We start from the raw sequence: 1072019 nt of genomic DNA, 5'->3' as shown, positions 1-1072019 counted from the left end.
GCACAAACTCCCAGTCCAGGCCCGAGTCACTCAGCACCGGCTTGATGTACTCGAGGTAGTAGTCCTGGGCGCTGCGCAGGGTGTCGCCCGGCGGCGCAGCCAAGAACACAGTCAGCCGGCGCGGGAGCTCGTTGCCGTTGGTGAGCGGCTGGCGGCCCAGCTCCGACACCACCTGGTGCCACTTGGCTGTGGCGCGCTTCTTCTCGCGCTTGTCGTAGATTATGGCTGAGGCAAAGGCGGTCGATAGCGTGAGGAAGATGATCCAGTTGCGCGACGGCAGCTTCGAAGGCAGGTTTGGGAATCCGAGCATCCGCAGCGCCGGGTTGCCGGCGGTGGGCTTTTTGTATGTGGCCACGGGCTCAGCGACCTACAGAACACTTGCCTTTAGCATGTGCATGGGCTTGGGGACTCGTTGGAGGGGGCAGACATCTCTGACTTACCGGCTTCGAAGCCTGTGCAGCCTGCGCGGACTGCTTGTCTGCCATGGTCAACGCAACGCGGGGTTACAGACAGCAGGGATTAAAAAAAGACACAAATGCCAAAGATTAATCGCAATAGACCAGTGTTTACTCGGCCTGAACACGTCCTCAATATTCAATCTCGCAGCCTCCTGGACGGCCGACAGAGGCCCCTCCATCAAGGGCCGCCGCCCACACAGTAGAAGGAGAAAAAAATGTGCGAGGCTAGGGTGGGTCAGCGGTCATGGCTCCACTTTTGACGACCATCCATTCCGTCCATTTCAGTGGCCGTAGAGAACGCAGCCTCGTCTTGACTTGCGTGGAATTTGGTGGACCAGAGAGTCTTTGTGATAGTTATGAGACATGCTATGGTTGGGATTGTCTTGTAGCTATTTGAAATTTAAGAGTATATGTTGGTCTGGCACTCTTCTTGTACAATAAAAAAGGATATCGGTTGGCAACCCTAAAACAACACATGGGCCGATAGTTGAAAACCACAATTTCTGCATCAATGTACTATCACCACTTTAACACTAAGCGATAAAAAAGACAGGACACGCGTCGTTTTAGGTATAATTAATAGTAGCCCTGGGGCAGAGTATGTATAAGAGCCGAGAAGAACAACAGGAGCAGAAACACTCATCCTCGGCGAAAAGTGAAAAATTGAAAAACGAACAAGATTCCGCACCAGTAAGACATAAGGCTTTCAAAACGGACAGGAAAGGGGGCAATGAAAAAATATATACGAAGAATAAAGATGCAGAAACCGAAACAGTAATCAGGTGAACTTTTCAGAATATTGAGACACAGTCCTGTTGGGCACGAGTCGCCAGAGTTGATTCAGCTGCTGTCTTTTCCAGGCCAGCGTACAAAACGAAAACACGGTGTGGAAATATTGTGTAAAGTCCAATGCTCATTTGAGCCAGACAGCCAACTTTGCCAGGTAACGAGCAAGCACAAGAACATAAAAAGGACTCCCTAAAAAACCATTGGCTTCAGGGAAACGAAGTGGAAGAAAGAAGGCTGAGACTCAGATAACGAACGTGTCGATTCACAAAACAAAGTGTCGTTGGTTTGGACATGGTCCACCAATAAGAAAAAAAAAGAAGGATAAAAAACAAAAAAAAACTCCTAAATCATTGTACTCCTCCAAAAAAAAACCCCAAAGATAAGCGTCATGCCACTGCGTAAAAAATAACAAAGAAAAAAAGGGCCTCGTCTGATGACCAGCTTGTCGCTGAACTCTCAGCTGCAGCTCCTTGTTCAAGGCGCTGGGGATGATAAAAGACGAAACAAGAAAATAAAAAGTGTGAAAAGGAGTAAAAAAAAACGGTATCCGCAGTCTATCGGGACGCCGAAGTCCAGTAAATCATGAAACCAATAAAACCCGAAAAGAAAATAACGCCGAAACAGTGCTGACAAAAAAGTAAACAAAAAAACTTGTGTTGGCATACAGAAAAAATGTGTGAAAATCCAGGAAGCAAAAACAAAGTGATCGTAGCAGAGTAGGTGATGCGTTTTGAGAAATGACCCGGACTGAAATGAAATATCGGGCAGGAAGAGAACAAAGGAAAAGAACTAGGCGCAGGAAAACAAAGACTGAATAAAGAAAAGACCTCCATGGTGAAAGAAGAAAAAGGAGAAGAGCCGCACAAACGTTACGTCGAGATTCCAAGGGTATCATGGGATGCGGTGCTCGAGCCGTTGATGCCAGTGAAGAGAGGATAGAGAAAAATGAGACAAAAGATATCCTGAGGGAAGAGAAAAAGGCTTTGGCAAGCGTGACGACGTCAAGGAGAAAAGACAGATGAATATGTAGGGACAAAGAAGAAAAAAAGAAAAATCGGAAAGCTTTTGTATCATCTAGCCAACTACAGCCTGGCTGTAGCTGTGAAGACCGGTTGTGTAGGCCTTATCCGCAATATGGCAGCCAGCACAGCAGGTGCAGTTACCCGACGACGGCTCCCAAGGGCTGTAAGGATAATGGCCATTGTAGCTACCCGACCGGCTGGAATAGCTGCCACTGGAAGGCTGGCTGGAGTGCTGGTAACTTCCATTGTACAGCTGCTGACCAAACCAATCATTGTAACGCGAGTTGACAGCACACGACGAGACGAGGTGCTCAGGAGTGGCATAGCCCGAGTCTGGCGGCGTGATGGGAGCATTGTTGTTGTGGTAGTTGGCGCTGCTCCAGTCGTAGTGGATGGCATCGGATTTAGTGCTGTAACGGCCAATGTCCAAGGAGCTGCGGCCGCCAGAGTAGGCAGAGAGGGGCGAAGCAACACCGCGGGCATGGGACGGGAAAGCAGTCTGGATAGCAGGGAGATCGGAAAGTTTACGAGCCATGGCAATGGCACGCTCAGCAGCACGAGCTTCTTCTTCAGCAGACTTACGGCTCGCCAACCAGGCCCGCCAATCTGACAGCCATGCCTGGTAGTCCTTAGTCTTGTCAAGGTTCACATACAGCTGCCAGTTGCAGGCTGCGAGCCACTCGTACTCCAGGGTGTTGAGTTCAGAGACGGGAATCGAAGTAACCTCGGACCACGACCGGTTCTGAAAAGTGTTGTCGTCGAGGAACTTGCTCGCAAGCAGCAAAGCGACAGTGAGATACCGCCAGACCTCCCCTTCGCTGGCCTTGTAAGGGCCATGAACCTGAGGGTTGGCCTTGATGGTGTTGATCCGCTTTGCGAGGTAGTTCATACCAAGCAAGATGGTAGTGCTGGGGAGTCGGGTGGCAGTTAGAATCTGCGTGACGAACTTTCGAAAACGGTCCGAGACTACCGATTCAGGCATAACCACTCTGACGGCCATTTCGGCGACGTAGTCGGTCATGTGTTCGACTTGGTAGTCGAGGACAGCGCAGACACCTCCGGGCATATTGGCGACTGTGTTTTTATGTTCGAAAGTCAAGCAGAAAATTGGGATACCGCTTTCTAGGATGTGCGGCGTTTTGAGCGGTTCGAACAAGTCAAATATTCAAGACTTGGGTACAGGTGATTTTGATATCAAGTAATCAAGGCAGGTTGTTGACCAAAGCGGGATCGTGTGAGCAAGGCAGAACACCCCAAGCTCGACGTAGGGAAGTAGAGGGGAGTTAACGGGGATGTTTCCACGTTAGTTCTCGAATCTAGCCATGAACGTCCGGTTTTGTCGAGGTTTGAATGGACTTGTATAAAGTCTTCTCACGGAGAAGTGTTGGTGGGCAGAACGGTTCCGAAATGCGTTGTCGATGAGCCGGTGAACAGGTAGCAAGTGGAATAGTGTCGAATTTCAGAGAATTCAAGTAGACAAGCTGAAAATAGAATACTTAAATCCTACCTGAGCGACAAACGTTAGCCTCGTACTCTTGTTGCAGAAAGGGTAGTGGTGTTGATATCTTGGGGCATTTGCATGGCCCAACGCGATGTTTCAACTGCCATCAGCAGGCAGGCGGCTGGTTTCCAGACATACCTAAAGGTGAATCGATTCGTGGGGAAAAGACGATTCACAAGAAAAAAAAATACAAGTCGTTGGCGTTCGTGGCGGCAATAGAACACAACAAAGATGAAGCAGGAAACACGAGTCGGTGCCAGATGTCGTAGCCACAATTATGAATCAGGTGCGAGATGGGCCAACAATAAGAACTTTCAATGGGGATCTTCAATCAAAAGTCGTGTACTTTCGATGAAGCACGGGACTTGTTCGCGGGTCACTGGGCGCAGCAGATTCACAATCGAGGCTGTAGAATCCAAATATCAAGCTGGCCAGGAATGAAAACAGAGGCACGTAAAGGAAGGTAGAGTACAAAACAAAGACAACAAAACGAAACAAGCGAAGGGCAGTAATGAAAAAAAGCGAGGAAAAGAAGAAGGAAAAAACGAAGAAAAAGACACCCGTAAGGCCAAGATATGCACACACAAAACCTGTGGAAAAACCGTCAACGCAACAAGTGGAGGTCGATGGTTTTGAAGAGTATTGTCGAGGAAAAGTGGTACTTTGGTTGCGATGTTGGTTGTTTTATCGGAGGAGGGGGGAGTTTGGGGACGAGAAGTGCGAACTGAAAAGAAAGAAACAGAGAAGGGAAGAGGGAGCAAGATCAAGAAGACCAAGAACTCATGAAGACACAGGCTTACGGGCAAACGAAGAATAATAAACTAAAGTGTGTGTGTGTGTGGAAGTATCTGAAGTATCTGATGTATCCAAGTACAGGTACAAAATGTACAAGAATACAAGCAAGTGCCTGGGTTCCTACCTGCGCTTGACGTAGTACTTTGTACCCTGGCGTATGGTTGGCTAGTTGGTCTCTGTTTTTTTTTTTTTTACAGCCCGTTGACTGCTTTGTTTTACTCCGGGTTTGATTCTGAGTGGGCAGGATAGGAGAAGGCAGCTGCCCTAATCAGGGGTGCCGAAGAGAAACAGTGACGACAAAGAGTCGGCGGGTCGCTGCCAAAAGTCGGGGAAAAGATTTTACTGTAGGAGAAAAAAAGCGGCAATAAATTACAGAAATAATTGACAAGTCTCATCAACACAACAATGCGAGTGCGTGAGATCTGCTACCCGAGCAGAACTGGAGACTAGAAAAGTGGGTCTCCAGACAAAAACGAAATGAGGGCAGAGTGTGGGGGGTCCATGTCTGAGCTTGTATGCCTGCACAAGTACTTGTACAGCGGAGTTTGTATAATTGAACACACATAAGGATGTTCTGGTACTTGTGCAAGCACAGGTAGAAAAGCGGGTACAAGGTCTAGGAGGCGTGGCTTTATCGCCAGCGCACCACTTGTCCTTGTCGAGAGGGCAACGCCGGCCCCGGAAGGGGCGGTGGATATGTTCCTATGAGGAGTCTCCCATCAGGTGCAGTTTCTGAAATGGGTTGGCTTGGCTTCCCTAGTGCCATCCAGGTGAAGCGAGCAAAAAAAAAATCAAGGCCAGACCAGGCCAGTCCAAAACCAACTTGCGACTACGGTACAAGAAAGGGCAAGTCTCCACTAGACTCTGGCGGATGCTGTGGCTGCCCGGGCTGGTGATGCGGCGGTTTGCTCTTTCTTACATACATAGGCATGCGCACACGCATACAGCGCAAGTTGAGTAACGAGACCATGGGAGGGCAGGATTTTCACATCAGCAGATGGACGCTGGCTGACCTGACTAAGCTCTAAGGCCCTAAGACCCGTCAATATAGCGTAGCGCAAATGCGGGTTCGGGAGTGCTATTTGTGTGTGTAGAAAAAGTACATGTACAAAGACGATTTCAAGTAGGCAGTTAGTTATGTGTGTACATACTAGGTTGTACATACGCGACTACGGCTCCGACACGGCAACTGCACAGCCAAGACAGCCCCACGCTGCGTTTCACAGCCAGCGACAAAGAAAACCTCGTAACTACGGGAAGACAAACCCAGTAGTTACTGTGCTATAGCACGATAGCACAGGACAAGGACCCGTGCCTGGACTCGTGCCCAGCAGATGTCGTTGCGCGTTTTATGGCTGTGGCCAGACGAGACAGCCCAGGAGAACAGAAAACAGAAAACAAAAAAAAAAAAAAAAAAAAAAAAAAACATCGTCACATGCCTGCATGTATGGTATGGTGGGTGAGCCTATGGTTGATTTGATTATTTCAGGTGTCCCGTCCCTGGAAGACACGACACGGGTATAGTGCTTGAGCTTGACGACCTAGTGCACGACGAAAAAAAGATGGCCGGGCTCTTTCCTGTTGTCGGGTCGCTTTGTCCACCACGCTGCCAATGTAACCATGCCTTAGTCCAGTCCAAACCAAATATGTAACTGCAACTACTCTGGTCTGCTCTGCTGCTCTCTATTTCTACTTTTGTTCTTGTCGTCTGTCTGGTTGTTCTAGCGCCCATAAAAAAGGAGCAAAGGAGATCCCTGGCGCCAGCTGCACCTCACTTCGTCATGTCGGCCAGTTGAGTCGAGTCCAGTCGAGTCCAGTCGAGTCCAGTCGAGTCCAGTCGTGTTGGGTGCAGTGCGGTGCAAAACATGCAGGAGGATGGGGATCCAACCCAGCCGAAAAGAAAAGAAAAAAAAACTCCGAGCAGCACCGTGGGATTACACTCGTCTTCTACACGACGTCTATGTGTCCGTCAATTCTGGGACTTCGGCGCCTCTCGATCAACAGTTCAGCTAGCCTGACGCCTTCGAGCCATCTTCATTTGTGGTGTCAGCTTGCTTCAGAGGCCTTGGGCTTGTCTTCTCGGAAAATCAAGCTTGCACATAACTAGCACAAACAAGTGCCTTTCTTTGCCTTGACACAGACTCTCAGGCTCACAGACTCTCAGACTCACAGACTTGGCCCAAAATAGCCCCCCTCCCTGCCCAAGTAAAATGAGGCCTGAGGCCCCAAACAATGCATATGCAAGTTCCGCAGTCTGCTAATCACCAAGGGCGCCTTCCCCCTCTCCCCTTCACAATTTCATGCGGCACACATGTCCAGGTACCTAGAACTGTGCATTCATTGTACGAGGCTAGTGTGCCGCTACAGGGCCTAGACCCATCAGCTACAGGGCCTGGCAGCCTTTTTCACAGCGCTATTTACACTTGTACAGGTACTTGTATCCACTGCGCATTCGGCATGCACTCACAAAGAGGACATCTGATGCCCTCGAAATTGGGACCCACCTGAAGCCCCAGTAGGACTGGATTGAAGAGGGGAGGGCTCAACCAGCAGCTTTTTTTTCAAGGCCTAGCCATCATCTTTCCCAATACGGAAACGTTCAGACGTAAAATATAATATAACATGCATCGCTGTTCCCCGATGAGGAAGACTCAAGACGTCAAAGAACACGGCAACAAGATAAAATAAACCCTGCAGCAGCTTTGTGCGCAAGCGTGGAATAAAGTCAGACGGTTGGTTCAGATTCTTCACCTTTCTGGCCACCGAGATTGTTTTGAGTTAGCGCACTAACAGCTTCACCCATTTGCTAGGCGGTGCTAGTATTAGTGCAGAATCCGTTCTGCCGCTGCTGTGAAGCCCGTCATTCGACACGAAAGTCTCAGTACAGTCGGGAGCCATGCTTTTTCTCAACGGGAAGAAATTCCTTTCATTTCAATCAGGTGTCAAAATAGAAATAGTGCCCGACGGCCAAATTATGCATGTATGTATGTAGATGGATCGTAGAGGCGTTCACTCAACTTTATCCAACGGCCATCCGTCCGTCGTCTTGATCCCCTGCCCCAGGAATTGAAGGCCGGCATGGTTGGCCTGGCTGGTTTTTCCACTCAATTCCATCATGTCAGATAGGCGGTACTTCCAAAAAAAAAAAAAAAAAAAGCCTTGTCCATGTCACGACACCATCGACACTCGTGTCCAAATCCACAGGCAGCCATCGCCGTCCATCTACCTGATGGGCAAACTCGCTCGCCCGCACCTGCAAGCTTTTGCCGCCGAGTATAGTTGCAGGTTTCCCACGGCGAGTAAACATGGACATGGCCAAAGATGTCCTTAGCTTAATAACAGCTGTGTTATGTCTATGTGTATCCAGCAGTATAACCAGTCGTTATACGCAAGTGCTTTTTTCTACTTGTACACGTGGAACAACAGAACTGCGTTCCCCTCGCCCTGTATGTGCCTTGAGCCATTTAGGCGTCTGAGTGCCTCTTGGGCTATTTTCGAAGTGAGGAGAGAGGGGTTATTAGACTCGGGGAAAAAACCTACCACAAGCACAAGCACAAGCACAAAGCCAGCCGTTTTACCGGCTTCAAGTCTCATCAAATCAAGCCAAGTCAATCCATATCTCACATCCATGTGTCGTGTTGCATTTGTACTCTATACCTACCCGCCCGCCAATCATGGCCTACATCTTGTTTCTTTGTTAGTCGACCACAGGGTGTGACCTTGAAAAGAGCCAGGATTCTGTCTTCTGTCTCGTCCTCTTCATTTCTGTGCTTCGCCCACCCGAGAAAAAAAATCAAGCGAATGCCCAACGACTCACTGACTGACTGACAACCTCCCTTGGACTGTCGTATTCTACAAGTCCTTGGTTGATATTAACCCTAATACGGCTTGTTTGCATACTTTCGCGTTCCAGGCATTCGCCTTCACACCAGTTGACCAGTTTTGATCTTCAGGGTATGTACAACCAAGTACACTCTGGTACTCGACAGCCAAATTTCACATGCTTGTCCAAGGCTTCCTATAAATCGCCGGTCTTAGCCCTCCTTTCAAGTCAGGAGGCAATGTAAATAAAGGCGGTCATTGGAACATGTGGTGTCTGCCACCATCGTGTCTGTGTTTAGTCCGTCTCCCTGTAATCCTTGGCCTTGAAGACTTGTCTCCCAACTGTGAGCTAAATTTCGAGCCCTGGAAAAACAACTATAGGGTTAGGTATCATAGAAAGAACCCTTGTGGAAGCCATCTCCATCTGGTGGTACAAGGGTCAATATTCAAACAAGGCCCAGGAAACTCAACGGCCAGTCGAGAGAGAACCTCCCCTCAGTAGTGAGACAACCTTTGATGAGGGGGGAAAGAAGGGAGAAAATAGAGTAAGCTGCAAAGCCTAGAGACACAACATGTGTTCAATTTGTACAATTAAATTACCATTGACAGCCCCCATGCCAGTGGCTTTTGCGCTCAAATGTTGCTGAATGAGGCTCTGTTCTTGACGGGAGCTTGCTCAGGGAGCTGGGGATGACCATACATACATTCGTTAGTTACATGGTCATGAGCCATAGATTCAAGACAATCGACAAGCAGGAGCAAGAGCCTGCCCTGTGAGCTGGAATGGAAGCCCCCCTTTAGCCCGCATCGTCTTATTCTAGCTCTCCTTGAAACTCCCTTTTTTCTTGCACTTTTTTTCTGTGCCCGAGATTCACTGTATCTTGGAGGTCCTATGTTGACTATCAAACTGGCTATATGCAGCTCCCCTGCAAGCAAGAAGCAAGCCCACACCTGGAGGCAAGGGCATGACGGTCTGCATCATAGAAAGCGACCAGCTCAGTCTAGAAGGCGATTCCCCACGTTCAAAGGGATCGAGAACCCCTCACTAACAGGTTCTACACAAGTATAACTATCGCTGACATAACCGCTTCAAGGTGGTGTGAAACTAAATCACCAAACTAGAAGACGAGCAAGTCTGGAAACAATAGAGGGGGCTGGAAGACCTTCCTTCTACTAGCGTAGGACTACGGGTATAGTAAAACGCAGTTGACTATCTGTTGTCGTGATGCTCAATCTCTACAGACTCGCAACGCAACCCCCCACCATTTGATCAAAAACAAACCGAGTCTTTGCGGAGCACATGCCATTTTCTTTTGCGCGCATATATGTCACGATGTAGTATAGCATATACACGCTGAAAGAAGCCAAGCTGCCGCTGATGTCGGCGGGGTTCTCTGGTGTTCTCTTTACGATTATGCACCTTGCCCATGTGTATGTATGTACATACGTACGTACATACATATCATCCTAACTACACCGTACTACACTACATGCCTAGTACCGCCGACCCTGGCCACTAATGACCCACCTACTGCCATACTCCGTGCGCTTCTTGACAACTTATCTCTCATCACCCATCTCGTGATCCACGTGGTACTCAGTTTCCCGCTTGCTATTTGCCAGCCCACTGTTTCTACCCCTCCTCCCCCTCTTCATCTCCCCATGGTACATACAGGCTTAAACAGCTTTTCTGTTTTGTAGTTGCATTGACAACAACTGGGTTGTGTATTTGCTGTTAACTACATACAACATAACATATACACAGACTAAGTTTCACTTCCTTCGAGACCCTGCTGTGGCCGACGTCCTCTTGCGCCTGGTCCTCTTTTTTTTCTTCCTTTTCTGCTTCTTCATGCTCTCCGCATCTGCCACCGCTCTGGTCTTGTAGATTCTGTGTTGTAGTATTTCCGAGAGGCGATTAATAGCTGAACTTATGTACAGAGAAGGCAACGAATGGTAAGCATATTGAGTTTGTACATTGGCAAAGAATTTCACAGCAAACATGAATGACGTCACTGATATGGCCGCAAGACATTGCCATCGGCAGCTGCGGAGAGCCTGTGCCAGCTGGCATCATGGATCCACTTGAAGTACAATGCCATTGTAGCCGTGTATACCTGCATATTTTTTTTCAATTTAACTAGTAATACAAAAAGGGAAATTTGAAGGATGTCTTCTTCCCCCACTCTACAAACATGAAGAGTCATACCTGCAGCCACCACACACCGACGAGAAAAAAATGAAGTTTTTCTTCTTTTCTTTTCTGTCGTGGATCTAACTCGGCTGGATGTGCATTTCAATAACGGCCTCTTTGATAGTCGTAGCAGCTACCACATGGAGTAACTACATGTAGTTAACTAGCTAGTTACTTGTACTTGCACTTGTCCCTATTCAATCCTCCCTGGGTCTGTTCTTTCAAGAGCCACACTGGCCAGAATGGGACCCCTACTGCAGGTGTTTCTAGCTTTTTTTTCTTCTCAAGAGGAAGAAAGCTCCATGAATTGCTGAAGGTACGCTAGTTTGTGTTTGTGACAAAAAGAAATTGCCTGAGAAGAGGGAAGAAAAAAGCCTTGATATTAACGTCATCCTGTCTAAGTCGAGAGGGGGGAGGGCATGGACTGTGGGCCAAGTCAACCAAGCACCAGGCGAATAAATAGACACATAGACTTTGCTCTATGGGCGGATATAGGGTGACAATATAGAGATTAAATTTGACATTATTCAAAATGGGGTGAGTTAGTGCCCATGACCAGCCTAATTTTCAGTAGTCGGAGAGTGGTCGTTGAAAGAGGGCCTCGGTATAGGGTTTACAAGGCCATTCTAGTGCCCTAACCCTCGTTTTTTTTCTTCGCTCTTTGGCTTTGCCCTGGTTGTAATTTTTGGTCCCTCGTAATTTTCAGAGGCCTCGGCTTGCTAGCACCTCTTCCTTCCCGTATTGAGGACTCTTTCTATAATTTCCAGCAGGCACATCGACTGCAACGCTACCAGAAGTCTCCTATCACAGGCCTGTATTAAGCCCAAGAATCAAAAGAGTCAGTATATGTGGTTTGGGATGCAGGGGTGAGGGCATGCTCTTGTTTCTTTCTCTTCTCGCCCTTGAAGCCTTGGCTTGGTTGTCTCACGATGGTGGGCTTAGTTATACTTGCTTCAAGATGCCCTAGTTACGAGGTTTTGAGTTTTGTTGGGAGATGCACATGTCCACTTTCCCGGTACGGAGTCCAAGTACAGATACAGGTACCGACATTTTTTTCTTCTTCTAGGAGATTCGATAGGCCTGGAGCAAAAGGAAGCAGCTGCGTTTGCTCTTGCACAGGTTAGAGACAGGCGGTGAGGTTTTGGTTTGGGATGCACATGGTAATTACTAGCAGTGGGTTATTACCTGGTACAGGTACAGGTACACAGGTACTTGTATAGTGTAATCCAGAATAAGGGTGGGTCTGGCAACAAGGAAGAGGGAGGGAGAAAAAAAGAGAGGAAAAAAACAGAAAAGATTCCACATAATCCATCCCAAGAACCCCTCTCTCTTGTACCCGCCAACATCCATGCTAACCATCCATCTCCTCTGCATGTCTTGAGATGTATGAAATACCACGAGTACGTATAGTTAGTTGCTTGTACTCCGCACTCTTCTTCTTGTACCAATGACTAACAACCACCGGCTCGCAGAATCATCTTGACACCTGAGGAACCCATTTTGTTGGAGACTTGGATAGGTAGATGGGGGGATGGAATGGAATGATATCGAAGCGAACAGCAGGAAGAATCGAGACCCCGGCGCTAGATTGAGCTTGTGATCCAGTCCAGCGATGCTTTCACAAAACATCAGCTCTCTTGGATGGCTGTTCGTTTCGCTTCGTGTGAAGTGTGGTTGTCTATTTTTGGCGCTACTAGTCCCGCCTCACCCTTACCTCACTTCACGTCTGCTCGCCAAACGGCCGAGTGGAGGGGCCAACATCTGGTGACGAGGCTGGCACGGGTGAAAGAAGGAAAAGAAAACTCGTTCCAGCGAGAGGAGAACTGCCTTGATACAAGGGAGCCCTGGGATAGGTGCCAGCCAGCGTCTCCTTCAGACCGAAAAAGGGGGGCGCGTGGGCTTGGAAACGAATGCACCATCCCTTGTGTCAAGGTTTTACTTGATGGTGCATATTCTCTTTTCGTTGTCCAGTCTAGAACCACTGGTGGACACTACGACAAGTCCGATGGGATCCCGGTATTGAAAAAAAAAAAAAAAAAAACACGATGGCCCCGAGGCTGTACTGTGTGGCCCTAGCTGGCAATACATATGATAGCCAGGAGTACACGTTCTAGCAGCCATGACAGCCATCTAGAAGGTCTTCCTCTGGAAGGTCTTTGCTTTTGCTTCTAACACTACATTAGCCCTTGGGCAGAAATAGCAAAGCCCGTGTGGACTAGAGGCATCCTTTGCAAAGCTGCCAGAGGAGCCTTCCTACAGCGTCCAAGAGCAGCACAGAACATACGATCTTCAGCAGGGTCGTGCTCTGGTGGGCCCTTCTCTACATGGGAACATAAAGACTTTGGTTACAAGGAAAGCAGGGTCTGTGATCTGTGGCATATCATGTCTGTATGTATGTATGTATGTATGTACATACATATACATACATACTGGTACAAGGCGAAGGCGCTATGCTATGATCAGGTTATGCTTTGCCTGTGTGGTGGTGTTTGCTGGGCCGGTGTATTACCGCCTACCGGCAAAGATACAAACATTGCCTGGTTGTGGCTGACTGTGTGCTTGTACATCTATAGCTACAGCTACCGCTACAGCTACGCCAGTACTGATACCTCCAGGTGTGGCGAAACATGAAATCCCGAAATTAATGCCCCAAGCAAATCTCCATGCTGGTGGTTATGGGGCTTTTCCATCTCATATTGACGGCAAATAGAACATGCGCCCGGGCCACTCACCGGCCACGGCCCCATCATCACGGGCATCCTGCTGGCTTGCCCGGCTTCTTCGTCTGGCTTCTGGTTGTTTTCCTTTTCCTCGTTTGTGTTTCTTCCTTCACCTGAAGAGCGCAGCCCTCTCTCTGGGGTCATGCATGTAAAATTATGTACCAGACATTTGTGCTTGTATACACAAGTATTGCGCCTCGTCTGATGCACAGAAATACCATCAGAAGATGGAAGCGGGAAAACACACAAATGATGAGGAACAAACAGTGGCCGGCGGCCAAAGCTTGCCACGCCCACGCGCTAAAACGAGCGTGAAGGTGTGGAAGCCCGGAGCAGAAAGCTTGTGGTCCATTTTTTTTCTTTTTTCTTTTCTTATCAGCGCATGTTGGATGCGGCGGAAAAGCCAAAACCTGCCTCTTGCCCTGCATCCACCATCAGTTTCCGAACTTACTGCTGGCTCACCTGACTGCTCAAGCAACATGTCATTATGGCCGCAATCAACCATCGTGTGTCGTGTGGATATTGTGGCCGGGGGTTCTATAAAACACCATCTTTACGGCCCCATTAATTATATACAGGGCTCTTCCTATTGGTGCACCCTTCGGCCGCTGCTGACTGCTGGTGATTGGCTGGCCGGGAAGGCTGATGACCTTGAGAGGAAGCTACCTGCACTTATCGTGAACATGCCGCTATTTCTACAATTTCACCCCTGCCTCCCCTCTCCCTGGTGCTTCCTTCCTGTTCCCCTCTGAAATCCACTTGTCCCAAGGTAGAAGCTTCTCCTTCCTTGCATTCGTGCCCAGCGTCCATTCCGTCCAGGTCTCCAGCGCGTAGTCATCACTCGTACGAAAAGAGCAGGAAAAAAAAAAGTGAGGCCGAGGCCGAAAGGTTGACATGACCCGCTTTTTGCGTGTGCCTTGATTGGTTGGATTCAGCTAGCTATACTTTACAGTTGTGAACATTGAGGGCATCCAAGCCGGCCCGGAATTCTCACCTGTGGCCTCCTCATCTTGGCCTCCCCCCCTTGTCGCCTGGCCTCTCTGTTCCCTGCTCGGGACTCTCTTTGCCAGGGCCCATGTACAACGTCGCGGACCCACGGGATTTCCAACAAACAAGCCCACCCACATGTCGGCTTGCTCACTCTTACTCGCCCACTCACTCACGCCTATTCACTCATCCGCAGACCACACACACTCTCTGTTTGTGCAATGAGATCATGGCTTCCAGACTGCGTCGTTGACAGGAAGATCTGCGTTGCTCCAAGCGCATGCAACATGCAACGTAGAAAGCAATAACACGTTGCTTCATAAGGGCACGTTTGCCTCGTTGTCGTCACCAAGAGGCGAATCTGGCTGCTGGAGATGGGCTAGGAAAAGTAGAGACAAGCTCAGCAGAGCACAGGGCACACAACTCAGCGCCATTCTCAGCAAAGCACAGCAAAGCACAGGCTCCAGTTGGTTGAGTTTGAGTGTCAATGTAGTATGCAGTCAGTATGTAGTAGTCGAAGGCTCAGCCAACACATGCGGACCAGAACGGCGCAACCGATCTCATTTCCATCTAGCATCCTGTACTCCAACCAAAGACATGTGTAGAACCAGATCCAAAAAAGATCAAAGACATGAGAAAAAAAAACAGAAAACGCCACCAAGATTATCCCCTCCGAGAAAACAAAAAAACAAAAAAACAAAAAAACAAAGGACAAACAAAAAAACCCAACAGCAACAGTGCGCAACACAACATAGCTCAGGTCATCGAGTAAGGCACGATTGCCTTGTCAATGACGGGCTGGCGGCGGCTCATGCCCTCCGCCTCGGTCGACCACTTGTCAACCCACGCCTTCTCCGTCTTCTTTGCCCTGTCAAACGCCTCGCGGCACTCGGGCGGCAGCAGGTCCTGGATCTCCTGGGACACGGCGCCGAGGCCGCCAAACTGCGCGAGGAGGTCCTTGTTGTTGTTGTTGTTGTTGGGCGCCGCCGCGACTGCAGGCGTCAACGACACCGTCGGCGCAATGCCAGCGGGCGGCGTTTCGCAGACGAGATCAGCCACGTAAAAGTTGCGTGCGATGCGGCGCGAGAGGGGCGGGAAGAGGGCGCTGGTGGCGTCAAAGTCGTCACCGATGGGAATGAGCTCTGCGCGGGCGCGTGTGGGCTGGAAGGTCGATGGATAGTGCATGGTGTTGGTGTGGATGTCGTAGACGCCGTGTCTCTGGTGCTGGCGCATGGCGTTGAGGTTGGAGTTGTACATGCTGTAGACAAGGTTATTCGTTGTTTGCATATGAAAGCCAGATGGGCTACCCTTGCCGGGGGGCCATGGGGGGGGGGGGGGGGATTTCACTCCTTACCTTGCCTGTAGAGCATGCTCATACATCCAGTTGCCATCGTTGACGTTGGCACGGCGCTTCTTGGTGTGATGAGGGACCTTTTCGTGTGGTGGAGGAGCACCACCCGGCATATTCTGGTGGTACACAGAGCTGGCGCCGTGCCACGCGACATACTGGTTCTTGTTGTAGGAGTCCCCTGAGGCATGGGCGTCAGAGCCGTCGGCCAGCTCTCCCTCGGTGACGCCCTCGGCGCGAGCCTGGGCCACCTCATAATCGTCCGTGATGCGGCGGCCACCGACAATAATGCGGGCGCCAAACTCGCGGAAAACCGAGCGGGCCGTGACGATGCCGATGGCGCGGCCCTTGTACGAGTGGGGGATGATTTCGCGCTCAATCATGTCCTTCTTCTCCTCGTCGCCGACGATAATTTTGAACAGCCGGAGGTGCTTGGTGAAGAAGAGGTAGCTGTCACGGAAGCCGACGCAGCGCGCCGGCTCCGTCGACAACATGTACAGCCGGTCGCCGCGGCCCACCACCGTGAACGTCCGGCAGCGGTAGTCGCGGCCGCCCTGCAGACGGCCCATCTTGTCGACCTTTGTCTCGCCCTCGGAATCCTCGGGCAGGTCGCACTCGTCGTTGATGATGTCAACCACCGTGCCCTCCTTGTCAATCGTCTGCACCAGCTTGCTCGGCGTCGCCACGCCCTTGCGCCCACCGCGGCCCCTCCATCCGCCGCGGCCTCTGCGCGGGCGGTTCTCCTCGCCGGGCTGGACGATGACGCCGAGATCCCAGTCCGGGGGCTTGATCTTTGGCGGGCGGCCGAGGCGCTTTCGGCGGATGACGGGCTGCTGTGGTGAAGACGACTGCTTGGTGCCGTCGGGGTCGTCCTTGTCGTCGTTCATGGCATCGGCAGGCTCACCGGCTTCCTCGTCGTCGCCGTCCTCTTCGCCGTCTTCTTCGCCGGACTCGTCCTCGGGCTGGTCGTCGTCGTTGTCGGCGTTGTCGACGTTTTCCTCGTCGTCCTCATCGTCGTCTCGCCCGGTCTCGGCCTCTGCTTCCGATGATGAGACAGGTGCATCTCGTGCGTGTTCGTAATCGCCAGCAGCCTCGAAGCCGTGGGGCGTGGTTCCTGTGGCATCACATAGACTGGTCAGTATGAGATCGGAGATGATTGTACCTACTAGCAGCATCTGCGCATAGTGATTCGATCCCCGAGAATATAGAGACATCGGCTTATCACGCCTACAAAAAAGCTTCCCACTCACCAAGTGCAGCGTTAGCGCGGCGAGCGGCTGCGCGCCCAGATCGACGGCCCATTGTGTTTTGTGTTGATAGGCTCTCTCTCGCTTCTTCCAAAGTGTGGGAGAAAAAGGAACGGCGCAATGTAGCCGTTATTTTCTGGGCAGAATTAATCAAATATCGCCGCAGAGTTTGGCGGAAATGGAGGCTCTGAGCAACACTAAATTGCTTCGTGGGTTTGCGACGCGTTGCCAAGTTTGCGCTTGAATTTTGGGAGCTCGATCGGGCTACGGATTAAGGAGGAGCTCAAAGTGTGGCGTTATTGTGGCGTTATCCAACGCTTTTTGTGTAACACCAAGAAAACAAACACAGATTACCATATGTCATGAGGAGAGGGCAAAAAAAACAAGCATAGTTGTACGTTCAATAAATTTTGCAAGTGATAATGAAAGATGGTACTACCGGGGTCGAAAGAGCTCGTCATTGAAATTCCGGCATCTCGTGGAAGTGCCTCTACCTCGACTCTAGCCACACATAAAAGCCCGGGCAATAGGCCTCGATACTCTCAGGTATACAACATCCTTTTCTGCTCGTAGCCCCAAGATCCAAGATCCAACATATACCGTAGAATAGTGTCATATTTCATAGTATGAGCATGTATTTTAATTGTGCTCCCAAGCGGCACACGTGATTGAAGCAAAGACAAAGAAATGTATAAGATGGGTAACGCCGTAAACGCCTTGAATCTGTCCGATGGCTCGCAGACTCAAATAAAGAACAAAACTATGTGAAGATGGAAGCAAAGACGATGACATCGTAACGTAGCTATGGCCAATCAAGATAGCAAGCACACTTCTTGGGGCCCCCAAAAAAGAGATATCGCGTGATTCGTAGCTTAGACTAGGAGAACAGCGTTGACACAGCCGTCGTTGGATGGGTTGTTGGTGATCTGGGCGTAGCGACTCCACACAACCTTTCCGCCAGCAGTGGTCATACCGAGGTCGGACACGTCGATCTCGATAATAGTACCCTTGGTGAGGATACCAAGCTGGGTGTAGGTAGGCGAGTTGGGGTTCTTCTTGACCGAGACGATGGGCATCTGCACCGTGACATTCAGGCCGGGGTGGGTGACGTGGGCCTTCTTGTAACGCAGACCCATGGGGCGAATGAAGCTAGAAGAAGAAATGGATAGTTAGCAACGGGATAAGATAGCTGGGCCAAGTAAACCCATGCGACAAGGGAGTCACCAGTCCGGCTCAACATACCGCTCAAACTTGGGGTTGCGACGAGTGAACTCGGAACCGACAAACGTGGGCTGCGTAATCATACGCTTCCAGGCCTTTTTCTTGGTCTTGGCGCCAGTCTTGACAACCTTGAACATCTCAGCCTCGGAAATACCGCGGACCTTGGGCAGCGGGACGGCGAACTTGGCGGCCTTTTCGGCTCTGCGGTTCTTGATGGACGACGAGAGGGCCTTGGCGGCACCCGGGTTGTTGCGGTCCAGCAGGTAGGCGGGCACGGGGGCCGAGGGGTCCTTTTCGTCGGCCGTCTTGACGTTGCGCTCCTCGTGCTGGCGAATCTTCTTGTTCATCTGGATCTTTTCCTTGTGGCGCGCCTGCGCGTGCAGCTTGGCCCGCAGACCACGCAGGTTCTGCGCGTCCTTGGACGCCTTGTGGCCGGCACGGGCTTCACGCTTGCGCGCGCGCTCCTCGTGATCGAGACGGCGGCCATGCAGCTTGCGCCATCTCTCCATGTACTCGTTCTGAGGCTGTATGGTGAAGTAAGACCGGTTAGCAGGCGGGACTTTTCCACGGGTCAGCAAATTGTGGCGGGGCAGCCGGAGCATACCATGTCTGTGAATTAGTTGATCCGAACGTCGAATCGGCAGATGATTGATAAAAACAAAAGGTGCGGCTCTGTGCCTGGTGTAGGTCTGTTTGGTATTGCGGACAGCTATCGTGTTAACAGACTTCCACGATGCCACCAAAAGATTTTGGGTAACCAGGCGCCCAAAAAGTGGCAGAAAAAAAAACTTAAAGGCGGTGAGCAGTTGTAGAGTGGGGCAGTCTTGCGATGCTGGTGCCAGGAGCAAACCAACCGCTTAATTGAGTTTGGTTTACCGATTCTCGGCAAAACTATTTTGCCGGCTGGTGCCAAATTTGTACGCCCATCAATTGGCTTGACTGTCACCACCGGCACAGCTTTTTGGGGCGTTGAGCCGAGACAGTCGACCTTTTGCTGTTGCTAATTCGCCTGTGAGATTTGAACAAGCACAAAGAGCCTGCAGAAAGTACGACTCGCCCATCTGCCTCACACCCACTGCGTGCGAAGGCCTGTACATTTCTCCCCAAGCTCACGCCACATCCCCGCGCCATCACCCACCACCCGGCCAACAACCTCCCGCCATGAGTCGGACTCTGTTGCGCTCCATTGCCGAGCTTCGGATGGTAGCTGCGCCCCGCGCCAGCCTTGCCCGCGCCGCCGCTGTCCGGCCGCTTGCTGCCGTCCGCCACTTCAACTCCACGACGCCCATCATCGAGTCGACGCCGACAACCGCCGGCACCAGCTCCACCACCACTACCGCCGCCAAGTCCGTTTCCGAGTCTGTGCGGACGCTGCTGCCCGTGCTGGCAGCGCAGCCGGGCCACTATGTCACGATACACATCCACGGCTGGCCGTTCCTTGTGACCAAGGGCGACTCCGTGCGGCTGCCGTTCCGCATTCCCGGCAGCACGCCCGGCGACGAACTCAAGCTCAACTGCGCCAGCGTGCTGGGTAGCCGTGACCTGACGCTCAAGGGCTCGCCGTACATTGACGAAAGACTGTTTGAGTGCCGGGCAGTCGTCCTCGGCGAGGACGCGGAGCCAATGCGTGTTAAGCTCAAGACGAAGCGGAGAAACAGAAAGACAAAGCATGCCAAGAGCAAGCACCGATACACTGTGCTGCGGATATCAGATCTCAAGATCAACGACGTGCCTGTGTGAGCAATCGAAGCTGACGGACAGCGGATGGACCTACACACCTTGGAGATATAGAAAGGCAAAGGAAAGTCTTTTGCTAGAACGAAGTCTTGTTGGGAATCATGGGTGGAAGGGAATGCAACCCGGATGTGACGAACCACGACCCTTCACAATACTAGACTATGGATGGGATGCGAATCAGAATAACAGCTTGTCCCACCAACCATGTAACAATATACTGTACAACACCAATATCTTCCACGCTCGATATTTCTGTGTGCATTTCCCGTAGGCAATAGTAGTTGGCGAACATGTTATTTGTAAGAGCAACCATCACAACCTACAGTCTTGCTTTCACGTGTTTCTTTCTAGGTTGGTATTCAAACATTGAAGGATATGATGATAAGAAACATGAGTTTATAGACTCTTTATACATTGAATGAGAAAGCAACGAGGGAAACCCAAAAGTCTTGGAAGAAACACAGAAAGCTGGAAAAACAACGCCAAAACAATCAAAGGGCTTTAATAAAATAACAGACAAGAAGCGGAAAAGAAAAACACCACATTGGAATACATAAAGGGTGGCTGGGTGACATCTTCTTTAGTTGCTTGCTTTTTTGCAGCAGCAGCAGCTAGGATGGATGTGACTTTGCGGACGATAAAACTCACAATCATTATAAAAGGGGGGACGGGGGATATGCACGACACAAGCCAAGAGCGATCATAAACTGGGGCGGCAACGGTCTCACCCAGAGCTCCGTTCCTGGTGCTCTTGCTGCTGCGCCTTGGACATGGCCTTTTTGACACTGGCCCAATACGCTGCCGGCCAGACAGACATCATCTCGGCGTCCGTGGGAAGGCGTTCCTTGCAGCGCGTGACGACGCTGTGGATGATGCGACCCAGCATCTCTTCGCTAAGCGGTAGCAGCTTGTCCGACATCTCGGCGGGGTACATGAACGGGTCGGACGGGTCGAGCAGCTCGGCGCACGTAGGCCGCATGTGCACGTCGCGCTGCAGACACCGGCGCATAGTGCGGACCAGCGAGGGCGGGACCAAGACGTCGCCCATGCCGTGGCTGGGGAAGTCGATCACGTGGTCCCAGTTGATGATGGCTTGGCACCGGGCCATCTGGTTGGCGATGTGGCCAAAGGGCGGGTAGCCGTAGACGAGCTGGTAGAGAATGCAGCCCAGCGACCAGACGTCGCTGGGCTTGCCGAGCTTCATGAGCTTTGGCCGACCAGGGACTCTAGACCCGCGGGGGGCATTGAAGTCCATCAGGGACTCAGGCGACATGTAATTCGGCGTGCCAATTTGTGCCTCGCGGTGGACGTTGACCGTCTCGTCGGTCTGGATGGCATTGGCGATGCCAAAGTCAATGAGTTTCAAGCGGCCTTGCACCAGGACAAAGTTGGCGGGCTTCAGGTCAGAGTGCACAATGTCGAACTCATGAACAGACTGGACACATTCTAGCATCTCCTTCCAGTAGAAACGGACAAAGACTGGATCAAACTTTGAAGAATCAAGGCTCTGCCGTGACTTGAGGAGGACGTTCATGTCAAGTTCGCCCATTTCCATAACCTGTAGCAAGTCGTGTTAGTAAAAACTTGAAGCTCAAAGACGCGCATGTTCGAGGGGTCTTACCAATGTGAGTACTTGCTTCTCGGTGTTCATCTCGTAGTCAAGCAAGGTGATCACGCGGTCAACTGAATCAAGTTTCCGCAAGAGATCGATTTCTCCACGGTAGCCCTTGATGGTCATTTCATCGGCATGTTCCAGAGCCACACGCTTCAGCGCCCACATCTTGCCGTTCTCGGCGGTTACGCGGTACACCTTGGCACTTCCACCGCGGCCCAGACAATCCAGTCGAGTGTATACCTTGCCGTTGACTTTGATAACGTTACGGCGTTGCTTCATCTGCGGAGCTGCCGCTGCCGCTGCTGCAGTAGCCGAAGCAGATGACGTGGCAGCGTCGAGGGCGGACATCTTCGGCGGCGGCGGTGGTGCGGGTCTATGCGGTGTGTTGTGTGTGACAATAGCCAGAGGCTTGCGGTCGGGAGAAATCTCGCGGTGGGCTGGCGTCGCAGCCATGTCGGCCATGAGGGGCCGCATTTTTTCCGGGGCCGAGCTCACGGGAGACGGTTTTCGAGTCGAGTGCAGATATGACAGCCGGTCGTTTTCCTGGCCGCCCGCTGGCGTGGGTGCCTCTGGGACCTCGCGGTCTAGCCTTGAGCTTTGTCTGTAATTGTGCGGCACTTCGTTTGGTCTCTCGGGCGACGATGGGCGCACAGGAGTCGGCGCAGCCACTGACCGGCGGTTGTCGCGTGACCGCACGGGTGGGCTTCCAGAGGCATAGTCAACACGCGAGTTTCCGTAGTAGGGAGTGCCGACGTCTTGCATGTTTTCGTCGTGTCCGTGTTGGCCATTGTGTTCCAGAGCCTCAGGAATGCCGACAGGAGGCATGTCGGCGTCAGCCATGGCAGACTCCATCTCCTCTTCGCTCTGGCGCCGACGCCCACGGCGTGCCGGGCCGCTCAAGAAGCTGCCCGGAATTTTTCCCAGGCGCTTTACGCGCATGGAGCTTTGTAGGGCGGCACTTTCTTCGAGTCTGTGGCGCGAGGGGTACCTTGATACGCTGGATTGTTCTATGGGCTGCTGCGTGCGACCGACTGTGGTGGGCGGTTCTTCGTGGTGACTCTCTTGTTGTCTCTGGTCTTCCTCGAGCGACGGGCTGTCTATTTTCGCGCCGAGGGATGACCGCGAAGAGTGGTGGGACTTGCTTACAGACAAGGCGTTTGCAACACGCACGACGCGCGATACCGGAGGTGTGCTCAGCTCTTGGCCGTTGTTCGATCCGTAGTTACTGCTAAAGCTTGAGCCGACAGAAGCACGGCCATTCTTGACGTCGACGGAGCCATCTCTACTGGCTGGTCTGCTCGCCGGTCGTGAACGGCTGGAGGTGGAGTTGGAGCTCACGGCTGAAGGTGTTGTGGACGCTGTAGTAGCTGATGCGGCGGCCGATGCCGTCGTCCGTGATATAGAGTTGCTGCGGCGGTGGTGGCCTATTTGGTTGAGGCTGTTGGGTGTGTTGCTCAGGCGGACCACGCGCTTGCGCGGTGGGCTGGGGTCTGCACGGCGGGTTTTCACGGGGGCCGCTGATACCGGAGCTGCAGATGGCGAGCCCTGACGCTGATCGATAGAGCTACTGCTAGACCGTAAGACGCGACGCTCGTCATGAGAAGACCGCGAGTAAGAAGGCGCCGCTTGTTCCCGGGGCTGGCTGTTCAGTACGCTCCGGCGCCTCGTTATCGGTGGCGACGGCGGCTTGGCTACAGCATCAGGCACGTCGTCGTTCAGCAGGGCCTTTGTCAAAGCGCTGAGCTTCATGGGAACGGGTATTTCGTCGTCTGAGCTGTCATTGTGTGTGGAGTATCGGTGTGAGGTTTGTTTCTCGGGGGCGGCAGCAGCGGCAGCCGACAGGGCAGCGAAGGAACTTGGTTCGCTGCGGTTCATGGCCGAGCGGGAAGGAGGGCGACGGAGGGCTTGCCGTTGCGATGTTCTTCTAGTCAAAGGCTGGCGAGAAGCCGTCAAAGGCGTGGGGGATTCCGAAGACATGGTTGAGGCTGAGTGTGGCGCAAGTAGCACGACAGGAGGGGATATGTGGTGAGAGAAAGGGCACCAAGAAGGCAGGCCAGCGCGGGGGAGATCTTGGGCGACGATGGGCGAATCAAGGGTTACGCGTGGATGGTTGGGCAGCTCTCAGAGGGCCGGTAGCTGGTATCGGCGGCGGCAAGGTAGGTTTCGGGCGCATAAACTCGCAGGCGCAGACAAAGAAGAAAAGCCGCGGTGAAAAACAAGGACGTGACAATGGCGATCAGGTCGAAAAACAATGGCTCATAATTGGACGGAAGATGAGCAGAGAACAACAGAGGCGTGGTGGTATCGTCGAACAAGCAAAGCAACAGAAAAAGTCAGACACGCCGTGGCAAGCAGCGAAGTCAACAAGCGAGACTCTGGATGGTGAAATGTGGGAGTGGGAAACCAAGCCCAAGGCCGGAGATGTTTGCGGGGAGGAGGCGGTAGACGTTGGACGGTAGGCGGTAGAGGGGAGCCTACTAAGGAGAAGCGCCGGAAGATAAACCTGCTAGTTGATAGTGAATAAGAGGAAGGGGGAAAAAGAGTGCGTAAAAGCTTGCTTAGCGCATTGTTGCTGAAAGATCGCCAAGCGCCTTGACATGAGCTGCTTTGATTTCCCTGGTCGCGAGTATTCTGCATTTCCAGGTTGGCTGGACCAATCACAGCGCGCGCTGTTGCTGTGCCAACCGGACCCGCACTGGCTGGAATGCCTGCAAATGATTGGGTGCGGGTCTGGACCCTGGTGTTATTTATTAGGGTTGAGTGGTATGGCGGCCGTCCAAAATGGACATCTTGGTGATCAATCCGGACGACAGGTATCTTAGGGTTGCTCTGCATCCATCATGCGTGAGCCAGGTACCTGCAGTCGAGACCGCATACCGCTAGACGGAGTTTAGTTACCGAGAGCGGGCTTCCATTACGTCAACTTCTCCTATCCCATTTACACAGTACGCAATAACAAACAAGTAGAAGGAGATTTTGTTCATTGATGAGTTTTACTTTTTGCTTTTCGGAACAATCAACGAAACGCTTAGTCGAACAGACCGAAGCCCATGTCGTCATCGGACTCCTCCTTCTCCTCCTCCTTCTCTTCCGCCTTGGTCTCCTCAGCGGCAGCACCGCCAGCGGCAGCGCCACCGGAAGCGGCAGCAGCACCGCCCGAGGGAACGGAAGCCAGCTTGGCGGAACCCTCAGCGATCAGCTGTGTAGTGAGTGAAGCATGTTAGTATGAGTGTTATGCGACCGTGGTAAAAAAAAAAGACAGATGTGTGTATCGTACCTCAGAGATGGTCTTGCCCTCCAGCTCAGCCAGGAGCTTGTCCAGGCGCTCATCGTCAGACTCGATACCGACGGAGGAGAGGACCTTGACGATGGCCTCCTTGGAGGGAGACTCGTCACCGGCCAGGTTCAGCAGAAGGTAGGCAGCAAGGAACTTCATTTTGAATTACTGTAGAGGGCGGTGGTTAGCATACTGCCAAGGCGTTCTACCTCATGACCATTCAAGTCTGCCAATGTTCCGAGTCGATATTCGTAGGTTGCGATCGCGGGGTTAAAAATTGTTGTCGACACAGGGGTATGCGAAGTCGAGAAAGCGAAAGAGAGCGACTCGAAATCATTGGCGGCTCGATGTGGGAGACGATATCATTACAAGGTTGATGATACTCACTTTTCGTTTAAGACACGAGAGGTCAATCGATTTAACCGCTAAAGTTGAGGCGGAGACTGAATCTTCGGGTCGAAAGTTGTTAAAGGTGGTGACAAAAAGAGAATTGACGGCGGACCACAAAAAAGTTCACGAATTTTTGAGGGGCTCACGTTTGTGTGCCCGATCTAGTCTGTTAGGGCGGGTTTTGTGGGGAGTGTGGCGTTGAACCCCAGGATTAGTCCTAAAGCCTCAAAAGGGTTGCGCCACATAATGACGCCACGACGCCACGGCTTCCTCTAGATGACTAAGATACCCTTTGAAGATGAGGCTGAAAAGAACTTGATAAGATGCGAGATGAGAAGCTTCTGGAGCCGTTGAGGTTTGCTGTGTTTATCGCGCTCTGGTTGTCCTGTCAGGTGCGCATTTGTTCCGACGTGCAAATTTTGCACCGCGTTTATCTTCTCTTTATCCCACTAGCAACCTGTTTCACCTTGCTTCTGCTGGTTTCTCGCGTGTGCCTCTTATCCCAACCTCACAGACTCGCAAGGCAGACATTCCACGACACAACAGGACTCGATATAGTGCTGTACAGGGGCCCAACGGCTTCCTCACCTTGTCGTGTTACTCTAGGTTGGCTCTATCTGCCTTGAGCTTGGTTTCCATCCCACGCGGCGATTCTCTTTTGACGCTCAGCAAAAATGTCATCTGTAAGTGCTTTATCTGTGATACTGTGCCTCCATCGGCAAAGCTGCCTAACTCGCTAGCCCGATCGTGCTTATCTTCTAACCTGCTTACTTGGAAGATTGGTAATCTTCTGGCCCAGATTTCTGGAGGCTCGTCCTCGCAAGCACCTCCCCCTCGCGCTTCAAGTGCTTCACGGCCCGAAAGACGAACAGAGCCTAGCATGCGTCCGACGCCTGTCTCCAGACCCGCTCCTAATCCAACTTCGGGAACTAACGCCTCAAGATCGGTCCCGACCCCATCATCCCGGCCCGTCCAGCGTCCCACGTCTTCCACGCGTTCCCTCCCATCACAACCCCCAACGAGACCCAACCCAGCGACGCGTCCCAGCACGGCCGCAAGTCATGGCATCTCCAAGCCTGGCTACGGCGCCTCACGATCTGGCTCTTCGGCCTTGAAGGCTACTCCTCGACCTGTACAGCCGTCTACTTCTGCGCCTCCCAAAAAGGGCTCCTACGCTGAGATTATGGCGCGTGCCCAACGAGCACAAGAGGTCATGGGCCAGGTTGGAAAGATCCAGCACAAAAAGGTGGAAAAGGGCCTCTCAAAAAAGGAACGTATGGAGCAAATGGACCGGATGAAGGCCGAACAAAAGGCTGCTGTAAACAAGAAACCCGTTTCGACGGCACGGGTCTCCAACGCCCGAGTCGGCGGTGAGCCTGCTCCTGGCGTTCGCAAGAGCGCCATAGCCTCTGGACCCAAGGCCAAAAAGCCCGCCGAACCAGAGAAGAAGATTCGAAAGCCACCACCGAGTACAGGATACACCGGAACCGCTCGGCCGAGTGCCCCTGTCTCCAAGCCCAAGAACCACACACCCGGAGGTGCTCTCCTCAAGACATCCACATACAAACGGTCTCGCTCTGCTTCGCGATACGAACCTGAAGACGAAGAACTGGACGACTTTATTGATGATGACGAAGATGAAGAGGAAGATCCCCGCGGCTACGGCAGACAATATCGGTACGATGATTATGACTCAGATGGCTCGTCCGACATGGAGGCTGGCCTGAACGAAATCGACCATGAAGAGGCCATGGCCGAACGAATTGCCCGCAACGATGATCGGTTGGAGGAAGAGCGTGAGCGTCAGCGCAAGGCCGAGAAGGAGCGGCGTAAGCGGGAGTTGTTGCGGGGCCGGTGACTTCTGCCGTCACCCGGTTCCGTCACCGCATTATTATTATAGCGCACATTCCTTTTTATCTCACATACCCCCCGGAGGCGCACACGGCATATATTAGGAGTTTAGCGGTTATCTTTGGTTTGCCTTGCGGTCATTCAATCCTTGGTTGTTTTTGATATTTAGCTTCAGTCCCTTCTACGTCTCTCACTTTTCTTTTTTCAACTGCTGTCTAGTCTTGATGTTTGCCAGTATGTTATTAGTTAGAATCCTTCAACGCGATGAAGTCTACCTCTCGTGGAATCTCTGCTTGGTCGTATTGTGTTTTGTACCGTGGCCGTGACGTAATCTACCCATGGTCACTGATGGCCCTGGCGCAGGGCAGACAGTCCTTACTTTCTCTTCTAGAATCTTGACCCAGTTATGCCATGCAGGTACATACATACTTGCAATAGTTGTGCAGATTCAGTCACTCTTATTATAGTCTACAGTATAGCCTACAACGCTATCTACGCTTCTCAACAGTCTCAGAAGTCTCTATCGCAGATGAAGTTCCTTTGCAGTTCTTCGTAACGTTCGCCAGCAGGGCATCCAGCATTTCAGGAGACATGCCGCTCAACTGCTTGTGAACATCGACTACACGCTCCGGGTCAACAGATCCAATCAGGGCGATGTTGGTAGCCAGCATCTGCTGGAACGGTAGCGCAACAAATCTGCCCGTCTCGTCAAACCACAGGTTGAACGGCACCTCAAATTCCATGTTGCGCGGGTTGCCCGTCTTGGTGGTCACGACCGCGTTGATCTTGTAGTTGGGCGAGCCTTTGGTGGTGCTTGTCCCAAGAGACAGGCGGGAGCCATCGGGCGCCACGCCTTCGTAGATAATGTTCATCTCGAAAAAGTAGGACCATATCGTCATCAGGCCATTGAGCGCGACATATAGTCCCACGGCGACGGCAGTGTAGGCCTTTGTGGCCTCGAAGCCAAAGTGGTAGTCCCAGGCGAAACAGGCGGCGGCGGTTATGGCGGCAGCGTAGCCGAGACCCAGGCGTACATCAGTCAGATTGTGGGTCTGCTTGAACTTGAGGGAGTTGAGGTAGTTGGGGATCGCATCGTCCGAGGTGTTTTTGAGGTCTGGAGCATAGGGTAGAGCAGAGGTTAGTGGGAGGGTTTGTTTTACCACCAACACATCCATGTTGAGCGCTACATACCTGGAAGACTGTACACCGAGATTCTATCGGACGCCATGGCTGTGAATGAATGAAAGAGGATATGTTCGCTGAGATGGCTACCTCAAGAGAAGAAAGAAAGGGGTTTCAGCGCAAAAGACAGCCTGCTTGTCCGTGTGAAAATGGTGGTGAGGCTCCGGAGGGAACATGCCCTTCGTTCGCGAGATCAGAGCGGAAAGCTGGCTTGTTAGTTGACTTTCTGCTTAGTCATCAACCAAACTCCACCCACGTTTGAGCTTTCCGACACAAGCTCCAGCTTCGACATCGCCACGACTCACCGTGAATATCAGCGTCGCTGCATGTCTTTAGCGACCTTGTTTCACCGGTCTTTTTTTTCTTTAACTAGGGCTGCATCGCCGATTTGCCTATCATGACGTATCCCGTTCCGCAGACGATCCATCGGGATCCCCAGCTTTTGTATGTTTGTGCCAGATGACCCCGTGCAATGCGACAACGAGACCACCTCTGTTAACGACTCCAATCCCAACAGCTACTGGATCTTGGTTCCCATCACCATTGTCATGGTAAGAGAGCAAGCCTCATTGTTTCCGATGCTGCGCAGCTCATTGACTAACAATCCGCTCATTGCTAGGTTCTCACGGGCATTCTCCGCCACTATGCCACCGTCTTTCTCGCCACTCCCCCCAAGAAACTCGAACCTCTTGCGATCCGCGAACAGCGTGGCCTCCAGCAGGGAATTGCAACGCGCACCAACTTCTATGTCCTGTCGAAGAAGTCGTTTGATAGCCGCCGTGATGCGCTGATCTCCGCATTTGAGAGCGGTGCGTTCCTCAAGGATCCCGAAAAGAAGGGCCAGCCGCCGGCAAACCCTCTGACTGATCCGTCGGCTATGGACGGCATGATGGGAATGATGAAGAACAACATGGCTATGATCATTCCCAACACCCTGATCATGAGCTGGATCAATGCCTTCTTCAGCGGCTACGTCATCAGTAGGTGATGCTTCGGGCGGATAGAGAAGCGATGAAGACTTGAGCCGTGCTAACCTGTGGTACCTAGTGAAACTTCCATTTCCCATCACCATCAAGTTCAAGAGCATGCTTCAGGCTGGAGTGGCTACTAAGGACATGGACCCCCGCTGGATGTCTAGTATTTCATGGTACATTTTGTGTATCTTTGGCTTGCAGCCTGTGTTCAACTTCATTTTGGGAAGCAACAATGGTAAGTCTTTTAAAGAGACTACTAGCAAAATTGCGTTACCCGTGATCCTCAAGCTAACCCTATGTAGCTGCCAACCAGATGGCTCAGCAAATGGGCGGTGCACCCCCGCCCATGTTTGGCCCCGGTCAGGAGCCGGACAAGCAGTTCAAGGCCGAGGCGGAGAACTTAGCGGTCGTCGACCACTACTCAGTTTTGGACGGCGTTGAAGAGAGACTGCTGGCAAGTATTTTAGTATAGATACATGTCACATTCACCCGCAGAGACATATAAGCCACAAAACCACGTATTCTGAACGCAACAAAGAGAACCATAAATTATTAAGTACACTTATTGAACGCTGGAAACCCCAAAAAAAGACCGGAACTGAAACACTGTATACCCCCCTTCTTTTTAACGTGTTTGTGTTTCAGTCTCTACGTTCGCATGGCGAAGAAGCATTGGAAGACAGAGATAAAGACAAAGACATAGAACATCTAATCCCACCAGTAGCAGATTCCCAGGCCCTCCTTTGCCATGCTGCCCTTGATTTTGTACGGGGCCTTTCGTAGACTGGGGTCGTCGGCCTGAGACGGGCCGTCAGGCGTCTGGTCGTGCCATTCCTCATCTATGACCTGGAAACGGACCATTTCGTTATTGTCCATGATGAGGTTCTCCACCGAGCCAGAATCGGGATCCTCGTATGACCAGACCCAGTTTTGATTTTGGTGGTCACTATGGGTGTGGCGCTGACGGTTAGTAAGTATACATAGACTCGCATGAGGAATGGGTCAACATACTATTCCACGCCGGCTGGGAGGCTGTCACAGTCGACAAAGATGTCGTCGAAGAAATCAGTTCGCACTGTAGGCAATGTGTTAGTAGACATGGCGATGAAAGCGCAGAGTGGCGGCTTGACGTACGGTAGATTCCCTGTGGCGTAGAGCTTCGTATTCTACCCAGCATAACTTCTCCTCTGAATGGTCTAAAGACAACAACACGGAACTCAACTACAGGCAAGCGTTAGTACCCAAGGCTTTGTTCAACAATCGTCTGGGTTGGTACAATGAATGGCTCACCATTCACGTTGACGAGACCGTCGCCATGGCCAATAAGACCTTCTGAGGCCCAGAGCAAGTCATATAGGCAGATACAAAGACCGATACTTTGAATAACCTAGCCTGAGAGTTAGCATGTGCGTAAATGAAAGAAAATGAAAAGACATACCCTATTGGAATACTTGGCGTTGATGTTGTCTTCTATCGCGTCTCGGCTACGCTTTGAAAAGTCATCTGGCGCAATTTGCACCAGGTCAGCAACTTTGGTCTGATTTTTGAGTGTTAGACGGCGATACCAAGATCTTCTATTCGCAGTGATGACTTGCCAAAATGAACATGATGCCAGGATTTCGAGTACGAGAGGAAGAATCGTGATGTGATGTGCTAGCCAACAATCCGTTACGGCAAATGGGCTCTAGAGGAGAAATAGATGCCAGATGTATATCTAATACGCCTACAGCAGTTCTAAGCCACACTCTATATCGTCATAGCAAAGAAGCACATTTCTCTTTTGCAATCTCGCACCACTGGGCAACTTTCTACTGCGTCGTCTCATTTGTGCCAGGCCAAAACTTGCGATGGAGGTTGTTTCTTCAGGCACGTGACACGTCCGTTTGCTATAAGCGGGCCAGCGCACCAGCCAATGAGCGACGCGCTAGTGGGGCCTCGTCATGGCAGGGACAAGATGACGGGCTTTAATGCTTTTTTTCTTTTTCGTTTTGGTTCTCGCTTCACATCTTGAGGCCCGTTTCGACTTGATCGCCGGATTCCATCACTGTGATTTCAGGTCTTTCTCCCCCCCCTTTTTTCTCTGTATGTTGCCTTTTCTTACTTGAGCGCTGTCCACTACTTGAAGCGCCGCTTTTTATTTCCCCCTTGACTTGGGCCGCTGTCCATTTTTCTGCTTCTTGCTCTGTTCCGTTTTCCCAACCCATCGCCATCACGGCCCATCTTATCGTGCCTCTTGCTCTCTCTCGCGCTTCTCAGCCATTCGCTCTGTTCAGTTTGCTGCCCTCATTTTCACATAGCCGCAAATGTCGTATAACTTCGGTGCTCCTCCACCTCCGCCTCCGACGGCCCAACCCTCGGCACCTTATCGCGTGCCTCCGACTCGCTACGGCTCACATACGCCCAGCCGCGGCGGATCGGGCGCCGGCAGAGGCCGAGGTGGCCAGTACAATCGCCAGCCGCACCATGCCCAAAACTATGCCGATCCCGCTGCGTCATACAGCCGCCAGCCCGCTGCCGCTGCCTACAGCCATGGCCAATACCCTGGCTACTGGCCAGTAGACCAACAGCAGCAGCAGCAGCATCCATCCTCTGTTGTTTACCCTCAGCATCAGCCACCCCCACCCCCCCCTCAGGGCCACAATCTGCCCGCAGCCGCCGGCTCAACATACTACAATTCTTATGGCCAACCGCCATACCCTCCCCAGCCAGTGTATGGGGACCAAAACTACTCTGACCAGCAGTCCTATTCTGCCCACTATGGTGCCCAACCCCCGCCCCATTGGCCTCCATCGGCTCCACACGCTGTTCCGTTCACCAACGGTGGTAGCGGTGGCCGGGGAGGCTACAGTGACCGTGGAGGCCACAACCACAACCACCACGGAAACCGTGGCGCCTCTGACCAGCAGCACACCATTGCTGGTCGCTACGGCCAGCCTTCATTTGACCCTCGTGCCTCAGGGCCTCCTGCCTATCATTATCCACCAGTCCCTCCTGTTTCCTCCGCTCAAGACCATCATTTCAAGCCCAATCACCACCACAACTCACAGGGCTCTCGTGGCCGTAGCCGCGGCGGCAATTTCCGTGACGGAAACTCGTCGCGGGGCCGAGGAAACCACTCTGGCGGCACAGGCCATCACTCAAACAACTCCCATAACCAGAACAATGCGAAATCACATAACCAGCATTCCCACAAGAAACAGGGCACAGAAGACAAGTCTAACGGCAGCCATGCCAACCCCAGCAATAACTCCAACAACAATGCCAACTCCAACAACAATAAGAATAGCTCTTCCCAGAAGCTTGACCTAGTGGCGGCAGGCAAAAAGAAAAAGAGGAAGACGAACACTCTGGGCCTGACTCCCGGTGATGAAAGTGCATCCGACAATGACGAAGGCGAGGAGAAGTATCTGACCAATCTCATGGGGCTTGAGACTATGCAGTAAGTTGAAATTTCTGACGTACTAGGATAAACGACAACAGGTGTCTAATTTCTTTTTCCGTTCTCCCTATATGCAGAATTACCGATATCTCAGCCTACATTGCCGACCGTCGCAAAAACTTCCCCACAAAGGACCGAGTAGAAGCCAAGAAGGCCAGCGAGGAAGCCCATAAAAAGGCCGAGCACGACAAAGAAGAAGCCCTCCGCCTTGAAAAGCAAGCCGATAAGCTTCGCCGCCAGCTTCGAAAGGTGGAGTCTTCTATCAAGCGCAAGCGTGAACAACAGGATGAGGGTGACGAGATGCGCCAGTCCTCGGAAGACGAGTCCGACGAGGACCTTGACGAGGAGGCAGTTAAGAGAAAGCTTGCTGCCGAGGAAAGAAAGGCCGATGTTACCAAGCACTGCAAATACTTTTCGACTGGTGGTAGTTGTGGAAAGAAGGGCAAGTGCCGCTTCGTTCATGACCCTGCTGTCCGTGATGCTGCGCTCAAAGAGAAGCAGGCGAATAACGGACAGATGACAATCCGCCAGCGTCTGATTCTCAACGACAAGGAGCAGGAGGATCTGTCAATTCTCGAGTCTATTGACTACCTGCGCCAAAAGGGCATCATGGCTAAAGCCAGCATCATCCTTACCAAACCCCCTACGCCCTCAGCGTCTCCAGCGCCTGCGGCAACGGCTGACCAGGAAGACGCGGCCTCCCCCAGTGCCGCCGAATCCGCTGCTGAAGCCCAGGCGACTGCCGAGGATGAGGAGGACCTGGAGCTTGAAAGCTCTCTTCCCGCAGTCCCGGTTGCCGCACGGGCCGAAGCCCCAGCGGCGTCGCCCCCCGCTGTTGTTGTCAGCTCCATTACTTCTACCCCTCCTGTATCTTCTTCTCTCCCCCAGAAGCCGCCGCTGTCGTCGGTGCCGGCCGGCAAGCCGCATACGAAGCGCTCAGGCGCATGGACTAGCTACATGAAGTCGGAAGATCTGCCCTAAAGTGCCGACGACCTATTAGCCTTTGCTTTCTTTGTCTCTGCATTCTTTCGTCTTCCTTTGTTTTTTTTGTGCAGCTGTTGGCCGGTATGGCTTTCTTTGCTTTTTCTTGCTTAAATCTCTTTCTCTTTTACTCGGCTCCTCTGTTAATTCCCTCTGGCTCTCTCTCTCTCTCTTCTCCCTGCAATGCTAGCCTGTGCCGTTTTCAGTTTCTGCAGGTCTTGCTTCTTTTCTCTTCCCTGATGCCTTTTGTTTCTCCCCGTTCTCACGAACCCCCTTTAACATAGCCCTTTCGTTTCTCCCCCTTCTGGTCTCTTTTCCTCGTAGTCTTCTTACGTCTCCCTTTTTTTTTTTTTATATTTTGGTTTTGTCTTCTTTGTCTATTTCCGTATGCTCTTCTATTGCTAGTCTTTTGCCTGATATCCTTCCTTTTTTTATCATCTTCTTCTTTTGTGCAACCGATATTTCTACTGGAACTCATCTTCTTTTGCATCTCTCTTTTCTTTCCCCTCTTGTGCGTCTTGACCCTCATTTTTCCTCTTCATCTTCTTTAGCATCCCGCCTACTCTCGATCGAGTGATGACGATGTTTAAACCCTTTCCTTTTATTGTTGAAACCCTTGTGTTACAGCATTAAGATCCGTGATACAACAAATGAACCCAAGTTACCTAGCGGAATACTAACAAACACCGAAAAATGTTCAATGAATTCACTTGATAACGAAATCCAAGGTCTGCGCCGAGCTTTGTGTTGGTCATTTGATGATCTAGGGTTGAAATCTCATAGCTACGTGTGTATATTGTATAAATGGAACAACTATCGTATTTTCTGGTATCGAACTTCTCAGACCCGTTCACCAACCTCCTGCACCTTCTCCGAAAAAATCCAATCTACGCGTCAACCGTAGCCCACGCCATCCGCGCCTTGGTCGCCATCCCACGCACCGCGCGCACTCTGTCGCCTGAAGCTACCGCTAGCGCGCGTTTGACCCGCGGTGCCAGGCCAACCAGGTGGCGGTGGTCGAAGCGCTCGGGCATTTGGCTCAGCAGGGCCAGGGCCGACTTGCGCGCGGCGGCCAGGACGGGGGCGGGGTTGGCTAGCTGGCCAAAGTGCGGGGGCATCCAGGTAGTGTCGAGCAGTAGAGCGCTGCTAGCGCTGGCGCTGGCGCTGTCGAGCACAGATATGTGCAGACACATGTCGATGGCAGTCCGCGCGTGCGGCTCGAGCAGCGTGGGGCTAGAGGCCATGATGGCCTCGAGGATGGCGAGGGCGGGCGTGGCGACGCGTGCGCTCGGCAGCGTGCTGAGGGCCGCAAGGACAGTGCGCAGCAGCGCCGGAGCGTCGTCTTGGTACACGGTAAAGGATAGATGGCGGATAGCTGCGAGCGCGGCGACAGTGGCGTTGGCGGTGGCCAGCTTCGCGGCGGGATCGTCGGTTGGGTTGGGCAGAGCGGTCTGTAGAAGAGGCGCGAGGAGCTCAATGTAGGCGCGCTGAGTCCATGTGGGCTTGGTGAGGCCGTGGAAGGACTTGGATAGGCGCGGCTTGGGTGAAAAGAGGTAGTCGTACCACTGAGCAAAGATGTAGCCTGAGACTGGGTTGGTAGGGAGGGCACGAAGAGAGGCTAGTGTGGTGGACAAAGCCGAGCCGGTGTAGCGGCGCAGAGCACCGGCAAGCAAGCCGTACACGGCATTAGCAGTAACCAAGACATCGTCGGTGGACGTGGCCAGGGCTTGCAGACGAGACTCAAGAAGCGCCAAGAGCTTGGGACTCTTTTCAAAAGCGTGTTTGTTGGCGAGAACTGTGAGCCAGTAGGCACGAGATACCGTGGGCTCTACACCATCACCCGAAAGAAGACACTGCATAATGACTTCCTGCCCAAAACCAGTCGAGAATAGTTCTGAAACGACATTGGGCCTTAGTGCTTGCAGGATGCTGGTGGAAAGCTCAAGACACAAAGGGACAAGATTTCTAGCCGGCGGTAGGTTGTCTAGGCTGTTGTCTTGGAAGAACTCTGCTGGATGAGCACCGCTCATGACCTGTTTGGCGGCGCTGTTGTGGAAGAGAACGAATACATCTTCTTGAAGAGAAAGAAGCTTTTGTTGGGTTTCAGTGAACTGGCCAATGACATGTGTTGAAAGCTGACTGAGGAAAAATACGAATCTGCGGCTGGAATCGGAGTCGTCGTTGAAAGGAGCAGCAAGATTTATTTGAGAGCCAGTAGGGATCAATACCCGACGGAATAGACCATGGACGGCATAAAGACCAACCAGCAGAATATCGATATTGACGGTGTCACTGGGATCCTCTGCAACGTCAATGGAAACATTGCTACCATCCAAAGTTGCTGTAGCTCCAAAGGCAGGAAGACTAGGGAATCTATTGCGGATGTAAGTCACCCAAGAATCTCTTGTCACGTCAGCTGGAAGCCCGAGGACAGTTCCCTGCGGCCATTTCACATGGTAGGCATCACTAAAATTCATAAAAGCGGACTGTAATGCTGTCAAATAAACAGACCATTTTGGGTGAGAAAAGCCATTGCTTTCCTGTGCGGCAGCAATATCGCGGTCCAACGCTGACAGCAAACTTGAGAACAAGAGAATAAAGTTTCTGTAGATGGAACCAGTTTTGGGCAAGTCTGAACAGCCGATGAAGGAAACCCGAGATGTCAGGGTAACAAAGGCATCGGTGTCCGCGCAGTCCTGCCCCGTGGCAAGACTTGAATGGAGCACTTGATCAAACGCAGGTGGTGATGTTGATACTATTCTCTGCAGGGCTTCCACGGCATCCTGGAGCACGTCATTGGCAATACCCGAGGGCTGCACAATCATGGTTGTCAGTTCGGCTGTGATGACCTTACAGCTAGCGTCTGAAAGTAAGAGTGTGTCCTTTTCAGTTGCCGACGGCTGCGAAGCAAGAAGACCAAGTGATTGCACGGCATTCTTGTTGATATCGGACTTTTCAACAAACAGCCTTTTAATAGTTGTTTCGTACAGTGTGGCAAAAGTTGGGTCAACAGCTTTGAAAGCAAGTTGTTCTTCCCCGGATAGGCTTTCAGGTCTTTGGATATACAATAAACGGATAGCTAATACCGAGTTGAGCAGAGTGAGGAGGGCAGAAGTATGCTCAGGGGACTTGCTGTGACGCAAGGTATCTCTGATGTGGTTTACGGTCGGAGCTGCTAACGGAGCAAATGCCGAGAACTTGGCACGCATCAAGGCCACGAGAAGCTTTCCGGCTCCGGCGGCATATGTTGAGCTGCTGAGATCGTCAGTGCACTCTCTTAGCACAGAAAGCACAAATGTCTGCAGGTCATCGTCTTGGAGCTTCTTGGCCAGAGTTGTGAAAAGATCCAAGGTGGCATCGATTGTGTCGTCCACGTCGCCATTCCGAACCTCATACTTGAGCGCACTCCAAATGCGGTCCGCATACGGCATGGTAGTGATTTTGGTGGGTTCATATGTCTTGATTCCAGCTTCCAGAGTACGGATGATGTCAAGCTATGGAGGTAGATGCATGGCAAGGTTAGCATTAAGCTCGTAGTATAGCGAATGTGGGCAGAGGTTGTTTGTTACCTTGACATTTACAGTCACGCCTGTGCCCTGTTCTATTTTGCTCAGAAGAAAGGGGAAGGCGTGTGATGCCATAAGAGGGTTTGCGACAAAGCATTCTCTAAGGGCGTGTTTTAAATCGTCGGCCGTGATGCCAGATGGATGTTGTGATGCCCTCAGCGAAATTGGGAAATAGGCTGAGAATGTGTTGAAGATTTCGTGGCAAAGCTCCTTGGGGGGGTCAAAGTCCTTGAGAAAGACGGCTAGCAGGCCAAACCATTTGAGAATGTTCTTTGGGTCGCGCTCTGAGCCGCACATGGAAATCATTTCTGTGATAAACACCAAATCAGGGCTTTGCTTCGCGCGCAGCTCGGCGGATATCTTTGGGTTGGTTACACAGGTGGTGAACAGGTCGTACACTGCTAGTCTTGTGATGGGGATCTGGTTACGGAAGTCGTCTCCCATGGCACATACTGAGTGAAGCATGTCGGGAGCAGCATCAGCAGGGAAAAACTTCATAGAAGTCAAGGTTGAGAGGGCCTTGGCTGAAGGTAGAATGCCGCTGCGGTGGTCAATAGTGAACATTGAGCTGAAGTAGGCGATGAGGACCTTTACTGGATGGAAGCATTAGTATAACTTGACTTTCGGAGAGAAGAGACGCTGCTTACTCTGGTCTAGTCGTAGAAAGTCGGGTTCGAGGAGATGAAGGGTAGTGGAAAGGAAATCGAGGGCTGCAATGGGTTAGCCGGGGGCGATGATGTCATGTTGCAAGGCAGCCTACCTCTGGCTCTAGCGATGCGGTCGTCAGAGCCGGCCTCGGCATCGTCACCAAGAATCCACGGGCGCACACTTTCAACCCACTTGCGAATAGGATTGGAGGCTCTAGGAGCGTTTTTGATAGCTGCGTAAAGAGTTAGCGATAGGCACGACGCGGGGAGAGGGGTTGGCGGAGCGTGCAGCTTACCCTCGGCAGCCTCAGCAGCAAGAGCATCGCGAATGTGGTGCTCGTCTTCAAGCACGAACTTAAGCGCCAGCTGCTCAAAGTCGGCCATGGTTGGTGGAGTACGGGCCAGCAAGGGCGGAGAAGTAGTCGGGAGGATAGAAGGCCGGATTGCCGGAGCAGAAGACGTCGGACACGCACGCGGCGGGAAGATCGCCACTAGAGCAAGGAGGCGTCTGAAAGCGTAGCAAGTGCAACTGCGACAGTGGCTCGGAGGGCGTCAGGGCCAGTGGTTCTTGAGGGCAGTGGTTTGTGGCCTTTGGCTCTGTGAGCTGCGTTCTGGGTGACAGGCGGCTCTGGCCAGCCCACGCCAGAAGCCAATCACCCGCCTCCACCCCCACTGGCTGCACGCCAATATCATGGAGGGGTCGATGGCAGAATGGGGAGAAGCCGCTTATCGGCGCAGGCGGTGAAGACTTATCGAGCCAATCGAAGCACGGGGGTTTGCGCTTGAGCCGTCGCTAGACCCGTTTGGGCGCAGGAGGATGTCACTTTTGAGATTTTTTTCTTCCAGAGGCAACTAAGAGAATGATGCAAGCTGCAAGCACTAAATTAAAGACGGCCAAGCCAAGTCTCTGGCACCAGCGCGGCTCCGGGCTTCGGCGAGGGACTTAATTTTTTCTCTTTCATGTTCTGGTCGCTTTCTCTTTCTTTTTTTCTTCCCTCTTGATTCCTGGCCCGGCTAGTAGTTTTGTATCATGTAGTTGTCCCTCCCGCTCCACCCCGATCTCTCCTTTGCCTTTGCCCTGGACGCGCTCGTTTTCTTTGTCTACATCTCCCATCGCCCAGACTCTTCCGTAACCGTCCAAAAGCCTCAATCATGGCTGAAGCCGCTCCCGTTGCCTGCAAGACCATTCTGGCCAACACCATCGCCAAGGGCCTTCTTGGCGAGGTGCACCAGACCCTGGAGACTCTGGCCCAGAAGCCCTCGCTGGTCGCCTTCCTGGCCAACAGCGATCCCCATGCCATGCAGTACGCCGAGTGGTCCAAGAAGACCTGCGAAGAAAAGTATGCTTCCTTCCGACTGCCTGTGTGCCTGCTGTGACTATGACGTGACTCTTTACTGACTGTCCCCAGTGGCTTCGACTTTGAGCTGCGCCAGGTTGACAAGGAAGAGCTCGAGGAAAAGATCCTCGAGGCCAACGTCGACGACAAGGTCGACGGCATCATTGTCTACTACCCCATCTTCCCCGGAAACCTCATGCACGACAAGTACATCCAGGAGACCGTTGCGCTGGACAAGGACGTTGAGGGTCTGTGCCACACCCATCTGCACAACATGTACCACAACGTCCGCTTCCTCGATGTGCCCACGAACCTGAAAAAGTCCATTCTGCCGTGCACGCCGCTAGCTGTCGTCAAGATCATGGAGTACCTACAGCTATACAACCCGCTGCTAGCCTACGGTAACCGCTTGTACGGCAAGACCATTACCGTCATCAACCGCTCCGAAGTCAACGGCCGCCCGCTGGCTGCTCTGCTGGCCAACGACGGCGCAACCGTGTACTCTGTCGACCTTACGGGCGTGCAACTGTTCACCCGTGGCCAGGGCATCCGCCATCCGCGCCACCAGGTCCACGACAAGGAGGGCTGGGAGCTGAAGGACGTCCTGCCCCTCAGTGATGTCATCATTGGAGGCGTGCCCGTCGAATCATACAAGATCCCTACCGAGCTGATCCGTGAGGGTGCTGTGTGCATCAACTTTTCGTCATTCCGCAACTTCGACGGCCCGGCCACCAAGGAGCGCGCCTCCATCTACGTGCCTTCGGTCGGCAAAGTCACTATTGCCATGCTGCTTCGCAACCTTGTGGTAAGTTTGGAGACAGAGACACGCAGATCGTGCATGCACTGCCTTGAGCAACCCAACGGCTAACCATGTATATATTGTAGCGCCTGATCACCAACAAGGCCGATGTGAAGAAGGACGTCACGGAAAAGGCCACCGAGGCCAAGACTGCCGCGTAGACTGACGCTTCAGCTCTACACACAGCCGCAGAAAATAGATAGAATGGAGGAGGTGGAGCGACCGTCCGTTAGGGCATTGCTGATGCTGATACATCCATACACAGAACGGGATACAACAGAAAAGTAATGTACGGGACAAGCCTAGAGTTCAAAAGCGGAGACATGCATCTACCGGGAATATATCATAACTACTATAAAATCATGGCAAATATTCACCAACTGGATACTGGCCAACTATATCCACTATGCTGCTGTGTAACACAGAGGCCAACTATATAACCTCCGTGGGGGCTAAGGCACTGACTCATTCGCCAGCCAGCATCCATCTCGATATCCTCACACTCCCACATCGACTTCAGCGAACCAGTTTGGCGTTCATCCCCACAATGCATCGAATCAGATCCCAGTCGCCATTTGCGCCCACCCAGTCCGTCACAACAATGCCCGTGGCTCCGTCGCCCACGCCCAGATTGTGCGGCCCTTTGCCCGAGATGCCGTGACAGCCACACAGATACTCGATGATGGAAGGGTTCAACTTGGCCGCGATGCGTTCCGGCCAGCAGGTTGCATTGAAGAAGTTGCTGGCCGTCAAAAAGTTGACAAAAATATGGTCGCCATTGCCGCTGCGCTCGGCCGCGCGCTCCAGGTGTGCACAGCTCAGCGTCCGCTTCTTCTCGATGTTGGTACTCTCGGTGACCTCGTAAAAATCCTGTATGCGCACCAGCCCGCCAGCCGCCAGCGCATCTTCGCAGTTGTCCGGCCACGGCGCCGCCTGAATGCCACAGCGCCCGTGGTGCTCCTCGTGCGGTCGGAAACGGCTCATCAGGACAATTTTTCCACGGACTTCGCCCAGCGAGGGGATATGCGAACCCGTCCACCAACGCTCGGACTTGCCGGAAATGTACCTGTTGTGGAGGTGTTTGCCCAGGTCGGCGTCAGTACCCTTGCCGGTACCCTCACGCTTGACGCTCATGATGACCGTCTCGCTGGAATTCTCCTCCAGAAAGGTGTAGATCGGCTCAAGCATTTCGTGAAAGTACTTGTTGCCCGTCAAACTAATGGGAAATGCAGAGTGCACCAATGCCATTTCGTCTTTTTCAGCATCAACAGAGACGCGAATGTCCAAAAACCGAACGCCATTGGCCAATTGACTCTGAACGTTGACAGCCTGGCACCGCACGCTGGGAAGAGCCACATAGCAAGTCGGACTGTTGTGTGTTCCCGGAATCGACAAACGCGTCAATGCTATATCGTCGGCTAGTTTCCCCATCCATTGGTTCAACCGAGCCGATGAGAGAATCGTGATCAGCCCAGTTTCGCGCGCAAAGACGGCTGTCATCTCAAGGTCGCCTCCATCAAGGCTTTTGAGCTCAGCACTCTTTTTGCTCGGGCTAGGCACATCAGTCTCGTACTTTCTGCCGTCGTGCTCGAATTTCATGCGAAGAACCTCGTGGTCGGGCTTACTTGGCGCCTCAATATCGGTGTCTCGTGTTTCAAAGCTCGGGATGTCAAAGGAAACGTCCTGGGCATGTTTGGCGTCATTTTTGACAATGAGCTGCGTCCGTGAAAAATCAGTGGCATTCAAGAAGCCCGAGACGGTGCCCAAAACATTCCCCAGCGCGGTTCCTGTGGACTCCTTGGAACCGTCAAACCGCTCAATTTTGACGAGCTTGAGCGGTTTGGGTGTGAAGTTACGGATGACAAGGTTCGTCATGATGTAAGCCGGAATCAGGAGGATGGGCAAGTGACAACGAAGAGAGAACAGGGAAGACAAGTAACTAAGCAGGGGATGGCGAAAGAGTTGGTGGAATCCGCCTTGATCGCAGGCAGTTGATTTCTAGAACAAAGACACATGTACTCCGGACACTGGCGCCATGGGGGGCAGAGCAGGTGAAGCGTCCCTTTTTGTACTCTAACACCCCGTGGCCACAAGGCCTTTTCAGCCAAACAAGCTTCTATGCCCAGGAACGCGAAAGCCGGTGGCTCCCTTGCATTCTATTACCTGATGCGCTAGACAAAGGCATCCGGATTTGCCATCCAACTAGGGTGGCAGTCTTGGCTGCGTAAGACTAAGATCTATTAGGGTCCCATTGAGAAGCAGTCTAGGGTTAGTAGACCTCGGAAGTGTCGATAACTCGCATCGTCATCTCATCTCAAAGAGCACTGAGAAGGAGGGAGTCTGTGATTCAACCACGCGCCCCACTTTTTCTCTCCCACTGGCCACATCGAAACAGGTAGTTTCTCATGTACGTGGTTATGTACATATGTGTGTAGTTAGTCATGTATTTTAGCATGTGCAACATCTGTCGCTTGTAGCTTGATAACTGCCAGCTTGTTCTCGCTGCAGCCACTATATCAGAACAACCACAGACAATAACTCTAGACTTCAGCTTCAGTCTCCTTGTGGCCTAGCTTGCGGCTTCCATATCGCAAGTGTATCCAGACTTTTGCTCGCCGTTGTTTGAGCTTGCTGTGCTCTATTGTTTGGCACCACATTCACTCACAACTTCTTCCGCTCAGGCTCCAGGCTCCCTGTTTGCCCCTCCTCCGCTGCCGCCTCCTCCTGACTACAGATTCTCCTTGATTCGCTTTATCGCCGGCCTGTAGACTTCCCGCTCATCGACCTCACTGCCAATCAAACCGGAATCCCCCGCCCGCCCACCAGATCGTATCGTGAGGTCCTTCTCATCGCGAGTATACAGCGCTATCATGCCGCCCAAAAAAAGAAAGCCCATCAAGAACCCGGCTCGTGGCTTTGCGACAGTCTCTATTGCCTCCAAGCCCCGGACCGATGCCACAACCGACGCCACTGCCGAGGACCCTGAAAACCCCACCAAGCCGGCCGACAACAGCACCTCCGCTGTCGCCAACGCCGCCCCGGGCGCTTCAGGTTCAAATGGGAAACCCGGGGTGGCTCCTGCAGCGGCCTCGGCCACCAGGAGCAATCCCACTGCCCGGAACAGCCCTCCCACCGCCACTGGCTCAGCCGTCGCTGGCGACGCCTCCAAAAGCCAGCCGGCGCCGGAAAGAGAGCTGACGGCTGAGGAGTTCGCAGCTCAGCTGGAAGAGTCTGAGCTGCAACTGTTGGTTGAAGCAAATGTCGACCAGATGCGCCAGACTGTGAAGCGCCAGCGACAACGTCTTTATACCGACCTCCGTGTTATGCGTAGCCAGGCTGATCCCATAAACAGCCAGAAATGGATGCCTCAGGAGATCATTGACAGCGTCATGGACCTGATCCAGGCTGAGAAACGCTTCGGATCGAGCTCCAAAACAACGTCTAGTACGCAGGCTTTGTCCAAGTCCAAGGCCCAACAGGAAGACAGCATGGCTATTCGCCTTTGGACTCTACAACAGACTCTTCTTGAGCTCGGTATTTCAGACGACAGGGTCCAGCAAGCCACCCAAGCTGTTCTGAATATTGGTCCCGACCCCCCCAATGGTTCTACCAAGGACAACGTCTGGGGCCTAGAAGAGGCCCTTGAATGGCTTGCCAGAGAATGCTCAGCAGATGAGCTTCCGTCCTATGACGGAAATGCATTGGAGAAGAAGCCGCTTGGTAGGAACATGAACATGCCCGAGTAGCTTCAGACGAGAACGGACGTCCCGTGTTACTAACTTTTGCTTCTAGAACCGCCCCTCTCAGAACAGGCTACTTCTCGCCAAACTAGCCCTTACACAAAAAAATCTTCAGAGAAAAAACCAGCAGCTCCTGCTGCCAAGAAGAAGAGCATATTCCTGTACGACTTTAGCGATATTGACCCCGACGACTTTCCTACCGAGTTCCTTGATACAAAGACCAAGATTTTCAAAATTCAGCGTTCTATACCTACCCATAAAAAGGCTTCGAAGAACACTGTCTCGCTGTCAGAAGAAGACTCTGCTACTTTGGACAGACTACAGGCAAAGCTGGACCACATTGAAAGCGACGTCTTGTTTGATAAGCATGCCAGAATTTTGGCCGACCGCCAGTGGCAGACTGACAAGGTCGTCTTGGAGAAAGAGATCATGGCAGAAAAGCAAGCCCAATCCAAGGCACGAGCGGAAGCAGCCCGGGCTGGGATGCAAGAAACGGAAACCATGGGTCTAAAACAAGTTACCGAAATGTCTCCCACAAAGGACCCTGAGAGTCTCAATGGAGAGCCCGATAATGATGCCGATGAGTTGGCTAAAGAAGCCGAGAGAATGGCTGCAGAGCTCCTTGCTGAAGCGGAGGATGAGGATGATGATGCCTTGGATTTGGGCGGTTTGTTTGAAAACCTACCCCAGATGGATACCGACGAAGACGGCAAGTCGGCCCTGGTCACCAAAAGCTCAAGTGGCATAACGGTCACGATCCGTGACTTTGGTGAACCCGCGGGTATGAACCCTGCCACAACTCTGAAAACCATGTGTCAGTCTCGTGGCATGGAATCCATCAAGACCACCTGCATCTCAGAAGTGCCCTTTGCTGTGCGTCATCTAGTGGCAATCCAATGGACAAAGCCCCAGGAACTCACTCCTGAAAATGTCATACCCGAAGTCTCCGTATATCACAGCCCTGAGCTTACTGAGTTTTCCATGTCAACTATTGCAGCGCCGAATGCCGCTCAGTCACAAGCATACATTGCTGTAGCAGCACTCTACTATCTCACGTTCAATAATCCAAAGGAACAAAGAGCCTTTTACCACCCGTTGGCGCCTCAGTGGAAGGGCGTCTGGGACGAGTGGAAACTTCAAAAGAAACAGGCCATTGAGTCTGTTGATCGCGAGTGCCTCCGCAAGATCCGTGACCTTGTGAAACAGAAGCACGACCGCGATCTTGAAGATGGAGTCATCCTCCAAAAGGCTTTCCGCGGGAGGGCAGCTGCCAAGAAACAAAGCGACAGTAATAATGCTAGTGCTAGTATGGACAGGAATACGACATCGGCTACCGATTCTGAGGCTATCCGCAAGTTATGGACAGATAAATCATCAACACACAAATTCCGCGCGATGGAGGTAAGTATTTGGCGATCAATAGCCAACGCTGAATAAACAATGGCTCTGAACTTGAAGCTAACCTGCCCGCCAGAAATTCCGCCGTCAACTGCCGATGTGGCAATTCAAGTCGCAGGTGCTTGAAGCAATAGACAAGAACCCCATTATAATTATTTCTGGTGAAACGGGATGGTAAGTTCCCTCGCTCGCTCGACCGACATCTCTATTCTCCCCTTGGTCTTAAACAGTCACTAATACAGCGGATGTACAGCGGCAAGAGTACACAAGTTCCAGCTTTCATTTTAGAACATGAGCTGTCGCAAGGCAGACGGTGCAAGATTTACTGCACTGAACCTCGCCGAATCTCGGCCGTGGCGCTTGCTCGCCGTGTCAGCGAGGAGTTGGGTGAAAACAGAGGCGATATCGGCACCCACAGATCACTTGTCGGCTACTCTATCCGTCTAGAGTCAAACACCACCAAGGAAACAAAGCTGGTCTATGCCACTACCGGTATCGTCATGAGAATGCTCGAAAGTTCCAATGACCTGCAAGAAATCACTCACTTGGTGCTCGACGAAGTTCACGAACGTACCATTGATAGCGACTTCCTCCTCATAGTGCTCAAGCGACTAATGAAGAGGAGATCAGACCTGAAGGTTGTGCTCATGTCTGCCACCATCAAAGCCGACAAGTTTGCGGAATATCTTGGTGGAGCTCCAGTGCTCCAGGTTCCTGGCCGCACGTTCCCAGTTCAGACAAAATTCATTGAAGATGCCATTGAATTGACGGGCTGGACAGCAGATAAACAGGAGCAGCTCGTTGAGATCGATGATGAAATGCCGGAACCTGATACCCAAGGCAATGTTTCCACGAGCGATCAGAGTCGCTATTTGGCCAACTATTCGCCATCCACCAAAAAGACGATAGCTAAACTCGACTACAAAAACATCCAGTACGACCTGATTGTACAGCTTATTGCCACGGTTGGATCTCATGAGAACTACAGGCCCTTTTCCAAGGCCATTCTAGTGTTCCTTCCTGGAATGGCGGAAATTCGGATTCTCAATGACATGCTGCTCGGCAATCCGAACTTCAAGGAATGGCTCATATATCCGCTTCACTCTAGCATTGCCACCGAGGACCAGGAGATGGCCTTTGTTGTGCCTCCCGAGGGCAAGCGCAAGATTGTGCTGGCTACCAATATTGCCGAAACGGGTATTACAATCCCCGACATTACCTGCGTCATAGACACGGGCAAACACAAGGAGATGCGGTTCGTGGAGAAGCGACAAATGTCGAGACTTCTCGACACGTACATTTCCCGGGCCAACGCCAAGCAACGTCGAGGCAGAGCTGGTCGTGTACAGGAAGGTCTTTGCTTCCATATGCTCACGCGGTTCCACTTTGACAACCGGCTCAACGACGATCAGCAGCCTGAGATGCTTCGCCTGTCACTACAGGATCTAGCTATGCGAATCAAGATCTGCAAGCTGGGTGGTATCAATGAGACTCTCAGTGAGGCTATGGACCAGCCCTCGGCCAAGAACATTAAAAAGGCTGTTGACTCGCTGATTGATGTGCGGGCTTTGACTCCAGGAGAGGATCTGACACCTCTGGGTGTGCAGCTAGCCCGGCTTCCGGTCGATGTGTTCTTGGGAAAGCTCCTGTTGTTGGGAACCGTATTTAGATGTCTTGACATGTCTCTTACTGTAGCTGCTGTGCTGTCTGGAAAGTCTCCTTTCCAATCTCCCTTTGGTCAGAGAGCCCAGGCGGACAACGCCCGCATGGCCTTCCGGCGCGGCGATTCGGACTTGCTGACCATCTACAACGCCTACTGCGCCTGGCGCAAGACGTGTCTGGCGACGGGCAAGGACTTCCAGTTCTGCCGCAAAAACTACCTCAATCAACAGGCGCTGTCCAACATTGAGGACCTCAAGGGCCAGCTGATGGTCTCCCTGATTGATGCGGGCGTTCTGGCACTGACAGATATGGAGAGGAAGAGCCTGGACCGTGTGCGCTTCATGTCGAACCGTGGACGGAGAGGCGTGCAGGCTTTCTACGAACTACCGCAGCGGGTCAATAGAAACTCGGATGTCGACGCCATCACATCTAGCGTCATTGCTTGGAGTTTCTACCCCAAGCTGCTGGTGCGCGATCAGCCTGGCTCGAGGAGCATGCGCAATGTCGGCAACAACCAGGCCATTAGCCTGCATCCCACGAGCGTCAACAGGGGCTCGCTGACAGATGCCAAGTGGCTAAGCTATTACCACATTCTCGAGTCCAAGAAGTGAGTTGAACGCGGCCAAATATTCATTGATTCGCTAGGAACGTGCTAACCATCGCTATAGAGTATACCACGCCCACGAAACCACGGCCGTTGATCCGTTTGCAGTTGTCCTCCTCTGCGGCGACGTCCGCTGCGATGTACGTATCCCCCCTGCCCGTCCGCTATCATCTCTCACTAACATCCATCCCCCGGCTTCCCCAGATCTTCAACGGCGTCTTTACGCTCGACGGCAACCGCGGCCGCTTCTCGCTGCAGGATTGGAAGGCCGTGCTAGCCGTCAAGGTGCTGCGCGCGCGGCTGCGCGAGATCCTCACGCGCGCGTTCAAGAACCCTGGCGCGCTGCCCACGCCGCAGCAGCAAAAGTGGCTCGATGTCTGGCAGCGCATTTTCGAGCAGGATTTTGAGGAGCCCAAGACTGGCACTGCCCCGACGCCGGCCGCGCCGTCAACCGCTGCTACTGGCCCGCGGCGCCAGGACGCCCGACGGGCCTAAGATGCCACGGTCGGATGAGGGGGTACGTGGCAGCCAGCCCGCTTGGGAGAAAACCCCTCTTTATCCGGGGGTTTCCCGCGATTTCATGCAAGGTGAATGTGTATTTTTGCGAGCGAGTTTGTTCGGTCTAGATATCTGTATGTACGAAGACAGAAGAACACATGCTTACGTGAGCTTACGTGGAAACATGAAGGAGATGGATATACATGCATGGTGTTACACCAAACGGGGAATGTCTTGATTTAGCAACGAGAACTTGCATGCACGTAGACTCATGAAATTCACCTCCAAGACAAGAAAAAAAAAGGAACAAATGATTAGGATAGGTGTCGTGAGATTAAACACTAAGAGCCACGAGGCACGAAAAAAAAAAAAAGAACAAGAAAATGTAGACGAGCCTGTCTAAGCTAAACAAGAAAAGAAAAAGACGAGTAAAACTAGATGAAGCGTGAGCCAAAAGCGGACATTAAAAAAAACAAAATGAAAAAAAAAAGCAAAAAGATTTTCCCCAAATATCATAGAGAGAAAAAAGAAATAAAAAAGAAAGCTTTTTTTTTTGTTTGTCAAAGAGAGCAAAACCACACGTGCACACGTGCGACTCCCTTAAATCCATCCATGTCTATCCCAACTCCTACTACTTCTTGCCCGCCAGGAACAGTGCCTTGAAGTCGGCATTGCTCTTCATGCCATTTGTCTTGGGCGCCGCCGGATTCGAGGCGTCCGCTGGCGCCGCGGGGCCCGTTGGTGCGACCTGGGGTGCGGCGGCCGCCACCCGTTGAGCGGCCGGGATGACGAGGCCGCCGCGCCTGGGGCCAGCGACCTTGCCCAGCGTGCGCTTTGGCGGGGCAAAGAGCTTGGGAGGCGCCGCGCTCTTGGGCGCCGAAGAGTAAGAGGAAGACGGGGCGGCGGTGGCAGTGGCGGTGGCGGCAGGGGGCTTGCCGTGGCGCAGGTCCTTGAGTGTGCCGGTGCGGAGGGTGCAGCCCTCAAACTCGATGCCGTTGAGCTGCAGCTGGGCCTTGCCGGCAGTTGCGGAGTCGGCGAATTCAATCTTGGCGCTGCCTTGGGCAGGCAGGAGGACAAACTTGATGATCTCGCCAATGGGGGCGACGAGTGCCTTGACGCGGGCGTCATTGACTGTGTCTGGTAGGTCCATCAGGGCGATGCTGCGTGCCTCGATTTCAGCGGCAGAGACGGTGGAAAAGCCTCCTTCGGAAGTCGTGGCCGCTGCGCCATCGCCATCTGCATTAGTCTTGGCACTATTCTTGAAGTTGCGGTGCTGCGAGATTTCCACGCGGATAATACGACTGCGGAACTTGACGTTGTTCAGCTCCGTGGCTGCCTTAACGGCCTGTTCTGCAGTCTCAAACACCACGAATGCGGTCCCAAAGTTGCGGCCATTCATTGCCCGAAGAAGTCGAACGCTTTCGACAGCCCCGTACTTGGAGAATACGGCCTGTAGCTCTTCTTCAGTTGCATCGCTGTCGATGTTTGCAACATGAACCTCGCGACCTTCTGATGTGGCACCTTGGCGCTTGCGCTTGTTCGCAGGGTCAGAGTATTTAACCTCGAGGCGGTACTTGTTCTCCAGCTTCTTGCCGTCCAAGGCCACAGCTTTAGATGACCCTTCCTGCGAACGGAAGGTCACATAACAGAAGCGACGATGTGCGTTATACTTGAGGCTAGGCCAGCGGATACTAAGAATATCGCCAGACTCCTTGAAGAGGTTCCGAATAAACGCATCGTCAGCTGCCGGTGGGTAGTTTGTTACGAAGACAGTCAAATTAAAGCCTGAAGACACAGCGAGCTGGTTTTCTCCAAAGTACTTGCCGTTGCGTAGCATAATGACCGAATTGGCATCGTCGTGTGAATCGAATTCCACCATGGCTGTCGTGGTCTTGTCTGCCTCTGGAACTAAGAGCACATTGTGAATTTGTCCGAACTCGCGCAGGTATTTCTTAATGGCGCCGACCGTCACTCCTTCTGGGAGACCACCAACAATGACAGTGGTGTTTTCACGATCTCTCTTGGGCTTTGCTTCCATGTCATCTGTTGACGGGCTGGTCTCCTCTGTAGATGAACTGGTCTTTGGGCGTTTGCTGGTGTCGGAATTGGTGGCTCTATTGCTGAGTCCATTGGTGTCGTCTTCAACCGCATCGCGCTTGCGCTTGCCAGTAGATGGAGAGGTTTGATTATTATTTTGGTCTTGTGAGGATTGTTGTTGGCCATGCTCTTTTGATATAACCGCAGCCTCAGCTTCAGACTGAGCCCCATCCTGGGCTGCTTGGGCTTGGGCTTGGGCTTGGGCTTGGGCTTGGGCCTGTATAGCTTGGTGATCTTCATAGGCGGCTGCTCTTTCCCTATCACGCCGCTTGGCCACAAACTTGGATGTTCGTCGCACCAGGTCCTGGGCGAAACGGATAGTATCGACGGTTTCATATTCATTGCAATGTTGAAGATAGAACTCTAGCAGTTGCTCAGGCCAGTCCAGTGTTCTTCGTTCAATAGCGCGTTTTAACACGGTCGTTGCGTGGAATGGTACACGCAGTCTTGGCCCTGGGGGGGCAGCGGGTCGGGCAGGGCTTCCAGCGGAGAGCAGTTCATGTCCATAAACCATCATCTCCCATGAAAAGTATTGCTGCCAGAAAATATAGTTGTCGGCATAGAGCGGTTTCCGGGCAAGTGTGTTCCAATATTCGCGAGCATCTTCGATATTGCGTTTCCCTTCCGTTAGATACTCGATAAAAATCCTCTCTACTCTGAACATGGGGTCTCCTTTGTATTCGTCTTTGCCGTACAACTTGCGGCCGTGGATCTTGATGTCTTCCAAGGCTGCCGCAAAACCCATGTCTGCATGGTCAAGGGATTCGCCACCCTCCTCGACAGCCCGACGCTTCAGGAAGCCACACCAGGCAATGTACATGGAAACTAGACTTTCCAGTCCGCCTTCCAGAAGCTCAGACGATGCAGTAGCGGCGTGTTTTATGCGCTCGACATCTTCAAAGGGTGTGCGAGCCTGTTCGGCTGCAAGAATATAGCGGGACCACAAATTTCCAGACCAGGGACAGTGATCGGTAGCACGTTGAAGCACCTGTAGCAGATTTGACAAGTCTTTGGGCTTATCCATGGGCATGTTGCTACATAGGTGTACAATATAGTCCTCCCAAACACCCTCGTCGCGTGTAAACATGCCAGTCAGGGCCCGGGAGAAAAGCCCAGTGCAAACATCATGGAAGAGCTGACAATCGGGTGTGTTTTTTCGCAGGTGGAACGAAGCATTGTTGACTTCCCAGTCAAGGTATTCCAGAAAGACAGACCGCTCGATATCGTGGCGGTTTTCGCGCTGCGCCTTGTCGAGCTTGTATTCGAAATCTTCACGGTTCCCCCGCATGACGGTTTTGGCAGTTTGCGCACTCTCAGTAATCTGCTGCATGGTCGACTCCCAGGCAGCGCGATTGAATTCTGACAAGAATGAAGCAAAGCTAGAAGCGGTCTCGTCCCATTTGATGTGGGGGGTTATCAGACGGTTGCGATACAGGTGGGTAACACGGCGTATGCCTTCGGGCGTTCTCGTTCGGACCAGCTGTTCCATTTCCAGGCCGATCCAGCGATTCCATAAAATGTGACTGTCGCTCAGGCGGTAGCGGATGGCCTCATAGCCCTGCTGCCACAGCTGCAGTGTCGCATCCAGAGTGAACATGTCATGGGCCAACATGAGCTCTTCATTAGGCCAGCACGCAAGCCTCGAACCGGGCCGGCGTGGATCTAAAGCATCGACGTACAGTGAATGAAAGAACTCGCAGTAAGCGCGCCATATCACCAAGCTCCCCGTCTCGGCGTCAATGGCTCTTCGGTAGTGTTCGAGGGTAGCGGCGCAAGATTCTAGGTCTTTGACATTTCGCGATGCTTCCTCGAGATAGGCAAGCCAGTTATCTTGGCCCACGGGAGTAGCCATTGCAGTATGTAGGGCGGGGCGCGGCGGGTGTGGTCAAAGTAGTGGATGCGCAACCTAGTAATAGCCAGCCAAAGCCAAAGCCAACAGATGGCACGAGGCTGGCGAGAGCAGCGTGGGTATACAGCGGGCGTTGGCCGAGTTACGTATTTCCGTCGGTAGGAAATCTGAGTTTATTTCTCGGTAGATGGGAGGTGCACTCAAGGTTGCGCAGGTTGCGATGCGATCCAAGTGAGAGTAGACTGAAGCTGTTTTAGGTCTCGACAGTTGCTCGGAGTGGGAAACAAGACAAGCGTGGGTTAAGGTACCGTCGCATAGACAATGACGTAGCGTAGCACTCGAGGTCTGCTTCTTTCTGGCAGCAGGATGCCCAAGGGAAACGAGAGAAGGGAAATATGATGGACCAATGGTATTCGGAGTTGGGGTATCGCGTGGTCGGTAAGCGCAGCAGTCGTAGCAGCTATTAATCGCGGGGTGTTACAGTAGATGTAGGTGGGCGAAAAAAAAAATGAGGCAAATGGAGAGACAAGAGAAAACAAGAACGCGATTCCAGCGTACTAAGTCGATGTCAACGAGGAAGAGAGCAGGGCCGCTAAAGCTTGGCTCAATGCTGACACCAAAGATAATTTTGCGCCTCAGTCAGTCAGCTCTGCTATGTCGGGTGGCACGAGGAAAACAGGCAAAAGGAGAGAGAAACGAGGCTTTTGCTTGGTCTTGGGAGCAAAAGACAAATAGTCCGTCTGAATTTTCCTGGGCGGCCTGAACAAAATAAACCCACGCAAAAGCAGCGACAGGAAAAAAATGAAGAAGGAAACGTGCAGATCTTCAAGGGACAAAGCCAATCCCCATAGAGACAGAGAGACGCCAGAAAAGGGAAAGGGCGCAACCACGGCAGCTGCTTTTTTTTTTGGTGGGAGGGGCAAAGCAAACCAAACACCGGAGCAAACAGAAGGACAAACAGAAGACCAAACGGCGGCAGGCAGAACAGAACTGGGCCAGGCAGGCCGGAGCTTCTAGTGCGAGTAGTTATTTGCACAAGTATGTATGGATGCCACATTAACTATGGTCTTGTCTTTTATCCACAGCGGGTTTTCCTTTCTGTCATAACTACATCGTCAGTCAACCCTAATTTTGCCATCCTCAACTTTGTGCTTTACTCTCTCCAGCTCACCTCTCTGCCCAGTCTGTTCATCACGTCCCCGATAGTCCCACGGCTCCCACCAACTACACAATTAAGTGGTTCGTTATAGTTGCAACGCAAATAGTTAAGCCATTCTTCAACGTGATGTGAAGTTTGCCGCAAATGGCAGCTTCAATGCATCCATCTCTGCTGAGTCTCCACGGCCAATCACATATCGCTGAGATAAGATAACGCGCACTTTGCTTATGGCCAAACTGCCCATTTTGGCTGGGTGCTTGTTATAGTTGCAGACAGCTTGGGCGAGTATCGACATGACCAGATGGCTATAGGACTACAATTATACGACTACACAGACAGGCAGGCGAACAGGTCGAGTCTGCGAGTCTGCGAGTCTGGGCTGGTCAGCAAACACAAAACCCAGATGCCTGGCGTTCTAGACCAGCGCGGGCCATTTCAGACTAGCCTATGCACCATGATGTATTTACAGAAAGATAACGAGTGCGTTAGCTTGTGCACTCTGGTCAGGCACGATTGAATATGCGTCGTGCTTCCATTGACGATGCTGCTCGGCCACAGTTCTCACCACCACGTATGTCCAGCCTCTATCGCGCGTGGTTCTCTGTCTGAATCCTAATTTTGTTCTGAAACAAGCTAACAGCTCCCTGATCGACGGTTTATAGCGCTGGATGCATATTTACAGACGCTGCAGCAATCCGGCAATCCAGCCAAGCATGGCCCAGCTGGCTTGGTGTCTTCTCCTGCCGGCCCTCCTTTTTGTCGCCTTTGTGTGTATGCACTGTAATTTACTGTAAAACTATTAATGACAACAGCCAATGACGGAGATAATAGTTGCCGGGCCAGCTATACGATGTTATGTTGGTTCTGGAGATGGTTGATGTGGGTTGCATATAACCCTAGCCACAGACACGCCAATTTTCAAGTCTGGAAGCCCAGGATAAAAACAAGCAAGCGGATGTAATGCAGGCTGAGCATAATTACGACTTGCACAGCCAAAATCCCGAAATTTGGTGAAAATTTTCCAGCTTCGGGGGCACCCGCTGTCGCCTGTGTCTCAGGAGCAATCTCCGCACTGTCCAGGCGTGATTTTGCACGTTGGGTAATGCGCCCTGGCCGTCATGTCCAACATTAGGGTTCCGAGGGTTTATTCTGGCCGTCCTAGCTTACATACATATGTACATAAGCGCCCGACCCCAGAAAGAGGCAGCCAAAATTGGATACACGCACGACCCGAGCTTACGAGTTGCGGTCTGTGTCACCATGACAGCGCTCCTACCGCTGGCGGGCCTTTCATCGGTTGTCAAGTTCATGCCATGGCCGAGAGTGCCAGGAACTGGATCAGCAGACGTGAAGAGACATAATTCGAATCCGGGAGAGACGGAAGACCTGTGGACTGGTGGAGCGTACCAAATAGCGTCAAGATCGGGCTCACAAACCACAGCCACAAGCCACAAGCTACCGGCTGAGCAGATGGATGGCCTGTGACAGTTGGTGTATGTTGTGCCTCCTTGGCCTCAAGCTGCGAGTACCGCTGGTTTTGGAGCTGCTGCTGAGTTTGTGACAGGCGGCTAGCGAGGCACATGTGTGAAAACTTGGGGCGGGTGCCATAAAACAAGACAAGGGCAGAGACATGGATAGCCGTCTGGACAGACGTGCACTAATCCCACAGCAGTTAGACCAGGGACCAGGGCCAGCAAGTGGAAGCACGCGGCTTGTGGCTTGTGTACTTTATCACGCATATTACGCTTGAGTGGGAGTTGGTACATGTATACACGCTTTTTCTAGCTCAAACACTGCCAATGCAAAGGGTTCTTTATTTGCCGCCGGCTGTTTCTCCAAAGAACCTTCCAGCCACGATGGCGGCCATCCAACGTAACGACGTAATGGCAGATGCTTATTCTATGTGCCAGCGTTTGAAATGTAATGTAGTTTCTAGGCTTTATCTGCAACGGATGCGAAGCATGCAGCTGGCCCTCCTGACTCCTGCATTTCCGTTACAGAAGACCAACAGCAGATTAAGCGATGGCTCAACTACTCCATTCTGCACTTTGATCTTGAAGCAACTCTCTTGACTATTGCCCTGCTCCCTTTCCACATACGCCAGCTGGCCGGCTCCCTGGAGTCAGTCTCAAGTATTTGTCGTTCAAGTACTACATAGTACCACTATCGCATGTCATTTGACTAGTGGCCAATACATCGGGCGCCGTCCCTGGACATAAAGGGAACCGCCCGAGGGGTAGAGGAATGGACAGGCCACTTTATTTGATTCATGCCAACTGTGTTAGTGACCTGCTGGACGAGTCTGTCAGTGAAGTGTCGCTGGCACTCTAGGCGCGACTCAACTCGACTGGAGCTTCACGATGGGCTCAGGGTGGCTTGTACCTGGAGCATAAGTACCACGTAACTATGTGCAAGAAACAGCGAGTGCGCGTGTATCTATAGACTGGCCTGGGCTGCCACATCGAGGTTGGAGGAGGTTGTGGTGCAACATGGAACGTGGAACATGGAACACTGGCCGCGGCAGCAGAAACGGCAACAGCAGACGGTGCAGTAGAGGCAGTTAGCAGGAAGCTGCTAGCAGTTGCTGTTGCCGCCGCCGCAGAGACGCAGCTGCTGCCAATACTGCAATCATGCAGTAATGCCACAGCAGCAAGCGGGATCTGGAAACTACCTGGCCTGGATGTAACTAGTTAGTTATGCAATGTAATAACTGGTTACTACGCACCCCCTCCCCTCCCCTTCCTTCCCCTCGTTGTTCTCGAATCCTGGCCAAACATTTGGCGGCTTCCCCTTTCCCCGTCCGTCAGTCATGCATTATTTTCTCTTTTATTTTGTTCCTTTCCGCTTCGAACCTTCTTTTTCTGCCTTTTCTTTTTCTTCTTCTTTTCTGATCACGAACGCCTCATTTCGACCTTCACTTGGGCTTCTGCTTCTTGTTCCTCTTTTTTTTTTTTTGTTTTTCTTTTCTTTTCCGACCACCACACGCTCCTTACTTTCTCCACCAGCCTTTCCTTTTACTTGTACCATCATCACAGACTTGCTTCCACCGCGCACCATAGTAAACAATACCATCAACCCGCTCGCTCATTCTCTACACAACACATTTCCAAATCGGGCTGTAACCAAGCAATCGACAACAGAAATCGCTTCTGTGCTCGGATACTAGTATCTCTAGACGGCAGTTTTATTCGCCGCTATAAATTTCCCGTTGCCAGTTGGGCCAGACGTAGAAATCCACCATCGCCACTTTGGGAAATCCATTTGAAACTCGCCATCCACCTGGTTGCTGGGCCGAGATCAAGACCTCAACACCAAAAACCCATTTTGCATCTGGCCTACACAGTCCACAGCTGTTGCTTGTCTCACGTCTACACCTCGCGGGCATTCCATCACCACGGTCCCTTCATTCCCGCCTGTCGCAACCTTCTGTCGAATACCGTGCAAATTGCCTCGCTTGCATTTCTCTTTCGGCTCGCCTAGAAACTTAAAATTCTCTGCCAAAATCAACGGCTCAGAACTGCGTCGCTTTGCATGCCTTGCAGATAGCCCGCCGCACGAGTTTCCACGACTGTCGTTCTGTGGCAGACACAAAAGCAAAGAGATACCTCCACCAGAGGGCCTTTCTCTTTGCCTGCGCACTTGCACAGCTTTCTCTTCAATATTATTCTGGGGACATAATCTTTGGTCATAATGCGCTCTCCTCTTTTGCTCCGCGCCGTGGCGGCTTCGCTAGCTCTCGGCACTGCTTCTGCTCAGTTGAGTTCGCTGCCCGCCTGCCCTCAAACCTGTGTATCAAACATGCTTGCTCAGGCTACCACCTTTGGCTGTACCTCGGCAGCAGACACTGCTTGCATTTGCGCAGCTCCCGCATTTTCCAGTGGTGCCATCGATTGCACAACTAAGTCTTGCGCCGCTGCTGAACTTGCGCAGCTTAACACTTACATCTCGACCATGTGCCCTGCTGCCGGCTCAAGCTCTAGCTCCTCTGCCGATCCCGGTGCCGCCTCTAGTTCTAGCTCCGCTTCTTCTGCGACCCCGGTAGTGAGCTCGACGACTAGCCCGGCTGCCGCTCCCGGAGTCAGCACACCTGCAGCAGCTAATCCCGCTGTCACATCGTCTGTGGCTGGTGTTGTCGTTCCTACAAATGCAGTCCAATCTTCAAGCATCATTGGTATTGGTACTAATTCTACCATGGTTACCTCTGTTATTGCTTCATCGACTTCGTCGTCTGCTGTAAGTCATTCTGCATGCCAAGAACAACATTCCTTCCTCTCTTTTGCTGACATCCTGATTTAGTCGTCTTCTACCTTTGGTGCTGGCATGACCCCGACAACTACGTCCACTTCAGACAACGATTCGGGCGACTCGAAAAAGTCGTCAGGTCTGTCCAATGCTGCTAAGGCCGGCATTGGTATTGGCGTCGGTGCTGTTGCTCTGGCCATGATCGTCATCGCAGGCACCTTCTTCCTCAAAAAGTCCAAGCAACAGGCGGAGTATAGCGACAAGTTCAGCGCGAGCCCCATGGCCGGCACAGGCAGCCAGTTTGGCTATAGCAGCACTCATCAGCGGCTGCCCGACACTCCTGGTGAACTCAAGGCCACACGCTACGAGGATATGATTCCTCGAGCGGCACCATCAAATTAGGTTCAAGGGAGGGACGGACCGACCTCTCCGCCCCCAAAAAGTCAAATCTGACGGAGGGATGCTAGAACAGGGAGGGAAACGCGGAAGCTTGTGCTTGTGATATTCAGGGCATTTCCCTCCCTCATTCCAAGTCTGAAAATATCTTGGTCCCTATGCCTTTGTTCTTTGCCTTGTCACGATGCCACGAAACCAGAGGGAGAAAAACGTTGTCAATTCCACCACACAACGACACCATCATTCATTCAACTTCCTCGTGCCCTTTCGTTTCTTTTGTCCAATATTATCTTTGCTTGCTTTTTTACTTCTTTTTTTTCTTTTTCTTGTCAGAAGTTTGGTCTTGCCTTGTGTCTTCTCTCCTTTGTCGGCGGCGCTTTGTTAAAGTTTTCCTTTTATTTTTCTTCTTTAGCCAGCTTGATATCTCTGTTGCAGGGCTGTTATTTGAGCCGTTTTTCTTCTGAGACGTCATAGTTATTATGTTTCTTTTGTGATTCAATTCGCCTTGTGTATAGTTTAGGATCACGGGTCGTGTTCCTTTCTAATAGATGGCATAACAAAATACACAATGATCACTTGGTGCCATCCCTTATCTACAAGTCTATATAGACCTCGGGATATCACTCACCTCAGTTACACACATGAACAACACATAAACGTCAGAAACTGAAAAAAAAGAAAAGTACACCATTGCGGCGGTTCATAGAATACACGGCTTCGATGCAGCCAAAAAGGTAGTAGTAGCACAGACATAAAAACAAGGACAATCTAGAAGTTGGAAGAAGGAAGCATGCCACACCACAGCCCGCCTACCACAGATAATGCTGGTGTTGGGCTGACACGGGACGATGGGGCAGATGCACCCACGGGCCCTGACGGTCTTTCTTTGCCTTCTTCTCGTCGTGGAGACGGATGCGTGTACGCTCTTCCTTGAGGATGACGGAAATAGCTGTTGGGTATTGATTGTGAGCGATCGTGTTTGGGTAAATGAAAAAAAAAGAATACAGAGAAATACTTACTGGCTTGGTGGGACCGGATGGGCACCCGTCTACCACGGCCCAGATGGATGGTTCTCTTGTACCGCTTGGTACCCTTGTTGACCCAGGCCTGATCAATATAGATGCTTGAAGGGTCCTCGATATTTCTCCATACGCCATTGCGGTCCTGGACATTACGGGGCTCGGCAGCCTCGGCCTCGCCAGTGGCCTTGCCCAGGCCCATACCGTAGACGGCAATGGCACGATCCCGCGCCTCCTCGAGCTGGAGCTTAATCTCTTTACCCATCTTCTTCTTGCTGTAGCGCATCTGCAGAACAGCGTCGTCGAGCGGCTTGCCGGCAATCTGCTGTGCGAGGTACATCATCTTCTTTGAGCTGGTGGGCATCAAGGGGGACTTGAAGGTCATGGTGCGCTCGGTGCGAGCAATGACGTCCTGGGTGGACTCGGCGCCACGGCGCAGGACCATCTTGGCGACGGCAGCGCGCTGCCAGCGCAGGCGGCCGCGCGGATCGGGGTCGCGGCCGGCCACGAGGGCCGACGGGTCGAGCACGCGCTCGGCGCGGTCCTCGCGCTCGACAGCCTGGGCCGTCTTGACTTCGTCTTCAAAGATGCTGCCCTCAACCTTGGGCGCAAAGCTCTGCTGGTACAGCTGTTTACGCGTCGTCGGGTCGTCGAGGTTCTGCGCCGTTGGTGCTGTCACTTTGCGCGAGGCGAATGGGTTCAGCGACTTGAGCGACCAGCTGGACTTGGCGCGGGCGTGCACGAGTGACGCCGGGCCTGGGCGGTACGCCGCGAGCGACGGGGCTGCAGAGGGAGGGTCAGCCACGGGATCTGGAGGGAGAGAAGCCATTGGCCGGTTATGGCAGTGGTGGATTGCATACCAGACAGGGCAAGCCGCCTTGTAGGCGCCGCAAAGCTCATGGTGGCGGTGGCGGAGCACTGGCGGAGGAGCTGGGCAGTTGGAAGCGGAACCGGGAGGGCGACGGAGGTTCCGGGGTTCGGGATAATGTGCCGTCGGCGGTACTTGATGCGTGCAGTCGGCCGTCAAAGCTGGAAATGCCACTTCAAGCCGTCAAACACAAGCCGGTCTCTGCGGGCTCCATAAAAGACTTCTTTGCTTCGGCGGCCTGGGTCACAAGGCTGTGGAACACAGACCAGAGCAAAACCCGTCCCCCCCCCCACCGAGAACAGCATCACGTGACTACGGGAATTTTTCTACAGCGCTGTGATTGGCTGGCGGAAGGCCCATCCGCGAAACATCGAATTATGGCCGATTTCCGCCTGCGAAATCAGATCATCGCCCTCGACTTTGCCATCCTTTGCCGAATTGACTTTCTTCTCGGAACCTCTCCTCTCCTCTGCTTCCGCACGCACAACACCCGCTTACCGACCGATTCTTCATCTTATCCGGCCCCGCCCCATATCTTCACAATGGTTGCTCCTATCACTGGCGTACGACATCTCCGCTCACCCTCGGCTGCTTGACTTTCCGGTTTTCTTTCTTGCGTGCCTCGACTTTTCCTTGTTCGCCTTTTGGGCTGCTTCGCGGTGCTGCTGGCCCTCTGCCTGCAATATTTACGCTGCCTCACGATGCTCGGGCTCGTTCGATTCCTCCGGGCGGCAATGTATCCATTTGCATGATCCCGAATCGGCCCTTGAAGAGCTTGCAGCTTTGCGCAACTAACGCAAACATTGCCAGAGAGCTAACGCACCACTGCTAAACGTCCACTATCAGGGAATTCGGAAAAGCCGCGGGCTTGGCTTGCTTTGTTTCTGGGGGCATTGGGGCCTCTGCTGTGGGTGTGCTCAATCGCTGACCTTTTTTTCTTCTTTGCTTGCAGATGCTCCGCCGTCGTCTGATTCTGGACCTCGGTATCGCCTTTGGTACGTCCATTGTCGATTGGAGAGAACGTAGATGTTCTGTTGCTAACTCAATGTTATAGGTGGCGGCTTCGCTTTGGCCAATGCTTGGTGGTAAGCATTCGTCCTGACTCTCTTCCTCCGACCTCAAACTCCTACTTGACCATGGCCCAGAAACGAGCAACGTGGGCAGCCGTCACACCCCCGATCTCTCTGCTACGCGCTCCCGAGTGTAATACACGTGAATCCCAATCTAACAGCATAACCCAATCGCAGGTACGGCTTCCACATTCCCCGCCGTGAGGCCCGTGACACCTTCTACGCCAAGCTGGAGGCTGAGCGTGAAAGCTCTGCTTAAACTCGGTCATTTGGCCAAGCTCTGCAGACCACTGGTTACAGTGACAAGGAGCGAGAGACTCTCTATCTGTCTCTCTCTCTGAGTTGCGAGTCTCAGGCCATGTGCTGGTTGCGCTTGGCTTATGGACTTTGAATAGAAGAACCTGTGCGGATCATGTGTTTTTTTTGTTGTTATTATCAAGATGATTACTGTGTAAACAGAGACGCAATATTTAAAAGAGCCATTGTTTGAAGACGTCCATGTTGGTATGTATGTCTTTATGAGTAACTGTGAGTATTCGGTAATCTTTGTCTAGCCCGAGCGTGTCTTGAACTTGGCCTGAGTCTCCCATTCCATCTTGTCCATGATTGGCTGGGTAACCTCTGGTGATTCCCAAGCCGTCGTCTCGACCGTAAATGGGCCTTTTTTGTCCTGACATCTACACGACCACGCACATCAGCCGTTTGTTTACAAACACACACAAACATAGCCCAGAGCAGACCAGAACAAAGCCCGCCTCTCCGACTCGCCCAGCCAACAAACTTACTGTCGGAAAAATCGAAACATCATCTGGCAGCGCACCCGGTCCTCCACCACGTCGCAGTTGTACTGCGTCATCGCCTTGAGCGGACACTGCGCCAGCTCGATATTGCGCGCGTCAACTGTCTTGCGGCGCTTGCCCTTGGCGTCGAGTTGCACGGCGTCTTGTAGCTCGCCCAGCACGACCTGCTTTGCCGGGGGAGCCATTGTCAGCGGCAACGAGAGAGAAGATAGCGGCTGGCGGCTGGCGGCTGGCGGGGGGCAGAAAGGGAAAAAAAAAAAAAAGGAAAGAAAGAAAACGGCGGCTACACCTCGGCAGAAAGTTGCTGCGCGCACCAAACGAAGAAGAAGATATTGCGGCTCAATGATTGATCTGGGACTTGCAGCGGATACGGGATCGCAGGTTCTCGCAGAAGTCGTCGAGGTCTCGCTGGATGAGGTGAGCCAAAGTTCGCCAAAGTTGGTATCTTCATAACCCTCGAGTTCCGCAACCCTAACAACATACCACTCTTGATATCAAGGTCCTCGCTGCTCTTCGATCTACAGTTCTCTCAAAAGATGCCACGACTACACAAAAATCATACTTGCCCAAGAAGACTGGAGTCCCAACCCTCGATGCTCTAGCCTTGCGTAACTTCCAAGAGACACAAGCGGCGCAGCTATCTGTGAATGGCCGATCCATGCCCTTCATCCACGCCCTGCTTGACCACCTCGTCTCCCCGCCACAGAACAAGACGGTGACGCTCGTTGACCTAGAATCCCGATTTGACGCCACGCGGCTGACGAGCTCGCGCGCAGACATTGCCCACATCCATGTTTTCCGCATGCCGCCGGGCCCGACTCTGGCCTCGTCGACTGCCGCCTTGATCACAGCGCAGGTGCGCGACGTCGTGGCCAAGGCACAGCAGTGGATGATCTACGGCTCGCACCAGAGCGCCAGCCGTGAGTGGTGGGGCACGATTGTTATTGGTGCGCCGGGAGGACAGGTCTGGACGGGCTGGCGCGGGTGGCTGCGTGTCAGCGCAGAGGAGATCCCTGGCTTTGTCCCGGGAATCAGTGTCCGCGAGGCAATGGTGGAGCGGGGGCGGCGCGAGATGGTCGTTGATGGTGTTCAGTGGGTGGTCAAGTGTCCGTGGGGAAGGTTTGCGTTTCGTGGCCGGTTGATGAAGGATGAGGAGGATGGCCAACATCATCACGACAGCGCAGGTGATGGCACTCTGGATATGTAATGCAAGCTTCTTTAATGGCCATGTATAGCTTGATATTGCAACAACACCACACCAATTAGTGCTACATTAATATTTGGCATGTTCTTTCTTCAACGACTATCAGATCGGCTTGACTTGCATTTCTAATGGGTTGACTTCCGCTAACTGAGTTGTTTATTAGAGTGGTAACCCTTTCCTAATGATACAATGTTTTCTTTGCCAGATAATTCGTTTCAGCTCTTCAGCTAGTTACTCCTAGACAAAACCTGTATCGTTGTCTTGTTCGCTTGCTTGAGTATTCATGGTCGTTAAGAGGAGGCATTCTATGGTCCACGGTGAAGTAATTAGGGGTTTGGCACTAACCCTCATACTCTAACCCTGGGCTGTCTCGGTTGCCCCACCGTCTCCCTTTTTAGGTAGAAAGTAAACAGATCGGGTAGCACATCAGGCGAAGCTTGCAGAAAGCTAAAAAGCTGTCATTCTGGACTTGTCCCGCCCCATCGCCAACGAAGCATTTCGCCCGCACGCCGAGACGAACGAGACGCGTTTTAACGCCTTCGCCGAGTTAATCAAGCGCCACCAGCCTGCCTCCCACGCATTTTTCTTTCTAGCCTCTCCGCGATGGAAAAGCCAGAGAAGCCCGTCAAGACCAAAAAGTCCAAGTCGTCCTCCAAGGACAAAGACAAGGACTCGGATGGCAAGAAGACGCACAAGCTGGCGCTCAAGGGCAGTGCGCGCATGGTGACAGAGTTTGTGAGTTTTGCATGCTCGTTGCTTGTGTGCCGACGAGAGGCTAACAGCTTGCGATAGTTCCAATACTCGATCCACTCGATCCTGTACGTTTCTCATCTGCGGGACAATGCAATGTGTCGCCGTCGCCGAGACTGCCCATGACGTCAAATATGGGCGGCTGCTAAGGCGTGTTACAGCCTTAGTTTTTTTTTTGCATGGATGTTAACCAACTGAGCACTTTCTGCAGCTTCCAACGTGGCGTGTACCCGGCAGAGGACTTCACAGCGTAAGTCGACATGTTCTTGCTCAATGGTATCGCTGTTCATATGTTCTAATACGCATGTAGTGTTAAGAAGTATGGGCTGAATATGCTCGGTAGGCTCTTCCATTTAGTACATGATCCAAGTGCCAGGTGCTAATATTCAACAGTTTCCTCGGACGACCAAGTCAAGGCGTATATCAAGAAGATTATGGGCCAATTGGACAAGTGGATGTTGGGCGGCAAAATCTCCAAGCTCGTGATTGTGATTACAGACAAAGACACGGGTGAGCATGTTGAGCGTTGGCAGTTTGATGTAAGTGACCTTTGCTCTTCGTCTCAAAAATGCCATTGTTGCGCCCCATCACCCCCAGCCAACAATACAATAGCACATTGACCTCTGGCTTACACTATTTCCTAGGTACAAATCTTCAACGCGAAGCCTTCCAAGTCCAAGTCCAAGACGGCCGATGAAAACGCATCCGCGCCCGCCCCAGCCCCATCTGCTCTCGAGCCCGAAAAGACCGAAAAGGAAATCCAAGACGAAATCTCAGCGCTCTTCCGGCAAATCACGGCGTCCGTCACCTTCCTGCCACAGCTGCAGGGCGACTGCACGTTCAACGTGCTCGTGTATGCCGATGCCGACAGCGACGTGCCTGTCGAGTGGGGTGACTCGGACGCCAAGGAAATCGAGAATGCAGAGCGTGTCCAGCTGCGCGGCTTCAGCACGAGCAACCACCGCGTGGATACAATCGTGAGCTACCGCTACACGGGCTGAGGAGCCTGTGATGGCGTGGCGTCCCCAGGAGGAACCAGCAAGGGAGAAGGGGAGATTTTTTAGAGCCTTTTCTTTTTGTCTTGTTTACGTACCATTTGTCTTGCTTAATAATGAATGCGTTGTATGACCATCTCAGCTCGTGAGAGTCTCTCGTGGCTTGCAAATGGAATGATGTCTTTCTTATGGGCTCCAGCAGGTCTTGAACGTCGTCAAACACATGACGTCAGTAGCTTGTGATACAAGTAACTACTTTTATTGTGTGCTTTCCAAATTCATAACTTTGTATATACATATCCCACCAGCCTCGTCCGAGGAACTTGACGTGGAACTTGGGACTTGATACTCGACGTCTCCACAATTCGTCAGCCTTGTACCACATCAACGTCCCCATTCCCATGATAGCTTCACGAGACTCTTCAAAGAAACTTGTTCCTTCTTGGGGTAGTTAGATAGTTAGTTGAAACAAAAAAGGTTTCGTCCTAGTTTATCTATTTTCTTTTCCCGCCCCATTGTTGTCTCTTTCCTCCCACTTTCCTTGAATCCTTCTTTCTTTCTGCGTTGTTTCTTGTTTGCCGGACTCTCTCGGCCTCACTACGGTGGCATTCTAGGGTCCGTCCGTTTAGACCGCCGCCCTATGTTCCGCTGTTTTTCTTTTTTGTTTTATTTTATTGTTTAATCTTCCCCCCCTGGGAAGCTCTTCCCTCCCCCGGGTTTTTTTTTTTGGTTCATTGCTTCGTGCTCCAACGACCTGTTTTTTCTTTTTATTCTAGGAGGATTGCACAAAGGAAGCCACATGAGAAGGACCTCGAGAAGACTTTCTCCCCCGCATATCCTTCCCTACGCATCCTGAAAAAATCAAAGATGTCCAGAGCTTGTTAGCTATAGTTGCCTGTACGATATGCTGTGGATCAGGCGCTATAGAGATGGAAGTCACAAGGCCCAGTCGTTGTTATACATCACGATAATAAAGCAAGACCAGCTGTGTATTCGGATGGCATCCCCGTTGTCTTTGTTTATGTCTATGCTCTTCAACTTGCCTCCATCTTGTCTTCTAGACAGCTTGGCTGCGTTGTGGCATTAGTCGTGTTCCCCTTCTAGACCCTTGTAAAGAAATAGACATAGGCAAACTTGGCCATCTCGTCGACGTCTACAGCCTTGACGACCTTTTCGTCATTGAATAGCACCCAAGTGTCCTGGCCATCAATCTGTTTGCGTACAAAAGCGACGTAATGGCTATGGAGCAAAAGGAAGTGTGTTAGTAACAAGAAGAGAAAGAACAAAAGAAAACAGACAAAGCTTACCCTGTATGAATGCTCGTGCCCTTGTGACAGACCAGCGACTGCAACTGGAACTTGGCTGGCACTTCGGCACTCCCTGCAACAGAAGCGCCCTTGGCCGCCTGCTCACCACCCTGCTGTTGCACGGTCTCCGATCCATCGTCGCCCGGATCATCAGGATGGGAAAAGAGCCAAGTCACTGCACCTTCCATGTCCCCACCCGTCTCGCGCAGGGCCTTCTTGGCCTGGGGGACGGCAAAGCCCATGTCCGTCAACATCTGGATCTTCTCGGGGTCTGCCGTCAAAGACCCAGCAGCACTAGCACTGGAGCCCAGCACCAGTGGACTGTCAATGTCCACATCGTCCATGTGAGCGAATATCCACTCCATGGCAGCATTGGCGTCGTTGTTTCCCGTGGCGTGCAGGCCGCGGTGACAGCGGTTAGGAGGGAAGCCCATGCCTTCCAGCATGGCCATGGCTGTGGCGTCAGGCACAAATGCAGGTGCCTCAGGCTTCGTCTCTTCTGGCAGCTCTTCCTCGTCTGGCTGTAAGCCCTTGGACAAGTATTCATCCATTAGGAAGGGCTCCAGCGGCATGATGACAGGGACATCCACCTTGACAGGCACCCAATTGATGACTGTCATCTTGCTGGCGTTCACAACCAACACTTCGGGAAGTGTCTTGAAGAGCTGGCGCTTGATATAGCCTCTTTTGCTATCGCATGCGGCGCACGTCAGTTCAACCCTTTCTTCGCCTGTGAATCGATCAAGACACTCCTTCAGTGTAACCGTGCGGTAGGTGTCCTTTTCTTCCTCGCTACCCTCGGGGGCGTCAATCTTCTCTTTGGGGACATCAACAAAGATGCTATCCTGTTCAGTGGAACTGTACCGCACCTTCTTGCAGCCGAGGCACTGTAACCTTTGCTCCAGGGCGAAACGAAACTTGAGCGTGGGATCGGGGGTTCCATCGGCTCTGCTGGCGCGTGTAATCAGCGTGAAGAGGTGCTGAAGTAGCTCGAATGCATCCTGCTGACGCATTGTCGAAAACTCTTCATGTCCACGGCCAATGAGATGCTTGAGCATGGCGGGAGCGATGCCACGCTGATGTACAGGCTCGGGATCCTTGCCGGCATCATTGAGCGAAGATGGCGATTGGGATGCGCTGTTGACATCGGGTTTCGAGTAGCGTCCAGAAGCCAAGCCGTCGGCAACCTTTTGGAGCTGAGTCTCTAGATCAGACGCAGGCTCAAACACACTTGGTGGGAGATCATCAGGCTTGTAGTAGCGGTCTTTGAATGCCGGCAAGTCAAAAAGACACTGCAGGATACTAGCAAGGTAGCAGCTATTACCAAGGTTCTTCAGGCCGGTCAACTCCGGGCCAAAAACAGGAAGCAGCTGTTGGCCGTCGCTAGTTGTCATGCTAAAGTCCCATCGCAGGTTCTGCTCAATCTGCATCTCCGTCAGGCTTTTTTCAGTTTTTTGGCGATCTGCAAGGTTGATGCCCCAATGGGCCAGGTGCGAGGCCAGGCTTTTGTCGACGCGCTCCTCGTCGCACTTGTAACAGTAAACGTCGGCATTTCCCTCGGGGGTAATGGAGCCCAGCTTTACAGCAACTCCGTGGCCAAATTCGGTTGCATGAGCAAGGCCATGCGAGTTGCCGTCAACGCCACCAAGCTGCTTACGACCACAGCCAAGATTGCCGCACTGCATACATAGCCAAAGGTTCTCGTGAAGATCACAGGATGTGCAGTGGCCAAGGTCTCCAGACTTGATTTCCTTTGCTGGATCTTGCTGGAGACAGAGAATATGCTCGCACTCGGTCAGCTCTAGCTCCCACGCCTTGACTTCTTCCTGGCGGGAGAAGGTGTTTGCCTTCATCAGGCCGGATATCACGTGCTCGAGCTTTGGGCTGGTCTTGTCGAGATCAATAGCGCACTCTAAGCAGCGGGCAGTCACAATGGTATCATAGCGGTCGGCTTCGGTCTCGGCGGCGATTGCAAGCTTGGACATCTTGAGCGGAGGCTCCTCGCGCTCAACGACTTTGCGCACTCGGCGGATGTTGGCAACCAGCGGGTGGCTTCTCAGCGAGCTGTGAAGGGCGGCATGGCTCCGGCTACCAGTACAGCCACCATTGAAGCACTGAAGACAGACATCCAGGCCCGTGGCATCGTCCTAAAGCGATGGGCGCAAAGTCTGTGATCAGCAGGGTGTCCGGAACCAAGGCCTCGGCTGGGACACTTCACGTACAATATTGTCGAAGCACTGGGTGCAGTCCTCGCGATAGACGGACTGCGATAAACGCGGCGGTTCGAGGGCTGCCGTAGCCGCGGAGATTGTCAAAGCTTGGGTTAGCGGCAAAGCCCGAGGCGGATCGGCGCATCGGATCGGGGGCTGCGTTTCTCTTACCTAACGAGTCGACATGAGGGCACGCCATTTCTTACGAAGCTGAAAAGGGCTATTCTCTGCTTACAAGGTGAAATGAAGCAGCGAGGTTGCTGCTCTATATGCACGAATATGGAGAGAATAGAGAGTCAAACGTAGCGTTTCGTCACGAAGAGTGCAAGGCTGGAAGTCAGCAAAGCTCAGCTATACAGCTGCCTGACTTTGCGTGTAGAAACCCCGCTATAATGGGGTGGTTACAGTGCATGCGTGCGAGCAGACACTACACACTGTATTACATCAAGGCTGCGTTTTGTGACTGGCGTTTCGCTGAACGGAGCAAAAACTGGTCCTTTACAGTGCTATTTGGTTCCGGCGTTTTGGCACTTTAGTCCAGCTACGAATCAATGGACTCTATTCCACGCTCCGCCCCAACTTTTGCTGAGCCTGATGTGTTCCCTACAATTTTGGATCCATGAACAAAAGACCCCGTCATATGCTAATCCTGCCTAGAATATGAAAAAAAGGTATTTCCATCATGAAAGCTGCCAAAACCGACGTTGTAGCTAACCCTGTAAAGACAGTGCTTACACCAACCCTAGGGACTACCTGATTGAACCAATCACAGCCAGAGCAATTCGAGAACTGCCGTGTCGATTTTGCACATAGCTTCATCCCATTTCCCCAGAAAATCAGCATCGGCATAAGCTCAGTCCCGTTTCACTCATCTCCGCAATCTCCAGACTGATTTGTCACAGGCTTTCTCGTTTCTCTGGCTGCTCGCATATTTCTGGCCATCTGGGGCTCGAGTAGCCTCTCTCCGTAATATGCGGGTACCGGTACCGGGCACAAAGTGACCCATGCGCCAAAGCACGTCCTTGGACATCGACGACCGCTTGACTTGAAGTGATGCAAGCTTTCGTTAGGCCCTCAGGTAAGTGGCTAACTGTATACTACATCCAACCAAGTATAGTCGCAAGTACGCTTGTACTCGCATGACTGTCGCTTGGGCGGAAGAGACATGGCAGAAGCTGCACTAAACCTTGCCTGGCCTGTCGGTCTCGCTCGCCCTCTGTCTGGCCATGCTATCCCAAGGTCCATCCCTAGAGGTCCCTTGACAGGTGATCTACAAGTAGCTACATACGCGAAAGAAGCAGGCCAAACTGTCCCGCCAGCCCCCGTTCCACACTCCTCACTCCTCACTACAGACATCCGCGAAACGACATGATACAGCAAAGTGCAAGGTCAAAGCCACGTGAGAACGAGACCTGGATAGTTCAACTGCACTGTGGATCAACCACAGGGGGGAATGGAGCTGGTGAGACCAAAGACCGAAGCACATGACCTTATGAGCAGGCCTCGACCTCTCTTTTCCCACGCCCTTAATGTGGTAGCTGTATCCATCCACCAAGCCCAGAGCTGTGAGTATGTAACACTGCTGGTCTGTCGTTTGACCTATGGCGCGAGGTCTAGCCGTAACAACGAACGACGGACACGTATAAGCAGTCTGACTACGGGCCCCATCAGCCCCCTTACCCCCTCATATCTAGTTAGTTCACCCATTTTGCCAGTGTTGTTGAGCTTCGTTTTCAGGCCCACCAGCTCCAGCTAAATTTTTATCAGCACCATAGTCGTTGCGGCTCTGCATTGGCATATGTTCAGGAAGAAGCACGGAAGAAAACATACTAGGATGTAGGGGGGTGTGCTGTCATGTTTGGGCCATGGCTTCCTATCCCAGAGCGGTCTAGTGGCGAGGGAAATGATTTAAAGTAACGCCGAGCGAGGGAAAAAGGAGAGAAGAGCTGATGAAGGAGAGAAAAGACAGCAGATCGCCCAGAGCCTACGGCCGCACCCAACATCCAAGTCCTATCCTCTCGACACAACACAACTTCTTTGTTGGAGAAGCAGCAACTAGAATCGACCAAGCTAAACCAGCCTGAACTTCGGCGTTATTTATGGTGCTTCTCGCTCTTCTCGGAAAATCCGAGGAGTTGTTTGGTTGAGGCTCTGTGGTGCCTGGTGTATCATGCTGGCTAGCTGCGGCGACTTTTGTGTTGTATCGTGTAGTGGCGCTTGTCCCAGTATGCCGAAGCCGAATGCCATGTTGTCGTGCAATGTGCTAACTAGGGGCTTTCAACGACCTGTCTAACCCTATGTATGTACAAGCACCTATGGACAGACGCGAGAGCGAGTGAGCGGTCCGAGACGTCCACGGTGCACTCCGATCTTTAAGAGACTCAGTGGCTGGTGTGTCACACATGCACGCGTCCGGCCACCTCGAAGTCCGTAGTCCTTTCATCCGCCGTATCGTCCGGCGGCCTGCTGCGTCCCCCGCCTTTCTTCCCCAGACTATTCTATTGGCTATTCACTACCAGCCCCGGAAGCTCGAAGCCTATCTCTCCTTCTTCCCCAGAATCACAGGCCATGGCCACACCGCATCTTGCGGGGGAATCTGACCTTAATTCTCCCGTGCCCAGAAAAGAAAAAAAAGAAGGGCCGGTCGGCCTGCTGGCAGATTCCCTTTCGATATCAACTCCCCGGTCCTAAATCACGCGGATCTCACTTTACATAGAAGGTCACCCCACACTTTGCGTCTCACGAAAGCTGCTAGTCTCGGGCGACCAACCGTCCAGGGAAGCACTAGGCGAGCGTTTTGAAGACGATGTATGCTTTTACAGTTACATGTGTGTATGTACATACACATATCACCGGAATAGTTCATTGAGGGCTTCTGGGGATGTGTCGTCGGCGAGCCGTTGTCATCTCACTGCATGAATCTGGGGCCCCAGAAAAGGGGTGTATGGAACAACAAGACCCAGCTGTCCAGGGGGCGTGCGCAACAGGTAGCCCATGAAGCCCCTAACAAAAAGAAGGCGAAAATGGCGCTCATGACTAGGAGAACAGGGATGTCCGGGCGCGCTGTCTGCCATACTGGCAGCACTTGAAGAGCCGTTAAAATTCTTGGCTTTTTTTTTTAGCTTGGCCATCCTGTTCACTGAAACGAAACGGGTCAAATGAATGTCGGCCATACCTCGGTCTATTAAGAAGCAGGCCAGTCAAGGAAAGGAGGGATCTAGCTCTATATCATCATTGCACTTGAGGCACGTCATACCTCATATGCATACGAGCACACCAATATATGCCATACCGTACACACTAAGATTGTACTACGGTCGAAGTGTCCGTCTGCAACGCCAAAGCAAGCCAAGTGTATTCGTCCGTGGTTCTGGGCCTATTGAGCGCTTGCCAGTTAGTTGGGAGGCAAAACAGACTCACAGAGACAGATGTCCGAGTAACTATGCAGGCAAGGCCAAGACGGACCGACCGACCAACCGTTGGTAAGAACGACCCAGTCTGCCGATGGTCGTAAGCCGCTGGTGTTTCTGGAGACGCGTGACAAGACTGACGGGAGTTGAGACGGTTGGGAAAACTAGCTATGAACACGCTTTGCATGAAAATAAGCAGGTAGAGGAACCCGCAGTGCCCTGGCGGCTTGTGTCGGGGGCTGACCCGTGCACTAGCTACAGGTATTACTTTCATTAACTACACAGTTAGTTGGCTAGTAGTATTTTAGACTTGGTTTCATGCTTGATGTTGGGCTCGCAAAGCGCAACACCGCGGACAAGATCAAGCTTAGCTTTGTATGTAAAAAGATACATGCAAGATGTACGCATGTTCCTTTTTTCCACCTCGAGGCTGCTTTTACCCCAGGCGATCTCTGTGGCTCTCCAAAAAAGAAAGAAAAAAAAAAGAAAAACAACCAAAACAGGACAGGAACAAGGACACGAAAAAAGAACAGGGCCTTTTTTTCTCCAACAGTTTTTTGAGTTTGGCTATACGTCAGCCTCAGTTGTTTCCCCAGATTTTGCTCTCTGTGTCGGCCTTTTTTGGGGAGGGAGAATCGAAGCAAGAGGCAAGAACGCTAGGGGAAACAGGAAAGTAGCTCTCCAACTCTCTGTTACCCCGCACGTCAAGCTTGCTTGAAGTCCGCAAAGATTGGATCCAGAAATCGGACCGCTTAGATGCCGAGTACAACGACAAGACGACAAGAATGACGAATATTGAAATGACAGCATCAGTTTGTGTACGCTTGTGAACTGACTGATGCAAGCTCGAGACCTGGTATTTCCCCCCGCAAAATCCAACAAAGGTAAAAACAAGAAGTTCATGATGGTGCACAGAATTTCCCCAGAGTTCTTTTTCCCCAGATTCGTGTCCGCCCACCTGCTGGCGAATCCTTGCCCTCTCAGCTCGCTCTATAATACTGATGCGTGAAGCCCAGGCCAATCTATTATAGCAGCTAGGACATGAAGCAAGAGGAAATAACTGGCGCAGTGACTGCGAAAGGCATTGCATGGCCTCATCTAGATCGGCACTAGGAACAATGCAAGAAAAGGGAGAAAAAAGACAAGGACTAATTATCTAAATCATTTGTCAAAAGAGTCGCATAGTAAGAACGGAAGCTTTAGTCCAAAACCTCGAGCAAAAAAAAAAAAAAATAATAATAATAATAATGGCCCGTCTCCGTTCCTATCCCCCATGGGGCGGGCACACGACCATCTGGGGAAAGGGAAGAGGCGCTCGCTCGTTCTGTTGGCGGCGGAGTCAGGTCTCAGAGTCTCAAACCCGCTTCTTTTCTTTGCGTTCGCTGCGCGTGTGTGCGTGTAAGAGAAGGCCAGAAGAAGCCGAGAGGACAGGGAGTCCACCCAATTCGGCCCGTTCATGGGGCCAAGAAACGGCAACTAGTTTTTTTGTTCTTTTGTTGTTCCTTGTTGGTTCCTTGTTAGTGGCTCTTTGTTTTTTTTTCTTTTTTGTTTTTGGCTTTGGCTATTTTTTTTCTTACTTTCGTGTTCATCATTTCATGTTGCTGCTTTGCATCGTCTTTTTATTTTTATTTCTTTTTTTTTTACTGATGACGGCGAGCAGGTCAGCTTGACCTCGTATCATGTGGCCTAGAATTTGAAATTGAGGCTCTGTCGAAGAGCAACTATGTACACACTCACACACACACACACACTACAAATATTGCGGCTCTACCAGTGTCCGCCTATATGCGGATGCTTGCGGAATTCAACGAATGCTTGTTGTTATTTTTGACAATGACTAGTTATGTGGACTTGTACGTGTGTAGCACCAAGACCTCATGACCAGGTTCTGGTCCATTGCTTGCACCGACAAATTTGAGTAAAGCTAGCGTAGATCGGTCGGCCCGAATACCACACACACGGTTGAATGAAAGTGACAGACAAGGCGTGCCTCGTTAGTGTTTAAGCTTTCTGGGGGGGAAGAAGAGGGAGGGATCGGGGTCTTGGCTGGCGGGGGGTGAAAAATAAGGAGACAACATGAGAAAAGGGAACAGAATTAGCGATACAAGAGACAAGAGGATCTCGAAGGAAAGGAGGGAAACCACGAGGCGTTTACTTTTCTGTTTGGCTTCGGTGATGCAGGGACCTGGACAACATGTACCACAGAGCACTCACATACAGACCAAGTTTGCCTTGGGCACTTGGGCTTCACATGAAATATCGAGTTTTTGCTATGTGCATATGTGCATAACTATGGTTATATGGCTCACTATGTGGTTCTGCGTCAGTTAGTGGCACATGCATCTCCATACTTGCTGCGAGCCCCGGAGACTCGAGCTTGATGCCGTAAATATGCCTGTACTACAATACAAGTAACCATGTGGCTACATATGTCGCCTGCACAAGGAAATAACCCTTTCGAGTCTGACGTGTTCAGCCACATTCTTCACGCTGTCGCGCGACGCCACAGTCCGCCACACAGCCCGATCGCCCGATTCTAGCGCCGGCCCTACCAGACACCGCCACGAAAGAAGCCAGAACGGCGCCCGCCGTGTCGGGCTGGGACTGCGACTTTGGCCACTGTTTGCTTTTCGTGCTTACAGCAGGGGCTGTCCCAGATCCCAGTGAGCTAGACCCTTTTTTTTACACAATACTCATGTGACTGTTTCTAGACCGCGAGATATATGCACATGCACATGGTACATAACTATATCTCTCTCCATAGGGTCCTCACGAGAATGTAGTAGGAAGAAAAAGGAGGCTAAAGAAACCACACAATTGGCAAAGAGAACAGCAAGTACAGTGGCTTGTTGCCGTCGCCGAATGCGCCCATTCATCGGAGCCCTCTCTGTCTCTCTCTATCTGTCTTTTTCTCTCATGCCAAAGTCACCCTAAAAGGGAAACAAAAAAGGCACAACAGCTGTGCAGCCCAAAACAGATGGAGAAAGAAAAGAAAAGAAAAAAAAAGACTTAGAGAAAACTCCCATGGCATCTGCCAGCCAATCTTGTTCCACGATGCCTGTCCTGCGCTGCATATTGTAGCCCTTTTGGGACGCTGTGATAGGCTCCGGCTCCGGGCCTTGTCCACGTGATCCCGTGACTCTTGCTCTTGTGCGCCACTTTTCTTTTTTGGGAGGGGGCCTGGCTTGAGGCTCAAGATCGGAGGGCAAATCTGGGAAGACACTGAAGGTGAAAGGAAGGGTCTTCTTTTTTCTCACAGTCGCAGCACTGCCCCAACCTTGCAAGTTTTCTCGGCGCAATTGTCCATGACGTATCGAAGGGACTCGAGGCTGCCCAATGGTAGGGAAAGAATGATGTTGTTGCATATCCGCAGAGCCTCCTTTTTTTCTTGTTCAACCATAACCCTGGTGGACCCTAACATTTAACCAGTACAACTACACATGTGGTACCTCAGACGTTGTTCAAATATTGCAATACCGGGTGAGCATAAACACATCGGACATTTTAGACTCCCCCGCATTCTGGGCAGTACAGAGCTTTGCCCTACTGTCCTCACCTCAGCCAGGAGCCGGCAAGTGTGTGCAGACACCCACATGAGAGCAAGGCCCTGCTTCTAGTTGCAGGTTATTGCACGCAAGCCTTGGCTGTCTTGATGTGGTATACCCTGCGGGATGCCGAGTATTCCTCGCGAGTAGATAGGTAAATAGAGAGATCAGATTCATCATCATCGATGTAGCTTACCATTCGGCCCTGCTCCGGGGCCTTCTCCCCACACACACTTCCCCACATGTGTACAGTAACAGTAACATAACGTAGGTGTATACATCTGGACAAGTACCAAACCGCCACAAGATTTGGGATCGTGGGTCTTGGGACTCCAGACTCCAGACTCAGAGCAGAGCCCTAGGCGACCCCAGAACTCCCACTTTGCAGCCGCCCGGGGGAGGGCCTGTCCTCGTTCTCGTTCTCCAGACCCACCTGGCAATTTTCTGGGGATACCGGGGACGTGACCATAGCACCACTGCACTCTTGGGAATCCAGACTAAGAGAATGTCCAGGTAGCGCTAAACTGGCCCCCCAACCCTAGTCAAATTGCCTCTCTTTTCTCCATCTACAAGAGGTTGTTTTCTCCTTTGTTATTTCCCACGCCCCCACACCCCCCTTCCGCTGAAGGGAGGAAACTATTATGGTGTCGTTTGGTAGTTGCTTGCAGATGTCGCTGGACGAGGAGTCAACAGCCCACATCACCCACGCCCTATTTGCCTCCTTTGGCTGGTGCGAGGGGGGCGTGTGCTTGCCCTCATTTCCCCGCAATATTCTCACACCGTCCCCAGAACGCAAGACCAGAGGCTCCATCTTGATGGATGGACCGTGGTGTTATTGCCCTTTTCGGGAGCTCCTAAGGCATGGACGGCATGATGACAGCAAACCTCATGGCAAGAGCAGAAACTATGGAAAGAAGACCTTTGGCAATTTCTATATAAGGATCGACTTCATCCGCTCTTCTCATCCGGTTTTTGTTCTTTCCATCATCATCATCACACTCATCTCATCTCTTCTCCTTTCCTCCTCTTCCAAGACATCTTCTTGTCTCTTCTCTTGTCGTTCCTCGACTTCCCTTTCCATCTGCTCATCGCCTGCCTGCCCGCCTATATTAGCGGCCTCTGTCCACTCCTCCATCTTCTTTACTTTCATCTTCTCTCTCCACCAACACATTCACATTCGCCATGGGTTTCTTGGTGGATCATCCCGCCACGGCTGGTGCCACTTGGCCGTCCATCGCCGTCGGCATGTTTGCGGCTTTCGGTGGTGTCCTTTACGGATACGACACCGGAACCATTTCCGGTATCCTGGCCATGGTAAGCGCTACCTTTCTTCTTCTTCTTCTTCTACTGTCAGGACCAATGGCTAACACACTCCTAGAAATACTGGCTCAAGGAATTCAGCACCGGCCACACCAACTCCGATGGCTCGCCCGCCATCACCTCGGGACAAGAGTCCCTGATCGTGTCTATCCTCTCCGTCGGTACCTTCATCGGTTCTCTTGCCTCGCCCCTTCTGTCCGACCGCATCGGTCGTCGCCTTGGTCTTGTTCTGGTCACCTGGGTCTTCAACCTCGGTGTTGCTATGCAGACAGCTGCCACTAGCCAGGATCTCTTCATCGCTGGTCGCTTCTTTGCTGGTCTCGGTGTCGGTCTGATCTCGGCCATCATCCCGCTGTACCAGTCGGAGACGGCGCCCAAGTGGATTCGTGGTCTCATTGTCGGCTCGTACCAGCTTGCCATCACCATCGGTCTGCTGCTGGCCAACGTTGTCAACAACGCCACCCACAAGAACAACGACACCACCTCCTACCGCGTGCCCATTGCTGTCCAGTTCGCTTGGTCTCTCATCCTGTTCGGCGGCATGCTGTTCCTGCCTGAGACTCCCCGTTTCCTGATCAAGCAGGGCAAGCACGAGGAGGCTGCCAAGTCCCTGTGCCGTCTTCGCCGCCTGGACCCCGACCACGAGGAGATTCAGGCCGAGCTGGCCGAGATTCGCGCCAACCACGAGTACGAGATGTCGCTGACTTCCGAGTCCTCCATGCTCGATGCCTTCAAGCCTCCCATGCTGAGACGTCTGATCACCGGTGTTGGCGTTCAGAGCTTCCAGCAGCTGTCCGGTATCAACTTCATCTTCTACTACGGCACCAAGTTCTTTGAGAACTCCGGCATTGACAACCCCTTCGTCATCTCCATGATCACCACCTCGATCAACGTGGTCTCCACGCTTCCTGGTATCTGGGCTACTGACAAGTACGGTCGTCGCTCGCTGCTTCTCATTGGTGCCGCTGGTATGGCTGTGTCTCAGCTGATTGTCGCGCTGACCGGTACGCTGTCCACCGACCAGACTGCCGATGGTGTCACCATTGTCAAGAACCTGGCCGCGCAGCGTGCTGCCATCTCCTTCATCTGCATCTACATCTTCTTCTTCGCCTCCACCTGGGGTCCCCTGGCCTGGGTTGTCTGCTCTGAGATCTACCCTCTGCGCATCCGTGCCGTTTCCGTCGCCACCACCACCGCTGCCAACTGGCTGGTCAACTGGGCCCTGTCCTACTCAACCCCCTACCTGGTCAACTGGGGTCCCGGCAACGCCAACCTGCAGTCCAAGATCTTTTTCATCTGGTTTGGCGCCTGCTTCCTGGCCGCTGCCTTTGTCTACTTCATGGTCTACGAGACTAAGAACCTGACTCTTGAGGAGGTCGATGAGCTCTACGCCCAGGTGCCCCACGCCTGGAAGTCTGCCGGCTGGAAGCCTACTCTGCGCTTCGCCGACACCAAGATTCCCGACCACGACAAGCCCCAGCACATGGGCGAGCACGTTGAGACGGCTACCAAGATCGAGGTGTAAATCAGTTCTGGAGAAGATGGCCGCGTGAGAGGATTGGTTGTTTGGATCCTTCTTTCTGGTCTCCTGTATTCTTATGGTATGGTAATGATGGCCCAGCCTTGGTCTCTGCCACGACTTTTATTGGCTTGCTAGCCCCTTTTTGTCTTCCCTTATTTTTTGTCTTTCTTCTATTCTTTACCCTCTTTTGATATCTTGGGTTGCTGGAGTTTTGTTTTCTACTGGGTTACGGTTTTTTACTCCGACTAGTTGACTTGAAAATGCATCTGCCTGCCTTGCAGGTTTTAATTCTTAAACTTTGGACTTTATGAGCAAGTGAAAGTGACTGCAGTGTAGTAACATGATGGTGAGCAGTACATAGTTAACTGATATCAGCGTTGCTGATAACAGCCTTAACCGAAACCAATCGCCTTCTGGATCTATCTCTCTTCTCTACTTCCGTCTGTTCTTCCCTGCATGAAGACCGTGGAACCCAAACGCAACCGCAAACTCGCACTCTGCACGCCCCATTTCTTGCATAGTGCGTGCGTCCAGACACAGCAGATAGCTCTTCCGATTGGCTCCGTCTAGTACTACACTTAGTAAAACACCGTCATCCTCATCTACATCTCCACCTCTCGCCCCCGGATTCGGCACAAATATGGGTTCCCCAGGCGTATGTCCCTGCGCACCGCTCCAAATCAACACACTGCCCGAGGCTGTGTCCGTTTTGGCTATACCATCAAACATGGTGCTCAGCCCGCGATTGGCGGCACCGTACACATAGCGGTGCTGCTTGGTGGCATACGCCGGATTGATGGTGGGCAGCTCGCCAACATGTGGTGCGGGGATGTCGACCACCAGCTTTGGCGCTGGCCCGAGACCTCCGTTATTGACCGACCGCGCTGACCTCATATCCAGCCGATAGCGCCGCAGAGCACCCAAGTTGCGATTCTTGGCGGCAAAGTCCTTCCAGAAGCTTTTGCCACTGCCATTCTTGTCAAGCACGACATTGCAGTAGAAAGCAGACAGGATGTCTGTGTTAGGGTACTCGATCATCTCGCAGAAAAGCTGGCCATTGCTGTCCTCAAACGCGTTGGTAGAGTGAAAGAAGAAGCCAGCAGGCGTTTCGAATCGGCCGACTACGCCCTTGCCATGGTGCCGATCAATAACGAACCACTTGCACTTCTGAGACTCGTCAAAGGGCAAAATAGTGTCCAGCACGTTCAGGTTCCACAAGAGTTTCAGCCCATTCCACGCCATGTGACTTGACGGGATACACAACACAAAGTAGCTGGGCGAAATAAAGCAGCTATGCATGTAGGCGGCTGAAATTCCAGGCTCCTGAATCTCGGCAAGCACCTGTGGCTTGTCGTTGCCCTCGCGGAGCTGAAAAATGGTATATTTGGGCGGCCGGCCAAACTTTAGCCCATAGTTGATGTAGTCACCGTTCTCAGGATCCCGTGCCGCGTGAGCACAAGACGAGTGGATTTCAAACTCAGCCCCCAGATCGCCTAGGGTCGTGTACTTGCCGCTGGGCTCGAGTGTCACCGGGTCAACCTGCTGCACAAACGCATTGTCTGTTGCCGCCCATAGGCTCTTGACATTGGCTGTATGCCCGGTGATGCTATCGACCGGCATCTTTTCCGACGCCTGTGGGTAGACACCGACGTCTGGGTTGATAGTGACCTGCAGGTTCCTCGCCGTGCTCTTCTTTCGCGAAAAGCACGACATGACCTTGCCAAACAGGCCCACGCACGGGTCTTGTCTCTGCGCAAAGGAGAAGCCCTGCGTCGCACCCGCGCGCACCTGCGCAACAAAGTCGTCACACTGGCGCCGCGAGGAATACCAAACGCTCGTGCTGCTATCAGAGCTGTCGTCCTCGTCGGCGACAATCTCGAATTTGTGGATTTGGCCAAGACCATCGAACCAGTGCTGGACCTCGTAGGACCGGCCTGTCCCGTCAATGTCAATCGAATACACACCCGGGCCGGTCCTATATAAAGAACCGGCAGCCCAGGCCGGGATAGTGCCAGTGGTCCGCAGTTGTATTGGACCGCGCTCTTCCGTCAAGCCTTGCAACTGGAGACGGCGGTTAACATGAGATCGGGACGAGGGACATTGGGGAGACTCACGCCGGCATCATTGGGCCATTCTTCAAAGTTCCCAGCCTCCCAGTTGCGAACTGCCGCTTGCAAATCTTCATCGAGATTATCCGCCGTGCGCTCAAAGGCAGAGGCTGTCGCGTTGAAAGAGGACATGGTGAGAATTTGAAGTGTGCCCGAGCCCAGAGGTGAAAGAGAAACCGGCAAGTGCTCAAAGCTGAAAGCCAAAGTAGGGATGAAGAAAAGACAAATGGGAAAGAACAAACAAGTCGACGACCGCCTGCCTTTACATATCCTCATCCATCAAAGAAGGCAACTGCTTCGACTTGAAAGGCTTAGTACAGCACAAGTCATCACATCGCTTCGTGTCACATCACATTTCACATGTTGGGGAGTTTGTGCTTGGCGGGTTCCCACATGTGTGACCAATACAAATAGATGCATATGTGAACGCCCGCCATAGACGAATCCAGGCATAAAAAAGCAAAACAGCGCACGAGATGACGAAAAATAGAGCCCAGAAAGGCTGATGATGATGATGAAAGTCTTTATTTACCTGTCTACTCGCGAGGGATTCTCGACATACGACAGGGGACTATTTCTAGTACCAGGAAAAATACATAACAGAAGCAAAAACCAAAATCTAAAACCATGCATACAGAAACCCCACTATCCAAAGTATAATGACAGGAGGTTTCCCACCTGCCCAGCGCAGAGGCTGTCCTTCGTCCGCGTGGCCCCAAACCTAGCCCAGAGTCCTGGCCTCACCGCCGATGTAGTGATAAAAGTTATTGTGCAAAAAGGAAAAGGGGGTTGGCGGCGTGTTCACGCCAGAGGGTTGGCAGCGCGGTTACGCGACAAAAGATTGGGCCCCAGAGGCTAAGCTGCCCCGGGCGGGGTCGGACCAGGCGGTGGAGGGTCGGGCGGAGGGCGAACTGGGGAGTCCCCTTCCTGCGGGTCCGTTCCCGTTACCGCACGGCGGTGTGCGAGAAGCACCGGAGGACTCTTGGCTGCTTTAGATGCCAGCCAGATGGCTCCACTCTTGGTGGCTATGAGCTTCTGGAAGAAGCCCTTAGCCATCCGTTGAGGGTTGCGGGGGCAGGTCCAGATGTGCTCCGGGGTGGTCTCAGCGTCGCAGAGGGGGCAGGTTAGCACCGCGTTCAAGTGATTGAAACGGCGGTGGTAGTCTGCGTAGTCTCCGTGACCAGAAAGTGCTGTCAGGACAGCGCGGGCGAGCTTGCGCTCAGTGTCGTCAAGAAGGTTTTTCCAGGCCTTCTTAGGAGCCTCGAGAGGTCGGCTCAGGTGCGGTCTGTTGGCACAACCTTCATTCGACCACCAGGTGCGATTGATTGATTGATTGATTGATTGATTGATTCTTTATTTACCTGTCTACTCGCGAGGTATTCTCGGCATACGACAGGGGACTACAAGTAGTACCAGAAATTACATACAGAAACAGAAACCTAAAATCCAAACCATGCATACAGAAACCCCCCGCACAAAGTGTAATGACTAAAGTGTGTCCACCCGCCCAGCCCAGAGGCTGTCCTTTGCTTGTGTGGCCCCAAACCTGGCCCAGAATCCTGGCCTCGCCGCTGATGCAGACCAAACATAAAAACAAAAACAAAGGAAACAACAAAGGGAAGTACAAACAAAGAGAGAAACAAGTAGGAAAAAGGAGGTGATGGCAGCGCAAACGCGCTAATGGGGAGACCCCAAGGGTACGCCGTCTCTAGGTGGCAGAGGGGGCGCGGGAGGGGCCGCGTCTTGCGCCTGCGTGTCCGGCCTCATGCGGCGGTGAGCCAGCAGGGCCGTGGGGGCTTTGGCTGCTTTGGCGGCCAGCCAGCAGGCTCCGCGCTTGGTACCGATCAACTTCTGAAAGAAGCTGCTGGACACCCGCTGTGGGTTGTGGTGGCAAACCCAGATGTGCTCCGGGCTCGTGTCGGCTCCGCAGAGGGGACAGGAGAGCACGGCGTCCTCGTGCTCGAAACGGCGGTGATAGGCCGCAAAGTCGCCGTGTCCTGACAAAGCTGTCAGCACCGCGCGGGCGAGGTTGCGATCGGTCTCGTCAAGGAGACTTGTCCAAGCCTTCTTCGGGGCCTACCACCAGGTGCGAAACTCGGTGGTGACGCGGGCGCGGAAAGCCCAGAAAGGCTACTGCGGCTACGAATGGCGACAAGCAAAAAGGGAGGCTGCCCAAGTTGGAAAATCGGCAAAAAAATATGTTTAGTGCTCCGAGTGAGGGTCGAACTCACGACCTTTGGATGGCATTTTACATTGCGGAACTTGTTAATCAGACTCCTCATGAATTATGAGACCACTGCGCTACCACTGCGCCATCGAAGCCTGTGATTGTGGAGGTTTCTGTGTCAGTCCAAGTAACTTTACTGTCGTTATCGATAAGATAAGAGATAAGAGAAAACACTCTATTTTTTTTCTAGTTGGCTAACCATACAATTTTTTTTCCTAGTAGAAGCGCCCTAACTTGCCCTACCCAGACCACTGTCAGTATTACCACAATCCATCCGAAACCGACATTCCGCCGATTGACCATGGCCGCCGAAATTGTGAACACGCCTCCGGCGACCGAATTCGTCGACAAGAAGAAGAAGAAAAAGGATAAGAAGGAGAAGAAGGAAAAGAAAGACAAGAAGTCTGCCGCCCCGGCCGCCGACGATGTTGCCATGACCGACGCCCCCGCTGCCGAACCCGAGAGCAAGGATGAAGAGACGCTGAGCAAGGCCGAGCGCAAGGCCGCCAAGGAGCAACGCAAAAAGGAAAAGGCTGAGCGCAAGGCCGCCAAGGAGGACAAGAAGAAGCGCAAGCGCTCCGAAGGCGAGGAAGAGGCCGCTGTCGAGGAGAAGCCCGAGTCCAAGAAGCAAAAGACGCCCACCGGCCCCCCTCCCTCCACCACCGGCTACACGCAGTCTGCCGAGCTCAGCGCGCTGCCTCAGGCCGACGTCGACGCCTTCTTGTCCAAAAACTTTGTCACCGTCGAGGACCAGGAGTCCAATGCGCCCTTCCGCCCGGTCCTCTCCTTCTCCCATCTGCCCGCGACCGCGCTTCTGGCCAAGAAGCCCTTTTCCAAGTTCCCCAACCCCACGCCCATCCAGTCTGCCTCATGGCCGTACACCCTGTCGGGCCGCGACGTGGTCGGTGTGGCCGAAACCGGCTCCGGCAAGACCATGGCCTTTGCGCTGCCGTGTGTCGAGAAGCTGAGCGCGCCCGCCGCCTCTGGCAAGAAGGGCATTAAGGCCGTTGTGGTGTCGCCGACGCGCGAGCTGGCGATGCAGACAGCCGAGCAGGTGACGGCTCTGGCCGGCCTGGTGGGCCTGCGCTGCGTGTGCGTGTACGGAGGAGCGTCCAAGGACGAGCAGCGCAGCGAGCTACAGCGCGGACGGGGCGCCGACATTATTGTGGCGACGCCGGGCCGTCTCAAGGACTTTATGAGCGACGGCACGGTGGCGCTGGGCGGCGCCGAGTTTGTCGTGCTGGACGAGGCCGATCGGATGCTGGACAAGGGGTTCGAGGAGGACATCAAGATGATTCTGAGCGCGTGCCCGGCGCGCGAAAAGCGCACCACGCTCATGTTCACGGCCACGTGGCCCATCAGTGTGCAGCAGCTGGCAGCCACGATGATGGTCTCGCCCGTCAAGATCACCATCAGCAACAACGGCAAACAGCGCGCCGACGGCGAGCTGCAGGCTAACACGCGCATCACGCAGACCGTCGAGGTGGTGGACCCGCGGGCCAAAGAGCAGCGCCTGCTGCAGCTGCTCAAGTCATACCAGACCAAGAACAGCGCCAAAGACCGCATTCTCGTCTTTTGCCTGTACAAGAAGGAGGCCACGCGCGTCGAGACGTTCCTGAGCCAGCGCGGCATCAAGGTGTGCGGCATCCACGGTGATTTGCGCCAGGACCAGCGCACCAAGTCGCTCGAGGCTTTCAAGTCGGGCTCGACGCCGGTGCTGGTGGCTACTGATGTGGCTGCTCGCGGTCTTGATATCCCTGAGGTCAAGCTGGTGATCAACGTGACAGTAAGAACCACACCGTGGGTATGCTCGAGGAATCCATTGCTAACCGTTTACTTAGTTCCCTCTGACCATCGAAGACTACGTTCACCGTATCGGTCGTACAGGCCGTGCTGGCAAGACGGGTGAGGCGTACACTCTGTTCACCTTGCATGACAAGGCACACTCTGGCTCGTATGTGACTCCCGCTCCCCTACTGGCTTCTCTCCATGCTAACACAATACAACAGGCTCATCAACATCCTCAAGTCCGCCAACCAAAATGTGCCCGAAGACCTGCTCAAGTTCGGCACCACTGTCAAGAAGAAGGTGCACCCCGTGTACGGTGCCTTCTTCCGGGAAGTTGACCCCAGCAAGGTCGCGGCCAAGATTGTGTTTGACGACTAAGCCCTGCGTCTGCATTTATTCCTTGTTCTCATTTTCTCGCATTGCTTTCTCTCTCTAAGGTCTCTTTGGCCTCTCGGGCTGTGCTTCTGCTTCATTGTGTAATGATGGGTTCGTCTGTTTGGTATTGTTTACAGCTTAAAAGTATATGTGACATAGAAGAATGTTCATTGTGCTCTGGTTTCTACTCCTGATTACGCCCTCCCGCTTCGTGATTCTTATTAGACCAGTGCTCTCATCGGTGTTGGTAGGACGTGTAAAGCTGCCGCAGAAAAGGCAGCTCAGAAAGACCACTATAATGTCAAAGATGCGTTAGTACGTGCAGAGACAACTCGGTAGAAAAGATCATACAAAGTGATGTACTTACACAGCCACGACAACCGGCACTGCGGCAACGCCTGTAGCAGCCAGTCTGACAAAGGGGTTTGTCGCGCCGTCGCCGACTAGCATTTGGGCCATCGTCTTAATGGCCTGCGGCGCGGCCACGCAAGCCACTGACGCCAAGACACCCGGCCGCAGTGCAAGAATATCAAAGTCCACGCCCTCGCGCACGAAAAAGCGCGACATGAAGACACAGCTCCACACGATCCGGCACGCCATATTGACAATGTTGGCAAACACCAGACCTGACGCCTGCATATCAGCCACTGCCAAGAAAAAGTAGCCCGCCGCACCAAAAGCGGCCGAGAAGCCGGTCATCCATAGCGACTGTACGTGGACCTCTTGTTCTGTGGCCACGGATGACACAAACGCTTCGGTCAGGCCGTTGAGAGCGAGCAAGGGAATGTAGTAGCAATAGTGCGCCAGCACAGTCCCTGCTCCGTCAGCAGCCCAGCGGGTCCCAGCCAGGATCTGAATGGCGGGGGTTGCAGCAACGGGACCAATAGCAACAACTATTGTTGAGAACAGGATGTATATCTTGATCACAATGCCAAGGTCATGGGCCGCTTTGCGCACAGCTTCTCTGCGAGTTGCCAGGGCGCTGTCCTTGTCTTTGTCGGCCGCTGCTTTGTCCTTCTTCTCCACGGATGCCGTCACGCCGATGCTGTCGGCAGCCAGCAGACGTCCAAAGTAATTGCGACTCATTTCTTCCACGGGTTGAAACACCAGCCGAGCCACAAGCCCGCCATAATTGTTTGCAAGCGCATAGACACCCTGCGCGGTCGGGCTGGCCAGCACCGACACGATGAGCGTATCTCCCTGCGTCAGGAAGTGCTTGACGACGCCCTGCGCCTGCAGACTTGCAGCCAGCCTGACCGTCTGCCGATGGAACAAGCCCGCAACGACGTATCCCTGCTGTCGGTCTCCTGTCTTCGTGTGTCGCGCACGCAAGCCGCCGCGAGGAAGAAGCGAAAAGCCTTCGGCGCGCGCCACCGGCCACACACGCAGCGCATAGACAAGCCACAGCACGATTCCATACGCCAGCTGGCCCACGGCTGAAGGCAGCACGCCGACGTCGACGTGCGCGCGTGCCGCCCAAAACGCCATGCCCAGCGTGCCCGCGCAGCGCGCAATGGCGGCCGCAGACTCGGCAGCCGCGCGCGCACCGAATTCCTGACGCGCAGCGAGCAGCGCAAAAAAAGGCTCAGCGGCAAGCTCGGCTAATGCTGCCACGGCGTAGACGGTCAGTGCTAGCGGTACGAAATCTGCAGTGGTACAAACGCGGCGAAACATGGCGCCGAGGACCAGGGAGACAACAGCGCCAAGGGGCAGAGCAAGGTAGCCTAGATTAATTGCGGTCTGTGAAGTGTTGCGCTGTATCTGGCGTTTTCTCACGGATCCCACGTCCACCTGGCCATCTTTACTGTCGCCCGTGTTGTTTGCGTCTTTGTCTTTGCCCTGAGACGTGGTCTTGACCTTGGCACTGCCCTCGGCTTCGGCTCCATGCTCGGGTTCGGACGCAGAAATAACTGGCTGGCGCTGGATGGCTACCCGCAGGCTCTCGCGCGCAAAGAAAAGCACCGAGAGGTAATAGACCTCGAGCTGGGTGGCAAGCCCAAGCTTCTGGGCCGTTAGAAAGCGCAACAACACCTGGCTAGCCACAAAGGTCAGGCCGCGTGAGAGCAGCTGCTGGAGAACGAGAAAGAGCCCGCCTCGGAAAACGGCCGCGCGCGAGCTCATGATGATGGCCTTGATTAACAACAAGCGAGGAGAGAAGAGAGGACACGGACACGGTTGCTACCACGGCATTGAGGCTTAATCAAGCGGGTTTTGATGCAGCGGTAGTAGATGCCCACGTCGAATTCAGTCCTGGTTCAAATGGTCTGTTGGCGAGTGATTTAATCGGGCAGCGAACGGCTTTTCATGTAAAAAGGATATTCGAGCGTGTTCGCTTTTCTGTAAGAAGAACCAACGACGTGGTTAATTAGCCCTGGACGGTTGGAGGTTTGTCCCACCGTAACCCTAACGCATCATGCCCAGTGTGTGGCGTGGTTATACTCTAACCCAGCTTCTATCAAGTAGTCCATGAGCAGCATCTTTTTCTTTCCACATCAGCAGTTCGTTGTAGGCCGTGATTGAACATGAATAAATTATGACTTTGCTTCTAGATTACTACCAAATACAACCAAACAAAATATATAGTTATATAAACAAAAACCTCCCAGGCTAACCGACATCTCCCCCCTCCCCCTGTTCACCACCCTCTTTATCCTTGATTGGGTGGCATATTCGCCATGTCCTCGTTGAATGGCTGTCCAAATAATGTCCAGTAATTTGTGTCCACGCCTTGAAAGGCCCATCGCCCGGCATCGGCCGTAAGCCCTGGTAAATTCTGCCCTTGGTTTTGGCTATAAGGGGGCATGGACATGGCTGGGCCATCCATTTGTCCACCAACCCCGGGAGCATCAGGGTGTTGCCCAACAGTGTGAGGGTTGTAGTAGTGATGGGGCTGTTGTTGTGTGCAGTGAGAGTGGTGTACCTGTCCCTGCTGAGCCACATACTGACGGTGGGCAATGGATACACCGTCATTGACGTGGTTCTGTGGGGAGCCGTGTTGTGGAATGGCCGTTAGATCGTGCAGTGGCTTTCCCGGGCCCTGTTGCTGTGGTATTTGGACGAAATCGCTATCTGGGAACGTAGAAAAATCCAGATATGTCGTCAAATCTGGATCGAGGGAGAACAGATCGCCCATATCAGACATGCCTTGCACCCCAGAGCTAATTGTAGTTCGAAGGGTTGGTATTGCCATATTTGCAGTTTGCGGTTGAGAGTCAGAGGACACCACCAAAGATGCTGCTGCTGCTGCTGCTTCTGGTGCTGGCGCTGGCGCTGGCACTGGCGTCATTGATGCTCCCGTGGTAGGGTGTGCAGGCTCGGGTCCAGAAGCCGGGACTATCATTGTAGGATTAGCAGAAGTAGCGGGCTGGTTTTGTGCCACGCTTCTTGCTTGTGTGGAAGTAGCATCGACCGACGGGGTTCCTTCATTTTGCTCGCAGGTATCCGCGTCATCTGGTGTTTTACGGGTACGCAGCGTGACGGTGCCCAGATAGGGTACACTGATGTGACATAGGCCAGCGGTTGAGGCCGTTTGCGGATCAATGATTGGCATGAGTTGTTCAATAATAGCCGCTGCCTCGGACGTCAGCTTGTCATTGTTCTTCTCCGCAATATCTTTCAAAATCTTGTGAGTGTTTACGACCAACTCCCAGTCCAGTTTCTTTTGTTCTGCTGGATCAATCACTGTCTTGCTACGGAACTCGCACACGTCCTTATCAGGGAGCGAGTCTAATAGACAGTTTTGATCCAGATATGACAGCAAAAGCGTCATAGAGCCGACTAGCGACGTGTAGTCAATGTGTCTACACATCATACCGCTCATGGCATTGCAGCGCATACTGCAATAGCGAGTAAGAACCTCACGACTCGCGCATAAACAGCGACATCTGCTATAAGCGCGGTGTTCGACCGTAGCACCCTTCATCATATAAGGAAGATGCAAAATAATCATCAAGCCGAAAAAGTGCATCTGTACCATGATCTGCAGGTTTGGCAATAGACTTTGCGCAGTGAAGGAGACTCCACAGAGATTTGGAAGCTTCCACCATTCGGCACCGTTAGCCTGTGCTACTGCAGCGATTTGCTTGTAGATTGACATGGTAACTTCGCGAGCATTATGCGGGCGCAGTGTGTTTCGCTCGCTGATTCGTGCAGACGCAATTGTCAAGGTGCGTTCTAACCTTTCGGTGGGCGACAACTCAGCCAGGACTCCGGGCGAGGCAAACGAAGTGTCCTGTGTGGCAGTAGCAAGTCCGAGAAGCAGGGAAGTGTAGCGATCAAAGAAATTAAGGCGGTACCACAAGTAACCTGGCGATGGCTTCCAAGACGGATCTGTCTCAGTGTCAACCGAGGGTACCATGAAGCGCACGCCTTGACCGAGGCCCATGAGCTGTGCAAAGGTGATTGCGCGCCGACACACAATCCATGCCTTGCGTAAGCTACCCATGTTGGCCAAGTAGAGACATTGCAACAGTAGGCACTCCAGACCCTCGAGGTTGACGAGCAGTTCATCGTCATTAGTTATTAGTGACGAGATTGCAGAATTCCACTCCTCTGTGATGGTCGATAGTGACTTTTTGACAGTCAGATCAGCAGGGTCAATTGCCGAGTCCAAATGCTGCACAATGACGGCTAGTTGCAGGAGCTTCTTGGCCATACAAAGCGGATGTGATGTAGGTGGTGGCACAGTCTTGATGTCTTGTACTGCGGGAATCCGAGCGCCTATAATGGCTTTGATGGGAAACACAGACGACATGAGAAAGTATACGCCGGAGCTGTTGTCAAATATGCGATTAATATCTTCTTGTGGGAGAAACAACGGTAGCAGCTTCATGCGCAGAGCATCCAGCTTTTGCGACCGCGGCATGGATGGAGGTAAGCAGTACAAGGCCGCCTGTGCGGGGTCGGGAAAGTTTGGCGAAGGCAGTGTACATTGCCAGGCGAGCACAGGGTTGTCCTCCTGAGTTTCGTTTTGGCAAAACGGAGGTATCTGAAGAGTTGATGTGGTCACGGCGGCGGGATATTTTACGGATAGAGTCAGTGGTACTGTGCGCTTCAGTGATGTGGGCGAGGTTTGTGTCTTTTGTTGCGCCGACTTTTTGCTGCGCTTCGACATGGTGTGGTTTCCGGAGGGCGGGGCATTCACGGCGTCCCAGAAATTAGAGTCAGTCTCGCCCTTGGCTTGTCCGTCGACTGTTGATGTTTCGTTGTCTTCTAGAATACTAGTCCCATCAACAGAACAAGTCATGGCAACTTCGTCAGCCACTGCAGCGGCACCAGAGAGGGACATGGACGAGTCTTTGAGGAGTGCATTGCCCGGGCTGACGGCGCTGACCACGAGCTTCAAAGCCCGTTCCATTTCGGACAGTCGTTGGTGTACAGTGCGCGAGGTACTGACGGTCGGCTCGGATCGCTCTTCTGCGCAGAGCTCCTCGGGGTATTCTTGGCTGCGACATGTTTCGCCCTTTTCGGTGCATCGGATGCAGATGGCAGAGTTGTCGGTCTTGTACTCGCACTTGATTTTGCGCCGGCGGCCTTGAAGACAAATGATTGTTAGCACGCAATAGGTGAGGTGGCTATCAAGGATGGTGATGGATGATAGGGGTCAAGCTCAAGGCCCACGGTCACACAACGTACACTGCCAGCAGCTCTTGGTTCCCTTGCGCACACGGCGTTTGCCATTCTCGATGGCCTGGAATTTATCAGAGAGCGATACCGGGTTGATAATTGATCCGGTCGCAGTGTTGGTGTCGGAACAAGCCTCCGATGATGGAGGCTGTTTTCTTTTGCGCGCCTGCATGGGGAGAGAGTATTTGTAGGTTGAGTCGGAGGCCAAGATTAGACGGGTGCAGATGGACGTAATTACTTTTGTCCCCACAAAGCCGAATCAGGACGCAAATGCTCCGAAGATCTTTTTTTGTCGAGCCGCGCCACTTTTGATTGCCATCCAAGACTTGGGGGCAGAGAAAGTGAAGGGTGATACAAGGCTGAAGTCGGGTGAATGGGTGGTTGCATAGGCGGAATGGCCGGCAGCAAAAATCGGGACAGCTAGCGTTGTGTTGAGTGGGTGCCAGGGGATGTAAGGCTGATGGCTTTGAGATGGAAATGGACGAGGGCGGAAAAGGGATGGAAATGGGAATAGAAGAAGAGAGACCAGGCGGAGCGGCAGTTGGAGAGGGTTTGTGGCGGTACAAATATACAAGTAGCTACAAGCGAGTGGGAGCTACGCAAGTGGTAGTTACAAGTATAGCAGCAAAGAAATGAGGGGCGGTGGAGCATGTCATAGTTATACGGCGAAAAAACGAGAAAGAACCCAAGACCAAAAACCCGAGAATCGGTGAAACTGCCGTAGTGTACCTGCATGAGTGCCAGAAGTCGTGTAGTCAGTAGTGTCTGTATGTACATATATGTATGTACACGTACATATCTAGCTATAGTTATACAGTTAGTTATACTAGTATTGTTGCTTGTACCTGTACTTATCCCTCTTGTGCCTACACGCATCTTGGAAATCTGCGCGGCAATCGGCTTCCTCAGCCAACGCACGTAACACCGCAATGAGTGAGGCTGACTAAAAGCAACGAACGCTCCACCGGTTTGGTTTGTCCAAGCCTTCATTGAGCGCCATCTGAACAGAAGCCCCCAAAAAAAGCCTAAACAAGACCCGACAAGGATATGGAAGCCCCTGGCCTGGCCTGGTCTAGTTGGGACTTGGGCCCACTCTAGATTTGACGCCACCTATGAGGTTGGCCACGGCCAGTGTGATGCTGTGTATGCTAATACCTATGTGATGTAAATGTGTGACTACATACATACATACATACATACATACGTAGCTACACACAGAGCCCCTCTGTCCAGACGAGTCTCCGATACGAGTCATCCAGCCAATCTGGCTCGGCTACAAGACATATGTATGTATGTACATCCATCCTCAGACCTGCTGCACCCAGCCTCCTTAACACAATCCCAAACTAGCGCTACTACCGCTATCGCAGGGGATAAGGAGAGACCGATTCTCACTAGCCCTTTTAGATTGATCAGTGTTGGGCCAAACAGGCCCGCGAAACACACACTGACGCCCATGCTCCAAGCGTGCTACAACTAATTCGTCCGGCTCTCCAGGATTACACGCCGCCCCTCATTGACTTGCCCACATTTTCTAATTAACCGTTGGCACTCTTTACCGCCAAATGGCAGTATGGGCTGAGACTGCGCTTGTTACAAAGTATCAGGCGTCTAAGTATAGTACGTGGGTTAGCTAGCTAGTTAGCCAGAAGTGCACGTGATATACACGTGTGCATGGATAACCCTTGGTCATCCCAGCAGGGTCTACCAACCCTATCATTCAAAGTTGGCAGTTCTTCGGAGTCAGCAACCCTTAGATAAGGATGAAAGATTAATAATCATGATAAATCCGGACGTCACCACCGAACCGACATCTCGGTCAATCAAACAAGTGGACGAATCCAATCTAACCAGAGCTGAGGATTTTTTGGACTCCCTCTGTTTGCACATCGGAAACGCCCCTTTCGCGGATGTAGAATTTAACTGTCTTCTTCTTCGCTTCTATCAGATCTTTCTTGGCTGCATCCTCATGTGATTATGCCTCGCTAAATGACAACCCTAAACCCAATCCCATAGTGCATCGCATCGACGGCCAAAGTGCGGCCATCCATGCACTTTGGCCTATCTGCATGCATCCCCTCGCTCACCGTCGCTTAGCAGACACCTGGTAGCCGTGTTGACGTGAGGTTTGTTTATTTTCCTTTAGCTGTACTGGGTTGTTTGTTTGTTGAAGCATGCAACCAACCTGATTTCCAGCTGTAACTGGCTAACCACGTCTATTTTCTACCATCAACTGCACAGGCTGATCTGTAAAACAACAAACGAGGTCATAAAGAAACTCATGTCGCTGAATACACGTTGTCGGTGAATCTCAAAGTCTATCCATCCAATTGTATTGCATTTGACAAACGTAAGCTCTCCATTGTTTCTCTCCCTCAGCCTCTTAATGCAGAGGTTTTATATATCTCCATCTGGACTGTGTGCCCTGACACAGCCTTGAGATGGAAGGTGCACGTTGTCGCTCTTGCACAAAGTTTCTTATTGCCTGTAATAGCGATAGCGCAGCTACCCATTTCAATTTCCAGGAATCAAGGGAAGAAGAAAAGGAAAGAAAAAAAAACAACATGAGCAGAATTTTCGCACAAACAAAACGGGCAACTTCTACTTGAGCCCTTCCCTTTTCTTTTTCCCATATCGTCTTTTTCTTCCCTCTCCGTCTCTGTGATTTTGTGAGTTTTCCTCTCTCACATCTTCATCGTCGCTATGGCGTTCTGAAGCGCTGCTGACTTAGTCTTTCTTTGTTCCTCCATTGTCAGTTCTCCATTCTTCCATTCTTTCAACATTCGCCACTTTTTGTTTATTTTCTTTAGCCCGACGCTATCCATCCTCACTCCATTCATTCCTTGCCTCTCGCCTTTGACGATCACGATCACGACCGCACTCAGACCCAGACTCACGCCCACGTTCACGACGATCCATCTCCAGTATCTGTATTCGCTTGCCAGCTACACGCCGCAGTAGATAGATATTGATCCAGACTTCTTGATTCCACCAGTGTACCCCACCTGATATATACGCCCCGCATTATCACATTATCCACTTGACATATATTTCCATGTTGGCGTGAACCATCTCATCTCTGCTCAAAGTCCAACCTCTTCCTCGTCCATCTTTTTTTTCTGGTGTTTTCAAACCCAAACTCTGCCCTCTCCGTTTTCAAGGTCCCCTCGTCAGCCAAGAAACTTCTCCTAAACATCCTCGTTAAACGAGCGGTGGAGAGGGGGAGTAGGCGGCAGAGGTGAGGCGGACTTGACTTCGCTGGTGCCTTGTAACAGAAGGGTTTTTTTTTCTATTAAACAGGCGCCTTATTTGCTGCGCCTACTTCTGTTCTGATACAAGACAGAAAGTCCATTGGTACACAAATACGTCACAGCGCATTTTTGTTCCCGTTGTTTTGCCTCAAATTCTGGACCTGCATCTTGTCTGCACTTGAGTTGCAGCAAATTGCCGACGACGACACTGTCAACTGGTCCCTACATCATCACAAAACTACTTTGTTCATACGGCAAAAAAGCCTTATTATTTCGGTTTCGAGAGGCAAAACGAACAGACCTACGCCTTAGTCCTCCTATTTTCCGCCCAGAGGCCCCGTCATGAATCCCTGCCTGTAGAGGGAGCCCCTTCCTGTTTGCCGACTCACTTTCATTTCATCGGAGATTCATGTTTTCTAGCCCAAGCTCGGGGAAATCATAGTTTGTCTTTCTTTCTTGAAACTTTGCCTACGTTTGTTGCTTCACGTCTTCGACCAACACTGCGCTTGTACTATTGCTTCAACAACTGCTTTGTGCAATACCATATTTCCCTCCCTGTTTCGCATCTCAACTTATCAACACTAAACACGTTCCGAACCACATCAATAGCGCAATCCAAGAGTCTTGCCTGGTTCCACTAACCGCATTCATATCGCCATCTCATTGTTCTTCGTTACTGTTTGAAGAATCTATTACTACTACTACTTGCTTTGTTTATGTTATTCCTATCGCACATCATACGCCATAATGTCTACTCCTAAACGGCCTGTTTCTACCACGCCATCTCGCGCATCCTCCACTGCCTCTCGCACTCGACTACAATCCTCGCCATCGCCAGCGCCCTCTTCCCGTTGCTCTTCGCCCTCTACAGTTTCTTCTGCCCGCACTTCAACTCACACGAATCAGCCTTCATCACTGTCCATCAACTCTAGTGGTGATGTAACAGATGATCCTCCGGTGATTAGATGTTGCTGTGGTCGTATGGAGTGCAAATTCCTTAAAAGCAACTGCGCCATCCTCCAGAATGTGGAAAACGACATGCGCGCTGCCGCAGCACTGGGTCAGGTAAGTTTTGGCGGAATCCCTCAAATAAAAAAAAAGTTGCACATGCCACACAGAGAAGAAGAGAAGAGCATATGTGGACTTTTGAGCGCTACTAGCCCTAGGATGACATAAAGGGAGCGGCCTGCAAAGCGTGGCATGTATAGACCGCTCTTGGCACACAACTTGAAAGTTCGTGGGAAAATACAATGGGGCATATCGGGGCGTCATGCAGCGTTTCTAGAATTAGTATTGTGTCCAAGGTTTGGCGCGGCCTCGCTTGGCCTCTAACCTTCATCTCTCTCCAACTCCTGGGAACTTCTTGGGCTATGGCGCAAACAACTGATACGCACCCCACCACTCATGGACCACTCGTCACTGACATTTTCTCTGCAGGCCCTGCTGCACCGCCATGAAACCTACATGGCCGATGCAGAACGCGATAGACTACAACTGGTAGCCCGTATAGAAGAGTTACAAAACGACAAGATTGAGCTCGAAGCTTACAACGAGAAAACACAAAAGGAAAACAAGGGTCTAATGGGCCAAATCGAGATGCTGAATGCCTCTGTGCAGGATGCAGATATGCGTATAATACAGTTGGAGGCCAGCCTTTTGTCGTCCGAGCAGACTGTGCGTCGACTTGAAAACGCTACAACACGCGCCGCCGATATGGAGCGACAAATTGCGGTCCTTGAGAACGAGCAAGATACGTTGCGGGCTACAGTCAGCAAAACCGAGTCAGAAAGCCGAGACACAATGCAACGCTGGCGCAGGGCTGAGCGTAGTATCATCGTTCTCCAGGAACAAGTAGATCGCATGGAGCAAGAGGGCAGAGAAGAACGAGAGCGCCATGCCGAAATTCTAGATCGCATTGAACGACAGCGCGAGGTCGAGAGAGGGCTCAACACAGCTGCAGGTCGATTAAAAGGTGCCGCTGCCGCGAAGGTCCTCTCCACAACAGCTGAAGATCTTGTCAGTGGGAATCTTGCAAACAGCGTGGTTTCCCACTTTGTCCGTGATCTTCTTGCCGATAATGCCAACCTTCAGCTAGGCATGTCTGAGTTGCGAGAGCTACTAATGAATTCGCACGATGAAATCCAAGCCCTTCGGGAACAACTGATATCGCATCAGCCCTTGATGCAGACTAGCTCCTCATCAGCAACGCCCATTTCTCCAAGTAGTGGACGAAGTCTCCTGTCGCCACTGGACTCTCAAGATTATGGCAGCAATTCATCACAGCAAGTTCACGTGCATCACCACTATCACCTCGCAACATCAAAATCCACAGCGGTGAAACCAAAGAAAAAGCGGAGCAGTTTGGTTCCTGGCTCTTTCAATCCTCCTGCATATGCCACTGTGGGAGGGGTAACCCGCTTGACACTCTCTACACCCGGGCACTCGCCAAGCCCATCTATATCTTACAGTGACGCGCAGACAAACGAGAGCCCCATCAGCTGTATTCCAGACGGAGCTGTGACCGAAGGTCGCAAACGCGACTCTATCAACACCGTTGTGTCTACGCGGCGCAACTCTATTTTCTCCGAGCAACCTTCCATGTATTCTCCCACTTCGATACCATCGTCGCCTACCAGCAGCCGACATATATCGTTGCTTAACACATATCCTGCTGATGACAATGAAGTCATGACACCAAGTGCCCGCCGGCATCGAAAGCGCATATCCGATATATCAGTTCATTTTGCGACAACTCCAAACCCCACAGGCATCCACGCTATCGCTGAAGAGGATGATGATCGAATAAATAGGGGAATACAACGCCGTGCTACTTCACTTTCGGTTGCGGAAGAACTTGCCGGCCTCGATGGTGAGGCTGAGTTCAACTTTTGCGAGGATGAGGATTATGAAGAAGAGGCACAAAATGCCCTCACCCCATTGCGCTCATTGCGTCGTCATGTGTCACACGAGTCCATTATGTCCCTCTCTGGCGGTTTAGACATACACACACTTAAGACCAGACCCAGCCAATTAACTCTCAGACCACTGGGAACTGCATCAGCTGTTGTCACTGATGTGGTGGCTCAGTCAACCATATCCTTCCAATCCAAATCTGATATTCGTAGCAACCTTGCTGAGTTGGCAGGATTTGGAGCGGGTGATGCAGTGATTGTTAAAGTGACGCCCGACGATTCTAGCGATGCTGCCTCTCTCCATTCATCATCTGCATCCCATGCTAGCACGGCAGAAACAAAGGGGCGACTTGGCCCGCGCGGGTGGTCCAAGTGGGTTCCATGGGGGGGTTATACATCAACAACATCGGCGTCGTTATCGAGTACAAGCGCCAGCGCAACAGCCAGTGTGAGCACAAGCTTCAGTTCTACTTTGACCTTGGCGAGCGACTCAGTCACAACACCGAAGCAAGCACCGCCAAAGAACATCAAAGCTGTCGCTGGTGAGGCGCAACTGGGCTCTAGTCTGCCATTTTTTCGCAATTACGGAGTCAACCAGCCTGGAGCAATTCCCGGATATTGGTTGTCAGGTAGAGCTCGGGGAAGTGCAACACGGGCACTGGCAGACAACCTGTCTAACAATGTGTGACGTGAGACTTTTTCGTTTTTCTTTTTTCTCGGTATAGTCATGCACGATTGTCATTTGCGTTCTTATTGTTTTCTTCATTCCGGCCGGGTTTTTGGAAAGACGTTTTTGTCTTGGGCCTGTTCCAGCCATGTCTTGTTCTACTTATCTAGGTAAGATGTTACTTATGAGCGACGCAGCACTCATTGCTCCACGCTTGTCGTAGGGGGCTCTTTTTATGTTTTTTTTTTTTTTTTTTTTTTTTTTTTTTCGATTTCTTGCACAGCATAATATTGTTGACAGTCATTTTTTTGTGACTGTTAGTTCATGTCTCTCTTGTATTTACTGCATTGGCTGTTATCCAAGCCTCTCCCGAACTTTACATTTCCTTTGTTAGGTCTTCCTTTTTCTATACAGTGGTGACTTCTTAGTCAACCCAATAAATTTGATACATTAGTTGAAAAGCCGTGATCTCGTCAGAGCGACATGTATCTTTGAGGAGGCTGCGTGTAGCACAAGTCCTGCTTTGAAACATGTGCGTACTGTAATCCAGCGGTGAGGCCACAGCATTGTCACGGCAAAAAGATCATGCCCGCAAATTATGCATCATGAACAGCCCAAAGGGCCTGGTTGCATAAAACACAAGTGCAGGCTAGGATGAAGAGTTGACGGCAAAAAAGGTTCATTTCATGGTCGTGGTTTTTTTTTGTTTAATTGTTGTTCTTTGCCTGGCAGGGATCGCCGTGCATATGTGATGGTAGTGGTTCTTGGCATGCAGATGCGCTAAGCCTTTTTGAGATGGAGCTGAGGGCTGAGATACAGGGGGGGAGGAGTAGACGGTTCCTTTTGGGGCAGGGTAGAGGATGTCTCGTTTTCCTATGAGCTAAGAACACTGAGGAGGAGGGTGAAAGGAGACATTGGACACTTGGATGGTTCACATGTGGTAAGTGTGTTTTTGCTGGGTTCCTAGGCGAAAGAGGGGCCATCACAGAGTCACTGGCGATATCTGCACAGAATAGCGTGGCACGACTTGCAGTTTAGCGTGGCATGTCGGGGAGGAGGAGAGAGACCCTTACATGAGCAAGGCTCCATGGCTCATGTACGTACACATGTACCTGTAGAACCAGACCCGGACCCAAGCACCATCCAGATCTCCAGGCCCTTTTGCTTCGGCTTCAGTTGCAAGTTGGTTCTGTTTGCCATGATTTGGATGATACGATAAAGACGGTGTGAGGCGAGCCTCTGGTTGGGATTCACCCACAGCTCGGTTTGGCGGCTGGTTGGTGGAGATAGCAGAAAATTCATTTGTGCATTGTGGTGTGAGGTCTTTGGCTAAATCCGGACCGAAGCTGAAGAACCTGTTCATACAGGCGAGATGCTGCCAGTATAGGTCGGCGGTGGAGTTCGTCGACGAGACGACGACGACGAAAGAAAGATACAAGACAGCTCGGGGGCTTATGCCTTGTGCACCAGAACCGTAGTTTTGTGGTATTGGCGGCTTGCCGAGACCGAGCTCTTCAGCACCATCATCGCTTATTGTCAGTCGCAGGCTGGGGTGATGCCCAATTCACATTACTAGATAGTTAGAAGTGGTGCCCCTGTTCTTGTACGCCCCCCTGATCCCTCGATTCCCTGCTGCGCTGTGCTGCTGCCAGCTGACAGACTAAAGCCCGGGCGTATATACCGCTCTCAGAGCATTCCTCCGCTGGCCATCCTTCTGGTCCCCGGCATCTCTTGTAGCACGCGAGAACCTGGGCTCTGGGAGCTGCTGAAAGAGGCCGTTGCGCGTCTATATTACGCGCTCCCTACAAAAAGCCCCTCCCAACATTTGTACGAGTCCAGCTTGTCGGTCTGGTCTAGGGTCTGGGCTGGGGTCAGTCCGTCCGTCCTGTCAGCACAAGATGTAAAGTCAAGGGCTTTTCCTAGCCGGCCCTCCCCCAACTGCATGTCTCTCCCTTTGTCGACAGACTCTTCCTTCAACACGCGCTGCATCATCTCCGATGCCCAGTTCCCTCTTTTCCTTGTTTTCCTGGACCGTTCCATCTGCGCTATTACGCCGCTCTTTGTCTCTCCTGGCTAGTCTCGATTAGCACGTAGAAGAACAACGTACAGAAGCCCGTGATTGGCCGGCTTGCTGGTTTAGCACCGGGCCAGGCTCCAACTTGGCATCCGCGACAGTGGCCTCACCAACACTAGCCAGGCACTTACAGTATACAAATCTGCACTACTTTCCTAGTACACTGTATGTATGTACATAGTTGCAATTACACCCAAGTAGAGTAACAGCCTGTGTAGTGCTTGCCGTCCGTGTACGTGTGTGTGCGCCAAGATCGTCCACCCATCGGCTGCAACTGCTCTGCTTTGGCAGCACCCAACAGGAAACTCTCCCGGAGCTCTTGCCGCTTGTCCCCAGGGAAGAAGAAAAAAGAAAGCCTAAATCTGATTTTTCGCTTCCTTCCGCTTGACATCTATCTACACCCTCTCTCTTCACTAAATATCAGCAAGCTCATTATCCTCGTTCTCCCCTTCCCCTCGCTTTTTTCACTTTTTTTTTTCTTCCTTCTCTCCCATACCCCCCTTGCTGCCCACCAGCAAACTGTCGTTATCTTGTTGCTGTTTGCTCACTTTCCCTTCATCCACTTCCCCCTCCTACATTCCATTCCAGCTTGCCGCTCTTTGGCACATTGTCCAGGCTCGAAAAGCCATACACGCCATTTTATGTTGTGAATATTGTATGTGAAGCGAGCGAGCCCGCGCTTGTCAGTGGCATCTTCTCTCCTCAGCTCTCTTCGATCTTGAATTTCGACTAGCCCAAGCCTTGACCCCTTCAAAATGGATATTGGTAGCCTCACAAGCAACGTGAGTATTTCCCACCTCCCGTCGCCCGGTTGCCTTTGACATCTACCCGAACTCCCCTGCTAATATCACCCATCTCCCACGACCAGTCGTCCGACCCTCGCGTTGGCTCGGCCACCAGCAACTCCACCGGCGGCACCTTGAGTAAGATCAGTGTCACCGACACCTCCAAAAGCTCCGCCTCCGCATCCGCGTTGATTAGCACGCTTGTTCCCGTCATCATTTACTCTGCTCTATGCCTCTCTATATTCTGGCTGCTACGACACAAGTTTCCGCGTGTATACTCACCACGAACCATCCTGACTAGTTTTCTCCCTCAGTACGTCCATTCCCCCCTCCCTCGTGCGAAGCTCCCCTGTTACTAACACATCTACGTCATAGAGAACGAAGTCAACCTTTACCTAACCATATATTTAAATGGGTTGTCGCCTTTGTCAAGGTCGAAGATACTTTTGCCCTTCAACACATCTCCCTTGACGCCTACCTCTTTCTGCGCTTTCTCAAAGTTCTTTCTGGCCTCTGCTTTGTCGGCGTTTGCATTACATGGCCCATTCTGCTTCCCATACATTCCCGGGGTGGTGCCGGCCTGCAAGAGTTGGATAGCTTGACCATTGGAAATGTCACTGAAAAGAAAACTTTCCTAATTCATGCTCTCGTCTGTTGGGTATACTTTTCTATCGTCTTGTACACCATTTATCGCGAGTGTATCTTCTACATCAACCTTCGCAACGCATACATGTTCTCGCCCTATCAAGCGCAGCGCCTGTCGTCCCGGACCGTCCTGTTCACCTCTGTACCGCCACGCTACCGAGACCCTGCTCGACTGCGAAAGTTATTTGGCGACTCAGTTCGAAATGTCTGGATTCCCAAGGATACCTCGGATTTGGAAAAGCTTGTCAAGGAGAGAGAGCAAACTGCCCTACGTTTGGAAAAGGCCGAGATTTCCCTAATCAAGTTGGCCAACCGACTACGCAAGAAGCAAATGGGGCAGGAACAGCCCTCCGAAGTACAGCAACTCGATCCCCAGTTCCAACCAGAATTCCTCTACCATGAAAAGACAAGTACTGAGTCCGAAAAGACTCCAACGGATTGTCCACCGACCCTCTCCGATTCTCAGATACCCAGTAACAAGGATATCTTTGTCGGAAATTCAGCTCCATCACCGGTCAACCCACATTTTGTTGCAGACAAACCTTTACCTACAGCTGACTTTTGCAACTCGAAAGTCGATATACAAGGACAAACCGTAGCTCTTGATTCTCTTGAGCAACACTCTAGCAATGACACAACCATAAACAGCCCAAGCTCAAAAACGACATCTCTGTCTTTCCCGCAGCCTACCGAGAACAACCTACCAATTCCTGTGAACAATCATAACATCATCGACGACGAAAAGATTTTGCACGTATCGACTGACGCCCCTGAGCCTATTTCCAATCTCGCAGAACTCAAGGCTGAGTCCCAAGCCAAGGCCAAGGCCCGCACAGAACCTCCAACCCAAACTCTGGCCCAGGAAAACACACTACTTGATACCCAGAATCCGTCCGCAGTTGATGCCGAAGCTGCCCAACCCCGTATTCCCGACGTCAACGGATCTGTCGCTGCTCAATGGGTTCCTGCTGAGATGCGCCCTGCCCACCGGCCCCTAGCTAACTTTTTCCGCCGTGTTGATACCATCAAGTGGACCAGAAAGCGTATCCGTGTTTTGAACCCCCAGATCCGCAAAATGCGTAAAATGCTGCTCCAAGGCGAAGGAAAACCGCTGGCATCGGCATTTGTTGAATTTAGCAACCAGGCCGATGCTGAGAAGGCCTACCAGACTCTTACTCATCATCTTCCGTCTCACATGTCATCTCGCTACATTGGTGTAACCCCAGATGAAGTTGTTTGGTCGTCTTTGAACCTGACTTGGTTCAGCTTGCTACTCCGCAAATTTGGCGTTTCTGGTTTTACATTTGTTGGAATTATTTTTTGGTCGATTCCTTCTGCCTTCGTTGGTGCCATTTCCAACATCGAAGCACTCGCCAAGTACGTGACCTTTCTCGACTTTGTCCTCAAGTTCCCGGAGTTTCTCAAGGGTATCATCCAGGGTTTCTTGCCTGCTCTTATGTTGTCTCTTCTCATGGCTATTGTGCCATTTTTACTTAGAGGTGCTGCTCGAGTTGCCGGCGTTCCCTCACTTTCCTTGATCGAGCTCTTTGTCCAGGAATCATACTTCCCTTTCCAGGTGGTTCAGGTTTTCCTGATCACAACCATTTCATCTGCCGCCTCTGCTGCACTCATGGAGGTAGTCAAGTCCCCATTCTCAGCCCCCTCTCTATTGTCTGAGAATCTACCCAAAGCTTCGAACTTTTACATATCATATATTCTTGTGCAGTGCCTTGCTGCTGGTGCCGGCGCCATGGTGCATTTAGTTGATCTTTTCAGACATCAGATTCTTGCTCGCAACCTAGACTATCCCCGTTCGGCTTTCCGAGTTTGGCATCGGGTTCGTCCTGTTCATTGGGGCGCTATCTTTCCAGTATTTACCAACATGGGCGTCATTGCCTTTTCGTACTGCTGCATCGCACCCGTTATCATGATATTCGCTTCCTGTGGCATCTTCATCATCTACTTGGTTTACCGCTATAACCTCATGTTCACATACAATTCTAATATCAACTGCCGCGGACTCGTCTACCCGAATGCTCTTTTGCAGCTTCTTACTGGGCTTTACCTTGCTGAAATTTGCATGATTGGTCTTTTGGCACTGAGAGTGGCGTTAATTCCGATGGTTATGATGATCATGTTCCTTATATTTACTAGCATGTGCCACGTTTCGATCTCTGCTGCTATCCGGCCTCTTCTATACAATCTCCCCCAATCTCTGGCGGTCGAAAGTTACGAGCTCTCACACGGTGGAAACTTTGACATTGGTAGCGACGATGTCATTCCTAACGTCGATGGAAGCACAAATACTCGCGATAAAGTGCCTTCGGCTAATGTCGACGACGGTTATGTAGTTCCGACGCACAGCGACCAAGTTGAGCATGAGCAGATAGGATCCCGCGGCATGGAAGGTGCCGATCGTTTCATAAGCAGCATTTTTACTGTCGGAAAGCTCAAGCTTGGCGAAGCTACTAATTCGTTGAAAGAAACTCCACTTGGCCCTGTTGCGAGATACCTCAGCCACTGGATTAGTCCACCTCGCGATATGAAGCCCAATTTTGTCATGCGTTGGCTTCATCCCGAGGTGTTCAACGACTTTGCTGCTATGCAGAAGTTGCTCCCACCAGAGCTGCCCGACCCGACACAAACATACCCACCCGACTACGAGAGCAAGGCTTACTGGCCTCCAGCCATGTCAGCGCCAGCCATGCGTTTGTGGATTCCACGGGACGAGGCGGGCGTGAGCAAGCAGGAAGTGGAGTACACGTCAAAAGTCGTTTCCATCTCGGACGAGGGTGCTGTTCTGCTACCAAACGGGCGGATCCGGGCCGACGTCGAGAAGGCACCCTTTTTCGAGGAGCGCATCGTGTACTGATGGCAAGATGAACGAAGCTCTGTTGGGCAGTTTTTTTTTTGGCTTGTATATTTTTGTTTAACTTTTTTTTTCTTTCGTTTTTGATCTCTTTTGGTTTTCATTTTCTTGACATATTCGGTGACGAATTAATTTTTCTGGGCATCGTCTCGGTTTCTTGGTTACAAAATGGTCTATTTGCATAGGCTGGGCTTGGCGTCTATGGTTCTTTGGGGTGTTTGCTTGGGAAGCGTGGTTGCTTTACGGATTGACTAGTATAAACCGCCAGGAGGCGCATTGTCAGTTGTAGATGGTAAAACGGGTTTAATGGCAAGGGGGTTTTTGGAATATTTGGTTGTTTTTATCGGCTAGTTGCTTGTAGTTAGTTAGTACATGATGGCATGTACACGAACGTCATCTGGAGTTCAAACGCTTTTCCAGCGGGCTGTTTCATCTTGTTTCTCTGATGCCGATTCCTTTCCAGGATTCCAAATGCTTGATGTCCATACATCCGTCTCTCACGAGACATGAAAAAACGTCAGGTTCGACAGGGCAAACGTCCAGGCGGATAGCCCTTTCTTCCGTGTTTTAGAACGGCGAGGGACGATCATGTCAGTTTTGAGACAGGTTCAGAAAGGGGACAAGTGGAAGGAAGCTGTTGTCGGAAGGATAGCTTGGCGTGAAGTGAAAGCTGGAGGTTGTCACAAGATTAGGGAGGGCACAAGGAAATGTATGTGGAAAGAAGGAAAAAGATATGTGTGGAAAGTAGAAAATTAATTTTTGTGGTATCGTGATAATTAATTACTTGTTTCTTTTCAAAACCCCAAAGTGAACCCTTTGCCTCTTCCCAAAAACCCCCGATGAAAAACGAAAACAAATACCAAGCCGCCAGATGGCCAAGTTCATGAAAATGCACGAAAAAAAAGAGAGACGCCCATGAAAAGAAGCAACCCAAGCAAGCCCTTGTCCCAAGAAAAAGAAAATGACAGGGAAAAACGCCTTCCCCGCCCAAGTCCCCCGCCCTTTTGCTGTAGTATGACATCAGCGGTGAAAAAAAAAAGACATTAAAAGACAAGAAAAAAATGGAAGAAAAAAATTAAACTGAGCCGCCGGGTTCGGACTCTCAGCGAATGAGGCTCATGAGCGCCTCGCTCGTCTCCTTCATAGCTCTCTGGAGATCCTCGTGCGTTGGCTTGGACGCCGCCGCCTCCTTTCCAGGGACGTCTGAGCCATCGACGAGCAGGTTTGCCTGGACCGAAAGGCGTTTGAGGAACATGGACTGCACGAGTAGGTTTGAGTTTGCCTCATCGAGGGCCGCCTCAAAGCGGGGGTTGGCCAGGACGTTTTGGCGGTGGCGGTCCGCGCGGGCCTTTTCACACTCGCAGATGTAGCGGTCGCGCAGCTGGCGCTCGAGCGCCCACTTGCGGCAGCGCGCGTCGTACTTGCGGCGGGCAGCGGCAGCGACAGCGGCCTTGTTGCGGTGGCGCAGGGCGGCGGCGTCTTCGTGGCTGAGCACGCTGGGCGTGCGGGCGCCGCTGCCAATGGTGGTGGCGGTGGTGGTGCCCGAGATGACGGAGGCGGCACCCGAGACAACAGACGCGGCGCCGGAGATGGAGGACCAGCGGGAGCGGGAGGCGCCGCCCCGCGAGGGGTAGTAGTCGTGGTCGGACTCGGAGTCAGAGGAGCGTATTGAGAAGGAGGTGATGGACTTGCGCAGGTCTTCAATGGTGCCGGAGAAGCGGGTAGATCGGGGTATTATGGCGTTGGTGTCGGCGGCGGTCTGGGCCGGAGCGGGTTGGCTGGGGAGGACCTGGCTGGCAGTGCTTGCTCGCAGACTCTGGAGGAAGTCAAATGTTTTGGTGCGCTGTGGCAGCGGAAATGCTGAAGTTGTAGACGACGACATGGTGAGAGTAGGTGAATGGGAGAGTGTGAGATGGTGATAGTCGATAAGTCTGACAAGGGCTTCGAGGTGGGCGAAGAAGTAAGTGATGAGGAGTAAAGCAAAAAAAAAAGGGTGGAAAAGGGAATCAGAAGCAGAAGAGAGGCTGCGGGATTGATGCGCGCTGTTGGGCCGGGAGATGGATGCCTTATATATAAAACTGCAGTATAGTGTTGCTTTGGACGAACAAGACCGGCAGCGATAAAGACTGTAGATAAAAATAGCAACACTTGGACAGAAGCAGGACAAGAGAGAACAAAGACACAGAAAGAGAAAAAAAAAACTATTAAAACAAACCAGCGCTATTATGCCCTTGGCTTTGTACTCTGAACACGTGAGAGTGTGTGAGTGTGAGAATCTGCTGCTTCAAAGCCGAACCAATACGCCGCAGGACAAAGAAGCCGAAGATAAATCGTGTGTCTGGGACCAGGTCCCAATCTGGACGTGGGTTAGCATGTGGCCCCGCTTTTCTTCCTCTTTTTTTTTTCTCGCTGTCTTCTTCTTGTCTTGCGAAACAAGGCCGCCTTTGGGCTGTGTGGAGGCGCTCCAGCCAATCAAAGTGTGGCACGATACAGTCCACAGTGGCCCCCCCGCTCTTTTTTTTTTCTTCTTCTTTCGCTGCGGCTTCTCTTGTCTCGTACACGGCAGATCCAGCTTTGACACCGCCCCACACAGCTTATCACATGGCTCAGGACCGACCAATCTAGCATTCTTTGCGACTTGTTCTATTCCCGCTTCCGATCATCCCTGCCACAGGATGCAGGGCTATTTTCGGCTTCGCTGACACTACAAGTCGAGGTCGTATATCCGGACTGCTGTACGCAAGCTCACTTACTCGACTCGCTCGTCTGCTTCAGTCTGTTGCTCTCCCTACCACACGCAACGCCTGGAAGCATACTTGTCTTCTCTGTCTCATAGCGTGTAGGATCTGCCGTGGACCTGCGTTTGCGGCCACGCATGCGAGTGAAGGCGGGCCCCCAGTGGTCCCTACTCGGCCTCTGTTTGATCCCCCTCTGTCTGTTGTTCCGTGCTCTTGTGGCTCCCCTCAAGTTCATGATCAGAGTTCCAAGTTCCCGCGAGGCAGAGTGGGGCGGGCGAGACCGCCATGTACTCAAGAGGCCACCAATATATGGACTTGTAAACCTGTGCGGACCATTTGTGCCCGTGCTGCCGAGTGTATCAAACGGCGTGGCCATGAACAAGCCCCAGGCCGCCTCAAGCTGGCTGTTCCTGTTCCCTGCTGATTCCTGAGTTATAAAGGCCCCCTCAAGCTAGATGCTTCTGGCTAGGACCACCTCAATCCGACCCTGGTTCTCAAACCTGGTACCTGATCTTGTGCGTGTGTGTAAAAGGACATCGTCATCAGCCATGGCCATGGACACTAATGCTACTTGGACAAGTCCCAGTCCGCCTTGCCAATCCGTGCACCGCCAACGACCACTAAAAACACAACATATATATCGTATGTTAAGACGTTAAGGCCCGAGAAGCCTTCAAAGAAGAACAAAAAAGACGCTCTGCGTGTTTCATCGTGTCGCCTTGCTGCCGCCGAATTCCCGCTCTGCTGAACCGGCTTAATCAGACTCGCGCGCATTCTTTGTGTCGCCAAGCTGGCCAATGCCTTGGGCGTTTTTTTTTCGTCTTAATTGGTTTCTTTAGCGGCAGGTTTTCATGCGAGGTTATTCTTAGTCGTGGAGCTAAAGCAATATGTGCCAGCTGGCGTGGCATGAACAGCTGACGACAGCTGCAGATCTCTTCAGGACAACCCCACCATACGACCCCGCGTCAGAGCTTGGATGACACTCAAACCCTAACATAACTTGAAAGCTCTCGCTATTACTTTGCATTCTGGAAACATATAGTTATATAACTAACTACACAATTCATTCGGCAGAATTACTCTCACCTAAGTCAAGCAAAGTTACTTCACACCGACTCCTACATCTGCGTAGCCATAGGCCGCAAATATTCTGCCTGCTACTCCCTCAGTTGCAATTTCTCTCTTCTTTTAGACTGTTGTTGGACTCATCACGCATCATCTTGATCCGTCACACCAACTGACCCACATTTGCGCCAAAATGCTGCAAAACAGAGTCTTCAGTGGCATCGTTTTGCCGAAGTTGACAACCAGTCCATCCATCCAAAGCAACTGCATCAATTTGGATCGCCGCCAGAGTTGCGCCTTCTTCCATTGTGCAGGCCTTTTTTCTCCCCGGGCACCTGTAAAATCCGACATCAAGGTGCTTTGTCGTAGTAATTGCAATTCGGCTGGCTGAAATTCCGGCTTTTGTGTCCACCTTGAGAATACATAGTGACATACGCGGAAGAAGTTTTTTTTCTTTTTGTCTGCCTCTCCTTCGTTCTGTGTCATCCTGTCTTCTGCTCTCAGCCTTCGTCTATCTCGAATTTCCACGCAAGGCTATTCGCCAGAAACCAGGGCAGCCCGGCTCGCAACACCATCGCCGATTTTGCCGTGCTCTTTTTCTTCGCTGCTTGTAGAAGAGAGTTTTGGTGGCTAATTGTCTTGTTGCTTAGCAGACAGCACTGCTCAGATTCTGATGCTTGGAGCTTGTATCTAGACTCTGGCATCTCGCCTCCCATTGCATCTTCGATTTTTCTGTTTTATGAGAGCCTTGTTCTTCTCCCTCTTTATTCTCTTTTCAAGATACCCATAAAGATACTGGCGCCATGGCTGAAGCTTCCTCCTCGCCCGATTTTGATCTGGCGGCGGCCAAGCAGGCCATTTTCTCGTCTTCCACAAACGTCAGAATATCACAGCTCAAGACTATTGACGAACGGCTGGCCAAAAAGAGTGAGTTGTACTGCTTCTAGAATGAACCGCCGATTCTGGTACCGGGAAGCTGACCGTTTTTCTCCCCCCAACAGCCATCAAGCCGGACCTGTTGCCCGGAATCCTCCGCCTCTTTCTCTATACTCTCGCCGCATACACCGATCGCCCGTCCCGACGTGCCGTGCAATCATGTCTTGTGTCGCTCCTTACCAACTCTGATCTTGACGCAATTTCCCCCCTGCTCGAGCCGTTTGTCGCCGCCGTCTACCAGGAATCTCAAAAGGGTGGTTCTGCCTCCGGAACCGTCTTTGTGATTGTTGAATGGACTGCTTTGTTGCAGCAACACTTGGGCCCGACCTCCCACTGGGCCAAGTTCAGCAAGCCCGTGCTACAAACAGCCGCCAATGCCTTTGAAAAGTCCCTGGCGCCTGTGTCCAAGGCGAGCTTGGCCGATTCCGCAACCACTATTACGCGCCGTGGTCTGCGCAAACTCTTCTCCACCAGCCCAGACGTTGAAAAAACTGTTAAAGACACAGTGGCTGTCCTGACGGCCAAGGACACAGCGTCAACTGCCAAATATGCGCCGTTCCTCGGTGTGGTTGCTGGCGTCTCGTCGCGCATCGAAAAGGCAAAGCCTGTACTACAGGCCCTCAAGTCCGAATACTTTACGTTTTATGCCCGTGAGATTGTTGGCTCCAAGACTGCCGTGCCGGCTCATATTGCCGGCTCATGGACCGACTTCTTCTCTGATTTCGCGACTGTCGAAGACTTTACCGCCGAGCTTGTTCCTGCGCTTGAGAAAGGCCTTCTGCGCGCCCCCGAGGTTGTGCTCACCACCATTCTGGTGCCGCTTGTCGGCAGCCTACCCGCATCGTACGACCTGTCACAGGTGCTTGTGGCCAAACTGCTCAAGTCTATTCTGAGCTCTGTTAAATCATCCAATGCCGTGATTCGCCAGGGATCTGTGGTTGCCTTCAAGGCCATTGTTGCCAAGTCGTCTAACAACGATTTGCTCGCCAAGGCCACCGATGAGATTTTGACCCCTCTCAAGACCGGAAAACTACCCTCGGCTGACCACAGAGTCATGCACGCAGATATGCTGGACTCTATTCCCCTGTCTAATGAAATTGCCGACAAGATAAATGTGGCTCTAGCTACCGTCACTGCAAAGGAGGGTAATGAGGCTGCTCTCGCTGCCGAGACTATTGCTCTGGCCAAGGCTAGCTTGGTGTCTCTTAACAACGGCACTGAGCTGCCCAAGCCTGTGCTTGATACCTACGCTAAGGGCCTTGTTGACAAAAAGATCCCCACTCGTCGCCTATGGCTGCTTCGTACTGGATCCTTGATTCTGAAAGCTGCTCGCCAGGAAAGTCCTTCTCCTGCTACCATCAAGTTTGCCGAAACCATTGCGCCCAAGTTGTTTGATGGCCTTGCTGAGGTCAACAACAACTGTATGACTGCTGCGCAATCTGGGGCCATTGTTGGCGCGTACATCACTACTGCTCTTATACCTGCACTGAGCGGCCCCCTTTCAAGCACTTCTATTTCTGCTGCCCTCAACAAGGCCGCTGTCAATAAGAGTGCTTTGAGCATAGGACAAAAGTCATCGTTCCTCTTGAACCCTAGAATCTACGCCAAGTTGACTTCAGCAGATGATTTGGCTTGGTTTTCACACGCTCTGTTTTCTGTGACTGGTACTGCTCTTGAATCCCTTGACAAGCCTGTATCTCTCGCTTGGGCAGAAGCAATTCTGTTCATCACCTGCTCTTCTGCCATTCCCCATCTTGTCGGCCAGAAAGCTCGCAAAGCGCTGTCCCAAAAGTATGCCGAAGCGCCTAGCGCTGTCAGTTCTTTGCTGATTTCTGGCGCGTGGGACTGGCTTAACAAGACCGAGGCGGCTGATAAAGACTCGGCAGTTGTCATTTCCAAGAGTGAGGCAGCTTCTCTCTATCCCGCTATCCGCTCGTTCTGCTTGAGTCCCGATGAGCGTAAGCAGTTTGATGTGGAAATTCCGGTTGATGTTCTGGAAAAGCAGATGTGTAACTTGCTGGTTCTTCTCCGTGACGATTTGATTCCCAGAAGCAGCTGGATTGAACTGACCATCAAGATTGGAATAGACCCTGGCTCTCTGGCTGTGAAGTATGAGGATGATCTTCTTGCTTATATTCTTGAAAAGACCAAACCTGAGGAGAGCCCCAAAGTTAGAACATCCGCCTACAAGGCTACCTCTGAACTGGCCTTTGTTGCCCCTGAAACAATGACTACCCGCGTTGTGCAGCTGATTAAAGATGCTTTGAACCCCGAACAGCTGGAAAACATTGGTCCTATGGAAGCTGCCATTTTCAAGACTCCCGCTGGTACTGCTTTTGTTGATGTTCTGTCGAAAAAGGCTCATGCCGTTCCCAACAAGAACTCCAAGGACTATGAAGTCTTAAAATGGGAGGAGGAGCTCCGTAGCTCTATTGCCAAGAAGAAGGGCACGGAAAAGAAACTGTCCGCTGATGACCAGGCCAAGGTCAATGCCCAACTTAAAAAAGAGGCTGCCATCCGCAAGAACGTCCGGGGAGTTGTTTCTAACATTCACCGTGGCGTTGGTATCGTCAAAGCTCTGGCTACTGGCCCGCCTACCGAGGCTTCTTTGTGGATGCAGGCTGCTGTTGACTGTCTCTTGAAATCTATTGACTCTGGCGCTTGCCTCATCTCTGGCGACGCAGCTCCTCAGGCCTTCATTACCTGCTCGGAGAGATGCACCGCTCGTCTGGGAAACAACCGCCAGTTTGTTGGTATAGCTACACTGCGTGCTCGCGAAGTCACTGATTTGCCCCAGAATATCCAGGAGGAGCCTCTTGGCGAAATGGTTACACGTATTTTGTACAAGCTTCGCTTCGCAGCCGAACAGCGCCCCTTTGACACCGTTTCGCTCATCTACCTGTTGCCCCTGGTTTTCCATGTTCTCCAGACCAGCGGTGTTGGCGACACTGAAGAAGACCGGGATGTGCAAGTTGTCTTGGCTATTGAGATCTTGTCCTTTCACGCTGACATCTGCTCTGATGAAGCTGTTCCCCGTTTGGACATCTTGGACTCGCTCATTGTGGCTATGCAGAAATACAACGCCCACTACAAGATTATCAAGGAGTGCCTTGCTCATGTTAGCCGCTCTGTAGCTCCCAACATGTCTATTGCTGAGATGCAGGCTCTTGCTAAAGGCGCTATCGTTGCCGAGGCCAATGTACGCTCCGCCGTCTTGCAGTCAATCAGCAGCGATGTTGATATGAGTGAGCTTGATTTCTCAAGCGAAATCTGGATTGCTGCTCATGACGACGACAATGAGAACAAGGAACTTGGCTTTGAAATTTGGGTGGAAAGCGGTTTCAAGTTGACTGATGACGTTCCTCAGAAGATGCTTCCCTTCCTGGAAAGCAAGGACTATCAACTGCGTAGTGCCAGTGCCCGGGCTCTTGGCGATGCTATCAAGGCTCACGACTCTGCTCTTGATGCTGTTATTCTCAGCCTCGAGTCCTCGTACATTGAGTTATCCAAGCCTCGCGTCCAACTACTGGATGAGTATGGCATGCCCAAGAAGATGGACCTCTCTGATCCCTGGGAGGCTCGTCAAGGCATAGCCTTGGCCTTCAAGGAGCTTGCGCCGTACTACACAACTGTTCAGCTGGATGCCCTGTTTGATTTCCTTATTGAAAAGGGACCCCTGGGCGATAAGAACGACAATGTTAGAGGCCAGATGCTGGATGCTGCTGTTCATGTGATCGACCTGCGTGGAAAGATTCTGGTCGAGAAGCTGATGAAGTCTTTCGAGAGGACTCTGCAGGGTCCTGACAAGGCCACTGAGACCTCTGATCGTATTAACGAGGCTGTTATCATCATGTACGGTGCTCTTGCGCGTCATCTGGCTGCTAGCGATGCCCGCTTGCCTGTTGTGATTGAGAGACTGATTGCTACCTTAAGCACGCCCTCTGAGACTGTCCAGTACGCTATTGCTGAGTGTCTGCCTCCTCTGGTCCGCTCTTATGGTCCCAAGTCTACCAAGTACATTGACCAGGTGATGGAGTCTTTGATGACTTCCAAGAGCTTTGCTGTTCAGAGAGGTGCAGCATATGGCCTGGCTGGTCTGACCATGGGCCGCGGTATTTGCTCTCTGAGAGAACAACGTATTATGTCTTCTCTCCGCTCTGCTGCCGAAAACAAGAAGGAATCTAACCAGCGAGAGTCTGCATTCTTGTCCTACGAGTTGCTGTCGGTTATCCTGGGCCGCCTGTTCGAGCCTTATGTGATCCAGACTGTGCATCAGCTGCTGGCTGGCTTTGGCGACAGCAACTCCAATGTGCGTGATGCTTGCCTGGAGGCTTCCAAGGCATGCTTCAGACAGCTGAGCTCCTATGGTGTCAAGAAGATTCTCCCTACACTGCTTAATGGTCTTGATGAAGACCAGTGGCGTAGTAAGAAGGGTGCTTGCGAGCTACTTGGTGCCATGGCGTATCTGGATCCCCAGCAGCTGGCCTTCAGCCTGCCTGAGATCATCCCCCCTCTGACGGCTGTGCTCAATGACAGTCACAAGGAGGTCAGAGGGGCTGCTAACAAGAGTTTGAGACGTTTCGGTGATGTCATCAACAACCCTGAAGTCAAGTCTCTGGTAGATATTCTGCTCAAGGCCCTGAGTGATCCTACCAAGTACACCGACGATGCTCTTGACGCACTCATCAAGGTGCAGTTTGTTCACTACCTGGACCCGCCCTCGTTGGCCTTGGTTACCCGTATCCTACAGCGTGGCCTCGGCGACCGTTCCAACACCAAGCGCAAGGCTTCTCAGGTTATTGGTTCCCTGGCCCACCTTACCGAAAAGAAGGACCTCATCAGCCATCTTCCCGTGCTTGTTGCTGGCCTGAAGGTCGCCGTCGTGGACCCTGTACCCACCACAAGAGCCACTGCCTCTCGTGCCCTGGGTTCCCTGATGGAGAAGCTGGGCGAGGATGCTCTACCTGATCTTATCCCCGGTCTCATGCAGACTCTCAAGTCAGATACTGGTGCTGGAGATCGTCTGGGCTCCGCTCAGGCTCTGTCCGAAGTACTGGCTGGTCTGGGTACTTCTCGTCTGGAGGAAACGCTTCCTACCATTCTGCAGAACGTGGAATCATCCAAGGCGTCGGTCAGAGAGGGCTTCATGTCTCTGTTCATCTTCTTGCCCGTGTGCTTCGGAAACAGTTTCTCGGGCTACCTTGGTCGCATCATTCCTCCTATTCTGGCTGGTCTGGCAGACGATATCGAGTCTATCCGTGAGACTGCTCTGCGTGCTGGTCGTCTCTTGGTCAAGAACTTTGCCGTCAAGGCTGTTGATCTACTACTTCCTGAACTAGAGCGTGGTCTGGAGGATGACAGTTACCGCATTCGTCTCAGCTCCGTGGAACTAGTTGGTGATCTGCTGTTCAATCTTACCGGCATCAGTGCCAATGATGAGGATCATGAGGAGGATGAAGATGCTGTCCGTGAAGCTGGTGCTTCGCTTAAGGAGGTCCTGGGTGTTGAGAAACGTGACAAGATTCTGTCTGCCCTTTATATCTGCCGCTGCGATACCTCTGGTGCTGTGCGTGCCGGCGCCGTGGCTGTGTGGAAGGCCCTAGTCCCCAGTCCTCGTATTCTCAAGGAACTGGTACCTACTCTTTCTCAGCTTATTATTCGCCGTTTGGGAAGCTCCAACATGGAGCACAAGGTCATCGCCTCCAATGCTCTGGGCGAGCTTATTCGCAAGGCCGGCGACAATGTCCTTTCGACCCTGCTGCCTACTTTGGAACAGGGTCTCTTGACCTCTAGCGATACGGATGCCCGCCAAGGTATCTGCCTGGCTCTCAAGGAGCTTATTGCGTCGGCTACGCCTGAGGCTTTGGAGGATCATGAGAAGACACTTATCTCTGTTGTTCGTACTGCTATCACCGATTCCAACGCCGAGGTTCGTGAGACTGCTGCCGAGGCCTTTGATGAGCTACAGCAATTGTTTGGCAAGCGTGCCATTGATCAGGTTCTGCCTTACCTACTCAATATCCTGCGCAACCCCGACGATGCAGACAACGCCCTGCAAGCTCTCCTCACTCTGCTCACCGAGAGCACTCGCTCGAATGTCATTTTGCCTAACCTCATTCCTACGCTCACTACTCCACCTATCTCAGCCTTCAACGCTCGTGCATTGGCTGCCCTTTCCAAGGTCGCGGGTGCTGCTATGAACCGCCGTTTGCCCAGCATTATCAACTCGCTGATGGACAACATCATCAACTGCTCCGACCCCAGCCTCAAGGAGGACCTGGACAGCTCGTTCGATATTGTGATCCTATCCATTGACGATGACGATGGTCTCAACACTCTCATGAACGTGCTTCTGCAGCTGCTCAAGCATGACGACCACCACCGTCGTGCTGCCATGGGCTTCCATTTGGCCAAGTTTTTCGCCAACGCTTCTGTTGACTACTCGCGCTACAACCAGGACATCATTCGTACTCTGCTCATCTCCTTTGATGACCGCGACTCTGAAGTTGTCAAAGGCGCGTGGGCTGCTCTTAGTGAATTCACAAAGAAGCTCAAGAAGGACCAGATGGAAGTCCTGGTCAACTCCACCCGCCAGGCTCTCCAGCGTGTCGGTACTGCGGGCGCTCCTCTTCCTGGTTTCGAGCTTCCCAAGGGTATCAGTGCTATCCTGCCCATCTTCTTGCATGGTCTTATGTACGGAAGCACGGAACAGCGTACTCAGTCGGCTCTGGCCATTTCCGACATTGTCGACCGTACTAGTGAGGCTTCACTCAAGCCTTTTGTTACCCAGCTTACGGGTCCTCTGATTCGTGTGGTATCTGAAAAGTCAACCGAGGTCAAGTCTGCTACACTGCTGACTCTGAACACCTTGCTGGAGAAGATGCCTGCTGCTCTGAAGCCTTTCATGCCCCAACTGCAGCGTACATTTGCCAAAGCTTTGGCCGATACTACTAGCGATTCGTTGCGTAACCGTGCTGCCCGAGCTCTGGGAACTCTCATCAAGTACACGCCTAGAATTGACCCCTTGATTGCGGAACTAGTCACTGGTAGCAAAACTACCGATGCCGGTGTCCGCACTGCCATGCTCAAGGCTCTGTATGAGGTTATTAGCAAGGCTGGTAGCAACATGGGTGATGCGGGTCGTACCGCTGTTCTGGGTATGATTGACGGTACCGAGACCGATGAGAGCAACATGGCTATGACAACCACCAATGCCAAGCTGCTAGGTGCTCTTATTAAGAATGTCCCAGAAGATGTTGCTACTACGCTGATCAAGAACCGGGCCATGCCTTCAACCTTTACCTCTTCTTCCATTCTGGCCCTAAACGCTGTTCTAGTCGAGGCTCCTGCTGCTATTCTAGACTCTTCCCTCCGCGAGTCTCTACCAGAGGTTTTAGTCCGCGGTATTAAGAACAAGACTGTAAGATATCCCCATCCCCCTTCTTCTAAGTTGGTTAGTAGCCGCCCGAGTATTTTACTAATAGTTTGAAATAGCCCTTTGTTTCAGAGAACTCTATTCTGGCTACTGCCAAGTTCTTGATGCAGGAGTCCCCCAAGACATTTGAGATTACGAAGCTCCTCTTTGAGACCATCGCCGAAACAATCCAGCCTGACCACCCCGTAGACTCCCGGCGGTTGGGCCTGGTGCTCATCCGAACTCTTGCCCGCACCAATATGGACATGGTCAGACCCCATCTGGCACTCCTGGCCCCGCACATCTTTGCTGGCGTGCGCGATGTTGTCATCCCCGTCAAGCTAGCTGCCGAGCAGGCTTTTGTCAGCATCTTCAGCGTACCCGAGGAAGAAGGCCGTGTCTTTGAAAAGTACATGGCCGGCCCCGGTGCTGAACTGGCGCCCAACACTAAGCGCAGCATGCAGGATTACTTCAAGCGTGTGGCATTGAGACTAGGCGCGCAGGTCAACGAGCGCAGAGAAGCCGAGGGTGGTGTCGGTGGACTAGGCCTGTCGAATGACGAACTCGAGGACGAGAAGGAGCTTCTCGGCGTGGGCAGAAGTGACATGGGTGATGTGTTTGACTAAGTGACCTTGGAGTCTAGTATTGGGAGAGAGAGGTACGGAGCAAATTTCGTCAATTCTACTCAGGGACGACTTCGTCACGCGTCAGTGTGAATCTGATTTCTGTGGTAGACTTTTGGCCTGGGTTGTTGTTTAATCTGTATTTTTCTTTTACATGCTCTCGTTCTTTGGGGTTGTATGTTTGTTTCTTTTAGCATATTTGGTATATCTTTGGAACATAAAAGTTTTTACTGTTTGCACCAACTGATTCAATCATTGTGATTCATTGTGATTCGTTCTCGATATGTAACTACACAATGCTAGTACCAACTACCACTCGTTTTCATCATCATGAATCACGTATCGGTAACTAACTAAAATACAACTCCTTCTCCTATATTCCATTCATGTCCTCACCGAGCCTTACACCGACCCGCCACCCAAGCGAATGGGCTTTAGGGCGTGCTCCACTTCACATCACGTGCTGATTTCACGTTAGCGCACACAAGCGGCACACCAGAAAATGCCCTCTTGGCCATTCCTAAACAAGGCTAGCTCCACTTTTCCCACAACTTCACCCCTCAGAACTACTGCTGAGAAATTCTGGTCCGTCCTGTCATTCTAACGATTTTTCCCTTGATCCAGCACCCCATTCACGACCACCGGACTCAAGATGTGAGTAGCCAGAAAACCCCCGGGTATCTGAGAATTTCCGAATAGTTCGAGAGAGACTCCCAAATACACGTTTCCAACTCGTGGGCCTCGCTGCGCTTCTTTTCTCGTCGTTGATCGATATACACTTGGTTTTTTTTGGTTCTTCCTGGCTGTTCATGATGTGGCGACAAACCCAGCAGGCCGTTTTTGCACGGTCAACCTTCAGTTTTGCGGCACTTCTACGCCTAAAGCCCGATTTTCGACTTCGACTTTACTTCTTTGTCTTCAAATTCGGCGGGATATGAACTTCATCAAAGGCCGCACGATACACACAAACTTGACGCATTATTATGCATGTCCTGTCACTCGGTTTCTAGTCTTGTTTTTTTCGCCACCCTCCAGCCAGCCAGTCACTCAACTTGTATACGATCGATGACGGAAGAAAGCACACAGGCACATGGAATCATCAATTCATAACCAACGGCAAAACTAACCACAACACTTTCTCCTTGTAGGGTTAACCTGACGACTCAGAAGCGCCTTGCTGCGTCTGTCCTCGGCTGCGGCCAGGGCAAGATCTGGCTGGACCCCAACGAGGTCACCGAGATTGCCACTGCCAACTCTCGCCAGACCATCCGCAAGCTGGTCTCCGATGGCCTGATCATCCGCAAGCCCGTTACCATGCACTCGAGATCCCGCGCCCGTGAGCTGAACCTGTCCCGGAGAGACGGTCGCCACCGTGGCTTCGGTAAGCGCAAGGGTACCGCCGATGCCCGTCTGCCCAGGTATGTTATCACCAGAACCAGCACAGCGTAATCCAACATGTTCATTAGGACTAACAACCCTATAGCCAGGTTCAGTGGATGCGCCGCCTGCGTGTCCTGCGCCGTCTTCTGGTCAAGTACCGTGCCTCTGGCAAGATCGACAAGCACCTGTACCACGAGCTGTACCACCTGAGCAAGGGTAACACCTTCAAGCACAAGCGCGCCCTGGTCGAGCACGTACGTACCTCCTCTTTATCCACACTTCCATATCGTCTGCCGTTATGCGAAAGACTTTGGCAAATCTGGTGCCACTCTTTCCATCTCAAAGTACTAGTTCCTAACCCCCACTGCAGATTCACCGTGCCAAGGCCGAGAAGCTCCGTGAGAAGACCCTCAAGGAGGAGATGGATGCCAAGCGTGCCAAGACCAAGGCTGCTCGCGAGCGCAAGCTGGAGAGACAGACGGCGAAGCGGAACGCTCTGCTGGCCGACGAGTAAACAGAGTAAACAGGCAGCAGAACAAAACACACTCAAAAAAAAGGGAATTCATCATCACATAGAAGCTGAAGTGAATACACTTAGTGTGACGAGATCATCAGGAAAAAAACGGGATATACTGGACGCCAATAACCAGGGCGTCGTCAGGGTAGGGAAAGTAAACGAGTCATTCATTGCAAGTCTCTTGTTTTTTTTCAGACATTTTTTTTTCTTTTTTGGCTCAAATCCTGCTGTGGTCTCGTTTTGCGTTGTCTTTCCCTCGTGATGGTGTTGAACCTTGTTTCCTGGCGGTCGTCAAAATTTGTCTTTGGTGTTTGTTGATGCTACTCAACCTTATGTTTGACGTTCTACCATGAATAGTTAACTCGCTATTTGTCGTTGGTTATATGCGAGATACGATAATACACCATGCTGAATGATGATGATGAAGAACATTGAAAAAGTGCGGCTCTGTTCGTGATAAGTGATTGTGAGTAGAGGGTGTCTAGGAATATATGAGAATTCAAGTGTCTGTGCTTAACACGTGGTGCTGTGTTCTAACCCTAATGTACATAAATCAAGTAGTCTAATGTTCATTCCCATTTATTTGTGCTTTTGTTCACTGTCGGGCAAAGGGCATTTACTCATGGAGACCATCAGGTAACGGATTACCGACATCGCATCAAAGTGCTGTACTGACTCTCTGACTGAAAAGGATTACCGGGGCAATGAGATTAAATAAGCCCGCGGAGACTTATATGGATCAGAAAGAAGAAAAAACCCAAGCTCTAATGGAGATTGATATTGGCACAATAGCGGGGTGAAGACCGCGGAAAAGAGACTGGCCTGTGTACTTGGATACTTGCAAATATTCTGGCCAGGCATGTGATAGGATCCGAAATGGAAGTTGTAAGTGGCTTCGAGGGTTCCTTCCTCAAGACAGGCTCATGTAGGTTGATGAGTTGAAGAATGCTACGGTAGTTGATGCTGTGCAAGGCATTTCCAGCATATGTTCAATCCCCAACATGATGTATAGGTAGATGCATTCTCTGGCTCAAAACCCGGGGCCAACTTCAAAGGCTGGTGGCGATAGGTTCAACCCGTGATCCTGCCAGCCGAGAAACGTCCCCACTTCTTTTCCGGCTCACAGGCGCTGGAAAGGAAGGAAGGAAGCTCTGCGTTATCGATACAGTCTCCCAAGATAGCAGCTGCCGCTCAAGCAGTTGCACGTTGCATGCAAGACTACTTGGATCTCCGAGCACTTGCCTTATCCGCTTGGTTTTGTAATTTTTTTCTTCTTCGTGCTCTAGAAAAGCTCTGCTTCCCCTCTTTACCGGCACATTTCTCTTTTTCTTTCTTCCTCGCCGACCACACTCAACTTCTTCCTACCCCTCCTGCAGTCAACGATGGCCATGCGTGGAGCTCGGGGCGTCTGCCGTCTGCTGGCTAGACCAGTTGCGCCGGCGACGGGCATTTCTTCTGCTTCGCGGGCCGGAGCCAGGCCTTTGGCTTTTGGGGCTGTCGGCTCGAGAGGCTATGCCTCGAGTGCGTTTGAGGGACAACAGACGGTGAGCGCGTGTTTTTTTGACGATGATCGCATCTTTCCGTGGCTCCTCGGAAAGCCTGTGGGGTAATACTAACATTGACTCTGGCTGTGATAGCTGCTTGGTGAGACCCTTGCACAGGCTGATCCGCTCGTGTACGAAATCATCGAGAAGGTATGATGCTCCAGATAGAGAGACGTTGTTGCGAGTGACAAAAAACTGACATGTTGGGCAATGAATCTTAGGAGAAAACTCGCCAGAAGAATTTCGTCAACTTGATTCCGTCCGAGAACTTTACCTCACAGGCTGTTCTTGAGGCTCTGGGAAGTCCTATGCAAAGTGCGTTCAACTCGTTTGCGGTGGTTCAATTTATTGCGATGCGGACAGTACTAACCGGTCCCGCCTCTAGACAAATACTCCGAAGGCTATCCCGGAGCTCGTTACTACGGAGGAAATGAATTTATTGACATGTCGGAGCGCCTTTGCCAGCAGCGCGCTCTCGAGACTTTCAAGCTGAAGCCCGATGACTGGGGCGTCAATGTGCAGCGTGAGTTGGCGACTGTTTCCATGAGCCCCGCCTGTGCACAAGTGCTAACATTGTGAACCTTAAAAATAGCTCTCTCCGGAGCCCCTGCCAATCTCTATGTTTACAGCGCGCTGCTCAACACCCACGATCGTCTCATGGGCCTAGACCTCCCCCATGGTGGCCATCTTTCCCATGGATACCAGACCCCCACCAAGAAGATTTCTGCCGTCTCAAAGTACTTTGAAACTTTCCCCTACCGCCTCAACGAGGAGACCGGACAGATCGACTATGACCAGTTGGAGAAGAATGCTATCCTTTACCGCCCCAAGATCATTGTCGCCGGAGCCAGTGCGTATAGTCGACTGATCGACTACAAGCGCATGAGAGAGATTTGTGACAAGGCCGGTGCCTATCTAATGGCCGACATTGCGCACATTTCCGGCATGCTGGCTGCTGGTGTCATGCCCGGCCCGTTTGATGTTGCTGACATTGTCACTACCACCACCCACAAGAGTCTTCGTGGCCCTCGTGGTGCCATGATCTTCTTCCGCAAGGGCGTTCGTCGCGAGAACCCCAAGACCAAGAAGCCCGAGTTTTATGACCTCGAAGGCCCCATTAACTCGTCCGTTTTCCCGGGCCACCAGGGCGGCCCCCACAACCATACCATTACTGCCCTTTCCGTGGCTTTAAAGCAGGCGCAGTCACCAGAGTTCCGTGCTTACCAGTCCCAAGTTTTGGTCAACTCGCAGGCTTTTGCCAAACGCCTGGGCGCATCGCCGGAGCAGGGTGGGCTGGGCTACAAGCTCGTCAGTGACGGCACCGACAACCACCTTGTCCTCGTTGACCTGAAGCCCAACGGAATTGACGGCAGCCGTGTCGAGCGCGTGCTCGAGCTTGTTGGCGTCGCAGCGAACAAGAATACCGTGCCGGGCGACAAGTCGGCCATGGTTCCCGGTGGTCTGCGCATGGGCACGCCAGCCATGACGACCCGCGGCTTCACCGAGGCCGACTTTACGCGCGTCGCGGACATTGTGCACCGCGCCGTTGGCATCGCCACCCGACTGAACAAAGAGGCCCGCAAGGCCGCCACTGACAAGGGCGAGAAGCTGCCGGGCAAGCTGAAGCTGTTCATGGACTATGTTGGCGATGGCAGCGAAGACCCCGAGATTGCTGTTCTACGCAGCGAGGTGGCCAGCTGGGTTGGCACGTACCCTCTGCCTTGGGATGAGGCCAAGTAAAAAACGAAAGAGCGGTTTTGTGTGAGTGTTTACTTTTTTTTTCTTTTTTGGTTTCTACCAGGGCTCTGGCTTTCTTGGTTAAATGTTTGATATTTTCTGGAGTTAACCCCCTTTGCTTCTTGTTTTCATGGCGTATTCAACACCCTCTGCGTTTTCTGGATATTCTTTAACATATTTCTGGTTGGCATTGCACATTAATAAAAAAACAAAACATGATTCCTTGATCAAGAGATGATTGGTTGTGCGCAGGTTAAATAAATGTGATGTTGGGCTCGCTATCCTGAAAAACAAAAACAAAATGCCTACTAAATCATTTCTCGCTTGTGCCTTTGGCCTCAACGTCGCTCTTTGGGAGAGGAGCTTCTGGCTCTGCTGCATCTACTTTGTCGTCTGTACCCTCATCGCCGCCTTTCCCACAACGGCTCTTCTCGTCCCCGCCGCCGTTTCCAGACAACGCCTGGCCCGGCCCTGGATCTAGCTTCATATGCAAGACATCCGAGCCTTGGCCATACACCTCATCCCAGTCAAACCACGGATCCCTATTCTCGCGCCCAAACGCAGCGACCAGCTTCTCTGCGCGCGCGCAGTCACCGACGACCACAGCGGCAGCGGCGCCCCCGTCCGCTGCCGTCTTACACGTCGCTCCCTGGCCCCAAATGCGCGTGTCGTCGGCGCTCAGGAACGTTGCAATCAGGCGGAAGGTGAGCGATATGCGGGCGCCGGCAAAGGCGGCGGCCGGCGCGTCCTTATCGCGCGGCGCGCGCTTGTCGGGCTTGATCCCGTGGAGCCAGCGCTTGTTGGTGTATTGGCCCATGCGCAGGAGCGAGTTGTGGGGGAGCGCGGCGCGCTCGATTTGGCGTGGCGGGCCGGCGTTGGCGTTGGTGCTGGCGTTGGCATCACCACTGGTGCTGGTTGCTTCGATGCGCTTGGTGCGGAAGACCATGGTCCGCTGTGCGCCGAGCGACAGATTGGCAATGTACGACGTACGCGCAATGTCCAGCGTCTTATCGCTGTGCTCCGAAATGTAGTCGTGGCCGGTGCGGTAGTACTGTATCAGCACGTGGTTGACGCGGTGGCCGAGGTGGGCTTCGACGGCGGCCTTGAGCTTGAGCACGGTCGGAGAAAAGGGGCGGAGCGGCGGGGATTCGTCGGCTGGGTGGCGGTATAGGGGCTTGCTGCCGTCGTCGGCAACGGCGCCCTGCACGGCGATTCTGCGCGGCACTTCGCTGCTGCGGTGGGTCATGGCGGCCCATTGGACTTCTTCCTTGAGTGTCTCAAAGGCTTCGTCGGCAAAGGCGGGGTCGAGCACGTTTGGGATGACGGTGGTGTCGCCTTCGCAGAGTCGCAGGAGAGGCTGGTGCGGTGAGGCGGGGGAGATCTTCTTGGGGGGTTTCTTGGGGCTGGGATTGGTCTCGATGGCATTAGCCTCTGGTTTTGTGGTGTCTAGTTTGACAGTATTCAGATCGGGAGCATCTGATCCCACAGCCTCAGGCCGAGTTATTGCCTCCGACTTAGGGGCATTCTCTTCATTATGATTCCTTGTATCGCCTGTTTCTATTGAAGATACCACGGTCGGCACTGGGGTTTCGGGCAATACGGGCTTGTCTTCAGACGGTGATGCGGTTATCTTGAGTGGCTGAGGGCTATCAGATGACGCCTTCTTATCAGGTGGTAATGGAGACTCCTTTGGTGAATTCCCGGGAAGAGGCGAATCAGGGCTATTAGATGCAGTCTGGGGATCTTCAATGGTCGCATCTTCCTTGGCTTTAATGGCAACACCACTCAGCATAGTGGTGAGTTCATCAACGGACGAGTTTTTGCTGGGGTCTGCCTTGGTTGTAGTTTCTAGTGCCGGTGTCTCTGGATTCTTCGAGGTTGGACTTGGTGTCTTCAGGTCCAGAGGTGGGTTTGATGGTTCTGTCTTTTCGGAATCTTCCGGTACGTCTGGTTTTTCGGCGTCCCCAGATGACTTGATCTTTTTCATGGGTTCTGATAGCTCCGTTTTTGCGGGTTCTTCGGATTGCTTTGCCGGCCCAACATCCTCTGGTCTCTTTGCCTTGTCTATATCCTCTAGCAAGGTCTTTACAGCAGGCTCAAGAAGCGCCTGAAATTCAGCGCTTGTTTGAGATACTTGCACCCCGTGTTCAAGCTTGACCTTGAATTCCTCACTATCAGGCGCTCCAGTCGAGGGCTCCAGTGATAGATTCTGGAGCGTCTCGGTAAGATCCATAGTCTTCTCCAGGGAGATTTGTGTCTTGGACTCAGACTTGGTAGAGCTTCTTTTTGGCGGCCTGTCGGTCGACCTTCGTACACGTGGTCGAGGAGAAGATGTTGGTTTGCCTACAGGAGAGCCATACTTGCTAAGGTTGGCGATTGGAAGTGTATCTCTAAAGAGATTCTCAGACTTCATCAGGCGGCAGGCGTAAATCCGATCTAGCTTTTCAAAAGCAAGGCGCAGACGGTCTTCTTCGCGCCAGCCACAGCAGTCCTCGATGATGTTCACTGTGGTTCCGTGAGGCGTTGCATCAACAGCCGTGGCAAAGATTCCAATGTTGGCCAGGGAGCCACACAAATAGAGCTCAAAGGCAATATGTCGTCGCAGCCGCTGAACCAAGCCGGTTTCTCTAAAGGCCGAGTAGTGGCTCTTGGTAATGACAGTGTCTGTTGCCTTGTCCAGCACTTCTTTCAGCACATTTGGCATGTCACAGGCAGATGTGCCGGGAGCAACACATGGTCTCTTGTCAAACTCGTGCGTCAGGAAGGCCTCACGGTCCACGTCCGAGCTCCGGGCGGTTGCTGGCTCAGAGGCTGACGTGATGATGTGCTCGGCTGTAAGCTTCCGGGGCGTCTTGAACTCGGACCGGATCCAGACTACATCGCCGATCAAGCGAAAGCGCGACACCAGGTGGGCTATTTCAGACGACAGCTTGTCACAGTCCTGTACGGCCAGCAAGCCGTCTCTGGACAAGAAGTCATTCTGGGCATCTATCACGAGCAATGTCTTGCGGACCTGGATCCGGGGGAACTGGGAAGGATCGAGGTTTTGTGGCATGGTGCAGGGAGAAGTCACACACAGGACAGACGGACAGCCAGAGACGGAGACAAAGGGTACAAAGGGCACGCACGGCAATCGACAGGCCTGGCCAGGCGGTTAGGATTGATCCAACGGTGATAAGGGGCGGGAGTATCAGAGTGCAGAAGAGAAGAGAGGTGTCAGTGTCCAATGGCCTCAATGCAGACAAAGAAGCAGAGTTCGGCGAGACGCAGACGGCGCGACATTGGGGGTCTTTAATGACACCAATCAACAAGAAGAGGAGGCCAATAATGCAACGGAGGCAGACTGTTGCTGCTTGCAGTGGAAAACAATATGCCCCTGTACTTGTGCATATGTACGTGTAGGGCAGGCAGGGCTCGGCTGTAATATGCGGCATACAGGCGAGAAAAGGCGCAGATGATTGGCTTTGGGCCTTGAGGAAGCCCATGGAACTACGGGGGAATCGTCGGTCAAGATCTGGCTGTAGATGGTTACGGCCGGGTTGATACTTGGGCGTAGATCATGTGAAGAAGTATCTTGTACCGGTTTGGTGCTCAGAGACTTTTGGAGGCGTAGGCACAGTCCAGCACTGACAGCCGCCGCCAGCTGCAATCTGTCATCCCCATACTCTGCAAGCTTAGTCATAAACACGCGAGGCTAAATCCACCACAATATCCACCATACTCCAGCGCATATTGCATCATTAGATGAGGCTGGCTGACACTGCGCCAGACACTCGCGCTTTGCTTATTGTGGCCCATTCTCAGCCGCCATCCGCACCGGCCGCCTGATCGTACACCCTGTTCCGGTCTATTGTACAGCAAGAATGAACTCAATAGACTCGCCCTCATCCGACGGTAGTGATCAATCTGCCCACAGTCCGATCAGCACAGCTATTCACACTCCGGCCCAAGATCGCTCTACGCCCAACCCTGCCGCGCCGACTATCAATATCCATGCTAGGGTATTTACGCCTTCTTCACCTGCGACCTTTGCAAACAAAGGGCTTCAGCGCTCTATTGCGCTTGTGCTTAAGCAAGTCGGCTTCGACAGCGCAACACCACAAGCACTAGATAGCTTTGCGCAACACGTCGAGATCTGTGAGTGAGCTCTTGCATGGATTATTGCGCGCCTAGAGACTTGGGAGGTCTTAATGCTAATACGCCATAGACCTAGAGTCACTCATCAACAATGTCCACAACATCGCGCTCGGCGCGCGTCGCGACAAGCCGACACCAAACGACTTCCAGTTGATGTTGCAGCAGCGCAATCTTCCCATTTGGCTTCTCAACCCTCATCGCAAACACCCCATTCCACAACGCCTACTCGAACTGAAAAAGGAGGCCCCGAGCCAGTCTGCGCACTCAAATCCCGTCACGAAGTCCCTACCCATCTTGCACCCTGATCTCAGTGGAGAAACCCAGCGCGCATCTATGGAATACATCCCTAGCCATTTCCCCGAATTCCCGAGCATTCACACCTTCCGTTACACGCCCAGAATCGAAAAGACAGAGCGCGATTCTCAAAAGATACGCGCTGCCGCCGCACTCGCCGCTAAACAGGGCGAGGATGCCCTGCGTGGACTAGTGCGTGCGGCCAAGGTGCGCAAACAAAAGGAAGTACGGTCTATAGTACAACGAGAGTCACATGGCCGCGAGAGGTATCGCCTATGGGAAGCTGCTATGCAAAAGCTGCTTTCGGACAAGGCTAATCGCCCGGCTGCCGGTGGTCGCACGCGCCTATCAGATCAGGAGATTGCGGATGCCAGCATGATTGTCAATGCCAGCGCGCCGTATCTGCGCCAAGAGCTGCCGCGAACAGGCGCCGGGAAGCGCTCTTTACCTAGACCTACGTTGGAACTTCAAGGGCCATAGAACATTCGCCAAAGGCCGCAACAGAACCAACAAAAGCACTATCCAAGCTACCTGGTACGGCCCAGATGCGACCAGGATGGGATATCAGCGGATGAAAACACTACTTGGGTTTGGAGTTATTTGAATTGGAGTTGGAGGAGTTTAGTATTGTGCATCTTATTAAATATTGATATTCACTTGCATTTCAGAAGACTGTCGTCATGGAATAGGCTCAATATTTGTGGAGACCCGTAGAGCCATGCCATGACGTTTTAACCCTAACCCTAGTTCTCAAGACATGTTCACCGATGCTCACCGAAAGGTGGGGCGAGTCAGGGATTCTACCAATAGCGCCTCACTGACATTGCCCTAATGCCCACAATTTGGCTCCTCTGCGCCCCACATAACGCCTCTCGGCGAAAAATTTGGCCTGCAGGCAGAGTGGGGACACTGCCAGCAAAATTCATTCATATCTAGAGTATTCGCAATTTCGTTCGGCAAATCTTGTTTTTCTTTGTCCATCAACCATCCGCAAAATCGCGAACCGTCGGCAAAATGGGTACGTCTTGTTCGATCATCTCAAGATAAGAAAGAGCTTTCTCAGCCTCTGTGTGCGAGTGGATCAGTTTCCAACGAGCAGTGCTACCGATGCAGTCGATTCTGGTCGCCAGGCCGTTCGCATTCTTGTCTCTTTCAATGTCCTGAAAATGGCTTTGGTCGAGATGAGTGACTGGCTGGCCTGAATTGCATCTCGTGCCTGCTTGGAGGTCTCTTTTCTGCGAACTCATGGTTTCACATCGCAATGTCGCTCGAACGCTATCGAACCACAACACCTTTCGAATCTCCGTCTCGACTGTCCTCTTCCATAGCATGTATGAATCAAAGACCTGGAATACGGCTTTGCCATCATCAGAAGGGACACGTCTTGACTCCGGGATATTGAAATAGTGGGTGTTTGGTCGATGCTAGTACAGCTCTTGCTTTGTGGCCATACTTTGAGCATACCCTGAACACTCTTTGGCTGACGAAAAATCTCTTTTAGCTATCGATCTGAAGCGTCACCACGTCAAGGGCACCCACCGCACCGCCCCCAAGAGCGACAATGTCTACCTGAAGCTGCTCGTCAAGCTTTACCGCTTCCTGGCTCGTGAGTTTTCCCAATCAACCACTACACCTCGACCGTGGAATCGCTGTTAACAAGTCCCAGGCCGCACTGACTCTGCCTTCAACAAGGTCATCCTGCGCCGCCTCTTTATGTCGCGCACCAACCGCCCTCCCGTCTCGCTGTCCCGCGTCGTTGCCAACATCAAGGAGGATGACAAGCGCACCGTTGTCATTGTCGGTACCGTCACTGACGACAACCGTCTGCTGACTGTCCCCAAGGTCACCATTGCTGCTCTGCGCTTCACTGCCACTGCCCGTGCCCGCATTGCTGCCGCCGGCGGTCAGGCCATCACCCTGGACCAGCTTGCCCTGAAGGCCCCTACTGGTAGCAACACCCTGCTGCTCCGTGGCCCCAAGAACGCCCGTGAGGCCTTCAAGCACTTCGGCTTCGGTCCTCACAAGCACAAGAAGCCTTACGTCGAGTCCAAGGGCCGCAAGTTCGAGCGTGCCCGTGGTCGCAGACGGTCGCGTGGTTTCAAGGTGTAAATGTCTTCTTTTTTTGCTTCAAATCAAAAAAGGTATGGCAGACTGCACTTTGGCATCAAAAAAGATTATCAAATCAAAAAAAGCTTTTTCTACACAACTTCTTGCAAGTGGAATGTTTTGCATCCCTGTTCTTCCACACAAAATCGTATGTGCAGGCACTTGGCTGTCTTTGTTCTCTGGTTGTGTCTTTTTCTTCTGGGCTTGGCTTTTGGGTGTTTTCCACTGGGTATTTCTTTCTTTCTTTTCGGAGCATAATGGCGTAAAATCAACAACTAGGCTTTGACGGAACAACAATCTACGAAGAACAAGAATTCACACAACAGCCAATCCCCAACATCAGACCGACTGAGTCTAGTGCATAGCATGTGCGAGCTGGTGAATGGTGGAAGTAGTCCTGGTGAAGGCAGTGGAGAAAAGACTTTTATTATGAGAAGAAGACAAAGACAATTTGAATCGCGTAGTTGAGTATGTCATGATTAGTTTTATGGGGTTGCTGTCTTTTTGATATTCGAGTCTCGCTTTCGACGCAGAGCGACAAAGTAAGCTTCTTTGGATTCCTGTGTAACCCTAATGTTAGCGTACAAGAATGCCAGTGGCAGCCTGGTTACACCGGTGTTTCTAAATCAATTACCTACCTTGCGTGATGAGTCTGGCTTTTCTCGGAAGACTTTGGAAAACATGGTCTTGAGGCGTATTTCAAAAGCCTTGTCTTCCGAGCCTTGATAGAACTTGCACACAAAGTGGCCGCCAGGGCGGAGCGTATCCTGCGCAAAAGCCAGTGCCGCTTCGCAGAGGTCCTGGAGCGTTGACAAAAACGGAAGTTAGAATAGAAGGCCCCTTTTTTTTTTTTTTTTTTTTTTTTTTTTTTTGGTGTGGTGAATGCCACTGAAAGACTCAAGGAGCCTGGATAATACTTGCCATGCTGCCAACGTGGTCGCGGAATGCTACGCCACACGTGTTCATCATCATGTCGCTGACGACGACCTGTTCATGGGTGAAGATGGGTTAGTGTTTAGGAACATTAGGGGTTTGCCTTGAACGATAGGGAAACAGGAGCGACTTACATCAACCACCGCGCGTCTCGGCGCATCCTTTCCCTCGCGCCTCTCCAGCACCGTCGTATTCACTCTGACTCCCTGCTCCTCATCCAGCGCCTCCTCATCTCCCTCGGCCGCCTGGACACTGGACGCGGCCCGCGCTCTCAGGCGCGCCTTGGCCTCGACAACCAGCGCCTTCACACGCTCGCGCACATCGGGCGCCAGGAAGTCGCCCTGCAGGACCACGACGCCCGGCGGCGCCGCAGCCGGCAGCAGATCAATGCCGACGACCAGTCCGCCCGGCGCCGTCTTCTCGGCCGCCACCTGCGCCCAGCTGCCGGGCGCAAAGCCCAGGTCGACCACGGTGTTGGCGCGGCGGAAGAGCCGGTAGCGCTTGTTCATCTGCGTGTGAGGGGGGGCCCCAGGGGGGACAAGGACCCCGGGGAGCAAGTGTTAGTGCGTGGGGCCTGGGGCAGAAACATGCAGACGGCTCGGGGAGAGGGCGCGTGTACCTCGAGAAGCTTAAAGGCTGCGCGGCTCCGCAGCCCTTGGGCTTTGGCTTCGCGTGCGTACGGGTCGGCGACCTGCCGCGTCTTCCAGCGCGATGAGGCGGCGGACGAAGCGTAGCGGAGAGATGCTGCGCCGAGGCCAATTGGTCGAGATATGCATAGAGGGATAAACACAGAGGCCATCATGAAAAGAAAAAAGAAAAACGATCAATGAATGGAAACACAAAGAAAATATACAGAGCTGCTTATTGATGGCTCTGCTTGTCGTCGTGTTTTCCCGTTCGGTGACGTCAAATTTTGCGAAGCTCAGAAACAGTGCCAAGTCCCGTCATCTGCGCACTGTACCATTCTATACACTGTACACAACGTGGATACACTTCACATGATGATGACAACAAGTTTTTAACAAAGTCAACGTGCTCCGTCTATATTCATGATATGCTGTACTAGTATGCAGTGAAACCGTCGAAGACCTAAATCCCCTCACTGGCATGCTGGACATGAACGTGCAACTCTTATATCTATAGCCTCATCGCACTCCCCGACGCAAAGAAAAGAAATCAGTATACACTCGATGAAGTTACATATCATGAAAGAAAAGGAATGCCACATCATTGAAAAATGAAAGACAAAAAAAAACAAAACGCTTCTAAGTGATATCAACCGCCGTAATCATGCAAAAAAAAAGGACAAGAAACAGATTCGCATGTATCATATTCAAGTCACCATATGTTGGAGATGGCTGTGTAACACGGCCGTGTTAGTTTACGCGATGAAACTCGCACCTACGCCGCGCCGGTCTTTTTTCAAAGGCGAAAAGGACGACCCAAAGGCGCCCTTCTTGAGCCCGTTGAGAGCAGACTTGGACAGCACGCGGGCACCCGCTCCGGAAGCGTTGGGTCTGGTTCCCCGCTTAGGGGGAGGGGGCATAGAAATGGTGTCGTCATCGTCGTCATCGAACAGGGTTTTGGGCCCCGCGTCCAGGATCTTGCGTTTCTTCTTAACTTGCTCAGAGTCCCGGGTTGCAGCAGACTTGCCCAGAGTGCCGAGAGCCTTGGGCTTGAGGGTTTTTGTTTTCGCGGGGGGGTTCTTGTTGCCGAGAATAGAGTCTTCGGGCCCTTCACCATCATCTTCTTCGGCAACATCCTCGTCAGGCAGTTCGGGAATTGTCTTGGCTGGTTGTTTTTTGCCAGCCTTGATTGCGGCCCCTGTAGCTGTAGAATCGCTATTCTTCTTTGCCTTGACACGAGGCTTGGACTGCTTGGCTGGTTGTGCTGCAGCCGCCTCCTCCTCTTCTTCCTCCGGAATAGCAACTTCTGAGAGTCTTGACTTGGGCTTCGTCTTAGCCGCTGTAGCCTTGCTGGGCGCGGGCTCGTTAGCTGGGACGACAGGCGACTCTAGCTCAAGAGCCATGGTGGATTCTTCCCCAGGGCCCTTTGTACGATTAAGAAATGGCGTAATAGAGAATGTTGACTTCTGTCCCACTTGGGCTTGAACGGACTTTTTGCTCTTGCCTTCAGCGATCCCAGGAGTAGCAATGGTAATGTCTTCGATCTCTTCAGCAGCACGTTTTTTAGAAGGCTTCCGTCCGCCAGGAGCGATTTTGGAGGACTTTTCAGGGATATCGGCAGCTGCGGCGAAAGCGTGACGAAAATCGCCGGCGTCAAGTCTAGCCTTGGTAGTGCGTAGTTCTTCGCGGACATCTCGCAATATATCTCTCGTGCTCTCAAGGCGCTGCTCTAATGACTCGGAATTGGCGTTTGCATCGGCTAACTCTCTTTCGCCGTCTTTGCGCACCCGCTCCTTTTCCTTGACTGCTGAAGCCAGCTTCTTTTCGAGGTCCTTGATTTTAGTGGCAAGTTCGTCCTTTTCATCGCTGGCATCAGAGTTGCTGGCGATATCCTTCTTGAGCCTTTCCTTCTCCTTCTTTTCAGCTAACAACTTTTTCTCGAGATCCTCGACTCGTAACCGCATCTCGTTGAGTTCTTCTTTGCTGCTGTTGTTTTGCATTACACGCTGCTTCGCTCGCTTCTCGGTTTCGAGCTCAACTTCTAGCGACACAACTTGACGCTCGAGGGCTAACTTTTCAGCAATAGCCTTTTGTTGACCAGCCAGCTGGGTTTGGAGATGCTCGAGCTCGGGTTTGAGGTTGGTAAGCTCACGTGAAAGCGTGAGTTTTTCGGTAAGGATTTTCGCGGAATCGTGGGACGAGGTGTTGAGGGATTCAACTTCGGCCTAGAGGACCACGGGGTTGGCTATTAGCGACAAACAAGGACCATGAAGAGGCCGTCGTATCCTTACGCGCAAGAGAGAAATGTCTCGAGATTGACTTTTGACCTGGCCGTCCAACTTTGAGCATTTCTGCTCGCTGGCCTCCAGCTTGCCCTCCATGTCGAGGCATCTGGCCGTCAGCGCCTCGATCTCCACGTCTTTGGCGCGCAGCGCTTCTTCCATGTCGGACTTGTCACCCTGCGCCAGGACTGATTTCACTCGTAATCGGCGCTCGTCTTCTTGTTTGTGGGCAATCTCAGCGCTATGTGCTTGTGCCTGGGCCTTGAGCTCAAGAGCGTGGATTCGCTGCGATCGCTATATCCGTAGACCGAAGCTGTTAGAAAACCTGGCAGAAACTCGCTGAGTCATCTCGATTGGCGCACTTGCCTTGACAGTCTCAACTGTCGCTGCTGCCGTTTGCGCCTTCCGGCTGCTACGCGTCGCCGTCATGGTGTGGGCGCGTCGGAGGAGGGCAACTGCCTCACTTGGTGACGGGGCTATGCGAAATAAGAGTTTTATAAAGCTAAGGAGGGTGAGTCTGTTTGATGGCAATGAAGCGAGAGTATCAAATCAAAATGCAAGTAAGGAAAATCGGGTAAGAAAAATAAGAGCGAATAAAGCAAAAAAAAAAAGAAAGAAAGATGCAATATGATTAAGCGACGAAATAAAGAATCCAAAGCCTTCACAATGATGCGAAGCAAAGAGAAGTTTAATGTGGAGAACTCTTAGTGAAAGAAATGTTTGTTTTGTCGCAGAACAAAGTAAACACGGCCTCGAGCCACAGCGCAGCCCCATCAGCGAAGGACAGCGCTAATTCTGAGGCACGAGCAGCGCTGTAAAAGCCTCGGAAAGCCACTACAGGGGACTCATCTCAGTGGGTGGCTGCTTGTGATGACTAAGCCACCCCCCGGTCCCCGATCCTTACGCAACTCTTGAATGGGCCACGTTTAGGAGCTTGCGTAGCATCACCAAATTGCTGAATGCGATGAATCCACAAGCACGAAGCTCCCGACGACCACTTCCCAGCTTCACCCAGTTTTCCTCCACCAACGCCTTGCATAGCCGGTCCTCTGCAGCTGCCACTCGAAGTCTTGTCGCCATTTAGCCTCTGCTGTGCAATTGGTCCTTTTGCTTGATATTTCTTGCTCCAACCACATTGCCTTCCCACCCACGTCCAAAAACCCACACGACCAACCACCGCCACGATGCGCTTGCTCACCACTTTCGTCTCGGGCCTGACGCTTGTCGCCGGCGCTTTAGGTGCCAAAGCAAAGGCCAAGTCCGCCGATCCCTTTGCCGCTTTCCACGCTACGTCATTGCAGTCAGCGGCCCCAGTCAAGCTCAACACTGCGCTGTACACCGAAGTCACCGCCAGCCAGCGCGATTACAGCGTCGCTGTGCTGCTGACGGCCATGGACGCGCGTTACCAGTGCCAGCTGTGCAGAGAGTTCCAGCCCGAGTGGGATATTCTGGCCAAATCATGGATCAAGGGCGACTCGGCCGGCGAGTCCAAGATGATTTTTGGTACTCTCGACTTCAACGACGGTCGTGAGATCTTCCAGCAGGTGAGATAATACCGCTCATATGTCAAACATCAAACTGGAAATACATAGCTAATCCCATGTGCCTCTCTTGTAGCTGGGCCTTCAAACGGCCCCCGTCCTACTGCATTTCCCTCCCACCAAGGGTCCCCATGCCAAGCCGTCCCCCGATCCTGTTCGCTACGACTTCGCCAGCGGGTAAGCTCACTCCCCCCACCCACCACGAAACCAGCGCCCGTTCTAACCTCACCTACAGACCCCAGACTGCCGAGGTTGCCCACGCCTGGATTGCCCGCAACCTTCCCGGCCGTCTCCATCCGGCCGTGAAGCGGCCCATCGACTATGTCGCCTGGGCCACCAACGCCGTTATGGTGTCCGGCAGTCTTACGCTTGCTGCTGTCATGTGGCCTTACATCATCCCCATGATCCGCAGCCGCAACCTCTGGGCTGCCGTCAGCCTGATTGCCATCTTGGTCTTCACCAGCGGCCACATGTTCAACCACATCCGCAAGGTGCCCTACGTCGCCATGACCCGCGAAGGCGGCATCTCCTACTTTGCCGGTGGCTTCCAGAACCAGCTAGGTCTGGAAACCCAGGTCATTGCTGCCATCTGTAAGTTATGCTCCTCAAAAATAGTACCATGGCCCTTTGAGTAAACTAACCATTGGCCTCTCTCTTCCCATCCTTAGACGGCATTCTGTCGTTCTGCTCCATCTCTCTAGCCATCAAGGCTCCGCGCATTGCCAGTCCCACAGGCCAGCGCATCTCCGTCGTCATCCTGACTGCCGTTATCCTGGTGGTCTACAGCTTGCTCATGAACATCTTTCGCTACAAGAACGGCGGGTACCCCTTCCGTCTGCCGCCTTTCTTCTAAGCTTGCTGGATGCATTCGGATTGTGCTTGGGAGCACTACCGCTCCATGCATGTAGCTACCACACAACGAATAGTGGGTGTAGACCCGAAAGGTTTTGGCATATACAAGAGTTACAAGGAAAACATGGTGTAACTGTCAAGATTAGATCAGAGGTGAGAAGGCAAATACCTTGGATACAGAACTATTTCATTTGTGTAGTCATGTACATTATCAATAAATACGTCATGTATCGACTTGCACAAATATTTCTTCTCATTTATGACTACTAGTTACTCATTTGGATAGTGAAGGTCTGCAATACCCCAGTAGAGTTCCTTAGGGTTGTATCTTTACCAGCGACCAACCATGCAGACCCCAAGGTCACAATACAAGACCATAGACACCACGAGTGAGAGAAAAAGAAATAAGCAGCATAACATCCGCAAGGTCAAGTGTGTGGGTATCTACCTTTTGCAAGACCCTCTTCATCTTTCCTTTTTTGGTGGGCGTTCCATTCATCGTCACGAAATAATAATAAAACAAAAAAGCGGAATACAGACGCACGCGCGCAGGTGGGGTTTCTGTGTCCGCCATGAAGCTTTGAAAGTTTTTTTGTGTTCCCTTTTTTTTCATCAAGTACTTAAAAAAACATATTTCTTTAAGCCCGCGACATAACACCCCAGACACGGATGATGTTGTCGGTGTAGCCAGCGAACAGGGTCTGGCCGTCAGCACTCCACGCCAGCGAGATGCACTCAGGCTCGCGGCTTCTCTTGCCAACGTTGGTGAACTCGGCCTTGAGCTCGTCAACCTTGGTCTTCTTCTCGAGGTCGAAGATGATGATGGAGGAGGCAGTGGCAGCGCACAGCCAGTAGCGGTTGGGCGAGAAGACCAGGGCGTGGATCTCGTCACCGGCGTTCAGCAGGTACAAGTGCTTGGACTCGTTCAGGTCCCACAGCATGGTGGTACCGTCCTTGCCACCGGAGGCGCACAGGGAACCATCGGGGGAGATGGTGACGGTGTTGATGTAGCCGTTGTGGCCGATGTGGTCGGTCTGCAGCTTGCAAGAAGACAGCTCCCAAACCTGAATCACTGAGTTAGCGGCGAGTTCATCTGGGTGAAATCAAGAATTTCCAACAGAATGAAACGAATGGTTGTTGAATCAGAAAATGGTGTATGTTGTTCTCATGGCCTTTGGGGCTCTGAAGTAGCAAATACGTAAAATAGACATCATGAACAACCAGTTCAATCGTTTCATAGATGTGTGGCAATTCTTTGGATTGAATGTGTAACGTACCTTGACGAGCTTGTCCCAGCCAGCGGAGACGATGACGGGGGTCTGGGGGTTGGGGCTGAAGCGGACGCAAGAAACCCACTCGCTGTGGCCCTTGTCGGTCAGGGTGTACTTGCAGTCACCCAGGGTGTTCCAGAGCTTGACAGTCTTGTCACGGGAACCCGAGACAATCTGGCGGTTGTCGGCAGAGAAAGAGACGGACAGAACATCGTTCTCGTGACCGACGAATGTCCGGGTGGTCTTACCGGTAGCCAGCTCCCACAGGCGCAGGGTCTTGTCCCAAGAAGAAGACAGGGCGTAGGCACCATCAGAGGAGATCACCTAGTCACAGTCAGAATTTTTGCTCTTGCTGCAATCATGTTTATAGTTGCCATGAGACCAGCTACCACTTGGGAGCCTCTCTTCTTCGAGACCTCGTCTGCCCAAATGGGGCCTACTAATTGACCTACCAAGGGTGATAGGTCATAGTGGGCTGTTAGCACAAAAAAAGTGCTGAATGTGTGGGTCCAAAAAGGAAGTGTTGGCAGACGAGGTTGAGAAGGAAGCTGCCAAATATAACCGGGTCGTCATGCTCTAACGGATGGATTATCCTCTGGGGTGGATTTCTCAACATACACAGTCGGAGACGATGTGAGAGTGGCCCTGGAGAGAGCGCTGGGGGCAACCGTACTGGGCCTCATCGCGGGTCAGGTTCCAGATGATCAGGGTCTTGTCGCGGGAGGCAGACAGGAGCATGTTGGGGCTGGAAGAGGGGGCATCATGTTAGTTTTGCAATCTTCCCAATTCGCTTGCGTCGTGGGCCTTGGTTCGGATGCGGGGTCCAGGAAGGGTATGGGTTCGATGTGTGAAAGTGAGATTAATCGTACTTCTCCATGGAGGTAGCCAGGGAGGTGACCCAGCCATTCTGTGAGAAAAAAAAAACATGTCAGTTGGATTGCCCCATGTGGAAATTCAAATCTCGCTCTCCTCCAACCCATCGGCCTCTCGGTCACGCGACAGCTTCTCAGACAGTCCAAGCATAATTTCCCAGGCCATCTGATGCTCTATCGGCAGCCGAGACCGTATATTCCAACGTTTTAACGATTGACGAGATCGCAAGAAAACGATTGTGCGGTTGAGGATTTCGACATTGCGACGGAGGGGAAGGGCGTTAACGTACGTGGCCCTCGAGGGTGCCCTTAAGGATCAGCTGCTCAGCCATTGTCGAGGTTTGGATATGACGACAAAAACGAAAAAAAAAAAAAAGGAGTGGGAAGAGACGAGTCTAGAGGCTTTCTCTTCAGATCAAGAGAAGGGAAATTTGAGGGTAGGAGATAGATTTTGGGATCAATTGGTTTCTCGCCCAGTAGAATTGGCTGGGCCCACTATGCCCTGCAGGGAAGCAAAATTTCGGGATTGGATGAATTTTTGTGTGGGCAAAAATTCACAAGCGTTAGGGCCACACACATGAAAATGTGGAGAAAAACCTGACAGTTGTCGCCAGCTGTGATTTTGAGAGTGTCGTATTTGGTTCTGACGGGACCATTAGGAACGTGCTTGTGTCACCATCCGCTGGTAGAGGGATGAACTCAGCATTATTAATTGTCCCAAAGTGAGACTGATATACACCTTTGGCTTTCTTGAAGTGCAATATTTCCCAACTTATTGGCCGTTGATTTGAGTTGCAGGTTCACGGACTATTTACCGAGGGTTCTGGCGAGATAGACTCAGTAGAAGTACATAATATTGATTATTGTAAATGCCGTCTCCCGAGAGACATGACCCCCGATAGTATAAGTTATGTAGAACAAAGCATAAAGACATGGAATAAAACAGACGGCCTGTCAAAGGGATTCAAAATAAGGATGAGAACAAGATAATAAAAGGACAAAGCAAATGAAAGAAAAAAAAATCGCGCGCAATGATGATATCCTACCCATCCCATCCAGTCTAATGCTTGGAAGAAGAGCACAAGAGTCGAGCAATAAAACAAAGGAAATGAAAGACACAAGGTGAATGTCACATTACAGAAGCCACTGTACTTTGCTCTACAAAGCCTGCTCCTCTTCACCAGGGGACTTGAGGTTTGCAAGGAAGTCGCGCGTCAGCTCAAAGCTGAGCCAGTTTGAGGCCATGCTGGGGGCAACCTTGAGCAGGTTGGGGAGAATTCCCTTGTATAAGCCCTTGATGCCTTCCTGCAGAACAATAACACGGATAGCATCGAATATACCCTTGTACTGGTAGCCCATTCCGGACATGGTGTTGATCTGAAATCGTCGGCGGAGAACATCGAAGGGGTAGGTGCAAGTCTGAGCAACGGCTCCGGAAAAGGCCCCCGCGACGAGCTTGCGAATAGCACTAGGATGTTGCTCACCCTCTGGAGTGAGCTGTGTCCGGGCCCATTCATAGGTCATGAAGTTGAGACCGACCTATAGAGATTGAAACAGAGAAGAAGAGTGGATGTGGTTAGTGGTCTGAGGGTTGAAAGATGGAACTAATACGCCCGTGGCAGACTTACGTAGGGGGCGACACCGGCGACGGTGGGGAGGATACCACGGTACAGAGCGCGGACACCACCCTCGGTGCGATATATCTTGTTCATGACACTCCACATGCCCGGGGGCTGCTCGGGACGAGCGCCGAGCTCTGCAAAGGATGCGGTCTGAATAGACAAGCGCGTTCGCACAATGTCAAGTGGGTATGTGAAGATGACTGACGTCACACCAGCAATACCACCACATGCTAGTCTCATCAAGGGCGACAAGTCTGCGCCGGGGGTCGCTTCGAAGAAGTAGCGCTTGTAAAGATTGTAGCTGCCAAACTGCACGGCAGAGTAGGGCACGATTCGGATGCAGTTTGTGCCGTTGCCGCGCATGAAGCCACGCCAGCCCTCCTCACGCCACATCTTGGCCAGGCCGCCGCCGATGGAGACTTTGTAGGCATCGTGGCCCACGTGCTGCACCTGATAGAGGATCTTGAGGCGTTCGAGTGGAGAGACGACGGTTCGCGAGACGGCGCCAGCAACACCGCCGGCGCAGAACGACGCGACAAACGGCTGCGATAGGAACTCGCGCGTCTTTGCAAAGGTTTGCGTGGAAGACTCGGCTTGTTTCTAGAGAGCGGACGGGGGAAGAAGAGGAGACGGTCAGTTGCCAAGCTTGATAGAGCACATGGTGGCTTTGTATGTGCAGCCAGCGCCAGAAGCACCAACCAGTGCGGTGGCCAGCATGTTGGCAGTTTGAGTGGTCTCAGGGGCAGCCGGGCAAAAGGACAAGGTTCAGCGAGGACTCACCAGTGCCATGTTTGCTGCAACGTGAAGCGAAGGGCGGGTTAGAATAAAGGAACAAGACTGTAATGTAAACACCAGTCCAGTGCAATCGCCAGTGGCCAAGGGAAAACGAGCAACGCAGGTATCGAGTAGTAGTAGCGGTATACAACAAGGAAATCGAAGCTTTCCAAGACCCCAGACAAAGCCGGTAACGAGCTGCAATGTGGGGAGCCAAACCCCGTGGACGTGGGTTCTAGGCTTTATTCGGGACAATTAATCGATGATGCGCGTGCCGGGATCATCTGCATTCAATGCATGGAAGACTTTGGAGATGGATGTGGACGGTCGGTTGGTGTATTAGCCGCGGCAAAAACTCTTGTTGAGCGGACGAAAAAGGAAGAAAGACAGTGAAATGTTGAGAAGCAACGATTGTGGGAGGGCCAGTTCTAAGCCTGGAGAGTAGAAGGCGAAGCCGATGTGAAGTAGTTAGTGAAGCAGAGAAAAAGGAAAAAGCACAGAAGGACAGACACCCAGATTAATATGAAGCCAGCCAGCGACGGAACAGTTTTGTGCTGTACTGTGCCAACTACAGTATCGGCTTAGGCTAGTCTTGGCCTGGAGAGCCGGTCCCACAGGGTCCTACTTTTAGCCTTTAGCACATCCACCGCTAGTTCTAGGCGGCCATTTCTGGCTCTGCGACATGTACCAAGTGACTTACATACAATGGACCAAAGGAACATCTGGCGATCGCAGGGAACACCCAGCGTTATCCCCAACTCAAAAATACAACTATCTCTACATGCGACCCCAAACTATGAGACAGCGACGCCCTGGAAACCTGGAAATGGGGTTCTTGGAAACGAGCGAGTGTTCGGTGACCAGGACTCAGGGCTCCTCTTGTCTCTCAGCGAGGTGAGGCTCGGCCTAGTCCGGTTGCGATCGGATGACCCAAGAACAGTGTGTAGTTAGACCCACACTGTCACAAATTAGCGTGCGACAGGAGGCAAAACACAGTGTGGGCTATGCATGCAGAACATTGAAGGCAAATCTAGATGCAGCGCTGCATCTGATAAACTTTGGGCGAACGAATAAGTAGTTAACCAACTATAGCTAGAACGCGGAATTGTTCAAGACCACATTACACATCACCCCGCGATCTCGCCACGTCATGCTGACTTTTCAGAACGATATGGCGAGCATGATGCCAAGAAAAAAAATAACGAGAACATAGAATCCAGGCGGACTCAAAAGCCCAGAAGCATACAGGGGAAGGAAAACATGCCAACCCTTCAAAACAGGGCCTCAACTCCAAAAGAAACAGACAATCAAGGCGAGCAGAGCAAATAAACGCCTATAGAAAGATGCCAGTGGGAGCCAGATGCTAACAGATCCATCTGCGCTCCCACGGCGGCCACAAGTAGCACTTGGTTCGTCACATTGCTGCAACGGCCCGCTTACTCGGCAACATCCAGGTCATCGTGGGTCGGAGGGGGGCTTTCAACAGTGGCTAGATTGGAGCAGAGAATTGAAGTTAGTACCCAGTAGCATAGCACATCTCCACATAACCCACTACTCGAGTTCAGGGGCTGATTACTTACGCTTGTGGTCTTCGCTAGCAGGCTCACGGCGGTCACGGTCTTCACGATCCTCCTTGGTTTCGCGTTCATCGGACGAGCTAATGTAAAGTTAGTTTTGCGGTTCAAGAACTCTAGTGTGTTGGACTATGCTTACCGCCGATCAGGGCTGCGAGAACGGTCACGGTCGCGACGATCCCGCTCGTCGTAGCGATCGCTTCTGTCGCGGCGATCGTCCTTGCGGGGCGAAAGATCACGGCCGCTGCTACGGCGAGGAGAGGGGGAACGACCACGGCGAGGAGAACGACGGCGGTCGCGGTCGCGGCCAGAATCGAAGCGCCACGACGCCGAAGGAGGCGTACGGGCCCACTAATGGAACAGTTAGTATACATCTAGAATACAAGCCAAGAATGAAATTCATTGCGCTCAACTAACCTCGATTTTGAGAATGTCGTCACGACCGATGCGCTTGTTGTGCATCTCATGGTAGGCGTCGTCGGCATCACGGCGATCCTCGTACTCAACAAATGCAAAACTAAAGCCAGTCTGTTAGAACGACGGTGCCTCTAAGTATAATTCAATGGGTTTGTAACTTACAGTCTGCTGCTGGCAGAGCGAGGAGCGGGAATGTCGCAACGGACCAGGCGACCGTAGCTGTAGGTACTGTTAGCATTGATTCCAACACAGGATGAAACCTATTTTCATAAGCTCTTCAAAGCACGTATACATCGTCCAGCTATGGTGTTTGTTCTCATCCAACACACGTGAAGTTTTCTTTTCCTCTTGCCTGTACATGTATTTCACTCAACCATATGCCTTTGGCAGCTGCGCCCACACAAGACACCGTTCAAATGCAAGCCAATACCTCACTAGATTGCCATAACAACGTCTTGTTGTTCGAGGTGGAACTCAATAGACATGCGACGATGAGGACACCGGACTTCGGGCATACGTTAACGGCTCGGGAAGGTGGCAATAAAACGACGGCGGCGAGCGAATGCAAGGTGATGCGCAAACGAGTAGACGGGACGAGGACAGAGGACGGCGGCGGCGATGAGGACGAAAAATAAACGCGACGGGGGAATGGGAACTGGGAGGTGCGAGGGAATTGGCGACGCGCTGGTCGGGGTGCCAGTCGGTGCTGGGCGGTGAGTGGGTGGGATCGCGCGGTTCGGGTTGAGCATCGGATATCGGGGCTCATCAGCGCGGAGTGCGCTCTCGGTGGGAGGAGGGTAGGAGGGTCGACTTGGAAAGGCGATATCGAAGTCATCTTCACGGGGCTGAAGATGTCGATGTTGCGAGGACGTACCGTTCGAATTCGTAGGCCAGGTCGCGTGCACGGGTGCCGTGACTGAAGCCAGTCACGTAGAGCGTTGTGCTGCCACCACGAGACATGATGATTAAGCCGGTAAAGTCAGATTAAGAAGATAAAGCAAGGAAGAATGCAAAGCGTCCTTGATGATGTCGATTGACAGGAACCAATACAACCAAAGGTTAAACAAGGAAGAAGTTTCCGAGGCGAGGCTGAGGTGACCAGGAGTCAGAAAACAGACGCGAAAGCGGTCGGAAGGAGGAGGGAAGGAATAAGCTGGAGACTCGCGACCCACTGAAATGTGGAGATCTCTCACGTGAGAGAGGCTAGTACAGCTGGTGTCAGCTGCCATGGGCTTGGCACATCAAGCCCAAAAGAAAAGCGGGTTGTTGCGGCTAGCTATAAGTTGATTAAAGGACGTCGGCAGATGACATCATCTACACCAGGGGCGATTACACATGCAATTCGTCTTGCTTATTTACGTCTTTGTTTGCACTCTGTGGTGGTGGCCGTACTTTGAACTTTTCCTTGGAGGCGAGATTGAACGATCGCTGTGATCTTGAACTTACACGAGGTACCATTGTATACTAACCCTAATAGACTAGGACTTCTAGAAAGAACGACAACATTCTGTGAGGACTGTAGCATTCAAGACTGTTGAAACCAGAGCATCCATCTAAATGCACGGGAAGACCGGAATCACCACGCTCAGCATGATGCGAGATACAAAATGATTCACAAGGCCAAGTCGGATGACGTCACACGCAGAAGAACCTTTTCAAACGTCGATAGACGCGGCTTCTCGGGTCGGGCCATACAAAGGCCGATGAAACATGGAGCACGCTTGTCATGAGACTACCGGTCGGGTTGACCTTCATCCCGAGCTGTGAGAAAAGAGTGCTTTATTCAATACCGTGGGGAGAGCCGTCGGGCCGATGGAGTAATCCATAAGAAAAGCACATGGATTTGTCTGCAACAGAGCGACAGGGCCCGAGAGGGCACAAGCGGTTGTGCCGGAGGTTGCACTTTCTTTACCAGCGCTTTTGGCTCCCGTGATTACGCATGGAAATGCGCTGATCACAGGCGAGTGCCACATGCCATGCGATAAGGCGATAGTTAATTATATACAGAGGCCATGGATGTAGGTCTATTCTGCATTAGTTAGCTGCGGAAACCCGGGGATGGTTCCAAGGAGGCGATTGTCGCTTTGGCGCACCTGTGTTTGTTTGTACTTGTGTAATCCTGAGCATCCGTAGTTGCTGCATTTGGCCATGTCTCAGTGTTGGCTGGGTTGCTTATTTATACCGGCGTAAAAGTACTTACACGCACCTTGTGCGATTCTCTTTGCGCTTGATCTGCATCTAGTTATTCCCATCTTTGATATAACGACTTACACTCGCACTTGCCCAAGAGTTTCGACCATCTTCTTTCTGTGTTTACTCTTACCAAGCTGCTCTTTCCTTGCTGGCTTGACTACTTACACCGTTCTTCCTTTGACCTTTGGCTGTCTATATTGCTCCCCCTTTTCCCGTTTCCATTGAATTCCGTACCGTATACTTATCAGCAAACGGGCTGTTATCTCCCATTTATATTGTAGATGCCAGACGCAATGGAGGCAACTGCTACACCCAACACACCGCCCACTACCCCACCACAGAGAAAGTCAAGAAGAGTGTTTGATGATCCATCTCCGCCTCGATCTTTTTCTTCTCAGCAGACTCCGCCCTTCAGTCATGACAGCACCTCCAAAATGACCCAGACAGTTGATTCACTAACGGACAACTCCACACTACGGCTGCGCAAACCGAACACACCCGCCGAATCTCTGATTCTTAGTGACGCGATCGGCGTTTCAGTAACGGACAACACCGGTAACACTAAATCCCTTTCGCACGACGAGAAGCGTCTCCTTCTTCAGTCATCCGAGCTTCGAAACGTCATCGTGAACTCCATCAAACACTGCGATGATTCCAAGAAGGGACGCAAACAGCGTAAATTCCGGGACCTCATCTTCACCCAGCAGTTCAGTGCCTTTGATGGTCAGAACGACTCAGCAGCCAATAGTCCCTTTTTGGGGTTCTTCAACTTATTTTGGATGAGCGTATTCATGTACATGCTCAAGCTCGTCGTGCTCAACATCTCCGTCCATGGTAACCCTCTTGGAACTCATGAAATATTTTCCACCATGGTGTCGCGCGATCTGGCTTATCTTGGCCTAGCAGATGGCGTCATGTGTGCTCTGACGACCGTTTCTTTTGCCATACAAAACCTCATGCTTGCTGGCACATTCAACTGGGATCGGTCGGGTTGGCTGCTCCAACACCTCTGGCAGTTCATTTTTATTGTCAGTGTCATTGGGCTAACGTTGTATCGTGAGTGGCCATGGACACACACTGTCTTCTTCGTGCTACATGGCTTAACTATGATTATGAAACAACATTCTTATAGCTTCTACAATGGCTATCTTTCTACAATCTACCACGAACGGGAATCATTGATGAAGAAACTCAAGGAGCTAGAGGCTATAGTCCCAAGTCATAAAGTCTCATCCACTGCTCCTGCTGCAACAGACATTGACACCACTCATCTCAACGAAACCCCGCGCCCGCCGCCCACCGATAATCTGGATTGGAACACTCGCCGTGAACAAAATCCACACGATCAAGATCTCCAAGCTATTGCTGCTGCTATTGACTCTGGAGAACCGCTAGACTTGGCACAAATTAGCACTTACAAGCGAATTATAGAATGGGAGATTGATTCACTCACCGAGGAACTCAAAGGCCGTGCTACTGTACCGGAAAGAATGTACCCAAACAACTTGACCATCACGAACGCCTTGGAGTGGGTAGTGTTGCCAACTCTTGTATACGAGCTAGAATATCCTCGGTCCAAGAAAATCAACTGGCGCTATGTGGTAGTCAAAGTGACGGCTGTCTTTGGAATCATCTTTGTCATGATACTCATCTCGCAGCATTTTATTTGTAAGTTCCATCGCCTAGGCTTACCCACTCCTTGAAATGGAATAGCTGACAGCCCCTTTATCTTAGATCCTGTCTTCAGCGAAGCTGCTGCCATGAAAGCCGCCAATGTTCCGGTCATAGAGCGCTTTAAGGCCTGGCCAGCGATGCTGGGTGATTTGATGTTTCCATTTGTTATGGAGTACCTGTTGACGTGGTACCTGATTTGGGAGACGATACTGAATGTGCTAGCCGAGCTGACATACTTTGCTGATCGGAGCTTCTACGACGCCTGGTGGAACAGTGTATCGTGGGACCAGTTTGCTCGCGACTGGAACCGCCCTGTACACAACTTTCTACTGCGTCATGTGTACCATTCATCACAGGCCAGTATGAACATTGATCGTTATACGGCTGCCATTATTACATTTTTCCTTTCAGCTTGTGTTCACGAGTTGGTCATGTGGTGTTTGTTCAAAAAACTACGTGGATATTTGCTTATTATGCAAATGTGCCAGATTCCGGTGAGTTTCGAGAGATTTATACTGATGTAGATGCACTATGCTAACCAAGTTGTTCCTAATCATCACAGCTTGTTTCCCTTACCCGTTCGCGTTTTCTCAAGGGCCGCAAGACGCTGGGCAATTTGATCTTTTGGCTGGGGATTTTTACGGGCCCGAGTCTGCTAGGTAGTCTTTACATTATCCTATGAGGGCGAGGTGATATAGTCGGCGACGCAAATTTGTAGGTTTAGAAACCTGTATACCCTATGGAATATTCTTATATGTAATGAAGAACAAGAAGTAAGAAATATTTTGGTAGCCAGAAAAAAGTAAACAGAGACATATTCTTCGTTGAACGAAGAAAAGAAAAACCTAGAGCTCTTAATTGAAGAATTGTGAGAGGAGGTAGAAAAGGAAACCCCTTGGAAAGAAGAAGGGTAAAAAAGAGAAGAAGTTGGGCCGTGAAGTCATTGATCAAAGCAAAAACATTTATCCAAAAAGGGCATTTGTGCGGAAACAAAAATAAAAGCGCACAGCAACCAACGGGCTTCACGGCAGCACACCCTAAGCAATCCAAAGAGAGAGGGAGAGAGATGGAGAGAAACAACAGGCAATGTACTCAATGTACACGCCGATTTACATTTTCTCGTGAGTCGCCATCAAAGAGCCTGCGAGAAGTGTGTACATGTTAGTAAAAATAAAACGGAGACTAGAAAGCATACATCTGGAGAGCAGAGAGAGGGGACAATGAAAAGAAGAAGAAGAAAAAAAAGGGACTTACCAATAAAAGTCGTCACCAGACGACTGCGGACCTGGCAGATATCCTCGGGCACCAACCAAATGGTAGCGCCCATCTTGCGGGCAATAGAAATGCTCAGCTTGGCGTTGAGATAGGCGTCGTCGTCGGTGCGGCCGGGGGTAACGAGGTCGTAGTCGACGTAGCTGCTCTTCATGCCGTTGAGCACGTCGAGCAAGAAGACGCCCGAGCTGAGGGCCGGGTCCTTAAAGGAGCGGATGGACGAGGTCTTGCCGCCCTTGCGGCTCATGTCGTTGGCCCAGCGCACCATTTCGGTGTCGGTGATCTCGCGCTTGCCCAGGCGTCGCGCCAGATCCGACAGGGTCACGGTGATGTTGCGGCGCATTAGCTGCCACACCAGACCGAGCGTCAGCGTGCGTTGGCCGTCGGTGATGTCGGCGCCCTGGATGCCGACGAGCGAGAAGCCGGCTTGCTTGCCGAGCTCGATAGCGTAGTTGGTGTTCTCGACGGCCTTGAAGCGCATCATCTCACCGCCATGGGCGGGGGCCTTGTTAACATGACGCCAGTTGATTTGACCAGGGATGATCTTTTCGTAAGCCTGGAGGAGAATGCTACCGTCGCGCAGGTCATCAAAGAATGACTGCACGGCAGGCTGAACATCCAGAGAGTTGAGCCACAGGGTGAAGACACGGGCTTCACGCTCACCTTCGGCGTCAAAGTCTTCAACTTCCAGCTTCTCCTCTTCAGTAATGGGGTCCAGGCAGGGGTGGGTGTTGAACAGGTTGGCGACGAAGGCCAAATTTAGCTTGGGATTACCGGCAACGAGAGACTTGGGAGTCAGGAACTTGCGGCAGCCCAAGCGATCAGCGTTCTGGAGGACCTGCTCGGCACGCTGCAGAGTGTCGCGGGTCTGGAGAGGACTGCGGTCGCAGCCATAGTCTGCACCAATCTGAGCCAGAAGAACAGTATAGTTCTCACCATCCTTGACATCAGTAGAGAAGTTGGTAACCCTAAGAACAAAATCAGATGTGTTAGCAGAATGTTTAACAGGAAGAATACGGCATTGCAGGAACCTACTTTCTTTGCCAACCAGCAGCCTTGAGCTGGTAGTTGAACCATCTCAGCAGAATCTGCTCGGGAGACAGGCGCAGAAACTGCTCCAGAGTTTCATCATCTTCCAGCAGACGGTACAGTTCAGGGTGCAGCTTGATGTCGATCTTGCCTAGCAGACCACGACGGATGATCTGCCAAATGAGACCCAGAATCAGATGCTCGCGCACCTCCATGATGTCACCACTGCCAATGTTGACAACGGAGCAGCCGATACCCTTGGCAGATTCGATAACAATGTTGTTGTTTTCGGTCATGTGGAAGGCGTTGAGGGTCTTGATCTTTCGGCCGGGAATGTTCAAAACACGCTCATCAATGGTGTCGGGCACGGAGTCGTTGATGAGTTTGGCGAGGACCAAGCCGTCCTTGCACAGGTCAAACATCTCAAAAGTGTCAGTAGGAAAAGGCAACAGATGGCCAATTTCGGCATCACCGGCTAAAACGGCGTTGATGTGGCGAGTGAATTCAGTACGCTCATCTTCGTTGATAGTGTGAGTTGTGTTGGTATTGGAGCCTTGGACGAGAATCTTTCCGCTTCCGCTAGGACGCGACCGGTGGCCGATTTTGCTGCCAGTCAATTGAGCGACGATTCCGGTGGTGATGGGAGACGTGGGAGCTGGGTTGTTGCCAGTGTGCATACGCTTTTGGGCAGGCGAAGACTCGCGCAGTTTGGCGATCAGCTGTTAATGTGAGTTAGTTGGACAATCCACTAGTAAATGCCAATGGCTGTTTCTATGAGCGGGGATATAGAGGCGCGTGGAAAGTTGATCCAGGTGGTGATAGGGGAACAAGAACAAGTGCAAGAAAGGCTACTTACACCAACATAGTCTTCCAGTTCTACTCTCCGCGATGAATCCAAGTCAACCTCCTTCAATGCCTGGCGCACAACATCGTAGGGTTGTCTCTCGCTGTTCTGGGTAGCCTTGATGGCAGTAGATTCGTCAATGTAGCCCTTGTCGTCGACATCAAGCTTACGAAAGGCGTCGCTGAGAGAAAAGATCTCGGGCTGCTGGAATTGGGGGTATTTCCTAAGTAGCGCAGAGAGCTTAGTTAGAATGAGAAAGAGGGGCAATTTTGGGACCAAGTTTGCGATCGCAAGGTAATGAGAGGAGAAGAAAAGAACAAGGAGAAAATATCGGCCTTACTTTTGAAGTCTGATGACGTTCATGGTGGCGGTTGATTTCTAGATGGTTGCAGGACAGGAGAGAGGAGAAGAGAAGAAGAAGGCAAGATGCTGTCACACGGTGGGACAGCAACAAGTAGAAAGACCGGCTTTGATGGAATGGGCGAGTCTGAGTCGGGGTCTTGGTCGGGGCTTGCGAGCGAGCTGAGGGCAAAGGGGAAATAAGGCTAACAAGGGGTAGCTTTGTTCTGCGCAAGGTTTTGGCTGGGCTGTTAGCTGTCGAACTCTATAATCCTCGTGCTTATTGTAGTGTTATTTTCTGGCGGCTACACCCTGGAAGGAAGGCAATGGAAGAGAGAAGAAAGCCACGAGGGGAAGAAAGGCGATGATGATGATGATGATGCTGGAGCCGCACAAAAAGGGGGGACTGAGGAGAATAAAAAGAACACGAGGTTGGCTGTATATTTGGCCACTAGGCGGGCTTCGGTGCCTGCGGAGACAATTCTCCACGACAGCGCCGCACAGCGCCAAAACGAAGCTTCGGCTTATGGGAGCTAGCTAAGCTGTTTCGAGGCTAAGCATGAGTCTGTCTGTACATACCTGTGGAATGTTGTAGGGCGAGAAAAAGATATCGAGGAGGATAGAAGAGAAGGAGTAAGATGCCGCAAAAGTCTTTCGAACGTGCGAGATGAAAGAGAAGAAGAAAAGTTTGCTTAGCTCAGCCGGCAAGTCAAACGAAAAAAAAGCCAGTCTCTTGTTGGTGATGTTGGGAAGGTGCGTGGTGCATTGATGTGCCGAGTTACATAACAGGGAAGTTGCCAATGCAAAAGCAAATACAACGGCGGGGGCGGGGCATTGGGTACATATGTATGTATGTAGTTAGTAGTTACTATTACTTGCGCAGATATAGAGCCCTAGACAACTTGAAGTTGGAGTTTCTCTTTCTCTCTCCTGTCCGTCATCGTATCACTAATCAACCCCTCTCTGTGCTGCCTGGCAGCGCCTTCCTCTTTCATTCGCTACCTACCACAAGTACTTAGCACAGCCTGCCTTACGTATGCACCTCCAAGTCGGGCCAGGCACCAGAATTGGGGCATTTGACCCTAGCAATCCATAAGCCTTTTAGTCTGGCTTAGGGTTCTTTGAGACTGTAGCACCGAGAAAAAAACAAGGAAAAAAAGATCGTCATGGGACTTGGCTAAGACATGTCGTCACTGCATGACGCATTGCAGCCATTCAAAACCCAAGTGGCTCGAGCTTCTGGGCGCTTTTGTCTTGCCTGAGCCTCTGCTTCTTCTTCAGTCTTGATGCCCTGAAATAGGCCTTGCCACTACGCCAATTCCGCACAGCGCCCAGCCCAAGGCCGCTCCGCTCCTCCACAAAAAACAAGTACAGGGGGAAAAGTGGGCATCAAATTCTCATTCGCCGCGATCACAGGTGCCACTTACACACAGCTAAGCCAACATCTAACAAAGCCAACAGTGGTCTATATACACGCTGTTATTGTCTCTCAGTTGTTCCTATAGAACCACCACAAAATGAGCCTGTGCAGAGTTTGCGACAACCCGCTGGTCATCGAGGTTGAAGCCGATGGAGATGACTTCCAGTCCGGCCCGGGCAGCTCGTCCTCATCCGCAGCCGCCGGCCCTGAGGAATCCGTGCCAGATGATCTGACGCTGTCCTGTGGCTGCCATTTCCACTGGTTTGTTATCCCTCCGCTCCTGCCACCCAATTGCATTCCAGACTAACCACTCAAGGGGCACAGGGAGTGTCTCTTTGAAAACGCCTCCACAATCGCGAGCAACGGCGCCCGGTGTCCGGTCTGTAGCACCCCGCTAGCCGACGCTGCACCCGCAGACATGGAGGCATTTATCCAGGCACCACCGCCTATGCTCTCAGTCTACCTCAACGAAGGCGGCCTAGACCCCTCGCTGGCGCTAGGCCCGCTACTAGCCGAAGAGGCCTTCTTCTCGGCACAGCCACTGGCACGCCAAGCCAAGGCCTTCCATCTGATGGCGGCCGAGGGCGACATTGCCGGGCTTCTGGACATGCTGCGCGACATGGCCGAGGAGATGGATCCCGTGCAGATTCGCGAGTTGCTGTGCTACCAGGACCCTTTGAACGGCCGCCGAAGCGCGCTCCATGTCGCTGTTCAGAACAGACAGGAAGATGTCAGCCGGCTACTGCTTTGGGTGGCATCGGCGCTTGGAAACGAATACTTCCCCGAGTTTTCTGTTAGTGTGGCGCGTGAGATGGGCCTGGGCAGACTAGAGGTGTCGACTCGGGAGCAAGACATCCGCTATCTCAGAGATTCCGAGGATAAAACTTCCGAGGATGTGGCTCGGGAAGCCGAGTTTGCTGCGCTGCTACAGCCGGGCACTTTGACACCACCTTGAATATCAAGCTGGTGGTGGATTGGGACTTGAGAACTAAAATAAAAAACATGGCGTTGGTAATGGGGCATTGGGCGCGGATATTCAATACGCACATAGACGGCAACAGAATGTGAAGATAAAAAGACGTGCGGAAATCAATAAGAAAATATATAGAAAGCCAAGGAAATCCAAAATCTAAACAGTGTCAAATCAGTCAACAAAATACTCATGGGGTATGTATGAAGAAAATAGCTAACAACGAGTTCATCCCTCTATCAATCGACAACCAAACAAGAATCATGCAATCTCGACCGTCACATATAGCCACCCGTGAAGATCTTCTTTATCCAATTCACTTGCGCCTCTTGTTAGCTACTTCTTTTCCGCCGACCCGATTTGATAGAAGTTGCGACAGGAAAAAATGGCTGACATCCTCGTCGGCCCAGTAGCTCATGTGTGATGCAATGGCGTTGATTGGGTTGTAGTCTAGCACGCCTTCCTGGATGGTGAAGTCCACACGGCTGTTACGGTTTAAAGCCCGAACCTTTTTCTCCTCGCGGCGGATTTTGTTACTCTGATATTCCATATCATCCCGCCCTTCGGCCATGCCTGATGATATTGATGATGTTGGCGAAGATGTGCCCTTATCGCTGCCAGTACTGCTGAATTTTGACGAGGCGTCCTTGTCTTTGTCTGTGCGATCTTTGCGGGTTTTTTGAAATTTGGAATACAGTGTTTCGAGGTCGTCATCAATCAAGGTTGGCTCATTACCACTCATGCTGGGGCGACCTTGAATGTTGTTGTTCGGATCGGCCAGCTGTCTCTTGCGCGCATTTGTCAGTTCGCCTAGTTTATTTGCAGCATTGACTGCTTTTCCGACCTCCGAGTCATCGTCATCATTACTGCTGGTTCCAGCAGCATTGAAACGCGCAACTTCGTCATTAGTAAGGCCAAGGCTGCGATTGATTAGACTTGTAGTGATTCCAGAGCTGAAACTGGACCACAGCCCGCTGACACTCTGGCCAACCTTTATACCAATACTGCTGAGACCCTGAGGCGCAACACTGCCGAAGATTCCCTTTTTAGTGTAAGGTAAGTTCTGGGGTTTTAATGTCTTCATAGCGGGAGAAATTAAGGGCTCCATCCGATAAGCAATGGGATCTGATGGGTGGATTATGTTGAAGAGTTGTTTGACCTTGGGGGAAGAAATTGAGTGAGGCAAGCCAGTGACTGAAGAAACCCGCTGCTCTTCAAAATCGGGATCTTCAAGATCAATGATGATCGGCCCAGGTGGTGTAGAGCTTTGGCGCGCCGCGATGGTTCTGGTGTTTTGGCTGTTAGCATGAATTGGTGGCTATGTTTTGAGCACAAATGAAATCAGACGAGATAACATACCTTCCTTTAAGCATTTGGAATAAACCAATTGGAGAACCCAAGCAATAAAGATCACTGACATCGAAATCTAAGCTAAGATGTTCGCGGCTGCCAGAGTGTGATTTACTCCGTGATAGTCTGTCACCAGATCGCAGACGGGTGGCCAACTGATTTGACTTGTTTCCCGAAGGAGAATCTTGCTTTTGGCGACACAAGATATCAAACATTATTGCCGAGCCAAGAGAGTGGCCCATGATGTGGACTTTGCCCTTGAAATTTGGATTACGCTGCTTGAATAGTTTCCAGATGTGGTTAGACTCCTGCATTACAATCTTGATGATTTGCTCGCGATACCCGCTTTGATAAAGAAGCACATCAAGAGCAAGATCTGACATGAGAGAGCGGGCGAATGCAACACCTTCTACAGTGATGTCTTCTAGAGAAGGGTCTGGATTATTTGATTAGCCACAAGGAAACTCGGCCATAAAGCAAGCAACGGTTGATTCCACTTACATTCGTCATCTTCGAATTCACCAACATCGCCAATATCTGTCTCATGTTGCTTCCGATCTCGCTTCTTGGGGAAATTTAACAGGTGTCTCCAGCATACTGGCAGAACTTGAACCCGACAGTTCTCTGGGCCCTTGCCCAATTCACCGTTCAAGGCCTTGAGATCAGCCGAGCTGGAGTATACTGACTTGATGGTCTTGCGTAGAAGATTTACATCATGAATAAAGTTGATACTCTCCATGCGTAAGCTCAACATCTGGCCGATCCCATGGGTGACTAGCACAAGGTGCTCAATCTCTCGGCCCTGAAAATTGTCCTCGTCGTTGTAATCATTGCGTATTTCGCTTTCTTGTCGTTTGCGCAATTCCTCGTCCTGTCCAGTTTCAACCAAGGCATCTTTGGCAGACTGGCCTAGGATAGCCACAGAACGTCTCTTGGAGGCCTTGTCAGTTACTGGAGGACCTGGTGTAACAGGTGTTACGGGGATCTTTCCACTCTCTGTGTCTTTTTCCTTTTCCTTGTCTTTATCCTTGTTCTTGCCAGGTTCCTGGTAACCGCGTATGAGCTTGATACCGCTTAGATGACCGCCTCCAGCAAAGGTGCCATAGACAGCAGAAGTTACCCACGAAAACATGCCGTCGGATGACAGCCATGCGGTGCCTTCGTCCTGATAAGTAGCTACATTGTTCATGTAAGTACCAAACAGACGATATGATTGTAGCGTTGAGGGCGATTCGGGAGGTTTAATGGCTCCGATTGCCGGGGCTGTTGTTGTTGCCAGGGTCTGATCGGTGCCTGGGGCCTTTAGACTCTCGGCAGAAGACTTGGGAGTATTTGCCCTGGCCGCTGCTGTGCCTTTTTCAGATTTGGAAGGAGGTGGTGTGTAAAGCCAAGGCTTTACCTTGAGATAGCCTTCTTCCAGTTGAGCCGCTAGGTTCTCTTCGCATGGCACGAGCTTGGAGCCCTCTTGAGTGAACCAGGTGCCGCGACGCACTTCGTATATGGGCCCCTGCCAGTACACTGGCCCCAGTTCACGTTTGGCGATATTAACATCAAACAGATAATCCTCATTCACGGGGACTTTGACGTCAGACTCGGCATCCTGCATAATACCGTAGCCATAATCATCGTCAAGTGAACCATGGGTGCCAGAGCGCGGACGATTTCGAAAACGCTCCTCGCTTTTTTGAAGAAGCTCTTGGTAGGCGGCTTCCAGAGCGCGTGAGTCGGAGTTGGAAAATGAGAGAAACTTTTTGGCTGGTGGAAGCGGCTTCTCCTCGGCGGCCTTTTTACCGGCACTGTTACTGGAAGAAGTAACAGCAGCGGCAGCGGGAAGTTGGGGTTTCCGTTTGGGATTCTTCAGGGTTTGGTTTAGTCAGCAAGAAACAGACGACGGGCAGATGGCGACGTGTAGGTAAGGCGTGGACTTACATCAACAGCATGATACCAGAGGACATTCAGAGGCGGGCAATCTGGTGGGTAAGAGCTGAAGCTGCGGCCATATAGATGGCTCGTACTGTGGTCTGCCTTGCGAGCTGGAGCACTGGTCACGGATTGCGGCGAGCTGGTGTCTCTGACGGGCGTTACAGGTGTGGAAGACCTGCTCGCAGCCCATGGGTTAATAGAGTCGAGATATGAGTGGGCCTTTTCAGGCTTTTTGTCCGACTTTGCGGGAGTGGGAGGCATTGTAGCAAACAAATGGCATCGCGCAAGGCGAGGCCAGCGGTGAAGAAGGACTGGCTGCGCTTGAGGCGTGGGCAGCTGTGGTGGTAAGCGTAACAGTGAGTATTTGCGGCTCCGCGGGTGCAACTGTTTCGCACAGGGCTTGAGCTGCCGGCAAGCTGCCACAAGAATGCCGCTAGAGCTGCAATGGCGGCCAGTGACAGCGCGTGCGGAGAAAGAACAGCCAGACGTAGATTTGGGATGCACTTTTGCTGCTGTGGTGATGAGTCGGTATGAGGGTTGAAGAGGAGAGAAATGGGCAGGAAAAAGAGGAAAGAAGAAAAATGTGAGGGAGAAGAAGACGGCCGAAGAAAAGAGAAGGCAAGGGCGAGAAAGGAAAGAAGACGAACATCAACAAAAGAGCAGTTGCCGAATGTATATTCAAGGCGCTTGAGCCAACTGGCAACCACCTGCGAGCTTTGCAAGTTTATGTGTGCGTGTGTGTGTATTCTGGGAGCAGGAAGTGTACAATAATAGCGTGAGCCAGGCGGACCGGACCAACAACAGGGAAAGAGGTCCAGAAAGGACAGGCAACAAGCAAACAGAGAAAAGACGGACGGGCGAGTGCAACTGCTGTAATGGGCGGCAGCACTTGAATTGAAGGGACACACACGGCCAGAGATTGCGGTGAATCAATTTAGTTTCTTTGCTTGGGGTGTCTCAGACAGCCAAGAATAGGACAATAGGGAACTAGTTATACACCGAAAGAATACTCGTACAGCACAAGTACAGACATTCATAACTGGAGATTCTAACTAGTTGTGAGATATGAATGAGCAGAACAGAGGTCAGAGCACAGATGCTGGACGCGGGGTCTTTATTAGACATGGGTTGCAGAATATGTAACTAAACAGCGGCGGGTTTGATGGGAAGTTGTTGCCATCCATTTGAGCATGTGAAGGTGGCAGATGCTGACTGACGACACAGTGCATGCCAACTTTCTGCGTGCAGTGGCGGCCAGGCGGCGAACACAGTGCGTAGCAGCCAGCGGTTCGGTGGAGGGGGCTCGCCGAGAGGGCTGCTGAGTGAGAGCCACAGCGCTGTCTGCGGAGGACAGCCAGCAGCCAGCACTGTGTGCACACTGTTCAGCCACAGCTCACACGGGTACTGGCGCCCCACTCTAACTGTGGCGTCACAGGAAGCCCCTCCTCCCAGAGCGGCAACTGCAATCCCTGCACGGTCGCTGACGCCAACCCAAGTACAGGGCACGATGGCCGTACTTATGCACCAGGAAAAACAGCGAATTAATTTTTCGTCGATGCGACTTTTGACGTTGGAAGCCACCAGCTGTTTTTTTTTTTGGTTTTTTTTTTGCTCCGACTGGTTCATCGCCGATTTGCCGACCGACTTGATATCGCCTCGCCGTTTTGCTTTTCCGCATCGTCTTTATCGCCCAGCCTGAAAAAATCCGCTGCCCGCCTTTTCCGCCATGCGCATTCTGTAGCAGCGCAACCTCATCGCAATCTGTCGCCGCCCTCCGACCTCCGCCCTCCGCTGCTCCAACTAGCACTCGGCTGATCCCCATTATCTCTTAATCGTATTGCCCAACTACCGCCGTATTTAACCATGGACTACACTACTGGAAGCCCCGTGAAGCAACAGCTTGTGGACAAGCTGCCCAAGCGCTTCAAGGCCATGAAGTTTGGAGTCCAGTACGTCCGAATCTCCCGCCCCGACCGCCATGCTTTATATACTGTGCTAACTGTTTTCCTGCTCTCGCGTAGGTCGCAACAGGACATCTTCAATCAGTCCGTCCTCGAGGTCTCGGATCGCATGCTGTACGACATCGAAAAGAACCGCACGCCCTATCTTCACGGTCCCCTCGATCCCCGGCTCGTATGCCCGCCCACCCCGCGCTCCACGATACTGCTACACTACGGACTGCCCGCTAACCCTGCCATAGGGAACTTCCAGCAAAATGAGCAAATGCTCAACCTGTAATGAGCTTCTTCAAACTTGCATGGGCCACTTTGGCCGCGTGAAGCTACCGCTCCCCTGCTTCCATATCGGCTACCTGGGCTTCATCATCACCATCCTCCAGAACATCTGCAAGGTCTGTGAATTATATACCTTCAGCTTAACCAACTGCAGCATCAGGCTAACTCTTTGGCGTTTTTAGACATGCGCCCATGTCATGCTCACGGAAAAAGAGCGCCAGTCGTTCCTCAAAGACCTCCGTCGCAAAGACCTGGACAACCTGCGCCGAACACAGTATGCGAAGAAAATCAACGAGCAATGTCGCAAGGCCAAGACTTGTCCCAACTGCCAGGCCATCAACGGCACCATTCGCAAGGTCGGCGTCCTGAAGCTGATCCACGACAAGTTCACCGCCTTCAACAAGTCGACCGCTGCGAAAAAGGTCGCTCCCGAGGAGAAAAAGGTCTTTGACCGTTCGTTCGACGAAGCTCGCAAGCAGAATCCCGAGCTGGAAAAGCACCTCAAGAAGGCCATGGAAGACCTGAATCCCCTCCGTGTGCTCAACCTGTTCAAGCTCATCAGCCCGACCGACTGCGAGCTACTTGGCATAAACCCCGTCGAGGGCCGTCCTGAAATGTTCATCTGGCAGTCTGTTCCCGCGCCCCCGGTTTGCATTCGACCCTCTGTTGCACAGGACAATGCCAGCAACGAGGACGACATCACCACCAAGCTGTCCGAGATTGTCTGGATCTCGGGAATGATTCGAAGCGCCTTGCAGCGCGGCACACCCATTTCCACCATTATGGAACAGTGGGAATACCTACAGCTTCAGATCGCCATGTACGTCAACTCTGATGTCCCTGGCCTCCAACAGCCTGGCTTCGGCAAAAGTGTCCGTGGTTTCTGCCAACGTCTTAAGGGTAAGCAGGGTCGCTTCCGTGGTAACCTGTCTGGTAAGCGAGTCGACTTCTCTGGCCGTACCGTTATTTCGCCCGATCCCAACCTGGGCATTGATCAAGTCGCTGTGCCTATTCTGGTAGCAAAGAACCTCACATATCCCGAGACCATCAACAGACAAAACATTGAGAAGCTACGACAGTGTGTGCGAAACGGGCCTCAGGTCCATCCTGGTGCTCAGCAAATTTTGATCAAGGACGAAACGGGCTTCTACAAGCAGAGCTTGAAGTTTGGTGATCGCAACAAGACGGCTGAGCAGCTTCGCTTTGGTGACATTGTCGAGCGTCACTTGGAAGACGGCGACATTGTACTATTCAATCGGCAGCCTTCTCTTCACAAGCTCAGTATCATGAGTCATTTAGCCAAGATCCGGCCCTGGAGAACTTTCCGTCTCAACGAATGTGTGTGCGGTCCCTACAACGCCGATTTCGATGGTGATGAAATGAACCTTCACGTGCCTCAGACCGAGGAAGCCCGTGCCGAGGCTATTACGCTTATGGGTGTCAAGAACAACTTGGCCACGCCCAAGAACGGAGAACCCATCATTGCCGCCACCCAGGATTTCATTACCGCCGCCTATGTATTCAGTAGCAAGGACCGCTTCTATGACCGCCGCTCGTTTACCCAACTCTGCTTGCACATGATTGACAGCCAGACACATCTTGAGCTACCTCCGCCAGCCATTCTCAAGCCCGAAGCACTGTGGACTGGTAAGCAGCTGTTCAACATGTTGATGCGCCCCAATAAACAGAGCAATGTGTTGGTCAACCTCGACGCCAAGTGCAGAGACTACTCGCCGCAGAGCAACAAGGCCCCAGATATGGACCCCAATGATGGCTGGCTAGTTATCCGCAATTCCGAGGTCATGTGTGGTCGCATGGACAAGTCCACGGTTGGTGATGGTAAAAAGGACTCAGTATTCTACGTTATTCTCAGAGATTTTGGTCCGGACGCTGCCGTGATCGCCATGAACAGACTAGCCAAACTGGCAGCTAGAGCTCTTGGCAACCGTGGGTTCTCCATCGGTATTGGCGACGTGTACCCTTCACAGCCCCTTACCCTCCACAAGAACACACTTGTAGACGATGCCTACAAGAAGTGTGACGATCTCATTGAGACTTTCAAGGCTGGAAAGCTGGAAAAGGCTCCTGGCTGCAACTTGGAACAGACGCTCGAGACTCTGATTGGTGGTATTCTCAGTAAGGTTCGTGAGCAAGCCGGTGCATACTGTATCAAGACTCTCAGTCGCAACAACGCTCCTCTTATCATGGCCAAGTCGGGTTCCAAGGGTTCCAACATTAACGTGGCTCAAATGGTGGCTGTTGTCGGTCAGCAAATTATTGCCAACGCCCGTGTGCCTGATGGTTTCCAGGACCGTTCTCTGCCGCATTTCCACAAGAACGCCAGACAGCCCCCGTCCAAGGGTTTCGTGCGTAACAGTTTCTACACTGGCCTAGTGCCTACCGAGTTCATTTTCCACGCCATGGCCGGTCGTGAAGGTCTGGTTGATACCGCCGTCAAAACCGCCGAGACTGGTTACATGTCCCGTCGTCTGATGAAGTCGCTGGAGGACCTGTCGACGCAGTACGACGACACTGTGCGGACATCGGGTGGTGGTATTGTGCAATTCCAGTTTGGTGCTGACAAGCTAGACCCTGTCGACATGGAGGGCTCGGCCGTGCCCGTGAACTTCAAGCGTACCTTTACCCACGCCGAGAGTTTGACGTGGAACAACGACGACCCAATGCTGCTGCCCGACGAAGTGCGACAGATCCGCGACGACATGCTTAACCCAGAACGCAAAAAGTATCCGCGTATTGGTCTGCTGGGCGACAAACTTGGCTATGAGGACCAGAGTGACTACGCCATTGACGAGCACGATGGTGCGCGTAACTTTTTGAAAACCATTGACCAGTACATTGAAGGCCGGGCCAAGAGCATCGAAAAGGTCATGGTTGATGCCGGTCTTGACCCTGCTCTTACGCGCAAGGAGGTTGACCGACTCGGCTCTTCGATTGCCGTGCAGCTGGGCCACGTCAAGTGCGTCAGCAAGATCTCGCGCACCACGCTGACCCGATTCATCCGTCTCTGTCTGGAAAAGTTCAAGAAGGCCCACGTCGAGCCGGGTCACGCCGTCGGTGCTGTTGGTGCGCAGTCGATTGGTGAGCCTGGTACTCAGATGACACTGAAGACTTTCCATTTCGCCGGTGTTGCCGGTATGAGTATCACTCAAGGTGTGCCACGTATCAAGGAAATTATCAACGCGTCTGGCAACATTAGTACACCTGTTATTGCCTGTCCTCTGGAGAACGATCGCCAGATCGAAGTAGCACGTGTGGTCAAGGCGCGTATCGAAAAGACGTTTGTGTCTGACATCATTAGCTACATGGAGGACGAGTGGCGGCCCGAGTGTGCCAAGATTGTGCTGCAAGTCGACATGGACGCCCTAGCCGACATGAACCTAGGCATCAGCACGGGCGACATTGCCAGCGCAATCCTCAAGTACCGCAAGCTGAAGCTAGCCAAGGGCGACATCTACGAGCCGTACCCCGGCCGGCTGGAAATCGCCGTGCGCGTCGACACCGACAAGCCCCGCAAGGTGGCCAAGACCACGCGCGCGCAGCAGATGGACGACCAGGGCGACCTGTACCTGCGCGCCAGCTACCTGCGCCGCACGCTGCCATTTGTGCCGGTCAGCGGGTACCCGGAAGCCGTGCGCGCCATCATTCAGACGAGCGACGACAGCTTGAACAAGGTGATTGTCGAGGGCTACGGCCTGCGCAACTGCATGACGACCGAGGGCGTGATTGGGACGCATGTCACGTCCAACAACATCATGGAGGTAAAGAACGTGCTGGGCATCGAGGCCGCGCGCGCCACCATTGCCAGCGAGATTGGCGAGGTCATGAAGGACATGAACATTGACCCGCGGCACATGGACCTACTCGCCGACGTCATGACGTACAAGGGCGAGGTGCTGGGCATCACGCGCTTCGGCCTGGCCAAGATGCGCGACTCGGTGCTGCAGCTGGCTTCGTTTGAAAAGACGCCCGACCACCTCTTCTCCGCCGCCGCCGGCATGAAGACCGACACCATCGAGGGTGTGTCCGAGTGCATCATCATGGGCCAGACCATGTCCATTGGCACCGGCGCCTTCCAGATGGTGCGCCGCCTCGGCATCGCCAAGTCCGACGTCGTCGCCAAGCCCACGCTCTTTGAGGATATCTGGGCCACGAACGTCAAGGCTAAAAAGGCCCAGAAGAAGAAGCAAAAGGCCTTGCGCCACCAGCACGTGGCCAACGGCGTCAACGGCTTTGCGCATGTGAATGGCCATAGCAACGGTGATGTCGTGATGGTCGGCTAAGAGAAGAAGAAGGAAAAGATGATGAATAGGGAGTGAGTAAAAGGACAGAGGGGGGGGGGGGGGGCACGTTCCAATACCGCATTTTTGCAGCATTTCTTTGTACGATATCAAGCAACTTACCTAACTAGCCACAGTCGTTTTTGTTTACAATTCACGTATACTGATCACCCAACAAGTCTTTCTCTCTGTTTTTTTTTTTTTTTTTGATTTTCAATGACGTTATGCACGTGTATTTTATTTTAGAAAAAGGAAAACGAGATAATAGTTTCCACATTAGAAAAAAAATGAAATGAATGAAACGCAGATAAAAAAAAAAGAGTTCACATGAAAAGAAAAGAAAAAAAGGAGAAGGAGCTCGCTCCGCCCTTTCTTAAAAGAACGTAGAAAGGAAAAAGAAAAAAAAGGTGGGAAGGAGGGGGGGCTTCAAGCAAAAAAACGGGCAACTGCCTGCCACTTTGACTATATGGGTAACCAAAGACAACAATGGTGAAGTGGGGAAAAAGAAAAAGAAGAAGAAAAAAAAAAGGTATAAATAAATTGTGGTAGAGGGGTATCGTTTCATTACCGTTGAAGGGGAAACATTCATTGGAAGTTTGGGGAAGGACGAAAGAAGCAAAAGACGTTACAGATGCGTAATAGACCTTGAAGTTCATGTACGTGGCAAAAGAAAAGGTTCAAAGGCAGAAGAAAGAGGGGGGGGAGAAGGGTATCCAAGAAAAAAGAGTGAACACGAAGGAGAAAAAAGAATAAAGACCAAGTACAAGAAGATAAGAGGCGCCGGTGTGGGGTAGAAGAGTATCGAGACCACCGTCGAGAAAGGCGCAGAGAGTAACCAACAGACCAGACGAAACGAAAGCGGCGGGAGGGGAGCAAACAGCTCGCACCACGGACCGGGCCGGAGTCTCACGTTGGCGTCGGGCGCCCCTCGCGCACTCAGGTCGTAGCCCACTCGGTGCCGCGCTTGACATACTTGTCGAGCAGATGCGATAGGTCCGCCATGACGAAGCGGACAATGTAAAACGCAAAGAACTCGGCGGCGTGGCGCGTGCACAGCTCGAGGCCAACCTGCGTCTTGTCGGCGTGCTTGAGCCCAGGGTCCTCGACCTGGCGGGCAATCTGGTCGACCGTCTGCGCAGCGTCGAACAGGCGCGCCAGCGTCTCCATGTACACGGCGTTGGGCCCGGCGAACTGCACGCTGCGCACGTCACGGCGCGGCGGCTTGGCCATGGGGTTCATGGTCATGGGCAGCGAGTCTGCAGCGGCGGGCGGCGTGTCGCGCTTGGACATGGCGCCGCCGGTGCTGTTGGTGTAGGCGAAGCTGTCGCCACCGCGGCTGGTGCCCGACGACACGCTGCCGCCCGAGGTGTACTGGTTCGTGAGGCCAGCCTGCGAGGTCTTGCTGCGCAGGCGGCGCCAGGAAAAGGAGGAGCCGGCCTTGCCGGACACAGAGGTGGACCGCGGCACGGAGGAGTTGGTCTCGGCTTCGGCGCCGTTGGCGGATTCGCGGAACAGCACGCCGGGCGTCTGCACGCCGACTTCAGTGCCGAGCTTGCGTGCCAGTTGCGGTGTCAGCTGGTCCAGCACAATCTCAAGTGACTGCATCTCTTCCAGGACCAGGTCGGCATCGTTGGTATCCACGCGACCCAGTCTCTCCAGAGCAGCAATTAGTACATCGCAGACGGCAATCTTGTCGTCCAGGTTCTTGAGCTTGACACCCTTGACCCTCCAGGCATCGCGCGGTACAAAAAGCTTGTTGCTGACAAACCCACCACAGGGGTGGCAAAGCGTCTGGTACAGGCAGCGCATCAACCAGAAGGGGCGCAAGAGGAAGTCATTGGGGCAAGGCTCTAGCGGGACGGGAGTCTTGGGATCGATTGCAACGTGGCCCGGGCGTGGTGATATAGGCATACCGCCATTGGCAGTTTGGCTATTGATGTGGTTGAGACCCATGTCGGCAAAGTAAATGCCCTCTGTCGACTCATTCTTCACGTGGTCGTTGAAGGCAGCCGAGAGAGGCGCGGGCACAGTAGGGTAGTGGCCATTTCTTGCGGTATATGAGCTGGCTGGGGTGCCGGGCGAGAGAACGCTCGAGTCATCGATATTAGAGACCGACATATTGCGCGTCCGGGCACTGCGTAGACTCGTGGATGAATAATTCTTGCGGAGGACGCGGCTGGAAATGGGCGACACGGAGCGGCCGTTCTCGGGGATATCATCAAACTCGTTTGTGCCCATGGGAGGCGTGGCGTGCACATTCAAGCTGTTCAAGCTGCTTGGAACTGGGATAGGCGGTGCCAATGTAGGCGGGTGCTTTGGAACAACGTCGGTCGAATCGTCTCCAGTGTCATGGCCTGATTCTTCATCATCGTAGACCTTGACTGGGTTCTGCTGCATGTGATCCTCATCTGTCCCGGTATCTTTGTCCAAGTCGTTGGTAGCTGGTGTTGAAACTTCTGTAATCTGGTTGCTGGAATCCAACTGGCGCTTTGACGCTGTCTCAATGACGAGCTGCTTGGGGTTCTGGCCAGACAAGCGCCGGTTGCGCACACTTAGGGACACGCTGCTCGGTGCGCGGGGCCGTGTTCTGGCAGCAGGAAGGTCAGGTAGGCCCATGTCCGGCGGGGGCGCAACAGGCTCTGCTTGCACAAACTGAGACGGCATATTTGGGCCTTGGCCCGGGCCCGAAGTAGGACTGGAGTCTTGGGATTGTGATTCAGACGGGGAACTTCCCAAGAAGGTTGCTGACGGAGGAGCTGAAGTTCCGGTGCTGAACCAGGTGCGGGCAGTGAAAATGTCGGGTTGGGTTTCACTGTATGAATCCTCATGGCTCTGGTCGCGACTATGAAGACGTTCATGGCCATGGGCTCTTGTTTCAAGGTCTTCAACCTTGTATCCCATGGACATCTCCTCCAACATTTGTTCCTCCTCGTCACTTGAGTTGGCGTCGTCAAAGAAGTCTCCGCCGGGAATCGTAGACGCTTCGGCGGACAGGGTATGGGCATGACCCTGGCTAGGGCGAGACTGGTGATGGGGGTAATGCCGATTGTTGCTATGGAGCTCCTGATATTGGCGTTCTTCTTCTTCCAGCAGCTCGCGCTCCCGGATATGGCGGTCTTGTTCCAATCTCGAGGCCTCCATTTGAGTCTGTCGCACGCGCTCCTTGGCCTGTTCTACCTTGCGCATAGTAAGCGCGAGGCGGTCTTCTTCTTGTGTCATAGAATGCTGCTGGCGGTGGGCAACGGGAGTAAGCGGCTCGTAGGGGTCGTCATAAGCAGCTTCTACGGCAGCGTCGAGGGCGGCGTCAAATTCAAAGTCGGGGTTGCGGGCAGACATGCGCATTTGTAGGCTTTGTCTGCTGGGCTGGTGCAATGACGAGGTGCGTGAATGCAAGGATGATACAGTCGAGTCGCCAGAGCCAGCATGGTCCAGCCATGAGTCTTGGCTCATGGCACGGGCGTGCAGGCTGTTGCCCGAGGGCTGGCGGTCGAGTCTCTGTGACGAGGCATAGTCAGATCTACTGGCGTCATGCAGCTGGCCTTGGTTGTAGCTGTAATCGAAGCTGGGACTCTGGCCCTGGCTGCCTGGTATTCGACTGTAGGGCGACAGCGGGCGGGGCATGTATTGCTCGTCCTCGGGACGCTGCAGATAGCTTTTTTCGGAAGGTCTCCAGTCGTTTGCGCCGCCAGGGGACGTGGAGAAGGCGGAATGCAGTTGGCCGGGGCGATGTGGCCTTTCGGGTATGGGCAGCATCATGGGAGGCTGGCCGGGGGATCTGGACAGGCTGGAACCAAAGTGAGAGGCAGACGACGGTGTGGGAATGGAAGAGGAGGTGGTGTGGGTAATGGTGGTACGGGGTGACATCATTTCGTCGGGGCCGTCACCATCATCGTCAAACTGGAGGGAGGATGTCATGGGCGGCATGGAGTCGATGCTGTCGCGGTCAGGGCGGGCGGGGAGTTCTTTTTCGTCTTCATATTCAAGCTGGCCCATGCCATCCAGCTCCTCGATCCGAGAGGTGTAACGATCGCGCTGGAGGGTGGTTGATTGTTAGTGCATGGTGAAAGGGAGGCGCTAAAATAAAAGCGACTTTTTTTTTAATGGAGAAAAGACTTACGATTTCTTCGAGTCGACGACGCACATCATCGACGCCAACACGCAGAATAACCTGATTGAGCAGCTCGCTAGCCTCAATGTAGGCCCTCCTAGCACCCTCGAAGTTCTGCACGTTGTCCAATTCGACGGCGGTGTTTGCCTTTTGCAGGGCTCGAGACAGCATCTCCTTTTGGGAGAGCTTGCGTGATCGCGAGGATGAGTGCTGGGAGCCATCGGCGGTACTTCGTGAGCGGATCGAAGCGGCGCGGGTGGCTGAAGAAGACGACGGCGGGTAGATGTCGGACGTCGATGAGGCGGGACCGGCGGAATTAGTGTGGGAGGACGCGTGGGCGGGGGGAGTGCCGGCGCTGGCAGAGAGGCCAACGCCGCCGTGGAAGCGGTCGTACGAGGCAGGCATGAGGATGGCGGTGTCGGGCGTGGGCGTCATGCCAGAAGAGTTGGTCTCGTGGGGATCCAGAGGGAGCGAGGGGACAGCGTGGGTGTTGATTCGCAGATTGTTGTGGGTGGGATGGTTGTAGTAGTCGTAGCCATGACCATTGTACATGGCGCCGCGCGGGTGATTAGGGGCGGGGGGCCTGGCGGCGGCGGCGGCGGCGGCGGCGGCAAAAGACGACGGCGGCTGGGTTCCAGAAGACGAGAGAGACGACGACGAAGCCAGCGACGAGAGCGAAAGCGAGGACGACAGCGAGGACGGCAGCGAGGATGACAGCGAGGGGTTTCCAGCGGCGCTGGGGGTGGTGGTGTCTGCGTGGGATGGGGTGTCGGGAAGGGCAGAGTTCAGGGGCCCAAAGGCGGCCAGCGTAAGAATCTGAGGGCCAGCAGCAGAAGCAGAAGCAGAAGAAGCAGAAAACGCAGAAAATGCAGAAGCGGCAGCGTCAAAAGCTTTGATAGGTGCTGGATAAGACAGCGACGACAACGGCAGCGAAGCCGAGGAATGGGCAGCAAAAGGGGATGGTTCCTCCTTCTTTGCAGTTACAGCTGCAGTTGCAGGGTAATTCTCGGATATAGTAGTCGTTTTGGTCCTGGTGGAAGACGGCGAATTTGCGGTCCACGTTGAGGAAGACGACGAAGCCAGCGAGGAAAACGAAGCGGCAGACGATGAGACAAATGCCGGCAAAGGGGGCAATTGTGGCGGCGGGATGCCGATGCTGGGAAGGGCGGCGAGAGGTTTGCTGGCTGGAGAGGCAGCCGTAGGGACAGCCGCAAGCCCAGACGTAGGGGCGCCAGCTGACGATGATGCTGTGGTGCTGGAGGTGCTGGCAGTGCTGATAGCGCTGTAGGTAGTGCCCGTGCTAGTGGACGATGCGCTGCGGAAGCGAGAGCGGCGGGCGATAATGCTGGAGCTGGAGCCTGTGCTTGCAGGGGTCTTGGCTCTAGCAGGGGGTTTTGCAGGGGTCGTCGGCGCTGGGGGCTCTGTGGCCTGGTCTGCCGACCCTTCTGTAGACCCCTCTGTAGGGCCACCTACTACAGTTGCGGCTGAAGAAACCGACCACCGCTGCTGCACACTGGTCAGCACCGACGACACTGGCGCCTGCACCTGGGCAAAAGCAGCAGAAAGCCTGCGGTGCAACGAGCCATGATGCTGGCTGTGCTGCGGTGACCTGACGGCCGGCGCATTATTACTATTATTATTACTGCGAGTATGGGCCGACGTCCACGGCAGCACAGCGGGAGAGGCTAGTGCAGGGGGTGAGGGCAAAGCTGGGGGAGAATGTTTCGGCAGAGGCGGTGGAGGATTGGGCGAGTCTGGGTATAGGGATAGGGTTAGGGCTAGTGGAGGACCCGATGAGGACGACAAAGACGAAGACGAAACCTGCAGACCAAGTGAGGGAGGTGGCGGCGGTGGAGGAAGCAGAGGAGCAGCAGGAAGGGGCGCGCTGGCTGTAACGGAGACTGTAGCAGGCGAACCAGCAGCCATCGCCTTAGCAGCGGCATCAGGGATCACGCCAACAGCGCGTGTAGCACTTGTGCTTGTGCTTGCGCTGGCGGTACCACTTGCATCGGCCGTGGTCGCGGCGATGGTGCTGCTTGAGCCAGAACCAGTCGCGCTTTTCACATTCGCACTCGCACTCGCACTCCTATTCCTCGTCGCACCCGTGCGACCGCTGCCAGCCGACGCAAACGAGAACAGCAGCTTTCGTCCCCCTGCAAGATGTGGTGGTGGCAGCAACGACGATTTACGGACTGGTGGCGGAGAGGACTGCAACTGAGACGGAGAGAAAGCGGTGACGGCGACACTCCCAGTCTCAGCTGGAGATGGAGAAGCAGCGCCTGGTATCGACGTCTTTCTGGGCGCAGGCCCAGTGGGCGTCGACCCCAGGTACTGGTGGTGGTGGTAGTGCTGGTGGTTGTGGTACCCAGGGGTCTTAATATGGGACAGGGGCTGGGATAGGGCCTGAGACTGGGGCTGGGACAGCTGCTGCGAACTCCGACCCTGGCTCTGGTTCGGGATCTGAGGGGCAGCCTGGCCCTGGAGCGATGGCCGACGGGGGGTCTGCAGGCTCTGTTGGTGCTGGTGCTGGTGCTCGTGCTGAGCCAGCGAACCAGCGCCAGAATTTGCCGGGATAAGGAACTGCGACTGCAGATTTGATGACGCCTTGAGCGCTGAAGCAGTCGCTGCAGCAACAGAAGGCGACCGGAACAGCGACGGCGACGAGAGCGGCGAAAGCGATAGCGATGGGGCTGGGGACGGGAACGGAGACTGCGACGGCGTCTGCAGCGGCGACCGCGACGGTGTCCGCGCGAGTCGCTGTGACGACTGTGAGGGCGCTGGCGACGGCGCTGGCGATGGAGATGGCGACCGCAGCGACCCAGATACAGAGGGCGGCCCAGGCGGTGGTAGCGGCAGAGGCGCTGAAGGGGGCGCTGAAAGAGGCGGGCCTAGGGGCGGCTTAGTCCGCAGACCAGTGGGAGGGCCGCCCGTAGCTCTCGAGCCAGGGCTGGGGTTGGGCCTGCGGCCGGTAGCAGGCCTGGCATTCCTGGCCGAACCAGCAGCAGGCCTGGCCCCTGTAGCTGTTGCACCTGGACGTGAGCGTGGGCTTCTACTTGATGTAGCGGTCGCCGCAGTGGGCGTCGTTGCAGTTGCAGTTGCACTACTGGAGCTGGGGCCGCTCCCAGAACCAAAACTAAACTTGTGATCGCCGGTTTCGATTCCCATAGAGTAGATGCTTCTTTCGGGTGCGCAAGAATCCTACGCTTAGCAGAGAGCAGGCGGGTGTGGAGGAAGAAGCCGAAGAGCGCGAGTGGGTGAGACAACGAGACAGACGCAGTTGCGCCTTAACACTGTGGTTGACAGTGAGGGGAGGGAGCACGGCGCGGGAGTGAGGTGAGGGAGAGAGTAATGCGGGAGTCGGTAGTTCCAGGGGGTTTCTAGGGAGTTATGGCATATAGAGCAAGTTGCAATATAGTTAGTTGGTGCAAGCGTGGTATGCTTGTACAAAGCGTATAAGAGGATGCGTGGATCTTGGGGGAGAGAAACAACAAGCAAGGCAGAAGTGAAGCTATCTCGAACAAAGCAATGGTCGCAAGGAAGAAGAACAGGAAAAAAAAGAAGAAGAATAGGGACAGAAGCCACAGCACAAGTTGGCAAGAAAAGACTGCGCCGCCGTTCTTCCACGTCAAAGCAATGTACAAATACACATACAATACATACACAGACAGCCCAGACTCACAGACTTCACACATGGAGACCTGCTCACGGACGCTCACTATTAAATAGCGCTAGACAGTGACCAGAGATGTATACACCACATCTTATCACCCGACCGACTTCCTGTGCAAGTATTAACTACTCTTGCACATCCGTCTCCTGCATCTTGCCGCCCATCTGCTTGTGCCTCTGCCCATGTTTGAGCTGATACAATGGCCACATGCTTGCTTGTACATATCTATGTAACTACATACGTCCACACTTGTCAGCGGCCCGCCTATCCTGCTCTTCAAAAATAGCAACCCGTCCAAACCGGATCAATCAGCCAGCAAACTAGACATATGTACATATGTATGTGCATACACAGCTACGTACCAGCACCCGTGGTTTGACGGTGTTTCAGGAGAAGATCGGTTTTTTTCCTTTTTCGCAAACCAACCAGGGTACGTCTCCTTTCTGGAACCTAGAAACGTGAAACAACGAGGCCATAGAGAAAGGAGAGGGACTTGACTAGACTGTATTTAACGTCGACAAAAAGAGAGAGAGACGGCCGTCCTTACAAGACAAGTAGTGCAAGCACCAATGTAAGTTAGTATTCGTTGAGCCCTGGCTATGCATATAGCCAGAAATCTACCCCATTACATGCATTGCTTACCCATGATATCACCGCCTGCCAACTACCGTACACTTTCCTGGAGAACATGCACGTAGACTCACCCTCTCACATACAAATGTACCACCCGCCCGTCTGTATATACGTCACTACATATTTGTAACACCCTCCATTGTACACACTTGCTGCTGCTGCTTCCCGTTTGATTATTTGTCTAGCTCTCCGAGTCCGTCTGCTGCACAACCAAGAATGCCATTCACTGTCTCTCCACACCGTTTCCGCCCAACTTGCTCTGAATTACACAGTCCCCCCCACTTAATCTACAACAATAGTCAACTAATATCTACCTACGCAAACATACGGTTCGTCCGAGTGTCCTGTCCTACCTTGACATTCGAAAATCGGAGAACAAATATTCCTTGAACTTGAACCTTCTACTGCGTCAGAGCACAAGCATACATAATTCGAGTGCTCCCAGCTTCACAAGGGTTTACCAATCGATCGGGTTAAGTAACCAACTAATCAACCAGACAATCGCTATACACACTTGGCAATATGAGCAACTACATCAAACGGACCATGCTGAGAAATCATTCAATTCATTTGTCATTGTGATAGAGTTCGCCAACTATGCAAAAGAAAACAAAAATACAAACTCCAAAATATTTGTAGTTAGTTATAGAAACAAGAAATGGAAAGAAAATGGAACAAGTGAAACCAGACAAGGGACGAACGAAATCAGCACCCCTTCCCTCGCCCACCCTCATCGCTTACCGCGGGTACCGCGCTTTATAGCCGTGACCTGAAAAGTATCCGTTGTTCATGTACTCCTCTGCCGCCATGTTCATGTTCAAGTTGCCACCCATCGGCATTGAGCCTAGTCCATCAAAGACACCCATAGTCTCTCCGTAGTATCCGCCTGGACCACTGTTGATGTTCATGCCAAGACCCATTCCGGCCATACCACCTCCCGACGCCGCCATGTACTCATCGTCGTGACCATATACAGGGCCCTGTGGTGTCAATGGCGGCTGGCTTGAGCGACCAAACACTCCCTTTGGAGACGCTCCAGGTCCGGGAGGGATTGTTATGCCACGAGAAATGCTTTGCCTGCGAGGAGTTCCCCGCGAATGATCGTAGCGTTCTTCGAAATTACTCGATGACCGCCGATTCGAAGGAACCGTCGGTGTGTACTGGCCAGTCGAATCTCTTGAAGCACATGGCTCACGACCACCGTTAACCCCGGCCCCGACACCACCGCTTGCCTGGGGCGCGGGACCAGAGCTGCCCCACGAAGTACCAGCCGTCAAAGGGGTACGAGGACTGAATCCACTGCTTGAAGCATCATTAGATCCAACCCACGACAAATCGGGACCCTGCGCAAAAACGTCATTGCCCTCGGAATGATCAAGCCAATCGTTGTAGAGTAAGTAGCAGCCATTCTCGCACATGCTGCGCTTGAAAGTTCGCAAGTCATCATCGAGTGAGCGATTTCCGTGGCTATGAAGAAGATGCTTCTTGGCCAGGTATGAATAAATGAGCTCCTCCCCGTGCCGGTTGAACCATTCTTTGAACGCGGTAAGATCGCGCAAAATGATTTCATCAATGTATGGAGATTCAGGCGGCCCGTGGTTAGGGAAGATAACTTTGTAAACTGACATGTACTGTTTATGTTCATTCTGGGCGTTGTTGTCAATGATGTTGGAGATACGCTGTCGTGCTTCACGCTCAAGGCCATTATGGCGGCGCTCAGATCGAGCAAGACATGGAGGATCTTCCTTGGAGTGGTCGTCGCGCTCTCGCTGATTGGGGAATGTTTTCATGCAGCGCGGGCATGAAATGGTGTTTCGATGGCACCATCTAAGATGCTTTCCAACTTCCTTCATGTTATCGAAAACAAAACCTCCACAACCAGCAAACTGTTGAGGATTGTGCTTGGTGAAGGGGCAAGCAAATCCCCGGAGCCCCGAGGGTGTGCTGCGACGGCGTCCAGTTGGGGACTGATTGCCAAAAAAGCCATCCTCAGCCTCATGCTGAATTTCATCAACCCGAGACCCTCCACGAGGCCGGCGAGTCGGAGTTTCGAAGCGGCTATTGAGTGGAGATCTCATAGGCCCATTGTTGTAATGTTGTCGAAAATGGCGAAGAATCGAAGTATTGAGCTTTTCCCGTGTCTTGAGGAAGGGATGGTCCGGCGCTAATGTATCCATATCCTCAGGGAAGTCGGTGCTAGAGTCGCAATCTTGGTTGTCTGCATCTGCATAATCTAGTTCCGTGGCAGTAGGCTTTGGAAGACTGTCATCATACCCATCAGAGGCATCAGGAGTTTCTCCGGGAACTAGGGGAACAGGAGGTAGGTACTGGTTAGAAAGAGGAGGAGGCTTGGAGTGACGATCAGATCCTCTGCGAGCCGAGGATCGGGGAGTAGAAGATTCGTCGTGCATCGAAGGGCGACGTGCATTGCTGTAATTGATTTCAGTGTCACTTTCTTCAGGAATTGCAGAGTTGGACCTTTGCTGCGATGAAGTCCCTGGACGCACTCCGCTATACGAAGGGCGGCGGCGCTTTTCACCATTACCATCTTGTGGATGTGGAACAGGAGGCATGGGAACTTCCATGTTACGACCGCTAGAGCCAGAAATTGTACGTGGCGGATGGTGAGGTCGCCGGGAAGAAAACCCTTCTGAAGATGTAGGCGGGAAGTCAGGGGCAGGAGGAAGACCTGATCTAGATGATGGCTCACGAGAAGAGCGATCGTGGACACTCTGTCGACGGAATTTTGGTTTGGGAGGAGTTGACGAATGTTGTGAGTGCGAGTTGCGATGTCTCGAGCTTCTGCGTGGGGAGGGATATGGTTGAGCATCATGATCGGGATTGGCGTTCTCATCCTCAGAGTCACTTTCCATGGCAGCACCATTACTAGGCGATTGGCTCATGTATGAGTTTCCAGATTCAGTGTGAGGATTCCAGCCACGTTCAAAAGAGCCGGAGGTTGGGCGTCGAGAAAAACTATCAGCCGGAGGCCGCGGAGCACGCGAAAATGAGCCACGATGGTCTGACCCTAGTGAACCTGTGATATCATGTTCAACCCATTCACCATTAGACCGACGAGACCGACGAAGGCGTTGGCTTGTAGGCATTCCCATGGGGACAGCCATGGGATGAGAAAGGGGAGGGTCGATAATGGTAGGTCGTGAAAAGTTCTCAGATGTAGGACGACGAGAAGAAGACTTGCCAATTGATCGACTGGAAGTTCTACGAGAATGACCTTTGTTATGGAACGCAGGCTCGGATTCCGAAGCATATTCATCTATATCGGACTCCGCAGCGTGGCTTACAGGGGGCGAGGGCGCTCGAGGAGGTTTGGCATGGTTTGGCTCCAAGTCTTCATCACACCTCTTCTTTGAAGAACTATTCTTGCGAGCACTTCGATGGCGAGACCCTTTGCTGCTATCTTTGTTTTGGGCGTCTTTCTGCTTAGCAGCAGCAGCAGCCTCTATTGCCGACTCCAATACATTCGGATCAACAGATATAAGTTGTTTGTCATGGTCTTCGGGCTGACTTTCAGTATCTGTTGGTTGGGTATCTTCAGGACTCTCATCCGTTTCACTGACGTCTTCAGCATCGCCATCAGCAACGTCAGCATCATCTGCAGTGCCGTCGTCTTTGGAACCATTAGGGTGATTATCAAAGACTTCATCTTCAGTCTTCTTTTCGTCATCGCCAGCGGTCAAAAGAGGTCTGTTGGTCTCATCTTCACTTGAGTTGCATTTTTCAGCGTCACTGTCAACATTGATCGCAGGATCAATGTTTAGCCGAGATAGGTTAACATTATCCTTGACATAATCAACTCCCTGCTTGTCCTCTTCGTCATCGGAGTGATCAGGGGTATTGCTGTCATCGTCATGATATCTTGATTCATGTCTTCGCCTTTGGTGAGAGCGTCTTTCAGATCTAGAGTGGGGCGAAGTAAAGACGGGGGGTCCTTGGTCTGAGTTTAAGGCGGCAGAATTGGAGACTGATTTTGATGAGCTAGATTTGCGACGCCGACCGCTGGTTTCTGGCTCGGCCTTGGAGCGGCTAGATGATGACTTGGTTCGATGTTTGGTAGAGGAAGCGCTTGGACCAGAGGTAGAGGTGGCAGAAGACGCAAGATTGGATGGTACATTTCGGTGCATAGACTTGGAGCCGGTTCGAATATGAGATGAGGCATGTGAATAGCCAGGATCGGCGGAGAAAGACGGGCTGGCCATTTTGACACGGGAGGTTCCTGAGGTGGTTCGTTTCCGGTGGTGTGAAGAGTATTGATGGTGATGGTTCCAAGCCCGGCCGGGATCGTCATCAGGGTGATCATGGCAGTCGGCATGGCCGTGATCTGAATCAGCACCCGAATCAGTATCCGAGTCAATAGCAGAATCATTGCCATGTTCGATATCTTCTCGAAGTTCATCCATGCGAGGCCGACGAGACCTCATGCTCATGGAGGCTGGAGTCGACTTCCGACTGCTGGTTCGTCTTCGGTGCTGGTGGTCTTCATATTCTTCGGGGTTTTGTGAGCTCATGATGACAAGGGACTCTCATGCAAGGGAAAATGGAACAAACAGTCAACAGAACGCTGATGAAAGAAGAGAGGGGGGGTAAATAGTATCAGATATAACGTCCGAGTAGAGCAGAATAGAAACAGAGGCAGAAAGATTGCAGGATAGGCCAAAAGAAAAAGAGGAGGAAAGAGAAGGCCGTGACTGAAGTATGGTGCGGTAGGTCATCCACAAATAAGTGGGAACACGATGAAGAGAGGAAGGTTGCAAGAGGAGGGGAGAAAGACGGAAGAGAGAAGACAAGCGATAAATGAGTGGGTAATGCAAATCGATGAAGTAGGAGAAGAAGGCGTGTGCAAGACTGGACGCAAATGTAGGTGTGTATTTGGGCTTGGGTTCAGCTTCTAGTGTTGGGTGAAGAGCGACCTGAATGTCGAGAGGCGCTTTGAAAACAGCCCGGGACTAAGCTGGAGAAGCGTATACAAGCTTGCAATGGCCAGGTATAGACAGGCATGCAGGGAATAAGAGCCAGATAAAACGACATGCGGCAGAGAAGAGTGGCGGTTGTGCAATGGACGACAGACGACAGACGACAGACGACAGACGGGAACAGAAGAAGGAAAGAATAACGGATGCAGGAGGGAGGGGATATAACTATGGATAAGGATCAAGATGAGGATGAAGATGAGGATGGAGATGGAGATGGGAGGACGTTGGGCGGATAGGTGGCAGGGAATATGTGGGTAGACATGCACAACGCAAGAGTGACGATTCAGGAAGGATGGGGCGTGAAGGGGGGACTTGATATTGGAGGGTGCAAACGGACACCGGCAAGTACATACATGCGCACTAGAGTATCAGCAGTTACCGGTACCAGTCTACTCTACAACAGCACAAGTACACATGCACTCTTGCGCGTGCATATGTATAGGTAGTTATACATTTTGACTATGAATGTACATATGTATGTACATACGTACATGCGTATGTGCTTGCATGACTGGTAACTGCACCTTCTCTGATCAGATGGCGTGTCCTGATGTTTGTGTGTGTCTGACCATCAATAGCAATAGCTCTGTCACTTTTTTGGCAGCTTCCTTATCTTCACGGGACAGACAAAGCCCGGGCCAAGGAAGGTTACGAATTAGTTGGGTAGCTAGTTTAGTGGCGAATAGGTAACAAAGAATAGAGTTGAAGCAGTGCAAGTACATACATACATACATATGTACAGCCACTCAGGTGGGTGTGGCCGTGGCCTAGCCGAGAAGTGGTTAGAGTGACTGAGTGTGGGTGGGTGGGAAACAGAACAGCAAAGTGGGGGTGCCCAGAATTCTACTTGGATGCACCTCAAGGCTAACGCCGGGTGGGTAAGGGTGGGATGAGCTAGAGGCCCAGGAAGAGGGGGTGTTGATGCAACAACAGTTGGTTATTCTTTGTGTCTGCTTGCTCAGTTGATACTCCCTCCCTTATTTGTGCATTAGTTGGTTACTGGCACTTGCAACTACACTGTTAGTCTCCTGCCACTCCAATCAAGAGACGATCCCGCCTGCACCAAAAAGAACGCAACTACTACTTTAGACCAGGAAATAACCCGTGGTCAAAATAGAGTCACGAAACTACTGAACCACCAAGCCGACAAACGAACGGGGATGAGGGGAAACAACGCAGAACCCGACAAGGATAGAGCCAGGTGCTGGACTTGATTGGCCAATGGCCGAGCTGAAGCTCCTGACAAAGTGGGGGAGGGGGTTGAAATAACCCCAAGTAAGACCAACCTGAGAACATCAGAGATCGTCGACTGGCCATTGACCCTAGACCCTAGAGATGATCACCAACCTCAAAGGCCCAGTGCTGTCTAGTGGTCTCTTTAAGTCCTGACTACACACAGCCAGCTAGCCTTATCTTGTAAGTATAGCTAGCTCTGAATGACCCTAAGTCCATGTCCTGAGCTCTGTCTGTGTCTTGAGTGGTTTAAAGTGCATGGGCATTGTGCTGTTTTATGTGCGCATGCGTATACTTTGTGCCTGTAGATTTTATTTCATATTACAGATCAGACGCCGACCCATTGCTTGTGACGAGTCGTGGTTGGACCTATCTGTTCAAAGTAGTTACTTCTGGGCAAGCTCGGGAAGGTCTAAATGCAGCTAGGCCGTATTCTTTAAGTTGCCCCCATCTGGGTGCACCTTTTCAAATGTGGACCAATAGAGGCAGGTGAAATACTACAGCAACAGATGTTGTTGAATAAAACATACAGGCACATATTCACATATTCACATACACAAGCACAGGCACAGGCACAGACACAGACAGACGCACACGCACAAACATCGCAACATGCACCTGGAAGCCCTGTTTCTGCTTCTGTAACGTAAGGTCTAGTTACCTGCTAAATTGACGCTGCGTATACAAGCTTGCTCCCCACATGTGGGCCTCCACTTTCTTTGTCTGTTGCTAGTTAATTGCTCTATTTCTGGGCCCAAGTCCCCACTTTTCCCGGCCCCATTTCTCTTTCTCGACTCTGCTCCTTCTAGGCCTATGAAGGCTGGTGGTCATATATGTGATTTATTCGTCACTTTCTTTGTGCGTCTGGGCCCTACTAAGCTTTGGGCGGCCTAAAGCCACAGAGCAGACTCCGCAACGGAACTGCCAACGCCACAGCGGGCCTGCTTGATAGCGCCAGATACATTTGTATGTACATACATACACATAGAAGCGCCCTAGCCCAGGGTCCAAAGACGAGTAGAGTCGATTCAGAACATGCTGATGGATGTGCTAAGCCTGCCTGGCATTTGTAGTTTCAAGCCAGACACCAAGACGCAGGTGAAGCGTAGCGACGCATGCCGATTGCAGGCGGAAGCAACTTGCCGCCCGCCGTCCCACAGGGCCCCAGGCGACGGACTCGCGGCCAAAGGCCTAAGACTACTGGCTAGGCCAGACCAGCCATCCCATCCCATCCCATGCCCCATGCCCCATGCCCCATCCCCGTGTCTGCTCCTTCCTTCTCGCTTTGGCACGCACTCTTCTCCCCGCTTCTTGTCGTTGTTTTCTCCGCTCCCCATTTTTCTCCGGGCTAGCCACAATCTTGCACGCTGCACACGTAGAGTCAGAGTATCTGTGTATCTACGTATCTACGAATGTATCTACGTATCTACGGATGTAGCTATGCAACTACTTGCAACGATAGTCAGTTACTACTACATCCGTACGTGTACATTTGTATTACCCCGCCCGCAGTTTGGCCCCGTTGACGCCACATGAAGGTCTGGCCTGACCTGCCAGCCATGGGAACGGGAATGAATTCTACGTCTTGCCTGATTCGCCGGGATCATACTGGGCTTTGTCCCGGCCAAGTCCAAGCACATGGGCGACATGGAGAATGTATGGCTACAAGCACAAAGGCAAAGGCAAATGCACATGCAGGACTTGTATACATAAATACAAGCTTTGATCCGATTGCGGGGTCTTCCTCTCGTCTCCCTGCATCGCAAACAAAAGGGCGCTTCTCATCGACAAGCCCCGGCAGAGTCGAAGGAAGGGCCTGGATGTGTTGTGTGTGTGCACTTCCGAGTCTCTCCCGCGAGCTTCAAGCTAGGAGTGGCTTTTCGCTTGGGTCTCAGGCTATGTATGTATGTACATATGTACAATCGTCCCCTCTCCACATTGCTGACATGAGATTCTCATCGTGCCCAGGTTGTGCTGCGCTTCTCTACGAATGAGGGGTCCTCCCATTGTTCCTGGCAATGGGGAGGCTAAGACTCTTATAATCCGATTATGACGAAATAAGCAAGATGGAGCTAAGAGTGGCATGAAACAATGATAACAGGGCTTCGTTACGACACAGACGTGCTTCTAGACCCCGCCGGTGCTCCTTGTTTTGGCGCCCCGAAACAGTACAATTGGTCTATCTATAACTAGTTAACGGGCTATATGCACATGTATAGTAGCTAACTAACTAGTTATAGTCAACTAGCACAGGTACAGGCTCAGGCTCATGCATCGTCACTTACGCTACATTACACTGGCACTGCTACGATCTAGCCTCAGCCCCAGCTTCAGCCTCAGTGGATGCTGTGCTAGTTCCCTCCTATTCAAGCCTTGTTTTCTGGACTTGAAGCCCCAAATTCCGTGGACTTAATCGAGGCCACTTGGAGCCGCTTGGAAACCAGATCACGTGAGACTCGATGGATGGCTGTGATGTGAAGTACTTGTCTCTCAAAGCCTGTTGTGGGTTATTGGCGGGTCGGGCAGAGTTCAGGATCACATGTGTACATCATTGGATAGCTACATGTACAACACAACTAGTTACTATTCGCAAGCAGAAAGGTCTCCAACTCTTTCTCTCCCATCTGACCCTTACACACATGCCCACCCACCCGTTGCATTTGCTGGCACCCAGCCGAGTCACCACTTCACAACACAGACATTACCGAGCCAACTTTATCGTCACATCCACCATCGACCCGATGTAGCTCTGCCCAAGGTTAGCCACGCGCACTTCTGGTTCACCAATGAGCATACGGGCCCACGGGTTCTCCTAGAGGCCAGACTGCCGCAATGTTAGTCGCACACATACATACGCAGCTCGTTTTTGGATGTCTTATATAGATGCACTCACATCCTCTGTGCTGACCCAAGGTCAAAAGTACATAAGCAACCAGAACAGCTAAACCACCCTGGGCAGTCCAGCTGTGTAACGGCTGTGGAATGACGCCAGTGAGATAGGCCCAAGTCGTTGGCTTGGTCACCAAGAATGGCCGCCAAAGATTACATGGTGATGCTGTCTTTGCCTTTGTCTTCGTTTTCTTCACCTGGGCCTAAACTTGTAGTCTTCTAGACGTTTTCCACGCCATAGCCCTTGTAACCCTAGGGGTGACATGTTAGACAAAGTGACATTGAGTTGAGTGTGCTGGTCGATAAAAGTAAGGCCACTCACCCACTCACTCCCCTTGCTTGGCTGGCTTGCATATAAACCGGGCCTAGGATTTGCCAATAGCGGGAGGCTGCATCAGAAGTCGGAGAGCGTTAAATGGAGTGAAAGTAGATCGCGAGGGAAAAAAAGAAATAAAAACACGAGCAAAGGAGGTCAAGCTATTCCATAGTTGGTTATGTGGGAACATAAATCCGCCGATTTCAGGTATCTAGGACTTGGAAGCTCTGTCATGTCCTGGTCCTTATCACATAGACATATAACACATAATATTAACGCTAACACAGCCCTGCATTTGCGCATTATACAGTCTTGACTTTACTTTCAGTACTCCAACTCAGTTCAGGCCCTGTCGAAGAAACTGGTGATCTTGGCGTGGCCTTTGCTAGCATCGGATTTGCCACGCGATTTCTGCAATGTCCGCTGTTTGGTATTGTGCGTTGAGCTGATGATTTCCCGGTGCTGCTTTTGGCGCGGAGCCCCGAGTATTTGCTTTTTGGAGGACGGAGAGGATGGCCCAGCTGGTTCATTGGGAAACTGGCGTTTATGTGACGCTGTATCGGAAGCCCCGGTGGACTCTTCCACGAGAACCACGTCCTGCAAGGGCTCGGATTTGATCTTTACATGGCCAAACTCATCATCATGTTTCGGCCTCTTTGTTGTTGGTGGTGTTTGTTGTTTAATGTTTTGCCGTTCAAAGAAGTTGGCAATGTTTCTCTTGTTGTCACGACTGTCCACCGGAACCACAAACCTGGGAGAGTCTGTTCCGACCTTGCCAACTTCATGAGTCACAGGATACACCTCAAGATCACCTGCAAATGGCTGCAGAATATCCTGCAGGTCGGGTCCCCATGTTGTCTTAGACGGGTCTAGCCACATGCGTAGCGCATCCGAGCCGGGATCCAATATCACAGGCATACGATCATGCAGGAAACGAAGTTGTGCATTGCTTTCGGTGGTGACGATAGTGTACGTGTACAACGTCTCCTGCCTATAAGCATGTAATGTGCCGTCCTCATATTGTGTACCATCCCATAACCCAGCCATACAGAGCAGCTTGCCATCTGCTCGCTTGACGTAGTGAGGCACTTTCTCTTTTCCTTTGTTCAGCCACTCGAAAAAGCCCTGTGCAATGACGATACAGCGCTTATGTGTCTTCATCGACGTCCACATCCCAGACGATCCTGCCAACGAATCGGACCGGCAGTTGATTGTCCGCATAGTGAACTTGTAGTCGGGAGGCCGCTTCATCCACGATGGGACAAGACCCCATTTCATTGTCTGTAACTTGTGGAGATGACGGGCACCCTTTTTAAGTACAGTGCCGTCGTCGTCATTTGGCGTCTGTAGTTGTGCATTTCTTGCGCTATTAACTCGATACACGAGGCCCCGATTTGAAGGGGCCAGGTTGTAAGTGGTATCCGGCGCATCAGAGCTACCATCTTCGGGTGCTTCATCTACGGGCATGTCTTCATCTTGTAGTTGTTGTCTAACTTGAGACGGGCGCTGTAGTCGGGCGTTAGTAGGCTGGTTACAGACGTGAGGAGATAGAATTAAAAGCTAACCAGTGCTTGCGCGTATCGCCCACACATATTCCTGGGTTCTCAAGGGGGTTATGAATAGCAAGTAATAGACAAGGACACAGACTGTTATGTAGCGGAGATGCGAGACAATCGTGGTGAATATCATCTTGCGTCTTACTAGAGCTTACCGAAAATGACTAAGCAATCGGTGAGCCAGGCAGCGACGCTTTGATTGGCTCATGAGCGGTGAGCCCGGTGAGGACTGGCGTTGCACAACGGAAATTTTGGATTCTCACCAATCCTGGGTCTCATGTTCGGGACTACATTTCACTATTCCTAGGCAACATAGTCTCAACTTCACAGCCCAAACTTCATTTGCGCGCCGGGCTCTGTTGTTAGCCGCCTTTTGTTCTCCTTTCTCTTCTCCACCCAATGCGGCTTAGGGTTAGCTGAAAGCTCAGAGGCTACCTTAGATGCATTGGCGGTTCTCGACCAGCGTGCTAGGCCGACTGCAAGGACGGACCCAGCATGCGATTCCCAGGTCACAAACCGTAGCGGTCGGTGTTGCTGGATATAGCCCTCGATTTGGCTTGAGTCTGCAGTATGGTAGACATGAACAGAGAGTAGCGACTGGCTGGTGGAGATTAGCTGGTCAGAAGTGCTACCATTCTGCCACCGCCACGGCGGCAGTGTCGACCCCATCTTCGCGGACTCCTGCTGCGATTGAGCAGAGAATCTTGGATATTCCAATTGAAAGATATCGGAACTTTTGCATTGTTGCGCACATTGACCACGGGAAAAGCACGCTGAGTGATCGACTGCTAGAATACACAGGCACTATTCTGCCGAATGCCGACAACAAGCAGATTCTGGTAAGTTCATGTAGAGAAACAAGGAATATCTTGGTTTTGGTGTACAGGCGGATAAGGCCCGGTGTATCTAATATTCGGTGCGACTGCAGGACAAACTTGACGTTGAACGAGAGCGTGGTATCACTGTCAAGGCACAAACTTGTACCATGATTTACAACTACAAAGGCTTCGACTATCTACTGCACCTGGTCGATACTCCCGGCCATGTTGACTTCCGCGCCGAAGTGACTCGATCGTATGCATCCTGCGGCGGAGCCTTGCTGCTTGTTGATGCCAGCCAAGGAATCCAAGCCCAGACCGTGTCAAACTTTCACCTGGCGTTTGCTCAAGACTTGGCATTGATTCCTGTGATCAACAAGATTGACATGCCATCGGCAGACTTGCCGCGGGTTTTGGATCAGATTGAGAACACTTTTGAACTGGACCGCGAGAATGCGGTACTGGTGTCTGCCAAAACGGGCAAGAATATTGATGCGGTTCTGCCGCAAGTCATTGAGCAGATCCCCCACCCTGTCGGAGATGGAAACGCGCCGTTAAAAATGCTTCTGGTTGATTCATGGTACGACACGTTCCGCGGCGTCATCTGCCTTGTCCGTATCTTTGATGGCATGGTCAAGGCTGGCGACAAACTGATTTCTATGGGCACAGGCGTCCATTACACTGTGGGAGAGGTTGGCATCCAATACCCCAATCCAGTCCCACAAAGTGTGCTGAGGGCTGGGCAAGTCGGCTATCTTTACTTTAACCCCGGCATGAAACGTATCCAAGATGCTAAACTGGGCGATACATTTACCTTTGCCGGAAAGGAGGACGTGGTTGAGGCATATCCTGGCTTTGAAGAACCAAAGCCCATGGTCTTTGTGGCTGCCTTCCCGGTTGACCAAAGTGACCACCATAAGCTTGCTGATAGCATTGGTCAGCTAGTTCTCAATGACCGTAGCGTGACGCTTCAAAAGGACCATTCCGAGGCCCTAGGTGCCGGCTGGCGTCTCGGTTTCTTGGGCTCTTTGCACTGCTCCGTGTTCCAGGACCGACTCCGACAGGAACATGGCGCCAGCATCATCATCACGGAGCCGACGGTCCCAACCAAGATTGTTTGGCCGGACGGCAAGACGGAGATTATTGAGAACCCAGCCGAGTTTCCCGACAACTCAATGCACCTAAAGATGGGCTCGCTTCAGGAGCCCTATGTCACAACGACCATGACACTGCCAGAGGAGTATCTCGGTCGCGTTATTGAGCTCTGCGAGTCAAACCGCGGCGAGCAAAAGAGCATTGAGTTCTTCCACTCTACCCAAGTCATCCTCAAGTACGACATGCCAGCTCAACAGCTCGTCGACGACTTGTTCGGCAAGCTCAAGAGTGCTACCAAGGGATATGCCACGCTGGACTACGAGGAAGCCGGTTGGAGAGAAAGCAACTTGGTAAAGCTGCAGTTGCTGGTGAACAAAGTGCCTGTTGATGCAGTGTGTCGGATTGTGCATCACTCTCAATGCGAGCGTATCGGGCGACAATGGGTGACCAAGTTCAAGGAACATGTCGACCGACAAATGTTTGGTGAGTGCTGTCACAGCCATTTGCTATAAGCCATATGGCTTCCATGCTGCTTATTTTCCCCATGTTTCCATTACTAACTCGTGAGGGGGGTTTCACAGAGGTCGTCATCCAAGCTGCTGCTGGCAACAGAATCGTCGCGAGAGAAACGCTCAAGCCCTTCCGCAAGGATGTCTTGGCCAAGCTACATGCCAGTGACATCACGCGGCGCAAGAAGCTTCTAGAAAAGCAAAAAGCTGGACGCAAGAGATTGCGTGCAGTAGGAAACGTCGTCATTGACCAATCAGCTTTCCAAAGCTTTCTGTCTAAATAGACGTGGCCATGACAACAAAGGCGCTAGAGAAAAGTTGTTCGATTGGGCATGTGTGAATCCATGTCCGAGATGCGGTAGTTGTAGGTGTACGATAGGTTGTACGATAGTTATCAAGGGAGATTTCCAGCAGTCATCGGTGCTTGGTGTTAATCTACGAGTTATTTATATTCATAGACAATCAGAAGCCAACAATAGCAACATGCCTAAGCCTGTTTATGATTCCTGGGCGCCCTCGACCGGGTCTGGCTTCATTCCCTCTCCCAGCTCCACCTTCTTGTACCATGACCACCCCATTCCGCCCAACTTGGTCTCGTCTCTCAGCCTCAACCCAGTCCCCTCGACTTGGGCCTCGGATGGAGTCTCAGCGTCGTCATCGACGAAATCGAAGATGCGGTAGTCGGCGTTGAAATACCACCACCCGCTAACTGCCTGGCGCAGAAACCCTGCATGCGACACCACGATAACCCACTTTTCCGGGCGCTTTTTGAGGCTCTCGCGCACCCGTGCGCCACGTGCGAGTAGCGCAGATCGGCTCCAGGCGTAGGCCTGGCCGGCAGGGGATGTCTTGTCCGGGTAGACAGGGTCGACTTCTGAGAAGTCAATGGCAGGGAACTCTGCCTTGAGAGTAGACACGTCGGACCCAGTATCACAGGGTTTCGCAGTTGTTTCTGAAGGTTCATTAGCATTTGCCCGCGGTCCTTGTCTGGCGTTTTTCTATCTAGCCTGGCTTGAGTTTGCTGGTGGCTTGGACCAGCCCCAAGACAAAGCTGTCACATGAGGCTCTAGACAAGTAAAATGCCGAGACAATCATACCTTGCCAGTCTGCGATGGCCACAAACGGCACGCCTTTCTGTCTCAGAAAGTCCAGAGCAATCAAAACTGTCTGCATTGTGCGCCTCATGGGACTCACTATCACGGCCACGTCCTTTGGATCGAGGCCGGCAAAGCGCTGCTGCAGGTTTTCATGGAGCATTCTGCACTGTTGCTCGCCCTTTTCAGTGAGCCTGGGATCATGGATATCATGGTTGCGTGCGGTGATGTCAGCTCATAGGAGTATATGGCGGCAGGATCAAGACCGGAACTTATCTGTGGCGTTGTGAGCCGCCTCGGCGTGGCGGATGAGGACAACTGTAGGAGGCATGGTGGGGAAATGTGAGATCTGGCGTGACAGAGGGATGGATTGTAAATGCTAAGAGAGAGAGAAAGAGAACGCCCTCTAGGCTGTGGATATGCCGCTAACAAGGCCTGTAGTCATAGCTCTGGCCGAGTCATGAGAGGCAACCCCAGACCGACCAGGGTTATCGGTGAAAATAAGGCTGGTGTTCGGTGAAGACTAAGTGGTAACTGGTTAAGTGGGTCTTTTGTCCAGAGCTACACTAATGCGACCGGCGATTGTCAGCCTCACAAAAGACATCTAGAGCTTCAGAAAATCGAAAATTAGGCCGTTCTTGACCGAGTCCGTATTAGGAAGGCAAAATGGCAAGCATTGACGAGATCTTCAACGTGAGTTTTGCTCGCAGCCTTGCGACTTCCACTTTAATTTACGCCTTCAACTAACATTTGCACAGGGCGCAAAGTCCTCAGGGAGCAAGCGCAAAAACGAAGCGATCCGCGACCCGAGTAATACCAGGCTCCATCTCGTGGCTGAGCAGTAGACACGCGTACTGACCGGCTTCGATAGACGAAATCTACAAGTCTGCGCGCGGCGGAAACACGACCCCGCGCCACTTCAAGGCGGACGGCGACGGCGATGACGTGAACATGGAGGCCGGGCCGGCCGCCGCGCCACCGGGCAACGATGAGGACGAAGATTTCGGGACATCTCTGCCCGAGGACGACGACGATGGCGGTGACGACGACGAGGGCCGCTTCTTTGGCGGCGGCATCAGCAAGACGGAGCAGGAGGCACTCGACTTTTTGCAGGAAGACGACGGGCTCGAAGAAGTCATTGACGAGCCATGGCTGCGGCGCAAGCTGATTGCGCTGGAGAAAAACATCAACAAGAACGCCGAGCTGCGCGCCAAGTTTGCCGACGAGCCGCAAAAGTTTATTGCGAGCGAGGCCGATCTCGACGCCAGCATCAAGGATCTGCTGATCCTCTCCGAGTACCCGGCGCTGTACAAGGTGCTGGAGAAGATGGGCAGCGTGGCCAGTCTGGTGGGACTGTTGGCGCATGAGAACACTGACATTGCTATCGATGTGCTGCAGCTTCTGGCAGAGCTGACGGACAATGATGTCGATGCCGAGCAAGACCAGTGGCATTCTCTTGTCATGCCGGCCATGGAGGCTGATTTCCTAGACTTGCTAGAGTCGAATCTAGTGCGGTTCAATGATGACAATGACGATGACGAAATGGGCGTCTCCAGCGGTCTCACCATTGTTGAAAATCTCATGGCAAGGCGCGATGATTCTGTCTGTAATCGGATTGGCTCTCATAAGCCATTGATAAAGTACCTCCTCTCTCGCGCATCTCGCGCTGAGCCAACTCAGATTTCAGAGAACAAGCAGTACAGCGCCGAGGTTCTAGCCATCATAGTCCAGAGTTGTACGCAAACCTGTGATATCCTCGTTTCGCTCGATGCCGTCGACGCACTGCTCCAGCTCGTGGCGCCATACCGTCGTAAAGACCCAGCCAAGGGCAGCTCGGAAGAGGAATACATGGGCAACCTGTTTGAGATTCTTGTTGCCTTGGCCGAGTCGATCCAAGGCAAGGCCAAGTTTCTCGAGGCAGAGGGCGTTGAGCTGTGTCTGCTGCTCATCACGGACGCCAAACTGGCCAAGGCGCCTGCGCTGCGCCTGCTCGGCTGCGTCGCTGGCATCCATAGCGATCTCAAGGCAGCAGAAGTAGCCACGCAGGTGTGCATTCGTATAGTCGAGGCGGCCGGGCTCAAACCGCTCTTCTCGACCTTTTACAAGACCAAAGACCGCCGCAAGATCAACAACCTCCTTGCCATCTTCGCCGTCATGCTGCAGCTGCTGCCGCTCGACGAGGCGCCGCGCATCCGCCTGTTGGCCAAGTGGGTTGAGAAGGACTACCAAAAACTGCACAAGGTGATTTCAATGCGGGCCAAGATTGCACGCGCCTTGGAAAATGTCGACAAGGAGCACGGCGTTGTCGACGGCAAGGCAGAGTTTCCTGCCGACGACGACGACGCGCAGAAGATTCAATACCTGTCTGACCAGATCGAAGCAGGCATGGGCTCCTTGGAACATATTGATCTGATCCTTGCCTGGCTGGTCACGGAGGACGCTGGAGTGGCCAGCAAGGTGAAGCAGGAGGTTGGATATGACAGGATTATCGCGACTTTCAATGGCATGATGAAGTCCCCTTTTGAGGAATCTCAAAACGAGGATAAGACGGACATGTTGACAACGCTGATAAGCTTCCTGCAGTAGAGCCCAAGTCCAGGGCGAGGAGACGCGTAGACAGGTGGCGCCAACGCGACTTGCTACACAACACAGTAATATCACGGGTTTAATAGCGATTCACAGACAAGAAGAGGGATGTAATATTTCATGACAATAGACCAAAGACACAAGCCCAAGAAAAACAGAGAGATATAGCGTGGACAAGAAAAAGTACAGAACGACAGGGAAACGCAGGCTCGGCCCTCGGCCCACCGCCGCCGCTTCAAGCAGCGCTGGGAGCCACGGGCTTCACGTCAAAGACGGCGCCCAGCAGGTCGCCGACGACCTTGGTCTGGCCCTGCTTGCCGGCCTCCTTGATCTCGGCAATCTTGGCCTGGGCATCCTTCTGGGCCTCGGCCTCGGCCTCCTTGTTGCCTTCGGAGTGCTCTGCCGTAAAGGCCTGGAACTCGGCATCCTTGCGGGCGCGGTAGCTGTCGATTTCCTTCTTGGCCTCGTCGCGGGCCTGCTTGACGCGCTTGGTGCGGACTGTGTGGCGTAGGCGAGTTAGCAATGGGGAGGGAGGCATGAGACGGTCAGTGGACCATAGGAGGGAGAGAGGTCGTCTCGGGGTGGTCGCTGAGGATCGTCGCTATGAAGTCGTCGAGAACCGGAAATTGCTTACATTCACGAGCTGCACAGAAGCCAAAGTTAGCACGCGCCATTCGCAGCATCAGCCACAGAAAACAAGCACTCACCCTCTTGCACAATCTGAGACGCCTTCTTCTCGGCCTATGGGGAGCGGGTCAGTCCTGCCATGTCACGATGGTCGCCACATCTGGCTGACGAGCCATTGGAGGTCGGGAAGCATACGTCGAGAAGGGTCTGGATACCCGCGGAGCTCTGGGCCGACTAGATTGGCGGGGCGAGAGGAGAAAGAGTTAGCGTATGTGTCTTGGATGTCGCGGAAGACGGCCGGCCGTGAGCGATAATGCCGCGCCCCTCAAAACGTCATTGGAGCTGTGAGCCGGGCCTGGGCTGGCGGAGGCATCGTACCATTTTTCGATGAGATGGAGTAGGCAACTATTTATCGGGGAGGTGGTGGGCGGGGAAGAAGAAAAGAAAACAGAAAAAGAACAATCCGGGGGTTTTAAGACAAAAACACAGAGCACAGATTGCACAGCCTTCTAGGTTCAGTCCAAGTCTGCGCTGGTGGCTCTGGAGATAGCTTCGACTCGCTTTATGCATCTAAGCCGCGCGAGGTTTAGCCCACCCAGCGCCACCTGTGTCTGCTCTGCTAGATGCATAGCCCTGGTGTTTGCATAGCCCCGTAAGACCATGCACGTACAGGGGGTATGCACCAAACAGTGCCCTACTAACAGCAGCCCTGTGATGCGCAGCAAAAAGTTTCCCGTACGATGAAATCGCAGGACCGAGTCTATTCTTTTGCCCTATTACCGTCTTTTTTTTTTTGCTTTACTAACACATCGCTCTCTTCTTTTTTTCCCACCATGTCGCGCGCATCACGTCTTGCCATTGGCTTTTCGTCTGTGTTTGCCACGGCGACCGTGCTGGCGGTGCACTTCCAGCAACAAGCCGAAAAGACTGTGAGTCCCCCCTACCACTTCCCGCCGAAGGGCCGCCGCCCGCCCCGGAGATCTCGGCACCTGCTAACCCGCCGCCGTCCGCAGGCCATGCACCAAGGCGTCGTCAGAGACATGGAACAACAGCGCATCAAGCGCGAGCGCCAGCTGGACTTTGACGCCCAGCGCGCGCTGGAGCAGGAATACAAGAAGCAGCAGTCTGTGCAGGCGGCCGATCTGAGCGACGTACCAAAGAGCTGACGACTCTAGCTTTCTTTTGCCATCTTTTGTTGTTTTCAAACGGCCCGGAGGTATCGGGGCCCTGTATTATCATCACTTTTATCAATCTCATGTACTGTTGCTCATTGCCCATGCACATCTTCTCACATACATCCACAGCGTCAGACGTCCATAAACATGGACAGAGAGTAGAATGAAAAAAAGAAAGACACTCTCTAGCTTCTTCTGGCTATTTTTCAACAATAACTATAACTACCTTGACTTAGAGAGAAAAGCAGACAAGCAGTAAACCCAACAATAAGGGGGAAAAAAAACACAAAACAGCTCATGTGAACCACATCCCTCAAAAAATACCAAAAACACCCACCCTGTCTCCTGTTCTCTCAACGAATCGTTGCGCCAGACCGGTCCGTGAACATTCTCGCCGCAATGTTCATCGATTGCAGCTCCTGGAACAACAGCTTCGCGGCGTAGGGGATGTGGATTTGTGCAATCTTGGTCTTGTTCTTGCATGGCCGGCACTCAAACGACTGCTTGGAAAGGTTGCTTTAGAGAGAAGAAGGTTAATAAATGTCAACAAACAGGCATCACCAAGGACAATAGTGGCACAGAGGGCACCAAGACAAAATAAGAAAAAAGACTTACGCAATCGGTGTCATCAGACCGCAAATCTCGCAAATGTGCACTCGGAACGCATCCGACACCTCAAACAGACGCTCCTTCAAAAAGGCCGCCGCGCCGTGCGCAATCATGCAATCACGCTCCATTTCTCCGAAACGCAGACCACCGTCACGCGCACGACCCTCGACGGGCTGGCGCGTCATAATCTGCACGGGGCCACGCGCACGCGCGTGGATCTTGTCGTCGACCATGTGGCGCAGACGCTGGTAGTACGTGGGGCCAAAGAAGACCTGCGCGCGCAGCTTGCGGCCCGTGTGGCCGTGGTAGAGCGCCTCGAAGCCTCGCGACTGGTAGCCGTGCTGGCGCAGCAGGGCCGACACAGAGTCGACTGTCACATCGGTAAAGGGCGTGGCGTCGCCCTCCATGCCCTTTAGCGTGGCCACCTTACTCAGCAGACACTCAATCAAATGGGCAATGGTCATACGAGACGGAATGGCGTGGGGGTTAATGATGATGTCGGGCGTGATACCCTCGCGCGTGAATGGCATGTCCTCTTGTCGGTAAGTGACACCAATGGTACCCTTTTGACCGTGACGAGACGCAAACTTGTCTCCAATCTGCGGCACCTTGGTCGTACGCACACGTACCTTGACATAGCGCATACCGTCTTGGTTAGTCGTCATCACCACACTATCAATGATACCGTTCTCGGTGGAACGAAGAGGCGTTGAGGCGTCACGCTGCGTGTGTTGCGTTGTGCGCTGGCCGCCCTCTTGGGAATCTTGGCCAAGCGGAGAAGTCTTTCCAATGATGATATCCTCACCAGAAACACGCAGACCAGGGCACACAATGCCGTCGTCGTCGAGCTTGTCGTATGTTCCGTGCTTGAGGCGCAGAGTTTCGTTGCGAAAGGGCTTCTCGAAGCGCTCAACCATGTTGATGCCGACTCGTTTCTCACAGTCCGTGTACGCACGGAAAAACAGACTGCGGAAGAGCCCACGATCAATACTGCTCTGGTTCATAATGACAGAATCTTCTTGGTTGTAACCAGAGTAACAAGCAATGGCGACAATGGCGTTCTGGCCGGCCGGCAGCTCACGAAATTTCAGGAACTCCATGGACTGTGTTGTTGCCAGTGGCTTCTGAGGGTAGTACAGAATGTTGGCCATTGTATCCATGCGGCGAGGATAGTTGGTAAGGAAGAAACCCATGGCTTGTTTACCCATGGCAGACTGGTAGGTGTTACGAGGAGACTGTATTATGTTGTGTTAGTGCTTGTCTTGAGAGTGTTTTGGGGTCTGTCAATCTTGCTGTAGTCTCTTACCTGGTTGTGATCGGGGAAAGGAATAATACTGGCACAAATACCGAGAATCATACTGGGATGAATCTCACAGTGTGTGTACATGTGCGTTGTTGGCTTGATATTAGTCTTGAGACGCTTATTGATGTCATCGTCGCCCATAGGTTCTTCGGGAACTTCAACACCAGACTTTCGCAGGCGGTATGTGTCAAGATCCTCTGGCGTCATGCAAATCATGGTAGTCTCTTCTTCCTCGGCGTCTAGGTACTCAATAACACCCTGGTTGACAAGCCAGTTCCAGCCAAATTCACGGGGTCCTCCCGTCGGGTTCTCCTGTTCCTCGCGGATGCTGTTGACATGTTCCTTGGTAAGCACCAGCTGGCCAGCTTCCAAGTTTCGGCTCGGGTCGGCCTCGCGTTGGACGACGAACACGGGCCGCATGACACGGCCGGCGTCGGAGAAGATCTTGAACTCGCGATCTCTGATGTCACGAACCAGAGAAACCTCGTTGGGCAGATAGGATCGTCTACGAGTCTCTGTCATTTCCGTCACTAGATGCTTGGGATCCTGGTGGACACCAACCCAGACACCATTGACAAACACCTTTGTGGCATTGGGATAGCGCAGAGGCTCGTACTCTTCAATGATTTCCATGCCACGGTTGATCATGAACTCGATGATTGGGTCCGAGGGCGTTCCAACACTGACGAAGCACATGAGAGACAAGTTCTTGACCAGACCGCAAGCCTGTCCCTCAGGTGTCTCGGCAGGACACACCAGACCCCAATGAGTGTTGTGCAGCTGGCGAGGCTTGGCTATCTTACCATCACGACCAATAGGTGTGTTGGTACGACGCAAATGCGAGAGCGTCGATGAGAATGTGTATCTGTTCAACACCTGAGACACACCGGCAGTTGAGCTAGCAGCCTTCTTCTGGTCACCCCAGTTACCCGTTGCAAGTGAGTACTTGAGACCGTTGGACAGAGCACTGGGCTTAATACCATTGACCATTAGGAAGCGCTTGTTTTGCTGGATGCACATGCGCATGTAGCTGGCCAGCTCACTGTTGATACGGCGAATAATGTTGCGGAAAAGCTTAGCCAAAAGAGGACCCGACAGATCGAGACGCTTCTTGCCAAAGTGGTCACGGTCATCGACATCGCGGCGGCCCAATGAGCACTGCAGAAGCTTGTGCACCATGTAGCCCAGAAAGAAGGCCTTTCTGGTTTCACTTCCCTCGGTTTGTGAAATGTGAGGCAGAGTTTCCTTCTGCAGCAGATCCTTGGCAGCACGAATACGCTTATCACGAGTCAGTCCGTAGCTCTGACCACGCTTGCCAATGTAATCCAGAGCAACCTCGCGGTCCTGGATAACAAAGGCCTCCTCAATACACGGCCGCAGCATTTCCAGCATCTGAGTGTCGTTGCGGTCGTAGCAGATGTGGTTGAGGATATCTTCGTCACTGACTACACCAAAAGCACGGAAGACAATGGCCACAGGAACGTCACTCTTGACGTAGGGCAGGGTTGTGCGGATTGTGCTGCCAAAGCTGACAGACTTGCTGGCAGCCGACTTGTTGTAGAGACGCAGGGCAAGCTGCGAAATGAGACGCGAGCCCTTTTCCAGGGCACTGCGCACTTCAGCGGTGTAGCTGTAGGGACTGGGCTGGGCCTTTTTGAAGACCTGTACAATGTTGGCAGCCGAGCGCTCTTGGGCGATGAGCACCTTTTCTGAACCGTTGATGATGAAGTAGCCGCCCTGGTCGTAGGGACACTCGTTGAGTAGAAACAGGCCGTCGTCATTCTCGCGGCGCAGGTGGCAGATGCGCGACTTGATCATGACGGGCATCCGGCCAATGAACACAACATCCTTCATATCGTCAGACTTGCCCTCGGTGATGTTGTCGTCGACCGCCTCGTCCTCCCACTCGATGCGCGTGGGATGCTCGCCTGTGCGCTTCAGATCATCCTGTTGTTCGTCGGTCAGCTCGTTGAGCGGGATGGCCGACTCGACAGCCAGGCGCACTTTGGAGGTGATCTTGAGGTAGAGAGGACTGGCGTAGGTCAGGTTGCGCTCGCGGCACTCGTACGGAAGCAGCGTCGACTCCTTTCCATCCTGCTCGGTGATGGACGGCCGCGACACCATGACCTTGCCAAAGTCAACGTCGTATCTGCGCAGCGCAAAGGCGCGGCCGTCGTGGCTGGGCGGATTTGTCTGGTCAATGGTGATGTGCGAGTACTCGCTGACGAGATCCTGCACCGTGGTAGTGGTGAACTCATCGAACGAATCGACTTGCTGGGAGGCCAAACCCTTGGTCTCGAAGAAGGTGGAGATAACGGTCCAGCAGTCCTCGGGCGTGATGCTCTCGTCGGCATCACCGTAGTCGTCGTAGTCGTAGCCGTCATCGTAGTCCTCCATGGCGGATGTGGCGGCGGGAGTACGAGGGGCGGGAAGTGAGGCTGGAGTCGAGCAGGCGGTCGCAAGGGATGGCGGCCGGGAAGAAGTGAGATGGCAATCGGAGGGGGAATGTGATTATCGGAAAGTGGGAGTCGGCGAGGCAGCGGTGGTCGATGGCAGTTTTAGCGTGGGAGCCAAGGTTGCTGATAAATCCCAAAAAGGCGGCGAGTGTCCAGATCAAGGCGGTGGGCGAGGGACAAATCGGGATTCAATGCGAGAAAAAAAATTAACAACGGCGTAGAAGAAGAGAAAAAAGGCAAACTCCAGGGGGGCCAGACACAGAAATATAGCTGCAGGAAAATGTCAAGCGGCCCTCGAATTGCGAGTTCGTCGAATCGTGATCCTGTCGCTGTGGCTGATGCTTCTCTCGAGTAAGCAAAAAAAGACAAGTCCAAAGTCTAGCCTTGTCTGCTTCGCAGATTTGATTGGTTGCCTTGTGACTATAGCTTGCTAGCCGGGTGGGTCCAGTCGCAATCAAAGTGGCCACCGCGACGTGAATAGATGTGGCTGACGCGATGTGGCGTAACAAGACGGTTCGTTATGTTCTAACCCTAACGACGTTGTGGAACGCCTCGGATATTTACACCTAGAAACATAGATGCTGATCAAACCCCAGAATGGTGTACCAGGATTGGCGGCTGGTTTTTCATGGAAAACGTCCCGCCCTACCATAAGCCAGATCAGCTAAATGCCACGACATGGCGTGTGTTTCGTTTCACAAGAGGATTTAATTTCAACCTACAACTTCACCAACAAAGACAAACTATGCACCGCTTTACATTGCCACAAATATCAATCTATGTAGTTGTATATAGTTTCGCAAACCCTCAAATAGTCTGCATCGCACATCAGTAGTGGCAGATTCCACCCTCACTGGTTGACCATGCGCCGGCGAGTCCGGCAACATCCAAGCCCTTTTCGGGCTCGAGCCCTGTCTCGGTCTCAGTTTTCCCAAGAAAAAAGTCATTCCGGCCCTCTGGCTTACCCTGCCGCTTCATAAACTTGCGAGCCCATGTCTCGGCAGCAACTTCGCCAGTCTCGTCACGTGCCTGCTTCAGGAACGGGATTAGCGCCGTGCCGCCGGTACCGGTGAGTTTCTTCCTAGCTTCGCTTTCATTGGCTGCAGCCATGTTGAGCTTGCGCGATGAAGTGGCAATGTTCACAGCATTACGTTTGGCCTCGGGACTGTGGGCACGGGGCGGGCGGGATTCGCGCGAAGGGATGATAATGTAGCGCGTGACAATGTTGATGTGCTTGTCACGGAAAGCGCTAAGCATGGCTATGCAGGCGTCATATGACAGGCTCAGTTGCGGATACACTGCGGCATTGGCATGGACGTATTCGCGGATATTGGCGACCAGCTCAACATCCTGCAAAAAGCGCGCATGACCTCCGGGCATGTACTGTAGCATCTCCTCCATAAAGGAGTGCTTGGTTGATGTACCTGACGCACTACTATCGGATTTTTGCCCAGTAGGGCGATGTGAAACACCCAGCGCAATGTCGAAAAATTGGATCAGACTACTTTGGGCGTTGGAGCCGCCGGCATACTGGCGATACTCGGTGTAGCCACGAGCATCTTCGTAAAGAACACCGTTAGGCAGACCCGCATCGCCCATGTTGCGAGAGCCCGCCAGAAAAGGTCTGATCTGGTTGTAAAAGACAAAAGGGGCACAGCGCTCGTGCATACGCTCCAGCAAGGTTGTGAGATCTGTCAGGAGCTCGGCAAGACGGCGCAAGCACGAGGCCACGGTATCGGGGTCATTATCGCGAACAGCTTGGATAGCCTTGAGCATCAACCCAATGCTAGGGGCCCCCTTCGACTCGATGGCGACAGAAACAAGATAAAACCATGACTCATCCAGAGAACCCGTGAAGGTGTTGAGAGTCGAAAGATTCTCAAGGTTGTCAATATCCTCGTCGATGAAGAGCGGCTTAAAGTTCCATAGGCAGACAGCAGCATAGGTTGCCACAGGTGGAAGTTCAAGATGCTTGGAAACCTCCAGCAGCGGAGCAGAAATGCAGGGGGGAAGCTTTTCTTCCGGCTGGTCGTCTCCCCAGATGTATGCATGGGCCATGAAGCACAGCATCATATAAGCACGTCGCCACTCGGCTTCATCCTCGAGACCAATGGTAGACAGAACAGGCAGTCTATCAATAACGCCGCGCAGCCGGCGACTCAGAATAAGAGCCTGCAAGTTGGTCATGACAGCCTCCCACTTGTTGTAGTAGGGGTCGGGGAGCCGGGTGAGAGGCAGAACATCAGGCAAGAAGCCGTTTTTGAGCGAGACGCCATAGCGGCGTATGTCCCGAAGGTCGGGAATAGCGGGAAGCATTTTGAAAGGCTTGAAAATGGAGAAAGACACAGATGAATGCTCGCCCCCAGGGCAGTGTGTAAAGGTACAGTAGGACAAGGTAATTTGTAGTAGAAATAGACCTGACGCAAGGAGTATCAACAATGAGTACTTAACGTACCGCGATACTCCTCAGCCGTGCGAGAACACTGCCAGTCGCGCGCATACGAGTTAAAGAGAAAACGTTGGAAAAGAGACGCAAACCTGATAGTCCCGATGGCTAAAAGGCAGCGAAAAGCGGAGGGGAGTGGTGTAAAGTGGAGGGGTGAAAAGAAAGAGAAAAGGGAGCCGGTGGAACAAAGGAAGAGAGAGGGTGGCACAGAGGCTTTATAAAGAAAAGGAATCGAAAGAGAGAATAAGGACCTAGTCCCAAGCTTGTCTTTTCCTTGGTGGCTACAAGAGGCGCCAATAATGAATGGGACGTGGTGGTCTGAGGGTGGACAAAAGGAAGACAAGAAGTGGTTCGGAAGTCTGAAAATTTAGATCCCTGCCAAAAGGGTGCTGGTAGTCAAGATTTGTTTCGACTTGCGGGTCAAAGCTAGCGAGTTGTTTTGGGTGACAGAAAGATAAGAGAGACTGGAAATAGTGGGATATGTGAAGAAGAAGAAGAAGAAGAAAAAGAAAAAGAAAAAGAAAAAAAGAAGCCTTTACTAGAAGGATATCATCAACACTAGGCATGAGGGGCTGCCATCTAAAGGAAAGAGCGCAGTCTCTTTCTAACACGCCCAAACAGGCAAGAGACACCGCTCCTGCCCCTTTCAACGCCCATTGCGAGCTTTTCCAGCTCCTTCCATCTTGGGTAATATCGCTCTTTCTTTGACTGGCTCTCTTGGCTGAGTAATACACTTGCGCGGCCATTAGTTTACGCCCCCGATGTCCCCGATGTCCCCGATGTCCCTGATGCCTCCGTTCATCCATTGACCCGTGACCTTGGCCTCGTCTTCTCCGCACTGCATTCTTTGTCAATTAGTGGGAGCATATGACATGTCTCTTTTGCTCATGCGCCTTGTTGTCATCGTGACCGAATCAGCCCATTTGTACTTTTACTTGTAGATGCTGGGGCAACCTCAACGTCGCTCTGCAGGTTTACCCGGCATTTTCCCTGCGAGCACGGATGTCACCGTGAACCCTTATTGTCAAAGTGGGGGCCGCCAAACTGCCAGCCATGGCCGCTGCGGCGTCTATTTGTAGCTTCACAGCGACAGGGGTGTGGAAAGGTACCTCCGTTTGAGATAACCCTCGTGCCAGGTCCGCCCACTCCTCAGTGCTCATAAGCCTCCAGCCTTGCTTATCGTCAGGGCAAAACAGCGCAGGCAGCATTTGTGACAGAGTCTCTCCCAACCTCGTGGACTGCTATATCCCTGACTTTCCGGTGTCTGTCCTGCGTTCGGGGCTATAGCGACGGCATTTAGCACGCACTATCTGCTCCGCCAACCCTAATTTGCTGCTGATTGCTGGCGCCTGGTGGAGCCCCGCTAAATCCACGCTTGCAGCTTCATTGACATCATCACCGTGGATGCAACATAACATCGGCAATACTCATACCCACCACCACCACAAAGTTCGCCATGCCGGTGCCGCAACGAGTGCTAAATTGGCTGTACAGCATTCTGACTGGAGTAAATACCCCCCGCAAATTCATGCCGTCTACTGCTCTCTAACCACTCGTTGCAGGAGTACCAAGACATTAACCGAAGCTATTATGACATCTCGCAAGTTCTTGCGACCCATCCCAACCTCGCTCTCCAGAATGAGGTTCACAGTAAGCTGCTTTGACAGTCCGATCGGCTAACAGATGACTGACCCGTCCTCCTTTCGTAGCCTTTCCCACCGGTGCCTCGGCCCTGATGCTCAACATATATGGAACCGTCCCGGTCGTGTTCCGTGGCCACACATACTATTTCCCCATATCCATCTGGGTGCCCCACGCCTACCCCCGTGAACCGCCGATAGTATACGTCACTCCGACTTCGAAGATGGTTGTCCGGCCCGGCCAACACGTCGACCCCCAAGGCCAAGTCTACCACCCATATCTTTCGGGATGGACGACATTCTGGGATGTAAGCAGACGGTTGCGCGAACCAAGGCTGCTATATAGCGCATCACTGACTAAAAACAACTACAGAAATCTACTATCGTCGATATGCTGGCTATATTGATAAATGTTTTTGCCAAAGAACCCCCTCTGACCGCCCGTCCTGCAACTGCGCCGGCTCCTCCTCCCGCCGCAACTCCAATCCCACCGCAACATACCACCAGCCACCAACCCCCCGCTACTGCCACTCAATCTCCGCAGCCTCCGCAGCTTCCACAGCCTCCTCAACAGATCCAATCTCCTGCTTCTGTGCACTCACAGTACCAGCAACCTGCTGCGAGACCTCCGATCCAAAACCCAGCCGTAGCTCGTGTTGTCTCGGCATCTGAGCCCCCGCCGCCACCACCCAAGCAGCCCCACGCAGACTCAGGCGCTTCCAGCTATAACTCTACACCGTCTTCTGGCCCCGCTGGTCTTACGGATCCGATCAGCGCGCGTTATGCTTCGCCTGCTCCTCTGCAAACATCACAGTCAGCAGCACAGGGAAATAATGCGACGCCCCCTACTGCAAGACTATCACGATATGATTCTGCGCCGCCCCTACCCCCCCAAGAAGTACATGCCCGAAACATGACACCACAGCAGCAAGGTATCACTCATGTTCCAAGGACTCTAAGCTATGATCCAGCAGCAGCGGCTCCCCAGAATCCCCTCGCTCCTGCCCAGCGGCCTAACTACCCCCTTCAACAACTACCTCATCCAAACTATGACCCTCCACAACCTTTGCAACACCGCGAACCCGTTCCTGCGCAAACGAAGCCTAAGCCACCGATGCCCGACCTCATGGACGAGCCCGTGACTCCCTCCCCACCTCCCCCCACCTCGACCTCCGCCGCTGCCGCACCTCCCATCCCTCCTAACCCGCTCAAGGACCAGATCACAACGGACATTGGTGCCAGCCTGCACGCCAAGCGCCAGGAGGCCATTGAGCGGTACACCAGCAGCATCGCAGGCCTGCACGCCCAGCGCGACGCCATGGCCTCAGCCATGCAGGGCATGCACGCCGAGCTAGGCGACCTCGCGCACTTTCAGCAGACGACTGCCACCAACATGGGCATTCTGACCGACACACTCAAGAGCGCAGACAAGGCCATTGCCGACAGCGCCGCGCTGCCCAACGTCGACATTGACGAGTTGCTCGTCGCCCCCACCGTCGTCGCCAACCAGCTCTATGCCGTCGTCGCCGAGGAGCGCGCGCTCAACGACGCCATCTTTGTCCTGGGCCGCGCGCTCGAGCGCGGTCGCATCTCGCCGGCCGTCTTTGCCAAGACGACCAGAGGCCTGGCACGCGACTTGTTTCTGCGTCGCGCGCTGGTGCGCAAGATTGGAAAGGGCATGGGGCTGGACATGTAATATCAGTTGCCGGTAGTAGTAGTAGTAGCAGTAGAGGCAGAGGTAGTACAGGTAGTACAGGTAGTATGTACCTGTGTTGACTTTGCTAAGACTTTGATTGTGTAACATGACCTGAAATGACGACGAGATGAAGACATGTTTGATGTTCCTGTTTTCTTTTCTTTTTTTTTACGAGAAAAAAAACTTGTTTCAAATTGCCGCCTTTTTGCGTTGAGATGATATCCTGGGAGGCAATATGCCGCCAACAATGCATGTGATGAATTGTGAGTAGTTGTATACATGTGTTCAAGAAAGACCTAAGAAGTTACACATGTATATCTATATTGCTCTCCAAGAAAGACTCTATTGACTTCAGCCTCCATCTCCATTCATCTAGGCTTCAGTTTTCACGTAATGGCATCACCATCCACCGCCAGCCTGAAAGAAACAAAAATGACTATTCACACCCAGATGCAAGCCCTCCTCCAAAGGATACTGTCAACAAACATGTTTTTATTCTGCTACTAGCTACTAGCCTGAGAGCATCAACTATGTGCCCCCAGCCCATTAACACGTCAAACATCAAACCGCCAGATTCCAACCAAATCGCACAAATAGGTACTCCATCTCATGTTCAAATTCAGATCATGTCGGGAAACTCAGCCATGTCGCCCATGTGTTGCCACTTTTCTCTCTCCGACTTTGCCCAGGGCTTAAAAGGTCTAGGGTGCTGCAGCACGCAGCCATCCGCCGACGCCTCGTAGGGTTTCCAGTTATCGGGCCCCTCCTTTTGTGCCTGGAGCCTGAGGGTATCCAGCAGCGACAACTGAGGTGGCGGCTTCCAGTCTTCAGGGACCCACTGAGGAACAGGGTCTGCGACATCGGGCTCGCTGCTCGCAACTTGATCAGAGCCCTTGAAACGTAGCGACTTCCTGAAGCTGGCTCTCTTGCCTGCGTTGCCCGAGTTCCCGCTCGTGGTGTGGCCAAGTCTGAGGCTGAAAAAAGAGTTGCGGCGGCTCGGGCTGCCCTGAGTCCAGGTTTCTTCCGGCGTGTAAGATCTCACCACCTGAGAAGCTGCAGTAGCAGCGCCCATGTTGGCTGAGATCTTGGGGGAACTAGAACCAGCTGCGCGATTCAAGCTGTATGTGGAGCTTCGGGTTTGTTTGGCCCGGGGTGAGAACTAGGACCCCAAACTCAAGCCCCATCCCGAATCCGCTCGCTTCTGGTGGCCTCTTTTCTTGGCCTGCGTAAATTGTGCAGCGTTTAGGGGCGGCTGCGACAGGTACTCAGACTTCATTGGCGATTGTCTATGGCCCATGTTGCGTACAGTAGCTGGGTCAGCGTTTTCTTGGTCCGAGTGGCGAAGTTTGGTGAGGATGCTCTCCGATAAGTTCTTCAAGGTGCGGCGCGGCTTTCTGGAAGACTTAGTATTGCCCTTGCTAGAAGAGATGGGCGCCATGACGAGAGGGCGAGTTTCCGATGTTTGCCGCTGATTGGTAAGTTTGGGCACCTCTTCGCTGTTCCTACGGACATCGTAGATATTCTGTGTGTTTTTAGTCTCGTCTAGGAGAGACGAAATGTCTGCGTAGTTTGTCAGAGAGTTGCGCCTGTAAAGCGTGTTGAATCTCGACAACGCTTGTCCTGAGCTTCTGCGACGCTCAACAGAAGAAGGGGAAGAAAGGCGCAGCTGGCCAGTGATGCCAATTCTGGCAAAATCGTCGTTGGGCTCCCCGACATTCCGGATTGCCGAAACTACAGACGAGTACCACGAATTGGACCGTTGACGACCAGAGTCACTCATCGTGTTTGCGCGCCTGTGACCCTGCTGGCGCGCCACCTCTTTACCACGGCTGGAACTCTCCATGGCGAACGAGGCCGACTCATCCCCGCAGTTTGACTCCGCGCCTGCAGTATCAGACGCGCTAGAGTCAGTCGGCGGGTCGAAGGCGGAGACCCGGGAGAGAGAAGCTGGAGTCATGAAAGGGTACGGAGAGACATTGCGGACTCTCCTGGAGGGTGCGGTTGCACAAGAGCTTTGCCGCATCTGTGCGGCGGTCGCAGAGTCGGGCTCTGCAAACGATACCCCCGTCGAGTAGGACGGAGCAGCCGAGGGGACAGTGGAGCCTTGAGCTGGGCCACCGTAAAAAGGCCCGCATTGGTGATGATTCTGGGTATCAACATCGGGGGTAAAGCCTTCCTGCTTAGGAAGAAGCGACAGAGAGCCAAAATCAGAGGCCGAGCTGCAGCTGTAGCAAGAGAACCTATGGTCGCGTCTGGGGCGCGGACGAGATCGCTGCATGATGGGCGTCTCCGGCTGTTGCTCATAGACGCCATTAGCTGCTCTAAAAGCCCAAGTCTCGGCGCTCACACCAGGACGGGCCACGACAGGATGAGCTTCGTGTGAGTCCGGGACGTTGGCCAAGGCAGACCGCTCATCGGACTCGGGCGAGACGCTGGCCAGGAGGCCAGATTCGGGGTCAAAGAATACTGCCGCCATTGGTAAAGATGTCGATAATGAGATAGAGAATACAACACAGTACTCGAACCACAGCCGCGCTGCGCGCGTCGAGAAGGTGAAGCGAAGGAGAATTGCCTGGCGTTAGAGTCCTGTCCAGGCAGAAGAAGACCAGCAAGGAGCTCGAGGCAGGACCGTTGAGAGACTGAACGGCGCGAGTGACTGGATTTTCGTGCTGTGACAAAGGAAAAAAAAGTATGCGAGAAAGGTGTTGCTAGCAAGGCGGGACAAAATATAGGCTGAAGAAAAAAAAAGAGGCAGAACCTTTAGAGTTTGCCTGAGCAACGGCATCAAAACACACAAACTAGCGATGCTGAAATGGAAGGCACGGCCAGCAACGAGGTTGGTACCACACACACACGGCAGTGGCAATTGCCTTGGTAGGCGACAGACGGGCTGCCTATTTGGGGGAATCCAAAATCAAATATAGAAAATACAAGACTCAAGGTAAAGAATATTAAAAGCAGTGCCTCTACAAACACAAACATTGTACCACCACCTCAGTCAGCAGACTGGTTCTGCCGGGCTTTCCACACGTCCTACGCTCTCTTGCTTAACTAATCAGCCGACTCTCTCTCTCTGGCGGTCTACCGGTGCTTCTCGCTGTGCTGGTCTAGATCCCGCTCCACCAGCACGGCTCCAGCCTCGATATCTGTCTTGGTGGGCGACATTCTGGACGAGGTGTCCCTCCGGCCCACGAGAGTCTTTTGGCCGCTGCTCAAGACGCTGTTGGCGTTGCGAGAGGTTATCAACTGCGACTGGGTCTCCATCGAGCCCAGATTGCGAATGTTGACGTAGTTGCTTCTGCTGTTGTTCGAGATGTTTGCCGACTCAATGTGGCCAAGGCTGCTCACAGTGCTATTGGTGATACGCTGGGCGGCAAGTGAGCCGTAGGCCACAACACAAATGGTCGAAGTCGACATCCACGGGATGACATCTAGATAGTGCGAAATATCCGCCCATGACATGCTTGCAAAGGAAACTAGATCCAAGTAGGGTTAGTTGCCAAGTTGGACGTGGCAAATTTAAGAAAAAAAGGCTTGTCCTTACCGGGAATAATCATCATGATGCCGTTTGTGATCACCAGGGTCTCGATAGGCGTCAGTCTATTGCGCAACGGGAGGAAGCGCCGGTTCTTGACAAGGTGGGTGACCAGCTTCACATTGAAGAGCATAGCAAACCAAAAGATGACTGCAGCATACATGATGTTCGAAGCAAAGCTAAGCCATTGAGCTCGGCGTGAAGCCCCCTCCATGCGCAGTGTCGCGCGCGTATACATGACAGCCACGACAATCTTGAAGCTGAGGAGGGCCATGGTCACGCCGACCGAGATGGCGAGAGCGGTCCATTTGGCCAGCGGAGCCCACATGCGCATGAGCGACCAAGCATGGACCGTCAACATGCACCCGATTAGCGCCAACAAAACCAGCAGCATCACTGTAGAGCTGACTGTCTTGAACAGGTCGGTGTCGTCAACTTGAAGATACTCTCCGCTGGCCATGTCGTACAGCTCAGTCCAGTTGGATGTGTAGTACAAAGCCAACAACAGCACACGAAGCATGTTGCACAGCAGTCCGGCCATTTGCAGCCGCACGCCAATTTTGCGTATGCGCTCAGTTGGGCTGAGAATCAAAAGCGACAGCAAAAGGCCAAAGCAGAGGCCAAACTGGACACCATAGGATATGCACTGGGCGTAGTATCGTTTGATGGCGGTGTTGAGTATGTCGAGTGCCACGGGAAACTGAGTGACTCCGTCTGAGGCCGTCAAATTAAACACTTGTGTATATGGATCAAAGGCGACGCTTCTCAGAGAGGCACTTTCGGCGGACATTATGTGAAGAAAGTGTAGCTTTAGGTCTAGTAGTGGTGTTGGTAGGAATGTCAATCGGGAACAGGTCAAAGAATGGAGATTGTCTCACTCTGTGTGAAAGAAACTGAGGCTCGACTTGAGCTAAAAAGTGGAATAGTTTAAAAGACAGTCTTGGAGGCTTTTGATCAGAAAGAAGATACTGCATGAACACAAAAAGTCGATATGCCAGTGGAGGCAACTCAGCCCATTATATGTCCTTCAGGCTAATGAGATGGAGCGACGGGAAATAAGATTGAGCGTCTTCAAACCTCACAAATCAAACGTAGATGAGAGCACAAGGTAGAATATCGGATGTGATTTGGACTCTATCAAGAGACGTCGTATAGAGCTGGCAGTAAAATGGAAAATGAGAAGAGCACAACGTGATGGTCGTAGAGTTGATATCTCAAGACGATATCCTCAGGGAGGAAAGTCTGGTAGCAGCTGGTATTTGATAGACGACCCCGACCTCTCTACCCCAGAAGCACCACTTGTCCGTGTCGTAGTATACCCAATCAATGGGAAATAGGAACCAGATTGTCTGGATCTCACAGTAAGACTACAGTTTCAGGCTTCGTCCTGAAGAGCTGGGCGCACTGATAGATCGCAATGACGATGTGAGATGCAAGATGTTACCCACAGTATGACGAGCAGGACGGTATTGAAACGGTGAGGATAGTTAAGAGTGTCTCAGCAGCTGAGATGGCCAACGGCAGTCTCAGATGAATAGGAAAGGGTAGAGGGGAAGAAAAAGGCACGGCCGGAGATTAAAAGGCAAGGCCCGTTAGACGACTTGCAAGTGCTGACAAGTCAAACAAAGCAACGGCTTCAAAGACAGACGGGATGCTTGAAAGAAATACTACCGCTTCATGGCCGGGTTGCTCTGTGTGGGTGCATTCGTGTGCTTGGTGCTTGAGGAGGGGAGGGAGCGTGACTTGCAGTCTCAGTTTAGTTTATCTGCGGCCTGGGTTATTTTCTGCTGTGTGGGTGTGCTGTGCTGTCAGATCCCTTGTCGAACCGGCTTTAGCAAGCGGCTGGGCCTGAAAATGACGGCGGCATGTAAGTCTGCGGAAGCACAAGAGTGGAGGTGAGAGGCAACTAGGGCGGCGGAGGATGGATGGGCAGAGGAGAGGCGGGCGAGAAGCCAGGACTAGCAAGCAGCCAACACAGTCAGTGCCACTAAAGGACGCAGGCAAAAGGAAATGCCGGAATATAGCGCGCAGCTCACTGGCGCCAGTTTGCGGGCAGCCGCCCAGCGAGAAGCAAAGCCGCCAGTGCGTCCCGCCTGCAAGCTCGCTTTATTCCGACATTTTTCTTTTTTTCTTGTTTTTTTCCCTGCGTCGTCAACTAATATCAGTCTGCTTTTATATCGCTGGCCGGCCCCTGTCGCTTTTGGCCAGGGTCTTTCCCTTTTGGGCCACCAGACGTCGTTCTCGCTTGCTATTGTTCTGGCGAAAAGTGGGGCCCGCTTAACATTGTTCTCCGATGTGGGGTCGGGGACCTTGACTGCTATTCGCCGATCCGAGCCTGGAGACACGCAAAGCCTCGCGATAAATTCGTAATAATGCTGTCTTGGATGTGCCAGGAGCTCTGTTGTGATCCAGGGATCTACTCCTGTTTCTTGCGCTGCTTGGCATGGCTCGTCTAAAGCTGGCCGCCAGGCCTAGTCTCTTCCTGATATTGCTTGCAGACATGTCCCGGCAGTCGGCCAGCGCTCGTCAAGATGTCTATGAAGACACCGAAGCTCCTGTGCTCTGTCACGTCGCTCCAGACAGCTCGTCGGCCCTCCAGGAGCCTTCTCTGGCTCGGTACTCGCCCACGGACTTGTGCTTCCCGCCGCCCCCTCCCGTGCTGTCCTGCACTGCATCGCTGCTGTGGGTAGTGGCACCATCCTCCCTTTGCTTGGCTCTTTACCCGTGGTTCTCTGCGACCTACTACAACTCTTGCTGCATGACAGGGAAGGCCTAGCATCGCGCACCTCTGGCCACTTCTGCAACCCTTGACTGCCCCCAGGACTGCGGCCGGCTGCAACTTACTGTCCAGCTCTGACTCCAGCCCCAATGGCGTACACCACCTTCACACAACCTCTATCCATGTTTCTTGAAGCTCCTGCATAATCTTTGACCTCCCAGTGTGAGGATTACACACGTGCGGGCAAGATAGCCGCGGGCTATTTGTGCGCTATGCGTTTTTTAGGCCGGAAACACCCTCCTTCGTCCCGGCCTGGCCCCTTGGCCAGACTTAGTTGCGCCCCGCCTTTGTTGTCTTCATATCTGTGCTAGCTTAGCCCTGTAGTTCTGGGCCTGATCTAGGCCGCTTGAAGTCTTGCTGACCGGCCATACCAGGATATAAGCATAAAGATGAACTATGTCTGTGTGCACAGTTGAGCCTATACAGCACTTGTATTCCCATACGTTCGTTAACCAACCATCACACGTATCACACTACGCGGCACAGTCACAGTGCAGCTCACGGTCAAACTGTAGCTCATCTTCATTGAATCTCCACGCTCGGGTGACGCCCAATGATATTCAGTTTAGCTTTCACTTGGTTCCCCTATCACATCAAACCTCACCCACTTCCCGGGTCAGCAATACAGGCCCTGTGTTGCGTAGCTTCGCCATTATCTCCAGGTCCTTGTCTCTGTACCAGTTTCTCTGCGGTCATTTACATGAAGGTACTCCGCAGTGAACACTCGATTCCAAGAACTCGGAGTCACCGACCGTCTTTTCATCCAGAGAGCGGTTGGAACATTGGGATGCGCGTGATTCTGGCTTGTGTCATATTGGCCAAGGCAAATCTAAGGAAGCAAAAATATACACATTGTCGTTTGAACAAGCACCTAAAACATAGAGAAATTCCATTCATCTCCCAAAGCAGAAACACTCAAGCATAGGGTTCACAGTGCCCGTCTCATAATGACAGGAAACCACAAGACCCAAGTTAATAATACAAGCAAATCTTCGTACCGCTGTCCCAACTATGACAGCCTCTAGCCTCTACACCCTTTGCGGTGCGTGTATTCATACACAGCGGGGGATAACCGCACCGCTCGCAACCTAAACTAGCCAGCCGTACGTTCCAGCACACAAGCGCTCAAATGCCGTGATGCTAGCTCTGTCGAAACGGGCTTGACGTTTAGAAACAAAGACTCGTTAAACGTGAACCTGTCGATTACGATTCTTATTCCGCTTTCATCTCGTCTTTCATGTCGTCGATTCTTACTGGCTATACTCCCACAAGTCCATCGGTTAGCTTCGAATCAATCACTCATATCCAAGACCATTAGATGTAGACACAAACCAGCCCACAATACATGAGCTGCCTATGCTAATATAAATGTCCAAGTCTGAAGGACAACTCACCTAGGAACAAACAAGTCACCTAGACCACTCGCGAAGAAAGCAACAGCAACCTAGACATCATCTTGTCAGTACAACCGCATCCAATCTAACATGAGCTACACAGCAGCCTCTTGCGTTATCTCGGTGTATCCAGTAGCACATACACCAAAGACAGTAATGCCGCGCACCACAGACGCGTTCTCAGAGCTCGTGAGAATGTCGTAGGTCGAGCCAAAGAAGCCGCGGGGGGCCACTCTGTAGCCGGGGCCGGTGATACCACGAGGAGCCATTTTTGTAAAAAAAAAAGAGTTTTGTATCGGAAAAGGAGTATCTTGAGGATTCAACGTCGGTTTCGTATTCGTTCGAGTCAATTCGGCACAGGCAGTCGAGATAATTATTCTTCACGAAGCCTTAGCTTGCGCAGCTGAATGACGTTGAAGCCGACTTTTTTTTCATGAAAAATAGTGGGGTTGCGGGTTAAGCATCTAACCCTATTGACTTGACTTGACTACATTTATCGTCCACCAAAATCACTACGATTACACGACGCCGGATTGGTTATCGGACGGAAATTTGTTGCGAGGCGCTCAGGGTTACCCGGTCACGTGGTCTCGGACACATAACCAACATAGGCCAAATGATTGGTGAACCCCTCCCCTCAATGTGACTCATGGAGTGGGTCTAACTGAACCTAGCTCGTACCTATATAAAGGGTACAAGCAGGTACTTAGAAGATGTGGACTTGGAAGTTTTTCTCCTCATCGCGATTTTGCTAGCTTCAGTTTATTTGCTTATAATATATACTTTCATTAACTTCTACAGGTTATGAGCCTGCGTTTTTCCTGAAAACCGCAACGTTTATCTCTCACTTCGTCCAAGCCCTGCCCGACCGGTAATGCCCATCACCAGAGCCGAAGCGCAGAGATTACTTCTTTCACAGCACGCCAACTCCGAAGCAGGCGCTGCTATTTCAAGCTCTCAGGCTCCCCCAGCGGCACCGTCTGACCTTCCATCGTCGTCTTCCGATTCTGAAGACCCCAACGACCAACCGGGCGACGCACACTCCTCAGGAGACAGCCTCGCTGACATCACCATCTGTCAGTCAACCAAGATGGTCCCACAACCTTCCACGGCGGTTCCCGATTCCGCCTCCGCAGACATGGCGGAAACAATCGAACAGTTGAGGCTCCAAGTTGAGCTTCTCACCGCGGCCAAGTATCAAGCTGATCAGGCCAAGGACGCTCTGGATCTAGAGCGTCAAGAACGTAGTGACCGAGCCTCTAAGGTCACTATGGAAATCCTCGAACGCAAGAACTGGTCTTTCTTCATCTCTGGCGAGGCTATTCTCTCTGGCCCCAGAAACTGGTCGAACTGGCACGGTTCTGTTGTTCGGTCTCTTTGGGAGCTCCGCTTGCGCGTTGAGGATGTGCAGCTGGTCCACGAGGAAGTCCACGAGCGACTTTTGATCCTGTTGAGATCCACTGTCTCCCAGGATCTCCTATCCAAACTCGGGGACATTTATGACTTCGCCGAGGCTGTAGAGGTTCTTCGGAACGAGACCGCTGGCAGGATGTCCCAGAGCCAGGAAATCTTCGACGAGAAGTTTCGGAGGTTTCGCTTCCTACCTGGAGAGAACCTACACAAGATGGTTCTCCGGTTCGAGGACCTTGCTGCCGAGGCCACCTCCCTCGGGGTCTCCCTCACGCCACAGAAAAAGCGGTCTGACCTGGTGTCTGTCGTCCTCCAATATTTCCCCGAGCTGGCCAGCTCGCTCTGCGACAGGAGCAACTGGTTTGATGTAATCAGCCACCTAAATTACATGGGAACAATAGCTCACTACGCCAAAGCTCCCATCCCTGTTCAGGCCCCCAGAAAGGCCGCATCCTCCAACACAGCACGCAAAAAGGGAGGATGCTACAATTGCGAAGAGTTTGGTCACCACTCCAACAACTGCACCAAGAAGCGCGACGTTCGCAAGATCGAAGCGCGGATGGAGGCAAAGAGGGCGGCCCATGCAAAACGCAACAGGTCTTCTGGGGACACATCCCTCAACGTCATGGGAGAAGATAACACTATTTGTGAGTATACAAAGGTTGACTCCGTTCAACACCTCCTCACGCAATTCTCCAACCATGTCATTGCCCCATCATGCTCCACCAACAACCCTCCTACCAAGAATCCAGAAACTAACTCATCCAATGACAGATGCTTAGACTGGCTGGCTGACACCGGAGCTTCGACGCATGTTGTGCGGTGTGAGGAGGATTTTGCTTCTGGTAGTGTAGTGGATGTTAATATACGTGTAGCAACCGGCAATGGTTTGGTGACTGCCCACAAGAAAGGCAAAGTTGTGATACTTCTCCAAGAGTCTAACATGACAATCAATCTGGATGACGTTCTTTTAATACCAAGTGCCCCCATCAACATCTTTTCTGTGCCAAGATGGGACGAGCGCAAAGGCATTCTGTGCGGGCGCAAACTTATCATCAACAAAAGAATCGTTGCTACTCTCGACGAGAAATTCAAGTTTCAACCAAGGGTAATTTCAGCTTCTTGGCCGGCATCTAAAAACCCCAACCCTGCCGATATAGTCGTAGCCAATCTCGAGGCTCAAGAACCAGCCGATGCTCTTTACCAAGTTACCACTTACCACCCCGATGTTCCCCAAGATTTGCCGGCTACCCTCACAAAAGGGCAATTGACTCGGGTCATGCATGCTCGCTGCGGACACATAAGCGATGCCTCACTGATAAAGACAATCGCTAATACGCGCGGGTCCCTAATTGATAATCCAAGGTTTTCTGAGTCCTGGGCTTGTCAGGTTTGTTTGAAGGCCAAGTCTATTCGCTTCTCCCCTCAAGATGAACGCCCTCCAGTTTATGCAGTAATGGATTGCATTCACATAGATGTAGCCAACACCGGATGGACTTCAATCAACGACTGCAAGTACTTTGTCGTATTTACTGATGAGTTCACAAAATACAGCAATGCAGTTCCTATCCCGAAGGTCACCAAGAAAGCTGGTGACATCATAATAGAGAAACTGAAGGTGTGGGCCAACCAAACCGGACGCAAACCAGTCAAGCTGATGCTAGACAACGGTACAGATGTCAACATCAACAAGGTCAAAACTTGGGCTTCCCACAATGGAATCGTAGTGATCACTTCACCACCGTACTCCCCAGCGCACAACGGTACCGCCGAACGCACAGTGCAAGAGGTGATCAAGAGAATGCGGGTAGCCATTGCCGACGGCCTTCCACCCGACTGCTGGGACGTAGCTCTACCGTCCATTATCGACAAGATTAACACGGTTGTACCTCAGAACAGCGATACCTCAGCCACACGTAGATGGGACTGTGAAATTGCTCGGCTGGCCAACCGGGAGCCACCACCAGTCCCAAGCATCGGCCATTGGCGTCCACTAGGAACCAGGTGCTTCGTTAAGCTATCAGATGCAGAGGCCGCTAGACTACACATCCCGAAGATCAACCCAGAAGGACTTGAGGCTATTGTCATAGGACACGAAGGTACGCACGTCTATACCGTGTATTTCGAAGCTTGGGGTAAAATACACAAAACGTCCGACATGAGAATGACTGAGAAAATCCCCGAAATCACCGCAAGCCTCGTCTCTCGCCCCATGGGAACACTCCGTCCCACAAAGAAAGAGCTGAGACCCAACCCCTCCCATGCCAGCTCCGGCGGAAAGAACATATTCTCCTCTAGCATGTACGACAAAGACGAAATTGTGGCAGTCATTTCCAACGATCATCCCCATGCCGAGTTCCTATACACCATGGCCACATACTCGGAACCGAATTCCCCCCAACAAGCTATAGGCATGAGCAACAAATGGGCTCTAGCTATAGACAAAGAGATTGAGGCCATGCTTTCATATAACGTATTCGAGTTCGTCGAGAAACCCCACGGGCAGAGACTCATCGGTCTTCGATGGGTCTTCAAGATCAAGACCGACGGCAGATACAAGGCGCGCCTTGTCGCACGAGGTGACATGCAACGAGAAGGAATCGACTATGGTGAAACTTTCGCGTCGACTGCTCATTCTGATTCCTGGAGGATCCTCATAGCGACAGCAACAATGAAAGGACGCGTCCTGAGACAGTTCGACATCACTGCCGCCTACCTCCATGGTATCGTTCAGGAGGACGTCTACCTTTCCGCCCCAAGGGAGCTACGCGACTACTTTGACAGACATCCACAGCTCGCCGAACAATTTGGCTACAAACCAGGCATGGTGATAAAGTTGAATCGCACCTTGTATGGGCTCAAGCAGAGTGGCCACGAGTGGCAAAAGGTCTTAAAAGAGTATCTCATATCTCTCGGTTTTAAGCAAGTCCCATGCGATCCTGCCACCTACAGACACGACGGCATGGACGTGAATGTGTGCACACACATCGATGACTGCCTTTACGACGGACCAGACGAAGCTACCGTTAAGAGGTTCGAGGCGCAACTCTTGGACAGATTTCACGGTCAACTCACCGAGGTACCGAAATGGCTGTTAGGAATCAGGCTAGCTTTCAACCCCAACTCTGTCACACTTGATCAGATCCATCTGATAGACAGTATCCTGGAGGAGGCCGGTATGTCAGCATGCCAACCCATAGATACACCCGCTCCCCTGCCCATGTCCAACCCGTGGCAGCAGAGACCCGATGATCCCCTCGACGTCGCCATGGACAAAGTCTCAGCGAGCAGATATCGGCGCCTGGTAGGGCGCCTGATGTACGTGCGCGTTATGACTAGACCCGACATTGCAGTCGCAGTAGGTCTTCTAGCGTCCGCCTTTAACAAACCTAGACTTTCGCACGGCAAACTCCTAAGCCATCTACTACGATACATGAGCGCTACGAAGACTTTGAGGATCACGTACACAGCCCCAGCAAAGCTTTCAAAAGGTCCCATCAAGGCGTACGTTTACTCAGACGCCACTTGGGTAGATGGACCCGATGCCAAATCTACCTCCGGCTACCTGATTTACCTTGCGGGCGGTCCTGTCCTTTGGGGATCCAAGCGCCAAACTGTGATAGCTAAAAGTACTCACGAAGCCGAGACAGTCGCGATGTCCGACGCCACGTCAGCAGCTTCCTACGTGAAAGCCTTTGCGGCCCATATAGGCCACGATATAGAGCTCGTCGGTCACGCTGACAACAAGGGAGCTCTAATCACAGCAAATCGACCCGACTCCACCTCAAGAGCCTCTAGACACTTCACGGCCGACCATTTCTACGTCCGTGACAAAGTGGCCGACGGAACGATCTCTCTCAAGTATGTGGACACTAAGCACCAGATCGCTGATGCCCTGACCAAGCCGCTGTCTGCCCCCCTAGTCGACAAGTACAACAGCGTGTTGTTCGGCGGAGTCGACCCCGACACCCCACCTCATGAAGCTGTTATCGTGGCAGATGGTTCTACCGTTGGTAGAAGGGGGGGTGTTGCGAGGCGCTCAGGGTTACCCGGTCACGTGGTCTCGGACACATAACCAACATAGGCCAAATGATTGGTGAACCCCTCCCCTCAATGTGACTCATGGAGTGGGTCTAACTGAACCTAGCTCGTACCTATATAAAGGGTACAAGCAGGTACTTAGAAGATGTGGACTTGGAAGTTTTTCTCCTCATCGCGATTTTGCTAGCTTCAGTTTATTTGCTTATAATATATACTTTCATTAACTTCTACAAAATTTAAGGTCCTCCGCTCGAGACGACACGGACCCACAATTCCAAATTTCACGCGTCTTATTTTCTAATCAGATGCCGAAGGCGATAATTCGTCGTCTGTTGAGGTGGAATTGATTAGGGATTATTCCGGCTACCGCTTTGCTTACAAAAATCTGTACAAATGTATTTCGTCAGTCTCCTACTGGTTTTATTACTGCCAGGACTCTTCTTTGCAACGGAACAAAGGAACAGAACAAGCCCAACGAGACAGGAGGCAGATGAAGCGATTTGCTTGCCATGGCAATCTGAAGTTAAAGGTTGACATGGAAAGTCGACTTCTCCATTTTGTGTTAAAACACAAACATCACCCTTCATATGTCAACCTTGATCTATCAGATGAGGCTTTTGCGTTTATTGTAGACCGCATTGCCTCACGCACCCCGGCCGAAATTTATCGCGACTTGCTGGCTCAAAAAGTCTACGGGTTTGAGAATGTCACACAGCCTCAAGTCTACTATTGGTGGAGAAAGGCTAACCAGCAATTGTGGCAGCGAGACCCTGATCAGTTCGTCTCCGCTCGAGTGTTGCTTCAAGAACAGTCAAATGTGAAGGCATCTAAGTTCTAACACGGTAACGTTAGAGGCTTGGCTTTCTATATCAACGATACGGTCCAAAAACTCGTTAATGTCACAGTTGAAGTGGCGATTGATCCAACTTTTGGGACCAATAATGCTGCCATGGACCTATATGCTGTTTTGGCTGAAGTGGACGGTTCTGGCATCCCCTTGGCCTATCTTTTTCTGCAAACCGTATTAGACAAAAAAGATGACAAACAGCGTAAAAAGAAAAAGAATTCTGACCCAGGTGCTACTACCGCGATCTTGCGGCAATTTTTGACTCTTTTGAAAGATCGCAGCCTCCGGCCTTCTTTTTTTGACTGCGATAAAGACCTGGCAGAGCTATCTGCCATCAAGTCAGTCTTCCCAGAGTCAACAATCCAGCTCTGCTACTGGCACGCAAAACGTGCTGTCAAAGTGAAAATGAGTGATAGCACGAAAACCAAAACGCAAAGCAGGTATCGCCCAGAAGAAGCCCAAAAGCTTGTACCGCATCTTGAGATTTGCTGGGGTTCAGCGCCAAATCAACGCCCCGATGGTCCTCATCGATACGAGACTTTTGATTGCAAGAACCGCGTTGAGTTTGCGGAGAAAGACAGGCTTGAAGCTCTCTCCCGTCAGGACAAAGATGGGATCTTGGATCTTTTTTCGCGTCATTTGAACATGCACCCCTTTTGCCAGATGAGAGAGGTACCATTTACAATGCGCAAGCAATCTACCGGAAGTGCATAACAGATGTGTACGAGTGGTGCTTTTCATGAGGCTATTTTCGCCTTTGGGCGTATCTATTTGTGAATTGGTATCGACCTGAACAGTGTGTACTTTGGGCGCGTTCGGCAAACGCAAAAGAGATTCCAGTGTTGAAAACAACGATGATCGTGGAGTCTCATTGGCGACTCATCAAGCATGACTTTCTCCATCGCTTCAACCGGCCGCGAATCGACCTTGTCGTATGGGTTGTCCTTGGTCGCGTAGCTCCACCCGCCGTGAATCGAATGAACGCGATTATGTCACGGAATCATCGCTTCGGAATCGTTCACTGGCGTAAAGGTTCCAAAGCTGAATGGAATAAGCTCTCAACGTCGAACGAGGAGATCGACGTCAATATCCACATGTATCATACAAACCCTGTGGCTTGGACTTGTGGTTGTCCATGTTTTCTTCTGAGCCAGTTCTTGCTCCGCAAGCATATTGTGCGTTGTTTCAAGCCGATTACGGGGAGAGTTTCATTCTTTGACAATGTCAAACGACATCGAGTGGCTCCTTTTTGGACTAACCAACACCTCGTCTTGAAGGAGGGGCTGCAAGGTAAGAACGATAACATCGTCATTACTGTCGATGATATTGTCGAAGATCGTGAGTTTGCCGAAGCGGAGGATTTCGAGGACAGAGAGCAGGACGATGACGATAAACGCCCAAAGAGAAGCCCGGTGGATGTAATGGCGAGATTCGGTCATCTCCTGCAAAGTCAATATGATGCAGGGAATACTCGGCTTGTTGACGGAGTCTCGAGACTCATTGAACCAAACATCGGGCGACTTCTTGATGACATTGAAAGTCTTTTGAATCAACGGCAGATGTCTCGTGCTACAATGCCGACATCCTGTCTCCAAGGACAGTTGACGAACGTTCGGTGGGCAAAGCCAAGTATCGCGAGATGATCGGGAAACTAATGTACCTGGCTGTGGAAACGAGATCAGACATCGCTTGCGCAATCAACAAATTGTCTCAACATCTCCTGGATCCGTGTGAACGTCACCAGCAGGGTCTCCATCATCTGATGAGATATATCCGTTCTAAGAAGCACTATGCGCTCAAATATGGGAATGGGACAGGATTGATGGGACATTCCGATGCAAACTTCGCCCCAAGTGAGGAGAAATACAGGTTTACAATGGGCTACGTATCCACTCTGAATGGTGCACCAATGAGCTGGAAAAGCCAGAAGCAAAAGTCCATGTCGACTTTCACGACGCACTCGGAATATGTTAGTATGTCCGTGGTAGCCAAGCAAGGTATATTCCTGCGTAACATCCTGTGGGAACTCTTTGACTTCCTCCCGTATCCATTCTGGGTCCGGGTATACCCTCACGAGCCCCATGCTATGGTCATATGTGGAGAGAAGATTGAATATTTCTCTTTATAAGGAGTCTGGATTTGATGTGTGGCTGTTTTCCTGTCGGTACACCCTCGAGCCGGGCCAGACGTAGATTCCGCCTCGCCTCAAAGTCGGTCTCTAAAATGTCACAGGTGTCACTTGAAGTTTACATAGACCTTAAATCCCTAATCGCTCAGGAGTTGCAATGGAAGATAGCCTCGTCTAGCTACTCCCGTCTAGGATATTTGGCTGTATTAATGCAACATACCAGCAGGTAGACGTTAAAATCATAACACGCTGTGCTAGATTTGCTTGTAACCTAAAGGGTGACCTAGACTCGAAGGGAGACAGGATCTGGTTGTTCTCGGGCACGATGGGAAAAGTTAGGGCTTGTTTAAGGCCAATTGTTATTGTCTAGAACTAACTTTGGTTGCAAACCAACTACCACCAGTCTATTGGTGATTCATAAGCGGGTGGTCGTCTGGGTTGTGGCAACCGACAACACCGTTCTCCCCAACTTCACCCTTCTTCCCCTAACTTCTCTCAACCTTCTTCCCATTGCCACCTCCCCTTTAAACTGTGGCCTTGGTAATAGTACACTCAACTGTGCAGCCGTCATCGCTGTCGTTGTTTCCATCGTCGCATTCCTCACCATCCTCAACAATGCCATTGCCGCAGACGCTCATGCAGCTCTCAGGGTACAGGTCGCAGACACGCTGGGCATCAACAACCGAAGGGTAGACGGACAACGGGGGGAACACGACTCCATCCTTGGGCTCCAGGGGGTTGCCCTCGACATGAGTAGATCCATAGGCGGCGAGGTCAATGTGCATGACAGAGTTGACATCGTACTCGCCCAGAGTCTCCAGCTTCATGCCATCAAGGTCAAAGGGAACAAAGTTGCAGCCGTAGCCAGTGCATGTGTCGGCGCCACAGTCCGCGGGCTTAGACCACAAGTACTCTTTGGTCACGAGGTTGAACTTGCTGGTAAGCTGGATGCGGTCGCAGAATAGGTTAAGATACTGGTCTCTATCGGGGCGCTGGTGCTCGTGAGCCAGTCCCAGAACTGTTTGTGGAGGTTGTTGTTAGCGCAAGGTTTGGGAGACAAATTGTTAGTTGAAGAGGGGAAGGAGGCTCTTACGATGGCCAATCTGGTGAACATAGTCACGGACAGTGTTGGTTGTGCCCAGAAGTAGATAGTTGGCTTTGGGGTTGGTGGTGCGACCAAGGCTGCTAATGGTTAGGTTTCCCTCGACACCCTGGACAATCACAGGACCTGGGCCATCGCTACCGGTCTGGTAGCCCTGCATAGTGAACTTCAACCAAGGCAGCTTAGCCTTCCAGATACGGGTAGCCTCTTTAAACATGTCACCCCGCAGCAGCTTGCTGGCCTCATCGTACCAGTAGTACTTGATCTCGCCATCATCCCACAGATTATGCGCGTTATTCTGAACAGAGATAGAGCGAGGCTTTTGGCCAGGGCGAACCATGGCGGCATCCATGTCGGCCTTGCTGCCATAAAGCTCATCACCATTGATGACAATACGACCCTCATAGTCAAAGTATGCGACCCGGCGGTAAGCAACAGACGAGGACTTGCCCATGGAAGCCCAGGAGTCAAGAGGGTATCTCATATTCGTAGTCTCTGTATGGTCAAGGTATGCTAGAAGACTGTCGAAACCATATTCGCGGGCCATGACGGCCTCTGAGGTGACAGCAGCAGCGACAAGAGCGTGGATCAACTGCATTTTGATGGTTGAAATAGCAAGATGTAAGTGAGTGTGAGGTACTTTGTATGTTGATTGTAATAGATGCAACTAGCGTAGAAGGGGAAATATGCGAAAGTGGAACAATGAGATAAGTGCAGTAGAGAATGAATGAGAGATGCAGATGTAGATGCTGAAGCGAGTGGTGAATAAAAGAGTCAGATGTGTTGTTGATGAGGAAGATGTTACCAGCTATATATGCAATTATCCCGACTTTCAAAAGACGTCAACAGCTTGGGTTTGGGGTTAGTATTTCGCTATCTTCGGATTCTCTCTCAAGATTCATGGAAGTCTTGGCAGTGAGGAAGTACGACTAACACGACATCGTCCGACCATCAAGTGCCTTGTACGTTCTTATTCCGATCAGATCTGGTTGGCAACTAGCTTATTCCGAGAGAACTCTATTTCCATCTCACCCCAAGGTCTCAATCCACCCCCGCCGTACCATTTGGGTTTCGGTTCGGTGCTCGCCGTTGTGTATATGTGCGAGCATGTGGGTGCAGCTAGCCACAACATAGAAATGATCTATGGCGTAGCGCATCATATGCTATCTGGCATTGCCAGATAACAGCACTGATCACAGCAACAAGTAAAGATCAAGATGGATGGAAGCGACAAGCCCGTAAATGGGACCCGAGAACAAGAGTTGAGTATGCATATGGCCCACAAGCAAGCAGCCATCAATATTAGCTGAGCTTGTGTTTATTTAACGGTAAACACCATTATTAGGTGTATTTGAACATGCCTTTTTTGCGCCAAGTCCCCTGAAAGGCTACGCAGGATTTCATGTGATGAGAACACTACCAGTTATCGACTATCAGACGTTTCTACATTTATTGAGGTTCGCTCTGAAGAAATCGGTTCTTCAAATCACGGCCCCATGAGCCGTTGACACAATGTGTGTGTGTGTGTGTGTGCTTTTGATTTGCCAATCTTCCTTTCTTCCTCAGCACTACATAGGTAAACAAATACTTGAAGGTATCTATCTCTATCTATCTAGACCACATTAAAGTGTTCTACAACATGGAGCGCATAAGCAAGGTCTTTCGAAAAAGAGGCCCGTGTTTGTTTTACGTACTGGCGTAGGTGAATATTCCACAGACGCCCCATCTCTGGTTTGGCTGCTTCGGTAGTCGCGGTTGGCGCGTCACTCCGATTTTTTACACAGCCCGATATTTACATGTGTGACCAACCTTATTTTCTTGGCATCCTCCCACATCCCGTCTTGAGCATACTGGAAGCCCTTCCCTGAATTTCTACAGTCAAAGCGGTTGTAACTAGACTAACCACGATCACTGCCCATACACTTCCAAAGCCAAGACTACATGAAAAAGGATTGTTTTTCATTTGATGCCGAAAATTGACCGGTCACTCATTGATAATTCGCACATCCCCTCTTTTCTCGGACAGTAGACCCTACCGTTAATGGCTATATTGCATGTGTATTCATGGGGGGGTGTTTTGGTCCATGTACATCCTGCAGGCTTGGGAACTCGCTTCTTCAAATCTCGGGAGAAATATTGTCGCGGTTAAAGTCTTTTGTGTAACTCACCTATTAATCCGACTCTCATTTGTATGTGTGTAACCTCACACCACGGACAAACAAAAAGGCCGAACAAATATACAACTCCGAGGATATGCACGTGACCGCCGGCTATATCGCCGGTTCAGCGCTCTGTGGTTTGACTAATGGAGGGCGTAGAATTGAAGCTCTCATCAACCTGTTCACACTAAGGGGAAGTAGACGGAACTCTGTATTTTCCACAGGCCATAATCGTGTGTAGAAGGCGTTGTTTGATCGTGTTCATTTGTGTAGACGCCCAACTGAGTCAATTCAAAACAAAATACGGATGATAATTATGACAACCCCATCAAGCCAAAAGCTCGCCGTAATCGGTTGGAGTTGATAAACTATCTTTGTATTTGTCGGCAAGATACGTCAAAATGTAAATTTCCAATTAGCCTATACCAGGGCCATTGATGCCCAGGAGTACGACCGTACTGAGGATGACAAGACAACCGTCAAAAAGAACCTTTCATAAGGCTGTTTCTTAAACGCGGAGGTTACAAAGCCGCGAAGCCGCGAGGTTATCCAGACCTCCAGACATGCCAAGGTTACTAGGGACGAGCAGTACGGCTAAGGAAGGCCCTGCCCGCGCCTAATTCTGAGCTCTGACACAAAAGAAAAGACAGGGGTGTAACAAATTCGTGCGCCAGGCCTGTCGAGATGGCACTTGTATTCCCCCGGCGGCAAACTCAAGAACCGACATGCATTTATAAGCGCGATCATCGGTGCTAGAAAAATGCCGTCCATCATCGTCGTTGTGGCCGCATAACTTCGTGAACATGCAAGATCACTGACCTGAGAATGAACAAAATGAAAATCACGACCAACCAGAATATTCCCTTGTTTGAGGCTACTATTCCTCTCGTCCATATTTAGCTATGCATGTGTTCTAAGATAATCATTTGTCACCGATGAAGATTAGTAGGCATGTATCAGGAGTGGACATGAGTATTGTATAGCTAGTTAGTTACCGGTTGTTTTTGAAGTTTTCCAAGCGCCAAAGCGATGTTCTTGATTCTAGAGGCCTACACAAGAACTGCGTCTCGTATTTCAGGTCATATATTGTAGAACTGGTAAAGTTATCAATAGTTAGTTAATCTATTAGGTTCTATCTTTTCCTTTCTGTCTTCCTCCTTCTCTCTTCTGTTTAATATCCCCTACCTCGACGGCATCACGCCGCCGAGGACCCACAATAATATGTGACTCAGCGCGACAGGGGTTTTGATGTTCCTTGGTAAGTGGGTCCCGACACACTTTCCTCCTTGCGCCACAGCGCCACACATATACGCCACGCAACATATATAAAACAGCCGCCGAAAAATGACAAAGCGTGTAAACTACTACTGTGCCAAAAAGACGAACGTTCACTTGGACTTGCTTACTTAGTAGGGCTTCTATCTTCCATTATGTACACTGGGCTCTCATGGCCACTGTGATGTAGCGTCATGTGATCTTAGTGATTTTGGTAGACGATAAATACAGTCAAGTCAAGTCAAGCCACTGTGATGTACGCTAACTGGGTAACTTGGCCTCTTTGTAGTGATCCCGACAGCGATAGTTTGCCAAAAACCACGGTCAAATGTTGGAGAACTGACCCTTCTGACATCGTTAGGGTACAAGAATATAGCCAGTGCACGTGATCTAGGAATCCACCGTCACGTCGCACAAATATAGGAGCATGGACTTAAGCGGATAGTTTCTAGAGCATGCAATAACTTTCCTACATTACGCACATCCATCAAAAATACCGAGTCATGGCATCCGCTGGACTAGACACCGTGTCGATCTACTTTGTCTCCGTGATTTCCCTTTGTTCATATTCTTGTTGTAAGCACATAATGTCGGTCATGAGACGCTTCCCACGGGTAGTTACAGGCTTAGACACTCATACAGCGACTTTGAATCTGTGTATTGTACCAGCGAGACCGACGTGCACAGAGTCTGTTCGAATGTTCCCTTGGTTTGTAAAGGATAAGTTGGTGAATGTTGCCAATGTAGCAGTGTCCAAGCCAAGCGGGATGAACTACAAGTGGTGCCCCGAATTATCCTTTTTCCATCCTATTCAGAGGCTGAGTGCCTGCATGTTCCTGTTGATCGGGATTGTCACTTCTGCTGCCTGTGACAGGTCGAAAGCGGCTTCTGGTTGGGATACTGCGGCAAAGTAAACGTCTCATTCCCATTGCGCAACATACTGCTCTGGCGTGGCCAGTCTTGTGCGCTTGACACCTCTCGAGCTTGTCGACGTTGAGGGGTTTTCGAGGTCAATTAGACGCAAGTTGTTGCAGCGCCATCTAGTGAAGTTAACTATTTGATGTAAGACTCACTCATTATTCAAAGAGCATTTCATTCGAATCCTTTTCTCTAGTTACTCTAAGTACAACTGTCATTTTCAGTGCCTCCGCAGGCTTCTAGGCTAACCTTGTTCAAATGATTGGTTGATTCTTTATTAACCTGTCTACTCGCGAGGTATTCTCGGCATAAGACAGCCACCCCGGAATCTCGGCTTGATTGATTGATTGATTGATTCTTTATTTACCTGTCTACTCGCGAGGTATTCTCGGCATACGACAGGGGACTACAAGTAGTACCAGAAATTACATACAGAAACAGAAACCCAAAATCCAAACCATGCATACAGAAACCCCCCGCACAAAGTGTAATGACTAAAGTGTGTCCACCCGCCCAGCCCAGAGGCTGTCCTTTGCTTGTGTGGCCCCAAACCTGGCCCAGAGTCCTGGCCTCGCCGCTGATGCAGGCAAAACATAAAAACAAATACAAAGGAAACAACAAAGGGAAGTACAAATAAAGAGAGAAACAAGTAGGAAAAAGGGAGGTGATGGCAGCGCAAACGCGCTAAGGGGGAGACCCCGAGGGTACGCCGTCTCCAGGTGGCAGAGGGAGCGCGGGAGGGGCCGCGTCTTGCGCCCGCGTGTCCGGCCTCATGCGGCGGTGAGCCAACAGGGCCGTGGGGGCTTTGGCTGCTTTGGCGGCCAGCCAGCAGGCTCCGCGCTTGGTACCGATCAACTTCTGAAAGAAGCTGCTGGACACCCGCTGTGGGTTGTGGTGGCAAACCCAGATGTGCTCCGGGCTCGTGTCGGCTCCGCAGAGGGGACAGGAGAGCACGGCGTCCTCGTGCTCGAAACGGCGGTGATAGGCCGCAAAGTCGCCGTGTCCTGACAAAGCTGTCAGCACCGCGCGGGCGAGGTTGCGATCGGTCTCGTCAAGGAGACTTGTCCAAGCCTTCTTCGGGGCCTGCACCGGGCGGCGCAGGTGAGGTCTGGAGTTGCGACCCTCTGCCTCCCACCAGGCGCGAAATGCGGTAGTGACCCGGGCGCGGAATTCACTGCGTGCCCAGGAGAGTGACATGCCAGTCCTTGTGGTGATTATGTCTGCACCCCACCTGGCTTGTCTGTCGGCGAGCTCGTTGCCCACGACATCGGAGTGGCCTGGAACCCAGATCGCTTCCACCTTAATGGCTCCATCTGGCCACGGTCTTGGCCGCGGATGGTTGGCGTCGGGACGTAACCAGTCCGCGCAAATTGTTTGGGCTCTCCGAAGGTGTTCCTCGGAGGTTCCGGGCTTGACGTCCCGGGACGTGAGTCTACTCACCGCTGCCATGTTGTCTGAACAGATCCAGACTTTGCGGCACCGCGGTTTGTCCCGCAGGTCGACGGCGGTTATGGCCTCGACAATGGCCAGCACTTCGGCGTCGTGCACCTCGGCGCGGAAAGGGACCGGGCGGTTTCCCGAGAGCAGGACCTGTCCCCCCTGGATAATTACCCAGCCGGCGCCAACCCTGTTCGGACTCAGCTTCGAGCCGTCTGTGTATAGCCACAGGTCTGAGGGGGGGAGGAGCGGACCAGAGCGAGGTGTGCTGCAGCGGCAGGCTCTTTGTCACCCCGGATCGGGGCCCGGGTCGAAGGTAGCTTGCCCTTGCACGGCGGCGGGAAGCTCGTGGACAGCTCGTATGGAAGCATACTCCTGAGCTCACCCAGTATGCCCCACATTGGCCTTATGGAGCCGAGGGGGTGGTTTGGCGGGGCCAGCGCGACTCTGAGAGCAGCCGACCCAAGGAGGTTGTCCAGCGCATAGCGCATGGGAGGGAAGCCCGATGCGAGGTTGTATATTGCACAGGGTGTGGTGCAATATAGCGGCAGGGCGGCGCGGAGGCCTCTGCGGACGGTGCGGTCGAGGAGCCTTGAGGCCCCCAGTAACCCGCGGCTCAGCGGAGCGTTGGGCGGGGTTGGGCGCCACCATGTGGCCGCAGCGTAAGACAGCTTGGCAACCACGCATGCGCGGACCGCCGTGAGGGCGCCCTTGATCGGGGCGCCTTTCCAGCACCCGGACAGAATCTGGATGCCGCGAATGGCCGGTGCCGTCCTCTGTGCCACGTCTCGGATGTGTGGCACGAAGGAGAGGTTTCGTGACCAGCGCACGCCAAGCCAGCGCAAGGTCTCGCGAGGGCTAACCGCCTCCAGCGTAGAGCCGTCGGGGAGTCGCAGGCTTGGGTTTTGTCCATGACGCTTGCGCGTCACGTGAAGTAGTTCGGACTTCGTCAGGTCAAGCGCCATGCCGTTGTCCGTGCACCAGCTGTCAACGAGCTCCAGAGAGCGGGAGAGAACCGAGCAGTTGCCTTCGAGGGACGAGTCTGAGTTGACTAGGCAACCGTCGTCAGCGTACCCACGGAGAGTGCAGGGGAGTGGCATCTTGAACAGCGGCGACATGAACAGCATGAACAAGATTGGGGAGATGGGCGAGCCCTGTGGGAGGCTGCCACCTGTTGGCTGGAGAGCGTCAGAGACGCCGTCTAAGGTTAGGGAAGCCCGCCTGCCCGCCAGGAACGAGGACACCCATCGACATGTTCCAGCCGGGCACCCCAGGTCCTCCAGTCGTTTGACCATGCGGTTCGGATGCACGGCGTCGAAGGCCCCCTTGATATCAAAGGTGAGGACCGAAGACTCACCCCTGAGGTCGGCTGTGCGCTCGAGAGAGTGCGCCAGGCGTAGGCACATGTCCTCGGCGCTGCGCCCCGGAACCGCACCGGCGTAGTTGTCTTGGATGTGACCTGCCTCCAGCGCCCAGCACGAGAGACGGCGGGCGACTATCCTTTCCAGGCACTTGGCCAGGGTCGGGAGCAGCGAGATCAGCCGGTAGGCCCGTGGCGACGAGCGATCCTTCTTGTTGGGCTTTGGCAGGGCGATCACCTTGGCCTCTTTGAAGGAGGCAGGGTGGTGGCCCCAGAAGAAGCTTGCGTTGAACAAATGGGTGACCTGCCGCTTGAGGGAGGGCCAGGCCAGTTTCAGGACGTTGTTCGAGAGGCCGTCCGGGCCGGGGGCAGTGTTGCGCGGCCTCCAAAGAGCAGCTTCCACCTCGTCTCTGGTGATTCGGGCGCGTGTCGGCGGGGCTTCCGTCCTGGAGCCCCGGGTCCTCGGTTCCACCTGCAGGGCGGGGGATTCGATGTCCCCTGGCCGGGCGGAAGGCATGTGCACGCTGCGAAGGAGAGCGATCTTTTCCGTGGTGTCTTGTACCGTGGCCTCCGCTCCGTCCGCCGGCGATAGTGCTGGGGAGTGGCGGTGCGGAGCTTTCGTCCTCCATTTCACGATACGGAAGAGGTCTGGGGTATCAGTGACCTTCGCCAGCAGGTCGGCGTAGAAAGCCCGAGCCGCGCTCCTGAGTGCGCGCCTGAGGCGCTTCTTGGCTTCGCGGCGGTCGGTCCTGGCCTCTTGTGCTGCGGCCTGTGTCGTTGCCTTTTCCACCCTGTTCCGCGCTGCGCTTTGCTCCGCACGCGCGACGCTGCACTCCTTGTTCCACCATAGGAAGCTCTTGGCCTTGCCCAGAGACCTGGGCGTTGATGCGACCAGGGCGTCCAGGATCACATCCTGTAGCAGTCTCGCGAAGTCGTCAATGTGCTTTTTTTCCGGGATCTGGCCGTCTGACCTCCGGTACTCTCTCACAAGGTCGTCCAGGCGAGCCGCGCCGGCCTTGCATGCCGCGTCGAACTTCTTTTTGTCGACAACATTTGATTTGATTGTCTTTATTTTACCTGTCTACTCGCGAGGTATTCTCGACATACGACAGGGGACTAAAACTAGTACCAAGAAATACATACAGAAGCTAAAGAACCAAAAACCCAGAATCATGCATACAGAAAATCCCCACAGCACGAAGTATAATGACGGAGGGTCCCCCGACCGCCCAGCGCAATGGCTGTCCTTCGCTTGTAAGGCCCCAAACAAGACCCCAAGCCTCGGCCTTTACCCTGTAGAAGACCAAACCCAAAAGAAAGATAGAACATGACAAAAGAAAAGTAACAAAGGAAAGACAAGAAGTAGAGAGAGAAAGGGAGAACGAGCAAACAGACGAGAGTGGCAGCGCGCGCGCTAAGCCGAGAGGCCCGGGGGAGCCCCCGCACTGGGAGGTGGAGGGGCGGGCGGTGGTAGGCTCGACGGGGAGCGAGCGGGAGGGTCGGCGGCCTGTGGGTGCACCTCAGTCCTCGCACGGCGGTGGGCGAGCAGCACAGTGGGTGCTTTAGCTGCCTTGGCGGCCAGCCAGGTGGCCCCGCGCTTGGTGCCTATCAACTTCTGGAAGAAGCTGCGGGACACCCGCTGTGGGTTCCGGGGGCAGACCCAAACATGTTCTGGGGCGGTCTCCGATCCGCAAAGGGGGCAGGAGAGCACGGCGTCCACATGTTCGAAGCGGCGATGGTAGGCCGCAAAGTCGCCATGGCCGGACAGAGCAGTCAGCACTGCGCGGGCGAGCTTGCGATCGGTCTCGTCAAGGAGACTTGACCAAGCCTTCTTGGGGGGTTCAACTGGGCGGTGCAGATGGGGTCTGATGGCGCGTCCCTCCTCTGCCCACCAGGCGCGGAAAGCAGAGTCGAGACGGGAGCGGAAATAGTGGCGGGCCCAGGAGAGCGACATGCCGTCCAGCCAGGTGTTTGTCCTGGCCCCTAGCTTTGCTTGCCCATCTGCGAGCTCATTGCCCGCGATGTCGGAGTGGCCCGGGACCCAAATAGCCTCTACCTCGGGTGGGCCGTCGGGCCAGGGCCTTGGTCGTGGCCGCTCTGGGTGCGGTCTGATCCAGCTTGCGCAGATCATCTGGGCGCGCCTCAGATACTGCTCGGAGGTGCCCGGCTTGGCGTAGCGAGACGTGAGCCGGTTCACTGCGGCGAGATTGTCGGAGCAGATCCAGACCTTGCGGCACTGTGGCTTCTCCCATGAGTCGACCTCTGCCAGGGCCTTGGCGATGGCCAGCACCTCGGCGTCATGGACTTCGGCGCGGAACGGGGCAGGGCAGTTGCCCGTGGACAGGGTCCTGCCGTCCTGAATGACCACCCAGCCGGCGCCGACCTTGTCATCCCTCAGCTTGGATCCATCCGTATAGATCCAGAGATCTGAGGGGTCCGAGGAGCGGACTAGTAGCTGGTGGGCCGCGGCTGCGGCCTCCTTGTCGCCTTGCAGCGGGGGGCGGGTTGTCGGGAGCACTCCCTTGCACCCAGCAGGGAGGCTCGTGGCGATCCTGTGCGGGAGTAGCCTCTTGAGCGTACCCAGCTTGCCACCATCGGTGTCTCCGAACCCTAAGGGGTGGTTTGCCGGGGCTAGAGATGCCCTGATGCCGGCCGAGGCCAGGAGGTGGTCGAGGACGCAGCTCATGGGGGGGAACCCCGATGCCAGGTTGAAGATCGCACATGGCGTCGTGCAATATAAGGGCAGCGCAGCACGTAGTCCCCTCCTGACCGTGCGGTCCAGGATGTGGGCAGCCCCGAGAAGGCCCCGGGAAGGCTTGGTTGGCGAGGGGCCAGGGCGCCACCACGTGGCCGCCGCGTATGTCAGTTTCATGACCACGCAGGCGCGGACGGCCGTGAGAGCCCCCCTAATCGGCGCGCCCTTCCAACAACCGGACAGGATCTGGATGCCTCGGATCACGGGCGCCGTCCTCTGGGCTACGTCGCGGATGTGCGGCAGGAACGACAGGTTGCGGGACCACAACACGCCCAGCCAGCGCAGAGTCCCGCGAGGGTCCACCGGTTGGAGTGTGGAACCGTCCGGGAGACGCGCGCTCGGGTTTAGGCCGTGGCGCTTGCGCGTCACGTGCAGGAGGTCAGACTTGGCGAGGTCTAGCGCCATGCCGTTCTCTGTGCACCAACTGTTCACCAGTTCCAACGAGCGAGAAAGGGCGGTGCAATTCTCCTCCAAGGACAAGCTAGAGTGGACCAAGCAGCCATCGTCGGCGTATCCGCGGAGAGAGCTGGGGAGATTCATCCTGAACAGCGGAGCCATATACAGCATGAACAGGATGGGGGATATGGGCGAGCCCTGGGGCAGGCTGCCGCCTGTAGGCTGGAGAGGGTCGGCCACGCCGTCGAGAGATAGCGACGCCGTGCGCCCGGACAAGAAGGATGCCACCCAGCGGCAAGTCTCGGCGGGACAACCAAGCTCCACCAATCTCTTCACCATCCGGTTGGGCTGAACCGCATCGAACGCCCCCTTTATGTCAAAGGTGAGCACTGAGGATTCTGACTTGCCGTCGGCGTAGAACTCTAGAGAGTGTGCCAGACGCAGGCACATGTCTTCCGCGCTGCGTCCGGGGACCGCGCCAGCGTAGTTCTCCCCGATGTGACCAGCTTCCAGCGCCCAGTGAGAGAGCCGGCGGGCGATGATCCTCTCTAGGCACTTGGCCAGAGTCGGGAGGAGGGAGATCAGTCGGTAGGCCCGCGGCGAAGAACGGTCCTTCTTATTCGGTTTGGCGAGGGCGATCACCTTGGCTTCTTTGAAAGAGGCGGCGTGGTGGCCCCAGGAAAGGCTCGCGTTGAACAGATGCATGATCTGCCTCTGTAAAACAGGCCACGCGAGTTTCAAGACGTTGTTGGTCAGGCCGTCTGGGCCCGGTGCGGTGTTGCGCGGGCTTCGGAGCGCAGCCTCCAACTCCCCGTTGGTGATGCGGGTCCGTCTTTGCTCATCTAGAGCGATGTGTGGCGGGTCGACGTCGCCTGGGCGGTCGGAAGGCATGTGCACCCTGCGAAGGAGGGCGATCTTCTCCGTGGTGTCCTGCACTGTGGCTTCCGCGCCATCGGACGGGGCCAGGGCAGGGGAGTGCCGGTTCGGCGCTTTCGTCCTCCATTTGACCATCCGGAAGATGTCTCGGGACCGCGCGACGTTGGCGAGGAGGTCGTCGTAGAAGGCCCGGGCTGCACTCCTGAGAGCAGACCTCAGGCGTTTTTTGGCTTCGCGGCGGACGGCCCTAGCCTCCTGTTCCTCCGTGGGCGAGCCGGCGTGCTTCACGCGGGCCCGAGCTGCCCTCTGGTCGGCGCTGGCTTCCCGACATTCGTCGTTCCACCAGGGAAAGCTTTTGGCTTTTCCTTCGGACCTTGGGGTCGAGGCAATTAGCGCGTCCAGAATGACGTTTTGCAGGAGTCGCGCAAACTCGTCTATGTGCCTGTCCTGTGGGACTTGGCTTCCTGCCCTGCGGTAATCCGCGACAAGGGAGTCTAGGCGGGTCGCGCCGGCCTTGCACGCGGTATCGAACCTCTCCTTGTCTAGCTTGTCTATAAGGAACCTGCCGGGTGGAGCCGGGGCCGGCGCGTGGCCGTGCAGAGGAAGGGTCACCAGGAGCGGGAAATGGTCGCTGCCGCAGGTGAGTTCCTCTCGGAGGTCGACGCTCGCGCCCGTGACAAAAAGTGCCGAAGACAGCAATGCGAGGTCGATGACGCTTCCGGACTCGTGGGTTTGCTCACCCTCCGCGTTGCCAAGGAGGAGGGCTCGCTCTTCCATCCAGGCTAGCAGAAGCTCTGCGTCGTTGTCGTCGGTGTCGCTCCGGGGGTCCCAGGCGCTGTGGTGGAGGTTGAAGTCGCCCACTACCACCGACCGCGGCCCTGGCTGCATGCTGGTCAGGAGACGTAGCGCCTCCCCTGTCCTAGCCGAACCTGTCCCGGCATTGTAAAGGTTTACGATGCTGAATGTGCGCCCCCCGATTAGGACCTCCACAATGATGACATCCTGGTGTTCCTCTCTCATGTAGGCCTTTTGGAAGCGAAGCCCGTGTCTTTTTGTCGAAATGTATGTGGCTACTCGGGGTTTCGAGCGCCAGTTACCCTCCGGGACTATTACCTGATAGGAGGGGTGCCTAGGGAACGTTCTGTTCCCCGGGTCTGCGCTTGACGGGGCCTCTTGGAGGCAGACCACATCCACCTGGTCTTCATGCGCCTTATGTAGCAACGACTGTGCACAGGTCCAGGACCTTTGCACATTCGCAGAAATCATTTGCAATACTGTGTCGTTAGGGTGTCCTAACATTTACAGAAGTTCCTCGTCATTGTCGTCTACCTGCATTGAATCCCGTGTTTCAGGGGACTCGCTGGAGGTGGGCAGGGGGTAGGGTTGCAGCTGGGCGGCCTGTGATGGGGCGGTCGGTGGCTGGCTGGGCGCCGAGGAGGCAGGGGAGGGGGAAGCCTGGGAGCTTGAAGGGCTCTTCGTCTGTGACGACGGCCGGGCCGGGGGGGCCGAGGTGACGGCCGTGGAAGGCGCCTGGGAGGGCACTGGGGACGGGGCCTTGTCTCCCTGGGCGGCGGCTGCCGGGGTAGACGACTGCGTCTCGGTATCGGCCGGGCATTTGCGGTCAAAGTGGCGGACCCGGCAGCGTGTGCAGAACGGGAAACGCTCCAGGGTGTTGTCAGGGGAGACCATGTGCAGCTCTCCGAGTGTCGCTACGCGACGGGGAACCGCAGACGGGGCCACAAGGCCTTCGTGGAAGGCGATGTGGGCGCGGAAGGTGGGCACGCCCGCCTTGCCAACGTACTTCGACAGCGTGGCGCTGGCGGAGACGACTCCAAAGGCCTGTTCGATATCCTGACGGACATCGTCTAGGGTGACCCGGTGGAGCATCACGGCGCCAGGGGTCTTGGGGTCCTCGACCGTGATCGAGGTTGGCAGTCCGTGTACGATGTACTTGGACCAAGCGTCCCTCTTGTGGACCTTCTCCGCAGTCAGGTTGGCGCGGATGCGCTCAGCGTGGCTGAGGAATTTGCCGACGTCACGGACGGCTGTCAGGGCAAAGCCCGTCTTGGTGGCGGTGGCGGTGCCTGCGCCCTCGCCGCGGGGGATGCCCGCGTTGGCCTTCGTTACGATGTAAGCCGGCGAGAGCTTCCGGAGGGGGGAATCGGTGGGCACAACCACGAAGAGGCGGTTGTCGGCGGGGGTGGCCTTTTCAGGGACCACGCTGGCTTTGCCCTGTCTGGGCTTGGGGGCTCCGGCCGAGGGAGCCGCGGGCTGGGCAGCCTTGGACGCTTTTTTGCCCTTGCGGGCGACGGTGCTCCAGGATTCCTTATCCAAGGACTCGGTGGGCGCTGCGGGAGCGGCAGCAGGGGGGTCGCGGGCTGATGGTGCCTCTGACGGGGTCGATGGGCGGGCGGGGCGCTCGCGTTGCGGCGCCGGGGAGGGGGTCGTGTCGCGAGGGGCACGGTTGGGGGGAGGCTGGGGCGCGCCTGTCATGGCGTGCTGGAGGGTGTCTAGAAGACCCTGTTGCAGGAAGTCTAGAAGTTTGCGCGTCGACTCGTGCGCGCTGGCCTGCGGGGCCATTGCGGCCAGGCAGTTGTCGGCCATGGCCGAGAAAGTGTTCAACATCCTATCACGGGTTGCTGCTTCCGCGTCCTTCTGGTTGCGGAGGGCGTCAGCTAGAGCCTTTACGGGGCCGACGGGGAGCGAGATGGGGGCGTAGGCGGTCTCTTGGGGGAGGGGCGCGTCTTCGCTCCTGACGCGTTTTGCGCCTGTCGCGACGCGCGCGACGGAAGAGGGGAGCCCCTGAGGGGCCTGGCCGGCGAGGTTCGGCGAGAACGACGCGGAGGAGGGGACAGTGGTGGGCACGGGGGAGGGGTCGCTGGCGGGCGAGGTGGCCTGCGCATACGTCAATGACGGAGGCGCGGACGCGGGCGCGGCGGGCGCGGGCGCGTGGACGGACGCGATCATCTTAGGGATGACAGGACCTGTCGGGGGCGAAAATAAAGTAAAGTAGTTTGCAATAATGGTAGCTGTTAGCTTGGTCAAAATGTCGAAGGTGCCCTCTGAAAATGGATTGATTGTTTTGTCGACAACAAAATTAATCGGTGACCGGCCGCTCAACGCGTGAGCGGTTTTTTTTTCTTTTTTTTTTTTTTTAAAAAAAAGAAAAAAAAAAAAAACAAGTAAAGATGCTTGGGCAAAGCAAAAATTCATGTCGACACCAACGTGATTCGAACACGCGCCCGCGAACGGACTTCCTGAGCTGCGAACTGATGCGATGCTAGATAGCAGGGAAGCGCCTTAACCACTCGGCCATAGTGCCTTGGTCTATTGTTGTTGTTGATGTTGTTGTTGTTGTTCTATTTATACTTTTCCTAAACTATGGCGCTTGGATTTTCCAAATCAAATCAAATCAAAATCAACTTTCGCGAGAACCACCATACTGGTAACAGTCAATCAGCGAAACGACCACAGACTTACAAGAATCAATCGAGAACAATCCCCTTATCCAGAAATGGAGTGCGACGATGCACCAGGAAGCGCCCAGGTGGCGCGACCCGCGAAAGACCAGCCCACGATCAGCGCAACGGACGCGCACACGGAGGTCGACATTGAGATGGTCAACACGAACGACGTCCAGCCAGAAACCGAGACCGACGACGCCCAGCAAGAGACTCCGACCAGCTCGTCAATGGAGCTGATGATTGTCGACAAGCCCGACGAACAAATCGAGAAGAATGAGGGCTCGACACCGTCCAACACCCCCAAGGAGAACGAGAAGCGTGGGGCGGCCACCGAGAAAGACCGCAATCTCGCCATGGCCAGAAAGCACATCGCAGGAGAGATGAAGAAGATAGAACTGCGCGCTGAGGCGTACCTCTGGCTCGCAGAAAAGATCCCCGAAATGTGCAACGAAGCCGTCGCCATGGCTAAAGGCGACGCGAACGTGAGGAAGCTGGCAGGACACGTGTCCCAGGAGTTCAGAGCTATGCTCCAGAAGCTCCAAGGTGGCACTACCCCTGCCCCTTCAGGCAACCCTAAGAACGACAAGCAAGGGTCTGCCAAAGCCCCGAAGCCCACACCGGGTTACACGAACAACAACAACAACAACAGGAGCTACGCAAGCACCGCGGCAGAGGCCGACGGTGGCAAGGGACAAGCAGTCACCCTGAAAAAAAAGACTGCCCCCAAGCCCAAGACAAAGACAACGACAACAGAGGAAGAGAAAAAAGTGCGAGTTTTTGTCCGAGGACCAGCGGCCGCAAATGAAGCGGACGCCAGCAACGAGATCGCCAAGGTCCTTGGCGGCAAGCCCGCCGAGATCCAGATCAAGAAGGTGAACTCGGGCTGGGCGTTCTACACGACCAAGGGTGCGGTGTCAGCCGAGAAGCTGAACTGCGTCAAGGAAGCGTGTGGGGCGAAAGCGTGCGAAATTGACAAAAGATGGACGCATGCACGCATCACTGGCCTATCAGACTTTTATGTCGTAGGCGAGAACGGACCGGTGATTAAGAAGAACGAAGAATGGTTCATCGGACAGATAACGGAGCAAACCGGTGGAGAAGTGAAATCCATCAAGTGGCAATTTGAAACCGAGAAGTACATGGACGCCACACTCCGTATTGCAGTGGACCTACCCGAGGGCCAGACCCTCCCCAACAGTGTGAAATTCGAGGGGAGCTCAAACCCGGCCACGGTCAAGAAGTGCCGGACCCCCTCACTGCCGCTGTGCCGTACCTGCTGGGCGACACACCCGACAGCGGGGTGCAAAGAAAAGCCACGGTGCCGCCTGTGCGGGAGCGCAGACCACAGAGAGGGGCAACACGCTGGATCCCGCGCCGCATGCATCGTGTGCAAGGCTCCGGACCATTCGGCAGGGGACCCCGCTTGCAAGCGAGGCACTCGCCCGAATCGCACGACCCCAAAGCCAACGGAAAACACGCCAGCCAACCCCCAGGACGACAACCAGGCTCGTAAGAGAAAGAGACTTTCCCCGGCGGAGCAGCCGACTCCGCGGCCCGAGGTCATCCGAGAACGCTCCCAGCGAGATGAATGTTAGGACACCTAACAGTATGGAGCGTCAACGTGGGAAGAGGGGGACCTAACCATGAACTGACTCTACGCGAAGCCGTCAGGCAACGGGTAGACGTCGTGTTTGTGCAGGAGCCCTGGATTGGACCGCGTAAGGACAAAACGAAGTTCCACCCAGAATTCACTCTGCATAGCCCGAGAGAAGGATGGTTGGATCGACCACGGAGCATCGCCTACGTGCGGAAAGACATCGAGACACTTGAAACAAATCAGGCCCACCCGGACCTGTGTCCAATCCGCATCAAGACGACAAAGGGCGTGCTTCGGCTTTTGGGAGTGTACAATGCGCCGGAGAGGTGCTTGCGAGCCGGTGAGGGATTGCAAGAACTGATGTGTACAGAAAAAGAACACGCATGGGTTGCATTGGGAGACTTCAACGCCCACCACGGTACATGGGACGCCAACGACAAAGAAAACAACGACGGGATGACCCTGGAAAATTGGCTGACTGACCAAGGGCTGACTGTGCTGAACCAGAGAGACGAACCAACGCACAGAGCCGGGAGGGTGATAGATCTGGTCGTGGTGCCGCACGCGGCGGTAGTGAAATGGGAGACCCGCATGAAAGTTGTTCCCGGAAGCACAAGCGACCACGAGATACTCGAGCTAGAGATAGAAGCGAGAGCGTCTCGAAAACGACCAGAGGCAAGGTGGAGACTAGGGAAGATGGATATAGAACGTTTCGTGGCGGAGTGCGCAAGAGAGAACAGCGGCCTGGAGTGGCTGCTCACCGGTAGCGGAAGCGGAGCAGACAGAGCGGACGATCTTGCCGGGAGACTAGTCGCAGCAGTGGGAAGGGCACTGGATGTGTCGACACCGAAAACACCACCCAACACCGACCTCAAACCATGGTGGAACGAAAATTGCAAACGGTGCAACGCCAGGATGAGGGAGGCACGCGACAAAACTCGAGAAAGACTGGGAGACCTCACATTGCGAGCGGCATACGTCAAGGAGCAAAAGGCAATGCAATGGGCGGTCGTCCAGGCCAAGAGGGCCCTCATGAGTAAGATCATCAACGGATTCAACGAAACGAGAGATGTATTCCGCGCGATCAAATGGGCCAACGACAAGACCGACAGACGTATTCCACTGTTGCAGAGACCAGACGGTACGAAGACGACCTGCACAGCAGAATCCGTGGCTCTCCTTCTGGAAACCCATACTAAGCCACACACAGGCTCAGAATGGCGGTTTCAGGAGCCCAACCCCGACGCAATTGAGTGGCCCCCTCTGTCTTCGGACGAGGTGAAGGCTGCCATCTGGAAACCTGCGAACACTGCGCCGGGAGCGGACCGCATCCCCAACGAGGTATGGAAAAGGGCGTGGAAACCTCTAGGTAATCTGATAACGGGACTATATAACCTATGCCTAGACAGCGGACACCACCCGAGCACATTCAAGAAAGCCGACCTCGTGGCAATACCGAAGCCAGGACGCCCACGCCAAGCACCACGCTCGTATCGCCTAATCTCACTTCTCCCCACTCTGGGCAAAGGCCTCGAGAGAGCAGTGGCTAGGCGGCTCGCGGAAGAGTCGATAGAGAGAGAAACCATCCCGAGAAACTACATCTGCGCCGTGCCAAAAAGGGCCGTTACCGACATGCTCATTGAGCTCCGTGGAAGAATCGAGGACGCCCAGGATTGGAAAAAGGTCACCTCAATTTTCACATTCGACATCAAGGGAGCTTTTGATGCAGTTGACCCAGCGAGAATGGAGCACCGCCTGATTGAGAACCGCTGGCCAACGAAGCTATGCCGATGGGTCAGAAGCTTCATGGAAGATAGGGCTGCAAGCATGCGCACCGAAGGAGGCGTCACCACAACCCTTGTAGGAGGTTCCCTCCCGCAAGGCTCGCCGGTCTCGCCAGTGCTGTACATGCTCTTCATGGCCCCATTGTACAAGAGAAACCCCGCACTTCTCGGATACGCAGACGATGGGTCTCTGGTGGTTAGTGGTCCTGCTTTTAGCAAGAACTGCGAAGTCATCCAAATTCTCATGAGGGAAGTGTTGAGGTGGACGGCCAACAATGGACTGGAGATCGACCCCGGAAAGTCAACACTGCTGCACGTCAAGGGCAGAAGAAAGGTCGCAGGAAATCCGTCCGTCACAGTGGAGGGTCTAGGCACGATTGAACCCACCCCGGCTAATGCCTCGATGCGATGGCTGGGGCTGCATCTAGACGCCAAACTTCTCTTCGACAAGCACATCGCGCACGTGACCGCGGGTATCAACCGAGTGGCGAACGGCCTGAGGTATCTGGCCGGTTGCTATAAGGGAGCAGATACGGAAAGCATGCTCCATGCGGTACGCGCGTGCGCTCTGAGCAAAGCACTCTTTGCGGCCAGCTCTTGGACTGGGACGGAAACGACAAAAACGGCCTCAGACAAGATAAATGTTGCCCTTAGAAAATGCTTACGGGCGGCTCTCCCTATGTATCGCACCACGCCAAGAGAATGCATACACCATGCGGCAAGCTTTCCACCTTTCGAGCTCCTCCTGGAAGATGAAAAGAGACGAGAGGCGGTACGATGGCACAGACTCGACGACAAGCATCTACTTCGAGGGCCGCAGTACAATCCAGTGGTGGTGAGGCTGCGAAAACTGCTACCTGCCGAAATGGAGAAGCACACCAGGCTCAGGCCAAACGCAGCTGGGCCAGACATGCCGTCTCGAACGTGGCTAGACAAGGAAAAAGAGGCAGAGGCACACAGAGCGGAAGTTGAGATGGCCACCCCGGGAACGATCATTGCCTACTCCGACGGATCGAAGCACGAGAATGGAAACGCGGGCGCGGGTTGGGTGATTACGGAAGATGGGGCTACGCTAGAGGAAGGGCACGTAGCTCTGGGAAAATGGATGGAAGTGGCCGACGCTGAGGCGATTGGCGCTCTCGAAGCAGCGAGGCGGGCCACGGCGCGCGAAGGTACCGAGGAAATCTGGCTTTGTCTGGACAACCAAGGAATAGTGAACCGCCTCCGCAACCCATCCACCAGAAACAGCACATCTCAGGACGTTATTGATGAGACAAAGACAACCCTTCGCCGCTGGGCGAGCGAGAGTCCTGGGAGGAGAGTCCATGTGCTGTGGGTCCCAGGCCACATGGGCTTGGAAGGCAACGAACTGGCAGACGCGCAAGCAAAACTGGGGTGCCAACAGACGACAACGGAACCCCGCGTCAGCCTGGCCGGAGCACGGAGATGGAGGCGAGACCGTCTAAGTCTCGAATACGGGGAATGGTGGCAGAAGCAAAAAGGATACCGCCCACTGGGAACTGGTGTCCCCGCCGAACCCCCCTTCCGTGTCTCCCGCTACGACGGCCTCACCAGGATTGAGCTAGGCCACATCCTGGCCGCCAGAACCGGAGATGGTGACTTTGACGAGTACCATGACCGATGGGAACACAACTGTCCACGCGGGTGCCGAGCTTGCAACCAGCCAAAGGAACGAGGACACTGGTGGACATGCAGGGCACTGCCGAGGCCGTGGAGCCAGAGATTTGCTGACAAGCTTCTGAAAACAACAAAAGCAACAAGTCACGTTGCCAGCGTTTTACGCCGCAATCTCAAGTTCCTTGAAGAAAGACAACAGCCCGAGCGCCCCGAGACTACCCAGCCACTACCCACTGCCAGCACCGAGACATGAAGGTGGGATTTTGAAGGAGAGATGAGAGTGGAAGAGAGATGGGAGAGGAAGGTTAGATTGGGAGGAGACGAGGTAGTAGGATCGGAAGGAGATGTCGAGAAGGATTCCATGAGGAGGTTTTGGGGGGTCCTTTTCCCGTCCACCAACTACAGAGGAGGGAAAACTCTCAAAAAAATGCAGCAACGGCCATGCCCGCAAGAGGACAAAACCACGCGTAATCCGCCGGGGACAAACCCCCGTGCCGAGAGCCGGTGGCCTTTTAGACTAGACTACACGCGGTTTGTTGCAAACCAAAAACACCAGGTAACCAACCCTGGAACCCCGCAGGTTCGCCCCCGGGCTGCGCTGGACAGAGAGTCCTCCTGGCTTCAATGCCGGACCCTAAAAAGTCACAGGAGATGCTTGAAGTCTATGCGCACCTGCAATCGCTGACCGCCCGGGAGTAGTTTGGAAGATGACATCATCCGACTGCTTCCGTCCGGAATATGCCGTCGTATTGCTGCGAAATAACAGTAGGTAGACGTAAAAGAATAAAATCAAATCAAATCAAATCAGGATTTTCCAAATCTATAGAACGAGATTGCTTCGTTACAGCCAACAACTTTCGCGAGAACCACCATACTGGTAACAGTCAATCAGCGAAACGACCACAGACTTACAAGAATCAATCGAGAACAATCCACTTATCCAGAAATGGAGTGCGACGATGCACCAGGTCCGATGGCGTTTGGCGTGGTGTGTTTTTTGTACTACTGTTTTGTCTTTGGGTGCTTTCTTTCGTGTATTACTTGTTTTTTTCTTGTTTTCTTGTTTCCCTGTTATGTTTGTCTGCTCTTTTTTTTTTTTTTTTTTTTTTTTTTTTCATTATCACAGTCTTCATGTATCCCCCCTGATGTATCCTGCGCCAGGAGGTGCTTATCACCACAGGGAGATCCCGAGTCAGCGTCTACAGTTTCTTCGGAGCTGGGAGACTACGGTCACCAAGGCAGTCTGATTCGGAGGATCCCGGCAGCCGGTTATGCCGCTGCCAGGTTGCCAGGACCTGCCTGGTCATCTTATGAGTGTTTGACGAACACTCCGATTGATGTAAAATAGATGAAATGAAATGAAAAAAAAAAAAAACGATGCACCAGGAAGCGCCCAGGTGGCGCGACTCGCGAAAGACCAGCCCACGACCAGCGCAACGAACGCGCACACGGAGGTCGACATTGAGATGGTCAACACGAACGACGTCCAGCCAGAAACCGAGACCGACGACGCCCAGCAAGAGACTCCGACCAGCTCGTCAATGGAGCCGATGATTGTCGACAAGCCCGACGAACAAATCGAGAAGAATGAGGGCTCGACACCGTCCAACACCCCTAAGGAGAACGAGAAGCGTGGGGCGGCCACCGAGAAAGACCGCAATCTCGCCATGGCCAGAAAGCACATCGCGGGAGAGATGAAGAAGATAGACCTGCGCGCTGAGGCGTACCTCTGGCTCGCAGAAAAGATCCCCGAAATGTGCAACGAAGCCGTCGCCATGGCTAAAGGCGACGCGAACGTGAGGAAGCTGGCAGGACACGTGTCCCAGGAGTTCAGAGCTATGCTCCAGAAGCTCCAAGGTGGCACTACCCCTGCTCCTTCAGGCAACCCTAAGAACGACAAGCAAGGGTCTGCCAAAGCCCCGAAGCCCACACCGGGTTACACGAACAACAACAACAACAGGAGCTACGCAAGCACCGCGGCAGAGGCCGACGGTGGCAAGGGACAAGCAGTCACCCTGAAAAAAAAGACTGCCCCCAAGCCCAAGACAAAGACACCGACAACAGAGGAAGAGAAGAAAGTGCGAGTTTTTGTCCGAGGACCAGCGGCCGCAAATGAAGCGGACGCCAGCAACGAGATCGCCAAGGTCCTTGGCGGCAAGCCCGCCGAGATCCAGGTCAAGAAGGTGAACTCGGGCTGGGCGTTCTACACGACCAAGGGTGCGGTGTCAGCCGAGAAGCTGAACCGCGTCAAGGAAGCGTGTGGGGCGAAAGCGTGCGAAATTGACAAAAGATGGCCTATCAGACTTCTATGTCGTAGGCGAGAACGGACCGGTGACCAAGAAGAACGAAGAATGGTTCATCGGACAGATAACGGAGCAAACCGGTGGAGAAGTGAAATCCATTAAGTGGCAATTCGAAACCGAGAAGTACATGGACGCCACACTCCGTATTGCAGTGGACCTACCCGAGGGCCAGACCCTCCCCAACAGTGTGAAATTCGAGGGGAGCTCAAACCCGGCCACGGTCAAGAAGTGCCGGACCCCCTCACTGCCGCTGTGCCGTACCTGCTGGGCGACACACCCGACAGCGGGGCGCAAAGAAAAGCCACGGTGCCGCCTGTGCGGGAGCCCAGACCACAGAGAGGGGCAACACGCTGGATCCCGCGCCGCATGCATCGTGTGCAAGGCTCCGGACCATTCAGCAGGGGACCCCGCTTGCAAGCGAGGCACTCGCCCGGATCGCACGACCCCAAAGCCAACGGAAAACACGCCAGCCAACCCCCAGGACAACAACCAGGCTCGCAAGAGAAAGAGACTTTCCCCGGCGGAGCAGCCGACTCCGCGGCCCGAGGTCATCCGAGAACGCTCCCAGCGAGATGAATGTTAGGACACCTAACAGTATGGAGCGTCAACGTGGGAAGAGGGGGGCCTAGCCATGAACTGACTCTACGCGAAACCGTCAGGCAACGGGTAGACGTCGTGTTTGTGCAGGAGACCTGGATTGGACCGCGTAAGGACAAAACGAAGTTCCACCTAGAATTCACTCTGCATAGCCCGAGAGAAGGATAGTTGGATCGACCACGGAGCATCGCCTACGTGCGGAAAGACATAGAGACACTTGAAACAAATCAGGCCCACCCGGACCTGTGTCCAATCCGCATTAAGACGACAAAGGGCGTGCTTCGGCTTTTGGGAGTGTACAATGCGCCGGAGAGGTGCTTGCGAGCCGGTGAGGGATTGCAAGAACTGATGCGTACAGAAAAAGAACACGCATGGGTTGCATTGGGAGACTTCAACGCCCACCACGGTACATGGGACGCCAACGACAAAGAAAACAACGACGGGATGACCCTGGAAAATTGGCTGATTGACCAAGGACTGACTGTGCTGAACCAGAGAGACGAGCCAACGCACAGAGCCGGGAGGGTGATAGATCTGGTCGTGGTGCCGCACGCGGCGGTAGTGAAATGGGAGACCCGCATGAAAGTTGTTCCCGGAAGCACAAGCGACCACGAGATACTCGAGCTAGAGATAGAAGCGAGAGCGTCTCGAAAACGACCAGAGGCAAGGTGGAGACTAGGGAAGATGGATGTGGACCGTTTCGTGGCGGAGTGCGCAAGAGAGAACAGCGGCCTGGAGTGGCTGCTCACCGGTAGCGGAAGCGGAGCAGACAGAGCGGACGACCTTGCCGGGAGACTAGTCGCAGCAGTGGGAAGGGCACTGGATGTGTCGACACCAAAAACACCACCCAACACCGACCTCAAACCATGGTGGAACGAAAATTGCAAACGGTGCAACGCCAGGGTGAGGGAGGCACGCGACAAAATTCGAGAAAGACTGGGAGACCTCACATTGCGAGCGGCATGCGTCAAGGAGCAAAAGGCAATACAATGGGCGGTCGTCCAGGCCAAGAGGGCCCTCATGAGTAAGATCATCAACGGATTCAACGAAACGAGAGATGTATTCCGCGCGATCAAATGGGCCAACAACAAGACCGACAGACGTATTCCACTGTTGCAGAGACCAGACGGTACGAAGACGACCTGCACAGCAGAATCCGTGGCTCTTCTTCTCGAAACCCATACTAAGCCACACACAGGCTCAGAATGGCGGTTTCAGGAGCCCAACCCCGACGCAATTGAGTGGCCCCCTCTGTCTTCGGACGAGGTGAAGGCTGCCATCTGGAAACCTGCGAACACTGCGCCGGGAGCGGACCGCATCCCCAACGAGGTATGGAAAAGGGCGTGGAAACCTCTAGGTAATCTGATAACGGGACTATATAACCTATGCCTAGACAGCGGACACCACCCGAGCACATTCAAGAAAGCCGACCTCGTGGCAATACCGAAGCCAGGACGCCCACGCTAAGCACCACGCTCGTATCGCCTAATCTCATTTCTCCCCACTCTGGGCAAGGGCCTCGAGAGAGCAGTGGCTAGGCGGCTCGTGGAAGAGTTGATATAGAGAGAAACCATCCCGAGAAACTACATTTGCGCCGTGCCAAAAAGGGCCGTTACCGACATGCTCATTGAGCTCCGAGGAAGAATCAAGGACGCTCAGGATCGGAAAAGGTCACCTCAATTTTCGCGTTCGACATCAAGGGAGCTCTGGATGCAGTTGACCCAGCGAGAATGGAACACCGCCTGATTAAGAACCGCTGGCCAACGAAGCTATGCCGATGGGTCAGAAGCTTCATGGAAGATAGGGCCGCAAGCATGCGCACCGAAGGAGGCGTCACCACAACCCTTGTAAGAGGTTCCCTCCCGCAAGGCTCGCCGGTCTCGCCAGTGCTGTACATGCTCTTCATGGCCCCATTGTACAAGAAAAACCCCGCACTTCTCGGATACGCAGACGATGGGTCTCTGGTGGTTAGTGGTCCTGCTTTTAGCAAGAACTGCGAAGTCATCCAAATTCTCATGAGGGAAGTGTTGAGGTGGACGGCCAACAATGGACTGGAAATCGACCCCGGAAAGTCAACACTGCTGCACGTCAAGGGCAGAAGAAAGGTCGCAGGAAATCCGTCCGTCACAGTGGAGGGTCTAGGCACGATTGAACCCACCCCGGCTAATGCCTCGATGCGATGGCTGGGGCTGCATCTAGACGCCAAACTTCTCTTCGACAAGCATATCGCGCACGTGACCGCGGGCATCAACCGAGTGGCGAACGGCCTGAGGTATCTGGCCGGTTGTTATAAGGGAGCAGATACGAAAAGCATGCTCCATGCGGTACGCGCGTGCACTCTGAGCAAGGCACTCTTTGCGGTCAGCTCTTGGACTGGGACAGAAACGACAAAAACGGCCTCAGACAAGATAAATGTTGCCCTTAGAAAATGCTTACGGGCGGCTCTCCCTATGTATCGCACCACGCCAAGAGAATACATACACCATGCGGCAAGCTTCCTACCTTTCGAGCTCCTCCTGGAAGATGAAAAGAGACGAGAGGCGGTACGGTGGCACAGACTCGACGACAAGCATCTACTTCGAGGGCCGCAGTACAATCCAGTGGTGGTGAGGCTACGAAAACTGCTACCTGCCGAAATGGAGAAGCACACCAGGCTCAGGCCAAACGCAGCTGGGCCAGACATGCCGTCTCGAACGTGGCTAGACAAGGAAAAAGAAGCAGAGGCACACAGAGCGGAAGTTGAGATGGCCACCCCGGGAACGATCATTGCCTACTCCGACGGATCGAAGCACGAGAATGGAAACGCGGGCGCGGGTTGGGTGATTACGGAAGATGGGGCTACGCTAGAGGAAGGGCACGTAGCTCCGGGAAAATGGATGGAAGTGGCCGACGCAGAGGCGATTGGCGCTCTCGAAGCAGCGAGGCGGGCCACGGCGCGCGATGGTACCGAGGAAATCTGGCTTTGTCTGGACAACCAAGGAATAATGAACCGCCTCCGCAACCCATCCACCAGAAACAGCACATCTCAGGACGTTATTGATGAGACAAAGACAACCCTTCGCCGCTGGGCGAGCGAGAGTCCTGGGAGGAGAGTCCATGTGCTGTGGGTCCCAGGCCACATGGGCTTGGAAGGCAACGAACTGGCAGACGCGCAAGCAAAACTGGGGTGCCAACAGACGACAACGGAACCCCGCGTCAGCCTGGCCGGAGCACGGAGATGGAGGCGAGACCGTCTAAGTCTCGAATACGGGGAATGGTGGCAGAAGCAAAAAGGATACCGCCCACTGGGAACTGGTGTCCCCGCTGAACCCCCTTCCGTGTCTCCTGCTACGACGGCCTCACCAGGATTGAGCTAGGCCACATCCTGGCGGCCAGAACCGGAGATGGTGACTTTGACGAGTACCATGGCCGATGGGAACACAACTGTCCACGCGGGTGCCGAGCTTGCAACCAGCCAAAGGAACGAGGACACTGGTGGACGTGCAGGGCACTGCCGAGGCCGTGGAGCCAGAGATTTGCTGACAAGCTTCTGAAAACAACAAAAGCAACAAGTCACGTTGCCAGCGTTTTACGCCGCAATCTCAAGTTCCTTGAAGAAAGACAACAGCCCGAGCGCCCCGAGACTACCCAGTCACTACCCACTGCCAGCACCGAGACATGAAGGCGGGATTTTGAAGGAGAGATGAGAGTGGAAGAGAGATGGGAGAGTAAGGTTAGATTGGGAGGAGACGAGGTAGTAGGATCGGAAGGAGATGTCGAGGAGGATTCCATGAGGAGGTTTTGGGGGGTCCTTTTCCCGTCCACCAACTACAGAGGAGGGAAAACTCTCAAAAAAATGCAGCAACGGCCATGCCCGCAAGAGGACAAAACCACGCGTAATCCGCCGGGGACAAACCCCCGTGCCGAGAGCCGGTGGCCTTTTAGACTAGACTACACGCGGTTTGTTGCAAACCAAAAACACCAGGTAACCAACCCTGGAACCCCGCAGGTTCGCCCCCGGGCTGCGCTGGACAGAGAGTCCTCCTGGCTTCAATGCCGGACCCTAAAAAGCCACAGGAGATGCTTGAAGTCTATGCGCACCTGCAATCGCTGACCGCCCGGGAGTAGTTTAGAAGATGACATCATCCGACTGCTTCCGTCCGGAATATGCCGTCGTATTGCTGAGAAATAACAGTAGGTAGACGTAAAAGAATAAAATCAAATCAAATCAAATCAGGCGCTTGGATTTTTGAGTCCGGAGCAGTTGCGCTCTACAGAGACACGGGTCCGAGTTTTCTGGCACCGGTTTACCTTCATCCGCCTCCTGTATCTATTCTGGGTGCCTTGGTCTATTGTGAATCTAGCTTCAAAAAAAAAAAAAAATATATATATATAAGACCAGATTGGTGAATACATGGGATCTGCACCAACCACGTGGCGTTCATGGGAACGACACGACCGGTCTCGTACCCATCCAGACGTCCCCGGCCCGCGGCCACTCCCAGGAAACCACCGCGGAGGAGCCAACCGGGCGCAACACCGGCGATGAAGCCTCAAGAAAGAGAAGAAGGGTCGTCTCCCCCCACGGTATACGAGACAAAGGTGACCATGAAATGGACGTCACAGAGCCACCTGCCAATGACGTTGTTGTTGTTGTTGTTTATTTTTACGCCGTGTGCCAGGGTTCACTGGTCGAATGGGCGTCACAGGCGGCTATTCCACCTGTTAGAAGAGTATAACTATAAAAAGAGCAGGTCTACACCTGAACGAAGAGAAAAAAACAACTGGAACACGGAGGCTCGCAGCCTCCAGAGCGGCCCTAAAGTCACCCTGATGGTCCCAGGAAAAACACAAAACAGAAATTAAAAACGAGACAACAAGAAAAAAAAAGAAAAAAAAAAAAGAAAAAACATTTTCCCCAGATGAACCCTAACCCCCACAAGGAGTTAACCATCCCAACCAATATTCGTTCGACTGAGAAATGTGGCTAGACATAAAGTCGACCATCAAAACCAGCGTGGCATGGGAAAACCCGAGTTGTTGAGCGGGTGAAAACCCATACCAGGTAAGCCTCCGGAGGCTAGGAGCGTATCCTTCCGCTTTTCGAAGTGGCCGCCGCACCGAACCATGGCTGAGGCCCGATGCAGTCCCCGAGTGCCACAGCAGGACAAAGGAAAGACAAAAGAAACAGAAAAGATGAAGGTGGACTGTCTGAACCTTCAAAGGGACAGTCCCGAGTTGCAAAGATGGATCCACGAGCTGTTGTGTGTGACGGCGATGAAGGGCCGGCGATCGCGAGGAGGAGGGTGTCGTGAAAAGGGGGCGAGTCGACGGCGAGGAAATCCCTCAAAGTTGGGAAAAAGCGGACTCGGGCTTCGCAGCTCGTTGTCGTGTTGAAAAAAACAAGAATGGCAGCAGCATCGGGATCGTGCTGCTATCCTCATGAGACCCTCAGCATAGGCTCAAGGGGGGGGGAGGCCGACCTCAAAGGTACCCCCCCGAGGGTTGTAGGAGGGAAGGTGCAGACCCCATGTTTTCTCATTTCATTTCATTTCATTTCATCTATTTTACATCATTCGGAGTGTTCGTCAAACACTCATAAGATGACCAGGCAGGTCCTGGCAACCTGGCAGCGGCATAACCGGCTGCCGGGATCCTCCGATTCGGACTGCCTTGGTGACCGTAGTCTCCCAGCTCCGAAGAAACTGTAGACGCCGACTCGGGATTTCCCTGTGGTGATAAGCACCTCCTGGCTCGGGATACATCAGGGGGGATACATGAAGACAGTGATAATGAAAATGAAAAAGAACAGGGAAAAAAGAATAAAAATAAAAAGAAAAAGGAATCGGAAAACAAACAAGAAAAAGAAGCAAGTAATACACAAACGAAAGCACACCACGCCAAACGCCATCGCAGCTGGTCATTCCTCTCTCACCCTCTTCAACTTCTTGAGGAGCTGCTTGCATCCTTTGACTGTAGGGAGAAGCTTTTTAACGAGTCTCTCCGTCAGCCGTAGCCTCTGTGGGATCGAGTCACACGTCTACGGGTGCCACGGGGTCTTCTCCTGTCCATATCTCGGACAATCGTGAGCGGCCCCGGTGTGCTCGAACCTCTGGTGGTACGTGGCAAAGTCGCCGTGTCCAGAAATTGCTGCCATCAATGTGCCAATATCGAGTCGGTCGTGTTCTCTGTAGTCCTTGAACTTCCAAGGTTCGACGGGCTCTGGCTTGTCTATATGGGAAGGCCCGTTCTGCGCCCCCCACCACGTCTTGAACTCTGTGGCGGCCTGCTCTCGGCACCACCGTTTTGCCCTGGAGAGCGACATCTCGCGTCCGCCGACTTCAGTCCCAGCAACCCCTCTGGCTAACCGGTCGGCTCTTTCATTGCCGGGGATGTTCTTGTGGCCCGGTACCCATCTGACTCTTGCCTTTGGCGCAAAGAGCCCGCCTGTCTCGGCTTCCAGCTTGCCAGGAGTCGTCTTGTCTCGTTGATGGCTGTTTGGGATGTCCCCAGGTCGCCCTCTTCTGCATTCAGACGGTTCACAATGCCCTTGTTGTCAAGACACAGGTAGAGGTCGCCGGTCGTCTCTTGCGGTAGCTCGTGGGCCGTTTGCACGGCGTGTAGGGCTGCGATTGCCTCAGCGTCAGCCACTTCTTGCCAGGTGCCCAATGGTTTGCTACCTTCGGCGCAGGTCGTGTTGTCTACCACAAGGGTCTACCCGGCCCCTGCGCTGCCGTCTTTGATCTTCGCCCCGTCTGAGTAGGCCCACGCTGTATCTGGCCACGCCATGCGCAGGTCCTCTAGATGTCGGGCTACCTCCTTGTCTTTGTCGCCCTTTGCTTCGATGGGGTCGTCTGGTCCCTCCTTTGCAGGTCTCACCCCGCCAGGGCTAGGTATCGTCTTGGGCAGGAGCCTATTTCTGGTACTAGAAATAGTCCCCTGTCGTATGTCGAGAATCCCTCACGTGTAGACAGGATAATAAAGACTTTCAAATCAAATCCCGTTCGCTCTCACTTGGTTAAGCTACAAAGCGCTAGACTAGTACTACGGTGAGTTACCACGTGGGAATCCCCAGTGTTGCGTGTTTTTATATCGTCAGTCTGCTTACTGTGGAGGTTAGTTTTTGCTCTAGCCCAACTTGATGTTTTCTTTATAAAACTTTTCTCGACTCAAATCTTCCACATACGACCATAGCCTGCGGAAAATACGGGGTCCCGTCTGCTCCCCCTTAGTCAAACCACAGAGCGCCGAACCAGTAGTATGGTGGGTGATCACATGCGAATCCTCGGTGTTGTATGTTTTTGCTTTTTTGTCCACTGGATTCTACGGTTACACAAAAATTCTCGCGAACCCGTTGTAGCTGGTCTGGGGTTCCACTTTTTCGGTGGGGGTTTTGCGGACTTTTTTGGCATTCCACATCGGCCGTTAAGCCGAGATTCTGGAGTGGATGTCTTATGCCGAGAATCCCTCGCGAGTAGACAGGTTAATAAAGACTTTCATCATCATCACCGGTGCGGGACGCTTAAATAAAGACTTTCATCACCAGTGCAAAACGGAGCCCCCGCATTGGAGATATCCATGTCCCTGGCTACTTTGAGGATCCTCGCGAGGAGCCAGGGAAAATAAAGACAAACAATAAAAACAACCACTCCCAAGACCTGTTGTATGCCGCGAACTCCTTGCAACTAGACAAGTCAATAAAGAACCTCATCATCACCCTCTTCTTTAAACAAGGTGTTATGGCGAGAATACCTCGCGAGTAGACAGGTAAATAAAGAATCTCCGCATCTACCAGTAAGGCCTACACCCTCATCTTTATTTAGCAATGTTTCAGGGAGTCCAACTGTTCAATCCAGCTAGGCTCTAGTGGCCGTATTACTTGTCCAATTGCCGACATTTAGGCCTCTGGTTTCTCCTGTTTCGAGTCCCTTGTTGAACTGATCGTTACCCGTCGGCAAGCTCCATGAGAGAAAGTGTGCAAGGTCCGCAAAGTGTTAAATATATTCAAGTAGTCCAAGCGATTCACTCCAAGTCCCTCTTGCTGTGTGGCTCTACAGTTCACCAGATCCGAAACCTTTAGCGGAATCTAGTACCCTGCAGCGTTGATGCCAAATAACTGAAGGGAAACGCAGGATACCTCGCTTACAAATGGCTCACCGATGCTCTCACCTCACTTGGGCTTGTCCTTTCAAATAGGGAGATAATCTATAGGTTCATTAACAAATTGTTGGTGCCGTACGACGAGGCCTTTTCCTCCAAGCACCTTCAGATTCGAGGACTTTGTCGCCGCCTCGACCCTATTTTCCCGCACCTATCACGGCCTAGAAGTCTCGGGCTAGAACCACTGTCTCGTCAATCATACAATTCCTTTCCAAGTTGCTTTGCATCCCATTTTGTATTAGGGTTTCTTTACCTTCATGTTGTACCCCTGTTTAGATTTCATGTCCTCGTGTGTGCATAGTCGGTGAATACGCATTGCCTCAACTACAGCAGAAAAACCATATTCAGGCTATGAAGATTTCCATTACGGAACTTCAGGGGACGTTCGGTGGCCTTGTCAACAAAACATGACAGCAGGCGAACTCGTATCAAATCATGAAGTTTTTGAGATGAATGTCTGTGCCAGTGGCGACTCGTAGATAGCCTCGGAAGGTTTCTATTTTTCTAGTTACCAAACTACATACACCGTGCTTTCGGGCATTATATATGCAGCCAATGGTGGCCGCTGCGATTTGCCACGGAGTCACGTTGATCAGAAGGAGAAGTGTATTCTTTCGAGAGAATAGTAGAAGTGAACGGGTAATACGAGCTTGGGAAGATCCTCACCAGAAGGCAAGGTCAAGGAGTAAAAAGGAATACGAGACCAGGGTGGCATAACGTCGCACCATAGCTAACGTAGAGGGAAATAGATTCTCTTGTATCGGCCTCACAGAAGATAACGACGGTCAATTCTGAGTCTTTTAGGCCAGTACTTGCATTCGCATGAACCCAGAAGAAAGAGGCTTAGTTTCAAGCAGAGAACATTATATCTACCCCCAAATGACTTGATATTGCATGGGTCAGTACATATATCAACTCATTGTAATCGTCACAGTCATTTCATCCCACTCAATACACTTCATTGTGTTGAAATGTGGAGGTCAAGTTCAATAGACGGGAAGCCCAAGTATCAATAACTTCTCAGAGTTTTAGTTCTTTACCTTGTCGAATCAAGTGTGCAATCGGCTGCCTTTCAACACACATGTTGCTATCAACTTGAGTAATCATTTCCCAAGGTCACATATTAAGACTGCACCAATATCATGACTGTTAGCACCCACCATCATATTCGCATAAAGGAGGTATGTCATATGCCTGGCACAGCTGGCTATAGTAGCTGTAGACGACAAAGGACTTCTTGACTTGACTTGAATATATCTATCGTCGATACGAGCCCACACTCCACTATGAGCATCAAGAAAACAAACGCAAATGATAATGTCCAAGTATACATGACCCCCCTCACACAGTTTGCCAATATCGTCCTTGCTTTTGACATTGCGTTTACGTCATTTTTGTTTGTGCTATTTAACCCGCAATACGATAACATATTCCGCACGGGTTTTACGTCATGTACCAAGATTCGTTCAACCCAGGAACATGGATATAGCACTGCGCGCTTATGGCTTGACTTGACTTGACTATATTTATCGTCTACTAAAATCACTAAGATCACACAACGCCGGATTGGTTACCGAACGGAAATTTACAGTCCTCCGCTGGACACGCCTGCGCGCTTGAATTTGATTCTATTCTTTTACGTCTACCTACTGTTATTTCACAGCGAATACGACGGATTTGCGCGCTTATGGCGCTCACTCTGAGTGTGATATTGGTGGATAAGCGCAGCTTTTTCAACAAGCTCGCTTAGCTCAGTTGGTTAGAGCGTCGTACTAATATTCTATCACGGAATAAAATGTAATGCGAAGGTCGCCAGTTCGACCCTGGTAGTGAGCAGTCTTCGCTTGACATTTTTACACATTTTTGTCACAAAAAATGTCTTGATTGATTTATGATGATATGTCAAAAAAACGACATCAACAGACGGCCTCTAACTTTTTTTTGATGTTGTCTGATAACAACAAAAAAATGTATGTTCATACAAAAATCATCGGAGCCGGGTTTGCCACCCGGTCACATTATAGTGGGGTCTTGCCGTGGATCGAACACGGGACCTCTCGCAGGCTGAGCTTTAGGGTTAACCCTAAGCGAGAATCATACCACTAGACCACAAGACCGGAGGAGCGGAGCTCTTGATTTGTTGAAAGTTCTCGCGCGGGAAACCAATTATATGAGAGACTCCGACATGCCTCATTTTTTTTTGGCTCACCAGGTAGCTTCTTCATGTTTACGTAGTTAGATATAGTCACATCTTGTCATCTGGATTCAATTTCCACCATCTGTCTAGCACCACAGAGAACCAATACCATGCCTCACATAGAAAAGCCACCCCAAAGCAGCACGGCGGACCAAGACACCTCCATGGACGACAGTCGATTCGACAAGCCCGGAATTTGGACTCCGGCCATTCTCCCCGAGCCAGCCGGTTTAACAGACACCCAGCACACCAGCAACCCGCTGCCCACCGAGTTCCCGGTACTCAAGGGCCTGCCACGCCAGCGGCACCAGCCGCTCCGCGAGGGCTTTCAGCAGGCCAGTTTTGCGCGGCGTTTTGTCGACGCGTGTCTGATGAACATCCAGCAGCGGAATCTGCGCCAGCTGACAGATTTGTTGGGTGGGACGACGGCAGCGGCGGAGGGTGAAAAAGCGGCGTACAAGAGCTTCGCCGAGGTCTGTGAGGATGCAGACCGGATTGTGAATTTCCTGTGGTACACGGGCTCACGTGAGTTGCTCTTGCAGTAAATGCAGTGTAAGAGAGGTCCCTTGGCTGGCAACTAACACACCGTTAAAGCATTCCTTCAAATCCCGTATCTGTTCGATCTAATTGTAGAATTCACTGAACTCGCCGAGACCATGGGCCCCGCGCCCATTCCAACACTCATCGTGCTGCGCAAGTTGGACCACGTGTTTGCCAGTCTCACCTGCCAAAAGAATATTGCCACGGGCGAAGTTGTGGTTGGGACTGACAGTTACTCCATGACTCAAACAGACATTGTCAGGCTGCAGGCCATCATCTCTGAAGTTCGCAGTAAGATGTGGGAAAAGCTGAACAAGGCAGAACCCGCCGAGGGTATCTCCGCTGACGAAGAAGACGATGACGATGACTACGATGACGATGATTTGGAGTGCACCTTTGATGACAAACCCGCAGAAGTGGTAGATGTACCGCTCCCTGGCGTCACGGCTGAACAAACCCAGACAAGTGTAGATGGGTCAGATTGGCGGCCGCCTAAAACAACGACAGAGCTGGAGCTTGCAGTCGCCCAAATCTTTGAGCAGACTCTTGTGGTGGTAAACGAAAAACTAGGAGATGGTATTTAATCTATTCCAATGCCATGTCAACATTGCCTCATGAATTCTAAACGTCCACTTCCTCTACTTTATCCAAACCAATGCGCCTTGCAAACTCCTCTGCCCACTTTCGCGGAAACGTTTGAAACACTTCACGATTCCATTTCTCGCCCATCTCCTGTTGTACGTTCGTCACTGCTCTATCCGTGATTCCACAGGGCACAAAGCGCGCCCAGGGATTCTCTTCCGGCGCACCTGCCACCGGCACGTCCATATTAACCGCAACACCGAGTCCCGAGACGTGTCTACGTAGATGGACACCCATGGCCGCAATCTTGCGCAGCCGGCCGTCACGCGCGTCCGGCGCGATCCACACGCCCGGCTCATCCTCGTCCAGCTCTGTCACAATGCCACACGCAGAGCGCAGCACGGCGTGCGTCGTGTTCTCGAGCAGGCGTGCGTATGCGCGCACGCTGAAGTGCTGGTGCCGCGGCGAGTGCAGGTCAATGGTCGGCCACAGCACGATCTGGCCGGGCCCGTGGTATGTCATCAGGCCGCCGCGCATGGTGGGCTGGATCTGCGGCTGGAGCGCGAGTGTGTTGCCGTCGCTGGAGTGTTGCGCCGGGCTGGCTGGCCAGGCGCACTGCAGGTCGGCCTCGAGCTGTGTGCGCTCCAAGGTAGAAATGGTGGCCTCGTTCATGCGCCGGCCCAACGTGAAGACAGGGGTGGGCGTGAAGGCGAACACGATGGGTTGTGGAGGCGGTGTAGCATTGGGGTTCTTCTTCCAGTCAAGAAAAGCGGTGCGGGCAGACTCCTGAAGTGCACTGAGGTCCGTGTACGAGGGTGGACTTGGCTCCTGGGTCTTGATGTTCAGCAGAAGTCTGCTGGCGCTGCTGCTGCTCAAGGCATTGTTGCCGGAGGGCGCGGATAAGTAATTCCTGTAGAGGAAACACTGCAGCGCGCGCGTCTGCAGACGGTTACAAATGCGCCCCGAACAGCGAGAGGCAGCTGACACCAAGTGTTCCATCGGGTTCGTGACTTGGGGGCAACCGATGGCGAAGATTTCTTTCCTCGCTGGTGCAACGCGGATGAACATTGGTGTGGCTCGGGAAAAGCTCGGCTAATCGGGTTTTAAAAGGGGCGACGTGATGTCATATGAACGGCGCTTCGGCACACGCACTTTGTTGAATTACGGACAGTCAACCCTTACACATTACAACAACCAGGAAAACGACATTCTGATTGCCGTAGTATATTTTTGGGGTCGGTTTGAGGTAGCTTGGTTTGAGGGAGCTTGTAACTGTACCGCCTCACACGTTACAGGTGCAAGCCCATCTATGCGTTGGTTCCTGGACGATTAGGCTCGTATCAAAGGTCCCCCCAAAGGTCCCGAGTGCAAAAAAAAGAAAAAGGAAACTCACATGATACTTAGACAGGCAAAAAACAGACATACATCATATGCTGATCAGAATACCAAAAGCCAAAGCACTGTTACCCTAGTTAAGCTATAATAGAACATGGGGAGAACATTTCGCGGGATCCAACTCCATGATTTGTCTTACACTATGGCTGTACAAGAGGCGGTACATCCGGAGCTTAGATCTAAAAAAAGTAGCCTCCCCCCCAGGCCCCCATGTCCCCTTGTCCCCATGTCAAGATGCAAGTTGGGCTGAAGACGCAAACAAACAGTTGCCCAAAAGGTTCAGACCATGGAAGGGGCAACTTGGCAATACGAAAAGGAAGGTTCCTTTGGAAAGTATGACAGGGCTGGGGGTGGTGGGTTTCTGGTTTTGGTGTGCGATGAAGCGAGAACCGGCAGTCGCAGTAGCTGCAGTTGCGGCATTGGCGGCAAAGGAATCCCGTCGACCTTCTTGTAACTTCCATGCCTCGTATGGCAACGGCAAAAAACCCCAGTTTCAACGTCAAAGAGTATGGAGCTAAGGCTACTGCTACCTTTGTGCGCATGATGCAAATCAACAGGCGGACGAAAGGAGGCAGCTACAAACATCACCACCTTCCGCATGTGTAACTACACACACCCAATCTAATATAAAAGATGGGCTAACCTGCTCTCTTGGGCTTCTTCTGTTTTCCTTTCCTCTCCACCCTCATCCTCCCCTTCACCATCGCTCATCTGTTCTTTCGCTCATCTTCACTATCTTTCATCGTTTACATTCATTTGCATTTTCATCCATCCCATTATATTCCATAAAACCCAATAACAAACAAACATCATTCACCATGCTTCCCACCACCTCTTTCGCTACTCTCCTGGCTGCCACTGGCGCCATGGGTGCTGCTCTCCTCCCTCGTCAGGAGGAGCTCGCCTGTGTCCAGCCTTCTGCCAACTTCGAGAAATGGACCATCACCGACTTCGACTTCCACTGGTCCAAGAAGTACACCAACCCCGCTCACGGCATCATCGACGGTGTTGTCCAGTTCAACCTCACCAACCCTGCCATTGGCAACCCTCTGCAGTGCAAGGGCCACAGCACCGTCTGGCCCAACTTCTTCAGCGGTGACCAGTGGATTGATTGCGAGGGCACCATTGTCAGCAGCGCCAGATTTGCCTTTGACAACACTGCTAGCACCCTCAAGATCAATCAGGCCTGGCTGTGCGACACCTCCAAGTAAGTTGCAAACATGTATTTTTCCCCCTGCAAAGTCACAGCAATACTAACAAGACGCGCCTGTAGCTACAACCACACCGGCTTCGGCGACGCTGTCCTGGCTTGCACCACCTCCGGTATCCAGCAAAACCCCAACTGGGTCGAGGGTTCTACCGAGCTCTTCTCTGAGGAGTACTTCAACTGTGCTCTTTCCACCTTTGACATTCAGTCCAACACCCCCAACGCCTACCCCACTGGTCCTATCCAGGCCTAAGCAACTTGCCTTGCCGACTTCCGCAAAGAGGTGCCTCGTGATCCAGAACCACACCTCTTTTGCCCCTCCATTGCTTTCACCTTTGGTGATTGCCTGTCTTTCTTGTGCTCGCATTTTGTCAGATATTGTTTTTTCCAGGCTTGGGGACCAGGGGTTCCCCTCCAAAGCCACACCAGCTGGTCTTGTCGTACATACATCTTTTTGTAGATAGTAACCGTTCCTTTTTTGATTATACAATTTAAACCGTTCGCATTAACCGCTCCCCTGACTCTATGGTGATCCATGCTCTCTTTTCTAGACACACCCAGCTTCACACATGCAGCAGCGGCTATTCCCAGGCTCGACTAGCTGCTAACCCCAGACTTGAAACGCGCTGAAGTTGGCTTTTTGTTCCAACTCAACTACATACGTGCTAAGCTATATTAGTATCCACATATATTGGGACGTCACGGGCATCATGGCTGTGGCAAATGTACAAAAATACAGACGAGACCATAGACATCTTACACCCGCGGAGTCAAGTCGCTGTCAGTCACTCAGCCTTAATGCCAAGCACCATCAGCCTTATCGTTGCAAGAAAGAAGCACAAGGTTGCACAAAAGCAATGCGTGCATGCATCCAGTCAAAGAAAAAAAGACAGAAAAACAGCACAGAAATCATATTATACGAGAGAGAGGGACAGCTCAAAAAAAAAAAGGAACAGGAGATAACACAGACCACCAAGGTCGCAAAAGAATGGCCGTGTCACCGTATCCCATGGCTGTCCCCTTTTTTTTTTTTTTTTGCCTTCGCATAGGTAGAATAAACATGCACGCACAAGCAGACTACAGTATAAGACTTGGACAGACAGAGTGTGAGAGTGAGAGAGAGAAGATGACCAAGGAGAATGAAAATAAGAAATCAATGTTGAAAGTAGGAGCGAAGAAGCAATTGCATGTGTGCAGAAAAAGGAAGCAAAAAAACAGGAACATCAAGGCGAACGAACAAGCAAAGGAGAAAAAGAAAAAAAAAGAAAGAGAAAGAAAGCAAGGACCTAAGCGTAAAGCAGAGACACAAAATAGCAAAGACAAAAGAAAAAGAAAAAGCGAGGAGTAAAAGAGAGATACACAGCCAGCAAACCCTCCCCAACCAAAAATAAATCCAAAAAAAAAAAAAAGAAAGATAGGAGAGAGAGAGAGAGCGATGATGGGTGTTTGAGGAAATAAGTAAAGACAGGGAAGAAGGCGCATGTACGAGAGCAACGATGGGAGCAGCCTGTTTGAGAGAAAAAAAAAAAGCAAGGCCAGAGAGAGGGGAAAAAACGACAAATGCCGGCGTCATGAGGACTGTACAGCCAGCAAACAAGATAAAAGAAATAAATGGCAACCAGGGAGAAAACAACGAGAACAAAAAAGGGAAACCAACATAGACCGGCAGGCAAAAAGGTGCAAAAAAGAAAATGGCATGGCGGGCCTGCACTCCCTCCCTCCCTCCCCCTTTTGAAGTTACGCCGCAGCATCGTCAGAGAAAAAAAATAACAATGCATCTAAAAAAGATGCAATGACGGCCACATGAAAAAGAAAAAAAAATGAACAAACAAGGTTACCCACTGCCAGAAAACAGTTGAATGCAACAAGCAACAGATCGGAAAAAAAGGAAAAATACAGCCGGACCAGACAGACTCAAAAAGTGTAGCGGAAGAGGGCTTTGGATGACAACGGGGTCTATTCATGCAAACACACATGACTCCCCTAGTCGGTTCCTCGGGCCTTCACAGACATGTGATGCATGAGGCTGGTAAAAATCACTGCGCTTGCCCCTAGTCGGCGCCGATTTCACCACCCTCAATCTGGCTGAAGCCGACCCCAAAGTCAAAGCTGTCGTTGTTGTCGGCGTCTGTTTGGATGAAGGCGTCAAAGTCGAAGCCATCCAGAACATTGTCGCCGTTGAGAGGGTCCGCCAGTTCAAAAGAACCAAAGTTGACCTAGGCGGCGCATGTTAGACACAAATCATACATCTCAAAGACGAAAAAGAACTTACCATGTTGTTGTTGGCGTCAACGTTGAAGTTGGGATCCGCATGCGGCTGGGCGACAGCTCCAGGTGCAGCTGCGGCACCGGCCGCAGCGCCGGCAGGAGGCGCTGCTCCGGGAACTGACGGGGCCTGTGAGTTAGGAATGGTCGTTGGGATACCTCCACCGGGCTGGGGCGCATTGGGCTTAAAGCCGACAGGGTTGGCTGGCGTGATAGGGGTCGCGGGTGTCGGAGCATCGATCTCAGCGCTCTCTGGTACTGGCGTAGCACCCGCAGTGGCACCACCCTTCTTTTGAGCAGCGGCCTGCTTATTCGTGTCAGCATGGGTCTATAAGAATGACAGTTGAATATTATTTGTTTTGTTGCTTTACTTACCTTGGTCTTGGTAGTCTTGGTTTCCTTCTTCTTAGGAGCTGCCTTGACAGGCTGCTGTGGTGTCGGCGGCGCAGGTGTGCCTTGCTGTGGTGAGGATGTGTTGGTACGGGAGTTGACAGCGTTGGGCGCAGAAGGAGGAGGCATGACAGCCCGTTGTTGCGGTGTGCCCTGGACAGGTGCACCTTGGCCTTGGTTACCCTGCGGGCCATTTTGTTGTTGATTTTGTTGCTGTCCGGGCTGCATCATCTGGTTTCCGTTCATGCCGTTCTGCTGCCATTGACCTTGGTTGTTCTGAGCACTAACTTGTTGCTGCTGCTGCTGCTGTTGTTGTCTAGCAACCATCATCTGTTGGGCCGCCATTTGACCGTTGGCAAACTGCGGGTGGGAGCTAGGGGGGCGCATTCCGCCGTTCATTTGGTTGTTGGGAACCATAAAGTTGTGGGCCATAGCACCATTCATCTGATCGCCGCCCATCATGTTCATGGGGTTGGGCGAACCCTGGTTCTGGCCGTCAACGGGGGCAGGTGATGAAATGCCAGCGTTGTTCATGGGGCCTGTCACACGCTTCATGTCACCAGGGTTGGGTGAGGCGCCAGTTTTGTTTTGGGGAGAAGCCTCAGGGAAGGGTTGACCATTGGGACCAGGCCCAGGAGGATTCTGACCATCACCACGGGGAATATTGCTGCCCATGTTGTCCTGCTCTTGTCTTGCAATCAACAGTCGCCTCTTATTTTGCTGTTCAAGCATCATTAGTTGCATTTGGTAGTCCTGTAGAGCATGGTTGCTCTGTCCAGACGACCCATTGGGGGCACCCGCCTGGTTCGGACGCATAGGACCCTGGTTCATCTCACCACCATTGTAGATGTTTCCCATGGGGCCGCCTTCAGGCCCCTGTGTCATCATGGGAGATCCTTGGCCTTGGGGACCACCAGGCATCTGCTTGCCAGGCATTTGTTGGCCGTGGTGTTGCTGCAGAGTAGCAGCATAGGTGGCGATGGACTTGGGCTGGTTGCCATTGTTGAATTGTTGCATCTGCTGGGCGGTCAAGGGGTTAGGGTTGATTCCGCCGCCCAGGAGGAGCTGCTGGTTGGCCTGGCCATTGGCACCACCAGGAGGCTGTTGGCCAGGCATCATGCCGGCGGGACGTCCATTCATCATCATGTTGGCCTGGCTAGGGTTAAATCCACCGTCGACGCGGGCCTTTTTGGATGGCGATGGGACATTTTCAGAGGCTCCGGGGGAAGGGGGGCGATCGCGGTTGGCGTCCATGCCACCCTCACGGGGCATGCCATGTTTCTGCTGCTGGAGCATCATCTGGCCACTGATTGATTGAGGTGGTTAGGAACGGAAGATGCACTTGTCATGAAAGTAGGGGTTACACTCACTTGCTGTTAGCGATGGCGGCACGAGCGAGGGGGGCTCCAGGCTTCATCATGGCCATTCCGTTGTTGGACATCCGCATGAGATTAGAGTAAATCTGGGGACCGCCCCCTTCGCGCACCTGGCGAAGCAGATCGTGCTGAGAGACTTGTCTCATGCGGGGTTGAGCCTTTGCAGCAGGTTTCATGTTAGCGGTTGTTACTTGGTTGTGGTGCAGTGGTGGCGAGACTCACCTGCGTGTGGTTGACGTATTGAGAAACAAAAGGGTTGATGTTCTTTGTGTTTCCTCGAGACGCGCCGTAGATATCCCAGAACACAGCAAACCACTCCAGCAGGAAGGAGGTCTCGGAAGACATGGGTAAGCTAGGGTCGGGTAGATCGCCCCGGGACTTGACGTCCTCCTTGTTGTCGCCGTCAGAGTTGTCTTCATTGTTGTTGCGGTTCTCATCATTGACGGTCTGGACATGATAATCGCTGTTCTTGACGAGCGGAAGAGCACAGTCATGCATTCCAAAGCGAATAAAGTAGTCGTAGATATATGTGTTAAGAATCATGCGGTGCTGGGGGTCGTTAATGAAGGGTCGTGCACCGTGTTGTTGCTGCGGCTGCATCATCGATTGTTGGCCGGCTTGTTGTGGCGGCTGGGGCTGCTGTTGCTGCGGCTGTTGTTGCGGCGGACCCTGGGGTTGCATCTGCGGTTGGCCGGGCTGAGGCTGCTGCATTTGCGGTTGGCCAGGTTGGGGCTGGTGACCCGGCTGTGGTTGTTGGCCCATGACCATGGCGCCGGGGTTCATCATGGGCACAGAAGCACCTACCGGACCAGCCATAGGATTCATGCCGCCAAGATTGACGTTGGCGGAATTCATTGTCGCGTGAGTGGAAGTAGCGATATGGGAGGGAGATTGGGTGGGTGGTGCGATTAAGATATTGATGGAGTCAGGTGATGTTGGAAGATAAAGTCAGAAGCGCGTTAGAAATGCGCGCGCTGGTGTGAAAAAAGGGGGGGAGGAAGAGTGAAAACTGTTTGCGCTCCGTTGGACAAGTCGAGAGGGCAATAGAATAGGGCCCCAAAATAGTGGAGGTCTGGCGACTCTAGGGTTTTTTTTTTTCCTGGCGTCGACACCAAATTCGCAGTAACAGGACAGACTTGCGACTCACGTCGGCAACAAGAACGTGAAACGAACGACGGATACAATACGTAACCGTCGGGATAAGAAAAAAAATATACAGCGCTTTTTTTCGCTTTCGTATCGAGCAAAGGGTCTCGCGGAAAAAAAATTCTAGGCGAAACGACTACGCGCTTTCAACGAGAGTAATGGCAGCAGAGATGGGCACACTCAATCTGCGATGATGCCAGAGACTGTGCAGCACGGGCGTGACAGCTGTTCATCAACAAATCCAAAGGTGGCGGGAAAATGTCGAGGTAATATCAATGGGACACTTGCGGGCGAGTCCAATTCGATGGCGACTCTGTCGGGAGCAGGAACGGGAACAGGCAAAGTCGCAGGCGATCGGGTTCATTCAAGCCAAGCCAGGAGCGCGAGTCGGGGGTGTATGAGGGTGATTTGGCGTTGGCAAAAGAATCAATTAAAAAGGGGGGAGGGTGAACTAGAGCAAGGGAATGCGTAATAAAGTAGAAGCAAGCACGGCAAGGCGCACCAAGGCAGCAAAAGGCAGCGGAAACGAGGCCGAGGTCGATGGGGGTTTTGGGCGACCAAGAGGAAAAGAAGAAGAAGATGATGGAGATGCAGGCGGCCTGGTTGCAAGTATGAAGAGGAAGAGGAAATGGAAGAGGAAGAGGGATTAGTGCTTAGCAGGACAGCTCAGGCTTAGAGCAGGGGTTTTGCTCTAGGCGCAGGCCTTCTCCGCTGGGTGCCGACGTGCTGGACGCTATGGGCTCTGGCAGCTAGAGCACCAGCGCAGCAGATATTGGACAGGGCGTGACGCAATAAAACGAGGAGCCCGGAGATGGTGATCGGGGTTAGAATCGCAGGCGTGTGGCCGTGGGGATGGTGTGGTGTGGTGTGGTGTGGTGCTTCTCGTCGTTGCTGAGAAATAAACGGGACAAGATTCTAGCAACAGAGGCAAAAGTTAGGGAAACGCTTTGGCACACAAGTAGCCACAAGAAAGAAGGAGAAGGAAGGGCGGGCAGGCCCAATGCAGCATTCTGCACAGTAGATATTGCAGACGCCGCACCCGGTGAAAAGACACTGTGCATGCGGGGGGAGCACTGGCAGCAGGGCTGACGCCAGCTGTGGCGCCACGATCTGGCAGCTGGGGCTGTGGCGCCGCTGGGGCAACAGTGGGTCCCACGGCGCAGTGCACTCAGAGATTATGGGTGCCTGAGGCATCAGACTGCCAGTGGGACAGTGACGCGACAGGTCTGGCACTGTGAGCAGCGTGGTAACACAGTGCGCAATTTTAACTGTAGGCCAGTGTCAGTTCAGGTCGCTTTCCTGCTCTGACCTTGTAGTTGGCCTGTCCGCCAAAGGGCCAGAGATCTTTCGGCAGGGGAAGCTGTCGGCGCGTGGTACATGCTACATTACAGTATACCATACTACACTAACTACACTACAACTAACTGCAGCTACAACTACTCTACACCGTACCATACTACACGCACTGCTCCATCTGTACCTGGACCTGTACCTGTACACAATATGCACACTGCCTACAGGAGCTGCCTTCGACGGAAACCGGATATCTGTACACACTTTGACTCCTTTTGTGGGCTTCTTGTTGCTGCTTGGAAACACCAAACCACCAGCCAGTCTGGGTCTGGCGTCCCATGTCGTCGTCCACCGAAAGTATGTCCAGGTATGTATGTATATCCGACGACAGCGATCGGCCTCCTCGTGCACATTCAGGACGCCCTAAATTCCAGCGGTGTTGGTCTCCCTGCAGCCCGTAATTATTCTCGCCTCAGCGCCCATCCCTTGAAGTGTCTGTTTGTGTACTTGTACTTGTACTTCTACTTCTACTTTTACCTGTACAAATGCCACAGGTCCTACACAGCCGGCCATTTGTCAAAATGCCGCCAAAAAAAGCCAGCCAGGCCATGCTAATGTATCCATCCGCATTTTTATCTGCCCTATCTCGACAAGTGCCGAGAATCCTTGCCACAGCCTGCATCAAAGGCGACTGCTAAGAAAAAAAAAAGAAAAAAAAAAGGCCTGAGTTTGTTTTCTGCCTCTGCTCTTTTAGATTAATGCTAAAGATCTCGCCATCATGTTGTCGTTGCACCATCCCCTCAGAGTTTAATGGCTATATTGCCGTGTTTGGGCAATAAGTCCCCGTCGTTATAGTGCTTGTGCCCTGTATAAATTGCACACTGCACTGTTTGTACGCCGTGGAGCGCGCGATCAATACGTCCATATCCTTCTGGCCGATGATTTCGTAGGCTGTTGATACGCGTAGTTACAAACACATACATCATGGTCCATGCAAAGAGATTGTTTGACATCAAAAACAAAAAGCAACCAGAACCAAGTCATGCCATAGCTATTCAGTGCTTGCAATCGCTCTGCTTTGTAAGCTTCTTTCTTACATCTAGTGCTTCAACTCGTTCTACTAGAGCCTATCACATACTGATGGCTTTACTAACACTAACAAGTACAAAAAAAAACAATTAAAAAAAACCACCCCAGTGTTGTCCCTGAACCTAAAATCCAAGCCTGTCAACCCCCAGTGCCAATCATGATTGTGTCACATAAGCCCTAACCCTATACATAACTATCAACCGTTTCTCACGTATTTATCAAATTGGCAGAGAGCCAGGGGTTCATGGTACCGCAACACTACTACACGACATCAAGGTAGTAATTTGGCAAATTCATAAATCAATGAAAGGTTTAACAGCGAAAAAAAAATCATTACTAGGTTTCACATGAGAAAGTTGCGTGTCAATCCGAAATACATGCTGGGATGAGACTTGTGCATATAGGTCGTTAATCACATGTCTTTTGATGAATTCTCATGACAGTGTCATATACTACAAGTAGCGACCGGCCTTGTGCTCCGGTTGGTTTAGTCGTCCTCGGGAGGCAGTTCGTCGTCGATATAGCGGACAAGCGTTATGCGCATTTCTGTAGTGTCGTTGCCTCGAAGAACATCGCTGATGAAATGCGCCTCAACTTGCATCTGCACCATCTCCAGGGCACCGCGCAAAACACCACACAGAATATTTGAGTACCACAGTTCGTTTTGGGCGCGGCCATCGTCTGGTAGCTCAACGAAGTCGGCAAGAGGGTTTTCCTCGAATACGAGCGAGAATTGCTTATTGTCGCTCGTCCAGTTGGTGACAAGGGGAGTAATGTTCAGAAAGATTTTGAACCCGACCTGTGAAGTAGAGCAGACAAGAGAAATCCCCATGGTTAGTAGGAGTTATACGTGACAGACCCAACTTCTAGGCACCTAGGAAAGCAAGCAAAAGTTTGCTGTTGTTAACGCACTCTTGAGATCGCATCGGCAGTTTCTCTAAAGTTTACACAGCGCTTCATGGTATTGGACTTTGCCAAATAGTCCTCGATGATGCGTAGCCCAATGTTGTAGCCCATTTTTTCAAGCTGCTTGTTAACCTCGGCGTATTTCGAGTCATAGTCCTTGCATAGCTGGGCCACGACGGTTCCGTAGGTCAAGGTGACGAGCTCGGCGTTGACTTTGTCGATGCGCGTTCTGTTGGAGCGGGTGTCGCATTAGCACTATATTGGATATTGCGAGCGGGCGCCAAAGAGAAAGGGGTATTATTAGACTGACTTCCAGATTCTGGTAGCACCTCATACGTTAGCGAGTTGCGATTATCATACATCTGGAACGGGAGAAGGGATGGGAAAGACCAACTCCTCGCCAAGGCGCGTTGCCTTGCTGCTACTGGCCATTCTGAACGAGGTTGCGCTGTGAGTGTCGCGAGAATCAAGCGAGTGTTGAGAAATGGAAAGGGTTCCGTGGAGACAGAAGCAGTGAGTTGGAGGTTTGTGAACTGATGGTAATGTCGTTGTGGCTCAAGCACATTGTAGGACAGAGCGAGCTTAGCTATAGTGGATAAGTGGATGCCCCTCGCGGTGGATAAACATCGGCAGATTGGAACCAGGGACCAAGCCAACACTTGTTGACCTTGTTCTTGCAGCCCCACAAAAAAACTTCATGCAGTAGCAAGAGAGCCAAGCCGCGAACGCGATTGAGGACGAGGGCAGAGATCAGCCTCGTGGCATTCAATTCTAGCAAAGCACCCAATACCTTTTCCGCATTTTACTCGTTTATTTTCTCCGATTTTTGCGTTCTTGAAGATTTAATCTTCCCACTACTACAATAAAAATCAAAAGCCCGCATAAAATGGCCTCCGAAAAGCGCCCCGCCTCCGACGACCCGGCGAGTTTCCAGCTCGTCAAGCGCCCTAATCTGGGTGACGCCTCGACGACTGGTGCTCTCGCTCGCTTCAATGCATCAGTGGGCGGTGGCGCCTTGGTGCAAACGGTACGCGAATGATGCGCCGAGTGTGACAGATGACAGCGACAGCGACTACTGAGCCACGTGCTGGATACTAACGGGTCTCTCATCTCTTCTAGGCGCCACGCACAAGCGGACTACAGGCTCCAGTAATGCAGCTCTCGGGCCATACTGGCGAGATATTTGCTGCTTCGTTTGACCCAAATGGAAACTACATTGCATCTGCTGGCATGGATAGAAATATATGTACGGAAATTGACACCCACAACCAATCATAAGCCATAATGGAGACGCTGTTGAAATCTACAATACTAACCTCTTCTTTCTTTTTCCCTTGACAGTCCTATGGCGTACATACGGCGAGTGCGAAAACTATGGAATTCTTACCGGACACAAGGGCGCCATCCTTGATCTGCGCTGGTCCCGCGACTCGCGCGCGCTCTTCTCAGCGTCAGCCGACATGTTCCTTGCTAGCTGGGACCTCGAGAGCGGATCGCGGATACGGCGTTACGTGGGCCACGAGGAGGTGATAAACGCAATGGACATTAGCAAGCGTGGTGACGAGGTGCTGGTGAGTGGCAGTGACGACGGGACTATTGGTATCTGGGACCCGCGTGTAAAGAGTGCCATTGACCACATCGAAACGGACTTTCCTGTGACTGCGGTAGCTATTTCCGAAGCTGGCAACGAAATATACTCGGGCGGCATTGACAACGAAATTCGCGTGTGGGATGTACGCAAAAAGGCCATGCTCTACTCGCTCGTCGGCCACACAGACACCATCACGTCACTGCGCATTTCACCCGACTCGCAGACCATACTGTCCAACTCGATGGACTCGACGGCGCGCACATGGGACATCCGACCGTTTGCACCCACGGAGCGCCACATTCGCACATTCGACGGCGCATCGGCCGGCGTGGAAAAGAACCTGATCCGCGCAAGCTGGAACACAGACGGCAAGCGCATTGCAGCTGGATCGGGTGACGGGTCGGTGCTGGCGTGGTCGACGGATACGGGCAAGATGCTGTACAAGCTTCCCGGCCACAAGGGCACCGTCAACGTGGCCGAGTTTTCGCCGGGAACAGAACCTATTTGTAAGTTTTGCTTTGCTTTCAGTCGATGGTCCGGCATGTATGGCCGTGGGAGCCACACTAGCACATAGTTACTAACGCCAGTTATAGTGCTTTCTGCGTCTACAGACCGCACAATGCTGCTGGGCGAACTTCGGTGATACAGCCAGAATGGTTGATGTTGGGTTATTCCTGTGTTAGGTACACTACACACAATGTACCTGCAAATACACAGAAGAGACGATCTAGAAGGGTTGTACTAGCAGTGCCGAGGTGGCTCAGGTAACGGGACCAGCACTGGTGTGACGACAGCCAAGCTCGAAATAGTGCATCCTGGCCGTAGGGTCCCGGTGGGGGGTTTTTTTTTTCATTTAGGGAGGAGGCGTTTTGCACAAAAGCAGCGATTGTATGCCATAGGAGCAACGCATCATTTTCAGTGCCGCATAGAGGAAGAGACGGAGAGGAAGGACGACAGCGGATATCGTAGACACGCTGCTGTGGTGATGGCATTCACGGGCGTTTAGGTTGAGGCGTTGCTCTATTTTCTTTGATACTTTTCTTTTTCCACCTGGGCTTGGTTCTGCTATGTTTTGGGGGGGGGGGGGGAGGTTTGTGATCCCTAAAAGTCTTCTGGAGACATCATCACGATCACGGGCTTCTTGTGCACGTGGGGGCTCCACTTACGCCATCTTTGGCCAATCAGAGGCAATCACTGCTTCCGCATAAGAACATTTCGTTTCAAGGCACAGCAGCCAGACAACACCGACTGTGAATGCTGACGAGTAAAAGCCAGCAGCAAGCAGCAAGCTGAAGCTCTCCCGATAACCTGCGTTTTGATTAGCTGGTGGTCTGCCAAGCCCCCGGCCTTTCGGATGTTGTTGCAGATGTGAAACCCAAGCCCCTGGGGCTAAAAGGCCGTTGGCCAACCACAGAGCAGCATTGCAACTGGTTGGCAGCGCACGAGCCAATCACAGGCGGCAGAGACTTGACGGCCCTATGCTCACTTAGACCAGCCGACCACGAACAGGGAAATCAATGCAGACAATTATCTGATGTTGGCCCGGCGGGTTCCTGGGGGAAGGGGCCCATGGATCTAGTTTGTTCTATTCTGAACTTGGGCTTCTTTGTGCGTCTTTATTGTGCGTTGTGCTGAGTCTTGTCTCGCTTCCTGTGGCCGATGGATGTTCTCCTTTTTATTCTGTCACTGAGAATCAACGTCACTCACTGTGCGATCTTGGGCTTCTTCACATCGTCTGTTTGGTGCTCTTCTTTTTTTTTTCTTTCTTTCCTTGAGCGACATGAGCTTTGGTCTCCGTCTTCAAGTCTGCATCTCATCTCCCTTTCTTCAGCTTCATTGCAAGCGTCCGCAGACGCCACAAGTGCTCGGTCGCATCTGGACGGGACGTCTTGACTTTCCACCCCCTTCATTTGTACAAATTTAGCACTCTATATTTTATCCTGGTGATATTTGCATCGTTCTTTGATATTCCCCAACCCAACCTTGTCGCTCGCTGTCTGTAGCATCGTTTGCTCTACAGTCATATTGTTTGCTCTCTTGCATCTGTCAGTCTGTCTGGGATCTCAACGCCCGTCTTTTTGCTGTCGTCTCCCCGATCAAGCAGCGTAAAACCTGCTCTCCTGCGCACTCGTTCTCGGCTTCTTCAAGAAGTTCCTCTGAAACATCTATATACAACTCAGCCCGTGTCTTAACCACCGCCACACCTCCATCGTAATATCAGCTTTTTCCTCCCTACACCGACTACTTCTCCGTCGCCTTCTACCCACCATCTCTTCGACTTGTTCTCTAGGCGCTCGCCTGCACGCTGCGACAATATGGCCGGCCCAGTGCCTCGATGGGCGCCATTTGGTTTCAACGGCAGCACATCTTCGCGCCAGCAAGACGCTCCCATCGAAGAAATAGAAGCTGCAGCACCGCCTTCAGTTCCCCAGCCCGAGCTTTTAGCACCACCTCCCACCCATACACCGCACATCCCGCGCATCGTAGAGCCGTCGCCAACTTTGCCTCCAAGCAGACCACTCACATACCAAGAGCTGCCACCACCACCAATGTCCGAGGTTGGACGTGCGCCGCCACCTCGCACGCCCGCTACCCAAGATCAAGATGAGCGAGAGCGCCGCCGGGGGCGACACCACAGAAAGGCAAAGCACGAGAAGCGGAATGCGGAAGGGTCTCCCAAGAAGGTTCTTTTTTGCATACCACTTCCTGTGATCCAGGCGGAAGAGGCACGCAAACACATCTTGCGGTGTGTGGCCTCTGGCATCCTCACTGTGACAGTGATATCTATTTGTGAGATTTGAGTGCTTCGTCGTTGACCCTCCTAGTCCTAATCATATTAACCATTTCTGTCACAGACCTCGCACTCATTCTCGCGGGAAAGTTTCGCCAAAACGAATTTTCAATGCTCCTGGTTCTCCTCATTTTGTCGTCAACCGTCATCTTCTGCCACAGCCTGGTCCGCGCATATGTGTTGACTACGCGCCCTGTGCAACACCCGACCTCGGACCCGTTGTACAATGTCCAGGGCTACGCCATTCCGCGCGAGCCGATTCCTGTGATTTTGGCGCGCGACGAAGAGGCTGCAGGCATAGAAAGCGAAACCACAAAGCTAAGCCCGCCGGCCTACGGGCTATGGCGATCCAGTGTGGTAAGTCGAGGCGCGAAACAATAGGTCCTAGAATGTCAAAACAGCAGGCTAACTTGTCAATCACAGAGAGTCGACCCCGACGGCCTTCACTGGCAGCAGAATCCTAATGCTTCTTCTCAAGAGCCAGAGGTAGCCCGATCTGGACCCCGCCCGCCCTCATATGCGTCCGAAGACGGCGTGTCATCTGTGGTTGACGTAGTCCCCGGGCCGACAGCTTCATCCGATAATGATAGACTGCCACCGCATCCGTCAGAGGTTGGGCGTGTCGACCCTTCGGTGTTGTAGATCAGAACCGGGCGCGGGGAGTTGTATCTTTTTTTCTTTGCGTACATACGTGAGCCTTTTGACTTTGATGCTTGATGGTTTTCATATCTTTCCACTACATACAAAAAAGCACATAACGAACTACCTACATATATTATACAGCCCACATTTTCATCTACAATTACATTATAGTTACGTCATTCAGCAAATCGCGATCTTCTCATCCAACTTGCGGAGCTATCATGGGGATTTATTGTGAAAAACGGGCGTTTTATGTACTTTATTCCAAGTCTCTAATCTCTAGCAACGCATAACTCCCTAGAAAGCTTATGAGAAAGCTTTCCAGACAACTATGCTTCTTTTCTGATAGCTCTCTAATCTAGGGTAGCACAAAGGTACTATTGGGGACACGATGAGGCAAAAGATGGGGTTCTTGGTTTTTTTGGCGGGTCTACCAAAGCTTCCCAATGAGTTGACGGGGAAAGTATTACAAAAACAATGTGGAAGTCAACTGCCGTTTGTGAACCGTAGCATTCGCGACATTGCCTCGATGTTTGCTGTGTTCCACCCTTCGGCAAAAGGTCGCTGTTTTATACTGGCTAGACTCGGAGCAAGCTCCAAAGGCCCCGTCGAGTTTGGCTTGGGACATACAGTACTGCTATAGTTGCGGTGACTCCGTGGTGTTTTCTTGCATCTGAAACTGCAAGTTTCTAGTTTACGTCATGCGGCAGCAGCTCTCTGAAGCTGTGACATCTGCATCTCTGTTTCACGCCCTGCCAAAGGCTGCCCGCCTTTGCATACCTTTGCACAGTTACATAACTAGTTAGTTAGTGATAGTTAACTAGTCACAAGTATAACTAACTAGATGACTAAGAACTAGTTAGTTAGCTGTAAACTCTGTAACTTGCCACTGTCTCAGCTTCCTCTAGAACAGCAACTCAAGCAACCACACGCACACGCAATAACCATCTGACAAGCCTTGGAGCGTTTGGGGTAGCATCACCATAGACAAGCAAGTGCTGACTAGGGTTTGCAGGCCCCACAGCTCTTGCTTCTTTCGTTGTCCTCTCTGCGGCAGGCCCCACCAAAGCTAGGGCCTCTTGCGTGGTAACTGCTTGGTAGCAAAGCCCCACCTGCTCCGAAGAGTGTCAACTTTTAACTGCATACAACACAGCCTGGATCGGCGGTTCAAACCTAGCCGTTACAGTGGGGGCCGTCAGTGTTTGCACGCTGAATTTCACGTCACGGGGGCGTTCTCAGTGCTTGTGACGCCTGCAAATCTCGCCCTTTAGTTAGCTAGTTAGTACTTCTCCTTCCAGGCTCCGTTTTCCCGGTCATCCTTTGACCACTTTTTTGGAGCTCTCGTTATTATACTTGCAGCTTAATAATTTCCACTTGTCACCACGAGTTTGCGTTCTCTGTTTTCTTTTTTCTCGCTCCTACTGACAAGTCCGTCCACAAACCACATCTTCTTCTTTTTTCTTTGTGCCACACAAACGCCCCGTCAATCTTCATCCCAAGTCTAGAGGTTTTGCTTTAGCTGCGCGACCAACTGACAGCACAAAGGCAGCCCCTTGCAGCTATCTTGCCATCGCACATCAAAACCCTGGAGGTGAGTTTTTTTTTATCGTTGGTGTTGCCGCTTTTTCCGTGACGCCGGCGTTGATCCTGGTGTCGCAGCCGTCGGTCGATCTGTGGTGTTTGTTTTTGGTGGGAGCTCCTAAACCGACGTTTGGCAACGCTATTCCTCTCTCTGGTCTTCCGTCCATGTCCCGGACTGTTTGTCGTCTTTGGCCGTCATATTCTACCGCTTGTTGTACAACGCTGCATTTCTGCGACTCGCCACGCCTATTGCTGTCGCCGCTCATGATTTATCAATTTTTCTACGCCCATCTCCTCGAAAACACCTCCATTCAACTCTCGACACCCCTCCGGCTCTCACGATGCGTTAACATTTGCCTTGTTTCATTGGAATTTTCGGCTGGGCTTCGTTTTGCCTGCTGTGAAAATCGGGTGTCATGTCGGCTGATATCGGACATGGTTGTGATTCCTCGGAGTCATCTGAACAGGGGCTCGGAGCCAAGATGATGCACCGCCATGTATGATCCAAAAAGCAACCCAAAATGGAGTCTGATGCCATGTGCCGAGCATGATGCTCGTTCGTCAGGCAAACGCCATACAGCAGAACTACCAAGACAATGACTGATTACCAAAACCACATATCGGCTGTTGTTTCACGCATGCGCCTCTATAAAATAAATCCAATGTTCAAATTACTAACATGCGTGCTGCAGTTGACACTCAAGCTTCTCACATACCCACAATGTCGTCTCTCTCTCGCCGTGCGTGCTACAAGTGCGGCAATGTCGGCCACTATGCTGAGGTTTGCCAGTCTGCCGAGCGCCTTTGCTACAACTGTAAGAATCCACCGTGACCGTTTATGTTTTTGTTGTCATGCCACGGTATGAGCTGACCTTGTGAATAGGCAAGCAGCCCGGTCACGAGTCCAACAGCTGCCCACTGCCTCGCACTACTGATGCCAAGCAGTGCTACCACTGCCAGGGCCTTGGTCATATCCAGGCTGACTGCCCTACTCTGCGCCTGAGTGGTGGTGTCGGCGGCCATCGCTGCTACAACTGCGGCCAGCCCGGCCACATTGCCCGCACCTGCAATGCCCCCCCTAATGGCATGGGCCGTGGAGGTCCCCCGATGCCTCGTGGCCCCTTTGGGTACATGCCCCGCGGTGGCTTCAATGGCGGTCTTCCTCGCCCCTCTACTTGCTACAACTGCGGTGGACCCAACCACTTTGCCCGCGACTGCCACGCTCAGGCCATGAAGTGCTATGCTTGCGGAAAGCTGGGTCACATTTCCCGCGATTGCACTGCTCCTAATGGCGGACCCCTGAGCACTGCTGGTAAGACATGCTACCAGTGTGGTCTAGCCGGCCACATTTCGCGTGATTGCCCCCAGAAGATCCGCCCTCACCAGCTAGATGAGGGAGATATTCCACCTCCATCTGTTATTAGCGTTAGTGTCCCATCTCCTGTTGCTTAAGCGCAGCGGATGTTGCGCTACACTTGGGTGATGTGGTATTGAATCAGACACTGGGCTGGAGCCTTGTCTCTTTGACTGGTCTCCAAGTCGGCCTATAGGTTTTGTGTCTCTCATCATGACATTGATTGCCCAACTTTTCTTCTATTTTTATCCCATTCTTGTCTTTCCTGGACAAATGGGCTTTTTATTTCCGTAAACTGTTTTCTTGTCATATTTTTTTTCTTTCCCTTTACACTTTTCTTTCATATCTTTCCCTGTTCATCTTGGATCATAATTTTTTCTCCGGTATCTTCTTCATATTGTCCCCTTGTGTCTTTGCTCACACGAGCTTGACACTGTTTTTTCGGCGTCAGCGACTCATGTTTCTATTCCCCCTTTGTTTCTTTGAACTTTATTGACCTTCTTCTTTTTGATTTATGAATGGACTGGATACCTGGGCTCGACTTGGCCCGTCCTGCGACTGCTACTATTACTACGACTCTCACGAAAACAGCACGCACAAACGACTTTTACTGAAGCCCGATTGGGAAACAAGGAGAAGGACTGAGGGGTGAGGTGTAGAGAGGAGAAGGAGAGCGAGGGGCTGGTGACATGGTGATTACACCTGGGTGAAAGAGGATAGCTAGCAGAGGAAATAGAGCAGAGAGAGAGAGCGGAAGCTAGAGAGATTAGAAGCAGAGTGTGAGAGGCTAACGGGGAGAAGAGCCAAGATGATTTTGAGATGAGTGGCAAATGCCTTCTTTACTCGCGTTCTTTACCATCTTTGTTCCATGCCACGCGAAGCACGAGAGGCCCGATACAAGAGATGCTTGGCAGTCAGGAACTACGTACAAAACTATTGTGGTTTTTGCTATGCTCATCTTGGCGTCTCACTCCCATGGACCAACTTCACAAAAAGACACAAAAAGACAAGCCGCATTTGATGAGTCAATTGCGGGGTTACTGTTATCAAAAAAAAACATGAAGCAGCAGAAGAAGGTATAGGCGTTGAAGAAGTAATGATGCAGCAGACTGAGACCGAGATTGAAGGCGAGAGAGCGGGATAGGTAAGTCAGGTGTGAAGATGTCACAGCATATGAAGAAGAATCGTGAGGTACAATGCCATGTTGGACTTATTGCCATCCGACTGGCACTCACGAAGTTGACTGAAAGATTTCAAATATGGCCTGAAGACTTAGTCTTCATCTGATAACCATTATTTACCATGACTTCTTGGGTTTTTTATTTTTTTTATTCTTTTACGTTCACTTCTTGGGTTAGGGATCTATTATTCCTCCACCTTCGATGAAGCGAAAAACAAAAAAAAAAAGTCCGACCCCTGATTTGATTTGATTTTATTCTTTTACGTCTACCTACTGTTATTTCGCAGCAATACGACGGTTTTTTTTTTGTTGTTGTTGTTGTTGTTTATTTTTACGCCGTGTGCCAGGGTTCACTGGTCGAATGGGCGTCACAGGCGGCTAGTCCACCTGTTAGAAGAGTATAACTATGAAAAAAGCAGGTCTGCACCTGAACGAAGAGAACAAACAGCTGGAACACCTGAGGCTCGCAGCCTCCAGAGCGACCCTAACGTCACCCCAAAGGTCCCAGTAAAACAAATAACGAAATACAAAGAACTATACAAAGGAAAAAAAGTAGAAAATTGCTCGGTCTTTCTGCCGGCCTATGCTTGGTTGATGAGGCGTTGCCGCCCGGGGCCCCTCTGTGCCAGTTTGTCGACTCTCTCGGCCAACGTCTTTGCCCCTCGTGCCGTCTTCAATAGACGCTCTACCCATGACCTGCTGTATCTTTTCTGTAGGCCTTTGCATGTCTAAACGTGTGGGCCGTCTTTCTCGGCCCCGCATCTCTCGCACCCTAACGGCGTGTCGTGCTCGAAGCGGACGTGGTACTTGTCTAAGTCTCTGTGCCCCGACCTAGCCGCGAGGACTCTGTCGACGCTGACTCGGTTGTGCTTTCCGGCCGTAGCCCTCCGTGCCACCGGTGCTTCCAGATTTCGCCCGGTGCTTTTCCACCATCGATCTGTCGCTGCTTGGAACTCCCGCTTGCGCCATCGTTTCAGTGCAGCCAAAGTCCACAATGGGTTGGGCTGGGCTGTTTCCTCTGTAGTGGCCTCTTTCGCCAGCTGGTCCGCTCGCTCGTTTCCCGGGATGCTTCTGTGGCCCGGAACCCACCTAAATTCCCAGCTTCGGCCTGGGTGTCCGTCTTTCCACTTCCGCATAAGGTCTCTTGTTTCGTCTATAGCTTCCTGCGAGGTGCCCCAAACTGGGAGCCTGGCGTTCAGCCTATCCACCACGCTGCGGTTATCTAGGCAGATGACGATTTTGATGTTCGCTGTGTTTGCAGTGGCATTGACTGCTTCGTCTGCAGCGTGTCTCGCCGCGATCGCCTCCGCATCCGCAACCTCTGCCCCGATCCCCAGATGCAGTTTGCCTGTGGCCAGTTCTTGCCCTTGCTTGATCAAAGCCCATCCTGAGCCGGCGTAACCTTTGGAGTCCTTGGACCCATCTGAGTACGCCCACAGAATTGGTGAGCTTTCGTCTGTGATCTCCTGGGTGTGTCTTTCTGCTTCCTCCAGCTTCGAGCCGTAGGCCGTCCTTGTTTCCTCAGGGGCGGGAGCACCGCCATATCTGGCCCAGCAGTTGAGCTTCGTGTACCTATTCGGTAGTGTGCCCAGTATCCAATCCGTCCATCCGTCGAAGGCGTCAGGGATATGCACTCCGTGCTTGTACTTGGCTCTCCTGATAGCCTCAGCTCTGATAGTGTCGTCAAGGATCACCGTGATCGGCGGGGCCCCGACGGCGTGGTGTACCAGGTCCACTGGCGTTGTCCTGTAGGCGGGCGCGGCTGCTCGGTATGCGGCCCTGGCTACCACGTCCATTTTCCCAGTGATGGTCTTCATGCGCTTGTCATCTGACATGTTTCCTCGAGGGGCTGGCCACCAAGTGGCTGCCGCGTAAGTCAGGTTTGAGATCACGCATGCTCTTGTCGCGTTCACCATCGCCTGGACTTCTGCTCCCTTGTAGCACCCTGCCAAAATCCGCATCGCATTAGCAGCCTTGCGAGCTTTCCTCATCATCACTTCCGTGTGCCCTTTGAACGTGAGTTTTTTGTCGAAGTGTACCCCCAGCCATCGTAGGGCGTCCCCATTCGGCGTGGGTATGACTTGGGATCCGTCTGCCATCTTTGCTGCTGGCCCTTCTGTTCCCTTCTTGTGGAAGTGTATCAGTGCCGTCTTTCCCTGGTCCAGGCTGAGTCCGTTCGCTTGGCACCAATTCTCCACACCCTGTAGATCCCGCTCCAAGGTTCTGGTAGTCTCCTGCAGGTTCCGGCCCGTCGCCAACAGACACCCGTCATCTGCATATCCTCTGAGCATCTGAATGCGGTATAGGGGACACATGAAAAGCATGAAGAGCACCGGTGAGACTGGCGATCCCTGAGGCATAGTCTCTGGGAACATCTCTGCTGGCGACACCTCATCGTCTATCCTCATCCTCGCTGTCCTGTTTTCCAAAAATGATTTGACCCATCCACAGTAAATTGCTGGCCACTTCTGTTCCACAAGCCTTTTCACCATTCTGTTTGGCGTGACCGCATCGAAAGCGCCCTTGACGTCAAACGTGAGCATCGATGCCACCTGTTTCTGTTTCCATGCGTGTCTAACCTCCGTCACCAAGGATAGGGTCAGGTCCGCCGCCGCTCGTTGCAGCACCGCTCCAGCGTAGTAAGGGTGTATCACACCTCTTTCAAGGGCCTCCCTCGCTAGTCTTCTTGCCATCAATCTTTCCAGAGCTTTCCCAAGCGTGGGGAGCAGTGAGATTAGTCTAAACGACCTCGGGTTGTTCTTGTCGGCCTTACCTGGCTTTGGAATTGGCACCAGGCAGGCGGTCTTGAAAGGCTTGGGGTGATGTGTTCTTTCGATGCACAGCCTAAAAAGTCTAGTGATGTGTTCTCCCAGTCCTTCCCATGCCAGCTTTAGAGCCTGGTTAGGAATGTCGTCTAGTCCTGGGACTGTGTTCTTAGGTGCAAACACGGCGCTCTTGACTTCTTCAACCGTGAGATCCAGTGTGAAGGGGTGGCGGTCTTCCGGTATCGTCGGAGGTGCCACGTCCGGCAGTCTGTTTCTCACATGCGCTTCCAGCAATGCGTCGGCCTTTCCCGCAGTCGTCCTGGCCAGCGTCCCCTCAGTTGTGCGGACCGCCGGTAACTCGGTGCGCGTGGTGCTTCCTGTCCAGCCCACGGCTTTGTAGATTTCCTTTGTCTGGGCCATTCCGTTTATCTTGCCGTTGTAGAAGGTTGCCTTTGCTCGTTTAATGGTCGCCAGGTACTCTCCTCGGGCAGCTTGGGTGATCGCAGAAGTGCTCCCCAGGGCTCTTCTGGCTGCCAGTACTTCTTTGTGTCTGTCCTGGCACTCACGGGTCCACCATGGATGGTCTCTTCCTCCGTTCTTCTTAGCCTTTGTCAAAGCTGCCTGGGAGATGCTTGTCAAAATTTCCTCAGTGAGTCTGTCCAAGTCAACGTTTCCTGTTTCTTGGGTCGTCCACCACCGGTCAATTCTTGTGCTCTCGGTCTTTGCTCTGTCGAGTATCGCTTCTGGTCCATCTTGTGCAATTCGCATTCTCGCTCGGTCGTTTTTTGTCATGGGGGCTCTCGTCAGCATCAGTTCCAACAAGGTGTGATCGCTTCCCACATCCACCTCGTCATGTGACCCAAACCATCCCACCTTGCTGTAAAGCTCGCACCCTATCACTGAAAGGTCCAAAACGCCCCCTCTCGCGTGTGTTGGTATCCCGGGGTCATTCAGAACCACCATGGATCCGCTCTCCACCCAGTCTACCAGCTCTTGTGCCTGCGGTTCTCTTCCTTCGGGGGGCGCTTCGCCATCCCAGATTGGATGCCTTAGGTTGAAGTCACCCACTATTATGGCTTTTCGGCTTAGTCTTGTTTCCATCAATTTTTTTGCTGCCTCACCGCAGCGTTTGGATCCTCTCGGGGCATTGTATACATGCGTGATCCGTATCTCTCCTCCTTGCGTCTCCACCACCAGGCTTTGAATGTCCGGGTGTGGAGGTTCCCATTGCAGTCCACGTGCCTTCACATCTTCTCTGCAGAAAATGAGAACGCGTGGCCTTTCTATCCAGTCATCGGTTGGCGCGAATAGCCTGTATCCTGTTATAGACACAGTCTTCGGTCTGTTCTTGTCTCGTACGAAATGGGGCTCCTGTACACATATGACGTGCGGGAGGTATTTGACAGCAGCGCTTGCCAGTGCCGCCTGTGCATTTCGTCCTTTGCCGAGGTTCGCCTGCCATAGGAGAAATTTGTTGGTTTCTCTATTCATGAGTAGTAGGGGCGTCGGTGATTTCCATGTCGTCGGTAGTCTCCGCTTCCTTCTTCTTGTTGGCTGTCGTGTCAGTTCCCGGAGTCGCTTTTTCCTTTCTGACCTCCTTTCCTGTCGCATTTCCAGTCGTCTCCTTCTCGGCGGGCGATGGGCCTGTTTCTGTGCCCCGTATTGTCGAGTCCGCCCCCGCCCCGCTGGCTTGCTTACGCTTCCGACCCTCTCCCTCCGGGTCTTGTGCTTCTAGAGCGATGTTTCCTTGGCCAGCTCTGGCCGCCCAGGGTGCCGTTTCCGTGGGGCATTTGGCAACTGAGTGCCCGGTCTTCTTGCATCTGGTGCAAGTCACTGTCTCTTCCCGACATTCTTTGCTGTCATGTCGGCGTCCACACTTTTCGCAGCGCCACGTTTGCCTAGGTTCACTGTAGAAAGCCTTTGTCTTTTGGCCCATAAAGTTCACCTGTTTGGGGCGGCCCTTCAGCTCCCTAGCCTTGAAGGCTGCTCTAACTGTGGCCTTCAGTCCCTCTCTCAAGAGGCTGCACGCAGCCGGGGCCACGCCGAAAGCCTCCTGCACGTGGTGCTTGGCCTTTGCTTCATCCATGGGTACGAGCACCATCTGTCCCGCGGTGCTCAGCTCGTACTACGAGGTCTGCTGGTCTCTCAGCGCTACCCATACCCATGGGTCGTCGACTTCGGCTTTCACGCCGGCTCCCATGGTCTTGGCCACCGCGGCTAGTTCCTCTGCTGTCAGTTCTGCTCCCTTGTCCGGGAGGATAGCAAAGCCTGTTGCCGTCTTGTTCGCCCGTATAAACTTTCTGCCCTTCGGGGCTGCCTTGTTCACCACGCCCAGCACTGCCATGGGGTGTAGGTCGCGCAGTTGATGCTCCTGGTCCATTCTCAGGAAGACTCTGTAGTCTTGGCGGGCCTCCTGCTTTTTCTTCTCTTGTGTCGCCTTTCTCGACTTCTGCTTTTGGGTCGTCTCCTGTTGTTGCCCGACTGCCTTAGCCGCAGCTCCAGCGTAGCTCATTTGGGAGACAGTGCCTCCGGACGCGTTGGACTTTGTGTCCTTCTCCTTGGTTGGGCCGGGCACAGCCTTGTCCGCAGCCTTGCGGTTCGGCTCTGCTGGCTTGGTCGCGTTGGGACCGCTGGCGCGGAAACTCACGACCCATTCCACCAATTTGGGGACGAATTGTTCGTCCATCTCCTTGGAGAGCTTCTCCAGCTCCTCAGCGTTCTTCTCGAAGAATTCGATAGTTTTCTTGTAGCTATCGATTTTTCTCTCCATGGCTAGGGTTGCCTGCTCCGCGTCCCTAAAAGCGCGTTCAAAACACGCGCCGAGCTTTTCCTTGCCTCCCGTCATCTTCAATGACTGAAGACAGGTCAGGGAATCCGTTTATTGTATTTATTTAATGTAAAAAGTTGTATTTGTCTCTGAAAACACCAAAGGTGCCTCTTGAAAGGCGTTGTTAAAAAGGTTGAGCAATACGACGGAAAAGTCCGACCCCACTTCTGGAGACAAGTTCATAGAGGCAAATAAGGCGGCTCAACCTCGACAAATAGAAGCCTTCATAGCTCAGTTGGCAGAGCGCGACACTAGTAATGTCGAGGTCAGCGGTTCAAATCCGCTTGAAGGCACACTCACTTCATTTCGAGTTGGTCATCTCGGCGATTCGAGATGTTAGTCGTTTTCTTTTTCTTTCCCCAAGATTTGCTGCCGGCGCGGACCAAGCCGGGAGGGTATCAACATTTTCCTCGATTTTCAGAGGGCACCTCTTCTAGAAGTTGATAGGCACCAAGCGCGGGGCCACCTGGCTGGCCGCCAACAACCTTCCCTCCTACAACCCTCGGGGGGGTACCTTTGAGGTCGGCCTCCCCCCCCTCGAGCCTAGGCTGAGGGTCTCACGAGGACAGCAACACGATCCCAATGCTGCTGCCATTCTCGTCTCTTCAACATGACAACGAGCTGCGAAGCCAGAGTCCGCTTTCTCCCAACTTTGAGGGATTTCCTCGCCGTCGACTCGCCCCCTTTTCACGACACCCTCCTCGCGATCGCCGGCCCTTCATCGCCGCCACACACACCAACTCGTGGATCCATCTTTGCAACTCGGGACTGTCCATTTGAAGGTTCAGACAGTCCATCACCTTCTTTTCTGCTTCTTTTGTCTTTCCTTTGTCCTGCTGTGGCACTCGGGGACTGCATCGGGCCTCAGCCATGGTTCGGTGCGGCGGCCACTTCGAAAAGCGGAAGGATACGCTCCTAGCCTCCGGAGGCTCACCTGGTATGGGTTTTCACCCGCTCAACGACTCGGGGTCTCCCATGCCACGCTGGTTTTGATGAAATTTCGTAGAGCGGTCTCAAAAGTTTCATCATTGCGTGACTCGACACGGACCCATGATTCCAAATTTCACGCGTCTTATTTTCTAATCAGGTGCCGAAGGCGATAATTCGTCGTCTGTTGAGGTGGAATTGATTAGGGATTATTCCGGCTACCGCTTTGCTTACAAAAATCTGTACAAATGTATTTCGTCAGTCTCCTACTGGTTTTATTACTGCCAGGACTCTTCTTTGCAACGGAACAAAGGAACAGAACAAGCCCAACGAGACAGGAGGCAGATGAAGCGATTTGCTTGCCATGGCAATCTGAAGTTAAAGGTTGACATGGAAAGTCGACTTCTCCATTTTGTGTTAAAACACAAACATCACCCTTCATATGTCAACCTTGATCTATCAGATGAGGCTTTTGCGTTTATTGTAGACCGCATTGCCTCACGCACCCCGGCCGAAATTTATCGCGACTTGCTGGCTCAAAAAGTCTACGGGTTTGAGAATGTCACACAGCCTCAAGTCTACTATTGGTGGAGAAAGGCTAACCAGCAATTGTGGCAGCGAGACCCTGATCAGTTCGTCTCCGCTCGAGTGTTGCTTCAAGAACAGTCAAATGTGAAGGCATCTAAGTTCTAACACGGTAACGTTAGAGGCTTGGCTTTCTATATCAACGATACGGTCCAAAAACTCGTTAATGTCACAGTTGAAGTGGCGATTGATCCAACTTTTGGGACCAATAATGCTGCCATGGACCTATATGCTGTTTTGGCTGAAGTGGACGGTTCTGGCATCCCCTTGGCCTATCTTTTTCTGCAAACCGTATTAGACAAAAAAGATGACAAACAGCGTAAAAAGAAAAAGAATTCTGACCCAGGTGCTACTACCGCGATCTTGCGGCAATTTTTGACTCTTTTGAAAGATCGCAGCCTCCGGCCTTCTTTTTTTGACTGCGATAAAGACCTGGCAGAGCTATCTGCCATCAAGTCAGTCTTCCCAGAGTCAACAATCCAGCTCTGCTACTGGCACGCAAAACGTGCTGTCAAAGTGAAAATGAGTGATAGCACGAAAACCAAAACGCAAAGCAGGTATCGCCCAGAAGAAGCCCAAAAGCTTGTACCGCATCTTGAGATTTGCTGGGGTTCAGCGCCAAATCAACGCCCCGATGGTCCTCATCGATACGAGACTTTTGATTGCAAGAACCGCGTTGAGTTTGCGGAGAAAGACAGGCTTGAAGCTCTCTCCCGTCAGGACAAAGATGGGATCTTGGATCTTTTTTCGCGTCATTTGAACATGCACCCCTTTTGCCAGATGAGAGAGGTACCATTTACAATGCGCAAGCAATCTACCGGAAGTGCATAACAGATGTGTACGAGTGGTGCTTTTCATGAGGCTGTTTTCGCCTTTGGGCGTATCTATTTGTGAATTGGTATCGACCTGAACAGTGTGTACTTTGGGCGCGTTCGGCAAACGCAAAAGAGATTCCAGTGTTGAAAACAACGATGATCGTGGAGTCTCATTGGCGACTCATCAAGCATGACTTTCTCCATCGCTTCAACCGGCCGCGAATCGACCTTGTCGTATGGGTTCTCCTTGGTCGTGTAGCTCCACCCACCGTGAATCGAATGAACGCGATTATGTCACGGAATCATCGCTTCGGAATCGTTCACTGGCGTAAAGGTTCCAAAGCTGAATGGAATAAGCTCTCAACGTCGAACGAGGAGATCGACGTCAATATCCACATGTATCATACAAACCCTGTGGCTTGGACTTGTGGTTGTCCATGTTTTCTTCTGAGCCAGTTCTTGCTCCGCAAGCATATTGTGCGTTGTTTCAAGCCGATTACGGGGAGAGTTTCATTCTTTGACAATGTCAAACGACATCGAGTGGCTCCTTTTTGGACTAACCAACACCTCGTCTTGAAGGAGGGGCTGCAAGGTAAGAACGATAACATCGTCATTACTGTCGATGATATTGTCGAAGATCGTGAGTTTGCCGAAGCGGAGGATTTCGAGGACAGAGAGCAGGACGATGACGATAAACGCCCAAAGAGAAACCCGGTGGATGTAATGGCGAGATTCGGTCATCTCCTGCAAAGTCAATATGATGCAGGGAATACTCGGCTTGTTGACGGAGTCTCGAGACTCATTGAACCAAATATCGGGCGACTTCTTGATGACATTGAAAGTCTTTTGAATCAACGGCAGATGTCTCGTGCTACAATGCCGACATCCTGTCTCCAAGGACAGTTGACGAACGTTCGGTGGGCAAAGCCAAGTATCGCGAGATGATCGGGAAACTAATGTACCTGGCTGTGGAAACGAGATCAGACATCGCTTGCGCAATCAACAAATTGTCTCAACATCTCCTGGATCCGTGTGAACGTCACCAGCAGGGTCTCCATCATCTGATGAGATATATCCGTTCTAAGAAGCACTATGCGCTCAAATATGGGAATGGGACAGGATTGATGGGACATTCCGATGCAAACTTCGCCCCAAGTGAGGAGAAATACAGGTTTACAATGGGCTACGTATCCACTCTGAATGGTGCACCAATGAGCTGGAAAAGCCAGAAGCAAAAGTCCATGTCGACTTTCACGACGCACTCGGAATATGTTAGTATGTCCGTGGTAGCCAAGCAAGGTATATTCCTGCGTAACATCCTGTGGGAACTCTTTGACTTCCTCCCGTATCCATTCTGGGTCCGGGTATACCCTCACGAGCCCCATGCTATGGTCATATGTGGAGAGAAGATTGAATATTTCTCTTTATAAGGAGTCTGGATTTGATGTGTGGCTGTTTTCCTGTCGGTACACCCTCGAGCCGGGCCAGACGTAGATTCCGCCTCGCCTCAAAGTCGGTCTCTAAAATGTCACAGGTGTCACTTGAAGTTTACATAGACCTTAAATCCCTAATCGCTCAGGAGTTGCAATGGAAGATAGCCTCGTCTAGCTACTCCCGTCTAGGATATTTGGCTGTATTAATGCAACATACCAGCAGGTAGACGTTAAAATCATAACACGCTGTGCTAGATTTGCTTGTAACCTAAAGGGTGACCTAGACTCGAAGGGAGACAGGATCTGGTTGTTCTCGGGCACGATGGGAAAAGTTAGGGCTTGTTTAAGGCCAATTGTTATTGTCTAGAACTAACTTTGGTTGCAAACCAACTACCACCAGTCTATTGGTGATTCATAAGCGGGTGGTCGTCTGGGTTGTGGCAACCGACAACACCGTTCTCCCCAACTTCACCCTTCTTCCCCTAACTTCTCTCAACCTTCTTCCCATTGCCACCTCCCCTTTAAACTGTGGCCTTGGTAATAGTACACTCAACTGTGCAGCCGTCATCGCTGTCGTTGTTTCCATCGTCGCATTCCTCACCATCCTCAACAATGCCATTGCCGCAGACGCTCATGCAGCTCTCAGGGTACAGGTCGCAGACACGCTGGGCATCAACAACCGAAGGGTAGACGGACAACGGGGGGAACACGACTCCATCCTTGGGCTCCAGGGGGTTGCCCTCGACATGAGTAGATCCATAGGCGGCGAGGTCAATGTGCATGACAGAGTTGACATCGTACTCGCCCAGAGTCTCCAGCTTCATGCCATCAAGGTCAAAGGGAACAAAGTTGCAGCCGTAGCCAGTGCATGTGTCGGCGCCACAGTCCGCGGGCTTAGACCACAAGTACTCTTTGGTCACGAGGTTGAACTTGCTGGTAAGCTGGATGCGGTCGCAGAATAGGTTAAGATACTGGTCTCTATCGGGGCGCTGGTGCTCGTGAGCCAGTCCCAGAACTGTTTGTGGAGGTTGTTGTTAGCGCAAGGTTTGGGAGACAAATTGTTAGTTGAAGAGGGGAAGGAGGCTCTTACGATGGCCAATCTGGTGAACATAGTCACGGACAGTGTTGGTTGTGCCCAGAAGTAGATAGTTGGCTTTGGGGTTGGTGGTGCGACCAAGGCTGCTAATGGTTAGGTTTCCCTCGACACCCTGGACAATCACAGGACCTGGGCCATCGCTACCGGTCTGGTAGCCCTGCATAGTGAACTTCAACCAAGGCAGCTTAGCCTTCCAGATACGGGTAGCCTCTTTAAACATGTCACCCCGCAGCAGCTTGCTGGCCTCATCGTACCAGTAGTACTTGATCTCGCCATCATCCCACAGATTATGCGCGTTATTCTGAACAGAGATAGAGCGAGGCTTTTGGCCAGGGCGAACCATGGCGGCATCCATGTCGGCCTTGCTGCCATAAAGCTCATCACCATTGATGACAATACGACCCTCATAGTCAAAGTATGCGACCCGGCGGTAAGCAACAGACGAGGACTTGCCCATGGAAGCCCAGGAGTCAAGAGGGTATCTCATATTCGTAGTCTCTGTATGGTCAAGGTATGCTAGAAGACTGTCGAAACCATATTCGCGGGCCATGACGGCCTCTGAGGTGACAGCAGCAGCGACAAGAGCGTGGATCAACTGCATTTTGATGGTTGAAATAGCAAGATGTAAGTGAGTGTGAGGTACTTTGTATGTTGATTGTAATAGATGCAACTAGCGTAGAAGGGGAAATATGCGAAAGTGGAACAATGAGATAAGTGCAGTAGAGAATGAATGAGAGATGCAGATGTAGATGCTGAAGCGAGTGGTGAATAAAAGAGTCAGATGTGTTGTTGATGAGGAAGATGTTACCAGCTATATATGCAATTATCCCTACTTTCAAAAGACGTCAACAGCTTGGGTTCGGGGTCAGTATTTCGCCATCTTCGGATTCTCTCCCAAGATTCATGGAAGTCTTGGCAGTGAGGAAGTACGACTAACACGACATCGTCCGACCATCAAGTGCCTTGTACGTTCTTATTCCGATCAGATCTGGTTGGCAACTAGCTTATTCCGAGAGAACTCTATTTCCATCTCACCCCAAGGTCTCAATCCACCCCCGCCGTACCATTTGGGTTTCGGTTCGGTGCTCGCCGTTGTGTATATGTGCGAGCATGTGGGTGCAGCTAGCCACAACATAGAAATGATCTATGGCGTAGCGCATCATATGCTATCTGGCATTGCCAGATAACAGCACTGATCACAGCAACAAGTAAAGATCAAGATGGATGGAAGCGACAAGCCCGTAAATGGGACCCGAGAACAAGAGTTGAGTATGCATATGGCCCACAAGCAAGCAGCCATCAATATTAGCTGAGCTTGTGTTTATTTAACGGTAAACACCATTATTAGGTGTATTTGAACATGCCTTTTTTGCGCCAAGTCCCCTGAAAGGCTACGCAGGATTTCATGTGATGAGAACACTACCAGTTATTGACTATCAGACGTTTCTACATTTATTGAGGTTCGCTCTGAAGAAATCGGTTCTTCAAATCACGGCCCCATGAGCCGTTGACACAATGTGTGTGTGTGTGTGTGCTTTTGATTTGCCAATCTTCCTTTCTTCCTCAGCACTACATAGGTAAACAAATACTTGAAGGTATCTATCTCTATCTATCTAGACCACATTAAAGTGTTCTACAACATGGAGCGCATAAGCAAGGTCTTTCGAAAAAGAGGCCCGTGTTTGTTTTACGTACTGGCGTAGGTGAATATTCCACAGACGCCCCATCTCTGGTTTGGCTGCTTCGGTAGTCGCGGTTGGCGCGTCACTCCGATTTTTTACACAGCCCGATATTTACATGTGTGATCAACCTTATTTTCTTGGCATCCTCCCACATCCCGTCTTGAGCATACTGGAAGCCCTTCCCTGAATTTCTACAGTCAAAGCGGTTGTAACTAGACTAACCACGATCACTGCCCATACACTTCCAAAGCCAAGACTACATGAAAAAGGATTGTTTTTCATTTGATGCCGAAAATTGACCGGTCACTCATTGATAATTCGCACATCCCCTCTTTTCTCGGACAGTAGACCCTACCGTTAATGGCTATATTGCATGTGTATTCATGGGGGGGTGTTTTGGTCCATGTACATCCTGCAGGCTTGGGAACTCGCTTCTTCAAATCTCGGGAGAAATATTGTCGCGGTTAAAGTCTTTTGTGTAACTCACCTATTAATCCGACTCTCATTTGTATGTGTGTAACCTCACACCACGGACAAACAAAAAGGCCGAACAAATATACAACTCCGAGGATATGCACGTGACCGCCGGCTATATCGCCGGTTCAGCGCTCTGTGGTTTGACTAATGGAGGGCGTAGAATTGAAGCTCTCATCAACCTGTTCACACTAAGGGGAAGTAGACGGAACTCTGTATTTTCCACAGGCCATAATCGTGTGTAGAAGGCGTTGTTTGATCGTGTTCATTTGTGTAGACGCCCAACTGAGTCAATTCAAAACAAAATACGGATGATAATTATGACAACCCCATCAAGCCAAAAGCTCGCCGTAATCGGTTGGAGTTGATAAACTATCTTTGTATTTGTCGGCAAGATACGTCAAAATGTAAATTTCCAATTAGCCTATACCAGGGCCATTGATGCCCAGGAGTACGACCGTACTGAGGATGACAAGACAACCGTCAAAAAGAACCTTTCATAAGGCTGTTTCTTAAACGCGGAGGTTACAAAGCCGCGAAGCCGCGAGGTTATCCAGACCTCCAGACATGCCAAGGTTACTAGGGACGAGCAGTACGGCTAAGGAAGGCCCTGCCCGCGCCTAATTCTGAGCTCTGACACAAAAGAAAAGACAGGGGTGTAACAAATTCGTGCGCCAGGCCTGTCGAGATGGCACTTGTATTCCCCCGGCGGCAAACTCAAGAACCGACATGCATTTATAAGCGCGATCATCGGTGCTAGAAAAATGCCGTCCATCATCGTCGTTGTGGCCGCATAACTTCGTGAACATGCAAGATCACTGACCTGAGAATGAACAAAATGAAAATCACGACCAACCAGAATATTCCCTTGTTTGAGGCTACTATTCCTCTCGTCCATATTTAGCTATGCATGTGTTCTAAGATAATCATTTGTCACCGATGAAGATTAGTAGGCATGTATCAGGAGTGGACATGAGTATTGTATAGCTAGTTAGTTACCGGTTGTTTTTGAAGTTTTCCAAGCGCCAAAGCGATGTTCTTGATTCTAGAGGCCTACACAAGAACTGCGTCTCGTATTTCAGGTCATATATTGTAGAACTGGTAAAGTTATCAATAGTTAGTTAATCTATTAGGTTCTATCTTTTCCTTTCTGTCTTCCTCCTTCTCTCTTCTGTTTAATATCCCCTACCTCGACGGCATCACGCCGCCGAGGACCCACAATAATATGTTACTCAGCGCGACAGGGGTTTTGATGTTCCTTGGTAAGTGGGTCCCGACACACTTTCCTCCTTGCGCCACAGCGCCACACATATACGCCACGCAACATATATAAAACAGCCGCCGAAAAATGACAAAGCGTGTAAACTACTACTGTGCCAAAAAGACGAACGTTCACTTGGACTTGCTTACTTAGTAGGGCTTCTATCTTCCATTATGTACACTGGGCTCTCATGGCCACTGTGATGTAGCGTCATGTGATCTTAGTGATTTTGGTAGACGATAAATACAGTCAAGTCAAGTCAAGCCACTGTGATGTACGCTAACTGGGTAACTTGGCCTCTTTGTAGTGATCCCGACAGCGATAGTTTGCCAAAAACCACGGTCAAATGTTGGAGAACTGACCCTTCTGACATCGTTAGGGTACAAGAATATAGCCAGTGCACGTGATCTAGGAATCCACCGTCACGTCGCACAAATATAGGAGCATGGACTTAAGCGGATAGTTTCTAGAGCATGCAATAACTTTCCTACATTACGCACATCCATCAAAAATACCGAGTCATGGCATCCGCTGGACTAGACACCGTGTCGATCTACTTTGTCTCCGTGATTTCCCTTTGTTCATATTCTTGTTGTAAGCACATAATGTCGGTCATGAGACGCTTCCCACGGGTAGTTACAGGCTTAGACACTCATACAGCGACTTTGAATCTGTGTATTGTACCAGCGAGACCGACGTGCACAGAGTCTGTTCGAATGTTCCCTTGGTTTGTAAAGGATAAGTTGGTGAATGTTGCCAATGTAGCAGTGTCCAAGCCAAGCGGGATGAACTACAAGTGGTGCCCCGAATTATCCTTTTTCCATCCTATTCAGAGGCTGAGTGCCTGCATGTTCCTGTTGATCGGGATTGTCACTTCTGCTGCCTGTGACAGGTCGAAAGCGGCTTCTGGTTGGGATACTGCGGCAAAGTAAACGTCTCATTCCCATTGCGCAACATACTGCTCTGGCGTGGCCAGTCTTGTGCGCTTGACACCTCTCGAGCTTGTCGACGTTGAGGGGTTTTCGAGGTCAATTAGACGCAAGTTGTTGCAGCGCCATCTAGTGAAGTTAACTATTTGATGTAAGACTCACTCATTATTCAAAGAGCATTTCATTCGAATCCTTTTCTCTAGTTACTCTAAGTACAACTGTCATTTTCAGTGCCTCCGCAGGCTTCTAGGCTAACCTTGTTCAAATGATTGGTTGATTCTTTATTAACCTGTCTACTCGCGAGGTATTCTCGGCATAAGACAGCCACCCCGGAATCTCGGCTTAACGGCCGATGTGGAATGCCAAAAAAGTCCGCAAAACCCTCACCGAAAAAATGGAACCCCAGACCAGCTACAACGGGTTCGCGAGAATTTTTGTGTAACCGTAGAATCCAGTGGACAAAAAAGCAAAAACATACAACACCGAGGATTCGCATGTGATCACCCACCATACTACTGGTTCGGCGCTCTGTGGTTTGACTAAGGGGGAGCAGACGGGACCCCGTATTTTCCGCAGGCTATGGTCGTATGTGGAAGATTTGAGTCGAGAAAAGTTTTATAAAGAAAACATCAAGTTGGGCTAGAGCAAAAACTAACCTCCACAGTAAGCAGACTGACGATATAAAAACACGCAACACTGGGGATTCCCACGTGGTAACTCACCGTAGTACTAGTCTAGCGCTTTGTAGCTTAACCAAGTGAGAGCGAACGGGATTTGATTTGAAAGTCTTTATTATCCTGTCTACACGTGAGGGATTCTCGACATACGACAGGGGACTATTTCTAGTACCAGAAATAGGCTCCTGCCCAAGACGATACCTAGCCCTGGCGGGGTGAGACCTGCAAAGGAGGGACCAGACGACCCCATCGAAGCAAAGGGCGACAAAGACAAGGAGGTAGCCCGACATCTAGAGGACCTGCGCATGGCGTGGCTAGATACAGCGTGGGCCTACTCAGACGGGGCGAAGATCAAAGACGGCAGCGCAGGGGCCGGGTAGACTCTTGTGGTAGACAACACGACCTGCGCCGAAGGTAGCAAACCATTGGGCACCTGGCAAGAAGTGGCTGACGCTGAGGCAATCGCAGCCCTACACGCCGTGCAAACGGCCCACGAGCTACCGCAAGAGACGACCGGCGACCTCTACCTGTGTCTTGGCAACAAGGGCATTGTGAACCGTCTGAATGCAGAAGAGGGCGACCTGGGGACATCCCAAACAGCCATCAACGAGACAAGACGACTCCTGGCAAGCTGGAAGCCGAGACAGGCGGGCTCTTTGCGCCAAAGGCAAGAGTCAGATGGGTACCGGGCCACAAGAACATCCCCGGCAATGAAAGAGCCGACCGGTTAGCCAGAGGGGTTGCTGGGACTGAAGTCGGCGGACGCGAGATGTCGCTCTCCAGGGCAAAACGGTGGTGCCGAGAGCAGGCCGCCACAGAGTTCAAGACGTGGTGGGGGGCGCAGAACGGGCCTTCCCATATAGACAAGCCAGAGCCCGTCGAACCTTGGAAGTTCAAGGACTACAGAGAACACGACCGACTCGATATTGGCACATTGATGGCAGCAATTTCTGGACACGGCGACTTTGCCACGTACCACCAGAGGTTCGAGCACACCGGGGCCGCTCACGATTGTCCGAGATATGGACAGGAGAAGACCCCGTGGCACCCGTAGACGTGTGACTCGATCCCACAGAGGCTACGGCTGACGGAGAGACTCGTTAAAAAGCTTCTCCCTACAGTCAAAGGATGCAAGCAGCTCCTCAAGAAGTTGAAGAGGGTGAGAGAGGAATGACCAGCTGCGATGGCGTTTGGCGTGGTGTGCTTTCGTTTGTGTATTACTTGCTTCTTTTTCTTGTTTGTTTTCCGATTCCTTTTTCTTTTTATTTTTATTCTTTTTTCCCTGTTCTTTTTCATTTTCATTATCACTGTCTTCATGTATCCCCCCTGATGTATCCCGAGCCAGGAGGTGCTTATCACCACAGGGAAATCCCGAGTCGGCGTCTACAGTTTCTTCGGAGCTGGGAGACTACGGTCACCAAGGCAGTCCGAATCGGAGGATCCCGGCAGCCGGTTATGCCGCTGCCAGGTTGCCAGGACCTGCCTGGTCATCTTATGAGTGTTTGACGAACACTCCGAATGATGTAAAATAGATGAAATGAAATGAAATGAAATGAAATGAAATGAAATGAAATGAAAAAACATGGGGTCTGCACCTTCCCTCCTACAACCCTCGGGGGGGTACCTTTGAGGTCGGCCTCCCCCCCCCTTGAGACTATGCTGAGGGTCTCATGAGGATAGCAGCACGATCCCGATGCTGCTGCCATTCTTGTTTTTTTCAACACGACAACGAGCTGTGAAGCCCGAGTCCGCTTTTTCCCAACTTTGAGGGATTTCCTCGCCGTCGACTCGCCCCCTTTTCACGACACCCTCCTCCTCGCGATCGCCGGCCCTTCATCGCCGTCACACACAACAGCTCGTGGATCCATCTTTGCAACTCGGGACTGTCCCTTTGAAGGTTCAGACAGTCCACCTTCATCTTTTCTGTTTCTTTTGTCTTTCCTTTGTCCTGCTGTGGCACTCGGGGACTGCATCGGGCCTCAGCCATGGTTCGGTGCGGCGGCCACTTCGAAAAGCGGAAGGATACGCTCTTAGCCTCTGGGGGCTCACTTGGTATGGTTTTTCACTTGCTCAATGACTCGGGTTTTTCTATGCTACGCTGGTTGTGATGGTTGACTTTGTGTTTCGTCACGTTTCTCGGTCGAACGAATGTTGGTGGGGATGGTCAACTTTTTGTGGGGGTTAGGGTTTATCTGGGGAAATTGTTTTTTTTTTTTTTTGTTACTTATTTCCTTGTCGCATGCAGAATTCCATTTACTGGTTGTCCTACGCTCGCGCGGGGGTCGAAGGGCCCCGATGACCAAGGTCTTCTCATGTTTGGCAGGCCCGATAGGGCCTGTGTCCGCCTCACGGCGGACCGTGTAATGCTTTTCATGTAGCTTAGTCACGTTAAATAAAGTCAAGTCTAATGAGACCTCACCGGTAAATACCGCCGCCATATACGCCGCTTCAATCACTTGAACGCAGTGCTAACCTGCCCCCTCTGCGACGCTGAGACCACCCCGGAGCACATCTGGACCTGCCCCCGCAACCCTCAACGGATGTCTAAGGGCTTCTTCCAAAAGCTCATAGCCACCAAGAGTGGAGCCATCTGGCTGGCATCTAAAGCAGCCAAGAGTCCTCCGGTGCTTCTGGCACACCGCTGTGTGGTAACGGGAACGGACCGGCATGAAGGGGACTCCCCAGTTCGCCCTCCGCCCGACCCTCCACCGCCTGGTCCGACCCTGCCCGGGGCAGCTTAGCCTCTGGGGCCCAATCTTTTTTCGCGCAACCGCGCTGCCAACCCTCTGGCATGAACACGCCGCCAACCACCCCTTCTTTTTTTGCACAAAACTTTTTATCACTACATCGGCGGTGAGGCCAGGACTCTGGGCCAGGTTTGGGGCCACATAAGTGAAGGACAGCCTCTGTGCTGGGCGGGTGGACATCACTTTGGTCATTACACTTTGTGTGTGGGGTTTCTGTATGCATGGTTTGGATTTTGGTTTCTGTTTCTGTATGTAACTTCTGATACTACTTGTAGTTCCCTGTCGTATGCCGAGAATACCTCGTGAGTAGACAGGTAAATAAAGAGAAAATCAATCAATTCCCCCCACCCTAGATTCTTGCACCATGAGTATGATTCAGGCTCGGTCTGTTTCGTAAATCGTGGGAGTTACAGGCTGTTTTAGCCCGGTAGATATTGTCAATAGCATCATCGACGGATGTTTCACGTGAATTTAGGAAAATGTAGGCAGACCTTGTTGTGGGTGGTAGTTGCGTCTGAGTTTACAATTGAAGTAGCCATGCCAGCATCATGGACTGTGCTTAGGCTTTCACGAATTGCACCTCTTGCAATTCTTCTATATTCTCAAGTCAAGACCTACACCATTGAACCCTGCCCTCTCCTCTGTGGAGGGCGAATAAAGAAGTGGATCGTTGCTCCTCGTTGTGTTTTTTGCCAAGATCTATATTCTTTGACTAAAGACTAATCCTCAAGAGTGATGAAAGACGGACTGGGGGCCTTGCAGCTCGGATCACTAAGAGACAGTCTTGCCTTTGTCTACCACCGTAGCCGCCGGTTCGTGATTCGAAAATTCTAATAGAATATATCGCGAGACTAACTCGAAAATAGATGGGCGATGAACAATGGGCTTTTGACACTGGCTTTGAGATGTTGGATTTCCCGTGCACTCTGTATTGAACGTAGCCTAAAACACCATTTTCTCTTAGTTTACCCACTACAATCTGCTGCCTCCCACTTCTCCCAACCCAACGGGCTGTTACAGCCAAAGAAACTGTGGTACTCATTCGGATTCACGTGCCCTGATCTTGCCAGAAGAACTCTGCTAATACTAGCTCAGTTCTCCAGTTCGGCTACAGCCTTCCATGGCATTCATACTTTTAACTTTTGGCCCGTGTTCTCTTACCAATGGTCAGTCAGTCAATGTCTGCCTTGACTTGACTTGACCATTGTTGGCCTCCACACAAGGTTTACTCACTTTGGCTGTTCCCTTCACCATCTGTTCTTACAGTGGTGTCTAACACATACGACCATAGCTTGTAGAAAGCACGGGATCCCGTCCGCTCTCCCTTAGTTAACCTACAAAGCGCCGGATTAGTACTACGGTGGGTGACCACGTGGGAATCCCCGGTGTTGTATGTTTTTTTGGGTCTCTTTACTTCGCTCTTGTTTTGTTTCTGTAGACCCGGATTGCCTGTCAACAAGCTCTTCTTGAACGCGCCATTCTCACTTTTGTTTGCGAGAGAATACCTCGCGAGTAGACAGGTAAAATAAAGACAATCAAACTTTTGTTTGCGAGTAGACAGGTAAATAAGGACTTTCAAATTCAAAATTCTCACTTTTGTTTTCGCCCGCTTATGTCTCAAATCGTGTTACCTCGCGGGTAGACAGGTAAATAAAGAATCAACTAACTAGCCTCAAAGTGTGTCTAGCAAAGCGTCAACCTTCCTTCTTTCCGCCTCTTCAACATCCTGGACGGCATCATCCGGCTTGCCCTCCTCCAACCGAGCCACGCGCCCTCCCACACGTGCCAGCAGCACACGCATGCGCTCCATCTCCTTCTCCATTGCGCCGTTGCGCGCAACTAGATTTTCCTGGACAGCGTTGCGTAGAACCTCGTCCTCCTCCTCCTCCGCATCCTGCTGCTTCCCGCTGCTGTTCTCGCGCACGCGCTTCGTTATCGGCTGTAACGGAACAAGCGACGCGCGGATGCGCCGTAGGCGCTGCACGCGCGCAAGCACGGCGGCGCGCTCATGGTCCAGCTGCGTCAGAGACTCGGTGAGCGCGGCATAGCGCTGAGACTCGGCCGGGTGGGCATGGGATTGGGCGTCCTGTGGCCACGTTGGGGGGAGGTTGGTAATGACAGTGGGTGAGCCTGGGTGTGGGGTGTTAGTACATGTTAACGTGTTTGTGAATAGGGTGTATGTATGGCATAACATGAGATTTAGTAGAGAACAGAGACCCCAAGCACCCAAGAGAACAAAGCTCCAGAGCAGCACCAAGTGCCCGGGTGGACTTACTTATGTCTGCATAACGTCCAATCCCATCGCCCAGTACGCCGTCACCATCGGCGGCGCTCGCGCCACGCTCCGTCGCCTGCCAGTACAAGCGATCAAGCTGCTCCGCGACGTGGCGTGAGGCCTGGGGCGCGTGCACACGGCGCGAGTGCTGGGTGAGCACGTGCGATAGGCGGAAGAGAGCATCGTCGACGGCACGCGCGGGCAGGGCATCGGGCGCGGCGGCTTGCGCATCGAGCCACTCGGTGCTGGGCGTCGGGTCACTGGCAAGCAGGCGCGTTTGTGCGGCAATGAACGATTGCTTGAGCGAGAGGATGGTCGGCGGTGTCATGGCGGGAGGTGTTGCAGCGCAAAGGAGGAAGGTTGATTGGTGTGAGATGGAGGTTGAAAGTGGAGTTGGGGTTAACCAGAGCTCAGGGTTTGGCGGCTAGCACTCGGTCACGTGTTTTAGTTGAAGACTAAGTTGTGGAAATCATCATTTGACATTTTCCGATGCTACTTCTATATGTATGGCCCAACTATTAATTACAAGAGAAGCCCCTTTTTCTTTTTCAAAAGCCCAACAGCCAAAGCATGAATGCCCCATCGCTAAATGCATAAGAAACCTAAAAACAAAACCCAACGCTAATGCCGTTATCAGTGCCCAAGAGAACCCCATCAAGTCTAAGACAGAAGAGCGGCCACCATGGCACCAGCGACCACAGCCGCAGCACCGGTGGCCCGGAGAGAGCCGGTGCCAGAGTTAGGGTGAGTCTTGGTGCCAGTGTTCTTGGCGCCGCCGTTGTTGTTGCTGTTGCTGTTGCTGTTGCTGTCGCGGTCACGGTCGGCAAAGACACCGCCAAAGGGACCGTTGTGGGGGTCGATGCTGTCGGTGATCTTGGCAGCGGCAGCGGCGTAGTTGGAGTAGGTCTTGCTATCGCGGCCGTTGACAACACCAACCATGCCAAAGTTGCACTCTCTACCCTGCAGAGGAGGTCAGTATTGTGGGGTCAGACGGGAGAGAGTTGGAGAGTCGCAGAGTCACGTACCTGAGTGGAATAGAACACCAGAGGGTCGGTGTTGTTGAGTGTAACGCGGAAGGCCTTGTCGGCCAGGCCGCTGCCGACGGGGACATAGCCGGACCAAAAGCCGCCGTGGTTGATGGGCACACAGGGACCGCCGGGAGCATCGAAGTCGCCCATGGCTACACTGTGGTTGGCAGGGCCGAACTGGAACTCGAGGACATCGCCAGAGTCGGCAGTGATCTCACGAGGATCAAAGGTGTTGTTGTCGTTAAGCTTGACCACGATGGTCTTGGCCGAGGTCAGGCCAGAGACGGCGGCGACAGCGAGGATGGAGGTAGAGAAGCGCATTTTGAAAGATTAAAAGTAGAGGTGGAGGAGTGATTAGAAGAGAAGTGGTATTAAAGACGGTAAAAGGGAATAAGAAGATTAAGAAGGAGAAGAGATGCAAAGAAGAAGAAATAGAAGAGAAGAGAAGAGATGCTGAAGATGCTGATGATGCTGAGAGAGGCTGGAAATATTGGACCCCAGAGACACGACCAAGCCTCTCTATTTAAACATCCGCCGACTGACCATGCACAACATGTCTCGTGGCGTTTCTTTTGGCGGAGGTCTATCAGAGACAACGTGATGGCCCGGCTTGCTTGCAGTGTAACCATGATGACGTGCCGCTTCCTTTAGCCCACTGGCAAGGGTCTATTTGGCTTAATGATCCTTTTTGCCAGTGCTGCTATTCTTGACGCAATGGCGCCTTTTGTCAGGCACAAACAAATCTCGCCTAGAAGCGATGGAGGCCATAGGCTCAAAGTGCGAGTCTACAACTTGCTACACTGCAACTCTTCTTGCGCGACTTTCCCTGGGCTGGGGCTCACCTCAGCTCATCTCAGTCAAGGGAGCACCAGCAACCCTCACGGGAGACTAACCTGGGGACATACGAAATAACTCTGAGATCGCCTCGGTCTCTGTCCAAAGGCCTGTTTCGGTCTGTCCTGCCCTGACAGCCTCTTGGCACGGCACATCGTCAAGCTCTCAGCTGTCTTCCCATATAATCCGCCCTGTTATCGCTGGGCCTCTCGTCGGCTGTCATTGCTTGGCTTTTATTGTTTATTTTTTGCCCCGATGCTGCTATTTTCAGGCCCCCCGGCAGGCCCACCCAAAAGCTTGGGCCCCGGCGCTAGATTCTTCGCCTGTGGCCCACTGTAATCTCGCTGTACTTGTGTGCTAAAAACAACCCGTCGGCGCTCCCTGTCACCTGTTGGCCCAGTGGCCCTGCTCTGTATTTGAAAGTGAGTGTGCCCAGATTAGGCTTCTGGGGCTCGTGCGTTAGAGCTCCCTAAAATATCATCACCATCTGCTGTAGGGTTAGGGTTGTGAACGTGAAGCAAAACCCAACGGCACACATAGCTCCAGAGTGCCGGAAGTATGCACCAGATATTGGCCTCTTGCGCGATACTTTTTCCCCGTGGAGGCCAAGGAGTAAGCCCTCTGGTGAAAATCACGCCTCCCCGCCTCCAACCATCCCAGAGGAACCCCGATGTGCCTTTACAGCCCTGTCCACCAAGATGTCTTGTCTACCTTGAATGACCCCTTCAGGAGCGTCGCTGTGGCTTCACTCGATGTGTCGACTACAACCTCATACACGCCCCGTTCAGCTGCAAACTTCCTGCGCTCCTCGCACCAGTAGCTGACGGCATACTTTGTCTGAACCGTCATTTCCACCCGCTTGCTCTCCCCCGCCAATAGATGGACCTTGGCGAAGCTCTTGAGCTCCTTGAGCGGCCGGTTGATCTTTGTGCGCGGCGGCTTGACATATGCCTGGACAATCTCCGATCCCTCCCTGCGGCCCGTGTTAGTCACCGTGACCGCCACTATGACCACGCCGTCTGCCTCGGCAACCGCCAGATCCGACAGCCGAAACGACGTGTAGCTTAGCCCATGGCCAAAGGGGAACAGCACGGCGCGCTCGGCAAACTCGTAGTAGCGGTAGCCAATGTACACGTCCTCGCCGTATAGCGTGCGGCCAGCTTCGGCGCGGATGTTGAGAAAGGCCGGGTTGTCCTGCGCGCGCACGGGCCACGACACGGGCAGCTTGCCCGACGGGTTTGCGTCGCCAAAGAGCACGTCGGCAATGATGTTGCCCGTCTCGTTTCCGCCATACCAGGCCTGGAGGACTGCCTTGACTGAAGATAGCCACGGCATCTCAACCGGCATGCCTGACTGATTGACGACAACAGTGTTGGCGTTGGCTGCGGCTATGGCCGATACGAGATCGTCGAGACGCCCTGGAAGTTTCATGGTCTCCCGATCGCTGCCTTCGGTCTCCCAGTCTGCGTTTAGGCCGAGGCAGATGACGACCTGGTCTGCGGCTTTAGCGGCGTCGGCAGCGTGGATGATTTCCTGGTCGCCGTCGATGACTTTGCAGCCACCGATTCTCAGGGCGCCTCCGTGGAGCAGCACCCTTTCACCCGACAGGGGAGAAGTGGGCGTCGATCCAAACTCGACCTTGATGTTATATGTCTCGCCCGTTTTAAACTTGTAGTATCCCTTCTCTTCGGCCGTTCCATAGCCAAAGTAGTAATCGCTGGGCACCTGTTTCGTGGCGTTGTCGATGACCAGGTCTCCATTGATAAACAACTTGGCCGTGCCGCAGACAATCAGCGACAGCTCAAACATGCAGTCCTCTTCAGCAACCAGGGTGCCTTCAATATCGGCGAACCAGGTTTCGCTCAAGTTTGCATTGTTGTAGTCCACAAGCAGCATGTCGGACTTTTTAAGATAAATCAGGTCCACCAGTTCGCGTGTGCTGGAAGTAGGAGGCTCGTTGTAGACCTTCATAGACATGCCGGCTTTGCCATTAGCTACCGTGGTATATGATAGTAGCGGGAGCAGTAAATGTGAGTACCCCCCCAGCACAAAACCTGGCTTCTGAGCGAGCTTGGATGCAATGCCCTCGTACGGCGTGACAGCGTAGTAGGAGGACAATGCAGCCGAACCGCCGCCGTGATACATGGCCAGCCTCGCATTCGGCCCGACGACCAGTGTCTTCCTGTCTTTACACAGCGGCAGGATTCCGTCTTCATTTTTGAGCAGTACCGTGCCTTCAATGCCAATCTCACGCAGGAGTGCAGCCGTCTCGGGCGTATTGCCCTCGCGCTCGGGCGCGTTCTCGGGTATCCCCGAGGCTGCACAGCGCTTGACGAGCTCCAGAACGGTGCGCGCGCGATCGTCCAGGACAAACTCGGGGACCTTGTTGGTAGCCACGTTGAACTTGAGCGTTTCGCCGCGGAACCGCGGCGGCCCGGGCATCTCAATGTCGAGGCCGGCTAGGGCCGCATCGGTAGTTGAATACGTCCCGTACCAGTCGCTCATGACAAGCCCAGTATAGCCCCATTCCTTGCGCAACAGGGTGTCTAGGAGGTCTGGATTCTCGCTGCAGAACGTGCCGTTGACGCCGTTGTAGCCGGTCATGAAGGCTCCTGGCTCCGCGTCACGCACGAGCATCTGGAATGGCATTGCGTATATCTCGCGCAGCGCTCGCTGCGAGACGATGCTGTTGGCAGCGTTGCGCTTGTGCTCTTGGTCGTTGCAAACAAAGTGCTTCGCGGTAGCTTGGACACCCGTCGACTGGATTCCCTTCACCAGCGCAGCAGCTCCGAGACCAGAAAGAACCGGGTCTTCTGAAAAGGACTCGAACCCACGGCCGCCGAGAGGGGACCGCTGCATGTTGATGGTAGGCCCCAGCACGACGTGGGCGCCCTTGAGCTTAGCCTCCTCGCCCATTTTGCGGCCCGCCCTCTCCAGAAGCTCCGTGTTGAAGGTAGATCCGAGACCAGTCCCGCAGGGGAAACACGCCGCAGGCACACTGTTGAAGAACTTGGTGCCTCGGATGCCATTTGGCCCGTCCGAGAAGCGCAGCGACGGAACGCCATGCTTGGGGAAGCCCTTTGTGTGCCAGATATCAATGCCTAGCCATGCATTAGTTTTTTCTTACTTGACGCTGCCGTGCGAATTGGAATCGGGCTTACCCGCAAGGAGGTCTGCCTTGTCGGCCAGAGTCAGCTTTTCTAGCACGCTGTCGACGTCGATGTCGGCCATGATGTCGGAAACGAGACTGGGAAGAAAAGTTTTCACGGCTATGCAGGGCACCGACTGAATCACAGTCTCAGGCTCGCATGCAAGACAGTAGGAACTGTTCCAAGGAGGGAATATTTGAAAGTTGTCAAGCCTGTAAGCTTATAGTTGACCACAATGTGCAGATGCACCAGTGGAACAAAGAGAGCCGTGGGGGCAATCTAACATCGCATATGCATCTGGAGGCTGGTAAGCAAGTGGATCTCATCGCATATTAGATTGGGTATTATATGTGGCTCCCATGTCTGCATGATGTTGTTATCGGTAGTTTCGGCGCGAGTATGGCCGGCAGCATTGTTTCATTCATATCCGCCATGCACATATAGGATTGATTCAGGGAGAACCCGTTCTTGACAGTGGGAGTGATCCTGCCTACAGTGCGTGGTTGATATTGGGAGCAGCCATGTGCTTACTGAATCACCATTTTGAGTTTTTGGAAACTCATGGCTTCAGACACACTGGCACTTCAAAAGTCAAACAGTTAAATGCAGCAAACAGTTTAGTTGGCTGTAGATATTTGTGAATTTCCCAATACCGCTTTCTTTCTCATCATTCTTTCTCATCGTGATCTTTTTCGTGATATGAAAACCCAGATTGAGCTTTTATGCATAATCTACCGATAATTACCCGGCCCAATAAGATATCATGACTTATAGACCATGTCTTGATAGTCCCCGGCTCGCTATGATTCAATGGGCTCCATGCCTTTCATGGCATCCAGCAAAACCTGAAGACTCCCAACCTCAGTTGGTCCAGTGGCGCCGGAGGGTGGCAGAGCCCAGTCCGGCAGCGGCGTAGTGTAACCCCAAGCGCCACCAGCGTCCTCATATCTCAAGCTATGCAGCCAAACCGACAGCTCCTGGTTGCCGGGGTCCGTAAACAGCTCCGTGCCACACTGGTCGCACACCTCGCCGGACAGTTTTTCCGCACGGCGTTTTTCGTAGTTATCCATCATCTCGTCGTGGTACGCCACGGCATCGGCCGCGTCCTCGCGGCCCATGCGTTGCAGGCGCTCCATGATGTCGTCGTCCGTCTGCCTGCTGCCGTCGGCGTCGCCAGAGCCGAGGTCCAGTCCCCAGACCTTTTGGTTGGCGTAGATGGGGTCGTTTTCAATCGGGTGGCCCTGAAACTGCAGGTGTACGCGAATCTGGTGCGTGCGCCCTGTTACGGGGAGGCAGCGTACAATCGAATAGCCCTGCTTGCGCATCCACGGTAGGTTCTGCACGTCGGGGTCTACGCCTGCATCGCCAGCCACGGGTGCCTTGGCCGTGGTGTTTTCAACCTTGCTCTCGTCAGGGCCGTAGTAGGCCAGGCGTTTGAAAACGGTTCGCGCGACCTTGCCGGTGGCACGCACGCGGTTGAGGCCGAGTTTTGGCGAGATCTGCAGAATGGGCTGGTCGCAGACAACCTCGCCGTCGGGGAATTTGCCAATGACGCGGGCAATGTACTCTTTGCGCACGGTGCGGGCCGAGATCTGCACGCCCAGAGCCTCGGCGGCCTTTTGCGTCTTGGCGAAGAACATGATGCCACTTGTCAGCCGGTCCAGGCGGTGGCACGGGCGCGGAAAGAAGTCTGGGTCGTTGCGGTCTGACTTGAGGATCTCCACAACCGAGTTGTACAGGTAGCGCCCGGCAGGGTGCACGGGCACGCCGGCCGGCTTGACAACCACAAGCATGCTTTCGTCCTCGTGGACTACCTTGATGCGCTCCGCGGTCACGGGCGGCTCATGGCGATGGATTGTGTGCGAGATCAAGTCTCCATTCTGGACAAGGTATGTCGTGGGCACCGGGTTTCCGTTTACTTGCACGAGGCCCTTCTCAATAGCACTCTTGTAGTATGCCGGTGGGCGGTCGCGGAACTCGGAGATGAAGATGTCCAGGAGCTCCCGCTTGCGCCACCGCTGCTTGCAGTATGTGTTGTAGGTGAAGAAGTAAGGCTTGACGCGGCGCAGGCCGTCTTCAAAGAAATACGGCCGTGGCCAGATGTCGTTGGTGCTTGTGATATTGGGGTTCTTGGCCTTTTCGTTCTGCATGTGTTTGTGGCCCTTTTGTTTGCCCCGGGGAGCCTTCACAATGACGCGCTCATTGCCAGTATCAATGGGCTTGGCTTCAACGTTTGTAGAGCCGTTAGAAGCAATTGGCACCGTTGGAGAGGCGTCTTTTTGAGTGGTGTCTGGAGCAGTAGTAGCTGAGGAGACAGAGGCGCCACTTGGTGATGGGTCCAAGGAAATGGGCTCAGACTGGAACTTGGCTCCCTGGATGGCTTCAGCTCTAGGACTATCACCTGCTACACTAGGTTCCACTAGAGTATCAGGTAAAACTATTGATGAGGCCATCATCGATCGTGCCGCTTTTAACTGTGTGGTTTTCGCAAAAACAGTGCGAAAGAGACAGTTTATGAAAGGATAAAGTGACGCCAGGACTGTGACTGAAACGCGTAGTAGACTGATGGAAATGTAGAGGAAAGATTTGGAGAATAGGAGTCTGGAACAAATCTGGAAATATCGGTCACTGGTTCTTGGACACAACTGTTGAGGTTTGACCCCTCCATAAAAATTTCAACGATGACTAGATGAGTGCCAAGGGTTATACTGGGGTTAATGATATTCAATTAGGTTACACAAGACCTTCAGGGATCCTACCAATGCGGCTATTTACATTCACGGAGTTATACGAACGCAAAAACGCGTTCAGGGATAATTCTTGGGGTGAAACAACTTTCTGCCAGTGCAACTATCGAGTCAAATCGACCCTGATGTCTGCTAACAAGTCGGAGCTGAAAAGTCGTAAGCGCGTGGATTATCCGTTTATACGTGATTACAGAACACGATGGTAAGCGGTTACACAGTTAGGAAATCCAATGTATTGTCTAACTCCATCTGTGTTTTGCAGGAATGATAATGATGTGTTCCAACACATGAACAACGCAGTATACGTTTTCCTGTGAGTGCGGGCTCATGCGCAAGCAGAGGAAGCGAAGCAGTTGTCTAACATTGCTCTAGCTACGACTCGGTGCTCTCGACGTATTTGACAGAGAAGTGCAACTTGCAGCTCAGCACGTCTCCGCAGATCGCTGTTGTGGTACACTCACATAGCGACTATTTCGCCCAGATTGCCTTCCCAGCCGTGGCAGAGGTCGGCCTGCGCGCCAACAAGATTGGCCGGTCGAGTGTCGTCTGGGAAATGGGCTTGTTTGAGCGCGGGTTGGAAGAGGTCCGGGCCGTTGGCGAGTTCGTGCAGGTCTGGGTCGACAAGGAGACGAGAAAGCCGCTTAAAGAGGGCTTAACTGGTGATATACGAAAGGCAATTGATGCTTTATATATGGGGCCGAATTTAGAGAAGAAAAAGAGCAAGTTGTAGACATGCTTGCGTTGAATTAATCCATCAGAGGGGCGTTGTTGCAGAGACTCTCAACATATTGAGTACGATACTTCTGAAATAGACTAGCTGTTTTATATCGCGGCTTCCTGAGGTCTGCTGCTAATACCTCCATCTTCTAATCTTTGCATGGCACGTTCTACCTCACGATCCCACTTACTCGAACCAACAATAACCCACTGTAAGCCACCAACTAGATACAGTGCCACACACTGACCAACCCACAGCCCCGCAAGACCCCATCCGTGGAAGGCCAGGAAGATACCCCCCGGAAGGGCCCCACCGTAGTAGCTTATCAGATTGATGGCCGCGCCCACCGACTGCCGGCCATGCCCCTGAGCGCGCCCCCGCACGAGCCGTTCAGCCCATCGGCAACTTGGAATAGTGCCACATACGGCAGCACGTCCGCCACCAAGCGAACCACGCGCTCATTGTCACTGAACGGCCGGCCAAACACGTTTTTGACTACCATCAAAACCGTCAAAATGGCGGCACCAACAAGCACCGACAGCACAGCCCCCGTGTGTGCGGCCCTGGCGGCACCGACGTGATCGCGCGCCCCTAGCAGATTCCCTACGCGCGCTGACACCGCGACCCCCAACCCAAACGGCACCGTGTTGATGACCTGGTCGGCAGTCATGATGATGGACTGCGCGGCCAGCGGGACTGTGCCGAGCCGGCCAGCGGCCAGAGCGACGATTTCAAACGCCCACCACTCGGTGCCCACGTGCATGATGCCCATCAGCGCAAGCCGCGCAAAGGGCCCGGTATGCCGACTGGCGCGGCGCAGGTCGAGCCCGCCCCAGCATTCGGAGCCGCGGACAAAGACGGCGTAGGCGACGAGTAGGAAAAACGAGAGCCAGTAGGATATCCCGATGGCAATCGGCGCGCCGTATAGACCAAGGCCGAGGCGGTGGATGAAGAGATAGCTCAGCAGGGCGTTGAAAGGGGACGTGAAGAGCAACACATATGTGCCGGGGTGGTAGATGGCTATACGAGGCGGTTAGCCGGCACACAACTCACAAACGACAAACCATGACTCACCCTGTGCCTGCAAGTACTTCTTCATGGCCTCAAACCAGATATACCCCAGGCCACCTGGAATCAAGCACCGCAAAAACTTCGCGCTCTGCACGCAAATAAACTCCTCCTGACCCAGCCAGCGGAAAACCGCTTCGCTATGCCACCACAGCGTGGCCACCAGCGCATAGAAGCCGCTGAGCACCAACAGCCCGCGCTGCAGCAACACGCCGAGCCCCGCGCCGTCGGCCGCGCCGGCCGCCGCCGCTGTGAATCCACTGGCCGCCAGCGTGTCGAGCGCCGTCGTGCCGCCCAGCGCCACCAGCCAGGCCGTCGACATGGCAAACATGTAGGAGAAGGCGGCTGTTGCGAGGGCCTCGGCGGACAGGCGGCCGGCGATCAGCACGGAGACTGTCTGCAGCGAGTTTTGCAGCGTGTAGGCCAGGATAATGGGGAGGGCCGCACGGGTTTGCACGGCGGCTTCAGGGAGCCAGAGGGATTGGGTGGAGGGCTGGGCCGTCCGGAGAGAGGGCGAAGGCTGCTTGGCCAGCCTTGATGCGGGGTTTGGGAGAAGAAAGGTGGTTTCGTCAGGGGCGGACGACGAGGGCAAATGGGAGGCCATTTTTGACGGCGGGTGTTGGTCTATAGATTACAGCCAGTCTGTGTTGTTGGCAGGGAGGAATAGAAAAGAGCCAAGCGAGAAAGGGACGAGAATAAGGCTGTAGATATCGACTACTTTCTTTTTCTGAGCACCTATCGCAAGCGGCATCCCATGTGAGCTGAATAAGAATATAACAATACACGCAGGGTCCAAAGCAGACTCTTCAAGGTAAACGAGACAAAAGGGCTGATGCGAGCGAGCGCACAAAGTCTGGGCGTTGTGCACCGGTGTATAGGCCTATGACAGGGGGGATTTATTTCTTTTTATTCATGTGTTTAATATCTCGCACAAAAGATCCAGTCGTTACCAGTGAACGCAAAAAAACAAAAACAAAAGTCAAAATTCCAAGCCGTAATTTGGGTATCCTTTCCATCACAAAGCCCCGTTGTGTGTTCCGTGACCAAGACTAAGAAGTCGAGCATGACAACACTGCAAAACAAAAAAAAGAGAGAAAAGCAAGAGTTTCTAAAAAGAGGAACAGTCATGGGATAAGAATGTAAGTTAGTTACTGGTAGAGTGGTAAGAGTACCACCGGTGGTTATCCTTCACCTCCATTTTACCGCTGGTATTGGGGCTTGCGGTCCATATGAACCATGGGCGGCGCAACATCGTCATCATCGGGGTAGGGCAGCGGGGTGTAGTGGGGCCGCGAGCCTAGGAAAGTGGACTGTGGTCGTACGCTGGGAATCTGCTGATAGTCGAGGAATGGTGTTTTGGGCGGTCTTGGGGGAGGGGCACTGCTAATTGTGGATAGAGGGATAGGGCCTTCGCTTTCATATTCAGAAGTCATGGAGTAGCTATGACTATGGCTGTGTGCATGGCTCTGGTGGCTGCCAGGGCGTTTGGTCGACTCTTCATCAGGGCCGGTGATGGCGATGATGTCAGAGCCATTGTTCGTGCGGTAGTTTTGTGGCGCCAGGGGCAGCGGAACTAAAGATTCTGGATCATCCATGTGGCACATGGATAGCCGCGAAGATGAGATGGGCGACTGGGGTATGGCTAAGCTATGTGAGGAGCTGGGAGAGTATGTCGAGGGGCGAGTAGGATCAACAGAGCTGCGCCGCGAACCCAGCCGAAAGTTCACATTGCTGTCAGCACCGGACTCGAATGACTTTCTGCTCATAGCAGGGCTAGAGTCTGATATGCCCCATGAATTGGGAACATCAGCGGGAAGTTCCATTACATTCGGTGGAGTGTCGTCAATCTGGGTTGCAGCGGTGGGAGGGGGAGTGAGTAGGTCATTGCCAAATGTGCTCGTTGGTCTGGAGAAAGATGGAGGAGCTTCGAGATTTTGTCGATGGCGTTTCACTGCTCTGGCGATTCCAGCAAGCTTGGAGGCCGCGTTGATGAGCATCTTACGCTCAGTCTCATTTGAAAGATAGCGGCGAGTGCTAGTGCTGATGTCGGCTAGGCGATTCCATTCATTCATGCCAAACTCACCAACACCAACCTCGACATTGAAACGATAGTAGTTTTCAATGTTGACGCGGCGGTGGGGGAGATGTTCACGGACCATGCGTTCGTGTATCTTTTCACAGTTTTCAATCTTGGCAATCATCTTGCGGCGCACTTCTGCAAAATCGCCCAGAAATCCATCATACCATTGGTGCTGGTTGGAGTTGCTGCCTCTGGGCCGTTTACCAGTTCCGACGCTGATGAAAATTCCAACGTCTCGGCCAGGCCACTCGTTAACAACGGCCTCATCTAAAGCCTCGATAGACGGGTTGAATATACCGTTCCCGTCATCGTGGAAGTGAGACTGGCCAATCTGGATGGGCTTGAAGGCCATTCCAATAGCACACGTAGCGCGGCCAGCCTCCCAGATTTTGCAGTCGAACTCTGGTGCTGGTTCGCGCCTAGAGTCGTAAGATCTCAGCATGGCTGCTGAATTTCCCCTAGAGGCGCCTTTGTAAACAGCGGTCACGGCACTATATGGCAGAGAGTTAGCATACAGGAGCCAAAATCAACAACATTAATTGGACGGGGCCTACGTTTTTGTTCTGTTTTCACGAGAATCATACAGTCGCGCCGATGCATTTCCATATCGCGACCAGGTAGCGCCGCGGTACGGCATCTGAGGCTGGATATTCTGACTGCGGGCGCTGAAGCTGATAACACTTGCGTTGCTGGAATGGCGACTAGGGCGAAGGGAGTCGGAGGGGGTCAATGGCGGAGCGGGTTCGGAGCCGTCATTTCCTTCCGACATTTTGACAGTGTGAGTCTTGACGGCGCCACGAATGGCTTCCTCGAGTTTGGAGGCTTTGAAAATGGTTGAGCGAAATGGAATTCCGGCAATGGTCTTGTCGGTTTCGAAGACCATGCGGGTCAGATTGGCGTACAGTTCCTTGCATGTTTCGAGATCGAGGCGCAAACGGCCAAGCATCAGGGCGATCAAACCGCCAGTTCCAGTGCCGACGATCAGGTCAAAGTGGTCGGCAGGCTTAGGGATTTCATGTCGCCGGGGAGCGCGGCCATGTGTTTCGACAAAGGTGCGATGCATGAGATCTTGGATGATGATGAGCATGGAGTAGCCTCTTACGCCACCGCCATCTACAAAACGAATACGAGTTGGTTAGTACAGAGACCACAAGCGCGGCAAAAGCAGCGATATCAGAAAGACGGCATGGCATACCCAGTGAAAGAATGCGGAGCGGGGGGCCCTTTGTGGTGTCCCGCCGCCGTACTGAAGACTCCATAGCGGCAGAAGCGTAGAAGAGGTGGTGAGGCAGGAAACGCGGGGCTTATCAAGTGACCAAGTGACGTATGTAGCGAGTTGATCAGAGCCCAAAGTTAATATTGGCGACAGCAAGCTGGGTCGGGGCTTTAGGTTCCAGGCGCAAAGGCTGATTGATGGGCGTTGATCGGTGGATGAAAGAAAAAGAGGAGAAATGGGAAGAAAAGAACAGAGAGTAATACGAGGAGGACAAAAATGCAGAAGAAGCGAAATCTGTGGAATGAATATAAAGAAAGAAAGAGAAGATCAGCCACAGATGGAAGGACCCCGGAACTGCAGCTGCAAACGCCCAAAAGGAAAAGCAGCTGCCTTTTTTAGGACAGGAGCAAAATCCACACCTTCCCTTCCATGTTTTGCAAATAAGCTTTGCCGCAGGCCGTTTTCTTTTCTTGTTTTTTTTTTGTTTTAACTACATGTTTAATCGGTCAAAGACACACGCACGGACGGCCTACGAGATGTAAGAGGGAGAAGGCCAAGAAAGTATTATCACAGCTACATATTATCATTACAAACAACAACAGCTACGAAGGCTTGCTAACTGGAGAAGGGGAGTGCCCCAAGAGAGAGAAGAGAGAGACCTGCAACGCTATGCAGAGAAGCCCATTCCATAGAGAGCCGGCCGGATATTCTGCCCCTCTTGGCTGTCTTCTAGTGCTTCTTCCTGCGTCGCGTCACCACTCATCACAGAGACTCATCAACAAGCTTACTAGTGCTGGGCCGGTCTGGTGGAGGGGGCTTGTGACTTGGGAACTGAAGCAGGACTCAGCACTGCCACCAGGCGGAAGGCGAATGGATGGCATGGCATGGATGAGCAACCTGCCACATGGACAAGCATGTACCTTGGCACCACGATTGGGCGGATCAGTACATCCCTTGTGTTCTGCACCCTTTGTCAGCTTCCGTTTCTCGATGTCGAATCTCGTTTAGTGCTTCGACCACTCAAGGCGTCAACATTAAAGCACCCCGGCGTGTTGTACAAATATAGCGAGGCGTTTCAAGTCGCAGTTTATTCTTTGCAGGGCCCAGCGGGAATATGCCTTGGTGGGATCGACGTTTATCAGATGAGGGGTGGGCTCACGCCTGCGGAGTCGGTCGGTCAGTCGTTGCGTATGATTCTGTGTTAGCTTTAGTTGGCAGCGCAGTGTGGATTCGCATAGCACAGGCTACGCTAACGCGGGCCCCATGGGCCTACGAGCCTATGTCCGGGGCCCTGGGTCTGTTATCCATTTTGCGGGTGGTTCTTGATTTCTGCAGATAGGCACCCAGATTCCCGGCGATTGCTGGATATCATGAGACGCATACAAACAGGCCGCTGTGGCGGGGAGTCTTTTGGGGTAGCGTCTTCCACAGCATCCGGTCACGGAAGAGGGGGAGGGGAAGGGGAACGAGAAGGGAAGTTGGGCTGTTGACAGGAGCTCTCCCAGACGTGCAGACGTGCAGACGTGCAGACGTGCAGACGTGCAGGGCGTGTCTCGTACAGCCTACTCTTCTTACTTGTGTCTCGTACGGGCTAGAGCTGCTGATATAGTTAGTATCCAATGCTCCCCGTTCCCCGGCTAGGCCTGCATATGCACCAGGACCCACCGTCATCGTCATTGACGGGTTTAAGATGGTCAGCCAACAAGCTCGGCTACACGTTCTGAAGCCAAGGAACACTCGATGCAGTTGGGCAGAGGAGCGTGGTGCAGTTCAGAGCCGGAGATGATGTTGGCGGCCAACACTTGTGGCTTGATGAGGGGCCCAGCAAAAGACCAGTGCCCCTCGCTACATAAATATGTACATACAAATGCGTGCAGGCCGTCAGAGAGCAGACCGGGGACGCGGGAGGCCGCAGAGGATGCAGGCAACGCTCTGCGAGAAAGTCTTGCAGAACACGAGCAGCGGAGAAGACGCTTTGGCAGCGGCCCCAGTCTGCTAGCCCTGGCATATGTCTAGATACTTATGGTACTTGTGGCCCAATTCAAGGGCTCTGGTTGGTCAGCCATAGATAGAGTGGATACCGCCCCCGGAGCACGTGCTGCTGTCAGGGTACATCTCTGGTACCTGCGCCGCTGCAGAGCGCCCACAGTTTTCTAGGTAGTGCCATGTACCTGTAAACACCCTAACCCGCCCGCGATTTGGTTGGCTGGCCCTGCCGCAGCCGGACCATCTTTCACCTTTTGGCTGATACCAGTTTCCAGCCTCACGGATCAAATCAAGTCTCAGTGCAGCCCAGAGTGCAGCCTTATCCACCGTCCGCCATTCGTTCTGCGCTGTTTAGTTTCCCTCTTTATTTCCCTCTCATTTCCCGCTCTTTGTTTCCGGCGGTTCGCGGCTCCCCATCGTCGACTTCCTGGAGTCAAACTTTTGTCTTTGTTTTGCTTCGGCTCTTCCTCTGTCGCGTCCGATTTAGATTGTTCTATTTTGTTTTCACACCCCCCGCCTCCCAATTCCTCAGCCTCGTCTCGAGCTAGGCCCGCCATCACCAAAAAAAATCCCAGTTTTGGCTTCACAGGGCCGCCTCGTTTCCGCTTCGGGTTTTCCTCCGGTATTTCGCCTGCTGCGACAACACTAGCAAAACGCAGTTTTTCCCGGCCAGACTCAATACTCAGCTCTCGCTTTTCGTGCTCCCCAATCTGCGACAATCTTATTTTCTGTCGTTGCCGCAAGCTTCCCACAGGCGCTGCCGCCGACTATCACCACAACCACGGCTCGACACTCTCGTCAATTTCTAGACTCTGCGTTTTCTGCCGCGCTCTCTGCTTCTCTTTTCTCTCCGCTAGTCTCTCGTTCTACATGGACCCTCCACAGAAACGCCGGAAGCTTGCGCCTAAGGTCCCGCAGCCGCCTTCCACCAGCCCGGCGCAGGCCAATTCGCATGCTATCGTGAGTAGATTTTGCCTGTATTTGTAGCGGGAGTGCCTCTGTCTCTCGGTCCATGTCTCAGGAGACAAAGGGCCTCGGGTTTAAGGCCCCCGTGGAACTTCCGCGGCTTGGGAACTCGGCTCCGACAATCTGCGCCATCTCGGCGACTTTGAGCAGCCCTCAACGCCCTGGCCGAACTATCGCCACCTCTCCTGCTTGCTTCAAGATCCTCGATCGCTAACTCTGTGCTTCCCGTTTGCCCACTCCCAGCCCGCTGCCGCCGTCGTTGCTGCCGAAACCGGCTCCGTTCCCGCCCGAGTTGAGTTCGAGCGATTTGCCCGCCACCTTCAAGATGCCGCCATGATGATCCAGCGCTCGGCTGAGCGCCCCAACTACACACATGTCAAGGCTCTTCTCGTACGGTGGGAAGATGACGTCTCTGCCGACGACGATCTTGCCGCTGTCGAAAAGGTTCTGCACACTCAGTACGGCTTTGAAACTCAACAATGCCATATCCCAGCCGTCGCCAATGCAAGCGTCAAGCTCGGCATCAGGATAACCCAGTTTCTCGAAAACTCCAACCCGGATAGTCTTCTTGTTTTCTACTACGCCGGCCACGGCTTCATGACCCCCGACAACCAATTGTACTGGGCCTGGTATGTGAAGCGCTCCGCCGGTAAGACTAATTATAACCTCAGCACTTGGCTAACCGCACCAAAGTAACACTCACGACGATGCTGCCAAGCTCAAATGGGACGGTATCCGCTATCTCTTTGAAGATGCCCAGTCTGACGTTCTCTTTCTTCTCGACACATGCGTCACCCCGACTCTGATGCCGCAGCCCGGCAACTTGGGCGTCAAGCAGGTCATCGCTGCCAACGGCGCCGGTCTTCACATCCGCGAACCAGCCACTCGATCCTTCTCGTCATACCTGTGCGAATCCCTCTATGCCTTTGGCGCCACCAAAACTCCCTTTTCGATTCAATCGCTCTTCGAAGACGTCGTCGTCCGCCAAAGAGCAGATCCCGCCTCAGCGACTCCCAACGGCGACATGAGCCTAAGTGCGACAATTCCTGCGACACCGGCGAATCTGCCGCTTTCAACTTGCTTCACTCTCACGCTGGGAAAATGGCCGAGTGTAGTACTGTCGCCAGTTCCCGCGGACGGGATGCCTTCTCCGTACAACCTATCGCAACTAAAAGTGCCAAAGCCCGACGCCAATCAGCCCCGCACAATCCCCCCCAGCTCTGTTGGTTCTTTATCCATAACACCAGAAACCGTCATGGATCTTAAATTTGACGAGCCTCGCGTTCTTGCCTGCACTACGTTTGTGGGGGAAGCAAGCTCTGATATGACCTTTTTCAACACCTGGCTAGAGGAGCGCCCCGAGATCGCCGACATGGTTGCCGTTGAAGCCATGTTCTTTGGTCCGCCAACTATGCTCTTGATTTCCATGGCCATGCCAATCTGGGAGGTTGTTCGCCACGACAAGGTCTGCATATTCCTTGGCTACATTGGCTCTCACAACTTTGTGCATCTATACCAAAATCTAGTTGGCTTCACAGGCTCCCGTCGCATCCATAGCACCGTGTCCAGGGAGGTTGAAGACGGGCGCATTCTGCTGGAGGCTCATGAGGCAGCAAAGCGCAACAGCATTGTGAGCGAAGAAGCAGCTACTCCCGAGACACCATTCCGCAAAGCTACCCTGGCTCGTGAAAATGTTGCTGGCTCAACGGATGACTTGATGCAAGAAGTCCGTTATGCGAGCAAGGATGATGTCGAGGAGTCGGCAGAAATGAAGGAGGCTGCAGAGCAGCTCAAGGCACTCAGCCACACTCGTCACCCGATACCAGATACTACTCTGACTCCACAACAAAGCCGCCGTAGATCAACTTTGCCGGACAGCGCTCCAGAGCGTCATGAAGATGCACTTGAACCTGAGGTTATGCCTGAGGAAGTACCAGAGTCTGCCACACGCCCTAAGCCACAGCGTCGCTCCATTCCCAAAGCGGCACCCCGTAATGATACCCGGTGCACTCTCTGCAACCATTTGCCATTCAAAGACTCTTCTTCGCTACGCAAACACATTGCAGCAGCTCACACACGGCCATTCCCTTGCGCCTTTTCATTTGCTGGTTGCTCAAGCACATTTGGGTCGAAGAATGAGTGGAAGCGACACATTGCTTCTCAACACCTGTGCCTCCAGTACTACCGCTGCTCCGCATGTCCAGCTAGTGCGGCAGAGGGCAAATTTAACGAGTTCAATCGCAAGGATCTGTTCACACAACACCTGCGACGCATGCATGCGCCGTTTGCCATCAAAAAGAATGCTGGCAAGGCGGATTCCCGGCTCCAGTCCGAGTGGGAGGCAACAGTAAAAGAGATGCAACAATCGTGCTTGGTGCAACGGCGACTGCCGCCGCAGCGTTCAGCATGCCCCAAGGCTGATTGCCAGTCAATTTTTGAGGGCTCGACGTCGTGGGACGAGTGGACCGAGCATGTTGGGCGGCACATGGAAAAGAATGAAGCACAGGGAATGGGTATTGACCGGAACCTAGCCAAGTGGGCTCTGGACGAACACATCATTGAGCGCGATGAAAACGGTGACTACAAGTTGGTCCCAGATGTTACATACTCGGGTCGCCACCACGAACATCACCACCAGCCCATCACCCTACCTACAGCGGCAGCGGCAGCAGTTGCTGATGTGATCCCGGCCGTCACTGCAGCCGACGGCGGCGCCGGGCGCGCCAGCATATCAGAGTCACCAACCTCAGCAGCAACAGCAGCAGCGACAGTCGCCGGTTCATCATCAGACCAGAAGCGAAAGCGGTCAGACTGGCGGGGGGAACTGGTGTCACTGGGCGCGATGGAAGTTGATGGAGATGCATAAGGTCACACGCGGACAGATATAGGGCATCGAGCCGGTTTCCTCTCTTTTACTTTTCGTTTCTTCTTCCTCCGTCCCTTTGAGTGTCGAGGGGACGGACGGGGCTGTCCTGAGGACTTTCCAAGAAGTCTTCTGTTGTTCAGCCATGCTTCATACCCATTTTGTTTTCTTTTTTTTCCACTATGCACGTTGTGCAGCACTTTTCTATTCCAATGAGCTGTGTCTTTTTACTACCGCTTGGATGGAAGTTAGCGAGGCGGTCGGGTGTTTGAAGAGGGCAAATGGACTGGTTTCTGTTGGCAATGGGCGATTTTTTTGTGTCTCTTTCTTGAAAATTCTCATGTATATGCATTGTTCTCTTTCTTTTCCCTTTGTCTTTTTCTATGTAAAAGCTTCACAATCAAAGTCAATGCGGTTATTGTCATTGTGGCTAACAGGGGCCAATGCTAGTAAAAGAAAGATAGTAGAATCGTCATTATCTTGACTATTCATAGCTGCCTTTGGCCAGTTTGAGTCCGTCTATTCCAAATCACAAACTACATAACTAACTAGTTAACTAGTCAACTATCATGTTTTTTCTATTGTCCATGTCTGTTTCTGTAACACATGAATTCCTTCCTACGAGCAGCAACCCTATCACAATAAACCCTATCTCTGTGGATTAGCCTATATGTCTACCTATGGGACGCAATTGCCCCGTTCATCTCCGTATCGCAGCTTCCCTCCCCGAAAGACCAGATCTTTCATTCCCAGTGGCTTTTTTTTTTCTTTGTGCCTTGAAAAATTTGTTAGTCTAACTTTTCACTTCCTTTAATGTTTCATTAATGCTCCGCATACGGCTGTGATATTCCCGGAAATGTCCCATTACCAAGCCTTCGAGTTAATCACGTTGTGTATTTTTACACTTTTCGACGCTCACTAACTATTTCTCAGGTCGCTCCCATCCCTACCTTACGCCCAGCTTGCCCATGAGCTCCCCGGTCAAAAAGACAAATACCCCTCCCTTCGCTTTGCTTCTTCGTCGCCCCCTTCAGCTTAGTTATATGTAGCTTGAGCTAGTTATCGCTATCAGCGGAAGATCCATCATCCTACGTCATCGCCCTGTGGCTTTGCCTTTGCAAGGTTTCCGCTGTCTTTTGCCTTCTTCAGCTAGTCTGACTACAAGGACGACAAGCACGGGGCAGGTCTTCTTGGCAGCCAAGCAAGAGTTTGCTTGTCTAATCGTACTTGTGCTTGTCCTTGTGCCTGTGCAGGGAACAGCCGCCGCGATTCTTTGCCTCCCTGAGCTTTCGTCTTCCATCCTCGCCGACAAGTGCCGAGTTGGAGTTGTGTTGTCGCGTGCTGCCACGACGCAACGCGCATCAACCCATCACCTGATTTGCTTTGCCAGAGTCCGCGACGCAACATCAACCAGAAGCTCCGGCGATAGGCCGACATCTCCTGCTTTCCCCTGTTTAGTTCCCCGGAAGCCCGGCTCACGGCGTCCAATCATTGACCATGTCCGTCCGCATAATCCTCGACAATTCACCCGAGTTCTACACGAATCTCGACACCATTAGCGGCCGAGTTCTGCTCACACTTAATCGCACCGATACCATTGGCGCCGTTGTTGTTAAGCTCGAAGGAGAATCTACCACCTCTATTGGCCCTTCCTCTCAACTCTACGATAAATTTGGTCATGTTGAAGGCCGCCGTTCCTCCGGCGCTGGTGTGCCGATTGAGACACACAAGATTTTATACAAGATACAACAAGCCTTTCCGCCTGAAGACCCGGCCACTGGCACCTCGGCCGGAAACGTTATGCTGAACCGCGGCACCCACGAGTTTCCCTTTCAGTTTCGCCTACCCTTCAACAATGCCTGCAGTGACTCGGCCGCCATGGCTTCACTGGGCGGCTTGGTTGGCGTCGGCGGCTTCGGCTCTGGTCTGCGCGTCATGGATGGCAGCAAACAGTTGTTTCTCCGCCATGTACTCAAGACTCTACCGCCGTCGCTAACAGGGCTACCGAGCGCTGCAGAGGTGCGTTACTATGTCAAGGTCACAGTGCAAAGGCCTGGGTTGCTGAAAGAAAACTGGCGGTCACTTATTGGCTTCCGTTTTATGCCCATGGAACAGCCGCGACCGAAACCGGCGTCATCCATGGTGTATGCTCGGCGGCCCTTTGTGTTTGGCCAGCGCCTGAGTAATCTGGGCGACGGAAAAAAGAAAAAGTCTACACCGTCGGGTACTACCACTGGTAGCCCGGATCAAATAGACCCAGGGCTTGATACAACCAATATGCAGCCGCCGACAATCGAAATGTCAGCACTCCTACCACATCCTGCCATACTGACGTGCAACAAACCTGTGCCCTTGCGCATTGTGGCTACGAAAAAACTACCATCCATGGAACCTGTATATTTGGTAACATTTGAGATGGTTTTGCTAGGCGCAACACATATTCGGTGTCATGACTTTTCGATTGCGGACTCTCATCGGTGGATTATTTGCGCTGGTTCAGGACTGTCAATACCCGTCATGACAAATCCAAATGCAGATGTAAATACCGAGTTTACTCTTCCCGATGACCTATGGAAACATGTCCCGTTGCCTAATACTGTGCATCCATCCTTCGTGACGTGCAACCTTTCGCGCACATATGAGTTGGAGATTCGTCTAGGCCTAAGTCGCGATAAACCCGGGGCACCATCGGAGTCCTCGTCAAGTCCATCAAGCACTTTTAGCAACATGTTCAAAGGACAAAGTTCCAGGGATCAGGACCCATCAAGAGTCCCGCTTGACACCATCATCTTGCCGCTACGCTTCACAGCCGTCGATGTGTACTCGGGCATTGCACCTCCGCCGCAGCTACTCAATGAAATCCAACGCCGTCAAAGTCAGATGCACCGACCACCGCGGCATCCCATGTATCCACAGGGCCCTGGAGCGCCGCCTATGAATAACTATGGCGGTATGCCTGGCGGATGGCCGGGTGCAGGCAGAGGCGTGCCGATGTATGCCAACCCCCCTCTACCACCCCGGAGGCCAAACCAACCTGTAGATCCCAGAATTGCAGCAGCAACAGCCGTGGCACCTCATGATCCGCTATACCCGCCACAGATGGGGACGCCAGCAGCTGCGTCGTTTGAGGAGGCCCCGCCGAGCTATGAAGAGGCACTAGCTGATGCAGTAGCGGGCCCATTCGAAAATAGCAACTCACGACCGGCGTATAGTGGGACAACAGATGTAAATGGACCAAGTCAGGTGCCAGAGTCAGGTGAGAGAAGGACAGGGAGTGTTTAGAGTTGAGGAAGAAGAGGAGCAATGGCGGTTGGCTAGCACATTCATGAATTTAGTTGGTGGCGTGTATTGGCCAAGTTCACATCGCTACACATGTATGCATCTATGGTTCTACGTTTGGGATCTTTTCTGTTGGTACAATTACTTATTGCATTAGTTGATTATGATATTGCAGGGAACTACAGTCCCTTAAAATCAAATGCCTTTCATACCCTGGAGTAGGCGTTGTTGTTGCCCTCCACCACTTCGACCTCTTGGACCTCGGGTGTCTTTTCGTCTTCCTTCACATCGACACCATGGAAACTCACGCCCTTGACCCTGTCCCTTTCTGCATCCAGGGCTTCCTGGGCTGCTTGTCTTCCCTTGCGACCAATATTCCACCACGGCTGTTCAAAGGCAACATCAACAGCCTCAAGAGGCAAGCCAGCCAGTTCAGGGACGAAAAAGTACACCCACACGAAGCCAATGAGGGTGATGGTCGAGAAGAAGAACATGGTTCCGTAGTGTGTCATGTCCACAAACATTGAAGGCACCGCCTTGGAATTGCCATATTGGTTGGCAAAGTGGACGGCCATGGCAACACTGCCTCCGACAGCCCGCATGCGGAGCGTGTAGATTTCAGAGTTGATCAGGTACTGGATGCTGTTCCAGCCCAAGGCCCAGCCAAAGCCGCTGACATAGATCATGACAATGGCGGCAATAGCAGCGCGATGCTGTGACGGAGATTGCGGGGCGCCGTCGACGCTTGCGCCCTTATCAACGACCAAGAACAAGGCCATGTAAAGCATGGAGACGAACTGTAGCGAGATTCCGGCGAGCAGCGAGCGGCGGCGGCCGATGAAGTCGATCAGCACAAAGGCGCACAGCATGGCGCTGGCAAACTTGACGACGCCAAAGATGGCAGTGACAAACAGCTTCTCGTTGCTGCCGCCGACGCCCATCATGGCAAAGTACTCGGGCGCGTAGATGGTGATGCTGCTGGCGCCGCTCCACTGGCTGAGGAACTGCACGCCCATGCTGAGCGCGAGGCGCCGCTGGTTTGCCGGCTGCGTGACCAGCTCGCGCAGCAGCACGAGCACCGATGAGCCCGCGCGCGAGTCTGCCTCCTTGGTGATGCCGTCTTCAATGTCGGCTAGCTCGTTGGAAATCGTGGGGTGGTTCGGCGGCAGGCCGCGCAGGCGGCTGAGGCTTGCGCGTGCGGCGGACTGGCGGTTGACTTTGACTAGCCAGCGCGGCGACTCGGTTGCGAAGAATGAGCCAAAGAGAATGATGGAGGCAAACATCAGGTGGATGGAGTTGGGCACTAGCCACTGGGAGTTGGTTGATGGAGAGATGTGCAGCGATGAGCCCCACGAGGCAAAGTAGGCACTAGAGAGAGCAAGGAACAGTCAGTAAGAAAACACATGATGGCGGGTAATAGGGGAACTTACATCATAATGCCCAAGTACACAAACCCGCTGAAGATAGTCACGCACAGCCCGCGGATTGCCGACGGGGCAACCTCAGCTAGATACGTCGGCGCCACAACCGTCGTCTGGCCGACGCCAATGCCGGCGATAAAGCGGCCAGCGAGCACCATGCCCAGGCTGCCGGTCCGCGAGGACGCCAGAAACAGCGAGATGCCCGCCATCCACACGATGCACAGCTGGCGTGTGGCCCACAGCCGGCCGAGGCGGTCGGTCGTGTAAAAAGCCACGATGGCACCGAGGATCGAGCCCAGCTGCAGCATCGATGTGATATTGGAGACGCGGTTGGCGCGCGCCGAGGCGCTGAGCGTCGGCGAGTCCAGGCCGAAGAGGCTTATAAAGGACGGCAGCGTGAGGGTCGTGCCGATCAGGCCCTCGTCGAGGCCGCGCGAGGAGCCCATCAGGCCGAAGCTGTAATCCCGGTGTTTGTCAGTACTGGGTTAGGGTTATTAGACAGGGGCTTGTCAGGAGACAATGGATGTTCTCCAAGGAGGCTTCTCCAAAAATCCTGCCCCGCGGAGTTTTGTTTTCGCGGGTCGTACACGGCAGATGCAAGGACGCCAAAAGATGACCCGAACCGGCGAACAAGCTCAAAAAGAGGGGAGAAAGGAAAAGCCAAGTCGAGCTTTGAAGCTTGGCAGGTCCAATGCAAGGACAATGAGAAAAGAACAAGACTAGACGACGTCGTGTTGACTTACATGAGCAGAGCATAGGCGATGTTCCAGTTCAAGCACGTCTTGAGCGTGGTTAACTGGAGCTGGCCAACGGGCATTTTGGAAGGCTAGAGGAGGACAGACTGGAAGAAGTGGATGAGGAGAGTGGGTGGGATGCCCAGATTCAATACGAAAGACAGCTGGGCAGAGACATTGGGCTTTATACTGGGCGAGCAGAGTGTGAATCAGATTGCCCAAAAGTCCTCGAGGGACTCTGTCCGGACTAGTTAATGATGACATATTGACTACGGCTAAATACCACGTAGTGTCGCCCCCCAGACTTAGTCTGGAGTGCAACGTCAAAGAGAGCTTATCCGCTAGTTGTTTCCCGAGATAAATTCGGGTCCCGGTAACGTCATGACCATTACAACGCCGCACCTTGCAACTTGGAGTTTTCCCTCATCCTTCACAGGCCCTCTTTAGCCAGCATGTCGGCAATGGCCAGATAAAAGGCTATGGCATTAAACCCTTCGGGGATTCCTGCCATGTATCGTGCCGTACGCGTAAACACATTGGTCCAGTTTATCAGGTCGAGATGTGATACGTTGATCAAAGTTCCCTTGTATGAACCCCAACGACTGCTCTCCACACTGACTAACCCATCGTTCGGGCCCTCCTTGCGTCTGACGATCCTATGCGTCAGCCAAAACGGACTTAAGACCGAAGGCTTTGGTGTGGTTGCACCGTACGAGAAGTAGCGCACGCCCTGTACATCTTGCGTGAGGGGATTAAACGTATCGCGCATATACGCCGTCGTCAGCTGCGCAAATGCCTCGGTCCCCAGCCCAACCCGACGCAGCACGCCGTGTAGCCGCGGCAGCGGCAGCAGCGGCGCGGCGTGCACGTAGTCGGCAAAATGGCTGCCGCGGTGCGGCGTGGCAATGGTGACGAGCGCGCGCACGTCGACGCCAGCTGCCGGCCCCGGCCGCAGTGACGAGAGCATACAGCGCGCGTCCAGCCCGCCCATGCTGTGGGCAATGATGCTCACCGGCTCGCGCGGACACAGCGCGGCAATCTGTCGCGCCAGGTGGTTCGCGCGGTGCTGGATGCTGGACGACGGCGGCACAGACGTCGTGACCACGCGCACGTTGCGCGCCGTCAGCGCGTCCACGATCCCGTGCCAGTAGTGGATGGGTGGCAGGAGCCCCGGCCGCAGTCCCAGGTCGTGCCCGAGATCGAGCTGAGCGAAGCCAAAGAGCCCGTGGGCTAGAACAATGGTGTGTTTTGGCGCCGCTGGTGACTGTTAGCGCTGTGTTCACGCGTGTCTGGCTTACGGATAGCTGGCTGTACATGCCGTAGTTGTCCCGCAGGGCGGCAAAGTCGGTGAATATTTCTCGATCAAGCGGTTTCTCGACACGAGACCGGAGCCGTTCGATGCGTCTGGAAGAAGCCCAGCGTTTTTGACTAGCATCATGAGCGGTTTTGGGGCGAACTCCAGAGCTCGTGCATCTTATAGCGGGATTTTTGGCGGCGGAGGTGCTAAGACCACGGGACAATCCAACGACCGACATTGTCTATACTCTGTTCTCGTGAATGGATGCATGTAAACAAGACATGAGGCTCCGGTGAGATGATCGAGGTTACTGAGGGAGAGTGATAGCAACTAGGGTCTGTGGTTAGGGTCAACATTAACCCGTGGTCCAAATCAACCCTGAAGTAGCATCATTTACAACCCACAATGGCTCGGCGAGAGGGTACATCCACCACACTTACCAAGATATAGGTAAAAGTGACCTCAGACCTCTCAATACCCCTCTAAAGCAATAAAGAACAAGCTAAGACCCCTCGCCATGCTTCTGCCCGGAGTTGACGCCTCGTTGGGCGTCCTCACGCAGCGGATCCAAGCGGTGAGGTCGGTAGCCACACGCGTCGAAGACGCGTTGCGCACTTCGCGCCCCGACGCCGAGAACACGGCCGAAACTGAACTTTTCGAATCCTTCTCCGAAGAAGTGATTCGAATCCTGCACTCCAAAGCCATGGAGTACGTCGGGCAATGCGAAACCGCTCTAGCCCCTACAAGCCAAGAAAGCGCCCCGGAATCCGGTCCCGCAGCCCCCGAGAAAGGACGGCCCGCCAAACCCACCAACGGACCCGCAAAGAAGAAACCGAGTGGCCCGCCTGAGAAATCGGCGCCTCCCGCTCAACCTCAACAGAAAGAAAACAAGAAGCGGTCTCCCGAGGGCGAACACCCCGCCGCTCCAAAACCGAAATCGACACCCTCCTATGCCGCGATCCTGGCGGTCCCCGACGACAACAACAGCAAGTCCCTCGACATCCGGGCCACGAAGACCAAGACTAAAGCCAAGGACAAACAAGCCGCTCCCGACACAAGCAAACACCGAATCTTCCTCCGCCTCCCCGCGGACTCCCCGCAAAGGCACGCCGGCGCCGCGGAAACCAAGAAATTTGTCGTCAGACACCTGGGCGTGAATGCTGAAGACCTGAAAACGGTCAAGCAGGTCAACACCGGCTTTGCTCTGTCCTTCGACTCACAGACAACCATGGCTGCTGCCCTTACTAAAATGGACAAAGCCTCCGCGGTCTTCAGTGGCTGCACAGTCGACACAGCCACCAAGTGGCACACTTACGTGATTAATCGCGTACCCAAGAACACACGCAACCTGGTCGGCCAGGTCAGTCTGGTAACCATCCAGCGCATCGAAGAGGAGATCGAGAGCCAGCTCGGTGTGTGCGCCACGCGCGTGGCCTGGTCAAAGCACAACCAGGACTCCTCCCCCACCTCCTCAATTGTCTTCTCGCTCGAGAAGCCCCTCCGAACCTCCCTGAAGCTCTTTGGCTCCAGCGCCCCGGCCATCAAGGCCAGACAACACGAACGCGTCCAGCAGTGCGACGCGTGCTTCGGCTTCCACCGCACTGACGGATGCCCCCGAAAGGAGCTCTGCCCCAGCTGCGGTCAGCGACAACACGTGGGCCCCTGCCCAAGGCCAGTCACATGCGTGAACTGCCACGGCCCCCATCCCTCCAAGGATTTGGACTGCCCGGTCCGACCGTATGTCAGGAACGGGATTGTGCGCCAGCTCCCCGCGGAAGCGATAAAGAAAATCCGCGCTGGCTTCGCCCAAAAGCCTACCCCGAAAGCCCCGGAGACCGGCACCAACGAGAAAAGCCCCTCTCCAACCGAGGAACCCCTCGCCCCAACGACACAGTCGGACGTCATGGAAGTATCTTCCGACTCCGATTCCGAAACCCACTCCTCCCCCGATTCGTCTACATGTTAGGAAACCCTATCAGGACGATCCGAGGACAGGAGACCACTGACTCCCACCCCCCTCACCTTCGTGTTTTTCAAGCGAACGTGGGCAGGGGCAGCCCGGCACACGACCTTGCTCTCCACTTAGCTGAGAAGAACAAGGCGGATGTCGTACTCCTCCAAGAACCATACACCTTCAAAGACAGGCATGGTGCTGTCCGTACCAAATGCCACCCTAATTGGGACACTTTCCTGCCTGTCGCTGACCCTGAAACCCGACCCAGGGCTATAACCTTCATCCGCAAAGAAAAAGGTCTACACCCGATTCAGCTATGCCCGACACGCACCGGCGACTGTGTATGGCTGCAACTGGAAAGGAGCGGAAGAGAAATCCAAATTGTTAATGTATATCGCCACCAAGAGACCCTGGCCGCTGACTTGATCAGATGGCTGGACCCGATCTTTGGGAAATGCCTGATAGCAGGAGACTTCAATCTCCACCACCCCTACTGGGAACCCGGAGTGCCAATTTCGAACGGAGCGAGCGTCTTTGCCGACTGGATCGACGAGGTGGGTCTCTCTCTAACCAGCCCTCCCGGCGTCCCGACACATGCCAGAGGGCACACCCTAGACCTATGTCTCTCCAACATCCCAGATGTTGAGTCCGAAATAGCTAGCACTCTTGACACTACTTCCGATCACTCCACGATCTGGACAAGGATCCCTTTTGGCAAGCCTATCCCACCCGAACCTCTACCCGGTTATACATTAGCCGCCGAGAAGATACCTGAGCTCAGACGTACATTCAGATCGCTCCCTCTACCCCACCTCCCTCACCTCGACTCCCCTCCCACCACGACGTTACTAGACGAGGCCGTAGAGTGCCTGAACCAGTCCATTGAAGCCGCCTTGGCCGCCACTATGGAGAGACGAAAAAGAGCCTCCCGCAGAGGCACCCCCTGGTGGAACGAAGACTGCAAGGATGCCGAGCGAGCTTACAAGGACGCCATCCAAACAACGACCTTTGACATCGACAATCTGATCAAAGCAAAAAAGAACCTACGCAACGCTGTACGCCGCGCTAAGAGATCGTTGAACAAAGAGAGAATCGCAGACGCCTCTACCCCCGACAGCCTGTGGAAAATAGCTAGATGGCGCAAGCCCAACAACCTCTCTGGAAGTCCCCCTTTGCAGGACGGCGACAGAACCGTGGTGACCCCCTTGGAGAAGATGGATCTGCTGGCGAGTCGACTCCTCGATCGAGGTGACCTGACGAGGGACCTAAACCCAGGAGGCTATCACACGGCCCCTGCCCGCAGGATCGACATGGATACCGAATTCAGTCAAGCAGAAGTCCGCCGAGCAGTGATAGGAGCGAAAAACTCAACTCCCGGCCGTGACGGCATATCAGTGGCCATCCTAAAAGCCCTTTGGGGCGAACTCGAGGCCTTCGTGACATCCTTATTCTCCCTGTGCTTCAGATGGGGGCATCACCCTGCTCACTTCAAACACGCCGAAATTGTGGTCATCCCCAAGCCAGACAAAGACCCTTCTCTCCCTGGCTCATGGCGTCCCATCGCCCTACTACCATGCCTCGGCAAAGGCCTCGAGAGGATCATCGCCAGGAAGATTACGTTCCTAGCCCTCGAAAACTCAATCCTCCACCCGCAACAATTTGGCGCCTTGCCGAAAAGAAGCGCATCTGACCTGGTGGCCTGCGTCATCCATGACATCGAAAGAAATTGGGCGGAGAGCAAGGTGAGTACCTTATTGACCATGGACGTTAAAGGTGCTTTCGACGCAGTCCTCCCCGGTCGGCTCCAATGTCGGCTCCGCGAACAAGGCTGGCCCTCATACTTGACAAGCTGGGTGGGTTCCTTTATCTCCGACAGAAAATGCCGGCTACGGATGGGCTCGATCCGATCGACAGGGAAAAACATATCGTGCGGTGTTCCACAAGGCTCTCCGGTATCCCCCATTCTGTTCATGCTGTTCCTTCAGCCTCTGATCAGCACCAAACACCGATTCAGCTACGCAGACGACGTGGCTACTCTCGCCAGCGGCCGGTCGCCCCTGGAGTCTGTAGCCTCGGCTCAGTCTGCTGCTGAGAAAATGCGAAAATGGGCTCATGAGAACGGAGTAGAGTTCGCACCAAACAAGACTGAGGTGCTCCACTTCACACGATCCCGCCTCCACCCCCACCCTCCGGTAACTATTGGTGGAACCACAACTGCCCCGAAGAGCTCTATGAGATGGCTCGGCTTCTGGCTCGACTCTAAGCTGTCGTTCAACAAGCACGTAGAGACATGGTCCACCAAGGGGCGCAAAGCAGCCAACTTTCTGAGATCCATCTCGAACACGCAGAGCGGAGTCCCTCCTGCCATGGCCCGACTTGCGGTCATTGCTTGCGTGATCCCTACCGCAATGTATGGCGCAGAAACGTACTGGCCAGGCCTCCACCGGACGAGCTCCAGAGGCAATCAGGTCTCCACTCGGGCTAAACACCTCGCAAACAGAATAGAGGGCACGCTCCGGGTCGCGATGAGAGCGGTGCTGCCAGTATGGAAGACTACGCCCTCCTCAGCCCTTCATCGTGAGGCCGCAATCGCCCCCGCCTTACTCCTCCTGGAGAACAAACGACAAAGGTTAGCCGCTAGGTGGACAAGCCTGGACCCTGCTCACCCGCTGGTATCTCGAGCCAACGCCAGCCCTGAAACTAGACTCGGCCGAACTCTTTCCCTGATCGAGCACAAACCGCCAAGACCCAAACTGATGCCCCCGCCCAAGACGGCACAACCGACCAAAAAGACCAAGGAAGGCTACGACTTCTCCCCGCTCCGGAAAGCCGCCGACACCCGTGACATCTTGGTGTACTCAGATGGCTCCAAGCTTGAGGATGGCCGCACTGGCTGGGGATTTGTCATCTTCCAAGGTGGCCATCTGCTCGGAAGCGGTCGCGGCTCCCTTGGGACGAACCACGAGGTCTATGACGCTGAGATAGCCGGTGCACTGTTCGGCTTGAGGATGGCCCTCCAGACCCCATGCACCTACTTAGCCGACAACATCCTAGTAGTCCTAGACAACCAGGCCGCTCATGACTGCCTCCTCCCCGGGGCCACACCGACAGACACCAGCCAAGACCGCATCCTTGAGTTCCACTCACTTGCTGGCACTTGGCCCAACCGACACCGCTACCCTCGAGTGCAAGTGGGGCAAGTCCTCCCGTTCTGGGTCCCTGGACACAAGGGCATTCCCGGCAACGAAATGGCTGACACTCTGGCAAAGGAAGGCGCGTCTCTGACTCCACCACCCAACCTCACCCCCTCTATCGCCCACGTTCACCGTGTGGCACGCGAAAGGCTACGCGTTGCGTATGCAGAATGGTGGGCTACCTCAGCCCCCACGTCATACAAGGACCTCGGGCTCACGGCGACACTGAAGGCCCCCTTCGAGCTGACAATCCCTAGAAAGACTCTTGGTTGGCTACTCGCTGCTCGTTCCCACCACGGGGACTTCGAAGAATACCACGAGCGCATGAACCACGCCAACTTTAAAGCCACATGCTCATGCGGGAAACGAAAAGATCCCCTCCACCTCTTCTTCTGTTGGAAAGGCAAACGTCTGTCGAAGGTCTTCACCAGGAGGCCCATGCACTCGACGATCGACGATGCCCTAACCACGAAGCAGGGCGCACGCGACTTCCGCAGGTTTGTTGAAGAAACAAAATTCTTCGTAGATATATGCCCGTAGCCTGTAGCTTGTAGCCATGTTTTGGTGGACGGTAGGAGAGAAAGCTCAGCCAGGATAGCGCTGCTTGAGTCCCCTCCCGCTCCCCAGTTCCGACCGGTTTTTCCCCTTCTTCCGGGGTTCTTGTACCACATAACTTTTCCTTTGTTTTCCGGACCTTCACCTTGGAGGGATTTTCGAGGACCCTAGGGTGCCTCGACGTCTAACGATCCAATAGGGTCGGGTCCACGTGACCCACAGACAGACGTAAAACGCAATAATAATAATAATAATCGGCGAGAGGGTAACATGAGCACCTCTACCATCACCAGACTCACAATGATAGCAAGACAGAATTTAGGTTTTGCATCCAAGACCAAGCAGTCCTAAGTCTCGGCTCATGTATCGCCGTCTTTCTTTCTAACAACACGGGCCAATACACAACGTCGATTTCAATACATTAATTGCATTATTTACACGCAACCACCGTCACGTGCGTGCTGTACGTCACGTTTTGATTGTCCGGCCCGCGCTCACGAGGCAATTGCCACTTGAAAATTTTTATGGGATGAAAGTTCATGTTGTGCAACGATACATGTTACCGGTCTTCATGATTTTACTTTTTTCTCAGAAAAGAGCTGATGGTGGTGTAATACACATGTTTGCGATGAAGGGCTGAAGAAAGGGTTTTGCACCGATGCCACTGAACTGTAACTAGTTATTTGCTTCATTGCTGACGCATTCCAAACATGCTGGCCACAGCCTCATAACAACACAGCCCTTCCGGGTCTTATTTCCAACCACATGTTTCCGCCCCCCTTGATGTGAATGTTGCACAAAACTTGGGCTTGGCCTTATGAAAGCTCGTCGTTGTTTTAGAGCCTCGTGCAATACCCATGTTGCGGGGGAGGAGAGCTCTTCCATATTACAGGCGTGTTATGTGCTACATATGTAATGCCTGCAAGGGCTATATGCACACACTTATACCACATTGGTGAACAACATCCCGTACAAGTTGATTATGCGGTCTTATACCATGTTATACCGTCCCTGGCCGTGGTATAGTTTGCCACATCAAACAATCGGCAAGTCAAAAACAGCTTGGGATTGATCCCTTTCAATACAAGCTGGCCCAGGCTCCCTTTTATAACGAAGGTCGCCTTTGCTGGCATAACTACACGAGTGAGTGACATAAGTGCTGTAGCTACGATGTCGCATCCTTGGGAAATAGCTAGTTGATGTTGTTTGGAGCTTGGAAGCCCGGGTCTCAAAAACCCATTTCAATCTGAAACATCTGGTGAGAGAAAGGAGTGACTGAAGTATGTGTGTACTCGCTAAACAGAATCTGGGACCCTGAGAATAGAAGTGGCCCGTGGAGGATAAGGAAGTAGTTGCTGTGTTTATTTTTGGCCAGGAGCTCGAGGCCATTGCCACTTCTCTTTTCCGGCTTTTCCAGGCTTCTTTCTTTTTTTGTGTTTTTCCTTCTTTTTCATTTGCACTTTTTGCCAAAGTTCACCTTCCTTCCTCTCAGTTGTGCGACGACGATTTTTCTTTTGCTTCGAAGAAATCGCTACGAAATCTGAAGCAACAATAACAACAACAAGAAAACCCGCCATCAAAGAAAAACAAAGATTGAGAAAAAAAAACGACCCAAGAAGTCGGGATATGTAACTGTGCCCGATTTAGCAACTGCCTGCATCAAGCCACCACCAACCAATCATCACAAGATTGGCCAACAAGCGCAAAAGCCCAAAGACCAACGGCAATCACCCAAAGACACAATCGGCAGCTACCAACAACCGGATCTCGGCTGTCGGCGCGTTCAAAGTTCTTGCCTTGATTTGTGTTCCTGTCGTTCAGGTGGAACGACGACGAGACCGAAATCTCAAGACGCCTTCTTTTTTCTTTTTCTTTTTCTTTCTCTCTGGCATTATTTCTGCAGAAGATTGAAGCTGGATTGGCCAGTTTTTCGTTTTTCATCTTGCCAGGTTTCCTGGCTACATGTTCAAAGTCGCCGCAAGCTGTAGAGGATAGATCGGACAGACAGACGGTCTTTCTGCTCCTGATTTTCCATCTCGTGGGGGCTCGATATCTGCCACGCCCTGGTTGGCATTCAATCTCGCCTCCCCTTTCGCTCTGGAATCTCAGGCTAGTTTGAGATCCTAGCTAGCTTCTCTGGTCTTGGTCATCATTGCTTCCAAGTTTTCTAGCCAAAAAAACAAGCAAAAGCCGCAGTGCCTCAGTCACGTCTTTGGCAACTTCAACTGTCACATTGGTCACACTTTTCACCTAAATTGTGTGCTTTACTTTACGGCTTCAAGATTAGTGACTGTTCCAAATACAGAACAAAGAGAAATAAATAGCCAAGGCATTTTTCTCCAATGGCTTCAAAACGCGTGCCCAAGGGCCTCGTGAAAGCCCGCATCAACACTCTCCTCCTCGCATGCCACATTATTCTCATGCTTGCAGAGACTCAGAACGATGTTCTTCGAGCCCTTGTCAAAGCAGACCAGGCCCTGCAAGTCGGCACCATCTTCTCGCTGCCGGGCATGCAAGCAAAGGCTTACCTGTATCGCGGGCACTGCTTCCGGGCGCTTACAATGTGGACCGAGGCTCAGCACTGCTACCGGCGCGCTATCGAGTACTCTGCAGCAGAAGTCGAGGGCTTGGCCCGCAAGTGCCTGTCGAACATGGCGCTGGAGAGGGAGGCTATGGTTCAGCACCAAATACAAAGACGAAACACGTTCAAAGAGGGTCGCCCGGGAGACAACGCGGACGAGAGCTCGAGGGTAGCGGTGTTTGTAGATGAAGAAGAGTATTTGCTACAGCGAGTCCGAGACGTAGGGAGAGCCCCGGTGGCTGATGAGAAACAGACTCGGACGGACGAGAATAGCGAGTATGACACTGAAGAAGACGAGGGCGAAAGGATAAGGCAGCAGCCGCCGTGGAGGGGCCATACGTTGGTTAGAGCATCGGGGCAAATAACTGCAAGATAGGACTTGTTTACCAAAATTTGGATACAGCAGTTCAAAAGTAACGGGTGCTTTTGAGACAGTACAGAAATAGATTTGCTTGTGTTTCACAGCTACAGCGACTTGGACTGCGTTCCTTTCAATAAAATGCATTGACCAGTCAACATGAATGGGGTTTGGGTTTAGAGTCATTGTTCGCCCTTATAAAGCCGGCCAGAATGAACAAAGAGAAGCGGGACTGCTAACGACGGCATCAAAGAAGATGGGCATATGTACGGAGAGGTGATATAAGATGCAGCATGTCTCCCAGGGACACAAAGATATTTCGACGGCTTCTTCATATGAATTACATCGTTTACCCTTCTCTCACATCACCACCTCCAACTTGACCCTTGTGACCAACCATCTGTTCACATCTCCCGCCAGATTTTCCACCGGCTAACCACGTAAGTAGTACTGACCCAGAGTTGAATACGCGCCTCAAGAGGACCGTCCTTCACTAACAGCTAGATAGTTCATCATGGAAACCGCAACCAACTCCGGCATAGCAATTTCCATGCCCTCGTCCATCTCCACCGCCACCCCCGAATCTATTTTCGAAGTTCAGAGCCTGCAGGACGTCATCTCGAGACTCATAGACGACGACATCAAGGACGGAAATGAAAAGGATCTGAAGCTCGATGCTGCAGTGCTCTGGTCGCTGTGTACCATGGCCAGCTTAAACCGCAACGAGATGCAAGAGAAACGTCGTGGATTGATCAAGGCCATTATCAGCCAAGTCAAGCGCTTCACTGCCGTTGCGCGGTACCTGGATCACAACGTCACTCAACGTAAGCTGCGAAAACCGGCGTATGAGCAGCTTCACAAGCAGTACTGCGCTAAGAATAGCGTTAAGTTGCGCAACGAAGCTGTCGCTGAGCTCAAGAGAACCGGCGATCGATACTGCGAGGACCACGACTGCAAGGCGGATGAAACTCTGATTTGGGAGAGAGTCTCCATCAAGACTGCCGAAAGCCGCGCAAAGAATCTTTCTCGATCGGCCACGGAGAGCGCTTTGGAGACGGAGGCTGCGTCGTCTCGGAGCAGCGGCCACATGAGATATCACGGCCTGAAGAAGATTACCGAAGAGACATTTGACTACGACGCTTACGTTGAAAATCTGGATGCCAGTATTGAGAAAAGGCAAAAGGTTAACAATGCCCTGGAAAAGCTGATTGCCTTCCGGAACAACATCTCCATCGCCATTAGGGAGAACCAGAAAGCCGTGGCGTTCAAGGGTGCCGCCGCGTCGAGCTTGAGGACTAGCGTCACACAGATTGGAAGAGACAAAACCGAGTCCCTGAACCTTCTTGACCTCGAAAGACGGTACCAGACTCTGTTGCAGAGCGCACGTAGCCACAACCAAGCCGTGATGCGGGACATCACCGGACTTGCTCGATCCGAGAAGCAGGTCTTGAGCTTCAAGTTGGAGGCGGCGACTAAGCTTCTATATGAGCTAAAAGGAAACTCGCCGCAAGCCAAGGAACGTATTGATGCAGACATCAAAAGACGAACAGAGGAGGCCAAGACAAGAGCAAACTGGCAAGAATGGCCCGTTAGGTTCAAGAAGCTTGCCCAGATGTCGGCAATTACATCTGAAGCGATGCAGAACATCCACAAGACCAAAGATGCTCTGGCCGAAGAGGAGAAGAGCACTCGGGGCCTCGGCACAGAGCAGAAGCTGAGCCGCACCATGAACAAGCTCCTCACGACAAAGAACGAGCTCAAGAATGCTAAGACGCAGATTGCCAACCTAGTCTTGATGACACAGTCGCCCACCAAGGCCATTACTCTGGCCGTCAAGCGGGCCGAAAGAATGTTGAATGTGCAGCACAGCCAGCTTCTCGAGCGCGTTACATACGACTATGAGCGCCGATTCCGCAATGTCAAGACTGTGGCGAACAACCTGCGCGCCGCCCTCGAGACTCAGGTCTCGGCACTGACTCTTCCCGAGGGTATCCCCACTGTCGCGGAGCTTCTAGACCGCCGCGAAGCTACTCGGGCCGAGATACACGCCGAGTTCAAAGATGAAATCACCCGACTGGAAGAAGATGCCGCTATTCGGGAGGCCGAGATTAAGAGCCTGCGGCTTCAAATTGTCGAAGCTAATGCGAGTGGTAGCCCGCCTGATACGGCCGCGGCCGAGTCCAACAGCAAGCCAGGTTCCATCTCGGTGCAAGCTGCCAGGTGGACCAGATCATGCAGTGTTGCCAAATTTCTCCGCTCACAAAACTCACGCCTCACTTATGAAAACAGGCTTCTGCAGCAGCGCGACTCGTGGCTTGCGACGGCCTCCGGCGAGTCTACCGAGGAGCTGGCCGAGAAGCACGAAGAGGAAATCAACAGACTGCGCGAGACGTACCAGGACCGCGAATTCAAGATGCAGAGTTCCATGGAGTTGCTGCAGGGGATTGTGGACACGGTCCAGGACTCTGAAGCACAGAGCCTGGTCAAGAAGCTCAAGAGCATGGCTGACGAAATGTACGATCGCAGCAAGGCGAGTGTGAAGGACCACATGAATGGGAACCGCGAATGGGCAAAGATCATGCTGGCTAAGCAGGAGTTCTTGGATAACCACGAGACGGCGGTCAAGAGTGTGGATGAGTGCATTGCCCACTTGACCACCATGGGCGATGCGTACCGCCAGACCCTGAAGGTGGCCACCGCCACGTTCCCGCCTTTGAGATCATCGGAGATGGACAGCGAGGCAGCCATGTCTCGCAAAGCTGTTGTGGCATTCCTAGAGAAGAGCTATAAAACCTTCATCGAGATGACGAAAGAAGACTTGAACAGGCTGATATCTATCAAGAACTCGATGGACAGGCATCACACTGGTCAAGGCACAAAGTTGACTCGCGTCAACATTTACCAGATGTACCTCGCCACTCGGAACCGCCTTGAAGATGGTAAGTTGGTCCATCTCCGATACAAGTAACCACATTGCTAACATCACAAAACAACGCAGCTAGATGCGAAGCCTTCTACTACAAGGGCCTCGTCAGCAAGGTCCGAGACGCCATAGACCAGCCGCAAGCCCCCGAAATTCTGCAGCAGCAACTCATTGACGTCACCGCAGCCGAATACACCCCCGGAAAACCCCTGTTCAGCACCGACGAGACATCGTCGCAGAATGCTCTCCTCGGAGCCGAGGCCGAGCGAAAGAGCCAGCGCAAGATCCAGCAAAACGCCATGGCGACTTGCAGCCAGGCCTTCACGGCGATGCGGGAAATGAAGGCCAGTTTGGACCAGGCGATCCGCCTGCGCAACCGCGAGCGTCTTGAAAAGGAGAAAATGAAGAGCGCGTTCCACGCCGCCAAGGAGCACGTCGTCAGCCACTGCTTGTCGCTGGAGGCCGACTTCAATGCCCGCGTAATGAGTCTCGAGAGCTTGAGTAAGGCCAAGATTGAGCGCCACATGATGCAAGAAAAGGCGCTGCAGTTGGAGGCAGCGCAGGCGAGGAGTCTAAGCAAGACGATCCAAGCTGACTTGGACAAGGCCAACCTTGAGCTCAAGGCTCTCAAGTCCAGAAAAGACCTGGCAGACGAACAGGGCCCGGCGTACAAGAAAATGATGAAGCTCATCGAGAACCAGGCGGCCAAGTACAAGCAGAGTGTTGGAGATTGCGAGCAAAGAGTAGCAAGGCTCAAGAGCGCACAAGCCCTGCTCACGCAAAAGCTGGCCGACGAGACCAACCGGCTGCTGGATACCGAAGAGCAGCTGCGCGAAGCGACTAACAACAGAGAAAAAGAACGTGCCGATCTTCTGCGCCGGCTACAAGAATCCGTGGCCCAGATGACCAAGATAGAGCTGGAGGCTGCGACAGCTAGAGAAGAGCTTATTCACACCAAGCATCTGATGGCCAGCGCCCAAAACACCGTCAAGGCCCAAGAGTCTGGTCTCAAGGCTCTCAAGAACGACCGGGATTCCATCAAGATCTCCTACAAGAAGGCCGAAGAGCAGCTGCGCGATCGGGAGGAACGTCTGGTGCTGGTGAGCCGGCAGCAGACTTCCGAAGAGGCGCGCTTCACCGCCGCCGTTTCCTCTGTCAACAAGAACATGACTAGAAAGGAACTGATTGCCGTGATGGCGTCCCTGGCAGCGTCAATCCATGACGATACTGTTAAGCGACTGGAGAGCCAGATCCAGGACATAAAAAACACGCTGCAAGGCAAGATTCTCAGGCGCGAAGCCGAAATCAACTCCCTTAGTGAGAAACTGGCGGCCATTCCTTCGGACAAGACTGAGCTGGAGACCCAGTGCACCATGTATCACCACGAGTGCAACACCCTTAGACAGAACCTGACGAGGGTCCAGGGCAAGCTTTCCGAGCAGACCAAGGAGGCGTCTGATTTGGCAAGTGAGGTTGTCAGCTTGAAGGAAAGGATCGATCGCAGCGACGGCCGTATCGCCTACATCATCCCTCCGAATACTCCGGCCGGCGACATCCTGGACAAGGTGACTGCTTCAGAGACTCAGCAGTATTCCAAGGCCATCGCCCGCATACAGACCGAAGTCAAGAGCATGGCAGCCGCTGCCGCCCCGCGGAACGGCATCAAAGCCAAACAGAGCGATGCTATCACACACAACTCTGCCGACGAGCTGTTTGCCCACTTCGCCCAGGATGCCGAGCCCGCCGACGCCAAACTCACCGAAAGAGACGTACAGATGTTCTGGGAGCTGGCACAGTTCCGCGGCATGCGCGCCGATCTCGCAAAGCTGATGGTGTCCCGCCAGGCGCCCGCCTTCGAGGAGCAGATGCAGAATGTACAAGATTTTCTTTCCAAGTCGTGCATCGCGCAGCCGGACTCGCCGCACCGCCACGACGTCCGCGGCAGCCTGTGCGTTCTGCAGGGCTTCAGCGACCTGCACCAGGGCAATCTCTCGCTGGCCATGGAAAACCTGGCAAAGGCTGAGCGCCACGGACCCAGCATGTGGGAGAGCAAGGTGTACGCCAAGCTGACCAGCAAGCTGTGCGCTGACATCGCGGCTGAGCAGCAGCTGAGCGAGCGATACCCCGCCAACCGGATGGACGACGTCCACGCCCGCTGTCTGTGCAAGGTGCAGATCTACCGCTGCCGCGACCATCGGGAGAACCTCGCGTGCGGATGCAAGTTCCGCCACCTCCTGGATCCATGCTTCAAACACGCCGAGAAGTTCGAGCTGCAGGTCAAGCAGGCTGTCGAGCACCAGAGCAATCTGCGCGCGCAGTTCAACCCGGCGCATGACGGGATGATTAGTGCCTCGGTCAATGTTCTCAAGCGCATCAACGGATCGGCATTTAGCAACACGTTACTGGGCGATAGTAGCGAGAAGCAGCCCGTTGGTGATGTGCCATCAGACACGCTCCAATCTGCGCCGAGTGGCTCTCCGACAAACTCAATCATTACCGCCAGACGCGGTTCGGATGTTGGTAGTGATTTCCAATCCAGCCGTGCTTCTATTATATCGGATGGCCGCTCCCGCGCATCAGGCGCCGCTGTAGGCGTGAGTCTGGCCGACGAGCTGCAGGACATTTCTGACTTTGACGAGCAAAATGATTATGAGTCAGAGCTTTGAGGGGGCTGTTGGAATGGCGGGTTTTGCTCTCTTGATAAGAGAAATATGTTTCCTTTGCGGTGTCCGACCATGTGTCGGGGTTAACAGGCGGTTATCACGAGGGCGGGAGAAAACAAAGACTATAGATATTGTAGCTAGGGTTGAGTATTTTTCAATAGTTGTACAGACGCTGGCAATGGAACTCTATCAGTGTTAAAACAAAGGCCCCTAAATAGTATGGCAATACAACTAGTCGCATGAAGATACATGAAGGAAATAAGCGTCAGATAAACAAGTGGGTATGCGTCGTTGAGTCCAAACCCCCACGGATCTCAGATGTGAAAATCAAAATGAAGAAAAAGAAATAAGAAAGAAACAAGAGGGCATATGCCCCCTGAGGAGATCTATTCTCCGTCTAGAACAGACCACCAATCTCGCCCGTCTCGGTGTCGACATCGACGTTGAGGTAGCCCGGGGCCGTCGGCAGACCAGGGATGGTCTGGATGTCGGCAGCCAGAGCATACAGATAACCGGCACCTGCGGCCAGACGTACGTCGCGGATGTGAATGGTGAAGCCAGTCGGAGCACCCTTCAGGTCCTTGTTGTCAGAGAGCGAATACTGGGTCTTGGCGATGCAAATGGGCAAGTTTCCAAAGCCTTGCTTAGTGTATGTTTCAACCTTGGACTGCGCAAGCTCCGACAGCTCAATGTCCTTGGCGCCATACATGTTCTTGGCAATAGTGGCAACGCGGTCTTTGAAAGAAACCGAGGCGTCCAAGCCATACAGAAGCTTAAAGTTTTTGGACTTCTTGCTGGCGGCGACAACGCCCTTGGCCAGGTCAACAGCACCCTTACCTCCTTCAGCCCAGTGGTTGGCAAGAATGGCGTCCTCGGCACCAGCCGCAATAGCTTCTTCACGAACCACTGCAATTTCAGCATCTGTGTCCGTGTTGAACTTGTTGACGGCAACAACAACGGGAACGCCAAACGATCTAGCGTTCTCAATGTGCTTACGCAAGTTGCAGCACCCAGCGCGGAGAATTTCAATGTTTTCCTGCTTGTACACAGGATCCAAAGGAGCACCGGGAGCAATTTCAGGGCCACCACCATGGGTCTTGAGAGCACGCACAGTGGCGACAATGACGATGACATCGGGGATCAGACCAGAAGTGCGGCACTTGATGTTGAAGAAACGTTCACCACCCATGGTGAAATCGAAACCAGCCTCAGTGACAACGAAGCCTGCGGTGTCATCTGACTCCTCTGGCTCGACACCAGCAACCTTGAGAGCCAGCTTGTCGGCAATGATAGAGCTGCAGCCAATAGAAATGTTGGCGAAGGGTCCAGCGTGCACAAAGACGGGAGTTCCCTCAAGAGTCTGCATAAGGGTGGGCTTGATAGCGTCTTTCATCAAAGCAGTCAAAGCACCACCGGCACCAATATCGTCGCAAGTTACAGTCTCACCATTGACCGAGGTAGCAACAACCATGCGACCGAGACGCTCACGCATATCTTCAAGATCTGTGCTCAGTGCGAGAATAGCCATGATTTCGCTAGCTACTGAGATATCGAAACCAGTTTCGCGGACAAAGCCACGCTCAGTAGGGGCAGTTCCAACAGTGACACCGCGAAGGAAACGGTCGTTGACATCAAGCACGCGTCTCCAGGTAATAGTCTCAGGGTCAATGTCAAGGCGAGCAAAGCGTCGAACTTCTTCCTCAGTCAGGGCGTTGGGATCAGTCTTGTTGATACCAAGCTTCTTCAAGCGACGAAGCATGACAGGGGCAAACTGGCGCACGCCATCCTTTTCAGGTACAAGGCGACGGAAGAGAGGTCCATCCTTTTGGGTACGTTCATGGAACATGCGAGTGTCAATGGCAGCGGCCAGCAGGTTATTGGCCGCAGTGACAGCATGGATATCACCAGTCAAATGAAGGTTGAATTCATCCATGGGGATGACTTGACTGTATCCACCACCAGCAGCACCGCCCTTGACACCAAACGTCGGACCCATGCTAGGCTGACGAACATTGGCAAAGGTCAAGTGACCAAGATGAGCACCCAAAGCTTGAGCCAGGCCCATGGTTGTGGTAGATTTGCCCTCGCCCAGAGGAGTAGGGGTGATGCCAGTAACGACAACATAACGGCCATTCTTGCGGTGTTCCAAGCGCTTAAGGAGTTTGAGATCAACCTTGGCCTTGTAAGAGCCATACTGCTCCAGCTCAGAAGAGCTTATACCAACCTCTTTGGCAACAGCGGTAATTTGCTTGGGGTTCTGGGCACGCGAGACATCAATATCGGAGGGAACTGGAGACTGCAGCTTGATAGGCAGTGGGATAGTCTTGCGCTGTTTTTCCCGGGCGGAGGCGCTGACAGCAGCTTCAACAACATTCTGCATGAGCATAGCAACAGTCATGGGGCCCACACCACCGGGGACGGGGGTGATGAAGGAAGCAACAGCCGAGACGGCGTCATAGTCAACATCACCAACCATGCGCTGGCCACTCTTGCGGGTAGCATCGGGGATGAAGTTGGTACCAACATCAATGACAACAGCACCCGGCTTCAGCCAGTCGGCCTGGACAAAGCGAGCCTGGCCAATAGCAGCAATCAAGACGTCGGCATTCTTGACATGTTCAGGCAGGTTTACGGTCTTGGAATGGCAGGTAGTGACCGTGCAGTCGGCGTTTCGCAGGATATGGCTGATGGGACCACCAACAATGTCACTGCGGCCCAGAACAACGGCATTCTTTCCCTTGAGCTCAATGCCAGTAGACTTGAGCAGAGTCATAATGCCCTTGGGGGTGCAAGGGACGAAATCGGGACGGCCTCCACGCTTGGCCAGCTCGCCAATATTACGGGTACCGAAACCATCAACATCTTTATCATCGGCAACAGCAGAAGTGATAACATACTCGTCAAGTGATGCTGGAAGAGGCAACTGGACGAGAACACCATGAACAGAGGAGTCGTCGTTCAAGGCGTGGATTATGTGGAGGAGCTCAGGTTGAGAGACATCCTCGGGAAGCTTAATAAGATCGCACTTAATGCTGGCCTATATAGTGGGTTAGAAACTTGTCTTTCCCGCAATGTGAGAACAGAAAAGGAGATGAATTATGTACCTCAGCGGCAGCTTTCAACTTCATGCGGACATAGGTAGCTATAAGATTAGCAGGGTTAGCAGGTTAGTAACCCTAAGTCACACATGAGGCGGGGCATTCAGCTGAACTTGAGCTTGAATGAGCTTACTAGAGTCAGAGCGATCACCAACTAGAAGAAGAAGAATAAGAAGGTTTATCTTGTTAGCTCATGGTTCACTTTATTTCTCGATTAATGTGACTGACATACCTTGGATAATACTTAATGAAGGCAGGAACCGCGGGTTACTTTGCTGGGCCTTTTGGATTTCGACCACCAGCCCCTCCCTGATCGACTTGGCGATGGCGGTGCCGTCAATCTTGGTAGCCATGATTGCAGAACTCGAGAATAGACGCGAAGACAGAGGAGAGCAAGATGGTGAGAAGCGTTGGTGGTGCTGTTGGTGGGGCCAATGGAAAAGTCTGGCCTGCGGAAGAAGAGAGGAGGGAGAGCAGCACAACGAGGCCGGAAAAGAGAATCGATGAAGAGAAGAGAAAGCGGACTGGAGGGCAGCTGACACTGGAGACCTCAGGCGATGTCGATGCTCAGGGTCCAAACAAGCAGCGGGAGCAAAGGCCGTGGGCGTAGAAGGAGGAGGAGAGTGGCATGGAGAGTCAGAGGGGCCAGAGGGGAAAAGCAAACCCCCGCGCTGCGGGCTGGAACGGAAGGAATGTGGAAAAAAGCCTGCAGATTGGGCTTCGGGTACTGACAGCGCTAAAGTTTGGGGGCCTGTCTCACTGCTGGGGAGCCGACAGGGCCACTGGAGGTGCTGAAGGGCTTGACTGCGGCCCTGGACGGGGGCTTTAGGGCGCTGGCGGCCAGACACTCTCGGGGCCTTTGGTGGGTTTTTATTGGCGGCTAGCGTCTGAGAAAGACCCGCGGGCTCTGTAGCAGCCGCTGTGACAGAGCTGGCAGCAGTGTTGTCCCGTCTGCCTCTGGCCTGATCTCGACAAGGGCCGGCAGACAATGTCCCGGCTGGCTCGAGCAAAGGAGAAGGCCTGGAACTGCTGATTCTGCAATGGCGGCTTATTCCAATTCCAGTACGATCTACTCGGTGTTGGAGACGGACGAGAAGACTTGGGGAAATACAGCCTCTATGATACATGGACAGCTAGCTGGAAACGAAGCGCATAGTGGAAGTGGGTTGGTAGGATAGATGGCGAGTCTGGAAGATGTGTATTGTGTTGTATTGTATGTGCAAGTAGGCGCGTGTGCGACCTTGTGGTACTTGGATAGTTGTTGGCTTGCCTCAGCATCCAGGCATCCCTGTATTTGGATTGTGTTGTGTTGGTGGTTGTATCAAGAAAACGTCGATGCCCCCGGAAGATGGAGCGATTGTGAAGCTGGTCCTAGGGCCATCACACTATCCAAACAACCACAAGTTCTTCCTCTCTGTCCCTCTAAACAATACCTGAAAGCCACATCAGCTGCACCGTCTCAACACAGAACCTCAGAAGCTATGGCTGGAGTCCGTGATGCAAGATCAACATCCCACCTAGAGACCCCAGTCGAACGCCTCTAAAAGTGGGGCCCTGCTGAGGCGTCGCTAGCCAGTGAGGCGTCGTCTGGTTTTTTGGGCCTTGATCGCGGGGCACAAGAAAAAAATCCAGCTTTGCTTGAGCCCCACCAAAAAACGCACAACGCCAATCAAGCATTCCATTCTTCTCCTCTCTCCTCCCATACTGAACTATCACCAGTTTACCCGAGCGGACGAAAGACCTCTGTTTCCTGCCCGTATTTGTCGACACCTCCGATTTTTCTCCCGCCCCCTTTTGCCTCCGCCATATTTAATCCATCAAAATGCGGCCGATTCTTCTCTCGGGCCACGAGCGTGCCCTCACCCAGGTCCGGTGAGTTCCCCCTGCTTTGATCTCGCTCCGTCTTTGTCCCGTTGCACCCTCCACGTGGTGTCTGAGGAGCCGGCCAATTGCCTTCCCTACCCCTATCCACCGGCCCATATGCCGTCATCCTCCGTCACCAGCCTCGGGCCCTAGTGCCGCTGCGCCTTCCTGCCTTTAACTAACACATATCCCCACAGCTACAACCGTGACGGTGATCTCGTCTTCTCGACCTCCAAGGACCAGCAGATCTGCGTCTGGTACTCTCACAATGGCGAGCGCCTCGGTACTTACAACGGCCACGTCGGTGCCATCTGGACCGTCGACGTCGACCCCACCTCGACCATGATCGCCTCTGGCTCTGCCGACAACACCATCCGCCTGTGGAACGTCAAGACCGGCAAGCAGCTCAAGTGCTGGGAGTTCCCCACCGCTGTCAAGCGTGTCGAGTTCAGCGAGGACGGCACCAAGCTTCTGGGTGTTACCGAGAAGCGCATGGGCTACCTGTCCAACATCATCGTCTTCGACATCAACCCTGACCTGGAGGCTGAGCAGACCGATGAGCGCGCTTTAACCATTGTTTGCGACAACAGCAAGGCCACCGTTGCTGGCTGGAGTTACCTCAGCAAATACATCATTGCTGGCCACGAGGACGGCTCCGTATCACAGTACGACGGCAAGACCGGCGAGCTGCTCGAGAACTTCCCCATCCATGAGCTCAACGCCATCATCACTGATCTGCAGTGGTCGCCTGACCGCACCCACTTTGTCACTGCCAGCAAGGACAAGACTGCCAAGGTATGTGTCTAACCTACTTTGCTTGGTTCTTTCGTCAATAGACATGGGACATTCATTTGTATCCCTATGAGAAACGCCGAGGTCACATGTGTCTGATACTAACATTCGGCTTTGCAGCTCATTTCTGCCAAGGACCTGACCGTTCTAAAGACCTATGTCGCCGATACTCCTCTCAACAGTGCTACCCTGACGTACAAGAAGGACTTTGTGATCCTTGGAGGTGGTCAGGCTGCTGCTGATGTCACCACAACTAGCGCCCGTCAGGGTAAGTTTGAGGCCCGTTTCTACCACAAGATTTTCGAAGACGAGATTGGCCGTGTTCGTGGCCACTTTGGTCCCCTGGTAAGTCATTGCTATCCCTGTTAACTCTTCCCTGGATTGACTGGTTCTCAGCTTCGGCTGTTGGAACTAGTCATCCCTTGTACAGCCTTCTCTAATATTTTCTAGAACACCGTTGCTGCCGATCCGACCGGCAAGTCCTATGCTTCTGGTGGTGAGGACGGTTACGTCCGTATCCACCACTTTGATAAGGGGTACTTTGATTTCATGTACGAGGTCGAGCGTGAACGCAAGAACAAGCTCCAGCAGGCGTAAATGCCGTCTCCGTTTGCTTCTATGGTCTTGCATATCACAGACATATCTTGCCCTTTATCTTCTGACTTACGATCTCATGTCACACATAAAAGGAAACATCAAAGAGAGGAAAGAATAAAGGAACACGCCGGCTTTGTCTGACTCTAGGATGGCTTGCCTAACATTACATCATCGGCCGGGAATCCAACGAACACGACAAACACGACTACGAACACACGGCTTGATCCGATCTCAAGGTTAAATTTCAGACTTGGCTTCGAGTTGTGCTACTCGACAAATCATGGTGCTGCTCGCTTTTCCTCGCCCTCGTTGGTCACAGAAAAAGAAAAGTTACTATTTGTCTTGAGGCAGCCCTTCTCTTTTCTTGAGCCCAAGGCCACACCGCCTTTGAGCCATAATCGAAAGAGAAAAAGAGAGCTTTTGTCTCTATATTTACCACCTCTCTTTTTTTTCCTTCTTTTCTCTATTCTTTTTTTTCCCAAATATTCACCTTCATGGAGACAGACAAGTGTCGGACGGGGAATTGAGACAGGTATACCCACAGACTTGATCTTCCCACACCATCGACACGTCTCCCTATCCATGTTGACTCGACTCTACTGTTTGTTTGTCTGTTTCCTTTCTCATTTTGTGGGTTAAATCTGGGCGTTTCTTCATATTTTACTCTTTTCGTATCATGTTCATACCGGCTTGGGGTTCTCTGTTAAAAACTGTTTCTCTTTTGTTGTCTTTCCACGTTCTGTCTCCGCATGTTTGTCTCATGTTGCGCTCTCCCTCTTTAACAAGAATGCTCTTTTGTGGCGAGATGTCTACATATGTATAGTTAGAGAGGAGAAAAGAAGAAGAGGGAGATGTCTCTCGGTGTCTCCTTTTTTGCATTCTTTTTTGACTCTTTTGTGTCTGTATTGGATCAAGTAGGCAAATCACAAGGGGAACAAAAAAGGAAATAAAGTCATCCAACACAAAAAAAGGGACACGTACAGCCAGTAATACACAGGGTCGTCGTATGGCCAACTACTGAGGCCTTCTCCCTTCCAGGCCCTCCCCCCCCCCCCCCGCCCTCCCGGACTAGACCTGAGGTTGTCAGACGGAAGCTTTGTCCGACGTCAAGCCTTGCAAAACAAATCATTATGTCGTACAACCCTAATGCAGCACAGCGTCCGGCCCTCGTTTCCGCGCGCCGATGAGGTCGGAGTTGAGCCTGTGATAAGGGCAGGCCTGGTGTTTTAGTGGAACCTTGTGATTCAGCGTCAACATAACCACAACATTCGAGGCGTGAGGAGAGGGGGCATTGTGACTCGCCTGTTTTTGCCGTGATGACCATGTGGGCGCGGGATTTTGTGCCATACGTCGAGACCTGATTGATTCTGCTTGGCCGGTACTTTTTTAACCATCTTTTCCAAGGCTTGTTTTTTTCGCACGCCTCAACCTCGACGGCCAACTTCGGCTATCGGCTTTGGAACTCGGCTTTGAAAACTAACAGCAGACTTTGTACATCCATGGCCAAAGGAATTGCGTCTCTCACACGATATATAAAGGGTGCTGTGCTCTCTCAAGTACGGTTAGGCGAGATTTCCCCTTCACTTCTTTCATTCCCTTTCTCTCTTGTTCTCCAAGACCTTGTTCATTCTCCTGTCTTTTCCTTGTCTGGCTTCTTCTCACCCTTTCTGATCTCCTCCATGCTACCTGCTACTTCCTCGACCGCTGAGCCGGCGCTCATGCACCGATCTCTGCGCGCGCAGCCTCTCCCGATAGTGTCGGCCGCCAACAACACGCTGTTCCCCGCGGCTCCAGACAGCCGGCCGATCCTCGACTTCTGCGGCGGCGCCGCAGTGACGGTGCTGGGCCACTCCAACGCCGAAGTCATGGGCGCCATCGCCGAGCAGCTGCAGCGCGTGTCCTACGTACACACGGCCGCCTACACGACGGCCAGCGCCGAGGACCTCGCACACGCCGTGTTGGCCCAGGACGCGTCGCAGTCGCTGGGCCGTGTGTACTTTGCTGGCAGCGGCAGCGAGGCCGCCGACGCGGCTTTGAAGCTGGCGCGCCAGTTCTGGGTCGAAAAAGGGCAGATGACACGCACGCGCTTCGTGGCTCGGCGCCAGAGCTATCATGGTAATACGTGGGGCGCCATGGCCGTGTCGATGAACAAGGTGCGCAGGGCGCCGTATGAAGACGTTTTGATGCCGAATGTATCGTTTGTTAGCCCAGCGTATTCGTACCAGTACATGCGTGAGACGGGGTGCACCACAGAGGAAGAGTATTCGCAGTTTCTTGCTGACGAGCTTGACGCGGAACTACTGCGTCTGGGACCCGAGAATGTCATATGCTTCATGTAAGTCTTCTTTTTTGCCCCATCACTTCCCATTCCTTATTTTGGTCCCTGTTGTACTGACAGAACTGCAGAGCCGAGACCATGGTCGGCGCAACATCGGGCTGCGTTACTGCTCCACAGGGGTACTGGCCAAAGATCCGCGATGTCTGCACCAAGCATGATGTGCTCCTTGTTTTGGACGAAGTCATGTGTGGCGCGGGTCGGACCGGCTCGTTCTTTGCCTTTGAACAGGAGGACATCGTGCCTGATATTGTAACCATTGGCAAAGGCCTTGGCGCAGGCTACATTCCGATCTCGGCTGTTCTTCCCAGCAAGCAAATCATCGAAACGCTGCGAAACGGTACGGCCGTCTTCAACCACGGCCACACTTTCCAAGCACACCCGCTGGCCTGCGCAAGCGCCCTCAAGGTTCAGGAGATTATTCGGCGCGATAGCCTGCTCGATCGCTGTGCGCAAATGGGCGAGATCCTGGGCCACCAGGTGCGCGACGCCATGGCCGGCTGCAAGTATGTGGGCGATGTGCGCGGAAGAGGTCTGTTCTGGGCTGTCGAGTTTGTTCAGAACAAGGACACACGCCGTCCTTTTCCCGACCACGTCAACTTTGGCCCTAGAGTGCAGGCTGCAGCGCTCGAAAAGGGAGGAGTGGCGGTATATCCCGGTCACGGTACACGCGATGGCGTGGTGGGAGATCACGTGTTGCTGGCGCCTGCCTTCATCATCACACCCGAGGAGATTGAGACGGCAATTCGAGCGTTGCGAGAGGCCTATGGTTCTGTAGAGGCCGAGGTTGATGGCACTGTCGGTTCACTTTCATGAAAGTTTGCCCCGAGTGTCGTTCAGCGAAGTCGTTGATAAACGCGAGAAAAGCACCTCCGTTGCATTTAGGGTTGCAACAACCCTGTGTCAATAAACTTGCATTGTGTGTAACTGTGTAACCATCCTGATATTAGTTGATCACTCCACATGTCCCCCTGCGTATTGTGCTAGTCGCCCATCAAGAGCCACAACTCGCTCCAATTAGATGTCAAGTCAAGGCCTTGAGCAAAACTTTGGACGTCCGATGGCACAGTTGCATTGGCGCTTGCGGATAGGTCCACCCCAGAGCGGGTCGTCCCGGAAGCAACTGTTGGCTTTTGGTGTGCGGACCCTGGTACATCCACCTGTGCTGGCGCCACGAGTTCCACAGGGACGTCCATTCTGGCTATATTTGGCGTGCGGACACGTTCCTCGGGTGACATGCCTGCAGTATCGTGAATGGATGATTCAAGATCCAAGTAGTCATTGCGTGTTTTGCCGCCCCGGAAACTCTGTCCATCGCGCCGAGCCTGCTCGTACAAGTCCTTGAGGCGGTTGATGCTCGCCCACCAGCCGTTGCCAAGAGGCCACATGCGGCGAAACGCATCAAGGTATACGAGATTCCGCTCCAAGTCCCGCACAGCTGCAGTCACACTGTGGTTGTGATTCATGAGCGGGAAGCACGCCACATATACGTTCATGGTGGCCGCCGAGAAGGCGCAAATCCCAGCAAATGGCGTCATCAGGGCAGTCGGCGCAGGGTGACATGGAGGTACGGGCTGGTGCTGAGAAATACGGGAGCAGGCTGCCAGCGAGAACAGCATCTCGGTAATGTGAGATGATGCTGCAAATAGCTCGGTAGCCTGCTGCGCCCACCAATCTGCGGGCGCTGGGTGTGGAAGAAGTGGTGGGTCTGTCGGGCCGGTCGGTACTGACGACGGGGAGGGCAAAAAGGGAATCCATTCCCGGTGGAGCCAAAGAACGCTGTTGGATCTTATTAGCCCATGGGTGTTAGAAAGTTGGGTTAAAAGGGCGCACACTCACCTTGCATAATATACCAGATTTAGAAACACAAACATCTCTCCAGCTCCAACAGATACGTGTGTCTCCACAGGCGTCTCTGGAAAACACAGTCTTTTCCCATGCCGCCCGCGCCACAGCCTCAGTCGCTCGTGCAGCTGCATCCACGCTGCGCCAGGCTCCCACGGGATTTCGCGGGGGAAGCGTCGCCGGCCGCCTGAGACGACCCAGCGGAGCACGTCGGCCCAGATATCAAAGCCCTCGACGACCAGCCGCTGCGCGTGATTCATGTCTATGACGGCCGGCACGCCCGAGAGGTCGCACATGGTTTCAGCGGGGCTCGGCGGCGCCGCGGCGCTGAGCTCGCCAAAGAGAAAGTCTTGCGCGCTCCAGGGCCAGCTTTGCGTTATAGAGGCTAGAGGCAGCATGGGCGGCTGGGGCTGGATGCAGGTGATCTGGCGGTCGAGCATGAAACACGCCCAGAACGTGCGGTTGAACACGCCGGCTTGGAGTGACGACGACGCCCGAGAGGACGTTAGTTGGCAGCTTAAAAGCTGAACCATTCGAGATGCCATGCCTAGTGCTTTTGTCAGAGTTTCACATCACCCCACAAACGACCAACGGGAGCCTACCTGAATACATCCACGACGCAGACGCCCGTCCAAGTCCCCACTCCCTCACCGCCAGAACCACCAAGATCTGCACCACCACTACATCTGGCGTATGCAGCCTACCTACCGCCACCTGCCGCGCCGTCTCCGCCCACGCCTCCACCTGTCCCGCCGCCAGCCCATCCTCATGCATCAATGGAGCCATCAAGCTCACCAGCGCCGCATACAAAGCGCGCGCCGGCTGTTCTGCCGAGATCACCGGTGCTTCGACACCCTCGGCCTGTGCACAGTCCCGACTTACAGACGGCATGTGCACAAAGGCCAGGTCGGGGAACTTGGCGGCAAAGAGAGCGCTGGCGCGGTGGATCGTCGCTGGCGTCGGCTCTGGAGCCCGGTTCGTGGGCGCGCAGACGGGCGATGTTTGCGCTGTTTCTGCCAGCGTGGGCGCGGGTATGGTGCTCGGCGAGACGCGCCGCCGTGGAGACGTGGCGCCGGCGTCTCCTGCGGGACACTCTTGGGAGCCGAGAGCCGACCAGGCAGAGGCGGAGCTATACCGTGGGCTGTGATGTGCCAATGAGGTCAGTCCGGGGCAACCATGAGGCTTTAAACCTTGGATCAAAGCAGATCCTAGAGCGCATACATACCGCTGTTTCAACACCGGCTCAGTCAGCTCACACGTTGCCTGTTGACCGGTGCGAAAACACTTTTGACACGGGGCTGCTCCGTTGTGGCGGCATTTGATTTTGGAGCGCCTGAGCCAGACGTCATTAGCACGTGTCCTTCTCTCTCAATAATTTCACGGACAAAGATACTCACCGACAGGCAGCACAAGCAATCGTCATGCGCACCATGTTGAATTTACTGAAATTGATCTTGTTTCCAAGCTCGTGAATACGATGTTGTACGCAACACTTCGGCATGTCAAAGCCGATGTACTATGGGTTAGTGACATTTCCTAACCCTAAACTGGTACATTCGGCTTTGGTCGCATTAGATTAGCGTAAGTCGTCGGCAATGACGTCAGTGAAGAAACATACCACCGCGAACCTGAGAAGAGCTGCCATGAGAAATACGAGATTTAAAAGACATAGACAACTAATTAAAAAAAAAAAAAAAGACAGCACGTAAACTCCTCTTTCCCAACACCAGAGCAAAAGCCAAAGGATACAAAGGAAGGCTGCCCAACACAACACAAGGCCCCAGATTTATACCGAAAGGAAACAGAAAAAGAAAGATGGAAAAGAAAAAAACTGAAACCACGAGCAAAAGATCAACTAGAACAGCATGTAGACTAGTCAACGTTGCAGATATTGAAAAAAAAGCTACACAGAGACAGGTGTTATCTCCGTTTCGACTTGCTCTTCGACTTGCTGGCTGAGCCCTGGTTCGAAGATGTTGAAGCGACACTGGACGCGCGCGACGGCGATGTTGACGTGGCTTTGCTGCTGCTGGCTTTTGACTTGACACTGTCTAGTGCCTTGTTCTAGGATGAACTGTTAGCCAAGAGCCTACTTGCTTGCACCACCAAAGCGTTCTGTTCTCTCTCCTGGCCCTTCCGCTGTTATTTCTGCTGGGTGTAGTAAGGCCTGGCTTCTCATCAACGGCTACCACGTACCTTGACTCCGTTGCCTGTTGCAGCAGCAGCGGCGGCGGCAGCGGCTCTGGCCTTTTTCTTTGCCGGTGCGAGTTCTAGTGCACTGTCCTCTTCATTGTCCGAGTCGTCGCGCTTCGTTTTGCCGTTCATGCCGCTTCCATTGCCGTTCAGAGAGATGCTGTTACCGCCAAGGCCCTTGTTGGAACCAGAGTCCTCAAACTCCTTGACCACTGCCGTTAGGAGAGTTGTGCAGCGTCTGCTGAGCTCGACAGACGTGCGGCTTAAGAAGAACCAGTCAAAGCGGAAGAGCGGGCTTTCGCGGATCTCATCGCGCATCAAATCGTACAGGCCCTCGCGGTCAATGCCAAAACGGTCCAGCAGCACTAGTAGAAAGCGGTCCTCTTCCTCCGTGTACACCTTTTTGTTGGTGGTGGAAACAGAGTAGTTGATTTTGAGCTGTTGCAGCGGCACGCGGTACATGGAAAGCTTCTTGCGTAGTAGCTTGCGCTGGTGTTCAATCTTGCGCATGCGCTCCTCGCCATCTTCAATGACCTTCAGGTACTTGTTGTAGTCGGCAATTTCCGCGTAGCGCTGCCAAAAGACCTTTGCATACGCGCGCACTTCGGCTGGAGTCTTGCTATCGACCTCTTGCGCAATACCCTCAATGTTATGACGGCCGTACTTGGCAGATCCGTTGATGAACTGTTGGAAATCGCGGCGGTTCCAGTCAAATCCTTGCTCGACAAGTTCCAACTTTTCCTCAATCTCCTCAGGAGTTAGCGGAGTGGCATTGTCAATTTCCTCTTGTTCAAGTGCCCGCTCCTGTTCACGCTCCTCCAGAGTGCTTGCATCACCGTCTGCTAGGACAACCTTGTAGCCGATTTCCTTGCGGTAATAAGCAGTCTCGCGCTCCTGTAGATCGCGGAGTCTGTGTGGGTAAAACTGGTAGTCGTGAGCAGCAGCTTGTTTGGGTGCCCTGGGTGCCTTGGGCTTGGGCTCCGCTTTGGCAGCAGTGGGATACATGGCCTGCTTGAAGTACTTGTCCATGGAGTAGGACTGCTCCTTGCGTTCACGCTTGGCAGGCTCAATCCAAGTCATGCTGATTTGTTCATTCTTCTTCTTGTTGAAGTTTTCACCGTTCCACTCATAGGCTGACTCAGAAGTAAAGTTCTGAAGGTCATCCAGGCCAAGCTTTTCATACTTTGCACTGAGCTCCTTTGTGCGGGCCTCGCCACGAGACAAAATTTGGTCAATATCACTGTCGTCAATCTTGCCGCCCTTTTCGCCAATCACGCCAGTGCCGGCCTTTGAGTTAAACAAGTCTTGCGCACCGTGTTGGATCATGGACAGAAGTTCGTCCTTGTTGGCCGCGGCCTTGGCGGCAGTCTGGGCGCGACCCTGTTGGATTACAAGCTGGTCAAGACGCAGCTTCTGGGCCGCTCTTTCCAGGACCTTTTCCTCAATAGCCTTATCTGTAACAAATCTGTACACAACGACTTGTTTTGTTTGACCGATACGATGGGCTCTGTCCATGGCCTGAAGATCAGCCTGCGGGTTCCAATCGGAATCGTAAAGTACAACGATATCAGCGGTTGTCAGGTTAATACCGAGACCACCGGCACGGGTGGTGAGTAGGAAAATGAACTTTTCAGAGCCAGGCTTGTTGTATTCGTCAATGGCAGCAATACGATCCTCGTGAGCTGTGCCACCGTCAATGCGGCAGTACTTATAACCGCGGAAAACACAGTAGTCTTCAAGAATGTCCAGCTGACGGCTCATCTGAGAGAAGATGAGCACACGACTATCTTGCTTAGCCATGCGCTCAAGGAGTTTGTCCAAAACGACCATTTTGCCAGCATTGTCGACAAGATGTTCATCTGTTGTGTAGGGTGGGCCGGGCTCGGCACCCTCAAAGAGATAGGGATGATTGCAGCATTTACGTAGCTGCATGACAATGTTAAGCAATCTCGTCTTGGACTCACGCTTTCCACCAGCGCCATTGACAGCATCAATGTCCTTTTCGAGAATTTTTTGATACCATTTGACTTGCATTTCAGACATGCCAATGTAGACGTTGACTTCCTTTTTGGGCAGCAGACTCTTTTCGACATCGGCCTTGACACGACGCAGAAGGAAAGGCTGCAGGACACGATGCAACTGTTTGACAACAGCGTCTTGGTCTCTGTCTTCGCCTTTGAACCATTGATCAAAGGCTTCTGAGTCTCCAAAGACGTCAGGAAGAAGGAAGTTGAGTAGAGCCCAAAGCTCATGGAGGTTGTTCTGGAGAGGAGTACCGGTGATGAGCAGGCGGTTTCTGGAGTTGAATAGACGTACAACCTGGGCGAGCGAGGACTCTTCGTTTTTGATACGGTGGGCCTCGTCGATAATGATGTAGCCCCAGGCAAACTTGCGCAAATGCGACTTCTCACGCAGGACAATTTCGTAACTAGCAATGCAGACATCGAAGTCTTCTGTGGCTAGGCGGTTGTTGATGAGATCTTGGCGCTCCTCTTTTGAACCTTGCAATACCAAAACGTTGACCTCGGGGGTCCAGCGACCGAATTCACGTTTCCAGTTGTCGAGGGTAGACTTGGGAGTTAGAATTAGATGTGGGCCCTTGACACCCGTGATGTGGCGGAGATAACCCAGGAAGGAAATGGTCTGCAGAGTCTTTCCTAGACCCATTTCGTCGGCCAAAATGCCCGAAATACCGTTTTCGTGCAAGGAGACGAGCCAGTTGAGACCAGCAACTTGGTAGTCACGCATGGTGCCATGGATGTACTTGGGCGACTCGCGAAACACAGTCTCGGCGCTGGAGCCGTCTTTTTCGTCCTTGAGCAGCTCGGCATCCTCTTCGGCTTCTGTCCGGCGGCGGCGGTCTGAGCTAGCACCACCCTGGCGGGCGTTGTTCTTTTTCTTTGATTTCGCAGCCTCGTCGTTCTGGCGGTCAATTTCACGCATGATTTCACGGATTTTCGGGTCGGGGTTGGCGTCGATGAAATGGCGGAACAGATCGGTTAGACCAAGTAAGTAGCGGAAACGGCGGATGGTGTCATCGTCCTATAAAAGGGGCAAAGTGAGCGTTAGGTGACATGGCAAGGAATTACGACTGGAACGTTTATACATAGAAAAACATACCTTGGAATCGCCCAGACCGTCGTGCTTTTTCCCAAGAACGGTCTTGCGGAGCTGGGCATTGTCGCCTCTTTTTTTCCGGCCATCTGTGGCCTCAGAGGCGCTCTGCGACTCAGAGTCTGAGTTTCTGGTAGCATCCTATTGACGGCGCATACTGGTTAACGGAGGCTCGAAAAAACGGCTGAGGTGGCCGTGGGGACTGACCATGTCATCGTTGTGATCAGGCGCATCGACCATGGAGGCATCCGAATCGACCTCTTGGGCCCGCGAAGACCGAGGAGCCATTGCGAAAAGCTGAGATTCTTGCGACGTGCAGCCGAGAGCAAATGAGAGCGGCAGGTGATGACTGCGGCGATGAAATGGCCGCAGGCGTGGGTGGCGTCGCTGGTGTAGAAAGTCCTGCCACTTAACGCGACGTCAACTCAACGCGTGGTCAACGGGTCAACGGCAGCTAATGTTGCGGGAGCAAATGGAAATGAAATCCCAAGCCAGAACTCGCAGAAGCAAGAACGTTCTGATGGAGATGGCAGCAGTTCAATCGCGCGCGTGGGCGATGATGATGGAAGCAGGTCGCCGTTCAATTGAGGTTTTGGCGTGTGGGAAAGAAATGCAGAGTGAAACTGGCCCTTGCTAACAAAAGCTTTGTCTGTCTTGGGTTAGTTCGGTCAGAGACTAAAGGCGGTGGCCGCTTTTTTTGGGTGGCTCTGGGTGTGAGCGGCAGTTGCGCCAAAAAGGCAAAAAACCAAGCGTTATTTTGCCAGGCGCGCCCCCTCATTGGCCCTTTGCGTGTCGGCCAGGGGCTACCAGCTGGATAGCATACTTCGACAGCTGGCAGGGCTGAGGGCCTCAAGCCGGCTGCTTACTCATCGGGCTTCAGCATGTTGTGATATCAAGTCCCAGCCACAAAGCCAGCCACGGCTCAGCCACATCACGTGACTACATACCCCGCCTGCTCCTCCTAGCATACATGAACCCGTGCCCTGCTACATAGAACTCTCCCTTGAATATACTGAATTTCCATGCAAAATCTCAACAGGTTATGAGCCCTCGCTTTCACGAATTAAGGCACCCTCCCGTTATCACGATACAGCATCCGCTTGGTGCATACGCGAAAGCATAATTTTTTACCTCGTTTCTCCCTCTCAATCCCCTAAATTTTTTTCAAAATGGTCGATAAGAAGATCGTCAGAGGACTCACCATCGATACCAAAACTGTCGAACTGTCTCGCAATTGGTTGACAAACAAGGAGGTGATTGTTCCGCTCCAGGATGTCGAGACATCTATTACGCATAACAATCTCCCAGCGGTTGGCCAAGTTCCCTTTGTGAAATGGCTGAAGACTCTTCAGGAAATCATCATCATTTCCAACACCGCTGCCCTCTTTGTCGGCGACGACCTAGTCGACGTGACCTCTCACTCCCTGATTGCCAGAAACTGCTGGATGAAAGTTCTCAAGAAGTCCAGCCACAGAGTTACCTTCCGGGATGACATTTCTCTCAAGAAGATGCTCGAGAAGATCTCGGAATCAGCGGCAAAAATCGACAGAGCCACGGCCGCTGTAAAAATTAGAGAACTCGCGTCGTTGCAGATGAGGAACATTCACGAGCTTCCCAAGGTCATCACATTGATAAAGGATCGCGTTGCTATATGCGAGACTTATCTGACGGAACTGGGACTAATGCTGGCTCTGACCCTTCAACCGATACTCTCGCCGATCGATGGCCAACTGGCCGAAAGAGTTGACGAATGTACAACGGTTGATGAACTCCTCGATGTTCTGGACAATCGTGCACACTCACTAGTGGAGTCGACTGAGCCTAGCCTCAGCTGTGCTGGATGTGGGAAAGATGGCCACTCCGTGGAAGAGTGCAGGAGACGCTCCCGGAAGGGGAAAAGAAAGACCAAGGCGAAAGCCGAGGCAAAAGCCGAAGGAACCGTTAGTTCTCTTCGCACAGCGGAGGCCTTCCTCGTAGATAGTGGTGCAGATCACTCCATCCTCCCTGTCAAAGAACATTTTTCCTCGTATGTTCCAATCGCAAGTTACGTTAATGTAGTTGGTGACAAGCATGTGCAAGCCCTAGGCAGAGGTAGCGTCGAATTTCTCGATGATCAAGGAGTCACTGTCAAAATTGAAAACGTGCTCCACATACCTCAACAGGAAGCCATCATATCGGCTGGAGAACTTCTCTCTATGGGATACATGTTTGAAACGCTGGCCGACAAGGTCACACGCCTGAGCAACAACCAAGGCTCAACACTAACACTAAACATACGCAACAAGAGAATCTGGTACGACATACCAACTCCCAAGGTTTCATCCTTGAAGGCCGACCGAGACTGGCACCGCGCTTTTGCGCACATCAACACCCACTACGTGCAGCGCACTCTCGCTCAACACGGCTTGAAGCTTAAAGTCGACCACTCCAAATGTCAGTCGTGCATCAAGGCCAAGATCACACACAGCCCGAAAGCTACAACAGGGCTTCGGCGCGCCACAGAAGCGTTGGAATACCTTCATCTCGACCTGGTCGGTGGTAAAAACGCACTGCCCAAAGCCACATCATCAACAGACTTTCCTCTTGCAGACCAGTTCCTCTTGGTAGTCGACGAGTTCTCTCTATACAGATGGGCATTTCCTGTTCACAGTAAGAAGGATATAGCCATACTGATAGATAACTTTATCGAGCAGCTCAAAACTCAATTTGGACGACATCCCAAAGTCCTTCACTCCGATGATGCGTCTGAGTTCAAAAGCAGCAAATGTCTTGAGTTGGCAGAACGTCGAGGCATGCTGTGGCAACGCAGTGCTGCCTACGCTCACGAACAGAACGGCATCGTTGAAAGAAGCGTGCGAACGGTCTGTGAGGCACTGAGCGCTACCCACGAGTGTGCGAATCTTCCAAGCAAACTGTGGCCTGAAACGCTTCAAGGTGTCCTATATGTCCTCAACAGGACGGCAAACTCGGTGGTACCAACCTCACCATACCAGGTCGTCTACGGCAAACTACCGGATATTGGAAATCTCTATCCTATCGGTTGCCGCGCCGTTTGGCCGATGGAAGGCAAAAAGAACGGCAAGGTCCCGGTCAAAGGAGTCTCAGGTGTCTTACTAGGCTATCATTCCTCAAACTCGTGTTACGTTCTGGAAGATGGACCTGACAAGCGTGTCATTACGCGGCGTGATGTGTCCTGCAACGACAAAGTTTTCCCCTACAAGTCGTCCATTATGGCTTTAAAAGGCCAGCCTGAAATTTCTGTCTCGAAAGCCCTTACGGGCCCCGAAGAGGATAAGTGGCGCGACGCCATGCGCAAGGAAATAAACACCATTGAGTCCTACGGCTCCTGGGAGATTATTCCTGCCCACGCCGCCCCACGTCGACCCATGAACGGAAAATGGGTCCTTCGGAAGAAAGACGACGGAACGCACAAGGCCAGATGGTGCGCATGTGGCTATGATGAACAAATCAACTCGGATATAAGCGCTGATGTGCTTCATGGAGTTTCTCTCCGAATGGTGTTGGCTCTCATAGCATCTCGTGACTTGGTCTGTCACCATATTGACGTCAAATCCGCTTTTCTCAATGCAGAGCTTGAAAAACCGGAATACATTCGACCCCCCGACCACATGGGTTTCCCATCAGACTGTGTGCTTAAACTCAAGAAGGCCATATACGGTCTTCGGTCCGCTCCTAAGCGCTGGCAGCAGACGCTACAACAGCATCTGGGAAGCATTGGTTTCACCCCGCTGAAGAACGATGGAAACATCTTCTTCAATGGTCAAGTATGGATAGCTGTATATGTCGATGACATGCTAGTTCTTTCCAAGGAAACCAGTGACGTTCAAGATGTCATCGTACGTCTCGCCGCAATTGTGGATCTTCGTGACCTCGGCCCAGTTTCCACATTCCTGGGCATAAACATCCGTCACTCATCATCAGCCATCAACATTGACCAAAAATCGAAAATTGACAAACTAGTTGAGCGGATGAATCTATCACAGTGCCGAGGGTCGTCTATACCAATAAGCAACGACAACCTCATTGATCAGGAGAGTGAGCCTCTCTCCCAGAACGATCATGACACTTATAGAAGCATAGTTGGCTCGCTACTACACATTTCCCTTTACACGCGCCCTGATATTGCTTACACGGTGATGCGACTTGCCGCAAGAACGCACAACCCGACAGACGGCTGTCAGCAGGCTCTGAAACATTGTCTGAGATACCTGCACCGGACAGCTGCCCACAGTCTTGCGTTTCCCAAAACGCCAGGCAAAGATATCTTAGCATCTACCGACAGCAGCTGGGGCAACAATACCTCGTCACGAGCGGTGTCTGGGAATATGTTCCTCATAAACGGGGCACCGGTCATGTGGAGAGCGCGCAAGCAAACACTGACTGCACAAAGCACGTGTGAAGCTGAGTACGTCTCAGCGGCTGGACTGGCAACCACAGCTATCTGGCTCAAGCCACTGTTTGAAGAGCTGTTTGGGATTGAGGAATCGGCACCCATAAGGGTTCAGATGGACAACCAAAGTGCACTCGCTGTTGCCAATGGGTCCAAAGTGTCTACCCGGAACCGACACTTCCTCATCAAGCAGACATCACTCAGGGAAGCCATTGAGGCTAAGGTTATAAATGTCATATACACCCCCACAGATCAAATGATTGCTGACGGGCTCACAAAAGCCCTGCCCAAAGCAGCGTTTGACACATTTCTGTGTCGATTAGGCATGGAAAAGGGGGAGTGTTGTGATATCAAGTCCCAGCCACAAAGCCAGCCACGGCTCAGCCACATCACGTGACTACATACCCCGCCTGCTCCTCCTAGCATACATGAACCCGTGCCCTGCTACATAGAACTCTCCCTTGAATATACTGAATTTCCATGCAAAATCTCAACACAGCACAGGCCTACAGCAGCAAAACCTTCGCCGGGACCCGCTGGACCACATCAAAACGGGTCCGTCCAAGACCCAAATCGGCCCTGTCCTTCTAGAAAAACAAGGGGCATTGGCTACTTAGGCTTTTCGCCCCTCTGCCCACTCGAGCCACAGGGCCTATTATTGGGTATTGGGCATTGGGTATTGGGGCCATTAACTATACTTGTGCAACTAACTGCAACAACTGCATATCTCTGCTGACCTGGTGACTCGTCCCCTCTAACGCACCCATCGGCCCCGAATTTTTCCTCCGCCTTCCACCGTCTTCGCCACAACGAACGCTTGTGATTGTCTGGTCCTTGATCGTCGATAAATCCTCGCACCGCGATCTTTTTCTCCTCTTTGTTCTTCTTCTTACTCCCGTACCGCTTTGCTACGTTTCTTTCCAGTCATCAGCCGTGCCCCAAACAACTCAGGTCCGTACCCTCCTCCCCCCCCCTGTGCTTCCTTTTTCCCTCTTGGTGTGTCCCTCGTCAAAAGCCTCCAAAGAGACCTCTGGGGCCATGGTCCAGCCGGCTTCTGCAGCTGAAACGGCCCTGAAAGACACATGCAGGCAGTCAGACAGACAGACAATCCAAGCCGCCGCAGCCTTGAAACCTACTGCCATATGGATTACACAGCACCACTATCAACATCAGAATCACCGACGCACTATCATCGATCGCCATTATCTGCCCACTCGCTAACTATCGCCTCTAACCCGCAGCCTCCAATCTGAGCTCGACTCTACCCGGACCCATCTGCCCGCCGCGCGCTCACTCGTGTCGACATCTGTTTCCCTACATTCTTCACCACTCACGACATTGTTTGCCATCCGGGTCTCTCCGGAAAAAGTCTTCTCATCCGAAAACCTAGCCAAACTATCCGTTGTGCCCTGGTTCGTCCCATCGTGTTGCCTTCGCCACCACTGGCACACAGATACGCGTACCGAATCATCCTTGTTCGCCCACAATGTCCGTCGATTCGCCTGAGCAGCTGCTTGACGCCTTCAAGGCCGCAGCTCTCTCGGTGACAAAGCTCTACAAAACCTCAGCCGCTGCCCAAAGCAAAGCCCGACTCGACGGCTACCAGGATTGCCTAGAGGATCTTCTTGCCTTCCTCGACCGCGAAAACATCGGCCTCGGCGATGGCGAGGGCTGGCGCATTCGTAGCTGGGCTACCGAAAAGCTGAATGGCGATGCCGCCATGAATACAGGAGACAGTGAAGATGAAGAGACAACGGTGCCCGAGCCGTCTCGGAATACTCCTCCTGCTCCTGCTGTCTCTACTCCAACTCTCTCATCAGCCAGCTCCGTCCCGCAATCTGCTACCCGGGCTATCGCTCAACGCTCCGAGACTACCTTCACGACCCCCACTCCCACTGTGCATACTCCGCTATCCGTCCAATCAACCACACAGTCCGAGCCCGCTGCTCAGCAGTCCGCCACGATAGAACAGTCCCACGCCTCGGTAACCGCTTCTCCCTCGACAACAAAACCCTTCTCCCCCTCCATCACGGTTCCCACCGCCGATACCTTTACCTTTCAGTCATCCATGAGCTATCCCAACATCGACCAGTTAGCACTCTCCGACTCCACTGGCTCTCAAACTTCACGCGCGCCGCTGCGCTCTCGCCTTGGTGCCTCGAATGCTGTCCGGAACGCGCAGTCTCGTCCTTTGGGTCGTGGGTCAGGCCAAAAGCGCAAACTTAATATCGCTGAAATATTCGACTTTGGTGATCTCGGCAACGGCAAAGACATGTTTGGCACTGGTCCCAAACGCAACCGACACGCCTGAGCTTTATAAGCCAGACCACGGCACGACTATTTTTCTAGTCAAATATCCATTGCATCAGACTTGGCCGCATGGGCCGTTTCTTTCCCATTCATTCTTTTCCGCTAATTCTCTTTCCTTTCCGCGACTTTGTCTTTTTCTTCATCTTTTATGTTCATTGCATGAGAGAGATTCATGGTATATATTGGGGCATGACGAGGGCGTTCCACAGCCACCGAGTAGGATGGCGTTCCATTTTCTTTCATATCTTTCTTCAAGCTTCAACTGCATTGGCAGCAACATCCTTTTTCCATTCGGTGGCCTTGCGAGGAACGACTGATGAAGACATTTGGCCTGGGTTTTACCATGAACGGACATGGTACCTTTCGTTTTGCTTCTTTTCGCACATTTGTCTGTTGCTTCTATGTTTTTGTTTTGCTTCTTTTGCCTCTTGATCTTTTTTTTGTTGGGTTCGGCTTGGTTTGACCTCTCCACATCCCACTATTTTCTTTCTTAATCATTTACGACCTTGACGAGACAAGTATCTTCACAATATAAATCTGGCTTATGTACACGTTTTCACGTATTCCGAGTTTTTACACGCGGTGAAATCTCAAAGCATGTTCCACGAACAAAATGCCAACTCCACAACGCCTTCGGGTATGTGACATGGAGCTTGACAACTTTAACCCTATTAAAATGAACCCAACATCTACGTTTAAAATACGGTGACTCCGGGCGTCCAAGTCTCTCCTATGCTCTTCATGGTATCTGAGAACTTTTTGCTCGTGATCCGTTTGCCTCCTTGTCCTGCCAAAGGGGAGTGGTCATCTGGCTGGAAGAATGGATTCTGTAGTAACGATATGTAGGCAGCTTGCATGGCCTTGAATACCTGAGCTTGAGGTTAGCTTGGATCAAGTTTTGCAGAAACACTTTGGTGAATTAGTTCAATATAGAGCTCTTTTCACAATGACAACTTACTGGTTTCAGCTCTACATCGCGCAACCCAATAGAAACGGAACTTCGTGCGCGTTCCGAAACCAAAGCAGAGTCAATGCTCCGGCCGCGCATATCGACAATAACAACAAATTTGACACCAGTATTCGTCTCGAAGCCGTAAGCTGCGAGCCGGTCGTCAATGGCATGCAGTAGGCCCAATTCACCGCTTAGGCCAACAGCAGCAGCAGTATTGCTCTTCGTGCGCAGCTCAAAAATGTCCAGCGAGGAGGAAAGCAGTAGACTAAACTGGAGCGGAGTGCGGATGGGCACAAAGCTCGTCGTTGTGGGGTCATAGGATGGAAATATAGTAACGTGTAGCGGGTTGTTCTGCCAGAGGAGCAGAGCATGTAGTTAGTATAGAGAATTTGGATGTCGCGATGAAATAGAAGCTCACATTGCGCCCAATCACACCGAGGCAGGCGATGGACGGGATTGCAGCAGCCATGAGGGGCAGACAAAGGAGACTTCGTGTGGCAAGCTAAATATGAATAAAGCAGAGAGCGCAATAGCCAACAAAGCCGCAAGACAAGATTGTCAAGCAGAACAACCACCCTGAGGCATTCCTCGATTCCCCGTCTATTGCTGTGACGTTATCTGTCGGTTGCTTGTCCAGCATGGGACAAATCTGTGGCGCCCCGATACGTGGCGTAGGGCTCCCCACTCGAGTGTGGCGGATGCTGAGAAGAGAGGGGTGGGATCAGGGGTGGGGCTAACAGGCTGGATGGACTCTGTTGTGCTGTGCAACTCAAATTGGACTTCATCAAATCAAAAGAGGGAAAAGGATTCTTTGTGGGGGGGCAGGGGAGCTGAGAATAGTGGAGCATCAACAACGACGTCTGGGGGGAGAGGGCCTAGATCGCCTGGATTTGCGACTGCAAACGCTGTTTCCAATATTCCAAATGCAGGCGTAGAATTTAATCGAAGAGAGAGTAGCAGAGGTGGACGAAACTGGCCAGCCTGTTTGTTTACTTGGTTGGGTCCAAGGCAGGTTGTTTTGATTTCCAAGCCTGTCATGAACATACATAACGTAGTATTTAGACAGAACGGAAAGCCACATCTGTACTGCCCCAATCCAACTCTCTGGATATTCATTTCATTTTTTTCGCAACTGCCTCTCCTAAGCACACATCTTTCCTCTGAAAACCTTTACATGGACATTTAGAAATTTCCTCCGTTCATTCCGGACTCCAAACCTTTTCAACCTCCAACCAGAAGGCACAACCAAAAAAATCCACTCTTCCGTTTGTTGTCTCTCTCGTTCCTTCTTCTTTCTGCCTGGCTGATCACGAACCTGCAAACTGCCTTTTGGATTGCCTTTGCCTGGAAGCCCTTCCTATAAATTGGTCACGACCTTTTCTTTCTTCTTTCTCTTTCTTTCTTTTATTTCTCCTTCTTCAATATGCCGCTTTCCGACTTCTCCGCAGCCCCTGCCACCCTCCACAATCATCGCCCGTATCCCTCATCACGGCCCTCATCATCTTCGTTTCTTGCTGATGCTTCTGTTGAAATAAGCATTCTATTGGCCAATTCTCAAACTTTGTCATCCCATGACAGCATAGAGTCACTGCAGGACTCAGACACCAGCATTATCAACCGCAAACGCCAGATTACAGGGTTTCAGGGCAGTTTCTCATCCAACGTGGGCACGCGCGAGTGGCCTATACGTGATATTCCCTCCACCATGGAAGCTGGTGGTGTTAAAGCCTTGGTTGCCAAGGCCGAGGCTAACGCGAGAACACGTCCCGAACGCGATTCAAGTGGTGCGCGACAAAACATGGATTTTTCATTAGCCTTGCCCGCCGTCGAACATAGCAGTATAGCTCTGGATGAACACAGATCCTTGGGTGTTGACGATTCCACGATGACAGGATCAGAAAAGGACTCCTCAGAATTTGATGACAAGCATCACGCCACCATTCTGCAGGTTACTCCAGTCGCCTCTCCACGGACACATTCCAACATTGGATCCACGCCCCCCGATCGTGAGTCTAAAGACGTACGTGCATTCTAGAAAAATGTACGATCACGTTTGCGCATTAGTGGTGCTGAGAGCTCTGTAGCTCTATCGATGCAAGTCCCATCTGCAGATAATCAACCTTATATAGACACAGGTCCAGATGTAATGGTACCTTTGGCTATGACTATTGGTTCATCTTTGGGAACTTGTCAATATTCCCCAACCATTACAAAAATATCAATGGAAGATCCACCATCTCTGGCGACTTTGTCGGTAGCTGCAGCGCCAGGCCAAAGTGAAGGTATGACAACTAGCAACTGCGTATCAGAGGACAATGACAATAGAGGTTACACTTCTAAGCCCCTACAACCAACTCATCCCGCTTCAAGTGAGCTACTTCCAGCATTTCAGCCCAGAAACGCGAGCTCATCGCAGCCCAGTGTCCCCGAGCCTGCCCCCGAAGCTTCATCCCAAAAGCCTTTGCTCAATGTACACATACGCTGCACTTCCTTGCAGGATCGTCTCCAGGACTTCCAGGAGTGGCTTGACGTCTATCTTCCGCCAAATGCCTCTGGTGATGCTACTGAGAGTCCTGGTTCTATGGAAATAAAGGCGACTCGCCCTCCTACCAAGCCAGAATTGTCTACATATCCACTTCGTCATGTAAGCGATAGTCAGTGCTTGCACACCGGCAACATCCAGTCTTCGTTCATAGCACAACATCACAACATTAACAGGAGTCCTGGCGCTGTAAGAGATCACTCGTCAAAAGATTCACAAAAGGCTTCAAGGCACCAGCAGTCAACACAATCGTCGCACTTGCCTAGACGCCACACTTTGGATGACGTTGAGACAACTAGCCGCTCCTCTATTCCTATCTTGTCTGTAAAACACCTACGTAGAAAGCTGAATGGCATTCAACAGATCTCTAGTCCATTGTCTCCTCGCAGCCTACACCCACCTGTTCGTCCAATACGCTCAGATGTCCAAGACATCTTCAATTCCGATTGTTCGCCCCCTCTACCACCGAGGCGCGTAGGGGGCCAAGACATGCAAGTGTGCCAACTCGAAATCCGTACTATTCCCAGAGATGACGTCGAGACACCTCCGCCTGCAGCAGCTTACGCCAATCCATACTTTGTACCTCACCAGCCATCTCGTACCTCGTTCCAATGTCAGAGCCGCAGGGTTAGATCAGACTCATCGGCCGTATCCACACTTTCTTCACCGCCTATCCCTCTGAAGTCCAGACGCCGAGCGAGCGGGCGGCCATTAATTTATTGGACGATCTTTGGTCAAGCAATTGACCCTCCTTTACCTTGGGTGCCTGGAGGTTGGATATAGTAAGAAACGGGAATACGCGGGACAATAGGGTTGAGAGTTTATGGTTTCACGAGGGCTTGTGTCTGCTTATGGGCATTTACTGTAGAGACATTACTCGGACACCCTTGAGCATACAAATAACAGCAATAGAAAAATCGATCAAGAATATAAAGCTAGTTGACAAAAATTGTGAAACCGACTCGAATGGAAATACGCAGAATTGACTACCATGATATAAACAACCTTGAGACGCCGCTCCCCCATCCACTTGTAAACAAAGCACAGCTGAGCAATGCATAGTTCTTGCATTAAAATCATGCCATTTCCATTGTGTATCTCGTCACTTCTATCACACATACACCTATCAGACCCAAGAACCGGTTTTCCCAGACTGCCTATTGCGTCGCCACACTACATCGCAGCTTCGGGCGCGGAACCTCCTTTGGACTTGTCCTTGCGCTTGACGAGGTACTTGGAGAGCGTGCGCGACAACGCGCGCTTGCAGCTAGCCTTTTGGCTGCCGATGAAGCTCTCGATGGTGACTTCGATGGCGCGGTCAATGTCGCGTTGAAGGCAGTAATCCGACAGGCGCATGCGGCAAAAGGCCTCTGTGATGCGGAGAATGGCTTCGAGATGACGGACCTGAGCAAGGCGCAGAGCGTTAGCACGACAAATACAGAAGAGGGATAACGGGAGCGGTAGGTGGGAGGAGAGGCCAGGTACGGCTGGGCCGGGGGGTGTAGAAAGACTTACGGTAATTGGGTAGGCGCCGGTAATCATTGACTCTCGACGCATGTCGGCGAACAGACGCGACACCTTGTCGACTTCGAGCTGATACAGCACCGGCCGGACCTTTTTGCGCGCATAGGTAATGTACTTGCGCAGCAGTTCCTGGTCGATGGGGCCGCCCTTCTTTTGGCCCTTGCTCTCCCACGCCCTGAGCTCCTCCTCGGCGGCAATCAGCTCGGCGGAGCGCTCGGGCGGCGGGCCGTCGTGGGCGGTGGCAGCGCCCGAGGCGACGAGCTCGTCGTAGGCGAGCGAGGCGGCACGGCACTTGGCGCGCTCGACCTCGATGGCGTTGCGCAGCAGGTTCGCCGAATCCTTCCAGGTCGGGTGGCTGACTTCGTGCGAGTCGGTGATGAAGGTGGCCAGACGCTCGTCTTCTTCCGGGTCGACGACATCGCGCACGACGCAGAGAATGTCGAAACGCGACAGAATGGGCTCGGTCAGCTCGACGTTGGCGGAGAAGGGGATCGTCGAGTTGTAGCGGCCGCCGATGGGGTTGGCGCCGGCAATGATGCCGCAGCGCGCCTGGAGAGTCGTCACGATACCGGCCTTGGAAATAGAAATAGTCTGCTGTTCCATGGCTTCGTGGATCGACGTCCGGTCCTGGTCGTTCATCTTGTCAAACTCGTCAATTAAGCAGGTGCCCTTGTCGGCAAGCACCAGAGCTCCGCCTTCTAGTGTCCATTCGCTAGTCACGGGATCACGGCGCACACTGGCAGTCAGACCGACGGCACTGGCACCCTGACCGGTAGCAAACACGGCTCTTTGGGCTGTCTTCTCAGCAAACTTGAGCATCTGTGACTTTGCCGTACCGGGGTCACCCAAAAGCAAAACGTTGATGTCGCCTCTGATATGGTGAGATCCCTTGGTAGTTTTGGCCACACCACCAAAGAGTGACAGCGCAACGGCTGTCTTGATATCGCGGTGACCATAGATACTAGGACCAATAGAATCAATAATCCTTTCAACGATATCGGGCTCTTTGCTCATGGCCGTAATTATCTTTTCTTCTTCAGGAGAGATGTTGAAGCCCTGGAGATCGTCGTTCTCTTTGATGACATTGTTGGCCTCGAGAACGGTTGCAAACACGGGAAAACCGTTGCGGTTGTTGAGTTGGGCGTCATAGCTGTTGCGGTAAATACCAACAACCTCGATCTCGTCTCCAGGCTTGCACGTGTCGATCAAGTCCCACAGCAGAATCACCTCTCTGTGTCTGGGCAGACGACCAGCCTCGACCTTGCCAGGCGACTCCTGTAGAGTGATTTTCTGGTAATTACGGTAGATGGTCTGGTCGGTGTTGAGCGTGAATGGTCCACGGGACTGGCAGTTCATGCAGAAAGACACCTTAACTTCAACGTTGGACTCTTGCTGAAAGGGACCCAAAGTCACACCACACTTGCTGCAGTCAAACTTGACGTACTTGAGCTGGGGAAACACGCCAGTGCGGCGAGTCACGACACCACTGACTGAGACGAGGCAGTTAAGATGGCTCTGGCGCAGTTGACGCAGAGTGTAACTGATGGGGAGATCCTTGAAGCGCACATGCACTTCGGGCTGGATATTGGCGTAGTCAGGGAAGTTGTCAATAAACATGTCCATGGCTACCTCATCAAACAGCTTGAGTACTTGTGACGGCGCATTACACAGCATGTAGGCCAGTGAGGCATTGTGTTCTGAAAGCAGTTCATAGGAGACAGTGATCGTCTCTGCGTTGCGTGAGGCCAGCTCAAGCATCATGGTGGCGTGGTGTGAGTTTCCAGAGCTGTCAATTGACTCGGTCATGAAGCGCTTGAACTCATGCTTGATAGTCCGCTGGGCCGAGGGTGTAGCAATCCAATCAGCCAACTCATTGGTTTTCATGTCCGACAGGGCCTGGGAGCTGAGCTGCTCCTCCATAATATCCATGTCCATCTCGTCGGGAGCCTCATCGTACATGTTTCTATGGCGGCGCGGCTGGGCAGTCAGATCGATCTCGTCGTTGTCGAAATCGCTGCCCAGGAAGGCTGACGGCAAGTTGCGGTTCCGAGCGACTTCGCGGTCTCGTCTGTTCATTTCCGATTCGAGAGCTCGTCTGGAGCCGAGATTCATGTCACCATACTCGGTCTCATCCAGGCCAATTCCTTCATACCCGTCATCTGAGTGTTGGCCTCTGTAGTCATCCATGAAGTTCTCGTTAAACAGATCGACTTCACCCTCTGCAAGCTCATCTAAGTCCTCAAGATCGTCTTCGACGTCGAGAATCTGATCGTCCTCGATAATGTCGTCGTCGTCAGCGCCATGGCGCATCATGTCGTTGTGCATTGGCGGCGAGGACGGCAGGGCGGGGCTAGACCCCATCGCCATGTGGTCATCTCTACTGCGGGATCGCTTTCGGCTAGACCGGGACGGGCCCGGAGCTAAGTCGGGGCTGTCACGGGGGACGGGAGGGGAGCTGGGAGAAGAGCAGCAACATAGGGTTAGCAACGGTAGTGAAGCCAGGGGTTGGTAGCAAAGGTTATCCGCACCTCATGGTCACTTGGATCTATGATACAAGGTGAAAGGTGTCCTTGGGCGAGACGGCAGCGGTTTGTGTTGCACAGAGCAGGCAAGCCGGAGCAACCAAAGGCGGCGTCGGATTTTGTTGTGATTGTTGGTGTGGGGAATGAAGCCAAAGAGTGTCTTGGTGCTGGGGCGTTGCAGGCGATTCCTAGTCTGTTCCCCTTGTGTCTTTTGGTGGAGGAGAGATTTGGCCCAGACGTGACAAAACGCGTCGTTGGGCCTTGTAGAACGCGTAAAGTGGTTTTTCTGCTTATCGCAGGTGGGGTGAAAAGCGGTCAGTGTGACGTGCACAGTATAGACTATGCGTTCACACTGTATCTGTGTAAACGCGGTAGCTGCTCACTTCACGTCGCATTAATGGCAAGTCCGTCCAGCTCTTGCTTCACGGCAGGTACACAAGACCGCTGGGAAGTTGCCGTTTGCAATCGCATCTTGGAAAGCTCAATCCTGCATTTCTTTTGCAACCTCACATCCTTTTCCTCTCGTCTTACCTAATCACCACCTTTCAACTACATCCCATCCCATCCCATCATGAGCGCATCTCAGGGCGCGGCTGGCGATACGCCTGTCGCAAAACGCAGCGACAGCATTTCTCAGCAGTCAGACACCTCCCAAACCGCCGCCGAGTACGTTATGCCACCTACGCCGGCGCCCATGGCCGTGTTTACTGCACGATATCTCAGTGTGCGGTCCTGCTAACCATGTGCATTATAGATTTCTTCGGTCACAAATGCAACTTGAGGCTGAGGCTCGTGAAGCCATGCCATATGTAAGCACTGTACATTCGGCGTCTACTTTGTGCTCTAGCTGCTGACCTTTCTCTCTAGAGCATCAATACATGCACATACTCTCAGGGCCCGCTGCGACAAAGCATCTTTTCATGCTTGACCTGCAACCCTCCACCCGCCGACATCTCCATTCCCTACGAGAACGCCGCTGGAATCTGCTATGCTTGCTCAGTTCAGTGCCACGGTGATCACCACTTGGTCGAGATATTCTCGAAGCGCAACTTCACGTGCGACTGTGGCACGGAGCGTATGCCATCAAAGACCCCTTGCGCGCTACGCAAAAACTCGAAAAGCGGCAAGCAAGGCGCCGTTAGTGACAAGCCCGCGAACGGAAACAAGTACAACCACAACTTTAGGAACCGCTTCTGCAGCTGCCAGCAGGAATACGATGCCTTTTCACAAAAGGGAACAATGTTCCAGTGCTTGGGGCTAGGTACTCACTTAGAAGGTGGATGTGGCGAAGATTGGTATCATCCCGGGTGTCTTGTTGGCCTGGAGTCTGATTGGTACGAAAAGGAGCATCTGGCAGCAGATAGCACAAAACAAAAGGCTGATATCTCGGGTCCCCAAGCCGAAACTACTGCTACAACGACTACCCCAACTGTTGATGACGCCCCAGAAGAGCCAGCAACCGCCGCGTCTGATGATGACGAAGAAGCTGTTGAGGATGATGTCCCGCTGCCCGAAGGATTCCCGGAAGAAGACTCGTTTGAGTCTTTCCTTTGCTTCAAGTGCCTGGAAGCACATCCCTGGGCCAAAAGGTATGCCGGTTTACCAGGCTTCCTTCCGGCCGTGTTTGCCAAACCGCAGGAAAAAAAGCCCGCAGATAAAGCCGCTGCAAATACCATTCAGTCAGATGGCACATCTGATGCCGTTGGGTCGGAGTCTAAGAAGCGCAAGGCCACTGAACTTGAGTCTGAATCAACGGAAATAGACCAAGCTAAACACGCGCGCACAGTAAGCGTTGAACCTTGTGCAATCAAGTCCACCGAGGCCGATGTAAAGACAGCAGTCGAGCCCACAATTAAAGAAGATGAAGCTACCGAGCCTGCGTCCTCATGCAAAGTTGCATCCATTAAGCCTCCGACCGAGCCATTGAATCTATTCTGCCGTCCAAACTTTCGAAGCGGCTTGTGCTCTTGCTCTACCTGCCAGCTTACTCTTTCGGCCCATCCCCAGCTACTTGAGGAAGAAGAGACATACGAGCCCTCCATATCCACCAACTCCGAGGCTGGTGGCCAATCAACCGCTGGAAGCGGCAGCATCTATGAGCGTGGCGAAAGCGCCCTCAAGAACATGGACCGTGTGCGCGCCATCGAGGGAGTGATGGCATACAACATGATGAAGGAAAAGCTAAAACCCTTCTTTGAGCAGTTCGCTGGTAGTGGAAAGGCTATCAGTGCGGACGACATCAAAGACTACTTTGCCAAGCTCCGTGGTGATGAGCAAGGTATGAAGGAGGCACAGCAGGCGGCCGAGGATTCGGGTGCCGATATCAATGGACGGAAAGAGCAGGGCGGATGCTGAAGTTGTGAGGGTTGACAGACATTTTGCGGAGTCTGAAAATCCGCAATATCGTATTGTGTGGGCAGATATGAACGGAACGACAGGACAGGACGACCCCGGGCAATATAAACACAGCACATGGCTCCAATAGTAGTAGGAAAACAAAAAAAAAAGCCAACTACCAACCTTTTCTTACTTATAGTAACCAGCCTCTGTCGCTTCTGGATACTGTATTATCACTTGTTGTACAAATCATGTGATATCATAAAACGCTTGAACGCCGAGCACTATAAAGAAAAAGGCAACATGTCTCGCATCTCGGCCGTCTACATGCTAACTTGTATCCGGGTATGATTGCGGAGTCACGATAATCGAAATCAGGGCCCCTGGCCCTTCCAGTTTCCAAAACCCATCATCGGACTTGGAGCCAGAGGCGGTGGCGCCGACATCACATCGTCATCATCAGCATCGTCCCCATTCTCCTGCCGCCCACGCTCCACATCGACGCCGCGAGCACGCAAGTGCTCCTCTTCGCGCTGGCGGTCCTTTTCACGCTCTCTAATCATGGCAGCCTCAAACTCGGCAGCCTCAGCAGCCTTAGCCGCCATCTCGGCCTGGACCAGCTGCAGGCGTAGTTTCTCCCGGGGATCGACGAGGTCGTCGTCGTCGCTCCAGTACGGGTCGTCGTCGGGGATCTGCGGCAGGGCCATGCGCTTCCAGAAGCGCACTTCCTGGCGATGGGCCACGTCGTCGACCGTGTGCTTGTGGCGGGCCTCGTCCTCGGCGAGCAGCTTGCGCAGCTGGCGCATCATGTCGTGTGCGCTGCCGGCGTGCGACTGCATGTCCCAGATTTGCTCGCGCAGGCGGCAGTTTTCTTCGCGCGCTTCTGAGAGCTGGGCGCGGTACGACAGGTGCCATGCGCAGACGTCGGATACATGCTGGGCCTTGTAGCTGTGGAACTGTTGGAGCATTTTGAGAGTCACTTGGCGGAAGTCTTGGAGGAGTCGCATGTTGGAGTCCCGGCCGTTCTTGGCCTTGTCAAGGGCTTCTTCGAGAATAGATATTTGTTCTTCGTAGTTGGCGGACTGCGCTAACGAGAAGAAAGAAGGAAAAGAGTCGAGCGTTAGCATATGCTGGTACATAAAGGTAAAGGCTTCGGCCGGGCTGGCTCACCATTCAATCCATCCGCTGCTGCTGCTATCAAATCTTGAGTGGATATATTCTGGTCGCGCGCTCGTTGCCGGACCTTTCCGATGTTGCTCACAATCTCGTCGGTCTTTTTCCGGTTGTCGGCTAGCTGTTTTGACAGCTCTTCAACCAGACTCCAGATGTAATTCAGTTCAGCCTGGTACCCAGCAGGCATCACTGCGCCGGCCGACGACGCAGGGGCGTTGCCATTAGCGTTATTCATGGCAAAGGTTCGAAGCCGGTTACAAGATATTGTGCAGGAAATATCTACGTGGAGATGCTAGTTTTTGAGATGGCGTATTTGTGATGGGCGGTTATAGGTGTTTTTGCGGGATGAGTTGGTTGACACTTCCGGGATGAAAACCACTTGTTGAAGATATGAGACCGAGTGTGGAGAAAATGTAGCCTCAAGATAAAAGAATATACAGGAAAGATTAAACTTGTCTCTGTCGTGTGCTCTATGCCATAGCTAGTCTAGATACCGGTCTCTTCATCAAATGACGTTGTTGTCAAGTTGGCAGCGGATTGGGCCGGCTAAATATCGGCTGCATCTCGCGTTTCACAAACTGGCTCCCACAGACCCTAATCAACCCGAGAGACAACGACATTCCATCAGGGTGTGTGTTAGTCGAAATATTCGAAAGATATCAAAGGCAGATTTTAGATTTTTACAGAGCAACCACGGTTAATATTCTGGCAAAATCAAAATTTGACGTACATAACAACAGATCAAAGACTTCCTCTAGGTAGTAATAGGCACTTTGTGGGAAACACGTGCCCGTAGGCAGACAAGCCCTACAACCCTGAAGGCAGAGGCTGCCCTCTTCTGTTCTTTTGGCGATATAAAAAGATTCTCGCTCTGCCTTGGAGTCAACGTTTCCTTCTTCTTCTTCTTTTTTTGATTCTCACCCAAAAAAACAGCTGGGTCAGGCATCTCATCGCTTGCGAGGTATTTGATAATAATACTCGGCGAGTGATGGGATGCCTTACAGCTCATTCATTCTTTTACTCTTCCTCTCGACTTCCCAGGTTGTACTTTGTCCTCGGCATTCCCTCTCTGAAGCCATGTCGTGCTTTTTTTAATGACAGCACGGCGTGGTCGAGGTTTGCTCTGCTGGACTTGGCAATCCAGTGCCTTGGCTGTTGTGTCTCCAGTCGGGTGATGGGTGAGATGCAAGGTAAGTTGGCATTCTAATTACAGCTTGGAAAAGAAAATAAAAAGACACTAACATTTTATGCTTGCTGGTCAGGCTTTCAGACGTGGGATATATTCTCACGGCTGTTTGTATGGCAGTCAACCAAAAGGATCAACAAAGGACATATTCTTTGACGATTTCTTCAAAACGACTGTCAAGTTTGCCGCCACATCATGCACCCAGCAGCTCAACAATTCGCTAAACTTCAACCTTTAATGCGAAGGCGGAGGTGCAAACTATGAGCCATCTAGGTGCTAGTACTTGTGAGTACTCTTAACAACTACAACTAGTCCTACGATCTTCCACTGACTTAGAAAATTGACCAGCTCATCGTTTCGGCGCGGAGTAACGTGACTAGATCCATATACAAGGCGGGATATTAGTTGCTAGCCCCAGTATCCACGCTGTCTATGTTCCCTAGTCCGGCACAATGTAGTAGATAGGGCACTGAAGGCAGCAATAGCGCGGTAATAACGGTCAAGGCAGCAAAAGCGACTCTGCCGGGATGCAACATGTACGACCAAAAGACCAGGACACTATGGAATCAAGGCGTCACATGCTCAATAAGTATTCGGTAAAATTAGCGATCACGACATCAATCTTGCTTTTCTACAGCCCAGGAACATCTAGATATTGAGGATGTTTTCTATCTTCATTATCTCCCAAATAGCTCGGGGTGTATTCACTGTCCAAGTCTCCATTATCATTTCAGCAATAGTAATAGTCAGAGTAGGAGCTGGGGCTGAACTTACTTTTGATTTCGGCGCCAGTGGCATCATCAGGACATCCGCCATGCCACTATTTTTCACCGCGTCGCTTAGATATGCCGTTTTCGAAACCTGTCTAGGAGCTTTTGTTGGCGACCATGGTTCCAAGAACTTTACCCGTGCATAACCGACATCACACAATTGATCTGGCGACGTACTTGCATGGGATCCATCGTTATTTCGAGGTGTCAAGGAGCAACCAGATCTAAATAATGGTTGCCTGGGCCTGACGCTTGTACCGCGCCCTTCCGGCTTTCCGTTTCCCGACTGAGAGTCTGACTGTCGTTGAGCGCTAGACCCAGGTGCTTGGATCCTGGTGCGAGGAATCTTGCCTTTTGGCTGAATCGGCGAGGAAGCGCTAGCCATGGATGCTTTTCTTTTGCCAGTGGACTTGGGAGTTGAGGGAGAATAATACCGAGGCGGATAGGGGGCCGGTGGCGGACACTTGGGAGTGAACGGAGTGGTGAAGATGGGGATAACGGGCCCGCCAGCTGCGACAGAAGCACGGGATGGGCCAGGTGCAATGGAAATACAGCCGATAGGTCTAATCGGAAACGGTAGTTTTCCGAAAGGCAGGGGAGTCCTGCCCTTGCGAACAGCAGAATCAATGGGTCTTTCAACAAGACTGATGGTTTCTGTGGCATGTTTCTTCACCTCTTTGTTGTCTGCTTCGATGAAAACATTATCACCTGCTTGGTTGCAGAGGCTGACATGGTTTCTCTTTTGCTCTACGTCAGTCTTTTCGAAGGTCGGGGCACGTTCTTTGCCCTTGGCTATAGAGAGATCTTTTATCTGCTTTTCTCCAGAGCCCGACTAGTAACAGGCCACAAACATGAGTATATCATCCTGACATCTAATATTTGGCACAGGAAACATGGGGTTCACTTACAGGCTTGAGAGAGGCTGTCTTGTATGATGAGTTGCAGTTCATGATGAAAAAAGACCTTTGAAGAGTGAGATGTGCTTGCTAGCTTTGCCAACGCTACCGTCAACACTGATGTAAATAGAAACACGCAGGGCGCAGATATACCAACACGGACCTCGGAGATGCTGTGATCACAGTAAAAGAAGCGGATAGAGTGTGTCTTGGCGAATAAAATCGAGTCTGGGTTATGTTGCGATTCAAACAAAGTGTGCAACAATGTGAACAAGAAAAGGCGGCTCAAGACAACAACACACCCAAGCCCACTCTCCTTGTTTTGAACAACCTCCACCCCCAAAGAAGCAGTCTCCAGAGTGGCTCTCATTTCTGCATAGCAACCAGCAGCCCATCTTCCAGGCAGAAAATGAGGTCTTGCCCATAGAGCCCATGATACATATTGCCTATATTGTACAACTACAAAGAAGCTAAGCCCAACTCGACACTTGTGTGGGAACAGGAGACCTGGTTTCTGTGAGTACTACAATTTCAACATAGAAAGACTTCCTAATGCAGAAGTGTCACTCTTCTACAGTTGTCTAGATCTTTGTGTCGTGAGATATTGAGCAAAAGTGATAATTGCATTGGTAATAGTAACACAAGGACAGGACAATTTACCAACCCTAACCCTACTCAAGCTGATATTGTGAAATGGAATTTAACATTTAATACAATGCGGTCGAAAACTAGTTAGATAAGGACACAGAAACAGAATCCAACACCAGACGCCTAACATGGTACAGAAAATGCAGAGCAGCAAAACCTCCAATCCGAGAGAAGGCGACAAAAAAAGGAATAGAACAAAATAGGAGGGGAAAAAACAACGCCATCGGCCGGGTGCCTATATGCCAAGGAGATCCGCAATACAACAGCCATGAAAAGCAACAAGCTAACGACCAAAAGAAACCATGAACGTCTATATCGTGAGTGTGTCCTTCCTTGTCGGTTATGATGCAGCTTGCTTGCGTCTGTCAAGAACATGGCAGAGCAGCGGGGGAATAGGGGGGGGGTAGAAGGGAAGGTAAGAGAAGAAGAAACGTCGTGTGTGCAGTGGGAGGAGGGCAGGGGTCGTGCTGCACAGCTCCTAGAAGCCGAGATACCTGATAGTCATCCACTCAAAGTTGCGCAAGCCCAAGTTCAGTCCGTTCTTGGCCCACCAGTCACGCACAGCGACCTGGTCTCCAATGCTGTCTTCAAGGGCTTCTTCGATGGTGCACGTGCGGTAGGGGACCTTGCGCGTGCGACCCTCCATGCCAGGCAGCTCGCCACGCGCATAGCGCAACCACCACTCCAGCACGTCAATGTGCTGGTACGCCGTGGGCGCCTTGAGGATCTCGGCGTCATAGATGAGCTTGTCGTCACCCTGCAGCTGGCGCCACAGCTCAAGCACCTCGACTTTGCCCCAGCGCGACGCCATGCGCGGGATGCTGTCACCGTGGGCCACGGCGATGCCCGACTCGACCCACCAGCGAATCACGTCCAGCTGGTTGCTCTGCGCGGCGTGCAGCAGCGATTTGCCCGGGCGCGGTGGGATCGACTCGTCTTGGAGCGAGACTTCACGCCACCAGGCAAGCACGCGCAGATCACCACGTGCGCTAGCTTGCTCAAGTGCAGCTTCTGTGTAGAGCAGGGGGAGACCCGAATGACGCCACCACCAGTCAAGAACGCGGGTGAAGCCGTTTTTTGAGGCACCATCTATGACATCATGGTTGTACAGAGTATCGTGGCGGCCCTTGAAGGTCGGGCTACGCTTCCAAAAGTCAAGTACATCAGTACGGCCGTAATATGCCGATGCCATAGTTGTGAAGGAGATATTGTCAAACGCTTTGAAAAGATCGGGGCGGTTGGCCTCGAGATATTCCAGGACTGTCACCATGGAAAAACGGATGATCAGCTTGATGGTTAGGGGTGTGAGCTCAGTGAACTCGGGCGGTGCCTGTGAAAGCTTGTGGCACACCATGGCCTCGGTGCTGCGAAGAGTCGTGTCTTCGAGTTCGTGGCCAAATACTTGGGCAGGAGACACACCAGCACCGATAATGCGGCTGTTCCATGCATCAGGCTTGGGTAGTTTTGTATAGATGCCCAGGGCCTGGGCAAGCTCCCAGTCACCGGTGAAATCAATAATCATGCTCCAGAGCTCTGGAGGAAGGTGTGTGAGGGACTTTCGTTGGCTGCCATCGTGGGAGCGCGAGGGCACGGAGAGATCAATCTCGCGGCCGAGGCTAAACAGCTCGGCCTGGTTGCGAATAATGTGGAGGACTTCGTTGAACCCGGCCCACTGCACGGTTCTCTTGCAGCCTTCAGTGGCGTCGTAGTGCCATTGGATGGGGGACAGGGTTCGGATCCAGGGCCAGTTGAGTTGTATTTCGTTGAGCTGACGCTGGGTCATGTGGTTGGACAGGCACTGCTTACTCATGCCCGGCACCAGCAAGATTCGCTTGGTAGCATCCCAGCCGCGGAGAATGCGTAGCAGCATGGTATCAGCAAATCCAGCCAGCATCTTGGAGATGCCGTCGGCGTCCAGAGGAGCCAGGACCAGGATATCGGCCCAATCAACCAGGTCACACGCCTGCTTTCGGCACATCTCGAGCTCGCTGGGGTCTTGCGCCGGGTCGATTGATGTCTGCTTGAGGAAATCGGGCGGTGGGATAGCGAGGCTTCGGTTGTGCCAGGTAGTACAGGCTTGTTGCAGGCGGGGCACGGGATCGTCGACAACGGCTCGTATGTCCATGTTGTGTTTTGTCGCGAGGTTGAGCACCAGATACTGGGCCCACGAAGTGTCGCGGCTGCCGGTCGAAGCTACCAGCACATGGAGATTCCGCGGCCGCGCCGACTCGGAGAGCGAAAGAGATAAGGCGGTCGGCGAGGCCGTCATGATCTTCCGGGAAATGTCAGCCATTTAGGGGTCGGGGCTGGGCATTTCCTGGCGGGAGGCAAGGGGCGAGAGAGGCGGGGGATATGCACAGCAGGGGCAGCGGTCGAAGAGTGCTATGTGTAGAGTAGATATGGGAGCTTGTGAGAGTATCAGAGATCCGCGGGGCGGGGGGGGGGGGGGGGGGGGGGGGGGGTTGGCTCCGTGACTTGTCAGTCGGGCGGGTGTCTTTCGCAACAGTGACGTCGTTTGGGCGGGCAAGGCAGTAATGGTTGATATTTCGTGGCGGTGTGGAAAAAACGCGGGCTCAACGGCAGATTACACAGAAAAAAGACACAAAGCCGGCACAAAAAAAGGAAAATGTTGATGATGGCACAGTACGGTAGAGACTGGAATTCTGAGTGGTGTGGTGTGGTGTGGTGTGGGCTGACCGCAAAAGATATAAAAGCAAACCTCGTTCAAAGGGAGACTTTTTTGGCCTTGGGTTTTTTTTCACCCAATCGTCACTGAGCCGTTTGCCGACGTCTGAGAAAAGTGGGGCCTGCACGCACAATGCAGGCGGCCCAGGTCCAAGAGCAAACAGGGAAGGAGGGAAGGAGGGAAGCAGGGAAAAAGAGGACCAAGAAAAGAAAAACAAAGTACAAGTACCACCACGCCATTACCTTAAACGCTGCTATTCACAGTACTGCTACAAATAGCACAAAAGGCCCAAGCAAGTATCACCATGGCCAGTTGGTTGGCTGCCTGCACGTGACCTCTTTGGGACATCCATCATCCACAGCTGGTGGCTTTTAGGCCTCCACACCCCACCAGGCGAGCAGACACCAATTTTCTGTAGCACATGTATAGCTGAATCAGCCAGCTCATGATAACTGAGACATACGTCGTGGTGTATAAAAAGGGTCGGCCCTACACCTGTGCCCAGACAGTGCAGTGGGGGGTCGCTCCATATCAGACATGATTACAGGGGGTCCAGATCCTCTCCTCTCCATATCGTCTACCAGATCTCTTCCACCCACGATACCCCGCGAAACGCTATATCCACATCCTGCTCCGCCTCTACCCCGCCATATTCCACCATGGCCTCTTTAACCAGTGCCTTTACAGCATCCGCCATTTTACGCGAGCCACCACACACGAAAAAGATGGCGTCGCTCTTGACCCAGCCCGCCAGCCGTTCCTTATCAGACCGCAAGACATCTTGCACGTAGACTTTTGTTTGCGCGTCCCGTGAAAACGCCGTGTGCAGTGCGAGTTGCCCTGCTTGCGCTAGCTTCTGCCATTCCTTGCCGAAATGGAAGTCGCTCTCTCTGTTGCGGCAGCCAAAGTACAAGTCTGTCGTTGTCTCTGGTGCCATCTTCGCCGCGGTCTCTGCTGTCCAGCCTGCGCCGTGTGTCCCTCGTTCCTGCACAAGGCTACGAATCGGCGCTATGCCTGTCCCTGTCGCTATGCACACCAGTGGTCTACGTGCATTTTCTGGCCCAGATATCTTGCTTGATGACTGGGTGTAGGACACATACATGTCTGTCCCTTCAGCAAGATTTTCCAAGTATCGTGATACAAGTCCACGCCGTACCCTCCGTAACACCGTACGGTACTTGACCAGCGCAACGACCAACTCTATCGTAGCTGTGTATTTTGATGCTGTTTGACGTTCAGTCCGAGGCCAGTTGGCAATGCTATACTGCCGCGGACGGATAGCTGGAAAGATATCCAACACCGCATCGGCTGGGATGCGCACAGTGTCAAACTCTTGCAGCACCTCCAGAATAGAACGACGTGGCCGGCTAGCGTAGTCATAGTATTCGTCGGTGAACTCCGGCCGGCTGAATTCAAGCAAACGGGTCTTTTGCTCTTCATCGGTTGCGAGGTAAGACAGCTTCTCAAAAAATGTGCGGGACGGCACGGCAAAGATGTCCAGGCTGTGAAGAAGCAAATCACGAAGCGTAAACTGTTCCATCTTGGGTAGATCCGAAGGTACAGCTCCCATACGTGACCAATCAATCAGCTTTGTAGCGACTTCATCCCATCCCATCCATTTAATGAGGTTGTCGACATCAACAGGAAAGTTCTTTGCGTAAAGATCGAGAGTGTCGCCAGGCATAAAGGCTGGCAATTGGGATTGCCATCCGGTACTCTCTGGAGAGATTTGGAACCTCAGCAACCGCACATCTTGCCAGTGATCCGTTGGTGTAATTCGCTGATTAAGTGTCAGCTTAGCGGACAGTCGTGATGGCATCTCAAGAGGGACATTGCTGGGGGCTGCTGATGCCGGCGTCGATATATCCATCATCCCAAACTTATGGGTCAACTGCTCGTCAGGCGTTATATCCGCGGAAGACGGAACTATAGTATTTGCTCCAGCTGCTGTCCTGGGCTCTGATGGCGATGTGGCTTGCTCATTCATAAAGATGAGCGGTGCTGTAGGGGGGAGTGGCTTGGACTCCGGTATTGGCTCTGTTTCTGGTGGGAGAGGGAACTCCTGTAAAAGAAACTCTCTGAGTGATGATATCCATGGAATGAATGCTTGGTCAATGCTAAACCTATTGTTAGTCTCTCAATGTCTTCTACATGCATAACTAATTTCAAAATATCTATGTTTTTAAAACTTACCCATCCGGATGCTGCTGGTCTGCTTCACCCCGTGGAAATACCTCCGAAGCTCCCAGCTGGCCTAATCTCTTGCTCAGCTTCAATGATGCCCAGTTAAATCTAAAGCAATTCAAGGTCAGAAACATGTATCTATATTTCCCCAAAAATAGGGCGCAACTCACTGTTGATATGAGCTATCGCCAAGCCCAAACACAGCAAACCGGACTCCGGAGAGACACCTGGGCGCCAGCTTCTTTCTCAAGAGTCGCTTCCATAGCTGAGCTGCATTTTTTGGCATATCCCCCAAGCCTGTAGTAGACACAACAAATATCACGAGAGATTTCCGCAACAGCGAGCTCTGTTTGGGACTGTCAGTGGTTGCTCTGCCTTTGAAGGTACGATCATCGGACTTACTAGCTGGATTCTGTTCATTTCACACAGTTCAACTTTGAGGTGCAATCTCATCGCCATGCGAGACACCTGCTCGGCAATGTCATAGCTGATTCCAGTCTCCGTCCCATATCCGACAAGAATTGATGCAGCACTGGGTTCCATGATTTGTCTCTCATTATCCGCCGGGATAGGTGATGCCTTGTAATATCAGTAGAGTTTCGGCAGTCCAAAAATGGATTTAGAGTGAAAACGAATGTCAAAGTAATACATCTTCAACTCATAGTTAAAGCATTTCCCCTCTGTAATAATTCATCGTATACGTTGACTGAGTCGCACTTTGACGTCCACTGTGGAAGAATCAAAGTGATGACGTTTAACCGACAATGACCCGGCAAGAAACCTGTATCAAAACAACTTTCACGTGCCAATGCGAAAATTAAGACACACATGGCTTATCGATTAGAGATTTGTACTGGGTGGTACAGCATAACAGCCTGCAGTCATTTCTTTGCCTGCGAGCTGACAAACAAAAAAAAACCCTGAACACTCTTCATGGCTTGAGGAAAGTCAGCTGAGCCAAAGTTTAAAGCTGAGGCATTGACTTTTGTTGATGACAGCTGAGCAGGTTCAGACGAGAGATGCTAAACAAAGGATTGTCTCACTGAAGACCTTACGGTTACGGGCTGAATCAATAATGAAAAAGCAGAAAACATGGCAGGTATTTCCAATAACTACAAAGGGCTGTTTTATGAGACTGCGATCAACAAGGCGAATGATTCTCGAATGTTCGACCAAATTTCGTTAATGGCAAGTTATTTGGTGGAAGGGAACATAAAGGCGGGCAGGAACAGCCCATTGTTTACTGTGGGGCTCTTCTTTCCTGATACAATAAATACGGTAGTTAACTATGTATGTATGAGCTGACGAAGTACAACCATGATATGGAGACAAAAATGCAACTTGGCCTCAATAGAAGACCAGGATACTTGAACAGTGTGGTGCAGGGCTTTGATATAGTCATCTGTATTGGAAAGAGTCAATAGAAGCAGCTTCTCTTCTAGCCACACCAAAACAGTAGCTGCACTTTCCTAACAAAGTTGTAGGCAGCACAGGTTCTCGTCTGCCCAAGGCAGATTGCCTAAAGTCGGTTGTTTGCTTTTGATGGTGATGATTTGCCAAACATATTGTAGCAAACTGACTGCTCTGGCGACTTGTAGGCAGCGACCCTCTGACTGTCTGGTTGATCTTCGTTGACGTGATAGGATTCTAGGCACAAGCTCCCACGAAATGATAGAATATAAGGGACTGGCTTCATGTGTTGTAATTCTGGGGGGTGAACTCCGATGTATCCGACAGTCTAAACATTATAGTTAGTAGTTACTTGGTGTGAAGATGTTTCTGCCTGCAGTCAGCATATTCATCATGCCTCAACATAAGGTCAGAACCAGTCTGAGCAGCAGCCAACCACAGACGGCAGTTGGAGTAACTAGATATGAATCAACAAGAGAGCAATGCGGAAGCAGCCAACATAGAGAGTGCAACGGCAGTTACCAAATCCTTGGCGGTTGTCAGAGGACGCAGATGCTAACTCCTGCCTGTTCCTGTTTGTGACCGCACAACAATGAACAGCATTTGGCAACTACCAGGTGCAATTGTAGTGGTGGTAGCTCGTTAAACGTCTGTTGTGTATCACGCAGCACATCAAATGCGCAGAGTCAGAAGCAAAAGGACAGAAGCTGACGTCAGGTCGTCTCAGACCAGTCGAGAAAATAATCAAAGTTCTCACCAGAAAAGGAGAAGCCCAAGCTTATTATTTTCTTCATTGCCATGATACGCTCGTCTGCGCTGGGCAGCAACCATTGATTGATTTTATTGCCCGATTTATTGGCATCCATCCATGTGGGGCTCAAGCTATGAGTCGGCAGTTACTTGATTTGTAGCGTAGAGTTAGGGGCAAGGCGGGGCAGCCCGACCAGTGCTCGCATCAAATGAATGCGCCAAAGTAAAGCTTAGCACAGCACAAGACAGCACCGCAAGCTGCCATCTCTGGTGGTGCTGCTGCTGCTGTCGCATTTTAAAGCTCCAAACAGCCTATGGCCATATTGCCAGCTAACAAAGCCAATGGCAAGCTCGACTAGGAAAGATCAGAGAAGGCGCCTTCCACTGCCAACTACTAGCTAGGTCCCTGTATGGCCGTTGATTGGCCGGAGCCCAGCACCAGCAACAGGGTTGGGCCATCTGTTTGTCGCAGTTACAGGTGCAGGCGCAGTTGGTTGCAGTTACAGTTGCAGTTGCTTCATGTGCCAACTAGCTTGTTTTGCTAGGTCCCTGCCTTTTGCAAGTTTTGAGAGCAGACATGGCAACAGCAGTGCCTGCAATGGCTGCTAGTGCAATACAGGCGAGGCAGCTACCGCCATCTGGGTGTTTTCAGGCCCTTTCCAAATCTGGCCCCAATAATCCGCCCCCCTTGGCCACCTCTTTTCTACGACTTTCGCCCTCGCTGTCTTTTCCTTCCTGTTTCTCTTCCTTTTTCTCTTTTTTTCTCCACGTTCTCACCACAAGTCAAGCTTTACTACCAACCTTGTGCCATCGCGCTTCGCGGACATCCCGTCAACCTTTCATCAACTCACCAGGGCCTCTAGCTACCCTATCCTGATACCTATCAACGTCCAATCGTCCCCTTTCCAGGCTCGACCCGACCAAACCACCCAAGCAACCTTGCTCTAGCCACCTATTCTCACGAGCAGGATCTCGCCCAGCACCTAAATCCCCTCCAGCTTCAGCACTTCTTTGGAAACAGCCCCTCTTTTCGCCGCTGCTTCCGCTTCTCTTCCCTCTCTCTATTCACGACCGATACTTTTTTAATCTTTTTTTCGGGTCTTCCCCCAATAATCTCACAATGTCTGCTGCCGCTGCTGCCGATGCTGCCACCAACGACGTTGCTGCCGTCGCCGAGTCTGCCCCCGTTGCCGAGGAACAGGCCCCCGCTACTACCGCCACTTCCGAGGCCCCTCAGGACCAGACCAGCGTGACCGAAGGTCGTCGCCTGTACCTGGGAAATGTCGCCTATGCCGCCACTGAAGAGGCCCTGAAGGAGTTCTTCTCAGGCTTCGATGTGTAAGTCATGCGGTTTCCCAACAACCCCTCTCTTCCCCTCGCATGACTACCATGTAACCCCTCACAAATCCCTTGTATCAAGCTTCAAAGATGCGCTTGTAAACCTACCCCTAGATCTCTGCTAACCAGTCTGTCAACCACTCTACAGCCAGTCGGTTTCCATCCCCAAGAACCCTCACACCAACAAGTCAGTTGGCTACGCCTTTGTTGACGTGGCCACTGCCGAGGAGGCCCAGCGTGCCATCACCGAGCTGGACCGCAAGCAGATTTTGGAGCGCAAAGTCTCCGTCCAGATTGCCCGCCCTCCCCAGGAGCCCAATGGCGATTCCACTGAGCCCCGCCGCAATGCCAATGGCCGTGCCGGTGGCCGTGCTCGCCGCCGCAACCCTGCCAAGAAAGATGACAAGCTTGCTGCGACTGGTGACGCCTCTGAGCACGCTGAGTCTGGTGAGGTTGATGGATCCGGTGCCACGGTATGCCAATCTAGTGATCCCCGGCGACAAAATACATCAAAGCTAACAATAACCTCATTCTAGGAATCCAAGCCTATCAAGTCTCGCTCCCCCAAGCGCAAGAACCACAAAGGCCCTCCCGAGAACGGCGTTCAGTCCAAGGTTAAGGTTATGGTCACCAACCTGCCTTACAACCTGACTGAGGACCAGGTAGGTTTCAAAAGTCGAGAAAACAGCCCAAATTCTCAGACTAACACTTCATGTCTCAACTATAGTTGAAGGAACTTTTCAGCGCCTACACTCCCGTTTCCGCCAAGGTTGCTCTTCGCCCCATCCCTTCGTACATGATCAAGAAGCTCCATGCTCGTGGCGAGGCCCGCAAGGGTCGTGGCTTTGGTTTTGTTACTCTTGAAAATGAAGAGCTTCAGCAGAAGGCCATTTCCGAGATGAACAACAAGACCATCGAGGGTCGCATGATCGAGGTCAAGGTTGCTATTGACAGCCCCGATAAGGTTGACCGCCCTGCCGAGGGCGAGGGCGAGGTCGAGGTGAAGAAGGAAGAGTCCGACTATGCCGAGCTCACTCCTGTCACTGAGGTGAAGAAGGAGGAGCCCGATGTTGCTGAGCTCACCCCTGTCACTGAGGTGAAGAAGGAGGAGCCCGATGTTGCTGCTGTCTCTGCCTAAATCATTCGTTGTGAATTCCCGCGACCCTGTTCTACCAGCAAACAATCCGCTTTCACTTGTCCCGAATTCTTATAAGCGAAGGTTGGACTGTGAATCCGTCAAATTATTTGTTGGCAACATATGTTCGTGTGTCTCATTCAGGGCTGCAATGCGAAATCATTGCCGGAGATGCACGTTGTCACCGTGTACAGCTTAAATCTAATTATTAACGACGCTTTTACGATGCATGAAACTACAAGGTTGCCATAGCGTAAGATGATATGCTCTCTTAGACTTGACTTGTGAAATATTTTCTTGTCGGTGAAACGCAGGTAGGAAGTAGGTGATTCCATACTGTAACAAACATGTGTGCCTTAGGCTTGGAGAAGATTGAATGAACATCCACGAATATTTCTGAACAAGGGTATTCAATGTGTTAGTCTAAGAAAAGGAATGGTGATATGAGGGGATGAGAAAAACCAAGACCATGATGAAGAAATATAAAAACCACACAACTAACTCCACGCTGACAGCCTCAGACCACCACTACCAATCCCAATCGTCTTCCTTCTTCTTTGCAGATATGTTGCTGTTGTTCTTCTTTGATGCCCCACCCATGGCCGAAGTGCCAATGGAAGTATGGGGATTGCGGTCCTCGGCAATGGACGAGAAAGAGTCCCAAAAGTCTTTCTTGGTGTCATCCAATGGTGCTTGTCTGTAGCCAGCCGACGAGTGACCGGCACTACCGTTGCCGCCCTCGACGAAGCGGCTAAAGCCGTCCTGGGCCGTCTTGGCGCCCATGGTAGCCGAGCGTGCAACCTGCTGGGCAGCAGTCTGGGCAGCAGTCTGGGCCTGCTTCCACTGGTCGCTCTCGGCGATCTGGCGCGCCGTGGGCTGGATGTAGCCGTCGTTGACGGTCTTGGCGGTCTTTGTAACGGTGGATGTGAACCAGCCAAAGCCCTTGCTCAGGGCGGCGACGGGGTCAGCCTGCAGGTCTGTCATGGTCGGCAGGGCGGTGTCGGTGGCGGATGACGAGGCGGGCAGGCTGCCGGAGCTGCCAAAGCCGCTGTATTTGCCGCCCTGGCTGGGCGGGAGGTGGTCGGGGCGCGAGGCGTTGGCGTCGCCGAGGCGCGCAAAGTAGGCGTCGTCGACGCGGGTCTTGCCGCCTGTGGTGGCGGTGGGGGTTTCGCGGGACCCAGAGAGGGGGGCGCTAGATGCAGAAGAAGCGGTGCCGGCGGCAGTAGAAGCCGCAGCGGGCTTCTTCTTCTTGGGCACGGGCACGTACTCGCGGCCCTCGACCTGGGCAGCCAGGCGCTCCTTCCACTCGTCGCCAACGTCGCCGCTGTAGCGCTGGGCAATGGTGGCCGAGTCCCAGGAGAGGCCGGCGGCGAGGGTGTCGGGGTGGGCGGCGAAAAAGTCCTGCCAGGCGGCGTTGCCGCCGAGGCGCATGCGCTCGAGCTCGCCGGCCTTGAAGGCGTCCATGCTGATGGAGCGCACAAAGGAAATGTGCACGCCGAGCCCGCGGTGCACGCCGGCGCACACGAGGCAGATAAAGATGCCGAATTTGGGCGACGCCCATTGCGGCGACGGCGCGTTACAGTCGCAGCATACGCTGTTCTTGGGCTCGCGTTGCATCGTGGCCAGCTGGTGGGTGGGCGTCGGGAGGCGTTAGCGGAAATGGTTGGTGCGTGGGGGGGGAGCGGGGGCGTTTCGGGGACGGAAGAGGGGACGCGGGGGCGGGGCGGGAGAGGAGAAGAGGCTGGGGAGCCGGGCGGCTTACCTTGGACCGCGTCTCGGGGTCAACCTCCCACATAGCCTTGGACGCCATGATATATTATGTTGTTAGTCGAGAATCTGGGAGGGGGAAAGTGTCTTGTGTTCTATCTAACACGGCTGATCGACTCGACTCAGAACCAGGCAAGCTCAGACTTCCGTTTCAAGAGAAGCAACTGCGCTCTTGTTTCTCAAGACGAGACGAAGAGAATACGCTATCGATGGCGGAGGAGGGAGGGAGTGAATAAAAGAACTAAAAAACAAAAAAAAAAAAAAAAAGGAGAGGCGAAAGGACAGCGAACAAAAGTCGATGCGACTCAACGGTGAAATCTTGTTCCGAGATGCGAACAACAAGAGCAGTCAGTCTTCAAGACGTGAAAAAAAAAAAAAAAAACAAAAAAAAAAAGATACAAAGAAAAAAGAAACAAAGTTTGGAAAAGGAGATTGGCAATCCAATAGTTTCAACAAACCAAAAAGAAGCTGCAGCGGCCGACGGAGAATCAAAAAAGAATTGAAGACAGTCTAACACTCGTCAACTATTCAAAAAGCCAAAAAAGAAAAAAGGGTCCAAGAGCAAATCCAGGCTTGCAAATTGCTGGCTAGGCTGTGCAGGCGATAACGTCCAGTAACGGCAGGTGCCTACTTGTGCAGCCAGCAGCAATCTAGGGTTACAGACCCTGGCGTCTTTGCTTATCGTGCTTCTCTACGACGATGATTTTAGATCACGACACAAACAACCAGTTTCAAGAAAGACCAAGGTTCTCTTTAATAAACAACCCCGTTTTACAAGGGCTAGCTCAGCCGAGACTCCTCCAAAAATATCATCTCAAACTATCACATGAAATAGACAAAAATACGCAAACTGTGATGCTAACCACCTAGACCCCGAACGACGACGACAGCTTGAATACAAATTTTGATAAGCAAAAAAAGATACCCCATCACAAAGAACCAAAAAAAGAAGACAAGTCCTGTAACCACGCAAAAAAAAAAAACACAGCATTACTTTTTCATGTTTCCAAAAAAAAGAATACCAGACTTTTTAAGCAGTGGCAGCCAGAGGCTGAGGCTCAACGCCGACACGCTCGCGGCTGAGGATGTCAAGCATCAGCTGAGAGGGGCGGTTGTCCTTGTAAACGGCCTGGCCGTCCTTGAACATCTTCACGTTCTCAATGTACTTGTCAAAGAGGTAGGAAGAGTCCATGGGGCCACCCTTGGCTTCAGGGTGAAACTGAGTCGAGAAGATGGGACGGGTCTTGTGCATCATGCCCTCATTAGAGCCGTCGTTGAGGTTGACAAAGTACTCACGGAAGTCGGGGCCCATGGTGCTGGTGTCGACAGCGTAGCCATGGTTCTGCGACGTGATGTGGCATTGGCCGGTGGTGATGTCCAGAGCGGGAATGTTGTGGGCACGGTTACCATACTTGAGCTTGATGGTCTTGGCACCAGTAGCCAGCGCAAGCAGCTGGTGACCAAGGCAAATGCCCATGATGGGAACGGGCGAGGTGGCCATCAGGTGGCCAAGGTTGTGGATGGTCTCGTGGCAGTGAGTAGGGTCACCAGGGCCGTTGGAGATGAAGACACCATCAAAGTTGTTGGCAACCTGCTGGATGGGGTAGTTGTAGGGGAACACAGTGACCGAGGCTCCACGGCTAACCAGACTGCGGAGGATATTCTCCTTAACACCGCAATCGATCAGGGCAACGTGGTACTTGGCACCGGGGGACTCGACAACGAAAGGGGCCTTGGTGCTGACACGCTTAACCAGGTTGATCTGGCCAGGGTCGATGTAGTTTTCATCTTCATCAGCGTCGTACTCATCACCAATGGAGATGCGGGCCAGAGAGGAGCCCTGCTCACGCAGATAGGTGACAATGGCACGGGTATCAACGCCAGAGATGGCGGGGACACCTTCGCTAGCACACCACTCGCTCAGACTCTGGACAGCAGTCCAGTGGCTGTACTGCTCGGCGACATCGGCGACGACAACACCGGCACACTGGATGTGAGGAGATTCAAAGTACTTGAGAAGGTTGTACTGGTCACGCTCGTTTGAGGGCACGCCGTAGTTACCAATCAGAGGCTGGGTGAAAACAATAATCTGACCACGGTACGAGGGGTCAGTCATGGACTCAGGGTAGCCAACCAGCGAGGTGGTGAAGACGGCTTCACCAGAGATGTTGGAGTTGGCGCCAAAGGCCTTGCCATGGAAGACGGGACCGTTCTGGAGAGCAGGTGTTAGTACGAGGCGAAGCAGCAGAGACGGGTGATTCATTGCAGCTGGTAGCCGGGCTGGGGTGACTCACCTTGATGGTCAGAGTGGCATCCAGGTTGCGGGCGGGAGAAGTAGAACGGGGGCCGCGAGACGGCATGGCCCGGCCAGCACTACCGGCCTTGTTGGATACAAAACGGGCAGTGCAGTTGAAGGCCGAGCTGAAAGAGCTGACACGAGCTCCGTTCACCGCAGAGCGGGCGGAGAGATGCTTGAGGGCAGCAAACATGTTTGTTGGGGGGGAGATGATAATTTTGGGGTTTTTTTTATGAGTAGTGGGGTAGAAGAGAAAAAGAGAGGGAGAAGCACGGAAGAGAGAAGAGGTTGAAGTTATCCAAGGAGCCGTGAAAAGCTATTAAGCGCTGAGAGCTCTCCAGAGATGGTCTATAGGAAGGAGAGCGGGCTTGGTTAGCAGGGCATAGCATGGAGGAATGGCGGAGAAGCAGAATGAGACCGAGGCCAGTGAGCGAGTGATGGGCTCTGAGACAGCGACAAATCCTGAAGCAAGGGCAGCGACCAAGTAGCAGCAAGGCTCAAGTCTCGGGGCGGCGATGCAGACGTCAAGATGGAGACTCGGATGCACGGAGGCAGCATGGGCGGATAGAGAGCTTCATGGACATACCCGAAAGATAATCTTGAGAGGTGAAGACTGAGCAGCGCTGCATGAAGCGCGGATTGAGCTTGGAAGCAAGACTTTGGCAAAGAAGAAGAAGAAGGCGGGGTGGGAGAAAGAATTTCTAGAATGCAGGTGTTTTTTATTAGGCAAAGGTGACGATAATATCGAGAGCGTGGGATGGAAAAGAAGATCGAAAGAGGAAAAAAAAAGATTGGGAGAGCTCGAGCCGTAGGGAGGGGAAGGAGGGAAGAAAAGTTTTCTCACTTACGGGAAGGGACGTGGGTTCTGAGTGCTGGGTGCTGGAGAAGGAAAGAGCAACAAAGAAAGGAAGCAGCGCCAAAATAGCGACGAGGCAACAGGCAGTTGCTTGTAAGAGCGGGTGGTGGGGATTTATAGGAGGCAGATAAGGATAACAATGTGCGGTGGACGCTAGACATTGATACTGATTCAGAGTGGTGTAAGTACATGTGTAAATAGTTATGTGATGGACAGACCGCCCAAACCTAGCCAGTTTGGGCCTGTGGCGGACAAATCTGCTCTAGTCCTGGCCGCCCTTCTACCCTCCGCTGCAAAAACCTATGACTCTGACGTGTTTCCATGCCACAGAAAGGGCGACGAACCAGGATAAGTCGCGATAGCCAGCGAGCCTATTCCAGCGCGGCAAGAGCTTAACTTGGCAAAAAGGGCACTAGCCTACGGAGTTGCAATTAAGTAGTGCGCATATTTGCACTGCCGATGGTGCTGATTGGCTGAAGCGGGCGTTCCTGTTTTTGCGGCGTCTGATCTCTAGCATGGACTTATCGTGAGGCGGGCTTAGGATTCTCTGAAGATTCGCTCAACACAAGGCATCATCCGTAGGTTTGTGCTGATACAGACCGACGATGCAATTCCACAAGATCTCATCTCCGCCTTGTAGGCGTCCTGTCGTCTGCTTGCACGCTTCACTTGGCCTTGCTTCCTGGTACTGCAACTATCAACTATTTACCTGCACTTTGGTATATTTGTACATACATTCATATGCGTCATCGATCCATCCCTCCACCCCACCATCGCCATGCAACTTTACTGTTCTGTGACTAATTCGCTACAGTCACTTGCACAACGAGAGACGAGAAGTGGGAATTGGTCTGGACCTCGACTCGAACTTCAGGCCTGGCTTACCTAATCAGGGTATCCGGCCCGCTCAAAAAACACAGTCTTTAGCCCTGGTTTGTTTTGTTTACTTGGCCGGTTCCAGGGCCGGAAGAGATTGTGGCGGCGATTAACCTCCGTTATGCTGTGGTAACAACGGCCAATGAAAGAAGACTTTGATTTGCTGACTTTTTTTTTCTTCCGCCTTGCCTTGGTTACAAGAAGAACACCGGCACATGTGCAAACATAATATATAGTTACTTGTTACTTGACGAGAATACTCTGGCCCATCTTCTAGAAACCCCTCATGACCCATAAATTGAGAGGCAAGGGCAGACTCGGGCCCTCACGCTAAGGGGTGTATAATACCACAAGCTCAAGTATACACATGTACATGTAACTATCTACACACATGAATACAGCCATGTAGTTACATGGTCACTTTCTCGCCCAGGCACACTGCCCTTCCACCTCTGGTGATAGACCATACGTGCTCCTATGAAATACTAATACCCTTTCTCTACATCTGCGCCGCTCGGACGTGCCAGCTGAAGAAACAAAGATGCTCCGACACGTGGATGGATACACGGATATAGATAGACCTATCCCGTGTATACATGCAGAAGAGTCTCTTCATCTGGTGGCCAGTGTCAGCGTCAAGTCTCCTTTGCTTCTTCTTGACACCTGCATGCACCACACCATGTCATGATCACCCTTCTTTTTCTCCTGCCAAAACGGCATCAGTGCTCTCGACTCTCCATTCCCTTGTCTGCTTTGCCATTGACCCCCCTGCGTCTGCATCTGCACTCTCTGCATCTGCACCCTCTAGTTGCATCTTGCCTGCGCTCACTTGTTTCTGGTCAGCCCGGTTCCGTCAATCCCTGTTGCGTTGATGTTGGTGTGATTATCATGCAAAGTCTGCATCTCCCACAGCTCCTCCTCCCCAAAGCTATGTGAGCGTTGAGTCCACCAATATAACTTGGATGCAGCGTAGTTGTTAGAGATTTGGGTCGCTCAACCCTAGTATATCATTAATCCTGTTCATATCAGCATCTAACCCTAAATAGCCCCAAGCTCCTTCAGCTTGCTGACCAGGCCATCCACATCTTCCACCTTGCCACCACCTTGTCTGGGGGCAGGCTCTGTATGACGAAGTTAGTTGACATGTGATAACTCAAAAATGCATCGTGCTTGTCTTGGAAACAAGGACACCGGATCCAACTTACCCTCGACCTGCAGCACCTTGAGCCGCTTCTCATTTGTGACGCCATAATCAGCCAGAGTCTTCTTCTCTAGCGGCTTCTTCTTTGCCTTCATGATGTTGGGCAGACTGGCGTAGCGCGGCTCGTTCAGACGCAAGTCCGTAGTAATCACAATGGGCAATTTAGCCCGCAGTGTCTCGACACCGCCGTCAACCTCCCGCGTCACTGTAACGCTGTCACTGGCGTCAAACTCGACCTTGCTGGCCTGCGTAGCCTGGCCCCAGCCCAAAAGGCCTGCCAGCATCTGGCCCGTCTGGTTGGCGTCGTCGTCGATGCTCTGTTTGCCGAGAATGACGAGATTACTCTGGTGCTCGCGCGCGACCGCCTGCAGCAGCTTGGCTACGCCCAGCGGCTCGAGATCGTCGCCCTCCTTGACGTCAACGTGGATGGCACGGTCGGCGCCCATGGCCATGGCCGTGCGCAGAACCTCCTGCGACTTGGCCGGGCCGGCCGAGAATACCGTAATGTCTTCGACGCCGCCGGGAGCGCGCTTCTTCTCGCGGATGCGCACGGCTTCTTCGACCGAGAGCTCGTCGAACGGGTTCATCGAGTGCTTGACGCCGGCGGTTTCCACGCCGGTGCGTGCCTTGTTGACGCGGGGCTTGACCTATATCGCAAGAGAAGAAAACAACATGGATTAGTTTTGTTGGTCCTCCGAGGGGAAGCATCATGGTCGGCGCATGGGGAAGGAGGCATCTCGGCTTCCAGGCCCTGGCAAAATAACGTGAGAACCCAAGAATAGAAGAGAAGCTTACAGCATAGTCAATAACCCGCTTAACGGGCACCAGAATGCGAAGAGAGGACATTTTGTTTTTCCCTTTGCTAAGCTTTATTTGCCTTGATGGTGTACCAACAGGATTAACAGCTGAACAGCGAGACAGACACAAGGCTGAAAGAGAAGGCTGGTGAAAATCAAAATCGGGAAGGAAGAATGATTTCGGGATGGTACGGTCACCGCCGGGGGAGTCGTGGAGCCTGGCTCTTACCTTGTTGTTGGTGGCTGGCTCTTACCTCGTTGTGGGTGCTTGCTGCCGTCGTCTCGTCATGTGGGAAGAAGCGACATCGCTGCCTTGGCTTTGCTGCTGGAGGCTATTGCCGACCGGCATCCTTCGAACCTCGGTCTCGGATAGTCCAAAAGTATATGTACATCTTTGCTGATGAGTGTAAGTCATGTAAATTGGACACAACACCACGCCGACGTCCTATAAGGCAATCAATTCGGCTCAACTATGTAGCTACATGTGTATAAAGTCATTTAATGTTTAGTTCCTATCCTTTCTTCTCTGGAGCTCAAAAGGCCACGAGAACTCGTTGTCTTCTGCTGCACAGTTTCTTGGCTCTGGCTTTCTCTTTGTTTGTTGTCTTTGTGTAAACCCATACAACCAACCTACTGTGTGTGACGTCATCTTCTTTGTCCTCTGTTCTTCCGACTCTGTCTGGAACTCTTCATGATTTTGCAGTTTTCTGTAGCTCTTTCTCTAGTCTTTATGATCCCTTCTTTGTGCTTCATTTTTACAGCTCAGATTTCAATACAAAACTTCAAGTCTTCTCTTTCGCGCAAAGAATTGTGTCAAAACTCCCATCAACTCTACGAACAAGTGCTTCCAGCGTCAAAGAGCATGTCTCCATGCTGTTCACAAATATATACGCGGCCTTTCTCAGTATCTACATGATTATCCCTTGGATCTTGACGTTCATTTTCTGCCATTGATCTCCAACTTACCCTTACTCATTGACTCTTTTGTCCGTATCCTCAAATTCTTCCTCGCCCATATGTCTGCTCGTACTGCCAGCGGCCGTGTCCGCAAGACCCCGCGCAAATCACTCAAGGCTATTCCCGAGCGTCTAGTAGATAGCGTACTGGCTAATCAGAGAACTCCCAGTCTAAAAGCCAGGCTCGAGTCTATGGCAGAGGAAAAGAAACTGTTCCCTGCTAGCGCTACATGGCACTTGGATGAAACTTCATTATTCGAGGCTTTGTATCTTCGTCAGTACCGGCCCCTGGTGCCCGCAACTTGGGATACGCAGTTGCGCGGTGTCCCAATCCCGGAGTTTTGCTTCTCACGTAACCTAACGGACAACGGCCGGTTTGGCGCTCCGCCCATCTACTCAACTCAGGACACAGAATATCGAGGTAGGTAACTCGGGAGATAAAAAGTCCCCCTATCTTGTGCTTGTGCTAACTCACTGTGTACCTACAGCCTCCAAAGCCTTTATGGATCTCATTGACCTCACCACCAACATTCGCGCTCTGCGCCATCTAGGCCAGCATGCTGTTATCGCGGGGTATCTGAAGGATGAGATCGACAAGTACCTCATGTGGGCGGCCAAAGATGGCGAGTACTACGATGTGCAAGCGGTTCCCAATATCTTTTGTGAGATCCTGGACACTACATTATCAGTAGAAGGCCTTGCTACGTATGTCACCAACAAGATGCTACACATGGCCAAGCAGCACCGCCAGTTCTGGCGCCAGCGCAGATGCAAGACCGTCAGTGGTAAGACCATTACTGCCGACTGTCCTGTCGTCTATGGATTGTTTGTACTGAACCACACGGCGCTGGTGCTGACAGTTGACCCCAATCGGGGCAAGAATACGCCGGTCAGCTACCAAATCGAGATTGACTTTTCACAGCGCAGTCAGGGGATCTGGAATGCCCTGACGTTGGGTATCACATCGTGCATGGCCCGCGATGGGATAGTTGCCCGCGATGAGTTTATCCGAGTGCGCCGCAGATAGCCGGCCGGGAGGGAGAGAGGGGCCGTTTCGGCGTTGGGCTAGATTATTCTTTTGGGAGGGTTGTGACATGTATGTGGTAATACACCTGAAAGTTTCCCGCTTGGTCTTTGCTATAACATTTTGTAGACTTGGTACGTCCAAACATTTGTGTCCAAGTTCATCGGTTCGCAGTACATGTTCTGTAGATCCAGACGTGGTACCTCATCCACATAGACCGGCACCCAACCCCGCGATCAATGCAGGCAACCATTTGTCTTGTTTCACGGTCACAATCACGGCAGAAGAGACTAAGTTATACAACCGCGAACACGGCAGAGGATCACGTCTCACACGGCTAAACTGCCGGCCCGAGATGTGGCTTGCACCAAAGACAGACACTCAGCATCAGACCGGCGTAGTTGTTGCTTGCCGCGTGTCAGCAGCTGTCAGCAGCTGCTAAGTCTAGTCTCGAGGTCCGCCCAACCCTTATGACTGGGCTTTTCTCAGCATCATCGGTCACCTTCAAACTTCATTCGTCATACCAGCAAAAAGAAAACTACGGCAACACTTTCTCTCACTCAAGTTCGTCCGATCTGCGATCCCCATCGAAGCCTCATCGCCAACAACCTGCTGCGCCAGCGCTCCAGTTCTGCGTTTGCTGTTTCTAGCAACTTCAGCGCCCATTAACAATCTTCTCGACCCGTTCATACAAGCTCAGAATCAATCATCGCTACTTTTTTTTTCCGCCGTCCTTTGCCCGCCAGACTGCTGCAGCCTTAATCCCTTTGGTTGGCCGACGTCACCATCACCGTCGCAGTCGCAACGCTACCCGCACGATCGCCCGGCACTTGTCTAGCTCCCCAGATTTGCCGTGCCCATTATCCGCGGTCTATTCACCAACGTGCTATCTCGCTGTGGCCCGTCTTGTATGTCGGCCGGTGGTGGATGCTTCCACGGGTAGGCCTTGGTGCCTTTGGATAGGATAACCGCATTATTCGGGTGCCCAGACGAAGCTGGAAGCACTGCAGTCATGGCTCCTAACGGGTAAGTCTGGCCGCCTAGTCCTTTTTCTGCAATATTGCTGCTGCTGCTGCGCTTGGGGGTCCCGTGTCTCGCCTTTGCTGCTACCCGCTTGCTATATCACACGGGCTGCTTGCTGCACCTCCTCGGCACTTGCATCTTGCATGAGAAAAAATTCGCAATGCGGCTTCGCTGAGAGGGCCACCGTGGTTCGTCTGCATCCTGGAGCTGCTGCCGTGTCGGTGTCTTGTCTTGTCTTCTTGTCTTGCGTGGCTGTCTGCCCGCCTGCCAACTTCCACTGTTCACGCATCCAGCCGCAGCCGCACTCACAGCTGCAGCACCAATGCCAATGCAGAAATACAGCCTCTGCAAGATACTCGCTGACTCGTACTCGTTTGTTTTCTGCCACAGATCGTTCAAGGAACTTTGCCAGGCTCTGAATGCCTTCATCGTCAGCCCGGTTCTTCCGTTTCCAGAGGACCTCAATGCCGTCTTTGACGCCTTTTACCACAAGCACGACAAATATGACGATTCCAACGCCGACCGACTCCAGGACGAGCTCCAGGCCATATGGGACAAGCATGTCGTTGCTGAGCCCTCGCGCTATGCTGCCTTTGTAGCCATCTTCGGCCGCCTGTTCCAGGTTCTCCACACCGCTGACCGCATCTTCCATTGGTGGGACCTGACTCTAGAGCATATGAGCCACCAGATGATCAAAGACAAGTCTCTCCAGGCCGAGTCGTATCAGGCCCTCCTTCAGCTCCTCGTCGCCGAGAACGACCAAATCGACACATCCAACGACGATGCATCTTCCGAGTCCCCCCAGTCCCAGCCCCTTCTCCAGCGCCTCTTGCACACCTGGCTCGCTGGCAATGTCGAATACACTGACGAGGGCTTCCGCCAACTGGAAAATCACCAGCAAAGTGTCCTGGTTTCCTTTGGCAAAAGAAAGCCACGTGAATTCATGGCCTGCTTAAACAGGTACTTTGTCAAGGCTGAGTTCCGGCTCAAGTGTCTCATCCTTCTCAACGATCTGGTACAAGCCCAGCCGCCACATCTGCATCTGGTTCTACAAACCCCGCTGTTCGAGAACCTCTTGACGTGTCTTGAAATCGATGCCTCTACTACAGTTATAAATCTGGGCCTCACGGTGCTCATTATGCTCCTACCTAACATGCCAACAGCCCTCGTGCCATACCTCCCAGCGCTCTTCAATGTCTACGCCCGTCTGCTCTTTTGTAATCGTGGCAAACATGACTCGTCCAAACTTTCTTCCACCAATGAAGACCTGGCCCTTGATTATCCGCTACCAAGCATCACTAACAACGACATTTGGGAGGTGTGCGCTTTTGACCCCCAAAAAGACAGCCGAGACGTCCCCCAGCTATCCAACTACTTCACTATTCTATACGGCCTGTACCCCATCAATTTCATGGACTATATTCGCAAGCCACAGCGCTATCTGCGCCATGCAAACGCTCCCAGTGCAAACTGGTTTGAGATTCAGGCCACCGAGATCCGGCAGCTATCCGAGCGCTTCCGCAGTATACACATGCTACACCCCAACTTCTACAGCCTTACCGTCGAGTCAGAAAAGACTGATTTCAGCCGGTGGATGTCGAGTGGTGCGTCAGAGTTGGTCACAGAGTGCATGAGTCTCTGTATGCTATCCATTCAATCCGATGAAACTTTGAACGAAAAGGTTTCTATTGGAAACCTACAGGACACCTTACCAGACGACGAAACTAATGGCTTGGCCTCGCCCAAAGTCGCATGTTCTACTGATGCTCTACTCAGCAATTCTCCTGATGACTACGAAAGCATTGGCGAACTCACGCTAGCCCAAACTCTATCAGATGAGACAAGCCCATCTCTTGCCCCTGACTCGTCGGCACAGCTCTCTCATGGTCATGAGTCAGCTAAACCTGCGTCATCTTCTATTTCCATCACTACAAATACCACCAAGAGTGCTGCTGTAAAGTCTCCTACTTGTGCTGATGAGACTCCGTCTTCTGATCTCAACCATCAGATATTCATGCTGAAAAGCGAACTCCGCTTTGAAAAGTATCTGAAGCAACAACACTCGGCACACATAGGCGTCCTGCGGCGCCGACTTCATCAGCAAGCAGCGTCCGAAGCAGAGACACAGAATCTCATCATCATGAACCGACACTACAAAAACCGCTTTGAAGAGGCCAAGGTGGCTGAAACCATGGCAAAGAAGGACTACGAGCGAGGTCGCAGTCTGTCAATGAAGCGTGAAACCGACATGATGGCCAAAAACAAAGCGCTCCGCGAGGATCTCAGGTCACGTAAAGCAGAGATTGAAACTCTCAAGAGAGACATGGAAGCCTACAAAGCCGAAGCAGATCGCCTCACAAAACTCATGTGCACGCTTGAGGAAAGAGACCTGGCTCAGAAACAGGGCAAAGAAAACATTGAAGCAACTCACCAAGAGGTTAAGCGTCTAAAGGATGAAATTGCCCAGCTGGGCAAGTCAGCTTTTGACGAAGCCGGCCGTGATGCCGAAGTCCAAGCTGCATCGAAAGCACGTGATGAAGCCGAGGCACGGGAGGAGGTCTGCCGCATGAAGCTTGAGGCATGCCAGGCAGACCTAGAACAACAGCGGCGCACATTCAACAGCCAGATCATGTCTCTCAAAGCACGCCTCTCGGCGAGCAACGCGACTCATCGCTCCCTTGGACGCAACCGCGGCGATAGCCAAGTCCAGGAGACTGTTGCTGCGTCTCTGGCTGCCTCGCGCGCCAAGCAATCAGAGCTTCAGAAGCAATATACTGTCTTGGTGCGCAAGTACACGGCTCTGCAGTCATCCATGTTTGACGCGCCACTGCCATCCCCCACGCCGATTCTGCCCAGGGCATCAGCGTACCCGCGGACAGGCTACGTAGAAGACCACGAGAGAATCACAGTCTCCACGAATATAGGCGACGAACATCATCCCTACATGAGCGGCGAGACACCTATCTCGGCGGTGCACGCCTACCCGGCTAGTCATGCGCGCCACCACGGATCAGGCCCCGGGGCGTGGTCCCTGCACCGGGTGTTTTCCAACCCAGATCTCTCGGATGCCGCAAGCATCGGCAGCCGCAGTCCACAACTCCAGCACGCCCAGATACACGCCCACCATGCGGCTGGAAGCGGCGGCGCGGGCAGCTATGCGTATGCGCATGTGTCACGGCCAATGGGTGAATACCGGCAGGTCTCAGGCGACACGTCGAGTATTGGTGGTGGTGGTGGCCCCAGTGGTAGTGCCAATGTCAGTGTGGCTGGCAGTGTGAGCGAGGCGCATACAGAGTCGACGACGGCGCCGAGCTCACCAGTTGCGCAAAAGTATCACGGGCGGGGGGGTGTACAGGGCAAGTTCCGCAAGGACGACAAGAAAAAGGACGAGGGCAAGAAGAAGAGCAGCGGGTTCCGTGGTATCAGAGGTTTTGTTTAGCGCAAGGTTTCGGAATGAGGGGAGAGGCGAGCAAGAGAAAGAGAGAGGGAGAGACAGGGTCTGTGAAGAAATAGATGCCCTTCTTCCTCCTCGTCTCCGCCTCAATGACATTGACGACGTCACATTACTTTTTCATTTTCATGGATATAAAACGAGGGTTTACGACTTTTAAGACGAACGGGCGGTTTACGGATGCTGTTTTTGTTGTACCGAGACTCAGAGATTTGTTTCGGCAGTGTACATATCGTTCATATGTGTAAGTATAGTTTATACTTGGGGGTCATTGTCTTGCTGTTGCTTGTACCTGTGTATAGTTATACAACAATTGGCAGTTGTGTCTATCAAACTTGGCAACTTGTTGTAACTGGTTGTGACAGAAAGGAAAAATCTATTTGTGGAAGACCAAGTGAGGGAGGGCTGAGGAGGAAGAGGGAGAGGAAGTGTAGATGGGCAAAGGCGGCTGAAGCAAGGTTAAAACAGCCACAGGCTAAAATAAGCTTCCAGCCAGAGGCGAGAATACAGAATAAGCTCGTGTTACAAGTTTGAATCTGAAGCGAAAAGAAAGAAAAAAAGAAAAAGGGAAGAGGGAAAGAGGGATGATGGCATGTTAGCCGACGTCAAAGAAGCTGAACCGCGGCTCATGCATTTTGGAGGTAAAAGAAAATACATGAACTACGTGGAATTCCTTTGAAGTCCTCCCGGTGGCTAGTGAAGCTGAAAGGGCCGAAGGCTAAGAAGACCAAAATAAAAAAAAAAAAAACAAAACGGCGTGGTATAGAGTTAGACCTAGACCATGTAAGACGTGTGATAGGGTTATAGCGGGACGCTGTAGGGTTAAATGTGAGAGGCGCCAGAGACACAAAAATTGTGCAAGAATACATCGATACATAATTATGCACATAATACGAAATCTTGGACGCAGGGCTCTGTCTGTCGACGGGTCCTGTCTGTCTGTGTTCTCCTAATTTCAGCTGATTGTTTTTTTTTCGTTGTTGTTTTGGGCCTTCTTTGAGTCTAGGCCTCAGTGTTGCCATGGCGTTATACAGGCCTGACTTTTCTTTGTCTCCTGGGGGAAAGTAACCGTGGCTTAGACGTTTTTTAGACTTGCATGTTATCTGGTGGAGAAGGAGAAGGAGAAGAAGAAGGTGATTCCCCTGTGTTGAAGGAGTTCCGCTCATCCTGGTCCTTCTTTGCGTAGTTAGGGCTTTTGGCTTCTTACTGGTCTCTTTCTTTTTTCCTCCTCTGGCGGCCTTTTTTTTTTTTTTTGCTGTTGCTTTCCTGTGTGCTCCTTTGTAAGCACCTCGGAGGCTTGGGAAGCAAGCGCTGAGAGTTGGTGGGATGGAGGCGAAGAGTAAGAGGCGAACGCCATGGAAATGTCTAGTTACTTTTCTTCCAGCCCTTTTTAATACTTGACCATGGCCATTTTTTACGTCACAGTATTACTGGCTCACTAATGATCTTTCGTCTTGTTCACATGTCTTCCGCTGGCTTTAGGGTCTCGTGATGTTTTGAGTCAAGAAGTGGCTTGCGGGTTTGTTGTCTGGGTTCTTTTAGGAGAATGTGTTGCTAAAAAAAGAAACACGCGAGTCTTGCTGGGAACAGACAAAAAGGGAAAGAGCAACGGAGAAGCACCAGGAAGGTGCAGATTGAAAAAGGGAAGGAAAAAGGGGGTCGAGTCCAAGCCCCACTTGGAGTGAGACTTTAATGCAGGAGGAAAAAAAAGAAAAAGAAAAAGGTACAGAGACAACATCTACAAGTGTAAAAACAAAAAAAGAGAGAAAAAAGGTACGGCAGATGCACAGGGAGAAACACACTGACAACGACAACCGCTGGAAAAGACACACAAGGAGACGAGAGCCCAAAGCGGATGGCCCGGGCACTAAGGCATACAGGCACGGGCATGCAAAGTGTAAAAAAGAAAAAAACAAAAAAGCGATCACTACCAAAACAAAAACAACAACAACGACAACCACGACAAGCCAGCGAATGAACGTCCCCAGATGAACGTATGGTCTGTGAAAGATTGCACCAGGGCAGTCCGATCAATGCCCGGGGCAGGAGGGGAATTGGCTGGCCCAGTGGTTTGCTTTGTTTCCTCTGTCATCGAGCCACGGGTTGGCATCTCTTTCTGGGGAGGGAGGGGAGGGGAGGGCCTGTGAGTCGTGTCGTGGAGCCAGATGGTAGACATGGCCGGCAGACAAACCGAGAAACGAGAAGCGACAACAATGTTCGTATTAGATGCATAATGAAGAGGCATAGCCCTTTTTTTTCTTCACATGCGTAGGCCACGATACGTGCAGATGAGGGCTGCCTTTTTGGGGCTAGAGACACAGCAATTTCGGTGTTTGCTAAAGTGGGAGACCGCTAGAAGTTGCTGTTTGGTCTGTGATTGTATGGTTCCCTTTGGCCTAGCCTGCTGTCTTGGGCATGGTGCGTTGACCAGGAGAGCCCCGTGTTGTTGATGCGTTGTTTTCGTGCAGGAAGAAGGGAAAGGGGAGGGGGGCGGATGATGAACTGGCAGGCCAGCCAGCACATGGACAGGCCAGACAATGACTGTTGCTGCCGTGTTTTTTTACGTTGTTTTCATTTGGCATTTCGGTTGCTAGAGCCTCCCCCGGCCAAATGAAGAGACGGGCATTGAGGCGATGGGAAATTTGACATGCTTAGAACACGGGCACACATGGCTGATCAACTCGTATTCTGGATAGTGTGCCATTTTGGCCATGGACAACGGACGGCAGGCCATGGGTGTTATGTCACCGCCCCCTTTCTGGACGCATGCGAAACACTGAAGGGACACAAAGGCTTGGTAGGAGGCATAGAAGCCAGAGTCAAAGGATAGTACGACATGAAACATGGAGGGAGAGGGAGGGCAAGCTTCGAGCTCTCGATTTAGGATGACGGCAAACAGCGGCGCAGAAAGAGACAGGCGCATTCTTACAAGCACGATGGAATAGAGGAGGCCAGGACAGAGGAGAAAAAAAACCAAAAAGAGACTGGTCTCGACTTCCAGCCCGGCATGAAGTTCAGCAAAAGACTCCATGGCACCGTCTGGGGTCGAAGCAATTTATTGGCAGTTTATAGGCGCAACACACGCAAGCCCAGGCAAGGCAGGTACGACGGCCGAGGTTCGGGGTCAAAAGAATGTAGCCACAGCCAGCGGCCCCAGGGGTACTTCGACAGGGCATTCAGCAAAGTAGCTCTGCGCGTTCAAGTGCGCGAGAACGGGCTGCCGCTTGCAAAAAAGGTACTTCTGCCGAGAGCCTGAAAGTGTACCCGCACTTGCCTTGGTGGTCCCTTTTTGCGCTGCAACAGCCTCGCTAACGCCTCAGCCTTAGTGCTTGCCAGATTTAATCGCCGGCGATAAATATGTGTATTTTACCGTTGGCTTGGCCATCGCCGAGCCCATATATAAGGCTTCGATCTTCGAGGCCCCTGAGGTAACTTTCTTTACTCTCCTCTTTACCTACACATTCTCACACATTCGTTGCTGTGTTTGTCTTTTTTACATTTTCTTTCTTTTTGTGCCGTATTTATTCACAGTCTCTCGCTAGATTCTTCTTTACATCGTCGCTACTTGTATCCCATATCCGGTACAAGTCTCCTTATTTTGCATTACTAAACCCTCATAAAACCTCTTACACACATTCACAATGCGTTCCGCTGCTATTGCTTCGCTGGCCATGGCCGCCGCTGCCTCGGCCCATACCGGCTTCAACTACGCCGCCAACAACGGCGACGGTTCCGGCAAGTCCCAGGAGGCCTTCGAGACCGAATTCAAGGCCGCCGCTGCCCTGACCGGCACTGAGGGCAAGTTCAACTCGGCTCGTCTGTACACCATGGTCCAGCACGGCTCTGACAGCGACATCATCACCGCCATTCCGGCTGCCATCAGCACCGACACTTCGCTGCTGCTTGGTATGTGGGCTTCCGCCGGCGACGCCTTGTTTGAGAAGGAGCTGGTCGCTCTCCAGTCCGCCATTGACACCTACGGCGACAAGCTCAAGGACCTCGTCGTCGGTATCTCTATTGGCTCCGAGGATCTGTACCGCATGACTCCCGAGTCCCAGAAGAGCAGCCCCAACCCCGGTGCTCAGCCCGACACTCTGGTTGGCTACATCAAGAAGGTCCGCGATCTGATCAAGGGCACTGTCCTTGAGGACTGCAAGCTCGGTCACGTCGACACCTGGACTGCCTGGGTCAACGGCTCCAACAGCGACGTTGTCAACGCCGTCGACTTCCTTGGTAAGTTTTGAAGCAACCCCATGACTGTTGCTGCATTCACTAACACAACCCCCTGCAGGCTTTGACGGCTACCCTTACTTCCAGGCCGAGATGGACAACGACATCGACAACGCCAAGAAGCTGTTCGACGAGTCCATGGAGAAGACCCGCGCCGCTGCCAACGGCAAGGAGGTCTGGATCACTGAGACCGGCTGGCCCGTCAAGGGCCCCACCTACAACGACGCCGATGCCTCCGTTGACAATGCCGAGCAGTTCTGGCAGGAGGTCGGCTGCTCGATCTTTGGTGTTGAGCACGTCTGGTGGTACATGCTTGCTGACGCCGGCTCTCTGCCCGAGTTCGGTGTTGTTCCCTCTCTGGACTCTGCTCCCTACTACAACCTGACCTGCTCTGCTACGTAAGTTCCTGGACGACGTGCCATGCTCCAGGCGCAAAACATTCTCCTACCCCGCTCTGGATTCTAACCTTCGTCAATTATAGTACCTCCAAGGCTTCCTCCTCTGGTTCTGCTTCTACTGCTTCTGCCTCCGCTACTGGTTACGGCTCCGCCAACTCCACTGGTACTTCTGGTACGACTCTCATTCCCCGCCCGGACTTTACCCATGGACCCCTCCCCGTCGGTTCGGATTCTTCTATTGTGGCATCATCTGTGCCATCCCAAGGACATAACCTGCCCGGCGTGGCCCCTTACCCTTCCCCAGGTTCTAACACTTCTACAGGCTCCAACTACGGCTCGCACGCTACTGGCTCTGCTTCTCCCACCGGCTCCTACGGCTCTGGCAGCGGCTCTGGTTCTGGTTCCGGCAGCGGCTCTGGCAGTGGCTCCGCCACTGGCTCTGCTGGCTCCAGCTCCACCGGTCCCGCTATCATCACCAGCTCTGCCGGTCGCCTGACCTCGGCTGGCGCCGCTCTGGCCGCCATTGCTGCCGTCGTTGCCATGATCTAGATTGTGACTTCTCGATATTTCGCGACACTCCTTTACGCACTACGGAGGTTTGAGTCCAAGTTGGCTTTCCTGCTTGCTCCCTCCAATTCAATCTGTGATATCCAGCTTTCTTTTCTATTTTCGTTTCCCGTTGCGCAGGAGCTTGTGGATCATGTCAGTTTCTTTTTATGGCCATAGAAAACCTGTCTTTTGTTCTATTTCCCCCTGCATCAGCCGGTTGTGGAAAATTATCTCTCGTGATTTTTTGGCCTTTCGATCTTTTTAACTTGCAGCTTAGCATCTCTTTTTGGAACACATTTCTTCCTAGATTTCTTTTAGATGGGTACCGCAGCAGCGACGAAGTCATGCTGTTGGGGGCGGGACTTTTAATCACTTGTGTTCACCTCAGCCCAAGGTTCCTGCAATTTGTAAGGGGCAGAGAACATGTAAATAAAACAACCTTTCAGAAAATAAATCCATGTGTACTCATTCTATAGTTAACCAGACGTATTTTGGTTGTGGGCTCCAGTGTCGTGCGAGTTTCTCTGGCGGTTGTTTCCAGGAAATGGACGTCAATTTCTGTACCACTGTAACACCAAAAATGACGCATGTTCCTGCACGCACAATTGTCTCACAACACCTGCATTTCCCTTCCATCTTGAACGATGATCTGCATGTTAAAATCAAACTTAAACATCAATCAAATGCGTGTCAGACCTTCAACTTTTACGCCACAATCTCGACTACGCGTCTATTCAACAATTCAGAGGAAATCAACACTTGAATATTAAAACACCTGAAAATCCCGCAAAGCAAAACATCAAAAACATGCTGACAAAGCTATCCAATCATTACTCATACTCGGCATCGCCGAAACTTGGCACCTCCTTGGAGCAGTCCCACGAGCGCTCGTACGCAATCTTGGGCAGGAAGCCATGCTCGATGCCCGCCTTGTAGCTGAACAGCGGCGCGCTCTCTGTCTTCCACGTCCAGTAGAACCAACCCCACGTCTTTTCAAACGCGTCCATCTGCGCGACAGCAAACGTGTATAGGAAGGTCTTGTAGTTGTCCGAGTAGTCCTCGACCTTACCGTTGATCTTGGCGCACGTGCAGCTCTCGTTCTCCGTCGGACACCACTGTGCGCCGTTGTTGGGGCCAAAGGACCCGTCCCAGCGCGCGCCAACGTTGACGCCGTTGAGGTTCGGCGTGCAGTCGTTGTCCGCGACAGACCACTCGCCGACTAGCGTCGGCCCGAAGTCGGAGATGGCGTCGACGCTGGCCTGTCCCCAGGTGTCGCAGGCAAATTTCACCTTGGTGTAGCGCTTCATTTTCAGCAGGCCGTCGACAAAGATGGCGTACAGGTGCGTGTCGATGCTCAGCGAGTCGCCGTAGCCCTCAAATAGGCCGTTCCACGCCGACACGCCACGGATGCCATCGCTAAAGACCTGTGTGCCTGCGTAGCCAGCCTGAGACACGGTGTCATAGGCCTCCTTGGTCCACGAGACCAGATCGTCGGTCGGGATGGAAGGCCCCGGCTCGTTAGCCAGGCCGTAAAAGACAATGATGTTTTTATAGCGGTCCTGCGCAAAGAAGGTGGCCAGCTGCTTGTTGATATCCAGACTGCGCTGGCGGTTCGTCATGGCCGTTTCCGTGCCGTTGAGCAGCCAGTTGATGTTGCCGGCACGGCCGCTGTGGTTCCAGCCGTTCTGACTGCCCGGCAGAGCGTGCAGGTCGAGGTTGACGCGCAGGCCATGCTTGCGTGCCCATTCGATACCTCGCAGCAGGTACCGCCACGAGACGCCTTCGAGATACGGGTCGCCCTCGTACGTGGTCACGGCCCAGTAGGAGAAGGGAATGCGCACGTGGTCAAGGCCGGCGGCGGCGATCGCAGCAAAGTCAGCCTCGGTGATGAAGGTAGAGTAGTGCTGCTCGAGGACAGCGCTTGCATTGTCGCCTAGGTGCTTCATGAGATTGTATTCGTCAACGACACCCTCAGACTCCGGATAGTCAAAGAGCGATGGCGTGATAAACGGCTCCAGCGACAGCCATCCGCCAATGTTGACGCCACGCGCGGGGCGTTCAAGATACGATCCCCAGTCAGTGTCCAGCGCCGGCACTTGGTCGTTGGCGCGCGCGGCATCGGACCAGGTCGAGTTGAGGCCGGCAATTGACAATCCGCCGACGGTAGCATTGGTCCAGGTGCAGTTAAAATCGGTGGTGTCCAACCAAGTGGTCATGTCCATGTAGGTACCCATGATGTCGTCGGGGATGTTTCGGATGCGAGAACAGGAAGTAGAGTTTTTGTCGTCGTCAAGGTCAGTAGAGTCCTCGTCTGAAGACTCAAGAGATGATTCAGTCGCTTCTGGGCTACTGGTAGTAGAAGTACTAGTTTGGTTGGAGTTAATGGCCAGATCTGTTCCTGAGCTTCCGGCAAGCTTGGCCGATGTGTTTGTTGATTTCCCAATAACATTTTGTGATGCGAGGACTCCGAGGACAGTACCGATTACGATCAGCACTGCTATGACTACAGCCCCAATGACTACTGTGGCATTGTTAATAGCTAGTCTGGAATGCTTCTCCTGAGCAATATGCAGGGCTAGACTCACGCAGCCTTTTCTTCTTCGCTGCGCTGGCTTTTGCTCCGGCGGCAGCGGGTGTTGTCTCCTTTGCCGGCAAGAGGATGTCGTCCTGGCTATCCATGGCCACCTTGTTCTTCGCGAGCCCTACCATGTCGTGCTAATGGTGCTTGAGCCAAGTCGCGGCCCAGTAGTGAGGTGAAAAAAGGGAGTAGGCTTCAAAGAGAGCGCATTTGGTGTGAAAACGAAACGAGAGACTGAGAGCGCTGGAATCAAGAAAGAAACGAATGACAAAATTGGCTGCAGACAATGAAGCACCAGAAAACAAAAGACTTTGAGGCTGAAAGAGAGGATGCAAAACAGAAGTAGGGAAATTAAGCAGGACGATCCGAGATCCAAGCGAGCGTTGCAACTCTGGGGCGGCCTTTCGCGACGGCACGAAGGGGGGGTGGCCAAGGCGAACAGAGGAATCTTGCAGTGATGAGCAGGCCAACAAGGGAAACAAAACAACAGGGCAGTCAAGTCAAGCCCAGTCAAGTCAGGCAGGCCAGTCTGTCCCCAGCACAGCCGAACGCATGCAACACGGCAGATGGAATGGCGAGGAAGACAGGCATTGACGGGTGTTCTTTTCCAGGCATTTCTAGGTGTTCATTTGCCGCTTCTATATTTTTCTCCCCCAGAGCGCACTGCTGCACCGTTCAGGGGACAGACACAACGCGCTCGGCGGCGAAGTCTGTCATGCCAATACGAAGAAACTCGCGCTTGGCACCAGCGCTACTCTAAGCTGAACTGTAACTCAAGTGCCCTGTACCTGAACCAGAGAGCCTTGGAGACCCAGAAGCGTGCTGGCTGACACAGTTCTTGTTCCCTTCTTCTGCGGTAGTCTCTGCTCAGCTGCTGGGCCAATACGCCGCACAGTGGTGTCTCACCCTCCCTAGTCTTTGGATTATTGACACCCATTGTTGTGTCTGTATCCCTAAGATAAAAGCGCATTTCCTGTGATCGTGGTTAAGCGACGCTGAACTCCGGTGTTCAAGAGAGGAAACGAGAAGAGGCAAATGAATGACCCGATACGATTCCCCTTGGCCACACCAACATGGTGGGCAGCCGGAGATTGAGGAAGGCGACCACCTCCAGACCCTAGCGATCCCAAGAACATGGCATTCCTTGGCGGAAGCCCTTGGGAGCTGGATCTGGCTTAGTTTCAGGGCCCAGGGCCTGGCTCCCAGCACGTCTAAGCTGTATAAAGTTTTCTGGGAACTCTGGTTGTCTCCTGGCAAGCGAGCAGCTAGCCTAACGAGAACAAGGAGCCCCGACCCGATCTTCCACCATCGCAAGACGAAAGAAAAAGAGGCGTCTCCATGTGCCGCTTCGCGTCTTTGTCTTAATACATCGTCTTATCCGCTGTCATCTTTACTTGCCCACATACCGAAGCAAATGCCGCGCGCTTTTCCAACTGCTCTTCTTTATCAGAGCCCCACGTCATCCTGCCTGACTTACCGCCACTTTGTGTGCTTGGACGGTGATGAGCATGACGCTGAAAAGAGACCGCGCCTCTAGGGAACTCGAAAACTGCACAGAGACATATGGGCTGCAAAAAGTTTTCGTGATAGATAAGAATGGTGGTGTTCGAGACACTGACAGGTGGCCAACTGCACTTCAGTTGTCATCAGCTGCGGCACAGTCATCTGAACAGCATGTATCGCATAATACACTGTTTGAAATACTGTGTGTTTTGATCATGATACCCTAACCCTATTGCATAATCTCACCACAGTCTTGCATACCGACTTTTGTCAAGATAAGGTGCCGCCCGCAAAAAAAGAAAGCGAGACAGACGACGCATTGTCCCATAATGATCCTAAGCACACGGTGCAGCGTTCAAGATAAGGTAAAGTGCCTACGCAAAGGAGAAAAGGCTGCATCAATTATTTTTTTTCCAACGCTGTTTCTGTGCCATTTACGTGCGTTTATCTACTTCATCGTACTTTCAGGTCTTTTTCTCTCGTCGAAAAAAGGTCTCAAGATTTGAAATGTGTAGATATGAGCATGCAGCCCAAAAAGGCAGCTTCAGAAAAAAAAAAAACAACGGGGATCCACTCCGCATACACCGGAACAGATCCCCACTTTTCTTGGGAACTTACACTGGTATTCCGCGGAGATGTTGTTCATGGGGGAAAAACAGCAACCCAGGAAAAAAAACAACTATTAAAAGAGCTTCACGAACCAAAAAAAAAGAGTCAGATGCTTCCAGTCAGCTGGCCCAGCTTCTCTCTTCTCTCGCTCGTCCTCCTCTTCCTCCAACTCGGGCCCTGGTTTCCTGCTGTCATCGGAACGCATCTGGGTCACGCGGACACAACCAAAAAGGTCAGTCCGTGGCACACAAAGACCGTATCCAAGACACAGACACCGTCGATGGACTCCCTATTTATACCAACCCAGACAACCATTGTATACCTCATAATACGGGGGCCCTGGAGAGCTAGCTGCCCCTCTGGCTTACACGCCCTCCACCTCCAGGCCCGCCGCGCAGGTTGGCCGCGGCATCCTTCTTGGAGACGGGGCGGACAGACTGGGTGCATTGATGGCATGGCTCTGCATCTATAGGCCGGACGTGAGAAGTGGTTATACGTAACAATGTGTATGTAAGGATACAAATGTATGCGGAGGCCAGACACTCCAGCACCAGGAAGATAGAAAGATGCTGGCTGCTGATACAGATACGCATACAGGGGGAGTGCGGCTTGGAACACGTGCGGGCGTGGGCAGCGGGCGGACAGACAAGCGAGAGCCAGAGCCATAGAAGCTTGGTGGTTTATGTGATGTAGGTAACTAGGAGAAAAGAAAAACCAGAAACACACGCACAGAGACACCAAAAATGTTACAGAGATAAGAAGAAGCCCGGACAAGATAAAAGGACAGCCAGGCCCCCCCGAGACTTCTCGGTCTACCAGACCTCCAAACCTCACTTGCACTCTCCGTCTCCTCGTTTCCTCCTTGGCTCCTCGCCTTTATTTTCCTTTTCAACCAGGTTTTTTTTTTCGTGGAGAGCCCCCAGTATCCCCCTCCTCGTCCCCCTTCATATCTTTATTTTTCAACAAAAGATATCCTTGTTCTGTTGTCACAATGGGTTCCATCAAGACCACTGAATATCTCCCTTGGATCGAGACCCCGTGTGTCCGAAGCCCGATCCTCTCGCGGGCTGCTGGATGGTAAGACGCCCTTCCTCTGCTGGGATATAGCTTACCTTGGCACCCACTAGCACTGGTCCTTCTCGTCTTGCCACAATTAGTTTTTCATCTTACTGACACTCTGCCTTTTCTCCCTCAACAGCAACATCTGGCTGAAGCTCGACAACCTGCAGCCCTCAGGATCCTTCAAGTCGCGCGGCATTGGCAACTTCATTGCCCGTACTGCCGCTGCCGCCACATCGTCCGTGCGCTTCTACTGCTCATCAAGCGGCAACGCGGGCCTGGCCTGTATAACCGCCGCCAATGCCGTTGGCCTGCCGGCCACCATTGTCGTGCACTCACGCTCGTCACCCGTCATGGTGGCCAAACTCAAGGCACTTGGCGCTACGGTGCACGTTGCGGGCAACGCGCTGGCCGACGCCGACGCCTACTTGCGATCAGAGCTGCTGCCCAACGACCCTACCGGAGTATATGTGTCTCCGTACAACCACGAACTGGTGTGGGCGGGCGCCGAGAGCGTGGTCGATGAGGTGGTGGAGCAGATGAACGTGCCGATCGATGCGTTTGTGTGCAGTGTGGGTGGCGGTGGCCTGCTGAACGGCATGGTGCAGGCGGTCCAGCGGCACCGCCGCGAATCGTGCTTCTCGGTTGTCAGCGAGACGCAGTTCCTGGCCGTTGAGACAGACGGCGCCGACAGCTTGAATGCCTGTGTCCGAGAGGGCTGCTACACCAAGCTGGCGGGGATCACATCGATTGCGGCGTCGCTGGGCGTCATGCAGGTGTCTGAGCGCACGTGGGAGCTGTTTCAGAGCGAAAAGGCCCACAGCGTGGTTGTTTCCGACGCACAGGCGGCGTTGGCATGCGTGCGCTTCGCCGATGACGAGCGCATCATGGTTGAACCGGCTTGCGGTGCGACACTGGCGACGGCATATGATGGCTTGCTGGAGAAAAGACTAAAGAGAAGCGACAAGGCGTGGAAGGACCACAATGTGGTATTGGAGGTCTGCGGTGGCTCGGGAGTGTCATTGAAGATTCTGGAAGAGTACCGCGAGACTTACGCATAAACCGTCCTAATAATGGAGCAGGATAATTGCGAAGGTGGAGGTGGGGGATCAAGGGTGGTGCGTGGTCATGGGTCTTTTCTTTTGCTCTACCCTTTCCCACCGTGTTTTGTTAGTTATGCTTAGATATCTTCCGCGTCTGATCTCACAGAGCGCGTCCCGCAAGGGAAGCCTGCGTAGGAGCCAGTACTACTGCCATTAGACCAAATGGCTGACATGGCTAGTAGAATGTAGAACGTAGAACGTAGAGTGTAGAGTGGAGGACGTAGATTGTAGAGCCACAGAGAACAGTACAAGTAGACATGAATGTGCATGTGTAACAATTCTATGTACTTGCGAAGCAACAAAGGCAAAGGATCCTTTGTCCTTTAGACTGACAGGCCAGGGTGAGAGCTCGTAAAGTCATCACTTCACGTCGTACCGTTATACCATTGAGACTCCTAGCACTGGTTGTCGGTCCGTTCACGACCGCGACCGAGCCTTGGCCGCTGCCTTCTCCGACTTTTCCTTGTCTATAAAGTCTTTGATGATGTTCTGCAAGTCAGGATTTCGCCGTGTCAGGAGCAATACGTCGTCAGTAGTGACCGTTGATCGGCCCGCATGAGTAGCAAAGTTTTCCAGGTCTATGGCAGTGTTTTCTGGAGAGACACTTGATGTCAGCTGGGAAGGAGACAGAAACACAGAAGCAACGGCAGCTAAGCTGTTTCACCCTTTTTTTTTCTTCCGTCCACACGTACCAAGAAGCGTCCAGACCATTTCTGTCAATGCTCCGATGAACTGCGGAGTCGCGTTTTGGTTGCGAGCCATGAGCTCTTGATCGACAATCTTACCCACGGCGAACCATAGAGCTGTCTTGAGGCGCTGCGGGCGAGGGTTAGTTTGGGTTTTCGAGTTCTGCTGAGACTGAAGCAAGACTGGCATACCTCTTGACGCGTCTCGTTTTCGTCCATTTCAATGTGAGATTGCGATGTTGCAGTCAAAACAGCAGCTAGAGGATAGCTTGACGCCGTTAATCAGAGGGATGTCGTTGACTTTAGTGGCTACAGCTCTTATCAATATAGCAGCTGACAGCTGCCGTATTGCTGTAGCACCTGGCAACAGCTGTTCAAGTCTAATAATGGCTATCAGCTAGAAAAAAGCCTTGACGTCAGCGGGGACCCACCTGAAATTTCTCGCTCTCTGGCCTTTTTTCTCTTTTTTTTGTTTCTCATAGTTTGAATCCTTTTCCTGATTTATTGCTGGCTTTTCTGTGGCTGAACTTGAGTTATAAAGCTGCCTCTCTATCCTCCATATGGCGTGAACATCTTTTCATATTGAGCTACAAAGTTTTGATCTTCACCTCCTTATCTTTGGAACCCTTGCAGCTTGACCTTGTCAAACCCGCCAAGCCTCTTATACCAGCCGTAACAAACTTCGGATCTGATTGCCCTCAACGATATTGACAGCTGCTCATCCTCTGCGGCCCTCAGTTACGACCTACATCCTCGTTACTCTTCCTTAAAAAACGATTGCCCTCTTTCGCAACATTCACAATGGCGTCCCCGGAAGCCATGCCGTTCATGGACCGCGTATCCAACAACATCGCCATGACCTTTACCGAACTCAATCCGTACAAGATCATCCGCCTCGTCATCATTGTCGGCGCTTACGCTCTATTGCGGCCATATGCCATGAAGCTAGCCGGCCGCCGGCAAGAGCGGCAGTTTGAACAGGCATCGGCCGAAGACGTGCTGACTGCCAACGACCTGCGCGGCCAGCTCAAGATCCCCGACGCTGACGACGAAGACATTGATGATATCCTGGCCCAGGCCCAAGGCAAGGACGGCGCGGCCACGGCTACAGGGCCTGCGTGGGGAAAAAAGGCTAGAAAGCGCCAGCGCCAGGTGCTCAAGACTATGCTGGAGCAGGAGGAGGAGAGACTGCGCCAGCTGCAGGAGGACGAAGAGGACAAGGACATCCAGGAGTTTTTGCGCGAATAGCCGGATGCCGGGGCTGGGGAAAGACCCAGGGCAAGCACTAGGCGTCCGTGTATTTGCTGTTATCTGCCTGTTTCTTTTTGTTTATCCGCGTTGAACTGAATGTACTACTACTACTACTACTTTGTTCTTTTAAAAGCTGCTATTTGAGAGTGGGAGATGAGTGACAATTTATCTGGGGTGTTTGACCTCGTGTTAGTGGAAAGGAATCGTCCCAAATCACTTAAAAGTTCACACGCAAATGAACTCAAGTCTTGAGAGTGTCGTAGAGGCCTTGGCAAGTTGTCGCTCATATCGTGGGCGCAAGTGTAGATGTTGGACATTGTTTTGTATTGCACTGTCGCCAGCTGCCACCAGCTGCCACAACAACTAGCTGCTTCATAGGGTTACACAGACTTACAAACACCATGGAATTCATGATCATGGCACCAAGTGAAGGGACTTCATCTGCTTTATTGATTCCATTGTCTGCCTATATGTTTGTTGAATCCTTGAGATGAAAACCCGGTCTTTTACAAACGGCTCTCCGGCGAGCTTAGGAAAGAGAGTTTCAAATATACAGCCCAAGCGCCGACGACGCTTCCCATCAGAAGAGAGCGATGATGGACTCCAATGTTACGGCTCTGAAATGACGGATGATGCGATCATGGCTTGTATGGCAGCTACGCCACACCGCAGAAAAAGGCACTGCCCAGAAACATCTTCTTTATCAGCCGGTGGGTCCTCTCCGCCTTGCAGACTCCTTGATCTCCCACCCGAGCTCCTGGTTGTCATCCTCGAATACGTTCTGATCAGCCGATACGGCGAAAACTCGTCTACGGTCGCCATCAATTCAGACTGCCAGTGCATTTCTGTCAGCGGACGTGAGCTCCATAGTGCTGATCAAACGTGCTGGGCACTCAGCTTGTCCAAAGCACGCCGCCGCTGCCTCGGCGTTCTAGCCACCAGCCGCACACTCTACCATTACAGCCGCGAAATCCTCTACAGCCGCACCAGCTTCTTCTTCACATACAGCAGGCTGCCCAATTTGCATACTGGCAAAGCCACCGGCGTGTCTCCCACCTCCCCTGCAATCAAGATGGTTGCGCGCCACGGCGCAGAGCACGTGCGGAGCATCCAGGTGCTTGTATTAGGTGAATCCTTTTTTCAGCCCGGCCGGCTCGCTAAGCAAATAGGCGACTTCAAGAATGCGCTGCCGCAGCTAGAGTGCGTGACACTGTGGTTCACTACAACTGCTTCGTACAGTGCGCCAATGCAGGACGGCGAGAATGGGCCACCGCTTGAGTGGAATCTGGACGCCGTGAATGACCCTGCGCTACACCGTGCGTGTGGAAAACGACTGATCTTCGCGACGAGCTCGCGGATGCATAGAGTCCAGAAATGGACATTCGACCTAGAAAGGCTTTTGTCTGGTCCAGACCCCGGCGCACTTGGGGCCTTGCTGTATGCCATGGCTAATCACTTGTTGTCCATCATGGGCTACCTTGAAGCATCGAGGTTAGAAGAGGCAGAGAGAAGAAACGAACCAGGAATTATGGTCACAGGGAGAGCGCCAGATTATCATCGAGACGATGTGGATTTAGCCAAGGTCCTGACGGTGACAAACAACTGTCGCATCGGTAGTACTAGATGCATATGCATGATTATACATTCAAGCAGGCTGTGATTTATTCAGTCATCACATCTATTTCTATATCAATGGAACCTGGTTCATGTTTTTTTGCACCTGGATCCGGCACACATTATGACTGCACGTTAATCTTGATCTTGGTGACTTCTAGTGTCTCCATATCAACCAGGCATATCTCATGTGTCTCGGTGAACAGAGGAATAGTAACCAACTGCACAGCCTGGCCATCCTCGCCCTCAATGACACGCGTTGAGAATGATGGCTGGCAGCCGACGAAAAACAAGTGCGGGCAGTCCTTCAGGACAAACGGGTCGGTTTCTTGAAAGGGGTAACTGACTGTGAAGCGGAAAAGAAAAGAAAGTAGAATGTTAGCTGGTGGTTCTGTGTTTAATGTGTAATGCTCAAACCTGTTGCAATATTTTCAATCACACGGAGCATCTTATAGATAAGCTCGCCACATGCTGTGAAGAGTGTCGTTCTTGGATAATCGAAAACTTACATAGCGTGTCTGGCGCCGTCGGCGCAATACAGCGCCAGCGGCACATGGCTTCCATCATGCCCAGGCGATCATCACTACCGACATACTTAAACACGTCGTCAACGTTCTGTCCGCCCGTACACAGGACTCTCCAGCCGTTGATTTCGCCCTCCCACGGGTTCGTCACGGTGTCGAACCAGCCATCTCTGACGCCTTCCTTGCCGGGCTCCGCGGCATACTCGCGCGATAGCGGGAACATGGCAGTGTGGATAGGCTGTTGCGGGTACGACACATTGGCGGGGTCTTTTGGGCCGGGGATTAAAGTTATGGGCATAGAGGGCAGGAGATCAGACAGGAACTGGTCAAAGAGCTGCGAGGGCACGGGGTTGTAGGTGCTCGAGTCGTAGCCATACTTTTTGCCAGCGGGCTTCCTGTCCTTGTCCTGGGCCGCCTTTTCTTTCGGCTCGTCGCTGGCAATCGAGTTGCCGACAATGATGAGCCGCGAGATGGCGGCGAGACTGGGCTGTAGGCCGGGGTGGACATTTTCGCCAAGAAGGAACTCGAGCAGCAGATTGAGTTCCATGGCAGAGCTTGCATTGTTGCCCGAGAAAGAGAGGCCTGAGACGACAACAATTTTGGAGGTCTGTTTAGGTGAGCCATGAAACATGTCATCTGAGCTTTCGTCGTCGCTCTCAACTGGCGGCTTCCCAAGCGCCCAGCGCTCAGGCTGCGGCGGAAGATCAGGGAATTTGATGTCGATCACATCGAGTTCGCCGTTGGCGGTCTCGGTGCCCATGACAGAAATAATACAGCCTGTCACCAGTAGTACAGAGTTCAGGGCCTTGCCAACAAGCCGAATACGGCCAGATTCGTCTTCCAACATGATCTGGTCGGAGCCATCTTCCGAGTAGTACTTTTGTGTTGAAGGAAGGCCGCCAATCCAACGCTTTCGTTTCGGCAAGTGGTCAGCGAACTGTTTGAAGAGGGCGCAGGTCAGGACTCAAACTCACATCCTTGGACACATCTTCCAGAACGTTGGGCTTCAACGCCATATCCATGTACACGGTGCCCGTGACCCAGCACAGCTCGCCTTGTCGGACATCAAGCACTCTCTCAACCTTCTTGACCGTCTCGCCCGCAATCACGTTGCCCTCCCATGCCTCGCGGGCAATCTCTTCAACCTGCGGCTTGATCTTACTCAGCCGCAGGAAGTACATGTCGCCATATTGCTGCTGGTAGGACCGCACCTTGGGAAGGTCAAACGAGCGGAGAGGGTTGTACGATGAGGCTCTGCGGGATCGCGAGGATGGTGGTTTTCTAAGAAAGATGGTCGGCGGTAGGGTTAGCGTGTGAATAGAAGCTTTGGCTGTGATGGCCGGCAACGTACGAGGGAGCACTCAAAAGGCTTTTGTTTACTTGATCAAGAGTCACCATTGCAGCGGCGTCGCGGAGAAGGCGTGGGAAAGAAGACAAGGAAAGTGGGCAGATTAATCAGAGTTAGTTGACTTGATCAAGACAATTTGGAGTTCAATGCAAAAGAGTATGAGCTATGCGTTTAGCCCCAAGCAAACGTGTTGCAAGGGAAGGTGTTGTAAACGAGACGCGATTTCTGGCGTAAAGTGCATTTCTCGGTGAGACAGCGAGCCACTTGTACATACACTTGTAGCTGACCGACCGATTGGCTCTCGGTGAGCCAACTACACCCGCCGTTTACCGAGGGAGTCAGCGGCGGAGAGAAAGTGCAAACTCCATCGGTAATGTTGAGCAAGAGTAAAATCCGGAAAAACGAGGTAGATTTTATGTTTGGATTCTGTTTTTGATTGTTTTTGTCAGTCTTGTTTAAATCCCACAGTGGCAAATCCGAGGGCTTCAATCGAGACACAGGCTCCCCCCCTCGCAAAAGCAGAGGCCTCAACCCCTCCATTTTTCAATATTCCCTATAAATCTTTAATTCCACTTATACAATGTCTGCTCAAAGACCCCCTACCGTTGTCGTCACCGGCTTGACCTATACCTTTCCAGACTACAAGTCCGGCATCCGGGACATCACCCTCTCGCTACCCGCCGGCAGCCGCACGCTTCTCGTCGGCGCCAATGGCGCCGGCAAAACGACGCTCCTGCGCCTCCTTGCCGGCAAGAGGCTCGCGCCCGCCACCACCATTTCCATCTGCGGCCTGGACCCGTTCAAGGACAGCCTGGAGGGCGTGACGTACCTGGGGCTGGAGTGGGTGCTGAACCCGATTGTGCGGACCGACATTGGCGTGGGCGAGCTGCTGCGCTCAGTGGGCGGCGACGCGTTCCCAGCGCGGCGCGACGAGCTCGTGCGCGTGCTGGATATTGATACGCGCTGGCGGCTGCACGCCGTGTCGGACGGCGAGCGCCGCCGCGTGCAGCTGGCCATGGGCCTCGTGCGGCCGTGGAATATCCTGCTCCTCGACGAAATCACCGTCGACCTCGACGTGCTTTCGCGCGCACGATTCCTCGGCTGGTTGGCCGACGAAACGCGCAGGCGCCAGTGCACCATTGTCTATGCGACGCATATCCTGGATAATCTGGCGGGGTGGCCGACGCACCTCGTCCACATGAACATGGGCAGCGTGAAGCAGATGGGCGCGGCTGAGGAGTTCCTGAAGACGGTCGGGCCGGACCAGACCGGGTCTGGAAACAGCACGCTGGGCCAGCTGGTGCTCGGCTGGCTGAAGGAAGACTTGGCGGAGAGAGGCCCACGGAACCGTGTTGATATTGCGTCAGAGGGCAAGACATATGGCTTTGGCGGCGCTGAAATTGGAGGCTACGGCGACGAGTCGTCCCATCTCAGGAAAAACGAGGGGAAGAAGTAGAGGCGACGTATGGACATGGTAACATGGTTCTCACATTTCAACATGTATGGTCACTTGATTCATACTAGTTATATAGACTAAGCCTTCAATATTTGAAAATGCCTGCCTTGTTTATTTTCCAAAAAAGAAAACATCACATTTCTTCATCATTAATCTCATCAGTCATACAGCATTCTCATACAAACACCAAAAGAATCCGAGGGACACCAAACAAAGCGTGAATATAAAGCAGGGTATGGCTGAAAAGAGAAACTAAAAAAAGGATTATCCAAACAGGCTCCTGTACCCTCCAGATCTAACCGGCAACAGTCAAAACGACTCACAGGGAGACAACAAGCAGGACCATCTAAACCAAGACAAGGTTTGGAGAGCGCAGTACAAGACAAAGATGCAGCAAATCCGTTACACGTAGTGCATCTACTGTACCTGGCTGACAATCTCGCTAGCACGGCCGAGAGACTCAACCATTTGCTGGCACTCCTTCCGCCGCCGAATGGTAAAGTCACTCTCCTTGAGAAGATCATCCAGAGTGTCGGTGCGGTACATATTCTCGAGAAGCTCACGCTGCATCTCATCCTTGGTGAAGCTGGGTTGTTTGTTAGATTGTCAGACAATTCAGACGGAGAACCCAAGTGACGGGAACTTGAGTAGGAAAAGGGAGTAACATACCCAACAAGGTTCAGCATGATGGCCTTGGGGACCATGTCGATCATTGTACGCTTGACAATGTTGAAGTAGGACGCAATCAGCAGCTCTGTTTTCGGTTCAGGGTTAGTTGTGTCATTTGCTTTTACATTGCGGGAATCAACTTACTGATGACCTCAACCTCAATGTTCTCGCGGTCGGACAGATTGCCCGAAGCCTTGAGCATCGGCGGAGGAGCCTCCATGGCAGCGGCCTTCTTCTTGTTCTTGCTGGCAAAGAAGCTGCCAAAGAAACCGCTGTTACTCTCCAAGTCGACGCTGGGGCTGCCAGTCCGGGTGGGGGTCTGATTAGGGAGGGGCTTGCCGGTCTTGGGGTCGACAGCAACAGGCTTGGAAGGGTTGTGGCGCTCGTTGACGATAGCCATGGCTCTGTGACCGTTCAAAAAGTCGGGATGGGCAGTATTGATGTAGCAAGCCTCCATGGAGACAAGATCCTTGACGAGCTTGTTGGTAGGCTCCATGGCCTTTTTGAAAAAACCAATAACCACACCGTGCATCTTCTCCTTGAGGCCGGGGTAGCGACGGTACAACTGTTTGCTCAGGAGCTGAGTCAGAATGCGAACCAGCTCGTCATAGACGAGCGACACACACCTTAGACTAGACTCTTCCAATCTCTTAATCTGCTGCTTGACAATAAGCTCAAAGGCAGCAGTGCCAACGAAAAGAGCGGGCGACGAACCCGATGAGTTGTACAAGATGGTGCGAATATCGGCATCCTTGACAACATCAAAGGGGTCGACTGCCTTGACACCATTCGAGTACAGCTCGTGGAAAACGAAGCTGATACGCGCACCACCAGAGAGCTCAGCGCTGGAAAGCTCAGTGTTGTTTCCATCAAGGACAGTCCGCCACTCGTTGGTGAACTCGGTGATGACATTGAGAACAATGTTGGCGCTGTTCCCCAGCATGGAGGGGCCCAAACTCTCCAGCTCGGTGGTGTATTTTTGGAGAGAAGACGAGATGCGTGCCTTGATCTCGGGCAAGGTCTGCTTAATGTGCATCATGAGAATGAGGTTCAGCTTGCGGGCAAGGTAAGGAGTACCGCAGTACGGGCTCTTGTTGCGGTAAGCCTTGTGGTTTTCGAAAAAGTTCTTTTCATTTTCCAGGGCGGCCTGGATGGGCTTCTTGTTGTCAATATCGCGCTGGCCACGGTTGACGACGGGCACGTATCCCAAACGCAGGGGGATGATACGGCCAGCCAGAATGTCAACAACGTCAGTGCCTTCGTCCATCAGGTCGACCTTGGTGAGCACACCAATGGTGCGCTGGCCCTCGGGGTCAACCTCGCGGGCCATCTTCAGACCATCCGAGTTGGCCAGATCCTGGTTGGCAGCAGTAACGGCCAGAATAATGGCGTTGGACTTGCCAATGTACTTGAGCACCATTTCGCGGATCTGGCGCTCAATGTCGCGCGGCTGGTCGCCAACGGGCACCTTGGTCAGGCCGGGAAGATCAACCAGGGTTAGGGTGAGCACATTGGGAGAGTAGATGCGCAGGTTGATGGGTGCGGGCGAGATGCCGGCATTGCGGCCAACCTTGGCATCGGTCTCGCGGGTGATTTCGTCGCGAATCTTGTTGAAGTCGTGGATCTTTTGGCCGGGGAGATGCAGAAACTCACCCCACTCGTCGACATTGGCAGCCTTGTCGTCGCCGGCGGCGATTTCATCAGACGAGCCATTGCTGCCTGAGGGGCGGTTGATGAGCTGCAGCACCAGCGGTCTTCTGGTGACAATACCGGAGCCTCTGGGTAGGCTATACGGGGCAGCAAGACACACGGAGGCAGCAAACGGTCAGTATGGGCGGGCAGAGAGAGGGGAGGACAGGTCGATGGATTGGAGAGACATACAAATCGCGACCGACAATGTTTTCCAGAACGGAACTCTTGCCGCTGGACTGGCTGCCGACGACGGCAATCTGCGGCAGGTCGATGGGGTTGTTGACGCCAACAGTAGCAAAGACGTCCTGCAGCTTGTTGACAAGCCTAAACAACGGCGAGGCGGGTCAGTCAGTAGGGCCACGAGATGGAAAGCGATGGAAACGTTGTGGGCGCTGCTCACTGGATCAAGGCGGGATCTGAGATGCCGCCCGACGAAAGAGAGCTCATTGTGGGCTGTAAGTGTGGGCGGAGGCTGATATGGGAGTCGAGGGAAATACGGCGGGCTGGCGCGTGAATTGGGCGGCGTTCGGAGCGGGTGTCGGCGGTGTCGCTCGGAGGATGTCGAGAGGGGGCGCAAAGGCGTTGGTGCTTGGTCTTTAGCTGGGTGGTGGTTTGTGTCTCGGATGGCGGTTGCTGTCGAGGCTGATGGAGGGGAATGGAATGCAGACAGGGGCTTGGAGTGTGCGAGTCTGTGCCTAGGACAAGTAGTCTTTATACTGGTTGGACGGATATAAAGACATAGGCCTGCGGCATAAAACACGGAACAGGGACGGGAGTCGAGCTGGAACACAGCAACAAAAAAAACTACCAAGACGAGAGGGAAACAGGCTTCGAGAGGCAGTTTGGGTTGCCAGCGATTTCTACACATGTGCTTGTCTTATCTGTCAACAGTGTGGTCTCGTTGTGAGTGAGGCTTTGGGGCCCTGAAGCTAGCGAAGTGTGCTTGGTGGGTGGAACGCTGTTTGGTTAGGGTCTAGATCCTGGCCGGCAAGGGTCATGGGCTCGGAAGCTTGTGGGCTCAGACCCGGATCACGTGTTGATATAGCCCAGACATCGCAGATGGATATGGATGCAGAACAAGACACAGCAGGACGATCGCCATCTTAACAGAGATGTTGATCAAGGGCACTGTCAAGTGTAGCGAGAGGCTTTTGGTGAAGCGATGAGCGGGATGGAGATGTGTGCACACATACATACATACATACATACATACATACATACATACATACATACATAACATGTACCTGTAGCTATAACCCCACCCTTTGTTCACGTTCATGGTAATTATAGGTATGTACATGTGTACATACAGAACTAACTAACTACATCATATGTACTGATAACTAGTTATAACTCCTACAGACAAACTATCTCCAGAACCACAGAACCATTTGCGCCGCACAAGCAGCCTCTCTTTGTACGTACAACTTGCACACTTGTGATACTTCTCGAATCGACACCCGCCCCGCCAATTCTAGTGTTCGCCGCAATCAGTGTCCTTGCTGCTCAGGGCGCTGCTGCTCTCGGCGGGCCTCCCATGCGCTAAAACAGCCACTAACGCTTCGCGTCTTGGGCCTAATCAGCCGCATTTCCAGAGATACCAGCGCCCAAGCCGCCAACCCCAACGCTGTTCTACAGGCCTCTCCGCGGCTCTATTCCACTATTCCGTAGACCCTGGAGCACTTGGACCAGCCCAAAAGCAATCCTGGGTCTTCGTCTCTTCTGCCTTCTTTTTTCCCTCTTCGCATCACCAGTGGCATCTTGAACTTCACACAAACACAAAGACACCCGCTGTTGCTGTGATTTCGCCCAGCAAGTTTGTCGTTTGGCTTTATTTTGGTGTCTATCTAATATTTTTTTGCTTCTACCCCGCCAAAAGTCGCGAATAATACTTTTCTTCCTTCACAGGACTCGCTATCCAAAAGCTCTCCACCGCGGTCACTTTCTTCAGGCCTGCGTCTACTTCGCGGAACCGTCATCCTAGCAATCTTCGCAAGCGTCGGCTTCGATAGCTTCCAACTCGCGATCTCCTGTTTCCAACTGCCTGGAGTGTCGTTCCAAGGCTGATAACCTCGCTCTACTTTCACTGCTGGCGCTGCGCCATCCTCACTCTCCTCTCGGCCTGACAAACGTCACCACCCCTCTTCGCTTCATCCTCATCGCCATCATCCCTCCTCGTCTCACTCCCGCCCCCTCACATCCTCGCCCCCTTCTGCGCCGAAATCGCCATACCACAGACACCGGCATAGAACATACTCCTGCTTTTCCATCCATCTATCTATCAAGCCGCTGGGCAGCCTTGAGGCTGACGGCTCGCAAATCGTCACCATTTCCACTCCGCAGTCTCCCCCCAACGCGCAGGTGCTTGGGCGACGCCAACGCAGCAGCGTCGACGTCGACGTGCAAAACAACGCCGACCCTCACTCAGCCCAAAGCACCACTGTGCCAGATCCCGCTGCCGAACGCCCGCCAAAACGCTCCAGGCCGGCCATGTCCCCACACGATGACTCCGGAGCCTCAAGCTCCAGGAGTGCCGACCTTGCCCATAGCATCCTATCTCCCAACGAACCCTTGAAAAACGGCCGCTCTCGAAGCAACCTGAAGATCTCAAACATCATAAACGATTCCTCAACTCCGTTGTCCTTGTCGCCCGCCGCCGCCAGGCCCCAATACTACGAACACGACCGCGAAGAGGTCACCCGCATCCTTATCCAGGCCTTGGGCGACATGGGCCATGAGAAGATTGCTCAAGACTTGGCCACCGAGAGCGGCTACCAGCTTGAAACCCCCAATGTCAGCACCCTGCGTGCCAGCATTCTTGACGGTTCGTGGACTGATGCCGAGAAGATGATTGGCGAGGCATACATCCAAGAATCACTGCTCGACAAGTCATCATCGTCTGACCTGGTGCTCAAGCGAGGCACTGTTAAAAACGCCCTCATCTTCCAGATCCGCCAGCAAAAGTTCTTCGAGCTACTTGGCTCGCAAAGCACCAGCAAGGCCTTGTCAGTCCTGCGCTCCGAGCTTACGCCTCTCGTCAAGCAAATTGATGAATCAAGGCTAAATTTTCTCACCGGGCTTCTCATGTGCTCATCGCCTGAAGCTATCAAGCAAAAGGGCGGGCTTCCTGATACCATTGAAGAGGCGCGCCAAAAGCTCTTGTCTAGTATTTCACGCTGCATATCCCCTACAGTGATGCTTCCCGACAAGCGACTAGCCACCTTGTTTTCTTACTTCACGGAGAATAAAGCAGCCGCATGTATGTATCACACTTCTCGTGGAACGATTTCACTTCTTGAGCATCACAGATGTGCTGAAGATCAATTTCCTAACGAGCTTGCCCTTGAGCTTCGCTTCTTGGAGGGGCAGGAGATCTGGCAGATGAGGTTCAACAACTCCGGCACATGCTTGGCAGCTGGCAGTAACAACGGTCGGCTCGTCATCTGGCAAACATCCAACTATACCGTCCTCCAGGATCTTGCTCTACATGATGGCGGCATTTCCAACATTGGCTGGAGTCCAGACGATACAAGACTGGTAACATGCTCTACTGACAAAACTGCCAAGCTAGTGGATGTGACATCAGGCATTACAATCCGGAAGCTGGCGTCCTTTGCCGAAGCCCTGAGCGCCTGTGCCTGGGCTCCCGACGGCCAGTCCTTTGTGGTGAGCTCACTGGACCGAAACAGGGGTCTGGCGACCTTTAATTCTGCAGGCGAGGGGACGCATGAATGGAGAAAGAACCACCGTGTCGAGGACATGTTCATCTCATCCGACGGCCAATATGTTGTAGCCATGAGTAACCAGCAGCACATATATATTTACAACCGCGAGACGACCCATCTCGTCCACGACTATTCTCTCTCCTTCAAGCCGCTGTCCATCTCGGCAAGCACAAGCCCCGAGGTGCTCCTCATCAACAGCCAGAGCGGCGAGATACACTACGTTGATCTTGTATCGGGCCGTAAGTTGCGCACGTTCTCTGGATATCTCGCCAGCGACTGCATAATTCGCGCCAACTTTGGCGGCGCCGATGAGGCCTACGTGCTGAGCGGTAGTGACGACGGCAAGGTGTACGTCTGGCATCGTGCCATGGGCATCCAAGTCCGGTCCCTGGGCCTGGAGGCCGAGGCGGGGGAAAAGGCGCTGCGCGTCAACTCGGCGTATTTCCACCCTACAGACCCGACTATCATTGCGTCGTGCAACGACGCGGGCATCATCAGAATGTGAGTCATGCTTTAACTTCTCTAGCACATCGCCGTTGTCTGCCTTTTCCATTTCCGACAGGATATTGCTTACTAACACTTGTACATGCAGATGGACAAATGCCGACAAGAAGCGCATTCTGCAGACTTGGAATCCCGAAGCCAAGCCCAGGCCTCCCCTTGAAATAACCAGCGCCAACGGGAACAACTACACCAATGACGATGCTAATAACGGCCACAGTAACAGCAGCAGCTACACCAACAGCAGCAGCAATAGCAATGGCAACAGTCACATGCTGGCGGAGAACAGCAGGCCTTCGAGAAATGAGTACAGGCGTGGCTTTGTTCGCAGCTGAGCGAGCCATTCACTCTTTATGTTTTTTTGTTTTCCTTGACCCCAGTCCCAGTCTCGGGGTTCCAACATCGGTATTCTCCTCTCCTTTCTACGTTTTGTGTGTTTTTTTCTTTTCTTTCCTTTTTCCTTGCGCAAGCTATTCGATATGGTTATCGTGATGTTTTACTCGGTGTTGTTGTGTTTTGTTGTTTTTACAACAATGTTTCAGGGTTAACTAGTAGTACATTTCTAAATGATATGGTTGTAGCTATTACTAGTACTTGTTACTGATATTTGATTTTATTTAGCTTTGAGAAGCAATCTACGTGCATACATCTACATTGGCGATAACTACCTGGAGTTGAAGACACACAACCCTGAGGAGTTCAAGCATGGATAGGCAGGCAGCAGAGCTATGTATCCAGGTGGTAAATGCTATTACTTGTGATCTGATTCGGCCTTTTGCCTGTTAATCGCCATTGTGCCAATGGTTGGTTGTGATCGGCCCCAGACAGCCGAAGCCTGTCGGTTCCTGTGGGGTTGTTGGCTAAGTTCCTGTGATCCAATCCCTGGCGAGCGTAGTGATGTGATGTGGGTGGTGATGAAGATGTACAACATGCAATGTGTGCCACCCGCTTGGGAACAGCTGTGAGTGAAGATGCTTATACTTTATAGAAGCACGTTGCCCGCAGCCCGTGAACTGGCAACCCCCTAACTGTACCTGGACTCGTACCTGAACGATGTCGTCGTCGGTGAGAGAGCTGAAGATTGGGCCTATATAAGTTCCTTTTAATGGGGAGAGGAGTGGGGTGGGCAGGCATGAAGGGGTGCTTGAAATCTCGGCCGAGGGAAGCGTGTATAGGTGAAATATAGGACAGGGATGGGAAGAGAAGCAAAAGAAGAACAGGAGAGGACGTCTTTTTGCAGGGAGTAGGGAATAGGGAATGCAGAGAGGGAGGCATGTGTGTGTGGGGAGACACACAACAACAGTCCCACCTCTGCATGTATACGTGAGTGACCGCCTGTGGAGGGCCCAAGGAAGCGGCTGAAGGCCACATGGTCCAATGTGCACAGCTGGTGATGAAGGAAAGCGATGAGGGGAAGAGGGAGAGGAGGGGAGATGAAAAGACTCGTATCAGCAACATTAGCAGCCATCAGAGCAGAAGGAAGATAACGAAGACGGCAAATGAAATGACGTCGGCAATGCGATGCTTACGTCAGTTTCAATGGACGGACGGCGGCCGGCGCACGCAGCCAAGAGAGAGAAAAGAGGACAGAAAGAAGAGAGCAGAGCGGAGCAGAGAACCTTGTCTTGGCTGGTGGACTGGCTCTATAGTGGCAGGTATTAACGATTAGTGATACAGTTTGTATGCCCACAGGCACACTCAAGTGGCCAGTTTACCTGGCCCGACCTGACCTGTAGCTACATATCTATAGATTCTGGTATATCTAGTTATAGTTCTCGCATGGACTCACCGCTGACCGCTCACCACAATGGCCACCTGCCCCTCGCCTGACTCAGCTGGACAGTGAACAGGGGGCTTGCTGTGTTTAGGTTGTCGGCTTCTCGGCTGTTTAACTTTTCAGGGTGCGTTACATATCTGGTGTGAGACAAGAGGAGACGAGAAGACGGCAAAGAGGAAAGAAGAGGGGAAAGAATAAAGGAAAAAGAAGAAAAAAAAGCGCCCTTGCATGTGTATGCGCAGGTTGGAGAGGAGAGGGAAGAGGGGGGAGGTCTGTCAAGAAGGGATCTTTGGACAGAGTCTGCTATAGCTTCAGGGTCGCTTAAGCTCTGATATTGGTGGGAGGACGACAGGCAAGGCCACGGCTGTGATGATCTGGAGGGTTCTTATATCAGTCCCTAGGGTGTTATATTAAGAGCATCCATTGCTACTTGTGTCTGGAAAGAGATCCCGGACAACAAGAAATGAGGGTGGTATCCGGACTGTGTTATATAATCTGACGAACACGGTCGCTATTCTTGTCACCAACAACTAGTTACAATGTCAAGTTCTCCGCGGTAATCCACCCTCAGTTCCGGTTCAATCCAACTATCTGCTCCCACTAACACTGATTGTATCATCACTAAGCACCACTAAACAAAGAAAGCCATATATATGTACATACATACATCTACTAGCTCCCGTAGACAATGAACGATCCATGCCCTTCCAGACGTTCCAGTGGCAAAAGGGAGGGAGGCATTGCACCAAACAAAAAGAACTCCTCGAAAGCAGGAGGCCCGGACTATGTGGAGGAAGAAGTGCGAGATGTAGTAGCAGCAGCTAGTAGTAGTGATAGAACACTTCTCGACTGAAATTGCAGGATACTACACGACCACATGAGGCTCATGCCCCGCGGTCCGAGGGCACCACGCGGTCTTTGAGATTCGCTACCACGGCTTCCAGACTTCCAGGCTTCGAGACTGTCGGTATCTGCCGCCACGGTGGCCACGAAGAGATGAGCAAGGGTGTTGGTCTGCAGTTACAATCAATGCTATAGCTGCATCGCCGAAGGGAGGGTCCGTGACAGTGTGGCATACAATACACACAACTCCATGGTTGTCTCTCTGGTGCTCTAACCATTCTGCAAGCATATAAAAGCACACATCCTTGAGCTTGTAGGAACAGACTCCCGTCTGAAAACTTGCCAAAGTTGGGCTTAGGGCCAAGGAGCAAGGCCGAGACATTGCGACAGTGAGATTTCAAATCTCGAGTCTCGAGTTATTTGTTATCAAGGAGGCACCACACCTCACCGTCCTTGACTTGCATATGCGAATGAACCTTTATACATGCAGAACCATACAAGGGGGGCAGAGTAAGGGGGAGAAAGGGAAGCATTTGAAAAGAATCAGAGACATGAACCCTAACAAACCCACGATCATCACATGTGCTAGTTACTATCTGTAAAAGTGAAACATTGACCGCAAACCAACTCAGCAAAAGATGTGTAAATGTTGCATTCAGTCCGCTCCCAAGGCAAGATATTTGCGACCCAGACACATTCCAATTCTAACTAAGTGCTTAGCTATACAAACCCGTTCTAGCCTGAAGACAAGAAAGAGACACGAGAGTGAAGAGTAAAAAAAGAAAACCCCCCGCCACCGGAAGAGGCTTGGACGACGATCGCCTGACGGAGTACGACGAGATCTCATGCTATTCCCATGACGCTCTTATTCTCTCTTTTTTCGTTTCCATTTTGCCCGTTTATAAAAGCCCAGACAAAAAAAGAAGAAAATGCCATTGCTTTACGGACGGGCCAGGCATGTGAGAATAGACCACCACGCACATGATTAGATGACGCCCTTTGTCGGGTGCCAGTCAACTTTATCTACCTGAATTAGACAATGGCATATGTATGTATGTGGTCCCCTCTCCTCTCCTTGCCTCTTTTCCCCCTCGGGTGCTTTTGCTTTCTTTTTTGTTTCTTCTTTTGCCTTTGGTCTGGACGCCCGCTGGCTGTTGCACATGCGGCTTGTCATACGAAAGGGCATTCGGCAAGAAGATGCATGTATAAAATACAGGCGGAGATGGATGGATGCGGAGAGCGAAAGGGGACAGGAGGAGCAAGGCAGGCAGGGGAGGTGTAATATTAACGCCGAGACTGATTCGAACAAAAAAAAAAGACTTGCGGGCTGAGAGAGTGAGGAGACGAAGACAAACATCATAAGCAAATTGGAGGATCTCCACGGCCGTCTAAACTTTGTATAGCTGCGTGTGATTAGTTAGTGACGGTGTAGTTAGTTATATGCAAGTACATATGTGCGTGCATAGCCAGTGCATATGCATGTAACACTCATCGTCCTGCTCCAACCCGAAAAACAACCATGGGTTTCCCCCCCCCCCATGTAGTCCAAGTGTGTATTGGTCTGCATCTCCTGTGTATGGGCAGATAGAGAGAATGGGACGCCCGTACGTCTTTGGCTGTCTCTGTCGGCCACTCACAGGCAATTCACTCACTGAATGGGAAGCATGCAACCATGTAGTTATAGCGGGGAGATAAAGCGCAGGTTGTTGTGCAACAGCCAGAGTCAGAGGCAGAGGTTTCTATTTTCTCTTGGGACACAAAGCGTGGCTATGTGGTAAGCAGCCACACGCTCACATCGTCTCCGACTGCCATTCACAATCTCCCCCCAACGCTGGTCTCGGAGTTGATCCATGGGTTGGAGCACTAGCACCAGCACCAGCACCAGAGGAGCTGGATCTTTACCTGTTGTTGGTACTACCTGCAAATGTGATGGGCCCGGAATACCAAGTCTCATGTATGGGGTGAGTGCTAGGGCAGAGTGTGTTGCAGTCACATGTCGCAACGTGTGATGAATAGGCGCTGCGCTGCGCCAGACACTACACAGCGACATCCCGCTGCAGTAGTGGAGGCTGCCTCTGTCCTTGTGTTTGGTTGACTAAAGTCGATGCAGATGGAACAGCCCCTGATATTGACCACCCGCATCGGGCTCAAGCAGAGGAGGACAAGCACTGTCTGTGCAAGTAAAGGATGCTGTGTACCTGTATAGTTGATTCGAGGGCTTTGTGTGGTACTTGTACTTCCACTTGCATGTGAATTTGCATTTGTAGGTGTGGACCGGAACTACCATCCCCTCGGCCCCCTCTCTCCCAGCACACTGTGTGGCGGGATCTTGATCCTAATTCCGGTGTGATTTGTCCGACACGATGCCATGCCGCCATGCCGTGCTCCCATGCTTTCGAGGCCTGTGCAAAAAGGGAGCACACAGCAGCAAGTACAAGTACAAGCAAGTGCTAACTGTACGTACAGGCATATTAATGCTTGTTCTTGTGCTTGTCCTTGTGTTTGTGCAGCCCGCTCTGCAGTTGGATCTCCGTGGCTGCATATTCTGTAACTTGACTGCTGCAGTCTTCCGCTCCCTGCAGTCTCCCCATTCGCTTCCATGGGCTGTTTCGCTGGCTTTGTTTATATTGCGTGCACAGTCGTCGCTCCACTGGCCGCAATACAAAGCCTTTTTAAGTAGTGGTTATACCATACCAGGGGTAGTCATGTATGTACTCACTCTTGTCTAGGCCTTGTCTGCCACGTATCCATACATACAGAATAGCCCTCATCAATAATCAAGGTCGCGCGAAGGAAAGACAAACAGCCGCAGAAGCTCCTACATGGCGACTTGTACAGTTCCGTAGATGTACCTAGTTGGTTAGTTGCTGGCACAGTATGCTCGCCTCGAATACTGGCTTGCTCCCCCACCCCTGGTCTGCTCTGGCCTTCCTGATCGTCCCTGCCTTTGCCTGATTGAGGAAGCGAGGTCGTCAAGTGGTTGGCTCATAAGCCTTGCCCATGAGGATTTCCCAGGTTTCTCGATCTAGAGCACGTCGAGAGCACAGCTCAGACAAATCCTCCATGGGCAAGGGCATTCAAAGCATTCGCTGGTCAGTGCCCCCCCCCCCCCCAAAAGTCCAACCCCATGTACACTTACAAGCAGCAAAAGCGTGGCACTGGTACCTGGACCATCCGTCCGCCTGTCCGTCCATCCACCAAAACGAACGAACCTGAGCTTCCACCGGCGCTTGGACGGTAGTGTCAGTTTGGTTGATCGCTCTTTATGGCATGACGACGACGGCGAAGAATGGCGGAAGAAAGGAAGCCGTAGCTAGAACGTTGAAATCTGCGAGTACTGTGAGTCCTTGGTTGAATAAGCGGACGGAACACCCTGAAGCCTCCCAGCCACAGATAACATCATCGGCTTATTTTTTTTCCCTTTCCATCAGCCACTAGCAGCCACACCAAGCCTCAAGGTCTCAAAGTGAGATCTCCACTTAACACGACACAAGAGGGGAAGAACGGAAAAACTGGGCAAGAGTAGAGGTCAGTAGCAAAATCGACCAACTATAGACGATGCTAGACAATAGTAAAAGTGGGGCTCATTTCGCCTCTCTGGACTACGAGAAGTGGTTGTCGTAGATAGAGCCGAGCTGCAGTTGCTCACATTTTTGCAGGCAACTAGTGCTCACTAACCAGCTGCTAACACTGCAACTACTCCTGCTACTCACTCCTGCTATTCGTGCAATTGCCTTGCTTCATTGTTTTAGCTGGCCCTTGCCGGTCGCGGGAAACAGAGACAAGGCGTTTTGGTGTCAACGAAACGTGGATAACGTCGTGGCAGTAAGTCGGGGCCTTTCTTTAGTGCTGATGGCGCTCTGGAAAGGTTGGAAGGTGAAAGGGTCTGTTTTTGATTTTTGATTTTGATGTTTTGGCCTTGGCTTAGCTTCTCTTGTCAGCCCGAGTTTGCATGTGGGCATGTGCGCTGCGTACTTTCCCTCTGCCGTTGTCAATTGGCAAGTCAAAGTTTGGTTGGTCGCTTGTGAGTTGACGTCTCCGTTTCCTTTTTGTTCTTTAGATATTTGGTATAAATCACACAATTAAGCCCTTCATTTACGGGGTAGCAGGAAGGACGCCTTTTGGCACTAGGATACCCCTGGGGATTCTCAGTGGTCTTTGACCTTTCATCTAGTCTCACACCCCACATTGTGCACCCCCACTGTCTGGTGATGAGTTGAGTGCTTTTCCGCAGACAGAAATTGCTCTGCTAGGAAAAGAGGAGAGTGACTGAGACTATGGCTACACCCACAGCCACTCACACCCCGACCCCGACCCCGACCCCGAGACACCCATATCCGTCCTCTCTTGTTCTCTTCTGCTCTTCCACCTGGGCCGCACTTGTGTGCTTGGTTGTCTTGGATCGTGGCTGTCTTCTTTCCGTCTACTCCTTTCTTCCATGGCTGCAAATTGAGGGCCAAAAGGAGAATCAGAGGCTTCGAGTTCAGGATCGAGGAAGAGGAAGAAAAAGAGGAGGAAGAGGGGACCAGGAGCATCTGAGGGGCGGACGTTGGATTGCAGGAAAAATGAATGAAGGAGCCCAGCCCAAGCAGCTACCATGCGACATGCGATATACAGGCCCTATTACCACCTGGGTACTTGCACACTTGTAGTAACTAACTAGTTAGCCAACTGTGTTTGGAAACTACATACATACTTGTACCTCTCTCCCAAACTGCAACTGCAGCTAACTAGAATATGTGCTTGCACTAGTTAATATGAGCTCACTTGTATCGCCTTCCTGGTCAGGCTGAAAAAGGCAAGGAAAGCCCACAGTTGGAGTGGACTGGAGAGCACTGTGCTGCTGTGTTGTTCTGCACGCGTCCCAGACAGTGCTAATTACACGTTTTCTCTACCTAATCCCAGGCCCAATTTGCGCTACATTCTGTGGAAGGGCCAACTTCGTTTTTGGTTCCTGTCTTGTAGTTCCTAACTACCTTGGACCGTCGCTACGTTTTTCTCTTGCAGCTCCAGAGTCAATGGGACTTTTCTCCCTCCTTTTTTTTTTCTTCTTCCTTTGGCATGTCGGCTTCTCCCTCAAACAGCCTTCTTTTTTCTTCTTCTTGTTACTGAATCTCGCCCTCTTTCATTCTTTTTTAATTGCTGCTTGTGGCCGCTGCAATCCACGTTTCTTCTTCTGCCTTTGTCTTTTTGTTCTGGTGCCCGCTGTTGCTCGCACTCCGAAAGCACATGGTGCTCCGCCTGCCGTGCCTCTACTGTCCTGTGAATTCGCCGGTTCGAGGCCCCAACTCTCCTGTGTCTGCTCCACGAAGCCAGCCGATCTACTCCGAATACTGGACTTTGGCTCCATTGGCCTTGGTCATCTCTGTCTTCGACGACATTGCCGCTTGCCGAATTGCTCACTCGCCTTTGTGTACCCCGTCGCCCTTCGACTTGTTCAGTATGGGAGGTTTTTTGCTTTACAACTAATACCCTTCCTTGTTTTGTCCGCCTTTGTTTCTTTGTTTTCAGCTTCGCTTTCTTTTCCTTCACAATGCCGACTCCGCTTGTTCCAACATCTTCAGCCCACGACCGGATGGAAGGCTATTTGATGGTCCCGCCGGATCGTGGCCAGATTCTAGGCCGCGCCGTGTGGAAGGTAAACTAAGCTTCAATTTCTTGCTCACGTCGCCGAAAGCTTTCTAACATGTTCTCTGTTGTACAGACTCGCTATGTTGTTTGTGCAAAGCGCCAAAACAGTGCTTCAGGGCCACAGACCCCACTAAGCGGCAAAACAAAACAACCACTGCGCATAACCAGTAACGAGCTGCACCTCAGCATATACAAGAATAAGGTTTGTTTGACGTTCACAGCTCCCCCCTTTCAAAAAGGAAACACTTGAGACTGAAATCTAACCTGCTTGTTCTTTACCCTACAGGGTGACTTGGAGACGATATACCAGTGCCCTTTTTCTCACATTACTGATTGCCAAGTTCAAATGATCGCCCATCGAAAGCAAGGTCCCGTGCTTCCAACCCTTGTAATTACCATTTCCGACAGGGAGCGCAAGCGGCGCTCCTCACGAGCCGCAGGTCTCATGACTGGCAACAAAGAAATACCATCGTCGGCCCTAACCTTGTGGCTGCGCACAACGCCAGAAGAAAAGCAACCTATTTTACATGAATGGGGCCGATTCATCATGTCGCAAAAACTGCCCATGAGCCCCGACAGCCCCGCCTCGCCAACCTTCATGAATCCTTTTGGTACCCGACATGAGGCTGCCCGTCCACCGAGCGGCAACGCCAATAGTCGCATTCCAATGCATCACAAAGGCTCCATTGCTACCCAGTCTAGTAGAGAAAAGGCCATTACCTACAGTTCCGACTCTCCAAGCCTGCGTTCCAAGGCTAGTGATCTGTCGACTCCTTCCAGCACCATTCCTACATACAGTACCAATAGCCACGGCCAAGGCCAGGTCTTTAGTCCCACTGTTAGCGATCTGCCATCCCCTGCGACAACGGCTACCATGGACGAATACAAGAACGACCACATGGAGACTCGTGTCGTACCAAAGGCTTCCTCGTCTATTCTCAGCTCCCCTATTCGCCGCCGCGGGAGTCTCGACAAACGCCCTGTTGCTGTTGATTCCAGCTCCCCACCGGTCCCTGGCGAGACAATTCTAGACCGTGCCTTCAACATGCGTATGGTCCCTGGCTCTGATCGCATGATCCCTGGCGAGGAGAAACTTAGCTCGCTGGCACGCTTTGAGGCTCTCATGCGTGAGGCTGATGTCAAGCGACGAGAAAAGGAACATAGACGGCAGGTTGAGGAGGAAATGGCTATGCGCAGTACATTTCACAACGAATCAACCGACGAAGACGAAGACTTTGATGAAATGGCTCTAGTAAGTGGCCAATACGACAAGATCCAGAAAAACTCCACACACCAGGACCGGAAAACGACAACCACGCCCTGGCCAACAGGTGCTACGAAATCTGCGCCCGTTTCACAGAGGCATACCTTGATTTCCCCCGCAGCACAGAGAGCATTGAACTTCATAACTAGTCGCCATGATGAGAGTGAACTAATTAGTTCAAGCACTGCCTCTTCCCTGGGCTACTTTTCCGAGTCTGCCCCTTACCGCCCCAGAACCGGATATGGAAATAGACGTCGTCCTACCATTTCGTCTCGAACCCACAGCCAGCCACACTCGTTCTTTCAACAAAATGCTACTGGCGAGACCCTTCCCCTAGGCCCGTCCGCCATTCCTAAGCAGCCTAGTACCAAGACCCGCCCCCGGACGACCATGCCCGAAAGACGCCAATCTGAGCACCACATCAACTATCGCAGCAAAAGTAATGCTACTACTCCCACTTGTCATGGAAGCATGAGCAGCTCCTCTACAGCGATGAAAAAGAAACGCAGTTTGACTTGCGCCACGGCGGCGACTGCACCTACCAGCCCCAATATCAGTATGTCGGCTAGCATGGGAAACATGACGCAAAAGCGCCTCAGCTTCACGGAATTCGACAAGCGCATTTCGCAAACCAGTAGCTTGCTCATTGTCCAGTCCAATGCGACGACAGGCTCGGGCAGTGGAAGTGACGGCGGCAGAGTAAGCACAGATACATACGACTTGCCCTTTGATGAAAGCTTCGTGCCCCAGCAGAACCGACATACACTAGTGCCACCTCCTCGGCCCCAACGCAATTGGGACACCCCAGCGGACCATGGCGTATTCCGTGCTGGGATGATTCCGTCCGAGGGTGGATTCTTCTAAGTCTCGATGGCTTTTGTATGCTATTGTCTTTTCTACCTCTTTTTCCTTCTTTTTGATATTTCTTTATTGGACTCTGGATTCGACAAAACCTTGTCACGGCATTCTACACGGCGGCGGCAAAGCACTGATTTTCTCGTTTTCTTTCTTTCTCAGTTTACCTTTTTTTTTTTTTTTTTTTTTTTTTTTTTTCTTGATACCATTACAGAATCACTGGCTTGTACGAAGCTCATGACCAACAATCACGAAGTTACCTCACACATACTTCCTATTGATGATTTCTCTTGACTACTTGTTTTTTATTTTCTTCTTTTATGGAGTCGGCGGCACGCCTTGGGTTTTTTTTTTCTTTTTCTCTTGTTGTTCGTGGTGGCGGTCTACTTAACTTGTTCCTGAGCGGCTTGTGTCTTTTTTTTTTTTCTTCATCTTACATAGTTACACACGTCTTTTTTATACATATAATCTTCGTATATGGAGGTTTTGGTCTCTTCTTTTCTTTGTTTTGGTTATGAATGTACATTGTCCTTTTTTTTTTCGCTTTCTTTGCTTGGCTTCCATACACGGCAAAAAGTTTTAGCCTGTACTGGTCTGTTTGACAATCTGGCTAACTAATGCTTTCTCCTCCTTCCTCCGACCCCACGGCTAAATTGGCGCGGGACAAGATGAAGAAGGGAGAGAGAGGCTAGGAAAAAAGGAAAGAAAAAAAAAACACCACCCCCCTCCCCCTACCACCAAGACGTATCCCTTTCCTCGGCCGACGCCGACTGCTCTAGTTTCGTTTCCTGCGTGTGCGGAATAGAGATGGAGTGGGCCTTTTTTTTTTCTTCTTTTTCTTGTCTTGTCTTGCCGTCCCGGCTTCTGATGTGGCCGCTGGGATACGTGCGGGCAGGGCAGCACGGGACGTCGCGTCGGCAATGAGGGAGAGAGAGAGAGAGAGCCCAGGCGCCGTGTGTATGTGTGTGAGATGCCTGGGTGGACATGTAGTACAAGGGCTTAGTCCTGTGTGGTTAAAATGAACGACGCTTTGTATATCCCTTCTCGCCTCTGGATACAATTCTCGTCTCTCCTCGTTACTTCGTCAGCATTCTAAAAAAAGGAACTAACGGCAAAATGAAAAGCTGGGTCTGGAATCTCTCGTGTGCATGCTCATCAACAGTCGTGGATATTGTATTCCTAGTATGTAGTTACGTGTAGTATACGTATTTTATGTGTTTCCCGCTTGTCTAGAAAGCACTCACTCTCTCCCTTGGGTCATCATCACCAATAATCACTTCGTACTTGTTCTACTTATGCAAGCAGCTGTTTCATGGCCGCCTGGGCCTCGCCCTCCAGGCGCGAATCCACAAACTGGCCAATGGTGCCGCTGCTCTTGGAGTTGGCGTCGCGCAGGTACCCGCTGATCCAGACCTTGACGTCAGAGATTTCGGCAAAATCGTCGTGGACAATCGGCTTGCACGTGTTGAGCGCCGTGAAGCCTACGCCAAAACCAATGTCATCGACGTCAGCGCCGGTGATGATCTCGTCACCAAGACCGGCGGCCACCGTCGGCGCGTTGGCAACCAGTTCCAACAGCGCGGCGCACGTGCGCGCCCAGCCCTTGAGGAACTTGGTAGAGAATGCGGTGCTGTTGCACAGCGTCTTGCACATGGACACGACGGCCAGCTTACGGTCGACGGGACGCGCTAGCTTGGGTGTTTCGGGAAGCACAATAGCCGGGTAAATCTGCGTGAAGATACCACCCTGAAGCTTCTCGGACTGCGAAATGAAGTAGTCGGCGCCATAGCCCTGTTCCAGGCGTGCTGACACAAGATGGTAGAAACGCACGAAGCGCAGTTTGAACGAGTCGGCCGCAGACTGCAGTTTGGAGAAGAGAAGCTGCAGGACAGTGGAGAAATAGGATTCAAGGTCTGTGGGGTCAAACGAGATGATGATGGACTCGATAATGTCAAACGCATAAAGCTCTGTCTTCTTGCGACTGAGTAGCATCTGGAAGATTCCCAGAACAGGCGTTAACTTGTTCCCAGCCAGAAGCTCCTTGGAGACACGGGGAATCAGAGCAGTCAGCAAACGCGCTAGAGCAGGTACGTTTCCACGGACCTCCCACATGGTGTGGTTCAGGATGGGGTCGATCAAGAGACGGTAGTTTTCCGAGATGGCGTTCGCAGGGCTAGACTCCAGAAGTTGAGCAAGAATTTGCAGAACATAAGGCACAAACTCGGCAACATCCTCAATAAACACCTCGTTGATGGGTGTCCATAGCTTCTCGTTGAGAAGCTGCGCCTGGGTGGCAGCACCATAGCGAACGAGAGCACCAAGAGCCTCGAAAGTGTAGTAGTAGAAGCGAGGGTTGCTAGGGTTCTGCTTCATGATTTGCACAATACCGACAAGGTGGTTCAACACAGTCGGCAGAACGGGGTTGAGCTTGTCCTGCAGGACAACTAAAATTCTCATGACACAACGCATAAGAAATTCGTTTTCCTGAAGCTTGGGCGGTGAAGGATCCTGCTCAATGAGCTTGAATAGATGATCTAGAAGGTCTGAAGCGAAAGCCTCAATGTCTTCACGGGCAAGGACATGCTGGCCGTCATTGTCGGTAAGGAAAATCAGACGCTCAACAGCAATAGCAGCATAGGTGTAGATGATGTAGTTGGGCGAGCCAATGCACTTGATAAGGGGAGGGAAAGCACCCTTCCACTGCTCCTTGGAGAGCTGACTGCGGAAGGTGTACAAATACTTGATGGCATCAACCTTTGCAATGGGCTGACCGCCGTCAGATATCAAGTCCTGGGCAATGTGTTGCTGGAAAAAGTCAACTACGTTAACCTTGGGGTTAACCGACTTAATACCATGAGAGGCGGTGACAGCACCCTTGGAGGCAATGGAAATGAACAAGTAAATGGCAGTATCCTTGGCTTTCCAATCCGTCTTTCCTTGCTCTAGGTAGTGGCTGATATAACGAGAAACAACGCCAGTTACCAATTCCTCGAAGCGCTCCATCAGCTTCTTCAAAAAGTCGGTAGCAGAGCGGCGGCGAGAGTCGGTATCGGAGCCTTCCAAGTCGCGGCGGATGAATTCAATAGGTTCATCCTCAAACATTTCCATGTCAGACTCACGCAGGGCTAGGTTGGGCAAGATAACCTTTTCAACAATCTGTGATAGCACAGGCTCGCTGTTGAAGTTGTCACTCTGCTCGCGGGTACCGGCAACGGCAGTCAGGAAATGCAAGGCCTTGCTAGCAATACCATCGTACTTTGTCTCGGGGCCGACATTCGACAGCAGGTTCCAGACTGTCTCAACAAAGGGAGGGCAGTACTGCATAAAGTCCTCGCCATACTTGAGGGTGTAGAGCTCCAAAACCTCACAAATGTCAGATCTAACGATATCCACTATGCTAGTCTCGTCGTCATCCTCGGTCTCGAGAGCAGGATTGTTGTAGGTGAGGTACTTGGACAGCAGTCCGCAAATGTCGCCCAGATTTTCCTCGAAAATGGGCGGGATATCATGAGATGACATGTCATAGAGAATCTTGATAAGGAGACTCAGGGTATCGAACCAGCCCTTGAGAGCATCCTTGTTGTTTTGGTTGGTGTCAATCTGGTTGTTGGTTGTCTACGAGGTAGAGTTCGATTAGTATTGGGATTGGCGGATAGTGCGTAGAATCCGGGACTCACAATCAGAAGCTTGACAAAAGGCTGGCCAAAGGTGCTGATGACATGGTTAATTTCCTTGTAGAGCTCGTCACTTTGGAACAGTGGCCGCCAGCGCTGGAAAATGGAATGTGCGACTTCGAGAACTCCAACGTTGACCTTGGGATCGGTGGCTGAAAAACGGCTCACGAGGTCCTAATGTCAAGATTTATTAGCATGGCAATAGTAGGAGATTGAGGGGAGGGCATTAGGCAGCAAAAGGTAAAAGTACGCACAGCTGTGAGAGTGTCCCATCTTTCCCAAAAGTCGGAATCAGCGATGATGCTAATAGCTTCACCGAGCTGGCTTTGAATGGCAGCGGGGCAGGTGATCATCAAGCCAATGAGCTCCTGCTTGATGGTGGTGACCTCGTCGGAGGGAAGCTTGTAGTTCCCGTCTTCGTCCTATATTACGGGGAGTGTCAGACGCAGATGCACACGATTGGCTGAGTGGCGAGGGGCTGAATGCTGCATACCACATAGTTGGAGCGGATGAAGTTCTTGAAGGCCAGGGCGGCGGCCAGGCGAGTCTTGGTGGGCAACGAGTCCGAGGCGACGATCTTGAGGAGGGTTAACGAGTACTGCGGCTTCTTCTGCTCGTCTTTGAGGGCGGTTTCGGCTGTTGAAGAAGCGTGGAGGCGCGTGTTAGTGTCCGAGTTTGTGCTTTTTGGGGCTGGGGTATCGTCACGGCGGCCTTGAGTAGGAGAGGGGATGACGGATGAGGAATTGGCAGACGGCGTGACGTGCGGAAAGCCGAGTGATGTGTTGTAGATCAAAACCATACCTCTGCGGTGCTGGGCGGGATCCAAAGTGGCATCCAGCAGCTGTGCAATGACACCAAGTTCGGCAGACATTATGAAAGAAAGATCAACTTCATGCAACAACTAGATTAGAAATAGAGCGGGCGGCGTAGATGGCGACGGTAGAAAACAGAAAGGCAAATCAGAGGCTTCGTGATCAGCAAGGAAGAAGGAAATGATGGCGTGGAAAAAATACAGAAGCCGAGTTTTGAGGCTGGGTGGGGATAAGAAGATTGGGAAAGCACCAGAGCTTCGGCAAGGCTGAAGAGAAGACCAAAGGCTTTTTTGGAGCTTCACGCTTTGCTGGTGTGCTTCTCAAGATGGCGATGGATTGGTTGGCTTGAGCCAAAAAAGGCAAAAAAAGAGGGCAAACTGGCCAGGGATGTGATTTTTCAGACTCTATAGCTAGTCAAGTTCATTATTTGTTGTGTTGACAGCAAAGACAGGGTCCTGCCGTTGCCGAGCAGGGACTGGGTGTAGGCGGGCGGTGGCAGGTGGCAGAATCTGCCCTTTAACGATTTAGGGTTGGGCTGGCGGGTAGTCTGCAGCAGGGCGGGTGGGCTGCTCTGCTCCTGTGCACGACGTGAACCATCTCTGACTTTCATGTGCTGCAGAATACATTCTCGTGGACGCGATGCGGCTACACGTCTAAGCATGGGGCATCTATATATTTGCAAGTGTTTGTGGTGAGACTTGGGGCTGGGCATATCCGAGTTACAGGTCCAGAGGGCTGCTGGCTTAGGGTTACAAGCCACAAGGCTACACTCCTGAGAGGGCAGTATTCACGTAGCCAGAAGGCCCTACTAGATTTCTCAACTGGGAAGAACACCAGAATGAGCGCACATTTGCAATTTCACCTCAATAATAAACCCCATAATCCAGTCTTTTAAGCTGCTTTTTTCCTTCCACCATCACCACATGACCATCGCCGCCGTTCAACGCCTTTACATACATGCTGTCCCCCCATCTGCAGGGATGTGCTGCTATCGCTAGTTATCAGCCAACCCGATCGAGAAATTCTACCTAGCCATATTTTTTTTCTCTCAAGCAACAATCCAAGCTGCTCTGCTCTACTTGGGTACCTGTACATACATACACTGCAGTCCCAACGTGTTCTTCACCAGAGACTGCACATTTTTTCATGCCCTGACTCTTCCGTCGTCCCTTGACTTGCCCTTACGAGACACGCACGACTTTTTGCCATTATACTACATTACATCCCGATAAAGACCCCCCTGTTGCGGCCATAGACAACCCCGTCATTAACGACTCACGATAACATATCCGACACTTGCCCAGCTCAGCACACTGCTCAAGTATACCTTGAAAGCTAGACTGGTGACCTGATCTACGCTACTGCTGGCTTACATGCGCTTGCGAAACTCTTGGGGCCTGCATCTTCACTAAAACTTCTGGACCTCCACGTTCGTCATGCCACAGAATTTACACCATAGGCCACAGTAGATGTACGTGCCCTGTAGTCTGTCAAATCAACGCGAGAACATCCCGCGAGGACAAGTTTGGTTGGCCGTTTATAATTTCGCTTTGCTACTCAAAGTTCCCTCTGTATGGAAAGTCTGTAGTAGACAAGTCTCTAAAACCTGTCCATTTTGCTTGTTGCTCCCAACGCCGCTTTGTGCTACGTTTTTGTCACGCCAGGTACGTACAACTTGCAACCTAGATATCCTGATTCTCCTTGTGTGCCTGTCGCCCGGCCGCGACCCGTCTATTGCCGCATGGATTATCGTGCTTGTAGTGTGTGTGTGAGATGAGCGTGAGGTCAGATGGCAAGGAGAGAACAAGCGCCATCTAGCTCGTTCTGTGTTACATCACACCACGGCTCACACCTCCAACATTCTTCTCCTAGCTAGTCTCGAGGGGACAATACACAAGGCCCGTTGGTTGCCCGTCCTGGTCAAGGTTGAGAATATGGGCTACGAGAGAAACGGTGTAGTGCTACTACTACCAGCAGCAGTAGACAACCACCAAAAGTCTCAAGGCGAGCACGTAATGTGTGCCAGCAGCAATCTTGTTTCTTCAGCTCATTATTCACCTTGACTTGATGCTGGTCTTATTACCCCTCTTTCTTTTCCGACTATGGCTTAGTTCTTCGTTGCTAGCCCCTTACGTCATTTTGAGCTTTTGCTAACTAATCAAATGCTGCCCTGCTGTCTAGGCTAGTACCTCCTGGCCATTTTAGCCAAACCTGAGATGCCGTCACCTTCTGATGCCTCGAATTTACCCGAATCTAGCATTGCCAAATCCACCGGTGGCCTTGCTGGTGTCTTTCGTGGCTTGACTGGCGTGCGACTTCCAGCAGTTCGATCTCCTCCACAAACCCCAGCCGAAATTTCTTCTGCCCCGCCAACGACCGCGTCAACACCAACATCTCCAATCCAGTCTACGAATAATGTTGTGCCGCCCCCCTTGTTACTTTCACGAGCTTCAATGTCGACAATTGGAACAATGTACGGCCTGAAAGAAAACCAACAGAATGCGCTCCAGTCTTTGCGGTCCGGATCCCAGTCCGATCGCATTGCTGCCGTCAATAGCCTGCGCTTTGTCTTGCGTGAGTGCCAGATCGACTTTGTCATGGCCATATGGAAGGCTGGGAGGGACATGATTGAGTCGGACCAGGCTCCCGATACCCGAACCGCTGGCTGGCAGCTCCTGACAGAATGCGTTACCCACCGTGATGCTGAGGCCCTGCATAGACGGGAATTCTTTGAAGGAATCGCCATCAACGGCCATCCTGACGACTTTCATCTACAACTCGCCGCTCTGACAGATCTTTCCCAGAGTGGTCGTGATCTGGTCGGCTTTGACTATGCTTTATTCCCTTTGCTTGCCCACTGGTTAACAAAAAGCTTTGATTTTGTTACCCAAGCGCGAAAGGAGGCGTCACACGTTAAAAACAAATCGAAGAATCTTGCAGCTGGCCAGGAACAAAACTTTAGACAAATTTTTTCCTTCTTGCTCAGTGTTATTCGCTGCAACTTTAGCTACGCAGATGACTCAGTAGTGTGTGCTGTCATTGACTCTTTACTAAAGATTTGTGTCAAGACAAGCGTCGTTGGCGACTTGGGAAACTGTATTTCTGTTTTCAAAGCTATTGTGACCTTTGGTGCTATCCCAGCGGAAAGACTAGGCGCCTGCGTGAAACTTCTGGGCTCAATCTACTCCATGGTTGCTGTATTGCATGATGAAGCATGGCAGGTTATTTGCATCATCCTCAGCTCACACAACGGCCAGGCTATGCTACGCCACTTGCTCGATGTTCTACGCGGGTTTCCTGTCGATGGGACAATTGAGAATGATGTAATTCGAGAAGTCAAGGGTGCTCTTGCAGTTCTTCTCAGGCTTTTGGACAAGCCCGCCGAAAATAGATTTCCTCAGCTGCCATTTTCCGTCCTGGCTGACGGACTCGATACAACTGCGAGGGCTGTAAGGGCAACCAAGTTCACAGAAACCTCGACTGCTCCAGCGAAAATATACACTGCAATCATCCGAGTCATAAACCGCCTGTTTGACGATGACGAAGGCTCCATTCATCCGATTGCCAAGGATGAGGACTGGACTATTGTCCTACGGGCTGCTGCAGAATGTGCGAAAAAGCCAGTCAACCCGAATTCCTCCCCCGTCATCATGACTGTCAGTGAGGCTGCGCCACCTATCACATCTACAGAACGAGCATCAGAGATGCTGAACAAAGACATTGCGACACTGCTTAGACGACTCGAGAGTCTGGCGTCCATGAAAAAGTGCCCCGACTTCATTCCTCGCCAAACGATAGTGCGCTTCTTCTCCAACGTCCGCCATATCCTGCCAGATTCTGGTGCTCGGATTATTCTCGAATACTTCGACGAATTTCGTTGCTGCTCGCCATCTGACCTTGAATGGGAGAACAATATTACCCTTGTTCTCGAGTCATTCTTCATGGACCGAGAACGCTCCAGTGAGATTCGGTTGATGGCCTTGCGTACGATAACAGATGCCAACGAAATAAACGATCTTGTCATAGATGATGCAACCTCAGACTTTATGCCTAAAATAACCCGCAACATCTTGTCAATGGCAATGGATGAACTGGATATCGAAGTGCTAGAGGCAGTGATGACCTTGATGATTTCTGTGGCCGTGACTGCGGATATGGCCTTGTTTGATGAAATTATCACTGGCCTTGGGGAGGTATTTGATAATGCCATTGTTGCTGCTGAGATGTTTGCCCGCATGGTATTCACGACCTCCACCGGCGCCGGCAATGAGAATCGACCCCATGTTCTGACTACCTCTAATGTCATTGTACGGGGATATGTGTCTCTGTTCCTCAGGCTTATGGACAGTGATGGCGATAAGTGCTCTCGACTCTTTGATGTCCTTGTTGGAATCGCGCGTGCGAGTACGCTTGAGGTCGATGCACGACTAACTGCCATGAAGTTACTCTTCAGCCTTCGTGCTGACTTTGCGAATCGTATATTTGTTACTCATGACATCGACTGTGACTATTCTGCTGCAGTCTTGTGTCGCACAAATGAGTCTCGCCGACGAAAGCTAGCCGAAGAGGCAAACAAACGCCACCCGCCAGCCACCAGACTTGTCCGTGGTATCTCTTTTAATGGAAAGGATAACCAAGACCGTGATGATGCTATACGGGCCAGCATGACGAGTGACGGCCCCTGGTCTCACATGCAGATTTGGATGCACCCTGACCCAGAGGTCTTGTCAGAGTCTCAGATTAGTCGCATTCTAGTTTCACGAATCCCTGGTATACAGCCCATTGTAGCTCCTCCAGATGGCATGTCTGATGTCGATTCTGATCATGAGGGAGGGCTGCCTCCTCCCGACACTGACGTTGAAATCAATGTTAGTGGGGACGACGATGATGTTGTACCTTCTGCAATAGAACCTGAGGGCACACAGGCTGCCATTGACAGTGGAGAAAAAGACGACGAGGTAGCCACCGTTGAAGCTCTAGTCGACAATACACCGGTCAACAAACAGGACTTGCTTCAGGATCCAAAGAAGATACGACTAAGCTTGGAATTATGGATGGAAGCGATAGTTGATATGATTTCCCTGGCCAACGAATGCGACTGGGAGCTCTACAGTTATATCCTGGTACATTTGCCCTCACAACTCACCAACCATGCATTGTTCTGCGACAGCATTGATCAAATTCGTCGACTTCGCCGACTTCTTTGTGAGCAAACCCTGGGCAACGATTTTGCTGAACCTCCAACTTCAGCAGGGCTGGGACTGCGTCGAGCAGACATAGCCATCTGCTTGTATCAAAGCTTGACTATGGTTCTCAGTTACCACGACCATTTCACCAAGACAGAGGAAGATGAAATTGTGTCCGCCTTTGTGTATGGTATTGGGCACTGGGAGCGTTGTGCTCAGCCATGCATCCATGCCTTGTCTATCTGCTGCCACGAAATTCCACACTCAACAGTCCGTTGCATCAATCAGATGCTGCCTCTTATGGCCAAGATTATTACACAGCCGCATGTTGCGATGCATATTCTTGAGTTTTTGTGTGTTCTTGGCCGACTGCCAAACATCTACATCAACTTTCGCGAAGAGGACTACAACTTCATCTTTGGGATTTGCTTCCGATACCTCCAGTATGTACGTGACAAGCGTCGTACCAGCCAGCGCACTGGGAACGCCAGCGACGGTTACGAGGGATTATCGTCAGCTGCGACAGCATCTTCCGAGAAGAATTCTGCCAATGACCTCCCGCAGTATGTGTATGCTCTTGCCTACCATGTCATTACGTTTTGGTTCTTGGCTTTAAAGCTTCCCGACCGGCGACGGTATGTTCATTGGATCGCCCAAAATCTGTTCAAGGATGCCGACGGTCCCAACGGTCCCGAGGAACAAGCTATTGTTACTATGGACTTTATGCAGCGCATGTCGTTTGCTGATGTTGATGAGTCGCCAGCCGACCCGTCGTTTAAAGCACAACGATTCGGCGAGATTGAAAAGAAGGATTGGTTGGTGGGTAACAGCATAGTTACAATTGAGCAAGCTGTGAGCACAGGGTGGGCGCAAATCACCAAGCGGCAGCCGTCTGGAACTAATTCGTATGTGTTACGACATCCGTTTACGCCGCCACCAGCCCACCAGACGTCATCCCTTGGCGAAGCGCAGGCCAAAATTCTGCCACAATACTTTTTGCTGCAGTTCTTTTCATCGCTTCCCCAGCCTCATGAATCCAACTGGCCAGTTTTGCTGCCGGACGACGAGCCAACAGCGCGTACGATACGATCATTTGATCGGAATCTTTCGATTGATGGTCACAAGATTGGTGTGGTATATATTGGCGAGAACCAGACTCACGAAACTGAAATCCTGGCCAACGTGTCAGGCAGTAGTGATTATGTAACCTTTGTTAACGGGCTTGGCACGCTTACGAGACTGCGTGGCGCAACGTTTAATACGCAAGGCTTGGACCGCGAATACGATACAGACGGCAAGTTTGCATTTTGCTGGCGTGATCGGGTCTCCGAGATTGTGTATCATGTAACTACACAGATGCCGACCAATACGGAGATTGACCCACAACTCATCAACAAAAAGAAGCACATTGGAAACGACTTTGTCAACATTATCTGGAACGATTCAGGCCTGCCATTCAAGTTTGACACATTCCCAAGCGACTTCAACTACGTCAACATTGTCATCACCCCCGAGTCTCGATCTTCATTCATTGACCGACGCGAGCAAACCGTCGATGGTGATGATGATGCTGATAGTATAGCCATGGATCCTACTGCACCGGCGCAGAATACGCATGTGGAACACAAAAACCCTTTCTTCCGGGTCAAAGTCATGAGCAAGCCGGGCTTCCCAGAAATCTCGCCGGCGGCAGAGACCAAGATGGTTTCGCTGCGTGCACTGCCGGCATTCATCAGACTAATGGCGATAAATGCATCAGTTTTCTCGCTTGTCTGGGCTAACCGAAATGGCGGGGAGCATGTGTCATCGTGGGGCAACAGATTACGCGAAATCAAGCGGTTGATGGAGCGCCACGGAGGCAACCATAACTTTGGAGTTTCTGGGCCACCGGGGGCACCAATGTCCGCCGGTGTCAGCGGTGTTGGTGGCATAGGCCCGGGATCTGTTGGGACAGGTCCTCTGGGGCCCGGATCAAGCATAGGAGCCGGGCATTTCCAGCCACCATCTTCAGCCTCAGCCTTTATGCATGAGTCAATGCTCGGGTCCAGCGCAACCGCAGCACCGCCGCGGTCGACGAGTAGCATGCGTGAAAGTCTCAACAGCAGCCTGCGGCGGAGCTCGGTAGCAACATTCTTTACGGGGTCATCTTCCCTGAGCAGTCCTGCTGGAGGGGCGGTTAGCGGTTCTCTGTCTGGCGCTGCAGCGGCGGGTGGAGAGGTACCGACTGGCACGGGCGCGGCAGGAGGAGGTGGTGGTGCAGGAGGTGGCGGACAGCCACGGCTGGCAGTCACAGTCGAAGGAACGGAGATGGCGAGCGGCGAGAGCAGTGTGTTGGATTCGCTGGACTTTTCGCGGTGGGCTTAGAGCGAAGGGTGGGTAGTGTTTGTGGAAAAAAAAAGGTCATTTACGTATGTACTTGTGACGATAGTAGACTATGAAAAATTCGGAGTGATGATTTCTGTTTTCCTTTTACGATCACGGTAGGTTGGCTTGCAAGGCATTGACAAACGTGTTCTTCACTTTCTACTTGAATGTTTGTTGAATAGTCGCACAGGACTACAAATCATGATGGATGGCAGGGCGTGATGGATCACTACGAGAGTCCTTTTCGTCCTCGCACAAAACAGGGGGTGTATGACAGGGCTAGATTGGCTTGAGAGGCGGCACATATGACGAGAAGCAAACAAGCAGCGCATTTAGAGGCAAGTTGTGAGAGGCTGAGGAGGGGTAGATGACAGTTTACGCTCGTCCTGTCCTTGGATGTCTAGGTGGTGAGTTGGTTGAAGTTGAAATGTGGCCCCGCTTTTCTGAAGGACTTGATGGGAATGGGGGGGGGGGGGGGGGGGGGGCAGAAACGGCCTCACGTGACCCAGAATCTGAACGGATCGACAGCTTTTGCTACATGGGAGAAAAGGCTGGTCGCCCGCCCACCCCCTTATCAATTGATCAATCAATCTTTGGGGGCGGGCCTGTGGGCGATCATGGAGAAAGAGAAAGAGGCAGAGACACAGAGGGGGAGGCAGAGGGAGAAGGAGAAGGGGCTGATTAATAACGAGGGAGGGGATCGGCCTGGGCGAGTGGAGTGGGGATTTGGGCTTTCTTGTGCTTGTGCTTGTGCTTGTGCTCTTGTGCTCTTGTGCAGGAACGCCCCCGTAGAGCGGCCTGGCGGGCGCTGTAGCCCACTGAAGGCACAGCCTGTAGATCGAGGGGCAGACCGCTGGGCTTGGGGGAAGCAACAGATGGATTGGAGCCTTGTTCTCCAGCTCTCCTGAAACGTGGCCGAGGGGCTGCCTCCTTTCGTGTCTTGTCTAAAAGTCTCGTTGCGCTATTGTTGTACACATATAGGCTTGCTTCTAGAATCCGCCGTCAGGGGCTCGGCCAGGCGACTGACTGGCTGGCTGTAGGCTTGAAAGGCCAAGCAGTCGGGCTCCAACGAGCGAGCGTTAGCGGCGAGAGGCGCTGGCTGCCGGGTCTGTGGCTCTGGGCAGGCCCTGTGTTTCTGGCGGTCATGACCTGTATCTGGGGCCTTTTCGGCGGGAGCTACAGCGCTCTCGCACGCTGCTACAGCGCTGCTGGCGTGGCACAACACACAGCCTCTTGGCTCTGCAGCTGGTGTAGCTCCAGGGCTTTTGGGCCCAGCGAGCGTGAGACGGCGTTGTCGATATTTCTCTCTTCCTTTTTCTCCTCCTCCGCGTTTGCCTCTCTGCCGAGCATCTCTCCGTGCTTCTTTCTTCTGTCTCTGTGTCTGTCTTGATCGTGTTTCTTTTTTTCGCCGTCTCTCTTTGTATCCAGCTCAGCTCTGCCCAGCCAGTCCGGCCAGTTTGCTGCCCGTCCATCTCTGCTTTGCCCTTCTCTGCACTGCTATCTTGATTCCCCCCATCCTCATCCCAGAGCCTCTCTTTTTTGCTTCAACGGCCTCAGCCCCCGTGGATTGATTGCCCTCCGCCGCCATCCCGCCAGCCGACCCAATCGGCTTCCTCAGTCTCGGCCTCTCTGCCCGCCCTACCGCTGCTCGCCACCCCTGAGCCGCCCTGAGCCAGATCCCCGCTGCGCCTGGCATTCCGTCGCCCATCGCCCATCACCCGCCACTCGCCGCCCGTGCTCTCTTGCCCCGCCGGCCTCTCCCTTGTGATCTACAGCGAGCGCCTACAAATATCCCAATGTCGTCTTGGAAGTTGACCAAGAGTGAGTAATCCGGCGCCCCTCTGCCGCCTCGTCCCCTCTCATTTTCCCTGCCTACCGCCCCGGTCGTGCTTGCTAACCACAATGTCTTTGGTTTAGAGCTCAAGGACACCCACTTGGGTCCGTTCTCCGGCTTTTCCAAGTCCAGCTCCTCCGTAAACGACGAAAAGGAGGAAGAGCCCGCTGCGCTCGCCCCGGAACTCGGAAACCCGTCTGGTATGTCGATGTGATTTAGTCTTGGCCCAAACCTCTCTCCACCCGATCCTCGTGTCTACCCGCTAACCGTGACTCGCCCACTCCGCCTGTAGCCGCCTCCTCAGAAGCCCTCACCCAGGCCCCCGTCATCAAGAAGCCCGGTATCCTCATCATCACGCTGCATGAAGCCCGCGGCCTGTCACTACCCGATCAGTACCAGCATGTCTTTGCAACACAGCATTCCGCCAACTCACGCTCGACAGGCAACGCCCTGACTTCTCCTGGCTCCGTCCGCAACACTCCGTCCGCCGGCTCCCTCCACTCCGACCGCCCCTCGAGCCAAGGCCGCGGCGGGTTCAAGGGCCTGCCCACCACCCACGGCCGCGTGTCTGGCAAATACATGCCTTATGCCCTGGTTGACTTTGAAAAGGTCCAGGTCTTCATCAGCTCCGTCGACGGCAGCCCCGAGAACCCGCTATGGGCCGGCAGCAACACTCAGTACAAGTTTGACGTCTCGCGCGTCAGCGAGCTGACCGTCCACCTGTTTGTGCGCAACCCCAACAGCAAGCCTGGTTCGGGCCGCGACGACGACATCTTCCTCGGTGCCGTGCGCCTCAACCCGCTCTTCGAGTCGCTCGAGACCGGCGTCAGCAAGAACGACGAAAAGGGCTTTGGCGGCGTCAATTGGGTCGACATACAACACGGCACTGGAAAGCTGCACATCGGCGTGCGCTTCGTCGAGAACCAGACCTCCAAGCTGTCCATTGACGACTTTGACCTGCTAAAGGTTGTTGGAAAGGGCTCCTTTGGCAAGGTCATGCAGGTACGCAAAAAGGACACCAACCGCATCTACGCCCTCAAAACCATTCGCAAGGCCAAGATCATTTCTCGCTCCGAGGTCGCCCACACCCTGGCTGAGCGCTCTGTGCTGGCTCAGATCAACAACCCCTTCATCATCCCGCTCAAGTTCACCTTCCAGTCGCCCGAGAAGTTGTACTTTGTGCTGGCCTTTGTCAACGGCGGCGAGCTGTTCCACCACCTGACCAAGGAGGGCCGCTTCGATATCAACCGCGCCCGCTTCTACACGGCCGAGCTGCTCTGTGCTCTCGAGTGTCTGCACGGCTTCAACGTCATCTACCGCGATCTGAAGCCCGAAAACATCCTGCTCGACTACCAGGGCCACATTGCCCTATGCGACTTTGGCCTGTGCAAGCTTGAGATGAAGGACGAAGACCGCACCAACACCTTTTGCGGCACGCCCGAGTACCTGGCGCCTGAACTGCTACTCGGCAAGGGCTACAACAAGACGGTCGACTGGTGGACTCTTGGCGTACTGCTGTACGAGATGCTGACGGGCCTGCCGCCGTTTTACGACGAGACCACCAACGAAATGTACCGCAAAATCCTGTCGGAGCCGCTGCACTTCCCCAGCTCCGACATTGTCCCGCCGGCCGCTAAGGACCTGCTGATCAAGCTGCTCAACCGTAACCCCGACGAGCGCCTGGGCGCCCGCGGGTCAACCGAGATCAAGTCGCATCCCTTTTTCCATGCGATTGACTGGCGCAAGCTGCTGCAGCGCAAGTACGAACCGACGTTTAAGCCGCGCGTGGTGAGTTTTTTTTTTTTTCTTTTTTTCTTTCCCCTCTTTCTTTCCTCACAACAAGCAAGCAATCAAAAAATGATTTCCACACCACAAACAAACCTCGTGTACATCCACAAATGCTAACGCCCTCCCCTTCCTCTAGACCTCCGCCCTCGACACGGCAAACTTCGACAACGAATTCACCGACGAGCTCCCGCAGGACTCGTACGTCGACGAGCCCACGCTCTCGTCCACCATGCAGCAACAGTTTGATGGCTTCTCCTACAACAGACCAGTCGCCGGGCTCGACGATGCCGGCGGCAGCATCCGTGATCCCCAGTCGTATCTGCCTGAACGGTGAGAGTCTCTCTGCGGGGTTAGAAATTGGGTTTAGCCATGGGGAAGGAAGGGGGGGAGGGCTTTTGACCTGTGAGAGAGAGGAGAAGAGGGGGATGTTAGGGGCGGCAGTGAGTGTCCTTTTTTTTGTGCATATGCCTCGTTTTTTTTTGTTTCTTTCGTTCTGTCTCTCTGTCTGGCTTGCTCTCGCTGTCAATGGCTGATAAATCTAGTCCTCACCTTGCGACCTGGACAACTCTCGGACTGGGGAAGGGGGATGGGGGGTAGGAACTACTCCTCCGCTTCTTATTCCACGAAGCAGCAAGACCAACATATCACGCCTGACAGACGACAGACACAAAGGAAAGAAGGGGAGAAAAGAAGGAAGAGGGGAGGCGCGTTTTTCGTTTTTCTTTTTTCTTTTGGCTATCTTGTTTTTTTTTTACTTCTTGCATTCTCGGCCCTCCCCCCTCTTCTTCTCCTTTGTCCTTTTTTTCCTCTCTCTTTTTTCTTGTTTAGTTTTTTTCTTCTTTCTTCTTCTTCTTTATATTTGATAGAGTTCTTGTTTTTGTGTGAGTCCATGTTTGGCTTGTTCTGTTACAAAATGCATATCAAAACAATGAAAGTAACTCTCTCTCTCGAATGATGATGAGGCTTTTGGGTGGGGTGGGTGTGACAAACCCTTATTATTTCTCGGTTTAAAAGTCTATCAGATCAGAGCGAGTATCAAGGAAAATGAAGACCAGGGCATGCATGTTGGTAGCTAGAGACAATGAAAAAACACAGCCATCACAAGAAGTATAACTACTGATATTTGGTATGCAGATGAGACAAAAAAAACGGACTCGATAAGTACCACCATGTGAAAGCAGATCATGTCAATGCAAAGTCAAAAGATACCCTAAAGATCTCTCCACACCTCGCGGTAGCTTGTCCACTTGCGGAAGCCTGGCCATTGCCGTTAGTTTTGCTATGAATAAGTGATGCAAAAAGAAAAGACTTACCCAAGGACAAGAAGCCCTGCTCGCCTCCTCTGGCGCCGTCAATAAAGAGTTTCCGCATGCCCTTCTCTGTCAGGATGCGAACGCAGGTGTCCAGGAGTCGAATCATGATGGCGTCAGGCCTCACAACTAGAGTTGGGTCGGTGTCTACATCCTAGGTATTAGCATTTCTGATTTCAAAATATCCATGGAATCCACCACACTCACCGTTGATGCAGATGCACGTCACGCCGCCAACATCAGGGCCAATTGTTCCGGCCCAGGGAAGGTCGTCATCCGGAGGAATTCCATCATCAGGCACATAGATCAACGCGGTAGTAACAATCGTTGTACCTTCCATGCCAACAATGATGTTGTTGGGGCTGCGGCCGGCCTCGGGGCTTAGCTTGCCGTAGGTATCGGGCCATCCCAGATTCTCCTTGCGCTTGGAAGTCAGATACACCAAATCCACGACCTTTGGAAACTCGGCCGGCTCACAGCGCTTAAATGTGAGACCGGCAGACGAGAATTCATTACCGGGAAGATCCTCAAAGTTGAGGACCCAGTCGGTGACTTCACGACCCTTGCCTGGCGCATCAAAGTCCATTTCCCAGCCAAGTCTACGGAACCAGTCAAGGTTGGGATAGTTAGACGGCACGCCATACAAAATGCGAGGGAAGGTTGAGCCGAGTTGGATGCGCACCACCTTGGGGGTGTTCTTGAGTTGTTCGAAAGCGTAGTTGTGCAGCACCGTGCCAATGCCCTGGCGACGGAAGTCTGGATGCACGAGAAGCATAGCAATCGATCCCATGTAGTCAGGCGAGTCTGGAGCAAGATAGTTGACAAAGGTTGCGCAGAAGCCAATCATTTGGCCTGCAGGCGTGCGAATAATGTAGTGGGTGGAGTAACCCAGACGCCGGAGCACTGAGTCTAGACGCTTGGGACTTAGACAGAATTGCGGCGGCATGCACATCTCCCATAGAGCATGGATGGGGGAAATTTCACCATGATTCAGATCCCATATTTCGGGCTTCCAGTGTTTCTGGGCACTGGAGTGCGGGTAATGCAGTGGAGGCTGCATACCACCAAGGTGATGATGCGAGGCTGGGCCCGCCAAGGAGAGAGGAACTGCAGGCGAGGGCGGAGCAGAGTCCCAACGGCGACCGAAAAGCACGCCGGCAGCAGCCTCAAGCTCGTTGCGGCCATAGCCGTCGCAATGGATCAAGGTATGGATCCCGAGATGGGCCACATCCTGCTGCTCAAAGTCGTAGCAGGCCAGCAAGATAAAGGTGCGATGCTCGCACAGGAGGCGTGTGATGTCGGCAAATTCAAGCTGCGAAGGCTCATCCTCATGACGCGGCAGTCCGGACACGGCGAAGATGACAACGGCGGCACGCTTGATAAAGGCCACGTGGGTTCCAGTAATGCCTCCGCGCTTGGTATAGGGCACGTGGCGGATCATAGGGTGGCGCTCAGCTAACGCGCGGCCAAACGACTCAAAGGGGTCAGAGGTGTGGTTTGGGTTGCCGTCGGGATGCACGACAACGGGTGTCAGGAGCACAATCAGGTCATCCTCCTTGTGCAGCACATTTGTCAACGGCACACACGACTGGGCGTCCCACATCAACGTGGCGGGGAGCCGGTCTATGACGGCGGAGCCGGGGCCACCGTCGGTCATTTCCTCGTCTTCGGCCATCATTGAGGACAGCGAAGACGGGGAGATTGGGGGTCAGCGATGAAAGGCGATGGCAATGGAATGAATGCGTGGCAGATGGATGAGAAGAGCGTGGATGGGTAAAGATGCGCTGTGCAGCGATAAGATGAAGAAAGCAAAAGGAGCTCCAGCCAACCAGGCGCAAAAAAGAGTGGGTTCAGGTCCAGAGTTGGCCGTCTGTGGAATCTGAGCTGCGGTCTGTCCCTAGTTAAGCGGGCAGGGCCATTGGCGCAGCAGAGGCACCGAGAAAAGAAAAGAAGAGAAAAAAGGAGGATAAGGAAGCCAAAGAAAACCAGAAAATAAGCACGAGGAAAAATCACAAGATAATGCAAACTAGATCCTGAGGCTACAACTTGGGGCACAAACAAATGCGGCACCAAGGGAACCCGGCAAGTGCGAGTCAGGTGCCTCCCAAACGGTGTCTGCGCTTTCCCTTTGCTCCTACCTGTATGTACTTGGGGGAGGATGCAGCACAAAATCAAGAGAAACAGGCCAATGAGAATGCAGCACGCAGCGAGAAGAAGAAGCAAGAAGCAGGAGTAGCCAAAGAAAACGGAAGGAGACACGGACAGCAGAGCCTACAAATAGTCAGTCGGGTTGGCAAAGAGGAAGGAGACAGAAGCCTAAACAAGCAGGAGAAGAGATAATACAGCAATGGGAGGAAGGAGCGGTAGAGAGCGGAGGCGCAGAAGTGGATGTTGATGAGGGAGTGAGAGTGGGGGTGGATAATTGAGCAAGAGCAGTTACGAGTTGCGAGTTGCGAGTTGCCAGCTGGGAGTTGCCGTTTCGGACCACACTTCACCTGATGAAAGATGGCCTCGACGCAGATAGGTGGACTTAAACTTGCCATTACGAGCTGGCTACATGCTTCGTGTATTTACTTGCACACGCCACTACATGCACATGCCGGCCTGCCCATTGCCAGCCTGGCTCCGAGAGCCAGCCCTATGGCCTGGCCCAACAAGGACAGCCAGTTCTCCGCCCTTCTCTTCGCCTTGAATTCTTCAGTCAAGGCATCCCGGGCGGTCCTTGGTAATCTCATACATGTGTATCCAGGCAATGCTTGTGCTTGTGCCTATTTGCCCGGTCTTTTCCACTTGCATTCCTCCATCTCTACAACAATGCCGGGCCAGCATAAAGGTGGGGGCAAGCATCCCACTGCACTCCATCGCCGTGGTCGTGGTCATCGTGGCCCCATCCCATTGAAGACTCTGGCCAGCCAAGAGGAAGACTGCTGCAAGCAGTCTGCAGTTTTTCATCGCAACAGGTGTCTGTCTCGTCAATCCAGTTTCTCAGCCGTCGGCCCAGTCAACTCGCGCAAACAATATGCCGGTAGGCATCTCGTCCTGTCTTGTCCGCCCGACAACGTCATGTTGGCAGCAGACCTACCGCCTGGTTGTATGTATGTATGTACATACATACATATGTCTGTACTTACATGCACCGTAGCACAGCGCCAGATTACCAAGTTCTTGTGCTGTGTGAGCCAACAATGGCGGCTGTACTATCTTCTCTGGTGAATCAAGCCCTGCTCAAGATGCGCTCGCCTACCTTGAATAGGCAGCTCTGCACCAGCATTCTCCCAATTAGCACGAGCAAAATACAAAGAACCGTGCATTGATTTGGGCAGGGAAGTGGCTGGATCTTTATCCACCTCGCAGCCAGTGCATCGGCTATATCTCCTGCTGCGTATTATATTCAGGACCTCCGCCCGCCTCTCTCCTGTACAAGCAAGTATACCGCAGCGGGGATAGACATGGCATGGCCTGCTCAACGCAAAACCAAGGCCGCATCTTCCGATAGTTGAATCAATAAGCGAAGAGAAAGAATCTGCAAGGCAGGCAAAGGAGACGGCGGAAGCCCAACAGCCACGGTCTAGGATCTTGGGGCTGGAAAAAAAAAGAAGCTGTGATGTTGCTGACGCATTAGTTTGGGCCCAAATTGCAGAAAAGCGGATCTGTGCTGTTACACAGCATGAAGCTAAGCAACATCGCCGCCGGGATGCATGCGCCACAGGACAAAAAAAAAAGAAAATGAGGCGCTGGCAAGTGTGCGAACAAGGAAAGAAGTGACCCCTCACTCTCGCGGCAGAAAAGCTTGAAGCTACGGCGTGGGAAGGTGCAATATTCGCTCAGATTGGCTGATGACAGCGTGTGCACAATCTGGAGATTGGTAGTTGCCGGGAACTGGCCAACCAACTACATGTGTGTACATGCATACATGCGTACCCTAATTTGTTGGGTTGAGTTCCCCCAGCTAACCTCCTCCACCCCATTGGGGACCACAAGTGCTGCCACGCTACTACTTACCGATCCAAAGGAAATACCACTTGACGCTATCGACAATGTGCAGCAGGTGCCAAGACTCAGAGTACCCCCTAATTCGTAGTGCATTTGAGGACAACGACGTCACCGCGCCGCAGACCGCCTTTGTGGGCAGTTACCGTTACAATGCCCGATTTTCTGAGTCCCGATTCTTCCCCAATCAAACTGTTAGTTATCGTAAACCGACAACTATTATGTGGTTCCAATCGGCCGAGGGTGTTCTCAGGCGTCGTTCCTCGAGTGCACTACGGAGTATGTGACGGGCAACGAAATCCAATCAATACACATTTATTCTTGTATCCAGCCCAAGCCATGACGGCAGGGGAGGCTTCCAAGATGGAGGTGTAGCCACCCCTGATGTTAGCAATGGAGATTGGGTTCTTCGTGGATAGGACCCTTCTTTTTATATTGTTCTGCCTTGGCTGTTTGTGTGACGCTGTGTACTTTTTTGTGCCATGTCGCACATTGTGTAGTCTTGGGCTTACTATTACTTGCGCCATATGGATATGTAGACGGCCAGCTCATGTCCTAGCCTTGTCACGGCTCTCTTTCGTCTCGGTATCACACCCGGGGCATGTGTGTGAAAGGAGGGAGGTTGTCTTATAGACCCTAACCTGCCAGATTCCTAGGGTCACATGGGTGCAAACAACCCCGCTTTACCCCACTATTCTATCGTTCACACCACCCAAGCTCCCGATTAGGCTTTCCCGGTGCCAATCTCAAATCAGACCTACGCGTTAAGCGCCACACCAAATAAAACATCACGAAATGAACAATAGAAACCAAGACGTGCAACCACAACTGCTACTCAACCGGAAAGATATTTTTGCTCCCGCAGGTTTTTGGCCTGTTTTATATATGCAGACCTTCAACTGAATGCCATTGGCTGCTTAATGACGAGAAACACTCTGCACTGCTTTTGAGGAAGCAAGACTCGGCTACACTTCAGCCATGGCGTCTTATGTTGATACTAACGATGTCCGCGCCGAAATTCGTGGGCTTATTGAAGATGTCGTTCACGGTATGCACACGCACCATTCACTGATAGATCATTTAACCCTAACGCCATCACCCTCCAGCATCAAAGCTATTAGCACGACAGCGAGGCACCTCCATCCGGCCCACCATTGACACTCTAGCTGGAATGGCATACGAACACGGCCTGGAGCCGGACCAGCTCGAGTCGCTTGTCGATCTGGCCACGCAAAAGGGCCATTTGGACCAAGCATCGCTGGCCACATTGGCCAAGAATCTGTATCCGGTAGCGGCACGGGTGGACAGCCGGGTGGTCATCAGGATCTTGGCAGCATTGGGGCACGGAGAACTGAGGCCCTCGTTTGTAATTCAGGCGCTTCTACTAAAGTGGCTGGTCATGGTTTACCATGTAATCAAGGATCCGGATGTGCTGAGTCGGGCGTACGCTGTTTTATTCAACTTGCTGGATACAGGAGCTATCAGGTAAGTGAAGGACGCGACGCCAATTCTTTCTGAATCTTGAGTTGACCTTTTATTGAGGATGGCAGACCATATCTGTGTCATCTCCTGGCTGTCATTACACGGCGAAAACACGTGCGTCCGTTCCGGATCCAATATCTGTAAGTCCTACTCCGCCACGGCATTGACGCCTACTTCCCTGCTAACATGCATCTAGAATGGACCTGTCACTGAAGCTGGGCTCTGACTCATCGGTCATTGGCCTTTTGCGAGTATATAAAAACTACTATCCTGAGATTATTGTTGGCGAGGCTGTTAAAGGTCGTGCCTCGGCTTTCAAACATCCCGATCCGGCCTGGCGGGCTCGGCTAGATGAGATACAAGATGAGCACTCCAGGGCCACGCAGAGTAGCCAGCCCGATCACAGAAATCATGGGTTCCAGACAATAAATGCTCTTGGTCAAGGACCTCAAAGAAGTCTGATCCCAGGTACACACACGTCTCAAGCCACAGAGGTAAGTAGTGAGGAAAGCAGAAATAGCCACCAACTCAACTAACGATGCGGGAATGTAGAACTCGGTCACGCTTGAGGAAATTGACAGCGCCGCCCGCTTTGTTTCAAACTTTGACAAGATCGAGTTCCCAGATCAACTCGTGGCTGTTTTGGCCGATCCACTTCTGCAAAAGCTCCTATTACTGAAGCAAGACGAAGCGTCATTCCGGCGAGTCTCCAACTGGATAAACTCTACGTGGCAGGATGTCTGTGACGACCCACGGGATACCTCACTTTTAGAGGACATGCTACAAGTTCTCGGTGACTATGTCGAGCAGACCAAGGTAGGCCGACTTCCAAGTGACACAAAGTGATACAAAGTGATTACATGCTTATCAACTGTAGCACCTGGCACCGGCCGTTCTCGAGTTTCTCAGTAGGTTCATGGGGCAGCAATGGAATGGCGTTTCCGGACAAGCAAATATCTTGAAGATCCTGTCCAACGTACGCCTAGGGGATTGGAGTCGTAAGCCATCCACATCCTCCATCTGTCTGTCCATCTAGATTGTTAACCCCTTTCTTTCAGAGTACCACCGTACGCTATTCACACACGCTGAACAACGGATTATTACAGAAAACAACCCAGATTCGCAAATCACGGTCCTCCGTTTCTATAGTAGCCTTGTTGTGAACTGGTCTAGCCACTTCCTTGCCGAGGCGAAGCCCTCCAAAGTCATGGCTTCTAATTTGGAGAAATTGATTGCCCATGGCAACATGCTCTGTGCGTCTATCTCGCAGACCGCTCCCTCGGTAGCCTCTCACCTTAGCATCGTCGACTTTCTACAGACAAGTGCAGCTTGCTACAGCATTCGTGGTCTCAAAGAGAATATCCGCGTTATACTCCCAGAAGCTCCTCTGATCTACACGCTTCTGTTCAGCCACTCTGCAGCTGTGGTCTCGCGCCTTTGTCTTGTTTTCAATGTTTACAAAAATGCCCTTGACGAGGTCGTCAAGCTGCCCAAAAACACGGCCAACTTTGTACGCTTCGACACCTACCAGAAATCCTACATCGACCAGTTCAACGGCTACCTCCGCGACCTGGTCAATCTCATCTGGCGGCTGCGCGCCTTCTCACTCGCTGATGCCGGAGTACACGGTTGTCTGATGCCGCCAGCCATCACCCACCGCCTCGACGGCTACATGCGCACCGTCGACTCGTCGCTGGGCATAGCAACAGCCTTTGGCCTGTCGTTTGCGCCTGCGCTGTCAGGCATATCCATGGCGGCACTGCGTGACCTAGAGGAGCGCCAGATGCAGGAAGACAGAGACGCAGTGGCTCAGCGACATGCCGGCCCCGCCACGTCACAGAGCTTGGCGAAACTGGCTAGGCAGGGCGGACTGGAGCTGTCGTTTCAGGATTACCGCCTCATAGTGCTGAGATACATGGAGACTCGTGGGTTGACAGGCCTGCCGGAGCTGATGCGCTCGACACTTCAGATTTGATGTTGCCGCGGAAGCAGTCGTAACTCTCGGTACGGCCGGTGTATTTACGGTAGAGTTTTAGTTGGTCCTACGCTCTTGTCTATTGTTCAATTCATATGCTGTAATGACTAGTCTAGTTACTATCCGTTTTCAACCTCTTGGCGACACTATCTTGCACTGGGGTATCAGTTCTCTGTGTATCTGCTTCCGTCGCTGTCTCTTGCTTATCCTTTAGTGCATCTCCACGAGACTGAGAGCGTGAGCGTGATCTTTCCGGGTTCAGGTTTTCCCACGCCGACTCGTTCGCCTTGGGCTGGTGCGCCTCTGCCTTGAAATGGTAGCCACGCGCACGCGGTCTCGCGCCAGTTCCCTCGGGAAGAGTCTCATCGTACTGTGCCAGGAAGAGAGCTTTCTGCTCCTCAAACGTGCCGTTGGCCAGTGCGCTGCGGATGTCAGCCATGAACGTCTCAAGCACATGGTAGTTGTGAATCTGTAGTAGCGCCCAGCCCAGCATCTCTTTGGCTTGTAGCAGATGGTGCACGTAGGCACGATGGTGCTTGGTGCAGCTGTAGCACGAGCAGTTTTCGACAAAGGGCTTGACATCGGCTTGATTAGCTGTGTCCCACATGTCTGTGCCGCTGGGAAGCAACTGTTTCTCCTGCTGACTGTCTTGGCTTTCGCTGGAAGACGCTGAAGAGCCTGAAGCTGGCAGACTGAAAGTCAAGCAAACACCAGCGTCGGAAATGGCGTTCAGGAACGGCGCCGTCATAATATCAACGCCGAGAGACACATCACGCAACAAATCGTGCGGGGTCTTGGGTGAGGCCAGAGCTAAGCGCGGAAGATGCGCCAGAGACTGATATGAATCAGCCTCCAGCTCTGTCAGCAGCTGCGCATCGTACAGCGCCAAGCCATCCAACTGTGACGCCAACTCGGCCAGGCGCTGGAGATACTCCCATTGCATGGGCAGCGGGGTGGCAATGACAGGCGCATAGATTGCAATGTTCTTGGAGCGCGCCTGATCGCGCGGCAGCGCCTCGAGGAAGTTGTCTAGCCAGGCCTCTGTGCGGTAGCCCATGCGCCGCATGCGCTTGGTCGAAGAAATCACGTTGCGGCCTGTCTGCGATAGATCGGCTAGCGGCACGGCAATGTCGGGCTGCAGCGCGGCAATGTGCGCGGGGTAGTCGGTAGCTTTCTCCTGTGTAAATCCCGTAGATGTGAATACAGTGACGTGCTTCTCGGAGTTGCCCAGTGGCGCCGGCACCTGTGGTACGCGGCGGGCAGCGAGGACGGTGACGATGGGGTCTGGTGTGGCAGTGAAGGCGCGCAAAGAACCTTGTGAGCTAGCGGGCGTATTGTATATAGGCGGCTGCTTGCGCTCGATGACTAAATCACGGGATATGTGTGAGCACGGGACATGTCACCGGAGAGAGTGTGGGCTTGTGCGCATGACAGATGGAACAAGCGCCGACCACCAAACTTGACTTACAGTCTTCCAAAGCCATGAAGACGCCGTGGATCTGGGTATGCTTTGTGAGGTTGTCCTGTGTCACGTGCGGCACAGTTCCCCGCGACGTCACAGCAAAGAACGCAGGCGTTTCGATGGCTGGCTTGCCCGGCAGCGATAACCGGCCTAGGCGCGCGGCCTGGCCGGCCACTGCGGAGCCGAGCGCGGGCTTGACAATGCGGAACATAGCGTCAGACTGCTCAGTAGCGGTAGAGCTGAAGGGCTCGACAGCGGAAATTGTCATGGTTTTCTTTGCACCGGCCACAGGCGGCCGACGAGAAGGAAAGCTGGGCTAGACGCAGTTAGTATAGAGTTGTGACTGTGTTACTGTCACATGCAGCACAGCACAGCACGCACCTGCACAGCGGGAGGCCACAGGTTACAGAAAGACGCGGAAAACGGAGGGCGGGATCCTGGGCTGTTGTTGTTGCACCAAAGCCCGCAAAATGTGATGACGGCGCCTCTGTTCTCGCTTTCAGCGGGGCCCTCTCATTGTGCTGCACAAGACGAGGCCTCACAGAAAAGGAAGCGATGACTGCAGATTTTGATGCGTTCAGGGACCAGGGAAACAAGCTACTAGGGTCTCGTAAATATAGGGTTCCTCTGATCATAGGGTTAGAATACATATCCACTTTTATTTGACCCTCACATGTCGTCATCTCGGCAGAGGCGGAACGGAGAAGACATGGGGGCGGGGGGTTTATGTTACACTTTGTCCCCTGTCCACCAAAACGAGGTTGGGCTGGGGCTTGAGTACGCAAATCCTGATGCTCTTGTTGTGTTGCTGCAAATTCGCCTTTGCTCCTGCTTTCGCGCCCATGTTTGCTTGTGTTTACTGGGCAATGCCGGATCGCCACCGACTGGAGCTCGTCACTTCGCGTCTGTGACTTGATCGATGAGACTTCCAGAAACACGCATGAACTCTGATACTTGAGCCACTCCTCTTTTTCACATTTTCAATTTCTGTTTATTCGCGCTGTGCTGTTGTCTTGCTTGCATTAACGCACCGACCTTCCTCGGGCTCTCTTTCGCCTCGTCACGCAAGCCTTGCACACCGACTCGCAGTCTTCCAAAACTCCTCCCCAAATGGATACCGAAGCAGCCCGTGCTGGCTCTGTCTCCGGCTCCGGCAGCCAGGAAGCTTTCCACGATGACTTTGACTCACATGCCGATGCTCCGCCACCGGATGCCCGCTCCGCCGCCGCCAGCCCAACAACATCCTACACCAGCCCGCTTGGAATAGCCGATCCATGCAACTCGTCGCTCGCTACCGGCACCGACTGCGAAGATAACGTCGACCCGCTATGGCTTCAGATCCAGAAGAAACCCTCCTGGGTGCCCTACAGCGCCTATCGCCTATGGGCCGCATGTCGCCGCTGGGCACATGGCCCTGCTGTTCCGCGCGACTACCGGATTGACCCCTTTCTTCCCAGAGTACAGGAGTTCCCGCTGGTTCTTGTCGACCGGCTGCTGCCCCGGCGCCAGCAGCGGCTCTCGGCACTGATCCTGCTGCTGCTGGGCTGGGCATGCACCTTCGCGGTAGTCAAGCGCCACGAGCTATTTTCAACCGATATTGCCGGTTGGGGCGATCCGCAGCCGATTTCCTGCGGTGTGTCATATTGGGCACGCGGCAATCAGTGTGGCCTCAACGGTGCAGACTGTCGCCCGTTCAACGGCAGCGGCTTTCCGTTCAGATGTCCTGCCAACTGCCTCGACTACCATCTTTTGAACCCAAGAGCCGTTGGCAACCAGGAGATTGTGTATCAGCCTTTGGTGGTGGGTGGACCTAGCGACCACGAATTACATGCTGTTTACCGTGGGGATTCGTTTATTTGCGGTGCTGCACTACACTCCGGCACCATTTCCAACGACAAGGGCGGCTGTGGCGTAGTGAAGCTTGTTGGCGCGCGCCAGACCTACAAATCTTCAAAGCACAACGGCATCACGAGCATTGGTTTCGACGCCGAGTTCCCGCTCTCTTTCACCTTCCTTGATGTCGAATGCAGTGCCAAAGATATGCGCTGGACGCTGTTGCTTGTATCTCTGGCGTTTTCTATCACGATCTCCGTCTTCACTTCACACCCCGGAGCGTTCTTCTTTTCCACATTCATTGGCTTGTACTGGCACGTGGGCCTCGCATCTGATCCGCCGCCGCACTACTCAATTGCCGACTTGGTCTCTAGGCAAATTGCCAAATTCCTTCCTGCCATGTTCGTCGCGTGGGTGTTTTACGACAAGATGGGCGTCAGGCGCACGTTGGCAGGTCTCACAGCCCAGATTGAAAAGACTGTACTATGGCTGGGCGGCTGCTGGTTCGGCGCTCTTGAAAACCACACACTGGAATGGATTCCCATCAGTCGGCTGGAAGCCCATGATCTGGCTCAGCAGCCTGGCGCCAAGACGGCCTTGGCTTTGATTATTCTTGTGATAGTAGCGGTTTCGGCCGGCCAGATCTACTACTTCCGCAACGAGGGCCGTTTGATCAGGTACCTGAGACTCTACGGGCTTTTTATTGCTGGGATCTTGGTCCTGCTCATGGCTCCTGGCCTCAACCTCCGTATCCATCACTACATTCTCGCCATGCTTCTTCTTCCAGGCACTAGTCTTCAGACCCGGCCGTCTCTTCTCTACCAGGGTCTTCTCATCGGCCTCTTCCTAAATGGAATCGCGCGTTGGGGCTTTGACGCCGTGCTTCAGACACCCACTGCACTGCAGGGTGATGCACAGCACAATTCCCTACTGCCTACCATTCTGTCGCCCGAGATCATCTCCGCAGCTACAGTGGGGCTCAACATGTCCAGCATCACGTTCCGCTGGCAACCGCCGCCGGCAGCCATCTACGAGGGTCTCAGCGTACTGGTCAACGACGTGGAGCGTTTCCGCACCTTTTTTGACAATGGCATTGACTCGCAAAAGGAGTTTACATGGCTTCGCAGCTTGGGTGCCGAGGTCGACGAGTACTTCCGCTTTGCGTATATTGAAGGCAGCCATGTTCTGGACTATACACGCGCTGGTATCTGGACAAAAGCAGGGACGTGGCAGCAGATGGAAGCCGGACCATCAAGCATCAACGGCGTCAACAAAAGGCGTGATATCTCCGAGGTGCATGTACAGGGTTTATAATTTTCGAATATTTGGTGGACCCTGGGCAGAGAGACACGTGAGTTATGCAAGCAGGGCACTGTCCCAAAGATGGCCGTTGACCCGAATATTGGAAAGCCGCAGGATAGGTTCATAGGTATTCCAACAAGCCCAGGTGTGTGAATATGAGCAAGAGAAAGTGTTCTATGGAGAACGAATATAAGTAAGTGCATGACAAGCACAGCTCCGTCTCTATTTGCCTCTTTTCTCTGTATAGTTTCCAGCGCACGTGGGTCACGGCATCAAAGAGATAAACAGGCTAATACAACATCTACACACATGACTTATCTGCGAGGTGTTGGATACAAATACGTGCCTGTACGTAGATATGCTAGGCACACTCGGATGACGCCATGCCCAAGACCAGTATGTATCCATGAGTGTACAGACTCGTACTTTCTTTGACTGGCCCCGTTCCAATCGAAATGTCTGCCTCTGCTCGCCCGAGCCTGTGGGCAGGCTTTGGTTGGTTGGTTGGGGAAGGACATCCCGAGCAGACGATGGTCTTGGAGGTTCCGGGGAAACAAAGCCACTAGTGCCAGTGGGAAGGTTACGTAGTATGGTCCGCCCGGACTGCTCCGTATTTTTGAAGAGGAGAAGCCCTGGCAGACCAACTGGTAAATGGGTAGTACATATCTTGTCCAAGTAGAGGAGGAAGAAGGAGCGATAGCCTATCATGGCACTACGTATCAAGGTTTTGTTGGTACTTGGTGGAAACACTGGGCCTATTGTCAAGATTTGAACGGCTAGTGCGTACATGGTTGACCAGTTGACCATTGCCTAAAAATACTCACACCCATAGCTATGCCATCCTTGGTGCGGTTTACCCCATTCATGGGACTCGGACCGAGCCCAGCCCAATGGGCACTAGTGCTTCCAGAAGGACACTAACCTCGTCTAGAAGTCACGGTATCTCGATACTGTAGTTAGCTATGTGTGTACACACATAGTTATAGTTGAGTCTTGATTGCAGGGGCATCGCCAGTCTATTATCGCTATGCTACATCTCGGAGGATTTCAGAGTCCTGTTGGGGGTCATTACGGAGGCAGAGCACAATCATGCTTGCGCAGCTAGCCTTAGAAGTCAAGTTATAGGCCCTCTTTAGGGCTCCCGCGCAGCCTTGACAGGGGGCTGCGCCTGTATAACTAGTTGTGCGGTTGTTCCATAACTAACTGGCTATAAGTGTATGGTTGCAGGACCCACATGTGAGATTGTTCTTGTGTATAACTATTCCCAGATTAAATCACATGTTCATATGTAACATAGCACAAGAACGCCGAGTCAAGTCCTAGCCCTCTCCCAAGTGGCCCCGGCGATATGTTAGGCGGACACAAGCGCGGCGTCTATATACAACGAGCCCCAACTCTCAAGACTCTGGAGTGCAGTGTGAGCCGTGCGTGGTCCCAGCGGCGAAACAAGAGATGGCCGGCGGAGCAGAGGATGCAGATGAAAATCGGGTCAGGAGAAGGCATGTTGAACAAGTATGGACACGCTTGCAAATACATATATGCTCACTAAATTTAGCGGTAAATACAGAAAGATTGGGATTAGCCGGGTGGGGGGGTAGAGGCGGTTTGTGCAGAAATCCGGGGAAGAACAGGAGATTAGCGTTGGCAGCCCAGACATGGCAGACAAAAGGGCTTTCTGGGTATAACATGGCCTATGTGCGATGCGCTGTTTAACCATAGTTGTGTGCATACACAGCGTGTTTAGAATGCCTCCGTTTCGTGCTTCTATTTAGTTACTTGTGTATGGATGTATGTATGAACATATGTACATACATTTGTACTGGTACACTTTGATCTGGAGCCAAGATATCATGTGACGGCCAACACTAGTGCATGAGGCTTAAATATGCGTAAAAGCCAAGTCGGCATTTGTCTGCTATGGCCCAGGCCTCTGGCTGAGTCAGCATACACTCCGGTCTAACACTGAGAATACACATATGGCAACGGAGACGGAGACGGAAAGTACTTGCTCCTAACAAGAAGAATATCCGGTACGAAAAATAAGAGGGAAAATAACATCAAAAACGCTCTGGGCCGTCTCCTCCCTGTGAGTGGTACCTTTGCATGAACTAACTATCCATCGTATCAATGGCTGACAGGTCGTCACTAATTCGCAGTCCAGAAACGGAGGAAAACGCAGGGAAAAATCGAGAGGCAGGGGAGGAAGCCGATGCTCCAATGGTATAACACGTCATAAAGCAGTGAGCTCACAGCGCGGAAGGTACAGCAGGACTCGACTCGAGTTGACTGGACTCGACCAACTGGACTCGATGGACTAGCTCAGTTGTTCGGGTAACTGCATTAGTTATGGTGCAATGTAATTGTGGGGCTCTGCCTCCCCACGGCCGCTATATCTGCTTCATCCGCGCCGTCAAAGGCGTCCAAGCTTGACGCAGTGATGATAACTTTTGCGTTTGAAGCCGTGCTGCGTTATTGCGGGTCCTGTGGGTGTAGTAGTGCACCAATAGCATGATTCTGTTGTTGATAGTGTTGCAAGGATCAATATGGGTAGGGACCTATACTTGAGGGAGCCAAGTCAAAGGCTATATACCATGCCTTTTGTATAGCAATCATGTGGCGATCCTGGTGGTCCTTCGGCACAAAGTACCGTGTTTATGACCGTTATGTGCATACATGTGTGTACAAATACACGGATTCACTTCAAACGGAGGAGAAAAGAGGGTACATGAGCAGAGACCACCGCCGAATCGCTATACCCGATGCGACCCAGGCATATGGAGTACCCGGCAGGGAAACCGCTGGCACAGAAGTAGACAGCGGCCACTGGGGGGGGACGCACAGAAGTGTACAAGTGCAAAAATGAGAAATTCTGGGTAAACAAAAAGTGCCAACGTCTTACTCAAGAGAAATGCACGATTCACACCTGGGTCCGTTGTCATTACGAGCAGCCATTTTGTGGGGGCAGTACGCCTTTATCCTCCCAAGTCCAAATAGCATGTAGTTTGGGACGGAGAGTCTCATCCAGATAAACCAGCATGTGATAATGGATACAACGAGGAACAGAGGATGAACAAGCATTGTACAGGTACAGGTACAGGTATTCGACATTTGTTCCCACAAGGTGAGCCGGACGGAGATGGGCAAGATTAGAAGAGGCGTGCATGATCAATGTGCAATCATGTACAAATTGCATAGTTTTAGTTCAACGTGCTCGTTGCCAAATGTAACTAAACTGACCAACACGACGTGGTGTTGGCGTGAGCACAAACGCCCCAGAGACAGCCAGCCGATTTGCCGGCCAGGCTAGTTCCGGCACATGGTCAACTAGACCATGGCATCGTGACAACTTGGTGACAAGCTGCAGGAAGAAGGAGCAGACTAGAAGGCCCGATCCCCAGAATTTTCTAGATGGAGGGTGGAGGAGGAAAAAAGGAAAAGAGACTGCGAGAAAACAAGAGAAAATACGACCAACTCGTTGACACAAGATGGAAAGCTCGGTGTACCCCAAAATCTTACCCCAGCAGACAGGCAAAAATAAAAGAGTGTGGGTTTAGTTGAGATTTTGCCTCAGCAGGTTGCAGAATCCGGCGGCTCTTCGCTGTCTTGTCATCTTGCCAAATAGTTTCTAGATCAGGCAAATGAGCATGTGCGGGACCTTTTTTTTTTTGTTTGCTTGCCTGGCCATGATGGTTGGAGAATAGAGACTTGGAGAATCGGCGATGCAGAACGTGCACGTTGAAAGCTGCAGAATAACGTTGCAGGGCGCATCAGGGACGAAGGTTACGCACGCACGGCGGGGAATGTAAACCAGATGAAGTGAAGTTCGGGAGTGCAGCCGTTAGGGTCTGGCAGGATGAGGAATCGGGGATTTGGACACTAACCCTGCGTTTTCGCAAGGGCCGGATGATGATGCTTCAGTAAACGGAAACATCCCTTTTGGGGACTTCTATTTAGCCCACAACTTTGCCTTGGCATTTTGCCGGGATACCTGCTCACCGCCTTGGTGCCTCGCCGATTTTTATGCCGGCTGAGTTCTTCATCTTCCAGTGGGCGATTTTGCCGTCTACCAGAGCTTCTGCCGTTACGCGATTGTGCGGCTGCACTTCGCTCTCGTCCCGCCGGAGAATAGAACATGTCCTCCACTGCCCGTCTGGAGTGCATAATTCACACAGGCGGGAACCACCACCCACTGTGGGGTTGGCTGGTGGGAGGCGCTGTGCTGGGCGCATCCTTATCTGCGCCTGGTGCTCAAGGTTCATGGCCATTCCTCTAGGCCTTGGCCCCGTTTGCCTCCCTCCGTTGCTGCAAGTCGCCCGTGCGGCCCTTTGTCCAAAGTGCGCTGGTCCCAGGACAAGTGGTCTCTGGCCGGCAGCCTATCGCCATACCTTGTGCCGCTGGCTGGAATTCTCCAAGTCACTACGGCCACTCAAAAATAACGTTGCTGCTGGCGTAGCCAAGGCTAAAGATATCCTTAAACTCGCTTCTGCTGACCTCCAGTCTCACTAGCTTCACGTGTCTTGGTTCCGCCGTCTGATTTGATGTCAAAGCAAGGCCTAACATAGATCTGCTAGCTTGACTAGCTGTCACAGGATCGCTGGATGCTACTGTGCTTCTATTCTAGCTGCCGAGACTTTCTGGAAAAGCCCTGGGAAACCCTGCAATGCCTCTCGTTAGTTGTCTTGCCTGCAATCTTGGCACAAGTATGCTTTTTTTATACCGGATTTTGGCACCCTGGACCCTGGACCTTGGCCTGCACACACTCACCTCACCCACGTCCACGCCGAGAAGCCTCTGGCTGTGATGTGTTCTTGGCAAAAAGGCCTGTCATCCAAAAAGAAATGCCCGCTAGCCAGAGCATGGGCGCATGGAAGTCGGGGAAGCGTCGAGGTCGAGAGGCAGTCGCTGAGAAGAAGAGAGAATAATGACGAGCCAAGGGAGTGTAAGAACGACCGGGGGTGGGCGAGTGAGTGGGTGTGTCGACAAGGAAACCCAAAGGGCAACTAGGGCACCTCTAGCCGTGCTTGGTACGTGCTTTGCCTTTGGCGGCCATCCCCACCCCCAAGTTCGTGGTCAAGATTTACATCTCGGCTCAAGTACTTAAGACTCGCCGTTCCCAGGTGTTCTGGTCTTCTTTTCCTTCTGCTCCTCACCCTCACCTCCCAATTCACCGGTCTCTTATCACGCCTGCTCTTCTCTCCTCTAATCAGCGACGATTTGTTTGACCAGTGTCTTGTTTCTCTTCCTCTCTTAGCAAAGCCTTTCTCTTCTCTCTCCCACTCATTCACCATGGCTAAGCTTACTTCTCTTGCCCTTCTGGCTTCGGCCTCCATGGCTACGGCCCAGACCTACCAGCGCCTGGGTACCTGCCCCAAGCTTGGCTGCGTTCTGCCTCCTGACCAGGCCGACTTTCTCCCCAACCAGTTCTTTGATCTCCGTGTCGAGGTTCACGCTCCCCTGAACGGCACCGAGGCCTTCAACAACGGTGTTCCCGATGAGGGCTTCAGTGTCACCATCGGTAAGGTCGGCGAGGAGCCCAAGCCCATTACTGAGTTCTTCAAGATCCAGGAGCCCGACATGGAGAAATGGCAGTTTGGCTGGTTCGAGGACCGCTTTGCCGAGGACACCGGCTCCAAGAGCTTGGTCAACGTTGCCTCCAGAATCTACCGCCGCATCTCCATCAACGAGCCCGGTACCTACGAGGTCACCCTCAACTACTACAACGGCGAGACCACCGTTGCCAACTGGGTCGTTCGCCCCATCAGCACTCAGCGCAAGGCCAAGAACGTTGTCATGTTCATTGGTGATGGTATGACTACCAACATGGTACGTTTTCTTTTTGCACTACTCTACAGTTTTCCGCCAGTTTTCACTAACAACCTATCCAGATCACTGCTGCCCGTCTGCTGGGTCACAAGTCCATCAACGGAAAGTACCAGTCCCGCATGGCCATGGACTCTTTTCCCGTACTTGGTCACCAGATGACCCACTCCGTCGACTCTTACCTGACCGACTCGGCCAACTCGGCTGCTTCGCTGTACAGTGGCCACAAGGGAACCGTCGACTCCCTGGGTATCTACTCTGACTCTTCTGCCGACTCGTTCGACGACCCCAAGGTCGAGACCATTGTGGAGCTTGTCACCCGTCTCCTGGGCATGCGCTGGGGTGCTGTTTCCACCGCCCATCTGCCCGATGCCACTCCCACTGCCCTGACTGGCCACTCCCGCGCCCGTCTTCACTACGGTGCCCTGCTCGACCAGGCCCTCAACGGCGTGACCAACTACACCTGGACCAACCACGGTGGCCCCGAGGTTTACTTCGGCGGTGGTGCCGAGGCCTTCTTCCCCAGTGACACTTCTTACCAGGGCAAGGACTACTACGCAGCCTTTGCCGAGAAGGGCTACAACATTGCCAACGACAAGACTGCCCTGAACTCTCTCAACGCTGACGCTCGTGCTCTGGGTGTCTTCTCCCAGGGTCCCATGCCCGTCTGGCTGGACCGCAACATCTACACCGAGAACCTTGCCAAGATGAAGAACCACCCCCGTGACAAGGAGGGCTCTGCCCTTAACCCCCCTGGCCTGAAGGACATGGCTAGCAAGGCCATTGAAATCATGAGCGCCCGCAGCAAGGAGGAGGGTTTCTTCCTGATGATTGAGGCTGCCTCGATTGACAAGCAGATGCACAACCTGGACTACGACCGTGCTCTGGGTGATCTTCTGGAGCTTGACGACACTATCCGCAGAACTATTGAGCAGCTCAAGAACCTTGGCATCCTCGAGGAGACCCAGATCATTGTCACTGCTGACCACGGCCACGGCTTCGATGTCTTTGGCTCTGCCGACACCAAGTACATTGCCGAGACCGAGGACATGCGCAGCAAGCGCAAGGCCATTGGTGTCTACGGCCAGTCTGGTGAGTCTCAGTACACCAAGCCTGCCCCTGGTGTCAGCTACGGCACTGGTCCCAACTTCCCCATGAACTGGGAGCCCCGCTACGCCATTGCTGCTGGCTCTGCCGGTGTTCCTGATCGCCGCGAGAACTACCGCGTCCACTCTGAGGGTCCTCGTGTCCCTGCCACCAAGCGCGATAACGGCGAGTGGTACGCGACCGACTCTGATGCTACCAACGGTTTCATCCTGAACGGTACTCTGGCCCCCAGCGAGCACGTCGGTGTCCACTCTCTGACCGATGTGCCCGTCTTTGCTCTGGGCCCCTGCCAGTACGACTTTGGCGGAGTCTACAACAACGTCGACATCTTCTACAAGATTGCCGAGTGCCTGGGTCTCGGCGTCGGCCGCACTGACAGCGGCAAGACTAACACCTACGCTGAGCGCTCTACCCGCCAGCCTGCCGACCGCTTCTAAGTGCTAGAAGCCTATTTTTTGCATGGAGTGAAGGGAAGAGGGGACGAGAAGTGTAGGATCAGTCATTTGAACTTTGCTTTGCTATTACATTAGATTATTTTAGAAGGGTGTTGCGGACTAAAACACCGCATAGACGTATCAGCATTAATACAAACAAGTGCAGCGCGAAACAAGATTCTCCCTCTGGTGACCGTGAATTGATGTGATTTGCTTTGTTGGTACATGTATTGATGCTGCTTTAGTTCCCTTGGTTCGCATCACCACCCCTGGTTCAGGCTTTGCGCAAAGAACTGCATTATAGGGAGCATCTCATCCCGATTGCGCGGCATATCTACCTGTGGTCTCTTCCAGCGCACGGTTTGCACCTGGGCGAAATGCCTCTTCACCGCGTTCTCTGCGTCTTTATCCAGTTGAACCAGCAGCACGCTTGACGTCGCCTTATCCGCCGTCCCACTGCCGACAGCCGACAACGGTATCTGGCCACCGAGCGAGATGACGCCCTTGAAGCGATCGACCTGCTGCATCAACTGGGCCTGCCCGTCTTTGCTCGCAGTAGCCGCCAGCTTCGCTGCATGGCGTGCGAGCGCGAGCGCAAACGAGCCGCCCTGGCCAAAGCCAAAGAGCATGATGTCGCGCGTACTCCAGCCGCAAGCGCGCAGCAGCACGGCGTCAACCAGCTCGTCCCAGACAATGCCGACGGCGCGCGCAAAGCCCGGGTCCGGGTCGATGCCGCCGCTGCTCGGATCCACGAGGATGTCGTCGCCCCAGTGGAAGCTGCCGGCGCCAGAGGTGTCGTCGGGGGCAAAGGCCAGCGGGACCGGGAACGGCGCGCGCACGCTAATAGCCAGCACGTTGGGCAGGTTGATGCTGGATGCAAACTTTGAGAAGGACGCGTGCGTGTCGCCGAGGCCGTGGAAGAGCAGCAGGATCGCGGTGGTCGACGGCCGCGAGGAGAAGTGCAGCGTGTGCGGCAGCCGCGCGGCCAGGTCGGCGAAATCGGCTTCGGACGGGACGCGGATCGGCGGCATGGTGGTGTGGGAGCTCGAGAAAATTAGCCGTAGATTGATGGGAGAAGCTTGAAGAGCGCGACGGCTGGGCGTTGGGGTTTTGCGGAGGTTCAAAGTGGAGCCGAAATGCGGGGCTCGATCTCACCCTCCAGCCTTGTCCTGGCACAGCGAAACATTCACCGAACTACCGCGATTCACACCGGTAGCTTTCCACCGCGGATTTCATCAATGGCGCCCTTCCGGATTGAAGTCCCTGTCTTCCAGCCCGCCCACGCCGCTGCGGCCCTTGCCGCCGGGGCTCACCGCATCGAGCTCAACCGCTCTGCGTCCTATCCCGCTGGCGGCCTGACGCCCTCCGCAGCCGAATGCGAGGCCACCATCAGCAGCCTAGTCGACCAGGCGGCTCTACGCATCATGGTCCGGCCGCGCGGCCCGCCCGCCGCTTTGTCGGCCGCCAGCGACTTCACCTACACGGCAGACGAGCTCGCTTCGATGCACTGCAGCATCCAGGCGCTAGCGCCCGGCCGCCACGGGCCCGGCTTCGTCTTTGGCTGCCTGGCGGCCGGCGCACCCGACCGGCTCGACGTGGCCGCCAACGTGGCGCTCGTGCAGGCCGCAGCTGGCGCGCCGTGCACGCTCCACCGCGCCGTCGACCAGGTGTTGGCGGCGGCGGCGCGGGAGAGCGGCGATGCCGGCGTGCGCGCTCTCGTGGATCAGATTGTCGCGTGCGGCTTTGCGGCGGTCTTGACGTCTGGTGGGCCGGGGCGTGCCGTGGATAATGGTGATGTGTTGCGGGTGTTTTGCGAGGCGGCCCGCGGGAGGCTTGAGGTTGTCGTGGGCGGAGGGGTGCGGAGTGGGAATGTTGCGGGGATCATAAGCGCGCTCGGGGATGGCCGTGGCGTGGTGCTGCATTCGTCCTGTTTGGTGGACGGGGAGTTTAGCAAGCAAGAGCTGCAGAGATTGTTGGAATCTACAGGTAATTAATCTTGATTTAAGACTGCTGGGGACTGACACATTATTTCTATTCGAGCCGTATGCAGCTATTTTACCTCCACCGCGAGGCCCTATCTATATGTCCACAAGCCAAACGCTCCCCCGGTTTATCCTTTCTACACCATAGACCGGCCAAAGTACAGCACTCCGTCCTCCCACGTCACCCCGGCCGTAGCGTGTGCCTGCGCTTGGATCTGCTGCATTTGTTGGATGTGTGCAATTTGGTTTTGCGCCGCCACCGGCAAGCCCGTCTCAAACTTGTTTCCAGCGCCGCCGGGAGCTCCTCCCATGGAGCTGGTGTCGATGGTCCCACCGTGACTATGCGTGCTCGACAGCGCCATCAACGACACGGATGGAGTGTGGCTAGCATGCGCACTTTGCAGATGCGCTGCCTCTAGGCTCCCGCACATCGAATCTGCACTGCCAAAGCCAAAGCCCAAGGCCGTCATGTCTATGCTACCCGATGTCTCGTCTAGTCGCAGGTCTAGTGGCATACTACCAAGATCATGCAGCTCCATGGCTGGCAGAGGCAGGCCGACAGCCATCGAGTCAAACCCAGCGGCATCGCCGAGATGGACAAAGTTAAGAGCTCCCCCCGGCAAAACATTAAGGGCGCCGGATGCCACGGAAATCAACATGTCGTTATCGCTGGTGTAGTTGTGGAAGTAATAGCTGGCTGGGCTTTGGCTGTTCATAAACGGAGTCGACTGGACCAATGCCTGGAGCACATCGTGGCCTGGGTCGGTCAGGGACATCAGCTGGTGCTGGGCGGGCGTGTGCATTTCATAGCCCAGACTACCATCGTCTGCTTTTTTCGTGACGGAAGATTTCATCAGCAGAGTGCTAGCTGCGTCGACTTCGTAGGGGGAGCTGTTGCCGAAGTGGGGAGATTGACCGGCCTCTAACCCAAAGATATTGCTGCCCGGGCTGCTGCAACTAAAGCCTGATGATTCCTCGCCATCACTGTAATTCAAGTTGTTGTTGGTAGTGCACATGGCTCCACAGCTTGTGCCATGTTCAGCACGCTTGGACTGTCTCTGTGAATTCAGGGAAGGGCTATCGTGGCTTTCTATGCCGCTATCACCCAAGTTAAAAGTAAGCTTGGTGTCAGGAAAGTCAGTCGAGTCCAAGCATATACTGTCAGGGTCAAAGCCAAAGTGACATGAAATCAAGTCTATCCCGACCGCATCAGCTGCAACATCTTCTGTGCCAAATATGATCCCGGGAGACTCTTGCACATCCAGAGCCACATCAGTATCGGAAATCTGGCCCCGAGGTGGGAACAGATCGTTGGTTTCGGGGCCATTTATACACTCGGCGCGGTTACAAAGCTTAGCGTTATGTACCGGCTGGATTTGCCGGTCATCCTTTCCGCCGGCATCATTGGCGCTCTCTTCATTCATATCCTGCACTGTAGCTTCTTCATCAGTCAGTTGGTGCTGGCTCTGGGCCAGAAGGGGGTATTGCGCCTGTGGCTGTAGCAGGGGACTATCATTCGTAATTTCAGTTGGCGCGACGCCCACATCTGCTACTGTCGACGGCTCCATAGCACCGGCGTCCATCTCAGTTTCCTGCTGCTGCTGTGGCTGCAGAAGCTCGGCGTGCGAAAGCTCCAAGCCCTGATCCATTCTCTGTATGCTCTGCTGCATCTCTCGGCGGCGCTGTATGTCTGCCTTCTCTCGGGCTTTCGTCATAGCCAGCGCCGCGCGGTCCCGCTTGGCTTTTGTGGTGCGAGGGCGGCGGGCGCGATCATCCTGTCGTCTTTCCAGCGATTCCTTTTCCTCGGGGGCTGTGTCGTGTCAGTTGGCAAGGACAATGTGAGAAGTAGCAGCTTTGTCTTACTTACACATGGCGGCCTTGTACTGGGCAGCATAAAGCACCGCGTGCTTGGATACATAGGGTAGGACAACGTTCTGGAACCAGTGTTCAACTGCGTCACGCATTAGTAAGATATATACTGGCATCTTTTTTTTGGAGCTATTGTTACTTACACAGACTTAGACCTGTATAAGTCCGTCTTGCCTCGTTGCCCATGGACCGTTGCATGACTTCTGCCAAGTGATCCCACGTCTCTTCGGGGTTAAGCCGGTGGATGCCCAGTCGTTTCGGGGACCGCGGGACGATCTTTTTCCAGAACGTCTTTTCTTCACCAGGACTCCATTGCTTACCAACCATGATGCTGTCCAGTGGTGATTTTTTGTATTGAATTCGTTTCGAGCGTTAAAGAACAACAAAAAAGGGCCTGTCGAGAACTCGGTTTGTGTCTGCGCTGCGCAAAGTGCTTAGCAGTCTTACAAAGGTATCACGATCACGATATTGATGTAGAGAAAGGAACACAAGACAGAAAAAGAGCGCGAGAGGAATGCACACCAAGATATGAAGACCAGATGAAAGAGAGTCTAGCTCCAAATCCCAAGAAATAGGAAAGCCAGCAGCTGTGTTTGGGCGGGCTGTAGATGGCGCATTGCCTAGTTTGCTTTTCTGGACCATATACCAGATACTAGTACCGACACCGAATGAGTTTGGTGTGTGGATTATTAGTTGGCTCACGGGCTCACGGGAGGGCAACCAACACAGCAATCACGGTAGAGCACCAAAGCAGATAGAAAGAGGTCAGGGCCTTTTCAAGAAAGGCACATGAAGTTATTTGATAAAAACATGAATCTCTATTGTGGGAAGATCAGTGTCTCTTCATTTGTTGGCAACGACCTCTCCAACTTATTCTCACCCTGGATTGTTCCCTGGTGTTTGCTGGACACGATGTCCTCAACATGGCTATTGTATAAACTTGAGCTAGCAAGTTTCAAGAAAAGAGGCGGCCATAAAAGCAGGTTTTCTCTAACTACATGTCCATAGTGAACATAAGATCGAAACATGTACGCTTTTTTAACCTTTGGCACAATGGCATGTTTGCTTTAAAAAAGCCTAGCGTTTAAAATACCTTCAGGCCCACGACACAAGTCAGGAAACAGAGATCTGGCCGCTATCTCTCCCATAGAAGCAAAAGATAAAATGCCAGTACCGCACCTCTATACACCCAGGCCATCCGCTATTCAAATGGGGATTTCGGCTCTGGGGCGGAAACACCGCGTTGCCGCAAAAAGTCATAAAGAGGTCGCTCGACACGAGAGAACTGCATGAGGAAAAAGAGAGTTTGTTTGTTAGCCTAACGAGTTTGCTTGAGTCATGCAAAGCGACAATTGTGGTGGAGGGGGTGGCGGTAGGAGAGAGAGTCTTCTGTGGGCAAGCCATGCAGTTGGCAAAGGAATGGGAGTAGACCCTATCTTTTTTTTCCGTAGACAGGACGAAAGGGGAGAAGCCAAAGTGGAAAGTGAGCCCGGAATGAGGTGAAGTCGGCAAATGGATACGTCTCACGCCATGGTGACACAAGCCAATGTGCAACAATCAAGTGACTAAGATGCAACCAGGAATTGGTATCAGGCAACGCCCAGACACCCAACCCAAACTCACCATGCTTTTTTTTGTGTTGTCCACCACGCCATCGCGAATCCAAAAGCCCCAGCTGCCGAGCATATTGGCCAGCATCATGTCCGTGCTGAGCCGATCGCCGACCACGGCAATCTGCGCAGGGCTGGTCACGCCCGTCTCGGGGTGCGCGGCAAAGTACGCCATGATTTCGTCGCCGCAGCCGGGCTTTTTGGTGCTGTGGGAGAGCACAGTCACGCCCGTGGCAGATTCAACGGACGTGGCGAGCCGGCGCTGGGGGTCGTATGAGCTGGCGCCGGCGGTGTTGCTGACAATCACGAGCTTATGGCCTGGGTATGCGGCTTTGAGGCGTTCAAAGTGACTCTGGGCAGGTTAGGAAATTCGTGGTTAGTATTGTTAAGCCGAATCGAGTAACATTCAGTATTTTAGCGGGGGGAGTGGCATCATGTTGGGATCTCCCGTGCTCGAAGCTTCAAAATTACCATGTTCTACCCGCAACACCCTCACATCACATGATAGCACAGAGTTCTATAGAACTTACCTTGTACGCAGGTAAAACCTCATTAGCCTCTGGATACGCAAAGCAGTCATCTTTGTCTAGCACCACTGCTCTTATATCAACTTTTTTGCCCTGCTCCTTCAACGGCCCGTCAAGCGGGATAGGCAAATCAGCAAAGGTCGACACGCTTTGGTGTGGGAGACATAACGACGGGCGGGTGACGAGCTTCCAGATGCTGAGAGTCGCCGAGAGATTCAAATTCATCATAGACAGATTTCTGTAGAGCTCGGCTGGCAGAGGTGTATTTGGTAGTGGTGTGTGAGAGCTGTTGTTCAAGATGGAAAGCTTGCAGTGGATCAGCAACCCTAATGGTGGCCTAACCCTACTAAATACTAGGGATCTACCTGACGCGTGTTTGTCTTCCACTCTACGCGTGCTCATCATCACCATCGCCAGCAGAGTCGCCGTTTTCCTTCCGGTCTAACGCCTTCCACGATCGTTAGCCACTTGAGCTATACCTTGATTTCCATCATGCCGCCCCGAACCTACGTCATTGGTGGCTCTCCGCTCAAAAAAGCCACAACCCTAAGCAACGACGATCTCATTCCTCCACCCGCCGCCTCTCCGTCACCTCGCAAAGGCCGCCGGGCCGCTGCCACCAGCGCCATTTCCCGCAATGAGGGCCTAATCTCGAGCTCCCCCGACCGCCCGGGTGCCGCCGAAGACGACTCCGACCGCGATTTCGAGACCTCGCCGACCGTTGCTGCCAAGCCCAAGCGCAAATACACCCGCAAGACCGATGCCTCACTGACCGCCACGCCGAGCCGGAAGCGCAGCACGGCGCGCACGCCCAAAACCCCAACGAACGGCGCGCCCACACCGCGCCGCCGCGCAGCCGCCGACCAATCCGCGCGGCGGAAGAGCATGCACGCCATGATTGAGCGGGCCAATGCCGACGAGCTGGACAGCGACGACGAGCGGCTCGGATTGGCGCGCCATATATATGGGTCGTCCACCGAGTCCGAGTCGGGCTCGGCCAATGACGAAGAAGACGACGAGGCCAAAATGTCTGGCAGCGAGCCGGCGCCTGCTACGCCGTCACGCAAGCGTAGTCGAAAAGCAGCCGCAGCCAAGGATGGAAAGTTGCCCAAGAAGCGCGGCCGGCGGCCCAAGGAGCCCACGCCCGAGCCGTCGCGCGACCAGCCGCCACACGAAATATACTTTTTCCATAACAAGCCCGGCCGCGCCACCACGAGCAACAGCACACTCGGCGACCTGGAGCTCCTGACACCCGACGAATACTTTACGCTAGCGCGCGATCTGGCCGACCCGCATGCCGGCGACGTCGCCTTCCTGCAGGCCCTGCACGAGGAGAGCTTCCCGCAGTGGGCCTTTGAGCTTGCCGAGGGCTTCAGCCTGTGCCTGTTCGGCATGGGCTCGAAACGGGCGCTGATGCGGCGCTTCGCCACCTTTCTCTCACGCCACACCGCCGGCAGCAGCACCCGCGCCGCCAAGCGCCGCATCGTCATGGTCAACGGCTTTGCGCGCGCCATGGCCGCGCGCGACCTGCTTAACACCATCTGGGCATCGCTGGAGCTCAACCAGCGGCCCGCCAGCGCACAGCCGGCGGCGCTGCTCGCCGACGTGCTGCGCGCTCTCGCGTCGCGCAGCGAGACGCTGACGGTGCTGGTCAACAGCGTCGACGCGCCGCCGCTGCGCAAACCGGCGCTACAGGCGGTCCTGGCGGCCCTGGCAACGTCGCCCCATGTCGAGATGGTGGTGTCGGCGGACTCGCCTGACTTTGCGATCCTGTGGGATGTGGGCCAGCGCAGCGCGTTCCGCTTCGCCTTTCATGATGCGACCACACTGGCGCCCTTTGCGCCGCCGGAGATAGAGCCGGTCGATGAGGTGCACGAGCTTCTGGGCCGGGCGAACCGCCGCATTGGCGGCAAGGAGGGCGTAACGTTTGTGCTCAAGAGTTTGACACAGAATGCCAAAGGCTTGTATCTGCTGCTCCTGGCCGAGGTGCTGGCCGCCATGGACGACGCGCCTTCGGGGCAGGCTTCAGGCTCCGGCTCGGCGGCAGATAACCCCGGGATTGAGTACCGTATGCTCTTCAACAAGGCGGTCGAGGCGTTTGTGTGTCCTAGTTCTGAAATGGCTTTCCGACAGCTTCTCAAAGAGTAAGTTTGGGCACGCCCTTTTACGTGAGAGTATATTGCATGTTGCTAACTTCATGTCTAGATTTCACGATCATCAGATGATTACTAGCACCCGTGATGCACTCGGTACAGAATTGATCAGCACGCCATTCAGGCGGGAAGAGATGGAGGCCATTCTCGAGGAAATTGCTGCTTGAATACACCGCGGCAATCGTCTCGCATCTTGTGCCATGGGAGTTATACGTTGTTCTAGAGGTTCAGCGGGACTTGGAGAGAATACTAGTAGCCTTTGAGGCTTATTTTCTATCGGTGTAGTGTAGATTGTCTATGGCTAGCCATAGCTCAATACAGCGTCCCAGTTTGATTCCCCTTAAACGCCAACAGACTTGACACACATCCACAAAACCACGGGGACTATTACATTGTCATTGCCGCCTGTCAGCACAGCCTCAGTTAAACTGGCAAGCGTGCCACAGCCCAAGGAGTTCCCTAGGGCCTGTAACACAGTCGCTTCCTCGGCTACCTGCCAGCGTCCGATACGAACCCAGGCCGAGGCCGCCATCAAGCCGGCACAGACAGCCAGGGCAAACGCCACGCTACCCTCCAGGCTCTTGCCACCCCCCCAGTACCACTTGTGACGGCCGTAGCGACGTCCGACTAGTGATGCTGCTGCATCGCCCAGTCCGACACACACAACACCGGCGACCATGCTGACGTGTCGTACTGGGAGTTCCCAGCCCTGAAGCCAGCTTTGGGCACCCGAGTCTGAGCGAGGCAAGGCTGCAATACTGAGCCAAAGTGGAATGGCACAGCCAATAAGCAGGAAGATGTGCGAGACGACCACGGGCCCCTTGAAATCGCGTCCATCGACATAAGGAGCCAGAAACGAGGCAATGGGCTTCGAAAGGGGTGGCAGCTGACTTGCTCTCAGTAGGTCCAACAGCAGAAATACGGCTAGAACAAACGACAGAGCCATGGCACAGAAACAAGCGTCGACAAAGACGGATGGTAGCATCATACCCACCATCATAAAGTGAAACACCTTGCGGCGGGTATCGACTTCGTAAATGGCGCTCAATTGGAACACTACTAGTAGACCAACCACCAAGATCAAAAGCCAGTATGCTGTTAGAAGTAGCCTAGTATTGGCCGCTCCCACAAACATCAGTCTTAGGTTTTGCACCCAGCCAGAACTACAGCATATGGTTTTGTCCATAGTACCGGCTCGCATGGGCAGCGGAATCCAGCTGTCGAGACTATGACTCACAACTTGCCAGCGGAAGACATCAATGTCGCCAAAGAGATATCCTAAGGCCCATCCAATAGCTTCATGGCCGCCGAGGGCATCCCAAGAGATGGCCATCCGCACAGGCCCTATGACAATAGCTACGATACAAATATTGACGTATGTGGCGTATAACCATTTGCGCGCTGTAGCCTGTTCTTGTGTAAGTTTTAACAATGGCCTCAAGGACAGTGATAATGTGCGTTTTCGGCGCCCATTCAAAGTTTCTTTTGGGCTGCCCTGGGGAGACGTGCGTGCTTTTTGCCGAGGTTTACTCAAAACTCTGGCCTGCAAGGCTCCTGGTGCCGCTTCCCAATCGCTGTCGTTGAATGAATCCGAAGTATCGCCAAAATTGCCCACAACGGCACCCTTGCTGATTCTGGGGCCAAAGAGCTCTCGTTTAAGGCGAAGAGGGTTTCGTAGAAGTTGCAGTGGTCGGACGAGCAAAGAACCTCGCGTCCGCCGCGCAAGACGGTGAAAGCGCCATTTGGGGACTCTGGCTAGGGCAATTCCTTTGAGAATAACAGTGCCAGTAAAAAAAATCACGAGAAGGCCTCCCACCCATAACAAGGCACGCAAGATTTTGATTTGGGGAGACTCGGCAAGTAACAAAACATTGAGAAGCGCGACTGAGAGCAGCTCCAACTCGGCTGGTAGTAGACTGGTGGTTGTCAAGGACTGAAGGATGGCGCACAAGTACTGATGTAGCGGGTATAAATATGAGAGAATTTCAAGCGGCTGTCGTGTCGGCGTTGACCTGAACAGCGGCAAAAGTGAAAGCAGCCAGTGCACTGAACCGGGTGCGTAAGAAGTAGGCCTATCGTATGCCAGAGGAACCAGATAACGAGGGATAGTAGACACGGCCAGTACGATGTTATGAGCAAGCAGCTGAGATTCTGCGCCGGAAATAAGTAAAGATGCCAACAGAGTCAACACAGGAGGATACAGCAAAGGTGCTGGGTCAAAAGTTATCAGCAGAGACATGGAGGAGACTGTTTGGCGGGGTGATGTCCGCAGGAGGAGATCGAGAGGGTAAATACACAGCAGCACCCCGTAGAGAGCGCCAAACTGCGTCAGCTCTAATGATTGAGTGTTAGTTACGTCTGGTTGAAAGCGCAGGCCTTGGAACACAATAAAGGCAAGCCTTACCTCGGCCTGACAGTCTAATCACGGCCTTGACGCCTTCATTCATCACGACAATGCTAGAAAGCGCGGCCACGATAGCCACCTCTGTCGCGCGTCTCACCAGCAGCCGCAGTCGCTTGTTCCTCCTCTTTATTTTTTCGATATCGGATGTTTCGGTGGTGGCGCTGGGGTTCCGCCCTCTCTGGGGCAATGGGGCAAGCAATGGTGTTGACGCCCCGGAAAGCGGCTCCTCCTCACCACGCAGGCCCTTGTGCAGGCGGGTCTTGGGTGCTGGAAGGCTGCGCAAAAAATACTCGTTATCTGCTTCCGTGCCCGAGTCACTGACTGTAGATATTTCAAACGGTGATATCGCCGCCGCTGTGGCTGTACATGGCCGACTTCGCAGGACGGAGGAGGCGCTCGAGGCCGAAGTCCGATAGATGTGGATCTCCGGGCGGGTGTCGAGAGGTCCGGCTGAGGTCGGAGAGGCAGTTCTGTCTGGTCGTGTGCCTAAGAAACGATCGGGTTAGCAAGACAGCGGCAGAAGGCGAGGGCCTGTGCATGGAAGCCTTACCGGCCGTCAGCTCTATTGAGCCCACGGGAGACTGTGGCGCCGGCGATGATGCACCGCTGCTGCTGTCATGTGATCGCTGTGGCATTCTGGCTGCTGGTGCTTGTGTCGAGAGGCATGAGAAAGCCAGCAGTCCTTCAAAGCAAAGACAGACGCAGATATGCGATCCGAGTCGTTGGGCTCGTTTCGTTCTTTCGTGGCTTGGCCTTGTTGGCTTGTTTAGCCTTGATCCACTCAGGCGGCCTTGAGGAAGGTATGCCGAGCTGTCGCAATTACGTAGTTAATTGGGTCTACTTGGCTTGTGTATGTGCAAATAGCATGTACCTTTTTGGGGCGCATAAAGCTTACGTAAGCAGCCAACTGGGCAAAAATTGATATCGTGTAAAAAGATGTGAGTTTGCGCCTGGGCAGCGCAAGAGCGGCACCGGCCCGACTCGGCTTATCATGAACTCCCCGCGGGACTCGAACCCGCAACCTTCAGATTAGAAGTCTGACGCCCTACCATTGGGCTAGGGGAGCTGATGGCGATGTAGTGAATGAGGAAGACGCCTGCTAACTGGGCTTTTTTTTTTTTTTTTTTTTTTTTTTTTCACAGGGAGATCCCGAGCCGGCGTCCACAGTTTCTTCGGGGCTGGGAGACTACGGTCACCAAGGCAGTCCAAATCGGAGGATCCCGGCAGCCGGTTGCGCCACTGTCAGGTTGCCAGGACCTGCCTGGTCATCTTATGAATGTTTGACGAACACTCTGATTGATGTAAAATATATGAATTGAAATGAAAAAAAAAACTTGTTTCCTGTCCCGGATGGTTATGCGCAGGGTGAACAGGACATATGGAAACATGAGTGGTTTGACATGTGAATCTGACGAAGATGATATCAGAGATGACGAAACGACATCTGACGCCTCCGCCCGACTCTCGCCGCGGGTAGAGTTGTGGGTGTTAGACACGAAAACTTCTACAAGTGCTCCTCAAGCAAGTAGGACTCACTTGCTGGTATCACAACTTCAGGCCTACCAGGAACAAGACGATAAGAGAATCGACGCTATAGGTTCGAGCCCTTTCTCTGTTTAAAAAGTAAAAAATAAGAAAATATTCTTTCTATAGCTCATAACCATCATGATCAGAAAGCAACCCCCGAAATCCCACCCTTTCAGAACAACACCTACCCATTATACATATGAATAAATGAAAACTAGGACATCAAATAGTTGCATCCAATGATCTGCTCTACGAGCTCCTTTCCAGGAAAGTCCATGACCACAATACCCGTGCGCTCAACCTTGCCAGCCTTCAAGTACTCTCCGAGGCGATCGTTCAAGCCACCCTTCTTGCTCGACTTGCCGGCTGCAGCATGAATGGGGGTCGATCCAATGGTCACGGTCGTATGAGTGACGAAAAGCTTCTTCATGTTGTCTTTGCTAGCTTCCTGAAGGTCGGACTGGATGTTGTGCCATTTGGCAAACACGCCAACGCGAGTAATGGTAAACTTTCCATCTGTCACAGCCATTCCAGAAGACTTCCAGGGCATACCGAAGCTACCGGGGATCTTGGCGACAAAGTCCTCCAACAGCAGTACCTTGCCACGAAGCTCGCCCATGGTGGGAGCCCAGAAAACAGTGCCCTGGATGGTAATGTAAAGACGATCCTTGACGTTTTTGCATACTGGTTTGTCACTCTTCAAGTACTCGGTCATGTATCTCTCGAAGATCTCGTCGTCGCTGTACCTCATTCCGTCATTATTAACACGGATAATAAGAGTTTCGCTAGGGTGTTCTGCAAGGAAATCAAAAGCAGTGGCGAGAACCTTGGCGACGCTGTAACCAGTGTCAGTGCCACTGTGGTAGACTTGAAGAAGCCCGCGGTTGTTGTCTACACGGGCCCTAATATCAATATATCTGATACCAGCCTGGAGCTATTCTTCCAAGTCACTGTTCTGGCACTGAATACGCGGGCTTTTGATGGTATTGGACACAGAATTGTGGGTTCCGGGAATAGACAGAGACGATACAGGAAGATTGTCGGGGACCTTTGCCATCCAGCCAATATTGCTAGCCTAGAAGAGATCGAAGCTGTACGGCGAACAAAGTTTGTCGAGGCACCCAGCCTGGATCAGAGTGGCTGAAGCCAGAGTTACAAAGAGAGAGAAGAGCATATTGGAGAGATTGGAGAAACCACGAAGGAAACGAATATCAGAGAAAAAGGGTGTAGAGTGTAGTAGAAAGAAAGAGAAGCTCGCTAGTGGAGTGGATGATGATGAAAAGAGCCACAAACTCAAGAGACGGTGACAGTCGCCTGTATTAATACACAGTCGACAGTTTGGCTTCTAAGCTCGCCTTTGCGGTACCTTTCCGAAAACATCATAGCCACCGTTAAAACTTAGAATATACTATTCATGGCAGAACAGAAAAAGTTCGCTCTTCTCTTCTTTCCTCTGCCGTCTATTCACGAGACTATCGCTTATGACGTGAATCCCGACATCTCCCAAATAACCCTAAATGCATAAATTCTCGACACACCAAGGTTATCAGATCGGCCGGGAGTCCCATAATTCTTACATCTCCATCTCAAGTAGCGAACAATTTGACATTGTGGCCTGGCTTAGACGCCGGGTCCATCTTCTTCTAGAAACACAGAAATAAACGCTGCAGAAAAGCCATGGCCACTCTACCAAAACTTATAGCTTATCTTCCCAGAAAATGGCGTTTCAAGGCATATCTGCCAACTCTTTTCAACCCAATTGTTACATGTTTAGGACCCTGGCATCTGGCGCTTATTAATTTTCGGATAGATAGTCGGCATCACAATATCCCCAGAATTACTCTGCCAAGTTGAGATGGCTGCTGCGAGCCGGGTTCCAACTATGAGCAGGAATAGACCGTCCTCCGTTTTCTCCTGTATAACGGGCCCGGTCTCCAACCTTTAGCAATGAAGGGTCTGAACCCGGTAAGCGGCCAAAATGGGCGGCGCGATGATGGCTATTTCTAGCATGCCGTAAGAATAAATATTACGTGACCCAGACGTACTGAGGGCTCCAAAAAGAGGTGAAAATAAAGGCCGATAGCTGGCTAGTCTTAGTTACTAAGCTTCCTCCTAATCTAAAGAGACTAGATTCGCTGAGAATAGTCAAGTCAAGCTATCTTATTGTTTCCTCATAGTCTTCATATAGCCCATGAAGAGATCAAGACATTCAAAAAAAGGCTTGTTGGTTTTCATGCTTATCATTGTTGACGGGAATTTATCTGTGCCCACACCAAATCGCCGCCGCCATTAGAACTGGAGAATATTCGTTCTCTCTGTTTTTCTAGCATGATATTATGGGCTCAAATGTTGTACGATTCACTGCACACTCAGAAAAGCTTGACTGAGAAAGTAACGTGTCGAAACAGTTTGAAAATTCAAGTGCGATGTTGTCATCATGGTGGAGGTTCACTCACCACAGGTGAGAACGATACTAGAGTCAAATATTACATGGTTTCCGGGGCACATAGACTTTGGATAAGCCAAAAACAATAAAAGCGACAATTGTCTAATACAGCTAGTCACGTCAATAACCATAGTTGGTCATAAACTTGGGCGAAACGTTTTGAAATAGCTGATGAGTCTCAAACATGTTGGCAACGAGGGTAAGTCAACGCAGCCACAGGACAGCCCAACTGGTATTCTGCTTTTGTGCAAAGGGATGTTCAGCCCCCCTTGCTGGGAGTCGTTGTTTCGGTTGGTTGGATGTACTCATAAATATTACGGGCGGAGATGTCAGATGTTGGTCGTTGTGTTAGATGAATGTCAAGAGGAAACTAATGGAAGAAAGGGCAAGACAAACCTCCTTCTCCTTTTTATTTGGATAATATTTTGTGCCGGGCTACTTTTCATTGAGAAATGAGGCTTGTTGGTATGCTAAAGGGAGATGTTTCGTCATGGATTTACACAACCAACGGAGAGTTCTCAATTCTTCTCTCCAATGCATCTTTATGATTTGTGTAACCGAGGATCGAAGCAGTATTCATGGAAACAAGGTTGCCGACTTCCATGGTTACACACTAGTCCTAAGCCATCTATTAGGGTCTGGTAGGGTATGTGCACTAGTAAGCCATGATGCCAGACTTCCGGATTCCTGGCCATGGGCGGTTGGGAATACGAGCCCGACTGGTGGGGGAGACAAGGTAGACCCTTTATTAGAAGCAATTGGCAATGTAATATGCTATAAGATCCAGGGACTATAGGGCGTAAAACGCGCGACGCACAGGTCACAGGCCAGCACACAGAAAAAGCCCAGCAGATCAGTGCCAACGCAAGCAGCAAACAAACAAGGCATCGAAGAACAAGACAAAAGAAAAGAAGGACAGGGATTGAGACCAAAGGAGGTAGGCCTGCATTTGCGACCGGGCGATTGTGGAAGCATCCCTGCTGTAAGTCCTTTTTTTTTTTTTTTTTTTTTTTTTTTTTTTTTTTTTTGTTTGACCCCTGCCAGACAGACGCTCGGAGCAGAACTGGTTGTTTGGTTTTGTCTTGGGCGGAACATGGAGAGATGACTGGTGCCAACGAGGGAGGCGTGGTGGAGGAGGAGACGCCGTGGGCTATAGACTGACTGTTGGCATGTTTCGTGGATGCAGAGGAGGCCGCATTAATATGTAAATATGTATGTATGTATGTACAAGTGACGCCCGTCGGGCCTTCGCCCCCCGTCATCACCGCGCCATGGCTGTCGTGTGCCTACGCTATCTTTTTTTCTTTCTTTTTCCTCGTGTGTCCCTAGATCCTAGGTAGTATCGTATTTTAAGCCTCCTCCTTCCCCTAAAAACATTGCTAGGGATTTAAAGATAGGGCAAGGTTGGCTTGTCTATGGTGTGGCTCGGAGTGTGCTCGCTGGGGCTCAGCCCAGCCCTCCCGCCCTGGAAGACCACCAGGCCAAAGCTGAGTCTTCAGCTCGTGTTGTTGGACCTTCCGCGCCTCCCTCTTTGAAGGCCTTTATATACACAACTTTTCTCGATTTCCAAGGCCTGGCTTGTTCATCTGTTCATGCCGCCCCCACTCCAAACTCCTCCACCGCGCTTCCTCTTCGTATCATTCACACTATACTGCAGTTTAGCTGACTCCCTCGTCGACCCGTCTCGCCCTTTTGTTCTAGAGTGTCTTGCTTTATAGGCCTATAAGACGTCCAGCCTATTCCGCCCTGCGCATATATCAACAGCCTTAGACTCTTCTTCATCCAGCCATTGTCCTCCTGCAACCATGGCTCCTGCTACTTCATCTTCCTCTGCCTCTACTTCTGAAAAGTCCGGCCTCCCGCTGCCTGCTACCGACGCTTCTTCCCTAAAGCAAACCCAAAGACGCTGCTCTTCGTTCACCATGCGTGCCTCCATCCTCACTCTATTCGGCCTCATCTACCTGTGTGCCGCATTTGCGCCGCGCGTTCCCTGCAACCATGATGTCGCCAGCAAGGAACACAGCCAAGTCCAGGCCGACGTTGCCCAGAACGCCCAGCAGCCCGCGTCTCCAGCTGTAGACGAGGCGGCCTTTGCCGGCATGTTGGACTCGGTGTCGCCCGAGCGCCTCCACAAGCTGCTGCACTCGTATCTGCCCGAAACCTACCAACATGGCGTCTACGAGTCCGATCGCCATGCCGTCGAGATGCTGCGCAAGAGAGACGCCCGCCTGGCAACCTCGCTGCTGCGTATGGCCAAGAGACAGAACAACTCGACCAGCGCTGTCACTGAGCCCTCATCCACCGAGCAGACCACTCAGCTGCCTTCGTCGACCGACTCTAGCTCTCAATCTGACGCCGCTACGACTGACTCCCAAGATGCCTCGGTGACTGCCACCACCGATGGAGACTCCACAATCACTGGTAAGAACTGGCCATCACCTTGTGTTCTCTCACAAACATCTTCATCATTCCCTGGCAATCGGCCTGCTAACTGCGTAACCCCGCTTTGTAGAAGCTCCTACCACTCTCACCTCTGCTACATCCCTCATCACCAGCGAATCTGTGACTACCTTCACATCGACCGACGCTAATGGCAACGTCCAGATTGTCACCTCGACCGCCATGGTTGTCGTGCGTCCCAGTGGCACCTCTTCCTCCGCCTCAGCTACCTCGACGGCCGACCTCCAGAACGCTGCCTCCCGCCAAGCTGCTGGTGTCGTCGCCGTTCCCGCTATGGTTGTCATGGCTGTTGTCGGTGGTCTTGTCGCTCTGTAAAGAGTTATTGACTGTCTGACCATCACTATTGCGACCTCGGCCACATCCGCTGAGGTGTCTGGCACACGCATAAAAGCAAACTCGCTCGTATTTCTTTTCTTCATCTTGCTGCATCCATTACTACATGTCTTTCTTGCTCTACTCTCCCCTCCAATTTCCGAGAAACATCGCCCATCACCACATACATTCATTACATTCACGCAATAACGCCCACACATATGCATACGCTCCTTACACTAAACTACACATCCAGATACAGATACAGATACACTTTCACTCCTTGTACACAAATACAGCGCCCCGAAGCGCCTAGTCTCTTGTTTAATATTTGCTCTTTTCCTGTTATACATCCCCTAAAACTCAGAATCCCATCCTAGCCCGCAATCTACAAGCCGCGAATTTCTCTGCTTTCGGAATTAATAAAATTTTCGTTCACATGCCAGTTGTTTCCCCTGATCCTATGTGGCAAAACTTGAGCCATGGTGGTTGTAATTGTATGTAGGCCGGTCACTTTGTAGCGTTCTAGTGTCCTCGACTAGGAGAGAAAACCCGACGAGCAAAATAGAAACGCCGAGGGATACTTGTAGTTGGATGGATAGTTTTTCCCTGAGGAAGCGCATAAATATCTGTGCATGGAGGCTGAACAATTCGCGTCTAGCCAGGGCCGATCTTGGGCATGTCGTTGTGCTCCGATAGTTTTGAGAGGAAGTGGTTGAGTTCTTCCACGCGCTCCTTGTGTGTCTTGAGGAGCTCGGGATTCGAAGCCGCTGATTTAGAAAGCTCGAGAAACTGCGAGAAGTCGAGACTTTGTGTTAGCAGAACCCCCCTAATAAGTAGGCGATAGGTCGCCTAGACCACGTACTTTTTTGCGCTTCGCCTCTTCAAACCGGCGCTGAGCATCCGTCTTGAAGCTCTCGTCCGCATCAACGTCGCCATGTCCGTCGCTGGCCGCCTCGCCTCGTTTGTGTCCGCTATCATCGTCGTCGTCACGTTTTGAGCTCTTGCTTCGCTTTCGCTCGCCCGTGCCATCAGGGAGGCTATCCTCAGCGCCACTGCCCGCGCTGCTGCGCGCCAATGCGGACTCCAGCTTCTTGTCCTTTTTCTTCTTCTTCGTCTTGCCGACCTTTGCGCCCTTCAAGCGCAAGGCGCCGCCGCCGCCGACGGCCGCGTAGTCGTCGAGCGGCATAGTGTCTTTTGTTCTAGCAGAGTCGGGCTGAAGCGGATGTGTCTGGTTTGACGCTCGCTATCGTTGGTTATATGGTTGTCTTCATCGATGGCATGAGATCTGGTTGCAAAGAATGCTGTGAATCGGAATCCTCTCGCCATAGTTTCTCATGCTTGAGGCTGATTGTTTTGGCTTCCCATGTCATGCTTATGTAATAAAGAACTGTTAGACGAGCGCTTGAAATGTAAAGGCTAAGCGCGCTCAGACAAACATGCTGGGTGGTTAAGTTTGTATTTTAGTGCCGTCTTTATTTCACTTTTCCTTGCTGACTTGCCATGACAGAGAGCTCAGGCTGAACAACCGCTGCCAAATACTTGTCCATGTCTTGAATTCTTCCCAAGATCTGTGTATTTCTACTCATAATTCTCACTCTGCTCTGGCGGATTCCAGGCTGGGCTACCTGTGGCGTTCACGAATACCAGCGCCACCGCTGACTCAGCATACCAGCACCGGCGCCACATATACGTTGGAGCTTCTATCGTTGGATCAACATCTCTTGGAACTTGTCTCTTTGAGCCGAGAGCATCTTGTCTGGGTCTTCTCTTCCACAAGCAAGCGCAAGTTTGCCGTTACGATCCTGTCTCTTCTTTTGCCTCCACACGCCCAGCCCGTACTAACAATTTCCTGACGGCGATCACCAGCCCGATTCTACTCCACCAAAGCCCGGTGAACAAAGGAGACGAGAAATGGGAGACAGCCCGCCGTCCTGTGCCCCCATTGATCTCTTATATTTCTAGGGCGCACAATTCTTTTAGTTCGCCTGTCAACACCGTTCTTGATACACACCGATTCTTTCAGCTGTAGCCCGCAATGGCGCCACATCGCGACTCATTCGAACTTGCATCGCTCGCCAGTTCCAGCGTGCACGACAACGACCGCGGCGACGGATATGCCAACGACTCGACATCATCGCGCCAGAGCATTTTCTCCTCTCGCCGACTGTCTCTTGAGCGGGAAGATCCCCTCGACTTTGAAGCTTCCAATGAGGCTGCCGCCGCCTTAACTGGCCGGAATCGCACATACTCGGTGGCATCCAGCTTCGACTTTGCCGCATCCTTGTTTCCCCTCAGCTCAACTGCCGGCGCTTCAGGCTATGCGCCGCTCGGCCGGTCTGCTGCCAGCGGATCTGCAGCACATGCAGGCCTGGGCGGCGGGTCGCTGGAGAAGCACAAGACACTGACGTACCTCAACGGGCTGTCGTTGATCATTGGCATTATAATAGGATCTGGCATTTTTTCTTCGCCCAGCCAAGTCAGTTCAAGGGTTGGCTCGCCCGGCGCTGCATTGGCCGTTTGGGTGGTTGCTGGTGTCTTGGCCTGGACTGGCGCTGCGAGCTATGCTGAGCTCGGTGGCGCCATCCCGCTCAACGGTGGCGCGCAGGTCTACCTGGCCAAGATCTTTGGCGAGATTTTTGGCTTCCTATTCACGTGGGTCGCAGTCTTGGTTTTGAAGCCGGGCTCGGCCGCTATTATCGCCATCATCATGGGGGAATATCTCGTGCGAGCCTTCATCGGCACAGAAGCTGAAACGATTAACCCATGGATCAGCAAAGCCGTCGCTATGCTGGGTCTAGCCGTTATCACTTTCATTAACTGCGTGTCCACTAAGCTGGGCACCTGGATCAACGACATGCTCATGTTCCTCAAGTTTGTGGCTCTCTTTGGCGTAACCGTCATTGGCGTTGTTTGCGCAGCCACCGGCTTCTCCAGCTCTGGAACGGCCAACACCGACTGGAAGGACCATGGCTGGTTCGATGAGACCAACTGGGATGCGGCATCCTTCGCGCTTGCTCTATATGCCGGCCTCTGGGCTTATGATGGCTGGGATAATGTAAGTATTCTTGTCGTTTCGGACTTTCTCCCCTACGATCCTTTGTTAACCTGTTGCAGACCAACTACGTTGTCGGCGAGTTCCGGAACCCTACACGCGATCTGCCCCGCGTCATCCACAGCGCCATGCCTATTGTGATTCTCGGCTACTGTCTCGCCAACATTGCCTACTTCTTTGTCATTCCGATGGCTGAGCTCAACTCTACCAACACCGTGGCCGTCATGTTTGGCCAGAAGGTCTTTGGCCGTGTCGGTGCGCTAGTCTTTGCGCTGATTGTCTGCGCTAGCTGCTTTGGTGCGCTCAATTCTTCGACCTTTACCTCATCTCGCCTTGTCTATGCAGCCGGCAAGGAGGGCTATATTCCGGCGCTCTTTGGTCGCATCGGCGTGCATGGTGATGCCCATCCTTCGGGGCTCTCGTCGCAGCGTACCCGTGGATGTCTGGGCAAAATCATGGCCCGCTTCTTTGGTGATGATGACGCTGGCTTGTTCTACACGCCCATCAACGCCCTGGTGCTCAACATGCTCCTAACCGCTGCGTACGTGGTGGTCGGCGACTTCAGTACGCTGTTGACCTTTTACGGAGTCGCGGGGTACACCTTTTACTTTATCACAGTGCTGGGGTTGATTATCTTGCGTGTCAAGGAACCCAACTTGGAACGGCCGTACAAGACGTGGATCACCACACCTATCATCTTTTGCTGCGTGTCGCTATTCTTACTCAGCCGTGCTGTGTTTGCCCAGCCGGTGCAGACAGTGGTAGTGGTCGCGTTTGTTGTCGGTGGTGTGCCAGTGTATTTCTGGAGACTTCATGGTCGAGACCAGGTGTCAGCAAGAAAGGAGACAAGGCATGCTTCTGAAGACCGGAAATGGTGGCAGTTTTGGAAAAGCTGAGGCTTCCACTTTGATTATTGATATTAAATAAAAACACGTACTACTATAATCCGTACAGGGAATCCGACACCATGGTTTCTTGCATACCTACCAAGCGCGCCTCCTACTTCTTCTCCTTTCCATACGACCGTGTCGCGTAGTGGCCCTGGTGCACAATCAAGTCTTCCGGCCTGTAGTCCTGCTTCCCGCTAAAGTAGCTCTGCAGAATGTTCTTGGTGCCCTCGGCATACCGCTTCTGCGCATCCAACGACGTTCCCGACATGTGCGGCACCATGGCATTACCACCGCCAAACGGCGTCGTCGCATAGCGCAGCGGGTGGTCCTTGGGCGCCGGCTGGGGGAACCACACGTCGCCGCCGTACCCCGCCAGGTGGCCGCTCTTGAGCGCCTCTGCCACATCCTCCTTGACGACAATGGCGCCGCGGGCCGTGTTGACCAAGTAGCTGCCGCGCTTCATCTTTGCAACCAAGGCCTTGTCGAACAAGCCGCGTGTTGACGCATGCAGCGGGCAGTTGATGGTGACGACGTCGCACTGGGCGACCATGTCCTCGAGCGACTCGACGCGGCGGCAGCCAATCTCGCGCTCCGTGTCCGCGCTCAGCGGCTGATAGTCAAAGTACAGCAGCTCCTTGCATTCGAAGCCGCGCAGGCGGCGCAGCACGCGCTCGCCGATACGGCCCACGCCAACGGTGCCGACCACCTTGTCCTTGAGGTCGTACTCGGCCTTGGCGACCTCGGCGACGTCCCAGTCGCCGCGCGCCACCATGTCGTGCGCGGGCGTGAAGTTGCGGACCAGCACGAGGATGGTCATCAGCACGTGCTCGGCGACCGAGACCACGTTGGACCCCGTGACTTCGGCGACTGTGATGCCGCCGTTGGTCGCGCACGCGGCGTCGAGGTCGACGTGGTCCGAGCCGATGCCCGCTGTCACGGCAAGCTTGAGCTTCTTGGCCCTGGCCAGCCGCTCGGCCGTCAGGTAGCCCGGGTGAAACGGCGTGGTTATGATGACTTCGGCGTCAACGAGCTCACGGTCAAATACAGAGTTTTCGCCTTCCTTGTCGGACGTGGTCACAAGCGTGTGGCCCTGGGACTCCAGCCACGAACGCAAGCCTAGCTCGTTCTCCGTTGCGCCTAAAAGAGCCGGTACCTTTGCTCAGGGAGTCTGTTAGTCGGATTCCCCGCTTTTGTCCTCGGAGCTTAACGGCGGCAGCTGCCTGCTTCCCCCGGACTCCGGGAACAGCCCTTGTTTCCGGTTTCATTTCCGGAGTGGACTTCCTCGCCGGGGATTGAGGGTGCGAGTGGAAAACTCACCTCCTTTGCAGCTTTGCCGCCATCATATAAAACCACGAGAACCTTGACCTAGTAAATGTTAGAACGTCGCAGTTGATTCCATGTAGCCTTTTGTCCATGCTGATCTCACCATTGTGAATATGTCTAAGTCGTCTAGCCTGGGTAAGTGCTTCAAAATTTGGTCATATAAATGGGATGAGTATGGTGGACAAGAGATTGAAGATGTTGAGCTCCAACCATCGGAAAAGAGTTTCTTCTCCTATCTTATATGCAAGTGTGGTGACGTCCTTGTTCTCTCCAAAGCCCAAAGCGGCGCTCGCAATCCATCTGGTGCATACATATATGTCCCCCTCGCATCCAAGCACCTGTTCCCGTCGCCCATGATCCCATGTGGTATTTTGGAGTAGCTCCTCCACTCTCCGACAACCCCGAGCTTATGCTGACAACAGCAACACCCATTCGCTAGTTGGTGGATACAGTCCACAAGAACAGCCAGAATCCGCCTCCTCTCCACGCTTGCAGCTGCCATTGAGACACCAGTGTAAATACCCCGAGACAAGTCCCGACTTGGAGGCCGGTTCAAGCCAGCTCCCAGCTCCTTGTTCTGCCAAAATATGAAAGCTCCCCCTGCACTCGCCTAAATGTATTGGTAGTTCAGCCAAGTTCCCCGGCAAAAAATGCCTGCTACGTCTGACATCCCGTCGTATGCTACATAGCCAAGGGTCATTTGCCGGAAGCTGTAGTAACCGAACATTCAACAAGCCAAAAACTCACAGACATCAACGAGTCAATTCAAAAAACAGACACTGATCATCTCCTCGTTTATAACACATTGAGTGCTTACTAAATCAATAATATACACAGGGTTTTGGGCGTTCTCTCTCCCTCGGTTCCACCAGTACCCTAGCCAACCCTAACATACCGTCTAGTACGCCTCTTGCGCCAGTAGCACCGGAGGGAACAATGTAGTTGACAAGCTCTTGTGCCGGTCTACGGGGCCTGTACCGTAGTCATCGTCAGCACCAACAGCAGTAAACTGCATGGTGCGTCTGTCTCGTCTAACATCCAGGATATCCAGCGCCTCACCAGCCTTCTGTGGGATAATCGGCAGCAGCATGATACTCGCCACACGCACAAGCTCAGCAGTCTGGTACACGATGTTGTCCTTCTTCTCCTGCGCATGGGCCTTGTTCCATGGCTCCATCTCCGAGACATAGCGGTTGCCCGTGTAGAGCAGGGCCATGATGGCTTTGCACGCAGCCGCCGGCCGGAAGGACTCCATGGCCTGCGTGTACTTGGCCACTGCCTCCGGGATGGGCAGCTGGGTCTTGGTCACACCAATGTTGGCCTTGACGGCGTCAGCTACACACCAGCTAGCGGTGCGCGTGAGGCGCGCGACGAGGTTTCCATACGTGCCCTGCAGGTCGGAGCGGTAGTGGGCGGCAATCGCCTCGTTGGAGTAGTTTGCGTCGTTCTCAATGCCGCCATCGCGGATCATGATGTAGCGCATGCAGTCGACGCCGAAGCGGTCGAGCGCAAAGTTGGCCGACACGGCGTTGCCTGCGCTCTTGGAAATCTTGGCGCTGTCCATGGTCCAGTGCGCATGGCTGAGGATGCGCTTGGGCAGCGGCAGCTGCAGCGCCAGCAGTAGCGCGGGCCAGTACACGCCGTGGAAGCGTACAATGTCCTTGCCAATGACGTGCAGGTCGGCCGGCCATATCGAGTCGGCCGGCAGGGAACCGTCAGCCGTCAGAGTTTTGGGGTAGCCAGTCTGGGTGAGATAGTTGATCAGGGCGTCCACCCAGACGTAGATTGTCTGTGACTCGTCGCCGGGCACCGGGATTCCCCATGAAAGCCGACTGGAAGGCCGCGAAATCGAGAGGTCGGTAAGGTTGTACTTGACCCAGTTGACGACCTCGCGCATGCGGCCGGCAGGCTCTATCCACGATGGGTTCTCTTTGTAGAAATTGAGCAGTTGTGTCTTGAGCGCCGTCATACGAAAGTGGTAGTTCTTTTCCTCGATGAACTCAACTTCGTTGCCTGTCTCGGAAGCTACATACACAACCTTGCCGGTCGCCGGCTGGAAGCGCTGCTCGATGGCGCTCTCGGGGTAAAAACACTCGTCGCTGATGGCATACCAGCCGCTATGCGAAGCCTCGTAGATGTAGCCGGCGTTCTGCAGCTCGGTCCAGAAGAAGCGCACGGCCTCGGCGTGGTCGGCGTCTGTCGTCCGAATCCATTCGTGCTTGGACAAGCCCGAGATCCGGGCCAGCTCCTGGAACTTGGCGGCGTTGATGTCGCAGAACTCCTTGGCTGGCATTCCGGCGCGCGTGGCAGCCTGCTGCACCTTGATTCCGTGCTCGTCGGTGCCGGTGCTCAGCAGTGTGGGCTGGCCGCACAACTCGCGCCACCGCTTGTAAACGTCTGCCAGGACCATGGTGGACATGTGGCCGATATGAGGGGCTACACAAATGAAAACGAGAAAAGAAGATGCAATCAGCAACAGAGCGTTTCATCTAACAACAGCATAACCCCAAAGGGCGATGACTAAGAGGGAGGAAACGGCCACGGGCGGGCACAGCAGGAGGAGGCGCACAAGCATTAACGTAAAAAATCGGCGTCGTAACATAGTACGGCTTCGGTGTTGCAACCGGCGATTTCGGAGACGAAGCATCGGGTGCTGTAGCGGTGCTCTCAAACCGCGCCGTAGACGGTGCCCGGCAGGTCAATACCGGGTGTGGGACCGCAGACCGGGCCATTGTTAGACGGCCTTGGCCGTGGGCAAGCCGGCTGGCTTGTAGTTGAAAAAGGCGCATGGTCGAAGCAAAGGTCAAAACCGCCGGATAGGAAAATGCAGCAATCGCAAAGACGGCGGCTCGTAGTCGTCACGCTCAGGTTCATCGGTGGCCACAGCAAGACGAAGCTCAGCGGGATTCACTGGAGGATTTCTTATCGATAGCGCGTGTTTCTATCGATAAGCAATCCCTTGTATCCTCTCGCGATCTTTGACTTCAAAGACTTAGGTTTTGCTTCGCTTCATGTTGCACCACTGCGGGTATTGCTTTGCTGTGGCCTGCTCTCTTCTACACGACTCTTCTCTTTCCTGTCTTCTGTTTCGCTTGCTTCTCTCTACGCCACACCGCTCATCACGAGCCCCCACAAGCGTCACAATGGCCACAACCGCCCCTAATGTCCTGACCTCTGAGATGCAGACCAAGCTCTCCAGCGACGGTAAGTCCATTCCCTCTGCAGCCTGCTCTTCTTTCACGTCCGCCACTCTCAATCCGTGGTCCCCTGTTTCTAACCCCATTTCTCTCCGTGCCTCGTTCTAGGCGCCCACAATTTTGTTGAGGCCTACTACCACAACCTCAACTCCGCCTCCAAGACCCTCGACCAGTTCTACGTCGACTCGAACGCAAAATACACTGCTGCGCAAGTCAGCTCGCAACTGGTCATCAACGGGGCCGCCGTAGCCGGGCCAGCCGCCTACCTCGCGCTCGTGCAGGCCCAGGGCGCCGACTACCGCTACGAGGTCGAGGCGTACGACACCCACGTCATCAACCCAGGCTTCGCCATCGCCATGCCAGAGTCGGGCATGCAGCCCAAGAGCAGCATCATGGTCCAGGTCACCGGCAAGGTCAACTTTGGCAAGGGCCGCGATGTCTTTCGCAAGTCGTTTAGCGAGGTCTTTGTCCTGGTGCCCAACTGGGACGCGTTTTCCCGCAACGCGCCAAAGAATGTGCGTCGCTTCCTGGTGCTCTCTCAGAACTACAGGACGTTGATGGATTGAGGCAAAGGGAAAAGGCTGTTGCAAGGGACAGCTGGTGTTGGGATTTTATATGTGTTATGCTCGGTTTAATGGCTTCATGATGGCGTTTGGCTCTGGTTCACACAGACTATTGGCTTTTGTTTCGTTGCTTTACATTGATTTCAAGTCGAGAATTCGTACTCGCTCACTTCAGCATATCTCGTTTATTCTCAGATTAGTAGATCTTGTGCCATGTAACCTTACTCGTCAAAGCTGCGCACGACTCTCTCTTTACTGACCCCCTTCTAAAAAGCCAGCTGCTGTTTTCTAAGCTTCCAGTATCCCGCGCGGATAGGATCCCACTTCTCCGACAACCTCTCCAGACACACGGCAGCCTTGGCCTTCTCGCCCTCGGCGACGTGGATGTCCGCCAAGAGGTCCAGCGCATGCGTACTCAACACAACCTCGTCGTCGTCGCCTTCGCCAACCTTGCGCACAAAGGTCTCGACAAAGGCCTTTTCTGTCTCGATGCCGCGGCCAGCCTTGGCCAGCACGCCCTTGAGGTAGTTCCATGGCGACTGATTCTGCGGCGCCAACTGGATCTTTTCGCGCGCGTACTTTAGCTCACGCTCGATAATGGCGTGCGGCACCTTGGGATCGGCCTCGGTGGCGTGCACGGCCTCGCCGGACGACGCAGCAGGGTCCGAGAAGACGAGGAAGAAGCGGTGCGACCACGCCGAGTTGTTGCGCAGGTCCTCCTCAATGTAGTTCTGCGTAGCGAGAAGCTCGGATATGTCCCACATGCCCAGGCGGCGGACAAGCCACTGGCGGTAAGACCAGACGTGATAGTTCTTGGCGTCGGCCACCAGCATCTTGCCAATAAACTGCGTTTCAGACCGGACCAGAGGAGATATCTTGGATTTGTCGCCGGCAATAGTAGGATAGTGCGCGTCTACCAAAAGCTGGCGGTGGTGCCAAATCTGATAGTTCTTGAGATGTTGTAGAGAAACATCGTTCAGCCATTCTATTTCATTATCAAATGGGAGCTTGAGTGCTTCCATGATCCTGAAGCGATATAGCCATACGGTGTAATGCGCAGGATTCATCTCAATGATGTGAGCCGTCAGGCGAAAGGCTCGCTCCGACATTTCATTGTTAGCCATGACAATGCGCAGGTAGGAAGCAGCTGGAGAAGAGTTAGCCATCAATGTACGCGGGAAAATATGAAGAATCAAGCTAGCACACACCTTCGGCATACTTGGGAGGGAAGGCAATGGCAGCCAACGAACCCTCGGGCTCCGTGGCAGGAATCGGAGGCACGTCCTCCCATTCGACATCTTCGCTCAGCGCCACCAATTGTCTGCCATATAGCTTCTCGTCAAGTTCCGCCATTGTGAATAGTGCAAGCCAAGCTCAAATCAAGAACTCTTGTTTCTACGTCCGTTGTCTGCCCAACTCAGTCAGCATTTCGCTCCAAAAACATATCCCGCAACAGCAACATACTCAAGCCCAGTACAAGGCGTTCCTCCAACGCCAGTAAGCGCACGTCAAGTTCAGGCAGCGAGTAGTCTGCAACACTGCGACCCTGGCTATCAGCGCCCCAGTCGTAGTTTTTCTGGACACTGCGGAACGGCACACCGTCCTTTTGCACCGTCTTCCAGTAGTCTCGCTCGGAGCGGGCGTTGCTAAAGACGTTTCCGGCAGCGACCTCGCGGATCAGCTTGGCGTTGGCCCACGTGGTTAGATCGGCAGTCTCGAGCCCGATGAGGCCGTGCTCGTCGAGCTTTTGCGAGGTAGGGTTGGTTTGGTAGAAACGGAAGAGAGAGCGTTGGCCCACGGTGGTTGGGGCCTGCAGGTCGGTTGAAGCGGTGGTGGAATCAGGTCCTGTGAGAGGAAAAGGAGAAAGAAGGATCTACTGTTAGCTCAGGGAAATCGAGCTGGTATGGACGCCGGAATAAATAGAGAGAAGAAAGAAGCATCGCCAGACAGGAGGCCGTGGGTTTATGTACGTCGCTTGCCTCAGCAACCACTCACTAACTGACTGACCTTTGGAGGGCTTTGCGCCAGCTTTGGGCTTGGGGGGCATAATAATAACAGCGTTACAATTGGATGCAGCCTAGCTTTGCATGAGCAAGGGGGCCAGCTCAAAGAAACCGTGAAAAGAGATTCAAATGATGCGCAATCTCGACCTTTGTCGCTCGTTGTTGATCTTCTGAAGCCCGTGACTAAGCAATTGACGCTCCCAGGCAAGACCGACGATGACTTATCGCCCGATTGGCTGGCTTTCAGTTCTGTGGCAATGGTGGGGTCAGGCAAGCTGTTGGCCCCGCCATTGAAGACAGTGCGTGGGCTGTCTGTGGCACCGTATTTTTCATCTGCTGGATTCCTTTGAAAGGGGCCTGTTCGTGTGTTACAGACAGTTGGAAATACAGTGCGACAATGGCTTCCAAGCTGTCATTGACAACCAAGAACAATGCTAAGCTCTGAACCGTGAACAACTCTAGTCCTTTCAATCACACTCACCACCGGCTCAGCTTCACTACCAACAATGCCCAGCTTAGTAGAACAATCCATGTGCCAGAAGCTCGACTGTTCCTTGGCCAATATGAACTAGTTATGTTGTGAACGTGTACAATGCTGAGGAGCAAGATCACCCGCCCATACACATACACCCCCAAGTCTTCCATACAAATCATCCCATCACATAAGCACCGGCACGCTCAAATAGGTGTAAGCCTTTGTCTATATTTATATAATTCATTACTTGCCAAGTAGCAGAGGGTGTCTAGCTAAAAACCAAAACAAAACAGCAAAAAAGAAACACATCACCAACCATGTCATACACACTAATAGTGAGCGGGAAAAGAACCACGCCGGCCCCCGGTCAAAGAGATCGCCGTGTCTCAACCAAGAACCATAAACGCAAAACATCACAAGCAAAGGCATCTTCAAGATCAGCCAATCCCTGTGTTGCTTTGCCACAGCGCCCAAAGACCAAATAACGACACCCTGAGAATAGAACGCGTGGAAAAGAATTCTCCAAATGAGCCAAAAGAAATCGTTCAAGACAATTGCAGGAGGGTAGGGAAAGAAATGGCACCGCCAAACCAGACAGCCTGAAACAAGTCCATCAAGTCGGCTGAATAGCCCCCAAAGACTTACTGGGAGATTGTGCCTTCTCTGACGCGCCAGAACTTCCATCCCTCCCGCTCGCCGGTCTGGCCATGCACGCCCACAAGCTTCTCAACGCCCTCAGTACCCTCAGCCTTAAGGAACTTGTCAACGTCAATCTCCATGCCACCCCAAGCATCATCTTCTCCGCCATTCTTGAGAACAGCAGGCCACAACACACCAATACCGTGGCAGCCCACCGAAGTTTCAAACCGCTGGTAACCCTCTTCCTCAAGCTTGCCGTAAAGGTCAGTCAGCTTCTCCTGTGACACGTCGGGCTTCATGAGTGTTATAGAGCAGCCACCACCGCCAGCACCCGTGAGCTTTGTCCAGCCGATGCCTTGGTGGTCTGCCAACTCGCGAATTCTCTCCAATCTGGGATGGGACACGCCGAGAGAAACTAACAGACCATGATTCACGCGCATAAGCTCGCCGATTCTAAAGAGGTCATCTTCGTTTTTCTCATCGAATCCGTCTTCCTCAAGAATCTCACGGGCGGCAGTAGTTACTCCATCCATAGAATCAAGGATCGTGTTGACAAGTTTGGGATGGGTCTGCTTAAGCTTTCTGACCTTGGCCAGCTCATGTGCCGTTGACTTGGCTTGTTTCGTGTCAACAAGAAGAAGTGGCAGCTCCGGGAACTCCCACAGAGGTCTGACAATCTGGGGCAGGCCCTCTCGTCTCTGAAATACCACGGCCTTACCCTGGGTAGAAACAGTGTTGTCAACGCCCGAAGGTGTGCCGTGGATACACATTTCTGCCACAAACGCCCATCTGTTGATTCTTTCAACCTGCGTCCGGGCCTCATCAGACGGTTGATCAGGGTGCGGGCCAGAGAGAGCTCGGAGCTGCAGCAACAGAGCTGCCGACAAGCATACAGCGATTGATGCACTGCTTCCCAGTCCAGCACCTATCGGAATGGTCGAGCGCAAGGTATACATGCATCCAGGGAAAGACTGTGATCCCAAAGAGAGGAAGAGGTAGAGGAACGACGAAGCCGAAGCCTTGTGGATTTTGCGGATTTCGTCGGGCTTATCAGGTGAGATGTCTTCTAGATGCGGCTGGATCGCCTCAACGAGATCGGGATCAAGTTCTGTGACTAGCGAGTAGTAAAACTTCTTCTTTTCGGGCGCATGGAATGTCTCCCACGGTAAATCGTCAATTTTCCATGTATGGGTCAGGTCGATATCGGGGAAGCGCAGAGAAACGACACGGCGGGACTTGGACAGCGTAGTAACGTGGAGATATGAACGCAGAGAGATTGCAGCGGCAATGGCGGCCTGTATAGATTCAATCGAGTTAGAGTAGGAAGACAAGCGGGGGGCACTGGGGAGAGACGCACCTTTCCGTAAACCACAGAATGCTCACCAAACACAATGACCTTCCCGGGAGCCGAGACCATGAACGGCGGCATCAAGGGAGACGACGGCTTACGATCGTTTCGGAGCCGCTGCACAAGGGTATCGTTGCCGTTGATGTAGCCGTTTGTGCCGTTCTCGGCGGAGTGGCCGTTGGTCAGGCCATTGGCGCTGCCATTGGCAGTGGCTTCGGACGAATGTTCCGTCATGTGAAATTATGCTGGGGGGACGCAAAAGTATAGAAATTATGCCGTGTGATATCTGGTGGAAAGCGGAAATCGATGAAAACGAAGTATGCCACCGTAGCGGGAAAATAAAATAAGAAAAGGTCGAGGCAGCTGCAATGCTGGCAACTATGGCAGACTATAAGACAAGAAGACGGCAGACTCTGGGCCGCAGTACGCGGGACACGCAAGAGGCACGAGAGGCTGAGCACAGGAAGAAACAAAGCAGGAGCGAACAGATTGGGAGGCAGCTGCTCTGTATGCCAAGGGCGAAGTAGCAGTTGCTGTCTGGAGATTACTTGTACTTTTACGCGATGAGGATGCAAACCAAGCAAGTGTAGTGCGATCGAGACTGGAAGATAGGGCGCAACTGCTCCACAAGAGTATGGCAAGAGCTGACGTTGGTATAGAAAGAAGCAGCAAGTATTATAAGGGTGCACGACAGTTTTTTCAAAGAAATAGAAACGGCGATGTAAAAGAAAGAAGCAATGACAGTCAAAAACGGTAGAGAACAGAAAACCCAACACTAGCAGCCGAGACCCAAGTAACCCAGCACTGTTTATGAACAAACGTATGAACGTGACATGACTGGCCAATCCAAGAAAAGCAAGAAAAATGGACAGAAGGGGGAAAGTACCAGAATCGTGTTGTTGACAATACCCCTGTCGTTTGCCCCCTGTCTCTCCACCTGCCTTGTACTGCTGTCTTCCTTCCGTTGCTGCTGTGTTCGCGTTTGTCCCGGTGCTTGATGCTTCGGGACGCGGTACGGATTCAAGCATGTTCTCAAACCCCAGAGAGCAACACAATTTAAAAGACAAATAAAAGTTCAAGCTTGAGGGCGAATCTGGAGAAACACTCAATCTAGGAAACACAGTATCATCACATGGCCATTTTTCTCAGAACACTTTTATTGGGGTTCACTGGAGCCAAAAGCTGTCTTACACGCACCTGTCAAATTATTATAACTACCTAGACAGAAACTAACAAGTACCGGCCTCGAGGTCTCGCAACTCGGATAGTTATTACCTTGACGGTATGTACCTGCACAAAGAGCACTCAAGGCCTGTTCTTTCCCCTCTACATGCTCACCTCTTCTTCACGTTGTCAATCGCTCAAAAGCATGGTATGTCTGCCCCATGCGGCCCATGTAGATGTTGTCACTGTCCCTCTCAATGCAGACTACCTATAAATACAGCCCATGCTGCATTTATGCATTCTAGCCGTTGGCAAGTCACCGTTGTTCCGCCCCCCCGCGCATGACCCTTTCCCCCAACACTAGGCAAGGGGTCCTACCGAGTCAAGTGACTACCACCAGAAATGAAGACCTCCTTTGTACCCCGATGCGATATTAGCTATTGTGGTTCTCCTGATCACAGGATAGCTCTCCTTAAGAAAAAGGAGCCAAGTGATCGCCCATGGATAGGCCATGGGTTGATGTGATGTGATGAAAAAGGTTGTTTGCTGCTTGTCTATCACCACTGTCTGTGCTGTCTCTTTGATCACTTTGTTTATGCATCAACAAATGTGGCGCCAGAAAGAATACATTAACTGAAAGAAGCTATAGAGCCAGCATGCGTGGGTCACATTCTCGTCACGTCCTCGCGTGTGCTAGACCCTAACCCTAGTATGTGCCCATTCCCAAGACATCGTCATCACTTCAACCCGGAATAAAACATAATACAATCAAGTCAACTATAAACGTATAGCACACCAAGTTTCACATGATATAACGCAACTAGCACTTACGCTTGCTTGTGCGCATCGCAGCTTGCCTATTTGTTGTGTACACCCACACAATGATGTTCTTTGTATCACACAAAACTTGGCTAACCATGCAAGGGGAATCAACGTCGTTTCTAGCTTCGCAGCCAAAAAAGAACAACAATGAAGCCAAATCGAGACACTAATGGAAGCAATGTAACCCTACAATATGCATGAATATAGGGTTCTTGCGGCCTTGATTACGGCTACAATGGTGAAGATTCACTGACATTCGTCTTCAAAATATTTGCATATGACAGGCACTGATGATCAAGTTTCTCCTCATACGCGGCGTAATATGTTTGCACAGCTCTCACTAGCTAGAAAAAATGCCTTGGCTAGTCTCCAAGTCTCACGTCTATTCGTTGCCAGCCTGGTTCTACTAGTCAACTTTTCTGTGTTGATTTAGATAACTGGCTCCTTTCGTAATCTGTATTTCTCCGCCTACGATTTGAACGGCATCTGGTTGTTATTCTCTTCGCCCAGCTGAGTGTGTGGTCTGCCTCACAAGTTCAATATCATTTGATCTGTTTGGATGGCTTGGTGATTTAAAAACTTCCAACTGTCTCGAACAAAGTGTTCTTTTCATGATTTGCGGCGACATGTTGTTCTGCTATGACATGAGGTTGTATGCCGGGTAAATCGTGCGGAGTTTCATTGTTGTAACACGCATATTTTGGTGATTCTTTTCATCCAAGGGCATCATCGGGGTTGTCACCAAAGTACACAAAGAAGAACATGTTTTGAGAAAACAATGCAACGCCGTTTATTTTTATTTTTGGGCTATGGATCGTTTATTTCTTCTCCTTCTTGGAAAGGTCGACAATGTTCAGGTCTATGAGAGATACAACGTTAGCAATTATGACAGGGTACGCCTGCACTAGACTGCCTCAAGTGCAGAAAATATTATTTTCTGACAGAATTGGGCCAGTCTATGTTGCCATGGGAGAAGAATATGGGAGAGTCGTACTAGGGGGCAGGCTCTGCTTGAGCTTCTCGGCCTTCTCGAGGTCCTTCAGGGACAGAGTGTACAGGAAGCGCTGGCAGCGGACCTTGAACTTGACCTGCTGCTCCTTCTTGTTGCGCTTGATGCGGGCGGCTATAGGAAATCGAGGATTAGTATCTTTCTCTGGGGCGTAGTAGGCTCGCTTTTGCCAATGTCGAATAGTCAGGTGGACGTGTGATGAGGGGTAGCGGTATTGAGAGCGTAATTTTCGTCAGAGCAAAGGTAGTCCTTCGTCGAAGATAGATTCAACGAGTTCGTTGTAACAGCCTCGTAGCCAGGGCGAAATCGTCGCGGTGGTTTTGTGTCGTTGTGTATCGAAGGTGATTCAAAAAGCCTATGCTTCGTGGGCAAACTCACAGGAGGCATCCTTTCTCCGGCAGATCTCGAGGAACTATAGCATAAAGTTAGCAATTAACTCCGAGAAACATTTTGGAGTGTTTCAATGGCACTGAGATACATACCTGCTTAATGTCGGCGACTTCACGAGGCATTTTGACGGTGTTGATGTGATTGATAATCTGCACACTAAGTGTATGAGCAATGGTGTAGTTAATTTTGACTTGTCGATGATGCTATTTTGTGCTTGCTGGTAATTTTTTTTTGTGGGATAAGCCCCAGCATAGAGAGGCAAAATCGGACCAATCATGTTTTGTGTCTTGGAGCATAAGTATGTGAACATTGGCTTATCAGACTGCCCTGATGGATCTGGGTTTTGGCTGAACTTTAGCCTTGGGTTCTTGGGGTTGGAATTGGTTCATGTTTGGTTTAGAAATTGAAGGTTGGTTACGTATACTTGCGAGTACATGCGTATTTACAATTATTAGGATGCTGATTTGCTAGTTATTTGAATGACTTTGTGAACGGGTTCTAGAAGAGGCTAAGGTGTGAGATTTGGTTACTGTGTGTTCATTATCCAGAAACATGGAACCCTTAACCCTATGTCCTTATTTCTTCTTAGGCTTAGATGGGGGTTAAATGGTCACAAGCTTATCGCGCTCTTATCGCGCTCTTATCGCGCTCTTATCGATAGCATATCGAGTATAGCTTGCGAAGGACAGTTGTTTTAAGCTTCTGCCTGTTGCCGGACTTGCCTTGATCTTTTGTAAAGTCAACAACAATCATCATCGTATCCTCGTAGACCACTTGAATCTAGGAGGACAAGATGATAGACTTTTTGAAGGTATGTGATACATGGACTCGGCTTTTGCATGCGCGCACGTGACGTCATACATATTGTCCTGAGAGCTACAAAGATGTCCAAATACTTGGATTGCGCATCGGTCGCCAAAGTGTGGCATTATGAAGTTGTCGCGCACAGGCTAACGTGTTCACTTCTGCCGCGTACAGCGCCTTGCGGCGGCGCTAGACCGTCCGCTATTTCCGTGGAAGAAACTCGTGCTTGGGTTCTCCATTGGACAGTTTGCCCTTGAAACCTTTCTCTCGCTACGCCAGCACAGTGTGCTGCAGCACACCAAGCCGCCCAAAGTTCTCGCTCATGAAGTTACCCAGGAAGTCTACGACAAGAGCCAGGCCTATAGCCGGGCCAAGTCCACGTTTGGCATGGTCAACAGCCTTTGGGGCCAGCTCCAAAACATTGCCTTTATCCACTATGACGTCCTGCCCAAGCTGTGGGACTTCTCCAGTCTCTTCGTCGCCGCCTTCGTTCCCGCCCGCTTTGCGGGCGAGATCTCTCAGTCTATTGTCTTTGTCATCGGCTTTATTGTCATCCAGCAGATTTTGGGTCTTCCGAGTCGCATCTACAGCACATTTGTGCTGGAAGAGAAGTTCGGTTTTAACAAGCAGACCCCCAAGCTCTTTGTGACGGACATTATCAAAACGAATCTCCTGACCGTGGCCTTTGTCCCCCCTATTCTGGCTGGCTTCCTTGCCATTATTCAGAAGACGGGCGACAAGTTCTTCTTCTATCTGTCGCTCTTCACCGCTGGCCTTCAGGTCTTCATGATTACTGTCTATCCTATCGTCATCCTGCCCATGTTCAACAAGCTGTCTCCTCTTGAGGAGGGTGAGCTCAAGAACGAAGTTGAAGGACTGTCAAAGAAGCTTGGTTTCCCGCTCCACGAGTTGTTTGTCATCGATGGAAGCAAGCGTAGCGCCCACAGCAATGCTTACTTTTACGGTCTGCCCTGGAAGAAGCACATTGTTCTGTATGATACGTTGCTGGAGAAGAGCACCACCCCCGAGGTTGTTGCTGTCCTTGCTCACGAGCTTGGCCACTACAAGCTTGGCCACACCATGTCTTCTGCCATCATCGGCCAGGTACGTCTCTTTTGTTGCACTTGTAATTCCCTCTTCATAATACTAATTGCGCATAAAACCAGGTTCATCTTTTCTGCATCTACACCCTGTTTTCCGTCTTCGTGCACAACACGTCGCTGTTCAACGCCTTTGGTTTCTACGCTCAGCAGCCCATCATTATCGGGTTCCTACTGTTTTCTGACGTACTGTCGCCTACCGACTCTATCATGAAGTTGTACATGAACATCATGAGCCGCAAGTTTGAATACCAGGCCGATGCCTTTGCTGTCGATCTTGGCTACAGCAACGAACTGGCGCAGTCTCTGATCAAGCTGCAGATTCAGAACCTGAGCACCATGGAAGCCGATTGGATGTACTCGAGCTACCACTACTCTCACCCTATTCTGTCTGAGCGTCTGGCCGCGCTCAACTGGCAACCTACAGGCAAGGTGTCTGTCGACAAGAAGGCAGAGACGGAGAAGGATGTTGATACTGCTATCACGACCGGTCGTGACGAGCTGTAAGATGGCGATGGAAGCTATAGAGTGTGACTGATTTTGAAATACTTGAATTCAAGAATGATCTAGAGTCACAAGTCGTTGAATGTATACATGTACTCGTCGTAGTTAGTGATTAGAAAGCAACTAGTCGAGCGAAGTTGTACCCAGTGCTACTAGAATTGTGGGCCGTCAGCAGCTGGCGTATCTTTTTGCCAGCTGCCAAAGCCTTGAGAGCCCCACCCGAATTTTCATTCAACGTCAAAGCATCACGAGCAATTGGCCGCGGCCGTTGCCGCCATCGATTTGCGGCTACAGTCTCACCAATAGACTCCCACCTTCAAATTCGGCCGCTCGCTATGATTCAACGGTCGCTCTTTTCTGCCGCCATTTTGGCGCTCACACGGCCCGGCGCCGCTGCCGCGCACACGGCTCTGCGTCAGCCCAACACCACGTACGACTGACCTTCCCCCGTTGCTTACTGCCTTGGACCACCGCCCTACTGACACGCTGAACCGCTCACAGCCGCGCCTTTTCCGTTCTCTCCCCGCTGCGCCCCGGCCTGCAGATGCGCCGGTCGCCGGTCGCGGCCTTTACGCCGGCGCCTGCACCGACAACTGGCGCTGTGGCCGATCTGGTCCCGACCGACGCCATCTCAGCCGGCCCGGCGTTGGGCATGACGCAGATCCGCTGCGGACCGCGCAACACGATGAACAATAACTCACGGCTGAAGCGCAAGCGCCGCTTAGGCTTCCTGGCCCGGAAACGGTCGCAGACAGGTCGGAAGATCCTGGAGCGGAGGTTGGCCAAGGGCCGGATGAGACTGACGAATTAGAGTGGAATTGCATGGGGGGCGGGATCTGGAGAGTGTCGAACAGCGACGACTAGCTCTCTATGAATGTACTACTATACTGATTTCCAATGCGTCATTGTTTGTGATTTGGCATATAATGGGAATGAATGAACGTGAAGTGTGACTCAAGCTCTTAAATTATGACTGACTATGAACAGGTTCAACATCCTTGATATATACATTTATGCGATATTATACGGGACAGCAGATCCCTCCTTTCTCGTCATCTACACAGGGCTCTGTAGATAGCCTTCGCACGCCAGAGCGTCAGTGAAGCAGGCCAGGTGGAGGCTATCACTAGAGTCACCCAGCCAAATCTTGAAACGACCGTTAAGCTTTGGCACCACCCAGTCCTGGATCTTAACATCCCACACACTGAGATCTTTGCGGGTCAGCGACAGCGTCACTGTCTGTTTCTCCCCCGGCGCCAGTTCCTTGGTTTTCTCAAAGTCGCGCAGTTGGATGATGGGCGTGTCGTACTCTGTGCCCTCGGGGTACTGCAGATACGCCTGGACGACGGCCTTACCGGCGTGCTGCATGCCCGTGTTTGTCACGACCACGTCGATCGTGTACGCCACATCCCACAGCGCAGGGTTTCCGCCCTGGGCGCCGCCGGCGCGCGGGCCCGCGGTCTGGTTCGTCGAGTAGCCGGCGGGGTAGTCGTACTTTTTGGACGCGCGATCGGCGACGGCGTCGTCAGCCTCGTTGGACTGCAGCCACGAGTAGATGTAGCGGAAGATCTTTTTGAAATCCGCCGGCGCCAGGGCCTCGGACTTATCAGGGATCGGGCCGTCGTAGTCGAGCATGGGGCCCTTGGCGGGCCGCTTCGGTGGCACTTGGCTGAGTTCGGTTACCTTGTGAATTGTGGTGTTGTCGAAAGAGAAGCTGGTGTAACTGAGTCCATGGCCAAAAGCAAAACGCGGCTTGACACCCGCCTTATTCAGGTGGCGATAGTCAATGTACAGACCCTCGGTGTAGTCATCCTGCGGCTGAGGGAAGGCAAAACCAACAAGCTTGCTTAGGCTGTCGGGCAGATCGGTCTCGGCATGCGTGATGCTGTACGGCAGGTGGCCGCTAGGCGAAACATCGCCATACAGGACGTTGGTCAATGACTCGCCGGCCTCTTGACCGGGCAGATGCGCGAACAGGACAGCCTTGACGGACGGCAAGTCGATCCACGGCTCGACAATCAGCGGGCCGACGGTGTGTGCGACAACAATCACATTGGAGTAGTGCTTCGCAGCCTGGACGATGAGCTCGTCGCCGCCGTACCAGGCCGACAGCCCCGAGGCGTCGCGGTCGCCATGGTTGCCTTCGACAGTGTATGTGTTCTCTCCCGAGTCAGACGAAATAAAGACAATGGCTACGTCGTCTTCAGCAGCCTCCGGCACGTTGCGTGGCCACGAGTCGGCCTGGTAGTAGGTGACGTTTGCTGTGCGCTTCTTCAGGGCGCCCAGAGGCGCATCCATGTACGGATACTGCACGGTACCAGAGCCCCAGCCCTGGCCGAGTGTGCCCTTGTTGCAGTTACGGTCGTTGCAGGCGTTGGGCCCGTCAGGGTTGACATCGGCGTCAGTGCCGAAAATGTGCAGCGCCTGAGCTGTGTTGAGCGGCAGCATGCTGCCATTGTTCTTGAGCAGCGTGATGGCATCTTGGGCGACGGCGCGTGCGACAAGGTAGTGGTCCTCTTGCACGTTGATAAACTCGTTGACTATACCCTTGGGCGAGTTGGGCCAAGCGCCCGCATAGTAGTCGCCGTAAGCTTCTGCTGTGTTGGTCGAGAAGCTGAGGTGCGGAAAGTCCTGGTCTTGACCGAACTTGTACCACGTTGCCACGATGCGCGTGGCCATGTCGTTGAGTCGGGTCACGGGCACGGAACCATTGAGCACGGAGCGTGTGAGGTCGTACATCCAATAGCTATAGCCAAAGAGCGGGATTTGCGTGTCGCCAGGCATGTCCATGTCGAGACCAGCCAGCGCTGAGGCTACGCCAGACATGTGGGAGATCCAATCAGACATGACGAAGCCCTGGAAGCCAAGTTCATCTTTAGCAATGCCGTTAATCAGGTGGCTGTTTTGACTGCAGGCGGAATTGTTGACCTGTAAATTGCTCTGTCAGCCCGTGTTTATGGTAGTTGGGAATGTGCAACAAGTCGCTTACAGCGTTGTACGCAGTCATCATGGCCCCAACGCCTTCGTGAATAGCTTCGGCGAAAGGCCATAGATACAGCTCATGAAGAGTTCGGTCATCTAGAAAAGCGTCAGTACGTATTCGCAGAACTGTATCATCCCACATCACCATACCAATATTTGCGCTGTAGCCGGCCATGATGGGATTGTACATGCGGTACATCTCTTGCTCGTTGGCAATAAAATGCTTGATCGTGGCAATGACTCCCTGTTCCTGCACGCCTCTGATAGTCTCCCGACCGCCAATGGCCTGCAAAACAGGATCAGAGCCGAAACCCTCCCAGTTACGGCCACACTTGGGTCTCTTTCCCAGCGGGCCAACCGACGGGCCGAGATAGATGTTGACACCCTTGCCGCGGAACTCTTTGCCCATGGCAACGGCACGCTCGTACATTAGCTCCTTGTCCCATGTTGCGCCAGTGGTGATGCCGGCGGGGAAAACAGTCACGTTGTCGGCTAGGCGGACGCCGTTGGCAGCGTCTCCGAGACAAAGCTGCGGGAATCCCACACGCGGGGCGCTTCCGGTGTTCCCTACGCATCGTCTGTGGGGTTAGGAGAGCATGGTGTTAGTGGAATCTGTAGTGTCTCATAGTCTGCCGAGTCACAGTCTTATGTGCAACCATACCCTGGTAGTCTCACGTTAGAAAGTATGTACAGAATAGGATATAAGGCATGCATCGGCCGTCGGTCTCACTTACCCATATAAATGCCAGTGCCGGCAGTGATGTTAGTCTTTTCTGCCAACGTCATATTATCAACGAGAACTTTGGCTCGCTCGTAACTAGTAGCCCAGTCAGGCACCCAGCCGCCGTACGGCGCGGGATAGTAAGGCGCCGAGACGGCCTGAGACTGAACGCCGCCCATGGTTCGCAGGGGGTCGGATCAAGAGTGGCGGACCGGTGTGCGGTATGTGGATATTTCGGAAGAGCACGAAAGAACGCAGCACGGCGAGGTGAATATTTGTGCGGCGGCTAGTAGATCAGTGAGTGAGCTGCAAAGTGACAAGAGAAGCATGTCAGGCAAACTGTCGTCTTCAACCACCACGGCAGATCAGCACCGGCCTCTTGGCTATATACACGACGGCGAGCCCCCTTGCCATACCCGCTTCGCACATGACATTTTGCCTGGTGCCCTTCACATGACACTCCTCAGGCCAGGACATCCCCTTTGAGGCTGGCGCCATAGCGAGCCACACCGGATGGTGGGATATATGCACTATGCAGTCTGAGCAGAAAGGACGCTCATTAGACCCCGATGCGAGGAGACACTGCAGGATTGCAGATCTAATCTCTTGGGGCATTGCTGCTGTTGTGTAGCTCCCTTTTTCCCCTACTTGGGCCGGCTCTCAGTCGCGGCCTTAAGAGAGACATGGTAACTGGACTCGTATAACTGGTAGAACCTGTATGCTGGTGAGTACTTTGCGGGTGATTTGTGACCTGGCCGGCTAAAGCTGAGAATCTAACCCTGAATTCAACCGCCGTCGTCCCTTGGTCAGCCGGCTATCGCTAGTGGGATTCGGCTCGGGTAAGCTGACCAGAAATGGGAGCCAGGCCGTAGAGATGCCGATCATCAAGACTTTTGGTTAAAGGGAGCAATCCAAGTAAGGAGTCCAAGTATACTAGGGTCTATGACAATAAGGGTTGGGATTCGACTAACACCAACTCGGCACCAGGGCAATTCACATCAGGCATAACATCACGGACACAAGCACGGGTCTTGTGCCAGTGCAAGCGATATATTTAGAGACTTGGCAACTCACGAAAGATTACCAGTATAGGGCAAGACTCGCGATGTGCATGTACTTGTGAAAACTGCCCGTTTGATGACGCAGTGCAACCGGACAGGGCGTCTTCAGGGCACTCCTTTTTGTCGGAGGACAAGTGCAGCGCTTCAGCTGGTCTCTCTAGGCATAACTAGACGGCTTGTGCGATGCTATTTTCAGCCTCGTGGATTCGCTGCAGTTGGGTCCAGCAGGTGCTTTGAGAGCCGGTCACGATGCAGGAAGAAAAGCACTGATCAACAGGCGATGGGAGTACAAGCTGGAACCACTTGCGCGTGAAAATTTGTGCTACCAAAGTTGGCTGTGTTGCGGACTGGTTTCTGCTATTTTGCAGCCCACGGATCTTTAGGACACTGACGGGGTATGACTCTTTGCCAACTGCAATGACCACGATTTGGGGGCAAACCTTGAGCAGATTGACGAAGAACACGGATTTTTTCGTATGTCTAGATTTGCCTAGATTGTGTTTTTGTTTAGTTAGCTGTAACACGCGAGGAACAAAATAAGCTTCCGGTGTTTTGACTCTGGTCTTGGCCTTTCAACTGACAAGTCACGCTGAGACTGCATCATCATCCTTGAGCGCCAAATACAGGCATGATGGCACGCATAAACATTTGAAAGGAAGAGGATCGTGAAGGAGGAGGAGCTGGTGGGAAAGACACAGGCGTGGTACCAAGAGTGGGAGAGAAAAGCGAGAGAGAATAGATCATGTAAGCAGCGGCAGATGTGATGTAGAAAAAGAACGAGCATCCAGTCGGACAGAGAAGGGCTTCACAGCACTGTCATGACTACGCTACAGACAGACGACAAGTGGGTATGAGTAGCCATAATTATACGCATGCATGTGCCGTGGTCGTCGTAGTATGTTTGTATATGTGTTGTAGGATTCTCAGTCGCTCTGCTAATTCCTCCTCCGTCCTTGCTATTCCTTGGCCTGACTGATCGACTAGCTAATTGCCTGGCTAGTTGGAAGAAAAACTCTTCTTGGTTCCTGCAAATATCTCTTATTTTTCTTCTTCTTCTTCGAAGTTTTTAATTTCCCAACAAAAAAAGTACGTGGCTGAAGAAAAGTCGGGCCATATTCTAGAGTGTTGCAAATCTTGTCGCTCCGTAGGACGGCATCGTGGCTAGAAGCCGGTCGGGCTTGCAGGCTGTTTGTATCTTAGGGTCTACCACCCGAAACTAGGGTCTGACCGGCATGGACCAAGTTTGCCACTGCGTCTGTACTACATATACTCTATATGCTATAGACGTTCTATAGCGCGCGCTCAGTCGCATCTAATACAGTGGAGTCAGGCCCAAAGGTTTGGGTTTCAGGCCCCCCTATATTTCGTCATCAATAATACTACATACACCTACTAGCACAGCCAACAATGGCCTGCGGCTTTGTGAATGTGGCATCTGGGGTGGCTGTTCTGGTGGTGAGAGGGGCGTGTCTCCTGGGACCGCCAGCCGCCGCCTCTCCCCAAGACTCTGAAGCTGTTTTCCTTTTTCTCCACTGGCACTGGCGATCTCCTCACGGCACACACACAAAGCGGCCGTCTCTCTGCTTCTTCTTCCCATCCAGCTGAACTGGCCTGCCTGCTTCCCCAACAAACCACCCGCTAATATATGCGAAACGGCGTCCACGTGGACAAGCCTGCTGTCAAAGCGACATTACAGCGAGCGCCAATATCATGGCGACTCCACCCGAGGACAACTAGTTCTCGGCAAGCCCCCAAGTTCTGGCATCGCGATCCTCCCCAACAGCATTACTGCCACGGCCACGAATAACATGGCTAGGCTATCCCAATGACAACCGACCGCTGCTCTGCCGTCGCCACTTGGCTTGCCACCAAGCCCCGTGTATCGGCGCTAGAGGCTTGGCTCAGTATTCTGCGTTGCAGAGGGCCTTGGAGCGTCTTTGGCGAGGCGCTACGTGATCTCGCCGGGAGATGAACATGTTCGCAGTCAAGATAACATGCCTGGTAAACAGGCCTTCGTGTTGCTGGCTGGCTCTTCGGCACTGAAAACCCCAATCATGCGGCAACGTGACGTCCTAGAGCTCGGAGGAACTGCCAGAAACGGCTACAAGTTTTGTTTCTTTGTCCTCTTTTGAGCCCCCCTGGCTGTCTGTGTTCCTTGTTCCCCCCTTCCCTCTCCCATCCCTCGCTCCTCTCACCCTCGTCGCTGTTTCTGCTTGGCATCCTAAGCTTCTCCACACTTGACGGCTGTCTTGTTTCGGGGGAGGCTCGAAGACAGCGGAGATGCAATGCGCGAGAAATCTCGAGGCAAGACGTTGGCTGGCCACCGTCCGTGTTCCTTTATATTGGATAGACTGTTGTGCCCGTAATTGCACATATATGGGAATATATGCAGCTCTAGCCTGCCATCTTGTCTCACGGCATCGGTTTTTTGCAGTGGCCCGCAGGGCAGAGCGAGAAGACTTCTCCAATCTTGCACATAACGTCATTTCTTTATTTATTGCCTGGCCTTCTCATAGCCTGGCCGGTATGGAGAAAATAAGAGAAGAAGAGGGAACTCCAGGGAAAGAAGACGAGCATCGGATGGATGTCTCCCAATTGCCGCGGCGGCAGTCGAAGAAGCTTGGAGACCCGAGTGGTCTTGGTGGTCTTGTTCTTGTCCCCGTGACTAGGATGATTTTTGCGATTTGATGCCGCAGCTTTCCGCGCTGCAAGTGCATACGAGTAAAAGTCTAAATGCATCAGTATTAGCTGCATGGTGTATGCTACATTGACACACAATCTGTGTACCAAAGACCATGTAACTGCATATAAAGTATGGGTGTGTGCTTGGTCGTCGAAGGCTTATGAGTGCATACACATAAAAGCCAATTATCTTGCGCCTGTAGTCAACTCTCTCTATGGAATCTTTCCAAAGCCTTCTTTGCCTGCCTTTCTCATACTGCTGCTACTGATCCCCCAGTTATCTAAGCAGTTTGTAAGCCCTGGGCTAGTTTGTAAGACTCGGCCCTGACGCTAGACCTTCCTAGGCCAGCGAGACTGTTAAAGATCCTAAGAAAGTCCTCAAGTGGCGGCCCGAGAAAAGGGGAGCGTAGCAAGGGAGAAGACGTGCTACTGCTGTTGCTGCAAGAAGGCAAATAAATAGGTAAGAGCTAGACTGACAAGCTTCCAAAAAAGGGCAAAGCAGAGCACGATGGCGTTGGATGGAGATTTATATTGGCGGCTATGGAGTCTGTCGCGAAACCTAGCACGGCACAGCACGCACAACACAGGAGAGTATTGGTTTTGGGTACAGGTGAAAAAAGGTCGCGCAATATTTTATCCTAGAGCCTATCGTAGGATACCACTTTGCTGGCTGCGAGTGTATACTACAAGCGCAATTATAGATAGGGGAGAGAGGAGGGGGGGTGAGGATGAGGAAGAAAGTCAAGTTGAGAGCACGCCTCCTCCCCTATAAACTCCAAAAAGAGGGACTGGAAATCTGCAAGACCAGCAAAGATGACTTGTAGAAAAAAGCCCGAGTCCTCGCCTGGGAGCTGTGCCAGGATTTGAGCCTACAAGTCAGATATGCCAGTGTCTACAGACTCAACGGAAGCATAGATGCGCGGGGACATGGACAGGAGGAGGAGAGGCAGAGGATGGAGAAGAAGAAGAAGAAGAACGAGAGACACATCCAAGTATGTACACACGCACATGTTCAGAGCAAGCCAGAAGCCCGAGGAGGCAAGCCAAACCCCTCTTGCGGATGGACTAGTCTGGATTTGCGCTTCAGTGCAGGACCCTGTCTCTCACTCTAGTACAGACATGCCAATAAAGGCCCATGGAGCATTCCGCCAGTCTCCTGGGCTCAGTTCAGTTCAGTGCCTAGAAGCACACGTTTCGGCGTTAATCGATTTTGGGGGCGGCTGCTCAAAGCGCAGGGACAGTGCAGCGTTTCTTTTTGCGCAGCGCTGATAAACGACAGGCGCCCCCATCAATACAATATGACGCCTCCGGTGAAGAAAAAGGGTCTGTCGCCATGGGATATAAAAACACTCAACGCCTGCTGCAAGCGTGTACAGTGCGGACAGTCGGTGCGCCCCCCTCCCCCCGGTCCAGGGTCCGATCGGCTGGTGACATATGTGACTTGTAAGTACATACATACAGACACAGTATACACCCGTACCAGCCTTTGTTGCTCTTCTCCCACCCACAGAGTTGGAGACCCCCCTGCGAAGGCTAAATCCCAGCGAGAGAACAGAGACAACAGGAAGAAAAGAGAGTCGACTGAAAAGACGCACGGGGCCAGGGCACCCCTCCCTCCTCGCAGTCTTCCACCCCGGATCCCAGGAGCAGGCATACAGCGACGCAAGTACGCGGCCGACGCCAGTCAAGAAACACCCGCAACGACAGGGAAACAAGGACGGCCGGCCAATGTGGCAAGCCCATTGTTGGAGCGCGATGGGCCACGCCCAGGCAAGCCCAGGGGTCTAAGGCATCTGGGTCTGCTCCTGGGTCTGCTCCTGGGCCTACGTCTCTGCCGTGCGCTCCGCTCACCACCAACAGCCTTCCTCTTGCTCCTGCGCCTGGATGGCAGGCGGGGCGTCCTGGATCGGATGAGCCTGGCGTGGCGTGGCGCGGCTTTGAACTTGGTGCTCGTGGGCCAGACCCCGACTGGCATGCTCCTCGTGCGTCAGCTTGTTGGCTCGTGGGGCCTTTGACATGTTCGCAGAGCTTGTTGAGGTGCTGCGCAAGGCCGGACCTGCCAATGTCATCGTCGACCTGCACTTCCGTTTTGCATAAAACCTATCCGGCGCCCGCCTTCTTTTCGAGTTGTTGGCTCTCTTGTTCATCACACCAGTCTGAGCTTGTCGATCTCGCCTTCACTCGATCTTCTCTCTTCTGCCTTTGTGCTTATTGTATATACCATCTTCTTATTGTCTTATATTACCTACCTCTTGCGTATTGTTTACTCTTTTAATTTTCACCTTCACCTCCACCTCTACCTCCACCTCCTGCTCTTACAAAATGAAGTTCTCCTCTATTTTCAACTTCGCAGCTGTTGCTGCCGGTGCCGTCATCCGCCGCGGCGACGACTTCATCGAGCTTGATGATCGCGGTATGTGCTCTCAGCTACTCCTCCTTCTCATGGCCGTCTACTAACCCACGCTACAGATATCAGCGCCACTCTTTACCAAGGCCTCGACTTCTACGTCCAGTGGGCCCAGGCCGCTTACTGCAACGCCGAGGTTGCCAACGGCACTGCCGTCACCTGTGCCTACGACAACTGCCCGAGCGTCACTGCCAACAAGGCCACTATTATCACAGCCTACACGTAAGGACTTCACCAATCAAGTCTCCCATTCAAGTAACTTGCTTCTAACACTCTCTCACAGTGGTGATGACACCGAGGTTGCTGTCATCGTCGGCCTCGACCCCACCCGCAAGGAAATCGTGGTCTCCTACCGCGGCTCGTCCAACATCCGCAACTGGATCGTCAACCTGTCCTTCCTCATGACTTCCTGCGACCTAGTCGACGACTGCTACGTGCACGACGGCTTCCACTGGGCCTGGGAAGAGACTGGCTCTACCGTCATGGCCGTCGTTGCCGCTGCCAAGGCCGCCCACCCCGACTACACCGTTGTGGCCACGGGCCATTCTCTGGGCGCCGCCGTCGCCACTATTGCCGCGGGCTACCTGCGCGCTGCCGGCTTCCCGTGCGACCTGTACACCTACGGCTCTCCTCGCGTCGGTAACCCGGCCTTTGTCGAGTTCATTACCAACCAGGCCGGCGCCGAGTACCGCGTGACCAAGCTCAACGACCCCGTGCCCCGCCTGCCCCCCATCTTCTCTGGCTACCGCCACACCTCGCCCGAGTACTGGATCGACGACGGCTCCTCTTCCAACACCGCCTACACCGGCTCTGACTTCACCGAGTGCCTTGGCTTTGCCAACACCGACTGCAACGCGGGCACTTTCGGCCTCTCCATCACTGCTCACCTCAACTACATGCAGCACACTGGCTCCTGCGACAGCGGCAACTCCAAGAAGCGCTCTGGTCTTGAGGGTGACTCTGCTGCTGCCGCCCGCGTATCCGATGCCGATCTGGAGGTCCAGGTCAACAAGTACGCCCAGCAGGATTTGGACTACGTCGTCTCCATGTAGACGGCGTGAAACGCCGAGAAGTTGTCCTCTTCTCCCTTTCTTGTATCTATCTTCTTTCCCTCTTTTGTCCATATTCCCTATTTCTATATTCTCTTCTGTTTATACCGAAGCCAGCCTTAATAGCGTCTTGCCTATGTTATCTTTTCCAGCGGTGGAGGACCAAGCAGACGCAACGGCATTTTTTTTCACACTTTTTGCTAGTACTTAATTTTTTTTCTTTACGGCCTGTTTCTGTCTACCAGAATATCCTGTACTTACTACTCGTTACGAACCAAATACATCCTATACGTCATCAAATCTTCCGATAAATGAGTGTGTGCCTTGACTTGTGCTTCTAGTGACTCCGTGCAGAGACGGTGCTTGTATGCACATCAAGCTGTCCAAGACGAACTCTTAATGCCCTTGCTAAATCATATCAGATGAATGTCGGGTTGACTGCCGCAGCACGCGTCAGTAGATTCACGCCATATGTGGTTAACTAGCTAACTATGATATCAAACACGTTTTTTTTTTCGTTTAGCCCTGACTTACACCCGTAGTACACGCCCCAGTCTTTTTTGCTCAAAGTCCCACGGCTAAATGGCAACTGCCCTTGGCTCGAACACTCGACCTTCGAGAAAAAGCCTGATCCTTCCTGTCTATTCTTATCCCTTATCCGTGCTAGCTTCTTTATCTAATTTGTGTTTTTTTTCTCTAGAACCTCTCTAGGCCCTGAGCGCAACTACTAAAACTCCCTTGCATGAACCGTCGCATGTCGCGCTTTCCTTAGAGTAATTGTCTTTTGGCGCTGCAATTTCATCTTCAACCTCAACCAACCTAACTTGCATTACGACTTCTGCTTGTGAAATCTGCCAATCTACACCGCCTGCTTGCCGTCTTGCCGCTTCCACGCCCCCCCCCCTCCCTCTTCGCGCGAGGCGGGCACAAATCGAGTTTTATGTCCGCTGGTTCACGGCCCTCTTTGTTGTCACACAACGCCCATATTTTTCGGTGGCCAATTCTCTATCTTTTGAAGGGGCGCGCGATTAACAACCTTGTAGCTCATAACGATACGGAGACATATTATCCGGCCGATTGCATGGCACGACGGCAGGAAACGTGACTCTTGGTAATCGCCGATATATGCTTATATACAGTGTACACGATTGTGAGGCAATGTTGCGTTACTGCCTAGAACTCATAAAACCCGCTCCGTGTTGACATTTTGGCACCTATCACGGCGTTCTTGCTTTCCTGAAGAGGAGGGCTTTGGGATGCTTGTGCATATGCATTGGCTTGCATTGTGGCCAATATTCAGCCATATGATCTAGGCCTCTTATATGCGTGTATAATGTGCACAAGTACAAGTGTGTATAGTTATTGCATGCCAGTACTGTGCTACCGCGTGGCACAACTATACAGACATATCTTGTCCCGCTTCATCGCCATGGGTTTTGTAGTCCCCTCCAGTGCCACCATCACGCCGTTCATATGTATCGTTATAGCTTGCTCAAGGAACTACACACGGTGTTGATCTAGGCCTAGACCTTCACCGTCTGTGCACCCAACGTCATCCCAATTACATTGGCCAGACCAATAACCTGCACGTGACGCGGGACAATCAATTTGGCCGATAGCCGTAGGCACCCAAACGCCACAATCTGCTGCATCTGCGGCGCGACGGCGATGAGTTTCTCGACGAGAGTATTGGTCATCATTTCGCAGAATGACAAGTCAGCATATGTAAGTCGTGGCAGGCCGCCCTCGACATTAAACGCCTCTGTAAACGCCTCCCCAGAAATATGCCGCGCTGAAGCTACGTTCAGATAACGCAAATGGCTGGCCGAGTGCGCAATGAGCGCCTGGAACGCGCGCGGCCCGATGGCGGGCTTGGCAGTATCGTCCTCGCCTTCTTGGTCGTCGCTGCGCTTCTCCACGAGCGGCCGGCAGCGGTATAGATCGATGTGCTGCAACGGCGGGTTCGTCCAGTTGGTAAAGAAATTAGCCATTGCGACATCTGTAAATTCCGGGCACTCGTTGATGCGCAGTTTACGGAGAGTGTGGCAGTGGGTACGGATGGAATCAAGAAGAGAGTTGTTGGCTTCGTGCATATCGCGGAGAGAAAGGACCTCAAGATTGGGGCCGACGGCAGCAATAAGGTTGCAAAAGTGCTCTACGCCAATGGGAGCCGTGATTTGCAGGCTGAGTGATGTGAGATTTTTCAGCCTACTGATGGCCTCAAGGGTGTGACTAGTGAGTTTGGCGCTGTGGCGGATGGAAACGTGCTTGAGATTTGGGCACTTGTCAACCATATGTTGAACCACATCATCGCTAAATGACGTGTCGGTGTACTCAACAACAATAGCCTTCAGTGCTGGGCCACGGGCGCTGAAAAAGTCCTTCCAGCCGTCTGAACTCAAGAGATTTCCACCGTGCAGAGAGAACGACTCGATAGGTACGTTTGCTTCAATGATGATTTGCATAACGGGGTCCTTGAACTGGATGCCATTGCGCACAATGATCTTTTTCAGCTTTGTGCAGGTATGGAAGCACAGGCTCAAGTCATCCATGGTTAGCTTGGCGGCATCGTAAAGATATAGGGACGTAGACTGTGGCCATATGAACAGACCCAGAGTCTTGGAATTCAACAAGCGGCGTTTTGCGACCTGACGAGCCACAAGATCCAGCATGGACTCTGGCAAGGCAGAGACGCTTTCTGCCAGATTAATATGATTAACAAGCACCTCGATACACTGCACGGTCAAACTCTTGCCGCCAACAATGAGCATGCGGTCCATTATTTCCTTTTTTCTTTTGCGGAGCTTGGCTGGTGCAGGCCGCGCACTGGTCTTTGGCCTAGAAGCGACATTGTCCTTACGGCTACAGTTGGAACAGAGAAGACCGCCGTCTGGGGCGGCCTTGGAGTATGGCGTGACGAGAAAGCTGGTGTTACATATGCTGCAGTCCTCTCTTTGGTTTGAAGGGTGGTCGGGAGACAAGTCGTTGAGGGCGTTCAAAATATCCGAGTCGTCGGATTCTCCACCGCCATCTGATGAACTATCAGAGGAATCAAAGACATCGCGGGCTCTTTTGGAGCCACGTTTCCTCTTTCCTTTGCCTTTGCCTTTAGCTTTGCCCTTGCCCTTGTTTCTCGCACTGCGGCGAGTTGATGAGCGCGAGCTTTGGGGGCCAGCCTGTGGTGGCGATCCCGGGCCGTCCGAGTCACGAACGCTCTCATCAGACAAACTGATGCCGGCATCCTGCGCTTCCCGAGCCGATGTTTGGGCCGCAGGTTCTTGATGCTGCTGATTAGCCAAACGGCGGCGCTCTTCAGCTGTTCGGCGGATTTCCGCAGCTGAGATATTGTGTGCCTAGTCATGTGTCAGCATACGGCGCAGGAGTTGAGTGATGGGAAGACGGAAACTCACGGCGAGGAAATCGGTCAAGGCCGATGTGCTAGTATCATTTTAGCATAGGCAACGGGGACTTGAGGCTTAGGAGAGCCGATGTACTTACGGGCCGGTAATACCTGGTAGTCTGATACGTCTATTGAGAAATATTAGCAAGGGGCAGCATGTCAAAACGGGCACTGGTGGATAGTTGAGACTTACGTCATAATGCGGATGTGGGCAATAGGGATGTTAAGAAGTGCAAGTCGCAGTCACAGCGAAAAGAGAAGAAGAAACGATTATCAACAAGACTGATGCTGAATGGCCCTCAGCCTCAACTGTTGGCTTGGAGATCTTTTCTTTTGGCGCCGCCAACAGGAAACGCCAACGGTGAACGGAATCATGTGACTTTACGTACGCCCGGTTCGATCCAGTAACTAATTGATATTTGTTCCAGGCTCTTCCAGAGTCTGAAAAAGATAGGCAACGCTAGGCATCCATGGGTGCCTAAAAGGCAGAGTGCCCCAAGGCTGGCTACTACCTCCTACAGTGGGTCCTGTCGCCTAATTTGTGGCACTAAGACGGGAAAGAGCATGCATGCATTGACTGGGACAGCTGAAGACGACGAAGAAGAGGAAGAATCCTTTTTTTTTTACCTGAATATCACCTGAATTGTGCGGTCACGTGCCCTCGTGTCTGGATGGCTTCAGCTGTGTCGCGGCAGGAGCACGAAACGCCAGATGATTCGTGATAATTAATGAGACTAGGGCAAGGAACCAGGAGGATGAAGAGTCTTTGAGAGGGCAGGAGGGAGCAAGGAGGCGGAGGAGAGCAGACCCTAACTACGGTAAAGTAGCAGTTGTGTCGTGGATTGTGTTTTACATGTGTCTATGTACACATGTACATAGGTACATACATGACTACATAAAAGTCTAGGACTAACTATAAACTCCTGGCGTCGCCGTCGCTTTCACATGGCGTCACAGTTCAAGGCCTCTTCAAACTCTTTTCACGATCGTCATTTGCGCCAGTCGATCGTGCCTGATAGCCGTCTACCCACATTGTGCCTTGGGCCGCAATCATTTGATACACTCCACAGCACAAGGACATTGGTCTGCTGGCTTCCCGGGCAACAAACAAGCAAACTGCACAACGTCCAACATCTGTGTCCAGGCAAGCCTGCTATTTGCTGGCCGCCTCTCTATTGGTCCCACTGTCCATCTCTGGGCTCGTCTTCTGTTAAGCCTTGCCAGTTGTGGTGCATCTTTCCGGCTGTCCTGTTGGTGGGTTAACGCGGAATCTGAACCTACCAATTGATTGCTGAGTTCGTCATGAGTCGCCCTGGTAAGCTGCTGCATACTTTATCGCCCTGCATAGACTGGTCCTCGGTGCATCCTTTGCATACTGTGCAGAATCGGCGCCCACACTTTACTTGACCTTGACTTTCATATTATTCTGACTAAATATCTGACATTGCCTTTCTTTTCTCTCAGGGTCTGTTGCATCGCGAGCCAAAGCTGCCCCCTCATGCCTCTCGAGTACCCGTGAGGCCCCCGCAGCCCGTCGCTACAACACCCGCAGCAGCACTCAAAGTCCGGCTTCTGTAGCAGGTTCCTCCTCCAAGTCACACGTGAGTGTGCCCGTGCCACAAGACCGCCAGGCCCCGTCCACTGCCGCCAAAGCACAGGCCCTGGCCGCTGTCTTTGCGGAATCAGCAGACCCACCCGCTCCGACTGCCAATCCACCCTCCCCCGCCCTGCCCTTGCGCCCGGCCGATTCCGCCGAATCTCCACCTCCCCGCGCTCCCTCGAGACAAACAAGACGCAAAACTATTGAAGTTTGCATCCCAAGGCGTTCTCTCCGCAATCAGAAACCCGATGCCAAACAACATCAAACGACAATGGACGACAGAAATGATGATGTCTTTGATACCGGGAAGTGGGATATTCCCGACGACGGAAACCAACTTGATCCCGGCATTATCGTCTTGTCCGACGAGCCTGTCTCGAAGCCATCGCATAAACGTCGAAACTCGTCTCTTGTGGCTGTGACTGAATCTCAAAACAAGCGCTTGTGTCGGCACTTGGGACTCGACGGGCTTGTCAATCCTCACAACCCTTCAAATCAATCGCAAATTCATGGGGTCACAAACCACTACAACCCTCCAATTGATCTGTCTATGGATGGGCCCTCCAACTCTCTCGTCTCTTCAAACCCTCTATCTATCAATGACCTCACGAACCCTCGAAGAATTTCAACCCATTTGAATATCGAAGGGCTTATATCCCCAGGCAACACCTCAGAGAATAACCTTGCTTGGACGTCTCGTCATGGTGGGCCTTCTATCGCCAATGGACACTTCGAACACCAAGTCCCTACAGAATCTTCTGGCCTTTCTAGGACGGCTGTCCAGGAACCTGGCCAACCCACCGAGTCTTTCATCCCTCGCACAAGACGACCACCTCCACCCACAATGGCAAACTCCTTGATCTATTCGCCAGCCCTAAACACTCCTACAAGTCTCCCCGGACACGTAGAAACTGGGTCTCAATCGTCTCCGGAGTTTCTAGAAATAGATTTTCACGATTTCGATTCTGAATCAATAGATGACCTTCATTTGGACGTATTTGACTCGGAAGATGAAAGTCTTGACGATGATATTCCCTATAGACGGTCGAATAGGAGGGCCGCTAATCGTTCAGCTGGTGCAATCGAGGCAGCACAGAAGCGGCTGGTAGATCACCATCCATTCCTTAAGACCATGTGGGAAGACCTGGAGGTAATGCCTGCCATTGAAAAAATTCAAGCACCACAGCCTGAGTACATCTCTCGCCAGCTCAAACCATTCCAACGCGAGGGCCTCCACTGGATGATGGAGATGGAAAAAATGAAATGGAAGGGTGGTTTGTTGGGCGACGAGATGGGCCTCGGAAAAACTATCCAGGCCGTTTCCCTCATCATGTCTGACTTCCCCGTGGATAAGCCCTCGCTTGTTCTGATACCCCCTGTCGCCTTGTTGCAGTGGGTGAGCGAGATCAAGTCATATACCAATGGACGCTTGAGGACCTTTGTCTACCATAATTCGCGCGCAGAGTCGAGAAACATGACGATCGAGAAGCTTCGCGAATACGATGTGATTCTTATCTCCTACAATTCTCTAGAGTCTTTGTATCGTCGCCAGACCAAGGGCTTGCAGCGAGGAAAAAAGGGTCAGCCCAAGGTACTGGTCAAAACCGACAGCCCAATTCACCAAATCGATTTCCATCGTGTAATCCTCGACGAGGCGCACGAAATCAAGGTGAGTTGGATTTTCTCCTTTGCTAACATCTTACCACCCATAACTACTGACACATGCCAATCGCCACTAGACGCGGAGCACATCCACAGCCAAGGCCTGCTTTGCGCTCAAAGCTACCTACCGCTGGTGTCTTTCTGGCACGCCTCTGCAGAACCGCATCGGCGAGTTCTTTTCCCTTCTTCGCTTCATAAACATCCGACCCTTTGCGTCATATATCTGCCGTTCCTGCTCCTGCGAATCTCTGGAGTGGTCTATGAACGATGAAAAACGTTGCAATCACTGTAAGTAGCGCCTACTGCTATCGCAACATCCACATCAACTTGACTTCTAATTACTTGCACAACAATACCAGGTGGATGCTTTTCTACGTCTCACATTTCAATCTTCAACCGGGAGCTTCTGAACCCCATTCAAAAATTTGGTAATTTCGGCGCGGGAAAGACTGCATTTACCAAGCTGAAGACTCTCACCAACTGCATCATGCTTCGTCGCCAGAAAAAGGACCACATGGACGTCATGGAGCTTCCCGTGAAGGAACTGCGTGTCAGCCGTGAGCTTTTTGGCGACGTTGAAAAGGATCTTGCTAATAGCATCATGAACAACAGTCAGCGCAAGTTTGACACATACGTTGCGCGCCGTGTACTGCTAAACAACTACGCCAACATCTTTGGTCTCATCATGCAGATGCGCCAGGTCGCCGACCACCCGGATCTGATCCTCCGCAAGAACACTGCTGGCGCCGAGGGCGTCCTAGAGTGCAGCATTTGCGAGTCGCCCGCCGAAGACGCGATTCGCAGCCGTTGCAAGCATGACTTTTGCCGCATGTGTGCACGGGAATTCGTTACTGGAGGGAATAGTCCCGACTGTCCACGCTGTCATATCCCGCTTGCCATCGACCTCAAGCAGCCTGAGATTGCACAGGAGGTGTCAAAGCTGAAAAACACGTCCATCATCAACCGTATTCGCATGGAAAACTGGACGTCGTCAACCAAGATCGAGCTCCTACTGCATGAACTGTACATGTTGCGCTCAGATAGAGAGACGCTCAAGGTCATTATCTTTTCGCAGTTCACGTCCATGTTGCAATTGATTGAATGGCGACTCCGTCACGCTGGGTTTAGTACGGTGATGCTGGATGGTAGCATGACACCGGCACAGAGAGCCGCTAGCATTGACCACTTCATGAACAATGTTGATGTTGAATGTTTCTTGGTTTCCCTGCGCGCTGGTGGCGTCGCACTGAACTTGACAGAAGCATCTCGTGTATTCTTGATTGAGCCGTAAGTTTTCCAACCATGTCACGTCTACGCAAGTCATTTACTAACGCTCTACTTGTGTTTAGTTGGTGGAACCCGGCCGTCGAGTGGCAGTCTGCGGATAGATGCCACCGTATCGGCCAGTGTCGGCCCTGCACTATCACTAATCTGGTGATCGAGGACTCGGTTGAGAGCAGAATGGTGATGCTACAGGAGAAGAAGGCGCACATGATCAAGTCGACCATCAACAATGATACGAAGGCTATGCAGTCGCTGTCGGCGCAAGACCTCATGTTCTTGTTCCGCGGTACTTGAGTTAGTGAGAAAACAGAGAGATTTGGTCAGGTATGTTTGGGTATGGCTGGGTATGACCAGGTTTGACGGGGATAGAGTTAGATTTCAATTGAAAACTGTGCATAAGGTTCGTCTATATTTCATCATTTGTGAACGTATACGTGTTGTTACCTTTCAACAAGACGTCATAACTACTACGTCTTTTAAGTTAAATCTCATCAATTTTTATGACTAGTGCTGTCTACTTTTCAGGAACTAAGAGTCAGTGATGACTCTACTTTTTTGTGACGTCAGTATTCACAATGCACTCATCAGGCAGTTCAGGGTACTTGAAGCCCAGTTCCTCTAGGCTCATGGCCATGCAACCTCCTTGTTCAAACCTCAACTTGGCCTGCGGGAACAACTTGCGTTCCCATAGCTGAAGCTCCTCCCAGTGGGGAGGCTTCTTGATGCTTGACTTGCTAACCCAGTCGTGCATCTTATTGATGTATATCCCATCTGTCCCCTTGGGCATGTTATGGAGATTTTCGCCCCGTTCTTGTTTCAAGGTATCGTTCCACGCTTGCATCACGGCTTTTGTTGGCAAATTCTCTGCGTTGGACCAGACGGTGGCTAGAACAGCGGCCTGAGTCTCGGCGATCACGTATGGGATGGCCTGTTGCAAGAGGCCAGGGAATGCGAGCGTGGGGTGCTCGATGCAGAAGAGATGCTGGTAGAGGCCGTGTACTGCTCTACCCGTCGTGATGAGCTGGTCTTGCAGGTCGGGGAGGAATGGCAGACTGAAGAGATATCCAGAGCAGAATAGAACAGCATCGACGTCGGTGATCTTCGTGCCGTCCATGAGCCGCACTCCACGAGTGTCTGGGAGAAACTCGGCGATTTCTGGCACCTCAACTGCGCCGATATGCTCTAACCGATCAGGCGGGGTGGCATGGCGCACAGAAAGATACAGCGGAGATGCCGCCACCTTTTGGATTTGGCGCGCAATATCAGCACCTGAAGGGCCGTTGCCGATGACGATGACCTTCTTTCCAGCAAATGAAGCGTTGGATCTGTACTGCTTGCTGTGACTCACGACGCCGGGATTGGCAGCGGCGAAGGCGGCCAGCCCAGCAATGTCTGGGACATGTGAAAGACTGAAATGGCCGTTGGCGACGACAACTGCATCGTATGTCGCTGACGTAAGGGCGCCATCGGCACTGCCGTTTTCGGCGTGGACTGTCCACTGGTCGCGTCCGTCGGCGGTAGAGAGATCGATGCGTACGACATTGTGCGAGAACTTGACCAGGCCCGAGATCTCGGCGGCGTAGGCGCAAACATAGTCATGGATAATCTGCCGCGAAGGGAAGAGCTTGGCCGACGCTGGGAACGGACTGTCAGTGTACTGCATGAGTGAGCCCATGATATTGGCGTGGAGGTCGTCGTACATGGGCGAGGCGTAGAGCGGCGGCTTACAGCCCGGCACACAGTCGCCGAGCGGGGCGTGTGGGCTGGTTTGCGGAAAGGTTGGAGCGGGGGGTGTTTCCGGTGTGTGAAACCAGACGCCGCCGCGGGCTGAGACGGACTGCCGCTCGTAGATGTCAATGATGGGAAAGGCATCTTGCGCGCGGAGGTATTTGGCAATGGCGGCTCCGCAGGGGCCGGCGCCGATGATGGCGACCCTCTTCACGTTGAAGACCGGCGGTGGGTCTGGATGGGACTTGAGGATGAGCCCCCGAAGAACCGAGAGGAGAGAGGCCATGGCTGGCGTGAGTAGAGGTAGTGAAAAGGGAGGGGGCTATATGCAGCAAAGCATGTAACTAGGTGTAAGTCAAACGTATCGGATATATTGTTTCCGTTCCGATGTGATGTGGTGAGTTGCAGCTCCAAAGCCAAAACAAGCAAGTAAAAGTGAAGAGAGTAGAGAAAGAGAGATCGGACTCCTTCCTCAGACCACAAACATTCTAAAAACGTGAACACAAGCTCACGAAGCGGATGCTGAGGCCTTGCCCATGATATGATTCCGGAGGTGGGTGGGGCCGGGCTGGCATTAGTCAGGACGTCGCTTCGCTTAACAATAGCGAAAGCCGGCTAGACCCTGGCAGGTGCCACTGTGGCTGACGTTAGTGTCAATATGTGGCTGAAGCTTGGAGCGCCACACGTCTCACCGCCTGCCTGATCTGTCCCTAGCCAGCGAGCTGGGCTCCTGCTCCTTGTCAGGGACGGGCCTCACTCTGGCCTTGTTTGTTGTGCATGACATAACCGCTGCGTACAGCTCCAGCACACCAAGAACCGATTGGGCTTGGTGTTTTTCTGCCCTCCGACTTTTCAAAACAAAGGCAAACATAGCGGTGCGAGTGCGTGCTGCCCAATTCTCGGTAGTGAGGCAGAACAAACACCGCGGCATTGTTAGTCAGCATTGCGGCAACTATCGCGAGCAACGCCTTCTGTTTACTTCTGCTTGTTTTGCTGAGCGGCATTGGCATGGGCAGTATCTATTGAAAGAATCCAGGCGCGTCTTTGATCAACGAACCCAAGTCGCCTCCGCCTCCCCTCCGCCGCGACTATCCACTCGCCACAATGGAGTCCCGCACCCCTCAAACCCTCCGCGCCACGGCGCCCACTGAAATTTCCACGCTCTCGCCCACTCTCGAAGGCCCCGCAGCCTGCACCGTATCCGGCGTCGTCACCATTGTCTGGCCCTACAGCGTTGTCCACCACACTTTTGCCTTCCTCCTTGCTACGCCAGATGCGCGCAAGCGCCGCGACCGCGGTGTTGTCCGTGTTCAGCTCGAGGGCTCTGCGGCCAAGGCTGTGGCCGAGCTCAATCTCGGCGGCGGCGACGATCTGGTGCTGAGCTTGGACGGCGTGCGCTGGGGATCTCGGCCTGCCACGGCTGCCATGCCGGGCGTCATTGAGCACCAGCTCGTGTTCAGCGCCAAAGTGGCTCTTTTAGTATGTTGAATAGCGCAAACAGAAAATCTAAGCTGTACTAACGACTCCCAGGCAAACATTGGCGACGACAAGCTGGAAAGATTTGTTTGTATCGATGCAGCTCCAGAAGAGTCCAGCGTTCCCCAGTTTGAGAGTCCAATCCCGCTTCCGACAGACCTTGAACTCAGCTTCCGGACAACACAGACTCCGACCCGGAATAGCCTCCAGCACCACAGCAACACCAACTCTCGCTCACACTCCCCCGATACCATCAGCACCAAGAGAACACGCGATAACGTCGACGAATTTGCATCTCCAGCTTTCATCAAGCGTGCACGCGTCTCCTACGGCGCCCTCTTTGAAGGCGGCCTAGATCTGTGGGACGAAGAGGACGAAATCCTTGAAAGAGCCACCAAAAAGAAAGACAAGGCAAATCGTAGACGGTCGAATTTCAATCGCCCTTCCAGCGGTTGGCGGTACCAGAGCAAATCACCCAGCCCAGAACGCGAGAGTGAGCCAAAGGAACCCGCCTCCGACGACATAGAACACGACGAAGAACCAGGGGCTGAGTCTGCCGCTCCGCAAAAACAAAGCTCAACGGACCCGTCACCTCCACCAGAAGATCCGTTACTGACAATACCCGAGGCTACACAGGCGTCGGAAAGCGTTACAGCGACAGAGCCTAACACCCAGTCGACGTCTCTGCCGGCAACACAATCACCTCCAGAAACAGACAATGGCCACAAGTCTCCTAGTCCTCTAGTGCCGCTACTGAACCCAGAGGCAGAATCTTCAGGTCTTGCCACATCCCGGGAAAGTTCTGTCGTCACTAGAATCGCCGATGCCAAGTCTACGCGGAAACCCCTCGAAGATATTTCCGCCGCCCCTAATTTGAGTACACTGGCATTTATGGCACAGGAAGCTCTTCCTAACTCTGCTTGCCCGGCGCCTGGACCCTTGACCTTCGAGCTCCTATCTTGCAAAGATACATCTGCAACGGAGTTATTTGATCATTCACACCCAACGGAGTCATTTGATTCCATTCCAGTATCTTCGTCTTTATTCAACACAGATCCTTCCTCTCTACCAGTAATCGATGTGACTGACTCCCACTATTCTACACTCCCTGCAACTCAAGAACTAAGTATCTACCACGACCCTGTAGATTCCGTGCTTGTCCAGGAGCCTCTAGCTACAACTGAGCTTGTGACAGCCTACCCTGAAACATCCCTCCTAGAGGTCGCGCCACTGCCTACTACGGATTCCTGGGGCGCACCTCTCTATACGTCAGAGTTTGGCACAACAACAGTTTACCCGGAAGTCGGCCAGTCCAGCTTCTATCAGCCGCCGCCTGTGGATCCGTCCTTCAAGGAGGTGCCTCTAGAGACAAGCGGGGAAATAGCAACATCTCATGAGCAACTTAGTCTAGAACCTCAGAATACCCGCAGTTTGGTCATGCTCTCTGACCAAGGCGACCAAGGCGACCAAGGCAAAGATCGCCCAGAGACCTACGGTGATGCAACTACAAGTCAAGTCTCACAAGAGACCAGCCCCGAAACACGCCAATCTCATGATATTGCTGATACAAGTATGGCTGAGCCCACATCAGATTGCCCTATTGACACATCTGACAACGAATCCGAATCAACATCAGCTGTTGAAGAAGAAGGCAGCCCTGAGGATGTCTCGGGCGAGGACTACGATATCCGCAACTATGCCGATGTCCAAGACGATGAAGACGGCGTCGGTAGCGAAGTCGAGGAAGAAGAACGCATTGCTGCTGAGATGGACGACCCTGACACACAGGTTGCCGACGAAGATGAGCTTTCTGGTCGTCCTTGCTACGATGAGGACGAGGATGATGATGAAGGCGACGAAGGATACGAGGACGATGATGTTCAGTCTAAGGTCGAAGAAAACGAGGATACTAGGGAAAACGATTCCGATTCCGATGAGGCTAACCAAGGAGCTTCTGCCCATGCACGTGAACCATCCCAGCCAGTGGTTATTGACCTGCTGTCTGACTCCGATGACGACGACTCCGACTTTGTTCCTGCTACCAACACCAAGGCCACAAACTCAAATCCTGTTGGTACACCTTCTCCTGTAGGGTCTGAAACTAGAACCACACCAAAGTATATGGCTGTCAAAACTTCACATGCAGAACCACAGGAGGAGGGAGAAGAAGACACTGAAGAGGATAGCGAGGATGGAGGAGAAAATGAAGAAGACGGGGATAAGAGTGAGACTTGCTCCGTCAATAACGTAAAGGCTCTCCTTCGCGAACACGATGACAGTATTGAATCAGAACGTGGAGATTCTGATCTTGAGTCAGAGGACGAAGCCGAGTCTACATCAGAACATGACTCCGATGTTGACCGAGATGATCAACAGGAAGAGGACGACGGCGTGGGCTACGATCAGAGCGAGGCAGACCAAGTGAGCAACGCTGCTTCATCCCCCATGATATCGACCCCCGAAGCCTCGCCTGCCAAGCAAACCGAAGTTTCCCCTCTAGTCCAGTCTTCACTGATGGAGACGACCCCCAAGTCCGGCCGTCCTGGCGCTGAAGATTTGTCTGCAAATGAATCTAAAGAGGGTACTATCACTGAGACAGCTGCACCGGACTTTCTGGTTAATGATGATCAGTCTGAAGCAGCTTCAAGTCCCTTTGTCGAAGATGTGTCCGACGCTGAGGCAGAAGTAACAGAGAACCACGTTGATAGCGTTAACGACACGGAAGAAGCGAATTCAGAAACTGAGCTCTCAAATGACACATCCAATCAGGCGGGGTTAGAATCTGTTTCCCAGTCTGGCCCTGCACAAAACGCTCCTGCTGCGGTTGTTGACTCCACACTTACAGAGTCTAATGACATCGTAGCTGAACCAGCTGAGTCTAATGCGCCTGAAGCAACAGCCGGTACAACCAACGTCAACACTGAAAGCCAAAGTACCAGTGCTGAAGAAGCACCTAGCACACTCGACACCGCCCCTGTTGAGTCTGTGCCTTCTGTAAATCCATCATCGCCTTTTGCGATGGTTGTTGAAGAGACAGAACAGGTCAGCGTGATGGTATCCCAGGAAGAGGACATGATCGTTGTCGATGCGGCTGCTACGGTAGAAAGACGGCTTAATGTTGCTGGAGAAAGTCCAATGAGAATCACCTCTAGTGTTGAGGCAAACATTTCCGAGGATGTGGAAATTGCCGATAACAAAGGCGCTGACAATGCCAAAGAGGATGATAGCAAATCCATTGCCTCGGCAATCACTGACCAGGAAGTTGAGATGCAACTACATGAAGACTATGAAATGTCTCACGTCTTTGGTTTGGCTGAAGGCGGTGATAATGGCCACAATGATAACTCTGGTAGTTCAGGCATCACCGAGGATGATGGCGATGTTCACATGGGCAACGATGAGTCTGAAGTTGAAGTACACCACGGCCCTGAGCAGGCCGGTATCAACCCTGAAGACGTCATGGCTGACGATGACCTCATGTCCACTACCCAAACACCCCTTGCTATTGACGACATGATTATGGAAATCGATCATGCCCAACAGGCTGACGATGACGTTGAAATGATGTCTACACATGGTGACGACGGTACTCATTTGGATGGTGACCTTGCCATGAGTTTACAAGTACCAACCCCAAATGCCGTGTCGATCACCTCTGCAGAATACACCGACTTTGATGAGATGGCAGTATCTCCCATGCCTGTCCAGGTCAATGAGCGAGAAGGGACCGTCCAGCCTATGGACGGCGTCATCGAGACCAGCTCTTCATCTGCTTCTGCCTGCGAGCCTACTGCGATGGAAACTCAGGAGCACAGCGTTCCAGGCAGGGAAGGTGAAAGTGATGCTTCCATTATTGGCGTTGAAGAGGTTCATGATGAGGAGAGACTTCCGGATTTCCATGATGCGCCTGAAGAAGAAGAGTCTGGGTCTTCGGGTTCCGCCCCTGAGCCCAAGTCGCCTCGAACTGAGCACATGCTTGAGCATGACCCGTGCCATCAACATCACGAGGGACACGATCACTCTCACATAGAGATACCCCAGGACTCGACTCCTCTTATTACGGTGAATTCGCTACGCAGTCACTGCCGTGATCTTGAGGCTGAAGAAAAGGCAGAGCAAGAAGCGGAAGAAAGCCAGAAGAGCCAGGAGGGAGAGCTCGAAGTTGAAGAAGTTGGAGAGGAAGAAGCTGAAGAGGACGAAGCCGAAGAGGAAGAAGAATACACCCGCACCTCGGATCATTCTCTTGATGATGACCCCAGCGTCATGATGGTTCGTGGCACCAGCCCGCTAGCCGCAACCCCAGGCCGATCCAGCCCAGCCCCCAATTCACCACAGGCTAATAGTCCTCAGCCCGTCACTCCCGGCACAAACAGAACGACGCGCTCAAAGGCCAAGAGCCTAAGCGTGTCCCCAGATCTTGCCAACGACGAGAGTATCCTCATGGCCCGTAACACCCTCCAACCCACAGCTGCCTCGGAGCTAGTACATTCAACGCCTCTTACTCGATCCTCCAAGAGAAGGCAAGATGCTGCTTCAAAGAAGGCTATGTCCGCGGAGCCCAACCCAGCTACACCAACAAATGCTTGCGAGAAGCCACCCGAGGCACCAGAAGAAAAGCCTGACATTCCGCTTCCACAACTCAAGGCAAAGATTAACAAAAGCCTGCGTGAAATGAAGCACTTCACCACCGTCAAGGTCCTGCGCTCTTGTCTTAACAAGACTGTTGACGTTGCTGCAATGGTCGTTGCCACGCCCGCAGAGCCGCAACGACCACGCCATGGCCCGCGCGACTTTATTCTCAGCTTCCAGATCACGGACCTGTCGACATTCCCGCTGCATGTAGCCGTAGTCAAGATCCTGCGGCCACACCGCGACGCGCTGCCGGTTCTCAAGGCGGGTGATGTTGTGCTACTGCGCCGCTTCACGGTGGCGTCCATGACCGGCTGCGGCTTTGGGCTGCGCAGCGATGCGGCCTCAGCATGGGCCGTGTTTGAGCAGGGCTGTGCCGATGCAACGGCGCCTCAGATTAAAGGCCCCGCTATCGACATTGAGGAAAAGGAACAAGTGTTGGTAGATGATGTCCGCAGCTGGGTAGAAAAGGTCCGAGCCGATGAAAAGGCATGGAGCATGCTTGAGAAAAAGAGCAAATCGGCGGAGACGGGCCGGTAGAGGTAGAGATAGAGTATATGCTTAGGGTTAATATACCATGGGTTGTGTAGATGCGTTCTTGATTCGGCTTATTATAAATAACTACATGAACAGGGCGATGATTTCACATGTATTGTTATAGTAGCGCTTATATCTACATCATACGAGCAAGTCTCAAGGCTGGCTAGATGTTTCATGTGTTCATCCACATGTTTCCATCTTGCCCTGTTTTTTCACATGTCAGACTGCTAGGCCATACGAAGGTCGTTTTCTCATGTTTGGGGCTTGCAATAGGTTGCATGCCGAGCCCAGTCTATCTGATCTACATTGGCCTGGTCTGTATCAAGTTGTAGTGTGGGGAAGAGGAGGAAGACGAAGAGGAAGAGGAAGACGGGAGGAGGAATGCTTCCTTGTTCCAGCGTGACGGGTGACTGATTGCAAGTGGCAGCTCGAATGGCAGGCCAAGTGGTAGCAGTCCCAGATAGGAAGTGAACGAGCAAGTGGAAATATGAACAATCTATTTAATCTACAGCTGCATAGTTAGTTTGTACACTTGCACCTCAACATGCAGTCGAGGAACCCCAAGACCAAAGCACCAAAGTGACGTGTGATGCTCTGGCCAATCAGCGCAAAGAAATATGGGAAAGCAAGCAAGGGAAGGAAGGAAGAACGTAATTTCCCCCGGATTTTGGCGGAGTTTTTTTTGTCTGGCTGAAAGGAACAAACCAAGGAAGGCTAGAGAGATTAATTCGCACGCTTTTTATGTCAGCCACCCATGGGTGGCTTGGATATCTAGGTACTACCAATGGGTGGAAGCAGGCAGGATTTATCTTTATGCTGCTGCTAGTCTCACTTTCTCATTCCCACATCTCTCCTTTCCCTTTAAGCCCGCACTTTCATGTGCCAAGTCACTTTTGAGCTGAGTGCCGGTAGAAAAGATACTTTTGAATGCTCGAATACTAGCACCCACATGGCACGCAAAACCCCTGAAAGGTCGCCCTTCTACTTCCCCGCAATCCGGCCCATGATGGTGAAACCATCACTGGATAATGGTTTGGCTACAAGGGCAGCTTATTCCATGCACTAAATTGGCTAAAAGGTTCGTATGTCTTTTAGTGCTTTCTGATTGGTTGGCGCAGTGTCTGCACCGGGAGGCTCTTGCCTGATTCCGACATTGGCCGAGACGTCGGGCTGGCCTCGAGGGCGCCCGTAATTGCTTCGCTGACAGGAAAATAGCAAGGCAATAGCGGTGCCGACGACCGATAATAAAAGACGGTAACAAGCGCAACGAGATTAGTCAATGCAATGCAGTCTCCGTTTGTACATATGTACAAACATACAAGTGCTACCAGCACAGGCAACTTCCTTCCCTCTCCTTTCCTCTTTGAGCTGTTTCCAATTTCTCCCCCAGATTTGGGATAACAACAACGAACAGGCAAGACCCCATTTCCCCGCATTTTCGAATCGCTTCCTGCCCGCGAAACCTGCCAAGTGCCTCGTTATCTAATCTTGCGTTGCGTTGCTTTGCTTGGGTTGTCTCCCTTTGCCATCTTCGCCATTGCCCTGATCGTCTTGTGGCCATCCCCCCCCCCCCCCCCCCCCCCCCGAACTTTTGTCCAAACTGGTACACAGGCCGCCGGGCTGCTCTGGGCGCTTCTAGAGCCACCCTTGAACATCACCAGCCAAAGGAACTTGGTATAGCTATAGTTCGCTATTGGCCTTGGAGACCGACCAGCTGGGAGGGAAGGGTGTGAGTCAAGCTTCCATACGAATTGCATCATGTGACACAGTATGTGTATGTAACTATGTATGTGTATGTTTGTCTATCTGGGCGCCGCAACTTTATGTGATTTCATGTGCCTCATTTCCCAAGCCGTCAAGAAACATGCATGACATCATTTTCCGGATCCATGCGAGTCAGCTATCCATCTTGTTTATTGCAGCCCATTCACTCGTCCGTCCTTGTCTCGACCTGGGCTATGTTTGATACCTGTGTACCTGGACTTCTGCACCGGGCTCCCATTGCATGGGGCACATGTGTACATACATATTGATGATGATTCTTGGGTCTTGTGACCTCGATACGCACAAGCACTGCATTGAATAACAATTAACACATGCTAATTCGGACATGTTTGCTCCTTTTTTTTTGCCTCGCCCCCTACTATTACGTGAGTGGTTCTGGGATTAGGGTTAGAGAATACGTGCATCTGGATTTGTCTTGTGGAGAAGCCGGTGGGGATCATGAACACGAAGTTGTACAGAATGGCTGAAGCGCGGACGAGATTGATTGCTAGTTTAGGACACGCCAGGGAAAGGGCCCTACTTTTTTTTCTTCCTGGTGCATGCAAGGGAAATGAAGACGATGAAAGCAGACCAGCACAGAATCGAAAGAAGGCTGAGAATAATGCAGACTGCCACGCAGGAAGAGGCTGCGCTCTTTATAAGCTGCACACACAAAGTACCGATGCCGAGAAAAGGACGAAGGAGACCGAAAAAGCGTTTGAACAGATAGTCGAGGATCGTGCAGTGGAGGAAGAAGCCGGAGGACAACAGGCAGTTGCTGTATAAATCAATACATACTTGTCAATCGCCAGCTCCTGCAGCTGCCGTCGCTCGCCGTCGCAGCTGCGTGCTCTTGCCGTCCTTTCTCCGTTTGCCTGCACCCGTCATCCGTTTGTTCTTGCCGTTGCCTGTCACCAGTAGTACAGCGGCTCTTTGAGGCTCTCTTTCCTCCTCCATTGCAAATCCAAAAAGTACTTCTTGCACCCTTTTCCCCGTCTTCTTCCCCTTCTTCTTTTCCCTCTGTTTCGCTCTCCCCTGGTTTCCCCCTCATAAGCATTCTAGTGCCGCTCCTACTTTTTCCCTTCTTTGGTGTGCTTGCTTGACTTGACTTGCACGAGTCGCCTGACCTTTGTGCTGTCTGATATTCGCCTTCCTTGTCTTGGCCTAGCTTAGCTTTTCTGTTTCTGCATCCGTGAGCTTCCTTTGGGCCAGGCCGCCTGTCATTTTATTTTCTGGGGCCCTTGGATATATAAAGAGCCACAGCCCACATCGACACCCCCAATCCGGATCCGTCTTTTGCTAGCTATTGAACTTTGAGCTTTGCTTTATTTCTTCGTCTTGGTCTTGATATCCACGATACTTGCTTTCATCTATTTTGCCTGACAGCCATACTCAAATATCGTGGCTTGAATCTTTTACTCATATCCTGACTAATTACCTCCATACCGACCACCTGATTCGCTTACCTTCTTCCACGTCTACGACTCCAACCCCAACTTCTACCGCCAGTCCGCCCGATTCTTATTCGTTTACCCGAAAGTCAACCCCCTACCCGGGCGATACCAATTCCAGGAATATAACGTCATACATTATAACTATACTACACTCCAAAACGATACCTCACAACTTGGCACAGCTGCAAATCTCACAGACACTGCCTATTCTCTGCCTGGAGCATCAACAACCTATTTGCTAATCCTGGGCCCCGAGTCACGAGTACCCACCCACCTGCTCTCAGTCACATTTTACTTTCAGTCTCGCATTCAATGCCCCAAGAAGACCAGCCAGACCCTTCTGATTCTTCTTCAATTTTTACTATGAACTCCACTACTTCGGCCGCCACTCCACCGGCCGTTTCTTCACCATCACCAACGGCCGATACATCTGCCATGGCTTCCCATGCTATTAACCCGCCTACCTCTACTTCGCCAAGAATAGAGCCTGTACTTCCATCCTCTATTCCCGAAGCTGGCTCCAGACAACCCGCACCAGCTTCCTCCACAGGCTCCCCTCCACATGGCTCTACATCACCACTCACAGCCTCCATGTCAGATCCAACTTCCACGACTGGGAAACAGCGCACAGGCTCCATGGCTGGCAAAGACGCTGCTGCTATGGCTGTAGCGGCTGCGCACAAGATCACTAAGCGCAGGGCGGCTAGAGCCTGTGTATCCTGCCGAGCTCGTAAAGTGCGCTGTGACGTAGTTGAGGGAGCACCTTGTGGAAACTGTCGCTGGGATAATATCGAGTGTGTTGTGCAGGAGAGCAGAAGGAGAAAGTAAGCATTATATTCCATGTCCCTGACTTTTGTTTTCCCAGTTCTAACTCGACCCTAATTCGGTAGAAAAAACCTGTCCTCTGTAAATGGTGTTCCTGTCCCTGCAAGACGAGTATCTCCCGCGGAGCCACGCCAGAGCCAGAGTCCGACTACTTCTTCAAATATGATTCATAACCACCAGCAAACCCCCCCATCACTGCAAATACTACTCCCTGACCCCGATACCTCACCAATAAACTCAAACGTAGCAGTTTCTGCTGGTGTTTCGCTCAACACATTGGATATCAATGCAAATGCGCCCATGATCGCTTCCCAATCTGCAGATGCGATAGATCAACCCATAGACAGCACCTTTGGAAGTGGACTTTGTAAGTTACCACTTTTTGTTTCCCCGTCACTTGACTGCTTTTATACTTGTCACACATGAGCTCTATTCTCTCTAAAGACTTTCCCGCTAATAAAACTACAAGACCAACAAAGTTTTGCCCATGATGAAAACATGATTGCTGCGCGCAGGGCTTGGTCAAATCTCCTGCGTCAGGCCCAAAATGATGCAAATACCAACCACATGCCTGGGAGCCAATCTTCATCAGCCGCACTGCCTGCCTTCATCCGACCATTACCCGCAAAAATCGGCCCCGATGAAATCAATTTTCTGCGTGCCAAGGGCTCGCTCACTTTGCCATCACCAAAGATACAATCAGCCCTACTGCAGGCTTATGCAGAATACGTACATCCTTTTATGCCGCTTCTTGACCTCCACGGGTTTTTGAAAGGAATCAATGCCCGGAATGATCCCCGTGGGCAAATTAGCTTGTTCCTATATCACTGTGCAATGTTTGCTGCATCTGCGTTTGTTGACATGGACCATCTGCGCGAGTGTGGCTTTACTACTCGAAAGACTGCCCGCAAGATGTTTTTCTTGAGGGCTCGCACTCTCTATGACCTTGACTATGAGGCTGATCGTCTCATTCTGGTTCAGGGCCTGCTTCTCATGACATTCTGGTATGAGAGTCCTGATGACCAGAAAGATACTTGGCACTGGATGGGCATCGCTACTAGTCTAGCGCATTCCATAGGTCTGCACCGCATCTCATCACTGATGAACGTGCCAGCACGGAAGCTTGGCCTTTATCGTCGTATTTGGTGGTCATGCTTCATGCGTGACCAAGAAATTGCTCTTGGAATGCGCCGGCCCACTAGAATCAAAGCTGGCGACTTCAACGTGGATATGCTTCAGGAAAGTGACTTTGACATTCGCCCCGTCGCTGATGACAACACCATCATCCCCCGCGAGTGCCGCCTCGTCAGAGATGTACGCATGCAACGAGATCTTGCCGAGATGACCATTGCCAAGGCAAAGCTTTGTGTGTTGGTGAGCCACATGCTGAAAATTCAGTACTCAGTTCACACCAAGGGCACAGTTCCCATGGATAGCGCATCAATGCTCTTTCCTAACAAAACCCTTGATAATGTAGACGAAATCAACGAAGTTGATGCTAGGTTGAACAGATGGCGTGCTGAGCTTCCCGAATCGTGCTCCAACCGCCCACTCACGCCTTTTGACGTGGAGGACGGCAAAGCTTCAATTGCTGTGCATAGATCTTTGCTTCATATGATCTACTATACGACTCAGTCTGCTTTGCATAGACCACAATTCCTTGGCATGCAACCGGCACCTTCCCATCTGGAGAACAACATCCAACACACCCAAGAAATGGCGCGCATCCGCGTTCGCGATGCTGCTACGCAGATTACTCGCATGGCTACTGACTTGCACGAACTGGAACTGGACCGCTATCTCCCTACTACTGGAGTTACCATTGTGCTCCCTGCCATGATTATCCACATGCTAGAAATGAAGCATCAGAACCCACAAGTTCGTGATAGAGCGCTTCGCGGTTTCAAGCAATGCATGGATGTCATGCAGACACTAAGAACATGTTATGCCGCTGCTGAGTATGCTACTGGGTTTCTTGATGCCTTCCTTCACAAGGCTAGCATTGATATCAACATAGAGTCACGGTCGAACAACACGGCTCGTAAGAATGGCGGAGTCACTCTTGCCGATATGTCTCATGGTCAAAGTCGAGGCCAAAATAATGGACTATTCAGCTTCCACACTCCTCCTCCGGAAACCGCCCCGTCTCTTGCTGAGGAGATTGGGCACGGTCTCTTCGGCCGGTCCAGCTTCGCTACGGATTCGTCCCTTCCTACGACTAGTATCGACTCAGTCATGACACCAATAATGGCACAGGCGCAAGCACAAGTGCAAGCACAGGCACAAGCACAGGCACAGGCTCAAGAGGGATTGTCTGCAGCTGCTTTAGCAATGACCTCTGTCCCAGCTATCCAAACAACATCTTTGGCAGCTACATCACCGCCACATACCGAACACGATGTGGACTCAGCCCTGGGCAGCGCCACGCCCAACGTTGGCAGCGGTGCCTCGTGGGAAGACCATAATATGGATGGCACTACTACTGGGCCTGTTGCACCTGCGTTTGAGTGGTCTGGCGTGTCGACAGGCGAGTTTGACGTTGACTATTGGCTACAATTCCCGTCTGAAGTAGGAGCCACGGACGACGCTTTTGGAGGTACTAGTGCCAGCGCCACCTTGGGAAAGCCAGGCACACAACAACCGTCGGTTTCTACTGCAGCAGTGTCCGCTGCAGCTGCCGCGGCGCTTGCCGCTATGCCCGTGACCGACGGCAGCGGCGACACGTTGATGTGGGGCTCGGATCCGATAGTTAGTGTAGTTGGAGGCATGGGCGCAGGGCGGTTGGGCGACTCGATGCAGATGGACTTTGTTAGCGAGTCTGATATGGCGGCTCTTGCGGTAAAGGAGGAGCTAGCAACGGCGTAGAGTATTTGTGGGGCTACAGCAAGAAGGAGTTCTCACTAATTGATGCAATGAGATGCAAATCTCGAGATTTTTGAACTATTTACTAGCTATCCATTGCTGTGAAATTGTCATATGGCTTATGTTGTTGGTGCAGAAAGGTAGACAGACGTCGGACTTGATGGTGTAGACGGGAGATATCCCGGGGGTCTCTCATACAGCTTCATGGGGAAACCCGGCTTTAGCCTCGTGGTATAATCTTGCTAGCGCTGTTTGTGTGGGCTGTTGTTAGTGCTCCAACCCCAGAAGCATACATGGCTATGTAGTCAACCAAACCTAACACAAGACGTTGCGGAACAATAAAGACATGATTGGGAGAAGCAGCGCTAGGATCGTATCGGAGTCGCCCAATTTGGCAGTGCCTACACATGGCGGAGTACTTGGTGTGGCTTAGAGACCATTGCTGGAGAAACAAAAACGACCCCCATACACTGAGACTTTGTGCATTGGACTCGACTCGTCTGTTTGAATATCACGGCTGCCTTGCTTATTTAAAAGTCACATGGTACACGGCGGGTGACAATGGCTTTACAGAGTAACAAGGACTCAACTCGATAGTAGGAGGCAAGAAAAGACATGATATTTAACATTACACACTAGCTCCCCTTATTGCTACAATTAAGCGTGTGCTTCAAACATCTAGAATTCCAAGACTGCGTTTGCCTGTCCGATAACACTAACATTTTGAAGCGGCTCTAAGCCCATTGCTCTTCTGCCCTCGTCGTTGGGGGAGAGAAATTCGGCACTGGGCCGGCCAATGTGGTCAGACTCGCCCTTGCCGCCTGGGAAGTCTGGACCAGGGGTGCCGGCTAGGAACGCCTCGCGTTGGTGCTTTAGATACTCCAAGTTCTGCTCTGTTATCGGGCACACTGGGATGTACATGACACTCGAGTCGCTCGTGCCCTCATGCACCTTGTCCACTGAGTGTATCTGGTCGCAGTGCCACACGACATAGTCGCCTGGCTTGATTTCAGGCATATGGACCATGGTCCTTTCCAGCTGAAGATGCGGGTGCAGTGCATCATTCAACTCCTGTGCATGTCCCGGCGACGCCCCCTGCAGCTCGCTGGTCATGCTCTCGCCGGCCGTGAACACCCAATTGTCAGCGTCCAGGAACCCAGGCCCCGCACCGTCCCTGCGCAGCGCAAAAAACGGCCGCAGTAGCAGATAGGCCATTGACAGCTGTAGCATGGGATTGACGAGCAACGTGCCGTGGCGCGGGCCGCTGTGGCTCATGGACAGCCAGCCCTGGAACATGCGGAACATGCTGCAGGCGCCCGAGCCATTGTACAGGTCCGTCACGGCGCGGATGCGCGGGCCGGCGTTCCACGGGTCGTACGATTCCCAGGCGCCGCGGAAGACGCTGTCGTAAACACCGCCGACGCCGTATCCGCGGCGCTCCCAGCGCTCGACGCCGCCGCCATCAATGTGCGGGCCAAGAGCAAAAGTGGCATCGCCTGGCTGGCGGATGCGCAGGCGGTCGGCGTAGCTTAGTGGCTCGAGGGATATGGGATCGCCGGGCGAAAAGTGCCAGAGTTTCTGCATCAGCGCGGACTGTGTGGCAAGTAGGTTGGGGTGAGACCGGGCTTTGAGCTGCGGTGCGGACCAGTACAGCTCGAAAACTTGGGGGTTGTTGGCGGGAAAGGCTGTCAAAACGAGGTAGTTGGCAAGGGAGCGTTGCAGTGGTTGCATGAGGGGGGGGGACTAAAGACGCAAGCCGTACCTTTTGTATGCGGGTTCTTTCGCACATATTCCTCTACTTCTTCTTTGTATGACCGGGCCTCTTGCTCGTCAATAACTCCACGCACAACCGCAGCGCCGCGGAGCTTAATTTCAGCGCTCAGTCTGTCCAAGTCGCTCTGCAGGTTCTTGAACTCGACGCTCGGGATAATGGCCGGTCCCTTGCCAACAACAACCTGTGTTTCTACTTGAAGTCTCGACAGCAGACGACCCCACGAAGCAACGACGGCGTCCTCGTGGCCGGCAATCAGAGACTGTTTCAGCTGGCGGAATCGCTCGGGCAGGGCCTGGGCTTTGGCGCCGGAGAGAGACACAAAGACAGACGAGATGTCGCCTTCTTTCTTGCCCTGGGACTGGGCGGCAGCCGTTGCGAGACCGCGGGCACGATACATGTGTCGGGAAACGAGTGGCGGGCGCATAGCGGAGGTGATGGTTCTTGGGTGCATTGTTTCAAGCTGTGTTGGTGCCAAGAAGCAAACAAAGATGTGTTTAGAGAGTATTAAAATCAAGAGTGCCTTAGATCCAAAGCAGACGCTGGCATTTAATACGTGGTCTGCTGGCACTGAGCTGACATTATGCCCATAGGCATGTTAACTACCTCATTAGGAATCTCCGACTATAATCCAGACCACCGTCCTCTTCTCCCCACGGGGCCGTCTTGGCCAACACAACCTTTACTTAGTTTAGTTTGCAGTACAGGCCCTCTTCTCCACGCAAGCGTTACATACAGAGCTTTGGGCATACCAAATAGTGAGCAAGAGAAGCCCAAATGAGGAAGACGGCAGTAGCCAACCGCGGGACACGGCCAGGGACATGATGGGCTGTCGGAGAGCTGGCCAATCGGAGAAGACATGGAAGGGGCTAGATACACAAGCCCAGAGAAACCAGGAACTGACACTCTCACCGAGAACTTGGAAATAGGCACGTAGGGCATGTAAATATCTGAGTGGTAGATGGCGTCGGAGACAATTGGAGGTTGGAAATCTGGGCCAATGCGGGGCAGCTTATAGAAACGGGGCGGAAAGGAGTTTCTGTATTAGGAAAATATCACGGCTACATAATCAGGCTTCACGGTCTGAGATCAACTAGCAAGACGCCGCTTGGTTGTGGTGGGCGTAAAGAAATAAAAAGTAGCAGGCCCAGAGCGTCTTTCTTTATCAGATTCTGGCTAATGAAGCTCTGATGAAGCCATGTACACACACATGTATAGTTAGTTACACAGTTGACTGCATAGTTACACATAGTTGTGCTTTCAGTACGAGATTTCTACTACATTAACTCGACTCCCAGTTGTCGTCTATAAGACCAACTTAGCCTCATCCCCTCTGTGTCTGCGTTTAATGACACCATGGACAATCCATTGTAACAATAACAGGTCATCTTTCCCATGTATCTACACCTGTTTAAGTATCTTGCCTGTTTGTGTATTCCAAGGACAACAAGTGCCGATTTAGAAGCCTATAGCCTTGTCTATTTCCAAATTACCAATGGAACAGAGCTCAGTTCGTCGAAGATATGCCAACTCACTACCAACCGCGAATCGTCTTTTTATGTCACCAATTAATACGTACAAGGGGCTATAACTAGTCACAATATGTTTTCAAACTTAGGAATCCTCTGCATTTTGGAGAGAAGGTTGGCATGCGATTCGTAGGGTTATCTGCTCTATAAATAAATCGACAGGGTTAATACACGGTGGTTTTCGAGTCAAGCTTCATGCTCTATCTCGAGATGGCCCAACATCTTATCTCTTTCTCTTCTGACAGTAAAACCACCACAATCTGCCAGTCTTGCTCCTCTCACTTTTCTCTCTTCAACTTCACGAAAGCAAGATGGCTAGTTAGTGCGTGTGGCTGTGCCACAAGCCTCGAGCCGGCAGCTTTGTAGGTGCAGACTACTATTCTCATGCCGATTGTGAGAACTAGTTATTTCTTCGCCATCGTCTTGGTCACTGCTCCTTAACTCCAGTTAATAACTCACGAAAAAGAAGCCACCTCAGGTCGACGCCTGGCCAAAGCTACACTGGCTATTCGGCGTTAGCAACGCGTATGTCCTCGCTTATAGACGCCCTGACCAGCATATTCTTAGCAGTGCTTGGTGCTTAACCTTAGTGGCCCTGGCTTTTTCTGCGTTCATGAATCGTCCAGATTATTTTAAGCATGGCCAAAGATTTGCTGGCTAATTTTCGCATCTGCCCGCTTGACAGAGACTTGTTTGCTGGTTTGACACATCACGTGATGGTGTAAGTCGACGTATTGACGTTTATTTAATCATCAGGTCAACCTCTTCAACGACGGCTGGTTGTATCTTCACTCCACTCTCATCACTCTTCACTTCTCTTCACCCAATCATCACCCTCTTGTTTCACTCCTCACTTCTCTTTATTTAATCACCACTCTCCTTCTTCACCTCCCACTGTTGGTCGCTCCTCTCCATTCTTCTACGCTCCCACCGGCTCTAAAACTCCAACCACCCTACACACCAAATTCACCATGAAGGCCAGAACCATTATCACTTCGGGTCTGCTTGCCCACGGCATCCATGCTCAGACTCCCGCCTCTTCCCAAGACGAAGCCACTCCTAGTTTAGAGTACTGCACCACTCCCGCCTGCCAGCGCATTGCCGACCAGCTGAAGCAAAATCTGGCCCCAAACTACGAGAAACTCGACGCATGCAACAACTTTGAGGAAATGGTTTGTGGTGGCTGGCGCGAAAACCATGACTTCCGCGACGAGCAGCTTACTATCCAGACTCTCTCCCTGATGAATGACTGGGTCGTAGAGACCACTCGCCAGATTGTAGAAGGCCCGCTACCCGCAAGCATTGACCCCGCGTCTCAGGATGCCAAAAACTTTCAGAAAATGAAAGCTGTCTATGACGCCTGCATGAACACAGACACCATCTCCAAGCTTGGCCTCCAGCCTTTGAAGACACAGCTTAGGAAGCTCGAGTCCGCCACAACTATCAAGGATTACACTGTCGCTCTTCTTGAGAACGATTCCGATGGTCTGGTCATGGTTGGCCCCCAAATTGATGATGCCAACCCTGACGCCGTTGCCATTGGTGTAACCGCCCCCGTGGGCTTGGGCCTTCCCTCACGGGACGACTTTGAAAACAGCGAACTTGTTGAGAAGTACCGTGGTATGGTCCAGAAGGTTCTTGGCGCGTTTAACCCTTGGGTTGACGAGTATTCTTCCGCCAGACTTGTCTCCTTGGAGCGGAAAATTGCCCTGTCAATCCCTACAGGAAAAGAAAGCCATGATATCAAGGTAAGAGACTTCTCCCCGCTATATTCCAGTCATTTATACCTTGCTAACGATCTATAAAACAGAAACTATACAACTCCATGCCTTTGTCCGACGCCGCTAAACTGGCTCCGAAAATCGATTTGGAGGGAATTATCAAGATCCTTGCGCCCCAAGGCGTTGCGACCAATAATGTGATTGTTCATCATCCCCAATACCTCGAAACACTTGAGAAGATTCTGGGAACAACTGAGGAGCCACTACTCAAGGCTTACTTCCAATGGCGCATGATCCGCAGTTACTCGGCGTTTGTTGAGGATGAGACCCTCAGGCCTCTCAAGGAGTTTGAGAAAGAAGTTTTCGGTATTGAGCCCGACACCGAGGCTGACCGCTGGGAAACCTGCGTTTCCAAGATCGACTTGAGCATCGATGGAATCCTCAGTCGTTTCTTTATCGAAAAGACCTTCTCTTCTGCTTCCAAGACCTATGGCGAGGAGATGCTGAATAACATCAAAAATGCATTCGTTGAGAGACTGAACAATGCCAAGTGGATGGACGAGTTCACTGCCGGGCGTGCCATTAAAAAGGTCGAGAACATGAGACAGAAGGTTGGCTACCCGACTGCAAGCCCCAACGTTGCTGACCCCGACGATCTGGCCCAGTTTTATGGCTTGTCTGTAGTCAACAGCGACACCTACTTTGACAACGAAGTCTCGATGCGCAAGATGAGACTCGCCATGCAGTGGGGAGCCCTAGGAAAGCCTCTTGACAAGGACGAGTGGCAATCGAGCTGCAACGAAGTGAATGTCCGCTACGAATTCGCCGGAAACGAGATTGTCCTGCCTGCAGGCATGATGCAGTTCCCCATCTTCGACCCCAATGTGCCTTCATACATCTCCTACGGAGCCTATGGATCCGTCGTTGGCCGTGAGATTAGCCAGGCCTTTGACTCCAACGGCCGCTACTATGATCACAACGGCAAGTATCAGGACTGGCGGGCCATGATGACTGTGTTTGACTTGAAGGAGAAGACGCAATGCTTTGCCAACCAGTACTCCCAGCTTGTCCACCCCGACGTGGGCGACGGCAAGACGCACTACGTCGATGGCCAGCGCACGATGAGCCAGAACATTGCCGATGCTGGTGGTCTCCTGGCCTCGTACCAGGCGTGGAAGAAGCTGGATGCCGGGGCTGGCAAGGGCGCCCAGAAGCTGCCTGGCCTTGACTTTTTCACACCCGAGCAGCTGTTCTTTGTTTCCTTTGGCGGCCTGTGGTGCAGCAACTCGCGCGCCAACCCCAGCCAGAACATTTACGGCTCCTACTCGCCCCCATGGGCTCGCATCCAGGGCACCGTGGCCAACAGCAAAGACTTTTTGGAGGCTTTCAACTGCCCTGTCAAGGAGCCTGTCTGCGAGTTGTGGTAAGGGTCGGGAGGAAACGAGATGAGGCGTTGCTATGGGGGCGGAGGGTGTTGTTCACTCTGAAATTAGTCAGCCATTGGTGAAGCATGACTTTTGGGAATTATGATAAAGTGTTTGGAGGGTTTGTTTGTTATGTTTGTATTTTGTGTGAAAAACTAGACGCATTATGGGATTGGGTTGGGAGTTTTGATTTTGTCTTTTGTTTCATCATAGTTGCATCAACTAATCAACTGGTTAACTTTTGCAAGTATCATTATGAACTGAAGTTGGTCTTTTACATGAAGCAGCATCATACTCGGGTTCAGGTCTGAGATTAACTAACCAATCTCGGTCACCGCCCAACTTTCCCAGCCCCCGACTTATGTGCAAAAATACGGCAGAAGGATGGCCAAAGTGGATCTACGACTCGTGCACCATCTCACCGCTCTTCTGTCCGCAGACGCCTATAAAAAGGGGACGGCGCCGCTCGGAATTTTGTTAGTTTTCTTTCCCTTTCTTCTTTAGCTCTCTTTGCCTTTTGGCTAAGATCAAGTGTAGTATCTGTTCTTTTCAGTTTAATCTCTGAAAGTGTTCTAAGGAACACAATCGTGATTATACCTATTTTTGGCTCTCGGACTTTGGCCGCTGTGCTTGCACATGTCATTGACCATCGTGTCCCTGGTATTACACTGCCTCCAGGCGACGCAAATTTTTTTTTTCATTACTGCACGGGCTTGCTCCGGGTTGTGACGAAGAGAATTTTGGTGTTGAGAAGGGATTGATGGAAGGGGAGACGACGGTTCGCAGTTGAGTCTTTCAACGTGGTGCTTGTCTAATATTCTGTCCTGCGTAGTAAACACAAAGTAATTGTAGTTGGACAAAAATCCAGCCGTCTTGATTTCTTTTGCCAAGCAACCACCAGCGCATAAAATGTCTGACCAGTCTGACCTCCTCGCCTCCGCCATCTTCGACGACCTCAAGGCTCGCGTCGAAGCCGACTCCAAAACGCGCGAGGACATCGTCCAGGCAGTGCAGAAGCTCAATGCTAGCAACGCCTTTTCCACTGGCGTCTTGACGCGGGTGCACTCAACGCCGCGGGCCAAGTGTGAGTTTTTCTGGAGATGCACAGAAACACTCGCAGCCAAGCCATATACTGACGACAGAATTTGCAACATGGGTAGACCCCCAGCTTCTGGCCCAGGCTGAGGCCGGTCTCCAAAAGGACATTGCCAACATCAAGGAGCTGGCAGAGCTGGCCTCCCAGCATCCGTACTACAAGTGAGTCGTACATGACACAGAATAGTTGTTTCGCTGGACTGATAATGAATTCCCATGGCAGGTTCAACTTCCTCTGGGGTCGCACCATGGAGAATGTCGTCTTTGCCATGATCCTGACAGGCTTCCTCGGCGGCGTGGCGACCGAGTCGTCAGCGGGCGAGCTGGGCCGTATCCTGACGCCGGAGCAGATCAGCGAGGTGCTGCAGGGTACGTACATGCATTTCCACAGATGTTCTCCCCCTTCTCTACGTATGCACTCTGCTAACACTCATGTCCCTTAGTGCCGTACAATGTCAAGGACCGTGACACGTTCCACATCACTATCGAAGAGTACCTGTTGGCCATCACGCGACTGACCGAGGAACTGTCCCGTCTCGTCACCAACAGCGTGACGCTGGGCGATGCCAGCCTTGCGGTGCAGGCGGCCCAGGTGGTCAAGGACCTCTTTGCCGGCTTCCAGCTGCTCAACCTCAAGAACGATATTATCCGCAAGCGGGCCGATGCCGTCAAGTACCACGTCAAGAAGGTCGAGGATGTCATCTACGACCTGTCTCTCAGAAGCCTGCTTCCCCAGGCTGCTGAGTCTGCGGAGGCGGCTACAGACGCTATTCAGGAATGAGTCACGAGGCGGTAGCTTGTTATCACGACTAGAGGTCACCCATTAACAAATAGCATCGCCGCCTCTAATCACAAACAGTTTGCACCATAAAAGGTTGAATAAACGCATAGTCACTGCATTGCAAAATCCCGAAAAGAAATTGTGTTACTAGCTAACGATGGACAAAACATCGTGTCTTCGACTCTTGTAATTCTTGCATGCCGGAACCTCAATTGTAGCCATTTCCTTCACAGCCATAGCTTGGATGACCTTTTCCCTTGCTTTCCATGATTGCCAATCCCTCGCCTTTGCGTGACTCTATCAGCGTCATGTCCATGAGTTTCTCGTAGAATGGAACCGACTTTTCCCAGCTGGCAGTGAAAAGCATGCTTCGCCTCAAGTGCGGCATGCCGTCGAGGACCTTTTTGACACAGCTAACCAGCCAGCCACCGAGGCCTCTGCCTTGGTAGGATGGATCGACCCATACATCGGTGAGATAGCAAAATGTCACAAAGTCTGTGACGCATCGGGCGAGTCCAATGAACTTTGGAGCGGGCGGATGCTGGCTGGGGTCGTTGGGCTCGCGCTGCTCATATAGCCCAAAGGAAAGAGAGTTTTCAAGCATTTCCTTCATGTCCTGTAGAGGGAGGGCTTTGGCCCAGTAAAAGTCGCTCGAATCGAAGACTTCGGCGAGAGTGGACAAAGGAAAGAGAGCGGGGTTGGTCGAGATGAAGAAATCATCTTTCTTCCATGTTTGGGCTTGGAGTAAAGATTTGGCGGTGGCCATTGTTCGTCGGTAAGAGATGAGAATGGAAAATCAGACGAAGCTGCAGAGGTGGATGGGTTCCGGTTTTCAGTGGGAGTATGGTGGATGGCTTGTCAACGATCAATATATAAGAACAAGTGAAGGCTTCAACTCTAGTCGTCTCCACCGCGATATACAGACTGTCTCCATTCCATGAACTACGCTACATGAGAATTACCATATTTGGACAGACATATGCGTCACATCCCTTGTCATTGGATCCCGTGTGAGCAATAACTACCTTGTGACTCTTATCAACTTTGCATTTCGATAGACTAAAGTAAAGCCCCGATTTTTGGCCTCTTCTCGGTCGGGGAAAATGTGAATAATGCGAGTCAATCCTTTAGCTTCCCAAAGTATATATGCGTGTCCAGATGCTACCCTGCGAGCACCAACACCAAGCCTGAATCCATGCTTGCGTCAGCTCAAGGGTTAGAAGGCAGAACGTTCTGGCGAGTTTCTCGTCTGTCCTACCATGAGTGGGCCAGCTACATGGCAGTCAGAGTTACACCAACCAATTCGGTCGACGAAAAGGGATAAAACAGGCATACCAACCCTAACCAGCAACCCTGGGGCTTTGACCTCCTTTTCATCTGATTGGCCGTCTGTTTTAATAATGGCCATGTCGATTAATCCCAGCCCCATCGCCAGTTATGCATCCTTTTCTCCCTGGTACAATCCTGATTTTGTTTCTTTTCATCTGAAGCGTTTCGGGCCCCCTTGCATTGATTCTATTGCTCGGTTGATTCCAGGCAAACGCGGAGTCTCTTCGATTGAAACCTGAGCTTCTGGTGGTTTGTGCTGGGGCCACTGGGTGACGTGAGACTTTGCGATATTCAGCAGATCAGAGGCCAACTGTTGTTGAGCAAGACTTTGGCTGACTGAGCGCATTCCGAGAGATCCATCTTTAGCTTCCTCTTGGCACTTTCAATCGTTGGCTTGTTCCGTCGCGCCAATATCGCTTCTCGCAGAAAAAACCCCCCCCAGCAGTCCGATCATCTGGGCAGAGTTCTCTCCTCCCCCTTCTCTCTCCCCTTGTCAGCTGGCTTGATTGAATTTTTGTTTCTCTGTTCTGTTCCCGGCTCTGCGTCCTCAGCTTCTTGTTGTTGCTGCTCGTTTGCTCCGGCGCACCGCCTCCTTTCATCGATATCTCGAGCCTGAGACTGAGACTGAGATCCGAGCCCCGAGACACCAGCCCATCCACCCGCCCGCCTAGTCCACGCCCAAAAAGCAGCCAGCACCAGAGATCAAAGCCATGGCGACGGGCTTTTCTCTGTCTGCCTCGCTTGTTTCTCGTGCTTTCTGTGTTGTCTATTATTGATCGCAGCCTCAGCCACAGCCTCAGCTCGCCGGTGCTGTCTTCGTATCTCGAGCCTTCAATATTGATGTTTTGTTCTAGTGTATTCTTTTCTTCCCTTTGTTCTCGATCAGCATTTCTTTTTCTGTTTTCCATTCGTTCTCGTTCTGCTTCCGACAAGTCGACTTTTTCGCTTATTCTCTGATTGCTATCCCTAAATCTCAACCTCGCGATATTTTCTTCTTCCGCCTGCCTTGTCAACTGACGTATCTCCGCTTACGCAACGTTTAATTGGGAACATCGGCTGAAATCTCGACCTCTATGCTCCTTAACTCGACCTCCATTTATCGCCGACTCTGATCGTACTGCTTTTGTGCAGCCGCCATTCCCGCCAAAATGGAGCGGCATCTGGTCATACCACCTCCAGCCCAGCAGCTGATGCCCCATCGAAGGCAGTTTACAGCTTCTTCCCCGACCCGCCGAAGCATGGGCAGCATGGGGGATGACCTCCTCTTTCGCCTCACTCCAACATGCGCTGTTGATTCTCTTCTTGATCCCTACGGAACCCTCAAAACTTGCCTCGAGCTTGCGACCCGCTCCGAACTCGAATTCGCCATGGAGGTAGCTACAGCGGCCAAGGCCATACATGACTGGCTTGACGAGGTCATGGACTGGCCGTGGCCGTCGCCCTCGCAGAGCTCTAATGGTTTCACAGTCGCTATCAACAGTCTGGCATCGCTGCAACAATGCGCCACAATCGAAGATGCTGCCGAGCTTGAGAATTGCTTTGTAGGATGTTTGCCAGCAGCAGATGTCATTGCCTATGAGCATCGTATCGACGGAATCTTGCAGCAACTCGAAGATTTAGCTTTGGATGATATAAAATCGCAAATTCTCATGGAACACTTTTCTGCTATTTCGAGCCCTGATAGCCCGTTTTCTCCGTTATCCACTGGCAGCATCGCCTCCCAATCCCTTCGCCTTGCCGACTATGCGGCCGTTATCACCGCCATTGTTCTACAGGCGCTTCCGTTATTATCACGGCTGACGCGCCTGTTGGAGGTCTGGTCGCTCAGGTTAGCTGTCCTGCGACGGGTCCCTGATCTATTCATGGCTCTTAACGACGCTGAAGTTGCCCTTCGATCAGCCTGGAACACTGTTGGCATGTCGTCGCCGTATCTGCCACCAGAGACACCTAAAACCCCGCTGCGGGTGCTCTCTAGTCTTTCGCGCTCCGATTTCCTCGTCATCAAGTCTGTAGTCGAACAGAAAATATCTGCCCCCGGCCGGTGGCTTGATTACATGCTTGATCAGCTGGAAGGCCATGCCGATACTCTCCCTAACAAGTGGCTAGTGCGCGTGGAGCTTCTCGAACAGGATTACGCGGAGTGGGTTGTTGCATGTGACAAGAAAATGCGCCAGGCCGAGTTTGAGAAAATTGCCCAAGATCACGTACGACAAAGAAAATCTCAAAGCTCTGCGCAGCCTTCTCCTACCGGAAGTTCGCCATTACCCTCTCTGCGAGTTACCAATGCGTCCTCGCGCAATACTCGCTCTGTGTCGCTTATGACATCCTCTTCAGATGGGGATATGAGTCTGATTGACGTCCCCACTGAGGCCGAGTCTTCCATAGGGAATGTTCTAGATTCTTCTATCAATGTTGGCCGTGATGTGGAACTCATCTCACCTGACTACGACGATGATGATTTACTCTCATTAACTGAGGATGGCCCCATCACCATTCGTCGGGGTAGCTATGCTTCATCGAACGATCTACAGACTACCAATCCAATCACCGATAGCCCACTTCGCATTGACTCTAGCGTTATTCTCCAGTCATCACCTGCCCTCCCTCCCATCAAACCACACAAAAATGACATGGACGATACGTTCAATCTGGAAAGCTCTCCTGCCCATCCACTACGGTCTGGTCGCACTACGCGTGCAAAGTCGGTCCCTTCTCGCGATGCCATACCTTCGAGCTCCGGCTTGAACAGCAGCATGATTTTGGACCATGCCTTGATAGACGAGTCGTTTGTAAAGGACCTTGAAGTCACAAAGAAAGTCAAGAGTCCCACCACGGCCGCGTCGTCGGATGAACAGTTCCAGCAACAAATTAGTGAGATTCTGGAGCACATTCCTGCTAAAATCACTCTGTCCTCCGAGCCCAAAAAGCCCATAGACCTGAACCCGCCAGACTTGAATCTCCCCAAGATGCGCAAGAAGCTGTCACGGGACCCCGGCCTACGTTCTCTGTCCAGTCTTTCGTCGCGGTCTCAGACACCCTCGTTCACCCTGGCTCCTGCCGAGCGCAACTCACGTGGTCGTCGTACCGGACAGCAAGAAATCAAAGTCTATCATCTTTCACGTTCCACGGGAGAGGCCCCCATCAAGCTCTTCATTCGTCTTGTTGGAGGGAGTGGCGAGCGTGTCATGGTACGTGTCGGCGGTGGTTGGGCTGATTTGGGTGAGTATCTCAGAGAGTATGCTTCGCACCATGGCCGCCGCTCTGGCGCTCAAATCGAGGTTCATGGCCTGATGCCGGGTGCAAGCTCATCTCGGCATCCCCCCACGTCAAGCCCGCCTAGTCGGCCACACAGCGCCATGGAGTACATGCCCATGACTCCTATCCAAGGGCGGCGGCTCCGCAAACAATCATTGATCGGCGATCGCCCACCTCTCCCGCGCATCCCCTCTGCCTACGCCACAAACCAACCCCCCGCTGATCCTTCCGACGCCGACCCTCCAGCCAGCACGGCCGACTCGCGCTCTAGTTCAGGCAGCTACGACGCTGAACGCAGTCCCATTGCCTCAGCCCCGGCTCGGGCGCGCTCGATGCTCGGTTTAGCAGGCCCGAAGCCCAAGCAAGCTCCGATATCAGAAGAGAGCCAGGCGTGGGTCAAGAGCGTGACGGATCGCGTGCGCATTGCTAGCGGCGAGCTCCGTGGCGCGGCGGCAGGCGATGCTGCTGCTGCGACTGCTGCTGCTGCTGCTGCGAGTGGTGCCGGCTCGAGCAAGAGTACCGGCGCGGCTGGAACACCGGGTGATGTTGGCACGGGTCGATTTGGCGAGATGGGCAAAGTCGGCGGGACCAAGAGACTCTTCCGGCGCGGCTAGGAGACCGGCACGGTGATTTTCTAGAGTCTTGAGCGACTGCGGCATGTTGGTGTTGCTCCCTCTTTCATTCCCCCCCCCCCCCCTTTCTTTGCGTCCTATTTCCCATGTGCCATCTTTTTTTTTGTTTCATTTGTTCGATATTTCGAAGACATTTAGTCACTCATCTCTGCCTCTTTTTGCTTTTCTTTTTTTCCCATGTCACAGGCTTGTGTCGATTTTTTTTTCTTTCATTTATTCATACCACTCTGTTCCGTCGTTTCTTGATCTGGATATTGTTATTTCATGAGTTCATTCATTTCTTTTGGGGAGTTCAGGTTGTTTTTGTTTGTTCATTCAATCATACCCTTACTCACACACTCCCAATACCATCTACTCATTACATGTATGCATTTTCTTCTTAAGTTGACTGACTATACTTGAATAAATTACCTAAATCAAACCACATCGGGCTGGCTACCGGTCAGATATTTAACGTTCTGCACTCAGCACCCTGTTTTGTTTATGTGTATTTGAGATGGGACACTATCACCAAGTCCCGAAGAGTCAGTGGTCATCCATCCCCTTATCCCCTGTAGCTGTTGCGCCTGCTGCCCGGGTTGCTTTGATCGGCGCGTGCGCTCTGTAGCGTAGCCACTTCACCTCCAGCCTCTTAACAATATACTTACATCAACCTTCCTTCCAGGGTAGACTTTCACGAATCTACTCGGTAATTACCAGTCGTTTCTTGCACAGGATTGAGGATGCCAGGGGTTCTTGAGCTGTTGCTAGAGCGGGCAGTTCTCCTCGGCATTTGTGTGATCGAGCTGGACACGGTATTCCGCAAAGTCGCCATGGCTTTCTTGAGCAGTCACGACATGTACAATGGTGAATCTATGTTAGCTTTGAAGCTGCTTGTTCTTACAGGCGTTGGTTGTTAAGGAGGACAACGGACCCTTGTTAACCGTTAAACGCGCTAGCCGATGACGCCAAGGACAACAAGTTGGTGACTCTTTAGCTAGTCAGGTTGGTTTGTTGCTTGGTCTGTGGCTAGAAACGTGACATAGATTCCAGATACTGGAATATTGAAGGGTTGATGTAGTTTCAACAATCACGCGCAAAGGATACACAAGAATTGTGTAACAAAGAATGAATGACCATGTATGCTAACTAAGAAATTCAGTAGTATAAGTGGTTTGGCTATGGTGATCTATGTCTGTTTTCGATGGTCTATGAAGTCTTGTGATTTTCTATAATTGCTGAAGAATTACGACAGCATGTCTGTTTTCCATCCGTGCTACAATCAAATCAAGAGCGCTGAGCGTAGTTGAGCTTGATGATTTGCTCGACAAGCTTCTTGCCTGGGAAATCCATAGCAAGAACTCCAGTGCGGGTGACCTTGCCAGCATTCAAGTATTCACCCAGACGATCGTTGAAGCCCTGATCTTCGATTGTCTTGCCAATAGCGGCCTTGATAGGAGTGGAACCAAAGTTCACACCGGTCTGAGTGACATAAAGCTTGTTGTTATTCTCCTTGCTAGCCAACTGGAGGTTCCAATGGATGGTATCCCACTTTGCGTTCGACCCAGGGGTTCCAAGCGCAAGCTTTGAGTCGGCTACGACTATGTTGGGGGAATTCCAGGGAAGGCCAAGGTAGCCTGGATTCTGACTCGAGAAGTCTTCCAGAAGCAGAATTTTGCCGCGAAGGTCGCCAAGAGTAGGCGCTTCCGTGACCTTGCCATTAGCGGGAGTGTAAAGGTGAGTTCTAGCCAGCTGAGACACGATACCGGGATCTTTCCAGTACTCAGCCATGGCACGGTCGAATTTTCTTCTCGAGCCCATTCTCAAAGTTTCCTTATGGATACGGATGATAAGGGCCTCAGTGGGATTCCTATCCAGAAAAAAACACGCAGGTCTGATGACGTCCGTGAAGCTGTGATCAGTGTTGATGCCTGAATGGTAAATATCAAATACACCGTCATGCATACGGACTGTAAGATCGAGGTACCTGATGCCAGCCTTGAGTTGCTGTTCCAGGTTGGTGTTTTGAGCTTGAAGCGACGAACGACCAAAGACGCCCGATATAGTGTTGTGGGTTCCAGGGATCGAGAGAGACGACACCGGGGTTTCGTCGGGAATGTTAGCCATCCAATTCACATTGTCAGCCGCTGGAAGATCAAAGCTGTACTCGGAGCAGATGCCATTAAGACAGCCAGCTTGAATCAGAGTCGCCGAAGTGAGAGTTGCGAGGACAGAGAAACGCATTGTAAAGAGACTGAAGAACACAAGGATGTGACCGGGATATAGAAAGAGACGGAGAGTGTGTAAGTGGATGAAAGAAGAGGAGAAGATGAGTGAAGCTGAGTGGATGAGGGCAAAAGAAAAAAGATGAGCTAGACGACGGCGGGCGACCAGAGTATTAATACCCGGCCGGCAGTCTGGCATTTCGGTATACTGCAGTAGTCTCGTAGTCTATCTGACTATGTTGCTTGCGTGGCTCATGACGACCGGGAAAGGAGTTCTTCTCCCGTCTTTCCTCCTTGCCAACCCATGACAAGCTCACTTAGCTACCGCATGGATCGAAATACCATGAAGTTACTGGAAAATAGAAAATAAGCTATTTAATGACTCCTTGTCTGCAGATGCATAAGTCAGTGTCACAATAAGGTTGTCAAGCGTGTAAGGAATGGATCTACAGATTCTTCTGTCCAACTGGGTCGGCTATTCGGGACTACTATCCTTTCCGCCTTGACGAGCTTCGAAGTCTTCCACGCAGAAAAATCGCACATTCTCTGGTTATCCCTACATCCGATTAAGCGCGCACAGTTTACAAGTACGCAAACTTTCCTCTTTGAGATTGTAGTATTTGGGGGCGCTTAAATATCACATGGGCAGGGTTGGGTTCGTGTCCCAGTCTCGGTGATGTATGGCATCTAGTGGTAAGATCTCCGAAGTTACCACAGAGACAAGCGAGAGCAGCAAGTAAATATGGCATTAAAAACAGCCCCCAACAAACATATTCGTGTGGGTAGGTCGAAGCTCGTCAGGTCCAGTGTACAGGCTCATAGTGGTTTGTAACCTTTGAATGGTGCTTCTAGTCACTATACATAGCTGAACGAAGATTTAGTTATGCCAAGATATAGGGTCGTGGCATATGACTTATGTCGCTTGACTTGACTTGACTTGACTTGAAGGAAAGGTATTCCCTGTGAAGCGAGAACAGACCATTGCTAAGTAGGAGAAATATTTAGCCTCGGGGCTCGCTAATGATCCGAAGCTCTCCGGTGTGGGTGGATAGTGATGATGAAGGCTTTTATTGATTTGTCTGATAAGAAAAGGTACTTAGTATATAACAGGGGACTAGAAATAGTACCAGCGATTTACAAACAGAAGCAGACACCAGTAACCCAAAATCTGCATACGGGAAAATCCCACATTCCAAAGTATAATGGCGGAGGGACCTCCAACCGCCCAGCATAGAGATTATCCTTTGCTTGGGTGGTCCCAAGTAGAGCCCATAGCCCTGGCTTCACCGCAGATGTAGGTTAACTATGTAGCAAAACGAAGGGAATAAACAAAAGGGAAGACGGAAAAGAAAACCGGAGAGGGAGAGGGGAAGCAAGAAGAGATGGTAGCACAGTTGGTGTTGAGTGGAGGAGTACCGAGGATCACCAATCCCGAGTAGCTGTGGGTTGACTAGCTGTAGATTTTGTAGAGAACCGGGGAGAGGAGGGGAAGAATCCCCATCACTCGTCCAAGTTTATAACTCGTTGAGGGTTGCCGGGCAGACCCAAATGTGCTCCGGGACAGTCTCAGATTCACGGAGGAGGCAGGAGAACACGGCATCCTCGTATTCAAAGCGCTGGTGGTACAATGCAAAACCGCCGCGGCCGGCCAGTGCTCTTAAGACTGTGCGAGCGAGCCGAGATCCGCCTCGGCTAGAAAGTCTCCCAGGTTTTCTTGGGGGCCTCCATTCATCGGGGGGAGATAGAGTCTGTGGCCGTGGTCCTGTGTCGCCCAACAGGCGCGGGACTCCCACGCCTATCAGCGAGGTGCCACTGTCCGCGCCAATCTTACTCGCCTTGTGCGTCTACGAGCCCGTTACCCGCGATATCAAGGAATTTGAAAGTCTTTTTTTACCTGTCTACTCGCGAGGGATGGCTGGAAAACGAGGGAAATATTTTCTTGCCTTGACTTGACTTTATTTTACGTGAATATTTTCTTGATGATGATGAAAGCCTTTATTAACCTGTCTACTCGCGAGGGATTCTCGACATACGACAGGGGACTATTTCTAGTACCAGAAAAGTTACATAACAGAAGCAAAAACCAAAAACCAAAACCATGCATACAGAAACCCCACAATCCAAAGTATAATGACAGGAGGTTTCCCACCTGCCCAGCGCAGAGGCTGTCCTTCGTCCGCGTGGCCCCAAACAAGACCCAGAGTCCTGGTCTCACCGCCAATGTAGTGATAAAAAGGTTTGTGCAAAATAAGAAAAAGGGGGTTGGCGGCGTATTCACGCCAGAGGGTTGGCAGCGCGGTTGCGCGAAAAAAGATTGGGCCCCAGAGGCTAAGCTGCCCCGGGCAGGGTCGGACCAGGCGGTGGAGGGTCGGGCGGAGGGCGAACTGGGGAGTCCCCTTCCTGCGGGTCCGTTCCCGTTTCCGCACAGCGGTGTGCTAGAAGCACCGGAGGACTCTTGGCCGCTTTAGATGCCAGCCAGATGGCTCCACTCTTGGTGGCTATGAGCTTCTGGAATAAGCCCTTAGCCATCCGTTGAGGGTTGCGGGGGCAGGTCCAGATGTGCTCCGGGGTGGTCTCAGCGTCGCAGAGGGGGCAGGTTAGCACAGCGTTCAAGTGATTGAAGCGGCGGTGGTAGTCTGCGTAGTCTCCGTGACCAGAAAGTGCTGTCAGGACAGCGCGGGCGAGCTTGCGCTCAGTGTCGTCAAGAAGGTTTTTCCAGGCCTTCTTAGGAGCCTCGAGAGGTCGGCTCAGGTGAGGTCTGTTGGCACAACCTTCATTCGACCACCAGGTGCGAAACTCGGTGGTGATGCGGGCGCGGAAATGGCTGCGGGCCCAGGAAAGGGACATTCCTACGGGCGTGTAGGCCCTCTCGGCGCCCATCTTGGCTTGTCGGTCCGCGAGCTCGTTGCCCCAGACGTCGGAGTGTCCCGGGACCCAAATCACTTCCACAGCGGGGGCACCATCTGGCCACGGTCTAGGACCTGGGTGGTCAGGGCTTTGGCCAATCCAGTCGGCGCAAATCGTTTGGGCCCTCCGGAGAAGCTCTTCGGAGGTTCCGGGCTTCGCGCCCCATGTCGTGAGGCGGTACACCGCGGCGAGGTTGTCGGAGCAGACCCAGACCTTGCGGCACTGTGGTTTCACCCACGAGTCTACTTTTTCCAGGGCTCTGGCAATGGCCATCACCTCGGCGTCATGAACCTCGGCGTGGAAAGGAATCGGGCAGTTGCCCGTGTCCAGGACTGTCCCGTCCCGAATGATCGCCCACCCAGCGCCGACCCGGCCCTCTCCCAGCTTGGATCCGTCTGTGTATATCCAGAGGTCCGAGGGGGGAAGTCAAGTCAAGAAATAATCGGGCAAGAGCAAAATTTAACTAACGTAAAAGAATAAAATCAAATCAGCAAAAATTCAACTCCACCGTGAGCAGACTGACGATATAAAAAGTCGACATACAACACTGGGGATTCCCACGTGGTCACCCACCGTAGTACTAGTCCAGCGCTCTGTAGGTTAACTAAGGGAGAGCGGACGGGATCCCGTGCTTTCTACAAGCTATGGTCGTATGTGTCACAGAGGCGTAGAAAGGCCGTATTTCAAAGAAACGTACTATTTGCAGCGACACTCGCCACAGTGTGCCTTTGACGCCACGGAGCGAAAATGATGGTCCGCCGACTGAGGCAGCAAGGTTGGCTGGCGAAAGTGAGAAAATGACTCGAATCGTTCATAGCTGGGTGAGATATCTCCTTATCTATGGAAGGGAGAGAAGCAGTCAATGGCCAAGTGGAAGGCAGCCTGCCCCAAGGTTCCCCCGTGTCCTCTATACTTGCACTACATGACTGGTCTACACAGTACCTGCATGGGTTTTGCATGTGCAGATGATGGCCTGCTGGCGCTATCGTCAAGAAGCGCGAAGATGAACAGTCTCTCCGCTACAGAACTAAGGCCGGCAAAGTACTTGAGGTGGCGTGGCGTATGGTGGGACTACACTTTCAACTTCTTCAAGCATACCGAATACGTCACGGGGGCCAAGGGAACTATCAGCTGTCCTTGGACCCTTGATAGAGTATACCATGGTACCCCAGTTGAGCGCTAGCTACACGTGGTGGGGAAATGCGTACTCCCGCAACTGACGTATGTGACAACAACATGGTCTCCGCTTAGTTTATTGATTCGAGGGTCTTATTTGTACCGTTGATTTCGTGGCTCTCCGGTGAGCTTTCACGGCTTGTCTGCACTTTTCTACCCACCAAGATATTCCATTTGTGTTCAGTCTTACCTGCTTACCAAAGACTTGTACAACTCACTGTAGTCCTGCCGCCAAGACTTCGGAAATCTTATGAATGCATCCCTCTAGAATCCCTCTCGGTAGTCTCTTATCCTTGGCTGTTAGAGCTCTCAGGTCATCCTCTAGTCGTTCGCACGCCTTAAAAAAGGTACTGCCTTCTACCCATTACATAAACTACTATTTATGTATGTACATTGTACTTCGTTGGCATTTTGCTTATTGTTTCTCCCCGTAGGGTCGTTTTTCATGCACTTCCATTTTCGGATTCCATCACGTCGACTGGGAGATGGGGACATCATGCTTGTTCCCCTTATTGTTCTCGGTTAAGGGATCCCGACTGTCATGTGTTTTTCGCCCAGATGTTTCATGACATAGTCGGTATTCTGTTCCTAGACTTACACCGGTGCTAAGAACCAGACTTATCTGTTCGAGGAAAGAGTGTGAGGATTTTGTGTAGTCGGTTACATCAATAACAGCGGTATATGCTATACATTGACTACCCCTATAGTTGCCGACCATTCACAAGACTCCTACCCTGGATTGATACTATAACTAATGTTTGGCATCGTGAGACTGGAGAAAATGTAGAGGTGTTTACTTTTTTTCAAAATAGCGAAAGGCTAGTTAAAATGTCAGCTGCGTAGAGTAAGCCCGGCAATATTGTGATGCCGGCTATCTATCCGAAAAAATCATGAGCGCCAGATGCCAGGGTCCTGAACATGGAACAATTGGATTCGAAATAATTGGCAGATATGCCTTGGAAAGCAATTTTCTACGGAGATGAGCTGAAAGTATCGAAAGAGTGGCAATGGCTTCTCTGCAGTGTTTATTTCTGTGCTGCAACAAGAAGATACAGCCGCCGTCTAAGCTGGGCCGCAATGCCAGATTGTACGCTATTTGAGATGGAGATGTAAGAATTATAGGATTCCCTATCAATACCATCAAAGCGCCGCGGCTTCAGTGCTAGGACAGCGGTTTGGGGGGACAGCTGCGGGCTGGCGTCAGATACATTGATATCAATGCCCACGTAGATGACAACTTCCGGCTTCTTCAAGTCTACCACGGTGGCAGCGATCAGAAGGCATTAACGACTTGTTTGGGGGGCATTTCAAAGCCGGAAAGATAACTCTGGTTTATATAGAGCATATGTTGTCGTTGTATAGAAAATAACTGTCAGAGCCGACTTTGCAAGGCAACGTCTGTTTGGCTGTGAAGTTCTTCCCTCATGTTACACAATATCTAAATTCGCAGCAATACGACGGCATATTCCGGACGAGAGAAGTTAGATGATGTCATGTTCGGAACAACGCCCGGGAGATCAGCAGTTGCAGGTGCGCATGGACTCAAGGCATCAGACTCCAAGCATCTTCTGTAACTTTTGAGAGTCCAGCATGGAAGCCAAGAGGAGTGTCTGTCTGGTGCAGCCCGGAAGCATACTTGCGTTTCCAGGGTTGGCTGCTTGATTTGATTTGATTTGATTTTATTCTTTTACGTCTACCTACTGTTATTTCGCAGCAATACGACGGCATATTCCGGACGGAAGCAGTCGGATGATGTCATCTTCCGAGCAACTCCCGGGCGGTCAGCAATTGCAGGTTCGCAGACTTCAAGCATCTCCTGTGACTTTTTAGGGTCCGGCGTAAAAGCCAGGAGGACTCTCCGTCCAGCGCGGCCCGAGGGCACACCTACCTTTCCAGGGTTTGGTTACCTGGTATTTTTGGTTTGCAACAAACCGCGTGAAGTCTAGTCTAAAAGGCCACCGGCTCTCGGCACGGGGGTTTGTCCCCGGCGGATTACGCGTGGTTTTGTCCTTTTGCGGGCATGGCCGTTGCTGCAACTTTTGTCATTTTCCTCCTCTTGTAGCCGGCGCAAGGGAACAGGACTCCGCAAACTCTCCTCCTCTTGGAATCCTCCTCGACATCACCTTGTCCTCCAGATACCACCTCCCCGTTGAACAAAGGAAAACTTCCACAAAAACGCACCCCAAAAAGTGGACCCACGACAACAAAGCCCTGTGTGGAGCTACCATCCCCACCAACATTCGTTCGTCGGGTAAAAACCGGCGTGTTCAGGGGGCCCAAAAAGCCAAACCGAGATCAAGCGAGCCTCCAAAAGGGCTGGCGATCGAGTGTCCGAAAGAAAGAAAAAGTTGGACGTAATCGCGGCGTGTGCTATGGATGGAGCACAGCGTCGAGATCCCCGCGCCGCGGGTCGGACATCCGGAACCTTCAAAAGAGGCTGCCCTTCGAGTGTGAGTATGGCTCCCCGAGTTGAGTGATGGGAGCTCGAGAGACCGGCGATCGAGAAGTGTTGCGAGAGGGGGCGGTCGTCGGCAAGATCATCCCTCGAGAGGGGAAAAAGGCGGGCTCAGGGCCTCACGACTCGATTCATCGAGAATGACCGAAATCAGACAGGACGGAAAAGAAAGGACAGCAGCATTGGGAATATGTGCTGGTCGCTCTTCTAACCCACAACGAAGGGGAAAAGTTCGTCTTTGGGCGAGGGGGCGGCATCTTGAACTCAAAGGTACCCCCCCGAGGGTTGTAGGAGGGAAGGTTGCCAGGGTTGGCTGCCTGGCTCTGGCCGGACCCTAACGGACCCTAACCAAATGTTGATAGACGCATTTGGTGTAGACATCACCAAGGACCGATGGTGTAGTTGGTTATCACGTTTGTCTAACAGTCTTCTAAGAATAATTGGACACAAAAGGTCGGCGGTTCAAGTCCGCCTCGGTTCACTTTTTATACAGTCTCCACGTGCTTAACCCTAAGACATAGACCCTGAGAACGGACAAGCCCCATCCAACACGACTACCCCTTCAAGGAGTCAAGATGTCGGCGGCCAAGGCCTCGGCTGCGCCGTTCGCTTACCGGTGTACGGTGTATTGAAAGCCTGCGCAGCGTGCGCAGGGCGTGGACTCGAGATCTTGTGTGACCTGGGCAGGAGGAGGGGATCCTCTGCCATCGCACTTGGTATTAGTGAATGGGGCTTCTACATGCAGAGTTTGGGTTTTGGTGACTGCTCCTCTTTGTGAATTATTGGGATTAGAAATACTCCTTTGTCCAATGGCGAGATTCCCTCGAATGTAGATATGTAAATCGAGACAAGCACATCAAATCGAGGAATTACACATGCGAGTGTCCGCCTCACGGCGAACCGTGTACTGCTTTTGATGTGGCTTAGCCATGTCCAATCAAGTCAAGTCAAGTCGACTCAAATAGTCCCTGTCATATGCGTATGCCAAGATTCCTGTGAATGCAGATGGGCTAATAGAGAATATCAACACCCTCAATAATAGCTGTGCGACTCTGGAGTGACAGACGCATCGCGTGAAGTTTGACGGGTCCCCCGTGGTTTCAAGCGTCAATTTATTGCGTCTTCGTCTTCAAGATCACTGCAGGACAATCAACTATATCTACAAGCTCAGGCCAACTCCACGGGTCTGAGTGTTGTCGCCTGAGCCGCGGGGTTCTTAAATCCGGAGCTAAATACACAGGCATACTACAATGAGCATAGTCAATCGTCAGCTGACTACACGGGCGGAATCAATGTCTGTAGTTCTCCAGGGGCGTTAGGATTCTGCTTTTGTGTTTATAGCAAGAGCCATGGCTAAAGCTAAGCGCCCTATTCGTGATACTTGGCCAGTTTACACAACTATGCGTTAAAAGACGGAAGAAGCTTGACCAAGCAGAGCGAGCCCGGGGTTGTTGTTACACCGGCTATTTGCCCGAGAAGACAGTAAGCTCCAGATGCCGGGGTCTGCTAGCATTTTTATCGCTTGCTTGCATAGAAAGCTTGTGCCCTTTGACCGGATGGACGTGATTGTTAGGTTGCATTTACAGACTTGTTTCCATAATGGGTAGTTAGAAGCTTTTCCCTTGGCAAGCTGTAGCACTGCTCAAAGTACAGACGCAAGAATCGCGGCGCCGCGCTACCGATCCGAAAACCTTATTTTCACTGGTGTTCATGTCGTCGGAGTTAAGTAAGTAAGACCGAAGCCCATGCAGCTGAGCCGCCTTCTCAGCAGAAGAAGAGAAAGACGAAATGGCGGCAAAATAGCTGAAGAGAGCCTGGGGGCCATCCCATTGATGGTGTATTTATGTGACGGAGTGCTGCTTGCTTTTGAAGAACTAGATTTCCATCATCCTTCCACGATCGGCTTCAGTGACCTTTTCTTCCATCGCCCGAGTCCTGCTGTCTACGTCATTGTCCCTGTCTCCGTCCTCGCCCCTCAAGACTTCTCGAATATGCGCTTCTTCCGGCTTGCAAGTCTGGCTTTGGCTACTCTGGGCCGCGCCGGTACTCACAAAAAAGTATGCAACCCATTTAGTTTCGATCTTGCTGATGCCTCTAATACCGATTGGATGGCTGCAATCCCTGACGAAGTACCCATGTCAGCGCTGTCGATCCCTGGAACCGATAATTCCATGACTGCTATCTTAGACAACTCATACCTTGAATGTCAAAATACCGAACTGGACCAGCAGCTCAAGGCTGGCATCAGATACATTGACGTCTCTGCGCGTCGGAAGGACGACAAGCTTGAAGTATACCATGGAATAATTGGTACGCGCCACGATATGAGCCAGGTCTTTGCCACTGTCTTTGATTTTCTCGACAGTCACCCCAGCGAGGTTATTCTTATGCGCATTACCAGAGAAAATATGCGATCGGGCAATGACAAAAGTTTTGAACAAGCTATGACTCAATACTTGAAATCCGATAGTGGCCTTGGCCAGAGAGCCAAGGACCGCGTCCACAGTTTTGACAAATCCAGTAAATTCTTAGCACCTAGTCTGGGAGAGCTTCGTGGCAAAGTGCTCATTCTGCAGGACTTCACCACCAAGACTCGTGGGGCTTTTGGCATCCCCTGGGCGTGCAAATCCTGTCTATCTGTATCAGAGTGGAAGTTTGTGCCGGGAGGCTTGGGAATAGTCGCTAAGTGGCTCAACATTGAGTTGGCGCTCAAGGCCGCGAGCGACACGAAGACAAAGAAGCTACACATCACGTACACGGGCGTGAGCACCGGAATGGGTCCTGCCAGGGCCGCCGGTGGAAAAAAAAAGAATAAGGCCGGTATCAATGGCCGCCTTGCTATGTATATGGAGGATAAGAAGGATGTTCGTATGGGAGTGGTTGTCATGGGGTTTCCCGGCAAGAAGCTTGTCGAGAAAATCATCCAGCGCAACGACCTGCTGCGTCCCGAAGGCAGCGCCGAAGACGAACTTGACACTATGTCCAAGTAGATTTCTTCTGGAACAAAAAAGATCAAATGCCAATCCAAAGTACCGATTGTATATTTGCCCAGAGTCACTTCTTCGTCCTATATGCACCTTGGTTACACAAATCAAGATACCAACCTTGACATTCAAATATTTCCATAATGAAATCCACAGTCCCGTCAGTAGATTGATGTGTTCATACAAATAGTGCGGCAAGGCTCCTGTGGCTCACTGTGGTACACAAGTAAGCTAGGGTTGTTGCAAGTCTCAAGAGTGACCGACTCCTTACTACGCCCTTAGTTCAAACCCTGGAGCTTCTGTGCATTGGTCTTTACATCAATAACATGTCTTTTCGGGTGGCACTGACAGCTGGATATTTGACTGCATTGTCTTTCACATGTTTCTGCCGAAGAGGCTCTACAGGGCATTGTGTCAGAAGGCGACAGGTGAGGCTCATGGGTGGCCACCATTTTGGATATTGTACCCTAGACCACGACAGATAGCCCTCGAGAAAGAGTGAATACGGGTGAACACGAAGCAGCTTCTTTCTTGTAAATGCCTGGATACAACACGCGCATGAGCGCTGGACGCTGTGTCCCACGCTGTTGGAGGCTTCAATCTGTAGTAGGGCACGGGCACGGGCCCGGCACTGCTTTTGCTCAACTTGAGTTTCCTAAATTAATGTAACTAGCTAATTATCCATGTCCATGTATGTACATATGCACACGTGCAAAAACCGGGTGTAATCCCAAAGCGAGAAACAGGCGCGCTCAGGCTCCTCCAAGCGCGTTGACGTACACTTTTTTGGTCGGAGGATTTGAAAACCTTGCCAGAACAACACCCGAAATAGTTGGCATGACATGTGGAGTCGAGATCATGCATGTTTATAGTTATGGGTTAATAGCTAAACACTTTGGGACCATTCGACAGATCCTGGAATTTTCTTTTGACACTGACTTATGCACTCTCACCCGTCCCGCAATTTTACAGTTATTTGCATAAACACTTCACAAGACTTTGATCCATCTGGTCGACAGACAAGCTTCTTCTGGGCCTGGAAAGAGAAAAAATGAGAGAACAGCCCGGTTCTATCTATGCACTGAGCACCAACAGTATGAGCTTGTATTCAACTGGGGGACCAATATTAATACTCTGGTGTGCCGTCGTCTTCTGTGCTTTCCGAGATTCTTTCATCCACATCCACTCAGCTCCGGCCACCTCCTTTCCTCTCCTCTTCGACTCTACAACCTTGGCTTCCATTCTCGCCTTTTGACGCTTCTCCACAATGCGGTTTTCTCTCGTGGGCCTTCTGGCTTCGGTCACTCTGATCCGGGCTGGCCTCCACGATGGCGTCACCTCCGAATACAGCTTTGATCTTCATGAGACCAACAACTCTGATTGGATGGCCAATATTCCTAATGACACCCCATTGTCATCTCTCTCCATTCCTGGTACCCACAACACAATGACATCGGACAGTACAGAGCCAATGTTTCAATGCCAGAATACCGACATAGAACAACAACTCAATGCTGGCATCAGGTATTTCGATCTCACTGTCCGTATCAGTGATCGTGTGTTGTACACCTACCATGCCGGGTTCAACACTCATTTCACCCTGGCAGATACCATGGGCATTGCAGCCCGCTTCCTCGATAAAAATCCCAGCGAAGCTCTTATTGTTCGTGTCCAGAAGGAATCCTTGAGATCCGGCACCAAAGAAGATTTTGAGAGCGCTATGATTCAGTTCTTGAAAGCTCCGGGCGTTTTTGGTCAGAAGTCCAAATCCTATATCTACACCACCCGGGAAGGCATTGTGTCTTCGCCCCCCACACTAGGTGCCCTCCGGGGTAAGATCCTGATTGTGGAGGATTTCCATACTTCGATTCCCGGCTCTCTGGGTCTTCCGTGGAAGTCTACTGCCTTTTCTATTCCTGATACTAAGATTGCGTTTGGAAGGCATTGGTTGAACTTGAAGTGGCTTGGTATGAAGGTGAATCTTGAACTGGCCAACAAAGAGACGAGGAACAAGCTTCACATCACCCACACAACCGTGAGTATTGGCGCTGGCCCTGCCACGACTGCTGGTGGTGACGGAAAGGAGATCAAGGGTATGAACGATCGTCTCGGAAAATATCTGATGGATGGCAACGTTGCTCGCACCGGCATCGTTGTCATGGACTTCCCGGGCAAGAAGCTTGTAAACCTAATCATCAGTCGCAACATTTTCAGACGCCCTTGATTTGGTCTAGTGATTTACCTACTACAGAGCTCTGGCCAAGGCACACTCCACGATCAGGATATAACCCATGATACATCACAGACTATAATATAACTTCACGAAATGCAACAGACCATTTGCAATCATTAGGAACTGATGTATTTTTGTTATTGAGAGGATCGCAAACAAGACGCAGGGTTTTGGCCTCTTGTAATGTGAGATTACTTTTTTTGAAGGTTCTGGGGACCGTAGTCCTATTATCCCGAGGGCGACCACACTGCTAGGGCCAGGTTTGAGGAAAAGATTTCGAGCCAGCTAAAACTACAGACATAGGCCGAGTATCGCAGGTGGAAGAGTTGTAATGACGTTGTTTTTGTTCGTTCATTAGATCCAGGAGTTGGGACTGCGCATGCAAGATTGACAAAAGGTGGACGCATGCACGCATCACGGGCCTGTCAGACTTCTATGTCATAGGCGAGAACGGACCGGTGTCCAAGAAGAACCAAGAATGGTTCATCGGACAGATGACGGAGCAGACCGGTGGAGAAGTGAAATCCATCAAGTGGCAATTCGAAACCGAGAAGTACATGGACGCCACACTTCGTATTGCGGTGGACCTACCCGAGGGTCGGACCCTCGCCAACAGTATGAAATTCGAGGGGAGCTCAAACTCAGCCACGGTCAAGAAGTGCCGGACCCCCTCTCTAGCGCTGTGCCGTACCTGCTGGGCGGCACACCCGACAGCGGGGTGCAAAGAAAAGCCGCGATGCCGCCTGTGCGGGAGCCCAGACCACAGGGAGGGACAACCCGCTGGATCTCGTGCCGCGTGCATTGCCTACGTGCAGAAGGACATTGAGACGCATGGGTTGCATTGGGAGACTTCAACGCCCACCACGGTACATGGGACGCCAATGACAAAGAAAACAACGACGGGATGACCCTGGAAAATTGGCTGACTGACCAAGGGCTGACTGTGCTGAACCAGAGAGACGAACCAACGCACAGAGCCGGGAGGGTGATAGATCTGGTCGTGGTGCCGCACGCAGCGGTAGTGAAATGGGAGACCCGCATGAAAGTTGTTCCCGGAAGCACAAGCGACCACGAGATACTCGAGCTAGAGATAGAAGCGAGAGCGTCTCGAAAACGACCAGAGGCAAGGTGGAGACTAGGGAAGATGGATGTGGACCGTTTCGTGGCGGAGTGCGCAAGAGAGAACAGCGGCCTGGAGTGGCTGCTCACCGGTAGCGGAAGCGGAGCAGACAGAGCAGACGACCTTGCCGGGAGACTAGTCGCAGCAGTGGGAAGGGCACTGGATGTGTCGACACCGAAAACACCACCCAACACCGACCTCAAACCATGGTGGAACGAAAATTGCAAACGGTGCAACGCCAGGATGAGGGAGGCACGCGACAAAATTCGAGAAAGACTAGGAGACCTCACATTGCGAGCGGCATACGTCAAGGAGCAAAAGGCAATGCAATGGGCGGTCGTCCAGGCCAAGAGGGCCCTCATGAGTAAGATCATCAACGGATTCAACGAAACGAGAGATGTATTCCGCGCGATCAAAGGGGCAAACGACAAGACCGACAGACGTATTCCACTGTTGCAGAGACCAGACGGTACGAAGACGACCTGCACAGCAGAATCCGTGGCTCTCCTTCTCGAAACCCATACTAAGCCACACACAGGCTCAGAATGGCGGTTTCAGGAGCCCAACCCCGACGCAATTGAGTGGCCCCCTCTGTCTTCGGACGAGGTGAAGGCTGCCATCTGGAAACCTGCGAACACTGCGCCGGGAGCGGACCGCACCCCCAACGAGGTATGGAAAAGGGCGTGGAAACCTCTAGGTAATCTGATAACGGGACTATATAACCTATGCCTAGACAGCGGACACCACCCGAGCACATTCAAGAAAGCCGACCTCGTGGCAATACCGAAGCCAGGACGCCTACGCTAAGCACCACGCTCGTATCGCCTAATCTCACTTCTCCCCACTCTGGGCAAGGGCCTCGAGAGAGCAGTGGCTAGGCGGCTCGTGGAAGAGTTGATATAGAGAGAAACCATCCCGAGAAACTACATTTGCGCCGTGCCAAAAAGGGCCGTTACCGACATGCTCATTGAGCTCCGAGGAAGAATCGAGGACGCTCAGGATCGGAAAAGGTCACCTCAATTTTCGCGTTCGAAATCAAGGGAGCTCTGGATGCAGTTGACCCAGCGAGAATGGAACACCGCCTGATTAAGAACCGCTGGCCAACGAAGCTATGCCGATGGGTCAGAAGCTTCATGGAAGATAGGGCCGCAAGCATGCGCACCGAAGGAGGCGTCACCACAACCCTTGTAAGAGGTTCACTCCCGCAAGGCTCGCCGGTCTCGCCAGTGCTGTACATGCTCTTCATGGCCCCATTGTACAAGAAAAACCCCGCACTTCTCGGATACGCAGACGATGGGTCTCTGGTGGTTAGTGGTCCTGCTTTTAGCAAGAACTGCGAAGTCATCCAAATTCTCATGAGGGAAGTGTTGAGGTGGACGGCCAACAATGGACTGGAAATCGACCCCGGAAAGTCAACACTGCTGCACGTCAAGGGCAGAAGAAAGGTCGCAGGAAATCCGTCCGTCACAGTGGAGGGCCTAGGCACGATTGAACCCACCCCGGCTAATGCCTCGATGCGATGGCTGGGGCTGCATCTAGACGCCAAACTTCTCTTCGACAAGCACATCGCGCACGTGACCGCGGGCATCAACCGAGTGGCGAACGGCCTGAGGTATCTGGCCGGTTGCTATAAGGGAGCAGATACGAAAAGCATGCTCCATGCGGTACGCGCGTGCACTCTGAGCAAGGCACTCTTTGCGGTCAGCTCTTGGACTGGGACAGAAACGACAAAAACGGCCTCAGACAAGATAAATGTTGCCCTTAGAAAATGCTTACGGGCGGCTCTCCCTATGTATTGCACCACGCCAAGAGAATACATACACCATGCGGCAAGCTTCCTACCTTTCGAGCTCCTCCTGGAAGATGAAAAGAGACGAGAGGCGGTTCGGTGGCACAGACTCGACGACAAGCATCTACTTCGAGGGCCGCAGTACAATCCAGTGGTGGTGAGGCTACGAAAACTGCTACCTGCCGAAATGGAGAAGCACACCAGGCTCAGGCCAAACGCAGCTGGGCCAGACATGCCGTCTCGAACGTGGCTAGACAAGGAAAAAGAAGCAGAGGCACACAGAGCGGAAGTTGAGATGGCCACCCCGGGAACGATCATTGCCTACTCCGACGGATCGAAACACAAGGACGGCAACGCGGGCGCGGGTTGGGTGATTACGGAAAATGGGGCTACGCTAGAGGAAGGGCACGTAGCTCTGGGAAATTGGATGGAAGTGGCCGACGCAGAGGCGATTGGCGCTCTCGAAGCAGCGAGGCGGGCCACGGCGCGCGATGGTACCGAGGAAATCTGGCTTTGTCTGGACAACCAAGGAATAATGAACCGCCTCCGCAACCCATCCACCAGAAACAGCACATCTCAGGACGTTATTGATGAGACAAAGACAACCCTTCGCCGCTGGGCGAGCGAGAGTCCTGGGAGGAGAGTCCAAGTGCTGTGGGTCCCAGGCCATATGGGCTTGGAAGGCAACGAACTGGCAGACGCGCAAGCAAAATTGGGGTGCCAACAGACGACAACAGAACCCCGCGTCAGCCTGGCCGGAGCACGGAGATGGAGGCGAGACCGTCTAAGTCTCGAATACGGGGAATGGTGGCAGAAGCAAAAAGGATACCGCCCACTGGGAACTGGTGTCCCCGCCGAACCCCCCTTCCGTGTCTCCCGCTACGACGGCCTCACCAGGATTGAGCTAGGCCACATCCTGGCGGCCAGAACCGGAGATGGTGACTTTGACGAGTACCATGGCCGATGGGAACACAACTGTCCACGCGGGTGCCGAGCTTGCAACCAGCCAAAGGAACGAGGACACTGGTGGACATGCAGGGCACTGCCGAGGCCGTGGAGCCAGAGATTTGCTGACAAGCTTCTGAAAACAACAAAAGCAACAAGTCACGTTGCCAGCGTTTTACGCCGCAATCTCAAGTTCCATGAAGAAAGACAATGGCCCGAGCGCCCCGAGACTACCCAGCCACTACCCACTGCCAGCACCGAGACATGAAGGTGGGATTTTGAAGGAGAGATGAGAGTGGAAGAGAGATGGGAGAGGAAGGTTAGATTGGGAGGAGACGAGGTAGTAGGATCGGAAGGAGATGTCGAGGAGGATTCCATGAGGAGGTTTTGGGGGGTCCTTTTCCCGTCCACCAACTACAGAGGAGGGAAAACTCTCAAAAAAATGCAGCATCGGCCATGCCCGCAAGAGGACAAAACCACGCGTAATCCGCCGGGGACAAACCCCCGTGCCGAGAGCCGGTGGCCTTTTAGACTAGACTACACGCGGTTTGTTGCAAACCAAAAACACCAGGTAACCAACCCTGGAACCCCGCAGGTTCGCCCCCGGGCTGCGCTGGACAGAGAGTCCTCCTGGCTTCTACGCCGGACCCTCAAAAGTCACAGGAGATGCTTGAAGTTTGGTCCTCCTGGGAGTGCGCTTTGCCTTGGTTTCAGGAAAGTGATTGTTTTGTTTGCTTTGTGTTGAGTCGAGGTAAGGGTACAAGGCATGCACGTGACCATGTGTGGGGCACGTGACTTTGGAGACCCCACTACGATGCATGAGAGGGGAAGAGTATAAAGGGGACGGAAAGTGTGAGGATAGATTCTAGATAGTTAGAGAAAGAGAGGATAACTATCGATTTCCGAAACTATATGCCCCCCTATCACAAAACTTTGTTTTGTACAACAGCGTTTGGGCCAGGATTCCGGGCTATGTTTGTGGGCTGCACGCACGAAGGACAGTCTTCGTCGCTGGGCGGGTGGGAGACCTTCCGTCATTATATTTCGTAACGTGCAGTGTCTATAGGCAGATTCGGGTTCTGCGTTTGATAGCTGTATGTACCCCCTAGTACCAGCAATGGTCTCTTTTTTCATTTCATTCCATTTAATCTATTTAATATCAATAGTGTTGAGTTAGTGTAAGGGTACAACCAGGGTACGTGATGACACGTGACCACAGGGCACGTGCACATGGAGACCCACAGTTCCCACGACCTGGGATACAAAGGCAGGGACACCACCTTCCCCTTTACATCCCTCGAGCTGGGCTGTAACCCTAATTTAACCCTCGCTTTTCACACCTTTTGAACACATTACCATCTCCGACGCGACACCCGCCGCGCCCGAACAGGCCCACGCTATGCCCGGCAAGGCCTCAAAGACCCTCCCGCTCCCAGAGCGGGTTGCTGCTGAGTTCGCGAATGCCGAACAACTCGCGTCCGCGCGTAAAAAACTGGCGGAGGAGCTCTACGCGGCCATCTCGCCCATCACAGCCCGAGCGGATGAGAGAATCCGCTAATCGGCTGAAGAAACCACGGAGGTCCTCCTCTACGCCCTAGCCATTGGCAAGACAGTCAATGCTAAAGATCTATTCGCGGCGCCGAAGCGCCAGAAGGAGAGCCCCTCGGGGCCTCAGAACCACGCCCTCCCCCTGAAACCGACCATCGCGCAGATTGCCGCCAAGGCCCCGACTTCGGGCACGGCCGCCACCTCCTCTTCTCCCCCTGGCCATAAGGCCACGACCCGCACCGCACCTCTCCCCAAGCAGGCCGGCCCGAAGCTCCCCCGCTTCACTCTCCGCCTTCCCCCTACCTCTCCGCTCCTACACGCCGACACCACCGTCGTGGCGCGTGCCGTCCGCGAGACGGCACCCGATCTCTCCGATGCCGTTAAGGGCGTCTACCGCGCCGGCGACGGCTTCGTCATCGCCGCTGCTACTGAGAAGGATGCCGCGAGCATTGCCAAGCACACCGATGCCATCAGGGCGAAGGTTTCCGGGACTCTGACCCCCATCGTGGACCAGGTCGGGTACGTTGTCAAGCGTGTCCCGAGGGTCCTCTTCGACGGCGTAGTGGGCACAGCCCCTACCACTCTCGAGATGGTCAAGGCCATCGCCCGCGACCAGACCGGCGTCGTACCGACAAAGGTCACTTGGTCTAAGCACGAGGGGGAGTTTGCCCCTTCCCGCACCGCAGTCATCTTCTTTGACAAGGAGGTGACCAACTTCAGGATCGCCAGCAGCGCTCCGTCACGCAAATACGTCCGCAACCCGCGGATCTACCAGTGCGCGGCCTGCTTCGGCTTCCACCGCACCTCCAGCTGCCGCCAACAGGAGCGCTGTGCCAAATGCGGCGCGTCCGCCCACCAAGGCGTGTGCGTGGGTCCGACCCGTTGCCTGAACTGCCTGGGCGACCACCCCGCCACCAGCTCCACCTGCCCCTTGAGACCGAGAGCGTTCAAGGGCCAGGTGCTTTTCCCCTCCGAAGAGACTGTCCTGGCGACCAAACAGGACAACCGCAAACGGGCCAAGGATGCCAGCAAAGCCGATGCTGCTGCCAAGGCGGCGGCGGAAGCTGCCGGATCCTCCCCAGCCAGCACGAGCGCCAACACTGGAGCCACCGCTCCCGGCCCCGCCCCCACCCAACCTGTGAGTTCCCAGAACTCCTTCGCCGTCCTTGGCGACTTTGATGTCGACATGGCCGAGAACCCCAACGCTAGCCGAAATGCGTAAGTCACAGCACTTCCGACGAGCTCCCCCGCCCCGCTTACGGTCGCTCCAAGCGAACGTAGGACGCGGCGGACCCGCGCACGACATCCTCCTTCATACAGCCCACGAGGGCAAGTATGATGTAGTGTTGGTCCAGGAACCATGGACCTCGCGGGCTGGGGGCAGGCGGTTGACCAAAAGTCATCCTGCCTACCTCACGTTCGCCCCCTCTCAGGATTGGTCTGAGACCCGCCCCCGTGTGTTGACCTACGTGCGGCGCGCTTCGGCGCTCCGGCCCGTACAAAACGACATGGGCCCTTCTTTCGACATTCTCTCTCTCACCCTTCACTGCTCTCCCGAGATTGAGATAGTCAACGTCTACCGACCCCCCAGCGGCCTGATGCCCGAGAGCCTCAACGTCCTCCTCAACAGGCCCGTCAAAGCTAACTCCCTTTTCGCCGGTGACTTCAACCTCCACCACGAAGCCTGGGAACCCAACGTCTCACGCTCCTCTGGAGCGTCGCTCTTTGTTGAGTGGCTAGAGACTAACTCTCTCCGCCTTGCCCTTCCTTATGGGCAACCCACCCACAACCGGGGTCATGTCCTTGACCTCGTACTGACAAACATTCCAGGAGCTACAGCCATGATCCTGCCGGATGCCCACACTACCTCGGACCATGAGTCCATCCGCTGCGACATTCAACTGTCACCACATTCTAGACGACCCACTCTCGCGTTCCCCAAATTGAAGGACGGCGACGGAGTGCTTCTGGAGGCCGCCTTGGCGCGCGCTGAACCCCCTTCCCTTGACGGCGTAGATGCCGCCCGCCTCGATGCAGCCGCGGCGGCTGGTGTCGAAGCCATGGTGGTGGCTCTCCACCACATCTGCTCACCTGTTCCTGCCGGCGTGCCGCGCAAGGACTGGTGGAACGACGCGTGCAAGGAAGCAAGGAAAAACTTCCTTGCTGCACAACGCCTAGAAGACTGCCAGGCGGTAATTCAGGCTGGGCGAGAGCTGAAACGCACCGCTCGGAAGGCCAAGAGGGCCCTCGACCGCTCCAGGATTGAAAAGACTTCCCATGTGACCGAAGCACACAGGCTGATTGGTTGGAGGAAATATGGAAGCCGGTTTGCGCCCCCTCCCCTCATCTGGGAAGGTCGGGCACACTGCACCCCTGCCGAGAGGGCGGAGGTACTATTTCGGGCCAAGCTAGCCCGCCCCATAGGAGGACCGGACGTCCCCTTTGAATCCACCGCAACGGCGCCTCGACGCTCCATCCCGTTGACCATGCTGGCCAGCGAGCAGGAGGTCCGGGCCAACATGATCGAGGTTGGGTCTACCTCTCCCGGCCATGACCGGCTATCCGTCTCTGTCCTCAAGCACGTCTGGAATGTCGTACCGTGGAGGAGATGGATTGTCTGTCTGACCAATCTCTGCCTGTCCCTTGGCCACCACCCGCTAGTCTTCCGCAAAGCTGAGGTCATTGTCATCCCCAAGCCCAACAAGGATGACCTGACCGACCCCAAGAACTGGAGGCCCATCTCCCTACTGCCCACCCTCGGGAAGGGCATAGAGAGGTTAGTCGCCAGACGCCTCGCTTTCTGGGCCCTAAAGTCCAGAGTCACCGCACCAGAGCACTTCGGTGCCTTGCCTGGGCGCGCGGCCACCGACCTGGTGGAATGCCTGGTTCATGACGTCAAAGACGCATGGGCCATGAAGAACGTGTGCACTCTAGCCACTGTCGACGTCGAGGGTGCCTTCGATAGCGTCCAACCGGGCCGCCTGGCGGTCCGCATGCGCGAGCAAGGCTGGCCCGACCCTCTGGTCCGATGGGCAGCGACGTTTGCGTCCGGGAGGTTTGCTCGCTTCCGCCTCGACGACCACCTCACCGAGTTCCGCTCCATCCCGCACGGTCTCCCTCAAGGGTCCCCCGCCTCTCCAATTCTGTTCCTGCTCTACCTGGAGCCTCTTCTCAATGTCATCCCAGCTAGTTTTGGGTACGTGGATGGCATCGCCTTCCTCTGCTCTGCCAAGACCCTAGAGGAATCAGCCCGCCTCGCTGCCGAGCGTGTCAGCCAGGCAAGACAATGGTGCCGCGACAATGGCCTAACTCTCGCCGACAACAAGACAGAGTTCCAGCACTTCCACCGCACCCAGCAAAGGCCCCCTCCGATCGAGATCGATGGGGCAAGTCATGCTGCCAACGACTCAACAAGATGGCTAGGTATGTTCCTAGATACCAAGTTGAGCTTCAAAACCCACGTGCAACACTGGGCGGCCAAGGCGACGAAAGTCGCGGCACACACTCGTAGGTTTGGGAACACTGTTCGTGGATGCCCCACCAACCTTCTACGCTCCGCGGCTCTGGCAGCCGCACTACCCGTCTTGCTCTACGGAGCTGAGGTCTGGTGGCGAGGAGACACCATTACCCGTGCAGGGCGAACCGTCTCCACCCGCTCGGCACACCTGGTGGAGTTGGTCGAGAGAGCCCTCAAGGCCACCGCCAAGTCCATTCTCCCGGTGTACCGCACTACCCCGGTCCCGGCGCTCCTGAGGGAAGCCGGACTGAAACCGGCCAAGCTGCTCTTAGAGGAGCTGAGAGCCCGCTCAGCAATTCGCCTGGCAGCAGCTGATATCCGCCACCCGTGCGCCCGGCGCATGGCAAGCGCGGGCCCGCGAAACGGGTCCTCCGACCTTCGGGCTAAGAGTGCCCTAACACCACCCATCCCGCGACGAGTTCTTCTCCCGTACTCATACGCACCCCCGCCTCCACGCCTCATGAGAAGTGAGATGTCAAAGGAGGCCTTCGAAAAGCTGGTTGCCGCCATCCCACCATACGACATCGTCGTATACTCCGACGGGTCCAAGCAGGCAGACGGCTCTGCAGGCGCCGGCGCGCACGTCACTCAGCTTGGCCAAGTCCTGGCTGAGAAGACCGCTTCTCTGGGCAGGTACCACGAGGTCTACGACGCGGAGGTCGCAGGCGCCCTCTTGGGCCTGAAGGCGGCGTTAGCATCTCCATGCACCCGCCTCGCCACCGATGTTCACGTGATACTGGACAATCAGAAGGCCTCGGAGTCTTTGCTTGACTCCACCCCGACTCTGACCTCTCAGAGGGAAATCCTTGAGTTCCGAGAACTCGCCGCGTCCTGGTCTGCCCGGACTGTCAGCACCATCGCCCGACCCGGGAGGGTCCGGGTACTGTGGTGCCCCGGCCATGTCGGCATCGAGGGCAACGAGCGTGCGGACGTGCTCGCCAAGGCGGCCTGCCGGGAAACGCCCGCCAGGCTTGTGGCAACAGTTGCAGGGGCCAAAGCAGCCACTAGACGCCATTTCTTTGAAGAGGCTTCGAAGTGGTGGCAGAAGACGGCACCTGCCTCCTACCACGAATTGGAGATCCCCTGGCCCAGAGGGCCCCCCAAGGAGCTCCGACTCCCAAGACGTCACCTCGGCTTCTTGATCCAATGCCGGACCGACCATGGTGACTTCATGTCATACCACGAATGGTTTGAGCACACCGGAGCGACGCTTTACTGCGCCTGTGGCCGTCCCAAGGCCTCTACCCATTTCGCTGCGTGCCCCACCGTAAGGGAACGGCTCGCAACCCTCGGACGCCCCGTGGCCTCGGTACCCTAGCCTTCGTGCTCGGTACCCCTACGGGAGCGGCCCGCCTCTCCACCCTCCTCCACAAGACACAGTTTCTTCAGGACCTGTGTCCCCTCTACTACACCTCCGGTGGGACAGCCGCTGTACAGCGCCCACCATCCCTTCCGCGGGCCTCACCAGCCTAACCCTGGCATTGCGCCACGCGCTGTCATAGCGACAGTTTTTGTTTCAAGCTAGCCTTAGTCTGCATGTCCCCACTGGGATGGGCGGGAGTCACGTGCTCCCCCGCTAGACTCTAAAAATAAATAAATAAATAAAAACAAAGGCAGGGAGAGGGAGAACATAGAACCTAGGGAGAACAAGAGAAGAGAAGTAACGATTCACTGACATATTCGCCCTCACCCCAAAAAATAGGAATGTTCGTCAAACACTCATAAGATGACCAGGCAGGTCCTGGCAACCTGACAGCGGCGTAACCGGCTGCCGGGATCCTCCGATTCGGACTGCCTTGGTGACCGTAGTCTCCCAGCTCCGAAGAAACTGTAGACGCCGTCTCGGGATTTCCCTGTGGTGATAAGCACCTCCTGGCGCGGGATACATCAGGGGGGATACATGAAGACAGTGATAATGAAAATGAAAAAGAACAGGGAAAAAAGAATAAAAAAAAAAAAAGGAATCAGAAAACAAACAAGAAAAAGAAGCAAGTAATACACAAACGAAAGCACACCACGCCAAACGCCATCGCAGCTGGTCATTCCTCTCTCACCCTCTTCAACTTCTTGAGGAGCTGCTTGCATCCTTTGACTGTAGGGAGAACCTTTTTAACGAGTCTCTCCATCAGCCGTAGCCTCTGTAGGATCGAGTCACACGTCCACGGGTGCCACGGGGTCTTCTCCTGTCCACATCCCGGACAATCGTGAGCGGCCCCGGTGTGCTCGAACCTCTGGTGGTACGTGGCAAAGTCGCCGTGTCCAGAAATTGCTGCCATCAATGTGCCAATATCGAGTCGGTCGTGTTCTCTGTAGTCCTTGAACTTCCAGGGTTCGACGGGCTCTGGCTTGTCTATATGGGAAGGCCCGTTCTGCGCCCCCCACCACGTCTTGAACTCTGTGGCGGCCTGCTCTCGGCACCACCGTTTTGCCCTGGAGAGCGACATCTCGCGTCCGCCGACTTCAGTCCCAGCAACCCCTTTGGCTAACCGGTCGGCTCTTTCATTGCCGGGGATGTTCTTGTGGCCCGGTACCCATCTGGCTTTTGCCTTTGGCGCAAAGAGCCCGCCCTGTCTCAGCTTCCAGCTTGCCAGGAGTCGTCTCGTCTCGTCTATGGCTGTTTGGGATGTCCCCAGGTCGCCCTCTTCTGCATTCAGACGGTTCACAATGCCCCTGTTATCAAGACATAGGTAAAGGTCGCCGGTCGTCTCTTGCGGTAGCTCATGGGCCGCTTGCACGGCGTGTAGGGCTGCGATTGCCTCAGCGTCAGCCACTTCTTTCCAGGTGCCCAGTGGTTTGCTACCTTCGGCGCAGGTCGTATTGTCTACCACCGGGGTCCACCCGGCCCCTGCGCTGCCGTCTTTGATCTTCGCCCCGTCTGAGTAGGCCCACGCTGTATCTGGCCACGCCATGCGCAGGTCCTCTAGATGTCGGGCTACCTCCTCATCTTTGTCGTCCTTTACATCGATGGGATCATCTGGTCTCTCCTTTGCAGGTCTCACCCCGCCAGGGCTAGGTATCGCCTTGGGCAGGAGCCTAGAGAGAGTCTGAATTCTGTTGCCAGTGTCCCAGTCCTTACACAGGTGGGCGTTGTTGAGGTTGTGCAGCCGAGTTGTCTCTCTTCTAGCGTTGCTGTTGAGGAGTCTCAACCTCTGTGCATTGGTCTTCAAATCTGGCGAAGCCCACAGGACACATCCGTCGTCTGCATAACTCCTAGCCCCCGGTAGAGAGCTGTATAGAGGGGCCATGAACAGCATGTAGAGAATCGGCGAGACCGGTGACCCCTGGGGTAGTGAGCCTCCCGGCTGTCTCATGTCCGTGACATGACCGTCCATCGCTAGCGCTGCGCTTCGTCCTTGTAGGAACGACCTTGTCCATTTGCACAGTGCTATTGGCCACCCTTCCTCCTGGAGTCGGTTGACCATGCGGTTCGGCGTGACAGTGTCGAAGGCTCCTTTGACATCGAATGTAGCTATCGACACTGCGTTCTTCATTTCCCAGCCCCGTTCGATCTCGTCTACCAGACTGAGCAACAGGTCTGCGCACGTGCGCTTTGGAATCGCACAAGCGTACCTCTTGGGAATGACGTCTCTTTCCACGGCTTCATACGCCAGCCTCCTTGCCACCAGTCGCTCCAGGTCTTTGCCCAGAGTCGGTAGCAGCGAGATGAGTCTGTATGCCCTTGGCTCTCGACGGTCTCTCCCTGGCTTGGGGACAGGACACATACGAGTCTTCTTGAAAATATCGGGGTGCACTCCGTGGGTCAGGGCCACTTGGTAGAGGCGGACAATGACTTCTTTCAGGTGCAGCCAGGCCTTTTTCCACAGATCGTTTCGGAGTCCGTCCATTCCCGGGGCCGTGTTTGCTGGCTTTTTGATGGCCCGCAGCACTTCTGCCTCGGTTGGAGGGTCCCAGACCCTTCTCCCGTCTTCATCTAGTGGACCCAGTGCTTCGTCGTCTTCTCGTCTTGTCGGTGCATGCACGTCCAAGAGGAGTTCGCACTTGTCCCTGGTGTCTGACAGCATCTCCCCGTTGGGCTTCTTAAGAGGAGGGGTGCGTTGCTTAGCCTGTTTATGGGCCCAGTTGGCTGCTTCGAAAATCTTCCTCGTGTCGTTGATCTCTCAGATCTCCTTCGCGTAGCAGCTTTTCTTCGCTCTGCGAACCTCTTTGCACAACTTCTTCTTTGCCAGGCTCCTCTGCTCTGCGATCTCGGGCCTAGCTCCACCGCTTCTCATGGCTTGTTTCCACCTTCGTCTGGCTCTTCGGTGTACTTTTGCGGCTTCCTTGCACCTGCCATCCCACCAGGGCACTCCTCGTTTGTTCGGCCGTACCTCCGGGGACCAGGTCGTATTGATGGTGCGTCTGTGTTTTGCTGGCTTTTTTATCTTTGCCCACCCAGGGTTCCTGGATGGCAATGATATCTGCTGCCAGAGTATATGCCTGTTGTAATGCGGTTGCGTGTGATGGCGCTGCCTTCTGCACGTTAACCTGCGCTATTTTGACACTCTGCTTCCTTGCTGGCTCTGTAGGGCCTTCCATCATAGTTCTTCTTCCCGGGTTTCCATCGCGTCGGCCGGGGGAGTGGCGATATCATCCTTGTTCTTGGCTTGGGGGGGCCCTAGGCTTCTCTGTGTCTTTCGCGGTGGCGGTCGTCGTCGTGTCGTTTTCATTGGCGGAGGGCTCTGTGACGTCCATTTCATGGTCACCGTTGTCTCGTATTCCGTGGAGGGAGACGACCCTTCTTTTCTTTCTTGAGGCTTCATCGCCGGTGTTGCGCCCGGTTGGCTCCTCCGCGGTGGTTTCCTGGGAGTGGCCACGGGCTCGGGGACGTCTGGATGGGTACGAGACCGGTCGTGTCGTTCCCATGAACGCCACGTGGTTGGGTCTCCCCTTCATCTTTTTGTGATTCAGCGCAATCGACACTGTTCCCTCGTGCATGCCCTCCTGGATCCACTACGATAGGGCTAGGGGTGCACATCTAAAGGCTTCCATGGCCGCTGTTCGGATGTCCTCTTCAGTCACGGCGTGGGCGGCAATTTTCCCGTCGCTTCCGAGCTCCCGGATGGTTCGCTCAACCCGGTATACACGCACGAATTGCCACGTGCAGGGTTCTTCAACTGTAACTGCGCCTAGAGCCTTCTTGATGTGCTCTGTGCGAACCATCAGGTCTTTCGCCTTCCCTTCGGCGACAAGTATCAGTCCCTTCTTGCTGAAGCCCGCCTCCAGCATTCCCTTCCCCTTGGGGACTCCCTCGTTGAGGCGTCTAGACGCCTTCGTAGTCCCGTTATTAGCGGGCGTGTCTTTTCCCGACTTGCTCGGGGTCTCCTTTGCGGCTGGCGCTGTGCTGTTGCCGCGGGCGTTGTTGGTCGTCGAGTGTGAAGGGGCTGGACCCGGAGTCGCGGTGTCCACTCCTCTGCCGGACTCGCACCACCACTTCAGAGTGTCTGCCAGCGCCTTCGCCAACTTCTTTCTCTTCTCGGCTCCTTCTTGATCAAGGCGTCTTTGAAGGCTTTAGTATCCCCTTCGTCCATTTTGGCCGCGATTTCGGCCGCGATTTCGGCCGCGATTTCGGCCAACGCGGTAGCTTCCTGGATCTTTTTCGCGTGCCAGTTGGCCAGGATGTCCGCCATGTTGTTCTTGGGCGGCGCCTCCGGGCGTGATGGCTGCGCCACTCACCCACCGGTGTACGGTGTATTGAAAGCCTGCGCAGCATGCGCAGGGCGTGGACTCGAGATCTTGTGTGACCTGGGCAGGAGGAGGGGATCCTCTGCCATCGCACTTGGTATTAGTGAATGGGGCTTCTACATGCAGAGTTTGGGTTTTGGTGACTGCTCCTCTTTGTGAATTATTGGGATTAGAAATACTCCTTTGTCCAATGGCGAGATTCCCTCGAATGTAGATATGTAAATCGAGACAAGCACATCAAATCGAGGAATTACACATGCGTGTGTCCGCCTCACGGCGAACCGTGTACTGCTTTTGTGTTTATAGCAAGAGCCATGGCTAAAGCTAAGCGCCCTGTCCGTGATACTTGGCCAGTTTACACAACTATGCGTTAAAAGACGGAAGAAGCTTGACCAAGCAGAGCGAGCCCGGGGTTGTTGTTACACCGGCTATTTGCCCGAGAAGACAGTAAGCTCCAGATGCCGGGGTCTGCTAGCATTTTTATCGCTTGCTTGCATAGAAAGCTTGTGCCCTTTGACCGGATGGACGTGATTGTTAGGTTGCATTTACAGACTTGTTTCCACCATGGGGAGTTAGAGGCTTTTCCCTTGGCAAGCTTTTTACTTGACCTATAAACAGAAAAAAATAAGAGAACAGTCCGGTTCTATCTATGCCCTAAACACCAACAGTATGAGCTTGTATTCAACTGGGGGACCAATATTAATACTCTGGTGTGCCGTCGTCTTCTGTGCTTTCCGAGATTCTTTCATCCACATCCACTCAGCTCCGGCCACCTCCTTTCCTCTCCTCTTCGACTCTACAACCTTGGCTTCCATTCTCGCCTTTTGACGCTTCTCCACAATGCGGTTTTCTCTCGTGGGCCTTCTGGCTTCGGTCACTCTGATCCGGGCTGGCCTCCACGATGGCCTCACCTTCGAATACAGCCTTGATCTTGCACAGGCTAGCAACGTTAATTGGATGGCCAACATTCCCAATGAAGCCCTAGTGTCATCTCTCTCCATTCCTGGTACCCACAACACAATGACATCGGTCATTCCAGACTTATTGTTTCAATGTCAGAATACCGACATAGAACAACAACTCAAGGCTGGCATCAGGTACTTCGATCTCACTCTCGGTATCAGTGATCGTGTGTTGTACGCCTACCATGCCGGGTTCAACACCCATCTCACCCTGGCAGATACCATGGGCATTGCAGCCCGCTTCCTTGATCAAAACCCCAGCGAAGCTCTTATTGTTCGTGTCCAGAAGGAGTCCTTGAAATTTGGCAGCAAAAAAGATTTTGAGAGCGCTATGATTCAGTTTTGGAAAACTCCAGGCGTTTTTGGCCGTCCTGACAAATCCTATGTCTATACCGCCCCGGGAGGCATTGTGTCGTCGGCCCCCACTCTGGGTGCCCTCCGGGGCAAGATCCTAATTGTGGAAGATTTCCATACTTCAACTCCCGGCGCTCTAGGTCTTCCGTGGAAGTCTACTGCCTTTTCTATTCCTGATACTAAGATTGCGATTGGAAGGCATTGGTTGAACTTGAAGTGGCTTGGTATGAAGGTGAATCTTGAACTGGCCAACAAAGAGATGAGGAACAAGCTTCACATTACCCACACAACCGTGAGTATTGGCGCTGAACCTGTCACCAGTGCTAGTGGTGACGGATGGGAGAACAAGGGTATGAACGATCGTCTCGGAAAATATCTGATGGATGGCAACGTTGCTCGCACCGGCATCGTTGTCATGGACTTCCCGGGCAAGAAGCTTGTAAACCTAATCATCAGTCGCAACATTTTCAGACGCCCTTGATTTGGTCTAGTGATTTACCTACTACAGAGCTCTGGCCAAGGCACACTCCACGATCAGGATATAACCCATGATACATCACAGACTATAATATAACTTCACGAAATGCAACAGACCATTTACAATCATTAGGAACTGATGTGCTTTTGTTACCAAGAGGACCGCAAACAAGACGCAGGGTTTTGGCCTCTTGTAATGTGAGATTACTTTTTTTGAAGGTTCTGGGGACCGTAGTCCTATTATCCCGAGGGCGACCACGCTGCTAGGGCCAGGTTTGAGGAAAAGATTTCGAGCCAGCTAAAACTACAGACATAGGCCGAGTATCGCAGGTGGAAGAGTTGTAATGACGTTGTTTTTGTTCGTTCATTAAATCCAGGAGTTGGGACTGTTAGGCAAACTAGCAGCAATGTCTTCGTGTGGTGCCTGGTCGTCAGGTTGTGCATGTGCTAACACGGCTTACTGACCACATACGCTATGTCCAGACGAGTCATCAGGGTCGGGACGTAAGTGTCTAAGTAACCAACTCCCGGCATCCGAGTAAACCCCTTTGCGCATAGCCTACCCTTAAGTCTGGACATTGTTTGGTCCGGGTTGTGCTTGACATCAAATACCCACTTAGGCTTGATAATCTTCTTGTCGGTCGGCCTGGGTACGGCTATGAACGTCTTATTCGCCTATAGACTGGCTAATTCCTCTACGATGGACTCAAGCCAGAGTTGTCCCCACTGCGGGTCAGCAGCCGCCTGGCGATACGTCTCCGGGGGTTGAACCTCAGCTGAGTAGTCCCGGTTACCCGGCCTTCCTGGTTGGTTACTTCAACAGTCGAGTCAGTGAAAGTATCAGTGTTCCCTGCTTTGCAGAACTGGCCGACTGACAATAGGTTCTCAGTCGCCTTGGGTGTATGGTGCACCTTTTTTTCACAATGGTAGGGGCAGCAGTAGTTTCGGCATCACCAAATGAGTTATCTTGATTTGACTTGACTATATTTATCGTCTACCGAAATCACTAAGATCACGCGACACCGGATTAGTTACCGGACGGAGATTTAGGGTCCTCCACTCGACACGCCGCATAGTTTCTGTGTGTGTTCGAGATGGCGCACCGAACCATGGCTGAGACCTGATACAGTCCCCGAGTGCCACAGCAAGACAAAGGAAAAAGAAAAGACGAAGGTGGACTGTCTGAACCTTCAAAGGGACAGTCCTGAGTTGCGAAGGTGGATCCACGAGTTGATGTCGGAGGTCGGGCCTACTACACCGACGAACACGGAGGACGTTTTATTTTGACAACAGCGGGAGCCCAGTCCGCAGGAATCATCTAAACCTGGCAGAGTAAGCCCAGCGATTGAGATGCCGCCTATCTGTCCGAGAAAAATAAGCGCCAGAAGCCAGGGTCCTAAACATGTGACAATAGTTGGGCTGAAAACAGCTGGAAGGTCACTTTGTCAACGTGTTTTCTGCGAGGAAGATCTGTAAATCTTGTCAAAGTCGCCATGGCTTCGAGGCAGAGGTTATTTTTGAGGTTCTACAAGAAGACAGAGCCCGCGTCTAAGCTGGACTCCAAGGCCGAGCTGAATATTACTCAAAATGGAAATGTAAAAACCATGGGACCCCGGACGGGCCTGACAACCTTGGCGCGGCAGGAGTTTATGCGCTTAGGGTTACTTGCGAGATATCGGGATCAGGGCCATGGACAACCGTCTCATGAATAGACGACAGGGAAAAAAAGAGCCATCTTTTTCAGTTCTGCCATAAATAGCATATGTCCCATTTTCAATGATGGCCATGATATTCTGGTAAAGATACAGCAAAGGCGAGCTTAGAAGCCGGACTGTCGACTGTGTATTAAAAGACTATCACCCTCTCCTAAGTTTGTAGCTCTTCTCATCATCCACTCCACCAGCGACCTTGTCTTTCTTTCTACTACACTCTACACTTTTTTTCTCTGATATTCGTTTCCTTCGTAGTTTCTCCAATCTCTTCAATATGCGCTTCTATTTCCTTGCGACTCTGGCTTCAGCCACTGTGGTCCAGGCCGGTGAGTACTACGGCGTTTCCTCACTATACAGCTTCGATCTCCACGCGGCCAATAACATTGACTGGATGGCCAGTATCCCCGACAACATTCCGATGTCATCTCTGTCTATTCCGGGAACCCACAACTCTGTCAACTATGCTACTGGCCAGCGGCAACTCCAGTGCCAGAACAACGACTTGGAAGAACAATTCAAGGCTGGCATCAGATATCTTGATATCAGTGCTCGCGCAGACCCCTTCTGGGAGCTTCTTAAAGTTTACGGCACTGGGGGTCGCCTTGACTACAGTGTCGCCAACATTTTCATCAGTGCCGCTGATTTTGTTGAACAGCACCCCGGCGAAACTATCATTATGCATGTCAATAACGACAGGATGCGATCTAGCGACGATGCGACCTTTGAGAAATGCATGACCAAGTACTTTAAGAGCAGCAACATGATGAGTGATAAGGTTAAGGACCGACTCTACACTCCCGACCACAACAATGTTTTCTCGATTCCCACCATGGGCGAGATTCGTGGCAAGATAGTAATTTTGGAGGACTTTGCCACCAAGACTCCCGGACGCTTTGGCATCCCCTGGAAGTCTTCTGAGGTTATTGTGACAGATGTAAAGCTTCCCATCACCCACATCAACATGCTTTACACGTGGAACAAAGTCAAGTCGGCCCTCAAGGACACAAGGAAAGACAAGACCAAGAAGCTGCACATCACCCATATGAATGCGGCCCCTGGGTCTATCGCTGCTCATGCTGCTGGTGGCACAACGACCATGGGGAAGGGTTTGAACGACCGCCTCGGCGAGCGCCTGAAAGCTGGCAAAGTCGGCCGCACTGGTGTTGTGGTCATGGACTTCCCTGGAAGGTTTCTGGTGGAGCAGATCATCGGACTCAACAAGCTGGGGTAATAGGCCTCATTTATCCTTCTAATGTGTTAGGTTTGGGTTTTAAACTTTGAACTGGTTAGATTTTGGCGTTTTGCGTTCTTATTATGATAGTTAGTCCTGGTTCATAGAGACAATATGTTCTTGTTGAATGAAAAACAAGTAGCGGTAGTTGTTGACTCTATTGTTCAATGCCTTCTTTGCTCCGAGATGTCAATATTTAATAGTAAGGTTTACTGCTGTGCTTTGATGGAAGTATATTCCAGACGACAAAAATTCAAAGAGATAGAAGAATGCAGTCATTCAATTATTAGAGAAGAATAGAACGATCATCGGTGAGTTGTATGTCTAAATCTATCAAAACAAACACCATCGTCTTCCAAACCTCAGTGTGAGTGAGGTGATCGATCAGCCCTTAGGGTCTAGAGAACGGAAGTTTCCAAGTAGATCAAGGGAGTTCAATCTAGCACCGGCTCAGACATGAAGTGAAGATAGTAATAGCTCAGTCGTTCCGAGCTAGATGATCTAAAGACAACTTCGATATAGTATGGAGTCATACCCTAGTCTGGGTGGCCCTAGGGTTGACGGAGAGGTTCTTTCGCCATGTTACACAGCATCTAGTGGTTGGTGAACTGAATCACTATAGCGACTCCCATTTGCTGATATCTTCTCATGATCATGTCAAACTCTTAACTCATCTGTTTTTGTCTGTTCAAGATTCCGAGGTTGCAATATCAAAAAGGGCGTCGAAGGCGATTGCTGGAAAGGTGGCCAGAAAAACTTTGCTATTCGCTTGGTCGATTCTACAGTCCCAACACTAGGATTTCCTGGGCAAATAGAAAGAATGCTACGACAACTTGGCCGCTTGTGGCACTCCATCCATGTCTGTAGTTTCAGCTTATTAGTCTTTGTAGAAGTTAATGAAAGTATATATTATAAGCAAATAAACTGAAGCTAGCAAAATCGCGATGAGGAGAAAAACTTCCAAGTCCACATCTTCTAAGTACCTGCTTGTACCCTTTATATAGGTACGAGCTAGGTTCAGTTAGACCCACTCCATGAGTCACATTGAGGGGAGGGGTTCACCAATCATTTGGCCTATGTTGGTTATGTGTCCGAGACCACGTGACCGGGTAACCCTGAGCGCCTCGCAACAGTCTTCTGTTAGTATTTACATTGTTTCAATGATGACCATGTTTGTGCACATTCCTGTCTTTCTTTCACTCTGTTGCATGTTTTCCTCAAACTTGGCCCTAGCAGCGTGGTCGCCCTCGGAATAATAGGATTACGGTCCCCAGAACCTTCAAAAAAGAAATCTGACATTACAAGAGGCCAAAACCCTACGTCTTATTTGCGGTTCTCTCGGTAACAAAAGCACATTAGTTCCTGGTAGTCTTTAATGATCTGCTATATTTTGTGAAGTTACGTCATAATCCATCGGTTCTCATGGGATACACCGGCATAATGGAATGTTCCTCGCCTAGAGCTGCAGTAGTAGGCGAATCACTAGACTAAATCAAGAGCGCACAAAGTTGTTGCGACTGATGATTTGGTTCACAAGATTCTTGCCCGGGAAGTCCATGACGACGATGCCAGTACGAGCAACGTTGCCATCCTTCAGATATTTTCCGAGGCGATAGTTCAGACCCTTGTCCTCCTTTCCGTCACCACCAGCAGTTTTGGCAGGGCTAGCACCAACACTCACGATCGTGTGGGTGATGTGAAGTTTGTTCTTCTGCGCTCTGTTAGCCAATTCAAGATTGAGCGCCATACCAACCCACTTCAAGTTCAACCAATGCCTTCCAAACGCAATCTTAGTATCAGGAATAGAAAAGGCAGTAGACTTCCAGGGAAGGCCCAGAGCGCCGGGAGTTGAAGTATGGAAATCTTCCACAATCAGGATCTTGCCCCGGAGGGCACCCAGCGTGGGGGCCGACGACACAATGCCTCCCGGGGCGGTATAGACATAGGATTTGTCAGGACGGCCAAAAACGCCTGGAGTTTTCCAAAACGCCATCATGGCGCGCTGAAAATCTTCTTTATTACCAGATCTCAAGGACTCCTTCTGAAGACGAATGATAAGGGCTTCTTTGGTGTGAACATCAAGGAAGTTGGCTGCAATTCTCATAGTGTCTGCCAGTGTGATCAAAGTATTGAAGCCCGCATGGTAGTTGTACAATATGCCATCACTGATACGGATAGTGAGATCCAAGTATCTGATACCACCCTTCAGTTGATCTGCGAGAGGGGTATTCTGGCATTGGAACGGTGACCGAGAAGTGTCAAAAGTCATTGTGTTGTGGGTGCCAGGAATTGAAACAGACGACAATGGGGTGTCATTAGGAATATTGGCCATCCAATTAGAGTTGTTGGTCTCATGAAGATCAAAGCTGTATTCGGAGGTGACGCCATCGTGGAAGCCAGCCCGGATCAGAGTGACCGAAGCCAGAAGGCCCACGAGAGAAAACCGCATTGTGGAGAAGCGTCAAAAGGCGAGAATGGAAGCCAAGGTTGTAGAGTCGAAGAGGAGAGGAAAGGAGGTGGCCGGAGCTGAGTGGATGTGGATGAAAGAATCTCGGAAAGCACAGAAGACGACGGCACACCAGAGTATTAATATTGGTCCCCCAGTTGAATACAAGCTCATACTGTTGGTGCTCAGTGCATAGATAGAACCGGGCTGTTCTCTCATTTTTTCTCTTTCCAGGCCCAGAAGAAGCTTGTCTGTCGACCAGATGGATCAAAGTCTTGTGAAGTGTTTATGCAAATAACTGTAAAATTGCGGGACGGGTGAGAGTGCATAAGTCAGTGTCAAAAGAAAATTCCAGGATCTGTCGAATGGTCCCAAAGTGTTTAGCTATTAACCCATAACTATAAACATGCATGATCTCGACTCCACATGTCATGCCAACTATTTCGGGTGTTGTTCTGGCAAGGTTTTCAAATCCTCCGACCAAAAAAGTGTACGTCAACGCGCTTGGAGGAGCCTGAGCGCGCCTGTTTCTCGCTTTGGGATTACACCCGGTTTTTGCACGTGTGCATATGTACATACATGGACATGGATAATTAGCTAGTTACATTAATTTAGGAAACTCAAGTTGAGCAAAAGCAGTGCCGGGCCCGTGCCCGTGCCCTACTACAGATTGAAGCCTCCAACAGCGTGGGACACAGCGTCCAGCGCTCATGCGCGTGTTGTATCCAGGCATTTACAAGAAAGAAGCTGCTTCGTGTTCACCCGTATTCACTCTTTCTCGAGGGCTATCTGTCGTGGTCTAGGGTACAATATCCAAAATGGTGGCCACCCATGAGCCTCACCTGTCGCCTTCTGACACAATGCCCTGTAGAGCCTCTTCGGCAGAAACATGTGAAAGACAATGCAGTCAAATATCCAGCTGTCAGTGCCACCCGAAAAGACATGTTATTGATGTAAAGACCAATGCACAGAAGCTCCAGGGTTTGAACTAAGGGCGTAGTAAGGAGTCGGTCACTCTTGAGACTTGCAACAACCCTAGCTTACTTGTGTACCACAGTGAGCCACAGGAGCCTTGCCGCACTATTTGTATGAACACATCAATCTACTGACGGGACTGTGGATTTCATTATGGAAATATTTGAATGTCAAGGTTGGTATCTTGATTTGTGTAACCAAGGTGCATATAGGACGAAGAAGTGACTCTGGGCAAATATACAATCGGTACTTTGGATTGGCATTTGATCTTTTTTGTTCCAGAAGAAATCTACTTGGACATAGTGTCAAGTTCGTCTTCGGCGCTGCCTTCGGGACGCAGCAGGTCGTTGCGCTGGATGATTTTCTCGACAAGCTTCTTGCCGGGAAACCCCATGACAACCACTCCCATACGAACATCCTTCTTATCCTCCATATACATAGCAAGGCGGCCATTGATACCGGCCTTATTCTTTTTTTTTCCACCGGCGGCCCTGGCAGGACCCATTCCGGTGCTCACGCCCGTGTACGTGATGTGTAGCTTCTTTGTCTTCGTGTCGCTCGCGGCCTTGAGCGCCAACTCAATGTTGAGCCACTTAGCGACTATTCCCAAGCCTCCCGGCACAAACTTCCACTCTGATACAGATAGACAGGATTTGCACGCCCAGGGGATGCCAAAAGCCCCACGAGTCTTGGTGGTGAAGTCCTGCAGAATGAGCACTTTGCCACGAAGCTCTCCCAGACTAGGTGCTAAGAATTTACTGGATTTGTCAAAACTGTGGACGCGGTCCTTGGCTCTCTGGCCAAGGCCACTATCGGATTTCAAGTATTGAGTCATAGCTTGTTCAAAACTTTTGTCATTGCCCGATCGCATATTTTCTCTGGTAATGCGCATAAGAATAACCTCGCTGGGGTGACTGTCGAGAAAATCAAAGACAGTGGCAAAGACCTGGCTCATATCGTGGCGCGTACCAATTATTCCATGGTATACTTCAAGCTTGTCGTCCTTCCGACGCGCAGAGACGTCAATGTATCTGATGCCAGCCTTGAGCTGCTGGTCCAGTTCGGTATTTTGACATTCAAGGTATGAGTTGTCTAAGATAGCAGTCATGGAATTATCGGTTCCAGGGATCGACAGCGCTGACATGGGTACTTCGTCAGGGATTGCAGCCATCCAATCGGTATTAGAGGCATCAGCAAGATCGAAACTAAATGGGTTGCATACTTTTTTGTGAGTACCGGCGCGGCCCAGAGTAGCCAAAGCCAGACTTGCAAGCCGGAAGAAGCGCATATTCGAGAAGTCTTGAGGGGCGAGGACGGAGACAGGGACAATGACGTAGACAGCAGGACTCGGGCGATGGAAGAAAAGGTCACTGAAGCCGATCGTGGAAGGATGATGGAAATCTAGTTCTTCAAAAGCAAGCAGCACTCCGTCACATAAATACACCATCAATGGGATGGCCCCCAGGCTCTCTTCAGCTATTTTGCCGCCATTTCGTCTTTCTCTTCTTCTGCTGAGAAGGCGGCTCAGCTGCATGGGCTTCGGTCTTACTTACTTAACTCCGACGACATGAACACCAGTGAAAATAAGGTTTTCGGATCGGTAGCGCGGCGCCGCGATTCTTGCGTCTGTACTTTGAGCAGTGCTACAGCTTGCCAAGGGAAAAGCTTCTAACTACCCATTATGGAAACAAGTCTGTAAATGCAACCTAACAATCACGTCCATCCGGTCAAAGGGCACAAGCTTTCTATGCAAGCAAGCGATAAAAATGCTAGCAGACCCCGGCATCTGGAGCTTACTGTCTTCTCGGGCAAATAGCCGGTGTAACAACAACCCCGGGCTCGCTCTGCTTGGTCAAGCTTCTTCCGTCTTTTAACGCATAGTTGTGTAAACTGGCCAAGTATCACGAATAGGGCGCTTAGCTTTAGCCATGGCTCTTGCTATAAACACAAAAGCAGAATCCTAACGCCCCTGGAGAACTACAGACATTGATTCCGCCCGTGTAGTCAGCTGACGATTGACTATGCTCATTGTAGTATGCCTGTGTATTTAGCTCCGGATTTAAGAACCCCGCGGCTCAGGCGACAACACTCAGACCCGTGGAGTTGGCCTGAGCTTGTAGATATAGTTGATTGTCCTGCAGTGATCTTGAAGACGAAGACGCAATAAATTGACGCTTGAAACCACGGGGGACCCGTCAAACTTCACGCGATGCGTCTGTCACTCCAGAGTCGCACAGCTATTATTGAGGGTGTTGATATTCTCTATTAGCCCATCTGCATTCACAGGAATCTTGGCATACGCATATGACAGGGACTATTTGAGTCGACTTGACTTGACTTGATTGGACATGGCTAAGCCACATCAAAAGCAGTACACGGTTCGCCGTGAGGCGGACACTCGCATGTGTAATTCCTCGATTTGATGTGCTTGTCTCGATTTACATATCTACATTCGAGGGAATCTCGCCATTGGACAAAGGAGTATTTCTAATCCCAATAATTCACAAAGAGGAGCAGTCACCAAAACCCAAACTCTGCATGTAGAAGCCCCATTCACTAATACCAAGTGCGATGGCAGAGGATCCCCTCCTCCTGCCCAGGTCACACAAGATCTCGAGTCCACGCCCTGCGCACGCTGCGCAGGCTTTCAATACACCGTACACCGGTAAGCGAACGGCGCAGCCGAGGCCTTGGCCGCCGACATCTTGACTCCTTGAAGGGGTAGTCGTGTTGGATGGGGCTTGTCCGTTCTCAGGGTCTATGTCTTAGGGTTAAGCACGTGGAGACTGTATAAAAAGTGAACCGAGGCGGACTTGAACCGCCGACCTTTTGTGTCCAATTATTCTTAGAAGACTGTTAGACAAACGTGATAACCAACTACACCATCGGTCCTTGGTGATGTCTACACCAAATGCGTCTATCAACATTTGGTTAGGGTCCGTTAGGGTCCGGCCAGAGCCAGGCAGCCAACCCTGGAAACGCAAGTATGCTTCCGGGCTGCACCAGACAGACACTCCTCTTGGCTTCCATGCTGGACTCTCAAAAGTTACAGAAGATGCTTGGAGTCTGATGCCTTGAGTCCATGCGCACCTGCAACTGCTGATCTCCCGGGCGTTGTTCCGAACATGACATCATCTAACTTCTCTCGTCCGGAATATGCCGTCGTATTGCTGCGAATTTAGATATTGTGTAACATGAGGGAAGAACTTCACAGCCAAACAGACGTTGCCTTGCAAAGTCGGCTCTGACAGTTATTTTCTATACAACGACAACATATGCTCTATATAAACCAGAGTTATCTTTCCGGCTTTGAAATGCCCCCCAAACAAGTCGTTAATGCCTTCTGATCGCTGCCACCGTGGTAGACTTGAAGAAGCCGGAAGTTGTCATCTACGTGGGCATTGATATCAATGTATCTGACGCCAGCCCGCAGCTGTCCCCCCAAACCGCTGTCCTAGCACTGAAGCCGCGGCGCTTTGATGGTATTGATAGGGAATCCTATAATTCTTACATCTCCATCTCAAATAGCGTACAATCTGGCATTGCGGCCCAGCTTAGACGGCGGCTGTATCTTCTTGTTGCAGCACAGAAATAAACACTGCAGAGAAGCCATTGCCACTCTTTCGATACTTTCAGCTCATCTCCGTAGAAAATTGCTTTCCAAGGCATATCTGCCAATTATTTCGAATCCAATTGTTCCATGTTCAGGACCCTGGCATCTGGCGCTCATGATTTTTTCGGATAGATAGCCGGCATCACAATATTGCCGGGCTTACTCTGCCAAGTTGAGATGCATGGTGCGAACTGGGTTTTAACTGGTGTTAAGAATAAACCGTTCCCCGTGTTCTTCAGTATAGCGGGCCCGACCTCCGAGATCAATATCATTCCAGGATGGGAGTCCGGTAAGCAATCATCAGGAATCATGGAAATGAGGCTAGCCCTAGCCAACTCTTGTCAATGTCTACGAAATTCTTCATAGTGCACAAGATGCCGAGTCTTAACCTAGTTAGTAGAAGAGGCCTACTGAAAGGTATTTCAAGCCACTTTCTAGTTCGAAGAAGACTAGAACTATCAGTCCACTAAGTAATATGACGTCGTATGATTTTTGGGATCTGTCAAGACGCTACATGGATCTAGTCACGATGAGAGTAAGCCTACACTTCCATGTTTCGGTACTATCCGCTTGGTCTCTCGCTAAAAACGTGGCATAGCTTGCAGGTGCGGGAATGTTGAAGGGTTGAAGTAGTTGTAACATTCATGAGCAAACGATTTACAAGCATTCTGGAACAAAAAATGAACGAGAATGGATGCTACCTAAGTAGTATACGTGGTTTTGTCTATGATGATCTATCGCTGTTTATGATGGTCTCTGAAGTGTTGTGATATTCTATAATTGCTGAAGAAATACGACAGTATGCCTGTTTTCCATCCGTGCTAAAACCGAATCAAGAGCGCTGAGCGTAGTTGAGTTTGATGATTTGCTCGACAAGCTTCTTGCCCGGGAAATCCATAGCAAGAACTCCAGTGCGGGTGACCTTGCCAGCATTCAAGTATTCAACCAGACGATCGTTGAAGCCCTTATCTTCGATTGTCTTGCCAGTAGCGGCCTTGATAGGAGTGGAACCAAGGTTCACACCGGTCTGAGTGACATAAAGCTTGTTGTTCTTCTCCTTGCTAGCCAACTGGAGGTTCCAATGGATGATATCCCACTTTGCGTTCGACCCAGGGGTTCCAAGCGCAAGCTTTGAGTCGGCTACGACTATGTTAGGGGAATTCCAGGGAAGGCCAATGTAGCCAGGATTCTGACTGGAGAAGTCTTCCAGCAGCAGAATCTTGCTGCGAGGGTCGCCAAGAGTAGGCGCTTCCGTGACCTTGCCATTAGCGGGAGTGTAAAGGTGAGTTTTAGCAACCTGCCCCATGATACCGGAATCTTTCCTCCTTGCTAACCTATGACAAGCTCACTTAGCTACCGCATGGATCAAAATACTACGAAGTTACTGGAAAACAGAAAACAAGCCATTCAACGACTTCCTGTCTGCAGATGCACAAGTCAGTGTCACAATAAGGTTGTCAAGCGTGTAAGGAATGGATCTACAGATTCTTCTGTCCAACTGGGTCGGCTATTCGGGACTACTATCCTTTCCGCCTTGACGAGCTTCGAAGTCTTCCACGCAGAAAAATCGTACATTCTCTATCCCTACATCCGATTAAGCGCGCACAGTTTACAAGTACGCAAACTTTCCTCTTTGAGATTGCAGTATTTCGGGGCGCTTAAATATCACATGGGTAGGGTTGGGTTCGTGTCCCAGTCTCGGTGATGTATGGCATCTAGTGGTAAGATCTCCGAAATTACCACAGAGACAAGCGAGAGCGGCAAGTAAATATGGCGTTAAAAACAGCCCCCAAAAAAAGATATTCGTGGCTATAGGCCGATGCTCGTCAAGCCCGATGTACAACCTCACAGTGATTTGTAGTCGTCCAAAGACTCTTGTAATCACCCAGCAACTATACATGGATCGCTAAATAAATAGAATGTTGCTAAAATAGTTATAGAATATTGTCGTATCACTTGGCTTGAACCTTGTTGTGGCGATTTTTCGTTGGAAAAACTTCGTTGGCGGGGGTTTAACCATGGGCTGGCTTCTATCCTACTTATAGGACACGACACGGAATAGACATCGTAGGCCGTTAGAGGCATGTTATCCCAAAATTAACGAAAAGGAAAACAATCAAGCAGTCCGCCTGATGAGAAAGGCCCTGTTGTAAATGCAAATTTTCGTTTGCCATAAGTAACGCAAGCATTTCTCAAGAGCTTGAAGACAGGTAATCGTTGGACGGTGAGTCCTGGAGGCGAGCGAACAGAGATATATGTAGAAGTGATTGTACAATTCTTCGATACAGTTCGTGGATGGATCTGGAGAGTAGTTCAGATTCTTGATCAATTAAATTGTCGTCGCTGATCGGAGTGGTCGGGCCGAGAACGTGGAGCTGAAGTTCAGCAGCCAGTCGAGAAATGGTGCCTTCGACATGGCTGCGCTCTTGGAATAGGACCAGCATGTCATGGACATGAGCTTCTATCCAGATGTGGCCGTTGGTGAACATGTCGACGTCATTGTTTAGCGGATCAAGCCCTAGGTTGCTCAGGTGAGAGCCCAGCAGTTCTTGCTGGCGCTTCGGAGTGGATCTGAGACCGTAGACTGCCTTCTTCAGTCTAAGAACATGGTCTGGTGGAAAGTCCATAGGGGCGGATGGTCGAGTTTATTCTGGCTCATCAGGTTCAGCGTTTAGGGAGGCGCATTCAAGACCTCTTCAAGTAATAACACGTTTATCATGTCCGTCTTTCAGAACATAATTCGATGGTCTGTTGAGTAAATACAATACCCCTTGCAAGGTTTCGGGCCACAGCTTACTTGGAAGATTAGCAGCATCGTGCGTGGCAGGCAATGCCTCAATCATGGTGCGAACACTTCTCTCAGCTATGCCACTGTGTTCATGAACATATGCCGCGCTGCGCCTTCATGTAACACTTGTTTTGTCTGCGAGAAAACGGCAAGGGTTGCTTTTGAGTTCTGATGCGTCATCGGACTGGAGAAACTGAAGATAGCGACCAAACTATGTGTGAAGTTTCTCAATCAAATTTTCAGGAAGAGTCGAAATGTGTCTCTTGCCATGAACGGGAAAAGCCCATTCCTGGAAGGAGAAAGTCATCCACTAGGAGAAGAAGCTGATTCGTTAGTGGGAAACCAGCAGACGATGTCGCCTGCGGTGATGCTGTTTATTGCCCGCCAGCCTGGTCGAGATGAAGGTGATCAAGCGGGGCTTGTGCACGACGTCCTGTCGGGGCTGCAGCACATTGAGTGACCTTCGCTTTTATGCATGATTAACATTTGATAGGGTCAATGGAGACCTTGGTATCATGCTGTGCAAGGGTGCGTTGAAGATAATCGTGGTTGATATGTGCGAAATTGGGATGCCAGTCAGTTTTGGCCTTCAGGGCGGATGGATGCCTTGGGGAAATGTAAATCATATCAGGATCTTTGGTATCTGTAACGAGCGGCAAAGTAGAACCTTTGTAGTAGTCCAATGAAACAGTATCGTCCGGCAGTTCAATGTGCTTGTAACCATGGAGCGCAATAGGCCACGTGAGAGGATGCTTTCTTCCTGAGGAACGTGAGGGACTGATTGGATAGTTACTGTGAGATCTTGATCGCCTGGAAATTATATCGTGCCTTTTTGAGCTCTGGCCTTTGGCTTTGCCTTATCATCTGTGATTCCTTTCCTGCAAGTTTTGGGGAGTTTCCCCAGGCATTGGACAACTTGGAGAATAATAAGAAGTGCAAACTAGCGGAGGATTGATATTGAATAGAAGGGCCTAAACCGGTTGGTGAACGTGGTGCCATATAAGTTGTTGCGGTATATTATATCAAGAGTGTGTCGTGACACCTGAGAAAAGAAATGATCAAATGCTATGCTGTGAGTCGCAATCATATGCAGTGGCTGATTTGGCCTACACATGGCTTGTGAGAGGGCATAAAAACACGGTGATGATGATGAAAGTCTTTATTTACCTGTCTACTCGCGAGGGATTCTCGACATACGACAGGGGACTATTTCTAGTACCAGAAAAGTTACATAACAGAAGCAAAAACCAAAAACCAAAACCATGCATACAGAAACCCCACAATCCAAAGTATAATGACAGGAGGTTTCCCACCTGCCCAGCGCAGAGGCTGTCCTTCGTCCGCGTGGCCCCAAACAAGACCCAGAGTCCTGGTCTCACCGCCAATGTAGTGATAAAAAGGTTTGTGCAAAATAAGAAAAAGGGGGTTGGCGGCGTATTCACGCCAGAGGGTTGGCAGCGCGGTTGCGCGAAAAAAGATTGGGCCCCAGAGGCTAAGCTGCCCCGGGCAGGGTCGGACCAGGCGGTGGAGGGTCGGGCGGAGGGCGAACTGGGGAGTCCCCTTCCTGCGGGTCCGTTCCCGTTTCCGCACAGCGGTGTGCTAGAAGCACCGGAGGACTCTTGGCCGCTTTAGATGCCAGCCAGATGGCTCCACTCTTGGTGGCTATGAGCTTCTGGAATAAGCCCTTAGCCATCCGTTGAGGGTTGCGGGGGCAGGTCCAGATGTGCTCCGGGGTGGTCTCAGCGTCGCAGAGGGGGCAGGTTAGCACAGCGTTCAAGTGATTGAAGCGGCGGTGGTAGTCTGCGTAGTCTCCGTGACCAGAAAGTGCTGTCAGGACAGCGCGGGCGAGCTTGCGCTCAGTGTCGTCAAGAAGGTTTTTCCAGGCCTTCTTAGGAGCCTCGAGAGGTCGGCTCAGGTGAGGTCTGTTGGCACAACCTTCATTCGACCACCAGGTGCGAAACTCGGTGGTGATGCGGGCGCGGAAATGGCTGCGGGCCCAGGAAAGGGACATTCCTACGGGCGTGTAGGCCCTCTCGGCGCCCATCTTGGCTTGTCGGTCCGCGAGCTCGTTGCCCCAGACGTCGGAGTGTCCCGGGACCCAAATCACTTCCACAGCGGGGGCACCATCTGGCCACGGTCTAGGACCTGGGTGGTCAGGGCTTTGGCCAATCCAGTCGGCGCAAATCGTTTGGGCCCTCCGGAGAAGCTCTTCGGAGGTTCCGGGCTTCGCGCCCCATGTCGTGAGGCGGTACACCGCGGCGAGGTTGTCGGAGCAGACCCAGACCTTGCGGCACTGTGGTTTCACCCACGAGTCTACTTTTTCCAGGGCTCTGGCAATGGCCATCACCTCGGCGTCATGAACCTCGGCGTGGAAAGGAATCGGGCAGTTGCCCGTGTCCAGGACTGTCTCGTCCCGAATGATCGCCCACCCAGCGCCGACCCGGCCCTCTCCCAGCTTGGATCCGTCTGTGTATATCCAGAGGTCCGAGGGGGAAGAGGAGCGTACCAAGGCTAGGTGCGCCGCAGCTGCAGCCTTCTTGTCACCCTGTAAATGGGGGCGAGATGATGCAGGCGCGCCCGTGAAGGGGGCCGGGTAGTTTGTGGCCAGGCTGTGCGGGAGCAGCATCTTGAGCCTCCCTATTCTACCCCAGTTTGTGGCTGTCGTTCCGAGCGGGTGGTTTGGCTGCGCGAGAGTGGCCCTAAGTCCGGCCGAACCAAGGCGGCTGTCTAGGACAAAACTCATTGGCGGGAAACCGGACGCTAGGTTGTATATAGCGCATGGGGTTGTGCAATATAGCGGGAGTGCCGCACGCAGACCTCGGCGGACTGTGCGATCCAGGAGTGCCACGGCCTGCTTCAGCCCACGGGGTTGGCTAGTTGTCCCGGCTCCGTGGTTCCACCAGACGGCGGCGGCGTAGGCGAGCTTGTTCACCACACAAGAGCGGACTGCCGTGAGGGCGCCTTTCACCGGGGCCCCCTTCCAGCAACCAGACAGAATCTGAATGCCGCGTATGGTGGGTGCCGTCCTCTGGGCGACGTCGCGGATGTGCGGCACGAAGGACAGGTTGCGTGACCAACGCACGCCGAGCCATCGTAGGGTATCCTTGGGGTCTATGGCATCTAGTGAGCCGCTATCGGGGAGTAGAAGACCCGGGTTTTGGCCGTGGCGCTTGCGCGTCACGTGGAGGAGTTCCGACTTGGCAAGGTCGAGCATCATGCCGTTCCTCACACACCAGTTGTTGACAATGTTGAGGGTGTGGGACAGCACCGAGCAGTTGGCTGCCAGAGACGAGCCTGAGCTGACCAGGCAGCCGTCGTCCGCATAGCCGCGGAGGGAGCACGGGAGGGCCATCCTGAAGAGTGGTGCCATGAAGAGCATGAACAAGATGGGGGAAATTGGCGAGCCTTGGGGTAGGCTCCCTCCTGTGGGCTGAAGGGGATCGTCAACGTCATCGAGCACCAACGAGGCCTTGCGGTCCGAGAGGAACGAGGACACCCATCGGCATGTCTCGGCCGGGCAATCCAGATCGACCAGACGTTGTACCATGCGGTGCGGCTGCACTGCATCAAAAGCTCCCTTGACATCGAACGTCAAGACTGAGGATTCCATCTGGCGGTCCATGTAGTACTCTAGAGACTCAACCAGACTCAGACACATGTCTTCGGCGCTACGCCCAGGCACCGCCCCAGCGTAGTTGTCCCCAATGTGTCCCTTCTCTAGGGCCCAGAGCGAGAGTCGTCGGGCAACAATCCTTTCCAAGCACTTGGCCAGAGTTGGCAGCAGCGAGATGAGCCGGTAGGAACGCGGCGACGACCGGTCCTTCTTGTTTGGCTTGGCGAGGGCAATCACCTTCGCTTGCTTGAAGGGGGAAGGGTGGAGTCCCCAGGAAAAACTAACCTTGAAAAGATAAGTGATCTGCTTCCCCAGAGCGGGCCAGGCTAGCTTCAGGGCGTTGTTGGAGAGGCTGTCTAGACCGGGCGCGGTGTTCTGAGGCTTCCACATAGGCGCCAATCTTGATCTGCTGGTTCGCACTCTCATTCCCCTTTCCTCTCAAAAAAAAAAAAAAAAAAAAAAAAAAAAAAGCCCTCTAGACATTGCATGCACAACGTCAGGACCTCTCATGAAAAATAAACAAAAAAGAAACGAAAGGTAGCATGAGAAAACATACAACACCGGGGATTCCCACGTGGTCACCCACCGTAGTACTAGTCCGGCGCTCTGTAGGTTAACTAAGGGAGAGCGGACGGGATCCCGTGCTTTCTACAGGCTATGGTCGTATGTGAAAGTCCCATGCGCAATGGCCGTTTATGGAGAAAAATCACGACAGCCCTGTGAGAAAAGTACAGCGAGTGTCAACTCCGCCTCTTCGGCTCCACTGGACATGCCAGGGCCTGTGTCACCATGTACAACCGTGCAAGTGCATCCATCCGTCAGGCCGAGTTGACTCTGCCTCCAATCCGGCTCGATAACGGCAACTGCCAAAGTCCCGCAAACCCGAAGCCCGTTCGCGGTTATTACCCACCACTTGGATTTGTCATGGTACATGTGGAGGTAGCGTCGCATTTAGATAGAAATAAAGACGTAGGTACACAAACATGAAATCTTTTATTCAAGAGCCGTGTAAATCAACATACAAACAAAACCCAGCAATAAATCTTCTTGGAGAGTCAAGAGAGGAAATCCAAACAACAAAAGTCTATGTGGCAGTGAATAAAACCCAAGAGGGAGAAAAAAGAAAAGCACAGTGAAAAAAAAAAAAAAAAAAAGGAAATAGGTGGTATCATCAAGAGGCAGCGCACAGGCTTGGGCGCAGGCAAACGAAAAACAAGTGTACAGCTTCGCCTGGCTAGCCCCTTTACAGACGACTCTCGCCAAAGCTCGTAGGGTTGTAGATCTTGCTCTCAATGTACGCAGTCAGAGCAACATCGCCCCACTCCTCAAACTCGGCCCACTGAGCCTCGGGAAGCTCAGACACGCCGTCTCTACGGGCAGCCTTCATGACCTCGCGGGCGACAATGATGCTAGCCTCACGGACACGCTCAATGGCGGGGTAGATGAGGCCCTTGTGGATCTCGTCGGCGTTCAGACACTCCGACAGGGAAGCAGCGGCGGTGTAGATCATATCATCCGTAACCTTGGTGGCCTTGGCTAGGATGGCACCCAGGCCAATACCGGGAAACACGTACACGTTGTTGCCCTGGTTAGGGTGGTAGGTAATGACATTGTCGTTGGCGGTCTTGACGGAGAAAGAAGAGAAGGGCGAGCCCGAGGCAAAGATGACGGTACCGTCAGTCCAGTTAACAGCCTGCTCAAAAGTGCATTCAGCCTTGGTCAGGGGGTTGCTGAGGGGGAAGAGAATGGGGCGACGGCCTTGGCCACCGGCATCAACCGAGGTCTTGAGAGCGCGAACAACACTCTCAGTGAACACACCGAAAGTAGCAGTCAGACCGACCAGGGCGGTGGGCTGCACGTACTCAATAACCTCCTCCAGGGTACGGTACTGCTGACCCTCGTTGTCGGTACGGGCAAAGTACACCTTGTGAGCAGCTAGCTTGTCACCACGGTCCTTCGTGACCAGACCCTTAGTGTCAACCAGCCAGAACTTGTCGCGGGCCTCAGCCTCAGTCAGACCACGGCGGGTGTAGTACTCAACAAGCTGCTTAGCGACACCAACACCAGCGGAGCCAGCTCCCATGAAGACCAGGCGCTGCTCCTCAAGGGGAACACCTGACAGGTTAACGGCACCAATGTAACCACCCAGAACAACAGCACCAGTGCCCTGGATATCGTCATTGAAGCACTTGTACGAGTTGCGGTAGCGATCAAGGTAGTTGAAAGCCTTTTCACTCTCAAAGTCCTCAAACTGCACAACCATATCGGGGTAGACATCCTTGGCAGCCTCCATGAAATCATCCATGAAATCCTGCTGGACTTGAACGGAGGGGCGCTTGTCGCGCAGACCAAGGTAAAAGGGGTCTTTCAGATTGGTCTCGTTGTTGGTACCGCAATCCAGGACGATGGGCAGGGTCTTGGAAGGGTGGATACCCGCAGCAGCAGTGTAAAGAGACAGCTTGCCAATCTATTGAGTGTTAGTCACGGTGAGCCCCAAAAAGAATTGAACCGAGCAAGATGAACTTACGGAGATACCGACACCGTTAACACCAAGATCACCAAGACCCAGAATACGCGAACCATCAGTCACGACGCAAATCTCGGGCTTGGGGTAGGGCCAGTTCTTGAGAATGGTGCGGATGCTCTTGCGCTGCTTGATGTTGATGTACAGAGCCTCGGGACGGGTGTACAGGGTGGAGTACTGCAGGCACACATCACCAATGGTGGGGGTGTAGACCAGGGGCATCAGCTCGCGCACATGGTCCATTAGCAGACGGTAGAAGAGATCGACATTCTGGTCCTTGATGCTGGACAGGTACAGGTACTTGTCGATGGGGGTCTGGCGAGTGTGAATCATCTTCATAGCACGAGCGCACTGGGTGGAGAGGCTCTCCATGGTGTGAGGAATAAGACCGGTGAGGTTCTTGTTGATGCGCTCTTCAGGAGTGAAGGAAAGGCCTTGGCCCAAAATTAGCTTGCGATCCGGCATGGCGGGATGGTCACCGTTGTCGGTAGGGTAGGGAAGAGGAGATGACATGGTAGAAGTAGAGGATGATGGCATAGGAGGAGGGGGAGGCGTAGACGATATAAATGATGAAGAGACGGCAGTAGCTGGTGGACGAGAAAGGATAGACGAGGAGGTGATGCAGCGGAAGGATGAGGGGGAAAAGGCTGCTGACGGGGACAAAGCGGGAGGGTTGGAAAGGTGGCGAAGAAGACCAAGGCGGCGAGACATTTGGGGCAGCGGGCTGTGGCCTAGCTTTATATAGAGGGAGCAAGAAAAGTGCGTGATAGTGTGCAATGCAGTGAGGTCGGTCCAAGACTCGGCTGCAGGGTCAAGTAAACAATGCAACAGGCCAGCCCAAAAAGGGAAAAGGTCACAAGATGAGACTTTTTTGCAGCTGGATTTGGCAATGTGGTTGGGGGAGAATTGGAGCAAGCCAGAGAGAGCGTATTCGAGAAAGGGTAAAGTGAGGTGGGGGAATCTGGAAATGTACAAGTGGTTGAGAGAACCCGAGGTTGAGGTTCAAGTGATGGGGATGGACGGAAGGCAAGGGCGGCGACTTAAGTAGCACGGCAAACGATGGGTAACAGCAACAGCAACCCAGGAAGGAACGGACCCGGACGGCAAGTGGTATTTATGCGCTTGCACAAACTCCATCTTGGTGGGCTGTTACTGGCGCATTTTTTTTCCTCGCAGCCAAGTGCCTTGCAACTAGGCCAAGCGCCGGGATGGTGTGGTGTGGTGTGGTGTGGGATGTTCTGTTCTGGTGCAAAAGGCAAGCCGTGACTTTGCTGCGGGTGGCATGGCATGGATGGGTTTGGATGGATGGATTGGCCCCACCTGCAAAGTGAGACTAAAGACCACGCCAAACAACGACAAGACAGAAGGCAGGGGCGGTGACTGGAAGGAAGGCGCTCGCTGGGCTAGGCAAGAAACGGGTGTGGGTTCATGGGGAAGAGGGTGTGGATTTGGAGGAGGTAATCAATTGGGGGGAGTATGGCCATGAGCCTCAAGTTAAGGCCATGATGACAGGAAAAATGACGAGAATTGCTTACCCTTGTTCCACACAGGCTCGCGCAGAACCTGATATCCAGAGGCTTCGGCCTCGGAAGTGTACTCGGTGGCATTGGCCTGGTGCACCTCGGGGAAGGTGGCCTGCATGTAGCCCTTGAACTGGTCGAGCGACGACATTTTCATGGCCTGTTCAATGGCAGAGACGTTGGTCATGGACGACATTATGGGTTGTTTATTATTGGCAAGGCGTGCTGCGGCGTGAGCTGATGGCAACGAAGGAGAAGAGGTGGGAAAAGATGTGTAATTTGACGCAAAGTGCGAGTCAGGAGCTGAGGCAGCGTCTGCAGAAACGGACAGGCAGGGTGAATGAGACCGGGGCGTAGAAATATTGGAGGTTGATGAGGCACTGAAAGAGCATGAAGCCATTTGACGGTGACTCAATGGCTGGGTTGTAAGAAAGCGGATAGTGTGAGAGGACGATGGAGAGAGAAAAGAAGAAGGGAAGGGGAGGGAGAGTCAGAAAGAAAAAGGACTAGCAGAAGAGGAGCTTAAAAAGACGGCAGATATTTGGCGTAAAAAAAAAGAAAAAAAAAAAAGAAGGGGGCTCCCGAAAAGAACAGCACGGGAAAATAGGCAACTACAGCTTGGATGTCGGGTAATAACAAGGGAGACATGGGGAAGGGGCACTTGGAAAATGGAAACATGGAAACAGCAGCCAACACTCACGGAAAAGAGAGAAAACGGCCAGGCACTTGCCCAACCCGTAAAGCACAGCAAAGCACGAGGCCACACCTTCATGTTGTGAAATAAACGGCAGGACGGATGGAATAATGGAGAAACGGCAATTCAACAATTGGGCCCAGCAGAGCCGTCAAACTGGCCACGACTATACAGAACGACAACAATAGCAGTTACCTCAACAAGCAGCCAGCATTCTTCGCGTTCACCCAGGGCCAAGTACACCAGTACTTTTACAGGTACAGAAGCTGCCTGTTTCAGTGCATTTGAGGGTTCCAGGAGTGAAGTGAGGCTTTTCTGCCCAAAACTCGTGATTATACCACAGCAACGAAGACAAGCCGCCATCGAAACAACTAACCAGCACAAAAGGAAAACAAAAACGGCTAGCAAAATGTATCCTGCGAGTACTGCGTACTCCAACTCTGTTGTTGTAAGTTCATGTGAAGTCTAATCCCTAGCAGCGCCAGAGCTCTCCATTCTTCGTACCGGGTACTTTTCGTGTACTTGACAGGGTCTGTCCTCGCTTAATCCCTTACTCGCACGCCCTTCCACCCCTCACCCCCCACGGCCACCCCTGGCTAATACATGCATGCAACGGCAAGTAGACCAACGACAGACGGACACAACACAATAGCTAGTTAGTTACAACTGCGCAAAACATCTCGCCGGAGCAACTGAGACACCACGTCCAATGAGGGACAAGGCAATACCAGGTGACTCTTGAATGTCCAGGGCAACTACACGCACCCGCAAAGCTTGGCGCTTCTAGAGCTTGCCCGGCCATTGTGTGAGAGGGAAACTGCGGTGACAATAGGCAGTCAGTCACATGTGCGATGTGTATACCTCAAGCTTCCCGCAACTGCACAAGTACATACTCCTCGTACCCATTCGCCTGGGGGAAATTCATCCGCCCTCCCCTTCTCCAATGGACATGCAAAAATACTTACGGCTGCCTCCTCTCGCAGACACCGACCGTGCCTCGCTGGCTCTTCCGGTCTATTTTCTTGCCATGCCGTTCTCCAGCGGCCGTGACGGCCAGAGCTGATGGACCCGTGCAGGGGTTCGGGGTTTGTCAACGACAGTTCAACACGGACGTCTGCAGCCAGCTCCCTTCAGTCTTTTAGCGTCCAATGTTCGATGTTCAGGCTCGGTCTTAGTCTGCCCCGAGCCATTGTCAGAATATGGCAAGTGCAATGGCCGTGCTTGTGTGCGCACATACGCACATGTGCTGCCGACCACGAGATTTTGCTAACAGATCTTGACACCAAACCCTTAGTCCGTCGATAACACATACGATTACAGGGTGAGCCGGTGCGATACGAAAGAAGAAAAAGAAGGAGAAAAAAAGCAACAACCTCACGTCGCGCCTTCCTTCTTTGGTCTGGCTTTACATGTTTAGGTGCAAGAGTACATACATACATACATACATATGGACTCTCCCTTATATGTGCATGCAGCATATACGTCTTGGAAGGTCTCCGAGCCCAAGAGGAAGGTGCAAGCACCGCTAGACGGATCACCGCTGCTAGCTTTGTCTCGACTGTGGGCTGCGTTTGCTTTTTTTGGGGAGAGAAAAAGAGGAAAGAGAGCAGCGTGGACCGACGTCCGCTGCTCCTTCTCTCTTTCCCCCACCGCTGCCCGGTGTCCACTCTTGCGTTTGCACCTTCCCTTTGGCCTCTGACGACTTGGGCTGCTCCACCTTCTAAACCATCCGGCAGGGTAGCGCTGCAAGATACTTGAATACATCCCATCTACCTGACAGCACGCTAGCCAGGAAGCCAAAACGTTGGCTGGCAGTATGTGGAAGCCAAGCTTTTTTGCCTTGTCTTTGTCTCTGCCATTGTGAGACGTTCTTTGTGGTTTTTGTATTGAGAGACATGGCGAGAAACAGAGATGACTATAGTCAATGTAAAGTGCAAACGGCCGGACTCACACGTGTACTCTCCTCCATGGCGTCGTGTCACCTGAAACCCGCTCGAAGAAAAAAAACGAGAGTTGCAGACAGATTTCTTCGTGTCTGTTACACTGACCAGTAATCATGTCTAGCACATTCCCCATTGGCATACAATACACGATCAACGGCAGCTATAACTAGCTGACTATATCTGTGTATATCCTATGTTCGATATCCACATGCATGCTATTACCACCTGCTTCACCGTCCTGTGTTTCGAAAGACAGATCACTGTGCAGGCAGGAGAACAGAGTCACAAGGGTCAGAATTGGAAATCGCCTTGTCGAATTCTCCCCAATTGACGGATGCTTGTTCCGATTGCTCCCGGCGCCTTCTCCTTTCTGTGTTGCACGTATCAAGCAGTCACGATGCGATGCCAAGGAGGGCTACTCAAGGCACGCGACATCTCCCGATCCCTGTCGCCGTGTAAAGCAGATATGGAAGATCTTGTTGATCGCTCGTGTTTTGTAGCCAGTATTTTGATATCTCTTTGCTTGGGCAGATATGATAGTCTTTATTGTCGATGTGGGTGTTGGCCAATCATATCCATCCGCCAGAGATCAATGTCACTTCTCGAACACTTTGACTTCGACCTTGGCCCTCGACCATCGGAAACGCCCGGGTTGAGTTACAGCCAGAACCCCAAGACAGGGGGGGCAGGGGGTCCTGTTTTCTAAAATGGGATACCAACACTCCCTGCGTTTTGACAGCCGGGAGTCTGCCTGGAGCGGAAGAGACTTTTTCCCAGGAAAAGGAAGAAAGGGAAGGGGGACACGTTCTCGGGACGCTGCCTTCCTTTTCCTTTTTGTCAGCAACCCCCCCCCCCCGTCCGCAAAAGCCGCGACTATCTGTCGGTGTCGGTGAGGGCAATTGCAAAGTGAAGCTGAGCTGCGGTATTTCACTCAATACAACCGTTGTATGTGCGCACCAGCAGTAGCACGACTCCATGTTGCAGATTATGTGCGTGCCGGTAGATGTATTCCACGCAATTCGTATGTTCTTTGTCTTTTTTTTTCGCGCACCTCTGGCCTGGGCGGCAGTTCACCGCCAACCAGGCCTGCTTCGATATGCGCCAGCGCCAGCGCCAAGTGCCATTGCACTTGATCTGATCAGCCCTGTAGCAAAGGAGCAAGAGACGAAAAGAAAATCCCTTTCTTCCACCTACTTGTCCATAGTTTTCTGGGTTTTCCGATTTCACCCGGCCCCGTCCATATTAGGATAGCTCCACTTAAGCGAAAGTTTCATGCCCACGAAGAAAGAAGCTTGTTGAAACGGAAGGAAAAGAAGAACCCGGCTTTTGGTAGTCGACTAGTTATCAGAAAGAGAGCGGCAGTGTGTATTGAGGCACGGGGGGTGTGGCCCCAGTCAGGCGACGGCCTTTGTTAACTTGGTATGAGTGGAACCCTTTCCGTTCCTTCCCTTCTTCTAACCTACAGACTAGCCAACTAGCAACTACCATATCTGCGCTCCGGGCCTCATCTCGTTTCCATCTTCTGGATGCCGGTCCATATTCACCAGCCCGATCTCAGCCACCTAATAAGTCTCTCCAGGCTCGGGGCAGCCCCCCGAAACAGACATTCTGGCAGATCTAGCCTGGCCCTAGCTTCGGGTCTGCGTATTGTATTGCCACTAGCAGCAATTTTCGACTCTGATGCGATGCTGTCGTTTTCTTCCTTTCTCCGCAGCGTCGTTCATCTCCCGGATAATGCTCCGGTTGAGTGGATATCAGCCAGCCCGTACCGGGGTGGCCGGCCTGGCTCTCCGCCAACATTGCACACAGCGCCGGGCCAGTGTTGCTGCTCTGTATCTGTGTACAAGGACAGATTTTCTGGCTTTTATTCCTCGCCCTCGTGCAGGATCCTCTCCCGCCCCTGAAATGGCTGTTCTTTGTGTGCTCTCTGAGAATACATCGGGAGAAATCGGAATACTGTAGAGGCCCATGGTTGCTGGGCTCACGCCTTTCCTTTGCAGCTCGCGCCTATTCCTGCTCCACCGCCTTTCCAGGCCTCGCCAAGGGTACAACACAAGCACAGATACTGGGTACTTGATACTGGATGCTCTCCATCAATATCCAGGTATTCATACGTGGCCACGCACACAGATACGCAGTCGCCCTCAAACACGAGATCTCTAGCTCCATGACGTCCCGAAACACACCATCTCTCACCCACAGAAGCTTGTGCGTTTGCAGACCGCATCACTTCTCACGCCGTCGTGGCCAATGCCAACTACATTATCCAGGTAGGTATCAGTAGTTACAGCTACGAGTGTAAAAAGTGCCCAAACAAGACGAATATATCCCGGCGCCCAAATCCCTTGTTGTGGGCGTGGGGTGTGTGTGTGTGTGACCAAAGTAAGCCAGGCCCTTGTCTCTTCGGCTCTCACCTCCGAAGGGGGAACTCCGACGCCGAACAAGGCCGGTCGGTCTCTTTTTTTTTCCTTGTTTTTCTTGTTTTTTCTTCTTCTTCGGACATAACGTCCAACCACTTTTGTTTCTTTTTTTTTTCTTGATGATGAGACTGACTCACATTCTATACGAAAACACCCACAAGAAGAAAAAAAAACAAGACTGTAGTAGCACATGACAGTCACATGAGAAACAGCAAAAAAAAAAAAAAAAAAAACGCCAAGTCGAGTCTCTTCAGCTCGTCGTATTGTCTTTCCAGAAACCTTCCCCAAGAGGTTAAAGTTGTTGCTCTGCCTTTTTCATCTTCTCTCCCGCTCAGTTCAAACACACACATGGGCTTTCGTCTCTTAGTTTCTCCAACAAGATCCACTAACCGGCAGAGCTTTTTTTGTTTTTTTTTCATGGGCAAAAAAAAGTCTGGGGGCAGAAACTTGGTTGTGGCCTTGGGGCAACCCGGCCAACCAGAATCCCAAACTGGTTTTAAAATAGCCATATTTAATGTAAAAGGCCCCTCCCCTCGGGTTTCAAAAGGAGAAGGCCGAGGCGCAAGCGCTTACACCTTCCCTGGCCGCCACTTGGAGTCCGGATCCAGGGTTAACTTGCGGCCTGTATAACTAACCCTAGTTTAGACATGGGGCGCAATGTCACAATTAACTACTAGTCACTAGTAATACTCAAATATGTATGTAATACTCACGCTTTGCAAACTATTCAACAACTTCCGCCCCTCAAACATCCGCACACAGCTACCCCCCTACATATACCAAAACGCTCCTGTAGGCTTCTCTGGAAGTTCCCGCCACTCCTTCATGGTGTAGTGCATCTGGCGTCCAATCAGGGTCAACGCAGCCCAGACATCGCCCATGGTGATCAAGTGTGCCAGTTCGATGTTGAGGATGTTGCCAATCGTTGACAGCGAGACGCCTCCCAACAGCCGCGGAGCACCGACAGAAAAGCCGGCAGCCAGCATTGCAGCGGCCGCAGCTGGATGCGCCAAGGTATAGCTGCGGGCCAGGAAGCGCAGCATCATAAACTCCAATGGAAGCAGAATGACGCGGGACGTGAAGTTGCTCAGGATTTCACATGCCATGAAGTGAGGCTCAGTGGAGAGCATGGTGATAAGATACAATGGCAAGGGCCTATTAGACCGACTTTCGTTGACGGGAGTCGGGCGGAGTTCTGCAGACCACGGCCCGGTTCCCATGGGCGCGTCAGTAGGGTCGGATGTCTCCACATCAAAGCTAATCAAGGGGCCTGTAACCATATCCGCTTCATCTTCTTCAGTACCGTAGTCATCTTCATCTGAGAAGCTCGGCGGATCGGGCACAGGCTGGGGAAGGGTATCCGACCCTTGGGCCTGTGAAGGATGGCCCACAGTGGATGATGCATCGGAAGCAGCGTCGTTAGGGTCTGGGTCCGCGTTCGGCGGAGGTGTTGACGATGGCGTGGCTTCCTTATCATCATTGTTCTCGGGGGATGTAGCATCAGGATGAGGAGCTTCGCCATTGGCATTGCCCTGTCCATTGGTGTAGGTGGCTTCAGTGCTGGGTGATAACGGAGGTGAAGCAGCAAATGAAGCATTATTCGCCGAGGTTTCCAAACCAGGCCCAGTGAGGAGATCATTCTGCTGGAGTGTGGTAGGTCTTTCATTTATAATTGTGTTCTCGTCGCCAGGGGGGGCATTTTCGAGCCCTACTGCCGGGGAGGGAGGATTTTCTAGAGACGCACTAGCCTCTATTGCTGCCGTGTCTGCATCAAAGTATGGAGGAGAAGGAGTTTCTACAGGCACATCTAGAATAAACAAAGGTAGCGATGCTTCCAATATTTCATGAGAAGGAGCTTCTTGTGTAGGCCGATTCAATTCGGGCATGGGGGGAAAGAAACCTGATATTTGGGGCGTTGGTAGAAGTTCATGGAAAAATCCGGAGAATAAGTCCTTGACGCGCGATTCAACATGTACCCAGGTAATGTAGGCCGCCATTGGTGCCAGAGTTAATAAGACTTGACCGGCCCATAGTGCAAGAGAGGTGGTGCTAAGATCCGAGGGGAAGGGAGGAGGCGGATGGATGGGCGACGCTGAAGACCACGGGATATAAAACATGGGATTGGGCAGCCAGTATCCCTGGATAATGCCGAGGCGTTGGAGGATAATATACACCTGGGTATGGACACTAAACCACGACCATAGCTTGATGGCCCACGGCTGGCGCGCACGCAGCGACGGAAAGGACAAGGCGTTGTTTGGAGGAAGCCTAAACCATTGTTTTTTAAGCAGCTTGAAAAACAAGTGACTAGGAAGTCCGTAGAAAAGAAGCTTTCCAATGGCATTTCCTGGCTCAAGATGAGCGCCCTTGACAAGTTCGTGCAGTGGGTGATTCCCCAGGTCTCTCCAAACAATGAGGCGATTACGCAGACCATTCATGGACCATATGCCAGCTTCGATAGCAGCAAAGCTAATACGGTGCAGGTGATAGCCAGTGGTAGTCTCATATGTGAAATACTGGCTCTGGATCTGCGCCTCAGCTGTGGTCGGACCAGAGTCGGGCTCGGCGACACCAATGACATGCATGACCTCATTGTGCGAACGGATGGTGCGCCGATTCAAAACACGACTGAGATTATTGACAGGGCGACCGCGGTTGTCGTAGCTTTGGCGGCGCAAAGTTACAGGGCGGCCACCGAAGCCAGTGACGATATCATCATATGGCGAGCGGCCCTGCAGATGTGTTGTTAGACTAGAGAACTTGTGTGGTGCGTGTCAGGGTCAGACTCACTAAGCCAAAGGCTGTCAGCGGCTCAAGCATGCCCATTATGAGCGATATGCTCGACAGGAGCGTAGAGGCAGAGGCGGACGCAGAGACAGAGACGGATGTGGTGGATGGTAAATATGAGATGCTGTAGGCTGCAGCCGCCACGGATTTACATTTTCAGCGCCGTCGTGGCTGTGGGGGAGGGGACCGCAAACAGTCGGAAAGCAATTGATTTAAGGGCGACGGGAAGATTGTGTTGTTTGCGTTTGTTATGCTATGCTTTTAGTGTATGATGTGTTGAAGCTTAAGAAAGGCACGTAGTTAGTAGGGAGGGAGCTTGGTCGTTGTTCGTTCCAGACCCACTTTTATCAAGCAGCAGCATGGAGTCGATCGTGATAAGATAAGATAACATCGCATGCTATCGATAACGAATTTCCATCAGGGAAAAAAATCTTGGAATCTTTTTCACAACCGACGACAAGTTGAGGTTGGCACGAGAGCAAGGCAACGTCTGCTCCCAAATACTCTGCCGTCGCTTATCAACAAACCAGCCCAGCCATGGCGACGAAGCAGCCGCTCAAGACAACTTTTGATGTCGACAAAGTGCTGCAGCCCGTCTTTACGGGCGGTGCTGTGAGCATCGACGATGACGCTAGCATCTTGGCAACAGTGCTGGAGGAGGACGTGGTGTTGACGAATCCCGCGACGGGACAGAACCTGGCGCGTATTGAGGGTGTGAGTGATATGACGTGATGTGATGCGATGCGCCGTGAGGCTCTGAGTGGACATGCGCTAACCGAGGCTGATTCGATAGGACACCGAGTCTGTGTCAACGATTACCTGTAAGCTTGAGACCCCTCCATATGGCTGATGTTACAACTGTTCTAACCAACATTGATACGCAGTAACCCCCTCCGGATCGCATCTCATTATTTGCTCGCGATCGCTGTCTATGCACATCTACTCTCTTAAACGCTCCCCCGACAATTCCGAGAAGATCATCGCCACGCGCCTGCGCACCGTCAAGCCGCACACCACGCCTGTCAACGTCTTAGCCGTGGACAAGACTAGCACACTGCTCGCCACTGGAGGCACCGACGGCAGCATTAAGGTCTGGGACATCGCCAAGGGCTTCGTGACGCACACCTTCCGCGGGCCCAGCGGGCTGGTGACGGCGCTGCACTTTTTCGAGGTGGTCAGTCGTGCGGGCGAGAACAAGCAAAAAAAGGGGAAGAAGGCCGTGGCTGCGGCTGCCAACGACAACGAGGATGACACCGATGCCAAGGTGGTGCGGTTTAGACTGGCCTCTGGCAGCCAGGATGGCAAGATCCGCATCTGGGACCTGCACAAGCGCGGCGTCGCGGCCAGCTTGGACTCGCATGTATCTGACGTAACCGCCATTGATTTCTGCCCCGAGCAGCAGGCAATTGTCTCAGCGTCGCGTGACAAGACGCTAATCTGGTGGGACACGCGGTCATGGAAGCAGCGCAAGGTGGTGCCGTGCTTGGAGCTGATTGAGGCTGCTGGCTTTGTGGACGGTGGGCGACTGACGTTTTGCGCCGGCGCCAAGGGAAACCTGCGCTTTTTCGACACGGACACGGGAGTTGAATACACGCCCGACCAGGAGCCGAAGATGGAGAATGAAGCTGTCGTTGGAGGCATCTACAGACCGTCGCTGCCGTTCATCATTTGCACACTCTCTGACCACACAATTTGCCTGTTTAAGACACCGTCCAAGGACAACGCCGAGGCGCTCGCCCAAGAGCCAGTCCCCTTCCGCAGAATATCGGGCACCCATGATGAGATTATCGATTTGGGATACTTGCTGCCTGACCATTCAATGCTGGCCTTGGCCACCAACTCTGAGGATATTCGTATTGTGTCTGTCAAGGACACTCCCAAGACTGTTTCCACCGAGGACTCTTCTTGGATGGACACCGATGAACCCTACTTTGGCCAGGATGTGGCTCTTTTGCACGGCCATGAGGACATTATTATTACGCTGGACATTGACTGGTCTGGTCATTGGGTGGCGACTGGTGCCAAGGACAACACTGCCAGACTATGGCGCGTGGACCCCGCCAACAACTCGTACGAATGCTACGCTGTCTTTTCCGGCCACGCCGAGTCGATTGGAGCTGTAGCGCTGCCCAAAGGCGTGCCTCAGGAAACTTCGGCTGCCTACAAGGACCCTCTCAACAATCCTCCCGCCTTTTTGATTACCGGATCGCAAGACCAGACGGTCAAGCGCTGGGACATACCACGCCAGAAGCCCGACGCCAGCAAGCCTCTTCGAGCGGCATACACGCGCAAAGCACACGACAAGGACATTAACGCCATTGATGTGCACCATAGCAACCAGCTGTTTGGCTCGGCATCGCAAGACAAGACAGTCAAGGTCTGGTCGGTGCAGGATGGTGAGGTGCAGGGTATCCTCAAGGGCCACAAGCGCGGTGTCTGGTCGGTGCGCTTTGCGCCACCCAAGATGCCCTCTGTCCTGGGCGAGGAGGGCTCCGTGGCTGGCAGAGGTCTGGTGATGACAGGCAGCGGTGACAAAACTGTTAAGCTCTGGAACCTGACGGACTACTCGTGCATCCGCACCATGGAGGGCCACTCGCACAGTGTGCTCAAGGTGGTATGGATGAACGTGCCCAAGACAGAGAATGCACAGAAGAAGATTTTGGTGGGAAGTGCAGGCGGCGACGGGCTGGTTAAGGTATGGGACGCCAACACGGGCGAGACCGAGTGCACGCTGGACAACCATGAGGACCGCGTGTGGGCGCTCGCCGTCAACGCCGAAACCAACACGCTAGTGTCGGGCAGCGGCGACTCGACCGTGACGTTCTGGAAGGATACGACTGTGGAGACTCAAGCCAAGGCGTCGCAGGCGGCGCTGGAGCTGATTGAGCAGGAGCAGGAGCTCGAGAACCACATCCACGCCGGCTCGTACCGCGAGGCCATTACGCTGGCGCTTCAGCTCAACCACCCAGGCCGGTTGCTCAGCCTGTTCACCAAGGTGACGTCGTCAGCGACGCCCGACGCCGGCAGCCTAAGCGGGCTGGTGGCTGTGGACGAGGTGCTCGCGTCGCTTTCGGACGAGCAGCTGTTCCTGCTGCTGCAGCGCCTGCGCGACTGGAACACCAACGGCCGCACGGCGCCCGTTGCCCAGCGCATTCTGTGGGCACTGCTCAAGAGCTATCCGGCGTCCAAGTTTGCGAATCTGTCGGTACGGGGTGCACGGGGCCAGAAGTCGCTGCGCGAGGTGCTAGCGGCGCTCAAGGCGTACTCGGAGAGACACTACAAGCGCATTGAGGAGCTGGTGGACGAGAGCTACCTAGTCGAGTACACGCTCTACGAGATGAACTCGCTGATGCCGGCGCTGGAGGATATTGACGGCGATGACGAGGCCGGGTCGGAGCAGGAGCAGAAGGCAGAGGATGACGGGGACATTATCATGAATTAATTGGGAATCATACTGCTTTGGAGTTATAAGGATAGCTAAAATATACGTGCATTTGGTCACTTGGTCAAGAGGCGCTTGTGTATATATATATGGCCCGAGTGACACAAGGCTGAGGTGCAAGGCTGTAGCTTTTTTTTTTTCCAATTGTCGCATAGCATCTTGTACCTGAGCTTGAGCTACTCTTTCCACTAGAACCGAATCTTCATTCTGCATTAACGCCCACAGACGCCGAAAATGGACTCCCGAATGCTCGGCAAGCGCAACGCCGACGACGCACTCCTTGAAGATGTCAGCGGCGTGATGTCGCCGGCCTCCAAGCGGTCGCGGCTAGACTCACACGAGTTCCAGCCCGAGGGCAGCGCTGCCCCGCTAACGCCGCGGCGAGAAGGAGATGCCGACAACAACGATGACGACGACGACCAGCCCATGGCCTCGGCCCCGCTGCGCCAGTCCGCGCCCACCGCTGGCTACGACGATCTATACCTGGACACCATCAACCGCAACGTGCTTGACTTCGACTTCGAGAAGCTGTGCAGCGTCACGCTGTCAAATATCAACGTCTATGCGTGTCTGGTCTGCGGCAAGTACTTCCAAGGCCGCGGGCCCAAGTCGCACGCCTACTTCCACGCACTGGACGAGGATCATCACGTGTTCATCCACATGCGCACACAGAAAGTCTACGTGCTACCCGAGGGGTACGAAGTCACCAGCAAGTCCCTGGACGACATCAAGTTTGTCTCTAGCCCGCAGTACCAGCGCTCCGAGGTTGCCGCGTTGGACCGCAAGCCGGCCACGTCGTGGACCTACGGCGGCGTCAAGCCGTACACGCCCGGCTTTGTGGGCATGAACAACATCAAGCAAAACGACTACGTCAACGTCGCCGTCCAGGCGCTCTCGCACGTGCCGCCGCTGCGCAACTTCTTCCTACTTGAGGACGTCAGCCGGCGCAGCGAGCTGGTGCAGCGCTACAGCCTGCTGGTGCGCAAGATCTGGAACCCGCGCGCCTTCAAGGCCCACGTCTCGCCCCACGAGCTGCTGCAGGAGATTGCCCTGCGCAGCAGCAAGCGCTTCACGCAGACCACGCAGGCCGATCCCGTCGACTTCTTGTCGTGGTTCCTCAACAACCTGCACCTGGGCCTGGGAGGCAGCAAGACCCGTCCCGGCTCATCGGTCGTGCAACAGGCCTTCCAGGGCCGCGTCAAGGTCGAGTCGCAGGCCATTTCGGCGCGCGCCGCCGCCGGCGACCGCCTGCGCTTCGAGGAGGCGGCCGAAGTGAAGACGGACATTGTGCGCTTCCTGTTGCTGACGCTTGACCTGCCGCCAGCGCCGCTGTTCCAGGACGAGCTCGAGAAGAACATTATTCCGCAGGTGCCGCTGACGACCATCCTGAAAAAGTACAATGGCATAACGGCCCAGGAGCAGCTGGCCCATCGCAAGCGCTACCGGCTCCTACACCCGCTGCCGCCGTACCTCATATTCCACATCAAGCGCTTCTCGCAAAATAAGTTTGTCAGCGAGCGCAACCCGACAATTGTCACATTCGAGGAACAGGGCCTCGACATGGCGCCGTTCATAGAGCCCGACTCTGCCCACCCGCCCGGCCAGCCCATCTACTACGACCTCGTCGCCAACATTGTGCACGAGGCCGTGCGCGCCAAGGACGATGTCGCCGACTCGGGCGAGGAGACCAAGACGTGGAAGGTACAGGTCAAGGACCGCGGGCGCGGCACGTGGACCGTGTGTCAGGACCTTTTTGTTGATACGGTGCAGAGCGAGCTGCTCTTTTCAGGCGAGTCGTATTTGCAGATTTGGGAGAGACGGCGGGACCCGGCCAAGCGACGGTGATGATGACAGGGGAGGGGGAGAGGGGAAAGAGATACCAGCATTAAAAATTTCTTGATTCTACGCTATGATAATACTGAAACTACAGCGCCAGGCCTTTCTGCTTTGTTTTGAAACTTTTACTCCCCGGTTCCAAGCTCCTCTCCTCTCAAACACTAGAAACACTGGCTCGTCTGATCGTCGAATGGTGAGGAAAAACAAGCGAGCTTTAACTATATTCTTTGTTTCACAAATCAAACAGTCCCACTTTTCCTGTACCACCCAGCCAGTCCCAAGACATAACACATAACAATTAGTTACCTACCATCCAGCAATCCACCCGCTCTAATTAACCAGTATGAACGTCGGGCCAGCCACAACACTCGTTTCATTAACGACGCCAGTCAGCGGCGCCTCGTTGACCAGCGAGACGTACGTGACACCCGCCACGCCCTGGGGAACCTCGCAGGTCTTGGCCGCGGCATCAAACGTCGCAAACGCAGAGCCACCGGGCGTAACGCCGCCCGATGTAAAGGCACAGTGCGTCGCGCCCGCGGTATCCGCCACCTGCAGCGTTAGCTTCGTGCCCGCCGGCGCCGGGGTGCCTGCCGCCGGCTCCGTCACGCTCAGCGCCGCAAACGGCGTGATGGCCAGGTTGCTGCCCTCGGGGCACGAGGAGATGAAGGGCGCGGCGAGCGTGAAGACCATGCGGGGCGTCAGCGGAGCGTCAAACGGCTGCGGGACAGCGACCAGCTGGGCGGCCGTGCGGATAAAGGTCTGGTGGCGCGACTCAATGGTCAGGATGGACCCGGCGGCGGTCAGGATGCTACTGGCGGAGACGAGGCTGGCGGCGCCGAGGTAGGCAGACACGCCGACGTTTTCCAGCACGGCGGCCACGACGACCATGCTCTTGGCGTCGGTGAAGCCAAAGTTGTAGGTGCACGGCTGCACAGGCGTGATGCCGCCCTGGGCCAGCGACTTTTGCAGAAACGACGCGTGTGCAAACTCACTGTCGGGCAGCGCCAGCAGGTCCGTCACTTGCTTGTCGTTGAGTCCCAGTGCGGTGAAGTCGGCGGGGGGGAACTTTTGGAAGCCCTGCTGGTAGAAGTTGGCTTCGAGCCATTCGAGCGTCAGGGCACTGAGAGGGTAGAGGAAAACGGGTTAGTACATGGCGGGCCAAAAAAAGACCTCTTCAAAGAGAGTCTGCAGGAAGAGACTAGACTCACAATTGCAGAATGTCGTTGTCTGTCAGACCAGCTGCCTCGGCTTCAGCGTTCTGGCGCTTTCCAAGCTCCAGCATGTGCATTTGTCTGGCTGTCAGCTTCGGCAGGGCTGGGAAGGCGGCAGCCACAGCAGCGAGAGCAACGGTAACAAAGGCGAGCTTCATGTCGGGCGAAGAGTTTGGAAAAAGAAAAGTAAATAAATGAAACAAGAAATGAAAGGAAGAGTGAGTCGGCGTCACCAGGACGTAGAGAATGAATGTACACGGGGGGGGGGGGAGGGCTTCGTAGAACAACGAGTGAGCGACGGTGCAGGAGAGAGAGAAAGCAGACCAGTGCTTGTGAGCGGCGGGATTAGATTAAAGAAGAAGAAAGTGAAGATAAAACCAGAAAAGTATTAAACAAAAAAAAAGGTATAAAAAATAAGGACAACCAACACCACAGATGCTCTGACCGTCAAGAAGAGAAAGAAAAAAAATAGAGGAAGATGTTGAAGAGGACTCCGCGTGCAGGATAAGAAGCAGACCAGAGCTTCCAGGCCCAACACACTCAACCAGCGGGCACATCGCAGCTATATACTCGCCCTCGTCTTCCTCCTTCCAAAAGCACACCTCAACTTACACACAGCTTGGGCCTCAGACCTGGCCTCTGCCTCTGCCCCTGGCTCGGCAGCTCTGCTTCCGCCACCATCTGGCGGCTAAGCTTAAATGCTTGTTTTCGTTTACCTTGTCGGCCCGGGATGCCTCGCGCGAAACACTTCTGACACGCCTCGGAAACCTGGCTCTCGTGATCGACAGCCCCGGCTGGCCGTGTTGGCGGTCTTGGCTGCTCGGCTGGCTGGCGGCCCCTGCTGACTAATCCCTGGTGGGCGCATCGCATATCCGTCATCCGAGCTTCGCTTCGCACAGCAGCCCCTGGTGCCAGTGATGTCACTGATGTCACTGCCATCTGGCCGGATGCCCACGACGCCGTGACCAGATCACCGCGTCCTGCACCAATCTCTATTTCCTTGTTCATGCCCCAAGCCACAACCACGTGCTTCTGCTTCCCACGTGCCACTACATAGGTCTTGAAAAAAAAGTACACGTGAATTATGCCAGTTCCTTTTCTGGCAGCTTCCAAGATATCTAACACTAATATAGCCCAAAAGAAATAACAAAGATTCGTGGCAAGTTCCCGCCGCGTCTTCCTCATCAACCCGCCAATATACCATGCAAATAGCAAGAAACATATCCCCAAGATAACCAACAGTCTCCTGCTGGACTGCGACACCCCCAAAAAAGAAACCTCTCCGTAGATAAAACAAAAAAATGCCCAAAAACCCGCGGTCAACAACCAAAAAAGGACCTTCTGCACACATTTAACTAATACTTTGCGTGTTAATCTCACGACAAGCTTTGTGCTAATCTTCATGTCCTCTGTCTCCACAGCTCCGGCTTACTCGTACAGTGCTTGACAATATCGTGTCGATAAAGCCAAGCTGACGGCATCGGTCGACTGCTTTACAGGGCAAACGGGTTGAGCGATCGAATGGTCAGGCAACTAGAATTATGGTTAGCATGCTGCAGTTACATCGAAATCGGGGAATACACTTACGGAGGGCTCTTGCTCAGGTCAGTCTTGAGAATGACGGGGATGCGCGTCATCTCCGTCACATCCTGAATAAACTCGCCATCCTCCTCACGGAGCTTGAAGAACTTGGAGTACTTGTCCTTAAGGCTCTGCTGGGATGCCTCACCCGAGTGGACCTTGGAGTCCGAGCGCGTGCGGTGCAGGTTGCCAGAGTCACCAGCCTGGCGCGAAGGCGAGCCAGGGACACTCTGAGTAGGACGGCCAACAGCCAGAGAAACACCAGCCATCGACTCAGCCAGATCGGAATTGTTGTCATCCTCCTCGTCATCGAAAAGCGCATCGACATCGTCAGTGGACATGGTTCCGGTCTCAGTTTGCTTGCGGGTAGCTTCTTCGCGTTCCTTCTTGAGACGCTCTGCCTCTTCGGCCTGGCGGGCAGCCGCCACAGCGTTGGAGACACGGTTTGACATGTTGGCCTTGGGCCGCTCATCCTCAGGAACATAAGCTGAGCTAGGCACACCCTTCTCCCAATAAAGTTCGAGGACGCGCTTCTCCTTGCGGAATTCAGCCTTCTTCAGAGGCAACTGATCGCAATGGACACGCTTCTCAAAGCCCCATTCGGGAATAAGGACATCGAAGGCAGATTCGTACACACAAACCACAATACCCTCGACAACCATGTCACCGTCAATAGCCAACCGCTCCTTGTCCATGGCACGGCACGACTCTATGTGCACACTTTGCTCCTGGGCGTTCTGGGCCGACTCCTCCTTGACGTTGTACAGGTCAACTGTCTTGCTCAGTGCATCAATTTCCTCACTGTAGGCCGCCGCCTTGCCTTCTTCGGGCTTCAGCGCGGCGTACAGCTGACGATGGACAATAATGTCCGCAAAGCGGTGAGTAGGACGAGTAAAGTGGGTGTACACGGGGAGGTTCAGTGCATAGTGCGGCCACAGTTCCTGTGCCGTCTTGCCCGCAACAAAGTACTTGGCGCGCTGCATGGTCTTGAACAACAGCGTCTCCATGCCCTTGCGAACGTCGTCGTCATCAACCTTGAACAGACTGTTCTGGAGCTTGCCACTGCTCGAGGCGTCAATATCGAAGCCCAGAGCAGTCATGCGGTCCACAAAGGTCTGCAAGCGACGGGGGTTGGGAGGCATGTGACGTCTCAGCAGGGCCTTCTCAGGGTGTCCGTTCAAGACCTTCTGGGCAACCCAAGCGTTAACCGTGTGAGTGAGCTCCTCTAGAAGCTCAGTAGCAGAGGAGACTTCAAAGAGGTTGGTACGGACGGGCATGTTTTCATCATCAAGCTGAGACAAAAGACGCAGAGGCGCAATGGGGTCGCTCCCACCACCAAGGCGCTTCTCCTTGAACTTTTCAACAACAGCATTGAGAGTGCGGATGTCCCAGGGAGGGATAGGACCCGAGTACTCGTCTTTACCAGCCAAGATGCCATCAAGAACAGTCAGGTCAATGGTCGAAGTGCTCTTGATAATAGCCTTGCCACCCCAGGTCTCGTTCTCCTCAATTACACCAGTAACAGGGTTCACGGTGAAAACGATACTAAATGTTAGGCGGTCCTCACTAGGCTTCAGGGCACATACATCGGCCCACAGCTTATGAGGCAGAAGAGGGCAAGCACGATTAAGCAGGTGAACAGCAGTACCACGCTTGCGGGCCTCGCGATCAGCCAGAGAGTTGGGCTTGACGAAGTGAGTGACATCAGGAACGTGGAAACCGATTTCCAGTTTACCATCATCACGGGTCTTTACATGAATAGCGTTGCCAAGCTCCATGGTGCCGCCAAAGTCGATAGTGAAGACCTTCTCGTTACGGTAATCACGACGCAGGGCAATCTCCTCGGCAGGCTCGGTCTCCAGGGACCAATTGTTCAGGCCAACACTGCGGATGACAGCATCGGAAAACTCGTCGCTAGCAAAGTTGTTGTCACGTAGGAGCGCATCGGTTTCGACCTTGACATCGCCCATCTTGCCCAGCTGTTCGACCAGAGTACCAAAGGGATGCAGAGAGGTGATGGGCCAGCGCTTTATGGAGGCAACAAAAATTCTGTCGGCATAGGCCTGGTGGTTCTCAACAAAGTCGGGGGGAGCCTGTTCGGTAGGGATAGCAATAAGAGGAACACGCTTATCAGTAGGCTTGAACCAAACAATCTTGGGACGCTCCGTGGTGTGAGGGCGAGCGTTGCCACCATCACGGGCAGCGCGCTCCGCCTCTTGCTTATCTTTGGTAGCCTGGCTGCTAGGACGCAGCAGACCAAGAGTACCAGAGAACATCTGGCCACTAGTGCGGTCAATGACGGCAACGACGTGACCAGCGTACAGAGGCTTCTGCTCGTCAGTGATCTCCTCCTCCTCAACGAGTAGGAGAGATTGGCCTTCAACTTCGACGTCATCATTCTTCTTCTGGGTAGGGCGCTCACGCAGCGAGCCACGACGGCGAATGCCACCCTCAGAAGGACCGTCATCACGGTTTCCATTGCGCGACTCGGTGTTATCTTTGCGCTTCTTCTTCTCCTCCTTTTCGCGCTTCTGGGACCAAACCTCGTCGACGTCGAGCAGCTCAACAGCTACAAGATCGCCCTCGAGAGCACGGTTGCGGTCCTTGGAGCCGCAAATGAAGATGTCGGCATCGAGTAAGCCATCCTGGGTTGTCACGTAAGCATCACTACGGTTCTTCTTGTTGACACGCAGAATACCAGCAACAAGCTGACCATTACCAGTAAGGACAGGAAGAGTAGCCTGAGCCAGGTAAGGAGTGAAGAGTGTCTTGCGCTGAACGCTGTTTCCCTGGTTCTGCTGCTGGCCTTGCTGCATCATGGGAGCATGCTGGCTAGCCTGAAGACCCATCAGGGGGTTCATCATCTGGCCCTGGGCCTGCATGGCCTGGAGCTGGCCCAATTGAACAGGGTTCAAGCCCATGTTCATGCCAGGGATCAACATCTGGTTACCCATGGCCATCATGGGCTGAGCCGGGTACTGGAACGAGCCAATTGACGAGATCGACTGGTTGACAGACCCACGGGAGCGATGACCCGGCTGGTATCCTCCCTGAGAATTACCAGCCTGTTGAGGCTGCTGCTGTTGAGCGTTTGAATCTTGATTGTTGTTGTTGGCATTGCTTTGAGACTGGCCTTGACGCCAGTTGCCCTCAAAGTTTCTGGAAGGAGTGCGACCGTGACCGCGACCGCCCTCAGAAGGAGTGCGACCACTACTGCCACCACCGCGGGATCCGATGGCCATGCTCTGGCTACGACCATGGCCACCGCGACCAGGGCGGTTCGAGTTGTAAGACTGATGAGTGGTCTCAGATGAAGCGTTGCTCATGGTCTCGTCGTTGGTAGAGCTGCTAGCGGGGCCTGCAGGGAACTGGAAACCATTAGTAGTGCGCTTCTGTTGGGCAGCCTCGGCAGCTTTGCGAGCGTCAGCAAGGGCGAGAGAGTGTCGGCGCTGATGACCTCCTCCACGACCACCGCGGCCTGAATGACCGCCGGTGTGACCATTGTTGTCGCCGCCGATGCTATTGGAGGCGCCCGAAGAAGGGGCAGGGGGCGGGCCGCCCATGTTCATGTTCTGAGCAGCCGAGGGAGTACGGCGGTGAGAGTTTCCGTGCGGCTGCTGGGGCGCAAGGCCCATGTTCTGGGGCACCTGAATGGGGAACTGGAAAGCACCAGCAGCGCCCATCTGGTGGCCCATCTGGGCCATGGGGAGAGCACCTTGTTGAAGCATGACAAACTGCTGCTGAGTGGCCTGCAGTTGCTGTTGTTGTTGCTGCAGCAGTTCAATTTGCTGCTGGATGGCTAGCTGGTCGACTACATTGCCCAGAGTTAGTTAGCAGACTGTTTTCTTGTTTCCGGAAACAGTGTTTAGAGTCAAAAGAGAAAAGATAATCCTCTTAAAACATTTACTTTAGGTTTGATATCGGCTCAATCTATCTGCAAACGCCAAAAAAAAAATCCAAGACAGATTATGGAGAGGAAGGGGGAGGGGGGTGTGAGACTTACCACCGGGACTCGTCAGCACACTGACTAACGGAGTCATTTCAGACGGACTACGTCTGTGAGCGATGTGCAGGCGACGACTAGTAGGGGGAGGGACGCCATTGGGGCGCTGGGACTGGTTAGGGTCCATGATGAAGAGTATCAAATCGAGTCGTTTCTCGCGAGTTTCGAAAGTGTTGAGATTACACAAGGCTGGACGGCAAACTAGCGAACGAGAGCCAATGAGTGTCTAGGTCAAGTCGGGAGTTCGGGGAATTGAACAAAAGCTGAGCTAGAGGCAAAACAAGGCAGACGAGGCAAAGAAGGCTCAGTAAAGGCGAAAATGAAAGAACAGTTGGCAAGTAGCTCGAAAGATCCGATCTGATGTTTTTCAATGCGAGAATTCGGATGAACCGTCTAGGCCAAGGTATTAGGAAATGCTGCGATGAGAATCAAACGACAAGCACAAAACAGCAATTCAATTGCTGGTGAAGGCGTGGGATATCAGGGCAGGAGAGCTCGTTGGCGGTGGTTATGGTGGGCTCGTTGGCCTCTTTTTTAAAGTGTAGAGGGACCTGTGATCAGCCAGCAACGTATTGCCGTCGTAACGGACAATTTGGTGGTGAGAGAACAGGACCCGGAAGCGGTTGGAGCAAAGCGGAAGCAGAAGAGCAGAAAACAAGTACAGGATAGTGTGCGCGGAGACGGTCTCGATGGGAATGAGGACAGTGTCCACACAATGGGAACAGAGAAAGAAGAGCCAGCAAGCTTTCAAGTACAAGGTAGTTGAGAGGCCAGCCGTCTTCGTGGATTTTAGAGTAGGTGGTGATGGTTTGAAGAGAATAAGTTTGAAAAGAAGGTAATGCAAGAGAGGGGAAAGGGAGAAGTAGTAGAGAGAGGAGGGGCGAGAGAAGGGAGACAGAAAAAGAAGTGCAAAGAAAGGAAGAAGAAAAAAGAGGAGGTTGTTGAAGAAGCGGGCGGAAGGTCAGAGATTAATAAGAAGTGGGAGGAGAGCAGAGCAACCAGCAATAACCCACGACAACCGGGTACTTAACGATTAGGGAACTAGGCAAATGGTCGTAACTACCAGAACAGAGCTAGCTAGACAGGAGCTTAGGCAAAGGGAAGGTGCACAGCACAGGACAGCACGGCAAGAGAGCAGGAGCGTGGGTAAAAAGAGAAGGCAGCGCAGCCAGAAGAGGAAGGAAGGAAGGGGCAAGGCCAAACAAGAAGGGAAAGGGACAGCAGAGCAACAACTGCCCGCACCGCACGGCAACCATGAGTTGCAGCCTTTTTTTTTCTTTTCTTTTTTGCCTGGAGCGAAGCGAGGAAGTTACTACTAGGTTGTTTTGTGTGAGACAGGAAGAGCAGCAGAAAATGACAAAGTGAATGGGTCCAAGCCCAGGACGAGGGCGGCAAAGGGTCTGGCAGACAAGTTTCTTTTTTTCTTTTTTCTTTTTTCCTTTTTTTCCTTTTTTTCTCTGAGTTTTATGTGTTCACTTCTTCTCTCGTGATTGTCGCGCTGTGCTCACGCCTGCTGGCTGTGCTTCTAGAGCTTGGCCTCCTTCCCGATGTCATGAGAGCTCCAGCTTAGCGCCACTCCACTATTTTCCCACCTGCTTGCATCTTAGCTTATGGCAGGAGAGAGCTGTCCATTGGACTAACCAAGCGCATTAATTGGGAAGCTGCTTTGGGAATGGCAGCTACTGTTTTGGTACAGTGCGTGGCGAAACGACGAGAGGCTTGGTCATTTTGATAGACTTTCTTTTTGCGACATATTAGCCAGCGGTCACTCCGTGTTTCCTCCAGGCATGAAAACACGTATGGCGTTTTCACTGCCAGCTAAATGACTGACTGGCTGACTGACGACAGGCAAGGTGTTTAAGCGGACCAGCGTTTGTTTCCTGGGGGCTTGGCTGTGTGGCTTGGCCCGTCTTGCATCTTTCCTTGCTTGCCGTGTCTCTCTGGCTGCATTCATACTTCATACCCTTACATTTGCACTTATACCCTTATCCTTATCCCTACCCTTACCCCAGTCTAGGGTCAAGTAGTGCGGTGTCTGAGCGTCAGCACCACTATAGCGATAGTCACAGCAGCCAAGAAACAAGATTAAACAAGTAAGATTTTCACACGTTTGACGCCCATGAGACGCGGGGGCAAACAATGAACAAGATGTGCTTGTTAGTTTTAGCACCCGGAGCAGCAGACCTACGAACTACGTGGGTGACGTTTCTTTTCTATACGTGGAGACACAAGTAACACAGCTACATATGTACATACGTAACTAGTTGGTTAGCGATTGTGTAGTTAGTGCTTGGGGGTTTTCAGCCAGGCCTGGGATTTCAGGTTGTGGGGCCCAATGGGAGACTATAGACTTTGGAGAAGCATGGTGCCAGGTGCAAATCATGTGTCAGATGGGTGCGAGCCCAGTATCAGATGGATGAAGACGGCTGGGTTGTAAAGATGGGTTCGTTTCCCATTCTGTTCGCGTATGCTGGGGCGGTTGTAGGGGGGGGGGGGGTGGAGCGTGCGTGTACTCGTCCACGGGAAAGGTATATGACAAAGCCCAACGGGTCTGTTTTGCAAGTATCAGCACGACACAGTTTGTCCTCTGTGCCAGGACTACCTGACATCAACAGGTCAGGAGCTAGGGTTAGAGGATCCTGTTCTTCTGGCCTGGTGTCAAAGTCTATGCCTAGGGTCAGGCCAAGTGTCAAACAGGACTACCAAGCACAAGCACCAAGCATCTGTGGCGGCCCATGGCAACTTGACGTATTACATGGACTGCTGCGATCCCATCTTTTGATTGTAATACCAGAGCGATGGGCTTAGTCGCGGGACAAGGAGCCTGAGGAGCCCTCCCGGTCCCCCAGCTCACAGTGGACAGCGCAGAGGTCAAGGCCGTCAGCCCTGGCCGCTTTACTAACCGATATCGACATCGTATTCCACTCCACGCCACAGCAGATAGACCTCTCGACTCCCTTGCTTGTCACCTCCCGCCATGACATGTGGCATAGCGCCCTAGTCCTAGTTCTAGTCCTAGTCGGTAGTCCCTGGACATTGTGGACCAGGGCTCACAGGGCTCACATGAGGTATTGTTTAATGCCTGATCCCAGATGCTTGTCTAGATAGAGAGAGTATCGTGTCTTGGGCTGGAGGGTTGGGGAGGACCTCTGAGCAGGAAAATAGTGCCGTGCCGTGCCGTGCTGTGCTGTTGTTGTTCTGTTTTATGGAAGCATGGGAGAAGCCGGCCAGACATGTCGGCCCCTCTCCCCTGAACTCTCGGGCTTCAGTTCGTTTTGCGCTGTTTCTGCTGCTCTTTGTGGATCCCTGGAGGAGCAGTTCAAGACAGGGCAGGCCTTGTCAAAGGAACAAAGAATCAAAGCTCAGGCTCGCTGGCCTGGAGGCTGGGCTGTCTCTGGGTTGACGATGGAGCTGGGTCTCCCTGTTTCTTCTCTGTCGGCCGGATGAGGTCAGAGCTTGGGCTCTGGCTGTTCCTTGCTAGCAAAACTTCTAGAACCCTGGCCTGGCTGTTGATGAGGGTTCCCCCTCTTTTCCGAGCGGACGCCCAAGCTCTAGTGGGTTGAAACATAGATGTAAAGGCTGGAGGGAAGATCAAACATGGACCATAGGAGGTGGACTTTGTGTAAAACGCGAACGAGGGCGAGGGCGAGGGCGAGGCTGGTCGAGTCGAGGAGAGCATGGAGGTGAGATGTCTCTGTAGCTGGTTAGCGGTAGCTGTAGCTGTAGCTGTGTCTGTGTAGTAGTAGTTGTCACGGGCATCCAAATGTACAACTGGCTAACTACTCGTACAGGCTGCTTCCCTCTAATCTGGCGGGGAAATGCCGCGGGTGCGAAGTCGCAGCGAAGTCGAACTGTGCGCTTGGACACGATGTGCAGAAGTATACTTGTTTTTCTTTCTTTGGCGGGGGGACTCTCTGTAGAGCCCTCTGTAGAGACCCCTGTAGAGCCCTCCGTAGGCCTCTCTCTGTTATTCTTCCCGTCGCCCTCTTATCAACTCGCTTCTTTTTTCTCCGCTTCCTCTTGCCGAGACCCTCGTCATGTCTCACTCGTCCAGTCTTCTTTTTTATGTCCCTTGGCGGCTTTGTCGCTGGTCTCTGGTCTTTGTGCCCCTCGATCTCGCTCTTCGTCAGATAGATGCACATACTTGATAAAAATGGGGCTGCAAGGCTGACGTGCATCCATCGACGTGTTTCGTCAGCCTTGCATTACTTGAGTCCACAAACAGAAACCACCATCACCACCTCTTTTTGTGTGCGTGGGGACCAAAATTGTTTAGAGTATTTTTTTTTCCTTTTCAACTTTCCTTTTTTTGCTGTGGTGTCTAATTTTGAAGGGTATTTTGCCTTTTTTTTTCTTAACGCGTTTTTTGGTCTGGCTCTGGCTTCTAGCAAATCTGCATGCTTTGTTTTTTGGCGGTGGCATTTAGAGCTGCATGAATTGTTAAAAAATAAAAAGCTCTTGACATATTGAGCTACTGTTTTTTTTCTTCTCCCGTCTTCAACCTCCATCACGACCAATCGCGCAAATCGCCTTCAATTTAATTTGCTTCTGCGCCGGCCTAAACCCTCCCGCATTCTCACCTGCAACCAGGCCGATTTTCACCGTGTATTCTTGTGTATTTTCTTTTGCGCCGACGCGGTTGCGACGAGAATCGTGACCAAGCTTCTATAGACTCACTCTCCACAGAATCATCAGCTCCCCCCCAGCTCGTCGCTCTCATCATGGCCCGCCACCGCGCCTCGCTCTCCACCAGCAGCTTCCTTGCCAGCCCCGACCGCGACCGTGCCAGAGCGTCTCACCATGCCAGCGGTCTGCTCTCCGAGATCTTCACCGAGTCGAAAAACTCGGAGCTGAGCCACCGCGATGCCCTCGAACAGGCCAAAGTCGAGCACGACCGTGTGCGCGAACGCGCTCTTCGCGTGTTCGAGATGCACGAGCTCGAGCTTGAGCGCCAGCGCATTGTCACCGAGCAGAAAAACGAACAGGAGCGCTTGAAGCGCGAAGCCGCCCTGCTGGCCGAGAAACAGCGCCTCGAGGCCCTCAAGGCCGAAAAGGCCCCGCCGCCGCCGCCACTGCCCAAGCCGGCTCTCGTGGCTGCCCCGGCCCCCGAAGCTGCTCCTGTCTCCAAAGCTGTTGTCGCCTCCACCACCGATGCGGCCCCTCCCGCAGCTGGCGAACAGAAAAAGACCGAACCGGCCAAGGTCCCGTCTCTCCCCGAACAGACACAGCCCGCCCCTACTGCGCCAAAGACGGCCGTCACCGCGTCAACAACACTCTTCGGCAAGCCTGCTGCTACTCCAGCCAACGCACCCACCGCAATCCCAAAATCCTTTGGCGCGCCCCCCAGTGCTGCAGCCGGCCAGACCACTCTGTTTGGCAAGCCTGCCACACCTCTCTTTGGCAATGGATCTGCCGCTGCCAGCTCCTCCGCCAAACCTGCCGTCGCAGCGACTTCGCTGTTTGGCTCGAAGCCTGCTCAACCTGCTGCTGTTGCTGCCGCGGCCGCCAACGCTGTGGTTGAGGCCGATCCCGCCTTCTTCCCACACAACAAGAGATATCTCGAAATCCATAAGAAGCTCAAAGAGCTGCGCAAGGCCGTCGAGGAATCCTCATCACAGCCAGGATCACCGCTCAAGGGCAAGGTGGGTGACATGCGCCGTGAGATTCGCAAGTGCATGGGTCAATTGACTGAGGGTACCGGCGCCAACAAAGTCCAGGTAAGTTTCCCTGTGTCCACAGCCCCGGCCCTTGACTATTTCTTCTGTCGGCTTTCCTTTTCACTAATACCATTTCTCTTATATAGCTCAAGAATATACGCGATGTCCTGAAAGCTTCAATCGATGGCTCGTACCCAAGCCCCCCAGTCGACGTCAAAGACTACGTCACCGAGGTGCCACAGACTGTCAACGAAACCGACGTCCACAAAGGCGACCAGATGCCGTCGCTCTTCCTCTACCTGCTCAACATCTTATCCAAGTCCATCATCAGCCAGTTCATCAATGAGTGCGGCGCGAATCCCAAGGCAGCCGACCCCATCGGCGTTCTCTTCAGCCAGGTCTTTGCTGACAAGGACTACCATTGGCGCGGCCGCTCGCTTGCTGATATCTTGCTCGCCAAGATGCGCGTTGTCTGCCCTGTGCTATTCGGCATCCGCGGCAACGAGCGTATTCCCGCCGGCCGACTCGCCATTGGATGGCGCCGCGATGGTCCCAACTTCATCCCCGAGCAGGCCCATTGGAGTCGCATGTCTGGCTTGGGCTCCGGCTTTGGGGCCATCACCCTCAGAGACTTTAGTAAGACCACACGCAGCACTCCTACGCCCCCGACCATGTACTGGGCCACTCTGGCTTCCCTGGTCAACACCCCTCCCGAGCAGGTTTCGGCCACACAGCTCGTCGTGCTCAAGTCCATCATCGACGGTCACACGTCACGCTTCCTCCTATTCTACGGTACTGCCGGTATCGCAGCACTTAGAGTGGCGCTCATTGATTTCCCCAAGAGCGTGGCCAAGAGCCCTAGCCGCGAGGCCTTGGCTGTCGTAGCTGACCGACTGCTGAAAGACGAGGGTCTCAAGTTAACTTGAGCGCGACTGGACAAGCATCGAGTAGTATTCTGGGCCAAGCATCTCCCTCCACGCCCTGCTTACTGTGTTTGTGCTTGTTCGTCTTGCATTCTCGCTATGGTTTGTCATCTTGTGCTCTTTGTTTCCTCTACATGTGTGGGTTTGGGTCATCTTCCGGCGTTTTATGGGTTCATGCGTCATTGTTGTTGGTTGTCGCTATGTTGTGCTTCTCTGGGGCTAAGCGTAGAATACAGGAAGATAATAGCTAATGTAATCTCCCTCAACTGTACAAGTCATGTATGCAAGACAGGATCATTGGATCTCCTTTCCCACTGTTTATGAGGATGCATGTTCGTTTTCTGCATGAAACTGATAGTTATGCCATTCTATCTAAGACATGGACATGGCCATGGAGATTGTTGTGTCAAGCCGCGAGAACGTTCCAAGTATATGTATGCCACATGCATCATGTGAGTGCAGGCCTGTCTGTGATGTGAGAGCCAAAGTAAAATAAAACAAAGAGGCATGATTCCAAAGCGCCGTCGCAAAAAAGAAAACCAAAGAACCCAAATAAGTCTAGCAACGCCTTCTACAAGCCACGCTTTATACCAGCAAAAGAAGTATCAACAAGATGATCAGCACAAGAATCAGCACGCCGATACAACAGCTGCTCAGCGTCTCCTCGTTGCGCTGCACCACGTACTGCAGCTTTTGCATGCCTGTTTGCAGGCGCCCGCTCACTCGATCAGCGACTGTTTCCACCACTTCCAGCATCTCCCGCTGCTCCTCGAGCTCTCGGCCCATGTCGTCGGCCTGCCGTCGCAGATTGCCTACAGTCTGGAACACTCCGTCAAGCTGTTCGTCCTGCTGGCGCATGATTTGTTGTTGCTGCTGCTCCTCGAAATGCGCCACATAGTCGTCATCGTTGTGGCCACCGTGGCCATCGTCGAGGTCAAAGGCGTTGGGATCCGGCAGGTCGCCGGTACTGCGAGCACTGGGTTTGACGAGCTCGGCACGCATCGTCGACAGCTCGCCAGTCACTTCCTGCACGAAGCGCCGGCGCCGCCCCACCTCGGAGCTGCTAAGGCCAAACAACGCAGGGCTGTGTTCTACGGCTGTTACGGCGTCGCGCAGATCGTCGGCATCTTCGGTCAGTGTCTCGAGCGCGCTGGTGAGGTCGGCGCGTGCAGAGGCGAGCTCGGGCGAATCGCCTTTGGTGCTGAGCTGGCAAATGCGCACATACGAAGTGAATAGCTGGCGCGTGGAGGAGAGTTGGCTCAGGACATCTCTATCTCGAGACAAGGTGTCAGTTAGCTCGTGGCTCCTGTGGTCATCGGCCGGACGATGTACTGGACCAGCCAGTCGAGTGGGCGGTGGTCTGGTAGAGGGCCGGGTGGTACATACTGTTGGACCTGGAGAAACGGATCATTCTCCCCGCTTTGTGAGGCCATGATTATGGAGATGGATGCCTTCACATCCGGAGCTCAAAAAACGCAAGGAAACAGGGAGCCGAGCAGCAGTAAAAGGCGCGAACTTGCGTTGGTCTGGTGGGAAGAAGTTGTATGAATGTCAAGTTGTGAGAATGTTAAAGTGTCTTGTCTGCCTTGGAACAATGCAAGCGCGTGGGGTTAGCTCTGGGCCGTTGGGGTTTCCGTACCCTATATCTCTACCCTATGTTCATAGGGTTACACCGCTCTAGTAGCTTGCACGTCATAAACGAGTCAGGAAAAAAGGAAAGAACGGGCAGAGGAGAATACCAAAGAAACTGTAGCCAGCCAGGTAGCTGCATGATTCACTTTGCTGCACAGACATTAGACATCCAGGCTTGAGTATCTGGTACAAGCATGGCTATATACGGAGAGACAGAACTACAGGCATTTCCGAAGGCACAGCCAGGTGATATCTGAGGGACGGGGATGTGTAGATGGCTGAATAGAACATCAGTTAGGAAGCAGGACATGCCTAGCTATAAGTTACTGTACAATATAACTATGTCATGTCATGTTCTGTCGCAACTATGTACGCTGGTAACAGGTTAGATGCAGACTTCAACCCTTTGCATGCACAAGTATCTGGTACAAATACAGGGCCGACAGGTCACCGGCCCGCCAGAGCAGTTGCTTGATCCAGTGTTTCGGGCAGTTAATTAACTATGCACATATTCCAAGACCCCAACCAAATCTTGGCCTCCCACAACATTTTCCCTCTGATTTTCTCCTTCCCAAACCTCACCCTCACTTCTCTGTCCTGTTACAATTGATCATCGCCAATCAGCCATCAAAACCGGTCCATCTTCTGCCTCGCCACATCAAGACCACTGCAACCTGGCCCTGAAAAAAAAGTCTTTTTTATCAAGGCGGACCCTGACAATCTCGCCCACTCACGATCCACGAAAATTGTTCAAAGCTAGGATCAGAGGAAGAGAAAAAAAACTCCACTGGCCACAAGCACTGAAAAAAATCTCCATCTTTTTCGGCCTCTGCTTGGCTTTCGTTTCCCTTTCATCTCTGACGGCCTCCATCAATCTTCCGTGCAGCTCTGCAAGTACAAGTCACGCCAGCTTTTCGTGCTAATTTTTTTTTCGCCTTTTCTACCTCCTTCCATCTCGACATATCCCATTCTGACTCTGACTCCAACTCTGACATTGACACCGGCTCCTCTCTTCGCTGTCTCTTTCTTGTCTGCGCCTTTGACTCTCGCCTTTGAATCTCCCGCCCGCTCGCAAGCCTCTCGATATCGATAGCCGCTCGTCTTCTGCCCTGCCAACACAGCTCTCTTCTTCTCCTGCAACAGCCCCCCTCGTGATCCCCTCTCTACGCCATTGATTGAGCCCTTCGCCTGAGAGGACATCACACGGCCTACCTGCTCCCTGGCCTTCTCTCGTCGAGGAATCCTTTCCTCCTGTACCATCACCATCATCATCACCCGCCATTGGGGCCGCACCCCTTTATTACCAACAGCCTCGTGTTTTGCTACCGCCTCTTTTTATCGGATTATTCATAATACCCTAGATTTCTTTGTCTTCTTCTTGCCTCCTAGCAGCATTCGACTACCATCAGCCTCTAGCTTCTTTTGTTTTCGAATCTCGACTCTTTTGTCCACTGTCTCGTTTCGTACCCTCCCCCGCATCTGTTATTATTGACCGACACTGTTCAATCACCAATTCGCCTTTCAAATCCTCGACGCCCTTGTTCACATTCGCTCATAGCACTCACCACCCATCTCTACCCGATCTTACCGATCTCGACCTTCCCGCCTCCCCGCCTCACGAGCCTCCAACATCGAGAACCTGGACCTGTCTAGTCTATAAACACCTTGCCTCCCACCGCCACCTTTTGATCGAGACCCTGTGTGATATACCGATTTGAGAGAACATGGACAACATATGGACTCGGCGCGCGAAGTAAGCAGCCATCCCCTCCTTCTCCCCCGTTCATGTTTTTGATCTTTAGTTTTTCTGGACATGTGCGAGGGTATATGCCGTATGGTGGTCATGGTCTATCTTAGCCTAGTCTGATGGGGTTTCTTCAATTGATTCCCGCCATCGGCTGTCTCTATTGGAGCGCAAGACTGACTAGCAACGGCCCCATGTCTTCTACATTATTTTAGAAGTGTCTATATGCTAATATTTCTTCTTTACCAACAGCAAGCTGTCTCTGACCACGAGCAATTCCAGTCAGACGTCCAACACTACTTCTCAGACTGGTGATGCTTCAAGCCGCACCATCGGTCCTTTCTCAAAACGGTTTGGCGGCGACGGAGGCACTGCGCTTAACGCTAGCAAGGTTGGCTCCTTTGCTGCGCCAAACTCGGCCTCGGTAACCTCGCCAACATCGGCATCCAATGCCTTTGGCTTGGGCTCTGGTGCCTTTGCATCGTTTGGCCCTGTCTCGGCCAAAACTCCCAAGGCGGGTGGAAACCCGTTCGAGACAGCACTTGGCACAACGGCGGCCAAAGTCAACGACAAGCCCAAGGACGCTATACAAGGCTCGACACCCGACGGCGGCGCTGAAGCTGGAACGCTAACCAAGCGCAACACGGGCACGGCCAATGCCTCGGAGGGCGGCGCGCCTTCTGGGTTAAACCTACAGCGGCATCCTCTCAGAAACAAGTGGGTGTTCTGGTTTCGGCCGCCAACGTCCAAGTCTCAGGGCTATGTAGAGTATGAAAAAACATTGCATGCCATGGCACACTGCTCGAGTATCGAGGAGTTTTGGGCTGTATACAGTCACCTCAAGCGTGTCTCCATCCTGCCGCAGGTGTCCGAGTACCATTTCTTCAAGTGGGGCATTCGTCCGATCTGGGAGGATGAAGAGAACAAAAAGGGCGGCAAGTGGGTAGTCCGACTCAAAAAGGGCGTGGCCGACCGGTACTGGGAGGACCTCTTGTTTGCCCTGATTGGCGACCAATTTGGCGACGCAGGTGAGGAGGTTTGTGGCGCCGTTGTTTCAGTTCGAACGGGTGAGGATATCATCAGCATCTGGACACGGACAGACGGAGGCCGCGTGCTGAAAATTAGGTAAGTTTCTTTAGAAGACTCAATGCGGCCGCGGGAACTAAAAAGGGAACTCGGGAGGAGGTAAAGGGTGTCAAGACGAACTATTGCTAACATACTCATCTTCTTTCCTTCTTTTAGAGAAACTATGAAGCACATTCTCAACTTCCCCGGTAACACTCGCGTCGAATTCAAGTCGCACGATTCGTCGATCCAGCAACGGACAGCGATTGATGAGCAGCGCCGTGAAAAGTCCTCTCACAACTCGTCTGGCCAACACCACAACAACCATCACCACAACAATAAGAACAACAATAACAACTCTGCAGTTGGATCATCGTCAGGCATGGGAGTCTCCCGTTCACACACGGCTGACCAGAAGTCATAGAAGAATCCTCTTGACCAATCTACGTGGCGGAGCTCGTCTCATTGAAAGTTTCGGTGTCTGCTCTATTTTTTTTTTCTTGTCCTATCTCTCATCCGGCTCGATCTTCTCTCCTTGTACGTCAGGTAAAACCGTTCAAAACGGCTCGAGGCGTGTGTACGAGAGCCATTGGAATGGTGTTTCGAGGGCTGGGGGTCAAGGAAGGGTAAGTGGCAAAGGGGCGGCACCTCGTATCTATACAATATCCGGGTTTTTTTTCTTCCCTCGAGGAGTTTTCTTGGCATAGATAATACATGAGCATGAGTTGTTCTGTCTTGCATGAGGCGCATGTGAAAGGCGATGAGATGAGATGGGAATGCATGTCAAGATGACGTTGTAGGGTGACGTGGGGGGGGGGCGTACGAGGGTGAAATAACTTTGGAATAGTTGACCAGATACTTGATTTTTATGTGTCTGATGTGAGTGTGGGATGGAGGCTTTGTGTTACCTGCACTACGCGTCCTCGGCGATGCGATACTTTGACAGATACGATGCAGGCAGTAAGAAGCATAGAGTGAGGACAAAGCAGACAAAGCACACAAACGATGCTACAACACAAGGATTGGAATAATGGAGGGACGGAACACAACGCCGATCTGATAAAAAGGCACTTGGCAAAGACCAACCACAAGAACCGAAGAAAGCGGACGAGTATACGTACACACAGACAAGAGATCTAGAGATGGGCTGATGATTGCATTCCCGCAGCACATGCTTGTATACGGACTTGAAACGAGAAGAGGAGGCTCTAGGGCCAGAGAGGGATACTTTTGATGTTTGCTTTTTTGTTTAGGGAATGCAGCGAGTTGGGCAAGAAAGAATGAGAAGGAGAAAAAAAACCCTACCTCAAACAAAGTAACTCTAAATGCGGACAATATGAAGGGGAGCGTGTATGTGGATGTGTGTAGCAGAAAGGCTACGGCGTAGGGGTTGTCGTTGTCATGATCGGTGTTTGTGGAGCACCGATTCGCCGGAAGGGGAGAAGGACCATGGAATGGGGGCAGAACGGCAGGGGCCAGTCGGTTGCTAGAGGCAGAAGGTGAAACATGCTCAGCTAGCACTAGGTGTTTTGTTTTGTTTGGGCTGAGTGGACAGAAGGCAAATGCACACACTACAAGCAGTGCTGGGGCTTTCGAGAGCTATGTGAAAGTATATATGCACATACATGTGTACACATGTGGAAGGGTTCGGGTTCGGGTTCGGGCTGGTTTGGTCCGGCTTCAGTTGGGCTGATGGGAGATCTACGAACAGAGGAAAAGAAAAAGAGACTTGTTCCTAGAATAGCTCAAGCTGGGAGAAAGGAGGGGAGAAGGGAGCGTTCGTCTGGTATGCTAGGATGGCAAGGTCCACGAGTGCCCTGGATTTACATGTGTGTAAGTGTATACCGAGAGTCTTGATCATGGTGTTTGGAGATTGCTCAGTCAAGATCTCGGGTGGATGTTCGGCAGACAGAAATCAGGGAGTAGGAAAGACACCCCATAATGCTTGACTCTTGGTTAATAGCCAAGAAGAAACAACGGTTGGTAGGCTTGCCTTGGCTGCAGGCTGGCATCGGCACTCCAAGCCGGCTTACAGGCAATATAAGCAATATGATGAAGACATAGTCAACTCGTTGATTGGCTAGTAGTACAAGTAGCGTTGTGCAACCTTTACTAGACAGCCATGGGAATAATTTCTCGTGGCGGATATAAGGCAGATGAAGAAGGAGGAAAAATGTCCGGCACAGTGAAGGGGGGAGAATAGAAAAAAGAGGATTAAAAAAAACAAGATTCTTTCTTACAAGCCATGGGTCGAGCTGGCGTCCATCCTGAAACCCGTTCGCCATCATGTTCGTGGGCCCAAGTCTACCTGCCTTGCCAATACTCCTGGAACTACTACAGCTAACTATGTATGTGCATACCAGGAATAACTAACTCTGGCATAGCTTTGCGGCTCTGGAAACATGAGCTGGCGTGGTTGGTGTCTCGGAAGTGGCAGAAGGCGCTGTTTGTGGCAACGAATGCAGATCAGAGTGACTGATGCAACGAGAGAGAAAGAGAAAGAGAGAGCGAGAAATCCACGTGTGCATACGTAAGTCTGCGGCTGTTGTGAGAGGGTGCGGCGCGTGTTTTTTTTGGGGGGTGTTCTGGTCTGATATGACGACGACGACGACGAAAACGGCGAGGGGAGGAGATGGGTGGTGGTGTCCTATGGCTGGTCAAAGGCGCTGTGTATTGTGGTGCAATGGCTCGGGTTGTAGGGCTGCGTATGGTGGGTTGGGCTGTGTAGACAAACACTGATGTGTTGTATTAATTGCGCCGTCGTCTGTAAGGGCCGTTGAAGCCAGCGCCAACGATCACTAACACTGGCCACCGGCCACCGGCCAACACTGCAGCTCAGTCTCAGTCTCAGCTTTGGCTCTCTCTCTATCTCTCTCTCCTTTGAACATCGCCCCAAGCCTGGCCAGGTGAACAAAGCGGCTGCTCTCTTTGCGTGATATTGGCTATATCTCCCCCCAAAAGACCTAGGGGCTGTTTGGTACTACAAACGTCTGTGTAATTATCGAAATGCAGGGCCCTCTAAGACCCTCTCTGTTGACGCGGCCTTTATGGCGACATTGCAGGGAGAGGCCTGCACTGCTAGGATCGAGCCAGGCCAGGACCTGTGAGAATTGCAAGCAGCACAAGCACCACCTAGTGAGAGCCTACAGGCCCTGGCTAGTCAACCAACTACCAACTAACCTTATGGGTAGCGTATGCAAGTAAACGAAAGTGTCAAGTCAAGACAGATTTTGACAGCCCTCGCCACGGCGCCCAGTAATTTCGCTCGTCGGAGATATGAGACAACGACAACCTGTGGGAAATGCCAAGGCCTTCTGCCATGCTTCTGGCGTATTTAAGCCCTGATTTTACCCTTTTTAACTACATACACTCATAGTCACTAGCCTCTGGGGATGGGACCTGCGGCTTTGTTACTGTTCCTCCGCTAGTACTAGCTAGCACGTCAGATCGCCAGCACATCTCAGACCTTACTTGCAGAGCCGAGACGAAGCTACAGAGCCCGTAATCAAAGGATGGTAGCCAGCCAGACAGACTGTTACTCTTCGTCCGTTGGTTGGGAATCTCCCGCAACCGGCTTGCAGAACAGACCAGACGGAACCAGGAGAAGGAGAAGGGGAAGCTAACGGCTAAAAGACGGAGATGAAGGCCGAATGCGTGTGCATATCAACACAAACCACAAAACAAGTTGCGACAAGCTAAGGACCTGCTCTTACATTATACCGCCAACAAGAAATCACGTCCACGTCGGCCGTGTTCTACCATCTTGCTGTGCCTCAACTTGCACGGAGTCCGATGGCCGTCCACACCTAGGGTTGGCGCCGCTAGGGTTGTCCGCCGCATACACACATGTCGCTATGCGCCCACGACTGCTGCCAGAACGACTCCTAGCCCAGCCCAGGCGATCAGTGATTTCCTGGGAATCTGCTGGACGGGCGTTGCCCTGTCTTGTTTCATCATCCGACTTGGGACCACGCCTCTCCTCTTCACACCGAGAGAGAGAGAGAAAGAGAGAGAGAGCGAATCTACCAGGAGACGAAGCAGGAGGAGGGGCGTGCGCCCAAGGCCTTCGGCACCCTGCCGTGAAGACATGGATCTTGAACTTGTAGTTACAAGCATATTGCCTAACTACAATGCTTGTATGTACATACCTGTGTAGATTGTCTGCTATGGGGGCCGCGTATGCCTCCCCCCCGCGCTTGCTGGTACTGATCCTGGCTGCCACACGGCTTACGCAAGACGACATGCCAAATGGCTCCAGGAGCACGCAGGGCCAGGACTGACTGACTGCCACTGGCGCTGTTCTTGTGTGCTGCTCGGAACGAAGCTCGCCCGCCCTGGACAGAGCATCTCGCTGACTTACACGCCCTTGTCTGCTGGACCTTGCACGCCCTGGCGCCAATCTGCCCTGACTGGTTGCTGATGCCGGGCTCTTTGGCTGAGATGAGCCTCGAGATCAGACGTTGCAGGCGGGCAAACAAGCACTGGACATTGTGGTAGTTAGTCCGTCCAATATGCCTGGCTCTGGGCGCCTAGATCCGCACATATATACCGACGACGTCTCCCGCATCTGTGCCGATTTTCCTTCGCTTCTCTTCTGCAGTATCGAGCTAGTCTCCTCTCCCAACACACACAGTCCTCTACTCTCTCTTCACTTTGATACCTTGACGGTCATTCCATTCTTTATTCTTTGTTCGCTTTTTTCTTTCTTATTTTACTACTACAACTCTCTTTGCTTCCCGAAAGCACTACTATTACCTTCTCTAAATTCCAGATCCAAACTTTAATATTCACAATGCACTCCTCTTCCATCATCTCAATCGCCGCTCTGGCTCTGGCAGCCTCGGTCTCTGCTGCTGACACTACTGTCGCTGATGGCCCTTCCGGCTACCCTACCGACCTGCCTTCGGGCTTCCCGACTGATCTCCCCTCGGGCTTCCCGACTGATCTCCCCTCGGGCTTCCCGACTGATCTCCCCTCGGGTTTCCCGACTGACCTGCCCTCGGGTTTCCCTACCGATCTGCCTTCGGGTTTCCCTACTGGCCGCCCTTTCGGCACTGGCCGCCCTTTCGGCACTGGCCGCCCTCGCGGCACTGGTCGTCCCAACCGTTCCGGTTCCAAGACCTCCGGCGGTGCTTACGCCACTGAGACCCCTTCGGTAGAGAAGCGTCAGGAGTCTGAGTACCCCACTGACTTCCCCACCGATTTCCCCACCGACCTGCCCTCCGGCTTCCCTACCGACTTCCCCAGTGGCTTCCCCACTGACCTGCCTTCGGGCTTCCCGACTGATCTCCCCTCGGGTTTCCCGACTGACCTGCCCTCGGGTTTCCCTACCGATCTGCCTTCGGGTTTCCCTACTGGCCGCCCTTTCGGCACTGGCCGCCCTTTCGGCACTGGCCGCCCTCGCGGCACTGGTCGTCCCAACCGTTCCGGTTCCAAGACCTCCGGCGGTGCTTACGCCACTGAGACCCCTTCGGTAGAGAAGCGCCAGGAGTCTGAGTACCCCACCGACTTCCCCACCGACCTTCCCAGTGGTTTCCCCACTAATCTGCCCTCTGGCTTCCCCACCGATCTCCCCAGCGGCTTCCCCACTGATATGCCCAGCGGTTTCCCTACCGCTTTTGCCACTGGACGTGGTGGCCGTGGCCGCGGTGGCTTTGGCAAGGCCTTCGGTACCGGTGTTCCATCTGGCTTCCCTACCGATCTTCCTTCTGGCTTCCCTACCGACCTTCCCAGTGGCTTCCCCACCGATCTCCCCAGCGGTTTCCCCACTGACATGCCCTCCGGTTTCCCTACCGATGCTGGCTCAGAGTACGGTGCCCAGCCTACTGAGGTCCCTACCACTCTGCAGAAGGTCCGCCGCGCTGCTGCTACCGACGGCCAGGCCCACACCGGCTACGGCGGCCGCCCCTCTGGTTTCCCCACTGACCTGCCTTCCGGTTTCCCCACTGACTTGCCTTCCGGTTTCCCCACTGACCTTCCCTCCGGCTTCCCCACCGGGGCTCCTACTGGTCTCCCTACCAACGGCGCCTACACCCCCGACTCGAACACTTTCACTCGCGTCGGCCGTCTGGCTGCTCGCGTGCCCGCTAACGCCGCTTAAGTGGGAGTTTAACTTAAGCCAACTACCCGTGCTTCAGTACTGCTAGTTCTCCTCGTCAGAGCCTGACGTGAAACCAAAGGGTCGTCTTCTTTTTCTTCTTGTGTTTATTTTTTTCTTCTCCTTCTTGGATTTCTTTTTTTCCCCTAAAGGTTTCTCTACAGAGAGCTACAGAGTTTGGTGCTAGAGGCTTGCGAGAGCTCCAAGGGATTTAACAATGGACGACCTGCTGAACCTGGCTGGTGATTTGTGACGCAAGGCTCTGTCTGCTGGTATTTTTTTCTGGCGCTTCTCATAAGCGTTGACCTTTATTCCTTTGGTCCGACCTGTTTCTTTCGGAGTGCCTTTGCTTTCATTTGTCAAGACCCTCTCAAGCCCGAACACCGTTTTCTTCTTTTTTTCCCTTTATGTAAAACTGGATAATTCTGCCAAATGAAATGATTGTTTAGGACTCAAAAGAATCATTGATATTTCCAACTGTCTTCTATGTCTTTGTGCCCTCGTGAATGAATATGCATGTGCCGAATTGAAAAATAAACCCGTTGAAGATTAGAAGGCGGTAGTACAAGGGTACACTTGAGTCGCTTTGTGTAACCGTCTGTATCGACAGTCACTACACACAATTCCATTCGATCAAGTGACAACGTAGTCTAGCATTACTTTTGAATTTTCAAGTCTAATATTTGCTTCTAAGCGCTAAAGAATTTATGTTTCAATCCACCTCGCCCCATCAAACATTTTATGAAGCGAATTCTGGATGAGATAGTCCCACTCAACAGGCGACTTGAGATCACGCATGTTCGTCAAAATCACTAGATCAAGATCATCGCTACGGCACGATATATGTGCCTGCGAGCCCGCCAAAAGCCCCCCACGATCATTGTATTCGTGCCCTCCAATCGTCCAGACCGCATGGCTGCCAACAAACCTCGCAATGGCGCTGGCAGTTGTCGCCATCCCAGCCGTCCCCAATGACTCCTCCCTGATGGCGCCGTCGCCGCCAAAGGCAGACGGAACCCGAACCTTGCGGTCGAGAATGCGCGGGTCGATTCCGACGCCCACCGATTCCGGAATGAAGTTTTCGTGCAAGTGCGCTTCATAGCTAGTCGCATAGGGCAGCACTACTTCACCGCCCAGCACATGGGTCTGCAGGAAGTCGTAGTAGCCTGTCTTGGTTATGTTGGTGATTAAGTACTCTAGCAGCATGTTGCCGTAGTTGGTATAGACTTCCTTGGTGCCCGGGGTCAAATCCAGCGGCTGCCCAATCATGTACTCGATAACATCGTACAATGTGGCCGCGCGGTTCAGCTTGCGCGCCTCTGCAATCTCGCGGAATCCAAATAGCGGATCTATCGACACGCTGCGGTCGAAGCCGCCCTGGTGGTCTATCAGGTGCTGCACGGTGATATCGCGTGAGCGTTCGTCGGCAAAGTGCGTGTACCCGAGCGTTTCGTAGACGCGGGTGTCAAGCGTGAGCAGGCCCTGCTGGATGAGGACGTCTATGGCAGCGTTGCAGAAAAGTTTGGATAGGCTGGCAATCATAAAGGGGTCGTCGACGCTAACGACAGGGTAATCGTCTTCTCCAAACGTGTAGGCACGCTCCATGAGAATGGTGCCTTTGTATGCAGCGGCGAGCTGCACTTGGCGCACGCGGTTGGCTGTCATGAAGTCCTTGATCGTGGCGTCGACCTTGGCCGTGGTGCCTTCGTTGTCTTCGAAGCCCGTCGTTTCGCCCACAATAGTCCACTCCAGAGCCTTGGGGGTTGTGCGCTCAGCAAAGATGACATTGTATCTGATACCCTTCTCTGGGTTGCCACCGCCTTGAATGTCAATTGGACCCAAGCCCTCGGCCTTCATCTGCTCTATTTTAGAATCAAGCTGGTGTCGTTCAAGATTCTGGAAGGCCTCCCACCGGCCAAGGTGGTCATTTTGGAAAAAAGCAGAGACATGGTAATTTTCCCCAAGGTACTGCCTCGTAGGCTGCCAGAAACGCTTCAACGTCTGTTCCCGCAGAATCTCTGCGTATTCCGAGAATTCAAAAGGATCATTGGCGGTTGACAGGAAGAAACTTTGCGGTACGTTCTGCGAGTTTTCATGAGCGAGGATACAGTATTTTCTGTCTGTAGGAGCCCCATATGCCGCAAAGTCAACTAAATAGTACGCATACTCTCTGGTATGATGTTCAATCTCGCCGGGATCCCGGATATCGCATAATTGGTGCCAGAATTGGTTGCTGGACTCCTCCATAACACCAGAGAATATAGCAGTCTCGGTACTATCGCCCGTCACAGTGACAAACGTAGACATGTATCCGGCGTCTTTTCCCTCTTGCAACCACGCAGAGTACGTGGCGTAGTTGACGTGCTGGATATACCTGAGTGTGCCGTGTGGCTCCATCGCCCAGATAGAGCTGTACTCAACCGGCGCGCCGTAGGAGCTGAGTGAGAGCGGCTTGTAGCCCTGGCGGATCAGGCACGACGCCAGGAGCGCGTGGTCTTGGGCGTTGAGCCCTACGGCTGTATGGACATCACCCTGGGTAGCGAGATTACGGACGTTTAGACACGGGTCATTGAAGCCGTCAGAGGTTTTGAGACGCTTGGGACTCCTCTCGTCCTCGCTGGCGACTTCAAGTTGGTTCCAGTCCTCTCTTGTTTCTTCGCGCTTGAGAAGGTCTGCCGAGACGCCGACGCCAGATTGGGCACTCGTCCCAGAGCCCGGGAAAGGGTGGGCGGCAGCGACAGTCAAGATGGCCGAGAGCGAGAGCCCTGTGGCCGAGGTAAAATCGAAGAAGCGCATGGAGAGAGGGCGGAAGCTTGCAGAGTGAAAGTAAAAGATGGAAAAGGGATCAACAAAGGACGCTTCCAAGAGGCACTTGGCGTGCTCTTCAAGTCCTTGCAGCAAAACTACCAGGCAAAAACAAAAGGCAAGAGAGGTCCTCACGGGGGGATGGTGCACTGTACACGCGGTTCTTTTATATCAACAGCCCACCCATACTTCCAGCTCTGCATGACAAACTAACAGGCACAACTTTGGTAATGTTACCGCATCGGCTATTAGAGCCTCGTAGACGCCGTGCAACTCTTTGCATTGCGCAGTCTTGGCAGGCTAGTCCAACCAGGCCCAGTGGTCCGTGGAGACATCCAGACAAGATGGACTCCAAGTGACATTTGAGTGTTTTCCCGGGAGGATTCTCCAACCAAAGACTCACTTCGCAAAGCGAGCTCGGCTACTTGTCCGAACACACTTGGCGCAGCCGCACCCACGAAGCATGATTGAGTTAACCTTTTGGCTTTTTTCTTGCATAAAGACCGGGTGCGCACTGGCCAGGCCCTGGCTCTGGACTCGGCATTTGGTGGCCGCCCGGTCCTTTTTTTCTCTGAACATGATCAGATGCTCTAGTTTATAGAAGTCAAAAGCGAAAAGAGGAAAAGAGAACTTTGTTATCGCAATCAGAGAAACCGGCGAATGTTCTTAAAAACCGCTAAAGTCGTCCTTTGTATCTAAAAAAAAAAAAAAAAAAAGAAACTGTTGTGCAAGTCGTCCGTTGTTATTGGCCGTTGACAAATCATAGAACCAAGCCCTAGCTAGTAGCTACTCATATTACGTAATCCCTCATGTCACCAAGCTCGAATGTAGGTCTGCAGATAAACCCACCGAAACTCATTTTAATCGTCAATTTTAACTGGCGGCGCCACAGCAAGACCCTGCAGAGTTTATTATAAGAGACTGTGCTAGAGTTCTATAACTTCGAAAGAGGGATGAAGTCTATAGCATGTCCCCGTCCCGTTTTCTACAAGTCCAGCACTATGTGCTTGCCTTCCCCCTATGTTCTCTTCTTGATTGAGAGACACGGGAAAATAACAAGCCGTGCAAAGACTTCCAACTGCTGCATTGCCCTGAGCCAGACACTGCCCACCCCGCCATCTTTAGATTGGCCGCGCCTGTAGGTATTTTTGGGCGGTGAACCAGCGCGCCCGATCCTCCTCGGAAATCACGTCTCCCAGACCAGACATGCCCTCGCAAATGGCATCAATTAGCTTGTACACCAGCGTAATGTCCTCGTGGATATTCTTCGCAAAAGGGATCCACCTGTCTACCACTCCCTGCACATGCTTTTGTCTCTCCTCCACAGAGTCCTCGGCATTTGTGTCGTCCAGGAACGTCTTCATGGCAATACCCATGCCCACATTCGGGTGGTGCGCAAAAGGAAGTTTCTGGCTAATGGCCAAAAAGTCGGTGCGGTTGCGGTCGGCCTGGGCATGTAGGAAAAGAGAGGCAGCGAGTGCTTCCACTAGATTCCGGTTCGCATCACGCACCTCGCTGACCAATGTACTGAAACCGAGCAGGTTCTTGTTGAGTGGACCAGTGTAACCATTGGGTTGGTGGTCAAGATTCAAGAGGGTCGCGCATCGGCAAATGAGCAGCACACTGGTCTTGTCCTCCTCACTACCGCTTCCAGGCATACCCTGAAGGTTCTCATACATCATCTTTCCATCTAAAACGCCATAGCGAATGAGCTCAAAGGCAAGAAACACTGCCTCATAGAGTCCTTGGCCCTCAGCGGTGTCTCCTACTGTTTCCATAATCTTGAAGTGTGCCACCGCTATGGCCATCCCCCAGGAAGATTTCAAAGCGTGGGCTTCGTCTAGGTAGCCTCTCAAGTACATAAATCTCAAGAGAATCAGCGTTCGAATAGAAGTAGCATCAGCTAAGGGTTGAGGCTTCTCCTTTTCCTTGACAAAAGTGTCAATAGGAAACTTCTCCCGGATGGCAGACATGAACTCGTAACCGAGGACGGCGCTACAGTTCGCGGGTGGGGGGTGCACGGATTGTACGTTATCGGGAATGGTGAACCGGTTCACCTTGGAGATGGTGGTAGCATCGGTGTTAAGATTCAAGTCAGACTTGATTTTGTAAGAAAACTTGCTGTTAAACCATAAACGCACATCGACCTCTTTGTGCTGAATTCCACGGTTTAGTCTGGGGTGAATCACGGAAACAATATGTTGACGGAGCGGAAGCAAGTCAACACTCAATAGTTTCTTGTAATCGTCTTGCAGGATGCCGGTAGCGTTGGGCAGCACGGCCATGGTATTGTGGCCAATCCAGTCAATTGACCTTGCACTGATGAGACCACTATTGACATAATGGAACAATTCGGCTGGTAGCTGCAAGCCCAGGTATTCATGGTTGTCTCCAGTTAGGCTGTCATAGTCATTGACCTTTATTTCGCCACTTTCGGCAATGTAGATAAAGTGATTCACAGCTAAGCGAGCCTTTTGATACTTGTCAAGCCAGTTGGAGTCTGTGTTGGCCAGAAGATCTGCGTAAGAGCTACAGACGGCGGCTACCGACTTGGAGGACGTGCGCAAGAGATTTACAGCATCTTGCACGATAGGCGTTGGGCGCGGGGAGACCGAGGTATCCTTGATGACGGGAAGGGCAGGAAGAAAAGAAGTTCCCATCATCAGAAGAGCATCAACTAATAGAGCTTCGCTGATGTTCAAGCGTGTGACGATTGTTTGCTTGGAAATTGATACGACCTTTTTGGTTGAAAAGTCAATAGAACAAATAAAAGTGTCCTGGATAGGGTAGAAAAGAAGCTCTTGTGAGCCCATGATTGCGGCGCACTGAGACGACTCAATCATATCAAAGTAGGCGAGCTATTTGAAGAGAATGTCAGAATCGATGCAGGTGGTGATACTATAGTCGAATGGATGAATAATACCTGTGCAGACGCGTTGTACGGCGCAACAATGAAGTGAAGATTGCGAGACTTGAGATCAGCCATCAATAAGGGATAGAGGTACTTGACATTGAACGCTACAAAGGTATCATCACATGTCAGCCTCTAGTCGATCGGGTAAAAAAAAGAAAAAAAAACACAACTAGAGAGGCTTGAGCTGGGCGAGTCTTACCGCTGGTAGCACCAAAAGCATTGACGGCATCCTGCGCACGCTGCGACGAGTACATTTCCCAAGCAGCATTCAGCTTGACATGCTCGGAAAGACCATGCTGGATTTCGGCCTCAATCTGGCCGACGAGGGGCTGGCCATCGAAGATGAAAAAGGGGGTGATGTTGGCGGCTTGCCAGTTATCCAGAGCTTGGGCAATATGGGCAGCAATGCCGGTCAAGCCGCCCAGTGCAGGCAGTAGAGGTTCGTGAGAAGGTGGATGGTCAAGGAGATATTTGAGGTAGTATGAGGCATCGACGGCGACAGAGCAGTCGTCAAGCTCAGAGACATCGTGAGTTCTGGAGAATGTGTCAACAATAGGGGCAGGGGGGTTGATTGAGCATTGGAGAGTACTCACGACGCCTGGCTGGTGATCCAGCTGTCTTCGGCAATAACTGGCGGTTGTTGAGCAAGGTTAGCTGATATGCGAACAAGCTATGGAGGGGCCGCAATTGTGCGCCATAAAGCCTAGGGAAGACGTGGGTGTAGAGCGGGGCACTTGTGGCCGCAGAAGGCCATTGATGACCAATTCAGGGCCATACGTAAATTGAGGACTCTGGTCTACCCTTAGGAAACAGGGCGGAGTCTGTCGCGGGGGCAATTGGTACAGTTCTGTGCTGCCCACAAATAGCAAGTTCGGAAGACTCACAAGGCATGGCTGAGAGATGCGCTTCGAGGGCGGAGGTGTGAGCAAAGGACCGGAGCAAAACAGGAGAAACAGAAGCGATGGTCTGAGATGTAGGGGCCGCAAAGCTCTAGACTGGGCTCAGCGAGAGGCGAGCTGGGAGCCGGGAGCAGGTATGGAGATGAAGTCGGATATTCAGACAGCTGGCGGGTGAGAGAAGCCAGACAAAGGAGATGGAGCGACGTCACGAAAAGCAATTCACGGCTTGGGTGGGTGGTCAGAGCCGAGGGTGAGGATGTGATCAAGGCGAGGCGGAGCAGGACGGAGAGAAGATGGAGGAAAATTCTGACCCAGCAACAAAAGAGGGGGCGTGGGCGAGTATCGCAGGTATTGGGAGGAAGAGTTTAAACGGGCAATAGCAGTACTAGACAAGGGAGCTTGCAAAACCATCAAGGAGGTTTTGGCTGTCAAGCAAACAAAATCTGGGAATAGAGCTAGTTAACTAGAGCAAACGGATGTTGGGCGCCCTATTGGCCCTAGTGTTCTGAATAGTGGGCCGTGTCCTAGGAGTCTAGCCACAGTTGTGTTTGATGTGCGCCTCTTGCAATGTGGCTGTGGCCATACCCTAAGTGTATATATGAAAACCCTATTGAGCGGAGCCTCGATGCTTTTGTGCTTTATCATAAGGACCTTTAACTTGTGGGACAATCTTGCTTCATGAACATCTCTTTCTTAGCTTTTACAGGCTTGGTACTCACTTAACAGTCTTTTGCAATGTCATCTTCCTTAGCAAACATTCCGATTATTGACATTGGAGCAGACGGTGTCTCCGAAGCCAGTATCGGCAAAGCCTTGGTTGACGCTGCCGCTGAACATGGCTTCATTTACATCAAGAACACTGGTCAGGTGATGGCAGTTGATCGCATTCAAAAGACCTTTGACATTGTGAGACTTGAAATGTGGCTTTTATCTTTCTTGCGCAACAACTAACAGTAACGCAGTCCAAAACGTTATTCAAAGAAACCCCTCTCGATGAGAAGAAACAATGCACTATTCAGACAAACAACCGCGGGTGGTCTGGGATGCAGTCCGAGAGGCTCGACCCGAAGAACCAAAAGGTGAGCCACAATATCTTGGCTGTGGGGTCGTATCAAATACTAACCTATCTTTTGGCTGCTCAAGGTTGGCGATTTCAAGGAGTGAGTACCCAACTCCCGCTCATCAGCCCTGTGTGACGTGACGTTTCTAACCACCGAAAAGAGGCTTTAACTTTGGCGAGTTCAAGGATGGCAAAGCAGACCAGCCCCTACCGAGCACAATCGTGCCTTTTGAAAGCGATATCAAGCAGTTTTTTAACGATTGCATGTCACTGAGCCAGTGGATTCTCTACCTTTTGGGAATTGGCCTTGAAGTAAAGCCCCCCCTTCTTCCTCTTGACCTTCGTAAGAAACTCACTAACCAGTTGCCTAGACCCAACCCGCGGACTTCTTCTCATCGGTACACACGCCTGAGAAGGGCGAATCGGGCACTATTCTTCGCCTGTTACACTACCCCGCGCCTTCGGAGGTGCCTGTAGAGGATGACTGTGTCCGTGCTGGCGCTCATTCAGACTACGGAAGCATTACTGTACGTGAACGATATCGACTCTTTATAGACAGTCTCTAATCTAATAACCCTTTTTAGCTTCTCTTTCGACTGCCTGGTCAAGCTGGCCTTGAAATCCTCACTCGGGATAACACATGGGTACCAGTCCCGGTAGTCCCCGCCGGCACCGAGACAGATCCCTGTTCACCAATTCTTGTCAACATTGGCGACCTACTTTCCTACTGGACCAACGGCCTGTTCCGCAGCACTTTACACCGTGTGACTGTCCCATCTAACTCTTCTTCCGTCCCTGTGGTCAATGTTGAGGGCGAAAGATCTGGCGAGCGCTACAGCATTGCCTTCTTCTGCCACCCGGCCAGTGACACGCGGTTAGAGCCTGTGCCGAGCACCCGCGTGACCGAATTTTCCGGTAGTGTAGTTAGTGAGGATGTTAATCCGTATGCTCAGCGCCAAGTGATGACAGCCAAAGAACACCTGCTTATGCGGTTGAGTGCCACATATAAAGGTCTTTATGAGCAAATTGAAACATCGAGCTAAGGACCGATGGTGTAGTTGGTTATCACGTTTGTCTAACAATCATTCACGAATGGATGGACACAAAAGGTCGGCGGTTCAAGTCCGCCTCGGTTCACTTTTTCCACCGGAGAGTCCCGGAGGAGCCTTTTTGATATCCCGACCAGCTATATACCATCTGCCAGCACGCAGGCACGCCTGTCGTATGTCGAGAATACCTCGCGAGTAGACAGGTAAAATAAAGACTTTCATCATCATCAGGTAAAATAAAGACATTCAAATCAAATCACGCCCTGGCGCCGTGATGCTCCACCGGGTCACCCTAGACGATGTCCGTCAGGATATCGAACAGGCCTTTGGAGTCGTCTCCGCCAGCGCCACGCTGTCGAAGTACGTTGGCAAGGCGGGCGTGCCCACCTTCCGCGCCCACATCGCCTTCCACGAAGGCCTTGTGGCCCCGTCTGCGGTTCCCCGTCGCGTAGCGACACTCGGAGAGCTGCACATGGTCTCCCCTGACAACACCCTGGAGCGTTTCCCGTTCTGCACACGCTGCCGGGTCCGCCACTTTGACCGCAAATGCCCGGCCGATACCGAGACGCAGTCGTCTACCCCGGCAGCCGCCGCCCAGGGAGACAAGGCCCCGTCCCCAGTGCCCTCCCAGGCGCCTTCCACGGCCGTCACCTCGGCCCCCCCGGCCCGGCCGTCGTCACAGACGAAGAGCCCTTCAAGCTCCCAGGCTTCCCCCTCCCCTGCCTCCTCGGCGCCCAGCCAGCCACCGACCGCCCCATCACAGGCCGCCCAGCTGCAACCCTACCCCCTGCCCACCTCCAGCGAGTCCCCTGAAACACGGGATTCAATGCAGGTAGACGACAATGACGAGGAACTTCTGTAAATGTTAGGACACCCTAACGACACAGTATTGCAAATGATTTCTGCGAATGTGCAAAGGTCCTGGACCTGTGCACAGTCGTTGCTACATAAGGCGCATGAAGACCAGGTGGATGTGGTCTGCCTCCAAGAGGCCCCGTCAAGCGCAGACCCGGGGAACAGAACGTTCCCTAGGCACCCCTCCTATCAGGTAATAGTCCCGGAGGGTAACTGGCGCTCGAAACCCCGAGTAGCCACATACATTTCGACAAAAAGACACGGGCTTCGCTTCCAAAAGGCCTACATGAGAGAGGAACACCAGGATGTCATCATTGTGGAGGTCCTAATCGGGGGGCGCACATTCAGCATCGTAAACCTTTACAATGCCGGGACAGGTTCGGCTAGGACAGGGGAGGCGCTACGTCTCCTGACCAGCATGCAGCCAGGGCCGCGGTCGGTGGTAGTGGGCGACTTCAACCTCCACCACAGCGCCTGGGACCCCCGGAGCGACACCGACGACAACGACGCAGAGCTTCTGCTAGCCTGGATGGAAGAGCGAGCCCTCCTCCTTGGCAACGCGGAGGGTGAGCAAACCCACGAGTCCGGAAGCGTCATCGACCTCGCATTGCTGTCTTCGGCACTTTTTGTCACGGGCGCGAGCGTCGACCTCCGAGAGGAACTCACCTGCGGCAGCGACCATTTCCCGCTCCTGGTGACCCTTCCTCTGCACGGCCACGCGCCGGCCCCGGCTCCACCCGGCAGGTTCCTTATAGACAAGCTAGACAAGGAGAGGTTCGATACCGCGTGCAAGGCCGGCGCGACCCGCCTAGACTCCCTTGTCGCGGATTACCGCAGGGCAGGAAGCCAAGTCCCACAGGACAGGCACATAGACGAGTTTGCGCGACTCCTGCAAAACGTCATTCTGGACGCGCTAATTGCCTCGACCCCAAGGTCCGAAGGAAAAGCCAAAAGCTTTCCCTGGTGGAACGACGAATGTCGGGAAGCCAGCGCCGACCAGAGGGCAGCTCGGGCCCGCGTGAAGCACGCCGGCTCGCCCACGGAGGAACAGGAGGCTAGGGCCGTCCGCCGCGAAGCCAAAAAACGCCTGAGGTCTGCTCTCAGGAGTGCAGCCCGGGCCTTCTACGACGACCTCCTCGCCAACGTCGCGCGGTCCCGAGACATCTTCCGGATGGTCAAATGGAGGACGAAAGCGCCGAACCGGCACTCCCCTGCCCTGGCCCCGTCCGATGGCGCGGAAGCCACAGTGCAGGACACCACGGAGAAGATCGCCCTCCTTCGCAGGGTGCACATGCCTTCCGACCGCCCAGGCGACGTCGACCCGCCACACATCGCTCTAGATGAGCAAAGACGGACCCGCATCACCAACGGGGAGTTGGAGGCTGCGCTCCGAAGCCCGCGCAACACCGCACCGGGCCCAGACGGCCTGACCAACAACGTCTTGAAACTCGCGTGGCCTGTTTTACAGAGGCAGATCATGCATCTGTTCAACGCGAGCCTTTCCTGGGGCCACCACGCCGCCTCTTTCAAAGAAGCCAAGGTGATCGCCCTCGCCAAACCGAATAAGAAGGACCGTTCTTCGCCGCGGGCCTACCGACTGATCTCCCTCCTCCCGACTCTGGCCAAGTGCCTAGAGAGGATCATCGCCCGCCGGCTCTCTCACTGGGCGCTGGAAGCTGGTCACATCGGGGAGAACTACGCTGGCGCGGTCCCCGGACGCAGCGCGGAAGACATGTGCCTGCGTCTGGCACACTCTCTAGAGTTCTACGCCGACGGCAAGTCAGAATCCTCAGTGCTCACCTTTGACATAAAGGGGGCGTTCGATGCGGTTCAGCCCAACCGGATGGTGAAGAGATTGGTGGAGCTTGGTTGTCCCGCCGAGACTTGCCGCTGGGTGGCATCCTTCTTGTCCGGGCGCACGGCGTCGCTATCTCTCGACGGCGTGGCCGACCCTCTCCAGCCTACAGGCGGCAGCCTGCCCCAGGGCTCGCCCATATCCCCCATCCTGTTCATGCTGTATATGGCTCCGCTGTTCAGGATGAATCTCCCCAGCTCTCTCCGCGGATACGCCGACGATGGCTGCTTGGTCCACTCTAGCTTGTCCTTGGAGGAGAATTGCACCGCCCTTTCTCGCTCGTTGGAACTGGTGAACAGTTGGTGCACAGAGAACGGCATGGCGCTAGACCTCGCCAAGTCTGACCTCCTGCACGTGACGCGCAAGCGCCACGGCCTAAACCCGAGCGCGCGTCTCCCGGACGGTTCCACACTCCAACCGGTGGACCCTCGCGGGACTCTGCGCTGGCTGGGCGTGTTGTGGTCCCGCAACCTGTCGTTCCTGCCGCACATCCGCGACGTAGCCCAGAGGACGGCGCCCGTGATCCGAGGCATCCAGATCCTGTCCGGTTGTTGGAAGGGCGCGCCGATTAGGGGGGCTCTCACGGCCGTCCGCGCCTGCGTGGTCATGAAACTGACATACGCGGCGGCCACGTGGTGGCGCCCTGGCCCCTCGCCAACCAAGCCTTCCCGGGGCCTTCTCGGGGCTGCCCACATCCTGGACCGCACGGTCAGGAGGGGACTACGTGCTGCGCTGCCCTTATATTGCACGACGCCATGTGCGATCTTCAACCTGGCATCGGGGTTCCCCCCCATGAGCTGCGTCCTCGACCACCTCCTGGCCTCGGCCGGCATCAGGGCATCTCTAGCCCCGGCAAACCACCCCTTAGGGTTCGGAGACACCGATGGTGGCAAGCTGGGTACGCTCAAGAGGCTACTCCCGCACAGGATCGCCACGAGCCTCCCTGCTGGGTGCAAGGGAGTGCTCCCGACAACCCGCCCCCCGCTGCAAGGCGACAAGGAGGCCGCAGCCGCGGCCCACCAGCTACTAGTCCGCTCCTCGGACCCCTCAGATCTCTGGATCTATACGGATGGATCCAAGCTGAGGGATGACAAGGTCGGCGCCGGCTGGGTGGTCATTCAGGACGGCAGGACCCTGTCCACGGGCAACTGCCCTGCCCCGTTCCGCGCCGAAGTCCATGACGCCGAGGTGCTGGCCATCGCCAAGGCCCTGGCAGAGGTCGACTCATGGGAGAAGCCACAGTGCCGCAAGGTCTGGATCTGCTCCGACAATCTCGCCGCAGTGAACCGGCTCACGTCTCGCTACGCCAAGCCGGGCACCTCCGAGCAGTATCTGAGGCGCGCCCAGATGATCTGCGCAAGCTGGATCAGACCGCACCCAGAGCGGCCACGACCAAGGCCCTGGCCCGACGGCCCACCCGAGGTAGAGGCTATTTGGGTCCCGGGCCACTCCGACATCGCGGGCAATGAGCTCGCAGATGGGCAAGCAAAGCTAGGGGCCAGGACAAACACCTGGCTGGACGGCATGTCGCTCTCCTGGGCCCGCCACTATTTCCGCTCCCGTCTCGACTCTGCTTTCCGCGCCTGGTGGGCAGAGGAGGGACGCGCCATCAGACCCCATCTGCACCGCCCAGTTGAACCCCCCAAGAAGGCTTGGTCAAGTCTCCTTGACGAGACCGATCGCAAGCTCGCCCGCGCAGTGCTGACTGCTCTGTCCGGCCATGGCGACTTTGCGGCCTACCATCGCCGCTTCGAACATGTGGACGCCGTGCTCTCCTGCCCCCTTTGCGGATCGGAGACCGCCCCAGAACATGTTTGGGTCTGCCCCCGGAACCCACAGCGGGTGTCCCGCAGCTTCTTCCAGAAGTTGATAGGCACCAAGCGCGGGGCCACCTGGCTGGCCGCCAAGGCAGCTAAAGCACCCACTGTGCTGCTCGCCCACCGCCGTGCGAGGACTGAGGTGCACCCACAGGCCGCCGACCCTCCCGCTCGCTCCCCGTCGAGCCTACCACCGCCCGCCCCTCCACCTCCCAGTGCGGGGGCTCCCCCGGGCCTCTCGGCTTAGCGCGCGCGCTGCCACTCTCGTCTGTTTGCTCGTTCTCCCTTTCTCTCTCTACTTCTTGTCTTTCCTTTGTTACTTTTCTTTTGTCATGTTCTATCTTTCTTTTGGGTTTGGTCTTCTACAGGGTAAAGGCCGAGGCTTGGGGTCTTGTTTGGGGCCTTACAAGCGAAGGACAGCCATTGCGCTGGGCGGTCGGGGGACCCTCCGTCATTATACTTCGTGCTGTGGGGATTTTCTGTATGCATGATTCTGGGTTTTTGGTTCTTTAGCTTCTGTATGTATTTCTTGGTACTAGTTTTAGTCCCCTGTCGTATGTCGAGAATACCTCGCGAGTAGACAGGTAAAATAAAGACAATCAAATCAAATCAAATCAAATCAAATCAAATCAAATCAAATCACGCAGGCACGTCGGGAGAACGGCCCTCGCGGCTATTTCGCCCATTTTCATGCTTTTTTGTGGTAATTTGGGCTAATAAAGACTCTCAGACATTGGTAATCATCAACACCTCTAGCCGCATCCTGCTCTATCTTAAGTGCTTGTTCCAGGTATCGCCAGTCGTAGAATTCAGTGAAGCACCGATTGCCTTGTCCATCAAGCAGCGGGTTGTTGTCGATAGCTTTCATAAAGGCGTACGTGGATGCCTTTCTGCGGCTTTCGACAAAGCATATTCGTAGATGTGGCTGTGATGATGGTAGTGAAGAAGCCGATTCCTCACGTCATTCTTGAATACTTCTTGCAAAGGTGTGGATCCCATGAGCCTTGAGAAGATCTTCAGCAATGTAGGGCGTATCGGTGATGCAGGACGAGAGCATTACGGAGTATGAAGCAATCACACATCTAGATCCTGCATTAGAGCATGCAAAAATCTCTTGTGCGGAATCGGTGATAGCAGGTGTAATACTAGGGTTGACATCAGCGGCTGCGGCCGAGATGGAGGTGGCGTTAGGCTCAGTAAGATCCATCGCAGTGATTGCCGTAGTCTGAGAGCTTGCATTCTGGCCCAAACCAAGACTTCTCTTGGCCAGTTTTCTCGGCTCGGCAGACATCGTAGACTCTACGTTCTCTGGGAGAGGTCGCTCCCGGGTAGGAATAGCAATTTGGTGAGCCGTGTTGCTCTCAATAGATTGGGAGTTGATTGGTAGTGTCTTCGTTCTTGTCAAGCTGGTTATAAGTGATGCTTTTATTTAGAGAAATGCACCAGATGGTTCACTACTATTAGCAGGTATGCCAAGAGATGGCGTCGGACGGATGGGAGAGGTCTTTAGAGCCCATGAAGCTTCGGAGCTGGAGCCTTGAGTGGCTGTTTGGACTTGGCTAGTATCTTGAACATTGTCTGGAGTGTTATTCAGCAGCTCAGTAAGAACCACCTGTGGTAAGTCTCTTGGTTCAATGGCTGGCATCGCCCCATCAGCCTCATCAGGCAACTCTGCACGAGGCGCTTTCTCTCCCATGTGCTGAAGTTCAGCAAATGTAATACAGTCCTTAAAATCTCTGTCCCAGTGACACTTTGTAACGCGCGGGAAGCGAGGGGTCCAGACGCCAGTGTTTCCAGGCCTATCGAAACCAAAGCAGTGAATATCAAAGACTAGCGGTTCCGGGAAAATGGCGGTAGGTAGCTTGCCTCCATTGACGCCTCGCGGCACGGCAAATTCAAAGCTTTGATTTACTTTGGCGGCCACATGGTTAATGCGTGTAGGTGTGATTTGCTTGTGCAATTCCGATGCAAGCTAAACAACATTGGTGACACGGAATTTGGGCTTCGCCTTCTCAGCCGTAACCTGGGAATGGTTTTCCAGACACGCGAGATAGAAGTGTGTCCATTTCAAGGCCTTTATCTCCGTGGTCAAGAGTCTCCCGGCTTTGGCATCGTAGCTAGCGCCAATAACAGCAAAGTCGCCAACTTCACCAAACTGGCCAAAGTAGCCTGGTTTGAGCTTGATAGGACTGCCAGTATACAGAGACAGTTTGTCGGAGTCAAAGTTTAGAAACGGCTCATCTGGTTTAAGCACGAGGCCCTCTTCGTCTCGGTCTATAACATTTTGGACAAGGCTTTCCAATTCACGGGTGGCGAAGGAGTTTTCAAAATTGATCACCTGTGAAGGGACCAGTTCACCATATCCTGGGCAAGTCGCGATTGTCTGAGCGAGACGCTTGAAACGGGACGAGTGCTTTTCTTCAAGAAGGGATTGGCCATCGATATAAAGAAGATCGTAGTATACCAACATGAGATGTTCACTAGACTTGGGACTGTTGATGGGGTGTTAGAGGCGAAAATGCTAATATGTGCAACGGGAGTATTACGGGTCGTCAAAATCGGTGCCTATAAAGACACCTCCACGGCCAACCTGAGTTCTTATTCTTTCAAACGGTAAAATCCGTTTTTCCTATTACAGTGTTAGACTTCAGATGATGGAGCAGCACCCTGTCTTTTGGCACTAAAGGGACTCATATAATCACAGTATACCAAAAGTTCAGCCTTAAGGATGCAGCTGGTCTTGATTCTCTGATCTTGACGCCCCAGCCTAAGAGAGTCATGTATGACACTTGACAACCACCAGTCAGCATGCCACGAGTTTTGTTGTAGAAACACATTCTTACCTGTGTACCTTCTGTCTATCCGTTGTACTATCCTTGCCGCTCTTTGAGAAGATTTGAATGCACTTTGAAGTACGCGACATGTCAACATGGATCTGACAAAACTCGCCGTCAAGCTTCTTTTCAACACTCATTGGCAGGCCATTACTCATCTTGACACAATGGCCAATACCACGACCCTTGCGCCATAATGGTCTACCAATCTTGACTCCAATCGTCGGCTTCAGATTCTCGCGCAAAACTTGAGACCATGAGATAGAAGAGCCAGCTCCTTGGGCAATATAGTCCTGGAAGATATTAGTCGCCGAGAGAAGGTCATCGTTAAGACAAATAATATGGGGGAAGCTGTAGTGGTAGGAGTAGTACACAGCAAACTCATCTATCATCAAACAAAGGTCTTTGAGAGCCAGACGTGTAAAACATTTCGCCTCGCAGGGGTTCAATAGGCTGTAGATTCTCTCGAAACTTATGGCGTTATGTGGGGCAATGCTTCGGACAGTTGAAGAACTGAAATGGACATGGCGGGCTCTTTCGTGGAAGGCGTTATCAATGTCAACCACGGAAAGAGGAGCTGCCGGCGGGGGGTTTGTCTTTGTCAATGCCGTAGCTAGTAAAAAACAGGCTTCCAATATAGCATCGTCTTAGAGCTAGCATCAGTAGAAACTTACAGCATACTCCAGTTACTCTTGAATGCAGTCGGCCAAATCAACGCCGCTGCCCTCACGCTTGTATCTCTGCAGTTCTTGAATCCGCGATGCGCCCAGATGCTGCGATTTGATAAAGATGGATTCAAGCTTGTTGCTCACTTTGTATACCCGATCAGTCCGCTTCTCCGGCAGCAGAGTCGAGAGTAAAGCAGAGCCATCGGCTTTGAGCCCATCGACTTCTCTCCGGTGGCTCTTGAACCAGTTCGTGATGGTGTCATGCGAGCTTTGTTCGGGATCTTGCTTCTGGCGCAAGTCATCCAGTACCTAGAATAAAGTGCAGACAGTGCTAAACAGGAGAACCATGCCGGTCGAAGAAATACGGGGGTGTTCATCCGGTAATATTATTGCACATGTGTAGTTGAGGTTCAGGTATGACGAAAACAAGGCGTAAGGTCGATCTTTAACCCTACAGGTCAGAATGCAGGGTTACATAGCAGGGTCAGACGGAACGGTTAATGTTTAACCCTAGTGGCATGTGCGTCTCCGGCACGGCATGATCGAAGCAAAAGTGAGCTTAAGCCAGGGGAATAAACAATGCACAATGCAAAGGAAGATAATGCAGGACTCGACGATATTGCCATTCATTGATCAAAAGCCAGCGTGGGCTTCATAAGACGACGCTGCACGAAGCAAGTTATCGAGTCCTCGAGAGAGCAACAAAGTTTCGAGGGGCAGCAACCAGACAAAAACAAGGCGGAAACCAGAGCAACGGGCCACGATAAACAAGAGCTGCAAGGAAGAGACATAGAGCGGTTGAGATATTGAAGAAGTGGGTTCTAGTGCAGACGCGAGCTGCAGGAACGACTGTGCGTGCAGTTTTTTGTTTTACAATATCTAGCTGATGGAAGTGTATTTTCCAGATTTTTCGGGCGATCGATCATCCCTTGACGTGGAGAGACATTTCCCGGGCATTTTACAGCAGTCTCTAGTGGTCCAGGTCCATTTATAGAACCCCCCCCCCCCCCCCCCCCCCGGTCGCCTAACTGCAAGCTATGACGGCGATCTTTTTTGGCTCCGGAGAAGAGTATCAACTCGTGATGTAAGAATAGATGCAACCAGCAACTACTGCGAAAGTTTGTGCAAATGAAGCAATTACTTTGTGTGTGTTTTTAGGCGGCAACTGCCACAAAGTTGGGACGATTTGGCAGATTTTGTATGGGGCTTTAAAACACGTCACAAAACAAACATCCCACAACATCATGCTTCAGTTTGTTCATTTTCAGTGTTTACCAGACCTCGATCAGCAAAAAAACGCCAGAAATGGGCACTACCGAGCTGCCCTCACTGGAGTTTTCTCTTCGTTTCTCTGTCTCTCCATCTTTGATATCTTGACGCAACATCCACCGACTGTTTTCCTGCCCAGCCTACACGAACTCCGAGTCCCCCATTGCTTCTTCTGCCTTTGCTGCTCACGGCCTGACCGCTTTGTTGTACTCGACTTGATTGCATAAATTTGGCGCTATAGTGTCCACGACTATTTGCTGCGTGAGATTTACTGTGCGAGATTTGCTGTGTGGACGGACAGGACCCGCGAGATTTGACAAGCTAGAGTGAAACAGGCCTAGAGTCGTGGCCGTCCCTTTGCTAGCTACATAGTCATTGTCTCCAGGGCTGTCCCTGTCTCTGTGGTGCTGGTTCTTCAGGGGTCTCTCAGGCCACAAGCACAGCCGCCCTCACCTCAGTTATTGAAGAGAAAGCACAGCACACAATAGAAGGCAGCTGTGCTGGGGTCCGCAAGTCTGTAGCCACTCCCACTCTGGCTCTCCGGGTATACATACATTGTTGTATTGGTGCACCAGCCCCCCTTATGCCTGCCTCTCCTGCCTGGCTCTTGTTTTCTTTTCCTTTTGCTGCTTCTTCTGCTTTTCTCGGCTGCCCAGCAGGACCAGAAGAAGCTGCTCGTCAAGTGTGCTCGGATTGTCCTCCTTCACCAGGCCGACCCTCTTCTCCTTTCGCCTATACACCGCCTGCTTCCTGCGCGTATTCTTACGCCTACTCATTCTCCTCTTACTATCGTCATTATCCTCGCCCTCGTTCTCGCGCTCACGCTGACGCTCACGCTCACACTCACGCTCACTCTCGCTCTGACTCTGACATTCGCTCCCACGATTCTCGCCTCTCGTTCTCCAGATCCAACTCTTCTACCCTCCTTTGCAGTACCCGCCTCTGCCCTCGTTTTCCCCGTATCACTGTTTGGCAGAGGCAATTTTTATATCGCTGTAGAAAAAGTTCGACACCGCCGCAGCTTAGTTGTTGGTACAAGTGCGCCGCGCTCTCGCGTCTCAACCGTCTAGAACACACTCTCTCCACCGCTTCAGTATAGACATTCCCAAGGCCAAACTCAAGACTACGGCTGCCTCGCGCTTCTGCGGCTCTCCTCGCCCGCCTTTTCCCTGGCACTTGTCATGGCCGCCGTTACTGCAGCATCTACTGTCGATTTTCGCCGTCGCCACTCTGTGGTTGATCCAAACCACAAGCCTATGCTGCCGCCTGTGGCCATGGCGTCCTCCAATATCTACTCCTCTGAGCCGGGGAGGTCGTCGCTTGACTTGCACCGCCGACCTCAGTTCTCCCGAAACGGCAGTATCTCTGGCAGCACATCATCACTCCCTAGCGATGAAGACGACAATATGCCACCAACTCCCGGTACCGATATTCTGACTCGCGGCTCTAGATCCACATCGTCGGCCTCCCGCAACAACAGGCTCTCTTTGACTCTCCCTATCGCACCGCCTACTTCAGATCCCTCTCGCCCTACCCCTGGGGCCGCCTCCTTCCCACCAACACCCCTAGCTACAGCACAAGTCTCCTCCCCTGCTGATACCAACGACTTTATCATTGCCATAGCAGCGCAAGAACGACGAGTCCTGGAACTCAAAGAGGAGCTCTCGCGCGCAGAAGCTGAGCTGACGCAGCTGAAGCGCCAATGGACTACCCATGAAGCTTTCAAGAAACGAGATCCACAGCCCTTCCCGCCCATCACACCCATTGACGACAGTGCTGCCTCTCGCATGAGCCAAGATCTTGACCGCCGAAAGTTACTCATGAATCTCCAGCGCTCGCCCAACGAGGGCCGCCGGAAGGTCTTTCGTGGAGGTCACGCCCGTACCCTTTCTCTGCTCTCCCCTACTAAGCCCGAGCCCGACTACAGCCTCCTTGATGGCCCCATCGAGGAGCTCAGATTCTCTTCACAGAGCTCCATGGCCCGGTCACAGTCACTCCACCAGGCCCAGAACGCCTTCTCTGCAAATGGAGTCACAAGTCTTTCACGACCAAACCGACGCAGCCTTGGCCACACTTCCTCCATCTCCAGCATTACTGGGCTCAACAAGCGGGCTACCTGGCAACCACGGGTGGCCTATCCCTCCTCCAACGTCGGAATGTCACAAATCGTGGAGGACCTTAAGCACGGCTTCCGGACCTTTTACGATGATATTCGGCAAATCACGGTCGGCGACGAGCCTGTTACTGGGCGCCGCGCCAATGGCTCGTATGTCTACAGCAACTCCGGTTCCGGCAACTCCACCGAGCCGTCATCTTCTCCGACTGCGGCCTCGGCCCCAGCCACTCGTGCTCACGGTGCCGGAAAGCCCCATCCCTACGATCCGGATATTGTCCGCGCCGCTGCAGCCTCTCCCCGAGCTAGAACCCATGGCAGTGGCGTCTCCGAATCTTTTGTCGCCGGTCACAACTCGACGGGAGAAGGGGTGGGGGCCGAGGACGAGCCCGCCATCGCCGGTCAGGCGAAGAAGCAGGCCGACGAAACGGCTGCCGCCGCATCTACAACTTCAGCCTCTTCTACTTCCAGCACGGCTCGAAGAAGATCGCGCGAATGCGAAGGACGAAGCAGTCTTGGAAGCCGCGATGGCAGTGGTGGCAACAGGGTCCGCAAGCCCGACGACACCCCTTCGCTTGCTACCCCTAGCAAGCCCAAGCACTTTTCCTGGACGCCGCTTTCTTTTGACGCTCTTGACGACAATGATTGGTCGAACTGGGAATCTCCTGGCTCAATCAAGTCAACTCGCTGGAGCGGCTCGACGATGGGCGATTCTGATGCTCTTCCATCTGTGGGAGACGAATCTAGGACTGCGATATAGATTTGGGTAGAAAGCAATCGGGTCGATCAATGGGCAGACCATCACGACACGCTAATCCGGGCCTGGTGATAACCTGGCTACATACAACACCGCAATGATGACTTTGACATTTCGACACGGATTCTTTATGAAATCATTACGGGAACTACAGCACAGCTTGATTTTTTTCCTTTTTAACTTTTTTTCCTATTCTTATTTCCTCTTTCTTTCCCTTTTGCTGTTGCTATGCGCGACTTTGGTGTTATTGGGAGACAGGGTGTGGGAGGGCGGTGCTTCTTCTGTTCACTTGAACATACATGTGTGTACATACAAGAAAGTTTGATTCCTTTTCTTCAGTTACCGACAAACCATAGTTAGAAATACACAGGTTATTTAGATTGAAGTCTCGAGGAGTTCGTGTAAGTGGGTGACACATTCCTGTAGTTGGCGAGTAGGGCTGACAGGAGGGTTTGGAGGGAGAAGTCAATTCAGGAGATGTAGGGTATGGCTGTGTGTTAGGGTTACTTGTAGCGACTCGAGACCAAGGCCAAGACCCTGTCAAGTTGTCTCCGGCTGCTTATTTTCATCTGATTTCGGCCAGCGAAAAAGGAATGCGAGAAAAAGCCGTAAGTAGAAGAGATAAAAGAACGAAAAAAGAAAAAGAAAAGAGAGCATGAGGCACCGGAAAGCCGGAAAAGGGGGGGCATGAAAATGCGATTGTTTGAGCCACAAGATCCAATACAATACACACATCATAGAGGTAGACGCAAAAGAAGGGCCCCGCAATTTCCGGACAGCGAGCCAACGGGAGGGAAAATTGGCCGATGGACGATATGGAGATAGATACACGAGCATGAGGGTTTATTGAAGCTAACAGTAAGTAGTGGGGGAGGGGGAAAGGGCCACGCGGAAGCTTTGACCCTTTTTCTTTTTCCCTCCACGATTATATCTCCGGCCAATGAGGCGCCTGCAGCCAGCGGTGCCAAAAAGACAGCAAACACTACACTGCAGATTTGCAGAATCTCGGCTTTCCCAGTCCCAGTTCACGGCAGCCGACGAGGTGGCCTCCAGCTGGTTCCTGTGTTCCTGGCCACTAAAGGCCAATCACTGTCAAGGCCGGCGTCTTCTAGAACACCTCTAATCAGGGCACCAGGCTAGACCTGCGCTTAGGACAGGTTGTGCCCCTGTGTGCCAACCCTAAGTGAGATCCCAAACCCTAGCCCCCCCTAACCAGAAGCCCCCTACGAAAAAAAAAGGCCATCTTCAGCGTTTCACTGCCTCGACAAGAGCATTCACTGACTGACTATCTCGGGGGTTGCTTTGTTTCTTTTCTCTTCGTCACTTGTCCTTTTTTTTTCTTCGCTGCGGGCTTTTGTCGTCTCGACGCTGAACCCGGTTGTTTTTTCTTCTTCATTTCTTTTTGATTATTATTTTTTTTCCTTGAAAAATCTCCTCCTATTGTTCCCCCCCTCCCTTCTTGTTGCTCTCTTCTCTCTTCCCCCCACGCATCGCATGCACACGCCTCCTCGATCCGGCACGAAACGAAACACAATACACCACCGCAGAATATCCGCAAGCAACCGAAGCTCACCCTCACGATCCCGCCGCATTCTGCATTCCACCCTCCCCCACCATCTCCCTGGCTCCCAGACGGCCAGGCCCTTGATCCCACGGCCCAGCTTGGCCCTCTGCATCCGGAGCTGTGACCTCTGCTAGTGTCTGTCCTCCAAACCTGTAGTCTCCAGACCTGTAGTCTCACCCAGATCCAGACCCAGACCCTGAGCACCCCTCCATCCCTCCATCCCTTCACTTCGCCGCCTCCCTCTCTCTTCCTTGGCCATCTTCTCTTTCTGCTGCCTGACCTGCCACTCTCTTGGTTGTGCTCTCTGCCACCACTCTTGCCATCATGGCATCTAATGACAAACCGCGGTCGTTCTTCTCGCGCAACCGCAATAAGGACCGTCGCGATGACGGCCGCTATTCCGGCAACTCGGCTGTCGCTCTCAACGCCAATCCGAATGCCAACACCGACAACTTCGACACTGCCACCATCCGCTCTACCACATCGCGACACACCCACCACCGTCGAGAGTCCTCCACCGTCTCGCTTGACCATTCCGAGGCTGCCGATCTAGGCATCAGTGCTGGCGTCTTGACCTCCATGCCCATATCCTACGAAAATGCCCCGTCGTCTTCTTCAGGCCGCCCCGTCACCCAAGGCGAAAACAGCCAACAACATGGCGGGCCGGGCCAGAGTCCGTTACCGCACCACCTTAATGGGGCCGGTGACTACCACCAGTATCCTACCTTTGACCCCCCGCCACCCATGAGCTATGGCCAGCGCCCCAGCAGCAGCCAAAATCACAGCCAAAATCCCTCGGCTGCCAACCAGTCTCGGTATACGCCAGCCCAGGGCGGCATCACCATGGCTAGTACTGGTCGCGCGCCCCAGATGCAACAATGGGGGCCGGCGGGCGGTCCAAGAGCCAGCCATGCCAGTATGGCCAGCATGGCCAGTGTCTCAACCACCGTCACTGGCAATAGCCAGCTCAGCCCACGCTCAGACTCCTACAACAATCCGCTGCGCACTTCTGACCAAGCCAGCATCTACTCTGTTGCCGCCAGCACCTACAGCACCGATGCACCACCGCCCAGTCGCTCATCTCGAATTGGCGGCGCCAGCCGTAGCTCCAACAGGACCACCCAATTTTCCATTGCGCCCGGCCAGATCCCCCCGGGGCCCGAGGGCTTTCAGTTCAACAAGCCTGACGACGAAAACGTCATCGACGACATGTTTGTGTCTCTCATGCAGAAGCGTGGCTGGCACAACCTCCCTGAACAAGCCCGCCGCCAGATGATGGCGTATCCCTCAGCCAAAAAGTGGATGTTACTGCACCAAGACGCTCTCACTGAGTACCAAGCCAAGCAGCGCCAACGACTCACCGCCCGCTCCGGTCAATATACTGCTGCTCTCGATGTCACGGCCTGTTCCGAGGAGGAGGGCGCACCCGAATGGTACTTGCGACGAATCATGGAGGACAAGCTGGACAATAAGTTATTGGGGAGTCTAGAGGTCAATCTGCGTACACAGCAAATAGGCTGGGTCAAGCGGTTTGTCGACACCCAGGGTCAGGTCGCCTTAACCACCCTGCTGCTAAAACTGAACCGTAAGACGGCACAAGGGCCGGCATCACCATTCGACACAGGCCGGGAAAAGAACCTCGACCGCGAGTATGACATTGTCAAATGTATCAAGGCCCTGATGAACAACAAGTTTGGCGCCGATGACGCATTACAACACCAGCAAGTCATCATCGCCCTGGCCACGTGTCTGATATCGCCACGTATTTCCACCCGCCGACTCGTCTCAGAAGTTTTGACCTTTTTGTGTCACTGGGGAAATGGAGACGGCCATGTCAAAGTCATTCAAGCCTTGGACACCGTCAAAAGCCAGCAAGGCGAAAACGGCCGCTTTGACGCCTGGATGCGCCTCGTCGAAGTCAGCATTGATGGCCGCGGCAAGATGGGCAGTCTTGTCGGCGCCAGTGAAGAAATGCGCAGTGGAGGTGTAGGCATGGAGAGTCTGCTTATGGAGTATGCCGTGGCTACCCTAATGCTAGTCAACATGTTGATTGATGCTCCGGTGGATGATCTCCAGCTGCGCATTCACATCCGTGCTCAGTTCACTGCGACCGGCATCAAGCGCATTCTCACCAAAATGGAGTCGTTCCAGTACGAGCCCATTGACAAGCAGATCGAGCGCTTCCGTACCAATGAAGCCATCGATTACGAGGACATGCTCGAGCGTGAAAACTCATCCATCAAGGACAATGTTGAAGGCGACATCAAGGACCTCAATGATCCTATTCAGATTACTGAGGCGATTCAGCAGCGACTTGCCGGCTCTAAAACCCAAGACTACTTCGTCTCAGCAATGCAGCATTTGTTGCTATTGCCACAGACTGACACGGAAGAGCGTCTTCGTCTGTTCCAGCTTGTAGACTCAATGCTCAGCTATGTCGCCATGGACCGGCGCTTGCCCGATATGGATCTCAAGCAGAGCCTCAACTTCACTGTCCAGGCTCTCTTAGACAAGCTTCACACCGATTCCGAAGCCCGCCAGGCTCTTGATGAAGCGATAGAAGCTCGCCAGATTGCTGACGCCGCAATGGCCGAGCGCGACGAAGTCAAGGCGCAACTAGAACTTGGCGCTGATGGGCTTGTTGCCAAACTACAAAAACAACTGGACGAGCAGGCGCGCTTCATCGAGGCCCAGAGACGGCAAGCCGAGAACCTCAAGGCCGAGCTGGAAAACTCGCAACAAACCCGCTCAAAAGAAGCACAGCGCTATGAACTTGAGAGCCGTGAGCTGTACCTGATGCTTCGGGATGCCCAGGATGTCGCTGCCTCCAATGCTGCCAAGGGCCTGATGCCCGGAGCTGCAGCTGACGGTATGGCGGGCGGCAAGAAGCTTGCTGAACAAGATCCCGCTCGTATGCAAGGCATCCTTGACCGTGAAAGACTACTCGAGCGCCTTCAGACCCAGATTGAGCGCCAGAAGGCTCTCTACAAGTTGGAAGGTCGTGCATGGGCTGCAGGCTCCGCCGGTCCATCAGACAAACTGCGCGCGTTACGTGAAGAAATGGACGGCATGGAACCTGGATTGGCCCCTCGGGACTTCACAAACAGTATGCTTGGTAGTTTCAAGAGCCGCGTCAGTACGCGGGCTAGCAAGAGCAATAGAGCCGCCCAACAACAGGACGAAGACGACAGCTCGTTCCAGGACACTTTTGATGACTACGATGGTAGCGGCACCGAAGACAGCATTGTGTACGAAAAACCCCGCCTTGTCAAGATGCGCAAACCAGTTCTCGACCCCAAGTCCAAGGCCAACCAGGCCAACCTGCTTTCAGAAATGGCGGGCAAGTTCCGGAAGGTTGACGACAGCGATTCGGAAGAGGGCGGGGGGGCTACATCTGGCCCTTCACACCCCAGCATGGAAAGTCAGGGATCGCCCATCACTCCCACAGAGGGCGAGATGCCCAAGATCAAGATCGAAGATACCTCCGCTTTGGACTCTGGGGCTACCACTGGCGCACCCCCTCCGCCGCCGCCTCCCCCTCCTATGCCCTTGCCTGGTCAGATCCCTGGCGTGGGTGGCCCGCCGCCTCCTCCTCCACCGCCTCCTATGCCCTTGCCTGGCCAGATTCCCGGCGTGGGAGGCCCACCTCCACCTCCTCCACCGCCTCCCATGCCCCTGCCTGGCCAGATTCCTGGTGTTGGTGGCAGTGGTGGCCCTCCTCCGCCCCCACCTCCGCCGCCGCCGCCGATGCCTGGTGCTCCCGGAGCACCCCCACCTCCTCCAATGCCGGGTGCTATGCATGGCCACTTCCTGCCACAGCCCGCTTTTACGTCAACAACCTCCCTGGGGCTTTCTGTCGTGCGCCCCAAGAAGAAGCTCAAGGCTTTGCATTGGGACAAGGTGGATTCGCCTTTGAGCACGCATTGGGCCGCCCATGCGCCATCCGCTGAGGCTCGCGAAGAGAAGTATGCTGAGCTGGGCCGAAAGGGTATTCTGGACGAGGTTGAGAAGCTGTTCATGGCCAAGGAAATCAAGCAGATTGGCAAGGCTAGTGGAAACAAGAAGGATGAGAAGAAGCAGATCATTTCCACAGATGCACGCAAGGCCTTTGGTAAGTCGACCTATTATTATATTTGTGTGTGATGGTTACTGACATATTGTGTAGAAATTGCTCTGGCCAAATTCTCGCACTATTCTGTTGACAAGGTGGTACAGATGATCATTCACTGTGACCACGAAGTACTGGACAACCCCGTAGTCATGGACTTTTTGCAAAAGGACGATCTGTGCAACATTTCCGACAACACGGCCAAGCTCATGGCTCCCTACAGCAAAGACTGGACCGGCCCCAACGCCAGCAACCCAGACCGTGAGCAGGACCCCAATGAGCTCACGCGCCAGGACCAGATCTACCTGTACACGGCCTTTGAGCTGCACCACTACTGGAAGAGCAGGATGCGCGCCCTTGCGCTCACGCGCAGCTTCGAGACCGACTACGACGAGATCAATTCCAAGATTAAGCATGTCATGACGGTGTCCGAGTCTTTGCGTGACTCAGTTTCGCTGATGAATGTGCTGGGTCTGATTTTGGATATTGGAAACTACATGAACGACGCGAACAAGCAGGCTCGTGGTTTCAAACTTTCGTCGCTGGCACGCCTGGGCATGGTCAAGGACGATAAGAACGAGTCGACACTTGCTGATTTGGTTGAGCGCATTGTCCGCACACAGTACCCTGAATGGGAGTCCTTCGCCGATGATATTGGCGGCGTGCTCAAGGCGCAAAAGGTCAACGTTAACCAGCTGCAACAGGATGCCCGCTATTACATCAGCAACATCCGAAACGTGCAGACTTCCCTGGACAGTGGCAACCTCAGTGACCCTAAGAAGTTCCACCCGCAGGACCGTGTCAGCCAGGTTGTGCAGCGCTGCATGAAGGAGGCACGCCGCAAGGCCGACCAGATGGAGCTCTACCTGGAGGAGATGTGCAAATCCTACGATGATATCATGGCCTTCTATGGCGAAGACTCGACTGACGACAATGCCCGTCGCGATTTCTTCTCCAAGCTGGCCATGTTTATCTCAGAGTGGAAGAAGTCGAGAGAAAAGAACATTAAGCTGGAACAGATTCATCGCCGGAACGAGGCGTCGATGAAGCGCAAGAACGCCGTGCCCAAGTCCATCACCACCGGCGCGTCAGCCACAGAAATTGGGCCGCTTACGCCTACAAATACCGGCGCCATGGACTCGCTGATGGAAAAGCTGCGCAAAGCTGCGCCCCAAGTCAAGGACAAGCGCGAGCGCCGCCGCCGCGCTCTACTGCGCGACCGTCACCAAGACCGCGTTGCATCCGGCCAGCCCGTACCCGACCTCAGCGAAATCCCCGAGTCCGAAGTTAGCTTCCATGCCACATCCAACGACCCCAACGGCCCGCTGTCCGCGCGATCCGACGAGCCCACATCCGCCGGCGCCGGCTCCGGGCCCACGCTGCTCTCGCCCAGCGCCTCAACCGGCGGCGAAGACGACGTGGCCCTGCGCGCCGCCGAGCTGCTGCGCGGCATGAAGCTCGGCGACGCCGCAGAGACGCCCGAAGACGCAGAAAAGCGCGACAGCATGCGCCGTGTGCGCATGGGCGAGGAGCGCAAGGCGCGCCGCAGGCGCCGCGAGACTAACCGCAGCGACGCAAGCAGCGCCGGCCAGCCGGCCAGCCCGACTAAGATGGCCAGCGCGGGCGCCGCGGCGCTCGCCGCTGTTGCAGCGCTGACGGGCGATACTTCGGCTGCTGCGTCGCTGGCATCACCGACGTCGCTGTCGCCTACTTCCGCTGCTACTGCTGCTGCTACAACGGCGGCGGCGGCGACATCGTCTGCCAGCCCCGCCGATGCACCCGAGAAGACGGACCCGCCGCAGAGCCCAGAAGTCATTGTCACCCCCGACGCTGCTACCGAGCCGCAGAAGAAAGCAGTCCCAGACGAGGCGGCGGCACAGGCCAAGGATACGCCGACTGGCGTAGCGGGCGATGCAGCGCCGGCGGATGCGAAAACGGAAGGGTAGGTCTAGCTGGACGAGTTAGTGCCGGCCGCCCGTTGCTCGTGTCTTCTGGTACCGTGGTTCCTGGCCCCCCCCCTTTTTTTTTCCTCTTCTTCTTCTTTCGCTGTATATCGCCTATGCGGCGGGCTCGATTTCTCTCGGCTATTTCTGCATTTGTTCTCCTTGTTTCTTATGCATCTACGTCTCTGCATCTCTGCATTTGCTTTCTCCTCGCATCCTTCGCCACGCCTCATTCCCTTGTTTCTCCTCTTCTTCCTCTGCTCTGTCGGCTTAGCCTGGTTATCAATCCATCTTCTTTTCTTCTTCTATTCCGCCCTGTCTCTCTGGTCCGCTTTTGTCTGGCTTGCTTGCTATGTTGCTTTTTGGCCCGGGCGGTGTCTTGTTTTCTGCAGGCTATCGCTGAGGTCTTGATGGGTGGCGTGTAGTGTATATATGTGTTCTCTTTTTTTTTTTCTTCTTGGATTTCATTTCTCCAGCCTTTTGTGTTGTTATTCTCGTGGCTTTTTTACTTGGTTTTTCTTTTTCTTGTCTCTAGCGACAGTCTGTTTTCTTATTTGATCCTATTCTTGCTTTTTCTTGTTGTTCATATTGCTTTTGATTTTCTTGTTTTGTCATGTTGGTGCCGTAGATGTGCAATTCCAAATCCATGATCCAATTAACTCTAGTTGCCCTATCACCATAACTCGCCCTCTTCGCCTCTGACCAAGCAATCGCCGCCCAAGAAAAAGAAAGAAAAAAACACATAGATGCAATGTTCGCTATATACCCGCTCCCATGACTTCGTACAAAATCGTAGTAGTAGCTCGTCGGAGTCCTCACTCACAGCTCGTCGTCGCTGTCTTCTAGAACAAAGCCGCCCGTGGTCTTGTGCTTCCGTGTCGGCACCACGACGTCATCATCATCATCGTCATCCCCATCGCTGTTGCCGTCAAGCTCGGTCTGCGTGTCCTTGCTCGTCCCCGCCGTCACCGCGCTATCCGTCATTTCCGTGTCCACATCCTGGTCCTCCTGCAGATCATCAAAGGTCGGCAACAGCGGATCGGGCGCGCCATCAGCGTCATCCATGTCCGTATCGCTTGCCGAGCCGTCCGAGTCAATACCCTTTTTGCGCTTCCGCCCACCTCCCACCGCAGCCGCCAGCGAAAGCTCTGCCTTCTGCGCTAACGTGGGCCCGTTGGCATGGCCGGCCTGGCCGCGCAAAAAGACCTGCTCGTTGGCACGGCGCTGCCGCTCTTCGCGCAGCCAGAACTCGGCGTCGTTGGCCGCCGTGTCTGAGTCGTCGTCGCTCGAGTGCACAAACATCTCAGACTTGACCTTGTTCAGCTTCTCGCGCTCTTTTTCGCGGCGGCGGCGCGCGCGCTCAGCCAGCAGCTCCGGGTCAATCTGCGTGTCCTCGTCGTCCTCGTCGCCTGACGTCACCTTGCGGCGCAGCCGCCGCTTGCGTGGCGGCTTCTTGGGCGCGTCGACGGCTTTGCGCGCCGTCGGGCCGCCGGCTGGGAAGAGCGATTCATAGTTTTCGTCGTCTTCGTCGTCTTCGTCAAGGACTGTGCGTGCGCTGCGGGTCGGCGGCTTGCGGCGAATCTCGTTGAGAGCCTGCTCGGCGTCTTCGGGAGAGGCATCCTCCATGCGGGTAATGGCAAGGAAGCCGGCGCATTTCTCGAGATGGTCTGTCGAGGTTTCGCTTGGGACACACCAAGGCGAATCCAGCGTCTCATCTGTAGTTATGTTCTGGCGGACAATACCAACTGTCTTGAGAAACAGGCGCAAGTGACCGTTTTTAAGGATGGCCGTCTTGGTCTCCATGTCGCCAGTCTTAATCACGTGTTCTGGCTCCCGTTCATCAGCGGGGCGTTCGCGGCCTTCAGCCTCAAAAGAAGCAATCCAGGCCTTGCGGACGGAAATAGCCTCGGTGAGGGTCTCGGATAGCCACTTGACCTCGGCGTGTTTCCCTTGCGAATACAAGATACGCACCAAGAAGCGAATTTGCTCCTCGACTTCATCGGTGTAGCGGAATTCTAGCTCAGCGGCAGGTCGAGACTTGGCTGTCGATGCGGCCTTCTTCACATGGCCGTGCTCGAGATAAAAGGCCATGTTGGTTGTTTTGGAGAACAAGAGCTCCACAAACAGTTGAGGCCTTTCACCTAGCTTCTGGATACATTTGCGTATCACACGCTTAGAAAGTTCCTGCCAGTCTGTGAAGACTGAGAGAGAGCGAGACAGTGGCTGTGGTCCCTTGATCATTTGATAAAAGAGGTTAATAATGTCGATGCGGTACATCATGACAAGCAGGTCCTGCTTGAAACCGAGACGAAAGAAGTAGCGATGAGCGCGCTTGAGCTGGTCGTTGTCGAGCTCTTGATAGAAGGCGGTGTATGTGACGTAGGTGTCAACGACAGCCTGTGACGAAAAGCGATGCAGGAACTTTTGGAAGTCAAACTTGCGGTCGAGGGTAACTTTGTGGGCAGCAGCCTCGCTCTCATCTTCATCGGACCCAGACAGGGCATTGGTGCCGGCATCTTCTGCAGCGCCATCGGCACCCTCCAGATCCTGAGAGGGCAAGGGGTTGCCATCATCATCTTCGATAATGACTTGCTTGACAGCCTTCTTGGGTTTGCGCTTGTTGTTGCGGTTGATAGCCTTCTTGGCCCGCACCTGCATGTCTTTGTTCTGCGACGAATATGCCGACAGCAGATGAGTAAAGTTGTGGGCCAATTCGATCGCTGTGTCCATATACTCGAGCCCTTGGCCATTGTATGTGCGCAAAACGGCAGCTATGAGTTCTTGTGTATCCTCCTCGTAGAATAGCCGGCTGAGGATGTTGTCTGCAATCTCAACATCGGCATCATTCTTGGCATCGTAGACTTCCTTGACTACCAGCAAAATTTGGTTAAAGCAACGCATGCTGGCTACCAGATCCTCCCACGTCTTGCCTTCGAATGCCATACGCATGCTGCGGTGCAGAGAGATGAACATTTCCTGGCTCAGCGCGCTGGCAACAAGATTGAAACTGCTGACGTTTTCATCTTCAGCTGCCGACACCGGGTCCGGCTTCTTTGCGCGGCGGCGAATGCGCTGCAGTTCGGCTTGCAGGAACCACGAGATGACGTAGAAGAACTGGCGATTGTGGTAGTGCAGCACCTGCGGGGCCTCTCTTTCGAGCGACTTGCGGACGTGCGTCAGAAGCGGGTTGAAGCCGGCATCCAGGAAATCGCACACAAACTTCTGCAGGATATCGCTGGCTCTGCTATTGAGAGACGGCACCGGTCCCATGTCCCTGTTCTCCATGGCTTTCTTGCGACTGTTTTTCGGCGGCCGGTACGTCTTGCTAGCATCGAGCTTTTGTTGTCGCACTTCGGCACTGATGAGCGCATCCTGGCCCGCCAGCGGTGTCATTTTGCCATCGGAGCGTGCCATCCACACCATGGTGCCAAAGCGAGAGTGTCGGCTGGGCAGGTTGCGCTGAATCTGGCTTTTCTCTCGGGCAATCATGTCCTCCATGTTGTTCCCGATCTCAGCGACTTGCTGTGCGCGCGGCATAAAGAGCACTTTAGGATCAATTCGCTTGATCAGATGGAATAGGATTTCCAGGAGTAGCGTGTCTTCGTTGCGGAAGTCGTCGCCAATGTTTGAAGCAATAGTCAACAGGTACGGGAAGACTTTTTGCGCGGCAAACTGTTCGATGAGTTCGTTGCGCTGTTCGGACGCCTTTTCGTGCATCTGCGGAAAGTCAACGGGCGGTAGAATCTGGGTCATGTTGCGCAGGAGATACAGCGTCATCTTGATCTTTCCCTCGTCTTTTGGCGAACGGTCGCGCATATCCTTTGCCATGGCCGCGAGTTGAATCTTGATGGCGCCCTGTAAGAAGTTCATGGACGGATCCAGCAGCTTATTCTTGTATTGGACGTGGGCGATTTGCAGGGCCGGTATATGTGTGTAGTGGTTGACGGTTGTGGTCTCGACATCGCGCTCAAGCGGCCATGTAAGGAGGACGGCCAGCTCGCAGGCAGCAAGAGCGAGTTTCTCCTTGAGCGGACTGAGTATCCGGGCTTTAAGCCAGTTTCTGACAATGTGCGGCAGATCGACTGGCACCAATGTTGTGGTCGAGATGCACCGGGCAACATCGAGGCGATTCATCTTCTCGTCAAAGAGACGCAGCCATCGCTTGATGTCGCGGAGACAATCGATGGCCGAGTCTCCGGGCACATATCGTGAGGGCGCATCAGGCGAAAAGCCACCGAGCTACAGAGCAGAATAGTGTTAGCATGTGGTCGAGGAGACAGTGGTTGAGGAGAAGAGATCCTACAGCTGACAACAAGCTCTTGATGTGAGCGTCCACAACAGCGGGGACAACGCCATTTTCCGGATCCTCTTCCATTGCGGGAGTGCTCGGCGGCAGCGGGGGCGGCGGATTGAATTAACGGCAGCGGGCCGGGCGTATGGTCAAAGGTGGCGGAGACACGGAGGGACACCGGCGTCGGTCGTGGACAGTACAAAGTACAAAGGGTAACCAGCACTACTGCTGGCAAATCGGAGCCGACGCGTCGCGACGCGTCTACCGCGAATCAATCAACCCGGCAGAACCCCGGCTAATACGCACTCCTACCCCAGATTCTAGCTCCAAGCTTGGGATATCACAAGCCACAAAGGGGCCGCTGATTGGCCGAGGTTAGCCGAACCCCACTAGGTCCGAGCCAGAGCTGCCGGGGCTTCCCACGGCTTTATATTCAACGACAAATGCCCAACTAAGAGACCGCAAATGGGCGAGCAACAAATCACTCTTTTTTATTCGCACATAACCTCGAGAATGTTCAACTACACTCTTCTCCGGGCCGTCAAGCCTCATGCCCGCGCTTTCAGCACAAGCATCTCGAGACCGCTGGAGATCAAAAAGCTCGGTGTCTTGGGCGCTGGCCAGATGGTGAGTTTGTGTTTTGCATATTATAGTGCGTGGTATATGGTCAAATGCTTTCTGCTGACATGAATGCTCCCTCCTAAAAAGGGACTCGGTATTGCGCTGGTCGCTGCTGCCAAAGCTGGTCTTCCAGTCTCTCTAGTTGATACCTCAGAAAAGGCTCTGAACAAAGGCCTTGGCTTTGCCGGTAAGCTTCCCTTTATCTTCCACAGGTTCCAGTATTCTGTAATGAAACATCATGTGCTAATACACGGGCTATGCATTAGACAAACTCCTTGCTAAAGATGTTTCAAAGGGCCGTCTCTCCGAGGAAGAAGCCCAAAAAGCCCGGTCTCTGCTGTCCACCTCCACAACCATGGACGCTTTCGCAGAGGTTGACTTTGTCATTGAAGCCGTGCCCGAGATCCCAGATCTCAAGTTTCAGACTTTCCGCCAGCTGGCCGAGATTACCCCGTCACATGCCATCCTAGCCACCAACACATCTTCCATCAGCATCACCAAGATTGCCGCCGCCACGACCGCCGATCCCACCGACCTGTCTGCTTCGTCCCGCGTTGTTTCCACGCACTTCATGAACCCGGTTCCTGTGCAGAAGGGCGTCGAGATTATCAGCGGCCTGCAAACCAGTGCTTCTACGCTGGAAGCCGCTGTCAACCTGGTCAAGAAAATGGGCAAAGTCCCCTCCATTAGTGCCGACTCACCGGGCTTCCTGGCTAACCGCATCCTCATGCCTTACATCAACGAAGCCATCATCTGCCTTGAAACTGGCGTCGGCGACCGTGACTCGATAGATGGTATCATGAAGAATGGAACCAATGTTCCCATGGGCCCCCTGCAACTGGCCGACTTTATTGGCTTAGACACCTGTCTAGCCATCATGAAAGTGCTGCATACGGAAACTGGAGACTCCAAGTACCGCCCGTCTGTCTTGTTGGGGAATATGGTCAACGCTGGCTGGCTGGGCAAGAAGTCTGGCAAGGGTTTCTATGAATACTAAAATGGACAGAAAGTAGCAGCTTCGCTTCTGCGGCCACGCCCTAGCAGGACGTTTTTAGCCCCGACTCATTTTGCGGCTAAACCTTCCCTAGCCATTCCGGGCTGTTTTGCTCCATGCCCTTATCCATTCCCTCCTCCTCTGCTCATGTACCTCCCGTAACACAGGTCAATGTACATGTCTACGCAGCTGTAGACACCCAGCTGGTGAGTACCAACGGCCCAACCTCAGCCAGACTGTGCACGCCCATCAGCCTGAGTCATCAACATGCACAAGTGTTTTACTCTCCGTGTGCAACAACGTCGCTGATTGCCCGCGACTCGGTCTCTTCTTTCCCGTAGGCATCGGCTGGCTGCTTCTATGCATGCCGCACGCTGCTTTCCTGTTGTTCTTTTTCTGTTCTTTGCCTACCTAGGTGGCGGTGGCTAAGACAAAAATGCCGATGCCGCTGTGCATTGGTCTTTATGGATTCTAGAAGTTCCAAAGAAGCATAGGGGATGGCAGGTAGCACTGCGCAAATGTCAATAGTCATAATACATGGCACTGTATATACAACAGACCGAAATCGTAGTCCTTTACCCATTCCAATCTCCAAATCTCAATCTTGCCATTCATCGTCAGTTTTTATATTCTGGCTTTTTTTTTCGAGTGACGAAATCCTTTCTACAAACAACAAATACAAACAGCTACTGTAAGCATCCTTGATTCTATTTCGGATATGTGCATCTGATGTCCCGATCTATAGCAGGGGAGTTGTCGAGTGTTACACAGGCCCATGAGCAACAGACATGTCCGCCCAAAGCGGCAAAGCCCAAAATTTGCTTCCAATCATTTTGTAGAACTTGGTGCGTCTGTCTCCACTCTACCTTTTTCTTTGCTTCGTTGATCTTTAGCTCACACCAACAGTGATTTCCAGGCTTCAACAAGTTCTACAACTTCCTGTGCTCGAAGGAGTTGGTTGCCATGGCCCAATGAGACATCGGCCAAAGCGCTCAGCCCCTGCTGTATGCGTGCCGCAGGATGCAGTTGACCTTGCAAACGCCAGACTTCTAGACAGGGTTATGGCCTGTGTAACCAGAATTGACAAACCCAGAGATTAAGAGTGTGGGCTAAGAATTTACACTTGCTTGACAGGATTGGTACGGCTTTCTTCCACGCTACGGAGTTCAAGAAGAGACAGCGGTAGTATCTGTGTATCAGCCTTTTTTTCCTCTTCTTTTGTACTGAGCCGAGTCTGGAGGGAGTCTCCGGGTTCTCAGGGTATAAGTCATAGAGGGCAATGGTCTGGGCTCAAGAGAAACTGGACTATGGGCGTGTCACTATAAGTGCCATTCATCTACTACAGATTTCTTGGATCAGCCCTTGGTCTGGCACCTCCTCCTCACCTTTTCACCAAGTTTGAACCCCCCTCATGACACTGTATTCAAGGCTTCCGCCGAGACCATGACGGTCACCGTCACTGGAGCCTCGAACTAAGTAACCAACTGTGTCTGGTCGGCTGCATGTGTTGAGACGACATCGCCAGAGGGTTCACTTGGCTCTCCTTGTGAGTCTTTTCAATACCTCGCTGACTACTCCTCCACGACCTCCGTTTACATGCCCTAGTCCAACCTGATTGCCCAGCTGCGATGCCGTACCGTGTGCCGTTTCGCTTTTCCTTTTCTTCGTATTCCGACAGAATCTGCCTCTCCGTTTGGCCGCAGAGGGCTTCTTGCGCCGAGAAATTAACCAGCAAACGCCGGATATACACGCGTTGTTTATTGCGTCTACTCTCTTACACTTGTGTTTGGCTCTACGGCCACACTCGTGGCCACCGCCTCTCCCATCTACAGCCTTTTTCTTTTATTTTTCTTTTGTGCTACCACACTTCTTTCATGTAGCCATCTTTCTCTGTCAATTTCCGTCTTTGGCTTTTGGAATCACGCCTGGTAGCTGCCTTAAATTGATTCAATATGGCCCGCATCCGCCCCTCCATATCTGCGTATGCGCCTTGGGGTCTCTGAAAAAGACAGCCGGGGCTTTGCTTTCGCTCCCCCCCTACTCCAGAGCTGACTGTACTGGATCTTTATACAACCTCCATATTATTCAGTTCTACACATAGTCCCCTGTTGTATTCCTCTGGGGGATGAGGCCTCTGTGACCAAGTCTTTGTTCTTTGTTCCTCCAGGTACTTGGTGACCAATACCCTGACATTGCTACGAATAACAGAGCATCACTGAGATCGTGTAAGCTAGGGTCGATCTCACTGGACTGAATGTACTTATCTTCGTCTCAGCGCCATCCAGAATATACCAGTTCATACTTGCTAGTAGCTCAGCTCCAGCCTATATACCGCCCTAATGGCTTCTAATCGCCCAGGCGCTTCTACAGACTTTCTTTCACCCTCGTCCCCACCGCCACTATCGTTCTCGGAGGCCCCGTCGCTACAGCCTAACCAGGCCCCAAGCTGCAGTCAGGACGAAGGTGGAGATACGGAGCAGGCTCCCGGACCCGCCCATTGGCCGCGGCCTTCTATTCCATGTATGCCGCCCAGCCAAGTCGGTGCGGTTTTCACACATCTTCAGTCGTCTACTATAAGAGGAAATGCAATATTAGATAGGCATTACCAGCACCATCGCTACTCTCATAGCCAGCAAAACCCACGATATTCGAGGGACTATTCTCGCCAGGACCTTTCATACGCCCATGATCCAGCACCCATTCGGCCTCCAGTCTTCTCGTCTACAAAGCATCACAGTGACAATACGGCACTACTTAGAGACAGCCAGTCGGGCGATAGTGAGGCTATCGCTCGTTCGATATCGAGACTTGGAGACCAATCACACCAGACTTACCACCCTCCTACCTGTCCAATAGACCGCAAACCAGAAAGCATCAACATGTCCCGCCCATATGGTACACTTGATACCCTCCCACCACCGCCCCCACTGGGACTTGGCTCTACCTACGACACCGACCTCTCATACTCACCGTGCTCCGGGCCGGCCGGGCTCAGCTACAAGACCATGTCCGACAGCGGCGGCCCGAACAGTCTCTCTCCCTCGCAGCCCAGCCCAGCAGCCACTAACGCCAAATTCCAGAAGCACAAGATGAAGAGATTTAGGTACGTCCTCCTTGGCAAATGCGGAAGACTCGCCGCCGCTCAATTGGCACACCTACTCACCAATGTAATTCCGACTTCGTCCTCTCGCACCTCACAGATTGACACACCAGCAAACCCGCTTCCTCATGAGCGAATTCGCGAGTCAGCCTCACCCGGACGCCCTTCGGCGCGAAGAGCTGTCGCGGCAGATTCCCGGGCTGAGCCCGCGGCAGGTGCAGGTGTGGTTCCAGAACCGGTAGGCCCTTGTTTCTTGCTCTTCTTCTTCTTGTTCGGAAGCCTTGTCTTTGCTGCTCTGCCTACTGCTTCTCCTCGGCTAACCCTTTAATCTGCAGGCGCGCCAAAGCCAAGCGCCTCACAGCCGACGACCGCGACCGCATGATTGGCATGCGGGCTGTTCCCGAAGGCTTTGACAATCTCAGTGCTCTGCACAGCCAATATGGAGCCATCCATAATCTTCACCCAGACAACTTGATGAACTCGCAGCAGTCGCAGCAACTCCCTCCGCCCTCCCGGACTTCTCTTGTCGGCATGTCAAACTATCCCGTGCCTAGCTATCCTTCCACCTTCACGCCACTGCTAGACCCTCTCCACCAGCCTTCTCTGGCTACCGCTGCCCACCACCATGGCAGTCTGCCGCAAGCCCAACTCCAGTTACTCAGCCACCATCAGCCCTCTATGCGGCATGCAAACGTCGACACCCGGCCGTATCCGTATCCCGAGGCCCATGACTTTGTCTCAGAGCCAGGCCACGCTAATCACCAGCACCAGAGCTATGATAGCAGCTTGCTGCAACGCCCAGTGGCGACCCGCGATTTATACGTGCCCCACTGCTCTGAGCCATTCCAAGTTCTAGGGCGGGTGGAGGAAATCGGCTCGGGCCCACGCATAGGCTCGGCAAGCGGTCGCCAGCCATTGGGCCCCCCACAAGTTCCGATGTACGCCCCGGGAGCTGGACAGTATCCCGATTTGGCCAGCTCACTGACTAGCACGTGCTTATATTCAGGTTTGCCGCCTACATTATCCCCATTACACCAGCTGCCAACTCGCTCTCACTAACTGTTTTCGTTTGTCCGATCAGCTCCGCTTCCCAGCCTATCCACCAGTTGCCCCCTCATAGCCACAGACGAAGCTCGCCATATCCCAGCCATCCAGGGCCACAGCTACTTCCCAGGCCCCAGAATAGCATCCCAGCCCGCCCACACCGACACCGTTCCACCCCCCAGCATCGAGTCTCTCACGCCCCTCCAGTCCTACACCCACCACCCCACAGCCGTCACGGCCGCCACCTCTCTGCCCGTCGCTACGGAACTGGGGTCTCACAAGGTCCGCGAGATTGCGTCGTCTGCGGCCGAAAGCACACTGGGGGCAGCGAGGATGATACAGGCGGACTGGCCAAGGTCTCGGAACTACAGGCCACCTGTCTGTACACCAGAGAGACGCTGTTCGCCGGCTTCCGGCCAGAGTCCGGGGACTTCTCCGGCGGTGGACCCGGGCTTATGAACATTGACAGTGTGGCATCTCCCTAGTGTATAACTGTCCAGGGGTCTTGTGGCTGGCTTTTCTTTGTTCTCCGTCTTGATAGATCTTGGGGTGGTTTTTTTTTTCTCGCGCGATACATTTGTTCTACTGCCAGAGTTTGTGATTCCTTGTTGGTGAATCTTTGTTTTCCACAACTGCAGAAATGATGTGGGTATTTTCTTTGATACGGTTCTCAATGTCACAGCTATTCGGGAAGAAAACAGTGAAAGTGAAATGCTGAGTGAAGTATATTCTTATGCGTGTTGAGAGTCTAGCTACTAAATCAAGTTCACAACAAATGGGTATATGTTTATGAATGCTCTGTGTATATCCTTTGCTCCATAGATCCAGTATGTCCTGTGGTATAAGAGACGAGTATGTGTATACTGCAAGTCGAAATACAGCGGCCCATGATGGTGAGATAGCCAGCCGCTCATTAATAAGTCATATCATTGTCGTGCCTTGATGGGGAGGTGTTCGTTTTTTTTTCGTTTCTTATTGTTTTCTTCTAGTTCTTTAGTCCTGGTGGCTCCACTTCATGGCACCGGGCACGCGGGCGTCCTTGACAACAAACTTGCAGTTCTTGAAGGTGGTCCACAGCGAGACCCAGAAGTTGCCGTCCTCCTTGTAGTACAGGTCGCCCAGCACGGGGACCAGAGCCTCGGTGGCGTCCTCGGCATAGTAAAAGGGGATGCGCGAGAACAGGTGGTGCACGACGTGGGTGCCAATGATTCCGTGGAAAACGTAGCGGTCAATCCAGCCGTAGTTGCGGTCGACAGTAGCCAGGGCACCCTTGACGTAGGACCAGCTGTCAGGCTCGTAGTGGGGGACGTCGGGGTGGGTGTGGTGCAGATAGGTTATGGCCACCAGCCAGTGGTGGACCCAGAAGTAGGGCACGACGTAGAGCAGAGTCATGTTAGTCCAGCCAACATTCAGGCCCAGCTGGTAGACGCAGAAGGCGGTGATGGCCAGGCCGACGTCGGACATGAAGATGTAGAAGGCCTCGGTGGGGCGGAACACACCGCTCCAGGGGTCCAGGTGGCTGCGGCGGTACCACGCGGTCTCCTTCTGCAGCGACTCGGGGCCGGCGGTGGCGTTGGTGAGCAGGTACAGCGGGAAGCCAACCAGCTGGTGGGCCATCAGGCGGACTAGAGTAACAATGGGCACGTCCTCGAACAGATCAGGGTCGACGAGAGCCGCGTCACGCTTGGCCGAGTGGATAGCCTCGGTGTTGGGGACAAAGGCCATGTCCTTCTCCATGTGGCCAGTGTAGCGATGGTGGCGCGAGTGCGAGTACTTCCAGCTAAAGTAGGGCACCATGAGCATGGAGTGGGTGGCCCAGCCGATGATGTTGTTGAAGCGGGGGTGCAGCGAGAAGGCTCCGTGGCCGCACTCGTGGGCCAGAATCCAGAGACCCGTGCCAATGAGGCCGTTGACGTAGCCGTAGGCGCCCCAGGCGGCCCAGCGGAGGTACTGGTTCTCGAGGCCGGGGATGTACTTTTGGGCAGCCCACATCAGGGAGAAGAACATGGCCAGGTCCTTGATGAGGTACGACATGGAGATCCAGACCTTGGGCTTGAAGCAATGGGGCGGGACGGCGCTGCGCAGCTCGTCCACGGTCGGGAATTCCTTCTCGGCCTTGGAGGCGGCGGCGGCCTTCTTGTTGGCCTGGGCGGAGGAGAGTCAGCAATGGCCGGCCGGAGCGAGACGAGAACGGCAGAAGGGCAGGAGGTGGGAGCTTACCGTAGTGGCCCGGACAGCGCTGCCAGACATTTTCACGAGGGAGGAAAAGATCAAAGGGAGGAACACAAGTGAAGAAACTTTTAGAGTCTCAGCAGCAATGGAGGAGAGAGAAAAAAGAAAAAAAAAAAAAAAAGAACAAAAGAGAGTAGGCACCTTCAGAAGAAAGAAGGAAGAAGGAAAAATTTCCAGCAAGAGAGTGGCTTCTTCTTTTGGGGGGTGCTCCTTCTATTCTCCGGTGGAGGAACAAGAAAAGAAGAAAAAAAAAAAGAGGCAGGAGCCACAAACGGAGAACAACAACGGGGGAACAACAACGGGGACACACAGACACAGACACAGACGACAGCTCAAGAAACACGCAAAAGAGGAGAGGCAGAGACAGAGACAGAAGCAGATTCAGATGCAGCAGGGTCGTGGAAGCCAGCGAGGGTCCGGCTACTTGTAGGAAAGCTACAAGGACAAGGAGCTGGGGAAAAGAAAAGAAAAAAAAAAAAGAAAAGGAGCCCCCCTCCCCAGGGAGAGGAGAGAAGAGAGGACAACGAGAAGGAATCATAGAAGCATGTGTATGAGCCAGCAGAGACAAGGCGATCGATACCAGCGTCCAGCACTCCCAATGGCTCAGGAGGAAAGAAGGGGTCTTTGCCTTCAAGCGTTCAGTTCAGGAGGACCCTCAGGAGAGCCCATCAGCGAGCAATTGGGCGGCATGGGGCGGAGATAAGCCCTCCCCGAGCAAACATGCCATGGAAACAGACAGCAGCAAGCATACACGCAAGTATACGCCCGTCTGTATCTGGTGCCTGACTGACTGTCTGTCTGCCTGTCTCTGTCCACCCTGCCTTCTCCACGCCAACCCCGGGTCTCGCCGTCTTCCAGTCTGGCTCGATGGATCTTTGGACCACAGACGGCGGACAGCCAGCCAGGGCTAAAAAAGCGTTTGGTGGGGACTCTTGGGCCTCTCTTGTTTTAGCCTGACTCCTAGCTCCTTTTTTTCTGCCTGGGTAGCTCGCTGGCTCGCTGGCTCGCTCCGGCCGGCCTTCCCTTGCTCTGGCTGTGTAGCCAATTGAAGAGGCACGATTTGTCCGCAGCCGACAAGCCTATTCGGATACGTGTAGACAGGCTGGGTTGTCGAGGATGAGGGTTCGAGGACGAGGGGTCGAGGCTGCTGTGAAGCTCTGCGCTGGCACTTGTCCATGGTTTTTTTGGGGTGTTGTGACTTGTACAAATGTATTGTTGAACTGCATAATAGCTAGTTTGTTAGTAGTCAACTAACTATAACTAACCAACTGTCCTTCTCACTTATACCCTCCTCTTACATTCCAGCTTGCTCCTTATCTGATCTCATGCGCCTGCCATGACCTGTCGCTGCATGTACCTGTAACTGTACCTGTACTTGTGGTTCTGGAATCACATGCAAAGGGGGAAGCAAGCGAAAGGGGTAGCCACGAGGCATAGCCGCTAACCCTCAGAACCCTAGCCACCCATAATCAATCCTTGGGCTGTGTCCTGGGGCTGAAATTTGCGCCGTCAAGATGTAAGCCCCCTCCTCCTCCTTCTCCTCTAATCCGTACCTGTCAATCTCTGTCTTTTCTGGTGCAGGTCTTGTCGGCATCCGCAGGTTCGCAAGCCGATGGAATCCAAAGGGCGGGGGATATGTGTCTAGACTTTTTGCTACAGTATCTGTACCTACTTGGTACTTGGTACTCGGTACCGGCTCAAGGCAGAGCCGCAGACTGGGCCTAGTTTAGGGCGTCCCCTGAAAACAGAAGGAGAAGAACAAATGTGGCATCTAGAAGGCAAAATGTAACCCTAAGTTGTTGAAGTTGCCTCTGATTGATCCAGGTTTCTTTTTTCTTTTTCTCTCTTTTCCCCCCTCCCCTTCTCTCTCCCTTTTCTCGCCACAGTTTCCATCTTGCAGTTCAACGTGCCGTGAACGTACAAGTACAACGAATGTACAGTTAGTTAGCTCGCTAGTTAGTTGCAGGGAATTTGTTCGTTCGCTGAAGGCTGTTCGCAGAATGCAGAATGTGGCGTGAAAACTCTGCACCATGCAGTGTGAATTTTTGTTGAGAACAAAAAAAAAAAGACAAAACCTAAACGTACACTTTGTAGTGTAGTACCTAGTGACTTGTACTTGGTACATCAACGCTCTCTCTGTCTGTCTCACCGCCTTTATACCTCTCGCTTTTCAAGGGTCCAAGACTCTAGCTCTAACTCTCTTAGACTGTTTGTTTGTCTTGCCAAGAGCCGCCCACGTATACAATTCAGAATGCGTTCCGTTGCCTCTCAAGCCTGGTTGCATTTAGCCTTGTCTGCCCCTGAGCTTGTTGAGTTTAGCCTTCGACATCAGAGATAAGACGGCTGAAAAAGTGTATGTATACATACATGGAGGGGTTTTTTTTTCTCTTTTTTTGAGTTGCCCCCTTTTTTCGACAGGGATCATAAACCCTAAATGTGCGCTGTTCTTTCAACAATCACAGCAACCCTAGCTCGCTTAGCTCAGTTGGTTAGAGCGTCGTACTAATATTCTATCACGGAATATCAAGTAATGCGAAGGTCGCCAGTTCGACCCTGGTAGTGAGCATCACATCAGCCTTCCTTTTTGAAGACGGGTCTTGATTTTTGATTTTTGATTCTTTTTTCTGAATGTCGTGCACAAACCGTAGAGACACGCCCAAGAACATGGAAAAGTTGAAATATGCATAAAAATTAATAAAAAGCAAGTCAAAAAGTGTGTATGGTCTTGTTTGGGGCCACGCGGACGAAGGACAGCCTCTGCGCTGGGCAGGTGGGAGACCTCCTGTCATTATACTTTGGATTGTGGGGTTTCTGTATGCATGGTTTTAGGTTTTGGTTTTTGCTTCTGTTATGTATTTTTCCTGGTACTAGAAATAGTCCCCTGTCGTATGTCGAGAATCCCTCGCGAGTAGACAGGTAAATAAAGACTTTCATCATCAAAAAGTGTGTCGCACGTTAATCACTGTCTCGCCCGCTCCTGGCCGTCTCCGTCATACCCATGGATACCCCCGGCGCTCTCCATCGTAAAAGGCGACGCTGCAGGCCCATCCAGCACGGCAAGCTCGTCGCCACTAAACATGCGCGGCAGCAAAAACGTGCGTACGGGAATCAGCAGCATGATGAACACGGGGAACCCCACCGCAGCAATTGTCTGCGTGATGGCAAACGTTGCGCCGAAGCCGACCAGCTCGATAGCCACAAACAGCCAGACGGCGCGATTGCGCACGACGCCGTGCGCGCCAGACCGCTCGCACGCGCGCAGCGGGTGGTTGCGCGGCGTCAGCTGCCGGTCCTGCGCGAGAAAGACTAGCTTCGCCGTGATCCCGTTGCCCTCGAGCGCCTGGACGCCCATGACGAAGAAGAGCCCCGCGAGCACGCCGTGCGGGATCAGGTGGAGCACGTCGAGCAGTGGTCCGGTCATGGCGACGAGTGTCAGTAGGCCCTGGGCGAGGTTTGAGACGCGCTGCTCGACGACGTGCGTGATGACGGGCGCGGCGCGGGGCTTTTCGTCTGTGCTGGCATCGAAGAGTGGCGGAGAGCTGGTGGCGGAGGCGTCGGGTAGGCTAGTGACGCAAAGAGATCTGGTGTGGTATGGGGCCTGGGGAATCAGGCCATTGGGAAACGGGAGACCTAGAACACCGGCGATGCCTGTGGTAATGCCGAGGAGAAATAGATCCCAATGAAAGCCGGCAGGCTTGCGGAGGGGGAACTCGGTGCCCTGGGCAATTAGAGACGAGACTGCGAGAGGAAGCGTTAGCAGAGAAGGCAGAGCAGACATGTAGCCAAGACAAACAACATACCGTTGTGGTCAAACCAGAATAGCACCGTCAGCAGCACCGCAAACGGCAGCGCCAGAAACGCATCGCCCACCGAGACGTTGCGCGGGTCCACGATCCACCCGCTACGGCCCGTCGGCTCAAACGCCGTGCCAGTCGGCAGCACTTCGACGTCGACACTGCGCATGCGGCCAAAGTGCACAAAGCCGGTAAAGAAGACAAGCGTCAGCGGCGTGCCGTAGTCGGCGACAAACACACGCACGGCGTGCAGGAACAGCGGACCCTCGCCGAGCTTGGCCGCCGCGTACGCGACCATGAACACCAGCAGCGCCAGCGCAATCGACAGGTAAAACGCCTCGGCCTCGGCTGGCGTCGCCGTGTCTAGCCGCGCAAGCACCTGCACGCCCTTTTGGATATAGATGCAGGCGACGTAGAAGCCGAAAATGTCGCACGGGAAGCGTGTCACGTAGCGGAGCAGGTTGCACGAGTTGGTCACGGCCAGCACGGTGTGCAGCACGGCGGACCACAGGCCGATCCAGCACATGAAGGCCATGTAGTCGACGCCCGACGAGTGCATAATGTCGTACACGGTGTAGTTGAACACGGTGATCGGCCCCGTGACGCCGACAATGACAAGCGGCTGGCATGCAAATAGCGAGAAGACGACGGCGCCGAGGACCGACGCCAGCAGGACCTCGGTCACGCCGTAGTGGTGGTCGGTGCTGGCAAACATGTCCAGCGAAAAGGCCAGCGCCGGAAGGATGCTGCGCAGAGCTGCGGCGTTAGCTGGGGGCCCGTCCATTCCATCAATCACGGAAGAGCGCTGGGGGGAGGGTCCACTGACTTGGCAAAGAACATGTACACCGTGGCCGGTACCACGCGGTAGTCCCACGCATCGCGCCAGTCGCTCACGTAAAACGGCACGCGGCGGCGGAGGTCGCGGACGATGCCCTGGCACAGCGCGGGCTTCATGGCGGCGCTGGTCGGGAGCGGGCGTGCGGGACGCGGTGTGGCGGAGCAGCGGATGAGACGACGACGAGGGGCGCGGGGGGGAACTGCCGAGACAGTAAAAGAGAGTCAGAAAAACACACACAGACAAAACAAATATGAATAATACACCCTCAGCGGTATCCCTCAACAAGTGACACCATCTGACCGCTTCTGTCAAACATGAAAAAAAAAATGAAGCTCAAGTGAAGATGAGATGAACATGGGCCAACGTACAGGCAGTTGCTTTTTTGAACTTGTAAGCGGAAAAGATTTAAGTGGGGTCCCAATGAGCGGTGATCTTTTTCCCTAAAATGACACAGGCATGTGCACTAATTAGGACTCTGAACATTGCCCGATACGGAATTCCGCCCATGGGAAAAGTCACATTACACGATATTCATTGACATGCAAGATCGACCAACATATGCACACAGTGAGCCCAAGAGGAGATTAAGATGGCATCAATGAGAAGAGAGAGGGAGAGAGATATACACAGCTCAAAGCAGGAAGAGCTCTCCCCTGACGCATATAAAAAAACACAGGGCTGGAAAGCCCAGGACAAAAGAAAGACTGGAAGAAATGCCAAAGGCCCAGAGGACGACGACAACGACGACGGTGTATTGTTACAAATGGTGAGAGTGAGAGTGCATGGGAGAGAGAAAATAGAACCCGAGAAAAAGAAAGAAAAAAAAAAAACGCCAGCAAACTAACAAAAGAGAAACAAATGCAGACAACCAAACAATCAATCAAATCAGAGACACAGCACATCAGCCCAAACTGATCCGAGACCGAGGCCGAGACCAAAGCTACTAGAGGCAGAAGGACACACAAGAGTCTCGCGACAGCGACAGCGGCAGCGCTGTACAGCGACAGCCCCAACGACCCGCCACATCTACCGCTTACCGTCCACGGGCTTCTGGCTCTCAAACGACGCCGACGGGCTCGGCGCGCCGCCCAGCGGGCCGTCGACGTCGCCAGCCTCAGGCTCAGCCGCCTCTGGCGCAGGCACTGGCTTTCCCAGGCCGGGGTTATCGCCGCCAAAGAACTTTTCAAAGTCGCCCTTTTCCTCAAACGGGCGCGGGCCGAGCAGGCGAACCATGTCGTCGCGGGTCAGGACCTCTTTGCCCAGCAGCTCCTCGGCGACGAGGCCAATCTCCGTCTTCTTGCTGGTCAGCAGGGCGCGGCAGCGGGCGTAGGCCTCCTCGACGATGCGGTGCACCTCGGCGTCAATCTGCTGCGCCGTCGACTCGGCAAACGGCTTCTGGATCTGGTTCGGGTTGTTCTCGTAGTGCATCGGGCCAACCTTCTCCGACATGCCCCACTCGGTCACCATGCGCTGCGCCATCTGCGTGACCTTTTTGAAGTCGTCGCTGGCGCCCGTCGTGACCGTCGGGAAGTGCATTTCCTCCGAGATGCGGCCGCCCAGTGTCATGGCCATGCGGTCCATCAGCTGCTCGACTGTCATCAGGTATGCGTCCTGCGGGAGGTACTGCGCGTAGCCCAGGGCGCCCTGGCCACGCGGGATAATGGACACCTTGAGGAGCGGGTCGGCATCCTTGAAGAACCAGCCGCAGACGGCGTGGCCGGCCTCGTGGTAGGCCACCGTGCGTTTCTCAATGGGGTTGAGCACGAGAGACTTGCGCTCCAGGCCGCCAATCACACGTTCAATGGCTTGCTCAAAGTGGATCAGAGTGACAGACTCAGCATTGGCACGGGCGGCTGTGACAATCATGTTAGCACACGTATGAATAGCAGATGATATCTAGACTTGTTACTTACCAACCAAGGCAGCCTCGTTGACGACGTTGGCAATGTCGGCACCGGAAAAGCCCGGCGTCAGGGTAGCCAGACGGCCAGTCAAATAGTCAATCTTCTCGTTGGTTACAATCTTTTTGAGATGTACGGTAAAGATCTCCTCCCGGCCCTTCATCGTGGGCCGGTCAATGTAGATGTGGCGATCGAAACGACCGGGTCTCATCAACGCCTTGTCCAGCACATCGGCACGGTTGGTTCCAGCCAGCACAACAATCTGCTCGGCCGTGTTGAAGCCGTCCATCTCAGTCAGGATTTGGTTGAGGGTCGACTCGCGCTCGTCATTGCCACCACCCATGCGGTTTGAGTCGCTTCTCGAGCGACCAATGGCGTCAATCTCGTCGATGAAGATGATGCAGGGCGCGTTCTTGCGCGCCGTGGCAAACAGATCGCGCACACGCGACGGACCCACGCCGACAAACATCTCAACAAACTCGGAGCCGCTGACGCTGAAGAAGGGCACGCCCGACTCGCCGGCCGTAGCCTTGGCTAGAAGCGTCTTACCCGTTCCTGGTGGGCCCGACAGAATGGCACCGCGCGGGATCTTGGCGCCCAGGCGCACAAACTTTTCGGGCTTCTTGAGGAACTGCACAAACTCCATAATCTCAACCTTGGCCTCGTCCATGCCGGCCACGTCAGCAAACTTGACCTTGACAGCAGTCTCGTGGTTGAACTTTTTGGCGCGGGACTTGCCAAAGCCAAACATCTGGTTGCCGCCGCGCGAGCCAATCTGCTTGGTGGTCCAGAACATGAGACCGACTAGCAAGAGCGTGGGGCCAAAGGCCATGACCAGGTTCATCATATTGGACTTGCTGGTCCCGTAGCTGACAGGAATGCGCTGCGAAGGCGGGATCTGCAGCTCGTCCTGGGCCTGCTCGAGATGCTTCTCAAACGAGTCGACCGAGCCAATGGAGAAGTAGTAGCCGGTGTTGGCATTGATGCTGCCGGCGTCGCCGTACATGGAGCGCACAGCCTCGTGGTTGAGCTGCACATCGACGCGGCGCTCGCGCACCGTCAGCTTCTCAACGAGGCCCTTGTCCAGGAACATGCGGCGTAGCTCCTGCCAGGTGATTTCGCGCTCGCTGGTGGTGAACATGCCCTGCAGGAAGGGCGCAATGACCATAAAGGACACGATGCTCAGCACAATGTCGTTCATGTTGAGCGAGAACATGTAGGAGCGGGGGCCCTTCTTGTCGTCCTTGTTCTGCTGCTTCTGGCGGTCTTTTTCGTCGGACTCGTGCTCGTTGGCGCTCTGTTGGTTGAAGAAGCCGTGCTTGGGGCTGTCTTCGTCCTTGGCCGGCGAGTGGTCGGCGTCGCGGTCGCGCGTCAGCCTCTCGTTTTCCTCGCGGTTGTGGATATCGTCCTCCAGGCTGCGGCGCTGGCGCTCCGTGTGGCGTAGGGCGTAGTTCTGGGCCATGACGTGCATGAGCCGCATGAGCTTGGCCATCTCCTTGAGCGAAAAGGCCTGTTCAGGGGCGCGGTTGAGAAGGTCACGGAGCTCGGCAGGGGCGCCAAACTCACGGATATCGCGCAGCACCGTCTTGATGACGTCCTTCTGGAAGCCGGTGGTGGTTTCCGAGAACTTTTGCAGGAGGGCCAGGTCGGCCTCGGCGAAGTAGATCCAGCCGGGCGGGAGGTCGTCGTGTTTGGGGTCCTTGGGAGACTGCGGGTCTTTGCTGTTGTTGTCGCTGTGTTCCGGGTCGGACGGCAGCTGCTGTTGTGATGAGGACGGCGGGGTGGTTGAGAAGAGACGGGCGCGGGATCGGATCATGGACACGGTGGGCGGCAGGGCGCGGAGCGGTAATCTGGAAGCGGCCAAGCCTCTGGTGAGCACGGGGGCGGCCCGTGTTAGCCGGGCCATTTGGCCTGTCCGCATCAAGAGGCGAGACATGGCTGGGCGGGCTGGGTTCGGAGGAGGAGGAGGAGGAGGAGGAGGAGGGGAGAGGAGGGGAAGAAGGAAACAAAGAAGCAAGTCAATGTCACGCCAGAGACACGCGAAACACTGGAAACAAAGGCTGAAGCTGCTCTGAAGAAATACGCAACCAGATCTGGCGGGAGGAAAAGGACTCGCGGTGCTCAAAGTCAGTGAGGCAAAGCTGAGCCAGGAATGCTTATAAATCGTAAGCCGGAAGTTGTCAACGGGGAACAGGCAAAACTGACGCACGCAAGGCTGTTGGCAAATTTCCCACCTTGGTTTTTCTGTATGACTGACATTTCAGGCGGAGAGAGGGAGGGGTCTGGTGCTGGAGGTGGTGCTGGAGGTGGCGCTGTGGAGTGGGGCTGTCCACTGGAGTAGTGCCCTGTAGCCTCTGAATGAGGCCTCTGGAGGAACGTCAGCTTTAGCGCTAGCTTTGTGGTGTTGCAACCCTATTGGCTGCCGCTCTAGATAACCCTTGAGAGCTTGGTGTCACGTTTTAAATATAGCGCAAGCTGGTGGGGCAGAAACCTGCTCATCTCTGGTTTTTGATCATAGTTCCTATGTAGTTCGTCCTTGTATTAGTTACCGCGTAGTAGGATACATTACATACGCTTTGATCTGCGCGAAATCAACCCCATGAACATGCTGCCCTGACCATTTCCCCAACCCAACCAGACTGGCTTCTTCTTTCGTAGCCCGCGGTCTTCGCCGACCACCTCCCCCCTCCGCTTTTAATGGCTTGTTGGCCCTCGTCGTCGCCAATATCTCTGCTCAGTATGCAGAGCCTACAGGCGCCTGTAAAGTATCATTACATCTGCTGCTGCTGTGCCTGAAAATTCCCGTTTTCCACCGTTGGATATGCGCCGCCGCTCATTTCCGCCCAGCCCCAGTCCAGTGATATAGGCAGCGAGTAGAGGTCCTGAGGGATCAGCGGCTGTTGCTGCAGCTGGTGCAGTTGGAACGGGAGGCCTGCTCCGTCACCGCCGGCTATGCTTCCCGGAGACAGCGCCGCGCTGTTGCCGGCCATGGGTATTGAAAAGTCTACGTTCATGTTGCTGCTCGTGGCGCTGTCGGGCGTCAGGACAAAATCACGTGGCCAGCCGGCTGACAGTGGGGAGATGGCGTCCATCATGTTGGGGGCTGCTTGTTGCGTTGTGTAGACCATGTCTGGGGTAAGGCTCTGGCGGTTCGGAGGAGGGTAATTGGGGTTTTGTGATTGCTGCTGTCGGTAGGCTTGTTGTTGCTGTTGTTGCTGAGACTGCACTTGGTGATATGGCTGTTGTGATACATGTTGCGATGGCATAGGACCCAAGAACGAGGTCTGGACAGTCGGGAATGGCTGTCTGACACCAGCTGCAGATTCAGACCTCGAGCGGCTTCCGTCGTGGCTCTTTCTCTTGCGGCGAGACGCATGATCCTTTTCTGCCTTTTCTATAACAAGCTTGGCAATGCGTTCAAACTCCGAACACACGCCGAGCATGCGATGAACACCGCCCGTCTCGGCCTCATGGCCCAGCATCGAGAGGAATGTGACGACGCTGGTCATCAGCCTGCAGTCAGACTTTGCTTTGTGATCCAGCGGGTTCTGAAGAATGTTGCCGAACAGGGTGACGAGCGCCGAGACGGGGAAGTACAGAATCATCCACACGCAGGAGTTGTCGCCCTGTGGCACATATTTGATGAGCGATATGGACGCGCGAGCGGCCGCCGTGCAGAGTGCGGCCGATGAGAAAATGCGTGGGTTGATGGGCCGTGAGTTGAGCCCCTGGATGGCGTAGTTGGACAGTCGGCTGGTCCAGTAGCCGTGGTGGATGGACATGCGATGGATGGTGGTTAGACAGTTGTAGTAGGAAAAGTGCAGCATGACCACATGCAGAATTAGCGGAGTGTGCGAGGCTTTGATCTCGTATTCGGGTCGAAAGTCAATGGGGATGCTGTTTTTCCAGTCTTCCAGTTCCTTGTCCAAATCTCCAATGATGTTGAGGTACTCGCCGTCAGACTGCTTGGTAGCCTTAGTAGCATACAGCTTCTTATATACTTTAGCTTCGATACACGCAAATTCACACATTAGCCGGAACAGGTTCATTTTGCTGACGCCGTCAGCCAGCGGAATGTTGCCAATATTGTCGTCGGGGTCGGCATCAGGCAGCTCGACATTCATGTCGTCGTCGTCCTGGGCCGGCGGCCGGCCCGAGCGAAGAGACAGGTCCTTGTCCAGCATGTATGCGATCCAAAAGACGCGCTTGCGTTGCTCAATCTCAATGGGGTTGAGGTTAAAGCCGGTGCCGCGCTTGTGCAAGCCAATGCTGTGACTCAGGCGGATGGCCGTTGCGATCAGCTGCGTTGACGGCTGCGGGTTGGGCGTGCCCTGCATGAACAGCGCCATGCCGAGAAGCGCCTGCACGCTGAGCAAGTCGGCATTGCGCATGACCAGCTCGGAGAAGACGCCCATGGCGTTCTTCAGGTAGTCCCAGGCGATGCAGTCGTTGTCTGCCGGCACCAGGTTGCTCATGACGCGCAGACGATTCGCAATGGCCAGCACAACGTTGATGCTTGCCCACCAACCCGAGCCTTGGTAGGGCTCGCCTGAGTAGTGGCGCTCAACCAGGTGCATGAACGTGGGCTGGTGGAAGAGAGGGAACATGCAGTTGAAATTCTCAAAGTAGTCCTTGAACAGCGACATGGCATCGGCCTTGTTGGGCAGGGCACGGAAGATGGGGCGCGGGAAAAGATCGCCAAAGACTTCAGGCTTCCAGGCCGTCCATTTGTGATCGTCGATGGAGACGTCGGTAATCATGCGCTGGAAGGAGTTGTCGCCCGTTTTTTCGTTGACCCATTCGATTCCCTTGGGCGAGAAGATGGAAAAGCCAGAGGAGGACCCTGCATATAGGGGAAGGGGGTGTTAGTTGAAGCAAAGGCGCAAAGGCTAGTAAGTACACAATACACACCGATATATCTAGTCTCGCCGCTTTGGTTGGTCACCAGAGAACACATCATCTCCGAGAGAGCCTCGACTTCTTCAGGGCCCTTTTCCTCAGGGTCATCCTCAACAGTAGGCGAAAGTGAAGATGCTTTGGCGTCCAGGTTCTGTTCAACAGGGGAGTCTGAGTGGGTTGCGGCGGTCGGGGGAGACGCTTCGGGGCTCTGGGGCGACACGGCACTGCTACTACTCTGCGCAATGCCCAGCACATGTGCAGTTCCGTCAGGCGGTGATGGCGGGTTTGGAGTAGCTGTACGGCTACGGTTCTCTTTGTGGTGTTTTGCTTGCTGATGCTTTTCAGCCAGCTTTTTTTCCAGAGTGGAAAGATCAGTGGCACCGTCGCCGTCGTCAAGAAGACCTGTGTGGCGAGTTAGAAGCAGACACGGGAGATTTTGCTGGTTCGGGGCTAGATAGGTGTGGCTCACCAGATAAACGGAGCAGGTTCTCCATGCGACCAAGGCGGTTCTCAAGGCCCTCGATATATTTGGCCCTGGATGGGGAGCACAAGTTAGTAGCGAGATTCGGCATACAGGAAAGTGAAAAAACACGCACCCCTTGGGCGGACTGCGCTTCTTCTCTACTTGTGTGAAGACGCAGTCGGTCTTGTAGTTAAGGCAGTGCGAGCAGTAGGGAAGCTTGCCGTCGCACTTGATTTTCTTTTTCCTGCACATATCACAGGCCTATAGAGAGCAGGCACACGTCAGCAAAGAACGATAAGAAGAGACTAGCAGAACACACTCTTGCTATGCGCCGGCGCTTGGAATCGTTCAGGTCGTCTAGCATGGTGGCGTCTCCAAACAGCCCAGCGGCCGCAGCAGCCAGGTCGACGGTGAAGGGCGGCACGGCCGACGCGGACACGGGCGCCGGCATGCCGTCGATAGGCGAGTAGCCGCCGAAGATGCGCGGCGGCGAGTTGACCAGCGGCGGCACGGCCAGGTGGGGTGGCATCTGGAACGAGGCGCGGGGGTCCATTGTGTGTGGGAGGGCGGGGAGGGCGAAGGAGCCGGGCGGGCGGCGGCGAAGGGGGACACGGCTGAAAAGCGAGAAACACAAAGGTGGAGGCGGCGGAAAGGAGGCGCACTACAGGGCAAGTATCACAAGGAGCGGGGAATAAGAAGGAGGTGAAAAAGAAGAGATGAAAAACAGAGTGAGGAAGGAAAAAAATCAGTCGATCGGGGGGAGGAGCGCCACACATGTACAAGTACGAGTACGAATGCAGCAAGTGCCGTGTGTGGAAGCTCCAGAGCTCCAAAGCCTCAAAACCTCCAAAGCTAAACTCTCTCTCCATAAATGCGTCGCTTAATTCCGGCCCATAAAACGGGTGAAACACTTGGTCTGTCAGGCAGAAGGATCAACAGAGTGACATGACAATTTGGACGCCAGCCCACCATGGCCGGCCAAGACGAAGAAGCAGAAGAAGCGCTCGTTCGGACAGACTCGTGGTGCGTGCTGGTGAAACCCCCCCCCCCCACAACCCGCCGGTGGTTCATTTGTCAGGAGAAGCCTGCGCGATGGTTATGGGCGCTGGGAGTTGGGACCTGTGACTTGGGAGCCTGTCTTGGGCTGGCCATGTCGTCCCGTGCGCGTGGACTTGACAGACGAGACAACAAGACAAGACAGGACAGGACAGGACTTGGGCTCAGGGACACATGTGTTTCTCCCGCGCCGCCTTTCTCTCTGCACCAACCGGAAGCTTCGGAAACAACAAACAATGACTACGACCCTTCCACGAGGTATATATACCCCACCTGGCTTACCTGGCTTACCTGGCTTGTCTAGATCGCCGAGATCACGGCCTGCCTCCTAGCTTAGCCCCGCCAAAACTTCAGACAGACGTCAGACACGCTCCAGACACTCCTCCGACTCCCCAAACTAACATCTGAGACTTGCCAAACCTGCCGCAGCCCAAGAGTTCTGATGATGAGCCCACTCTAACACACAGACCCAAGTCTGCTTGGAAGAGGCCACCCAGGTTAAGTTTCCAAGTCTTGTTCTGTTTCTTGGAAACTCCCGGCGGTAAAGAAAAGAAGAGGAAGAAGAAAAAAAAAGTAAAACAAAACAAAACACTTGCTGCCAGCCTTCTCATCTCTCTTCTCTTTACCATCCAAAACCCCTGCCCGCGGCTTCTTTGATGCCTCTAACCGTGCTCCCGTTTCTGCGTCACCGTCATCGTCATCACGGCCGTCACGTGTCAAACACATGGCACCACAAACTGCAAGTGTCCAAGAGTACTTGACTGTTTACAATTCTTTCTACACTACATTCCAAACACACACGCTGAATTCAACTAGGGTTTTTTTTTCACTCCAGATATTAAAAAAAAGAACTCTGTGTACATGTGACCAAGCAAGCCTTCCCAATGTGCAATATATGAGTAATTAAGAAAACGAAAAGAAAAAAAAAAAGACAAAGAAGCGCCGTCTCGTCTTTATCGACATTCCATCCACAACACCATGACTCGGCCATGGCTGTCGGTCCAGTGGAAACCAGGTCGGAGGGAGAAAGCATGTGCTGGAGTCTGGCCTTCTGGGGGGGAAAAAAAGAGAGAGAAAATATGTAGGTAAAAGAGAGACGGGAAAGATAATACTGGGGGAAAAGTGCAGAAAGAGGGCATCAAGTATACAGCCCGGCATGTAAATATGTACAAAAGAAGCAGAATAAGAGGCACGTGTCGCCACGAACAAGACCGTCGTATTGTGTTGAAGACGAGATCTCCATGGCAGACACGATAAGAAGAGAAAACGCCGTGTTCGAATGCGAAGCCCAGGCGCCGGGATAACAACGAAAAAAAAAAGCAAAATTGCACTTGGTCAGCTATTTGTAACACTGACTTGAGAGTATGAAGACGCAATACGGGAAGGGATATATGTCAAACGAAATCCAAGGTATCAAGCGCCCAAAGCAGAGAAAACACGGCTGTTAAAATCCAAATCGAATCAGAGCCCGAGCACTACACATCTTCGGAAAAGTGGCCGACTGCAGAGTGTCGTTGGACATCAGGATGTACCAAAGTCAAGCTCCGTCCCACCGTCACAACCTGCGGTAGCTGCACTAGTGAGGCGTGTACTGGATTGACTGACGACGGCGTGGCAACAGGAGACACGGCTGCAAAGTTGTTCTCACGCGGTAGCACGGGGCTGTCGGGGGGCGTCACAAGGGGCAGATCTGCATATGATGTCTCAAAGGATGCTGAATGTGCGGGGCTGTCCCGCATCACCGGGATACCAGAGACTGGGCGCATGGGCGACCCAAGAGCGAAGCGCGTGTTGGGGCTAAGGGGGTCAAAAGTGGAGTCACGGTAGTTGACTGTCTCGGTACTCATGACGCTGGCCCGTGGATCAGTGTAGCCATCCCCGCCGTGTTCGAGCACAGACGGCAGCTTGCGGCCCGAAACACGGTAGAAGCCGCGTTCAGAGTCAGCGGCAGCGGGCGGTGGTGTGTTCAGTTCAGGGGAAGGGGCGGCCTTGATGGCTTTCAGTCCGGGCAGAGATGCGAGTACACCGGGCATGGGGGATGGGTTCTCGAGCATGGCACGACTGGTACCAGGAGTAGAGGCCTCAGTAGGGCTTTTAGCATCTCTTGTAGCACCAGCCGAAGCGCCACCCGTTAGGCCGGTCAGCAGTCCGCGGCCGGTAGTACCATCAAGCAGCCTAATTTCACCGCCGTGAGTCTTTTTCCAGCGCTTGAGAGCCATCATGACCAAGAAGACGATCAGAGCAGCACCGGCAATACCGCCCACGACACCGCCAACAACCGAGTTAGTGGTGCTCGAGCCGCCGCCGCCGCCGTCATTGTCGTTGTCGTCATTGGTGGAGTCGGAAGTGGCGGTCGTTCCGGGCGCAGCAGTAGCTGTAGAGTCAAGAGCGCCGTATATACCGCCAACATAATCATCGGAGCTTGCGGTAGCCGTGGAGTCTGTAGCCCAGGTCGAGCGTGAGCGGGTGGAGGCGGTTCCAGAGGTGCGGCCAGATGACCATGTTCGTGTGGAAAATGCGCCACTAGAGTAGAGGGAGTCGGTGCTGACGGAGGACTTGGCGCCGCTAGCGTACTGGCTGTAACTGTTGTGTTGGGTGGCTAGAGAAACACATGTTAGTGGGTGGTGATAGTGCAAAGTCGTAAGTTTGAGTGGGGAAGTACGAACAGGCAAAACTGTTGGAGTCAGAGGTTGAGTTGTAGAAGCCAGCTAGGGACCCTGTTCCGGTAGGATACGGAGGCGACGCAGTACCAGCGGTACCGTACATGGAAGAAATGTAGCCCGTAGGGTATGCCACTCCATTCGGTACGGCGTCGGTGGCAGATGATGCGGAGTTAGGGTCCGAGATTGAGGTGGAGGTTGAGATTGATGAGACAGGCGTGGCATCGAGTGAAACGTAGGGATTTAAGTCGGCGTCGTCGGTGGGCTGAGTAGACGACTCAAAGGTTTGGCTGGCGATGAGATCTGAGAGAGGAGTTGACTGGGAGCCAGCCATGGCGGCGTCGGATTCAAGGGATGTGGTCGAGGGGGCTGAGTAGTCAAGAGCAACTCCGCCTGGCGTGGACGATAACAAGGGGGCAGACCAGGTGGTAGGATTTCCCACTTGCACTGTTAGGCCGCTAGCAGAGTTTACGATTTGCGTGACATCGGCCTGGGTGACTGTAGCAACCTGGATAGGGCTTCCGTCCTCCTCGACGTAGTGCACGAGATGGACGGTTTGGATAATCTGCTTGACGTTCTGGTTGTTGGACGAGTCGGTGGCGTCTCGTTTTTTTAGGTCGGCGATAGGGGTAATTTCTGCGGGTGCAGGGCTGGCGTGGGCACCAGTCTCAGTTTGGGGGTTTTGCGAGTCGGGCGGGTTGTGGAGTGGGCGTTTACGAGAGTTGTGGCGAGTGTGGGCTCGCAAGTGAGATTCAGACTTCCAGCTCGGCGAGAGCGATAGACGCTGCGAGGATCTGGACATTTCTCGAGGGGTGAGGCACAAGCAGAGCTCGCTCAGCAGGGCAGAGACGCGCGGATTATATGCGAGGCACGCAAGCTCGACAAGATATTTGGTGCGGCAGTGTTTGCGGGCGTTTTGGAAGGAATGGACGGCAACAAGCCAGGAGGGGAAAAGCAAGAGGCGAAAGAAGAGGGCTCAACGCAGCGGGCGAATCGAATCGGCAGGCGCCTCCGGGGACACAGCCTGATGTGTGGAAGACCGGGCTCGAGCAGAGCAGACAGCGGCCAGCCGAACAAGGCGAGAGAGAAGCTGCGTATACGTGTGGATTAAGCTAAGCGGCACTTGTAGTTGGCATTTTACGCGGGCTTCGACTAGCGGCTTCGGCTGGCGAGTAGGCAGGCTGGAATAGTTGGCGATGGTCGACGATGGATTGTTGCAGGAATTTTCTTGTCGCAGGCTGAATTGGCAACACGCTGAGTCGACTTGGCGATGGGCGTCTGACGCAGAAATTCGAAAGTCGCGTGGAGGGTGAAATACGAGGAGCAGAAAAAGAGCAATTATTTTCGGACAACTTTAAAAGAGTGACGGACAAAAAAAGAGAGGAATATAAAGCACCGACAAAAAACACGCAAAGAACGAATGACAAAAAGAAAAACGAACGAAAAGCACGAGCCCAACGGAAGTGAAAAAAGAGGGTTGGGAGTGTCGAGACGAGATGGAAAGGAAAGAAGAAAGACGAGAAAAAGAAGAAGAAAAAAAAAAAAAAAAGGAATGTCAAAAAGGGACGATGAAGAACAAACACGCCAGCAAAGAAGGGCGCGTGAGAAGAGGAAGGTGCAGGCAGAGAGAGCCAAGGCAAGTGCTAGAACTGGAACTGCAGGTGCAGCTACAACTGCGACTGCAACAGCAACTGCACCGCGATGCAGGCACAATACTGCAATGACAATGCAACTGCCTGTACAAGTAATCAAATGGAGAAATTAATGCAGCATCCAATTTCTGATTGGAGCAGCCATGAACCCAGGAGGGCAGGAGGGAGTGAGACGAAAGATACATGTACAATGTACACCTGTACCTGGCCAAATCCCAGACTGGCACCCGCAGCCAAGCTCCCCGCCGACAATGCAACTCTGAATTCTGCGTACATGGCAGAACAAAAGAGAACAACAACAGACAAGATTCTGTCTGCATGTATGCTGCTACCGGACAATTCTTTCAAACCACCATGGAAAAAGGGGCCCCCACTGGACGCCAGGGACATGTCAATACGCCGTGATTGACTTGACTTGACACTCACGTAAAAGACAAAGAAGCCCCAGGAAGCCGCCCCTGGAATGGAACATCCAACACTAGGAACCGCCATGCAGCTGCACTATATGCATATCATATTGCGCATCCATTATATGCATACATGCATACGTGCATATTCCCATACATATGCGCATATACCTACACATCAATGCATCTTACAAGGATACAACCATGGCCAGCTATAGCCCACTATCTAACTCCTGGGTCGTTTCTTCTTCCCCTTCTCGAAAATAACAAAGGGCGCCCAGCTCCAACGCCCGCCATCCCTACGCAGAATGCTCTGCTTGCTTTTTCGACTGTACCTTCAAACAATCGAGCCAGTCAAATCAAATGCACACTTGTCCTTCAGCACTAGTCACTTTTCTCGGCGAACAAGACCTTCGCAGAAAGGGTTCTTTGCTCGTGTGAATGTCTCCCACGCACCAAATACTAGTCCGCAACCATCAACACAAAGGGACGCGTGTAATATTACATAGACAGGCGCCTGTGATCCCTTAGGATACATGCTAGGACCCAATCTCGCTTGACTACAGCAAATCCCCTGCTCCTAGTACCGGTACGAGGACAAGTATGAGTACCATAACTAAACAAGCGCTAGTTAGTACTACCACAACACACAATGCTATACTGAACTGAGCCTGCGTGATCAACCACTTCCTGTCTTCACGAAGCTTACTTGCCGTGTCTGCGTGGGTAATCACATTCATCGTACTGCCGAGCGCTGGCTGAGCTGACAGAAGAGCTTGGACAGTAAGCTCAGCGCCTCAGCACGGAGTCTCGGCGCACAACCACCAACAGACACAGCGCAGCGTGCGAGGGGGGCGGGTCTCGAGAGAATAAGCAGACGAGAAGCCCCGGGTGGCCACGGTTTTGTATTCCATCTTTTGTGTCTCCTCTCTTCTCTTGCTGCTTTTGTTGCCCTCGTGTTGGCTCCTCCTCTTCCCCAACTCGGGGTCTTTGGTCGCGCCTTGATCGCTCTGGCCGCCATGGGCACAGAGCCAATCAGTCAAAGCTCAGGCCCAACCAAGGTCGGAGCCCCCCAACCCGTAGGCAAAGGAAGGGGGGAGGACTTGGAGGACACCACAAGAGAATCCAGAATGCAGAACATGCGGCTCAATGGACAGAGGCCCACAAGAAGATGCGCCGTTGTTTCTTGTTGATCCTGTTCTTCGAGCAGCACCAAACAGAACAGAACAACAAACATTCAGCCCCTATTTCTTGTGCTACTTGTACTTGGGCTTCCGTGCTAATAAACGCATGTTTCAAGACTGGGGGTTATATCATTTCCACATTCCCACGCCCACATGCGCCTTAAATTGTGTTATTTTTTTTCCTTTCGTTTAACTAGTTATACTGCCGCATAACCGGCTCCACTCCCCACTTTTCGTCTCCGTCCCGGCTACCACTTTCTTTTATAAACTCCCATAACGGAGCCTTCGTCACAACACCTCCGATCCAGACACTGTGGCCGAGTGGTTAATGCGCTGCCCTGCTATTCTACTTCAGAACAAGTGAGGCAGTTCGTTCGCGAGCGCGTGTTCGAATCACGTCGGTGTCGGCAGCTCTTTTGCTTTCTTTTGTTCTATTTTTGAAATGCGTAGCTTCTAGAATCGTGTCTTGGCATCTTGCTGCCTGGTTTCCGGCGGTCTGTTGCCTGCATCACGAGAGCTTCAGATTTTTGGACGCCCATTTTTCCTGGATTCTCTTTTTCTTTTTTTTCTGCCTCCTGTTCTCAGCTCACCACTGCCCACGTCTTGCTGGTGGCTCTTATTTTCTTTTGCTTTTTTTTTTTCATTTAATTTTCTTTTTGCTGCATCCTCTAGCGTTCATTGTTATTTCATCTGAAACATCCGGCTGCCGCCGATCTACATTTCTTCTGCTTTTTTTTGTGTGTGCTGCCACTATGTCCATGTCCATGTCCATGTCCACATCAGCCGCTAGCCCCTCGCCACCTGCATCTCCCGCCTCCGAATCCACTGCCTTCCCGCCGCCGCTCTCGGACGCATTCATCACCACTGCCGCTCCGGGCCCACAGCAACCGGCCTCCGCCTCCGCCTCCGCCTCGCACCGCCGCCGGCTGCTCATTGTCTACATCCACGGCTTCTACGGCAACGACGAGTCCTTTCGCGCCTTTCCCGAACATGTCCATAACCACTTGCGCCAGCTGCTGCGCGAAACCCACATTGTCTACTCCAAGATCTACCCGCGCTACAAGACCTACCGCGCCATCGAAGTCGGCCGCGACATCTTCAGCACGTGGCTGGCCCCGCATGTCGCTGACGGCCGCACTGATGTCGTGCTGGTCGGCCACTCCATGGGCGGCATCCTGGCTGCTGAAGTGGCGCTATTAGTGCGTACGCCTTTTGTTTGATGCTCTCCGCTTGCTCTGGTACTAACATCCCACCTCCCGCCTGCTTCCAGACCTCCCCTCCTGCTGCGCCGGGCCTCGTACCACGCCTCAAGCACAACATCCTCGGCATAGTCGCGCTCGACACGCCGTTCCTCGGGCTGCACCCGCGCATCATCGTCGCCGGCATCTCGAGCCTGTTCCTACCCGCGCCCCCGCCCGACCCCGTCGCCCCGCCCGCCTCGCCGACGCCCGCCAGCGGCCCGCCCCAACGCACCGACACCAGCATCTTCAACCCCTCCTTCATCAACGACGTGCACCTCAAGGCCCGTCCCTTCACTCAATCCCTCGCCCACTTTGCCCGCAAGCACAAGCCCACCGGCCTCCTGACCGCCACCAAGACCCACGTCATCTCCCACCTCGAGTACGTCAGCTGTCTCGTCGACCAGCACGGCCTGCGCGCGCGCTATGCCCGCCTCAGCGCCCTAGCCGCCGTTGACGTCTTCCAGCACCCTGCCACAAGCGAGAAGGTCGCCTTTGCAAACTACTACACCACGTGCCACGGTCGCCACCACCGCTCTCGCTCCCGCTCCCGCTCCCGCTCCAAGTCTACCGCCGCCGAAGCTGCGGCAGCAGGCCAATCCCGCCCCCGCGCCGCAAGCGAGTCTCCCGCCTGGCTCCCCGCATCGGCCTTGTTGCGCCGTGCATCCGACGAGAGTCTATCGACTGCTCCGCAAGTGACACAAAGCAGCTCCAGCGTCACATCCGACAGTCTGCTCGCGCCACCGCCTGCGCCCTACTCGTCGCCGGCGTTTGCTTCATCGGCCGATGCCGTCATGCTGCGGCCGTCATCTGCATCTTCGGCCGCCGGGTCGACGACCTCGCTTGCGTCCTATGCCGACACGTCGTTTGCGTCCACCTCTGGACCTGCGTCTGCGTCCGTGCCTGCTCTGTACCCCACCACGTCAGCAGCCTCGACTACGTCGTCCGCCGCATCCTCCATCATATCCACGTCCACGTCAGCGTCGGCCTCGACGACAGCTGCTGCCGCAGCCAGCACCCGGCCCCCGCACCAGCGCAAGTTCTGCCTGCTGCCGGATCCGCTGCCGCCGTCGTGGGTGCGCGTACACGTGGAGGATACCGACGAGGTGGGCGCCCACTGCGGGATATTCCTGGCTGGTAGGCACTATGAGCCGCTGGTCGGCGACGTGGCGGAGCGGATTGCCAGCTGGGTCGAAGAGGATTTGTCGCAGCGTGAGATCCTGCGGATGGGCTTGCAGGATCAGGGGATCCAAGTCGAGGGGAGCATGTATTGAGCAGCTAATGGATAAACGCATGTAAAATGTGATAGTCTACGACATGATGCATTCTCGTGACACGGGTCTTGTTTACGGAGGCTCAAGTTTCACGATATGAGTTTTTCTTCGATTAACCAAGACACACCAACTTACTTTTAGTACTGTGACTATTGATGGCCTTTCAAGCATCTCTTTTCAAGTCCCTGACAAGACACAAAGAAGAGTATGACCAAATAGACAACGCGTTATCTTCCCCCTCCGAATCCATCACTATTGTGTCCTCCGCCCCGTGTGTAGTACGTCCGCGTATTAATAACCAAGCCATGAACACGAAGGAATCGAAACGATAAATGTCAAGGAAACTGGAGAAAGAACTTGAGGGAGAAAAGAAGAAAAGAACAACATGCTCAGGGGCGGCCGCATGGGCAAGACCCGAGAGCTTTCTATATCTCGTACTTGGGTGATTTTTTTTGTTTGGTCTTCTCGAATAAAAAGAGAGCCCTAGCTTAATAGCCGAGCTCGAGAAAAAAAACTCCTGATGACCGTTTGTAGGCCTTGTAGGGCAAGAATGAATATGTAAAGACGAAATGCGACAGAAGAAATATAAAAAGAAAGAAAGAAAGAAAGAAAACTGCTGAAAAAATAATGCATGATAGATAAAAAACAAACCAAGTCCAGTGTAATGACGCATAGAAAAGCAAGAGAAACAAAGCCCTGCCAGAGAGACGGAACTTGAACAAACCTGAAGGGAGCAATGAGGGATCAAAAGACAACTGCGGAAAAAGAAAAAAAAAAAGAAAGAAAAAAAGACAAGACGACTGAGCCAAACGAAAAGCCACCAGTCGCGAGGATATAGATTTTTGCAAGAGTCGCAGTTGTTTTTTTTTCTTCGGTGATTCATGTAAGAGCAAAGAAAACAAAGGGAGGCCGACTTGGTCGGGCATCCAAAACAAAAAAAAAGCAAAAAAAGATAAAAGAGAACCCCAAAAGAAAATCAAATGCAGAATGTGTAATAAACCGTACCAACGCCTTGCTAAACGAAAATGAGACAAAGAAGGAAGAAAAAAAGGAAAGGGAAAGAATGACGATGGCTGTCCGATCAGTGAGATGTCTGAACATGGCCTGATGAAGGAAGGCCCAAAGACTGAGTCTGGGACTTGTATGCCTTTGATTAATACATACTTGATAGTTGATGCTTCGAGATAAACATGAAGAGGTCAGCAGAGAGCTCCAGGCTCGTCAAAGCACGGCCAAATAACGAAGCCAGCAAGATGCTTTCTGAACGCCACAGTTTTGACCAAGAAAAATCAAGCCTGCGAGGATGCAGATGGAATTATGAGTACTGATGAAGCCCGCGCTACAACGAGGCAAGTAAGTAGTCACGTGGACATGTTACAGCCTGAGGTTCGCAGGGCGACATTTTCAGAGAGTCACCAAGTGCCTCGATCCAGACAGGCTGAAATCCTAGATTCACAAGATGACGTCCGTGAATGACAAGACAGGAGCAAGAGTGTGCCGGAAGGCAAGTGCTTGCACAGCTCAAAATTGGTGCTGCCGACGGGGCTGTGATAATGAAGTTTAGCAAAGGCCTGCAGGTCATAGACTGGTAACAGCCATGAACTTCATGTGAAGCAACCAGCAAAGAAATCTTCGAAAGGATGATAATTCGATTCTCTTGACTCCCAAGCAGACTTAACATGAGGTCAATAGCGAGCAACCTGTTCCAGGTAGACCGAGTTGTGGTTGACAACGTCGCGGTAACCCTCTCTGCTCGTTAACGTTGAGCATCGAAAACAATGAGAAAGCAGACAACATGAAAGACAACGCGCGATAGTTTGAAAGCCAAGTTGGATGTCCCAAGAAATCCAGAGTCTGAAGAGCGGCAGGAGACTGAGCAGCGGATAGCCAACGCAGCTGGACAATCAAAGATGAAAGAGAACGAAATCGCCAGTGCAAAAGGTCTTCAATGAACGGCTCTGAAGTCTCACTCAAAAAGAGGGGTAGAGATGCTTCTGCTGAGAGGTTAAGTGACAATAACAAACGAGATACATCCGACTGGATATTCTTGCAAGTCTACGCCTTGGTCAAAAATGCTGAAAACATTGAAAATCCCACGTTGGAAGACAAGCTGAAGATATTTGCCAAGGGCTCTGTATCTGCTTTGGACCATTGCTGTTATATACTCAAAGTATAACTACTTCCCGAGGACAGCGTGATTAAAACAACGTCAGTCAAGCATCGAGTGGGCAGAATAACTTGGTACAAATGCGCAGGTGCTCATACACAGATGAGCTTAAGTTCCTCGTCAGGATTGACCTTTGGCAGGAAGCGCTCCAACGCTAGTGCTTTACGCACCAACGATGCCGGGGCCGTAAGGCTGTTGGCGCATGCTATTAGGGATCGAAGCCATGTTTCCAGCAGTCTATGACGGGTTAGACGCGAATACAAGATTGAATCGATGATACTCACCTTCTTGCGGCGTTTTTGTCCATTGCGGTCATCAGCATCACCGGTCGAATAGCCGGCATCAGCTACGTCCTCTTCGTGAAAAGACTCCGGGCAGCCTTCATAGCTAATATCACCATAACTGCGCTTCTTGAGGTTGCGGCGGGGGCGCAGAGGATCCACCACCTGGCCATTCAAGGTGCCGGACATCTTCGGCTTCCCCATCATACCCGAAGCACTGCCGGCCGGGGTGTTTGGGGTGGAAGCAGATATAATATTGTTTTCCAGAAACGAGAGGCCAGAATCCAGCGAGCCCAAAATGTATGAGTCCCAAGCATCCTTTCTAATCTTGCCACGTGACATGCACGTGGCACGGGGCAGACCAGTTGAAGCAGGGGGGCGAATACCATCCGTCACTTCCTTTTCCTTGACACTGTTGGCATGCCAGACATCCTCCGGCGTCCACATCATGTTGACGAGACCTTCGAGGTCGTTTTCGTCGCGCTGGTCCTTCTTGGTGTCATAACCCCCGTCGATGTTTAGACGCTTGAGCTGATTCTTGAAGCTCTTGCGGAGAATGTTCTTCTCGCCCGAAGCCTTCACACGGGCTAAATTAGAGGCAATACCTGAGAGGCCAAACATGGGGAAGTAGTCATTAGACACGGGGTACTTGGTCATAGGAGGGGGCTGTCGCAGCATCAGATACTTGGGGCCAACATCCTCATGAAGAGCCTCAATTCCGATAGTTCCAGTGTTGATGTTCAGGCGCTTATGGCCATATTCGCCGCTGTCGTCGACGGAACGCTTTCGCTTTGATATTAAATCGTCCATAACGTATTCTTGTTGAGAGTTGCCCCCGTTGACGCTGTGGGCAGGAGTAGGAAGAGTGCCGACTGTAGAGCCAGATGGCATGCTGCTGAAGGAGTCTGAAGGAGCCAAAGAAAGCTGTGACGGGCTCTGAGGAGTCTGAGGGTGACAGTTCATGTTGGCCAAGTGGGTGCTGATAGCGGAGGCTTTGATATTCGTTCGTGAGGACGCAAGAAATAATACCAGGTTCTGAAGGCTGTCAGAATGACACGATTTTTTTTTCACTAGTCAGATGATAATGAAAGTGTGACTGGAAATTGGCTGTATACGGCTCAAAGAGGAGGCGGGCTTTAGTCGAGCAAGACTGTGAGGTGACTGAGACCGAACTGGTTGAAGGCGGTCTATTTTGGTGGAGTAGAGGCAGCGGGCAGTTCCGATGTGATCACGGCAAACAACAAAGCGGAAGAAATCTTTCGTTTGCAGGCCAAGTGGTCGTTGTCAAACTGTGTCTAGTCTTGGGTCAAGAATAGACAAGGCAACGATCACGAATTTCTCAAGTAAAAAAATCGACAGGCGATGGAAATCAATCAATCAAGCGGTCAATCTAAGCACCAGAGAAAGATGGGCCGTGTCAGCAATGAAGGCCAAGCCTGTATGCAGAGAGCGAACCAACGTACTCCACGAAAACCAAACAATCAAAATTATCCGTCGTCTGAGTCTAATAGAGTCCTTTAAAGGGTCTTTTTTTTAATTTGTCTCGAAGACACTCGCCGTCACCTGCTCAAGCAGGGCTCGATTCGCGGGCGGGGAAGCTGTTGATTTGGGCTCGGATTGATCGGATATCGTGAGCAAAAAAAGACAGAGGAGTGACTCGCAGCGTGCAGCGCGAGAAAGTCGTCGAAAAAGTCGATCCGTCCTAATAAAAAAGATCGGTCGCGATCGATGATGGATTTTTGAGATGAGATTCTGCCGGGTGATAAAAGGAAAAGGCCGCGTTGATGGTGAGGCAGCGCGGCGTGGCAGAAGAGGCTGGGTCGGTCTGGAGGTTTGAAGGAGAGAAAAATGGAGAGACGAAGAAGAGGGTGGACGATTGATAATATGGGCGGGAAAAAAAGGCTGGTTGGCTTTGCTCCGACTTCCCAGAGCAGCAGGAGCACCCTGTGTAATTTTAGACGCAAATTCTCACCGGGTTTGGGGGTGTGCACATACAGGTCGGGGTGTGTCGCGTGTGTCTGAGCCCTGGGACGGCGAGGACGTTCCCAAAAGAGTAGTTTCCGCGGATGGTGCACAAGTAGTTATACAGGCATAGCTGCAAGTAGGTACATGTGTACATGCCTCTTTTGCAGCGAGATGATTTCAGGTAGGAGCAGAAAAATAAGGTGGTAGTTGACTAGTTGGTTAGTTAGTTAGCTAACTAGTTAACTCAGTAGTTTCTTGCCGATTGAAAACTACACCGTGAAATTTCGGTGACCCTCATGTATTTACCACCATTATCCGTCCTTTGACCACCAATCGCACATGTATTGTCTGCAGCATGCCCACCGTTTCCATATCCTGATCGAACCCATCCCGACACCCGTCCTCATTGCCAGTTCGCGTGCCAGTGCTTCCCTTGAGTCTCACCAGCTCCAACCCAGCTACGCCGCCCACTTTGGCCATGGGGTGGTCGGATTCATGCGCCGCGTCGGCGGTGGAGAGCTCTGGCGGTGGCTCTCCAATCCTCGAATCAGAGCAGAATCGATGTCCCCGTTGAGTCCAGTCGTGGCTACAACAAGCATATACAGACATGGTTGATTGATTTTCGACTCTGCCCTTCCGCCGAACTGGTTCCGCACACGCAGAAACACGGGTTTCAAGTAGCCTTCCACGTCTTTCTACCGCCTTCTGTGTCGTTGCCATCTTCTCCTACCTCGACTTAGAACCTGGGCGTCTAGTAGCTCATTGTCCAAATCCATATGTGTTGTGTTTACTTGTGCTGCATATGCTTCTGCACCTCGGCTCCCGCTCTGGCTGACCGCGCCACCTTTCTCCGTGATGCCGTCATCGTTTTTTCAAAGGGCTGTCCACACCTATGTGGTTGTTTTGCAGTTTTCTCAATCTTTCCATCTGCTCTCTGTCCTCTGCCCTCTGGTAATCATCTTGGTCAGTATTTCGTCTCATCTCTGTTGCTCTTCATCACACCATCTCTGTCCTTATATTTTTTCTGCGTCTGTTTGTCGTCGCCTGCGGCTCCGCTTTTTTTATCCCAATAAAAAATCCTGCGCCTGCGCTAATGCACACCCCTTGTCCCTCCCTTGATTCTGGAACCTGGCACCCGGCCATGGTTTTTTTTTGCACCGTCCTCAGACTCGAATTCGGACAGTCTGGTGCCAACCCTGACTGCTGGAAATCAACTGGGACTTAGCATCACGTGGGTCCGCACATGACTTTTGGCGTAGGCGTCTCCCATTGGTTGGAGCTGATTGCTTTTTTGGACAAGATTCTGGCCGGCAATCGGTGCTAGCCCTTGTGTGTTCCGGTCGCGAGGCCTTTCTTCAGTTTTAGCTTCAGACTCACAGAAGGTCTGTCTGTATGGGGAATAGCTACCTTGCATCTGCAGAGTCTGGTCTGCCTATCCGCAAATCCTTTTAGTTCCTCTATACAATGCTTCCCCGCGTGCCAAATGACAAGTGACAAGTACTACAAGTACAGCCTGTATACAGGCCCCCCTCCTCCCCTCCCCTCCGTTGTTCTCGCCAAAAACACTTGATCCCGTTGTCATCGTCTATACGACCCTATATAGAAATAGTACACGTCTGGACAGCTAGTACGTGAATATACAAACACGTTGGCGTGCACAAGTGATATACTTGCTCCTCCAAATACAAGTCCTTGATCTGGGCGTATTCTGGCCATCTTACCTCAGGTATACTTGTACATACATGTAATTCTGTCCGATATGATCTACGGCGTGGAAATCGGCTGCTGTTACTACATTCTAGTCTGTACGTGTACATACAGATACACCCCCCTTGGATTTACACTCGATCGGCCTTTGGGTATGGCTAGCGTGTGAATCACCATGACCTCACTCGATATTCTTAAGCTTTGAGCCCAGTGTTGCATGTAACTTGACCTTGTCCAACATCAGCATGACCTCATAAACCTTTTTGCTTACATCCACCCCAAATGTACAAACATGTAACTCTATTCAACTAGCTGGTCATTACGAGACTTCACCAAATGTGTTTCAACCTCACTTTTATTATAGTCACAGTGAGCTGAATGTCACTGGAGCTTACATGTCAATAAAGTTATGCTATAGCTAGGGTTAACCACACAGATCAGGCGTCACAAACCCATATCACGTGTAGTGGGGCGGCGTTCTGTGGATCCCAGACTTCACATATCAAGAAATTTCTCAACGGCCGTTCCTAGATGAAATCTTCTTCCTCTTTTCTTTTTTTCTCGACAAGACCACCAAATCAAATCATCGTTGGCCTGCCCCTCTCCGCCCAGTAATCACTCTGGGCGTCAACGCGGCGAGACGATTCCGAATGTGTGTCGAGAATAACTCCTCTAAATTGCCCTTGCTTATAAAACCATCTTCACGAGGGCCCTCTCTTTTGTTGTGGCACCCATGATGCGCTGATGACCTGAAGCAAGATAAGGACATTTCATTTCTATTCACCCCAATACTTGTTATTTTGCATGCGCTTGATGTACTTGTATTTGTATGGTGGACAGAAATCGTCTCTATTGAGACGGCGTTGATTTTGCGCCATGACCACAGTCCAAGGCAAATGGATTTTCATAAAACTTGCACTCAGTGATTTTTCATCATTTCATAGACGTGAGTGGGCGCAACCTTGGAGAAATTTCATCTGTGATATGATGACTCTTTGACATCTGGTAATCCGACTCTGTTCTGGAGCTTGTTGGGGCCTTCAGCATTGGAGACTCTAGCCACTGAGTGAACTGCGGACAGCCTCGGCTTCATTGTCTGATCCACAGCAAAATTTCCCTACACTCAAGTTTGTGGGTCACTATTTTTTTTCTACTCCTGAAGTAAACCCTAATGAGAAACTGTAACCAGCCTCATTGTTTTGTTCTACTGTCTTGCGTGGACTGGTTGGTGCCTTATTCTGCCATCTACTTTGTTTTTTTCTTTGTACAGGTGGCTGATTGGGCTTTGCCCCACTTTATCACCTCACCGCCAAGGCCTCACAGAAAGTTATAAAACCAGAGGCTTCCCACCGTCTGTGACTTTTTCTTCTTTTTTCCCTTTCCTCTCCATCCTAGTGCTAGGGCGTTAAGTGTTACAGTGAGGATTCGTCCGAGTACACTTTTTTGCTAGTTGAAAACTATACTATGACCACTCCGGCTGGGGCTTTGCCCTGGTTGGGAATTTTTGGCTCCTTTTCATCATCACCTTGCGATGGCTCATTTTCTTTCATTGCTAGTCTGTCTCCTGGTGGGACGTGGCGAAGAAGGATGGATGGTTGGGTACAGAAACACAGAGTTAGTGGATCCTCCTCGTGTTTGCAGTAATTCCGGGCTAGGCCTTGGGAATGATCTGAGAAAGACTTGTTTGCGCACGAGAAGCACGGATGCCTGATGGTGGCTTTGAAAAAGAAAATACTTGGCGGAAATGAAAGGGGGTGGGCAAATGCTTGAGAGGAGCCCCCCTTACGCCTCCCTAAACATGGGTGAAGCATGTGTTAATTTTGCAGTCACAGCAACTAACTGGAATGCGTGAATTTACCGAGCCACAAGAGCATATCGGATTGTATGTCGATTTAGGCACGAGAGAACAAATGAAAAGAAGTCTAACTAGCAAAGTATCAAGCTGGTGCAAATGTTTGTTTCGCTGCGCGATGGGAAAAGGCCTCCGGTGGGTGAGAATTTGGAGGCGCCGCCCGGGGTCAGCAGTAGGTGATGTCGTTGTAGTTTTTCGTGGTGGTTTTCCTCTTTCTGTATAAGCACGAGTGAATCAACGCATTGAGAAACCCCCCCCCCGCTCCAGAACCACAGCCGCCTGAGGTGTGGAAAAGCAGAAGGCTCTGTTACAGTGAGTAAACCACCAAGAAAAAGCTTTGGCTCACGTACGAGCGGGTGAAGGGGCCAAGGCGTGGCCCAAGGAAGACAGACGGTGAACAGGCGGAAAGACGGACATGCCGCCTGGAGCTGGTTCTTTGGCGATTCATGGCAGCTGTTTAGGGAGAGACCGCGAGTAACTCACTAACTACCAAAAAAATATCACGAACTTGTGTAAACGTACTGACTAGACCTGGCAACGCGATTGTGGCTGCCGCTGTCCAGCAACAAAATTGTGCATCGTGTCCGTGACTTGGTCTTGTGATCTCATGAGGGGTCTATGCTTGCCAGACCCCAACCCTAGACACGGCTTAACGGGGCCTGCCTCATGGTTTTTGGCTGTTCCTGCTTACTGTGCTGTGTGTGTGGTTGAAGGGGCGGGTCATGATGACTGCGACATGCTGGAAGCGTCCACTTTGTTAGGCTTCAAGCTTGGCCTTCTACCAAATATCGCACATTAAAGTTTCTAAACATGTCTGGCTCTGCATTGGTTACTGGAGCTACGGGCCTGCTTGGCCGCGAGGTCTTCAAAGCTCTCAAGGATGGAGGCTTCGAGACCAAGGGCTTGGGCTACTCGCGTGCCGACGGCATTTCCATCCTCAAGGCCGACCTGGAAAAGCCGGACGAGATTGCTGCTGTGTTGGAGAAAGTCCAGTAAGTGTGTTTTGTGCAACAAGAGATGAGGATCAGAGTTAACATGCGTATCGTTGTCTAGGCCCAAGGTTGTGGTTCACTGTATGTGATACCCATCTCTCATCTCTCATGCCCGTGGCATCTCCTGCCAGCAGCGGCTGACATCCCCACATGTCCCCAAACTTCATGTATGCTGACCACTTTCTTCTTTTTCTCCCTCTCCAGGTGCCGCCCAACGCTTCCCTGACAAGGTTGACAAGGACCCCGAAGCTGCACGCGCTCTCAATGTGTCTGCCACGGAATCGCTGGCCTCCCAGTGCGCAGCGCGCGGTGCCCTTCTCATCTACCTGTCGACAGACTATGTTTTCCCGGGAATCCAAGGCGAGGCGCCTTACGAGGCCGATGCCATTCCCAAGCCGCCCAACTTCTATGGCCAGACGAAGCGTGATGGAGAGCTGGCCCTGCTGAGTGCGTACGAAAGGTCTGGCTCTGCCACTGCGGCGTCGGAAGCCGCGCGCGCGGTAGTCCTGCGGGTTCCTGTACTCTATGGCCATGCCGAGACGCCAGCTGAGAGTGCGGTGAATGTCCTCATGGATGCACTGTGGAAGGCCCAACAGGGCAACAAGGTCAAGATGGACGCATGGTCAGTGAGATACCCGACCAATACGGAAGATGTAGCACGTGTGATCAAGGGTAAGTTGAGCGTCTCGCTAGACCACAAGAACACAAAAGGGGATTAGTTGGACGTAGGAAACAAGGAAAAGAAGCTGACTATGAAAACCCATGGGCACATCAACAGACATTGCTGTCAAGTACCTCGAGACGCCCGCCACAGAAAAGCTGCCCTCGATTCTGCAGTTCTCAAGCGAGGACCGTACGACAAAGTACGGCATCTGTCTCCGCTTTGCTGAGATTATGGGCATGCCCAGCGATGGCCTAGAGCCGCAGACGGACGGCGGGGATCCCAATGCTAGCGTCCAGCGGCCATATGACTGCCATCTCAGCACGCAAGCGCTCAAGGACCTGGGAATCAGGGTGAATACCATGGACTTTGATGCCTGGTGGCGGCGGGAACTGCGTGCGTTCCGCGGCACTTGAGGGACTGAAGAGAGACTCGAGGGAGGAATGGCAGTGGCATCATGAAAATCAGGTCATTTGAGGTTTAGAAGGGGGGTGTTGTGTGGGCTGGGAGGGCGAGTGACCCAAACATGCACGGTACTTGTGCCCATATAAACTCTTGAGTCTCCCTGGGCAATGAACCTGTCGTCATTCTCTACTCCTGGAAAGACACGTCTTGGTGCCAGATTTGCATCGTTCGTGATTCTTCTGAGGGTTTGCTCTTGAGATTTCTAGGGACCATCCAATAACCATCCCATGTTCTCTTTTTTTTCAGCTGGCAAGGAGAGGGGAGGAGAGCCATGTGCTCCCTCCAGGGTTCCAAGCCAGTGAACAAGAAGGGAAAGGGGGAGTCAGGCGAGATGGAGAATGTGTTACAAGCATTGAGAGCTAATTAAATACTTAGGGGTAAATAACTCTAGTTTTGCCGGAGGGATGCAGGTACTATGAACATTTCCATTGCACAGGGAAACGACGCCATTGAGCAGAGAGATTGGTGACGTTGTGATGGATGAGGCCCTGAATTAGGGTTAGTTATTGAAAACGCTGAGCTTGCAGACTTGCCCCTGGTCTTGTTTACTCAATGGTCCCCACAACTCTCCACTTTGTTTTGTGGGACTGACACGTGAGCAGAATTACAACGGCTGGTGGGAGGTTTTGACGTGACAATATTGGGCTTGTGTACCCGACTTCAGCCAAGGTACTACATGTGGTGGATGGACGGCGCTAGTAGGAAAAGTAAAGCATGAGAAGATGGGCGTATTATTGGTGGCTGTGGTGATGATGACAGAGAGAAACACAAACACAGGCAACAATAACTCGGTGGTTATGTAACTATGACTGTACAGCTTCGCAGGATCAGTTGTTGTTGTTGGCAGCGTAGGACTGTCAGCTCTTTTTTTGGCAAATGCTCTGTGCGCAGGGAAGCAGGACAAGGGATGGGTGCGAGTTTGTTGTGGTTGCTGGTGTTATTGTTATGCTGTCATCAAGTGTCAATCTCGGGCCAATATAGGAGTGGAGGGTTGGGTAGTGGGCCAGTCGGTTGGGCGCACCCCAAGTATATGTGGACAGACAAGACAGTGAGTGAAGCGTTAAGTTGTGGTGTCATTTGTCATGCGCGGGATGTTGACAGGCGGATCATGTTGGTTGATTGACTGCAGTAGGATGAGATGTGAGTTCCCTTACAGGCGGGCGGGTGGGTGTGTTGTTGTCCTATGTGCTGTGGAGGATTCTTTTTTTTTTTTATCCTTTGGAGCTGTTGTGCTGATGGATGGTGGCCTGTATACTATAGTACTTCCTTGCCTCGGGCGTTTCAGACATCCAGGGAGGGCTCAGTCGCCTGTGGTCAGTTCAATTTGGTCGGGACAGAAGGCAGTTCTTGAGTCGTCTCCCCCCTGTGAAGCGAATGAGCTTGGATCGCCAGGCGAGCTGAGAGTGGGTTGGACAGGAAGAAGGAAGAAAGTGAAGCAGGAGAAGCACCAGCGAGGGAGGAGGGCAAAATTGGGAATCCAGGCAGCATGGAGCATGAGGCATGTCGTTGGAGCTGGATGGACGGGCGATCAATGATACTGATGTGTTGTAACTATCCGTAGTTACATGTGTTGTTGAAACTACGGGTGGTACTGCACTGGCTGAATTTGTGTGCGACGAAAGGGAATTTTGCATCATCAGCCCCAGTTTAGTTAGCAGGTTTAGAGAGAAAGAAACTACCCCCTCGTCGGGTTTAGCAGCTGCTTAATTACATTTCTGGGGCCAATTATAGCAGATAGTTACTTGTACTGTGCCGCGTGGACTGGTGTGATTTGCCTTCTTCTCTTTCTTGCTCGCCTGTCTTATTGCTGCTGTCTGTCCATCTGTTGCGCAGGCACTTTCAACGCCGTGACTCGTGCGTGGCTTTGCTCTTATATCTGCGCGTTGGCCCTGTTTCGTCGTCCCGGGAATCGCTGTTGCTCTTCTCTCGTTTTTGTTGTCCGTTTGACTTGGTTTCAAGTAGCTGCGCGCACACGCCTTTTTTTTCTTGTCGCAGGCAGGAGCCGCCAGGACGAGAAATAACTACTAGTACTAACCAAGGCTCCATTCTTTCCTTCTTCATTCCTTCCTTCCTCTTTCTCTGACCACCTTCCACCGTCGGCTCTTTACCGTTTGTTTCTATTCTGCTTGCTTCGCCGCCTTCCCCATCCACGCGAGCACCAGCACAGCACATCCATACCTACAGGAAACTACTCCTGCATACCCCAATCCCCAAACCCCCAAACCCCCAAGCCCCCCCATAAATTGCCCGGTTTTCCTGTCACCATCACCAACTTTGTTTCCTCGTTCTTATTTGGCCTGCTTGCGTTTTGTGTTCCGTCTATCAAGGAACCCTGAATCTAGCTCGTCGTTATTGCACTGCGAGACCCTGAAATATACCGCCTATTCCGCTTTAGTGCTCATCACCAAGACCCTGAATTTTGGCTCCCTCCACCAACTGCTACACAAACTCGCTTCAGATGGCAGTCCAAACTTCACCCAAGCGCTTTATTGGCGTGGGCGGTGGTGGTATTGTGCCCCAGATCGACGCCCCCGTGACAGCAAGCAACGCCGGCGAGAGAGTGAGTACCGCATTCTACTGTGCTGCCTCGGCGCATGGCCCCCACGCTGGCCGAACGCTCAGCTAACCACCCTCCGCAGAGAGTCACTGTCAGCTGTGGGAATTCTACCATATCATTGCCAGTCACAGCAGATACCACGCCGTCAGATTTGCTTTACTCGGCTGCAAATGTCATGACTCAAAATATTAACCCTGCCACTAGCATTTTAATGGAAGGATACCGCCAGTTGTTCCTGGAGCGTAGATTGCGTCGCTACGAGCCCATCAGAGATGTGCTCAACTCTTGGGACTTTGATGCCCAAAATTCTCTGCAAATCATTCCGCGTGACTCTTCTTCGTCTGCTGATTGGGACCTGTCGTTCAAGGCCGTGCAGAAAACCCCCCAGCCCCCAGCTGGCTTTTGTTTTCAGATGTACCACTCGGGGCGCACGGCAAAATGGCAGAAGCGCTATGTGACTCTTCTCGAGACCGGCCAGGTCTTTATGGCGAAAAAGTCGGGGCTCAAGCCTACTGACAAGGACGCCCAGACGCTATGCCATCTCTCTGATTTCGAAATCTTCCAACCGCCGTTGGATGTTGGCCCTTCTGCCTGGAAAGTCTTAAAGGCTCCTAAGCGCTTTTGCTACGCTGTCAAGAGTCTTCAGAAGCAGGCCGTCTTTCCCAAGGGCGAGAATTTTGTGCACTTTTTCTGCACTGATGACGCTGATCTGGCTCGCCGCTTCCATGACGCTATCCACGCCTGGAGAAGCTGGTACCTGGTGAACAAGATGGGTGTTGTGGATAGTTCTACACCTAAGTCTGCAGTCAAATCCGTGTCTGTAGATATAGCTAGCAAGCGCCCAGTCGATCGTCTCAAGACCGAGGTATCCCGTCTTGGCCATCACCGGATGAAGGTCTCTGTTGACGAAACGCCCTACACTATTGGCGCCTTTGAGCCTCTAATGGACATGTCACGTTTTGACAAGCCTCTAGAAGACTTTGGCAAAGAGTTCTTACCAGCTAGTGCCCCCAAGCCGATGAGACGAGAGACCACCAAAGCTCCAGATAGTGAGCGCTACTTGCCAAAAACGTCCAGCATGAATCGATCTACTACAGTCTCACACAGGAATATGGCCCCAGCTCGGTCCCAAAACACTACTGCTCCCAGTATGCCCAAAACCTCAGCAACTGTTCCGCCTGTGCAACAACGCCAAAAGACTCAGCCGTCTCAGCACCAGTCTCAGACTCTGACACAGCCGTCTCAGCACCAGTCTCAGACTCTGACACAGCCACAGTCCTCACAATTTATAGCCAAAAACCACAAGTCACCAAGCTTCCCCCTTGTCGCAGCCGCTGGGAATCTCAATGCGCCGCCCTCGCCAGCTATCACACCCGTTCATAATGCCACTCATCAATCGCAGCGCAAGTACCCTAATCAGACCAGTGATATGGAGCAAGACTTTAGTTCTTCGGGTCTGCTGGGTGCCAACTATGAGCGTCGTAGACAAGAAGCTGTTGCAGCAGCGGCTGTTGTTTCTGCCAATGCCAACAACAAGGACTTGGGCGACCCCTTTACTGCAGGCCCGTCACTGATTAACAATGGCATCGTGATGCCCTCGCGCAGCAAGAGCGTCCGGGTGACTCCAGTGCCTATCACCAGTAGTGGTGGTTTCCACACGATTTCTAAGCAGCTTCAAAGCCAACCCCCTCCTCTCCCCAACGCCTTCACGCAAGACCAAAAGCGTCGCGGCCGCGGCCGCACCAACACGACCAACAGCTCCTCTACAACAAGGTCTCGCTCGCGCTCGCGGGGCCGCGGTGGCAGCGGTTCCGGCCCCGGAGTTGCAGCCAATACCACCCACAACCCCGGTACTGGCACCGGGTCTAACATTGTGCGCCCCATGCTTGACTTTAGTGCCGCTCCACCAACTTCTCGCTATGACCGCCCAGGTCACGCCGTGCGCGCACCCGCCGGAATCCCCCTTGTCGACCTTGCCGGCGGCGGTGGCAACAGCAGTCTCCCTGGTAGCGTGGCTGCCGCTGCCGCCAACATGCCCCGCTCCAGTAGCGGCGGGCTTATTGGCGCAAGCACCAGTAGTGGCAGCTTGGGCCGCACGAACACGGTGCGCAGCACGGGCAGAACAGAGTCTCGCGGGAGACCTGGTGTCAGTTCTAGCCATGGATATGGTCAGGGCCTGTTGCATAGCTACAGCCGTCCTGACGCGTCGGGGTCTTCAGCTGCACCGCGAAGCCGCAGTGCTACCGGAGCTAAGGCCCGTAGGGCTGACGCGCCGCCTATGCCACCCCTGCCTCATGCCGTGGCAAGCCATAATGATCCGTACGGGCGGCGGTTTCATTAAATGGAGGACGGGAACAATTGTAGGTTGTTTCTGTGTCCTTTAACCCTGTTACATATCAGCGATGTTTTTCTGTCTTTGATTTCCCTTGACCTTCTTTTCTCTCCATGAGACTTGCTATCTAACTCTTGTGATTTCTCATTTGTATTGACTGGATGGCGTTCGGCTGGGTGGGATTGATACAACATGCTGGCCACACAAGTCTGGCCTGCCACGCCTATTTCCTTTTTTTTTGTTTCTTTTTCCTTTTTTATATTCACATCCTCTTCTTCTCTTGCTTAATCCTTTTTATGCCGTCGAATGACCCTAGTTTATAGAGTGCATTGAAAAATCCGGAATCTGCTACGCCCTTAGTTTTTAATACAAGATGCATGGATCATATAGACACTGTGCCGGTTTGATAATGGACTTGATGAATGCTTATGCTAGTGCCCTTGGCTATAGTCTGAATGCGGCCTGGCGTGAAGTGGCCAAGGTGATGGAACGTCACAATCCATGGTGTAGTATTATATCAGCTGCGTAGTTTGCATCAAGGGGGGATCCTTTTTCTTTTTGTTTTCCCTTTACTTGGAGCGCTTGTAAATCTTGTTCAAGAAGGCGTGCATTATCTCCTTCTTCAGACCCTCGCTCTCGTCCAGGTTGTCAATCTTAGCGCGGATGCTAGAAGCGCGCTCCTCCTCAAAGTCCTCAAAGATCTTCTTGAGGCCCAGGTCATTGTACAGCTGCTTGACCACAGCTTCCTTGGCAGCGTCCTTGCGGCCGTAGTTCTCGTGGAGCAGGGCGCGCTGCTCGGGGGTGGCCTTGGAAAGGGCCAGGTTCACGAGCCATGAGCACTTGTTGTCCTGGATGTCGGTGCCAATCTTGCCAATGTGCTCGGGGTCGCCAAAGTTGTCGAGGTAGTCGTCCTGGATCTGGAACAGCTCACCGAGTGGCAGCAGAATGTCCTCGGCCTGCTTCAGGTTCTTGGGCGTGGCAATGTTGAGCTGGTACAGAGCCAGGGCCACGGGCAGGTAGAACGAGTACCAGGCGGTCTTGTAGATAACAATGAAGGAGTGCTTGTCGAGCGAGAATCTGTTCAGGTCGACCTTATCCTCGGGGGCTGTCAGCAGGTCGCACAGCTGGCCCAGCTCAGTCTTGAAGGTGATGTCGTGGAAGAGTTCAATCAGGTCGACGTAGCACGCGTGAGAGCGGAAGTACTTCTTGAGCAGGACATAGATGCAGGACTCCAGCATGAAGGCGTCGTTGATGGCAATCATGCCGACATTCTCCTGGCGGTACCAGCAGGGAGCACCGCGGCGGGTGATGGACGAGTCCATGATATCATCCGAGACCAGGAAGAAGGCCTGGAGCAGCTCAGTCATCCAGCCCAGGGCATTCGACTGGAAGCGCTGCTCGTCCGAGAGAGGGGCGCCGCTGAGGAGCACGACCGAGTCATGGACAGTCATTCCACGGTTGTATTTACCGCCAATGGTGTTGGCTTTGAGACTCTAGAAAGGGAGGGGGCACATGGCGGGGTTGTTAGTGGGTGACTGAGGGAGATAACAGAGCTAGGCGGTGACGTAGGCAGAGCAATGGAGCTGGCTGGCCAGCGTAGAAACAACTTACGCGGTGGAACCAGTCCTTGAACTCCTCGGGGAGCTTGTACTGGTCGCAGTGCTCCATGATGGCGTCGACCAACTTGGGGAAGTCGGCCTCGAACTGCTCGCGGGTGATTTTCTGGGCCATGATGGCGGATGGAGGGGACAGTAAGAGGCTTGGAAGAGAGATTCGAGGGCGAAGGAGTAAGTGGCTTTCAAAGTCGTGATGGGGGCCAAGCTGGGAAAAAGACAACACGGAGTCAAAGAGGACAGGAAGTGCAGTGAAGTCGACAAAGACGTAGGCGACACAGTGGGCGACACAGTGTGCACACGGTGCGACGAGCTCAGAAGGGCTCTGTTGAGCGCTTCGGCGGTGGGGCTAGGATGGCCCTGGTTGCGTGGATCAGCGGGCGGTGGATGGCGGCAGAATGAGGGGAAGTCGAGGTAGCCGCTCGTGAGTGTGGTGGGCTCCCGGCGAGCTACAACGGCAACGGCAGTAGCTTCAAACGCCTCGCATCCGTTATACAGGTAACTGCTTAGAGATACACTGAACCGGCAGAACTTTTTTCACCGACTTTGGAGCGTTTCAGTGCCGCGGGGCCATCTCAGTTTCCTCTTCTCTGTTTACACTTTTCGCGCGTAACCGACTGCCCATCGGTCTTGTTCTTCGACCTTTGCGGACAGCCACCGCTGCCGCCCCGCGAACCTTTTCGCTTTCAAGAATAGCCACCACAGTTTCTTGCCATGTCGCTGAGCTACAGCGACCGCGTCCAATTGCGCGCCGCACTCCAAGAAGCTGTCGTTAAATGCTCAGAACGCTGCTTGTATCAATCTGCAAAATGGTTTGTTTGCTCTGTTCTTGCTTGCTGAACCCATCGCCTGTCTAACATTCGCGTACGATAGGGCCGCTGAACTTCTCGACTCGCTGCCAGATCCCGACGACGAACAAAGAACATCCCAAGCCGAGCGTCCCGCTGTTGATCCATGCCCTTCTGTTATTCTCTCTACCGGCAACAAGGACCCTGAGGAGGCCGCTTTGGAGGCCAAAGAAACAAACAAATACCTGCTGGCAAAGTCCTTTTTTGATTGTCGCGAATACGACCGATGCGCAGCTGTCTTCCTACCCGATTCTCTCCTAGGCGGCATAACCGACAACAAAAAAAACACCAATTCTAGAAGGACGAAGTCCTCAACTGGCACCTCAGAATCATCATCAAGGAGCTCACCGCCAAATGAAAACCTATTCCCGAGTCAGGCGCCGCTCCCCAAGATCAGCCAGCGCAGCTTGTTTCTTGCTCTTTATGCCAAGTTCATGGGAGGCGAGAAGCGCAAAGAGGAAGATACCGAGATGGTCATGGGTGCTCAGGATCTCGGCAATGTTGTGAACAAGAACCTCATTGTGGTAGGGCGCTACCTGGAAAGATGGTTCTCAGAACCCGAGGCGGCGCAAAAAAGTCAAGGCTGGCTCGAGTATCTGTACGGCATGGTCCTTGCAAAAGACTCCAACGACCAAAAAGCTATGGAATACTTCATCAACAGCGTTCACCTGTTTCCCATGAACTGGGGTTGCTGGCTCGAGTTGACCAACATTGTCACACGCTCCGAGCTTTTGAACGAAATCACAGCACAGCTTCCTCAAAACATCATGTCCTTTATATTCCATGTTCACACTTCCTTGGAACTCTACCAGCACTCCAGTAACCTGCTCAACTCTCTTGAGCAGCTTGTCATGATTTTTCCAACATCAGCCTTTTTGCTTACTTGTACAGCATTACTTGCCTACCATGCCAAAGACTTTTACGGCGCCGAACAGACTTTTAGCAAGCTCTTGGCTTTGCATCCACACCGCCTGGATTCATTAGACCACTATTCAAACATTCTATATGTCTTGGGAATGCGCCCAAAGCTGGCCTTTTTGGCACATCTCTGCTCCAATGTGGACCGCTTCCGCCCCGAGTCTTGTGTGGTTATCGGCAACTACTACTCCCTTCTGTCGATGCATGAAAAAGCCGTCCAATACTTCCGTCGTGCCCTCACTCTGGACCGCTCATGTTTGTCAGCATGGACTCTGATGGGCCACGAGTATGTTGAACTAAAGAACACACATGCAGCCATCGAGTCTTATCGTCGCGCCGTGGATGTGAACCGCCGCGACTATCGCGCTTGGTATGGCCTCGGCCAAACATATGAAATGCTGGAAATGCACGCTTATTCGCTTTGGTACTATAAGCGCGCCTGCGGCCTCCGTCCATGGGACGGCAAGATGTGGATGGCCATTGGAACTTGCACACAGAAAATGGGCCACTACCAAGAAGCAATAAAGGCTCTCAAGCGCGCACTCATGGCCGACGCCTACTATGAGATGGGGGGCTCGCCCGGAAGCGGCGACAACTTCCGTGTCCGTGGCGTGCCGCGTCAGATGGACCCAGAAGTCCTGCTACAAATTGCACTCATGCATGAACAGCTCGATGAAATCCCCACCGCCAAAGCCTACATGGAACTCTGCATGGCACAGGAAGTCGGCGGCGCCGCAGCCGCCCAGGCCCTCTCCTCCGACCTCCAAGGCCTGCCCACCAGCGCCACTGGCCCATCATCCACATCCATGCGCGAATCACCCGCTGCCGACGACACCGTCATGTCCGACGACGACCCGACACTGCAGCACCTAGCCCCGGCCTCCACCACACCCGCCTCCATTGCCCCGCCGTCCTCGCCCGATGGCTCCCCCGTCGAGGGCACCGGCGTCACCGCTGCCACCTCCAAGGCCCGCATGTGGCTCGCGCGCCACGCCCTCCAGACCGGCGAATACGCCACAGCCAGCCGCCTGGCCACCGAGCTGTGTGAAGACGGCGTCGAAGTCGAAGAAGCCAAAGCTCTCGCGCGCGACGCCCGCGCCCGCCTCGAAGTGGCCCCCGCCCATGCCCACGTCCACGACTCCTCTCACGCCCGCAGACCCAGCGCCAGCGGCAGCCTCCTGGCTAGCGAGCGCGACTAGCGCCCCGCGCTCCCGTCCCCATCCGACCGCACCGTCTTCCCTGTCTCTGCACTCACTCAGGCCCCACCACACGCCTCTGCCTCGGCCTCGGCCTCACCCCCCCTCTCCGCCTCTTTCCTGCGCGCCATCCCGCGCCGCAGCCTCTCCGCCATCATTGGCCTGTCGACCGCCCGGCCCTCGCTCGACGAATACCTCGACACCATCTTGAACCCGTCGCCAGCCGCCATTGATGCCTCGACGCCGCTGCCGCGCCCGCGCCCCCATCTACTCTTTCCCGTGCGCCGCCCGTCGTCTCCTCCCTCTTCTTCTGTGCCGCCAAAGTACTCATACTCACATGACCCCATCGTCAACAGTGATGCCCACTCCGCCAACCATTCTTTTCCCTTTGCTCGTTCCTCTTCTGATAGTTCTCCATATCCCCCTTCGCCTCGCTTCCTGTCTGATGATGTTAATGATGATGACGATGATGGCACTTCATCTTCTCGAGCCTATGTTTTATAGCCAGGTCTCGCTACTGTCTGTCGCTTTTCTGTTGTGTACTCCTTGTTGAAGTTTTGAATGTTTGATTAGATTATTAATGCAAATACAATTAACTAATGCACTAGACTTGGCCTTTAACACTCGGCATCCCGATCAACATGCTAAACGTCAATCGCGAGCTTATTTTCGTTTTTATACACCCATGTTATATCGCCTATAACAATCTTGATCTCCAATATCCACAGACTCTATAACCGTCGTTTCTTGTCATAGATGAATAGCAACACTTCCACACAGACACAAGACCCTTTGAAACTTAACCCTAATCATGTAGTTAGTTATCACATCAATGACAACATCAACTTCAATGTCTAAAGGTTCAGAAACCGAGTCTATTGAGCATAGGTTATGTAGCTAACATCCCAACTCTAGAGAATTCAACGTCCCATCCTTCCAGATGATTAAACCATCACAACGCTATCTTGAAAATAGAAACAGGAGTAAAGCACAAAATCTTTAAGAATTCCTTGGTACTTAAGGCACCGTCAAACTACATCAAGGTTAGAACACCATGGCGAAAACACCGGCAATCACCGCAGTGGCGGCCCAGCGAAGATTGAAGCTGAGGGCAGAGGCAGCACCCTTGACAGGAGTAGGTTTGTCACTGTACTTGTCCTTCTTTTCATCGTTCTTAGTACCCTTCTTGCCCTTCATCTTTTCCTTCATCTTCTCCTTCAGGCCTTTCTTCTTGCCCTTGTCCTTCTTGCCCTTCTCCTTTTTGTCGGTCTTGCCCTTCCACCACTTGTTCTTCTTGTCGTCCTTTTTGGGCTCCTCCTCGCAAGGTTCGGGCTCATCATCACAGGGCTCAGGCTCGCAAGGCTCAGGCTTGGAAGAGTCATCGTCGCAGGGCTCAGGCTTCGAGGGCTTTTCGGAATCACAGGGCTGGGGCTTAGTGGGCTTATCAGAGTCGCAGGGCTCGGGCTTGTAAGGCTTGACAGGCTCCTCTGAATCACAAGGGGCAGGGCGGTAGGAATCAGGTTTGGAGGGCTTCTCCGACTCGCAGGGCTCAGGTCTAGAAGGCTTGTCAGAAGACTCGCAGGGCTCAGGCTTCACGGGCTTTTCAGACTCGCAAGGCTCAGGCTTGGGGGCTCTGTCTTCCTCGCAGGGCTCAGGTCTCGAGGGTTCCCAAGAAGAGGGCTGGTCTTCGGGCTCGCAAGGCTCAGGTTGGGGCTCAGACTCGCAAGGCTCATCAGTAGGTTCTGGGTCGCAAGGCTCCTCACTCGTCGGAGCAGGCTCAGGAGACGCGCCGTAGCCACCCTTGTGGCCCCGAACCGCCAGACGGTGGGCGCTGGCTGGAGTGTAGACAGACGAGCTGGGAGTGCCCGAAGGGCGGGCAATGGTGCTCAGAGTAGTAGGCGAGTAGGGCTTTCCAGTCTGCGAAGGGCCCAAGTTGCCCAGAACTGGAATGGGAGCATCCGATGCACGGCCAAGAGAGGCACTGAGGGCAGCCTTCTTGAGCGAGTTGGCAAAGGAGGCATCTCCCGAATCAGGAGAGGCAGTTGAAGAGGCAGGGCTTACACCAGAGGCATAAACCATGGCCGAAGAAGAGGCCGAGCTGGAGTAGTGGTGGTAGGGTCGGTTAGTGGGCTTGGGCTTGGAATCACCCCAGCTACCCCAGGGAACGGTGACAACAGTTGTCAGGGCAATAGTGCGTTCAGTATGGCAAGGGGAATACGTGGGGGTAGGGGCAACAGTGATGTAGGTAGTCAGGATGGAGGTATCGTGATAACCGGCGGCGGTGGCGGTGACAGTGGCAGGAATAGTGACGGCCTCAGTAACGGTAGCCGGAACAATAACCGAAGTGGTGATGGTCTCGGTCTTCTGTTCACCAGTAAAAGTCGAAAGGATAGTGGTAGGAACGGCTTCAGTAACGGTGACAGTGCGCTCAGTGTCATAGCCGGCGGCGGTGGTAATGGCGGTAGCGGTGACAGTCTCGGAAACGGTGACAGTAGAGTCAGCAGCGTAGCCAGAGGCAGCAGCGGTGACGGTTTCAGAAACAGTGACAGTGGAGACACCACCGTAGCCGGCAGCAGTAGCGGTGACTGTCTCGCCAACAGTAACAGTGTGCTCAGTATCAGCACCGGGAGCGGTAACAGTCACAGTCTCACCAACGGTGACGGTGGAGGCAGTGCCGTAGCCAGGAGCGGTAGCGGTAACTGTCTCGCCAACAGTAACAGTGTGCTCAGTGTCGGCGCCATCAGCGGTGGTGGTCACAGTGTTGTAGGCGGTGGTGGTTTCGACGCTTGTGTGAGTGACATGCTCAGTGACAGTGGTTTCCTCGCCCTCATAGCCGTAGGGGTGAGGGTAGTCGGGCTGCTTGTACTCGCTCTGGCCAGAGCCGGTGACCTCCAAGTCATCGCGCTTGGTGTTGCCACCAGGGAGTGCAGCGGTGTTCACCACAGAGGCGACTCCCACAACGGGAAGTACCGTGCGGAGAAACTTCATGATGATATTGATGAATGAAGTAACGAAAAATGAGTGGACCGATAGAATGAGAAATAAGAAAACAAGGTAATAGATGGCCTTGGATAAGATGTGGCTGGAGCTGCTGGAGACAAGAGGAAAAGAATGAGAGTCAGAGAGCGCGCTGGAGAGGGCTCTTTATGGTGTTTCTTGGCCAGATCACGGTAAACAAAAGAGGCGACCGATTTGGCTGTTGCCATCGTCGTAGACTAAGCCCATAATGTTTGTTTAGCAAAGACAACAGAAGGTGGAAACGCCAGCCCTCATGAAAGGAGGGCAGTTTCTTTGCAAAATTTTGTGATATTGTAAGCAGGAGGTTGTTTAGAGCGTCGAAAAATGCCAAGAATAGGCCATTTCCCACCTGGACGCTGGGGATTAAGGTCGTGGTCTGTCAGTCACGATATGAAAACACGTGGGTAAGATCTTCATTTGGGGTGCTTTTCATTGTGAGACATCAATATTAGAAGGGAGTCTGACAGAACCTTCCGTAATATCTCGCTACTATGTGACAGGAAGAAGAAGAACAAACACATCTTACTTCTTGTTCTGGAATATGGTCAAACGTTCACGAGAAGTGACCTCCAGATGGTTTCCTACAGAAAGAAGGAATGCGGAGATATTACCAATTGTTACAAACATTTAAGTGGCGGGCTCACTACAGTTAGGGCAAGCACTGGTTATTAGATAGAAACTGCGTAGTTTTGGCACCATGTTCTAAAATGTCAGGTAGTCGCGGCTTTGTTGAAGAATAGTAAGAAGAAGTCACGACAAGGCGCTGGTTCTGTGTTTGTGGCGTTGATAAGACAAGGGTTGAGTATATACTCTCAGTTGATGGTGGTGTGGACAGAAAATCAACTCTGTGTCCAGGTTTACTAAAGATCACGGACGCTTGCATGCTGTTGATCGAGTCCCAAATGTTCGGGATTATGTGTCGATCGTAGCCGTTTGATAAATTAGGTTCGGATCCTGCCTTTGTAATGGCTTGTGCTTTGCCTGTTTAGGCCAGATCTGAGGTGACACCAAAACACCACCATGCTCTAAGCGAAAGAAGCTATGACCCAGACAATGACACAACGTCAAAGTACATGCCAACTCGGATATAGACAAAAACACGTAAAACAACAAGAAACGGATTGCGCAGCTTCCTTAGTTGAGCACAGGAATTGCTTTTGGGAATTGTGTGTATGCTGTTTCTTTACCGAGCGGGGCCCCAGCCTTTCAGATTTCTTGCCATTAATATCTTGCTCCCAGGAAGAGTTTTCATCGCGCTTTTCTCAAGTTGGTAACTAGAAGAACTTCGAACACAAGAGGAATTTTGAATGCTAAATTAGGTGCTTTCCTAATAAATTATAAAAAAGGCGCCAGATGTTGACGCAGCCATTGTTTACACGAGGAGCTAACAACCTGTAGTACTTGTGCCTGTGTATAAAGCAACAACCAGAGGTTTTGACCAAAATGGCAAGTCTAGAACCGGTACTCTATACAACTACCAGAAGAGGTGCTGGTAATGTTAGGAAAACCCAAACCAAAGTATTTGCCTGCGTTCACATGTTACCTTGGATATGGGACTTCCAAAACCGCCTAGACGTAGAAGATTTCTAGCTCGGCAGCTCTACAGGATAAGCCGTTGACCAGGCCAAGAGAGTATTTCCATTAGCGTCGATTGAAAAGCTATGACCAAACATACGTAGAAAAGCCAGTCAAAGCGGGGATCTTCTCGCCTCGGCTTTAGAGAAACGGCAAGCCGGAGGGGTATTCTGGAAGAGTCTAGAATTTTATTTAACCTGCCCATCTAGGTACCCGCTAACTCCTTCGTTCGTTCGGCCAACAAACTGCTGAAGTACTTGTATTCCGGAGCGGGGAAAGCGGAAGGAGGACGTGTTGAAACAAACGCCATTGGCTGCTTATTTGGCCAACGCGTTGCCGGAGGTGGTAGTCAATGGCTTACTACTGGCAAAGGTACAAACTCAACTACTTACCAGGGCATGTAAGCTGTGGGTCAGCTGAGGAGGAAGTTACAGCAGAGTTGGCGGTGAGGCTGGGGGAGAGGTAAACTGAGTGCTGCGGGTCTAGATGGTAACATAACGGCTCGGCGATCCACTTGAGCATGCATGGCTCCTACCTCAAAAAGCATGTCTAGGAAGGAACATGCTGAATCTGGATAGGCTCTTACCGCATAAACTGCAGAGCCTGCGTGCTGCAAGGCACTGGCAAGGAAAATTTTCACTTCCGTCTACGGGGACGCTGGGAGTTTCCAGGAAGCTGCTTTGCGGAAATGTGAAAAGAAAGGAAGCTTCTGGTGCAAATTTGAAAGACAGTAGGAAGAGTGTTGCATCTACTGTTTAGTGGAAACAACCGGATGGCGTGAAACCGGGCCGTACAGGTCGATTAGGGTCGGGGAGGGTCAAGGAGGGCCAAGCCTATGATTGATATATCTCCGCTTATCGGAGCTACCGCCCATCATTAGCGGGAGGCTAACAACGGAGGCATTCGAGTTCATGGCCGCAGAAAAGAAAGGGTTAAGCAGCCATAGACCGGCTTCCTGTGCATACTTGTGCTCGATTGGCTGGCCGTGACAAGTGGGTCATTCGCGATTTTCCCCAACTATTCCGGTCCAAACTGTTAGAATGTGGCGTGTTCCGGCATGACTAACTAGTTCTTTGAATAAATACGTTTACTAGTTATTCATTATTGCATGCAACTGGGGGCATATAGGGACAGCTAACCAGACTTACTGGTGTCACTATTGAACAAGCACAAGCTTATCACCAACCAACATTCTTGTCAAGTAACAATGGCAGATGTTTCAACAGCATGAAAAATATAGCCTAATGGGGAGCAGTGGCCGCGTAGCCATGTAGTACTTAATGCAGACCTATTATTGTCCTGGGATCTCAACCTGATATAGCTGCTCTTATAGCTCGAGCACAATCCAGGGCCCGGCATGAATGAAAACAGAAAGCTCGCTAAGCAGGCTGGAAAAGAGCTACCCGAATTAATAAAGGGCGACAGGGCTGTCTTGGATACGAATTTCAAGAGGTTGAAAGAAGCGTTCGGGGTGTGGCGGGTGGAGAGATGGACAGCCTAACTAGCAGAGAGCTGCCACACAAATGACATTGCGACGAACTGATTATACTGGGCCTGGAGCTCTAGACTTGATCCGCCAGAGTCTTTTCTTGATTGGGCCGAAAAAAAAAAGAAAAGAAAAAAAAAGGAGATCACGCCCGACATCCCTCGTCCAGCTCATCTTCTGTCACTGGCATCCAATTTGCCGTTCATCACTTCCTGTCGCCTTCCATGCCCTGAATTTACGTTCTATTGTGCGAGTATCCAAGTCCACGTAGTGTCTAGACTCAGGAGAAACATCTGCAAGGGACAGCAGAGTACAGGGGCATCAGAGACATCCCATCAGCAGAGCAGAGGGGCGCGTGGCTCAGAACAGCTAGCAAGGGACCATCCTCGGCCAAAGAAACTAGACCCGGCCAGAAGCACAGCTGTGGGCCAATCAGCGGTAAAACACAGGGAAAAAGGCCGGGGTGTTAATGGATGGATTAGGAAAGCCGCCAGGGATGCCGAAACCTGCACTTGTTAGCGCTGGACTAGCAAGGCCCGCCGAATATTGACTAAGCATGGCTGCCCAAGACCCGCATGGCACTCAACGGGACTTATACTTGCAAAAGGGAGGAGGGTATTTGTACCGGTACTTGTTTCATCATGGCTTGACCTGGCGTTCGCCGAGTCACCAGTACCAACACTCCGTCTGCCACCCAAGGGACGCAAGCGAGTATAAAGAGGCTGTCCTCATCCAGCCTCCGAGGGGTTGTCTCGCCGGATCAGTCTCCCTTCTTCAAGTCATTACATTCATTCTTTGCCTTTCTGCAAACTACACACTCCTTGGTCACTCAATACCACCACTTTCTTTAAGAGTCTATTTCATATATTCTTATCTCGCTCAGCTTCGACAGCTGCATCTCTTTACGTTCCTTCTTTCGAACCAAAGACGCTATCATCACACATCTTTCTTTCAGACCTCATTCTCTTCTATCAAAATGCAGTTCTCCATTGTTGCCGCCACCATCTTCTCGGCCCTTGCCGCTGCTGAGAACATTGTTACCTTCGAGTCCAAGGATAGCACCTCGCGCCAAATCATCTTCACCCCCACCGTTGGCTACGCTTCGGTTGACTCTGTTACCGTCGCCGGCAGCGCCTCGGTCGATGTCACCATCCCCGAGGGCTGGCTGGGCAACTGGTTCTCTGTCAGCGATGGTGCCTCCAACACCAACGGTATGCTAGGCGAGGTTGCCTTCCAGGGCTGGAACGGCTTGACCTACTTCGATGTCTCGGCTATTGTCAACTCCACTGACTTTGACGGTGTCAAGGAGATGTGGCCTGCTTCCTCCAAGTCTCCCACTTCTGGTTGCAAGACTTTCCCCTGCGACAACGCCTACTACCTGCCCGACGATGTCCAGACTAAGGTCACCTCTGAGACCCACCTCATCTGCACTCTGGGCAGCAACGGCAGCTACAAGCGCTTCGTCGACCACGACCAGCTCCCCCGCAAATTTGTTACCAGCAAGCGCATCTAGAGGAAACGCCTGATATCAATCGTGCAACACGCACAAAAGCTAGTCGTCCCTTTACTTTTCTTTACTACGATGGGCTCAGACGCGCTTCCTCGACAAACGGGTCAAGGCCTTGCTTGCTTTGGGCCTGACCACTCCAGTCACCACAGCGACTCTTGTCTGTGCTGGCTGGGCATCATGATGCATGAACTCTTCTGTTGATCCCTTCGTTTCTTGGATATTTTTTTTTTTGGTTTTTTTTTTGGGGCTTGGTGATGGACCACTACTGTCCTCATTATCATGAGTTTCACAGTTTCAACATCAAGCTTTATTTTTTCTTGTACGAAAGTCAAGGAGACAGCACTAGGTACCCCCAACTGGCCAACCACAGACCGGCTTCGCTTTTCTTAGTGAGATCCATCTGGAATTGGCTTCCCAGTTTGTTTGATATCGTGCCCGATAACCTGCCACTCCCGATGTGTTGTGGTGGAATGTGCCATCTATCGAAAAGCATATACGTCGCCTCACGATATCGCTCATATCAACATGTTTGGGAAAGGCTGTTCTCCACTTTAGTCTTTCATTTTTTTGTTCTTCAAGAAGAGTTCATACGGCCTGTACACAGATACCACACTTGCAGTTTTGTTTATTTGGAGTTGTTAATAGACTTGGATCTTTGGATGAAATTATCAGTTCAAGTTACACAGTGAAAAGTGAAGATGCCTTGGTTGTCAGGTATAAACAATGATTCCTGACAACTGCAGGCCACGTCAGATGTTTGCGTGCCCCTGGACGGCCCCTTTTGGAAATTGCCCTGTAGTGATTGGCATATGCTTTGATGTCTCCTTGTGGGCGCCATCTTTTCCAGGCAACAGGCAATAGACCAGAGGCCTCGTTTTCTGACGCCCCTCGGGCTTTTCTTCCCCTCTTCCTTGTTCCCTTTTTTCCTGACAGCATTAGCCCCTCTTTTGCCTCTTCACATCCGGCCCGCGCCTTTTGACGGGGTCACACAAAACGACGAGGGGCCTGGAGGAGATCCTTTAGGCCAAGCTGCATGTTTGCGGTCTTTTTTTTCTTTTTTCTTCTTTTTTCTTTTGCCCATACTGCCGTTGGAATGCTCGTTCCGCTTCAAGCTTCTTCCGTCGTGCTTCTTCTGCTGAACTTCAAGACAAAGACCACCCTCAGATTATCTTCCATTCCAGCACTCTTCCATATCTTGATCTCCTTCTTCCGCACATGGAAATCTACCGGTCGCTGAGTCTTCCATTTTTTATCTGACTTTTATTCCTGATGATTGCGCGGCTTATCTGCGCCCCCCTTGTTTCTTTGTGTAACTAGCTGTACCTGCATGCTGGGCCGTAGCCCAGGAACACTGTCCAGTCGCCCACCAAAGGAGCCCAGGGGCACTTCTAAATGTGGCTCTAGACCCAATCAACCTGAGACAACGCGGCAGCATTCAAGTGCAAGGAGCTTCCAGACCGGCCATCACAAAGAAGTAGACCAGGCTCTATCCGTGCACACATCAAACCAACTAAATAACCCCGCCCACGATGAACAGGAATTTTCTGCGACAACGCATACAGAAAGAAGCAAGGAGCGCAAACTAAACTAAACCCGTTGGTGATGGCTCGTAAGCACAGTACTTGTCTACGTATTTATGGCCTTCTAAAGAACCTAACTTCCTGACGACACCCCATGACCAAGAACGGTTCATGAAGGATGACTATCCATCCAACAGGTTAGGGTTTGAAGTGAAAAATAAGTATTTGTACATCTATTGCTTCTAGGTCTAGAACCCATCGATGCCCTTGGCCGCCTGAAGAGGATGACAGCAAGCCTTCAGCGCCTCATTTGTCCGATTCACTACCCTCTGGCTGGAACTGGGCCTGTGGCGTTGGAGATGGAGATGCAATGCCAGAAGAAGAATGTGAACCCGAGCTAGTCGCACTGTCGGGTTTGACCGTGCCGGTGCCAGTGCCATCATGGCTGTCGCGCGCACTCTCATTGCTACTTGTACGCCCTGCATCAGCGCTACCACTGGGATTTGCTGCAGCATCGCTAGCATCCGGCGTGGACGCTGATATTGATGTTGCTGGGAGCCCTGGTGCTGAAACTACATCCCTTTGCGCTGTCGCCTTCTTGGGCGGTGATGGGGAGGGCTGAGTCAAAACCTCCTTTGCCTGCACAATAGACTTGAGGTAGTCGCCAAGATCGGAAAAGCCGTCAATTTTACTGAGCTTAGTGATGAGCAAGTTGACATCGGCGAGCATACTAGAAACATGGAAAGGGTTGTTAGTAACATATGACATGGAAAGACTGCGAGCGAATAAAAACAAAAGATACGTACCTTTGCTTTCCGACCTCTGTCTGCGCGTTTGCCTCACGAAGCGCCTTGCCGAGGTGTTCCTTGAAGCTGGCAAAGACTGGCAGCATAATCATATTGACCGCCGGCTTTGGCATGAACTTGCTAAGAACGCGGTGCAGCATACTGGTGTCCTTGACCAGCATCTCAGCATACGGATGAGCCAGGCCATCGACAGGGGCCGTCCAGTCGATGCTGCGTAGGGCATTGGAATGCACGACGGCGCGGCCGCTCATGATCTCAACAAGTTTCTGGTAGATGTTATCCTGGTGCTCTTGCAGCTGGTGGTGAACGCGATCGAACTCGCTCATGAGGCTTGCGACTGCAGTATTGGTGGCACCAGCGTGACGGCGCATAAAGTCACGCAGGTAATGGATGAGCGTCGCGATGAAGTCAACCGAGCGCACGGCTAGCGCCAGGTGTTTAGTAGTAATTGTGCGCAAGCCAGCAGAGCGTGTGGCGCCTGCGCCCAGAATCAGCTGGCGGCAGCGCGAGTTAAAGAGCTGCAGGTACTGCACGAGCGAGAGGCCAATGTCGGTCGTCAACGACGGGATGCCTGCTGTCAGGCGCATAAACTGCGTGACGCCGCGCAGGCAGATGATGGCGGAGTACGGCAGAAACCATGACTCCTCACCGATAAACGCAGCACGTGCCTTTTCCTTTTCCTTGTCTTTCTCCCTGTCTTTTTCCTTGTCCTTGGCGATCGGCGGCGGAGGGGGTATTTCATCTTCCCCATGGTAAGGCTTGTAGACTAGGGTATCTTCAAACCATTGCGGCGGGTCAGTAGTACCGCTGTTCAAGACAGCAGCCAACAGTGTAGCATCTGACTCGTCAAAATCCTTGACGTTCCAATTGTCAGCCTCCATGGCTTGGGCTAGACTCTGAATCTCGGCTGTACCGTGCTCCTTGACAAACTCCATGATGTGGCCGTTGACGATGGTCTTGAGCGCAGTGCCGCTCCGGCCCGAGATGGACTCACACTCGGTAGCAAAGTAAAGGTTAAGGGTGAAATATCGTAGAAACCACATGAGGGGCAAGTGCGTGCTCTGTTCAGAGCGCACGCGCAAGACTCGAATAATGCGGTCGTGTGCCATGTCGACAGCCTTGCCCATGAGATTTGCCAAGTCTAGGCTTTCGTGCATTTCCTCAAAGACGCTCTTCTCCTGATCACTGTACTTGCTAGTGATGGGGCTGACCAATGGCGACCGGCTGACGGGGGACTTGAGGCTACCACTAGGCTCGTCCACAGAGCTGGCAACATCAAGGAGGATCTTGGCCTGGGTCGATAGCCGGCGCAGGGCCTCTGCAACATGGACGTAGATTGTGCACCAAAGCTCCTCAGCATCCTCGGCACTCAGCGCACGAAGATTTCGGGCCAGGATTTCCTGGGTTCCTTGTCGTCGACCGCTGCTGCGGGACGTCACGCTAGACATGGTAGACTCAGCATCATCATCAGTGGCACTGGGCAATGGCCGCCGTACAATAGATCGGATCTCGTGGGTGATCCACTCGCAGTATGTGGAAACGGTTGTGGCCACGTGATTGGCCTGGTGCAGCCCTGGCAACAGTGCAACCAAGTTCTGCCGGAGTTCGTCAGTGGATTGCATGTACGACGGGATGGCGGGCGAGGGGATTGGCGTTGAGAGCTCGCGAGACTGGCTACCACCACGTGCGCGCAGTGAGGAAGAGCTCCAGCGCAGAAGGACGTCGTGCTTGGATGCAGACTTGTAGTGGTTTTGCAGGTCCTTTTTGAGCAAGTCTTGGAAGCGGGTTTCGAATGACTTGCCGACGCGGCACCGCAAAACATTCAGGTCGTTGCTGATGCCACCCAGAGCCACAGCGTTACGTAGGTCGATGATGGCCCCGGGCTGATAGGATGGCTCGTTGCCGATGGGCCCATCCTTTTCGCCGGCGATGAGTAGCTCTAGAGCTTGGATAGCCTCTAAGGCCTTGTCGACCTGCTCACTATCAACCAACGCCTCACAGTACCCAAGACCCTCAACCACGCGACGGACCTGCACCACGGCATCGTTCAGCTGTTGCATATTTTCACTGCGCCGTCTTTTCTGCACCAGCTCCATTCCAGAGGCGACAATTTCGTGGTCCATGGCAGCAAGCTCTTGTCGTAGGTGGCGGATTCTTTGTACACAGTCGGCTGCCTCGGTGTGGAGCTCTCGTAATGAGCCGAGCGCACCAAAGAAGGTGGTGGATGCGTTTGAAATGGAGTTGATCAGATGGACCTCGATGGTGTCCATGTACCAGGACAACTTTTCCTGCAGAATAGCATTGGTCGCCAGTGATTTTCGAGGCCCGGCAGGTGTAGTGCCGTTGGCGGCGGCAGCTCTGTCGTCGTTTGCGCGGATGACCTCGGAGCGCTCGCTCACTACATCAAAGGTGCGCGGATTTTCAAGGTGAAAGTCTTCTTCAAAATACACACCAGGGATGGTGGATAGGGGGGAGGGGCCTTGGTGGTGTACGCGACGGCCCTGGGCGGAGCTTGAACGTCGGCTGTGGCCTAGTATATCGGCTGATGAAATAGACGTGCGTCGTGATATGGGACCTGCGCCAGCTGGAGCCCCATTCCCACGACTGCTGGGACGGCGGTGGTGTGTCTGGTGATAATCTTCGGATGCGTCATCGTCTAGTCTGGCGGAGGGTCGATAAGGGCCAACAGTCGAGGCTTGGTCACTTTCAGAATCTCGGGCTCGTTGCAGTTGCTCGTACAGGGCGCTGATCTTGGAGAGGTAGGGTCGAAACTCTGTAGACTCAATGTGTGGTATGTTGGTCAGAGGAACGGGCGGGATATCGCGGGGGGTGGGCGCTTTGTGGGCGCTCGAGGCCAGCGGACCGGCATGGGGCTGGAGGCCGGTTCGGAGTATGGGCGGCTGTAGGAGAGTAGAGATGGCTGCGGGCACATTCGTTTATTAACAGTGGGTTTTCGGGGACGCAGAACAAAAACAACGCACCATTCTGGCCGGACTCTAGGACTTGATTGCCCCAAGTGCTGGACGAGGTATCTAATGAGCCGCCGATCGAGTGGATTGAGCTAGCGGTTGAGCCACGTCGCGCAGTAGGATGGGCTCGATAGGCCGAAGCGTGTCTAGAAAATGCGCATTAGTGGGAGCGGGGATACTACGTCATGTAGCGTGGGCCACGGCGAACCTGGGGTGTGAGCTGTCAAAGCTCGTGGTGCTGGGTGAGACGCCCCGGGAACGGTCGCCGGGGGTTGCCGAAAACATGGCCGGCAAAGCGCAGCAGGGAGGGATGGGAATGTACGGGATGGAGTCGGACAGATTCAGAACAGAGGCCGAGGGCGGACGCAGTCGGAACGGCAGAAAACAAGACGGGACGGGCTGCGGCAGCAGCGGCTAAAGAGCCAGGCAACGTGTGCAGATGCAAAGGAACAACTATCGCAGGGCCACCATGGCAGCTTGAGAGGCAGCTCTGATACTCGTATATGGACGGCGCCTGCTTGATGGACGTGCCGAAAAGAAAAAACGAGGCACAGCAATGCCAGAAAAGGACCGCAGGGCAAGGAAACAAAGGGGACAAGTTGTCGAATCACCACGCGCCAGCAAAATCAGCCAAAGAAGCGAAACACCAAACAAAGAGGGCGACCAGAGGCACCGTCCGTCGATGCAGTCCGCAGGCCGCGATGCCCTTGTTCCAGGGTCCAAGCTTGATCCCCTGCAGGCGCATTTCCAGGGACAGGATGATTAGCCGCAAAACAGCCACGGGTCACGTGCCAAAGGCCAGAGACGCGTCGGCGCGCGTAAAGTGGCCATGCGGTACGACCCTAACCCTACAGCGCGACTGACGTCTATTTTTTGCGTCCACGTTGATAATCCCTGTAACAACAATTCAACGCCGATGAGCCCCTCCTCCGCCGGAAGTCAACAAAGCCAATCAACACAAACATCACCGCCGCCTCGCAACCTCCGTCTTGGTTACGCCATCTGTTCTCGCCACACTTCTGCGTTGTCCCACCGCCCCGCCGCCACACTGCCGCCATGGACTCCCGCTCCGTGTATACCACGGCCTCATTCAAGCACTCGGAAAGCCATGCGGTGCAGGACTCCAACCTCGAATTCCAGAAGAGATTTGAGCAATTCATCAGCACCTTTGCCATCGGCACCAACTTCCCGTATCGGTACGTGCTCGACTGATGCTCCTGCCCGGGTCAGACCATACTGATATTCCTCTCTATTGCAGCCAGCAGCTTACCGAGAATGCTCTCTCTAAGCGCTACTTCTGTGAGGTTGACATCACCGACCTGATCAATGCCGATCCCGATCTTGCCAGTCGCCTGACTGGCCAGCCGGAGGAGACAATCCCCGTGGTATGTGTTCCATGGTTGAGGCGGAAGCTGGGCCCTGTCTTCCGCCGGATCGGCTCTTCCTCCGCTGTTCTGCTCCCTTCGTGGTCACCCTGGCTGCCCGCTAACTGCTCCCTTGCCGGGTCTTCCAGTTCGAAAACGCCCTGAAAATGTGCACCCACCGTTTCCTGTTTCCCCACCAGGCCAATGTCGATCTGCCGCAACACCAGCTCCTTGTACACTCCGACGTTGACGCCACATCCCTGCGCGACCTCAAGTCCGGCGTGATTGGCAAGCTTGTGCGCGTATCTGGTATCGTCATTGGTGCCTCGGTGCTGTCTTCACGGGCCACCGTCCTCCACATCCAGTGCCAGTCGTGCCAAAACAATGAGACCCTCACCATCAATGGAGGCTTCTCGGGCGTCACGCTACCGCGGCAATGCTCGCGCAAGCGTAAGCCCAAAGATGATTCGCCGAGGTGCCCGCTCGACCCATACTTTGTGCTGCACGAAAAGTCCGAGTTCATCGATCAGCAGGTGCTCAAGCTCCAGGAGGCCCCCGACAAGGTTCCTGTGGGAGAACTGCCTCGCCACGTGCTTGTTTCTGCCGACCGGTATCTGACGAATAGAGTTGTGCCTGGCTCACGCTGTGAGATTGTTGGTGTGTTCACCATTTACCAGAACAAGAGCAACAGCAAGAACCAGAGCACAAGCGGCGTAGTGGCCATTCGAACGCCGTATCTGCGCTGTATAGGAATCAGAACAGATATCGACAAGACAATCAAGGGTGGCCTCAACTTTTCAGACGAAGAAGAGCAGTCTTTCCTCGAAATGAGCAGACAACCCAACATCTTTGACACCCTGGCCTCGTGTATTGCGCCATCCATCTACGGAAACGAAACAATCAAAAAGGCCATTTTGTGCTTGTTATTGGGCGGCTCGAAAAAGATTCTGCCCGATGGTATGAAGCTCAGAGGTGACATCAACGTGCTGCTTCTTGGTGACCCAGGTACGGCCAAGTCGCAGCTGCTAAAGTATGTGGAGCGGGCAGCGCCAATTTCAATCTATACCTCGGGTAAGGGTTCGTCAGCTGCCGGTCTGACGGCCTCGGTACAGCGAGACCAGACTACGCGCGAGTTCTATCTTGAAGGTGGTGCCATGGTGCTTGCCGATGGAGGTGTTGTATGTATTGACGAGTTCGACAAGATGCGCGACGACGATCGTGTGGCCATTCACGAAGCCATGGAACAGCAGACGATTTCCATTGCCAAGGCTGGTATCACTACCGTCCTCAATGCGCGGACTTCGGTGCTGGCTGCTGCTAATCCGATTTTCGGCCGCTACGATGACATGAAGACCCCTGGCGAGAACATCGACTTCCAGACTACCATTTTGTCCCGTTTTGACATGATCTTCATTGTCCGCGACGAGCACTCGCGCCACAAGGATATTACTATGGCTGAGCACGTGATGGGCATCCAGATGAATGGCCGTGGTGGTCGAGAGGCAGAGCCTGAAGCCGAAGTGCCTGTGGAGAAGATGCGGCGGTACATTAGCTACTGCAAATCGTAAGTGTGACCTGTGGACTAAGATATCATTCTTTGATTTAGGCTAACCAAACACAACACCCTGCAGTCGTTGCGCTCCCCGCCTGAGCCCCGAAGCTGCCGAAAAGCTGTCCTCTAGCTTCGTCACTATCCGCAAGGAAGTGCACGCGGCCGAGATGCTCGCCAACACGCGGTCGTCCATCCCTATCACGGTGCGTCAGCTGGAAGCCATTGTGCGCATCACCGAGTCGATTGCCAAGGCGCGCCTGTCGCCCCTCGCCACAGAGGAAGACGTTGACTATGCCATGAAGCTGTTCACAGCCTCGACCATGGCGGCCGTCAAACAGGGCTCGGACCAGGGTAGCAAGGAGCTCAACGCCGAGACGTCGCGGCTCGAGGCGGAGCTCAAGCGCCGGCTGCCCATTGGTTGGACGACGAACCTCGAGACCCTCAAGAACGAAATGGTACACGGCCGGCAGTTTAGCGAGACGGCCTTTGAGCGCGCCATTCGCCTCTTGCAGCGCCGCGAGACGATTGTGCTGCGCAGCCAGGGCCAGCAGGTGTACCGCAATGCCGCCTGAGCGGAGGAGGATGGATGGGATAGGTGGGCCAAGGAGGAAGAGATGGGATCAGTCTTGCATATTTATTCATTGTCTTTGGAGGGGAGGGCGGAGTTTCCAGCGTCCTGATGTATTTCCACGCTTTGATGTATGCCACCACATGCTATGCTATGATGATGTTACATGGGTATCAGAGGCTGTGATGACCAACTACTACGTATGTTTTTCACGTTTTATTTTCTGTAGTGTTGCAAGGTGGATAAAGCCGTTCAGTCTATGACAAAAAGCAAAAGAAACATGAGGAAACAAAGACAATTCAAGCTGTCTGAATCTGATGACAGTGTGTCTCGCAGAAAAAAAAGAACGCCCAAGACCAAAAAGAAAGAATATTAACGCCAAAAGAATGCCCACCCCAAGTCCGCCGACAAAAAGCGAGTCAGAACAAAAGACCACGCACTCATTCCTCGTCCGTCAACTCCATCATCGATCCGTCCTCGCCAACAGCTAAGCCGCCGCGCGCCCTCATGCCTCTCTGCGCTCCCCGCACCGGCGGCGCATGCCGCGAGCCGCGCATCTGCGCTGGCGCCGGTGCCGGCGCCGCAGATGACGAGGCAGAGGTCTTTCCCTTGCGGTCGCGCGTACGCAGCAGCGGTTCGGCGGGCGCCGAGAGCGCATGGGTGTCGAGGACGTTGATTTCGTCTGCGCCATCGTCCTTTGCAGCGCCAAAGAGAAACGACTCGGCCAGGGCCTTGTTGAGCAGGTCGGTGGCAATGGCGTCTTGCGGGCTGATGGCAAGGGCTTGGTGCAGCTCCATGGCAGCCTCGTCGGGTTGGTTCTTTTCGAGGAAGATGAGGCCGCGGGCGGTAAAGAGAGCGGTGTTTTTGCCGCCGAGGCGCAGAGCGTCGTCAAAGCACTCGAGCGCGCGGTCATAGACGCGTAGGCGGCGGTAGGCATGGCCGAGGTTGATGCGCACGGCGATCCAGGCGTCAGGCTCGGCGTCGGCGTCGGCGGCGATTTTGAGCGCGGCCTCGAAGAAGACGACTGCGTCTTGGGGCTGGTCCTGGTGGTACTTGACGACGCCCATTTCGTTGAGTAGCAGCGGGTCCGTCTTGCACAGGCCGTAGGCTGTCTTGAGGAACTCCTCGGCCACGGCCATGTTGTTGAGCGCGTGGTTCTGCATGCCGAGGAAAAGCTGCGGCAGATGCGTGCCCATGAACAGGCGCGCGGCTGTCGAGTAGGCTGAGATGGCCTGGTCGTGCTCGCCCTCCTCGGCAAAGGTGTGGGCAAAGCCGATCCAGGCCGGCGCAAAGTGCGGGTCCATCATGCTGGCCTTGCTGAAGTAGCGGCGTGCCTCGGGGATTTTGTTTATGGCAAAGTAGTATGTGCCCACGGCCAGCCATGTACATGGCTCATCTGGGTAGTGGTCGGCCAGATCATGCGACACCAGGAACAGCTCGTTGGTGCGCTGGAGCTGGAACAACGCGGCCAGATGCAATGGATACACGGCAAAATTGTAGCGGTCCTCGGCCAGGATGGACTCGGTCATGTGGAAGGCGTCTTTAAACTTACACTGCGTGTATAGCAGATCGGCGCGGGCGAGGAGGAGGTCGGGGTTCTTGGCCAAGTGGTAGTGTGTCGACAGCGACTCGTAGGCAGTGGTGAACTCGCTGGGATTGTTGTACTTGGACAGGCGCGTGGTGTAGAGCATCTTGGTGAACTCGGCGGCCTCCTGCGACGCGGGCGGGTCGCCAGGGACCGAGACCGAGTCGAAGTCGAGGCTGTCGAGAAACACCCACTCCTCCTCGGGCGACATGATGGAGTTGGCCATGAGCTGCTGGAAGGCCTCAAAGCACTGCACGTCGATCTGCACAGCCGTCTTGTAGCACTCTTTGGCCTTGTCGAAGGCGTTCTGCTTGGTGTAGCATAAGCCGCGTAGGTGGCACATGGCCGCCTCGTACTTGCGGCCCTGCTCCTGAGCAGCCGCCTCTTTGGACGCCCCGGCCTTAGCAGCGCGCGTGTTCGGCTGGGCCTTGCGCTTGTTGGCCGTCGAGTTGGCGACCAGATGTGTCGGGTTGCGCTCGCCGAGGAGGGCTAGGGCGTCGTCGTAGAGGCCCTGCTTGATCATGCAGTGGGCTGAGAGGTAGCGGCAGGCGGGATTGCGCGTGGTCAGGTCGTGCTTGACGAGAAAGGCATAGGCGCGTGTGAAGTTTCCCGTAGCAAAGTGCACTTGAGCCAGCCAAAAGGCGTCGTTGTCGTCGTCTAGCGCAAGAGGGCCGGCGGTCAGTAACGGGTCCGGGCGGCCGGCGGAGAGAAAAAGGAGACGGGTCGGCACTAACTGGTCATTGCAAGTAGCTTGTCACCAAGAAAAATGGCAGACTCGTACTGCGTCTTGTTGAGCGCGTCCTGGCGCCATTCCCGCAGGAACTTTTGCATGGCGACGGTCAAAGAGTAAGAAAACCGCAGAGCGGCACTCGTGATGTGTGTGTGTGTGACGCGCGGGGTGTTGACTTGGCCGAAGCTTTAGATCCGGCAGACAAGGTGCTTCCTTGAGGTGGCACGTGCGCCGAATTAAAGCCCGGCAATTGAAGCTTTCTCGTGGTGCAGTCGTGATGCTCGCTGGTGGTTTGGAGAGCTGCCAGCCTTGTTGACGTTGTTAGTGGGGCAAGCTGCGTGGGCCCATTGTTAGCCGCAGTGCTGACTGTCTATTGGCCAATGGACTGGCCGCATTTTCTGCCACCCTCAGCCTTGTGGCAGAAGATCACCGCCGCATCACGAGAGTCTCAGAAATTCTGCAGTTCCATCGAATTGGCAGCGGAGCAGCGCACCTTCCATCTGCAAGACAGCCCGGCCATTGTTTCTCGAGCTCTTCATGAGACCCAACGCTTCTGCTCTCCGGGCCTGTGCCCGCTTCCCGGCAGATCCCCGGCGTTCGCTCTCCCTGGGCGCCGCTCGCTACCCGCTCCGCCAACTACGCAGCCAAAGTTCCGTGAATGGTCCCGCCCCCGCCAACGGCCCGAGCCCGGGTCCGAAATCTGGCTCTGCTACCAATCCGGCGCGGAAGCTCGACAACACCACCAAATACCTCCTCCTGGGCGGCGTCCTCTTCATGTTTATGGGCATGATGCCGGCCATGAAGAATAACAAGCGCTATCAAAAGGCGCTGAACCCCGACAAATTCCTCTCCTACACCATTGACACTAAAGAGCGCGCATCGTTCGACTCTTTCGTCATGACCGTGCACCCCGAAGAACATGACCCCACCATACCGATCCCCTACCTCGCCGACCCCTCCGATCCTGCCAAAGCCTCGACCTCCTCAGGCGCATGGAAGTTCCCTCTGTGGTCCGTCGAGGTAAAGCAGCCGCAGATCCAGATCGTCCGCGAATACACGCCGCTCCCGCCCTCCAGCGCCGCCGAGGCCAAAGCCGGCATCCTGCACTTCCTGGTGCGCGTGCTGCCCGACGGAGAAGTTTCGCGCTTCCTCGACCGCAAGCTGCCAGCCGAGCAGATTGAGCTGCGCGGGCCCTACCCCACGCTGCTCTTCAAGACGCCGCCTGACCGCGCTGATGACGAGATTGTCTTCATCGCCGGCGGCTCTGCCATTGCGCCCGCGCTGCAAGCCGCACATGCGCTGCTCGAAAACACCTCCGCCCCCGGCAAGGTGCGCATTCTCTGGGCCGTGCACTCACGAGCCGACGTCGACACCAGTGTGCCGCGCGCCGCCGTCAAGCCAGCTGTACCCGGGTGGTTCAGCAGCCACAAGCCTACTGGTCTGCTCGACCCCGCTCAGGATGTTGCCAATCCATCGCCCATGATGCAGCGATTGCAGGCGCTCAAGGCAGCGCACGGGGCGCGCTTTGATGCGCGCGTGGCAGTGACGGGCGAGGATGCGTCGATCAGCGAGGCAGACATCAAACAGACGCTGGGGCTCAGCGCCAGTACGCCGATGGGCGCGAGGGCGGCGGAGTCAGTGACGCGTGCGCGACCGTATCTTCCAGTGGCATCGGGGCCGTACAGCGAGCGACAGCCCAAAGTGGTAGCGCGGCCGGGCGGCGAGGGCGCGTACAAGTTAGTACTGGTCTCGGGGCCGGATGGTTTTGTAGACCGGTACGCCGGCCGGATTACGCAAGACAATGCGCCAGCATTTAGACGCATCCGGGAGGGCGGCATGCTTGACGGCATTATCGAACGCTACGGCAACGGGTTGAAGGGCGAGTGGCAGGTGGTGAACCTGGACTAGACAGTTTTGACATAGAGACAGAGAGAGACAGCAATGCCAGCAATGCATTGTAAGATAGAAATGTATAGTAGCAAAAACGACTTGGACGCCAGACACGGGACAAAAAAGCAGACAGACGCAGACTGACACGTCATTCATATACAAAAACATAACACAATACCCCAATGAAGCAACCAAAAAAAACAACACATAAAAGCTACACCAACCTCCCGCACCCGTTCAGTCCCGGGTTCTACGCACCCTGCACCTTGCGGTACGACGGCGGATTCATAGTACGGCGGATCACCTTGCCGGCGTACGGCGGGACCAACGAGATAGCAGCAATGGCCAAACAGCGCCACAGGAAGCCACTAAATAAAGATTAGCAAGATGCACACACAGAGAGATGCGAAAAGATCAAGGAAAACTTACACCGACGCCACAAACGACAGATCGAAATAGCTGCCCAGGAACGGCACCGAAATCACATACGACAAGAAGGTCCCCACGATGCTCAGCACCATCAGCCAGTGCCACGTGGTAATCTCAATAGCCACCATCAGCAACTCGTTGAGAACCAACACCGTGTAGCTGACAGCCAGCATGCGCGGCCCATCGACTTCGGTCAGTATCTGCGCAAAGCCCTGGATGATGGTGCCCTGGTAGATGGACACAAACACCCACACGAAAAATGTACGATACGACAGCGAGCGCCCCGACGTCAGTTCCTTGTACAGCTCGGGGTACAGCGTAGCCAGGTTCTCGTCAACATCGCGGTCAAGTACAAGCGACAGCACGGGGAAGGCCGTATAGATAGTCGAGTAGCCGACCATGAGCCAGTCCTGCAAACAAACGGATGACGTCAGTATAGTGTTCCAGAGCTACAAACTTTGATTCTTGCTTACCTTGTACAGGCCCTCGGGCTCAAACTTGATGGCGACACTGTAGACAGTTTGGCACACGGCAATGATAAGGCCGCGGTGCACAACAAACTGGGCCAGCTTCGCCGAGCGCTTGTAACTATTGCGTCCATGCCATACCAGCAGCTTCGTCAGATGGAAAAACTGCTCAATGGAAAAGTCGGCGGCCAGAGAGGCCTGGCGACCCTCCTTGCCAACGATACCAACACCAACATCGGCTGCCTGAATCATGCTCACGTCGTTGCCACCATCGCCAATACAGCACACACGCTTGCGCGTGTACTCACGAATCAGGCGCGCCACCTCGGCCTTTTGACCAGGCGAGCAACGGCAAGCCACCACAGTCGGCAACTTGACGGCCACGGCGACAAAGTCCAGGCGGAAATGAGAAAGGAAAAGAGCAAGCGAGTCGCCATCAACGAGCAAACACGAGTCGGGCTTGGAGCGCAGAAAATCGAGGTGCTGCTGTGCGTTATCCTTGGAGCGTAGGTTCTGTACCGTGTAGATGTACTGTCCGCGAGCGACAAGCTTGGACGAGACAGCCACACAGCGCGCTGTCTCGACCTTGTCGCCTGTCAACATCCAAATCTTGATTCCGGCGTTTCGCAGCAGCTCGAGCGATGGCTTCACGTCACGCTGCAGCCTGTCTTCAACGCCTGTGACACCAAGCAGCTCAAGGTCACGCTCCAAATGCAACGACACCACCGATGCCATACCGGCGTCACGGCCAACTAGGGATAGCGATGCTTTTTGGTACTGGGTTGAGAACTCGCGGTACTGCTGTGCCGAAAGCCGACGGCGACCAACTACAAGCGTCCGAAGACCCTCGCGCGCCATGTTGACCGTCTCCTCGTCCAGCCAGTCATTAGCCACGACAATGCTACTCATGACTGTGTCGGCGCCTTTTTGATAGAACCAGATTTCACCATTCTCAGGGTCAAACGGAGCTCCGGCCGCAGCAGGAGACTCGAGGAACTGCACAACGATGCCCATACGCTTGCCCTCAGACGTGAACGGGAAAATATCGAGGATGCGCACCTGAACCACTGTTTTCCCAGAGTGCGTCGACTCGAGTATCATACTAGTACGGTCGCGGTACGCCAGGCGCAAGCCCACAGCTTCAGTCCACCGCACAATGGCAATCTCGTCAGGTGACGAAGCCTGATATGCTACAACCTGCTCGCCATTGACGTTGTCTTCCACAGTTGGTGTTACATTGTGGCATAATGCCAACGCCAGCACCACATCACGCACACGTGACCCAATCTCTCGGCGCGTGCGACCTCCGCCACTACCTCCGCCTGAACCAATGGAACTGACCCCTCCTGACATGGAGGGCGTGACGAGACTGCCGTCTGTCTGGACGTGATTCAAACTCTGCTTGACATAGTCTGCGACTTCATCCATGGCCTCATTAGCATATGACACAGTACCAATGTGAATCTTTTTCATCTCCATTTCGTTCTGCGTCAACGTGCCGGTCTTATCGCTCAGCAGATATTCAATGCGGCCGAGGTCTTCGGGAATAGTGCTGGTGCGTACTAGCGCACCGGGAATGCCAGGGTCGTGTTGGATAAAATACGAGTATGCGCTCTTACCCATGTCCAGGTTGACACGGAGACTAATTGGCACAATAGTGGAAAAGAGCACCAGAAAACGCATAATCTTGACGTACCAAATGGTGCCGTCCGTGTTCTCAAAACCCTCAAGCGCCACCAAAATAATGGAGAGTAGCAACGTCAAGCCGCACAGGATCTTGGTTAAAGAGTTGATTTCGTACTCCAGCAATCCAATCTTGGACCGCGACGGGGCCGTAGACATGGCAGAGCGCGTCTGTGAGCCAGTGTACATGATAACACCTAGTGTAACACCCTGTGATGCAATAACGGTGTTAGCCCAAGCCGTGTTGTCAATAGAGAGACCAGCCGAGTTGGCCAAAGCAGCTGGCCCCATGCCTGTGGTTGCAGTGCTCTGGGCAGCAGATCGAGACTCGAGCAGTTCCAGGGTGCCGGTGAACTCGCCGACCTTGCGGTCAGGCGCGCCGCCAGTGACGCGTAGGCGTACAAGCTCTTCCGTAGGCAGGTTCTGAGTGAGAGGCGAGGCAAGGCGAAGCTTCCAGTCTGTTTCACCGTCCAGTTGGTCTGTGCGGATAAACGTCTCGCCGCCTGAGGCACTCCCTGACTCGCTCTCATCTTTCTTGGTAGTGGCATCGGAGCTGAGGCGGCTCTCGCCTATGCTATTGCGACCATCGTGTGTGCTACTTCGGCGCCCTTCCTTCAAGTCCATGTAGCACTTGAGAATAACCATGTCAGCGGGTACACGCTGTCCCTTGCCAAGCTTCAGTACATCGCCGACCTTGAGATCCTTTGACTTTTTCCACGTCTCGCGGACTGTTGAGGACAGCATCTCGCCATCATTTTCCAGGGCGTTTTCCTCTTCCTGCACGTCGGAAAGTCGATCAACGTTATTGTTGGGACGGCGTTTGCTGCGGCCAGCCACGACCTCAGAGCGCAGGGTGCGGCGGTCGTGGCGCTTGTTGCGAGCTTCTTGGCGGGCCGTTGGCTCGTCGAAAGCAATTACGGTATAACCCTCAGAGTTGGCCTCGTTATCACGACGGCGTCGCTCAATGTCATCCCAAGCTTCTTTGCCCATGGTGATGCAGAGCACAAAGATTAAAGGAGCCACATAGGTGAGTAGATAGCCAATCCGCAGGGCAGGAATAGCCTGCGAAAGGGCCACCAGAAGGAAGTACATGTTGAAGAAGAAGGAGAATTCGTTGTAGAGTGTAATTGGCAAAAAGGTGAAGGCCGTATACTTTGCATTGGACACGCCGTTTGCTGGGAAGCGGGACGATTGTGCAGAGCCCACGGCAACAATGCGCACAGCACCGGCGTCTTTGGCATTGTCGGAGTCGTCGTCGGAGTCGTTATCAGCATGGTTAGTGATCCGGGGAGATCGTAACCCACCAGCGCCACCACCCCACGGCACGAGCCCTTGTATACGGGCTCTGACTTTTTGCGTAAAGGTCTGTTTTCTATGGCGCTTTTGGGCCCATGAACTGCCGTTGTTGGAATCATGGCCAGCGCCGCTTCCGCCAAAGCCGCCGCCCGAGGACAGCAGCGGCGTGTCGTCGTCGTCGGTGGGCCCTGAGTTTTGACGGCTATGGCCGCCGCGGCCAATCAGATTTTCGGTATCGTCATGGCCGTCGCGATCCTGGCCCAGGTCGCCGTAGCGTCGTGTCCTGCGGCCGCCCATACGGAGTTTCCTCAGGGCGATACGCGGCCCAGACCGTGCGGCGGAGTCTGCTGGAGATGGTGCGTCGGAAGTGGTATTTCTGGTGTCGGAAAAAAAGGAAGCGGTCGCGGACTTGGAGGGAGATCGGGGAACCAGCTCCTCGAGCTCGAGTTCCAGGTCACTGTCAGAGGGTGAGTCGGAGTCAGAGTCGTGGTGTGGCGAGATATCAGGCAGCTCGGTCGGACGAGACGGATCTGATGGTCGAGACATGCCGGAGTGTGAAGTGTGTGGGAGAAGAGAAGAGGAGAGGAGGATATAAGAGACGAGGTGCAAAGAGCAGAGAGATGCACGGCAGACAAGGCTGAGACGATGCAACGCAGTGACGCAGGCGGATTAGAAGCCAGGTGTTGTATCAGATGCGATGGATGGAATGGTGGAGTGTACAGCCGGCACCAGCCTCGCTATGATGCAGCCTGAAGCAAGCTGCAAATGCCCAAACTATGGGGACGTCGAGAGATCGCGTAGATCGCACAAAAGAAGAAAAGAGAAGAGGAGGAAACGTCGGCTTTGCCAGAGACAGTTCGGCAGGCAAATCGGCCGGTCGGCGTCGTCCGTTCGACAGCGGTGATGGGCCAAGTATAGCGGGACGGCCGCTGTATTTTCAGGGCTTCTAATGCTGCAAGAAGCCTGCAGTTAGCAATGACGGCCCGACGGGTTGCAGACAGCAGAAACTCACATCAGCAGAGAAGCAAACAACAACTAAATGGGCATAAAACAGCATCTGGAAACAAAAGATCCAGAGACCCAATGCAATGCAATGCAGCGGGCAACTCGGATCAGCTGCGGGCGTGTTGGGCCTAGCCGCTCTTGGGAGCCAAAGGCCACACAGAGCCATGAGAGTCGTAAAACGGCAGCCTACACTAGGGTTGGGGTCTGTGCAACACCCAGAGGCAACTGCATCTCCTGCATCACACCTCTCCTGTGCTAGAACCCAACTACTATTGCGGGCCATTCCACTTAACGCGCCTTCGACGTGTCGCCGTCAACAACGCTGCCAACTTTCTCACCACGCTTCACGCCCAAGCCTCACGCTTCATTTTGCATTACACACCTCCCCCCTCGTCTGCCCACCATGTCTCAGCACAAAACGGAAAAGTCTGGCGAGTCCTCCAACTCTGCCACTACCAAGGCTCTGGCCGCTGGCGGCACCTCTGCTGGCACCAATGGCGCCGCTTCCACCTATGAACTTCCCTGGTAGGCCTCGCCCGGCAAGCTCTTGGCTTTCTGTCTGAGGAATCATACTGACACCATGGACGTAAAGGGTTGAAAAGTACCGACCTGTGTTTCTCGACGATGTTGTAGGAAACACTGAGACCATCGAGCGGCTCAAGATCATTGCCCGAGAGGGTAATATGCCACATGTGATCATCTCAGGCACGCCTGGTATCGGAAAGACTACCAGTGTGCTCTGTCTTGCGCGCCAATTGCTGGGTGATACGTACAAGGAAGCTGTTCTCGAGCTCAACGCCAGTGACGAGCGAGGTATAACTCCCTCTCACGGCCCCGCCATTGCCACCATCCTCTAACCCTCCTCTTGCTTAGGTATTGACGTCGTACGCAACCGCATCAAGACTTTTGCCCAGAAGAAAGTCACCCTCCCGCCGGGTCGCCACAAGCTCATTATCCTCGATGAAGCCGACTCCATGACATCGGGCGCCCAACAGGCCCTGCGCCGCACCATGGAAATTTACTCCAACACAACGCGCTTCGCCTTTGCCTGCAACCAGTCCAACAAGATCATCGAGCCGCTGCAGTCGCGATGCGCCATTCTGCGCTATGGTCGCCTCACTGATGAGCAGGTGGTCAAGCGGCTACTACAAATCATCGAAGCTGAAAAGGTCCAATACGCAGATGACGGTTTGGCCGCCCTTGTCTTCAGTGCCGAAGGTGACATGCGCCAGGCCATCAACAATCTGCAGTCGACCCATGCTGGCTTTGGCTTTGTTTCGGGTGACAATGTGTTCAAGGTGGTTGACTCCCCACACCCCATTAAAGTTCAGGCCATGCTCAAGGCCTGCCATGCCGGCAATGTCGATGCGGCACTGGATGCCCTGCGCGAGCTGTGGGATTTGGGGTACTCCAGTCACGATATCATCAGCACCATGTTCAAGGTCACCAAGACAATCCCCACGCTCAGCGAACACGCGAAGCTCGAGTTTATCAAAATAATTGGCTTTACGCACATGAAGATCCTGGAAGGTGTACAAACACTGTTGCAGCTGAGTGGGTGTGTGGTGCGGCTGTGCAAGCTGAACATAGACCCCAAGAAGTTTCCCGCCTGAAGTACTCTAGAGGGAGCGATGGGGGATGGGCCCGTGGCCGGCGTGTGCCCAAAACGAGCTTATGAATGTATGCCATGTCCTAGTTTGCGTCATTGCTGGAGTTTCGGCGTTCTTGATTTATTTCCCCATTGCTTGGGATATAGTACAAAAATAATATAGACATGATGGTCTGGATGCAGCGGGCGTGAGAACCAACAGATAGTCCTGAATCATTAACTCAATGCAGTCAAACAAAGGCGGTATTGCCCCACGGCCGATAGAGCACAAAGCTACCCACCCACCTTCTTGTCCCTCGCCCATAAGATCTTAGTCTTCGTCGTCCATCTCTGCCATGAGGCGTTCCCACTTCTGTGCCTGGGCTTCTTCTCGACGCATCTGTCGCATGCGTGTCTCGTACATGCGCAATCGGGCATCAGCTTCAATCATGCCACCCAGAACCATGGCCGACATCTGCATATATCTGTGTCTTGGTCAGCGGCAGTGTTCTACTCAAGGCGAGCAAGTCTCTAGCAGGGGATTCGCAACGCCAGCCAGAGCAGAGAATACTTGCACACTTACACCTTGAACTGGACCGTCAGCCCACGGTAAACCGGCGACATCTTCATGCCGACAATCGCCAAGATTCCGGCACCTAGGCCCCATTTAATTCCACCCGAAAGGGCGCCGTAAACAGACTCCCAGGCCGCCTCTGTGGCTTCGGCCTCGCGTTCAGAACTGCGCGCTTGCCAGGACATGATGGCGAGGACGTTTTAGCAAAGCGGGTGTTTAGAGGCAGAAGAAAAGTGCAAACAAAACGAGTCAGTCAGTGGCACATTTGATCAGGCAATACACATTTGCAAAGGTCGCCGAGTTCACTTTGACCGTTTGCGACGGAGCTGGCGAAGCTTGCCAGCTGACAACAAGATTATGGCCGAGATCGCCGTCTTGGAGTGGCGGGAAGTTCCGCCGGCTGAGTCAGCGACAACCGCCACCACGTGACCCAAATGTTTGGCCATTTTTATTTGATTTTTTGACGATGCGCAAAACTTCAACTCGTGCTTGCATTGCCCGTGTCTGGCTAAGCAGAGTTTCTGTAGATAGGACCTACATCTCCGATTGTGTAGATGAAACTTGTGTGTTTTTAAAGTTGCACGACGAAAGTAATCATCAATGCCTGTAATAGGGTTAATTAGTATAAGAGTAGCTATATGTACTTGTACTACTTGACTTAAAATATGATCCGCTGAATCGCTGGATTTGATTCAGACGAATCGTAGATAAGTGGAGAACGTCAAGCCCGAATTCTTGATGAGTAATTGAGCTTCACGTGATAATGACCCACTATTCATTACCCACTTTTGCAAAGTTTGCACTGTTACCTTGTTGCCTTCTCTGTTATTCCACCAGAATCTCTTTCAAATAGGACACGATGGCCCTAGCACCCTGAATCGCTACCCACCTATGAACTTGTATAAATAGCCAGATACCCTCCTCTCCAACTTACGACACATCTCTTCCTCTTTGTTCATCAACTCTCTACCCCAAACCCATCTTCCATCTTCCCCTGCCATCTCGGTTCTGCCTTGTCTGCTCTCCCCAAGCATTTGTCTTTGCCCATCCGACCCCCAGCAACTCTCATACATTCCCATCTGGTCTGCAAAAGATACATCGTTCTCACGCGAAGTACCATCTTTAAAGTTGAGATGGCAGCTCTGGAAATGTTTTGGGAGTTGCCTCCCGTCGCGAGGTAGGCTTTTCACGCACCGCGCTTGTGCGCTTCTGCAAACATCCAGTTCGTCCTCAGCTTCACCCGATATCCTAACACTCGTCAGAACCATCACGGCTGCTGCTTTTGGCATGTCGATCCTCGTCTATACCGGGCTGTTGCCATACCGATGGATCATGTTCACTTGGTTCCACATGCTGCAGATTCCACCGCAGATATGGCGTTTACCCGCGTCTTTTCTGCTGACAGGATCCGGCCTGGGCATGCTGTTTGATCCGTTCATGCTATACCGAGGCTTAGTTGAGCTGGAGGTTGGCAATTCACGGTTCCCGCGCCGTGAAGACGTTGTGTGGTATCTGATATGTGTGTCGCTGATGACGATTGTAAGTGCCCTATGCTTGAGCAGACAAAGTTTACTTGTTCTTCTACATCGTGAATGCCGTGCATGTTGCCCTGCCCCAAACTCCTCCTGTCATGTATCATGACTGCACCTCGACTATCTGCCCGCCCAGTGCTCATTAACTGAAGCGGTTCCTGAAATCGAGGAAGATTAGCTCTGCACATGGCCAGCCTATCATTCGCAAAATAGAAGGCTGGCCCGTGTGGATTGGTGGGATGCCTATATGGATGACTCGGCGAGTACTTGATACTTGTCCGGGTGGTTTTCTTAGCTCCCTACATTTCATCTACTAAGAATTACTGTTAATAAACAACGCTTTACTAAACTCTCCGTCCCATCACTTGTTCTCACAATCCGGTTTACAGTCTGATTTGATATTGTGCCAGTGCTAACGCGTTTCCATTTCTTTGCGCCATAGGCCTTCAACGAGATGGGTCTCTATCTTGGACTGTCAAATGTGTATGCGTCGTTTTTGCCGGGATTCCTAATTGCTCTGACATACACAACTTCACAGGACAAGCGTGGTCAAAAGGCATCCCTGTTTCTCTTCACCATTCCCGCGCAGCTGATGCCCTACGCGCTGATGCTCATGGGCTTTGTTCAGGATCCTCAGTCTGGCATGTACATGCTGCCACTACAGTTTTCAGGACTTTTGGCTGCTCACATGTGGGACTTTATCACCAGAATCTACCCAGAGTTTGGTGGCGGTCGCAACATACTGGCGACCCCTGGCTTTGTATCGCTTTTTACCACTTCGCCCCGCGTCCTCCGTGGTGGCTTTGGTCGTAACGCTGCAGGCAGCGCTACTTCCGGCCAGGGCCAGACTGTTGGTGGCAGCGGATCTAGCGGACGGTCGACGGGTGTCTCCTATGGTTCGGGGGTATTGCCCGACTCATGGCGGTCTCGGGGACCCGGCCAGCGCCTTGGTTAATGTGCATGTACGAGACAAGGTGATTGTGTTTCTCGGTTGCTAATCAATTTTTTTCACGATAGTCTGCTGTGAGTCGTCTTGCTTTGAGTGACGTGAAGATGCCATCTTTAGATATTATTAATTCGATTTTCCGTGTGTTGTCAAAACTGAAGAATCAAAGCTCGCTTGTGAATTATGCCCCCCACCCCCTAAGAAAGAAAACGCCCACCCAAACTCCGAAATCACACCAAAGAATCTATACGCGGTCGCCATAACGATGCTGATCTCACATCCTCCACCGATCGTAGTGAGCCACAGGCCCAGCATTTTGAGTCCTAGGCCTTGAGTTATCTGGTAGAGAATGCGACTCGTCCTCTTCAGCAATAGGGCTTGCACTTTGAACGGTTATTTGTGGTGGCATGAATTTCTTCTGCCTGTACTGGCTGCTCGACGGAGTGATCAATGCCGGAACCTGTGGTCTTCTGTCCTGACTGGCTACCAGCGGGAAGCTAGCAGAAGATACAGATGATTGGGACGGTGAATCAGAGGGAGACTGAGATGGCAGCGAGCTGATGCTAGTGGTCCTGCTGCTCCGGCCGGGGATATACGCCGGATGCGGGACCAGCGTGCTGGCACTGCCACATGCAGGGCCCCGTCCGTAGCCCAGGCCAAATGTCGGCGGCGGACTCTCATAGGCATCATAGTACTGGTGCTTTTCGCGCACCGATACCGACGATCTTGTGGTATCCATGGATGCCGACGCGCGCTGCTCTGCCACTAGTGCATACATCAGGCCGGGGTTGTGTTGCGTGATGTGCAGCGGGATGCTTTCCCCGATATTAGTCCTGGCAATGTTACCCGCCGCAGCCTCGGCTTCGGGGTCCCGCGGCTGAGGCGCGGCGGCGGCTGTCGCATCGGTGGCGCCTTCGTAGCGCTTCTTTCTTCTGAAGTAGACCCAGAACAACCCTATGCCGCCAGCCAAGACTAGCGCACCCCCGACAGCAATGCCGACGATGATGGGGGTATTCATACCACCGGAGTCATCGTCACTGTCATTGGTGGAGTCATCTGATGTGGTGACGGTGACGTTGACAGCACTGCGTGAGAATATTTCGCCAGTCATGCTGAGTAGAGCGCCTGGCGCAGGCTGCTGTGCACAAGCCCCCTTGAGGACCGCGAGAACTACAAGCGGTAGTGTTAGTCATGCCACAAACTGGCTTCAAAGCCAATGGTTGGGACGCCAATCAACTCACAGTTAGACAGGTAGTATTGGTCCGTCGTGCTCTGGAGGCACGCGGCGCAGGGCTCCTCCCAGCTTTGAGTCAGCAAGTCTCCGCTGCCGGCCGAGCAGTACCCATATATGGCCGGGTCTGATGCACTCAAGTTTCCCTGTGTGATGGCGGGCTCAAGCGGTTGGCAGGCCGAGGGTGTCAGGCATGGGGAGTTGATTTGCTGGGCCTCGGGGAGGACGGCGGGGTTGAAGAGACATGTGCCCAGCGTAAAGCGCAGGTTGTCTATCCACGCAACAATGTTAACTTTGTTTAGGACGTTGGTTGGCTGCTTGCCTCACTTACACAATAACCAGTGCAGATCAGACTCTGTGCCATTGACCTTGTCGCTTTTTTGCAGACACTCGACGCACTCGCGAAACTTGGTGCCGGCACCCGCGTTGCCAAACGCATCATCGGTACATACAATGTCTGAAGCATTTGTGTTGGACGACAAGGCCGCGAATGGGTCGGCGGCGGTGTTGTCGATACACTGCTGGGCACACGGCGAGCCGGGTGTGACCTGCAGTGCACCGGCAAGGCGCACCAGGCCGAGTTGCAGCAGGAGGAGGGGCGCAAGCATCATGAGCTGCGCGGGGCTGCTTGTGTTCTTTTCTTTTCTCAAGTGCAAACTGGTGTGGCTCTGGGAAGGGGGAGCAGGTCAGAGAACATGCATACAGAAAAGCAGAGGAGGAGTGGCTACTGCTGACTAGCAAAGAACAGAGCAGCCCGGAGAGCAGGACAGGGCAAGTAAGACGGGGAGCTACATGAGATATACTGGGAGTTTTCTTTTCTCTTCTTCATCCTCTTTTTTTTTCCTTATTCATCATTTGGGCTAGTTCTCTAGGATATCAATTAACACTTGTTTCTTGGCCATCCGGAAACCTAGCCGAGCCAAGAAAGAGCTGGTGGACTCGATGGAACAGGGACATGGTCTAGCTTGAGAAAGGGATGATAAGAGAGAAGACTCTGGAACGAGGGCATATGACGAGGAGGGAGGAGGGGGGAGGGGGACGGAGACCAAGAGGACTAGGAGACGGAACGGCCTAGTGTCTTCCGTCTTGTTTAATTCCCTGGTCTCTCAGCCTGTCGTCGTCTTCTACCACGACGCACGATATAAATAGAACACCAACCGACCACTCGCCGCTGCAACCGCTCCTCTCCGAGAGCCGAGAACAGCGCAGAAAGAGCCATATTCACCACGAGAAGGCCATGCCAAGGCCTGCTTCGTTGCAGTTGGGCCCGCCCCAGCGCAGATGCATTTTCTCCACCGCGACACCGCCGGATGTCCAATGGGCGTTGCTTGGCCAATCACAGGCCTGTCTTCTCGGTTGCGGGTTCCGTGTAAGCGCCGGACTAGGGTCTTTTGAACCGGGGGGTGGTGTGTGGCTGGGTCTGGGATGGATTTGACCTGAACTGGGCTTATATTAACATCGACTTGCTTGTTGGGAGTGGGAGTTTTTGGGGCAGTAGTGAACGGCTGGGTGGCACCATTTTCTGTAATTTGTGGGCGGTGCCGTGTGGGTGAGCCGTCGTCGTTGCAGTTCGTTATTCTTGTTATTGTTGTAGTAGGATTCTTCAACTATGGTGGGTCTTGCATCATGACGTAACCGAACCCTAACACAATAAAACCCTCAGATGCCCTCTGCTCTACGCGCCCAGCGACTGCATCCCATATCTTGGCTCACATTCAATATACAGGCCGGATCCCGGCATGCCATGCACGCAGAATATTGCCCCAAGTAGCAGTTTGCAAGTTCCCAGCAGGCTGTCTCGGCTGGTCGGCGCTACACTCTGTTTCTCCTGGGCTTATCATCTGTGAAGAATCTTTTTTTAGATCTTGGGGATGTTGATGGCTACATGCATGGCGAGAGTGATTGCAACGTCAGGCCTCGTTGGGCGTCGTCGTGGAGCGAGGGAAAAGGGGAGAGGGGTCTGGTGGTGGTGACCGGCATGCAGACGTTGCAGAGAGACGGCCGGTGTCAGGCGGCATGGACTAAGAATAGAAACGTCCTCGGAAGATCAGGAAGAGACAGGGCGGGGAGGGCATGAGAAAAAGGACCTGGGACGCTGGACGTCATGCCTTGATCTTTGCGCTTTCCTGGTCTCCTCTGCATCCAAGTCTCCCCGAGGGAGTGGCCGGTTCCTGTGTTAGCTGATACCAAGTACTGAGAGAAGCGAGAGTCTACGTCGTCCGACGATCGCGCGTGGCACGACATGGATCATTTTGCAGACTGGCATCTCACTATATCACGCAGTAGCAGTGATGTCAGCAACGATACTAATAATACCTACAGCCATGGGTTATAGCCAGCACAGTACAACACCACCGACAGCAACAGTATCACCAACATCAGCCAACAGGACCAGCGCAATTAGTCTAGACTTGCCCTGTTCAGACCACATGCTAGCTAGCCTCGTGGTCTGCTGTGGATATGCTGTGCGTTCAAAGTCCTGGGCCTTGCACAACATGCCTCTCTGCATGTGCGGATAGACCGGCCGTGGTGCGAGGAGCTGCTCACACACGACCATGCCTGGGATCAAGGCCAAGCCCACACAACTCAGGGGGACAGTGCTCTGCAACTTGTGATAGCATGGAATTATAATCATGTTCCATGATAGACGGCGTTGCAGTAGACTCCTATTATTACATGTGTTGTCGACTTCTTGCCAGGCCGATGTGAAGGGCATCCACATCATGCATCTGCAAGGAGCGACAGAAATTGGCTAACTATGAGCTTAGTCCGTGCCATCTAGGCCTTGTGACTCAACCCGTGTAGCTTCTAGCGTGCAATGTACTAGCACACGGGCGTCGAGCACTACTAGACAGCAAAGCAGTGTAGTTTCGGGCAGAATGCACAAGGGCGCACGATCGATTGTACTGGGCTTTGGTTCTAGATCTCGGCCTGCGATCAAGGCATTGTTGTTCTATTCGATGTGTTTGCCTACTGGTCTGTGTTCCCAGGCCGACCTTGCGTACTGCGGGGCCGCGCTGGGTATTCAGATGGAACCTGGAAACAACACCTGATGCGTGGCATCGTGGTCGCAAACAGCAGCACACACGTGCGACGTGGAGAAGAGTATGGTTGTCCATGTGGCGGGCCGGGAGATCATCAGGTAGGTGTTCTGCTGGTTAGTCTGGGCGTCCGTCCTCAGGCAAACAGGCCAGCAAACAATAAAGAGGCAAACATGAGCAAAATGTCGTGATTGGCATGTGTTTGATACTCTGGTAGCTAAGTATATAAACCAGACTCGCGTGAACGCATTTCAGGAAGCTCCTTCTGCTTTATTCATCTAGACTTTGTCGTAGCTCACGCGCGCAGAGTGCTCCATTGGAACTATTGTGCCCATACAAGTTTGACATCAACCTTCTTCCTAAACTAGCATATATGAAGCTCATAACATTCCTTATAGCCCTTTCAGGCCTTGCAAAAGCGTTCGGGCTCCCTTTGACCCCCCGCTCGATTTCTTCTGCTCCGCCGCCTCTTCTCTCTGCCTCGTTTGCCCCCACATACTGGACCATCCTGCGCCTCCAACGTACATGCAGCCCAGACCTCGCGCAGTGCACCTATAGCCTCCTCACTCTCGTCAGTGGCGGTACAACAGCAGCTTCTAGCTGTAATGTGACTGTGACCAGCACTTCGCCCACAACGCAGCCCGCGACGCAGTTGTCTCTTTCGCGCGTCCCATGCAAGCCGTCTGACCCTGTAGCCAACACCGACCCCGCGCCGAGTTTCACCGTCTCGCTTGGCGTGCGTAGCGGTCTTGTCGGGCTGGCACTACTCGAGGGTACCGGCACCGCAGCGCGCGGCGCACTGTATGACTTTGACGAGGGCCTCGTACATTCTGATGACGGCTTTTCCGGGTCGCAGACGGCTGAGGTACGTGCATTAGAGGAGCTGCAGCGGCGCAGCTGGTTGTGGTCGGGGGTCGAAAGGGAGCTGGGGCAGCAAATGGCGCCAGTGAAGGCGCGCGAGGAGCAAACAGCCCAGGAGACGGCGCTTCGAAGTGCTGCAGAGCTGGAGAATGCGGATACGTGGTCAGTTGAAAATGCAACACGGTGTAAGTAAGCGGTGTACAGCGGAGAGAACTTTGACGTTCATCAGCCTATCTGGCGTATACACGAGGAAAAGGTATCGCTGACCAACTGCAGATTACAACTCAGACTTTAGCACGGTTATTGTACAATTCACCATCTTTGCAGAAGACTACGACTCAATCAACTGCGTTGTAGTTGCGGCAGTACCAACATCAGCGGACTGGAAGCGGTTTAGTTTCTACTCTCACAATTGCTTGCCTGAAGTCCCATGGCACGTTTCGTGGGGATACAACGAGCGGCGCGACAGCGGCGTCATGACGTTGATGAAGTGAGTGACCCACAAGGGCTAGAGTAAAGAACACACTGCTGCTATCCACTGTATGTTTTCGATGTTCTTAGCTAACAGCCACCTCTGGTTTGCAGCCCGAATCGTACTTGTGCGGCCTGGTTTGGCTGGGATAATGTGAACAGTCACAAGCAGTTGGACGACGTGGGCCCGAACGACACGCAGAAAGTGACGCCCATGACGATTTAGCAGCATGACAAGACTATGGCAGATATCTGATAACTGTGTCTGGGCTTCAACGGTATCTTATAGAGATATAGAGATGGCAGGTTGAATAGAGAACGTGATTCTGATAGGTTATTGATTCAGGGTTACACGAGGTCTTACCTGGGCTGCACCCGGTTCCCCTGAAGGTTCCTTCTTCCAAAGGGTTAGCAAGGGTTACGACGAGTCTGATCAGGGGGACGCACAAACATGTGGGATTTTGCCCCACTCTGACTTACACAGATTTACAACCAATCACAGCACGTCTTTAAGCGCCGCGGGGCTGGTGCCGAGAAGCGAGGCGAGGAGACTCAAGGTGATATGTGATGTGTATTGGTGAGCTGCAGCCAGGGAAGAACGAGGAACGGTCAAGATGCAGAGGAAAAAGAGGCCTGTGGATGGGTGCTTTCAACGGGAACAGAGAAAAAAAAAAGGAAAACTCAAACGAAACACCCTAGCACCCAATAAGCAGCCATATAGACCACCCATTGGATGCCCCCCCCCTCGACCTCGAAGGAATCTTGTCCTTTAATTTCTCCCATTGCCTCATGGCTGACTGCTGTGTCTGTGGGCGTGAAGTGCTAATTGCCGTAAGATATAACATAACACGGCACAGGCCAAGAACCGAGCGAGAGCCTGGGGAATTCTGAGTTGCAAAGATCAGTACAGGCCAGCCACAGAAACAGCAGCACACGGGCAGATACATACAAAGCCAGCATTGAAGCGCTGATCGACGACCGCCTTCCTCCAAGTCTGTCAGTTTCTTCTGCTCCCATTTTCCTGCTTTACCGTGTCTTTGAAATTCCCCGCGTAACCCTTTTCTATCGTAGCATCGCCATCACGATTCTCTTTCTCTAACCCTTTCCCTTCGCCCCCATCTCAACTAGACTCTTCTCATCACTCTGCCCCATCCATGAAAATTGCCTGCTTGCAGTTTTCTCCCGTGCGCGGCGATGTCAACAACAACCTTTCGCGCGCCGACAGCGTGCTGCTTAAGGCTGCTGACACCGACCACTTGGACTTGATCGTGCTGCCCGAGATGGCCTTTACCGGCTACAACTTTGCGTCCCGGCAGGCCATCCAGCCGCTGCTTGAGCCGTCGCTCAGTGGCATTTCATCGTTGTGGGCACGCACCACGGCGTTGCGCCATGATTGCCATGTTGCTGTGGGATATCCGGAAAAGGCAGACAACGGCACGGTCTTGGACCGTAGCCCGGGGTTCTATAGTACCCTGATGATGGTGAACCCCGAGGGCGAGTCCCTGGCCAACTATCGCAAGACCCATCTGTACCGCACCGACGAGACTTGGGCTATGGAGGGCTCCGGCTTCTACGCCGATTGGATTGAAGGCATGGGCTGCGTGGCAATGGGAATTTGCATGGACCTAAAGTGAGTTTCACGACCAACGTTTCGTGGCATTATTTCCTATATACTAACACTTGCCCAGTCCATACCGCTTCGAGGCCCCGTGGGATAACTTTGAGTTTGCCAACCATGTACTTGATGTCGACGCCGACGTGGCTATCATCTCAATGGCCTGGGTGACAGGCAAAGATACGCACTCATGGAGCCAAACACCACACGAGCCCGAGATGGACTGTCTTTCATACTGGATTGCACGGCTCGAGCCCCTGATCCGCGCCGAGACAGAGCATGAGATTCTGGTGATACTGACGAACCGCACCGGCGTGGAAGAAGACATGGTTTTTGCTGGCACCAGCGCGGTGCTCGGCTTCCAGGCCGGCGAAGTAAAGCTGTACGGAGTCCTGGGCTGCGGCGAAAAGGGTCTTTTGGTCGTCGACACTGAAAAGCCGCCGATGGGAAAACTGGTGTACCGCCCCGAGGAGATGGTGACTGAGCGTGCGCTAGACGAGGAGGACCTGCCAGGCCTTATTCCCAACCCCGACGCAGCACACCCCTTGTCCTCCGTTACCAGCCCCGACGACTCTCGCTGCATGTCGCCACTTAGAGTCGCCAGCAGCGGAGCGCCGACTGCCGACAGCGGCGACGGCAAGAAGCCTGTGCTTGCGGCTGAGGCTAAGCTGGGCGTTGTCCCGGAGCAGGACGAGTCGACGGGAGATGACGAGGCCGAGCTTGTCAAAGAGTGGCAAGCCCGCATGGGATCACCTTGGGATGGTCCCGAGGGCTTGTCAAAAGCTCGCGCAAGATCCAAGACAGTCCCTGACATTAAAGCTGCCACCAGCGCCTCCCCGCCTCAAACCCAGTGCCTTAGAAAACCAGTTCATCGCCGTACTAGCTCGCTCAACGATCATACGGCTACCCTCGCTTCGTCATCGCCCTTGAAACTTCCTTCTCGAGTTCCCTTTTCCAGCCCCTCACAGCAGCACACTCGACACCAAAGCCTGGACGCCATCATTGAGCGGACACTGTCTAAGAAATCTAGCACCGCGAAAAGTCCTATGGCCACTCGGAATCAACCACCTATAAACACGCCAAGTACACCATCGGGGCTTCCGGCGGCCCACCCACAATCAGCTTTGCCAGCAAAAGCAAAAACAGCCCAGCCGAAACTCAGGCTCCTAACCAACCCTTCTGTTTTGCGTCAGATGGAAGGTAGCAACGTGTCTTCAGTGACCGACGACACTTATACCCGGGCTACCCTCTCTGCCGCTCCCCGTGGTTCCAAAAAGCAGCCTCTACAGAGCCATGCGCGCAAATATCCCGCTAGTGCCGTTGATGGACACCAAGTTGATTGGCAGAAGACAGGGCCCAAGACCACAAAGCCCACAATCCTGCCGACCAACCCACGCCAGACTGTTCCTATTGAGATCTCTGCGAGTCCGAAAAGGTCGCCAGTGCCAACATCCACAAACTCAAGGCCTAACCGCCCCAAGCTTTCCATCGCAACCACAGCATATGGCGCACAGCCATGGAAAAAGACTCAAACGCAGCAAATCTTCTCCGCTGTAGACCGGCCAGCGCCACCATGGCCCAGTGCCAATCCTCTCAACAACACCAAGACATCCGTCGACAATTTTGCACATACCAAATACCCGCCCGCGTCTGCCATTGCGCAGACCTCCAAGGATCAGTTCTGGGCCACGGCCAATGTGCCACAGACTGGCAACACTGAGGCCTTCAACCTGGCGTCCATCTCCTACACGCTAGGCGAAGTAGCCATAGCTGGAGTGACTCCCGACGCCGAGACAGCCGACACCGACGCCGACGAGTCCTGGTACCGATCGCCTACCGACACACGCCCTCGCGGCGATGCAAGTCTGTACCCACCAGTTCCTCCGCCGTCCTCCATGAGACCACTGTCTCCTAACAGTAACGCACAGCGCACTACATCATCTGCGCATGGGCACTCCAAAAAGCCCAGAGGTGCAGAGTACTACAGCACCGCCATGTCACATATCAACGCCGCATACCCACCGATCCCATCGCCATCAGTATACTCGTCTTCTAGCAGTCACAGGCAGCTTATAACTCGTCCGTTTGAGGTCCTGCGAAGTGCTGAGGCAATAGCAGAGCCCGTCTCGTGGGTGGACCAGTGGATGCCGCCGCCTGCGGGGGCGTACCAACAGCCACAGAGTCGCAACTATCAAGAACACCAACCACAACAGATGTACAACCACCCTCTTCACGGCCAGGCAGTAACAAAGCCCGGCCTGAATCTCCTAGTACCAGAATTCAGCAACAGCACCGAAACGCTCGTGACGCCAAGCATGCTAAATCCCAAGACGCCCAAGACGCCCGCAGACAACCTCACCGCACAGATGAATGCGCGCCGGCACCCCGGCGGCGCACCATCCAAAGCAGTAGGCCCGAGCAGCAATCCATACAGCAGCCACGGCGTGTACATGGGACAGCCTATGACGCCTGTTGCAGCCATAAATGAGAGTAGCAGTGGGGGTAGTTCAGGCAGCGGCAGTTCCAGCGGCGGCTCCGAGAGCGGGTCGGACTGTGAGCGCACATCGAGGCGCGCTCATCAGGACGGGCCTCGCACGCCCAAGGCAATGGTTTTGACGATAGAGAATGGGCGTGAAGTGGTGCGCGAGGCGAATTCAAAGGGACCGGTAATTTTTGGCGGGTCGCACACTGTTTCGGCCTGAACGCCAACTGTTTGAGACCATGGTAATCTTCCTCTGCTTTATATTTAATGTTCGTACCATAATGTTTGGTTTACTTGGTTATTCATTGAATTTTTGTTAATAAAACATGTTTGGCTGCTTGATTGAGTGTGTACTGTGTATTCCAAGTAATGTGGCTACACATGAAGAAAAGAAATCCTAATATTAACGGGACGCAACGCCCCTCAGCTTGCCCGACGACGATCACTCTCTTCCGGCGAGTACCGTCTCGGGCCACCTTCGCTCGAGAGCCGGCCAAAGTCAGGCTGCATCAACACTGGAGCAGAATGTTGTGGTGCCGAGCAACCTGGCTGTGACTGTTGCACGCGCTCGCCGACGACCTGCATCTCAAACTCTTCATCACGCAGTTGCAGACCAATTTCCCGCGGTGGTTCCATGCTTGGGATTTCCTGGGTGCCGCTGACGGGCGAGCCGAACTGCGACGAATAAGGCGAAAAGTGGCGGCCCGGGCTGGAAAAGTTCTTTTCTCCCATGGCACTGATTGGCGAATCATCCCAGCCGCGCAGGGGCTTCTGGCTCAGCGGGGTCTCGTTTACATCTCCAGCATATCTTTGGAGGCCTGCTGCTATGGATGCAGCCCAGCCCGGAGTCCGTTCGACGTTGCCACTCTGGGGGGATGTTTGCGTATTACTGTTTCGCCGTTGGGGTTGACTGGGAGAGAAAGGGAATCCGGGCCCAGCCCAGGCCACACTAGGCTTCTTCTCCAGGGTCCGTAGAAAAGCCCGCCGACGCCGGCGACCTCGGCAAATTATTCCAGTGCCGGTGATAGCAAACAGAACAACAAGGGCAGCAAATGCAATACCAACTTTAGCGCTCAGCGAGATGCCGTTGTGGACAAACGACTCGGCAGTAAATGTTGACACAGGGCTCTCAGCCGTCGCATTGACAACCTGGGTGGAGAATATGCTGCCCTCGATAGATATGGGAGTGCCATTGACCGGCAGTTGCTGGCAGCCAGCATCAAGAGTGCGGATGTCTACGAAGAAGCTTTGTGTTAGCAACTCTGTGGCAGTAGGCCAAATGCTGCACAGAGACAAACTCACAATTTCTCAGAAAGTTCTGACTTGAAGCCGACAAGCACGACGTACACATGGACACCACGTCAGATTGCCACAAAGAGCAGTAGTCATAGCTCGAGGCATTGGTGGCTAGCTTGTCAAAGTCCAGCGAGTCCAGCAAGGGCCCGCATGCTGTGCTGGTCACGCAGGGAGTGGTCAAGGCCTCGCCATCTGGCAGGCCAAAGAGGCAGAATGCAGAGGCATAGCGGAGGTTGTCTGCAGGCCAGTATCGTCAGTCATCAGGTCCCAGCGGCAGAAGCCAAACCCACGGGCTGGGGCTGTTCTCAACTCACACAAACCAGCACCAACATCCGTCAGCTCGTCGCTGTAGTACGTGCTGTCCACCTGGCAGTCAACGCAGCTTTTGAAGACCGCGCCGGCCCCGCTGCCGAATGCAGACTCGCTGCACTGGATCTCGTCGCTGGCCACTGAGGCCAGCACATTGCCGCAGTTGACGGCGCACGGCGAATCGACGGGCGACAGCAGCGCCGAGACGGCCACTGGAGGAATGACTAGGGTCAGGCGGGCTTTCATGGTGAAGTAGAGGGAAACTCGGGAGAGGAAAAAGAGAAAAAGCGCAGCAAGTTCAAGCAAGCCTAGCCCAGGGGGAGAAAAAAGCACATGAGGAGGGAAAATCGGCCACGATTCTGGGGAGCCAATCGTCCCATATATGTGTTGCCGCTCTTTCCCTTTGACTCCAACCATCCAATGCGACGAAGCAGTCGCCTATCATCACGGCGGCTAAGTCCTGGTGATAATGTAACGTTGACGGCAGCTAGGGTTGCTGACCCGAGAGGCTCGGGCCTGACGAGGGTTAGCTAGGGTCTGGAAAAGGAATTGCCAGCCCCGCCATACTCGAGTGTGGCGCTGTACCTCACCGCCCGTGCCGAAAATAGCCTAGCGCCAAAGCGGCAGAAAAGTTTCCAAGACTCCACATTGAAAAAAAATCGAAGCATTGCAGAGCAAAAAAAAAGTCACGCCTTCACGTTCGGTTTTCCTTTAATTTTTGCTTCGTGACGAAGAGCGATTCCGACCGCCGAGCGATACTTCAGCACGTTTTTTCCTTGCTGCATCTTTTTTTCTCTTGCCTCTGCCTGCGTCGCCTGCTCTTATTGTATCGCATCGCATATCTGCTGCCTTTTTCTCACCACACGCTCTCTCTCTTTCCCACAACCGCCGCCATGACTACGGACGTCGCCAAGGTCTCCAAGGACGACCACGTTCTCCAGCCCAACTCCAGCGTGCCCTCCATCGACACTTCATCGTGGCCTCTGCTGCTGGCCAACTACGACAAGCGTATGTCGCCTCTGCCGCCGGGGCTTGTTCTCGGGCTGCCCGGCCGCTCTCCGTTTTTCTGCCGGCCGCTCTTGCTGACCCGTCTCTGCTGTGCCGTTTAGTTCTCATCCGCACCAACCACTGGACTCCCATTCCCCATGGCAGCAGCCCCTTGAAGGTCAGCAGCTCTCTCCGCGGGCGCATTGTGGCCTGCTGGCTTTGCGCCTGTGCGCAGTCGATGGCTGTGGACACGATGCGCCATCGCCGACATCTCCAGTCTTAGAACGAGCGGCTAACAGTCCTACAGCGCGACCTCAAGTCGTACATCTCCTCGGGTGTCATCAACCTGGACAAGCCCTCCAACCCCTCGTCGCACGAAGTTGTCGCCTGGGTCAAGCGTATTCTTCGGTACGTTGTCCTGCCCCGCGAACCACCTAGAATCGTCACATCGACCACGTTGTACACACGGGCGAAAATTTTCCCCTGCTAATTCATGGCCCCTCAACAGCTGCGAAAAGACTGGTCACTCTGGTACCCTTGATCCCAAGGTCACTGGCTCTCTGATTGTCTGCATCGACCGTGCCACTCGTCTGGTCAAGTCCCAGCAGTCCGCTGGTAAGGAGTAGTAAGTTGGCATTGCCTGCCCTGTTCCCATAGTACTTTGGCGTTTTGCGCCCGACCCAAGAACTGTGACTGACTTGTCTTGCGCATTTAGCGTTGCCGTCCTCCGTGTTCACGGCAAGGTTCCCGGCGGTACTGCCCAGGTTGCCCGTGCCCTGGAGACCCTGACCGGTGCCCGTAAGTATTTGTCTGCTACGTTGTTTCTACCCTTGCTAGAAATCCTCTAACGACTTGCAGTGTTCCAGCGCCCCCCTCTTATTTCTGCCGTCAAGCGCCAGCTGCGTATCCGTACCATCCACGACAGCAAGCTGATTGAGTTCGACAACGAGCGCGGCCTCGGTGTCTTCTGGGTGTCCTGCGAGGCCGGCACCTACATCCGTACTCTGTGCGTGCACTTGGGTCTGCTGCTCGGTGTCGGCGGCCACATGCAGGAGCTGCGCCGTGTCCGCTCTGGAGCTATGGACGAGACCAAGAACTTGGTCACGCTGCACGACGTCATGGACGCCCAGTGGCTGCACGACAACACGCGCGACGAGGCCTACCTGCGCAAGGTCATTCAGCCTCTCGAGACCCTGCTGGTCGGCTACAAGCGTATCGTTGTCAAGGACTCGACCATCAACGCCATCTGCTACGGTGCCAAGCTCATGGTTCCTGGTCTGCTGCGCTACGAGGACGCCATCGAGGCCCACGAGGAGGTTGTTATGATGACCACCAAGGGTGAGGCCATTGCCATTGGCATCGCCATGATGTCGACTCTGGAGATGACCACGTGCGACCACGGTGTTGTCGCCAAGGTCAAGCGCTGCATCATGGAGCGCGACCTGTATCCCCGCCGCTGGGGTCTCGGCCCCGTCGCTCTCGAGAAGAAGAAGATGCGCGCTGACGGCAAGCTAGACAAGCACGGCCGCATCAACGAGAACACCCCCGCCAAGTGGAAGACCGACTACAAGGACTTTAGCGGCCAGATCGACCCCACCACCGCCGTCACCGGCAAGCCCGTCTCTGACGCCGCCCCTGCTGCCGCCTCCGCCGCCGCCCCCGAGACGCCTGCCAAGGCCGCCGCCAAGGCCGAGCCCCAGGCTGAGACGCCCGCCACCACGGCTGCCGAGACTCCTGCGGCCGACGACAGCAAGAAGCGCAAGAAGCACGATGGCGAGACGGCCGAGGAGCGCGCGGAGCGCAAGCGGAGAAAGGCCGAGAAGAAGGCGGCCAAGGCTGCCAAGAAGGGCAAGACCGACGCCATGGACGAGGACAGCGACTAAGCGGCAGCGGCCAGGGAGCGTGCGTGCTAGCGAATTGCGTCTGTGTCGAGGTGTGCTATACGCTGACAGGGCGAGCCGCGTTGTGATTCGTTCGTCGGGGGCTTTTCTTTATGTGTCTTGGTTGTTGCGAGTGCTTCTGTTCGTGTATGTCTGTCTTCGTTGCTGATTTCTTTTGGAGTTCTTCAGGCGTTAAAACCTCTTTGTTTTCCCCTTGACTGTTGGTCCCATTGGTGCCTGCAATCTGTGACTATGAATGTGAAAGTGTGTGTGTGCTTCTGCCTCATGTCATGCCCTGAGCCAATGTAAAAGTCGCCAGTGTAATACAAGCCAGCCCATTCCAGGCATATGAGGCGAACGCGTGACATGCCAAAGTCCGGGGCGTCCACTAACTGACAGCCCATCCATCAAGCCATGCGCCATGTTTCTCCTCCTCGACACTACAAGCGCCCGCCCAGCCGCCAGCAGTCTTTTCTGCAGTGACATCATCAGGAAGAAGGAAAAAAACCACAACACGTTCTTGCCAGTAATAGTAGGCCAGCGGCTAAGTCAAGGAGGGGCAGGACATGGTGGTCCATCCCGGACGTTGGTGGGCGGCTGTCTCTGATTGGCTGAAGAACCATCTCGTGTAAGCGCTGGATCTTGGAATAAATTCATTTATTTAATCATTTCTTTTTCTTTTTCTTCACGTCTGTATAATATACTCAGGCACCATCCGCGACCAGCCTCCACACGTGCCCAACTGCACCGCCAGGCTGGCGGAAATGCTCGCATGGAGCGGGCTGGTGGGCGGAAAGAAAGACTTTGGCCCTGTATATACATACCACCAGCCAAGTGTCAGGTCTGCCCGCCGTGACCTTGAGGGCGTCTCATATCTCCATCTCTAGTTCATACAGTCTAGCACAGCCGCCTGGGCTCTACCATTTATCGACTCCATAAAGTGTTCGCAGCGGGCTGTCATCTCCGCCGTTGCTTCTTCCATCAACATCAACCCAATCTGTCACACTTGTCCTGCTTGATCTTCCTCAAGTTACCCACAACCATGGCTCCCTCCCCGGCCTCCCTGCTACCATCCCATAGACAACTCTCGCTCCTCCAGACTCCGCCCCTCACTCTCCTATCTGGCTTGCTACCTCGAGCCATTGAAGCACGGGCATCCTCTTCGTCTCTTTCTGCCGGCGCGATTGCCGGCATTGTACTGAGTGGCCTCACCCTCTGCACCGTACTCATGACCATCATACTATACTTTCGCCAACCACGCACACACCGGTCCGTGCCGCCGCCGCGGCCACATTCAAATCTTTCCTTCCGGTGCGCCACACGCGTGACCCCCACCGCAGCCCAGTTTCCATCGCACCACAATGCCGAGGTGGCCGAGCGCAAGATATCGCATCCTGTTCCCTTTAGCGCAGCCAGCTCGCCGCCCTCTTCCAACGATGAGCTCCCGCTGAATCCGTGGAATGGCCAAGTCGCATGGCCAATCAAGTCTGTCGCACATTCAAGCCCGACTGTGACAACGCCTGATCCTATACACGTGGGACGGACAGCACCATTACACGATGCCGGGCTCATCCATAATGTTAACGGAGCTGCAGTTTTGACAACAGATAGGAGCAGGCCACAGAGGCCAAGTTTATGGTATAGAGAACGTGAATTTACAACAGGACCAGTCCAGAGAATAGAGTATGTCTAGCCTTTACGGCCTTGATGATCGGATACATGGCTTGGCATGGCGAATAACTAGTGAAAGTCCTGGTGCACTTGTAACTATCTATGAATGTATGTACCTAGCTATGACGTTTATACGGAGAGAAAGGAGGAAAAGAAAGACATGTAGTTATTTAGACAATGGCTCAAAGCTTGTATGTACATCCGTGCATTTCTCCGCAAACTGCGTCCGTCATCAAGTAGCCTTCAGTCTTTCAACCAAGCTGTGTTGATACTGCGCGACTGTATCGCTGCTCTCTCTCTCTACCAGGACCTCCAAAAAGTCACAAGCTCTATCATCCGAGAATGGCGCGCCGTCAAACTGTTCCTTCAGTATGCGCAGCTGAAGAGGAACTAGCGGATGGCCATAGTGTTCAGCAATACTTGCAACCGACGATGGCTGCAAGAAGCTGTAGTAGTTGTCCATGCGCACATCCCAACCGACACGCATACAATGCGCCATATGGACCGAGTCCCACCAGTCGGGCAACAGCGCCGAGTGGTCCAGCAGGGCATTCTTCAGAAAGAGTTCCAGGCCCGCGGCAACCTCCTGGGGGCTCTGCAGCACCACCGGCAGCAGATGCTCTGGCTGGTCCCAGGGCCACTTGCTGTCATGGAGAGAAAGACGGTACATGTCAATCAGCAGAGCATACACATCGGCAGCCGGCCGACCGTGCAGATACGTGCGGCTCATGAGCTGCAGAAACGGCTTGTCGTGGCGCCCCAGCAGGCCCGTCCTCGGAGTGGCCAGCATGACGGCGGGGTCGAAGCTGAGTGCCAGGGACGGGCAATAGATGCGGTGGCTGCGGAAGTGCTCGACTTGGCAAAAGGCGCTGCAGTACTCTACGGACTGGCATATGCGGCACGGCTCGACAGCCACGCAGCGGCGGCGGCAGCTCTGGCAGGTGAATCTTGGCGTGGTGTCAGGAAGCCCATCGTGGGGATACTGCGTCACATGAGACGCGGGCGTGGCTGGGAGCGAAACCGATGCGTAGCTTGTCATGAAGATGAGGCACTTGGACTAGAGAAGCAGTTGGTTGTTTTTGTGGCTGGAGTATACTGCCGCTGGCAGTACTTGGAGAGCCTAATATATAGGGGTGAGACATGGCCAGAAGAGGGTGGATGTGCTTGTGAGGTGTCACATAAGTCTGAGCATTGGATGAAAATGGCTTCATGGCACAGGCCCAAAAATTTGATCCTAGACACCCACATCAGTTTTGTGGGTTCTACTGTCATGGCAAATGAGAACAAACTTGGGACACCCTCAAGGTTGAGACGGAAAGGGAGTCCACGTCTTGTGACACGAGATATCGTCAAACCCAGGCGTAACTTTGATATCGTGGAGGACAAGTGGTTGGTATCAACTTTGATACAGGCATCCGTGTCTATTCAACAGCAGTGATATATGTTTCTCGATTAGATGTAAACATAGATGATCTAGTAACAGAAATTCAACAGAGATTGAACATGGTTACTTGACGCTCAACTCTTACGGCGCCCGAAAGAACCTCACCAACTCGGCTTCACAGACATGAAGCTCCATCTATATCCTGCCAAGAGGTCCTTATTCTCTGTGCTTGAGGCAAATAGGGGCGTGGAACAGATGGCCCCGTCTCAGCTTTACAAACCGAGTGTAGAGCAGCGAAGCAGAAGCAACCGCACCAAAGCTTATCAACGCGGGGATATAGAACTGGTCAGGACGGTGGAACACGGCCGTGATAGTAAAAGCCAGCAGCTCAAAGAAGTTCTGCGCAGAAGCCTCTATGCTTGAAAAAGACCCGCGCAACGGCTCAGCAACCTCCTGTCGTCATTGTGAGCAACACTGCTTTCCACACATACAGAATCCTACGGAATAACACCCGTGGCTTACCTCTTGGATAATCATCTGCGCCGCCAGGTCATATCCCCAAAGCCCAACACGGCTGAGCGCCACGCCACCCACCAGCCCCAAGACGCGCACATCGCCCCGAATCAAACTGCCATCGTGCGCAAAGTACCACGAGAGCCCGAGTGCCAGCCACCCCGTCTACCAGCTCAGCGCCCAGATGCCCGTGCGGACCGGCCCGATAGCCGCCACGAGCCGCGGTGCCAGCAGCGTCGCGCTGATCTCAAGCGCAGTGCTCACCACGCGCGCCGCACCGACCGCAGCCGACGAAAAGCCCTCGGCGCGCAGGAATGCGGCCATCTGCCCGGCAAACGAGAGCACCGTCAGGTACAGCAGGGCCAGCGCGATGGACGGCAGGAACGTCGCGTGCCGGGTGTACATTGGCAGCGCGCGCAGGGGCTGCACAAGCGCGTGGCGGAAGGCGGCACGCGCAGTGGTCGCGAGTGACGCCGGCGGCGAGCCCACGGTCGCCGGGAGCGCAGGGGCGCGCTGGAGGGCGGGCACGCGGTTGTAGATCTGGGCAACGAAGACCACCTCAGGCCCGACAGACGCGAGCGTCATTCCGGCAGTGGCCAGAATTGCCACGGATGTGCTCATGCTTTCTAGGATCGCAATGACCAGGGGGCTGACCAGCTTGCAGAACAGGTCGATCTGGCGCATGCGCGTGTTGAGGCGGGCGCGGGCGGCAGGCTCGTCGGTGGTTAGAACGACGACCCAGTCTCGCTCAACGGCGAGGGTAGTCAGCGTCGAGGCGAGTTTCTCGCTGCACGCAAGCACAGCGATGGCCGCAAAGAGGGCTATCTGCACGGGCGTCTGCGGTGCTTCATCTGCAGTGGCTCGAGGAACGTGCCCAAGACTATGCTGTCCGGTGTGCCAGGGTACTTGTAGAGGCGTGTGGAGGATGTACAACACGTACAATCCAGCGCAGGAAGCGGCCACCGAGAGCCGCTGAATGAGGATAGAGTAGCGCACAATAGACAGGCGGTTGGCAGTGTCGACGAGGGTGCCAAGGCCAGGCGCAAAGAGCGTGGCAGCGATTCCGCGCGCAAGGGCATACAGAGACGGCGGAAGCAGAGTTCCCGGGTAGATGGCAATGAGGAACAGGACAGCTCCAAACTCAAACATGCGCGAGTTCCACGTCGACAGAAAGTGGGAGACGTACAGACGCGGGGTCAGGCGACTGAGCGGAAGAGGAGGACGAGCACGGCCAGGCTCAGTCCATAGGAGACTGGCAGATTCAATCAGTGAGGAAGAGGGAGCAGTCATTTCAAAGACTCGATTTGCCACGGTGAGCACATCAAGAGCGAACCTTTTCGTCGTCCTGTGCCTATTGACTCAGCCATTCATTATACATGCATGTTGTACATGACCTCTTGCACGACGAGATCCTCAACAATCCTTGACTCCGCTAGTTATCGACTTTGGGTATTCTTCGGGTATACAACCCTTGATATAGTTAGTTATTCGTATAAATACACTCTGTTAGACTCTAGGTATTAGAATCAATGAAACCAAGGTATGATGCAATCAAAAAAGAAAAAGAAAAGAAAAACGCCCTCGCTTTGATGTTCTTGGACGCCGGACACGACACCATCTCATCCTCTACCTCCGCCCCCCCCCCCCCTTCCCTGCCCAATTGGCTAATACCGGCCCGGTGTTTGGCTTTGGAGCCGCGACGTTTCATCGTGCAGCCAGTCTGCGCCATCTTCCATTTCCGAGCGCATAGCACGCAGCTCCATGCGCATCTTCTGCGCCTCCAGCAAGATGCGCTTGGTTGCCGACATTGGCTCGCTCTGCGGCGGCGTTGACATTGGGTCTAGCCCGCTGCAGCCGTCGCTGTTGTTGTCGGGTTCCGCCGGACCCAGTGCTTCGTCGGCTGACCGCTTGCGGTGGTGCGTGTCGGCAATGAGCATGTCAACGGCTCTCCCGGAGGGCACGCGCATAGGCGAAACAGCGGCCCGACTCGTGTCGGCAACAGACGTGGAGCGCGGTGTAGTGGGCAGCAGAGCCTTGGCGCGTGAAATACGCATGTCGATATCAAGGTCGGCAGCTGCGGCGGACACGCGGCGTGGGCGGGTGGTTGGGCCCAAGCCGCAGGAACCTAGTTCTGTATACCGCTTCTTCTGGTAGAGCACTTGGTGCGCCAGATGGTCGGGCAGAATGGAGCCGTTGGGCATGGTGGTTAGGCCCATAGCCTTGAGGCGCCAGCGATCCGAGACTTTGCTGACTCGTTTATCAAGACTTTCCACCGGCGGTGTGGAAAATTGTGAGCGGCCGAACTGCGATGATGAGAAAGACGCACTAGGCATAGAACGACGGAGTGAAGCGGAGCGGGATAGTGCATATTGCTCCATAATCGACTGTGTCTTGCCCCCCACTGAAAAGGTTGACGCGACAGACTCTGATCGCTGGGACTGCGGCATCGCTTGGACAGCCATTGATGTTGGGCCTTTCGCCCTGCGTTTGGCTTTCTTCGACTTTGGTGCTGAGTAGGCATCTGGGGCATCAGGGACACTCCATACCGAGCCAACGTCATCCTCTTGAATTATGGCCCCTCTGTCATGACCATATTCAGACATGCCCAGTGAGCCATTAATCTTCATCAAGTTCCGTTTGCTCCTCTCAGCGACTTCATAGAACATGCGAACATTTTCGTTCTCATCAATACCAAGCTCCGACTTGCGTTTCAGAGCCGCTTCTGCTCTCTGCCTCTCTCTCCGCTGGGCTTGTTGGTGGGCCCGAAGCTGGTCGCGGCCAGACCTGCGAATGGCCTCTAGTCGTCGTTCACGCGCAATGAATCTCCAACGTTGCAAATATCGCAGACTCAGGTTGTATCTACGGAGCTTGATGGCTTTCGCAAGATCTTCGGCTGCCTCGGCCTCTTCTTTCCTTCTCTCTTCTTCCTCGATAAATTCTTGGAATGTGTTTTTGACAATCTCTTCTGTCATATATAAATAAAACTGTTGCAGCAGGCCGTCATCACCAAGCGTATACCATTTCGTTAATCCATCTATCACTGCCGACCTGTCAACCTTTGCTTTGGCTATAGGGGTTATGGAAGACCCAGAGAAAAGAGCGAGCTTGGAGCCTGGGTTGAGATCTATTATAGACGGCGTTGGGGGTTGTACAGTAGTAGGGGTGCTTGGTGCCAGATTTACAGGCAATACCGGAGCTTGCAGGATGGATGACTGCATCGTCGGCTTAGAGAGTGTATTAGAGAAAGGACCTGGTACTGATGCTGATGACAGTTCTGGTCCTAGACTTAGTGCTGGGGCATTAAAAACCGAAGCCGCTGTTGTAGTCAAGGGGGTTTTCACAAATGCAGCTTCGGTGGGCTTTGCTTCAGATGTAAAGGAAAACGAAGGAGCAGGAGGAGGAGCTGCTGTTGTAGTCGCAGCCTCAAATGAAAGTGATGGTGCAGCTGAGACTGGCGCGGATGGTAAAACCGTGGCTGGAGTAGTGGCTGCGGAAGAGGTCGGCGGCATGAAGCTCGGTGCCGTTGAGGTTCCCGTAATCGGCGTAGAAGCTGGAGCAGAAAACCCCGATGTGGTTGCACCAGTTCCTGTTAACGAAAACTTTGCAGTAGCAGAGGCTGGCTTTTCGACTAACGCCGATGGGACTGATACGGCAGGTGTTGCCGCGCTGGCAAAGTTGAACGATGGCGGAACGCCAATAGGTTGGCTGGGGGTTGACGAGAAGATCGAAGTTGATGTTGGTGCGGCATTGGTCTTATTGGTTGCAAACATGGACTTCAGAGTAGCCTGTGGCTGACTACTTGCCGTACCGGTGCCATTTTGACCAGCCCCAAAAGGGTTTGCTAGCTGTAATGCATTACCGATTGAGGGAGCACTGGACGTCTGGCTGCCGGCCGGAGGTGCGAATGTGGAAGAGGGTGCACTGGGGGTAGCGCCAAAGAGCGGAGGAGCCGCTAACGCAGCTGCAGGCTTGAATGCAGGGGCACTGAGGCTAGTAGAAGAAGATGCGGGCGTCTTGAATGAGGAAAAGGCGTTGTTGGTCTTGGAGGTAGACAAGCTACTGCTGCCATTGGGAATTGTTTTCTTGGCATTGACGACAGGCGCCTCAAAGACAGCGTTCCGGATGATGTGTGGCAGAGGTAACGAGCCACGCTTCTTATCGACCATGGTTCGGGAGAATGTGTTCTTAAGACGTGGATGGTCCAGATCTTGGCCGTACTGCGCAACTAGAACTCTGTCATCAGTGATGGCAGCCTCAGCAGCATCGGGGGTGAAGGTCAGCCCGTGCAACTCGACAAACTCGACACACTCGTCAACAGTATCGAAGCGCAGGTGCTTGTTGATATCGGCGGCCGTGATGTCCTTGGCAAAGCCTCGCGGCCGTGCGAACGCCTTGTTGAGGCCGCGGAGCACAGCTCGACGGTACCGGCCAAAATGGATTTCGGCGAAGCAGGCCATTGTGAATGAAACGTCCGGGCTTGAGACAATGTCGAAAAAGCTGCAAAAGGGCGCTGCAACTGAGCCGACGCCAACTCTGATGGGGCCTTTGGGATCGCGCGGTGATTTGAGCGACTGGAAGATCGAGAGGGCAGTTTGTATGATGGGAGAGTCTATTAGCGCAGCAATGTTCCATTCGGACTCGAGCACGTCAAGGATGTTAGTATCGAATGCTCTGAGCACTAGGTAATACGCGCGGAATTCGGCTTCGTTCTTGCAAACAATGCCCTGGTTCCGGCAATCGTCGTAGGCATAAATCAGCGAAAGTAGCGACTTTCCCAGCTGCTCGACTTCCTGCTGCTCGGAGAAGTCCTCGGGGGCCACGCCGGGTCGTGACAGGATGTGGAGAGCCGTAACGTGAAAACGGGTCAGTGTCTCCAAGCAGTAGATCTGGTCGAGCATTTCGTCCTTGTTCATGCTGGAGAAAAAGGCAAAGTCGCGACGGATGGCTCGGGTACGGTCCCACAGGAAGCCGTGCGTGTTGGGCAGGTTATCCTCAGTCTTCATCAGGTCATCGAGTAGGTAGTCGAGGGTCCGGCGAATGCACGCCACAGAGCGCACATCCATTGGCAACGGTGCTTCTTGGCCGGCGGCTGATCTGGCCAGCTTCTTGACCATGATTTCGAGCTGAGCGAAAGATGTTTGCGGGTTTTTCTCAGCCATTTTCACATCGTGTTCTGTTATTCTGAGGACCTTTTCGTACTCGGGACACATGTCTTCACACACGCCCTTGAACTCAATGGCTTCCGACAGTTTGCGCCTCGTATCGGGATCGTCAATGAGGCCGTTTTTGATGAGACTCGCGCGGGCTCGGTCCCGGTACGTCTTGAACTGTTCGCGGAAAGTCGCCATGTAACCTTTGTTTGCAGGATCGCCTGGGTTTTGAGGCCATTTCGGAGGGTATATTTTGTCGGCCATGAGCTGGCGATGTATTCTGCTTGCGTAGGAGTTGCCGATATCCATCGGCTCGGCATTGTGGCCCAGTTGAATATGAGGCAGCGGAGCCTTGAGCTTCGGCGCAGGCGGCGGATATTGCGAAGAGGCACCGGAGCTAAAAGCGGGTCGAGACCCTGACGGGAAGTAACTGTTCGATTGCTGTTGTTGGGGCGCGGTAGAAGTTCTGCTTTGGCCCCAATTGCTCTTGGTGCCAAAGGCGGTGCCGTCACCGGTTGCGGGCGCACCAAAGGTCGCACCCAAATTGGAAGCCTGCGCGCCCAAAGAGGCAGGGAAAGAGGGCTTACTAAAGGCTGTGTTGGTGGGTGGGTTAGTCTCAGGCGTTGTACATGGCGCGTTGTTTTTCAATAGAAGTTGTACCTCCGGAGGCTGTGGGTGCTGAGGAGGGAGCTGGCGGAGCCCCGAAAGACGATTGCTGGCCAAAGGCTGGGGCAGCTGAGCTTTGGGTGGTGGCGCCGGCGCCCGCCGCAAGGAACGGATTTGACGACGGCGATGCAGGCGGTAGTTTGGACTGGAAGGGGTTGCTGGAGGCGGCACCACCCAGCGAAGTCGCGCTGCCAAAGGGATTACTCGGCGCATCGGGGACCTGGGATTCGCCGGGCTTGAACGGGTTGCTGGCAGCGGCAAAAGCCGGAGCGCCGCCAAGAGCTGCCGGTTGGCCAAACGGTGACTGCGACGATGCCACGGCCTGTGCCGGGAGGGCGCCAAAGCCGTTGCCCGCGAACGTTGCCATCGTCGCTAGCGGAAGCAAGGCTCATGGGCCGTCGGCGGTGTGGAGGGAGGCGATGCGACGAGGCGAGGGGGAGGGAGGCGGATTAAATCGGTATAAATCAAGAGGAGATAAATCAAATGATAGCCGGAAATGACTAAACGCCAGTCGTGATGGACGCGGGCGCGGGCGGGTTTTAATGTCGGTGAATGTCGTGATGGTTATTGCTGCTCTGAAGGCCTCACGACAAGGCCGGTCAGATAAAAGAGAGCAAGACTGTGGGCGCGATTCGCGGCGGGAATAAATAATTCAAAGAAGGGATCGAGCCAATCAAGCCTGTTTCAGAAATCGTAGCTACAAAAATGCAGGTTGAGCCCGCCCAGCCAGACAAGAAAAAAATCTCCAGGCGCGCAGGGCGTCAAGGGAAGCTTGTCGATCTTCGCGAGGCAGCGCAAGCTAGACGAGCAGGGACAAGGCTGCGACCAGGGTTAGACCATTGGGTTAGGGTTTGTGCCTACTGGGAGTGAAAACCAACCCTTACAGACACATTTTCATCTCACCTAACTCTTGTGTCACACACAACAATTTCACAAGGGAATGCATAATTCACCAGTTACAAGTACCTTCATTTTTTTATCAGTCTGAACTAGCATTTCCAAACAAACGTCAAATCTGCTTTGTCTCTTTGTAATATCTGCCATTACTGCTGCTGTTGTAAATCATATGGCTGCTGAAAACCTTCTACCCCACCGAGTCTTTCAAAAAAAGACAAAGAAAAACGCCAGGACTCCTGCCACTAAATGCCCAAAACATGTACTTTTGTATGCTGCGTACTGCTGCCACAGCTCATGGGCTATGCCCTTCTCAGTTCCGGCCCCGCAGGTGAGCTGGGCCCAGGCTGCGCCGTAGCTCGTCCAGTCGCGCCACACCTTCCTGCTGCCGCATCTTCTTCTGCTGTTTCTTGTTGACACCCTTGGGCCGTACTTCATGGCCGCCAAGGAACTCATCTAGGATGTCGTCAAAGTCCTGGCGGACATCTCCTTGCACCGTCGAGACGGAAGACATGGCTGACATCTCCGACATGGATACATTGTCGTCAATTCCATCCCAGTTCTGAAACTCCTTGTTCTGCAGCACTTCGTAGCGTCTGTCCAGAAGCTCGAGCTGCTCGGTACGCACCAGCACCGATGATGACATGGACGTCATGGACGGTGTTGACAGTGCGCCCTTTCTGCGCTTACGGTTGCCGCCGTTCGTCGTAGCTGTCCATGTAGACGCTTGCATTTCGGATGGCTGGAAAGTGACCTTTTTCTTCTCCTTCTGGTCCTTCTTGAACTGCTTAAAGTCTTCGAGCCAGTCGCTCGACGCCGCAGGGGGGATGGCTCCATCGTTCTCATCGATCGAGACAAGTTGGGGAACTTCATCGTCATCATCATCATCGTCCTTAATGGCAGGGCCAGCGCTATCCTTGTACTCTTGGGTAGGCTTGGCAGTACCGTCAGACTCATAGCCCTCCTCGTCACCAAAAATCTCGTCGTAGGTCTCATCAAATTCGTATTCGTCCAGTTCCTCGGCGCTCTTGGTCAGGTCTTGGAACAAATCTTCATCTTCACCATCAACGTACGCATCGTCCTCTAGAGCCTCCAGGACCTCACGCAGACGCGGATCCATGTCAGGCTGGAAGCCGGCAATTGCATCAGGCACACTCTGCTGGTTTTGGTAGTTGATGGGCTGTAGATTTTGAGACGGTAGAATAGACTTGTCCAGCCTTTCCAATGGCTGCTGCTCCTGGATACTCATCTGTCTAATGGCATCCTCGAGATTCATCTTCTTCTTGACCTTGTTGGCGTCGGGCTTGTCGGCCTCAATGAAGACGGCCTCACCGGCGCCGGTACCCAGCTCGCGCATGTGCTGCATATAATCGTAGTCGCTGTCATCGTAGTAGATACCATGGTTGGCAGCCTCTCCTTCATTTTCGCGGACACGAGCGGCTGAGCCCAGCAACGATGTCAGGTCGCCCAGTGTCGTGCCGACGGACTCAGCCGAGGGGTCAGGTGTTTGGACGGGGTTAAGCACCATGCCCGGGGCGCTCTCATCGTGAATCAGTGGATCATTCTGTGGGCGGTAGACGAGCTGGAAGTGCGTCGCATTTTTCTTGTCACTGGCCAGAAGTTAGATGGCGGGGCAGTCTGAGGCGAGGGGTTGTACACTTACATCCACTTGCCCTTGGCCATGATTGCGGTAGATTAGGGTATCCAGAAAAAGAGGCAAAGTAAAAGTGAGCGGTAGATTTTAGTGGCACAAATGGCAATGAAAGCAAGTCTAGCTTGGCCGTCTTCTTGATTTTGCTGCTTCGCGACTGCGGCTCAAGTCTGAATTTTCCACTGAAAATTTCGGAGGGGCACTTGTACCACGGTACATGCAGTCCGTTATCGCTACAGTGCGGACAGTGCTATCGTCAGAAATAACACCGTGTAATCGCACATAAGGTTGGCCATCGCAAACAGTGTGCACACAGTGTAGGGCTCGACTCACTATGACATCAAGGAGCAGAAAATTGCCCCTCACAGTCAATTTATCAGCGGCTACAGGAAAACATTGACGACACCACAGACACACCAACAACCCCCGTCGCAACAATTTCTTGATCACCAGTCTCGGGCAGCTGTTGTGAATAAAATAATTACGAGTAAAATCGCTCTTGCGACTGAAAACCCGATCCCAGCTTTTACCATAACCACTCCCACCTCGATTCCACATCTCCGTCGCCCATCATGCCTCAGGCTAGATCTAAGGCCAACGTCGGCCTCGGCAATGCCTTGATGAAGGATCGCTTTGGCAAAGGCAAAGGCTCAGACCGTCGTCGCACTTCAGCTGTTACTCGTATCAACCACGCCACTGGTGAAGAGGTATGGATCATGTCTACTCTACTGCCTTGGACCCTCCATCTCACTAACTCTTCTACCTGCAGTATCTGGTCAATGACAAGCAAGAGGCCTCATGGGTTAAGATGCGCTCTGTCACTGAGCAGGGCGCTCTTGATGAGTTTTTAGCCACGGCTGAGCTGGCTGGCACCGACTTCACCGCCGAGAAGATGACTAGTGTAAAGATCATTCACACCGACCAAAAGAACCCTTACTTGCTATCTGCCACCGAAGAGCGCCAGGTTCTCGGCAAACACAAAACCTTCCAGGCCAGCCTTACTGTGCCGCGGAGACCGAAATGGGACAAAACCACAACCCCCGAGGAGCTCGACCGCCTCGAGAAGGCTGCTTTCCTAGACTGGCGCCGCGGCCTGGCTGAGGTGCAAGAGAACAACGACCTGCTTTTGACGCCGTTTGAGAGAAATCTTGAAGTGTGGCGACAACTGTGGCGTGTTATTGAGCGTTCCGATATTATCGTTCAAATTGTTGATGCGCGAAACCCGCTTCTCTTCCGCTCGAGCGATCTTGATGTTTACGTCAAGGACATTGACCCAAAGAAGGAGAACCTCCTCCTTATTAACAAGGCTGACATGATGACCGACGCCCAGAGACGTTCTTGGGCTTCGCATCTTAAGGAAGCTGGTATTGCCTACCGCTTTTTCTCTGCGCATCTGGCCAAGGAACAGCTGGAGGCCGAGGAGCAGGAAGAGGAGCTTGTTGAATCAAGTGCCGAAGAAGAGGAAGATGAGCCGACAGAGGAAAAAACAGAGGGTGCCTCAGAATCTACACAAGATGGCGAGTCTTCACAGGATACTGCCACTCAAAATCCAGTTGAGACGCCTGCCGAGCCCCCCGCTGAGGATGATGGAGCTGTCCCTGACGATGAGGATATCCGTATTCTGACAGTCCATGAACTGGAGGACATTCTACTGAGCTACACTCCCAAAAATCTTGGTAAGCAACCATGATTCATTTACCCAGATACAAACCCACTACTAACATTAAAACCTTCAGATCGCAAGCTGCAAGTTGGTCTGGTCGGGTACCCCAACGTCGGTAAATCGTCCACTATTAACGCCCTTATTGGTGCCAAGAAGGTGTCCGTCTCATCGACGCCTGGTAAAACCAAGCACTTCCAAACCATCCATCTCTCGGAACGCGTTGTTCTGTGCGATTGCCCAGGTCTCGTGTTTCCCAACTTTGCCTTCACCAAGGGTGACCTTGTGTGTAATGGAGTCCTGCCGATCGACCAGCTGCGTGAATACACCGGCCCCATGTCTTTGGTCGTCCAGAGAATACCGCAGCCTTTCCTCGAGGCCATTTACGGTATCCAGATTAAGACGCGCCCTGTCGAGGAGGGTGGCACGGGCTTCCCGACAGCGTCGGAGCTGCTAGTTGCTTACGCCAAGGCCCGTGGCTTCCAAACGCAAGGTCTTGGTCAGCCCGACGAGTCACGTGCGGCGCGTTACATCCTCAAGGATTACGTCAATGGCAAACTGATGTTCTGCCAGCCGCCACCGGGCTCCATCGACCCTAAAGAGTTCAACCGTGAGCTCTACGACGACCTTCACCTGCCCGACCGGCGCCGTGCAGCCCTTGCACAGCAGCTTGACACAATGTCCATTGCCGACACCGACGCCGTCAGCCTGGCCTACGCTGGTGGCCTTCCGACAAGCCACAAAGCGCAAAAGCTTGACAAGGGGTTCTTTGCCAGCAATGGACGCGGCGGAAGCCATGTCTCGAGACCCTTCAATTATCAGTACTCGCAGCAGGCCAAGGAGACTGGCGCCAGTAAGCAGCTAACGGGCCGCAAAGCACGGCAAATGGCTGTCCTAGAGGGCACGGTGGATGTCAAAGCTTCCAAGAAACACTTCAAGGGAAACCCGAAGGGCGGAAAGGGTAAGAACAGACAGAACTACAACGATGACTAGATTCAAAAGCCAGGCGCATGTTCTAGATGAGCATGGGGATCATGTTATGCAGATCGGACAAAAAATGAGAATGTGAATTGGTTATGATTGAAGTTATAGTACTACTCCCTTGCATGTGACTACACGGTAATATCAGCATAATGAATTCTCTCCATCTCTGGGAGCATCGGCTAGATATTCATGGGAAAACAAGAAAGATGCATGGACTCACTCAAAGGGCGTGGAGAGACGGGCAGCCGCGGTAGACGCCGTTCGTCTCATATCGCACAAGGATTCTGGGCTGGCAAGTACCGACACCGCTTATTCTAGCTGCACAGATACAAGACCCACAAAAAAGCGCCGAAAAGGCTTTTTTGCCAGCTTATGATCGGCAGCGCTCTGATTCGCCGCTTGGCCGCCGACGTCCCGCTGTGACGCTACGAAGCCGTGACTCTGCGACGCTGCGACGCTGTGATATCGCTTTTTCTCTTATTCGCCCCGACCATCACTGTCCGCCAGGAGCCCCCGCTTGCCCGCCGCTCCCCCCGAAAGTCCACCTCGCCATGGCTTCCTCCGCTCCGGCGCCCCGCTGGGCCGCCCTCTCCCGCGACACCAACGAGACCAGCATCCAGTTGGCCCTCAACCTCGACGGCGGCGACTTTCCGCCCAACACCGATTCCCGGCTGCTTGACGCTAGCAAGCAGAGCCATGCAGCCCAGAGCAACAAGTCGCAGACCATCAGCATCAACACCGGCATCGGCTTCCTCGATCACATGCTGCATGCGCTCAGTAAGCACGCTGGCTGGAGCATGGTCCTCGCCTGCAAAGGCGATCTACACAGTACGTCGTAGCATATTGTGCTATCCGAGCTTTGTCCCGGCCAAGGTCAACTCTTTCAGCCGTCCAAGTCAGCCAGTCTCGCTAACCCCCTGCTAGTTGATGACCATCACACGGCCGAGGATGTTTGCATCGCGCTCGGCTACGCCTTCCACCAGGCTCTCGGCTCGGCCGCCGGCATCGCGCGCTTCGGCTCAGCATACTGCCCACTTGATGAGGCGCTTTCGCGCGCTGTCGTCGACATCTCGAACCGGCCGCACAGCGTCATCGATCTGGGCCTTAAGCGCGAGATGATTGGCAACCTGTCGTGCGAGATGATCCCCCACTGCATGCAGAGCTTCGCCCAGGGCGCCCGCATCACGTTGCACGTGCACTGCCTGCACGGCGAAAACGACCATCACCGTGCCGAGAGCGCCTTCAAAGCTTTGGCCGTGGCTATCCGTACCGCCATCACGCGCATCAAGGGCAAGGAGGACGAGATTCCGAGCACAAAGGGCACGCTAAGTGCATGATGCAAATATAGAGGACGAGATATAGATGGTGTATATAATGGAAAACGAGCGTGTCTTTGTGAAGCCTACTGTGTCTGATAAACGGGTCTATAACCCCAGAGAGCCCTTGCTATCGTCCTCTGGGCAGCTTCTACTCTTCGTCGTCTCTACACCACCACCCACCTCCAGGCAACCAAGGTTTGATACGGCCAAATGTCACTCTTCCGCCCTTGCCGTGACTCAGTTCTCTTCTCCGGCCGGCCGCCGTCTTCCGCTGATAAGATAACGCGTCATTGTTCCTGTCCTCTATTGGCCAATGACCGTTCAGCCCCACATTTCTACCAGAAGCTGTGAAGCTCTCTGAGTTCGAGTTCACAGACTTCAGACTTCAGGTCACACACTCTTGTTCGTCTTCTCATTCTGCCCTCCATCGGCCAAAATGATATCCGCCGTGTGCTCCGCCCGGTTCCCTTCGACCGCCACCGCCGCCTGGCGCCAGTCCGTTCGCTGCTACTCGGCGCCGGTCGGCAACGCCATCCCGGCCGCCAAGAAAAAGTACGTGCCCACTAGCGGCACATATCCCAAGGGCTTTCTGGCTTCCGGCATCATTGTCGGCGTGAAGCCCAAAAACACCACCAAGCCCGACTTGGCGCTGATCTCGTCAACTTCGCCTTGTGCTGCTGCTGCCGTGTTCACCAAGAACAAGTTCCAGGCTGCACCTGTCACCTTCAGTCGTGACCTGTTGGCCAAGAAGAGCAACACAGGCATTCACAGCGTGTTGATTAACTCGGGCTGCGCCAATGCAGTGACCGGCAAGGGGGGCCTGGAGGATGCCCGCCTGATGAGTCAGGCGGCGGATGCGGCCGCGGGAGGCGCTGAAGGCACACTAGTCATGAGCACAGGAGTAATTGGCCAGAGGTGAGTAGCACACAGAATTTCAAAAACTCCGTCCAGCTCTCGTTCTCAACAAAAGACTAACCTGCCCTACATCTCCGCGCCAAAGACTTCCAATCACCAAGATTGTCAGCAACGTGCCAGCCGCCCACAGCAAGCTTGGTGCCGATCACGAGCACTGGCTTGCCGCTGCCCGCGCCATCTGCACCACAGACACCTTCCCCAAGTTGATCTCCAAGTCCTTCACGCTGCCATCAGCGCCTGGTATTCAGTACAGCCTGGCCGGCATGACCAAGGGTGCAGGCATGATCCATCCCAACATGGCAACCATGCTAGGTGTCATGGCCACTGACGCCCCTGTGGCGCCCGAGCTCATTAAGCCGTTGCTCCGATATGCTGCCGACCGGTCATTCAATAGCATTACCATTGATGGCGACACATCGACCAACGACACCGTGGCTTTCCTCGCTAACGGTGCCGCTGGCGGTCCCACTGTCTCCTCGACTACGTCGGCCGACTATCTGGCCCTGCGTGACGTGGTTGTCGCCTTCTCGGCTGAGCTTGCCCAACTGATTGTGCGCGATGGTGAGGGCGCTACCAAATTCGTGACTATAAACGTCGTAGATGCTGCCAGTGAGGCTGCCGCGCGGACTGTTGCTAGCGCCATTGCGCGCTCGCCGCTCGTCAAGACGGCGCTGTACGGCAAGGACGCTAACTGGGGTCGTATTCTCTGTGCCACGGGCTACGCACTGGTCAGCGAGCCAGGCGACCCAGAGACTCCTGTCGAGGCCATTGTGCCTGAAAACACGAGTGTGTCGTTTGTACCGACTGATGGCTCGGCTGAGCTCAAGTTGCTTGTCGATGGTGAGCCTGAGACGGTTGATGAGAAGCGCGCTGCGGAGATTCTAGAGGCTGAGGATCTTGAGATCCGCGTCCGCCTGGGCACTGGCTCTGCAAAGGCGACGTATTGGACGTGCGATTACAGCCACGAATACATCACGATCAATGGTGACTACCGGACATAATGGCAAGTACTCTACCCCAGGAGGCAGCCCCATACTATACCAGGTAGCATATAGTAACTCCGTTGATTTCGTTGATGTCAGGTTTTTTAAGCGCAGCCTTTTTTTTCATCAAGCACAATATTTGTTTTTCAAAAATGTAGATAAAGGGAGACATCAAATAACGATAAAACTAAGATCTTTGAGAAAGAAGTGAGAAACAAATCAGACAATACGTACTTTGTCATCAGTCACGGATATTCTTCAACTTTTATAACAAAACACAACACCAAGAAACTCCAGGACATGGTAACTCATGACTACTTGAAGGTTACTACAATACACTAGACGCTGAACCAACTATCATCGTGAAGCCCTTCGTCCTCTTTACGTTTTCACGAACTAGTCCAGACGGTTAGCCGAAGGAAGAGAGATATATTCAGACTAGCCTCCCAGGGCTCTTGTCCGCCTTGTGGCACAGGGCCCATTCTATTTCGTCTACAGAGTCCTAGGATCCGACGGTTCTCGATTCCCCGATTCTATGTACAGAGCCGGGCTTTTTCAGCGTCTTCAAGTGTCGTGGTCCGCCTTTCCGTCTCCATGAGACCAATGTCTTCGGCATCGGCCACTTCCATACATCTCCCAACAGTCATATCTTCTGCTTCGGAGGCAGCTATGTCCTCGTTGTTCACCCACTCTACATCCGTGTTACTACTGTCTTTATGGTTTGAGCCGAGCGAGAAGAAAGTTTCCATCAGACTTGACTGTATTGAACCTACACAAATCACTTGGATCAAATGACGCTGGATTGGTAACCGGGGAAATATTTGGATGTCCTCCGCTCGACACGCCCATCGTTTCTGTGTGTTCGGGATGGCGCACCATCCCCAAGCCCCGAAGAACCAGTAGTCCACACTCCGCTATGAGCAAAAGAAAACAAGTAAAAAAAAAAAAAATCGGTTTAGCGAGCTCCGGCAGCTTATAATCGGATACAGAGGACGTATCTAACATCATTAGGCCCTATGGCGCAACGGTAGCGCGTTTGACTCCAGATCAAAAGGTTATCCATTCAAATCGGGTTGGGGTCAATGAGAATTCACTTTTTGTTACTATCTTGAAGATAGCCCGGCATACCGCGTACGCTCCTCTCTTTTTGCCTGTCTACTCGCGCGGCGGGCTCAGCGGTCTGTTGAAGCCGCCCACGCGGTTCATGTACTGCCGATATTGCGATTTCTTCTCCTTGCTCACTCCACCAGCATTATTGCCGGCAACCTTCTTGTTCTTTGTAGTGCCGAACCCCCCAAAACCCAACATGGCTTGCATCGCGTCCATGCCATCACCGTCCACATCAATCTCAAGCTCCTCTTCCTCTTCATCGTCTACCGCACCCGCCTTGGTGGTCGCAGGCTCCGCGGAGTCCCGGTGGCTGCTGGTACTGCCATTGGTGCCGTTCATGCGGAATGACATCGGCGCCGTTTGCTCAGGCTTTGTTCGCGTGGGCAGTGCATCGGGCCGGTCCATGGGTGATGCTGAACGGCGCACATTCGACTGTGAAGCTGTAAAGAGAGAGACGGTCAATATAATTTCTTTGTCTTACCCATATACATACAAAGCATAACAGACCACCAGTCTAACTGTCTAGCTATGATGGGGGGGACTCTGTACATACCTTGGTCACCTCGACGGCGCGGCGACGCAACACTGTCGCGCGTGTCGCGCGTGTCGCGCGTTTCACGATCGTGCTCTCTGTCTCTGTCTCTGTCGCGCCCACCATCGCGATGACTGCTCCCGCGATCGCGTGAGCGCGAGCGATACCGCCTCTGCCCACCGTGTTGGTGGTCGTCGTTGGGGCGACGGCTGCTCCTGTGGCCATCTCTGTCCCTCTCCCTGTCGCGATCTCTGTTTCGGTCTCCTCCCCTTTCGCGCTCTTTACCTCTGTCTCTTTCTCTTTCTCGGTCTCTATCCCGGTCTCGTCGTCCGTCTCGGTCACGAACATCGCTACGCCGTCCTGTGTGGCGCTCCGAGTCGTCCCACATGCTGCTGCTGTCGGGTCTGCGCGAGCGGCGGTATGAAGAATCGCGGTCGGCCATTGTCGAGAGTGGCTGAAATCGGGGCTGATAAATAAAATGAGATGAATCAAATCAGCAAGGTGTTTTTGGCCGCGAGCCCGCAGAAAGTAACAAAAAACAACGTAATAGCAAGCGACGATCGCAAAGAATATTCTAGAGACAAGATCGCTACTGAGTGCCATTAAAAGTGGATTCATTGTCCTTGTCTTTTGTAACCCTACCGAACCCTAATCTATATTTCATCTTCCTCGTCATCAAAGTCATCCTCCCTGCCCATCTCATACAAGATACGCCCGCCCTCACCACCGCCGACGTCTGTCTGTGCATCAAAGTACGGCAACACAATCTCCTCGCGATCGCGCTTTTGCTTGTCGGTTAGTCCTAGACTAAACGTCGACTGCGGAACCTCTGCATTTGGCGCATCTCCATGCTCATCCTTGCCCTGCGCTAGCAACGGATAGTCATCACGCAGCATCAGCGCTGCTAATCCAACTGCCGCACGAGGATCAGACACGTCGCGGGGGCACAGCACAAACGTTTCCGCAACCTGGCGGCCGCTCTTACGCCGCAGTTCCATGGCAACCACGGCACTGCGGGACGGGCCCATTGCGGCGCTGGCGCTGCCACGCAGCCCTAGCAGAACGCCTTCTTTGCCCTCCCGCAGACCAATCTCGGGGTCAAGCTGGGCACGCGCACGTGCCGCAGCGCAGTCTACTTCGTGCGCAAGTGGACGCAGGCGAAGAATAGCGGTAGCCAGGTGGGCTAGCACGGCGAGCGGGTGCGGCGCGTATTCGTTGTGGGTGGGTGGCAGATGTGTAGGCGTATCGACATGATGAACAGCGATTAGCGAGGCAGTAGGAGCAATCAAGCTAGATAGAAAATTCACAATGGCAGTAGCATCTGTGTTGATGACAGCGTTGAGCGAATCAATAATAACAACAGCACCTGTTCAAATGTTAGATTAGGGCCATGGTTGAAGCGATTGTTTCAAGGAGAAGCCTACGAGGTTGTGTCTTTGATCTCACTGCTGCTTTGTCAATGGCTGGATAGTGCACGGTGATTTGAGGCCGTAGCGCAGCTAACTTGCGGCCCCAAGCAGGTACAAACACATGAGCATACGCAGGCTTCTTAAAGGTTGTAAAGGAAACAAAGATGACCTTAGCCTGAGATATCTACACGATGTGTTAGCAGAAGAACTGGTCGACGAAGGGCCAACAATGCTATGGAACTACAATAGTAGATGTAGGCGAGGCTCAAATATACCTTTGCACGAGCTGCAAACTCACATAGCAGCGGCGCTGCTGGCTGCTCCAAGCTATCTTCGATAATAGTCAGTGGGCTTGCGCCGTCGCGCAGGTTCAGCAGCTTCTGCAGGAGCAGCAGGCTCTTGGATCGATGGTGCTCTTTGGCCGAGGGCGCCATGGCTCCAGCAGTCAGGCAGGAAGTGAAGCAGTGGAATTTAAGATTGAGCACCAGAAACTATGTAACACGCTGGGGAGACTTTGATGTAGCTAGGCTAAGGTGTGTGGGTAGCTAGAGGAAGTGGAAGGGTGGATTGCCGTTGAAGTTATCTCATCATCAGTGTATGACAAGAAGTTGAAGTGGTGGGGTTGTGAAAACCCTAGCGACAGGATGAACGACTTAGGGTTCTTGGTATCTTGCACATCATACTACTTGCAGCACTGAAAAGTATGCAATTATATTCATGAATACATGGCTCCATTTGTTGACCTCGAGAAGATCTTTGCGTCAATCAACTAGCTACACTTTTTAATTCATGGAATATTTGTGGTCAAGTCATACACCTTCATTTACACCAGCAACTTGACCGAGCGCTATACATAAAGATTTCGGACTTAATGTCCGAACCTAGGCCTTCAAAGCGGACTATAAAGTGTTAGGGTTCATTAACCCAGGATGCGAGTGACCTCGGAGCAATCCTCCGAAGGACTTTTCTTTTTGTTTGTTTAATTTTTATGCTTTTCTTTTGTTTTTTCTCATGCGTTTTCATCTCTCAGCGAGCAGAACGCAATTGAAGTCTCTAGCCGCTCTTTTTTTTTCTTTTTTCATTTTTCGGTAGCGGCTAGCGAAGAAAACAAAAGAAAGTGAAACAAAGAAAACATCGGGAGCACCTCTCCGGTGGTACTACAGTCCTGGCCGCCGCCCTTCACCCCCCGGACACCCTGCCGACTCGTTCTTCTGCGGCTTCAATTAAAAATTTACCCAAGTCCTCTGGCCATGGCTCCCTCTCAGCCGCAAGCGCACTCGGCGCGGCCCGAGGAAGCTACTAGTACCACAGGCCCGGCAGCCGGCAGCGGCATCTCGAAGTCGCCAAGCCGCACTCGGGATGCCAGTTTTACTGCGTGCGTTGTGTCTCACGCTGTTCTCATTATACCTTGTTGATTTTTTTGTTCACTTGTATACTTACTATATGCGCTGTGACACTAACACCCTGACCTGACAGATGTCTAACATGCCGCTCAAAAAAAGTCAAGTGTTCCGGCGGCAGCCCCTGTCAGTACTGCAACAAGCGCGGGCTAAACTGCCAGGCCACAGCACCGGGCCAGCGCCGGGCGTATTCTGTAACGTATGTGTGTCTTGTATTTCGCGGGCCTGAACCGAGGTCCTGCCCAGGATTGAGCCCGGAAACAAGTCTCAGATTTCTCTCACTTCGGGTAGTCGGCTAACATCTCCGACCGCAGTCGCATCCAGGAATTGGAAAGTAGACTGGCAGAGTATGAGAGATCCATCTCCATCCCGCCATCACTGCCGGCCGGGCCCCAGCCCCGACCGCCGTCGCTTCCATTATCACAGCCTGCGTCCCAGCCTCCTTCTCAGTCTGCGTCCCAGTCGCAGTCGCAATCGCAGTCTCGAGCCCAGTCTCGGCCACAGTCCCAGTCTCGGACTCCAGTTCAATCACAGGCTCATACGCCACACACCACCCATGCCCACCTCCCTGTTCAGACTCCTTCTCGGCAGCCAAGCAAGCGCAATCCGCTGCTGGCTGAAGTTGATAAGGAATGCTCCTCGAGGAATGATTCTCCAGATTCAAGTAAGAAGTGCCCCTCGCCCAGTAGCAACAGCCCTCACAACTAACATCCATGACTTAGCTATTTTTGCCGACGCTGCTCTGAGTTCAAGCCACACATTTGGTTCGCGACTTGAAAACATCTTCAATCGTCGTTCCACAGCCTCTTACGGTGCTACCGACAGCAGCACCGGTATCAGTGGGCCTTGTGGTTCATACAGCGGGGGCCCTATGACGCCGTCGAGTTCGGCCATGAATAGCGCAAGCGATGCCGCCCATGGACCACGGCGACCGCCTGGTTTCCCCGTTCTTCCCAGCGAACAGGAAGCCTTCCATCTCCTGGATGTGACCATGTTGCACCTATGCCACATCCAGCATCACTTTGATGCACGTTTATTTGCTGATAAGTTGGGAACATTTTATAGCTCGCCGCCGCCACTAGATCCAAACTACTACACGTCGCCATGGATTGTGGAGTTGCTGTTGTTGTTGGCTGTCGGAAAGTTGTTGGCCGGCACCTTTGAATATGAAGACGAACATGGCCGTACCATCTCGGAGGAGTTACCCGGGGCCGAGATGTTTCGCTATGCGCATGCGAACTTGCCAAACCTTAGTCATATGCTGGGTCTGGAAGCCCTTGGAGTTGAGCTATTGGCATTGACGGCCATGTATCTGCAAAATTCAGGACGCAAGGAAGAAGCCTATGTATATGTAAGCCCCTAGAAGAGTGAGAGTAAATGCGCGAACAGGTAGACAAACTAACGGCCCACATAGATCAGCACCGCCTTGAGGTTGTGTCTGACTCATGGATATCACATGGCATCCACCAAGAAACCAATATTGCCAAGCGAACGTACACACATCAACCGATTGTGGTGGACGGTGTACATGCAGGAGAGGTAAGAGCGACCCTTGCAGACGAGAAGCCCGAAGATGGAGGCAAGAGACCTGTCGCATTACACGTGAATAGAGGGACGAATATGAAGAAAGAAAAACTAATCCTTTCGTAGACGAGTTGCTGCTGCGACTGGTAATTTCTCTAGCATTGCCGATGAAGCTATTGAAACGCCATTGCCACGTAGCGCACCCGGATTCTTCCATCCCGGCGCTCTGAGCACAACTATCAAGATTGCACGCGTGACGGGTCACATCATGCGAGTGCTATATGGCCCTGGCCTGCGCACCGAAGAACAATTTGTGCCAAACGTGCAGGAGATTGTGCGTCAACTGTACGATATCTCCAAGGAGATTCCTGCCGACTTGATGGCCGAGTATCATGGTGTAGACCCTGATGTGTCATTCCGCACTGTGGCGAGTTTGCATCTGATGCTGTACCATGTAAGAGATCTTTGCCACCCAACAATACCCCAGACCACGGACACTGTGCTAATTGGTGTTTACCATATAGACCATCATCCTGACTATCAGACCCATTTTGTTGCATGTTGCTCAGTTGATCCTCAGTGGTCGGGGGCTTAAGCCTGAGCAACTCACGACTTCGCCGCTGGGGAAGCTATCCCGTACATGCACTGAAGCGGCACGGCGGTCACTGCGAGTGTTGGTTGCGCTGCAGAAGCGTGATATGATGTGTATGTGTGCCTCCAGTCTTTTACGCCTTGTGTTTTCTTTTGTCATAGATACTCCATTGCTAACCTTGGAGTCGCAGTATCATTTGGCTTTTTTGATTCTGATGCTCTCTTCTCTGTTGGTTTCATTCTTATCTTGGCAGCTGTGCTGGATTCTCAAGAGCCAGGCGCGCGGGTCAATCAGTCGCCCGGCCTGGACGATGCTATTGGCGTAATGGAGCACATTGCATCACGGGGCAATCGCAGCGCGCTCGAGCGCACCGAAGCCGTCAAGCGAATCTGGTTCAAAGTATCTGAGTATCTTGAGGGGCAACAAGTGCAGAATGCAGATGGATCAGAAAGCTCAAAGGCAAGTCAGACCGAGAGTACCGATATGTCTGATCAGACTGCTACCGGTTTGCCTGTCGGAACAGCAGCGGCTATAGCCCCGAATGCAGCGCCGGCCAATGGTATGACATATGATGACCTTCAGCAACAGCAACAGCAACAACCGCAACAAGGCGTTGAACCCTTCTTCCAGGAAATGCCAATCCACACCGACCTTCTTCACGATATATCGCATTTGTGGCAGGCTCCAGTTGATTTAGGGCAGACAGGTGTTCCGGAGCATCCGAACATGACTATTGACGACCGTTCATACTTTTCTCTGTATATGGATCAAGACTGGACGCTGGTAGGTGAGGGAGAGACCGACTTTGCTGAGCTGAGTCGACAAATTCTCGAGTGGAGTTGAGAGGACACAGGGACAGAAGGGTGTCAGAAAATAAGATGGCGAGAAGGGGGAAGAAAGGGAAAAGAACTTGAAAATAGACGACGAAAAGGCAAATCCCCGAGATAGACCATAGACCATCACCATAGACTACAATTTCTGCTTAGCCTCGGCCTTTGTCTCCGGCGCATCAACGGTGGTGCCGGCCCCACTCCGTGACGCACTTTGCATTTCCACATCCACGCCCCAATCGAGATTCACCTTGTCTTCAAGGGCCTTGTCATAGTAGCCTTCGATGCGCCGGCGATGTGCTGCCCAAGCATCCTCTAGCCATAAAGGATTGTGGCGACCGAGGTGGATATTTTCTTGATACCGTGCCACGTCATAGCGAAATGTGTTGTTGCTACGAAGGGCAGCGGCACAGGGCCGCTTGGATCCATCTGGCTGTATGGTAAGGTACCTATCTCCACCGGGGAACAGGCTCAGAATCTTGTCTCGGCTTGCCTGCGGAAGACAATCCCATGAAGCCTCTAGCAGAAGGATTTCCTAGGAAAAGGGTTAGAAAAAGGGTAAATGTTAAACGCAGCATACGGTAAACCGACGCACTCTGAGGTTAGCTTTAATTAGTGGCGATCGCATCGATGTAACAACACTATCGGCAGACCAAGCATTTCTTCGCTTCACCGGTGTTGACTTTTTCTGAGCTTTGTTCCCGGACCTCCCATCTAATGCGGGTAGGTTTTGTGGTGACGTCACTGGTAGCAAGTCCTCTTCATCTACGATGTCGTCACGCCCGTGATGGTCAAGAAGTTGAATCGACTTTGCAGCTCGGCGTGCTGATGCCCTACGTAGCCCAGGCGATATGGGCGACAGCTGACTGGGCGATATGGGCGGTTGGAGAGTGGTTGTCTTTGTGGAGCGGCGTGAGGTACAAGATCTTGAAGGGGTTTGTTTGGGATTGTTGCAAGGGGTGATATCACCAAACTTTGGCTGCGATGGTGGCGAGCTGGGCACCAAATAAGGGTCGCCAAGAATACGCTGTTTCAGCACAGGGACTGTTACCAAGGTTGATGAAAGGGCCCCGGAGGTAGTTGTGGAGTTTTCAGTGAATAACTGCCTGTTCGTGTCGGCATTTTGTGTTGCTTGCGATGGACCAGCAGCTGCGTCAAAATGGCATGATCGAATCTTGGCAGGCCGCTCAAAGAGACTGACGGGATCTTCTGGCTCAACGCGTCTCTTCTTGAGCGCGGCGCCAGACCGTGATGCGACCGGTGACGACCACGTGGGTCTCTCCGGCGTGGATCCGAGCGACGAGAGCGGCGATGACGACATTTTGAAATCGCGCTGCGGTGGCGGCGGCAGCGGCGGCGGCAGCGATGGGACAGAGAAGAAGTTGATGGATAAAAAAGACAGAAAAACAAGAGCAAAGTATAATGCTTCCGGGTGAAAACTTCACGTGCGACTTTACCTGCGTTTAAGGTTGTGTTCCTGCCACTTTCGAGAACTAGTTATTTCCCCAGTAGCACCTTCGATAAGCTTGTGATAAGGCTGCAGCTGTCGCCACACTAGCCCAAGCTCTGTCTTGCGCAGGGGCGCCACATACCTGTGGCTGAATCCCCTGTGCACCATGAAGGAAGCTCGACGACAACCAGGAGAAGAATCTCGTTATTTTTTCTAGTTATTCATGCTGATGTTGTTTGTTTGCGCTGCCTGCACTTGATGTTGCTTGTGATTATTTTGCTACTGCCTTGATTTGATTTTACAACATTGGGTACTACCACGGTCACCCTCAAATATTACTGCTACGCCCAACTCCGCCGTCGTCCCGTCGTCCACATCGGCTTTACGTGTCCTTGCTTGATCACCACATCAAGCCTTCTGCCCTCCGACTTCCACATCCCCCACCGCCATGATTCGCTCAACACAAATATCCCGCCTCGATGGTGCGCCTTTCCTCCAACTCTCAAGCCCCCACTCATGTCTGCCTGCCACTAATCCACTCCCACCTTCGTATCTAGGCCTCATGCTTTGCGCCTCAGTTGACGACGATGCCACCGCCACCCAACTGACCGAAGTAAAGAATCAGGTTAAGCAGGTGCTCCGCAAGCTGACCCGCAATTCGGAAGCACAAGCAAGCATCGACTCCGGAGACTTGAGCATCCAGTAGGCACTCGACTTTCACCCACGCCCACCACCCAGTAGCCACTAACCTTTATCCCCCAGCTACATGATCGAGAGCGACATCGTCTTCCTCACCATTTGCTCACATTCATACCCGCGCAAGCTCGCCTTCACATATCTTGCCGACATCGCGCGCGAATTTACGACTACATACCCAGCGCACCAGGTCCTCTCGCCGTCGCTGCGGCCGTATGCCTTTATGGAGTTCGACACCTTCATTTCGCGCACGCGGGATACCTTCTCGGACGCACGCGCTTCGCAGAATCTCGACAAGGTCAATGACGAGCTGCGCGATGTCACAAAAGTCATGCACAAGAACATCGAAGACCTGCTCTACCGCGGCGACAGCCTCGAGAAGATGGGTGAGCTCAGCTCACGCCTCAGAGATGACAGCAAAAAGTACCGCAGGGCTGCGGTACGCATCAACTGGGAACTAATGCTGAAGCAGTACGGACCATTTGCCGGGCTGGGCTTTATCATTCTACTGTTCATTTATCTGCGGTTCTTCTAAAGTTCGCGTTTCCCTCTGGCCGCCCTCATCCTCCCAAAATACATCGCCGCTTATTTCCATCTCCACATACTCATTCTCCTCCTTCCCCCTTCACATGTTCTGTTCTAAACGATAAACCTACTTCACATCACATGTAGCAAATATTATTCAATGCTCATATTATGCGGAGAAGTAAAAAGGCTAAACTAAAATCGTAACTGTCATGACAAGTAGCGACAGAGGGAAGAAAACATTAACACCAAGAGTCTATCTAAAAAGATACCATAATAATAACCACAACTAACAGGGGAATCAAAAAAAAGACACATTATACAGGCGCGAGATATCAGGCTCGCTGTTCTTTCACTCTTTACATCACCGCACAACTCTCTGGCACACTTGGCAACCCCACAGATGGCACCTCAACAGCATACGGCGTGTGCTGCCAAAGGAGATGTTGGTGAAAGTCGGCCAAGTCAGCAAAACCTGGCCCCTCATCTGTCGCTAGCGGTTCAAGATCATCGTTACCCTCAGAAATTTTCTTCTCCGAGTCAAAGGTTTCGTCACAAAAACGGCAGATATGACTTGCGCGCCACTCCATTCCAACGGGGGCCAGATGGCTGGCAATGGCCACCGGCGCAAAGATGACGTCCTTTTCGAGGTGCCCAATAGCACTGAAGCCAGTAGCTTTCCAGTCGGGATAGGGAAGCTCGGGGTTGCTCAGATCGGGGCTTTGAGTGTTGTCAGGCTTGGGGCTGTTGTTCGTTTGGGGATTGTAACTATATCCATGGGTGGTATATGTGTAGCCGGTATTTGTATCGTTTTGGGTTTGGCTACCGTGGCTGCTGGTGTGACTGCAAGGAGGTGGTGGGGAGGTATTGGAAGCTCGAGAGCTGTTTGATTCGTCTCGGGTGCGCTGTGGAAACTCTGAATCCGAGTCGGTACCGGAATTTTCCGCAGCCGATGCTGTCGCCAAATCATTTGCCGTGAGCGTTGAAGGCATTGACTCCAAGTCGTCCCAAATAATATAGCCATCACAAAAGTTGCAAACAAAGGCAATGTCGCAATCTCCAAAGCGCTCAAAGCGACCAACTGTATTGCAGGCCGCAATAACATCCAAGCAATGACGCCGGTACGCGGGATTGCGCGGATCCTGGAGACCAACCCAAGAGCGCTGTTTGCGATATACAAGAAAAGCACCGAGGCAATGCGATGCAGCTTCTTGCTTAGTTTCAAAGATACGGCGTGCGGCACGGCATTGCGCGTTGTGTAGATCTTGCTGTATATTTCTAGTATCGTTAACCCACATGGGATTGATAGGGCCGCCGGTACGCGTCCACATGCGGAATATCTCGATGTGATCTTCTAGACGGTCATGGAGCTTAGCCAGTTCGACTAGGGAAGCGCCTGTGGTGATGAGGGACAGGTTAGTAAGTAGGTGGCGCATGGGAAGGGGAGGTAGCTTACGCGTTCGGTCATTCGTGTAGTAATGTGCTCCATCTAGCAGCGTAGGAAGTTCTTGAAAGTCAGCCCGCGCTTCATCCAGACACTTTTCCAGGGCCCGCAGCTGCTCAAACTCGTCGGGGGTCCAGTTGCGTTTGTCAGCAAAGTGAAAAATCTTGATGCCATCATCCAAAGTCAAGGCGAGCTTAGCCAGGAAGTAGCCAAGAGTTTTGGTCCGTATTTCCCGGTCGCGGATCTGCTCTGGTGTCTCATGGTGGAAGTTGATGTTGTTGAGGTCGATGCTGCGGCCCTTGTCGCTGGCGTTGTCGCCGATGACTAGCGACCCAAGAGAGTCGGCGCGGGACTCGGGCCGTTTCCCGCGCGGCCGCAGCGTGGGTGTTGCTATTGCCGCCCCCGGCGATGTGATGGTGGTGGTGGTGGTGGTTGAGGTTGGTGTGCTTGAGTCTTGGTGGTATTCTTGAGGACTATTGGCAGCGGCCCTTTTGGCCGGAGAGGCGCTCATGGATCCCGATACAGGAGCCCTGTAAACGAAAAACTGTGGGAGAAGAGCCCCAGGTTTAATTTTCTATCGTGGGTATTCGCTTTTTTTTATTCAGCAGGCAGTGGCAGGGCGAGGTGTTTGTTGTTAGGGGGAGGGGGAAGAGACAGGCGGGGGGTGTGCCGTTGCAGGTTTAGAGTTTGATAGCTTGGACAAAGGAGGTTGAGAGAGGAGCTGAGCCGCAGCTGGTGACGAATTGGGGAGCAAGAAGACTGCGGTGACGTGGAGATAGAGCGAGGAAGAAGAGGAGATAAAAAAAGAAGGTTGTCTGGGAAAGCCGTTGTTGTTATTGATTTGACGTCTGGATAAATTTAGAAGCACAACAACATAGTACGAGAGATGCCGAGACGGAGTTCCAGGATAGGCCCCATATAAAGCTTCCACAATGTTGGGGGTAGGCGCTGCAAGGAGCACAAGCTTGCCAGTATAGCCGGTCGCTACAGCGAGCAGGGGTCCGTGTTGGAGGCCTATTAACGGCCGCTGTACATTTGTAAATTGGCATACCGAGCTTCTGGGCTTCTGTGCCAGGCTCCTACAGGCCTAGCGCAGGGGACAAACCCCCGGCGATAGCGCGCTGACAAGCCCCTGTAGGGGTGCTGACAGGGCTTGTTACGTCCAGGCCGTAAGCCCACCCACACACCCACCTCGCCATCAAGCGAGCGAGCGACGAAACAAGTGCCCACCAAGCATCTGGCTTGCGTGCCAAGTCGAGTCTGCCCAAAGCCCCCAGGCCCAGCCAGGCCAGGCACACACGGCCAAGGCCAAGTGCAAGATACACATGTACCAATGTACATGCATACACGTTCGTTCCAGGATTCCAGGACAGGGCAAGCCTTGGCTTGATGTCTGGAACAAAGCACAGCGAGCACAGACCAGTTGCCCTGTACTGACGAAAGGATTGGCCGGGCAGACATGGCGGTTCGCAGGCTGTACCATGAGCGAGTCCAGGCTGGGGCTTTGCTGAGCTGCTGAGCTGCTGTGTGCGTGTATCGACGTATGATTGCGCGCGGGGGGAAGACGGCTCAATCGTCACCCACAACATGCTGGCTACGCCCATTGAAGCCTAGCAGGGCCGGGCTAAAGGCTAGGAGCACCAGGCGACAAATCCCTCGCCTGCACGTGTTGCACACATCTGCAGGCTGTGGATGTAAGTGAGTAACTAACTAGTTAGTACGGTTAGTTAGTTATACGTTTATACTTGTACGCATATGCATGTGCGTGCTCATCTGCATGCATATCCAAACAGATTGGCTATAATAACTGGTGATGCTAACATGGGTTGATATAGCCGGCTAAGAGGGCGGGCTGTTGTGACAAGCTTACGCAGCCAAGTCAAGGAGCAAGCAGGGATGCAGGCGGTCCGGAATCTCTACGTATGTATGTATGTGTCGATGTATGTAAATACACACACACACATACAAAAGCTGTCGGCAGACGCGCCCACATGTTGTGTGTCTGTGTCTCGTTCCGATATGCATTTGTGGTGCCTTTTTGCGTCTGTATGTCTTCATGCTAGCTAAGAGAATAATTAAGCTCGCGCAAGCTTCCGATGTAGTGTCTTGTTTTCGTGGTAGATCAATATCTCCGTAGTGCTTGGCACAGGCCATCATGACCTTGGTGGACGACGATGCAAAATTACAGCGCCGAGGACAAAGTTCTTTGCCTGCTATGGCACCACTGACGTGACCTTATTAGCTTGTGCGACTTTCATCTGTTCTTTGTGCATAATCAACTCACTAACCAACGACATGAAATGCGTAGTTACATATGCACGGGTGGACATTACTTCCACACGCATACTTGTCCTTGCTTCACTCATCTCGTTACATACTTGTCCTCATGCTGAAACAATCACTATCAGGGTATATCTTCACCAAAAAATACGTCTTGTAGAAATACTGACACATCACGCCGCCTTCCACGTGGCTCGGTCCCATCTCCGCCCCGGCCAGTACCAACATACACACACCTGTACTTCGCCACTAACATCGCCGCCTAGGTGTGAGCTAAATTTCTGACACAAATTTTTCCAAATCTTCTTGCGTCGCACTTGTTTGCCTTCATTGGTAGATTTGTATCTTGCAGCCCGTGCCAGCAATCGCTCCGGCAAATCTTTTCTCCATGGCCCGTCATGGCCTATGTTCTTTTTTGGGCTCCAGCACCATCCTCACGTGATTTCAGCACCTCCGCCCAAATGTTGGTGCATGACGCATTTTACCTTGGGCTGAGAGCCTGGTCAATCTTTGCTTTCTGCCCCGAAATGAGCATTGTATAGCTGGTGCAGCTTGTGCCACTTTGACCGAGCGAAAACCCAGTTGCCCTTGGAGAGCATCATGGCTTTGAATAAGTAATTTTCTTCTCATACCCATGCACTATTGTCAACTCCCCGCTCTTGCGGCCTTGTTGAGTATGGGGGCAACCTCATTTCCAGAGTCTGAGCGCACGGTATGTATGGATGTATCATGTTCGGTGGCATTTTTAGAAGCAGAAACAGATCCGCTTGAACTTTTGCGCCGATCAGCATTTATTCTTTTCTTCAACCTCCCAAACTCCCTCGACCAAGCCTATGGAATCACATCAAGAATGGCTCACGTACCAATCAATCAGATATATACTTATCACCGCACCCATTCTATTGCTTACCTTATTGCAACAACCATCACCCTCTGGTCTAAGCTTTCATGAAATGCACCGCCTCCAAAGTGGGGTCTTTATCTTTTGTACATGGCCTATCCGGCCTGGGACAGCCGCCTCTATGATCACATGTCACCGCATCATAAGAGACTCATCCAAATTTTCGTTCATTCACCACACTTCTAGAAGCCAATGCGCGTAGCATTAAGCATGGCATATCTGGTCCAATATTAAGTCGTAATGTAATCTCAAACTAAGCCTTCTTCAAGCTACTTCTTCAAGTGCATGTTGTTGCTAGTGCTGTCTTGGCTGTCTCAATCTTCCTCGTCGGTTTCCAATGCAGGTAACACAATGGCCTAGTCGAAAAGCGAAGACAATGCCTGGCTGTGGTTACACAGGCCAAAGCTTCAGCCACAGTTCTCAAACTAGCGCCACATCTGCAATCAAAATGTGGCTGAAGCTTAGCGTTCGTACCTGTGATTTGTGGTGAATTGTAGCATTTGACAACCTCCTACGTCAAGCCTTCTCCACGGCGACTGACTATCGTTGCCATTATCCAGAACGCGCTTTTTACAATCTCCCCATATCGTCACATCTCGTCTATACTTCAAAAGACCACCACAGAATTATTGGTGTCCTTCAATTATGCCGGAGCAAGAAACCGCTCCCGCCGCCGCCGCGGGCGGTGTATGTGTCTCTTTCTCCGCTATCTCTGCATATGCGCTGCCACTAACTCTTGCTCTTTGTAGATGTCCCTTTTTCAACGTATCGTCCTCGGGAGTGCCTGCTACTTTGCCCTGAATGCTGGCGTCAATCTTTTCTTCAACAAAGGCCAAAGAACCGTCCAAGTTCAAGATGCATCTGGTCGCACCATCAACGTTCCTGGCAACCTGGACTCCATCCCTGCCTACCAGTTGCGCCCCGCCAAACTTGACGAAGGCGCGCAATATGCCTCTATTCCCCGCAAAGTCGCACCCATCTGGCCCACCGACAGCCTCGTTGATATTGTTGTCACTGTCACCCCTTCATCCGGCATCACGCCGCTGGACCGCACCCCATCCGAATTCATTGTTCTCAACGAATCAGCCTTCCACCTCAGCGACCACAAGGACCAACGCGTCATTGATGCTGAATTCCCTGTGCCTCGCAGCGTCCAGAATAACGGCACCCTCTGGGGCCATTTCTTCATCGGTCTGACCGGCAACGAGATCGACCCCACTAAGCCCAACTTTAGCCCTGCCTCCGCCTACCATTTCGCCTACCCTCTGACACAATATCTTCCCAAAAAGCGCGAATCACGCACGCGCAATCTCCTCGATGATGCACCACCGACGCCAGAGGAAATACAAGCCGAGGAAGAACTGCGCAAGCTGGGTCCACTAATTGCCTCGTATTATCACCCCAATGTTTCTTTCGAGTTTGTTCCGGACCTCGGCGTCATGGATTACAGCCAGGCCCATTTTTCTGTGCGGGCCTTTACTGTTCTGGAGGCTACTGGTGCCCGTGATGGTAGCGGCCAGAATAGCTGGTACTGTAAGTAAAGACCAAGTCTATGACTCACGCTTCTATTTTCTAGTAACAGATGCTAATATTTCTGAAGACCCCGTACTCTTTGTCAACCAGTTCTGGCAACTCATTGAGCATATGAGCGTCGTCAATGAAACTGTCACCACACTACCCATTCACATCAACTTGAACAACATTGCTTCATGGAAGTTCAAGGCCATTGCCTCTGTTGAAATCAGCAACAAGGAGACCCTGCGTAGATCTGCCTGGGGCCAGTCCGCACCCGGCGGTGGTGATGGCACTGAGATCGAGATGATCAAAAACGTGTTGCTAGACAATAACCCCGTCTTTCTCGCCATCACCGTGGTCGTATCCATCGCGCACATGATTCTTGAGACCCTCGCCTTTGGCTCTGACATTGCACACTACCGCAAGAAAAAAGACAACGTTGGTATCTCTGTGCGCTCTATCCTAGCCAATGTCTTCATGCAGACTGTCATTTTGCTGTATCTCATCGACAACTCGCAGACCACTAGCTGGATGATTCTCGGTTCACAGGCCGTCGGCATCGTCATCGAGCTATGGAAGATCACCACGGTCGTCAACATTGTTATCCAGCCCGGTGGCCCTGGGTCGTTGCTACCGTATCGTGTCGGCTTTGAAGACAAGAACAAGCTATCCGAGACCGAAGCCAAGACCAAGGAGTACGACGAAATTGCCTTCAAATACATGTACATTGCCAGCGTCCCGCTACTGCTTGCCTACGCTGGCTACTCACTAGTCTACGACAGTCATAAGTCGTGGTATTCGTATATTATTGCAACGCTTGTTGGCTCCGTCTACGCCTATGGCTTCTTGCTCATGGTTCCCAGTCTATACATTAACTACCGCCTCAAGAGCGTCGCCCACATGCCCGGCAAGGCCATGATGTACAAGTTCTTCAACACCTTTATCGATGACCTGTTTGCTTTTGCCATCAAGATGCCCTTCCTGCATCGCCTGGCGACGTTCCGTGATGACGTCATCTTCTTCATTTACCTTTACCAACGCTGGGCCTACCGCGTCGATTACTCGCGTGTCAATGAGTTTGGCCAGGGTGGTGACGACGAGGACCAAAGCGAACCGACTTTGACTACTGAAAAGAAGGATGCTAGAGAGACTGAAGACAAGGCGGATAGTGTTGTCAAGGCTAGTGGTGCAGACAAGCCCAGTGTGAAAAAGCGCAAGTGAACAGACTAGAATGATGTCACATAGCTTAGTGTTATGTTAATTGTAAGGTTAGGGTAGATATACCATACATCGTTGCAAGATGACTTCAACGTATTCTCATGATTATATTTCTAAAAGATAGAGATGTATACCACTCTCTAGCCTATGCTTTCAGCACTTTTCTTGAATTGTTTTAAATCCCATGTCTACGAGGATCCAGCTCAGAAACATTAATAGAGCTTACTGAGCCGTCCATAATATATTCTGCCATGACACATCCAGTCGCTGGCCCATTCTGGATACCCCAGCAAGTATGGCCAGCAGCAACATACAGGCCAGTGGTCTTGGTCGGACCGACTAAAGGGTTTGTCTCGCCGTTGTTTGGAGAGTGCTGTGGCAGGTAACAGGCCTGTTTGGCGCGGATGGGCGCATGGCGGAGTTGCGGCGATATCAAGCCCAAGTAGGCGGTTATATCGTCGCATTGGTCAGTGTCGATCTGCACTTGATCTGCGAATTCAGGCAGGGGGACAGCCGAGTCGGTCTCGCCTAATTGCGTGGTCGTGTTAGTTGCAGGGACAGGCAGAATGGATCAAAAGCTATATGCAAAGCTCCTGGGGGGAGGGGCTTGAAGAAAACTGATGGCCAAAAAATGACCGAGTGATAGGGCGGGCCTGTTGGGAACTACAGGTGTACTTGTACAGATGATACGCATGCTGCAGGACTTTACTTACCACATGCATAGACTTCGCTAAACGGTCGCGCATATACCTCTGGATCTGCAGTGCGCTGATGCTTGCGCTTTTGGCCTGCTGCGCGACGGTGTGCCGGTACCCACTTGGCGGGGAGTGTGATGCCTGTGAAGATGGCGTAGGGCGCAACGGCGGCGTCGTACACGACACTGTGCGCGCGCACACTGGTAATTTGCGCTACAGGAAGTAAGCGCTTCGTCCATGGCCCGGCAGCAACAACAACGTGGGTAACGTCGGGAATTGTCTTGGTCGTGTCGCTGTCCCGTTCGCGGTATTCAACGGCAGTGATGTGTGTATTGGATGCGTTCTTGATGAGGTTTGTTGCATGTGTCCGGGTTAGAATGGTGGCGCCAGCGGCGGTGGCTAGCTCAGCCATGGCAGAGGTGAAGTGAAAGGGGTGGACCTGGGCCGTTTTTCCGTCCATGGCATCCCACCAAATCATAGCCTCGGGATTGATGTAGTCGAGATCGGGCGGAAAGTTGCTCGGGGTGAGCAACGACCGAGCCTTTCCATCCTGCTTAGGAATCTTCTTCCATTCAACGCCGCTGTTCTCGCCCGACTCTTCAGCAGGCAAGGCCACTGGCACAGGAGAGACCGACGGGTCACCGCTGCCATGGGCCTCCTGGCGCGCAACCATCTCGGGGGTCACACGAGCGCGCACCGTGCCACAGGACACACCACGATACCCCCATTTCTCGGGGCCATTATGTGTCTGGGCCAGGCGGGCATGGAGATCGAAAGAAAACTGGGAGATGCACTGTGGATAAGCCCACTCAGCAAGAAGCCCACCAGCACGACCGGATGCGCCGGCAGCGACAGAGCTAGCCTCTAGAATTGTAATAGAGTGTAGGTCTTTTTTATACTTGGGATGGCGGGTCAGGAAGTAGGCGGTGGTGCATCCAATGATGCCTCCACCTGCAGGAGGGATGCATAACGGGCAGGTTAGAGTTGGTTGGTCTGGCAGTTGGACCGGGGGGGGGGGGGTTTAGACTCGGCAAATGTGCATGAGAGAGGCGTTTTGAGTCCAAAGACGCGGGGAGGGCGTACCGACAATGACAATGTTCTTCTTGTTACTAGACATGTTGTATGTGGCCGGGAAAAGGCACGATAGCTGATACGGCCCGAGATTGGAATCTTGCAAGCTGTTGTGGACGGGGCGGGGCGGAACGGAGATGAGATGTGGCAATCTGTGGCGTGACAGTTATCTGGTAGTGGGATGTCAGACAAAGCAGGAGCAGCAGGAGCCGGCAAACAGTCGGCAGAACTCGAGCATCAGGATGTCTCTAGAAGGGTTGACAGGGTTTTTTTACACAGGATATTTTTTTGTTCCCTTGAGATCTTCACAGAGATAAGTTTTTGCATCAAGGTCGTTGCCGGCTCCGTGTGAGCTTTATTTGACGTCATAGAAGGGGTCCCGCAGCTCCTCTGCGCCCAACCCCAACGCTCGAGTTTAACACTTGACGCGCCTATGCGTGCGCCTGAATAGCCGCGCCGCGCCCTTTGAGTCAATATTTTGACATGGCCAAGCCTTAATTTTTCCCTGAAGCTGTTGGGAGCCCCAATTTTAATGCTTCGTGTGTTGGTGTTTTGGTGGGGCTTATCATTCTGGAGCTGGACAAGAGAAGCCATGATTAGATAGGCGTAGTTGCAGGACAGACTTGATTATCTACAAAGAGAGGTAGCCTGCATTACTTCACAGCTTTCGAGTTATTTTTTTCGCCGCATCTCCCGTGTTCGCGTCTTACCCATTCAAAGTCAATATTCGTCACGATTACTACAATGACCTCCCTTCGACCCTTGCCGAAGCATCTCAACATTGTGGCTGTAAGCAGCAACTACTGCAGCATCCCTGCGCTAAAGCTCCCGGAGGGCTACACCTTTACGCTCACTACATACGAGCGGTCGACAGCCGAAGAAGCCCTTGAACGTATCCGAGACGCTCATATCGCCATCACCATTGTTACTCCTCTAACGGCCGAAGCCCTTTTCGAGGCCAATTCGCCGCAGCTGCGGATGATCCACTCGATTTCCGTAGGGACCGACCACATTGACCTAAAGGCTTGTGCTGCCCGCGGCATCACCGTGCTTAACACGCCTAACTGCAACACAGTTACTGTTGCTGAACACGCGCTATCCCTTTACTTTGCCGTGCGCCGAAGCCTTGTGCCATGCATGCAAAAGCTGAATCGCGACGAATGGGTGCGCACGGGAGCGCTGGTCAAGACAATGTTCTCCAACGGCGCCACTGACCCCCCGCGCACGCTTTCCCAGGAGGTTGTGGCTATTGTCGGGTACGGTGCGGTCGGAAAAGCAGTTCAGGCGCTCTTCAAGTTGCTAGGCTCAACTGTCCGGATAGTGGGGCGCAAAGGCGCCGTACCGGCGGCCAACAGTGGGCGCATAACCTTTAACGAGGCGCTAGCCGAAGCAAGCGTGATTGTGCTGTGTTGTCCGCGCACAGCAGAGACGGAAGGGCTACTAAGTACTGACGAGTTTGCGGCCATGCGGACCGATGCTGTGCTTGTGAATGTGGCCCGAGGAGGAGTCGTCGACGAGCAGGCATTGCTAGAGGCTCTCCGGAGTAACAAGATTGCTGGAGCCGGCATCGATGTGTTCGATGTGGAGCCGGCTGGAGCAGACAACTCAGCGTTGGTGGGGCATCAGGACGAGGAACTGAATTTGGTTTTGACACCTCACACGGCGTGGAACTCTCTGCAAACAGTCGAGAACTACCAACGGGTGTGCCAAGAGAATGTGTTTGACTTTGTGAAGGGGCAAGTCAATGTGGAGCGTGTGGTTGTGTAGAGAGGTTGGACCTGTACAAATGGAGAAGAGTGTAGGATAGATAGTGTATTAGCTAGTCACAGCGCTTAGGTCCCAGAAAGATGTCGGTCTAGATGCAAGCTATAAAGATGAACGTTGATTGGTGAGATACAAAGGTGAGGGTGAAAGCTGATTTGCGAGATGTCAAGATGACTGATATAAGCAATAGTCAGACTCAGCCGATGGCATTTAGTCCAGTTTCAGAGGCTTCAAGGTTAAGGGTAGCAGCTGGCGGTCGTCTACAGGGCCTAGAGGGCACAACTACAGAGGGCACTGTCACTAGTTTACAGCGGCCTTCGGATATGTACCGAAAACAGGGCGCGGCTCCATCACGATCGACGGCGGCGGGCTTCTTTTGGATTCCTGCTTTGCCCGACTTGGATAGACGAGATGAAGAGGAGACAAGTACTGGAGGAAAAAAAGGAGGATGAAGGAAGGCGACAAGAGGGTGCATGAGGACAAACGAAGCTGTCAAATCTGGGCTCTCGTCCTCGCGAGTTCGAGTCGTCTTCTCTTGTTTTCCCTTGCCGTGTGTGCATGTGGTGCTCCGTAATTACAAATAGCTGAGTGGATAGATCGGATCGTCCTGAAAAGCCAGGCCTAGGCCTCAGCTCTGGGTCTGTTGAGCGAAGCTGTGGGAGAGCGAGCGGGATGAGCGGTTGGCCCGCCGTTCCTTTTGGCCATGATAAGCGCAGAGGCAGCGTAGTATGTACTATGCATGCAGACAGCGGTATGGTTGTTCTATTTTGTTTCTAATTCTGGGAGCACAGTTGGTGCGAGAGATGCAGTGCTACAACATGCTGGGCTAGTTATGTGTGTACGTCTTGTTGTGAAGTAATTAGATGTGGGCAAAAAGCTTGCCATAAGGATAAGGAGGCTGGTCCCGCTTTTGTTGGTGCTAAGCTAAGCCGAGCACAACAAGACCGAGGCTTTTTTAGGCTGACGAGGAGGGGCAGGGGAGAAGGATGGCGGAGGGGGGATGCAGAGCAGAACCGAGGATGGGCGAAAAAGTCGTGGTGGTGGTGGGTTATGGAATGTGGGATATGTGTGTTGTTTTTGTTATTGTTGTGTCCTTGTTGTTCTCACGCTGGTGTTCTTGGAGAGTAGCGAACGTCTAATTTCTGATATGTGATGAATGCCAATGTGCGGTGATGATGGGCGGGTAAATCAGCTGCCCGCCAGCTGTACGGACTGACCGCCAGCTGCCACCGCCCACCAACGGCGGCGACGGCGATGGGCTGTGCTGAGCGCTGAGCTCTGAGAGTTGGATCGAATGGTGTCCAGTGGCCAAGTTTCCCTATTGCCAAGTATGCAGTTCGTGGCAGAACCACCAAGCTAAGCAAGTACAGCGAAGCAGAGGGAAGCAAAAAAGAAGAGAAAAAAAAAGCTTAGGCGTTGGGCTGGCAGTGTGCAGTAGGTGGTGGTCTGAGCTTAGAGCCGGGAATCTCAAAATTGCAACTACAAAATATTTCCTTTTTTTCCTCGCTATTGTTCTCCCATTTTCTGCCTCTTTTCCCTGCAATTTACTTTATTTTACCGCCGCTTTTGTTTCCTCAGTTCGACAACATTCCACAGTCGACCGAAAAAAGAACGCCAGACAAAAACAGCGACTGAGAACAAGAGAACTCGCGAGAGTCGCTTCTTCTTCTTCTTCTTCTGTGCCACTCTCACTCACTCTGTGCTGCTCTGCTTTGTTCTGTTTTGCCCTGCCGCCCCCCCTTCTCGCTGTCTCTTCTGATCTGATACACACCCCCGCGTCCGCCCCTCTCTCCCTCCCTCCGTCCATCTTGTGACAACCACAACCTCCGATATACGCAGGCTCTGCTGCTTCTACCCAAACGACGTCTTTTCCCTCAACCTGTTGTTCCATCCTTTGCCGCTATCAGCTGTGTTTGTGTTCATCCCTTCAACTAGCCTCACAAACTCGACCCATCCGTACATCTCAACGTCATGGCTACCAAAACCTTTTACGACTTCAAGCCTCTTGATAGTGAGTCAACTTTCTTCTATCGTCTTTCTGCAATATCCCTTGCGCCGCCTCCGCCTCTCCGCTAACCGCTCCTCTCTTCTCCCACAGAAAAGGGCAAAGAGTACAACTTTGAACAGTTCAAGGGTAAAGTTGTCCTCATCATCAACACTGCCTCCAAGTGCGGCTTTACTCCCCAGTACGCCGGGCTGGAGAAGCTCTACAAGGCCCTGCGCGCCGAACACGGCGATGACGTGCAATTCCTCGGCTTCCCGTGCAACCAGTTCGGCTCCCAGGAACCCGGAAACGACGACGAAATCCAGAGCTTCTGCCAAATCAACTATGGCGTCACCTTCCCCATCCTCGGCAAGATCGACGTCAACGGCGACAACACGGCACCCTTTTACTCGTGGCTCAAGGACCAGAAGGCCGGTCTTCTGGGTATGCGTCGTATCAAGTGGAACTTTGAAAAGTTCCTGATTGGCCGCGATGGTCAGGTCATTAACCGCTGGGCCTCAACTACGAAGCCCGAGGCCTTGAGAGATCCCATTGTCGAGGCCCTGCAGGCCAAGACGGAAGGCTCTTCTACCAAGCCTCAGGCCAAGCCCGATGCCGAAACCAAGGCTGACACCACTACCACGACCACCGCCGCCGATATTGAGTCCAAGCTTCAGACCGCCCTCAAGCTTGACGATTCCGAACCCAAACCCAAGCCCGACTCTTCCGTCCCCGCCACTACATCCAAGCCCGATTCCGAGCCAGTATCCGAAGTCAAACTTGTAGCCCAAACGTAAAAAAAATTGAAACAAATGAACAATCAAAAATACAAGAAACGACACTCTCTCCCGCTGGGATCATTCACTTCTAGTAATGAAGGGCAGGGAACGGGAACAGAACATTCATCATTATCGCCACCATCAACATTGCAACAACACGCGCGCTTTCTTTACGACTTTAATTCTTCCTTCTCCCATTTTTCTTCTTTTTTTTTTTCAACTTGATTTCTTATTCTATATTTTAAAGATATCCACAGTTTTTTGCTCTGATATTGTATAACTCTTTATTTGTAACTATTACTTACATTGCGTGGCTTCCGAGGGACGGTGTTGCTCTGAGCGTGTGGCGGTTATTGCATCTCTGTGGCTGTAGATGTGGCTGTATTAATACGCGTGGCCGACAGCTGCGTCGTTTATTTTTTGTACGACATCATAGCTGTCTGTGTACCCATGAGTGGTGACAACTTGTCGTGGCTTTGGAAGATTTGGTTAATCTGAGATGACTTGTGTGTATCACTTTTGCTTTCGTACACACCTGTCTGAGTCGAGATATATAGCTTGTTGGGTTTGAACGAAGATGTACACTTGTGTAGGTCAACTTCCATGACAGAGTGATGGGCGTTATTAATACAAATCTTTCGCTCTTGAACAGGCGGGCGGCAACATGAAACTGCAGTTCTGATGTGCATACATACATCTTTTCTGCCACTACCGGGAAGCGCCAAAGTAAGGGCTCCCAAGGCAACCACAGATGCGTGAGGCCATGTAATATCAAACTACATATGTATGCAGTGTTGGGATCATGTTGGCCATCAAGCCCTCTTGAAAAAGTTCGATCTTCATGGTCAATAGCCTCACTGATGTACACTGCATATGAGATATAGTCTTTTAGGTTGATTATACTGCATTTCCACCCTCAAGATACGGATCAAAGACTCCCGAAGCAAACCCCGAACTGAGAGCGACCTTGAGCTTGGGGCAAGACGTACGTAGATTGACGTAATATATCGCCACTCTAGCTGAAAATTAAACAATTCAACTTGAAAGGCAAAACGGCGATGTGAAGCCGAAAGGTCGTCATCTTGAAGATAAATATCGGCTATTTGAGGGAAAATAGAAGCAACTCAAACAGAGTTCACGGGATGCAGGAGAAGACTTACAAGCTTCAAAAATACAATCATCCCACACAATCTATTCTATTCCCTCGTGAAATAGCTCAGTGTGCCCCCAGATGCCGACTTTCAGGCCGAACAAAATCAGATAAAACCTCGAGGCCTGCACTCCTCCCCCTTGTTCTGGATAGCATCTCGTCCTCATCCATGCCTTTGATACAAGATATTGACAAGGTAGTTATGTCTCTTCCTTGCTCATTTTTTCTAGTTACCTCCCTCTACGTATAGTCTTCTAGACTTATCCGTGGTATGCCGTCTTTTCTCTCCCAAGTTTGGAAATTCTTCTTCGCCATGTTCAGAGTTTAGCACATCTACATGAAACTCTGCATTACATGAATGGCACTCAGTCAGCCTCCTTTATTTTTCTCGATTAAATAAAATTCTCTTCAACATCCAACTACCGCCTGAAGAATGAGCACAAGCTACAACACAAATGTTCCCTCATAGGGTAGCTCTTGGTGTGGCTCTCCCAAGATCATACCCTAGTTTACGCTCTACTAATTCCGCTGTTATTAGCCGAGACTGGGTTGACTCAATCCTGTCGAGTTTTCTTGTCAAGGAAAGATCATGTCGTCTAGTAATGTAGATCTATCAGGACTCGGTCAACGGCCAGGGGTTGTCTCGACCTAGGTAGACTTTCATCCGATGTATGCCCTCCCCTTCTTTGTCATAAAGTGTTCAATATTATTCTCCTAGCTTAGCATGATATGCTATTGCTTTTGTTTACGTAGTGGGTTGATCATTCCTGTTGCTTATCGTGAGGAGTGTCATGGAAGTTTAAGTTTCACATGGCGTGAAGTTCTTTAAATTTAGGGTTGGGGAGGGTTTGATCCACAAAAAAGGTACTAGTGTAACCTTGATTTGAGTGACGGCGACATCCATTCCAGCCCTAATGGGACCAATGACTACAGGGAAGAAAAAGGATTATCCTGCTCGCAGGAGAAGCTAGAAAAGAAGTGTTTTCTGGACTATTGGTCTGTCCGGTGGCTTGAAAGGCGTGTGGCGTACTACTCAGGATCCGCCGTACAAGCCGTATACAAGGAAATATAGTGTAGCGGCAGTTTTGTGAGTGAGTCTTGATCTGATGAAGAGAATCATGGCTCTGCTGTACATATTATGCCACAAGAGCTGAGAGGGACTGAGGCTGTGGGCTTTCCGGTCAAGTTATGCTCTGTGCGAGGGCTACAATGCTATATGTATATAATAGTAGAGCCGATATATGGTTCGTATCGGTCAATAAAAGTAGATAGATCCATCTATGGTCAATAAAAGACTCGGGTCTTTGTTATAGTATCGAAGGGGGACAGTCACGTGATGCAATACGGGGAACAAATGGGGTACGTATCGGGTCCTATGGTGTTGAAGATTTTATGTGATTTTCTTTTTCTTCGGTGCTTCCATCTGAGTCGTGAGGAGACCGGCGGAAGAAGAAGAGAGCGAGAGGATAAAGAAAGCCCGAAAGGGGTGCTGCAACACCACCAACGAAATGGTGCAGTTGGCAGCCGGATGTTGACAGGGTTCAGGGCTGCAGACAGCGCAACAATGTTGACACGGAGAAAAGAGAGGAGACAAAGAAAAGCCAAGACCTTTTGTTTGGCTTGTCAGTTGGTGCAAAGGGGGGGGGGGGGGGTCGCGAGGAGAGAGAGGGGGGCAGGCGGCAGCTGAGAGTAAAGTGTGGATAGTGAGACTACGAGGTGTGAGGTGCAAAGATGTAACAGAGCGCAGCAGTGGTAGATGGCGAGATAAAGAGGAGCGAGGTAAATGACATGGACACACAAGCTCGGCAGTCCAAGCCGAAAACAGGCCTCCCTTCCGCGCCCAAGTCCACAGGGAAGACCAGTGCCCATGGTCCAGTTTCGCTCGGCTGTCGCCATTCTCGACCGACACACGACAGCCGGCAGGTTGCTGAGTGCGCCGTCTGTCTGGCGCTGCTGTTGGTTATTCTCACAGGCGAAAACAAGGCCCAGCATGCATGGCTAAGGCAACGAAAGGCTGTTCTGTTCTGTTCTGTTCTGGTCGGTCGTGCTGGCTGCTCTGTACGCGCGAATGACGCCATGTGCGTGGTTTCCGAGTGCAGAGAGCCGCCTTTTCTCCGGCGCTGTGCTGCTGTGGGCCTCGGTCGTCCTTCCTCTTGGTGGCACTTGTCTCTCCTGCTGCAGGTCTCGCGTGGCCGTGAGGCCCTTGTTGTGCTCCCATGGTACAGCCTGTGTGCGGCGCCAATATTAGATTGGTGTCAAGTGGTGGTGAGCCGGACGTACGTATGTACGAGGAGCTATATAGTTACTGTACGTCTGTCTACGTACGTATGTACCGTGATACCCCACGCCGCCTCGGCTATGGACTGCGGCCCTGGACAGTCGCCAAAGCAGTAAAGAAGGCCGGTATCGACACTTGACACTTGTACCAAGGCCCCCTCCCCTTCCCTTATACAAGTAGCTGGGCTTGCTCCCTTCTCTTCCTTCCCGCCCACTACCTTGTTCCCTGCTCCATTGGCGTACCCCTTCCCAGTCCTGTCGCCATACTCTTTTGGGGTGGTTCTTTTGCTTGGCTTCTTTTTGGCTTCCTTGATGCACTTTTGCGCTGCCGCCAAAATAAAAAAATAAGCCCAATGGGTAAACGGCTTAGAAAAGCAAGGAAGAGAAGCCGAAGATTGTGAAGAACAGACCCCGATAAAGCCAGAGAAGCTCCTTCGTGTTTGTTCCATAGAAACTGCAAAAGAACCCTTCCCCTCTTCTCTCAATCTTTGTTCGTCTCTTGATATCATTTCTTTTCTGTACGTCTCTTCCGACCGCCACCATGACAACCGCCATATCCTCTCCTTCCGACCACAAGCCCTCCGCCACTCCGCGCAGACGCCGTCGCCGTACGCCGCTTGGCGGCGGTGCTTCCGACGACTGCTTTTCCTGCGCCAAGAAGAACCTTGCATGCGACCGCCGCCGGCCCTATTGCTCACAATGTCTGGAAGTCGGCTCCGAGTGTTCAGGTTACAAGACTCGGCTTACCTGGGGCGTCGGAGTAGCGTCGCGCGGGAAGCTGCGTGGCCTGTCACTTCCCGTGGCCAAGAGCGCGGCAGCAGTACCGGAACCCCGTACACAAAGGCGAAGCTCAACAGTCGTCCCTTCAGTTGCGAGTTGGTCAGAAGATGAAGTGTCAACGTTGGCTTCGAGTACTATTAGCCCGGGACAACTAGCAGATTACCCATGTGCTATGCCTATGCCTATATGTGATCTGCCATACGAATCAATGCCGGCGTCACAAGCAATGGCAAAACCGCTGTCCTGGGGGTGGCCACACAGCCAACAATCACCGCAGCCTCAGTCCCGATCACACTCACCACAGAGCATGCAATGTCCATCGAGCCCAGCTGTCTTTAGAGACCGCTACACCAGCTTCCCGACGCCGTATCCGCCACCTGTCTCGCGCCTGTCTGTCTCATCATCTTCCTCGTCATATATGCCCGCCACGCCATCTTCGTGTGCCTTTCCACCGAGCCCACTGTCTTCATCCTTTACCATGCCGGCAACCCCCGTGGTATCTCCACCTATACCCCATCGCACAGCCTGTAATCCAAGACTTCATACTACTGCCAGTGTGACAGGACCCCTGTTAGAGCCCAAGATGATTCACTGTGGCGGCGAGTTTCAACCTCAGGTGCGTTTGCCTGTGGGCGAAAGTTCATCGTGGGCCAGCACCTACGGCGAGTTCAGCAGCTTGGAGAGCTACAATCCATACGGAGAATTTCCGATGGAGGAACAATTCTTGCTGGGGATAGGCTCTGGAATTGGCAGTGGAAGTTCCATGAGGCAGATACAGCCCCAGACGCATGGGTATCTGCAGTTTGAAGGCTATCACCCTCACGGTTATCCCATGGGCTATTATCATCGTCATCATGGCGATCGGTGAGAAAAATGCGGTGGGCATCTGTTGACTATCTGTGTTGTGTGGGTTGGGATTTTGTGTTCTTTCTTTTTGGCTGCGTTACTTCATGTGTGTGTTCAAGACTGTCATTGTTATTAGTTATAGCGTGTCTTCATTTATACTCGAAAACAATCTAGTTAACTATCTAGTTAGTAACTAATGTACTTTGTAACTGTCTAAATGAGAGTCGATGGTTGATCCTGCCCTGTCGTCCGGACAGTGTCTATTCGCACTATTCACACTCTTAACACGGTCTCCTCGTGCTGTCAACTCAGACGTCATCTCATGTTCAGATGGGAAAGCACGCCAAAGTTGACATTGCAGTTTCCCGCTGCAGTGGTTGCACACCGCATAGATTGGCCCAGGTAGTTCTTGCTCTTTCCCGTTTGCAGGACTGAAGAGTTTTCGCTTCTTTCCTAGTGTGATTGTGGCGCTGTTCAAGTCTTTTTCGAGCTTCAAACTATACCAACGCGCTTCGCTTCGGTTGCACTTTGGTATTCATCATTGCGACTTCTCCAGGCTCTTCATCACCTCCAACATGCGCTTCAAGACTGACATCCGTAACCCGCGCATCTTTTCAAGTACATCCCCGTCCATTTGTTCTCCTTGATATTTCCACGACTGACGTTTCTCCTAGAGCTTACTGCCGCTGTTGGTTCTCTGGAAAAGATTGCCTGGGTCCGTCTAGACGATGATTCGGTTCGAATCACAGTCATCCCGGATGTCGGCAGCCAAGTCTGGGCTTCCCTCTCCGCCGACTTAATCTTTGACAACTACAGCATCCAGTCCGCCGAAGAGAACAACACCATTAACCTCGAACTGCCCATGCAGCCGTTACAGCGCGCCCTCAAGTCCGCCTCCGCGCCCAATGCCATCAGCACCACCCTACGCCTCACAAAAAAGGGCGGTCTTCCCGTGCTCTCCATGACCATCACAGCGGCCGGGACTGTCTCTGGCGGCGCGGGCAGCGGACCCGTGCGCCCCGGTGGCGCGGGCGTCGACGAGTTCGGCTTTCCAGACGACGACGACCCTGCCGCCATGATGGAGATGTCGCTGCGCCGCGAGCGCGAAAAGATCATCACCCAAGACATTCCCGTGCGCGTGCTGCACCCAACGACGGTCGAAACCATCATGCAGCCCAAGGTGCGCGAGCCCGACGTGCACATCCAGCTGCCACCCCTGCTGCAGCTAAAAGCCATCTCCGACCGCTTCACGCGCCTTGCATCGGGCGGTGGGACAAGTTCAAGCAGCAGCGCACTTGGGGCCGCTGGGTTTGGGGCGGGGCCGTCATCGACGCTGGGCGGCGGCGTAGGCGGCGGCGGGAGCGCGCAGCGCGCGCCCAAGCTGGCGCTCAGTGCTAACATGCACGGCGGGCTGAAGCTGCGGGTCGCGACGGATGGCAGCGCGGTCGAAAGCGAGTGGCGCGGGCTGGTCAACCCCGCATTGGACCCGGCGCAGCTGGCCATGCCGCTTGAGGAGCATCCGAGCACGCGGTTCCGCGAGGGCGGGCCCGACATGTGGGCGACGGTCCATGTGGATGGGCGGGATTGGAGTAAGGTGTTGAGTGTGGGGCGGTTGGATGGCCGGGTGATTGCGTGTTTTTCGCATGACCATGCGCTGATTCTGTATGTGTATGTGACGCACGTCGATGAGCCTGGGTCGGATGACTCGGTGATTACGGTGAGTTTGAGTGCTAGTGGAGGAAGGGGTACATGCAATATGCTAACGGGCTGCAGTACTATGTGCAATCATACAGCATGTGACACTTATATATGCGCCGCAGGCGATGGGACGCACCACATTATCTTGGAGATACAGGAAAAGGAACAGAGTGCCAAAAAACAATCTTCTAATTACCAGAGCGATGCAAACAATGGAACCGATTTGGGTCATGCGAACCACAAAAATAAAACCCCAAAAGAAAACCAAGTAAACAAAAGCTTTGAAAAATTGCAGCGCATAATAGTACATCCCGTTCAAATTACAGTCCCGCCGGCGACCCATTGGCCATGACATCAACATACCGACCGCCCCGCTTCTTGTTCTTAGCGCCCTTAGAACGCGGCGCCACACTTAGCAAATCATCAATGCTGCTTGCGTTGGACATGCTCGTACCAGGACGCGACGGCGCGCCAGGCGCACTGTTGGCGCCCGGAAGAGGCGGCGGCCCGCCACTGACGCCAGCGCCGACGCCGGCGTTTGCGGATGCCGCCAGGTTCGCCATACTCGCGCTACGAGGTATGCCACCGGGCGACCCGCGCGCACCGCCCATGGGTGGTGGTACGCTGCCAGTTCGAGCAGGGGGAGGCGGTGGCGTGCCGCGGCCTGAGGGCGGCGTGCCTGCGGATGGAGTTGGACCCGAGGAGCGTGGCGGCGGCGGAGCGGGCTTTTTAGCCTCCGGAGTGTCGGCGCCAGGTTTCTTATTGATCCAACGCTTGAGCTCAGGATCGTAGACGAAGGATGAAGCCTCACCAAGGTTGGCACGGGTGGCCTTGGGGGCCTCGCCAGGTGCACCACCCGAAGGAGCGGGTGGCGTATCTTTCTTACCAGCAAACCAGCCGCCAAAGCCCCAGCCCTTTTTGGCCTTGGCTGCCTTTTCTTCTGCTGCTTTTTTGGCTGTAAGTGTGTTAGCAACAGTCTCAATAAAACAATGTATTTGTGCTCAAAACAACAAAACTTGCCTTCTTCCTCTGCAATGCGGCGAAACATTTCCTCATTTTCACGGTCGCGGTCTGACTTGGACTTCTCCGGTTGCTTTAGACCCAGAATATCATCATCGTCGTCGACGTCCATGAAGCTCTTCTTTTTCGGTTTGGGAGTCTCGTTGTCATCTGCATCTGCAGACACCGAGTCGGGTTCATACGAAGGCGGCTCGTAGCTGTATGGTTGGAAAAACGGAGGCTCGAAACCACCTCCGCTAGATTCAGCAGGAGCCACATCTTCAGCAGCAGAGTCAGTAACAGAGCCGCTGGCGGGCTTGCTTTCTGATTCAGGTTCAGAGACTACGGGCGTCAAGGAAGGAGGTTCGTAGCCGAATGACGGGGGTGCCGAAATATGGAGATGGTCCTGATTGATCGAGGGCGGCGCCGACGGTTGGGTTTGTTGCAGTTGAGATGGGGTTTGGGGAGGAGCAGAGGTGGGATCAACTGCAGAAACGGGCGCATAGGGCAAGGCGACACTCTGGCCCTGGCCGGAGAAGTTGATTGGTGACTTCAGCGTAGGAGAAAGCAGGCCTGGTGCAGGTGCCAGTGCCGACGAACTATTACTACTACTAAAGTAGCCCGTCTGGCCATGGACAGCAGATGAGGCACCATACGACGGAACCCGGCTGGATCCATATTCTGACACAGACTGCCCTGGAGGGGCCGGAGAATACGGGTTGACTGCTGGAGCAGAAGAAGACAGCATTGGAGACGGGGCATAGCGCGAAGCAGCGCGACCTCCAGGGGGAATAGTAAGCGCAGAGGGTGGCGAAGCCATGCCGCCGGAGAAAGCAGCCTGTAAAGGGCCAGCAAGATTAGGCATACCACTAGTGTAGGCGTCGGCAAAGTTAGCGACGGATGGCGAGCGGCTGATGGTCGGGGTACCACCTGTGATGCGCGCAAAGGGGCCAATGTCAGCGCCGCCAGCCTCAGAGCCAGAGGCGTCACCAGTTCCATCTTCGCCGTCACCAGCAACAAACTTGTTAAAGCGATTCCACATCGAGTCAGAGACCTTGTTGATGCTCGGCTTGGGCAGCCATGAGTTCGTTTCCTCCTTAGGCGCACTACGCAGACGCTTCAGCAGATCATCAACAGTGATTTCCAGGATGGGATGATGATACGGCGAGCGGCGGGTCTGGGCGTTAATGGAGGTGATGATAGCCTCACAGTACTGTAATGCCTTATCACGGTAGCCATATTCGGCTAGAATCAAAGCCAAGTGCAGCTTGTAGGCTGTTAGATGAGGGACACCGGCATGCGCAGCGGTGGTAGCAGCCGGGGAAAGCGAGAGCGCATACTCGAAAATATCGCTGAGCAAGAACGGTTCAATCTCCTTGGCGAACTGGTCGACTTGGCCGCGATGGTCAGCACCGACCAACACAAAGTTGGCCCGGGGGTCGTCAAGACCAGAAAACACAGCAGCGCTTTTAGCAAAAAGAAAGCACACGTGTGCTGCTTCGGCCCGGCCATAGCCAATGAGCAAGTCACCTAAGGCCACAAGCGCGCGGAGGTCGTCGGAGCTGCGGTTGCTTAGAATCAACGCAACTGTTTCACGCCACTTGTTCAAACCATCTAGAGAGTCGGATGAGAGACCATCGGCAGTTGATGGAGCCGCTGCAACAAGTTTCATACCCACACGTGCATGTGACGACACAAGCTCGTCGACACACTCTTCTGAGTTTCCTGACAGCACCTTGTACAATGCAGCCAAAGACTCGTTTTTGTGGCCAGCTGAGTTCACCTCCTTGCGTACAAACTCCTGCGCCACCTGCCTGTACAGCTCCGGAGACGCAGCGTTGGCAATAAGCATCGCATGGGCCCACAACCGTTTGTCAGCAGCGGCCCACACGGCTTTTTCGCGATCGCCGATGGCAAGAAAACGCTTAATCTCATGTACAGCTGAAGGGTCCACAGCTTCGGCAGCAAGACTGCTGCTGTTTCCAATGCCGTTGTTTGGTATACCAGACATCGGGTTCATGATGTACCCCGATCCCGAGTCTGTAGTCTTCCCATCTTCATCAGTTGGCTTCCCTAAGCCAGGAGTGAGCAGCTCGCGAACGGCAGCTTCGACACTTTCGCTGCCATCGACAGCACCATCGTTCTCAACCATGATACGCAAGAGCTTCCACAACAGGATACGCTCAACGGCACGGTGTTGTTCGGTGGAAAGAGTTCCGACAAACTGCAGATCTGGAAGCTCCCGCTCCAAAGCCTCAATACCTGAAGTCAGCCAAGCAACGACTTCCTTCTTCTTACCCTTGCCCTTGAGCGGACCAGGGAACCGAACGACTCGCTCATCCAATGGGATCATGTCTTTGATGTGGTGCACCTTGATCTCGCCAGCTGTGCGGAACATCGTGGGCGCCGAGACACCAGCAGTGTAGCGAGGGATATTTTTGGGAAAAGATGTAACGATATTGCCACTGGCACTCCACGAGATAATCGGGTTTCCTTTCCACCGCTGAAGGGGGTCATGTTCACGGCCGTCTGTCGGTGCCACGAGGTTAAGCGTCAGGCTAGGCGCTCTAGGACGTTGCGCGGGCTGATGTGCAGGCATAGAATACTGACTTGCTGTACCGGTAGGCCCAGGTATGGCTGTTTGGCCAGGGGCAGCCTTAGGGGGGAGAGGAACGGGAGCAGTAGTCGAGGCAGCTGCTGGGATTGGTGCGTACGGGACCGGAGACACGGGGGTATAAGGTGTTGAGACAGCCGGGGCATATGAGCCTGATGTCGGAGGCGGCACAGCTGCTACAACAGGTGCATACGATGAAGACGGGCGACGCTCAGTTGACTCTCCCGCAGCAGGGGAAGCATAACTCTTTCGTGGAGAGGTCGAAGTCAGACTTGGCGCATAGTTGGCATTTGCCCGCTTTGGCGGTGAAAGGGTAGACTGAGCCGATGGATGTAGAGGTACGTGGTTCTGAGACGGTGGTGGCGGTGTAGAAAGCGCGGGCAACGATGAAGGTACAGCGTGGGCAGGAGCTGGGCTGTACCGAGAGTCAATGCTGGAGTTTCGCACAGGTTGAGCTGCCGACTGACTCGTCTCCTCATCAACTTCCCAAGTGGGCGGCAGAGATGGCACACGAGTCTGCTTAGACTCGTACTGAGAGCTATGGGAACTGCGGCGCTCCAGAGTCGGGGGTTGCGAGTCGTTTCCAGGCATTTCCATGTAGGCTAGAGGGCTCGATGTGCGTGGCTGATGTGGGAGCATAGGGTTGGAGCTAGCAGGAGCATATGATTGAGATGGGCGGGGTGCAGGTGGCGCCGGGCTGTATCGATTGATAGGAGCTGGAGGAGGCCCAGTAGAAGGTTGTGATGAAACTGGGTGTTGGCCAGCGGGCGGGATGGCGTTGGGAGGAACAGACGAATATCGCGAGGTTGACGGGGTGGTTGCCGTTGTATGACTGGTAGCGACGGGTTGGGGAGCATATGGGTTTACCCGGTCCGGAGTAACAAGTCCAAGACCAGCGTGTGGCTGAGTCGAGGGCAACTGCACTAGTGGAGAGGCCATATGAGAGGTAGCATGTGAGACGGCTGGATGGGGATGGGGGTGGGGCTGGGCCTGAGCCTGACTAGGATGACCCAAGGGTGATGGCTGCACGGGGAAATACCCAGCAGCGCCAGAAGCTGCAGCGGCCGGAGACGCAGCGCGCGCAGTAGGCGCCCTGGAGCCGGAACGGGGCTTCGACACTACGGGAAGATCCTCAAAGAACCCACTACCCTTGCTCTTGAGAGATGGACGAGCCGAGGGCGGGCCACTGCCAGAGATAGGAGGCACGGACATGGAGGATGCATCGCGAGATCCTGGAGGGCTTATTGTTGAGCTAGCAGCGCCAGGGGGTGGCACACCAGCAGTGTAAGGAGATGCAGCCATGACCGAAGCCGCAGGCGGAACGGGTGAGTAGGCTGAAGAGGAGAAGCTGGAGCTCCGTACCGGCGGAGCATTCATCTGAGGGGGCACAGCAACAGCGGGGGGTTGTTGACTACCGGAAGGAGCCAAGGCAGAAGGGCCCGGGTTAGGACGCACCAAGGTCTGGGTGCTAGGTCGTCTACGAGGCTTAACGACATCCATGGGCAAATCATAGGGAGAAGTATATCCGCTCTTGGACTTGTCGGCAAAGCTAGAAACCTTTTGCAATTCGGGTCTAGAAGGAGGAGCCATCGCAGTGTATGTAGAGGGTTGAGCACTCGGCACAGCAGTCGTCGGGGCATGGCTGTACGGATTTGAGCTAGCGCTGGCGTGTGCTGTAGGCGTTCTTGGGAAGCTCGGTTGTTGGGGAGAGGCTGCTGTAGGGAGATAAGGATTGCTAGGGACAGGAGCATCCTGTTGCTGACCTGGTGCTGGTGCAATGTTGACACTAAGAGCAGCGGTCTGGGCCGCCAGAGCGTTCACATCATCGTCATCGTCATCCAGCAAACTATCGTCGTCGCTGCTGAGGAAGCCGTCGACGTCAACTCCAGGCGCAGTGCCATCGAGGAACCCAGCATCGTCATCGTCGGCAAAAGCCTCTTCCCATTTGGCCTCGAGGTTGGGGGCAGCCTCTGTATTTGCCTGGGAAACTTCTGGGTTAGCTTGAGCAGCGACAGGTTCAGATGATTGGTGCGCAATCTGGTCAAAGAATCCACCTTCTTCAGTATAGTCATCTGCGGTGAATTCTTTCTCGGGGGAAACAACTAGAACAGGCTCAGGCATCTGATCTATCTTTTCCTCCTCTGTTTCTTCGACCATTATGTTTAGGCTGGGCTGGGCCATTGTTCTCGAGTCGTTAGGCGTATCCATTGTGCCCATAGCCTGCATGGTTGACTTGCGTTCAAGGCCCAGCGGGCGAGGGTTTCCTTCACCATCCTGGGAGACATTTTCAGTCACCGTAACAGCAGCAGCGCGATTGAAGAAATCGTCGTCATCCCCGTTCGTGTTGGCTTCGCGCGCAAAAGCATCTTGGATAGCACTCTCAATAGCAGGCGTAGCAGGCGATGTGGCATTGTCCTGGCCAGTAGGCGCCGCAGCTGGCGATATCAGCGGCAGTCCCTCTTCAAAACGCGACGCGGTATTGAACCCATGATCGTCGGCCACAGCACCGCCCAGAACCTCCTCATTGGCAGGCTTTAGATCCCAGGCGTCCTCACCATTGTCATCATCGTTGTCGTGATCATCGAATGAATGGACTAGTGCGCTGTGCGCGCCGTGCGGGGTATCAAAGTGGTCGTCGGCTCCCGAGGGCACAGACATCAGAGCCTCAGTAGCGGCATTTGGCATGGGCTGAGCCTCTGAGGCTTGTCTGCTGTGGTGGGCAGATGGAGGCACAACAGGAAAGGAGTTGGAGCGTTCGTTGGGGGCCATGAAGCGGAATGGATCGGTACCGGTTCGTTGGAGACCCCATTCGGCGCCATCCTCGTCGTCAAAGTTGACTTCCTGAGCGGTGCGGGCAAACGACATGCTGCTCCAGTGGCCGGCCTTGGGCCCTACATAGTGCGGTGATATCACGGGGGAGGGATCGTAGGTGTCTTGGGCTTCGGCGGCTTCTGCTTCGGCATCGGGGTCAGAGTGTGCTGCAGGGGTGGGATTTGTAGGTGTAATGGCCTCAGGAAGAGGTGCTGATGGCGAATATGGAAGCGCAGTGTCTATAGCGGTGGCATTGGTCTTGATTTCGGCTGGGCCCTCCAAGGCAGTTGACGCATCGGGAGCTACAGCTTGGTTGTCTAGCAGTGTCCCCGACGGAGAGACAGTGGCAGGCGGTTGAGTAGCGTTTGGCATAAAGGCCGGATGCCACGAAGATGACATTGCGGCAGAATTTTGTGTGGAGAGCACTGGTGGTGGCGTGTGTTACAACAACATGGGCAGTGTGAGCTTGGGAGGCAGAAAGATAGGTAGGCTACTTGGAACAGAGAGTTAGCTATAAATTGGGAGTCCGCAGATGGCGAGTTTACATACAAATAGGGACTTCGGCTGTTATATGGCCGGGAGATGGTGAAAGCCGGGATGACGGGTAGCCAGCAGTAGAAGAGCGTAGAGTTGGACTTGGAGACCAGACGAAATAATGGCTGACTCAAGCCACACGGAACAGTTCAAAGCAAGAGTTCGGACTATTAGAGCATCAGCAATGGGCGCAGTTGAGAGCAAATAACAAGACAAAAATAGACAGAGATGTTGGCGATGGCAAAGAGAGGATGCACAGAGAAAGGCAGACCTGGAGAAGAAGAAAAGAAGCTACACGAGGCTTAGCAAGTCTCAGTCTCTGGAGTCGCGGCGTGCCTCAGGCCTGCAGAGCCCTAAATTTAGCACAGTTCTAGGGGTCTGATCACCTGAAGCCTAGAGCTCAAGCTTCTGGTGAGCTACCAGTTCCAGGGCTCGAGCTTAGTCGATGCAAGGTGTCTTTGCTGGCCAACCGGGGATCAGCCGTGTCGCCAGCTGTCAGTAGTCCTGCCAGGTGCTTTCTTTGGCGGCCAGCTGACGCTATCCGATAAGATAAGCCTCAAAATTTCTGGCTTTCCATCGTCAACCTCACGCACTCTATGCTAACATTGCCCATACGCAGCACCTTCTACGCAATTCATTTCCATCCAATCCAGCCGGTCTAGTCTCAATCTACGCAGCTACTCTCTCTGAGCCAGAATCACTCATATCACATCTACACTCTACACCACACTTTTACCAGACATCTAGCCACCATGGGCCGCGAACTCCAGAAGCGCAAGAACCGCTCCTCCAGACCCAAGGTCGTGGTACCCAACAGCCGCAAAAAGGCACTGAACCCTATGGGCAACAACATCATTGCCAAAAACTGGTATGCCTCTCACCCTGTCTCTCCATTTGCGCCATGATCTAATCAACCCCGCAGGGACAAGAAGCAGACACTTAGCCAAAACTACCGCCGCCTGGGCATCGCTGCGCGCCTACAAGCCCCAACTGGTGGTGTCGAAGTAACCGTGGCCGAAGCCTCCAACCCCGCCGCCAAGCCCAAGATTCCCACCACCCCGGGTCTTCCCTCCGCCTCTACTGCCGCGCCCATCATCCGCGAAGCCCGTGTCGAGCGCGACGCCAACGGCCGCATTGTGCGCGTGATCTCCGAATCAACCGCGGCGCCTCCCGCATTCAAGCCGCTCAACGACCCGCTGGCAGCCTACGACTCCGACTGCGAGGTCGACGCCGACTCTGGCCCCACGGCGAGCTCCCAGGCCGCCGCACCTGTCACTGCCTGGGAAGACTGGGCCGGCATCAGCGATAACGAGGGAGATAACGAGGTTGTTAAGGCGCTTGTGCGCCAAAGTCGTATGCCCGTCGCCAAGCACACGCGCTTCCAGAGCGAACAAGAGTCGGAATGGCTCGGTCGCCTTGTCGCTGCCCACGGCGACGATGTGCGCGCCATGGCCTGGGATCGCAAATTGAATCCGTTCCAGCAGACGGCGGGTGATTTGGCAAAGCGGTTAAAACGCTGGCGCAAGGCCCAAGCAGCGGCGGAAAAATAGGCGTAAAGTTATTACTGATGGGTGTGTATCAAAGACAGAAAGGAAGCACGGCATGCACGGCAAGTAAAGCTGCGGCGCAAAATAAAAGAGTAGTCTTGCAGCTTCATTGGTAGGGCTAGGGTTAAGGGTTATGTCCATTTTGTTTCATGTTTATCTGACTAGTTCATTACTTTTATTGTTTCTTTTCCGTCACAAAACTATTACATCATGCGATGATGTATCTCTGTATTTTCAATGTTGATTCATATATTGAAAAAAAAGTATCCCGTCTCATCATCTATAAGCTAAAGAAAAACTCCTCACAATGGAAGAAAGTCTAGAGGGAGGGAGTAACCAAGAAAGAAATAATAAAAAAAGGTTCATGAAAAAAAGCAAAGCCCACGCGCTGATATCCATCCACACATGTCAACACATCAAAAGAAAAAAAGAAAGCAGAGACGGCTGTCCCCTATTCGAAACAAGAGATCAAAAATATACGCTTCATGGCCTATGCCATGCGGTCGTAATTCCCAGTAGGAAAGCGGGCAGCGGAAATGTCATCAGGGCCATACGGCGCCGAGCCATCAGCATAGCCGTGGCTCTGGCTACCGTAGGTGTTGTGAGGCCCTTCTTCATGCACAGGGCTAGCGCCATATCTGCTGTTCATAGTGCCACTGTACTCGGTATTGCTATCAAAGATGGGGGTAGTGGTTTTCCCGCCAGCATCTCCGTAGCTGCCGTAGCCGCCACCGTTATGTGTGTTGGTCATGCCGCTGACGTGGCTGTCACCCTCATCGTAGAGCTCAAGGCGGGACGGGTCGTAAGTGCTGTTGCCAGCGTAGGCGCCTGATGCATACTCGTCGCTGCGGCCGGGATCACGGTCGTCATCGTTGAGCGAGGCGTAGGCGTCCTCGTCATGGGGGTTCATGGAGAAGGCGGCCTTGTCGGGATCAATGGACGAGTCTCCAAAGCGGCGTTTCTGTTCGTATCCAGGCAGATAGTTGCTGTTGTTGTTGTAGTACTGCAGTGTGAACATGCTGAGGATGATGCAGGGAATCCACGAGAGGCTATGAGGTTCTGGTTAGTCCACGAAAGCCGCACAGCAAAGCAGCGAATACCACAAGACGTGAGACTTACCAAGTCAGCACACCGAAACCGACAACAGCCTTGGATGCACCGCAGGCACCCGAGCAGTTTCCATACGAGTTGTAGGCAGCCTGGGCGGCAAAGCCGGATAGCCACAGAATAGAGAAGATGACATCAAGGGTCAGCATAGCATGGGGCTCTGCAAAGCGGCGGGTCTTATCGAAGCGCGGCGTCATAACAAGAAATATCCAGGCGGGAATAGACAGGAAGCACTATTAAGACATACATTAGCAGTGGGTTGGCGACAGGTGTGTCCGAGCTTAGGAACACGAGAGCAGCAGCCTTTGGAGGAGCTTGGGGACACAACAGCCCAAGTCCAAGGGGCACACCAGGGGAAAGAAAATGCAGCGACGTAGACGTACAAGGCCAAACACCCAGCCATTGTTGCTGGTGATCTTTGCGTTTTTGAAGACGATGATCTCGCATATCCAGGCAATCGAGACACAGAAGATCTGGAACGAGTGGAGCAGCAGCTTGAGCCTGGGCACGTTGTTTTCGTCAATATTCAAGAGTGCCATGGCGGACAGGCGGGACACAAGAAGGGTCGAGACGAGGGTTGGATTTGCGGCGTGGATAGGCCGGAGAGAAGCCGACGATGGCTTTGTAAAAAGTATTAACTAGGAGAAGAGGCCGATACGGGAGCGACAGAGAGCAGCGGCGTGTCAGGAGAATCGGGGGAGCCCGCAGAAGAGGCGGCGGCGAGAAGAGCAAAGAAGGAACGAAGCCGTCACGTCACAAAGGAAAAGAAACAAGAGACTGGACAGGCAGGTCAAAGAAGAGGGAAAAGGATCAGAAACAACGTTCCTGAGAGGGCCAGCCAAGCCACGACGACCGTTGTGGTTTAATATTGCGACGGGGCGGACTTTGCGGAGACGTGAATTTCGAAGCATGCACACATACTGGCTCAAATACTTGGTGGGTTTTGTTGCCGTGGAGCAGAGCGCACAGCGGGTCAGGGTTCTGTAAACTCTGATGATATCCGGTAGGCAGTGCTGTAATGCTCAGTCAGTAGAAGCCCCTCTTACGCGCAGGGGAGGGGCTCGTTCTGTTGAGCAGGGAATGCAGGCCAAGCAGAATTACAGCAGGCAACAGGGCAGACAGGCCTCAGGCTGTTTGTGCAAGAACTTGGTACAGCCCAGCCACGATCAATGTTTACGGGGCCGGGGGTTTCTTTTGGGTTTGGCTAGGGTTGCTGTTGCACCGGGCGACTGACGCAGCGAAGCGGAGTTTGCAATATGAGACCAAATGTGACACGGCGATACGAGTAGTGTGAGTGAGAATAACAACAGTAGAACTGATCCTAGAACTGTCGACATACATAGTTATGTACATACATAGTTACGTGTACGTACGTCTAGGCATTGAGCATGTATTTGTTCACGCGTATGTACATTGTAAATATGTAGCTCGTCATATACATCACTAGTAGCACACACAGCCATGTAGTTACCTATAGTTATCGAGATCTTGAATCCCCTACTTCACCAGAATCTCACTCAATCCTTGGCCCAGCTTTGTTTCCTCCCGTTACACCCATGCTGTGATTGGCTGATGTCAAGAACGCATAAACCCCAATCACCCAAGCCAAGCATAACTCTAACCACCAGCCACACTGGGCAACCTGCTCTACACACGAGGCGCAGCATTCCAGCTCCAAGGCACGTCGATTCCCTTGAATCGGAGTCACGTGAGCATCACTGTAGTGGCATTGGGATTGCTGTGCAAGTGTAAGTGGGCTCTCAGTCTGTGCTGATTCACCGTTGCGACTCGTTCCCCTCACGTCGGTCAAGAGTCGAGTGTAGATGGTGCTCCTTCATCAGGCAAACACACACCAGCCCGGCCAATCTATAAGCGCACGCCATTTGAGTTAGCCATCAACACTACCATAATCAATCCGCGCGTCAACTAATCACCACTAGTAGGAGGACCACTCACCCAATCCCAAACATGCTAAACCACACGCCGCGGAACGCTTGCATGTAGGCCGCCATCGCTGGCCGCTGCCAGCTCGCTGGAAGATCGTGCAGACTGTCAATAGACTTGGCCATGCGCTCAATAATCGCTGCTGCATCAGGCTCGGCGCCAAAGACAGCCCAGAGCCGGTTGCTCAAGATGTTCTGGAAGACGACCGAGGCAATAGTGATTCCGATAGTGCTGCCAAGACTGCGGAAGAGATCTGTCAAGAAAACGCAACCAGGGTTAGCGATACACTCATAAGATGCATACCCATACAACAAAACATGTCTGGAGGAGGACGCCGTAGGTCCGATTGAATCCCTGAATCCCACTGCCCGCTATAATAGTATCCCCACCTGGGTACCTAACCACCCACACACACAGAGACTCGTACACACTTACATGTCGATGACGTAATCACGGCTTGCTGGCTATGGTCAACTGCTGAAATGCACGCCAGCAGTGTCACGGTTAGCATAGCCCCGTAGCCGCCTCCCATTAGGAAGCACGCGCTCTTAACCCAGGCCAGCCGCGTGGCCAGCCCAAAGGATAAAGTGATGGCCGCACCCAGCTGGAACACAGCCACCATGACAATGCCGAGATAGAGATACCTTCCCGTTCGCTTCATGATGTATCCAGCGCTCAGGGAGCAGCATGACACGCCAATGGGGGCAAAGAGAAGCACCACACCGGCTTCCGTGGCCGACCGACCGAGCACCTGAAGATAAAGCGGGATGTAAAAAAGCACTGCCAACATAACCAAGGTCACGCACAGGTTTGTCAGGCACGCAAACCCCACCGTGCGGTTCAACAACAGTCCGACGGGAACAATTGGCTGTTGCGCTCGCACCGTCTCCCAGTATACCAATGCGCCGAACATCAGCACCGATAGCACCAGGGACACCAGCACCAGAGGGTGCGACCACGGAACCAGGTTTCCGCCCGAGTTCAGTCCCAGCAGCAGCAACACAAGAAAGGCCACCGTCAACGCCGCGCCGCCAAAGTCAATGCGGCGCAGGTAGCTCCGGCCTGATGCTGACACCTTGGGCGGCACTTGTACCAAAGCTGCGACCAGCGCTGCCGATGCTAGTGTTGGCGGTACTAGGAGCAGGAAGGCAACGCGCCAACCACCCGCTGTGTGGTCGTTGACCCAGCCACCGAATAGCCCACCCAGCATGGCGCCGCTCCCATAACATAAATTGCCGATACCTTGTATCACGCCACGCTGTCGCAGCGGTACCAGATCGCTCGCCAGAAAGGTCCCGATGGCCATGATGCCACCACCGCCAATTCCAGCCACCACGCGGCCGGCAATCATGGCAGCCTCCGAGCGTGCCAGTCCGCACATCAGGTTTCCTAGCGCAAAGCAGAGGTTACTGAAGATGAGGCCTGGGCCACGACCAAAAATGTCCGTCAGCCGGCCCGAGAGTGGCTGGCAGGCGGCATTGGAGAGAAGATATGCCGTAGCAATCCACGAGAAGAGTTGCATGGAGCCGAACTCGGACGATATGGGTGCAGAAAGAGTGGCAATGACTGTGCTGTCGATGGCGCCGAGGAAGGTCCCAACGAACGTCGCGCCGAGGATCAAAGATAACCGTGTAGTGGAAATCTCCGTAACAATGACTGGAAACTCATCATCGCCGATAGTGTCTGGAGCCGTGGCGGCGACGGCGATGGCGGTGGCGGACACCGGCGCTGGCGATGAGTTGCCGAGGAGAGGCGAGGTTTCAGTGGGATCAGAATGTGAGGATGCCATTTTGAGTGGTTTAGATCATCGTTAAGTCATGAGAAACTGCAGAGAAGGGCAGGAATATATATACGTCCAATAAATACGACAAATCTTTTCGAGTTAAAGGCTGGCATAGAACCGGACGCATGAGCGGATGTGACGCACCTAAAACTAAACGGCTAAAAGCTGTATGAGTGGGTGGAGCCGGCGAGTAAGTCACAGCCCTAACCCTAGGAGTGACTCAACTCCGCTTTATTCAAAAGCTAGAAGTCGAGACTTGACTCGGGCTAGAGAATCTTTTGCCATTTGCGACCGGGAAGTCTCGGTCTCGTCGTTACATTCTTGTTATACTCACCTGCTGTCAGGCAAATGGATCCCCCCTGCCCTGCCGGTACCGGCATCCAGTTCTCGGATCTGATTTTGCCACACCAGGAATCACTGTCGCAGATTCTCGGCGATCTCAAGCGGACTAACACGAGCATCAGCAACCGCCTGCGATCAATTGCACAGGACGCGTGCTTTGTTGAACGGGTGGCCGCCAGTTATGCGCCGCGGCCGTTGGTGGCTAACGAGCGCTGTGGCAGCTGGTACGTTGATGTGGCGCGCAAGGCGGGCAGCGCGTACTTTAAGAGTACCGACGGCCACACGGATGCGTGGAAGATTAGCACGCGCCGACTGAATGTGCATTTGCTGCGCATAATTGAAGAGAATGATGGGTGAGTACGGGCAGTGTTGCTGTGGCGCGAATAACTAGTGGTTGCGATCAGCCGGGAGGTTGCCAGAGGTGCAGCAAAAGATGAAAACGGCGGGTGAGTCATGGTCCGCTAATAATAATCCCCGAAGATGCATTATTGTAGACTCTACACGACGAGGAAAGCGTAAGTGCATCTCAAACACGAGGCATAGGTCCGGATAGACAGCAGAGTCCATATCACATAACTAACTCCATCTCCAGGTATGCCTGATGCCCTCAGCAAAACCATTCCCATCTGGTGTGCCGTTATCAATGCTCTTCTATTCCCAGACAACAAATTGTCGCATGAGCTACACACACCACCAGCTGTCGTATCAGCCTCTGAACACGCGCAAATCAGCGCCCTGCTTTCATCCTTTGTTGAGACACTATCAGGCATCTCTCTTGACCTGCCCACGCTGCGCCAGGCGCTTAGCCAGCCACTGCGCCCGCTCTGGGTGACGCCCGACACGCCACTGCCAGAGGTGTCGCCGGCGTGCGTATTCGATGGCTTCCGGCCCGTCATCTGCTGCACGGCGTCGGCGCGCAGCATGACGGCTGGGGGTGAGATTTTCTCGGGCGCGGGGTACGTGCAGGGTGCAGCTGACGACACGGAGATGTGGGCACATGGGTTGACGGCGCCGTTGTTCTGGGCGCATCGTGAGGCACTTTTGGCAACGCCTGAGGCCGAGCTACCAGGACTAATAGCGCAGCTGACCGCGAGCACAGGCAGATTGATAGGTGGTGTTGGGGATGACCTAACGGAGGTAATTCGTAATATTTTTGTTGCCGCATTGCCTATTGATAGCACGTCACTCCTGGATGAAGATCTACGCACATGTGTGGTGCAGCTCACGCCGGACTCGGCGGCAGTTGTAAAAGGTGGGTCACGACTCTACTCACGAGGCATTGGACGGCACAAAGTAGCCAGTCGGAACCTACGCACGGAACTACCAAAGATATGCGAGTTCGTCGAGGCGTTTGTGCGCGGAGGAGATGGCCAGGAGAAGGGGAAACCTGAAAAGGGAGCAGGAGAAGAGGAGCCACCAGAAGTGACGGCGGCGGAAGGCGCAGACTTGAGGTCTGGCTTACCACCGACTCGTATTGTCATTGCGTGTGAGAGCGCCAAGGATATATCTGTTGGAACGGCATTGGCAATTAGCTGCCGGCTCTACGCTGACGACGGGGCACTGCGCACGGGTAGCGCTGTGGCTAATGATTTCAGCAAAGCCGCGATTCGCGTGCGACTGGGGAAGATTATGGTGCGATGCCCAGAAGTCAATCCCAGTCGGAACACGCTACAGAGTGTTAATAGCTATTTGATGGGAGGTTAGTAGAGACAGACGTCAAAGAGAGGCAACTAGAGAGACCAATGCGTAAGATGAAAACAAATGTCTATACAACATAACTAGTATGTAACGCGTCTGGTTGTTAATATGAAAGACGGAAGCTGAGCTTTGTCTATCTAGAAAAAAGAAAAGGAACAATAAATAACAAGTACAAGTATAAGAACGAAGGCATCTCGTAGAACAGGACGACAACAGCACAGGGCTCCTTCAAGCGAGTCCCTTCAAGTAGCAATCAAAACTCGCAAAGCAAAGGCAAAGCTATTCCAATGAGAAGAAAACACAACACCACACGACCATTGCCGTTTTTACAGGGCCTGGATGTCGGCCAGCATGCTAGGGAATTGGTCCCAGTGGTCCATGATGACATTGGCGCCAGCCTCGGTCAGCACCTTGGCCATCTTCTCCTTTTCGTCAGCGGGGTAGGGGCCAGTGTAGCCAATGACACGGATGCCGGCTCTGTTGGCAGAGGTGGTGCCGGTCTTGGAGTCCTCAACAGCCACGCATTCGCCGGCGGTCTTGCCCAGGGTCTCAAGGGCAAACAGGTAGACGGCCGGGTCGGGCTTGGAGGTGGGCTTGGGCAGCGAGGTGGCAGCGCTGAAGACCTTGTCGTCGGGGAAGTACTTGTCCTGGCCAACCTTCTTGATGGAGGCCAGCACACGGCGCTTGGCGCTGCTAGAGACGACGGACAGCTCCTTCTCGCCAGCAGCAGCCAGCAGGGCCAGCTGGTGGTCGACGCCGACGCAGGGCTTCAGCGAGGTCTCAATCTTGGCGATGACGGCACCCTCCTCACGCTTCACGTAGTCCTCCATCTGGGCGTCGGAGATCTCCAGGTTGTAGCGGGTCTTGAGCGAGTTGAGCATGCCGCGGAAGTTCTGGCCGACGAACTCGGTGAACAAGCTCTCGCCCGTGAAAGGAGCGGGCAGGGTGACATTGAGCTCGGCGCAGATGGTGTTGATCAGGTCGGCGCAGGCCTCGAAGGCGATCTCCTCGGACAGGACAAGGGTGTTGTCGCAGTCGAACAGGATGGTGGTGACCTAGAAGACGTACCAGGGTTAGCAATTGACGGGGAGGGGTTTCGGGAAGAGAGAGAGACGACATACGGGAGCCATTGTAGCGAAGTGGAGGGGATGGAGGTGTCTTGGTGTGTAAGAAAGAGTAGCAGAGACTGTGTACAAGAATTGAGATGAGACGGAAGACGATGAAGACAATAATCCAGGAAAAAACAAAAGAACAAAAAACTGCACGGAGACAGGGACGCGGCCGGCTGTACTTATGGGTTTCCGGGCATCCACCAATGACAGCACCAGGGGCGGGCAGCTGGCCGCTGGCGAGAAGCTCGCGGGTTTCAGCGTGTTGGTTCCCATTCAATGTACAAGTCCGTGTCATGGATTGTACTTCTTCTTTTGGCCCAGTCCGGCTGCCTGTTGGATTCTGCCGAGTTCTAATGGCCCCATGCTTTTTATTATTATTTCGGGCCTCGAAGAGAGAAAAAGAAAAGGGCGCTTGGAGCCATTGACGGCGTTTGTGGATATGGGTTCACGATGGACGGTGCCCCGCTTTTGAGCTACAAGTACAGGTACAAGCGCAAACATGGGCGACTGGCTGCGTCGGGCTTGTAGCGGTACTTGCAAGCTTCACGCTAGGTTGTTTGTGGCTAGCCGTGAAGATAGCTTGGGAGCTGTTTATCGAGAGCTCATGATACAAGCGCTAGCGAAGGTAATAGCGAGAAGGGGGCTTCCAATTGCAAACAGGAGCAATTGGTGATACCCTGCAAACGGTGCAAGCAAGTAGTTGCCATTGCACGTGTATCCAGATGATTCCATGAATAGCGGCCAACCTCTATCTCCTGCTGGCATATCCCGCCACAAGCGCCACACCTCCACATCACGGGCTCCAGTGAGCGAGCGGCCCGTAGGCGTCGGCTTATTGTGTTGTGGACGTGACGTTTACTTGAATTTGCACCCCTGCGCACTCCTCTTCTCTTCTCTTCTCTCCCCTGCCCTGTACCCTGCATCTGCGATTAAACACCGCCGCTTTCCCCACTCCCCGCTTCTCTTTCCCCGCCCGATGTCGTCATAGGCGGGACTCGCCGGGAAGAAAACAAAACGTGCCAACTACATCACTAGCTACGCGAAGACAGCAATCCGGAGTCCCTGACAGGCACAATGCACACTAATCTGTACAGGTCGGCATATCGTTTTCATGCCTCAGGCTGCATTTCAACATTGCATGCACTCGCCTCACTTGCTTGCCGACTTTTGTGGCCCGGCGGTTGTCTATCATGTCATGCAAGGTGTCAAGGCCCAGCCGCTGCCGCCTCGGCCCGTTTAGGGTATACAGGTGTGCTGTGCCGTGTGCTGTGCTGTGTGCAGTCCCGGCAGGCCAGGCATCGACTCTCACTACCAAAGCTTGACAATAGATCAACAAGCAACAGGAGACGCATTGATAGCCCCGCTGGGCAATCCGCCCTGCCAAGCCAGATTAGGCCCGAGGTGTGGCAGGGGGGTGGGTGGTGTGTGTGCTTGTTTTGTGTGTGAGTGGCCGACACGGGTACGCACATACAAGTACGAACCAGTCACAAACTCTCCTTCACTACAGATTGAGAGACAGTCAAGGTCAATAAAACAATTGATTAACTAGAAAAAAGAAGATACAGTCTGAATGTCCCGCCTGAACGCCCCAAGCAGGTACAACAAGTTAAGATAAAGTAGAAACAACAAGGGACAAAGAAAACGCCAAGTAACCCCACAGTAAATACAAATGCATCACAACGTCAACAGTCAGTACTCATCCGTCTAGCAACCGACAGCCAGACATGGGCCGGATAGACCACCTAGTATACAGCTTGACCTTCTTGGCTACTAACCGCCGCAGGTGCCATCTGTGCCTCCCTTTTCTTACAGAATATCACGCAGCGCTTGCTTCTGTGCTTGTGTCAGCGTTTTGGGGAAGTCAACTTCGATCTTGACCACGAGATCGCCGCGATGGCCGGGCTGCTTGGAAATCGGCATGCCGTGGCCGGGGAAGGTTTCTATGCTGTTGGGCTGCGTGGGCTCGGTCTTTTCAAGCTTAATGGTCTTATTGTCTATGAGGGTAAGATTACGGCTCCAGCCCGTCAGTGCCTCTTTAAGCGAGATGTGGACCGTCATGTGAAGGTCGTTGTCAACACGAGTGAACAGGGCATGAAGTTTCTAGAATTAGTTAGCATGAGGTTCACCTATAAATAATTCATCAGTTATGCGCGACTTACCTCGTCGATAATGAAGTGCAGGTCTTGACGGCCGCCCTCAATCTGATCGCCGACGTCGGTGAATTTTATCTTGCTGCCCTTTTTGAGACCAGCTTTGATTGGCACCTCCAGGATGTGGTCAACGCGGTTCATCTTGCCCGAGTCGTCAAACACCTTGCGCTTGATTCTCATTTTCTTGGTGCAGCCCTTGAAAAGTTCCTCAAGCGTCAAGGCCAAGGGTTTCTCGATTGTAGTGACTTCAACCTCAGACGACCGGGGCGAGGGCGGGACGTTGAAGAAGCCGGGCATTCCGCCGGGCATTCCGCCGGGCATTCCGCCAGGCATACCGCTAGGCATACCACCCGGCATGCCACCCGGCATCCCGCCTGCCGATGTGAAGCCGTTGGTTGTGTATGACTGGCGGGGCTTGCCGGCGCCAGCGCCGGCTTTGAAAAAATCGGGCATGCCTCCTCCCATGGATCCCATGTTCTGGCCACGGAAAAACTCCTCAAAGATACTTCCAGGGTCAGTAGCAGTGAATGGCATCCCACCTGGACCGCCAGAGGACGAAAATGAAAAGGTGGCCCCTGGGCCATTGGTTGTGAAGGAGCTGGCACCGCCAGGCATGCCACCAAAGCTTGCGCCAGAGCCGGCACCAGTTGGCGGGGCAGGTCCGCCGCGCAGAATGAAATCTAGGCCATAGAGATCATATGTTTTGCGCTTCTCGGGGTCGGAGAGGATCTCGTAGGCCTGGGAGATTTCTTTAAACTTTTCAGCAGCTTTGTCGCTGTCTTTGTTCTTGTCGGGGTGCCACCTGAGGGCTTGTTTCCTGGGAGAGAATAATGTTAGCGGGAAGCAATGGAGGGGCAAGAAACAACTTCATACCAAGTGGCGATGGAATTGAAGTTAAGGACTTACCTGTATCCCTTCTTGATATCGTCTTGCGTGGCATCGGGCTTGATAGCCAGCAGATCGTAGAGCTTTGACTCTTTAACCATGGTAAGTGAGGGAGAGAATGTGCTTGTTTGTGTGAAAACAGGGTTGTCGGTGTGTTGTTAGTGATAGCGGTGATGGCGATGATGATAATGAGGGTAGTGGCAAAAAGAAGAAGGAAAAGAAATTGGTGGTGCTAACAACTACTCGCTCGGATAGGAATAGCAAGAGGAATTAAATATGAATCAGAATCGCTGTGATTTGTTGATGTTGCTTTGCTGGCTGCTTGTTCTGCAGTCAAGGACGGACCTTTTTCTATCAGCTTAGCCGTCAGCGAGCTGGTGGCGGTCTGACCAGGGCCTAGCTTTATAAGGCAGGATACAGGGATGGGGCCTGGAGTTTTCAGCACGGGAAGATGCTAGTAGGCCACGAGAAGGTTCAGGAAGTTTCTACGAGGGAGTTAGGGTAATCTTGAAGAAGGCAGCCAATGAGTTAGGGTCTATGACCTAGGATAAGGGGCTGTGCCGTCTCTTGTGTACACCACCTGGTGGCACTTGGTGACACCTGTCGTATGACAACAAGCTATCAACTATCATCATTGAGACCATGATAGCTTCTACCTGGACGAGAGACAACACAGCTTGACCAGAAAGCAATTTTCAGCCCTGTAGCCGCCCGATCTTCTTATATTTCCTTCAGGTGCTCTCTACTGTTTCCCGATTGTCTCTTGCACACTTGCAGTAACCCCCGGCCCTCTTCCCCGGTCCGCCCTCCGCCCTCCTCTCCCCTCATATTCGCCATGGCCGCCAAACCGCCAACCCTCCGCGATCGCCAAGTCGATGCGCTCAAGAAGATCCTCAACCTCAACGAAGACGTTGCGCCACAGGAGCCGGAAAACTCTGATGCCCTGGCATTGACCCAGACATCCGGCGCTGTGCTCAACGCCGACGGTGATCCCATATGGAAGGTCCTGGTTTTTGACGATCTGGGCCGCGATGTGATTAGCAGCGTGTTGCGCGTTAGCGATCTACGGGCGCTGTGAGTACTGCCCTGCGCTTTTTCTTCGGCTGCCCTCCTCTTACTGACTGCCTCCGCCTAGTGGCGTCACTATGCACATGCACCTCGCCGCTGCCCGCCATCCAATCCCCGACGTGCCGGTGGTCTATCTCGTCGAGCCAACCGAGGCCAACCTCAAGTCCATTACCGCCGATCTCAAAAAGGGCCTCTACTCGCCCGCCTATATCAATCTCATGTCATCTTTGCCGCGCCCGCTTCTCGAGACCTTTGCCGCCGACACCGCCACCTCCGGAACTGCTGAGCACATTGCCGCTCTGTTCGACCAGTATCTTAATTTCGTCGTGGCCGAGCCCGACCTCTTCAGCCTGGGCATGCAGAACCACCACACATACTGGGCTCTCAACAGCGCCAAGACCCAGGACGACGAGCTGGACGCCATCATCGATCGCATTGTCACTGGTCTCTTTAGTGTTGTAGTGACCATGGGTGTTATCCCCATCATCCGCTGTCCCAAGGGCGCCGCTGCCGAGATGATTGCCCAGAAGCTGGATCGCAAGCTGCGCGACCACATTCTCAACTCCAAAGACAACTTATTTAGCGGCGCATCCCGCGGCCCTGGCGTCGGCTCCGCATCTGGCTCCGCATCCACAAATTCGCGCCCCGTGCTCGTCATCCTCGATCGCAACGTCGACCTGACACCCATGCTGTCGCACTCTTGGACGTACCAGTCGCTGGTGCACGACGTGCTGAGCATGAAGCTCAATCGCATCACTATTGAGAGCCCCGTCGATGAGTCCGCCCCTGAAAAGGGCACCACTAAAAAGACCTACGATCTGGCCACTAACGACTTCTTCTGGGCCCGCAACGCCTGCCTGCCGTTCCCGCAGGTTGCCGAGGACATTGACGCCGAGCTGACGCGATACAAGGAGGACACGGCTGAAATCACGCGCAAGACAGGCACGTCATCGCTCGAGGATCTGCAGAATGATGTGAGCGCGAGTGCTAGCGCCCAGCATCTCAAGGCAGCCATCACTCTGCTACCTGAACTGCGCGAGCGCAAAGCTGTGCTGGATATGCACATGTAAGTTTCCCAGTTGCCCAGGGCCCAGGAAGTCTTCTGAATCTTGGACCTCATGTCTTGACCTCTTGCCGGCCCCCGAGGTCCCCCAACTAACACTTTCTATAGGAACATCCTCGCGGCCGTACTTGCCGGCATCAAGAACCGCCAGCTCGATAACTTCTTCCAGATAGAGGAGAACGTTGCCAAATTGACAAAGCAGCAGATACTCGAACTTATTAACGATCCGGACAAGGGCGACCGGCCACTTGACAAGCTGCGACTCTTTATTATCTGGGCTCTCTCGACCGATCTCGAAGTCAATCGCGCCGAGTGGACCAGCATGGAAAATGCCTTGAAGGCCGCTGGCGTCGAGAACGTTGCATCGCTGCCATACATCCGCCAGTAAGTCGTGTGTCCTTCGCCCTAACCAATACTAGTAATCGCTAACACTCCCGTCAGAGTCCGCGCCACCACCAAAATGACCCAGCTTACCACCATCAACGCCAACCCGTCCGCCACCTCTGGCTCCAGCGACCTCTTTGGCCGCTTCTCCAGCATCTCGTCGCGCCTGACCGACCGGCTGAAGGAAACAGGCGTCTCGTCTAATTTAACGGCCAACCTCGACAGTCTGATTGGCGGCATCAAAAACTTCCTCCCACAGAACCGCGACCTCACCATCACCAAGATCCTCGAGTCCATCATGGACCCGCCCGCCGCCTCCTCCTCGGCCCTCGCCAAGACTGAGCACTACTTGTACTACGACCCGCGCAACGCCCACGCCCGTGGCTCCATCCCCCCGCCCTCACAGGCCCGCCACCACCAGTCCGCCACCGCCGTGCCCGGCAGCCTGCCCGGCAGCGGTACAGGATCGCTCGGCGCTGGCGCCGGCGGCGCAACTGGGCCCGGTGGCAGCGCACCGACAGCGTCGTTTGGCCAGCGCCGCCAGGGCTTCAGCGACGCCATTGTGTTTACCGTTGGCGGCGGCAGCATGGACGAGTATGGCAATCTGCTCGAGTGGGCGACGCGCACGGCCGGCGAGCGCGGGCGCCGCCGCGTCGTCTATGGAAGCACTGAGTTGTTGGCGAGCGAGGACTTTATTGGCCAGGAGCTGGAGCGGCTGGGTGCTGAGATTTAACAAAGAGGTAGGGGATAATCAAACGTTTAGTCGTTTTCTTTTTCTTCTGGATGTCGCCTCTTCAGGCTGGGGTAGCCTGAATAGATGACAAAAAAAGAACTTGCTCTTTATGATGAGGTTTTTTCCCTTGTGTAACCGTGTAAATACGTGTATAGTTAAAACACAATCATCCATTATCATGAGTTCATTAGTTAATTGTAATATTCCTTTTTTTTCTCTTTCACCTCTATTCCTCCCTTACTCCTTTGCCGGGCGCCTCTCGGGCAACGGCGGCGGTCCCTTGTCCCCACTGCCCTCGTCCTCGCGCCGTGCTACACCACCCATTCCAAACACGGCTTGTGCCCCGTTGTTCAGCTGCGTCATTTCCACTCCATACGGCCTGTCAATGGTGGCTGCCGCTGCTTCGTCGGCTGATAGACTGATCTCGTGCACTGGTGCAGCAGCCACGTCCTCGCTGAGACCAGCGACGAGGTGGTAGCTGGGCGGCGGGGTACCAGCACCAGCACCAGCATCGGTTGCAGGGACCTCCACGTCCATGTCAGCGCCCCCGTCAGCGCTGGCAATGCTGGCGCGGACCGAGTTCAACGAGTCTGTGCTGCCTGAGCGGTGCTTACGCTTACCAGGCGAGCGTACATTTGCGCCAGTCGTGGAGTTTGAAGCGGCCGAGCTAGAGGCAGATGTGATGGCGTCCTGGACAGCACGCTCCGCCTCGTCGGAAGACTCTTGGGCGAGCTCCTGGTGAAATAGTCGATTGTCAAAGCGCACAAATTTGGCGAGCGTGTCGGAGAGCGGGAGCGGGGTGGCGGCGAGGGCAGCCTCGGTGGCGTAGATTAGCAAGGGATTCTGGCCTTCATGCCACACACTGCGGATAATTCGTTCCCATTCGACTTTCTGTTGCGATGAGAAAAGGGCTAAGATCAGTATTGGGGATAGGACGCAGTGAAACAAAAAGGGGCTTACCTCGGACTTGACGGCGGGAGTAGCGTCAGGCATTACATGCAATCTCCACCACTGATCAACTGGCCCGACGTTGGATTCTGTGCTGAGGTCGACCAACTTTGGCTCCTGACGTTGACAAAGATACACTACGCCATCATCACATACAACACCACGCAGGTGCATGAGCCGTGAAACAAAAGGTTTAGGCCGAGGCTTTTCTGGATCTGTGTACATTGTAGAAATCTGGCGCAGTTGTTCCTGATGGAAAGCAATATGTTTTTGGAGGTCTGTGGATATGCAAGGTCAGCAGGGAATCGGCGAAGGTCAAGGTGGCCTGGGAAATGCCATGATTCTAACTTACTCTCAACATCCATGGTCACATGCGCATGCTTCTTCTTCAGCACATCGACAGTATGTGTCAAGACATCCATCAAGCTTTGTTCTTGCGGTTCGAGGTTTAGAGGCGCACTGTCCAAGCCCAGTGGAAACTTGCGTTCATCGAAATCCGCTTCGGCAAACGTACGAAAACGTGAGCGGTCGCTGATATATCGCATCTGTGCCTCGTAATCGCGGATCTGTGTCTCATAGTGGCTTAAGGCTGCCGCTGGACTGACAGTGCCACTGGCAGAAGAGGGCCCAGTGTTCGTGCCTGAAGTCTGGGATGGGACTGCGCAGAGGCTCGCAAGGCGTTCCTCGGCCTTGATCAAGCACTGCTTGTGATCGACTAGCATCTCCATCAGGCCGATGGCCTCTTTGCGGCGAGAGCTCATATAACGCTCGACGCTGAACTCGCGTGGAATTTCAAAGGGCGCCTCGCGACCTTCGGTGTTGATATGCATGGCCAGTACGTCGCCTTGCTTTTCGATTGATGTCATACCCGACTTGGCGTGCGGTCGGATGTTGAAGTTGACCGTGTCGTTCCACATGACGTGGTCCCAAATGTCAGTTAGTGATTGCACATAAGGCCAGCTGCTGGTGTTAACCTCGGCCTCGATGTATGTAACCTGTGTTTGTTGGAAGTCGTCTTCATTATTCACGTCAGGATCATCACTTTCTAGAGCCGAGTTACTGTCTTTTTGACCTTCTGTGCTGGGCTGTTCGAGGTTCTGAAGATGGGATATCTCCCGATGCCGCACGACAGTCAATAGAGGCTGAGCAGCTTTGCGGTCACTATCGGCTAGAAAGTCGAAGAAGCGAGCCTCCAGGTTATAGTTGCCACCCAAAGCATCGCTGAGACTGTTGATGGTACCGAAGCTGCGCTCTGACATTTCTAGAAGGCCCAGAAGGCGATGGAGCTCATCAGTGGCTGACACGCCGGCACTTTGTGCGGCCCAATCCATGTCTGAGTCGCTACGCGGCAGTGCATCAGGATCGGCATCAGCATTAGTAGGCGGTTGTGTGTGTTCTGCTGCGGCCTTGAGAATAGGCGCACCTTTCCACCAGTCATGGTGGTGGCCATAACTATTGCCTGATGCGCCGCCAAGCAAGATATTCCGGGCTAGTGGGATAGAGTGTAGCACAGTGATGATGCCGCCAAGACGGTCTTGTGTTGAGATACCGCCAGATTTATTGGCCAAAATGAGCACAGCCGGGGCATCATAAGGCCGACGCCGAGCAACTGGTTTGATGGTATCGATCTGCGGCGCGGCATATTTGTCAACAGACACAGACACCATGGCCCAGTTGTTTTCGGGGTATTCTTCCATGCGAGCGGGACCAAATGACACTGTGGGTGGTGGCGCAGCGGCATCGGCCATGGTCTCGGTAGAGTGTAGTGGTGATGCTGAGTTCATGATGCCCATTTCCTGGTTGTCGATGTCAATGCCAGACTCTTGGGCCGATAGTCGCAAGGCCTTTTGTAGGTCATCTTCTTCTTGGGACATGGCGGGCGGCAAGCTGTCGTCATGGAGGGGGTTGTATTTGTAGTTGTCTAGATTTGAACTGTCCATTCCCAAGCGCCAATCCGATACGCGGTTCGAATTCACAGGTGATGGGTTTGCGGTACGTGACGGTGGGCGTGAGAGAGCCAGGCGCTCGTAGTAGGCATCGTTCTGTTCGGGAGTGGCAGGCCGTTCGCCGGCAGGCCGGGCGGCAGATTCAATATGGAAGGCTGCAGAGATAGACAGAGGCCGGCTGTGTTAGTAGAGCGATGGACAGGGTGCAGATCTTGTTCTCCTCTCGGCTTACAAATGCCCTGTTGCGGGGTGCTGTCGTTGTCGGTTGGGAACACGGGATTGTCCCAGGTATATTTCATCTTGAACTACGATAGAAAAGGTGGTCAGCATAGTACAGCCTGCCGGCCAGCCATGGGCGACCTGTAGACAAGGCAACTTACAGCTTCGGCATCTTCAAAGTATTCTTGGACAACGCGCATAGTATCGTTGTTGTTGGTCTGGGAGACAGTATCAGCGTCTGTGTGTGTCTGTAGCAGCAACGCACGTGGCAGCCCACCTTTAAGGCCCGGGAAATAACGATCCGGTCGCCAAAGGCCGTGAACTCGACCACCTCTTGGATGGCCCCATCGGACGGCTCGGCGCTCATGTCAGGCGGCGGAGAGGCGGCGGAAAAGCCCAGATGGCCATGCGACGGTCACGAGAAGCAGCAGTTCGAGGGCAAGCTGCGGAGCGGAAGCCTGTGTTGGAGGAGCTTGTAACGTGCTGTCTTGGACTGGGCTGAGCTAGCTAGTTCCGGAGATCGTGGCCGCTCAGGGAGGGCAGGGTGGATTCGGGTTGGGGCTTGGGTCGGCAGGCGTCTTGGGCCGTCGTTGTTGTGATTCGTTGTTGTGTTGGTGTTGTCGTGGTAGATTGTTGTTAGGGTTTTGACTATGGATGCCTGCGTAGGAAAGCTTGTTTGTGCGAGACGGTGAGGGGCAAGACGAGCGTGTTGAAGGATGCTTAGTCACAGCAGCTACAGTGGAAGGTTATAGAAGACCAGGACTGGCTCCACTGGCTTCCAGCAGTCCACCTCGCTGTAAATACAGGGCAGCGTAGTTCCGCCAGGCCCTCAACAATAAAGTCATCAAGTCGTGAGTTGCGTCATATTAATCGTCTAAAATATTGGTATGTCAGTTGGGCCTCTCTAGGCTAGGCCGACCCGAATAAATTCTCATGATCGGCCGTTGGACAGTCTCACTTCCACTTTGGCCTCTGATCGCCTATTTCCTCCCCAGGCCTTTCCTCGAGCTCACCGACCCAAATCATAATAAATGGTCAATCCCGTCCGGAAATTAAAAATAAAGGAATGCCGCGAAGCCTGTGCGTGCAGGTACTGAGCCCGAAAGTCTTCCATGGCCGAATGCACCTCGCGGATGTACGACCGCTCATTCATCGGTACAGCCTGCTCCACGCGCTTCCAACTCTCCTGGTCGGAAAGGGAGGTCTCGCTGACTAGCTGGAGAACACGATCCTGGGTCTCGATTGATAGGATGCGTCCCTCAAGGAACGACTTGGTGAGCGCTGCCGCGCCGGCGTTGGCCTGTTCAATAACGTCTGTAAGACGGGTCACATGTTAGCAGATGGAAATCGTGATGCATACTGGCACCGAGAGATTTAAGGGAGCTCCTTTGTGCCCGCCGCAATCGCTGTCGCCAATGGGGCCGTTGTAACTTACTCAGCCGGTTAAACTTCTTGCTTCTAGTCTGAGCAACCAGTACCATGACGCCCTGATCCCGACTGCGCTGTCCATTAGACACACCCATGTCCGTGCTGTGTTGTTGTTGTGTCACCATGTTCTTCATTTTGAACAGCATCTTGCTATCCTTCTCACGTTTCTCGGCTCGCAAGTGAACAATCAACTGCGCTGGACTAACTTCCACGTCGCCCACGTCCTTGGTCCAAAGACACTTGACTTTGAGCTGCTCTGGCTTGACAATGACAATCCACGAGATCGAGTCGTCACGGTAGCGGGTCATGAGCTCTTCGACTGTGCGCGCATCCGACGCAAGCTCAGCACTGATGTTGTGTTCCCAGAGTGTCTGTAGTACTTCTAGACCAGTTGACCGCAGAAGCGCAGGGTCGAAGCTGGCCACCAGGACCTCGCACTAGATAAAGGGGAAAAGAGTAAAGCTCGTTAGTCTTGCATTCACTTCGAGAGTTATCTCAGTCTCACACTCACCCGAGTCGATGCCATGCTCAGCATGTCTTCTGTTGTCGTCATTCGACCAGCCTTCTTTTTGAACTTGTTGACTGGCCTTTGGACTCTTGTGAGCCGCTCCCAAGCCAAACTAAAGCCTACTGCGTGCCGCACCTGGAAGCCACTGGCCATCTTGGGCCGATGAGCCTTGATCAATCCGTCGTAACGTCCACCAGCTGCTAGCACTTGCTTCGGACCGTCCTCTGAGATTAGCGAAAACATGATGCCACCTGTGTAAAAGTCTTCTTTGATGGCTCCTAGTGGGTGGATGTGGATCTTGGTCTTGACTTGCAGTCGCTTGCAGTACTCAAGCACCTCTTTGATGTGTGCAATCGTCGGGAGGAGCTGTCTGTAGTAGTTGGTGTCATCATCGTTCAATAAAGCTTTGAGCTGACTCAAGGCAGAATTGGGCTGGCCTGTTGTAAAATGAGAGTTAGTTTTTGAATCTCATCATACTTGGCCTCCTGCTGTCCATATTGCTTTCCCCCCTTCTTCCTTCTATACTAACCTGTCCAGTCAAACCGTGCGAGGACATCCACGCTTGTTGCCGATACACCGACTGACGGGTCACGTAGCTGGGTTCTGAGCGAGTTAAAAGTGACTCTGCCAATATTTAACGACGTCAAAATCTGTGCTACCCCACGCCGTGAGCCTTTATCAATCTTGCAGTAATCAAAGATGGTTTGAAGAATCTGCGAATGGCTAATCATGATCCGCACCTTTCCTTGCGCTAACCTCGGAAACGCCGCAGCAATCTCGTCCAGCACCTTGATGGTCTCAGCTTCCTTAAGAGCTAAATCCAAACTATCTATTGTGACAATGTCAAAGTCGACTTCTCCTGTGGTCTCTGGCGGCGCATTAGTTAGGCGGTTGCGATAGACAGAACCAAAGGTGAATGTACGTGAGGCCACAGGGCCCGGGTACGTTGCTAGGAACCGCGCATGGCCCATTGTTAAATCAAACGGCATCTGAAGCAATGTGCCATTAGGACCGAGAACACAGTACACCGTTGAGTTGTCTGGGTAGTAGTTGCGTGAGCGTGGATAAATCTCCGACTTGGACACCTCCAGCGCGCCATGCCGCCGAAAGATTTCACTGAGAGTCGCGCGTGCCACAGACTGAAAGAGTATTGACTTCGGGTCCGGGCTGGCACTAGCACTAATACTAGCCCAGTTGTAGTCCTTGATCGCCTCTACAGGGCGCGCAAAAATCGTCTCCAACATGCCCTCGTAATATTGAGAATTGGGGTCTGCGATACCAGCTAACGCCCGTTTAATCGCCTCGCCCTCCATCTGCACCGGGAGAAGCCCGCTCTTGAGAAGCTCTCCGGCTGATGGTCGGGTCTCAGGATCATGCGATAGCAATGACAGAATGATGTTCTGCTGTATCTTATCTTTGGGTGTATGTGACTCTGGCAGAACCGGTGGTGATAGACGCAGTGAATCTGTCACCTGAATGCGCTCCATAACAGCCTCACAAGGTGGAGTGCACATTTCGAAAAAGATAAGGCCGAGTGAGTACATGTCGACCTTGGAGCTGTAAGAGCCCCGGGCTGCTGATCGCACTTCAGGTGCAGCGTAAAAGGCTGTGCCAATGCTTTTGGTGCCCATGTCAGCCAGAACTTGCGAGTCGTTACCGCGCTTGTCCACAACAAAATGACCACTGGTAGCAAGGCCAAAGTCGCCGATTTTGACATTGTCCAGTCCATCGTCGCCCTGGCTTATGAATATGTTTTCGGGCTTGAGGTCGCGGTGAACGATTCTTAGGGCATGGATGTGAGCAAGACCCTCAAGAATCTGCCTAAATAAACGCCAGACCTTGTTGGGATGATTGTGGATGTCTCGAGCAATGAGATAACGTAGTGTTCGCTGGTCGCAATATTCCATGGAAATATACAGAATGGTACGGAAAGGATTGCGCGGGGGGGCATTGTGAATTGCAGCATTGGTCTTGCGTGGCGGAATCCGGATCGGCATGGACTTGACCTTGAACGTGGCGCTGCGACGGGCCGAAGACGCAACGGAGTCTGTTTCATGATCTTCATCATCAGATTCGATGGCATTATCATCGGCATCATCCTCTGTTGTCTCTTCTTCATCATCATCATATTCTTCTTCGTCGTCATCTTCATATTCTTCTTCTTCTTCCTCGCATTCCTTGTGGGCATCTTCATCATCAGTGTCGTAGCCAAAGATGACGTCGGGCTGGCTGGTCGAGATAAAGTCTAAGCCTGACTTGCTAGCCTCAAACACAATTTTCGGAGCGGCAGAAACAGTCTTTTCGGATCCCCGCGAGGCGTGCGAATGCGAGTCCTCCTCGATGTCAGACAGCTCGCTGCCGTCTTCAGCACTTGCGTTGCTGCTCATGTCAGAAATATCGGGCACTTCTTCAACCCACGTATTGTAGTAGCGCACAACGGCAGGGTGGCTGATTCGGGACAACAGACGAACCTCTTTGAGTGTTTCGGTTAGACTGGAGTGGCTACGCTGGGTGACCTTCTTGATGGCGTAGAATTGGCCATCAAGCTTTTTACGGGCCTTGACAACTTGGCCAAATGCACCCTTGCCCAGAAGTCCTTCCTCAACAAAGTCCTCAGCGTATCGTGATTGAGTAAGACCTCTAGTCATGGAGTCACGGCGCAGACGAGTTGGAATTGAGGAAGAAAGAGTAGCAATGGTGGACATATCGGGCATGGGTGGCACATCACGAGCCATGACTGGGGCATCGGTGGCCAGGAATTCGCTAGAGCTAAGTTCAAAGGCACGCGGACGCTTCTTGGCATTACTCTTGAAAAAGCGCGACACGAGCTCGCGCAGCGGTGGCGATAGGTCGATGGATTCTTGGAGCGACATTGGAGATGTATGCTTGAGTGGCACATCGAGACCAAATATGAGTTGTAGGAAGACGACGCCAAAGTCCCAGACATCAGACTTTTGGGTAGGCGTTGCACGAGTATCGACAGCAAGCTCCGGGGCCAGCCAGTAGGCAGAGCGCGCGGTTCCAACACTAGGAAGAGACTTGGTTTGATCATTGATGTGGTGAAATTCGTGTTGGTAGGAGATGTCGGCCAGTTTCAAGCCAACATCATTGGTCCGCTCATCCCTGAACATGAGAATGTTGCGTGGATGAATATCTTGGTGAATAATACCACGGTTGTGAAGATACGACAAAGCATCTAGTAAATCGCGAGTCCAGGCACGGACTTTGATGATGTTGAGACTGCCTGTTAGCTCGAGGAGCTCTTCCAGCGAGCCTCTTTCGGCAAGCGGCATTAAAATGCTGACGTTCCATGTGGGCGTGTCTTGAATGGCACGATCTCTTTCAATCTTGTAGGCCAGAAGCTCGACAATGCGTGGATGTGCCATTTCCTGGAGCTTGGTCAACTTTTGCTCGAGGTTTTGGATCTGATCTTGGGCCTGAGAGGCCGTCTTGCCAGCACAGCGAACAGTAGTTTCTTTGAGCAAAAGAGATGGAGCATGACGACCCTCGATGAGAATAGGGCGGACTTTTGACAGCTTAGACACAGATCCATCCTTGAAAGGCGTCTTCTCTGCTACGCCGAGGAAGGTGTTGGTGTTACCCGACGCATCCTTAACAGCGCAGAGCTGATCGAATACCAAGTCCGGATCATGTTTAGATGTGTTTTTAGTAGAGTTGAGAACTGAAGCCAGGGTGCCACGCTGGCGCTGGTTCTTTTTGCTGGACTCAGTCTGGCGCTTCTTTTCATCCTGGAGCTGGCGCTCCCATGTCTCTTTCTCTTCTTCTTGTTCCTGGAGACGGCGCTTGTTGGCCTCTTCCTCCATCTGCTGGGCACGCTCAGCAAGGCGAGCCTCGTGATCAGCACGCTCTAGTTCCAGTGAGCGCTCGTTGCCGTCAAGCTTGGCCTGGGCAGCCGTATTGAGGATCTCCTCAATACCCATAGCAATAGTCATCATCATCTCGTCCTCATGAACATGGTTGCGCGGCTCGGTCTCAATGTACTTTTGGACCTTGAAGAGCGCGCCGGGGCGTAGATTAGAGTGGTTCTTGAGGGTTAGTAGAGGCGGTGATCTTGGGTAAGTGGCAGTGAAAACTACATGAAGAGTCAGGGCAAAATCGGCGTCAATGTTGGAGGCAAGGTCGATTTCAAAGCTAGGCTCGGTTTTCTAGTCAACGGTGTTAGAAGCAGAGAGAAACAGCAATTGTAGAAAAGAGACACTCACTTTCCAAGCCGAGCGGCCTTCGTCCAGGCGGCGGAAGTTGTCAAAGTAGGCAGACTCAAGCACAATGATTTCATTAGACTGAAGCTCTTCATAGTTGAGCTTTTCAGGAGCTTGATTGCGGGCCTGAAAATTTGGGAAGATGTTTTCTTTGCCCTTGCTCACAGCAGGTGTGGCCGGGCCGGAGGAGGCAGACGCGGTAGCCGAAGGCGCATTGGCGGGAGTTTTGCGCGAATGGAGAGGGCCATTCTTGGCCCCTTTCTTGGGCGTCTTCCAAGCAGTCATCCTGGAAGCTGACAATCGAAATGGAATGATTATTGAACAATGGATATTAGCAGCCGCAGACTAGAGCCAGAAACATCCAACATGCGTAAATGGGCATATGGCTGGCTGAGACTGGCAGCCGGCGCAAAGGCCGGGATGTGTTCCGGGTAAGAATCAGGAACGGAGTAGAACAACAGGAAACTATTTGTGTGCTTTGGAAACAATCACAACAGACAGCGTCAATGCCTCCCGGGAATTCAACAGTTTGTGCGAGTTGTTAAAAAAGAAGAGAAATCTAAGGTTGGTTTGCTAGACAAAAGAAAAGAACACAGGGCCGAAGCTTTCACAGCTTAAAGCTTTTTGGCGGGGTGGAGTGCTACTTGTGGGTGAACAGATTGCAACTCACACTGTCCAAGCCGCCTGGGTTCGGTGAGTGTGTACTGTATGGGCACAGTGCGTATTGTTAGGGTTCCGAGGCAGGAGAATGAGGGCTTTGTGGCTTTGCCAGACTTTTGCCAGAACTTGTGTGCAAGGCGTAGTGCTGAGTCAGATCAGGCATCGCAGTTGGTGGCCTTGTTATGAGATTGGCGTTGCTGGCGGCGGTTGAGAGATTGGGCATGGAAGAGAGAGGCTGAGGCAGATGAAGAACATCGCGAGTTGGTGTAAGCCTGGAAAACCCTTTGGGAGTTCGTTAGGGGGCCGGCCTGTATTATAGCCTGAGTTACAGGGGAAAGAGATAGGGCGCATTGTTAGTGGGCCGGGACTAACACTAATACAGATGAATACGTCACAAAAGCCACAACTAACTGTGTACCACTGCTAAAAACTCTACTTTTGCCACATTATAGAAAGACGTGAATGGGGACAAGCTTGGACAACTTGAAGAGCGCCAAATATGCAAGTTCTTGTAAGACTTTCACCCAGAGGTGGCGCTGTAGCGTCATTGTTTGCGCGTGAAGCTTACAAGCTAGTTTGACTATCTACCAACTCAATAGTGGATTATCTCCCCTATAGCTTTCCGCCCCACGGTCCGCTAGCCAGCAAGACAGCCCCATAAATATTCCATCAGCCATTGGCCCAGGCCAAAAAAGTAAACAAGCCGCCCCGTCACCGCCGCCGCCCGCCACCGCGACAAACATCACCACCACGGCTTAATAACACCTACGCTCACATTGCCCCACCCTTGCCCGGCCGAGCTCTGCTTCTGCACTTGGAACCCCCCGCGAGATCCGCCATTTCCGACGTGTCGGCCGTCCTGTTTCATTGCGCACACCGCCTGAATCTTGCCCGTCACCATGTTGGGGTGGGTAATGCGACGCGCCCAGGGCAGCGCGCCCAACGATGCCGATGACTATGGTGAGAACTGCTGGCCTCAACCCCCTAGAAGGCGCAATCGTGTTACCAGAGGTTTTTATTGTGACATGTTATTGGGCAGATGCAATGACGTCAGCACAAAATGTCGCGATTGTTTCTTCCCGCGCTGAAACTCACCGGCCACTGCTAACATTCTGTCTGGATGCTTCTAGGCGATACTACGCAAATAGACCAAGGCGCCGACACACCCGCTCCGGTATTTGCTGCGCGAGCCTTTAAGAGCGCTATCTTCGGCACACCAACGCCTGCTGGTAATGACGACACTACATTACAGTCAACTTTGGACTACACCGGTCGGTCACAAGACACAACCATGAGCATAAACAACCGGACCCCCACGAAGCCCACCGGTATTCTCCTGACACCCGGAACCGGTACATCACGCCGCAAGAAGGTTTCCTTCAACCAGGAAGTACTGCAAAAAAACGCGTCGACGGGCAGTCTGCGCAAAGAGACACTGACAGGCCGCAAGCGCACGCCGCTACTTGAGGCACTTGAAAATTCGAAATCAAAATCCAAAAAGGCACCAATACCGCGATCATCGACTATTTCCGTGCCTGACTCAGACAGCACGGATGAGTGGGAGGACGAAGAAACCGGTGACGACAAACACAGCCAGCGTGACATCACTCTTGACATGGCCGAGCCCCGCTCGGACTCCGGCAAGTACTGGAAGCGAGAGCACGACAAGTACCGTACCGAGGCCTTGGCCACTATGGAAAAGCTATTAAAACACAAGGAACTGTCCAAGTCATATGCCAAGGCCAAAGACGACGAAAACATGGAGTTGTCAACGAAGCTTGACCAGGAGAAATCCAAAGTCGAAGATCTGGAACGCAAGCTTGCCGACCTGACGGCCCAGTTTGCCGGCCGACGACCCGGAACTTCAACCGCTGATGACGACAACTCCGCAGAACTTCTCAAAAATCTTGCAGCACAGACGACGCTTGCTGCTGACTACAAGCGCCAGGTCAACGAGCTTGAAGCATTACTTAAAGACCGGTCAACGCGCAGCTCATTGACACTGCGGTCCTCAGGCTCACAGCTCGACAGCCAGCGCGAGCTCCGGCGCGCCAAGTCGCAATTACGCGAAGTCAACGAACTACGTCGTGAAATTGACAGGCTCAAAGCCGATCTGGCTTCTTCAGAGCGCAAAATCGGGCGCCTTGAGGATGACAACAAGAGACTCAAGTCACAGACTGCTGGGCGTACAATCGACGATTCTAGAGTCGACGATCTTAAGCGACAACTCCGCGAGGCGCGCGAGGAGTCGCGGCGCAAAGATGACGACCTTCGTGAGGTCAAAAAGGAGTTTGAAGAGTTTCGTGACGACTCACATGATCGCAGCGAAGACGCCAAGCGCGTTATAGACCGGGCGACGGACAAGATTGCACAGCTGCAGAACGACATCCGCGCGCTAAAACGAAAGTCGATACCAGACGTTAGCCATACGTCCATGTCCGCGGCCAAAGATCGAGTCCGTAGTAGTATGCCGCCTCCCAGCGCAGGGCCGACACTCCCTGTGTGTTCTGACAACGACGATGAAAAGACGAGCCCGATCCGCACTCTGACGCGAAATCTAACGCGAAAGTCCGGGTCGATCTCTGCAAACACACACAACGACACGGCTACTCTGACGCTCCCCACCCCGGCGGCTCCGAGCGACAGTGCGCTGCCAAAGGACGACCTTTCGCCACTACCAAGATCCCGCTCATGGCGTCAGTCACGCGATCCCGTCCGCGACGACACCGAAATTTCCCTAGACTTCCGACCCGATGCCACGGCGACAGACAGAAGCAGTCCAATTAGACCGCCCGCCCAACGCGCGCCTCCATCATCATCCCGTCTGCACGAGAATCGACCCCCAGCTAGTGAGGACCGCAGCGAAAAGATCAAGTTTGACGCAGTACCAGCGCTACCATCACGTCGCGGACATCATGGACGGTTACGCAGCAAGGACTTTGAGGGAGAGAGAGAAGCCGAGAAGCAGAGGGACAAGGGTAGAGACCGAGACAGACTAGCTGCAGACCTTCCCTCAGCCACAGCATCACGTAGCGCCCTCCCGCCGGAGCGGCGCGAGGCTGCGTTGGCCCGCATTGAGAAGCGGCGCGCCGAGAAGTCGCGCTGGGATGTGCGGCGGCGCTCTGACAGCGATCGGTAGCCCGCAAACGGAGGAATATCCCGCAGTCACGGGGCAGACAGAGACAGCGCGCGTCTTTACACATGAATGATGACGGGGTTTGTGTGTTTTTTTGGGTTGAGATTTCTGGGTTTTTGGGTGGTGGCGTTCATGGACTGTTGCTTGGAGATGGAGACAGCGAGGGTTTCATATGACTGCATCTTGGGGCTTTTAGGGTCTTTTTTTATCAGTGGATTTGCACTGTTTTTGTAGAGGGTTTTTGTTAGTCCTTATCTTGACAACCGCTTCATCATCACAGAACATGAGTCTCGTTGAAATTCTCTCATCCCATTAAACTTGCTTCCCCCATCCCCAATTTGGCATTTCCTTTCCGTATGCATCAGCCTCTCGTTTCTCTGCCCGGCCAAAATGCTGCCGTCCTTGCGGCCGAGGCAGAGCTGCGCCAACTGGAAGCACAGGTCCAGTCTGCGCGCCACAAGCTACAGGCCCTGAAATCCTCTGATACCAGTGCCCCATCACGCCCGTCATCGCCGGCATCAGGCTCTGGCGCCGCCTCCTCTTCCCTCAGCGAGCACTTCCTGCTGCTCCTCGCCGACTCGGCCCTGCCCCTCGGCGCATTTGCCTTTAGCAGCGGGCTCGAGTCGTTCGCCGCACACACGCGCCGCCCGTTCAGCGCATTCCTGCCACACAGCATCGACGCCTTCGCCGCCACCACGCTGCCGTATATGCTGGGGGCGTTTCGTGCGCCGGCCACCGTCGCAGCTGTCGACGACGCCCTGGACGCTGCGCTCGTGTGCACCGTCGGCCGCCGTGCAAGCACCGCCCAGGGCCGCGCGCTGCTGGCCGTGTGGGAGAAGGCGCTGGCGCCGGCGGCGGGGCCCGAGGCCATCGAGACCCTGCGGCCGTTCTGCGCGCTGATGAAGACGGTGCCTAAGATGCACCGGCCGGGCGAGATCCCGCCGGCCGCAGGACACTTGGCGCCCGTGTTTGGCGCGGTTGCGCGGCTGGTTGGCCTCGAGGAGCGTCAGGCCGCTTACATCTTTGTGCTGGCGCATATCAAGGCGCTGCTGTCGGCGGCTGTTCGAGCGAATATGTTTGGCCCATTCCAGGCGCAAAAGATCCTGGCGAGCGTGGAGACGCTGGACTTGGTGAATCAGGCAATTGAGCGCGAGGCAGATACGCCGTATGAAAAGGCTGGACAAACGGTCCCGGTAATGGATCTGTGGATGGGGAGGCATGAGCTGCTGTACTCGCGCATTTTCAATAGTTAGATTGCGAGGTGGTTACGCGTATTATTAATAGATCGGTTGCTCGTGTTGCTTGAATTATTTTATTACCAGAACAAAGACTCCCAAGACGCCTAATGTGTGTGTATACGCAACATGTCCCCAAAATAAGCCGCCCGTTTTCACTCATCCTCGTCCTCCGAGTCGCTTCCGTACGCAACCAGTGGCCCAGAAGCCTCCTTTTTCGGCTTCACTGCCACTGATACCGCACCTGTTCCTAAGGCTACCAGAGTGCTACTCGGCAAGAATCCGGCCTTCTTTTCTGGCTCCGGCTCCTGCTGTGACGCCTCCTCAAGCAATAATCTACCGTCGTGTTCAATCTCGTAGCCTTGGCGGCCGTGCGGGTTGACCGCATTCTCGCCACGCGCAAAGTACACGTCATCCGGCGCCTCGTAGCCTTCAAGCCCGTAGCCGCTTTCAACCTTGCGACGCTTGCGCGCCTCGGGATCGCGGCCTTCAATTTCGGCTACAAACTCGGCTGGCAGCGCACGGCGGATAGCCTCGGCTGCTTGTTCTTCGATACGGCGGGCCTCACGCGCCTGTGCCATGGGATTCGGGTCGGCTGTGGCCCAGCGCACGTTTAGCACTTCATCGTGGTCGAGAGACTGGTGCGCCATAGATTCCTTGGCGAACTGTGCGTTAGCCTCATTGGTGTATGTGATGAAAGCGACACCGCGGGCGTTGAGAACACGTACTATAATAATACAAGAATATTGTTAATATCGTGCAACAATGAGTTACCAGCAACCCAGAGACAACGTGACCACCTGACTGTGAACTTACTGCGCTCAACCTGGCCCCATTCAGCAAAGTGCCGTGCCACCACCTCCTCTACATCATCTGACACGTGTATTCTTCCGACATAGATGGTGCGGTTCTGCCGCATGAAGCTTCCCACACCGCCCATGTCATCACGGTAGTCAGAGAACTTGTCGCGACCAAAACAGTCGACATTGGGATTGAACATGTCGTGAATCGTCGGTAGCCGATGCAAATACGGGCAGTCTTGGCCCTTGGGACAAACGCCGCGCGCAAAGAAGAGACAGAAGAAGCTACCTGCTACACCGTCGGCGCGCGTAAAGCCGCTGTCATTTGCGACATTGCAACGGCCCTTTGCGTGCGTTTGGGAAAGGAACTTGTCTTCGCGATCGCCACCCGCCCACTTGTTGTACCAGATGTTGAAAGTCGTTCCTGTTTGCGGCGGTGGCTCGGATGTGATGAAAGCCGGATCGACCTGTGGCCGCGCGGGCCGCCGCTTCTTGCGTATAATCTTCTTCACTTTGCGGGTGCCGGATGCGATCTCGCCGGGAGTTCCGTCATTTGTGACGGTAGGAACAAGGTCCTGTGTTTCGGTAGGCGCAGCGCTAGATTCAACCTCTGTATCGGTCATGGCTGTTCGTGCTGTGTGGATGATGGAAAAGGTGAGGATAGCAAACAAGAATATCCAACTTGACGCCAGCGCAACTCAGCAACCCAAAAAAAAAAGCGCCACATGTATGTGTGGCGTTGATATGTGGCGTCCGATAGGAAAAGTTAGAAGCCTGACCTGATGATGCTCTTTGACGGCGTATGGCACTGATTTGCCGCTCTTCAAGTAGAAATAATCAGTTATGCCTTTGTAGTCTTTGTAAAATTCCTATGAAGTAATCTCCCCGCCCGATCTGTTCTGTTGCCGTTCGCCGTCTCGCATCACAAGCTCTATACAATCCATGATGCCCTCTGTATTTATTGTGGGGCCAAGGACAGCGCCCCCAGAAAATTGCCCAGACGAGCACAACTGCGACTCGAGCCGTACACCACTTTGTCGCTCTCAGGCAAACACTGCCGCACTTCTCTACCATCTTTACAGACCAGACCGCGAGCGGCTTCAACAACGGCACCATGGTGAACATTACGGAGAAGATCAAGGAGTATGTCCCCCGACCACACGCCGCTGCTCAGCCCGGCCGCGGGGTCGGCTGCGGGGCAAATCTTGACCATGAAGCGAGCTAACAACTCCGGGTGTCTGTTTCAGGATCGAGGAGGAGATGCGCAAGACGCAGAGTAAGACTTCAACATCCATTTCCTCAAGACCTAGCGTCCGTCCAAGGAGCCCTCGTGTGCGATGGCGTCACGACGTGGTTGTCGACCGTCTAATTAGGGTTCAGGGTTACTTAACTAACATCCGCTTTCTTTGCGACTCACAGAGAACAAGGCGACGGGTAAGTGACTGATGTTTCCTTTTTTTCTGGGTTGAGATTTTTTTGACTGACACGACTATTTAGAATATCATCTTGGTCTACTGAAGGGGTGAGACAGGAACAAACTTCCTTCGTGGCCATGTTCCTCTACTAACGAGACAATAGTAAACTTGCCCGTCTTCGCGCGCAGCTGCTTGAACCCGGCCCTGGTAGTGGTGGCGGTCCTGGCGCAGGTTTCGACGTCAGTAAAAGCGGTGATGCCAGAATATCACTCGTTGGGTTTCCATCCGTCGGCAAATCGACATTCCTATCTAAAGTGACAAAGACGCGGTCAGAGGTGGCGTCGTATGCCTTCACTACGCTAACTGCGATTCCCGGTGTTCTCGAGTATGGCGGCGCCGAGATCCAGCTACTCGATCTTCCGGGAATCATCGAGGGTGCCTCGGAGGGCAAGGGCCGTGGTCGTCAGGTCATTTCAGCCGCCAAGACAAGTGACTTGATTCTGATGGTGCTGGATGCAACCAAGCGCGCTGAGCAGAGGGCGCTGCTGGAAGCTGAGCTCGAAGCTGTGGGTATCCGACTGAACCGCGAGCCACCGTAAGTCAAGACTCTGTGTGCAGTGTATGAATGGAGATGGCAAGGTACTGACCACCGACACGACAGCAACATTTACCTCAAGGCCAAAAAGGCTGGTGGCATGAAAATCACGTTCCAGTCGCCGCCCAAAGCCATGGACGAGAGGATGGTCATGAACATTTTGCGTGACTACAAGATCCTCAACTGCGAAGTGCTTGTGCGCGATGAGAACTGCACAGTCGATGACCTGATTGACGTCATCATGAAGGACCACCGCAAATACATCAAGTGTCTATACGTGTACAACAAGATCGACAGCGTATCGCTCGATTTCCTAGACAAGCTGGCGCGCGAGCCGCACACCGTCGTCATGTCGTGTGAACTGGACCTCGGCATTACCGATGTCATCGACCGCTGCTGGGAGGAGCTCCAACTCGTGCGCATCTACACCAAGCGCAAGGGCATTGATCCGTCCTTTGAGGAGGCGCTGATTGTGCGCAGCAACAGCACGATTGAGGACGTCTGTGACCGCATCCACCGGAGTCTCAAGGACACTTTCAAGTACGCATTGGTCTGGGGTGCCAGCGCGCGTCACATTCCTCAGCGGACGGGCTTGGGTCATGTTGTGTCGGACGAGGATGTGGTGTACATCTGCAGTGGATGGAGGGCTTAAAGAACATGAAGAAAAAATAGAATGGTCAAGTCAGCAGTTTTAGGATAGGTAGATAGAAAAAAAGCCAACATTACTTCTCAGATGATCATGACATCCTTGTTGTGTGTATCTAGTGTATACCATTTATATCCAATTACTCCCCAACGCCTGAGAACAAGCCGGCGATCTCGAAAGACAGCTCTAAATGGAGCAGAGGCAACACGAGCGTCCACGAGAATCTTGGCCTTGAGAATGAGTTGAAAGCAATCAACAATCCCTCCAAAACAACCAAAAGTAAAACAAATCCGTGTCAAAAACAAAGCAAGCGAGGCCTGTGTCGAGTCAGGCTACCAGCGAGAAACAAAATAACCAAGGACGGAGAGAGGGTGCTTCGAAGACGGCACGCCTCCAAAGACCGATAGTAGCAAAGAAAAGAATTTACGCCGACTTCTTGGGTGCAAACATGTCATCGCCCTCAGCCAACTTGCGCGCCGACGTCGCAGCAAACAGCGAGCGGGGCTTGATTCTATACGCGGCGATTCATAGAGGCATTAGATCCTGCATGTCAAATGAGATTGAGACGGAGGCGGAGAGTGCGTACCTGGAGGCCTGCTTGGTGCGCAGAGCATTCAGCTTCTGTGTGCAGGGGCTCATGACGTTGTCGGAAGGTGAGACGAATTTCTGGGACCTGCACGACGGCGGGTTAGCACTGGGCTCTCTCTTTGGGGCCAATCTATGCCAGCTGGCTGGAGACGTACTCTTCAGCCTGCATCTTGTCCTGCAGCATCTGGCGGTGATACTCCATGCTCTTGATGCCGGTCTTGGTGGTCGAAGTGGCGTCGACGAGGGAGCCTGCCACGTTGGGGCGGGGGGCCGTTTGGTCGGAGAGAATAGCCGACATTGCGAGGATGGGATGGCAGATGGATGATTGGGATCGTAGAGTAGTGGGTAGTGCAGCAAAAGCAAATATGAGCGTCGGTAGCAAGGGTGGTCGTTGAGAAGAGCAGCTGTTGGTGTCTAACGGTGTTAATACAAGTTTTGAAGGGAGGTTTGCTAGAAGTGAAGAAAGAGTGTTTCGCAGGGTAGAAGAACGAACCAGTTTTTCTTTGTATCTGCAGATAGGCGTGTCCGTCTGTGTCATACACAAAGAAACAGTCAGGAATGTTTATGCAGCACCACTTCATGCTAAGAAGCCCGCCGCCAGGGAAAATATGAGGCGCTTGGGGCGGCGTATCAGAGCAGGGCGGACGGGTAGTTGCCATGGCGACGGCGGGGTTTCTGGCATCTCACGGGCGTAGACCCCTGTCACATCCATGATCAGATCTTAACCCTAATCCTAGACACGAACGTCACAGAGTAATTCAACTTCAGATTACACCGTAGCTGTAGGCAAGTCTTTCCCGGTAGCCTCTCACCGATTCTCAAGGGCCAAAGCTTGACTCGACCCTCCCCTCACTGTAGATAAACACCCCATTGGCAGCCTCTCTTACAGCTTGCTCCCGTGTCGGTTAATCTTTGTCCCGGGTTCAAGCCGTTCGATCTTCCACGTCTTCAGCAGCTCCTCCGTCTTTGCCTTCTGCCGCAGAATCGTCTCGGCCACAGCAGCGCCGCGCTTAGCTTCGTTGCGGCCCATCTGCTGCAGATGCACCTCATCGGGGCCATCAGCAATGCGAAGTGTACGGATGCCGGCCCAGCTGGCTGCCAGTGGGGTGTCTTGGCATACGCCAGCTGCGCCAAAGGACTGCACGGCACGGTCGATGACATCCAGGGCCATCTTAGGCGTCAGGATCTTGGCCTCGGCAATCTCCTTGAGCGCCTTCTTAGGACCGAGCTCATCCATTTGTGCCGCAGCGTTGAGTACCACAAGCCGTGCTGCGTCAATTTCGAGCCTCGATCGAGCAACCCACTCGAGCACTACGCCGTGCTCCCTGAGTAGTTTACCAAAGGGCGTCTTCTTGGTGTCATTAATGCGCATAAGCATCCAGTCGAGTGCTTGTTCAGCCTGTATGTAGTCTCTGAGGTTAGTAAACCGGCATTTTTACACCTGCTCCGTCCCCCACAGCCAACTTACTGCTCCGATGCTGCGCATCGTATGGTGGATGCGACCCGGTCCCAGCCGGCCCTGAATGATTTCAAAGCCGCGACCCTCTCCTAGCACGAGATTGGCTGCTGGAACGCGGACATTTTTGAACGTAATGTGGCCATGTCCATGAGGAGCATCATCGTAGCCATAGACCGAGAGCATACGGTTGATGGTAATGCCGGGGGTGCTTGCCGGAACCAGAATCACTGACTGCTGCTTGTATGGACTGGGGTTTTTCTCATCGGTTTTGCCCATGACAATATAGAGTTCACAGTGCGGGCTGCCGGCACCGCTAGACCACCACTTTTGTCCGTTCAGCACGAATTCATCACCGTCGCGCCTGATATCCAGCTGGATATTTGTCGCGTCCGACGATGCCACAGCCGGCTCTGTCATCAGGAACGCCGACCGGATCTTGCCATCCAACAGCGGCTCTAGCCAGCGCGCCTTTTGCTCAGCGTTACCGTACTTGGCCAGAACTTCCATGTTGCCGGTGTCGGGCGCTGAGCAATTAACCGCCTCGGATGCAACTTGCGATCGCCCCAGCCACTCGGCCATTAACCCGTACTCGAGGTTAGTAAAGCCAGCGCCTTGGCTGTACGAGCCTGCCGGCAAGAATAGGTTCCATAGCCCCAACTTGCGTGCTTTTGTCTTGAGCTCCTCGATAATGGCTGGCTGCGATTCCCAACGGGCATCACCAACGCCGGTCTGCGTGTTGGCAACTGGGTCGGCCCTGGAGCATTGGTGTTAGTGAATATTTGGCATAGCGGTGAAAGGGTTACTTACGGGATGCATTCTTCAACAACGAACTTGGCCACGAGATCAAGCGTTGTTTTTGCGCGGTCGCTGACCTTGTGGCGAACCTAGAGTAGAACATGTTACAAAAGCCCTGATGTGAAGAGGAAGGATATCGACATACAAGCGCTGGGATTCTTTCTGACATGGTGAAAGCTGCCTTCTGCAATGAGGGATAACAAAAGCAACGCTAATTGCTTGGAGGCGAAAGTGTGTGGGATGTGAGGCAAAATAAAGACAACAAACCCTGATATTTTGAGGATTATTCGCGTGTGTTGCTTGCTCTCTTTAATATTTCCTTCCATTCAGCGACTCCAACAAAACATGGGGGCCAAGCCAACCTCCAACTCGCTCCGGCTTACGTTTTTGGCGATGAACCGAGGCATCGGAACGCCAAAAAAAAGAAAAGAAAAAAAAAAAAGAAAAAACATCGCCTCGCCTGCTAAGTCAAAAGGTTAGGGTCTTGCCGTGGATCGAACACGGGACCTCTCGCAAGCTTTGCTGTAGAGTGAACCCTAAGCGAGAATCATACCACTAGACCACAAGACCGTGGGTTATCGTTGTAACGAAGCCTTCAATTTAGGGATTTTGGAGCAAAAAACAAGACTGTTAGGGTTACTCGACCAGTGAGCCCCGGCCTGGCACACAGCTTTAACATGGACAAACAAAAATATATCTGGACGCTGCGCGCCTCCGCGTTCTCAAGCGTTAATTGTTTTTGTTCAGACGTAGACCTGCTCATTTTATTGTTTTACTCTTCTCACAGACCGAACGGACAAATTGATCACCGGGAGTTTCTTGGACAATACACGAGGATATGTCAATGGTAGTTATTTAAGATTGGCCTTTGTCAAGTTTTGATAGTGATAACTACTATGTCATAAGTCGTGATGGCTACTGTATTAAGAGAGGAACGCATCGTTACGTTTGATGATTTCACCCACAAGCTCCTTTCCAGGGAAGTCCATGACAACAATTCCAGTACGACCAATATTGCCACTATTCAAGTATCCACCAAGACGATCGTTCAAGCCCTCACCAGGTTCCTTACCAGCAGCAGCAACGATAGAAGTAAAACCAAGGTTCACACCGGTATGGGTGATATGGAGCTTGTTCTCTCTTTCCACGTTAGCCGCTGCTAAGCCTGACTGGACCGTATCCCACTTAGAGGCCAAGCCGGAATCTCCAAGAGTAAGCTTTGAAGTTGACACAACCACCGCATTTGATTTCCAGGGAATACCATATGTGTCAGGGGTCTTGACTTTGAAATCCTCCAGAAGCAGAATTTTGCCGCGAAGGCTTCCAAGCGTGGGGGCCGCCAAGACAGTGCCTGAATCGGTCGTGTAGAGATGAGACTTGGCTCTCTCAGCTCGGATACCACTAGCCTTCCAGTCTCGAAACATGGGCCTTTCCAACCGCTTCTTAGAACCAGTTCTCAGGGACTCCTTGTGAATGCGTATTATTAAGGCTTCAGTAGGGTACTCATCGAGAAAGTTGCACATAAATCCGATGACATCTTGCAGACTGAACTCGGTATTGACGCCAGCGTGGTAGACCTCAACCATCTCGTCGTTCAGACGAAGGTTGAAATCAAGGTATCTGATTCCAGACTTTAGTTGTTCTTCTAGGTAGGTATTCTGGCACTGAAATGGCGATCTTCTGATAACCTTCGTCATGGTGTTGTGGGTGCCGGGGATAGAGAGCGATGACACTAGAACGTTGTCCGAGATCTTTGACATTCAATTGATGTTGGCGTTATCGGTAAGATCAAAGCTGTACTTGGAGCAAACGCCCTTGAAACATTCAGCCTGGATAATGGTGGCCGAGGCCAGGGTCACGAGAAGAGAGAAACGCATAGTGAAGGAGCTGGAGGCAGCACGAACGAAGACAGAAGTAAAGATGAAGAAATTAGCTGTGGATAAAAGACAAGAGAAGAGATGACTCAAGCTGATGAGATGGAAATGAAGAAAAGTCCAAAACCCAACAGATGGTGATGTGCTAACGTATTAATACACAATCGAATGTCTTCGTTCTCGCTAGTTATTCTATCTTGATTAACTCGGTTCGGAGCAGACGATATGTTTTTGGCCCCCATCTTCATCCCATCACCAGTTCAAAAGAGCATCCTTTTTTCCACCGATATGCGAAGCTTGTATAGACAGATGAAGATTCTGTACATGTGTGTATAGTACAAAGAATCAATCTTGCAGAACAACCAACTCGTCCTGGTCACCCCCTGTCATGGGGATAGGCCGGACTCATAACCTCTTTCGTCCTTTTTTCCTCTTTTGCTCATGAATTATGAAAGAAAGAGTCTTAATATATTTGCTTTCCTATTCATTCTACCTAAAATAGTCTGAATCGCGATCGTGAGCAGATAGTCAAGTCATCTTCGTGCTCCGTGAGGCAAGATATCCATGAAGTTACACAGACTGGCCCTAAGCGCGCAAACACCATCCTTTTCGGGCCCCCAGTATTTGGGGGCGCTTTTTGTTCCTAGCAATAGGATAAGATCCTGTCAAAATCAGGGGCATGTTGAGATTTTGCATGGAAATTAAGTATATTCAAGAAAGAGTTCTATGTAGCAGGGCACGGGTTCATGTGTGTCTAGGGGGAGCAGGTGGGGTATGTAGTCACGTGATGTGGCTGAGCCGTGGCTGGCTTTGTGGCTGGGACTTGATATCACAACAGGGCACAATATCCTGACTAAGCATTACAGGAAAACTCCTTCCGCCTAATAACCCATGCAAGAGAGGGGTAAGAGCGGAAGACGGTGTAAATCTTAGATCTGTACATACTTGGAATAAATATACGATTCACACAGATCCATGCCAAGGTAGGGATACTCATGTATCTACCTACGGGCCTGTAGGTAACGATATGTAGCTAGTATACATATCCGAACAGATATTTGGCTTGAATTCAGCATATCCATACCAGGTCAATAGTTTCTAATGGCATGAATACAACAAGCAAAATCTGTGAAAAGGGTGTACATCACCTGACCGGACAAACGATGGACATACCCCGGGGCGTTCAGGAGGAAACGGACAGCCACCGATGAGTCAGCCAACGCCACACCGACCCACAAATCACCAGCCACAGCCAGGAGGAGGATAAAACGGCCAGCGAGGCCGAAGATGGGAGAACGGAGAGAGAGGAGAGGGGGGGTAACCATTCAGAGTCTACTTTGGGAGAGAGAAAGAGATTTATTTATCGACCCCCATATTTATAACTGATAATTGCTTGGAACTTATCACACCCTACCCGCTTTCCACAAAATCAAAGAGACGCTGAAATATCTGACAGCATGATCTCATGTTTAGCCAGCCATGGAGGTTAAAGGTTGTCCGGATTAACCCAAATGCGACGTCTAGGAGTAGTACCAAGTGAACCGATTTCTGTATTCTTTCCCTATCACTACATATTTCGATTTCAAAGTCACATCATGATGCTGCCAATTACAATGCGTCTTTCAGCAGCAAATCTTACAATTCCATAGCCTCTTGTGCATTTGAGAGCAGGGTACTCGCCTTTACGTCCGGTAGTCACCATTGATTGTGATGTATTCGTGGCTGTAGTCGCACGTCCAGTACGTCGCCTTTGCAGAGCCAGTGCCCAGGCGGACGCGGATCTCTAAGTCCTCAGCCTCTAGAATCTCAGCAGCGCGCTTCTCATCAACCGTCTCAGGCTCACCGTCGACAAGCAACTTGAGCTCAGCCGAGCCATCAGTCGGCACAAACGACACACTCGTGTTTTCAGGCACAATGGCCTCGACAGGAGTCTCTGGGTCGCCTGGCTCGCTGACTAGTGCGTAGCCCGTGGCACAGAGAATACGACCCCAGTTAGCATCCTTGCCGTACAACGCCGTCTTGACGAGAGGCGAGCGCGCAATGGCGCTAGCAACAGTCCGCGCGGCAGCCTCACTGGCAGCATCTACGACGTTGATAGTCACGAATTTGGTAGCGCCCTCACCATCGCGCACAATCAGCTGGGCAAGCTCAGCCGAGAAGGCGACAACCACGTCACGCAGGGCCAGATAGTCGGCCGACGTAGTCGAGGAGACAGTGGGACCGCCAGCGGCACCGTTAGCGAGGAAAGCCACGGTGTCGTTGGTCGATGTGTCGCCATCAATGGTAATGCTATTGAATGACCGGTCGGCAGCATATCGGAGCAACGGCTTAATGAGCTCGGGCGCCACAGGGGCGTCAGTGGCCATGACACCTAGCATGGTTGCCATGTTGGGATGGATCATGCCTGCACCCTTGGTCATGCCGGCCAGGCTGTACTGAATACCAGGCGCTGATGGCAGCGTAAAGGACTTGGAGATCAACTTGGGGAAGGTGTCTGTGGTGCAGATGGCGCGGGCAGCGGCAAGCCAGTGCTCGTGATCGGCACCGAGCTTGCTGTGGGCGGCTGGCACGTTGCTGACAATCTTGGTGATTGGAAGTCTTTGGCGCGGAGATGTAGGGCAGGTTAGTCTTTTGTTGAGAACGAGAGCTGGACGGAGTTTTTGAAATTCTATGTGCTACTCACCTCTGGCCAATTACTCCTGTGCTCATGACTAGTGTGCCTTCAGCGCCTCCCGCGGCCGCATCCGCCGCCTGACTCATCAGCCGGGCATCCTCCAGGCCCCCCTTGCCGGTCACTGCATTGGCGCAGCCCGAGTTAATCAACACGCTGTGAATGCCTGTGTTGCTCTTCTTGGCTAACAGGTCACGACTGAAGGTGACAGGTGCAGCCTGGAACTTGTTCTTGGTGAACACGGCAGCAGCAGCACAAGGCGAAGTTGACGAGATCAGCGCCAAGTCGGGCTTGGTGGTGTTTTTGGGCTTCACGCCGACAATGATGCCGGAAGCCAGAAAGCCCTTGGGATATGTGCCGCTAGTGGGCACGTACTTTTTCTTGGCGGCCGGGATGGCGTTGCCGACCGGCGCCGAGTAGCAGCGAACGGACTGACGCCAGGCGGCGGTGGCGGTCGAAGGGAACCGGGCGGAGCACACGGCGGATATCATTTTGGCCGATGGAGGGCAGAATGAGAAGACGAACAAGAGTGTGTGACCTGAAGTCTGAAGTCTGTGAACTCGAACTCAGAGAGCTTCACAGCTTCTGGTAGAAATGTGGGGCTGAACGGTCATTGGCCAATAGAGGACAGGAACAATGACGCGTTATCTTATCAGCGGAAGACGGCGGCCGGCCGGAGAAGAGAACTGAGTCACGGCAAGGGCGGAAGAGTGACATTTGGCCGTATCAAACCTTGGTTGCCTGGAGGTGGGTGGTGGTGTAGAGACGACGAAGAGTAGAAGCTGCCCAGAGGACGATAGCAAGGGCTCTCTGGGGTTATAGACCCGTTTATCAGACACAGTAGGCTTCACAAAGACACGCTCGTTTTCCATTATATACACCATCTATATCTCGTCCTCTATATTTGCATCATGCACTTAGCGTGCCCTTTGTGCTCGGAATCTCGTCCTCCTTGCCCTTGATGCGCGTGATGGCGGTACGGATAGCCACGGCCAAAGCTTTGAAGGCGCTCTCGGCACGGTGATGGTCGTTTTCGCCGTGCAGGCAGTGCACGTGCAACGTGATGCGGGCGCCCTGGGCGAAGCTCTGCATGCAGTGGGGGATCATCTCGCACGACAGGTTGCCAATCATCTCGCGCTTAAGGCCCAGATCGATGACGCTGTGCGGCCGGTTCGAGATGTCGACGACAGCGCGCGAAAGCGCCTCATCAAGTGGGCAGTATGCTGAGCCGAAGCGCGCGATGCCGGCGGCCGAGCCGAGAGCCTGGTGGAAGGCGTAGCCGAGCGCGATGCAAACATCCTCGGCCGTGTGATGGTCATCAACTAGCAGGGGGTTAGCGAGACTGGCTGACTTGGACGGCTGAAAGAGTTGACCTTGGCCGGGACAAAGCTCGGATAGCACAATATGCTACGACGTACTGTGTAGATCGCCTTTGCAGGCGAGGACCATGCTCCAGCCAGCGTGCTTACTGAGCGCATGCAGCATGTGATCGAGGAAGCCGATGCCGGTGTTGATGCTGATGGTCTGCGACTTGCTGCTCTGGGCTGCATGGCTCTGCTTGCTAGCGTCAAGCAGCCGGGAATCGGTGTTGGGCGGAAAGTCGCCGCCGTCGAGGTTGAGGGCCAACTGGATGCTGGTCTCGTTGGTGTCGCGGGAGAGGGCGGCCCAGCGGGGCGCCGGAGCGGAGGAAGCCATGGCGAGGTGGACTTTCGGGGGTAGCGGCGGGCAAGCGGGGGTTCCTGGCGGACAGTTATGGTCGGGGCGAATAAGAGAAAAAGCGATATCACAGCGTCGCAGCGTCGCAGAGTCACGGCTTCGTAGCGTCACAGCGGGACGTCGGCGGCCAAGCGGCGAATCAGAGCGCTGCCGATCATAAGCTGGCAAAAAAGCCTTTTCGGCGCTTTTTTGTGGGTCTTGTATCTGTGCAGCTAGAATAAGCGGTGTCGGTACTTGCCAGCCCAGAATCCTTGTGCGATATGAGACGAACGGCGTCTACCGCGGCTGCCCGTCTCTCCACGCCCTTTGAGTGAGTCCATGCATCCTTCGACCTTGAAAATCCGGCCGATGCTCCCTTGGACCGGTTTCAAAATTAGTAAGCCGAGCCACCTTCGCTGCCATTGGTTGGTCTCTGGAGCTCCACACCCTCCTCTCCTCTGTGACCGGGCAGGTCGACGGAAACTGAGATAATAGACGTGCAATTGAGACTCCCTTTCAAAAGACAAACGAGCAACAAGCTGCATCCTGTCGAATTCAAGGCGTGTTCCCGTGTTAACCGTGAACTTTATAAGCCGCCAGTCGCTGACTCTCACACAATAAAAGGCTAAATACAAGGCTTACATGTTTGCCCAGGAGCCTCACCTTCCTCATCTTTACTTGAGTTTCAATTCCTTGCTCAACACTTCTTACCTCACATCTATCTACCAATAAAATGCATCTTCTGGCCTGCCATGCGGAACACCGCCCTGAAGTCCTGCACTCGTTTATCCTACAAAACCCTCTCGGAATCCTAACAACATCAATCCGATCTAACACGCACCCTTTGATTCAATCCAGCCACGTCCCCTGGGTCCTTGACTCGGAAAGAGGCCGACTCCGTGGCCATATTGCTCGTCAAAACCCGCAGTCCAAGGCCATCATTGAAAGTCTTGCCAATGCCGCTGCTACGGATGTCCTGGCGGATGATGTCCTTGTGCTGTTCAACGGATCTGTCCACCACTACGTCACCCCCAAGTTTTACAAGAAAACAAAGCCTGAGACAGCTAAAGTAGTGCCAACATGGGATTATGAGGCGGTCGAGGCATATGGTAAGGCTTACATTTACCATGATACAAAGACACCCGAGTTCAAGAGCTTTCTTTCGGCTCAGATGGACGACTTATCCAACTACTGCGAAACGGTCATCATGGGCTACGGCCAAGGAGACAATCTTGGGCCCTGGAAGGTATCCGATGCTCCTGAGCGATACATTGACTTGATGATGAAGAATGTTATCGGCATTGAGATTGAAATCACATCGATTGCTGGGCGTTTTAAGTGGAGTCAAGAGAAGATGAAGGGCGATCGAGACGGTGTTATTGAAGGCTTTGCAGGCCTGCCAAGCCCATTTGCCGCTGAGCTAGAGAAGAAAGCTACGGCTCGTGCTGAGATTTATGACGCCGACAAGGCCAAGAAGCAACAGAAAGATGAATAGAAGAGGCCATATTCAAGTAGCCCATGATTGATGAACTCCAAAAATGATCAATTTCAGTATGCTAAGCAGGAAATAACCCTAAAACGACCGTGGACTCACAGACTTTGACGGCAGTGCAATCTCGGGGCCATGTTGTATCGTGGATATGGGACTACACCAGTGACGCTCAAAATTGAAAACAGTGTACAACATTGTAGCTAAAGTCGTCAGATCCCAACAGCCAGCACCCAGCAGCCATAGGTATAGTTTCGCGTTGCTAGTTTATCTTTGACGTCTGTTTGATTTCGTGGTCAAGCGCTAGTTATCGGAGTTCGGGTTAAGCCAAGTGAAGCAAGTCTAGGACAATTTCTGGGATAGAAAGAATAAAAATGTCTCCTCCACAACGACTAGTAGTTCCATGTAGTTACTACATATGGACAGCCCCACTTCAACCATTAGAGCAAGCATGCTGATAAGGAAGCTGCAATCGGACAAGCTTGACGCAAGCTACCGGCCAATTTCAGTTGCTTCGGATCTTGGATGTAGGAAGCTACGATGCCTGCCTGTTGTGGAAATGTGGAAATAACGGCATGCCCAGTCGGAACGGAAAACACTAAAAGTGGGTCTTGTACCCGGCTACAGAGGAAAAAAAGTGGCGACTTGGGTTGCAAAGCCGGTTCCGAAGTCAAAGCTAGACGAGGCTTTTTCAAATTTTTCAAGTGTGTGTTTATTGTGTGCTTCGATTATTCTTGTCTTTTAGACTACTTTGGTTCTGTGCAGCCGCATAAATTTTTGATTTATATTAGCTACATACATAGTAACTCTCGGGGATCTCCCAACTTTTTGTCCTTTCGCATACCTGCATTTCCTCTGTCGCGTTCCTTCCTTGTTGTCTCCCTGTGACAGCCTTGCGCCGCAGCCTCGCCCTTCATCGCGCCACAAAGCTGTCTACCGCTTGTCTCTTGCTGCTTCTGGCATTCCCACAAACCAACCCACTGCTTTTGTTTCCCGCCGAATACTCCAAATCCCTGCGACGAATAGGCCCGATCTGATAAGCGCCGCCATCATCGACCATGGCCACGGCTGTCCCCATTCAGATTGTCGGCGCTATCGCCGCCGACGGCGCAGCCATAGCATCTGCCAATGTCCCCCAGCCAGACACGCCGGCCGCTCCGACATCAGCCCACCGGATGACAAAACACCGAATGTCTCGTACGGCGACAACCCTCCTGCCGATCCGGCGCGTGTCGTACATAAAATGGCAGCGCTTCCTTGTTTTGATGCTGCGGGACTTTGCGCCCGAGGAGACATTTGATAACATGGCGGGTGACCTGTGGAGAGACCACTACATTGCGCCCGATCCGCTGGCCGTTTTGATGTTGACGCCGCGGCTGACCGGTTGGGTGATTCGCCCGCGCATGCTCATGTACATTTACTCGGCGCTCAAGGCCGGCTACGTTGACATCCCGTCTCTCCTTGCCGCCATGCTGCGCTTTACGTCTCTGGGTATCGTGGGAAAGCCGCCCGACTCTGAAAAGACGCGCTGGAAGTGCTCGTACAATACCGACCAAGCCATTTTCCACCGCCTGACCAAATGCATGTCCCAGCCACTTGCTTCGAGCACTGGCCCGACGCCGCGGCCCGAGCTGGCCATCGACACACTCCTCCACATTGTACAACGGCTGGCCGGTTGGATTGAGCTCTTCATCCAGGTATATGCCGTCCTGGCCGGCGACATCATGGGCCAGGTGGTTGACGTCACTACTCGCATGGAGATCGACTCCACCCACGCCGCCTTTGTGTTGTTCTTGCGACGGACATGCGACCACCCCGGAGTCCTCCGGGCTCTGGCCAAGCCATATGCTGCCAGTAAGTTTCCCTCAATGTCCTGCTACCATACGACGTTCTGACTAACGTTGTCTCTTCTAGAATGCCGAAAAGCCATCACGCAAAACCTCCAGCTCTTCATTTCTTCGACTGTGCAGAATCCACAGGTTGTCGACCGACTAAATAACTTCCGGCTCAAAATAGCCGAACTGGACCCCCCCACTTCCATCAATGAAGCCGTAGCCGAAGAGGAAGAGGCTGCAGCTGCCACGCTTGCTCTTGAAACTCTGACGTCAAAGCACATTCCGCCCACGAATTCACGGGCAGCTCTTTATATATATCTAAGTGCTTGTGTGAGTTAAACTTAGCAGTCCGTGGCAAAGAGCGAGAAACCAACGCCTGCTAATGCTTTATTCAATGCGCAGCTTGTAGGACGGCCAATCATTGACGATGCGATTCTATGCAACATCATCCGCAATAGATATCAGGTATGTTGCTGGCAAGGCCTTGGATCTCAAGCCGAATCCATGCTAACTTGGGAATCACAGCACGACATTCAGAACGGTATCGTGGACCTAATCCTCGCCTCGTTTGACGTGCTCGCCAATGCGGCCTTCCAGAACGAGCACAAGAGTACAGCGCAGCTGCTGCGATCCTATCTCACTAACAAGCTGCCACTGCTGATCGTTGCGCTGAGTCCTGGTCTTTATCCAGCCACCACCCCCGAGTTTGTTATTCAAATGGCATTGAACCAGGTCGACCCCAACACTTTCCCTACCTTGGCGGCCATGTTCGATGATACACGCAGCAATAACGAGTTTACCGAAAATATGCGCGACGAGTTTTGCTTTGCTTGCTGTCTGCATGGTCTCATTGCCGAGTCTAGTATTCCAGCGCTTCTCGGCGAGACCTACAGCACACTACCGCCCGGCGGTAAGTATATCAAGGCTACCCTCGTCCAGGAGGCGCTGGCTGATCCCGAACGCGCGATCAAGCTTTTGGACGAACTTGACAAGACCAACGGCAATGTTGGTGCTGTGTGCCAGGCATTAGTCGAGATATTTGGGCACCTGTGTGCCAAACGTGACACGGCCTTGCTCAAAACACTCTGCAGCCAGCTGGCTCGCCAACCGCGCGCGCTCGACGTAATCCAGCTCTTCGAGACACCAGTAACGCTACTCCAACCGCTCTGCAATCTTCTTGACGGCTGGCAGTATGATGAAGACCAAGCCGAGTATCAGCCCGTGTACGAGGAGTTTGGCTCCATTCTGTTACTTGTCATGGCCTTCGCTTACCGCTATAATCTGTCACCACCAGAAATGGGAATTCGCTCGCCTGACTCATTCGTGGCAAAGCTGATACGCGAGGGCCACCTGAGCAAGACCCTAGACGAGCTAACACCGACCGAAGAGGCACACCTGTCTGGCTGGACCCATGGACTGTTTGGTACTGACACCGGCGGCCTGACGGATGAGCTTATGGCGTCATGCCCGCCCCAAGACTTTTATTTGTTGGTAGCCACGCTTTTCAAGAATATGGTTGTAGCTAACAGCGAAGGCACGCTATCTGACGAGGCGCTTAAGGGTGGTATCGAGTATCTAGTGGACACCTTCCTGATGCCATCGCTCGTTCCGGCTGTTTTGTTCCTGGCTGATCAACTGAGTGTTGATCTTGAACAGGAGCAGCTGGCCATGGTCAAGATCCTCCACCTAATTCTGCAGCCCAAGGCAATACATAACGACACGGCGCCGATGCTTGTTGCCGTCATGAATCTAACGGCAAAGCCTTTGGAGCGTGCTTTACGCCGCTACCAGCGCCGTTACCCTACGAGTCAAGCCGTCGATCCACTTCTCGCAGCTATCAAAGATAGCATCCCGCTATCACGTCGTACTGGCGGCGCCGACCACAACGAGCTTGAGGCTTGGTGCGCCACGCCAAGCGGAGGTCTTGCTATCGCTGTGCGCTCCACTATCCACGGGTTTGTTCAATGGAGCTTGAACCCCATGGCTGGTGTCTCACCTACGCTTTATACCCACCGCCAGATCCTAGTCGCTATTCGTCGCATGACAGCCCAGCACGTTATCCGCCTTATCATCGACGAAATCAAATCTTTTACAACCCATAGCCCACCTGCGCAAAGCATTGTCTACGATGTTGCCCTTGCCCTAATCGTGTCTCCCGAAGTTACCAACTATCCGGAGCCCGTGGCCCACCTAGTCGACGAGGCTGGAAATATGCCCATTCCTACTCAGCGCCGCCTAACGTTGCGCGAAGTCCTGAGCATGAAAGCTGCGAGTTTCCACGAAATCCACCGTACGGATCCCGAGAAAGCCGAGATTGTCGTACGTCTTCACCGTTATGTGGAGGAGCAGATGACACCAGTCCCCGTACCGCCCCTAATGGAAGTCGACATGGCGCTGCCGCTTGGTGTTTCTACAGATGCCGAGGCTGCGGCCGCGGCTGCGGTTGCTGCAGGAAACGCTTCCGGCGCTGATGGCACAGTGCAGGCCGCAGTCACCGACGCTGCTGCCAAGCAACTGGCAGCGCAGGTGGCCGCTGTCGATGGGCTTAGTGACAGCATGGATCTTAGTATGGATATGGGCATGGGCGACATGAGCGTGGTAGGTGGCGGCAGTGGTGGAATGGATCTCGGTGGCGACGGCGACCTGTTCGGTGGACTTGGTGGCGGTGACGATTTCACGTGGGAAGGAATCGACATGATGGGTCTGTAAAATGCCTTAGACCTTTCCTGTGGCCTCAGAGCAGAATCAGCCCTGGAACAATGTCTCGCATCGACAGCCACATCTTCTTTTCTTTGTGTACTTTTTTTTTCATTTTCGATAGCCCGGCGTTTTTGCGAAGCTCCGATGACAGACGGAAGCAGGTGGAAGTTTGTGTTCTTTATTGTGTTTTTACGTATACTAGTTAAAATATGAATGAAAGGGGTCTTGATCTACATGGAACAAAGCGCGCGAATCTGGTATCATGATACAGGAAGAAAGAAAAAAAAGAAAGCAATAGCCACATGAGAAAAGCCCCTCTAAAGTCGTCTTTCATCGTCCTTGACAACTCAACCAATCACTCGCGCCGGCACAGCATCGACTGGCGCCGGCTGCATCTCGGATCGAGCAACAAGTGCAACCTCATCCGCCGCAAACGACGTCCACCAGACCAACACACTGTCAGCATGCGCCGCATCACAGCTAAACGACTTGACCATGCGCGAGCCCCGCGAGTGGCCAGGCGGGAATGCCGTAGTTGTGGCGCTAGGTACCGGGGCCGCATCGTCGTGTGCGTGACGGCACTCGATGTGTGAGATGATGAGCAGGTTGGAGCGCGGCGAAAGCGGCGTCTCAAGATCGCGCATGTGGAAGTCAAGCGCCGCCAGGGCCGGCGTGGCGCCCACGCGCTCGTAGATGCGCTGGTGGCGCCCCGCGCCGCCGATACTGCCTGTGTCGCAGTGGGGAGGTAGCCACTGGCCGAGAGCCTCGCGCGTGCCGTCGCCATGGGTGACAAGCATGCCGAGGATGCGCGCGCCGCGCTGGCGTATGTCGAGCGCGCAAATATCCTGCAACGCTGCGGTGCTGGAGTACACGCTGTGCGCACTGCTTTCGGTGTACAGTCCGCTGGCGATAGCAGTGGGCACGCGACATGCGGCAGATGGCGTTGGGACGGGAACTGTGGTGGTGGCGGGCGAGGAGGGTCGAGCGCTTCTGGCGAGGCACACGCCAAGTTCCTTGGGAAGCGCGGGCATGATAGTATCGGGGTTGTCGGGGATGTCGGGTGCATGAAAGAAGATGCCAGTGGCAGGTACATCGCCAGGGCAACTGAGCCCAGCCCAATGCTCAGTGAAAAAATGGTCGTTGGGGAGAATTTGACAATATAGATGCGGGCCAAAGTTGAACTTGCGGTCACGGCTTGTCGTAATCTGTAACAGAGAAGTGAGATTAGCGGGCGTACTAGGGATGGAGTTTGCTCCGAGCACGTACCGATATAACCGGTGAAGACCCAACACTCCCGCTTTCCCGCACATGGAAGGCCGTAAATTTTTCTCCGGCGGCCAGGGCGAAATGTGTGGCAATGCCCTCTTTAGTCCCCAGCGTGACCGTCTCCGTAAGTCGTTGCTTGCCGTATCGCGAGTCGGCGACTGTTGGCATAGGGCCGTGGACCGTCACTCCACACTTGCCCCTGCGGTTGTTGTAGAAAGTCAAGCCAGAGGCATAGCCATCCGAAAACTGCAGCGGGAGATAATGCAAAGTGCGCCAGTTGCGATAGTACGGAATCATGATGGAGAGAGAGCCGGTTTCGAGAGGGCGGAAGGCATGGTAATGGCCGGCGTCAAAGAACAGCTCCCGGTCCCATAACGGGTGAATCACCTTCTGGTGGTTGATGAACTTGTCACCTTCAGATTGTAGGTTGGATGCGCCAAAGGCAACGCGGATGACGGTGAAGGCCTGGGTTTCATGTTAGGGTTGAGGATCGAATCAGCGATCATAGATGACGTCATTGACATGTGACTGACTTACCGACTTCAACATGCACAACTGCTGCAAGTCTGTTCCATGTGCTGCGCCAAACAAGCAGCCTTTTGTCGATCCAAGCCACTGTGACTCAGACCCGTCGGCGTACATGATTTTGAGCCCACGGAGGCCATGCTTACTGACAGCAAAGCAGATCCCACGTGTTGGCACATCCCGCACCGAAATACTGAGGAGTCCTGGCCCGTCCTGGTTAAAGCACAGATCTTTAACGTAGTTGACAAAGAACAAAGTTTCTAATCTGGCCGAGAGTGTATGAAGAGGCCCGTCAAGCCCACCGCGGACAGGTTGCGTAACGGGCCCCACATCCAGGTTATGCCGATCGGCTTCGTGGATTAGAGGGACGGCTTGCACGCGCGTATGCAGCATATGCCACAGTGGTGTGCCATGTAATAGTAGCATGACTCGGTTCTGTAGTTCGGTCGGCAACGTAGTTTCAACGCCGACAAGCAAGCGGCCAAGGCTTGTAGCGCGATTAGCCCAGGCTGAACAGCCGTGCAGCGAGATCAGGTCCTGACTAGGGTATGCAGCTGGCTGGGGGAATAGGGCACGCGTAGATACGGCGAAGCGCAGGAGGCGCTCAAGTTGATCGGGGAACACAGACCGGGAAACCTGCCAGCACTGTCGGTGTGCGAGATAGACACCGCGCTCGGGCAAGCAACGGCCGCAGTCGGAGTGCAGCTCCATGGGGATGGTGTTCTTGAAGATGACGCGCCGGCGAGACCCAAACAGCGTAATTTCGCCGTCGGTGCGGCGGCGGCTAAAGAGGATTGCATCCGAGACCTGGTGGAAAGTGGCAATATCATGGCCATCCCAGTACACTGAGCGGGACGGACAGGGGCAAGGGGCGGGTCAGTTAGCATGCGCATGTGCAGGAAAGCATGTGGGCCCGGCTTCGGACTCTGGCAGCGATAGTGGCAGCGGCACGTCCGGGCTGTCGGTGCGGCTACTCACTCGCAAACAAATCGAACCGGCGCTGATGCATTGTCGGAGACTCCAGCACCAGGCGAAACTTGCCGTGGCGGACCAAATCGCGCTGGCATAGGAAGCAGCTCTGGTCGACCTGTACGCTACGATGCTCGTCGAACGGATCGGAAAAGAGCGATCGGCGGCCCTTGTGTGCACGGCCATAGGCCGTGGTGGTCGTGGTGGTCGCTATCATGGTCGGCGCGGCAGTGAAAAGAGCGTGGGGTTCGTAGTGTTCATTCACGATGAAAGACGAGGTGAGGGCTTATCAGATCAAAGGAGGGGCGTTGTTGTTGACACGTTATAGCGTAGTACCTCGTTGTAGATATCCGGTCGGTTGCGCTAAGGGCGCGGGAGATTGACGACCCCACGGGTGATAAACACCGTGTAACCCCCTAGAAATACAGGCAGTGAGGGGTGCCCCAACAAGAAACGCCTGTCAATACAGGGGATGTCTTGAGCTCACAATAAAATGGAGATCTTTCCCAAGCTCCAGCTCGATAAGCGATAAGTCCCGATAAGATAAGCCTGTGTGGCCAATTCAGGAACATGTGGCCTCCCGGAAGCCCATGCGAAGCTTCTTCTTGCTTCATACGCGTCTCGCATTCTCTTCCACACCATCTCTATCTTGCTGTAAACCATCTCTGCGTCTCCAACCTTGCTCTAGTTACCATGCTCTTCAAACGTTCTATGCTGGCTGCTCTAGCCATGTCCGTTCTCGGCGTCGCGGCCCAGGACTCGGTACGTTGATACTCACATACGATCAGGCTACACCCGCCACTAACACATGTGTCTCTGCTCTCGCAGCCTTCTTCTGAAGTCCCCGTTGATGCGCCCGTTGACGAGCTGCCGCCCCTGCCTGCGAAGATCACCACGTCGTTTCCCAACTCGGACTCCACGCTGGGCCTCAAGTTGGTCAATGGCAACCCGACAGTAGCGCGCATTGAGCTTGAGAACCAGGCAGCTGAACCTGTCCAACTGGCCTTTGTCGGCGGCCGTCTCGCGGCCCCGGCGTCTCCTGATACCGTCATAGTCAACCTGACTACTACCCAGTACGGTCAGCTCGTGGCTGCCGGCGAGACCAAGGCCGTTGAGTATGCTTTTGAGCTCGACATGAACGCGCAGGACGTCCTGCTCAACTTGGTTGCCGTTGTGGCCGATTCACAGGGCCAGGTGTACCAGGTCATGGCGTACAACAGCACGGCGAGCATCGTTGAGCCGCCCGTCAGCCTTCTGGACCCTCAGATGTAAGTGTACTACAAGCGTGTATTTTTTACAGCATTACCATGCTAACCATCGCTCTTCGCCTCCACAGTCTCTTCCTTTACCTTATTATGGCTGGCACCTTTGGTGGCATTGGTTATCTTGTGTACAAGACCTGGGTCGAGCCTATGGTTGCCCCTCCTGCCCCCAAGCGTCCCCAGAAGGCTAAGAAGGCAGTTCCCGTCGTTATTGAGCCTACTTCGGGCGACGAGTCTGGTGCTGCCAATGCTTCCGGCTACGACGAGAGCTGGATTCCTAACCATCACATCACCAAGCCCGTGTCTAAGCGCGTCAAGGGTGGTTCCAAGGCCAAGAAGGGCGAGTAGGAGACCATCGCTTGAGGTGTCTCGGTTAGGGTTACCATGTACAAATAGTGAAGACAATGAACTGAGTCAGTTGGTGATGTACAATATTAATTCTAAGATGTGATTGTGCCTGCATCCCTGTCGACATGACTACGTGAATCTACTGGCTGCCTTCCCCGATCACAGCTTCTTGTTGGCTAGCTCTTTGACCTGTTCTTCAAGCTTTGCGACTTCACCTAAACGCATTTGTTAGCGGGATCCATACATCAGCCAGCACAAAATGTCACCAACCATTACGAGTTGACTTGATGTCATCGTGTTCCAGCTTGGTCCAGCCCAAATATAGCAGCTGGTATGTGAACATGGCTACAAGAAGAACCTTGGCAATGGGCCGGCCAAAGGTCTTGTAAAAGTCGGTCTGGTAGTGTGCAAGGATGATTAGCCAGGTAGTCAACCACAGAATCAGAAGACCGGCCACTCTCAACCTACATGACTCGGAGCCGGCTTCTCAGTCGAGTAGCGCATGGCGTGCCGCAGCGTGGGAGCCGGCGGCAGCGCCCGGAGCACCGCCGTGGAACGGGGCATCCAATAGTCGCGCGACAGCGTGCGGCCAGTGGCGCGGACGGCAGATAGTAGCAGCGGCATTTCAAGTAGCCGGCAGCGGGGGGGAGGAAAATACAGGCGCGATTTCGTCCACAGGATGCGATTGGCGGTTCGGCGCCCGTGGAGGGCTGCATGCTCGCTTTTGGGCGCCACGGACAGAGGCGGCGACAAGTGATTTTCAGCAGGAAATCTCGGGTGTCTGTAGACTTTTAGCCGTCTAGTGTCAGCTACAACAGGAACACCATGGCCTTATGACGAGCGTCCTTGGGAGGGACTAGCCTTCAGGTACTAGCTAGACTTTTATTTTCTTCCCTTTCTTGCTTCTATTTTATTGAAAGTTTGCTATTGTTAGACCCTTCTTTTCACTTTTTGCCATTCATTCATTGATATTGATTCTTGTCTCTCGTTGCCCTGTAAAAAACAACGCAGCTTATATCTCCACCCGCCCATATACGCACACCGCACGCCGGATCACGCTCCTCCTCCTGCCCCGTCGCAACTATACACGCGCTCCCGCCCGAATATCCCATCGCTACACCCACCAAAATGGTGAGTGAAGATCTAGCCCGCACCGGCTGCCCCCCCTTCCACAAACAACCGCCCGTTAACACTGCCTCCGCCCCCTTAGAAATCCGGCCAAACCCTCGAACAACGCCGGCGCAATGCCTTGTTCGCGAAGAAACAGGAGTCTCGCATGGGCAAGAGCGAGTCCGACTTCAACAAGAAAATCCAGGACAAGCCCAAGGCGGCTGTATCGCCCATCGTTCTCGGTAAGCTGTCTTCTTTGCTGCCAACTCAAGTCCAAGTCGCCCCCCTCCCTTCCTTGTAAATGTTTTGGCGTTTCGTCCTGTCCCACGGCCCAAGCCCACTGTCTGCGCAGTTTTTCTAACGCCTACCTTTTACAGCACTTCTCGCCTTCGTCGTTATCGGAGGTCTTGTCTTTGAGCTCATCGCAATGTTCACGTAGACGCCCGCTACACCACACCAGCTACCCCCGGCTTACATAATGAACATGTCCTCGATTATATAAGCAATCCTGCTCGTCACTTCACAACTTGCGACACTGGCGGATCACGGCCGGCCGTCGCTTCCCCGGTCGACGGCGTGCGGAGATTCTTGTTGAGCGACACTTTTGCTCTTTCTTTTCGCCTCTCTCTTTCTCATAATTATATTTTTTGTTTATGTTAGAGCAACACCAATACCACGATTTTTCTTTCTTGCTATCTGATCAATCAAAAACTGGCTTTTAATACTAAGACACCATGAAACAGGGACAGAACCATGTGGACTGGAGATCAGTGGTGTGTGTACCTTAATATAGAATAAGAATAACGTGCGCTAGTCATCCATGTGTTGCTGTAAAACAATATGCGCTATGACAATTGCCAGAATCGTCCCCCACCTAAGCCCATCTTTGTGCTTCTATGGACCACCGGTCCGCCCGCCCGTATCCATACATCCATCCATTCCCGCAGGACTTGGGCTTTGTGCGCCTACATCCCCAGTGCGAAACCCTTGCGTCCCTCAGTCTTCATTCGCATGCCGGCCTCATACTGGCTTTGCAAATCGGATTGCATACGATCAACCTGCTTCTTGCTGGACTTGTCCATGGCACCTCCAGCTGATGCCGCAGCCTCCTTGCCAGCGCCAAGCAGTCGCATGAACTTTTGTTGCCGCTTGGCACCACCGTCTAGCGCACCCACACGCCAGTTGGATTTCGTCTCGTCAGACTTGGTTGTCCCCGGAGTGGCGAAGGCAGCGGGCCGGGGTTGAGATTCGGGCTCCTTGGCCTCTTTGGCCTTCTTGGCCTTCTTTTCCTTCTTGGCTGGTTTCTTCTCTTCTTCCCCTTCCTCGCTGTCTTCCTCTTTTTCGGAAGAAGAATCCTCTTTTGTCGCCGCATCCTCCATCTTCACATCGGAATCAGAATCGGCCTCTTCATCCCCCTGCGTCTTCTCTGTAGTCTTCTTTTCTTCAGCTGCTGCCGCCATACGCTCGTACTTTTCGCGTGCAGCCTTGCTCTCTGCCATCAGCTTGATAGCCTGGGCCTCAAGCTTCTCAGCACGTTTCAACAAGCGCACACGCTTCTTCTCCGTCTTGCGCTCGTTTGGCTGCGACTTTGCTTTGCTTTTTGACTTTCCCTTGCTCTTGCTCTTAGTGTTTCCAGTAGTTTTGCTATCAGCCTTTGAGCTGGCTTTCGCTTTAGCATCGGGCTTAGCCTGGGGGATGTTGGCCTTGACGGCCTTGCTGGCTTCGTGTTTCACTTCGTGTTCGTCCTTGCGAGCGGCGGCGCGCTTGGCACGTTCAGCCTGGCGACGGGCTTTACGCTCTACAGCAAGAGCAGGAAGATTGAAGGTTAGAAATGTATCTATCATTGTATGAGAATGGAGGTGGAGCGAAGCAATGGGAGCTTACCGTCGACAAAAGGCGCAGCATCGGACTTTGTAGAATCAGTCATTTTGTGGCGATGTGATAGGGGTGACGATGGTTAAAAGGGGACCGGTGTCAACCACTTGTGTATTAGATGAAAAATTGACACGAGGACTGGAGCTAGTATGTAAACTGTAGCTTCGCAACGCGCCTCTCTCTACTTTGCGCGGGATTACCCAACGGACAGGAAAAATAGAAAAAAAAAGTTAAGATTCTGCCGGGCGGTAAAATCGATAAGATGTTATCATGAAATATAAGTGGGCTCATTGTGGATTTCCTCTTTAGGCGTCACATTGTTGATTTTGACATGGGCCTGAGTGACCAACCACATTTGACATGTGACACATACGCCAGACGAAACGAGGACGAGATGCCACGCAATGGATGAAGCGGTGATACAAAGAGGTCTATGAATATGCAAGATCGCAAAAAGCATGTGCTATCGAGGCTAACGAAACACTAATGCAGAAAATGAATGGGGGAAGAGAAGAAGGGAGTGGATATTCTCAAACGGACACCGGTTTTATACCATACCATGCAGTCATTGGTTCGGCCCATGGTCTTTGCTGTTCTTGTCTCTTGGAACGTGGTACACAAGTTCTGTGACATCCTGGAACCATGGGATACCGAACTCATCAACCCCCGCCGACTCGGGTGTCGGTGCTGGCACAGGTACGATGAGACCTGTCGAGAATGGAATCTGTTGATGATACGGGCTAGTCTGCGTGGGAAGGGGCGCCGGAACCGGGACCGGAACCGGCGTTGGCACTGGCACAGCTTGGGTAGCTACAGTTACGGGTGATACCGAGCCAAAGCCAGAGCCAGAAATCCCAGGCGTTGCTCCCACTGATGGCGAAGGGGAGGCCGTTCTGTGTGAGTAGTTTCGACGTGAGGCATCAGCAAGCCCACGTGACACCACGTGGCCAATGTTGATGGAACCCCACGGCAAGCCGGATACCTCGTTCTCAGGGCCAAGGTCGCACGGCGCTGGGATTCGGTAGCTGCTGGATGCGTGGATACGGTTGCGCTCGGCACGTTGCGCGTGCTCCTTGTTTTCGCGGTTGCGTTCACCTAGTATGGGAACACAAGGGAGAGGACACCAGGTCATGGGTTAGCGGCGGCTCAGTAGTAGCGGCAACAGGGCGGCAGGCAGTAAGACAGCCAAGGAAGGTATTGACTCACGGAATTTACGCTGAGCTATCCGGTTCTGGATACGACGGCGCTCCTCTGGGTCAGTTACCTCAGACCAGTCGTCGTTTTTGGGTTGCCGCTTGCTTTTGGCTGTAGAACTGCCGCTGGCGCTTGGTTTCGAAGACAATTTCTGGGGCTCTTTGTCAGGGTTAGATGACATTGCTCTGAAGCGCGGGGTTACAAAAAATGAGAGAAAAATGATATGGCCAATAGAACCTGTTGCGTTGAAGCCTGAAAGCCGAGAAGTCGGAGTCGGATTTGAGATAAAGACCAGAACAGTGTGGAGGGCAAGATGGAACGGTGTCAGAAATCGGACGGGAAGTGAACAATTAGCCCGTCTGACGTGCTGCTGAACCTGGCGCTGATGCCACTACCAATGCCAGAAATGTAGAATTGAGAATGGAGAACGGAAGGTAGAGAATGCAGTGGTGTAGACAGACTCCGTACTTGTTGTGCTCTATCGTGGTAGTCTCTAAGTCTCGAGAACAATTGATCTGGCTTCAGGCTCAGGCAGCTGCCAGCCTTGATGCCACACTTGGTCCAAAGCTTCCAACTAGTTGCCAGCAGTTCCGGTACGGAAGGTTTAGGGGTAGCTGTGTGTAGTTTGCCGCGTGTATGTATACTTTGGAGTTCTCTCGGCCTCCGTACTAGTTCTGGTAGCTAAAGCTAGAACTATGATGCGGTGTAGGTGCGTAGCCGTGTAGTTTGTAAGACGGCAGTGGGAGGTTGTGGTTAAATCCTTGGCGGGGGGAATGGGGCCTTCTCGGATGGCCACAGGGTTTTCCAGCTTAGTGATGATTATGTCGGTACTCCGCCGGCTGTAGGGTAGGGACCACAGTGCTAAACTTCTAATGAATACGCGGAAAAGAGATGGCATTGAATCGAGCCGGGTCTGGGTTGGAGGGAGAGACAAGGCAAGCAATGTGAAGAGAGACTCTGAAGGGTCTTGTCTCTGCACTGGCAGAAAGTATGAATGTAAAAGATACTCGGTATTTGAGCCAGGAAAGTCCCAGCAACGCATCGCCAGACAATTGAGAAAGAGTGGACTTGGAGCTTGTTATATATTTGCATTCCAATCTTTGTTTTATACGGCTAGTTACATCTAGTTATAGACAACGGGACTCATAAATACAGACATAGAGTGTAGCCAGCATACAGGTACCCATAACTAGTAGTGGGTGGTGACAAGCCGCTTCCACTAGACCTCCTAGTGTGAGAAGGCTTCCCGGAGCAGCTAAATTAAATGACATTTTACTGGTGGCCACGCCATACTACAAACCCACCTCACGGCGTTAAGAACGCTTGTGAAATTGTGCCCCTTGGTCTTCTCTGCCAAGCTTAGCGTAACTCCTAGCCGCCTCTGCTGGTGTCTGCCTCCACACTGCTGCCGCTCATGGTAACAGTGTAGTTTTGTCGCTTGTCCTGGCGTTAAGCCCCCTTGCTCATCCGGACGTTTGTGCATGTCAGTAGGTTTGAGGCTCTGGCATGCTGACAATCGGGGTCATTCACGACGCTCGAGACCTTCTCTTCGCTCGGGGTTGAAGAGTAAGTGGGTGGGTGTTACGTGCTTATTACTTGGCTATAGACCTGGGCCCATACTCCCTGCCCCTTCGCAAGTTAGTGAGGGGTGTGAATTCTTCTTTACGTATTCGGGTTGTGAACCACGTATACATCGGCAAAGGTGTCGTCTTCCAAGCACGACTTCCGGCACTCAATATTCCGTGATTCAGCCATCGTTCTTTTTTGAGTCTATGGGCTTCTGCCCCCACGTGGATGAGGGCTTGCAGCAAACATGTTCTGTGTTTTGAGGACTCGAAATTAACAACGATCCCGTTGAGGTCTTGATTGAGGTTGTACGTCCGGTGCTGGTGAGCCTCAAATACCACGGTGTCCCTAATGAGATGGACCTCTTCCCTCTTTCCCCTCACGCCTCACAGAGGACCATCTGATGGCTTTGGTGTTGGCAATGCTAACAGTATTGATCGTGGTGGTGGCGATAGCAGGTATGTGACACCCCTTTAGAAATACAAGCAACTAGAGGATCCACTAACCGTCAGAATCGCCAATGTCAGGTTTGAGGAGAAAAGGAGAAGCTTTGAAGAAGAGGGGTTCAACGGGCGAGATACGGATTTACGATCTCCTAGCCGCTAAATGAGGAGAAACTAAAAGAACCCAAGATAATAAGATGCAAGTAAGAAAGCTAACATGAATAGCTATCGAAGAGATGAGGAAACAGCTTCATTCGCCCATGGCTCCTAGCTCTGGCTGCATGTATGTATGTGTGTAAGGATGGATGTATGTATGTACATATGCACTCAGGTATCTATAGTAACAATGGGCAGTATTTTAGCCCTGAGCTTAGAGGTGATGTCAGTTGATAAGCAATCCTTCCAGCAAGTTTAGAAGGAGTCTCCAAGACCCTGGACCGGGTAAACTGAAGCCGATTGACTCCACCCTATCGAAGAGCTTTGACCAGGTTCTGCAGGTCTTTGACTTCTAAACAACAACGGCCAGCGTAGATTTCGTGGTCAGAAACAGAACCATAGTGGAGGCCTTTCCATCGCTTCAGCTCTAGTGTTTTTTTTTCTTGGCTCTTATTGCGACCTTCCTACTTGCCGACTAGACATGGATTCTCTTCATCTTGTCGAATTTTAAGAATCATTTGGAATGCCTAGTTCAGGTAAACGAGCCAACATGGCTACAGGGTGTGTAACACTAAACATAGGTTGTGAGCTGCACATCTTGTCCTCCCTTGTGCGGCGCATTCTCTGCATGTCTGTCTCAACAAATACACATGTGTCGGTAATGATAACGAAACACTACTTTGTTGGCTGCCAAGCCATCGCAATAAGCAAGACACGAGCCTGATCAGATGAGCAAAGGCGCAGTTGATGAGCTGGCTTTGGGCTCAAGTCGCACAAGAACTTAGAAACCCGAGAACTTGAAAACGTGGGCATGTGGGAGATCACGGCAGCCGTCGCATCATCTGCAGATACTTTTGGACGCCATTAGTTACAGGACTCGTGGCCGATGTCTCGAGTCTCGATTTCCCTTGCCTAGTCAAGTCACGAGGTCAACTGCCTAAAGCGGACTATAGTCTACTATAATGTGCTTACGGGATCAATCCTAGCGCATATAAACAAGCAACAAGCAAAGACGAAGAAAAGAAGAAGAATCAAAGAAGCGCGACAACCGCCCTTCTTCAATCGACCACACGGGTAATTATTTACCAGGGCGTCTGCATTTTTTGACGACGGAACCCGCCAAAACTTTGACAGAAAACGAACAATAAAGAACCTGGTAATGAAGGATTAAGAGCCCAATAAGGGGAAAGTCACGCTCTAGCGATCTAGGGATGCGCTTGCGACAGGGGGGACATGGGGTTCGGCCTTTGGCTCAGACCAGCATAACTAGCATATAGTAGAGTTAGTTGTGACATGCTTGCATTTGCCCAAGTACCAGCAGCAGTGCCCCCCCCCTATCGTCCTTCTCTCTTCCCCTGACCTTCTCAGTGTATGAATGAATGCAGCTGTGTATGTATGTATGTAGTCACTCACAAATCACACAACCACTGGTTATAATCAACTATGCTTGTGCTTAGTTGTGCACTTATGTGTCAAATATGTACAGAAATGGCTCGACTAGGGGAGGGGGGAGAAGCCTGTAAAAAAACCCCAAATTGTATGCGAGCCGCGCTTCCTCAACCCACCCAACTCGTCCTGCCCTCGCCATCCTCGAAGGATTTTCCTCCCCCTCCGATCGGTGATTTTACCCTCCGATCGGCCCTGATGAACTCCAACCCTGCAGAACTTCTACCGATATTCTTGCTGTGTTCTCGCCGCGCTTCACCGTTTAGACAAAGTAGCTGGCTCTCAATGGCGCGAGTGCCTCCTCATCTATTCCTTCGCCATCGTGCTGTAACAGCCTGTCACAAGTTGTCTGTGTCAATTGGACCGCTATGATACAAGGGGATAAGACGATTTGGGGAAGCTGCGCCCAGGGCCATGAACTCCTCAAAACTCCCGTTAAAATAAGTGTTTTCTTTTTCTTGATTTTCTGGTCGATCGAAGATGAACAGGGCACAGTGAGGCCCGGAAGTCGATGAGTAATAAAAAGTCCAGCATTAGACTAGTATCCCACCGCTCGGTTTGTTGTCTCCCCTCCTCCCGGCGGCGTGAAGCGGCCTGAATCATTGGTGGAAAGCCCCCCATCACCACACCCCGCACGTCACATAAGACATCAGAAAGAGACAGGCGGACATATATACTGGCTCTTGTGCATCCTTAGAGTGTTTCGTCCGAAGAAACTTTATCAAGAATCCGAATGGCTACATGTGCCAGTCCTATTTATACACCGCCCACCTCAAGCCAAGAGAAGGGGACACGACACATCAGGAGCAATCAAGAAAAAGAAATGGACAGTGCGGTTTAATGAGAGCGTAAGCTCAAAAGTAAGACAATGCAGGCACTGCCGTAATGACTTGAGTGCCGTGCCATGTCGCATTACAAGCTACCGTCCGCCAGATGATACCATTCCCCCAGTTGAGCAAGAAATATTTAAATAAAAATGGAGTACTGGAAAAAAAAGTGATAGTATTGTACACTGCGCCAGCGATCAGCACGATGGAGGTTGCTAAACAGGAGTATGGGGGTGCGGGACACGGGCTAGTGAAGATGGAAGTGGGAGACGATACATGGGAGAGAGCGTGTGCCGATGGGATCAGGGGGATATATGTTGGTTAACCGGGCGTTGCGAGTAAAACAGACCGGTAGATGGACAAGGACAGTGCGTCAGGCTGACTGTAATCAGGAACGAAGCCCATGATGTCGAAAGCAGTGCAAAGGCTAGACAAAGGAAGAAGGGAAGCAAGCCACCACAAGCAAGCCATCTACAACCAGTTCCTTACCGGCTATCCTAACCCTCGCGACGAGATTTTCTCTCGGCAATCCGCTTCTTGAAACGGATTTCTGTCTTGCGACGCTCTCCTCCATCAACCTTTTGCCCCTGACGAAACTCCCACATTCTATCCGTTACGGTCAACGTAGCCGTCGCACGACCAGAGGGTAGTGCATAGGGTCCGGAGATAGTCTGAGCACCCTTTACGGCATAGCCTCTAACGCGGACCTTTTCGTCAGCCAGCTCCTCTGGTGCTGTGCCGTACGGCACATTAACCACCTTTTTGACGTCTGTCTCCAGATTGTGGTCGACGACAAGTGTGGCCTTGCCGTCCTCCACATACTTGAAGTCGCCACCGGGGCCAAGAAGGCCGTTGCGGTAGCGCTGCAGCCACTGCAACAGGTACTTGCGCGAGCGAGCAGGCTCGACTCCGAGCTCGCGGAGCTGTTCCGACGACAGCGTAAACAGTGCCTCCCATGACGGGAACTTGTCAGCGTATTGTGACAGGTTGCGGCCAATTACGCGCAGGAAGGTGGGCACATCGGGGATAAGGGGAATGGGTGCTGGCACACGCGGTACTGCTGAAGAGGACGATTGTTCATTTGGCGCTGCAGAACCGGAAAGGAGCGTTTGTGATGCGTGCAGCAGCCGGGTTTGTGTGCCTAGTGCAAGCGCCGGAACGAAGACGGCGCCAGAACGGACAGGCGCCGAGACAAGGGAGCGCGCGAAGCGGAGGCTGGCCATGACAATGGATGTGTAAGACAGGAGAATATCAAGATATGGCTATGAACTAGACGTCAGCTCGAGTCCAAGAAAAAAGCACTGCCGGGTATCTGAGTTAAAGCTTACAGGGCAGAGTGGGCAGGGTTCGCTGTTCCAGGTCAATTGGCCGGCTGTTCTGTCCGGCCGCCGATAGATTACAAGTCGTGCCAAGACGCCGGGCACTTCCAACTAAAGCGGATGCGAAAAAAAAGAAATGCGGATATTGTGTCGTTCGCGGCTGAAGCTGAGGCTGCTGCAACGGCTTCACCCGCGGCACTGCAAAAGCTCCAGCTTCCGCAAAGCCTCTCGGAAAATCCAGCCCGCATCGCGAGTCACGTGGTGATATGATAAGCTTGTTAGACAGGGGTGTCTGATGTTCCGGAGGCTAATCTTCGGCAGTTCGGAGTGGGGCCGATGGCTAGCACCACAAGTCACCATTACTAAACCCCGGCATCAAGTTCGTGACCTCCGAAGTAGTTAGCTTCCCTCTTGTTAGAGAGTTGTCAGTGGGTCCAAGACCGCATTCGAATGCCATGGTCCCAAAATGGATATGGGCCACCTCTCGTGAGGCGATTCCAAGACGAGTTACGTCTAGCCTCGAAACCATGGGCAAGAGTTCATAGTGTGACGGCTTTTGTCATCCTCTACTTGGCCGCATCAGAACATGGCGTTACTACAACTGTGACGATGTAAACCTCCTCACGCTCATCCGGAAGCATATTAGAACTCTTGTCTTGAACCATTCCGTATCATCTACCATGGTACTTTTTAATCTTCTAGTCCTCTGGTCTAGTTTTCTAGTCTTCCGGTCTTCTATTTCTCTATTCTTTTTGCCTCCCACCTTCTACCCTTCTATTCTTCTAACCTTCTATTCTTCTATCTCTCTATTCTTCCAATCACCCAACCATTGTTTCATCATTCTTCTCCCGTGATATTCAAGTAGAATATCATAATCTCAACCCCACCACTTGCATCCTTTTTGGTGCTTTGACATCTGAGACCATGCCTCGTCCCAAGTCATCCAATAGGCTTCGGGCTGCTTTGGAAGGAGAAGCCCTGTACCACTACAACTTAAACCACTGCTTCAGTAAAGGTGAGTCTCTTCCATCCCGATCACACGGGAGATCACATGCCAATATAATCGTGTTACAGGCCCTTTTGACGCTCAAGTCTTGAATGATCTACAAATCCTGGTGTCTTCTAAAGATCATCCAGCCGCGACCAGAGCCTCATCCTCGGATCTTGCGACAATCCAACCAGTACTTAAAAAGAGCCGATCAGGCCACAGCAGTGATTTGCCGTTCATTGTTGCTCTCCGTAAACATGTAACTATTACGCGAGAGTACGTTGGTGAGCATACAGCTCAAGACAACTTCCACTTGCCCAATGTCGAGGACTACCTCAGCTTAAAGACCCATGACAAGATGTCTAAAGTCTCTGCCCACCTTCCCAACTACAAACAGCTTCTAAGCAAAGATCCATCGCTGGCTCGTGAGTTTCCAGCGCTTGTCGTCTCTCCAGTCTCCAAGCTTCGGAAGTTCATGACATCGTTTTGTATCGAAGTCCAGCCAGTCGAGCCCATTGAAGGTTTACTCTCTGCGGCCCGGAGTCTTGGCACCAGCCGCCTCGGACCCTCTTCTCCGGGCGCTATTACACCAATCATTAGTCTCGCTGTGTCATTTAGTCCAGGCACCGTTGACTTGACTTTCGGTCTTGAGATCCGCTGGAACGTTTCTAGCTCTCCATGGCTGTCATTACGCAGCTCCAAGGAGCGTGTTGCCAGTCGAACGCTTATCCATGCAGCATTCCCATCTGCGGCATATGAAGACATTAGCCCCGAAGATGCAATTAAAGACGTCAACTGGGCCGATTCGCCCAACGGAAAGTCTTCAGATTCAGATCTTAACAAGCTGCTGCGGCCAATACCGGAGCCCTCGCCTAACATCTTCAGCCCTTCTCAGTTCTACGAGGCAACCTACATGCCGAACGAGAATGACCCGAGCGCGCATGCCATTACTGTTCCTGGTCTAGCTTACACGCTTTATAAATATCAAAAGCGGAGCTTGAAGTGGTTGCTTTCGCGTGAGGGCGTCGCCTGGGAACAAAGACGTATCGTCCCTTGTGTCTCATCGCATCCGACACTTCCTAGAACGTTCCGTAAAGCTAAAGATGCCGAAGGCAAACCGTTTTACATTAGCGACGTCTTGCAACTCGTCACTCGGGATCTCTCTCAGTGGAAGGCTGCTGATAACATGGCCCAGGGCGGCATCTTGGCTGAAGAAATGGGCCTTGGTAAAACCTTGGAAATCATTAGCCTTATCCTCTTGCACCGCCGCTATTTGCCCGTGTCTCCATCTAGCCTTGGCCCCCATTTGTCTACAAAGGCTACTTTGATCGTTTGTCCTTCATCTTTAGAGGCCCAGTGGCTAGACGAGTTCAAAACGCATGCACCTCAGCTAAAGGTTACAATTTATGAAGGCTGTCAAATCGGAACTCCCGAAGAGAAAGAAGCCAAGGTCGGGTTCTTGGCTAGCCATGACGTAGTCATCACCACTTACAACATTTGCTCTAGCGAGATATACTACGTCGATGATGCCCCAGAACGCCCGCGTCGCTTCGAAAAGGTGTACGACCGGCCCAAGTCTCCCTTGGTGCAACTGAATTGGTGGCGCCTATGTCTAGATGAGGCCCAGATGATTGAGAACGGCTACTCCCAGGCCGCGAAGGTTACCCGGGCTATTCCACGCACATTCTCGTGGGGTGTAACTAGCACGCCTTTCAAGAACCAAACCAAGGATCTTTTAGGGCTCTTGTCTTTCCTCAACATAGCGCCTTATGCCTCCCATCCGCCAGCATGGAACTCCCTCATCGGTATGCACCACCATGTGTTTAAAGCCTTGGTCTACAAGATTTGTCTACGCCACACCAAGGCCCAGGTGGCTCATGAAATTAAGCTTCCTCCGCAGCGCCGATACGTCATCACCATACCCCTTGGCAAAGTCGAGAAGCAATATTACCAGAGCCTGCTCAAAGAAATGGCAGATGCCTGCGGTCTCAGTCTGGCCGGCGAGCCCCTGGCTCCCGACTGGGATTTGGCCTGTCATGAGGACAAGATGCGCAAATGGCTGCACACACTGCACCAAGCCGCGTTGTATCCCCAGGTTGCCAAAAACTGCACCCGTATCAACCTCTCTGAAAGGGCGGAAACAATTCACCATGTGCTTGAGGCGATAGTGGAATCTAGTGACAAGGTCCGCACTTCCAAACAGCGACTTTATATGACTGCTTGTCTCTACCATGGACAGTTGTTAGATGCCACCAATAAGCCCGAGGAAGCGCTAAACATCTGGGATCCTACTCTTGAGACCCTTGGTGCCATGGCTCAACGCTTGAGAGACGAAGTTTCTGATGCCGTTGCTGCTGACAGACTCTTGATCAAGTCACACAGCACAGACAGCTCAAACAATGACGAGTAAGTTCCATCCTCTAACTTGGGTTTCTGCCACTCCTGATAACATCACATCTGCTGACGCTCATCCTTAGATCCCTTGTCTTGACCGAGGCTCGCCGCTCCCTGCGCGCTACACTTGAGCTTTACCACAGAACTGTATCCTCTTGTGCCAACGCCTGCTTCAAGATCAAAGTCTCCAATGAAGACCAGAACCGCTCGGACCCCATATTAGATGAGCGTCTCGAGACTCTCGACCGCAAGGCCAGAATTCTCCGAAAGGAAATGGCCAAGGATACATACAGCAAGGCGTGGAAACTCATAAAAAAGGTCCATGGAAAACAACTTGTGGAATTATCTGATCTCCCTTTCCTCAAACGTGCTGGCATGGGAAGAACCAACGTCACCAAGCAGGCTCAGTCCATCTTCAACTCCCTCAACAAGCAGAACCACTACATAAGCGAATGGCGCGCCAAAGTAGTCAAACTAATTCTGTGCCCATTGGTCGACGAAGACGATGGTGCTACAATCGATGATTTTGAAGACGAGGCCACGACCAAATTGGAGCTGTACTCTTACATCATGTTCTTGTGGATTTTTATTTCAGACCGTGAAGACGCAATGACAGGTGGCACCAATATGATCATGGCTAACGAAGTTGAGAGCGCCAGAGCGACGGTGTCTTTGAATCAAGCATCAGGTTCATCCCTTCTGCTTGAGCTAATGTCTATACGCCACAACGTGAAGCCAAGCCCTGCAGATGGCTCGATGAGAAGCGCCATGTCGAAACTCCGCAATCTAGCCAACAGTTCGGCTCTGATGTCGCCGGACGACGGAGTCGAGTTCTCAGTCGCCAAGGCCCACGAAGAAATGCTCGGCCAGATAATCACGGAGCAAGAAGCGCTAATTGCGGCACTGAAAGTCGAGCTGGACTTGTTCAAAGAAGCCCTGGCCGCCCGGAAAAACTTTTACAAGCACATAAAAACAGTCTCAGACTCCGTCCGTGAATACGCAGGTCCAACTTCGGCTATGACCTTGGCTAACGCGATAGACTATGAGGAGATTCAGAAAGATATGGCAAAGCGCAGCGAGCGCCGATTCCAGTACCTGCTAAATCTACAAAGCGAAATCTGTGAGAACGATACAGCTGACCAGGACTGCCTCATCTGCCGAGAGCCCTTTGCTATTGGCACGCTCACAGCGTGTGGTCATCAGTTCTGCCAGTCCTGTTTGGCGGAGTGGCACCGGGACCATAGAACCTGCCCTTTGTGCCAATTTTATCTACGACCGTCGGATCTGCACAGATACACCAAGGAGCCAGAGCAGCCCCGCCTGCATATCACGCAATCCGAGGGTAGTAGCACTAATGCCAACGAGGCTGCTACCGGCCAGAATATCATAGGCAGTTCCAGCCAAGCCCCTCCCCAGGACGCCATTCCTGACGCCAGTGCAATCTACGCGACCTTGGATGAGGGGACACTCGCTGAAATCAACAGCGTATCGCTTAATGGACACTCATACACGGCCAAAGTCAGCGCAATCGTGCGCCACTTGATCTGGTTGCGACGGACCGAGCCGTACGCGAAATCCCTCATCTACTCCTCCTACACGGGCTTCCTCAAAGAGCTCGACCAAGCCCTCAGCGCCCTCTCTATTGACCACGCCACTCTGGGCCAAGCGGGCGCGATCGCGCGCTTCTATGAAGACTCACAGACAAAAGTGCTGCTGCTGGACTCCCGGGCAGACAGCGCGGGGCTGAATCTCGTCTGTGCCAACCACGTGTTCCTGTGCGAGCCCCTGGTCAACACGGCGCTGGAGCTGCAGACTGTTGCGCGCGTCGACCGCATTGGCCAGACGAGCGAGACCACGGTCTGGCAGTACCTTATCGAGGGGACGGTCGAGGAGGCCGCGTACCGGCTGGCTTCCAAGCACCGGCTCGAGCATATGCCGGCGAGCAGTGGCGATGGGCAGGGCGAAGAAGACGATGGTGATGCCAGGATGAGATTGGAGAAGGCGGATCGCTGGGTGGTGGAAAATTCGAAATTTGCCTCCCTGATGAACAAGGACCGCAATATGGCTGAGGCGGTGCATAGAAACGATCTGCTGGCATGTTTGTTTGGTGCGACTCCAGGCGAGACTTGGATGGCGAGACGGTGAAGTTTCTAGTGAAGAGAGGTGAAAATGGGTTTAAACGGAGATGAGGGCAATAAGTCTTAATGAGAATGCAATTATATCAACAATTTACATTAAGTACAATCTAATGCACGGTGAAAATGAAACAAAACTAAGCAAAGACGACGATACATAGCAAGACAAACACAGGCTACAGAATACAAGATGCAAAAAGAAAACAAAGATGCAGGCGTCGCGAATGAAACAAGGAAGAAAAATCCCAAAAATGCTAAGAGGAAAACAAAGAAAAGAAAAGCCAGTCTAGCCAACACCGAATGACACACAGCACCATCGCCTACTGTCCCGTTCACACCGCCAACACAGCCGCCAGGCCGAACACCAGTGCCACCAGGGCACCCGCGCCCAACGGGCCGCTGCGACCAGCTGCGTGCGACGCCTGGTGCAATGCGCCAGGGAAGTTGCAGGCGAGGGCCTTGGAGTTGTTCTTCATGGCGTAGCTGCTGGAGTACTGGGTGCTGCCGCGCAGTGGGCAACCAAACTCCAGGGCCGAAGGGCAGCTCTGGACAATGTCGTAGCAGAGGTCGTCGCAGGGCAGGATCTCGCGGTACGGGCCAGGGTCAATGACCTCGTTGATCTCGACGTTGCGCGCGGACAGGAAAGCTGGTGCGAGCGGTTGTTGGGATAGGTCGTCGATGATCTCTTCGGACAGGCGCGTGCCATTGGGGAACGCCATTTCAGCGTTGCGCACATGGCTGTCGGGGTTGCTCGAGTCGTAATCCTCGCAACGCGGGATAACCACTGAGCACAGCCACTGCTTGTATGCTTTGCGACAGTCGTCGCAGTTGCGAACAAGTGAGTAGCGACCGGCCGGCTTAGCCTCGCAGGCTGTCTGGGCGAGTGCCTTTTCAAAGGCTTCGTACTTTTCAGCGGCATAGTTGTCGTACAAGTTGGCAAGCTCAGTCATGTTGTACTTGAGGATGTTAGACGGGACAGCGTATTCGGTGTCATTACAGAATTCGAGTCCAGTTATGATACGGCAAGTGGTACCTGAGGAATTGTCAGCTTGTGGAAAACATAAAACAAGAAATTGAATAAACACTCACTCTCTTTGGTCTCAAAAGGCGTCCGCGCATACACTACACCACCGCCGCCAATACGACCGCTTGAGCCAGCCAGGTCGCGCGTGTTCTTGACTTTGATGTGCTGCTGTGTCGCATTGCCGGAAATATCAGCCACCTGCACGGGGATAGCGTAGTATGTGGTCTTGGCCGTCAGGTTGCCAACGTAAAACTGCTGCTTCGGGTGGCCACCACTGCGCCTGGTCATGGTAATTGTGACATCGCCTGTGTCGTCTTCATTGCGCTCCGAAGCAACAGCGGCATAGTTTTGCATACCGCAGTACGAGTAGCGCAAGCCCTTGAGGTTGTCGCCAGTATCGGCGAAAAGCACATAGGGCGGCGTACCCTCCATAATCTCTTCGACAAGCGAAACGTTGCGGTCCATGGTCAGGTTGCCGGTAGTCAGTAGCGCAGCCTCGGCGTCACTGTCGACCCAGAATAGGCGCTGCTCGGTGGTGACATAACGGTGGTAGTAGGTGTCGGTAGATACAGTCACTTCAAACTGCCAGTTGCCGGTATGGTTGGTCAAGTTGGTGGCAGCAGCGATAGAAAAGTATACAGAGTTGGATGTACTGACATTGTACATGACAGCACCTTCGGTAAAAGCCACAACGTCGGTGTTATTGGTATTGTTGGGCCCAGGGCTGGTGTTTTGAGTTGACGTAGAGACATATAGAGTCAGCTGGGGTGGCGCAAAGGTCACATTGTCGTTGTTGGCCGATGGTTGCAAGCATGTGTTTGCCGAGATATAGACAGTCTCGGTGTCTCTCTTGACGAGACCCTCGGGACTCCAACGTTTCTCATAGTCATCGTCATCCTCGTCCTCGAAGAGTTCGGCTCGCTTGGCAAGATCGGCCGATGCCGATGTTTCCGTGGCAGAGGCGGACGACTCGGACGGCGATGCGGTTGCGGTTGCCGATGCCGACAACGATGAAGTAGATGTGGCCTCACTTCCCGCCACCTCAAACATCAGAAACACGGTCTCGTTAGCCTGGATCGTCAAGCGCTGGGGCTCATTGTTGGGAATGACAGTAGCAATGGCGTCGGCGCGGCCCAAGATGCTGCGATCCAGCAGGCCGTTGATGGCGAACTCGGACTCATAGCGCGGCACAGGGGAATTCTGGCGGTCTTCCAGCCATGGCTCGGCGAGACGAGCAGCCAGGCGTAGGCTGTCGGCGGGATTGGCGGACAGTCCTGTTGCGGGCTCCACTGACGGGGAGCTATCGGAGGCGGACACGAGGCCGGTCGAGAGAGCTAGCGCCGCAGCAATGAGCTGGAGTGGCGATATCCTGGGGCTCGCGGCTAGCGGCATGGGAGGAAGCGATCTGAGATTCATGGCTGGAATGGGAGAAGGCTTCGTTCTATGCAGTGCCAGGGGGTGAGGGTCTAGAAAGGGCGACTGCAGGAAGAGAGGAGAGGAAGGGTGCTGTGAGAAAAGCAAGGGACCATGAGACAGAAAGAAAAAATAGAGGAAGGAAAGAAACGGCAGATCCAACTCTAGTAGCAAGACGGGGGGACGACTCCATACAAGTACGTCGCGTGGTATGCTCGGAGAAGCGATCTCGCCCAGGTGTCCGACCGGGGGATGCAGGCCTGGCCAGAAGGCCTCGAGCGTCCTTGCTGGTCGCTATGCCGTAGCGCTGGGAGTGGGCGGACGGGTGGGCGGACGGTGGGTGGTTCTGGCGGTGGTTCTGGCGGCGATTCTGGCAGTGCTGGCAGTGCTGGCGCTGATTGAGGTGCTCGCTCTGGTACTGGTGCGGGTGCTGCTGGACTGGCTCCCAATGCTAATAGAGGGAGGGAAGACTCGTGCTTGTATGTGGGTTCTGGGCTTGTGCGCTCTCGTATCGTTGCGTTATTGTGGGCTTTACAGAAAGCGGACGGGTGGAGTTGAGCCTCAGAAGCTGGCAGCCGTCATGCTTTTTGTGCCTGTTTTGTGCCTTTGGCTGTCTTGTCTCAGGCGTCTCGATATTGTCTCATGTGTCGTGGTAGTGGTGCGTGTGCGCGGATCTTCACAGCCTCGTCACCAGGAGAGGGGAGGCCGATGAGAGAGAAGCCCGACAGCAAAATAGAGAGGAAATGATGCAGAAAAGCGAACGTGCAGAGGCTGAAGAAGCAACTGAACACAGAGACGACAACGAAAGAAGAAAACGCTGTGTCCAAGTCAAATCTCGGCATAAGAAAAAGACTGAGGAAACAGCAATACTGACCCAGCATCACTGCGGTCCCATGTTCGCCAACCCTAACCCTAGCTACGGCACAGACGTTGTCCTCTTGTTCTCTGCTGGTCCCGCCGCGGGCACAGCCTCTGCATCACCTTTTTCTCCCAAGCATAGGCCCCAAAAAGAGCCGCTCCTCACCAATAACAGCCCTCCATATATGTCCTGCAAGAAGACCATAAAGAGACAACAAGAGAACCAAAATTCCATAGCTGCTGCCCATTTCCACGTGAATCAAATAATTAGGTCAACGAGCCCGCATAGTAGTGCGTGTGTATATAAATGGCGCCAAGATATTTCTATAAGTCATTTAACCCCCCGCTTTTGCTTGCCTTGGATCCAATATGCCGGCAGAGCCACCCAAGGCACTGGCACAACCTTGACCATCGGCTTCCAGTGTCGCCTTTTTGTTCATGTTTTGTTGTTGATTTTGCATATAAATCCGTATTTGTATCCATGTACATTTGTGCACGCGACCAGTTTCTGCTTCTTAGTCTGACTTGGACAGACCAGCAGCCTGCGAGCGGAGGTTCGAGGCAGTCGAACTCTGGCGGAAGTGGGGAGCCAGCATGGGAGCCATGAACGAGTTGAAGACGAGCTCGGCACCACTAAAGATTCAAACCAAGTCAGTCAAGAATCCACACGCGGAAAAAGAAAAGCTTTAAGGAGAGACTTACCGGAAAGCGGGCAGCGACAGCCACAGCAGAAACACGAACTTGAAGGTAAAGTAGAAGGGGAACCAGTACACCACCTGGATGAAGCTTTCCAGGACAGTGAAGGACGAAAACACAACCCAGTAGGTCAGCCACTGGCGGTCATCATCGGTGCTGGCCGAAAACAGAGCGTTCAGCGAGTAGTAAGTGGGCACAACAAAACCAGCCAGGTTGGTCAGAAGCTGGCCACCCAGGTTAAACACGATAAGGAATAGGTACAGCGAGATGAACCCGATAGCACCGTAGGCCTTGGGGACACCGGTAGCCTTCTCGAGGTTGCGGATGGCAGGGTACTTGGACAGCTGCAGGCGAACAAAGGTTAGCTAGCACTCGACACAGGGTGAAAGGCATGGGGGTGTGGAGAGAGGAGGGCTGGGGCATGGCCTAGGGACAAAAGCTTGTCGTTGACATTTAAGTGAATGTCTCTGCAGGTACTTGTTTCGATCGCTGTCTCGATATCCTGATAACTATTCCGATGTCCTGATGTCCTGATGTGATGACCCAATGTCTCGATATGGTATGCAAACACGCAAAACTCACTTCCTTGTCCAGGCTAGCCACAACGGCGTTCACACGATCCTGAGGAGCCGACATTGTTTTGATTCTTTCTGATGGATAATAATAGCTTGTCGAGAGTCTCGCGATGGTGATGATGTGTTAGCGGAGGAAAGTTTTGTTCGCCGGCTTTGGACCAGCAAAGCAAATAAGAAAGCTTGTGTGGGCTCAGCTCCATAGGCCAAAGGCAAAGGTGGGCGGGCACGCCAGCAAAGGAGGGGTAAGCCGAGAGTTTCCAGCCAGTGAGAGGCCGGCAAGATCCTAGCTTGGGCGGAGCTGTAAACCCTAGGCAGATAATGAGGAACAAATGTGGATAACTGCAAACTAGCTTCACCGTAACACTACAGAGCTAACATGGCGGCAAGATATATAGTTATCAACTAATCAACTAACCAACTACCCAATTATCTATTAGATAGCCGTGAGTGTACTCAGTTACACATATTCATGGCTACGTATTATACCGCCGCAAGCGGTCTCTGATGCTGATGAGACGTGCCATAAGCAAGATCCAAGCTTTAGCTAGTGGCAGGCACCTCATCAGTAAGGGTTAGGGGTGTCTTCCACTCTCGATCGCCCACACTCCCAGGTATAGCACACTTCTCACTTATGTAAAAACTCACGGGGGCTTTGTTTCTAGCCAGTGACAACGGCCAAAGACGAGTCAACAGGAAAGTTTATGTTGAAGTTCTTGGCGGGTAGAAGCTTTCAAAACTTGCAAACCCCGGCTGTTTTTTTAGCACAAACTAATTGGCTAGCGACGGGTGTTTGCAAATGAGGTGCAGAAATGCACAACATAGATGGCTAGTTATTACAAAAACAAAGGGAGAAAGATTGCGTGGGCCATCGAGTGCATGACTAAGGCGCAAAAGTGGAGCATATTTTTGTTTGTGCGTTGAGTCCAAGTAAACAAGCAAGAGCCGGAGTCAAAGCAAGACCGCACGAGAGAGATAAATGGGAGAACAAGATGCGCGTGTTCTACTAATATGGGAGCCAGATAATGAAACTCGACTACAAGCATACAATTCAAAAGAAACAAAATCACACAATTACAATCCAAAATTGCCTTCAGAGGCGCTCACAAAGTAAACACACACACGCACAACTCTTCCGTCGTTGCCTTGTTTACTTTTCGTACCCGCTTTTATTGATTTTATTTCTGTTTTTGTTGACCGGCCCCACTTTTCACACTGCACCTGCCTCGTTACCGCATCAACATTTTTTTTTTCATCAAAATAAACCAAACTCTTATTTTTCTTCTTGTTCTCACAACAACTCCAAAATCAACAACACCTTAGCATCACCTCTGTCGCCAACTCCACCGTCCATCGACATCCCACCCTCGCCGCCACCAGCTCAGCGTCTGTCACGGCAGCCAATCTCCCTCTCCGCCCGCGTCCCCGTGAGCTGAGCCTGGGACGTCCCTTTAGGCGCCTTTATTTTCGTTATTCTTGCTCCCCTGGAGTCGCCATCCCATCCCATCCCATCCTTGCTACTGGCCCTGCTTCTTCACTGTGCACCGACCTGGCCTTGTGTCCGTGTCCGTGTCTGTATGCCTGTAATACATAGCCTGTAGCCTGTCGCCTCTATTATTGTTGTTTTGTGCATTCTTACCCGCTATTTTGTTCTGCTTCCAATATTTTGCCTTTCTTTTCTTCCGTGTCGCTGCACGACGCCACCGGTGTCCTCTTCTTCTCGACTAACTAGTCACGTATTGCGGAGGCCTGAGTTTTTGTTGTCACGGGCAACACCTTTTCTTCTTCTACACATCGGCACCAAACCCGTCTGACTGGCCTACCACTCCCCCGGCCGCCGCTATCGCGTAAGTCCACCACGTGCTGCATGTCCCCGTTGCGAGCCTACCGTGTCGCCGTCACCAACCGCTCCATTTAAGACCACCCAGCTAATATTTGCCGCTCTAGATTGCGTGTTTTAGTTGTCCTATCCTCCTCATTGGCGTCCTGATCACGTCTGCTCGCTGCGCTTACCAAGGCAGCCTTTCGTACTCGCCGAGTTACCTTCCCTTACGACCTGTCCTGCACACACAATGGCTCAACCACAGCCAGACCAGGCTCTGGCACACATGAATAACATGGCGGTCCCTGTCAACTGGAACAACTCTCAGATGCAGTCACAAATGGTTGCCGCCCATTCCCATGGACATCCACACGGGCATCCTCACGGCCACCCACAACAACCTGACCCGGACATGGCAGCCGACGCCGCGCACCTTATGACCATGGCAATGCCCGACCAGATGCAGCAGCAACAACAACAGCAACAACAGCAGCAGCACATGGCCTTCGTGCAACATCACATGCCTCCCCAACACCAGCACCAATTACAACAGCATCAGCATCAGCAACAGCATACTCAACAGCACCAAGTACAGCACCACCCGCAAGCGGCGCAGATGCAGCACCACCACCAACAGGCCCTGCAACAACAACAACAGCAACAGCACCTGCATCACCAAGCCATGATGCAACAGCACCAGACTAATGTCATGGACATCTCAGCGTCCTCTATTAGCACTGCCGGCGGCATGTCCTTTGTTGCCGACAATGATGATACACGCAGTGAGAGCGGTAACAACCATGTATGTCGCTTCATGCTGTCGACTATTGCCACGGAAACAATAAAGCTAACGCGTCCACTAGGAGATGCGGAACCTGCTGAACGATAACCGCCATAGAGGGCTAGATGAAGTCGCCAGCCTGCTCCACGGAAATGATAGAGGCCCGCAGTCTGAGCGTTTGCGTCAAGTCTTTGCTATGCTCTGGTGGGTTTGTATTTGATACGACCTTGAGGGTATGCATACTGACCTTGAATTTATTTGTTAGGCTTGATCGCCTATGTGAGCGCAGTCGCGCATCAGTTCCCCGTGGTCGCGTATATGCTTCGTACGCTAGTCGTTGTGCGAACGAAAGGATCACGGTTTTAAACCCAGCAAGCTTTGGAAAACTCGTCCGCATTTTATATCCCGGACTTAAAACTCGCCGGTTAGGCGTGCGTGGCGAGTCCAAGTATCACTATGTTAACTTTGCTCTCAAGGAGGACGCCGACCAGGTTGGAAACGATAGTAGCGGAGTAACCATGAAGCGTCCTCTAGAGACCACATCCACCGGTGCCATGTAAGTCAATTTTCGTTCAATTGGGCCTCCCACCTTTATTCTGGCTTCTAGCCTGGCAACGAGTACAAACCATAAAGATCTTGCCAGCCTAATAGGCAGACAACTAGACAACTGCATATCCTTTCAACCTGTTTGACTGGCAATGGTACCCTTCCTCCCTACCTCTTATTCAGATGCGATCAAAACATTCCATCTGGTCCCAACGTGACAAGACTTCTTCTACCTTGCACTCTAGCGCAGTTGCTTGCCTCAGCCTCCTCTCGCGCAAACACCAAGACTAACAAATGGGTGTTCCTTTTTCCAACAGTCGCGAAGCTTCAGTAGCTACGATTGCCTCCGTCAGTTCCATACAAACTCGTGCCATCCAACCTGAAGCCTCAAAAACCGGACCCTCAGCCCCTCCGACAACATCGGTAGCTGCCATGTCCAGCAATCGAAATCTTTCACGTCTCGACAAAACGAGCAAACGAGCCAAGGCTGGACGTGTGGCCTTCGAGCCTGGTCAAGACCTACGTTATGTCGTTGACCAAAGTGTGAAGGCACCCAAGGTGGAGATTGCCTACTCGCGCAACTTTCCAGTTCATGAGCAAGTCACCACCGAGCCCATGGTGCTGCCTAGCATGGCATCATATCTTCCCGAAGGCATTGATCAGGATGCCTCGAACACCCTTGAAGCCCTCTACCGTGCACACTGCACATCATTGATCGAGTGTGTGCGTTACTGCAGAGAAAAAGCCTTCTTCCACCAAATTTCTTCGTTCCAGGGCACCCTGACTGTTCCTGTCCAGCGCCTTTTGTTCCATCCCCGGATGGCAGAATGGATCGAACATTGTGATACGGTCTTATACCAAAGATTGATGAGCATTGTTGGTTTTTTGCTTTTGCAGGTGATACCCAAGGTGGTGATTGATTCACTGTCTAACATTGCGGGTAATCTTATCCCTCACTTACGAAAGTCATTTTCTAGCTTCCCGGAGCATGCCATGGTAGCGAAGATTGCGCCAGCGTCTATCTTTTGCAGCCTTATTCGCCAAGCACTTCGGGTTAATGTGACTGCACATGCTGCAGCCAACATGCTTTCTCATAGTTCCAGTCGTGATGCCATGTATGTAGACATGGTGACAGCAGTCGATGTCCGCCGCATCATAGAGTCGGTGCCGCGGAGGGCTGTTGACGATGTTATTCGGATGTGTATGACTAAGATCCGTAAGGTCATTGACCCGGTGAACATCAGCCCCGAGGTGGACCAGGCGACAGTTTTTGGGATGGCGCATGTTGCGGGTGAAACCACTCCCAACGAGGCTGGCGAGAGCCCCCTTGACATTTGGAGCAAATTTCTCCACGAGCTTCCTGAAATATTCCCTTATGCCAGCGCAGAGGACTTGGTTGTGTTCACACAGTCGATCACGTCCTCTGTTACCCGTGATATCACGCTGTCGCAAGGTTCCAGCTTTGGCACATGGTGGGTGACAAAGTGCTGGATCGATGAATATGTCATGTTCCTTGCATCGTCGGGCGGTTTCATGGACCGCTACAAGGATGTTGACAACAATTCGGCACAAAAGGCAGCATCGAAGCCGGCGGACCAAGAAACTATCAAGTGCGAAGCGGGTGCTAGCGAGCTGGCGGACCAAGAAGCTCAGAACGGAACAACGGCTGGGCCTGCAGATGGCGCGGCGGTTGAAGATGCGTCGCAGATGAGTATGGACGGGGATCTCAGCGTGGTGTCGACGGAGGTGATGGGAAACGCCGCGACTCTCACCGTCACGGACCGGGCCAAGTTCCCAAGTCCGATCCCCCGCGATTTGATAGCCGAGGTCAACAGTGGTGACGACAGTGGAATAGGCATCCGCACTCCTGAGGAAGATTGCCGCTACGAGTTTGACCATGGCGAGCGGGCTGAGATGGGGGCGCCTCAGACACAGTAAAAGCCAAGTCAGAGATGCTCTGCCAAAATGACTGTTCTTTTCTTTTTTCTCGCTCTAATTTTCCATCTTGTTGATTGCATAGGTTATGGTAAGGTCCAATGCGATGTTCACTTACAGGTTGGTTTGCTTTATGATTGGAATAATACCCCTTTCATCTTTTTTTGGAGTTGCAACAAGGTCTGCGGACTGATATTTGATTGGGGGTTTATTTTCTTGTTTTTATATTCTTGATTTGCATTTTTGGGATACTTTTGTTGCGGCGCAATAGACGACCGGACGGACATCTTTGACCTTTTCACATTTGGCAGGACTTCTCTAGAAGTATAGCTAGCTAACAGGAAAATTATTATTATTACGTTTTACGTCTGTCTGTGGGTCACGTGGGCCCGACCCTATTGGATCGTTAGACGTCGAGGCACCCTAGGGTCCTCGAAAATCCCTCCAAGATGAAGGTCCGGAAAACAAAGGAAAGGTTATGTGGTACATCTACCCCGGGAAAAGAGGAAAAACCGGTCGGAACTAGGGAGCGGAAGGGGACTCGAGCAGCGCTATCCTGGCTAAGCTTTCTCTCCTACCGTCCGCCAAAACAAGGCTACAGGCTACAGGCTACGGGCAAATATCTACGAAGAATTTTGTTTCCTCGACAAACCTGCGGAAGTCATGTGCGCCCTGCTTCGTGGTTAGGGCATCGTCAATCGTCGAGTGCATGGGCCTCCTGGCGAAGACCTTCGACAGACGTTTGCCTTTCCAACAGAAGAAGAAGTGGAGGGGGTCTTTGCGTTTCCCACATAAGCAAGTGGCTTTGAAGTTGGTGTGGTTCATACGCTCGTGGTATTCTTCAAAGTCCCCGTGGTGGGAACGAGCAGCGAGCAGCCAGCCAAGAGTCCTTCTGGGCATTGTCAGTTCGAATGGGGCCTTCAGGGCCGCCGTGAGCCCGAGGTCCTTATATGACGTGGGGGCTGATACAGCCCGCCATTCTGCATACGCAACGCGTAGCCTTTCACGTGCCACACGGTGAACGTGGGCGATGGAGGGGGTTAGGTCGGGTGGTGGAGTCAGAGTCGCGCCTTCCTTTGCCAGGGTGTCAGCCATTTCGTTGCCGGGAATGCCCTTGTGTCCAGGGACCCAGAGCGGGAGGACTTGTCCCACTTGTACTCGAGGGTAGCGGTGTCGGTTGGGCCAAGTGCTAGCAAGTGAGTGGAACTCAAGGATGCGGTCTTGGCTGGTGTCTGTCGGTGTGGCCCCGGGGAGGAGGCAGTCATGAGCGGCCTGGTTGTCTAGAATCACCAGGATATTGTCGGCTAAGTAGGTGCAGGGGGTCCGGAGGGCCATCCTCAAACCAAACAGCGCGCCCGCTATCTCAGCGTCATAGACTTCGTGATTCGTCCCAAGGGAGCCGCGTCCGCTTCCGAGCAGATGGCCACCTTGGAAGATGACAAATCCCCAGCCAGTGCGGCCGTCATCAAGCTTGGAGCCATCTGAGTACACCAGGATGTCACGGGTGGCGGCTGCCTTCCGGAGCGGGGAGAAGTCGTAGCCTTCCTTGGTTTTCTTGGTCGGTTGTGCCGTCTTGGGCGGGGGCATCAGCTTGGGTCTTGGAGGCTTGTGCTCGATCAGAGAAAGAGTTCGGCCAAGTCTAGTTTCGGGGCTGGCGTCGGCTCGGGTTACCAGCGGGTGAGCGGAGTCCAGGCTTGTCCACCTAGCGGCTAACCTTTGTCGTTTGTTTTCCAGGAGGAGCAAGGCGGGGGCGATTGAGGCTTTGCGATGAAGGGTTGAGGACGGCGTGGTCTTCCAAACTGGCAGCACCGCTCTCATCGCGACTCGGAGCGTGCCCTCTATTTTGCTTGCGAGGTGTTTAGCCCCAGTGGAGACTTGATTGCCCCTGGAGCTCGTCTGGTGGAGGCCTGGCCAGTACGCTTCTGCACCATACGTTGCGGTAGGGATCACACAAGCAATGACCGCAAGTCGGGCCATGACAGGAGGAACGCCACTCTGCGTGTTCGAGATGGACCTCAGAAAGTTGGCTGCTTTGCGTCCCTTGGTGGACCATGTCTCTACGTGCTTGTTGAACGACAGCTTGGAGTCGAGCCAGAAGCCAAGCCATCTCATAGAGCTCTTCGGGGAAGTTGTGGTTCCACCAATCGTTACCGGAGGGTGGGGTGGAGGCGGGATCGTGTGAAGTGGAGCACCTCAGTCTTGTTTGGTGCAAACTCTACTCCGTTCTCGTGAGCCCATTTTCGCATTTTCTCGGCAGCAGACTGAGCCGAGGCTGCAGACTCCAAGGGTGACCGGCCGCTGGCGAGAATAGCCACGTCGTCTGCGTAGCTGAATCGGTGTTTGGTACTGATCAGAGGCTGAAGGAACAGCATGAATAGAATGGGGATACCGGAGAGCCTTGTGGGACGCCGCACGATATGTCTTTCCCTGTCGATCGGAACGAGCCCATCCGCAACCGGCATTTTCTGTCGGATACAAAGGAACCCACCCAGCTTGTCAAATGTGTGGGCCAGCCTTGTTCGCGGAGCCGACATTAGAGTCGACCGGGGAGGACTGCGTCGAAAGCGCCTTTAACGTCCATGGTCAATAAGGTACTCACCTTGCTCTCCGCCCAATTTCTTTCGATGTCATGGATGACGCAGGCCACCAGATCAGATGCGCTTCTTTTCGGCAGGGCGCCAAATTGTTGTGGGTGGAGAATTGAGTTTTCGAGGGCTAGGAACGTGATTTTCTTGGCGATGAGCCTCTCGAGGCCTTTGCCGAGGCACGGTAATAGGGCGATGGGACGCCATGAGCCGGGGAGAGAAGGGTCTTTGTCGGGTTTGGGGATGACCACGATTTCGACATGTTTGAAGGGTGCAGGGTGATGCCCCCATCTGAAGCACAGGAAGAATAAGGATGTCACGAAGGTTTCGAGTTCACCCCAAAGGGCTTTCAGAATAGCCACTGATACGCCGTCACGGCCGGGAGTTGAGTTTTTTGCTCCTATCACTGCTCGGCGGACTTCTGCTTTACTGAATTCAGTGTCCATATCGACCCTACGGGCAGGGGCCGTGTGATAGCCTCCTGGGTCTAGGTCCCTCGTCAGGTCACCCCGATCGAGGAGTCGACTCGCCAGCAGGTCCTTCTTCTCCAAGGGGGTCACTACGGTTCTGTCGCCGTCTTGCAAAGGGGGGCTTCCAGAGAGGTTATTGGGCTTGCGCCATCTAGCTATTTTCCACAGGCTGTCGGGGGTAGAGGCGTCTGCGATTCTCTCTTTGTTTAACGATCTCTTGGCGCGGCGTACAGCGTTGCGTAGGTTCTTTTTTGCTTTGATCAAATTGCCGATTTCAAAGGTCGTTGTTTGGATGGCGTCCTTGTAAGCTCGCTCGGCATCCTTGCAGTCTTTGTTCCACCAGGGTGTGCCTCTGCGGGAGGCTTTCTTTCGTCTCTCCATGGTGGCGGCCAAGGCGGCTTCAATGGACAGGTTCAGGCACTCTACGGCCTCGTCGAGTAACGTCGTGGTGGGAGGGGAGTCGGGGTGAGGGAGGTGGGGTAGAGGGAGCGATCTGAACGTACGTCTAAGCTCAGGTATCTTCTCGGGGGCCAATGTGTAACCGGGTAGAGGTTCGGGCGGGACAGGCTTGCCAAAGGGGATCCTTGTCCGGATTGTGGAGTGATCGGAAGTAGTGTCAAGAGTGCTAGCTATCTCGGACTCAACACCTGGGATGTTGGAGAGACATAGATCTAGGGTGTGTCCTCTGGCATGTGTCGGGACGCCGGGAGGGCTGGTCAGAGAGAGACCCACCTCGTCGATCCAGTTGGCAAAGACGCTCGCTTCGTTCGAAATTGACACTCCGGGTTCCCAGTAGGGGTGGTGGAGATTGAAGTCTCCTGCTATCAGACATTTCCCGAAGATCGGGTCCAGCCATCTGATCAAGTCAGCGGCCGGGATCTCTTGGTGGCGATATACGTTAACAATTTAGATTTCTCTTCCGCTCCTTTCCAGTTGCAGCCATACACAGTCGCCAGTGCGTGTCGGGCAGAGCTGGATCGGGTGTAAACCTTTTTCTTTGCGGATGAAGGTTATAGCCCTGGGTCGGGTTTCAGGGTCAGCGACAGGCAGGAAAGTGTCCCAATTAGGGTGGCATTTAGTACGGACAGCGCCATGCCTGTCTTTGAAGGTGTACGGTTCTTGGAGGAGTACGACATCCGCCTTGTTCTTCTCAGCTAAGTGGAGAGCAAGATCGTGTGCCGGGCCGCCCCTGCCCACGTTCGCTTGAAAAACACGAAGGTGGGGGGGCGGGAGTCAGTGGTCTCCTGTTCTCGGATCGTCCTGATAGGGTTTCCTAACATGTAGACGAATCGGGGGAGGAGTGGGTTTCGGAATCGGAGTCGGAGGATACTTCCATGACATCCGACTGTGTCGTTGGGGCGAGGGGTTCCTCGGTTGGAGAGGGGCTTTTCTCGTTGGTGCCGGTCTCCGGGGCTGTCGGGGTAGGCTTCTGGGCGAAGCCGGCGCAGATTTTCTTTATCGCTTCCGCGGGGAGCTGGCGCACAATCCCATTCCTGACATATGGTCGGACCGGGCAGCCCAAGTCCTTGGATGGATGGGGGCCGTGGCAGTTCACGCATGTGATTGGCCTTCTAACAGGAAAATAAACATGTGGTGACACTGGATAAATAGCACCTCGTCTAATGCATCATTTTTTTTTTTTATTTATTACTTTTTATAGTCGCGCAGTGAGCTGTCACGTGCATGGCAACCCTAGGGGCAAGGCCCGGGGAAGGTGCTCGTGAGTCACAACCTCATCCTGGTGGGGACATGCGGACTTCTATGAAAACTAAGGCCAACACCCGCGATGCGCAGGGTGCAATGATATAGCTACACGAGAGAGTGGAGGCTACTACTTTAGGGAGATGGTGACTGGGGCCTTTCGGCCAGGCCTGTCACAGGCAGAGATTCATTGGGGTGAAAGTGGACGGGTACGGCGTACCGCGTCAGGAAATTTGATGCCCCTAAGAAGCGAGCAAAGAGTATGGCGCCTTTGGGGGTGCCCAGGAGGACGTGGATACTACCAAGGCGGAGTTTCGTCTAATGCATCATTTTTATTTATTACTTTTTATAGTCGCGCAGGGAGCTGTCACGTGCATGGCAACCCTAGGGGCAAGGCCCGGGGAAGGTGCTCGTGAGTCACAACCTCATCCTGGTGGGGACATGCGGACTTCTATGAAAACTACGGCCAACACCCGCGATGCGCAGGGTGCAATGATATAGCTACACGAGAGAGTGGAGGCTACTACTTTAGGGAGATGATGACTGGGGCCTTTCGGCCAGGCCTGTCACAGGCAGAGATTCATTGGGGTGAAAGTGGACGGGTACGGCGTACCGCGTCAGGAAATTTGATGCCCCTAAGAAGCGAGCAAAGAGTATGGCGCCTTTGGGGGTGCCCAGGAGGACGTGGATACTACCAAGGCGGAGTTTGGGCTCGGCGATTTCCGCCTGCCTCCGGGCGGGTCTGCACAGCAGGAAGTGCGTGGGAGATTTGGCAGAGCCACAGGCGCATGTCCTCCCTTCCGGAGGATGCCCGAGCTTTTCATGATAGTAGGCGAAGTCCCCGTGGGCTGTCCGGCATTGCAGGAGGTAGCTCAGGTAGAATCGGGGTAGATGGAGTTCAGGTGGGGCTTTTACGTACCATGGGATCTGCAGTTCCAGGTATGTTCCTGGGATGTTGCCGTGCCAGTAGGCGGTGACGTTCTTCAGGTGTTGTGACCGGGCCCACGATGCGAGGGCCGCCAGGCTGGACACAGATTCATGATGCTCGGGAGGAGGGGTGGATGCGGCTGCTTTGGCCGCCCGATCTGCAGCTTCGTTGCCGGGGATGTCGGTGTGTCCGGGGATCCACTGTACCATGACCTTCCCGGGGCCAGGTGACATGGAGTTGCGGGTGCGTAGTGGCCACCGGTCGGCGGTGGCGCGGAAATCGAGAATGATGTCTTGCGACGTCAGAGTGGGTTGGCCGACCAAGAGCCGGTAAGCAGCTTCCTGGTTGTCGAGCATGACGATGACGTTTTCGGCGAAGGTGGCGGCAGGGGATTGGAGTGCAGCTTTGAGGCCTGCGAGTGCCCCGATCAATTCGGCGTCGTAGACCTCCATCATTTTACCCAGATGGGTGGAGACCGTTGGGAGTTCCAAGCCTGCGATGTAGAGGGCCGCAGCGGCTCCTGTGGAACCATCTTGTAGCTTGGACCCGTCTGAGAAAACCTGCAGGTCGCAGTAAGGGATTCGGGCGATGCGCGACTTGGCGGCACGGATGCGCCGGGCATCCTTGGGTTCTGGCGGTTTTGGTGGTGGGTAGGCCAGCGGCAAGATGCGTGTGGCGGGGGGCGCTCGGGGCAGTTCTCTGTGTCGTAGCGTCAGGCGCGTGGATGTGCGTGCTCTAGCTAATCGCGCTAGAGGGTGGAGTTCGTCGAGGCTTGCAATGCGCACGGCGGCCTGACGGCGGCAGCGGTCCAACATGACGCGTGCGGGGAGGATGCCTGCTTCTCTGAACAGGGCCGCGTGAGGAGTGGTGCAGTACGCAGGGATAATGGCTCTGGCTGTGCGTGCGACGGCCTTCGTGACCATGTCGACGAGTTGCTGTTGGCGGGCGGGGCCCACTCTACCTTTGGCCAGAAACTTCTGGGGGCCATGGAACCAGACGGAGGCACCATATAGCAAGACGGGGAAAATAGCAGCGCACGCCGCCAGGCGCAGCAGGTTAGCCGGGACGCCGCGGATGATGTTGGCCAGCGATCGGGCATGAGCCGCAGCCCGTGTGGCTTTCGCTGTCATATGCTTGACATGGGCGTGGAAACTGAGTTTGGTATCCAGGTGGATACCTAGCCATCGGGTTTCCTTGTTGGGCTGAATAGTGGTTCCGTCGATAACTACTGTCGGCCCCCGTCCCGAGGACCGATGGAAGTGTTGTAGTTCAGTTTTGCCTTGAGAGAAGCTGAGGCCGTTCTGGGCTCCCCATGCAATGGCCTGGTTAGCCAGCTGGGCGGCTTGTGCAGCAGCTTTAGCGAGGGTGGGAGCGCGCCCTAGCATGGCGGCGTCGTCTACATAACCGAAGAGCATCTTACTGTCATGCATGGGAGCAATGAATAGAAGGAAAAGAATGGGAGATACAGGCGATCCCTGTGGAAGGCCGTGCTCTAGCTGTGTGGTAGGGGCAATGAAGGAATCCACGCGCACGTGAGCTGATCTATTTGACGCGAAGGATCGTGCCCATCGACAGACCCAAATAGGGAAGCCGTAGTCGAGGAGCCGGCAGGCCAGACGTCCTGGGAGCACGCTGTCGTACGCGGCTTCGATGTCAAGGGTAACCAGGGAGGACACCTCTCCGTTTTGGAGGCCGTGTTCGATGCGGTGCACCAGGCTTTCCACAAGGTCCGTGGCGGAGCGCCCCGGGAGACCTCCACAGAGCTGGGAGGAGGTCAGGCGATGGATGAGAGCCGAGTTAGAGAGACGCCGGGCGACGAGGCGCTCAATACCTTTACCAATGGTCGGGAGTAGGGAGATGGGTCTCCAGTTCGCAGGCGAGGTGAGATCTTCTTTGTGTGGTTTTGGGATGGGGACCACTTGCGCTTCACGGAATGGGGTGGGGTGGTAGCCTGTAGCGAGGCAGAGGTCAAAAAGTTTCATCAGCCAAGCGCGCCATTCAGGCGCCTGCCAGACGGAGCGGAGCGTCACCGCATTTAAACCATCTGCGCCAGGCGCAGAGTTGTGGACGTCTATGAGGCATTTGTGAACTTCCCGCTCAGACGCGGCAGGCGGGAAATCAATTATGCGTAGGGAGACGGAGCTATAGTCATCGAAGTGGAGGTCGCCAGTGGAGGCTGGTCGTAAAAGTTTAGTGCGTAGGAAGATGTCGGCTCGTTCGGCAGGCGTGCAGTAGGCGTGTCCTTCGTGTACAAGGGGAGGCGGGGCAAACCGGGAGTTCTTTTTGTAGTAGCCCATGACTTTGTGGGCGGCTTCCGGGGTTTTGACCTCGTCCATGTGTCTCCGCCTGAATGCTCTCGCCGCGCGGGAGGTTGCGCTCCTGAGGGCCTTTGCCAGGGCTAGGTATTCCGGGCTCCAAATGCCGGACCGTCGTCTCTCGTTGTTGCGCTCGCTTCTGGCTGTGGCGCACTCCTGATTCCAGTATGGCTTACGCGGGGCGCCGGGGGACACGCGTTTTGGGGGGCAAATCTCGACCAGGGTATCATGTAGTGTCGCAATTCCCGTTCGCACCGCGGTGTCCAGTTGCCCGGGCGAAGCGGAAAGCGGGGGTGGAGGGATGCGGTTGAGTCTCTTGACAAAGTCGATGGCCATGTGTGGGGCCATGTCTGGGATGAAACGGCTCCTGGGTGGCTCGAGCCGCTCAGCAAGGTTGACAGTGGTGACTACCGTTGAGTGATCGGATCCAGAGTGAAGGTCGTGTTCTACGTGGGAATAGACGCCCGGCATGTCGGACCAGACCAGGTCGATCATGTTGCCCCGCCTGTGAGTGGGCGAATTCGCGGGCATGCACAGGTTGAGCGCGTTGTCGTCCACCCATTCCTCAAAGGTGCCGATTCCGGCTGACGGTGGGCATCGTTGATTCCATCTTTGTGAGACTAGGTTGAAGTCGCCTGCGATTATGGAGTTGTGGCGGATCTCCATGGTCAAGAGGGGATCTAGACTGGCGTGGATGCCCTGGCCTGGCTGTCTGTACACATTGGTGATATGGATTTGGGGGTTTGTGTTGAGACGAAGACATATCATGTCGGTGGTGGCTGTGGTGTTTAGCTGTTCCGCATTGAGGCCAGACGCCTTTCGCACGTAGGTGAGGCACCTTGGGCGGAATATTGAGGAGATGGGGGAGATGGGAGCGAAGAGGTCGTACCCTTGGCAGCTCTTGGACAGGCGTCGGTGGCCTCGGGTGTTGGACCATGGTTCTTGAACGAGGACAATGTCTGCTCCATGCTCGGCCGCGAAGTGAAGGATTGTGTCATGGCATGGGCCTGATTTCTGCACATTGGCCTGGAAGATTTTTAGCTGGGGCGGCCGGTTACGGCCGCGTTGGTATTCTCTGGGGCGCCGCGAGGGCGGAGGGCTCCCGTGGGGGACTTTCACAAGCGCCTGGAAGGCGCAGTGCCTCCCATGTCGCAATCGTCTAGACTGCTGCCGACGATGACGCAGTCGGTCGTGCGGTCCGCGGAAGAGCCGCTGGGTCTTTGGGCGAAGCCTCTGGTTTCCCCGGCAGCTACGCTCGAGGAAGGCTCAGAGGGAGAGGGGGCCGGAATAAAACCGGGGATGGGGGCCGAGGCGTTGGCGATGACGGCTGCAAGCTCGTCCTGCTTCTCGTTGGAGGCGGATTTCTTGTTGGACCTGCGGTTAGCCCGTCGGACACGTCGGCGTTCCTCCGCAGACGGGGAAAAGACACCGCCGCGAACGATGACGGGGCGCAGGGGGCATTTCTCGTAGTCAGTTGAGTGTTCCAGAGACAAACAGTTAACACAGCGGGTGGGAGATACACAATCTCCCGCGTGGGCGTGAAGGCCGCACGAGTTGCACATCGGCACGCGTCTGCAGTACCTGGTCGGGTGGGCGTAGTCGTGGCAGATGTCGCACCTGTTGACGCTGCAGCGAAGCTGCTGCGCACGACTCGGGGCGGAGTTGAGGATGTGGAAGCAGCGAACCGCTTCCGGGAACGAGATCACGGCGGTAATGGTGGAGTCCACCTCGGGGTCGTAGTGCTTAGACCACAGCACTTGGGTGGGCTGGACGCCGGTTTCGTCCTTGGCAATGCGGGCGACAGCCGTTTCGGTAGTGGCGGTGATGCAGCCCGTCTCAGGGCAAAACACCTCTTTGGGGATTCTGGATACGATGTATCCGTGGGAGGGCGGAACGACGCGGAGTTCCGCGGACAGAGCGCTCATGATGGCGTCCCTGTTCTTCGCGAGCTTGATCAGGGGTCCGTTGTCAGCCGCCACGACGGGGTCGATGGCGAAACCCACTTTCATGGGGTGGACCCTCAGGACTGTGTCCTTGATCGAGGGAATGTTGTTGAGCACCCGGGTGACGTCAGTCGGGGCGGCATGGTTGAGCGGGGAGCCTTCACTAGGGTAAAGGCGAATGCGGGTGTTGGTGGGAGTGTTGCGGGGGACATATACATGGGTGTCCTGGAGGGGGCGTCGTTGAGCGGGGGAGTTGCCGGCTGGGGCACTGGCGGTGTAGGCAGCGGGGCGGCCGCCGTTCGGGATTTTGGGAGGGAGGGGGAGGCCCGTTTTCAGGGCGTCACTGAAGGATCGAGGCTGGGGCCCGCGCTTCTCAGGCTGGTCCTTCGGGGGGGAGCGATTCTGAGCGGCTCGACCTCCTTTGGGGTCGAACTTGTTGTCAAAAGTGCCATCGGTGATGGCGCGGTGCGCGTCGAGAAGCTGTCGAACAAGCGAGTTGCGGGCGGCATGGTCCGTGATGGACGGGAGGGCTGACTGCATGAAGGCATGGGCGTCAACAAAAAAACGAGCCACTTGGGTAGCTGTCTCCGCTCGCACTTTGACAGCTTCAGCTATCTCAGCGTCGAGGGAGAGGAATTGGGAGAAGGTAGGTGTAGGCATGGTAAGTGTAAGAAGGTTGCGTCTAATGCATCATGTGATGTTCCGAAAACCCGAATGTGCCATGTTTCATTCTATAGGGTTATGGACCCTAGCATGTTAGTATGTAGTTACAATCGGGGGGGAGCCGCTGCCCCGAGCATGTGTCAAACTTCCATCCTGAGCAGATGGAATGACTTATAGCACGGTCAATCAACATAGAATAGAAGCTGCTAGACAGGGGGTCTTTGAGTCATGAGTGGTGCGCAGGTGGAGTGACGATTCTGGGGGCAGACTGAATAAGGATTAAGAGGCCAAATGAGCCCCTGGCAAATGGGGTGAGGTCGTGCACTGAGGTGAGGTGAGGTGAGGTGCGAGGTGTGACTGATAACGAAGGGTCCGAAGATAGGCCGGGCCGGACTGGGCTAGAGCGAGACGGGACCAGCGCGAGCCAAAGAAGACAGACCGAGGGCCAGGAACGGCCAGCCCGGTGCACGAGGCTGGCGATAGCGGCTGAAGATAAGACGGCACGACAAGTGGCGAGCGAGTGACGACTTTTTTTTCTTCTTTGTTCTCTGTAGTTATTTTTTTGTGGTGTTCTTTGAAGCCAGGAAAATAGAGGAGAAAGAAATCGACGTCCCTGTTTTTCACCCATTTTCTGCAGGTTTTCGTCATTTTCTTTTCTTCATTTTAAACGAGAAGCCAAAAAAAACTTAAACGCCGCATTGATTAATTCTTTTTTTTGCTTTCTTTCTTCCAAAACTTTGGGTTTCACGCACCAGAGCAAAAACCTTCTTTGTCCTCTCCTTCTCCGATACCCTCTCCCTCACTCCTTCATTCTCTCCCTCTTCTGCCATGTCGCAAGTACTAGACAACTTGGGCGACCTCGGCTGGGTCGTGCAAAAGTTTGGCGGAACAAGCGTCGGCAAGTTCCCGGACAAGGTGCGTTGCCACTCCGGCCCCTCTACGGACGACATTCATTCCCCCCCTCCATTTTGCCGTGTTAGTCGTGTTTCTCTCTGCTGACTTTGCCGTGGGCCTCTCTGCTTGGTCTCTATGTAGATTGCCGTTGATATTGTTCGGTGAGTTGGTCTCCTCCCTCTTGGTGAGACATGTGCGCTGTGATTAACCATGTCATTACTGTAGCGAGTATCTGTCCCGAAACAAAGTCATTGTTGTGTGCTCTGCCCGGAGTACTGGCAAGAAGGCCGAGGGCACTACCAGTCGGTGAGTCCGCATCTTTCTCCCTTTACTACCTCCATGCCTCTCACTCACCCCGCTAACTACCCCCCAACAGTCTCCTCACTGTATTCAGCAAATTGCTGTCCATTGGCACCCATCATCACACCGAGGAACGCCGCCAGGAGCTCGTCGATGATGCGCGCGTGCTGGTCAAGGCTATCTGCGATGACCACCTGCACGCCGTGGCCTCCTTCATCAAGAATGCTGAGATCCAGGCTAGCCTGAGCGCCGACATCACGCGCGAGTGCGGTGAGCTGGTTGAGTACATTGTGGCCGCCAAGCGCTTCCACCTTGAAATCAATGCGCGCGCCAAGGACCGTGTTGTTTCATTCGGCGAGAAGCTGAGCTGCCGTTTCATGGCCGCCCTGCTGCAGGACGTCGGTGTCGATGCTGCCTACGTCGACCTGTCCGATTGTCTGCACTTTGACTTGAATGCCCGTCTGGATGCTTCTTTCTACGCTTCTGCCACTAGCGGCTTCCGCAATGCTATCAATGCCTGTGGCGCCAAGGTACCCGTGGTTACTGGCTTCTTCGGTAATGTGCCTGGTTCGCTCATTGACGGCGACATTGGCCGTGGATACACTGACTTGTGCGCTGCTTTGTGCGCTGTTGCGGTAGCTGCTGAAGAGCTGCAGATCTGGAAAGAAGTCGATGGCATCTTCACAGCTGACCCTACCAAAGTGCCAACCGCCCGCTTGCTGTCTAGCATCACTCCTAGTGAGGCTGCAGAGCTCACCTTTTATGGCTCTGAGGTCATCCACCATCTGACCATGGATCAAGTCACACACGCCCAACCGCCTATTCCGATCCGCATCAAGAACGTCAAGAACCCTGCTGGAAAAGGCACCATTGTGCTGCCTGACGCTAGTGCGCCATGCGGTAAGCGTGTGGCTTCCAAGGCTACCAACGGGATCGCCTCCCCGGTCGCCGAAAGAGGCCACCACCACCTGGAAGAAGGCGCCGAAATTCGTGCCGAGAACGAGGGCGACGATGTTGACAACCCCAAGCGGCCGACGGCCGTCACCATCAAGGACAGCATCACTGTTATCAACGTGCACTCCAACAAGCGCGCCATCTCACATGGCTTCTTTGCGCGAGTCTTTAGCATTCTCGACCGCCACCAGATCAGCGTCGACCTTATTTCTACGTCCGAAGTGCACGTGTCAATGGCCGTACATGCGGCATGCATTGAGCCTGCTGTGTTTGACGCGGCCGTCAAGGCGCTGCAAACCGAGTGCGGCGAGGTCAGCGTACTGCCGCGCATGGCCATTCTGAGTTTGATTGGAGCGGACATGAAGAACGCCATTGGTATCAGTGGCAAGATGTTCACGACTCTTGGTGAGCACCACATCAACATCGAGATGATCTCCCAGGGCGCTAGCGAGATCAACATATCTTGTGTCATTGACGCAGCGAATGCTACGCGCGCTATGAACGTGCTGCATACCCATTTGTTTACGTTTTTGGACTAATCTGGCCGGCTGGCTACTTGGAGAGATCAAGGTAGACATTGGGTGGCGAGAGAGGAGACATACAGGGCTAGACATGGGTTATTATATACTGGTGATACTTACAGGCCATGGTGTTGAAAGAACTATCAAAATAGAACAAGATTACAAGGACTAATTCTACGGGAAAGTCAAGTGTTGACAGTTTGCCGCAGGGAACTCGTCTGGGTGTTGTTTGGCGGTTGTCTTTGGCGGCTCTGGCCCTTGTATAGAATGTACAAATATACATGTATACATGTACATAGATACACATTGCCGCCTTACCGCCCGCTGTATCGTGTAACCTTGCAAGTGGAACCCTTGTCACGCTCTTACTGATCCCAAAAGCGGGGATTGCGCTGACTCAGCCACCAGTACAGGGGTTCGCCCCCACGGCAGAACACAACTTGGCCTACAAGCTTGTGCTTGTGCCGTTGTCCCTGACTGCCGGGCATGAGATCTCAGCGCGGCTTCCGGGCACAGCCATGCATTCCGACTTTCTTTTTCATTTTGTTTTACTGATTTCGCTTGCTGGCTTTTTGACTACCAAGTAGGCCTTTCCTTGGCCGCATAACAGTACAACCAACCATATCTTCTCCTTGTCCTCTGTCCTGCTCGCCATGTATAGCCGATCGGGTGCCGCCCCGCTGGGGCCACCTAGCTTTCTCAATGCCATGAAGAACATTGACATGACGGATCTGCGCCCGATACTGCCCGCAGGTAAGTTGCCTGGATCTCCCATGCTGAGCCTTGGTCTCACTCCACGGCACACTCCTCTTGCCCCGTCTCTCTGCTGACGCCTCCAGAAATTACCGAAAAGATCCTCGGCTACCTCGACATTCCCGATCTCATGCGATGCGCCTGTGCGTCCCGCCGCATGCGGCAGATGGTGTACGAGGACTCGCAGTGGGTGGCCCGACTAAACAGCATGGGTTGTTGGAATGAGACTGAAGCTCGCCGTCGCTTCGAGCAGGATATCCAAAGACAGCGGGAGGCTGCAGCGAGACAAAAGGCTGCAGCATCTATGAAATTGGGAGCGACGACTACCCTTTTTGATCAGGCCGCCGAGGAAGAGAACAACCGCCGGCGTGCACAGGCCGCTCCTACCGTCTCGGCGCGACCACTCAGAGACCTCGATGGCTTCGAGACGCTCAGCATAGGCGGAGGACAACCGCACAACTTGAGCAACATTCCCGCCATGCAACCGGGCCACTCACAAGGTAGAGACCATATGTCTCCAGTAGACCCCAGTCAACCACCCGGCGGCTCGACCTCAGACCCGCTGTCTATCCTCGACGTCATGAAAAATGTCAAAAGCAAACGCGGCTACGCTCGCCAGGAGTATGGCAAAGTATATAGCGCACTATCACCATTTTACAACGACCTTGTGCGCTCTAGGAGCCACACGGACCCAATCATATTCAAAGTCTTCCGAGATCCCGAACGCCAGGCCCAAATGCTAGCCAACCTCCGTGCCTTTTCACGGAGTGACTGGTCGGCCGGTGCCATTGAACGCGAGGAGCGTGTCTTAGCCATGATGGGAATCTTTGAGAGCGCTGTTTTACGCGAGTTTGAACAAGGCTACGAATTTTGGGATGTTGACGGTCGGATGAAGCGCTATGCTACGGTGCTGCATTTGCTCAATGGTGGCGGTGCGGGTCGCACGTTATTCATTGATAAACACCCGATCTTTAGCGATCCAGAGCTTCTCTCCAAAGACTGGGCGGAGTGCTTGAGTGGTGCAGCCGATGGGGTTATGTTGCTGGAGCCAGCGCATAAATTCTTTCAGACGCTACTAAGCAAAATCAGTACGCAGGCTGAAGTAATAGAGCGTATATTCCCCGAGCCTAAGGGTGTATTTTGGATGCTTGTCGACCGCTGCCGCGATGAGCTTATCAACGATTATATCACGCCATTATTTGACGATGCTCACGAGCGTAATATTGAAACCTATCTCAAGGCCGTATCAGGGGTTTTCGAGCAGTGCATCGTGTTTTTTCAATCGATTCAAGTTGCAGGCCCGGCGGCTGCTTCTGATGAGGTCGTCTCTACTGAGGCTTCCGGTGAGGGAGAGGATGGAACAAAAAAAGAGGCAGCAGCGAATGCAGCTATATTAAAAAAAGCCCAGGAGATGACATGGCGGTTGTTTGAGCCACACCTCTTCACATACCTTCAGGAAGAATTAGACTTTTTCACAGGCTACGCAGACACTAAAGTGGCGGAGTGGGAGAAGAATCTTTCAGAACAAAATGCGAGTGTCGAGTCATTCTTCATGGGCAGTTTCAGTAACCGCCAAGCTGCCAAGAAGGACTTTCTTAGCTCGTTCAAAACGGTCGTCATGATGCCTGTAAATGTGCTCCCTAGCTTTACTTTCTCCTCCTCCACCACCAAAACTACGGACGCATCTGCCGACCAGTCTGTAGAACAACCAACAACTTCCACTACCGCAGGCGATGGGGCTTCCAATAACGGAAACACGGCAAAGTTGCCCAGTCTCCCCGCACAGGCACCCACCGATGAGCTTGCCGCAAAAGCTGCGCTCATGGCATCGCGACTCGAAGGTATCAAGTCTCTCTTTAGCATGGAACTAGCCGTTGATTTAATCCACCATGCCAAAATCAGCATCGGCCGTGCTGCAGTTTTCATTCCGCTTGGAAACCAGGCTGGCGGCGAGGCTCGTGAACAGTGCGAAGCAATCTTTGTTGCATTGCTACGTAGTCTTGGTACGCAGCATATGAATGCTGGTTTCCAACAAGCTATTTCCCACCTGGCTGCGTACAACCCACGCGAGGCCGCCGCGTCTTCAACCAGCCGCGGTTCAGGCGCTAGTTCTCACCCTAGCGCCAGTACTACCGTGGCCCCGTTAGTCATGTTCATTGAGCTGGTCAACGTCGGTGACCTTATTTCTCAGATGGTTGATGTATTCTACGAGCAGCAGCTCATGTCCACTGACATTGTTGACAAGCGGGATTTCCTCGACCCTGCTGCAAAGGCTAAAAAGAAATTTGAGCAAATGCTCGACGAAAACGTTGCCGCCATTCTCAACAAGGGAATCGACGTGCTCATGAACGAAGTCGAATACCTGCACGGCACAACGCAATTGCCGACGGATTACAACCCCCCGGCTGCCGACGCCTCCGCACCTGCCAAGCGTAGTACACTCGGCACCGAGCTCGACATTGGGCCCACGGCCACGGCGCAGCGCATCATCGAGCTCGTGTCATCGCACACGAGCATGCTGGTCGGCACGACGGACAAGGCCATGCTGGATGTCTTTAACGGCGAGGTTGGCCTGCGTCTCTTTACCGCCATCTGCAAACACCTGAAGCGCCAGCGCATCAGCACCGCCGGTGCCGTCAAACTTATTGCCGACATGAATGCGTACTGGGCCTATATCCGCTCGCTGAAAAACACTGATTTGCAGGTCTATTTCGGCGCGCTCCGTGAGCTGAGCCAGATTTACTTGATTGACGGGCGCCACGCCAAGGAGATGGCGGCCGTGATTGCCGATAATGACCGGTTTGGTGGCATATTCCGCGCTGAAGAGGTCTACGAGTATGCTCAGCGACGCGCAGACTGGTTTATCGTGAAGAAAAATGTCGAACGTGCCATGTACGGGCTAGAGTGTGCTGTGATGTAGAAGCGGCAGATGGACTGGAATGAAAATTGTCTGTAAGCTCCGCTTGAGAGTAAAAATATATGTTCCAAGACGTCATGACTCGAAATCTTCCCTTCCTTATTTTCTTTCTTTTTTTTTTTTTTTTTTTTTTTTTTTGGTTTTGTTGCGAGATTCAGCGACATCTGACAAAAGCTTCTATGTTTTGCTTGCTGTCTTGTTAATAAGCGTTTTTGTTTAGAAATGTGGGACTAATTACAGGATCCCCGCTTAGTTGAGGCTACACAGTCCATACGTGTAACTCTGGAAAATCAGGCAACCTAACACTTGGGCGCAGACGCCGAGGATACAAGGCTTCCTCCCTGTTAGAACCAGAAAAGAAAAACCACCACCACCACCGCTACTGCCACAAAATATACGTCATCTAATAAGAAGAAATATATCAAAGAGAAAAATGGTAGAAGGTTAACATCAGTCTAAAAGATATCCTAATTCGTTCTAACATAACTTCGTGTCTAAATCATAGCCCCAGATGTTCATGGTCCCCGTGTCTCATTCCATTTGAAGATGATTGGGGGTGGCTAGAGACTTTCTCTGCCGTTAAGATGTTGTCGTTGTGATTGTTTGTTCTGCCTTATCTGTCACCCCAGGGCAAGATGCTCCTACGCGTTCAAACAAAGCCAATAGTTTGAACCCAGCTGAAGGCTCAATCTCTGTGCCGTCGCGGGCAATTTTCACGTCTCGATTTCCATTCCAGGCATTCAGAATACCCTTAGTATGGTGGAACGGGACCTTGGCAGTCGATAGCCAATCCAGCTTAAATGGCTTTCCGAAAGCCTTGGTCTCATCCATGCTATCATGCACTGAAATGGAAGAGTCGGCTTGGTCGTTTATACTGTCTTTTCCATCCTGGCGCTGAATCTCCCAAAACGTTGTCCCACGAATAGTGTCACTGATGATTCGACCATCAGGTACCTTGTCGTTTGAAGGTACAAGGACAGCTGTAGGAACGCCGACATTGGCCAACTGTGTGCTCAAAGAACCGAAAGCTATCGCTGCATCAGGGTCGTTGTTTAGTGGTGAGCTCATTCGAGCATACCCAAAGTATTCTCCTGACTTATTAGCCGAAAATATCAGGTAAACATTGTCTGCATACTGTAGTAAAATATGGTTAGTCTGGTATGTAAGGCATGACCGAGACATATTACACCTACCTCAAATGCTTCGTTCAAAACATCTTCATTGTGGGGTTGTGTTGCCCATATTCCAGTCCGTACACTAAGCTCAAGGTCGTCGGCAGTCAAGCTTTTGAGCACGAAGAAACGACTCTTTGCTCTATTCCTGTTACCAGACATCGCTGTATCTCCCGCAACAGAGCTAAGCTGAGTCGAGGCTGATGAAGGCTCATCGGTTTTTGATGTCCCCAGATCCCCCGTAGAGATAAAGAGGTTACCTGTGGCATCTGCTTCCAACGATGTGACCAACGGGGCTCCGGTGCTGGTCCGTCTATGTCGGGCTACTAGATGGGTGTTGTTAAATTCCGCTTCATGAATCTTTTGCAAGGCATTATTCCAAGAAGGTTCGTCTTCGAAGTTTGCAAACGCGCAGTTACTCTTGGCTATGAGAAAAAGAGATTCGAGACCATCGGTAAGGCTGCATACGTGGCGAACAAGATCCATGAGATCAGTCTTGGTGGGGAGATTACCAATCCATAGGGCATATCCTGTAACTGTTAGTCGCCCAGTCAGAACCAACGTCTGTTAGTCCCAGGAGAGCACTTACCACTCTGCCTAGGCTTTCGAGGGGGGCCCAACACAAACTTTGATTTGGTATCGGATGGGTCACCACTTTCAATCGAAGAGACTTCAAAATTATGTTAGTGTCAATACTGTGAGGAGGTGCTTCCCATTATCCATTATACTTGTACTATTTGATGTACCTGTAGTGGAAGTCGTCGCAGAAGACCCGTGGCGAGCCTGAGGTAGTCGAGGTCGAGGTATTCGTGAGCCAGATCTTGCTGAGATTGTAGATTTGTTTCGTGAGTATCCAGTCGCGTCATTCGATGGGCGCCTAGACTGAATACCAAAAGAAAGCCCTGGGCCCATTGGGGCTTGGGGGTAACTGTAATGTTGCTGGGTCTGGGAATGATTCTGAAGCCGATTGGAGGCCCCTGTAGGATAGCCCGTATACTGGTCCGTCTGAAGACTACTTCTAGAAACAGAACTGCAATACTCTTGATACTGGTGAGATGCCACCCCAGGCCTTGGTGGTAGTTGGCCAGAACCGTGGGGGTAGTCAAAGTACTGGTGTTGGCCAGAGCTGTGCGGGGAAACTGGAGAGTTGACGTATGGAAAAGCTAAACCAGGCGATGGCAAAGGAATCTCGGGGTGAAGATGGGCTGCCGGTAGTGTGTGAGCGGCAGAATGAGACAGGCTATGGCTTGGGAATCCAGTTGGTGGTAGTGGTTGATTAGGCGGATAGTAGGGCGGCATTATTTGACATTGCTGAGGGTATGGTGAACAAGCCGTCTGAAGATTGGGCCCGGAATAGCCTATTTGGTGCCCATTGCAGACGCCGGGTGAAAGAGGGGCGTTTGAGACTGCGAAGAGATTGGACTCTTGTTGGCTGGTGACGGTCTGAAGCGAGGCATGTTGGTGGTAGTGTGGCTGATAGCTGGAGACTATCTGGGGTAGCTGTTGGTGGGCTTCTTGTAGATGCTGGAGCGGCTCAATTGCGGCCGGAGATGACTTTTTGCTGTAGGTATTCCCATCCACTATTAGAGGCGGATCAGTTTTATTATTGCTCATCTTTGGGTCCGTGGTTGAGTAGGGGACGTTTCGAGATAACGATGCTACCACAAGACAAGAGTCCGAGGAGGTGTTTCCGGCAAAAGAGAGCAATGGAGACTTTCTACTAGAGGGCCAACATGGAAATAAAGAAAGTATCACAAGACTCGGACGAAAGTGAGAAGTGCCCCGGCCAGCGTGCGTGGGGTGGGGGGAGAGGAGGAGTAAAAGAGAGAAAATTCAGAAGAGAAAAGAGGAGAATGCCACGATACATATAGGAAGCTACAAAGAAAAAGAACACTTGATGCTAGCACCGAATATGAAGGAGCCCGGGTAGGGGCGAGATGGGTGCAAGGCAAGAGACACAGACAGGAACAGGCAGGAACAGTCAAGAGTGGAAGGAGACCGGCCACCCCACGCCTACCCAAAAGCGACAACTGCATCTAATGCACAGAAAGCACGCCATGGAAACATGGCAGTAGCCGCCTCGGCCTAAAATGGCCACAAGGTAACTGCCGCGAGCGTTTCACTTGGGGCGCCTTCGAGTGACGCCTACTTCCTGCTTAGCGTGGTGAGGGAAGCTACCATATATGGCCTCTGTATGGCCTTTGTATGGGCATACTCACACAATTCAGGCATAAAAGCTACTCCGAGGACCTTAGAGATGCACTTACAAACAAAGTAGTAACTCAGAAGCCCTGGGCGAGAAGGAGCCACGACGCTAGCGACTTCAACAGCCTCTAGCAACTGCCTTGAGGAACAAAGAATGGCGATAAACACAATCTCAACTTCAGCACTAAATTGGAGTTACCTCCCGTAAGGACGAGAGCCCCGAGAATGAACAACTTGAGCTACTTTTTAGGAGGTCTCCCGTCCTGATCTCAATTATTGCTAGATCAAAGAACAAAGTCTGATACGGAACATTCACACACTCTTCTCCCTCTATCCGATATCTCGGCTGGACTACCACATGTCCATGTACTTTGGTGAGGCGACAGGGCTAGGTTCATGGGGTAGACAGCGGTCATGCCGAGTGGATACACGTATGAATGAGACGGATGCTCATGTGCATAGGTGGGTGGGCAGTACCGGTTTTTTTTTCTGATTGGGCCACCACACGTTCAAGTGCCGGTTGTAAACATCAAGCCTGCTGGCTGGTGGGAAACCGCTGTACACACATTGTGAATATCTTTGTGGAGCTGAGAATGAATAAGTTCCGTTTTTGCTCCGTCATAGTGCGCTTAAGATACGCAGCAGCTTGTAAAATCCAAGGTCAGGGCAAGAAACCAAAAAAAAGGAGGGATTGAACCGGCTTTACTCCCGTTTCACCCATCGCGTTGCCTCTTTACTTTGGCATTCCTATCTACAAGGACACGACGTATGTGCAGACATCTACTTGTAGCTTCTCACTCTCCCCGCACCTACTCGTATACAACAGAGTACTGACTAATGACTATGAAAGGCTACAAACACATAAGACTACGTAGTTACAGGTTACCAGTATGGTACCCCGTGTCAAAGGAATTTACGGTGTAGGTTGGATCTTTCAGTCCGGAAATACTCGACTCGAACCCAGTGCTAGCCAAGTTCCCCTATCTCACCAACCAATTGCATTAATAACACAGTGCACATACAAATACACACAACACAGCATCTCTTGGTACTTCTAGGTTGGCCAGAGCTCTGCAAAGGTGCTAGAGGCTTGATTGAGATTATGTACATACCTGCCGGGGGACTCCAATCTCCACCCGTGCTCATCCTCTGGACCCAGCAACTGTTTATTCTGGGGGTTTAAACAGACATGCTCGTCTACCGTACCATGGCCCTCCTAATTGGGTGTATGTTTACCCTTCCATGTACATTAACCCAGGAATATTAACCACACCACACATAATGGTGTCTGTGTTCATAGCATTTCCACGTATGTACCTCCAATGCTTGCTTGCCTCTTCAAGTAGCTCTGATACCAAGGCGATACAGCATGTACAATCTCATAATGCAAGACATTAAGGGGAGATGAAGACTCGAAACCAGGTACCTGGGAGAGACACTACCTTCTCCAGTACCACCACTCTCACCTTGACTGACTTACCTTATTAGGGCCCTCTACACATTCTCAGACCTTCCCTAAATACATACACATACACACACGTACATGTAGCTTGTTATATATTTGGGTCTTCATTTGGCTCCTCTAACTTGAGTTCCTTTGTGGTAAGACGCTGTAAGCTGTCACACTAATTTGGCTCGACAGTCTGTGCCTTGTGGTTGTCGTTGTCGCCTTCAGCATGGTTCAAACCTGCGCGGGATTTTGAGAAAAAGAAAAGACCCAAAAGAGTAATTTGCGGAAGCTAGCAGGTTTCAGATTAGCTAGGGAAACTGGCGAAACAACCATACCTTGTTCTGGAAGTGGAGTAGAAGGGAGAGAAGGGGTGCGTGAGAGCGATGGAGTGATGGCTCAGGAACACGCCGCCACAGGTAGTCAATCATCCATGCTAGGTATAGTTAGTTAGATGCTTGTGCAAGTATGAGTACGAGTAGTACGACATATGGACCTTAAAAAGGTATGAATCTATGTGCACATGGACGAGCTGTTGTGAAGAAAAAAAGAAAAAAAAAAGAAACTGGTTATGGCCCGGGCAAGACAGAAAGTTAGTTCTCAAGCATAGCTATAGTTATGGAGCTTTCGAGACTAACAATGAATGAATGGCATGGTGAGCTGAGAGCATGTATTGTATTATTTATAGTGTCATGAATCTTTGTACATACACATGTACAGGTGCTTACTCCCATGTGGATGGGATTCGGATCATAGTAGACAGTTTTCTTCCTCTCTAGGACCCCTTGCTTCTCTAAAACTCGACCAGATTTTGGATATCTCTCATCAAATCCGACCTACGTGTTCTTGTATCGATACAGTGTCGCACAGGACTCATTGGTGATGCACATGGCTCAAAGCGGCAGTCGTTTAAGCAGTGCATACTCGAACGTGTACCAATCCATAACTGTGTAGTTACATATGTATGCACATGTGCACATATTCACATATTCTCATGTGTACATAGATATGTAGTTATGACTAGTTAGTTATAGTTAGCGATAACCAACTATCCAGGCCTACTTCCATAAAAGAAACACCATGCAAAGGCGAGGCGACATCCGAAGTGGAGCGCCCAAAGGCTAGAAGGAACAGGAACTCAAGGCAGGTGGGGTACAGTGGAAGGAGTTTGGGCTCCTACCATTCATGTCTGCTCGCTCTTTCCTTTCGCATTGTACATCCACAAGTACCATTTGCACCATTGTGTAGTTACAACTAGCTAAACATCCAAAACTTGACCTCTGCAGCCCGCTGTTTCTCTCCCTTCGGCGTGTCTTGTCTCTTAAACAGTGTCGAACAAGGGACTAGATCCTCACCCGCAGCCTCACATCGCCACATACCCTGATCCTTAGCCAGTCGTCCATATGTCGCAGCACTTCTATCCAATCACACGGCACACTCGGCACGGCACAATGGTTGCCTTACCTGCCAATTGGAGCTGAAAAGAGACAACTTGAAGTCAACATCACCCACGCTCACACCCACTGCACCCTGGAACAAACAAGATTACGGGTCCGATTTAATGTGCAGGCATGTATGTGGTTACAGACAATATACTTGTATGTAGAGGTACCTCCGTCTCTCCCAGTCAGTCAGTGCCTGAGCATGAACCATGGGCAGCGACATTGGCCCCTTCTTCTTCATGAAAACTCGATCCTTCTCTGCAAATGGGGTTGCTCTGTGCTGTGAGGCTCAAGAGGGGCTACGTACGGACAAGAAATCTAGAAATGTTCATGTCTTCTCATGCCATCTTGACCAAGTTTAGCCCTTCTTAAATACACACGTGAAGCACGAGCAAGAATCTGCACACGTCCTAACTAGTATCAAAACACAAGTGATTTTACGGTCACCAGGCTCATGTGAGATGTGTACATGTACATGCTCCAATGCCTACGCACAAGTGTTCATGCTGAGCCCCTGATCCCTGAGGTCCAGCTGGACAGGGGTTCACAACATCTCCACCTTTGTTCAGATGGCACTAATTAGGAAAATGAAGCGAAAGCAAAGCATATGTTGCATTGTATGGCGACAACTAACTACCAGAACATGAAAAAGCAGCATTCTTCTTGAGAGAATACATGACTACTTGTGGAAAAGAATCGCGGCCTAATGAGATCCGAGGTTGTTGTATTACCGGCGTGCAATCAAGATAGATATTGACGCTATAGAAGTCACATGTAATTAACTATATATTCATACATGTGCGCAAATAGCATGATTATCACAGCTGTCATGCGTTTGTCACAGAAAATGCCGTCTCAAGATAGCCTTGATAACCAAGCGTCATCGCAGGTGTGGCGTTGGGTACTAGTTGCTAAGCGCCACTTTCTATGAACGCCACAATTTAGCTCCACCAAGGCTGTACTGGCAAGGCTATTTCGAGTCAACATCGCCAACACACTGCTCATCAACTCACCAATGGTTGGCTGAGAGTATATTTCCCACTTGACTCCTCCCATTGCCACCCTCATCTTGAACATGACGGGCTCTCCGCTTGTGGCGCGCCCGACTTCGGCGCTGGCTCCACCGCTCCCCGGGTCTCCGCTCCGCTCACCACTGAAGCCAGCCCAACTCGCAAGCCCTGGCCGTCTTTCATCCTCCAATGCCACACCCAAGCCAGCAAACTCCACTGCAGCCTTGAGCTCTTCTGAGCTAGCATCACGGCTCCCACAGACCCTAGACTTGTCTGAGCAGATGAACGAAGTTGAGAAGAAAAAATACATCAAGGGCAAACGCCTCGGAGAGGGTACCTATGCTGTCGTATTCTTAGGCCACCTCCGCAGCGATCCAACACAACGTGTGGCTATCAAGAAAATCAAAGTGCAAAAGGAGTACACCGATGGCCTGCCGCCCGATGCCGTTCGCGAAATTAAGTTTTTACAGGAGTTGAAACACCCCAACATCATTTCGTTGTTATCTGTGTTCTCGTCAAAAGACCAAAATCTCAACTTGGTGTTGGAATACTTGCCACTAGGTGATCTTGAAATGCTCATCCGCGATACAAATGCTGTGCGGTATGGTGCCGGTGATATCAAGGCCTGGATGGGCATGCTTACTCGTGCTGTGTGGTTTTGCCATGAGAACTTCGTCCTACACCGTGACATCAAGCCCAACAATTTGCTGATCTCTGCCAGTGGAGATATTAAGCTTGCTGATTTCGGTTTGGCACGTGCCTTTGCCGATCCCCATCAGTACATGACATGTCAAGTCATCACTCGCTGGTATCGACCTCCCGAGCTGCTATTCGCCGTCAAGCATTATGGTGGCGGCGCTGATATTTGGAGTGTTGGCTGTGTCTTTGCGGAACTTATTCTGCGCGCACCCTATCTTCCTGGCGACACAGACATTCACCAACTTGCCCTCATCTGTCGAGAACTCGGCACCCCGACCGAGGAGAATTGGCCTGGTGTCACGCGTCAAAAGGAGTACCATGCGATCCCATCTGAAATCTATCCCCTCAAGCCGCGCGAGTACTTTCAAGGCCGCTTTGGAACGGTTGGAGGTGCTGGAGTAGATCTGCTTATGCGCACGCTGACTCTGGACCCCAAAAAAAGAATTAGTGCCCGCGAGATGCTGCAGCACGAGTGGTGGCTTGCCGAGCCCAGGCCCACCCCGAGACAGGATCTACCTACAAAGGCTGAAGCCCCACAGGTAACCGCCGCCGATCTTAAGAGACGTCCAGGCATTGTAAGTGGCGAAGGGGAGGAAGAACCGAACCGTGGCGCAAAGGTTGCTCGTCGGCTAGACTTTGGCAATATGCGGTAAACAGACATCCAGCCTTCGAAAAGGTCTATGTTACACACGAATAGTAATACTACATAGTTGGGCTTTGCATTATCATGGAGTTATGGGGTCTTAAATTCTAAAGGTCTTCCGACATTGCTTCAGCATAAACTAAATGTGTGTGTGAGTTAGTTCGTAAATGTGTCGTCATGTAGGTTCCAAAAGGCAGTGAATGTGGTGAACGGCACTTTGGATGAAGTTGAAGTTATCTATTAAGGTCTATCACTTATGGCTACCTCCTGGACAGCCGCGCGCTACTTATACTTCTGAATAAAGGGGCTGTTAGATTAGGGCATTCCCTTTAATCATATTTGTCGTCTGCGGTGTTTAGGATAAGTTGTAGGGTTGTGTAGTCACGTGATAGGGGTTATGGTGATGGTCTTGGGATCATCATTTTACACTCCCCTGGCAAGCATGGTGAGCCCTTCAGTGAAGTCTTCGAATGCTTGTCCCGTCAATGGCTTGGTCAAGCCATCTGCCAGCATCCGTCCTGTAGGTATGTACTCCACTCGCAGTTTGTTGCGCGAACATTGTTCTCGGACGAAGAGATAGTGCATCTCTATGTGACGGATGCGTCCAAGACTTTGTCCACCATTCGCTAGGGCATTGGCACCTTGGTTATCCCCGTAGATCAGTTGGGTAGATTCCTGTCCTCGACTTCTGACGGTTTGTTCGTATGTGTCTGGTAGAAGTGTTGGTGCGTGTAGGAATCTCGCGATTTTGGCTAGGTACTCGGACTCCTTGGCTGCCTGAGACAATGCTATGAATTCTGCATTGGTCGTGGAAGTTGTCAGACATTTCTGACGTTTGCTCTTCCAGCTTATGGGGGCACCAGCGGACATGAATATGTATCCTGTGGTGGAGTATCGTTCATCCCATTCGGCTCCGAAGTTTGCGTCTGAGTATCCAAGTAATCTGGGGCCTTGTTCTGATGGGGTCCCGTATGTCAATGCTCTAGCAGGGTGTGAGCGTAGGTATCTGAGGATGTGTTTGGCACTTGACATGTGTCGGTCGGTGGGAGCATGCATGAATTGGCAGTGTTTGCTCACCGCGAAGGCTATGTCAGGACGTGTCATGGTAGCCAGATAGTTGAGTTTACCCATAAGTTTCTGGTACTCTGTGACATCGCATAGTGCTTCGTGATCCTGTCTCGGGCGCAGATCGCATTCCTCAGTCACTGGTGAATTTACCGGTCGTCGTCGGTTGTCAATGAAATCATAGTCGTGGAGAATTTCTTCGACGTATGGTTGTTGGGATATTGTCAGTGTTCGCTTTTCTTGATCTCGTCGAACTACCATCCCCAGGAATCGGCTCACTGGACCTAAGTGTTTGAACTTGAACCGATTGTTCAGTTTCATGTGGTACCAGTCTATCGCTGCCGTCTTCCCTATCACCAGTATGTCATCTACATAAAGTAGGACTATGAGTTGCTTGTCTGGGTTGTAGAACAAGCATGGGTCTACTTCTGATATGACGAAACCTACACTCCGGAAATATTCGCTCGCAGTGTTGTACCATTCTCGTGAGGCCTGTTTGAGTCCATATATGGCCTTGTTGAGTTTTAGTACTTGTCCTTTGGGAATATTCCTGAGACCTGGCGGTGGGTGCATGTAGATGGTTTCATGGAGGTCCGCTTCAGTGAATGCATTGTTAATGTCAAAGTGTTGACATTCAAGACCAGTCTATGCCACCAGCGATAGGCAGAATCGCAGTGTTGCCATGTTGACCGTGGGTGCAAATGTTTCGAAAAAATCAATCCCTTCCAGTTGTTTGAAGCCATGAGCACATAATCGGCTTTTGAAGAGTGCGATGGTGTGGTCGGGATTGTGTTTTGTTTTGTACGCCCAGGTGCTCGTCAAAATGTTGCTGTTCTTGCCTGGATGTGGTACTACATCCCAAGTGCAGTTGGCAATCAGCTGCGTTAACTCCCGCTCATTCGCCTCTACCCAGAAGGGTCCCCATTTGGAGTCATTGACGGCTTCCCAATAGTTCTTGGGTTGTGGGACTTCCACCGGGTAGTTCGGGATCGCCATTGTTATCGCCGATGCATTGGCGGTCAACACAAATTCGATGTCGATCGGGCCAAGATTCACCTTCTTGTGATGGGGTGACGTCGGTGGAGTTATCTCTGTATCGTTAATGGTTCGCTTCTGACTGATGATAGGATTGGTTTGATATGTTGGACCATTATCGGATGTGTCGGGTCTGGACAAGGTCGCAGGGTTGATCTGTTGAGTTGGCTCCCCTATTTCCTCAACCGTGGTTGTTGTTCCGGGATCGATCGGGTCCGGGAGCTCCCCTCTTTCTTCAGGCTTTAGGTTGGGAATGTCTTCCAGCATGACTTCTTGTTGGGGCTGCATGTCCTCGTCAGCGGGCCGTTCGGTCACAATAGTGTCTGATGAGGTGCTGTTGTCTTTCTCAGCTTCCGATTTCATCTTGTCGGTTGTTGCGGAGCCTAGCTCAACGTTCTCATTCCTAGTACTGTTTTCAATGCGCTCAACGATTAGTTCTTCCAACGATGAACCTTTCTCAATTGGAATCGGAGCAGGTGGTTCGTTTTCTGGTTCATTGGTGGTAGGCTTCGGTGCGCTGTTCTCTTTTCTGGGACGGCCAACTGGTCGGCGAGCAGGGGGTGTGTTGCTCGATCCTAGACCTGTATTGCGAGTGGGCAAGTTGAGGTGCACTGTGTCTCCAGCTGGTATTTCTTGTCTGAAGGAGACCTTGTGTGCCTTGATCACATGCTGTCGGTCTGGTGCCCATACTAGGAAATGCTTGTCGGTGTGGTCAGAGTATCCTACGAAGACGACTTCTCTCGCGTGGTGCATGTTCTTGTGCTTTGTGCCTGTTGGTAGTGATTCATACTCCATCAACGAGAAGGCTTTGCAGCCAAAAACGCGTAAGTGTTTGGTGTCTGTAGGTTTGTCTGTGAAGGCTTGGTACCGAGATTTTGAGCGGTCATGTGGTGGGGAGAACGTGTTGTACGTGTGTGTCGCTGCTGCCATGGCCATGAACCAGAATTCATTGGGTAGTTTGGACCATGTGAGCATTGCGTTCCCAGCCTCCTGGATGGTTCTATTCGCTCTTTCGGCTAGTCCGTTCTGAGAAGAGTGATGGGGAACCGTGTGTTGATTGTCAATTGAATATTCTTGGTTCCATTCCAGAGTAGTCGAGACGAGTTCTCGTGCGTTGTCACACCGAATTGCCTTTAGTTTGTGGCCGGATTGCAGCTCCGCCTGTGTTCGCCATCTGTTCAGGCTGTCTCGTGCTTCGGATCTTTCTTTCAGTTCATAGATCCAGTGCATTCGAGTGGCGCTGTCTACTATCACCAACGCGTATCGCCCATTGTTAAGTGACGGTGGGAATGGTCCCATGATGTCGGCAGATACCAGTTGTAAAGGTTCGCATGCTGGTTTGCTGTATTTGTTGCGCTTGTCAGTCATCTTGGTGAGTGTGCAAGCGTCGCAGTCGTCCATCGTCATCTTTGATTCGCGTAAGAAATGGCCGAGTCTCCCATGCTCAAGCTCTTGCTCCTCGGTGACGGCATTAAGCACAGCAATCTTGTTATTTCTCGAAGCAGTTTCGTCTACTTCGTACAGATTGTCGGCAGGGTTGTGTTGGCCAGTGAGTCGGACCTGGTCATCTTTATCTGTGACAACAACTTGTTTGTCGTCAAACGTGACTTTGTGTCCACTTTGGCATAGTGTGCTGACGGATATAAGGTTCTCGGTGATTTGGGGCACAATGAGCACATCTTTCAAGGGTAATTGCAATGGTTTATTATCTCTATCACTACTACGAACTGTTGTGTTGCCCACCTGGTTGGCCTTCAGGTTGCTTGACGCAGTCTTGACGACAACCGGCCGTGTGGTTTTTAGTGACCTGAGATTTTGGTTAGCGGTCATGTGCCTACTAGCTCCAGAGTCAACTAACCAGCGGGACTTACCAGTTGTAGGTGTTAGAGATTCATTGCAGCGCGAGTTGGGATGGTGGTAATCATCGCAAGTCGAGCAAGGAGGGTATTGACGCTCAGCATCGCGGTTGTGGTTAGGTCTGCGACGTTGGCCCTTTGCTGAGCGGGTCTCGACGGCACTGTTGGCTGCAACAGTGGGTGCCGGAGTTTTCGCCACGTGAGAGCTGGGGGCACCATGGCGGCTGGGTACATTTCTGAATTCATCTGTAATGAATTTGTCGAGTATGTCTTCGGCCGAAGCGTATGGAGTACTTCTCACGTACTGTATCGCGTGGTCGTAGCGTACTGGGTCGATCACCAATGAGATTCGACGCAGTAACTCTTTGTCATTGTGTATCTTGTCCGCCAATGGATCATAGTATTGCAACTGCGCTCTCACGCAGTTGATGTTTGCCCAGATGTTGGAAAACTTGGGGACCGGGTTGATGCTTGTCAGCTGGGTTTTGAGGTGTTCCTCCACGGCTCTGTCAAACTTGCTGAAATAATCTTCAAGCTTTTGCATGAGCCGCTCGGAACTCTCAGACGCAAATGTGAGTTTTTGCGTGTTGTTCAATGTGGATAGGACAGTGTGATATAATCGACTGTCAGTAACACCACAAGGAGCACAGCCTTCAGCGAATCTGGGTCCCGGTCTCACGTTTACTACCGGCAGGGAGTTGTGCATCAGGGTGTGGTTCAGAGTCTGAAGCCATTGTCGATAGTTTTCGTGTGTTGGGCTGGGGACACTGGTAGCCATCACAATGGACTGTGGCGGCGGAAAAATCTGGGGGATGCTGGAAATTTCTTTCCGCATGTCCTCAAAGTTGTTGAGTGGGCTGCCAGTGTTGTTTGCCATGTTTCTCAAATCTGGGGTTCTTGGGGTGCTGGTTTAAAGATTGGTAAAACGGGTTTGGAATGTAAATAAGAGGCTCATAACCTGTAGGTTCCAAAAGGCAGTGAATGTGGTGAACGGCACTTTGGATGAAGTTGAAGTTATCTATTAAGGTCTATCACTTATGGCTACCTCCTGGACAGCCGCGCGCTACTTATACTTCTGAATAAAGGGGCTGTTAGATTAGGGCATTCCCTTTAATCATATTTGTCGTCTGCGGTGTTTAGGATAAGTTGTAGGGTTGTGTAGTCACGTGATAGGGGTTATGGTGATGGTCTTGGGATCATCATTTTACACGTCATATAAATAAATCTCTTTTATTGGATGAAACTCATGCAACTTGGTCCACGAAAGTGCAAGATGAAGACTTGTAGCACTAAGACTACTGACGTCATCGATTAGTTAGTGTATATAACCCTAGGGTTCATATTCGGGGTTACTTTTTCAAACCCCACTTCATCATCGAACCCTATGGAATATTCCAGTAGTCTCGAGTCACACTCCTTTATATAGATTGTACTCAATAGTATGGCATAGAACACTCGCGAACCTTCACAACAGAATATCACATTACCAATAGCGATTCTGTTGTGTGATGCATTAACAATCAGAATGAGACTCTGGAATTATCCCGAATCTGCTAGATTTACCAGCTAACGTGTATAAAAATGGCCACCAGCTTCGTTCTCTTTGTGAAGATGTTTTGTCCTGATCATCATCAACTCAGCTTCACTTGCAACTTCAATCAACCTTCAATACCCTCTTCTCATCAACTCTTTAGCTTTTGAGCTTTTCATCCTCCCATCTTCTTTCAACCACCTACTTCTACTACTTTCAATATCCACAATGGCTTTCTTTGCTCCTCGCCTTGGCACCTCTGAGAGCTTTGCTCCTCTATTCAACATTATCAACGACTTTGATGGCCCAACTTTCCAGTCTAAGGCCTCTTCTACTTTCCCTGCCTCACATCCATTGGCCGCCTATATGGCACCCTCATGGAGCAAGTGTAGCTCTGAAAGTGACAGTCAGCGACCTATGACCCGGGCTCTTCGTACCTTCAAGCCCAAGTTTGACGTTCGTGAAACGGCTGATGCCTACGAGCTTCACGGCGAGCTTGCTGGCCTTAAGAAGAAGAATGTTTCTATTGAGTTCACAGATGCTCAGACTCTAGTCGTACGTGGCCATGTTGAGAGTGTCTACACTAAAGCCTCACCAACAGAGTCGCAGGCTAAGGAAGAGGTCAAGACCATTGAGCCTGATCACAGCGATTCTGTTTTGGATATCGATTCCACTGACTCTGCCGCCGAAAAGACCTTCGACTCTCGGGCTTCTACTGCCGAGTCTACTGCTCCCCAGTCTCCCAAGCCGCATAAGGCTACCGTTGAAGATACCACTGACGAAGACGACCGCTTCTCAGTGACATCGATGTCGAGCACTCACTCGGCCACTCCATCTCATACTGCGGCTTCTGCAACTGATGATTCATTGGCTAAGAAGCCTTCGGCTCAATCCCAAACTGAAGCCACACACAAGCCTTCCGAGTCGTTTGTGGCCAAGTCCAAATCTGACAAGGCCAAGTACTGGGTTCAAGAACGCAGTGTTGGCGAATTCTCGCGTACTTTCAGCTTCCCTTGCCTTATTCACCAGGACAAGGTCCATGCTTCTCTGGAGGACGGTATTCTGAGTGTTGTTATTCCCAAAGCCCGCCACGAAACCCGCCGCATCGTCATCTTCTAAACAGTAGAGGTCATACGTTACTAGCAATAGTTGTTTCTCATGGAAGTTGGCATTGGGCGCAGGGGTTACAGGACTTTGCACTTGCATTTTCTCATGGTCTATCAAGTGATCAAGAGTAGTTAATAGGTAGTCATATAATTCAGAACTCATAATCACATTATTCAAGTGTTGTTGACTTATACTGTGAACATGATGGGAGGAATAGTCACACACACATTAGATGTACAAGACTATGCGTAGTTAGCCAATTAATTAGTAGTATTGATGCATTACCTCCGCCAGCCCTAGAACTGACCAGATTAGCGTCTGACTCTAGACGACTTGTTTCCATCGTCTTACGTTTGTCTGACGCACACGAGAGCCGAAAGCCCGAAATGTTGGATATAAAAAGACTCCTTTCTTCTCTTCAGGATGTAGACTTAGACTTGGAGATCATCGATAACCGTTTTCTTCTTTCCCGATATATTTAATTCCTACATCTCGACCTGGTAGATGGCTTCACCTTGATGCCCTAGGGAAATGCCCTGGTATATATCTGCAGCAATCTTGTGAGATTTTACATGTTTGGGCTCAGGAGTGAGAACAAAGGCCGCTAAGCCAAAGGCCACGAACTCATCTTATCTAAGACCTCGTCTGCTTGTTTTGTCTTGAGGAAATCGATCCATTTGTACCGGGTGGCATCGTCAACCACCATCAAGGTGTATTTGGGCTGAGGTCTGTTGCTAGTCACAGTTGCCAGAGCATAGGACGGAAGTAAGTGCTCTGGTACAGACTCAGCGAAGCCGAGGAGATGGCAGATGTCATGGAGAGGTCTCACGATGGCAAGCTCGTTGTCGGAGTATGGGCCCATTAGCGGGGGAAGACGTTGATCGAAGTAGACACCATTTTGCCGAAGTTGCGAAGTTAAGAGCAAGTTAGTGGGCAAATTCAACATGTGACAAACGTCGAGAATGACAAGAATAACTTTAGCTCCATCTGAAGTTCTGGTGTTGATTTTTATTTTGCCAGTGTCCGCGCAACGGAGAATGACTCCGGAACCCTAAATCTGGGTTATTTCAGCCTTCTTGTAGTCGAAAAGGAGCGAGCGATTTGCGGTCATATAGAAAGAAACACCCGAGTCCACGACCTAAAGGTCAGGATGGGCTAGGTCTCCTTCCGTGATACTCGCCAACGAGTACGTAGAGTGGGCCGAACCAAGGAAGACAGGTTTGGGACCCTTTTCAGTCGGATTGGAAGGCTGGGACTCGTTGGAGGCTTTGTCCTTGTTCTTCGGATTAGCGCGTTACTCCCGCTGCGTGATCTCACTGTCGATCGGGCTCCTTATCTTTTCAGGAGAAGGCCATTTGTCTTTGGGGACGTCGTCGGTGACATGCCGCAGACGGGAGAACCATGCTTCGATTTGGTATTGGGCAGCGCTGGTCATGAAACCTAAGAATAGGATGGGTGGCATCTCACATTCGTGGATCTTGAGTTTCTCATTGAGAGTGCGCAGCTTGGTGACGTATTCTTGAGGAGATAAAGCCTATAATTATTTAATACGAAGACTTGCGGTTGTCCTTTGACAAAACTAGATTCCGGAATGTCGAGGGTTCAAAGAGATAGTAGAATATAAAAATTCAATATATCAAGAAAGAAGAGAACGATGAACGATAATCTCCAAGTTTAAGTCTACATACTAAGGAGAAGAAAGGAATCCTTTTATACTTTCAGTTATCTATTGCTGCGCAAACTACGACTACATCTCTGGTTCTTGAAAACATAAAGCCCTGAGTGAATATTCAACTTCTTGTTCACCAAACCCTAATATAGACAGCCCTAGGGCTGACTGAGGCATACTCTGGCCCTGTCCTGTCCCCACTTTTAAGTCATGTGACCTGGCGTTTCTGCCTAGCGACAACACGCGTTTAGTCTCACGCGCCTTCCTCTCTCGATCCATCGTCCCGAAATCACTTTGGAGGCCTATCCAACTCGAGGCAAGAGCAGTAAAAGCACGCACAAAACTGGCACCCAGTCCGCAGAGAAAATTATCTTCCCCATTTTCTTTCCAATTGTCTTCGTACTAGAACTCTTTGCTCAACACCACCACTCCTCGGTTTTCTTCAAGCCCAATTACAGATTACCCCAACATGAGTGACGAGTACGACGAGGTTCCGCCGGCTGGCGAGGAGGAAATGGGGCAAACCGGCCCCGGAGCCCCGACGCCGTTGACTGCACTAGAGGTCAGTTATACTTTCTACCATTGTAACAGCAACTTGTACTACTGCGGGTTTGGCTCAAATCGATTCATGCTAATACTGCTAATTAGGGGGTTGCTGGCCTGACCAAACGTGATATCCAACTAGTTGTTGATGGCGGTTATAATACGGTTGAGTCTGTTGCTTACACTCCACGTCGCATGTTGGAGCAAATCAAGGGTATATCTGAGCAAAAGGCTGGCAAGATTCTGGCTGAAGGTACGTTTCCATCTATTAATGCCCAAAGGCTACTGCAGTGAAGTGCGGTGCTTCACTCTCATTACTACAGAGTCGACTCACACGCTCGTCGTTTACTAAATAATTGCATAGCCTCCAAGCTCGTTCCTATGGGCTTCACCACCGCTACGGAGATGCATCAGCGCCGTAGTGAGTTGATTTCCATTACAACTGGGTCCAAAAACCTGGACACCATGCTTGCTGGAGGCATAGAAACAGGCTCAGTGACTGAGCTATTTGGCGAATTCCGTACAGGAAAGAGTCAAATCTGCCACACGCTTGCAGTTACATGCCAATTGCCTTTTGATATGGGTGGTGGTGAGGGTAAATGCATGTACATTGACACCGAAGGAACTTTTCGTCCTGTGCGGTTACTGGCTGTGGCCAACCGTTATGGTCTTTCTGGCGAGGAGGTTTTGGACAACGTCGCCTACGCCCGCGCATACAATTCTGATCACCAGTTACAACTACTCAACCAAGCCTCAGCCATGATGTGCGAGACTCGCTTTTCGCTACTCATTGTCGACAGCGCTACATCTCTGTACCGTACGGACTTTTCGGGCAGAGGTGAGCTGTCGTCACGTCAAACACACTTGGCACGCTTCATGCGCACACTGCAGCGCCTGGCCGACGAGTTTGGCATTGCAGTAGTAATCACCAACCAGGTCGTCGCTCAAGTAGACGGTGGTCCGAGTGCCATGTTTAACCCGGATCCAAAGAAGCCGATTGGCGGCAATATTATTGCCCATGCTAGTACGACGCGTCTGAGTTTGAAGAAAGGCCGTGGCGAGACTCGTATCGCAAAGATTTACGACTCGCCGTGTCTTCCTGAAAGCGATTGCTTGTTTGCCATTGGAGAAGACGGCATTGGCGACCCTGCACCCAAGGACCTGGAGAAGGATTAGGATAAAATATAGATGTGGACGAATAAACGAACTGTATGAGATATGACAGGTGGGCAGTTTTGCAGCAGGAGTGTGGAGGTTTGACAAGGGAACAGCGAATCTTGGTTTATGGTTGTGAGGTTGCTTCTTCTTGATACCATCTTTCTTGTTTCTCTGCTGATATGTTGATTTCTATATTGTGTGTCTACCATGCGCGTTTTCGTTATATGAAATTCGCCATAAAAAACCTACTACTGTTCCCTGAGAGTTACAAAGGCAAGCCGTTAGAACTCGGAATTCAAGATACGTGCATTCGTGTTGAGTTGTTATCGTCAAATATGTACATTGATTATGTACATTTCTTAATCACGTGATCTCACGATGGAGGGTTATGGAGGTTAGGTTACCAAGCAACTGCAACTGCAACTTTGAACACAAACAGCCTAACCTATCACGAAGCCTAAACGAATGCTTTTCTACTTTTTGACCTCGACCTCAGTCTGGTTAAAATCTGACATTTTCCATTTCACGGCAGATCAGCCTCGCTATTGTCTCGTGCCTCTGGCTGGCGTCGCGCTGGAAACCAACTTGGAAGCTGGTTTCCTGATCGGGATAAGTGTGGGCCCTGTTCTTTTTTCGCTGCCCATAGCCTTGTCTCAAACATCACCACCGCCCAGAAAAAAAACAGACGCCTTTTGCTTAACAGCCAAGAGGTCAAGTCACGGCTCGCGCCTTGTTTGTTTCCTTGCACTGCTGTTTTTCGACTGGCGGCTGAACTTTATTACCGCCCACCCTCTCTCAATCTCCCAAATCGCCGACCAACCTCTGCAAGAACTGCAAATATGGACACAGGCGATCTCCAATTCGCCTTTGTCGAGACGCGCCTCAACCTTGAGCCTTCTGCCCTTGCCAATGTTGTCAACATTCGAGTCGCCTCAGCAAGCCCGTCAAACGTCATCACAAGTACCTTTAGCAGAAAACCCGGCGCCCGCGACAACGATGCCGAAGCCGTCTTTGCTACCAAAAACCTTGCCAGAGCTGCGTCCATCTACCACCGCAAACACCATGAAACGCCCCGGGGCTTTCTCTGGCGTCTGCTAGAGAACAACACCATTCTGAGTCTGCGTGCCGTAGATATCGCGCAGCCGGGGAACGTGGCTGATGCTACGCTCGTCATCAACTTCATTTTCAACACGCCCATCGCCACTAACTGCGTCGCGCTGGCTGATCCGGCCGATCTGGATGCGCTCTTGGTGTTTGTGCTTGATCAAGCTAACTGCCTGCACACATTCTCACTGCGACCCGATATCTTCCGACGACGATCATCGCTTGAGCCCGCGATTGCCGACTTGTGCAAGTCATACTCTCCCACCGGGCTCTCTGGCAAGCTGGCCCACCGCCTAACGGCCGTGAACGCCAACCAGATTCTTATTGCGCTGCATGACGGTGGTCTTCTGCGTTTGGATCGCAGCAAGGGAAATGGTAGGGATAATAATACATCCACAAAGAATGCGCATTCAAATTCGGCTTTGCTAACCTGTGCTTTTGCATCTAGAGCACCCATACTTCACCGAATCCATGACCAATGCGCAGAATTGGAACTATGGCGTACGCAACTTTTTTATTAGAGCCAACACTGTCAAGTTTGGGAAGTGGAATCTAGATTACAGCACTGTCATTGACGCCCAGACTGCCAACCTTGGCACCGTCCAAGATTATCTTTTCACCGTTTCTCTCGATCACCGTCTTCGAGTTTGGAATCCCAAAACCGGCACTATTCTAACGATTGTCGACATGTTGAATGACCAAACTGATAGCCAAGATTCCAAGAAATGGACTTTGGACCCCACCCACACGAACCTGATCCGAGTCTTGAACGTTGCTAGCGGACGTGGAATTATCGCTGCATACTCCCCCAAAGGTGTTGGGCAGTTCAACTTTTGGAAGGTGACCGCCTTGGAGGATGGGTCTATTGTCATGAAGCCATTCTTCCCCGAGTCGACCTTTGAAGCAGTATCACCTTCAGTATCTGACAGCTGGACCATGGCCGACTTTGCTATCGGTCTGCAAGAGACTGACGCTTTGGACATGTGGGTTCTGTGGAAGAACAACACCACCTACCGTGTTATGCGTCATTCATCACAGGTGGCCGAGCTTCCATTATCCTGGCCCAGTTGGGAATTGGTCCGCAGCTACAGTCTCCCAACAACTGCCCCACGCTCTGGTGCCTGCGATCCAACTGACCCAACTGAAAGTTGGTTACAGCTCTTAATGCGCCCTGGTCGGTTCACCAAGGTGACTCTTGAAACTGCTCTCACTATTTATGAGCGTAGTATCGGAACTGGACTTGTTCAACAGAGATCTCGGAACTTGGCCGAGAGCATCTGCTCAGTAGTCAGTTCAACAGCGGCTCTTGAGCGGAGCACGTCGGGTGGTATGGACTACGAACAGTTCCGGACAGCTACAGACACGCACTGGAAGCGATTTTACAGATTAGTCACCGAACTAGACAAGCAACGTGGTGATGCGTTGTCTCTTGTCTATGATAGCCAGTGCGACATGGCCTGGATTGTATGTGCTGACTACGTATCTGTGATTCGTGAATGTAACGACTTTGAGCGCCTGTACTGGAATGGCACCCAAACCTCTACGGCAAGCGACGATGTACAAGCCATAAATCTCTTGGGTACGGCCATGGACTTTGTTGGAAGCTTCCCCGAGAATTTCCTGCAAACGTGCAATTCTGTACTCCGCTCGGAGCTTTACGACGAGATTACCAAGACTGATACAGATCGTATCCAATACTTCTACGAAAAGTCTGCCTTTTGGCGCGGCATCTCCGAAGAGGACTGTTCCCTAGTGGTAGATAAGCTGGGCCAGAACTTCGCCAATGTCACCAACGAGGCTTACAGCAAAATATTTACTCACATTTTGGTCTCGAAGATTTCCAGTCCCCCAGTACAATTCCCCCTCACATCAATTGGTCGCAAGCTCATGGTCAATATTGTCCAAGACAATTTGGACATGTTCTGGATCATATTCTTTACCCAACTCATTCTCCTAGTACACATGGAGTTTGAGTGGGAAGATGAAGAGGATGCCTTGCACCAACGCGTGGCTGTCGGCTCCGTCTACTCCCAGATCGTCGATATTCTGCGTCGCCTATCCTTACTAAAATGGTTGACGCAGGCTGAGGTAAGCGTCCATGTTCACAGCAGTGGTAACAGAACAGAAGACGACTCTCGCCGACCAGGAGAGGGTATGCATCTAGTAACCACTCTAGAAGCGTATCTTTCCAGAGACCTGGGTATATCAACCTTGAATCATGAGCCCATGTGCCTCAGTCTTACTGAAATTGCGACTTCACTGTGTGCACCAGATAGCACTATAACTATCTCCGTACCCCTGGTGCAGATGCATCTGGTCAAGGACGACAGGCCAGACATGGCACTAGAGCTGGCGCCATTCGGTGATCAGGAGCCATTTTCAATTTATGTGCTTGGTCGCACGTATCTGGCATTGCGGGAATTTTCAGCGGCTGCATCACTGCTTCGCAAGGCTGCTGTAGGAATGGGTAAGTGATCCACGAAGTAATGGTACAACCGCCGTAGTCTTTACACAATGCTAACTTCGTCTCTGTTATGTAGCAGCCGAGGATGCTTTAATGGTCCGAGTCAACGCCAATCTTTTGGCAGACGAAGAAGCGTCCTTGCTAGGCAATGGAATGGCCAAATACTACATCCACCTGGTAGCACTCTTCGAAAAGCACAAAGCTTGCAGCTATATACTCGAGTTTGCCCAGCTAGCACTATCTATGAACTTCTCATCTGTGTCTGACACTGTTGCCATGCGTACTGATTTGTTGTCCCGCCAATTCAACGCTTCTCTGGTTCTCTCACGTTTTGAAGTGGCACACGCGGCGCTGCTTGCTCTCCGCCAAATGAATTCCACGCTCCAAAAGGCCTGTCTTGCCCGACTTGTTGAGCGGATGAGTGAAACGTATCATAGCTCTGAACTCGTCGCTCTTCCCTTCCCTGGTATGACAGCCGCTGTCGACGATGTCTTGTCGGCCAAATGCCGTAGCACGCTCGACGTTGTCAGCGGGCCAGCATACCACCAGATCTTGTATGCATGGCGTATACGCCATCACGACTACCGTGGCGCCGCGTCGGTCCTTCTCGATCGCATCAACAAGCTACAACGCAGTGGCGAGGGCGATCAGTTCCTGGTCGAGGGCGCCACCGATACACCTGTCACGCGGCAGTACCTGCTGCTGATCAACGCGCTAAGCTGCGTCGATCGTAAGCAGGCGTGGATCTTTTCCGAGGAGCTACCTACGTCTCTGGATGGGCGCACTGCTATGGTGGTTGGCGAGCCCAAGCGCAAGGTAGTCACTTTGGCGGATGTGCGCAAGCAGTACCAGATGGAGTTGGATCGCATTGCAGCAATTCAAAACAACGATTTTGGGTTTGAAGATGGCGATGCGATGGAGCTGTAGCTTGGGCAGGCCGGGAGAGAGAAGCGGGGGGGATGGGCTTTGTTTTTTTTTGCTGTGTTGTTGGATTCTGTTCGTGCCATAAGTCATGCGCGGGCTGGAAATCACTGGAGTTTTCGGAATTGCAATGAGAAAGTCTGCGCATGTACGTATGTGTCTGTTGTTTTTGTGCTTGCGGAATACGAATACCATAATATTAGAATCTTGTCTGTGGTCACTTGACCTCTGTTTCTGCTGCTGCCATTGTTCTCGTGATTTTTTAGCCCATTTATTCGTGATTTATCTTATTGATGGGTTGAATTACACGCGTGGTATCTTTTTCAATCTGCTAGAAATCCAAAACAGCCCTTCGTCTCGTTGTCCATTGTTCAATATATATCACATTTCTATGCGCTTGTGCATAGGGTCTGTGGATATTTGGCGCTGTCTCTATACTGTTCACCCCTGGGCAGCGGCAGCAGCCAAGTCTGCTATGCGCTTCTCAGTCGGCGGCGGCGGCGCAGTAATCAGATTGGGCGTGACGTTCTCGGGGGCTTGGCGGTACAAGATTATTTCACTTTGCTTGAAATATCGGCGGGCATCTTCGTCGATTAGCACGAGACTGAGGTAGTAGCGCGTACTGAACTTTTTGTTGACGTCGCGGAAGGTCGGTGTCAGGTCGAAGCCGCCGAGGAAAAGGCGGATTGGGATAGTTTCGCCGCGAGAAGGAGAGCCGTCCATGATCTATTGCGGGGGGGGGGGTTAGCTGGGGCGTCGTGAAGAAGAGGATGCAATGGGAGGTACCTCGAAGCGCACAAGAGTCTCACTCTCGTTGTACTGATTCGGCGCAGCGCCCGTAGTCTCACGACGGATAATCGATAGCTCCATGTGCTTGATCTTCAAGCGAACTAGTAGGAAGTAGATGCGGCCAACAATTACATCTTTGAGATGATACTTGCTCTTGGAATACTCAAACTCAATGTGCAGGCAGTCCTCAATGCCTACGTCCATTTTGATGCTGGAGTTGAGCTCGGGCGGAAGGCTGTATGAGTAAACCCAGATATCTTTCTCTCGGATAACATCAGCCATGCGACGTGAGACAGTTACGCGTACAAAGTAGCGCAGCTTGACGTTGATGCCATTGTACGATTCGTACTGCTTTTCGACGTTGCGGAAATTAAAGTCAAAAGTTTGCGGATGCTGTAGCTCGCCGGGCGCAGCAAGCTCTTGGACAAGTGAGAGGAACTCGTAGTGGTTACCGCGATCGAAGAACATTTCTAAAGAGACATGGCATGTTAGTATAAGAGAGACAGAGAGGGGCAACAGCTTTGATAGGGAGAGCAAAAGACCAGAGACAGCCGACACCCCGCTATATGGGATATTAACAAACTCACCAATCGTGCCGATAAACTGAACCTTGATGCCCATGTGCTCTAGACGCTTTCCATCCTTGGGCCGCACAGTGACCGCGCCCTTGACGCTTTCACCGTCCATGTACAGCGGCGCCTTTTCGCGGCGGTTCTTGTCGAGGCGCACGTCGACCATTTCGCGACTGTCGGTATCCTCGAGGACGACATCGATATCGACGGGGGTTTGGAAAAAGTACGACATGGCGGCAATAATATGGCTGCACTGGCTATATACTGGCGGTGGATGGCTGCGATAGTGCCGCCAGCAAAGGGCTTCGATATGAGGGGAAATAGAGCTCCGAGATAGCGGTGGAGGAGGAGCAGAGCTAAGCAGAAAAGACCGGGCAAGCGACTAGACCAAGAATATATTGAATGCAGAAAGAGAAGCGCAATTGAGAAACTGGCGCTGGACGGGCTACAGTATAAGGCTGGGAGATGCTGATTACTAGCTCATAACTACCGCGATGTCCTGAGTGACGTCGCTTTGAAGCTAGGTTGAAGAAGGGCAGTGTGGCTTAGTAAACGGTTGGTTAGACCCTAGGAGGATACCCAAATAGGGTAGTATAACCCTAGTGTCGGCTGTAGCAACAGCCATATAAATGTGGGTAATCCTACTACTGATCATCAGAGTCCGATTAGTGAAGACTAATTTAGGGAGAATGATGAAAAAAAGAGAAAAAATCACATGTATTGCTGTACTAAGAGTTCTTCTTGGGTGTCGAAGCAATCAATTACAAACAGAAAAAATGCAGTTCACGACAGAGTTGATTGTGTATGTCCCAGTATTAATTAGTGGGACTGAGCTAACATAGGCATATCCGAGGCCAGCATTTTGTGTTACCCAGATTTGCGGGATTTCTCCGTCGCGGCTACAACCTCGGGGCGCAGGGATGCCGAGGCGAATGATAAGCTGAGATTTCAATTACCGTCAGTGTCTCTTTTATAGTTGTTCTAGTGTCGTTCGGGAAACGTGGGCGATAACAGGTCGGGAGAATTGTCCGAGTTCCTTTCAGGGCATGAATGCTCTAGCATGGACGCATACACGTTCACAGAAGGGAAAAGAATCACGGCACACGACAGACTGGCATGAAGAAATGAAGCGCATGTATAACTAACTACATAAATGGTAGCTAACAGGCTGACCGACTCAGTACAGAAATGACACATCAAAACGATAACCTGCCCAAGCAAACGCACTGAAATAATCCGACCAATGTCTAGTTTTGATGGCCCTTGCGTATGGCGGCCCAAATCTTACCCACCTTGCCTTTCCAAGAACCTTTCCGAGCGTGGGGAGGCGGAGGACGACCACGATTGGGAGCAGGATTAGGAGCCTCAGGTTTAGAGTCAGGAGCCTCAGAAGCAGGGCCAGGAGCGTCCAACGGAGAATCAGGGACGTCAGAATCAGAATCATGGGGTTCGGGCGCAGGAAGAGCAAGTAGAGCAGGAGGGGCTGGGAGAGCAAGAGGAGCTGGAGGAGCTGGGAGGGCAAGAGGAGCTGGAGGAGCTGGGAGGGCAAGAGGGGTTGGAGGGGCTGGAAGAGCAGGAACAGCCTTGCGGAAGCGAGGGTTAGGACCGTACACGCCGGCATTGATGTACTCAGGCGTCTGTGTTTGCTTCATTTTTTGGGCCTTCAACATGAAATTTTGATAGTTTATGTCGTACGTTTCAGGAGAGTTGATAGACCCAACGGCAGCGTGCTCATTACACGCGTTGTTGCCAAAGTTGTAAAACCATTTGGGGTGGCCGTTGGAGATAGGGACGAAGAAGACATCACGGCTTTCATAGTAGCCATGCGTAACCTCGATAGCAGCGCTGGAAAAGCCACCATTGGGGGTGCATGGGCTGTCATAGTTGGACTCAGCGACACCGTTGTATCCCTCCATGAAATGAAACGCGAGAACATCGCCGGGGCCAGTTCTGACGTTGGACGGGTAGAAGTTGGCGAAAAAGACATTAATAGGAATGGTCCGGCCATATTGGGGAGCTGGTGTGTACTCGTATTCAGTAATCTCAGGGTGATACTCGATAGGGGCATCACGAGACTCAGGCCTGAAGGGGGCAGCCAGCGCAGTGCTGGCTACGAGAAGAGCAGCTGGCACGACGCGCATTTTGATGCCAATTGGTGGATACAGCGGGAGAATAAGGATATGGGCAAGTAGATGGTGCTTCTTATCGAGGAAAGCGGGTGGGCGATGAAGTAGAGAAGAAGAAAGCAAACATGGCACTTGGTTATGACGGCAGTCTTTTGTATTTGATATCCGAGTCCACCAAGACCATGGTTAGACCTCTGATTTGTTCTGCCCTGTGGCCTTTCTACCGCCCACTGCATTGCGTGGGCCTGAATTTGTAAACACAGACACATCTATCCTATCGCGATTCCTAATGCCAAAGCATAGGCGCTTTTTAAAGGTCTTTGTTCACTTGGTGAACTACCCTAGCAAGCATACCCGTTGGGAAGCCCGAAAAACTCGGCAATCCAGAATGAGCTTTTTCATCGTCCGCCCCATTGCAAGTATTCCTTTTGCGTGGGTGCTCTCAAAAGGCTTCCGTTCCTCTGCCGCTAGCCCCAGCAACTGGGTTCTTGGTCAAAGACACTGGGTCACGCAGAATCGACATGAGCGACAGGGGGTCTAAGCTTTCGTCAATGGACAAAAGGTTGGCTGGTGCTGAGGGTTGGTGAAGGAGAGGCGCATAAATATAGTAAAAGGAAATCGATGACAGGGACGAACTGTGAGTATTGCGCACTGCACAACACGTCGCGTCGGCAAAAATGGAGAGACAATGCGTCCATCCTCTTCTGAAAACCGTGTGTAAGTAGTCAAGTGTGTGCGGGAGAAACACATTGGGAGATGCTTGGGGGGCTAATACAAGCACAGACACATCGTTTATATTTATAGAAATTCACGAATAAAAAGGAAAAGAAAAGATGTGGGTATGTCAGATATCTTTATAGAGGGGCTCCACGGGGGATTGATCTTGTATGCATAATGCAAAGTCTATTTCATGTCATTCTCAAACCCACGAGGCTTTCACGTTAACTTTGTTTCTAATCAGATCGAATGCTCTACATCCTGGTTTGATGTAGATCTAGTTTGGTGGCAGGGTGATTGGCAATATTGGGATTTCCGGATAATCATGGGCGAGAACACTAGACAGTGAACTATTCGAAAGACTAGGACTTGAAAGTTGTTTACAAGTAACTATAGTTAGTTGGCCGCTATTACCGGAAGCCCCGAGACGCTTCCCTACTAACTTGTAGTTGTGGTTGGAGTGAAGAGATCGCTTGAAAGCAACGGTGTTTGCGGGGGCTAGTGCATGAAGAGTTTCTCAGAAAACGAGATACATCACCCATTCAATCAAAGGCGACGTGGTTATTTACACGCACAAAATCAACTCGCAACTGATAGATTGAGAGGGTAGTGAGGATTGGTTTGTATCAAGGACATTTCAGTGTCGTTCTATGCTACGATGGGTTTATATACAAGGGTAACGCCACATGTTAAGATAAGGGTTTGTTCTAATGTGGCGCTGATAGTGTAGCGTAGGATTAGGGATTTATCAAACCATAACGGCAGCAGACCATGATACAGCCCCAAACACTCTGCCGCCCTGAACACCTTCCAACCGACAACCTACAGATTCTCATCCAAGTCAACTCCCAAGATTTGGCGCTGACGCATAGGACGCCCCAGTGCCGAGACCCTCAGAAGACTACCACTGGCATCCAACGGAGTGGTTTTCACACACAGAGTGGACGAAAGCCAATGTCCATGTCTAGCGTGCGGAACAAAAGGAGGAGTCTGCTCGGTATGCGCCCTGAACAAAGGTATATCCCAGCCCAGCCATAGTCGCCGCGCCAACCCAGAACGCCCGTTCCAAAGACTGGCTGTAGATTTCCACGACTTCAAAGGCCATGAAATCTACAAATCGGCAATGATCCTGGGCGACAGATACAGTTGTTACGCGTGGACAAAGATACTGCCAACAGACAAGCAAGCACCATCACTAGAGCAATCTTGGACATCACCGCTGCGCTAGAAAAAAACCACAGCACCGAAGTAGCCAAGATCGAATGTGACCAAGAGCTTGTCATTAAAGGCCTAAGCGGGCCACTACAAACATACGGGATATAATTAGAAGCATCCGCCCCTTACAACCAAGATCAGAACGGCGCTGCGGAAAGAATAGGCGTGACCATCAAAACAAAGTATCGCTGCATCTCGATTGATTCTGGGCCCCTAGAAAAACCATAGCTAGAAAAGCTGAAAACGGCAACCTTCCTATACAACAGAACGCCAATACAAAGGCTCCAATGGAAAACCCCGTACGAAGTCATCCACAAGATCAAGCCCTCCTAAGAATCATAGGAAGCATCGGATACCCCCTCTCCTCCACAACAAAACGAAAAGCGAACAGGCTAGAACGAGGCCTCCCCAAAGCATCAACGGGCGTTCTTGTCGGATACGAGGACACGGGAATGTACAGACCGCGGAACCCAACAACAGGCCAAATAAAAGTCTCCCGGGACGTCACGTTCGACGAATATACGATATGGGCCAAAGCCAGCACAGACGTAGAAACCTGCATTTACCTCGAGGCGCCGGAATGGTCACAACCAGAAGTCGAGTTAGACATGGTTCTCAGATTAGACCTCCAACAAGAAATCGAATATACGGCAGCCAAGAAAATCAACCCATCTGCAGCAGTCTTTATAGCGGCCTCCGACCCCAACTGGGGCAAAAGAGCAAGAAAACGCCCCGGCCGTGACCGCGAAAACCCCAACTTCAACCTCAACACCTTCCAAACGCTATGGGAACACAGGCACTCAAGCCCCATACCTCTCTCCCACATGCCAAACACCCCCCTCCACTTCGGCGAAGCAACCCGCGGCCCTATGGCAAAAGAATGGGAAGCGTCCATGGCCCGTCACATCAGATCCCACGAAGAACTAGACTCATGGGACATTGTCGATGCCACAGAAGCCCAAGACATGTCTCTCCTGGGATGCTGATAGGTGTACAAATACAAATCACAAGACGGCACATTCACAGATGCCAAATCACGACTAGTGATGCGAGGAGACCAAGAGAAGCTAGACCCCGATGAGTGCGTATATGCCGCCACTCTAGCACCTCGTATCTTGAGATTAGTACTAGAATTTGCGGCATCCAAAGGATACCAGACACAACAATTCGATGTAACGAACGCCTTCATGAATGCTACCCTTCCAACACCGTTCTACATGCGAATGTGGCCAAGCGGCGAGAAGCTGCACACCTCCCCGAAGGTCATCCGTGTCAAAAAGGCACTATTTGGCCTACGGAAAAGCCCACGCCTGTGGCAAAACCTCTTCGTCAGAGAAATCGAATCTTGCAGCAAGCTAAGAAGGCTACAACAAGAAACATGCGTCCTAGTGAACCCCGCTGCAACAGTCATTATCCTGTTTTGCTTAGACGACTGGGCTCTACTAAACGCCCCTACAGATAAAGCAAAGAGAGAAGCAAGAGACCTCCCGGAACAACTGAAAAAGAAGATCGACTTGACCGGGGGTGAAGAACTACGCCATTTCCTTGGAGCCAGATACACCAAAGAACCATCAACGGGACACTAGCACCTAGACCAAAAAGCATATATCGAGAAACTCGGCACCAACCTCGCCCAGCACCTGTGGGGGGTGGCATAACACCAAAAGTCCCCATAAGAACCGAGAAGCCTCAGCCTTATGCCGAAAACTCCCCGCCCCAGTTGAAGACTCGGTATCAGAAGCTGATAGGCGCCCTGCTCTGGCTCGCGACAAACACAAGAGGAGACATATCGTATGCAGTCTCCCTAATGGCAGAGTTCAACGCAAACCCGAGACCCGAACACTGGTTACAACTTCTCAAAATCCTGAAATATCTTTTGCACACATCCGACGCCTATTTCGAAATACGTTCCGACGGCCTGCCAATGGAAATCTTCGCGAACGCCTCATTCAGAGACAGACGGGGAGGCAAAAGCACTCAGGACATGATCATCAAATGTTTCGGCACGCCTGTCCTGTGGCGGTCAAATAAGCAATCATCTGTAACAACTTCAACCACAGAAGCAGAACTCTACGCTAGCACCGCGGTAGCTAGAGAAGCCCTATGGCTCAGACGAATCATGACCCAGCTAAAGATCAACACGCGGCTGCCCATGACCATACACTGCGACAACCAACAAACCATCATCGCAGTAACGTCAGAAAGTGCCCCAGCCACGTCCAAAATGAAACACGGTAACCTAGCGAACCATTGGATAAGGCAACAAGTCTCGAACTCAGTATTAAAGTTCACATGCTGCCCGACAAAAGAAATGCAAGCAGACGGACTTACAAAACCAATCGTGGACCTGCAAGCGTTCGAAAAGTTCAGACAAGCCTTGAACATTACCGCCGGAAGAACGCCAATGACGGAGTAAGAAGGAAAGCGCAGGTTAATCTGCCTCCCAATTACTAAAATACATATCGCTTCTTTTCAAACGAATACTCTCTGAAAAGAGCCGCTCTGGGGGTGTGTCAAATTATAAGGGCAGCAGACCTTGATGCAACGCCACAAACACCACAACACATAACTCAAGATCTAAGTAAGTCACAAACAAAATCGTGTGAACGTCTTGGATCGTCCTACGGACGCCATGTGAACGGCACGTCATGAGTCGTCATGAGATCGTCATTAAGACGGCACATCCCTATTTACGTGTCTGCCATGAAACGCTATGAACCGACATGCAACTATCAAAAGAACATCAGTGAATGATAACCTTAAAATCTCGGGGAATCTGTTGATATTATCAGCATGCCAACCCTACAAATAGAAGCATCTTAGGGTTGCGCTCCTGTGACTACATCGGAATTGTCTTCATTGAATACATTCTCTTTCTTTGAACTCTTTGAACTTGTGACGTTCCAGATACTTCTCCGTACAGGACAACAGTGAGTCCTCTTATTAAACACTGATAAGTACAAACTAGGAATACAAGAAGGGTGTTAAATTGAGGTAAGGGTACAATGGATGCACATGACGACGAGTGGCCTGGTGCACGTGACTTAGGAGACCCACTACGATGCATGAGATGGGTATCGATTTCCGAAACTATACACCCCCCTATCACAAAAAAAAGAGAGGACGTCCTATGAGATAGAGAAGAAAAAAGAAGGGATTTAAAATATGCACTTTTACACCCGGTTAACTTATTCAGACTTTGACACGATGTCGCGTGGCGTATATATGTGGCGTTGTGGCACAAGGGAAAAGCACTACTGGACCCACTTGTGAAAGAACCCTAAAACCCCTGTCGTGTTGAGCCTCACATAACTGTGGGTCCTCAGCGGCATCATGCCGCCGAGGTAAGGAGACATCAAATGGAAGAGAGAAGAAAGAGGAAAAGAAAAAAAAATAACTATAGAACTTAATAGATTAACTATCAATAACTTTACCAGTTCTACAATAGATGAGCTAAAGAACTGATCAGCAAGTAAAATTGCTGGTTACACAAACACCGGAACTGTGAGAGCAATAGGGCACGTTTTTGAGACTCACAATTAGTTGATATCCCGAATCATCCGAAAGGCCTTGAGCGTGGCTCTGACTATGGGGATGCTTTATATTAAGGAGGCCTTGCCCACAGAAGTTGAAAATGCACTTTTGGAAATATCGTTGAGCAAAAAGAAAAAAGGAAACAAAAAGCCGTAGTTGATTACATGCAGACTTCTAGTAACAGTGAGGCTTGGAAAGACTTGACATCTCAACAAACCTGCACATTGGAGTTTGATTAAAGTTTGAAGGAACAACAATTGCGGAATCCTACTCGCCAATCACCCGTAGTTAATCACTAGCTATTTGGTGGTATTCAACAGTCAGTTCCTTGATTTTGCGGCCTATCACTTCTATCAAGTGCTCGATTTTGCTGATCACGATTCTTAATTTCCAAATTAGACGAGGAAGGCAAAATACTCTTATTAATTCACATCATTATATTCATAGTTTCTTGACACATATCATCCTGTGTGGCTAGATTCTGTAAAGCACTGATAGCCCATAGCCAACATTCCAGCATAACATGATTTGCCGGCACAGAAGCCAGAGCTCTTACAGGGGAGCCTTGGTACCACCGTTGGAAGGGGCATTTTTGGTCTCTCTGGCCTTGGTGCTCTTCCCAACAAAGTCCGAGTAAGACTTGCCACCCGAAGCCTTGGCAGGGTTGATGGCACCAACAGCCTTGTTCTTGTGGCAGTTGCCATGCATGCCATTATAGAACCAGATGGGCTCTGTGTTGGCAATGGTGATCGTGAAGCCGAAGCTGTTTTTCTCTTCTTTTGGAGGAGTAATGAAGGTTCCAGAGGCAAATCCGCCTTGCTTCAGGTAGCAGGGCAGGTCGTAGTCAGCCTCAACAACGGACTGGAAGCCAGTGCCGAACTCGAAGCGGATATCATCACCAATGTCAACGTTGTTAATGAACTTGGGAACAATTTCTGAGTCTTTGATGAAGACAACATAGGTAGTCTTGGCTCTGGCATCCAAAGAGGACTTGGTATCATGAGAGCCTGAAGGGGCAGCCAGGGCAGCCGAGGCGGCAATGATGGCGGCAAGAGAGAAGCGCATGTTTAAAGAGGAGGAGTAGAGAATCGAGAGTCAAAGGTAGATGCAGAGTATACAGTGGGCAGGTTCAAAGCTGAGACTGGAAAGCCAAGTGAAGATGTAAATGTGAGCTTGATGAGAAGAACAAGACAAGACATCTGGATATGGTGGTGGTATAGCGACTCTTTATATTTGAGATCTAGATGCAGTACCCATGAAAATGAATCTATTCGTGATATACCTATGATCTTTTTAGGTAGTCATTTTCTTTCTTTTTCAGTCATTCAAAGGGTCGGAGTGGTTCTGAATCCTTCCCCGGCGGTAGTCCACCAGCGTAATACATGCAACTTACAGGAGGTGCATATGGCAGTCATGGGTCAGGGTGTACCTTGCTTGGGGCGGCATGAAATGTAAACCCAGTAATTCCATCTTTTTTACACACACACGGCTTGATACAAACGGGGGCTAGAGGTAGTCAAAACCGGAGAACGGAGCCAAGGGGCAATTTAATCCACGAGAGTTCTAGGAACAAAGATGCTATTCTGGGGAAGCCGGGTTTGGTGGCGGACGGTTATGTATGTACATACGTAGTTTATTATTATTATTACGTTTTACGTAGTAGCGGGCACGTGATTGCCCTAACCCTAGTGGATTGTTGGACGCCGAGGCGCTCAGGGCCCCCGAAGACACGCCTTCGTGGCGCTCCGCATAAACAGGTACACAAAAAAAAAAGAGCAGCGGGAGAAAAGGAAATATAGAGGAAAAATTAAACAAGAAAGTTTCAGTACTTTGATTGTGAGGACTTACTCAAATCCTTTACGGAAGAAGTTTGATTCCGGAACGTCAGACAATATCAATAGATTACAGAAGTAAGTGCGCGCAAAGATCTGTGGTAGAAAGTATTGCTCTTGTGTTCAATAAAGAGGAAGATGAAGACTGTTGTCTAGAAGGAAAAACTAGCTACAAATGACATAGGAAACACTGAACCTTTTATGTTCATGGAGAGTTGTGCTTCTCCGGAGCAAGTAGAAAGAGTTCTGATCTTTCGGAGCTTGTGCAAGTGGTGGATGTTCAGTTTGTTACCCGGAATCGTGACGTCAGTGTTAGGACCCGTGATCCAAACGGCCGACTGACCTCTACTCTAAAACGTTCGAGTTCAAGTGACCGATTGTTTTGGGTATAGTGCTTTGGGGACATTCGTCAGGTGCTCCATTCGGCTCATCCTTCAAGGGTCGCGAATCCTTTAGGGTTGACTGGATGCACCAACAGAAAGGCACTTAGAAACTAATCAGAAGCAGAAAACAGTTTTGTGCGTTAGGTGGGAGGAGGAGGGCTCCAAAGCAGCGTTACCCTAGCTTACTCGGTGTGCGTCTCTTCTTTGGGGTCATGGGTAGATGTTGATTATATTGATATATGTACTGTAAACAGTTGCATTAACTGGATATAGAAGCACGGACTTTCATGAGGCCTCGCTAGGAGCTGTGCTCAATGCCATTAACGCCCCTTAACTCTCTTTAACGCTCCTTGACGCCATTGGCGCCAGGCAGTAAACAACGCGCTACGCATTTTCTGGAAGTAAATATTGCCGAGTGCTTTGCGCCCAGCCACCCGCTCAAGTGTGATTGGTAGTATGTTAGATAGTAATACAATCAAAGTAACTACGAACCGGCTTTTCTTTGGCTATGGGCACGTAGTATAGGAGGGGTTAAGTTCTATGTAACTAGTGCTACTGTGTATGTCCTGTTGGCGCTTGGCTGGGGCGCATCCCTCTAGGCCATGAGATGTTTGTTTTCTTGGGCTCCGTATTGATCACTTGATGCTTTATTGTTGAGGCTGAGGTGGTCTTCATCGCGGATGATTCATTTGTTGACCGTTCTCTCAGCCAGGCCTGTCGCTAGACTGGATTGAATTTCTCTAATGACTAAAGGTCACATGTTGCTGTCGGTTCCTTCATTCCAACGGTTGTTGGCTTGAGATCTTTCTTGAGATAAAGGCATGTTGTTGGCTAGGGATTAGTTGGTCATTTGGAAGTTTGTTAGTGCCACTGTTGAATAATCCTGTGTAACTAACCTGTTTCATTTCCTCTCTTGAAGTCTGGCGTCTATGTACATACATATGCAACTTGGAAATTTGGTGTATGGTTTCGCCTTGTCTAGAGTTGAATTTGTTTGAGGCCTTGGAACTCATCCAGCCTCTGCAACTCTTGTCTATTCAGTGGGTCATGACCAGACTTACATTGTCAAATCCAAACTACCAGCTATCAGCGGATACCCACATCAAAATACCAGTATTGACTATCTAATTATGACTATTATAAAACCCGATGCTCAACACAATATCTCAATTCAGGAACCTTTACGTCAGACATTTTCAGCAGCTTGTATTCCTGACTGGGAAAGTAAAAGATCGCAGAAATAAAACCTGTGGCTACATGGCAGTGTAGGCTTGTAACCGTAGCCTTTCGTAACAATAATGTAAACCCGCGTTGCCAGTGCTGTATTATTCACCCTTATATTCTCTGCTAACAAAATCTTCTAACGTCTTGTCCCAAGATGCTCGTCGGGAAATGCTCTAAGCAGCATGGAGGGGGGGAAACGATTCATCCTTTAGACGATAACGACGTATCCACCGGTCTGTTTTTTGACGTTGGTGGTACGTTTCTTTTCCAAGGCTCTCGCGCGGAAGTCCTCCCAGTTGTGAGTATTGGTGTCAGGGGAAAAGGAGACGCCAACAGCGCCAAACTTGTGGCATTGGCCCTGAGAGCCATTGTAGAACCACACAGGGTCTGTGTTGAAAACATCGATGACGAAGCCTTTCTTGTTTCTTCCATCACCCATAGCAGTAATAAACTCCCCAGAGGCGAATCCACCTTGCAGAGGCTCGCAGGGCTCAGAATAAGTGGACTCAATCACAGAATGGAAGCCCTCAGAGAAATGGAACAGGATAGCATCACCTTTGGTGGGGTTGACGGAGCTAGGTGAGAAGCCATTCTGATCGACAACAACGGTATGTGTAGTCTCTGATCTAGTAACTAATGAAGGGCGGTCGCCTGTGGTTTTTGAAGGAGCAGCCAGTGCAACAGTGGCAGCAAGGAGAGTGACAAAAGTGAATTGCATGCTAGCGGATGGTCAAGAAGCAAGCGTGTGTTTGAAGTAACTAATGAGACTTTTGAAGTATGGAAAGTATGGTAGATGTGAATGATGTGGAAGTGATAGGACCTTAAAACCAAATCTCAGTGCTAGCGAGGTTGCTGGTCTTATACTAATCAGACAGACGATCCGTCATCTGCTCTGCTCTTTAGTTATTACTTTATTGATTTTAGTATGTCCTAGCCCAAGACTTCATGTATCTGCTAACAGCCGGGCAACTAACGATAGGGGATGCACTGTTGTGCCTATGCAGATATGCTTCTAGGAATCATTATAGAAATTATACGCATCGGTCCGCAGATACCTCGGTGATGTCTATGCGTAAAAGATCCGGACTTTTGAGGAGAGTTTGCAGGTCTATCGATTCCAGATATGAGCCCATTTCTTAGCCTCTTACTATGACAAATTTCGTCCTCCGTTCGTCCACCTACGAGGTGTACATATAGCATGTATGTATATAGATACATAGTTACCTGGAGAGGTGTGTATGTTTCATTGCGTTTGGTTATTTCTGTAAGATAGTTGCAAAGGCAGAAGCAAGTATGGGTTGTGCCTCATAAGAGGGAAAGACGAGTGGGGGTCAGGGAAAGCACATGGTATTAGCAAAAGCGGCAGTTATTTGTAGATTCTCGTGGTTTGTTGACCCCATTACATGATCGAAATGTGTTGCCAAGATGAGGCAGAGACAGTAGCAAGCACTAGCAGAGCCAAGATGGAAACATGGAAAGAATAGAGAAAATGTATTCGAGTTTAGGTAGTCTAATATAGTGTCTATCTATGTCTAACGCGAGAAAAGGAAGTATTAAGTCAACGTAGGTGAAGCATCCAATCTTGATTGCGCCTATACATTGAGTGTTGGCATTCAAGAGATAGGGGGATTCTCGAAGTCAAAATACCTCGTAACTCTCCATATCTCTCTCACAGAAACGACCGTGAATGTAGTACAAACATCCGTATAGTACTATAGTTTGGGATAGGTACTTGCAACTGGTTGGTCGCAATGACTGATAACTTGTACTGGTATAGTCTTAAATGTTGTTCCATTCAGGACGGATATTAGGGTTGGCCTTGATAACACCCCCATGAACAATATGAGGATTGCTCGTATTCTTGACTCGGCGAGCTTTGGATGATAAATCCTTGACGTTTTGGATGCCGTCGGGAACTTGGTTGATGACGCCAACGGCACCATATTTGTAGCACTGATTCCAGGCGCCGTTGTAGAACCAAACAGAATCCGTGCTGGTGACGGGCACTACGAAGACGTGAGTACCCTCGACATGTTTAACGTCCACAATAAAGGTAGCCGAGGAAAACCCATTGCTTAGGTCCTGGCAGGGCTTGTCGTAGGAGCTCTGCACTACCGAGTTGTGGCCTTCGGCAAAGTGGAACTCAACAAAGTCACCCACAGCAGCATTGACATTGGAGGGTTCAAAGCCATCCGAGTTTACCATCACCTTGTGGATAGCTCCATCGGCGTTACTGGCAGAGGGAGCAGCCCGAATAGCGGTGACGGCGGCGGCAAGGGCGGTAGCCAAAGTGAAACGCATGCTGCCAGTGGACAAAAGGAGGTGGGTAGATGGAGAGAACAAGCTTCGAAAGGGGACTGGAGAGAAGAAGTGAGGGTGGCAAAGGAGATATCCCGAGGTGTTAACGGTGTAAATGACACACTATGTATTATAAGATGCGAGCACTATGAGGACGCAAGGAGCCTTAGATGAACTTTCAGTTGCTCGGAACATGCAAACATACTCACAATCAGTAGCCAAGTGGGGAGAACATGATGAATAAATACCCAAATACCCACAGCCGCATCGTTGTTCCACGCCAAGTTTTGCGTACCGGTAGTACCAGTATCCATGGCCGTAAATACACACGTAAAAGTTCTCCAAGTACGGGTCGGTGATCATGCGTCTGCTAGGACTAGTATACTAGTTGGCAGAGCCAGGGCCGCGCAAAGACTCGAGAACCAGATGCTAGCCACAGGTATGTATCAACGGACAGAAGACTGTTATGCAACGGTTACTGCCCTTTAAGAAAGCGAGAACATGTCTCAAGGTGAGAAAACCGCACGTGCATTCCCGAGTCTTCGGACTTATTTATTAGATGCCCCGCACCTCGAGCCAAACGGAAGCTTGTGGTGTACATCTGGGTGTTAGCTTCTAGAAGGGGTCTTTTGCTTCTTTTGCCTCCGTTTTTCCGACCCAAATGATTTCTAATCAGAACAGGGTCATAAAGCGTGACAGCACCTGTCCTCCTGTCAGCTTTCTAATCGTCGGTGACATGGGCCATGCGGCACAGCACATTGACGGCAATGCCTTGAATGACATGTATGTAACTGTGTACAGACAAAGTCGGTATTGGAACAGATAACTATGCGTGTCGCTCATTATTTTCCGCCTAACTATTCTTGTTCTTTGACATGTTGGAGTTGGTTGTATCCCGTGAAAGTTGGAACTTAGTGCCAGACGTGAATTGACTTTTGGCGTGTGGTAGCTAATACCTATGAAAAAAACATAACTAACTACAAGGGGAGGGATCAATTAACACTCCCACACTCCGAGACTCATTGCCATTTAAGTGTCACTTCTACTAGTCCTAAACACCGAAAAGTTAGGAGCGGCCTTAGACGGACCTAAAATTCCAGATCCGTGATCTCCAGACTTTAATTCAATTTATTTTTGGGGTTTCTCCATACGGAATCGGCCAGCCTGTATTCTAACCCTCTCTCCTCTCCTCAGGCCGCAGAGTACCAATGCTCAAGGATAAATTTGATTGATATCCCGCTTTTCTTTTAGTGAACAGTAGGAAGCCAGCACAATTCTGAGTGGCCAGCAACATAATTTTATTTTAGACGAGTCTGTCGTGGTCTTAGTAGAGCTCGACTTGGTTTTTTACGGATCCGGAGACGGACTTGGTCTTGGCCTCCCGGAGCATTTAAGCCCTCTAATTGATCACAACCGGTGGCAAGAAATATATTTTTCTAAGGGTGAAGGAAGCCGTCTTCTTCTAGAATAATAGGCTTTCCGTCTAGGCACGACCCCAGGGCATGTTAGCTCCCTGGGCTTTTTTTGGCCGGCAGTAAACTGCGTGTGCAATCAAGCACCAGTGGCTGGCCCGAGCGGAATCCGTAGGTTTTGCGTTCTTAGTTTTGATCATCCACTTTCTTAGTCCAATATCACTTCATTACTTGACAGCATTTTCAAGAAACGGAGGTTCAACATTCAAGATCAAATTGATGGCCGGGAAAGCAGCAGGTATCTTCCAAGATTTAGAGAACGGAAAAGGACGCTTTGCAGCGTGGTGAGTTTCTTGATTAATTGGTCCGAGAAGCTCCAAAGTTAATCTAGCTCACTAACAGTGAGTAGTTAATTCACCAACTATTAGTTAGCTACCGCTAGAAAATGAGGTTGCACATCTTGTCGAAGCATATTCTGTCCAAAAAGGTAGTTGCCGAAAATAATGGGGCGCTGTCGGAACAACTATGCCCCGTGTCGGAGGTTACCTGCGCCGCATGTAAGCCAGCCAACAGAACAAAGCTCTGAGCCTAGATGCTCAGGGTTATTGGGGCCGACTGTCCGTGTCTTACAAACAGATGAGACTAAGGTTTCCCACATTGCAGTGTCGGTCATCGGAGTCTCTATGACCATGTCGACCGGACAACCTTGCATATTTCTAGGCTCTAGTACCCCGGCGGACGCTGCTGTCAGTGTTTCTTTGGCCTTTTCTGGCGCAGGGGTGTTAAAGCTTTGGAAGTAGTCTGCTGGGTCTTGTGTTGTGGCTTTGGAGCTTCCGTCCCGCTTTTCGTTGTGGAAACCTCCATTCTTCATCACTTTCTGGAATGTGCGGCTGACAACGGAGTAGGGGATGCATCTGGCAGCGTTTATGCGTTGTACCACGGCGGAATTTGGCTTCCAGGATGCTGGTCGTGTTGATTTGTTGACATGCCAGCATTTGGGAGCAGATTATCTTCCAGCACAGAAGTCACAGGTCCTCTGGGCTTTGGGGCTGCGGTGATTGTAGGAGAAGCCAATTGATTCCATGGCTTCTGTGTACTTTCTAGCCGCGACCGGCGTCAAAGTGGCTTGTGTAACGTTAAGATTATTTCGCAAGAAGTCATGCACCCCTATCAAGTCTCGTGTTTTTTGTGTGTAACTACATGATGATGATGATGATTCTTTTTAGAATCCTGGGGGTCCGCAGCCTTGTTATCATCGGGTGATACCATGCTGTGGGCCAGATTCCAACGCAGAACATGAGGACTATAGTGGAGCTGATACTAAACGGGAGTACTATATACATGATGTTGGCAATAACAGAGCGCCATTCGGAAGCACTTTAACAAAGGGTGCCCTTTGGATACTCAGCCAGGAAAAACTCGAAAACCTAACATTCCTTGTCACATCAATCCTCAGAAAGTTCCGAGGAACCTTCTTCACTAGTCCCGCAGACCATATCTCCCCCGGGCGGTGTTCGATGAACACACTCATTGCGGTTTTACAAGGGCTACCACATGCCGTGAAGCCCCGTAGCGAGGCCACGATTTTTCCAGAATCATAAAGCTCCTAGTCAACAAAGACAGGCAAGCTAGAAAGGAACTGTCGAACTTCCAAAGGACAGTCGTGAGTTATCAAGGGGGAAAGTCCCGAGATGGTGTGGGTTAAGGCGGTGAGGGGTCGACGATCATGGGTCGGGAGCGAGTAGGAGAGGGGTGAATCGACGACGAGGAAAGCCCTCAAAGTGGTGTAAATGCGGACTCGGGTTCTAAAAACTCATAAGAATGGCAGCAGCATCGGAGTCATGGTGCTGACCTTGGAAAACCCTCAGCAAAGACTCGAGGGGAAGGGGCCGACCTCAAAGGTACCCCCCGAGGGTTATAGGAGGGAAGGTTGCTATACGTAAATAATCATAGAGGGGCTCAGTTGTTGGTTTAGCCAGGCACGGACTGCTCTGATTGCTTGGGTTTGTTTGTCGTATTCGTCGTTTTCAACTTTGGCCGTCGATATTTTCATGGTCAATTGAACGCTTCTTGCCGAGATGCTAGAAGTATGTCTTTGCAGATGCCTGTTGTAAACTTCCAAAGATACAGGTTGTCCGGTTCGTTCGTTATTTGTCCGTTTGGCGGAGCTTTTTTTGCGGTCGAGTTTTCCTCCTGAACATAAATGTCTAGGAAGATGTATTTAACCGGGAGGCCATGTAGGTCGATAGAGAGAGGCTCATATTTCCACGGGATGCGTCCATCTAACTTGATATTATACCAAATGCCGTTATCATGACGCTCACATGCCGAACCATGACGTAGCGTTCACTGTCATAGTATATTCTGCCCGAAAGAGTAACCGCCCGACTATGTGGGGCGCTGCCGGAACAACTATACTCCCATGTGGAGCCTTGCGCCACATGGGATAGGGAAATTGGAGATCAGAGCAACGCTTTGTAGAACTTAACCCTCAATATATATTATGTGCATATTACCACATGATATTCACATGGCGTCCGTAGGACGATCCAAGACGTTCACCCGATTTTGTTTGTGACTTACTTAGATCTTGAGCTGTAATCGTATATTGTGGCGTTGTGGCGTTGAACTTTGGTCTGCTACCCTTACAGTTTGACACATTTCACACTCCCTACATGGATAGATGCTAGCTTGGTGTAACTAAAGGTTTAGGGTTTCTCGACATCTACCAATGTATACTAACTACTTGTACGCTTGTAGATGCATCAAAAATTGATTCCGCTCTGTCTATGCCCTCATCGCCAGTATAGTACTTGAACAAACCCTATTTACTCCTCATCCTCCCACATCTCGTCGTCCTCATCCTCATCCTCTCCGTTCCCCTTGAACTGCTCGTACTCATCCAAGTCCATGTCCGAGTAATTGATCTCGTCGTCATCCGCCTCGCTCTCTTCATCCTCACCCGCTGTTGCGCCCTTGCCAGCCTTGGATTGCTTCTTCTTCTTCTCCATGTTTTCGCGCTGAGCCTTCTTGCGCTCCTCCTTGGCCGCCCGCTTCTTCTCCCACTTGTCCTCAAGCGCGTCTGTCTCCTCCTTGCTTTTTTCGATGTACTCGTGCCACAGCACCCGCCCACCGCAGACACCCTCTTCCACCTTGGTCAATCGCAGGCGCAACCGCGGACCGAGCTCTACTAGCTTGACCGCGCGCTTCTCAACCTGCCCCGCCTCGGCCGCGTCTTCATCTTCGTCATCACCCGCTGCCGCCTCAGCGGCTGCGCGGCGCGCACGAAGTGAGACCTTGCGCGGCGCATTGTCTAGTATCTCTACCTCGGCGTCTGTTTCAACCTCGCTACCAGATGTATAGTCTGAGACGTAGCCCTCACCGTTGTCGCCACCAATCATAAAGTCGGAAATGTCGTTTAGCTTGCCCAGGTTAGGCAATCCACCCTTGCGGTTCTTGGACGAGAGAATCTTCTCGGCACGACGCAGACGGCGCAGCGGCCGCGAAAGACCGGCCGTCTTAGTAACGATGGCATAATGGCGAAAATTAAGCGTGAATGCATCATCGTCTTCCTCTGACGCTTCGCGGTTGAGCAATAGCACACGGCGGATAGTCTTGAGGGGCGTTGTTTGAGGGTTGATAGGAGGGAAGAGCGACTGGAAAACGGTAGTTGTCAAGGACTCGAGGTGTTTGGGAATCTTCTGCTCATGGTCCTTGGCGGTCGAGAAGTTGTTCATGACCAGCTATACATCGATTGGTTAGCAAGTCCGTGCCAAGCCGCCATGAAGAATTGCACAAAATGCGAGGAAACAAAAAAGACAATGAGAGGATGCAATTCTTTGCTTACCAGAGGAGGTGCAGAATACTCGCTACCACCGCCGAGGGGGTGTCTTTGCGATTTCTGCACATCTTTGGCCAACGAGTACCGCTCGACCCTGAAGTTGAGAGTCGGACCACGCGGTGTCACGCAGACACGCATGTTGGTATTGCCAGCGTCGCTGCGGGAAAAGAGCATCAGGTGTGTGACACCCAGCGGGCCACACATGGTCAAATAGTCTCTCAGGCGGTTAGCGCGGCGTTCTTTGAGTCGCGTCGCCGTGTTCGGCTCCATTACCCGTCGCACGTCGGTTACGAGTTGACTGATGCTGGAGCCGACCTCACTGGCGCCAATGCGGATGACCATGTTTTTTGGGGCCTTGATTGTCGCGCCATCGCCTGGCTTGTTGTCCTTGGAAAAGGCCAACTCGGGCTTGACGTGGGTTCTCTTCTTGGATCTGCGACGGGCCATTGTGAAGATACACGCAGAAAGCGGCGCGTAGGCTAGGGAAATGGAAAGGGAAAGCGAAACTGCCGAGGAAGAGAAAAAAGGTCGCACTAGGACTGTATGAATATTTCCCCGTGAATGGAATCGCGCTCAGACAAGATGGCGGAAATGGTCGTATATGTGTTGGTTGAATGCATTTTCGAAGCTTGGCTGTGCCGACATTCATCTCGTTGTTTGGTCTCTCGAATTTTTTTGGCGGGGCCTGGATAAGATAAGATAAGATAAAAACCGGCGCTGACTCAGCACAATGGTTCTTTTTCTGGGACTACAGGACAGTCGTTTTTGTACGACCATGCCTGGATCGTACAACCCAGCATCACTCACTGCAAGCACAATACCCTAAGTGATTGGATGCAATTATCAAAGCGCGGGACGACACATATATAAGCGTACAGCACAACTCATATCTAGTCTTTACAGGAGAAGCTGGTAGGAAGAAGTAACTTTTAATTAATCCAGAACTACTACGCTCATCCGAGAGTCGCCTGACGTCAAGAATGGCTGACAAACAAGTTTGGCCCGCAACACCGCCGGGACTAGAAAGAAAAAAAGGAAAAAAAGGAAGGCCTGCAACAAGAAACAATACCCACGATGTCTATCCGTCGGGAATCGCTAGACTATCATAAACAAAATCAATAGCAAAGCTATCGAGTCTACTGTGGCTTCTCTTTGAGCCAGTTTGGCAATCAGGATGATTGAAGAGTTAAAGGAAATAAGAAAAAGGTTGGGAGTGTTTTTGACTTCACAGAAAGTGTGAACTCGTTGAAAAGAAGTCCTTGCAAAAAGAAAGGCTGAAAGTGATTAAACAAAGACAGGAGGCGGGAAGGTATTGGCGAGGCAAAATGTGCGGATCATGGAGAGCTCAGGACGAAAGAAAGGAATGTGAGAACATGGATGAGTGAAAGGTGCTGTACCACACATCTGGCAACAGAGTGTAAGATTTCAGAAGAAAAGAAATCAACCCCAGGAGGTTTATGTTTTGCAGTATGCAGTGTAGCTTTCTACAATGCATTTCGGGGCCAGGAATGTGCTTTGATAAGAGAACACACCGTCCCCGACGTCATATAAGAAGGAGGAAAAAGCTTGGCGGGCGATGTTATACCGGGGCCCGTGGATACCGCACAAATATCAAGGCCTGATTACGATGAGCTTAGGCTTAGTGATACAATGTAGCACCAGAGAAAGAGTACAATTAGAACCCAAGTTCCAACTCAATCTCAAGCTCAAGCTTAAGCTTTAGGTCTGACCTAATGGAGGTTTTTTCATCAATGGTACTAGAGGGAATCACATCTTGCTTTGATGCTAGAGATCCAAATAGACTGGGCTGAAGTTCCTAAACATTGATACCCGTAGGCGCAACATCGGAGATGCTACGTTGTCTCTTGTGCCCTAGAGACGTAATCTCACTACTTGCTTTCCGCTTAGCGGAAACAGTGTCAAGCGGACTGGTGGTGAAGTCCTGCGAAGGCTTGCGCCGCCGAATGGGTGTCAGGGGGACGCCACCTGCCGCCTCAAAGCGCCCAGATTTTATGCCCTTGAGGGCCATGCTATGATAGGGACCACTGAAAGAAAGTGAATCCTGAGAGGCTTGTGAGCTGAAGAGTAGTTGTTTGTCAATTTGATTGCGGCGGAAGGAGCCGACAGTCAAAGGTGTCAGATGATGTAGAACATTGTTATCCGTTTGTTGGGCAGTGGGATTTTCAAGCATAGAGAGGCTTGTTTCACCAAAAGCATCCAAGCCTTGAAGCTCAGTGTTTTCGGCCTCTGATTCATCTTCGAAGGCTAAAAAGTCTTCTAAATTCAAAGACTTTTCACCCTCTTCCTCGTCACCAATGACGTCCGAATCAAACTCTTCCTCGTGTGTCTCAAAGAGTGGATCCAGGAAGGGCTCGTATCGCATGTTTCCTTGAAGTGATGGGAAAACTGCAGGAGAAGAGAAGAAGGTGCTATTCAATAAATCTCCCTGCATGTTGCCGGCTGGTGAAGCATCGGAAACGGAGGTGAAGAAATTGAAATCGCCCATATCACCAACATCAAACTGCTCGGGTGAAATATTCATTTGACGTCTGCGGTTGTCCGGAGTAAAGATCATCATTTTGCGGGAAAGAGGATTTGCAACCACGATCGGCTTTTCATCAGACTTATCCAAGTTGAATGAAGCTGCGCGTGGATGTCCTCTGCGCGTTTTGACAGACCGATCCGTCTCGGAGTCAGTGCGTGGAGCTTCAGGGGTTTCCTGTCGAATCTTTCGACGAACAATAGGCTCGGGTTCATCTTCTTCAGTGGTGTCTCCATCAGCTGCAAGGGCAAAGTTGTTAACAGGCCGGTTGGGTAAAGGATATTAAAAGGAAACGTGACTTTTCCCAACTTACATTCATAGCCATCAAGATGCTCATTTTCAGGAAAGTCAAAGTCCATCGTGGCAACAGCTACAGCAACTGAAGCATCCTCCACTTGTTGATGAGTAAACGACATGAGTCCTATAGTGGAAGAATGTTGGTCTGAAGACTCTAGGGTATCTGCCATGGTGCCAGGAATATCAATCGCGGTCTCAAAAACGAAAGCGGGCTCCTGGAGCTGGATATCACTAGTTGATTGTTGCTGTACGCCTGTCTCGTAGGGAGCATTAAAATCCCAGAAGGAGCCGGAAGAGCATGAAGCATCGCTATCATTTTCAATCTCGCGCCTGAAGTTGGGATCAAGACTGCGCTGAGGAATGAAAAGATCAGGAAAGAAGTTACCATGGTCCTCCTCGTCGGTGTCTGTAGACTCAGAGTCGCTGGAGGGAACATCGAATCGTACTTTACGAACTTGTGAAGACTCTTGAGTGGAGCCTATGCCAGTGGCAAGAAGTTCATCTTCAGATACACCGGCCCAGCTGCTAGTCTCATCAATGTCCCCATCAACAGACTCATTGTCATCTTCAACCTCTAGTTCAAGCTCGTCCTGATCGACGTCTTTGTCCACATCAACTTCGTTGTCGTGGCCTTCATCTTCTTCATCAACGTCTTCTTCGTTGTCTTCCGAGTCGGCAATGGCAATATCGTCATTATCATCAAGGTCATTGATGTCCAAGTCGTCGTTGTCGTCGTTGTCGTCGTTGTCGTCGTCCTCAGTTGAAAGATAAGGACCGGAATGACTGTCCAAGCCAGCCAAGTGCTCTTCCTCGGCCATCTCAACCTCGCCATCATCGTCATCGGAGGTATCTGTGACGTCTTCAAGAGCAGAGTATCCAGACGTATCACTGAGATCGGAGTCGTCGGGGGTTACCTCTCGTCTGCGCTTCTTGCCTTTGCCAGGCCGTTTTGAGGTTTTGCTTGTGGTAGCACCTTTGCTAGCTACACTCGCGGACTTGGAGGCCATGTTTTTGCCGCTAGTAGATTTAGATGGCATTGAGCTTTTCGAGGCCAGATTTTTTCTGACGATATTCTTGCTTGGTGTGTGTGTGTGTTTTCTGGCAGTCAAGCTGACGTTCTGCTTACGAGCCATGTTTTTACTGGCAACATTTTTGCGGGCAGCTTGGGGCAGTACAACGGGAGCTTTTCTAGGACCGGTGGTTTTCCTGGGACCAACAATTGTCTTCCTCGGCGTAGCCACGGTCTTCTTCGGCGTTATCGTTTTCATGGTGTGAACAGGAGAGAGATCGATTTAGGGGAGAAGGTTTTTTTCTTCCTTTCCAAGTGATGGGGAAAAGAAGAAGCTCTGGTGATGAAATATGGTCGGTGGGTAGACGGGTTAAAGGATTGATGTGTGGTGATTGTATTGCGAAGGTCGGTTTGTCGAGATTGTAGTTCGGTTGCTTGGTTGATGAAGTCGCTGAATGGAGAGGTGGTATGTTGAGCAAGAGATTTGATTTTTTTCTGTTCCTTGAATGAATGAGGTTATGAGGGGTGGAGAGAGGAGGGCAGGAGGTGATTCAATTGGCTGGCGAGGCGCAAAAAAAAAGAGGAAGAAAAAAGTATCCAAGCTAACAAGCGAGAAGAAACCGAGAAAAGAAAATAGAACAATAAATTTGACGCTTTAGTTGTACGTCTTCTATGGAGCGATCAAGGCTGTCGGTCAAGTCGGTGGACTACGGGACATACCAAGTCAGGAAAGGCTTTGGTTAGGTATGTCCCGTAGTGGCGATTTACAGCGCAGCAACGGGTGACATTGGGATATAAAAAATGAGTATTATAGTGGTGAAGGTGGGTTTTGAAGGAAGAGATTGCTGCGTGCTCTGAGATTGGCGGCAGGGAATTTTTGATGGCGGTTGGTTGAAATAAAATCTGGCGATGCTGTGGGTGTTTAGATGAGAAAAAAAAAGAAGAGCAAGGGAGAAGAGAAAGAATAGCGGTACTGAGAGTCAGCACGCAAATAAAAGAGAACTGAGCCGCGCGACAGAAAAGAGCAATTGCGGTATGGTGGACGGCAGTCAGAATTGGTGCAGTTGCCACCTCTAATCATGTAGGCAACAGGAGCCCCAAACGCTAATTAATACTCCACTGCAAATTCAGTGTACAGATGGGCGTACAAGTCTACAATGCACGTATATTCATTACGGAAAGCTTCATTTTCGTAATCTTGTTGCATTCCTCAGGACATTCAGAATGTGCAATACGGCCTCATTTCCACCGGTGGAAGTGCACACACATGAAAAAAAAGAATTTTCTGTTTCTCTTCTCTCCAGAAACGCTCGCTACATGCAGATGCGGTTTTTGGGATGGTTAGCTTCGCTTCCCATTTTTGCAAGGTTTAAAAACTTTTTTGTGGGGCATCATGTTGTGGCTCGAGTGCCTGCCTTGTCGATTCCGATTTCCTGTTTCTGAAGACAACCAATCACAACGCTTGAGTGCCTGTGCTGTTGTTTAACCACCAACAGTTATTTTGTGCAAGTAACTGCTGGTGATACATACTCACGATGAGCCATGACTATCCGATTGCAGAGACCAAAGATCCGGCGAACGAAAAAAGGAGTAGCTGATATGTTTGTGGTGTATGTGTGTTACATTCTGTAGCTACATGTACCAGTACCAGAGTTTGTATGCGGTCATGGACGGTTAATTATGTACATACACAAGTAGTTGTTATTAACTAGTTGCTTGCAATACCATCCTCTATGCGTCCTCTATGCTTACATGTATGTATGTACATACATACTCCCTGCATTTTGCCCTTTGTTCCCCGTCCAAGACCGCTTTTACTCCGTTGGCTTGCCTGTCAATCTTTTTTTTTCTTTTGTTTCGGTTTCTCTGTGCATCCGCACCCACAATGTTTATGTATGCCTCTTCTATGCGCCTCCTCTTCCGCCGCTTCCCCCCCCCTCACTCCTGCTTCTCGCTTGATCCACCTGACCTACTCCTCTATAGTCAAGGGCTCAAATTTCCAGTCCAAACGTTTCTGACATCGAACCCCAATTATAGCGTCTGTCAGGTTGAAGTGACGACATTTCTGGCCTGGGCCCCGGCTCATGATCCTAGAAGCCACAGCCCCAGTCGGAGAGAATTTCCTTTCACCTTGTCCTTCTGCTTCTACTCCGGCTTCAGTCAAGTACGGCGCTTGCGCTTGAGATGTTGGGCCTTGAATCTTAAGCGAAGACCTAAGACGACTGTTTAGTATGCAATGCTGACTTCATCCAAGTAAGGATAACTAGTCAGTTGTAACTAACTAGAACGACCTAATACTCACAGATGTACACTGTTTTTTCTGCAGTCTCTTAATCAACCCTGTGCCAACCTGATACATAAGCCGCTTCACTCTCGGCTCCTTCAAGTATAGTGGTGAAGCTGAGAAATCCTGACCGCTACTTGTTAGTCTGCCGAGAATTACAAGCATGTGTTAACTATGTATGAAAGCGAACAACCCACAAGCACGAAGCCGTGCCAATCTAATCAACCCGACGCAAGCCACTACGGTTACATTGCATGTCAGTTTGACGATAAGCCCGAGTATGCTTTCAATTGTGAACTTGTACAGCAGCTATGTGCATTCTATATTAACTACATGGACAGCACCCTTCTTCCGGTTAACCACGTCTACCTGCATGTTCTCTCTCCATGCTTGTCTCGTTTCGTTTTGCTCGCCTTTCTCGCCAAATGTATCTGCTAGTTACTGTAGCTCACGATACAATACATGCCGTGCCGTTTAAGTTGCCCAAATCGGCGCACTTCACATGGCACCAACACTCAAGTCAAGCACTGCAACGTGGATAGCGGATTCGCCAACCGTCAACATATGGCATTGGCCAACAAGCAGACACTGCAACATTCATAGAGCCCAATGCGGCCAACGTGACGCCACGGAGGAAACTGATGGGGGATTTGAGAGCGATTTCTAACTCTATTCTTGGTATGGTTCACTAGTTGGTCAACTCCCCAAGTTTATCCAACAATCCGTGCCAAGTTGGGTTTCCCACTACAGCAGGGTCGCCTGCTATTTGCACTCAAAGAACCCCTTGAGAAGAAGAAATCCCAAAATGCCGCTGACCATTTCACAAGTTATGAGAAGTGTGAAGTCTACCAGAGTTTAGCCGGAACGACGTCACACATGGATAGACAAATCTCAGGGGGCAGGAAAAGTCAACCCGAGGATGGCGGCTTCTAGGGAATGCCGACGAATGCGTCTAAATTTGGGAATCCATAGCGCCTCTAACCTGCGCAGGCGACATCACTATTGCTGAGAACAACAAATGGGACGAGGAGATTTTCGTCAGGTGAAAGTTGTACTGCCAAAACTTGTACATACGTATGCATCATGGCCTGCCCCATAGCATATATTGTCCTTGTAAAACTCTGACAGGCGGTATTGGCGGGTGGCAGATGCCGGCAGCTGTCCGTGATCCCGAAGTACCGTTGCTCGGCAACACCATGGCCCCACGCAAGAAAAGTCTAGAACAAGTCAACAGCGGCTTTCTTCATGTGCGGCTGCCCCATGCCTTCGCTATATGTGTGACCCTTAGACAAAAACAAAGCAAGGGAAGACAAAAGTTCGTGTACCTGCTTTGGTCCAGGCTCAACCGCGTTCCTCGTCTAACATTTTTTCAACTTGACATCGTCGTTCCACGCCATCAACCCAACCCTAACTGACTATCGCGAACGACAAAGGTCAATTCAAGGCGCAACTTATGACGTACTGACAATTCAAAAGATATTCCCCTTGATCAAAGTTGAACTTCACCAAACAGATCGGGTGTATTTAATCTCTAGCAGTCACCACCCCTTGCCGACCATTGCTGCATCTTGTCCACACCTTTTGACATGATGGTTTCCGACAAACAGGCCAACCTCTTCCAGGTCTATCTGCGCCTGCGGCCCCCCTCTGCGCGGGCCAGCGGGTCGACCCGCTTTCTCAGTGTCGAAGAGCCCGAAGAAAACACCATTTTACCGACACACATCACTATTGATCCGCCAGGCGACCGGCGCAGAGCCATTGAGAAGTTTGGCTTTACGCAAGTCTTTGAGGAAGCATCGACACAACTGGACGTATTCCAGGATACCCAGATCCTGCCGCTTATTGAGGGCGTTCTGGCACCCGAAGGCGGCGAAGGGACCGATGCATTAGTGGCGACGCTCGGCGTCACAGGCTCAGGAAAGGCAAGTACATGACGAGATTGTGTGGCAGGGCAACTGCCGACCGTAGCTTGCCGCTGCTGTAAATGGTTATTACGGCCACGCAAGCTGGCCACGGTCCAAACTGGCCAGCAACCGCCTGATCCACCTCACTCCTGCTAACATCTTACTCCCGACTTAGTCACACACAATCCTCGGGTCCAAGTCTCAGCGTGGCCTGACTCAGCTCTCCCTCGATGCCGTCTTCCGCGCCATCGGCCCCCGAATTGTGGATGCCTACGAAAACCCATCGCTCGAGTCTGAGCTGCAAGCCGCAGATGCCTCCGACGCCTTGGTGACTACCGCTGCTACGTTTATCGACCACACGTACGGTGATTTAGGCTCTTCCCGCGGCAGCAGCTCACGGTCGGGAACGCCAATATTTGTAGGCTCACATCCCTCTCCAATCACAGGGAATCGTGGCACCTTGCCTGTGCCAAGCGGCGGGCTGCAAGAAACACCTGGGCAGCATGGCTAGTCACCTGCTGAACCACCTGTCAAACCCTCACGGTTCTTCAGCCAAAATTCACGAAGCCCGGTCAAGAGCACGACGCCTCTAGCTCAGTGGCATCGTTCAAGCATTGCCTGCGCTCTACCACTCCCAAAAACTCACTCGAATGTTTACTAAGCCAAGTCTCCAGGGCGAAACCTCGACCACAAACCCCAACCGCCGCTTCCTCACGCGACCAAGCAATCTCCCTACAAAGCCAGACATTAGTCCCTGGGTCACAATTGCTGCCGACGAGAATGCCACGTATGCAGTTGTCCTATCCATGTACGAAGTGTACAACGACCGCATATTCGACTTGCTTTCTCCTCCTGTCAAGCCCACCAGCGGAAAAGAAGCACGCCGACGTCCACTACTTTTCAAAAGCACGGAGGCAAGCCCTGATCGCAAGGTCGTCGCTGGCCTGAAGAAAGTCGTGTGCTCGAGCTATCACGAAGCGACACTTGTGCTAGAAGCTGGCTTACATGAACGGCGTGTTACTGGTACTGGCAGCAATAGTGTCAGCAGCAGAAGCCATGGCTTCTTCACAGTGGAAATCAAGAAACAAAAGATCGGCCGACGGTCGACGTCCTGGGCTGGAAGCACACTCACCATCGTTGATCTAGCCGGCAGTGAGAGAGCGCGTGATGCCAAGACACAAGGTGCCACACTGGCCGAGGCGGGCAAGATCAACGAAAGCTTGATGTACCTCGGGCAGTGCCTGCAAATGCAAACCAGCAACAAGCCCAATATTGTGCCATTCCGCCAGTGCAAACTGACGGAGCTTTTGTTCTCAAATTCATTCCCAACAGTGTCACATGCAACCTCAATGACGCGCCCCCCGCAAAAGGGCGTCATGATAGTTACTGCCGATCCCTACGGCGACTTCAATGCCACTTCACAGATTCTGCGCTACGGTGCCTTGGCCCGTGAGGTCTCCGTCCCTTGTATTCCATCCATCTTCTCCAATGCCGACACTACCTCCTCCGCTTCAGTCCGGTCTATTTCTCCTAGCGAGATTCTAATGTCGCCACCAGCGCCACCAGTATCGAACAGTCGTCGTCTCATGCTACACCCGCCACAGAAGCCATTCCGGACGCCAAGTCCAGCACACCATACCCAATCACAGCACATGGACGAACGTGGGACCATGGAACTTGCTGCATTAGAAATAGCGCGATTGTCGGAAGAAATTGATGCACTGCGCGTTGATGTGGCAGCCGAGGCCCAGGCGCGTCTGGAGGCTGAAGCGCATCTACTCACCATGGAAGACAGATTGCTAGAGCAGGAGCAGGCTATCCGCGAAGAGTGCGCGGCTGATTTCGAGTCGCGCCTAGAGCTAGAACTAGCGCGATGGAAGACGAACTTAGCACTTGAGCAGGAGCGTGGAGAGGCTCATCTCGACCGCAAGATTGAGCTGCTTGAAAAGGGTCTTGCGCTTGATGAGCTGGAGGAGCAGGAAGACAAGGAAAACGTGCTCATCGAAAACCTAGAAGAGGAAAACGAGCGATTACGACGTGAGCTTGCGGTCATGAAGCGCGAGCTTGCGCAGCGTAGCCCTACCAAGCGCACTCCGCTCGGAGAACGCGAGGACTTTGCGCCGCTGGCAACTGTGCGCGATGTTGGCAGCTTGAGCAAGCGGCTTGAGAAGCTACGGTTTGGCGCTGAGCTCACAGTGGATTCAGGTCGAACCTCGATCTCGTCATCACGGAGTGCAAGCCCAAGCCCGAGTATCAAGTCGGTTACACAGATAAAGAAACCGAGCATGCGCAAGTTGGTGGCTAAACGTCGCGAGGATGAGTATTTCTAATAAGTTGGTTGCGAGTCCAGCGCAAATGATAGGGTCAAATAATACATCAGTAAGGTAGTTATGCAACAGACATGATTTATAGCGAGAGTTTGCCGATGAATGTTTTTTTTCGGATAGACACAAGGGGTAGCCCGATTTCTTCTACTCCTCGGCACCAGACAGCACCGTATCCCTGGTTACAACCCCTCCATGACTTGTTCTTATAAGCACGTTTCGTCGCAAACATAGATCGAGCGCAAAAAAAGACAAATGACTTGAACGTGCCTGTCGCTCTATACTTTGCTATATAGTGAAAAATCCCTAGACCTCTACTCGCGTTGTATTACTGCAACCAGGCCCATCAAGCCCAGCATGACAGTCTTCAGCCATGGATACTCGGAGAGCAAGATGGTCACGTAGCCCACAAAGGGAATATAACCAAAAACACTGCCAATGATGTCCTTGCGAACCAGGAAGTCCTGGCCGCGTGCGTACAGATCGGTGTCATCGCCGTTGTTGTTGTCGCCCTTGGTAAGTATTTTGGCTTCGGGACTGTTGCAGAAAGAGAGAGGCCATGTTAGCAAAATGTTCGCCCCCAAAGCTGAATAGTGGTTCAGGTGAAGCCTGGATGAGTAAAGAGGTGGATGATTTACCCATGACCAAACTTGCGCACAATGCGGTGCACAATAGGAATCTGCTTGTCTGCCACGTTGTATACAACGATATCGCCTACATCTGTTTCAGACATGATATTCCGGTTCCAGAGAAACAACAGATCGCCACGCTGGAAAGCCGGCTCCATGGACCCAGACAGAACGACAACAATGGGCGACGGTGAGTCGGCTACCACGGACAGACCCTTCCACATCTAGGAACAGGGAGTTAGTAAGCCAAAGGACGCGAAAATACCACGAGAAACTGCGACTTGGAAGCCATGGGCCAAGGACGAAAAGTGGCGTACCATGAATGCTGTCGTCAGGATCATACAAAAGGTCAACACCTGGCTAGCCGCCTGGCGCGGGTTTCCAACAGCGCCGAGCATGGTTTCGCGTGATTGTCAGAGTTACAATAAGGGAAAAAAAAGAAATAACTGGAAAAGGACCTCTGGGGAGAGTATCTACTCAAAGGCTGAGATTCGCAAAAGCTTGTGATTGATGTGGTGCTTTGAGGTCTTGAACCGGACACGACTGAGCTTCTGATGCGACCCACTATTTTGCCATCGCGCCAAATCGATAGCGCTTGTGTTATTAGCGCTCAAGTGAGTAGCAAGCGCCGGATAATCATCGGGATATCCGAGGGAACACCCTCCACTTGTTATTGTAGGGTCTAGCTAGGGTCTAACTAACACGGAAATCTCAAAATAGAAATGAAGCTGGCTCTAAGCACAGCAAGCCTGGCGGGCCATGAACCTTCTGCTTCATCGAGATAAGCTCACCGCCTCGTTTCTACTAAATTACCATGCAGTGCTTCTTCTTCCCCATGACTCTCAACCCCTCTTTTGCGCTCTACTCCGTCAATGATAAGAGCATGTCTCCTATTTCTGCCCAACCGTTGTCCTCATGACCCTGTAACTAGGTCCTTGACAACAGGCTCACAATACGAGAGCAAGCATTAGTTGATTAAACGCCCACAACACAAGTTACTAAACCACTCATGGCCGCTATTGGCAGTGCTACTTGGAAATGGAAGCCTGTCGAAGCCCCCCGCATATTGCATTCTCCATTCAACTGTCGTTGATTTACGCTTGAGAACGGGCCGCCTAAGGAACAAGTGCGTCAGTTTGTCTAAACCGCGTCCTTGCATCGCATGGGGCTGACTGGCCCCTGATCTGGAAAGATAACGGAAGACAGGGCGAACATTGAGCGGGGTTCCAAAAAACAGAGTAGAGTCATTCTCATACGGGGCGGGGCTGCTGGCAGGGATATGGCGCGGATGCAGGACGGGACAGTGCACAGGGCGAAGCTTTACCCCTGTCACATAGGCCTCTGTGCCGAAGACAACGCATGGGTCTTGAGCTTAAGGCCTTGACGGCCCTGTATAAACTGGATGCATTCTACTACTAACCGTTAACTACGTGAAAAGAGCCATCTTGATTGGGCGATGGGCGGGTAAAGGAGAGATGCAGAGACATGTTGGTAGAGCTGAAGTTAGGAGTCACGAGATAAGCAGCTGTTATGCCAGATGGGCCATCTCGGAAGCATCGGTATGGCAAGATAGACGAGCGTGTTCTAGAAGTAGTTAGTATAAGAAGTCTGCTTTCCTGTCTAGACAGCACTCTGAGGTTTGTCTTTTGAAAGGCACTCGTTATTGACAACTCAACCTTTTAACCCTTTTAACGAGCGACGACTTTCACTTTTCCTCTTGCACTGCCGTTCGTTCTGTTGCTCAAGTTTATATTTTCTCATTTCACTTTTGTTTTCATACGTTCTTTTTTTGCTTGATCCATTTTCTTCTGTTCTTTTCTGCACTGAACTACTTCGTTTATACGTTATATTCAACCTGACTTTTGAGGCACCAGCTTGAATCATATATTAATTCACTGTCTGCTGATTTACCAAGCCGTATATTGTGGACTTATCGGAGAGTTTTTCATCTTCAGTTTCACGGAAAGCTGCACACACCTTTACCTGAGCTGTGTATCTTGAGACACCCTTTGTCCAAGGCGAGCTTGGGTTTATCTCTGTCACTTCTTTCATATTTCACTTCTCCTTTCTTCTCAGTCTTTCTTGGTCTTGGACACATTGAAGAACCCCATTCCCTTCACAGTGTCTCGTTCCCGGCGACTATCCAACATCATGTCCATCTTCAAACGCACGCCTCGTGCCTCACGGACACATGACCAGGCCCGTGTAGCCAAGCCTGTCAAGCCGAAGAGAAGCATATTTAGTCTTGGAAGATCTCGAGACGCCGAACCTAGAGCGATTCACGATAAGGAAGCATTGCCCTCGGAGCCATTCTTGAAATTCCCGACAAAAAAGGCTACTTCCAAGTTACAGAGACCACCTCCAATACCTCCTCGAAATGTCTCCACTGGCCGGCGCCACCGAAACCAATCTGAGGATTCAACCCCCCCACCGCCGTCTCCGTCTCCTATCGTAACTATTGTTGTGGGGAGTGAAGGCCGCGTGTTTGCTGCGCACGAGGATGTCCTTTGTCAGTCGACCTTCTTCACTGCCGCTTGCCGCAACCAGGCAACAGAGTCTGCCAACAAACGGATTATCCTGCGAGACGAGGAGCCTGCCGTTTTTTCTGCCATCTTGGAGTATCTCTACAAGAAGGATTACTATCCTCGTCTGATCCACCGCAAAAGCACAGATTCTTGGGAGCTCGAAGATTCAGACGTGTCCGAGGCGACACAAAACACAAACCCTTACTCGTCGCCGGTACCCCTCGTATCGGCCTCGCCCAAGATGCGGCGACACAGCAACCAATCTAAGCGCCACTCGGCGTCATCAACGTCCTCAGCTGTCGAGCCGACGGTCCATTTAACCAGTCAAAACCAGACTCTTTTGCGGGATACAGCCATATACTGCTCGGCCGATCTCTATGGCCTCGAGGGCTTGAAGAAACTAGCACTTCGCAAACAGGGCTTGCAGTCCGGCATTGACGTTGCCACAACACTGCGGTCGGCTCAGTACGCCTACACCAACACGGCGGATACAGACTCGCGGCTGCGGGCACACTATCTGGCGCTGATTATTCACTGCCGCGATACATTTAAGCGTAGCGGCACTATGCAGGCCGACATGGAAGCGGGAGGCAGCAAATTGTACTTTGACTTATTCGTGGCGTTGTGTAACCACATTGATGATTTGATGGAGGTGGTCCAGGCGAAGGGATTGGAGTAAGAGGGCTGCTTGAGGCAGGGGAAACAATATGAAACATAAAAAATAGTAAAATAGTGAAGAATAACAAAAAAAAAAGTTATTGCGAACTACTAGTTGTTACTGACGTCGAATACTAGTACTAGCAATCATAGTTATAGTTGTTCCTCTTGATTAACCTCTAGCGATACCCGCCGGATGTAGTCCCTCAAAACCCTAGTCCTGTGACAGTCACGTGCACTATCTGATTGGCTTGAAAATTTTGCGGCCAAAGCCCTAGCTGGCAATCGAACTCCAAGAACCACCGAGCCCACATCCTGCCTGGCAGAGAGGGGCAAACGGAAAGCCTTCGGCTGACTAGGCTATGGAATTATTTCTGCGGAAACCCTGAAAAAGGCGTCACTAGCTCCTCGCCAGACCGGAGCGGTTTTTTTTTCCCTTATTTTTTTTCCTTCACCATCACCATCGTCAGTTTTCACTGAAGCCTTTTTTACTCGAACCCCGAGCGCCCGGCTTTGCATTTTTGAGCTGGACTACTTTATCGCGGCCTCTTGAGTATCACTATTCTCTCCAGCATTTTCTTCACTGCCCGCTGTTGGACTTTCTGGCGCCACATAGCGACCATCGCCTGTCTTTGTTTGGTCTCCCTTCTTTTTGGCCTAAAGAAAATATTAAAAAAAAACCGATAGCGACAGGCAAACCTTGCTCGGCAACTGAGGCAACGCTCCACGAGCGTCCACTTCATTTTTCTCCTCGCTATTTTCCTCCTTTTTCTCGTCTTGCCTCCCTCGCTGCTGACACTACACTGTCATCCATCTCCATCGCCATGTCGTCATTCTTGACGCCCATGAAACGGGCGCCGCCAGCGTCCGGCGCCGCCCAAGCCATCCGCCCGCGTGCCATTCAACGCCCGAATCTAGTCAGAGCTATGCGTGAGAATGATGAGCGCCGATATGCGCTGAAATCCGCTGCCGCCGCCAACTCCGCCAAACCCTCCATTTCCAGCTCCGGGCGCACACAGTGCCCCAACAAGAGTTGCCCCAAGCCCGATGTCGTGGACGGCATCTGTCGCTCTTGCGGTCGTGTCGTCGATGACAGCAATATTGTGTCCGAGGTGCAGTTTGGCGAAACTTCTTCTGGTGCTGCCATGGTCCAGGGTAGCTTCATCGGTCCTGACCAGGGAGGCGTGCGGAGTCTGGGCCCCAGCTTCCGACGAGTTGGCGGCTCTTCTGAAGACCGCGAAAAGACGATCCGTGACGCCAAGATGCTGATCGTTGGTTTTGCCCAACAACTGAACTTGAGCGAGTCGTTGGTCAACTCGGCCGTGCAGGCCTTCAAACTTGCTAGCAATGCTAACTTCATCCAGGGTCGCTCTCTAGCCGGTGTGGCGGCCGTCTGTCTATATGTTGCCTGCCGTAACGAGCCTCCCTGCAAGATCATGCTACTAGATCTGGCCGACTTGGTACAAATCAATGTTTTCAAGCTGGGGCGTACCTTCAAAGCCTTCAATAAAGCCATCCCTATCTGCAACGGAGGCTTTGATCCCGTCTACCCCGAAGACCTCATCTACCGTTTTGCAACCAAGCTTGAATTCCAGAACATGACTTCCAAGGTGGCCGAGGATGCTGTCCGTCTTGTCCGGCGCATGAGTAGAGACTGGATGGTCATGGGACGTCGGCCATCTGGCATCTGTGGAGCCTGTTTACTAATGGCTGCGCGTATGAACAACTTCCGTCGCACTGTCCGCGAAGTCGTTTACATTGTCAAGGTTACAAACCATACCATTCAGAACCGGCTTGAGGAGTTCAAGGTTACTGAATCAAGTAACATGACTGTTGAAGACTTTTTATCACAGGATCTTCTCGAGTCATCACACGATCCGCCTTCGTTCTACAAGAACACGACCGAGTATCAAGAAAGACTCAAGGAAAGGAGCAGAAAACGCAAGCGACGCATAACCGATGATCCCTACGCCGAGCCCGTGGTCTCTTCGAATCCCGCCCCCCCTTCAAGTAGCTCTTTACCGGCCACCACCGATGGCATTCCCATAGATCCGGCGATGACTGTCGGGCCTACCCCCACTGGGTCGACAGAAACCCCTCGCGTTGATTCAGATGGTTTCGCTGTCCCCCAGATCCCAACAGGGAGCGGTAAAGACGACACCATGGCCCTAGCAGATCCTGAAAGCGAGACTGCCCTGTCAGATCTTGCGCGTAGTTATGGCGATCAAGGCAGTGACACCCAAGGTTCCAAAGCTAGAAGCAACGAGACCACCGAACAGGATGAAGGCGAGGGCGAGGACGAAGAGGACGCCTCTCAGGGTGACAGTCTTGGTCTTACCAAGGATGGAAAGCCTCGCAAGCGCGCACCCAAGTCCCAGGGCCAGAAAATGCCTGTTGACCAGGAATGGGAAGCCGATGAGAAAGAGCTTGAAACCCAAATTTCCGAAATCTTCAACGACCCTCACACCATTGAGCACGCCGAAGCCTTTGAGACTGCACAAAAGCGCGCCGAGCAGCATTCCCAATGGGCTCTTTCCCAACAGCCCAAAAAGGAGGTTTCTATGGCCGCCGAGGTCGGCGAGGATGAATTTGCCAATGATCCCGAGGTCGCAAACTGTTTACTCTCAGAGGACGAAGTCCTCCTCAGAGAAACCATTTGGTCAAACAATAACAAGGACTGGCTGCGCACCCAGCAAGAGAAAATCTTTCGTCTCAAGCTGGCGGCTGACAAGCCAAAGCAGACGCGCCGTCGCAAGAAGAGGCCTCGGATGGGAGAGGGCCAGGCTGAGCCAGCCGATACCCCAGCCGATGCTGCTGTTAGCGTCATGAAGGAACGTGCCATATCCAAAAGAATCAACTATGACGCCATTCGAAGTCTGTTTGATATCGACGAGGAGGATGGCGAAGCTGGTGGTGCAGACACTCGGCCGACTACGAGTTATGCTGACAGTGTTGTCGATGAAAATGACCCCGGTGACGTGGGCGAGGATGATGCGGACGATGGCTATGACATGGAGAATGGGCCGGGAAGTCCTGTGGGCGACGATGATTATGGTTATGGTGATGAGGATGGAGGAGAAGAAGAATACGGCTACGATGATGAATAGTCGAGGAGAAAAAGTTCACTACCTACTCTCTCTGTATAAATAACAACATTCAATCGAGAGGAAGCTACCTATAAGTATCGAATAAGGACAATATTCAGGCAATAATTGACGAAATTAGAAATGCATCATAGAATCAAATGCAAATGTACAGAGGGATATATAAAACCCAACAACAGATGACAGGCGTCAAGAAAACCAAATAACCAAGAAATATAAAAGTCCAAAACAAAGGGAACATGGGTCTCATAATCCTCACTGTCTCCTTCCCTTGCTATCCTTTATCCGTCTACCGTAGGATACCCATCCGGGATGAACGAGGCGGCGGGGGCATTGATATAGGACCGTTTGGGCCACTGTGTCCAGTGGCACGTAGCCAATCATCCCACTCCTTTGAAATCTCCATCAACACCGATCCCATCACCGTCGCGCTAGCCATGAGACTATGGCTCTCTCCCTCTAGCACACGCACTTCGCAACGTCTCATTGTCTTCCCTAACCATTTGACATTATCCACGGGCACACGTGTATCCCGGCTGCCATGGTGGATAACTACAGGCCGTGTGATATCCACGTACCGGAAGCCGATGGTGTGGCGACGCTCGAGGCAAACTAGGAGGTCCACGGCAGGGTTAGCGCCAGTGGTTGCCAACTCCCATATCGCATGTGTCAGACGTTCGTCGTAAATCTTTTGACGCTCTTTATCTGACAGGGCATCAAAGGCGGCGGTAAGAATTTTCGTTTCTGGTCCAGTGTTCGTCAAGCCTGGCTTTACTCTATCCATATTTTCTGTCGCTGTTATGTTCGAATATGGCTCATTCGGTAGCTTAGAGCCCTGTTGTTGGAACCCTATATTTTCCTTGTCCTGACCAACACCTAAGCTTGCCGACTTTTGTTGGCTGCTTGATTTTCTTTTGCGGCGAGGCGTCTTTGGCAAAGAGCTAGTTATGGAACTGCTAGTGGCTATCATAAAGGAGCTGTTGGCGGCTTTCAAAAACGGAGTCGGAAGAGCACGTAGAATACGTTGGGAAGTAGGTATGGCGTTGGTTGGTGGAAGAGCTTGTGAATTCCCGAACACGTTCATCTGAGATGGAGGGATCCATGGCGCCAGGAGATGAATGCGACCACATATATGTTGGGGCATACGCAAAGCTGTCGCAAGGGCGTAAATAGCACCGGCAGAATGGGCCATGATAGAAAACTTGGTGATTTTGAGGGCTTGGCAGATTGCATAAACATCATCTACATGAAATATTAGTACAGTCCAAGTGACAAGCCTGTGTCAATCAAGTCAACTTACCAGGCCAGCTCAACGGCGTCGTCGTTCCATCGCTATACGACTCGCTCTCACCCACGCCTGGGCGGTCAGGAGTAATCAAACGTAGTTTCAAGGTCAAAGCTAACTCGTCGTAAAATGCAGTGATGTATCTAGTCAGGCCCATTCCCACACAACAGAAAACAGCGCAGCCCTCAGAATCGCCTACCTCAGAGAACGAGATGACACGACCGGTCTGGGGATGTCGGATTTTCTGTGACAAGCGAGGTGAGCACAAGTACGACTCCACAGCATCGTCAATAGAGTCTGCACTTTGCGGGCGCTCATATGCTGCAGACATGCGCGAGGGTTCAGGCAGGTTGCTTTGTGAAGACCGCTTTCTGTCTGTTTTTTCTGGCTTGGGGCTCGAGCTGCCCGATAATCGTTTCAATCTTGAGCTACTACGCTTAGATTTGAGGCCATCTAACGCATCAGAGGAGTACCGGCCAGATCGTCTTTTGCTGGTACGGTCGGTGCTATCATCCCGTCTACGACGTTGTGCGACAGCAGGAGATGGGGCACCTTGTTCTTCTTCGACTCCATTTGAATCAGCCCCGAGTCCAGATTCATACTCGGAAGTTTTATTCTGTGGCGGTCTGTAACTGTCAGAAACATGCCGGTGAATAGGCACATGTGACCGACTCATGGGACCAGTGGGAGAAGACGATTGACCAGATGTACTATACAGATCTGGGGTTGTTCCGCGCGATATTCCAGCATCCAGAGAACTCATACCACGACGATGCCGCCTATCAAGCGAAACATCAGATATATGTCTAGTAGGTTCACCATGTTCAGGAATTACACCTCCATCATGTGAGAGGCCGCTAGTGCTGTCGCGTTTGCTGGAACGCGAGTTACGAAGTGACGATCTGCGCACATTGGATGAGCCAGTCTTGCGGAGTGAGGAGTCGCGTATAGGAATACGATGTGAACTGACACTATCAAGCCCTGGTGAAAACTGACGGTTATGCGTCATTATCTTATTATCCGGTGTCACTGCTGTAGGAGAGTCGGTAGATGTGATGTGCTCCTCAGTGATTGGTATTTCGGCCAGGGGTGCAGTTGATCGTAACATAGGACTGTTGGGGTCCATGTTTCCACCAGACGCCTCAATGCTGGCTCTTTTCTTTTCGTATTCTTTTTCTCGCAGCTGCTCTTTAGAGCTCATGTACATAAGGCCTTTTTGATTACGGCCTTGTTTTCTACCCCAGCTGTCGCTTGAGCGCGACCTGCGGAGCTCTGGACTGCGACCAGTGCTGCAATCTATGGAGATGTTCCCAATACTCTGGTTGTCGTCCTTGGAATACGATGAACCCTTGGAAGACGGGCGGGAACTGGAGCGCAGCAAGGCCTTCAAGCCGCCGGAAGAGTCGCGGTGTGTGAGACCTCGTGGTGCGGTCAAAGAGGAGTATCCCGAAGGAGGTTTAGAGGTTTTTATCACGGGAGGGGCAGCAGATAGGTCAGGGGGCGAAACTTTGTCTGCGCGCAAATCTTCAAGAGATGGTTGGCGAAATGCGCCGTAGTCGACGCCAAAGCTTCCACGGTCGCGATAAGGAGCAGGGGCCAACAGGGGTGCTGACAGTGGCGCAGTTGGAATTGGCGGTGGTGGTGGTGGTCTCAGAGCGTGTGAGGGAATGTCAAGCCCAGCCGAAGAGGGTTTTTGGATGACAGCAAAACTAGAGATGAGACTATTCAGAACTTCGGGGCTAGCAGGCGCGACCAAGACGTGTTGCTGTTGGTGTTGTTGTGAGCGTGATGGACTTTCGCGTCTGGGTGGAGTACGAATGGTATGAGAACGAGGAGTTGGAGTTTCAACGCGGCCAAGCGCCTTCTGATGCGATTTTTGGCGCGAGTTTTGACGAGTCTGTTTAGGAATAGGGGGTAAAGCAGGAATTTTATAGTCCATCATGGAACAGTGAAACAAGGAGACTGCCAAAGCAGACTCTAGCGGTGGGAGAAAAGAGGAGGATGGACGGTGAGGAGAAGAGGCAAGAAAGGAAAAAAAAATTGTGTTCCAAGAAGAAGAAGAAAGGAAGACGGGAAGAAAAGGCGTGGGAGACTGCTAGTCAAGGAAGCACATTCATTATAAGTAATTCCTGTAACTCTTGTGAATTTAATCTCCTACAGTCACTGAACCCGAAGAATATATGAATAGAGGAAGGGTGGGCACAGGCGTAGCAAATGAGTGAATGCGACGGTAGGAAGGCGGTGGCAGGAGGAGTAGAAACTGGCAAATCACAAGAGATGCCTGCCGTCAGCTCAGCTATCTAGATTTGAAGTAACTAGGAGGAGAGAGAGGGAAAAGCAGCCAAGTGGGTTGGCTGTGTATGTATGTATGTATGTATATGGTGAAAGGGGATGGGTGGCAGGGGGGAAGGAAGCATGGTGAAAGGCAAGACTACTCTAATAGCTTACTCACCTCACAGTCGTGTGAATCTTGATGTTTAATCACCGGGAGCACAGCGGCAAAGCCAAGGGTTGAAGCAATGGGTGAGCTAATGTCCAGGATCATGGAGCTTGGGGCCTTGGGCCTGGGCTATATGTAACTGGTTAACTATGTAACTTGGTATGAATTAATACAAGTGCTTAAGCCGAAAGGTGCATACTTTGTATTACCGCGATAATTCGGATAATCCGAGAGAGCCTTTTTTGAGGCGGTGGAAGTGTATGTATGTATGTCGTCTAGGAAAAGCTGTAGCCGTAAGGTAAAGATATGGCGAAAAAAAAAAAAAAAAAAGGATTCCACAGATGAAAGCCCGATCCTGGTTGAAAACTTAGTTATGTGCCAGGAACACCAACTTACCCAAAAGCACAAGTGCCCGAGACAACAGCAACAAGCATAAAGGATTACAGCAAATGCAGGGAGGCTGCAGATAGCAAGATTGGATTATCACCCCAAAGCTCATCACCAACGATAATTGGCTATGCAAGTTTATTTCCGAGTGGGCAGACAGGGTGTTCCTAAAAAAAGTGAAAGCAGGCTAAAGATGAGAAGGGCAGCAAAGAATGTGGAGATGTGTGTTTGTGTGTACAGGCACAAGTACAAAGGAAGAAAATAGCAGCAGAAACAAAACACGGGAACTGCCGAGCAGTTGGGTGAGGAGTTGTTTTTAGAGTTCAGCAACGGCGGTGGGTTCCTGGACGCCGCGGTGATGAGAGAGTGGTGATGATAGTGACGTAACAATGATGGTGGTGGTAGACGAAATAAAAAAAGAGAAAAACCTACGTAAATGAGGGGAACGGGGGACATATTGAATTTGGCAAGAGCATACGAAGCAATATTTTTTTTCATTATAAAAGAGAAGGCACATGTGTGCAGAAGCAACTGCCTCGTTTAGACAAGACATCTCACAAGCATGATAGTTGACAGTTGCTGTGATGGAAATTGCTGCATACAAGCAGCTACATGCCATACAACACATGGTGAAGCATTGCCTCGTACCAGCCAAGGTACATAATACAAGTGTACACATGTATGTACATATGTATGTACCGTACATCCCAAGTCCCCCCAAGTCTCACTGGACATGTTTGTACCTGTGTACACACACTTTTATACAGGCAGTTACTTCTAACTCACGGTTGCACGAGTTTCAGCCAATAACAACCATGACTGGCTACATAAAGAGGCTCTGCCTCATGTCACGCAACCACCAATACCTCTCCGCCATGCATATTTATAGTGTAGTAGCATATGCAATAACTATGCATTCTTGATTCTTGTACATGCATTATGCACACACTCAAATCCATACACCTCTTCAGCCCATCTTCTTCATCGTTCTCCTGTGGTTCTCTCACCCCTCCCCCCCGTACCAGGTATCGTTTTCTTCAGATGAATGGAACTGTATGAAACACAACCACATCTTAGCCCTAGTTTCGCCTATTATCTGGACAGCCTATTCCCCTACTCGCTTCTATTGCCCTCAAGCTCCGCAGCTTTCTTTCCTTCGGAATTGCTCCACATGCAATTTCTTGTTTTTCAAGAGGTCCACTTCAACTTGCGTCTCTACAGCGATGATGCGCATATGAATTACAAGCACAATGTCCTACGATTGGTCTCAGAAACGTGTGTCCTTGTAGTAATTTTCTTGGCCATAACGGCACGGGGACCTTGCGCGGTCACTAGACTGACATGTCGGTGGACGGTGTAGTTAGTCGCATTTTGTTCTTTGTTTCACGATGCCAGTCCCAGTTACAAGCAAGTGTTCCGTGTAGCATTGGGCACTCCGTGGCACCACCACCGAACCCAATGTCTTTGTTTACACGGTTTTAAATATCTGCGCACGGGCTTCAAAATTATTTCTACGATATAGTTCACTAGTCACTGGAGCTTGGTGTATACACACATGGAATGATTGACCCATGACATTCAGATAGATGGATACAAAATTCCGGACTGCAATTCTAATTGTTTTTGGGCTTTTCTACCACTATGGCTTGGCCTTTTGGAACCATTTCATGGTCTCTATGCCGGTCTGGACCTTCAGTCCAATACGGGCATCCAGCACAAATGCTTCCCAGTTTGCTACCTTATCGAGATGGGTTTGACACATCTTTATTCTCTCACGACAAGGGCTGTCTGTGTTGCCAGTTGCCAAAGCTTCTCCTTCATCTCGTGCCGCATCTACGGCAGAATTCTTGGTGTTTTCGATGGTGATGTCAGTAGTTGAGGACGGAGCAGTATTGGGGGACGGCAAGATTGACGATGATGCCGAGGAGGACGAAGATGGAGAAAGTGACGCGTCGTCAATACCAGTTTGGGCACAGGCCTCATACCAGTAGCATACAGCCATTTCATAGTGAGCGGCCGGGGGGATCCAATCGTCGCGGTTGGCGCCTTTGAAGGCAGATCTACACAAATGTGTGTTAGTTCGGCCATTGATGGCTCGGTAGGTAACTTTCTTTCGCAATGATATCTCACCTATCATGCTTCAGAACTTCAGCCTCTAGAATTTGTCGGGCCTCAGAGGTCTGACCCAGTGTTCTTAATAAGGAAGCTTCACAGACAGCTTTGCTGCCACTTTCGTCAAGTGTCTCCTTGATGGCATTGACAGCCTCAGTTGGTGCTGTTAATCTGTCCCAGCTAAGGAGATCCAGGGCCTTTTTGACCTGAGTGGAGTCCATGCGTTTGGCCCCGCTGTTGAGTATTATCATCTCACTTGCTGGGCTCATTCCTATAGCATCTACAAGGTCAAGATTCAGTACCTTGGCCCGCTCTTCCCATTTGTAAATTTTTCGAATCGCAAATTGTTCAAACGGAAGCTGTTTGGCCATAAACTTCTTGCGTCCAGCAACGGAGACCACCTTGCCCAGGTACTGGGCAGCCATTTGTTTTCTTTCCAGAGCCTTTACGCTATCCCCAGCAGCAAGGGCATCGCGGTAGAGCTCTACTTCAGCCGTTCCAGCGAGGAAGTAATGCATGGCATGACTCCAGTCATTGAGTTCTAGCCCTTTTATGAAGACCTCGCTCATCAGGGACCAGCTCTGGATAGAGAGGGCATTCATGCCTAGCTCAAAGTTGATCAAGGCCGAAACTTGCTTCATTTTTGGGGGAGGAATATCTATACGTTGTAGAGCAGCAATTGCACCATCTAGATCGCGGGCTGTAGAGCATAGTCGCGACTCCTCAAGTCGCCAAAGGCCCGAGGATGGATAGCGCTTTTGGGTTTGCGCTAGCAAGGCCTGACATTTAGCTCGGGGATAGCCAATGGTATCGGCATCATCATCCCAATGTTCTGCAGTTGGTAGAATATCGCTGAATCCAAGGAGTCCGTGATAGTAGTTGAGCAGAACCAAGGCGGCAACAGCGCCATGAACATTGGAATATTCGGTACTCTTCCAGAGGAGCTGTATACCGCGTTGGCGATCTCCCTTAAGGCCAAGCATGGAAAGTAGCCGAGAGTAAGACGGGGGAATCATGGAGAACAAAAACAATAGAATGCCAAAACACATACTCGTACCACTGTGAATGAAAACATCGCGGGGGTTGTTGAAAAGCTCATCGTCATCGAGAACAAGCCCATCTTTATTCCGTTTCTTTAACATAACTGTCTCTGCGTTCATGATACTCTCAAGAGTGAGGTACGCCTTGCGCAGTTTATAGAAGCTCTTCAAGGCCTCAGTGAGACTCTCATGCAGAACACCCACCACGGCGCCCATCAATTGCGCTTCAGCAAGAACTAGCTGATATTCGGTTCCTGGAGGATATAGCCCGCACATATCCAGCGTGAACTCTTTTTGGGCCCGCTTTTGGTCGGCATAGGCGCGGGTCTCGCAAGTGTCTAATTGCGTTGATGCCGATGACATGACGTCCTTTTCAAAGCCGAGAATGGCCCGCATGAAGCTGATGACTGCCAATGCCAGGGCGTTGTAGCATGAGTCGCCCGTTTGGCGCAGCAGAATCTCGGCGCCGTCCATGTCGTCGTCCATGATGAGTTCGGTAGCCTTGAAGGCTGCCTCGATGTCGGCCATTTCTTGGCGCATGAGCTCCTCGGGTGATATTTTAGGCTCGTCAGACGGGCCCGGGTCATTGGGCCGGAACCATGAGGATAGTCGGCTCATTGTGAAGAATAGAGATGAGGTGGAAGAAAAAGGGGCCTCTTGTATGAAGCAGGAGAGGTGATGATGCAAGTAGAAATGGTGATGGGAAAATAGGAGGGAGGAGTATTAGAGAAATAAATAAACTAGAAGGGAGGAGAACAGACAATGACCGAGCCGAACTGACACATAGCGGAGTAACCAACTGCCTTTTTCACTATAGATACATGTATATACTCGTATAACTAAGCTAGTTACTACACGGCCATCAAACACATTGCCTTGTAGTTAGGTGTGCACTTGTGTAGATTCCTGCTCGGTTAGAAACCACACATGTCGCATGGACGGAAATACGGAGGCTTAGTTGATTAGTTAGTGGTCTTCGCCATTCAAACAAAAAAAAAGCAGCCAAATCTTGTCCTTTGTGTAGTTAGTTAGTTACATGTGATTGTACTGCTCCTCTCTGTATCAGGCTCATACTTGTTTGGGCATTTTGCCCTGTATAATAACGGGCCCAACGGTGATAATTTGCTGCATGTCTCCTCCTGTCTTCACCGCCGGGCTCCGTCACCCGTCAACCCTTATCTCCCATCCTCGCCCTTCGTCACATGCCATTGTACACATACTTCTGGTCCACATTTGTCATCAGCCATTTCCTGAGGCTACCACCAGGCTGAACTGAGCTTCGTGTATGAAGTGTCGTGACACCTGGTAGCATAGCGAAGCAAAGCAAAGCTCACGCACGACCTTGACGACTTCTTTACCCACGATTCTACGCCCTAGAAGCTAACTCGGATTTGCCCGAATACTAGCAAGAATTGTATTTGCGAACAATCAACCGCCGCTATTATCTTTCCCAGCAAAACCAAGTTTCAGCCTTTGCTCCATAGCTTGTTTGGCTTTCGATCTTTCGAAGCTTTCAGTATCAGACTTTTAGAACCTTGCGATCTTAGTTTTCTTCTTTTTCAAGTAGACTCTTAAAAATGCCGTCTACTACTGAGTCGAAAGCCATGGCTGCTGAAAAGCCCACCGACCCCGTTGAGACCCCCGCCAAGGCTACAGTGGTCGGCGAAGATGATGAGTTTGAGGACTTCCCTGCAGATGGTTGGTTATTCCATTCTCCAATCCCCCAAAAGCCAAACCGGGTGACGTTTCTGTGCTAGGACAACTAACTGGGTGCTATGTAGATTGGGAGCAAGCAGAGTCCGAAGCTGTCGGCGGCAGCACTGCGACACAGCATCTCTGGGAGGAAAGCTGGGATGATGACGATACTAGCGACGATTTCTCAGCGCAGCTGAAGTATGCTTTCTGTGATTTACCCTCTGACCATTGCAAAATCCATTTAGCTAACTATATTATCAATAGGGAGGAACTGAGGAAGGTCGAGGCCGCAAAGAAGAGATGAGTGGCTGCCGGTGTTGCTTGGAGGAAAGGAGATAGTAACAGACATAACACGACGACTAAATGACAAATACACTCAACACCCAGACTGACGACCACCCAACATGCGATGTGAATTCCATCTGTATATCAATGTTCATGTGGGTAGCAGACGAAACCGCCGCAGCTTGCGCCTAGTTAGCTATGTATTAACTAGTTAACTACTAGTTACTGGTTGACTGATATCAACGTAATCGCATCATTCGCTATTAATATGCGAAGCTCCTGGCACATCGTCGTTAATACTTGATTTGGTGTCTTGGTGTAGTTTACATGATTATTATTTTTTTGATTTCATTAATTCAGTACATGTCTATGTTTGTGGTTTGCACTTATTTAGTAGACAGAGCAACGACACCAGGCAGGGCCTTGCCCTCCAGCAGCTCCAGAGAAGCACCACCCCCGGTAGAAACGTGGCTCAGCTTGCTCTCAACACCGTACTTGGCAGCAACGGTGGCAGTGTCACCACCACCAATGATGACAATCTTGCCAGCCTCGCAGGCAGCGACAGCAGAGTCTAGGGTGGATTTGGTACCGTTGGCAAACTTGTCCATCTCAAACACACCGCAGGGGCCGTTCCAGAGAATGGTGGAAGATTCGTCAATAGTCTTCTTGAACAGCTTGACGGACTCAGGGCCGCAGTCAAGACCCATCCAGTTGTCAGGAATACCCTCGGCCTCGGTGGCACTGCCAGTGTTGGCCGTGGGGGAGAAGTCATCGGCAGTAACAAAGTCAATGGGCAGGACAACCTTGACGTTGTTCTTCTTGGCCTTCTCCATCAGGTTGGGAACGTTCTTGGAGCCAGCCTCGTCAAACAGGGAAGTACCAATAGGCATGTTGTCCAGAGCCTTCTTGAAGGTAAAGGCCATGCCACCGCAAACAATGAGGGTGTTAACCTTGTCAAGCAGGTTATCAATCAGCTGGATCTTGTCCGAGACCTTGGCACCGCCCAAGATGGCCAGGAAGGGACGTTGGGGGTTCTCCAGGGCCTTGGCGAAGTAGTCCAGCTCCTTCTTCATCAGGAAACCAGCGGCCTTCTGAGGCAGGTCAACACCAACCATGGAGGAGTGAGCACGGTGGGCGGTTCCGAAGGCATCGTCTAAAGAGGAGTGATGTTAAAGGCTGCCTAGGTATGCAAGCGCTAAAAAAAAGAACAGATGTGTTACTCACTGACGTAGATGTCGCCCAGAGCAGTGAGGCCCTTGCGGAACTCGGCAACCTTGGCAGGGTCGGCCTTGGTCTTGTTGCCGTCCTTGTCCTTAGCGGAGCCCTCCTCCTCGATGTAGAAGCGCAGGTTCTCCAGCAGGACAACCTCACCGTTATCGGCCTTGTTGACCAGCTCCTCAACCTCGGGACCAACCGAAGCGGAGGCCAGGGTGACGGACTTGCCGAGCAACTTCTCCAGTTCGGGGACGACAGGCTTCAGGCTGTACTTCTCGTTGATCTGGCCATTGGGACGGCCCAGGTGAGACATCAGGACAACAGCCTTGGCGCCGTTGTCAATGGCATACTTGATGGTGGGAACGGCACCGGCAATACGCTGGTTGTTGGTAATGTTCTTGTTGGCGTCGAGAGGGACATTGAAGTCGACCTAAGCATCGGCGGATTATTGTTAGCTGTGGACCTAGAACAAATTTGAGATGGAGGAAATTTTGGAATGTACAAGCGCAAACGATGTCGGGAGAGGCGTTCCCTAATCGAAATAGAACAACCCTATGGGAGTGTAGCTCCTAGGCGTAGCAGAACTACAGATACCAGAAGAAAAGCTCGATCGGTGGGAGCAGAGAAAATGAGAGAGCGGAAATATGGGGAGTGGGTGTGAGAGGTACTTACACGGATAAGGACGCGCTTGCCCTTCAGGTCGACGTCGGTGATGGAGAGCTTAGAAGACAGAGACATTGTGAATGAGTTTTATGTGGGTGGTTTCGATCGATGGATGATGAAAGGAAAAGAAAAAAGAGAGAAAGAGAGGAAGAGGGAAAAGAGAAGATGATAACTACAATTGTACTTGTACTTGTATGCCGAGGGGAGGAGGGGTCGGATCAGACAAGGAAGGAGCATAACTTACGACTCCTCTGATGGTGGGGTTCATGGTCCACTTAAGTTGGATGTGTGTAATAAGTAGTTACAAGTTACAAGAGGGGGAGGAAAGCAGGTTTGGAGCAGTTGCTTGATACAAAGCTGTCTTGCCTGTATTGCCATAAGCCATGCCATCAAGGTGTGATGGGATACACATTTCAATGCCTACATAATTGTCGCCTTTTGCATATGCTTCGGGTGGCGTGATATCTGGGTGGTGGCTCTTGCCTAACTATGTTTATATAGCTATTTGTGCTTGTACACTGTTGGTATTATGAGGCATTGCGGCCTTTTATTGACCTTGTGTCAAAGCAAAAGCAACGAAGAAAAAAATCTAGCACTCACTCATAATTGGCACCGATTGATGCAAGTGCTGCACAAGGGGCAAAGCTCGGACGACAGGGCCGGAACAAGCAGGTGCATACTCAATCTCAGGAAGAGCCAATGGAATACACTGAAAACTCGACAAAATGACGCTTGGCAGAGCCGGATAAGTGGGCTCCGAGCCTCATTTCTTAGGGTTACACAGGGTTATATGGTTTGAGTGGTTTTTGCTAACAACAGGCAACTAGAAGCGCTACTTTTCAATGTAGAGAATTCCCGAAGGAGTTGACTTGGCGTGGTTCTCATTGTGTTTGCTGGGAGGCTGGCAGAATCAGGATATCTCAACCGAAGTCAAGGACAGGACACTGAATCCTAGGCGAGAACCGCTTTGTACCTGCACTTGTATGTATTGACGATCTCCATAATACCAATAACTAACTAGTTATCCAATGTGTAGACATGCATGGTGAACCGGTACAAAGACGGATTAAATAACTAAAAGACGTATTGATTGCGGCTCGCTTGGCCGGTTATCGACCCGGTCTCTGTTTGACCTGCGGGCAAAATAGCGGCAGTGTGAGTGGTGCACTCCCAGAGTCAAGAAATAGAAAATATCAAGCGACCGGTGGTCTATGGCAGAGAAATCTCGGATGGTAGTCGTATAATCTCGGCGTCTTCGGTAGCATTGGCTAGCGAAAGATAGGCTGTCCATGCGATTCCAACAGTGGAAACAAAGGGCTATGCATGAGGAGATTGAGGAGGTAAAAGTCAGCAGGTGTAGAGATATAGTGGAGTAGGTCATGCTACATAGTAGATAGTGGCCCGTATATCTCATGGGACGGCACTTACAAGCTGGAACTGCACTGGCATAAAGCGGAAGTTGACGATTTGAACGGCTGGCCATACAAGCCAATTGGTTTTGAGGGTTGGTAGATACATGTCCTGTAGCTTCTTTTGAATGGCTGGACGTCCACCGCCCTCAGCCAATGTCATGGCCGTGAAGAAAACACCAACGCCTAAACGGGAAAAGAAAATCGGTTAGCATACTGGCACTTGCTCGCGTCGTGCTGTGTCCATCACCAGTGGCATCAACTCACCAAATGGCGCAAATATCAACTGATCACACGTCATTCTCTTAAGTGCCGGTGCCATAGCTGCTGACTTGGTTAGGGGAAAAGCCCGCCCAAGTAGCTTAAACCAGCCAAACTGCACGGGCGCCATGGCCATTCCGTATCCTACAAAGCGCAGCAAGCGTTCAGGATCAAACGGTTGTGCAGGCACTGGAGCCCTGGGCAAAATAGCCTTCTTCCAGGCCATCATTGTCTTTTCATCAAGTTCAATCTCAGCATCAACATCGGCTCCAGCCTGGCCTCCAACCCCTGCAGATCCGTGGGGGTTGGTCCATTTCTTGACTTTATAGTTGGCTTTCACGGCTGTGATGGTCTGGGCCACTGTGTCAGCAATGCCGCCCAGAACGCCATTGACAGTCACAGTGGTAAGTAAAGGTGACTTGGCATATTGTTCATTGAACATGGAGATGGCAAGTTTGATGAAGGCCATGGCGATAATCCAAGGAATCAAGTAATGGAAAGGCTGTTGGGAAATGCGGTTAGACAATGATACGGTGCAAGGCAAAATGATTTTCACGGGAAAGATGGCAGTAGAAATGCCACCCAAGGGCAAGGCTGTGAGATGGTTGAGGTAGTGAGACATAGATACCGACAGCTTAGTTCAGCATAAGCTGGCGGGCATGTAGACTAGACCGGATTCAGGCAAGCTCTCAATAGAGGGCAGGGTAGTGGTGAAGGCGGTGGTGGAGTTTTTTATTTCTTTTTCCATGGCTCTTCTGCGACGGTTCTAGAATGTGGAAGAATCGTGGTACATGTGTATGTTCGCGGCGTGATGTCGCTTCTCATTTTCCTCAGTCTTTGATTGACGTTCTTTTGAACTCCACCAGATTCGGTGTTGCAACCAAAAGAAGAAGGCGGGGAAGGTCCCAAAGCGGGGCCGTGTATTCGGGTATCCGGGGAAAAAGACGGGAACGGGGCAGGACCAAGAAGACGGTGGACGACAGCAGATGAAGCGAGGCGAGAATGCTAGCGACCACAGTGTTCCTTGCTTGAAGCAGCAGACAGGCGGCAGGGAAGAGAGGCAGGTAATGTGCTTGGGGCACTTACGAAAAGTCCCATAATATTGTACTGGAGCACATTTCGGCAGAAATGCTTGTCGCCATGTCCAGACGCCATGGTGACCCAAGTTCAAATTAGGGATTTGTTTTGCAGACTCTATGCTATAATTTCTAGTAGGCAGTAGGGGGGCATTTGCTTGTAAATGATTTGGAAAACTCGAGCTGATTTGCGTCTCGTGGATTGTCGACGAACGAAAAACGAAAGTTAAGAAGGTTGCGTTTCTATCGCGTTTATCGACAAAAGAGAATTTTGAGAAGCGATTGACTAACCAACTAAATAGTTACCAAGCCTTTTTCATTGGGAGACAAGCCAAAGTGCAGTTTTGCGGTGGCAATTTAAATCTTGTCATTTTTGTAAAGGTACAGGTACATACATATAGTCATAGTCAGACACCAATGAAAAACACCATTGCAAAAATAGAAAAATAAAACCAATGCCAAATCGCTACTTGACGTCAATGACCTGGTCGGTATTATTAGCTTTGATTCACCTCTTCAAACACAGTGCTACGAGTTATTCCAGCTTATTTCGGTCCATCTCACTATGCTGTTCACGGGTTTGTAGAAAGCTTGGTTAGCTAGTTATGAGAAGAATTTACCACCGGTATAACCCAACTACTACCTACGCTTTCAACTAGTTAGTAGCCGCAGAGCTATTAGTTAGAAACTGTCTTGGGCACAAATTATAGTCTCTCTAGCTGGTAGACCGTGGGTATCGATTTAGGGTTTGATGCTAGCTCTTGATTCCACCGGCATGAAAAGGCAATGTCCCAAATGGAAGCAACAGCATGATGTCATTTTCCAAAACAATCGTCAGCAGTTGCAAGTGCGCCTAGAGTTCCAGTACTTTCCACGACTTTTGAGCGTCAGGGATTGTACCTGAGAAGGCCTTCCGTCTAGCACGGCCCAACACCATACTTTCGGTTTTGATTTTGATTTTATTCTTAGACATACTTTCGGGAACCCGGTCCAATCCGATTTGATTTGATTTGATTCTTTTACGTCTACCTACTGTTATTTCATAGCAATACGATGGCATATTCCGGACGGAAGCAGTTGGATGTCATCTTCCAAACAGCTCCCGGGCGATCAGCAATTACAGGTTCGCAAGACTTCAAGCATCTCCTGTGACTTTTAAGGGTCCAGCGTAGAAGCCAGGAGGACTCTCCATCCAGCTGTTGTTGTTTATTTTTACGCCGTATGCCAAGATTCACTGGTCGAATGGGCGTCACAGGCGGCTAGTCCACCTGTGAAAAGAGTATAAGTATGAAAAGAGCAGGTTTGCACCTGAACGAAGAGAACAAACAGCTGGAACACGGAGGCTCGCAGCCTCCAGAGCGACCCTAAAGTCACCCCAAAGGTCCCAGTAAAACAAATAACGAAATACACAAAACTAGACAAAGGAAAAGTAGAAATTGGCTCGGTCTTTCTGCCGGCCTATGCTTGGTTGATGAGGCGTTGCCGCCCGGGACCCCTCTGTGCCAGTTTGTCGACTCTCTCGGCCAACGTCTTTGCCCCTCGTGCCGTCTTCAATAGACGCTCTACCCATGACCTGCTGTATCTTTTCTGTAGGCCTTTGCATATCCAAACGTGTGGGCCGTCTTTCTCGGCTCCGCATCTCTCGCACCCCGACGGCGTGTCGTGCCCGAAGCGGACGTAGTACTTGTCCAAGTCTCCGTGCCCCGACCTTGCCGCGAGGACTCTACCGACGCTGACTCGGTTCTGCTTTCCGGCCGTAGCCTTCCATGCCACCGGTGCTTCCAGATTTCGCCCAGTGTTTTTCCACCATCGATCTATCGCTGCTTGGAACTCCCGCTTGCGCCATCGTTTCAGTGCAGCCAAAGCCCACAATGGATTGGGCTGGGCTGTTTCCTCTGTGGTGGCCTCTTTCGCCAGCTGGTCCGCTCGCTCGTTTCCCGGGATGCTTCTGTGGCCCAGCTTCGGCCTGGGTGTCCGTCTTTCCACTTGCGCATCAGTTCCCTTGTTTCGTCTATGGCTTCCTACGAAGTGCCCCGAACTGGAAGCTTGGCGTTCAGCTTATCCACCACGCTGCGGTTATCTAGGCAGATGACAATTTTGATGTTCTCTGCGCTTGCAGTGGCTTTGACTGTTTCGACTGCAGCGTGTCTCGCTGCGATCGCCTCCGCATCCGCAACCTCTGCTCCAACCCCCAGATGCAGTTTGCCTGTGGCCAGTTCTTCCCCTTGCTTGATCAAAGCCCATCCTAAGCCGGCGTAACCTTTGGAGTCCTTGGACCCATTTGAGTACGCCCACAGAATTGGTGAGCTTTCGTCTGTAATCTCCTGTATGTGCCTCTGGACTTCCTCAAGCTTCGACCCGTAGGCCGTCCTTCTTTCCTCAGGGGCGCACCGCCGTATCTGGCCCAGCAGTTGAGCTTTGTGTACCTACTCGGTAGTGTGCCCAATATCCAATCCGTCCATCCGTCGAAAGCGCCAGGGATGTGAACTCCGTGCTTGTACTTGGCTCTTCTTATCGCCTCGGCCCTGATGATGTCGTCAAGGATCACCGTGATCGGCGGGGCCCCGACGGTGTGGTGTACCAGGTCTACTGGCGTTGTCCTGTAGGCGGGCGCGGCTCTCTATGCGGCCCTGGCTACCACGTCCATTTTCCCGGTGATGACCTTCATGCGTTTGTCATCTGACATGTTTCCTCGAGGGGCTGGCCACCAAGTGGCTGCCGCGTAAGTCAGGTTTGAGATCACGCATGCTCTTGTCGCGTTCACCATCGCCTGGACTTCGGCTCCCTTGTAGCACCCTGCCAAAATCCGCATCGCATCAGCGGCCTTGCGAGCTTTCCTCATCATCACTTCCGTGTGCCCTTTGAACGTGAGTTTCTTGTCGAAGTGTACCCCCAGCCATCGTAGGGCGTCCCCATTCGGCGTGGGTATGACTTGGGATCCGTCTGCCATCTTTGCTGCTGGCCCTTCTGTTCCCTTCTTGTGGAAGTGTATCAGTGCCGTCTTTCCCTGGTCCAGACTGAGTCCGTTCGCTTGGCACCAATTCTCCACACCCTGTAGATCCCGCTCCAAGGTTCTGGTAGTCTCCTGCAGGTTCCGGCCCGTCGCCAACAGACACCCATCATCTGCATATCCTCTGAGCATCTGAATGCGGTATAGGGGACACATGAAAAGCATGAAGAGCACCGGTGAGACTGGCGATCCCTGAGGCAGAGTCCCTGGGAGCATCTCTGCTGGCGACACCTCATCGTCTATCCTCATCCTCGCTGTCCTGTTTTCCAAAAATGATTTGACCCATCCACAGTAAATTGCTGGCCACTTCTGTTCCACAAGCCTTTTCACCATTCTGTTTGGCGTGACCGCATCAAACGCGCCCTTGACGTCAAACGTGAGCATCGATGCCACCTGTTTCTGTTTCCATGCGTGTCTAACCTCCGTCACCAAGGATAGGGTCAGGTCCGCCGCCGCTCGTTGCGGCACCGCTCCAGCGTAGTAAGGGTGTATCACACCTCTTTCAAGGGCCTCCCTCGCTAGTCTTCTTGCCATCAATCTTTCTAGAGCTTTCCCAAGCGTGGGGAGCAGTGAGATTAGTCTAAACGACCTCGGGTTGTTCTTGTCGGCCTTACCTGGCTTTGGAATTGGCACCAGGCAGGCGGTCTTGAAAGGCTTGGGGTGATGTGTTCTTTCGATGCACAGCCTAAAAAGTCTAGTGATGTGTTCTCCCAGTCCTTCCCATGCCAGCTTTAGAGCCTGGTTAGGAATGTCGTCTAGTCCTGGGACCGTGTTCTTAGGTGCAAACACGGCGCTCTTGACTTCTTCAACCGTGAGATCCAGTGTGAAGGGGTGGCGGTCTTCCGGTATCGTCGGAGGTGCCACGTCCGGCAGTCTGTTTCTCACATGCGCTTCCAGCAATGCGTCGGCCTTTCCCGCAGTCGTCCTGGCCAGCGTCCCCTCAGTTGTGCGGACCGCCGGTAACTCGGTGCGCGTGGTGCTTCCTGTCCAGCCCACGGCTTTGTAGATTTCCTTTGTCTGGGCCATTCCGTTTATCTTGCCGTTGTAGAAGGTTGCCTTTGCTCGTTTAATGGTCGCCAGGTACTCTCCTCGGGCAGCTTGGGTGATCGCAGAAGTGCTCCCCAGGGCTCTTCTGGCTGCCAGTACTTCTTTGTGTCTGTCCTGGCACTCACGGGTCCACCATGGATGGTCTCTTCCTCCGTTCTTCTTAGCCTTTGTCAAAGCTGCCTGGGAGATGCTTGTCAAAATTTCCTCAGTGAGTCTGTCCAAGTCAACGTTTCCTGTTTCTTGGGTCGTCCACCACCGGTCAATTCTTGTGCTCTCGGTCTTTGCTCTGTCGAGTATCGCTTCTGGTCCATCTTGTGCAATTCGCATTCTCGATCGGTCGTTTTTTGTCACGGGGGCTCTCGTCAGCATCGGTTCCAACAAGGTGTGATCGCTTCCCACATCCACCTCGTCATGTGACCCAAACCATCCCACCTTGCTGTAAAGCTTGCACCCTATCACTGAAAGGTCCAAAACGCCCCCTCTCGCGTGTGTTGGTATCCCGGGGTCATTCAGAACCAACATGGATCCGCTCTCCACCCAGTCTACCAGCTCTTGTGCCTGCGGTTCTCTTCCTTCGGGGGGCGCTTCGCCATCCCAGATTGGATGCCTTAGGTTGAAGTCACCCACTATTATGGCTTTTCGGCTTGGTCTTGTTTCCATCAATTTTTTTGCTGCCTCACCGCAGCGTTTGGATCCTCTCGGGGCGTTGTATACATTGGTGATCCGTATCTCTCCTCCTTGCGTCTCCACCACCAGGCTTTGAATGTCCGGGTGTGGAGGTTCCCATTGCAGTCCACGTGCCTTCACATCTTCTCTGCAGAAAATGAGAACGCGTGGCCTTTCTATCCAGTCATCGGTTGGCGCGAATAGCCTGTATCCTGTTATAGACACAGTCTTCGGTCTGTTCTTGTCTCGTACGAAATGGGGCTCCTGTACACATATGACATGCGGGAGGTGTTTGACAGCAGCGCTTGCCAGTGCCGCCTGTGCATTTCGTCCTTTGCCGAGGTTCGCCTGCCATAGGAGAAATTTGTTGGTTTCTCTATTCATGAGTAGTAGGGGCGTCGGTGATTTCCATGTCGTCGGTAGTCTCCGCTACCTTCTTCTTGTTGGCCGCCGTGTCAGTTCCCGGAGTCGCTTTTTCCTTTCTGACCTCCTTTCCTGTCGCATTTCCAGTCGTCTCCTTCTCGGCGGGCGATGGGCCTATTTCTGTGCCCCGTATTGTCGAGTCCGCCCCCGCCCCGCTGGCTTGCTTACGCTTCCGACCCTCTCCCTCCGGGTCTTGTGCTTCTAGAGCGATGTTTCCTTGGCCAGCTCTGGCCGCCCAGGGTGCCGTTTCCGTGGGGCATTTGGCAACTGAGTGCCCGGTCTTCTTGCATCTGGTGCAAGTCACTGTCTCTTCCCGACATTCTTTGCTGTCATGTCGGCGTCCACACTTCTCGCAGCGCCACGTTTGCCTAGGTTCACTGTAGAAAGCCTTTGTCTTTTGGCCCATAAAGTTCACCTGTTTGGGGCGGCCCTTCAGCTCCCTAGCCTTGAAGGCTGCTCTAACTGTGGCCTTCAGTCCCTCTCTCAAGAGGCTGCACGCAGCCGGGGCCACGCCGAAAGCCTCCTGCACGTGGTGCTTGGCCTTTGCTTCATCCATAGGTACGAGCACCATCTGTCCCTCGGTGCTCAGCTCGTACCACGAGGTCTGCTGGTCTCTCAGCGCTACCCATACCCATGGGTCGTCGACTTCGGCTTTCACGCCGGCTCCCATGGTCTTGGCCACCGCGGCTAGTTCCTCTACTGTCAGTTCAGCTCCCTTGTCCGGGAGGATAGCAAAGCCTGTTGCCGTCTTGTTCGCCCGTATGAACTTTCTGCCCTTCGGGGCTGCCTTGTTCACCACGCCCAGCACTGCCATGGGGTGTAGGTCGCGCAGTTGATGCTCCTGGTCCATTCTCAGGAAGACTCTGTAGTCTTGGCGGGCCTCCTGCTTTTTCTTCTCCTGTGTCGCCTTTCTCGACTTCTGCTTTTGGGTCGTCTCCTGTTGTTGCCCGACTGCCTTAGCCGCAGCTCCAGCGTAGCTCATTTGGGAGACAGTGCCTCCGGACGCGTTGGACTTTATGTCCTTCTCCTTGGTTGGGCCGGGCACAGCCTTGTCCGCAGCCTTGCGGTTCGGCTCTGCTGGCTTGGTCGCGTTGGGACCGCTGGCGCGGAAACTCACGACCCATTCCACCAATTTGGGGACGAATTGTTCGTCCATCTCCTTGAAGAGCTTCTCCAGCTCCTCAGCGTTCTTCTCGAAGAATTCGATAGTTTTCTTGTAGCTATCGATTTTTCTCTCCATGGCTAGGGTTGCCTGCTCCGCGTCCCTAAAAGCGCGTTCAAAACACGCGCCGAGCTTTTCCTTGCCTCCCGTCATCTTCAATGACTGAACACAGGTCAGGGAATCCGTTTATTGTATTTATTTAATGTAAAAAGTCGTATTTGTCTCTGAAAACACCAAAGGTGCCTCTTGAAAGGTGTTGAAAAGGTTGGGGGGAAGGGAAGGTTGCTTTTTAATGGCCAATAAGAAATCCCACTGTCAACAAGCCATGCGCAGTGGTCAACCACTGTCGTCACTCACCATGGTGTAGTTGGTTATCACGTTCGACTGTAACTTGAAAGAATTGCGATCGAAAGGTCACCGGATCGACTCCGGTTGGTGAGAGCTTTCCTTTTTTTTCTGGAACTCTTTATGCTTTCTCCAACTAACTATTTCAACCTTCCCTCCAACCTTCCCTCCTACAACCCTCGCAAGAGGGATGCTTGGTCCAAGTACATCGTACACGGACTGCCCACCTCGATCACGGTCGAGGACCCCAAGACCCCCGGCGCCGTGATGCTCCACCGGGTCACCCTAGACGATGTCCGTCAGGATATCGAACAGGCCTTTGGTGTCGTCTCCGCCAGCGCCACGCTGTCAAAGTACGTTGGCAAGGCAGGCGTGCCCACCTTCCGCGCCCACATCGCCTTCCACGAAGGCCTGGTGTCCCCGTCCGCGGTTCCCCGCCGCGTAGCGACACTTGGAGAGCTGCACATGGTCTCCGCAGACAACACCCTGGAGCGCTTCCCGTTCTGCACACGCTGCCGGGTCCGCCACTTTGACCGCAAATGCCCGGCCGATACCGAGACGCAGTCGTCCACCCCGGCTGCCGCCGCCCAGGGAGACAAGGCCCCGTCCCCAGCGTCCTCCCAGGCGCCTTCCACGGCCGTCACCTCGGCCCCCCCGGCCCGGCCGTCGTCACAGACGAAGAGCCCTTCAAGCTCCCAGGCTTCCCCCTCCCCTGCCTCCTCGGCACCCAGCCAGCCATCGACCGCCCCATCACAGGCCGCCCAGCTGCAACCCTCCCCCCTGCCCACCTCCAGCGAGTCCCCTGAAACACGGGATTCAATGCAGGTAGACGACAATGACGAGGAACTTCTGTAAATGTTAGGACACCCTAACGACACAGTATTGCAAATGATTTCTGCGAATGTGCAAAGGTCCTGGACCTGTGCACAGTCGTTGCTACACAAGGCGCATGAAGACCAGGTGGATGTGGTCTGCCTCCAAGAGGCCCCGTCTAGCGCAGACCCGGGGAACAGAACGTTCCCTAGGCACCCCTCCTATCAGGTAATAGTCCCGGAGGGTAACTGGCGCTCGAATCCCCGAGTCGCCACATACATTTCGACAAAAAGACACGGGCTTCGCTTCCAAAAGGCCTACATGAGGGAAGAACACCAGGATGTCATCATTGTGGAGGTCCTAATCGGGGGGCACACGTACAGCATCGTAAACCTTTACAATGCCGGGACAGGTTCGGCTAGGACAGGGGAGGCGCTTCGTCTTCTGACCAGCATGCAGCCAGGGCCGCGGTCTGTGGTAGTGGGCGACTTCAACCTCCACCACAGTGCCTGGGACCCCCGATGCGCCACGGACGACAACGACGCCGAGCTCCTACTGGCCTGGATGGAAGAGCGTGCCCTTCTGCTGGGCAACGCGGATGGGGAGCCAACCCACGAGTCAGGGAGTGTCATAGACCTTACCATAATGTCGTCGCCTCTTTTTGTCACCGGGGCGAGCGTGGAGCTACGGGACGATCTGACATGCGGAAGTGACCACTTCCCGCTCTTGGTGTCCATCCCGCTGCCAGGGCACACAGTGGTCCCGAGCCCCGCGGGGCGCTTCCTCATGGATAAGCTTGACAAAAAGAAGTTCGACGCGGCATGCAAGGCCGGCGCGGCTCGCCTGGACGACCTTGTGAGAGAGTACCGGAGGTCAGACGGCCAGATCCCGGAGAAAAAGCACATTGACGACTTCGCGAGACTTCTACAGGATGTGATCCTGGACGCCCTGGTCGCATCAACGCCCAAGTCTCTGGGCAAGGCCAAGAGCTTCCCATGGTGGAACAAGGAGTGCAGCGTCGCGCGTGCGGAGCAAAGCGCAGCGCGGAACAGGGTGGAAAAGGCAACGACACAGGCCGCAGCACAAGAGGCCAGGACCGAACGCCGCGAAGCCAAGAAGCGCCTCAGGCGCGCACTCAGGAGCGCGGCTCGGGCTTTCTACGCCGACTTGCTGGCGAAGGTCACTGATACCCGAGACCTCTTCCGTATCGTGAAATGGAGGACGAAAGCTCCGCACCGCCACTCCCCAGCACTATCGCCGGCGGACGGAGCGGAGGCCACGGTACAAGACACCACGGAAAAGATCGCTCTCCTTCGCAGCGTGCACATGCCTTCCGCCCGGCCAGGGGACATCGAATCCCCCGCCCTGCAGGTGGAACCGAGGACCTGGGGCTCCAGGACGGAAGCCCCGCCGACACGCGCCCGAATCACCAGAGACGAGGTGGAAGCTGCTCTTTGGAGGCCGCGCAACACTGCCCCCGGCCCGGACGGCCTCTCGAACAACGTCCTGAAACTGGCCTGGCCCTCCCTCAAGCGGCAGGTCACCCATTTGTTCAACGCAAGCTTCTTCTGGGGCCACCACCCTGCCTCCTTCAAAGAGGCTAAGGTGATCGCCCTGCCAAAGCCCAACAAGAAGGATCGCTCGTCGCCACGGGCCTACCGGCTCATCTCGCTGCTCCCGACCCTGGCCAAGTGCCTGGAAAGGATAGTCGCCCGCCGTCTCTCGTGCTGGGCGCTGGAGGCAGGTCACATCCAAGACAACTACGCCGGTGCGGTTCCGGGGCGCAGCGCCGAGGACATGTGCCTACGCCTGGCGCACTCTCTCGAGCGCACAGCCGACCTCAGGGGTGAGTCTTCGGTCCTCACCTTTGATATCAAGGGGGCCTTCGACGCCGTGCATCCGAACCGCATGGTCAAACGACTGGCGGACCTGGGGTGCCCGGCTGGAACATGTCGATGGGTGTCCTCGTTCCTGGCGGGCAGGCGGGCTTCCCTAACCTTAGACGGCGTCTCCGACGCTCTCCAGCCAACAGGTGGCAGCCTCCCACAGGGCTCGCCCATCTCCCCAATCTTGTTCATGCTGTTCATGTCGCCGCTGTTCAAGATGCCACTCCCCTGCACTCTCCGTGGGTACGCTGACGATGGTTGCCTAGTCAACTCAGACTCGTCCCTCGAAGGCAACTGCTCGGTTCTCTCCCGCTCTCTGGAGCTCGTTGACAGCTGGTGCACGGACAACGGCATGGCGCTCGACCTGACGAAGTCCGAACTTCTGCACGTGACGCGCAAGCGTCATGGACAAAACCCAAGCCTGCGACTCCCCGACGGCTCTACGCTGGAGGCGGTCAGCCCTCGCGAGACCCTGCGCTGGCTCGGCGTGCGCTGGTCACGTAACCTCTCCTTCGTGCCACACATCCGAGACGTGGCACAGAGGACGGCACCGGCCATTCGCGGCATCCAGATTCTGTCCGGGTGCTGGAAAGGCGCCCCGATCAAGGGTGCCCTCACGGCGGTCCGCGCATGCGTGGTTGCCAAGCTGTCTTACGCTGCGGCCACATGGTGGCGCCCAACCCCGCCCGACGCCCCGCTGAGCCGCGGGTTACTGGGGGCCTCAAGCCTCCTCGACCGCACCGTCCGCAGAGGCCTCCGCGCCGCCCTGCCGCTATATTGCACCACACCCTGTGCAATATACAACCTCGCATCGGGCTTCCCTCCCATGCGCTATGCGCTGGACAACCTCCTTGGGTCGGCTGCTCTCAGAGTCGCGCTGGCCCCGCCAAACCACCCCCTCGGCTCCATAAGGCCAATGTGGGGCATACTGGGCGAGCTCAGGAGTATGCTCCCATACGAGCTGTCCACGAGCTTCCCGCCGCCATGCAAGGGCAAGCTACCTTCGACCCGGGCCCCGATCCGGGGTGACAAAGAGGCTGCCGCTGCAGCACACCTCGCTCTGGTCCGCTCCTCCCCCCCCTCAGACCTGTGGCTATACACAGACGGCTCGAAGCTGAGTCCGAACAGGGTTGGCGCCGGCTGGGTAATTATCCAGGGGGGACAGGTCCTGCTCTCGGGAAACCGCCCGGTCCCTTTCCGCGCCGAGGTGCACGACGCCGAAGTGCTGGCCATTGCCGAGGCCATAACCGCCGTCGACCTGCGGGACAAACCGCGGTGCCGCAAAGTCTGGATCTGTTCAGACAACATGGCAGCGGTGAGTAGACTCACGTCCCGGGACGTCAAGCCCGGAACCTCCGAGGAACACCTTCGGAGAGCCCAAACAATTTGCGCGGACTGGTTACGTCCCGACGCCAACCATCCGCGGCCAAGACCGTGGCCAGATGGAGCCATTAAGGTGGAAGCGATCTGGGTTCCAGGCCACTCCGATGTCGTGGGCAACGAGCTCGCCGACAGACAAGCCAGGTGGGGTGCAGACATAATCACCACAAGGACTGGCATGTCACTCTCCTGGGCACGCAGTGAATTCCGCGCCCGGGTCACTACCGCATTTCGCGCCTGGTGGGAGGCAGAGGGTCGCAACTCCAGACCTCACCTGCGCCGCCCGGTGCAGGCCCCGAAGAAGGCTTGGACAAGTCTCCTTGACGAGACCGATCGCAACCTCGCCCGCGCGGTGCTGACAGCTTTGTCAGGACACGGCGACTTTGCGGCCTATCACCGCCGTTTCGAGCACGAGGACGCCGTGCCCTCCTGTCCCCTCTGCGGAGCCGACACGAGCCCGGAGCACATCTGGGTTTGCCACCACAACCCACAGCGGGTGTCCAGCAGCTTCTTTCAGAAGTTGATCGGTACCAAGCGCGGAGCCTGCTGGCTGGCCGCCAAAGCAGCCAAAGCCCCCACGGCCCTGTTGGCTCACCGCCGCATGAGGCCGGACACGCGGGCGCAAGACGCGGCCCCTCCCGCACTCCCTCTGCCACCTGGAGACGGCGTACCCTCGGGGTCTCCCCCTTAGCGCGTTTGCGCTGCCATCACCTCCTTTTTCCTACTTGTTTCTCTCTTTATTTGTACTTCCCTTTGTTGTTTCCTTTGTTTTTGTTTTTATGTTTGGTCTGCATCAGCGGCGAGGCCAGGACTCTGGGCCAGGTTTGGGGCCACACAAGCAAAGGACAGCCTCTGGGCTGGGCGGGTGGACACACTTTAGTCATTACACTTTGTGCGGGGGGTTTCTGTATGCATGGTTTGGATTTTAGGTTTCTGTTTCTGTATGTAATTTCTGGTACTACTTGTAGTCCCCTGTCGTATGCCGAGAATACCTCGCGAGTAGACAGGTAAATAAAGAATCAATCAATCAATCCTACAACCCTCGGGGGGGTACCTTTGAGGTCGGCCTCCCCCCCCTCGACACCAACATTTTCCTCCATTTTCAGAGGGCACCTTCGACATTTCGACCAAGCTAACAGCTACCATTATTGCAAACTACTTTACTTTATTTTCGCCCCCGACAGGTCCTGTCATCCCTAAGATGATCGCGTCCGTCCACGCGCCCGCGCCCGCCGCGCCCGCGTCCGCGCCTCCGTCATTGACGTATGCGCAGGCCACCTCGCCCGCCAGCGACCCCTCCCCCGTGCCCACCACTGTCCCCTCCTCCGCGTCGTTCTCGCCGAACCTCGCCGGCCAGGCCCCTCAGGGGCTCCCCTCTTCCGTCGCGCGCGTCGCGACAGGCGCAAAACGCGTCAGGAGCGAAGACGCGCCCCTCCCCCAAGAGGCTCACTACGCTCCCATCTCGCTCCCCGTCGGCCCCGTAAAGGCTCTAGCCGACGCCCTCCGCAACCAGAAAGACGCGGAAGCAGCAACCCGTGATAGGATGCTGAACACTTTCTCGGCCATGGCCGACAACTGCCTGGCCGCAATGGCCCCGCAGGCCAGCGCGCACGAGTCGACGCGCAAACTTCTAGACTTCCTGCAACAGGGTCTTCTAGACACCCTCCAGCACGCCATGACAGGCGCGCCCCAGCCTCCCCCCAACCGTGCCCCTCGCGACACGACCCCCTCCCCGGCGCCGCAACGCGAGCGCCCCGCCCGCCCATCGACCCCGTCAGAGGCACCATCAGCCCGCGACCCCCCTGCTGCCGCTCCCGCAGCGCCCACCGAGTCCTTGGATAAGGAATCCTGGAGCACCGTCGCCCGCAAGGGCAAAAAAGCGTCCAAGGCTGCCCAGCCCGCGGCTCCCTCGGCCGGAGCCCCCAAGCCCAGACAGGGCAAAGCCAGCGTGGTCCCTGAAAAGGCCACCCCCGCCGACAACCGCCTCTTCGTGGTTGTGCCCACCGATTCCCCCCTCCGGAAGCTCTCGCCGGCTTACATCGTAACGAAGGCCAACGCGGGCATCCCCCGCGGCGAGGGCGCAGGCACCGCCACCGCCACCAAGACGGGCTTTGCCCTGACAGCCGTCCGTGACGTCGGCAAATTCCTCAGCCACGCTGAGCGCATCCGCGCCAACCTGACTGCGGAGAAGGTCCACAAGAGGGACGCTTGGTCCAAGTACATCGTACACGGACTGCCAACCTCGATCACGGTCGAGGACCCCAAGACCCCTGGCGCCGTGATGCTCCACCGGGTCACCCTAGACGATGTCCGTCAGGGTATCGAACAGGCCTTTGGAGTCGTCTCCGCCAGCGCCACGCTGTCGAAGTACGTTGGCAAGGCGGGCGTGCCCACCTTCCGCGCCCACATCGCCTTCCACGAAGGTCTTGTGGCCCCGTCTGCGGTTCCCCGTCGCGTAGCGACACTCGGAGAGCTGCACATGGTCTCCCCTGACAACATCCTGGAGCGTTTCCCGTTCTGCACACGCTGCCGGGTCCGCCACTTTGACCGCAAATGCCCGGCCGACACCGTGACGTCGTCCTCGACCCCGGCAGCCGCCGCCCAGGGAGACAAGGTACCGTCCCCTAAGCCCGCCCAAGCGCCACTCGTGGCCGACAACACCACCACCCAGCCCCAGCCGTTGACACAGGACAAGAGCCCTTCAAGCCCCCAGGCTCCCCCATCCTCCGTCTCCTCGTCGCCCAGCCAGCCCTCCTCCCTGCCCACCTCCAGCGAATCCTCTGAAACACAGGACTCAATGCAGGTAGACGACAACGTCGAGGAAGTTCTGTAAATGTTAGGAAACCCTAACTCTACAGTACTGAACATAATTTCGGCGAATGTACAGAGGTCCTGGACCTGTGCACAGGCGTTGCTACAGAAGGCGCATGAAGACCAGGTGAACGTGGTCTGCCTCCAAGAGGCCCCGTCAGGCGCAGATCCGGGGAACAGAACGTTTCCCAGACACCCCTCCTATCAGGCAATTGTCCCGGAGGGTAACTGGCGCTCGAAACCCCGAGTTGCCACATACGTATCGACAAATAGGCGCGGTCTTCGCTTCCAGAAGGCGTACATGAGGGAGGAGCACCCAGACATGGTCATGGTTGAGGTGGTACACGGAGGACACTCATACACCATCGTCAACCTCTACAACGCGGGGGCAGGTTCTTCCCGCACGGGCGAAGCGCTTCACCTTCTCACAAGGATGCAGCCGGGACCACGCTCGGTGATTACTGGGGATTTCAACCTACACCACAGTGCTTGGAACCCCCGTAGCGCCTCGGACGATCTGGATGCAGAGCTCCTGCTGTCATGGATGGAAGAGAGGGCACTGCTGCTCGGTAACGCTGATGGAGAACCCACCCACGAGTCAGGCAGCGTCATTGACCTGGCGATCTTCTCGGCGCCTTTGTTCGCGCTAGGCGCGACCGCCGAGCTCAGAGACGAGTACACCTGCGGGAGCGACCATTTCCCAATGACAATTACTCTGCCACTTGCCGACCAGCCGACGGCTGCAGCCCCTCCTGGGCGACTCGTCATGGACAAGATGGACAGGAAGAAGTTCACTGCAGCCTGCAAAGCGGGGGTGCCCTTGATGGACGCCCTAGTCGCAGGTATACGCAGGAGACCTTTGTCCCGGGCGGAAAAAACTCAACACGTGGATGACTTCGCACGGACTCTTCAGGAAGTCATTCTCGGAGCCCTCGACGCGTCGACACCCAGGTCGCTCGGCAAGGCCAAAAGTTTCCCCTGGTGGGACAAGGATTGCAGGGAGGCAAGCGCAGAACAGCAGTCAGCCAAGCACCGTGTCAACAACGCCGACTCAGAGACTGCGGAACGGGAGGCGAGAAAGGATCGCAGAGAAGCCAAGAAGCGGCTGGGCATGGTCCTCAAGAAAGCTGCGGGAAACTTCTACGACAACAGGGTCGCCAAGGCCACGCAAGCGCGAGACATTTTCCAGATTGTCAAGTGGAGAACTAAACCGCCCGCTCGACCATCGCCAGCGCTAGCGCCGGCGGAGGGTGCAGAAGCCACGGTGCAGGACACCACAGAGAAGATTGCACTTCTCCGCAGCGTGCATATGCCATCCTCTCGCCCGGGTGACTTGCCCCCTCCAGACTTGTCGCAAGCCCCAGTCGGGACCGAGCCGATCACGAAGCACGAGGTCAAAGCTGCTTTGTGGAAGCCTCAGAACACCGCGCCCGGTCTAGACAGCCTCTCCAACAACGCCCTGAAGCTAGCCTGGCCCGCTCTGGGGAAGCAGATCACTTATCTTTTCAAGGTCAGTTTTTCCTGGGGACTCCACCCTTCCCCCTTCAAGCAAGCGAAGGTGATTGCCCTCGCCAAGCCAAACAAGAAGGACCGGTCGTCGCCGCGTTCCTACCGGCTCATCTCGCTGCTGCCAACTCTGGCCAAGTGCTTGGAAAGGATTGTTGCCCGCCGACTCTCGCTCTGGGCCCTAGAGAAGGGACACATTGGGGACAACTACGCTGGGGCGGTGCCTGGGCGTAGCGCCGAAGACATGTGTCTGAGTCTGGTTGAGTCTCTAGAGTACTACATGGACCGCCAGATGGAATCCTCAGTCTTGACGTTCGATGTCAAGGGAGCTTTTGATGCAGTGCAGCCGCACCGCATGGTACAACGTCTGGTCGATCTGGATTGCCCGGCCGAGACATGCCGATGGGTGTCCTCGTTCCTCTCGGACCGCAAGGCCTCGTTGGTGCTCGATGGCGTTGACGATCCCCTTCAGCCCACAGGAGGGAGCCTACCCCAAGGCTCGCCAATTTCCCCCATCTTGTTCATGCTCTTCATGGCACCACTCTTCAGGATGGCCCTCCCGTGCTCCCTCCGCGGCTATGCGGACGACGGCTGCCTGGTCAGCTCAGGCTCGTCTCTGGCAGCCAACTGCTCGGTGCTGTCCCACACCCTCAACATTGTCAACAACTGGTGTGTGAGGAACGGCATGATGCTCGACCTTGCCAAGTCGGAACTCCTCCACGTGACGCGCAAGCGCCACGGCCAAAACCCGGGTCTTCTACTCCCCGATAGCGGCTCACTAGATGCCATAGACCCCAAGGATACCCTACGATGGCTCGGCGTGCGCTGGTCACGCAACCTGTCCTTCGTGCCGCACATCCGCGACGTTGCCCAGAGGACGGCACCCACCATACGCGGCATTCAGATTCTGTCTGGTTGCTGGAAGGGGGCCCCGGTGAAAGGCGCCCTCACGGCAGTCCGCTCTTGTGTGGTGAACAAGCTCGCCTACGCCGCCGCCGTCTGGTGGAACCACGGAGCCGGGACAACTAGCCAACCCCGTGGGCTGAAGCAGGCCGTGGCACTCCTGGATCGCACAGTCCGCCGAGGTCTGCGTGCGGCACTCCCGCTATATTGCACAACCCCATGCGCTATATACAACCTAGCGTCCGATTTCCCGCCAATGAGTTTTGTCCTAGACAGCCGCCTTGGTTCGGCCGGACTTAGGGCCACTCTCGCGCAGCCAAACCACCCGCTCGGAACGACAGCCACAAACTGGGGTAGAATAGGGAGGCTCAAGATGCTGCTCCCGCACAGCCTGGCCACAAACTACCCGGCCCCCTTCACGGGCGCGCCTGCATCATCTCGCCCCCATTTACAGGGTGACAAGAAGGCTGCAGCTGCGGTGCACCTAGCCTTGGTACGCTCCTCTTCCCCCTCGGACCTCTGGATATACACAGACGGATCCAAGCTGGGAGAGGGCCGGGTCGGCGCTGGGTGGGCGATCATTCGGGACGAGACAGTCCTGGACACGGGCAACTGCCCGATTCCTTTCCACGCCGAGGTTCATGACGCCGAGGTGATGGCCATTGCCAAAGCCCTGGAAAAAGTAGACTCGTGGGTGAAACCACAGTGCCGCAAGGTCTGGGTCTGCTCCGACAACCTCGCCGCGGTGTACCGCCTCACGACATGGGGCGCGAAGCCCGGAACCTCCGAAGAGCTTCTCCGGAGGGCCCAAACGATTTGCGCCGACTGGATTGGCCAAAGCCCTGACCACCCAGGTCCTAGACCGTGGCCAGATGGTGCCCCCGCTGTGGAAGTGATTTGGGTCCCGGGACACTCCGACGTCTGGGGCAACGAGCTCGCGGACCGACAAGCCAAGATGGGCGCCGAGAGGGCCTACACGCCCGTAGGAATGTCCCTTTCCTGGGCCCGCAGCCATTTCCGCGCCCGCGTCACCACCGAGTTTCGCACCTGGTGGTCGAATGAAGGTTGTGCCAACAGACCTCACCTGAGCCGACCTCTCGAGGCTCCTAAGAAGGCCTGGAAAAACCTTCTTGGCGACACTGAGCGCAAGCTCGCCCGCGCTGTCCTGACAGCACTTTCTGGTCACGGAGACTACGCAGACTACCACCGCCGTTTCAATCACTTGAACGCAGTGCTAACCTGCCCCCTCTGCGACGCTGAGACCACCCCGGAGCACATCTGGACCTGCCCCCGCAACCCTCAACGGATGGCTAAGGGCTTCTTCCAGAAGCTCATAGCCACCAAGAGTGGAGCCATCTGGCTGGCATCTAAAGCGGCCAAGAGTCCTCCGGTGCTTCTAGCACACCGCCGTGCGGTAACGGGAACGGACCCGCAGGAAGGGGACTCCCCAGTTCGCCCTCCGCCCGACCCTCCACCGTCTGGTCCGACCCTGCCCGGGGCAGCTTAGCCTCTGGGGCCCAATCTTTTTTCGCGCAACCGCGCTGCCAACCCTCTGGCGTGAATACGCCGCCAACCCCCCTTTTTTTTTTTTCTTATTTTGCACAAATATTTTTATCACTACATCGGCGGTGAGGCCAGGACTCTGGGTCTTGTTTGGGGCCACGCGGACGAAGGACAGCCTCTGCGCTGGGCAGGTGGGAGACCTCCTGTCATTATACTTTGGATTGTGGGGTTTCTGTATGCATGGTTTTAGGTTTTGGTTTTTGCTTCTGTTATGTATTTTTCCTGGTACTAGAAATAGTCCCCTGTCGTATGTCGAGAATCCCTCGCGAGTAGACAGGTTAATAAAGACTTTCATCATCATCACCGGCGGTCTCCTCAAATACCCGGGTCCAGTCAAACTTTCGCCACTTGTCCTTGAATCCACCCACACGATTGTCATTTCGATGCCAGCGGCCCTGTTTCTTTTGGACATCTGGAGCCACATCCATCATGCCACCCAGAACTTCGCGCGCAAAAAGATCGCCGCGCGGCCACTTGTCAGAGTTTTCAATAATGTGACCCAGACCGCCGTCCAAGGTAAACCACGCGTGGAAATACGGCGCCTCCTTGGCAATAGTTTTGCGGAATGCTGAGCGTCCGAGTCCCTCCCGTGCGGCCTTGCCCGTATCAATTACCTTTTTATGCTGTGACCATTCCTCGTCAGCTGAAACAAAGGCTTCACGGAAGTATGCCGGCACCATGGCGCCGTCTTCATATGGAATCGGCACGGCGACCATGGCAGCATGTGGGCGGCGGTGCGGAGCAGCAGCATTTTCGTAAAAGACCACATCACGTCCCTGGCCGTGGTACATGCGGGTCAGAGACTTCATGAAGTTTCGTATCTCCTCCCACTCGTCGTCGTCGCATTCCAAGAGGTTCGTGTGGTGGATGCGTGGGACAATGACGGTCGCATCTTGGGCTATGGCCGGATCAGGAGCCAGCGTGAGGTAGACCCGCGTTGCGAGAGCAACAACGGGAGCCATTGGCGGTCGTTCCGAGTCTTCATGCTCGCAAAGCGGGCAAGTATCGAGAATCCGCTGCACTTTTTGAAACTCGTGCACGGCAGTGTTCTTCAGGTTAATCTCACTCTTGTGCACGCGCTGGGCAAGCTTGACCGCGTTTTCTTCCATGTAATCAAGGTCAGCGTCAAACTTGCTGTCCTTTGCAATTCGCTCAGCCATTCTCATAGCCTCGCCTCCTACAGCGCCACGAGTTCGACGTTCTTCGCGAACCATGTCCTCAATTGACATTTCAGTGTTTTCAACGACCGTCCCTCGTTCCTTACCCCGCTTCGTATCGACAGACTTAACTTCTCCTCTAGCTCCGGCAAGAAGGCGGCTTTCCATGGCACCCAAGACAACATTCTTGGGAGCTTCCGAAGCCAAGTGATTTTCAGCAAAGGCTGCCGCAGCAGCGTTGTACTCTTCCTCCAGCTTGGCTGCATTAGGGGCTTTGCGAAGCTTGGCCTTCATCATGGTGGCTCGCATACGGTTCAGGGTCGTTTGGTTAATGCCCGAAAATGTAGTCGTTGGTTCGACTGATGCGAGAGCCTCCTGTTTAGCGGGCATTCGGATTCCGCTGCGGAGCAGGATAGGTGGTTCTTGACCAGCCAGATCGTTCTTGGTTTTCGGCGCGTTTTTCAAACGTTCCGAGTGTAAACTCCCGTCTGGTGCATTCTTGATTTCATATCCAGCACCATATAGGCGGCGTTTTCCCATTTCATTTTGTTCCTCTCTTGCAATGTCAAACTCCTGTAGGCTGCCATAACGCTCAAGTGCAACTTCATCGATAGATCGAGAATCCTCCTTTGCAGCACGGTATACAGCCTCAAGCTTGACCATGCGCCACTTAGAACCTTCATCGCCAAATGTATAATTGATTGTTATCTCGCTTTCTGGCTCAAAATCCGATTCGGAGTCGGCAGCAGGCGGGGCGAGAGTGTTGAGTTCTTGGTTGAGCTCTCGTTTATGAAGTTCTCGGGGTGCTGTTTTCTCGGCTGGAGGAGGGAGAGTTACTTTTTCTAGAGCACGATGGACATAGTCTATATCGATAGAAGAAGGGGCAGTCATCCAAGAATCACGGGTGACTTTATGGGCAGAAGCGCTGGTAGCATCTAACGGTTCAAGGTCGGCTCGGGGAGACGAGTTAGAAGAGCGCTTCTCTTGTTCGTGAAAGTTGTTGGTTTCTTGCTTTTCATCGGGGTAGCGCGATCTCTTGTGACGGTGGCGGTCTTGGTCACGCGAGCGCGAGCGGTCGCGATCGCGATCGCGATTCCGGTGGCTGCTATCATGGTGTCGCGATGACTCGTGTCTACAGCTGCGATCCCGATGTCTGTCTGTGTTGTCTCTATCTCTTCTTTCTCTCTTGCTTCTACTTTTCTCTTGACTGTCGTGATCTTGGCGGCGATGTCTGGAGCTACTTGATTCGTGAGTTCGGCTGCTGCCTTCTCCAGAGTGGTGATGCCGGCGCTTGCTTTCATGGTGTCGGCGTTTGGCGCGCTCAGCTTCGCGGTCGCGTTGTTCCTTCTCGGCCGCGAGGTTTTTTTCAAAGCCAGCTAGATCGTCGTCCATTGTTAGTGTGGATCTTCAGGGAGGAGGGAGTATCGTGTCGAAGGTTGAAGTGTTTGGTAAAAAGATGCATCCACTCGCCAAGAGTACGAAGTTTGACAATAGATTTGTTCATAGTAAGACGACAGGGAATAATGCACTAACACTTTTGTGACGGCAGATTACCGCTTAATATGCATTCAACACCAGGCAAAACTAACCCTCGATAAGTCTTGATTTTACAACCCTAACTGTATCGCTACTTGTGCAGCCTTGAAAATGACGTAGCCTGAAGGGAAAAAAAAGTGTACGTAATTGTGCAAATCGATTTTTTTTTCTTTCTGATACAAGAGAACTTCTTTTTGTTTATTACCACTTCGTCCACCCTCACTTCGAATAAACCGACTGTACTACTTGAAGATGTCTAACACTACGGACCCGAAGTCCAAGCGTCCAGTCGCAGTTGTCTGCGTTGGAATGGCTGGTATTTAATCCCTTGAATGTGCTTCCTGAAATTGAAGCTCAGAACCATGGACTGACGTCGTTGCACCCCAGGCTCTGGAAAAACAACTTTTATGCGCCGAATAAACTCATATCTTCACGGAAAAGAGTCTCCTCCCTATGTCATCAACCTCGATCCCGCAGTTCTCAATGTCCCGTTTGAAAGTAACATCGATATTCGCGACTCCGTCAACTATGAAGAGGTCATGAAGCAGTACAATCTGGGTCCTAACGGTGGCATCATTACATCGTTGAACTTGTTTGCGACCAAGATTGATCAGGTGCTCCATTTGCTTGAAAAAAGGGCGATGCCTAGCGATAACAGTGAAAGCGAAACTGAAAAGACAGATGATATTAAGCAGTCTACAAAGGTCGACGGGGACAAGGAGGAGGGAAGCTCCAGCGTTGCTTCAAAACAGTCCAAGCCCATGGAACACATTCTTATTGATACCCGTAAGTCTTTTGAACGCAGCTGAAGGTCTCCTTAACCTTCTAACATCTACTTTTTGTAGCTGGCCAAATTGAGGTCTTTGTTTGGTCCGCCTCGGGATCTATTATTCTCGAGTCCCTTGCCTCGTCATTCCCAACTGTCATCGCCTATGTCATTGACACCCCCCGCACTTCGTCCACAAGCACTTTCATGTCTAACATGCTTTACGCGTGCTCGATATTGTACAAGACAAAGCTGCCAATGATTTTGGTCTTCAACAAGACCGACGTCAAGGATGCCTCCTTTGCCACTGAATGGATGACTGACTATGAGGCCTTCCAGGCTGCTCTACGTGAAGATGAGGAACGTGATGTTCTTGCTGGCGAGGCTTATGGCAACGGCGGCTCAGGCTACATGGGAAGCCTGCTGAACAGCATGAGTCTGGTTTTAGAAGAGTTTTATGCCCACTTGAGTGTTGTCGGTGTTAGCTCTCGTCTAGGCACCGGCATGGAAGAGTTCTTTGCCGCCGTTGAAGTCAAGGCAAATGAATTTGAACGGGACTACCAGTCTGAACTCGAGCGGAAACGCGCAGCTAGAGATTCCGAAAAGGAAAAGGCCAGACAGAAAGAGCTTGAAAAAATGATGAAGGGCATGCACATGGACACCAAGGGTGCCAAAGCCCAACCCTCCAAGGACATTATGGAACGGGCCGAAGAAGAAATCGAAGACCATGATATCGACTCGGATGAATATGCCGATGATGATGAGACAGAGAGAGAAGGCTTGCAGGCCAGATATGAAGCTGCCGGAGAAGCCGAAAAGGATTCCATCATGGCAGATGGCAGTTTTGCCAAATACCTCTACACTAAACATTAGTCTTGTATTAACAAGAACGTCATAGAAGGAACAAGTCATGAAGCTGCAAATGATTCAGGTGAAGCAACAATGTAGTAGAAACACGGAGAAGTGGGAGTCAGTTATCATTCTCGTTATTCTTTTTCTCATTAGTATTGTGACCATTGGCATGACAAAATGAAGACAGACAGTGGTATATTCAACATAAAGCAAGATTCGTACAGTAAAAAGAGATGGTACTGTAGCATAAAAACACGCCGTAAACTCCAGTGACTAAACCGTCAATCAACCCATCCTCGTCCTTCTCGCTTTCCTGACGAGACCGCCTAGTTGCGTCGCTTGTTGGATAACGATGTTTATGACCAAGATACTCTACGCCCTGGCACCATAAGCCGGGGAATTACCGAGCCTCAAATTGGACCATGCTGTATAAAAGTTAGTTTTGACTCTCAGCCACGTTGTCGGAGAAGCCAAAGGGTAAATCGACGTACCGCTTGGTGCGAGGCTTGTAAAGAATACGACAGCCGCACTCTTTGCAACGCAGAAACGGCACCGTCTGATGCTGGGTCGAGTTCAGACCGCAGTCGCCGCAAATGTAGTTCAGCTTGACGGGGCCTTCAAACTTTGTCGAGCCAGAGCCAACAGCGGCGCCTGACCCGGAGGGGATCTGATATTGTTCGCGAGAGGACATGTTGGGTCAGGCAAGTGTAGCGTAGGAATAGCGATGAGCGCGAGTTGTCGAATGTATCCAATACGGCAGATTGAGGAATATTGGCTGCTTATGAGGAGGCGTGGGCGTTGGGGGAAAACCGGAGTATTGTGATTCAGTAGAGCGGCGATGAAAGCTGAAATACCAAAATGCGAATGGCGGAAAGAAACTTTGAAGGCGGTGAGCAAGGGATAAGGCAGAATTATTAAGCTAGCACTAGTTAGAGATGGCAGAATCGAAAGCGGTGAGGAAGTCGCATTCACATGAATGTTGTTGGTCGCATTCTTGATCACATCAGACTTTGATCTGCTTAAGCTCGGCAATTTATGTAGTTTCTGTGCATGGTAAGATTCATTTTTGACTATTTTATCAATATTCACACAGCCTTTCACTTCTCAGTTGCAGTCGGAGTTCTTGGCTAGCCTACCTACAGCCTTAGTCTCGGTATCATCAGCGCTTCTCATTCAGCTCCGTTTCTTTATACCCCCCCCATATCTTCCAAATGACTCTCGACACATTCTCGCCATGTCCTTTCTGTCGCATCGTTTCCAGTTATCCGCCCTATGACCCGCGCTCACCACCGCCGGCCGATTCTGACATCTTGTCCAGCACCAAAATCTCCCCCAATGCCTTTGTTGTTCTTTCAACGCCTTCCGTCGTGGCATTCCTGGACATCATGCCGCTAGCCCAGGGTCATATTTTGCTATCGCCGCGCAACCACCGTGAGAAGTTTACAAACGCGACGCCGTCCGAGGCTGCAGAACTGGGCCGCCATCTCCTCCTTTTGTCGCGTGCGCTCACCAAGGCGCTAGGAGTTTATGACTGGAATGTAGTGCAGAATAATGGCGCGGCAGCGGCACAGGTGGTCCCCCATATCCATTTCCATCTTATACCACGCCCAGAGATTCGGCAGAGCGGGCGCTTCAGCGAGAGCTTCACCATGTTCGGTCGGGGCACTAGAGAGGAGCTTGATGAAGCGGACGCTGAGAAACTTGCCGATAAGATTCGGCAGTCGATTTCTGAGGTATTAGTAGAGATGGAAACAACTGCAAAGTTGTAGATTGTAGAAACGGTTATGAGCAAGGGTCCAGGCAAAACCCCAGTCGTGAACTTCGGACCAACTCTTGATATCGCTGCGCGAGTGATATTTGGCTAGTTATAATTTTATTTTCTAATGAGTTGGCGATAGTGTTGGAAGTCAGGAGTTTTTGAAGTTGTGGCAAGATATGAGTTTTTTTTTAATGACGACCCCTTTAGCTCTTTCATAATTATCTTAGTCGTGTTCAGAGATTTGTCAAAGACTTATTAACTACAGAGTGCATAACTATGGATAACCAAACTATCTGTTGTGAACACTATTTGAAGATGAATCTTACCCTGTCAAGTCCATCATATAGTGGCAGCATTACTCATCGTCGCCAAAGAACACCCGGATGGGAATCCATGAATCTCCGCACACCTTGAAGCGGTCAGTGATGTCGTCAATGGTCTTTATTTCATCATCGCTCAAGCTCCAGCCATCTACTTCTCTATTGCCCTGGATGCGACGGGCAGACACCGACTTGGGAATCACGCTCCAGTCCTTCTGGAGACCCCACATTAGCAGAACCTGCTGAATAGTATGGTTCTTGGAGTCGGCAATCTTCATGAGGGTAGCGTTGGTGTACAAGGGAGAGTTGGTGCTGCCCAGGCAAGAGTAGGCGGTTGGGTGGATGCCCTTGGAGCGGCAGTATTCGACGAGCTTGGGCGAAGGGTTACCAGGATGTAGCTCAATCTGGTTCACAGCGGGAACGACCTAGGAGACTGTCAGTACACAACACCAGCTACGCTACCAACATTGCGGGGAATTGACGTACTGTAGTTTGGGGGTCATTGAGGAGACGCTCCAGATGCTGGATTCCAAAGTTGGATACTCCAATGTTGCGCACCTTGCCAGTCCCGACCAACTTCTGCATCTCGCGCCAAGTGTCAACGTAATCCCAGTCGCTAAACACCTTGCTCATGTCATCCGGATCACTGCTGCAGGGCCAGTGCATCAAGTATAGATCAACATAATTAGTGCCCAAGCTCTTGAGTGATGACTCGATGCCCTCGGCCACCCGCTTGTGCCACGGGTTGTCCAGCTTGGTGGTCAGCCAGATTTGGTCACGAGGGACGCCTGAATCTTTGATGCCATCGCCAACTTCCTTTTCGTTGCCGTATGCCAGAGCGGTGTCTATGTGGCGGTACCCGGCATCCAGGGCAGCTTTGACGGCGTGGCGGACTTCGTTGGGCTTGGATTGCCAAGTGCCCAGGCCCAGAGCCGGCATCTTTTCGCCAGTGTTGAGGGTAAAGACCTTTCTGCATGCGGAAGAAATAATGTGTTAGTCAATGAACGATGTGGGTTTTCGTCAGTGGGAAGGCTGTCATACTCGGTAAAGTTAACCATTTTAACGGATCGACAAGCTAATGAATAAGGGGGGTGATGGTGGTTGTGACGGTCGTAGTGGGGGGAATGTGGGGTGGATGGTATTATGGAAAGAAGCTGGAGATGGAGAGAAAAAGAGATGATGTGCAGCAATAGAAGTAGAGAGAAGGAGGCTATTCTCGGGGTGACGGAGTCGAACTTTATATATGTGTGTATGTACACAACTACATGACTAGCTATGTATACGTATACTTCTGCACCTCTTGTTCCTGCGTTTCTTTATGGAGCCATAGTCACCTACCCCCTCTATACCACGTTGTCATTCTTTTGACCTGCGGCTTGGTTGGTAGCAGCTTCAAGCTCTTTCTTGTTGCGTTCCGCTAGCATCTGGTTTGGTTCCCTCCACTTCCGCACCTGTAAGAATGCCCACACTTCTTTAGACTGTGGGTCTTGTGACTAGCTCGAAGGACGAAAAAAGAAGAGCAATAAAGGTAGCTAGCCAGCTAGCCAATTTGTGTGTATGTGCTGTGAGGGCTTTGAGAGGAACGGGAAACCTAGCCGGTAAGCTTGGCTTCCTCGAGGTTGAAGGGCGAAAGCAAAAGCAGAAGCGTACAGTGTTGGTGTCGGTGTTGAACTGTATGCAGCAGGTTAAGCGCATCAATCAGAGGGCTACTATAGTGTCCATGGGTACATAGTACATTGGTACGTACAGCAGAGGTACCTAATACTAATACATAGTGCATAGTAGATGGCTTAGTTGCCATAGAACCCTTGGCAATTGCTGGCAACGAGCTTCAGGTAGCTAGAACTAGCCAACTATTGACTAACTAGCTAGTTGACATCTTCGTGGCTCCGGTTTCACCTAAAATTCCTGTATTCAATCCGCCATGTACCAAAGCAGATGAGCAGGATACCGCTTCAACTCAATAGCGACAGGGCAGTATTTACCGCTAACCGGGCAGCGCTTCAACCAACTTAACCGCTACCCGCTTCAAGCAATGCAACGCGGAGGGGGCCGCTTGTGCCGAGAGATCACAGCCAAAGTCGGGACGGTTTTGAAGTAAGAAAGTGACAAACAGTGTTTTTGAAAGGGAGGGGGGGCTGAGGAATTCCTTTCCCGTTTACCAGCTGAGGAGTAGGAGGAAAAAAGAAATAATACACCAACAGAGCGTTCGATTCGATCTCCTCCTTCCGTCACGTTCAACAACCCCTATGCCACTTAACCCTAACAATAACATCGTGATCCGGATACCTCTATATGAAGCATTTCACTTTACTTTTTCCAGAACGATTGATAAATATTGAGTAGTTAGCTCATGGTATAACTAAACTTATTCCCATGCAAACAAACCAGAACAAGCTAAAGAAAAAAAAACCAGAAAAAAGAACCAACCCAAAAAAGTTCCATAGTCTCTAATAGCCTTGATCCCCCCATAACGCCAAACTAGAAACGCGAACTAGTAACTATGTAAGCAGGACATGTGATAGACCTCCGTTCCGTCCTACCAAACCAGTTTCTCTTCACCATTGCAAAAGGACCACTCGGAACGCCGGGCGCTGGATCACCGATCCGGGACCAACAAAAGACAAAGAAGACAGGCAATGAAGACGTAAAGTGCTGTGCCATCAAGGCTCCCACTCTCGCTTCATGTCACTCCATTCCATAGGACCTGCCATCCCTCTGGCGCCCTTGAGCTTTTTGTTTTCTGCGCGAAGTTCCTCAACTTCACTCCGTAGCTCAGCACACTCCTTGGTCAGCTTCTCAATCCATGTGCGTCCCATTTCAAGAACCTCTGCTTTGCTGATCCTCTTTTCGATGCCGGCTCTGGCTGCTGCTCGGCGGCCGGGCGAACCGGCCTCTTCGTCTGCAAGCATGCCATCCTCACCGTGATATTCGGACATGGGAATGGTCGCCAGTAATCTCTCAAAGTGAGAGTTGAGGCGATGACGATACTGTTGCTCTACCTGGTTGTGGGCTTCGCGGGCGCGGGATTCTTCCAAGCTTTCACTGTCACGTCTAGTGGGCGTCTTCTGCTTCTTGGGGGCTCGTGATGCGGTACGTAGTTGGGCCGCATTACGTTTCTTCTCCTCGGCAGCCAGGGCCGAGTCGTTTTGGCGCTTCCGAAGATCAGCGGCATGGCCAGACCCTTGATCGACGCCCGCTACAGGCCCGTGGGCGAGGGAGTGTGTTGGAAAGGGGGTTAAAGATTCTGTGTAAGAGGAACCGTGTGAGCCAGAGCCATACAAGCTATACTGCGTTGGCACGGGCGACCGTCCAGTGCTGCTAGCTTCAGACGTAGGAGACATACGGTATCCGGAGGGGGTTTGGGAATATCCAGGTCCGGCAGTAGCTGAACGGGGATCCCAGCTTGTGCTGTGGCTACCGCTGGTAGGGGTGGCGCTCATAGGCCCCGTGGCTCTGTTGATCTCAAGGGGGTTGAGGGTGGGAGCGAGACCTGTTTGCGAGACTTGGTTGAGGCCGAGGAACATGCGGTTATCTGGTACGGGACTGGCCATGGTGTAAGGCGGCTGGCTGGCGATTCCGGGGTAGGCGCCACTAGAAGAGATGCCGATGCTGGAGAAATAGGCAGGGTCCTCGATTGGATTGTAGGCGCCATTGAGGAAGGGGTCGAAGCTGGTGCCGTCAGAGGCATGAGGGTGGTGGGGATTCTAGAAGGCCAGTAGTTACATGTTAGATATCAGGTCCGTTGACAGTTGAAAGAGATGAAGTTGCTAAGACTTGGAACAAACCATTATAAACAGGGCGAAAGTAGTACGGCTTGCTTGTTGTTGGTGATTTGTCTTGACTTTTTTTTTTTGCAAAGTTCACAGCCAGTTGCAAATTAATATGGAGGTGTTCGCCAAGACGGTATGATGTTCCGGAAAGTCTTGGCAGCCCAGCGCCTCTGTGACCTGTACCAGGGTAGAAGTTGAAAAGACAGCGAGCGAAGTCAAAAAGTATATTTAAAATATTGGCACCTAAACGATGAGGGAGACGCTCGGGAGGAGTAGAAGAGAGATCTGAGTATGGTGGCGAAGATGAAGAAGGGAAGAGATAGTGTTCTAAGAAAATGAAGAAGGAAAGGACCCGAGGACATTAATATGGAAAGAAAGCCCAGCCAGCGAAAGAGGTATTCCTGAATGAAAGTGGGAATTTTGTGTTGAGAAGGGGGGGGGGGCATAACAGACCGGGGAGAGGGGTGAGATAATGAAAGCGAGAGGTGTAGACGACGGCCAAAGAGAGAATCAGAGGAGAGAGTTCAATAAAACGGGCGAAAAACAAGTGTAAATGTCCAGCGACCACAAGGATGCATCATTGGTCTGGAAGAGCCGGCAGGAGGAAAATGGGTTTGGTTTTCTAAGCACTGCCTGCTTTGGCCCAGACAAGAGCCATGACGAGGTGGAAGGGGAGGGGGGAGAGAGAGAGAAGAGAGGAGGAGGGGGGTGCGAGTTGTTGTTTATTTCGTCTGTCGGTATTCTTGGGATCTTTTTTTTTTCGTGGATCCTGCAAAAGAACAGCAAGAAAATGCACAAAAGAACATGACGGAACCCAAGGCCAAGGCTTCTTGTGATTCAGTGTTACGTGTAGCTCTCAGCTTCGAGCTTCCAGCTGATGGCGACGTGGGGAATCTTACGCTTGATGCCTGGATATAGCAGCCAGCGGCTTACTACTAAGGCTCCATTTAGCCCATGGCATGGCATAGCATCTCACTACAAGTAAACAAGTACTTGTGGAAGCTTGTTTGGTGATTTGGAAGAGGTGGTGCTGTTACAGGTAAGCCTCAGACTGCCTGTCTATACATTTTGTATGTAAATATGGCTTTGTGTACACTTGGTTATATGTAGTTACATGTGGTAGCGCTGACTTCATCGGGACGGGGTTTGACCAAGAAGCTAGTTACAGAGACACGAAACAAGAGTCGTCGGCGTCCTAGGCTGTTCCTGCACGACTCTAATTGGTCTTGGCTTTTCGCTCGCTCGGACCTTTGCCTGATCACACCCTCCATCGCTCAGATGTAGTGTATCCTAGGCCTAGGGGGGGGGAGACAACCCTTTCTCGCATCTGTTTCAACACATGGCAGTCAGTCGGGCCATTCATCGCCGAAGCACCAAGATAGAAAGGTGTGAAGTAAGTCAAAAGGAGAGAGAAAAAATTGGAAAAAAAAAGGAAAATTGGAAAAAAAAAAAAGAAATACAGCTATGCAACTTCTTTTGGAGCGATGCGCTAGCGCCGCACCGCCCTACTATTTGTAGGCAATTACGACTAAACTCGAGGTTTTCTCCAGGCAACTACTGTTTCCTTCAACCGCGAGGTGCAGGCCAATAGGACAATCCTGAGCAACTGCCATAATCCGAAAAATATACGAGTACTTGGATCAACGTCATATCTCCAAAGCACAAAGCACGGCCTACAGGTCAATGCATGGAAGGGGTAGTTGGTGAATGTAAAAGAGACGGGGGATCAAACTCTCCGTGGGGGAGAATACTTGAACAATTCACTTCATAGACGGACACACATACGTGGCTTGACACGGCAGGAGTAAGGACGAAATCGGTCGAATATCTAGAGCCCGCCAATGAAGGCCCCCAACATTGCAATCGGCCCCCGTCCATGTCCTTGGCCATGGGGAAGGAAGCAGTGTTTACAAATCAATCGTCAAAACTTTTATGCATGCACAGCCAAGCGACGGGCTCAACTCCGGCGCAAAAAGTCCGCGTTTCTACGTCTGTAGAGAACCACATACACTTAAAGATGGCCACAACTTTCTATTCTGAAGGTGCCCAATATTCTGATATCTAGGACCGGTCGTTGTAAACGCCCCCAAACGTCACTCTTTCGCAAGTACTATGATCGTCGGTAAGAGTCTTAGCATCCAGAGACAAAAAAGCTTGGCCTTCTTGTTTCTCTTGGCAAAAGGGGTCCCAGGGGGGAGGGAGGGAACGGCTTTTCAACCCACGGCCCCAGAAAAAACAAAAAAAAAAACCCCCAAAAAAACCGCCCCGAGACAACAGGTTCCTCACGGATCTTAGCAGCCTTGGACTTGCTGATCTTTTTTGCTGATATGCAAGGATGGAATTGTTGCCAAGATGCATTTAGCTTTTTCCCCAGTGTTCAACAGAGCCAAAACATCACGTTGTTGGCCTTCCAGGCTATGCCAAGCTTTTTTTGCCATGCTATAGGATGCACGACGGAGTGTTTGTGAGATTCAAGACAATGAGAATCTCTAGGCCACTGAGACCACGGACAAAAGACAACGTAGTCGTAGTCGCATAACTAGATTGTTAACTATAGTTGGCTGCAAATGGGGCTTTGGACGTGCCGAATTCCGCTCCTACCCTCACGTCTATCATAAAGGCAAGATGGATAGAAATTCACTCATACTGAGACCTCAGTCGCCTTTTCTTTCATCGAATGTTCCAGATTTGCCCTTTCCCTTTGTCCTTGTCCTGCTCACCTCCACCCTCCTCCCTGCTACTTATGTACTTGCACAGGCGCTCCCGCCCGGCCTGTTCCCTGGCTTCTGTCCCGCTCTCCTTGTATATACGTCTTTGCCACCGGACAATCACCCCACACCAGCGTGTTACACCGCCTGTTACAGACTGCTCGCACCGGTGTTATAGATGTAGAAGCCTCGTTATATCTTTGGGCCCTCAGTCATAAACTCAGCTAGCTGGTAATGGGCACTCAACACCCTACAGTCTATCAACAATGATATGACCCTGTCCACGTCGACTACTGGCGCATGTCTCCTGTCATGACTTTCGTTTGAAGTAGTGCTGTGCTGCACCTCTTTGATACATGAGGCAACCCTTTGAATGTACATACATACACAGTTACATGTATGTAGCTACATACATGGAGACTGGTATCTACGTCTCGCCAAAGCATGGTGTCTTGTCTATGTTCCTACCGTGGCTTTACAGTTCAAGACTCCAAATCTGTGATTGCGTAAGTTCGTACATTTCTTCTCACTCGCTTGTGAAGATCTAGCAGTTTGGGCCGGCCCCTAGCCCATTAGTACGGCAGGGGTGTAATAATTCTAGCTAATTCTAGGTTCTAGTCACTACCTGGGCGGGCACAAAAAGACACAAGTCCATACATTCATCCCAAGGCACAAGTGTAAATACTCTGAAATTTGCGTATCTTCACACCCCCCCCCCCCCCCTATTTTCTTTTCTCCCTTCTACTGGACTCCCCCTTTCCCCTTCTTTTTTTTTCTGTCCCTCGCTTCGCCTACTATTTTCCCATTTTTCCAGAGAGCAATGCTTCATGGTCAGGAAGTTCACTCCATATACATGGAGAAAATGGCGTTGCCAAGACTTTTCGAAGCATTCTTTTGAAAGCCAAGCTTTTCTGACAGCGGCACTAGAAGCCCGAGAAGATCATTCAGATGCGTGCCAAGACAAGATGCCAAGTTTGTCAAGATGTGGTTGCAGATTAATTCAACTATATGGACGTCTGGCTATATACATACATAGCTACACACTGCAATGGCCAAGCTTCAACTCATCTGTGTGCATAGATACTTGTTGCGCCGTGGTGAGGTGCGGGGAGCCTGTTGAGCACTCTCGGTCGCTTTTCTGGCTAGCCACGCCCTCGTCCCTCGTCCTTCGTCCCCCTTCTCGCTCTTCTGATCTTGCATTGCTCGTGTTCACCGATTGGTCCAACTTAGCCCCGAGAAAACCTGGTCAAATCCACACAGAGAGCTAAGTGGGTAGTTATACATATGCAGCTTGTAGACAGCATTAACGGAGTACTCGCAGTATGCAGACCTGGGTACACACTCTTTTCATGAAAATGTATGTACCAGTACTATTACACACCCGTGCAATGGTCTTTTGTTATGGGCTTCTGCAGGATCACATTACTTCGGCCAGCTTCGTTCGGGGCTGTTAAAATGCCTTGGGGGCAAGGCGTCTATCCCGCCCGCTATGTGGAACATGAGTCACTATACTTGGGATCCATATACGTGGCCATTTGTACATACATACACTTGGTAATAAGGTACTCATGCTCCTTCGAGGTGAATATTAACATGCAGTCTTCCGGAGTTTAGTTCCTCTGTTGGATGCTTTGCCCGAGCTAAATCGGACTTGTTCCTAATCTACCACGTACATTTCTATGGGACAGGACTCGGAACACATTCCCTAGAGTCTAGGAAACGAATTTAACAGCTGAATTCATCATTTGCCATCCAAATTTATGCTATGCTATACATACACACATATAGATATATGTCTTGTCTATCTAATACTCCATTCGACCTCGTCCCTCTACAAGAATAAGTTAAATGTGGTAACTAGTTGAAGACAGGTCAGCCCCGTCAATTAGCCTGTCACAAAATTGGAACTCAACTACAATGACGCAGAAAAAAGGTTCAAAGTCCGATAGAGAGAGAGGGGGAGAACCATGGACGTCATAGGCCGTTACTGGTGCTCGCCATGGACACCAACTATAACATGCGGTTTGGCCTCAGTGGCCTCCTCTTCATCTCCAGCAATGACAATGCTTCCATCTTTATTCTTGACGCTGGCACTATCGATAGTACCCTCTTCAGGTGCATCTTCCCGCTCAACTTGGGCCTTGTCCTTGTCGTCAACTCCATCATGCTTGTCTTCGCTTTTCTCACCCTTCCCACTACCATCATCAGCAGCCGCAATCTTTCGTTTCTTGACGGGGGGATTAGCTCCTGTTCATTTTTGTCTGTTAGTATATCTTAAGAAAGGTCTAGGTTTGGAGTATAACACTTGCCTTCAGCTTCCTCGGAAGGACCATCTCCTGTTTGTTTCCATCTATTAGTATGGATAACCAAGTTTACATGGCTAACAATGCGAAGCTTGCCTTTCGTCGTCTCAATCAGATCGTCTTTTAACTCATCTTCTTTGCCTTCTCCTTCGTCATCGTCACCGTCCTCATACTGATCCTCGTCGTCATCGTCATCATCAAAGTCGTCGTCTTCTTCATCGTTGAATCTAGAAATAAAAGAGTAAAGTATCAGTCCTAATGCATAAATATTCATGTCATATAAGTACATCCAAATGGACATCCTCTTGAACGCTAGCCGCAAGGTGATCTCATTGCGCGCTACGGATGCCAGTACATCGTAATTCTGTATTCAGCTGTGAACTGTTCGGCAGACACGAGCTTTCGTCTTTCAGCCCACCATCGCGACCAAAATAACGCATTGCCAAAGGTGCGCCTGCGCATTTGGCAGATGCAGTGTTTTGTATCCTGCGTTCTAACAATGCGCAGCATATGACTATCGGGGAACTGGAACTTACTCCTCTTCCTCTTCCTCTTCAGAACCATCTTCGGGAAGTGACAAGAGCTCTTCGTTCTCTTCATCCTCCTCGTCCTGTTTTCTCTTGCGCGTGGAGGGCATGCTTGTGGAAATGAAGGTTAGATCTTGGTCAAGTTATCAATTAGAGCTAAAAAGTATCAAAAGAATGAAAAGTGGTGGCGTCGTTGGTAGCTATTTGGCACGGTTTATTTGTTTCGAGGGAAGAATGGGAAAGGTATGAACATATGGCAAGAATATAAGAGGGAAGACGAAAGATCAACCAAGAACGCAAGCCTCCCAAATCAAAAAGGGCCGCGGGAGTGTGGAAAGACAACTGCCAAGAACAGCCACACTCCTCAACTATTGCTTAAAGTCAGCTTGGCAAAGGCCACTGGTCAACTGCCCGCTATTGCAAGTTAGTCACCTAGTAACTAGCTATGTAGTTATGTATGTATGTATGTACATCTGTACATCCATACAGATAGAAGGACTAACTATGTCTCCTTGTAGAAGTACATATGCAGGACAGTATGTAGTACGAATGTGTTTCTTGTTTCAGACAGCATCTAGTCTACGGCGAATAAGCACGAAGGTATATTACAACGCAGAGAATATGAACTTGCGTGTAGAGCATCGTTTGGCTTTGATATAAAAGCTCTCAAAATTAGAGAGTAAATAGTTTGATTAGAAGTAAACTTAATGGCACGAGGAAACCATTTACTCAAGAAAAAAAAGGGACGGCAAAAAAACCTCATAGATATGGTCGGATTCACGGAAGGCCATTTGTGAGGGGCAGCCTAGTCTATCTCTTGATTGTAGTTGTCCATATTGTAAATAGGGAAAAGTACATAGTTACATGCAACTATGTGTCAATGCTGAGCTGATGTAACGGTGCTTCTGAGTAGATAATCGTGTTAACCCTTGGATTTGTTCACGTGCTCAGAACCCTATTTCTTTGCCTGGCACTTTGCGCGTGCAACTAAAGCATCGGGAATCCATGTCAATCACCATTTTTCTTCGGCATCACAGCCGCAGTAAGCGTCTTGGACTGTCTTGAAAGAAGTCTTGAAGGACACGCCATGTCTTGCCTTGAGATACGTGTCATGGAAATATATTGGATATTGGGGCATGAGCTTGGAGCACGAGGGCTGGAGACAAAAGCCAATGCCAGCTGATGAGTCTCACAACAGTACGTAGCGTAACTCGCACAGTAGACAAGCACATTACATGGAGTAGCTCTTGGATGAAGCTGTTCATTCTCTACAGAATGAGCATTATGTTCACTTGTATGTAACTACTTGTAGCTACTTGGGCAAGAAAAAAAAGGCCGGTGATGTGACAAAATCATTGCATAGTAACATGGTTACTTGTATGTGTATGTATGTAGATACATACATTGTGCCATTTGGAACCGGTACTACACAAATGATTATATTCCCATGTGTGTATGTATAGAGGACTTTGGTTTTATTCAGTGAGTTCTTCGTAACCATGATGTGGGCTTTTTTTTTCTTTTTTTTTTTTTTCTTTTTTTCTCTCAATATCAGCAAACATAGACACACAGGACAGGCTTGTTGACTTTGAGCCAATGAGAGATGGAGAGGAACCGCAGTTAAGCGAGTCTGGGAAGGAACATTTGTATGTATGTGCATGTGAAGACCAAAGGAGACAGCTCCTGGGCAATCTTCGCTCCGCCAGACAGGGAAACTAAACCTAAAGGGAGGAAGTTTAGGGGGGAGGGGTTTTGTGTTTGGCCAGCTTCTATATAACAGCAAGAGGGTTTTGGAAGAAGTTGAGTGAGGATCATGATTGGGATGAGTAGCATGGTTAGTTGCTTAGTTGGACATGGATTTCTCTTTTGTTTTGTTTGAAAGTTTGAGTTTCAACACAAGGTACGGAACGATGCATATAAGTAACGAAAACAATTGGCTCAGAGCTCATTATGCATGTAACTAGCTAATAACCAGTGCTAGCTACTTGCACAAGCAACTATGTAGGCACACACATAGGTCTGGTGGGGCGGTTGTCTGGTGCTAGAAAGAAAGAGAGAAAAAAAGGGGAGGGGACGCGATGGCTGCCTTGGTTTTATCCTCATCCTTATTCTTTTTGTTATTTCTTTTGGTCTCCCTTTGAGCGGCGATGCCGTTTGTATTTGAGTCCTGTCTCCCTTGAAAGTGTGCGTGCGTGAGCCTGCACGTCCTGAAGATGCGCCTGAATATATATTTTTTTCTCTTCTTGCGTTTGGTTGTTTGGTGACGCCTGGTCCAAGTGTGATTGTGTGATTGTGTGATTGTGTCGTTGGATTGAATTGAATTGACTTGAATTTGATTGAATTCAGTTGGTTTCGGTTGTTGTTTTGTTAATCTCATGTTTGGGACAGCTGCAGGAATTGTTTTTTTCTTCTTTTTTGGGAGTTTCTTTGTGGTAGTTGCCCTGCCGGTTGGCCTTCTTCATCTTATCCTCGAGGCCGTTCTTGCCTATTTTGGTCCTGCTGATTCCCCTTCTTCACTACCAACCACCAACCTCATTTGCCTCTGTCCTACTTCTACTTGTTTGTGCTTGGCTTGGTTTTCCGATCTTTCGTCTTTGCTGTCGTACACTACTAGCCTTTCTTCGTTGTCAAGTTTTATTTCCCTTCCTTTAGCGAGGCTATTGTGGTCCTTGTGCAGGCCAAGCCTGGTTCTTCAGCGCGGCTTCTCACCCACCCCCTTTGGCTCTCTTGTCTGTACTTGGGCGAAAATTTCGTAGCCCTTTTCGATCCTGCAGAGCACAGCACAGCACAGCACACACTCTTTGGTGGATGTTGCGGATTGAGTAAACTAATTGATCTGTTTCCGTCGTCTCTGCATTTTGTAAAAGTACGCATGTACATATTTACATACATATATCGCCAGCTTGAAACTTTTCACGTCTTTGACCTTGACAACTACGTCAGTCACGCCCTCATTGGCGCTGACTTTTCTTTGCCTCCGTTGGCCGTCCTCCTGCTTTAGCTTCCGTCAAAACCCAAGCCCAAATAACCCTCGTTCTCCGGCCCGCCGGCTGCCCGGTGTATCTATCGGCTTCCTCGCCAGCTGAGCAATTAAGAAGTTTCTTGTCTTGTACTCGTATAACGACAAGTGCCTGTAGCGAACTCGCCTCTTGAGGCTTGGTCTTGCCGTTGTCATACAACCACAACGAAAACATTCTCCCTTTCTGCCTTTTTCTCGCCGCCCATCTTTCTCTTCTCGTCCATCGACCAACCTTTGATTCTACCATGACCTGACGCTTCCGAAACTCGAGGTTTTCTTCTCGCCTTTGTTTTGGCAGGATTTGTATCTCGCTTGTCTTCAACAAGCCTAGCTCTGCTATTGTACAATTACTTGTAGCCGAGGTCCTGATTGCGTTGTGATTTGGCCTTGATTAGAAAATGTCCGCTCGCCAACGCTATCGGCCAGGCCGCGAGTTTGCGCAGTATCCTGACCGCCAGCCACAGCGCTCAAATCATCCCGGAGGCTTGGGGGACGGCCTAGGCGGGGGCGGCGGTGGCTTCGGGGGGACCTCTGGTAGAGAGGAACAACAGCAACAACAACAAGAGCACCATCACCACACGGCTCACTTTCTAGGGCTTCGACAGCCGAGACATGCGCCCACAATGCAAAAGCAGCAGCAGCAGCTAGAGTCCAAGAGGCCTCTCGCCAACAACAGCAGCCTGTACTCCACATCCAACCACTACCAACCACGCCAAATCTCGCACTCTGGCTTTGACGATCACACACAGTTTCTAAACCAAAATCGCCGCTCACCTCCTCCTCCACATGCGCCCAAGCCTGTGCACCCCGGTGGAAACACCATGCCTCGCTGGGCCAACGCACGGAGCTTTGGGGGAAACGACGCCGCTGGGCTCCTGGCCGTGGATGCCGTGACCAGTGGTGCGGTTGCCGGCGAAAACGACCACATCACGGTTCTCGCTACCAGGATTCACTCGGCGTCTTCATCGGCCTCGTCATCGACAGCAACCTCCTCCAGGATCTCGGGCCAGCTGCCCACACAGGGCCCGGCAGGGCTTCTGGTGGCCACTGGCACTGGTCCTGAGGCACAGGCCCAGGCACAGACGATTTCTGTTCCTGCTTCTGTCAATCCTGGGCTTGGGTCTGTGGGGCCCTCATCCGCTGCTAATTTGGCTGAGATGATGAGTGAGACAACTGCGGCCTCATCCCTGTTGGCGGTGCAGGTGGTGCCAGGATCAGGATCAGGGCCAGGATTCCAGCAGCAGCGGCAGCACCAGGAGCACCACAACCACCACCACCAAGTCAAAACAACACCCGCCTGGGCTGCCACTTCGACCCTGCCTGCTGCCGCTGTTTCTGGCCCTGGCCCAAAACACCCGCTAACCCTCAGATTCGATCACGGTGATGCTTCTTTGTCTCCTGTTGCCTCCCCGTCTGCCGCCTCTCACTTCCCTCCCTATCCCTCCCCCATTACCCCTGGCCACCCTCACGTGCCCGTGCCTCTCGCTGCTCTTCCTCTTCCATCTCCGACAACTGCGTCCCCGCTCAATAATCTCGCTCATCCGTCCGCCGTTCTCGTTGAAAACTTCTCGCGTCCCCGCAAGCACAGCATCCGGACTGCGACCCCCGAGCCATCACCGCACAGTGGTCCCAACTTTGCCTGGCCTTCTACAGGCTCCGCCTCAACCCCAACCCAAACCCCAGCCCCAATCAGCTCGACGAGTGCTGCTCAATTCGCAAACCCGTCTCCTGCAAATCCCAGTTTGATCTCTCCCGCGGCCGAGGGCCTCACCTCCTTCCCGCCTGCCGCTCCAACCATGTGGCCACGCCCTCGTGCCACGTCCAACTCGTCGGCTGTTTCGACTGCTTCGGCTACCGAGTACTACGACTCTCGTACCGGCCGGTCCCGTCCTCCCATGGGTGGCAGTGGTAGTGGTGTCCTAGCTCCTTCTGGCTATTCCACTCGGTCTCCTATGCCGCAGCCATGGATGGCCAAGGAAGCCTCTCGCTCGTCCTTTCGCTCACAGGCTTCTTCGGCCCAAGTAACATCGCGCACCGAAGAAAGCAGCATCCGCACCAGGGGCACGCCCGTCAGCTCTCTATACAATGAAGAGACACAAGATGACTCCATAGTTGACGACGTCATGGGCATGTACTACCAGGGCTTTGCCGACTCTGACGTTGAACCCACCACCAACGACGACGACGATGTCGACAACCGGGCCGAAGACATCATACACGACGGCCAGGGTCTCAGCTATGCGAGCGCCCGTGGTGCAAGCAGCACCAGAAAAGTCTCAAATACCATCCATGACCACAACAACTACAACAGCTATCGAGTCTACGACCTCACCCACGACCTGTCCCATAGCAATATTCGCAATGACCATGATCGCGATCAGAAATACTATGACGCTTCATCTCAGAGACAGACCCCTTTGCAGCGGAGCCGCACCTCGGGCGCTGAACCAACCTCGCACCAACGCCCGCGTTATACCAATTCCGGCCCGGAAGTTCCCCTCCCACAACCCGCCACCCCACAATATCGAAAAAATCAGTCATCACAAAGCTCTGGAACTCGTAATGTCACCCCGGTAGAATCATCCTCTCATCAACTCGCCAGCTTGAGCTCGAAACGACAGCCCGCAGCATCTGCGTCTTCCAACACCAATAGGGCGCCTCCCAACGCCGCATTTCATAACAACCTCACACCCGAACACGCTTCTGGGCCCCGTCGCCCCCGACCTCGATCCTCGTCTGTCCCACCCAACATGACTATGATGTCGCCTGGTCTCACCAAAAACCCCGAGCTCCGCGACTCTGGAAAGTCTCTCGGCCTGGCAAACAACAGCAACAACAACCCCAGCGCGGGCAAAAGAGCCGAGGCTTCGGATCTCAATACGCCCATCCGATCTCCTACCCTACTTAGCAAGACGCCGACCATCAACACTCCAATCTCGCGCGCGCCCACCCCGCCACCGCCCGATTTGCAGCCAGCACCGGCGCAGATAAAGCCCGAAGACCCCCTCGCACGCGACCGCTATGGATTCCGCAAGGAAAACCAGTACATTACGCGCGAGACCTACGACAAGTGGAACGAGGGCTACACGCAGTACCTGGCGCGGCGCCGCAAGAAGTGGAATGTATACATGAAGGAGAACGGGCTGATGACGGAGAATCCCACTCGTTTCCCAACGCGCAATGCCAAAACCAAGCGCTTTGTGCGCAAAGGCATCCCGCCCGAGTGGCGCGGGGCTGCGTGGTTCTACTATGCAGGCGGGCCAGCAATGATGGCTAAAAACTCTGGCGTCTATGATAGGTTACTCAGACAAAAGGCCAAGGACATTGACGCTGAAGCCATTGAGCGTGATTTGCATCGTACGTTTCCCGACAACATCAAGTTTCGCCCAAATGGCGTTTCGGCTCTCAGCAATACGACCGAAATCCAAAAGCACATGGTCGGCGACAAGGCTGCCAATTCCAACGTCGAGACACCCATAATTTCGGCTCTACGCCGTCTGCTGTTGGCCTTTGCCGTATACAACCCGCAAATAGGATACTGCCAGAGCCTCAACTTCTTGGCGGGCCTATTGCTGCTGTTTATTGACTCTGAAGAGCACTGCTTCTGGCTACTAAATGTCATTACAAACTGTTATCTGCCCGGGACACACGAGACAAGCTTGGAAGGCTCCAAGGTTGACCTTGCCGTCATGATGTCGTGCCTGTGCGAAACTATCCCGGACTTGTTCCACAAACTGGTCGCAGAGCCCGACGATGACACCATGCGCCTCGGAACGGCGGCCATGGCCGAGCGCGCGCGAGCGGCTCGCAAGGTGCGGCCCAAGAAGCGAGACCCAATCAGCGTCCTGGGCGACCGGCTGCCACCCATTACGCTCTTCATGACGTCATGGTTCATGAACTGCTTTATCGGCGTGTTGCCTATTGAGACCACGCTGCGCGTCTGGGACGTCTTCTTCTGCGAGGGCTCCAAGAGCTTTTTCCGTGTTGCCATGACAATCTTTCGTGCTGGCGAGACGCAAATCCGTACGGCGGACCCAATGGAGATATTCCCTGTCGTCCAGGGCCTGCCGCGGCGGCTGATTGATGCCAATGCCATTCTCGAGCTCTGCTTTCGCCGTCGTGGCGGTTTCAACAATATCACCCAGCAGCTCGTCGACGAGCGGCGCGCTGAGGCCCGCAGGCTGGGCGAGGTTGAGCGTCGCAAGCAAGTTGAGGTCGAGGCCGAGCCTGCACCCTCAAAGAGCCGGCTGGCAATGCCATTCGGGGGGCCGCGACGACGACAGGGCACGCATGCATAATGGAGCCCAACAAAAGTGACGGGGCCAAGTCGTGCCTATGCCATCTTCATCTCTCTCCACGCCATATCGCCCTTGCATTGTGCTTCCTGTCATCCTTCACTTCTCTCTAACCCGATGCCACTTTGGCTTTCCATCTTCTTTACTTCTTTCTTAAGATACCCTTCTTTCGTTATTGTTTGGTTATTTCATGTTCTTTGTTCAGGTAACATAGCTCCGGGTTAAGCAAATAAAAGTTGCACTCTTTCTTTTCTCCTTGTTTAGTTGTGGACGGCGCTTCTCTTTGTCCTGTTCTTCTTTTGCCGGCCGCCCTCTAGCTAACCGCCATATTTTGATATTGTTCCTTTGTTTCTCGGTCATCTTGCGCATATTTCTTGGCCTGTTCTTCTCGTGGTGTTCTCTGTTTATAGACTCAATCCAAAGCATTATTTTACGTGCACTCACTCCCTATCGCACGTGGTCAGCCGCTTAGTTGCGTGTCGGGCTCACTCGTTATGAGCTCAACATTCGTCTAGTCGAAATATCATAATAACGGTAATTATAACAAAGCAGATGAGATGCATGAGCAAATAAAGCAAAACAACGTAGCAATCATATCACGTGACATTCTAAGAGAAAAGACTCCTGGTGCTTCTACTTCTTGGGGCAAACCAAACTCCTTGCTGTCTGTCTATTGTGCATATCCACTGCGACTGTTTGTTTACAGTGGTACAAGTGTCCCTTGCTCCTCGGCCAGCACATGCATTCACGACCCCGCGTGTGTCTTGGTCATAGAGGCAGCCATGGAATCAAAGGCCGCGCGGTCGGTCTGGAACTGGTTCGCGATGGCGGCGTCCAGCGGGTCGTCGGCGTTGGGTTCGACCAAAAGGGAGCGGATCGACTCGAGGACCGACGCCACGCGCGTGTTGGGCTTCCAGTTCTCGCTTTTGAGCAACCCCAAGCACACGTTGCCCTGGCCGTCGTTGGTAACATTGGGGTGGTAGATTGGCGTGACGAACTTGACGACTGGCGGTTTGAAGGGGTAGTCTGTCGGCAGGTTAATGTGGATAGTAAAGGCACCGCCGGCGTAGGGTGTGTTCTCGGGGCCGGTAATGGTGCAGGTCCAGGTATGGAGCACATCATTCAAGAGGGAGACGGAGATTCCCGGCAGCGGGTTGGCCGTGATGTCGGCGAGTTCCTGAAGGGAGAAGCGAGTCAGCAGGGAGAATAAGGCGAAGAAAGGGATGAGGATGGGGGTCCAAGATACGGGCGGCCAGCTCGCCGGCTCTATGCCTCAGATCTATGCCAGATCCGTGTCCACGGTACACTACACTACGTACCTTGTTGATGCGTTTAGTGCTCGCCATTGTGGGCAAGGCGGTCGGTCAGCTGGCGAAACAAAAAAACAAAAGACGAAAAGTGTCAAAGAGTTGAAAGAAATGGAGGAGGAAAGGGAAAAGAAAATAGTTCCCAAAACAAGACTGGCGATGTTCCAGGCGGCAAAATAAAGATGCACTCAAACAAGGCTGCGGTCAAAATCAAGGAGAGTGCTGCTTTAAGTAGTTACTGTCCCACGACCCAGACCCAAATCTCTAATCAGGAAGGAAGCTTAGGCAAAGAAACTGCTGGGAAGGAGCTGGACGCAAATGGAAACAGAAGCTACAGAATGGGAGTAGTTGCCGTCCTTCTTGGGACAAAATTAGAACATCGCATCTGGCCAATAGGGTTATATCCAGTAACGAAGCGCGGGGTCAGGGTTTCGGGGTCCTTCGAGGAGGGGCTCAATCGAGTTCTGTATGTGTGTATCCATGTACCTTTGTACATTGACAATCAACACCTAAAATAGTGGCGATAATTAGTTGGCTTTAACTAGCCATGTGTGCATAGCCTTTGTCAATACTAGCCATTCAATGTGATCAGACACCATCTATAATTGCAGCCTAATTCAGCCCAGGACGTCATACATGGGTTACCCAATAGCTAACTACCACATGATATGTATGCAACTATGTACATATGTACATATGTACATATATACAGCTAACTACACACGAAGACATGAATAGTTACCAACTTTGTTTCCCCAGGCTTTCACCTCTCCTTCTAATTACCCTTAGTTACCCTATCGTTTGGTCTTCTTCATCTTCTTCATCCTCCTCGCCTTCGTCATCGGCTTCAACACCATCCTCTGCTTCTTCTGGTAGCTCGAGCTCAATATCGAGGGTTGGCCCGTCGTAGTGCGCATCACTGTCGGTGTCATCATCGTCATCTTCATCGTCGTCATCGTCGTCATCATCGTCGCCAATGTCCTCGGACTCCCCTTCTTCGGCTTCATCAGCCATTGTACCAGGTTGAATCTCCGTTATACTTTCATTCTGATCCCCATCTTCTTCAGCTTTAGCCTCCATTCTAGCACCGGATTCTAGCTTGGGCTCGGCTTCGGATTCAGGCTCAACTTCCATTTCACCCTTGCTCACTTCCATCTTCTGTTGGTACAACCCATCGTCATTGGTGGTATCAGCTTCAATCTCCAAGTCCTTATTGTCAGAGACTGGCCCTTTACGTACCAAATTTGGAAAAAGAATGGACATGGGCGGTGGTGCATCATCGTCATAGTCGGGCGGGATATCACTAAGGTCGCTTTCCAAGTATGAGTCAGCAGCCTCAGACTGTGAGTTCTCTCCAAACTGGGGAGTGTAGTTGGGTCCCAGCTCCGCCCCAATAGGATCTGTGTCACCAAGTGCTGTCTCGTCGCCCTTGTTATCCATGTCATCATTGTCGTCGCCAGTGTCGCCATCCTCGTCGCCGTCGTCATCGCCATGGCCACCACCATCGCCTTCGCCATGATCATTACCTGCGTCGACCGTCACATCCCTAATGACAGTGTCCTGATCATCCCCGCCAACTGGCGATGAAGAATGTTGCCGGCTACGGGACCGTGACTTGCTAGTCGCGTTTGCCGCCGTATTGACAGTGGACTTGGGATTGCTTCCGATTAAAGCGTCGGTCAAGGTACTTATGATCTGCTCAGCCTTCCGGATAATGTCGGGCCTGCGGGCCGTAGTACGGCGTGTCTTGGGAATAGGGACGACAGGAGCTTCGGGGGGTTGGCTATTTTCAGCCACAGGCGCCCCGCCATTCTCACCAGTCCCAGTCATAGTAGCATCATCATCGACAGATTGATCATGGGAGATTGTCGGGGCCTGTGGTAGTACGGAAGCCTTCTCCTTTTCAACAACGGTCAGGAGCTTGGGACAGTCATTGCTACACTCCGAAAAGACACGTGAAAAAGCATCGACGATTAGGTCGTCAATGCCACCAGCCTTAAGAAGACCGGAATTGAGCTTCCGTAATTCCACAGCATCCTTGAGGCATGCCAAAGAGGGCAATAGACTTGGCTGGCTTCCAGATTGCTGATCGTCAGTAGGGGATGCTGAATCGATAGTTGTGACTGCCCATCTAATAATCATGTCAACCACTTTGTCTAGTTGATCCAATGTCCAAGACTTGAAGGGCTCTTCCTCGGCCTGCGGTGGAATCTTATACACTTTGCGGAGAACACGCATATGCTCCATACAGCACATCTGCCAAAGCTCCGTAAAATGGTAAAAGTCGGCGCCCTTCTTTCGAATACGCCGGAGGATGAGCTCCAAGTTTTCGTGGTCTTTCAATACCGCTAGCAACCGCACCATGAAGCGTGTGTAGCGTTCGGTATATACATAGTGTCGACCAGCGCGTTCAGCATCGCACTTCCAGACATTCATGACCATTGTCTTGGTGAACATGGAGTCGCGCAGCACATTGAATGCGGCCCTGGCCTGCATGAAATCAATAACGCCGCCTGCTTCCATATCCTCTCCAAGCAATGTAGATGCCTGGCGAATAATCAACCTGTGCTGCCAGTTGCTCTTATCTTTGTCACGTAGTAGACACAGACTTCGAATCGTGTAGCTCTCCCACCAGTCCTCTTCATCGTCATCACCATCGCCTTGTGGAAGTTCATGGCTTGTTATACTCTCGTCATCATCGCCATCATCACCGCCTCTTTGTCCATGTAGTGGGACTCCAAAAGGTTGTTTTGATAACATCAAGGCCGCATCTATGGGTGACATGTCACCGCGAGACACCAGCTTCATTGTTACTGTCAATATCTTGTAGTGTGGTTCAAGAATCGGCGCACAGCGGCTATTCTTGGCACGTGCAGAAACCACGCCCACTGACCTTTGTAGAGCCTTCAATAGCATTGCTACCGTCGGTCGGACAACAACAGTGTCTTTATTGCTGTTACCAATATCTACGTCTGTGGCCTGGTACATCTTCCAGAGACACTTGGCGTACATATAGTGACTCTTCCAGTCTTGAGGCTTGAGCATTATAGCACGCTGGAACATTTGTGCCGCGAACTTCCACACTTTGTAAGGGGTCATCTCCTCATGAGCCTGTTTCTGGAAGGTATCATAATTGGAGAGTTCGATAAAGAATCGCTGGCAGTCAGCGTGGCGGAAAACATCCATAGCAAACGGCTCTCTGGATGATGAGTATAGTCTATAGCCAAAGCAATAGTACAAATCAAAGATGCTGTCGATTTCGAGCCCCTGTAGACTACGGTCCTTGCACTCAAGTAAGCCTAGACCATTTTCTTGACGCCGCTTAAGATATGACACAAGCCAAGATCTCTCAGTCCATGAGTATGATAGTGCTAATGTGTAACAGTGAATGGCCTGTCTTTGCAGCTTCACGAGATCCGGACGGTCTCGGTTCATGCGGTCAGCAGTCCAAAGTACTGCCTCATCTAACTCGTAGTCGAAGCATTGTGCAATTCGGAGCCAGCAGTCCCAGCGGTCGGGTACAAACTGTAGTTGCTGGCGAAAGTAAGTCGTGGCAATGCGAAGATCATCAATGGCTCCTGGGGTTTGACGCTTCATAAGCTCAAGCGAAGTAAACCGGGCAAACGCCATCATACCCAGGAGGTGGTACCAGCCATGGCGTGCCAGTACCCAATCGGGCGTCGACTTGACCGTGACAGCATTGAGCATGAGTGCTCCATTCTCAGCTTGGTACAAAGGCAATGCGAGGATTGGTCGCTTCATGAACTCGGTATAGTTGCGGATGTTGTGAATCATGGGAGCGAGTGCCTTGCTTTGGCCCATGGCCTTTTGCAATTGTTCAATGGCCGCTTTCAGGTCACTGCGAAGAAGGTCTTTCATGGGCATCGCTTGGGCCAATATCATAATGCGCTCTACTAGCGCCAATGCGTGCTTCCGCTCCAGCTCAATGGGAGCACAATTGTGTTCTTGCACCTCCCAAAGACCCACACCAAGACGAAGACCATAAAGGTCGTAGAGCACCTGGCCAAGGTAGTCTTCCCAGTTGTCAATTGTACTAAACTTGAGTAATTCCTGGCGCATGAGCTGTAGGAATATCTTGTTGGATGCGCGACAGTACTTCCGAGGGCCAAGCGACTGGTGAATTGCGGCAAGGTAGTCAGCCAGTTCGGTCTCAGGATGGGGGAAGACTTCAGGATGTGTTTGAACTCCAAAGCGCATTAGTGTGTATAAAAGGCACCACAAACGCACTTGTAGATATCTTAGCTTCGTTAAGAAGGCTTGGAATGCGTTGTTGTGGGTCTTTTGGCTAACCATCCCGATGCGCACTTCATCTTCAAGCATGGCCACGTTGTGTAGAAACACAACAGCGCGAGCCACTGCGCTGCATGATGCCCTCAGATGATCGACATCAATGATATCAAATGGATCGCTACCATTGGTTGATACATGCATGTTTAAAGCCATATTGAGCGTAATGACTACCAGATCGTCAAGGAACTTCAGTGGTTTGGCAAGGGCAAGGGCACGTAGTTCCGGGGATGTCTGTGTAATGCTTGGGCTTGTAAGCTCCCCAACAAGCATTTCGATGCTACGAAGATTGCATGAAAACTCTTTGGATACGTAGTCAATACTGGAATATGCTTCCGCGAGTCGTGTCCACATGAACAGGCGGACCTCAACATCACTACTTTCCATAAATTTCCATAGATCGCGCAATCTCTGGCTGGCGCAGTTTACTATTGGCATCGACTCTTGAGAAATCTCACCATTAGCAACGATAGCTGCGTTGCTACCGGCGTCAGAGTCGGGAATGGAAATAGCTACAGCTACCGTTTGGGGATTAAGGACAGGCTCAAGACTCTCAATAACGTGGACAGGGTCTTTTATCTCATCCTGGAATATTCCTAAAAAGAAGTCCATGGTGGTCAGCTTAGAAATTTCGCGATCAGCAGCAGCCCCAGACATTGAACCAAGGAAGTTGTTGTTTGGTAAATCAAATCCTGGCAAGTCATTATCGACAAAAAGATCGCGTAGCTCCATCCAACTGGCTAAAATATGATCATGGGTGGTGCCTTCCACAGCCAGAGCTAGAGTTGCCACTGACACCCACACAAGCCGAACTGTGAGAGGGTCATCATGAGGGTTGCTCACTGGGCTATCAAGACATAGTCCACTACATAGGCTCTGCCATCGGGAAACCCGGATGCCGACTTCAGCGAGTCGGTCATTGGAGGTTGCAGCTCCGGCACGGATCAGGACTCCGTAGACCTCAACATGCAGTTCAAGTAGCATTTGAGCTACGGCACGAGTTTGCGTCCAGGCTGGGCTGCCGGCTATCTCACGACCGCCATGCAGACAATCTCCTGCAATGCGTTCATAGAGCGGGCCATCAAGGCGACTAACCAATTGGACCACTGTGTTCTTGGTCGCATCAGGCCAATGTTGACTCAAGTATGTAGTGCTGATGCGCCGCAGCCATTCAAACACCATATCTGAGCAGCACCACCACTCATCACAGACGCGCTGCTGGAAAGCAATTAAGCCCTTTGTTTCGTGGAACTCTGTCGGTTGTCTCTGTTGTGTGGCACTAGACTTGGAGTATTCCAAAAATGACGACAGGCTCAAACTCATGCCTTTTTTATTGATCATGAAACGCACAGCTTCTTCCTTGTACACCAGTAGCATAGTCTGGAGCTCATCAACACCAAGACTGGTCATCTTTGTAGAGCGATCTTCGGAGGCGCAGACCTCGATCATCTCATTCAGCTGATCCATGGCGGATTTGTCGGTTACACCCAAGTTTTCCAACATGTTCTTGGTCATGTTAAAGAGATTCTTGTCAGCCGCCTGTATCGGGGCAAGTTGGGCGGCAATTCGTATGGAAGGGTCCTCGATTTCTTCCACAGTCTCGCGCCTTCTAGTGCGCTTGCTACGCTTCTCCATCATGGTTTCTTCCTCTGGCTCGGCAACTCCAGCTACAGACTGGGATCGTTTACGAGATACTTCGTTAGCTGAAGTTGCAAGTGCTTCTGGAGATTTTTCTATAATCAGGGGTACAATGGTATCGTCGGCACCACCTTCCCCTTCTGTAGATTCAATGGTTGTCACGGCTGCATCTGTCTGAATAACTGAGTTTGCAGATGGCTCCTTTTCTTCTTGGACAACATCAACACTGGGGGTTCTCATGTCTTCATTCTCTTCTGAAAGGTCGCCAAGGTCTTCTAGTTCCTCAAGAACAAGTTGGATACGATCAGCTGTGGCGCCATATGTGGTCCAGTACACGAGAAGCGCTATGCCCAGGTTTGTCCAAGATGCCTCTTGAACTACAATGGTATGTTCACTGGCTTTGGGAACAAGCTGACAAGTAGGCGCTTCTGCCTTTGTTGACCGGGAAAAGATTGGAAGAAATGGGATGGGATCGAGACAATTTCTTAGAAGTATGGGCAGCTCCTGCTTTATCCATGGAGACATGACAGGGTGCGACAATGCCATGTCATCACCCAAGTCTAGGAGGCTATTTTTAAGCTGTTCTCCTGCAAGACTCTCTGCTATAGATGGCGGTTCTATTTGCATGACAGCTGGATCATCTTCTAATTCAATTGCAGACTCAAGACAATAGCGGGCTGTTCTCTTGCTCTGGAGGTACGCCGCCACTCGCGCTGTCTTGCGCCACAACTCGGCATCTGATGGATCGCGGTCCAGTGCTGCGGTGAAGTCCACCAAGCATAGTTTTGCCTGTTGGATGGTTTCGGGTCGGGCAAAAAACTCCGAACGGGATGTAATAGCAATCTTGGCCTCGTGGCGTATCTTATCGAGATGGAATTGGCCACGATTCTTGTGCGCCAGGTAGAGAGCCTGAGGCAAGCTTGTTCCGGTTCCATCAGAGTCTACAACAGCAAGGTCAAGAAAGGATGGCTGATCAGGTTGTCGCTCTGCTCTTTCGTACTCGGTGGCGGCTTCAGGGTAGTTGAATATTTCGGACTTGAAGAGATCGGCGTATGCCTCGGTAGCGACCGTGAACGAGGCGGGACCTTGGGCATGAAGCTTGAGTGCGTATTGGAAGAGCTTCAGGGCATCGTCAACCTATGGCAGACAAATTCGGTTAGAGCTGGACACGGGGACAATAGTAGGGTTCAGGTAGCACACATACATGAAGCTCGCGGATTGTTTCCAACTCATTTTCGGCGACCTCCTCAGCCTCGATGTTGATGGCCTGGAATGTTGGCTGCGTATAGAAAGGAATTTTAGTAGTGAGGAAGAGATGGATGCACAGAAGAGATATCTACAAACCATTGCGGCCCGTAGGGTGGTTGTGGACTGGGAAAACAAAATTGGCGCCTAGGGAGTAACAGATATGCTGCCAGCGAATATGTGGTGGACAGTTTCGATCATGTGCAGAGAAACACGGCAACTTAGATGCGAGGGAATGGCGACATATGGTGATGCAGCAGGGTCGGCGGACGGATCGAGAATATGGCAACTTGAGAAGCGAGGTCAGGACAGCGGTTGAGTGAAATAGTTGGAACCTGGCCAAGTCGAGTAAGTCCGCTGGGGCTGGAGGCTGTGTGGTGCGGGGAACAAAGACCCAATCGCTGGCTTATTCGCTTCTTTTCGTCATTGATTGAGTGCCGACTTTTGCGAGTGGCTGTGTGTATGTGTGTTGTGTACTACATGCAGACTACAACTAGCCGACTACTCTCTAGAATAGACAAAAGCACTGTGACACGAGCGCGTGCGCGTGCGCGTGCGCGTTGCCACGTTGTGATCCGTTGCTTATGTAAGCCTCGACTTTAGTCGTGGGGGCCTTTCACCTTTGTGGCGCAGAAGGCTGGAGTGTGGCAGCTCTGCTGGGTGTCTGTGATTGGCTAGCTGCTCTATGACTCTTTGGCCGAGTTACCTCTCCATGACATCCGTCCATGCTCTGATACCAGCTTGTGGCGTTGGCAGTGCAGTCAGCACCATTGACCTCCCTTCCCAAAGAACCCAAGAAACCACCCGCCCAACCCCGTGTTTGGCCGTCTGTAGGGTTGTCTTCTTTCGACACAAACACCATTGTTGCAGGCCAGCACAACCTTTACGCCCTTCTTACATCTGGCTTGCTTGCTCAATGCTTGAACCCCAGTGCGGTGCTGTTCACAACACAACATCACAAGTCAAGTTGCTGCCACCTCCCACCTAGCAGTTTGCGCAGTCAACGACACACAGCTCTCTTCTGTAGCTTGACATAGCCCACTCGACCTCCCATTGCATTGTCCAATCTGGGCCTATCTACCAAGCACTATTGTTGCAGCCGCCCATTCCACTCGCTCACCAGACTACCCATTGGGCACTACTCCCGCCCGCTCAGGCAGTTCTAAGTCGCTCTCGCGAATCGTCGCTGCGCTGCTCGTGTCGATTACCCCTCACGTAATCGCCTTTGTTCTTCACGATGGTTGTGCCAGCTGTTCCAGAGTCAGTCCCATCATGATCCAATCCCGTCTCCCAATCAAAGGAATGATGCTAACAACAGTCTTCGCTCTATAGACTGACTGAAGAAGTCCTACACGAGTCCGTCGATGCCAGAACAGAATCCCTCGTAGCACTGCGCGAACTCGGCCCGCCTGATCTGGTACATCTTGTGCGCCAAGGCGTCCGCAACCCGGGAAAACAAATTGGCATCTACCACCATGTGACAGGTGTTGACGCCTCATCTTCAGCGAGTCTGGCAGCATACATCAACACCCTAACTTACAAAGAAAGCGGCTCGCAGTCGCAGTCACAAACCAAGATTGCTGAGGGTCTTTACTCGTACGTGGCCATTGGTGGACTATTGGGGTTCCCTGCATACACGCCTGTCATGTGAGCTAACTTTGCTTTCAGTTGTTATAATGCGTTTTCAAGAGTAGACATGCGCGTCCACGTCGCTATACCTGGTGGCGTGGAAAGTTATTGTATTGACGAACGAGGAGGAAAGCGCAAGACCACAGATGAAATGTGGCTCGAGACCTATCTTTGCAGTGTACTGCGCGCGTATTTTTACGCCGATGATGGTACTGGAGAGGTCACGCGCAAAATTATGGGCGTTCGGCGCTTTAACCCTGTCACCAATACCGAAACCGAGCACCGTTTTCTTAACGCCGCCGATCAGCTTTTCTTCAGAGGTAAGCAAATAGTCTCTCTTTGAGGAAAAAAAAAGGCATCATGGGATTAATATACTAACCTAGTTTGTCCACCAGGCTGGCAGCTGGGTTCTGACTCGGTCGTTCAGGTCCCCAATATTGTCTCGAACCATCTTACCACCGGTCTTTTAAAGTACTTCCACACCACTGGGCGTTATGCTTCTGGTATTAATCTATTCGAAAAGCTACGGTCCCACAACGTTGAGGTTGCTTCCCTTTTGGCCAAGGTTCTTTTCATGGGTAACGAGGAAGTCAAGGGCATTCGAGTGCTTCATCAAGCTCTAAAGGAAAGTCCCATGGACTACGTAATGCTTGATGCCCAAGCTGAATTCCTTCTCCAAAAGGCTCTTAAATCCGAAACCCCTGAACTCAAGTCGGAACGTCTTCAAATGGCACTGGCTTGTGCTGATAGAAGCACTATCGCCGCGCCTAGTGAATTTGGAACCTGGGCTCGCCTTGCCCAGATCTATGTGGCCATGGAAGACTGGGAGCACGCACTTGCCATTCTCAATTCATGCCCAATGTTCACATATCAGGATAAAGATGCTCCTTTGATTCCCGAGCCAAAGGATGTCTTTCTCCCTGTGCTTCCGGATAGCAGACTTGACGAAATTGACAACGAAAACGAGCAGCGATTTGATCAGATTGATCCCAGCCTTCTCAACCTACGTGCAGCTACATACAAGGGCACTTTTAAAGAAGCTTATAAAATCCTCACCGAAATGACGGCTCAAATCGGCTGGGACCAGTTGCTTAAAATTCGCAGCACCGTTTTTGTCATGGAGGAGGAGTACCGTACAGAAAAGAAAGAGACGACAACCCCCAGTCAGCCTCAAACCCGAAATGCGAGCACCGATGGCGTGCGGGGTAGCAAAGATAGTCAAGCCAATTCTGATGCAGAGTCGAGTATTGACGAAACTATTGAACGGCCAGACAACGAGGTTGTTGATGACTCGGTTGTAGAAGGATCGCTTGACGAGGAGCCCACTGGTCAAGACCAGGTTGATCCGGATTCAAAGACAGACAATAGTCCCGACGCCAATTCATCAGGCCATGACGAGACCAAGACGAATGGGGTCTCAAATGATGTTGAAAAGCCGACAATTGCCATCAATGCCATAATGGATGAGGTAAGTCCGAAGCGTCGCCATTTCATTACACTCACCGAGCCGGTGAACCACTAAACTACCAGTGACTAACCCCTATATGCTATTTCGCATCTTATAGCCAAAATCCTCTTCTAATCACTTGTCAAAGCTCAATACCAAACGGCTTTGCGAACGGTGGTTAGATAGCCTTTTTATGGTGCTATACGAAGATCTCAGAGTATACACCATATGGCGTACGCAGATGGCCCAATACCGAGCGCAGTCAATGCAGTACCGCAAGTCTGCTGAGGAGTGGGAAATTCTTGGTGCCCTGGCGGAACGCCTCCAGCACACCGATGAAGCAGTCGAGGCATATCGCGCATGCCTTTCTATGCGTTTTTCTCCCAAGGCACTCAGCGGGATTTCCCGTGCCTTTGAACGCACGAAGAGCACACGAGAAACTGTCGGGGCTCTGATCCGACTAATTACCTGGCAGTACCGATGGTACTCGGATTTTTCACCAGAGCTCCTGCGGACGATTCGTATATTGATTGAGGAAGAGGGCGCTTTGAAGGTGCGCAGTATTATACAAGCAACCAACTTGCCACAGAACGTCCTGGATCTTACCCATCAATACGCAGCCTTGTGTGCCACATTCCGGAGCAGTGGCACGGATGGTTAGGCAAGACGGAAAAGCAAGGACACTCGCCCCTTGTCTTTTTACTTGCTTCTTTGGGGGCAAAGAAGTTTGCTTGGGGCCAGGGTAATTACAACATGTCAGTACTTGTATAACTAGTAGTCAGTTGGTACTTGTAAACATGCTTGTCTTGTCGGAGGTCTGAAATTACGGAGCCCTGGGTTCACTTGGCCAAGCATTGAATAAATCTGATATTTCCTAGGATTCCCCGACGCATACATCTTTTTGTACTTGGAGTCTAAAAATAAACGCGAATCCCCGCTGTGTTTTGCTTGTAGCTACAGGTACTTGTATGGTACGGTACGGTACTACATATGCACCCCTGGCTATCACGGCTTACGACGTGTTCTGTCTTCTCTCCCCCAAGATCTTCCTCTTTTCATCACGCCTTCTTGCCGGTCGCCGAGTCGGACTTTTTTCTTCCGATCAAGCACCCAGCGTAGATACTTGCGCTTCTTCGATGTATCAACTACCCGCTTTCAAAAGACGCACTGTACAAGGTCAAAGCTACTGTGTACTTTCTACTCGTAGTGGACGGGTCCGAATTAATCAGTTAACTATGCGGACTTCGCTGACCATGCAGTAAGGCTAGCCATCACCAACAGCATTTATGTGATTTTATTGTGCGTTCCCGACTGGTGCAGTACAACTACTTGGATGTCAACATTCACTTTGAAATAGTGTTGGTACTATGTCGTAACATGAACGGCCCCGGCACGGAAGGTAGGAGCCTACCTGCCGCTTGTCCTTTCGTTTGTTTGAAGCTTTTCCTCGCGTACGTACGTAGAGTAGTTAGTTACTGCAACTACAGTCTCCACTTTGAACGTACGTATTTACACTTGCGCTAGTTAACTAGTAGAATGCAAGTCCAAGATCATATGTCTCGGTCAGAGAAGGTCAAAAGAAAAAAAAAAAAAAAAAAAAAAAAGGGGTTTATGCTTCTAAATGCACATTCGGCCCAGGCTGACGTTGATTCTCATCCGAAGATTCCAATGTTGCTAACTAGTCAAATTTAGGTTTGCCGTTGTAGCGAAGCTTGGGGCCCTGAACAATTCTTGGCTTGTACTTTGCCTTTGCACAAAAGCGGCCTCGAGTAATTTTGCCGAAACTGGAAGGATGCGGACTTGGACGTAGGCTAGCTTGGAGCACAGGACCCGGCGCTGAGTTGAGGTGGGGCGAGGCTGAAATTGACAAGGTTAGTAGTACATCTTGTATACCAGTATGTAATATGTAGGCAAGTCATGGCCTGACTTGTGGATGAAGAACAAATCCTTCCTATGACAGGAAGGGCATGAGACATAGGCATTCCCGATGCACGGGGTAGCCTTCCCTGTAGTTGGGAGTGGGAGGGGAGCACCTGTAATTGTCCATGTTGGTGGGTACTGTATGCTGCACCACCCACATGTCAAAGGGACCTCATGTCAAATGCAAAGCAAGTCCAATGCGTATTGACAAGGTGAGTGCGGATGCACGTGTATTCCAGTATGTATTTATCTATCAATGTGCCATCAGTTGGGACTTCTTTGCTTGTACGAATGTAAACTCAACAACAAGCAATGGGCTACACTAGACAGTCTAGTATCCATATGAATCACATATTCAAGTTGCCGTTAACCAGTCCGTGACTTATCGCTTATATCGGGGCCAAGTTTGTGATGGTAGTACACCCACTGTCAACAGATTGGTACACATAGATACGCAGCTGTCCAACTCATCGGCACTTGTACCCGTATAACCGTTCGACAAGTTTTACAATAAGTGGTAGCCTCACTCGTTTGGGGGTACATGTGGGCGCCATGTAAGTGCAAGTGCTCCTAGTGTGCATATGTACATGACTATTTAGGAGTCTTTTTTTTTTGGGTCTTTTTCTCTTTTTCTTCGTGACTTTCAGGGCTCATATCAAGTTCATGACACGAGATCGCCCCTTCTGGAAGGTCATAGAGCGTGCCGCCAAGGCGGGAATTTTCTTGATAACTTCTATAGTGTCCTCTCTGGATATTGTGAACATTGTGCCATATCGCTGTAGGATCTATACATGCAGCGAACATCAGCTCAAACCTGACAAAGACGAGTTGTTCCAGGACGCCCTGCTTCTTTCTAGGTCTCGGGCCCAGTGGTAAGGACATGTTATGGTGAAGAGGTCCGTGCCAACGCATACGCACACATACATAAATGCTGTGTTTATCAGAGGGACACAGTGGGGGGGAGTTTGCCACAGCCCCTGGCCCTAGGGTAAAATACTGGTGCCACCCACGACACTTGATAGAGCCTGGTCCTGTTTCTTGTAAGCATCCTCCTGGGGCTGGTAGAGAGGGTCTGTGCTCCCTGGAGCTATGATTACGACTGAGAGGAGCAGGACAAGAGTGTGGTAAATGACGTGAAGAAAGAAAGGAAGCATCAATAGAGAAGGAAACAAATGACGTGGTGGAGGAGACACGACGTGGAGATTGAGAATACAAACTGCTAGTGTGTAATTGAGAGAGGGGGAGGTTCTACACACTTGTGCAAGCGGAGTAATTGGTGTATACATGCACTTCTCTCTCTTTTCATTTGCCGACCTAAGGTTATTCGGTCGTCTTTGGGGGGTTTCTTAACGCCTTTAGCTTGTTTCTAAGTCTTTCTTCTTGCTCCTTTGGCTTTTAAGTTCAAGTATTGCCCACACTCTCTCTCCTTGCCCTCCAGTAGGACTTTTTGAGGTGCTGGCAAGGAGAAGAGGTCAGAGCGAAACAACACTAAGCCCAAGACCAAGCCCAGGACCAGAAGGATTACCAGTGGAAGACAACATTGAAGCCTTTAAGCTTTGGCCGTTTGCATCATATCCCTACTAGTAGCAAAGAGTAGCTCGCTAGACAAGGCCCATGGCGTGGTAACTTGAACATAGGTACTCTCGGACTTTGTCTCGGGCCATGTTGTCTGTTTGAAGGGTTGTAGACCGGAGACTGGGTATTGTTGTTACTTGATTCATAGCTGCTTGGATGGAGCTTTGACAGCTACTTTAGGACCATCGTCCCTCGTTTTTGGCTGGCCACCCGTGCTGTTGATCTTGGGTCGTCTCATTTTCTTTCCTTGCATTCCTTAGTTCGACACTACGTTTCTTCTTCTCACCTGCCAACGTTGCCAGAACACCAGAACTGGCTCACTTGATTTAATAGTTTTTGCTTCGAATTTCTTTATTTTTTTTATTTTGGCGGAAACCCGCGTTTTTTGGGGTGTAAAAAAAGCGAAACTTTGAACTGCTAAGACGGATTAATCTTGCGGAAACCTGTACGGCTTGGTGACGCGATCACCACCACATATTTGCGCCTACGAAAAGGACGAAACTTATATGCACCCACATCGACTCGCACACGAACTACACCCGACGAAGGCCACACTACAGTGGTCGTTACATCCACAAAATGTCTGCCTTTATCAGTAACTCACTGGGCGAGTCGAGCTTGCTGTCAGACCTAGAGTTTACCGACAATAAATCACACAAAAATGCCCTTAATATCGTAAATGTGGTGTGTCTGGTAGCAACAGTCACCATCACTTTGCTGCGGACAGGTGTCCGACTCCATGTCAACCGCAAGCTGTTTTGGGAGGATAGTGAGTAACATACACAGGACGATGAACTTGAGTCGCAAAATTCGCTAACAAGATACAGCCATTCTAATCATTTCGTCTGTATTTAATTGCGGACTTATAATAGTATTACTATATTGTAAGCCCGCAGTCATAACGCCTATCGGATCGTTGCGTACATATGTACTAACTACTCACTTTTAGCGGTCAAATACGGCGTTGGCTCCCATGTGTGGACGCTAGATCTAGCCAATATCAACTTTGTCGTCAAGAGAATTGTGCAGTTGATTCTTGTATCAGAGGTTATGTACATGTGCGCTTTAGCTGCCACAAAGATTTCCATTATGGTTCTGTACTTCCGCATCTTTCCGTCGCAAAAGCTGCGCCGGCTGGTTTGGGCCACGTCCATATTCACGATATTATTCACCGTTGCATCTGTGCTTGCCACCATCTTCCAGTGCCAGCCAGCCAAAGCTGCATGGGACTTTTTGGTCGAGGGAAAATGCTATACCTTTGTCAACTTTCTCTACGCCAACGCGGCTGTCTCTCTCGCCACGGATATTCTGGTGCTGGCCATGCCGTTGCCACTGCTATGGAGACTCACCTTGCCCGTAAGGCAGAGGCTTGCTATTTGCTCGCTGTTCATGCTGGGAGCCTTGTAAGTAAAGATATAGAGTGCCCTACGAGTTTTAGCATTGTCAAGCTTAGGCTAACATTACTTGACAGTGCTTGCGTGGCTGCGATTGTTCGCATGACGTTCCTTGAAGAGGTCACTGGCTTAGATGTCAGTTGTAAGTAACTGTAGCTTCATGTTCCCTTCTTTGCACAGCTGGTTAACCCTGTTTCTACTAGACCGCATCAGCAAGTCCATCATCTGGTCCGTTATCGAGGTGACTGTTGGCATTATCTGCGGATCCGTCCCCCATTTGCGTCCTCTCTTCACCCACATAATCCCCGGTCACTGGGGTAGCTCTCATATCTCGGGGAAGAACGTCTATGAACTCTCTTCAACCCAGAAGCGTACCAAGCCGTCTCAGAAGAGCTATGCTGATTTGCCTGAGGGCGCCATCGCAGCCATCCAAAATGGCAACGTGGTTCATGTCCATACGCATACGTACATGAAAGAAGAGCCAGCCTATGGCTCGGGCAACAGCACCGAAGAATTGACAGGAACAATTGCTCAAACAGCGCCTGCTACTACCACAGGCGGTAGGGGCATTGACCTGCTCAAAGCAAGCAGGAATCGTGGCAGCATATAAGAATTAGGAGTGGATGAAAGGTGGTTAGTTGGGTTGGGTCATCTTTCTTTGCGTTTGGGTTGGTGGCTCATGAACTGGGAATTTATCTGGTGTTGGCGTGGCGGTTGGCTTGGTGTGGTTTATTCTTTTAATCACTGTATTTTTTCTTCTCTTCAATTGTAAATATTTTTTGATGTGATCTAGGCGACTAGACTTGGACAACGTGTTGAATGGAGGCTAATGTACTGGTTAACTAAGTACATGTGTGAGTTTGGAATGACAACCAACTAACGATGTAGCCTGGGTATGTGCAGCTGGGAGTTGAATTGATGTGTGTGTATGGATGCTGTAGACAGCGGGTAGGGTGTGATGAATTCCAAGCAGTTATCAGTTATAAAGATGGGGGTGGATAAATAAATCTCTTTCTCTCTCCCAAAGTAGACTCTGTTTTGGGGTGAGGGCGAATATGTCAGTGAATCGTTACTTCTCTTCTCTTGTTCTCCCTAGGTTCTATGTTCTCCCTCTCCCTGCCTTTGTATCCCAGGTCGTGGGAACTATGGGTCTCCATGTGCACGTGCCCTGGGGTCACGTGTCATCATGTACCCTGGTTGTACCCTTACACTAACTCAACACTCTGAATGGTTGCCTCCCCCTCATCTCTCTCCGTTCTCCCATCTTCGGCCTCGCTGACCGTTTTATCCTCCTCCTGGCTGTGGCTAATGATTTGTGGGTCGGTGTGGCGTTGGCTGACTCATCGGTGGCTGTCTGTTTACCCCTGAACGCCCCGGGGTGTGTCCATCGCTTGTCCGGTCAGGTTATGTACACCCTTCTCATAGATGCAATTATGTCCAGATGAAGAGCATAGTGTGTGTTTCTGTAGGGTTTATACTCAGATAGGGTTACTATCGCGTGCGCGTCATCGGCGCCCGCCATGATCCATTTTCGCCAATTAGCTTTGCCAATTGAAGACAAGAGATGCAGTAGTTGCCACTTTGACCTTGTTGTGCCAATAACGCGCCCTCCGCCTCCTTTTACTTTCTTTTCTCTAGAACTGCACCATCTTCATCCCGACTACCGCAAGCCTCTGCCTATCGCTTTTATTTTTCTCACGGGGTTTCATTCATTCTTTTTTTTTTCTATCCGCACAGTAGAAAACTGGCATCATGTCTACAAGCGGTCCCAACAGCTCTAGTTGGTCTTCGTTTTTGAAGGTAAGAAAGAGCTCGGCTGGCAACGGGCAGTTGTCGAATCATGTTGAACGCCTGGGGCTTGAGGCAAGAAGAAAGCTGCGCCGCTGTCTTGTTGCTTTTATCCGGCTGCTGTCGTTCCCTGTCCTTCATCCCCTCCCTCGCCAATTGTAATTGTACCACATTCTGACCCCTCGCCACCCCCGCCACAGTCCATAGCCAGCTTCAACGGCGATCTCTCATCGCTCACCGCCCCGCCCTTCATCCTTTCCGGCACGTCCCTCACCGAGTTCAGCCAGTACTGGTGCTGTCACCCGTCGCTATTTGTTGCGGCTGCCAATGAGCCGGAGCCGGCCAAGCGTGCGACTCTCGTGCTCAAGTGGTTCTTGTCGACCCTGAAGCAGCAGTATGCCAGCCGCAGTGAAAAATATGGCAATGAGAAGAAGCCCTTGAACCCCTTCCTGGGCGAGATTTTCTTGGGCAAATGGGAAGAGGACCTTACGGGCACCACCGAACTGATCAGTGAGCAAGTTAGGTAAGTCTTTGTCTCTGCATTCTCAAAAAGCCTTTGATTTACATCGATACTTTGTATCGCGTCCTCGAGATTCTTGCTGACGCATGACAGCCACCATCCTCCTGCTACTGCCTACTGTATTACGAACCTCTCAACCGGTGTTCGTCTCCAGGGCTACAATGCGCAAAAGGCCACGTTCTCTAGTACTATTTACATCAAACAGATTGGTCATGCTATCCTGACCTTGCCTCCTTCACCGAATGGTCCTCGCGAACCCGAAACATACTTAATCACGCTTCCATCACTTCACATCGAGGGCCTAATCATGGGCGCGCCTTTCCTGGAGCTTGAGTCTTCCTCATATATTACAAGCTCCTCTGGATTCACTGCCAAGCTTGATTACAGTGGTCGTGGCTGGCTGTCTGGCAAGAAGAACAGCGTGACGGCGACCTTGTACCAAACCGGCAACGAAAAGGCTGTTGTTTGCAATGCCACTGGCATTTGGACTAAATCATTTGAGCTTTACTCGGGTTCCTCCAAGACCAACTCTTCCAAGACCCTCATTGACAAGTTCGACGCCGCGACATTTCCTTCTACACCTTTGACTGTAGCCGATATCGAAAACCAGGACTGTCTCGAGTCACGCCGTGCTTGGTCCAAGGTTGCCAATGCAATTTCATCTGGAAATCTAGACAAGGTTGGCTCCGAAAAGGCCAAGATTGAGCAGGCGCAACGCCAGCTTCGGGCCAAGGAAAAGGAACAGGGCCGGCCATGGGAGCGGAGATACTTCACAGCATGCCCAGGACAAGACCCCGTGTTGAGTGAGCTGGCTAGCATCGTTGGCCTGCCTGTTGATGGCGATATCGATAAGACTGGTGGTGTGTGGCGTTTTGACGATGCTAAGCACCAGTCTGTCAAAGGGAAGAAATTGACTCCCGAAGCTGTTAAGACCATCGAAGTTGAAGTGCTTGGGCAATGAGAAAGGTAGAATAAACCAACATATTGCAGTACTACTTACTACGTGCGTTTGCAAAGTTATTCTCCATGTGTAACTACTGCTTTCTGCCGGAATAATATTAATACTTGATTTCTATTCATGGATTGTATTGATTCGAAAGAATTCATGTTTTCTATGCAAAAAGCTCGCTCCCCCTCTTGACTCTTTTAGACATGATCTAGATGCTTTTGGTCTAGTTCGTAAAAGAGCATATAGACTTCGCGTTGCATGCCCAAGACGTCGCTTGTTTTAGCTTGCCGGCACTTTTCGTCACTAATGCGCCACCACTTGTCGTTTGACCTGCGTTTCCTACGCTTCACAGGTATCGCATTATCTTGGGTTGTGTTCAGATATGCATTAGGATGTCCCTTTAAATTGGACCTACTGTCAGACAGCATGTCCTTTGAAGCGCTTGCTCGAAGCTTTGCCGATAGCCGTGAAGACTTGCGAGAAATCACTGACTTGGCCAGAGATCGTATGCTAGAGGAATCACTGGTACATAGCGACGAAGTGCCTGCTTGTCTGTTCTTGGTGGGCAGCGACAGGGATGAATTTTGATCATTTGATAAAGGGGATTGTTCTTCAATCACTGAAGCTGGTAAAGGTGTAGGTAATGAAGAGGAATTTGAAGGAGTTATAGAAACAGATGAAGCCTTGGAGCTAGCTAGACCTAACGAAGGGTCTAGACTGGTAGTAACTGTCTCATTTTGTAGGGAAATCGGACTGACTGACGTGTTGGATGGACTGGGTGATGTCTTGTTAAAGGCGGATTCTACCGGGGAACGATTCGGGTTGGAAAACGGGGCGGACACGCACTGCCGCCGGAAAGATTCGTAATGACCACTGGTATGACCGCCACGGTGCGTAATGACTGAGTTCAAATGGTAGTTTTTTGGGTTGCCCAAACCACCCAGAACTAGCGACTCAGAGAAGGATACCTTGGCTGTGTTCTTTTGAGACACGCGGTCGTAGATGGAGCGAGATAGGTGGACCACCAAAACCCGCGGGTACTTGCTAATGCGAGTTTTACGGGTGATGGTTCGCAAGGGTGCAGTGGAAATGTCTGGAAGAGCTACGTCTGGTGGCGGGTGTTCTGGATCCGTAATAACAGACTCCTGTAGCTTTTTGACATCAGATTGGGCGCTGGCCTTGGATTCGGGTGAGACTTTGGGATTGCTGATGTATTTCTCAAGTCGTTCGATGGCATCCAGCAAGCGGCACTTCTCACATTTAAAGTCACTGATGTACTCTGGCGCAAATGCCTTTTCGAAGCAGGTGGCTAGTGTTGTCGAAGAGGCTTGAGGTACACTCAATGTCAGCATGGTGAAGGGCTCAAAACGAACAGTAGTCGAATAGTTGCATGTCTGGCATGTGAGATGTGACTCTCGCTCGCCATCCATGGGGAAGCCAGGCTCATTGGCGAAAGGGTCAAGAGGCTCTTGATCTAACCGGGCTTCTGGTTCCTCCGATGATGTCGTGTTCGGACGTTCCAATGGTGGTTTGGGTGTAGACATCTCCTGGTTTAATTCCGCCTGGATAGGTCCTCTTGTCGCGGGATCTGCGTTTTCTGACTCGGCAGCAGCCGTGGCCCCCTTCAGTTGCTCTCGATGAACACGCTGGCCGGCGGAATATTCTTCCTTCAGCCGTTCAAACACCAACTGCAGAAACTCTTGGGCATCTTGCTGCTGTCGGTTGATACTTTGGCCGAAGGACATCTCAAGGACACGGATGAAATCTCGCTGAGAGAGAGTTTTGCGTGTAATGGGTCTCTCATTGAGCCTGTCAAGTATGGTTTTCAAGGCACCACTGACCAGGCCTTTTTGAAGACCACGAAGTTTCCATTCAGGAATGACTTGGGCGGCTGTGGGTGAAAAGCTGCTACTAGAAGCTGGTTCCGAAGACCCCGGCTGGACAAGCAGTGTATCATACGCCGAATCGCCGTCAATAGTGCGTCGGTACGTTTCGCGAATGAGGAAGATACGGAGCTCGCCTAGACCAGCCAAGGACTGCAAGTTGGAGTTGATAAAGCAGTCGTTGCCAACGTTAATGAGACCAATGGCGCCCTTTTTGCGGTAATCGGATTCATCAATGAAGAAGGTTGGCGCAAAGACATAGACCAGAGCAACAGCGGCAAGGCCTGCGCCGGCTGCGTATGAAGCAACAGTGAAGGGCCTTTGCATCATAGCGGTCAACGGTATAAGGGTGAGCTTAAGAGGCCGGACTGTGCTGTTCGTCAAAAGTAACAGAAAATGATTTGCCGCGCTGCAGTTGTACCGGAAGAGTGCCAAGATATTTTCTCCAGGCAAAGTAAAGACGGGCCGTGATTTGCTGTTGAAGCGACTTTTTCCCTAGAGTTGGAGAACAAATGTATGAAAAGTATGAGGAAATGCCGGGTGCAAGTTACGGCCAAACAAGAAGCAAAGACGAACAAGATCCTCTCACTCACAGCAACAGCATTGTAGCCGTAGTGAACAAGCGAGCATAGAAAGACGAGCAATGGCTGTCAAGTGAAGACTAAAAAAAACGAAAATAGAAGCGAAGCGAAGTAACATTCTCATGTAAACCCTTGTTTGGAAAAACTTTGATAGAGGGCGAGGCTAGTGAAGAAAGAGCAAGTTCAAGGCAAAAAGTCCTCCGATTGGTTGTGGCTTGGTAACGATACGTATGCAAGACTAGGGTCTTACTGCAGGAACATAGGGTTTGATTTTCAGAGCTATTTTGGGCTTGGTGAGCAAAAAAGGAATTAATAATGGAGTTGACACTGCCTGTGTGTAAGAATGTTGATATCAAAACGGCCAAGTCAAGAGCCATAGGGTTAGGGCTCAGACCGTGCAGGCTAAGATTCAACAAAGCACGTCATTCAACAGATGACCAGAGGAAGAACGACTATCGTTATGCCTCTAACCGAGCACAGTAAGGCGTGAGGCCGTGCACACGAGGGATGCAGCAAAAGAGTCCCAGATATAGTCGTAGACTAGGATCCGGCCTCTTAAAAAAGTCAAAGATTGAAATGCACGAGGTTGGTATTTCAATCTGAGATTGTGCATGGCGCACAAACAATATAAAAGGACAGTAGTGACTTAACGAAACTGGATTTCCTTTAGAACTCAAGTTGAAGTTTGCGTTTTGAGAGATACCTATCTTGATATACGTTTGTTCTACACATTCCATCTTTAATATATTTCCTATTGTGAGATTATTCTCCAAACTCATTCCTAACATACATTACCATATTACACCTTTGAACCGGTTCAAGTCGGATTTGATCGCCCTGTTACGATCGAGGACTGCTGCGAGGCCGCTGTATGGCCGCTGAGACTTGGGCAGGCTTTCAACAGGAACACGGTTTACACCTTTGTCGGGATTCCTGGCCGTTGCCTTGATGATGTTGACAGGCCGCGCCAGCGGTTCTTCAAATTCGTCATCAAAAACCTCTTCTGGCATAGCCGGCGGCGGGAGCATCTCCAAACCCATCGATCGCGGCTGGGAATGAAGCTCTGGACAGACACCACAAAGGGTATCACGGTTGTGCATACACCACGTCCAGTCATGAGCCGCGTCGAGATATTGGCTCATGATGCCCCTCAAGCAATGCTTTCTCATCAAGTACAGCAGCATGGCCTCCTGGTCTTCATCTCTGTCGTTGTTGGCATCGTTGGCTGGCAATCTCCATGTTGCAGGCAAAAACACAACGGACCTTGCTGTCTTACCAGTTCTCCCAGCACGCCCAGACTCTTGTGCAAAGTCTGTCATTCGGCGAGGCGCTCCAGCATGCACCACAAGACTCACGTCGGCGTAGTCAAACCCAACTCCAAGAGCAGATGTGGCCACAATCACCGGTGAGCCTGTCGGCCCGAGCCACTCCTGAATGATGGCCTTCTTTTCCAAAGGGGTCCTATTCTTGTCTTCACCGGTAAAGGTGAGACTGTGTAGCACCTCAGCAATCTCATCTACCATGGCGAGCGTCGGGCAGTAGACAATGATTCGTTTTACCCGTTTCTCTTCCTTGGTACCCTCCTCAGTCATTTTGTTGACATACTTAGTAACAAAGATGCAAACTGCCTGAAACAATCTTTGTTTGGCAGGAGCTTGCATGACTTCATACTGAATATTCGGGCGGTTTGTAGACTCGCGAATGATGTGAGGATTGGTCAAGAGATTGTGGGAAATGAAGGTCGACTCTAATGTGGGTGGCAGGGTGGCAGTGAGCCAGACAGTCTGCGTCGGAATTTGCATGATGTTGGAGGCTAGGTCCATCATGCAGTCTCGGAACGAGGCCGTGATGGTCAAATGGCACTCGTCTACAACGATACGATCGAGACTGCGATGCGAGCTGAGAAGATGTGCATAATGTAAGAAGGGCTTGGTACAGGCAGCTTCAGCTGACACAAGAACAACCTGCACAGATGTATCCGCTAGCTCAGGAGTCCAGACGGCAGTCTTCAGACCAAGCTTTGCGAGACGATCGAGCATGTTATTTCTCAGCGCTACAAGCGGAACCACAACGATCGTGACCCTTGCACCCTCAAGTGCAGCACCAACCATGAACACGAGGGACTTTCCAGAACCCGTGCCCAGCACGACAACAACCTGCTCGTGTGCATTCAGACCAAGCGTAGCAAGCATAGCCATGCGCTGTCCTCTGCTGCGGAACTTGAAGTCAGGATCATCGTGAAGATCCTGGGCAGCGTGTAATAGAGTTTGGCTGTTGACAACAGGCTTTTTATGAACCATAACTCTTTTGCTAAGCCGCATGACTTCGTCCATTTCATCAGGTGGCAGAGAGAGCGAGCGCTTGTTACGGCGAGCGGCTATTTCACGGGACAGAAGGGTGTCAACATTGAACAAGTCTTGCCACCGAGATGAAACTTCCATTCCACTCGACAAGAAAGTGTCCAAGCCCAAAGTGTTGGTACCGGCGTAAGCTGTGCTGGCAGTCCTGGCAGAGTGGTTGCTTGTGCGAGACATCATCTGAAACAACTGGTCGTGGTCCAACAAATCTTCAGCCCCATCCGAATCATCATCATCAAGAGCATGGGCATGCTTGCCGAGAAACTTCACTTTGGTAATCACGGTGGCAACTTGTCTCCACCAGGCAGTCTTGAACTCAGGAACCATGGCTGATGCACAGGCATGACTGAGAGACTCAGACAACACAGTGTCGGGCCAGGGCTTGCCATCTAGTCGTGACCACAGATTTGGAGATAGTGCACTTCCCAGGTTCGATGCGCGCTGAAAACGCTGGCGCAGAGGCTGTACATAGGCAAGAAACATGACGAGCAGATCACCGACTCGATCAGGTAAAAACCGGACGTTTTCATTTCTCCTGCCAATAAGTTCCTGGCTTTTGTGGTACTGGATGTACAGCATGACCTTTTTGTGCCAAATATAGAGATTCCGACGATTTTCAGCCGAGTTTTCCGTGGTTGTAGATAAAAGCTCGGGGGATCTCATGGGGGGAGCAGGCGAGATGTGAATCAAGACAAGCATGGCTGTCAGAAATTGCTGGACTTGAGCTTCGTAAAGATCCATAGCATGAGAAGACAACCCTTCTTCAGAAGTAAACCCTCGACGGAGTTCAGGCTTGCGTTGAATGGTTTTGACCAAAGCAGAGTCTGCACCCCGTAACAGATGATCGTTGGGCTTGTACTGCAACCATGACATGTTGGGCTCCTTGCAATTGATGTCGTCTTGAAGAAAACAAGCCTGGATAGACGGAACATAGCTGCCAAATAGAAGTTGTTCGTACAGGAGAAGGTGTGCACGTCTGTATGTCATGGCAATTAACTGGGAAATCTGACTCATGGCGAGCTTGGTGCCTTTGAAGAGAACTGCATCGTCCTCTGACAGCCACTGGGCCTGGTCCTTCTGAACTTCATACTTGGACACAGTCGTCAAGTAGGGACGCCAGTTGAGTATGTACATGAAAGCGTTGTGTCCTTCGCGATTCATGTACTGCTTGCAGGTAGCTTTCAAAACATCGGTCAGGAAAGTTTCATCTGAGCCTGCCTTGTAGCAGGAGTACTCAAATATTATCACCTGTTGGACCCAAATCAGCGCTGACAAGTTGCTGTTGTAGTTCCCGGCTGTGTTCCAAATGCCATAGCTGGTATTCCTTCTAGCTCCATCGGCCTCTTCGTCGTACTCGGATGCTGGCGTGTTGGTTGAACGCCTTATCGATATGCGGCCCAGCATGGCGCAGTAGCTCAAGATTGGTGAGCTGAATTGGTGTCTCTCAACCGTTTGCTTCAACAAAGCCATGAAGAAACGGCGAACGGCCTTTTCGACAATGGCATTGAGGGCATCAAACTCCACACTACCGTCCACCAGCTGGTCCTTAACGCCATTTACTGCTGCCAACAATTCATCCATAGCGCGACGCTGTTGATCAGATATTTGAATGACTTCTATATACCCGCCCTGGCCCAGTTTTGACACAAAACTGCTTTTTCACATACTAATCTTTTTTTTTAATCCATGTATCTTTTACCCCACTACTCCATACTAAAGGTACTTCAAATATTCTTTTTTTTTTAAACCCAACTTTTGCTAAAGACTGCCTAGCTCTGATTGGCTGGATCCGCTTGTTTATGCTCGGCTATTTGCCTGCAGAAAAAAAACAAATCTTGTACCCTGGTCCTGTTGCTGAGCAGACCTGGCAATTGACATGTACCCATGTACAATTCATCCCATTCATCCATATCTTGGTACAGCATTCTTTTTTTTTTTTTTGCAAGTGCCCTTGACGATGTCCAAGTCCCAACGACACACTTACACTTACACACACACATTTACTTGACGCACACACTAACTTTGCGACATCACGATTGAACAACTTGGTGTTCAACACCAACGCAATCAACCATACATCTGCTATTTCATGTATTTGCATTCACCATTAATTATATGTTTACTAAAATAAGAAAACTTGATAGCAAGAGATGTGCAACACAATTGCCTTTTACTCTTCACACACGTCCAGTTGCTAAATTTCACGACTCAGAAATGGCTGCATCGTGAGAGCCTGTTGAGACATACATTTTGAAGCTGGCAAAAAAAATCCAAATCAGTTGTATGTGACTGGCATGACAGCGATTTACAGTGGCTACAGTGGTTGCTTTAGTGGACATGGCCTGGAAGCTGTCGCAACTATTGAGTGTCTTTGCACTGGGATGCACTGGTGAGATCTACATTAAAAAAGAAAACAAGAGAATTAGAGTGAAGCTGAGGCTTGAAGAGACAAACTATTACAGACCATGATTTTTTTGAAGTATATTTGCAGTTGTGGTGGCTGTTTGAAGATTTCAAAGAAAGTTCAACTGCGACAAAATGTGACAAAGTATTCGGGATGGGGTGGTCAGTCAAGAAAAAATCCAAGTTGTTTGAAAAAAGAATTCGACGAACAAAGCTGCTGTGCAACTCAGGAAACAGTGGGGAAGTAACAGGGATCCGCTGGATCAGAGAATAGCATACTCGTATTGGAAGTGATCGAGGCAATTGCCTGTCTTCACAGCTCGATGCACTCACGAGAACTGCATTAAAATGAACAAAAGGTGTTTAAAAGTGAAGATAAACCACTGGACTGGTTGCTGTAGTATTCATATTTTTTTTTTTTTTTGGAACGACGTGGTGCAGCTGTGGTGGTTGTTTGAAAAGTTAGAAGACTGGTTGACTTCGTTTTTTGCTTGGCTTGTTGGTAGCCATTGCACATTGACGAATATTGGGTAGGGTTAAGAGAACAAGGCTGACATAATGAACATGACACAAATGGGAGCGCACAAAAGACAATTGGTAGATCACAACACCGAGTTTGAGCAGACATAGTTACAGAGACAGAGCAAGATGTGACCGAAGATACAGAAGGGACATTGAGTATAGGCTGGAGATTGAGATTGGTGCTGGTGAAGTGTCACAGGCGAGAGTTGGGTGGTGGCCGGAATTGAATATCTCCTTTGAGCAGCGGATGTGAGGTCAAGGCAAGTGACAATCATGACGAGTGATAAGGCAAGAGGGCAAAGTATACTCGGAGAATGAGCTGGCTTGGGGGAGCATATCGGTGTAATTTGATTGTGCAGATGACAAGTGGTTGGGATGCAGTGAAGGCAGACGTGTTGTGGTGATCGGGGTAGTGAGCGGGGTGGTGATGCGGAAGTCAAGTTGCGAACAACACAGGATTGAAATCACAAAAGAAAGTTTGGGCACAGAGCATGAACTGAGTGATACACACACGCCGGTATAATTGGATTTTATAGGCGACAAGTTTTCGATGTGCTGTGACGGTAAACGTGTCGTGATGTTAGAAGCAGCGAACGCGGTGGTGATACGAAAGTTGATTTGACGAGACGGGGAGTGTGCACGACAAAAGAAAGACGATGCTCGGAGGATGAGCCGATTGAAATACACAAGAAAAACCAATTGGATTACAGAGGGGACAAGAGGTGGTTGAGCTGTGACGGCAAACGTGTTGTGTTGTTCGGAGGTGTGCACGGCGTTGAGATGCGAAATTTGATTTGGCGAAACGGACAGAGTGCATGACGCAAAAAAGACTGTGCACGGAGGATGAGCCAACTTGAATACACAAGAAAACCCAATTGGATTATAGAGGCGTCAAGAGTTGGTTGTGCTGTGACGGTAAACGTGTGGTAGTGTTCGGAGGTGTGTACATGGTTGTGATGCCAAAATCCATTTCGAAAGACGGAGACATTGCAAGAAGAAAAGTAAACTAGACTCGGGAAACCAACGGAATGAGAGAAAACTATCAGTATAGTTGAAATGTAGAGGCGAAAAGTAACTCATGTGCTGTGAAGGCGAACGTGGTGGGATGACCCGGGGTATGCACGGGGTGGAGACGCCGAAATTGATTTGACGACATGACGACACTGCACCACGAAAATAAAAACAGACCTAGGGAATGGTCCGAGCAAGATCTGGCTATTGGTATAATTGGATTCCGCAGGGAACAAGCGGTTGAGGTGCAGTGACGTCGGACGTGTGGTGGTGATCGGGCCTGTGATTCTAATAACCAAGTTAAAGAAATCAGGCGATTTAAACTGGGAAAGCCAAGCATACTGGCAAAGTGGACAAACTTTGGTGAGTTCATTGATATACCCCAACCACGTTGACGATGAGTAGTTGAAGTGTAGTAAGGTCGAACGCAGGATGCTTGCTGTTGAGAGAAGTGATCTCGTCAGTCAAGCCACAGACATGAACACGATGAAAGCAGGAAATGAAAAAACACCCAGAGGATAGCCTAGCCTTGACGGGCTTATTTGTATAATTTGCTTGCACTGTAGATCAGTGGTCCGCATGCAGTGAAGCTCAACGGGTGGTGGGCATCGGGGTGGTGATCATTGAAGTCAAGTTACGAACGTGAGGACATTTAAAGTGAGACATCAAAGTATACTCGGAGGATAGCTAGACAATGCTCAGCCTATTAATGCAGTCTAATTTCCCGGGCTATAAATGATTGAGGTACAGTGAAGTTCAACGTGTGGTAGTAGTCAAGGGAGTGATCCCGTAAGGCAGGTAACAAGCACGTGGAGATTTAAATAAAGAAATCAAAGTGAACTCGAGGGATGGCCCAACGTCATTGAGCTTACTGATATTATTTGATTTGATTGCGCTAGATACAAGTAGCTGATGTGCAACGATGGTAAACGTCTGGTGATGGTCGGGGCGGTGTTTCCGGGAATCAAGTTATCGACACGTAGACATTCAAGATAACAAAACAAAGTGCAGATTGTGTGATTCCAGACAGGCAGACTGAGGCAAAAATGAACTAAGGCGAGGGTTTTGTTTAACAGACTACTGCAGTAAATAACAGATACGAAGTAACGGGTTTGAAGAAGTGACGATGCAGTTTGTTAGTGTGTAAGGACAAACAGTACAGTGGAGTATATTTGTGGTACGTGGACTTGCATTCAACTGTAGTGGCAGTAGGTACAGTATATACTCTCTTGTTTTGAGATGCAAGGCAAGACTGACAGGCGACAGAAGATATGGAAAACAAAGGCTGATTACAGGTAGTGGAAGTGATGGTGAGGTTCAGTGTTGAGCATAGGATAAGGCTGCGGTCGGTTGATTCAGATTAACAGGGTAGGACATGGGCTACAGTGGCATAGGGCAAGATTGTGTGTAGTATGTGGCAATGGTGTGGACAAGGGGATGGACAAAGAGGACCAGGAATAGGTGAACAACTGACGGGAGATTTATGGTGGGAGATGGGCGGACAAGGTGTGTAACAGGTATGTCATCAAGTATCAGGACAAGCAAGTTGAGAACAAGGTGGACAAGCAAGTTGACAAAAGGCAGGATAATTAAGTGGATAAGTGGCAGGATAAGTTGACAATTAGGTTGACAGACAGGTCGACAAGTACTGTAACACACACTTCGACAATTAAGTTTGGACGTAGGTGGACAAGTAGTTTATTACATAGGTCGACAAGCAGGTGGACAAGTAGTTTAATAGATAGGTGGACTCGTGGGTGTAGGAATAGTTGGACAAGTAGGAACAAGGAGATGAAGGCGATGACGGGATGTAAGTGGGTTGATATGGTTGGATGAACAAGTGTGGTGAGATTCAATAGTTTGTATTTTGGCTCAGGCGGACAACCCTAATTGTGGAGAATCATGTGATCAGAGATGTAACCCTGAAAGTGTAGAGTCATGTGACACAGGTATTAACCCTGAACACACATGGGTCACATGACACATGTGCTAACCCTAAGGTTGATCGAGTCATGTGATCTGAACCACTAACCCTAGACGTAAGCGATCATGTGACATACATGTAAACCCTAACCCTTGTCCCGGACATGGAAATTTTGAAGTTCAAAAATTTGAGACTATGACGTCATAGTAGAGCGGATATGAGATTTAGCGAACCGCTAGTGTTGGATGAAGGAGAGAAGAAAGGGAGAAAAGAGAAGAAAAATGGTTCGTTAGGGTTCGTTAGGGTTTTAGGGTTTTAGGGTTTTAGGGTTTTAGGGTTTTAGGGTTTTAGGGTTTTAGGGTTTTAGGGTTTTAGGGTTTTAGGGTTTTAGGGTTTTAGGGTTTTAGGGTTTTAGGGTTTTAGGGTTTTAGGGTTTTAGGGTTTTAGGGTTTTAGGGTTTTAGGGTTTTAGGGTTTTAGGGTTTTAGGGTTTTAGGGTTTTAGGGTTTTAGGGTTTTAGGGTTTTAGGGTTTTAGGGTTTTAGGGTTTTAGGGTTTTAGGGTTTTAGGGTTTTAGGGTTTTAGGGTTTTAGGGTTTTAGGGTTTTAGGGTTTTAGGGTTTTAGGGTTTTAGGGTTTTAGGGTTTTAGGGTTTTAGGGTTTTAGGGTTTTAGGGTTTTAGGGTTTTAGGGTTTTAGGGTTTTAGGGTTTTAGGGTTTTAGGGTTTTAGGGTTTTAGGGTTTTAGGGTTTTAGGGTTTTAGGGTTTTAGGGTTTTAGGGTGCCTTGGCCGATCAAGAACATCTTGTTCGAGTGTTTGTGTATCGGATGCGCGGGCATGGGGTACGTATCAGTAACAAAGACCACGTCGACCCACGTATCATTGCGCGTCGTAATGGTCACATTATTATACCGCTCTGGATCAGGCACAAACAGCAACGGCGGCGCGGCCATGTCCAGTGCCATGGGATAGACGGTGCTGTTGAGTGCCCATTCGTACGCGCGGCCAGCCACGCGCATGTGCATGACGACTGTTTGGTCGGCTGTGAGTGCCGGTGCTTGGGCCGGGAACGGCTGCATGGCTGTCTGGTTAAAGAAGACGACGGAGGCATCAGAGCCAGCGCCGCGCGGTGTGATGGACGCCGTCGTCGGCCCGCGCTGCGCAAAGGCGCTGGCGGCATCTTGCGCTGGCACCGAGTAGGCGAGCTGGGCGCTGGCCGTCAGCGTCTGGGCGGTCGTGGTGCTGGCGAGCCGCATGGTATAGATGCCGGGCGTGCTGAGCTTGAAGACAACGGAGTAGCGCGCGCCATTGGACATTGTGATGGCGTCGACTTTCTGTGGCGTGATGAAGGCGCCGTCGACGGCGTAGACCCACATGGGCATCTCATCAATGGAGAAGACCGGGGCTAGCAGCCCCAGAGCGCCAATGAGGTCTAGGGCTACCCACGTGCTGTCGGGGTCGCTGGGCAGCGAGCTGGCGCCGAGGTTGGGGTCGGTGTGTGAAGGGGCAGAGTAGCTGAGGACAGTCTGCGAGCCAGAGGTGTTTGTGCATTTGTCAAAGATGTCGGGCGGGACAACAGACAGGTCTGTAGAGAAACCGGCAGCGAGGACATTGCTGACGACGAAGCCAGGAAGACAGCCCTTGGCCGTCAATTCGGTGCCGTTGCCGGCTTCCAGGAACGCGCGCTGGGCGTCGTCGGTGGCGGCGTCGATTTCGGCTTGCGGCAGGCACTGCACGGTGCCTCTGCCATTGAACAGGAACGAATCGTAGCACGGCATCTCAATGCCGCTCGCGAGACTGAGCTCGTGGCGCTTGCTGCTAGTCAGGTGCTGCCAGTCAGAGAGTATCAGCGGATGCACAGCAGCCACGGCGGCGTGGATGGCGGCTGTCTCGGGCGAGTCTTGACCGGTGCCGGAAATGAGGTGGAATGGCATCGGGGCGGACTGGCGCGGGTGAATCACGATAGCGCCGTAGAGCCCGTCGTCTATTTGGCCCATGGTGTGCGAGTGGTACCAGTAGCTGCCGTACTGCGTGGCGTTGAAGGCGTACGTGAAGGATTGGCCGGGATGGATGTGCCGTTGGCTGACGCCGGGGACGCCATCGGACCAAGGCGTGTTGAGCATTTCGATGCCTAGAGAGGAATTAGCATAGAGCGGGAGTCTGTGGGTTGCTTGCAGGACCGGGTAGAGGATTACATACCATGATAGTGGATGGTGGTATTGAACGGGGATTTGTTGTGCACATCTACACGCACCTGGTCACCTTCATTAAGCTCCAGAGTAGGGCCCGGGAAGATGCCGTTGACGAGGAACTGCTTGCGCGTGAAGCCGTCGGGTGCATAGTCGGCCCATGTGACTTCCAGCTTGAAGTAGCGGAGTTGGCTTGGGCTATCGTCCGTGTTGCAGTTGAGAGAAGGGAGAATCGGCTTGGCGGAGATTAGGCCAGTGAGTGACAGGAGCAGAAGCTGGGCCAGCAGAGGCCGGAGGGAGAGGGACGCCATGGTGGAGAGCATTTAGCAGAAGAGCACTTGGTGATAGTCGACGAAGATAAGACCAGTAGGCTCTTTTGCGCTGCGCTCGCCAGCACCACCAGGCGGCAGTCTATTTTATACATCTGCCCAGCGGCTCTAACGGAGTTCGTGCTATGGACTGGATGCTTTGGGCAATAGTCTAGCCTGGCCGCAACGTTTCTTCGCGTCTCCCTCTAAGATGAAAGATCCATATGATCTTTGCGTGTATGGGGAAGCCCCTGTGCTGATTGAAGCTGTGCTCTCCAGGCCTTCCATGATCTTCTCCAGGCATACCTCTGCAGAATCTGCGAAGGTCTCCCTTGCCCCTTGAGTCTGCACTCCTTGACTGACCACATTGAAGAATGTCTCGAAGCCCTTGTGCCTTTGTCATGCCTGTGCCACTACATTTCTCTGCGTGGTTCTTTTACGGGCTGTGGCTCTGGGGATCTAAACTCTAGTCCAAAATTTCACGTCAAGCTGCAATCAAATCCCGAGACGAGCCGGCTAGTGGAAGCCGATGGCGTGTAAGTGGCGACGGAAGGAGGAAGTCCACATGGTACCACGTGTTATGTAAGCACACTGACATAAGCAAACAGTGGATCGCCGTGGGTCGCGTCCCTACCTTGTTTGCGTGTAAGTCTGTCGGTACGAAGGTACAACATAAATCGGAGCGGGTTTGATGGCTGATTCAGGGGGAGCCGCATAGGGGCCTGTTCAGACCCTGCAGCCTCTATAAACAGAGCTGGCTTCAAAACAGCCTTCCGCGGGTCAATTTTGCTGGGACTGGCGCTGTCCCCGGTCCCTGAAACTGAGAATAGGGTGACATTAGGCCCTTTCAGGCTTTGACGTTTCCGTTGACAAAGGGTGCTAGTACTAGGACCGGCATGCTACGCAAACGAGAACGTGAACAGGAGCAAACCAGTTGGATGCCATGCAGTTAGTTATACGGCGTATACTCGTGGTGGCCATCCCAAGCAGTCCCCTGAGTCTGAACAAAAGTGTGTGTGTTCTTTGGGACGCTCTTGGGTGTGCAGCCAGAGGCGCCCAGCCAGCCAGGCCCACCATAGAGGCAAAGTAATTAGCAGTCTCACATGCCAGCAGCCCTGAGACGTGGACTCTACGCCACACGCTAAGACAATAGCCTCCCGGTCTTTGTCGATAGTGTTTGATTCAGCAGCACCTGTTGAGAATTCTCCATGGCTCGTTTTGGCATGCTATCCCACCCACAGTGCTGACCTGGCCAATTGTGTGGACTGCGTGCTGCCGGGCCGTAGTCTGTGAGGGAATGAAAGGAAACTTGACTTGAGATATCGCAGTAGGATCTCGACAAACGCAAGAGAAGCCTCAGCTCGTACTACGCAAACAATGAAAAAAAAGTAACAGCAGCAAAGACCAGTGTCTGTTCTTTGTTCTGTCCTCTGCAAAACTTGCGTCACGCAGTACAGAAATAGCCACACGCGCAGTTCCGGCATTGGGAGCCGGTCTCAAGGCCGGCCCTCCTGCAGTCCTGGCTCGCGCTGTCTCGCACAGTGCTTGTCTAAGCACGGCTTCACGATGTCGAATTTAGAGGACGACGACGAGTGCCCGCACACGCACACGCTCAGGCACAAGCCTGGGCTGGGATCCCCAGCACAGTGCCATCTTGAAACCTTCACGGTGTGCCTTATGGTGTGTTTGCCCGCAGGCGGTCACCAACGAGGGCCACAAATGCACTGTGCGCTTGCCATGACGCACGGTCTTTTCCACGCGATGCATAAACAGGCAGGCACGCAGAGACAAATAGGAAGGAAGGAACAGCCAGCAGGAAGAAGGGGCAGAAGGGGACGAAGAGGAAGGAGGTACAGGCCCCATTGCCGCGTTCTGATTGGCTGGCCCTGTGTGCTGGTCCCAACTGCCCTCAGGCCGGTCCCCAGGAAAACGGACGACCTCTGCTTCTTTTGCTGCTTCGTCTTTTATGTCCATCTGCCTTTTTTTTTTGCGAGCTCGTGCGCTGTCGACGGCGATTTATTCCATATAATTGTTGTAATTAGTTCCTACTGCTTCATTCTGTTGTCGGTTTCCTCTTTTGGCACACGCATTTGTACATATACAAAGCAACTCCTCCTCGTCTACATCTCCCCCCCTTTCGCTCTTGATCACGAATATCACAGTCACGCAAGCCACGCCCACCAGAAAAAGACTCTTCAATCGCGGCGTTTCTTCCTCCAGCCCGTCTGCTGCATGTATCTCTGGAATATTCCGCGCGCAACTACTCCCAGCGTCAAAGACCCCATCCAAGCGCGCCCGGGCTCCACGACACCCGGCCTCCTCCTTTTTTTCGACCGTCAAGCGCCCAGCATTACAGCGACTTTGTTCTGTGGCTGCTCGTGCCTCTTCTCCCTTTCTCGTCGCTTCTGTCTCACGCCGCAATCATGACCTCATACGCACAACAATCTCTCTATCCCGCCCAAAACGGCTCCCAGCGCGACGATGCCGGCCTATCTGTGCCCGGCGACGACTATCGGAACGACAGCTTTCCCATGGAGAGCCCCAGATTCCCTCAGGTAAACTCGCCGCTCGTTATTCCTCCGCATGATGCTTGTCGAGTTCCAAGCTTCCACTTCGGCTGCTGACTGCCCCCATTCCACAGACTCGCCCACTAAGCACAACCTTTGTCGACCTCAAAGACCCTATTCAAATCCACCTTCTTACCGAGACAGCCCTTGCCGACAGCCGGAACTACCAAGTGATAACACAAGACCAAGTCGACATCCTCAAGAAGCAATGTCAGTACCTCTCGCAGCGCATCGAGCAAACAAAATCGAATCTTGCCCTCCAGACAAAATACCGCGATGCTGCCGTCTCCATGGCCAAACTGTACATCCCCGGAAACCCACGCTCCAGCGCCTCATCCATCGCCGGTGCGCAGGAAGCCGAAGCAGAGCGTGAAACTGCCGAGAAACGCTGCGAGGAGCTCGCTGCTGAGCTATTTCAACTAGAAAAGCGGTTGATGGAACCCCAGCGCCGCCTCCTCGAACACACATCCGCCATCCTCCAGCTCACACATCGCGCATCACACAAGAAACAGATGCAACAGAACCTATTAAATAACCCCAGCGGGCTCCATCTATTCAACGGTATGCCTGGAAGCCCCGAGAGCCTATATACGTACTCGACCAACCGCAGCAGTTTAGCATCCGACGACGACGTTGAGTTCGATACCACCAAGCAGCTCTCTCGACACCATGTCAAGGGGCTGGAAATCCCCGTCAAGTCCCCCATTCGCGAGCAAACGAACCGCTTACGAGAGGACGTCGAGCAGCTCAAGGAAGACAATGCGCGCCTTATCCAGGAGAACGAACAGCTCAAGAGCTCAGAAAGTAAACTGGAAACTATTAACCAGGCAGTGCGAGATTTGATCGTAGCTTTCAACCCCGATGAGAACGCCGAATACCCTGACCAGCCTCGCAGCAGCGCCCCGGGACATCTCTTCATCAACACCCAACTAGACTACCTGGAAAAGGGTATTCAGATGGCTCGCCAGGAGCAGGAGTATAACGCATCCAACGTCAGCAACAATAATCGTCTCGACGCCGATGACCAAAGCGACAGCCACGCAAGATTGCGATCTGTCAACGGCATCGTTTTAGCTATGCTAGCATCTGCTGGCTCCGATCAACCACCATCCCCAGGGCCCACCGGCCGCCCGTTGGAAGACGAGATCAGTTACCTTGAGCGCGCCATTGCTGTGGCAGAAAAAGAACTGGGGCCTCGTGGCGCTGTGAGTGTTTCTACAACCAGTGGAAATGTCGAGGGCGAGCTCAAGATGATCTGGGATAACATGCAATCTCGCGCTGCCTTTTTAAAGAAAGACCGAGAAGATCGCAAGAGGCAACGAGCTGAAAAGGGTCTGGCTGATGAAGAGGAGGAGGACGGAGAGGAAGAAGACGTCAACGAGCCCTACAGCTTTATTGCATTTACGTCCAAGGTCAACTTTATGGCGACGCGCGTGCGGCGCCTGGCCGAAGAAAAGGTTGTTCTCAAGCGCCAGATCAAGCAACAACGCGAGTTGAATCAAAAGGCCGACGCCGAGGAAGTGCTTCGTCTACAGGGCGAGGTCGACAACAAACAGGCCGAAATCATCGAATTGCGCACACAACTCACAGAGGTTAAGGACCATCTGGATGATGCGCGGGCCGAACTTTCGCGCAACGAGAACCTGCTCCAGACTGCCCTGCGCGACGTTGAGGGGCTCACAGAAGCCCGCAAAATCGGCCAAGACGAGGGCTCCAAGGTCGCCAGCCTGCAGACGGAACTCGACACCGCCAAAACTGAGCTCAGCGGCCTGCAACAGCGCGCCGGCGATTTAGAAACCCGCGCTGCGGCTGCCGAGGCCAGCAGAGCCGATGCCGAAGTGGCGCACCAGCAGACTGAGGCTCGCCTGACGCACTCCGAGGCTACGCGCAAGGAGCTCGAGGTGCAGGTCGCCAGTGTCGATGGCCGGATTGCCGAGCTGTCGGCGCAACTAGCCGAGGCGACCACGGCGCGCGCAGCCATCAACGAGGCCCTCGACGCCAAGCAGAATGAGGTCGACATGAAGACGCGCCAGGTCCAGGAAAAGGAAGACCTCCTCGAGAGCATGAACCTGATGCTTGCCGAGCTCAAGACCGAGCTGACCATTGCCCAGGCCGAGCTGGACGGCGCATACGGCTCGCGCGCCGAGCGCGCCAAGGACATTGCCGCCATGAAGAGCACGCTCGAGGTGCAAAAGATGCAGACTGAGACCGACACGCTGCGCAAGGAACTTGCCGCGACCGTCAAGCAGCTGCAGGATATAACCTCGGTGTCCATCTCCGCCGAGACCGAAAAGAGCGACATTGAAGCGCGCCTCGACGATGCCGAGCAGGCGCGCGGCACGCTCGAGGCCGAGCTCGAAGAAGTGCGCACGCGCCTCGACAAGGAAGTCCTCGCGGGCCGCGAGCGCCTCGCGGCGCTGCAGGAGTCGCTCGACGCCGAGAAGCTCAAGGGCGGCGCCGCCGCCGGCCTGGCAAAGGGCGCCAGCATGCTCAGCGAGCAGTTCCGCATGACCATGCGCGAGGAGCGCCGCAAGTTCCAGGACGACCTGCGCGAGGAGCAGGCGCGCCGCCGCAAGGTCGAGGACGAGCTGCGGCAAATGCGCCGCGCGGCGGGGATGCGGAGCCCGATGACGCCGGTCCCGCCGCCGCCGGCTGCGGGGACGGCGTGAGGAGCGGGGAGGTGGATGAGTAGACCAAGCCAGTAGAGTTTTTTTTTCTTTTGTCACAGATTTGTTTTTCTTTTTCTTTTTACAAAAAAACGGATTTCTTTTTTTTGTCTTCTTTGTAGCCTTTGCGTGCTTTTGCTTGTTCTTTTTTTTCTTCTTGTCCTGGTTATGGTTAGACACGTTCCAATACTCATCTGCAAGTGTCGTCGTTCTCTTTTTACTCCCTTGTTTTGCATAAACAGCTGCACAATGACGTGATGGAAAGGAAGAAGAAGGAAAATATAAAAAAAAACACACCTCTCCCAGATGACGTCCAATGTCGCTTTTTTTTTTCTGGTACTGTCTCCGTGTGCTGCACTCCCGCTGTTTCCTTGTTCCCGTGTTCCTTTTGTCTTGATCACTTCTTCTTTTTCTTATTATCCAAGAGCTTGGTTATGACTATACACGCACGGACAAGATATCCTACATCACCAGATACACATGTCTCATTATTTCTGTTGCAACTAGTTCGTTACATTGTCTTTTTTTTTCTCCCTCATAAAACAAAAAAGGACCATCTCACGACCATCTAGACACTTGTTCACCGCTCCTTTTTCTTCTAATAATTACCGCATTTTATGTCTCTCCAAATACCTCTTGCCTCTCTCTCTTGTTTTTCTGCCGGCTTAATTACATCATCTTCCCTTCTCCACCGCCCGCAAAATAAATCCCATCGCCCCGCTCAGCTTGGATCATGGCCCGCGTCCCGACTGGTCTTACACCCTCTCTCACCCATCATCATCCAATAATTCACGTGCCACCCATTAACTATAACATAACACCCTTTTGAAAATGTCCCGCCCGTACGAGAAACTCGCGCGTCTCCGTCGCCCTGTCTCTCATGCTTTTTTTTTCTCCGTGCCTTCGCCACACCACCGCTGCGTTGCGTTGCTTGACGGCTCGACCATAAATCTCCCCACGGGCTTAATCTCCCACCCACCATCGACCGTAGCAGTAAAGACTCATAAATCACACATGGCAAGACAGAATGCGATTAAATAAATGGTTGACTAGACATAAGCCAGCGCTTGTTCATGATGCTAGAATATTGAAAAACAACCTACAAAATGACCAAAAAGACTGATGAGAAAGCGGCAGAAAATGCACAAATTTGACGCCGGCAAAAACCAACAGCAGAAAAAAAAGAACGCCGCACAAGCAAAACCCCACAAAGAAGCGCCTGAAACATGTGATGGAGGAAAAGAAAAAGAGCAAAAAAACAAATGCGAGTCTTTCTTCCAAGCCGTCCGCCCACCTGAAAAAGCGAGGCTGCAGAAGCACAGAGAAAAGGCCCGGCCTGTGCGCACCTTGCACAAAAGGAGACGAAATCCAGGTCCATGGGCCCTTGTGACTGGACTGGGCTGATGGAGCAATTATAAAAATGAAAAACAAGAAACAGCAGTAAATATGGGTATGGAATGCGATCCGACAAGTAAGGAAGACGACCGTGAGCGTGAGAGAGACAAAGGAAAAGATTGCAAAAAAAAAATATACCAACCGGGCAATCGAGCAGTATGGGGCCGAATTCAAAGCTACTCGTTCTCTGGGGTGGCCTCGTTGTTCTCCGGGAACGGGTTGCTGGCATACACAGAGGCCCACACCTGGTAGTGCAGAGTGGCCACATGTGCGATCTTGGTTGCCATCATGGCAATGCCTGCAGTCTCAATCTGCAGCGGCGGCGACGTCACTCCGCGAGAGGGAGTGTATGGCCGGCCAGCAGTTCCGTTGGTGAACAAGTGCCAGGCCTTCATGCCGCGGAAGTCCCGCAGGCGAGGCATGATTTCCCAAGCCAGATGCTGGAAGATGTCCATTTGCACTTGAAGCGCCACCGGCGTGGTCAGCATAGACATGCTAGTAACGAAAGAGGCCTCAATCTCGGAGACCTTGTCCAGCGAAGCCGACGTGTTACGCACAATCTGAAGAGCCCAGATCGGGCCAATGGCATCCCAGCGAGAGACACCATTTCTATGCGAGGATGAAGGCAGAGTGCGGAGGAGATCAACCAGAGACTGATAGACATTGTCACGGTCCTCCTTGAGCGTTGGCTGCTGGGGAGGAGGGGCAAAGACAAGAGAGGCACGAGGTGATGATCTAGGAGATGAGGATGCCGAGTCGTTGTTGCTCAGGGTGACTGACGCAGGTCTGGATGTGGGGGGAGAGTTGAAGTCGAAGTCGACGTCCATGCTACCGGAGAGGTATGAAGGCACGTCTGAAGTCTGCTTCTTGGGGTACTCCTTGAGCAGCTTGTCGTAGAGACGCATGGCGATGGAAAGGGCCGTCATCTCGGAGATTTCTTCGCGGAACTTGTGGATGCGTTCTTCGTCGTGCATAAAGGTCGGGGGAATGGTGGTGTACTTCCCTGAGCTCGTAGTGTGGGTGGTCTGGTGGTGGTGGTGGCTGTGAGTGGTGGGGAAACGGTAGGCAAACAGAACAGGCATAGTCATTTGAGCCATGGCGATACCAAGAATGGCAAGGTCGCCCAGGGCGCGCACGTGCGAGGCGTTGGCGGGCGTGGCAAGCTGGACAAACTCCTTGGTGTAAAGCCGGACGTTCTTAAACCAGTTGTGCGCGGGTACCACGTCTAATCTATCCGAGAATATTTTCTTTTCAAAATATCTCTTTTCAAACTTGACAGTGTCTTCAATGAGGGATGGGCGCAGGCAGCGGATCTGGTGGTTTGCCACGTCAAGCTTCATGGCCTCGAGAACACTGAGCAGATCACGCATGCCTTTTACCATGGTCTTGATGTCGTTTTCACGGTTTCCTTTACTAAGCAGGTTGTACATGTCGTCAACCCAGTCGTCTCTCATAGGGGCACAGTGGGACTTGAGCAAGCTGGCCAGCCATGAAGCCAGCTTCTCCAGGTCGGCAACACCGTGGTTGAATTGCTGCATGAGGAGTTCAAGGTTGAAGCACTCATCGAGGGATTGGCGGTCCCTGCTGGGGACAAGGGTCTGGATAATTTCCTTGACAGCCTTGAGGAGGTTGGGAAGGCACCAGTTGTTGGATTCGCCATACTTTTCAATAAAGGCAGGGCGGTTGACTAGGAACATGCCAAGCTGCTCTTCCAGAGCCAGCCAGAACTGCTCGGCTCTCTGGTTCTTCTTACGGCCCTTGTCGCCGTCCATGTTGGGACGGAAGTGCAGCTCGGGATCGAAGTTGATGTCATGTCTTAGGCGGGAGTTAAGGACGATGCGGTTAACGTCAAGCTCGACGAGAGTGTGTCTGGTGACGGGGGGTTCTAGACAGGAGTCTGAGCTGCTGCTTGATGAGGAAGACTTTGAGGTCTTTGCTGGAGAGTTTGCCCTTGAAATGGCGACGGGCGTGGCGGACTGGGAGGACTTGACGTTGGAGGCGGAGGAGGCAGACGGAGAGCCATCGAAGCGACGGGGCAGCTGAATCTGGGCGAGAGGGAAGGTGTTGGTTTGGCTCTTGACAGAGGTCTGAACTTCGGGCTCCTTTCCCTTGGTGTTCTCCATGCCGCCGCCGGCACCTTCTTCGGAAGCCATGATGAGAGCGTTGGGGTGTTGGAAGAAGAGGAAGAAAAGAAAAGGGGGTGTGCGATGGCGATGGACAGATCGAGAAGAAGAAAAAACTGAGAGTTGTGGAGGAGAAGGGCTGATGAAGACGCAGAAATGCGGTGGTCGTGGTCAAAAGTGTGTGTGTGGTGAGAGGTTTTTTTCCCTTTCTGAAAGTTCTTGTCTGGGCCGGCGAGACGACAAGACTAGAAATATAAAATGAAAAGGAGACAAACGAAAGAAAAAAGAAACAAGACAACTAATGATAGATTGTTAGTTTTAGTTTAGTTTCAGGGTGGAATGGGCGAGATGCGCTGGGCGGCCGGACAAAAGAAGTTAAAGCGAGAGCAGAGGGGAAAAATGGATAAAAAGCTGGTGCGAATGGAAGTGGTTATAAATAAAGCGCTGGGCGCAAGGGAGATAAGTACGCAGAAGGAGCCAAAAAAGTGACAAGGAAGGGACGCCAAGTGGAAATTGAGCGACACGCACAGCACTTGCACTGACTGCACTGACTGCAGTTGCATTGATTGAGCTGAGTGTGATGCTGGAGGAGGGAAGGATGGGAGGAGGAGGGGGTGTAGGAGTGGGAGTGGCCAGTGGTCCAGTGGCAGGGAGTCTAGTGGTTCAGTGGTTCAGTGGTTCAGTGGTTCAGTGGTTCAGTGGTTCAGTGGTTCAGTGGTTCAGTGGTTCAGTGGTTCAGTGGTTCAGTGGCCCAGCGGGCAGGCAGTGGCAGTGGGTGGTCAGGAATAGATCGGGCAGAAAGCCGCAGAAAAGGGCAGGTGTAGTGGTGTGCAATTGCAAGGCAGGAGAGACCGACCATCAACCCAGCCGCAGACAAACGAACGGTCTTTCCTTTTGGTAGGCTGCTTCCTTCTTTCTTTGCTTCTTTCTTTTTTTGGGCGTGTTTCAGAGGGGCAGGAGCAAACAACACAATGACTTGCAATTGCACTTGCACTTGCACTTGCACTTGCACTTGCACTCTTTCCTTGGATAGGCATTGCAGCTGCTCAAAGAACAGGTGGGTGGGCTCCGACACCGTGCATATAGTGTGTATCACTGTGTATACGCTACACTACACAACACTACATGGTGGGGCCGTGGAGGGTGAAGGACGGGAAGACGACGGATATACTGTGAGTGTGATCGGTTGATGGCTTGCTTGCATGGTTTTTTTTTTCATAGTGTGCGTGCTGTGTATGCTGTATATGCAAGAGGGCCAATGGTATGGGCTTGAGAGACAGAGACAGCACACACTCGCAGCAAACAAGAAAGAAGGCCAGCCTGCTGCTGCAGCTATAGAACAACCACCAAGACACACAGACGAGAAAACACACAGCACAGCACAGCACACGCAGCAGTGCCCAAGAACGAGCCCAGGCAGATAGAAAGGTAGAAGGGCCGGCTACGGCGACTCACAGGCAGACTAGCAGCCTGCTGGCCCTCCATCTACCTCTCATTCCGGACTGTTGCCAGTGCCATGTGCAGGTTGGTTTGCAGGTTGCAGGCGTGTTGGATGTGTGGTGGTGATGGTGGTCGTGGTCATGGCGTGGCGTGGCGTGGGGATGGGATTTTGCATGCAGGCGGCCGGTATGGCACAGTTCAGGGTTTGCGCATCCAACAGCCGAGGAGGGAGCTCTGTTCCAGCTGGCCTGGGGCGCATGATGGAATGCTTGCTTGCTTGTTTGGCTGATTGCTTGATTGCTTGATATTGTGCAGATGGTTGTCTCGGTGCGGCCAGCATAAGGAGAAGGGAGGGGTGGTGGTGGTGATGGTGGTGGTGGTGAGAGGGGAGACAGTTGATGTGTGGCGTACAGCAAAAAAGTGTGGCTGCATCGTGGCGTGACTACTTACCCAAATAAAAATAAAAATGTAATCTGTCGAGAAAGAGCGACGAGCTGCAAGCGAGACTGGAACAGCAAAGCGGTCGAATGCAAGCGTTAAAGATAGAGAGTCGAGCAACTGGAAAGAAAGAGAGAAAGGTCTGAAAGAAGGACAAGTCCAGGAAAACCGAAGCTTAAGAAGCAGACAGGAATGGGCCGTAAGAAGAACCAGTCGAGAAATAGGAACCTGGGCATAATATAAGAAACGTATGTCCATACATACATACATAGAAACAAGAGGCACACGCGATAAATTGTGTATTATTCCATAGCGCCTCCGGGCCAGGTACGAAAAGCCACTAGACGTATCACTAAGTCACTAAACCGCCAAATCCAGTCCAAGTCCAGTCCAAGTCGACGTCGATGTCGATACCAAAAAGACATGCCCAAGGAGGGGGGAAGGCAATGAACGGGGGCATGCACCAAGGAAGCAAAGGAAGAGGACGAGGTATGGCGTAGCACGGAGCATATGGAGTGAGCGAAGGAGACGAGACAAGACAAGACAAGACCAGAGCAGAAGGGGGAGACTAGGGCTAAGGCGATAGATAGTCTGGGTTGTTCCAGTGGGCGGAGAGGGCTCTCTGTCTCTGTCACTGAGTCTGTGTCTCTGTTCTCTAACCCTCTAACCCTCCAACTCTCTCCTCTCTCACTCTCTCACTCTTGTCTCTGTGACGCTCTCTCCGACTACTGGAAGGGGCGGGGGCGAAAAAAGAAACCAGACGAACAAAAAGAAGCTTTGCTGACCACCCATCGATAAAATCGACCATTTATTAGCTCATGACGCTCGTGCGCCACTGGACCACCCACTACGCTTCCGAAACAAGCCAAAACTTTCCCGCTGCTGGCCTAGTTTAACTGGCTTGACGACTTGGGACCCTGTCTTGAGCCTGTGTACATATACTAGACGTATATACATACACAAATCCAGACATCCCACTCGGAGGACAGCGTCATAGTAGTCTGCTTCGTGATTCGGCTTACCCACACTGCCCCCGGCTTGTTTTACCTTAACTGCTGATGCTTCTAGTAGAGAGCATCATACGCACTACCGCTCTTCTGGCGCCGGCGCTGGCGCTTCCGCGACCGCCACCGTCACTTACGTCTCTGACTGTGCCTATTTAATTAATTGCCTGCAACTTTGCGGCATGCCGGCTCTGGTTCATCCCAACGGAATTGCGCCTTGTAGTCTGTCACATATTGCCATGGTCATGGATTGCCAAGTTACCGCCAAACTCCCACGCGAGCTCCGGCCTGCGGGTGCGGGTACGGGTACGGGCAAGAAAGCTATGCCATTACTCCAGGCATCTCTCGCGAGTGAGCCACACACTTGCATGCATATACACATACATAGACAAGAACAACATGCGAGCACGGAGTAGCTAACTATGTGTCCAAGTATAAATCAAGCAACGGCACAGCTACTCCAGCTGTTCTTTGCTGCCGTCTTTCCTCAGCCCCTTCTCCCTGATTGCCAAATTAGTCTCCATGATTCATGCATCCTATAAATTCAAAGCCAACAAGTCGCCAAATTACAATCTGTGTCTGTCTATCCAAGCAAGTACACATGTAACTGTAGTCTATGATTGTGCTTCTACAAGTCTGCTTATACATATGTATGCATGTACATAACACATAGAGTCAAATACAAGTTTTCCAATGTCAATTGCAATGAGGCCTTCGAGTGCACCTAATGTCTCTCCCATCCATTTTCCCATGCATGAGCAAAGGAACAAACAATATACCATCACGTCGTGCGTGGCTGTAGGACCCAAGCTTGCAGGAGACAACAAAATACTACCAGGGTCATCCGAAAGGGTTCATTGTCACGTGGTGTTGGCTAACCCTAGGTGTGTCTAACACAAAATCTGAGATGCGCCTGGCGTAAATAATTCCGCTTCAGAATGCTTGTGCTTCATGTCCTTGATTATAATACAGGCCTGACCGGTTGGAGGTTTCAATTTTTTCCTCAGATTTATATTTTGTCTGGTTGTTGGTTTCCTTACACATGATCACCTCGGCCGAGAGAAAAACCAGCCAAGTGTGAGCCGAGTTTGTGCTGGCTGTCACTTTTGTACAATTATTAGTTATATATAACCAACTACAAGACGCTTTGCTCCGTGATGGCTGATTAGCCGCCGCTGCTGATGCACTGTGAATATACCCCCACCATGGGAATGGGGATGGGAATGGGATGGTTGTATGTATGGATGTGTGTACAAGTCCCCAACTGACTATCTCTGCCCAAGTAGCATGACCATGAATGAGAACGGCATAAAACCCACACAACCAAATATCCAGCAGCTCATTCGGATCGAAGCCAATTCAGGAGATGGCATATATCAGCCAGGGGCTCCAATATACAAGCCAGCACCGGATGGACCCAGCCAATTACTACCGCCGCCTAGAGAGCTCCCCTCCCCGTCCTTGGCCTGCGGTTCTTCAACCGCTCAACCAACAAAATCCTTAGTCGGGCCGCTTCAGGGAAGAAAGCCGTAATTGAGATCACTTTAGGCCGCCCTGTTGGCTCTTAGGCCCTTTTTGGGCCTTTTCTTGGGGTACGGCTTTGTCTCTAGTATTGTATGCATTCCAATTTCCTTGGCGACACGCCCCCCCTTTTTCTTCTTTTTTTTCTCTTTATTGTCTTTTTTATTTCTCTGACCTTGCCCCTCTGACTTGCTCAGGCCGGCTTCCCCTGTAAACAAGGCCTGTGATTTTCATAGCTCACTGACTGTCAGCACATTCTGGCGATTTCAGAGCTGGATTTACAGACGAAGTGAAACGTCAGCAACAGTGCGAGCAGGGGAACACAAACACTGTCCTCGGAGACAACGCCTGGAATTGAATGGGCATCAGCTCTAATATCAAATTCAAATTCAAGATCAACATTAACATCAACAAATACTTTGAGGAGCTAGCCCTCCAGAAACACAACGCAACACAACAAAAACATAACCCATACACCCACAATTATCCGAACAACCCTGTCTAGTTGCAGATTCACAAGTTGAACCCCGAGTTGCACATGTTCCAACATTGGAGTGTAGTGCAGTCAGTATCAGTCCATTCTCACACAGCTCTGGCTTTGACTGCAAGAGACTCTCGCTACGCACAGTCGAGGTAGGGTTGAGACGTGGGCCTACCCTCCACAGCACGCACACATGAAATCCAAATATACTTGCGCACATGGATCACAGCCTCAGATACTTGTGCCGGCAGCCATGTCAAAAGCCCATGCACAGAATTCAACCACGAGACCATGTGTTTTGCCTGTCTGCCCAAACGGACAGATCTACATGTAGTTAGTTGTAACTATTTGGAAACACTATGAGAATGTTGCAACGAGGTCATAGAGAATATAATCATATATACCCCCTCCCCTTTCCCCTGTACGTCTTTGGTCCCAGAGAGGAGGTTCGAGTGATACAAGCAGGAACAAGAACAAGTACTGGTAGTTGGCTATGTGTAGTTATCAATCAACTACACACATAAATACATAGTGTTGTACTTTTTTGTACACCACATTCCTCTAGGGAACGATGGCAGCAGATTTTTAAAATCTGGAAGAACCCGCCTGACTGCTAGACAAGAAAGATACGAAGACACACACGGAGATACACGCGGC

The 1072019-nt window shown here is 52.6% G+C and overlaps 332 protein-coding genes across 332 annotated transcripts in view; 153 read left to right on the top strand and 179 right to left on the bottom strand.

Moving 5' to 3' along the window:
* The window catches only part of BROUX77_004519 (uncharacterized protein), a gene marked incomplete at both ends in the record, with an annotated part of 1441 nt that extends 956 nt beyond the window's left edge, over positions 1-485 (bottom strand). Inside the window, 2 exons of the mRNA XM_073749291.1 lie at positions 1-367; positions 441-485. The exon at positions 1-367 is cut by the window's left edge and continues 956 nt beyond it. Of these exons, the coding sequence (XP_073604976.1) occupies positions 1-367; positions 441-485 (412 nt within the window). The remainder of the gene's footprint in view (positions 368-440) is intronic.
* A 1836-nt stretch (positions 486-2321) lies between these two features.
* BROUX77_004518 (uncharacterized protein) lies at positions 2322-3335 on the bottom strand (the record flags this gene model as incomplete). Its single annotated transcript, XM_073749290.1, has 1 exon — positions 2322-3335. The coding sequence occupies one exon, from the start codon at positions 3333-3335 to the stop codon at positions 2322-2324; it is 1014 nt and encodes a 337-aa protein (XP_073604975.1).
* An 11709-nt stretch (positions 3336-15044) lies between these two features.
* BROUX77_004517 (uncharacterized protein) lies at positions 15045-16938 on the bottom strand (the record flags this gene model as incomplete). Its single annotated transcript, XM_073749288.1, has 3 exons — positions 15045-15546; positions 15643-16750; positions 16887-16938. The coding sequence occupies 3 exons, from the start codon at positions 16936-16938 to the stop codon at positions 15045-15047; spliced, it is 1662 nt and encodes a 553-aa protein (XP_073604974.1).
* An 817-nt stretch (positions 16939-17755) lies between these two features.
* BROUX77_004516 (uncharacterized protein) lies at positions 17756-18706 on the bottom strand (the record flags this gene model as incomplete). Its single annotated transcript, XM_073749287.1, has 2 exons — positions 17756-18032; positions 18126-18706. The coding sequence occupies 2 exons, from the start codon at positions 18704-18706 to the stop codon at positions 17756-17758; spliced, it is 858 nt and encodes a 285-aa protein (XP_073604973.1).
* Positions 18707-19265: 559 nt separating this feature from the next.
* BROUX77_004515 (uncharacterized protein) lies at positions 19266-19844 on the top strand (the record flags this gene model as incomplete). The annotated part of the gene is made up of 1 exon (XM_073749286.1): positions 19266-19844. One exon carries the CDS (start codon positions 19266-19268, stop codon positions 19842-19844), a length of 579 nt encoding a protein of 192 aa, XP_073604972.1.
* Positions 19845-20565: 721 nt separating this feature from the next.
* On the bottom strand, positions 20566-23433 carry BROUX77_004514 (uncharacterized protein; the record flags this gene model as incomplete). The annotated part of the gene is made up of 2 exons (XM_073749285.1): positions 20566-21399; positions 21463-23433. The coding sequence occupies 2 exons, from the start codon at positions 23431-23433 to the stop codon at positions 20566-20568; spliced, it is 2805 nt and encodes a 934-aa protein (XP_073604971.1).
* Positions 23434-24484: 1051 nt separating this feature from the next.
* Positions 24485-24892, bottom strand: BROUX77_004513 (uncharacterized protein; the record flags this gene model as incomplete). Its single annotated transcript, XM_073749284.1, has 2 exons — positions 24485-24655; positions 24734-24892. The coding sequence occupies 2 exons, from the start codon at positions 24890-24892 to the stop codon at positions 24485-24487; spliced, it is 330 nt and encodes a 109-aa protein (XP_073604970.1).
* A 905-nt stretch (positions 24893-25797) lies between these two features.
* On the top strand, positions 25798-26981 carry BROUX77_004512 (uncharacterized protein; the record flags this gene model as incomplete). The annotated part of the gene is made up of 2 exons (XM_073749283.1): positions 25798-25806; positions 25902-26981. The coding sequence occupies 2 exons, from the start codon at positions 25798-25800 to the stop codon at positions 26979-26981; spliced, it is 1089 nt and encodes a 362-aa protein (XP_073604969.1).
* A 481-nt stretch (positions 26982-27462) lies between these two features.
* BROUX77_004511 (uncharacterized protein) lies at positions 27463-28202 on the bottom strand (the record flags this gene model as incomplete). Its single annotated transcript, XM_073749282.1, has 2 exons — positions 27463-28088; positions 28166-28202. 2 exons carry the CDS (start codon positions 28200-28202, stop codon positions 27463-27465), a joined length of 663 nt encoding a protein of 220 aa, XP_073604968.1.
* A 351-nt stretch (positions 28203-28553) lies between these two features.
* BROUX77_004510 (uncharacterized protein) lies at positions 28554-29602 on the top strand (the record flags this gene model as incomplete). Its single annotated transcript, XM_073749281.1, has 5 exons — positions 28554-28600; positions 28674-28707; positions 28776-29136; positions 29204-29365; positions 29433-29602. 5 exons carry the CDS (start codon positions 28554-28556, stop codon positions 29600-29602), a joined length of 774 nt encoding a protein of 257 aa, XP_073604967.1.
* A 236-nt stretch (positions 29603-29838) lies between these two features.
* Positions 29839-30737, bottom strand: BROUX77_004509 (uncharacterized protein; the record flags this gene model as incomplete). Its single annotated transcript, XM_073749280.1, has 6 exons — positions 29839-30076; positions 30142-30205; positions 30265-30351; positions 30421-30517; positions 30569-30660; positions 30722-30737. 6 exons carry the CDS (start codon positions 30735-30737, stop codon positions 29839-29841), a joined length of 594 nt encoding a protein of 197 aa, XP_073604966.1.
* A 696-nt stretch (positions 30738-31433) lies between these two features.
* Positions 31434-33550, top strand: BROUX77_004508 (uncharacterized protein; the record flags this gene model as incomplete). Its single annotated transcript, XM_073749279.1, has 2 exons — positions 31434-32569; positions 32647-33550. 2 exons carry the CDS (start codon positions 31434-31436, stop codon positions 33548-33550), a joined length of 2040 nt encoding a protein of 679 aa, XP_073604965.1.
* Positions 33551-34437: 887 nt separating this feature from the next.
* BROUX77_004507 (uncharacterized protein) lies at positions 34438-38147 on the bottom strand (the record flags this gene model as incomplete). The annotated part of the gene is made up of 5 exons (XM_073749277.1): positions 34438-37044; positions 37138-37709; positions 37764-37826; positions 37877-37996; positions 38060-38147. 5 exons carry the CDS (start codon positions 38145-38147, stop codon positions 34438-34440), a joined length of 3450 nt encoding a protein of 1149 aa, XP_073604964.1.
* Positions 38148-38915: 768 nt separating this feature from the next.
* On the top strand, positions 38916-40060 carry BROUX77_004506 (uncharacterized protein; the record flags this gene model as incomplete). The annotated part of the gene is made up of 3 exons (XM_073749276.1): positions 38916-39103; positions 39173-39905; positions 39986-40060. 3 exons carry the CDS (start codon positions 38916-38918, stop codon positions 40058-40060), a joined length of 996 nt encoding a protein of 331 aa, XP_073604963.1.
* A 355-nt stretch (positions 40061-40415) lies between these two features.
* On the bottom strand, positions 40416-41774 carry BROUX77_004505 (uncharacterized protein; the record flags this gene model as incomplete). Its single annotated transcript, XM_073749275.1, has 1 exon — positions 40416-41774. The coding sequence occupies one exon, from the start codon at positions 41772-41774 to the stop codon at positions 40416-40418; it is 1359 nt and encodes a 452-aa protein (XP_073604962.1).
* A 995-nt stretch (positions 41775-42769) lies between these two features.
* Positions 42770-47798, top strand: BROUX77_004504 (uncharacterized protein; the record flags this gene model as incomplete). The annotated part of the gene is made up of 6 exons (XM_073749274.1): positions 42770-43619; positions 43692-45040; positions 45114-45211; positions 45291-47306; positions 47368-47443; positions 47508-47798. The coding sequence occupies 6 exons, from the start codon at positions 42770-42772 to the stop codon at positions 47796-47798; spliced, it is 4680 nt and encodes a 1559-aa protein (XP_073604961.1).
* Positions 47799-48432: 634 nt separating this feature from the next.
* Positions 48433-51750, bottom strand: BROUX77_004503 (uncharacterized protein; the record flags this gene model as incomplete). Its single annotated transcript, XM_073749273.1, has 1 exon — positions 48433-51750. The coding sequence occupies one exon, from the start codon at positions 51748-51750 to the stop codon at positions 48433-48435; it is 3318 nt and encodes a 1105-aa protein (XP_073604960.1).
* A 4846-nt stretch (positions 51751-56596) lies between these two features.
* On the top strand, positions 56597-57550 carry BROUX77_004502 (uncharacterized protein; the record flags this gene model as incomplete). Its single annotated transcript, XM_073749272.1, has 2 exons — positions 56597-57139; positions 57203-57550. The coding sequence occupies 2 exons, from the start codon at positions 56597-56599 to the stop codon at positions 57548-57550; spliced, it is 891 nt and encodes a 296-aa protein (XP_073604959.1).
* Positions 57551-58353: 803 nt separating this feature from the next.
* Positions 58354-59463, bottom strand: BROUX77_004501 (uncharacterized protein; the record flags this gene model as incomplete). The annotated part of the gene is made up of 3 exons (XM_073749271.1): positions 58354-58493; positions 58564-59346; positions 59424-59463. The coding sequence occupies 3 exons, from the start codon at positions 59461-59463 to the stop codon at positions 58354-58356; spliced, it is 963 nt and encodes a 320-aa protein (XP_073604958.1).
* Positions 59464-59973: 510 nt separating this feature from the next.
* BROUX77_004500 (uncharacterized protein) lies at positions 59974-60760 on the top strand (the record flags this gene model as incomplete). The annotated part of the gene is made up of 4 exons (XM_073749270.1): positions 59974-59994; positions 60384-60426; positions 60486-60516; positions 60679-60760. The coding sequence occupies 4 exons, from the start codon at positions 59974-59976 to the stop codon at positions 60758-60760; spliced, it is 177 nt and encodes a 58-aa protein (XP_073604957.1).
* A 291-nt stretch (positions 60761-61051) lies between these two features.
* On the bottom strand, positions 61052-61486 carry BROUX77_004499 (uncharacterized protein; the record flags this gene model as incomplete). Its single annotated transcript, XM_073749269.1, has 2 exons — positions 61052-61178; positions 61287-61486. The coding sequence occupies 2 exons, from the start codon at positions 61484-61486 to the stop codon at positions 61052-61054; spliced, it is 327 nt and encodes a 108-aa protein (XP_073604956.1).
* A 157-nt stretch (positions 61487-61643) lies between these two features.
* BROUX77_004498 (uncharacterized protein) lies at positions 61644-62508 on the top strand (the record flags this gene model as incomplete). The annotated part of the gene is made up of 2 exons (XM_073749268.1): positions 61644-61718; positions 61801-62508. 2 exons carry the CDS (start codon positions 61644-61646, stop codon positions 62506-62508), a joined length of 783 nt encoding a protein of 260 aa, XP_073604955.1.
* Positions 62509-63108: 600 nt separating this feature from the next.
* Positions 63109-64256, top strand: BROUX77_004497 (uncharacterized protein; the record flags this gene model as incomplete). Its single annotated transcript, XM_073749265.1, has 6 exons — positions 63109-63240; positions 63298-63323; positions 63467-63505; positions 63566-63594; positions 63649-63794; positions 63900-64256. The coding sequence occupies 6 exons, from the start codon at positions 63109-63111 to the stop codon at positions 64254-64256; spliced, it is 729 nt and encodes a 242-aa protein (XP_073604954.1).
* Positions 64257-65350: 1094 nt separating this feature from the next.
* Positions 65351-67966, bottom strand: BROUX77_004496 (uncharacterized protein; the record flags this gene model as incomplete). Its single annotated transcript, XM_073749264.1, has 4 exons — positions 65351-65489; positions 65558-67704; positions 67780-67847; positions 67939-67966. The coding sequence occupies 4 exons, from the start codon at positions 67964-67966 to the stop codon at positions 65351-65353; spliced, it is 2382 nt and encodes a 793-aa protein (XP_073604953.1).
* A 7938-nt stretch (positions 67967-75904) lies between these two features.
* Positions 75905-77567, top strand: BROUX77_004495 (uncharacterized protein; the record flags this gene model as incomplete). The annotated part of the gene is made up of 2 exons (XM_073749263.1): positions 75905-76036; positions 76101-77567. The coding sequence occupies 2 exons, from the start codon at positions 75905-75907 to the stop codon at positions 77565-77567; spliced, it is 1599 nt and encodes a 532-aa protein (XP_073604952.1).
* Positions 77568-77996: 429 nt separating this feature from the next.
* On the bottom strand, positions 77997-79804 carry BROUX77_004494 (uncharacterized protein; the record flags this gene model as incomplete). The annotated part of the gene is made up of 2 exons (XM_073749262.1): positions 77997-79625; positions 79679-79804. The coding sequence occupies 2 exons, from the start codon at positions 79802-79804 to the stop codon at positions 77997-77999; spliced, it is 1755 nt and encodes a 584-aa protein (XP_073604951.1).
* Positions 79805-82200: 2396 nt separating this feature from the next.
* Positions 82201-84065, top strand: BROUX77_004493 (uncharacterized protein; the record flags this gene model as incomplete). The annotated part of the gene is made up of 3 exons (XM_073749261.1): positions 82201-83685; positions 83741-83853; positions 83909-84065. The coding sequence occupies 3 exons, from the start codon at positions 82201-82203 to the stop codon at positions 84063-84065; spliced, it is 1755 nt and encodes a 584-aa protein (XP_073604950.1).
* A 232-nt stretch (positions 84066-84297) lies between these two features.
* Positions 84298-86183, bottom strand: BROUX77_004492 (uncharacterized protein; the record flags this gene model as incomplete). The annotated part of the gene is made up of 2 exons (XM_073749260.1): positions 84298-84355; positions 84430-86183. 2 exons carry the CDS (start codon positions 86181-86183, stop codon positions 84298-84300), a joined length of 1812 nt encoding a protein of 603 aa, XP_073604949.1.
* A 526-nt stretch (positions 86184-86709) lies between these two features.
* On the bottom strand, positions 86710-89859 carry BROUX77_004491 (uncharacterized protein; the record flags this gene model as incomplete). Its single annotated transcript, XM_073749259.1, has 2 exons — positions 86710-89594; positions 89697-89859. The coding sequence occupies 2 exons, from the start codon at positions 89857-89859 to the stop codon at positions 86710-86712; spliced, it is 3048 nt and encodes a 1015-aa protein (XP_073604948.1).
* A 3826-nt stretch (positions 89860-93685) lies between these two features.
* BROUX77_004490 (uncharacterized protein) lies at positions 93686-96538 on the top strand (the record flags this gene model as incomplete). Its single annotated transcript, XM_073749258.1, has 2 exons — positions 93686-94003; positions 94376-96538. 2 exons carry the CDS (start codon positions 93686-93688, stop codon positions 96536-96538), a joined length of 2481 nt encoding a protein of 826 aa, XP_073604947.1.
* A 2808-nt stretch (positions 96539-99346) lies between these two features.
* On the top strand, positions 99347-102893 carry BROUX77_004489 (uncharacterized protein; the record flags this gene model as incomplete). Its single annotated transcript, XM_073749257.1, has 3 exons — positions 99347-99373; positions 99460-99689; positions 99752-102893. 3 exons carry the CDS (start codon positions 99347-99349, stop codon positions 102891-102893), a joined length of 3399 nt encoding a protein of 1132 aa, XP_073604946.1.
* A 1099-nt stretch (positions 102894-103992) lies between these two features.
* BROUX77_004488 (uncharacterized protein) lies at positions 103993-104772 on the bottom strand (the record flags this gene model as incomplete). Its single annotated transcript, XM_073749256.1, has 1 exon — positions 103993-104772. The coding sequence occupies one exon, from the start codon at positions 104770-104772 to the stop codon at positions 103993-103995; it is 780 nt and encodes a 259-aa protein (XP_073604945.1).
* A 2724-nt stretch (positions 104773-107496) lies between these two features.
* On the top strand, positions 107497-115669 carry BROUX77_004487 (uncharacterized protein; the record flags this gene model as incomplete). Its single annotated transcript, XM_073749254.1, has 3 exons — positions 107497-107620; positions 107695-115049; positions 115124-115669. 3 exons carry the CDS (start codon positions 107497-107499, stop codon positions 115667-115669), a joined length of 8025 nt encoding a protein of 2674 aa, XP_073604944.1.
* A 424-nt stretch (positions 115670-116093) lies between these two features.
* On the top strand, positions 116094-117560 carry BROUX77_004486 (uncharacterized protein; the record flags this gene model as incomplete). Its single annotated transcript, XM_073749253.1, has 5 exons — positions 116094-116107; positions 116291-116320; positions 116815-117084; positions 117150-117300; positions 117417-117560. 5 exons carry the CDS (start codon positions 116094-116096, stop codon positions 117558-117560), a joined length of 609 nt encoding a protein of 202 aa, XP_073604943.1.
* Positions 117561-118945: 1385 nt separating this feature from the next.
* On the top strand, positions 118946-120847 carry BROUX77_004485 (uncharacterized protein; the record flags this gene model as incomplete). Its single annotated transcript, XM_073749252.1, has 5 exons — positions 118946-119107; positions 119201-119257; positions 119329-119422; positions 119493-119630; positions 119700-120847. 5 exons carry the CDS (start codon positions 118946-118948, stop codon positions 120845-120847), a joined length of 1599 nt encoding a protein of 532 aa, XP_073604942.1.
* Positions 120848-121157: 310 nt separating this feature from the next.
* BROUX77_004484 (uncharacterized protein) lies at positions 121158-123899 on the bottom strand (the record flags this gene model as incomplete). The annotated part of the gene is made up of 1 exon (XM_073749251.1): positions 121158-123899. The coding sequence occupies one exon, from the start codon at positions 123897-123899 to the stop codon at positions 121158-121160; it is 2742 nt and encodes a 913-aa protein (XP_073604941.1).
* An 808-nt stretch (positions 123900-124707) lies between these two features.
* BROUX77_004483 (uncharacterized protein) lies at positions 124708-125755 on the top strand (the record flags this gene model as incomplete). The annotated part of the gene is made up of 2 exons (XM_073749250.1): positions 124708-124981; positions 125052-125755. The coding sequence occupies 2 exons, from the start codon at positions 124708-124710 to the stop codon at positions 125753-125755; spliced, it is 978 nt and encodes a 325-aa protein (XP_073604940.1).
* Positions 125756-126536: 781 nt separating this feature from the next.
* BROUX77_004482 (uncharacterized protein) lies at positions 126537-127384 on the top strand (the record flags this gene model as incomplete). The annotated part of the gene is made up of 3 exons (XM_073749249.1): positions 126537-126606; positions 126777-126881; positions 126942-127384. 3 exons carry the CDS (start codon positions 126537-126539, stop codon positions 127382-127384), a joined length of 618 nt encoding a protein of 205 aa, XP_073604939.1.
* A 482-nt stretch (positions 127385-127866) lies between these two features.
* On the bottom strand, positions 127867-129113 carry BROUX77_004481 (uncharacterized protein; the record flags this gene model as incomplete). The annotated part of the gene is made up of 5 exons (XM_073749248.1): positions 127867-127941; positions 128020-128181; positions 128303-128368; positions 128449-128823; positions 128934-129113. 5 exons carry the CDS (start codon positions 129111-129113, stop codon positions 127867-127869), a joined length of 858 nt encoding a protein of 285 aa, XP_073604938.1.
* A 582-nt stretch (positions 129114-129695) lies between these two features.
* BROUX77_004480 (uncharacterized protein) lies at positions 129696-131651 on the bottom strand (the record flags this gene model as incomplete). The annotated part of the gene is made up of 3 exons (XM_073749247.1): positions 129696-131165; positions 131232-131516; positions 131595-131651. 3 exons carry the CDS (start codon positions 131649-131651, stop codon positions 129696-129698), a joined length of 1812 nt encoding a protein of 603 aa, XP_073604937.1.
* Positions 131652-132406: 755 nt separating this feature from the next.
* On the top strand, positions 132407-133616 carry BROUX77_004479 (uncharacterized protein; the record flags this gene model as incomplete). The annotated part of the gene is made up of 4 exons (XM_073749246.1): positions 132407-132766; positions 132840-132940; positions 132999-133354; positions 133432-133616. The coding sequence occupies 4 exons, from the start codon at positions 132407-132409 to the stop codon at positions 133614-133616; spliced, it is 1002 nt and encodes a 333-aa protein (XP_073604936.1).
* Positions 133617-134253: 637 nt separating this feature from the next.
* BROUX77_004478 (uncharacterized protein) lies at positions 134254-136090 on the bottom strand (the record flags this gene model as incomplete). Its single annotated transcript, XM_073749245.1, has 5 exons — positions 134254-134679; positions 134893-135210; positions 135505-135631; positions 135756-135793; positions 136049-136090. 5 exons carry the CDS (start codon positions 136088-136090, stop codon positions 134254-134256), a joined length of 951 nt encoding a protein of 316 aa, XP_073604935.1.
* Positions 136091-136916: 826 nt separating this feature from the next.
* Positions 136917-138169, bottom strand: BROUX77_004477 (uncharacterized protein; the record flags this gene model as incomplete). Its single annotated transcript, XM_073749243.1, has 3 exons — positions 136917-137297; positions 137387-137980; positions 138161-138169. 3 exons carry the CDS (start codon positions 138167-138169, stop codon positions 136917-136919), a joined length of 984 nt encoding a protein of 327 aa, XP_073604934.1.
* Positions 138170-139590: 1421 nt separating this feature from the next.
* BROUX77_004476 (uncharacterized protein) lies at positions 139591-141105 on the bottom strand (the record flags this gene model as incomplete). Its single annotated transcript, XM_073749242.1, has 6 exons — positions 139591-139643; positions 139735-139811; positions 139868-140079; positions 140146-140245; positions 140308-140364; positions 141020-141105. 6 exons carry the CDS (start codon positions 141103-141105, stop codon positions 139591-139593), a joined length of 585 nt encoding a protein of 194 aa, XP_073604933.1.
* Positions 141106-142631: 1526 nt separating this feature from the next.
* Positions 142632-144694, top strand: BROUX77_004475 (uncharacterized protein; the record flags this gene model as incomplete). Its single annotated transcript, XM_073749241.1, has 3 exons — positions 142632-144006; positions 144073-144506; positions 144575-144694. 3 exons carry the CDS (start codon positions 142632-142634, stop codon positions 144692-144694), a joined length of 1929 nt encoding a protein of 642 aa, XP_073604932.1.
* A 427-nt stretch (positions 144695-145121) lies between these two features.
* BROUX77_004474 (uncharacterized protein) lies at positions 145122-147520 on the bottom strand (the record flags this gene model as incomplete). The annotated part of the gene is made up of 5 exons (XM_073749240.1): positions 145122-145153; positions 145267-146252; positions 146320-147032; positions 147170-147380; positions 147498-147520. The coding sequence occupies 5 exons, from the start codon at positions 147518-147520 to the stop codon at positions 145122-145124; spliced, it is 1965 nt and encodes a 654-aa protein (XP_073604931.1).
* A 1493-nt stretch (positions 147521-149013) lies between these two features.
* BROUX77_004473 (uncharacterized protein) lies at positions 149014-149871 on the top strand (the record flags this gene model as incomplete). The annotated part of the gene is made up of 2 exons (XM_073749239.1): positions 149014-149177; positions 149241-149871. 2 exons carry the CDS (start codon positions 149014-149016, stop codon positions 149869-149871), a joined length of 795 nt encoding a protein of 264 aa, XP_073604930.1.
* A 331-nt stretch (positions 149872-150202) lies between these two features.
* BROUX77_004472 (uncharacterized protein) lies at positions 150203-153420 on the bottom strand (the record flags this gene model as incomplete). Its single annotated transcript, XM_073749238.1, has 4 exons — positions 150203-151172; positions 151246-151672; positions 151738-153091; positions 153166-153420. 4 exons carry the CDS (start codon positions 153418-153420, stop codon positions 150203-150205), a joined length of 3006 nt encoding a protein of 1001 aa, XP_073604929.1.
* A 1602-nt stretch (positions 153421-155022) lies between these two features.
* Positions 155023-159694, top strand: BROUX77_004471 (uncharacterized protein; the record flags this gene model as incomplete). Its single annotated transcript, XM_073749237.1, has 4 exons — positions 155023-155108; positions 155181-155292; positions 155360-155509; positions 155576-159694. 4 exons carry the CDS (start codon positions 155023-155025, stop codon positions 159692-159694), a joined length of 4467 nt encoding a protein of 1488 aa, XP_073604928.1.
* A 933-nt stretch (positions 159695-160627) lies between these two features.
* Positions 160628-166964, bottom strand: BROUX77_004470 (uncharacterized protein; the record flags this gene model as incomplete). Its single annotated transcript, XM_073749236.1, has 2 exons — positions 160628-163723; positions 163809-166964. 2 exons carry the CDS (start codon positions 166962-166964, stop codon positions 160628-160630), a joined length of 6252 nt encoding a protein of 2083 aa, XP_073604927.1.
* Positions 166965-168839: 1875 nt separating this feature from the next.
* BROUX77_004469 (uncharacterized protein) lies at positions 168840-172631 on the bottom strand (the record flags this gene model as incomplete). The annotated part of the gene is made up of 1 exon (XM_073749235.1): positions 168840-172631. One exon carries the CDS (start codon positions 172629-172631, stop codon positions 168840-168842), a length of 3792 nt encoding a protein of 1263 aa, XP_073604926.1.
* Positions 172632-177876: 5245 nt separating this feature from the next.
* On the bottom strand, positions 177877-179126 carry BROUX77_004468 (uncharacterized protein; the record flags this gene model as incomplete). Its single annotated transcript, XM_073749234.1, has 2 exons — positions 177877-179040; positions 179100-179126. The coding sequence occupies 2 exons, from the start codon at positions 179124-179126 to the stop codon at positions 177877-177879; spliced, it is 1191 nt and encodes a 396-aa protein (XP_073604925.1).
* A 404-nt stretch (positions 179127-179530) lies between these two features.
* Positions 179531-181796, top strand: BROUX77_004467 (uncharacterized protein; the record flags this gene model as incomplete). Its single annotated transcript, XM_073749232.1, has 3 exons — positions 179531-179929; positions 180019-181486; positions 181585-181796. The coding sequence occupies 3 exons, from the start codon at positions 179531-179533 to the stop codon at positions 181794-181796; spliced, it is 2079 nt and encodes a 692-aa protein (XP_073604924.1).
* A 213-nt stretch (positions 181797-182009) lies between these two features.
* BROUX77_004466 (uncharacterized protein) lies at positions 182010-182937 on the bottom strand (the record flags this gene model as incomplete). Its single annotated transcript, XM_073749231.1, has 3 exons — positions 182010-182464; positions 182610-182800; positions 182879-182937. 3 exons carry the CDS (start codon positions 182935-182937, stop codon positions 182010-182012), a joined length of 705 nt encoding a protein of 234 aa, XP_073604923.1.
* A 335-nt stretch (positions 182938-183272) lies between these two features.
* Positions 183273-185192, top strand: BROUX77_004465 (uncharacterized protein; the record flags this gene model as incomplete). The annotated part of the gene is made up of 3 exons (XM_073749230.1): positions 183273-183299; positions 183365-183416; positions 183478-185192. The coding sequence occupies 3 exons, from the start codon at positions 183273-183275 to the stop codon at positions 185190-185192; spliced, it is 1794 nt and encodes a 597-aa protein (XP_073604922.1).
* Positions 185193-185427: 235 nt separating this feature from the next.
* BROUX77_004464 (uncharacterized protein) lies at positions 185428-186200 on the bottom strand (the record flags this gene model as incomplete). The annotated part of the gene is made up of 5 exons (XM_073749229.1): positions 185428-185690; positions 185827-185835; positions 185900-185933; positions 186015-186053; positions 186198-186200. 5 exons carry the CDS (start codon positions 186198-186200, stop codon positions 185428-185430), a joined length of 348 nt encoding a protein of 115 aa, XP_073604921.1.
* Positions 186201-186652: 452 nt separating this feature from the next.
* On the top strand, positions 186653-186985 carry BROUX77_004463 (uncharacterized protein; the record flags this gene model as incomplete). The annotated part of the gene is made up of 2 exons (XM_073749228.1): positions 186653-186748; positions 186833-186985. The coding sequence occupies 2 exons, from the start codon at positions 186653-186655 to the stop codon at positions 186983-186985; spliced, it is 249 nt and encodes an 82-aa protein (XP_073604920.1).
* Positions 186986-187347: 362 nt separating this feature from the next.
* Positions 187348-191303, bottom strand: BROUX77_004462 (DNA-directed RNA polymerase II subunit RPB2; the record flags this gene model as incomplete). The annotated part of the gene is made up of 3 exons (XM_073749227.1): positions 187348-187510; positions 187610-188838; positions 188910-191303. The coding sequence occupies 3 exons, from the start codon at positions 191301-191303 to the stop codon at positions 187348-187350; spliced, it is 3786 nt and encodes a 1261-aa protein (XP_073604919.1).
* Positions 191304-192190: 887 nt separating this feature from the next.
* Positions 192191-193678, bottom strand: BROUX77_004461 (uncharacterized protein; the record flags this gene model as incomplete). Its single annotated transcript, XM_073749226.1, has 1 exon — positions 192191-193678. One exon carries the CDS (start codon positions 193676-193678, stop codon positions 192191-192193), a length of 1488 nt encoding a protein of 495 aa, XP_073604918.1.
* Positions 193679-195264: 1586 nt separating this feature from the next.
* On the top strand, positions 195265-197144 carry BROUX77_004460 (uncharacterized protein; the record flags this gene model as incomplete). The annotated part of the gene is made up of 4 exons (XM_073749225.1): positions 195265-195315; positions 195371-195458; positions 195518-195756; positions 195822-197144. The coding sequence occupies 4 exons, from the start codon at positions 195265-195267 to the stop codon at positions 197142-197144; spliced, it is 1701 nt and encodes a 566-aa protein (XP_073604917.1).
* A 619-nt stretch (positions 197145-197763) lies between these two features.
* Positions 197764-198216, bottom strand: BROUX77_004459 (uncharacterized protein; the record flags this gene model as incomplete). The annotated part of the gene is made up of 1 exon (XM_073749224.1): positions 197764-198216. The coding sequence occupies one exon, from the start codon at positions 198214-198216 to the stop codon at positions 197764-197766; it is 453 nt and encodes a 150-aa protein (XP_073604916.1).
* Positions 198217-198303: 87 nt separating this feature from the next.
* On the bottom strand, positions 198304-199620 carry BROUX77_004458 (uncharacterized protein; the record flags this gene model as incomplete). The annotated part of the gene is made up of 1 exon (XM_073749223.1): positions 198304-199620. The coding sequence occupies one exon, from the start codon at positions 199618-199620 to the stop codon at positions 198304-198306; it is 1317 nt and encodes a 438-aa protein (XP_073604915.1).
* A 605-nt stretch (positions 199621-200225) lies between these two features.
* Positions 200226-201469, bottom strand: BROUX77_004457 (uncharacterized protein; the record flags this gene model as incomplete). The annotated part of the gene is made up of 2 exons (XM_073749221.1): positions 200226-200620; positions 200689-201469. 2 exons carry the CDS (start codon positions 201467-201469, stop codon positions 200226-200228), a joined length of 1176 nt encoding a protein of 391 aa, XP_073604914.1.
* Positions 201470-205726: 4257 nt separating this feature from the next.
* BROUX77_004456 (uncharacterized protein) lies at positions 205727-210337 on the top strand (the record flags this gene model as incomplete). Its single annotated transcript, XM_073749220.1, has 1 exon — positions 205727-210337. The coding sequence occupies one exon, from the start codon at positions 205727-205729 to the stop codon at positions 210335-210337; it is 4611 nt and encodes a 1536-aa protein (XP_073604913.1).
* Positions 210338-213802: 3465 nt separating this feature from the next.
* BROUX77_004455 (uncharacterized protein) lies at positions 213803-214978 on the bottom strand (the record flags this gene model as incomplete). The annotated part of the gene is made up of 2 exons (XM_073749219.1): positions 213803-214296; positions 214372-214978. 2 exons carry the CDS (start codon positions 214976-214978, stop codon positions 213803-213805), a joined length of 1101 nt encoding a protein of 366 aa, XP_073604912.1.
* A 4438-nt stretch (positions 214979-219416) lies between these two features.
* Positions 219417-226444, bottom strand: BROUX77_004454 (uncharacterized protein; the record flags this gene model as incomplete). Its single annotated transcript, XM_073749218.1, has 3 exons — positions 219417-220402; positions 220462-222606; positions 222976-226444. 3 exons carry the CDS (start codon positions 226442-226444, stop codon positions 219417-219419), a joined length of 6600 nt encoding a protein of 2199 aa, XP_073604911.1.
* A 411-nt stretch (positions 226445-226855) lies between these two features.
* On the bottom strand, positions 226856-228523 carry BROUX77_004453 (uncharacterized protein; the record flags this gene model as incomplete). Its single annotated transcript, XM_073749217.1, has 1 exon — positions 226856-228523. The coding sequence occupies one exon, from the start codon at positions 228521-228523 to the stop codon at positions 226856-226858; it is 1668 nt and encodes a 555-aa protein (XP_073604910.1).
* A 547-nt stretch (positions 228524-229070) lies between these two features.
* BROUX77_004452 (uncharacterized protein) lies at positions 229071-230615 on the top strand (the record flags this gene model as incomplete). The annotated part of the gene is made up of 1 exon (XM_073749216.1): positions 229071-230615. One exon carries the CDS (start codon positions 229071-229073, stop codon positions 230613-230615), a length of 1545 nt encoding a protein of 514 aa, XP_073604909.1.
* A 917-nt stretch (positions 230616-231532) lies between these two features.
* BROUX77_004451 (uncharacterized protein) lies at positions 231533-233055 on the top strand (the record flags this gene model as incomplete). The annotated part of the gene is made up of 3 exons (XM_073749215.1): positions 231533-231758; positions 231828-232902; positions 232980-233055. The coding sequence occupies 3 exons, from the start codon at positions 231533-231535 to the stop codon at positions 233053-233055; spliced, it is 1377 nt and encodes a 458-aa protein (XP_073604908.1).
* Positions 233056-233374: 319 nt separating this feature from the next.
* BROUX77_004450 (uncharacterized protein) lies at positions 233375-234292 on the top strand (the record flags this gene model as incomplete). The annotated part of the gene is made up of 1 exon (XM_073749214.1): positions 233375-234292. The coding sequence occupies one exon, from the start codon at positions 233375-233377 to the stop codon at positions 234290-234292; it is 918 nt and encodes a 305-aa protein (XP_073604907.1).
* A 1213-nt stretch (positions 234293-235505) lies between these two features.
* BROUX77_004449 (uncharacterized protein) lies at positions 235506-236925 on the top strand (the record flags this gene model as incomplete). Its single annotated transcript, XM_073749213.1, has 2 exons — positions 235506-236298; positions 236357-236925. 2 exons carry the CDS (start codon positions 235506-235508, stop codon positions 236923-236925), a joined length of 1362 nt encoding a protein of 453 aa, XP_073604906.1.
* Positions 236926-247385: 10460 nt separating this feature from the next.
* Positions 247386-248399, top strand: BROUX77_004448 (uncharacterized protein; the record flags this gene model as incomplete). Its single annotated transcript, XM_073749212.1, has 2 exons — positions 247386-247800; positions 247870-248399. 2 exons carry the CDS (start codon positions 247386-247388, stop codon positions 248397-248399), a joined length of 945 nt encoding a protein of 314 aa, XP_073604905.1.
* Positions 248400-248436: 37 nt separating this feature from the next.
* On the bottom strand, positions 248437-249396 carry BROUX77_004447 (uncharacterized protein; the record flags this gene model as incomplete). Its single annotated transcript, XM_073749210.1, has 1 exon — positions 248437-249396. The coding sequence occupies one exon, from the start codon at positions 249394-249396 to the stop codon at positions 248437-248439; it is 960 nt and encodes a 319-aa protein (XP_073604904.1).
* Positions 249397-250610: 1214 nt separating this feature from the next.
* Positions 250611-251252, top strand: BROUX77_004446 (uncharacterized protein; the record flags this gene model as incomplete). The annotated part of the gene is made up of 2 exons (XM_073749209.1): positions 250611-250999; positions 251066-251252. The coding sequence occupies 2 exons, from the start codon at positions 250611-250613 to the stop codon at positions 251250-251252; spliced, it is 576 nt and encodes a 191-aa protein (XP_073604903.1).
* A 1798-nt stretch (positions 251253-253050) lies between these two features.
* On the bottom strand, positions 253051-255885 carry BROUX77_004445 (uncharacterized protein; the record flags this gene model as incomplete). Its single annotated transcript, XM_073749208.1, has 5 exons — positions 253051-253215; positions 253272-253568; positions 253640-254960; positions 255025-255188; positions 255253-255885. 5 exons carry the CDS (start codon positions 255883-255885, stop codon positions 253051-253053), a joined length of 2580 nt encoding a protein of 859 aa, XP_073604902.1.
* A 3160-nt stretch (positions 255886-259045) lies between these two features.
* On the bottom strand, positions 259046-259896 carry BROUX77_004444 (uncharacterized protein; the record flags this gene model as incomplete). The annotated part of the gene is made up of 3 exons (XM_073749207.1): positions 259046-259357; positions 259471-259693; positions 259859-259896. The coding sequence occupies 3 exons, from the start codon at positions 259894-259896 to the stop codon at positions 259046-259048; spliced, it is 573 nt and encodes a 190-aa protein (XP_073604901.1).
* Positions 259897-260350: 454 nt separating this feature from the next.
* On the top strand, positions 260351-261698 carry BROUX77_004443 (uncharacterized protein; the record flags this gene model as incomplete). Its single annotated transcript, XM_073749206.1, has 4 exons — positions 260351-260491; positions 260584-260710; positions 260806-261561; positions 261649-261698. 4 exons carry the CDS (start codon positions 260351-260353, stop codon positions 261696-261698), a joined length of 1074 nt encoding a protein of 357 aa, XP_073604900.1.
* A 1672-nt stretch (positions 261699-263370) lies between these two features.
* Positions 263371-264488, top strand: BROUX77_004442 (uncharacterized protein; the record flags this gene model as incomplete). Its single annotated transcript, XM_073749205.1, has 3 exons — positions 263371-263845; positions 263911-264203; positions 264270-264488. The coding sequence occupies 3 exons, from the start codon at positions 263371-263373 to the stop codon at positions 264486-264488; spliced, it is 987 nt and encodes a 328-aa protein (XP_073604899.1).
* A 2302-nt stretch (positions 264489-266790) lies between these two features.
* Positions 266791-267521, top strand: BROUX77_004441 (uncharacterized protein; the record flags this gene model as incomplete). Its single annotated transcript, XM_073749204.1, has 2 exons — positions 266791-266884; positions 266953-267521. The coding sequence occupies 2 exons, from the start codon at positions 266791-266793 to the stop codon at positions 267519-267521; spliced, it is 663 nt and encodes a 220-aa protein (XP_073604898.1).
* Positions 267522-269331: 1810 nt separating this feature from the next.
* BROUX77_004440 (uncharacterized protein) lies at positions 269332-270438 on the bottom strand (the record flags this gene model as incomplete). Its single annotated transcript, XM_073749203.1, has 1 exon — positions 269332-270438. The coding sequence occupies one exon, from the start codon at positions 270436-270438 to the stop codon at positions 269332-269334; it is 1107 nt and encodes a 368-aa protein (XP_073604897.1).
* A 3055-nt stretch (positions 270439-273493) lies between these two features.
* BROUX77_004439 (uncharacterized protein) lies at positions 273494-274213 on the bottom strand (the record flags this gene model as incomplete). The annotated part of the gene is made up of 1 exon (XM_073749202.1): positions 273494-274213. The coding sequence occupies one exon, from the start codon at positions 274211-274213 to the stop codon at positions 273494-273496; it is 720 nt and encodes a 239-aa protein (XP_073604896.1).
* Positions 274214-278476: 4263 nt separating this feature from the next.
* Positions 278477-279652, bottom strand: BROUX77_004438 (uncharacterized protein; the record flags this gene model as incomplete). Its single annotated transcript, XM_073749201.1, has 2 exons — positions 278477-278970; positions 279046-279652. 2 exons carry the CDS (start codon positions 279650-279652, stop codon positions 278477-278479), a joined length of 1101 nt encoding a protein of 366 aa, XP_073604895.1.
* An 8841-nt stretch (positions 279653-288493) lies between these two features.
* BROUX77_004437 (uncharacterized protein) lies at positions 288494-289424 on the bottom strand (the record flags this gene model as incomplete). The annotated part of the gene is made up of 2 exons (XM_073749199.1): positions 288494-288951; positions 289097-289424. The coding sequence occupies 2 exons, from the start codon at positions 289422-289424 to the stop codon at positions 288494-288496; spliced, it is 786 nt and encodes a 261-aa protein (XP_073604894.1).
* Positions 289425-289756: 332 nt separating this feature from the next.
* On the bottom strand, positions 289757-290445 carry BROUX77_004436 (uncharacterized protein; the record flags this gene model as incomplete). Its single annotated transcript, XM_073749198.1, has 2 exons — positions 289757-290056; positions 290122-290445. 2 exons carry the CDS (start codon positions 290443-290445, stop codon positions 289757-289759), a joined length of 624 nt encoding a protein of 207 aa, XP_073604893.1.
* Positions 290446-291636: 1191 nt separating this feature from the next.
* Positions 291637-294189, bottom strand: BROUX77_004435 (uncharacterized protein; the record flags this gene model as incomplete). The annotated part of the gene is made up of 2 exons (XM_073749197.1): positions 291637-294059; positions 294120-294189. 2 exons carry the CDS (start codon positions 294187-294189, stop codon positions 291637-291639), a joined length of 2493 nt encoding a protein of 830 aa, XP_073604892.1.
* Positions 294190-294907: 718 nt separating this feature from the next.
* On the bottom strand, positions 294908-296563 carry BROUX77_004434 (uncharacterized protein; the record flags this gene model as incomplete). Its single annotated transcript, XM_073749196.1, has 1 exon — positions 294908-296563. One exon carries the CDS (start codon positions 296561-296563, stop codon positions 294908-294910), a length of 1656 nt encoding a protein of 551 aa, XP_073604891.1.
* A 416-nt stretch (positions 296564-296979) lies between these two features.
* On the top strand, positions 296980-297584 carry BROUX77_004433 (uncharacterized protein; the record flags this gene model as incomplete). Its single annotated transcript, XM_073749195.1, has 3 exons — positions 296980-297056; positions 297117-297167; positions 297227-297584. 3 exons carry the CDS (start codon positions 296980-296982, stop codon positions 297582-297584), a joined length of 486 nt encoding a protein of 161 aa, XP_073604890.1.
* A 92-nt stretch (positions 297585-297676) lies between these two features.
* On the bottom strand, positions 297677-299244 carry BROUX77_004432 (uncharacterized protein; the record flags this gene model as incomplete). Its single annotated transcript, XM_073749194.1, has 3 exons — positions 297677-297893; positions 297998-298592; positions 298647-299244. The coding sequence occupies 3 exons, from the start codon at positions 299242-299244 to the stop codon at positions 297677-297679; spliced, it is 1410 nt and encodes a 469-aa protein (XP_073604889.1).
* Positions 299245-299839: 595 nt separating this feature from the next.
* On the bottom strand, positions 299840-301979 carry BROUX77_004431 (uncharacterized protein; the record flags this gene model as incomplete). The annotated part of the gene is made up of 3 exons (XM_073749193.1): positions 299840-301211; positions 301275-301833; positions 301916-301979. 3 exons carry the CDS (start codon positions 301977-301979, stop codon positions 299840-299842), a joined length of 1995 nt encoding a protein of 664 aa, XP_073604888.1.
* Positions 301980-304792: 2813 nt separating this feature from the next.
* On the top strand, positions 304793-307754 carry BROUX77_004430 (uncharacterized protein; the record flags this gene model as incomplete). The annotated part of the gene is made up of 3 exons (XM_073749192.1): positions 304793-304882; positions 305132-305517; positions 305582-307754. 3 exons carry the CDS (start codon positions 304793-304795, stop codon positions 307752-307754), a joined length of 2649 nt encoding a protein of 882 aa, XP_073604887.1.
* Positions 307755-309248: 1494 nt separating this feature from the next.
* Positions 309249-311033, top strand: BROUX77_004429 (uncharacterized protein; the record flags this gene model as incomplete). The annotated part of the gene is made up of 1 exon (XM_073749191.1): positions 309249-311033. The coding sequence occupies one exon, from the start codon at positions 309249-309251 to the stop codon at positions 311031-311033; it is 1785 nt and encodes a 594-aa protein (XP_073604886.1).
* Positions 311034-311236: 203 nt separating this feature from the next.
* BROUX77_004428 (uncharacterized protein) lies at positions 311237-313268 on the bottom strand (the record flags this gene model as incomplete). The annotated part of the gene is made up of 3 exons (XM_073749190.1): positions 311237-312398; positions 312461-312907; positions 313195-313268. 3 exons carry the CDS (start codon positions 313266-313268, stop codon positions 311237-311239), a joined length of 1683 nt encoding a protein of 560 aa, XP_073604885.1.
* A 347-nt stretch (positions 313269-313615) lies between these two features.
* BROUX77_004427 (uncharacterized protein) lies at positions 313616-314720 on the bottom strand (the record flags this gene model as incomplete). The annotated part of the gene is made up of 2 exons (XM_073749188.1): positions 313616-314442; positions 314504-314720. 2 exons carry the CDS (start codon positions 314718-314720, stop codon positions 313616-313618), a joined length of 1044 nt encoding a protein of 347 aa, XP_073604884.1.
* A 279-nt stretch (positions 314721-314999) lies between these two features.
* On the top strand, positions 315000-320170 carry BROUX77_004426 (uncharacterized protein; the record flags this gene model as incomplete). Its single annotated transcript, XM_073749187.1, has 2 exons — positions 315000-316443; positions 316569-320170. The coding sequence occupies 2 exons, from the start codon at positions 315000-315002 to the stop codon at positions 320168-320170; spliced, it is 5046 nt and encodes a 1681-aa protein (XP_073604883.1).
* A 2357-nt stretch (positions 320171-322527) lies between these two features.
* Positions 322528-323142, top strand: BROUX77_004425 (uncharacterized protein; the record flags this gene model as incomplete). Its single annotated transcript, XM_073749186.1, has 1 exon — positions 322528-323142. The coding sequence occupies one exon, from the start codon at positions 322528-322530 to the stop codon at positions 323140-323142; it is 615 nt and encodes a 204-aa protein (XP_073604882.1).
* A 496-nt stretch (positions 323143-323638) lies between these two features.
* BROUX77_004424 (uncharacterized protein) lies at positions 323639-328713 on the top strand (the record flags this gene model as incomplete). Its single annotated transcript, XM_073749185.1, has 2 exons — positions 323639-326063; positions 326123-328713. The coding sequence occupies 2 exons, from the start codon at positions 323639-323641 to the stop codon at positions 328711-328713; spliced, it is 5016 nt and encodes a 1671-aa protein (XP_073604881.1).
* Positions 328714-329107: 394 nt separating this feature from the next.
* Positions 329108-332161, bottom strand: BROUX77_004423 (uncharacterized protein; the record flags this gene model as incomplete). The annotated part of the gene is made up of 4 exons (XM_073749184.1): positions 329108-331747; positions 331815-331852; positions 331942-331962; positions 332041-332161. 4 exons carry the CDS (start codon positions 332159-332161, stop codon positions 329108-329110), a joined length of 2820 nt encoding a protein of 939 aa, XP_073604880.1.
* A 1469-nt stretch (positions 332162-333630) lies between these two features.
* On the top strand, positions 333631-335060 carry BROUX77_004422 (uncharacterized protein; the record flags this gene model as incomplete). Its single annotated transcript, XM_073749183.1, has 4 exons — positions 333631-333680; positions 333869-334466; positions 334584-334808; positions 334914-335060. The coding sequence occupies 4 exons, from the start codon at positions 333631-333633 to the stop codon at positions 335058-335060; spliced, it is 1020 nt and encodes a 339-aa protein (XP_073604879.1).
* Positions 335061-336739: 1679 nt separating this feature from the next.
* On the top strand, positions 336740-338211 carry BROUX77_004421 (uncharacterized protein; the record flags this gene model as incomplete). The annotated part of the gene is made up of 2 exons (XM_073749182.1): positions 336740-337395; positions 337467-338211. The coding sequence occupies 2 exons, from the start codon at positions 336740-336742 to the stop codon at positions 338209-338211; spliced, it is 1401 nt and encodes a 466-aa protein (XP_073604878.1).
* Positions 338212-338378: 167 nt separating this feature from the next.
* BROUX77_004420 (uncharacterized protein) lies at positions 338379-340741 on the bottom strand (the record flags this gene model as incomplete). The annotated part of the gene is made up of 5 exons (XM_073749181.1): positions 338379-339174; positions 339235-339787; positions 339843-340381; positions 340466-340573; positions 340638-340741. The coding sequence occupies 5 exons, from the start codon at positions 340739-340741 to the stop codon at positions 338379-338381; spliced, it is 2100 nt and encodes a 699-aa protein (XP_073604877.1).
* Positions 340742-341160: 419 nt separating this feature from the next.
* On the bottom strand, positions 341161-344835 carry BROUX77_004419 (uncharacterized protein; the record flags this gene model as incomplete). The annotated part of the gene is made up of 4 exons (XM_073749180.1): positions 341161-341304; positions 341437-344475; positions 344554-344688; positions 344755-344835. 4 exons carry the CDS (start codon positions 344833-344835, stop codon positions 341161-341163), a joined length of 3399 nt encoding a protein of 1132 aa, XP_073604876.1.
* An 881-nt stretch (positions 344836-345716) lies between these two features.
* BROUX77_004418 (uncharacterized protein) lies at positions 345717-349355 on the top strand (the record flags this gene model as incomplete). The annotated part of the gene is made up of 1 exon (XM_073749179.1): positions 345717-349355. The coding sequence occupies one exon, from the start codon at positions 345717-345719 to the stop codon at positions 349353-349355; it is 3639 nt and encodes a 1212-aa protein (XP_073604875.1).
* Positions 349356-350444: 1089 nt separating this feature from the next.
* BROUX77_004417 (uncharacterized protein) lies at positions 350445-351269 on the top strand (the record flags this gene model as incomplete). Its single annotated transcript, XM_073749177.1, has 1 exon — positions 350445-351269. One exon carries the CDS (start codon positions 350445-350447, stop codon positions 351267-351269), a length of 825 nt encoding a protein of 274 aa, XP_073604874.1.
* Positions 351270-351963: 694 nt separating this feature from the next.
* On the bottom strand, positions 351964-352689 carry BROUX77_004416 (uncharacterized protein; the record flags this gene model as incomplete). Its single annotated transcript, XM_073749176.1, has 3 exons — positions 351964-352137; positions 352227-352571; positions 352639-352689. 3 exons carry the CDS (start codon positions 352687-352689, stop codon positions 351964-351966), a joined length of 570 nt encoding a protein of 189 aa, XP_073604873.1.
* A 954-nt stretch (positions 352690-353643) lies between these two features.
* Positions 353644-354255, top strand: BROUX77_004415 (uncharacterized protein; the record flags this gene model as incomplete). The annotated part of the gene is made up of 1 exon (XM_073749175.1): positions 353644-354255. The coding sequence occupies one exon, from the start codon at positions 353644-353646 to the stop codon at positions 354253-354255; it is 612 nt and encodes a 203-aa protein (XP_073604872.1).
* A 186-nt stretch (positions 354256-354441) lies between these two features.
* Positions 354442-355545, top strand: BROUX77_004414 (uncharacterized protein; the record flags this gene model as incomplete). Its single annotated transcript, XM_073749174.1, has 1 exon — positions 354442-355545. One exon carries the CDS (start codon positions 354442-354444, stop codon positions 355543-355545), a length of 1104 nt encoding a protein of 367 aa, XP_073604871.1.
* A 390-nt stretch (positions 355546-355935) lies between these two features.
* Positions 355936-358819, bottom strand: BROUX77_004413 (uncharacterized protein; the record flags this gene model as incomplete). The annotated part of the gene is made up of 3 exons (XM_073749173.1): positions 355936-356166; positions 356278-358741; positions 358815-358819. 3 exons carry the CDS (start codon positions 358817-358819, stop codon positions 355936-355938), a joined length of 2700 nt encoding a protein of 899 aa, XP_073604870.1.
* A 560-nt stretch (positions 358820-359379) lies between these two features.
* On the top strand, positions 359380-361163 carry BROUX77_004412 (uncharacterized protein; the record flags this gene model as incomplete). Its single annotated transcript, XM_073749172.1, has 3 exons — positions 359380-359474; positions 359563-359617; positions 359676-361163. 3 exons carry the CDS (start codon positions 359380-359382, stop codon positions 361161-361163), a joined length of 1638 nt encoding a protein of 545 aa, XP_073604869.1.
* Positions 361164-361519: 356 nt separating this feature from the next.
* On the bottom strand, positions 361520-362553 carry BROUX77_004411 (uncharacterized protein; the record flags this gene model as incomplete). The annotated part of the gene is made up of 2 exons (XM_073749171.1): positions 361520-362232; positions 362316-362553. 2 exons carry the CDS (start codon positions 362551-362553, stop codon positions 361520-361522), a joined length of 951 nt encoding a protein of 316 aa, XP_073604868.1.
* Positions 362554-366296: 3743 nt separating this feature from the next.
* Positions 366297-368111, bottom strand: BROUX77_004410 (uncharacterized protein; the record flags this gene model as incomplete). Its single annotated transcript, XM_073749170.1, has 1 exon — positions 366297-368111. The coding sequence occupies one exon, from the start codon at positions 368109-368111 to the stop codon at positions 366297-366299; it is 1815 nt and encodes a 604-aa protein (XP_073604867.1).
* A 970-nt stretch (positions 368112-369081) lies between these two features.
* Positions 369082-371231, bottom strand: BROUX77_004409 (uncharacterized protein; the record flags this gene model as incomplete). The annotated part of the gene is made up of 4 exons (XM_073749169.1): positions 369082-370621; positions 370698-370796; positions 370859-371034; positions 371091-371231. The coding sequence occupies 4 exons, from the start codon at positions 371229-371231 to the stop codon at positions 369082-369084; spliced, it is 1956 nt and encodes a 651-aa protein (XP_073604866.1).
* Positions 371232-373968: 2737 nt separating this feature from the next.
* On the top strand, positions 373969-375324 carry BROUX77_004408 (uncharacterized protein; the record flags this gene model as incomplete). The annotated part of the gene is made up of 4 exons (XM_073749168.1): positions 373969-374186; positions 374335-374659; positions 374723-374848; positions 374914-375324. The coding sequence occupies 4 exons, from the start codon at positions 373969-373971 to the stop codon at positions 375322-375324; spliced, it is 1080 nt and encodes a 359-aa protein (XP_073604865.1).
* Positions 375325-375849: 525 nt separating this feature from the next.
* On the bottom strand, positions 375850-377131 carry BROUX77_004407 (uncharacterized protein; the record flags this gene model as incomplete). Its single annotated transcript, XM_073749166.1, has 2 exons — positions 375850-376947; positions 377084-377131. The coding sequence occupies 2 exons, from the start codon at positions 377129-377131 to the stop codon at positions 375850-375852; spliced, it is 1146 nt and encodes a 381-aa protein (XP_073604864.1).
* A 987-nt stretch (positions 377132-378118) lies between these two features.
* BROUX77_004406 (uncharacterized protein) lies at positions 378119-379577 on the bottom strand (the record flags this gene model as incomplete). The annotated part of the gene is made up of 2 exons (XM_073749165.1): positions 378119-379300; positions 379383-379577. 2 exons carry the CDS (start codon positions 379575-379577, stop codon positions 378119-378121), a joined length of 1377 nt encoding a protein of 458 aa, XP_073604863.1.
* A 2577-nt stretch (positions 379578-382154) lies between these two features.
* Positions 382155-383163, bottom strand: BROUX77_004405 (uncharacterized protein; the record flags this gene model as incomplete). The annotated part of the gene is made up of 3 exons (XM_073749164.1): positions 382155-382237; positions 382322-382964; positions 383113-383163. The coding sequence occupies 3 exons, from the start codon at positions 383161-383163 to the stop codon at positions 382155-382157; spliced, it is 777 nt and encodes a 258-aa protein (XP_073604862.1).
* Positions 383164-384130: 967 nt separating this feature from the next.
* On the top strand, positions 384131-385097 carry BROUX77_004404 (uncharacterized protein; the record flags this gene model as incomplete). Its single annotated transcript, XM_073749163.1, has 2 exons — positions 384131-384491; positions 384559-385097. The coding sequence occupies 2 exons, from the start codon at positions 384131-384133 to the stop codon at positions 385095-385097; spliced, it is 900 nt and encodes a 299-aa protein (XP_073604861.1).
* A 1009-nt stretch (positions 385098-386106) lies between these two features.
* BROUX77_004403 (uncharacterized protein) lies at positions 386107-389556 on the top strand (the record flags this gene model as incomplete). Its single annotated transcript, XM_073749162.1, has 2 exons — positions 386107-386120; positions 386508-389556. 2 exons carry the CDS (start codon positions 386107-386109, stop codon positions 389554-389556), a joined length of 3063 nt encoding a protein of 1020 aa, XP_073604860.1.
* A 3653-nt stretch (positions 389557-393209) lies between these two features.
* BROUX77_004402 (uncharacterized protein) lies at positions 393210-394745 on the top strand (the record flags this gene model as incomplete). Its single annotated transcript, XM_073749161.1, has 3 exons — positions 393210-393801; positions 393860-394196; positions 394280-394745. The coding sequence occupies 3 exons, from the start codon at positions 393210-393212 to the stop codon at positions 394743-394745; spliced, it is 1395 nt and encodes a 464-aa protein (XP_073604859.1).
* Positions 394746-395575: 830 nt separating this feature from the next.
* BROUX77_004401 (uncharacterized protein) lies at positions 395576-397454 on the bottom strand (the record flags this gene model as incomplete). Its single annotated transcript, XM_073749160.1, has 2 exons — positions 395576-397266; positions 397331-397454. 2 exons carry the CDS (start codon positions 397452-397454, stop codon positions 395576-395578), a joined length of 1815 nt encoding a protein of 604 aa, XP_073604858.1.
* Positions 397455-400426: 2972 nt separating this feature from the next.
* On the top strand, positions 400427-401555 carry BROUX77_004400 (uncharacterized protein; the record flags this gene model as incomplete). The annotated part of the gene is made up of 2 exons (XM_073749159.1): positions 400427-400512; positions 400634-401555. 2 exons carry the CDS (start codon positions 400427-400429, stop codon positions 401553-401555), a joined length of 1008 nt encoding a protein of 335 aa, XP_073604857.1.
* Positions 401556-402014: 459 nt separating this feature from the next.
* BROUX77_004399 (uncharacterized protein) lies at positions 402015-402502 on the bottom strand (the record flags this gene model as incomplete). The annotated part of the gene is made up of 3 exons (XM_073749158.1): positions 402015-402190; positions 402290-402413; positions 402476-402502. 3 exons carry the CDS (start codon positions 402500-402502, stop codon positions 402015-402017), a joined length of 327 nt encoding a protein of 108 aa, XP_073604856.1.
* Positions 402503-403084: 582 nt separating this feature from the next.
* On the top strand, positions 403085-403531 carry BROUX77_004398 (uncharacterized protein; the record flags this gene model as incomplete). Its single annotated transcript, XM_073749157.1, has 1 exon — positions 403085-403531. One exon carries the CDS (start codon positions 403085-403087, stop codon positions 403529-403531), a length of 447 nt encoding a protein of 148 aa, XP_073604855.1.
* A 493-nt stretch (positions 403532-404024) lies between these two features.
* Positions 404025-405151, top strand: BROUX77_004397 (uncharacterized protein; the record flags this gene model as incomplete). Its single annotated transcript, XM_073749154.1, has 2 exons — positions 404025-405025; positions 405112-405151. The coding sequence occupies 2 exons, from the start codon at positions 404025-404027 to the stop codon at positions 405149-405151; spliced, it is 1041 nt and encodes a 346-aa protein (XP_073604854.1).
* A 119-nt stretch (positions 405152-405270) lies between these two features.
* BROUX77_004396 (uncharacterized protein) lies at positions 405271-407070 on the bottom strand (the record flags this gene model as incomplete). Its single annotated transcript, XM_073749153.1, has 4 exons — positions 405271-405494; positions 405658-406582; positions 406647-406953; positions 407024-407070. The coding sequence occupies 4 exons, from the start codon at positions 407068-407070 to the stop codon at positions 405271-405273; spliced, it is 1503 nt and encodes a 500-aa protein (XP_073604853.1).
* Positions 407071-407600: 530 nt separating this feature from the next.
* Positions 407601-408476, top strand: BROUX77_004395 (uncharacterized protein; the record flags this gene model as incomplete). Its single annotated transcript, XM_073749152.1, has 1 exon — positions 407601-408476. The coding sequence occupies one exon, from the start codon at positions 407601-407603 to the stop codon at positions 408474-408476; it is 876 nt and encodes a 291-aa protein (XP_073604852.1).
* A 417-nt stretch (positions 408477-408893) lies between these two features.
* BROUX77_004394 (uncharacterized protein) lies at positions 408894-411284 on the bottom strand (the record flags this gene model as incomplete). The annotated part of the gene is made up of 5 exons (XM_073749151.1): positions 408894-409062; positions 409146-409230; positions 409290-410932; positions 411027-411161; positions 411238-411284. The coding sequence occupies 5 exons, from the start codon at positions 411282-411284 to the stop codon at positions 408894-408896; spliced, it is 2079 nt and encodes a 692-aa protein (XP_073604851.1).
* Positions 411285-413327: 2043 nt separating this feature from the next.
* On the top strand, positions 413328-415398 carry BROUX77_004393 (uncharacterized protein; the record flags this gene model as incomplete). Its single annotated transcript, XM_073749150.1, has 2 exons — positions 413328-415063; positions 415155-415398. 2 exons carry the CDS (start codon positions 413328-413330, stop codon positions 415396-415398), a joined length of 1980 nt encoding a protein of 659 aa, XP_073604850.1.
* A 7818-nt stretch (positions 415399-423216) lies between these two features.
* On the top strand, positions 423217-425442 carry BROUX77_004392 (uncharacterized protein; the record flags this gene model as incomplete). The annotated part of the gene is made up of 3 exons (XM_073749149.1): positions 423217-423321; positions 423388-423516; positions 423601-425442. The coding sequence occupies 3 exons, from the start codon at positions 423217-423219 to the stop codon at positions 425440-425442; spliced, it is 2076 nt and encodes a 691-aa protein (XP_073604849.1).
* A 1284-nt stretch (positions 425443-426726) lies between these two features.
* Positions 426727-429978, bottom strand: BROUX77_004391 (uncharacterized protein; the record flags this gene model as incomplete). Its single annotated transcript, XM_073749148.1, has 4 exons — positions 426727-429048; positions 429111-429281; positions 429362-429529; positions 429601-429978. 4 exons carry the CDS (start codon positions 429976-429978, stop codon positions 426727-426729), a joined length of 3039 nt encoding a protein of 1012 aa, XP_073604848.1.
* Positions 429979-432135: 2157 nt separating this feature from the next.
* Positions 432136-437469, top strand: BROUX77_004390 (uncharacterized protein; the record flags this gene model as incomplete). The annotated part of the gene is made up of 1 exon (XM_073749147.1): positions 432136-437469. One exon carries the CDS (start codon positions 432136-432138, stop codon positions 437467-437469), a length of 5334 nt encoding a protein of 1777 aa, XP_073604847.1.
* Positions 437470-439265: 1796 nt separating this feature from the next.
* Positions 439266-441425, top strand: BROUX77_004389 (uncharacterized protein; the record flags this gene model as incomplete). The annotated part of the gene is made up of 4 exons (XM_073749146.1): positions 439266-439290; positions 439387-439503; positions 439596-441091; positions 441228-441425. The coding sequence occupies 4 exons, from the start codon at positions 439266-439268 to the stop codon at positions 441423-441425; spliced, it is 1836 nt and encodes a 611-aa protein (XP_073604846.1).
* An 876-nt stretch (positions 441426-442301) lies between these two features.
* Positions 442302-444076, bottom strand: BROUX77_004388 (uncharacterized protein; the record flags this gene model as incomplete). The annotated part of the gene is made up of 3 exons (XM_073749145.1): positions 442302-442348; positions 442405-442548; positions 442609-444076. The coding sequence occupies 3 exons, from the start codon at positions 444074-444076 to the stop codon at positions 442302-442304; spliced, it is 1659 nt and encodes a 552-aa protein (XP_073604845.1).
* Positions 444077-447369: 3293 nt separating this feature from the next.
* On the top strand, positions 447370-449848 carry BROUX77_004387 (uncharacterized protein; the record flags this gene model as incomplete). Its single annotated transcript, XM_073749143.1, has 7 exons — positions 447370-447439; positions 447498-447876; positions 447942-448013; positions 448070-448367; positions 448426-448689; positions 448751-448871; positions 448932-449848. 7 exons carry the CDS (start codon positions 447370-447372, stop codon positions 449846-449848), a joined length of 2121 nt encoding a protein of 706 aa, XP_073604844.1.
* Positions 449849-449960: 112 nt separating this feature from the next.
* On the bottom strand, positions 449961-451578 carry BROUX77_004386 (uncharacterized protein; the record flags this gene model as incomplete). The annotated part of the gene is made up of 2 exons (XM_073749142.1): positions 449961-451213; positions 451317-451578. 2 exons carry the CDS (start codon positions 451576-451578, stop codon positions 449961-449963), a joined length of 1515 nt encoding a protein of 504 aa, XP_073604843.1.
* An 842-nt stretch (positions 451579-452420) lies between these two features.
* BROUX77_004385 (uncharacterized protein) lies at positions 452421-454457 on the top strand (the record flags this gene model as incomplete). The annotated part of the gene is made up of 1 exon (XM_073749141.1): positions 452421-454457. One exon carries the CDS (start codon positions 452421-452423, stop codon positions 454455-454457), a length of 2037 nt encoding a protein of 678 aa, XP_073604842.1.
* A 5274-nt stretch (positions 454458-459731) lies between these two features.
* On the top strand, positions 459732-461809 carry BROUX77_004384 (uncharacterized protein; the record flags this gene model as incomplete). The annotated part of the gene is made up of 2 exons (XM_073749140.1): positions 459732-460268; positions 460331-461809. 2 exons carry the CDS (start codon positions 459732-459734, stop codon positions 461807-461809), a joined length of 2016 nt encoding a protein of 671 aa, XP_073604841.1.
* A 257-nt stretch (positions 461810-462066) lies between these two features.
* On the bottom strand, positions 462067-462837 carry BROUX77_004383 (uncharacterized protein; the record flags this gene model as incomplete). The annotated part of the gene is made up of 1 exon (XM_073749139.1): positions 462067-462837. One exon carries the CDS (start codon positions 462835-462837, stop codon positions 462067-462069), a length of 771 nt encoding a protein of 256 aa, XP_073604840.1.
* A 207-nt stretch (positions 462838-463044) lies between these two features.
* BROUX77_004382 (uncharacterized protein) lies at positions 463045-463800 on the top strand (the record flags this gene model as incomplete). The annotated part of the gene is made up of 1 exon (XM_073749138.1): positions 463045-463800. One exon carries the CDS (start codon positions 463045-463047, stop codon positions 463798-463800), a length of 756 nt encoding a protein of 251 aa, XP_073604839.1.
* A 125-nt stretch (positions 463801-463925) lies between these two features.
* On the bottom strand, positions 463926-465984 carry BROUX77_004381 (uncharacterized protein; the record flags this gene model as incomplete). Its single annotated transcript, XM_073749137.1, has 3 exons — positions 463926-465598; positions 465656-465739; positions 465801-465984. 3 exons carry the CDS (start codon positions 465982-465984, stop codon positions 463926-463928), a joined length of 1941 nt encoding a protein of 646 aa, XP_073604838.1.
* Positions 465985-466858: 874 nt separating this feature from the next.
* Positions 466859-468019, bottom strand: BROUX77_004380 (uncharacterized protein; the record flags this gene model as incomplete). The annotated part of the gene is made up of 3 exons (XM_073749136.1): positions 466859-466942; positions 467281-467619; positions 467798-468019. 3 exons carry the CDS (start codon positions 468017-468019, stop codon positions 466859-466861), a joined length of 645 nt encoding a protein of 214 aa, XP_073604837.1.
* A 267-nt stretch (positions 468020-468286) lies between these two features.
* On the top strand, positions 468287-470114 carry BROUX77_004379 (uncharacterized protein; the record flags this gene model as incomplete). Its single annotated transcript, XM_073749135.1, has 2 exons — positions 468287-469938; positions 470000-470114. 2 exons carry the CDS (start codon positions 468287-468289, stop codon positions 470112-470114), a joined length of 1767 nt encoding a protein of 588 aa, XP_073604836.1.
* Positions 470115-470287: 173 nt separating this feature from the next.
* Positions 470288-472986, bottom strand: BROUX77_004378 (uncharacterized protein; the record flags this gene model as incomplete). The annotated part of the gene is made up of 3 exons (XM_073749134.1): positions 470288-472281; positions 472352-472837; positions 472902-472986. 3 exons carry the CDS (start codon positions 472984-472986, stop codon positions 470288-470290), a joined length of 2565 nt encoding a protein of 854 aa, XP_073604835.1.
* Positions 472987-474092: 1106 nt separating this feature from the next.
* On the bottom strand, positions 474093-475052 carry BROUX77_004377 (uncharacterized protein; the record flags this gene model as incomplete). Its single annotated transcript, XM_073749132.1, has 2 exons — positions 474093-474769; positions 474983-475052. 2 exons carry the CDS (start codon positions 475050-475052, stop codon positions 474093-474095), a joined length of 747 nt encoding a protein of 248 aa, XP_073604834.1.
* Positions 475053-478129: 3077 nt separating this feature from the next.
* Positions 478130-479099, top strand: BROUX77_004376 (uncharacterized protein; the record flags this gene model as incomplete). Its single annotated transcript, XM_073749131.1, has 2 exons — positions 478130-478745; positions 478837-479099. The coding sequence occupies 2 exons, from the start codon at positions 478130-478132 to the stop codon at positions 479097-479099; spliced, it is 879 nt and encodes a 292-aa protein (XP_073604833.1).
* Positions 479100-479753: 654 nt separating this feature from the next.
* Positions 479754-480285, bottom strand: BROUX77_004375 (uncharacterized protein; the record flags this gene model as incomplete). The annotated part of the gene is made up of 2 exons (XM_073749130.1): positions 479754-479888; positions 479962-480285. The coding sequence occupies 2 exons, from the start codon at positions 480283-480285 to the stop codon at positions 479754-479756; spliced, it is 459 nt and encodes a 152-aa protein (XP_073604832.1).
* Positions 480286-481134: 849 nt separating this feature from the next.
* On the top strand, positions 481135-483047 carry BROUX77_004374 (uncharacterized protein; the record flags this gene model as incomplete). Its single annotated transcript, XM_073749129.1, has 2 exons — positions 481135-482154; positions 482214-483047. The coding sequence occupies 2 exons, from the start codon at positions 481135-481137 to the stop codon at positions 483045-483047; spliced, it is 1854 nt and encodes a 617-aa protein (XP_073604831.1).
* A 103-nt stretch (positions 483048-483150) lies between these two features.
* On the bottom strand, positions 483151-484470 carry BROUX77_004373 (uncharacterized protein; the record flags this gene model as incomplete). Its single annotated transcript, XM_073749128.1, has 3 exons — positions 483151-484194; positions 484359-484406; positions 484468-484470. 3 exons carry the CDS (start codon positions 484468-484470, stop codon positions 483151-483153), a joined length of 1095 nt encoding a protein of 364 aa, XP_073604830.1.
* Positions 484471-485262: 792 nt separating this feature from the next.
* BROUX77_004372 (uncharacterized protein) lies at positions 485263-487153 on the bottom strand (the record flags this gene model as incomplete). Its single annotated transcript, XM_073749127.1, has 2 exons — positions 485263-486800; positions 486886-487153. The coding sequence occupies 2 exons, from the start codon at positions 487151-487153 to the stop codon at positions 485263-485265; spliced, it is 1806 nt and encodes a 601-aa protein (XP_073604829.1).
* A 354-nt stretch (positions 487154-487507) lies between these two features.
* BROUX77_004371 (uncharacterized protein) lies at positions 487508-488127 on the top strand (the record flags this gene model as incomplete). Its single annotated transcript, XM_073749126.1, has 2 exons — positions 487508-487568; positions 487670-488127. The coding sequence occupies 2 exons, from the start codon at positions 487508-487510 to the stop codon at positions 488125-488127; spliced, it is 519 nt and encodes a 172-aa protein (XP_073604828.1).
* Positions 488128-488390: 263 nt separating this feature from the next.
* Positions 488391-489477, bottom strand: BROUX77_004370 (uncharacterized protein; the record flags this gene model as incomplete). Its single annotated transcript, XM_073749125.1, has 2 exons — positions 488391-489271; positions 489333-489477. 2 exons carry the CDS (start codon positions 489475-489477, stop codon positions 488391-488393), a joined length of 1026 nt encoding a protein of 341 aa, XP_073604827.1.
* Positions 489478-489541: 64 nt separating this feature from the next.
* BROUX77_004369 (uncharacterized protein) lies at positions 489542-490171 on the bottom strand (the record flags this gene model as incomplete). Its single annotated transcript, XM_073749124.1, has 2 exons — positions 489542-489969; positions 490132-490171. 2 exons carry the CDS (start codon positions 490169-490171, stop codon positions 489542-489544), a joined length of 468 nt encoding a protein of 155 aa, XP_073604826.1.
* A 1072-nt stretch (positions 490172-491243) lies between these two features.
* BROUX77_004368 (uncharacterized protein) lies at positions 491244-492823 on the bottom strand (the record flags this gene model as incomplete). Its single annotated transcript, XM_073749123.1, has 2 exons — positions 491244-492536; positions 492599-492823. The coding sequence occupies 2 exons, from the start codon at positions 492821-492823 to the stop codon at positions 491244-491246; spliced, it is 1518 nt and encodes a 505-aa protein (XP_073604825.1).
* A 2570-nt stretch (positions 492824-495393) lies between these two features.
* Positions 495394-496096, bottom strand: BROUX77_004367 (uncharacterized protein; the record flags this gene model as incomplete). Its single annotated transcript, XM_073749121.1, has 4 exons — positions 495394-495434; positions 495570-495698; positions 495963-495996; positions 496067-496096. The coding sequence occupies 4 exons, from the start codon at positions 496094-496096 to the stop codon at positions 495394-495396; spliced, it is 234 nt and encodes a 77-aa protein (XP_073604824.1).
* A 671-nt stretch (positions 496097-496767) lies between these two features.
* Positions 496768-498385, top strand: BROUX77_004366 (uncharacterized protein; the record flags this gene model as incomplete). The annotated part of the gene is made up of 3 exons (XM_073749120.1): positions 496768-496785; positions 496953-497882; positions 497945-498385. 3 exons carry the CDS (start codon positions 496768-496770, stop codon positions 498383-498385), a joined length of 1389 nt encoding a protein of 462 aa, XP_073604823.1.
* Positions 498386-498717: 332 nt separating this feature from the next.
* On the top strand, positions 498718-499193 carry BROUX77_004365 (uncharacterized protein; the record flags this gene model as incomplete). Its single annotated transcript, XM_073749119.1, has 2 exons — positions 498718-498812; positions 498884-499193. The coding sequence occupies 2 exons, from the start codon at positions 498718-498720 to the stop codon at positions 499191-499193; spliced, it is 405 nt and encodes a 134-aa protein (XP_073604822.1).
* Positions 499194-499438: 245 nt separating this feature from the next.
* On the bottom strand, positions 499439-502264 carry BROUX77_004364 (uncharacterized protein; the record flags this gene model as incomplete). Its single annotated transcript, XM_073749118.1, has 4 exons — positions 499439-501310; positions 501372-501460; positions 501515-501931; positions 502099-502264. 4 exons carry the CDS (start codon positions 502262-502264, stop codon positions 499439-499441), a joined length of 2544 nt encoding a protein of 847 aa, XP_073604821.1.
* Positions 502265-508150: 5886 nt separating this feature from the next.
* On the top strand, positions 508151-509287 carry BROUX77_004363 (uncharacterized protein; the record flags this gene model as incomplete). The annotated part of the gene is made up of 3 exons (XM_073749117.1): positions 508151-508241; positions 508298-508457; positions 508519-509287. 3 exons carry the CDS (start codon positions 508151-508153, stop codon positions 509285-509287), a joined length of 1020 nt encoding a protein of 339 aa, XP_073604820.1.
* Positions 509288-510807: 1520 nt separating this feature from the next.
* On the bottom strand, positions 510808-512882 carry BROUX77_004362 (uncharacterized protein; the record flags this gene model as incomplete). The annotated part of the gene is made up of 4 exons (XM_073749116.1): positions 510808-512637; positions 512695-512722; positions 512783-512812; positions 512878-512882. 4 exons carry the CDS (start codon positions 512880-512882, stop codon positions 510808-510810), a joined length of 1893 nt encoding a protein of 630 aa, XP_073604819.1.
* Positions 512883-513986: 1104 nt separating this feature from the next.
* BROUX77_004361 (uncharacterized protein) lies at positions 513987-517524 on the top strand (the record flags this gene model as incomplete). The annotated part of the gene is made up of 5 exons (XM_073749115.1): positions 513987-513999; positions 514149-515953; positions 516024-516234; positions 516306-517233; positions 517296-517524. 5 exons carry the CDS (start codon positions 513987-513989, stop codon positions 517522-517524), a joined length of 3186 nt encoding a protein of 1061 aa, XP_073604818.1.
* Positions 517525-517777: 253 nt separating this feature from the next.
* Positions 517778-519244, bottom strand: BROUX77_004360 (uncharacterized protein; the record flags this gene model as incomplete). Its single annotated transcript, XM_073749114.1, has 1 exon — positions 517778-519244. The coding sequence occupies one exon, from the start codon at positions 519242-519244 to the stop codon at positions 517778-517780; it is 1467 nt and encodes a 488-aa protein (XP_073604817.1).
* Positions 519245-520062: 818 nt separating this feature from the next.
* Positions 520063-525603, top strand: BROUX77_004359 (uncharacterized protein; the record flags this gene model as incomplete). The annotated part of the gene is made up of 2 exons (XM_073749113.1): positions 520063-520437; positions 520489-525603. The coding sequence occupies 2 exons, from the start codon at positions 520063-520065 to the stop codon at positions 525601-525603; spliced, it is 5490 nt and encodes a 1829-aa protein (XP_073604816.1).
* A 3530-nt stretch (positions 525604-529133) lies between these two features.
* BROUX77_004358 (uncharacterized protein) lies at positions 529134-532511 on the top strand (the record flags this gene model as incomplete). The annotated part of the gene is made up of 3 exons (XM_073749112.1): positions 529134-529645; positions 529712-530013; positions 530116-532511. The coding sequence occupies 3 exons, from the start codon at positions 529134-529136 to the stop codon at positions 532509-532511; spliced, it is 3210 nt and encodes a 1069-aa protein (XP_073604815.1).
* A 675-nt stretch (positions 532512-533186) lies between these two features.
* BROUX77_004357 (uncharacterized protein) lies at positions 533187-534733 on the bottom strand (the record flags this gene model as incomplete). Its single annotated transcript, XM_073749110.1, has 2 exons — positions 533187-534193; positions 534271-534733. The coding sequence occupies 2 exons, from the start codon at positions 534731-534733 to the stop codon at positions 533187-533189; spliced, it is 1470 nt and encodes a 489-aa protein (XP_073604814.1).
* Positions 534734-536779: 2046 nt separating this feature from the next.
* On the top strand, positions 536780-538956 carry BROUX77_004356 (uncharacterized protein; the record flags this gene model as incomplete). Its single annotated transcript, XM_073749109.1, has 2 exons — positions 536780-537556; positions 537619-538956. The coding sequence occupies 2 exons, from the start codon at positions 536780-536782 to the stop codon at positions 538954-538956; spliced, it is 2115 nt and encodes a 704-aa protein (XP_073604813.1).
* Positions 538957-539862: 906 nt separating this feature from the next.
* On the top strand, positions 539863-540829 carry BROUX77_004355 (uncharacterized protein; the record flags this gene model as incomplete). Its single annotated transcript, XM_073749108.1, has 4 exons — positions 539863-540037; positions 540114-540210; positions 540272-540417; positions 540492-540829. 4 exons carry the CDS (start codon positions 539863-539865, stop codon positions 540827-540829), a joined length of 756 nt encoding a protein of 251 aa, XP_073604812.1.
* A 208-nt stretch (positions 540830-541037) lies between these two features.
* BROUX77_004354 (uncharacterized protein) lies at positions 541038-541595 on the bottom strand (the record flags this gene model as incomplete). The annotated part of the gene is made up of 1 exon (XM_073749107.1): positions 541038-541595. The coding sequence occupies one exon, from the start codon at positions 541593-541595 to the stop codon at positions 541038-541040; it is 558 nt and encodes a 185-aa protein (XP_073604811.1).
* A 1711-nt stretch (positions 541596-543306) lies between these two features.
* Positions 543307-546027, top strand: BROUX77_004353 (uncharacterized protein; the record flags this gene model as incomplete). The annotated part of the gene is made up of 1 exon (XM_073749106.1): positions 543307-546027. One exon carries the CDS (start codon positions 543307-543309, stop codon positions 546025-546027), a length of 2721 nt encoding a protein of 906 aa, XP_073604810.1.
* Positions 546028-547311: 1284 nt separating this feature from the next.
* BROUX77_004352 (uncharacterized protein) lies at positions 547312-548268 on the bottom strand (the record flags this gene model as incomplete). The annotated part of the gene is made up of 1 exon (XM_073749105.1): positions 547312-548268. One exon carries the CDS (start codon positions 548266-548268, stop codon positions 547312-547314), a length of 957 nt encoding a protein of 318 aa, XP_073604809.1.
* Positions 548269-550577: 2309 nt separating this feature from the next.
* BROUX77_004351 (uncharacterized protein) lies at positions 550578-551971 on the bottom strand (the record flags this gene model as incomplete). The annotated part of the gene is made up of 2 exons (XM_073749104.1): positions 550578-551551; positions 551854-551971. The coding sequence occupies 2 exons, from the start codon at positions 551969-551971 to the stop codon at positions 550578-550580; spliced, it is 1092 nt and encodes a 363-aa protein (XP_073604808.1).
* A 4807-nt stretch (positions 551972-556778) lies between these two features.
* Positions 556779-557777, top strand: BROUX77_004350 (uncharacterized protein; the record flags this gene model as incomplete). The annotated part of the gene is made up of 1 exon (XM_073749103.1): positions 556779-557777. The coding sequence occupies one exon, from the start codon at positions 556779-556781 to the stop codon at positions 557775-557777; it is 999 nt and encodes a 332-aa protein (XP_073604807.1).
* A 1261-nt stretch (positions 557778-559038) lies between these two features.
* Positions 559039-559995, top strand: BROUX77_004349 (uncharacterized protein; the record flags this gene model as incomplete). Its single annotated transcript, XM_073749102.1, has 1 exon — positions 559039-559995. One exon carries the CDS (start codon positions 559039-559041, stop codon positions 559993-559995), a length of 957 nt encoding a protein of 318 aa, XP_073604806.1.
* Positions 559996-563208: 3213 nt separating this feature from the next.
* Positions 563209-564126, top strand: BROUX77_004348 (uncharacterized protein; the record flags this gene model as incomplete). The annotated part of the gene is made up of 1 exon (XM_073749101.1): positions 563209-564126. The coding sequence occupies one exon, from the start codon at positions 563209-563211 to the stop codon at positions 564124-564126; it is 918 nt and encodes a 305-aa protein (XP_073604805.1).
* A 1131-nt stretch (positions 564127-565257) lies between these two features.
* On the top strand, positions 565258-570241 carry BROUX77_004347 (uncharacterized protein; the record flags this gene model as incomplete). The annotated part of the gene is made up of 3 exons (XM_073749099.1): positions 565258-565342; positions 565427-566624; positions 566791-570241. The coding sequence occupies 3 exons, from the start codon at positions 565258-565260 to the stop codon at positions 570239-570241; spliced, it is 4734 nt and encodes a 1577-aa protein (XP_073604804.1).
* A 721-nt stretch (positions 570242-570962) lies between these two features.
* BROUX77_004346 (uncharacterized protein) lies at positions 570963-572945 on the bottom strand (the record flags this gene model as incomplete). The annotated part of the gene is made up of 1 exon (XM_073749098.1): positions 570963-572945. The coding sequence occupies one exon, from the start codon at positions 572943-572945 to the stop codon at positions 570963-570965; it is 1983 nt and encodes a 660-aa protein (XP_073604803.1).
* Positions 572946-573873: 928 nt separating this feature from the next.
* On the bottom strand, positions 573874-574550 carry BROUX77_004345 (uncharacterized protein; the record flags this gene model as incomplete). Its single annotated transcript, XM_073749097.1, has 2 exons — positions 573874-574304; positions 574385-574550. 2 exons carry the CDS (start codon positions 574548-574550, stop codon positions 573874-573876), a joined length of 597 nt encoding a protein of 198 aa, XP_073604802.1.
* An 895-nt stretch (positions 574551-575445) lies between these two features.
* On the top strand, positions 575446-576402 carry BROUX77_004344 (uncharacterized protein; the record flags this gene model as incomplete). The annotated part of the gene is made up of 1 exon (XM_073749096.1): positions 575446-576402. One exon carries the CDS (start codon positions 575446-575448, stop codon positions 576400-576402), a length of 957 nt encoding a protein of 318 aa, XP_073604801.1.
* Positions 576403-578384: 1982 nt separating this feature from the next.
* Positions 578385-579341, top strand: BROUX77_004343 (uncharacterized protein; the record flags this gene model as incomplete). The annotated part of the gene is made up of 1 exon (XM_073749095.1): positions 578385-579341. One exon carries the CDS (start codon positions 578385-578387, stop codon positions 579339-579341), a length of 957 nt encoding a protein of 318 aa, XP_073604800.1.
* A 1492-nt stretch (positions 579342-580833) lies between these two features.
* On the bottom strand, positions 580834-581790 carry BROUX77_004342 (uncharacterized protein; the record flags this gene model as incomplete). The annotated part of the gene is made up of 1 exon (XM_073749094.1): positions 580834-581790. The coding sequence occupies one exon, from the start codon at positions 581788-581790 to the stop codon at positions 580834-580836; it is 957 nt and encodes a 318-aa protein (XP_073604799.1).
* Positions 581791-583051: 1261 nt separating this feature from the next.
* Positions 583052-584050, bottom strand: BROUX77_004341 (uncharacterized protein; the record flags this gene model as incomplete). Its single annotated transcript, XM_073749093.1, has 1 exon — positions 583052-584050. One exon carries the CDS (start codon positions 584048-584050, stop codon positions 583052-583054), a length of 999 nt encoding a protein of 332 aa, XP_073604798.1.
* Positions 584051-587207: 3157 nt separating this feature from the next.
* On the bottom strand, positions 587208-587681 carry BROUX77_004340 (uncharacterized protein; the record flags this gene model as incomplete). The annotated part of the gene is made up of 1 exon (XM_073749092.1): positions 587208-587681. One exon carries the CDS (start codon positions 587679-587681, stop codon positions 587208-587210), a length of 474 nt encoding a protein of 157 aa, XP_073604797.1.
* An 886-nt stretch (positions 587682-588567) lies between these two features.
* Positions 588568-589002, bottom strand: BROUX77_004339 (uncharacterized protein; the record flags this gene model as incomplete). The annotated part of the gene is made up of 1 exon (XM_073749091.1): positions 588568-589002. The coding sequence occupies one exon, from the start codon at positions 589000-589002 to the stop codon at positions 588568-588570; it is 435 nt and encodes a 144-aa protein (XP_073604796.1).
* Positions 589003-590655: 1653 nt separating this feature from the next.
* On the bottom strand, positions 590656-593166 carry BROUX77_004338 (uncharacterized protein; the record flags this gene model as incomplete). Its single annotated transcript, XM_073749090.1, has 1 exon — positions 590656-593166. The coding sequence occupies one exon, from the start codon at positions 593164-593166 to the stop codon at positions 590656-590658; it is 2511 nt and encodes an 836-aa protein (XP_073604795.1).
* Positions 593167-594019: 853 nt separating this feature from the next.
* Positions 594020-597220, bottom strand: BROUX77_004337 (uncharacterized protein; the record flags this gene model as incomplete). The annotated part of the gene is made up of 3 exons (XM_073749088.1): positions 594020-595243; positions 595304-595950; positions 596836-597220. 3 exons carry the CDS (start codon positions 597218-597220, stop codon positions 594020-594022), a joined length of 2256 nt encoding a protein of 751 aa, XP_073604794.1.
* Positions 597221-602647: 5427 nt separating this feature from the next.
* Positions 602648-604703, bottom strand: BROUX77_004336 (uncharacterized protein; the record flags this gene model as incomplete). Its single annotated transcript, XM_073749087.1, has 2 exons — positions 602648-604609; positions 604668-604703. The coding sequence occupies 2 exons, from the start codon at positions 604701-604703 to the stop codon at positions 602648-602650; spliced, it is 1998 nt and encodes a 665-aa protein (XP_073604793.1).
* A 498-nt stretch (positions 604704-605201) lies between these two features.
* Positions 605202-608106, top strand: BROUX77_004335 (uncharacterized protein; the record flags this gene model as incomplete). Its single annotated transcript, XM_073749086.1, has 3 exons — positions 605202-605378; positions 605458-605485; positions 605549-608106. 3 exons carry the CDS (start codon positions 605202-605204, stop codon positions 608104-608106), a joined length of 2763 nt encoding a protein of 920 aa, XP_073604792.1.
* Positions 608107-608352: 246 nt separating this feature from the next.
* BROUX77_004334 (uncharacterized protein) lies at positions 608353-609951 on the top strand (the record flags this gene model as incomplete). The annotated part of the gene is made up of 1 exon (XM_073749085.1): positions 608353-609951. The coding sequence occupies one exon, from the start codon at positions 608353-608355 to the stop codon at positions 609949-609951; it is 1599 nt and encodes a 532-aa protein (XP_073604791.1).
* Positions 609952-610272: 321 nt separating this feature from the next.
* BROUX77_004333 (uncharacterized protein) lies at positions 610273-611314 on the bottom strand (the record flags this gene model as incomplete). The annotated part of the gene is made up of 2 exons (XM_073749084.1): positions 610273-611065; positions 611154-611314. 2 exons carry the CDS (start codon positions 611312-611314, stop codon positions 610273-610275), a joined length of 954 nt encoding a protein of 317 aa, XP_073604790.1.
* A 1335-nt stretch (positions 611315-612649) lies between these two features.
* On the bottom strand, positions 612650-616867 carry BROUX77_004332 (uncharacterized protein; the record flags this gene model as incomplete). Its single annotated transcript, XM_073749083.1, has 3 exons — positions 612650-612689; positions 612744-616548; positions 616741-616867. 3 exons carry the CDS (start codon positions 616865-616867, stop codon positions 612650-612652), a joined length of 3972 nt encoding a protein of 1323 aa, XP_073604789.1.
* A 4594-nt stretch (positions 616868-621461) lies between these two features.
* On the top strand, positions 621462-623323 carry BROUX77_004331 (uncharacterized protein; the record flags this gene model as incomplete). Its single annotated transcript, XM_073749082.1, has 2 exons — positions 621462-622457; positions 622544-623323. The coding sequence occupies 2 exons, from the start codon at positions 621462-621464 to the stop codon at positions 623321-623323; spliced, it is 1776 nt and encodes a 591-aa protein (XP_073604788.1).
* Positions 623324-623905: 582 nt separating this feature from the next.
* Positions 623906-624753, bottom strand: BROUX77_004330 (uncharacterized protein; the record flags this gene model as incomplete). The annotated part of the gene is made up of 2 exons (XM_073749081.1): positions 623906-624590; positions 624707-624753. The coding sequence occupies 2 exons, from the start codon at positions 624751-624753 to the stop codon at positions 623906-623908; spliced, it is 732 nt and encodes a 243-aa protein (XP_073604787.1).
* Positions 624754-626676: 1923 nt separating this feature from the next.
* Positions 626677-628185, top strand: BROUX77_004329 (uncharacterized protein; the record flags this gene model as incomplete). Its single annotated transcript, XM_073749080.1, has 3 exons — positions 626677-626705; positions 626949-627821; positions 627939-628185. The coding sequence occupies 3 exons, from the start codon at positions 626677-626679 to the stop codon at positions 628183-628185; spliced, it is 1149 nt and encodes a 382-aa protein (XP_073604786.1).
* Positions 628186-632553: 4368 nt separating this feature from the next.
* BROUX77_004328 (uncharacterized protein) lies at positions 632554-633861 on the top strand (the record flags this gene model as incomplete). Its single annotated transcript, XM_073749079.1, has 1 exon — positions 632554-633861. One exon carries the CDS (start codon positions 632554-632556, stop codon positions 633859-633861), a length of 1308 nt encoding a protein of 435 aa, XP_073604785.1.
* Positions 633862-634563: 702 nt separating this feature from the next.
* Positions 634564-636654, bottom strand: BROUX77_004327 (uncharacterized protein; the record flags this gene model as incomplete). The annotated part of the gene is made up of 1 exon (XM_073749077.1): positions 634564-636654. The coding sequence occupies one exon, from the start codon at positions 636652-636654 to the stop codon at positions 634564-634566; it is 2091 nt and encodes a 696-aa protein (XP_073604784.1).
* A 1130-nt stretch (positions 636655-637784) lies between these two features.
* On the bottom strand, positions 637785-640468 carry BROUX77_004326 (uncharacterized protein; the record flags this gene model as incomplete). Its single annotated transcript, XM_073749076.1, has 5 exons — positions 637785-639521; positions 639587-639681; positions 639777-640111; positions 640171-640207; positions 640462-640468. 5 exons carry the CDS (start codon positions 640466-640468, stop codon positions 637785-637787), a joined length of 2211 nt encoding a protein of 736 aa, XP_073604783.1.
* Positions 640469-641211: 743 nt separating this feature from the next.
* On the top strand, positions 641212-642579 carry BROUX77_004325 (uncharacterized protein; the record flags this gene model as incomplete). The annotated part of the gene is made up of 6 exons (XM_073749075.1): positions 641212-641382; positions 641439-641555; positions 641620-641636; positions 641698-641848; positions 641908-642063; positions 642121-642579. The coding sequence occupies 6 exons, from the start codon at positions 641212-641214 to the stop codon at positions 642577-642579; spliced, it is 1071 nt and encodes a 356-aa protein (XP_073604782.1).
* A 280-nt stretch (positions 642580-642859) lies between these two features.
* BROUX77_004324 (uncharacterized protein) lies at positions 642860-643447 on the top strand (the record flags this gene model as incomplete). Its single annotated transcript, XM_073749074.1, has 1 exon — positions 642860-643447. One exon carries the CDS (start codon positions 642860-642862, stop codon positions 643445-643447), a length of 588 nt encoding a protein of 195 aa, XP_073604781.1.
* A 411-nt stretch (positions 643448-643858) lies between these two features.
* Positions 643859-647359, top strand: BROUX77_004323 (uncharacterized protein; the record flags this gene model as incomplete). The annotated part of the gene is made up of 1 exon (XM_073749073.1): positions 643859-647359. The coding sequence occupies one exon, from the start codon at positions 643859-643861 to the stop codon at positions 647357-647359; it is 3501 nt and encodes a 1166-aa protein (XP_073604780.1).
* A 1725-nt stretch (positions 647360-649084) lies between these two features.
* Positions 649085-650338, bottom strand: BROUX77_004322 (uncharacterized protein; the record flags this gene model as incomplete). The annotated part of the gene is made up of 2 exons (XM_073749072.1): positions 649085-649604; positions 649956-650338. 2 exons carry the CDS (start codon positions 650336-650338, stop codon positions 649085-649087), a joined length of 903 nt encoding a protein of 300 aa, XP_073604779.1.
* A 2726-nt stretch (positions 650339-653064) lies between these two features.
* On the top strand, positions 653065-654756 carry BROUX77_004321 (uncharacterized protein; the record flags this gene model as incomplete). Its single annotated transcript, XM_073749071.1, has 1 exon — positions 653065-654756. One exon carries the CDS (start codon positions 653065-653067, stop codon positions 654754-654756), a length of 1692 nt encoding a protein of 563 aa, XP_073604778.1.
* A 1885-nt stretch (positions 654757-656641) lies between these two features.
* On the top strand, positions 656642-662371 carry BROUX77_004320 (uncharacterized protein; the record flags this gene model as incomplete). The annotated part of the gene is made up of 2 exons (XM_073749070.1): positions 656642-660428; positions 660483-662371. The coding sequence occupies 2 exons, from the start codon at positions 656642-656644 to the stop codon at positions 662369-662371; spliced, it is 5676 nt and encodes a 1891-aa protein (XP_073604777.1).
* An 816-nt stretch (positions 662372-663187) lies between these two features.
* On the bottom strand, positions 663188-666502 carry BROUX77_004319 (uncharacterized protein; the record flags this gene model as incomplete). Its single annotated transcript, XM_073749069.1, has 1 exon — positions 663188-666502. One exon carries the CDS (start codon positions 666500-666502, stop codon positions 663188-663190), a length of 3315 nt encoding a protein of 1104 aa, XP_073604776.1.
* Positions 666503-667172: 670 nt separating this feature from the next.
* Positions 667173-668277, top strand: BROUX77_004318 (uncharacterized protein; the record flags this gene model as incomplete). The annotated part of the gene is made up of 3 exons (XM_073749068.1): positions 667173-667286; positions 667368-667467; positions 667547-668277. The coding sequence occupies 3 exons, from the start codon at positions 667173-667175 to the stop codon at positions 668275-668277; spliced, it is 945 nt and encodes a 314-aa protein (XP_073604775.1).
* A 2336-nt stretch (positions 668278-670613) lies between these two features.
* BROUX77_004317 (uncharacterized protein) lies at positions 670614-672903 on the top strand (the record flags this gene model as incomplete). Its single annotated transcript, XM_073749066.1, has 5 exons — positions 670614-671377; positions 671475-671612; positions 671710-672380; positions 672456-672700; positions 672790-672903. The coding sequence occupies 5 exons, from the start codon at positions 670614-670616 to the stop codon at positions 672901-672903; spliced, it is 1932 nt and encodes a 643-aa protein (XP_073604774.1).
* Positions 672904-673411: 508 nt separating this feature from the next.
* BROUX77_004316 (uncharacterized protein) lies at positions 673412-674668 on the bottom strand (the record flags this gene model as incomplete). Its single annotated transcript, XM_073749065.1, has 2 exons — positions 673412-674563; positions 674639-674668. 2 exons carry the CDS (start codon positions 674666-674668, stop codon positions 673412-673414), a joined length of 1182 nt encoding a protein of 393 aa, XP_073604773.1.
* Positions 674669-677609: 2941 nt separating this feature from the next.
* On the bottom strand, positions 677610-679398 carry BROUX77_004315 (uncharacterized protein; the record flags this gene model as incomplete). Its single annotated transcript, XM_073749064.1, has 3 exons — positions 677610-678388; positions 678451-679190; positions 679271-679398. The coding sequence occupies 3 exons, from the start codon at positions 679396-679398 to the stop codon at positions 677610-677612; spliced, it is 1647 nt and encodes a 548-aa protein (XP_073604772.1).
* Positions 679399-680308: 910 nt separating this feature from the next.
* BROUX77_004314 (uncharacterized protein) lies at positions 680309-683119 on the bottom strand (the record flags this gene model as incomplete). Its single annotated transcript, XM_073749063.1, has 2 exons — positions 680309-681135; positions 681196-683119. 2 exons carry the CDS (start codon positions 683117-683119, stop codon positions 680309-680311), a joined length of 2751 nt encoding a protein of 916 aa, XP_073604771.1.
* An 835-nt stretch (positions 683120-683954) lies between these two features.
* On the bottom strand, positions 683955-687098 carry BROUX77_004313 (uncharacterized protein; the record flags this gene model as incomplete). The annotated part of the gene is made up of 5 exons (XM_073749062.1): positions 683955-686026; positions 686095-686484; positions 686552-686616; positions 686679-686806; positions 686865-687098. 5 exons carry the CDS (start codon positions 687096-687098, stop codon positions 683955-683957), a joined length of 2889 nt encoding a protein of 962 aa, XP_073604770.1.
* A 1978-nt stretch (positions 687099-689076) lies between these two features.
* BROUX77_004312 (uncharacterized protein) lies at positions 689077-691063 on the bottom strand (the record flags this gene model as incomplete). The annotated part of the gene is made up of 2 exons (XM_073749061.1): positions 689077-690200; positions 690268-691063. 2 exons carry the CDS (start codon positions 691061-691063, stop codon positions 689077-689079), a joined length of 1920 nt encoding a protein of 639 aa, XP_073604769.1.
* A 3193-nt stretch (positions 691064-694256) lies between these two features.
* On the top strand, positions 694257-696016 carry BROUX77_004311 (uncharacterized protein; the record flags this gene model as incomplete). The annotated part of the gene is made up of 2 exons (XM_073749060.1): positions 694257-694703; positions 694775-696016. 2 exons carry the CDS (start codon positions 694257-694259, stop codon positions 696014-696016), a joined length of 1689 nt encoding a protein of 562 aa, XP_073604768.1.
* Positions 696017-698345: 2329 nt separating this feature from the next.
* Positions 698346-699427, bottom strand: BROUX77_004310 (uncharacterized protein; the record flags this gene model as incomplete). The annotated part of the gene is made up of 2 exons (XM_073749059.1): positions 698346-698420; positions 698468-699427. 2 exons carry the CDS (start codon positions 699425-699427, stop codon positions 698346-698348), a joined length of 1035 nt encoding a protein of 344 aa, XP_073604767.1.
* A 5371-nt stretch (positions 699428-704798) lies between these two features.
* BROUX77_004309 (uncharacterized protein) lies at positions 704799-706057 on the top strand (the record flags this gene model as incomplete). Its single annotated transcript, XM_073749058.1, has 4 exons — positions 704799-704980; positions 705042-705061; positions 705185-705652; positions 705759-706057. The coding sequence occupies 4 exons, from the start codon at positions 704799-704801 to the stop codon at positions 706055-706057; spliced, it is 969 nt and encodes a 322-aa protein (XP_073604766.1).
* Positions 706058-708564: 2507 nt separating this feature from the next.
* Positions 708565-711004, top strand: BROUX77_004308 (uncharacterized protein; the record flags this gene model as incomplete). Its single annotated transcript, XM_073749057.1, has 2 exons — positions 708565-708666; positions 708746-711004. 2 exons carry the CDS (start codon positions 708565-708567, stop codon positions 711002-711004), a joined length of 2361 nt encoding a protein of 786 aa, XP_073604765.1.
* A 560-nt stretch (positions 711005-711564) lies between these two features.
* On the bottom strand, positions 711565-712726 carry BROUX77_004307 (uncharacterized protein; the record flags this gene model as incomplete). Its single annotated transcript, XM_073749055.1, has 2 exons — positions 711565-712488; positions 712607-712726. The coding sequence occupies 2 exons, from the start codon at positions 712724-712726 to the stop codon at positions 711565-711567; spliced, it is 1044 nt and encodes a 347-aa protein (XP_073604764.1).
* A 596-nt stretch (positions 712727-713322) lies between these two features.
* BROUX77_004306 (uncharacterized protein) lies at positions 713323-716074 on the top strand (the record flags this gene model as incomplete). Its single annotated transcript, XM_073749054.1, has 3 exons — positions 713323-713420; positions 713482-715504; positions 715574-716074. 3 exons carry the CDS (start codon positions 713323-713325, stop codon positions 716072-716074), a joined length of 2622 nt encoding a protein of 873 aa, XP_073604763.1.
* A 540-nt stretch (positions 716075-716614) lies between these two features.
* BROUX77_004305 (uncharacterized protein) lies at positions 716615-718558 on the bottom strand (the record flags this gene model as incomplete). The annotated part of the gene is made up of 1 exon (XM_073749053.1): positions 716615-718558. One exon carries the CDS (start codon positions 718556-718558, stop codon positions 716615-716617), a length of 1944 nt encoding a protein of 647 aa, XP_073604762.1.
* A 4067-nt stretch (positions 718559-722625) lies between these two features.
* Positions 722626-723162, top strand: BROUX77_004304 (uncharacterized protein; the record flags this gene model as incomplete). The annotated part of the gene is made up of 1 exon (XM_073749052.1): positions 722626-723162. The coding sequence occupies one exon, from the start codon at positions 722626-722628 to the stop codon at positions 723160-723162; it is 537 nt and encodes a 178-aa protein (XP_073604761.1).
* A 1823-nt stretch (positions 723163-724985) lies between these two features.
* On the bottom strand, positions 724986-728739 carry BROUX77_004303 (uncharacterized protein; the record flags this gene model as incomplete). Its single annotated transcript, XM_073749051.1, has 4 exons — positions 724986-725409; positions 725486-728405; positions 728467-728600; positions 728663-728739. 4 exons carry the CDS (start codon positions 728737-728739, stop codon positions 724986-724988), a joined length of 3555 nt encoding a protein of 1184 aa, XP_073604760.1.
* Positions 728740-729510: 771 nt separating this feature from the next.
* Positions 729511-731942, top strand: BROUX77_004302 (uncharacterized protein; the record flags this gene model as incomplete). The annotated part of the gene is made up of 4 exons (XM_073749050.1): positions 729511-729650; positions 729713-729839; positions 729968-731382; positions 731450-731942. 4 exons carry the CDS (start codon positions 729511-729513, stop codon positions 731940-731942), a joined length of 2175 nt encoding a protein of 724 aa, XP_073604759.1.
* A 436-nt stretch (positions 731943-732378) lies between these two features.
* Positions 732379-734354, bottom strand: BROUX77_004301 (uncharacterized protein; the record flags this gene model as incomplete). Its single annotated transcript, XM_073749049.1, has 2 exons — positions 732379-734180; positions 734258-734354. 2 exons carry the CDS (start codon positions 734352-734354, stop codon positions 732379-732381), a joined length of 1899 nt encoding a protein of 632 aa, XP_073604758.1.
* Positions 734355-734790: 436 nt separating this feature from the next.
* Positions 734791-736161, top strand: BROUX77_004300 (uncharacterized protein; the record flags this gene model as incomplete). Its single annotated transcript, XM_073749048.1, has 1 exon — positions 734791-736161. One exon carries the CDS (start codon positions 734791-734793, stop codon positions 736159-736161), a length of 1371 nt encoding a protein of 456 aa, XP_073604757.1.
* A 232-nt stretch (positions 736162-736393) lies between these two features.
* BROUX77_004299 (uncharacterized protein) lies at positions 736394-740564 on the bottom strand (the record flags this gene model as incomplete). The annotated part of the gene is made up of 3 exons (XM_073749047.1): positions 736394-736511; positions 736573-736982; positions 737046-740564. 3 exons carry the CDS (start codon positions 740562-740564, stop codon positions 736394-736396), a joined length of 4047 nt encoding a protein of 1348 aa, XP_073604756.1.
* Positions 740565-741426: 862 nt separating this feature from the next.
* BROUX77_004298 (uncharacterized protein) lies at positions 741427-742636 on the top strand (the record flags this gene model as incomplete). The annotated part of the gene is made up of 3 exons (XM_073749046.1): positions 741427-741548; positions 741616-741836; positions 741897-742636. 3 exons carry the CDS (start codon positions 741427-741429, stop codon positions 742634-742636), a joined length of 1083 nt encoding a protein of 360 aa, XP_073604755.1.
* Positions 742637-742942: 306 nt separating this feature from the next.
* Positions 742943-743370, bottom strand: BROUX77_004297 (uncharacterized protein; the record flags this gene model as incomplete). The annotated part of the gene is made up of 2 exons (XM_073749043.1): positions 742943-743096; positions 743195-743370. 2 exons carry the CDS (start codon positions 743368-743370, stop codon positions 742943-742945), a joined length of 330 nt encoding a protein of 109 aa, XP_073604754.1.
* A 948-nt stretch (positions 743371-744318) lies between these two features.
* Positions 744319-745672, top strand: BROUX77_004296 (uncharacterized protein; the record flags this gene model as incomplete). Its single annotated transcript, XM_073749042.1, has 3 exons — positions 744319-744362; positions 744448-744724; positions 745160-745672. The coding sequence occupies 3 exons, from the start codon at positions 744319-744321 to the stop codon at positions 745670-745672; spliced, it is 834 nt and encodes a 277-aa protein (XP_073604753.1).
* A 265-nt stretch (positions 745673-745937) lies between these two features.
* On the bottom strand, positions 745938-747502 carry BROUX77_004295 (uncharacterized protein; the record flags this gene model as incomplete). The annotated part of the gene is made up of 3 exons (XM_073749041.1): positions 745938-746833; positions 746905-747165; positions 747226-747502. The coding sequence occupies 3 exons, from the start codon at positions 747500-747502 to the stop codon at positions 745938-745940; spliced, it is 1434 nt and encodes a 477-aa protein (XP_073604752.1).
* A 2806-nt stretch (positions 747503-750308) lies between these two features.
* BROUX77_004294 (uncharacterized protein) lies at positions 750309-751493 on the top strand (the record flags this gene model as incomplete). The annotated part of the gene is made up of 3 exons (XM_073749040.1): positions 750309-750981; positions 751073-751286; positions 751382-751493. The coding sequence occupies 3 exons, from the start codon at positions 750309-750311 to the stop codon at positions 751491-751493; spliced, it is 999 nt and encodes a 332-aa protein (XP_073604751.1).
* Positions 751494-752421: 928 nt separating this feature from the next.
* Positions 752422-755584, top strand: BROUX77_004293 (uncharacterized protein; the record flags this gene model as incomplete). Its single annotated transcript, XM_073749039.1, has 2 exons — positions 752422-752897; positions 752956-755584. The coding sequence occupies 2 exons, from the start codon at positions 752422-752424 to the stop codon at positions 755582-755584; spliced, it is 3105 nt and encodes a 1034-aa protein (XP_073604750.1).
* Positions 755585-755787: 203 nt separating this feature from the next.
* On the bottom strand, positions 755788-757215 carry BROUX77_004292 (uncharacterized protein; the record flags this gene model as incomplete). Its single annotated transcript, XM_073749038.1, has 3 exons — positions 755788-756599; positions 756667-756897; positions 756975-757215. The coding sequence occupies 3 exons, from the start codon at positions 757213-757215 to the stop codon at positions 755788-755790; spliced, it is 1284 nt and encodes a 427-aa protein (XP_073604749.1).
* Positions 757216-757862: 647 nt separating this feature from the next.
* BROUX77_004291 (uncharacterized protein) lies at positions 757863-759839 on the top strand (the record flags this gene model as incomplete). Its single annotated transcript, XM_073749037.1, has 6 exons — positions 757863-757977; positions 758079-758134; positions 758264-758364; positions 758465-758581; positions 758672-758754; positions 758815-759839. The coding sequence occupies 6 exons, from the start codon at positions 757863-757865 to the stop codon at positions 759837-759839; spliced, it is 1497 nt and encodes a 498-aa protein (XP_073604748.1).
* A 1039-nt stretch (positions 759840-760878) lies between these two features.
* On the top strand, positions 760879-761480 carry BROUX77_004290 (uncharacterized protein; the record flags this gene model as incomplete). The annotated part of the gene is made up of 2 exons (XM_073749036.1): positions 760879-761370; positions 761448-761480. The coding sequence occupies 2 exons, from the start codon at positions 760879-760881 to the stop codon at positions 761478-761480; spliced, it is 525 nt and encodes a 174-aa protein (XP_073604747.1).
* A 259-nt stretch (positions 761481-761739) lies between these two features.
* On the bottom strand, positions 761740-762546 carry BROUX77_004289 (uncharacterized protein; the record flags this gene model as incomplete). The annotated part of the gene is made up of 1 exon (XM_073749035.1): positions 761740-762546. The coding sequence occupies one exon, from the start codon at positions 762544-762546 to the stop codon at positions 761740-761742; it is 807 nt and encodes a 268-aa protein (XP_073604746.1).
* Positions 762547-763107: 561 nt separating this feature from the next.
* Positions 763108-764694, bottom strand: BROUX77_004288 (uncharacterized protein; the record flags this gene model as incomplete). Its single annotated transcript, XM_073749034.1, has 3 exons — positions 763108-763344; positions 763414-763519; positions 763574-764694. 3 exons carry the CDS (start codon positions 764692-764694, stop codon positions 763108-763110), a joined length of 1464 nt encoding a protein of 487 aa, XP_073604745.1.
* A 374-nt stretch (positions 764695-765068) lies between these two features.
* Positions 765069-769587, bottom strand: BROUX77_004287 (uncharacterized protein; the record flags this gene model as incomplete). Its single annotated transcript, XM_073749032.1, has 2 exons — positions 765069-769147; positions 769215-769587. 2 exons carry the CDS (start codon positions 769585-769587, stop codon positions 765069-765071), a joined length of 4452 nt encoding a protein of 1483 aa, XP_073604744.1.
* Positions 769588-770427: 840 nt separating this feature from the next.
* BROUX77_004286 (uncharacterized protein) lies at positions 770428-771797 on the bottom strand (the record flags this gene model as incomplete). Its single annotated transcript, XM_073749031.1, has 2 exons — positions 770428-771724; positions 771778-771797. 2 exons carry the CDS (start codon positions 771795-771797, stop codon positions 770428-770430), a joined length of 1317 nt encoding a protein of 438 aa, XP_073604743.1.
* Positions 771798-772337: 540 nt separating this feature from the next.
* Positions 772338-774418, top strand: BROUX77_004285 (uncharacterized protein; the record flags this gene model as incomplete). Its single annotated transcript, XM_073749030.1, has 3 exons — positions 772338-772472; positions 772535-773441; positions 773502-774418. 3 exons carry the CDS (start codon positions 772338-772340, stop codon positions 774416-774418), a joined length of 1959 nt encoding a protein of 652 aa, XP_073604742.1.
* Positions 774419-774960: 542 nt separating this feature from the next.
* BROUX77_004284 (uncharacterized protein) lies at positions 774961-775746 on the top strand (the record flags this gene model as incomplete). The annotated part of the gene is made up of 2 exons (XM_073749029.1): positions 774961-775237; positions 775334-775746. 2 exons carry the CDS (start codon positions 774961-774963, stop codon positions 775744-775746), a joined length of 690 nt encoding a protein of 229 aa, XP_073604741.1.
* Positions 775747-776164: 418 nt separating this feature from the next.
* Positions 776165-777644, top strand: BROUX77_004283 (uncharacterized protein; the record flags this gene model as incomplete). Its single annotated transcript, XM_073749028.1, has 2 exons — positions 776165-776643; positions 776729-777644. 2 exons carry the CDS (start codon positions 776165-776167, stop codon positions 777642-777644), a joined length of 1395 nt encoding a protein of 464 aa, XP_073604740.1.
* Positions 777645-778781: 1137 nt separating this feature from the next.
* On the bottom strand, positions 778782-779710 carry BROUX77_004282 (uncharacterized protein; the record flags this gene model as incomplete). The annotated part of the gene is made up of 2 exons (XM_073749027.1): positions 778782-779176; positions 779290-779710. The coding sequence occupies 2 exons, from the start codon at positions 779708-779710 to the stop codon at positions 778782-778784; spliced, it is 816 nt and encodes a 271-aa protein (XP_073604739.1).
* Positions 779711-779921: 211 nt separating this feature from the next.
* Positions 779922-781111, bottom strand: BROUX77_004281 (uncharacterized protein; the record flags this gene model as incomplete). The annotated part of the gene is made up of 3 exons (XM_073749026.1): positions 779922-780634; positions 780693-780861; positions 780953-781111. The coding sequence occupies 3 exons, from the start codon at positions 781109-781111 to the stop codon at positions 779922-779924; spliced, it is 1041 nt and encodes a 346-aa protein (XP_073604738.1).
* Positions 781112-781927: 816 nt separating this feature from the next.
* Positions 781928-785036, top strand: BROUX77_004280 (uncharacterized protein; the record flags this gene model as incomplete). The annotated part of the gene is made up of 8 exons (XM_073749025.1): positions 781928-782052; positions 782154-782276; positions 782392-782741; positions 782800-783428; positions 783492-783616; positions 783728-784055; positions 784126-784306; positions 784384-785036. 8 exons carry the CDS (start codon positions 781928-781930, stop codon positions 785034-785036), a joined length of 2514 nt encoding a protein of 837 aa, XP_073604737.1.
* Positions 785037-785162: 126 nt separating this feature from the next.
* Positions 785163-786344, bottom strand: BROUX77_004279 (uncharacterized protein; the record flags this gene model as incomplete). The annotated part of the gene is made up of 2 exons (XM_073749024.1): positions 785163-785558; positions 785619-786344. 2 exons carry the CDS (start codon positions 786342-786344, stop codon positions 785163-785165), a joined length of 1122 nt encoding a protein of 373 aa, XP_073604736.1.
* A 577-nt stretch (positions 786345-786921) lies between these two features.
* On the top strand, positions 786922-787704 carry BROUX77_004278 (uncharacterized protein; the record flags this gene model as incomplete). The annotated part of the gene is made up of 3 exons (XM_073749023.1): positions 786922-786955; positions 787031-787175; positions 787236-787704. The coding sequence occupies 3 exons, from the start codon at positions 786922-786924 to the stop codon at positions 787702-787704; spliced, it is 648 nt and encodes a 215-aa protein (XP_073604735.1).
* Positions 787705-788053: 349 nt separating this feature from the next.
* BROUX77_004277 (uncharacterized protein) lies at positions 788054-789649 on the bottom strand (the record flags this gene model as incomplete). The annotated part of the gene is made up of 2 exons (XM_073749021.1): positions 788054-789090; positions 789151-789649. 2 exons carry the CDS (start codon positions 789647-789649, stop codon positions 788054-788056), a joined length of 1536 nt encoding a protein of 511 aa, XP_073604734.1.
* A 3315-nt stretch (positions 789650-792964) lies between these two features.
* Positions 792965-795055, top strand: BROUX77_004276 (uncharacterized protein; the record flags this gene model as incomplete). The annotated part of the gene is made up of 3 exons (XM_073749020.1): positions 792965-793006; positions 793069-793852; positions 793920-795055. 3 exons carry the CDS (start codon positions 792965-792967, stop codon positions 795053-795055), a joined length of 1962 nt encoding a protein of 653 aa, XP_073604733.1.
* Positions 795056-795227: 172 nt separating this feature from the next.
* Positions 795228-796864, bottom strand: BROUX77_004275 (uncharacterized protein; the record flags this gene model as incomplete). Its single annotated transcript, XM_073749019.1, has 3 exons — positions 795228-795580; positions 795766-796698; positions 796831-796864. The coding sequence occupies 3 exons, from the start codon at positions 796862-796864 to the stop codon at positions 795228-795230; spliced, it is 1320 nt and encodes a 439-aa protein (XP_073604732.1).
* A 698-nt stretch (positions 796865-797562) lies between these two features.
* On the top strand, positions 797563-798585 carry BROUX77_004274 (uncharacterized protein; the record flags this gene model as incomplete). Its single annotated transcript, XM_073749018.1, has 1 exon — positions 797563-798585. The coding sequence occupies one exon, from the start codon at positions 797563-797565 to the stop codon at positions 798583-798585; it is 1023 nt and encodes a 340-aa protein (XP_073604731.1).
* A 1968-nt stretch (positions 798586-800553) lies between these two features.
* BROUX77_004273 (uncharacterized protein) lies at positions 800554-801363 on the top strand (the record flags this gene model as incomplete). Its single annotated transcript, XM_073749017.1, has 2 exons — positions 800554-800593; positions 800681-801363. 2 exons carry the CDS (start codon positions 800554-800556, stop codon positions 801361-801363), a joined length of 723 nt encoding a protein of 240 aa, XP_073604730.1.
* Positions 801364-805313: 3950 nt separating this feature from the next.
* Positions 805314-806420, top strand: BROUX77_004272 (uncharacterized protein; the record flags this gene model as incomplete). The annotated part of the gene is made up of 1 exon (XM_073749016.1): positions 805314-806420. The coding sequence occupies one exon, from the start codon at positions 805314-805316 to the stop codon at positions 806418-806420; it is 1107 nt and encodes a 368-aa protein (XP_073604729.1).
* Positions 806421-806973: 553 nt separating this feature from the next.
* On the top strand, positions 806974-808198 carry BROUX77_004271 (uncharacterized protein; the record flags this gene model as incomplete). The annotated part of the gene is made up of 3 exons (XM_073749015.1): positions 806974-807016; positions 807073-808115; positions 808172-808198. The coding sequence occupies 3 exons, from the start codon at positions 806974-806976 to the stop codon at positions 808196-808198; spliced, it is 1113 nt and encodes a 370-aa protein (XP_073604728.1).
* A 218-nt stretch (positions 808199-808416) lies between these two features.
* On the bottom strand, positions 808417-814919 carry BROUX77_004270 (uncharacterized protein; the record flags this gene model as incomplete). The annotated part of the gene is made up of 2 exons (XM_073749014.1): positions 808417-809051; positions 809117-814919. The coding sequence occupies 2 exons, from the start codon at positions 814917-814919 to the stop codon at positions 808417-808419; spliced, it is 6438 nt and encodes a 2145-aa protein (XP_073604727.1).
* Positions 814920-815806: 887 nt separating this feature from the next.
* On the top strand, positions 815807-816604 carry BROUX77_004269 (uncharacterized protein; the record flags this gene model as incomplete). The annotated part of the gene is made up of 2 exons (XM_073749013.1): positions 815807-815922; positions 815977-816604. 2 exons carry the CDS (start codon positions 815807-815809, stop codon positions 816602-816604), a joined length of 744 nt encoding a protein of 247 aa, XP_073604726.1.
* A 487-nt stretch (positions 816605-817091) lies between these two features.
* Positions 817092-818247, bottom strand: BROUX77_004268 (uncharacterized protein; the record flags this gene model as incomplete). The annotated part of the gene is made up of 3 exons (XM_073749012.1): positions 817092-817650; positions 817721-817941; positions 818092-818247. The coding sequence occupies 3 exons, from the start codon at positions 818245-818247 to the stop codon at positions 817092-817094; spliced, it is 936 nt and encodes a 311-aa protein (XP_073604725.1).
* A 1236-nt stretch (positions 818248-819483) lies between these two features.
* BROUX77_004267 (uncharacterized protein) lies at positions 819484-821441 on the bottom strand (the record flags this gene model as incomplete). Its single annotated transcript, XM_073749010.1, has 3 exons — positions 819484-819574; positions 819665-819905; positions 820088-821441. The coding sequence occupies 3 exons, from the start codon at positions 821439-821441 to the stop codon at positions 819484-819486; spliced, it is 1686 nt and encodes a 561-aa protein (XP_073604724.1).
* A 342-nt stretch (positions 821442-821783) lies between these two features.
* On the top strand, positions 821784-823481 carry BROUX77_004266 (uncharacterized protein; the record flags this gene model as incomplete). The annotated part of the gene is made up of 3 exons (XM_073749009.1): positions 821784-822130; positions 822258-822292; positions 822370-823481. The coding sequence occupies 3 exons, from the start codon at positions 821784-821786 to the stop codon at positions 823479-823481; spliced, it is 1494 nt and encodes a 497-aa protein (XP_073604723.1).
* A 320-nt stretch (positions 823482-823801) lies between these two features.
* BROUX77_004265 (uncharacterized protein) lies at positions 823802-824605 on the bottom strand (the record flags this gene model as incomplete). Its single annotated transcript, XM_073749008.1, has 2 exons — positions 823802-824530; positions 824597-824605. 2 exons carry the CDS (start codon positions 824603-824605, stop codon positions 823802-823804), a joined length of 738 nt encoding a protein of 245 aa, XP_073604722.1.
* Positions 824606-826393: 1788 nt separating this feature from the next.
* BROUX77_004264 (uncharacterized protein) lies at positions 826394-827723 on the bottom strand (the record flags this gene model as incomplete). Its single annotated transcript, XM_073749007.1, has 3 exons — positions 826394-826687; positions 826747-827554; positions 827644-827723. 3 exons carry the CDS (start codon positions 827721-827723, stop codon positions 826394-826396), a joined length of 1182 nt encoding a protein of 393 aa, XP_073604721.1.
* Positions 827724-828457: 734 nt separating this feature from the next.
* On the top strand, positions 828458-830870 carry BROUX77_004263 (uncharacterized protein; the record flags this gene model as incomplete). Its single annotated transcript, XM_073749006.1, has 4 exons — positions 828458-828696; positions 828758-829756; positions 829862-830137; positions 830195-830870. 4 exons carry the CDS (start codon positions 828458-828460, stop codon positions 830868-830870), a joined length of 2190 nt encoding a protein of 729 aa, XP_073604720.1.
* Positions 830871-831107: 237 nt separating this feature from the next.
* BROUX77_004262 (uncharacterized protein) lies at positions 831108-834350 on the bottom strand (the record flags this gene model as incomplete). Its single annotated transcript, XM_073749005.1, has 6 exons — positions 831108-831761; positions 831831-832096; positions 832171-833919; positions 833997-834069; positions 834145-834201; positions 834261-834350. The coding sequence occupies 6 exons, from the start codon at positions 834348-834350 to the stop codon at positions 831108-831110; spliced, it is 2889 nt and encodes a 962-aa protein (XP_073604719.1).
* Positions 834351-834992: 642 nt separating this feature from the next.
* Positions 834993-840424, bottom strand: BROUX77_004261 (uncharacterized protein; the record flags this gene model as incomplete). The annotated part of the gene is made up of 5 exons (XM_073749004.1): positions 834993-835297; positions 835419-835848; positions 835923-836356; positions 836449-840085; positions 840143-840424. 5 exons carry the CDS (start codon positions 840422-840424, stop codon positions 834993-834995), a joined length of 5088 nt encoding a protein of 1695 aa, XP_073604718.1.
* Positions 840425-841698: 1274 nt separating this feature from the next.
* On the top strand, positions 841699-843938 carry BROUX77_004260 (uncharacterized protein; the record flags this gene model as incomplete). The annotated part of the gene is made up of 2 exons (XM_073749003.1): positions 841699-841759; positions 841930-843938. 2 exons carry the CDS (start codon positions 841699-841701, stop codon positions 843936-843938), a joined length of 2070 nt encoding a protein of 689 aa, XP_073604717.1.
* A 353-nt stretch (positions 843939-844291) lies between these two features.
* Positions 844292-845188, top strand: BROUX77_004259 (uncharacterized protein; the record flags this gene model as incomplete). The annotated part of the gene is made up of 1 exon (XM_073749002.1): positions 844292-845188. The coding sequence occupies one exon, from the start codon at positions 844292-844294 to the stop codon at positions 845186-845188; it is 897 nt and encodes a 298-aa protein (XP_073604716.1).
* A 137-nt stretch (positions 845189-845325) lies between these two features.
* BROUX77_004258 (uncharacterized protein) lies at positions 845326-846593 on the bottom strand (the record flags this gene model as incomplete). Its single annotated transcript, XM_073749001.1, has 2 exons — positions 845326-845897; positions 845987-846593. The coding sequence occupies 2 exons, from the start codon at positions 846591-846593 to the stop codon at positions 845326-845328; spliced, it is 1179 nt and encodes a 392-aa protein (XP_073604715.1).
* Positions 846594-847084: 491 nt separating this feature from the next.
* Positions 847085-848632, top strand: BROUX77_004257 (uncharacterized protein; the record flags this gene model as incomplete). Its single annotated transcript, XM_073748999.1, has 6 exons — positions 847085-847113; positions 847218-847246; positions 847390-847404; positions 847468-847492; positions 847549-847980; positions 848047-848632. 6 exons carry the CDS (start codon positions 847085-847087, stop codon positions 848630-848632), a joined length of 1116 nt encoding a protein of 371 aa, XP_073604714.1.
* Positions 848633-849049: 417 nt separating this feature from the next.
* BROUX77_004256 (uncharacterized protein) lies at positions 849050-849512 on the bottom strand (the record flags this gene model as incomplete). The annotated part of the gene is made up of 3 exons (XM_073748998.1): positions 849050-849137; positions 849213-849299; positions 849370-849512. 3 exons carry the CDS (start codon positions 849510-849512, stop codon positions 849050-849052), a joined length of 318 nt encoding a protein of 105 aa, XP_073604713.1.
* A 585-nt stretch (positions 849513-850097) lies between these two features.
* BROUX77_004255 (uncharacterized protein) lies at positions 850098-851637 on the bottom strand (the record flags this gene model as incomplete). Its single annotated transcript, XM_073748997.1, has 4 exons — positions 850098-850613; positions 850683-851427; positions 851481-851557; positions 851614-851637. The coding sequence occupies 4 exons, from the start codon at positions 851635-851637 to the stop codon at positions 850098-850100; spliced, it is 1362 nt and encodes a 453-aa protein (XP_073604712.1).
* Positions 851638-852391: 754 nt separating this feature from the next.
* On the bottom strand, positions 852392-853345 carry BROUX77_004254 (uncharacterized protein; the record flags this gene model as incomplete). The annotated part of the gene is made up of 2 exons (XM_073748996.1): positions 852392-853219; positions 853280-853345. The coding sequence occupies 2 exons, from the start codon at positions 853343-853345 to the stop codon at positions 852392-852394; spliced, it is 894 nt and encodes a 297-aa protein (XP_073604711.1).
* Positions 853346-855024: 1679 nt separating this feature from the next.
* On the bottom strand, positions 855025-856504 carry BROUX77_004253 (uncharacterized protein; the record flags this gene model as incomplete). The annotated part of the gene is made up of 2 exons (XM_073748995.1): positions 855025-855940; positions 856026-856504. The coding sequence occupies 2 exons, from the start codon at positions 856502-856504 to the stop codon at positions 855025-855027; spliced, it is 1395 nt and encodes a 464-aa protein (XP_073604710.1).
* Positions 856505-856922: 418 nt separating this feature from the next.
* BROUX77_004252 (uncharacterized protein) lies at positions 856923-857708 on the bottom strand (the record flags this gene model as incomplete). The annotated part of the gene is made up of 2 exons (XM_073748994.1): positions 856923-857335; positions 857432-857708. 2 exons carry the CDS (start codon positions 857706-857708, stop codon positions 856923-856925), a joined length of 690 nt encoding a protein of 229 aa, XP_073604709.1.
* Positions 857709-858441: 733 nt separating this feature from the next.
* On the top strand, positions 858442-859203 carry BROUX77_004251 (uncharacterized protein; the record flags this gene model as incomplete). The annotated part of the gene is made up of 1 exon (XM_073748993.1): positions 858442-859203. The coding sequence occupies one exon, from the start codon at positions 858442-858444 to the stop codon at positions 859201-859203; it is 762 nt and encodes a 253-aa protein (XP_073604708.1).
* Positions 859204-860255: 1052 nt separating this feature from the next.
* On the top strand, positions 860256-863741 carry BROUX77_004250 (uncharacterized protein; the record flags this gene model as incomplete). The annotated part of the gene is made up of 4 exons (XM_073748992.1): positions 860256-861051; positions 861112-861362; positions 861435-861497; positions 861558-863741. 4 exons carry the CDS (start codon positions 860256-860258, stop codon positions 863739-863741), a joined length of 3294 nt encoding a protein of 1097 aa, XP_073604707.1.
* Positions 863742-864079: 338 nt separating this feature from the next.
* On the bottom strand, positions 864080-866709 carry BROUX77_004249 (uncharacterized protein; the record flags this gene model as incomplete). The annotated part of the gene is made up of 4 exons (XM_073748991.1): positions 864080-864937; positions 864999-865463; positions 865536-866368; positions 866502-866709. 4 exons carry the CDS (start codon positions 866707-866709, stop codon positions 864080-864082), a joined length of 2364 nt encoding a protein of 787 aa, XP_073604706.1.
* Positions 866710-867185: 476 nt separating this feature from the next.
* Positions 867186-868102, top strand: BROUX77_004248 (uncharacterized protein; the record flags this gene model as incomplete). Its single annotated transcript, XM_073748990.1, has 3 exons — positions 867186-867254; positions 867321-867760; positions 867829-868102. The coding sequence occupies 3 exons, from the start codon at positions 867186-867188 to the stop codon at positions 868100-868102; spliced, it is 783 nt and encodes a 260-aa protein (XP_073604705.1).
* A 159-nt stretch (positions 868103-868261) lies between these two features.
* BROUX77_004247 (uncharacterized protein) lies at positions 868262-868726 on the bottom strand (the record flags this gene model as incomplete). Its single annotated transcript, XM_073748988.1, has 3 exons — positions 868262-868317; positions 868373-868499; positions 868571-868726. The coding sequence occupies 3 exons, from the start codon at positions 868724-868726 to the stop codon at positions 868262-868264; spliced, it is 339 nt and encodes a 112-aa protein (XP_073604704.1).
* A 504-nt stretch (positions 868727-869230) lies between these two features.
* Positions 869231-869651, top strand: BROUX77_004246 (uncharacterized protein; the record flags this gene model as incomplete). The annotated part of the gene is made up of 3 exons (XM_073748987.1): positions 869231-869233; positions 869313-869454; positions 869590-869651. The coding sequence occupies 3 exons, from the start codon at positions 869231-869233 to the stop codon at positions 869649-869651; spliced, it is 207 nt and encodes a 68-aa protein (XP_073604703.1).
* Positions 869652-870177: 526 nt separating this feature from the next.
* On the bottom strand, positions 870178-871139 carry BROUX77_004245 (uncharacterized protein; the record flags this gene model as incomplete). The annotated part of the gene is made up of 2 exons (XM_073748986.1): positions 870178-871010; positions 871097-871139. 2 exons carry the CDS (start codon positions 871137-871139, stop codon positions 870178-870180), a joined length of 876 nt encoding a protein of 291 aa, XP_073604702.1.
* Positions 871140-871652: 513 nt separating this feature from the next.
* BROUX77_004244 (uncharacterized protein) lies at positions 871653-872462 on the bottom strand (the record flags this gene model as incomplete). Its single annotated transcript, XM_073748985.1, has 2 exons — positions 871653-872182; positions 872294-872462. The coding sequence occupies 2 exons, from the start codon at positions 872460-872462 to the stop codon at positions 871653-871655; spliced, it is 699 nt and encodes a 232-aa protein (XP_073604701.1).
* Positions 872463-877216: 4754 nt separating this feature from the next.
* On the bottom strand, positions 877217-877942 carry BROUX77_004243 (uncharacterized protein; the record flags this gene model as incomplete). The annotated part of the gene is made up of 1 exon (XM_073748984.1): positions 877217-877942. One exon carries the CDS (start codon positions 877940-877942, stop codon positions 877217-877219), a length of 726 nt encoding a protein of 241 aa, XP_073604700.1.
* Positions 877943-878962: 1020 nt separating this feature from the next.
* Positions 878963-883565, top strand: BROUX77_004242 (uncharacterized protein; the record flags this gene model as incomplete). The annotated part of the gene is made up of 3 exons (XM_073748983.1): positions 878963-879053; positions 879113-881432; positions 881504-883565. 3 exons carry the CDS (start codon positions 878963-878965, stop codon positions 883563-883565), a joined length of 4473 nt encoding a protein of 1490 aa, XP_073604699.1.
* Positions 883566-883887: 322 nt separating this feature from the next.
* On the bottom strand, positions 883888-885995 carry BROUX77_004241 (uncharacterized protein; the record flags this gene model as incomplete). Its single annotated transcript, XM_073748982.1, has 2 exons — positions 883888-884588; positions 884645-885995. 2 exons carry the CDS (start codon positions 885993-885995, stop codon positions 883888-883890), a joined length of 2052 nt encoding a protein of 683 aa, XP_073604698.1.
* Positions 885996-887365: 1370 nt separating this feature from the next.
* BROUX77_004240 (uncharacterized protein) lies at positions 887366-888182 on the bottom strand (the record flags this gene model as incomplete). Its single annotated transcript, XM_073748981.1, has 3 exons — positions 887366-887483; positions 887553-887890; positions 888129-888182. 3 exons carry the CDS (start codon positions 888180-888182, stop codon positions 887366-887368), a joined length of 510 nt encoding a protein of 169 aa, XP_073604697.1.
* Positions 888183-890190: 2008 nt separating this feature from the next.
* BROUX77_004239 (uncharacterized protein) lies at positions 890191-893205 on the top strand (the record flags this gene model as incomplete). The annotated part of the gene is made up of 4 exons (XM_073748980.1): positions 890191-890742; positions 890804-890925; positions 890987-891277; positions 891585-893205. 4 exons carry the CDS (start codon positions 890191-890193, stop codon positions 893203-893205), a joined length of 2586 nt encoding a protein of 861 aa, XP_073604696.1.
* A 606-nt stretch (positions 893206-893811) lies between these two features.
* BROUX77_004238 (uncharacterized protein) lies at positions 893812-897089 on the bottom strand (the record flags this gene model as incomplete). Its single annotated transcript, XM_073748979.1, has 4 exons — positions 893812-894853; positions 895354-895559; positions 895802-896904; positions 896990-897089. 4 exons carry the CDS (start codon positions 897087-897089, stop codon positions 893812-893814), a joined length of 2451 nt encoding a protein of 816 aa, XP_073604695.1.
* Positions 897090-898486: 1397 nt separating this feature from the next.
* BROUX77_004237 (uncharacterized protein) lies at positions 898487-901969 on the bottom strand (the record flags this gene model as incomplete). Its single annotated transcript, XM_073748977.1, has 1 exon — positions 898487-901969. One exon carries the CDS (start codon positions 901967-901969, stop codon positions 898487-898489), a length of 3483 nt encoding a protein of 1160 aa, XP_073604694.1.
* Positions 901970-902316: 347 nt separating this feature from the next.
* On the bottom strand, positions 902317-903804 carry BROUX77_004236 (uncharacterized protein; the record flags this gene model as incomplete). Its single annotated transcript, XM_073748976.1, has 1 exon — positions 902317-903804. One exon carries the CDS (start codon positions 903802-903804, stop codon positions 902317-902319), a length of 1488 nt encoding a protein of 495 aa, XP_073604693.1.
* Positions 903805-904635: 831 nt separating this feature from the next.
* BROUX77_004235 (uncharacterized protein) lies at positions 904636-906494 on the top strand (the record flags this gene model as incomplete). Its single annotated transcript, XM_073748975.1, has 4 exons — positions 904636-904722; positions 904843-904862; positions 904927-905007; positions 905078-906494. 4 exons carry the CDS (start codon positions 904636-904638, stop codon positions 906492-906494), a joined length of 1605 nt encoding a protein of 534 aa, XP_073604692.1.
* Positions 906495-907129: 635 nt separating this feature from the next.
* On the top strand, positions 907130-910149 carry BROUX77_004234 (uncharacterized protein; the record flags this gene model as incomplete). The annotated part of the gene is made up of 2 exons (XM_073748974.1): positions 907130-907229; positions 907316-910149. The coding sequence occupies 2 exons, from the start codon at positions 907130-907132 to the stop codon at positions 910147-910149; spliced, it is 2934 nt and encodes a 977-aa protein (XP_073604691.1).
* A 576-nt stretch (positions 910150-910725) lies between these two features.
* BROUX77_004233 (uncharacterized protein) lies at positions 910726-912932 on the bottom strand (the record flags this gene model as incomplete). Its single annotated transcript, XM_073748973.1, has 4 exons — positions 910726-911280; positions 911340-911848; positions 911908-911988; positions 912065-912932. The coding sequence occupies 4 exons, from the start codon at positions 912930-912932 to the stop codon at positions 910726-910728; spliced, it is 2013 nt and encodes a 670-aa protein (XP_073604690.1).
* A 4555-nt stretch (positions 912933-917487) lies between these two features.
* BROUX77_004232 (uncharacterized protein) lies at positions 917488-918774 on the top strand (the record flags this gene model as incomplete). Its single annotated transcript, XM_073748972.1, has 1 exon — positions 917488-918774. The coding sequence occupies one exon, from the start codon at positions 917488-917490 to the stop codon at positions 918772-918774; it is 1287 nt and encodes a 428-aa protein (XP_073604689.1).
* Positions 918775-920474: 1700 nt separating this feature from the next.
* Positions 920475-923597, bottom strand: BROUX77_004231 (uncharacterized protein; the record flags this gene model as incomplete). Its single annotated transcript, XM_073748971.1, has 2 exons — positions 920475-922671; positions 922723-923597. 2 exons carry the CDS (start codon positions 923595-923597, stop codon positions 920475-920477), a joined length of 3072 nt encoding a protein of 1023 aa, XP_073604688.1.
* Positions 923598-924479: 882 nt separating this feature from the next.
* BROUX77_004230 (uncharacterized protein) lies at positions 924480-925370 on the top strand (the record flags this gene model as incomplete). The annotated part of the gene is made up of 1 exon (XM_073748970.1): positions 924480-925370. One exon carries the CDS (start codon positions 924480-924482, stop codon positions 925368-925370), a length of 891 nt encoding a protein of 296 aa, XP_073604687.1.
* Positions 925371-925962: 592 nt separating this feature from the next.
* Positions 925963-926220, bottom strand: BROUX77_004229 (uncharacterized protein; the record flags this gene model as incomplete). Its single annotated transcript, XM_073748969.1, has 1 exon — positions 925963-926220. One exon carries the CDS (start codon positions 926218-926220, stop codon positions 925963-925965), a length of 258 nt encoding a protein of 85 aa, XP_073604686.1.
* Positions 926221-927496: 1276 nt separating this feature from the next.
* BROUX77_004228 (uncharacterized protein) lies at positions 927497-928746 on the top strand (the record flags this gene model as incomplete). Its single annotated transcript, XM_073748968.1, has 3 exons — positions 927497-927589; positions 927676-927823; positions 927935-928746. 3 exons carry the CDS (start codon positions 927497-927499, stop codon positions 928744-928746), a joined length of 1053 nt encoding a protein of 350 aa, XP_073604685.1.
* An 821-nt stretch (positions 928747-929567) lies between these two features.
* On the top strand, positions 929568-933223 carry BROUX77_004227 (uncharacterized protein; the record flags this gene model as incomplete). The annotated part of the gene is made up of 3 exons (XM_073748966.1): positions 929568-930207; positions 930281-932299; positions 932373-933223. The coding sequence occupies 3 exons, from the start codon at positions 929568-929570 to the stop codon at positions 933221-933223; spliced, it is 3510 nt and encodes a 1169-aa protein (XP_073604684.1).
* A 435-nt stretch (positions 933224-933658) lies between these two features.
* BROUX77_004226 (uncharacterized protein) lies at positions 933659-934810 on the bottom strand (the record flags this gene model as incomplete). The annotated part of the gene is made up of 3 exons (XM_073748965.1): positions 933659-933943; positions 934004-934476; positions 934594-934810. The coding sequence occupies 3 exons, from the start codon at positions 934808-934810 to the stop codon at positions 933659-933661; spliced, it is 975 nt and encodes a 324-aa protein (XP_073604683.1).
* A 1015-nt stretch (positions 934811-935825) lies between these two features.
* BROUX77_004225 (uncharacterized protein) lies at positions 935826-936719 on the bottom strand (the record flags this gene model as incomplete). The annotated part of the gene is made up of 1 exon (XM_073748964.1): positions 935826-936719. One exon carries the CDS (start codon positions 936717-936719, stop codon positions 935826-935828), a length of 894 nt encoding a protein of 297 aa, XP_073604682.1.
* Positions 936720-942722: 6003 nt separating this feature from the next.
* Positions 942723-943235, bottom strand: BROUX77_004224 (uncharacterized protein; the record flags this gene model as incomplete). The annotated part of the gene is made up of 1 exon (XM_073748963.1): positions 942723-943235. One exon carries the CDS (start codon positions 943233-943235, stop codon positions 942723-942725), a length of 513 nt encoding a protein of 170 aa, XP_073604681.1.
* Positions 943236-945817: 2582 nt separating this feature from the next.
* On the bottom strand, positions 945818-946327 carry BROUX77_004223 (uncharacterized protein; the record flags this gene model as incomplete). The annotated part of the gene is made up of 1 exon (XM_073748962.1): positions 945818-946327. One exon carries the CDS (start codon positions 946325-946327, stop codon positions 945818-945820), a length of 510 nt encoding a protein of 169 aa, XP_073604680.1.
* Positions 946328-947388: 1061 nt separating this feature from the next.
* Positions 947389-947910, bottom strand: BROUX77_004222 (uncharacterized protein; the record flags this gene model as incomplete). The annotated part of the gene is made up of 1 exon (XM_073748961.1): positions 947389-947910. The coding sequence occupies one exon, from the start codon at positions 947908-947910 to the stop codon at positions 947389-947391; it is 522 nt and encodes a 173-aa protein (XP_073604679.1).
* Positions 947911-952147: 4237 nt separating this feature from the next.
* On the bottom strand, positions 952148-953607 carry BROUX77_004221 (uncharacterized protein; the record flags this gene model as incomplete). Its single annotated transcript, XM_073748960.1, has 2 exons — positions 952148-953062; positions 953167-953607. The coding sequence occupies 2 exons, from the start codon at positions 953605-953607 to the stop codon at positions 952148-952150; spliced, it is 1356 nt and encodes a 451-aa protein (XP_073604678.1).
* Positions 953608-954976: 1369 nt separating this feature from the next.
* BROUX77_004220 (uncharacterized protein) lies at positions 954977-957267 on the bottom strand (the record flags this gene model as incomplete). Its single annotated transcript, XM_073748959.1, has 2 exons — positions 954977-955941; positions 956016-957267. The coding sequence occupies 2 exons, from the start codon at positions 957265-957267 to the stop codon at positions 954977-954979; spliced, it is 2217 nt and encodes a 738-aa protein (XP_073604677.1).
* Positions 957268-960881: 3614 nt separating this feature from the next.
* Positions 960882-963526, top strand: BROUX77_004219 (uncharacterized protein; the record flags this gene model as incomplete). Its single annotated transcript, XM_073748958.1, has 3 exons — positions 960882-961196; positions 961372-961614; positions 961871-963526. 3 exons carry the CDS (start codon positions 960882-960884, stop codon positions 963524-963526), a joined length of 2214 nt encoding a protein of 737 aa, XP_073604676.1.
* Positions 963527-963834: 308 nt separating this feature from the next.
* On the bottom strand, positions 963835-964547 carry BROUX77_004218 (uncharacterized protein; the record flags this gene model as incomplete). Its single annotated transcript, XM_073748957.1, has 3 exons — positions 963835-964057; positions 964159-964373; positions 964467-964547. The coding sequence occupies 3 exons, from the start codon at positions 964545-964547 to the stop codon at positions 963835-963837; spliced, it is 519 nt and encodes a 172-aa protein (XP_073604675.1).
* A 1753-nt stretch (positions 964548-966300) lies between these two features.
* BROUX77_004217 (uncharacterized protein) lies at positions 966301-967353 on the top strand (the record flags this gene model as incomplete). The annotated part of the gene is made up of 1 exon (XM_073748955.1): positions 966301-967353. The coding sequence occupies one exon, from the start codon at positions 966301-966303 to the stop codon at positions 967351-967353; it is 1053 nt and encodes a 350-aa protein (XP_073604674.1).
* An 802-nt stretch (positions 967354-968155) lies between these two features.
* BROUX77_004216 (uncharacterized protein) lies at positions 968156-970438 on the top strand (the record flags this gene model as incomplete). Its single annotated transcript, XM_073748954.1, has 1 exon — positions 968156-970438. One exon carries the CDS (start codon positions 968156-968158, stop codon positions 970436-970438), a length of 2283 nt encoding a protein of 760 aa, XP_073604673.1.
* Positions 970439-970724: 286 nt separating this feature from the next.
* BROUX77_004215 (uncharacterized protein) lies at positions 970725-973659 on the bottom strand (the record flags this gene model as incomplete). The annotated part of the gene is made up of 2 exons (XM_073748953.1): positions 970725-971677; positions 971736-973659. 2 exons carry the CDS (start codon positions 973657-973659, stop codon positions 970725-970727), a joined length of 2877 nt encoding a protein of 958 aa, XP_073604672.1.
* Positions 973660-976186: 2527 nt separating this feature from the next.
* On the bottom strand, positions 976187-978317 carry BROUX77_004214 (uncharacterized protein; the record flags this gene model as incomplete). Its single annotated transcript, XM_073748952.1, has 2 exons — positions 976187-976607; positions 976678-978317. The coding sequence occupies 2 exons, from the start codon at positions 978315-978317 to the stop codon at positions 976187-976189; spliced, it is 2061 nt and encodes a 686-aa protein (XP_073604671.1).
* A 959-nt stretch (positions 978318-979276) lies between these two features.
* Positions 979277-979698, top strand: BROUX77_004213 (uncharacterized protein; the record flags this gene model as incomplete). Its single annotated transcript, XM_073748951.1, has 3 exons — positions 979277-979397; positions 979481-979592; positions 979659-979698. 3 exons carry the CDS (start codon positions 979277-979279, stop codon positions 979696-979698), a joined length of 273 nt encoding a protein of 90 aa, XP_073604670.1.
* A 367-nt stretch (positions 979699-980065) lies between these two features.
* Positions 980066-981632, bottom strand: BROUX77_004212 (uncharacterized protein; the record flags this gene model as incomplete). Its single annotated transcript, XM_073748950.1, has 3 exons — positions 980066-980832; positions 980904-981324; positions 981567-981632. The coding sequence occupies 3 exons, from the start codon at positions 981630-981632 to the stop codon at positions 980066-980068; spliced, it is 1254 nt and encodes a 417-aa protein (XP_073604669.1).
* Positions 981633-982766: 1134 nt separating this feature from the next.
* On the bottom strand, positions 982767-984382 carry BROUX77_004211 (uncharacterized protein; the record flags this gene model as incomplete). Its single annotated transcript, XM_073748949.1, has 4 exons — positions 982767-982874; positions 982986-983152; positions 983234-983729; positions 984314-984382. 4 exons carry the CDS (start codon positions 984380-984382, stop codon positions 982767-982769), a joined length of 840 nt encoding a protein of 279 aa, XP_073604668.1.
* A 5020-nt stretch (positions 984383-989402) lies between these two features.
* Positions 989403-990689, bottom strand: BROUX77_004210 (uncharacterized protein; the record flags this gene model as incomplete). Its single annotated transcript, XM_073748948.1, has 1 exon — positions 989403-990689. One exon carries the CDS (start codon positions 990687-990689, stop codon positions 989403-989405), a length of 1287 nt encoding a protein of 428 aa, XP_073604667.1.
* A 390-nt stretch (positions 990690-991079) lies between these two features.
* BROUX77_004209 (uncharacterized protein) lies at positions 991080-991811 on the top strand (the record flags this gene model as incomplete). Its single annotated transcript, XM_073748947.1, has 1 exon — positions 991080-991811. The coding sequence occupies one exon, from the start codon at positions 991080-991082 to the stop codon at positions 991809-991811; it is 732 nt and encodes a 243-aa protein (XP_073604666.1).
* Positions 991812-992222: 411 nt separating this feature from the next.
* On the top strand, positions 992223-995726 carry BROUX77_004208 (uncharacterized protein; the record flags this gene model as incomplete). Its single annotated transcript, XM_073748946.1, has 1 exon — positions 992223-995726. The coding sequence occupies one exon, from the start codon at positions 992223-992225 to the stop codon at positions 995724-995726; it is 3504 nt and encodes a 1167-aa protein (XP_073604665.1).
* A 510-nt stretch (positions 995727-996236) lies between these two features.
* BROUX77_004207 (uncharacterized protein) lies at positions 996237-997868 on the top strand (the record flags this gene model as incomplete). Its single annotated transcript, XM_073748944.1, has 1 exon — positions 996237-997868. The coding sequence occupies one exon, from the start codon at positions 996237-996239 to the stop codon at positions 997866-997868; it is 1632 nt and encodes a 543-aa protein (XP_073604664.1).
* Positions 997869-998279: 411 nt separating this feature from the next.
* BROUX77_004206 (uncharacterized protein) lies at positions 998280-1001762 on the top strand (the record flags this gene model as incomplete). The annotated part of the gene is made up of 1 exon (XM_073748943.1): positions 998280-1001762. One exon carries the CDS (start codon positions 998280-998282, stop codon positions 1001760-1001762), a length of 3483 nt encoding a protein of 1160 aa, XP_073604663.1.
* A 334-nt stretch (positions 1001763-1002096) lies between these two features.
* BROUX77_004205 (uncharacterized protein) lies at positions 1002097-1004367 on the bottom strand (the record flags this gene model as incomplete). Its single annotated transcript, XM_073748942.1, has 1 exon — positions 1002097-1004367. One exon carries the CDS (start codon positions 1004365-1004367, stop codon positions 1002097-1002099), a length of 2271 nt encoding a protein of 756 aa, XP_073604662.1.
* Positions 1004368-1004763: 396 nt separating this feature from the next.
* On the top strand, positions 1004764-1006150 carry BROUX77_004204 (uncharacterized protein; the record flags this gene model as incomplete). Its single annotated transcript, XM_073748941.1, has 3 exons — positions 1004764-1004827; positions 1004899-1005297; positions 1005357-1006150. The coding sequence occupies 3 exons, from the start codon at positions 1004764-1004766 to the stop codon at positions 1006148-1006150; spliced, it is 1257 nt and encodes a 418-aa protein (XP_073604661.1).
* A 379-nt stretch (positions 1006151-1006529) lies between these two features.
* Positions 1006530-1006820, bottom strand: BROUX77_004203 (uncharacterized protein; the record flags this gene model as incomplete). Its single annotated transcript, XM_073748940.1, has 2 exons — positions 1006530-1006554; positions 1006621-1006820. The coding sequence occupies 2 exons, from the start codon at positions 1006818-1006820 to the stop codon at positions 1006530-1006532; spliced, it is 225 nt and encodes a 74-aa protein (XP_073604660.1).
* A 520-nt stretch (positions 1006821-1007340) lies between these two features.
* Positions 1007341-1007898, top strand: BROUX77_004202 (uncharacterized protein; the record flags this gene model as incomplete). The annotated part of the gene is made up of 1 exon (XM_073748939.1): positions 1007341-1007898. The coding sequence occupies one exon, from the start codon at positions 1007341-1007343 to the stop codon at positions 1007896-1007898; it is 558 nt and encodes a 185-aa protein (XP_073604659.1).
* A 345-nt stretch (positions 1007899-1008243) lies between these two features.
* BROUX77_004201 (uncharacterized protein) lies at positions 1008244-1009266 on the bottom strand (the record flags this gene model as incomplete). Its single annotated transcript, XM_073748938.1, has 3 exons — positions 1008244-1008633; positions 1008695-1009178; positions 1009250-1009266. 3 exons carry the CDS (start codon positions 1009264-1009266, stop codon positions 1008244-1008246), a joined length of 891 nt encoding a protein of 296 aa, XP_073604658.1.
* A 1605-nt stretch (positions 1009267-1010871) lies between these two features.
* BROUX77_004200 (uncharacterized protein) lies at positions 1010872-1011999 on the bottom strand (the record flags this gene model as incomplete). Its single annotated transcript, XM_073748937.1, has 2 exons — positions 1010872-1011915; positions 1011997-1011999. 2 exons carry the CDS (start codon positions 1011997-1011999, stop codon positions 1010872-1010874), a joined length of 1047 nt encoding a protein of 348 aa, XP_073604657.1.
* Positions 1012000-1016673: 4674 nt separating this feature from the next.
* On the bottom strand, positions 1016674-1017629 carry BROUX77_004199 (uncharacterized protein; the record flags this gene model as incomplete). The annotated part of the gene is made up of 3 exons (XM_073748936.1): positions 1016674-1016916; positions 1017066-1017219; positions 1017529-1017629. 3 exons carry the CDS (start codon positions 1017627-1017629, stop codon positions 1016674-1016676), a joined length of 498 nt encoding a protein of 165 aa, XP_073604656.1.
* A 3307-nt stretch (positions 1017630-1020936) lies between these two features.
* On the top strand, positions 1020937-1024836 carry BROUX77_004198 (uncharacterized protein; the record flags this gene model as incomplete). The annotated part of the gene is made up of 1 exon (XM_073748935.1): positions 1020937-1024836. One exon carries the CDS (start codon positions 1020937-1020939, stop codon positions 1024834-1024836), a length of 3900 nt encoding a protein of 1299 aa, XP_073604655.1.
* A 742-nt stretch (positions 1024837-1025578) lies between these two features.
* Positions 1025579-1026179, bottom strand: BROUX77_004197 (uncharacterized protein; the record flags this gene model as incomplete). Its single annotated transcript, XM_073748932.1, has 2 exons — positions 1025579-1026010; positions 1026153-1026179. The coding sequence occupies 2 exons, from the start codon at positions 1026177-1026179 to the stop codon at positions 1025579-1025581; spliced, it is 459 nt and encodes a 152-aa protein (XP_073604654.1).
* A 750-nt stretch (positions 1026180-1026929) lies between these two features.
* On the bottom strand, positions 1026930-1033433 carry BROUX77_004196 (uncharacterized protein; the record flags this gene model as incomplete). The annotated part of the gene is made up of 3 exons (XM_073748931.1): positions 1026930-1033223; positions 1033291-1033365; positions 1033431-1033433. 3 exons carry the CDS (start codon positions 1033431-1033433, stop codon positions 1026930-1026932), a joined length of 6372 nt encoding a protein of 2123 aa, XP_073604653.1.
* A 1135-nt stretch (positions 1033434-1034568) lies between these two features.
* Positions 1034569-1037068, top strand: BROUX77_004195 (uncharacterized protein; the record flags this gene model as incomplete). The annotated part of the gene is made up of 5 exons (XM_073748930.1): positions 1034569-1034591; positions 1034664-1034927; positions 1035000-1035280; positions 1035356-1036428; positions 1036526-1037068. The coding sequence occupies 5 exons, from the start codon at positions 1034569-1034571 to the stop codon at positions 1037066-1037068; spliced, it is 2184 nt and encodes a 727-aa protein (XP_073604652.1).
* Positions 1037069-1040481: 3413 nt separating this feature from the next.
* BROUX77_004194 (uncharacterized protein) lies at positions 1040482-1041906 on the top strand (the record flags this gene model as incomplete). Its single annotated transcript, XM_073748929.1, has 5 exons — positions 1040482-1040671; positions 1040730-1040786; positions 1040852-1041305; positions 1041374-1041438; positions 1041500-1041906. 5 exons carry the CDS (start codon positions 1040482-1040484, stop codon positions 1041904-1041906), a joined length of 1173 nt encoding a protein of 390 aa, XP_073604651.1.
* A 1142-nt stretch (positions 1041907-1043048) lies between these two features.
* BROUX77_004193 (uncharacterized protein) lies at positions 1043049-1044565 on the top strand (the record flags this gene model as incomplete). The annotated part of the gene is made up of 3 exons (XM_073748928.1): positions 1043049-1043096; positions 1043285-1043607; positions 1043698-1044565. 3 exons carry the CDS (start codon positions 1043049-1043051, stop codon positions 1044563-1044565), a joined length of 1239 nt encoding a protein of 412 aa, XP_073604650.1.
* Positions 1044566-1044750: 185 nt separating this feature from the next.
* Positions 1044751-1046766, bottom strand: BROUX77_004192 (uncharacterized protein; the record flags this gene model as incomplete). The annotated part of the gene is made up of 1 exon (XM_073748927.1): positions 1044751-1046766. The coding sequence occupies one exon, from the start codon at positions 1046764-1046766 to the stop codon at positions 1044751-1044753; it is 2016 nt and encodes a 671-aa protein (XP_073604649.1).
* A 1042-nt stretch (positions 1046767-1047808) lies between these two features.
* On the bottom strand, positions 1047809-1050955 carry BROUX77_004191 (uncharacterized protein; the record flags this gene model as incomplete). The annotated part of the gene is made up of 1 exon (XM_073748926.1): positions 1047809-1050955. One exon carries the CDS (start codon positions 1050953-1050955, stop codon positions 1047809-1047811), a length of 3147 nt encoding a protein of 1048 aa, XP_073604648.1.
* Positions 1050956-1055997: 5042 nt separating this feature from the next.
* On the bottom strand, positions 1055998-1057730 carry BROUX77_004190 (uncharacterized protein; the record flags this gene model as incomplete). Its single annotated transcript, XM_073748925.1, has 2 exons — positions 1055998-1057361; positions 1057430-1057730. 2 exons carry the CDS (start codon positions 1057728-1057730, stop codon positions 1055998-1056000), a joined length of 1665 nt encoding a protein of 554 aa, XP_073604647.1.
* Positions 1057731-1060150: 2420 nt separating this feature from the next.
* Positions 1060151-1062963, top strand: BROUX77_004189 (uncharacterized protein; the record flags this gene model as incomplete). Its single annotated transcript, XM_073748924.1, has 2 exons — positions 1060151-1060282; positions 1060369-1062963. The coding sequence occupies 2 exons, from the start codon at positions 1060151-1060153 to the stop codon at positions 1062961-1062963; spliced, it is 2727 nt and encodes a 908-aa protein (XP_073604646.1).
* Positions 1062964-1064531: 1568 nt separating this feature from the next.
* Positions 1064532-1066508, bottom strand: BROUX77_004188 (uncharacterized protein; the record flags this gene model as incomplete). Its single annotated transcript, XM_073748923.1, has 1 exon — positions 1064532-1066508. One exon carries the CDS (start codon positions 1066506-1066508, stop codon positions 1064532-1064534), a length of 1977 nt encoding a protein of 658 aa, XP_073604645.1.
* Positions 1066509-1072019: the final 5511 nt, after the last annotated feature.

This window comes from Berkeleyomyces rouxiae (genome assembly GCF_048999995.1).
Source record: "Berkeleyomyces rouxiae strain 22BRR77 chromosome Unknown BrBRR77_ptg000004l, whole genome shotgun sequence".
NCBI lineage: Eukaryota > Fungi > Ascomycota > Sordariomycetes > Microascales > Ceratocystidaceae > Berkeleyomyces > Berkeleyomyces rouxiae.
Note: the sequence above shows the minus strand (reverse complement) of the source record. Positions and strands in the feature narration are given on the sequence as shown.